Consider the following 1153433-nt stretch of genomic DNA (forward strand, 5'->3'; position numbering starts at 1 on the left):
GGGAGACAAGGTCAAGAGGGGGATGGTGAGTCAACTTATCAGACGGCACTCCCCAGATGTGGTATTGCTGCAAGAGACGCACTTAGTTGGTAATTGATACATGGCTCTACACAGAGGGGGGTACAAGTTGGTGGTACATGTGGGGTTCACCACCGGCTCCCGGGGAGTCGGGGTGCTGATCAAAAATTCCTTCCCTCTGTCGGTGTAGGCCACTTGGGTGGATCAAAGGGGCAGATATGCGGGAGTCTCGGGGCTGATTGGGGGTAAAGCGGTAACCTTTTTATCTATCTATGTGCCGCCGGGCCTCCAGGCCGAGACCTTTCGGGACTTGGGGGCGGTTTTTCTCACGTTGCCCCTGGAAGGGATTGTCCTAGGTGGTGACTTTAATGCAGTTTTGGACGGAGAGATGGACCGTTGCCCCCCGCGTGCGCTCAGACCAACACAGAGGTGGCTCCCAGAGTCTCTAGACATGTTGGGAATGATTGATAGTTGGCGACTACGCAACCCAACACTGGCACACTACACCCACGTATCTGCAGCTCATGGTAGTTTATCTAGGATAGACTATATCTTGTTACCTGCGGCGCTGGCGACTATGATCCAGGAGGTGAAGTTTCTTGGGAGGGGCATTTCTGATCACTCTCCGCTATGGGTGCGGCTGACCCTAGACCTCCCAAAAGTGGGGAGGATTGCTCCCATTAGCGCTTGGCAATTGAAAGACCCAGCTATTAAGAAAGAGGTGCTGCATATGTCGGACTGTTATTTCCGGGAAAATGTGGGGTCTGTCGACTCAGCAGAATCTCTTTGGGAGGCGTACAAAATGGTGGCGAGAGGAGAGGTTTTGTCCTTAGTGTCTGGCAAGAAGAAGAAAAGGCAATCAGACGTGGCCCAGAAGGAGCCAGAGGTCATTCTTTTGGAGGGGAGGGTGGCGAAGTCGCCCACCCCTGAGGGGCTTCATTTGCTAAAACTCCGACAGGAAGAGTATAAAGATCCAGTGAGGGATAGAGCAGTGGCCCATAACAATGCTGTCCAGAGTCGTATTTATGAACACGGTGACAAAGCCAGTAAGCTGATTGCATGGCTTGAACATGGAGAGAGGGCGTCCAGACTGGTACCCGAACTGGAAGGGCGGGAGTCAAGTAATATTACAGACTCCCAGACGGTGGCGGATGAGTTTTTGGAATACTATAATAAAGTCTACATGATCTGTAACAGATTTACGGAGGACGACAACAGCGAGCTGATCAGGGATATCGTAATGCCGAGTTTGTCAGAGGAAGACAGGAGCTATCTTGACTCAGCATTTTCTGACGACGAAGTAGCACAAGCGATCAGACAGTTAAAATCCGGTAAAGCGTCAGGCCCAAACGGGATACCGATAGAATTATACAAGCTGAATGCTGCTACACTAGCCCCGCACGTCAAGGCCATGTTTTTGGAAAGCAAGGAGAAGGGTGAGCTCCCATATGACCAACGTGTGGCCAATATTTTGGAAAATAAGACTGGTAAACCTAAGACACAATGCCCATCTTATAGACCTATATCGCTCCTTAACCCAGAGGCCAAAATCCTAGCGAAAATCCTGTCCACTAGACTGGTTAAGGTGATCAGTCCGGTTTCATGCCTCGTCACAACACTGCGTTGAACCTGCGTAGGCTGCATTGCGTCTTTAGCGGCGCCTCGAGTATCCATGAGCCGGCAGTGTTGGTATTTTTGGATGCCACAATGGCCTTCGATAGAGTGGAGTGGCAATACTTGTTTGCGGTGTTGGCAAAGCTGGGCTTTGGTAAAGAGTTTATTGATTGGGTTCGCTTACTGTATGCTAAGCCCCTAGCTAGGGTGGTGGTCAATAACTGCAAGTCTGACGACTTTACTTTAGGTAGAGGTACAAGACAGGGATGTCCGTTGTCTCCTCTGCTTTTTGCACTCGCGATGGAGCCCCTGGCAGCCTGGGTTAGATGGGACAGGTCGATTCGGGGCTTACGATGGTCGCCTGGCTGGAAAGACAAGATCTCACTTTATGCAGATAATGTCTTGCTGTATCTCACGAACCCTAGAGACTCCTTTAGCAATTTTCTGGATATGATTACTATTTTCTGCAGGTACTCCGGACTGGCAATAAATTGGGCGAAGTCGGTGCTATATGTTTTGGTGGGCGACCCCCCGATGGTTCCGCAGACGTGCCCTATTCACATTGAGACAGTTGGATTCATGTACTTAGGTATCTTTATCTCGCTCAATCCGCAGTTACAATATGCTAATAACCTAGCTTCCCCATTGAATAGGTGTAAGAAGGATGTGGAGCGCTGGAAGACCCTTCCGCTCTCCTTGCTTGGGAGAGCCACACTCTTCAAGATGATGGCTTTGCCTCGGTTTTTGTATGTTTTACAGAATTCGATGGACCCGGTCCTGGCGGCGTATTTCCGAGAGACAGAGACTCTCCAGACACAGCTCCTGTGGGATGGTAGGGCGCGCATAGCGTTTGGTAAATTGACTCTCGCGTGGTATGACGGCGGAATCGGGATTCCAGATCTGCGAAAGTACTACTGGGCCTCGCAACTGGACGCAGTGAACCATATTGTTTTTGGACTCCCTGGAGATCCAGGCTACGCCATGGACCGGGGTCAAGCCCCGGGGGGTGTGATAGAGAGAGCTTTGTATTCCAGGCCTGGGAGGTTCCTGTTGACTGGCCCAACTGCGCATACGATTCAGGTCTGGCACGCAGCTAATAAAGGTCTGGTGTGGGAAGGCAAATTGACGCTAGCCACTCCCCTCCTGAACTCTGAGAAGCTGGGTAGCCTGTGGAATCGAAGGGGTTCGATAGGTGGGACCTTATTGGGATAGCTCAAGTCAAAGATGTATGGGGAAAGACACAGTGCTCACCTTTGAGTCCCTTAAAGAACAAACTAGTTTACACGATAACGAATATTATCAATATTGACAAGTGAGACAGGCCCTGGCCACTCACGTTCCTAAAGGTGCGGTGCTCCGGGAGTCATCGCCCCTGGAGGACTGAGTACTGGATGGATTTCTTCCCCAAAAAACTATTTCCCTGATATACAGGAAACTGATTAATAACATGGAGAACCCACTGGTGCGGTTCAGAGCACAATGGAATGCGGATGGGTTAGAATTAGATGATGAAGATTGGGCGGAGGCGGTCTCCTCCCCAAAGGTGGTTGCCATCCAGATGTGGCTTCGACTGGTGCAACTGAAAATACTTCACAGATCTTATATAACTGGACCCCGTTTGGTACGAATGGGAAGAGCAGTAAGCGGAGAATGTAAGAGGAAATGCAGGGAGGTCGGCACTCTAATGCTTATTCTCTGGCACTGTGTCGAGATACAATTGTAATGGACAAAGGTCCATGATGAGCTGGGGGAGCCTTGGGGGTGGAGCTGCTGCCAGAGGCCCCAAGGTGTTTGTTGAATGTGTGGGAGCATACAGATTTTAATATATACCAGAAACAGTGGGTGACCTTGGCATATATGGTGGCTAAACGAAACATAGCTCAGCACTGGAGAGCCAGTCAGCCGCCCCGAGTCACCAAATGGGCAGAAGACCTCGACTAGTGCATGATTAGAGAAAGAGCTGTTTATGTGGCCAGGGGCTGCCCAAAGAAGTGGGGTAAGATTTGGAACGCTTGGAATAGTCATACAGGGGAAATTTGTGAACCACCTACGCCGATACGGGTGCCAGAGGCACGGGACTCTCCAAACTCCCTGCATTAAATGTTGGTGTATTTGATTCTGTACTTTGCCACAATGCCTCATGGGTTGGAATATAATGTGCACGCCTGAGCTTTATTTTTCCTTTTTGTAATGTCCTCTTTGTTCTTAATAAAAAGAGTTTAAAAAAAAATATGAGTCAGAAGCACTTGAGCCTTGTTGGGATCCCCTGAATTGTGTTCTGGTGTAGCCAACGGAATGGGGCTTTCAGAGATCTGAGGCACAGAAGGAGTGTCACTTGAAGAATTAGCTGACCAAGCAGAAGTTCCTGACGCAAATCTCCCTGAGGGTACATCAAAAGGGTTACACTGCTGTTTCCCAGCCCTCTCTCTCAAAGCCACCCTCTCAACTTGACAAGACATGACCAACTCGTGCTGTAATAATGGTAAGGCCTCCATCACATCATCTAGGTAAGCCATTGTGTGTACCTAATGTAATTTGTGGGTGTGGTATTCTGTTAGCGGTGATGCTCCTCAGAGTAAGTGCAATGCTCAAATGGTCCGCCTCATGATAGCTCCAATTCTGCTTGCCACTGTGGCTCAGAAACTTGTTGGGTAGGGATAATAGAGAACGGGACCTGGAAAAGAGAAGAGGTAGATCATACTCTTAGACCTCACTGACAGTACTATGCTTTTGGTATGTGAAATGTGTGCTTAGTTTACCTTTGAAAACAGGAGGGAGTTCAATTGTCATTGTCTCTCACTCTCCGTTTTTTGGACTTTGTCTATGGTTATGGAGTTGTCTTTTGTAATAGTTTAAAGCTACGTCGCACTGAAAGAAGTATTCCTGTGATCTATTAGACATTAAAACATACAGAAACAAAACTCCTCAGCATATTCATTTCTCTTAGCACAGACACACATATCACAACTTAAGTCTTATCTTGAATGCTAAGGAATTCTCCCCTAGATATATATTGCAATTTAACTGTCTATGCAATTTAAGTCTTATCTCATGGCTTTCTTCCGCCAGTTGAAGCGTGCAGCTTTCTACATTTCAAAGAAAGAACAACAGTCACAAAAATCTCTAAATAAACTCTTAGTGGATAGTTAGTTACACATCACTAAGATCGCCAAATCTGAATTTCCTAATACTCTATCAGAAATGAATGGGGCATATTAGCAAGAGCTTGTGATATTTACTGCAAAACGAGCTTAGCGTGTTTATTTTTATCGCTGCCTATCACTGGATGTTTTAGCGGAGAAAACATGCTATTAGCAACGTTTATCTCCACTGTGATAAAATATCCAGCAATAGTGGCAAAATGCCTGAATATCGCTGGAAATCCAGCGATATTCACTCATTAACGCCATGGTGGACTTAACCTGGAAATCCACCTCACATTGAGGAATACAGGTAAGTCAAGTTTTCTGCAGGTGTTAAATACTAGCTTCGCCTGCGTTGGTAATAGGGGGAAGTAGTGTTAGCGACTGTTTGCAGTCGCTTCTAGTTGGGAACGTCCACCTTGCATGTCATTAGCGATAATCATCGCTGGCATGCAAGGAGATAGGAAAACCGGCTGCTATCACCAGAAAGCTGTCGCTAATGCCTGTTAGCAACGGCAAAAAGACAGCTAAGGCGGCGATAAAGCCCTTGCTAATATGCCCCAGAGTTCTCTTCTGAGTTCACCGCCTTGCACAGCTATCAATAGCAAAGTTCAAACACTCCTTAACTGATCTCCAGAGGAGCGGACATTTGTCTTTCAGTATGACACACATAAGAGGTTTCACAATCAGAAACATTATTCTATTAGAGAATGCCAAGAGAGCACCTAGCCCTTGTTAACCTTGGAATCCGACTGAGTCATTGCAAAACTGAAAATCTTGAAAACAACAGTGGAGAGGAGAGGAAACCAACGAAGCTCCCTTTTCAACTCTGGATCCTGAATAACGTGCATTGGCTGTCAGGCAGGGCTCTCTTTATACAGGTGCTTGGCCAACGATGGCCGCCAAATGAAGAAATGCACAGGAATATGGGACATGTCGTCCCTGCAAGCGTTTCTCTTGATGTCTCACTTGCCCCCTTTTGGAAAAGAAGATACAGGTCACCAGAAACAAAAAATGGTCAACAGGTGTCAATAACCTATGGCACAATGCAGCAGCTCGTTTGGTTATGATGCGCCTAAGGAGGGCCTCTGCGAAGGCAGCGCGGGCTGCACTCCACTGGTTGCCGATAAGGGAGAGAGTCCTGTTTAAGGCACTGTGTGTATGTCACCGTATTATGCAGGGGACTGCCACCTCCTATCTGTCGGAGCTACTCACCCCCTATGTCCCTACACGTCAGCTAAGATCAGGTGGGGTGGGTTTGGTGTGCGTTCCCGCTATCAAGAGAGCTAGGATGGGCGGACCCTCCTTCCGCCTGTTGGCTGCCCAGCACTGGAACAGACTCCCCTTGTATCTCCGGATGGAGGTCAGGGAGAGCTTTTTCAGGAAAAATTTGAAAACGTATCTCTTCCCTGGGATATCTAGTGAGAGAGGTTGCCGGGTGTGGAAATCTGAGCAGTTGCACTGTAGCGCGGGGACACACTGGCTGAGTGTAACCATGCGCTTTATAAATGTGCCTATTATTATTAATATTATTATACATTGAAGGCAACAACATAGTCTGGCCAACAGTGACCGAGCTTTCTCCAAGTCTGTTGACCCTCCAGCAGAATCTCAGAAACCAGAAGGCACAAAGGCCCCTAGCCAGTTCTAAGGTGCTTGTGCTCTCTCCTTTAAAACATGGTAAAATATGCTTACACCTGATTGACACATTTAATGTACTTACATGTCAATAGTAAAGTGGTATACCATGTACTGAGGGCTGTTAAATGAAATACTACTAGTGGGCCTGCAGCACTTAGTTTGCAACCCTCTTCAGTAGCCCTTAAACATGCCACAAGTCTGCCATTGCAGCCTTTTGGCAGTTTTAACATGCCAATTCCACTTGGCCAAGTAACTTCTTTGCTTAGCCTTAAACTTCCTTTTTATTAATTATAAGTAGAGCTCCCGGTTTTATGGCATTTCGTTTTTACATTAAGTTTGTATTTATCCATCTTTATTTTTTGTCCACCATATTGGTACTTATCCATATATATTTTGTGTTTTGAAAGTAAATGCAGTCGTAAAATGGTATATTTCCAAATTTTTTTTAACTTGAACTCATAAAATTATGCCTGTCATATTATAGCAAAATATTCTGCCAAATGTAAATAAACACTACACCCACAGGTAAAAATTAGAATTATATACATATATATGCTAGGCTATGTCTGTATTTAATGAAATTTCATGATATTGTTCACCTCCCTATGATGACTATAAGCTCATCTGCTGACTTTTAATTCATGAAGAATAGCATGGAGAATTAATCATAAGAAGCACAATTACTGTATTTGTGTGCTTATCAAAATAAATACAGACAGGAAACACATTGTTTTTTGCCTATATATATATATAAATATATATATCTGTTAAAATCAGCAAAAATGGAAAACGGGAGCCTTACATATAAGTCACCTGTTTAGTAAGCCCTGGGCATCCCATAGGGAGAGTGCAATCTAAATAAAATGTTGAACATGTACTTTGCAGTGGAAAACTCACAAATGTGTTTTTCACTAATGTGAGGCCTACCTCTCTTATAGTATGACATTGGGTTACCTTATTATATTTAAAAAAAATTCAGTTTTGATTGGGAGCAGTTGCAAAAGCCATATTTGGTGTCAGTTGAACTGTAATTTAAAATCCTCTTTCGTGGCAAAGTCAGATGTTAAGTCACAATTCTGAAAACACCACTTTTAGAAAGTTGAAATGTTTATGCCCTAACCATGTGGTACCTGTAGCCTGGGCCTGGGTCACATGACTTGGTGTACCAGGCCTTTGTGTATTCCTCCCAGACATCTACGCAATAGTGGGACTAGGTGTGCCTGGATGGGCCATCTCTGGCAGGATGAGGGGGCAACCTGTGCACAGCCTCACTTGTACTTCAAAAGACTGTGCCCTGCTCTCACACAAAGGACTTCATACTAACCTATTGTGCTTGAAGACAGACTGGGATTAGGGCGAGTCGTCCGACAATTCCAGACACTTCTGTGAGGAGAAGGCTTCCAATATTTCTCCCACTTCAAAAGAGGCACTAGGTATAAAATCAGGACCTTCAGACACACTATTTGGTTTACTTTCTGGACTTGCAAAAGGACTCTCAGAAGACTGCCTGCTACTGTGGCCTGCTTTGTACATCAGGTGGACTGCTTTGCTGCATCAAGAAGGAATGTTCTTCTGCCTGAAGCCTACACGGGCCCCCCAGAGTTCTGCCCCGTTGCTTGAGCCCTGCTCTTCTACATGAATCCAGTTATTCTGTTTAGACCTTTGCAATTTTGGTGTTAAATAACTCATTCAAATGTAGTCAATTTTTCTAAATTGGTGTGGGATTTCTCTTGTGTTGTTTTTTTTACTTTAATACTGCTTAAGTGCTGCATACACACTTTAAACATTGCCTCTAAGTTAAGCCTGGCTACTTTTGTGTCAAGCTACCAGAACATTAACACAGGTTAATTTAGTGAGTTTTGTGGTTCACCCTGAGAAGGATTGGCTGTTGCATGGGAATGATTTGCACACCCCCTCAACCAACAACCCGATTTCTCACACTGCGGTTCGCCAATTAGAATGGAATTGGAGTTTATCTTATGAAACAAATGCTCTTTTGCTTTATAAGCAACAGTTCAAGCAATATAAACAAGAAATGTTCAATGCCAAATTGCAATATATAAGCAGTAGGCAGAGAGCCTCTTCTATCCCCGCGAAGATCTATTCAGCATCCTGTAAGCATTCACTTCACCTTTCTGTTATGAACTGCAAAAAATGTTCTCATTACTAAAATGTAAACATTCTATGAAAAGATCAAAAACTCAGGGCGTCAACTTTCAGATGAATAATTCACCACTTGCACATGAGGATCACACCTAGTCTACTGCATAGTCATTTTTTAGTTTGCCAGATCAGGAGGAGATATAAAATGTGTTAAACTAGGTAAAATCAGGTTCCCTGGATATTGTTTGCCCTGCTAGCTTTTCTAAATGATATAGTAAGTCATTGAAACCAACGGAGCATGAAATGTTCTTCTTGCCTCTTACATTTGTCATGGTCCCAGATAAATGGAAGAGAGGAGTAGTTCAGACAAATAATCTGGACAACAACAATGTGGCAAACTGGTGCCCTGTCACCCCTTTGCGATTACTAGGTAAGCTTACTGAGTAGGTTGTGCCAAACAACTTACTGACTACCATGAAAAAAATACATTTCTCAATGGCAACTAGATTTCAAAGCAGTAAGAGTCACAGAAACAACACTTCTTTTATTGGTTCAGGAGATTCAGTTGATCATTGATCAAGGATATTCAGCAGCCCTGCTACTTCTTGTAACAGTAAGGAGAGATTACATTTCTTGGATCTTTGGATTATAGAAGAGGATGGACAATTATTTGTCAACTTGTACACCAAACCCACTGACTGCAACACTCTCTTGCACTATACGAATAATCATCCTGGATCCCTGACAGATAATCTTCCATATGGGAAGTTGGATAGTCCTGTTTGTAGCTGCAGTTTTTCATTACCAGAGCAGCTTTTTTTGCTGGTCATTAACACTTGAGGCCAATTACCCTTTTTTTTAAAGATATGTTTATTGGCATTTAAGGTTATTGTCTTAATACATAACAGATGCAATGTTCCATTTAACTACAATACAATTGCAGCTGTACAATTTCCAATGCCCACTTATCTTGCTGTGCAGTATTTTCACATAACGGCTAAAGCACAATATAGCAACTTGTAATAATTAAATCCATTGTTGAGAGATAAGAACATTTTCCCCGTGAAAATCAGTTATGGTACACTGTACATCCTATTAGTGCGCACCCCACATCTTGCAGAAAAAAGGAGTAAGTGTATTAGTTGATGGGGCATTCAACGTTATTGAGAACTTTTTGTTGCAAGTCGCACAGTTAGAAGCCATTAACCGGAGGGCACAACTGGGAGGAAATGTTAGCAATTCAAATTAGAGAACAAAAGTAAAATAAAATAAACTCTCTTCTGTTACGCCGCTGGGGATAGTAGGGGGCATATGACTGTTATCTAGAAGTTGATGAGCTCATGCTTAGGTCCTGTATTAATGGTGTCTATCCAGTCTATGTCCAGGGGTGGGAGCCACAATCGCCTCGGGCCATACCTTGTGTGCGGACCATGAGGAATCCGTCCTAATGGGTGCAGGGCGACCACTGCCCAACACCCAAGCACCCCATGTCCACCCCTACATGTCACTTAAGGACATGGCTCTTGGGTTCTCTCTCCCTTCATCATCTGTGTCTTCTGATGCTGTCCCCGGGTCTGTCCCCGGGTGTAACCAATTACTTAGCAACTCTTGTAATAATGCCACCAGTGGGAGCCTCCGTATTCCCTGGGTATCCTCCCAACTAAGGACCTCCCCCTTCACATCTGCCCATATCATGGCATCCTTTCCTAGGTCTCAATTTTCGACCTTCTGTCTGGTTTCCAGGCCATGGCTATCCTACGTCGCACTAGGACCAGGGCCAAGTCGATAAATCATGAACCAATTTTCCTTGCTTCGAGCCTTGAGAAGATCCCAAGGACAAAAGTCTGTATTGTACAAGAAAGGGCCCACCCCAGAGTGGTCTGGAGTTGCCACACTACTGCCCCCCAAAAAGCCTGGAGCTCGTAGCATCCCCAAGTCATTTGACAGAAGTCCGCGTCAAGCACCCCACAGCATAGACAGTGCAGAGGCTCGCGTCCATATGTGATCTGTAATCTGTGAAGGTTAGGTACGTCATATGTAAATAGTTGAATTGTGTGTATTTCAGGCTATCATTGTGGTAGATCTTCTTGGGGTACTTCAGCACCCTCTCCCAGACTTTTTCAGAGCTGCCGTGCCCCAAAATTGCTTCCCACTTGTTTTTCAAATTTGCTAGAGTCCCATCTCGTTCAATGCCATGTGGAACCATGTTACCAAGAGGCAAGTCAAGCCCATCAAGAGGAGAAGCTGTAGGACTGTACACATTGGTGGCTCCTCCCGTCCACTGGTATACAGATCTCTTAACGATTGCATTAAGGCCCCATACACTAGAAATTGACCCCTGGGTAGAGCATGTGCTACAGCCAAGTCTTTAAAGGGTACAATTGCCCCAGGCTGAAAGCAGTCACCCACCTTCTCAATTCCTGCCTCTGTCCATTCTGCAAGCTGGTTGGTCGTGACTCGTGAAACATGCAATTGGGTCTCCGTGGAGTCCCGCCAGTGGTAATGCCAGCGTGTACAATGGAACCTCATGAGTTCGCACTTGGCAATGACGCCAGCACTGTAAAGCTACCTAGAGCAACACTCCCAGCCAAGGAAAGGCTAACCCTGAGTGCAATAGGTGTGCCAACAGCAGACCCTGGTAAGGGGTCTGCCCCATGAGGTCTGAAGGATGTGAACAATCAGCTTCCATCCAGTAGGCCACCCACTAAAGTTTCGCATCCAGATAGTATTGTTCAAAGTCTGGCGCTCCCAAGCACCCCACATCGAGCGGGCACCTCAGGATCTCCATCAACACTCTTTGTCATTCTCCATCTCAGATTAGGTCAAGAAGAAGGATGTCCAGCAATCTGAACCACATCACGTGTATCTTAACTGGTAGTTTCGTGAAGAAATACAAAAGACAGGGAAGCATCACCATCTTTGTAAGCGACACCCGTGACATGAAGGGAAGACACAACTATAGGAACAGTTCTTCCTGTCAATGGCTCTATGGCCAGGGCAAAGAGAGGAGACAGTGGTTAGCCCTGTCTAGTAACCCAGTACACTCCGTGCGGGGCGGAAAAGTACATCTGATCTTCACTTGTCCCAACGGGTCTATGTTAAGGATAAAAACCCATTTGGCCCACTTTGCTCCCAATCCCATTTTTTGCATAGTTGCCATGAGAAAGTGCCATCTAAGTGAGTCGAATGCCTTTCCCAGGTTTATTGACATGCGAAAGGCTTCCCGATTGGTTTGTACCTCCTGATGATAAAGCATGTCAGTCAAAGAGTCATCGGAGGTTGTGTGTTATACTGCGGCAGGAAAGGAAACCATTCTGGTCTCTGTGTACCAGCGTCTGCACATGGGGGAGCAATAAATTTGCTAGGATTTTTCTGAAGTTTTTTAAATCCATGTTCAGCATGGATAGGGGTGATAAGCTGTCGGGGGAGCCCCCACCCCCTCTGACTTTGGCAAGGGGATCACTGTGGCGGTCCGCATGGATTCCGGAAGCCGTCCCCCTTGAAAGGAGTCAGAATAGAGCGTTACCATATTGAGGGGCTATTAAATGTGTGAAGGCGGAGTAAACCTTCTCCGGTATTCCGTCAGATCCTGGTGTCTTACCTGTGGCCATGCCCTTTATTGCTGTGCACGCTTCTTGGATTGACACAGGAGTTACCACCTTCTCTCTAGTCACCAGGGGCAGCACTGGAAGGGTTGCCTGGTCTAAGAATCTTGTCTGAGCTTCATCAAGTAACATAATCGGACAACTGTATAAAGATTCATAGTCACCACGGAACTCGTCATTAATACCTCCTGGAGAGTGTATGTGTGTCCCTGCAAGGGAAATGAGGTGTGTTATCGGTGCCCCCTTGTTGTCTGAGCAGATCAGTCAGGCCAGCAGTCCCCCGATTTACCCTCCTCTGAGTGTGCCCTTGTCATGGAGTTCTTGTACTTGTAGCATCAGAGCCGCTCCAATGATGAGTTGTACCTATCTTTTGCGTCTTTCAGTGTTTGTTTGGCAGTCGGGTCAGTCCCAAGTGTGCTCTCCACCTCATGGAAAGTGGCCTCCAAGGAGCCTAGCTCTGTAAGGAGGACTCTGGTGACCCCTATTGAATGTCAGCGAACCACAACTTTAAATACCTCTCATTCTATCAAGGAAGATGACATTGAGCCCCGATTGTGTTCGAAGTAGTCTGTAATGTGTGTTTGTAGGGATACTCTGAAACAGATTTCATCTAATGTCGCCAGCAGGAGTCTCCATAGTGGAATGAGAGGTCTAACATTTAGAGGCTTAAGTCCCAATAGGAGGGGGCATTGGTCCGATAGGGTGCACCCGAGATATTCAGTAAAGGTGGCATAGCCACTAAACTTCTCTGATCAAAGGAACATGTCAAGCCTGGTGTGTAGTGTCTATAGAGGTGAAAAGTAGGAGCAGTCACGTGTGTGACCATGTTGGGTACACCAAAGATCTGATAACCCACAATGCTGCTTCCAGTTCCTAAAGCCAGCCGTCGCTGCATGGGCAGTGGATCCCAGCAAGGGAGGCGTTGAACGGTCCAGATTGGCATCCACCACACAATTCAAGTCACCTCCCAGCAACACATCACTCCTGTGTGAATTTCTAATCTGCGCCGAGAGGTGGTGGAAGAAAGCCACCTGGCTGTGGTTAGAATCATATATGCTCCCCAAGGTAATCTCTTTGCCCAGCAGTCTACCCTTTACTAATACATAGCGGCCTTCCTTGTCAATGAGGGATTGCAGACATTCAAAGGGGGTCCCTGCTCTAAGCCAGATAAGTGTGCCTCTCGCATATCCTGAAAATGACGTATCATACAATTGGCCCCGCCGTCTACGGTGTAGTCGCTCCACTTCCCTACCCAGAAGATGCACTTCTTGGAGCATGGCTATTTGTACTTCTCTTTGTCTGAGAAAGTAATATAAATGGTGCCGTTTGGCAGCGAACCCCATGTCCTGGACATTCCATGTCAGGCCTTTAAAGCCCTGGGCAGCAGTGGCCATGACTGAGGTATAGGCAACGATTGCCACCTCACACGCGCACTTGGTCCTGAAGCCCAGCCCATCCTGATCAGCCCTCCAGCAGAGACAAGCAAAAAGAATAGTAATATATATTCACCAACATGAACTCCCTCTCCCCAGGGCAGAGCACAACGGCTGTCCGTCCAAACTTCACACAGTCTTGAAACATTGACATGAACAAGGTTCCACCAGACTCCAAGTGAACGTCAGGTTAGGGGGGTAGGCAATCTCAATCCAGTTCCAGGCCGCTTACTCCTCTCCAGTAATGGCTGGCTAGCAGGAGCAGAGGAGCTTCCAGCACCCAACCCATCGTGTCCTGCTGCACCGTAACAGATCTGGAACAGTCAACGTCCATACTAGCACTCGGGACCGTTACATACTTCCATCTTGACCTTTCACCCATTCACAAGTGGCTAGTCCCTTACGTAAGGCCATCCCCGTTACCAGTGGCCAATTACCTTTCTTTGTAATCTTTGATGTCTTTGAGATTTTGAATATATATATTTATTTAAAACAATATGTTTTGTCTAAATCCATTTAATTTCTAGACCATGATGCAATGCATTGATATCTAATATGACCCCTTTTACTTGCCCAGGTGCAGACGACAAAATATGCAGTACAGGCATCTGAGGAAAAAGCGGCCTTTGGTGACTTCATTGTATATTGCAATCACATTTAAGCAAAGAAATGTAATACATTTAGAAGCATCATGTGAATTGTCAGCTTCATACTTATAGCTTTTAAATTGCCCCCAATGTATAATTAGGTTGCCCTACTCCACTCCAAGTTAACGGGAGATATTCAATGTATCCCCATATGACTACCCTTCCCGGCCGTGCGGCTGTATTGTTACATGCGCAGAAACACAGCGCATTGCCAGGCTTTTCCAAACATGAGCGCTGAATGAATGCAGCACTAGGAAGGGAAACCTTCCTGCACAAAAACAATCACAAGAGGCTTTTTTTCTCTTTCTATGTGTGCTGCAGAACGCTGCACATCTAGAAAGAGGAAAAACGAGGAGAAATAAAGATATTTTTTCTCATAGTGCCTCCCTTACGCCTCCCCTGGGGAGGTGTACGTTTTTGGTGCTGCTTCAGACTTACGAGTTCTCGTAAATCTGGGGCAATATCAAAAAGTCATGGATGTCAGCAACATCCATGGAACGCCCCTTTCACTCAGTTTTCTGCGTGAAAGGGGCACATATTTATAAGGCCATGAAAAGCCACATAGCGTGTCTTATAAATATGCCAGTGGCACATTGCGCCACTGGATCGTCAAAATAGTGACAATCCGGTGGCGCAAAAGTGCCGGTAGGTATGAGGCCCTTGTGTTTTTTGTATATTGGGGTTCACAAAACATTAAATTAACTAAATTATAAACCAAAAACCAAGGAGTAAGTAAATTCATTCTATGCTTATTTTGAAAATGGCGTAGGGGGCAACAGGATAAGGAAGCAGGAGCCGGTGACGGGCATTATGGGGCAATATTTGAGCTAATCTCTGAGCTAGGTTAGGGTGTGAAGCTGACTGACAGTCACGTACGAGGTGGGAGTGTTATTTTTATTTTACAGATGGAAGGTGGTTGTCTTCTTGATTGTTTACTGGGGAAAGATAGATAAGTCATAGGTCTGTGGTTGATTTTAGTGGAAGAATTTCTTTTGTTATTGGGTTCCATGTTCATTAAAGTTAAAATCAAAGACATTATTATTAGTAGTATTAGTATTATTTTTAGTATTTTTATTGAAAACATTGCTCTTTTTGAAAATTGCCCAGCTGAATTTTAACTTACATAGACCACCAGAAAAACAATATGAGGTTAGTTGATGACTTATGTTTTTTAGATCAGCGATAAGCTGGTAAATCACCATAGCCACTGTAAATACATATTACCCCGCCCAAAAGTAGAATTACCGGTCGACTCTATTTCCTGAAGTGTGCATTGTGCAACAACTCTTTCTTTTCCACGCATCCTGCTTACCAGCAAAGACAAAGTACGTTTTTTTTGTATGTTTTTAAGCTCTTTTCTGAGGTCAACAATATAAACCCTTTATAGAGGTTTTTACCAATCATGTCATCGATACAAAAACTCGGAGATATTTACCAGAATAACGTGACTAAAAGAATGATTGTTAATGGGTGGAACTGCCCACAATAATTTACCAGACCAGACTCAAGTAAATTACAAGCATTGGCAAAGCCAATCAGTCTCACTTTGGGATGCCAGGCAGGGCGTGGAATAAGTTCCACTCTGCAATTTTTAAGTTTGGCCAGAACAGGGCGCACACAATGTCAACTAAATCTGTTGTTAACAAAAAAAGCTTCAAAGCAGGCTTAGAGTCCACCCATTTCTTACCATTACTTACCGTTGGTTGGCTTTAATGTCACTCATTTCCTGCCTTCTTTTTGGTTACTTCTTCCTGCTCGCCTCCTACTTCTTGCTGGGTCTTCAAGTGTTTGTCTCTGTCGTGAAGCATTGACCATGTGCCGTTTCAGTCCTTCCACTGGCCCCAAGCTCCTGCAGGTCCTTTTAAACAAATATGTATATTAAATGAATTTTGAAAGAGTGCATGTGACTCAGTAATCTGCCACCGCCCGTGCTCTTCCCCCCACCCTCCACCCACTCTCCATTATGTTGCTGCTTCCTCCCTCCTTCCCTACACCTCCCTCATGTTGCTGACCACCCTGCAATCCCACCGCCCTCTATTATGTTACCACTGTTTCCCTTGTCCATCACACCTCCCTACTGCTGCGTCACCCCCTTTTCCCTGGAATTCTACCACCCTTCGTTGTGTTGCTGACTCCTACCCCATGCGGGCCGGACTGGGAATCAAAACCCTGGCAAAGTGCTCGGCCGGCCCCCCTCCCCAAGGGGTTGGGGGTGCTGCCGAGCTCTGTGTCAGGGCCGGTTTTCGGACGATTTTGTTACACGGCTGATTTTGCCCTGCAACAAAATCGGCCCCAAGGGGTCCAAAACCGGCCCCACCCGTGCGCCCCCCCCCCCCCCGGGGGATTGCCCGGTGCCCGCTACGGCCAGTCCGGCCCTGACCCCATGGTCCCACCCTCCACCAACCCTCCCGTCCCCCACAAAAAAACATTAAACAAAGCCAAATAAGTTGCATGGCTGCAAATGCTATTTGGCATTGTTTAATGGGTTTTTTCAAGACATATTGCACAGCAGTGTGGACTGCTCTGCAACTTGGCTTAAAGAAAAAAAAGCACTATGACATCGGCAACGCTGGCCACGCCATAGCACTTTTAAGAAATGTTACGCCATGTGGTACAGCAGCCAACACTGCTGTGCAACGTGACTAAAAAACATTAATAAAACCAGTTGCGGCTGCTTCCGCAAAGCAGTAGTAGGGTGGGGAGGGGGAGAAAGGGCACAAAGGGTGAAAGAGGGGTTGCCTCTCTTTCATCCTCTCCGCCCTCTTCCTGGCTTCTGTTTGAACAGGAAGCACCCAGGCTCACTTAAGCCAATCACAACGTTGCAATGTAGCGTTGTGATTGATCTGACAACCATGGTTCGGCGCTCAGATGGGGAATGGAAGCCTGGGCATGTTCTCCAACAAGGCTGTAGTGCAGCCTGGGTGGAGAACATGCAAAGTGCGCATGAATATTTGGTTGGCTCCTGAGGGCTGGACAAACATTGATGCTCACATTGGAGGTTGCCACCACTCCTCGTCGATGCGCTGCCCAGCCTACCCCCGCCCCACAAAACTGCCTTAGCACGGAAAAATGAAAATATAATAATATTGCGTTATGATCATTTTATTTTTCCTTTTTTGCGGTGCTGAAAGGCGGTGAGGTGATGCTCCTTCCCCTTAGCGGAGGAGCCACCACCGGACAAAAGCAAAGAGATCTCGCATAGTTGAAATCTTTTGATTTTGTCACTGCTTCTTTAAATATCTCTAACTTTTTTAACGTATTCTTTCCAAATACTCATCCAAATGCTTTGGGAAGGTGGAGAGACACGGATTGTATGTAAATAACACATTTACGGTGCACTACAGTGGCACTTTTATTCCACTGACTACTGGATGGAAATATTATGGATTTATATTTCAATGTTCATGTGGCTATATACTTAACACTCAAACAAAAATTACGATTTTAATGAGAATTCGCTTTTAAGCAAATTTCCACCCAAAAATATTTTCTCTTAACAATAAGGCGGACGTAGGGAATCTTCTTAACAACTTCCCTTTCCTTTTCAGGGCTCTAAGACTCTCTTCGTCTAGACCGGGAGCGCTGCCTGTTGCCATAGTTACTTGACATACATGTCCGTTTTCCTCTTAAATCGTAAAATGCTAAATTCAACAATAGCCTAACTTTCCACTGGGTAATCTCCAGTCACTGATTAATAGAGACCCCCTCTGAGTCCGTGCACGGGATGGCAAGGTGGGGGAGGGGGATCTGAATTATAGGTGTTTTTCCTTTCCCAAGCGAGGGCTTCGGGCCATTTTTTCATTCTTGCTTGGAACAGAGCCTTGGGCACCATTGCTACTCCACTGAGGCAAGGTGTGCAACAGGAGGGGAGGATGGAGGGAGTCCCCCTTCCCCATGGTGACAACATCCCCGGAGGCAGCCCTCTCAACACTGTTGGCTCAGAATATTGGTGCAGATGGCACAACCAGTTCATGCACACAAATGAACCGGAGTGGGCGCGTTTCCCTTGGGGCTGGAGACAGGGCTGACAAGCACGCTCGCCAAATGATAATTCATGTGTTAACTAATCGCTGAGTATTTTATTTACATTCATGCACGTTTAGCTTTAGACAAACAGTTATGGCCCTCTGGGACGATTTCAAAGTATATATCATGCATACAAATATGTTAACATGTGGGCCAGATATACAAACAGTAGAAATACTGATTAATCGCGAATAGGAAATCGGTATTCCTAATGTATGAAACTGAGTGTCATTGAGGGATTCATTGTGGGTCGCAAATCGACTGGCCTAATGCATATTAATGAGGTAGTTCGCAATTTGCGACCCATTAGGAATCACAGAGATCACAGGGATGCTGGACTGCTAAGGTCAGCAGACCACCATGTCTGTGATTGCTTTTTATTAAAGCATTATATTTTTTTTAATGCAGCCAATGGGATGTGTGCAGCATATTACGCTTGAATAGTCCATACTTTGAACTCAGTCCCTTGGGGTGTTTACAATGGCCACGATTGAGAGATCTGGAGCTGAGCCTAAAAGCCTGTTTCTCACAGTTACTCAGTGTTGAGAAAGGTGTTTATCCAATCATTGGTCTCGCTACAGAGTGTACAGAGCAATTATGATTCTCTGTAAATGGGTGTGAAGGAAGTACATGGTTACCAAAATATTAACAAGGAGAAAGTAAAAGAAAATGCAGTGCCTCAGATGAGTGGGTACATTTAGTGTAAAATATGCAAATGCAGGAGATGTGGAGAGAAAAGCGTGTACATTTGTAATATAGAGTGAACATAATGGGAGTTATAGATACTCTGAAGACCACTACTCCTTACATAGGCCTCAGTAATGTTTAATTCACAGTCTCATAAATTTGGAAAAAAAACATTTCCAATAGTAATTATTTACAGCAAATGAATGTTGTTATTCATTTATCCTAAAGAACTAGCAACCACTGACAAAGCCAATAGTCTTGGCTGGTTTAGGTGTATGTCAGCTGTTGTGTTACATATCTGGATGCAATACCATAAAGCTCAGAGAGGCACCAAAATACAGGTCAGGTGGCACATTGTGGAAATGAGAAAAAACTAGTTTAACTGTTTAAGCCACACTCTTAATTACATAGGCCACAAACATTTGGAGACCACCAATTTTAAAGAAGAAAGTTGATTGATCCGGGCTGAGGGCCATGCCCCCTACATCTCAGCCGCTAAATAGCAGGTATTATAGTGCGGAAGTCCTCCTTAGTATGAGGCCTTTGGGAATTAAAGGCTGTTCGCATTCTTTCCAGGCTATAATAATAATCCACATTTGTAAAGCGCACAATCACCCGTAAGGGTCTCTAGGCGCTGGGGGCCGTCGGGAAGATTAAGCAAGCTATTGCCCAGAGTCACATGGTGCTGGGCTAACCTGCCGCCGGAGCCGGGGATCGAACCCTGATCCCCAGATTCCCGCGTCAGTCGCCCTGGCCGCGGCGCCACACCTCTCCCCTGTAGAGCTACCAGTGATCTGTCCGGGGTGTAAACAGACTCTCAAACCCATGCAACTACGTGACGCGAAACGGGACTACAACATGCTTATGCTAAACTGTAGATCCCTACCAAAACATAGGATGGAACTTGCTCTTCTGCTAGAAGAACGTATGCCAGATGCAGTTTTCCTCACAGAAACTTGGCTTACGACAGACTCTGACCCCGACATTGTGACAGCCCTTCCTTCAGGCTTTCAAATCATCCGGCAAGATCGTCCTGAAGGGAGAGGAGGAGGTCTAGCCATTATATATAGAGAGCAGTATCATTGCCGAGTAATCCCTGAATCAATTCCAGAATGCGAGAGCCTAGCATTTAGCCTGGAATTTTCCCCTAACAACTGTTTTTCAGGCACTGTTGTATACCGCCCCCTGGGGTCCTCTAAACAGTTTCACAAGCACCTTCCATCCATTGTAGCCGAACAGGTTACAACTGCCTCGAACTATACACTATTAGGGGACCTTAATTTCCACTTTGATGCCACCCTGGATCATACTGCCATGGCGCTTGCAGATGATTTAGCGGCACTACAGTTAGCCCAACGAGTCGAGGCACCACCCACATTAAGGGTCACTTACTGGACCCAGTGTTTAGTAACTGCACAGAGCTTGTGGTTGGGTTACCAATTTCCCTCCCCTGGACTGACCACCTACTTGTGCCTCTCAACTGGACTACACATAAGTCATTCCTCCCTAGTCCCACCGTAAGGAATGCTAGAATGTGGGCCCGATTACCAGTTGAATCTTGGTCTAGTAGACTCGCGATTGACCAGCCCTCTTATAACGGGGACCCACGTGTGGCCAATCAGGAATATGAAGAATGGATTGTTCAATCCCTTGAGGCCACCCTTCCCCTGTGTAAAATCACATCGAAACGGTCTCAAAAAACCGCCCCTTGGTATTCGGAGGCCCTTAGGGAAAAGAAACGCCACTGCAGGAAACTAGAAAGACGGTGGCGCATGGGTTACTCACTGGATGAGAAAACCCAATATAGAGAGGCAATTAAATCCTATAAGGTTGAGGTTAAATCTGCCAGTCTACTTACTTCTCGGATAAAATCATGCGAGCCAAGTCTAAACCGAAGGAAATTTTTCAAATAGTGAAAAGTCTCACCAAACTTCCCTCCCCTGGCATGCACCCGGGTAAAACTGCAGCCCACTGCAATGACTTGGCAGAATTTTTCCATCACAAAGTCAACCAAATCTACTCATCTTTTCCCTCCATAGCACCAGAACCCACAGCTCAGGGACAGACAAACTTGGGGGATACCCCATCTCAATCCCCGATAACTCTGGATCATTTTCCATTGCTGGACCCCGAATCTCTGGATTCTATAGCCCGCAAGGTAAAATCTGGGTCTCCATGTGATCCAGCACCCCCAGAAGTTATGATGCTGGCACCTCAGGTCATTCTACCCACCATCATGAGCCTCCTGAATGCCTCCATCACCTGCGGTACCGTCCCTCCTGCTTGGAAGCGGGCCTTGGACCGTGCTCTGCTAAGAAAATCCAATCTGGACCCCGGTGACTTCAGTAGCTATCGTCCGATCTCCCTGCTCCCCTGGGTGAGCAAAATTCTCGAGAGGCACATCAATACCCATCTGGTGGACTTTCTCAAGAATAACCAGCTGTTAGATGCCACCCAGACGGGCTTTTGACCCAGACATGGGACGGAGACCGCTCTGCTGGCAGTCACCGAGGAAACCAGAAAGATCCTGGATCAAGGGGGATCAGTGGCAGTGATCCTCCTTGATCTAAGCGCGGCATTCGATACGGTCAGCCATGACACCTTGCTGAGCCGTCTCTCGAATGTCGGAATAGCAGGCGGAGCATGGCTATGGCTCAAATCATTTCTGAGCAACAGGTCCTTCCAAATTTTTGATGGAGATACGGTATCCACAAGTAGGCCACTGAGGTGTGGAGTCCCGCAGGGCTCCTCCCTAAGCCCTGCGCTTTTTAACATCTACATGAGACCGCTGGCTGAGGTTGTCCATCCGTTTGGTATTAAAATTATTTCTTACGCGGATGACACTCAGCTAGTGATTTCCTTGGCGCAGGAGGATGGTCTATCAGCATCAGTGGGGCTGACGAAGTGCCTGGAGGAGGTAAAGGGATGGATGACTTCGTCCTCCCTCAAACTTAATGGGGACAAAACGGAGCTGATGCTCCTGGGTCCCACAAACCCCACATTTTTCAACTCCCTGTGGCCCCCATGCCTAGGCACCCCTTCAACCCCCAAGGACAACATAAAGAGCCTTGGGGTCTGGCTGGACAAAGCTCTATCTTTTAATACCCAGGCTACAAAACTTTCGGCTACCTGATTTGGTCTCCTTAGGATGTTGAAGAAAGTTCTTCCTCTTCTGCCTATGGAGGCAAAGCAGGTGGCCATTCAGGGTCTGATTTAGTCCCGTTTGGACTTTAGCAATGTCCTTTATCTCGGTGTCCCTGAATACACACTGCGGAAGTTACAGATAGTGTAAAACTGCGTGGCCCGCACATTGCTCCAGCTGCCGCGCAGACTGTCAGCCAAACCTGGACTGAGCAGTCTGCATTGGCTACCGGTACGACAAAGAATTGCCTTTAAGGCTATGTGTATATCCCACCAAGCCTTATGGGACACAGGACCGGCTATCGTCCGTGATCTAATAACACAGTATCATCCTAGTAGAAATCTTCGTTCTAGCCAAGCGTTTATGGCTATAGTCCCTAGAATAAAAAAGGCAAGAGTTGGCGGCAGGATGTTCACTCATAATGCCGCCAAGCTATGGAACTCACTTCCCCTTCAACTTAGGTCCAACCCTAACCTTTCCTCCTTTCGGAAACAGCTGAAGACTTTCCTTTTTAATGCTCCTCATTAATTCCTCAGCGACTTCCTTATGTTAAGCAAATCATACTTGCCGCTAGCGCTTGGACGCCTCAGGGCAGCAATCGCGCTCTACAAATATACATTTCATTTAATTTCATTTCATTCAATTCAAAAACTTTATTCAGCATTTTAAAAAAAAAGCCATAAAAGAACATAGAAAAAAAACTGTGTTAAAAGCTAATTCCACAAATCCTCATAATACATTCATGATTAAAAATGATACATCCATTATAACACACAACCAGCAAAAGTCTAATGCATGACACTTTTCCTCAAGTTCATGGTTTGCAGAATAAAAAGAGGTGCATCAAAACATACTTGATGGTTGTTCAGTGCAAACAGGAATTAAAAGCATCTTTATGAGTTCTAATATTCTATGCAACAAACAATGGTTTCAGATAATGGCGCCTATACTGAGAGTGTAAATTGCAGAATAACATTTTTAGACTTGTCATCTTTTGGCGTGTTGCCCCTGAGTTTTTGCTTTCTGACCTCCCGGTGTTTACTCTGTTTTTGCAGGCATACTGTTTCTGCGCACTTTTGTCACTACTGATATGTGGTAAAGTGCAAGTGCTCCTGTGGTAAATTGTGTTATGGATTGGTGTTTCCATGATTGGATAGTTGATTTACTTGTTAGTCCCTACTAAAGTCCACTGAGTGTGCCAGGGCCTGTGAATCAAATGCTGCTAGTGGGCCTGCAGCACTGATTGTGCCACCCACGTGAGTAGCCCTGAAAAGGTAACTCAGACCCGCCATTGAGGAGTCTGCGAGCAGTTTGTGACTGCCATGTCGACTTTGCCAGTGCACACACTTGACAGTCCCTCACTTTACCTTTTCCTATATGTCAGTCACCCATAAGGTAGGCCCATGGTAGCCCTGGGGATGGGTGCAGTGTATGTGAAAGGTAGGATATGCTCTGGTGTGTGTGGCATGTCTGGATAGCGAATTACTGCCAATTTCGTTTTTCGCTATAGCAAGGCTACCTGTTCCACTTAGGACAGAATGGGGAGTTTGTTTATAACATCTTATAAATATAACTGGCCCGGGGAGTTAGGTGGGAAAATAGAGCTTCGTATGCCTGAACTCAGAATCTAAATATGCATCTTTTAGTGAAGGTGATTTTTTTATTCTGTGTTTGAAAATACCACTTTTAGAAAGTAGGTATTTTCTTGCTCAGTCATCCCGTGAGCCTCTGCAGGAATGTGGATTGCCAGTCTGGGTTTTAAATGACAGAAGGCTGGGGAGCAGGAGTGGCTCCAGATAGTCTAAGGGGGGGGGTCAGGAAAGGGCTGCATAGACATGGGCTGCAATTGGGGAAGGGGGGGGGGGATTTCCTTGCACCTCATAGGGCCTGGTCTGCCTCTGAACATGCAGTCTCCAACTCCTGCCAGGAAATCACACCAGAGAAGGCAGAACTGCTTCTGGTTGGGAACAGACACTCCCTGCCTAAGAGGTCAAAGGATTTTGGGATGTAAATATTGACACAACTTCAGCAATGCGCCACCTTTATGGAACAGATGAGTCATGCATCTGCGCCGTTTTTGCCCCCCCTGAACTTTAGAAATCTTTTGGACCAAGAAGACTGCCAAGAAGAAGAACTGGAGAAGCTGTGAGGATGAACTATCACATTGCTGTGAGCTTTGCTCAGTTGGCCTGCAGTGGCTGCTTCTGTCTTGGGCAGTGAAAGGACTGGACTGAACTTTCTGCAATCTACTTTTGTGAGTTTCTCCAAGGGCTTGAGGTAAAGCTTGCCCCCTGTTCAAGACGTCTCAGGAACAGCAAAGACTTCAAGCTCTTCTGCCCTCAGCACTGGGGACTGTGTGTTTTGTGCTGCAACAGAAGAAAAAGCAATCAACGCCGTCTACGACGTCGCTGCCGACTCCGTGTCCTGAAGGCACCACAGAGGGCACCGCTGCAACGCCGCACCGCGACCCTGGTCTCACCAACGACGCCTGTTGATGCCACAACCGAGCTGCTGCTCACACCGCAACCTGTGAACCCCACACTCTGCACCACCTCGCTTCACGATGACGCCTTGGTATCCCCGATGCCGACGCCCCTCCATGCGGAAATTGGCGCTGCTGTTTGCACCGTGGTTCGTGGGCACCGTTTGTAAAGTTACACGATGCAAGACTCTCATCTCACACCGCAGCCATAGCCTAACAACTCCGGCGTCATCAACTCCAGTGCATCTGCCGACGACAGCGCTTCAGCAACAATGGATGGGGTTATTTTAGGAGTGTAACTCCCTTATCCTGACTAGAGTAGTGGTTTCTGCCTGGCTTTGGCCCATACCCTAGCCTACCAAAAACCCCATTTCTAACATCATAAAGTGCAACGTGCTTTGTTCGCTACTAGCGTCACATGGGCATGGGATCGAGGTTGAGGGGCAAGATCCCATAGTAGGACTAGACACCAAATGGTGCACAATTCCATGTCTAAACCTAGATAAAACAAAACGATGTTGAGTATTAGTAACATAAATAAAATAGTCAGACATCTTCAACCTCAAAGGACAGATAAAATGCCACTGTTGATTTCGACATCTCAATGCCCACCCGACGATAGGTTCAATATTGTAAAAAGGCATCCTTAATACCTTTCTTAGGAAGAGTTAAAAAATGGAGGGGTCAGACTACACTGACTATCTAAATAAGGGCTATAAGAGGAATGGATGTAAGCTAGCCAGGGGATGCACGAGACATTGTCCAGTGCCCAACAACCTTATGTAATGTATTTGGTAAAGCTAGTTTCTTCTTTTGACTAGATGGAAAGCCAGAGTAATAGCAGTCTTACCAAGATCACATCCTCCAAATACAATAAGCCCACCTCATGATGAGCAATCAAAGTTGAGGCAGAGACAGGTAAGCAGAGTAAACGTTTTAAGAAATTGTTTTCCTCTACTTGCAATGGCTTTCAAGGGGTGTGGCTCCAGAGGCCCACCCCATGGGATAGTAGCCGCCACCCTCCGTGCCCTATATTTCTCCACCATCTCTTTAATGGGGCAGCAACACAATTTAGTGGAGAACCTAAAAATCCCATAAGGGTTTCTTCTCAGGTTTTCCTTAGCATTTAGAATCTGTTAAGCCCAGGACCCAGTGCTTGTGAATAAGACTCATAGGTAACAAAAGGAGTTAACTCTAGAGATTATGGTACCATCAAGAAAAAAGGATCTGCATTTAGTTAATTTGTGATCACAACTCATGGTGAACGTTTTCATTTAATTTACTACCATTTTTTGAAGCCATATAATTCCCAAAAGCATTCATCAATCTATGCAAGCCAAACAGGGTCCTAGATATCAAAACAGCGCCATCAGCATGTAATAACACTGGTAGGGGCACCCTGCGGCACACAGGGTATCGGCCTTTATTGCTTGTAAGACATTATCCACTCCATTAATAAAAAGGGAAATCAACAGAGGGGCCAAAACGCAACCCTGTTGAATTCCTTGGTCTAATTTAAAAGAAGGGGCACATTCTCCCTGTGGGCCATATTGGACTTTGCTTAATAAGTTTTCATGCCAGAAAATTAATGATGGTCCTAGGAGCACCGATAGAGAGCAATGTTGACAACAAGAGAGCATGGTCAACAAGATCAAAAGCACTGCTTAAATCAGCAAAGCAAAGGTTCAGAGATCCTGGTTCGGCTCTGGTGTATTTACCAATCAGGAGATCTAAATCAACACTCTGCTCTATTGTACCTATACCCTTTCTAAAACCATTCTGGGCTGTAGATAAAACTGAGGAATCCTGTACCAAGTCCTCTAGTCTCATGAGTAAACTCCTGCTCATCACTTTAACTGAAGAGTTCGGGGTCCAGATGTATGACCATTTTTAGCATGTGCAAAGAGGTTAGCGACCCTTTTGCACATGCTAAAATTGGTATGGTCATGTACCAACACAATTTTGCAAGTCGCAAGTGAATTGTGACTCGTAAAAAAGTGTTTAGAGACTAGCTCTAGGGGTGTTCCAAATAGCGACTCTCTAACCCATGTATGAATGTTTTGCAATCGCAATTACAGTCACAAAACACTCACAAGTTACCACCCTCTTCAAGAGGGTGGTAATGCAGTCCCTTCCACTTTACGTCTGTCTCTAAAAATATTTTTTAAGACCAGGCAGTGTTCCCAGGGGCCAGTATCTGCCCTTAAAAAATTAAAAGAAAACATTTAATTTGTTTTTTTAAATGCAGTCCGTTTTCCTTTAAGGAAAATGGTCTGCATTTTAAAAAAAACTGCTTTATTTAAAGTGCAGTCCCAGACCTGTTGGTCTGCTGAGCCCAGCAGTTCACAATAACTGAGAGGGCCTGTCATTCCTAATGTCCTCGCAAATTGCAAGAGGCTCATTAATGTTAATGAGCCTCAGTTAGATCTGGGGTTCTCTAGTTGGCAGAGGTAGGTACCAATGTCCAAATAGGGCCCCTTGCTTCTAGTCAGGGTAAGGGGGATACACTTTTTAGATAACCCCTGGTCACTCCCTTGGTAGCTTGACACGAGCAGACAGGCTTATCAAAGGCAATGTGTAAAGTATTTGTACCAACACTCACAGTAACACAGTGAAAACACCACAAATGGACTCCACACCAGTTTAGAAAAATAAAGTATCTTTATCTAAACTACACAAGACCAAATCGACAAAAATCCAACATACACTGTTCCAAAATAAGTCTTTAAAAAGAGTTCAAAGGGTTGCACCAAAATAATCCACAGTTGCGTCACTTTTAGTGCAAAGTACCTGTAGATGCGAAAAAAGTTCCTAGGGGCAACTGCAGCATCGAAAAACAAGCGATGTGTCACTGATGAGACCTTGGGAGGCGATGCAATAACCCCGCTGCACTCAGCGGGCATGTTGTGACAAATCCGGTCTGTATGGGGAGCGATGTGATACCTTGTATGGACTCCAGGGTGCAGGTTTCTCCGGTAGAAGCGTCTCGCAAAGACATGATGCGACGATCTTCGGGACGGTGATGATCTTTGGTGCAGCGGCGATACATGGCGCAACGTCGATCTTTCTTCTGTCGCGGCCCCTCGATGACGATGTTAGCAGCGGCAGGATGCGGTCCGCAAGCAAGCGGTGCAATGGTTTCTCACAGCGACGACAGGCTCTGCGACGATACTCGCAGCAACAGGAATCTTCCCGCACCGGGGTGATGCGCTCCACAAGCGAACGATGCATGGTTTCTTGCAACGGCAACAGGTGCTGCGATGATCTTCACGGCGACGGGAATTTTCTCGCACTGTCAACGACGCGCTCTGCAAGCGAGCCATGCGTGCAAATTGTAGATCTTCCTCTATTCTTCTTGTCCAGCTCCCCAAACAGCAGGCAACAACCTCCAGAGGCCCCACAAATGGATCATGCACTCTAAACCGGTCAGAGCTCACACAGCAGCTTTCAGGGGGGAAGCTGGGGGTGAAGTCCCGTTGTTCCTGGGACTTTTTAACAGGAGGCCAGCTCTTCTCAGGCCCTTGGAGATCTCTTCAAGCAAGGGGACACAGCAACAGGAAAGTCCTTCCCCTCTCCTTGGCAGAAAAGCAACTGCAGGTCAGCCTTACAGCAGGGCAGTCCTTCTTCTTCAGTATTCCAGCTTTCTCCTTGGCAGAGGTTCCTTCTTGATGCCAGGATGATCTAATGTTCTGAAGTCTGTGTAGCCCTTTTCATACCAATATTCTCTTTCTTCTCTGAGGGCAGAGAGGGCTTGGCCTAGCCAAACCAGTTCTGGTCAGTCCTGGAGCACTTTGTTTACCAGACTCCTTCTTTCCTTTGAGAGAGGGGCAGGGTTGTCAGCCACCCAGCAGGAGGTTGGAACCAGCATTGTGGAAGGCAGGCACAGCCCTATTCAGGCCCAGGTGCTATCCCCTCCTAAAATTCAAGATGCAGATGAAGCTATTCAGCCTTGGGATGACTCACTCAGCCTCTGGGAGCCACCCCAGCCCCTATCACTCACAAACCAGACAGTCAGTTCACAAACAGGCCAAGGCGCACAGAAATGTCAGACAAGAAAACAGCCACTTTCTAAAAGTGTGGTTTTCAACCACAGGATTTAAAAACCATCCTTCCTAAAAGATAGGTTATTATATTCTGAGTTCAGGGATACCAGACTTTAATTTTCCATCTTGCTCCTATGGGAAGATATGCAGGTAAACATTATACACAGCATTCCCCTTTATGGCCTATGGGCAAGATGGCCTTAGTACATGCTCTATCTTTCACATACACAGCACCCTGCCCAGGGGGGTACCTTGGGCCTTCCATAGGGGTGTCTAATGTGCACAGAAAGGGAAGGGTTAGGCCTGGCCAGTGGGGACACAGGCCAGGTCAGCATGGCAGTTAGCAACTGCACACAGGCACTGCGGTGGCAGGCCTGAGATACCTTTTTAGGGCTACCCATGTGGATGGCACAACCAGTGCTGCAGGCCCACTAGTAGCATTTGAATCACCAACCCCGGCACGCTCACTGCACTTTACTAGGGACTTACTGGTCAAACAAATATGCCAATCATGGATAACCAATCACAATAACAATTTACCCAGGGAGCACTTGCACTTTGACACTGATCAGCAGTGGCAAAGTGCCCAAAGCATCTAAACCAGCAAAAATGAAATCCAGCACAGCGTCAAAAATACATGAGGTAGAGGCAAAAAGTTAGGGCAAATCCCGCCAAAGATGCCAGGTCTAGCAGCCTCCTAATTTGCGATCCCATTGGGAATCGCAAACAGTGTTAAACACACTGTTGTACATGGCGAATAGCGCTTCGCAAATTGCGACTAGGAAAAGAGTCACAATTTGCGAGGCGTAATTTTGTTGGTCATACATCTGGCCCCCGAAGTGATATTGGATGATAATGTTTAGGGTTTGATTTATCTCCCTTTTTGTAAATAGGGATAACTATTGAACTAGCTCATGAGGTAGGGATCATACTGACAACTGCTGAATGGAGCACCCTCACCAAGATGGGGCCCCATAGTTCTACTGCTGCTTTTAAAGCATCCACTGGCACTCTATCAGGCCCTGGAGTCCAACCACTGTCATTATCATGCAAAGCTTGGATAACCTCATCCAGGGTGATATCTAATAGAAGGTTTCCCAACTGCCCCCTCAACACACACTTCTAGACCAAAATTCACACTGCTCTGTGCAAAAATTGCAGAGAAATGTGCCACCCATACTTCCCAAGAAATGAAAGAGTTAAACTCTGGGATATTTTCATTTTTTAACCATTTCCCAAAATAGCTTATGGTTTTAGGATTCTGCTGCTACCTATAGTTTATACCACGCCTCTTCCTGTCGCCACTTCCTTCTTACTGCAAGGGCCCATCTATATTTAAATGAAAAAGATGTAATTAGTGTATTATCTACTTTCAGTTGATGACAGGCCTGAGTGGTTAGCCCATCCCTTGTTCTTGACTCAGGCACTTCCTCTTGCGCTTAGCTACTGGAGACCGAATTACAAAAGCCACAGTGGGAACTGCGATTGCTGTTCCTGGGGGGGATAAGTGAAAAAAAATGTACCTTGGAACCACGCTATTATCAGGCCTCTCAACTTAGCTATGTTCCCGGTCCAAACTGGTCATAGTCGCAGCCAGTGACTCTCGGGTGACCTCAGCCGGCCCACTAGGCCCAGGCGGTACCACGGATAATCGGTGCTCGACTAAGTCTATTTCCTTCGAAATTGCTCTTGCAGCCCGCGCAAAGAATGAATCAATGATAGTGCGCTTTGTGTCCACATCTGGCTGTGCGTTTCCTGGTTTACGCGTATCCATGGCTACAACTAGCTTCAGAGTAGATGCCTTGAATAACAAGGGTAAAAAAATCCCTAGTTCAGTGTGCCCAGTCAAATATATAAGAAAATCAAAAACGGCTTACTGTAATAACCTTAGGCGTGGATGTTAGATGGGTGGCCGAGCCTGGCCTGTTCCAGCGGTTGACCGGCATGGTCTGCCCCCAGGTGCTCCCCGCGTGCATCCCGTGCAGCAGGTGTGCTGGCACGCATTTAGCGCGATTGGTGCTGGGCCCACCCCCTACAGGTGCGCGGTGGACTGGGGGACAGAGTCCCACCTCAGCTGTCATTGATACAGGCACTGCTGGGGGTCATAGAGCAGAAAGACCGCATCATTGGAGAATACGTGCTGCAGGTGTGCTGGCGTGCTTTTAGTGAGATTGGTGCTGGCCCCACTCCCTCCAGGCACACAGTGGGCTGGCGGACCGACTCCCACCCCAGCCGTTATTGATACTGGCACTATCGGTGGCCGTAGAGCAGGAAGACTGTAAAGTTGGAGAACCCATGCTGCGGGTGTTCTGTCACGCTTTTATCACAATTGGTGCTGTGCCAGAGACGTTTTAATGCATGGGCAAAGTGGGCTCTGGCCCAGGGCCCTAGCCTTTCAGGGGGCCCCCTGACAGTCAGCTCCGTTCTCCAGAGTTTTGCCCTAATGACCTTGAATATTTCTTAAACAGATTGTTTTAAATACTGTTTTCCTTTATCTTTAGGTCTCGCGACCTATCAATGCGAATGCGCATTGAGCGGAGCGAGATATAAAGGGGCTTAAACAGAGCTTACCGAGATCGGGCCATTCCATGCAGTGCCCGTGAAAAGCTTGCTCAATGCGCATGTGCATTGCCATAAAAAGCGTGTGCACAGACACCAGCCTCCCTCCCACAGTCATCCCCCAGCGTGCGCTGTGCCAACAAGCCTTTGAAGTGAAGCTTAGCTTCACTTCAAAGGTATCCGCTACCCCCGCCCCCTGCTTCACACGTTTCTCGCATTTCTCCTCCCTCCCTCACCTCCCTCGCCCTTTAGCGTGCCCTGTTCACCCTGCTCCCTTTCTTCGTTCTTTCCTTTCCTTCTTTTGGCCCGTCAGCCTCCATCCTTTCTTTCCCTCTTCCTTGTTTTTACTGCTCCCGCCACTGTGTAACTCCCCCAAAATCCAGAGCTACCCTCTTCTATGGTTACCTCCCAGCTTCCACAAAATAAATATAAACGCTTACATATGTAGCATGCGTTTCTTTTCTCGTTAATTTTTTTGGCGCCATGTACTATTTTTACCTATCCGGTTGTCTAACAGCCGCCCTCCAACCACTCCTCTCCCTTCTTCATTCCACCTACCCCATCTGATTGGCAAAGCCAATAGCTGCTCACGAGACCGATTTCCTTTGCCAATGCATTTCCGTAAGTATATCTGTCGTGTTACAGTAGCACACCAAACAGCTGAGGGCTATTGTTGCAGGTCTAATTTCTGAATATCTGCACAGTTTTAAGCGTGCAAATCCTAGTTAAGTATGTACAAGACCAAACCCCTCCTTCAATCCCCCTCCCCGAACCACACCCCCACCCATAGCTGCAGGGACATGACCATTGTGGGACAGTGTGATAATGGCCGTCAGTGGAACAGGGAAGATATACAGAAGGTTAAATTAGGCGCTAAAACGCCTGCTTACGAAACTTATTCAGAAACTGCCAATGTCTGAATGCATTAAAAAAACGCCATCTTCGCGCCTACTTGAAGGCGCCGCATTTATTTCGCATTACAAAAGGAGCATCACCTTAATCCCTGCAACCGCCCATGCTTAAAATGGTTGAGGGGGCCGTGATTTCTACACTCAGCATCATCATGCATAACTAACTAAGGGGCTTTGTTTTAGCCCCAGGATCGCTGCTCATCTTTACTTTCAAGCAAACACCCAACCTGCTCAGGGAGGTGGAGATGTATTTTTGACTGAGTGTTGCACACCAAACTTGCAGCTTCACAGATAGCAGGGAGACCACCTTTTGGTGCTTGGCATTTGGGGCACCCAACAGCGTCGCACCAGTGCTGTCACCCCATCATATATCCATGTTTTTAGTTTGCTTATGTGTGACATTTCAGCATTTTAAGTGCATTTAAAAGTGACGACTTTTTAGTGCTTTGACTGCAGCTCTTTGAGTGACTCTATCACACGAAATAACAAACATCTGCAATGCAATAGGTCTTGCATTAATGCAAGTTTGAGCTATCGGCATTGTAAATGACAAATGCCTTTTATTTATGTTTTGGTTTTAAAAACATAAATAAAAGGCATTGTGATTTACAATGGCAATAGCTTAAACTCTTGCTAATGCGAGACCTATTGCATTGCAAATGCTTGTTTATGTACCTGATGTGTGAGAGTCCAGTACAGCCATTTTGCAGAGAAATGTTGTGTTTAGGTTTCATGTAATATACATTAAAAAAAGTTTATTTTAGATCAAAACAAGACCTAACATATAAGAAATGGGACGGCGTCAAAGATACTATTTGCAGTAATATTGGTGAGCTGCAGCTTCGTTACAATATTGAAACCACACATAAATATCCCTGAATATTAGATGTAAACACATTTAGGGTATTATTTATGAGAAGTGATGCACAGCTGTGTGAAAACAGGGATGCGTCACTTCTTAGTGCACCCTCCTTGCGACATGATGGATGCCTCATATTTAGTGTATGACGCATCATGTCGCAAGGAGTTACAGATGCGTCAGTATTTCTGACCTGTCTGTAGGCACAAAAGTGATGCATTGCTGGGGTGTGTCTAAAAATAGAACCAAGTCCAGCAATGTGTCCTTTCACATGGGGCAAGCTCTATGTGAAAGGGCTTGTCATTAGTGTTACATCTGCTATGAGGCAGATGTAAGCTATCGACGCATTGGCGACCTACAAGTGGCGCACTGATTTCTCATAGATTTCAAGGCACTACTTCTACAAGGCTTTTTGGAGGGGGAACACCCACCCTGCATACATTATACCTGGCTCTGGTACAATGTGGTGCAGGGGTTTACAAAGTGACGCATCTGCCTAGATGAGTCACTTTGTAAATAGAGCGCAACATGGCACATTTTTTACGCTGCCGGTGCATCACAAAAGTGATCCACCAATGGCATAAAAGAGAAGCAAGGCCTCATAAATAAGGCCCTTTGAATTTGGACCAGTGTTCTTATGCACTGTCAGGTCCCTAATGAAACGAAATTAAATAGTGTATTTAATAAAGCTCGCAGCTACTCATGCTCGGACTTGTTTCTACAACGTGGCCTACCTCCAGGGACGAACACCAGGAACGCGATGTTCCTTTCACCTTGCCTGCCGCACCTCCCTAGAGTCCAGCCCTCCGAGCCGAACGTGTGGCAACTCTGGCTCCCACTGTTGTACCGATTCGAGGCTGTTTCACTGTTGGACACACAACGCTATTGCTGGACAAATTTCCTCTAGACTGGGTGTGCTTCTACTCCTCGCCTTTCCCTCGTCTGCGCTGATGCTAAGGATTGCCCAAATTGCTACTCTCGCCCGAGTGCCACACCACTGGGGCTGCTCCCTGTTGCTAGCTCACCGTTTGGGGAGCCTTTCGGTCCGAGTTGCTACCTGAGCTAGGCGGCTGGATCTATGCCACCCCCACCGCAGATGGGGCGGTGCATTGCTGTATAGCTTCGCTGCTCCTGCTGACGTGGCAGACAACAACAAACTACCAAAATATGATCCAGGATAAGAGCGGCTGTTTCTTGAACCGGAATACCATGGGCATCCAACGAACACGGTGTTGGGCTGATTGATGAGCTTGCTACACTGTTTTGTTCTTTTTTGTCTCCTATGCATTGAACTCAGAGTGCACTCTACCCTATGAGGGACAAAATGGCCGATGCCCCGAGGCACTCCTGGCACGAGGCGGTACATGATGAAGCTGGGACCCACAAGTAAGTCAATCTGCTTGCCTCCTCGAATCCAAGCGCACTGGCTTGCTCCCCCCCAAAAAATACTGTCTGGACATGTGTTCAAGTGGAAATAGTGTCTCATGTAAATCCTCCCTACGCTCTGCCTGACTTTAAAATGGCAGCCGCGCTCGAGACACAGGATAATGTTGCTTTAGCCTGAATCTGGACTCATATAACTACATATTCATATAACTACATTTTCCTATCAATCTGTCTGAATCTGTAAGGAGCCAAGGCCGTTTACGCAGGAGTGCCAGGAACCGAAGTCTAGCCCAACCCGTCCCCCCTACACCAATTGTGGCTATCAAACACTAGAACACAATGGTGATCGGGAGGGAAAGGAGGGAACAAAACAAGGTAAGAAGGGGAAGAGACACTGGACCTCTTGAACGGCTTTCTCTCTGGATGAAGCTGGTGCTAAAAGGAATGATGAATTAGTACAACAACAAACCACAAACAATACCTACAATACTCTGCACTTATATATTGCCTGTTACCTGGTGAGAACAAAAAGGGGTGACCTGGGTTATCTGTATTCCTAAACGTTCACCGTGACTAAGTACCACGAGATGCCTGTCATAAATAAAAGCATGTAACCATGGGATATGCCACACGCTAATGAGTAATGATATATAGTGCTGAGCTATCTTACCCCGTAAAAACAACGGGTTAGCAGCGTGATGAACAATGGAGCTATTTAGGATCACAGCAATTATGTGTCTGGAAGAACAATGAGCGTATGCATGAGAATTAAAAGAACCCTCACAGAAGAAATGTTTAAATAAAGATGCGCTACTAGCGCGTTACCAGGTCGTCTTCTCCCCAGCACTGTGACGAATGCCAACCTCCAAGTAGAGCAGAAGAATCAAATTTGGGTACAGGAATCAAACAAAAAAGGAGAGTACCACCAGGCGGACCACAACTCCCAGAATCCAATAGTAAGCACCAACCACCCACACCTCGCAAGGCCGGCCACCTGACGGAACTGTAGTCCGGCCAAAAGGCGGATCCGCAAGAGTGTAGGTAAGGGGGCCCCTCAAGAACTCTGAGATGAGATGACCGGCATCGGGGACAATGATTGGAACCAAAACAAAAAGGGGAAGATCAGTAATAGACCGCGATTTATGCAAAGCGGTATTCCGAAGCTTAACCTCTAACTTCGAGGTTCAGTGAAGCACAGCAGCACTTCAGTCAAAGAAATAGGCAAAGGTTCTTTACTGCAACGGACAACTCGGTCAACAGGGAACGAGCATCAGGGAACGAGATGGATCCGATTAGTGAGGACCCACAACAGGAAACAAAGTGAGCGAGACGGGCGAAGCGGAAGTGACGCGCCGCAACTAGCGACGTGAAAACTAGAGCGCGAAGCTCAGATCAGCGGGGAGATCAGGCTTTAGTATTCTGCCCGATCCTCTCGCACATGCGCAGTATCACGCGGCCATCTTGGAATGGTCTCGCGTTGTCTCCTTGGTCTACGTTTCCTCTGAAGGGCTGGCAGGCGTGACAGAATCATACTGATCCCAATGAACACTATTAATAGCCAGGATACCTGTCGACACTTAGTGAAAACATGAAGCATTATCCACTGGGTGCCTGCACAAATGCCCAAATACTCACTATTGTTTCACTCTCACTGGGGGCACGCTGGCAGATGAGGTGACCAATGCTGCTTCGATAGAACTATGACGATGCCCCCTGGGCGGAATTCAAAATTGTTCGGACTTATCGTGGAGCCAAAGTAACCTTTGGCTGAGGCCCGGTGGAGCTATCATATATAGCTAAAGAGGAGCTTGACTCTGGTTCACCCCTTTGGCCGGCATCTACCCAGCTGGACATCAGACAATGTTTTGTTCCTCATCTCCCCTTTATATTCCATTCCCTACCTCCATCGGTCTTGTTTTTCTAGGTTTATTGAATGCACTAGCAACGGATGTAACTGTAATGTAACTGTAACTGATGTAATGCGGTAAGGCGTCCTAATCCTCATGTGAAGCATTCTAATACCTCCGGGTCTAGCCAGCGCTATATAAAACTCAAAATAAATAAATAAACATGCTAGAGTGTCCTGGCACGTGACAGGGGGAGGAAAACGTGCATAAAAGACTCATCAGTTAATAAAAAGCCAGGTTTTGAAGTTCTTCCTGAAAGAGAGTAGGTCTGTGGTTAGTCTCAGAGACTCACGGAGTCATTGCCACAATTTTGCGCTTAGGAAGCAGAGGGATCTGCCTCCTGTGTGGGCACGGCATATTTTAGGCACAATGGCCAAATTGGCATTGGAAGATCTTAGGGGTCTAGATGATGTGTAGCTATTAACTCGCTTATTTAGGTAGCCATCTCCTAAGCCGTGGAAAGCTTTGAAGAAGATGGTCATTGCTTTGAAGTCAATCCGTTCTTTTATGCGGAGCCAGTGTAGAGACTTAAGAATAGGGGTCATACTAGATCTGGGTTTAGGTCTCGGATGGCTCTGGCCGCTGCGTTTTGTACTACTTGTAGGCGCTGGATAAGGGATTTGGGAAGACCGAGGTACAAACTGTTCACATAGTCAAGCTTTAATGTCACAAAAGCCTGCACCATGATCCTTCTGCTCTCAAGCGGTAACAGTGGCAGGAATTATTTTTAGCATCCGGTGTAAACTGAGATAAAATTATTTTTTCAAAGGTAAAGCGGCAGAACCTGTGACTGTATTTGATGAGAATACAGGCCTCAAGGTACAATCCCCATTTTATCTGCCTGCACACACAGTCCCTCCCCAAGCTCTGGTGTTTGAAAAGGCAGTCAAAGATGATATTTCTAAATTATGGGAAACACAACAGAGTACCTATAAGAATCTATCGAGAGAGGAACATCTGGCATTGAACACTTTATTGCAAGACCAATCTATCACGATAAAACCTGCCGACAAGGGCAGTTCGATCGTGATTTTAGATACCAGTGACTATAGGGCAGAATGCCTTCACCAACTCGGTGACAGACGTGCATACGAGCCCTTAAAAGAGGATCCCACTGAGGACCTCATGAAACAGATCAGCATACTGGTGGAAGAGGCCGTTGCCGAAGGATGGATTACGGCCCGTGAGGCACAATTCTTGCAGACGAACCATCCGGTGATGCCGTATTTCTACATCCTACCAAAAGTACACAAGCCCCAAAGACCTTCACCCGGGAGACCTATAATTTCAGGTCAGGGTTTGGTTCTCGAGCCTTTATCTACTTTTGCGGATAATTTTCTGAGGCCACTCGTACGTAAGATGCCTACGTACCTACAGGACACTAATGACGTGTTGAGAGTAATACCTGAGATTGAATTTGACTCAGAAAGAGACTTTTTAGTCTCTTTCGATGTAGAGTCCCTGTACACTTCTATCCCCCAGGATGAGACTCCCGAAGTCATAAAATCCATCCTGGGGGAGACAACACTGGACACAATAAAACCGGTGTCATTCATAATGTCCCTTGCTAAATTAGCAATGAAAGACAATTTTTTTCTGTTTTGAAGAGACCATCTTTCTTCAAGTATCCGGGACTAGTATGGGCAGCGTTTTCGTGCCGAGTTTGGCGAATCTTTACGTCCACCAATTTGAACAACAACATGTGCTCACACCTACCAACCCCTTTTTCACGTCAATTCACTGGTGGAAAAGTTACATCGATGACGTGTTGGTAGTGTGGCGAGGTAATCTTGAATCGAGCATGGAATTTCATCAATGGCTCAACACCAGGAACCAATGTTTGAAATTCACTGTAGAGATGAACAAAGAAAGACTGGCATTTCTTTCCCTTTCTATCTATGTCACTCCTGAAGGTTTGCAGAGCAAACTTTATCGCAAGCCTATGGCAAGAAACTCTCTATTATTGTATGACAGCTAACACCCAAAGGCTCTCCGCGTGAGGAGAAACTGCTCCACTAATGCGTCCTCCCAGAATCATGCCAAGTGCTTGTCCAAGCAATTGATAGAGAGACACTATCCGCATTCATTGATCAAGCACTCGCTGAAGCGAGCTAAAAACAATAACCGAGAGCCCCCAGTACCAAAACCTCCCATGGATCGGTTGACATTTGTGAGCACGTTCAATACGAGAACTAACAACATCCAGAAGATAGTGCGTCGGCATTGGCGTATCTTGAATCATAGCAGTGACAAGATTGCCTCACCACTTTTTGCATTTAAGAGTTCCAGAAGTATACGCGATCGGCTGGTACACACACACCCGAAGGATGCACCAAAAAGAGTGGTAGGCACCTTGTGGGATTTGCCAGCTATAGTGATACATCATCCGTGTGGAAGTTGTTCGGTTTGTCCTCAGACCAGACACTCCACTACGGTGGAAATAGGTATGGATCGCCCGTGGGAACATGTCCACTTCACAAATTGCAATAGTGAGAATTTGATTTATCTCTTAACTTGTCCGTGTTCCATTAGATATGTCGGAATGACTACACGTAAAGTGCGCATCCGCATGCTCGAACACAAGAGCTCGTTTCGATGTAAAAAGACATTGACGAGTCTCACTAAACACTTTGCAGATAACCATCATGGAGAAGAAGAATTCCAGTGGACGGTACTGGAAAAACTATTTGATACCATCACACATCAGTAACATCTCAAGATACCTGTTCGTCAAAGAGCAGAAATGGATATTTAAGCTCCGTACTGATACACTGGGGCTTAATGATGATGTACCCTGGTCTAACTTATAAATGTGAGGTCTGCCTGTATTGATTCATTTATGGGGCATAATCATACACAGAAATGATGTAGATACTCCAAGAGAGACATCAAATAGTTTGAAGGTTCATGGTATCTTATCTACACTGAGGCATTAAGGGAGATTGGGTTAATTTTGCAAGGTCCAGGGCACCTATGTGAAGGTAGATTTGTAAGACACTGTAGTCTATAAAAGCAACACGGAGATTATCCCGACACTCTAGGTAGTCATTGCCATTTATTATACTATGTGAGGCACCTGATGATACTTGGGTTATATCATCCCCTTTTAATTTTGAGAGTAGGAGAGAGTAGGTCAACACCACAAGGACCTTTGTGAATTAGGTCCTTATAAGAACTGTGTAGACTTAGTTGCATGACATGATCCACTGATTTATAACGTAAGGAGGTTACCCTTGCTGCCTTATGTGAGGTAGATTTTGTAAACCATGTTGGTTCTGCCCGAAGTGACTCCAATACGCTGCCTTTATGCAAGTACTGCTCATTGAAAGCAGAACTCTCTAAGTACTGGGGGAGTGCCCACAGAATAATTGGGGCTTGGACTGCTGACTATTGTTATTTGTAAGGCTCCCAATAACAATAGTCAATGGTTTCACATTTCTGCCAATTGGTGTTAGTTAGGATGATGAGCGTGGCCTTTTCATTTGTTCATTTTTTGAACGAAGAATGTGAGGTACACCATGTATTACTCACGTAATAAAGTTTATTGATAACCGGACTACAAACGTCAGCGGATTGACGTCATTCTGTAGTCCATTAATGCCGAGTGCTCATTTACCGGTATTGTAGTCTGACATGTTATTCCCTGTAGGGGTGGCACACATAAGATTCTGGCTTGAGGCAGATTTGGGGTTAGTTTGGATGAGTAGCGTGACCTTTTTAGTTTTGAACAAAGAACGTTAGGTACACCATGTATTGTTCACTTAATAAAGTTTTCTGACAACCAGACTACAAACGTCTGTGTATTGACGTCATTTTGTAGTCCAACGATGCCGAATTTCCATTTACTTGGTTTATAGTCTGACATGATATTCCCTGAGGGTTCGGCACATATAAGAATCTGGCCCGAGGCCTCCAGTATTGTTTCAGAGGGCATTAAGGGCCTTAGCGTATCTAACGGATTCATTGGAATACCTCCCTCGTTGGAACTACTAACGTTGCGGAGAAGACGTTATTTCGTAGTCCTAGACTTCCGCGTTTTCGCGGCGGATTGTATCAAACAAGGTAGGAGTTCAGTTGCCATTAGATTTAGGCGCGTAAAGAGTCGCTTTTATTCCTGTTTTGCCATGAATTAAAAACATCTAATGATCTGTAAGTACATGTGGCGGTTACTTGCAATATAATTAGGCTGGTCTTTCGATTGGGAGATGTAGACAAATAGTCCCTATTGCTCTCTTTTTAAACAAGCCCTGGGCGTTGTCCTGTGCCTCCCCCAAGACTCAGGATAGTCTTGAGGCAACGACGGACAGGTAGGCTGGCAAGGCGCTTAAGTAGCACTATATATATATAATTGTTGTTTGCCTGCAATGCCAGTTATTTAGGGGGATAGAAGATCAGGTTTGGATATCAATCCACCTTTTATTACAAAACAAACTAGTTTTAAACAAGGTGATTATTGAACTAGCTTGTAAACAACACAGATAGGAGGTTGTTTTGTTTCGCGAATGATACTTATACCAACTGTAGATATTTATATAGAGCACTCCTGTGATATTTGTCTATGGCTGTTGGTTCTTGTTTTTCATGCACACTAACATTTAAAAAGATGTGCAGTCATTTTCCATCTACAGTGATGCTGCGTTGTGGCACCCTGAGTGCTGTACAAAATACTGGTCGGTTATCCTTAATTTACCCCAAGGTGAAGAGGTTGATCATGCGACGAAGAGATATAGATTATTGATATAACAGAGGGATTGCTTACTAGTAGCTATATATGTCTTCCCCTTGTCTACCTTCTCTCTTCACAGAGCGGGGCCTCAATATCTTGCGCACGGTTCAGGTGAGGTGAGGTCCAGTCCCTGGTCAAGCTGTGTGAGAACATCTACACATTTTTTATTTCATTATATAAACCACATGAGGAAGAGGACACGTAAGGTGTATTCTGTTAATGTTGTTCTATTTAAATCTATTGCAGATGTCTTCTGCATTCACTGATACGGAGGATTTGTACACATCAGGTTGTATTAATTCCAACCTTCAATTGATTATTTTTTTGATTCCACACGTTTGTATGCAGTAGCAAAATGTTTTTGAGAGCAGAGGCCCTGACGAAAGCCGTAGGACTATATGCCCGCTTGGCTGAAACATGTTGGCCTTTCTTTGTCAGTCATTTGTTCAAACTGCCATTTGCACTGTTCTGTTTTTAAATTAGGGTATGTGTCTATATCTCAATAAAATGAGTATTATTTTTGGACACATCACTCTATTTTAACTCACCACATATCTTTTGTGTTGTTGCACTGCACTTTATTATTTCTTTGGTTATCAACTATTCAGTTGTTCATTTATCGTCTCCAAGTGACTGTGGGCATGATCCAGCCTACGATTGTCTGAATGGTAGTACGTCTTGATGATCAAGGGACATACCATTTCTTTAGCTGGGTGACCAAATGATAATACTGATCACGAAGTTAAGTTGATGGCACTCCAGTTTTAAGAGCTTGGATCCTACCACTTCTCACTTTAGTGTTCTCTTCCTTTTTAGAGTTCTTCTCTTTTGGGATTTCTTGGTAATTTGGATACTAACTTACCACTGTGAAGTTAAGGGCAGCTCGCCATAATATTGGCCTGTAGACCCCCGGTTTGTTGTGTTGATTACATGTAGTGTCTGGGGAAGTGAATCAGGACTGGTCTTTAAAATTTCCCTATGACCCTTTCTCTCCCTGTGTTGTTGTAGTAGCATCCGTTGTATGCCAAAGCAAGCGCCATTTAGATTTTGGATTTGAAAGCGCATGGAGAGTGTCTTGTCTATGACAATTCCTACGTTTTTTTACTTTATCCTTTTCCGCGGGCGGGGGCGGCAGATCTTTTGTCCACCAAGAGCTCCAGTTAGGCGTTTCTGGATTACCAAAAAAAACAACTTCAGTTTTGTCAGGATTCCACTTCAGCTGATTGATCTTAAGCCAGTTAAAAACATTTGTGAGGCACAACCTAATCATTGCCCTGTCAAAGTCGATTCCTTTTTCACATGTAAAAATCAGCTGAATGTCATCAGCATATTTATTTATTTTCGGTATTTATAAAGCGCGACACTCATCCCAAGGGATATCACGGCGCTATGAACCAAGAGAGACTACTGAGGCATTGCTGGGGGGTTGTGTTTTAGGGAAGGGTTAAGTTTTAGGGAAAAGGTGGGTTTTCAGTTTTTGTCGAAACTGAAGATAGTTTGTGGTGTGTCTAAGGTCGGAAGGTAGGTCATTCCATCTTCTGGCTGCCAGGTAGGAAAAGGCGCGGCCACCTGTTCTGACTTAAATACGCTTAGGTTTGGCCAGAGCTGATTGACTTGAACGTAGATTTCTGTTGGGAACGTAGAAGTCGATCCTCCCTTGGAGAATTGTGGGGCCAGTTTTGTGAAGAGCTCTGTGCATGTGGCTTAGTAGTTTAAAGGCAGCTCTCTGGCGCATCGGTAGCCAATGAAGTTTCTTTAGGCATTCCGATGCCGAGTCTCGCTTGCCTTTATTACAGACCAGTTTGGCCGCCTGGTTTTGCAAGACCTGAAGGCGGGAGAAGAGTTGTTCGTTCATCCCTTCAAATAATGCGTTGCCATAGTCCAGGCGGCTAACCAGTAGGGCTTGGGTGACAGACCGTCTGCAATCCAGGGGTGTCCAGGGGAATATCTTTGAGAGAAGTTTGAGTATGGCAAAATCCTTGCCCCAGAGTGATCGGACGTGGTCCTTCATGGACAGGGCATCGTCCATGATGATCCCCAAGTTTCTCGCGTGTTGTTTTGGAGCGGGGGCCAGTCCTAGTGTGGGTGGCCACCATGTGGCGTCCCATATACGTTTGGCTCCCCCGAACAAGAGAATCTCCGATTTGCCGGCGTTTAATTTTAGGCAGTGGTTGTGCATCCATTGGGCCATCTCGGAGAGACAGTCGTGATGCTTTTCCCTGTTGTCTCAGGCCCTTCATCCATTGCCACCATCAGCTGTGTATCATCAGTATAAGAGCATATGCCAATGCCCCAATTCCATCCAATGTCGGCCAGTGATGAGATATAGACATTGAAAAGAGTGGGGCTCAATGAGGCCCCCTGGGGGACCCCACAGCCGATGGTGTTGGGTTTTGAGTGGAACTGACCCATATGCACTGCCTGGGTACGATTGCTCAGGAAGGATCGAATCCAGTTCAGTGCTGTTGATTGCACTCCTTTACTCAGGAGTGTGTTTAGCAGACAGTCGTGGGAAACCGTATCAAACGCCGCTGACAGGTCAAGCAGTATCAGTGCCACCGATCCCCCTTGATCAGTGGAGCATCTGATACTGTCCGACACTGCCAGCAACGTTGCCTCGGTGCTATTGTTAGCTCTAAAGCCGGTTTGAGATGGATCCAGGAGAGAGTTATCTTCCAGATACCGGGTCAGTTGTATATTGACCGACTTCTCCAAGGCTTTGGAGAGATAGGGAAGCTGGGAGATAGGTCTGTAGTTCTCTGGATTAGAAATGTCGGATCCTGCTTTCTTCAAGAGGGGGGTCACGGAGGCGTGTTTCCAGGCCTCCGGGAAGGTAGCGGTGGTTAGCGACTTGTTGAAGAGTTGGGTGACAAGGGGGCAGAGCGTGGGTGCGATTTTGGAAAACACGAAGTGGGGGCAGGGGTCCGAGGGGGATCCGGATTTGACTGTGCTCAGTAACGCTAATACCTCCTCTTCAGAGAGTAGTTGAAAACCAGTTAGACGAGGTGTATTGCCTAAGTCTAATTGGTCGTTGCGTCTCTCTGATGTCATTATGTGCTCGCCAGGGTTAACCGGCTTGCTAGGGGTATTTAGGGGAGTGAAGGTGGAGTATACTCTATTGATTTTATCGGAAAAGAAAGTGCTGATGCACTCAGAGGCCTCGGTTGAGGGGGTGAGGGTTTGTGAGGTGCTGGATGGTTTGCTAAGCTCCTTCACTATTCTTTTGTTATTTTGTTATTTGTTATTGCGGGTTTATATAGCGCCAAATCACCTGCAGGTCGCAGGGCGCTTTTGACCACAAGACATAACAACCGAGGTACTGAGAGAGGGTAGAGGGAGGGGCAGGGTTTACGCTAGGCTGTGTGCTGTTCTGAAAAGATTGGTTTTCAGGGCTTTCCTGAAACGGAGCAGGTTACCCTCCTTACGGAGTGCCTCAGGCAGGGCATTCCATAGGTTCGGTAATACGACCGAGAAAGATCTCCCTCCCATTGTAGCCAGCTTAAAGCGACGTCTTTACAGACGGGAGAATCATCCGCTGGTGTGGTGGCTGTCTCAAGAAAATAGTTTTGAAAGTTTGATTCATTAATTAGCCTCCAGGCTCTGCTGGACATGTGCGGGGTAGTTCTGGGCTTCGGATGTTTCCCGGGGAGTTTAAATGAGAAGGATACCATGGAGTGGTCGGACCAGGATAGGGGTAGGATTTCTTTGATATCGGTCGACTCAATGTTGGTGAATAGTAGGTCTAAGGTATGGCCAGCTGAATGTGTAGGGCCCACTATCCACTGCTTCAGTTGTAAAATTCCCATGTCGTATTCCAATTGGGAGGATCCAGGGGCATCCGCTTTTTCATAATGGATGTTGAAATCGCCGACTACCATATAGTTTTTGTTTTTCAGACAAAGTGGTAGCAGTTGGTTCAGTAGTTTGGCGCTTAAGCTAGCTTGCCCTGGGGGGTTATATATGACCGCTCCGGCTATAATGGTAAGACCTTCAAAAAGTACTTTGAAAGGTAGGGTCTGATGTTCGGTATAGACAGTTGTAGGTTCGGCGAGGCACGTTAGGTGATCCCTAAAGATCACAGCGACTCCGCCACCTTTTTTTTTGCCCGGTCTGTCTTGTGTAATAATTTTGTAATTAGAAGGGAGGGCATTTGCTAGGCCTGGAGCACTGGTTTCAGATAGCCAGGTTTCGGTAATAAAAACCAGGTCTGGGGCCTTTGATGTCAGTAGATCCCAGATGTCCAGGGCTTGTCTAGGTAGGGATCTGGCATTAAAATATAGACATTTCAGTGCCAGATGGTTTTGGTTTTTCCCGATGATTGTGAGATGGTCAGTTGGGGTTTGACCCATGCTAGACCAACGGCAGGCGAGGGAGGAAATGGGTCCATAGGATGAGCCAGGTCCGGTCTGGGAGCACAGATGAGTTTTTGTATTCGTATTAACTTTGTTAATGGCTAGCAGCTCACTGCGCGAGTAACGGATGGGTAAGGGCAGAGTTGGGGTAGAAACGATAGGGGGTGTAGCCCCTAGTCCCGGTCGGTCGCGGATGGGCGCAGACGGGCTTGCCTTAGGCGCGCCTTCGGCGCGCAAACGTCGCGCCCGCTGCGCTCGCCCGCTGCGCTCGCCCGCTGCGCGACCGGAATATGCACATGGTTTATACCACTGCAGGGGGGTGGATCGACTTGGGGGCGTGGCCTAAAAGGGGGCGTGGCCTCTGCTCGTGGCGAGGGCGCGAAGGAGTAATGGAGTTTACCGTGCAGCGTCAGCGCTGGCTCTGCTGTGACTAACTGCTGGTTCCAGGTGAGTGATTAAAAAGTACACAAGTAATCTGTGACAGTTTGAAATTTTAAAATAACACAAGTAAATCTGTGACAATCAAATTTTAAAAGAAATGCCTCGCTCCCGGCTTCCGCCTCAGGAGCACAACTCTAAGTTTTGCCGGGCGCCCAGAATCGGCGTCTTTGTAGGAGTCGGCTTGGGGGGCGTGGCCTAAAGGGGGCGTGCCCTAAAAGGGGCGTGGCCTCTGCTCGTGGCGAGGGCGCGAAGGAGTAATGGAGTTTGCCGTGCAGCGTCAGCGCTGGCTCTGCTGTGACTAACTGCTGGTTCCAGGTGAGTGATTAAAAAGTACACAAGTAATCTGTGACAGTTTGAAATTTTAAAATAACACAAGTAAATCTGTGACAATCAAATTTTAAAAGAAATGCCTCGCTCCCGGCTTCCGCCTCAGGAGCACAACTCTAAGTTTTGCCTGGCGCCCAGAATTGGCGTCTTTTGTAGGAGTCGGCTTGGGGGCGTGGCCTAAAAGGGGGCGTGGCCTCTGCTCCTGGCGAGGGCGCAAAGGAGTAATGGAGTTTACCGTGCAGCGTCAGCGCTGGCTCTGCTGTGACTAACTGCTGGTTCCAGGTGAGTAATTAAAAAGTACACAAGTAATCTGTGACAGTTTGAAATTTTAAAATAACACAAGTAAATCTGTGACAATCAAATTTTAAAAGAAATGCCTTGCTCCCGGCTTCCGCCTCAGGAGCACAACTCTAAGTTTTGCCTGGCGCCCAGAATCGGCGTCTTTTGTAGGAGTCGGCTTGGGGGCGTGGCCTAAACGGGCGTGGCCTAAAAGGGGCGTGGTCTCTGCTCGTGGCGAGGGCGCGAAGGAGTAATGGAGTTTACCGTGCAGCGTCAGCGCTGGCTCTGCTGTGACTAACTGCTGGTTCTAGGTGAGTGATTAAAAAGTACACAAGTAATCTGTGACAGTTTGAAATTTTAAAATAACACAAGTAAATCTGTGACAATCAAATTCTAAAAGAAATGCCTCGCTCCCGGCTTCCGCCTCAGGAGCACAACTCTAAGTTTTACATAGGAAACAATGTTGGCCCCCTCTTCCTCTACCAGAAATGCAGGGGGGATAGATATATATTAATAAGGGTTAGACTGAGAATGGAGCCCTGAGGAACACCTACATTCACGGCCGGAACCGGGGATGAGAAAGGGGGTGCCAGATGTCCTGAGATCTATTTGCCAAGAAGGATGACATCCATGTTAAGGCGGTCTTCCCCCAGGCCGATGTTAGCAAGTGTCTCCAGGTGCCTCTCATGCAGGACTGTATCGAAGGCCGCCGACAGATCGAGCAGTATCAGAACAGCCTTCCCTCCCTGTAACAACTTAACTTTGAGAAATTCAGTCACTTCCAGCAGAGCGGACTCCGTACTGTAGTTAGCCCTAAAACCGGATTGGGACTCATGAAGGAGCTTCCCATCTTCAATGTGTTTTTGGAGGGCCTTGTTTAGATGCTTCTCTAATACTTTGGAGAGGGCCGGAAGAAGAGAGATTGGCCTGTAGTTCGGTTTGACGTTAGTCTTTTTTATCAGTGGAAGAATCTTAGCATTCTTCTATAATTTTGGGATGTTGCCTGAGGAGAGTGAAGCATTAAAGAGTTGGTTTACCTTGGGGTTCATGGTGGGAGCTAATAGGTTCAGGATATTCGCTGGGCATGGGTCGGTAGGAGAGCAAGACTTAATGCTTTGGAGAAGGGTCAGTGACTCTTCAAGCTGAAACTCAGGGAAAGTTAGTAAAGATGGAGGATGCAAGAGGTAAAATGTGCTATTAGAACTAAGGTAGAAGGTCAGTTCTTCCGCTGAGATGTTAGTGAAGGCTTGTTGGAACACAGAGATCTTTTTGTGGAAGAATTTAGCTATTTGCTTAGACCATTCTTCCATGCATTGCCCTTCCTTTGTGCCGACTTTCGGGGTGGTAAAGGATTTAAGTTTGCTAAAGATTTCCTTACGCTTATTTTGGGCATTTTCTATCTTGGTTTGAAAGAAGCTTTTCTTGGCTGCCTTTATAAGAATGTAATGAGCTCTTAATGGGTCTTTATACACCTTCCTGTCCTCAGGTAGATAGGATTTACACCATTTCTGTTCCATTTTTCCTCAATTTCTTTTGCTAGATCTGAATGAATTGTTAAACCATGGAGCTGGTGGGGCCGACCTCTTTGAGGAGTGGTAAACAACCGATACCGCTGCACCAATGTTGGTTAGGAGCCATGAATCTATTGAAAGGGCGTCCGAGCCGGGGCAGCCAGACAGCACCAGTGAGGAACGACCGAGGGCGTCTAACATCGGGATGAATATTTTATGAAACGTCCTGTAATTAGGGACCCTCTGCCCTGCGTTAGCCCGAGGGGCTGTGGCAGAGTTGGGAATGTTGAATTTTATTAGGAGGTGGTCAGACCAAGTAATGGGAAGACGTAGGCTTACTGATATGTCAAAGTTGTGAAAGATTTGGTCTTGGGTATGGCCCTTCTCATGGGTGGCAGAAGAAATAGATGGAAACATTTTGCAGGCCTGCAGCGTCTCCAACAAGGAAATTGTTTGAGGGTTTTTTCCATTGTCCATATGTATATTGAAATCTCCCAGAATAAGGCAGTTGTTGTATTTTAAGGCCAGGGATGTGGTGGCCGTATTAAGCATAGTAATAAAATTTCCATTTGCACCGGGAGGCCTGTAAATTAGAAAACCAGCTATGCTATGATGGGGGGATAAGGTACAGCGGAAGCCTAAGGACTCCACGCCTTGAATATTTTCCATCAGGATGGGTTAGCAGCATTGTTTTTTAGGTGTCGACTGAGCCAGCGCATGCGTTGCTCTGGCGAGACATTTAGTAAGTGGGCTTTTAAAAGTCCAACCACACGTTTTTGCTGGCCTCAAGCTTGCGGTTACGCGCGCGTGCAAGCGCACATCTGACACCTGTCTTTCCGTCATGGCTCATTAAGCCTTACAACCCTTACAGCGCGTGAAGCACTTTTACTCCAATGTTTTTCCACCCCCTGCTCTCTGCTCTCACTATCCCCTCCTTTCTCCCCCTCCCTCCACGTCAGGCACCGGGCTACAGCTTGTTCTTCTACCTTTTCTGCTTTTTTTATTTATTCACCCAGGTGTTTTAGCGCTTGTGTCAGTGGCTATGTGCTTGAGTGAGTTTATTTTTTGCTCTTTTCTTGACCACCTCTGTGCACCACTCACAGATTTCACGCTCGCCACCGGCAGCCTGTCACTTGTTTTCATGGAAGGCTTAAACTTCACCGAGCGTCACTTTGTTCAACTTCTCACCCTCTTCTTGCAGTCTTTTTTGGCTCTCCCTGCAGTTCCCTTTCTTTCAAGTGTTGCATTTTCTTTTTATCTCGCCAGATTTTACAGTCCCATTTCCCAGTGGCCTCCCTACGCACCTTAACTTCTCTCCTCTGCCTGTTCTACCCTTTCAATTTTTGGCGATTTCTCCTCTTCTCTGATCCCCCCTCTTCTATGCCCAGCTATCCTACTTGCAGGCTTTTTACTCCTTTCCACGTGGGGTCCATCCTCCTTCTCTTTTTCCTGTTTACTTCCTCAATGCCCCACATCTCTTCCTTCCTCCCTGAAATAACCTTTCTAATCCCTCTTTTAATCAGTATTAGCATTTACTAAGCATATAGTGCACACGCATATTGTCTCTAGGTGCTATAGAAACAAAGAGAGGCAAAAGTGGGAAGGACAGCGCCTACAATTTGGTCGAAGAGCCTAGTCTTGAAAATGTGCACCACTTCAAACGGTCATACTTGGGTCTGAAGCATATTCATTTTAGATAGTTCTAGCACTCTGCATGTTCTGCCCAGGGCAGGACTAACTAGACTGTTTTAAGCCAGAAGATGAGAGAGCAATAAAGACGGCAATGCCATTTTCATTATTTCAAATCACATGCATCTTATTAGCAATTACAGAAATAATGCAGCTTAAAATTAGTCCAAAGTAAATACCACTTAAAGCAAGCGGCAGGTTGATTTAGATTGCACATTTAAAACTGTGTTAAATGAAGCAATTAAATTAAATCAATAAAACAAAGGTCTTTGGTTTTGTGCATTAAGAATGAGGGACTGCACGTAAAAAACATAATACTAAGAAAACTTCAAAGTAGCACATTCACTCACTCTGTGGCATCAAGCTGTAGCAGACCTGCCATCTTATTTAAAATAATAATAAGAATTACACAAGGAATGAGGTGGGGCCTCAGAATGCTATAATCAAATGTAGAATGTGTGACAACATAACCACCAAAGGACCTATAGTGTCCCGTCACCTGTGGCCTTCCCACCTTCTTCGTAGTCTTGGACCTTCAGCTCCAGTAAATTCATTTTCTTTGGCCTCCCTCATTTCTTGGCAGTCTAGATGTGGCTTTCCTCATCTGTCTGGGTTCTTCATTTCCCCTGCTGTCTTCTCCATGCTGCCCTGTGGTCTGGGTCTTCATCCTGCAGTCTTCGTCTATGATGGGAGCTTACTCTGTGCAGGCGGTGCCTCGGCTGTGCAGCATTAGTGTGCCCTCCTTGCTTTAACGAGGTGACTCACTTCCTCACGTGCCCTTGCGGACTTGCCTTGGCTTGTGATTTTAAGAAAAAACAAACACTCAAATGTGTTTATATTGGTAAAACGCATTGGCATAGCCAATTGGTATCGCTTTTGGGTCCTTATAAGTATTTAGTTATGCAGCACAATATAATTGGTGCAACAACATTAACTGTTGCATGGCTAAACCTTGTACCTTATAAGTGTTTAGCCATGCAACAGTTGATGTTGTTGCACCAAGGATATTGTGCTGCATGACTAAATATTTATAAGGTCCCAAAAGCGAGACCTATTGGCTATGCCAATGCTTGTTATTGTAAATTATGGTGACACCGCCCCCTTTCCCACTCGGTCGGTCCCTCCTAAGGATTTTATAACCCATAGGGATGGCCGAGGTGATAGTAGGGTTGACAGCCAGGTCTCAGTGAGAAATAAAAGATCAGGCTGCTCGTCTAAAAGTAGGTCATAAATGTGTGGTTTATGTTGTTGCATAGAGCTACAATTTAAAAGGGTGGCCTTTAAGTCCTCTGTTTTCTTATTGTTTTTACACATATTGTTGCGTTGGAATATCTTGGGTGCGATTTCCTGGGCTGGAGGAGATACCAGTGGCACTTGTTGCATCCAAAGTCTACCTCCAAGCTCGGATCAACCGCTGTACACTGACATATTGGTAGCCGCTAAGCAGTTTTTCCCTATTGTAATATAGTGGAGGAAACTGGATCGCTAATGAAGCTGAGGAAGCGGAAACTGTGTGGGCGGAAGTAAGGAGCCCGATAATAGCGCAGCCCTCCGCACATTCGGTGTATCAGCCGCGGCAGACCAGGACTAGAGGAAAGGCAAAATATGAATCGGAGGAGCTAAGGAGGTGTAGGCAAGCAGAATCAAGTTAAGTGCCTTTGCGCGCAGGTAGGAGAAATTGTTAAAAAGCACAGAGTAATTTAGCCACACATATACAATTGAAAAGTATTAAAACCTAGTAGCTGGGCAGGAAACACTAAATCCTACCGCTGTCAGCTGCGCATGTCCATTTGCATCGGGAATATCTAGGCTAATGCCTATGATGCAAACTGGATCGCTAACGCAGCTGAGGAAGCGGAAACTGCATGGGCGGAAGTGAGGAGCCCAATAGTAGCCCCAGGCCTCCGCACAATCGGCATATCAGCTGCAGCGGACCAGGACTGGAGGAAAACAAGATGCGAATCAGAGCAGCTAAGGAGGTATAGGCAGGCAGAATCAAGTAAAGTGCAAGTGCGCATAGGTAGGAGACATTTATAAAAAGCACAGAGTAATTCAGCCACACATATACAATTTAAAAAGTATTAAAAACCTAGTAGCATGGCAAGAAACACTAAATCCTACCGCTGTCAGCTGCGCACGTCCGTTTAAATTGAGAATATATAGGCTAATGCCTATGATGCAAACTGGTACATAAAGGGGGTGGTGATGGACAGAGTATCTGAATTAAGCAGAACACTCCTACCCAGTCAAAAGATCAGGGCTTGATCCATCACCGTTTTTTAGCTCACTGCACCATCCCAGCTCAGAACCTGGCATTATGCAAATTAGTCTGACCCTGGCCCAGTGCATCATGGGAACAGGGCAGACCAAACTACCAAGCCAATTCTTCACTGGAAAGGAAACAAGCTTCCGGGGACCGGTTTCTGGAATATGATGCAAACTGGATCGCGAACGCAGCTGAGGAAGCGGAAACGGAGTGGGAAACAGGGGCTCAATTGGATAATAAATTCAAAGCTATTCTGAACAGGGGCCCCCATAATATGTTTGGCACAGGGCCCCCAACATCCTTAAGATGTCCCTGCGGGGCCCACCCCCTTATGGCCCACGGTGGACTGGGGGACCGAGTCCCACCTCAGTCCTATCCCATATCAACCCCAGCCATCTTTGATAAGGGCACTGCTGGCAGTTGTAGAGAAGGAAGACCGCAATGTAGAAGAAAGTCATATAGGCTATTAGGTTGAGATCAATAGGAGATTGGTCACCTAAAATCATCAACTCACTTTTATCCCCATTCAGTTTCAGAAAGGAGTCATTCATCCATTTGGCCGTTTCCTCCAGACATCAGCGAAGGTTGGATGAGGAGTTGTCGGCTTTATTTAGCCCCATCACCAGTTGTGTGTTGTCAGCATAGGTCACTATGTGTACACCAACGGGTGACACTGATTCTGCTAACATGCACATAAAAGCATTAAACAAGGTGGGGCTTAAGGATGATCCTTGAGGGACTCCACAACACAAGGGCAACTGTTTGGAGGTCTCCTCGTTGTCAAAAACCTAGAAAGATCTGTTACTCAGGGCGGATTGTAACCAGTCAAGAGCAACTTCAGTTATTCCCAGTTTCCTGAGTCTGTGTACCAGGGTGAGGCGGTTGACCGTGTTGAAGGCAGCGCTGAGGTCCTGTAAAATGACCACAGCAGTGCCTCCGAAGTCCATGATCCTTTTAGACTCTTCCACAACTGACTACAGGCCTGTTTCTTTTCCCTGACAAGGTTGAAAGCCTGTCTGAGATAGACTGAGACGGTTGTGGGTCTCCAAGAATGTAGAGAGCACTGAGTTAGTATGTTTTTCTGCGATTTTACTGATACCGGGAAGAAGAGATATGGGACAAAAGTTCCCCAGAACAATTGGATCAAGGCTAGGTTTTTTTGAAGTGTGCCTTCACCATTGCTTCCTTCCATACATAAAGGAGGGACCACTCCCGAGGAGAAAGAGGCGTTAATCAGCTCTAAAATAACGGGGGAGACGACTCCTACAGCCTGTTTCAGTGTCTTTAAAGGGGCAGGGTCTTTTGGTGAGCCACTTTTTACCTGGACCAAGATGCGTTCTAGAGCCGAATGATCCATCAGAGGGATGGTGTCCAGGAATGGTTGAATACCATGGGTATTTGGGCTCAAATTGCAGCCTTTGGTCGGGGAAAGGAAGTGAAGATTGAATTAACTTCGTCTAGAAAGACAGATAATCACAGCGTGATCCTGTGGTGTTAGGGGTCACTGGGAGTGGGGGACTCTAAGCAGTGCTTTTGAAATAAGAAAGATCTTGAGGGTGAATTAGACGCTGTTGAGATTTTTTCTTCATAGTAGGTGACCTGAGCTAGTTTGATTTCTGCTTTATATACTTTTATCGCCTCTCTGTATTTTAACTTCATATCTCCAGAGAAGTCCTTCCTCCATGATCTCTCAAGCTTCCTACAGGTCTGCTTTAGGCCTGAAGTTTTGGGGAGAACCATGCCTGTCTGTTGCTTCCTGTTTTGATTTGCGTCAGTTTTTCAGGGAGCAGCGGATCTAGGGAGTCTCAAATTCACTTATTGAAGTTATCATTAGCTGTGACAACATCAGAGGTCGAGGCTGGCTTAGTTTTTTCTAGCTCTGCAATCCATTGTTCCAAGGACAATTTGGACCAAGGACGAGAGCTTGTATGAATTATCTTCGTATATGAACCTATCACCGGGGGCGAACAAAGGAGAGGGATGAGAAAGTTGTCCGACCATGGCACAGGGATAGGTTTCCCCCCTGTTAGATCATCAAGGTTGGAAAAGATGGGGTCCAATAGGTGCCCTTTTGCATGGGTGGGTTCAATGATTTTGTTGGAGCTCATAGGCTGCAAGATCCTTCATAAGATCTGAAGCATCCAACTGTGAAGGGTCATCAAAATGGAGATTAAAATCTCCCAATAAAACTAGCCATATTAGCGGCCCGATCAGGTAAAGAGTTGCAAAATTGTGCTGGAGAGCCAGGGGGCCGGTATATCAAGATACCTGAAAGGGTAAGCAAAGGGGAAAAACCTATAGAGAAGAAGGCGTTTTCGCAGTCTGGCCACCAACATGTACGAAGGGACCCCCTCAAAAGGTTACATTTGGCCCAGGAACAGAGGGGAGCATGAACACTGCAATGTGAAGACGTTCCTGCAATGGCCTTATATTTTAATTATACAATTCCATCTATACATTTTCTAATTGGGTGATAAATACAAACAACATACTAAGTAAGTTCAAAACATTACAACATTTATTTTTTAAGTTTTTCAGTTCATTTAAATACTATTTTTCATCCAAAAAATCACAAAGGAAAAAATTACAATTCATATCAAAAAACCTTGACAAAAGACAGAAGAATCATAAATATATACAACACAATTAATATGTAAACATTATAACCCCTTGGTGACAAACATATCTCTCAACATACTCACATGCTAACAATCATACCACACTCAACCTCATACTCAAATGGAGAAGGAACTGAATAGACAGTAAGCAGAATAACAATGCTAAAATATTGGCCCCCAGATGTACTATTAGGCCATCGCAGCAGGTCTACGCGCGTTTCGGCAGCACTCGGCCGCCTTCATCAGGACCTTTTCCTCGTGATACAGTAAATACCAAGGGATCTGAAAAATATATATACAACAAATCACCATTTTGTTACCACCCAAGAAAATAGGATCTTCTTACAGTACTAATTAATTCACTGTGTTACATGAACCAGAAGCTCATCAACTAGACCACAAACGGAGACAACATATGATGCATATGATCAATAAGAGAGGACAAATTTAATCTAAGTTATCTAAGCAAGGGGCTACAAGGGTGCATTAATCAGACTTACATGATCATGTGGCAATAAAACAAATTCCCAATGGTTACGAGTTAAGTTAGGGCCATACCCGGGTACTCCTGTTTTTCAGATACACATGTCAGTGAGCTTACCAATTGACACCAACAGCAGTAGAGTCAGGGAGAACCGGCTCTCGTGATTGTCATAGGACGGGATATCCTGTTTGTCCTTAAGGTAGCTATAAGCAAAAAATTACTTATTTTAACCAGGCAGACCTCTTAATGTGAAGCTGATTAGAGAGAAGACCAAGAGGGAGGCCCGTGTTTATTGGACATCTATTACGTCCTTAAAGGAGTATACCTTTAATGATAGTTGGAGAGACCCGGTGTGGCAGTCGGTTCCTAGATGTTCGAAGTCGTGGAGTGGTTTAAGACATAGACGGTCAGCGGGAAATCAATTAAAATCCTACCATAATCTATGATGATAAAAGAATAAGGATCCGATTAGGTTAGCAAGCACATGCTACTAGAGTGTGCGTTTGAAGAGAGGCTGCCGGATGAGTTCTTACTTCAATTTATTATGGAGGGCACATTTGTTAGAAAGACACATTCATGAGTGAGCTTGCCGTGATCTATGATGATAGAAAAATAGGAAAACCAAATGAATGAACATACACATGTTGCTAAGGTCAATGTTTGAAGCAAGGCATGCACAATAAGTTCTTACTTCAGTTTAATTGGAGAAACACATTCATAAGGACAGCACACTCGTGGGTAAGGTTGCTCCGTAGTCTGCGTCCCTAGAATGTGGGGTAGAAATATGGTATTTTATATGCGGGTGGATAACATAAGGCAACTCATAATCCACTCAACATGCCAAGATCATTTGGTAATGCTCCCGAATTTAATGCGGTCGAGAAACACCCCAAAAAAGGGGTGCTTTGAGATGGATAATTCTCAGACCTTGCGTTTTTTTTAAAAAAAAGGAAAGGCAACAAGGTTCATTAACGAGGTCCCTGGCCTCACTCTATTCTATAGTACTCCTAGGGCGCACTACCTTCCTTGCGCTATTTTGCACGAGGTGTCTGTAGTCTCTTTTAAGCAAGGTTAATGGCAAGTGTGGAAGCCAAACTACAAACAAACAATTCGGTGCATAACAAGGTCGGCACTAAGTATTAACAAGCTCGCACTGCTCTAGTTCGCTTACCTTGCAACTATGCTTATAGCATCGTGTCTCCGCACCGTCTGTCTCCACTGCCAGCAAACGACTAAACTGGGAAGTCCTCCCTGTTTTAAAAGCGGTCGGCGAATCCCAGTGTCACGTGGGGAGTCGCTTTCAGATAGTGTAAGACTGGCGTCCTACATCATAAGCATAGACAGTGGACTGCGCTTCAGGACGCCATCATGATGTAAGACGCAAACATCCCCATAGTTAGACATCAATAAGGGACTCGACTCCGTTTGTAAACACAAACAAGGGACTATGACGTACCTCCGTCTGTCACCGCTCGTACCGGATATAATCTCTAGTAAGCCTAAACTTAGAGATAATAAAAACGGGCATTCTGAGATTGCCACGACTAACAGGAAATAAGTATCTGGAAATTTTTATCTAAATGAGAAATATTAACTAACCAGGAGGTCAAAACTTTTTTTTAAAATATTTTTTATTATCAACCAAATGCACAATAAAAGTTGAAAAAGCCCATATTATTTGAGCAAACATCTTTCAGATGTCGGATACACCTAGCGGAGCAGTATTGGTGGCGGGAAAGCATTAAAGACAAGCCACCTGATGTAAATTCAGAGACAAATATTATCTAATGGATAATATATCATAAGTTTTAGAATTTCTGTTTACTTGGTCACATACCAAGATAACTCTTCATTCAGACCGCGTTTCACGGTGTCCAAATGGAAAATCCAGAAGGTCTCGCGTTTCTTCCGCGTAATTTCATTTACTTGGCCCAGTTTAGGTGTCACTTTTTCCAAAATGCACCATTTGATCTCATTTTCTTTGTGAGATTTCTCCAAACAATGCTGGACCAGGGGGGCTGTCAGCTTCGTAGTCCTGATGGCAGACTTGTGTTCACTGAAGCGGACACGAAACTCACGGCCTGTCTCACCAACATAAGCCAGTCCACAGCCACAGAACATGATATACACAATATTACTACTGCGACAGTTAGTCAAAAATCGCAGTTTGATATGTCTTTCATTATAAGTGATTGTGTCAGAGGTGATGGCTGAGTCACAGGCGTGACAGGAACCACACCTGTGATTGCCTGCCACTGCTGGAAGGCCTGTAATGGAAGGCTGATTGGAAAACGGGCTCCTTGCCGGTGATCTCGAGTGGACTAGCATATCTCGTAAATTCTTGTTCCTCCTATATGCGAGCATGGGTAGTGGGAGCGCAGGATCATTGTCATCTATGTTAAGAATTCTCCAATTTTTATTGATGATGTTCCGGATCTTAAAGTTCAGAGTTGAATGATCGATCACGCATGTGATCCGCTCTTGTTTGACCCGTTTGTTACCCAGAAGGAGTGCCGACCTATCGTAATATTTGGCTCTTTTGTAAGCATGTCGCACAAGGCGACGTGGATAGCCTCTCTTGAGTAGTCTTTCCCTGAGTGCGTCTCCATGTAGATGAAAGGAGGAAATATCTGTACAAAATCTGCGAATTCGTAAGAATTCCCCGAAGGGTACAGAGTCCTTCTGACAGTTCGGGTGGTAGCTATTATATTCTAAGATGGTATTTTTCGCTGTACTTTTCCTGTATAGACTTACTGTCAGGCATCCATTGGTCCCTTCAATACTAATGTCAAGGAAGTCTACTTTACTAGTGCTAAAGTTCATGGTAAACTTCAGATTGGTATCACTTGCATTGAGCCAAAGAAAAAATGTTTGCAAAAGTTCTTCTGGTCCACTCCAAATAAAAAAAATGTCATCAATAAAACGCTTCCAAACAAAGATATTTTCAAAAAACGGGGCCAGTTCGTTGTGAATGTTCCTAAGTTCCCATTCTCCCATGAATGCGTTGGCCACAGATGGAGCACAGGAAGCCCCCATTGATGTACCCTTAATTTGTTTGAAGAGTTTACCGTTGTATTCAAAGAAATTATTCATCAGTACAATCTCCAGACATTGAAGAATGAAGACATCAGGGCGATCAGATGGATATCTCTTAAGGAGATCGGACACCGATTGTAACGCCCGACATTGAGGGATGTTGGTGTACAATGCCTCAATGTCGAGCGTTACAAGAATGTCCGTCTCTGGGTTGAAAGGGAGACCCTCTATTTTATTAATAATGTCCCCTGTGTCGCGAATGTAGGAGTTGTACTTTTGGATTAGAGGGCTCAAGAATTTATCTACATACTTCGACAGCGGCTCTGTATTAGAGCCAATGGTTGAAATGATAGGACGCATAGGAGGATCAGTTTCCGATTTATGTGTCTTCGGAAGACCATACAGCACAGAGGTGACAGGGGCTGTTTTATTGAGGAAATCATATTCATCCTCACAAATGAAACCATCTGTGAATGCCCCCTGAGTCAATTCCTGGATGTGTCTGTTCAATCTTTCCAGTTCCCTACGTTGTGCTGGTCTGTAATGTTCAGTCACAGCCAGCATCTCCAACATTTTGGCGTCATAGCTCCCTTTGTCAAAAACAGCAATACCCCCACCCTTGTCACAGGGTTTAATGACAATTGATGAATTAGTTTTTAATTCATTCAAGGAGGTAGTTTCTATGGCAGAGAGATTAGTTGTTGGTTTGTAGGGATTTCTTATAACTCGTGCAATGTCTTGGAGGACATTCTTTTCAAAAATCCCAACTTCAGTTCCCACCATGTCTAGTGTGGGTGTGAAGGTCGATGGAGGTTTGCATCCTGACAGATTGTTGTCATCTTCTGTCCGGGGACGGTCAGTGAAGAATTTATTAAGTCTAACTTTGCGAAAAAAGGCAAAGAGGTCCTGGTGTAATTTAAATTTATTCAGGTGGATACTCGGCACAAATGAAAGTCCCCTACTTAATACTTTCACATCTTCCGGTTTGAGATCCACACTGGACAAATTATAAATAGGTAGGTCATGGGTCAGTCTGGAGTTACACTCTCCCGGTCCTTCTACCACCAATACTGCTGATTGCGAGTTTGCATGTATTGCTGTGGAGGTTGAGGGTTCATCTGGGCATGGGTTGCCTGATCTTACATCAGGTGGCTTGTCTTTAATGCTTTCCCGCTTTCCCGCCACCAATACTGCTCCGCTAGGTGTATCCGACATCTGAAAGATGTTTGCTCAAATAATATGGGCTTTTTCAACTTTTATTGTGCATTTAGTTGATAATAAAAAATATTTTTAAAAAAAGTTTTGACCTCCTGGTTAGTTAATATTTCTCATTTAGATAAAAATTTCCAGATACTTATTTCCTGTTAGTCGTGGCAATCTCAGAATGCCCGTTTTTATTATCTCTAAGTTTAGGCTTACTAGAGATTATATCCGGTACGAGCGGTGACAGACGGAGGTACGTCATAGTCCCTTGTTTGTATTTACAAACGGAGTCGAGTCCCTTATTGATGTCTAACTATGGGGATGTTTGCGTCTTACATCATGATGGCGTCCTGAAGCGCAGTCCACTGTCTATGCTTATGATGTAGGACGCCAGTCTTACACTATCTGAAAGCGACTCCCCACGTGACACTGGGATTCGCCGACCGCTTTTAAAACAGGGAGGACTTCCCAGTTTAGTCGTTTGCTGGCAGTGGAGACAGACGGTGCGGAGACACGATGCTATAAGCATAGTTGCAAGGTAAGCGAACTAGAGCAGTGCGAGCTTGTTAATACTTAGTGCCGACCTTGTTATGCACCGAATTGTTTGTTTGTAGTTTGGCTTCCACACTTGCCATTAACCTTGCTTAAAAGAGACTACAGACACCTCGTGCAAAATAGCGCAAGGAAGGTAGTGCGCCCTAGGAGTACTATAGAATCGAGTGAGGCCAGGGACCTCGTTAATGAACCTTGTTGCCTTTTCTTTTTTTTTTTTAAAACGCAAGGTCTGAGAATTATCCATCTCAAAGCACCCCTTTTTTGGGGTGTTTCTCGACCGCATTAAATTCGGGAGCATTACCAAATGATCTTGGCATGTTGAGTGGATTATGAGTTGCCTTATGTTATCCACCCGCATATAAAATACCATATTTCTACCCCACATTCTAGGGACGCAGACTACGGAGCAACCTTACCCACGAGTGTGCTGTCCTTATGAATGTGTTTCTCCAATTAAACTGAGGTAAGAACTTATTGTGCATGCCTTGCTTCAAACATTGACCTTAGCAACATGTGTATGTTCATTCATTTGGTTTTCCTATTTTTCTATCATCATAGATCACGGCAAGCTCACTCATGAATGTGTCTTTCTAACAAATGTGCCCTCCATAATAAATTGAAGTAAGAACTCATCCGGCAGCCTCTCTTCAAACGCACACTCTAGTAGCATGTGCTTGCTAACCTAATCGGATCCTTATTCTTTTATCATCATAGATTATGGTAGGATTTTAATTGATTTCCCGCTGACCGTCTATGTCTTAAACCACTCCACGACTTCGAACATCTAGGAACCGACTGCCACACCGGGTCTCTCCAACTATCATTAAAGGTATACTCCTTTAAGGACGTAATAGATGTCCAATAAACACGGGCCTCCCTCTTGGTCTTCTCTCTAATCAGCTTCACATTAAGAGGTCTGCCTGGTTAAAATAAGTAATTTTTTGCTTATAGCTACCTTAAGGACAAACAGGATATCCCGTCCTATGACAATCACGAGAGCCGGTTCTCCCTGACTCTACTGCTGTTGGTGTCAATTGGTAAGCTCACTGACATGTGTATCTGAAAAACAGGAGTACCCGGGTATGGCCCTAACTTAACTCGTAACCATTGGGAATTTGTTTTATTGCCACATGATCATGTAAGTCTGATTAATGCACCCTTGTAGCCCCTTGCTTAGATAACTTAGATTAAATTTGTCCTCTCTTATTGATCATATGCATCATATGTTGTCTCCGTTTGTGGTCTAGTTGATGAGCTTCTGGTTCATGTAACACAGTGAATTAATTAGTACTGTAAGAAGATCCTATTTTCTTGGGTGGTAACAAAATGGTGATTTGTTGTATATATATTTTTCAGATCCCTTGGTATTTACTGTATCACGAGGAAAAGGTCCTGATGAAGGCGGCCGAGTGCTGCCGAAACGCGCGTAGACCTGCTGCGATGGCCTAATAGTACATCTGGGGGCCAATATTTTAGCATTGTTATTCTGCTTACTGTCTATTCAGTTCCTTCTCCATTTGAGTATGAGGTTGAGTGTGGTATGATTGTTAGCATGTGAGTATGTTGAGAGATATGTTTGTCACCAAGGGGTTATAATGTTTACATATTAATTGTGTTGTATATATTTATGATTCTTCTGTCTTTTGTCAAGGTTTTTTGATATGAATTGTAATTTTTTCCTTTGTAATTTTTTGGATGAAAAATAGTATTTAAATGAACTGAAAAACTTAAAAAATAAATTTTGTAATGTTTTGAACTTACTTAGTATGTTGTTTGTATTTATCACCCAATTAGAAAGCGTTTTCGCAGTCTGGGACATTCGACAGGTGAGGGAGGATGGATGATAGCAATCCCACCCCCTCTCCCTGTTGGCCGGTCGAACCTCTGGATTAAGTATGCAGGGCGGAGTGCTTGGACAATATCAGGGTCACAGCTGGGGTTTAGCCAGGTTTCCATCAGAAACAATACTCCAAGTCCTTCTTCTTCCAGGAGAATGCGGATTTCAACGGCATGCTTGGGTAACGACCGGCAGTTTAGTAAAACATTTTTAAACGTTTTAGGTTTAGCATGATTAGTATAAAGTGCAGTTGTAAATTTAAAACCGCAGTGAGCACACTAGTCAGATTACTATCCGGAAGAAGAGAATGTCTACATGGATTCAATATAGGACCATTTAGACGGGAGAACTCCACTGCCTCATATTTACATCGATGTAGGGAGTGAGAGGCAGGGGTTGTGGCTCTGGCCCTGGCCGGGGGCATGCGGGCTTGGACCGGCATTTTCCTTAATAGGATTCAGCCCCGGTAGTGAGGAAGCTGGGGGGGAGGAGCTGCGTCCCTCTGCTACAAGCAGCTGTAAAAGCTTTGGCGGACCGAGGACCGGCAAAGTGCAAATGCAGAACAGGTAATCAGCGATTTTAAAAAGACACAAAAATTAAATCCTGCTAACTTAAAAATTAAATAAAAAACTGGGCAGATTTCACAATGCTGGCAATTCTGCTTGTGTGCGCTGCTTCTTACCACTGTGTGTGCCGACCAGCAGTCTGCTTAATAGGATTCAGCCCCGGAAGTGAGGGAGCTGGGGGAGAGGGGCCGCATCCATCCGCTACAATCAGCTGTAAAAGCTACGGCGGGCCGGGGACCGGCAAAGTGCAAATGCAGAACAGGTAATCGGCGATTTTAAAAAGACAGAAAAACTAAATCCTGCTAAGTTAAAAATGTATTAAAAAACTGGGCAGATTTTACAATGCTGGCAATTCTGCTCGTGTGCACTGCTTCTTACCGCTGTGCGTGCGGACCGGCAGTCTGCTTAAGAGGATTCAGCCCCGGAAGTAAGGGAGCTGGGGGGGGCGCATCCCTCCCCTATAATCAGCTTTAAAAGCTGCGGCGGACCGGGGACCCGCAAAGTGCAAAAGCAGAACAGGTAATCGGGATTTTAAAAAGACACAAACACGCAATCCCTCTAAATTAAAAATTATTTTAAAAACTGGGCAGATTTTACACTGCTGGCAATTATCCATGAGAACAGTGACTCCTCACAGTCCATGGGTACTGGTACTGCAGAGAATGCTCAGGCAGAAATGAGCAGTAAGGTCATCCTTACCAAAACGGTAAATGTAAGAAACTGGATTATTATTAAGAGGGTGGGTGACTACCCACTTTAAGGAATAATCACAAACCCTCTCTGGGTGAACCTCATTGTGCGTAACTTAACCTGAGCGCAACCATCTGGAAGCTATGGCACACAGCAGACAAGCTTAATTTAGGGCAATGTGTAAAGTATTTATGGAGATTATAACAGTAATAAAGTCAAAATGCAAAACAATAAAAATCCCAAACCAAATTAGAAAAATAGAGTGACATGTAATAAAGAAAATTACCCTAAAATGACAAAAATCCAATAAGGAGAACCGGAGATATGAATTTTAAATGTTTAAATAGGAATAGCCCTGAGAAACATGGAGTAGACCACAACTAATTGAGCCTTGGGTCAGATACACCAACCAGGCTCATCCTGGTCAACGATTTTACCTTTTGACTTTAGTCCTATGTCAGGAGGTAGACCCCAGGGAAGAATTGGAGGACCTACTGGAACTCCTGTGCTGGTCTGCACCATTCATGGCCCCAGAAAAACAAAAAAAGGAAATTGTTACTGAAAGAGAAGACAGGGAAGAGCCAACTGGAAAACCAAAAACAGAAAAAGGACTATTACTTTTTCAGGTGGAGAAGGGGTGCATCAAAAGGGAGATTGGACAGGAGCAGAAAGAGGAGGAGAAAGGGGAGAAGTAGGAAGCTGGCAACGAAAGTGGCACACGGAGAGGAAGAGGAGACGCAGACCAAGCTGCTGCGAGGAGGAAGGTGGACAGTCCTAGAGAAACACTGCATACCCACCCAGCGAGAACCAAGGAGGACGAAGGTGTGTGGCAGGTAGCCATTCACCAGAGCAGCCCGCAGTCTGGCCATGTTCTAAGAGGAGCGGAGCTAACCCAGGTGCATAATAAAATCTCTGGGTGGAGGGTGGTAAAGGGATGACCACAGAAATGTAAGCCCTGAAAGGTTTTTTCATGACCAAAGCATATTTATTTTAGCTGATTTCTTTTTTTCTCTCTTTCTTGAGTTCCTAACCCTGTTTTATTTTGTAAAAAGAAAATGAGGCACACGATTTGCTATCAGGATACATAAATCAGACATAAGCCTATCCAAAAATGGAAGCGATTGGTCTCTGGGAATTACTAAGAATCTTGATTTTGGTTGAATTAAAACACAAAGCAGTTATAGTAGCAATTGCCAAAGATACCCTGTTAAAGTCTGCCCATAGAAAAGTACTGGAGACTGAGAAGTTTACATTTGGGTGAAAAGTAGAGAGTCTCAATCTCAAGGAATGACAGAAAAGAATGAAGGTTATACAGGCAAATAGAGAAAAAAGAAAGGAGGACTCCTAGCGATAGATGGAGAAAGGATGGGAAGGAAAATATTTAAGAATTAAGAAACTCAAAAATAACAATAATGATAAAAAATGGAATGCCTACCTGTGGTTTACTCTTTTTGCCGGAGGGGTCCAGATGGGTTGGTCCCTAAGAAATTAAAATGATAAAGAGACTGTTACTTCAATCAAAAGATGACTTATTAATCTGCTGAACTTACGACAAGAAAGTATTACTCTTTTTTTGGGACAAACTGTTTGATAACTAGTTTATTGAAATAAAACTGCCCCCTTTTCAAACTCCTGAAGAGTAGTCGTCTATTACCTTACCATAGAAAGCTAACATTCTATAAGGTCCCAACCCAACACAGCAGCAGTGTTGGCTGGTGCCATTTGAAAGTGGTAAGGCTTAAACATTGGGCATGACTTTTATATAGCGAGCGATGTGAACAAGTTAAATGGACAAACCTGAGGTCCAGTGTGAGTCCCTCTAACAAGAAAGAAATAAAAAAAAGATTGGCAAATGGTGCATTTTAAAGCAAATGAATGTAGCAATAAAGCAAGGCTTATAAAGCAGTGGGAACGTATATTCTAGAAGTAATAAACATATTAAAAACTGCCCCATATCTTCCTGCATATTATGTTCAACAGTTACAGTAATGTGTAAATTGTAAAGCATGACAACTTTGGCCCTTTAAAATGTATGCTTGCCCAGCGTCTTGCACTGCATGCAGCATTAACTTTGGAAAAAAATGCTCTAACCAGACTTCGAGAAGCACCCACAGATGCTGGATGCAGCCAGTCATATAGAAATATGTGCAGACAGGTCTTTAAGTGGGATGAAAAAAGTGGGGGCTCTCTATAAAGGAACACATCAAATTCATTTCTGTGATTCCCATAGAGTGCCACCTGACCAGTATTTTGGTTTCTCTCTGAGATGTAATTTTGTCCAGATAAATTACACAACAACTGACATACACATAAAGCCTGTCAGTATGATTGGCATTGTCAATGGGTGTTAGCTGTTTAAGGTAAATGAGTAACAACAATGATTTCTTATGAATAATTAACATTGGCAATGTTTAAATTCTGAAATTGTGAGTGTGAATTAAATAGCATTCAGGCCTGTGGAAGCAGTTGAAGCCTTCAGTTATGTGTGCTTTATGTTCGATATGTATCCTCTTTTTCGCTGCATATCTTGTCCATCTGCACATCTTCAACCACCTCTCTTTCCTCTTCAGCATCTTCTTTTCATTCTTCCTCGAATGCAATTCCTCGCATCTCTGTCACTTCACTGCCCCCAACAGGCGGTTTAAGCACTTTCATTTCTCTTACTTTTGACTTGCAAATATTTTGACATCTGTGTACCCCCTTCACACACATATCCACAAAATTTTAATTGCAAATGGAATACATAAACATTGTTCTGTGTGATCTACAGACAGGCCAACCCACTGAGAGGCACAGTGTTAGGCTTCACCCTTAGCGCCAGCGCAAATAGACACCAAGCATGGCTCAAGCCTCAAAGTATGCACAGAAAGAAATACAGATAAACAAAAACATTATAAAATAGCTAACTCTTGGGGAATGCAAGACTAAGTAAAGCATGTGAAATAAAAGAGGAACTAAATCGCTGAAATGCATTCCCTTAACACTGTAAGCACATATTCAACAGAACGCACATATCTCTTGCTTTGGGCTTAACTCAGATATTTGGATCAACTGTACAAGGGAAAAGAACCCTGCTCGTTATTTGGATCCATTTCGCAGGGGAACAAAGCAGCATCTCTACTTCTAAAGGAGGCAGGCAGCCTGAAACAGACAGCCCAGACTTAAATACATCAATTTATTTAGGGATACAAATGCATCTCTAAATAAAGCGATCTATTTAAAATGTTTTATGTAAATGTGTAGGAATTTCATAGGGGTGCCGACCCTGAGCACTAATGGAGAAACCACCCCTGCATAGGAGCACACATCTAAAGCCTCCAAGTACCTCAGGTTAGGCCTTAGAGACTCATAGGGTGTCAGGTAAAGGCCAACAGCATGGCCTAGTCCAGGTACACCTGCCACTGATCAGCTCGGCAGTTGCAAGAAAGTCCTTTTAACCTCCCACATCTAACGCTAAAAAACAGTTTGGGGCAAACGCTGTACCACACAATAAACCTAGAGCAGGAAGTCACATATAACAAAAGTGGGAATTTCTAGGGATCGGAAATTGGATACACAAGAATTGTTTTGGTATTCTGTTTCCCCTTCTTTCAAGCACACTCCCAGTGTTATATGTATAACCGAAAGACATACAGTCAAAGCAGGTTCTTCTTCAACCATGTCCAATTAACTGGAGCCTCAGGGGGAAAGAAAAGGGTGCAGGCCGCCCCCCACTCAAACCATAATAAACAGTAACAGGCCTGTCCCACTGGACACTCTTGTTTTTATTTTAATATTTCAAGGATTATGGTGATATAAAAATTTTATTACCACCAGCCGAGTATCTTCTGGCTATTCACACCCATGCAAGTGTCAGAAACTAACACGGTACACACACGGTACAAATACAATTTGTCGTGATACCATCACCCACCAGACAATTTTTGTGGAAAAAAGTGTTGAGAAGAGAGTGAGCCCCTCACGGAAGAACCGCCAATCGGGTTATCTGGCTAGCAATTGCCAGTATACCCAATTATCATCATCGGTGACTCACTCTCATAACGGTGGAAAATGAAGACGAACACCAGAAAAAGACCGAAAACATATAAAAGTGCTTCTTCTCAACATCAGCCCCACAATCTGCTGACTGTTCATATCATAGCAAGTCGACATAAAACCTTGCTATTCTTATGTGCACGTATAACAAAGAAACCCCCTAGTGAGAAACGAAAACGTGAATCTCACACAGTTAAAATAGAAGAGTTCACTGGCCACTCTGGATTTATTCTGGGCTGTGAATCCTTCCAACTTAAAAAATTACTCACACCATGCAAAGTCTCAGGTGGGTCATAGTCGCCAACATGTTTTGTTGCACTTATTTTCCGCAACTTCTTCAGGGCAAATGGGGGTTACCCACTTCAATTGCCACTTTCTTTCAAAACACACCTGAGATGGTGTGATTGTACGCGCTCTATGGTAAAAACGACAAATTTGAAGGATAAAATGAGCCAGGGGTTCAAGACCCTCACATATCTACTAACCAGATCAAAGTATGGTACATGGTTGTGGTACTCAAAACAAACCGTAACATAATCACCTGGGGTTATCGTCTCTCACGCATACCTGCTACCCCTCTTACTCGGTATGGTCATGTCCTCAAGGATCACGTGTTACTTCCGACGACCTGCTACCGTCGGGTACTCTGCACACAGAAACAAAAACATGGACCAAGTTCAATCAGTGTCACGCTACACATGTACTTCTTCAACCAGACAGTGGATACACAAGAATTATCTTGCCATCTTGTTCTCTGCATTTCAAGTGTGCAACAAAGCGTTATATGTAAACTCGGCAGACCTGTCAAGCAGGTTTTGACACTCAAGCAGGATTTCACACAGTTATGTCAAAAAGGATGCTCACAGCCACACCCTGCCTATTCTGGGAGGTTCAGAGGAGGCATTTCATGCCTTTTCACACCTATCCAAATTCTAGTCCCTGGCTGGAAGAAGTTTGAGAGCAAATGCAAATTAGTCTCCAGGACTTCAGGAAGGGAAATGTAATTTTCTAAAAGAGACTTTTCCTTAATATGTATTAAAAATGCAACTTCAACATTGAATTTGTTTTTTAATAACTAATAAAAGTAGTTTTTAAAAATATTTTTTCAAGCAAGGACCTCTCCCGCTATACAGTAATAGGATTTCAGTCCGTACTCTGGGTTTCTCTATGGGATTGCCAGCCTTCATACGGTGAACATAGCTTTTGCTAGTCAGTGTAAGGACATGCTAACATTACATTTCAACATGTCCTGCATTTAATACCATGCACCCAGGATGTGGCCCACAATTCCTACATACTGATGCCTTATTAATATTTCAAAAGGAGATTATGACCTGCCAAAAGGGTTTATATTGTCAGGCCCAATTGCAGTATTTAAACTGTCACTGTCAGGCTGCAATGGTAGGCCTGAAGCTATGTTTTATTCTGTCACTGCAGTGGATGGCACAATAAGTGCTTCAGTCCACTAGTATGATTTAACTTGTAGGTCCTGGGTGCGCTACCACTGGGTAGCTGGGGTAACGTGCGCAGAGTTTTAAGTCAGCAAAAGGTGAAAAATATGGGGTGTCCACTCAGAAATTGTTGATTTTTTACAGTAAATATGTGGGAAAGGAAACCTTGTCTCAGTGCTGGTTTACGTTAGAATGGAGAGTCGGGTACTCGGCAGTGTTGGTAAAATTCTAATTACACCAGATTGAGCACAGTAATTTTGGAATTTTTGCATTACTCTTGCAATATAAAATTACGTGTTTAAATCTGTTCACATAATTTGGAGTAATTTGGTGCAAAGATACCCACCCAAGAGCACAGGAACTGAAAGCGAGAGACCTCTGGCTGCTTCAGTTTCTGTTTTGTTGCATTTAGCACTAATTTCTTAGCACAAAATGCATCTTCTGTTTCGTTTTGGATACAAGGGTGCATTTCACGCTAAGAAAATAGAGCTAAATGCAGGGTTACACTCTTCATGTAATTCTTCATGATCTTCTGGAATTTTACTGTAATTTCGCATAAATAAGCTACAGCAAAATATGTGAGTTATGCCCACTCCTAGTACTTAGTCCACTTCCCTATGGCAACAGCTCCACCAAAAATCACAGACTGAACTAACCATCCACTAGTATATCAATGATATTCTCTTTAGCTAATAAAAAGACTTTGACAGGATTAAGCTCGCCCTCTCTTTGCTTGGACCCCGATGAGTTTCCTCAGATGTGCCACTTAATTGGATACATTTTTGCAGGTGTGACCACTGTTTAAAAGGCCCTGCACCACTCTTGGAACATGTACAGTACCACCTCAAGGATTTAGGGGGCACCGGGGAAGACATAATATAGGGACCCGTTTACAGGACAAAGTTATATTTCATTACACATTTCCTGCTAATTCAAGCCTGAATGATGCCAAAAAATACTAAATTATATGTTAAACTTTAACTGGGTCAGACACAATAATAGCTGAATAGGTGTATCAGCCGCGGCAGACCAGGACTAGAGGAAAGGCAAAATATGAATCGGAGGAGCTAAGGAGGTGTAGGCAAGCAGAATCAAGTTAAGTGCCTTTGCGCGCAGGTAGGAGAAATTGTTAAAAAGCACAGAGTAATTTAGCCACACATATACAATTGAAAAGTATTAAAACCTAGTAGCTGGGCAGGAAACACTAAATCCTACCGCTGTCAGCTGCGCATGTCCATTTGCATCGGGAATATCTAGGCTAATGCCTATGATGCAAACTGGATCGCTAACGCAGCTGAGGAAGCGGAAACTGCATGGGCGGAAGTGAGGAGCCCAATAGTAGCCCCAGGCCTCCGCACAATCGGCATATCAGCTGCAGCGGGCCAGGACTGGAGGAAAACAAGATGCGAATCAGAGCAGCTAAGGAGGTATAGGCAGGCAGAATCAAGTAAAGTGCAAGTGTGCATAGGTAGGAGACATTTATAAAAAGCACAGAGTAATTCCGCCACACATATACAATTTAAAAAGTATTAAAAACCTAGTAGCATGGCAAGAAACACTAAATCCTACCGCTGTCAGCTGCGCACGTCCGTTTAAATTGAGAATATATAGGCTAATGCCTATGATGCAAACTGGTACATAAAGGGGGTGGTGATGGACAGAGTATCTGAATTAAGCAGAACACTCCTACCCAGTCAAAAGATCAGGGCTTGATCCATCACCGTTTTTTAGCTCACTGCACCATCCCAGCTCAGAACCTGGCTAGATGCAAATTAGTCTGACCCTGGCCCAGTGCATCATGGGAACAGGGCAGACCAAACTACCAAGCCAATTCTTCACTGGAAAGGAAACAAGCTTCCGGGGACCGGTTTCTGGAATATGATGCAAACTGGATCGCGAACGCAGCTGAGGAAGCGGAAACGGAGTGGGAAACAGGGGCTCAATTGGATAATAAATTCAAAGCTATTCTGAACAGGGGCCCCCATAATATGTTTGGCACAGGGCCCCCAACATCCTTAAGATGTCCCACGGTGGACTGGGGGACCGAGTCCCACCTCAGTCCTATCCCATATCAACCCCAGCCATCTTTGATAAGGGCACTGCTGGCAGTTGTAGAGAAGGAAGACCGCAATGTAGAAGAAAGTCATATAGGCCATTAGGTTGAGATCAATAGGAGATTGGTTACCTAAAATCATCAACTCACTTTTATCCCCATTCAGTTTCAGAAAGGAGTCATTCATCCATTTGGCCGTTTCCTCCAGACATCAGCGAAGGTTGGATGAGGAGTTGTCGGCTTTATTTAGCCCCATCACCAGTTGTGTGTTGTCAGCATAGGTCACTATGTGTACACCAACGGGTGACACTGATTCTGCTAACATGCACATAAAAGCATTAAACAAGGTGGGGCTTAAGGATGATCCTTGAGGGACTCCACAACACAAGGGCAACTGTTTGGAGGTCTCCTCGTTGTCAAAAACCTAGAAAGATCTGTTACTCAGGGCGGATTGTAACCAGTCAAGAGCAACTTCAGTTATTCCCAGTTTCCTGAGTCTGTGTACCAGGGTGAGGCGGTTGACCGTGTTGAAGGCAGCGCTGAGGTCCTGTAAAATGACCACAGCAGTGCCTCCGGAGTCCATGATCCTTTTAGACTCTTCCACAACTGACTACAGGCCTGTTTCTTTTCCCTGACAAGGTTGAAAGCCTGTCTGAGATAGACTGAGACGGTTGTGGGTCTCCAAGAATGTAGAGAGCACTGAGTTAGTATGTTTTTCTGCGATTTTACTGATACCGGGAAGAAGAGATATGGGACAAAAGTTCCCCAGAACAATTGGATCAAGGCTAGGTTTTTTTGAAGTGTGCCTTCACCATTGCTTCCTTCCATACATAAAGGAGGGACCACTCCCGAGGAGAAAGAGGCGTTAATCAGCTCTAAAATAACGGGGGAGACGACTCCTACAGCCTGTTTCAGTGTCTTTAAAGGGGCAGGGTCTTTTGGTGAGCCACTTTTTACCTGGACCAAGATGCGTTCTAGAGCCGAATGATCCATCAGAGGGATGGTGTCCAGGAATGGTTGAATACCATGGGTATTTGGGCTCAAATTGCAGCCTTTGGTCGGGGAAAGGAAGTGAAGATTGAATTAACTTCGTCTAGAAAGACAGATAATCACAGCGTGATCCTGTGGTGTTAGGGGTCACTGGGAGTGGGGGACTCTAAGCAGTGCTTTTGAAATAAGAAAGATCTTGAGGGTGAATTAGACGCTGTTGAGATTTTTTCTTCATAGTAGGTGACCTGAGCTAGTTTGATTTCTGCTTTATATACTTTTATCGCCTCTCTGTATTTTAACTTCATATCTCCAGAGAAGTCCTTCCTCCATGATCTCTCAAGCTTCCTACAGGTCTGCTTTAGGCCTGAAGTTTTGGGGAGAACCATGCCTGTCTGTTGCTTCCTGTTTTGATTTGCGTCAGTTTTTCAGGGAGCAGCGGATCTAGGGAGTCTCAAATTCACTTATTGAAGTTATCATTAGCTGTGACAACATCAGAGGTCGAGGCTGGCTTAGTTTTTTCTAGCTCTGCAATCCATTGTTCCAAGGACAATTTGGACCAAGGACGAGAGCTTGTATGAATTATCTTCGTATATGAACCTATCACCGGGGGCGAACAAAGGAGAGGGATGAGAAAGTTGTCCGACCATGGCACAGGGATAGGTTTCCCCCCTGTTAGATCATCAAGGTTGGAAAAGATGGGGTCCAATAGGTGCCCTTTTGCATGGGTGGGTTCAATGATTTTGTTGGAGCTCATAGGCTGCAAGATCCTTCATAAGATCTGAAGCACCCAACTGTGAAGGGTCATCAAAATGGAGATTAAAATCTCCCAATAAAACTAGCCATATTAGCGGCCCGATCAGGTAAAGAGTTGCAAAATTGTGCTGGAGAGCCAGGGGGCCGGTATATCAAGATACCTGAAAGGGTAAGCAAAGGGGAAAAACCTATAGAGAAGAAGGCGTTTTCGCAGTCTGGGACATTCGACAGGTGAGGGAGGATGGATGATAGCAATCCCACCCCCTCTCCCTGTTGGCCGGTCGAACCTCTGGATTAAGTATGCAGGGCGGAGTGCTTGGACAATATCAGGGTCAGAGCTGGGGTTTAGCCAGGTTTCCATCAGAAACAATACTCCAAGTCCTTCTTCTTCCAGGAGAATGCGGATTTCAACGGCATGCTTGGGTAACGACCGGCAGTTTAGTAAAACATTTTTAAACGTTTTAGGTTTAGCATGATTAGTATATAGTGCAGTTGTAAATTTAAAACCGCAGTGAGCACACTAGTCAGATTACTATCCGGAAGAAGAGAATGTCTACATGGATTCAATATAGGACCATTTAGACGGGAGAACTCCACTGCCTCATATTTACATCGATGTAGGGAGTGAGAGGCAGGGGTTGTGGCTCTGGCCCTGGCCGGGGGCATGCGGGCTTGGACCGGCATTTTCCTTAATAGGATTCAGCCCCGGTAGTGAGGAAGCTGGGGGGGAGGAGCTGCGTCCCTCTGCTACAAGCAGCTGTAAAAGCTTTGGCGGACCGAGGACCGGCAAAGTGCAAATGCAGAACAGGTAATCAGCGATTTTAAAAAGACACAAAAACTAAATCCTGCTAACTTAAAAATTAAATAAAAAACTGGGCAGATTTCACAATGCTGGCAATTCTGCTTGTGTGCGCTGCTTCTTACCACTGTGTGTGCCGACCAGCAGTCTGCTTAATAGGATTCAGCCCCGGAAGTGAGGGAGCTGGGGGAGAGGGGCCGCATCCATCCGCTACAATCAGCTGTAAAAGCTACGGCGGGCCGGGGACCGGCAAAGTGCAAATGCAGAACAGGTAATCGGCGATTTTAAAAAGACAGAAAAACTAAATCCTGCTAAGTTAAAAATGTATTAAAAAACTGGGCAGATTTTACAATGCTGGCAATTCTGCTCGTGTGCACTGCTTCTTACCGCTGTGCGTGCGGACCGGCAGTCTGCTTAAGAGGATTCAGCCCCGGAAGTAAGGGAGCTGGGGGGGGCGCATCCCTCCCCTATAATCAGCTTTAAAAGCTGCGGCGGACCGGGGACCCGCAAAGTGCAAAAGCAGAACAGGTAATCGGGATTTTAAAAAGACACAAACACGCAATCCCTCTAAATTAAAAATTATTTTAAAAACTGGGCAGATTTTACACTGCTGGCAATTATCCATGAGAACAGTGACTCCTCACAGTCCATGGGTACTGGTACTGCAGAGAATGCTCAGGCAGAAATGAGCAGTAAGGTCATCCTTACCAAAACGGTAAATGTAAGAAACTGGATTATTATTAAGAGGGTGGGTGACTACCCACTTTAAGGAATAATCACAAACCCTCTCTGGGTGAACCTCATTGTGCGTAACTTAACCTGAGCGCAACCATCTGGAAGCTATGGCACACAGCAGACAAGCTTAATTTAGGGCAATGTGTAAAGTATTTATGGAGATTATAACAGTAATAAAGTCAAAATGCAAAACAATAAAAATCCCAAACCAAATTAGAAAAATAGAGTGACATGTAATAAAGAAAATTACCCTAAAATGACAAAAATCCAATAAGGAGAACCGGAGATATGAATTTTAAATGTTTAAATAGGAATAGCCCTGAGAAACATGGAGTAGACCACAACTAATTGAGCCTTGGGTCAGATACACCAACCAGGCTCATCCTGGTCAACGATTTTACCTTTTGACTTTAGTCCTATGTCAGGAGGTAGACCCCAGGGAAGAATTGGAGGACCTACTGGAACTCCTGTGTTGGTCTGCACCATTCATGGCCCCAGAAAAACAAAAAAAGGAAATTGTTACTGAAAGAGAAGACAGGGAAGAGCCAACTGGAAAACCAAAAACAGAAAAAGGACTATTACTTTTTCAGGTGGAGAAGGGGTGCATCAAAAGGGAGATTGGACAGGAGCAGAAAGAGGAGGAGAAAGGGGAGAAGTAGGAAGCTGGCAACGAAAGTGGCACACGGAGAGGAAGAGGAGACGCAGACCAAGCTGCTGCGAGGAGGAAGGTGGACAGTCCTAGAGAAACACTGCATACCCACCCAGCGAGAACCAAGGAGGACGAAGGTGTGTGGCAGGTAGCCATTCACCAGAGCAGCCCGCAGTCTGGCCATGTTCTAAGAGGAGCGGAGCTAACCCAGGTGCATAATAAAATCTCTGGGTGGAGGGTGGTAAAGGGATGACCACAGAAATGTAAGCCCTGAAAGGTTTTTTCATGACCAAAGCATATTTATTTTAGCTGATTTCTTTTTTTCTCTCTTTCTTGAGTTCCTAACCCTGTTTTATTTTGTAAAAAGAAAATGAGGCACAAGATTTGCTATCAGGATACATAAATCAGACATAAGCCTATCCAAAAATGGAAGCGATTGGTCTCTGGGAATTACTAAGAATCTTGATTTTGGTTGAATTAAAACACAAAGCAGTTATAGTAGCAATTGCCAAAGATACCCTGTTAAAGTCTGCCCATAGAAAAGTACTGGAGACTGAGAAGTTTACATTTGGGTGAAAAGTAGAGAGTCTCAATCTCAAGGAATGACAGAAAAGAATGAAGGTTATACAGGCAAATAGAGAAAAAAGAAAGGAGGACTCCTAGCGATAGATGGAGAAAGGATGGGAAGGAAAATATTTAAGAATTAAGAAACTCAAAAATAACAATAATGATAAAAAATGGAATGCCTACCTGTGGTTTACTCTTTTTGCCGGAGGGGTCCAGATGGGTTGGTCCCTAAGAAATTAAAATGATAAAGAGACTGTTACTTCAATCAAAAGATGACTTATTAATCTGCTGAACTTATGACAAGAAAGTATTACTCTTTTTTTGGGACAAACTGTTTGATAACTAGTTTATTGAAATAAAACTGCCCCCTTTTCAAACTCCTGAAGAGTAGTCGTCTATTACCTTACCATAGAAAGCTAACATTCTATAAGGTCCCAACCCAACACAGCAGCAGTGTTGGCTGGTGCCATTTGAAAGTGGTAAGGCTTAAACATTGGGCATGACTTTTATATAGCGAGCGATGTGAACAAGTTAAATGGACAAACCTGAGGTCCAGTGTGAGTCCCTCTAACAAGAAAGAAAGAAAAAAAAGATTGGCAAATGGTGCATTTTAAAGCAAATGAATGTAGCAATAAAGCAAGGCTTATAAAGCAGTGGGAGCGTATATTCTAGAATTAATAAACATATTAAAAACTGCCCCATATCTTCCTGCATATTATGTTCAACAGTTACAGTAATGTGTAAATTGTAAAGCATGACAACTTTGGCCCTTTAAAATGTATGCTTGCCCAGCGTCTTGCACTGCATGCAGCATTAACTTTGGAAAAAAATGCTCTAACCAGACTTCGAGAAGCACCCACAGATGCTGGATGCAGCCAGTCATATAGAAATATGTGCAGACAGGTCTTTAAGTGGGATGAAAAAAGTGGGGGCTCTCTATAAAGGAACACATCAAATACATTTCTGTGATTCCCATAGAGTGCCACCTGACCAGTATTTTGGTTTCTCTCTGAGATGTAATTTTGTCCAGATAAATTACACAACAACTGACATACACATAAAGCCTGTCAGTATGATTGGCATTGTCAATGGGTGTTAGCTGTTTAAGGTAAATGAGTAACAACAATGATTTCTTATGAATAATTAACATTGGCAATGTTTAAATTCTGAAATTGTGAGTGTGAATTAAATAGCATTCAGGCCTGTGGAAGCAGTTGAAGCCTTCAGTTATGTGTGCTTTATGTTCGATATGTATCCTCTTTTTCGCTGCATATCTTGTCCATCTGCACATCTTGAACCACCTCTCTTTCCTCTTCAGCATCTTCTTTTCATTCTTCCTCGAATGCAATTCCTCGCATCTCTGTCACTTCACTGCCCCCAACAGGCGGTTTAAGCACTTTCATTTCTCTTACTTTTGACTTGCAAATATTTTGACATCTGTGTACCCCCTTCACACACATATCCACAAAATTTTAATTGCAAATGGAATACATAAACATTGTTCTGTGTGATCTACAGACAGGCCAACCCACTGAGAGGCACAGTGTTAGGCTTCACCCTTAGCGCCAGCGCAAATAGACACCAAGCATGGCTCAAGCCTCAAAGTATGCACAGAAAGAAATACAGATAAACAAAAACATTATAAAATAGCTAACTCTTGGGGAATGCAAGACTAAGTAAAGCATGTGAAATAAAAGAGGAACTAAATCGCTGAAATGCATTCCCTTAACACTGTAAGCACATATTCAACAGAACGCACATATCTCTTGCTTTGGGCTTAACTCAGATATTTGGATCAACTGTACAAGGGAAAAGAACCCTGCTCGTTATTTGGATCCATTTCGCAGGGGAACAAAGCAGCATCTCTACTTCTAAAGGAGGCAGGCAGCCTGAAACAGACAGCCCAGACTTAAATACATCAATTTATTTAGGGATACAAATGCATCTCTAAATAAAGCGATCTATTTAAAATGTTTTATGTAAATGTGTAGGAATTTCATAGGGGTGCCGACCCTGAGCACTAATGGAGAAACCACCCCTGCATAGGAGCACACATCTAAAGCCTCCAAGTACCTCAGGTTAGGCCTTAGAGACTCATAGGGTGTCAGGTAAAGGCCAACAGCATGGCCTAGTCCAGGTACACCTGCCACTGATCAGCTCGGCAGTTGCAAGAAAGTCCTTTTAACCTCCCACATCTAACGCTAAAAAACAGTTTGGGGCAAACGCTGTACCACACAATAAACCTAGAGCAGGAAGTCACATATAACAAAAGTGGGAATTTCTAGGGATCGGAAATTGGATACACAAGAATTGTTTTGGTATTCTGTTTCCCCTTCTTTCAAGCACACTCCCAGTGTTATATGTATAACCGAAAGACATACAGTCAAAGCAGGTTCTTCTTCAACCATGTCCAATTAACTGGAGCCTCAGGGGGAAAGAAAAGGGTGCAGGCCGCCCCCCACTCAAACCATAATAAACAGTAACAGGCCTGTCCCACTGGACACTCTTGTTTTTATTTGAATATTTCAAGGATTATGGTGATATAAAAATGTTATTACCACCAGCCGAGTATCTTCTGGCTATTCACACCCATGCAAGTGTCAGAAACTAACACGGTACACACACGGTACAAATACAATTTGTCGTGATACCATCACCCACCAGACAATTTTTGTGGAAAAAAGTGTTGAGAAGAGAGTGAGCCCCTCACGGAACAACCGCCAATCGGGTTATCTGGCTAGCAATTGCCAGTATACCCAATTATCATCATCGGTGACTCACTCTCATAACGGTGGAAAATGAAGACGAACACCAGAAAAAGACCGAAAACATATAAAAGTGCTTCTTCTCAACATCAGCCCCACAATCTGCTGACTGTTCATATCATAGCAAGTCGACATAAAACCTTGCTATTCTTATGTGCACGTATAACAAAGAAACCCCCTAGTGAGAAACGGTGCACAGACATAATATCGACTCCAAAATATCGTCTGGACAGAATATCGAGTTTTAAATATCGTTTGGAGAAAATATCGACTAGACAGAATATCGACAGCCAAAATATCGTTTTTAAGGTAAGTGAAGTAATATCGACTGTAAATAATATAGACAGTGAAAATATCCAAGTATATAATCTAGATAGTAAAAAATATAGTTTTTTAAATAATATTTAATTATTTATAGTGTGTTTATGTTATATGTGTGAAAAGTGTCAATTTATTTTATTATTTTTTTTAATTAATTATTTTTTTAATTATTGTGTAATTTAATTCTGTAGCGGGTTGTGGGTTTATAGGGGAATAGGGTGGGAAGTAATTTAATTATAATTAATTAAATATGTAAATTTATTAATTGGTAGTAATAATTAATTAATTGGTAATTAAATAATATATGTTAATTATTTAAAATTTAATTGGTAATTAATTTTATTTAATTGATTAATTGCTAATTATGTCAATTAAAATAATTTATTTTCTCTAGCGGGTTGTGGGTTTATAGGGGAATAGGGTGGGAAGTAATTTAATTATAATTAATTAAATATGTAAATTTATTAATTGGTAGTAATAATTAATTAATTGGTAATTAAATAATATATGTTAATTATTTAAAATTTAATTGGTAATTAATTTTATTTAATTGATTAATTGCTAATTATGTCAATTAAAATAATTTATTTTCTCTAGCGGGTTGTGGGTTTATAGGGGAATAGGGTGGGAAGTAATTTAATTATAATTAATTAAATATGTAAATTTATTAATTGGTAGTAATAATTAATTAATTGGTAATTAAATAATATATGTTAATTATTTAACATTTAATTGGTAATTAATTTTATTTAATTGATTAATTGCTAATTATGTCAATTAAAATAATGTATTTTCTCTAGCGGGTTGTGGGTTTATAGGGGAATAGGGTGGGAAGTAATTTAATTATAATTAATTAAATATGTTAATTTAATAATTGGTAGTAATATTTAATTAATTGTTAATTAAAAAATGTTTGTTAATTAATTAAAATGTAATTGGTAATTAATTTTATTTAATTGATTAATTGCTAATTATGTTAAATGAAAGGGGTATTTTTAGGGTTCAGGGTCAGTTTTTAGTTTTTGGGTAAAGGGGTATTTTTAGGGTTCAGGGTCAGTTTTCAGTTTTTGGGTAAAGGGGTATTTTTAGGGTTCAGGGTCAGTTTTCAGTTTTTGGGTAAAGGGGTATTTTTAGGGTTCAGGGTCAGTTTTTAGTTTTTGGGTAAAGGAGTATTTTTAGGGTTCAGGGTCAGTTTTCAGTTTTTGGGTAAAGGGGTATTTTTAGGGTTCAGGGTCAGTTTTCAGTTTTTGGGTAAAGGGGTATTTTTAGGGTTCAGGGTCAGTTTTTAGTTTTTGGGTAAAGGGGTATTTTTAGGGTTCAGGGTCAGTTTTCAGTTTTTGGGTAAAGGGGTATTTTTAGGGTTCAGGGTCAGTTTTCAGTTTTTGGGTCAAGGGGTATTTTTAGGGTTCAGGGTCAGTTTTCAGTTTTTGGGTCAAGGGGTATTTTTAGGGTTCAGGGTCAGTTTTCAGTTTTTGGGTAAAGGGGTATTTTTAGGGTTCAGGGTCAGTTTTCAGTTTTTGGGTAAAGGGTTATTTTTAGGGTTCAGGGTCAGTTTTTAGTTTTTGGGTAAAGGGGTATTTTTAGGGTTCAGGGTCAGTTTTGGGTTTTTGGGGTACATATACAATATTGCCTATTATTTAATTAAATGTTGTTACTATATATATATGTTTTAAGAAATATGATTAAAAATATATTTTTTTTTTACTTTCATTAAATATTTAATTATTAAAAGTTATTTTAAGTATTGTTAATTATATTTTAGTAATTAATTTTTTATATTAATGTAATTAAACATTGTTTTTAGTAAAGTCGATATTTTTTACAACGATATTTTTGTAAACGATATTTTGTAGTTGATATTTTTGTACTTACCTGTTTGTACATACAAACTCGATATTTTTGTAGTAGATATTTTCACCTCGATATTTTGGGTACTCGATATTGTGGTAGTCGATATTCTTTCAGTGATCCGTGAGAAACGAAAACGTGAATCTCACACAGTTAAAATAGAAGAGTTCACTGGCCACTCTGGATTTATTCTGGGCTGTGAATCCTTCCAACTTAAAAAATTACTCACACCATGCAAAGTCTCAGGTGGGTCATAGTCGCCAACATGTTTTGTTGCACTTATTTTCCGCAACTTCTTCAGGGCAAATGGGGGTTACCCACTTCAATTGCCACTTTCTTTCAAAACACACCTGAGATGGTGTGATTGTACGCGCTCTATGGTAAAAACGACAAATTTGAAGGATAAAATGAGCCAGGGGTTCAAGACCCTCACATATCTACTAACCAGATCAAAGTATGGTACATGGTTGTGGTACTCAAAACAAACCGTAACATAATCACCTGGGGTTATCGTCTCTCACGCATACCTGCTACCCCTCTTACTCGGTATGGTCGTGTCCTCAAGGATCACGTGTTACTTCCGACGACCCGCTACCGTCGGGTACTCTGCACACAGAAACAAAAACATGGACCAAGTTCAATCAGTGTCACGCTACACATGTACTTCTTCAACCAGACAGTGGATACACAAGAATTATCTTGCCATCTTGTTCTCTGCATTTCAAGTGTGCAACAAAGCGTTATATGTAAACTCGGCAGACCTGTCAAGCAGGTTTTGACACTCAAGCAGGATTTCACACAGTTATGTCAAAAAGGATGCTCACAGCCACACCCTGCCTATTCTGGGAGGTTCAGAGGAGGCATTTCATGCCTTTTCACACCTATCCAAATTCTAGTCCCTGGCTGGAAGAAGTTTGAGAGCAAATGCAAATTAGTCTCCAGGACTTCAGGAAGGGAAATGTAATTTTCTAAAAGAGACTTTTCCTTAATATGTATTAAAAATGCAACTTCAACATTGAATTTGTTTTTTAATAACTATTAAAAGTAGTTTTTAAAAATATTTTTTCAAGCAAGGACCTCTCCCGCTATACAGTAATAGGATTTCAGTCCGTACTCTGGGTTTCTCTATGGGATTGCCAGCCTTCATACGGTGAACATAGCTTTCGCTAGTCAGTGTAAGGACATGCTAACATTACATTTCAACATGTCCTGCATTTAATACCATGCACCCAGGATGTGGCCCACAATTCCTACATACTGATGCCTTATTAATATTTCAAAAGGAGATTATGACCTGCCAAAAGGGTTTATATTGTCAGGCCCAATTGCAGTATTTAAACTGTCACTGTCAGGCTACAATGGTAGGCCTGAAGCTATGTTTTATTCTGTCACTGCAGTGGATGGCACAATAAGTGCTTCAGTCCACTAGTATGATTTAACTTGTAGGTCCTGGGTGCGCTACCACTGGTTAGCAGGGGTAACGTGCGCAGAGTTTTAAGTCAGCAAAAGGTGAAAAATATGGGGTGTCCACTCAGAAATTGTTGATTTTTTACAGTAAATATGTGGGAAAGGAAACCTTGTCTCAGTGCTGGTTTACGTTAGAATGGAGAGTCGGGTACTCGGCAGTCTTGGTAAAATTCTAATTACACCAGATTGAGCACAGTAATTTTGGAATTTTTGCATTACTCTTGCAATATAAAATTACGTGTTTAAATCTGTTCACATAATTTGGAGTAATTTGGTGCAAAGATACCCACCCAAGAGCACAGGAACTGAAAGCGAGAGACCTCTGGCTGCTTCAGTTTCTGTTTTGTTGCATTTAGCACTAATTTCTTAGCACAAAATGCATCTTCTGTTTCGTTTTGGATACAAGGGTGCATTTCACGCTAAGAAAATAGAGCTAAATGCAGGGTTACACTCTTCATGTAATTCTTCATGATCTTCTGGAATTTTACTGTAATTTCGCATAAATAAGCTACAGCAAAATATGTGAGTTATGCCCACTCCTAGTACTTAGTCCACTTCCCTATGGCAACAGCTCCACCAAAAATCACAGACTGAACTAACCATCCACTAGTATATCAATGATATTCTCTTTAGCTAATAAAAAGACTTTGACAGGATTAAGCTCGCCCTCTCTTTGCTTGGACCCCGATGAGTTTCCTCAGATGTGCCACTTAATTGGATACATTTTTGCAGGTGTGACCACTGTTTAAAAGGCCCTGCACCACTCTTGGAACATGTACAGTACCACCTCAAGGATTTAGGGGGCACCGGGGAAGACATAATATAGGGACCCGTTTACAGGACAAAGTTATATTTCATTACACATTTCCTGCTAATTCAAGCCTGAATGATGCCAAAAAATACTAAATTATATGTTAAACTTTAACTGGGTCAGACACAATAATAGCTGAAATGTGTCATTCCCAGCACCCTATAAATCCAGAAGATGACACAAAGTAGAAAGACAGATTCAGTGGTAGCTGTAGGCAGAGAGGGTGAGAAGCTCAGATAGAGAAACTGAGTAGACGGAGATGAAAGAAAGAGAAAGTACACTTTCCCAGGGAGCCCTTGGCAATTGCTCACTTTGCCTATGCCTTAAAAAGTCTCTGATAGCAGACACCCTTTAAATATATTAGAGCTCAATGTTTTTAACATGCTGCAAACATATAGGCCCTTCACAAGCCAATCCTAGAGAAAAAGGAGTGGACAACACAATGAGAGAGAGAACACGTGAACAGGAAGGTGAGTCAGAAAATGTGGAGAAAGAGAAAGAAGAGGAGAGAAAACGAGGTAGAAAGAAAAGGAGGGGAAGAATGGGAGGGATAAAGGGTAGAGAAAAGGCAACGAGAGACTGCTACAGAAGTGGATGAAAAAAGAGAGAGAATGAGAGGCAAAAGGGAATATAGAGAGAAAGAAAGAAAAGGAGAAACAGAACGAGAAAGAAGAGCAAGTTATAGCAGGAGAGAAATGATTTGCACATTAATGAGTGGGCTAACTTTTCAGAGCGTAGAATGTTTGTATGGCATCGCAATAGCAACATAAATGTCCAGTAATTTTTACAATAGCAATAGGTGATGTAAAGTTTAAGCTTGCATAGAGAATTCATTTCCCAGAATATCGGTGGCAAAATTGGGCACCCCACGTTTTGCAGACAGAATAGCTCTGGGCAGGGGGCATTCACCATGGCAGCCACCTCTCTCAGCTAATAACCCAGTTTGTAATTCTCCTTTATGAAGGTTCTAATAAAATGTTTTGTGGTGTAATGCTGAAAAAGAGACCTGCTAAACATTGTTCAAAAATGGAAATATCCATCTGTAGAGTGAGTAAAGTTATTTCAGCTTTACTAATAGAATATGGTTAACCACATCACAACAACACCATCAATATCATGCCAAATGATCAATGAGAGGTTGCTCCTACTATCAGCTAGGGATCACAGTTGTAAATATCTCAATAATATTCCGACTCTGGCAAAGCTGTGCATGTGGTCCGATGTGTCACTCATTTGCATCAGGCTCAGAAGAGGTTGCATCCACTAACACACATGTACTCGCAACACTCAGATACTAGAGCCACTAAGCGGCATTGCAACAAGTGGAGAGGGACATTCTTCCCAGCTGACAATGCATGGAACATAACATAACGTGTATTTGTAAAGTGCATGTTCAACCAGAAGGGAATTGGGCACTTAATAACAGATGTTGTTTCTTAACTAATTTAATAGTCCTTATTTATTGACCTTGGAAAGATGAAATGCTATATGGGCCTGCTGAAATTCTGAATTAGTCCACTAAACCACCAGACTCGCACCAGACATGGGCTTACTCCGAGGAGCTGCCATACTGGTATCACACCAAGCGATAAAGGTGAGAGGGCTTTGAGTGCCCGAGGAAAGATACACGGAGGCACTGACAGTGAGACGTGGAACAACAGAAGATCATCTTAGAAGCTAGCATATGGCTTGGTCCAACCTGAGGTGGCTTGGTGAGCAAATGAACAATGGGTTGGGATGATACCCCAAGGGATTGCCACTGCTTAGACAAATTGCAAGCATTCCTTCCATTATCTTTTGTGTGTTTCATGTACTGCCCTAAGTGGCATGGGTATGCCCAGACATGGAGCTCATGCTAAATATGTCACTGGAACCAAGCTGTACCCGGCTAATGAGCCCATAACTATGGTGAAAGTGGTTCTGGCTTGCTTGTGTTCCAGTTCAGGGAGGATCTGGCATGGCACTTCAGGCTGGACTGTTTCCATGAGGAGCTGGGTCAAGGTTGATTTGCATATAACTGCGTCAAACTGAGGTGGCATGGTGAGCAAAAGAAAGATGGGTTGGGATGCTACCCTGAGCAATTGCCAGTGGTTAGACAAATTACAAGCATTCCTCCCATTACCTTTTGTGTGGATATTGTGTGAAGTGAACATCTGTGATGGAGAATCGACATAAAATGCAAAGTCCTGAAAATGAATCAATAGCCCACCTTCTAATGGAGAGGATGTGGCCTAATGGCAAGAGTGGTCGACCTCGGAGCTGGGGAATGAGATTTGAGTCTCTGCAGGGACCCTCAACATACTGTGATTCTGGGCAATTCACTTAATCCCCCGTGTCTGACAAAAAAATGAATATGTATGTCTGTAACGCAACTAGTGCTCATGTAAAGCGCTTTGAGTCTAGTTTGTGCTATTTAAAACTCCGCCCCAAAAAATGTCTTTCTGTTGCAACAAGAACAGCTGAAAAGACTCTGATTTTCCATCTCATTTATTATCTCCTGGGTAAAAAACATCTATTCATGGAGAAATTAATGGAACTCATAATGGAACGATCCAACAACTCTGCATATACATCTTCTTGCATTACTTCAACCTGAACTGGGGGGAAAAGATGGACATGGCAGCATTGCAACTATCCCTCTTTCTCCAAGTTGGTGACCTTAACCTTTACTGTTCAACACCCACAAACAAATAGGCATTTGCAATGCAATAGGTATCCAATTTACGCGAGACCTATTGCATTGCAAATGGTTGGCAAATCCGGAGGGAGAGCGGGTGGAGAGAAGGCATGACATCGGTAGCAAGGAAGGGAGGGCGGGGGAGAGAAGGCACAGACAATGGGAGGGTGGGCGGGGGTGGGGGAGCAGAGGAGAAGGCAAGGAGAATGGGAGGGAGGGCTTGATAGGGAAAAGACACTCCACATTTACCTGGTCTGTCTCCTGCAGTGGGCTCCAGCTCCAGCTGCTCCCTGATTCTTGGGCCTTGGACTTCCAGAGGAACCGCACCACAGCAATAAAGGAAATAGTACACACCCATGTAACAACCAAGTAAAGGGGCCAGTAGCCATGGGAGGATACAAATGACGACATTGCTGTACTTAGGGGGGACTAATAGATCTCATAATGAATCAGAAGACAGCATTTACAAAGGACAAACACATAAGCCAATGAAAAATAAGGGCAGGGGAGTGGGCGGAGCTTCTCTCCGTAATGAACTACCACAGCTTTTCGCAGAGCAGCGAGGTGAGCTCCTTGACATCCATATCACAAAAAAACTCAAAATCAGCAGAGATACATGCTGTTTCTTTTCTCGTTTGTCTGTCCAAAATCAACTACCTGAGGTCAGCTAAAATTACAAATTATGGATGAGAAACTTCAAGGCCATTAGCAAATCAACCTTGGAAATGTAAACATCAGCTAAGTTAATGGCAGATCAAATCAAACATGACGCTAACTTTCTGGTGGTGAAGTACAACCACACCATGCCAGATGTGACCAATGAACGTTCAACAAAGAAACTGAGAAGGCTAAAAAGCAACTCGATCCAGGAAATCCCAAAAGTTCTTGGAGAAACTGAATGTATGATGTGCAGACACCCTTCACTGCAAAATATGAAAGCATTAGAAATGAAACATAAGAAATGCGAGAAACATATTCTTATGGCTGTGGGGAATTAAATTAAGAACAAGATCAAGCACAAAGCTCTTCAAAATAGAAACCACATGTCCAGGAAACTACATATCCTACTTCTTTTTTTCATCTTCTGAACCCAAATCAAAGCCGCAATAAAAATGCACAATTCTTTGATGAAAAAATAAAAAGACCGAGCTTTCTGGTAATAGTTGAGACACCCTTTAACGTATGCATGTGGAGGTACTTTTATAACTTAAACCAAGATGGGCAGCAACAGAGTGCTGCCCTTAGGGAGGAGAAGCGATGAAATACCTTTGAGATAGTTTAAAGATAGGCAGAGAAGAGAAGGGACCTTCATGGGTGAGGTGATAGTATTCTGTAAACAGATTTGTCTTCAGATTCATTCTGAATTGCTTGAGTGTGGGAGAGGTTTCAATGTCGATGGTAATGCGTCAGATCCTGGGAATGTAGACTGCGAAGGCTTACCTTCTTGAAGAGTTTCAATTCTAGGCTGGTGGTGTTGTGGCTCCTTCTGTGGCATTGTCCGTCTGAAACAGCAAGCTTCTTAGGCAGGTATGCTGTGTCATCATTCATTGTAAGCGATACACTTGTTCATGAAGCTTTAGACCTGGTAGGGTGATCGAAAACAGTTCTTGTTGTGGCCATGTAGTCTAATTCTTCCAGGTCTTTGATGAGACGAATAACAGCATATAGCATGGTTTCAGATGGGACCAATGCAGAGTTGGAAGGATATTGAGCAGATCTTTAATTTCATTCAAGTGAGAGAGAAGTAGATATTGTACTTTTGGTATAACTGTTACCTTGGTGTTTTAAATTTCTTAGCAATGTGCTCCTTGAAAGAGAGGGTGAATCAAGAGACTTTGCATAGCTCCTGCCAGCTGGGCTTTTATACAGTTGAGATGTCATGTTGGCTAGCCAAGTTTGACTCACAGGTTTTTTGGCACTAAAGCAGAAGAGGAGGAACTTCGTTGTTGTTAGGTAAAATGTGAGGTAAGTACTAGACATTCATCTCTGAATTCAGTCGACACATTAAACTGCAGTATGTCATCTGATGAACAGATTTTGAGGTGAAGTTCATTGTTGCTGATGTATTGGTGGATCTTTATGGCATTACCGGTTATTAACTGTACCTATTTCCGAGGGGGCGATGTAGAGATTGAAGATGATGGAGGAAAGGATAGATCTCTGGTGGACTCTGATTTAAACTGGATGAACTGAGGTTCTGTAATTCTCAAACCTGACTCCATTTTGTTTGTGACTCTATTTTAGTCTTGCCCTCACGTAGGCCTGTGAAATAGGCCCAACGAACAAGTGGCCTGGCCTTCTGAGTTCGTGCATATATTAACTTGGGTTTTTCTGACTCTGAATGAACTACAGAGAGACTGACCTTTTCACCTGAAACCGACCTTTTGCAAAACCAGTTTCACTAGCTGATCGTTGTCTGAAATTGGCAATCAATGTTCAGGAGATCGTTAACTTTTAGTTTCCTTGCACATGTCTTATCTCACTCAGCATCTAAATTGTTTCTTTTCTTACGACTTTTCATTTCATGGGGAATGCTTTTAATTATGGGTTTTGTCCGGCTTGCAAAGATCGAATTTGGGATAGTCCTAATAATTAACCTGTGGGTTGGAACGATGTAAAGTGAGCTTTTTGGAATGTGATGATGTATGTAAAATGTATTCTATTGGTCAGAATTTGTCGCAGTGGGTGTGCATTTATAATGAGTAAAATGTGTATAAATAATGATGTCTTGCTCTATGAAAATTGAGCAGTTTCTTGAGTTGTACACCTTGTTGTATTGCTGGGATTTCTGCTACTAGCTGCAGCTAATAAATTTGATCTCTGACGCCACCTAGAAGTATTCCGTGTCTCTGTATACCAAGGCAAGGGAACCCAGTGTCCCTGGCGCCGCTGGGTACTTGAAATCCCAGTTCTTTAGTTGGCGCGTCCAACGTGGGGCGACTTCAGTGGTACCGGTCCAAGCCCGAAGATTGCGAGGAGCCACGTGAGGAAACTCTGGAGGAGGGCCCCCACTTCATCGACCCCTGCATGTCGACATGGAGCGAAGGTCTTTCCTGCGAGGCTTCCCGCTTTCCAAAGGCTACGAAGGACTGCTGCCCTGACTGTCGCCTTGTCTTGGACCCTCCGATTGATGTTTGTAAAGCGAGACGATAGACGGTCTTCTGGTGGCATGACAGATATTTGGTTAAGTATAAGTGGGTCGCTCCCACGACTTTGTTTGGTTCCTTGGTTTTGATATGGTTGCTGCAGTACCCAAAGCCGAAGGGCTTGTATATTTACGAGTGTATCATTTTTTTATTCCCTTTGAAGTTTGAAACCACACTAGTGAGCAAGATGCCTGGTCTTGGTAAATTTGGTAATTGGTTTGTTTGTGGTTGTAACAGGGATTCCCGATTGGAGGATTCGTGTCCGGTACCTCCGGTTGGAACTCCGACTTAGAGCTCTATTCTAAACATGGAGTGGGCCCTATTACTTATAACGAAGTATGGGTCCGCTACACAAAAAAAGATGGTGTTTTGCAATGTAGTATACTTGTAAAGCGCACAGCTGCCCCAGCAACGGGGCGTCCCAGCGCTGTATAACTCTGGGGAAGCCGTCCTGGCTTTCCCTGTGGGATGGTCCCTTGCTGGGAGTCCCCAAAGTGGAGCCAGGCATCCCCGGAATTGGTGGGGCCGTTGTGGAGATTAGGCAAGCTAATGCCCAGAGTTGCCGAGTGTAACCCCTGATTAGAGTAAGCACCGAAGCGAGAATTATCGAGTCTGCTGACCAAGGTCCACGACCCTGCCGTGTCGGGAATTGAACCCTGGTCCCGGGCTGACTTCTGCTCTCAGGCCTGCCGCCTCTAACCAGTGAGCCACACTACTCCAATGGCCCCCACATGGTAGTTTTGAAACAGAGATTTTAGACAATCTAGAAGTTAGGCTATTTAGGAAGAAAGCAATGTTTGACTCTTACCGCCTTTGGCGAAAGGAAGCCAAACAGCGAGAAATTAAGCAAGCAAAGAGAGATAGGAAAGATAAGAATATGTCAGTACTACAAGCTGCTAGGCAGTTTAAGATAGATGAGGAAGATCGAGTGTGTGAAGTTTTAGATAGACAGCGTTGCATGGCCATAGATAAATGTTATCCGGCCTTGCCATCTTCTCCTCCGAAAGTGACGGAAGACCCTGGAAAAGATCCTTTGATGTCTCATTTACTGAGATTGCCACCCCCTTATGTGCAGGGTGCTACTGCGCCTCCATTACCCCCGGTTGTTCCACCCTTTGTTATTCAACCTCCTGCTGTCGTTCAGCCACCCGGTGCTCAACAGATGGTTTTGCCTCCTACTGCGCAACCCACTCTAGGGTCGCAAGCTTTGCTTCCAGCTTTGCCTCAAACTCCTTTGCCTTCTACTTCTGCATCTTCGACTCCTACTGCTCTCGTTCCTACACCTCTTTTGCCTCAAAATACTTATTCTCCTGTTCTTATGTCTCCTTTTTCTCCTACTGCTCGTAAACGAATGACTGAGACTGTTGCTAATCTGTTGTCTCAATTGTTTGGGCCATTGAGTATGACAATAATTAAAGAGAGGCACATAGTCAAAGAAAAAAGAAAAAATGCGTGCTGTTCTGAGATCAAGTTACGATCAAGATCGTGGAAAAAAGATAAGAAATTACACTAGGCTGAGAAAACTCCCATCAGCCCACCATAGTGGCGGAAATTCACTGTTCTAGTGTTAAGATTAAAAATGCGCCTAATAGTCTGAAAAATATAACTATAAAGTGGCGCAGTGCAGAGTGGTCAACATGTTTCAGCTGTCAGGAATATAGTATCCAGCTTTCGTCAGGACCGTGATGAAAATAGCAACTGCAGAATAAGAGATGTCAATTCAAACAACAAATATACTCCTACCAGAAACTTGGAGCCCCAATGTTAGCTGGTGGAAAACTAGATGAATCATCCTTTTCCTAAAAGAAAGGAAGATACTGCAAACAAAATGTGTACTGTCAAAACAAATATCCATTGTGATCCCTACATAACAATGAGGACAGAACAAACAACACATAAATAGTAAGGGGCAAATAGTCACCTCACTTCTTCAAGAGGGCATTGTACTCCTGAATCAAGACAATGATGTCAAAATATAATGAAAACATTTTTTTTTTACGTACTCACCCAGCATTGTGTGGGAAATAACCTCACCTCACCCGGCACCCGCTCGGGATAGAATGAGGCCCCGCTCTGTTAGGATGGAAAAATAGCTATAATTTGTGAACTACCGTGAGAAAAACTTCATTGTGGAGTATAGCTATTCCTGTTTGTTTCCAAATATTAAACTTGTCTCAGTTGTCTCCAAAAATAAGCACAGCCCCACCAGACCACTGGACTGAACAATGTTAGTCAAGATAAGATGAATCTATTCAGGAGTATTGCTATATTAGCTCAGATCTAATAGCTCCAAGATAGAAGTATATGTATACAGAGTTCAGATGACGTGCATACAATGGTTAGAGCGTAGATACTAAAACATAGATAATCCAGGTGAGCAAGGACCTACCTGTCCGTCGGTACCTCTGGCCGGCTTCCGAGTGGGAGTGGAGGTAACGGACAGGTAGGAAGCGCGCCCTTTTATACACACGCTGATTGGCTAAGTGAAGCCTATCGTGTGTTTTAACAAGCAATTAACTCATAATCTATCTCCGCGTTAGTGCGGAGAGTGCATGCCCGGAACAAGATACAACCCGATGCATGCATGGTAGGCGACGGTGACTGATTACTCACGCATGCGCAATTGTAAATGCGGATAGTATGCCGCCTTCGCGCATGCGCAGTATGTGTAGACTGAGGATCTTAGTAGCGTAATCTCAGTATTGGCGATGTATACGAAGAAATAGTGGCATCAATGGGAGACCCACACATATATGTATGACCCCTGTTTCGGAACATAAGCAGAGTCGTAGTCAGCTTCCTAGTTCCAAAGAGCGAGCAGTGTTGGATCTGTTGGCTCGTAGATGGATTTTAAATGCGTCCAGGTATAATTTGCCAGCAGTTATGGATGTTTTCTTTCAGTGGGAGCCGCCTAAGCAAAGGTATGTTTTTGATGTGATGTGTGCTTTTTTGAGGCAGGAATGGGAAGATAATGAGTTGGGTCCGATTCCGCAGGAAGTGCTTGATGTTCAGTCAGAGTTTGCTAAAGGGACGATAGTGGAATCTGATGTTACTGATGCTGTAGAGACGATACTTGCCTTCAGGTCTAGGTTACCGCCTCAGCCATTGTATGGACCTCATCCATCTGTTAGGAGGAAAGTGAAGCAGTATCCTATGAGAGAGGTTCCCCCTGTATGGAGAGACGCAGTTCAGGCTGATGCCGTTTTGGGTATTGTGGCCGCACCGGCCCATTTTCAGCGAGTGTGGGTACATGTTCCTTGTAAGCGAGCAGAGGTCTTGGCTCTTAAGCAGACCTTACCTGACCCCCGTAAGAATCCTGCCGGATATTACAAGGAGTTGTCTCAGACAGTTGAAGCATGTATTATGAATTTAGCTGACATAGATATGTTGATGGGTAATGTAGTTCCTCAACCTTTGTGGGCGAAGATTCGTCATGAGAATTATGCGGCAGAATTAGGAGATACATGGGCTAATAATGTTGCTGCAGATGGTCTACAGGTAGGAGGTGCTAAACCTGAACCTTTAGTTGCAGAATTACCAGGTAGGATTATTAATTTGATGAAAACTATAATGCCTCTTTTACGAGTGAATTGGGACAAGTTAGCAGCATGCAAACAAAAGAAAGATGAGAGTGTGTCTGATTTCTTCACTAGGTTTGAGGAGACGTTTATCGATCATAGTGGTTAGGACATGAGTACTGAAGGTGGTCAAAGGTTGTTTGTGGACAAATTTGTCTTTAATTTGCTTCCCAAACTTTCTAATAGGATTCTGAGAGTTCATGGGCTGTTTCTTCGTCGGCCCAGATATTGGCTACTGCCCAATATTATGAGAATAGAGATAAAGATGAGAAGGATAAAGCAGAGAAGAAAACTAAAGATCTAAAGACGAAAGTTCTTTTGCAGCAAGCTTATCCGCCTCGTACGAATCAGCCTTAGTTTCAGCAACCTCCACAGTTTCAGAGATTGTTACAGAAACCTGAGCCTTATGCTCCGCGATTCTTTCCTGGTCCTAATCAGTGTGCCTACTGCAGAGAGGAAGGTCATTTCAAGAATAGTTGCCCGGCTTTGTTGCAGCGTGCGAATGGCACATTTGGTCAGAGAGGTCGTGGTGGTTTCCAGCAAGCTCCTAGGGGTAGGGGACGTGGTGTGTTCCCCCAGAATGAGCGTTCCTCTTCCCTTCAGAATTCTGTGAATTATTTTGACAGACAGAATGTTCCGAGCGGTCAGTCTGCCCAGTACTATGTTGAGGATTACTGTGTTGAAGGTCAGAGTACTGGTTATAATGATAGTTAGGACAGCCATGGGCAAAGAAAGGGAGTAGTGTCAGTTCCAGTAGACCAGAGTGGACCTTATGTTGAAGTGATTACATCAGGTGTGACAGAACCTTTTCTTTTGGATACTGGTGCGACAAAGAGTTCTATTATGCACTCTAAACTTCCTGGCGCACCTTTGTCTGGCTTGACCAATGTTTCCGTAGGATTTTCAGGTGCCCCAGTTTGTAACCCGATTTCTAATCCTTTGCCCCTTTCTATTGACCCTTGTAAATTGGAAGCTCCTCTTATTTTGACGTCTGGTTGTAATGAGAATCTGTTGGGTTTGGACTTGCTGAAAAGATTGTATGCGACATTACATTGTCTCCTTCGGGAGTACATCTTACCCTAGGTAAGAAAGTGACTTCTCCGATGTATTTGTCTAAAGATTGCCTTCCACTGGAATTGCGTTCTCTTCCTGATACACTTTGGGCTACAGGTCCTAATGATGTTGGTCTTTTGCAGATTTCACCTTATGTTGTCATCCTCAAATCGAATGCTAGGCTACCTCGTATTCCCCAATATAAAATCTCTAGCGATGGCGAGAGAGCTCTTCTAGCGATCGTCTATGATTTGGTTGAGAAGGGTGTGGTTGAAGAAACTAAAGCTAGGATTGACCTAAAAGATACTCCTCTGGAGAATGTTGATGGTACCTTATGGGTAGATGGTTCATGTTTTAAGCTTCCGAATGGTGAAACGACTGCAGCATATGCCGTCACAACTTTACATACAGTTGTTGAGACAGCACGCATAGCACAGAATTCTGCGCAAGCAGCAGAGTTGATTGCATTGACACGAAAGTGTGTATTGTCAGAGGGAAAGCGATTGAAGGTTTATACTGATAGCCAGTATGCGTTTGGTGTTGCCCATAGTTTTGGACGTTTGTGGAGAGAAAGAGGATTCCTTACTTCCCATGGCACAAAAATTCAGCATGGGCAGTTAGTGAATGAACTTTTGGAATCTCTTGCTCTCCCAAAGCAGATTGCAATTGTGAAGTGTAGTGCGCATAAGAAAGTTGTGGACGATGTTGGTCGAGGGAATGCGTTTGCGGCTGAAGTTGCAAAGGAAACGGCGAAAGACACGATGAGCCGTATGTATGTTGCAGGCCCTGCTAATTGGGTTATGGCTGGTGGAATGTGTGAAGACACAATAGAAAGTATGAAGTTCATTCAGGCTGAAGCTACAGAGAAAGAAATGAGTACGTGGAGAGAAAGTATGGGTATGTTGGATTCTACAGGTTGTTGGATTGAGTTGTCGGAGCACCAGCGATGGTTGTTGCCAGATGCGTATGTGCTCCCAGTGGTTACTATGGCTCATGGAATGGCTCACAATAGTTCAAAAGGAATATGCAAGTTGTTGGCTCCAGTATGGCAGAATGCTGGAATTCCTAAATGTGCTGAGAATGTGGTGAAGCACTGTATGATTTGTCTGATGTATAATCCTGGAAAGGGAACTCCAACTCCAGCTGGTCATTTTGCTCCTCCGACGTATCCATTTGAAGTGATACAGCTAGACTACATTCACATGGAGAGATGCAATAACCTAAAGTATGTCCTTGTGGTTGTTTGCGCCTTTTCCAGATGGATAGAGGCCTACCCCCTAAAGGATAATACTGCCTTGTCTACAGCCAAGGTTTTGCTCAAAGAGTATTTCCCTAGATATGGTTTGCCGAGAATTGTATGGTCGGACAATGGGAGTGAATTTGTGGGCCGAGTCATGAAGAAAGTATGCGTTGGTTTGGGTATCAATCAGAAGTTCCACGCAGCGATTCACCCCCAGTCTGCTGGACTTGTTGAATGTTACAATGGTACGCTTAAGCTGAAATTAGCTAAGGTACAAGCGAGCACTGGTCTTACATGGCCGGATGCCTTGCCGTTGGCTTGTTTGTCAACAAGGACGACAGTGCATTCTTGTGTGGGACTTAGCCCATACGAAATAGTTTTTGGTCGTCCAGCGAAGTTTGGGGTGTGCCTCGTCCTAACAAATACAGTGACCTTGAGTACCCTATGTTGATGGATTACTTACATGACTTGACTGCTAAATTATGTGTTCTCCACCAACAGGTCTATGATAGTTTGCAGACAGCTACTACAGATCCCGGACACTCCATCGAACCTGGCCAATATATTTTGATCAAGAATTTTCAGCGCACCAAGAACTTGGAACCGAGATGGACTGGTCCCTATTTGGTATTGCTGGTCACTAGAACTGCTGTTAGAGTAGCTGGTAAAAAGAATTGGGTGCATGCCACCCATACGACAAAAGTTCCTTTGCCTTTACCGTATGATCAGTGGGTGAGGGATGGTATAGCTGACACAGATTGTGAGCGAGTCCCTAGATTCGTTCCATTTAGTGATGCTCATTTGACATGGAGTCAGTCAGAACGCGAGGATGATGATGTTCTGCAAGCTGATGTGCCTCCTCATCTGAAGATTGATACCACCAATCCGGAACTCCTCTTTAAGGATCAGACTGTGCCTGATAAAGAACGCTACGATTTTAGACCAAGAAAGCTTGCACATATGGACAAATAAATGTGAAGTTGGAATTTTTTAAAATAGCTAATTTACACCTTGTCAGATCAAGAAACTTTTTTGCTTTTTCCTTTTTCGAGTCACCATCCGGACTCCGCTGCAGGGTCACGGTAGGAAGTTCTTAACGGGTGAACCACGTATTGACACAAGGTCTGTGGTCCAGGGTCGTTAGTGCGATCTTGGCGCACACTTAAGTGAAGAAGGTAACGACCGTGAGCAGCACGTTAGAGGATGGAGTTTTTCTGAGTCTGACCAGAGTGTTAGGAAAGTGGATTCTAAAGTCTGAATATGTATATTGGTTCGTAGCAAATGTTTTTTAATATTGTGTTTTCTAATGCTTTTGAATATTGCGTTAGCTTGTGTAGGTTTGATTTTCTATGCCACACAACAGCTGCTTACATCTACCTCCCAACCTACTCTTTCTTTTCCTACTGTTTCCCCACATGAGTTTCATACGTTGCCTGAACATGAACAGACACGAAGATTAGAATTTGTGAACAATTCGTTTAAACAGATGTTACATCAGCATCAGCTAGTTGTAAACACCACGAATTGTTGGGTGTGTGGTCTTATGCCGCATACAACAGATAAGGGAATGCCATATTTGGTTTTGCCTTTTTCTCTTAATGGGTCTGTGTGGGCTTTACAGACTATGTTTATTTATGCGAATGAAGCATCTCCTATACGTTCCATCAAAGACAATGCGAGCAATAATGCCTTGATAAAGGGAATAGTAGATATGATCAGAGATATCGATGCGTATAATGCTATCCCTAAGGATGAAATGCAGGCTTATGTTGATTGGAATTTGACCGGATATAGTACCAGCTTGACTGAGAAGGAGAGACGAAAAAGGTCTCCCCCGATTTGGATCGTGCCCCACCAAGGTTATTTTTGTTTGCAAGGTACTGGTCGAAATCCGAAAGCTCAACTAAGGAAGAGTGTGTGTGATCACACCTATGTCTATACGTCCCAGAAATCTCCACCGTTTGTGCCAGCCAAAGGCACGTATTTTGTATATTACGACAGAGCATATACATGGTTGCCTCCTGATTTCTCAGGTACATGTTATGTGGCGTTTTTGCTTCCCCCTACATATACTACGGTTCCGAATTACCACAAGGCTAGATATGGTAGAGGTGTCTTCGATAAGGAAGATACTGCAGGTCAAGAAGCAGGAGATTTCTTCAAGGGTTTCCTGCCCTTTTGGGGTCCAATGATCAATAGTGGGCATATTCGACAACTTGTCCGTGTTGTTGAAGCTACAATTAATGAGACAGCAGGTGCTCTTAGTAATGTTACAGCTGAGCTTCAAGCAGACCGCCTTATGACGTTGCAGAACCGTGTAGTTCTAGATGTCATACTTGCAGATAGAGATGGAGTATGCAAATTGATCGGATCTAGTTGTTGTATTTACGTGCCAGATAATGCCCCTACAGTGTACCAAGGCATCTCTAGGTTACATAAGATCTCTGAGTCTATTCATGTGGACGAAGGAGATTGGTCATTGACAGGATGGTTTTGGGAAGTACTGTCTAAATGGGGATGAAAGATTTTGACATTCCTTGGCATGGTTTTGGCTATCCTCTTCTCTTGTTGTCTTTGTATTCAGTGTGGTCCCGCCATTTGTAGTCTTTGTGCTACAATGTGTGTGAGGAGACCCGTCCCAGGGAAGTAGAGGATAATAGGATGATGTTACAGCAACACCTTGATGGCCTGATGAGAATAGATATAGACCTGGATTCAGATTGACATGAGTTTAGGTCATTGCCTACGTAATGGCAAAAGGAGGTCTGAGGTTCTGTAATTCTCAAACCTGACTCCATTTTGTTCGTGACTCCATTTTAGTCTTGCCCTCACGTAGGCCTGTGAAATAGGCCCAACGAACAAGTGGCCTGGCCTTCTGAGTTCGTGCATATATTAACTTGGGTTTTTCTAACTCTGAATGAACTACAGAGAGACTGACCTTTTCACCTGAAACCGACCTTTTGCAAAACCAGTTTCACTAGCTGTTCGTTGTCTGAAATTGGCAATCAATGTTCAGGAGATCGTTAACTTTTAGTTTCCTTGCACATGTCTTATCTCACTCAGCATCTAAATTGTTTCTTTTCTTACGACTTTTCATTTCATGGGGAATGCTTTTAATTATGGGTTTTGTCCGGCTTGCAAAGATCGAATTTGGGATAGTCCTAATAATTAACCTGTGGGTTGGAACGATGTAAAGTGAGCTTTTGGGAATGTGATGATGTATGTAAAATGTATTCTATTGGTCAGAATTTGTCGCAGTGGGTGTGCATTTATAATGAGTAAAATGTGTATAAATAATGATGTCTTGCTCTATGAAAATTGAGCAGTTTCTTGAGTTGTACACCGTGTTGTATTGCTGGGATTTCTGCTACTAGCTGCAGCTAATAATTTTGATCTCTGACGCCACCTAGAAGTATTCCGTGTCTCTGTGTACCAAGGCAAGGGAACCCAGAGGACTTCGGGCGTGTCCCTGGCGCCGCTGGGTACTTGAAATCCCAGTTCTTCAGAACCACATGGTCAGAAAGGGAAACATAATTTACCATGCAGTCTTTACAGCGACCAGCCTTTACGAGGTTGGTACCCTGCATGTACCCACACTGTACTTTAACACATAAGTCGTTACAAAGACTTGCTGTAGGCCGTGCGTTGTTGGACTGGTGTTGGATGTTTAGGTCCAACACCTTCCCTACTATTGCGTAAACTGGAGTTGGAATAGTAATTTTACAAAGTCTAGTGCCTCCTAAAGCAAGTTGTTTTAATGACTTGCATGCTAAAGTAGCGTGTAGTAATGTCACATGCGGGGTACTGACTGCGCGGTAAAGGCATGCTGGGTAAATGCCTGTGGGGTTTCATCATACATCCCGTCAAAAAGGAAGTAAAACATTGCATACCCATGGCATTGAAGCCCATACCAGTTTCCAGAGTGTTGAACAGAGTTTGGTTGTAAACTGTGTCAAAGGCTGCTGCGGAGACGGTGCTCTATTTTGTTGCTAAAAAGGTGTAATTGACTACGCATGGCAAAATAATTCTTGCACTTCCTCACATTTCCAACTAAGATTACAGTGGTATTGGCCCTGATTCTGTCCAGATTGAACTACACCAATGCATTATATCCAGGCTTGCCAAAAGGATCTTTTGAATGAAGTACAGACTGTTCAGATTGCTGCATCTCAGCTGGTCGTTGGTCTCTCAAGACGAGAACATATCCCCAAGGATTTGCCCAATCTGCACTGGCCGTTAAGAAACATATTCTTTTTAAATCTGCTCTTTTAATGCACAGAGTTCTTAATCAGTCTGGACCTGATTATCTTTCTGCCAAGATTTCCTACTACAGCCTGTGAGAGTGTTACATTCATCCAATGATAATCTGCCCAAAGTTTCTAAGGTTCTTCCGGCTAAAGCAGGCGGTCACTCTTTATCTTTTTTGGGCCCAGTTGGTTTGAGCAAGCTCCCTCTAGACTTGCATCAAACAAAGGCAGAATCTGTACTTAAGAAAACGCTCAAGACCTGGCTCTTCTCACAGTAATTGTCAATTTCCTTTGTTTTTCACATAGACCCTATAGCACAGGGACCATCTTGAGTAGCTGAGAGCTCTATAAAATCCATCACTATCATTATTGCTACTTGCAGCGTATTGTCCCGGTGATGTAGTGTAGTCTGAAGCCCACACTGCATCACTGTGACCTGTAATTTGGCAGGTTGTTCATGTTGAGCTGATTGTGCTGGCAACTGCTTTCCAGATTATATTTTATGTGATGGAATGGTCGGTGATGGGACAGTGGTTGGTGAAGTTGTTTTGGGCCAATATAGCTTATGTTACTGTTTTGAGGCCCTCTGGGAATATGAGTTGGCTTGGAGAGGCAATATGTTGAGGAGTGAAAGGGCATCCTCATGAATAGATTTCATAATAGAGAAACAACGCTTCAAATACATCAGGGTTATGTACTATGGGGAACTCTGAATGCAGCAGAAAAGGTTACCCTGTCTTCTTAAACAATGATATGGCCTTTTTGTGCAATAATCCGTTAACAACTTTGCATGTGTGCTGCAATGTGCAGTGTACATGCAAAGTGAGAAAAAGTTTAAAATATGCCTGAGCATATAAGCCAGATGTATAAATAACTGGTTGCAAAATACTGGTAACAAACGGCGACCAGTATTTTTGAATTTGATAAACCGACCTTTGTATAAATCGGTCAGTTTGAAAAATTCAGATTCATAGCAGGTCACAAATTCTGATCTACCTCTAGAATATTGGTAAGGTTGGTTGCAAATTGCTACTCACTACGATTGGAAGCCATCATAGGGATGGTGGTCAGCTGGGGTCTGTGATCACTTTAAAATAAAGCAAACTTTTTATTTATTTTTATACAGCCTGTTTTTCTTAAGGGAAACAGGGTTGTGTGTAAAAAGTAAAGCTTTATATGTATGTGTTTGAGAGTTGGCAGTGGTTCAATGGACAACTGTCTTTTCCCCAACAAACTCTTTTTTTTAATTACAACGGGGAAGGAGTCTTTCCCTTTTGAGAAGGAGTTACCATCTTTTTTAAGGTCTCTGTAACTTTTCAATGTTCTTTCCAGAAACCTAATCAGCATCCATTTGAAATTCCTTTCTGTTTCCTAAAATAGGATTATTGTATCTAGAAAAGTATTTTACAGTAGTGGACACTGAATTGGAGCATGCAGCTCTAATTCATAAAATTGTTCAACACATTGGGCCCCGTACTTTATACTGGAGGAGTACCCTTCCAGTACAATATCTTTGCTAGATATCACACACACCTTTGCACTAAGGTGCACAGGTGTATGAGTGGCACTAGGCAGCAAGAAAGTGAGCCTGCACAGGGAATGACAGCAGCAGTAAACACTTATGAGAGAAAGAGAGGATAAAGGACTCAAGCACAACCTCACTGTCAACAACACATAAAGGACCAAAGGTGCAATGGTCAAATACAATGGTAACAGATTTTGGTAACCTAATTAGTCTGTGGGTACCCAGAACGATTTGGATGGATCACCTCACCCACTGCTTATCGTGGCACACTCAACCGCTACTCTGGAGTTCAGATAAAGTTGTCAAAATAGAGGTGTGTAATTCATCCTCCATCCATGGTTAACAATCATTTTAATCAGATCCAGGGTATCCAACCGACTAGTGGTTGAGCCTGCCAGGGTGGTGTTCTCCAACTGCGAGTGGATAAGTTACCGATGATGAAGCATGCCATGATAAGCAGTGGGTGAAGTGACCTATCCAAATCTTTATGGATACCTGCACACAAATTAGTTAAGCAAACCCAAATAATGTTCAATGCAACCCTTGCACCTTTGGTGCTTTAAATGACAGCAACAGTGCCATATCTCAGTAGATATGGTGCTGTCCGCCTCATTCCCTTACATGCAATGCAGCACAAGTTTGGTTGCAGAGGTGTAATGTGTCAAAAAATAGTAAAAGTGGCCCATTGAGGGCCGATTGAGGGCTCTACTCGGTCTCAGACACCTTCCCCGGGGGTGACGACTTCGGCCGCCATCTTAGGGTGAGAGGCGGGTTAGCGCACTAGTGGTCGGTCGGGCGAGTGGCGGCCCGAGCGCTACAAAAGAAAGCTGACCACAGAGCATTCTGTTTAGAACTTTCAGCTCCTGAGGCGAAAAGCCGGGAGTTAGGCCCTTCTCCTCTTGCCTGTACTATTTTCATAGGACTAGTAGCAGCGTGCAGTGAGAATTTTAAAAATACTGTGATTTCGTGTATTTTAAATTAAATTTTAGATTGTACCTTTTGCTGTCACTACAATACCTGGGCACCCTTTACTTCATTTGTTGGGCTAACCGAGGGCCGATTGAGGGCTCTACTCGGTCTCAGACACCTTCCCCGGGGGTGACGACTTCGGCCGCCATCTTAGGGTGAGAGGCGGGTTAGCGCACTAGTGGTCGGGCGAGTGGCGGCTCGAGCGCTATAAAATGAAGGTGTGCTCCCGTCCGCGCAGCGGGCGGGCGCAGCGGGTGCGCCAGAGGCAAGCCCGTCTGGGCCCGTCCGGGCCAAACCGGGCATAGGGCCAGACACTATGCCGGTGGATGCTCAACTTCCCACTGGTTATTCGAGGGAATACCTGTTGGATCTCCGAGATAAGGGGGACACACTCTGTTGCCAGTTTAAACATTTTGATCCTCTGTTTAACACTTGTAAGCGATGTATTACTTCTAGCCTGGATGGAGATTGCGGTGGGCAGGCCTATAGCAACCTCTCAATGGCGCTTCTGAACTGTAGGTCCCTTCCGAAGCATGCCATCGAGATCAACCTTATGCTCCAAGAGGGGGGTCTCGATGTGCTGTTTCTCACCGAAACATGGCTCTCCTCTACCTCTGAGTTTGATATTGCTGCTGCCCTCCCGGATGGCTTTTTCATACAGTGCTTACATAGACAACAGGGGAAAGGAGGGGGTCTTGCTATAATTTATAAAGACAAATATAACTGCAGAGTTGAAGATTGTGAAATATCAGACTAAGAGAGTGCCCGCTTCACTATTCAAATAACACCTAATAAATCTCTCTCAGGTCTTCTTATCTATCGCCCGCCGGGCTGCATGAAACAGTTCATAGGATCCCTACTAGAAACCACGTTAATGGCCGCGGCTCTTTCTTCTAATTTTTTGATTCTAGGAGACTTGAATCTTCATTTCGATGATCCTAATGACAAGGTTTCATCTGATCTCTGCTCAGATCTTAAAACGCTCAAGCTAAGGCTTGTAAATAAAGAGGCAACTCATAATAAGGGTCATCTTTTAGACCCTATTTTCTCAAACTGTAATCAGCTCTTCTCTACTCCCCCCCTCCCTGTACCATGGTCCGACCATTTCCTAATCCCATTTTCCTGGAAAACAGGTATAGAGGTACATCGGCCAGCGCCGTCTCGTACTCTTGACAGGGCATGGCCCAAACTATCCTTGGAAGAGCTGACTCGAGCACTTGAACAAACTGCCCCTAATATCGAACCAGACCCATTGGCCGCAGATATCAGTTTCTGTAACTGGTTGAACAACTCCCTTGATCAGGTACTACCGCTGAAGACAGTAATAAAGAAAAGTTGCACTTTTAAGTCTCCATGGTATAATCCAGAGCTCAGAGACCTTAGAAAAATCTGCAAAAAATTAGAACGTAGATGGAGGAAAGATTGGGCAATTAACAACAAAGAGGCTTATCGCTCGGCTCTAAGACTATATAAAACCTCCCTGAAAAAAGCACAGATGGCTTTTTTTTAGACTAAAATCAATTCGGCCTCCAACTCTGCGAGAGAAACCTTTAAGATAGTTAAACAACTACTTAAGGTGCCCTCCCCTATTAACACCCTAGACTGCTCAGAAGAAAGATGCGATCAACTTGCAGACTTTTTTGACTCCAAGATAGTTAACATCCTTGAGAGTCTTCCACAGAATCTCTCTACGCCGGATGTTGACTCAGATTTGGCAGCCGTTTCTGGCCCCCGGCTTGATTCTCTGAGTAGTATTACGAGGGAAGATTTTTGTAAAGCCCTATCCTCCATGAAAAGTGGCTCCCCGGCAGATCCTGCGCCCATGTATGTACTCAAGAAGATTGCAGACACGATTGCCCCAGTGGCAACAGAGCTCCTAAATGCCTCCTTTTCCTGTGGGGTCGTGCCACCCAACTGGAAACAGGCAAGGGTTAAAACCCTTTTAAAAAAACCGGGGCTCGACCCCATGGACCTGGCCAACTTCCGCCCGATCTCACTGCTACCCGGTCTTAGTAAGATCGCGGAAAGAATGGTAAATCAGCAGCTTTCCGGATTCCTGGAAAATAATCAACTGCTGAACAATTCTCAAACTGGCTTTCGACCGGGGGCAAGGGACAGACACAGCCCGTTTAGTGGTAGCAGAAGAGGCAAGGTGCATCTTAGATTCAGGAGGATCCGCTGTTATGATCCTCCTGGATCTAAGCGCTGCATTTGATACGGTGGACCATAAAATTCTAATGCACCGTCTCGCCAAATTGGGCGTTGCAGGAATGGCCCTCAAGTGGCTCACATCCTTTCTGAATAATCGATCCTTCAGAGTTTGGGAAGGTGGTCTGCTGTCCAAATCCACCCCCCTCCAGTGTGGTGTCCCTCAGGGCTCTTCATTGAGCCCTACTCTGTTCAACGTTTATATGGCCCCACTGGAGGAAGTAGTCGCCCCCTTTGGGATCAAAATAGTCACCTATGCGGACGACACCCAATTAGTCGTCTCGCTAACCCAACAAGAAGGATGTTTGGAAAACCTCTCCGCCTGCCTTGTTGAGATATTCTCATGGATGTCCAGTTCGCGGCTCAAACTCAATGGAGCGAAAACTGAGATTATGCTCCTCGGTCATCATCTTACATCTTTCCCTAAAGCCGCCTGGCCTTCCTGCCTAGGTGAGCTGCCCACTCCAAAAGAAAAAATCAAAAGCCTAGGGGTGTGGCTTGAGCCCGATCTGACTTTTAAGGCCCATGCTCAGAAAGTTGCAGGGACCTGTTTCGGACTACTCCGCTCAGTGCGGAAAGTTCTCCCTATTCTGCCTCCCCAGTCCAGGACACTTCTGATTCAGGGGTTAATACTATCGAGACTTGACTATAGTAACGCCCTGTTTCTGGCTGCCCCGGAAGCCACCCTTAACATTCTTCAACGGGTGCAGAATGCAGCAGCCAGGATGCTTGCAGGCACATCGAGAAGATCTTCGGCCAGACCAGCCCTGAGAGCTCTCCATTGGCTGCCAATACGCGAAAGAGTCATCTTTAAATCGCTATGCGTCACCCACAGGGCTCTGCAGGGCAAAGGACCTCCGATTCTCAGGAGCCTGATATGCCCGTATAAACCATCCAGGGCTCTCCGGTCGGAGCGTGACAATCTTGCAAGGGTCCCCAGAGTTAGGAAGGCACGTACAGGGGGTCGCCGGTTTTCTCTAAATGCAGCAAAAAATTGGAATTCTCTCCCCAACTGGATCCGTGCAGAACCTTGTCATCTGAAGTTTCGAAAGGCACTTAAAACTATTCTTTTTCCCAAGGACCCCTAATTATTGGTTTCTTCCTCAGTCTGCTTTTTGTTCTATCTTCTGTTAGCGCTGGGACGCTTTCGGGCAGCCATGCGCTTTATAAATCTAATTTCATTTCATTTCATTTCATTCATTTCATTTCATTTCCATGATTTACCACAATACTCTAAAATTGAATTAAAGTAATCATTATCCACGGGGTCCTTTTGTGTTGCAGGGATCTGTGCCAGACAACATATTGTTCTCTGCTCAACGTGTTAAAAGCAAGTTTCAATTGAGTAAGTCTGAGTGATATTTACTCGAGCGCCTCCCTGACAATTATTAGACGTGGGCGAATTTTACCAGCATACAGTTGCTATTTGTAGCTGATGAAGCTGAGCTGACATTTCTAGGATTTCCCGCTGTGTTGCAGAATGTCATGTTTACTCTAATTTGCCATTTGATAACGGTAGGCCATCCTCACCATGAGGCTGAGGTCCCTGCGGGATCATTAGTTCACAGGATTAACATAAACTAATTTACAACTGAGATGGCATTGCTACTTAATCCCCTTACCAATTTAAATAGATTTGTTCGCATTCCTTCACAAGAGCTTAAACCAGTCTAGCCACATCGAGAATAATTATAATAAACAATCCTAGGTCCTCATTTGCAAAGAATTGGGATAAGACAGCGCTGAAAGTCTTTTTGCTGCACTGCCATACGTCAATTTGAAAGGGCAGGAATGCACCATATTATAAGATACAGTGCATTTCTGTCTTTTCAGCCAGCGCCCTCACAAAAATTGGTGCCTAGCTCTAATGCAGGCACCCTTGCACCATGGTGCAAGTGTATCTGCATTGTTGGCAGGATTATTGTTGTACAGGAAGGGGGCCTGCTCCCTGCACAAAAAACAATACATGGAGGCATTTTCCTTATTTATTTGTGCTGCAGAATGAAAAATGAAAACATTTATCCCATTACGCCTGCTCTGCGGAGGTGTAAGGTTTTGGAACTGCCCCAGGTGTACGTGATTTTGTAAATCTGGGGCAGGATCTAAATCCATGGGTGTTGCCTGAGAACACCCACAGCAAAGCCCATGGAACACCTCCTCGATGCATAGTAAGGCAACGCAACATTTTATGCTGCCTTATCTTACTCCATATCTATGAGGCCAAGTAAAGTCAGGCACGGTGGCTTTGCGTCGCCACATTAATATGATTGAGAGGCCTGCACCAACGGAAAATCAAAATAAGTGACTATTCGGCAGCTAAGTCCTCCTGTAAATTGGCCACCTAGGAACTAAGCACATTCTGCTCCATTAAAAAAATATTTCTAGGCACAAGAACAGTAGGCACCAAAAGTAAAAGATCTCAATAATTTTAAAATAACTTTTGATTACAATATGCTTTTACCCAAGCTATTTAAATATATATCACGGTTCAATTGAATGCTTTCTTTTAAATAAGCAATAGTCACAACCTTTATTCTGTGATGTAAAGATAGGCGTACACGCTTAGATGTCATATGGGTACACACTTCTATTATCTGTACCAGTGAATGTCAAACATGAAACCCTATTCACCAAGCAAAACAATTTATTTTAACCCTAGCTCATAATATGGAACCTTTCTAATACACATCACTGGGGAAACACGTCTTAGATGTCTTATTATTTTCCTGTTTTTAAAAAAACAGTTTCAAAAGTGCTTCAAACAGACAGCACAGTTGTTTAAAATACATTTTCACTGTGGTATACATCCACTGAGGATCAACACATTTCCTTATAGCTCCACAACACCCTTTATAATTTGTGTGTGAATTGGCAGAACCCCGTTCAGTGGGCCATGGGGCAAGCAGGAGCTACTGTGCCAAATTGTGGGAGTTGAGGCCTTTTACTCCCGATGTCCAGGGGCCTGCTCTACTATGGATCCTGAGTAATGGGGCCATTCTGCACTTGATCATCAGTGGTAGCGTGGTTTGAGCAGTCAAAGGTTTTTTGGTGGTATGTAGTACACACGGGGTGAACACAGGCTCACAACTCAAAATACGTTCGGTAGCAGCAATAAATGATTGTCCTGTCAAATGTTTGTTTTTATGAATAAAGAATATTTAAATACCAACACAAAGTAAAGTACATCGTTCACAACCAATACACACAGTTCCCTGAGGTTGGGGCTGTAATGTTTTAACAGACGGATCCCTGAGTTTCACTCTTCTCTTGCCAGTGGTAGTGGTTATTACCCATTCAATAGGCGACATGCAGGTTAAGCCCCAATAGCAGTCCGAGTCTCAGGTGTTCCACTCTGCCTCCAATTAAAGTTAAAGATGTTTCAGTGCTAAAGTGCTATATGGCAGGCAAGTTCCCACTGGACCATCTGGCCCACAAATCAGTCTTACTTACATCAGTAGGTCCTGCAGAACCGGAGTCTCCAAGCACCCCAACTTCATGGGCATTCCAGCTGCAGCAGCTGTCTCCAGTGAGTTCTTCACACATGATCCTTCGGGGCAGTGACCGGGGCATTTCTAAAATCTTGATAAGTCTGCTTAGATATCCTCACAGAGGAGTGGTGTGTTGGAGCAGTTTGATGCTCCCGGGGCTGATCCTCAATCGGGGCTTGGGCCAACATGGGTTACCATGACAGCCTCTTTCTCTTGACCATGGTCTTAATCAGACCATGACTCTTGCCTTTTTCCCAATGGCCCCACCTAGCATACAGGTTCACCGTCCTCATTCCACATTTGGGCGATAGCCTGATCGGCACAGCAGTAATCTTCATGGCGGCCCTTCCTGGCATATGGGGTCGCCGACTTCACGCCACACATAAGCTACGTCCTGATCACCACAGCACCAATCTTCACATCGGCCCCACCTTTGATATGGGGTCGCCAACTCAAACCTGTATACAGGCAACAATCCGACCAGTGCAGCAGTCGTCTCCTCACATCTGGCTACAGGGATCCCCACTGCACATCACTTGCTCCAGCGCTTTCTTCTTCCTCACAGGACATATTGGTCTGCACAAAGAGGCAGACACAGGGGTTCCAGGTTTCAAGGGCAGGTGATCTTGCAATCCCTGGTTGATAACCACTCACCCATCTGGGAGATTGGCACGCCTTAGTTTCTGGCCCAGGTCACAGTCAGAAGCCATATAGTGCTTCTCCTCCTCAAACAGCAAAACTGGTTGATTGACGGTTGACAGTTTTTGCGGTCTCGAGCTCCCCTACTTAAAGTCCATTTTCAGACACAGAAAGTGATTTTGAGTCTGAGTCTTTGAGGTTGATGTTGAGGGTCTGATTCCTCTTGAAGTGCCCTCTCTTCTACCCTGCTCTTTCTCCAGAAAGCAGTCTGTCACAGGCCATGAGAGTGACTAGATGTTCACACCTGGATGTCAGCTACTGAGATATGTACATCAGAAGGTTGCCCCAGGGCTCAACCCTACTCTTTATGATTCTGTTATCAGCCCCATCTCCTTCCTGAAATGCGCATAGCTCCTTTCCAGTGACCTCACTCTGATTCAAAGAGCACCCTTCAGATTATACTCAAACGCATGGCTCTCCCTTCCACCAGTGTGTCACACTTAGCAGGCAGGAATGCAATAATCTACACATCTGTCTGAGGGATTCCTCTACATACTCATACTCCTCCAGTTAGCCCTGGGTCTCTCAAAATGAAAGTCAGAATCTTCCATGTATTGTACCATTCACAGGCACATATACACCCAGCACATGCATATAACACCCATGCACTGCACAGCATTCCATTCTTCATGTATTGTACTATTCTCAGGCACACATTCACTCAGCACGTACACTCACTCACTGCCCAGCACTACACACCAATCTGATGTTGGCCAAGGGTGAGTTAAGCACATAGCAGCAGAACTTTAAATGAGTGAGCCTGGTGGGCTCACAACCCTGACATAGGTAAAAAGGCCTGTTTACTACTGCCGATCACCATAGCGCATGCTGCCACCAACACGCATGTGCTGCTAAACTAGCGGTACATTTAGCTGCCTAGCACCAACACAGCCACCCTTGCCCTATAGTGTACTTATAAAAGTTGCAAAACGTCATCTTTTTAAGATTGTTTATGTGCAGAAAGGAACACCTTTCTACACATCAATGGCGTTTTGCTGTTTCCATGAGTGCTGCACAACGCAGGACACATGGAAAGAGCAATACTGAAGAGAAATTAAACATTTCTCTTTGTTGCGCCAGGGTAAGACCTGGTTTTCCCTGGTCTTAATTTTGGTGCTGCCCTCTATTTACTCCACCCTTGTAAATATGGGGCAGCGTCAAAATCAATGGGTGTTGCAGTGGAACGCCCACTGCAACACCCATTGCCCTCCCCTTTCATGCTAAGTATAGTGCGAAAGGGGGCTTTATTCACAAGGCAGCGTTAAGCCCACAAGGCGCCGTTAAGCCACCCTAGGTGGCTTAACACTTCCTTGTAATTAAGGCGAAGCCCCTATCGCCACCACAACGTCCTGAAAAGTGATGTTGTGATGGCAATAAGAGCTTGTAAATATGCCCCTTAGATCATTCCCAATGCTAAACATATGGACCTCCTTTACTCTTTAGGGTGAACATGAAAAATAACCAGCATTAGCAAGAAGACAATATTATTAAAAGTGACCATTCCTTGAGGTGGTTGCTAAATATTATATATGACCAACCTGGAAATAATTGCAAAACAGTTAAAACAAGGAACTTTGTAAGAACAATGGCGTACATTAACTGCGTGTTTGTAATTAGGTTCTTTTTCCCCACCACAAATTAAATAGTGAAATCTGTTCATTATGGACACCAGTGGCAGGCGAGGGCTCAATTCGGCCTGTCTGCCATTTTGCTGGAAACTGTCCTTTCATTTCACCCGAAATAGCTTCAGCCCTCATCACTGGGGAGAAATATGAGGCCAACTGCCACGCAGCACTAAGAAAATAAATGAATAAACCTGCTTAATTTTTTTTGGGTGCTCCTTGTCAGCTTGGTTCACACTCCTCCTTCTCAATGAATGGGAGGATCCGCTACCTTTAGAGAGGTACAGCAGTTGTCAGGGCGCAGCGCCCCATCACCAAAACCTGATGGAAATACATGCCATGAAACCATCCGCAAAATGCCATGGGTTTGAATGGCCGGAAGTATATTTTTTTCTGTTAGTCTGAAGATACGATATGATGTTTGAGTGTAATTGAGACTTGACGTGTGTTCTTAGGCGTGTTGGCTGTGCTGACACTCTAACATTTATATTGCTGGGTTGTTTCCTTAGTAAGTGTGTAACATAGCCTGTCATAAAGATACACTGCTATTACCAAGTCACCATTGCTTTTTCATGTGTTTTGCTTTACTGTCTTTATGACATACTTCGGTTATATCACTGTAGCTGTGTGGAAGTACTGGTGTAATCTTTTATTCAAATAATTGAAATGACGTACAGAGAGAGCGTACACCATTGCTTTTTCATTTAAAAAAAAAAAAAATGTTATTGCCTCAGATCGGTCAAAATAACAAAATACATTCTTTACATACAGCATTTCATTTCAATACATTATAAAAAGCTCAGAAGTTATTCCTCTATATATTCTTTAAGGGTCCCCCATGTCGAAAGGCCAATCTTTTTTTTTCTTACCCCTTTTAACGCATATAAATTCCATTCTAATTCATAAATATTAAATAATTTTCTTCTCCAAAACTCAAATGTAGGTGCTTCCGGTTGTAACCATTCAGTAGCAATACTAAGCCGAGTAATAATCATTAATACAAACAAAAAATTCTTGAATTTACATAAATCCACATTATCATTAATAGATTGGCTCACCCCAGTTAGCATAAGGGCTGGCGAGATTTTTATAGGATGATGAATAACTTCAGTAATAAATCTTTCTATATTAGAAATGAATGCCCGCAATTTGGAACAATTGTAGAAAATATGCATAATATCTGCCTTCTCCTCTTTACAACGAAAGCACTTCCCATCGTATTGTGGGCCCCATGTGGCCATTCGTTTAGGAGTATAGTATAGTCTGAACAGGGTTTTGTATACCTGAGCCTTCATATTAGCTGACAAACATAGCTCTTTGGCCATCAAGATAATATCCAAGATGTTCCAGCCGCTTTCTTCCAACTGAGCCTGCCAAAAGGTATTATATTTATCCAAATCGTCAGGTTTGTATTCGGCTAAAAGCCGATATATTAGGCCAATCTTTTTCTTTCATTGAATTGCCTCTATTAAACTAATTTCTTTGACCAATAGTCTCTGAGTTGAAGATATTTAAAAAAGCTGACGTGGGGTATTTGATATTTACTATTCAAATCAGAGAAGGCTCTGAACGTACCATCTGTCTCTAGCAGATCTCCAATTCGAACCACTCCTTTCCTGTTCCATTCCTTGGCCACATGATCCCAGAATATAGAGGGAAGTATCCTCTTTGCTGAAAACGGGGTATAATAAGTAATTTTTTCTATTTTTATTAAGGACCTGACTTTTCTCCAAACTTTATATACTGATTCAATCACCTTGAATCTGGTATGCTTGTAGTAATTGCCTTCCAGCTCTTTCAATAAGCAACCCTTTGAATGTTCTCCCAATAGTAGGTAAAAGATTGAGGGGGACTCTGCTGGATCCTCTATTTGTTCTCCAGTCAATAGAATTCGCATTCTTTGTAAGAAGCACACATAATAATAAAATAAAAAATCAGGTATCCCCCGACCTCCTCTCTCTATCGGGAGTGTAAGCCATTTCATCGCACGCCTTACTTTCCCAGGTGCCCATAGAAATTTTGTACATGAAGATTGCAATTTAAATATATGACTAGTAGGAATTTCTAGGGGAATACTATGAAATATATAGAGTATTTTGGGTAATACAATTATGGAAAATTGAAGTCGCCCCCATCTATCTAACGATTGCTGAATGTGATGTGATATATTGGCCCAGTTAGATTCCACAATCTCTTTTGTATGTGATTTTAAGATAATTCCTAAGTATGTCACCTCAGATGTTACCCTATTATCGTTGAATTGAGTGCTGTCTGAGCAGAGTATCTGCGTTTTCGACACGTTCAGTTTATAGCCAGAACTATTTCCAAACTCAATAGCTAGCCGTTCTATCTCTGTAATTGCCATATGGGGATCCGTAGTAACTATGGCTATATCATCCACATAAGCGAATATAGAGTGCGGTATATTGGCAACAATGAATGGTTTAATGAGTGGTGATTCTAGTAATTTATTTAAAAAAGGATTAATAAATAACGCAAAAAGAAGTGGCGAACAGGGGCAGCCCTGTCGGGTACCTCTTGTAATGGTTATTTTTTCTGACTTTTGACCCATAACAGTAACTCTAGCATTAGGTGAACGATACAGAACCTTAACAGCTCTTACAAAATTTGTGCCGAATCCCATTCTCTCCATAACTTTCCACATGTAAGCCCATTCTACGCGATCGAACGCTTTCTCAGCGTCAAGTAATATCAGAGCAAAGTTTCTTTTCTCGGTTTCTGCTATGTCTATTAGAGTAATCACCTTATTAATATGTGCTGTTGTTCCTCTATTAGGAATAAACCCATGTTGGGTCAATGAAACTAGCGGTGTTATTATCCTAGACAATCGATTTGCTTACATCTTTGAGTATATCTTGCTATCACAGTTCAATGGGATATGGGTCGATATGATGCAGGTAACTCCGGGGGTTTCCCTTTTTTTGAGAAAACCGCGATTAAGGCATCATCCCATGATTGTGGAGCTTTCCCCAGTTGTGCCATTCTAAAAGTCTCCAACATGATGATTTTTAAGGATTAAAAAAAACATTTGTACACTTCAGCTGGAATAAAGTCAGGGCCAGCGGCCTTACCATTAGAGATACTTTTAACTGCCTTCTACAATTCTTCCATTGTAAAGGGTTGCTCTAGAGCCATCTTCTCCATATCCGTTAATTTTCTAAAGGTACCCCCATACAGAAAAGTGTCAGGTACTAGATTAGATTGCTTAGTATACAGATCAGAATAGAATTGATAGAATATTTCTGGTATTTTCTGTGGGTCTTCATATGTTGTCCCATTTTCATCTTGTAATCTAACAATTTTACCATTAGATTCCTTCATTTTTAGTTTTAAGGCTAAAGCCCTACCTACAGCTTCTCCATATTCGTGCATGTACCTCCTGTATGTTAAGTATTTCCGCGCTATCTCCTCAGACCAAATTCCTGTAATGTGCGCACGGCATTTAGCAACTAAACCCTCATGCTCATGAATTTTAATTAAATTATAGTCCCCCTTCTTAATCTCTAATATTAAATTTTCTTCAGCCTTAGAAAGGTGATCATATAGATCCCGCATTTTTCTTCGCTGTAGATTCTGATAGTAAAGTCCATAACTCGATGTTTCCCCTCTGAAACACGCTTTCCATGTATCCCAAATTATCTCAATATTAGCGGAACCTAGGTTGTTCTGTATAAATTCATTAGTCCATTTATTTATGACCTCTCTATATTCTCCATTCAAGCATAATTTTCTATCAAACGAGAAATTCTTATTCTGTTTTAGTTCTCCTATATGAGGTATCTCTATTATCAGTGGGGAATGATCCGATGTTACCCTGGGATATAACTGAATTTTTATATTAGAATGAATTGCAGTGGAGGTAAAAAAATAATCCAAGCGTACGAATTTCTTATAAGGCGAAGAGTAATAGGTGTAGCCTGGCGTAGTAGGGTGGTTTTTAGCCCATATATCAACCAATGCGTGATCCTTCACTAGATCATGTAGTACTCTAAATACACGAGGTTTTCTACCCTTATAGTTCTCTATTCCAGTCTCGAGTTCACCTCCCATCAAATTAATATTTAAATCCCCACATAAAACTAAGGGGGATCTCCAATTAGTACACAAATGAGAAAACGGTGAGGGTACAAAATTGGGCACCGACAAAAACCAAATTCATACAATTAGTGCTCGTCAAAATAGTTTCCAGATGATGTCTGCTCAATACCTCAAATGGATCCACCGAAACGATCCAGTAAAGTCCAAACTTGAATTCAAAAGAGATTGAGGGAGCGACAGTGTTCAGGTGAAATTACAAGGTTCACAAAAGTGAATTCCAACAAATGTTCTTTATTCAGTCTTTGTTCAACAGAGATGATAATGTTCAATCAATGATACATCTTCATTCAATCACGAATCAATACATTGTCAGTACAGCCGACGCGTTTCGTCCAAAGGTGGACATCATCATGGCTCCTGTGAGAATGTACAAAAGATCTTGATTCTGAATTCCACAATTATGTTTCCCACTGTAGTAATATCCTCAAGAAAATTTATCTACTGGCCCAATCTTAGCCCGAAATTCCCCTTCTTTATCTTTCCCAGATAATAATGCTTAGTCTTTGTAGTCACTTATATCAAAGTATTCCACAAGTGCCGTCCCTGGTAACAATATCAGTAGTTTCGTGACATGGGGAGTCTCGGCAGGCAACGTCTGGCGTCTTCCATCCACAGCGTGCAAATTAGCAAGTTCCATATTTAGGTATTCAATTATTTCCCCTTCATCCAGATTGGATCCATAAATAGAACAAATCGTGATAAGTATACCCCCTATGTTTAATGTGGCTATCACCCATCTGCCCCATTTATCCGATAAGCTTTTTACAAGAGTACCTAACCGTGGTTTTATCATAATCATTACCCCTCTGATCATAGTTGTTTGTCGAGATGTTGCCAACAGTAAATACCCTAAATCAGATGCTAAGGCTCTCTTCTCCCAGGGAAGATGAGTTTCCTGTAGACATAGAATATCCGGGTTCATAAATCGAATTTCAGTTGCAATCCTCTTTCTTTTATTTATATTATTGAGACCCGACACATTAAAAGAGCATCTTTTTAGATTCTTGGCCATTACAGTAATAAGAGTAACAACAGATCTCCATTTGTGTAAATTAAATTACAACATTTCATCTTCCTCCTTACAGGCCCTTTAATAATGAATCTGCTCCCTATTATTCGTGCTATACGATCATTTGACCCCCCCGAGGCATTTTCCCCTTTTACCCACCGTGCCACCCTCCACCTACACCCCCCTACCCCACCTGGCCCCACCTTACCGAGGCTTTCGGACTCCTGGTCCTGATGATGGTTCTGACCTACATCTCTCCCCTGTTGTACCTCACAGGTCATCGTTTTCGAGATTTATAAGTATACTGTGCATCCTAACTTTTTTTTTTTTTTTTTTTTTTTTTACTCTAGCTTGAACAAGGCTCCCTAAGGCTCGCTAAGTACTTCATGAGAAGATCTAAAAAAAAAAAATTTTTTAAATTTCAACATTCAAAATCTAAGACACTTTTTGCATCATACAAGTGTATCTTAACAGCTATCAACCATATGATTAAACTTATACAGTTAACACTTGTGAAGCTTGTAGAACTGTTAGATCATATTTCCCTCCTTGATAATTAACAAAAATATACTGCACAGTTAAAGAAAGAAACGAAAGAAGAGCTGAAATCATTCATATTCTAAACATCTTTTAAATCATGCAGATATCCTTTGGCGGCTTCAACATTACTAAAGAAGCGAGTATTCTCTTTGTAAATAACTTTCAATTTAGCCGGGTTCATAACATATGCTTGTGCACCCTCCTTTTGAAATTGATTCACTAATTGTCTTAGTTGCCACCGTGTATCCATAGTATATTTACAATAATCCGATGTCGCGAAAAAAGTAAATCCTACACCCATGCCTTTACTATTTGGTCGTGTATTCAAATAAATATCTTCTCTAGCACGAAAGCTGTTGAAGGCCACCAGGATTGGTCTGGGTTTATTGGCATTTTCCCCCTGCCTAGGTTGAATATTAACCCCTTCCATGCTCATGACAAGGCCAGCTCGTCATGCACTGCAGCCAAGCTGACAATGTAATTTCAATGGAAATTAGAGTAAAAGCAGGAATTGCCTTAGCACCAAAGGGGTTAAATGGGAATCTGTGGGCACGTTCAATCTCTCGCTCCCAATCCCACCTCTTCATCTCCGGGAATGCCCTTTGAAATAGTTCAATGACGAACTTGCGTGGATCTTGGCCTTCTTTCCCCTCGGGAATTTGCATTAGTCTAAGATTGTTATGCCGAGAGCGATTTTCGAAGTCAGCCATCTTCCAAAGTATATCTTCTTTATTAGCACTAAGGTTTTCAGTAGCAGCCTTTTGTTTTACCAGTTCATCCTCAATATTAGACACTCTGGTCTCGACTTCATTAAATCTCTCTCCAAAGTCAGATTGGGATTTTGCGAGCCTCCGGATAGAACTTTGCAACTTCCGGCAAGAATTTTGAATTTTTTGACTATCCCGCTCTGTCTTTTCCATATGGCTCAGAATAGTCTGATAAATTGTCGCTAAAGTAATGTTTTCATTTAAGTCTTCTTGACAACCTCCTGTAGCCCCCTCAATTAGAGAAACATCACCCTCACCCCTGACTGTAATAGGACTATCTTCAATATCTTCCTCAGCCTCAATTTCGTCATGGTCATCTACCTCACTTTCGCCTTCCTCCAATTGCATCTTTTTGGAGTATTGGGCAGCCAAATCTTCGCATGAGGAGGCTGAGTTTTCCGAGACTGAAGAGAAATCCAGTGATTCTGCCTCGTTAAATGCATTTAAATCAGGGCTGCGTTCAGGTAGATTACGCATTCCCAAAGCGGCCATAACGTCACTCCCCAGTGCTCCAGAATTAGAATCGTTTCCTATAAGAGTAGGGGCAGAGGTGGGGGCGACAGCTAAATTACCATTTGGCAATGAGGCGGCTCCAGACATAGTAGCTGTTTGAGGCACCAAATTTGATAAAGGTTCCCCTTGCAGCTCTGGTGTTGTCATATTCATTACATTAGACTCTCCATTAAGCTCTCCTGTGTTTCCTTGCAGACCTTGTGAGACAGTCTGTGGGCTGCATGCCAATTCCTGATGTTTTTTTGCCTCAACTGCCTTAAAAAGCGTGGAAATAGTCTGTTTGTTTGACGCAACTGCGGCTGTGTTAGGGCTACCACTCGCATTTTCAGCCATGATCACTCCCCCCGCTTTTTTAAATACAGTCCCAGTCATATCTTTCTCAGTGTGCGTACTCACTGTTGTGGTCTCCGGGTCCCGTTTTTTGCGAGTCCCCTTAGGTGCCATGAGTATTTCTCTACTATTGTTTGCCTCTCAAAAGCGAATACAACAGCCTCACAGCACTCGTCAAAAACACTCGGCGTCCACAGCTGTAACAGATCTCCGATGCTTTCAGTGTTCGGCGTTCAGCGCTTTCCACGTTCTCCAGGGCGCTCGCCGAGCTCGGCGTCCTCAGCTGCAACCACTCTCCGGCTCAGGCGTTCGGCGCTCAGCACCCGGAGTTCGAAGTTCGGCGTTCAGCAATCGACGTCCATGCACAGCGCCCCTTGCTCAATGCTCCGCGCTCGGCCCCTTTACCGGTGAGTCAGTTTACCAATTCACTTTCTATCACACGGATTCTCCACGGACTCTTCAATACTCCTTACGCCGATTCAGGATACCTGCTCGCGTCGGCCTTCTCTCTCAACCATCGACAGCCTGTGAGTCAGAGGAGAGAGCAGCTCACACGTCCGACACGTCTCGGCGTTCGGGCGCCATCTTGCCTCCTTCACCATCTTACCACCATTGCTTTTTCATGTGTTTTGCTTTACTGTCTTTATGACATACTTCGATTATATCACTGTAGCTGTGTGGAAGTACTGGTGTAATCTTTTATTCAAATAATTGAAATGACGTACAGAGAGAGCGTACACCATTGCTTTTTCATGTGTTTTGCTTTACTGTCTTTATGACATACTTCGGTTGTATCACTGTAGCTGTGTGGAAGTACTCGTGTAATCTTTTATTCAAATAATTGAAATGACGTACAGAGAGAGCGTACATTGGGTCAGCCCACTTCAGCCTTTGAATTTTATATACTTTTCATGGCCTGACAATTCTTGGATGGGTGGTCTATCAAGAATTAGACATTTTGTGGATTTTTAAAATTATCCCGTTTATCTTCACATTAGGGGCCTCATTTATGAAAAGTGACGCATCGCTGTGTGAAAACAGCGATACGTCACTTTTCACTGCGCCCTCCTTGCGACACCAATGATGCGTCATATTTACAGTATGACGCATCATGGCGCAAGGAGTTACAGATACGTCAGAATTTCGGACGTATCTGTAAGGCGCAAAAGTGACGCATTGCTGGAGTGTGTCACAAAAGTGACGCAACTCCAGCAATGTGGCCTTTCACGTGGGGCAAGCCCCATGTGAAAGGGCCTGCGTCAGTCTTACGCCTGCTGTGAGGCAGGCGTAAGAAATTGACGCATGTGTGTCCTAGAAGTGACGCAATTAAATCTTATAGATTTCACTGCGTCACTTCTAAGACTCTTTCTTGCATCAGAACGCCCCCCCCTGAATACATTATACCAGGTATAATGTAGCGCAGGTGTTTACAAAGTGACGCATCTTACTAGATGCATCACTTTGTAAATATGGTGCAACAAGGCACATTTTTTTACGCTGCTGGTGCGTCATAAATGAGGCCCTAGGTTTTGATATAGCCGTTGTACTAGACAGAGCTAGCATGTTCTTTAACATATTTAATTGTGGTTTCAAGGCATTTTTGTTTAGAAGATTTCACTATTTGGATGTCCTTATCGAGACATGGTGATAGTCAATATTCTCCCTTGCATATTCATTTGTTCTAAAATTCACATACACTTTTCAACTAGCGATATACTATTAAAGTCGATTGTTTCCATGTATCAAAAATCTTAATTTTTAAAAACTGAGCTAATGGTATCACAGTGTGAGCATTTTTCATTAGGAACAGACATCCATAGTAGCATCGATAGTGCTAATAATGTTAGACTTGAAAAGTAGACACAAATATATGCAAGATAATATTTCCAGAGCACCACATAATTAGAATATCTTGGTCCATCAATCCGACAGGTCCAATGGTTATCATCAGAAAACCGCAAGTTGATAGTACATGAATTAAGAGTCCAACTATGAAGAGACTGTGTAGGTCTATGGTTACAAAAAGCTTTTTATTTCTTTAACACCCACATTGGTTGAAATCCAAAAATGAAACAACCGACACGTGTTTCATCGTTTGACGACTTTTTCAAGGCTGTAAGCTTGAAACATACATACTTTAAACACTGTACAAAATCAATAAATAAAAGTAATCACAGTTTGCTACATGTTACCTATTAATCATTTCATTGTTCACTAAGCAAGTAAAGAGCACTATTGTGCCCAGTTTAAAAGTATTTTCCAGGGAAAAAAATGGGAGCATAGGAATTTAAAAAGTACAGAAATAACCAAGGTTACAAACACAGAATGATCAGAAAAGATAAGAGGATATCTTAACTGTAACCAGAAAGACCAAATACTCAAATTATTGAGCAGGAAGATTGTGAAAATAGTAAGGAGAAAGGTAAACCAAAGACTTTTGCCTGACATAGTCATTAGGATCCGAAGCAAAATACACACCAAGACTACAGTGAACCTATTATACATAAAAACCATGTCCCAATTTACCAAATACAAAAAATGTATAAATATGCTGAATATCTTAAATGACTCACAGAGCCAATGTGCTCCAATCAGCTTGTTTTGAATAATTTCTCACAAATAAGACATGTAATCCACAAAAAGAAAACGTCAATCAATCAAGAAAGTGCTGGAGAACAGAAGAAAATTACTATACTAGTCGTAGTCAGTCGTTAGCAGTATGTGCTTAAAATCAACGAACAAAGAATACTAAAAAAAAAGAAAAAGAGAGAAAGAGGGCACCTGCGGGCTAACAGCATCTTACCTTGAGTTAGAAAAGCAACACGGAAGTATAGGAGTTGCTAAGACGACAGCTATGGTAGGCCGATAATTATTGTGTATTTAAGTTGCTGGAAAGGTAATAAAAAATAGGGAGAAACATGCCGTCAGCATCCGGTATAACGCCTAAGGTAAACTAAACATGCCTTCAACAAGTTAAAAATGTAGAGCCAGATCATACGGCGGAGGTCTTCAAACTTTTTTACTCTAAACCCCCCTCTAAGAAAAATGGTTTGAGGTCGAGCCCCCCTCCAAAACTTTATGACAAGGATTGGGGGAGCGGGTGGGGCATGGCTGCGTGCAGGGAGCTAGGCTTATGAGATGATTTCAGGTATACTTTTTCTATTGCTTATGAACCCCACTAAATATGTGACTTATAAAACAGAAAATGCATCAAACAAAAACAGATATTATTCCAAGGAAGCAGCTCCCCATAATTGGGGTGTTATGAGCCCTTCACACTCTTTGACAACAATGCAACTACAGCTGCTGCACTAATGATAACGGCAGTCCTGAGTAGCAGGCTATCTCCTCTTCATCTTTTACCTCTTCCCCACCATGACGGATCATCACCTGGGTCGTAATGCTTGAAAGGAAAATAAGCTCAGAGGCCCCTTTTTTTAAAGGTAGTCATAACTGTGATGCAGTGGGCCCCTCAAATCCCTGGGCCCTAGTCCTGCTGCATCTGCTTCCTTAAGCATAACCAGCAGTAGCCACTTACACACTTGGCAGCAGTACCAGCATCACTAATGAATGTCCCTTGATAAAGAAAACACTTACATTGTCCCCTTCTTTGGGGTATCTCTCTGAAGAAGCTGTCTCTGGGCATTTGTAAACATAACAAGCATTGGCATTGCCAATAGGTCTCGCCTTTGGGACCTTATGTATTTAGCCAGAACGTTTGGCTATGTTGTAGAACATTGTAGCAGCGGTGCATCATGTTGAAAAGTTATAACAAAAAGTGTTAAGCATTTTTGTTACCTTTATACGAACCAAGACAACATTATATAGTGGTATTATGTGGAGTGTATTTATATTGCATTGAGTACAGTGTAATTATGTGGCTTGTTATTATGTGGCACTGAGTGGTATTATGTGGAGTGTATTTTTGTTGCATTGAGTAGAGTGTAATTATGTGATGTGTAATTATGTGGCACTGAGTGGTATTATGTGGCGTGTATGTTGCATTCAGTAGAGTGTAATATATGGTGTGAAATTATGTGTCACGGAGTGGTATTTTCTAGAGTGTATGTTGCATTGGTTGCTGTATAATTATGTAGCATATACTTATGTGGCACTGAGTGGTATTATGTTGGGTGTATTTATGTTGCATTGAGTAGAGTGCAGTGCTGCAGGGTGAGAACTCCTCGTTACAGGCACGAAGATGCAAAGAAATGAAAAAGAGTGATGGGATGGGTGGGGAGAAAAGAGACAGTTTTGAAACACAGAGGAGGAAAGATAATTATTACCATCATCATCATGTTACTGCAGCCAGATGGAGCAGAAATACACAGTAACAGAGGAGCTCATGAGCCTGGAAATCATCAGGATGATCGCTCAGAAGAAGCAGCGACGGAACAAAGGGACAGCAGTTAATGAAGCTATGGACTGACCATCCAAAAAAACAAAACGACCTAAATCATTTGGTGCAGCATGGCTGTTGTGGTGTGCAGGAAGAAGAAAGTACAATGTATGTGGAGTTTCCAGGGTATCGGAAGTCAGACAAGGAGAGGTGTGGCGAAGGGAAGCACAGGAAGACACACCTTGTGACCACGACGCACCATATTGTGCAGGAAGGTTCTGGGTGGGGGTGAAGCTTGTTGGGGGACAGATTGAGTGGCGACAGGATTGGTGCCCAGAAAAATAAAATGCCATAACAAGAACCTGTGACTGCTGTCCTACCATTATGGATTGGTGTTCAGGTTAGATGGAGAAAGAGATGAATGGCAGCAGAAGACAATGAAAATGTTACAGCCATCAAACATGTGGCTTAAAGCTGGATAACTGGATAAGTGTATGCGCAGGATGCAAGGTGGTGGAATAAAGTGAGGAACTTATGGGGGTTCAGAAAAGAAATCCTGTGACCCTCAACGAAATATAGCATCCGCAACACAACAAAAAAAAGAAATTGTATTGTATCAGAAAAGTGTCGGAAAAAAGAAGCAGCCCACAGGAAGGAACAGAAGTCTAGCTCTGTGTCTTAACTGCAACACCTTCAGCAAGCCAGAAGTGTGGTGTGTGAGTGGTTGGCAACTTTTATGGGAACATTTGAAATTAGTAAAATCACAGGAAGATATCCAGTGTGTTATGTGAACTGAAACACAACTTTAGAAACTTAAAATAATATGCCAGCTAAAGTGAGAAAACATCCTGATGAAACAACCCAAGTTAAAGCGACCGTGAAGTGAAAGAAGCTGCGCACGCGTGTGCAATCTGTTAGATTGCACACTGTGTGCTGCTGCCCGTAACCGCAAGCGGTAGGCCTTTTCACACGCACGAGCATGTGAAAAGAGTCTCACTCCTTTTCTCTGTCTCCTAGACCATTACTGTGCGGCCCATTTATTGAGAGGATTAGGGCTCTGCATCTGAATGCAACACTACTGACCTTCTACCTCCCACCCTATGGATTCAGCATTCACAAATAACTGCCCCTGAATGTTTAATACTGACTTTGAGGTGTCTCTGCCTGTAAGCGAAGGGTGTGGTGGTAGTGCAGAAAGTTAAAAAAGAAATCTTCTTATCAGCCATTAATTGAATGAGTCACCTAAAGCCAGTGCCATTGGAATTATGAGTTTCTGCAGCAGCAGTGTTTCCCATATAATTATCAGTTTATCTCATTTGCTACATAATCTGCAGATTTCAACAATAAAACTTGATTCTAGCTCAAATGAAACAAAGTTATTTAAGGCGTGACAAAGTGTTCTGGAGCAGTGGAAGGCCCTTTACAAAGATTGACTGGTAATCTTGTAGTTGCTTACTGCTGTATTTGGGTGTTAAACGGGTACTAATGAGGTGAAATATTTCCCCTGCCAGCATTAACTTGAGTTAAAATGACAAAATAATCAAGTAATGCTAACCTCAACATGTGGCGCATTATGCCACATAATTTACCTTTTCTTGCTGCATAATTTAGTCAAACCTGTCGCATCATGTGGTCCTCTTCTGCTGAATAATTCCAGTGGCTCTGCTTAAAGCTTCATGGTGGCAAAGATGTATTCTTTTTGAGATGTAATGTAAGGGTGTTATCAGCTGGGATCTGGAATAGTGGAGACACTTACAAAAATGTCTGCATTAGACACAGCTTGATTACTTATTACTAAAAAGTATATTTTATAAGAACTTGTTTTATCTCAATCACTGCATCATTTTGCAGCAGCCTAGCTTAGAGTATGTAAATACTGTTTTAAAATAATGACTTACATGTTCTCAGTGCTTTCTGCCACAGGGTGGGACCTTATAGCACTATAAACAGGGCCACTGGAATTATGCAGCAGGAGAAGGCCATATTATGCAGCAGGGTTGACTAAATCCTGCAGCAAGCCAAGGCAAATTATGCAGCATAATGCTGCATGTTTGTGATAGCATTACTGAATTATTTTGCAATTTTTACACTTGTTAACACTGTCCTGGCTTTTATTACCCCTCATAAGTACCACATTAACACCCACATATAGCAATAAGCAACAGAAAGGTGACCAGTCACCCTGTAGAAAGGGCCTTCCACTCCGAGGTAACATGTGTTGCTGCATTTTGAGTAACTTTTGAACCGTTTGAGCTAGAAACAAGTTTTTTTCTTATCTGGAAATTATACAGCAAATGATGGATTGTGTGGCAAATGCAGGAAATCCATAACAATGCACTGTGAGTGCAGGGTGAGCATGAACGTGAAGGGTCAGAATGAGGAGTGAGTTGTCTGAATGCATGGTGCATTCCCAGACACTTGAAGTAAATCAGCATGTTATTGACGGTGATGCACATTTCAGATAAAAGTTAAACTATTGCTATTATGGCATTAATCAGAGATCGAGGGTGGAGGAAATAAATATTGTGCAGATCCTGCAACAAACGTCTTATGATTATGGGTGCCAGCTAATTTTTTTGATGTCGCAGATGGTAAAAAATTAAAGTCACCTAAAGCCGTATTTTTAGCATTTATTTGTGCGTAATTCAAACAGCAAATATAAATAGAAAGCACTTTCAATTGTGTTCTAGAGCTGCCTGAATGATCCTTGACTGATAAATAAAGGGAACAAAGAGAAAAAAGTGGCTTTACAAATGAATGTATACTTTTTTATTTATAACCCTATTTAGTGTCAAGACAAGGTATTTGCCAGCTCTTGGCTGGACTTTTTCTTTTGGCAACCCTACTTTATATTCCTTTTCATGACATGAATTCTCACACTATAGCAGTAAATGTAAAATGCAAATGTTAGGAACAGGGAGAGGCGGGGCCCAGGTGGTACTGGAACCAGAAAAAAACCTAAGACTCGGTAACCAGTTTACAAAGATATGTAAGTATGCAAATGGTCTTTAAAAACCTGTCAAAAACTCAGGCGTTCCGGAGATAAGACTCCAGACACTGCCCAGCCAAGCCCACAGCAGCACACTCACTGACCTCCAGCCCTTGCTTCAGAGTAAATGAAGTCAGCCTGGAAATGCAGCAAATAAACATCGCCGTACTTCCAGGCCATCTTCATTTACATGTACTTGCAGAGGCATTTGCGCCCTCTAGGAACCCATCCACGCCTCCCCCACGGGGGGCGCGCCCCACAGTTTGAAGACCTCTGTCTTACGCGCACCGTCCAGTCCCTTCAGCATGGACGCCAGCGTAGCGTGATCACACGACCAGTTCTTTCAAGTAGAAGAATGTTAGTGAATAGTAACAACAGTTCACTAATCCAACATGCAAAAAAGGTGAATGCCATGTTAATCGCATCATTATACCCAAATAGATATGTTATATGGCACAGAACAACTCAAATACCAATGTATATGCATCCAAAGGGAATCTTCAATATTAAGAGGTGTAAGAAATAAACCCTTGTGCATCGCTTATTGAAAGTAAAGATACGTATATACTGTGATTAGAGAAGAGAGAGAAGGAGATAAGAAGTATTAATCCTGAAGGAGTTCATAGGGCAAAGACCATTTGCTATCACTTAATCAGTTAGAAATCTAAAAGATGTAAAGGATATAAGAAGGAAGCACCTTAATAAGCATAATGATCCTATGTTGCACAATGAAAAAATGAAACAAAGAAAAAATGAAAAAAGGGGAAGAGGTGTAGAACCTTCAGTTTAGTATAAAAGTGTATTGATCAAGCTTAATCGCAACACACATTAGCTAGCAAATCGCTTTTCGGCAACAGTACCAACAAAATCTTGTAGTTATTACAATCTAAAAACTTTTTTACATCAGAAATACCCATTCAATTACAATGTTCTTACCAACAAGTAGTCAATAGGCCAGATGTACAACCGTTTTTTGCGGTCGCAAATGGGAAATTGTCCCGTTTGCGACTACAAAATAGGTCTGCCCCATTTACAAACCCTATTTTGCTAGTCGGTAACCTATAACCAACTCGCAAATTAGGGTTTGCGACTCGCTATTAGAAAGGGGCGTTGCAAGGTTGTCCCTGCCTAAAAGTGAGTCGCACTTCAATGTACGATTGTTTTGCGACTGCAATTAAGGTTGCAAAACACTCGCAGTTTACCACCTAATTCAAGTAGGTGGTAATGCACTCGCAAACCGAAAACCTTTGTGAATGTATGCAAAACTATTTTTTAAGAGCAGACACTAGTCAATGGACTACTGCCTACTCCTAAAAAAGGAAAGAGAAATGTTTCATTTTTCTTTTTTAAATGCATCCCATTTTTCTTTAAGAAAAATGGGATGCATTTAAAAAAGAACTACTGCTTTGTTTTAAAAAGCCGTTACAGACATGGTGGTCTGCTGACCCCAGAAGACCACCATCTCAGGGAGTGCTAGTCATTACCAATGGGATCGCAAATTGCACCTGCCTCATGAATATTAATGAGGCAGGCAATTTGCGACCCCATTAGGAATCGCAAACTGTGTCTGAGACACTGTTGTAAATGAGATTTTGCGAGTTGCACATTGCAAGTTGCAAAACAATGGAATTTGCGACTCGCTAATTATAAGGGTCATACATCTGGCTAAAAATTCACACAGTATACACCCAAGTATGAATAGGGCTACTCATATATTCCTAAATTGCTGGCCAACTAAAGTGAATGCCCCCATAGGTCAGCATAAAGGGAAATAGACATATTTTGAAAATACAATGAATTGCAGAGTATCCAGACAGGATTGGCAATAAGCATAAGGTCAACATTTCATCAATTAGGAATACATGCAGTAGCCTGTCCCCATTTAATCCAAAATCCAGAGCCCTAAGTTTGATTGTCCAACCTGTTTCGAATTTTTACAGCATTTGTGTTCTATCACCTCATCTGGGGTGATCCTGGGCAACTGCCACACCATGGAATCCTACTAGAGGCAGCTCTGCAGATCCATTGCAAGCATTGAAATGCACAGCAAGAGGGTAATTTTGTTGCCATTCCCAATAGCACAAATGTGCTCTTGAATCCTTTCTTTAAGGGCCGGATGGTACTGCCAATTGCTACAAATATATGCAACAACAGTTTACACATATGTGGCAAAGAAGTAAATTGGCCTCAGCGTCTTTTCCAATGTATATCTGTGATAGTCAAAAGACCTATGCAAAATCTGAGTAATATTTGTCTACGTATTGGGTGTGGGGCAAATAGCAAGCATTTTTAAATACCTAAGATAATTTGACTATCAATCCATGGTTAAATTACTTTGCTTCATGGAGTAGTCCAAGTCAGATGTTAGTGATTTATAGGATGCATATTCCTTTAGCTAAACTAAATTTCTATATTGAACCTGGCAGGTCTAATATATTTACAACCTTCTGGGAGTCCTCGTAACTAAGTTGGAGAATCCTGGTTCTGACCACACCATCAGCATTGGTGTGGTCTGAGCCAGGATGGTGTTCCTCCGTAAAGTCCATTCCCTGTAGGGAGATGAACTACCTCAACAGTTTGGGATTTTCAGCCCTCATTTGCATGAGAAATCTAAATGGCCTGTGGTCTGGCAGAACGTGAGTTCCAAACAGGTATGGCCTCATCTTCTTCATTGTCTAGACCACAGCAATGGCCTCCCTTTCAATGACACTCCACCACTGTTCCTGTGGCAGTAACCTCCTACTGATGAAGGCTACTGACTGGTCTAGGCCCTCTTCATTACACTGTGCTAGCACTGACCCTATGCTAAGCTCTGAAGCATCTGTTTGCATAATAAACTTCTTGGAGAAGTTAGGAGCCCTGAGTACAGGTGCTGTGCACATCCCCTCCTTGAGGGTATCAAAGGTTTTCTGACAGTCCTCTATCCAGATTACCTTTTGGGCTGCCTCTTGGAAGTCAGCTCAGTTAGCGAAGCCACAATAGGCCATACCCCTTAAAAAACCTCCTGTAGTATCCTGGGAGGCCCAGGAAAGTACCCACTTCAGTCTGTGTTTTGGGGGGTTGCCAGGTCAGGATGGTCTCTATCGTTCCTGGAGGGGCTGCACCTTGCCCACTCCATCTAGGTGGTCCAGATATACCAGGGTACCCTGCCCTATCTAGCACATACTTACCTTTATATTCAGGTCCACCTGCTGCAGGGCCTGAAGCACCTCCTGGAGGTGGTACAGGGGTTCCTCCCAGCTAGAACTAAAGACATCTATGTCAACCAGGTAGGTGGCACAGAATGCCTTATTACCAGCCAGGACCCTTTTCACCAACCTCTGGAAGATGGGAGGTGCATTAATCAAAGCAGAGGACATCACCAAAACTAGAAGAGGCTGTTCTGGGGCTAAGAATGAAGACCTTTCTTTGGCCCCCTCCGTCAGGGCAATCTGCCGGTACCCTGAAGTAAGATCAAACGTACTGAGGAACTTTGCAGCACACAGGCGGTCGATGAGGTCATCAGCTCTGGGGATGGGGTTAGTGTCAGTCTTAGTGATGAAACTGAGTCCTCAGTAGTCCACACGGAACTTAAGTTTTGGGGTGGCACCCGATGGAGCAGCTTTGGGCACCATCACGATTGGGCTGGACAAAGGACTAGTGGAGGGCTCAATCCCCCCAAAGCCATTATTTTAGCAACTTCCTCCTTGATACTAGCTGTCACCATGTCTGACAAGTTGTAAATTTAGTTTTTAACTGGCAGACTGTCTCCAGTATTTATGCTGTGGGTACACAAATGTGTGAGACAATGGGTGAGGGAGAACAGGGAGGTGATATTCCCTCCACTGTTCTGGAGTCATAGACGGGGAGAGAATGACACGCTCTACTGACCTGTTGTGTTCCATGCAAGATAGAAGATAACGGAGAGGTTTACTTGTCTCTTCCACCCCGTTATCTGTCACCAGGAGCATGGTGACCTCAGACCTCTCAAAGTGTGGTTTGAGGCAGTTTATGTGGAATACCCTTAAGGTGTTTCTAGGTGTCTTGAGATGCACCAGGTAGGTTCTATACCCCTTCTGCTCCTTCACCTCATATGGGCTTGTGGTGTGGGTCATTGTTCAGGTGGAGTCTAGAAGTCTCCAAGGTCATTGGAGACTTCTAGACTCCACCTGCACCATGACCCATACCTTCTCACAAAGCTGAAACTTCACCAGAGTCACCTTCTGGTTGTACCAGACTTTCATCACTTCTTGGCGGCCTTTTTCCAGAAGTGCTGCATCTTATTACGGAAATCCAGCATGTAGCTGACTACATCCTGAGTGGATTTCTGAGGAAAGTGCTCCCACTCCTCTCTCACAAGGCTGAGAGATCCCCTGACAGTGTTGTTCATAGAGATTCAAAAGGGCTAACCCCAATCCCAGTCTGTGGTACCTCCTAGTAAACAAATTGCAGGCATAGCAAGAGGACACCCCACTCCTCATGGGCTCTGGCAGGTCAACAGTCATGCCTTTCAAGGTCTTGTCAAAAATTTCAACAAGCCTGTTGACTTAAGGGTGATATGGTGTGGAGAACTTATAGGTTACTCCACACTCATCCCACATGGACTACATGTACGCCAACATGAAGTTTATCTAAAGACACACTGTGTAAAGTATTTGGCAGCACACACACACACACACACACACACACACAATGCAAACACCACAAAAAGGCCCCACACTGGTTTTGAAAAATAGACAATAATGTTATCAATAAATCTAGACCAAACCAACTAAAATCCTATAAGTAGAAGTTGAGTTATGATTTTTTAAAGAAAAAAAGCGCCTTTAGGGGTTATCTGGACGCACTAGACCGGGGCAAAGTCAACAGTTTCAGCCAACCACTATGGAGCGCAGGCTAGGGACAGACGCCATGCAGGCCTAGTGAAAAGAGTATATTGATCCTGGTAACAGCGAGATGCGGTGTGCAGATTAGCAATGTGTCGATGTCGAGCCCGCAGTGGCAGTGATGCGTACAGTCTGTTGAGTAAAGTACTGATTCCGAGTGCGGTGGTTCCAAAGGTGATGGGTTGAGTTCATTCACACTAGAGGGTTGATTCATCGATCTTCTCCACACAGTGACGGTGATGCGTTGCTTCCAGAGCGGCTGTTCCAGATGTGATGCTTTGATTCTACTCACGCAACAGGGTTGATGTGCCGGTTCTACTAGATGCAGACAAAAGATGCGACAATTTCTCTAGGGCAAGTATTTGAGTCCACTTCCAGTGAACTGGGCATAGGAGATGGGGTAGAGACTTTGATAGTCCTGAATCTCAAGCAGCAGGAGGCAAGCCAACAAGCCCTTGGAGATCACTTTAGTGCAAAGCAGAGTCCAGCTCTCCTCTGCAGAGTCAGAGATCAGCAGGCAGCAGGGCAGCACAAGAGAAAGCAGCCTTTCCAGGTCAGCGGTCCAACAGACTGTCAGCCCTTAATGCAGCCCAGCACTCCTTCTGACAGAATACAGTTGTAGGTCCAGAAGTGTCTGATTTGCTTGGGTCAGCCCCCCAGTTCTTATATCCATTTGTGCTTTTGAAATGGGATGACTTCAAAGAAGGGTCTTTGAAATGCACAGACAACCTTTCTTCTTGCCTGTTCAGGTATAAGGGTTAGCCCCTCCCTCCCTTCCTGTCCATGCAGATGAGTACTCAGACACCTCTAACCTTCCTGTGTTTGTGGCTGTCTAGAGGGAATGCACAAAGTGTAGCTGCCACCCACCACAGATGTGGAGACAGGCTACAGGCACAAAGAACTGTAAGAGCAGAGAAAGGTCCACTTTCTAAAAGAGGTATTTCTAAAATAGTAATGTTAAGCCCAACTTTACCAGTAAAGAGGATTTATAATTACCTTTCCAATACATAAAACATTATACAGCTACTCCTTTCTAATCAGAAATTACAGCTTTAAAGTGTATTGTGAAAGGTGTCACAATGTTAACCTTTGAGAGGCCTCACAGTAGTGAAAAACAAATGTAGGGGAATTTCACTACCAGGACATGCAAAACTTAAAAGTACATGTGCTACCTTTTACTTACACAGAACTGTGCCCTATGGGCTACCTAAGGTCTACCTTAGGGATGACTTAGTTGTAATAACAGGGAAGTTTAATGCCTGACAAAAGGTTTTAAGTGCCAAGACGAAGTGACAGTAAATCTGCACACACAGGCTCTGCAGTAGCAGGCCTGAGACATGTTTACAGGACTAATGGTGTGGGTGACACAATCAGTGCTGCGGGGTCACTAGTGGTATTTAATTTACAGGCCCTCGGTATATGGTATGCCACTTTACAAGGGACTTACAAGTAAATCAATAGGCTACTTGTGAACACACCAGTGCTTCCATGTTTGCGGGAGAAACACATGCACTTTAGCACTGGTCAGCAATGGTAAAGTGCTCAGAGTTGTAAGGCCAACAAAAAGAATCAGCAAAAAGAAGAGGTACGTAGGCAAAAGGTTTGTAGGAAGACACCCTAAGGTTGACTGGTCTAACAGGGCACTAACCACTGCAGGTGCAGTCACCGACCTCAGGTGGCATGGTCCAGCAAGGATGAACCTGTTGCCTTATGCTGTCTTGGGGTCCTAGGAACCAACAATGTCGATGCATACCCTCTCAAAGTGAGTGCCAGCAACAGTCAAGGGAGCAGGGAGAGATTTTACCTTTTTCCCTGCTTTCCCACTGGCCTGGCAGATAGGAAAGGACCTGTACAACCTGTCTGAGGCTGTCCTCATCCAGGGCCAATAGAAGTGGCGGACAAGCCTGGCGAAGGTCTTGCCCTGCCCCAGATGTCCTGCCAGGGTTATATCATAAGCCAACCTCAGGAGGGAAAACCCTGTGGCTCTGGGGGAGAAACGGCACATTGGCTGCTCCAGGTCCAGGAACTCTAATCTCACTATACAGGAGTTCATTCTCGCAATAGATAATGTGATTGCCAGAGCTATCACCTGCTGCCTGGGCCTCAGCTTGCCACCTCAAGCACTCTAGAATTGGACACTCTTTTTGCACCTTGCAGAATTCATTCCTGTTGGGCCCATACTTAACTTACTATACAGCAAGCTCAGGCAGGTCACCCAGGGTGGCAATAGCCTCCCCAGTAGGCTCAGGGGTGGCCTCCTCTGGTGCCCCATCAACCGGTACTGTGGGAGTGTCTGGGGCTGGTTTTCTTGCTTAGTTCAAGTTCAAGTTCAGAAATTTGTATAGCGCACTACTCACCCAGAGGGTCTCAAGGCGCTTGAGGGAGGGGGGTGCTTTATTTATCGAATATCCAAGTTTTAAGTTGCTTTCTGAAGGAGAGGTGGTTTTGTGTAAGGCGGAGGTGGGTGGGTAGAGAGTTCCAGGTTTTGGTCGCTAAGTAGGAGAAGGATCTACCCCCCATGGTGGATTTATGGATGCGCGGAATATCGGCGAGGGGTGGATTGGACGATCGTAGATGGCGGGTTGGGGTGTAGAAGGACAGTCGCGTGTTGAGGCATTCTGGTCCTAGGTCGTAGAAGGCTTTGTGTGCGTGGGTAAGGAGACAGAATGTTATTCTCTTGTTGACGGGGAGCCAGTGGAGGTCTTTCAGGTGACCGGAAATGTGAGCTTGACGGGGGATGTCCAGAGTCTGGCTGAGGCGTTTTGGATGCGTCGGAGTTTTTTCTGTAGTTTGGCTGTGGTTCTTCCGGCGTAAAGGGTATTTCTGTAGTCCAGGCGGCTTGTGACCAGTGCGTGGGTGACCGTCTTTCTTGTTTCGGTGGGGATCCAGCGGAAGATTTTTTTGAGCATGCGTAGGATGTTGAAACATGATGATGAGACGGCGTTGACTTGTCTGGTCATCGAGAGGGAGGAGTCCAGGACGAAGCCCAGGTTACGTGCGTGATCCGTAGGTATGGGTGCGGATCCCAGGGCCGGTGGCCACCATGAGTCATCCCAGGCAGAGGGGGATGATCCTAGGATGAGGACTTCCGTCTTGTCTGAGTTCAGTTTTAGGCGGCTGTTCTTCATCCACTCGGCTACTTCTTTCATTCCTTCGTGTAAGTTGGTTTTGGCGGTGTTTGGGTCTTTGGTGAGTGAGAGGATAAGCTGGGTGTCGTCTGCGTAGGAGATGATGTTGAGGTTGTGTTGGCGCGTGATGGATGCGAGGGGACTCATGTATACGTTGAAGAGGGTGGGACTGAGTGATGATCCTTGTGGTACGCCGCAGATGACTTCGGTGGCCTCTGATTTGAAAGGGGGGAGACGGACTTTTTGTGTTCTTCCGGCGAGGAACGAGATGATCCAGTCTAATGCTTTTCCTTGTATTCCGACGTTGTTGAGGCATTGAATGAGGGTGCTATGACTGTGTCAAAGTATATTAGGGGGGGTTTACCCAAAATAAGTCCCTGGGACCTGGGTTGTCTAAATATTACGAGGAAGGGGTCCCATAGGGATGTGGAACACAAATTATAACATAATACAAAACGCAGTCACATAGACATTGAATCAAACCACCATGTTTTAATCACAATGGGGATGAATAGCAAATAGCAACAATAATCATGCTTTAAAAATAGGACAGGTGGAGCAATGCCCCAGGGGAAGGGGGAGTGCGTGATGATGTGAGGATATTGTGATGAGGACGGGTTAGGGTGACAGAATAATCAAAACTTCAAACCACAATAGTTTTGATAGTTACACATAATGTACACAGAAAACCAAAAGAACATTGGATTTCAAATCAAGATACATCATACTCCACACAGTACAGTTTATGAACAATTGGGCCATGGAGTTGACATTGTAAATGGTTGTCGACGTTTCGACCCTCTCAAAATTGCAGGTCATAATTTGATCCGTGTGCTTTTCTCCATATAAATCAGTGTGATTCAATTCCTTGAGTTTAATTCGTTCAATAATACTAGATATCATATATCGACATAGGTGGTCTGCCCCAACTCCCTTGTCCTGAAGAAGACCCCACCGCAAGGATTTAATAGGACCTGCAATCTTGTGAATACATATGTATCAGTATATAATAATTTTTTATCAATTTTGATCAATGCACTGTTTTTTATTGAATCCTTTTTAATCAAATTAAAAATGTATATTTTCTAAAACTGTACTAGTTTGTTTTGTTTAATCTATTGGTTATTGCTCTAATATATGCCTGGGATTGTTACTCTACATATATTGTTTACCCTGTCCCAGGATAACTATCCGTATCAGGGGGTCCTTGTTGTTAACATAGTTCTCTGAGGGGAGGGCATGTGGGCTGATGAATTCAGCGATGTCTTCGCTGAATTGTGTGCGGGGTCCTGGTGGTCTGTAGATGAGGGTGCCTCTGAGTGTGGTCTTGGGGTCGGTGTGGATCTGGTAGTGGAGGTGTTCGGCGGTAGTTAGGTTGTCGTCGGAACTGGTCGAGACGCGGATGGTGTTCTTATGGACAATGGCGATTCCTCCTCCTGTTTGGTTGGTGCGGTCCTTTCGGATGATTTTGTAGCCGTCCGGAATGGCTATGGCGATGTCGGGAGCTGATGAGGCGTTCATCCAGGTTTCTGTAAGGAAGGTGATGTCCGGCGATGTAGTGTTGAGTAGGTTCCAGAGTTCGATGGAGTGTCTGTGGACCGAGCGGGTGTTGAGTAGGATGCACTTCAGGTGGTTAGTGTCGGAGCTCTGTTTGGAGATTGTGGATTTGGTGTGGGTCCTGGTGCTGTCGAACTTGCAGGAGTGGCAGCCGAAGGGTCCATGGGTGTGTCCTGGGGCTGCTTGGTAGCAGATAGGTGGGCGACCGGAGTTGCGGCGTCATACGTTATGCGGGCAGGGAGTATATTGCGGGGGACAGGGGGTCTGGCCCTGGGCGCGGTCCAGGCGTGGACGGGCGTAGACGGGCTTACCTTTGGCACACCTTCGGCGCGCATGGGGCGCGTCCGCTGCGCATGAACGCTGCGCGCGAATGCATCTGTCATAAGTGGCTAGTGGAGGGGGGCGGAGCGAGGGAGGAGCAGCTGGGAGGCGGGAGCGGGGTGGAGAGGACGGGCTCCGAGGCACAACAACAACAAAATGGCAGCAAAAGTGAAACCGGAACAGGATGGGGCACAAAGTAGGGATACGCTGTGGCCAGTGGCACCGGCACAATCAGGTATTGATGAATGTATTAAAATCAGTGATGTGAGCGCTACTATTACCACTGCACAAAACGAGCAATACAAATAACAATCAAAGGTCCAAGCTTCACAAGCGAGCAATACAGACTAGGACTGCACAAATAAACTAGCAAATAAACGAGCAATGCTTAAGTGAGGCACAGCGCTATATCATACAGCAGCCAGCAGTTTTCAAGGCGCAAAGCAAAGAGCGCAGCCCAACGATACCACCGGAGAGCAGGGAGCGTGGGGAGCGACCGCTACTGAGAGCGTCAGGACGGTCACCGTGCCCATTCCCCTTCTTAGCAGCTGCCTGGGCCAGTCTTTCAAGCTCCAGGCTACCTTGTCCCCCTTCTTGGGCAGCCTTGGACCTTGTGTTTATACCAACCCATGTAGGCAAAATCAACATCTCCTGGTGTGACCTGTGTTCCACTTCCTTCCAGACAGTGCGCTCTAGGTCGTTGCCTGACAGACAATCTAGAGGCATGGCAGAGCTCACAGCTACTATTCAGAAACGTGATAACCCCACACTCAAAGAGAACCAGAGCTACTGGATAGTGACTCTCATGGTTGTTTGCAACTATGATTTGGTGGCATGTATTAAGAATGACTTGATGCTGAGAACACCAGATGATACCACACAGTAGTCAAACTGGCTCTTGCGTCTCTCCAAGCCTCCATGCTTTATCCATTGATGGTGACTCATGACCAGTATGTAGCAGTGTTTGAAGGTGTATTGGCTTTTGGCACCATCTTTCTATCCCCTAGGGACACTCAGGTAAATTCTGCTGTTTTCCCACAGGCTAACTGGGACCACCCTATCTCCAAGCGCTCCACTGGCCAAACCAGGTGTCTGCCTGCCGGTGGGGAGGGATGTGCCCTTTTGGGATATTTGGTGTCTCCCTTGGAGTGCCCATATTTGTAACACTCAGTACACTAGGGGACGAACCTCAGTGTCTGTAATAAAACCCCTTTCTATTGGTCTCAGACTGGGGCTGGAAACTGTTACCCCCCTGTGAATAATTTAGGGGTCCCTTACACAACACTTTGTTTTTAAGTTTTCGTCCCCCTTCTTTCTTCTGATGGGACCCTTCTAGTGATAACCCACAGACTTCTGGATACTCTGGTGCTGACCCAGAGGTCTGATTTTTTGCAAGCCCCCTGGGGTCAGTGAGCTTACTTTCAATTAGGTGATGGGCAGCTCTGTAAAACAGATATTAAACATGCACTCTCTCTTAATATCAGAATAAACAACCAAGTTAAATCATCAACTTTGCTGCCACACCCCCAACCATTCAGTGCCTTGCTGGCGTAATCAAAAAAATCCACACAAGACTGGTTCTGCAACTTTTGGCTATCCCTGAATCTAACGCAGTACCTCTCTGGAGTGAGCCCAAACTTGGTAACAAGGATGGTTTTCATTGTAGTGTACTTCATCTTGTCCCCCACCACCAATATAAGTAAGGTATCCCTCCCCACTGTAGGCATGTGTTTCCAGAATGAGGCCCTCAAATACTCTTCAGGGACCCTGTGCATCTTGAGGGCCACCTCATAAGCAAAATATCGCTTCTTAATATCATCCCCTGCCATATAGCTGGGCACCAGACCTTGAGATCCACCTGGTATTCAAACCTTTTCCCTCTCAGACACCATGGTTATGCTGGCCCCATAACAATAGTTCCAATCCTAACCACTGAACACCAATGCAGTAAATTGGATACCAAGTTGGGCAGAGGGTGAACCCTACTCAAGCAGCAACCACAATTCCTGTCAGGGTGAAGTCACAGGCAAATCCCAAATTAACCTGTGCTTAACTCTCTGGTAGCTTGGCAAAAAAACAGTCAGGCTTAACTTGGAGGCAGTATGTAAAGTGGCCATGCTGCACTTCAACCAATTATAAAGTGAACAACCAACCCAAGAAAAAAATCCCACCCCAATTTTGAAACAAATTGAGAAAAGTTTTATAAATTATTTGTGACGAATATGATTATAATCCAATCAGTGAAACCAGACATATGCAAGTGTAATGAATTTAGTGAAAATAGTGCCTACAAGCACAAAGCACCAACTGTGGTTATCCAGTTGCACCAGACTGGGACAAAGCCACCAGTTCAGGCGGACCACGATGGAGTGCTATCTGGACACAGGGAGCAAGTCAGGCCAGCTGAGCAAAGTACCATATTTGTGAGAGATAATATGGAGAGTAAATGAATGTTATCCAATTCCTATAGAATCAATCGGTAAATAGAAGAAGAATTATGTCAATTTAAGTTGTCTTACAAATTTGAAAAGATTCAGGCGTGTATCAACCATGTTCCAATAAGAGGTAGGGCAAAATTTAGGCCCTCTATTAACAATACGAGTTTGGTCCATAGTCAGGTTTAGATTGGATAAGTTAAAAATCAGTTTTTCATCTACTTCATTCTCTTTTTTGTTCCTTCTTCTGAACTCTGGTGATTATTCCTGACATTGATGGTTGTTCTGGTGGGGTTGGGATAGGTTCTAGTCTTGTCTGGTAGCTAGTGTGTTGAAGTTCCTCATACCTAGTCAGTATCTTGTAGGTTCTCCTGAAAAATCTACACCGGGTCTCAATGTATTTGATTCCACCTCGCTCTCTGGTGACTCGATGTCTGAAGTTGACGGTGGTTGTGTGGAAATTGATGACAGAGATGTTGCTGACCCAGTGGAGGTTCCAGTTTGTAGATTATCATATTTTTGGGTGAATGTGTATACACGTGCCTGTTGATAATCCAATTGTACATATTGGAATATTCAGTTTTTCTCCTGATCATGCCCTCTCCATAGTCATCAATAACTTTATTGAGTATGGGTTAATACTTTTAAGTTATTTCTCCCCAATTGGCTCCCTCAATCTTTTTGGAGAATTCGTGTCCCTCACTTTTATGTTTTCCACACTCTTCTTCAGCTATTTCATTTTGTTGTTTAATCATATTATTGGAAGCTTCTTTCAAATTAGTCTCCCATTTTATTTTATTTTAATGGGATCCTTGGTTTCAATACCTGGGAAAATAAGCATCCTTACTTAGGGTGACCAACTGTCAAGGGTGTAAATTCAGGATGATGAGTGTAAACAGTCAGGACACAGGGTCAAAATTAAGGACAACAAATCCGGACAGAACATCAAAATTCAGGATAAAAATTCGGGAGAAAATATACGTTTTACACATACCTCAGAGGAGGTCTCACAATAGTATATAAGAGATATTAATTAATATCAGTGTTTGCATTTTTCTACTAGATGGTGGGATTTTCTTTGGGGTGTTGGAGTGTTGCTCCTTGTTCTATCACTTCTTCCTGGTATACCCTGGGTCTGAATTATGGTACTTGTTTGTCCTATGAAGTACTTATATTTTTGCCGCTATGAAGTACTTATATTTTTGCCACAGAGGACTAGCTGCTGCATCTGCCAGAGTATTAGCAGACCGTTGGTCTGTGACAACTGGCTGCTCATTAAACAAAGTATTGACTTCATCATATTCCCATGATCACAGAAACGATGTAGGCACATTCCAATGATTCGATGGTATGCCAAGCAAAATGGCCCTTCCTCAGGGCGTTGGGGGTTCAAAAAGGCCAAGGACAATTTGAAAAAATTGTGCCAAGCCAATTCCACTCAAAAAATGTCTTAAAATCTAAAAGTGATAAAGGCAGCTCAAAAAAAGCAATTTCGATAATCATTTTCCATAGAGTATTTCTTCATGTCTACAGAATGGGTAGGGTGAGGGCCTTCAATGAGACAGCCATTTTCTAGGGCATTCCTCCAATTGGAAGGCCTCCATCTGCGGGAAGTCTGCACCTTGTCTATAGGGATGAGATTACTGAATGAGACAGACAGGGTATGTAGAGATTTTTAATCTGAACATTTCGGCACTATGTTCAGGATAGGCACCATTATGCTGGTTGTAGACTCAGTTATGCCAACCACGCCCATAATATGCTGTTGGGAGTGTAAGTGTTCTGCTGTAAACTATAGTGGGTGGTGCTGTTATTTTACTATACACTTCATTTATCTGAGTGTGTTCACTATACGCCTTTTTTTGCCCTGCAGCATCACTCAAAACCTTTCAACCCATCACACAGATTACAGCCAAGTAGGGCAAATACTCTCTGTGATTATTGACATTGCTATGAGAGGTCACTCTCTGGCTCACAGTCAGAGAGTGACTCCTCTAAAAGATTCTGATTGTTGTGGGGAGAAAATAAAACACCAAATACTGGCTGCATGCTGGAGTTGTATAGGGCATCATGTGGGGTTAAACTTACTAGTGAAAAGAGGTCCTCCTGTCACTGCACAGAAAGACCCATTATCATTCTGTATGTGATAATTAGGCCGACATATAGAACTATAGCAATCTAAGCCAAGTCAGGGAGGGGCTGCTGCAAGCCATTGATCACAGCAGGAGCGCAAGCTGGCCCCTGCACTGAGAGTTACGGAACTCTCAGGCAACTTGCAGGGGGACAGCTCACTCTAATGTCTGAATTTACGGACAAAGGGCGTCCATTAAAGAATTCCTCATGGACAACGGACAAGAGGCCCAAATAACGGGCGGTCTGGGAAATCTACAGATGGTTGGTCACCCTATCCTTAGTCCCCATGGAATTTGGCCTGCCTGAATATATTTTTTATGAGCTGTTGCTTCCCACCACTTTGCTGTTTCTTTGTCAGAGTTTTTTCAAATGACTGAAAGGTACTCTTTACTGCAGATGGGTTTGGTTTGGTTATTGAGCTAGAGTCTGGTGAACTTGCACTGAATACGTCATCTGTGTGCTTGTGTTCTGTTCATTCTTCAGATTCTACAATCAGTCATGGATATGCTAATGTGGCCTAGGCAAAACAGTAATAGATCCTAAAATACGGACGATTAGGAAACAAAGGGTCCTTAGATCCAAAACCTTGGTTCTTGCAGTATTCAATAAGTCTTTAAAAAATGTTTGCATATCCCTTCAAGGGCATGACCCCCAGCCCTCACACTGAGATTCAACAAGGTTACATTAATGTACGGGAAAACTATTGCACAAAGTTAGATAATAAATAATTGCTAATAGCATATAAGGTTGCTGATATATAGGAAGAATATGTTCTGATAGAGGACATTTATCCAATGTACAGGTATGTAGACAATTATCCATCTGAATAAAGAATGGTGATGAAGATCCAACATGAAGTAAAATCTGTTTATTGTGTGTTCTTTAACATCTAGAGACATCAGCCAAATCCGCAAAATCAGTAAGAAATCAGACAGCATCCTTAGTAGCATAGGAAAGGTCTCTCGAAGTGCTCTGACTCACTCCCAAAATAGAGCGTTTATATAGGAAGTTTCCCCATAGAACAATCATTGCAGTGTGAACAAAGAAATACATTTACAACAGATCAGAATAAAGATTCAAAATCCTCAGACAGCATTACCACCTAGGTACTAACCTCCGAGGGGTCAGAACAAAGTATTTCTGTACTAACCTCCCATATGAAATAGGATTCAGAGAACCTAAAATATTGTGATCTGGAGGGGTCAGAACAAAGTATTCCTGTAAACAACAGTGAAACATTCTGAAGGAAAGTAGTACTGCTTGCAAGCCAAAGATCCTTGGAAACGTTTTACCTTTAGTAAACCCATGCTAAAGAATCTTTTTCAAAAACTGTTACATTCAGACATTAACAACATAACATGCTTGACTTCATGTAGCAGAAATAATAAACAGTGAATGAGGCATCCATTTTGAACAAGATGGCTAATTGAGGCCTATGTAGCATAAGCTAGGAAAAGTCACTTTCACAAGTCATATCAAAATTGTTTCAAAAGAAATAGTATCCTGCCAGTGTACATGTATAAATTCAAGTGTAGATTACTATTCTACATATTGTTAATAATGCAGATTTTTGATTCATACACAAAAGCTTCCTCGGTCATGCTACCTAAGGGCATCCAATAAATCTGGGTTATCTGTATTTGGTCCATATATAGAGTAAAAAGTTTACATCTGCTGTTTTAGCATAATTTGAATTGTGACCCACCACCCATGGTTTTCGGTCAAATGTCTTAGCATTTGTACACAACTCATTTTACAGCCAAGTATCGCAAAACCACCATTAGACATTTGTTGAGTATAGCAAGCCAATACACCATAGCCTATTTGTTTCAGTTAATGTATATCTCTTTATGCAATATGTGTTGTAACATACATATTATCTGAGGATTATACATAGTCAATGTTTTGCATACCAACCTACATTTTTGGGGGTTATTAAGACCTCGCACATTACTACAAAGCATAGACGATTTATTGGAACCTATTATGGTTCTAACTGGTCTTCAGCTTGGACTGCACTTGTTACAAGACACAAAACAGACAAGCATAATTATATATTTTGCTGGTAAATTCATTTTCCATTCATCATTCTTTTGCATTTTAATCACAACCCATCCAACTCCCACAATTGTGAAGTCTACTACTCTACCTAAATCTGTGCAGTGAACTCAAACCTCCCAGGCAAAGTCTTACACTCTTTGCTGTTAAGATAGGCCAGCAGTGAAAGGCCAAAGAGTCTCAGCAGTCCTCTCAAACAAAGCACATACCGACCCGGACACAGATATAAATCTATCATGTATACTATGCCAGCATCATTAGAATAGGCAGATCTTATATCAGTAATAATATTCAAAGCTACCCCCACACCCCTCACAAGTTACATAGTTGCTGTGTTGTTGCCCACATCACATAAAGAATGGCTTAGGGCTCCCACAGGAACATTTGAATTACAACTTAACTGAGCAGGTCCATTTGAGTTAATTTAGGATTATTTTTACCACAAAAGTCTCAGATCATTAGCCTTGTGTTCCTCTTTGCACTGCCTGTTTTGCCATGCCAGATTATTTTCACTCTTGCTGGTTCTTGTAAACAATACTGTGCCCCAAGCCCTCGTAGTGGTGTGATGCATTTGCAGAGCTTCCATTGGTGCTCAACAGTAGAGTGACAAAAGTTCAATCTACCAAAACATGTTATATTCCCTGTAGGACTTGGCCCTTTTTGGCTAAAGTCCCTAAACATTTTGCTTTCCCCTAGACCTTTTTTCTGACATGGTGTTGCCAACTTAGACGCTTTGGACACTTTGCCACTGATAAACAGTGTCAAAGTGCAAGTGCTCCCTGTATAAAGTGTAAAAGTAATTGGTTGTCTATGATTGGTATGTTTGCCTTACTACTAAAGTCCCTAGTGTACAATGTGTGCGAGGGCTGGTAATACAAATGCTACTAGTGGGCCTGCAGCACTATTTGTGCCACCCACAGAAGTAGCCTTAAAAAGGGAACACAGGCCTGCCATTGCAGTGCCTGCGTGCAATTTGTTAAACTGTCATGTTGTTCTGACAAGTGTGCTCACTTGCCAGACCTTACCCTTCCCCTTTTTATGCACATCAGACACCCTTAGGGTACCCCCTGTGCAGGGTGCCTTGCATGTGAAAGGTAGGACATGTACTAAGGTGTGTGTCATGTTCTGACAGTAAAATAATCTCCATTTCGCTTTTCACTATTGAAAGGCCATCTTGCCCATAGGACAGAATGGGGAGGCTGTGTAATATGTTTTCCCGCCTACCTTCCTAAAAGCTTAAGATGAGAAGGTGAAGTTTAGTATGCCTGAACTCACAATGTAATAACACGTCCCTTTATGAAGGTGGTTTTTGCATTGTGTGTTTAGAAGCCACTCTTTTAGAAGTGGCTGTGCATTTGTGCTCTAACATTTCTGTGTGTCTCTGCCTGACTGTGGATTGACTGTCTGGATTTGAAGGTGATAGGATCTGGGGAATGTCTTGACCCAGGGGAGGAGTAAAAGGCTGACCTGCATCTGGAGTGTAGGGGGAGGAGAATCTCCTAGAGGCTTGGGTTGCTGCTATAAAACAATTGTCTCATCTCTTGCTGAGCGATTGAGAATCCAGACCCCTACCAAGCAAAGGAAGAAGGTGTCACTGGCAGGGAGGCACCCAGAACTAGTTTGAACAGGGGTCAGTGCCCCCTTAAACACAAAGACTTCAAAGCCATTGAGGGGTATAACTATGAGAGCTGAAGCCCCTGAACTTTGGAGAATGGCTTGATCAAGTGTGAACCAGACTGGAGCTACTTCGTGGTCAAGAGGACCTTTGCCAAGCAAGAAACAACTTCAGAAACTGAAGGATAGGACTGACCCTTGCTGTGTGTTCTGGGACTGGCCTGCAGTTTGCTGTTTTAACCAAAGAAAGGCTAAAGAGACTTTGCTGTGTGGTGAGTCCCCCTGCTTGATAGGACTTTGCTGTGTGCTGTGTCCTGAAGTAACTTATCCCAAGGACCCGAGGTGAGCTGGTTCCCTGTTCGGAAACTTAGGAATACAAACGTTTCCATGAGAGTCTCAGCGGTGTTGTGTGTGCGTGCTTGTTGCAGCCTGAGACCCTCGTAAGGTGTGCCCTGTAATCGTGGGCACCTGGCGTCCAAGCAAGGATCAGCGACGCGGTGTGCATGTGCTTTGTGCAGCCTGAACCCCTTTGTGAGGACTGTCCAGTGATCATGTGCACCAGAATCCAAGTGAGTCTCATTGATGCTGTGTGTGTGTGCGTTGTGCACCGTGAGACCTTCGTGAGGATTTGCCTTGTTATCATGTGCACCGTAATCCAATTGAGTCTCATCGATGTTGTGTGCATGTGCATTGTGCACAGTAAGACCTTCATAAGGATTTGCCTTGTTATCGTGTGCACCGGAATCCAAGTGAGTCTCATCGACGCTGTGTGCGGCTGAGTTGTGCACTGTGAGGCCTTCGTGAGGATATGCCTTGTTATCGTGTGCACCGGAGTTAAAGTGAGTCTCAGCGACGCTGTGCGCGTGATTTTCATCCAGCCTGAGACCTGTGTGTGGAGTGCCCAGTGATCGTGCACCCGAAGCTTAAGGATGACTCAGCAACGCTGTGTGCGTGTGCTCTGTGGCAGCCTGTGATCTTCGTAACTGTTGCAGCCCGGACTGGCAGTCCTGGAGGAGTTGAACTGCCGGCCCGAGATGGCTGTTGCCAATTCACAAAGTTGCATTGGAGGCCCAGCCGCTGGACGAGGAGAGGAGAGTGAGTTTGCGCCTCCCAGGTAACGTGTGTTGACTCCTGGAGCAGGGCGCTGGCTTGGAGGGGGACGCTCTGAGCCTGTGCGAGCCTCTGCTTCAGCTCATATCACGGGCCGTATTGCCATGGGAGTGGCAGTTCAGGGGCGGGAGTGCGGAACTGCACTTTTTTTATTACATTGTACCCGTGTTGGGGGCAACTGTTGAGAGGCGGAGAGACCGCCTAAGGCACAGTGATCGGTGCCTGAATGTACTATGTATTATTCAATTTCTGCATAACGGAGTACCTGACTGTCGTATTACACATTGTATCATTTCTGCATAACGGGGTACCCGATTAGAGTATTACGTATTGCATTATTCCTGCATACCGAACTACCTGATTAGTGTATGACGCATGGCATTTTATCTGCATAACGAACTACCTAATTGTTGTATGACGCATTGTATTGTTTCTGCATGACAAACAACTTGATTAATGTATTACACATTGCATTATTCCTGCATAACGAATTACCTGATTAGTGTATTGTGCATTGCCTTATTTCTGCATAATGACATACCTGGTGGTTGTATTACGCATTGCATTATTTTACCTTGCAAAGTGCCTGATTGTTGCATTATGCATTGCACTCTTTTTTACATTGCAGAGTGTCTGATTGCTGCATTACGCTTTACAGTATTTCTACATTGCAAAAGTGCTTGATTCTAGCATTACAAACTGTATAACCTGATATTAGGATTACAGGAGAATGTTTAGAAGTGCTCATTAATACCGCCAGAACTTACAAGGGCTGGCTGGCCTAACCACCGGCTAGGAGAAATAGTACACAACCTCATATGTTGGATTGATATTATGTGGTCTTATTGTATATCTTTTTATATAAAGTTTATACTCGTTTTTATAGAACTATTTGTGTGGTCATCATAGGGTTGTTGTGAGCGTGGTTGCAAATACTTTACACATTTGCCTTGAAGATAACCCTGGCTGCTCATGCCAAGCTACCGAGGGGGTGAGCGGGGCTATCTAAGAAGGTGACCTTCCTTTTCCTGAAGTTTGAACGTGGGTCCCTACTTGGCCTAAGGTACCTACCTCAGCCAACCTGGAATCCCGGATCTAACATTCCTCAATGTAATTGGAGCTGTCTATTGGTTCTGACAAATATCTCTGACATAAAATAAACTTATCAACATATATCAGAATAGGCAGTGGCTGCCCCTCAAGCAACGGATTTGCCAAAGAGAAAATGATGCACCTGCTGAATTGGCGAATCCCAATCCCAGTCTGACCAGTCTATTAATGCCTTCCAAAACAGGTCCACTTTGAAGGCCAGAAGATCTTTATCCATGCGCCTTCCAGTGATGCAGAGGATACATAGATTGTTTCAGAAATCTCTAAAATCATCATTTTCCATTTCAAATCTGACACAATGTGACTGTGTTCATCAGTACAGCCTCATGGTTAGCAGCCGCGACCGGTGCAGGTGAGAGCGGTGGGGACGTGTGTGGGGGGAATTTCGACAGACCTCGACGAGGGAAAAATAATTAATTATTTCATTCTCCCTCATGATCGTCGGTTGAAATCCCCCGGCCCCCCAGCCTCACTGCTCTTACCTGTACGGGCCGTGGTTGATAGTTAGTAGCCGTTCTTTGATCAAGGTCTGTGATTTGTTCAGTTATAGACCAACATTATTGAGAGTCGCATTCACAATTTTCTGAGCTTTGGTATTGCCAAGTTTCAACTCAAAATGGTGAGATTGAGTTTCTTCTCTGTGTGTTTTTGTGAGCTGGTATATTTCCACAAGAGTTGGCTTTGATTCTTAAAGCTCATAGCTTCTGAGCTTTGAAATAGTAATGAATTGGGGAGCCAGAATCTGGATCCTCAGAGAACTTGCTGCTACATTACTTACTGCAGAGCTCGGGACTTAAATCTGCTTTGAGGAATATTTTGTTGCCTGACATCAAACAAACCTGGCTGCCCGTTCAAGGCTGACCGTCGCTGTCTGGAGATCAAACGCTAACACTGACTGGAAGACTGGCTACGCCAGGGTGTACCAGTTACAGGTCTACCTCGTCCACCTCTACTGTGAAAATTGCCAGTCCCATTCCCATATGCATGGCGTCCATGATCAGTGAAAGCAGGAGCCATCTTAGAACAAGCAGTGCAGTCAGAATGGTAAGTTTACCCAGAGGGCAGGGGTGGTATAATTATAACAAGCATTGATAATGCACCGTTTTCGCCAATGAGATGAATGTTAAGCTGTTTTTATTGATCACTGTTTGGGAAGAAGTAAAAGAGCTCCCTTACAAGTATTATGTGGAGGGGATGTGGTGCTGCGGCTAGAGCGCCTGACTCGAGAACTGGGAATCTTGGTTCGAGTCTCGGTGGCACAACATTATTTGATGTGATTCCGGGCAAATCACGTAATCTCTCCTGGTAATAAGTCGCTGCATAAATCTGCTGCAAGTTCAAAAAGCAGAAAGAGGCAAAACCAATGCGGATGTTGACAGTATTTCGGCTGCGAGAAATTGATAAGAGTGGCAGACGAGGGACAAGCATTGGTAAACGTAGGAAAATATGCTACAGCCAATAGAAATTGAGGAAAAGTAAGTAACCAGCAAAGGAACCAATGGAAAGACAGGGGGTGCCCTTTTAAGTTTATACGAAAAACAATAGATTTCACAAGCTCAGGGCAAGTGCTGTGCAGGAGAAACTGAAAAATGGCATTTGCACAGTCCTACTGGGGCAAAATTGTGCACATTATTTTTGCACTGATCTGCGTGTGCAAAATGTAATTGCACCACTGTAATGTTGTCTTATTTGACTTCCTCATGTGTGTTTCAAACTCTCAATGCTGTTTCTGCACTATGATCCCCATTACAGGCATTACCGTAAACCTGATGTGGTTGTGAACATGCACTGCAGATTTCTTTCCCCAAGCAACTTTAGTCAGAAACAAATGATGAAATCTGCACTGTGAAAAAGGCTTGAAACGAGAGAAAGTGCAGGAGTCATTAAGCATTCACTGGTCGCCTAAATTATTACCCATTTCCAAACTTTAAACACATAATGGATACATGTAATACTGCATCCCAGAAATATTTTAACTCCTTGCATCAGAATTTCAAGAAGCAGGGTTACAAACGTGGTGCCCCGCACACAATTTATAATGTGGGCCTATCTTTGAGGGCAGATAGCTTGTTTCCCATCTCCATGCATTAATTATATGAGAAGGGCACAGTCTACCTCTGCGAAGTTGTGCTTAAGTATATTCGATATTTAAGCACAGGTCCTTCCGCTTAGGCCCTTGTGCTAACTAAGAATGACCACTGGGTAAACCTGTTACCGGGGCGTGGAGTATTTCATCAGGATGACCCCATTCTGAGGTCTGCAAATTCCGACATGTTTTCTCTGCAAGGATTCCTGCAGCTTCATATCAGATGCGTTTCAGTTTATTGCTTGTATTTGCATTATTCCTGCATAACGAATTACCTGATTAGTGTAGAACTTTCTTGGAAGTGTAAAATTATGTTTAGGGGAAAACGTTTCTATGGTATCCTAATTTGAGGCGCAGAATGTTATGCATTGAATTACCGCCACTGGCAACAATGAAAGAAATCTATGATACCATGCGACACAATTTTCATTTCACGCACAGCACAAATGACTTCCAATAAATGTAAATATTTTCAATGGTTTTTACCATTGGCGAATTGAAACAACTCTGATACAATTTGTTTACTTCATAGGTTAATACCCTGGAAATGTAAATATCTCTAACACAATTCTGATCACATGATATGGCCAGGACTCCAAAAAATGTCAAGTGCTGATAAAACAAAACTATTTCTGTGATGCTGTCCTTAAGGGAGAAAAATGTAGCGTGGGAGTGATGCGAGTGCTAGAAAAAAAGCCTGCAACATTTAAAAAACCTATAGTATAGGCATGATGCACATACTGCATCAAATTGTAGACAGTGAAGGTCTGGGCCTTTAATCACTAACCACAAATGAGAAGAATAAAGGGAGCCAGAGTTTAGGGGAATGGTGATCAGTGGCGGCTGTTGAGATTTGAAAGTGGTGAGATGTAAAAGTTCGTCATGAGTGTCCTGTGGCGTGTGAGCGTAGCGAGTGAGCTCGGACGCCATAAGGGGAGTTCGGGGGAGGTTCTCTCCACGTGAAAATGTTGAAAAAGAGTGTATAACGGTGCATTTTCTAGTAAAATTGAAAAAGCGAGAAGGTTCATAAATCAATTGTGAAAAGTAGTTGTTACATCAATAAAGAGATTTCATATGATAATGATGCAGGAAGAGAGGTGCTGCAATTGGTACTGGGAGCTTAGGGGTGATTTTGTCTGTTTGTATCAGGGTATCTAGAGGAAAGAAGGGGGTAAAGAGAATGAACACCTAAATATACTGAGACATCCGTTTAAAAATGTTAGTTGTGTAAAATAGCTAAGTAGATGCCCTTCTGTAGAAATAGGTAATTCTCTGCCATTTTCAAGGTGTGGCTTACTTTTTGGATGTTTAGAGCTGGGGACCTACACCACAACTCTTCTATAACTCCACAATTCTTCTATTATGTCACATTAGTGCATCTCAGTAATGATGAAGGGCAAAGAACAGACAAAATGCACCTACAGTCAGAAACATACACAGAAGCGCGCTCACACAAGCACATAAATACAGAATCATACACATACAATTGCATACACATATCTATACAAATGCTCAGACACACATGCAACCACACAATTGAGGACATATCCCTAACAATGGTGCACAGTGCAGTTCCAACCAAAACAGAAAAGTGCCTAAACTTCCACAGTAATTGTAACTACACATCCATGAAGCATGCCACACCGCTAAGAGTCTCAGAATCGCACCAAAACTGCATCAGAAATTACATCAGGAGCGTACTAGAATTTGAAGTTGTGCCCTGCAGGTTGCACAAGGAGGTTGTCCGCAAATGCATTTTTCTTAATAGGAATTGTGACTTGTTGGTTAAAAGCAATGAGTTAGCACATTAACCCTCCAAGTTATTTTTTGATGATGCAAACCTATAAATAGCACACAGATCGCTGCAGTATTGTAGACTGGGGCCAACTAAATACACATAGATCTCTGCAACAGGCACTTTAATCCTCAAATACATTTTATATTGTTTTCTGTTTGGGAATAAAGTGGGCTGAGCAGCCGCTATGTTACTCAACTATGGGCTAGGTCAAAAAACATTCTGGGCATCGCCATTCCACATACCTGATGGCTAAGACAGCTGGGTCTAAGACCAAGCCTTAAAATGGTGTCCCTCATTCTCAATTTAGGTGATAAGGCCACATAACCTATGTATGGTAAGGAGTCTCTTTTAAAGCAGCACTTACACCTAGTTAATAATTACACCCAGACAGATAAACAAATACTAAACGTCTACCTGAAAATGCGCACATGGCCCCCCTTTGTTTTACACTTTGAGCAAGCAAGCACTGTATTACGCAACCCAGTATTTATAATGTTGACAACCACCAACACTGGTACAGAATAATCACGAATATTCGACATAGCGTGTGACCAATGCCACTTGTGATTCACATCTGGGTGTGGACTCTCAGTTTTTAAACTGTTCACTCGGACAACTGTCCTCAGCTGCCAAACGTCCAAGTGATGCAACCATTGGAAAGAGGAGTTTGAAGCGAACACTCAGGCCTGCCTCCCGACCAACTCAAGGATGGGGCAGAGGGGCCAATATGGCTTGGGCACTGTTCTCCTTCAGGAATATTTATGCATAGATTTTTAATTCAAAGCAACCAGAGGGTCATTAATAATGAAGCCGCTTACATAGACACACAACTAGATGGCAAGAGAAACCATGTTTTCTTTTTCAGCACATTTTAGTTAATAAATCTTGCCCCTGGCAAAGATGGCAGGAGCCCACGTCAGCTTGTTGAGTCAGGCCAGCAGAAGTTCTGACTGGCTTCTATCATCTCCCCGTTCAGCCTGCATGCCTCATTGATGACAGTGCTTGGAAGCTGAACCCGGTCTGTACACTCTGCCCTGGTATTTCCTCCCAGGGCAAATCGTATCCAAAAACGTTTATCATTGCACTATAACAAGGCACAGACACCTTGCCAAATCTTAATAAACAAATACTACACCTAATTTATTAAAATTAAATGGACCTTCGAATATTTGCCCCTATTCCTTTGTAGCTGTTAAAACATGACAGTGAAACATGAGGCATAGCAATTTACTTTCTGCTTCTCGCACCGCGAGAAAGCAGTGGGGCGGCGCTCCGACTGAGGACTACGCGAGTGCTACAGCCGCCCTCGCTGTTCCCTGCTTGGTGGGCACATCTACGCGGGGCCGGGGATTAGCTCTGTCCACAAGGCCCCGAGATTGCGGCCTGCGAAACGGAGCGGCGGTGAGATGTTAGGGACGCTGTCCCCAGCGAAGGAGCCTGGCGATGCAGCGTGGGGGGTGAACTGGCACCGGACCACCTGCCTTGCGGATGCCTCTTATGTGTGACCCCCTGAACTGCGGAGCTATCTTCCTGGTGTGGTGCCTGGGCGGCGCGGTGCGCTGCTGCCGCTACACGGAGTTGGTGCTGCCTGAGGCGATACACGATTGAAGTACTGCCTGCGCAGAGAGAGAGGGGCCCACACACCCCTGTCTGAGCCCCCGCGTGGCTGTACCTGTCTTGGGATGTTGGCCTCTGACTACTGGGGATGCCTGCGGAGACATAGTCGGAGACTCATGCTAAGTGCTGAGAGGCACTGACTGAGTCGAGGGGAGGCGCTGGATGACCCTTCTCCCACCGCAACATCTTCTCATTGCGAACCGCTGGGACGCGACTCACCTGACGACACCGCTGCTCTACCGATACTTACCTCCTGGCGCCTACCCTTCTCATTGCTCCTAGTAGTGACTGAAATCTAGTGGACTGCTGGACACTATCATACGAGGCGCCAGCTCGCTGCCTGCTGCACCGCTCATGTCTGGTGGTACCAAGACAAGGACTGGCACTGGTGGCACGCAGACGAAGGGGAGGATGGAAAAAGCATCAAAGTCAGCTGACCTAGACCAGACAGCATCTAAACTGGATACGATGCTGGCTGCTATGGAGCGTCTAGAGGAATTGGTCCAGCTAACCCGCACATCTCTGGAGACCAAAATAGACGGAGTTGCTATTCATCTCACGCATCTGCGAGCCGATCACAAGAAACTGGTAGACCGCACCACCACCTTAGAGCGCACTGTCACGGACCTCACGCCCAAGTCGCTCAGGCAGACAAACATGTACAAGATCTTCTCAACAGAGTGAAATTTTTGGAAGATCGTGCTGAGGATGCAGAAGGGAGGGCACGAAGAAATAACGTGCTCGTGGTGGGCGTACCGGAGCGATGGAAGGGGAGAGAGCCTGCGACGCATATGGAGGACTGGCTGAGGAACCTGTTGCCAACCGGCACCCTGTCGCCACACTTTGTCATAAAGCGGGCACACTGTGTACCAACTCGACCGTTCCCGACAGGGTCTAACCCCCGGCCAATGCTCCTCAGAATTCTGAATTATCGTGATCGCGACTCCATCTTGCGAGAAACTAGAAAGTTACAGGAAGTCCGCATTGATAACGCTAGAATCATGTTTTTCCCAGATTACATGATTCATGTTCAGCGTCAGGGACATTCCTTCCTGGCAGTCAAGCAACGGCTGCATCAACTGAATTTAAAGTACTCCTTTCTTTTTTCTGAGCATTTGCGTGTGGTGGCGCAGGACAAAACCCATTTCTTTGCTACTCCGGAGGAAATTGAGGCCTGGTTGGACACTGGACTGGCTGCAGAATCCCGGACGACATTGGTGCCATCACCTTTACCATGCTTCAGAGGACCCTGGCGTCGACGTAGGAACAGATCATCTCCGGCTCGCGGAACACGCGCGACGCCAGAGATAAGTCCACCGGCAGAGCTTATCCACAGTGAACAGCAAGATGCCCTCAAGAAGGTGGCGGAGGTCAGTGGCTCCCCGAGCACGGATGCGGCCCCGGATGCCAGTCCGCATGAGCTGCCTAGTGACGATGAAAACATATATGGATTGCCAGACTCTCAGATGTCCATGGAACAACCAAATGTTACTCCGCAAACGGCTGACTTGATCCACTGATTGGGCAATTATGCTGTCTGGAACTGTTTGTTTGCCACTGGGTGATTCTGCTGCACTGCCAGGCCTGGTAACAGCTGGGCCTACAAACAAGGTGGTAACTGATGTCTGGACATGCACTGAACCCTCCATCTGCAATGCGGTGCGCAGTGAGTACTAATATTGTGGGGGATGGCCTCTAGAGAGGTGAAGTCCTTGCGGAGCTATCCAGTGCATGGTCGAGCCTGACTGCGATGGTTCTTCACTTGGTGGGCAGGGAGATGTGGGAGTTGCGCGGCTTACCAGTAGCGCCCGACACTGAGATATGTACATTGCAGGCCGTGGACTTCCTGACCGGAACGTTTTGTGATCACTATGGCTGACACAAGCTGCCTAAGAAGGGGGGAGCCTGCTTGAGGAGCGGACGTAACTGCACGGCTGTGCCGGGTGCATAGCATCCCCCCTGGACTTAGATGTTTGTTGCCTCATTAGAGAGTTTGGACGACGGCATGTTTAGCTGTCGACCTTTTGGCATTGCTTATTTGTTTCTTTTGATCCATGTCATGATTGATTTGTATGCTTTTTCTTTTTATTTTGTGCAACTTTTGCAAGTGCTCATTAATTACTCATTGGTGAATATGTGTTGGTGGGTTGTGGGGGTGTTGGGCCGACTGCCTGCTGTGGGCGTGTGACGGGGTGGGAGTGCAGGGATCACCTGAGATCAATATGTCTGTGATTAAGATATGCACGTGGAATGTACGTGGCATGCATACACCATCACGCAGGTACCAAATTTATTCTTACCTTAAACGACACCACATCCACATAGCTCTACTACAAGAGACACACTTGGCTGGTGCGGGTAAACAGAAACTACATCGCAGGTGGCGAGGGCAGCAATATGCTACCGGGTTCTCGGCTTATGCCCGTGGGACGCTACTATGGGTAAGGCCTGGAACCCCATTTGCTATCTCGCACTCCCAGGTAGACTCAGAGGGCAGATTTGTGGTTGTTCCGGGTAAGCTGGATGGCCAGCTGATTGTCCTAGCTTCACTGTATGCTCCCAATACAGATCAGGGGGGTTTATTTGCAAAGCTGTCAACAGTCCTGGCGCCTTGGCATGGTGTTCCTTTGGTGCTGGGGGGCGACTATAATTGCATACTAGACATTGCCTTGGACCGTTCCTTTCCGCCCCTCTCTGGCGCACCAGTCCTTGGGCCTCACAATGGGACTTACACGACGCCTGGCGGAGACGCAACCCGCAAACCAAGTCATACTCTTAATATTCAGGTGCACCCACGTTACATGTCAGGCTTGATAGGTACATGCTATTGAGTGAGCGGCTCCCCCATGTCGCTGACACCTACTACATGGGTCGCACCCATTCTGACCATAATCCTCATGTCCTAGACCTAGCGTGGGAACGTCCACACCCGCCTAAACCCACCTGGAGGCTCCAACCCGATTTACTACTTGATGCACCCTTTCGCAATTCAATATCTGCACATTTGGTACAATATCTTGAGAGAAAACCGTCACACTGCATCCACCCCCCCCAAATTGAATGGGACGCGTTCAAAGTTGTAACTAGAGGCCATTGTCTAGGCACACAAGCAGGTATGCAGAAACACTTCGATAGGGAGCTGAAGCACCTCAAAACCGATTTGCTTCGAAGGGAGCAGGAAGCGGAGGGGGGAGATGATGAGTCGCTGTCGGAGGCTCACAAAGAACACGCGCGGCTACTTGAAAGGTTGCGTCACTTAAATTACGCAGCCCACTCGGCGCGTACCCACCATCTTGGAGACAAACCAGGCAAGTTACTGGCTTGGTTGATTAAGCAAGATGCAATGACGTCGCCAGTGACAGCAATACACACCAATCAGGGAGAAGTAGTGTATACGCAGAACGCCATTCATGCGGCTTTCATTGACCACTATGGAGAATGAAAGCTATGCTGGCTTCTACTGCCGTGAATACAAAAAGGTTGTGGGTCCAAAAACCTGGCCAGCCAGGACCTCAATAATTGCAAAAACAGAGAAAATGCGGCTGGTCAGATAGTTTACAATATCATTCAAAACCCACACAGCCAATAAGTGCTGAGTGGTCAGGCCTTTTGTTAGCAAAATATTTATTCAGCATTTAAAAAAAACCAAATCTACGAAATTGGTAAGAATATGACGTACAAGGAGACACACCATCAGGACAGATAAATCACAAAGCAAAAACAAGCAACTGTGTACACCGAAATTATAAAGTATACAAAACATTGGAAAAATGAACAAATCAGTCTTTTTACATTAAATAGACACCAAAATGTCACTTCGACTTCAATATAGACAATACAAATCAATTAGAAAATCAAAAACATATAGCATAAGGAATCAAAACAAAACCAGTCCTTTGACTGTACTACCAATGGACAGGCGGAATGCACGATGGAAAAAGGCTGCCTGCCTATCCACAAGACCTGTGACACTGTATTTTAAATGGTTGCAAACTAGGGCCCACTGCAGTGGGACAAATTCGTCCCAAGTCGCACACTTCCTTCTTGTCACAGGCTGGGGGTCTACGCGTTTCGAACCAAAAAAGTTCTAGGTTCTCCTCAGGACAGGGACTGGAATAATCACTGTACAACGTGCACAGGTGGTCACACGGGTGACAGCGAAGGGGTTTAGGGGTTGTTTTAACCGGAAAGCAAGTCCGTTGCCGAAGGCGTAGTGAAAGTCCTTAAGGACTTTCACTACGCCTTCGGCAACGGACTTGCTTTCCGGTTAACATTTCTGAACCGCGGCAGATTTACTCCCGCCACCGACGTTTAAAACAACCCCTAAAATTGATTCCTTATCAAGACGCCACTCAGTATACTAAGAATGTGAGTGTGATCCAACCCTACAGCAGTGTACCGCTGGGCGGACGCCATTTCACCTCTGACATCGAATAAATTGCTCCAGAGAGTTAATGTCCTGGTTTACAGCCTTCGCTGTCACCCGTGTGACCACCTGTGCACGTTGTACAGTGATTATTCCAGTCCCTGTCCTGAGGAGAACCTAGAACTTTTTTGGTTCGAAACGCGTAGACCCCCAGCCTGTGACAAGAAGGAAGTGTGCGACTTGGGACGAATTTGTCCCACTGCAGTGGGCCCTAGTTTGCAACCATTTAAAATACAGTGTCACAGGTCTTGTGGATAGGCAGGCAGCCTTTTTCCATCGTGCATTCCGCCTGTCCATTGGTAGTACAGTCAAAGGACTGGTTTTGTTTTGATTCCTTATGCTATATGTTTTTGATTTTCTAATTGATTTGTATTGTCTATATTGAAGTCGAAGTGACATTTTGGTGTCTATTTAATGTAAAAAGACTGATTTGTTCATTTTTCCAATGTTTTGTATACTTTATAATTTCGGTGTACACAGTTGCTTGTTTTTGCTTTGTGATTTATCTGTCCTGATGGTGTGTCTCCTTGTACGTCATATTCTTACCAATTTCGTAGATTTGGTTTTTTTTTAAATGCTGAATAAATATTTTGCTAACAAAAGGCCTGACCACTCAGCACTTATTGGCTGTGTGGCTTCTACTGCCAGCATAGCTGAATACCTCTCTGACATAACACTCCCCAGGTAAGAAGAGACACAACGAAATGAACTAGGGGCCCGCTCCCACCCGACGAACTGCGCACGGTCATTTTTTCCCTCTCCAACGGCAAGTCCCCAGGCCCTGATGGGCTGCCAGCCGAGTTCTATAAAGCCTACTCTGACATTTTGATCCCAGAACTTTTAAGAGTATATGCTGCGGCCATTTCTGATTCTTCCCTCCCGCCTACGTTAAATGAAGCTAATCTAACTCCCTCCCGAAGCCTGGCAGAGACTGTGCGCAGCTAGGCTCTTATCGCTTGCTGGCCCTCCTGAATACTGATTACAAAATTCTAGCTTCCGTACTAGCTCAACGTTTAGCCCCCCCTGGTACCTACCCTCGTACATAGCAACCAAAATGGTTTTGTGCCCACTCGTAGCACTTCACTCAACATCCGGCGCTTGTTCAGAGTGCAAAGTTTTGCCACGAAACAGTGGCCCCGATCGGGGTGTTTGGTACTAGATCTTGAAAAGGCTTTCGACTCTGTGGAGTGGCTCTACCTTATAGCGGTGTTGAGGAAATATGACCTCAGAGATGACTATATTCAAATGGTGGGCCTGCTGTATCAGAAACCCACGGTACGGGTTCGCATTGGTACGTTGTTGTCAGATACCATTCGTGTTCGAAGGGGCACCAGACAGGGATGTCCTCTTTCCCCACTACTATTTTCATTAGTGATGGAGCCCCTGGCGGAACAACTGAGAGTGCATGGCGTGGATTGGGGGATCCCCCTAGCAGATGGTCTTCATACGGTATCTTTGCACGCCGACGACCTACTTTTATATATGAGAGACTTGACCTGTCTGCCATTGGTCTTATCTGACATCTTCCGCACCTTTGAGGCTATGTTGGGGCTTAAGGTTAATTGGACCAAGTCTGGGGTGTATTCCTTTAGCTCAGACACGCAGGAATATGAGATTCACGTTCCGCTATCTCGGAATACATATTTATAGAACCCTAGATGTGTTGGACGGCAATTTAGTGCGGCTATCTCCTCACTACAAGCGCAGATGAACTTTTGGAAGACCCTCCCCCTCAATGTGCCTAGCCGTGTCACACTAAAGAAAATTTTAGTTTTACCCAGACTTTTGTACTACTATGCCAACCTACCGGTATATGTCCCAACACGTATATTCCGTGACTTAGAAACCTCAGTTAGAAATCTAATATGGAATACAGGGTGACCCCGAGTACGTTGAAGAAACTCTAAGCATCCCCGGACCTTGGGGGCCTGCCGGTTCCTAATCAGGAACTCTATTATCTAGCGGCACAGCTGCAGTGGGTAGTCGGCTGGTTGAGTGGGAAAAACTTGGGGGACACCGCTACAGACTCCACGATCTGGACCCAAACACAAGTCTACACACTATTTCACCCATTGACCAAGACTCCCTATCCGTCGCAGTTACATTTAGCAGTTGCGCGCAAATGCTATGTGAGAAGCTTGAAACTCACTAGCACTGTGATACCATATGCCCCAGTACTTCCATTGCTAGGAATGCCCAGGGACAGGGATGCCGTCACGGAGGCGGCGCTGGAGCACTGGGTACAAGCCGGGGTAGACACGGTGGGAGATCTATATGTCGAAGGGGTTTTGGTTCCCTTTCAGGCACTGACCGCAGATACGGGCCTCCCAGCAGGACAGTTTCTCCTATCTGCAACGATCATACACGTGCTCTCGCGGGATTGGCGCGACCTCTCCGGAGAGTTGCTGACGCACTGACTGATGCAATATTTGCACGTGATGGGAAATGGCTCCCATGTGATTCACTGGCTCGCACAGGCACTCCTTACCCATACGCAGTATTCTTCCCAGAGCCTACGAGACAAGTGAGCGGTAGATAGGGGACGGGCATGGACAGATAAGGAATGGGCGGTAGTGCTGGCTGGCGCGACACATATCTCACGTAACTCCCGCTTCAGCTCATACAACTTTATATTATACACCGCGCATATCTGTCACCTGATAGACTTAACCGATACTTCAAAGTCACGACTTCCGCATGTCCGAGATGTGCACTTGTAGGCGCAGATCTCCTACACATGCTATGGTCATGCCCCATTCTGCAGACATATTGGCACACTGTGACGACTACCCTGGCGGAGGGTGTTGACGGGGAACTACAGCATACATGGGAGACGTGCATATTGGGCCTCTACAAGAGGACAAAGAAGACTAAAGACCCCTCCAGATTCTGAGACCTTGGGCTTGTCACAGCAAAAAGCTTAATCACTATGCGCTGGAAATGTAGCGAACCTCCGCAAGCGGCGCACTCGCGCAGCTCTTTTGATAACTGGGCAAAAGCAGAAAGCGCAACCCCTCATAAAGAGGAAACGGCGGGATTACAGAAATACCCCATAGCACAATCCTGGGATGACACCCTGAAAGCTTTTCATCAAGCATGCATTCGCAGAGGAGTTAGCTAGACGTACCCCCCTTGGCGCTGCCTGACGAAGTGGCGACACCGGGGGCTGTGCACCTGTGCGACCACTTTGTGCCTGGCACCTACACACAGAACACTTTTGTCGCACCACATTGAAGCATTGCTGTCCCAAATGCTAGCAGCCTTGCTCCCGATACACCACGGGCCCGATGCTGGCGTTGTGCAGACTGCTGGCTCTTCCCTCCTCGACAGCTCCTGACCACAGTAGCGGCAGGGTTCCTGACTCCCATATAAGACACACCCCACAACCAATGTCTTGTACTAGCAGTAACACACCAATGATATTGTTATTTGTTCACCATTCTTTTATTTTTCCTTTTCTTTTATTATCTTGTGTCTCATTATTATTTCAGTCTCTTTTGACGGTTGTTATATTGTTCCGAATATCGTAATGTGCACATAATGCCCTATACCTACTTGCATTTGTCAGTAGTAATGTTTCGGGCGATCCGTCCTATGATAGTTTAGAGATGCAGGCTAACGGAGGCGCACAGACAAGATCATGCCCTTTGTATTGAATTATCAGACACCATGGTATATAGATATTAAGACCGAGATGCTATATACTCTCTGCAATTTATCCTGCTTCATGAACCCTTTTGATTATCCTACAGCTTGGGCCTTGTTGTGGATCACTATTTGCCGATACACCCTCCTTTCCCAGATGGACCTACCACTACTTAGACATGTGATTCTATAAATGGCACGCCCTGGTGTGCATATTTGACTTGTATACAGTGACACGTATGTAGTATACTGTGGCAAACTGTTGTTTACATTGCATATTTCTGTATAGCTAAAGGGTGTTATGTTAAATTTTCCTAACTACTACTATGGTATGTAATAAATGCAGAGAACGAAATGCAATAAAAGATATTCAAACAAAAAAAAATAGAAGAGTTGTTGTGTAGGTCCCCAGCTCTGAACAAACGAAAAGTAAGCTACACCTTGAAAATGGCAGAGAATTACCTATTTCTACAGAAGGGCATCTTCTTAGCTATTTTACACTAACATGTTTAAACGGATGTCTCAGTATGTTTAGGTGTTCATTCTCTTTACCCCCTTCTTTCCTCTAGATACCCTGATACAAACAGACAAAAATCACCCCGAAGCGCCCGATACCGATTGCAACACCTCTCTACCTGCATCATTATCATATGAAATCTCTTTATTGATGTCATAACTACATTTTACAATTGATTTATGAACCGTCTTGCTTTCTCAATTTTACTCGAAAATGCACCGTTATCCACTCTTTTCCAAAATTTCACGGGGAGAAAATCTCCTCTGAACTCCCCTTATGGCGTTCGAACTCGCTCGCTACGCTCGCTTGCCAAAGGACACTCATGACGTACTTTTATGTCTCACCACTTTCAAATCTCACCAGCCACCACTGCATTTCACTTAGAAGCAGGGAACTGCTGACTGACTGCCAATGGGTCCTGTGGCTGCTCCTAGAGGCCAGTTAGTGAAGGCTGCCCATCTGACATAGGTTTACCACCTTTAATGCATCAACAACCCCGTAATTGTAAGGGCGGCCTTTACGATGAAGATGTTCACTGTACATGTCCACCATGCAGGGCATGGTAAAATTAAGAATGTGTCCCACTCATGAACGAAAAATTATCTGCATGGCAGAGCTTTTCATTTAGCATCTCAGAACAAAACCTCCTCTGTTGATGTTACTGAACAAAAATGCCATGCATGCCACCACGCGATACAAAAGGGGATGATGGACGGAGCGTTTGAGCAAATCAAACACTCACCCCCAGTCAACTGATCTGGGTTTAATCCATCACCATTCTTTAGCCCACTCAGCCACCCCATTTCAGACATGGCTATATGCAAATCAGTCTGACCCTGTGCCTCATGGGAACAGTCCAGCCCGAACTGCCAAGCCATGTCTTTCATGGACCGGAAACAAGCATCCTGGGACCGGTTTCGGATTCATAATCCTCATCAGCCAGGTTATCTTGAATCCAGTGGCCAAGTGAGCAAGGGACTCACGTCTGAGCATACCCTGCCACACTTAGGGCGAACAAAGCGATACAAAAGGGGATGATGGACGGAGGCTTTGAGCAAATCAAACACTCACCCCCAGTCAACTGATCTGGGTTTAATCCATCACCATTCTTTAGCCCACTCAGCCACCCCATTTCAGACATGGCTATATGCAAATCAGTCTTACCCTGTGCCTCATGGGAACAGTCCAGCTCGAACTGCCAAGCCATGTCTTCCATGGACCGGAAACAAGCATCCTGGGACCGGTTTCGGATTCATAATCCTCATCAGCCAGGCTATCTTGAATCCAGTGGCCAAGTGAGAAAGGGACTCATGTCTGAGCATACCCTGCCACACTTAGGGCGAACAAAGCGATACAAAAGGGGATGATGGACGGAGCGTTTGAGCAAATCAAACACTCACCCCCAGTCAACTGATCTGGGTTTAATCCATCACCATTCTTTAGCCCACTCAGCCACCCCATTTCAGACATGGCTATATGCAAATCAGTCTGACCCTGTGCCTCATGGGAACAGTCCAGCCCGAACTGCCAAGCCATGTCTTCCATGGACCGGAAACAAGCATCCTGGGACCGTTTTCAGATTCATAATCCTCATCAGCCAGGCTATCTTGAATCCAGTGGCCAAGTGAGCAAGGGACTCACGTCTGAGCATACCCTGCCACACTTAGGGCGAACAAAGCGATACAAAAGGGGATGATGGACGGAGCGTTTGAGCAAATCAAACACTCACCCCCAGTCAACTGATCTGGGTTTAATCCATCACCATTCTTTAGCCCACTCAGCCACCCCATTTCAGACATGGCTATATGCAAATCAGTCTGACCCTGTGCCTCATGGGAACAGTCCAGCCCGAACTGCCAAGCCATGTCTTCCATGGACCGGAAACAAGCATCCTGGGACCGGTTTCGGATTCATAATCCTCATCAGCCAGCCTATCTTGAATCCAGTGGCGAAGTGAGCAAGGGACTCACGTCTGAGCATACCCTGCCACATTTAGGGCGAACAAAGCGATACAAAAGGAGATGATGGACGGAGCGTTTGAGCAAATCAAACACTCACCCCCAGTCAACTGATCTGGGTTTAATCCATCACCATTCTTTAGCCCACTCAGCCACCCCATTTCAGACATGGCTATATGCAAATCAGTCTGACCCTGTGCCTCATGGGAACAGTCCAGCCCGTACCAACTCGACCGTTCCCGACAGGGTCTAACCCCTGGCCAATGCTCCTCAGAATTCTGAATTATCGTGATCGCGACTCCATCTTGCGAGAAACTAGAAAGTTACAGGAAGTCCGCATTGATAACGCTAGAATCATGTTTTTCCCAGATTACATGATTCATGTTCAGCGTCAGGGACATTCCTTCCTGGCAGTCAAGCAACGGCTGCATCAACTGAATTTAAAGTACTCCTTTCTTTTTTCTGAGCATTTGCGTGTGGTGGCGCAGGACAAAACCCATTTCTTTGCTACTCCGGAGGAAATTGAGGCCTGGTTGGACACTGGACTGGCTGCGGAATCCCGGACGACATTGGTGCCATCACCTTTACCATGCTTCAGAGGACCCTGGCGTCGACGAAGGAACAGATCATCTCCAGCTCGCGGAACACGCGCGACGCCAGAGATAAGTCCACCGGCAGAGCTTATCCACAGTGAACAGCAAGATGCCCTCAAGAAGGTGGCAGAGCTCAGTGGCTCCCCGAGCACGGATGCGGCCCCGGATGCCAGTCCGCATGAGCTGCCTAGTGATGATGAAAACATATATGGATTGCCAGACTCTCAGATGTCCATGGAACAACCAAATGTTACTCCGCAAACGGCTGACTTGATCCACTGATTGGGCAATTATGCTGTCTGGAACTGTTTGTTTGCCACTGGGTGATTCTGCTGCACTGCCAGGCCTGGTAACAGCTGGGCCTACGAACAAGGTGGTAACTGATGTCTGGACATGCACTGAACCCTCCATCTGCAATGCGGTGCGCAGTGAGTACTAATATTGTGGGGGATGGCCTCTAGAGAGGTGAAGTCCTTGCGGAGCTATCCAGTGCATGGTCGAGCCTGACTGCGATGGTTCTTCACTTGGTGGGCAGGGAGATGTGGGAGTTGCGCGGCTTACCAGTAGCGCCCCGACACTGAGATATGTACATTGCAGGCCGTGGACTTCCTGACCGGAACGTTTTGTGATCACTATGGCTGACACAAGCTGCCTAAGAAGGGGGAGCCTGCTTGAGGAGCGGACGTAACTGCACGGCTGTGCCGGGTGCATAGCATCCCCCCTGGACTTAGATGTTTGTTGCCTCATTAGAGAGTTTGGACGACGGCATGTTTAGCTGTCGACCTTTTGGCATTGCTTATTTGTTTCTTTTGATCCATGTCATGATTGATTTGTATGCTTTTTCTTTTTATTTTGTGCAACTTTTGCAAGTGCTCATTAATTACTCATTGGTGAATATGTGTTGGTGGGTTGTGGGGGTGTTGGGCCGGCTGCCTGCTGTGGGCGTGTGACGGGGTGGGAGTGCAGGGATCCCCTGAGATCAATATGTCTGTGATTAAGATATGCACGTGGAATGTACGTGGCAGGCATACACCATCACGCAGGTACCAAATTTATTCTTACCTTAAACGACACCACATCCACATAGCTCTACTCAAGAGACACACTTGGCTGGTGCGGGTAAACAGAAACTACATCGCAGGTGGCGAGGGCAGCAATATGCTACCGGGTTCTCGGCTTATGCCCGTGGGACGCTACTATGGGTAAGGCCTGGAACCCCATTTGCTATCTCGCACTCCCAGGTAGACTCAGAGGGCAGATTTGTGGTTGTTCCGGGTAAGCTGGATGGCCAGCTGATTGTCCTAGCTTCACTGTATGCTCCCAATACAGATCAGGGGGGTTTCTTTGCAAAGCTGTCAACAGTCCTGGCGCCTTGGCATGGTGTTCCTTTGGTGCTGGGGGGCGACTATAATTGCATACTAGACATTGCCTTGGACCGTTCCTTTCCGCCCCTCTCTGGCGCACCAGTACTTGGGCCTCACAATGGGACTTACACGACGCCTGGCGGAGACGCAACCCGCAAACCAAGTCATACTCTTAATATTCAGGTGCACACACGTTACATGTCAGGCTTGATAGGTTCATGCTATTGAGTGAGCGGCTCCCCCATGTCGCTGACACCTACTACATGGGTCGCACCCATTCTGACCATAATCCTCATGTCCTAGACCTAGCGTGGGAACGTCCACACCCGCCTAAACCCACCTGGAGGCTCCAACCCGATTTACTACTTGATGCACCCTTTCGCAATTCAATATCTGCACATTTGGTACAATATTTTGAGGAAAACCGTCACACTGCATCCACCCCCCCCCAAATTGAATGGGACGCGTTCAAAGTTGTAACTAGAGGCCATTGTCTAGGCACACAAGCAGGTATGCAGAAACACTTCGATAGGGAGCTGAAGCACCTCAAAACCGATTTGCTTCGAAGGGAGCAGGAAGCGGAGGGGGGAGATGATGAGTCGCTGTCGGAGGCTCACAAAGAACACGCGCGGCTACTTGAAAGGTTGCGTCACTTAAATTACGCAGCCCACTCGGCGCGTACCCACCATCTTGGAGAAAAACCAGGCAAGTTACTGGCTTGGTTGATTAAGCAAGATGCAATGACGTCGCCAGTGACAGCAATACACACCAATCAGGGAGAAGTAGTGTATACGCAGAACGCCATTCATGCGGCTTTCATTGACCACTATGGAGAATGAAAGCTATGCTGGCTTCTACTGCCAGCATAGCTGAATACCTCTCTGACATAACACTCCCCAGGTAAGAAGAGACACAACGAAATGAACTAGGGGCCCGCTCCCACCCGACGAACTGCGCATGGTCATTTTTTCCCTCTCCAACGGCAAGTCCCCAGGCCCTGATGGGCTGCCAGCCGAGTTCTATAAAGCCTACTCTGACATTTTGATCCCAGAACTTTTAAGAGTATATGCTGCGGCCATTTCTGATTCTTCCCTCCCGCCTACGTTAAATGAAGCTAATCTAACTCCCTCCCGAAGCCTGGCAGAGACTGTGCGCAGCTAGGCTCTTATCGCTTGCTGGCCCTCCTGAATACTGATTACAAAATTCTAGCTTCCGTACTAGCTCAACATTTAGCCCCCCCTGGTACCTACCCTCGTACATAGCAACCAAAATGGTTTTGTGCCCACTCGTAGCACTTCACTCAACATCCGGCGCTTGTTCAGAGTGCAAAGTTTTGCCACGAAACAGTGGCCCCGATCGGGGTGTTTGGTACTAGATCTTGAAAAGGCTTTCGACTCTGTGGAGTGGCTCTACCTTATAGCGGTGTTGAGGAAATATGACCTCGGAGATGACTATATTCAAATGGTGGGCCTGCTGTATCAGAAACCCACGGTACGGGTTCGCATTGGTACGTTGTTGTCAGATACCATTCGTGTTAGAAGGGGCACCAGACAGGGATGTCCTCTTTCCCCACTACATTTTTCATTAGTGATGGAGCCCCTGGCGGAATGACTGAGAGTGCATGGCGTGGATTGGGGGATCCCCCTAGCAGATGGTCTTCATACGGTATCTTTGCACGCCGACGACCTACTTTTATATATGAGAGACTTGACCTGTCTGCCATTGGTCTTATCTGACATCTTCCGCACCTTTGAGGCTATGTTGGGGCTTAAGGTTAATTGGACCAAGTCTGGGGTGTATTCCTTTAGCTCAGACACGCAGGAATATGAGATTCACGTTCCGCTATCTCGGAATACATATTTATAGAACCCTAGATGTGTTGGACGGCAATTTAGTGCGGCTATCTCCTCACTACAAGCGCAGATGAACTTTTGGAAGACCCTCCCCCTCAATGTGCCTAGCCGTGTCACACTAAAGAAAATTTTAGTTTTACCCAGACATTTGTACTACTATGCCAACCTACCGGTATATGTCCCAACACGTATATTCCGTGACTTAGAAACCTCAGTTAGAAATCTAATATGGAATACAGGGTGACCCCGAGTACGTTGAAGAAACTCTAAGCATCCCCGGACCTTGGGGGCCTGCCGGTTCCTAATCAGGAACTCTATTATCTAGCGGCACAGCTGCAGTGGGTAGCCGGCTGGTTGAGTGGGAAAAACTTGGGGGACACCGCTACAGACTCCACGATCTGGACCCAAACACAAGTCCACACACTATTTCACCCATTGACCAAGACTCCCTATCCGTCGCAGTTACATTTAGCAGTTGCGCGCAAATGCTATGTGAGAAACTTGAAACCCACTAGCACTGTGATACCATATGCCCCAGTACTTCCATTGCTAGGAATGCCCAGGGACAGGGATGCCGTCACGGAGGCGGCGCTGGAGCACTGGGTACAAGCCGGGGTAGACACAGTGGGAGATCTATATGTCGAAGGGGTTTTGGTTCCCTTTCAGACACTGACCGCAGATACGGGCCTCCCAGCAGGACAGTTTCTCCTACATGCAACGATCATACACGTGCTCTCGCGGGCTTGGCGCGACCTCTCCGGAGAGTTGCTGACGCACTGACTGATGCAATATTTGCACGTGATGGGAAATGGCTCCCATGTGATTCACTGGCTCGCACAGGCACTCCTTACCCATACGCAGTATTCTTCCCAGAGCCTACGAGACAAGTGAGCGGTAGATAGGGGACGGGCATGGACAGATAAGGAATGGGCGGTAGTGCTGGCTGGCGCGACACATATCTCACGTTACTCCCGCTTCAGCTCATACAACTTTATATTATACACCGCGCATATCTGTCACCTGATAGACTTAACCGATACTTCAAAGTCACGACTTCCGCATGTCCGAGATGTGCACTTGTAGGCGCAGATCTCCTACACATGCTATGGTCATGCCCCATTCTGCAGACATATTGGCACACTGTGACGACTACCCTGGCGGAGGGTGTTGACGGGGAACTACAGCATACATGGGAGACGTGCATATTGGGCCTCTACAAGAGGACAAAGAAGACTAAAGACCCCTCCAGATTCTGAGACCTTGGGCTTATCACAGCAAAAAGCTTAATCACTATGCGCTGGAAATGTAGCGAACTTCCGCAAGCGGCGCACTCGCGCAGCTCTTTTGATAACTGGGCAAAAGCGGAAAGCGCAACCCCTCATAAAGAGGAAACGGCGGGATTACAGAAATACCCCATAGCACAATCCTGGGATGACACCCTGAAAGCTTTTCATTAAGCATGCATTCGCAGAGGAGTTAGCTAGACGTACCCCCCTTGGCGCTGCCTGACGAAGTGGCGACACCGGGGCTGTGCACCTGTGCGACCACTTTGTGCCTGGCACCTACACACAGAACACTTTTGTCGCACCACATTGAAGCATTGCTGTCCCAAATGCTAGCAGCCTTGCTCCCGATACACCGCGGGCCCGATGCTGGCGTTGTGCAGACTGCTGGCTCTTCCCTCCTCGACAGCTCCTGACTACAGTAGCGGCAGGGTTCCTGATTCCCATATAAGACACACCCCACAACCAATGTCTTGTACTAGCAGTAACACACCAATGATATTGTTATTTGTTCACCATTCTTTTATTTTTCCTTTTCTTTTATTATCTTGTGTCTCATTATTATTTCAGTCTCTTTTGACGGTTGTTATATTGTTCCGAATATCGTAATGTGCACATAATGCCCTATACCTATTTGCATTTGTCAGTAGTAATGTTTCGGGCGATCCGTCCTATGATAGTTTAAAGATGCAGACTAACGGAGGCGCACAGACAAGATCATGCCCTTTGTATTGAATTATCAGACACCATGGTATATAGATATTAAGACCGAGATGCTATATACTCTCTGCAATTCATCCTGCTTCATGAACCCTTTTGATTATCCTACAGCTTGGGCCTTGTTGTGGATCACTATTTGCCGATACACCCTCCTTTCCCAGATGGACCTACCACTACTTAGACATGTGATTCTATAAACGGCACGCCCTTGTGTGCATATTTGACTTGTATAGGGTGACACGTATGTAGTATACTGTGGCAAACTGTTGTTTACATTGCATATTTCTGTATAGCTACAGGGTGTTATGTTAAATTTTCCTAACTATTACTATGGTATGTAATAAATGCAGAGAACGAAATGCAATAAAAGATATTCAAACAAAAAAAAATAGAAGAGTTGTGGTGTAGGTCCCCAGCTCTGAACAAACGAAAAGTAAGCTACACCTTGAAAATGGCAGAGAATTACCTATTTCTACAGAAGGGCATCTTCTTAGCTATTTTACACAACTAACATGTTTAAACGGATGTCTCAGTATGTTTAGGTGTTCATTCTCTTTACCCCCTTCTTTCCTCTAGATACCCTGATACAAACAGACAAAAATCACCCCTAAGCACCCGATACCGATTGCAACACCTCTCTACCTGCATCATTATCATATGAAATCTCTTTATTGATGTCATAACTACATTTTACAATTGATTTATGAACCGTCTTGCTTTCTTAATTTTACTCGAAAATGCACCGTTATCCACTCTTTTCCAAAATTTCACGGGGAGAAAACCTCGTCTGAACTCCCCTTATGGCGTTCGAACTCGCTCGCTACGCTCGCTTGCCAAAGGACACTCATGACGTACTTTTATGTCTCACCACTTTCAAATCTCACCAGCCACCACTGCATTTCACTTAGAAGCAGGGAACTGCTGACTGACTGCCAATGGGTCCTGTGGCTGCTCCTAGAGGCCAGTTAGTGAAGGCTGCCCATCTGACATAGGTTTACCACCTTTAATGCACCAACAACCCCGTAATTGTAAGGGCGGCCTTTACGATGAAGATGTTCACTGTACATGTCCACCATGCAGGGCATGGTAAAATTAAGAATGCGTCCCACTCATGAACGAAAAATTATCTGCATGGCAGAGCTTTTCATTTAGCATCTCAGAACAAAACCTCCTCTGTTGATGTTACTGAACAAAAATGCCATGCATGCCACCACGCGATACAAAAGGGGATGATGGACGGAGCGTTTGAGCAAATCAAACACTCACCCCCAGTCAACTGATTTGGGTTTAATCCATCACCATTCTTTAGCCCACTCAGCCACCCCATTTCAGACATGGCTATATGCAAATCAGTCTGACCCTGTGCCTCATGGGAACAGTCCAGCCCGAACTGCCAAGCCATGTCTTCCATGGACCGGAAACAAGCATCCTGGGACCGGTTTCGGATTCATAATCCTCATCAGCCAGGCTATCTTGAATCCAGTGGCCAAGTGAGAAAGGGACTCACGTCTGAGCATACCCTGCCACACTTAGGGCGAACAAAGCGATACAAAAGGGGATGATGGACGGAGCGTTTGAGCAAATCAAACACTCACCCCCAGTCAACTGATCTGGGTTTAATCCATCACCATTCTTTAGCCCACTCAGCCACCCCATTTCAGACATGGCTATATGCAAATCAGTCTGACCCTGTGCCTCATGGGAACAGTCCAGCTCGAACTGCCAAGCCATGTCTTCCATGGACCGGAAACAAGCATCCTGGGACCGGTTTTGGATTCATAATCCTCATCAGCCAGGCTATCTTGAATCCAGTGGCCAAGTGAGCAAGGGACTCACGTCTGAGCATACCCTGCCACACTCAGGGCGAATAAAGCGATACAAAAGGGGATGATGGACAGAGCGTTTGAGCAAATCAAACACTCACCCTCAGTCAACTGATCTGGGTTTAATCCATCACCATTCTTTAGCCCACTCAGCCACGCCATTTCAGACATGGCTATATGCAAATCAGTCTGACCCTGTGCCTCATGGGAACAGTCCAGCCCGAACTGCCAAGCCATGTCTTCCATGGACCGGAAACAAGCATCCTGGGATCGGTTTCGGATTCATAATCCTCATCAGCGAGGCTATCTTGAATCCAGTGGCCCAGTGAGCAAGGGACTCACGTCTGAGCATACCCTGCCACACTTAGGGCGAACAAAGCGATACAAAAGGGGATGATGGACGGAGCGTTTGAGCAAATCAAACACTCACCCCCAGTCAACTGATCTGGGTTTAATCCATCACCATTCTTTAGCCCACTCAGCCACCCCATTTCACACATGGCTATATGCAAATCAGTCTAACCCTGTGCCTCATGGGAACAGTCCAGCCCGAACTGCCAAGCCATGTCTTCCATGGACCGGAAACAAGCATCCTGGGACCGGTTTCGGATTCATAATCCTCATCAGCCAGGCTATCTTGAATCCAGTGGGCAAGTGAGCAAGGGACTCACGTCTGAGCACACCCTGCCACACTTAGGGCGAACAAAGCGATACAAAAGGGGATGATGGACGGAGCGTTTGAGCAAATCAAACACTCACCCCCAGTCAACTGATCTGGGTTTAATCTATCACCATTCTTTAGCCCACTCAGCCACCCCATTTCAGACATGGCTATATGCAAATCAGTCTGACCCTGTGCCTCATGGGAACAGTCCAGCCCGAACTGCCAAGCCATGTCTTCCATGGACCGGAAACAAGCATCCTGGGACCGGTTTCGGATTCATAATCCTCATCAGCCAGACTATCTTGAATCCAGTGGCCAAGTGAGCAAGGGACTCACGTCTGAGCATACCCTGCCACACGTAGGGTGAACAAAGCAATACAAAAGGGGATGATGGATGGAGCGTTTGAGCAAATCAAACACTCACCCCCAGTCAACTGATCTGGGTTTAATCCATCACCATTCTTTAGCCCACTCAGCCACCCCATTTCAGACATGGCTATATGCAAATCAGTCTGACCCTGTGCCTCATGGGAACAGTCCAGCCCGAACTGCCAAGCCATGTCTTCCATGGACCGGAAACAAGCATCCTGGGACCGGTTTCGGATTCATAATCCTCATCAGCCAGGCTATCTTGAATCCAGTGGCCAAGTGAGCAAGGAACTCAGGTCTGAGCATACCCTGCCACACTTAGGGCGAACAAAGCGATACAAAAGGGGATGATGGACGGAGCGTTTGAGCAAATCAAACACTCACCCCCAGTCAACTGATCTGGGTTTAATCCATCACCATTCTTTAACCCACTCAGCCACCCCATTTCAGACATGGCTATATGCAAATCAGTCTGACCCTGTGCCTCATGGGAACAGTCCTGCCCGAACTGCCAAGCCATGTCTTCCATGGACCGGAAACAAGCATCCTGGGACCGGTTTCGGATTCATAATCCTCATCAGCCAGGCTATCTTGAATCCAGTGGCCAAGTGAGCAAGGTATGTAATAAATAATTTAGAAGAAAGAAGAAACCGACATCTATTTTGACGGCGACATTCTATATGTGAGCAGACTGCGGGCGGTCTAGCTCTTAACCGGGAGTTCATACTACCCGTCTACCGAAGCATCTCTGAACAGAACGGCCCTGATTGCAACGTAGTTCTACGTGCAACGATCTTCGACTCCATTTTTAGAACCTAGTGGTCTATGTTGCATTTCCGGTAGTCCCACCTTGTGACGAATTTTGCAGAAATTTTCAATAGGAGCCTACAGATAGAGTGTGCCAACGGAATACGAAACCCTGGATCAAGCATCAGAAGGCTCTTGAATACTCTGTACCATTTAAAATGAGATGTACCGTATAATGTGGGAATGTATAATTTTTAATCCTGAAGAAGGTGTTGGCTTGTAATCAAGTTGCCAAAACCGAAATGCGTCGATGCCACTCTGAATTGTGACACGCTAAGTCATTGGACTATATAACTTCTCCATCTTACAGATATTTATACAAAATTTGGAGTATGATTTAATTAAGTCTGACTATTGTGTCCCATTCTATTTTAATTAGAAACATTTTCTATGTTTTATTCCCACGTGTTGTGATTATGTGTAGAAATTGTGTTAGGATATGTGTATAATTATTTTTACTGTATTTTTGCTTTTTATTAATGTTACAATAAACTGTGCTTGTTTTTAATTTTCTATTTCTGACTATGTTTGCATCATCTTTGCTCTTGCTGAATTGGATGGATTGTATTACCTTTGGTTGTTGAGGTTGAAAGTGTAACTTCTAGTTTATTAATTGTCCAAAGGGGACATTGTACTTGACTCATTGTGGCATGCACCATGTGGTGCCCGCCACAGGGTGCAGGGTTTTCCGCAACCACCCCTTTATTCAATGGGGGCCTGTGTTGTCGGTCGGAACACGGGCTCCCATTTAAGTCAATGAGAGACTTTCAGAACGTTGTTCAGAAGCATCGTAATCGGCCACTCAGACTCACCGAACGCAAGTCATCAAACTGATTCCGACAAGGAGTCAGTCGTTTGCTTTCCGACCGTCATCGTAATCGGCCCCTAAGAGTGTGCTAGCGGCTGCTGGCTACTGTTATTCATGTCCTACAGCATAATTGTGTGAGATTTGTAATCCAGGATTTAGTGCTATTTCCGTAGCACACAATGCATTCTCAGGCCCGTTTTGGATGTGAAGGTGCATTTTGCTTAATTCCGAGTAATTTAGCGGTAATTATACTACAGAGAATTACGTCAGCTAAGCCAAGTCCGAATAATCTGGGCCCAGTGGTCACTTTCGACAGTTTATTATACACAGCAGATCGAGTTTTGCAGAAATGTCAAGCGCTCAATTGAAAATGTCACTGATATTAATTCATGATTATTTTCTTTGAAATAAATGTCTCTGGGTTGATAATTTGCAGTTCCGATTCCTGATATTTCTAAGTCAGACATTCTCTTATTTAGAATATGCTCTAATGAATCTATCTTATCTTTGCTGAAATAAAGTGAAGTGACACTTTACTTTTGAAAATGGATTCCACTATCATACCATGCATGATGTAATCTCATTTGTGCATGATTGCTCGGTCCAGTTAAAAAAACTTTCCAAATTGGTATGACCGACACGAAAAGGCTGTCGGAAAATGACTTTGGGAGCCCCCCCTTCAGCCTGAGGCCTCCAGTTGACGGCCGTCGGGGTACCCATGGGACCCCTCTTTAATACATTGCGCATTGTGGCATGCACCATGGGGTGCCCGCCACATGGTGCAGGGTTTTCCGCAACCACCCCTTTATTCAATGGGTGCCTGTGTTGTCGGTCGGAACACGGGCTCCCATTTAAGTCAATGAGAGACTTTCAGAACGTTGTTCGGAAGCATCGTAATCGGTCACTCAGACTCACCGAACGCAAGTCATCAAACTGATTCCGACAAGGAGTCGGTCGTTTGCTTTCCGACCGTAATCGTAATCGCTGGCTACTGTTATTCATGTCCTACAGCATAATTGTGTCAGATTTGTAATCCAGGATTTAGTGCTATTTCCGTAGCACACAATGCATCCTCAGGCCCGTTTTGGATGTGAAGGTGCATTTTGCTTAATTCCGAGTAATTTAGCGGTAATTATGCTACAGAGAATTACGTCAGCTAAGCCAACTCCGAATAATCTAGGCCTAGTGGTCACTTCGGCAGTTTATTATACACAGCAGATTGAGTTTTGCAGAAATGTCAAGCGCTCATTTGAAAATTTCACTGATATTAATTCATGATTATTTTCTTTGAAATAAATGTCTCTGGGTTGATAATTTGCAGTTCCGATTCCTGATATTTCTAAGTCAGACGTTCTCTTATTTAGAATATGCTCTAATGAATCTATCTTATCTTTGCTGAAATAAAGTGAAGTAACACTTTACTTTTGAAAATGGATTCCACTATCATACCATGCATGATGTAATCTCATTTGTGCATGATTGCTAGGTCCAGTTAAAAAAACTTTGACAAGATTTCGGTAGAAGGCAGATTGGGTCATTGAAAGTATTATATATGGAATACATTTGCTTATATGCGCATTTTATATATATTCTTAGAACAGTCCATATTCAATGTGATTCTATCCATCAAAATTCGTATATTTTCTAGAAACAATTACACAAATTGTGTACAGTGGGCCCGATTCACAGAACTAACTTAAGACAAAATCCTAAACTTACTACTTTTGGTATTCACAGAAGTTAGGATTTTGTCTTAAATTTGTCTTAAGACAGACTTAAGACAGACTTAAGACAGACTTAAGTTAGGATTTTGCCTTAAGTCTGTCTTAAGTCTGTCTTAAGACAAACTTAAGACAAAATCCTAACTTCTGTGAATACCAAAAGTAGTAAGTTTAGGATTTTGTCTTAAGTTCTTTCTGTGAATCGGGCCCTATATGTATATAGTCATAATACCAATAGTGAACATATTTTGCTATTTAAACACTTTTTGTTGCATGAGTACTTCATTGGAACTGTAGACCGGGCTACACAGTTCACTCTGTTTCCACGGACCTCATTCTTCCTCATTTTCTGTCTGCCTCATCAACTGAAAAATTTCAGTTGTTCACTGTTTTACTTCTCGACACCTTCTCCAAAAGGGGATAGGGGCTCATTGTGCTTATTCACTGTTATTTCTTCAAATAAAACTCAAACTTCCAAAATGCTCCATGTCCCTGAGTTCTTGAATTTTCCCATTTTCTTAACTAAAGCAACTCTTTTGTGGATAGGATCAACTACAGGCCTTTTCAATTACATTTGATTTTGGTGACTAGTCACTGTAGGGACTTGCCACGCTAAATGCTAGCATGTAACACCTTTAAATACTAGGCACCCTACTGTGTGGCCTACAAGGACTACTCATTGGTGACATATTTAATACTAAAAGTAGGGATTTTTCTCTGTTAAAATGGTTATTTTAACATCTTTAACTGCAGGTATAAAAGCTGCGGCAATCAGCCTACACAAGCAGGCTTAAAACTATGCTTTCTTTGTAACGTAGCCCACACGCTAGGTTATCTGACATAGGCCAGATGTAGGTAAATCTAATTTACCGATTCTAAAATACCGAGTCATACCGAATCGGTATTTCAGAATCGGAAAATGAGATGTAGATAAAAAATCGGTAAAAATTACCGAATCGGAATCACTCGGTATCTGAAATCGGTATTTACCGAATCGGTATTTACCTACTCGGTAAAATCCGATTCGGTAAAACCCATACATACCAACGGGCCCATGGCCCATAGGAATGAATGGGTAGTACCGAATCGGAATATACCGAATCGGTAAATACCGAATCGGTAAAATCCGATTCGCAAATTTGAAACTGACAAACATGTGAGCCTGTGAACCAATCAGGAACTCCAACCACACCCAATTCCAAAGGCACTGGGGAATCAACCAATCAGAATCAAGCACCCCTCCCCATGCCCATGCAGGTGCAGAAACCAACAGTCAGGAGAGCAGGAGGACAGAGTGTGGAGCAGGCTTCCCTGACCTAACCAACACAGCACCATGGAGAGTCAGGATGCACAGAGGGATGCTGCAGAGCGCAAAAGGAAGCAGAAGTTCAGCCAAGAAGAACTGCAGGTGCTTGTTGCAGAGGTTGCAAGAAATGACAGCAAGATATTTGGGAAGCAATCACTGCATGTAGCTGAATCCATCAAGCGCAGCACCTGGATTGAAATACAAGGCAAGGTAAATGCCATTAGTGTCACCCACCGTGAACTGGAAGATCTTAAAAAACGGTGGTATGACATCCGCATCATCACTAAGAAGAAACTAGCTGCCCACCGCAAGGAATGTGCTGTAACAGGGGGAGGAAGAAACCGAGCCCCACAACTCACCGACATAGAGTAGCTGGTGGCATCCACCCTTGAGGCTGAATGCATCCACGGCATCGGGGACGCTGACAGCTCAGCAAGAGGTGCGAAGAAACAAGGTAAGATGCAAGATGGAAGAACTAGGCAAGATGGCCGCGGAGTGGGAGCTCTGTGTAGAAGCTCTTGGGTTAGGGATCACCAAATTGGTTTAAATCCCAGGTAATAACCCCAGTACCGACCACCGGACACCGTAACCGACCACCGGACATCGGAACATACCTGGGACATCCGGTCATCGAGGAACAGCACCGAACACTGACACCAGAACAACGAACACTGATCACTGGACCCCCGATCAACTAACCCACATAACAAGAAGACTGCTTGGGCCACGGAGAACGGACTGCCGCATGCACGACCTGCGCTGCTGCGTGGACTACATCGCTGAATGCCGACACTCACGTAGCTGCCCTTCTGGAAATATGCCCGATCTCCTTTGACGTGGGATATCGCATCTGGAGGTCCGGAACACCGCCAGATCTGGGAGGGACACCGGAGCGGAGAGAGCGCCGGGATTAGCATATCAGAAGGAGCAGTGTGCGAACGGACCACAGTGAGGAACGCTGGACAAGTCAGGAGAGCGCGATCAATGAGCACCGGGAAACGGAAAATCTAGAGCGGAGGAACCGCGAGAGTTCAACAGCGCTGCCCCGAACGGATCTCACTCCCTCCGGTGAGTAGATTGAAGAGAGGGGGACACAAAGAGCACATTGATGAGCCGCGGAACAATGCCTGAATATTGTGAATAGTTTGGGTTGAAGAAACGATATAGGGAGAAACGACCCGCCGCGCCTGACCCTAAGATGGCGACCGCTACAGACATAGGATACTGAGTTTTGGTTATTCTACAGGGGAGAGCAGCAAACTGACCGTTCCCATCCCGAGCTGAGGAGTAAAGGAGTGCAACAGAACAGGACCTGCTGAAAAATGGGGACATACACCTTAAACGGTGAAAACAGCAGACAGGATAGATAGAACTGCCCTGCCTGACTCAAAAACGGCAGCCAACTTCGAACAAACAAAGGAGTCTGGAACAATGTAAACAATAACCAGGACAACATTTAGGAGGTCTACAGCTCCCCCTCCAGAGGCCCATGAGATAATGGAATAAGTACCCAGGAGAGAAACATATGCTACGGCAGGGAACTTAATTCAAGTGGTAAATTAGGGCCAGCCCTGCCTGATCCTAAGATGGCGGCCGTCGTAGACGTTAAGAGTGGCAAATATGGACAACAAACCAGAAAAACATGACCCACCTCTCCTGAATCGAGAATTGTGGCTAGAGCGTTTTAATCTGCGATCATAACTGTAATCCCTTACTCTAAACACCTGACCGGACTAGAGAAATATAAGGCAAGTGAGGACAACAAACCAGACAACAAACCAGAAAATCCAGGACCTACCTTTAACTGAAACAAGATTGGTGGCTAGAGCGTTTTAATCGGCGCTCATAACTGCAATCCCTTAACTCTAAACATCTGACCTGACTGATGATACAAGGAGAAAAGAATAACAACTTATAGATAACGCACATCACTTGAGAAGCTTTAACACAGGGTGAAGTAACTCAAATTGCAAAGATGACCGATTACAATCTAGAAGCGGTGGGCTGCAACGCACATATCATAAAATATCCAACCCACCTATCCAAGACCGCAATTAAGAAATACAAGCACAATCTAATGAGGAAAAATCCCGACATATTGATATCTGACCCCTCCTTCAACATGGACAAAGGCAGGATCATAAACGACCTAATATTCTTCACCAGAAGAACGGCAAAATGGCGCACCGTCATCACAGAGATGCTTAACATAAAAACCATTAGCAATATCCCACATGGCACAAAACTAGTGACCGCACCTTCTACAAGGCTAGGAGCAGACCTTTGCATAACCTTGTACAAGAACGGAATAGTGCTTATACAAGCAGCCAACAACGATTTAGTAAAATTTGATAGCATATTCACAAAATTAAAAGAAAGAGTAGAGAAGCTAAAGGTTCAACATCGGCAGAATACACAAGCGGACACCCTAATCACTACCTACTCTATCGCCACAGCTGGAATTATACCCAGAGAATCGCAAGATCAACAGCACGAAACAACAACAAGAGTCACAGAAATGTTACTACCTAGAGAACCCCAATGTCCCCTACAATCAACTCCTCCAAGTGATACAACGGATCCAGAAACCAGTCGGGACGGAGAGGACTCAGAGAGCATAACAACACCTATAACATTCAATAATACCCCAACAACAAATAGAATGATAAGTGAACCAGCGAGGCTCGACCAGGAGATGGATCCACAACGAACAACAGCACAAGAAGAAATAATGGAGAATGAGGAAAGTCTGGAGGAAGAGGAGACAAAGAGAACTAAATCACCGACGATGTTGGACAGCTCCACCACAGAGCAAGCACAAAGGAAAGAATCAACGCCGCGCTCACAGGAGAAGACCTCGCCTTCCAGTACATCACACAGTAAGATTCGTCTTGGAAGATGTGATACGGGAAAGGCCACCCCTTCGTTAACCTCCTCAGACAAGGAAGAGACCACCCTTTCATTAACCTCCCCTTACTCGTCACAAACCCAAGACAGGACCACACGAAACTCCATGCACCAAGAAGTGACGGAAAGAACCTATGACTCAGATACCACCTCACACAGCCCACAGAACATAGACGCTGGCAACAGTAATGATGACAATAAGAAATGGAACTCTGGGCAAAGATTCGACTCTAGACACAGGATCACAAACGGTAAACTCCAAAAGGAGAGGAGGAACACATATTACAAATCACCACAGACTCGGAGAGATATCAACGGTCTACAGGAACAAATTGATAATATGGCACTAGATATATTAAACAAGCTGAAAGCACTGGAAAAGTCAATGGAAATCACAGTAAGCACACACTCCAAAGTCGAATACATCCTAAAGCTAATACATAATTTGCAAAGAAAGTGGAGTGAGATAGCCATGCCATTACCCAATAGACACAAGCGACCAAACAGAACCACCAGTTATTTATCAGAAGACGATATCCTGGCACTGCTACAGACTTACGAGCCCCCTGAGCGCAGGCGAGGGGAAGAGATAAGGACAGTTCCGATCGATGCTAATAGATCATCCAGACACAGAGAAAGGAAACTCAATCTTAACAACTTACAAATAATCCAGTTATCCAACAACCCGAGAGAACGAAACCCTGAAATCACTAGAAAACCTCTGAAATGCTTTTTGATCAACTGTAGGTCGGCAGTAAAACATGCATCAGCAATAGCGGCCCATATAATTAGCCAAGAAATTGACCATTGCAATCCTAACAGAAACATGGCTAACTGAGTCATTGTCTCCAATCATGGATCTGTTAGTGCCCCCCGAATACAATATAGTAAGACTAGACAGACCAAAAAGGAAAGGAGGTGGCATAGCCTGCATACACCGGTCGGACATAGAAACACACCAAATACAGTCCGACTCGCAAGAAGCCTGCGAATACTTAGGTCTGAACATCCGATCAGCAGACAAACAAAGATGCAACTTACATGTGGTATACCATCCTCCGGGAAATAATGCTACTTTTATCGACCAGCTGATGGAGATCATCACGGTCAACTCGAACAGTCACTCAAACGACATATTCCTGGGGGATTTTAATTTACACTGGGACAACAAAAAGGACAAACAGATCTGCGCTCTCAACGACATTTTGGATGAACTAAATCTCACCCAAGCCTGTAATCAGGCAACACACGCCAAAGGAGCAACATTAGACTGGATAATATCAAGAAAAGAGAACATACAGATCCATTCAGTTGAGCCATGTGACTGGTCCGACCATCTTGCCATAACATTCCTAATACCCACAGTAAATAGGAAAAAGACTGTGCAACCGATTAAACTCAAAAAGTGGACCCAGGACTTCAAAGACTCAAATGTGGAAGAGCTAGTGGAAGGCTGTGAGAAAGATCTGAACCCTCCGAGCAACTTACGGAATGTGAATGATCTGACGGAACACTACACGGCGACTATAACAAAAATAGTCAGTACGACCATGCCACTAAAGCTGAAAAGAACAAGAGGAAAGGACAAAAACCCCTGGTTCAACGAAACGCTGAACGATGACAGGTGAAAACTAAGGCTTGCAGAAAGAAGATGGAGACAAAACCCTGCAACCCCAGATCTTAAATCGCTCAGAAAAATCACGAACGAGTACAACAAAAAGATCCTCAAATCCAAAAAAGAATTCATCAGATCAGAGCTAGAAAATGCCAAAAACAGGCCGCGGAAACTATACGAAATTTTGAAACAGCAATCCAACAAACGGGCCAAATCGGCCCAAGAAACAACAAAAACTCAGCTGAGCTGTGAAGAATTTGCTACCTTCTTCACCAACAAAGCAAACACTTTGGAAATAGAACTCAAGACGGCAGCAGACAACCTGCCAACAGAACAAAACACAAAGTGCAATAATACCCTAACAAAGAACCAAGAAGAAGCAAAAAACAAAGCACATTGGGACACCTTTGAATTATACGATCAGATTGCGATAGCCAAGATATTATCGGATACTAGACCAAACAACCACTACAATGACCCACTCCCGGCAAAATGTCTACAAAGGATAAATCACATCATCATCCCAATATGGACCAAAATAATAAATGCCTCGCTCGCACAAGGGGTCCTACCAGATTGCTTAAAAACAGGACAAGTTGTTCCTATCATCAAGAAACCAACAGCAGATTCTGCGGATCCGAATAATTTTCTCCCAGTTACCAATATTCCCCTACTGGCAAAAGTAATGGAGAAATGCGTACTAAACCAATTGAACGTCCACATCACGAATTTTAAGCTATTAGACGACTGCCAATCGGGTTTCGGATCCGGACACAGCACAGAAACGGCAAACCTTCATATCGTTGATGATGCATTACAGGCTCTAGACAGGAACAGAACATGTCTACTAGTACTACTAGATCTGTCCTCTGCGTTTGACACGGTAAACCATGTAAAATTACTAAGCAGATTGAATAACAGGATGGGAATGTCGGGAAAGGTGCTGAAATGGTTTGAATCCTTCCTTCAGAACAGAACTCAAAGATTTTTAGTTAATCAATCTCTATCTCCATCATACCCTAATGAGATCGGAGTCCCTCAAGGGTCCACACTATCCCCATCACTCTTCAACCTCTATGTCGAACCTCTCACAGAAATTCTTCGGGACGCAAACATTTCGTATCATATGTATGCAGACGATACACAGATTTACATCAAGATCGCATCCCTGGAAGATATCTTTCTACTGAATGAGGCCTTAAAAAAGACACTAAGCTGGCTGACCAGCAATCATCTGAAACTAAATGCACAAAAGACTGAGGGCCAGATGTAGCAAAATCAGAAATACCGACTCTTAATTACCGAATTTTACCGATTCGGTAATTAAGAGTAGGTATTTCTAATGTAGGTACAAATTCGGTAAATTTTACCGAATCACTAAAAATCGGTATTTACCGATTCGGTAAATACCGAATCGGTATTTGATATTGAATCCTATGGGCCTTGAAGCCCATAGGATTCAAAATCGAATACCGATTCGGTATTTACCGAATCGGTAAATACCGATTTTTGCAAGGGTGCAGGGGGTGTCACTTTGACACCCTCTGGCACCCCTGTTTTAGGCTTGTGTGCCCTAAGGGCATGTATGTGTGCCACATGGCACAGGTGTACATGCACAGATGTGCATGTACACCTGAATCGGTATTTTACCATGCAATTGTATTGCATGGTAAAATACCGATTTTCAAAGCCCTGTGTCAATGTGAAACTTGGCACCTACATACCAAATATGCATTTTCGGTAATTTTACCGACCAGTATATTTACCGATTCGGTAAAATATACAGATTCGGTAATTTTACCGATTCTGTAATTTTACCGAATCGGTAAAATTACCGATTCGGTAAAATTACCGAAAATGCCTGTTTTTTAGCCTCCTACATCTCCATGGCCATTTACCGGTCGGTAACGTCCGAATTCGGCCGTTACCGGCCGGTAAATGGCCAAAATCTCCCACCTACATCTGGCCCTGAGTTCCTATTAATCATACCACCAAAAAAACGCACGGAAGTGAAAGAATGGACCAACTTGATCACAGCTTTAAACTGCACCCCTACCATAGTGGACTCAGCGAAATCTTCAGGAATCACACTAGATAAGAATCTAGACATGAAAGCCCATATCAAATCAATGGCAAAAAGTGCCCGCTTTCACTTGAAGTATATCAGGAAACTGAAACCATTCATCTCTACTGCAGACCTCAAATTGGCAGTACAGTCCTTGTTTATTTCGAGGATCGAATATGGATGCACTACATTAGCAGGACTGCCAAAAATCTCCACAGCACCACTTAAAACTTGTCTCAATGCAGCTGCTAAACTCATTACCGGGTCGAGGAAATTTGACCATATCACGCCACACCTGAAATCGCTAAACTGGTTCCCATATGAAGCCAGAATCCAATTCAAATTAGCATGTATCACACAAAAAGCAATCCACCACAAAACACCAAGATACCTGGCCCAGAAATTAGAGCTATCGGGAGGAAGCAGACCGGCCAGGAAGGCTAAGGAGTTACTGTTGAGACCACCGATTTTCCAGAAGAGGAAAACATATGACAGAACGTTTTCAGGGACAGCGCCCAGAATCTGGAACTCTCTTCCTCCTAATATTAGGAACATTTCTAACACGGCCACCTTCAAAAGGGAAGCTAAGACCTTCCTAATGAGTAAGTTCCTTAATTAGACAAGAATGAGCAGTACCGACAACGATACAGAAGGAGGCCAAAACGGAAATCAAATGGGGAAAGGAGAAAGTCTATCAGCATAATGAAGATAATCTGAAGGCTCTCCACTTACCTGTAATTTTTGGAGGTCTAATGCACAGACAATGTGGATCCAAGACTACAGTAGTACGACTTAAATGTGGCGCCAAATAGAATAGCTCTAGGATAACATCTTTGACAGACAGAGACTGAAAATTTATAGACTTGTAATCCTAACGATGGCAAATACTATCGTAAAAATGTATCGCCCCTTAGCACATTTTTGATTTATTACCTCACAGACTGATTCCTAACCTACCTCATAACTATATGGAACGTTTTATTACACTGTATTTATACCTACCTACATCTTCATATTAATGGTTATGTCTACGTAAGATGTATCTCTAAAATAACGCGTGTTATTATACCTCATGTTATCCTATATTAATATATCTGTATCTCTAAACTACCTCTTGCTATTCTACCTCATGTTATTCTATATTAGTTTTTCTGTAAAGCGCTCTGATACCCAAGGGTCAAGTTCGCGCTATATAAAACTTTCTAATAAATAAATAAATAAATAATAATAAGTACATTGTCAAATACACATTTAACTATTCCCCTCACACACTCTGTGTGCCCACATCATACTCCTGAACATGTTTTAAAAATGTTCTGCAATGCATCATGGGAAATGTAGTAATGGGTAGACACCTCTAAGCAGTCTGCATGCAATGCAGCAAGGGAAGCAACAGACAACTAGCATAGGCAAATTGAGAGACAGGCAAAAGTGCAATAGTAGTGTGTTTAATCATGAGACACAGGTGAACCACTCCACTGACACAATGTCCATGTCTGTCCACAGGAGAGTCAATGCGCAGCACAGCAGAGGATAGAGAGAAGAGGAGGGAACAAGCTGGACCCAGCACATTACACGGAGGGAAGGACCAAGAGCAGGCAGCCCAGTCACCTGAGGAGCCAACAGCACCACAGCCACAGTCCCCTCTATAATTTGGGAGTCAGGAGACAGGAGCGGCTGCACAGTCCCCCACCCCCACAACACCATCCCCAGTGCTGGGAAGGGCAAGGCGCCTTGATGTGCCCCCTCACCGAATACTGGAAACATCTGAGGAGGAGGAGGAGGAGGAGGGTGACACACAGGAAACAGCCAACACTGAGCAGCTACCCACTCCCAGAGTTTTGCGGGCCAGTGTCCGAGGGCAAAGGCCACGGGAGGCAGATGATGTGCGTCAGGATCAGGGGGTCTTCTGCGGACTGGAGGCCACCATGGTCAAAGTACAGCGCCTGCAGGCGAAAGCAATGATGGGGGTTCAGAGGCAGGCACGCACAACAAACAACAAGCTCGATGCAGTAGGCAAGGGCATTGGGGAAATATCTGAGAGCATGCAGTCAATGGCGTCTGGCATTTCCGACATAACACAGTGCATGACTATCCTGTGTGACAAGTTGGACAGGGACCATTTGGAGAGACACAAGGCTCGTGTTGATGTGCGGCAGCAGACAAAAGCCCTGAACAGGTTTGCTACTGCTACCACCGTGCTGTGCAGACGGTCAGTGGCGATGCAGGATGCCATTGTGCAGTGCTGCACCAATTTATCAATAGGAATGGCCAGAATGACCTCTGCAATGGAGCTCATGCTCGCTCAACAGACTGGCACTGGAGGCGATACTTGTGTGTTGGAAAGTGAGGGGTCCACCAGCAGGAGTGGTGCAAGCACTCCTGTACAAGACTTACGTAGGAGCGGCAGGCGTCGGGCAAGTGAGACGGCCACACCGAGAACATTGACACACAGCCACAGCGGTCCCGCCCTGTGGGCCGTGGCCACAAACAGTGACTTTGCCCTCCACCCAAGGAAGAGGTCACGGTGGTTTTAACCGTGACAACACAGTCATGGACAGTTTGATATTGTGTGACCGATGTGTGCTATCAATGCAGTAGCGTAGTGAATAATAAACTACGTACGCCATTAACTTTGCCTGCCTGTGTCTTATTACTCACTCAGAAATATTGCTGTGTGACCTCTTCCCGTCTCAGTCTCCCATCTGTAGCTGCTGCTGCTACTGTACCATGGGGCTCTGCCACTTCTGTGTCATCATCAATGTCCTCATGATGTGTGATCTCCACCTCTGTGCCTTCCTTTGTGGCGAGATTATGTAACATTGCACAGGTCGCTATGATTTTGCAGCAGATGATTGGGGTGTACTGCCGTGACCCTCCACTCTTGTGGAGGCAGTGAAACCTGCTCTTAAGGAGTCCAAATGTGCGCTCCACAACGTTTCATGTAGATCTGTGAGCCACATTGTACCGCCTTTCACTCCTGGTGGTTGGGTTGAGGTAGGGGGTGAGCACAAAGGACCGCAGGGCATAAGCACTGTCGCCTAGGGGGGGAGAAAGAATGACATTAATTGCATGTACATGATACGTAGATCTGCTGTGAGTGTCATGGTGTGTCAATGTGATTTACCAAGCAGGTATCCATTTCCAAATTCTCCGGGAAGTAGGCGTCTGTATATTCCACTATTCTGGAATATGTAAGAATCATGGGTACTTCCGGGGAACTTCGCAACGATGTCTGTGATGAGGTTCCCTGCGTTACATATGACCTGTACGTTGATGGAGTGCGTTGACTTGCGGTTTCTGTATATGTGCTCTGTGGCTGCAGGTGGACAGAGTGGTACGTGGGTACCATCGATGCAGCCTATCACGTGAGGGAAGTGTGCCAGGTGATAGAAGTCTGTCTTGGTTTTTGCTAGTTCTGCTGGTGTAGCAGGGAATGAAATGTAATGCTCCATCCTCTGCATCATGGCGTCAAGAAACCTCCTGAAGAAGCGGGACAGGCAGCCCTGGGACACACCACCCACTGCAGCTATCACACTCTGGTAGCTCCCAGAGGCCAGCAGGTGTAAGCTACATAGCACCTGGACATGGGGTGGGATGGCGTGGGCCCTGGGTGTTGGGTGCTCCAGGAGTGGGTGTAGGTCCCTGATCAAGTCCTTGATGGTGTCGGGGTGTAGCCTGTACCTCTGGAGTATTTCTGGCTCTGTCAGTTGGAACAGTGTTATCCTCTGCCTGTACACTTGTTCCTCCCTTTGCCATTCTCTCTCTTCTGCTGCCTGTAGTCTTTGCCGCCTTGCTATGACGTAAAAAGCCGCCATTATGGTTCCAGAGGTGCATTTTGGGACTCTTTTTATGGCCCTCCCCTGGTTACCACCTGCATTCAATCCATGGTAAATACCGACTCATAAATACCGAATTTCCGCAAATTCGGTATTTTTGGGCTTTCCTACATCTCCATGGCCATTTTTTAACGTTTCTTATTTACCGATTCGGAAAATAAGAATTCGGTAAATATGAATTCGGTATATTCCGCCTCGGTAATTATACAGACTCATATTTACCGAGTCGGAATTATACCGACTCATATTTACCGAGTCGGAATTATACCGACTCATATTTACCGAGTCGGAATTATACCGACTCGTGTTTTCCGATTCGGTAAATATTAGGCTCCTACATCTCATTTCATGGATACCGGTCGGTAACGGCCAAAATTACCGATTTTCGGCCGTTACCGATCGGTAATTTGTGACCTACATCTGGCCCATAGTATTGATAAACACAATTTCGATCTACCACAATATCGGCAAATAAGTATAGTTGGCCAAAATGTCTTCATCCTATAAATAAATTATCTATTTGAGGGCCTTGGCTCTTGTTACTAATAAGGCTGTACTATAGTGGAGAATTTAATTGTGAATTAAATACATTAGGATTAGTTTAAAAGTGCAGAAACCCAGTATTAAACTAAGATCTGAAAATGGGTGAATTCAAGTGAAAAAAGACAGTTAGGTCTACTATACATAGTAGGTTGTATGAGGTAAAGGAGAATGCTGAACCCTTGAATTATCATGGGGACTTGTTGATCTGATTATTACATTAACATCTTCGCCTGGTATCAGCATTCACTTTGTGAGTGTGGCATTTAGCATTGGTGTATCATTGTTATTGACTCATTGGTGTGCTGCAAGTCAATCGCCGACTGTCGTTTCATCAATCTGTGCTACTGTGAATGAGTTAACCTGTGTCATAGTTCTCTGCATCCTAATATATGTTGACCTTTTTGCTATGTGATTGTAAATTGATTTTTTTGGGTGGTGTAGATGTTGCTTGTGTTGCTATTATGCATTCAATGGCAGCTGGGTTTGGTCATAAAGTCTTCTGTGCTCACTAGTATTGGCTTTTGTGTATTTTACCACATTCCTAAAATACAGTTTGTTTAATTATTTACCAATAAATTTACAAAAGTACTGTAAACCAACTGATTGATCTTTAAAAGGAGGATAAGGAGAAACGGTTTAAATTATTAAAGGACACTTAATCAGAATCAGAACATGCTTTATTCGATTTTATACAAGTAAAATCACAAAAGCAGACACAACAAATAAAAAACAGTTCATCTCATAAAAAGGGATTGGTTATGTACATACAGCACAGACCAGTGCTTAATTTGTCAAATATTAGGTCCAGGTGCTCAAATTAATTTTTGTGTTAGATCACACCCTCTTCCCCAACTCCACCCACTTCCTCCACTAGCCCCACACACTTACTCTATTGGCGCCAACAACATCCTCAACTGGAGTAAAACAGAAATTGAGGTACCAACCAATCCTGAAAGATATTTTCGGAAGCAATATTACAACAGAATAATGTATAAGAATATAGTACCACTTTAAATCCTCTCTGTCTACATCTCACACGCTTCACAATGTTTCCCACTGTAGAAATGTGCCTTTTCTGAATCTGTCCTGTTCTGCGCATAGATTTAATTGTGCATAGCGGCACAGAATAGAACAGTGCACCAAATCCATAATGCAGACCCTGGGCTGTATAGTCTGTATGGAGTGGGCATCACTTTTACTTTACATGGACACATTCTTAACCCAGTCATTCTTCCCCTGGGAAAATTCAGTCATGTAGAGAAAAAACAGAACAGAGGCCCACAAGCAGCACTATCCCACCCCTTTCCTTATCATATTGAGAATAACTAATTCCCCTCTCCAGGCCAGGGGCACAGTTATTGAGGTATCATTGTACAAAATCTCAATTAAAGATATCAAACCCATGTCAATTCCCAACTTTTACATATTTTGGCAACAGTTGTTTTGAGTCACAGAATCGAAAGCCTGGGCAAGCTCAAGTAATGCTACATAAGGATCTAGATTTTGCTTCTCTTCTCATTTGGTTTAGAATCCCTGTCAAAAGACAGCTTGATTCAATTGAAGAACTCCATTTTCAACAATCTGTTTCTGGACCGTGCCAAGATTCACAAGTAATACATTTGAACAAATTTCACAAGGATTTTTGGGCCTATATGCATCCAGATCACCTGTCTTCTTTTCTACATGATACAGACGAATCTAGTGTCAATATGTGACTCTGTAATCTATCATCTGATATTTAGAAAAAGTAACATACACCCTTTAAGAGTTCTAGTAGTGTTATGCAAGCCACCATGCTGGCTAAACAAAAACTGGTGTGATGGCCTATTGTGATTCAAGCACCTTGAACACTAAGGACAGATACTCTCCATGTTTCATCTTCAAGCTCTAAAAGACCTGAAGGAACCGCCTAGCACCACAAAACCCTGTGATACTCAAAGCAGCCCAGAGTACTGCAAATTTATGTCATTGTCGCAAAGTCAGACCATAATCTGAACTCAATACTCAATGCTATTTCCAAATGCAGTGCTCTTCCCAAGGCTGTCATGTACTCCCTAAAGGCTCTCATAGCCAAAGACCAACATCAGTACTTTATGGACAAAATAAGCACCAACAAGTATCAACGTCAGCATCACATAAAACTCACACTGACAAACAATAACACATTCTTACCTCACAGTATTAACTTAATAATTCAAAAATATGACTTCTAGAAAGAAAATCTAAATTATTTCTTAAAACATTAATTATTAATATTAATAGATCCTACAATATGATTTGTGAGTCAATCTGCTGTTTTTTGCAGATTTATATAGCGTAAACCAGACTCAAAGGTATTGGAACGCTTTACATGAGCACCAGTTACATTACACAAAGACACATTCATTTTGTTAGGCAAAGGATGGTGAGCCGACGCCCAGACACGTACCTGGTTCCCCACTTCCAAAATAGACAGTGCTGGCTGTTATGCCACATCCTCTCCCCTAATCTGGGGGAGAAGCCTGGAGAGTGGACGTTGAATGGCAAGAGTGCCTTTGAAATTATGTGAAGACCCACAAACTTGCAAGTTTGCAGGCATTCACAAAGGTACTTTTAAACATTGATTTATTCTTGTTGAGGGAAAAGTAGATTGTTTTTCCAAGGATGCACTGCAGTGGGAATAATCCCAAAATTTGTGAAGTGTAGAAGGGGATTGTCTATGGGACAATCAGCATCCCCCTGACAGAAAGAAAAAGTTATGTGTGAACACCATTTTCGTATGTGTTATCAAATGTGTAACTGTGCACCATGCACATTGACAAATGTGCGTGTGTTCCTGGAAAGCTAATGTAATGATAATCAATGCTTTATATGGGCTGATACTTTCAGTGACTGAGTACCTGCACTTCTTTCATTTTCAAGTGAGAGTACCTGCACTTCTCATCAGAGGTCTAATATGTTTAATGGGAGGTTACCAGCACTGCTCTGTAGTAAGAAGGTTCTCTGAAATAGTAAATACCCACACTTTTCCAGTTGCATTTTACGCATCTGTCATACTGTCCCCGGAGTGCTCTCAGATGTTTTGTCCAATTGCAAATGACTGTGTCATCTATCCTGAAGTGTAAGCCTAAAGGAGCAGATGTACGATTTACATCTGTACATTATGTAGCTCACAATTTGTATACTAGAAAGGAAATAATGCTGTTTGTCAACATTTCGTTTTTAAATGGTGCAATATTTAACAGTGACATTGTCTCTTTCAATGCGCCATTTAACACAGATTTGTTTTCTTTTCAGGACAAGTAAGATTTCCGTTTTAAAATTCTAGGGGGCAGATTTATGATAACTGGCGCATCCCCAGGGATGCGCCAGTTATTTTGCGCCGCTGCTCTGCCACCCATGGTGCGCCGCATTTACAATGCGGTGCACCATGGGGCAAAAACGGCACAGATGCATGACGCATCTGTGCCGTAAAGGTGGCGCATTGCTGGAGTTGCGTCGCAAGCGCGATGCAGCTCCAGCAAGGCTCGGGGGTGCCCCATCTATACAATGCTGCGTCAAGACCTACGCCTGCTTCAAGCAGGCGCAGGGTTTTGACGCAGCATTGGCCTGAAAGTGACTGAGTAAAATCTTATAGATTTCACTCAGTCACTTTTGCGAGGCGCACCTGCCCCGGAACGCCCACCCTGCGCCGGAACGCCCACAAGTGGCGCAGGGCTTTACAACGTGACGCATCTGCCTAGATGCGTCACGTTGTAAATGGGTCATAGGGATGCGCCACGTTTACGCTGCAGTTGCGTGACGCAAACGTGGCGCATTCCCATCATAAATCTGCCCCAATGTGAATTAATGTGTTAACAAATGTAGACAATTAGTCACTCGTGACTTGGTCGGTAGCCCAGCAATAAGGATTATACGGTAGCAGTTTGTCATCTGCAGTAGTAACTTGTAAACGAACCCTGGTCCCTGACCTATGATGGGACGCTTTTCCTAATATGTGACCTACCTCAACTATTAAAGGTTCAGACAGTAGCGCGTTATGAAACAAACATGAAATTGCCTACTGCCTATTGGTTTTTTTTAATTAGAGGCCTGGTGCTGTGCAACACACTGCTTGTGTGTCGAATGACTGCACCTGCGCAGTATGCTTGGACGGGCGAAAAGTCGGGACCTTAATCTGCATTGGTCAGTCTGACTCAGGAGGAAACACTTCCGATAGTTTATCATAAAGCAGCAATGCAGCAATTGATTGGAGCGGCCGTCGGGCACTAGTACTACTATGATTTACTTGCTGAGCTGAGGCATGGACGACTCCTTACCAGGTGTTTCTGGGGGTCTGTGTGCAGGGAGGAGACCGTTGTCTTGCTCTACAAGGCATATATTGTTATCACGTCCATTGAAATCTGTAGCCCCGGCCCTCAGAAATAGGTGATGGTGCTAAGCATCGGGAAGCACCGGCATAAATTAAGCACTGGCACAGACAAACAAAAGAAGTTGCAATTAAAACAATGTCTCACATGATTAAGTCCATGTCCTTGCAAGATTTAAATAGTAATAGTCTTTCTGAATATCAATATACTGTTTTTAAAAAACAGGCAATTGCATTAGTAAAACATTTATTGTCTAAAAATTGCAGAAATAAAAATGCCAGTCAGCATTGTGTCCACCCTCAACCTTAAAATTGGCAGAATCCACCTCTTTCTCTGTTTCTTGTCAAATTTGCAAAATAAAACCGCGTGCAATGATGATTGTAAAGACTGATTATCGCATGAACAACAGCATAGCTCTTTTTACCAGTTATTTATTTCGGGAAAACTTATCAGACAGTAAATGTTCTCAAATCTAAATCGGGTCAAACCATATCTATCATACCCACTTAAATTATACCGCATATACGGCTGTATAGTGTGGGTAGTTAAAATCAATTGATGCAGTTGTACAGTCAGTTTAATTGCTTCTAAAATAAATCTGTTTGCCACCAGCTGAGTCATACAAATTCTTTTAAACTCCTTCCTGGAGACAGAGTTTATGGATTCACAGGAATTATAATAGTCAACACAGACCGCAGGTTACACTTGGCTGTATTTAGGACTCGGGTCTCAAGCTGGGGCATGATATTGTCCCTGTATATCATCTATGGACGGGATGAATTTAACCCCGTGTTATGATGATTGCCCCAGGATGGTACAAAAACCAATATTCTAAAGTATTGTGAATACGACATACTATACTTTAAGCCCTGATGAAGTTCCTAGGAATCCAGGAATGAAACGTGTTGGCTGAATTAAAAAATGTGTGCAATACTAGGACTAATAAATTAAGATGATGGACTTAATCTTGCAAATTGAACTTCTTTCCTGGTGCACCTTCCTTTTGAAGAGTTTAGGGGCATATTATCAAGGCTTATAGCGCCGCTTTTTTGGCGATTTTTTATCGCCTAATTAACCGCATGCGTGCGGCGGCTTTTTTCGCGCTGCGCGGCTTTTTTTAAAAAGCCGCGTTACATGACGAGCTCAGCTAGTCATCAGCGTGCGAGCGGCACAACTCATGACGAGCTGAGCTCGTCATGAGCGGGGAAGGGGTGAACAAGGGCACGCTAACAAGCGTTAGCGCATGTTTCCTTGCTACTTTGCATGTCAGCGATCAATACCGCTAATGACATGCAAAGTAGGCAATCCTCACCTAATCCCCATTGAATTCCACGCAAACAAAACATCGCCCTATTAGCAATGCGGGGCCGGACCCGCGAAGCGATAATAAAAGCTGCGCTAACCGCGATTATCGCTGGAACTTAACACCTGCTAAAAATGTGACTTAACCATCTCTTCAATGGAAGATGGATTGTTATGTTAAGTCCACATTTGAGTATCACCAAGCATTACACATATCGCAGGTTTTGCATCGCAGGAATCAGCCTGCTATCGCTGGTTTTACCAGCTATCGCTGGATTTTACTTCGCCTGTGAGCAGCACGTTGTTAATGCGCCTCTAACAGGGCGAGAAAATCCAGCAATATGCGGCGATAAAAAAATGCGCTAGCCTCGGTGTGCGATAATTATTGCAGAATCTTGATAATATGCCCCCACGTTTTTTCTAGTTATTGATATGGCTTTACAGTTTTGCTAAGCTGCATAAGACCTTTGTGCTAGCTTTTCCTCTTACCTTACCCACTGGCGTAACAAACCTTGAGGGGGCCTCCCTGCAAGGCACCTGGGGGCCCCCCTCCGGGCTCAATCAGGTGCCCTGCAGCGAGAGTGCCTTGCTGAGTGGGCCCCCTGGAGCTTGGGGCCCCCTCGCACCGTGGGGGCTTCGGGTGCCTGTGTTACGCCGATCCTGAAGAAATTAAAATAGACTGGTCATCTAAAATTGTTATGTGCCGAGAGTGGGAAATCCTCACCTCTATAATATCTTAAAGTGTAAAAGAAATACTAAAGTTTGAAAAAGTAGGGCTCAATCATCCGTCACTATCCGACAGACATCGCAGTCATAACTGCACTACACGGTGATTTTCTATCCCCGGAGATCCTGAGGCTTCTGCTGATCCGCTCCTGGCCTCGCTGCGGGCCCTGCCGGCAGAGCTCCATGCCTCGTGTCTGGCGCTGTGGGCCTGCACCGGAAGCCGCTGGAGCCTGCTGATCCCCTGTGGTCTGGACGGCCTGCGGATGCTGCTGTGCCCGGGTGAGTGGCGCTGCCATTGTGGGGGATGCTGGCGGGGTCGGGGGCCGCCCGCTGTGCTGTCCGGCTTGTGGACGCTGTGGCCTGGTTGTGGCCCGCTCTTCCTCCTCCGGACTTTCGTGGCTGCCGCGGCGCCCGACCGGTGCTGTGGGAGCGGCGGTCCCCCTCGTGATCCTCTGCTAGCGACCCACCTTTGGGGGCGCGCTCGCTCCCACTACTGCTGTCTCCTGGTGCGGGGAGCGCCCTACTGTCCGCCTCTCCTGGGCCCCGGCGGCACCTGCTCCCGGCCTGGGCCTGCTGGGGATCCTGACTGAGCCCTGGCCTCGATTTCCGGACCTGTGACGGGGGAGGCCCTGACGCTGCTCTCAGGCCCCCCCGCATCTTATCGCCTGCGCTGAGTGACTCCCTCTGGGCCACATCTGCAACTCCACCATTGGCTGGGGCCCGTCTACCCACTGTGGGTCATCGTGTGGGCCCTCCCTCCTCCGACAGCCCGTAGTCACGCCATTCTAGCGGTGTGCACCTGCCGTCCATCATACGGACCGCGGCGCCGGTTTCCAGTCGGCCTCTGCCTGTACCTGTGGTGCCACGCCATTTCCCAGACCTCCTATTTGTGGCGATACCTGCCCCTGCTCTACTACTGGACACTGCGCCCCTCGCCTGCGACACGGGCTGCCCGTGGGGGGCCCTGGTCGTCTCTGCGCGGCCTGCTGGGCCGGGGGTGACATGCTCTTTTCACCCCCCCTCGGTTTCTCTGAGTGGGGCTTCTCAAGAGGCCAGTGAACCTTGCCGCACTGCCGGACTTCGCGTGCCGCCCTTCTCGAGTTGTCTGCTGGGTCCACAGGGAATACATCTCTTCTGACCATCGCGGTGTTCACCGCCATCGCCCCCTGGTCCACGCGGGGATTGAGCCTTGTTGGCTGTTGTGTGCCTGCTCTGCATTCTGGTGCTTTTTGGACCCCTCTAGATAGTGCACAGGACGTTTCCACTCTGAGGTGCGTGGTGCCTGACCCGGGGGGGCCTGCGCAGAGGTTGGAGACTGCTGGCGGCGGTGCTTAGCCCGCCTCTCCTGTCTCCCCGGGCCGAGGACCGGGTGCTGCTCCTCTTACCTGGTTGTGGGCGTCTGGAGCGGTCCAGCATCTGTCGCCCCTGTGGGCTTGTGGCCTGCTGCTGCGGACTCATCGTTGCTCTACACAATGGGGAAGAACGACCCCAAACAGCCCAAGATTGCCTTCGATCTGCGCAGATCTTCTCGACAGGACGTCATGGGCGCCGAGGGTGCGGACCCTGCTGCGGGGGCCACTGAGAACCCGCCTTCCCGAGATGATGACCTCAAATCCATAATGCTGGAAGTCAAGTCCACTGTAACTGGGATTGCTGCTCAGCTGGATCAACTCTCGGCCCGCCTTGATCATGTGAAGTCCCGCATGGATTCTCATGACAACCGCCTGCTTCACGTGGAGTCCCGGGTCTCCGATGCTGAGGATTCTGCCACCCAAGACCGACAGAAGCTGTTGCAAATGGACAAACTTCTTTCGGTGATCCGAGTAAAGAACGAGGATTTGGAGGCCCATTCTCGGAGGTGCAACTTGCGCATCACGGGCCTACCAGAGTCCACGAACATTACAAAGATGGAGGACTTTGTGGAGGAGCTGCTCAAGGAGCTGTTCGGTGGGGTACTGTCCACCGTCTTCATCGTGGAGAGGGCACATCGCTCGCTGGGGCCTCGACTTCGCCCAGGCCTTCCCCCACGTCCGATATTAGCAAAGATTTTAAACTATCGAGATCGGAACGTCATTCTCCGGGCGGCACGTGAGAGGGGGATCATCAACCACCAGGGCAATAACCTTTCCTTCTATCCAGATTACACCCTTGCCGCGCAGGCCGCCCGGAGGGAGTTCCTCTCTGCAAAACGTATTCTTAAACGTGAAGTTTCATATTCGTTGGCCTACCCGGCTAGGCTACGAGTTCGCCTGGGGACCAAAACACTGGTCTTTCAGGATCCTAGGGAGGCCATGGCGTTCGCCAAAAAACTGGACAAGGAGTCCCGCTCTGCCACCTCATCTTCCCAGCCTGATGGGTCCGGGCATCTCAGTGACATTGAATGAGTAGTGCTACCCTTACTGTCTGATTGAGTATAGATCTTCTTTATTGATGTCTGTTCCTCCTTGGCTTAGTCACTCTGCTTCCCTGCAGGGGTGTATGCTGGGTCCTGCCATGCCCCCACGGGATGATTCCCAGTTCCACTCTCTTGTATCCCCCTCCCGGTTGTGGGTCCCTGGGGTGGGGTGGGTGGTATGCTCAGCCTGATTGGGGGATTGGTGTGGTTGGGGGGTGGTCTGAAGATGTGTTTCTGGGTTCCAGTTCTGGTTCTGCTGGGGGGATACCCCCCACCTGATTGGGGGGCGGTGGTGGTTGGGGATGGGTGGGGTGCTGAAGGTCATTCCGTTTTTCATGCTCTGTATGTGACTCGCCAAAGGGTTTTTGGGGGATGGGTGGGGGGGGTGTTCCTCCAGTGAAATGGTGGTTCGTTTTTCTTGTTGTTTTCTTGCTTCATTTTACCAATGCAGGTTCCAGTACAGATACGGCACCACCTTTATGGTCGATCTTTTTGGCATTTAATGTGCGATACTGTGTAATTTGCTATGTCTTCGGCATAACACCACGGCTGTTTCCTCACTCCCATGTGCTATCTTTGATGTGCTGGCCCCTTCCTACTTTATTGATTCCCCACCCCCTTCTGAGCTGGGATTTCCCCTGCGGTGGTCCCCTCCTGTTCTGTGCTCCTGCAGCGTCTGGGTTCTCCCACTGGTCCTTCCTCCCTACTATGGCTACACTGGGTTGAATGCTGCTTAGCCTCTTGTTCCCCGTCCTGTGTTTGATTGTTCCGCATCTCTGGTCCTATGGCTGATTTAACTTGCTGGTCCTGGAATGTTCGTGGCCTAAACGACCATCGCAAGGCCCGGCTGACACATGCCCACCTGCAGCGCCACAGGGTTGACATTTGCCTCCTACAGGAGACTCACCTACTCCCCGATTCGATCTCCAGGCTTGCTGCAAGGTTCTGGGGGGAATCCCACTCTTCCACTTACTCCTCCTACGCCAGAGGAGTCTCAATCCTGTTGCGTCGCCGCCTCCCCTGGCAGACCTCTTGTGCCATAGTTGACCCTCAAGGTCGGTTTGTAATTCTCCACGGGTTGCTGCTTGCTCAGCCTGTCACCATTGCTTCGGTGTATGGCCCAAATTCGGACGACCCGGAGTTCTTCTATGATGTTTGGTGGCTGATCTCCTCCTGTGGCCCTGCGGCAGTAGTCTGGGGTGGCGACTTTGATGTCACTCTATCTGCGGATATGGACAAGTCGGGTTTCTACCGGTCTCACCCGCATGCGGCCGCCGCTCTGTCTTCCATATTGTCGGACAACTCGTTAGTTGATGTTTGGCGTCACCTTCGCCCTGATGCCCGGGAGGGTACGTGCGTTACGGGTGCTAGGGGCTGTTGGTCTCACATTGACCTCTGGCTGGTATCACCGGATGTCCTGTCTTGGACTACGGGCGCCGCTCACATAGCACGCACACTTTCCGACCACGCACCGGTCCGTCTACTTCTTCGCCCTCCTGACTCCCAGCGCCGCGCATTCACCTGGCGCCTTCCTTCCAATGCTCTTCTGGATACTGTATTTTGTGATGAGATTCAAACCGCCATCGTTAATTATTTCGAGCTTAATGTAGGCTCTGTGGATTCGGCCTCTACGCTATGGGAGGGGTTTAAAGTATTCTTCCGGGGGGGAGTGCATATCCAAGCAGGCCGGTGTCCTTCGGGCCATTCGCTCCACACTTACCCGGCAGGAGGGGGAGATCCGGGAACTCGATGCCTCCATTGCAAACGGCGCTGGCCCCGACGCACTGGCGCTTTTGCGTCAAAAGCACTCTGAATACTCCGAGGAGGCAGGCGGCGAGCTATCCTTTCTGGGGAGGGAGGGCCTCGCTCGCCGTTTCGGGGAGGGTGACCGCCCGGGATGCACCCTCGCCAACTTGCTGCGCCCACCACGTGCTTCTTCTTACATTACGGCCCTCATTGACAGGGGACCGGACCGCACCACCTCTTCCGAAGATATCAAGTCCTGCTTCCTTGCCTTCTGTTCCTGGCTTTATTCTGCCGGCACTCCCCCCTCTACCGTGGACTTCGATCAATATTTTGAGTCCATCGCTCTGGTTTGGCTGGTGGACCACCACCGTAAATTTCTTGATGAACCTTTTTCAAAAGAGGAAATATCGGCGGCGATCAACAGCCTGCCGTGTGACAAGGTGCCCGGCCTGGACGGCCTCCCTGCCGCCTTTTATAAACAGTTCGCCCCCACTCTGGTTTCACATCTGGCCGCCATGTATAACGAGTCCTTTGACACTGGATCGCTCCCACCGTCGCTTCGCGAGGCCTCGCTGTCGCTGCTTCTCAAACCGGACAAACCTGCTGACCGGTGTGACTCCTACCGCCCCCTCTCCCTCATTAATATAGACAATAAAATCTTTGCCAAGCTCATTGCCTCCCGTCTGCTTCTTTTAATGCCAACCATCGCCCTCCCCGACCAATCTGGCTTTATCCCGGGCAGGGCAACCTCCATAATCTTCATACTATTTTTTCTGTTCTGCATCAAATTAACCCTGATCTTTCGGCTGTGGCCGCGCTGCTAGATGCCACGAAGGCATTTGACACGCTGGAGTGGCCTTTCCTTTTTTATGTCCTCTCGCGCATGGGGTTTAGCGCTCACTGTTTGCAAAATATTAAATTGCTATATACTGACCCACTCGCCCGGTTGCGCATTAACGGCCAGATCTCAGACCCTATCCGTATCATGCGTGGTACGAGGCTGGGCTGCCCTCTGTCGCCCATGCTTTTTGCCGCCGCTATGGAGCCCCTGGCCTCCCGCCTTCTGCAGCACCACACCCAAAGGGGTATCGGTTTCTCGACCCACACCCTCTTAGTCACCATGTACGCGGACGACATCACCCTTTACATTCGCCATCCCCAGGAAAATCTCAGCCCCCTGGTACGTGAGGTTATTCGGTTCGAAGGGCTTTCGGGGGTCCAGATTAATTGGAATAAATCCGTTCTTTTCCCCCTGACAGATGCAACTCTTCCGTTTGTGTCTGACTACCCTTCGAGTGGGCAACTGGTCCCACTCGCTATCTCGGCATCTGGTTGAGTAGGGACCCGGACGACCTCTGGAGGTCCAATTTTGGCCACGCTGTGGACTGGCTAGAGTCTAAGATTCCCCAGTGGAATCGGTTGCCCCTCTCCCTCGCTGGCCGCGTCGCCATCGCCAAGATGGTAGTCCTCCCCAAATTCCTTTATCTTTTCTCTAACATACCCATCCCCTGACCGCTTATTTTTTCCGCAGGTTGTGCTCTCTTATGGTCTCCTTGATTTGGGCGGGGCGACAGCCCAGGGTCGCTTTCGAAATCCTGACCCTGCCAATGGCTGCCGGTGGTCTGGGTGCGCCTGATCTCCGTCTCTACGCCCTCTGCGCTAAGGCCAGTTTTCTGCACTTCTGGCTGCATCCCACCCCTTACCAGCCTCACGTCGGGGTTGAGTCTGATGTTGCTACCCCTTGGCCCCTCACCACTGCATTGTTCGCCCCTGCGGTGCGCCCTCGGTCGGAGGTGAACACGGTGGAGACGCTGCGCTGGGCGTGGTCCTATCTGCGCAGACTGGCTGGGCTATCTCTTCTATCTGCTGGCACTATGCCCATTACTAACCACCCACTTCAGTCATCCTGTATGTCTCGGCACGCAGCGCTGGGGGCCTCAAGACTGTGGCTGATCTATACCCCGACGACTCCTTTTACTCCCTCCCGGAGTCGCCATCCTTGATGGACACACTTCTGTATTACCTGCAGCGTGCTACCTGCCGTAAACTGCAACCGACCTTTCCTCAGCCTCCGCCCAATGTTCCCGCTCTGGATTTATTATATACCTCAACGTCCTCGCGCAAGCTCGTCACCAGACTGTATGCCCCTGCCTTGTTGTCGTCCCCAAACTCCACGACGCGGGCGCGCGAGGCGTGGAGCGCTGACCTGGGTCTGGACATTTCAGACGCAGATTTCCTATATTGTTGTAATCAAACCACTAAACTTTCCCCAAATTACCGGCTCCGATTGATCCATTTTAAGTTTCTGCACAGGTTCTATCGCACTCCACGGCATCTTCACCGCCTAGGACTTACACCTGAGGATTCCTGTGTTCGGTGCTCCGCTCCTTCCGCGGATTTCGCTCATTTGGCGTGGCTTTGCCCTCGGGTGCAGGTGTTCTGGTTGGAGGTCTGCTCCGTGATCTCTGAGATTTCTGGCACCGCCATCACTCCGGATCCCCTTCTTTGTCTTCTCGGATTTGTTAAGCCCTGTCCAGATGCGTCGCGCCAGCTGATTTCGATGCTCCTGGTGCTGGCCAGGCGTAGGGTGGCTATGTGCTGGGGCCGCCGACCCGCCCCCGTGGTGTCGGCCTGGCTGGAGGATGTTTCCCGTTGCCAAACATTGTTATCAGAATTTTGGGATCTGCTGCCGGCTAGGTCGCGCCCGGTTGATATCTGGGGCCCCCTGGTCGCCTACCTCTTATCCCGCACCCCGTCTAGCGATCCTGTTTCCCCTGACCCCCCTGCTGCCCTTGCGCCCGTCACTGCTGCCGCGCTGATCGATGGGTAGCTCATCTCTCCGTGTTCCCGTTACCCCTGCAGCATGTGGGGTTCTCATACTGGTGTCTTCCCACCTGATTGGGGGGTGAGGGGTTTCATTGGCCACGGCATTACACTTAGGCCCGCTCTCACCCTGTCCCATAGAGAGCAGAGGGGGCTCCTGTTGCTGCCCCATTCCCCCTACACTCCTGCCGCTGCCTCTCCCACACTCCCCGCCGGCACTTGGTCCGCGGCGGCCGCCGGTGCTGGCTGTTGGCGGTCCTCATCCCGGTATTTCCCCTGGCTCGCCAAGCCCTACAGGGCGCTCCCCCCTTTTTTTTAGCATGCTCACCTGGGAGAGACTGTATCAGCAACGCCACCTCTTTGGTAAAGGTTTGTCGTCTATGCCACTGACAATGCACTGTTGAGGACCGACTAATATGTACTTGTCCTGATTTGTATCTTGTAATTCTGTACTGAGCCTCTGCACGATGCCTCTTTATTTGATTATATTGTTACACTGTAACTGCTTTAATAAAAAAAAATTTAAAAAATGTTTTTTAAAAGTTTGAAAAATTATATTTATTTTATTTAGCTATGCATATTCGGCATGCTATTTTACAGAGGTTGAAACGTTGATTCTCCTTGATTTTCTCACGATTTTAATTAAGTACATATAGAACATATAGAGCTGTCGGTTTCCCATAACATAGTTGTCTGAAAATATTGTAAATAGCATCTTTGCACAAATGAACTTTTCATCAAGCAGTTAGCAATGTAATTCCACAATTTGACACCATTATGTTTCTTACTCTGACTATGATTATATCTGGAAACTGCTTCAACCATGACAAACCATAATTATGAATCAAATGTAATATACAGAGCTTTCAAAAATATTTTCTAATTAACCAAAACAACTGTAGGTGACAGGCATAGATCATCAATTATTTTCCCATAAATTGTGTAATTTGTGTTATTCGACCATAATGTGACCGCTTTCATACACATCACTATTCTCATGGAACAAGGCATGACCTGCTTGCTCCAGTTCCCGCTTCAAATTATTTTTCTTTTCATGTAAGTAATACCCATTTTGCCCACATATTTTTGGTTATGTTTTTCTATAAACTCTACATTTGATAAATTCCTTATAAGGACTTTGACATACGCACATAGTCTTTTACGGTCAATAAAGCAAGTATCACACCATGCTCACGACAATTACCCTTGGTTAGACAGGGGACCATGGAGCCATACAGTAACTGCATACTCTAAGCTTGCTTTGAATTCTTTGGTCTTGCCATACAAATCAGCTAATTTGAATGGTAACCCCTTAGTTTTATTCTAAAGACATCTTGGGCCCGATGTAGGTAGTACTTATTTACTGATTTTTAATTACCGAATTTTACCGATTCGGTAATTAAGAATCGGTAAATAAGAAGGGGGGGTATGTAGGAACATCCAGATGTTCCATTTACCGAATCGGTAAATATCTGTATTTACCGATTCGGTAAATACCGACCGGTAATGCTCCATTCATTCCTATGGGCTTCAAAGCCCGAATGGGGCAATACCGGTCGGTATTTACCGAATCGGTAAATACCGATTTTGACAAGGGTGCAGGGGGTGTCACTTTGACACCCTCTAGCACCCCCAAAAAAGGTTCGGGGGCCATGTGGCAGGCATACCTGCCCTAAGGGCAGGTCTGCCTGTCATATGGCACAGGTGTGCATGCACACATGTGCATGCACACCTGAATCGGTATTTTAACATCAAATTGAATTTGATGCTAAAATACCGAATCGGTAAGGCTTGTGGGACTCAGAAGAGTCCCACCTACATACCAAATTTACCTAATCGGTAGAAATACCGATTCGGTATTTTACAGAATCGGTAAATTTACCGATCGGTAAATTTACTGATTCTGTAAAATATGTGTCCCTACATACCAAAGCTCAAATACCGGTCGGTAACGGCCGAAAATACCGATTTTCAGCCGTTACTGACCGGCCTACATCGGGCCCCTTGTCACTTGTCTGTCATCTCACATGGTAACATTAAATTTCTTATCTTGCCCTACATTGTTTAAATAATCGCTTGATAACCTCACCTATATGAAAAGTAAGCCTTTACCTTCCAGGGACCATCACCCATTTATTGAAACAACTACTCCAATTACATAATTCGAAAGTCTGTCAAAACGTTTTTAATGTGACCACTAAGAATGTAATTGAACTCCATCATGATGAAGACACCTACAACGCTTCTAAAAAGAGTAGCTGAAAAATCCTCAAAACTACTTTTGGAATGTCTACCTTAACAATAATGGATTCACAATACAGCAATTTCATTGACTCTGAGATCCGTCTAACCTATGAAAAAGAGAGCCAATGCAAAAGTCACTGTTTTGTGTTAAATTAATCACTGTGCTTTGACTGTAACCTGTTTCTGATTCCACAAGGACAGATCTGTTCAGGGACTATAACTGCATCTATTATTGTACAGCCCTACCCTTCAGTTACTAACTTGTGTTGTATATTGGTCTCAGAAGACTTTGACGTGTTAGTACAAAGATCTACTGGTCCAAGAGTCTCACTCATATGTAAGTACCTCCTACAGAGAAGCATTGTTGCTTCACACCTGAATAGCCATGTATGTAGTAGAAGATAGGACCCTGCAGAGGGGCGAAAGACTGGAGACCATTGAACCACATTTGACAATGACTACTTCCTGGGAAGGAGAGGGGACAGGAAGTAGCCAGTGAAAGGAAGGCTCACGTAGATTCAGGACAACAAAAGTGTTGTAGACTAGAATACTTGACTCCGGTTTTCTGTTTTTCACCCTTGCTTCCTGTACATGCTGCTGAACAACACAAGACTAACTGCCTAGGAATAAAGGGTGTCCTCGTTGTATTGAATGTACTCCGAAAATCAATCACAAGTATCCAAACTTTAGATTCATGCAAGTATTCTGTACAAAAAGTTTACAACCACCATAATATTGAATGCTCATAAATCAATTTGAAATTGTGATTGACATGCTATAATTAAAGGATTATAATTTTGGAAGCACAGATACATTTTGTGCCGACTAAAGCTGCAGAAACTAGGCCACTGAAAACAAAATAGGCCACTAAAAGCTACTGTAGGGCGGAGTGGAAAGGTGCATACTTAATCTTTAATAGTGGCTGGCCTTTGTAATCTGGCCTTAGACTCATGCTGCACAAACATTAAGATTGTTCCAGAGTTGTAACAATGAGAGGTGAAAGTCAATATCACTCGCCTCATTTACAAAAGCATGAAATGCTTTTCCATACATTTGCTGGTTTCCTGAAAGGTGCAATAGTAGTGTGTTAGACCCCAAACTTTTTGCCTTTACCCCTCCTGCTTTGCTAAATTTGTTTTTGTTGGATTTAGGGCCACTGCTAACAAGTACTAAAGTGCGTGTGCTCTCTCCTTCAAAAATAGTAAAATTGGACTACTCTTAACTGCCCCATTTAATTTACTTGTAAGTCCCTAGTAGATGGTGCTACATGTACCCAGGGCCTGTAAGTTCAATGCTACTAGTGAGCCTTCATCACTCATTGTGCAACCCACTGAAGTAGCCTTATAAAAAATGTCTCAGGCCTGCCACTGCAGCCTGTAGTGCAGTTTTAAACTGCTATATCGACCTGGCAATACAAACCTTTTTCAAGCCTAAACCTTTTTACTACTCATATGTCACTCCTAAGGTAGGCCCCTTAAGGCTCATAGTTATAATTAACAAACAAGGGAACCCGAAGAGTAGCTGCAGACCACGGGTATCAATTATTATTTCAGAGAACAATGGTCCTTGGCAAACAAGGTATTTTAATAAAAATTCATATAGACTTTGATGGGTGCCATATATATTTCCAATGCCCAGCGGACATGGATTTTCATTTAAACAATGTTTAAATAGAAACAAGAATGTACGCATAGACATTTACAGGGGGCACAGTCCTGTACCCAACATTAGGAAGGAAGTGAGGGAAAAAGGAGAAAAAACTGTGTAAACAAACAAAATAACAGGCAATAACTTTAGAGCTATGGTGGCTTGCACTTAAATGTATAGTCAAGCAGGCTCTACCAAACAGTATCCACAATAATTACACACAATGGACAGTTTGTGGTACTGTTTTGATATGTCGACGACGTTTTGATCCTAAGCTCCTAGAATAAGGGGATCATCATCAGGACTAATATTTATACAATTGCCTGGTGTATTTCATTGACGCCTGTTTGGATAAGGAACAGGAAGAAAGGGGAAACAGCAACCCGTCAGAATCACTGTAATAGTTTGATTTCAGCATGTCAACAGCTAGTGCAAGGATCATGTGCTTAAATGATTTCAGACGAACATCATGCGAACATCACTTGAATAGACCAAAATATAGCTCGGTGACTAATGGTAAGTTGGTAGGGCACCGTAGAAGGGATGCGCTCCTAGATACAGCTGACTTGTGCATAGAGGAATCTAGAAGGAAGTGCTACTTGGAGTTATATTTATAGTGGTGCTTTGTGAAACTTGGTGCTTACTTGTGAATTATCAAGGGAATGAGGATGATGCAATTCTGAGCAGGTGGTTTAAACGGATGATACCGGTTGCAAAAATTATGCCGATTGAGAGAGGACGGAGTGAAGTTAATTCCTGGGCAACCAGGTGAGTACTTGAAGTCGGGTTACCGGTGGCGAAAAAATGTGGCCGGTTTAAAAGATGGAGGCGAAGTGAATTTAAGGTAAGTGCACAGAAGCGAGGTCGGGTGAAGGAAGTGCGTGCGGAAAGCTGGGGGGCTAGGCAGCCTTACCATGAGGGAGATGGTGGTGTTCATACTTCCGTGAGAGTATAGTTAGACAACCCAATGGTTTAATGTCCTTCTTGTTTTGTTCAAGCCTGTAAGAGGCCCCTTGCAAGTTACAGCCTAAAAGACCATTGGCTTGCATTATGTGGTTAATTGTGCCTCCTGTGGGAATACTAGTCTTTGGATGTATGACGGTACAACGCGTGGTATTACCACGCGTACCGTTACAACGCGTCTTTTACAACGCAAGTCATTGCCACGACTTGCGCTGTAGGGGTGCGGACTTAGGAATAGTTAAATTTACTATTCCAACACCAGCCTACGTACAGTAGGGAAGGTGTTGGAATAGTAAATCTACTGTTCCTTATCCTTGAGCGCCCTCCAGCGCAAGTCGTGGTTACGACTAGCGTTGTAAAAGACGCATTGTAACGGTACTGCTGGGTAACATCCACGTTGTAAAGGATGTTCCCCCTAGTCTTTAGCAGATCACCAACGGCAATTTCTGAACACCTTCTAAAAAGCCTTGAGTTTGTAGAGGCTGTACTCTCGAAGTATTCAACTTATGAAAATAACACGTTGTAATTCATTCATTTATTGTAAATTGTAATTTGTAATTGTTTATGAAATTACACGGCGAACGTAGGTTTACAAATCGGCTCACTCGGCCCTAATTCACGTTATGAGCACCCTCGAGGAATTTAAGCTTTTCTCACACCTCTTTTCTCTTTCCTCGGTTTTCCTCACCTATCCAACATGGCGCTGCCCAGATCGACTATAGCACAGTAGTCCTTTTTCTGTCTCTACCCACTTAATCCAAAATGGCCACCGCCCTCACATGGATAAAACAACTCCAGCCCTGCAATCCGGTGTTCCTGCTACTGTGCCTTGGACTGGATCTGCACATTGCTGCATTTTCCACACTAGACTCCTTAGAGGTGAGCAAATTGGCACTGAAGTGAGCTCGCCCCCGTGCTCTCCCTAACACGGTAACACGGCGTGATGTACCCACCACCTCCTTGCATCTCGCTCACCAATTTACTCGACTTCCCTTCCCCAGCTCCCTCAGCGAGGAACCGCTAATTTAGCGCTGCAACCCTGACCCTGCTCTCCAATTTTGCCCCTGCGGACACACATGTGTACGCAGCGACGGACCCTGAACACCATCCAAGGACTGGACTTAGAGACTGAAAGGTAATGGCTCTCCGCCACCAACTTCCCACCATAATGCCACCCCTTGTCCGCTAGCTCTGATACCCAATCTTTTTTTTCAGCAATATTGACCCTCCGCCCAAACCATCGGGTTGTCTAACTATACTCTCACGGACGTATGAACACCACCATCTCCCTCATGGTAAGGCTGCCTAGCACCCCAGCTTTCCGCACGCACTTCCTTCACCCGACCTCACTTCTGTGCACTCACCTTAAATTCACTTCGCCTCCATCTTTTAAACCGGCCACATTTTTTCGCCACCGGTAACCCGACTTCAAGTACTCACCTGGTTGCCCAGGAATTAACTTCACTCCGTCCTCTCTCAACCGGCATACGTTTTGCAACCGGTATCATCCGTTTGAACCACCCGCTCAGAAATGCATCATCCTCATTCCCTTGATACTTCACAAGTAAGCACCAAGTTTCACAAAGCACCACTATAAATATAACTCCAAGTAGCACTTCCTTCTAGATTTGTCAATGCTATATTTTCGTCTATTCAAGTGATGTTCGCATGATGTTCGTCTGAAATCATTTAAGCACTTGATCCTTGCACTAGCTGTTGACATGCTGAAATCAAACTATTACAGTGATTCTGACGGGTCGCTGTTTCCCTTTTCTCCCTGTTCTATATCCAAACAGGCGTCAATGATATACACCAGGCAATTGTATAAATATTAATCCTGATGATGATCCCCTTATTCTAGGAGCTTGGGATCGAAAAGTCGTTGACATTTCAAAACAGTACCACAAACTGTCCATTGTGTGTAATTATTGTGGATACTGTTTGGTAGAGCCTGCTTGACTATACATTTAAGTGCAAGCCACCATAGCTCTAAAGTTATTGCCTCTTATTTTGTTTGTTTACACTGTTTTTTCTCCTTTTTCCCTCACTTCCTTCCTAATGTTTGGTACAGGACTGTGCCCCCTGTAAATGTCTATGCGTACATGTTTGTTTCTATTTAAACATTGTTCAAATAAAAATCCATGTCCTGCTGGGCATTGGAAATATATATAGCACCCATCCTGAAGGCTCGTATGGCAGGGTGCAGTGCATTTAATAAGTAGGACGTGTACTTGAGTTGTAGATGACTTAGCAGTGAAAAACTCCTTAAGTTGTTTGTCAATGTTGTAGGGTCTATCTCTCCCCTTGACTAATACTGGGTTACCTTCTTATGTTTAATGAGTACTAACTTTGGATTGGGAGACGATAGAGAGATGTTGTTTACACTCAACTGAATTGTCTTTTAAAATCCCCTTGAAAGGTAAAGTTGGATTTTAAGTCAAAATTCTGAAAATGCTAAAATATGGCATGTTCTTGTTCCAACCATTTGTACCTTCTGCAAGTGCCCAGGGTCACATGCCTGTGAATGGCTCAGCTATTGAGGCTTGTGTGTTGCTTCCAGACTGTAACACAAAGTGTGCTTAGGTATGGATCGGATGGGCCACCTGTCAGGATGACTAGGGATGGGCTGTACCCATTGCCTCCTGCCACCTGGCGTGCACTGTTTTTTTTTCACCCCAGACAGATTGAAGCCGTGACAGGAAAGGCGAAGAACTTTCCAGAACTAGATGTGGGGATAGGACAGGGAGTCACATCCCACACATAGACGTTCACCAGGTATAAATATTGGACCTCCAGAGCCACTCATCGGAATACCCCTGGACCTGTGGAAGTTACAAGAGAAGGACTGCTCTGATGCCTGAGGATTGCCCCACTGCTTTAGGGTCTGCCTTACTGTCAGAGAAGGAAGACTGGACCTGCTTGCCTTCATCCCAGGCTAACCAGAATGCCTCCAAGGGTCAGTTGGCTGACCTCCTTTTTGAGCAGCAGGGACACAACACATTTTAGAGGCCTCCTTGCAATCGCCCAGCTGGCCTGGTGCAACTGGACCTGCCTGGGTGTGCAACTGGATCTTCATGAGCCCCCCTGGTCTCTGCTGGAGTGAGTTCCTAATCCCAAGAGGTACCTCTCCAGGTCTTGGACACTTGGCTGCCATCAGAGTGTTCTCTACCTACAGATAAGCTGGACAACAACGCACACAACTGCAAGGAACTCTTCAACATCGTGAAAGAGCTCTCCAACCCCAACGCCGGAAACAATGACATCACCCCGTCGCAAGACCTCTGCAACTCCCTCGCGTCCTACTTCCACAACAAGATCGCGGACATACACAACAGCTTCAGCAACCAACCAACGCACGCCACAACCGCAACAACGCCACCCACATCCACCCTCCGCACCTGGACTCCGATCAGCACCGAAGACACCATCCACACAATGAACTCCGTCCACTCCGGATCTCCGACTGACCCCTGCCCTCACCACATCTTCAACAAGGCCGACGCTGTCATCGCACCCCACCTGCGGGACATTATCAACACCTCCTTCGACACCGCCACCTTCCCGGAGAGCTGGAAGCACGCAGAACTCAGCGCTCTTCTCAAGAAACCTACAGCAGACCCCACCGAACTCAAGAATTACCGTCCCATCTCGCTCCTCCCGTTGCCGGCCAAAGTCATCGAGAAGACCGTCAACAAACAGCTGGCCGCCTTCCTCGAGACGAATGGATCCCTCGACCCCTCACAGTCTGGCTTCCGAGCGAACCACAGCACCGAGACCGCCCTCATCGCTGCCACCGATGACATCCGAACCCTGATGGACAACGGAGAAACAGCGGCCCTCATCCTCTTGGACCTCTCCGCGGCTTTCGACACTGTCTGCCACCGCACCCTAGTACAGCGCCTCGGCAACATCGGAATCCAGGAGAAGGCACTGGAATGGATCACCTCCTTCCTCGACGGAAGAACACAGAGAGTCCGCCTACCACCGTACAAGTCAGAGGCCACCGAAGTCATCTGCGGCGTCCCTCAAGGATCCTCGCTGAGCCCCACCCTCTTCAACGTCTACATGAGCCCCCTCGCGGCCATCGCACGCCAACACAACCTCAACATAATCTCCTACGCCGACGACACCCAGCTGATCCTCTCCCTGACCAACGACCCCGCCGCCGCCAGAGCCAACCTGCACGAAGGGATGAGAGATGTAGCCGAATGGATGACGACCAGCTGCCTGAAACTGAACTCAGACAAGACGGAGGTCCTCATCCTGGGCTCCTCGCCCTCCGCCTGGGATGACTCCTGGTGGCCCCCCGCCCTGGGCACCGCACCCAAACCGACGGACCACGCACGCAACCTGGGCTTCATCCTGGACTCCTCCCTCTCCATGACCAGAAAAGTCAACGCCGTCTCCTCGTCATGCTTCAACATCCTACGCATGCTACGGAAGATCTTCTGGTGGATCCCCACCGAGACCAGGAAGACTGTCACCCAGGCCCTCGTCACTAGCCGACTGGACTACGGCAACGCCCTCTACGCCGGAACCACCGCCAAGCTCCAGAAGAGACTCCAGCGGATCCAGAACGCCTCAGCCAGACTCATCCTCGACATCCCACGAAACAGCCACATCTCCGGACATCTGAGAGACCTGCACTGGCTCCCTGTCAACAAAAGAATCACCTTCCGTCTCCTCACCCACGCGCACAAAGCCCTACACGACCAAGGCCCGAGCTACCTCAACAACCGAATCAACTTCTACACTCCCAAGCGCCACCTCAGATCAACCAGCCACGCCCTCGCCGCCGTCCCCCGCATCCGAAGAACGACAACAGGAGGAAGGTCCTTCTCCTACCTGGCCGCCAAGACCTGGAACTCACTCCCGACCGACCTGCGCCTGACCCAAGACCACCTCTCCTTCAGGAAGAAGCTCAAGACCTGGCTGTTCGAGCAGTAACGGCACCCCCCCCCCACCTAGCGCCTTGAGACCCTACGGGTGAGTAGTGCGCTCTATAAATGACTTGATTGATTGATTGATTGATAAGGAGGAAATCTAGGATGTTTGGGCTCCTCTCAACCATTCAGATGACCACGAGTGGCATTTTGTGCTTTTAGCAACCATTTTCACTTAAAGTTTTAACAATTCCATATCTCCAGTTCTACTAATAGGATTTTTGTCTTTCTGGTATCATTTTATTTATTAAAATGTGCTCTATTTTTCGAATTTGGTTTGGTATTTTTAGTGTGTTGTGTTTTCACATTATACTATTTGCGGACTACATAACAACTTTGCACATTGCCTCTAAGTTAAGCCTGACTGCTTTGAGCTAAACTGTCAAAGAGTTCAGCACAGGTTAATATAATGGCTTGTGGTACACCATGAAAAGGATTATGGGGCACATTAACAACTTGCGATAAACATCGCAAAGCGTGCCTAGCGCTATTTCACATATTGCCGGCTATCGCTAGATTTCAACGCCGAGATAGCGCATAATTATCATGGCTTATCTCCGAGGCGATATGAAATCTAGCAAAAGCCGTGAACAGCACCAGTATCGCCTAAAAACAAGAGTTAAAATGTAGGACATAAGGAGATCCTTGCTGATACGCCCCAGTGACCTGAACCCTACAATCCACCTTCCATTAAGTAGATGGCTTAGTCAACTTTTAAGCAGGTGTTAAGATCTTACGATAAGGGTGCTTAGCGCGATTACCCTTGTCGCTAAGCCGATCTGCTGCAGGCTTCTTAATCAAGCGAAGCCTTGTTAGCGACTATTTCCATGTAGTTTTGCTCCGGAATGCCTACTTTGCATGTCATTAGCAATGACATGTAGGGCGATAAGAAAAAGGGAGCAAACTAATGGAAACTAGCGCTAAAAAGGGTTAGCGCGAGCTTGCTGATAGTGCGCTGTGAATATCGCCGATTTTCTAGCTTTTAACACCAGGAAAGCGGCGATATGGCCCTTGATGATATGCCCCTCTGGTTGCTGCCTGTGAGAGAGCGCAAATCGAGAAAAAAATTAGAAGTGCACCATATTTACAAGCACGTTGCATTAGTTAAGTAAAGATTACATAAGAGTGTTGAATTTATAGAGTGAAAATACATAAGAGTGTTTAATTAAAATAGAATGCATATATCTCTGTGAAAAGCTAATATAGAAGTGGGTCTAGATGTTAGAATGATGTTGAAATTCCATGTTATGTGGCTGTTGTAGAGGAGAATGTAATACTGATAAACGTAGAAATGTGTAGGCCACATGGCAGTTCACAGAGAATGAAAGGTGCTGTTATACTTTCACATGATATGGATTTTAATGTTGTTCTAATTCAAAGTATTATTGATCATAGAACTGAAATATATGTTTTATAGAAGTGTTTTATATAACCATTGTGTGTAATGAGTTAGAATACTGTTTAGACTAAGAAATTAAAGGTTTATAGAGTGCACAGGCCCGTTACATGTAGTTCTAATAGGCCTGGTATAGAGAAGTTCATTTCTTTTGATCTGCATGTGTTAGTTAGAGAAATGTCATGTTAAGCATAAATTGCGGAGCCTGCTCGATGGTTTACGACTTAGAAGATATGGTGGAGGCCGGAATTTGGGGCCCACTGTACAAGTGTCTGTTTGCAGGTGCGAGGAGGTTCCAATCAAGAGAGTGATGAATAGGGTTTTGTTCAGAGAGCCAGGCACAGGCCTGGAGGAGGCTTCAGGAATTTCCTGGGGGGTACCGTCCTGCCGGAGAAGAGCCTGAGAAGCAAGGTCAACACTAACGATGGGCCCAGAGGAGTATCAGAATGGAAAATGCCAGAACTGACACCACGTGAGGGGCGTCTCTAAAGGGCCTTTCTATTGTAAATGTGATTTTTGTATTAGGGACAGCACCCCTGGGTGGAGTTAGGGCAGATGGTCTGAGGAGCCTAAGAGAGCGGATGGGTAGGCAGATAGGATAACTGCGAGACACCGATTTACAACGAAGACTAAGGGAAGTGAGTGATCTTCTTTGGAAGTCACCCCGGCTGACACCTTTTTAGGTTAAGATTTTACTAAGTAGGGATGTCACTTAGTCTAGTGTACGGACAGTCTAATCAGGATTTTCTTCCTTTCTGTAAATGACTCATAAGCTACAGCTTGTGTCTATTCTTGCAACTCTGATGATTTTTGAATTGGTTTTGGTGATATTTTTCTGCCGACTAAGAGCATTTAGAAAATTTATGTTTGTATTGATACCAGTATATCTTTTGAACCTTATTTTGAGATGTTTGTATCTCCAGTTAACTTTGGCTTTATAATAAACTTTTGAAACTTATTCGTAGTAAGTGGTTCTTTAGAGTGGTGTAAGTCCTTAACTGATTGACCTAGTAATGGATTGCCTTTTACTCTATGACAGGTATCAACGGTTCAGTCGACCTGAGTTGGGATCTAGACCTATAGAAATAGATCAGAAATCCCGCCGTAACAGTTGGTAGCAGACAAGGATGGTTACCTTCTAGAGGAAGGTGATCTAGACTAGGTTAAGATTACCCCAAGGTCCCTAGAGATCGAGAGATGAACAGCGGAAGAGTCGCCTGCCGAAGAAGGTGCTGACGGTGCGAGAGAAAAGCAGCAGGGTCGGACGAGAGTGAGTATAACAAGGGTCATGCGTTGACAGATTGCGGTGGTTTGTGTTGTATCTGTATTGTAATGTCATGCGGAGTTGAATGCCTGTAGAGTGAGTGAGAAAGGGTTGTGAGCGCGCGCAACCTGGCTGGGGGAAAATCTTAAGTTCGGGGAAGAGCTTAAATGGTTCAGGTGTATCGAACATCCAGAGTAGTTGTCGACCAGAGTAAAGGGGGTCATGAGGTACCATTGATCGCCCGCAGGACCGAGATAGGGGGAACGCAAGAGTGAGTGTGTGGGTAACGGACGCAGGTCGAAAGTTACCGTGTGTAAGTAACCTATCAGTTAAGGCGATTGTCTGGACGTACACGGAAAGACATTTCGTCAGTTAAGGTGACAATTACAGTTAGACTGTGGGCGTACAGTCAAGGAAAGTGATCGCTTGGTCGGAAGTAATCATTTTTCAGAGTATGAATGGGACGCATGCATGACCGGGAGACGAGCGGAGAAAGGAGGGGAACTGCTGCGAAGGGGGACGAGTGACGTCAGCGAGAGCCGCGCTGAGATAGGCCGGTTGGTGTGGAGCCGCGCTGTGATAGGCCGGTAGGTGTGACGTCAGCGAAAAGCCGCGCTGTGATAGGCCAGTTAGCGAGAATCGCGCTGGGATTGGTGGATTGTCATCAGGAAGTAAACGAACGCGGAGAAAATAGAAATTTTGTAGATTTTGAACATGAAGTGTTTTAAATGTTTGAGAGCGATCTTTAAGAGGAAAAGAAGAGAATCTTATTACGGGGAAGAGGCACCGCCAGAGGGTACACCAGCTCACTATATGGCAACAAATGTTGGGTTGCATACTATACTGTGGCTTAGTACTTGGAGTAAGATTACAGAAGGGAATGAGGAACTGACTTTTCCGAAATACGGAACGTTTAGACTAGAAGTGTTGCATCAGCTGAAAGCAGTTATGTCCTCATTAAGACCTTTGCCTAGACCAACACAGTTTGAGGCGCTTAATGCGTGGATTAGGGCGGCGCACGATAGGAATCAGAACAGACGCCAGGAAAGGGTAAGGCAATCAGTAAGGGCAGTGCAAGATGCCAAATGGGATGCGGAAGCCAAGAAATGGAGGGTACAGACGATTGAAGTGGATAAGTTGTACCCAGTGAGAGAGGTTACAGGAGAAAAGAGACCCATAGAAGAGGATGACGAGAGCGAGTCGGAGGATGGCCTAATAAATAGGTTGTTGATAGATAGACCGCCTCCAGACAGTAGGGAGATAGAAGGTACTGAGCTCCCAAGGGAAGATAGGGTTGACATAGAAGAGAACAGGCCACTCCCTATAACGAATTGGGTACCTACCAAAGGTGAGGAGACACCTCAACATAGTCCTGTACAGAGAGTAGTCGGAAGAGTTGTGGTGCAGAAGATGCCAGCAACAGAGAGGGTTGAGTCTTATGGATTGCCAGATGCTCTTCAAGTACCCGTTACCATAGGTCCTATAGTGTCGGTTTATCACCCAGAGAAAGGGAGAGAGGAAGAACAGGTATGGCTAGACAGAGAAAGAGTTGAGATGGAAAGAAGGAATAACACGACAAATGCCTGTAGGAAATTGCCAGGACCGATAACGTGGAGCACCCCATTGGATTCAGCAGTGGATCCCGTAGCAGAGCAGGGGGGTCAGAGAGGACCGATTGACCTGAGGGGACCACGGCCGAAATCCTATAAAGAGTTGAGGGCTGACTTGAAGGAATGGGATAGGTCCACAGAAGCACAGAACAACAGGTCAAGAGCAGAAGCTGGATGGGGAATTCGAGGCAACGGGACATTATCTCACTGCGGGGTTAGCGAAAGCATTCAGAAAAGGGGGTGGTGATGAACAGAGTGCCTGAATTAAGCAGACCACTCTTACCCAGTCCAAAGATCAGGGCTTGATCCATCACCGTTTTTTAGCTCACTGCACCATCCCAGCTCAGAACTTGGCTATATGCAAATTAGTCTGTTCCTGTCCCAGTGCATGATGGGAACAGGGCAAACCAAACTACCAAGCCAATTCTTATACTGGGAAGGAAACAAGCTACCGGGGACCGGTTTCTGGCATTTCAGCCTCGTCGGCCCGGCTTGCTTGAATCCTGATGGTGCAATGAGCAAGGGACTCACATCTGAGTATACCCTTCCACGCTTATGGTGGACAAAATTATTCAGAAAAGGGGGTGGTGATGAACAGAGTGCCTGAATTAAGCAGACCACTCTTACCCAGTCCAAAGATCAGGGCTTGATCCATCACCGTTTTTTAGCTCACTGCACCATCCCAGCTCAGAACTTGGCTATATGCAAATTAGTCTGTTCCTGTCCCAGTGCATGATGGGAACAGGGCAAACCAAACTACCAAGCCAATTCTTATACTGGGAAGGAAACAAGCTACCGGGGACCGGTTTCTGGCATTTCAGCCTCGTCGGCCCGGCTTGCTTGAATCCTGATGGTGCAATGAGCAAGGGACTCACATCTGAGTATACCCTTCCACGCTTATGGTGGACAAAATTATTCAGAAAGGGGGGGGGTGGTGATGAACAGAGTGCCTGAATTAAGCAGACCACTCTTACCCAGTCCAAAGATCAGGGCTTGATCCATCACCGTTTTTTAGCTCACTGCACCATCCCAGCTCAGAACTTGGCTATATGCAAATTAGTCTGTTCCTGTCCCAGTGCATGATGGGAACAGGGCAAACCAAACTACCAAGTCAATTCTTATACTGGGAAGGAAACAAGCTACCGGGGACCGGTTTCTGGCATTTCAGCCTCGTCGGCCCGGCTTGCTTGAATCCTGATGGTGCAATGAGCAAGGGACTCACATCTGAGTATACCCTTCCACGCTTATGGTGGACAAAATTATTCAGAAAAGGGGGTGGTGATGAACAGAGTGCCTGAATTAAGCAGACCACTCTTACCCAGTCCAAAGATCAGGGCTTGATCCATCACCGTTTTTTAGCTCACTGCACCATCCCAGCTCAGAACATGGCTATATGCAAATTAGTCTGTTCCTGTCCCAGTGCATGATGGGAACAGGGCAAACCAAACTACCAAGCCAATTCTTATACTGGGAAGGAAACAAGCTACCGGGGACCGGTTTCTGGGATTTCAGCCTCGTCGGCCCGGCTTGCTTGAATCCTGATGGTGCAATGAGCAAGGGACTCACATCTGAGTATACCCTTCCACGCTTATGGTGGACAAAATTATTCAGAAAGGGGGGGGTGGTGATGAACAGAGTGCCTGAATTAAGCAGACCACTCTTACCCAGTCCAAAGATCAGGGCTTGATCCATCACCGTTTTTTAGCTCACTGCACCATCCCAGCTCAGAACTTGGCTATATGCAAATTAGTCTGTTCCTGTCCCAGTGCATGATGGGAACAGGGCAAACCAAACTACCAAGCCAATTCTTATACTGGGAAGGAAACAAGCTACCGGGGACCGGTTTCTGGCATTTCAGCCTCGTCGGCCCGGCTTGCTTGAATCCTGATGGTGCAATGAGCAAGGGACTCACATCTGAGTATACCCTTCCACGCTTATGGTGGACAAAATTATTCAGAAAAGGGGGTGGTGATGAACAGAGTGCCTGAATTAAGCAGACCACTCTTACCCAGTCCAAAGATCAGGGCTTGATCCATCACCGTTTTTTAGCTCACTGCACCATCCCAGCTCAGAACTTGGCTATATGCAAATTAGTCTGTTCCTGTCCCAGTGCATGATGGGAACAGGGCAAACCAAACTACCAAGCCAATTCTTATACTGGGAAGGAAACAAGCTACCGGGGACTGGTTTCTGGCATTTCAGCCTCGTCGGCCCGGCTTGCTTGAATCCTGATGGTGCAATGAGCAAGGGACTCACATCTGAGTATACCCTTCCACGCTTATGGTGGACAAAATTATTCAGAAAAGGGGGTGGTGATGAACAGAGTGCCTGAATTAAGCAGACCACTCTTACCCAGTCCAAAGATCAGGGCTTGATCCATCACCGTTTTTTAGCTCACTGCACCATCCCAGCTCAGAACTTGGCTATATGCAAATTAGTCTGTTCCTGTCCCAGTGCATAATGGGAACAGGGCAAACCAAACTACCAAGCCAATTCTTATACTGGGAAGGAAACAAGCTACCGGGGACCGGTTTCTGGCATTTCAGCCTCGTCGGCCCGGCTTGCTTGAATCCTGATGGTGCAATGAGCAAGGGACTCACATCTGAGTATACCCTTCCACGCTTATGGTGGACAAAATTATTCAGAAAGGGGGGGGGTGGTGATGAACAGAGTGCCTGAATTAAGCAGACCACTCTTACCCAGTCCAAAGATCAGGGCTTGATCCATCACCGTTTTTTAGCTCACTGCACCATCCCAGCTCAGAACTTGGCTATATGCAAATTAGTCTGTTCCTGTCCCAGTGCATGATGGGAACAGGGCAAACCAAACTACCAAGCCAATTCTTATACTGGGAAGGAAACAAGCTACCGGGGACCGGTTTCTGGCATTTCAGCCTCGTCGGCCCGGCTTGCTTGAATCCTGATGGTGCAATGAGCAAGGGACTCACATCTGAGTATACCCTTCCACGCTTATGGTGGACAAAATTATTCAGAAAGGGGGGGGGGGGTGGTGATGAACAGAGTGCCTGAATTAAGCAGACCACTCTTACCCAGTCCAAAGATCAGGGCTTGATCCATCACCGTTTTTTAGCTCACTGCACCATCCCAGCTCAGAACTTGGCTATATGCAAATTAGTCTGTTCCTGTCCCAGTGCATGATGGGAACAGGGCAAACCAAACTACCAAGCCAATTCTTATACTGGGAAGGAAACAAGCTACCGGGGACCGGTTTCTGGCATTTCAGCCTCGTCGGCCCGGCTTGCTTGAATCCTGATGGTGCAATGAGCAAGGGACTCACATCTGAGTATACCCTTCCACGCTTATGGTGGACAAAATTATTCAGAAAAGGGGGTGGTGATGAACAGAGTGCCTGAATTAAGCAGACCACTCTTACCCAGTCCAAAGATCAGGGCTTGATCCATTACTGTTTTTTAGCTCACTGCACCATCCCAGCTCAGAACTTGGCTATATGCAAATTAGTCTGTTCCTGTCCCAGTGCATGATGGGAACAGGGCAAACCAAACTACCAAGCCAATTCTTATACTGGGAAGGAAACAAGCTACCGGGGACCGGTTTCTGGCATTTCAGCCTCGTCGGCCCGGCTTGCTTGAATCCTGATGGTGCAATGAGCAAGGGACTCACATCTGAGTATACCCTTCCACGCTTATGGTGGACAAAATTATTCAGAAAAGGGGGTGGTGATGAACAGAGTGCCTGAATTAAGCAGACCACTCTTACCCAGTCCAAAGATCAGGGCTTGATCCATCACCGTTTTTTAGCTCACTGCACCATCCCAGCTCAGAACTTGGCTATATGCAAATTAGTCTGTTCCTGTCCCAGTGCATAATGGGAACAGGGCAAACCAAACTACCAAGCCAATTCTTATACTGGGAAGGAAACAAGCTACCGGGGACCGGTTTCTGGCATTTCAGCCTCGTCGGCCCGGCTTGCTTGAATCCTGATGGTTCAATGAGCAAGGGACTCACATCTGAGTATACCCTTCCACGCTTATGGTGGACAAAATTATTCAGAAAAGGGGGTGGTGATGAACAGAGTGCCTGAATTAAGCAGACCACTCTTACCCAGTCCAAAGATCAGGGCTTGATCCATCACCGTTTTTTAGCTCACTGCACCATCCCAGCTCAGAACTTGGCTATATGCAAATTAGTCTGTTCCTGTCCCAGTGCATGATGGGAACAGGGCAAACCAAACTACCAAGCCAATTCTTATACTGGGAAGGAAACAAGCTACCGGGGACCGGTTTCTGGCATTTCAGCCTCGTCGGCCCGGCTTGCTTGAATCCTGATGGTGCAATGAGCAAGGGACTCACATCTGAGTATACCCTTCCACGCTTATGGTGGACAAAATTATTCAGAAAAGGGGGTGGTGATGAACAGAGTGCCTGAATTAAGCAGACCACTCTTACCCAGTCCAAAGATCAGGGCTTGATCCATCACCGTTTTTTAGCTCACTGCACCATCCCAGCTCAGAACTTGGCTATATGCAAATTAAGGTTAGGTTGGTGGTATTGTACTAGGATATGGCGCCTCAGGGGACTGTACACCTTACTGTGTTTGTTGATTCTATCTCGGGAATGGTGCTATAAGGAGAAGAGAACCACACTTCCTCTTCTAAATTAGGCCAAGCCTAAACAGCATTCGAACACTCCTTAGCACACATTACAGTATTCAGCACAAGTTTGCATATTTGTATTCCACTCATACATAGGTTACGCAAATTAAACAAAAACTTTTGAGGTCCTTGTAATTCAGGTTGTTCTGCAGGTGTTGTTTATTATTTTGATCGATGTCAACACGTGTTTCGTCAGTAGGGAATGTAACCCTTGACTTTTTCAAGGCTATTTTCCTCGAGTGTTCTTTTTTCTTCCTTGAGGTGATAATTCCAACCCTCGAAGGGGTATCTGTTAGGGGACCTCGGTTTGTTTGTAGATTGATCTTCCGTTATATGCCACAGTATCGGTTTGTTTAGAGGCAGCTTTCGCTTTTCTTATTATCGAGTCCTCGAGTGTCCCCGCTGCTCCGTATTTCGGGTGCACGACTGCACCCGAAATACGGAGCAGCGGGGACACTCGAGGACTCGATAATAAGAAAAGCGAAAGCTGCCTCTAAACAAACCGATACTGTGGCATATAACGGAAGATCAATCTACAAACAAACCGAGGTCCCCTAACAGATACCCCTTCGAGGGTTGGAATTATCACCTCAAGGAAGAAAAAAGAACACTCGAGGAAAATAGCCTTGAAAAAGTCAAGGGTTACATTCCCTACTGACGAAACACGTGTTGACATCGATCAAAATAATAAACAACACCTGCAGAACAACCTGAATTACAAGGACCTCAAAAGTTTTTGTTTAATTTGCGTAACCTATGTATGAGTGGAATACAAATATGCAAACTTGTGCTGAATACTGTAATGTGTGCTAAGGAGTGTTCGAATGCTATATGCAAATTAGTCTGTTCCTGTCCCAGTGCATGATGGGAACAGGGCAAACCAAACTACCAAGCCAATTCTTATACTGGGAAGGAAACAAGCTACCGGGGACCGGTTTCTGGCATTTCAGCCTCGTCGGCCCGGCTTGCTTGAATCCTGATGGTGCAATGAGCAAGGGACTCACATCTGAGTGTACCCTTCCACGCTTATGGTGGACAAAATTATTCAGAAAAGGGGGTGGTGATGAACAGAGTACCTGAATTAAGCAGACCACTCTTACCCAGTCCAAAGATCAGGGCTTGATCCATCACCGTTTTTTAGCTCACTGCACCATCCCAGCTCAGAACTTGGCTATATGCAAATTAGTCTGTTCCTGTCCCAGTGCATGATGGGAACAGGGCAAACCAAACTACCAAGCCAATTCTTATACTGGGAAGGAAACAAGCTACCGGGGACCGGTTTCTGGCATTTCAGCCTCGTCGGCCCGGCTTGCTTGAATCCTGATGGTGCAATGAGCAAGGGACTCACATCTGAGTATACCCTTCCACGCTTATGGTGGACAAAATTATTCAGAAAAGGGGGTGGTGATGAACAGAGTGCCTGAATTAAGCAGACCACTCTTACCCAGTCCAAAGATCAGGGCTTGATCCATCACCGTTTTTTAGCTCACTGCACCATCCCAGCTCAGAACTTGGCTATATGCAAATTAGTCTGTTCCTGTCCCAGTGCATGATGGGAACAGGGCAAACCAAACTACCAAGCCAATTCTTATACTGGGAAGGAAACAAGCTACCGGGGACCGGTTTCTGGCATTTCAGCCTCGTCGGCCCGGCTTGCTTGAATCCTGATGGTGCAATGAGCAAGGGACTCACATCTGAGTATACCCTTCCACGCTTATGGTGGACAAAATTATTCAGAAAAGGGGGTGGTGATGAACAGAGTGCCTGAATTAAGCAGACCACTCTTACCCAGTCCAAAGATCAGGGCTTGATCCATCACCGTTTTTTAGCTCACTGCACCATCCCAGGGAACAGGGCAAACCAAACTACCAAGCCAATTCTTATACTGGGAAGGAAACAAGCTACCGGGGACCGGTTTCTGGCATTTCAGCCTCGTGTGAAGAATTGGCTTGGTAGTTTGGTCTGCCCTGTTCCCATGATGCACTGGGCCAGGGACAGGCTAATTTGCATATAGCCAGGTTCTGAGCTGGGATGGGGCAGTGAGATAAATAACGGTGATGGATCAAGCCCTGATCTTTGGACTGGGTAAGAGTGGTCTGCTTAATTCAGACACTCTGTTCATCACCAGCCCCTTTTCTGTATCGTTTTTGGCCACTATAGGTGTGGCAGGGTATACTCAGACATGAGTCCCTTTCTCACTGCTCCATCAGGATTCAAGCAAGCCGGGCCGAAGAGGCTGAAATGCCAGAAACCGGTCCCCGGTAGCTTGTCTCCTTTCTGGTGAAGAATTGGCTTGGTAGTTTGGTCTGCCCTGTTCCCATGATGCACTGGGCCAGGGACAGACTAATTTGCATATAGCCAGGTTCTGAGCTGGGATGGGGCAGTGAGATAAATAACGGTGATGGATCAAGCCCTGATCTTTGGACTGGGTAAGAGTGGTCTGCTTAATTCAGACACTCTGTTCATCACCACCCCCTTTCCTGTATCGTTTTTGGCCACTATAGGTGTGGCAGGGTATACTCAGACATGAGTCCCTTTCTCACTGCTCCATCAGGATTCAGGCAAGCCGGGCCGAAGAGGCTGAAATGCCAGAAACCGGTCCCCGGTAGCTTGTCTCCTTTCTGGTGAAGAATTGGCTTGGTAGTTTGGTCTGCCCTGTTCCCATGATGCACTGGGCCAGGGACAGACTAATTTGCATATAGCCAGGTTCTGAGCTGGGATGGGGCAGTGAGATAAATAACGGTGATGGATCAAGCCCTGATCTTTGGACTGGGTAAGAGTGGTCTGCTTAATTCAGACACTCTGTTCATCACCACCCCCTTTTCTGTATCGTTTTTGGCCACTATAGGTGTGGCAGGGTATACTCAGACATGAGTCCCTTTCTCACTGCTCCATCAGGATTCAAGCAAGCCGGGCCGAAGAGGCTGAAATGCCAGAAACCGGTCCCCGGTAGCTTGTCTCCTTTCTGGTGAAGAATTGGCTTGGTAGTTTGGTCTGCCCTGTTCCCATGATGCACTGGGCCAGGGACAGACTAATTTGCATATAGCCAGGTTCTGAGCTGGGATGGGGCAGTGAGATAAATAACGGTGATGGATCAAGCCCTGATCTTTGGACTGGGTAAGAGTGGTCTGCTTAATTCAGACACTCTGTTCATCACCACCCCCTTTTCTGTATCATTTTTGGCCACTATAGGTGTGGCAGGGTATACTCAGACATGAGTCCCTTTCTCACTGTTCCATCAGGATTCAAGCAAGCCGGGCCGAAGAGGCTGAAATGCCAGAAACCGGTCCCCGGTAGCTTGTCTCCTTTCTGGTGAAGAATTGGCTTGGTAGTTTGGTCTGCCCTGTTCCCATGATGCACTGGGCCAGGGACAGACTAATTTGCATATAGCCAGGTTCTGAGCTGGGATGGGGCAGTGAGATAAATAACGGTGATGGATCAAGCCCTGATCTTTGGACTGGGTAAGAGTGGTCTGCTTAATTCAGACACTCTGTTCATCACCACCCCCTTTTCTGTATCGTTTTTGGCCACTATAGGTGTGGCAGGGTATACTCAGACATGAGTCCCTTTCTCACTGCTCCATCAGGATTCAAGCAAGCCGGGCCGAAGAGGCTGAAATGCCAGAAACCGGTCCCCGGTAGCTTGTCTCCTTTCTGGTGAAGAATTGGCTTGGTAGTTTGGTCTGCCCTGTTCCCATGATGCACTGGGCCAGGGACAGACTAATTTGCATATAGCCAGGTTCTGAGCTGGGATGGGGCAGTGAGATAAATAACGGTGATGGATCAAGCCCTGATCTTTGGACTGGGTAAGAGTGGTCTGCTTAATTCAGACACTCTGTTCATCACCACCCCCTTTTCTGTGGGGTTAGCGAAAGCAGTCAGGAGTGGGACGGTAAAAGTCAGGAGAGTAGAGGAGTTACACGTCATATTGACGGTGGAAATGGGCAGGAGCAAAAAGGTAGAAGTGCGGAGTGTGGAGAGACGTCTCGTCTCATTCAAAGTGAGGGAGACCAAAGGACACAAGAGTACAGGGATAGGTTTAAGTGCACTCTCCACGCACCTGATGATAACATACAGTACTGGAATTGTGGGAACATGGGGAACCGCGAAGGATCTTGCCATGCGTCGAGTGATCAGAGATCACAGACAAATTGTGAAAGCATGGGGAAAAATGGAATGTCTTACCATGCACCTAGAGAAACCAGGCAGAATGGGAAATGTGGGACTATGGGAAATAGAGAAGTGTTTCACTATACACCCAGAGAGGATGGAACTGCATGGGACCTGGAGCGATGGGAACATGGGAGGACTCCCCATAACACGCCTGAGCCCAGACGTAGGACTCAGAGCTGTGATGGGAGAGATGTAAATGGACTCTCTAGAGATAGCATACTGAAAGCTGTGATAAAAGCCAAAAGACTCGATGTGACCAGTTTAAAATCTGACCTGGACGAGATAATTGATGGTGTGTTGCCTTTAGAAAGGATTGACATGTACGAACAAGATGAGCTGCTGTTTATAGCAAAGGATGTTACTCGGAAGGCAAGAGCAACTCATGAGAAACTGTCTGAACTGGCAGACAAGTATATGGTAGATTTGTCCAGAACAAAAGCATTGCAGGGTAACCATAGGTTGCATTATTCAGATCAGGACCTAGATGAGAGAAGGACAACTGGATTAAAAACACACATAAGGGAACTGATCACAGGAATAAGAGCATGGAGAGATCTGGACAAATGGGAAGAGAGGTGGTCCAAAAAGGGAACTGTCAGGCGGAGCGCGAATGTGATGTCTCCGGAGGGAAGGCTACTGCAGATGGAGGCATTCCCTTTGCGAGAAATAGCGAATGGGAGTTATGTACATGTGCCCTGGAGTAGGGGAGATTTGGCTGCATTTACCAACTCATTTCCGAAGTTAAGGGAAAATCCCGTAGAGTGGTACAAGCAGGTAGAGAGGTTTGTCAAGATTTCAAAAGTATTGTGGATTGATTTGAACACCTTATTTGACATTGTGGTCCCAGGAGACTTGTGGATAGCATGCAAGGTTAGTGTCGAATGGCCAACTGCAGAACCAGAAAGGGACGCCCGTACTAATGGACCGTCAGAAACAGTAATGTTAAAATATGATAGGGTGATGACATGGCTGAAGGAGAAGGTGCCACCACAAGATATAGATTGGGTAAAAATAGACCGAACAAGACAGGAACCCAAGGAGACATTTCATGAGTTTTATGAGCGATTGCTGAAAACGTTCAAACAATACAGTGGATTAGATGTAATGGATCCCAAAGATATAGGACAGTTTGTATCGAAGTTCGTTTTGGGGTTGAGACCTGATATTTGTTTGATGATTCAGCAACATTTAATTTGTTGGCAAAACAAACCTTTGGATGAAATTTTGAGATACGCAAGGTATTGCAGTGATGAAATAGATTCTAAAGCAAAGAAATTAAAAGAGAAACTGATGATGGTGCAGATGCAGTCAGCTGGAAAGGGTGGACAGCAGCAACAGGGAACAGGGACAATGGGACGGAAACCAAATAGTCAGAATAAGGACAGCGAGGAAAACTCAAGACCTAGAATAGACATTGCTACATTGAAAAAAACGACAAAGTGTCACCAGTGTCACCAGGTGGGACATTGGAAACGCGAGTGTCCCTATAACCCTGAGAACGGAGAACTAGAAGTAGAGGAGGAGGAAGTTCAAGAAGTTCCAGTTCAAAGGGTGACAGTGCCAAAGAGTAAGGTGGCCAAGGGGGGGACTTCGGCTCCACGAGCTCAGTTCCCGCAGCCACCAAAGATTACGACAGGGGGAAAGATCTATAGACAAATGCCTCTTTTTATAGACGAAGAAGAGTGTTACTACGTTGATCCATTGACGGGACGACGTGTAAGTAGAGAGGAGGACTGTACCCTCGGGGCAGTTCTAGAGGTGGATCAAAGAGGACCGTTTGTTGAGGCTGAAGTGGCAGGGTGTCCTACAACATTCTTAGTAGATACCGGAGCTACTCGATCAACTTTGAGATCGGCAGTGGTTCCAGATCTACCAATGTCGGGGGAAACAATTCAAGTGGTAGGAGTTGCAAATAGGAGAATGACTAACCCTTTGACGGAACCAGTGCTAGTGAGAATAGGAAACCACAACTATGAACATCAGTTTGTAGTATGTGATTCTAGTCCTGTGTGTCTGTTAGGAAGAGATTTATTGTGCAAACTAAACTGCACAATATACTGCACACCTCAGGGAGTAGAGGTACAGACTACAGACGAGGATGCTACCTTTAAAGTTGCAAATTCGAGAGTATGCGTAGAACTGTATCCTACCCTGACTGTGGGGGACCTTCCTCTGGACCTGCGAGATACAGTGTCATCAGAGGTATGGGATTTTACTGGAGAAGAGACAGGATTGATCAAAGGAGTAGAACCAGTGAAGATCGTGGTAAAACCAAATGTTGAATATCCAAGAACGCCTCAATACAAATTGACCCCGGAGACGATTGCAGGAATAAAACCCGTAATCGACTCTATGATTCAACAGGGAATACTGAAGGAAATCGTGGGTAGTCCATGCAACTCCCCGATTATGGGTTTGCAGAAACCTAGAGGGAAATTTAGAATAGTGCAAGATCTTCGAAAGATTAATAACATAGTTGTTTCATGTTGTCCAGTGGTACCGAATCCATCAGTGATACTGTTTCAGATACCATTCCAAGCTGAGTGGTTCACAGTGATAGATCTTTGTCAGGCTTTCTTTTCAATTCCATTAGATGAGGGAAGCCAGTATCTTTTCGCTTTTAAGCTGGAAAATCGTGTCCTAACATGGTGTCGTCTCCCACAAGGGTATACAGAAAGCCCATCAATTTTCAACCAGCTATTGAAGAAAAATCTTGAAAGTCTAGTACTGCCACAGAACTCGGTTCTGGTCCAGTACATAGACGACCTACTTGTTGCGTCAGGAACGGAAGAAGCTTGTAAGATAGATACCATCGCCTTGCTGAACCATTTAGCTGAAAATGGGCATAAGGTATCTCCGATCAAATTGCAGTACTGTCTGACAGAAGTACAGTACTTGGGTCACCGGATAGAAAAAGGAAAGCGCAAGGTGTCACCAGATAGGATAGAGGCGATAATGAAGATGAATGCGCCTACGACACAGAGAGAAGTCAGGATGTTCCTAGGAATGGTTGGCTATTGCCGACAGTGGATAGCTAACTTTTCCCTGAAAGCAAAACCCTTACAAAAACTGACGCACAAGGAGGTGAGTGATCCGGTACCATGGGACAAGGATTGTTTGATGTCGTTCCTACAGCTGAGAGAGGACTTGTGCCGTGCTCCAGCTTTGGGAATGCCTGATTACGAAAAACCATTTTCACTTTACTGCTGCGAAAGAGAGGGTTGTGCTTTGTCAGTTTTAGTACAAACTCATGGAAATGCCCGTAGACCAGTTGCATACTTTTCGGCTACTTTAGATCCGGTAGCCGCAGCGTTGCCCGGATGTCTCAAATCCGTTGCAGCAACAGGTGTCAGCATTGAAAGGTGTGAAAATATCGTCATGGGACACCAATTAGTGGTGTATGTACCTCATTCTGTAGAACTGTTAATGACCAGGACCAAGACACAGCACTTAACCAATAATAGGCTCACGCGCTACGAGCAAGTTGTTCTTGCTGCGGAGAACGTGACCATTAAGAGGTGCTCTGTTTTGAATCCTGCTACATTGATGCCACTTCCTAATGATATAGAAGGCGAAGAATGTGAAGATCACGATTGCCTTGATGTGACTGAACTATGCACCAAGCCAAGACCAGATATTGTGGATGAGCCGTTGACTGACCCTGATGAAATTTTCTTTGTTGATGGCTCATGTTTAAGAGACGATACTGGTCGGTTGAGAGCAGCTTATGCTGTTTGCACCATTACTGGAGTTGTGGAAGCCGCTTGCCTGGAAGGAGTACACTCCGCTCAGGTAGCCGAAATCATTGCATTGACACGTGCCTGTTTAGCAGGTAGCAAAATTAGAGTCACCATTTATACCGATAGCCAATATGGTTTCGGTGTGGTTCATGATTATGGGCAATTGTGGTCTCAGAGAGGTTACATGACCTCCTCTGGTTCGCCTATTCGAAATGGGGAAGTTGTGCAACTGTTGTTAGAAGCATTACAAGGTCCAGCAGCAATTGCGGTCGTTAAATGTGTAGCCCACACCAAAAATACAGATTTTGTGTCGCAAGGTAATCGATATGCAGACGAAGTTGCCCGCTACTGCGCGGAGCAAGGATATTCTTTCACGGAAGTGGAAGTAGGAGGGACTCAGGAAAAGACAGAGTTAAACATGATGCTAGAGACAGTTGATACTTGGGATGATTTAAAAGACATGCAAGAGAAAGCACCTGATTCTGAGAAAAAGGCATGGGAAACAGCAGGTTGTGTGAAAGGTGAAATGGATTTGTGGGTTTCAGCAGATGGAAGGGCAGTATTACCCGATGAACTAGTGAGTCCAATGGCACGACAGATACATGGTCCAGTACACTTAGGAAGAGATGCCATGCTGAGGTTATTTAGGCAGACTTGGTATAATCCTAGGTTTAGGATTGCAGCAGAAGCAGTGTGTCGGAGATGTGTCACCTGCCAGCAATTGAACGTAGGGAAGAGAACACCAGTTACAATGAGTCACATTGGGAGGTCTGGGGGGCCTTTCAACAGAATGCAATTAGATTTTATTGAGATGCCAAAAAGCAACCGGCTCAGGTATGTTCTGGTGGTTGTATGCATATTTTCCAGATGGGTTGAAGCCTACCCTATACGCAGGTGCGATACACTCACAGTAGCAAAGTTGTTGCTTAGAGAGTTGATCCCGCGCTTTGGGGTGCCGACCTCTTTGGAATTAGACAGAGGAACTCATTTCAACAGCGAAGTTGTGAAGATGCTTTGCTCTGCATTAAACATTGATCAGAAATTGCACTGTAGCTATCGACCAGAGGCTTCAGGTATTGTGGAGCAGATAAACGGAACCCTAAAGTCCCGAATAGCCAAAGTATGTTCATCGACGTCCTTAAGCTGGCCTGATGCTTTGCCCTTGGTACTCATGAGTATGCGTAGCACACCAGACAGGAGGACAGGTCTCTCTCCACATGAGGTTTTAATGGGGAGGGCCATGAGACTTCCGTCTGTTCCAACTACAGCTTTGTTGAATATTACAGATGACCTGATCTTGGATTATTGCAAGGGACTTTCTGATGTCATTCATTCTGTGTCTCTTCAGGTGCAGGCTGCTGAAGTTCCATATTCAAGAGACCTATGTCACGACTTGTGCCCGGGTGACTGGGTCCTTGTAAAGAAACACGTCCGGAAGAACTGCCTAGACGTGCGTTGGAAGGGGCCCTACCAAATAATCCTGACAACGAATACTGCTGTAAAGTGTGGAGGGCTGCCAAACTGGATTCATGCTTCCCATACTCGAAGAGTTCCAGCACCCTTAGAAGAAACAGCTCCTCTCACAGATGAAAATCCAGCTGTGGACGGCGAACCACTAGAGGGGATCAGTCAAGCTGTGGGGGTGTCGGAAGAAGTTGGGAGTGCTACAGATCCAGAAGAAGAAAGACAGGACGACAGTGAAACTGAAGTTGCCACTGAAGGAGAAAGTTGCTGTGAATACGGCTCAGACACAGATCAAGACAAAAGTGATCAAGAACCGAGTGTGAGGACAAGACATAGGAGAACAAGGCGTGGAGAAGCTAGTTGGAATGAAAGAAAGACGAGGCCGAGCTTGAAGCCAACTCCAGAGACAACTCTTGCTCCTATATCTGAAGACTCGGATCTGGACGAAGGTGCACAAAGACAGGAACAGGAAGGTCCGAGAAGATCGAGGAGGGTGCGAGTGCCCTGCAGAAGATACGCTACTCCTGAGTGGACCTACCTAGCTGCAGATGTCCAGTGCACGGAGATCCGGGAGGGTGAGGGAAGTGACATTGACCAGTACAACCCAAACATAACATTGGAAGTAGTGTTGTTGATACCCGGAGTGGAGGTCGAAGGGTTGCTGACACTCACTATTCCTAATCCTTCTTATCTAAGCAGAATAAGAGAACTGGTTTTAAACAGAATAGAATTTCCGACTTTTTGTTCAATGAGGCCAACACCCGAGGAGATCATTCTTTGTTTGGAAATATTAGAATACGTGATTAGAGCCGCTGGAACACGTATCATTCCAGATTGTTAAAGACTTTGTAAATAAATAGATTGAAAGATAACCTAGCGCCAAGTGGAAGAAGAAGAAATTTAGGGACTTTCCAATTAGTGGACGGAGAAGGGCTAGGGTTGTCTGTTGCTATAGAACTCAAAGACTGATCTTGCAGAAGGGATTATCAGCTTCCAGGTGTGGTTCGGAAAGACTGAATAAGCAAAGAAAAGAGACTTTGTATCGTGAAAGAAAAACAGAACTACACTGTCTTGAGATCATGGAGGCCGGCAACCCAAACCGCAGGACAAAATGCATAGTAGGCACACTTTTAGTGGGAGTAATTTTCCTTATAGTTTTAGTAGTTACTATATCATATGTAGTGGGACATGAAAATGAAGAAAAGGCTACAAAGGAAGCAAAAATTGTATCGATACAGAAACCTACTACTGCTGGTCAAAGGGGGGACAATACAGAGAAAGATAAAGCTTTACTAGCAGCAGAGACTCGTAGGTTGCATGTGGATGAATCACAGGGAAATTTCAAATCAAATGCATATGCTAAGTTGCTTTATGAATATATTGATGCTATGGAGGCGAAAGATTGTTATGTGTGCATGCAATTGCCAGCCTCTGTAGACGAAGGTATTAGATGTCATCATCTTCCATTGACTTACGGAATCACATGTAGTTTGTTGCTTAGTATATTTTATGAACGTGATGGTTTTGAATATTATTTTTTAAATGTTGATGCTGTTTTACCAGAAGTTCCAAATTACAAGCACATGAACAAGTGGGATTATTATAAGAGTGAAGATAGACTAAAGACATTTTTCATTCCTTGGAGAACGTTAGATACTTCACATGCCCGAAGAAATAATTTGACTTGTAAAGTGTCAGAAATTGAGAAAAGGTTTATAGGGCAGGTGGATGATCGGTACAGGAGACAGAAGATCTTAAAAGCTTCAGGCCAATGGAAAACAGATTGGACAGAGGAAGAAAGGTCACACCAAAGAAAGGGTAGTAATGGTCCAATAGCTTTGGATCGAGAGAAGAAAGGGAAACTGTGTATATATAGGGGTAAAACCTATGATGAGAATGTGTTTGTGGGAGAAGTAAATTGTGAACATGCTTTCCAATTAGAATATTATACCAAGGATTTCTTGAAGGGAATGCAGGTGACCCCGAATGTATATTTCGTTTGTGGAAGAAATGCATACGTGAAACTACCGGATAATTGGTATGGATCATGTTATTTAGCAATTGTCTTCCCCAAAATATACCATGCTAAGGATCTAGAAATTATAGAGGGAAGAACTCAAGCTAGAGGAAGAAGGGATGTAAGCGATGAGGAGGTAGTTGGAGACGTATTTGGTGCTATGTTTCCTCTTTTAGGGATAGTACTGAATGATGTCAAGATCAGAAGATTGGCAACAGTTGTAGATAGGTTGTCCGCCAGTACTACTAGATCATTAATGCTGGTGGAGGGAGAGATGCAATCGATAAGGGCAATGGTTCTTCAGAACCGACTTGCTCTAGATGTTCTGTTAGCCAAAGAGGGAGGAGTCTGTAAGGCTTTGAAGGTTCAGGAATGTTGTACTTACATTCCAGACAATTCAAAACCTCTAGAAAAGTATATACGGAACATCACTGAAATTCATCATGAGATTGAGGATTTGACACAGGTAAATGTGTGGGAAAAAGTAGGTCATGGAATGGGTAAAGTTGGAGGTTGGTTTGCCAACCTAGGAAAGGGTTTCATTTGGTACATACTGAAACCTATCATCATAATAGTGATTTGTATAATCACTTTGTGGGGATTGGTGCGGCTGTACCAATGGTATAGATCAAATAGGTTGCAGAGATCCATGAGAGAGCAGGAGAGGAGATTAGCTGCGATGCAGGATAATCAGTACAGGAGTCTGAGGGCTCTAGAGATGATGAAACGAGAGAGTACTACAACGAGTGCAGATTGAATTAGTTCATACCTCAGGGATGGTGTTGTGATGGTGATGACTACTAAAAGTCATCAAAGGGGGGAACTGAGAGAGCGCAAATCGAGAAAAAAATTAGAAGTGCACCATATTTACAAGCACGTTGCATTAGTTTAGTAAAGATTACATAAGAGTGTTGAATTTATAGAGTGAAAATACATAAGAGTGTTTAATTAAAATAGAATGCATATATCTGTGTGAAAAGCTAATATAGAAGTGGGTCTAGATGTTAGAATGATGTTGAAATTCCATGTTATGTGGCTGTTGTAGAGGAGAATGTAATACTGATAAACGTAGAAATGTGTAGGCCACATGGCAGTTCACAGAGAATAAAAGGTGCTGTTATACTTTCACATGATATGGATTTTAATGTTGTTCTAATTCAAAGTATTATTGATCATAGAACTGAAATATATGTTTTATAGAAGTGTTTTATATAACCATTGTGTGTAATGAGTTAGAATACTGTTTAGACTAAGAAATTAAAGGTTTATAGAGTGCACAGGCCCATTTCATGTAGTTCTAATAGGCCTGAATAGAGAAGTTCATTTCTTTTGATCTGCATGTGTTAGTTAGAGAAATGTCATGTTAAGCATAAATTGCGGAGCCTGCTCGATGGTTTACGACTTAGAAGATATGGTGGAGGCCGGAATTTGGGGCCCACTGTACAAGTGTCTGTTTGCAGGTGCGAGGAGGTTCCAATCAAGAGAGTGATGAATAGGGTTTTGTTCAGAGAGCCAGGCACAGGCCTGGAGGAGGCTTCAGGAATTTCCTGGGGGGTACCGTCCTGCCGGAGAAGAGCCTGAGAAGCAAGGTCAACGCTAACGATGGGCCCAGAGGAGTATCAGCATGGAAAATGCCAGAACTGACACCACGTGAGGGGCGTCTCTAAAGGGCGTTTCTATTGTAAATGTGATTTTTGTATTAGGGACAGCACCCCTGGGTGGAGTTAGGGCAGATGGTCTGAGGAGCCTAAGAGAGCGGATGGGTAGGCAGATAGGATAACTGCGAGACACCGATTTACAACGAAGACTAAGGGAAGTGAGTGATCTTCTTTGGAAGTCACCATGGCTGACACCTTTTTAGGTTAAGATTTTACTAAGTAGGGATGTCACTTAGTCTAGTGTAGGGACAGTCTAATCTGGATTTTCTTCCTTTCTGTAAATGACTCATAAGCTACAGCTTGTGTCTATTCTTGCAACTCTGATGATTTTTGAATTGATTTTGGTGATATTCTTCTGCCGACTAAGAGCATTTAGAAAATGTATGTTTGTATTGATACCAGTATATCTTTTGAACCTTATTTTGAGATGTTTGTATCTCCAGTTAACTTTGGCTTTATAATAAACTTTTGAAACTTATTCGTAGTAAGTGGTTCTTTAGAGTGGTGTAAGTCCTTAACTGATTGACCTAGTAGTGGATTGCCTTTTACTCTATGACAGGTATCAACGGTTCAGTCGACCTGAGTTGGGATCTAGACCTATAGAAATAGATCAGAAATCCCGCCGTAACACCTGAGTGGGTCTTTCAGCCCTCTAAACCAATAACACAATGACCCACATAGAGCACTTCAACTATAGGAGAATTAAGCTGCACTTGCTTTCATGTTAACATGAAAATAAAGAAAGTGTAAACTGAAGTGAAAATTAGAAAGATCAATGAGGTTTTACCAGCACAAACAGTTACCCCTCAGGGCAAATGACAGACTATAAGAAGATGACAAATCCAGGCATCACCCTAATAAGCTACACAGGAAATTCGGCAACCCAAAAAGAATATGTTGCAGGCTACTGTACCTCCTCACAAGAAACCTTTTCATAATATACGATCCGCATTATTTAAAAAGAAAAAATGCACAACAACCAAAAAAAAAAATGTAGAGACAAGCCGTTTCAAACTACTACCAACCCAAGCGCAACAACAATATGACAACACTTACCAGACTGGCTTAATTCCTCAAGGGCTGCCTCAAGGGCCATCACTGATGATCCCTCTCGTCCACCCCCTGGCCTCAGACAGTCTCCCTGTCACTCCACTAGCACATGCCCTTAGATGTTGAATACCTATGAGTACCACACCAACTATCCCCGTCCGCAGGCAGAGCTCTCTGTTGCTTCCCAGCTAAGACTGTGTTATTTAAATACCGAATGCACATGTACAAGCGTTATGTTTACAGCAGGAAATAGTGTGAAAAATAAAATAGCACCTACAAGAATGCCCCGGTTCAATCATGGCTTAAACCTTTCTTTTCTTAAGAATGTTTTCCCCCACAATCCGTATACACAGAACCTCTGGCAGATGAAAAGGTGCGAGAAAACAATAGCCACATCGTTCATGCGTGTCCCTCTTTGAGAGACACTTTAGATTTAGAAGATAGCCATCTGGCAGCCGCTGGACGTCATGTTCAACTGTCGCTTCATCCTGTGCCCCCTTTCTGGCTTCAGTAACAAGCACCAGACACAGACGGCTTTCTTGTCACAGATAATGACAGCAGTGTATGCTGCGTCTGCTCGAGTTGGCAACAACCTCCTTTGCCAACAGAACACAATGCAAATTTCTCCATACTGCGCCCAAGATCTGCCGGGAGCTAAAACAAATAAGAAAATAAAATAAAAAGAGATCAGTTTTCATCTTTCCTGAAAGATTGAACATGCTGCACTCACGTATAGGATTTGGGGCCAAACGGGGGAGGAGGGGGAGACAACAGCACCGACCAGAGACTCCAAAGTTGGTGTGATAAAGGACGCTTTATTGGAAGCAGGTGCACCTTACACAATGAAAACCCTTGCTCTCCGCCGTACAAAACTAGGCCTCACTAAATATGTAAATTTCTGACAAAACCCCCACCCACTCACCTAAACTGGTTCCCCCAATCCACAAACAGTAAACAATTAGCAAAAACGTCAATTTGCCTCTCCACCTGTCTAAATGCTTTATTGTGCTTGACCTACCCCCCGATAATCCAAAACAGATCTTGTACACTTCCCCCATATATTAGGAAGAACCGCCCCCAAAGGCAGAAAATCACACCCACACCTGCTCCAGCGACACAACAAAACCACACAACCTTCAAACAAGCTCCAATGCACCGGCCCCCAAGAAAACTCCTTCCAAAAGACATCCCCGCACACCACAAAAAACCCTACTCCACCATGAAAAAACAGCAAACAACCCACCCCAAGACCCCCCGGGACAAAATTTGAACCCCCCTTTTTCAACTGCAAGAAAAAACCCAGGGAGGGAGGGGGGGAAATAATTTTATCTGCCACCCCCCGCCCGGCTGCTGTGTCACTCTCCACCGAAATGGTGGCCTGTGACGCAAAATGGCTGGCTTTAAAGGCAACCAGCCCAAAAGCAGCCCAAAATTAGCCCACCCCAGCCCAAGGCTACCAAACCAGCCCAACCAGCCCTCGTACGGTGCTGGCACTACCCCCCACCCGCGCCCCCGCCCCAAAACCTCCCGGGGGTGGCAGGCTACCCGCTGGTCGCCCCCCCCCCCCAACCCCCCAAAGCCCTATTCGCTGACGTCTTTTGTCTTGAACTCCCAAAGGCTTTCCTTTGCCCGCTTTTTTAAACCGTGTTTAGAGTAAGAACCTATAAACAGACAGATGTATTTTATCAAAAGCATGGTCACCAGCCTACGCTTAATATCTGCGTCTCAGCTGGTGCTAGGTTAAATGAAAGCAGTGGATTTCATTAAGAATGTGGCATACAATAACGACATGCAATAATCACAACCTGTATTACATGGTTTGAGAGACAGGTGGCACTTTAGAGCTGAAGCGTGGATAAGAAATACCGACAGAAGCTGAAAAAATGAAAGCACCCGTGAATGCAACAGATAATTTGGCAAAAAGGCCACGCTGCACCAGTTGTTTGAAAAATATACCACATATACCTACGTTGACAACCCAATGATCACAAACAAAATTCAACAAAGGCACTCGACACAACATGGCACATGGACTTGCCGTTGTAAGGGGCATGTGACGTAAGAGAACCAAGCATTGACAAGGCTACCATCCCCTATTAGTCATACATATTATATAGCATGTCCAAAGACACCATATGCTAACTGTACATTCTCCAATCAATCACCCTCCAGTGAGATGATTTGCTAGTGTATGAAGGTTAACATGGTCACCACTATTTTAACATAGAATAAAATGGGCAGCTGATTTGTTTGCGGGATTCAGAGGCTGAAGTGGTCGGACCCTCTGCACCATCCTGTAGCGGGGTCAAGCAAAATGTGAACAACAAATAAATAGACAAATTGATGCAGTCCACTGAACAGAAGCCCCACTTTTTTGTATGTGTGTATATTCGTTTTTGACGATATTTTTCAAAAATACATTAGTCTTCAATCTAGGCCAGATCTAAAAATGATGAACCCTTGGCTGGCAAGTGAGGGATTTGGGAATAAAAATTACTTCACACGTTGCCCACACAATATAAAAGGGGGTCCATAAGTGGGGTGTGCCTGTTGTATATTTGTATACCGTTATGAATAAAGGGGTCCCAGTGAGGGAGAGCAATTAATTTAGAAAAACAATCGAGTAAAACTCATAAACAAAAAATACCTCTATAATGTTTTATTCACACTATAGGAAAACGAGTATTATTGAGCATTCATGAAATATATACAGTTACGATGGTACAGATGCCCCGGGGGAAAGGAGGGGAAGTGATAAGGTGAAGGTAAGGTGGGGAGCGTTCATTTGTGACTATAAAATACACGATGTTATTCCGTATTGTTAGGATACCATGTTACACAATATACAAAGCAATTAATTACTCAATGACAGAGTTTCAAAACAACATGCCCCATTGTCCATCATGGAATCGAATGGTGGGTTACACAGGGCTGTCGGGGGGACGTGCGTCGACGTTTTGACCCTAATACGCAGGATGAGTGAAATTCCTTGCATGTGGGTCTTCTTCAGGACGGGCAATATAGTGGGGGCAGCCAACCTATTATTAAAAAGGGGAGGGTAGTAGGTTAGTTGTATAATGGACATGTCTCAAACTAGTTTAAACGGGTAGGGTAATTGATAAAGGACGTACCTGAGTACATCGGTATAGGGATAAAATTATTCCCAGCAAGGTCGATGACACGAGTTCAGTTATCTTAAGAAGGAATCATGTTGAGAAGCATTAGAATTAATTAGATTGCGATCAAATCGACAAGTTATAGAAGGAAAGTCGGGGACTTACTAATGAAGTCAAGTCCGGATTCCGATATTAGATCCGAGTTGCTGGACGGGGGACCGCTCAAACAGTCTATCTGGAGGGAGGAACATCGTTTAGATGCATGCAACTAAACGTCCGGATCTGATTATAACAATCTATAAAGGCGAGACTTACCAAGTGGGTTGGAAGTTCGCTCGATTATTGCACAAACGCTGAATAAATCAGGTGAAGTATCTGTGGGGTGAATAGGACATAACAGGCGTCAATATCGGTATATGGCGTGTGACGTTGGATCTTAACTCACAAAGTTTAGACAATGTGGGTAGGCGCGCTTACCGGTCGGCAAACAGCTCGGCGTCTTAATCTGGGATCCTCGAGGCGGCCGAGTAACTTCCTGGTATTCTAGAAGTCATGGCAACCCGAGTCACATGTGATAGACATGGTGGACAGACTCGTGTAGTTGGTCCGTTACCTCGGTAACCAGATAACTATCGTCAGGAGACATGAATGTCTTCGTGTGGACGAATTAGGGGTATCTAATGAAGAGATTGGGTAAACTTATGAGCGGCTGCAGCATTATTGGGGATAATAATATTATATGATCCCATGGAGACTGGGTCAGAAAACCATTTAAGAGCATTGGCAGTTACTCCCCGGTATGGTCGATGATAACCAATTGGGAATCAATGTTCATATTACCATTGCAACAATTTAGTGTGAATAACATAGCAAATCTGGTGATATTTCAATGGTCAAGTATTATGATGTTTACATTGACAACATACCGCGTACCTATCACATGATGGTAAGGCGGTTTGTATCATTAATTGATAATTAATACGAACCAACTACACGAGTCTGTCCACCATGACGCATATTGACGCCTGTTATGTCCTATTCACCCCACAGATACTTCACCTGATTTATTCAGCGTTTGTGCAATAATCGAGCGAACTTCCAACCCACTTGGTAAGTCTCGCCTTTATAGATTGTTATAATCAGATCCGGACGTTTAGTTGCATGCATCTAAACGATGTTCCTCCCTCCAGATAGACTGTTTGAGCGGTCCCCCGTCCAGCAACTCGGATCTAATATCGGAATCCGGACTTGACTTCATTAGTAAGTCCCCGACTTTCCTTCTATAACTTGTCGATTTGATCGCAATCTAATTAATTCTAATGCTTCTCAACATGATTCCTTCTTAAGGTAACTGAACTCGTGTCATCGACCTTGCTGGGAATAATTTTATCCCTATACCGATGTACTCAGGTACGTCCTTTATCAATTACCCTACCCGTTTAAACTAGTTTGAGACATGTCCATTATACAACTAACCTACTACCCTCCCCTTTTTAATAATAGGTTGGCTGCCCCCACTATATTGCCCGTCCTGAAGAAGACCCACATGCAAGGAATTTCACTCATCCTGCGTATTAGGGTCGAAACGTCGACGCACGTCCCCCCGACAGCCCTGTGTAACCCACCATTCGATTCCATGATGGACAATGGGGCATGTTGTTTTGAAACTCTGTCATTGAGTAATTAATTGCTTTGTATATTGTGTAACATGGTATCCTAACAATACGGAATAACATCGTGTTTTTTATTGTCACAAATGAACGCTCCCCACCTTACCTTCACCTTATCACTTCCCCTCCTTTCCCCCGGGGCATCTGTACCATCGTAACTGTATATATTTCATGAATGCTCAATAATACTCGTTTTCCTATAGTGTGAATAAAACATTATAGAGGTATTTTTTGTTTATGAGTTTTACTCGATTGTTTTTCTAAATTAATTGCTCTCCCTCACTGGGACCCCTTTATTCATAACGATAGCTACCCAGGTCCCAGCGACTTATTTGGGTTAACCCTTGTCACATATAACGTATATTTGTATACAGCAGGGGAAGGCAAGACTGCATAAAGAGTACAACTGTTGGAAATGGGCCTTATGGATTCAGCTTCCAAAATACCATAGCCAGCATAAACATCTCTGCCTCTAATGACATAATGACAGCATTTCCCATTTGTATATGTTCTCAAAAAAGGTAAATGGATAGTTGAAAATGCATGATGGTAGAAATGAAGAAAGGTGACGGCTTTTGTGCATAACAATAGCTGTAAATAATTTATGAGCTGTTAAAAAGAACTTTGTATCAGAATTTGTTATTAAAGCAAAATGTTTAGAGGATGTGTTTTGTTCTACTGCTTATCTGTAATGTGACTTATCATCAGTGTGAAACTAAGCAACAATGGAACATGATTAGAGCGTTTCAGGGCCACTGCATGGATAATCTTACATTACAAAATGCTACTCTCGGAAATCGGATTTTTGATAGAGTGAAGTCATAATATTTATCAGCAATGCCTGCCTATCTCAGGAAAAGTGATTTTTGGAGGCCCTTGGCCTAGTGTGGCACTTTCAGGTGCCGTTTCCTTTTCTGTACATATCATGGGTTTTTATAAGCAATGACAGCTGTAAGTGCTTTTAAGGAGCGTCCTTCAGCATCATATTGTTTGTAAGCTAAATATGCCTCAGCCACAAAAAACGATAAATGTTTTGCAATTGCACCCAGACCGTACACCAGACGCTGCAGAGCATTGTTGGAGGGATGTCTAGGCATGCTACAACGCATGGCGGTGCTTGGTAAAAACAAAAACAAAAAAAAGAGCGTTAAATTGCACTGTGACAAGTGTTTCCGGTGTTGTGTGGGATGCTACATCGACATGCTCCACAACCAGCATGGATAACCAGCAGTTCTGGAGGGAAGCAATCTATCACACGATTATCGGGATTTATGGTGCAACAACACACTTTTGCTACATGACCTATAATAAAGCGCGTCACACTCTATTAAAGTAGTTCAGGTTATAGCCTCTAGCCTGCTGTTTATTTTTCATTCTACTTAGAGCACTGCGTGTCGCCCTTGGACAGTGTTTAGGCGTCAACATAGAGTAAGTACCAAGAGCATCCACCCAAGATTGCATTAATACAAAGAGAAATAAAGCAGCGATACACCAACAACTGTAAAAGGACTTTAAACATACAGCGCATACTGTACACAACTGAATGTTAATCTAAGGCCACAACCAACTGGTTGCCTTTGAGGTTATTTGGAAGATCTTTCCAAAACTCCAAACCCAGACTCAAGTATTCCTACCTAACCCTTATTGACTAGCTTTTTCATATTTTATCTTATTGGAATGTACTGAAATATAAATTTGTCTGTAAACTATGTTTTTCTACGGTCTAAATAGGGTAATCAAATTTGATTGTGAATCCCTTTCCATACCAAGTTCTATTCACACTTTTGTATTTGAATGTTGTTTGTATCACTCGAAAAGACCCCAGTCTTTTGTGCTTTTGTTAATGTATGGAAAACTTAGACTATTCGTCTACTTTCACTGTTTCATCATAATAGTTTTATGAACAAGGATATATGTGACATAAAAAAAGTTTCCACAACGATTGATACCTTGTAGCTTTATAAATCGCTGCAGCGGGCTATAGCGGCCATTTAAGGCTCCTTCCCGCTTTAACCACTTCCACGCTAATGACGAGCTCAGCTCGTCATGGGCGACGACGCTCGCACGCTGATGACAAGCTGAGCTTGTCATGTAACGCGGCTTTTTTAAAAATGCAGCGCGCAGCGGGAAAACTGCTAGCGCGCATGCGGTTAAAGGCCGGAACCAAAGGCATGGCCTTTTAACAAGGGAGTGGGCCTTTAATGCTTGGTATAGAACAGTTACGGTGGGTTATAAAGCTATTAGAACATTCTGCCACATCAGAGCAGAATGCTCTAATTAGTAAAAGAAGGCCCTCATGGAGCCCGAGGGGGTTGGAGGTCCCAAGTCCTTGAGATTAGCAGAAGTAGCTCACTCCTTGGGTGTTTGGGTGAAACCCAACTTGTTTTCTCTGACGGCTTCCTAATCAACAGAGACAGAAATTACAACAATGAATAGCCTAAGCAGAGTTCCATTTTCACACAGTGGTGTTCCAGTAGCTGTTACTATTTGTGGTGCTGGCATGGCTTGGTCTATTTGCACCCAAAGAGGACACTCAATGTCCTTATGTCTGCTCTAGTACACTCTATCCAGTAGCCTGTGTTGTGGACTTTCTGACCCTCCAGTGATTCTCAGGTCTTTTATCTGCATTACCTCCAATTTCCCTTCTTCCATTGATATTTTTTTTAATAAACAAATTTTTATTGATTTCACAAAAAGCACCAGCCACTCCACAAGACCCTAAGATAAGAGAGAAATATATGCAGTGATCTGAACAACCCAAAAGGCCAAAGGCGTATAAGATCAAAAGGACAAGTTCTGGAGCGTCCCCAAAAAGATTAAACCATTCCCCCCAACCACTTCTCCCAGATCCTACGAAACTTCTTGGGGCAGCCACGCGCTGCAAACATAGGGGCCCTTATGATGTCGGGCGGATTGCCACCGCCAGCCTGGCGGGGGCAATCCGCCCGACATCCACACTCGTCTTCCCCCCGCCATATTACTATGGCGGGGGGACCTCGGCGGACGGAAAGACCGTCTGCCGCTTTTCCACCCCGGTCGCCTTGCGGCAGGGGCTGAAAAGGAATAATATGGTGGCGGTGTCTATCAGACACCGCCAGCATATTATGATGGGCGTCTTTAGGTGCCTTTCCGCGGCGGCGATGCCGCCATGGAAAGGCATGTGGTCTTCACTCAGCGGGCCCACTGCGGGCCCCCAGAGTGAAGGAGAGGTGGGGGTGTACACAGGGGGTACCTGTGGTACCCCCCTTCATTTGCATTAACAAAGCGGCAGGCACCGCGCAGTGCCTGCCGCTTTGTTTATGCAAATGCATCAATGCATTTTTAGCATTGTGTGCGGGCGGTGCAGGGAGCACCGCCTGCCACAATGCTAAAAATGCAGGATGTGCACGCCACTGTGGTGGGCACATCCTAATACCCCCCACGGGACCCCCGCCCTTATGGCGGGCGGTCCCGACATCCTAATGAGCCCCATAGTCTTCTCCTGTGTGGCGCACCGGTCAACCCCGGCCCGCCATTTCCCAACTGTCTGAGGATCAGGGCATTTCCATACAGTGGCGATGTCCCTTTTAGCCACCACCATTGCCATAGTGTAAAATAGTTTTTTCTTTCCTGGACCCATCCAGCCCATCTGTGATGCCCAAGAGCGCGTGCCTCGGGTCCTGCGGGATCTCCCACCTCAAAACCTCAGTTAATTCGTCCTCAATGTCCCCCCAGAATCGCACGAGGCACGGACACGTCCATACCATATGGAGAAAGTCGGCTGACTCATCACCACATCTAGCGCAGGCGGGGGTCGGCTGGAGCCCAGCATGGTGTAAGCGCACCGGAGTCAGTTAGGCGGCGTGTAAAAAATAGAGCTGTATCATGCGCAATCTGGCAGAGGTAGTGATGGTCCTGGGGGCCATAAGGGCATCACGCCAGTCCTCCTCCTCCAAAGTGCTCACCCATTTCTCCGATTGAGTCCGTAGCTGATCGAGTGATGTTGGGGTGTTATTAATGTGTCCGATAGATACGTGAGAAGCCCCCACTCCCCAGATCACCCAGCCTGATTTGAGCCTCAGGAGGGTTGTGATCCGGGAGTCGCGTGCCGGTCGTGAGGTGCGCTTGAAGGGCATGGAGCAGCTGTAAATATCTATAGAACTGCGAGAGATGTAGGGAATATCTAGCTTGAAGGTCTTGAAAGGAGTGCATGTGATCTCCCACCCAAACATCGACCAGCTGAGAAATGCCTAAAAGGTCCCAAGACTGAAAGCCCCGAAGCCCATTGATCTCCCGGAGCCAGGTACCCTGCCACAGGGATGTGCACTGGGTCAATGTATGAGTCCATTTGGTGTGATGCAACGCGGCCTACCAGGCCAAGAACACAGAGCGTGTCACTTTTGGCAGACGGGATGGGACAGGTGCCCCATACAGCATCGATTGGATATTTGACATACACCGGATCAGACCATCCTCCGTTAAACCAATCGTGAAGGGATAGCAAACGAGTGGCCAGGTAGTAAAGATATAAGTAGGTCATCCCTAGTCCCCCATCAAAAGTAGGGATCCGGCAAACATTTAGGGCCAGTCGGGACCTTCCCTTACCCCATAGGAATTTGGAGGCCAGGCTGTCTAGCTCCCGGAACCACGCTCTCGGGAAGTTGAGGGGGGTATTTTGAAGCATATAGAGAAATTTGGGAAGAATCATCAATTTAAAAAGAGCGTTTCTTCCCATGGACGATTTCTTGAGGTTAAGCCGTAGTCCGGAGGCCTGTTCAAAAGACCGGAGGATATGGAGGCAATTAGGGCTCAATTGCACAGAGTCTTCCAAATAAATCAGGACGTCGTCCGCATAAAGAGCGATTTTGTCAGTTTCTGTATTGGGCCACTCCCAACCCCGCACCTGCCTGCTTGAGCGTATCAGGGTGGCTAGGGGTTCCATCACCAGAGCAAAGAGCAGGGGAGAAAGAGGGCACCCCTGCCTCGTTCCCCTACAGATCAGAAAGGGCTCTGACAGGACCCCGTTCACCAGGACTCGTGCTCTTGGATGAGCGTACAGGACGCGGACGAAACCCCGGAAGCGGGGTCCGAAACCCATCTCGACCAGGTTGTCCTCCAGGAACCCACAATCTACCGAATGGAAAGCTTTCTCGAATTCAAACAGGAGGAGGGCGAGGTAGAGGGTGATCAAGTGTCGATGGGCAAGGGCTGAATGGAGTCTCTGCAGACAATGTCGGGTACCGCGTGATTGCATGAACCCACATTTGTCTGGCAGGACCAGCGTGTGTAAATGGGGCTTAAGGCGCTGGGCAAGTATTGTGGCATACAATTTTAGCTCAGTGTTTGTGAGGGAAATGGGACGGTAGTCCGCACATTGGGGTGAAGGTGGTTGGGATTTAGGAAGGACAACGATAGTGGCCACATCGGTCTCGAAAGGAAAGGAGACCTTCTCAACTGTCTCACTGAATAGCTGAGAGAGGTATGGAGTGAGCGTCTCTCGGTACAGGGCATAGTATTCTTGAGGAAGACCATCAGGCCCGGCGTCTTGCGGGACAAGGTAAGGGTAATTGCTTCCCCAATTTCTTCTTGGGTGATGGGACGGTCCACGTCTTTCTGAACAGTTAAGTCCAAATGGGGGCGTTGACAGGGTCCAGCCCTCAACATATTTGTAAGAGACAGGGAGGGAGTCCCAGCTGTGTATAGCTGGCGATAGTACAGAGCGAAGGCCTGGGCCATCGCGGCTGAGGAGTTACATACCGACCCGTCCCGAGCGATGATCTCGGGTATTATGAGGTTCGTGCTAGGACAGGTGGCCAGTCTATGGAGGAGAGAACCATTCTTGTCCCCCCATCCATACACCCTGGAGATGGAAGAGCGCCAAAGGAGTTTAGCCGTGTCCATCGACAATTGTCGAATCTCTTTGCGGATGTGTGCAAGGAGCCTCACTTCTGTGGCGTCGGGATTCAAGGCGGTGGACCGTTCAAGGCACAAGGTCGCGCCTCACGTGAGGTGATCTGGTCTAGCTGCGCGTGCCTCTGAATTTTGAATTGTCCCTTTGCGACTCCGTAGTTTGTGGCCTTGCCAGCCTCCCACAGGATACCTGACGACGACATTGACCCTGCATTAATCTGGAAATAATGTTGGAGTTCCCGCCCAACCACCGTACGGAAGTCCTTGTCTTGGAGGAACCACGCATTCAGTCTCCATGTCTGATGCAATGAGGTAGGGGGGGCGCCCACAGTGAGCATCACTGGAGAATGATCCGATATACCCCGTGGGAGGATAACAATGTGTTGGAGCCGGTGGGCCGACAAAATATCGATTTTTTAATATCGACCTACCATAATATCGATGTTTTAATATCGAAGGGACAGAATATAGAAGGTAAGTAATATCGATTTTTTTAATATCGAAGGGACAGAATTTCGGAGGTAAGTAATATCGATTTTGTTAATATCGATGTAAGTAATATCGATATTAATAATATCGATTTTTATATGATTTTTATGTATATTATTATGTATTTAATATGTATAATTTTTTTAAAATGTAATTTAAGTAAATGTTGTATTTTAGTACCGTAGCGGGTTGTGGGTTTATAGGGGAATAGGGTGGGAAGTAATTGAATTATACTAAATTATTTTTTTCATTTTTTAGGAATTATAAATTCATTTTAATTAATTGGTAATTAATTTTTATTAATTGGTAATTTATTTTAATTAATTTATTAATTAATAATTATCTTCTGTAGCAGGTTGTGGGTTTATAGGGGAATAGGGTGGGAAGTAATTTAATTATACTAAATTATTTTTAAACTTTTTAGGAATTATAAATTAATTTTAATTAATTGGTAATTAATTTTTATTAATTGGTAATTTATTTTAATTAATTGATTAATTGATAATTATGTTCTGTAGTGGGTTGTGGGTTTATAGGGGAATAGGGTGGGAAGTAATATAAATGTAATTAAGTAATAATTTATTTTATTAATCGTTTTTGCTAATTATATTACTGTTAATTAATTATTAATTGGTAATTCATTTTTATTAATTGATTAATTGATAATTATGTTAAGTGTATTATTTTATTATTGGTGTTTGTTGTGCGTTTATAGTGTGTAAAGTAATTGATATGTAATGGTATTACATTTATAGTCGGGTATTGATAAATAATTTATTGTATAGTAATTATTAATTGGTAATTATATTTTTAATAATTATTTATTGGTATTTGTAAATAGTTTATATTAATTTACTAAATATTTTAAAATATTAGTTTATTTATAAGTATGTTATTTTTAACTTCTATGCTATCCAACACTTTCCCTACTGTTGCACTCTCTGGAGTGGGAATAGTAATTTTTACCCCTACGCTATCCAACACTTCCCCTACTGTTGCACTCTCTGGAGTGGGAATAGTAATTTTTACCCCTATGCTATTTAACACTTTCCCTACTGTTGCACTAACAGGAGTTGGAATAGTAATTTTTACCCCTACGCTAACCAACACTTTCCCTACTGTTGCACTAACTGGAGTTGGAATAGTAATTTTTACCCCTATGCTATCCAACACTTTCCCTACTGTTGCACTCTCTGGAGTGAGAATAGTAATTTGTACCCCTACGCTAACCAACACTTTCCCTACTGCTGCACTCTCTGGAGTGGGAGTAGTAATGTTTACCCTTACGCTATCCAACATTTTCCTTACTGTTGTTTTTTTGTGAGTTGGAATAGTATTTTATTCCCTCTGTTACTGAATATTTTTTGTATTGTTTTAGTTAATGTAGTATATAATTAATTTAAAAAATATTAAAAATAAATTTATTTATTTTAATTTGTTTTGCATAATTATACATTTTGTATTTATGTTATTATTTAATGTGTATAGATGAATTTGTAATATATAATATTTTTAATTATTTATAAGTTATTACAATAAATATTACAACTGATTATTAAGTATATATATTATATATTATATGTATATTTTTAATTATTTTTTATTACATTATGTATATTACTTATTAATTTTAAATAATATAATATATTTTTTACTATGTTTATTATATTTTTAAGTATTTTTAATTAATTGTTTTTTATTTTTTTATAAAAAAAGAATATTTTTTAAAAAAACGATATTTTTGACATCGATATTTTTTCTCTCAATATTTTTGTACTTATATTTTTGTAGATAGGATGTCGATATTGTTGACATCGATATTATTGCTCCGATATTTTTGTAGGTTGATATTTTGCCTTTCTATATTTTGTCATAGATCCATTGGAGCCTAAGGCAGTCCGTCGAGGGTATGTACATAGCGTCAATGCGCGCTTGTGTATGATGTGCTGCCGAAGTGTGGGTAAACTGCCTTGAACGAGGGTGCCACGTGTACCGCGCATCACAAAGACCTAAGGATTTAGCCCAATTCGTGAGATGTTTCGCCTGCGCCAGTCTGCTGTGAGAAGGGGGCTCAGTCGTGTCCAGAGCAGGGGAAGAGACCGTATTGAAGTCACCCCCCAGCAAGGTAGAACCCAGGGGCAAGGAAGCCATGAGCTCAACAGAGGAGGCTAGGGTCGTGATCAGCCACAATGGGGGAGAATACAATGACACCAAGTGAAGGGTAGCGCCATTCAGGGTGCCGGACAGGGCAGAAAGGCGCCCTAATCGTCATGAACAATTTGCATTACCACAAATGGAAGGGAGCACTGTACCAGGATCGCAACCCCACGGGTTCTGTACGTGGAGCCCAAGTGCCAGACCCTGTCGTAGCCACAGCGCGCTAGAAAGGAATAAGTGGTTACCTAATAAGTGAGTCTCCTGCAACAGTAAGGCCTTCAAGCCAAGGCGCTGCGCGTAGCATAGGACCGCTGTACACTTGAGAAGGCCAAAGAGACCATTGACGTTCCGGGACATAAGGCGCAAGAATACACTCGGCTGCGGTGTGTCAGCCATCTGGAAAAGTTGTCTCGGGGAAGGGGGGAGACCCCGGAGGGGAGCTCGGCCAGGGGCGGGGATACCGGGATGCGTGACTGGGAGCCCAGATATTAGTCACCATGTCCTGTGGTGCCTGAAGTGGGATGTCTTGTGAGCACGGGTGTGATGAAACAAGGAAGAGTGCCGATGCCACAGAACTAAAAGACAAAGGAAACAAAACTAAAGATAAAACTCGGGACAACGGCCCCCCATCACCACCCAAACCCCCCACCCTACACTTCAGAAATGAAAGCATCTGTCGCCCTAACAATAAACCAGTGAAAGAACAACCAAACTAAAACGCTTGTGATTGGGAACGCATGGAGGACCCCTACTCATGCCAGGATGTGTGTAAACAAGTCCATCAGGAAGAAAATGAATACTTTGAGACCGAGCATGGCCTCCGGCTGCGGAGCTTAGCCCGGCAGGCAGAGACAAATTCAAGCAGGGTTTTTCAGAAGCATCGGGCTGCATGAGAGGTCTGTATCCGGGAGATCAAGCAGTGAAGGTCGGGGGGAAGTACCCCCATGGTCCAAGTGATCGGAAGAGCCCGAGCGCCTCCCGGCAGGGTGTTCAACGGAGAGCAGCATTGGCGATCGGCAGTGGCCCGGCAGGGAGTACGACCGGGCCCGTCTCTGCCCGTGCGCCTGCAGGACCGGTTGTGTTGAGGCTGAGGAGCAAAAGGTGTGGGGCGAACGGGTCCACCCTCTGCCCCCTCCAGGAGTGGAGTTCGGGCTTCAACACGTAAGGGGCACTCCTCCGTTGCCCAGGTCCAGGCCTCTGATGGAGTGTCAAAAAACAACGTCTTGTTAGCGAACACCACCCACAGGCGTGCCGGGAAAAGGAGCCGATACTGGATGTTGATCGCTCTCAGTTTCTGTTTAACTTCACCAAAAGAACAGCATTGACTCTGGACTTCGCGGGTGTAGTCCGGAAAGACCATGATTGCACGGTTTTCATAGAGGAGTTGTTGCCGTTTGCGTGCTTCAGAAAGGATAGCGCCCGGTCCTTGAAGTTAAGGACCCACATTATGACTGGTCAGGGGGGCGCACCCGGCACGGCTTTGGGGCCAGGGACCGATGTGCCCGCTCAATCGTGAACCACGGAGACAGAGAGCCTTCGGGGACCCATGATCGTAGCCGTTTGTCCAGAAAGTCCACCGTGCGGCCCTGCTCCGCCCCCTATGGGAAGCCCACCAGGCAGAGATTGTTGCGCCGGGATCTGTTTACCACATCCTCCGCCCTGCGGTGCAGCTCCTGGGTATGCGACTGAAGTCGGGCTACCTGCCCCTTAATTTGTTGTACGTCATTCTCTACAGTGGAGATTCGGGTCTCAATCACCTTGACCTGGGCCGTGGCATTCCAGAGATCCTGCCGGATGAGAGTCATGTCCACACGCACCTCCGCGAACTTGCCCTCGACCGAGGTCTGTGAGGCATTGATGGCTTGCCGGATAGTGGACAAGTCTGCAGATGGCGGGGTTCCTGCTCCACGGCCCCCCGACCGTGCCCATGTCCGAGGTGGTGAAATGGTCCATCTTGGTCTGAGTGGCCAGAGCCTTTGTCGACCTGTCCGTTCTGCCCAAGGTGGCACCCGGAGGAGCTGCTGCTCCCAGAATCCCCACCGGCGGACCCCGCAGTGGGGGACCAGCAGACCCCTATGGGAGGATTAAGATCTGACAGGGAAGGCAACCAGTGTGAAAGTGTGACCGAGGCCTGCTCGCTGCCGCCCGGTGTGTGCGGCCGACTCCACCACCCTAGACAAGACGGTCCTTCAGGAGCTAGTGAGGGGGTGGGGAGAGGTAGAAGGAGGGGGAAATTCCAGAGCCTGGGCCATGGGTAGGCCCCCGTCCGCCAGAGTCACGAAGCTCCCAGCCCAGGCGGCAGTAGAAGAGGCAGCAGGAGGCTTCAACCCGGAGGTCCCAACTCCAGAGCGTGATAGTGCAGAAAAGGGGGACCGCCGCTCCCGACCCACAGTCCAGCGTGGGGAACTGGGGACAGAAGATACACTGGACGGGGCCCCCTGCAGAAGCCCTTACACTCAGGTGGACACCGCTCAATGCGCGCGGCCGAAAGTCCCCAGCAGCGGGTCCCTAGCTGTTGAGGTGACTTGAGGGAAACCAGGAAGTAATGCATGGGCTGGGGGGGCCCTCCTCCGCACCACTCCAGCGCAGACCCCAGGTCGAGTACAGCTGCCCCTGCCGCTCGATTTATGCTGGCGAGGTTCCGCTCAGAGTAATTCCCAGACCGGGACCCACAACGCTGCCGGTTGCTTCTTCCCAAGGCTTTCACAGGGCCCGAGGGGAAGTCAGCGCAGGCAATGTGTGACCCAGGAGGGGGACGGGAGATCTGGCCAGACTGGATGACGAGCAGGGCAATTCAAGGAAGAGCCCCCATTGCAGTCAATCTACCGTGCATCCGGGGGGCCCCCCAAACAACCGTCCCTGGACCCCCACCACCGCCAGGACTCACCGGCTCCGCCGCTCATCATGCTGCAGTCACAGGGTTGTAGCCCTCCATTCCCTGCACACCGGAACCTGCAGTCAGATTCCCCAGGTGGGACCACTGCCGCTGAGAAGCACTCGCACCACAGCTTACCAGTCTGCAGCCTTGGGCTCTACAGCGGTAATCTTCGATGTATACACACCTCCTGCTGCCCAATATGGCAGCTGGTGTCGCGGCCGTGCTCCGGAGGGGGCTGAGGTCCAGCCAGACACTCATCCCGGAGATGGATCTCCGGATCACGTTACTTTGGGGCCAGCGCCGAGGACAGGAACAGGAGATGGGGAGAAGGAGCCCTGGACCTCCTCGAGCCGGCAGCAGTTCTGAGTGAGCGCCGCCTCCAAGGAGGCTCCGCTCATGCCAAGAACCAGAAGCAGGATCCAGCAGGGCGCATCAAAGATTTTCGGCACTTCATTCAGTGGAAGGGAGCCGCCATTTTGTCAGGAAAATACAGCGGGCCAGGTAACAGCAGCGAGACAACGGGATATGAAGCTCTCCACTCCCGGGTGCTCCGCCTGGGATGCCGCACCGGGTGAGCTGCAAAAATCAGCACACAATGGCCCGTTTGAGGTAAGGATTATGGGCGGATGGCGGGGGGGGTCCTGGAGCACTCTCAAAGGGCGTCCACCATCTTGGCTTGACATGCCACGCCCCTCTTCCAATTATATTTAACAAGATTTAAAGGCCGAGGGTTCAGGTACTCCCAGTGTCATGTCCTGTCAAATGCGCCTGCCTAAACTACATGGACCGGAAGGCCGAGCGCGTGGGAGGAGCCCGCAAAGCCATTTAGGGAGGAAACGCCTGCACACTCGCTGTACGTTATTCCTAATTTTGAACCAGTGCCTGGATTACCTGTTTTCTCGATTCTGCTGTTCTTGGCATCTTTTCTCGAACAAGAGCTTCTGAAGAGGCGTTCGGCGGCTGCTGTTCGCAAGTAACTGCTGACTTTGTTCTTTGTGATCAGCGGTAACGATTAGTCATTTCCGCTCGCATTCTCGGCTGAGACGCGGAGCGTGTTGTTTTTTTCCTCGAACTTTTGCGTGAACGCTATTGCGGCTGCTGGCGTTCTGGAAGGCCATTGTTTTGCCGTTGCCCCAGAGCTCAGGTGGTGACGGACATTCTTTTCCTGCTCGCGTTCTCGGCTGAGACGCGAGGCAGGATTTCTGTGAACGAGCGCATTGGGAAGGCATTAGTGTTCGGTCTCCCATTACCGGACCACATCTGTCAGCGGCTGCTACGGATAATTGAATGCCAATGGGCATGAGTACTATATGTATCTTGAAGAATTTACTGCTGGCTATGCTTCGTGTATTTTGAACTGTCAAGGGACTTTGCTTACAGGACTTGTTACTTTTTGCTTGTGGGGGTTTTAACAAGCAGGAATCGGAGTGAGTTCGAACTATTTTTGGAATACTTTTGATTTGGATTTGTTACCTCTGGAACTACTTTGGATTTGGTTGAACTTCCGTGTTGGAATCCTGTTCCTATAAGACTTACCTTCTATCAGCATTTTTTGTCCTCTTTCTAAAGCCTTAATTGGAAGGAGATTCTTGGTTATTGAAATTCTATGGGGAGGCTGGAAGGTATGAGTGAGTGTTGTGGCTATTGGTATTTGATTCAGTAATAACACGTTCTTCTGTGTTGTAGGACAACCAGGTGTTTCTACAGAGAAAAGACTCTACTATTCTTTTGAGGGAAAGAGAACTGATTAAGTAAGCTATTCTTGGTGGTCGTTCCTTATAGTGCGACTCAATGAGAGTAGTTAGTATGTAATGTACTTACCTTTGTGTTTTTTCTTTCTTCTCGTTTCAGCGTCCCTTTCCCGTTCCAGACCCTTCCCTACCTTTTCCCTCGCCTGATCCCCTCTATGCTCTGTGTATGTTATATCATTCAGAGTGTAGGGAGATCTGGAGGTGGACCCCTTTTAGCAACGACGCTGATCCTGAGGAGGCGCAGCCCGTGACACCCAGAAGGTTGTTTTTGGCTGTGCCAGTTTTGGCTTCCCCTATTGAGGTAGCTTTCTAAGTGTCCTGCATTGAAACTTCTAGGGTTTCCATCTCCACTCCTGGGGCCAGACCTATCACAACATTCTCTGTATCATCTCTTATCGACAGCTTAGCAATTAAAATGTTAGCTCTTTAATGCGTAAGCTGTTCAGAGGGGGTTGCTGAATGTATTTGGCAGAGTTGTATCCTATTACCAGAACTTCTTACTGTTGTCATTGGTCACATTTTTCCCAGTGGTGTGCTTCAAGAGGGATTCTGATTGTATCCAGTAATGCCTTTCTGATCCTCGACATTTTGGGAGATGGATTTCTCAAGAGTTTTGCAGGCTTGTTTCTTAGAGTACATTGGTTTGCAATCCGTGCTCGCAGAGAACCTGAGAATTCCATGACCGCTACTGAATCCTACTTCAGCTGGCTTCTTAAAGTTCTGAGCTCAAACAGCTGCTGGTTTATTTCCACTTTTCTGCATGGGATTTGCCCTTGGTATTGAAGAGCCTGAAGGGGAATGCTTCTCAGCCCCTGGAATCTGTTTCTTTGTCTTTTATGACTAATAATGTGAGTTTTCTATCAGCAGTTACTTCAGCCATACATCTGGGGAAAATGACAATTTAGTTATGGACATTCCTTAACTTCAATTTCTCCTGGATCGAGTTATCCTATGTCCTGGTCCTAAGTTTTATTTTACATGATTTCTTTCAGAATACTTCCTCTCCTGAAGAAGAGTTACCTTAATAGCATGGCAGGAGAACGTTGATGATTTATATAGAATAAACAGCATTTTGTTATTCTACTCAATCTCTTCTAGTCACTTTGGGCCTGGGGAGAAGGGGCTCAACCTTTCTACAACCACTATCAATGGATGAGTCAAAACAACTCTCTTCTCTGAACATAACATATGTGGTCAAGGGAATGATTCAAGAATGCAGGGAAGCTCCACAAGGAGTAGGGCAACCTCACAACCTCATAGCCAGACGCTTCAGAGGTTTCCTTGTCAGAAATCTGTAGGGCAGTCATATTGGCTACACCTCACACATTTATCCAAAGCTATCAGTTGAACATTTCGGCTCACTCTCCCAGATAATTTTCCAAACAATTGTATCCTCTGTTGTTTATATAGACTCTTTCATTTTAATTGTATTTGTATCAGTAAAGAATTTTTGGCATTGTTGGAATGGTCGAAGAATTTAATGTGACTATCAGCAGGACTTAAGCATGATATATGTTCAATCAATTCTTACTGGGACAAGGAAGATAGGTGTAAAGGTAATGTCTCAATTAAAGATAATCTTCCTTACTCCAACTCAAAACTACCTTGCATTAGTGCCACATTTCCCCTTTCCCTCGCCGTTAATTTGCCAACACATTTTTGTACTTTTAGACCTTCCTCCTGTGAAAGGAGACATTTGTGTGGGCAGGGAACAAATCAATGGTTGTAGAAACATTAAAATTACTACAAAATTGCTATTACATTACTTTGGAACAACTAAGGTACCTGTTTCCTGGGTAAGAATCACCCTCAATCAGTTAGAACTTGGATGAGAAAGATTGTGACTAGGAGTAATGAACATTGCTTGTGAGTAATCGAGACATTAACCTGATGCTAAGCCTGTGTGCTGTTGAAACTTTTTGGCAATATTTTTAAGTTGCTGTTCCCAAATGCATCTGAAATTTTCAGAGGGAAGATATTAAGCAAAGGCAATCAACATAACTGTTACTTAGTTTCTTAGGTGGGTCTGTTGATGTATTCATTTTCTTCTTTCAGAGTTAATAAACAGCATTCAAAGACAATACGTACAGAAATTAAAAATATTCAAGGACCAGAAATTAGATGTTACAATTGGGTAAATTTGCTTCTTATTACATTTTGGGGAACGATAAAAGTAAGGGTTTAAATTAGAAGAGTTTCATTAAACTAAACACTGCAAAACATTGGATCTCAAGGATTCCTCTATCTATTGCTGAATGGAAAAACACTATGGACTGGTGCGCAAAATGGAAGAACCCATATATGCCCTCCTCAGTCTGTTCAAACAGGGTGACCTTTACCCTAAATATCATGGTCTTTTGCGCACCAGTCCATGGTCTCTTGTCTCCTTCCCTGCCTACTAGCAAAATCCTCATCCTCCTTGCTAAGCCATACAGAGCTGCCATTCTGAAAGAGCCAAATGCTCTGTGGGTTGGTTTAGCCACTCTTATTCCTCTGAAGAGAAATCATCCATGTCGGATTTTGGGAATGCAGTGCTTTGTAGAACAAGAAGATGCCACACTTTGGAGGAAAATGTCATGCTTTTGAGTGGCACCCAATGTCTCATTCCACAGAGGTACTCCCCTGCGTGTGGCTCCAGAAGACTAAATAAATATGTGAGAGCTGCATAGTCTCTCAGAACTGCTGCCTGAAACTACAAGGTAAAGGACCTCCCTGCTGGAATCAGCACACATTCTGGTAACACAGCCCTGCGGACTGTGCCTTGCTTCAAGAAGGATTAAGCAGTGGACTCCCTGCAAGCTACAGGTTAACAAAGCCCACCTGCATCCTCTCCACCAAGAGTCCCCATGCGGGAGTGCATTCAGTGGGCTTTCAACCCCGTCGCTGCTGGCCTCTTCCCCCCCCCGTACTAAGCTGTTTTTTGGCTATTTGGTGTAGTTTGTGCTTAGGTCTATGTAATTTTTTGTCCACATAAGGTATCCACGCCAAATTTGTGTCCTTTCTTCCAACATCCTGAGGATTCTAAAGGTACACAGGGTTTGTAGATTTTCCTAGAGGGGGCCGAGAAATTAGCAAAAATACATTTACATTTTAGGGAAAAATGGGAAAAAAGTGCTGCAGAAAAAAGCGTCTGTTTTCTTCCCTCCAAACAGCATCAACGAATAGGTAGCGGTGCTAACATCACCATCTCCTCAGACTTCAGGAACAGACAGACTTTTGTTAAAAAAGAAAAACATTTCTACACAGTTTTGGCATTTTACTGGGATATGGCCTATTTCTTCTATTTCTTCTGCCGCTTTCAACCTCCTTCCAGTTGATGGTAGAAATGGGTATAAAACCAATAACTGATCCTGGAAAGTTATACATTTCTGAAAAGAAGACAACATTCTCAATTCAGCAAAAGGTCATTTGTGTAGTTCCTTCAAGGTTTTCCTATAGAAATTAACAGTTTAAATAAAAAAAATATAGACATTGGTTTGGAAAAAACAGCCATTTGGGCCTGTGTTTTCACCAGTAACTTCTTATAAGCCCCACTGGGGCCTGCAGGAAAGTTCTTGGAATCTATTAGCCATGTTATCTCTCCCATAGCAGCCATATATAGTCACTGCCTGGCCCCGGGAGATTTTAATATCCATATGAATAATACTTCAGAACCAGAGTCAGTGAGGTTACGTGAATCCCCCATACCTAACTTGACCCCATATGTCTGCCGCCGCACTCATGAAAAAGGGCATACGTTGGATCAGATTTATTCATCTAATCTGATTGAAATGGATGTTCCCCTCCCTTTAATTTGGTCGGACCATTGCTCGATAGGTTTTAGAGTCTGTAGGGAGCTAGATTGGCCCCAATAACATGGCAAGGCCCGCACCAATAGTTTTAGGCTCTTCCACCTGATCTACCCAGAGGCTATGCAGAGTGCACTGAGTCACTACCCTATTCCCCTTAGCAGGAACCTTGAGAGGGTTGTGCATTCCTTAGAGCACTGGCTCCAACACTGCGCATTATAACTTGTCCCTCCGACCTAGAGGGCAGTTAAAGCTAACCGAGACTCTGTCCCCTAGTGTACGGAGGCCCTTAGGAAAAGCAAAAGCGCATGCAAACGCCTTGAAAGAGAGTGGCAGGCGAATTACAAATCTACTGATAAAGTTATTTATAAGCAGGCTTTGAAAGATCATTATAGGACTGTCCGCGAGGGAAATAAACTTTTCTTTTCCTCTAAAATTGTTCAGGCCAGTAATGAAAGTAGAGAACTTTTCAACATTGTAAAAGATTTCTCGTCTCCAAAGGCCACTGGATGACTGTTTGCGTGGGTGAATGCCTGTTTGCCTGAGTGAATTGACTAACCTTATGGCCCTATCTTCCATTATAACAATAAAAACATTCCAGACTCTTTTGAAGCTCAGTTGCCAGCACTAGAAGCAGTCACTGCTTTACCCCCCGATGCTAGCCATAACACCAATTGCTCCTGGACGCAGTTTCCTGCTATCACATTGGAGAAATCCTATGCATTCATGAAGGCTATGAAGTCTGGCTCACCATCTGATCCTTGTCCTGCAAAAGTATTGACATCTATTGCAGAAGCGATAAACCCTGCCTATAATTTTATCCTATGGGGAGTTGCGCACGTGCATCGATTTCAGACAGCTTAATAAGATCACGATAAGAAATAGGTATCCGCTTCCACTTATCCCAGTCCTGCTGGATCAGGTGCGAGAGGCCAAAATCTATACACGATTGGATTTGCGTGGGGCCTACCACTTGGTGCGCATTAGGGCTGGTGATGAGAGGAGGACCTCATTCAAGACCCGTTTTGGCCTGTATGAGTATTTGGTAATGCCGTTCGGGTTGTGTAACGCCCCGGCGGCATTCCAATACTTCCTGAACGACATTATGAAAGACTACTTAGATCAGTTTGTTGTCATTTACATAGACGACATATTGATCTACTCGGACACTCAGGCACAACACATCGGACATGTTCTCTTGATTCTACAGAGATTGCAGGAGAATAGGTTATTTTGCAAACTCAGTAAATGTGAGTTCAATGTGCGTGAGGTAGAGTTTTTGGGGGTGATCCTCAATCCAAGTGGTTTCAGAATGGCAGAGCGAAAGGTGGAAGCGGTGCGAATGTGGCAGGTCCCAAAGACTGTAAGAAAAGTGCAATGCTTCTTGGGCTTTTCAAACTATCACCGGAGCTTTATAGCCCATTTCTCTCAGTTAGCTTCTCCTATTACTCGCTTACTGAGAAAAGGTGTACCTTTCAAGTGGACTCCGGAAGCCACGAGTTCCTTTGTGGCACTTAAAGAGGCTTTTAGCACAGCCCCTATCTTAACGCACCCTCAGATGGATGTCCCTTACGTAGTGGAAGCTGAAGCCTTGGATGTGGCGATTGGGACTGTGTTGTCCCAGAGAAACAAACAAACAGGACAGCTGCACTCAGTGGCCTTTCCGTCTAAAAAGCTCAGTCCTACGGAAACAAATTACACAATAGCGGAAAAAGAACTTTTGGCTGTAAAAAAGGCATTCCAAGAATGGAGACACTACTTATGGGGTGGACAGCACCCCATAACAGTATATTCGGACCATCGGAACCTTCAATACATGAAACACGAAACGGCATTTGTCACAAAGACAGATGCGATGGATGCTGTTCTTCGCAGAATTCGAATTCACCATAACATACCGACCTGGAGCTGAAAATAGGAAGGCTGATTCCTTGTCCAGACAGACGGAGGCGGAAGGCCCCCTAAAGAACGAACCAAGGTCCATACTTTCACCGGAAGCGTTGCTGTGCACGGTCTCTGTTGAACGTTTTCTGGAAACAGTGTCAAAACATCATACACCCACACAATGGAAGGAGTGGGCTGAGAAACACGTGTGGCGATCTCTAAAGCATGGTTTGCCAATGTACCAAAATTGGTTATTTCTTCCTGTTCATGCACTGAGACTAACTGCGTTCAATTGGTGTCACAATGCAATGATGGCAGGACATCCGGGCCATCAGAAGACCATCCATGCCATGCAGAGGCATTTCTGGTGGGAAGGTATGTCGAAGGACATAAGGTTATGGATTGAACAATGTGAGACTTGTGCAAGAGCGAAGAGCGAACAGGCCAAAGCTAAAGGTCTGCTCATGCCTCTCCCTACATCATCTAGGCCATGGCAGGTGATCAGTGTAGATTTCGTGCTGGGACTTCCGCTAGATAAAGGATGCAACGCTATCCTGGTGGTTGTGGATAGTTTCACAAAGATGGGACATTTCATTCCCTGTAAGAACCTCCCAACAGCCTCCCAGACTGCACAACTGTTGCTCACACATGTGATTCGTCTCCATGGTTTGCCCAAGGCTATAATATCGGACCGAGGACCGCAGTTCGTCGCCAGGTTTTGGCACATGTGGTGCAAGGCGCTCAACATCTCAGACACTCTATCAACCAGTTTCCATCCTCAGACTGACGTGCAAACCGAAAGGTTGAATCAGACACTCAAAAAATATTTGCGCTGCTATGCTGATGAAGCGGCGGACTCATTGGTGTCTTTGTTGTGGTTGGCTGAACTGTCATATAATAATGCTTGGCACTGTTCCACTGGTGAGATGCCTTTTAGGGCCAACTCGGGGTTTCACGCGGTAACTTTGCCTTTGACAATCCCGAGTGATGTGGTGAACCACCCCACAGTGGCCGGTCAGGTGAAGGCTCTTCTGAAGATACACCTACAGGTCCAATGTCATTTGGATAAAGCCAAGTCGACCTACAAGAAATGGGAGGACAGGCACCGTCAGGAGGGCCCAGTATATCAAGTGGGTGACATGGTGTGGCTCTCTACTAGGAACATTCGTTTTCGTTTCCGCAGCGTGTTTCATCCTCGATTCATTGGGCCTTATGCGGTTGTCCGGCGCATTAACCCCGTGGCTTATAGGTTGAAACTCCCGGCTTCGTTGCGGATCCATCCCGTCTTTCATTGCAGCTTGCTGAAGCCTGCTCGAGCTACTAGGCGCCAGGTGGTACCGCCTGTGTTGAGGGACGGGCAGTTGGAGAACGAGGTGCGCAGTGTTTTGGATGCCAGATATCGTCAGGGCAAGCTCTGGTATTTGGTGTCCTGGAAGGGCTACTCGGCTGAGGACGATTCCTGGGAACCCTGTTCTGGGGTCCACACGCCCGGTGCGGTGCGGCGGTTTTTTGTTCGCCATCTGGAGAAGCCTGGAGCTAGGAGGCGCTTGGGGGGTGGGCATACTGTCATGTCCTGCCAAATGCGCCTGCCTAAACTACATGGACCAGAAGGCCGAGCGCATGGGAGGAGCCCGCAAAGCCATTGAGGGAGGAAACGCCTGCACACTCGCTGTACGTGATTCCTAATTTTGAACCAGTGCCTGGATTACCTGTTTTCTCGATTCTTCTGTTCTTGGAATCTTTTCTCGAACAAGAGCTTCTGAAGAGGTGTTCGGCGGCTGCTATTGCAAGTAACTGCTGACTTTGTTCTTTGTGATCAGCGGTAATGATTAGTCATTTCCGCTCGCGTTCTCGGCTGAGACGCAGAGCGTGTTGGTTTTTTTCCTCGAACTTTTGCGTGAACGCTATTGCGGCTGCTGGCGTTCTGGAAGGCCATTGTTTTGCCGTTGCCCCAGATCTCAGGTGGTGACGGACATTCTTTTCCTGCTCGCGTTCTCGGCTGAGACGCGAGGCAGGATTTCTGTGAATGAGCGCATTGGGAAGGCATTAGTGTTCGGTCTCCCATTACCGGACCACATCTGTCAGCGGCTGCTACGGATAATTGAATGCCAATGGGCGTGAGTACTATATGTATCTTGAAGAATTTACTGCTGGCTATGCTTCGTGTATTTTGAACTGTCAAGGGACTTTGCTTACAGGACTTGTTACTTTTTGCTTGTGGGGTTTTAACAAGCAGGAATCGGAGTGAGTTCGAACTATTTTTGGAATACTTTTGATTTGGATTTGTTACCTCTGGAACTACTTTGGATTTGGTTGAACTTCCGTGTTGGAATCCTGTTCCTATAAGACTTACCTTCTATCAGCATTTTTTGTCCTCTTTCTAAAGCCTTAATTGGAAGGAGATTCTTGGTTATTGAAATTCTATGGGGAGGCTGGAAGGTATGAGTGAGTGTTGTGGCTATTGGTATTTGATTCAGTAATAACACGTTCTTCTGTGTTGTAGGACAACCAGGTGTTTCTACAGAGAAAAGACTCTACTATTCTTTTGAGGGAAAGAGAACTGATTAAGTAAGCTATTCTTGGTGGTCGTTCCTTATAGTGAGACTCAATGAGAGTAGTTGGTATGTAATGTACTTACCTTTGTGTTTTTTCTTTCTTCTCGTTTCAGCTTCCCTTTCCCGTTCCAGACCCTTCCCTACCTTTTCCCTCACCTGATCCCCTCTATGCTCTGTGTATGTTATATCATTCAGAGTGTAGGGAGATCTGGAGGTGGACCCCTTTTAGCAACGACGCTGATCCTGAGGAGGCGCAGCCCGTGACACCCAGAAGGTTGTTTTTGGCTGTGCCAGTTTTGGCTTCCCCTATTGAGGTAGCTTTCTAAGTGTCCTGCATTGAAACTTCTAGGGTTTCCATCTCCACTCCTGGGGCCAGACCTATCACAACATTCTCTGTATCATCTCTTATCGACAGCTTAGCAATTAAAATGTTAGCTCTTTAATGCGTAAGCTGTTCAGAGGGGGTTGCTGAATGTAATTGGCAGAGTTGTAGTCCTATTACCAGAACTTCTTACTGTTGTCATTGGTCACATTTTTCCCAGTGGTGTGCTTCAAGAGGGATTCTGATTGTATCCAGTAATGCCTTTCTGATCCTCGACATTTTGGGAGATGGATTTCTCAGGAGCTTTGCAGGCTTGTTTCTTAGAGTACATTGGTTTGCAATCCGTGCTAGCAGAGAACCTGAGAATTCCATGACCGCTACTGAATCCTACTTCAGCTGGCTTCTTAAAGTTCTGAGCTCAAACAGCTGCTGGTTTATTTCCACTTTTCTGCATGGGATTTGCCCTTGGTATTGAAGAGCCTGAAGGGGAATGCTTCTCAGCCCCTGGAATCTGTTTCTTTGTCTTTTATGACTAATAATGTGAGTTTTCTATCAGCAGTTACTTCAGCCATACATCTGGGGAAAATGACAATTTAGTTATGGACATTCCTTAACTTCAATTTCTCCTGGATCGAGTTATCCTATGTCCTGGTCCTAGGTTTTGTTTTACATGATTTCTTTCAGAATACTTCCTCTCCTGAAGAAGAGTTACCTTAATAGCATGGCAGGAGAACGTTGATGATTTATATAGAATAAACAGCATTTTTTTATTCTACTCAATCTCTTCTAGTCACTTTGGGCCTGGGGAGAAGGGGCTCAACCTTTCTACGACCACTATCAATGGATTAGTCAAAACAACTCTCTTCTCTGAACATAACATATGTGGTCAAGGGAATGATTCAAGAATGCAGGGAAGCTCCGCAAGGAGTAGGGCAACCTCACAACCTCATAGCCAGAAGCTTCAGAGGTTTCCTTGTCAGAAATCTGTAGGGCAGTCATATTGGCTACACCTCACACATTTATCCAAAGCTATCAGTTGAACATTTCGGCTCACTCTCCCAGATAATTTTCCAACCAATTGTATCCTCTGTTGTTTATATAGACTCTTTCATTTTAATTGTATTTGTATCAGTAAAGAATTTTTGGCATTGTTGGAATGGTCGAAGAATTTAATGTGACTATCAGCAGGACTTAAGCATGATATATGTTCAATCAATTCTTACTGGGACAAGGAAGATAGGTGTAAAGGTAATGTCTCAATTAAAGATAATCTTCCTTACTCCAACTCAAAACTACCTTGCATTAGTGCCACATTTCCCCTTTCCCTCGCCGTTAATTTGCCAACACATTTTTGTACTTTTAGACCTTCCTCCTGTGAAAGGAGACATTTGTGTGGGCAGGGAACAAATCTATGGTTGCAGAAACATTAAAATTGCTATTACATTACTTTGGAACAACTAAGGTACCTGTTTCCTGGGTAAGAATCACCCTCAATCAGTTAGAACTTGGATGAGAAAGATTGTGACTAGGAGTAATGAACATTGCTTGTGAGTAATCGAGACGGATCACTGACATAACCTCGACAGACCGAATATCGACTGGACAAAATATCGATGACTAATTATCGACAACAAAATTATCGATTTACTATACTTACACAACAAACATCAAAAATATCGACTACACAATATCGACTACTAAAAACAACGACTACAACAATATCGACTCACAACATTATCGATTTCTAAAACACCGATTATTAAATATTTATATAACAACAGTCAAAATATCGATTACACAAACATAGATAGCAAATTTATCGATTGTAAAAAAATCGACATTAATAGATCCTAAAATAAATGACTTTATTATTTAATAATTAAGTCATACTGATCATAAAAAACCAGATTTAGTTAATATAAATAGATGACATATATTATTTATTTTCATAACATTTACAATACACAATAAATACTAACATACATTTTATAATACATAAACAATGTTTCGACCTTCTACACATTTTTTACAACTAATTATATATATTCCTCCACTTTACAAATATCAAAATAACATTACCTAGAACATTACCTATACAAAATAAATCCTTACACATTCAATAAACGTTAATTGGCGTCACCCATATAAGGAAAACAATTAGCATAACAGAAAAAAAATTCAAATCAACAAATAAAAACAGACTATCCATTTAAACAACCAATCCTATTTCTGAAACAATTAACCTAATACTATATAAATGAAATAATAAGTAACTAAAAACGCAGTATACATCTCCTAAGTAAAGGAAGACGAAACTCTGCTGGATTTCTGGAAGAAAACTGATGGACTTCAACAGAAAGAGACCTACACATATCTAAAGTAAGTACTACTACATTATTAGTCAGCGAAAATGTAACTCTCAAAGCTCACACCTATATTTTAAAGCAAAATACATCAAATATATCTTTTTTTTTTAGCACTCATCCTACAGATGAAAAAAAAAAACAGAAGACCTACACAACACCTGGACATCAAAAGTTACATATAAAAAAGTAAGTATATATTAGAAATGTAAAATCGAGAATTAATAGATAGGTAACTAAATCTAAACTAGCAAAAAACGTCGAACAAATTATCATAAATAGTAATAAAATATATCTACACATTTTCTCAACTTCCACAGGTACAAAAAGATATACACAGAAAATAACAGTTTGAAGAACATCAACAGCTGAAAATAACGACTTGAAAGCATCAAAACATTTACAGGTAAAATACAAATGTGTGAAACTGTATAATGTGATTAGAACATTTTTTTTCCTTAAAAAATATTTACATTCTCTTTTAATTACCTCCTAGCACTACAATACTATCATGACTGAAGGAGCTAAATTCATTTATTCACAAAAAGGGAAAATGCTTCTTTGTTACATGGGATATGTCTACACTCAAGAGAAACAAAAAGATTTGAAAGTGTTTTGGAAGTGTACGAAATATTATGCCAACAAATGTTATGGTAGAGCTATAACTCAGGAAACTACTGTTACTTATACTAAAGAACATAATCACCCACCCAATGTAACAGAAATAGAGATTAGACAAATGCTAGATTCCCTTAAAGAAGCTAGTACTAGCACTGATCAACCAACAACTGCTATTCTGAAACACCATTTAAGTGTACTTCCCCAACATGCTTCTAGCCAATTACCATCTATAGAATCCCTTAAAAGAACAGTAGCTAGACAAAAAAGAGCAACATGCACTACTCCTCCCACACCAAAAACTTTAGAAGAAGTCCAAATTCCACCTGAACTCTCTGTAACTCACAATAAAGAAAATGTTATACTCTATGACAACAAATCTAAAGATAAAAGAATTATACTGTTTGCCACAGCAAACAACATGACAAAACTTACCCAATGCCAAACTTGGATGATGGACGGTACTTTTTCTGTATGCCCCAAACCTTTTTATCAATTATACACCATCCATGGTCATTTCCAAAATGCAAATATTCCATTCCTTTATGCCCTTCTACCAAACAAACAGCAAACTACCTATCAAGAAATACTAACTGAAGTCAAGCAACATACTAACAACTATTTTCCACAAAAAATTATCATTGACTTTGAAAAAGCTATGATAAACAGCATCCTTAAAACATACCCACACACAGCAATACAAGGTTGCTATTACCACTTTAATCAATGTATCTGGCGACATCTACAAAAATCAACCTTGAGTATCCAATACGCCACTGATAGCACATTTGCTTATCAAATCAAAAAACTCATCGCCCTAGCCTATGTTCCACTAACAGATGTAACTGAGCACTATAACTTATTAATAGACAGCCCCTACTATAAAAGAAACGAAGATAAACTAAGCCCTATGCTTGACTACTTCGAAGACACATGGGTAGGAAGGCTACACAGATCAGGCCACAGAAGACAACCCAAATACCAAATAGCTTGGTGGAATGTCTACCTTAGCACACTAAATAAGGAAGCAAAAACAAACAATGCAGTTGAAGGATGGCACAATGCCTTCCAAGCAACTACAGGCCGAGGAACGCCTACCCTTCACAAATTAATACAATCCTTACAAAAAGAACAAAGTTACCAGGAGCTCCGAATGGAGCAATCAGTAACTTTGATTGGACCTAAACTCACCAAAGAAACTAAAAAAATGTATAACACACTCCAAAGTCAAGTTACCCTCTATCCAACTAGCAAAGGACTAGAATATCTATCAATGATTGCCAAAACTATTCTTTAAAACATTACATAACTATACACGTAAAACTAAACATATTTTTCCTAAAATTCTTCATTAGAATATGTAACAAATTGCAATTAAATTATCAAATACATAATATTAACATATATAAAATGTATTTAGATAATGTATTTACAAAATGTTACATACAACGTAAGTAAAGCAAAATTAAAAACAGTTTTCTCACCCATTAAAAATCCAGAAAATACTTATATTTCTGATGCAGCTTCAAACGTAATCCAATTCCAAGCAATCCATAGGACACCATTCCAAAAACCCATACAATCCATGAAAGCCCAAAAAAAAAGCAAAAATACAAGCAAATGCATAGCGACTCCTTTCCACTTCAGTAGACACCAGATACCATAGAAAACCCAAAAATCCGTAATGGCGAAAAATAAACGCTCCAAGAAAATGTAAAAACCCAAAAAATAGTGTGCAAAAATAAGAGTATATAATACTCGTTACACAGCTGTGATCAAAAAAGAAGGGAGTCCTCCAAAACAGCGAAACGCGACGATAACCTAGAAAAAATAAATAACATACCCACCCACATAAAAACACCCATACATATATAAAAACACATATTTATACATCAAACATATTATCTTAGTAACATTTAAACATATTACCTCACCTCACACACCTACAACAAAAACGCGGTAAAAATCCAATATCGTACACTCTACCTAACACCGAACACACAATCTTCTCTAATTAACTCTACCTACATAAACATAAACACAGCACACATACACTAGCAATAAGTTCAGAAACTTATAAAACACAATTAAAACAAACTTACCCTCTCTAACGCGAAGCAGCACCCAACCGCGATCTGTTGAAGCACCAAATACGCCTAAGTAACATTACGCGGTTAAAAAGTAGTCCCTGTATACAGCTAAATGCTATTTAATTTCTATATTCCAACACTTTAAAAAATACACAGAGTATTATATTAAGTGTAAATATTTTTTTTAAGTGTATAAAATTATTTCATAAATATTCATAAGTTTGAAATAATTATTCAAGTTATAGTTAAAAAATTAATTTTTGATTTATAAATACATTTAGTAAATAATGTTAATGTAAAAATAAATTGCATATATAAGTTTGTTACAAGAAATGTTTTTTTAAAATTTGCAAATATTATGTAAAACATTATGTATGTATATAATAAATGTTTTTGGTGTTTATGTATTTAAAAATGAATATTATAAATATGTTCAATATTCATAATAATTATTTCCAAAAATATAACATGACTTGGTAATAAACAAAAATGTTACAATTACAAAAAAAGTACATAATTTGCAATCACAATAAATTCAATGTGTATCTGAATAAATATTTTGTTATTAAATAAAAAGTACATATTACCAATTTGTTTCAGAAACTATTTAAATGTTAATATATGTAAAAGATAAAAAAATTATGTTAATATAATTTATGTGTTAAAAACATATACATGTACTTCATATTTTTGTTATGTTAATAAAAACATTGAATGAAAATTTTTGATTATAAAAAAAAATGATTCTCTACTTACAAATAAATTTTTATATGTGAATAAACAATTTTTCATTTATGGCATTTAACCCTGTCTATGTTTCCTTCTTTATTATTGTATATAAATATTATTTGCATATTAAATAATCTATTAAAAATACCTTATACATTTAAATATGTTTAAAAATTTATTAATATTTAAAGTCCTACAATACCAATAATTGTTTTAATGTATATTAATTCAAATATTTTATATAAAATATATGAAAAAGTAACTAATTTAATAGACATTTAAATTGACCATATTTTTACCCTATATCCCTCTAACCTAAAACCCTAAACTGACCCAAAGCCCTAAAAACACCCCTTTACCCACAAACTAAAAACTGACCCAGAACCCACAAAATACCCCTTTACCCACTAACTGAAAACTGACCCTGACCCCTAACAATAACCCTTTACCCACTAACTTAAAACTGACCCTGACCCCTAAAAATACCCCTTTACCCACTAACTGAAAACTGACCCTGACCCCTAAAAATACCCCTTTACCCAAAAACTGAAAACTGACCCTGACCTCTAAAAATACCCCTTTTCCCACAAACTGAAAACTAACCCTGCAACCAAAAAAATACCCTTTACCCAAATACTGAAAACTGACCCTTAACCCTAAAAATAGCCCTTTACCCACTAACTGAAAACTGACCCTGACCCCTAAAAATACCCCTTTACCCACTAACTGAAAACTGACCCTGACCCCTACAAATACCCCTTACCCACTAACTAAAAACTGACCCTGACCTCTAAAAATACCCCTTTACCCACAAACTGAAAACTAACCCTGCAACCAAAGAAAGACCCTTTACCCAAATACTGAAAACTGACCCTTAACCCTAAAAATAACCCTTTACCCACTAACTGAAAACTGACCCTAACCCCTAAAAATACCCCTTTACCCACTAACTGAAAACTGACACTGACCCCTACTAATACCCCTTTACCCACTAACTGAAAACTGACCCTAACCCCTAAAAATACCCCTTTACCCAAAAACTGAAAACTGACCCTGACCTCTAAAAATACCCCTTTACCCACAAACTGAAAACTGACCCTGCAACCAAAAAAATACCCTTTACCCAAATACTGAAAACTGACCCTTAACCCTAAAAATACCCCTTTACCCACTAAGTGAAAACTGACCCTGACCCCTAAAAATACCCCTTTACCCACTAACTGAAAACTGACCCTGACCCCTACAAATACCCCTTTACCCACTAACTGAAAACTGACCCTCACCCCTACAAATACCCCTTTACCCAAAAACTGAAAACTGACCCTGACCCCTAAAAACACCTTTATCCACAAACTGAAAACTGACTCTGAAAGAAAAAAATTACCCTTTACCCAAATACTGAAAACTGACCCTGAACCCTACAAATACCCCTTTACCCACTAACTGAAAACTGACCCTGACCCCTAAAAATACCCCTTTACAACTGACTCTGCACACAACATATACCCCTTAATAACCAAACAGAAAAGTAACCCAGAAGACTAAACCAACCTCTTTCCCCAAATACAAAATAATATATATATGAGAATATCTATAATTATATATATATATGTTATATATATCTTTATATATCTAATTATAAATATATTATATATATGTAATTAAATGTAATTAGACAATTATATTTCATATATATATATTTTATATTTAATTATTATAATATTAGTTATATCTATTTATATCTATATAATTAACATATTTTAAGTCTTTAACAATTATTTCATTATGAATACCAATTAATTAATTAACATATGTCATTACTTATAATTAATTAACTTCCCACCCTATACCCCTATTAACACACAACCCACTACATAACATAAAAATGTGATATGTAACATAATTTACTATAATAGCATTAATGTTAATAAATTTACAATTACATAAAATATAATTTACATATTTAATTTATTTTACAAAAATTTAATTATTCATAACAATTAACTAATTAACATAATTAATTACTTACAATTAAATTACTTCCCACCCTATTCCCCTATAATCCCACAACCCACTACATATCCTAAAAAAGTTTGATTTTACATATTCAACAATAATTCCATTTATTTAAATAAATTAACAATTAAATTATATATAATTAACATATTTTAGATAAATAACAAGTATTTACTTATTCTTACCAATTAATTAATTAACAGATTTAATTACTTACTATTAAATTACTTCCCACCCTAATCCCCTATAATCCCACAACCGGCTACATGAAATTTTTTTTTTAAATAAGCATAATTCTCAAATAAGCTATTAAAATAACATATTTACCAATTACATATTATATATTTAATTAAATAGTAATTTAACAATTAATTACATATTAATACTAATAATTATATTTACATATTTAATTAATTAATACCAATTAATATATTTACATATTTAATTAATTAATACCAATTAATATATTTACATATTTAATTAATTAATACCAATTAATATATTTACATAATTAATTAATTAATACCAATTAATATATTTACATAATTAATTAATTATATTTAAAATACTTCCCACCCTATTCCCCTAAAAACCCACTACCCGCTCCTAGAAATTATTATAGTAATATAATTTTTTTTTAATTTATTAATTATTTTTAACATTAATTCTATATAAATAAATAAATAAAATTAATACATTTTAACACAAAATGCTATTATAAAACATTAAAACAATGTACATTGAACTATTACATATTATATATATACATATTAAAATTCGATATCATGAGAGTCGATATTGTGACAGTCGATAACACAACTTTCGATATTTTTAAACTAATAAACATATCGATATTTTTTACTGACGATATTACTTACTCGATATTTTTTATGTCGATATTTTTTACATACATAACAATCGATAAAAAATAAATCGATATTACTTACCTCGATATTAATGCCATCTCGATATTCTCTAGTCGATATTATGTCCAGTCGAAATAAATGACTCGATATTAAGACTGTACACCAATCGAGACATTAACCTGATGCTAAGCCTGTGTGCTGTTGAAACTTTTTGGCAACATTTTTAAGTTGCTGTTCCCAAATGCATCTGAAATTTTCAGAGGGAGGATATTAAGCAATGGCAATCAACATAACTGTTACTTAGTTTCTTAGGTGGGTCTGTTGATGTATTCATTTTCTTCTTTCAGAGTTAATAAACAGCATTCAAAGACAATACGTACAGAAATTAAAAATATTCAAGGACCAGAAATTAGATGTTACAATTGGGTAAATATGCTTCTTATTACATTTTGGGGAACGATAAAAGTAAGGGTTTAAATTAGAAGAGTTTCATTAAACTAAACACTGCAAAACATTGGATCTCAAGGATTCCTCTATCTATTGCTGAATGGAAAAACACTATGGACTGGTGCGCAAAATGGAAGAACCCATATATGCCCTCCTCAGTCTGTTCAAACAGGGTGACCTTTACCCTAAATATCATGGTCTTTTGCGCACCAGTCCATGGTCTCTTGTCTCCTTCCCTGCCTACTAGCAAAATCCTCATCCTCCTTGCTAAGCCATACAGAGCTGCCATTCTGAAAGAGCCAAATGCTCTGTGGGTTGGTTTAGCCACTCTTATTCCTCTGGAGAGAAATCATCCATGTCGGATTTTGGGAATGCAGTGCTTTGTAGAACAAGAAGATGCCACACTTTGGAGGAAAATGTCATGCTTTTGAGTGGCACCCAATGTCTCATTCCACAGAGGTACTCCCCTGCGTGTGGCTCCAGAAGACTAAATAAATATGTGAGAGCTGCATATTCTCTCAGAACTGCTGCCTGAAACTACAAGGTAAAGGACCTCCCTGCTGGAATCAGCACATTCTGGTAACACAGCCCTGCGGACTGTGCCTTGCTTCAAGAAGGATTAAGCAGTGGACTCCCTGCAAGCTACAGGTTAACAAAGCCCACCTGCATCCTCCCCACCAAGAGTCCCCATGCGGGAGTGCATTCAGTGGGCTTTCAACCCCTTCGCTGATGGCCTCCCCCCTCCCCCCCCGTACTAAGCTGTTTTTTGGCTATTTGGTGTAGTTTGTGCTTAGGTCTATGTAATTTTTTGTCCACATAAGGTATCCACGCCAAATTTGTGTCCTTTCTTCCAACATCCTGAGGATTCTAAAGGTACACAGGGTTTGTAGATTTTCCTAGAGGGGGCCGAGAAATTAGCAAAAATACATTTACATTTTGGGGAAAAAATGGGAAAAAAGTGCTGCAGAAAAAAGCGTCTGTTTTCTTCCCTCCAAACAGCATCAACGAATAGGTAGCGGTGCTAACATCACCATCTCCTCAGACTTCAGGAACAGGCAGACTTTTGTTAAAAAAGAAAAACATTTCTACACAGTTTTGGCATTTTACTGGGATATGGCCTATTTCTTCTATTTCTTCTGCCGCTTTCAACCTCCTTCCAGTTGATGGTAGAAATGGGTATAAAACCAATAACTGATCCTGGAAAGTTATACATTTCTGAAAAGAAGACAACATTCTCAATTCAGCAAAAGGTCATTTGTGTAGTTCCTTCAAGGTTTTCCTATAGAAATTAACAGTTTAAATAAAAAGAATATAGACATTGGTTTGGAAAAAACAGCCATTTGGGCCTGTGTTTTCGCCAGTAACTTCTTATAAGCCCCACTGGGGCCTGCAGGAAAGTTCTTGGAATCTATTAGCCATGTTATCTCTCCCATAGCAGCCATATATAGTCACTGCCTGGCCCTGGGAGATTTTAATATCCATATGAATAATACTTCAGAACCAGAGTCAGTGAGGTTACGTGAATCCCCCATACCTAACTTGACCCCATATGTCTGCCGCCGCACTCATGAAAAAGGGCATACGTTGGATCAGATTTATTCATCTAATCTGATTGAAATGGATGTTCCCCTCCCTTTAGTTTGGTCGGACCATTGCTTGATAGGTTTTAGAGTCTGTAGGGAGCTAGATTGGCCCCAATAACATGGCAAGGCCCGCACCAATAGTTTTAGGCTCTTCCACCTGATCTACCCAGAGGCTATGCAGAGTGCACTGAGTCACTACCCTATTCCCCTTAGCAGGAACCTTGCGAGGGTTGTGCATTCCTTAGAGCACTGGCTCCAACACTGCGCATTATAACTTGTCCCTCCGACCTAGAGGGCAGTTAAAGCTAACCGAGACTCTGTCCCCTGGTGTACGGAGGCCCTTAGGAAAAGCAAAAGCGCATGCAAACGCCTTGAAAGAGAGTGGCAGGCGAATTACAAATCTACTGATAAAGTTATTTATAAGCAGGCTTTGAAAGATCATTATAGGACTGTCCGCGAGGGAAATAAACTTTTCTTTTCCTCTAAAATTGTTCAGGCCAGTAATAAAAGTAGAGAACTTTTCAACATTGTAAAAGATTTCTCGTCTCCAAAGGCCACTGGATGACTGTTTGCGTGGGTGAATGCCTGTTTGCCTGAGTGAATTGACTAACCTTATGGCCCTATCTTCCATTATAACAATAAAAACATTCCAGACACTTTTGAAGCTCAGTTGCCAGCACTAGAAGCAGTCACTGCTTTACCCCCCGATGCTAGCCATAACACCAATTGCTCCTGGACGCAGTTTCCTGCTATCACATTGGAGAAATCCCATGCATTCATCAAGACTATCAAGTCTGGCTCACCATCTGATCCTTGTCCTGCAAAAGTATTGACATCTATTGCAGAAGCGATAAACCCTGCCTATAATTTTTTCCTGAACACCGCTCTGCACGAGGGGCACATGCAGCAGACCTGGAAACATGCTAAAATTCTCCCACTCTTGAAAAAACCCTTGGCTGACCCTATGGTAGCCAGTAACTACAGGCCTATTTCCTTGCTGCCTTTTTTCTCTAGGGTTTTGGAGCAATATGTCAACACAGTCACCACGGAGTACGTGGAGGTCAACCATCCTCTGCATCCGAGTCAGTCGGGTTTCAGAGCCAATTTCAGCACGCAAACAGCCTTATTAGAAGTTGCTAAAACTATAAAAGCCACACTGGATAGATGAGGCAATGCCGTGTTTGTGTTGTTGGACTTTTCTGAGGCCTACGATACCGTGCCTCACAACAGACTACTGCATAGACTGGGGGAGGGTGGCATCTTAGGAACAGTAATGAAATGGTTTACCTCCTTCCTAAACAACCTTCTACAAACCATTTGGTCCCCTCCTTTTGCCGCCGCCATCCCTCCTATGAATGTTGGGGTTCCAAAGGGCTCAATTTTGAGCCCAACTTTGTTCAATTTGTATATGGCCCCTCTTGCACTCCCTGCCAAGAAGTACGGTGCCAAAATAGTGTTGTATGGTGACGACACTCATTTGCTGTTCACGTGCGTGAAGGGTGCTAAGTTCAAAGGCAATGCGATCAACACTTGTCTCTCAGAGGTATTCTTTTGGCTTAGACAAAACCAACTGAAGTGCAACTCTGAAAAGTCAGAGATTATCTTCTTTGGCTCAAGCCCTAGTGAAGCATGGCACAATTGGTGGCAGCAAGACATGTCTCCCCCTCCTCACCAGTTACTACTGTGAAAAATCTGCTCTCGATGAAGGCTCAGATTCAATCCGTGGCCGAGACCTGTTTTGGGGTATTGAGAATGCTGAGAAATGTTCTCCCTCTGCTTCCAGTCTCTCACAGAAAAATGGTAGACCAGGCCTTGGTGGTTTCCAGACTGGACTACGAAAACTCCCTGTACAAGGGCCTCCCGGATTACTTACTTAGCCGCGTGCAGATGGTCCAGAATGTGGCAGCCAGGGCCATATTTTTGGCATGACTTAGGACACACACGACCCATCTTCTGTCTTCCCTACACTGGCTTCCGGTTTGGAAACGAATCGTTTTCAAGGCATTAGTTCTGGTCTTTAAAGGCTTTCACAAGATAGGGGCCCCTTACCTCAGGGAAAGATTTCAACATTATACACCTCAACGTCCCTTGGGGTCATCTGCTTAGCTTCTGACCTCTACTCCTAAGGTCTTGCTGTCCCAGGTAAGGGGAAGATCCTTTCAAGTGGTGGCCTCTCGTTTGTAGAACAGCTTACCTCTGTTTCTTAGACAGGTACAGGACCTCTTCACCTTCAGGAGGAAATTAAAAACTTGGCTTTTCCAACTTTAGGTTCCGGACGGCTTTCTGCTTTGGGTGTTTCTCTTTTAGTTGTTACATGATTTTTGCTCTTAGCGCCGGGACACTCCTGGGAGTAGCCGTGAGCTTTATAAATAACACAACATAAGTATGGCAGTTGTTTAAAGCAATATACCGTTACATCTAATGGAACTTCTGGTTGTTGAGATATGTTTACAAAGAAGCTGAGGTACCCAAAGCCAATAACCGAGCTGCGCCTTGCAATAGTTTTTCAATGTGTACCAGGTATACAGAAATGTATTTGGGAAAAATATAAAGAGTGAAAAATAGGTATAATGGAAACCTATGTATTTACGAAATGGGAACAACATATGGATTTTAGAAGTATTGGTTGTTTGCACAGCTTTGAATTTGTGGGTACCCATACTAGCATGTGAATTAGAGGCCATTTTTCATAGTGACTTATGGAGAAAATGGAGGCTCGTAAGGAACATTTTGACTTGAAGAAGTGTGTAAAAAAACGGAAGTAAAGGTGGGAAACTGGGGATTGTTTCCCAAATTGTTTCCCAAATCATGTATGAGAGGGAGTTCTGCAGGTTTCCTCAAACTAATGAAGGTGATCAAAAGTTTTAACCATGCTGTCAAAACTGATGATAATTGCATATGGAGTTGTTGTACTCAGAGAAGCTATAGTCCAGGACGGCCTGGTGAATTAGGGGTCTCCGGGGAACAGTCATGGTCAATGCTCTTCAAGGAAGAGTGTAAGTGATGGTATTTGTATAGGTGCTGCGGGACTTGGTCCTGTGGTTAAGTCCCTCAGGAAGTCTGTGAGAAAAATCACACCACCAGTTTATTTGAAGGAATATGTGAATTCATTTTGGGGAACATCCTTTACAACGCGGGTATTACCACGCGCTACCATTACAACGCTGCTATTACAACGCAAGTCGTTACAACGACTTGCGCTGGAGGGCGCTGTTGGATAGGGAATAGTTTAATTTTCTATTCCAAAACCTTCCCGACTGTAATGTGGGCTGGAGTTGGAATAGAAAATTAAACTATTCCACAATCCAGCGCTTAGAGCGCAAGTCGTTGTAACGACTTGCGTTGTAAAAACAGCGTCGTAATGGCACCCGTGGTAAAAGCCTGCGTTGTAATGCCATACAACCATTCATTTTTGTTTCAGAGGGGTCGTCATGTGTTTCTTATACGTTCCTGCAAATGCTGCAATATGTGACCCCACACTGATTTTTTTTTAAACTTGCATCTTGTCATGAGCTAGTATTTTTGTGGGCTGTTTCCTTTTTGTTACCTTTCCTGTTCTCTTTGTGACTTTTGAATTTTGTTGGGGTTATCTTTGTGAGGAAGGGAGATGTGTGGCATCTTAGGTAATTGTTCTTGTTGTAATGGGTATGGAATGATTTGATGTCATGTGGAATGTAGATCGTAGTTGGGAGTTTTCTGGCTGACAGCTGAAGTAACTGATGGATTAGATCCTTCTCATGAATAAACCTGACCTTCAACTACACCTGACTCCGGCTTGTTCATGTAAGGTCACCTTATTACAGTAGGCCAGTGCCTGCGACAGAAAACGGCTCAAAACGCAATGTGGACACATCACATTTTTCCAGTGAAAACAGACCATTTTTTGCAATGTGCCTAGCTGCGGATTTTGGACCCTAGCTCAACCAGCACCAAGAGAAACCTAGCAAACCTGTACATTTTTTAAAAATAGACACCCAGAGACTCCAGGATGGGCTAACTTGTGTGGTTCTCACCATGTTCTGTTACCAGTATCCCTTGCAAACTTCAAATTTTGTCAAAAAATAACATCTTTCTCACAATTCTGTGATGGAAAGTTCCGAAATCTGCGGGGAGCCACAAACTTCCACCCACCCAGCTTCCCACAAGACTACGAATAAAATAGGTACTGCACTTGTGTGGATAGGTTTAGTGCCCACAACAGGAACCAGCCCAAAACATATTGTGGAGACATCAAAATTAGCTATCACAAAACTACCTGGCTTTGCAAGGGGGTATCCTGTGTTTTGGTCCCGGCTCAGCGGTCATGTAGGGAAACCTACCAAACACAGACCTTTCTGGAAACTAGACACACGGGGGAGTCCAGCGAGGTGTGGCTTGTATAGATACCCCCAACGTTATCTTACCCAGGACCCTCTTCAGATCTCATATTCACCTAAGAAATCAAATTTTCCTCACATTTCTGTTTGTAAAAGTTGTGGGATATCTGTGATATATGTGCCGGCACAAATGTTCTATCACGCAGCGTTTCCCCAGACCTCCCAATAAAAATTAAGGGTGGACGAAGTTGGCAGAGTGGCACTAGATAGAATTACGCAGAGCTGCCTAAAAACTCCATGGAATTCTGCTTTGCCCATGCATGCAGATCCTGAGGGTTCCTGACCCCCAGACTGCCCCCTGCTTTATTGCTTACCTCTGCCAAAGCGGTGATCCATGGTGTTTCGTCTCCAGTCATTCCTGACTTTTGGCTGGGCCGCAACTAATGAAACCATTTTGCTGCAGGACTCACAATGACCTTAACCTGGTCACCACTTTCTGTTTGTGTGCATGAGCAGTCCTTGCGAGCACTACAGTGAAGGAATTTCATTATTACAGCCCAGGAGGAGAAGAAGAATCCTGCACTGCTGAGGACGAGGAGACAACCCAGGCATGGAGAACAATACACTAAGATAAAAGTAATGAGTACTTGGGCAGGAGCAGGGCTTGGTTGCTTGGGTTAGGGGTGGGCGGCAGTGGCAAACTCTGCCATATGGTGGAAGCAGAGTTTTTTTGCTGAACTTTGTGCTTCCAGCAGAGCGGGGAGTTGGCAAAACTCTACAAACTCCACTGTCAGAGCGGAGTTTGCCACCCACCCTTAATAAATATTATACCTCACTTGTGTGGGTGGGCCAAGTGCCCATGACAGGGAAGTGCCCAAAACGTATTGTGGAGGCATCAAAATTATCGATCACAAAATGACCTGGTTTTGCAAGGTGGTCACCTGCGTTTTTGGTCCCCAGCTCGGCAGCCATCTAAGGAAGCTTACCAAACCCAAACATTTCTGAAAACTAGACATCCGGGGACATTTTCTTACCTAGAATCCCCTGCCAACCTCAAATTTTGCTAAGAAAAAGACATTTCCTTCACATTTCTGTGTGGGAAAGATGTGGGATCACCGAGACGACACAAATTTCTTACCAACCAGCGTTCCCCAGGTCTCCTAATAAAAAAGCTACCTCACTAATGTGGGTGCGGCAAGTGCCTGCTACAGGGAAGGGCCCAAAATATATTGCAGTGAAATTGAAATGATCTACGACAAAACAACCTGGTTTTGCAAGATGTGCACCTGTATTTTTGGTCCTGGGTTCGGCAGCCATCTAGGGAAACCTACCAAACCCAGGCATTCCTGAAAACTTGACAACCCGGGGGAGTCCCAGGATGTGTGGCTTGCGTGGATCCCTCAATGTTTTCATATCCAGAATCCCTTGCAAACCTCCAATTTAGCTACAAAAATCTAATTTTTATCACATTTTTGTGTGGGATCACTGTGCCGAAACAAATTTCCAACCCCCCAGCATTCCCCTCAATCTCCCAAGTAAGATGATACCTCACTGGCCCTGGATTGTCAGAGGGCTCAATTACCCCAACTCTAGCATCGTAGGCACCGCAGCCTTGATGCTGGCTCTGTCCTGGTCAGACAACCTATACAGTTTATTTTTGACAGGTGGGCTGTCACCAGTGTAAATGTGGTGCACACACCAATCAGTGATATATGGAGTCAAAGAGAACAGACCAGCAAACTGCCCAAGCCCCTGCTTGTAGTCTCTGTGCTGCTGGCCTGTCAATTTGACAGAGAGTATAACTACCTCCACTGACCCATCTTGCACATTGTTGGAAAGGAGGCCTGGCACAGATTCAGCCTTTTCCTCTTCTCCTTCATCTGTGACCAGTTACATGGTTGTGTCTGCCCTGTCATGGTAGGGTTTCAATCTATTGACATGCAGGACCCAATGAGAGTAACTGGGTGTGTTAAAGTCGACCAGGTAGGTAACCACACCCTTCTTCTCAATGATTGGATAGGGCCCAGTCTGTTTGTTATGGAACGTACAAAAAAAGGAAGAGGATTGTGCCCTCACAATTGTCAACAGAAATACATATGAAAAATCAGGCGTTCTTTGAAAGTTTAACGTGCTAAAGTTTTATTTACTGTTTCCTCTGTATTGAAGGACAGCCGACACGTGTTGTTATGGAACGCCCTAGGAGCTACAGGCTCCAACACCCACACCAACTGTCCTGGAGTATACTCAGCATTGCAGCCCTTTGATCATACCAGTGCTTCATGAGCTCCTGGCTGGCCTCCAGTTTCCTGCCTGCCTTGTACATGTACTCTGCCATGTGAGATCTTAGGCCTAGCACATAGTCAAGCTCATTGTCCTTTCTTCCTCTAGAGGCTTTTCCAAAGACTCTCTCAGTAAGCACAATTGTTCCCTCAATGGGTGCCCAAATAACAGCTCAAAGGCACTGAAACCAACCCCTTTTTTGGGACCTTCCTGTAGGCAAACAGTAGGCATGGGAGGAGAACATCCCATCTCCTCCTGTGCTTTTCAGACAAACCATTGATCATGCCCTTCGGGGTCTTATTGAACCTTTCCACCAGACCATTAGTCTGGCAATGTTATGGGGTGGTGAACTTATAGGTAACATTCATCCCACGTCACTTTCAGACAACCTGACATGAAGTTTGTGCACCTATCTGAAACTACCTCCTTTGGGAATCCTACTCTGGTGAACACACCAAGTATGGCCCTAGCCACCGTAGAAGCAGTGACTGTTCTGAGGGGTATTACCTCATGGTATCTTGTAGCATGGTCCACTACCACCAACACATACATATTCACTGGTGCAGTTGGTAGTTCCAGGAAACCATCAATGTCCACCCTCACCCTCTTAAAGGGAGTCCTAACCACTGGCAATGGTATTAAGGAAGCCTTTGACTTGCCCCCTCTCTTGAAACTGACCTGATAGGTGACACATGAGATACAGAACCCCTTTAACTTGTCAGACATACGGGCCAGAAGAAATGGTTCACCAACTGGCTCCAAGTCTTGTTCTACCCCAAATGGCCTGCCAAGGGGATATCATGACTCAAAGTCAGGATGAACTCTGTTCTTCTGGGGCACCACCAACCTCCTGGTGGCCCCCTCCTTGAGGTTTGTGGTCTCAGTATAGAGCAGTCCATCTTCCCAATTGATTCTATGGAGCCCACTGTTATCCCCTTCTTCTTGCTTTAAGGCAATCAACCTCAAGCTCTCAAGGGTGGGACAGTCTCTCTGCTCCTGACAAAACTCCTCTTTGGAGTGTCTACCGGCTCCTGTAATTTCAGCCAAGTCTAGCAGCTCTTGCAGGGATGGAGCCCCTTCCTCAGAGGCCTCCCCATCAGGGCCAGAGGGCTGCTGCACCTCTGGAGTTCCCTTGGCTGGCTCACCAGTCCCAGTGCTCTTGTCCATGGATGCTTGGCCCATTGTTGCAGGGTCGAAGTGTCACATACCCACTCAGGGAGCTCCCATGTTCTCATACTGGGACTCCTGTGGTGCTGGTAGAAGCATTTATGTCATACTCCCATGCTCCTTAGACCATTGTTTTAATGTAAGTTTGGAGTATTTCATTTGATTTCAAAATATAAGATTAGGAGGCAAGTCACTCAAGAATACCCAGTGTGCCCATTTTCTGCAGTTGAATGATGATGGTGTGGCTGAAAATGACTTGAATGGAAATGATTCAGAGATGTTTCTCCTTTTCATCACCAAAATGATGGTTACTTTAATTGGTCTGCAACAGCAGAGATTTGAACCTGACAATCAGCACAAGGAAATGAATAAGAAAGACAATACATATGTGGGTAGTATTACCGGACATCCATTGGGGCTGTATGCTCCACAAACATTGTCTTTGAAAGCACTTCAGACGGAAGAGGCAGTGCACTTCATTGTCCAGTAGGGGTCATGTCCACTAAAAGACATTGAAAGTTGTATCTGTGATTCCCCCAGGTGTAGGTGCAGAATGCTATTGTTGGCATGTGATGCAAGAGATAGCTAGCACATGAATTTCATATGGTTGAATATCCCCTGTGGAATTACTATTAGAATTGTGGGGCAGCTGCTTTGAATACTAATGTGGCTGAATTTGTCTCATGGGAGTGTTGCTAAATTTCTTGTCTGTGTGACACTTCCCTCTTCAAGCGCATTGTGGGAAAGCTAAGATTAATTGTTCACATGCCTCTAAGTGTTAACCTCAAATCACAGACACAAAGTGCCCCATTGTCTGTGGTTTAAAAACATAAGTTTATCGTTAAAATGCGTAATTGTCACCATGATAATTTGGACTCTACTGCTTGCAATATTAGTTGTTGGAAAGGCACCCATGTTGAACCACATCACTCCAATGATCTATTTAAGCTACCTTTTGTTAGAAAGCAAGTTATCTTCTGTACCCAAGGTGTGCAGACACTAAGGGCGATATTACAGTTTTGTGTCAAGTACTGTTGTATTATTATAGCATGATGGGATATGGTTCAAATGTATTTTATTTGTTGTAAATGATCCACAAGGAGATATTTCCCTGCAATATTAAAATTTGACCTAGGCAATATTTAAATTACGGTGGCATAATTTGTGTAATTTGGGGAATTTAGCATTATGCTTCATACACAAAATTCCCAAAATTATGCCACTTTGCCACTTTGCATAAATATGCACCATTGTCTGCAAAAATGTATTGTGAACAAGCCATCTTTGGTAAAAATGTTTTACCATGGGAACTTCAGACCGTGAGTGTCTGTTGTTTGCAGTGCTTTTGTTTTTTGCACTTTTTTGTGCGTAATGGATCCTCACGTCAAAAATATTTGCGAGGCCTTTTATGGTAAAATGTAGCGCAAAATTACAAATTTGATCTTCATGTAATTACACATAATTCCACATTGTTCTGCTGAAATGTTGCATGATTACGCAAAAGCGAATTGTGTGAATTTCGCACACCAGTCATTAAAATTATTGGCACCAACAGCACTAACCATGTTCCAGTTGGGCAGCTCTCTGGTTAATACCTACAATGACAAATGAAAACCAAACTCCAATGTCTCCTTATCCTTTACTGTCTAGCATGTACCATGCAAATGTGCACACGGCTACTCAAATTATTCGGCAGGGGAGGACTAAATTATGCAGCAGGTTGACTAAATTATGCCGCAAGAAAAGGCAAATATTGTGACCTAAGGTGGCACATTTTGTGATAGTATGATTTCATAATTTTGTCATTTCTTCACATCCTAATAAGGCAAAGGTTTCACCTAATTAGTACCAGTTTAACATCGAAATGCAGTACTAAACAAATGGAAGATAATCAGTCAACAGACTGTACACCACCACAAATCACTGTGATTTAGTAACATTAGATCCTTTTTAAATGTTTCTTTTGGTCGAATCTGTACATTTTGCAGATTATGAGGCAAATGGGTCATTTTAATCCGGACGATGACAGAAACCACATAAGCGGACAGCGCTAAGACGCAAAAACCCTAATTATAAAAGGGCTAAATGCTGAGGTAACTATCTATCCTTGAAACGTACCAACAATAATATCAGCCTCTACACACATCCGTCCTCTTCCTGAAACAAATATCTCTAAAATATTTCTCAATCCTCCTATCGGATCAAGGCCATTGATGCCTTCAATATTCAACATACTTCAGTGTGCCATTATCTCATACTACGTGGCGATCATCTTTAGAATTTTTAATTCAACTACCCGATCGAGGCCAGTGCTGCTGTGAACCTAATATATCTTCTTTGTCACTGACGCACGCCGTGTGGCTCTCATTTTGTCTTTAGAGATTCTACACTTTACTAAGTGGGACCCGAATAAGATATAAAGAGGTATACGCTCTTGATTCCCACTGGACGAATTTTTAACCCAGATTGGTTTTGTTTTCACCCGACTCCAGTAAGAGGTGGTTGAAATTGTTCCTTGTTTTAATCTTATGTTTGTGAGAGTTACAAATAATCTGGTCTTGATAAAGATGCCTATATAAAGGTACCATCGAAACGCGTCGACGCTCCATAAAAGCAACACAATCTGTGGTGCTGCTGGGTCTGTCGAATACTTATTTACCGTATTGTATCGAGTCTCAGCCTCTAAATGAAATTATCACGGATGTGGGCCACATGTTGTCTTTTCTATGTACTCTCCGTGTTTTTATATGATATATGTTCTTTATGAAATTTGTATGTAATTATTGCATTTTACGATGATGTTTTGAAATATTGATTAGTTACATATTGTTTAGCTTAGGCCTTTTTTTAGCCATAACCTGGATTTAATTGAAGAATAAATTAATCTATTTTTATAAAATTACTGTTGTTGATTTATAGGTACGGGGTTGGGGTGTGTAACTATACTGCTCCCTTTATGGATGTGGCTAGAGTGAATGTGTATGAGAGCGTTGTGTAACAGGAGACACAGAGAACAGGCTACTGCCTATCGTTTATCCAAAGGAAACTCCTTTTGTTGACATAAGTGTTTAGCACCCTATTCCTTTGGTAGAAGGGGTCCCTCTCAGTTTCTTATAAAGCAAATGTGTAAAATCCTTAATTATGTGGAAGAAGCAGCATCCGCAGAATCTCATAATTCTGGTGGCAGAGTCCTATATGAGGTGATAGTTCTGCCAGATGCTATCATACATTGAGCCATCTTGTAGCAAGCTCCAAAGGGATTTCTGAATGATAGTAACGTGTCTCACTTGTGATCCTCAATTACAGCACATTTGGAGGGGATGCACAAGAACATAATCATCGGCAAAATCGGTTAATACAATTTTTCATATCCCCGTCTATCGCGGGGAAAAAAACAGTTTTAAGGTCTTATTCAGAACACGGCGATAACATGCGATATGTCCCCGATAACTCGTCAAATGTCCATGATAAAGTCACCAGGAAGATGATAAAAATGTAAACCCCAACGTGAGAAAAATTGCAATGGGCCTCACTGCGATAAAAAATTCAGCGATAATCTTCACCAGGCCTGCAATTCACACACGTCAGGTGGGAAAAATCACTATAAAAGAAGAAAATATATAAACAAAAGCACAACAGTCCATCGTGGACAAGGTGAATTCAGTCTGAGTGCTGAAGAGGACAAAGTCAAGAGGCGCTGGAATGATGTGAAGTGCAAAACCAAGCAGAAACTCACCAACAACCGGAAGACAGCAATGCAGACTGGAGGTGGGAGTCCAGCGCCACAGGAGGAGCTGGATGATATGGAGGAAATGGTGTCTACAGTCATCAGTGGGGAGACAGTGGCTGGAGTTGGGTGACTACACACTGCTCAACATGACCTGACACAACAGGGTGAGTTACAACCAGGGTCTTGGGGAACAGGGGGAGATGGGCACAATGGCACACATGCACAATAAAGCAGAGCACAGTGCACACCCACAATGACTCTGGAGCATGTCTCTGAACCACTTGGCACACTGCAGCCCACCTAGAAACAGCAAGTAGGCCCCCATCGACTGTGTGCCCAGAAGGGGCCTTTCCCACACATCACCAATCTCACAACCAACCCATGCACATGTGTTAAACCCAGCTAAGCAGCGTATCTGTGAGCAACACTGACAATGCAAGTGACACTGCATGACGAATTGCATGGCACAGTCAACATATCATGAAATGTTGCACACCATGACACTGAGGTGGCTGAGTTTGGACCATATCCGTAAAGGAGTAGGTTGCACTCTGACACATCCAAGTGCACAAACAACCTCTCACGTCAACAACACATCTGCGAATAAACCATGCCCCGGACTCCCAACTCCCAACAAGAGCACAATGTACCCAAGTCTGCAACATCTCAGCACTGTATGAGCACAGAAGTCAAAGGCACACCGCATGAAAGGGATAAAGGGCAGCAAAATCAGAGCTGCTGGATTGACTCTCCCAAAATGCAGCACATACACAGAACATGAAGAGCACATCAACATTTACAACAATGGGGTACAAATCAAAAACACGTCCACAACAGAACAGAGGACACAACTGGTGCCGCTTGTGTTTAGAAACTGTCCAATCCATTTGGTATAGCAGTGATATGTAAGTTGACAATGTACAAGTACAAACACACATCCATGATGTTGTCGAAATGTCCACTGTCCCGCATCAAATAGGCAGCTCCTCCTAAACAGTCACAATGCACCATGTCGGGCATTCAGTATGTAAACATATACAATGCGTCAACATACATGTGAACACAATGTTAAACTGCATCTCCACTTCACATTGCAGAGGGTAAACCAACACCTCCTGCAGAGCAGACCGAACCTCTCTTCTCTTATGATGAAGAGGACCCCCAAACCTTCGACACTGACGCCCTCCAGGAGTTCATTGATAGCTACGTCAACCCACCTCCAGGAGCAGGGCAGTCCAGATCCATCGATGAGACCCCACCCCCTGCACAGACCACACAGCAGGCAGCACCCACCTCCACACCTACCTCCCAGGACCCCCACGAGCAACACACAGTGTTTTGGGGTGCCAGGAGCAGATGGCTAAACAGGTGCGGGTGGGGTTTGCCGGAATGGCAGCAAAACTAGATGCCATACGTGGGTGTCCATTCACAGTCCCTAACGGACACCCACAGTCTGCTACATTTTCTCCAATTATCCATGGCTGACATAGCTGGAGTCCGGACTCTGAGACAAGGACAACTGTCTAGTCAGAGTGGCACCAGCGATGTCACCCGGTAGTTGGGACACATGCAGAGGATCATGGAGAACATGGAGCGGACGCAGGTGGAAGGAGCAGCTGCCACGTCTGCACATCAGCGAGAGGTAGCTGAGTTCTTCCATGCCCTGCAGGCCCTTCTCATGGCATTGCTGCCACAGGGCCTGGCGGGGAGGAATGCTACTGCTACCACTCATCCACATCTCCGCTCCCTGAAGTGTCAGTGCCACACAGTGTGGCAGACATTCCACCTCCGGCCCCTGAGGTGTCACTACCACACAGTGCTGGAGACAGACCACCACCACCCACATGTGAGGCACATGAAACAGCAGAGGACAAAGATGAGGATGACACTGCCTTAGTTGTGAGAAGAAAGCTGTAGCCTTTCTTAGTTGTGAGAAGAAAGCTGTAGCCTTCATCGCTGTCATATGGCCTGTTTCTGCTTGGTTCTGCCCTCCGCATCATCACCTTCCACTGTCCCCCAATGCACTCTGCGACACTCACCTTCAACCTCAACATGGACTGCCATATTCTGTTTGGCTACCAATGACACAGCAATCAGACTGCGGACTGAACTCTTCCGATGAACTTGTCATTCCCTAAAGGACTCTGGCTAGCCCTCCACAAAACAACAATGTAAAGTGGGGTTTGCCTGGCCCTATACTGCGCCAGCTAAAACACTCCACTGAATGTGCATTACACATTCATATTCACACAGATGTATCATGTCTATGATCATTCAAGTGTGGAAGTATGGATGAACGTAGGGTCAGTGATTCCCCCATACGCCCATGTTGCTCATGTTATGGGACTTGAGTCACATGGTGCAACATTACCGATTGCGGTCCGGGTGGCGCCGATACTACAACAGAGACACAAGCATTAGTTACTTCCTAGTTCAGCCAGGACGGAACCACGCCCAGAGCCCCAGGGTCATTGTTCACACCCCTATGCTGGACTGGCACATGTCAGACCAGCCCACTCAGCTTACGCTCACCGGGGGGGATGACAACGCTACATATCCCAGGTCTTCCCAGTAGTGATCTGCTGATCACAGGTCTAGTCTTCAGCATGCCACAGCCACTCCCTCATGGCTGGTTTACCCCCACACCACTCCCATCTAGCACACGCATCACAGGACATGTGACCCTGCCAATAAAAAGGGCTGGGCGCATGTGCTGGATGCCATTTCCACTCTCTATCTGGGTGTATCCTTGTGGTTATAATTAAAGCATGACTGCCGACGGCCCTACCACATGACATTCTCCACTGCTGAAGGTGACATGATGGTGTCCGCACCACAAGACTCAATCATAAGGGTCCATGACTTGCATTACACAGACTTGGTGGCACCGGATACACTGCAGGTGGCATGGGTCTACCGCCATGGGAGGGTGACTTTCGGTGCACTGACGTAGGGGCACGGTAAGAGCTGAGCGGGTGTGCAGCCTGCGATGATGCCCCGTCCTGGTGGTCCAGACTGGTAAGGATTTGAGTGTGCCCTGCTGGACTGCAGTGTAGGCCTGAGCCAGCGGGCAGCGCAGGCCTACTGCTACGTGGCATTGCCTCATGGTTCACAGAGTTAGTGGCACCTAAAGAGCTGGGTGGGTGTGCAACCTATTATGATGCTGTGTGCCATTGCGTAATCAAGACACAGAATCATGTGTGTGACCTGGTGGCCAACGGTGCGGGGCTGCATGATGTGGAGGCTGCCAAGGTCGTGGGCCCCGGAATTGAAGCTTGAACCGGCATGTGCTGGGCCCTCTTGGAGGCACGCCGGTGGCAAAAGGTGAGCAGTGAGGTCTGGGCACTCAGGGGCGGGCAATAACCGCTAGGCGGCGGGAGGGGCTGGGGTGCAGCAGCCTGTGTGCGCAGGGGCGGGCAAGCGATGATGGCGTGTGCAATTGTATGGACTCTGCCAGTCATGAATCTGGAATCTGTTTCAGATAAGGGACCTGGTGGACTGCAGTGTATACCGGCACGTGGTTGGATACACACCGGTGGCAGCAGGTGAGCAGTGAGGCCTGGGTCCGCAGTGTCGGCACTTTCTCTCCCTTTCTTTCTCGCTCTCTTTCTCTCTCTTTCTCTCTCTCTTCCTCTCTTCTTTCACTGTCTCTCTCCTTCTCTCTCTCTCCCTTTCTTTCTCTCTCTTTCCTTTGATGTGCGCATGACACACCTTCTTTTATCTTGAATTTTGTCTTGCAGGGTGTAACTTACAGATTGTCCTGAGAAGACGGGCCATGACTCTTCCAAATATATGTATTGATTTTGATTTGAATAAAATCATTTTGGTTGGAAATTCAAAGATGAATGAATGATTCTCCTTTTTCTGACCACTGATGAATTTTAAGTGATGTAATTGTGCGACATCAGGCAAATTGTTTGGTTCATGATTTCATAAAGTTGATGTAACATATCTTTGTCCGGGGGATGGTGACCCGGGGGGTGGCGGGCCTGGGGGTGGTGGCGGTGGGTGGTGTGGCCCTCTTGGGTGTCCGAGCTGCATGATCAGTGGTCCATAGCTCCATGGAATCTGTTGTTCTTCAGGTGTGGCTCTGGGCTGAGCTCCCTTTTTTGGTGAAGGTTGTTGTGCGACTACCCCAGGTAAGAGCAGGTGTTAAATCCCTGCTGCTAACGTGCCTTATCTCATGTTTTGTGATCTTATCGCCTATCTGGCTGGTCGTTGAGAATGTTGTGAAGTGGCGTTGTTGCTGCTTTTTGCACGGGAACGCCTACTCTGCATCTCATTAGCATTAGTTGACGGGGTCATCTGTTGCGATGTTTTTTGCGGCTGCTATTGTAGTAAAACTGGTGATATGGGCTGTTAGCACCAGCTTCTGAATAGGGCGATATATTTATCGCCACTTTGGCTGCAATAAAGTGCCGCTAACTCTGCGACAAGTCCTTGAGAATATGCCCCTTGGAGTTGAGATTAGAGAGCCAACTTATGAGATACCTTTTACCGGCTGATACGATTGGTTTTTTTCTGCTCTGAAAGGAACTGTTCTTCCAGTGCATTTGTACCTACTGTATCTGTGTCTTTATATGTCATGAAAGCACTTCTGCCTGCCAGATCCCTGTGATCTGATGTTCATTTACAACCTAGCATTGAGAAGATAATCACACCAGAATCTCAAAATCCCCCACAAACGTTGAGACACTGTTATGTTTCGCAAGTACTACATCAACTTTGATTTCATAACATTACAAATAAATTACTGGTGAGGTATTCGTTTGCCTTTCTTGATCAAAAATGGAAAAGCTAACAACAGTACATTCTAGCACATGGAAGGACCTTTGACGGATGTTGACAGGACCCCTAGTCCCACTGCTAAATTGAGGGATAACCACAAAAATATGGTCCAGTATACCAGGGAAAGGGAGGTGTAGATCTACATCTCAACAGAAAAAGGAAATAAAAGAATAAAAACAAACTCAATAAACAAATAGAAAGACTCAAACATCTTGATATAATTTGGATGGCAGTAGGAAGGGTGCAGGAATTTTCTGTGTCACAGGCAAAATGCAATTTTTACAGTTTTGCACCTTACCACTACTAAAGAAAGGCTGAATTGCAGAGCTATACCCCAGTCTCCTGTTACCTACTCCATGGTGACTACTGCCTTAAATCACCATATGGCAGTGGCAGCCCTTGATATCAGGCATAAAACCACAAGAAATGCTTAAGGAATCTTGCCCTCCAGAGATTATATTTCACAGTAGGCCGCTGTACAATTTCTATCCAATTATAGATCCAAAAATACAAAAAGGTATAAAATAATATGTGGTCTTTCACATTGATACCTATCCAATGCCTCTTAATATGGTGTTCGCCAAACAGTGATGAGTTTGCTTATCAATACTGTATGTACATACTGCTACATGTCCTGGCTGATAATTGAATGGCATTTAACAATGTGTTGGATAGAACAGAAGTATATTGCAGTTTGGAAAGAATGGTAAATGGCTCTAGCCTTTCTTACATACGCCATTCCTGAAGACAGGCCCTTGAATGCAACATGAGATATGAATATTAATTCCTTGCGAGCTATGGCCTTATTCAAGAGTAAATTATTAGCAGTATACTGGTTCACAGTTGAATTGTGTTGCAGTTGCGATATGACACGCCCATGATTTTCGTTTTATTGTTTCACCTGACCACTGTAAACCTCAGAAAAACTGAAGGTGGTATAGATTGTTTTGAATCGACAGAAAAGTACGACGTCCTTACTTGACAAGGATTACACAGTACCTGAGCTTTGTATGTAAAGAATATTTACTTAGAAGGTTTTTATTCTACTAGACACTCGGCTCTTAAATGTGTGAGTGTGTATAAGGGATGGATATAGGTAAGACTCTTCTTTTGGTACAATAAATCATGCATTTTTCTATATTTCATTATTGTAAACAAAAATTGTGTTTAGCAAAACAAAAATTGACATGTTTATATTTTTTTGATCTAGAATGGGAAACAAGTTGTACAATTGCCTACTGTAGAATATAGTCTTTGGGTGGGCCAGGTTCATTGGTGTTTCATGGGATATTGACACCATTACTTCCTATCCTTTACTTGGGGTTCCCCTTTACATTTGAGTGTACTTTGTGACTGGTCCAAAACATTTTATTTTTTATTTATTTATTTAAAAGAGTTTTATATAGCGCTGGCTAGACCCAAAGGTATCAGAGCGCTTTACATGAGAATCAACAATGTAATAGAACAAGTCCAACAAATTACACAATACATCAAAAAATAAGCAATACAATTAGGAGGGGAGAGAAAGGAGAGAGAGAAGTAGTGGAGGGGACAGGGGAGGTGAGAAAGGGAGGATAAGGGAAGAGACAATAAGGAGAGACGAAAAGAAGTCTGTCTAAAGACCGACTTGGTAGGTGACGACCAAGGAGGGAATCCACTGCCCATCTCCTCTATAGCTAAACCAGGTAGCTCCATCAGGCGTCAGACAAAATAGTTCAGTCTCAATACATTGAGAGAGGAGAGAAGGAGAGACATAAAATAGGGGGAGGATGCGGGAGGAGAGGACAGGAGAGACGAAAGGAAGTGGAACAATGTGGTTCAACAATACAACAGAAAAAGATCAACAATTACACATTACATCAAACAATCAGAAATACATTGGGAGAGGAGAGAAAGGAGAGAGAAAAGTAGTGGAGGGCAGGGGAGGTGAGAAAGTGATGATAAGGGAAGAGACAATAAGGAGAGATGAAAAGAAGTCTGTCTAAAGACCGACTGGGTAGGTGACTACCAAGGAGGGAGCTAAACCAGGTAGCTCCATCGGGCATCAGACAAAATAGTTCAGTCTCAATACATTGAGAGAGGAGAGAAGGAGACACATAAAATAGAGGGAGGATGCGGGAGGAGAAGACAGGAGAAATAGATTAGGGAAAAATAATGGCCGAATACATGAGCTCCACAAAAGCGTTTGTAAGCATTCTACTGTAAAAGCAGCTAGCAGTGGTCAAAGTATGGGGTCCTATTGCTGAAACTGTGGGACACATTTACAAACAGCTTGCGCCGCCGCTGCTTCATTATTTTCGATGCAGCGGTGCGGCTTTCTTTGCTCCATATTTACAAGATGATACATCTATAGAGATGCATAACTTTTCGTCAGTTTGTGACGTTTTTTAGGTTTGCTGGAATCATCTGTGCAGCACTAGATTTATATGTGCACGGTGGCGTACCCACCTAAAATCCCCCATAAAACTGACGCAATGGTATTGATGACATTTGCGAAAGTGACAGATCTTCGGGAAGTGGGCTACTGAACTTGAGTTGTTTCAAAATTCCTACGCCTCTAAAACCCAGGCGAAGGAATGACGCATTAGCTGTGGCATAGGTATCTGACCAGCTTCAGGGATTTGAAACAGTGTAATCTGCAATTAAATCACATCCCCTCTTTAGGTAAGAGCACACATAAGGTAGGTAACACAGTAAATATCACATTACACACCATCATAGACTTGTATGCACTCACACTGTACTTTCACATATGTGACACATACGTAGGCCGAGTGGTACACAGAAGTCCACCATGCCCACTGTATGTGTGACATCCAGGACCAAAGTAATAGAGTACATGGGGAGTTTTTCACCTTTTCACACTCTATTACTTTGGTCCCCCCCACATAAGGCTTCTAGTGTCAGTCGAAACAGACACAACTCCTCTGATTGTTGCATTGCTGTAGAAATGTGGTTTGGACTGAGGCTTGCCAAGAAGTATTTGACTCCCTTAAGTAGGCCATGTGCACAGCTCCTGGGCTCAAGCCCCTGACTTCTCCCAGGAGTTTATTGTTCAGAAAGATGCTTCAGAACAAGACATAGGAGCAGTACTTTCACAGCTAACTGAAGAGGGCCTAGAATAGCTTATAGCCTTCATATCCGGGAGGGTATTCCCCAGGGAACAAAGGTAGAGTGCTATAGAAAGAGAAGCTTTTGCTGTGGTCTGGGCTCTGAAGAACTAGAGCCATACCTGTTTGGCACTCGCATCTTGATTCAGACTCACCATAGGCCCCTCAGGTCGCCCAAGGGATTACGATGTCGGATTCCGACAGCCTTTCTGTGCCGGCCTTTCTGACATGGAGAGGCTGTCAGAAGTTGACTTTGGGGGCCTCCAGCTGGGCCCCCATGAGTACAAGGCCTCTGGTTGGAGGCCGAGGGAGCACCTATGGTGACCCCTGTTGATCCCCGCACCCCGTGGCAGGGGTGCAGGGATGAACTGCACCTCTTCATTTTACAATGAGAGCATGCATTCTGGTTGGAATGCATGCTCCCATTGTAAGGAATAGGAGTGCACCCCAACAGTGTTCGGTCACATCCTAATTGGTAGGTCGGGACCCCTGACAGGACGTTGGTCGGTCCCAGTACCGAAACGATGTTGGGCGGACTTAAGTCCACCCGAAATTGTAATTAGGCCCATAATGTAAGCAATTATAAGAGAAACATACAAGTAGGACATTATACAACAAAAAGGAGAAAAGAAAAACTCAGCATTGGAGCAGCATGGCCTGAGACTCAATTCATTAGTTAGGCCAACGGAAATACACGGCAACACCATAGCACATAATAAGGAATATGATGTTGTGTCAATGTGTGAGAAGTTGACGATGTATCGATCACTTCACCATAATATTGGGATCATCTTCAGGACATATCAATTAATGCATGAGAACGATGACTGTGAAAGAGGATGAAAAATGGTGGGAATAAGAGAGGGGTAATGGGGGTTAGGAGAAGGCGAGAAGAAAGCATAAATAATTAAAATAGGGAAAAATTTACAAAAAAGGAGGCGTTATTACAAGTACTTGTGGTCAGCGTGGCATGCCTATCAAGCTCTTTCAATATCAGACTGACTTGAACAATTTCAGTGAGAGGTAAGATCAGTATTCTTGAATGAGCGGATGGAGGATCAGACAAACAAGAGCAAATGGCCCTGAAGCATTCTGTCTTAAAGCAATATAATGTAGACAGACGTGAGTCATGCACTAGAACTGGTATTCTCAGTTCTGTGAGGTGATAATTGCATGAGCTTAAACCATTAAAGTGAAACGGGTGTAGAGAATCTACAGTTGTTACTGTGCCTAAGTGAATTTCAAGAATAAGGACTAACCACAGGAAGCTAGTGGGCTTGTTTGACAATGGAAGAATAATGGCAAAAGGCCGTATCAGGGCCTTCTAGAGGTTTCTGAAACGGAAGCATAGGAACAGCTGGTGCCATATGGGAGGTGGAGGCATTGTGTTTAAGATTTGAAATTACATACCCTGAGCAGGTAGGACATGATTTTTAAATTGTTCTATGTTATCTGTATATGAATTAGAATTTTGCACTATTGGGGAGTTTTTAAAAATTGAATTTGCTGCTTCTGGAGTGTGTTATACTCCTTTTGGAAAAGTTGACCTGTTTACTCGAGGCTGCTCATTCGCGGGTGTCCATCTTGTTTTGCCACGTGTTTTTGGCTGGTTAGCGCGCCAGTCTATGCACACTCTCCTGCCATTACTCTATATAATGGACACGGATCATTCGTGCAGTGCCTGTGTGGTTCATTCCTAATGATTTTTAAATTGTACTATTTTATCTGTATATGAATTTGAATTTTGCACTATTGGGGTTTTTAAAAAAAATGTAATTTGCTGCTTTCTGGAGTGTGTTATACTCCTTTCAGATAAGTTTACCTGTTTACTCAAGGCTGCTCGTTCATGGTCGGCCATCTTGTTTTACCACGCATTTTTGGCTGGTTAGTGCGCCAGTCTATTATGCACGCTGTCCTGCCATTACTCTATTTAATGGACACGGATCGGACGCGAAGCAGATGTGTGCAGCGGGTGCGCCGATGGTGCACCGAAGGCACGCCTAAGCCAAGCCCGTCCGCATCCAACAGGGGCCATAACCCCTGGTCCGATCAAGAGGATTTCCATAGGTTATTCCCACAAACAGTTGGTGGACCTCAATAGTGTGCCGCTTTCTGACTGCGTGTCATTCAATCCAGAGATTACGTATTTTAGCTGCCCCCGTTGTAGCTTTGCATTTGACTCACAGTCATATAAAGGATATAGTTCTTTAATTACTTCCCCATGGATTAAGAATGTCCAGGGTAATGTTTTTTTAAAACCTTGCAATACTTTTGATAAAGAATTTACTTTTTTAAATATAAATTGTCATTTACTCCCTAAGCATAAGTCAGATATTTTTGACCTTTTGACAAATGAGCAGCCTGATGCTATTTTTCTCACAGAAACATGGCTGCATGGGAGCTCTGGGCCTGATATTGCGATCGCTTTACCATCCAATTACACGATAGTTAGGAGAGACAGGAGAATCAAAATGGGGGGAGGCTTTGAAATCATCTATAACAACTCCTACAAATACAAATTTGAAGATCTATCTTTTGTGGCCTGTGAGGCTGCATTATTCAAACTTGCCATAACACCCCAATTTACTTTTTCAGGCATTTTACTCTATCGCTCCCCTGGACCTGCTGGGTTATGGGCTGACTCATTTCCTGATCTAATTACTTGCTACCTCTTGGACGCCGCTAATTTCACTATCTTGGGTGACCTGAACCTGCATTTTGATGACCCGACATGTGCTATTAGTGCTGCACTTATTTTAGAACTAGCAGCTATGAACATTCTGCTTTGTAATTCGGGCTCAACCCACCCTGCTGGACATTTATTGGACCCTATTTTCACCAACCTGCCTAACATCTGCTGCCCCTCAGCTCTTCCAGAACTGGTCTGATAATTTCATGGTGGGCTTCCGGGTCAAAAAAAATCTATCTAGCCTATCCTGGATTGCTCTCGGCCTTAAGTCCAATTCAAGAATTTTGGGAAAATTGAATATCGAAGTTTTTAATAAGCTCTTATCTAAGACTGACCCCACTTCTATCCCAATTTCTACAGCAGACTTGGATGCCATACATAACTGGATCCTTAATTTAATTGATGCTTGTTTTCCGTCGTCTGTCAATAAGGTGAATAATCACCGGCCACCTGCCCCTTGGTTTTCGGAGAGTCTAAAAGTGGAGAAAAGCAAATGCAAAGCGTCAGAGAGATGCTGGAGATAGAACTACGCTCCAGTCGCCAAACTAGCCAAAAAAAAGGCAAAACAAGACTACCATTCACTCTGTAAAGATGCACGTGCGGGGCATGTGACCTCTACCATTTCTAAAGCACAGAATAACACTAAGACGTTGTTTCAGCTTGTCAGAGAACTGTCTGGCACAGTATGCCAACCCAAATCCCCAGATCTCACTGAATCGCAATGTGAAGATCTTGCTATATTCTTTCTCAATAAATTTGAAAAAATATACTCCGCACTTAATGAGTCCAATCCTATCAATGCCATACAGCAAACCAAGAATCTTTCTCAGTCAATTAGCGCTACTGAACCGCAGATCTGTGTGTCCTCTGCACCTATCAACAATCGAGAAACTTGGGTGCCCCTGGATAGAAAGTCTTTCAGGCGGATTTTGGACAGCCTTAGATCTGGTTCTCCCAGTGACCCTATCCCTATCATTGTGCTTCAGAAACTCGAAAAGTCCTGTCGGTTGTTAATTGTGGAGTTGCTCAATGCTTCCTTAAAGGAAGCAATGGTTCCATCTGCATTTAAGCATGCAATGGTTCTCCCACTTTTAGAAAAAGCTAATACTGACCCAGAGCAACTGTCTAATTTCCTTGCTTTCAGCCTTTTCCAAAATTTTGGAAAAGCATATCAATATTCAACTGACGTCATTTGTTGAATAACAAACATTTTTGCATGGCTCTCAGTCTGGTTTTAGAACAAGCTTCCCAACTGAAAGTACTCTGCTCGGAGTCACAGAAATGTTACATAACCATGTTGACACCGGGGACACTGTGGCTCTTATACTCCTGGATTTAAGTGCCGTGTTTGACACGGTTTCTCATACCGTGCTACTGCAAGCTCTGCAATCACTGGGAGTGACTGGTTCGGCACTCAAATGGCTTGCTGATTTTCTGACTGATCCATGTTCCAGGTCTTTTCTCCCACGGCCAGTTCCAATACTCATTCTTCACCTTATGGGGTTCCTCAAGGTTCGATCCTTAGCCCTCTTTTATTTAACATCTATGTCAGACCTCTGGCGATGATTGCTGAAGATGCTGGGTTGTCCCTTTTCTCCTATGCCGATAACACCCAGATTGTTTTCTCCCTTTCTGCTGAAAGGGCGTTTAAATCATCATCCCTTCAGTCTGGGCTGAGGAACATAGCAGGCTGGATGCAAGCCAACCTCCTTAAACTCAATGGTGAAACGACGGAGGTGCTGATTCTGGGTAAGATCAAAGACCTGTGGGGACCTCAACACTGGCCGCCCGAAATGGGTGCTCTGCCCCAGCCTCATCATCAGGTTCGGAATTTAGGCGTAATAATCGATGACCAGTTATCAATGAGGCAACAAGCGGTGAAAGTGTCATCGACCTGCTTCACTATCCTCAAATGGCTCAGGAAAATCCTTTGGATGTTGCCTTCGTCTACACAACAAACTGTGGTCCAAGCTCTTGTCACCTCAAGACTGGACTACGGCAATATTCTGTATCTAGGAGTCAACAAGGACGTGTTACATAAATTACAGATGGTGCAGAATGCAGCGGCTAGGCTACTTTGCAAGTTTCCTAAAACAGTTTCCATCTCAGGCCCTCTTCGAGATCTTCATTGGCTCAGGGTTGAGAATCCTATCAAATTCAAAGCCCTGAGTTATATGTTTAAAATCCAATTTGGTAATCACCCCAATATTTGAATGCCTTGGTTCACCCCTATCTTCCTTCACATCCTTTACGTTCTGCCACTCAGGCTAAATTCACCGTGCCTAGGACCAAATTGTCGCGAATGTGCGGTCAGTCCTTTTCTCGCCTAGGTCCCTCTTTGTGGAACTCCCTCCCTATATCACTTTAGACCAAAACTATATATGAGAATTTTCGTAAGTGTTTAAAAATCTGGTTCTTTAATATGTAGAACACTTCCTTTTTCTTCTTCTGTTCCTGACAGGTGACGCCGGGAAACCCTTGGGTAGCTGTGTGCCTTATAAGATTAAAATAACATAACATGTACTTTTAAGTTGTGCATGCTCTGGTAATGACAAACACTCAAATTCATTTTTTACTACTATGAGGCCTACTTCTCTCAAAGGTTAACATTGAAAACTCCTTAATCCCCTTTTAAGCTGTAATTCCTGATTAGTAATGAGTGGCGCCATCATGTCTCATATCTTTGGAACGGTAATCGTGAATTCTCTTTAATGGTAAAGTTGGATTTAACATTACTATATTAGAAATGCCACTTTTAGAAAGTAGGCATTTCCCTGTTCTTACTGCTCCATGTGCTTGTAGCCTGTCTCCAATATACATCTGGGGTGAGTGACAGCTACACTTTGTGTATTCCCTCTGGACAGACACAAACAAAGGAAGGGTAGGTGTGATAGAGAACTGATCTCTGCCCTGCTGAGAGCAAGGACTGGACCCATCTCACTTGAATCCAGAGTTACTCTAGGAACATGTTGGCTTGCACCCTGTTCTGAAGTCTTAGGAGCATGAAAGACTTCCTTCAACCCTGCAAGAGCACCTAGACTCTGCCATCTGTGAGTCCTGCCCTGCCAAATGGTGCCAATCCAGTCCTAGGCCCTCGAAAGGTTATTTCGGCTATGCTGATCCATCAAAACAGATGCATCGTTGAGTTTGTGCTGATCGGAACTGCTGCATCGCCCTTTGATGCCGTTGCGGCTACCGCCCGCTGACAACGGTTTGATGGACTGCACGGCTCTACAACGCCGCTTCACCTGCATCGTAAAGGGGTTCTTTAATGAAGCCTTCATCCACTGCGTGGATCAGAACCGACACATCGCCTGCATCCACAGGATAGATCAAAATGCCTCACCTCCTTTGCTCCTCTGCTCCTCGCATCGAGTATTCGACGTCAACACCTTCTCCATCTGAGGTTCTATTTCAGCAAGGCTTGTATGAGTCCTATAGCTGGTCTGCCCTCTATCACAGTTGGTCTGAATTTTGGATTTACCCTGGTCTAGCATGACCAGATTTCCCCTGTTGGTGCTTTATGACTCTAAGCACTATACATTGATTTGATATTTCAAAATTAATATTTCTGGTTCAACTTATTGGATTTTTGTTGCTCTAGTCTTGTTTTAATCATAAAAATATCATCTAATGGGGGCATGACTTGAGCACCAACCGTGATGGCCATCTTGTAGAACAGCTCCAAGCAGCGACCTTCTAAATGGAAAATATGACCATAGATCTGTCCCGCTTGAGATAAGGCCACTAGGCTGAAAAGGTATGCCGCAGGGCTGCAGAACAGTCTGCTGGGAACCATTTTAGGACAATATTGTAAATTTCCCGATTCATGCTCTTATATAGGTATAAAGACTATGTCCTTATATAGGCATAAGAATCATAACCATATTTAGTCATAGCTTATGCAGACCAAATACGGCAGGGCTACTTCCACTAGTTCCGAAAATCTACAACGATTTCTTGGAAAACTCGGCATCAGCAGCTAGGGACTTTCCCTTGCTCGAGAACTGACTTGTCCAAGAACTCATGGAGTTTTTAAAGAACTGAGAGCCTTTAATGACGTTATTATGTCCACCTTTACGTCAAACTCGGCAACTTCAAGGTATAAATATGCCCACACTTGCCTTAGCAAACACGCGGTGGTTTGGAGCAGTTCGACTATCTACTTGCCCGACGCATCCTGCTACATCAAGTGCCGAAGGAAGCCGACCCTCCAACAGACGCACTGAGAGAGACACTGTCTTTTCTCCTGCCGAGAAATCCAGCTACAGTGTTTCCAAGCTACACTTGCGGGTTGCTGGGAAATCAACTCCTGAGCCTGACCTTCTTCATTCCAAATTAAGGTACGGAGCTGATTAGACCCTAAGAGAAATCTTGGACAGATTCTTGGCAAAAGAATACTACATTTATGCTACACCTCACTTACTTCTTCCCTCGTACTAAGCTTAGGTTAGGTACATCGGGGTAGGCATATTTTAGAAGCACCAGTTGAGTACTTTTAGCCTCTGTTATTTATGTATGTATTTATCTATGGTTTAGGAACCATACAATGCTCTTACAGTACTATTTTATTCTACTCTTTATACTGTATGCATTATATTTTACAACCAGTTTTACGATTGTAGCAGTTAATTTCGTAAGCTTGAGAAAGAAGACTGTTCAATAAAATCTTTATATTGAAAACGCCCGTCTATCTATTTCTCTGCACCTCTGGTGAAACTAAGCATTCACGATTGACTGAGTGAAATATCTGTCTATTGTTTCCCTGACTCTGATGATTAGTTTTATCTTGGGGAAACAAAGTTGTCATCTTTATGCGGTTGTCAGAAACTAATCCCTTTTTGTGAATTCGAGAAAGTTTCTAGTGACCTCTGAGCTAGCTGGCACTCAAAATTAAGTCTAATATATTCGATAGAGACCTAGTAGATCTCAGTCCTACATCTAACCTATAGGATATATTATTCCAATGCGCAGAGCCTATTGGGAATATAGGAACTACACTACAAGTCACCTTCTCCCCCCCGACTGCACACTGGGCCACGAGGAGCAATCATCCGGACTGCAGGCCAGATCAGCCCAGGCCAAGTGCAACGAAGGCCCCGACTGAACCCGGAGGAGCGATGCCCAAACTCCAGGCAGCGGCTGCGAGACGCAAAGGCACTCTGTTCTGTGTGACACGGGTGGGGTAGACCCTGGGCTAGTGGGCCTCACCGGTGACAGCCACACCCGGAACAGAGAGGTTCAGCCTCGCCCGACACCAAGACTGCCATGGATGGTGCCTTCTGTGAAGCCAAGTAACGTGGACAACGAGTGACGCCGGGGCCAGGCAGACGACAACGACCGCAAGGTATGATGGGCTTCCCCACTAAAATAAACATCATCATGAGCGAGTGGGTCAGGGCCCGCCCAGCCGGAGATGCCAGGAGCCAGGAGAGAAGAGAGGGGTGGTCCTGAGGAGGACACAGGTGTAAAGGCGGAGAGAGTGAAGAGCAGGGGACTTCAGGTGGGCATTGATGGAGGTCACTTGGGGTATATGCAGCTAGAGGGAAAGCACTGCCCACCACCTCCGCACTATCCCAAGAGGGCAATGGGAGGCCCAGAAGTACAGAGCATACCCACCAAGGGGACTGAAGCAGCTAGAAAAGCAATGATAGACCATCCATGACCCGGATGTACACATTCCAGGCAAGACTCTACCAGGGACACCTGGGACAGGGCGTAGGTAGTAGCCGGGTCAAGCGGGTCCCCGCAGCTGGGGTGCCTGATCGCTGGGCTCACAAGTAGATGCCTGGGAGCTTTCCCATCAATGCAGTAGCCCCACATGATGATTCGTGAGGACAGTACCAAACAGTGGAAAAGTGGTGACGGTGAACACTCACTTAGCGGAGCCTGCCTCGGGAAGGCTGGTCCCCTATCATGAAGAGGACTATGGTAAAGCCTAAGGGCCAGGCACCGGCCCAAACAAATAAAATGGACAAGGATGCCACAGCTAAATGCCCATCGAGAGGTCCAGAGTGCCTGCAGGATCAGGTGGAATCTCTTCAACTGACCCTTAGTGCCATCCTGGTGGCCATTGAGGACCTAAAGGGGACAATCAAACCAAAGCTCAACGCAGTCACAACAGATGTGAACCTTCTCAAGGCAGATTTCCAAAAAATCTCATTCAGGTCCACTACGACTGGAACAAATATCTTGCAACTGCAGTGGGTGTCCAAACACCTACAGGACTAATTGGACCAACTTACTAAGCAACCAGCGACCATGGCAGAGAAACCAGAGGACCAGGAGGGGTGTACATGGAGAAACAACATAAGGGTGGTCAGAGTCCTGGAGGGAGCAGAGGAACCAGCGGCGATCTATTTTTGGAGGACTTAATTTTGAACCACCTGCACCCTAAACTCTTACCAAACTTCTTCATGATCAAGTGAGCACATAGGGCACCAATTCCTAAGCAGAAGCCTGGAGCACCCCTGCACAGATCATACCCAGAATACTGAACTACTGAGACCAGGACGCTATCCTGCAGGCCACACGCTTCCATGGTGACCTTCAATATGAGACCACAATGATTCACTTCTTTCCCAACTTTGCGATACAGGTTCAATGCCAGAGCTGGAGCTTCTCAGGGTGGTAGCCGATGGAAAGATGTGGTACTTCAATTCCCCTGAAGAGGCATGGGAATGGATAGGTGGCTGGAGAATGGTGGGCCACCATTCGCCATGGATAAATCACAGAGGCGGGTGATCAACCTAGCGAGTGGAGAGACCTTGAACAGAGACTACCGGCAGAAGGAGGCTGAAACCAATGATGAAGACGAAACAGCAACATCGGAAGAATTTGAAGAATGGACAGTGTACAAGAGAGTGGGACACTCATCAGGTTTGGTGAACGAACATAAGCTGTATCCTTTTAAGTTTGAAGAATGCTGTGGGGGGCAATGGAACTTGGGGCAGGGGTACAGAGGGTAAAACTACTAACTGCTCGATCGAGGGAACCACAGACACAGTGGTATATATTAGCGAATAATGATGTGTCAGAAGGCTAAAGGGTCACCCTGAAATGATTTCAGTTTAAACTGGGGCAACAGGCACTCTGCATGTTGGGGAGGTGGCAGGGTTTTAACCCACTAAGCAGGGTAGCAAGGAGGGGGGAGTTACGAAGTTGGGGTTCTTTTAGAATTAAAAGACTTGCACCAGATATAGTCGCTGTTGGACTTGGGCCTTAGGGCAGGTTCACCCCTAATCTTTTTGCTTTTATTTGTGACCCAGTGTTAGTGATTTTTGGGTCTTGGCGCACTTTTTCCCTGTGTCCCAGAGTAAAGTGCGTGCGTGTAGTATGCCTGGCCTGCTCTCCCATAGGAATGCATGGGGAATGTGTGTGTCCATGTTAGTTCCTGATGCGTGGGGAGTGCAGGCTCGAGTTTAGTATGTGTGAACTCGTGAGAATGAATGCTGCGTGATGGTATGTGCGGCTTGTATGTGTCTAGAAGGGAAGTGCTACTTCTGGACATTGATGTATGTGTGCAGTGAGGGTGCTGGAGCGTGATTGGCTGGAGCTGGCTGGCATGCCAGGCTCCAGGAAGTCTGGATGGGTCTGCCCGGTGGTGAGTGTGAGATCAGCATGAGTGATGTGTGGGAGGAGTGCACCTGGGTCCTGGATGGGCTGGGTTTTTCCCCACACAATGCTGGCTCTGCCCCCCTGTGGTTTGTCTAACGACCCAAGCCTCCCCAGTGAATGAAAGGGGTGGTTGGGCCATCAAGGGTACTCCCAAGCCAGCTGCAACTGGTTTCCCCCCACCCTGCACCCTGAAGACAAAGGAATTTACAGTATAAGAAGGGGCTGTGTCCCCTTACAAGTTGTTCTCTGTTCTTCCAGGATCCTTGCCAGAGGGGGCTGTTGCTGCTGCTGGGGCCAGGAGGACCGCCACTTGGACTGTCTCCCTGCCTGGAGACCCAGTGTGCTGGCTCTGGCCCTGCCTTGCCCCCCTGCCTGCCTCCAGACCCTTGCTGGAGTTGTACTTTTGCCAGAGCGCCTGGAAGCGCTTTCATTTGACTTATAGCACTAGGAGCGCTTTATTTTCCTCCCTGGCGCTGGGAGCGCTTTTATTTGACTTACAGCGCTTTAGTTTGGCCCCAGCGCTCAGTAGCGCTTGATTTTGCCTTTAGAGCGCTTTGGAGCGCTCTAGTTGTCCAGCCGGTGCCCACCCGGCGTTTGCCCGAATTTGCGGCCAAGCGAGTGCCCACCTCGCTTTATATTTTAATTTGGAGGCCGGTGCCCACCCGGCAATGCCCCGTTTTATTTACTTTGAGAGCCGGTGCCCACCCGGCATTGCCCGTGGTTTCACCGCCGCAGCCCAGGGTGACACAAAGAGCCGCCGGGCCGCCGCGCTGCCTGCGATGACCCGAAGTCCCGCCTCCACACCTCCAGGGCCGCGCTGCCATTGGCGGCCCCAGAGGAGAATCGCCGCGTAGCGATTGGCTGCCCCCGGAAAGCAGGAAGGAGGACGGGAGCTCACCCCGCCTCCCTCCGAGGTGCCGTGGGAAGAGTGAGGCTGGGCGCGAGGTTCCCCCGGGCAGGAGAGCCCCGGAGAGCGAGAGGAGCCCCGCCCGCGGCCCCAGAGCGACCGCTAGAGAAGCGCTGCAGCCTGCAGAGATCCCGGTGAGTGCGGGGGCGTTTCTCTTTGTGTTCTGAGCGGCCCCAGTTGGCAGAGGGCCGCTCCAACGTCGCCCCGAGTGGAGCAGAGCCCACAGGGAGGCTCTGGGGGCACCACATGTTATTGAGCCCAGCGAGGCTCCAACGAGTGGGCCATTCTTGTGTGGAGCCCTGAGAGGGCTCCGGGGGCATTTCCGTTTTCGAGTCTCCCGAGGAGTGACTCCAACGAAGCCCCCTTTTGATTTACGAGCCCCGAGAGGCTCCAGGGCCCCGCAGTGGTTCAGAGCCCAGCGAGGCTCCAGCCCACATATTGATCTTTGAGCCCCGAGAGGCTCTGGGGGCCATTTTCATTGTTTAGAGCGCTGAATCTCTTAATCCTAGCCCATATTTGTTTTGCGAGCCAGAGAGGCTCTAGGGGGACACAGCCAGTTAGTTGATCAGAGCCCCGTGGCTCCCACGCTGTGTTCCCTCACCTGTGTTCTTGAGCCCACGAGGCTCCAACGTGTGCCCATTTGTGATTCACAACTGTCCAGCACTTAGTGGACAGTTGCTACGTTTAGGCTTGTGTGCTGTGCTGCCTGCGCAGCTTCCCTGACATTGAGACTCAGGGCATTCAGCCCCTTGCGAGGCCAGTTGGCCTGGGGGACAGTTCTAGTGTGGTGCTACGTGCACACTGCGCAATTTATGATTTACTGCTTATGTGATTTCTGCGCAAAAGTTCTACCTGCACCTCTGAATGTGTTTTAATGTTTCATGTGCAATTGTCTATGTTATTACCTTTGCTAAAAGTGACCTGCTTAGGTGATTCTTTATGTGTTATTCCCCTTTGCTAAAAGTGACCTGCTTAGAGGAATGTTTGTTGTTACCTTTGTAAAAGTGACCTGCTTAGGTAATTGTTTGTTTTATCCCCTTTGCTAAAAGTGACCTGCTTAGAGGAATGTTGATGTTTTATTGCCTTTGCTAAATGTGACTTGCTTAGGTGATTATTTTAGGTTTCCTTCCCTTTGCTAAATGTGACTTGCTTAGGTGATAGGTTTTCCTTCCATAGGTCCTGATGATAAGGTCCTAGTTCCCTGCGTGATTTCCCTACAGTGTTTAGGGTGGCATAGGAGGTATTTACCCTTTACCAGTAGTTACTGGTTGTATGCTACATTTACTATTTCTGTGTTACAGTCATTATATGTTTATGTGCTAAGTGTTATACCTACAAGTGCTATTTCTAAAAAGTGCATACCCCTGACAGTGGTCCAGGTGGCCCTGTCCTGTACATAATCCCTTGTAAATCTTGCCCGTGCCTGTTGGCACATTGTAAAGTGTGTGTGTTATCTAATGTGTTTTTATTATTATAATACAAAGGCTATTTTTGATATAACCTTGTGTGGAGTTTCCTTTGTGGTGGGCCTAGGGTGTTGTCGCTGGGGTGCGCGCGCAAACGCTTTACACATCGCCTCCGAGATTGGCCTTGCTGCTCGCGTCACGTTACCTAGAGGGTGAGCAGGGGTTATCTTGGTGTGTAACTCCCTTGCCCTGACCTTAGAAATGGCGATCCCTGACTGACTTTGGCGTGAGCCTTGGCCGGCCGGGGGTCCCGTTTCTAACATTGGTGGCAAGCGGTGCGGATTGGACTTGCGTTTGCGCTGTACCACAGTGGCGACAGGCCACACTACAAAACTCTGCAATTTTAGATAACCACATTTTGGGGATTATTGTTTTTTAGGGAAGATCAGTATTGCTTCTCCTGAAAGGTGTCATTTTGTAATTTCTGTCCAGTACATTTGTTCCCCGCCCTGCTTCCAGAGTTTGGTACTTGTGTCACTTATGGTCAGGTTGAGAAGTCAGGGGTGGTAGAAACTGCCTTACCGGTCCGAGTGGAGGGTGTGTGTGAATAAGTGGTGTGTTACACTGGACAGAGGAGTGCAAGTTCTCTGAGATAGGAATCTTGCTGAATTTTGTAATTGTGTACTCCTGTGTAAGCTCAGACCCCCAGGTTCCCTGTGTCAAACTCTTCTTGAGAACGTCCTGCCAAGATGGAGCTTGTCTTTGATCTCAGTGATCTAGTTTGGTACAATACGCAGGAGTTGGAAGGGTTCTGTAGAGAGAGAGACATAGGGGTGGATGGGTCAGATACTAAGTACGAACTTAGGAACTACCTGGTCCAATGGTGTAAGGCACAAAGGGATCTTGAGCGCAGTGAGGAGAGGGCCCGGGCCGCACGCCATGAGGGTGGTGAGTCTGTGGGGAGCCCTGAAAAATGTGAAGTGAATGAGGATGACAGTGATTGGGCACCAGCAGATAGTGAGGACCCCATAGATAGGGAGTCCCTTGCTGGGTCCAGTGTCAGTGCCCCATCCCTTGTCCTGTCCTCAGAGGAGTGGTTAGATAGGAGGGAAGAGCGGGAGCATCAGCTAGCGATGGAACAGCTCAGGTTGGAGCATGCCAAGCTAGAGGCTGAGAGGGCCTTGTTCAGGGAGAGTAGGTTATCCCCTGAGTGCAATTTTGATTTTCTGGATTCCCCAGGGAGGGTTGAGTCCAGTGGTGGCAGCTATTTAAGTGTTAGTGTAGACAGTCCCACTCCCAGTTTCCCGAGTGTGGTACCTGTTTCCCCAGAAGAGGAGTTAAGGTTGAGATTCAGGAACCTTAGAAAACTGTCTCACCAGTCTTGGGAAGAGTTTGTGGATGAATGTCAAGGTGCACTGTCTGATTGGCTAGAGGTTCACATGGGAACTGAGTTTGCCAAGCTATTTGATCTGGTTCTAAGAGAGCAGGTGCTCAATAGTTGTTTGCCAGGGTTGCGCCAACACCTGTTGGAATATGGGTTGACTGATCCAGACACCCTCGCAGAGGAAGCAGAGCGCTGGGACAGTGCGAGAGGTTCTTTAGAGTCACTAGTGAGTGATTCCAACAATAGTGGGTCAGGTGTCCTCCAGCCCAGCGTGGTGGAGGAGGGTGAGAGTAACCCAGCTAGGTCCCAGGTTAGTGAGGAGGGTGTAGGGGCTGACTGCCTGTCTCAGTGGAGCAGGAGTGAGTGTGTGACCGAGAGTCCCCAGACGCCCGAAGCCCTGTCACAGAGCCTGGATGGTTTCTTTAGGGAACACCAGGATGGGAACCTAGACTTGCCTGTTAGTTCACTTGAGGGAGATCTCCTAGTGTGTAGAGGACCTGGAGCATCTGTAAGCGGAGCTTCTATGGTTCTAGAGTCTGGCAGTACCGCTCCAGTGTGGAGGGTACAGGAGGCCAGCGAGAAGAGTGATTGGGGGATAGTATGTGAGTCCCCAGAAGTCCTGGAGTGCCAGGCATTGGTTCCACCAAAGGTTCTAGACCAGAGGTTGGAAGGCCAGGTTCAGGATCCGCCTGACCTGAAGGGTGGGACTACTGTAATCAGTGTCCTGACCAGTTCTTTTTCCAGAGGTACCGCCCCGATTGGGAGGGAGCAGGACTCTGGAAGGGGGTGGAGAGGGTGGGAGAGCCCACCTCTGACCCCGGTGCAACCTGAGGGGTTAAACCCTAGGTTGGGAGAATGGTGTTTAGAGGGTACCCCTCGCAGGAGGAGGAGGAACCCTAGAAGAAGAGGTAGGGGGAGGAGAGCCTTCCCTGAGACTCCTGGTCCGCCTGAGGTTGTAGACCCTAGGCTGGAGAACCAGTGGCAGTCTAGCCCTGTCTTGCAGACAGGAAGGGTGGAAAATGGCTATTATGTGCCAGGGATTACTACCCCCCACTTTGTGAGTAGGCAGGATCCAGTGGCACCTGGGTGGCCTAGGGCCTGGTCCTGGCCGAGGGCAGCTGGAGAGTACCAGTGGGGTAGCCCAGTTAGTCCCTACAGTAGTTTTAGAAGGAACCCTAGGGGTTCGCCGTGGCGTAAAACCGGAGGGTGTCCCTGCAGTTGTGGGCCCGCGTCCGTGTTTTATCACCCCAAGCAGGGAAGCCCATCACAGTGGTGATTGGTCTGCCCTGCGTTTTGGCTGGAAGGGGGTTGTGTTGGACTTGGGCCTTAGGGCAGGTTCACCCCTAATCTTTTTGCTTTTATTTGTGACCCAGTGTTAGTGAATTTTGGGTCTTGGCGCACTTTTTCCCTGTGTCCCAGAGTAAAGTGCGTGCGTGTAGTATGCCTGGCCTGCTCTCCCATAGGAATGCATGGGGAATGTGTGTGTCCATGTTAGTTCCTGATGCGTGGGGAGTGCAGGCTCGAGTTTAGTATGTGTGAACTCGTGAGAATGAATGCTGCGCGATGGTATGTGCGGCTTGTATGTGTCTAGAAGGGAAGTGCTACTTCTGGACATTGATGTATGTGTGCAGTGAGGGTGCTGGAGCGTGATTGGCTGGAGCTGGCTGGCATGCCAGGCTCCAGGAAGTCTGGATGGGTCTGCCCGGTGGTGAGTGTGAGATCAGCATGAGTGATGTGTGGGAGGAGTGCACCTGGGTCCTGGATGGGCTGGGTTTTTCCCCACACAATGCTGGCTCCGCTCCCCTGTGGTTTGTCTAACGACCCAAGCCTCCCCAGTGAATGAAAGGGGTGGTTGGGCCATCAAGGGTACTCCCAAGCCAGCTGCAACTGGTTTCCCCCCACCCTGCACCCTGAAGACAAAGGAATTTACAGTATAAGAAGGGGCTGTGTCCCCCTACAAGTTGTTCTCTGTTCTTCCAGGATCCTTGCCAGAGGGGGCTGTTGCTGCTGCTGGGGCCAGGAGGACCGCTACTTGGACTGTCTCCCTGCCTGGAGACCCAGTGTGCTGGCTCTGGCCCTGCCTTGCCCCCCTGCCTGCCTCCAGACCCTTGCTGGAGCTGTACTTTTGCCAGAGCGCCTGGAAGCGCTTTCATTTGACTTATAGCGCTAGGAGCGCTTTATTTTCCTCCCTGGCGCTGGGAGCGCTTTTATTTGACTTACAGCGCTTTAGTTTGGCCCCAGCGCTCAGTAGCGCTTGATTTTGCCTTTAGAGCGCTTTGGAGCGCTCTAGTTGTCCAGCCGGTGCCCACCCGGCGTTTGCCCGAATTTGCGGCCAAGCGAGTGCCCACCTCGCTTTATATTTTAATTTGGAGGCCGGTGCCCACCCGGCATTGCCCCGTTTTATTTACTTTGAGAGCCGGTGCCCACCCGGCATTGCCCGTGGTTTCACCGCCGCAGCCCAGGGTGACACAAAGAGCCGCCGGGCCGCCGCGCTGCCTGCGATGACCCGGAAGTCCCGCCTCCACACCTCCAGGGCTGCGCTGCCATTGGCGGCCCCAGAGGAGAATCGCCGCGTAGCGATTGGTTGCCCCCGGAAAGCAGGAAGGAGGACGGGAGCTCACCCCGCCTCCCTCCGAGGTGCCGTGGGAAGAGTGAGGCTGGGCGCGAGGTTCCCCCGGGCAGGAGAGCCCCGGAGAGCGAGAGGAGCCCCGCCCGCGGCCCCAGAGCGACCGCTAGAGAAGCGCTGCAGCCTGCAGAGATCCCGGTGAGTGCGGGGGCGTTTCTCTTTGTGTTCCGAGCGGCCCCAGTTGGCAGAGGGCCGCTCCAACGTCGCCCCGAGTGGAGCAGAGCCCACAGGGAGGCTCTGGGGGCACCACATGGTATTGAGCCCAGCGAGGCTCCAACGAGTGGGCTATTCTTGTGTGGAGCCCTGAGAGGGCTCCGGGGGCATTTCCGTTTTCGAGTCTCCCGAGGAGTGACTCCAACGAAGCCCCCTTTTGATTTACGAGCCCCGAGAGGCTCCAGGGCCCCGCAGTGGTTCAGAGCCCAGCGAGGCTCCAGCCCACATATTGATCTTTGAGCCCCGAGAGGCTCTGGGGGCCATTTTCATTGTTTAGAGCGCTGAAGCTCTTAATCCTAGCCCATATTTGTTTTGCGAGCCAGAGAGGCTCTAGGGGGACACAGCCAGTTAGTTGATCAGAGCCCCGTGGCTCCCACGCTGTGTTCCCTCACCTGTGTTCTTGAGCCCACGAGGCTCCAACGTGTGCCCATTTGTGATTCACAACTGTCCAGCACTTAGTGGACAGTTGCTACGTTTAGGCTTGTGTGCTGTGCTGCCTGCGCAGCTTCCCTGACATTGAGACTCAGGGCATTCAGCCCCTTGCGAGGCCAGTTGGCCTGGGGGACAGTTCTAGTGTGGTGCTACGTGCACACTGCGCAATTTATGATTTACTGCTTATGTGATTTCTGCGCAAAAGTTCTACCTGCACCTCTGAATGTGTTTTAATGTTTCATGTGCAATTGTCTATGTTATTACCTTTGCTAAAAGTGACCTGCTTAGGTGATTCTTTATGTGTTATTCCCCTTTGCTAAAAGTGACCTGCTTAGAGGAATGTTTGTTGTTACCTTTGCTAAAAGTGACCTGCTTAGGTAATTGTTTGTTTTATCCCCTTTGCTAAAAGTGACCTGCTTAGAGGATTGTTTGATATTACCTTTGCTAAAAGTGACCTGCTTAGGTAATTGTTTATGGTTTACTCCCCTTTGCTAAAAGTGACCTGCTTAGAGGAATGTTGATGTTTTATTGCCTTTGCTAAATGTGACTTGCTTAGGTGATTATTTTAGGTTTCCTTCCCTTTGCTAAATGTGACTTGCTTAGGTGATAGGTTTTCCTTCCATTGGTCCTGATGATAAGGTCCTAGTTCCCTGCGTGATTTCCCTACAGTGTTTAGGGTGGCGTAGGAGGTATTTACCCTTTACCAGTAGTTACTGGTTGTATGCTACATTTACTATTTCTGTGTTACAGTCATTATATGTTTATGTGCTAAGTGTTATACCTACAAGTGCTATTTCTAAAAAGTGCATACCCCTGACAGTGGTCCAGGTGGCCCTGTCCTGTACATAATCCCTTGTAAATCTTGCCCGTGCCTGTTGGCACATTGTAAAGTGTGTGTGTTATCTAATGTGTTTTTATTATTATAATACAAAGGCTATTTTTGATATAACCTTGTGTGGAGTTTCCTTTGTGGTGGGCCTAGGGTGTTGTCGCTGGGGTGCGCGCGCAAACGCTTTACACATCGCCTCCGAGATTGGCCTCGCTGCTCGCGTCACGTTACCTAGAGGGTGAGCAGGGGTTATCTTGCCCTGACCTTAGAAATGGCGATCCCTGACTGACTTTGGCGTGAGCCTTGGCCGGCCGGGGGTCCCGTTTCTAACAGTCGCCCTGCAGGAAACCCATTTGAAAGGCAATCATCATAAAGTGTTGGACTGTTATGGATATGCGCTCATTGTGCATGCGGGTTATACGTCTGGTTCCAGGGGAGTAAGAATACTTGTCTGAACCGCACCCCCGTTTATACCGAGCCGAAAATGGCACGACCCACTGGGCTGATATGTTGCAGTTGCGGGTATATGGGAGGGAATGACTATGCTATGCTATGGCTTTGCTATTCGACCTGCCAAGGGGCATATTGATACTGGTAGGAGAAATTAATGCAGTCATAGATCCGGAAAGGGATAGAGCTACGGGTTTCCGTGATGGGGTGGGAGCGGTTCCCTTGAGAGAATTTGTGGAAGCAATGGGATTGCTTGAACTGTTGAGGGACCACAACTCTGAGACACAGCAACTCACGTACTACTCTGCTGCACATGGTAGCTAGTCCCACCTGGACCATATTCTCATGCACTATTCTAACGCAGGCCTATTTAGTTCTGTGACCCACAGGACATGGGGTATTTCAGACCATTCACCAGTGGAAGTCCTACAGGGAGGCCCTTCACGAGACAACAATCTCCCCCCTAGAATAGACTCTTGGGGCAGATGTACAACACTTTTTGTGCAGTTACAAACAGGAGATCTGCAAATTTGCAACCGCATAAAAAGGGTGCATGCATGTACAAACACTAATTTGTGAGTCACCGACTCACAAAATAGCGTTTGCGACTCTCGCTATTAGGAAGGGGCGTCCCTTCCTAATAACAAGTCTCAATGCCATGTACTATTGTTTTGTGACCGTATTTGCTGTCGCAAACACTTGCAGTTTACCACCTACTTCAGGTAGGTGGTAAACCAAACGCAAACTGGAAGGGTCCCCTTTTTGAGTCTGTGCAAAAACATTTTTTAAGAGCAGGCAGTAGACCCAGGGACCACTGCCTCCCCTTAAAAATGAAACTGAAAACTTTAATTTTTCTTTTTTAAATGCATCCTGTTTTCCTTTAAGGAAAACGGGCTGGATTTTTAAAAAACGGCTTTATTTAAAAAGAAGTCACAAATATGGTGGCCACCATCCCTGCGAGTGCTAGCCATTCCCAATGGGGTCACAAATTGAGCTTACCTCATGAATATTGATGAGGCATGCAATTTGTGACCCAATTGGGAATCACAATGTCTGAGACACTGCTGTACATTCACTTTAGCAAGTCGCAAATTGGGAGTCGCAATTTGCGACTTGCTAAAGTGAATGGTCGTACATCTAGCCCTTCATTCTTAAAGTAAAAAGGATTGATGAAACAGATTAGAGAACAAATTGACATATGCTTTAAAGAGAATGAAGGGACAGTGCCCTTGGCATGCACGATGTGGAAGCATATAACACAGTCATACTGGGGCACACTCAGACAGTGATCGGGGTAGATGGAAGGAATGGAGAGTGACCTGCGATAAGCTAGAATAGGAAATAGATCAACTGGAGGCTGGGGTGTTGACTGGGGAGACTCCTTCTCCCTCTGTCTCCCATCTAATCTGATTGAAGCAACAGGAAATGAGGGACCTGGCTGAGGACAGGGCCCGAGCACAGGCGTTAACACCGCCAAGAAGATTGTATGGTGTAGGGGACAAGGTTAGAAAAATGATTGTGTGGCTGAAGTGGCACGACAGGGGGCAGAACTGGGTTCTGAAAATACAGGAGCCAGACGGGACAACACACGACTGAAGGGGACATAGCGGGTGCATTCACTGATTATTCTAAGCAGTTGTATATGCCGGTCTCAGAGAGATTTGTTGAAGACTGTGCCAAGCTCCTTCGGGACATCTCTCTCCCCGTACTGTCAGCCAAAGACAGGGCTGCATTGGATCAAGCTTTAACAGTGGAAGAAATTGCAGGAGATATTGGAGACCTGCAGTCTGGGATGGCTGCGGGCCCTAATGGTCTTCAAGTAGAACTCTATAAGGTAGTAGCGGGCCAGGGATGCCCGCTTTCCCCAGTGATCTTCACTCTGGTGATAGAGCCTTTGGTAGCTTGGGTCTGGAGGGATCCTCTAATAGGCATAAAGGGGACCGGGGAATGTGAGGAGCGCATATCGCTCTACGCCAATGACATCCTCTTATTTGTCACCCATCCATGATGGGTCGGTGGGTAGGCTGCTCCACTTGGTTTGGCTGTTCAGCAGATTAACTGATACAAGTCTCTACTACTCCCTCTATCCGGGAGTGGCCCTCCCAGACTGGCTGGGGACACACCTTTAGTGGTGAAAAACATATGTAAGTATATTGGCAATCTTGTTTCTATGATGCCCGACAAATTCATTACAGACAATCTCACTCCACAGCTTGAGAGACTCAAAAGAGATTTCTCCCATTGGGCAGGGCAGTCCTGTTCAAGATGATGGCCGTTCCTCGTCTCCTATGTATATTACAAAATACACCATACAAAATTCCTATAGAATTTTTCTGTAAAGTGGATGGGGAGCTACGCAGACGGTTATGTGTCTGGGACAGTCCCGGATTGCGTTGTGTAAACTGCAGAGAGGGGTTTCCGAAGGGCTTTGGTGGTCCTTGATTTTAGGAAGTACTATGAGGCGGCACAGTTGATCACAGTAAATGCATGGGTTTACGCGGATAGGGAGGAACCGACTTATCAGATCAATCGATAGGCGATGGACCAGCGGACTATTTAGCAGTACTGTACCACAGGAAGAGGTGGAGACAGTTGCCACCACACACACAGATGGTGGTACGAATATGGCATGAGGCCAGTCAATTCCAAAAATGTGAAGATATGCTTACGGATAAAAGCCCCTTGTGGGACAGTGATCTGTCGAGCGAGGTAGGAAATATGGAGGGGTTCCATAAGTGGGAGACCCTTGGAATTGACACCCTGGGAGACATCTGGGGAAAACAGGGTATAATGTCCTTCTAGGACATGAAGGTTGAGTACAGCATTGCAGACACTGAAATATTTCATTACCTGCAGTTGGGCCATGCACTTCAGAGGCAAATAAAAGAGGGAGAGCAGTTGATGGAACATACACCCCTAGAAGAAAGGCTCTTGCTAGACCCGATGGACTCCAAGGCCACCTCTCTAATGTATAGAAAGAGCATGAATAACTCACCTAACCCCCTAAGGGCCCTGCAAGAGGCCTGGGAACTTGAAAATGGGTTGATAGAGGAGGATGACCGGGTTGAGGTGCTCCAAGGTCTGAGAGAGGTGGCCATTAGATCTTGTTTCCATTTTATACAATTGAGAATACTACACAGATCCTACTCCTCCAGGCCGCTAATGCATAGACTAGGGTGAAGCGACACGGACAGGTGTGCAAGGGCTGTGGGGCAGTGGGCAGCATTTTTCATATACTATGGGTGTATCCAGCTCCAGAAGTATTTGGGGGAGGTCACTGGGGTTCTGTCTGAGGAGGTGGGCCGGGAGGTTCCGCTGGAGGCCCGATGGCACATCCCGTACGTGAAAGGAGAGGAGGTTTGGCTCAAATACCTCAAGGTATGGCTTATGGTAGCGGCAGTGGTAGCCAAAAGGAATATAGCCAGAGTCTTGGGAGCAAATCTTCCGCTGAGAGTGTCCATTTGGAAAAAAAGACTTGGATTGGTGCAGTAGAGCTGAGAAAGTTGTGTATAAAAGCCAGGGCTGTCCCCAAAAGTGGGGAAAAGTTTGGGGCATGTGGGAGGAGAGAGTTTAAATAAGAAAGAGGTCACACTAGGCAGCAGAGTGAACGGGCCTCATTGTGGCTATCTGTAATATGTAGTACATAAATCCAGAATGTTGGGACCAGGGATGAACCCAAATGCCTGAACTCAGGGGGGGAGGCGAGTAAAGTACTAAAAGGTTCTCAACTATGATATAGTTGAATATGTATTCTCTGACGGAGAAAATGTTGAATAAACAGACTTTAAAAATATATATATTATCTATTGTTCTAACCCTGTGTGGAATATTTTTGTGGTGTTTTCATTATGTTTATGTGTTGCAGAAATACTTTATAAATTGCCTCTGTTGAGAAGCCTGACTACTCTGTGCCAAGCTACCAGAGGGTGGGCATAGGTTATCTTTTAATGTATATTTAGCTTATCCTGACGAGAGTGGTGGTTTATGCTTATACAGGGTGCATGCTCTGACAACCAGAAACCCCATTTCTAAAAATGTACCTATCCAGGTTATATATATATTGGTCGTAATACTTGTTTGAATTTCTCTAAATGTTTGTCGGTATGCCATTTCAAATGTATTACTTGCTATGTATAGTATACAATAATTTAAATATTTCTCTTCACTGTCTTCATTATTTCTTTCTATGTTCTTGTCTTCCTTTCTTTGTCCTTAACTCATCCGCCCCTTCATTTCTCTTCTTTTTTTGATTCTATACATCTCATCTTTAGACAAGATTGTACTACTTTATGTTTTAGAATTGGTTCTGTTGGTATAAGTTTTCATAATACTTAGATGTCATATGGTTCTTTAGTAATTACTGTTTATGCATTATTCTGTATCTTAATAAAGCTGTTCAAATAAAAGAAATTAACTGTGCCTATGGAACTCCAGTGTGTTTTTTGTCTTTGATGCATAGGTATCTTGAGTCCTTCCTCTACAAAGGTATCCGGAATGTCCTTCCTCCCTTCCTTGGTCCCACCTTGTCTGGGGTCTGAAAAGACCAGTTGAAACCATTTGTGAGTGTGCTGAGGCAGCGCCTTTGTGATGTGCAAGTGTCGTACTTGACAGCTCCTCTACTGCATCTAGTCAGAGACGGCCCAAACTGCCAACACCTAGATCTCCTTTGTCTCAACATCTGGAAGAAATACACAAACACTATCTGTTAGCTACACCTAGGCATGTGACCCAGGATACATGCTGCAGGTACCCAATGCTTGGGAAAAGAAAATGTCAACTTTCTAAAAGTAGCATTTTTAGAGTTGTGACTTAAAATATAACTTTACCATTAAATTAAAATTCTTTAGATACCATACTCAACATCCCTACCTACTCCCAATTGAAAGTTATCACTTATTTAGTGAGATAAGGTCACCTAATGCTATCCTATGGGAGAGGCGGGCTTTGCAGTAGTGAAAAACAAATGTAATAGTTTTTAACTACCAGAACTTCTAAAAGTTAAAAATACATATTCAACATTTTAAATATAAACTGCACCCTGCCCTGTGGGCTGTTTAGGGCCTACCATAGGACTGATTCATGTGTATTAAAAAGGAAGGTTTAAGACTGGAAAAAGGCTGATTTTGCCAGATCGAAATGGTAGTTTAAAACTGCACACATAGGCTACAGTGTCAGGCCTGAGATACAATTAAAAGAGTTGGGTGGGTGGCACAATAAGTGCTGCAGGCCCACTATTAGCATTTAATGTGCAGGTCCTAGGTACATGTAGCACCACTTGACTAAGGACTTGCAGGTAAACTAAATATGTCAATTGGTTGTACGCCAATTGTACCAGGTTTAAGGGAGAGAGAGTACCGCACTTTTTATCACTGGTTAGCAGTGGTAAAGTGTGCAGAGTCTTAAACAGGAAGGTGAAGGCAAATCATTTGGGGATGGCCCTGCAGAGAAGGCCAAGTCTAAGACCCGTCTTGCTTTCTCTTTATAGGTCTGGATATGAAAATGCGGGATCATGACATCAAGTACATTTTAGGGAGTGAAGTACAATTTTGGGTGTCAGGAATTGTAATGGGGATGCAGAGATGAGAGATTCCGTTTAAGTTCAGTCTAAAAATGGTGTACAGAAGCTGCTGCTCTGTGTCAGGGTCAATACTGAGTGGTATTCAGTCAATGGGCAGGGCTATTTTAGGAGGTGAGGCATGCCCCTTACTATATGAGATCTAACTGGAGTCTAACAAGATCTTGGCGTATCCAAGAACAAAGGTTCTTTCTATGTTTTGACCCACTACTGTTCTGCTGGATTCATACCACACCCTTCCACGGGCCCTACATCAAGTCCCACTACCATTTAAGGGTAACATACTTACATCCACATACCAAGGACGAGGAGATGTATCATTCTGGTGAGATCTAGGAGGTGTGGTGCTTCTGCTACAATGGTGCGGGCAGCCATGAACCTGACAGGTGGGGAAATGGTTACAGATCATCCTAATATTAAGTTTTCTCTTGTGGCATCATTTAACCACAGGAACCTGTCATTCATCCAGTGGAACACACATGAAGTAATGTTGGATGAATGTTTCAGACTGTTTTTAAGCTGAAACTGGCTTTGTTTTTTGTCCGCATATATCTGGAAGAACACTCGACACTGCTTGACAAACTGGGCCAGAGGATGAATGTAAATGTTGAACAGTAACCAGGAGAGGGATGAATCTAGGAGTATATCACAAAACATGGAGTGTTTTGACACTCAAATGATAACATCCTTAATTTTTTGCTGTGATTGGAGGGAAATGTTTGGATCCATATTAGAGACAGTTCATCTACACACAAACATTGTTCTAGCCTTTCTTGCAGTAATGTGTGATCAACAGTGTTAAAAGTAGAGTTCACCTCTGGAGAGAAGTACCTCTCCTCTAATGATGGCCAAGGATGCTTTCATGCAATATTCTGGCCTAGATCTACTGATTGTTGAGGAAAAGATGGTTAAGTTCTATTTGGTCTTGTCACCTTCTTTTTCCATACTCTTTCTGGAGAAGAGGGTGTTCGAGAAGGGCCAGTATTTTGCCTCGCGGTCAGTTTAGAAGCAGGTTGATGATGGAATGTTTCAGAACGGTAGAGATTATTCTAAACATGTTATATGCATAATATTATGCATGTGGTGTTTACTTCAAGGGTGGGGAACACTTGTTTAAAGGAGGCAGAAGAGCAGGGGTTTATTGGTAAGGTGGGCACATTGTTTAGAATTCAGCACTTAGCACCTCAGTCATCACTAAGGGCTAGGGGTTTGAATGCAGTGAAAACGTATTGTAATGATAGATGCAAGAATAAAGTGTAAAGCTGTTGTTCTTGGGTATTGGGAAGTTGTGGATTTTGGCAAAATTAGACTGGAGAAACACAGGTAGAGCTTCACAATTTTAATGCTATGAACATGTGTTATTATTCAAGATATCTGGTTTTCAACAATACTTGATAAATAGCAAATATTTCCTCCATTTAAATAGATGCTACAATAATGTGAAGTATTAAAGTAAGTTTTTTTGGCTTTCCTGATGGCTTTATTGTAGTCTCCCCTGTATGTCAGGAAGCGGGGTTTCGGTCTCATCACATTTTGACTTGAGCCATTTCTCATTCCAGTTGTGATGGACACGTTTCAGTACAGCTAGTTTTCCACATGTCCACTGAGTTGTTTCATGCCCTACTTGGTTTTCTGGTTTTGACTGGTGCTAGCATGTCTAGTGTAAAATATATATTGTGGTAGGTGTAGTTGAGCAAGGTTTCAGAGTCTGTTGAGTCAGATTTTTGTTTGTGACTGTAAGTTGAGCAAAACTCCTCAATATTTGTTTCTCCAAATGCATTATGTGGAATTGGGTCGTTTCTAGTGCTAGCAATGCGTTGATATATCAATTAGACAGGTTGTGGAGATGAATGAGTTGGCAGACCATACTTCTTGTTGCATTTTCATGTTCAAAGTTTCAAGACTGTAAGTGGAGTCTTATGTATGGCCTACTATATGCGTAGAGCAGCTTTCAGTCTGTTGTAGGCAGAAGCTTCCAAGCTGTCAATAATGTCTGTCACAGGCTTTGAATTTGGCCTGACCCAGAGAATGAAATTCCCCATAATCAGGATTATGTTGGCTTTTACTTGAATTTAAAGTGTTATTTAAAGGAATCCATCCAGAAACGTGTTGTCCTATCGAGGACAGTGGTAAGCCATTGCTGTGATAAAACAGATGTTGTGATTGATTTGCATAAGGTAGATATGCACTCAGATGATAGGTATATTACGTTATGGATTTCCATGCCAGAAAAGTTTGGATACGTTTCAAAAGCTATACCTTTCCTTTTAAAATCTCTCTATTCTTCAGAACTATTAAGTTTCCAGATGGGAGAGTATTGACAACGATGACTGCTTTGTCTCTGAACAATATCTCAGTTAGACAACTAGGTGGCAGTCACAATTAGACGTGAGTTTGTGGATATCTTGCCTTTGCTTTTGGGACGGACATCTGTTAATTAGACGGATTTTTATGATCACACTCAGTACTGCTAGTAAGACAAAATGTGAGACAAAAATTAGTGTGGAAAGTACAGCTGATGGAATTCTTTGGTAGTTTAATATAACGCTGAAACAGGGAGATGGTGTATTTTGTGGCACTTCTAATGTTTGACTTTTTTTAGGGATTGGTATCAACAAAGGCCATGGGATCACCTTTATCCTGAACTATGTTGTTATTGTAAACATTCAAAGGTGGTATAGAGAATTGTAACACCGTGACTGCCACTACCTTTGATTTACAAGGTTTTGTTTGTGTTCAATGTAGATTTGAATGTGTCCTGTCACACATCAACATTGAATGTAAAGAAAAGTAGGACAATTTTAATGATTTATGCCTAGTACATATATCTGCTCTGAGGGTTACGGGTCTGATCATAAGGTGTATTGTTAGTTTGCTTTTTGTGTTTTTGTAATACGACTGCAGACAGTTTTAGTTGTCAGGAAGACCACATCCTCTCAAATCTTCAAAAAATTATAATACTAAGTTTGGAGAGAGAGACTGGGCTTCGGGTCAGACCTCTTTAACCATTAGCGTACCTGTATTTTTCATGGTTTGACATTGCATGGAAGGGCTGTCCATCAAGACCATATAATTTATTTTGAATATAACTACATTGTCCCATTTGTGTCCCCATTAGGTTTTGCTGAACGGGTCATCAAGTAGCCCGTTTGTTTGATTGTATATATGTGGCATACAGCTTCAGACCTTGTGTGTATTCTTTGACGAATTTACGTTGCTTACACAACATTTTAGATGTTGATCTATAGTTTTGTGTTTAGGAATTGCTTTTTGTTTGGTCGCCTTAGCCTCTCATTAAGATTTCACAGGAATGTCTGCAAAGCAAGAACTAAAATCTAGTTGTAAAACTGCCATATTATAGGAGAAAGCCTAAGAATTGGCAGTAAAATGAACCACAAACCCCATTGGCTTATACAGCAGAGAGGCAGGGCCAAAGAGAGGCCATTATGCTTGGAGGCCTGGTGCCAGAATACATCACCAAACAGGCATGATTGACTTGAAAATCTGTACAAATTTCTGGGGCTTAGGGTGGCAACTCAGCAATTAAGAGTATAAGGAGATGTCCCCTCTTTATATTCCCTGTCCCCTTCAGAGACACCCCAACTAACTTACTAAGAATAGAGAGAACTCCTGTCCCCTACAGAGACACCAAGACAATGACAAAGTCAGTCATTGTCTTGGTGTAAACCGTTTGCAGGATGGACAGAGAGGGGAAACAGAAGCTATGCTCACCCTTATAGTCATGCAGTATGTGACATCAGTGACTCAATCTCTGTATGCCAGAGGGCCATGCTTTAAGCTTTAACTCCATTTAGCAGAGGTATATGAAGTGGATAAGCCAAAGTCTATATGGTAAAATGTACCCTGCATGTTGATATAAAAACCAGCATGCTGCCAAATAGTATCATGATTAAGGTGAGCTGACAAGGAAGCAGTAATACCAGATAAATGCAAGGAGAATGAGTGGCAACACTCTTAAAACCCAGTGGAGAAAACTAGGACAAAACATGACAGGTTTAGACTGAACTTGAGTTAATATGGGAAATGATATGAATATTTTGAAAGCTGAGCTTGAATGACCCAAGAAGAAAGAAACACTATTTCTCTAGAGATAAATGAGAAAGCATAAGAGCTGGGATACTCTACTCCTTCAGTTCATTTTTGTGAAAACAAACGCTAGCTGTGTGGTCTCAAATCTAGTGGCATTTGCATTTCTTGTATTTCCCTTGATATTCCCTCATGATCAGGTGGCATGTACAGAAAACAATTCAGAGAGATATATTGTATGGGTGGTGACAATTTTTCAAATGGCATTCCATTATGAAATTAGGAAAACATCCTGAGAGCGTTCCTAACAATATATTTCAAACTAGTGTGCTTCAACCATGATTGTCGATGTCCCCTTTCAAATGCTTTGTGTCAGAAGTGGATTGAACAGATGAGGTCCAACTATGCGTATATTACTTTGTAGGGTCAGAGAAAAACTGGATCATGTAGTCACCAAATTAACTCATTTTCTTCGATTAAATTGACATTATAATTAGCTCAATGTCTGTTGGATCAAAAGATATCCCAGAGGAAACATGTGTCCCATGGCAATCTGTAAGACAAGAGAAGGATGGTATGAGCTGCGCCTACCCTCACAGTCACAGATTATGTGACATCAGTGAGTAACTCAGGAGAGCCATGCAGGTAAGTGGTAACTTCACTTAAAGTAGATTGTATGTGTGCATAGGGTATTTCTATAGCGCAAACCTAGCCAAAGGCAGCAAAGCTCTGAACATGGTCAAGGACGAGATTCTATGAAATAGAAGCCCTTACGTTAATATGGAACTGCTCACTCTTTATGACCGTTTACGAACCAGGCTCTTTCAGACTACAGTAGGGGTGAAGGAGGGTGCAGGGATGACCCTACAGTCAAAGAACTATGGGAAGGACTGTGTGCCTAAATATATGCATAATAATCAAGAAAAGACAAATGTTTGTCCATCAAACAAGATACTTGAAGCTTTTTTTCCTAAAATGTCACATTTCAAAGGATTTGTAGCGGAGGCACATTAAAAGCGGCGATAATGGGCTTGATAATGTGGCCTTGTGAATTCCAATAGGAACCCATGTTCTGGTCTGAACATGGGCTTCTACTGGAATTCTCCAGGGCATATTTTCAAGCCCATTATCGCCGCTTTAGTGGCAGTTTTCTGCCGCTAAAACGGCGATAATTTTAATGCCCTGCTTGATAATATGCCTCAAAGTGACTACATTAATCTATCCTCTGGGCATATAGATAACATGATTAGATTGGCAAGTAAGTTAGGCACATGGGTTACTTGGAGTAATGCATCAAGTCCCTAAAGCCATGTCTCAAGCAGTGAATAGATAGATGGTGATTGGATGGCAGATGTTAAAAAAATTGTGAATTGAAGGTTAGTAGATGCTGAACAGAGTGTTGATGGACGATGAATAGTGATTTATAGGGGGTGAATGCATGCATGGTCAAGTAGCAGTGCATGGTGAACAGCTGATGAAAGGATAATAAAGGATCACCACATGCCAGAAGGAATTACACTGACTCCCCTTGCTGACCCACATTATTTTCAAATCCAGCTGGTTCATCTAGAAAGCCAGCACAACGAGCACTCATGCTTACTAGGTTTACAATTTCAAGTCCTCCAAGCAACAGGTCTTCTCTGTCAGTGTACCAAGGATCAACACCTATATCTATCAGTACTGCCACGATTTTGCTGCAAATTAGGATGCTGAAGATACACATTACATCTTGACTCAGTACCATTTGTGCCTTTCAGCTAGATTTGCGCTATACAAGTATTGAGCATATACATGACAATGCTTAATGGATGGTAAATGGGAGCCACTGTACAGTGGATGGTCAATGGATAGTAAATGGAATGAGGATCTAAGGTAATTGGTTAACAGACAACTGGAGAGTTATTTGTGAGTGAAGGATGAATGGATGGTAAAGTTATGCTGAAAGGATGGCACATGGTGAATGGTGAAATGATGGTGAATGATAGGTGCAATGGTGAATACATGGGAGTACTAGGGATGATAGATGACCGTGAATGAATCTGAATGGGGTATGTATGGTGAGTGGATACAGACTCGATGGAGAAAGGATATTTGAATGTTAGATGGTCAGTAGAAGATGAAGAGTGAATGAATGAAAGATGGATGGCAAATGGTAGATTTCAGTGAATTGTAAATAGTGAGTGACGTGTGTAAGACTTGGCCCTTTTTGCAGGGTCATCCCAGAACTTTTTGCCTTCCTCAGATATTTTTTCTGACCTGTTGTTGGTGGTATTAGGGCTCTGGGCACTTTATCACTGCTGTTCAGTGTTAAAGCGCATGTGCTCTCTATGGTAAACTTAGTGAGATTGGCCTACACCTGTTTGGCATAATTTACTATCAGTCCCTTGTAAAGTGGTATCTCATATACCCAGGGTGAGTAAATTAAATGCTACTGGTGGGCTTGTAGTGCTGCTTGCACCACCAACCAAAGTAGCCTTTCAAACCTGTCTCGGGCCTCTGCCATTGCAGGGCCTACGCACGCAGTTTATTGCCACTGTGTTGTGGCACATAAAGTGGTTGTCACGTCAGTGACTCCCGTTTTACTACTTGTCAGTCACCCATAAGGTAGGCCCTGGCTAGCCCAATGGGTAGGGTGCACTGTAGGTAAAAGGTAGGACATGTGCTTTAACTGTGTGATATGTCCTGGTAGTGACAAACAGCCTATTTGGTTTCTCACTGCTGTGAGGCTGACCACTCATAGGAATGCATTTGGGATTCCCTGATATGTGCTTCAGTGGTAATTCCCGATCTGAGAGGGGTAGCATAATCAAGTTTGGTATGTTTGGAATAGTGGTGATAAATGCTGCGTTGTGGTGTTCATAGATTTATTATCACTATTTTAGGAATGCCACTTTTAGAAGTGAACATTTCTGTGTGCTATGTGTCTTTGTGCCTGCCTGTTTTGTATTCACTATCTGGCCTGGAGTGACAGGGGCTGGGGAGGTGCAGTGGCTCCAGAGGGTCTGGGTGAGTCAGCGCTAGGCTGAATAGGCCTGATCTGCATTTGGAGTAGTGGGAGGAGTAGCACCTGAACCTGAATAGGGCTGTGCTAGGCTTCCACAATGCCAGCTCCCCCCCCCCCCGTGGTGTGTCTGGGACCCAGAGCCTACACTTTCAATGGGTAGTGTTATACACTTGATAAGTGCCCCAGAACTGGTTTGGACTGGGTCCAAGGCCCTGTACCAGGGCATAACAAAGACTTGATGAGATATGGGCTGTGACCCCTTGTCTGTGTGCTTACTTGAGGACAGGACAAAGAGGATTGTTGGGCGCTAGAAGCAACCACCACAAAGGACTTCCCCTCTGCTGGAGGGCCCTGTGAGCTGGTCTGCCTGGGCCCAGTAGTGCCCTGGTAACCTCGGATTCACCACATGGTATGCGCTGGATTTTCACCCTGCATTTAGAGAACTAAGTGCCCTTGTTAAGAGAAGAGCGCCCGCCGTGAGGAGAGCGCTGCCAGATCTCTATGTTGTAGACCGACTACGTGCTGCTGGGGCCACCCGTAGCGTGTGAAGCGCTGTGTTTTTAGCCCCTATTGTTGCGGGACACATGAAGGAGCGGGGTGCACAGTTGAGGCTGTCGTCTCCATGAGCTGACTTGTGCCCGGAGCAGCGTGTGGCCGTGCAGCAGTGCGAGTAGTGGGCGCCGTTGTGCCATTTTCAGAAAGCTGCAAAATCGATGTAGATTTCGCTCCGTGATTTCCAGCGTGCAGGAATTCAGGCGGAGCACGCCTGACCTTGTGTGGGGGCTTCCATGCGGAAGTGGAGTGGCCAGCGGGCTCTCGTAGCCTGGCTGAGGGCAGGCACAGCGAAAAGATCACGCCGGAGCCTCACAGGCTCTGTGGGCAGCCCAGAAAGGGTCTCCTCATCAGCAAGAGACCGAGGAGCCTTGTGCACATTTCCTACAATGTTACAGCTGTGCTGCATGGCTATGGGCAGCTGCATCTGTCTCTTCTGCCTCAGGGACGTTCTCCAGTGAAAGAGACAAGCTGAGGCCGCCCAGTTTCCCCTTTTCCACGCAGCCGTCTGTTAAGCCCCAGAGGGCTGCGGACAGATTAGCCTTTGGGCCTGTGTCTGCGGGTCGAGGTCCCATTGCGGACCTTTTTGGAGCATTGTTTTTGCTGCATCTGCAGCTAGGGGGCTAGTTGGAAACCTCATGTCAGCAGGAGCGTCAAAGGAATCACTGCCACCCCTAAGGGGAAGGGACACATACATGACCAGGGGAGTTCCTGGTAAATTCTGGCTACAGCATTTGTACATGCTGCTAATGAGGTTTAGGCCTAAGATGGGCTTGATGTAATTAGGATGTATGCATAATATGCTTAGTACTGTTATGATGTTCATGCCTCATGTTGGGTGCTGAGTGAGTAACTAGTAGTTACTGGTTGTCTTCACTAACTAAGTTGTGATATGATGACAGTGGCCCGATTGGCCTGATGATTCTGTGATTCCTGTAAAGTCATGCCAAATGCCAAGTGGCCCAGTGTATATATGTGATTGTGTTCTAATGTGTTTTATGGATAATACAAAGGCTATTTTTACATAACCTTGTGGGGAGTTTCTTTTGTGGTGTGCCTAGTGTGTCATTGCTGTGTGACTGCGTTTCGCAAACCGTTTACACATTGCCTCTGCTATAAGCCTGACTGCTCTGCCAGGTTACCAAGGGGGTGAGCAGGGGTTATCTTCAGCGTGTAACTCCCTTGCCCTGACTAGAGTGGTGGTTTCTGCCTGCCTCAGGCGCATGCCCTAGCCAACCAGAAATCCCATTTCTAACAACATGTATATGTGGCTGTTGAATGAATGGTGAATGGTGCATGGATGGCAAATGGATAGTAAAGGGTGACTGGGTGAAAAATAATGAACAGTGAGCTTATGGTGAATATTGAATTGATGGTGAACTGCTATTTGGTAGGGAATGTTGGATGGGTGGCATGTTTGTTTGGGTGGTGCTTAGTATCAGCATGAGAGTGATGCAAGAACACAGGCAGTAGCATGAGTGAATGCTTGGAAGATACAAGGTAACCGTGATCATTGCAGTCAATAAATTAGGGTGGTTAAAAACACACAAAGACAGGCAGAGGTAGCACAGAGCTGGTAGGCAATGAAGAAAGTGGTCAACATTGTATGAGAAGAAAACAATAGGAAAACAAGAAGTTCTGAGAGGGAGCTTTCTGCACATTCACATTTGAAAATGCTCTTTCCGAGGCCTTGCACCTGCTTATTGAAATGAGTGATACACAAATAACTGACTGTTTCAAAAATGAGAAAATTTAAATGGCTAATTGAAAAAATGAAATACAAAGAAAACTGCATTATGCCATTGCATCATATTTTAATTTTCTAATCAAATAACCAATGATATGTAACTTCCATGAACAGTAAAATTAAATTGAAAAGATTACCTACGAAAGACCACCCAAAAATATTTTTGACATTGGAACATTCCTAGACACTAACCTTTTTACATTTTTCATATGCAAAGAAACCTATTTTAGTTGTATGTCAGAACATGGTTGACAAAAATATCGTTTGGCATAAGTGTCCTGTCCAAAATATCGTTTACCAAATTGATTGTCCCTTCGAGTGTAAATTTAAGTTATTAATACCAAAAGGTAGGACACAATATTTTGGTCAGATGAAATTTAGTTCATGATATTCTGGTACCTTATCCTTATTTTACCTTTTGACATGCCAGGGTGCAGATTTACCATTACTCTGAGCAGAAACTAGCGCGACGCAAAGAAGCAGCAGGGATCTGCTGTCCAGCGCAAAAGGTGATAGCCACTAGAAAGGGGGCTTTTTCACAGCGCTAAATCAGCTATGCGATCTTTTACCTCAACGGGCAAGTTCTAGTGGCTAACCATGGCAAACACCCATACATTTTTATGCAAGGCCTAGGCCCTCATTTACAACATTTTGGCGCAGGGTAGCGCCACAAGGCTTTTTGCTTCGCTGCCCTGCCTCAAAAGAAAAGGGAAAGTATGCACTGTTTCTAAGATATGGTGCATTCCTGTCCTCCTTCACAGCGCTGGTGCACAAATGACTGCCATCCACCAACGCAGGCACACTTGCACAATAGTGCAAGTGTGCCTGTGTTGAATTTGGGTTATGTTTGTGCTGGAAGGGAGACCACAAAAACAGCCAGTGCACCAGCCCTGGGGAGGCGCAGGGTTTTGACGCATTACCAGATGTACACTGTAAATCTGAGAATGTGTCAAAACAATCGGCCTTGAGTGGGAACATCCACCGCAACCCTATGGCATGCCTTTCCCATGCAGTGTGAAACAGCACAGCGATGGGCATTGCGTTGCCTTACACCACAGCTACAAGGCCATGAAAAACCACGCAGGGCCCAGTGCAGCGCTGGAACATTCTGGCAGCGCATTGGGTTTGTAAATAAGCCCCCTAATCGACTACGGTAGCCTAACCAAACTTTGCATCAAAATCTAATGCCTACTCTAAGCAGGCACATTAAAAGGGGAATGCAGTGATTTACCTCCAAAGCTGAAGCACTGTCGCACAGTGCACACCCTATGCGTCTGCCCCTTTTCCAAATTTTTTATAGATAACATTTCGAACCAGAAGGTTATGCTCTCAGTAGAAATTACGGGGCAGATTTATGAAGGCCTTGCGCCGCGGGTGCGTCATTTTTAACATGGGAAAAAGTGACGCACCGGCGGCGCAAGGCCTTCATAAATCTGCCCCTACATGCTTTAGAGCACAAAATCACCTCTGCACCATGATGCAAGGCTTTGAACGAAATAAAAGACCCTGCTTGTGTGCTGGCTCAGGAAATGACACCAGCAACAGGTAATCTATGTAGACATGGCTCTGTACTGTGCTTTCCCCTTTGTGCAACACAGCATTTCTGTGTACTGTGCTGCGCTGCTCGAAACTGTGCAAATCTGGGTCTACCTGTCAAGCTACTATGGTTAATCTTGCATTTATTCCCAATTCCCGTTCAGTCTAGGGAACACATCATGGTTTTTGGTGAACTCTTATTCGCTGTTTACTCAGTAAGCATCACTGTCCTTGAATCAATGGGGAAATGTGTTGACTTTGATACAAGTAATTCCACAGTATTGCTCAGAATTACAAATATTTATGTAGAATTCTAGACATGCTTGTATGTTTGGTGACAACTTCAAGTTTTATGGTATTGGGATGAATCCCCAGAAAATAGTTTTCATAAAACAAGAAATCATAAGGTAAGACCCAGAGAGGAAATCCAAGAAAGAAGGAGGCATTCGTATTCCCAAAAATACATTTGGTGCTATATTGGCGCTAGATGTACGACCAGATGAAGTGAAGGTGGAATGTCATGGGGGGCTCACATTACTGGGTTGAAGTCAGCTTTGGTTAGAATTCTCACTCAAATGAGATATTGGCATTTTGGTAAACAAAATACAAAAAACAATCAAAATCAGTAACAGCTTTCAAGAACTAACAGTAAAGCTTATTGCGTCTCGAAAGATGTGGATCCGATGAGATCTCCTGTTCACTGACCATGACATCAAAAGGAATCCAATTCAAGCTGCCTACTGAGGCATTCGGAATGCGGCATGGTTTTTCAAGAAAAGAGAAGCATTCACATACACACAAACACATGTCAGAGTCAGTAGTTTCACATAATTTAGGGAATGATGTAAATACATTCTCTGAAGTCGGATGCCTGCGCTTTCTTTCCCGTGGAAAGCAGACACGTCATCTCCCATGCTGTGCTGTATTTTTCTAGAAATGCATGCTTCCAGTGTAAGGGAATGCAATCGGCAATGCAGGAGACATGCACATTGTTCCATTGCAAAGGCCCTCTGATGGCCGCCACTTGCCACAAAAAAGTAATTTTGAGTCTAAGACACATAACAAAATGCTGAGCATTGAACCCATAGTTAAGTACTGAATTGCGTGCAAGTCTATGATCCTTTCGGCATAACCTTGTGTGCTCTGTTTGGAGCAGAACTGCTGTTGAATAGGGATGGCATTGGGCACAATAAGTCACAGTCTGCCGTCAAGCTACATATTTTCGTGGATCTTATAGGTTAACAAAACATGAACGTACTGTGGACACTAAAATAAATATGGAATACACACATAATCCAGTGTTTAGCTTCTGTTCCAGCATTGGGGAGAAGAACCAGGAATCAAAACAGTGGCACGAGAGTTCACATTTCTAGGCACTGCTAGCAGTGATAATTTAGGCCATAGAGTTACATGGTAAGGTGCCAGCTCAAATATTTTAAATAACATTGCTGCAGCTAGAGTAGTATAAATATTATTAGACCACCATAACTTTTCACCCGAGGGCCAATAATATCGCAGAATAGGAGGACGGAGTTTGAAGAGATGGATGTGAAATCTAGCGGCTTAATGCATTCGTTTAATATTTTAACCGCTAGTTCTGGCCCCATAGCGGTGAGAAGGGAAGAGCACAACATGGAATAAATAAGGCAGTTCATAGGAAAATGTGGACCCAAGGAAGAACAGTATGAATTGGACGTTTCCAACATGTAAATTAAGATGAGACATTTTGGTCTTTGTGTGCTGAAACGGCTATCTAAAAAATAATATTGCATACGTGAGGTGGACTTCCAGCAAAATAATTTCTTTGAGTACATTCAGTTCTGTAGTGGCCGAGCTACAGGATAGCCCGTGTAAAGCAGCAATCCAAATAAGAAAACTGCACAGCTGCCAGGCCAGATCAAAATGCCCAGAAGTGTTGGCACTGTAAACAAAAGTCATTTCTCGGCCTTAACCCCTCACCCCACTTTGCATTTTCACCAAGCCCCGCCCATTAATGCCCTTTTAATCCTGTACTTTTAAAACTGAAAGCAATTCTGCAAAGCGCAAATTTGTTCTGTCAATAAAACGAGTCTTGTTCTTTCTTCTTTTCCACAAAATCATGCTGAGCTTTTTTTTCTTGGCTGAGAAAGCATTAGCTAGAGTCCAGCTGCCTTCTTTTCGGAAAGAACATTGTTTATTCCCAGTCCGTGCAAAATCCATTGTAAATTATTTAGCAGTTTCTATTTTTCCCTCCAGAAGAAAGCAAATACTTCCATCACAGCACCACCTGGTGGCGGGATGGAGTCTTACAAATGTGGGCCTTCACATTGCTCCAACTGCATTCGTAAAACCCCACTTTTATGCAGGAACCAGAGCTGCAGAAACTCCTCTGGCATGGCGTGGAAGCCGGTGTCGGGCAGCCTATTGTCATAATAATGATGACTGATAGACTTCCCAAGCAAGTCATTAGAGAAAGGCCAGAAGCCATAAATCGTTACTTCCTCACAGAGGCCCAGGGCGGTACTAACAAGGAAGAGCCCTGTGGAGAGGCGCTTCCCGTGGACCCCTTTGCTCTTCCATAACTTGCTAATGCTGCTCAAGAAGTCCGGGTTGGCAAACAACACTGACTGGTTGGCACTGACATCTGCCAGGCTGTAGTAGACCCGCAGGGAGGGCTCGGTGCCGCCCTTCATGGAGAATGCTGGCATGTAGACGTGGCTGTGGTTGTAGACTCTGACGCTGTTCACAAAGGCCTTCCTGGACCACACGAGGTTTTGGAACCTAAAAAAACAACAGAATCGTCAGCACATGTTCACCAAATACAAGTTTTGCACAGTTTAGCTATTGAGGATTTCTTAGTATTAAATCAGCGATTGCAGGGCACTGATTCACATATTCGAGCACACTGTCAAACAAGCATTTTCAATGCAATAGGTCTCGCATTTGCGAGAGTTTAAGCTATTGGTATTGCAAATGAGAGAGCACGAGTTTGAAAAAATGTATAAGTACACCATATTTACAAGCACGTAGTTAGTTTAAACATGTTTTGCACACGAGTATTTTATATCCAGGAGTGAAATATACAGAGTGGTTTATATTCAGTAGTGAAACGTATAGAATGTTAAGTAGAGTAACTATAATTATAACGGTGTGAGATTAATGTAGAAATGTTGGAGTATATGTGAAAACCTCATGTTCTCATGTTAAAAAGAGTCATGTCCAAATTAAATGTAACTTTGAAAATCCAGTATTATGTGTAGGCCTTAGGGCAATTCACAGCAAACCTGAACGTGCTGCTAAACTAATGTGAGATAAAGTTGACATGGTTCTTTCAAAATGTACTATTGAACTTAGGGTTAAAAGTATATGCTTTATAGATGTGTTATTTTAGAAACGTATGCTAGTTAAGAATGTTTGCTGTTTAAATCAAGTTAACGTTTTAAGAGTGCAGGAACCTGCTGCATGTAAATCAAGTAGGCCAGAACAGATAATGTCATGTAGTTTAAATTGCCATGTGCTCGTTAGAGGAGAGGTCGTGAGGTGTCCAGTATGGAGCTCTGAGAGTGTTTTATGACCTAAGATATGGTGAAGTCTGGAATTTGAGGCCCACTGCAGGACGAGCTGTATGCAGGTGCGAGGGTCCTAATCAGCTCGAATGAAAGGGACTTTGTTCAGTGGCGCCTTGCGCAGGCCTGTAGGAGTTTCCAGGAATTTCAGGGGGTATCAGCGCACGGAAGAAGGAGCCTGGGAACCAAGGTCAACTATAACGAGGGTCTTCAAGAGTACCATCATGGAGTTTACCGCGCAAAGATGTACCACGTGAGGGGCGTCCCAAGGGGCGTTTCTATTGGAAATGTGATTTGGTATTAGGGAAAGAGACCCGGGAGGAGAGCAGAGCAGATGATTTTGGGAGCCTAAGGAAGCGGATGGATAGGCAGATAGGCTGATCAGGAGAGACCCATTATCAGAGAAGAGACAAAGAGAAGTGTGTGATCTTCTTAGGAAGTCACCACGGCTGACACCTAGAGGGTAAAGATCTTGCTAAGTAGGGATGTCACTTAGTATAGTGTAGGGACAGACTAACCTTAATTTTCTTTTCTGTAATGACTTTGAAGTTGCAACTTGTATTCATTTTGGCAACGCTCATGTTATTGGAAGTTGTACTTATTATTTTGTTCTTCAGACTCAGACTATTCAAAAAGTTCATGTTCATAGTGATACCGATTTATCTTCTTAATCTCATTTTGAGAAGTTTGTATCTTCAGTTATCTTTGACTTTATATTAAATCTTTAAAACTTAATTTTGGTCAGTGGTCATTTAGAGTGGTGTAAGTTCTTAAATTGATTGCTTTATTGCGAGATTACCTTTTACTCAAGACAGGTACCAACGATTCAGTCGACAGGAAATGGGATTTGGTAAGATAATTAGTAACCAGTAATCCCGCGTTAGCAGTTGGTAGCAGAGTGAGGATGGTTATCTTCTTGAGGAAGGTAATCTAGAGAGGTTAGTTTACCCCAAGGCCCGAGACGCCGAGAGACGAGCAGCGGAAGAATCGTGTGCCGAAAGGTGCAGACGGTGCGAGAAAAGCAGCAGTATCGGAGAGTGAGTATAAAAAGGGTCATGCGTGAATAGATTGCGGTGTTTTGTGTTGTATTTGTATTGTAATGTCTTGCGGAGTTGAATGCCTGTAGTGTGAATGAGAGACGGTTGTGAGCGCGCGCAACCTGGTAAACTGGTAACCTGGTAAACGGGTGTACTGGTGAAATCTTAAGTTCAGGCCAGAGCTTAAGTGGTTTTGGGTGTATCGAACATCCAGGGTAGTTGTCGACCATAGTACGGAGGTCACGAGGTACCATTGACCGCCGTGGATCCAAGATAGGGGGAGTGTAAGAGTGAGTGTATGAGTAACGGACGCTGGTCGAAAGTTACTGCGTGTGAGTAACCTATCGGAGAAGGCGATTGTCTGGAATTAAACGGAAAGACATTTCGCCAAGTTAGGGTGACAACTACAGAAAGACTGTGGGCGTACAGTCAAAGAAAGGTGATCGCTTGGACGGAAGTAATCATTTTTCAGAGTATGAATGGGATGCGTGCATGACCGAGGAGACGAGCTGAGAAAGGAGGGGAACTGCTGCGAAGGGGGACGGGTGACGTCGGCTAGAGCCGCGCTGTGATTGAGCGGTTGGTGTGACGTTAGCTATAAGCATGAGCGCAAAATCCGCTCCGATCGCGGATTTTGCGGATTTTCGGCAAATCCGCGATCCGCGAACTCTCGCGGATTTGCCGAAAATCCGCAATCCGCGATCGGAGCGGATTTTGCGGTCAAAAGTTCAAGCGCGCCTAATTAACGATGGCGCCGGCAAGCTGCCAGCGCCCATCCTGCAATAGTTACTTAATTAGCTTCAACAGGAAGCTCTAACAGATAAGATACAGCAGGGGCTCGAGCGCCTGCTTTATTTTAGCAGTTGGAGCTTCCTGTTGAAGCTAATTAAGTAACTTTTGCAGGATGGCGCTGGCAGCTTGCCGGCGCCATCGTAAATTATTTCAACAGTGGTGTCTTCTTGAATAAATATGAAGGGCAGGGTTCATTCGGGCACAATGGTCCTGGCACAAAAAAATAAACCTCAACAGGAAACACTTGCAAATATCAATAAAGCATGTGCCCTAGTTGAAGCTTAAATTCAGTGACTCATTCATCAGCCCAAAAATTAATCTGCTGCTCTGATCGGTCTCTGACCTTTTATACACACAAGAGGCATGCTCGCATGGACGCCCCGTCCGTTTGGCCCCGCCCACACACTCGAGGTGTGCACCGTCTTCCCGCCATTTACCCACTATGATGGACATTTCACTCAAGGGACCCCTGCGCACTTCGGCGCGATTGCATAGTGACACACACTTGGTCGCTGGAACTAGTTGAAGCGCAAATGCAGTGACTCATTCAGCATACGAGCGCAACCCCCGTGCTGTTCCTGTGACCAGGGGCTTCTGTCTCTTAATCTGCTGCTCTGATCGGTCTCTGACCTTTTAGACACACAAGAGGCATGTGCGCTCGCGTGGAAGCCCCGTCCGTTTGGCCCCGCCCACACGCTCGAGGAAGCCCCGCCCCCAAATCCGCAAATCCGCTGAATCCGCGGATTTTGCGGATCCACGATCCGTGAATCCGCTGAATCCGCGAATCGTGGATCCGCAAAATCCGCCCATGCTTAGTTAGCTAGAGCCGCGCTCTGGTTGGGCGGCTAGAGTGACGTCGGAGGAAAGTCGCGTACGGATAGGCCAGTTAGTGAGAACGGCGCCGAGATTGGTGGAATATCATCAGGAAGTAAACAAACGCGGAGAAAAGAGAAATCATGAAGTGTTTTAAGTGTTTGAAAGGGATTTTTAAACGTAAACGAAGTGAACATTATTACGGGGAAGAGGCTCCCCCAGAGGGTACGCCAGCTCATTATATGGCAACGAATGTTGGGCTGCATACGATATTGTGGATTGGGGCTTGGAATAAGCTTACGGAAGGGAATGAGGAAATGCAGTTCCCGAAGTACGGGACGTTTAAATTAGAGGTGTTACATCGGCTAAAAGCAACCATGTCCTCATTGAAACCCTCACCTAGACCAACACAGTTTGAGGCACTTAATGCATGGATTAAGGCTGCACACGACCGAAATTTGAACAGGCGTCAACAAAGGCTGACGCGATCGGTAAGGGCAGTGCGAGATTCCAAATGGGATGAGGAGGAAAAGCGTTGGAGGGTCCAGACTATTGAGGTGGAGAAAATGTATCCGATGAGGGAGGTGTCAGGAGGAGGAAACCTCATGGAAGAAGACGAGGAAAGCGAGTCGGAGGACAATCTGATAAACAGATTGTTAATGGATAGACCACCTCCGAGAGTGGGGTTGATAGAAGATAGAGGGCTCGCAAGGGAAGATGGGAATGAGATAGAGGGATATACACCACTCCCTATATCGGAATGGACACCTAGCAAAGGCGGAGAAACACCTCCAAACAACACTGTACAGAGTGTAGTGGGAAGGTTTGTGGTGCAGAAAACGCCAACCACAGAAAGGGTTGAGTCTGTGGGATTGCCAGACGCTCTTCAAGTGCCTGTTACCATAGGACCCATAGTTTCGATCTATAATTCTGAGAGAGATAGAGGGGAACAACAAAGGCAATTGGATAGGGAAAGGATTGAGATGGAAAGGAGGAATAATGTGACGAATGCATGGAAACAATTACCAGGTTCGGTAACGTGGAACACCCCATTAGACACAACTGTCGGTCCCAATTCAGAACAGGGAGGTCCGAGAGGACCAATGGATCTAAGGGGACCCGCGGCCAAGATCTTTTTCAGAGTTAAGAGCTGATTTGAGGGAATGGGACGGGTCCATAGTATCTCCGAGTAACAGGACAAGAACGGAACCAGAGTGGGAAAGCAGGGGTAACGGGACAGTATCTCATTGTGGGGCCAGCGAGAGTAGTCAGGGCCGGGAAGGCCAAAGTCAAGAGAATAGAGGGGATGCATGTCCTACAAATCAGAGAGAACAGCCGGAACAAAATACTAGGATTGTAGAATGTGAGGAAATGTCCCGTCTCTGGGGGAACGGAGGAGATGAGGCGGTACGGGCTTTTCAGAATAGGTTTAGGTGCCTTCATCATACACTTGGGGAAGACGTTCAACATTGGAGAAAGGAGAACAGCGATAGGTCCCGCCACGCCTCGAATAATCAGGAATCACAGGGAAGTAGGGAAGAAAGAGGGAGTAATGGAACATCTTACCCTGCATCCCGTGAAACTAGCCCGGAGGGGGAGAGAGGGGCTATGAGGCATGAAGGAGTGTTTCACCACCCACCCCGAGAAGACGGAAAGGCATGGGATCTAGAGAGATGGGAACAGGGGAGGACTCCTTATAATTCACCCATACCTAAACGTAGATCTCGGAGCTGGGATGGGAGAGATGCGGATGGAGGAGCTAAATTGAGTGTCTTGAAAGCTGAAATTAAGGCAAAAAGGCTTGATGTTACCAGTTTAAAATCAGATGTTGATGAGATAATAGATGGAACATTGCCTTTGGAAAGGATAGAATTGTACGAACAGGATGAGTTATTGTTCATGGCAAAGGATATTACTAGGAAAGCTAGAGCGTTTCATGAAAAACTGACTGATTTGGCAGACAAGTATGCCGTGGATTTGTCTAGGACAAGGGCATTGCAGAGCAACCACAGATTACAGTACGCAGACCAAGATCTAGATGAGAAGAGAACTACTGGATTAAAAACACACATAAGAGAGCTGGTAACAGGGATAAGAGTGTGGAGAGAACTGGATAAATGGGAAGAAAGGTGGTCGAAAAAGGGCACAGTTAGGCGAAGTACAAATGTGATGACCCCTGAGGGAAGGGTAATGCAGATGGAGGCATTCCCTTTGCGAGAAATATCAAATGGAAATTATGTACATGTGCCCTGGAGTAGAGGAGACTTAGCCGCATTTACCAACTCATTTCCGAAGTTGCGGGACAATCCAGTCGAATGGTATAAGCAGGTAGAGAGGTTCGTTAAAATCTCGAAAGTACTGTGGATAGATTTGAACACGTTGTTTGACATCGTGGTCCCATCTGATCTGTGGACCCCTTGTAAGACTAGTGTCGAATGGCCAAATGCTGAACCATTGAGGGATGCTCGAACAAATGGACCATCTGAGATTGTCATGCGAAAGTATGAAAGGGTAATAGCATGGCTGAAAGATAAGGTACCACCACAGGATATAGATTGGGTAAAAATAGACCGAACAAGGCAGGAACCCAAGGAGACAGTTCACGAGTTTTATGAAAGATTGTTGAAAACATTCAAGCAATACAGTGGACTAGATGTAATGGATCCCAAAGACATAGGGCAGTTCGTGTCAAAGTTTGTCTTGGGGTTGAGACCTGATATTTGTTTGATGATACAGCAACATTTAATCTGTTGGCAGAACAAACCACTAGATGAGATTTTACGATATGCGAGGTACTGCAGTGACGAGATAGATTCTAAAGCCAAGAATCTAAAGGAGAAATTGATGGTGGTGCAAATGCAGTCCGCTGGGAAGGGTGGCCAGCAGAAGCAGGGGATGGGACGAAAACCAAATGGTCAGAACAAAGATAATGAAGAAGGGCAGAGACCTAGGATAGACTTTGCCACTTTAAAGAAAACGACAAAGTGTCATCTGTGTCATCAGGTGGGGCATTGGCGACGCGAGTGTCCCTTTAACCCTGAAAATGGGGAGCTAGAAGTAGAAGAACAGGTCCAAGAAGACCCAGTGCAAAAGGTGACAGTCCCAAGTAATAAGGTGGCCAAAGGGGGGACTTCGGCTCCACGGGCCCAATTCCCACAGCCACCGAAGATAACAGCTGGAGGAAAGGTCTTTAAACAAATGCCTCTGTTTATTGAGGAAGAAAAATGTTATTACATTGATCCATTGACAGGACAACGGGTGAGCAGTGAAGAGGACTGTACCCTCGGGGCAGTTCTAGAAGTGGATCAGAGAGGGCCATTTGTTGAGGCAGAAGTGGCAGGGTGTCCCACTACGTTCTTAGTGGATACTGGGGCTACTCGTTCGACTCTGAGATCAGCGGTGGTTCCAGACTTGCCGATGTCAGGGGAAACAATTCAGGTGGTAGGAGTCGCAAATAAGAGAATGACTAGTCCGTTGACAGAACCAGTATCTGTGAAAATAGGCAATCATATGAACGAACATCAGTTTGTGGTTTGTGACTCGAGTCCGGTATGTCTGTTAGGAAGGGATTTGTTGTGCAAATTGAACTGCACCATATACTGCACCCCGCAAGGAGTGGAGGTACAGACTACCGACGATGATGCTACCTTTAAGGTGGCCAATTCAAAATTCTGTGTAGAACTATATCCTACTCTGACTGTAGAAGATCTTCCACAAGACTTAAGAGATGCAGTGGCGTCAGAGGTGTGGGATTTCACAGGAGAAGATATAGGATTGATTAAAGGGGTAGAACCGGTAAAAATTCTGGTAAAACCAAATGTTGAGTTTCCAAGAACGCCACAATACAAATTGTCCCAGGAAACGATTGCGGGAATAAAGCCTGTGATCGAGTCAATGATTCAACAGGGAATACTGAAAGAAATCGTGGGCAGTCCTTGTAACTCCCCGATTATGGGTTTGCAGAAACCTAGTGGGAAGTTTAGGATAGTTCAGGATTTACGAAAGATTAACAACATAGTCGTTTCATGTTGTCCCGTGGTACCGAATCCATCAGTGATATTGTTTCAAATACCATTTCAAGCAGAATGGTTCACAGTGATAGATCTTTGTCAGGCTTTCTTTTCAATCCCATTGGATGAAGAGAGCCGGTACCTTTTCGCTTTTAAAATGGAAGATCGCGTTTTAACATGGTGTCGAATCCCACAAGGATTCACAGACAGTCCATCCATCTTTAATCAGTTGTTGAAGAAGAATCTTGAGAATCTAGTACTGCCACAGAATTCGGTTCTGGTACAGTACATAGATGACCTACTTGTTGCGTCAGAAACAGAGGAAGCTTGTAAAGCAGATTCAATTGCCTTACTGAATCATTTAGCTGAAAATGGACATAAGGTATCTCCGAGCAAGTTACAGTATTGTTTGACAGAAGTACAGTATCTAGGGCACAGGTTAGAAAAAGGGAAACGTAAGGTGTCCCCAGAGAGGATAGAGGCGATAATGAAAATGAATGCGCCTACAACACAGAGAGAAGTTAGAATGTTCTTAGGAATGGTGGGTTACTGCCGACAGTGGATAGTTAACTTTTCACTGAAAGCAAAGCCCTTACAGAAACTGACGCACAAGGAGGTGAGTGATCCGGTACCATGGGATGAAGAATGTCTGGTGGCGTTTTTACAGCTGAGAGACGATTTATGTCGTGCTCCGGCTCTGGGAATGCCAGATTATGAAAAGTCGTTTTCACTCTATTGCTGTGAGAGAGAGGGATGTGCTTTGTCAGTCTTGGCACAGACCCACGGTAATGCCCGTAGACCAGTTGCATACTTTTCGGCTACATTAGATCCAGTAGCCGCAGCGTTGCCCGGATGTCTCAAATCCGTTGCTGCAACGGGTGTCAGCATTGAAAGGAGCGAAAGTATTGTGATGGGACATCCAGTAGTGGTATATGTACCACATTCAGTTGAATTGTTAATGACCAGGACGAAGACGCAGCATCTGACCAATAGTAGGCTCACGCGCTACGAGCAAGTTATACTTGCCGCAGAAAACGTGACTCTCAGGAGATGCTCTGTCTTGAATCCTGCTACTTTGATGCCATTACCTACCGTAATAGAAGGCGAAGGATGTGAAGACCACGATTGCCTTGATGTGACTGAACTATGCACGAAACCCAGACCAGATATTGTGGATGAGCCATTGTCTGACCCCGATGAAATTTATTTTGTTGATGGCTCATGTTTAAGAGACGATACTGGTCGGTTGAGAGCAGCTTATGCTGTTTGTACCATTACTGGAGTTGTGGAAGCCGCTTGCCTGGAAGGAGTACATTCCGCACAGGTAGCAGAGATTATTGCCCTAACTCGTGCCTGCATAGCAGGAAACGGAAAGAGAGTCACCATCTACACGGACAGCCAATATGGTTTCGGTGTGGTTCATGATTTCGGGCAGTTGTGGTCTCAGAGGGGTTACATGACCTCCTCTGGTTCGCCCATTCGAAATGGAGAATTTGTGCGATTGCTGATAGAAGCATTACAAGGTCCTGTTGACATCGCAGTAGTAAAGTGTGTAGCACATACTAAGAATACCGATTTTGTGTCACAAGGTAATAGATATGCTGATGAAGTCGCACGCTATTGTGCGGAACAAAGTTATTCTTTCTCAAAGGTGGAAATAGAAGGTGCAGAAGAAAAGACTGAATTAAGTATGATGTTAGAAACTGTAGACACTTGGGAGGATTTAAGAATAATGCAGGAGAACGCACCTGAAACAGAGAAAAAGGCATGGGAAATAGCAGGTTGTGTGCGAAGTGAAATGGATTTTTGGGTTTCAGCAGATGGGAGAGCTGTGTTACCTGAAGAATTAGCTAATCCCATGGCGAGAGAAATACATGGTCCAGTACATCTAGGAAGGGATGCTATGATGAGAGTGTTTAGGCAAACTTGGTATTGCCCTAAATTTAGAATAGCAGCAGAATCAGTCTGTAAACGATGTGTTACTTGCCAACAGCTGAACGTAGGCAAACGAACCCCAGTCACACTGAGTCACATTGGGAGGTCGGGGGGGCCTTTCAATAGAATGCAACTAGATTTCATCGAGATGCCAAGAGTCAATCGCCTTCGGTATGTGTTGGTGATTGTATGCGTATTTTCCAGATGGGTTGAAGCGTACCCTACACGTAGGTGCGATACACTCACAGTGGCTAAATTGTTGCTCAGGGAGTTGATACCGCGCTTCGGGGTGCCTGCCTCTTTGGAATCGGACAGAGGAAAACATTTTAACAGCGAAATAGTGAAGATGTTGTGCTCCACACTGAATATCGATCAAAAGCTGCATTGTAGTTATCGACCAGAAGCTTCAGGAATTGTGGAACAAGTGAATGGCACTTTGAAGAATAGATTGGCTAAAGTAGTGGCATCCACATCTTTGAGTTGGCCAGATGCTCTTCCTTTAGTGCTCATGAGCATGCGCAGCACGCCTGATAGGAGGACAGGTCTCTCTCCCCACGAGATCCTGATGGGGAGGGCCATGAGACTTCCTACAGTTCCAACTACTGCTCTATTGAATATTACAGATGATCTGATCTTGGATTATTGTAAAGGACTGTCTGACGCCATCCATTCTGTGTCCCTTCAGGTGCATGCGGCTGAAGTTCCAGCAGCGAGGAACCTGTGTCATGACCTGAACCCAGGGGACTGGGTCCTGGTTAAAAAGCACGTCCGGAAGAACTGCCTAGATGTTCGCTGGCGTGGGCCCTTTCAGGTAATCCTGATAACGAACACCGCGGTGAAGTGCGGGGGGCTGCCAAATTGGATCCATGCATCCCATACTAGAAGAGTTCCAGCACCTCTAGAAGGAACAGCTCCCATCCCAGACGAAAGCCCGGAAGTGGAAGAAGAGTCGCAAGAAGGGATTGAGGCAGCTGAGGAGGTGTCGGAAGAAGTTGGGAACGCATCGGATTCAGAAGAAGAGCGAAGGCAGGACGGCAGTGAGACAGAAGACGCAACTGAAGGAGAGAGCAGAAGTGAATACGACTCAGACTCAGATCCGTATCGGAGCGATCAAGAACCAAGTGGGAGGACAAGGAATAGGAGAATAAGGCTTGGAGCTGCCACTTGGCCAACAAGGAGAAGAAGGCTAAGTTTGAGGTCGGCCCAGGAAGAAACGCTTACTCCTATATCCGAAGACTCAGATCCAGAAGAAGATATCCAGGATCAAGCCGAGGAGGGTCTTAGAAGATCAAGTAGGGTGCGAGTGCCTAGCAGAAGATACTCTACTCCCGATTGGACCTACCTCGTTGCAGATGTCTGGGAGACACAGAACAGGGAGGATCAGGGAAGTGGAACTGATCAGAACTGACCCGATCATCACAGTGCAAATAAAGTTTCTACTGCCAGGAGCGGAGACCGAAAGGTTGCTGACACTCAACATCGTTCATCCTGCTCTCCTGAGTGGAATAAGAAAGTTGATTTTAGAAACAGTTGAGTTTCCAGTTTGCTGTTCACGATATCCAATATTGGAGGGAACTCTTCTTCGTTTGGAAATGCTTGAGCGAGTAGTAGAAATGCTAGGAGCACTTATTGTTGTGGACTAATATCATATTGCGAATGTCTTCAAGGGGGTGCAGATCTGGAAAAGTGAAGAAAGTGATCTTGATTAGAACGGACCCCTTTGTAATTGTGGATATAGAACTGATAGTACCAGGATTGGAAATTGAAAAAACGCTAACTCTCAATTTTGTCCGTCCACTTGTCTTGAGCGAAATAAGGAGAATAATCCTAGAAAAAGTTGACTTTCCATGGTGTGGTACGAACTGTCCAGAACCTGAGGGAATGATACTTCGGATGGACATTTATGAAGAAGTAGTGTCACTCCTTGAGTCATACATAACTTCAGACGAAAATAAGACTTTTGAAAAGAAATTGTAAATTTGTTGCAAGATAACCTAGCGCCGAGTGGAAGAAGGAAAAAATGGTAGGGGTTTCATTTTAGTGGATGGAGAAGGGCTAGGGTTGTCTATTTCTACTGGACTTTGAACTGTTTTGCGGAAACAAATTGTCAAGCTTCCAAGTGTTCGAAGAAAGACATTGCAAGAGAGAAAGACTTTGTTTGAAAAGGAGAGGAAGTGAATGCTGGAAGAAAGTCGAAAACTACACTGTTTGAGAACATGGAGGCTGGCAACCCGAACCGCAGGGCAAAATGTATAGCTGTTATATTTTTAGGAGTAGTGGTTTCTCTTATAATTTTAGTGGTAACTGTTTCATTCCTAGCGGGACACGAAGGGGATGAAACCGCAGTTAAGGAGGATAAGGGAGTGTCAACACCGAGAACTACCGTTATTAAAGAGAAGGGAAACATCAATGAAAAAGACAAAGCATTGTTAGATGCAGAAGTAAAAAGGTTACACATGGATGAGTCACAGGGGAATTACAAGTCAAATGCTTATGCTAAATTGCTTTATGAATATGTTGATGCCATGGAAGTAAAGGATTGTTATGTCTGTATGCAATTACCAGCTTCAGTGGAGGAGGGTATCAGATACCATCATCTTCCGTTAACATATGGAATAACGTGCAGTTTATTGTTAAGTATGTTTTATGGACGAGACGGATTTGAGTATTACTTCTCGAATTTCGACTCGACATTGCCAGAGGTTCCGAATTTCAAGCATTTGAACAAATGGGACTACTACAAAAGCGAAGACAGATTACACAAATGGTTTATTCCATGGAGAACGTTAGATACTTCACATGCTCGAATCAACAATCTGACTTGTCAAATATCAGAAGTTGAGAAAAAGTTTATAGCTCAGGTAGATACTAGATACAGGAGGCAGAAGATATTGAAGGCATCAGGACAAGGGGAAACAGATTGGACCAAGGAGGAAAGGGCACAACAACGAAAAGGTAGTATTGGTCCAATTGCTTTGGATAAGGAGAAACGGGGGAAACTGTGCATTCACAGGAGTTACTCCTATTATGAAAACGTTTATGTAGGACAAGTCAATTGTGAACATGCCTTTCAATTGGAGTATTACTCTAAGAACGTCATGAAAGGGATGCAAGCAATACCAAATGTATATTTTGTATGTGGAAAATATGCCTATGTGAAGTTACCAGATAATTGGTACGGATCATGCTATCTGGCTGTTGTCTTCCCTAAAATATATCATGTTGAGAATTTAGATACGCCTAAGAAAGAAATATCAACTAGATGGAAGCGAGGGCTGGGTGCAGCAGAAGTAGTTGGAGATGTAATAGGTGCTGCATTCCCGTTCCTAGGATTGATAATGAATGACATTAAGATCAGGAGGTTAGCTACAGTCGTAGATAGGCTATCTGCCAGTACTGCAAGATCCTTGATGCTGATAGAAGGGGAGATGCAATCGATTAGGGCAATGGTTCTTCAGAACCGACTTGCTTTAGATGTTCTGTTAGCAAAAGAGGGAGGAGTCTGTAGGGCCTTGAAGGTCCAGGAATGCTGTACTTACATTCCAGACAATTCAAAGCCTCTAGAGAAGTATATACAAAACATCACTGCCATACACTACGAAATTGAGGACCTGGCAAAGGTAAATGTGTGGGAAAAAGTAGGCCATGGAATGGGTAAAGTTGGAAGTTGGTTTGCCAACTTAGGAAAGGGTATCGTTTGGTACATATTGAAACCCATCATCATAGTAGTGATTTGTGTAATCACTTTGTGGGGATTGGTGCGTTTGTATCAATGTTATAGAGCAAATAGGTTGCAGAGAACTATGAAGAAACAGGAAGAAGAGTTGACAGCGATGCAGGACACTCAATATAAAAGTCTGAAAGCATTAGAGAGTATGAAAAGAAGTGGTACTGTCCTGACTTCACTTTAAAAGGTTCTACATTTTTAGTGTCATGGTGATGATGACCCCTGAAGGTCATCAAAGGGGGGACTGAGAGAGCACGAGTTTGAAAAAATGTATAAGTACACCATATTTACAAGCACGTAGTTAGTTTAAACATGTTTTGCACACGAGTATTTTATATCCAGGAGTGAAATATACAGAGTGGTTTATATTCAGTAGTGAAACGTATAGAATGTTAAGTAGAGTAACTATAATTATAACGGTGTGAGATTAATGTAGAAATGTTGGAGTATATGTGAAAACCTCATGTTCTCATGTTAAAAAGAGTCATGTCCAAATTAAATGTAACTTTGAAAATCCAGTATTATGTGTAGGCCTTAGGGCAATTCACAGCAAACCTGAACGTGCTGCTAAACTAATGTGAGATAAAGTTGACATGGTTCTTTCAAAATGTACTATTGAACTTAGGGTTAAAAGTATATGCTTTATAGATGTGTTATTTTAGAAACGTATGCTAGTTAAGAATGTTTGCTGTTTAAATCAAGTTAACGTTTTAAGAGTGCAGGAACCTGCTGCATGTAAATCAAGTAGGCCAGAACAGATAATGTCATGTAGTTTAAATTGCCATGTGCTCGTTAGAGGAGAGGTCGTGAGGTGTCCAGTATGGAGCTCTGAGAGTGTTTTATGACCTAAGATATGGTGAAGTCTGGAATTTGAGGCCCACTGCAGGACGAGCTGTATGCAGGTGCGAGGGTCCTAATCAGCTCGAATGAAAGGGACTTTGTTCAGTGGCGCCTTGCGCAGGCCTGTAGGAGTTTCCAGGAATTTCAGGGGGTATCAGCGCACGGAAGAAGGAGCCTGGGAACCAAGGTCAACTATAACGAGGGTCTTCAAGAGTACCATCATGGAGTTTACCGCGCAAAGATGTACCACGTGAGGGGCGTCCCAAGGGGCGTTTCTATTGGAAATGTGATTTGGTATTAGGGAAAGAGACCCGGGAGGAGAGCAGAGCAGATGATTTTGGGAGCCTAAGGAAGCGGATGGATAGGCAGATAGGCTGATCAGGAGAGACCCATTATCAGAGAAGAGACAAAGAGAAGTGTGTGATCTTCTTAGGAAGTCACCACGGCTGACACCTAGAGGGTAAAGATCTTGCTAAGTAGGGATGTCACTTAGTATAGTGTAGGGACAGACTAACCTTAATTTTCTTTTCTGTAATGACTTTGAAGTTGCAACTTGTATTCATTTTGGCAACGCTCATGTTATTGGAAGTTGTACTTATTATTTTGTTCTTCAGACTCAGACTATTCAAAAAGTTCATGTTCATAGTGATACCGATTTATCTTCTTAATCTCATTTTGAGAAGTTTGTATCTTCAGTTATCTTTGACTTTATATTAAATCTTTAAAACTTAATTTTGGTCAGTGGTCATTTAGAGTGGTGTAAGTTCTTAAATTGATTGCTTTATTGCGAGATTACCTTTTACTCAAGACAGGTACCAACGATTCAGTCGACAGGAAATGGGATTTGGTAAGATAATTAGTAACCAGTAATCCCGCGTTAGCACAAATGACAAAGCCTCCTATTTATCTGTTTTGATAATTAACACATAAATGAAAGGCATTGTGAACAGGTTAACATATTGAACGGCTTTATGTGAACTGCAGTCACCGGAAAACAAATGGAACGCACAAAGCTCTCTATTTAGTGTTGTAACAGATAAAAGATTTGTCGAATTGTTATATGTATGGCTCTTTGGACGACTTAGGACAAATGATAGACCTCACCTCTCCACTATAGCAAATTCCCCAAGAAGCCACTTGAAACAAGATTGCACAATGTCTCCTACCATATGTTGCAAAACATGTGCTAAGTTTCATAAAGACATGCTTTGCACAGTGCATGAAACATAGTAATAGGAAGTGCATATTTTCTTACATTTGTCTACAGCTTGGTTATATGCTTTTTACTGTTATTCATTTCTGGACAAGCACAATAAGCATACATCAAATACAGTAAAATATACAGTTTAAACTTATATCGAAAGGTAAACCATGGGAGCCTACACTCCATCTTTAAGCCCATCTCCCATTTACTTATTACAGCCATGTAATAAAATATGTGATGTCTCTAGTCACTTGAAATAAAGAAATGACATAGCTTTTTTATCTGCGCTATTACAGTTGAGGTTTCACATCATAATGCGTACTGCTAGCAGCCAAGGTGAAAGGGAGGTCACAGTGCATAATTACTGCAGTTTAAACAAGGTAAGCAAGATCTGGCTTTTCCTTTTTCTGATATGTATTTCTAAAATGAATAATTGATCAGTAGAAAAGAGGTAGTTATCTCAACTTGTTTATTTTTTTCCATGCTGTAGGTCATTATCCGAAAGGTAGAATCTCTGCATACTTCTGCACAACAAAGTCACAGCATTTATTGATCGATTTAGCATTAAACAAATTCTAATATTGTTTGCAAAAATTACTAACTGCTTTTTGGTGTGTACAGTTTCTACTTCTATTTCTTATGTCTGCTGGGAACACGAAATAGTAAGTTAAAAACATTTGAGCGGTTTGTAGAAAAGGTGATGGTGTGACCATGTATTAGAAGAATAAAATACCCCTTGCTGTCCATTAAAAGGATATTGCAAGTCTCTTTAGAGTTCCTGGCCTTATAAAGTAATGTTGCCTATAGCCTCATTCCTCTGTATGGTCCTGGAAGTCATTGGTGACTTGCATTATACTAATAATGTACAACATAGATTACTTTATCTCATATATATTAGTAAACACGTCCCAACTATGAGAATATAATTTCAGTGAACTGCGGATGCCATGTCCACCTTATGCAAGCCATTTATATCTTTAGGTATTTTATCAATACCTATGAGCATAGGAGCACTAAACCGATACCATTTTTAGGATCTGCTTTATGAACGCTGCATGCAGTATTATTCCAAATCCTTTTCAAAACTCAAGAATCAATCAATCAATCAATCAAGGCATTTATATAGCGCACTACTCACCCGGAGGGTCTCAAGGCGCTGGGGGGGGGGTCCGCTACTGCTCGAACAGTCAGGTCTTGAGTTGCTTCCTGAAGGCGAGGTGGTCTTGGGTCAGGCGTAGGTGGGTCGGAAGGGAGTTCCAAGTCTTGGCGGCCAGGTAGGAGAAGGACCTTCCTCCTGTGGTGGCTCTTCGGATGCGAGGGACGGCGCCGAGGGCGTGGCTGGTCGATCGAAGCTGGCGTTTGGGAGCGTAGAAGTTGAGGCGGCTGTTGAGGTATCCTGGGCCTTGGTTGTGTAGGGCTTTGTGTGCGTGGGTGAGGAGCCGGAAGGTGATTCTCTTGTTGACCGGGAGCCAGTGCAGGTCTCTCAGGTGTCCGGAGATGTGGCTGCGGCGGGGGATGTCCAGGATGAGTCGTGCTGAGGTGTTCTGGATCCGCTGGAGTCTCTTCTGGAGTTTGGCGGTGGTTCCGGCGTAGAGGGAGTTGCCGTAGTCCAGACGGCTGGTGACGAGGGCCTGGGTGACCGTCTTCCTGGTCTCGGTGGGGATCCATCGGAAGATCTTACATAACATGCGCAGGATGTTGAAGCACGACGAGGAGACGGCGTTGACTTGTCTGGTCATGGAGAGGGAGGAGTCCAGGATGAAGCCCAGGTTGCGTGCGTGGTCTGTGGGTTTGGGTGCGCTGCCCAGGGCGGGGGGCCACCAGGAGTCGTCCCAGGCGGAGGGTGAAGATCCCAGGATGAGGACTTCCGTCTTGTCCGAGTTCAGTTTCAGGCGACTGTTCATCATCCACTTGGCAACGTCTGTCATCCCTTCGTGTAGGTTGGCTCTGGCGGTGGCGGGGTCGTTGGTGAGGGAGAGGATCAGCTGGGTGTCGTCGGCGTAGGAGATGATGTTGAGGTTGTGCTGGCGTGCGATGGCTGCGAGGGGGCTCATGTAGACGTTGAAGAGTGTTGGGCTGAGCGAGGAGCCTTGAGGAACGCCGCAGATTACTTCGGTGGCCTCCGATCTGAACGGGGGGAGGCGGACTCTCTGCGTCCTTCCGGCGAGGAAGGAGATGATCCACTCCAGTGCCTTCTCCTGGATTCCGACGTTGCTGAGGCGCTGTACTAGGGTACGGTGGCAGACAGTGTCGAAGGCCGCGGAGAGGTCCAGGAGGATGAGGGCCGCTGTTTCTCCGTTGTCGAGCAAGGCTCGGATGTCATCGGTAGCTGCGATCAGGGCGGTCTCGGTGCTGTGGTTGGCCCGGAAGCCAGACTGCGAGAGGTCGAGGGAGCCGTTCGTCTCGAGGAAGGCGGCCAGTTGCTTGTTGACGGTCTTCTCGATGACTTTTGCCGGAAACGGGAGCAGCGAGATGGGGCGGTAGTTCTTGAGGTCGGTGGGGTCGGCTGATGGCTTCTTAAGTAGGGCGCTGAGTTCGGCGTGCTTCCAGCTCTCCGGGAAGGTAGCAGTGACGAAGGAGGTGTTGATGATGTCCCGCAGGTGGGGTGCGATGACAGCGTCGGCCTTGTTGAAGACGTGGTGAGGGCAGGGGTCTGTCGGAGATCCGGAGTGGATGGAGTTCATCGTGTTGACGGTGTCTTTGGTGCTGATCGGGGTCCAGGCGCGGAGGGTGGTTGTGGGGGGCGGTGGTTTGGTCGTAGCGTGCGTCGGTTGAGTGCTGAAGCTGTTGTGTATGTCCGCGATCTTGTTGTGGAAGTAGGAGGCGAGGGAGTTGCAGAGGTCTTGCGAAGGGGTGATGTAGTTGTTTCCTGCGTTGGGGTTGGAGAGCTCTTTCACGATGTTGAAGAGTTCTTTGCTGTTGTGTGCGCTGTTGTCCAGTCGTTCCTTGAATGCGGTTTTCTTGGTGGCGTAGATAAGTTGGTGGTGTTTTCGGGTGGCGAGCTTGAGGGCAGTCATGTTGTCCGGTGTTGGGTCTCTGCGCCAGGTTTTCTCGAGTGCTCTGCAGTTCTTCTTGGAGCTCTTGAGTTCGTCGTTAAACCATGGTGCTTTCTTGCTGCCGGGTCTGCTCGGCGGGGTCTTCAGAGGGGCGAGGTCGTCTGCGAGGTCGCTGATCCATTTCGTGAGGTTGGTGGCCGCTTGGCTGGGGTTCGTTGTGCTGATGGGAGGGTTCTTGCTCAGGGAAGTAGCGAGCTGGTCTGCAGTGATCTTGTTCCAGCTTCTGCGGGGAACCTGTTGCTGGTGATGGTGGACCGTGGTCCTCCTGAAGCTGAAGTGGACGCAGCTGTGGTCCATCCAGTGGAGTCCCGTGGCGTGGCTGAAGGCGATGTCCTTGCTGGAAGAGAAGACCGGGTCGAGTGTGTGTCCGGCGTAGTGGGTGGGGGTGGTCACCAGTTGCTTGAGTCCGAGGTTGGCGAGGTTGTCCAGCAGGGTGGTGGTGTTGCGGTCGTTGTTGTTCTCCAGGTGGAAGTTGAGGTCCTCGAGGAGGATGTAGTCGGCGGAGGGGAGGGCGTGCGGGCTGATGAAGTCGGCGATGTCTTCGCTGAATTGTGTGCGTGGTCCCGGGGGTCTGTAGATGAGGGTGCCTCTGAGGGTGGTCTTGGGGTTGACGTGGATCTGGAAGTGCAGGTGTTCGGCGGGTGCGAGGGTGTCGTCGGTGTCGGTCGTGATGCGGATGGTGTTCCTGTGGATGATGGCGATGCCTCCTCCTGTCTGGTTGACGCAGTCCCTCCGGATGATCTTGTAGCCGTCCGGAATGGCGATGGCGATGTCGGGCGCTGAGGAGGCGTTCATCCAGGTTTCCGTGAGGAAGGCGACGCCTGGGGCTGAGGTGTCGAGCAGGTTCCAGAGCTCGACGGCGTGTCTGTGGACGGAGCGGGTGTTGAGCAGGATGCACTTCAGGTGGGTGCTGCTGGAGTTCGGCTTGGTGGGTGCTGGTGTAGCGTGGGTCCGGTTGCAGGTGAACTTGCAGGAGTGGCAGCTGAAGGGTCCGTGGGTGCGTCTCGGTGTGGCTCGGTAGCAGCCCGGGGTTCGGCCGGTGTTGAGTGCGTTGAGTTCGGTGGCGTTGTAGGTCCGTCGGGTCGGCTTCCGTCGTTGGGGGCCAGGGGTCCTGGCACTGGGCGCGGTCCAGGCACGGACGGGCGCAGACGGGCTTACCTTTGGCACACCTTCGGCGCTCATTCGGTGCTCCCGCTGCACGTCAACGCTGCGCGTTTGCCACTCTGCCATATGAGGAGAGTGGGGGGGGCGGAGCGAGGGAGGGGCAGCTGGGAGGCGGGAGTGGGGCGGCGAATGGGAAGGGTCCAGGTGTAAGGGGGCGGGGCCGCAGGGGATCAGCGGCGGGGAGGTGGCGGGAAGCGCGGCGGGGGAAAAGCGGGAAAAACGGCGGACTAGGCAAGAGACAAACAAAGAAAGATAGAAAGGCTGGGCACAACAGGGGAAACAGCACCAATACAGGGGGAAAACAGAGCGAACTACAGAGGCAGGAACAACGTGCAACAGGGCAGAAGTCGAGCAGGCAGCAGGAAGCGGCGCTGCGCTACAGAAGCGGAGACCACGCCTGGTGGTCAGGAGCACAGCTGCGGGCAGCGGCGGGAACGAGGCAGCCTGGGCACACCCACGGGGAGTGTGCGCAGTGCGTGGTGGAGTGACCGGCCCAGAGGGACAGAGGTCACTGATCACCACTGCGTGCACTCCTCCCTATAAGGTCCAGTGGGAGGGAGGGGCAGCTGGGAGGCGGGAGCGGGGCGGCGAATGGGAAGGGCAACTCGGTTGAATCATGTAAAATGAATAGCTTCCTTATGGGTGAAGCTGCCAGTCTCACGCTTCAGGAATTGGAGTTTAGCTTCTGTGCCATGTTCTTCAGCTGCCTCTTGCCTCATTACCCCCAGGTCCCTCCTGTCCTCATCCCTTTCCTTAACTAAGTGGAGATTACTATCTCCACGACAGAAAAAAAGAAAAGGAGCATGCTGGGATACCCAACCCACTTCCTCCCACTGGGAATACATAAGCGGTACCAGCCCAGGATGCAGCCTGTTGTCTTTTTCTGTCTTCGAACAGATTGGGACGTGTTTGGACTTACCTGCTGGATTCTTCACTAGACGTCTCGTCAGGGCTGCTGCGCTGTCCTTGCCGTCCTCTTCCGCGTTCTCCTGGCCTGCCGGGCTGGCCAGGAGCCGTGTTGCTTGCTGACCGGCCCTTTGCGGCTGGGGCGCTGTTCCTCCCGGTCTCTTCCGGGTTGCGATGCACATCTTCCTGTGGTTTGGCCGGTCTGGGGGAGGCGTTCCTGCGGCTGTTTGGCGAGTCCTGGGGCTCTGCTGGGCGATGCTCCTGGGCCCCCTGCCTGGCGTTTGATGTCCTGCCAGCCTCCTCTTCTTCCTGCCGCCCCTGCTGATCGGTTGGGTCAATGCAGGGGTGGGCCTTGCTGTGGCCTCGGAGACTGTTTTCGGCGGGCTTCCCCACCCGGCGCTGGTTTCCTGGTGCACGCTTGGGCTGGCTATTAGGGGGCAGTGGGCTTGTGGTGCACCCTTCCTGCCCCCTTGGTGAGTACCGCATAGCGGTCCCCTTTTTTTCTCCTTGCTGTTTTAGGCCTATGTTGGCTGGCTCTCCTTCTGGGTGCTGCCTGGATGGGGGCAGAGACTCCTGGAGCTGCCAGAGTTTGTGCCTGGGGTCCTGTGCATGCGGCGCAGGCACTCTTCCGCTGGGCTGCTTTCCCGCTTCTGCCCTCGCCTGCGTCTCCTCTGGTCATTCCTTCTTTTGTGCACTTGTTCTTGTCAGTAGGCGAGGTTGTGGCGTGTGGCTAGAGCTGCCGACTTTCGAGCCCGTGACTGCAGGTTTGGGCCAGGCATCCGCTCTACATCCTGTGATTTCAAACATGATCCCGTCCTTGTGTACTGTGACTCATGTTTGTGTCATGTGAAAATGTTATATAACGCTGAGATACGTGTCCCTTTGAAGTGGCTTCATTTGCAGTGACACATGCTACTATTTATGATTGGCAGGTTTGAGTCATGGGCTTTTTGGCGGGGACAGCACTGCGGCCTACGTTCCTGTGAATTTGATGCACATACTTGTGGTTTCGCTACCTGCTGCAGCGTCTCTGTTCATTTTCGCCTGGGTTTTCTGGATTCGATTGGCTTCTGCTTTCCATGGGATTCCCCTGCAGCCCTGGGTGGTGTCTCTTACCCATGCCCTCTTAGGGTGTTTGGGTTGCTGCCTGCTTGGCCTTCTGCTCACTGCCGCAATGTACGCATGGACCTTTGGGTGGTACCGGGGTTTGAGCCCGAGGCTTCCTGCTTGCGTTTCTTGCGCCCTATGGCACTAGGCTCCACTGGTCTCACTGGGCCTTTGCCATCTGGGTTCCTTGCTTCGCTCTGGTGCTGTTGGATCCAGTCGTCTTCGGGTCCCTCCTGGTGCTGGTGGATCCCTGTCTTTGCTGGCACCTGTTTCTGCGTGCTGGCCCTCTGTGCTTTGCTGGTTGCATGTGGCGGTGTGTGCTGTCTCGGTCCTGGGCCCTTGAAGTCTCCTGATTCTCTGCCTCCTCTGCCCCCTGCTCCCGGCGTCCTGGTGGTCCTTCGGCTTCTTCAGCTACTTGCGACGTTGGCTCCCCTGCCTTCGCTGTCCGGTCTTGGGTCATGGTTTCTCCTGGTTTTCAAGAAACAAGGGAACCCAAAGGCAATTCGCTAGGGACCTTGGGTGATTAATTGTTACTAAAAACAGAGGTCCCTAGAAAATGAGTATACATTAATTGGTTAACATAAGTGTAATGATCAAATGTCCACAAGTGATCATGTAGTTTAAAGATGGTTTATTCCAGGATAGTTACAGGATTTACAGGATGATAAGAAGATGGGAACAAGACCATAGGGAAACCCAAGCAGGTTCTTTTGAAGATCGTCGCCAACTTGTAATGATCAAATGTCCACAAGTGATCATGTAGTTTAAAGATGGTTTATTCCAGGATAGTTACAGGATTTACAGGATGATAAGAAGATAGGAACCAGACCATAGGGAGACCCCACCAGGAGCAGCCAGCATGCTGCTCAGCCCAGCCAACTGTCATATCTCTCTGCAGATTCTTAACATTCCAACAGCATCATCACATTAACATTCCACTGGTGGTAGAATGGCATTGCATTAGCATTAGCAGGATATTACAATAAGCTAAATAGACAATATGTTCCTTGACCAGCCGGACAGAATTTATTTTCAACAATATGCTTTTTAGTGACAAAATATTAAACAAATTTACAAGTGGAGCGCAACCTGCGACCCACATATAAAAAACAGGGAAACAGAGAATTAAAAGGGGGTTCAGGCAAGGAGAGGGAGAGTCTGTTTTCTATGTTTCTTTTGACAGACTTGATATTGTGTTAGTACCATTGTGCATTAAATCCACATTATTGAGTGCCATATGGTACAGTAGTGTCGACGTTTCGATCCCCTAACTCAGATACATGGGATCATCTTCAGGACAGTAGTTATAAACATGCCTGTCTATGCATAATAGTGTAGTTGATAACCCTTACATAAAGGTCTCACATTTATACAATTTAAAGAAAGAATTTGGGAGGGAAAATGGGGAACAAAAACAAATATAGAAATTTAAAACAAAAGGCATGTTAAGACTAATTTTAAATGACAATATCTACATGTGCACTTAGTGGGTGTGAAGTAAAATAATAGTATTTATAAAGGAGAATGGAGAGTAAGGAAATGGCATTGAGAAAAGTGAGCCACTAAAAATAATTAGGCAGTGGCATATAGGTTAACGAAGGAGAGATAATCTGTGCGCCTATCGTTTGTGGTGTCTCGCTATTTTATGGTAAGATGTGCCCAGGGTGCGAGACAGTTCCAGCGAGAAGTGGCTAGTGAACATCAAGAATTTCAATGGACAAACGGCATATATTTTATGGAGCAGTGAAAGATTCTAACTGGTGCCTAAGGACTTCAAAACTTTGTGACTATGTGAGACAACGAGTTGGAAAATGCAATAAATTAGTAAAAGCCCGAGCCTCCCAGAAAGAATTGCATGAGCAGTTCAGAGTTAAATTAAGCAGGCATGAACGGTGGAATTACCGGAGAATGGGCCAGGTGGTTGCACTTGAATAATGATAGTGCAGGTCCTCAGAGCTCTTAAAAACTCGTCCCGAAGGTATTGGAGCGCTTTACATGAGCACCGTATTTACATTACACATTCACGCACGGGGAGATTAAGTGATTTGCCCAGGAGCACAGGATGTGGACGCGACCTTGAGGCTTGAACCCTGGTTTCCAGCACCAGCGTCGGGCGTTTATCCCCTGGGGGGCCGCGGCTCTCCGAGGGGTAAAACCGACAGACCACGTGGGAATTACCCTGGTAGGTGGCGGTGAGTACCACAACGCAACGAGCCTGTGGCCCGAGCAAAATAATTCTTTGAAACAACAACGGTCCCATGCATTCATTAGTAGGAAAAACAATAAATATAGACAAAATCCGCGCTATATTCTGAATGACATGTCCAGCCGGACAGAGGTCTGTAAATTTTACTGAATATACAAAATTCAAACAGAATACCTTCAACTGATCACCCGTGTGGTACACAAGCCTGTGTCCAACACTGACAGGTCTTAATACAGAAGGTAGATTTACAGAAAGAAAGGCTTTATAAGGCAAACAAATGTTTTTCTGTGTACTAGATACCGTTATACAGAAAAAATCAAGAGAACACCATTACAACACATAGCAATCACGTTTTGTATACGGTGTTACAAGGTCGACGGCGTTTCGGTCCTCCTATGTTGATCCCCTTGGACCGCCCTTTCCCCTGACTACAAGTCCCACAAGCCTTCTCCTTCCCAGAAAAAGAGCTTGACACAAAGAATAAAAGCTCTGATGAGAGCCCAGGGACACTTGTCCTGGTCTCGAAACGCGTCGGCAGCTTTGGTGGAATAGAGCATTATCAATAAACAATAATAGGCTTGGCTAGTTCAGATATTATCAATTTTGAGTCATTCAGTTGTTCTCTATTCCCCATTCTTTTGATTTTTTCATTCATTGATTCTATATGTATGTGATATTTGTTTTCTGTTATGTATTAATTTTTTTGTAGGATGTTGGATGTTCAAATATCATTTTGACACTGTTTTGTTTCTATGTGTATCAAACCATTTGTATATAAATTGAATGTACAGTCCTGTTTTCTGTCTATTGATGTTAAAATATATTTCTAAAATTTAAAAATAATTGGCATTGAATAAGCATGCCCGGTTGGGATGTAATAAATATTTTTCTAACCTGAAAAGTTTTTTCGTTCAAGTAAGAGTGGTTGAGGCAATTTTCATGTTGTATGCTTAATAAAGGGTCTAGCCTTAACCACGTTTTCATAGACCTATCACCTTTGGGTTCCAAGAAGATAGACCAGTACAACACGGATGGTTTGTGAAGTGGCTGGGAGGATTTAAGCTAGTAACTGGAGGGGGGGAACTCCTTGAGAAAGGGGAGAATTAGATAACTTCTATAGGTGCTCATCAACCTAAACTGAAGAGTGATTTCGGAGGTCTCTAAAGGACCGGTTGTTTGGAACAAGTTAATAGAGCTGAATAAGAAGGAGAGAGGCACACACAATGGCCAGTGGTCGCCGACAAGAGGAATGTCTGAGTTTAAAATAACTGTACACATGCGTCTTCTGCAGCAAACTGTGTGATCAAAATAGAGGGATGTGGGAGGGGGAGGTTTGGCCTATGACTCCTCCAACATAGAGTTGGAGGGCGACAGGCACTCTGCAATTTTCAGGAGGGGGCATATAGACAACGTCATGCAGGGTGGGGGAGGGGGGAGTTGTCAGGGGTTGTAGAGTTGTTTGTTATATAGTTTATGCTCAGCAATGAAACACATCACAGTGGTCACCTCCAGAGTCGAGCACACAGCTACAAACCTTAGAGACGCCAGGGTTTGGGGAAGGAGGGGTGTCACATACAAGTCTCAGCTCAGTCAAAGCAGTTGGGAAGGGGAACAATTTAACATACTTGGGACCAAAAAAGATACACAGAGAAAGACTTCTGTTCCACATTCGCCCGGGGAAAACGGGCCCATGTATATTCTTCAACACTTCACCACCAAATAGCATATACCCGTCATCATGGCTAGAAATAAGGGTAGGGACCTGAGGTTCCTCACATGGAATGTGAACTGGTTAGGAGACAAACTCAAGCGAGGTATAGTCCTCCAGTACTTAAAACGCCAAGAGCCAGACATAGCCCTATTGCAAGAGACCCACCTTATTGGTAACACCTGCAAAGGCCAAAATCAATGGGGTTACCAGCTAATAGCACACGCAGGATTCACCCCTAGTTCCCGAGGGACGGGCATTCTTATCCGCATATGGTCAGTAAAACATTGGTTGATGGACAGGGTAGGTTTGCAACTGCCACTGGCACATGGGAAGGGATGCCCCTGAGCATAAGGTCGGTACAACAGTACAACACCACGGCACTGCAACATACCACATTAACAGGCCTAAGTAAATTCATTTTAGACCTCCCTGTGGGTACCGTAGTAATAGGAGATTTTAACCTAACACTGACCGACCGACTACCTCCACGTAGGGATCCTTGTACTGGGTCCAAATTGGCAATTTTCCTCTCGCCCTTGGCCTGGTCGACATCTGGAGACAGCTCAACCCCACTGTCACCCAGTTTACCTCTCACTCAGGAGCCCATGACAGCCAGTCCCGTATAGATTATTTATTCACTCACTCTGAGGATGCCCCTGACTTCGTTGAGGCCCGGTGCTTGGCGAGCGGTGTCTCGGACCACTCTCCAGTACTACCAGGATGGATTTTCAACCTAGGCGCACAACCCTCACAATTACTCTATGGACACAAAAAATTCCACATATAAAAACAGAATTGATAAAAGATACTGACCTATGTTTTAGCAAAAATGTTGGCTCAGTGACCTCGCCTCAAACTATATGGGGAGCAATTGGGGCCGTTATAATAGACAGAGCTCTGGCTCTAATGGTGGGGCGCAAAAAAGATCTAACAAGGCGCATAGAAAAGCTTGAGGAAGACATTTCAGAAGATGAGAAGAACCTAACCCATGCCACTGACTACTCAATCAAATAAATAGTAGATGCCAAAAAACAAGACTATGGACAGTTCCTCACAGAAGCAGCTAGATCCAGGCAAAAGACTGTATACCACAAGATATATGAACACGGGGAGCAGACCGCTAAGTTATTGGCCGGGCTTGAGAAAAGGGAGCAAGCGCATAGATGGGTCAATCGACTGAGTTGAACCGAGGGAGAGGAAATAGCCGACCCCCAAGATATAGTAGATACGGTTGCCACCTATTTTGAAGCAATCTATACGTCTGCTTCTGCGTTCACTACTCTTGACGCACGATACCTTCTAGCCAATATCCAGGTCCCTGACCACTCTCCCGAAGAGAGGGAATCCCTCGAGGGAGACCTAACAGAAGAAGAGATACAGACAGCAAACCGAGATACACGCTCGGATAATGCCATGAGACCCAACAGGCTCCCAATCGAGTTCTTTAAAATAGTGCCCACTAAGTTGACACACCACCTTCGGCATATGTACCTAGATAGCTATCAAAAAGGCCTCCTGCCGGCTGAGATTGAACTAGCTACAATTGTTGTAATACACAAACAGGGCAAGCCAATGGTAGACTGTAACACGTATCGACCCATCTCACTCCTTAATGCTGAAGCCAAAATTCTAGCAAAAGTATTAGCTAACAGACTTATCCCCATAATCGCAAACCTGGTACATCCTGATCAATCAGGCTTTATGCCGGGGTGAAATACTGCCTTCAATCTACGCCGTCTACATGGTGTCCTGGGCAGGGTGGACACGATACTGGAGGGCATTGCCCTGCTGTCACTTGATGCCAAGATTGCATTTGACACTATGGAATGGCCTTTCCTATCTGCAGTATTGGAACAAATGGGTTTTGGACCCCCCTTCATACAATGGATTAAGCTCCTATATACGGACCCAAAAGCACAAATAGTGATTAACTGCCACACCTCACGGCAGATCCAACTGAGTAGGGGAACTAGACAAAGATGGCCCCTGTCACCATTAATTTGTTCGCTGGTACTAGAACCCCTGGCGATATAGGTAAGGGGTGACCCCTTGATACGGGGACTCAAATGGACAGAAAATCACGCATCGTCAATTCATTGCATCCGCCACATATTCTGCATGTTTGGTAATCAATCAGGCTACACTATAAACTGAAATAAATCCCTGCTATTTCCGGTTCACTACCCTAGGCCAAAATTGCCAAAAGACTATGACATCCCCGCAGCAACGGAGGGTTTCCGATGTTTGGGAATCCATGTGACCATCGACCCAACATTATTCCATGATGCCAATCTAAAGGGACCATTGATCCACTTGCGCACCAATGTTCGACGCTAGCGAGCCCTTCCACTGACCCTCCTGGGACGAGGGGCTCTATCAACTATCAAATCGAAAGGTACTCGTCAATCGTTGTTGGTGAGTTTGTGTAGGTTTGTGGATGGTCGAGTGAGTCAATACATGAATGCGTGGTTGAGCGCATGGATGGTGACGAATATGGTGAAGACTGCACACCGATGAAGTGTGATAGAACAATGCAGAAGCCCAACATCAAATGTGCTTTGGAAGGAAATGAGGAATAACAGAACTGAAGGTAACTACAGAGGAATTGAAGCAAACTGCCATTGCTGCCCACTTTAACAAAAAGCATAATAGTGTAAAAAGACAAAAGCAAAAGACAACTAATAAAAATGGAAAGCCGCACAATATCTTTTGCCCATTCGGAGCCAGTGTGACCGACACCGCGATATATTCAGATATACAGGTATCATCATACCTTGTCCGGCATCCAGTGATCTAAGTGATTACTGCGTGCTGTATGCATAGTTTGGAATCAATTCCAACCTAAGTCAGAGATTTGAAATATAGCGATGAGCCACATGATGTGAGATGCTCATTTTACACGTTTTCATGTCCAGTTAAGGAAGAACAATAATAAAACGAATATTTGCGTTCCTTGCATCCATTTAATTGGATAAAAAAATACGCACTTGCTTCTGCGACGAGCCCTTGGACTGAAGTATTCATTTATGTTAGAAGATGTTAGAACATCAAGAATAAAAGATATTAAAACCAGATATAACTGAAGATCTCTTAGTATACCACTGGTCAGAACACCTTGAGGAAGGCTCAAACCCGACACGCGTTGGTGACAATAACGTTTAGTAACCAGTGTTTCTCTCTATGACATGTTTAGCTCTCAAGTGGGATGATTATCAACTAATAACTGTACATCTATATTACATCAATTCATAAATGAAATAGTAAAATGAGTTGTGATTATCTCTTGTTTGCATGTAACTGACCTAAACTTCAATTTGCATTTGTGGTTGCATTTGTATAGAAAAGGATATGAAATGAAATGTCTTTTTAAATATAAAAACATTTTTTGTAATGTATGTGTGCATGTTTTTTCGTAATATTTGATATCAATCACCAGAAACAAAAGAACAAAAGAAATAAAAAAGATATATTTTTCCATAAGACAAGTATGAAGTATGTTATTGTTCAAATATCTATGGTATGACTGCTGCACAATTAAATAACTAGCACTGTGCCCGGTGCAAGCTCTTTTTCCAAAGAAGCCGCACAATAAGCACAGACAGAAAATCCGCAAAGTAATCAGATATTTGCAATTAGACTTAAATATTAGAATGTTGAAATGCATGATGTGGTGTACGTTCTCTGCACTTTACCTGTGGTGCCCTCTTACCCAATCACGTAAACAAGATTACACTTGAATATTAAAATCATCAGAATGGAGTGCACTTTATGTGATGTTGGAGGACTGGCTGGTCTGGAGTTAAGTGGATAAATGCAGATGGATTTGGTGATAGTTTGCATATGGAAGTAACTTTTGGTGTGTATTACGTGTATTTAACTAGAAAATGTGAATATTTGCCTTAATTTTCTCTTCTTGACAATCAGCCAGCTGCTGAGGTTTATTGCTGGCCTCCGTATTTCATTTCGCTATGTATAAATAAACTGATACGAACAAAGTACACAAAACACCATAATATATGTAAATATTTTTGCACCATATGTGTTAATAACTTGCACACACATTAACGCATTTAGAGGAAGGCATTTTGTCTGCTTGGCCCTAAGTCATGAAGCAGCCACATGCAAGGTCAGTCAGTGCCCAAGGGCTGGTCTTACAGGTCAGTGTGTGAGTCGTGTTTTTTTGGGAAGGATGTGGACCTGTTTTATGGTCTCCTGGGCCAGTTTTTACTATAGAATCATAAACTCTATAAATGTTATATTAAACAAATATTGCCTGGCCTAAGCTCAAATACATGCAGGCTTCCATATCTTGTAAAACACTTATAAAGTGTGTCTTTACAATTTCCAAACTGCCTGAATTTGCAAACATTGGTCACTTTTTTAGCTACCTGATTTGTTTATGAGGGCCATTTTTAGGTTTCGCCTGGCCGTAGCACTGCGCAGCAGTGCTGCTCACGCAGGCGAAATCTTATGATCCTACAGTGTGGGGCTTTGTCCCGCCTTCTCTTCCATTGGCTAGCTCCATAAATGGAGGTTAGCCATTGGAAGCGATGGTTGTCAATTACTCTTTCCCCGTCACAAAGCGATTCGGGGGCGTTTCCGTGTCTTTTTTTAAGTCCCGCCCCCCAGACCCTCCCTCTCGACGTCCCGTTGTCCGTGCCTTCTCCCTGCCGCCCGCCCACTGTCCGTGCCTCCTCCCTCCCGCCCACTGTCCGTGCCTCCTCCCTCCCGCCCGCCCACTATCCGTGTTCAATGCTGTCCAATGTCGCTTACAGATCCTACCGCTCTGCCTCTCCCTATTTCCTCAGTGCCTCGATGCTTCAAGGAAACACTCCCTATACTCGGAAGGCTCTGAGATCACCGCCGCAGCACCGGGACGAGAGGAAGCAGCCGCCGACGTCACTAAAAGGCCGCGCTGGGATTGGCCCAGCCGGCAGAGACTCCTCCCGCGTCATTGGTAGGGAGCTCCATGATTGGCTCTCCCCGGAGGGCTTCCGCAGGCGACCACCCGGAAGCCCCGGCCGAGGAGAAGCTGCCCTAAGCCCCGCATCTAGAAGGAGTGAGGTTGTCAGTGTTCCATCCAGACGAAACCCTGTACAACCACATCTCAAATCCATCAGAAAGGGGACAGGCGCAGCTTGCTGCAGGCCCTATCAGTGTCACAATTACACCAGCGGTTGCAGAAGCAGGGGCGGCAGAGTGGGAAGAAATGGAAAAAGTATGAGCACATTAAACTGCTTTCCTCCAATAATTACATTTATTTCAAATTGCCTGGGCAGAGTGGCGGCTTTTTAAAAGTTGCTCTTTTTTCCCAGTGATTGCCAGAGTGGCCAGAAGATGAAATTCCAGCCCTCTCATTAATAGCCGAGGAATTATATTAACAGCGCGCCTGGAGAGCGCGGGGTATAAATATTCACTAATGCCATTATTGCATCCGTCGCAGGCCTTGTTTGTATGATAAGATTACGCATAACCTGGTTAGAGGGCACGGCTATGCATTCAGCCACCATGTGAGCCGCACCACCGCGGGGCTTTACACGCGTAATGGGACAGGGCGACTTGGCGGCGTTCAGGGCAGCCAGCGCCTCCTCTCAGCTCTCGCCTGAGCTGGGTGTACTCCTGGCCGGAACTGGCAGGATTACTTAACTCTATTTTGCAAAACCACTTCAGTTCATTTGAGGGGCAGTACCAGCTGCTCCCAGTAAACCTGCTGTGCAGTAGCGGGTCACTCCTAGCGACGCTCTGCCTCATTTTTGTGCATTAAGTGGACACTTCTAAGCGCTTTACTACACAATAGCAACACTTCCAGGCGCTGGATCGCTGAGTGGCCGTTACCAGTACCACCCCTTCTGAACAGAGTTACAATCCGTAATAGGACAGTGGCAGCACATTCCAACATGCACTAGGCAGTTTAAGCTCTTTCCAGCGGAGCCGCCGTGCAGTAGCGGGGCAGCACAGCTGCTCCATCCCAGGGCAGTGGCGGCGGCAGTGTGCAGCGGCGCTGGGGCAGTGCCTGCGTGCTGAGCGCGTGCCCGGCTGGCACTGCTGGCCTGGGACATGCAGCGTGAAGTCCTCAGCAGTGTGGTCGGGGTATGATGGGTGGGGGTGAGCTGAGAGTCTGGGGAGGGCAGCCTGGCCGTGGCATTGGAGGGAGGGCGCGGTTGGGTGAGGGTCTGAGGAGGCCAGCCTGACCGTGGCACGGGGGGAGGGGTTTGGTGACGGTCTGAGGTAGCTAGTCTGACCATGGCCCAGCAGGGACGGATGGGATGCGGTGAAGGTCGAGCCACAGGCCTACCATGGCATAGCGGGTTGTGGGTCGAAGGAACCCGGCCTAGCCGTGGTGGGGAGGTGACGGGATGCGGATGAGGGTGTGTCAACCTGGCCGTGCCGTGGGGGGTGACGGGTAAAGGGGATTGAAGGGCAGGCATGGCGCGAAGGGGGATGGGGTGTCAAGTGAGGGGCAGGGTGAGCCTGCCTGACCGCCACAGAGCAGGGAGGGGTGCTGAGGCACAGCACCACACTGGAGGGTGATGGGGCGCTCAGCTGCAGGGGGGGCATAGCGTGGGGGTCCGAGGAAACACGACTGACCGTAGTAAATCAGGGGAGATGTTTTGAGGGAGTATTTGAGGTAGTGAGGTACATCTTAACACGGGAGGAGAGAACGTGCAGGTGGTAAAGCCCCATCGCAGGGTGTCGGTGTTCGGGGGTCTCTGAGGAGGTTTGCCAGGTCATGACCATGTATGTTTGCTTAATTATTTCACGGAACGAATGCCAGCGATCGATTGATCTGTCTATTTGTCTATCCGGTCCAGTCTGTGGTAGGGTTCGGGTGTGGCGCGTGGGCTCGGTGCACTTTCTGCACCCCCACCTCCCTCCCCCTCTCGCCCCAGCAGACGGAGCGCACGCGGTGTTGTAAGGTGGAAGATTTGTTTACCTCAGGGAGGATTCCTTGACATTCCCAGAGCTCCCATCTCTTATCTGTTTCTAAACAGTTGGTTTAACCGACCTGGAGCCGAAAGCATTGATTTATAGCTAGATTTTGAGCTCTGCCTGTCATGGGGTTTTACAGGAAGTGGGGAGGGCGGAGCTGAGACTTGTAAGATGTGTGCAGCGTCCTCATCACTGCGCCAGTGACTCAGTCTTTGCAACAACAAGGGCTGGATGAAGCAGAAAACATACTTTCTGGAAACTCCACATCTTATGTGAAAGCCATTTCCTGGCGAGCGCCAGGACCCTGGGAAATCTGGTGCATTTCGACGTTTTGTACTGATCACATTAATAATTCATCCCCTGGTAGCCAAGCCAGTGTTTCAAGGGCCCCAGTGCAAAGAAGTAAATGGGTCATGGTAGCTGCGTTTTGAATTGTACAACAAGTCAAGTCACCAGTACAAAAGTACAACAACAATTAGGGTTGGACGGACCCCTCAGGCCTCTGGGCCCCGGTGCCACCGAACTTGCTGCCCCAATAAAAGCTATTCCCATGAATTTATCACAGGTCTCTCTGGGCACGTGTGACTCTTTCCGATTATGATTTTGATTTCAATCTCCCTGAAATAATGTACCTGAAAAATGAAAAATACCTAAAATTACTTTAAAATGTAAATAAACGTGGGCCACGATGAGCCTCCATATATTGAGTGTTGGAACCTAAGTATGTCAGGTCACCTAAGGTAGCCTGGCCTAGGGTAGGGCAAAATCAATAGAGGCACATGTGTAAAGGTTACAGACTACCCAGCAGTAATTCAATGCAATACCACTCAAAAACGACGCTACACCAATGTTTGTGTAAAAATATGAGCTGTTTTATAAAAAATATACTTTGCTCTTTCGTCTAGGATCAACCTTCAATTAATGCAGTGTAACACCATATGTCAAGCAAGGAAAGTATTACTCCTTCAACAGTTGCCCAATTATTACATTAATCAGTTTCCTTACATACGGCACATTAAATTTATCTCCAAAGAGCAATGTTAGACTTCTCCAAACTTTACTGGACTTGACTTCTCTGAAGTGCTTATACTTTTTCCCCCTCTGCACCTTTAGCCACCAAGAAGGTACACAACCAGTGAGAGATGTCAGTGATACAAGAGATTTACATATGCACTAGCAACCTCTAAGAGGATCTTATAATTTTTCTTAAACAGTAGGTACTTTCAGCACTACTTCGACATTTGATTCAATCCCCAAATCCTGGTTCAGTGGCTGCTTTTCCTTGGACCTGTAATCAATGAGGTTTGCATCACCAAGCTACTCCCCACCTTCTAGGACACAGTAAAGGGAGAATAACGAACAGTGTATCTAGACTATTTTTACATGCACTAGTACTAATTTTTCCCTACACGGCAAGACCTTTTAAGAACCCCACTCCTCTGTCTCTCGAGGTGGTTAATCCCTAGGGGTTCAGTCTTCCCCCTTTTCCCACACTCTCCTTACTGTACTGTGGAGACTGCACTGCCCACGTCTCCGAGTGTCTGGGTTGTCAGGCGGCTCTACAGAAGTCCCGGCCGGCAGCTGCTGAATCTGTTTCCTCCCGCCCAGCCAGCCACCTGATCTCAGTGCTGGCGCGGGGAGGACCGGGGAATGACTCTCCTTCAATCGGGAACTGCTGTTGGGTCCTCCGCTTTCGGTCACACGATTCCGGGGCTGGCGCTGACAAGGCTGATCAACACTGACGAGCGCCGCTTCCGCTTCTCTCCTCCGGCCGGCTCCGCCTCACAGAGCCAGACGGCTCAACTGGGCATGCGCGGAGGTGAAGTGTCTCCCCGCTGGAGCCCGCGCTCTTCTGCCGGCGCTTCCCCCTTTCACTCCGCCCACTCCGGAACCAACGGAGGCATCACCAGGGCCGCTCCACACAGTGAAACAATCCTCTCACTACGCCTCTCTCCTCACCTCAGGTCCGGCGGCCACACCTCCGAACCTGCGCTGTTCACCTCACGCTGGCTCGAGAGCAGACCAGTTTGTTTCCACACCTCTCTTGCTCCCTCAGCGACCGCTGCTCTCCTCAGCCAGCAATCTGCCACGGCAGGTAAGAAGTGGGATTCCGTGGGGTTATATCGCCAGGGGAAATCAAGGGCAACTACAAGCAGAATTCCTTTAAGGAGCTAATCGAGGGGGGCCATAAAGAATCACCCTCAGTCTTAATCTTCTCTTCTTATTGGCAACACTCTGCCCGAGCCTTTCTAAGGATTTTCCAGCTAGGCAGAGGACTGCGCTCCGCAGCGCTGCAGTCTCCTTCACCCACTCACACCCCTTTCTTCAAGGCTAGGGGTTGGTCAGGCGCCCAGGGTCTCCAGTAATCCTACGCAGCGGGGACAGGTCGAGTAACCCAAGGGAGGAAGGGTGGTGGATCAATAAGGCAGCGTCCTTAGACTGGGAGGTCAACCCTTTGACTATCCTACCCCCACTTTCTGCTACAGCCTGTCCTCCAGCTGACTCTCTCTGGTAAGACAAAATGGCTGACCAGCATTCCGCCTTATATAGGCTGACCCTCAGAGGTCTGGAAGGGACCAGAAGGTTCTGGAATGCCCTACTCTACCCTATGGGACAGGTCCCAGGTATGTCAGTAATGACAGTTGGTAGCCACCATTTTGTGACTCCAAGGGAATTCCTGTCAGGGAAGGCCTCTAGGCCTGAGGTGAAAAACTATGAGGGCGAAAGAGCACCTATCCCCTAGACCAACACCTTGAAAAATCTAGTGGACACAAAAATAAATAAAGGCATGAGGGGCAAAAAGGGGACAAAATAAATAATCAATTGGAGGGACTACGCAAAAGGTCAGACAGGTCTAACACGCGTCCCCCCAGCTGAAAGTGGGGAGAGCTACCCAACCCCTTGGGAGTCCTCATCACTAAGGCGGAAATACCTGGAGAGACCGTCTGCATTGGCGTGGTCCACTCCAGGCCGATGTTCCACCCGGAAGTCCATTCCCTGTAGGGAGATGGACCATCTCAGCAACTTGGGATTCTCCCCCTTCATCTGCATTAGCCAACGAAGGGGTCAGTGGTCAGTCTGAACCAGGAAGTGCGAGCCAAACAGGTATGGCCGCAGCTTCTTCAGAGCCCACACCACCGCAAAAGCTTCCCTCTCAATGGCACTCCACTTCTGTTCCCGGGAAAGCAGTCTCCTGGAGAGGAAGACTACAGGCTGATCCAGGCCCTCTTCATTCAGTTGCGATAACACTGCCCCAATGCCATGTTCTGATGCATCTGTCTGGACAATGAACTCCTTGGAGAAGTCTGGGGCCCTCAGGACCGGTGCTGCACACATTGCCTGCTTCAGTTTTTCAAACGCTTGCTGACAAGCTTTCGTCCAAACTACCCGTCAAGGTTGTTTCTTTGAGGTGAGCTCTGTGAGGGGCGCTACAATAGTGCCATACCCCTTCACAAAGCGACGGTAGTAGCCTGTGAGGCCCAGGTAAGCTCGGACCTCAGTCTGTGTCTTGGGGGGTTCCCAGGCCATGATTGCCTCAATCTTTGCCTGCAGGGGCTGCACTGTCCCCCTACCCACCAGGTGTCCAAGGTACACAACCGACCCCTGCCCAATCTGGCATTTGCTGGCCTTGATTGTCAATCCAGCTTGTTTCAGGGTCTGGAGAACTGCTTGCAAATGTTGCAAATGGTCCTCCCAGCTGCTACTGAAGACAGCAATGTCATCCAGGTAAGCAGCGGAGAAACCCTCCATTCCGGAGAGGACCTGATTCACCAGCCGCTGAAATGTGGCAGGGGCATTTTTTAGCCCAAAGGGCATCACACAAAATTGGAAGTGTCCCTCAGGCGTGGAGAAGGCTGACCTTTCCTTTGCTCCATCTGTCAAGGAGATCTGCCAGTACCCTGAAGTGAGGTCAAAGGTACTTAGGTATTGGGCAGCTCCTAGCCGGTCAATTAATTCATCCGCCCTAGGGATCGGATAAGCATCAGTCTTTGTAACTGAGTTCAGTCCCCGGTAATCCACACAGAACCTCAGTTCTGGCGTGGTGCCCGGTGGAGCGGCTTTTGGCACTAGCACCACCGGACTGGACCAAGGGCTGTTGGAAGGTTCTATAACTCCTAGCTCTAGCATCTTGGCAACCTCTCCATGGATGCTAGCCTTCACCTTGTCGGACAGCCGGTAGGTCTTTGACTTCACTGGTGGGCTGTCCCCTGTGTCCACATCATGGGTACACAGGTGAGTCCTTCCCGGGACAAGGGAGAACAACGTAGAGTACTGCTCCAGTATCTGGCGGCAGTCCTCCCGCTGTTCAGGAGTTAGAGTGGGAGAGAGAATCACTCCCTCCACTGATCCATCCTTTTCCTGAGACGAGAACAAGTCCGGGAGAGGTTCGCTTTCCGCTTCCTCTCCCCCATCAGTCACCATCATTAAGATGACCTCGGGCCTCTCATGGTGGGGTTTGAGCCGGTTGGCATGCAGCACCCGTAGGGGCTGTCGAGGGGTCTTAAGGTCCACCAGGTATGTGGCCTTACCCTTCTTTTCCAACACTTCAAATGGGCCTGTCCAGCGATCCTGGAGGGCACTAAGCTCTCCAGGCTCCATCACCCACACTTTCTGGCCAGGCTCCAATTCCACCTGGTGAGCATTGTGGTCATACCACTCTTTCATGACTGCCTGGCTGGCCTCCAAGTTGTCAGAAGCTTGCTTCCACAACTTCGCCATTTGGCTCTGGAAGGCCAGCATGTAGCTCACCACATCCTGGGGGGGTTTCCTGGGAGACTTTTCCCAACCATCCTTCACCAGGCTGAGAGGACCGCGTACAGGGTGCCCATACAGAAGTAAGTCACTCCACACTCCTTCCACATTGGCCGCATGTAAGCTGACATAAAGTTGGTCCCCCTGTCAGACACAACTTCTTTGGGGAAACCCACTCGGGTAAAGATCCCCATTAGGGCCCTAGCCACCACAGGTGCAGTGACAGTCCTCAGAGGGATTGCCTCTGGGTACCGTGTGGCATGATCCACCAGAACCAGGATAAACCTGTGACCAGCTGTTGTCGGTGGATCCAATGGCCCTACAATGTCGATGCCCACCCTTTCAAAGGGGGTGCTAACGACTGGAAGTGGTTCCAGGGGAGCTTTCAGCTTCACCCCTGTTTTCCCACTGGCCTGGCAGGATACACATGTCCGACAATAGGTGTTGGACGCCACTTTCATCTGAGGCCAGTAAAAGTGGAGGACAAGCCGAGCAAAGGTCTTGTCCTGCCCTAAGTGTCCTGCCAAGGGTATAGCATGAGCCAATTCCAGCAGAAAGGCTCGGTATTGTTGCGGGACTACCAAGGCCCTTGATGAACCAGGTAAGGGTACCGTGGGTTTACTGTAGAGGAGTCCACCCTCCCAGTAAATATGGTAGTGTCCCGTAACATCACCTGCTGCCTGGGCTTCAGCCTGTCGCCTCAGTCCCTCAAGGGTAGGGCACTCCCTCTGCCCCTTACAGAATTCCTCTCTGGTAGGCCCTCCCTCCACATGCCACTCAGCAGGGATGGGTAGGTCCTCTAGAGAGACTACTTCCCCCTCCACGGACTCCTGGTCCACCACCGCAGGTGGCCGATCTGTCACATGGGGTGTGGAAGCCGAAGCAGGCTCTTCCTGTCTTCGGGTCTGTCCCTTTTTGGCAGCGGGTTGGGCCATTGTTCCAGGCTCCAACCCAGGCGAACTCCCTCTCCGGGCAGTCGCAGACTTTGTGCTCACACAGGCCCAGTCAGGTGTACCCAGCATCGCAGAGTGCGTCCGGTATTCCACCTCTCTCCAAGCGTTGTGCTCCATATCATTCCCCAGCAGACAATCAACTGGCACGGCAGGGCTTACGGCAACTCGAAGTGAACCTGCAACCCCTTGCCACTCAAAGGGAACCTCAGCCACGGGATAGTGGCCCATTCTGCCGTCAACCATCGCGGCGGGGTGGAGTACATTGGGAACCACCTGCTCTGGAGACACCAGTTGACTTCTCACCATAGTCATAATGGCTCCTGTATCTCTCAGAGCCTCCCCTCTCTGGCCATTGATGGTGATCCATTGCCCATACTTAACAGTATTTGGGGGCACCTGGATCTTAGGAACCATCTCCCGTTCTCCCAGGGACACTAAGGTGACACCCGCCCACTCACCCCCCTTATCTAAGGGCAACTCCTCCCGAGCGCTACACTAGCTACTCCCGGTGGTTTTCCTCCTGTGGGAGGGGGTGGTCTCTTTGGGAATCTGACATCTCCCTTATAATGTCCAACACCACCACACTCGAAGCAGTGGAGAACCCTTGGCTGCTGGCTTTGGCCAGGATTAGGGTTCCTGGGCGGGTTTGCCTTAGGTGTGAAACCTGTTCCCTTTCCCTGGAAATTGTTTTGGGGACCTTTAGAGAACTCCCTATTTTTATCTCCCCCCTCCTTCTTCTGAGGGGCGCCCTGTCCGGCCTTTTGGGCATCCCCTCCAGTCCCCTTTGAGGACACCCGGGTACTTGCCCAGATGTCCGCCTCCTCTGCAAGCTTCCGGGGATTGGTCAGCTTGCTGTCCACCAGGTGTTGGCGCAGCTCGGGAAAGCATTTCTCGAGGAGGTGCTCTTTCAAAAATAGATCATACAACCCCTCATAATCCTTCACCTCACTGCCCTTTACCCAGCCCTCTAATGCCTTTCTTGCATAATCTAGGAAGTCTACCCAGTTCTGGGTGCTTAACTTGTGGCTCCCCATGAACTTCTGGCGATACCTTTCTGGGGTTAGCCCAAACTTCCTGATCAATGCTAGCTTCATGGTGGGGTAGTTGGTTTGCTCTTCTGGTTCCAAGGCCAGCAAGGTGTCTCGACCAGTAGGAGGCATGTACTTATACAAACCACCCCCCCCCCAGTGCTTCTCCTGCACCCCATGGGCTCTTAGGGAGACCTCATAGGCAGCCAACCATTTGGCTATGTCATCCCCCTGACTATAGCTAGCAATTAGGTCCTTAGGCAAATAAGGTCTGGACTCCCTGGCTGTTTCTTTGGATTCGCTGCCACCATTCGGAGTAGGAGAGGGTCCCCGTTGCAGGGCTTGGAGTTCTAACTCCTTCAGTTTGAATTCATGAGCCATCCTCCGCTCTTCCCTCTCCTGTTCTAACTTGGCCAACTCCCATTTCAAGTGCCTCTTTTCCCTCCTGTCTGTGAGTTCCGCTTCGGTTAAGCTCCCCCCGGAGACACTACTGCCCCTCCTAGAGTTGGTCATTGGCCCTGGGAGTAGGTTTTCCACCTCTGAGGGGAATAATCCCTCTACCCCTATGACCGTGTCCCGGTCCGTCCCTTCATCCTCCTCCTTCCCTTCTCTGTGTGCTTCCACCCAAGCCCTTACACTGGTCTGGAGTTCCCCCTTCTTGGCACCACGCTTAAAAAACACCCCCTTTTGTTGGCAGAAATCTTTTAGCTGGGCCACAGAGTAAGTGTCCAGTTCTTCCAGCGCAAATTCCATTTTTGCAAAAGGCAGTTCAAGGTTACACACACAAGAAGAATAGAATTACAAGGGCGACCTGAAGCTACCTCCACCCCACCACCAGGAATTAATTTGGAAAAAGCAAAAGTAAAAAAATTAGGAGGGCCGCTAGGAGAAAACTCCAGGTGTAGGTTAGTGGATTACACTCAGTTACTGCAGAGTAGTCGCAACCACAGTCAAGATCCCACCGCTGGACACCAATTTGTTGGAACCTAAGTATGTCAGGTCACCTAAGGTAGCCTGGCCTAGGGTAAGGCAAAATCAATAGAGGCACATGTGTAAAGGTTACAGACTACCCAGCAGTAATTCAATGCAATACCACTCAAAAACGACGCTACACCAATGTTTGTGTAAAAATATGAGCTGTTTTATAAAAAATATACTTTGCTCTTTCGTCTAGGATCAACCTTCAATTAATGCAGTGTTACACCATATGTCAAGCAAGGAAAGTATTACTCCTTCAACAGTTGCCCAATTATTACATTAATCAGTTTCCTTACATACGGCACATTAAATTTATCTCCAAAGAGCAATGTTAGACTTCTCCAAACTTTACTGGACTTGACTTCTCTGAAGTGCTTATACTTTTTCCCCCTCTGCACCTTTAGCCACCAAGAAGGTACACAACCAGTGAGAGATGTCAGTGATACAAGAGATTTACATATGCACTAGCAACCTCTAAGAGGATCTTATAATTTTTCTTAAACAGTAGGTACTTTCAGCACTACTTCGACATTTGATTCAATCCCCAAATCCTGGTTCAGTGGCTGCTTTTCCTTGGACCTGTAATCAATGAGGTTTGCATCACCAAGCTACTCCCCACCTTCTAGGACACAGTAAAGGGAGAATAACGAACAGTGTATCTAGACTATTTTTACATGCACTAGTACTAATTTTTCCCTACACGGAAAGACCTTTTAAGAACCCCACTCCTCTGTCTCTCGAGGTGGTTAATCCCTAGGGGTTCAGTCTTCCCCCTTTTCCCACACTCTCCTTACTGTACTGTGGAGACTGCACTGCCCACGTCTCCGAGTGTCTGGGTTGTCAGGCGGCTCTACAGAAGTCCCGGCCGGCAGCTGCTGAATCTGTTTCCTCCCGCCCAGCCAGCCACCTGATCTCAGTGCTGGCGCGGGGAGGACCGGGGAATGACTCTCCTTCAATCGGGAACTGCTGTTGGGTCCTCCTCTTTCGGCCACACGATTCCGGGGCTGGCGCTGACAAGGCTGATCAACACTGACGAGCGCCGCTTCCGCTTCTCTCCTCCGGCCGGCTCCGCCTCACAGAGCCAGACGGCTCAACTGGGCATGCGCGGAGGTGAAGTGTCTCCCCGCTGGAGCCCGCGCTCTTCTGCCGGCGCTTCCCCCTTTCACTCCGCCCACTCCGGAACCAACGGAGGCATCACCAGGGCCGCTCCACACAGTGAAACAATCCTCTCACTACGCCTCTCTCCTCACCTCAGGTCCGGCGGCCACACCTCCGAACCTGCGCTGTTCACCTCACGCTGGCTCGAGAGCAGACTAGTTCGTTTCCACACCTCTCTTGCTCCCTCAGCGACCGCTGCTCTCCTCAGCCAGCAATCTGCCCCGGCAGGTAAGAAGTGGGATTCCGTGGGGTTATATCGCCAGGGGAAATCAAGGGCAACTACAAGCAGAATTCCTTTAAGGAGCTAATCGAGGGGGGCCATAAAGAATCACCCTCAGTCTTAATCTTCTCTTCTTATTGGCAACACTCTGCCCGAGCCTTTCTAAGGATTTTCCAGCTAGGCAGAGGACTGCGCTCCGCAGCGCTGCAGTCTCCTTCACCCACTCACACCCCTTTCTTCAAGGCTAGGGGTTGGTCAGGCGCCCAGGGTCTCCAGTAATCCTACGCAGCGGGGACAGGTCGAGTAACCCAAGGGAGGAAGGGTGGTGGATCAATAAGGCAGCGTCCTTAGGCTGGGAGGTCAACCCTTTGACTATCCTACCCCCACCTTCTGCTACAGCCTGTCCTCCAGCTGACTCTCTCTGGTAAGACAAAATGGCTGACCAGCATTCCGCCTTATATAGGCTGACCCTCAGAGGTCTGGAAGGGACCAGAAGGTTCTGGAATGCCCTACTCTACCCTATGGGACAGGTCCCAGGTATGTCAGTAATGACAGTTGGTAGCCACCATTTTGTGACTCCAAGGGAATTCCTGTCAGGGAAGGCCTCTAGGCCTGAGGTGAAAAACTATGAGGGCGAAAGAGCACCTATCCCCTAGACCAACACCTTGAAAAATCTAGTGGACACAAAAATAAATAAAGGCATGAGGGGCAAAAAGGGGACAAAATAAATAATCAATTGGAGGGACTACGCAAAAGGTCAGACAGGTCTAACATTGAGTATGTATGCCGAATTATTAAAAACAAAATATCTATACAAATTTAGCAATAATGTGGCTCTAACTCGATTGTTTACGTTTTAGTTTTCCCCTCCCCCTTTTCTTTCGATTTTCACTTGTTGTTTATTGCGTTTTAAGTTTCTTGCTTGGGGCCTTTCACTGCAAGGTGCTGTGAAGCCGGGTATTATGGGTGCGAGCCTGCCAATAATGGGCCACTTTATTTAACCAGGCTCTTTCAACAACCACCAGCCACAGAAGATCTGCATTACTTCATGAAATCAGCTCTCCACTTCCTTCCTACCACTGCTCACAGCAAAGCCAGGCCGCTTTATCTAACCAGCTTCCCCATCTGATAATGCTGTAACTGCCATTTTTACAGTAGTATAACAGCAAAGGCATTCTCTGCAGAGGCACGCAATTTGGAACTGCCCCTTCCAACTCACTGAGTCAATGACAAGACAAAACTCCCCACGGTGTCCTGTCCAGGCTGGAATCACAAGGAGGAAAGGCCAAGGCCATGAAGGCCTCCCTTGATGCCCCCTTAGCTCACTTGGTGCCAGCCTAGCCTTGATAAATGGATCGTGCAATCATCTTCCTGCTTCCTCGGCCCAGGTGGGGCCAGGAAGACCCTCTCGCAAGAGACGGGATCAGTTAGTAGGCCACCGGGTGCCTTTGTGATCACTACCACACCACCATAAATGGTCAAATAATTGCAAGAATATGGGAGGGCTAGGGTACTATGAGTGTCTTGACCTATGGTCGCCACCCCCAGTTGAGGTGAGCTCCTCCAATGGCCTGTTTGGAGGCCTCAAAACCCCCCACAGTGATTTCAACCGACCCCTCATACCTCTAAACATCAGCATTGGACATCTCAAAAGAAATCTTGACTGCAGATCAGTCTGATCTGTAATGGGCGAAGTGGCCCACTGGTCAGTTTATCAAATTTACAGGTTGCGCATATATGCCTACAGCACCCCATTATTCTAAATCCATCACCCCATACCTTATGTAGACACCCTTACTATGCAAGAAAGCTTGCAATCTTCAAGTTATCTAGGATGCACAGAATCAAAATGCATAACATCTCAACCTTATACTGTAGAGTGTACAGCGACACACCCAATGCCTCGGTGCAGCACCAAGTCAGCAGAGACATGGCCGACCTTCACTTGTAACATCCACACAGATGACACGGAAAACATAATCGCTCTCAATCATGCATAACAAGGACGATTGCCACAAACTGACTGGTACTTTGGGGCCACACACACACAGTGGGAACAGAATACATGATCCAATAACATATAGCGCTTAGTTTTCTTCTCTATGGACTGATCCAGTCATGCTTTCCCTTGCATCTGGACTATGCAATTGCCAGCACGTCACAGGCCTACTGTCATATCAACCCTTTTGCCTACAACTTATGCAAAATGCTACACCTTGGTTGGTTCTGGGAATCAACAAATTGATTGGATCTCAAAGATGATCCATCACCTGCTCTGGCTGCCTGGGACAAAGAGGGTGACATTTAAATCAGTGTGCCTCGCTCATAGGGGTGTGCCTGGGCTGGCACCTTCCTATCTCAGGGATAACAGGCAGTCCAGTGCGCCCCAATATCTAGACATCTGCTTCTCACTCTCTTTCCACAATTCAAATTTAAAATCAAGGGTGGAGAGGGATGCTCTGCTCAAGCTCTGAAACTATGGAATGCCCACCAGGGAACTTACTGACTTACTCCTGTTTCAAAATGGCTAACACCATTTATTTTGGTTTGTGGTCGGATGCCTGCCTTCAACATCACACTTCTCTAACCAGAAGCAATCTTCTCTGTTTTTAATCTCGTTGGTCCGAGGACCCAAAAGATTGAGTTCTCAGATCAAGCCATCTCGCCTTGTATGATGGGTCACACATGGTGCTCTGTCTCTCTCCCCCTGTGCTCTGCAAACACTGCCTCTTTTATGGACTCGGTCCTAAGTGCTCGAGCAGACACTTCAAGTTCAAGTTCGGGCATTTATATAGCGCACTACTCACCCAGAGGGTCTCAAGGCGCTTGGGGAAGGGGTTCATTATTTGTCGAATAACCAGGTTTTAAGTTCTTTTCTGAAGGAGATGTGGTTTTGAGTAAGGCGGAGGTGAGTGGGGAGTGAGTTCCAGGTCTTGGCAGCCAGGAAGGAGAAGGATCTGCCACCCATGGTGGATTTTCGGATGCGCGGGACTGCAGCGAGGGCTTGATTGGACGATCTTAGTTGGCGGGTGGGTTTGTAGAAGGACAGTCGAGTGTTGAGGCATTCGGGTCCTAGATTGTAGAGGGCCTTGTGTGCGTGGGTGAGAAGACAGAACGTAATTCTTTTGTTGACGGGAAGCCAGTGGAGGTCTTTTAGGTGTCCGGTGACGTGATCTTGGCGAGGGATGTCCAATATGAGTCTCGCTGATGCGTTTTGGATGCGTTGGAGTTTTTTCTGTCATTTTGCTGTGATTCCGGCGTATAGTGTGTTACCATAATCCAGTCGGCTCGTGACCAGTGCGTGGGTGACAGTCTTTCTTGTCTCGAGGGGGATCCAGCGGAAGATCTTTTTGAGAATGCGAAGTACGTTGAAGCAGGAGGATGAGACTGCGTTGACTTGTCTGGACATCGAGAGAGAGGAGTCTAGGATGAAGCCAAGGTTGCGTGCGTGATCTGTGGGTGTGGGTGCTGTGCCCAGAGCGGAAGGCCACCAAGAGTCGTCCCAGGCAGAGGGGGAAGATCCTAGGATGGGCACCTCCGTTTTGTCTGAGTTGAGTTTTAGGCGGCTATGTTTCATCCATTCGGCTACTTCTTTCATGCCTTCATGAAGATTGGTTTTGGCGGTGTTAGGGTCTTTGGTAAGGGAAAGGATTAATTGGGTGTCATCGGCGTAGGAGATGATGTTGAGGTTGTGTTGGCGCGCGATGGATGCGACTGGGCTCATGTAAACGTTGAAGAGGGTGGGACTGAGTGATGATCATTGAGGTACTCCACAGATGACTTCAGTGGCCTCTGAGTTGAATGGGGGAAGTCGGACTCTTTAAGTTCTCCCGGCGAGGAACGAGATGATCCAGCCCAAGGCTTTTCCTTGTATGCCGATGTTGCTGAGGCGTTGTATAAGGGTGCTGTGGCAGACTGTGTCGAAAGCGGCGGAGAGGTCGAGTAGAATGAGGGCCGCTGTTTCTCCGTTATCCAGTAGTGTTCGGATGTCGTCTGTCGCTGCAATGAGGGCGGTTTCGGTGCTGTGTTTGGCTCGAAACCCGGATTGAGATGGATCGAGGGAGTTGTTGGATTCAAGGAAGGCTGCGAGCTGGCTGTTGACGGCTTTCTCAATGACTTTGGCGGGGAAAGGGAGGAGGGATATGGGTCGGTAGTTTTTAAGTTCAGAGGGGTCTGCTGTGGGTTTTTTCAAGAGGGCGCTGAGTTCGGCGTGTTTCCAGCTTTCTGGGAAGGTGGCAGAGTTGAACGAGTAGTTGATGACATCACGGAGATGGGGTGCGATGGTGGAGTCAGCTTTGTTGAAGATGTGGTGGGGGCAGGGGTCGGTTGGCGAGCCAGAGTGGATTGAGTTCATTAGGCGGATGGTGTCTTCAGTGGTGATTGGGTTCCAGGTGCTAAGGTTGTTAGTTGGCGGAGTAGGATTTGAGGGGGGTGGGGAGGGTTGATCGCTGGGAGTGTTCTCGAAGCTGTTGTGGATGTCGGCAATTTTGTTGTAGAAGAAGGAGGATAACGCATCGCAGAGGTCTTGGGAGGGAGTGATGTCGTTAGATGCTGCGGTGGGGTTGGTGAATTCTTTGACGATGTTGAAAAGTTCCTTGCTGTTGTGGGTGTTGTTGTCGAGACGATCCTTGAATGCTGATTTCTTGGCGGATCGAGGCGAGGGCATGAGGGCTAACGAAGTCAGTGATGTCATCGCTGAATTGAGTGCGGGTTCCTGGAGGCCTGTAGAGTGTGGTCCTAGGGTCGGTGTGGATCTGAAAGTGGAGATGTTCGGCGGTTGCAAGATTATCGTCGGAGCTGGTCGTGATTTTGATGGTGTTCCTATGGATGATGGCGATGCCTCCTCCTGTTTGATTGGTGCGGTCTTTTCGGATAATCTTGTAAGCGTCCGGTATGGCTATAGCGATGTCGGGTGCTGATGATGTGTTCATCCATGTTTCTGTCAGGAAGGCGATGTCCGGTGACGCAGTGTCGAGTAGGTCCCAGAGTTCAGTTGCGTGTCTGTGGACCGAGCGGGTGTTCAGCAGGATGCACTTCAGGCGGTTAGAGTCGGAGCTGTGTATGGAGGAAATGGATTTGGTGAGGGTCCTGAAGCAGTTGAACTTGCAGGAGAGGCAGGCAAAAGGGCCGTGGGTACGTCCTGGGGTGGCTTTGCAGCATTGTGGTGTGCGTCCGGGGTTGAGGGCGAGGAGAGTTGCGGCATCATATGTGAATCTAGTGGGCTTGGTACGGCGGGGGCCAGGGGGACTGGCGCTGGGCGCGGGCCAGGCGCGGACGGGCGTAGACGGGCTTACCTTTGGCACACCTTCGGCGCGGCCGCAGCGCGTGGACGCTGCGCGTAGGTCCATCTGGCATAAATGGAGAGTGGAGGGGCGGAGCGTGGGAGGGGCAGCTGGGAGGCGGTATCGGGGAGGAGAGGCGGGCCAGGGGAAGTACAACAACAAAATGGAGGTCAAAGGGAAAGCGAGACAGGGGCAACAAATGTACAATAACACCGAGTGTGCAGAAAATGTACCAGCATGTAAATTCAGAGCCTCAGAAATGTCGCGCTGTTATGCAGAGCAGAGAGTGCGGCACTACGTTTCAAGGCGCTAAATCCGGGTGAAACAATGCTCATAAAGTAAAGCTACGATATCAGGCAAAAAACGATAACAGTCACAGCTAGCAAAGTAAACGATACCAGATCCAGCAAAGAATGCGCTTCAGCTGTGTGCGTTGGGAGCAGCAGCACGATCAGAATATGGAGCCAGGGAGCGTGGGGGAGCGACCGTTCTGGAGCAGGTCCGGACGGTCACACTTCTGACCCAGAAAGAGGTATTTGTGTTCTCGGGCTGCGTGCGATGTGTCCAGGCCCTGGGAGCGCGGCGCCTGTGCCTGGCCGCTCCGGCCTCTGATGGCTCACAGATGCTGCTGGGAGCCTCTGTGCTCAGCTGCGGGGGAGGCTAGGCCCCTCTCCACATTTCTGAGCGAGGTTAAAGCAAGAGCATGTTTGGAGGCAGCGCCTCTCCAGCTTGTCTCCTCAGAATATCTCGTCCTGGAGTAACAGTAGCATGTCATTGAAACGGGGGTCAGCTCTGTACTAGGTTTTGCGTTTTTTTCTTTCTTTGCCTTTCTTTCTTGCTTTGCTTCTAGCTTCCTTTGTATTTTTTCTACTTTTTTTCTACTTTTCTTTCTTTTTTTAGGTTTCGTCTGGCCATAGCACTGCGCAGCAGTGCTCGCGCAGGCGAAATTTAATGTTATCTCAGTATTGGGGACTTGAATCCGCCACTTCTTCCATTGGCTAGCTCCATAAATGGAGGCTAGCCATTGGAAGAGATGGTTGTCAATTACTCTTTCCCCGTCACGACGCGATTCGGGGTCGTTTCCGTGTCTTTTTTTAAGTCCCGCCCCCCACACCCTCCCTCTCGCCGTCCCGTTGTCCGTGCCTTCTCCCTCCCACCCGCCCACTGTCTGTGCCTCCTCCTTCCCTCCAACTGTCCGTGCCTCCTCCCTCCCGCCCGCCCACTATCCGTGTTCGATGCTGTCTAATGTCGCTTACAGATCCTACCGCTCTGCCTCTCCCTATTTCCTCAGTGCCTCGATGCTTCAAGGAAACACTCCCTATACTCGGAAGGCCCCGAGATCACCGCCGCAGCACCGGGCCGAGAGGAAGCAGCCGCCGTCACTAAAAGGCCGCGCTGGGATTGGCCCAGCCGGCAGAGACTCCTCCCGCGTCATTGATAGGGAGCTCCGTGATTGGCTCTCCCCGGAGGGCTTCCCCAGGCGACCACCCGGAAGAGGAGAAGCTGCCCTAATCCCCGCATCTAGAAGGAGTGAGGTTGCCGGGCTCCTGTGTACAGATTAACCTATGTACGGATGGTCCTAACGTGAAACGACATCCCTTTCGTTTGGGACGTATGTTTTATAGTTTCTCGGTGACGGCTGCCCGGAGGTTGGGATCCTTGCTGCCAGCGCGTCTCTTAGCGGGAGGCAGGGAGGGGGAATTTTACTCAAGAAGTGCGCTATGAGACCATTGTGCTGTACACAATTTACAAATACCCCGTCAGAGAAGCATTCTTGAGTGCATTAGCAAAATACTCGTATGCAAGAGCTGACGCTGCCTCAGCAGAAGTTTGTAGTAGACATAAGGCTTATCAGGACGAGCCAGGGATTAATGTAGGCGCAACCGAGCTCGGCGCTGGATCCCGCAGAGACACCATACTGCCACCCGATAGCAGCTTTTATCCTGTGCAGCTGGAAGACGTGGAACTGGATTTAAATGGACCCATTACGCATCCCTTCCAGTGTACTCTCCAGCAGGAGCTGGTGCCGACTCTACAGGGTTTGTGTGATGTGGCCATCTATACCCGCCAGTAATACCTGTAGCACTTCTGTACTAGGGAGGGTCTGTGCGAATCCCAGGCCACACTCCGTTTCTTTAAATCTAAAATGGAAACCAGAACAGCCGGTAACAAAAAGTCACCTTAAGGAAAAAATGGCAAAAAAAAATTGCAGACATTTTGCGTGTCTTTGTGTGCAGAGCTAATCTCTGGCTGAACTCAAGGACAAATTAGGCCGATTTTGCCTGTAAGGCCATAACTAGAGTCTGGCCCTAAGATCGCCCTCCCCTCCTCCCACCCAGTTAGTTTGGTAACTTACACATTTTGCTGTGCGGAACCAGGAATGCTTTGTTGAGTTTAGTTTCAAGGAGTATAGGACCATTGACCTCTTTGTTTATCACGGCTTGATATCTTGAACACCTACTCGTCGATACAAGGAATGTTGTCTGTGTACTCTCTCTCCACCTGTCCCCTGATTATGATGTGCGTGTGGCTGGTGATGTGTCTTGGATACAATTTAACCTCGGTCAGATGGAGAAAGGGTTGCTGCTGTTTGCTACTCACTCCTAAGCTCTAGTTTTGTGTTTTTTTGTTGTTTTTTTTGTAAGATCCGAGTTATGCCAATATCTTGGACAACCAGAAGTGGTAAAGTGGTCATTTCAGATACTGGTACCATAGTTGGTCCCCGAATTTTGGGCCGTGATGTTGAAAGGTGGTCAGCTAACCTAAAAACCTTTGTGGCTGTTTTTTTGATTTATCAAGTATTTCCTTCACTCCAGTTGTAAGGATGATGGCAATGATTTTATGACATTTTCTGCAATAATGTGTCTTGGCAATGTTTGAAAGGTTCCACTTCTTTCCTCTCTGTGCTATTCTTATCCGTATCACTACTAACAAATGGGTTAAAAACACATGCATAGATGGGCTAGCAGAGGGAGACAAATGGTTAGAAAATTTCCAATTTGAAATGTTAAAAATATATAAATGTGGGTGTCTGTGCACATTAGTAAAGGAAGCTGGATGGATAGGATAGCCACAGGGAAAATCTTCTAAAGATGACACATACATTCTGGCCATTTTAACTACCTCCATCTGTATAAAATGGGACAGCAATAAAACCAGCATTTACAATGCAGAGTAAATTTAGGATAATCTCATTTAAAAACTGAATGGGACAATTGCCCAACTTGATTCCTTCCAGAAGGAAGTTTAACAGACTCCTCCAAGGTGGTTGTGAAGCAGAGCTGTTACACACAGCCACGGGTTTTGAGTTTTACCTTCTTCTATAATGAGTGGCAAAGGCCTTTTCAGTTCATAACTTGTCACTCGCACAACAATTGGAACTTAGCACGTCTAGGAGCAGGGAGGGGTGTACTGCAGTGCTTAATTTGAGCTGGTGGTTTCCCGTGCTTGGCACCAGCAATTAATTGTCAACACTGGCAATATGACAGTATATCAGATGGTGGCGCTATTTGTCTAGTTTAGGGATAAGCACAGCAACAGATATTTAGGACTAATGCCCGCCACCCAAGCTATTCTTATAGCTTTGGGGGCCTGGAATAGTCTGTATTGTCACACTTGTAGGAGTGTGATGGTCAGTAGTTGTGTTGATGCTGTCACTGGCAGGGGCAGTGTGTGGAGGGCTGTGTGTGTGGGGGGGCTGTGTGTGTGTTTGGGGGGGCTCTGTGTGTGTGGGGCTCTGTGTGTAAGGGGGCTCTGTGTGTGTGGGGGGCTCTGTGTGTGGGGGGGCTCTGTGTGTGTGGGGCTCTCTGTGTGTGTGGGTGGGCTCTGTGTGTGTGTGAAGGGGCTGTGTGTGTGTGGGGGGGCTCTGTGTGTGGGGGGGGGCTCTGTGTGTGTGGGGGGGCTCTGTGTGTGGGGGGGCTCTGTGTGTGTGGGGGGGCTCTGTGTGTGTCGGGGGCTCTGTGTGTGTGGGGGGGCTCTGTGTGGGGGGGCTCTGTGTGTGTGGGGGGCACTGTGTGTGTGTGGGGGGGGCTCTGTGTGTGTGGGGGGCTCTCTGTGTGTGGATCTCTGTGTGTGGATCTCTGTGTGTGTGTGGGTGCAAATGCAATAGGTCTCGCATTTGCGAGAGATTAAGCTATTGACATTGTAAATGACAATGACATTTATTTATCTGTTTTCAAAACCAACACATAAATAAAAATGTTGTCATTTACAATGCCAATAGCTCTAACTTTGGCAAAGCCGAGACCGTTGCATTGTAAATGCTTGTTACTTTATGTGCCCAGGCCATTTTTTTGTCCCAATCCGATCTCTGCTACATCGGGTGTACTTCCTTCAGTACCCTTTGTAGGAACAACGTTAAAATACTTTGTTACGCTCCCCTACAAAGGCCCTGATTACGAGTTATGCGAAGTGGAATTCACTCCACCTCCTGCCCTGCACAGAAGCCCTCATAGAAATTTGCCACCTGCTTAAAACCCAGCATGGTAGCCAGTGTGTCATGGGCCCTAGTAAAAGGTAGGAAACGGGCCGCTGTTTGAGCTGTGAAATACAACAATAATCAGGGTTCACCGGGCTCCTCAGGCCTTTCGGATCCCGGTACCATTGCACCGGTACCATTGCACCGACTTCAGCAATGGAAGCTACTCCACCTGGTTAAACCCCAATGATTGGTCAATTCCATGATAAAATCTGGCCAACAAAACAGGTCTGTACAGGTAGCCTTCATTCCCAGGGGTTTAACCCATAATTGCAGGAATTAAATGCAGCAATTCCAACTGCCACGGACATTCTGATTCACAGGATCTCAGCATGGATTTGATCATCACTCGCAACAGGGACATAGGTATCCGTGGGAGAATACACAATGGATCAGCCGAGAATTAAATGCCGAAGGCCAGGAGGAGCGGCCCCGTCAATTTCCGCAAGATACATGCACAGTAAACTCATGTGCTCCCTTGTGGATGGGCCGAAGGGTTCAGATACAAGTCTTATAAGTGCCCATCTGAGTAGTCTATGTGTTGTGCCACCAAAGGTGAACAAAGAAGGTATGTTACACTGCTATGGAACATGGCGCTGCCTCAGGCTCTCACTCACAGGCTCATGCTTGAGTAGCAATTTGATGCTATTCCCTTGATGCCCCCTTTTGTGTTCCAAGTACTATGGTGCCCATTTAGGCTTTGTATATACACACCCACCCCTTTCAGTTGAGAGAACAGTACTAGTAATATCACCAGAATTGAGCACCAAATTTGTATTTTAGGATGCCAAGGACCTGTGCATAATGATTTAACCTTCAGTGATTGCATTCTTGTTAACATAATCTTGCCAAACAATAAGTCATATTTAGTGGCTGAGGCAGAAGCACCATGCTCAGGTTAATTTACTTCCTCAAGTTGCGCTCGGCAAGACAGAAACCACAACAGAAGGGTTTTAAGTGGGGAAATCGACTAGGTAGCTCATATAAATTCGATCCACTCGACCACTCCTCATTTGTGTGCCTTAAAATTATATTCCCAGACCCTCTGCATTTTGTGTAAGGTGACACTGGTGCAGTCGTTCAGGCCGCTCAGCAGGGTGGCCTCAGCGCATTCACCTACTAAGGGGCTGAGTTTATTATTGGTAAATGGGGTCACTACAGTTGCTGTGGCAGAGAACTTTATTCCTGCCATGGTGAGGGTAGTCCGCCTGCCGTATTTGGAGATGCCTGCTGCCCCTGCAGACATCTCTAGCATTTCCAGGAACGGTCATCATGGTGGTGCCTAGAAATGCAGTGTAAGTTTGACGTAAGGCTCCTTCAACATGACAGAGCCCTACATCAAACTTGCAACTTTTTGTTTTATTTTCGGGGGAAAAAAACTCAAGTGGAACTTTCTTTAAAAAAAAAATGAACAATTACTCTTGACTCCCTTTCTATTGGAGCATTCAACCAGAGCTTTTAAAAGTTTTCACTGCCTTTTACCTCTACGTTTTTCATGGCAGTGACAGGCAGTGGGGCGGAGACATGGCCAACCCTCCAATAGCCCTTACATCCGTTAGTATCCATCGGAGGTGTTTTTGGTGGCAGATATGGAGTAGTCTTTACCGTCTATACAACAAAGGTCCGCCCGTCTCTAAATGAGGTGGATGGACCTTCAGGTTGGTAGAAAGGGCACTCCATTGCCGTTGCGATGGATTACCCTTCCCACCGACTTTTAAATACGACCCTAAACCTTCTCCTTTGCTGTTTGTAAACATCTAACGCAGAGGCTTTAAAATTGAGCTGAGTGCTGTGCTCAGAACTTTCACTTTGCAATGTGTTTTAAGATGAAATAAGGAAACTGACTACAGAGCCATCAGAGTGATCCTACAGCTGAGCCTCTGCCTGAAACAGGCCGCTAGACAAAACATGGTGGTCATTACCCCAGCAACAGCCTTTTTCAGTTGAAGAAAATTAAGAAAATTGCTCGTTTCTTCTCTCTGGAAGCGCTCACACAGATTGTCATCTCCCTGGTTCTGTCTAGACTGGATTTCTCTAATAGTCTTTACCTTGGGCTCCAGGTCGGCGAGTTAAAACGCCTCCAGCTGATTCAGAATCAGGCAGCCAGACTCATTCTGAATCTACCTAGGAGGCAGTCTGTCAGATTGGGCCTAAAACAATTACATTGGCTGCCTGTTGAGCAACGGGTGGCTTTTAAGACTGGTTGTATTTTATTTAAGTCCTTACACCAATCTGGCCCCATATTCATCAGAGATCTGTTCAAAAAATATGACCCCTCCAGGAATCTTCGCTCTATGCATAAACATCTTTTGATTGTTCCTACTTACAAAAGGAAGCGTCTTGGAGGTTGTTGCTTTGACCATCTTGCGGCTGCCTTCTGGAACTCCCTTCCTTTTCACCTTAAAACGTGTGGAAACATTCTCAGTTTCAGACACTCCCTCAAAACCTGGCTCTTCTCCCAAGCGTTCTGATGAGCTCCTTTACGCTTCCTCTGACTGATGCGTTGTGTCCCTGTCTATAGCGCCATGAAGCCCCCGGGCGAACGAGCGCTCTACAAATACATTTCAATATCAATATATCAATATCAACTCTGCTACCTCTTTCACCGCAAGAGACTCGCGCAAACACTGAAGAACGAGCACTGGCTGGAGAAGGCTGACCCTAAGCTCATCTACATGTATATTATGTATTATATAGGTATTAAGTAAAAGAGCTCTGGGAAGATGGCTAAAGCTGTCTCCTAGCTCAGACCTAAAAAGAGCCAATTTCTTGCCTAAATAAAGCAAAAAATCCTTTGTTTGGGATGCCCGTACCTAATCAGAAACGCTGTCCAGGGAGGAGTGGGCTGCACAAAGGCACTCTCATTAACGACCTGCAACAGAATGTCGCTGAAACAGAGACCCATTCACTCAGTCGGAATAGGCCCATGGGTTAGGGTCATTCACAGCACTATTGCGTGGGCTATAACACAATTACAACTTCCTATTTCATTCACTTTTAGCATGCATCAAGAGCAGAATGCAAAACAGGTGGATTTGCACTGACACACATTTAAGAACAAAAATAATATCCCAACGCTAATGACAAGTAAAAATAAATTGGCAGATTGCAATTTAAGGTGCTACTACCTTTTGACTTTTCTTAATTTTGAGATTGCTGTGAGTGAGGGGGCAGGGCGATCCTTGCCATAGAACAGCAAAAAAGTGTTAATGGCCAGCATTGATGAAAGAGGTCGCACATTAGCCTGTGGACCGAGCTTCACAAGCGCGCGGCGGTGGGTATGGGGGGGCCAATGTAAAAATCAGCAGAGAACCAAGTCAATGATTTCTGTTTGGCTTTTAATTGCAGTTCCTCTGCATGTTCTCAGGTCTCCTTCACCGTGCTGACTAGTGCAAAAACGATGGCCATTTAACGGAATGCACTCTGCACAGAAGCGCGCGTATTGATTTTCCACAACCCCATTATTCAGCCAACATTGCCTTTCAGTCTCTTTTTTGAAAATGCATGCAAAGTGGGTGGGCACAATGATTTCTTCTTCGCACATAAACATGTCATGGGCAATGATTCATAAAGCATGTACAATAAATCATGGGACCTGTGTCAGAGATGCATGCATATCTTCATCATTAAGTTTCACTTATAAAGGTGCCTGCCGAATGCTTAGCTACGGAGCTGTCTCATTAGTGTATGTACACATCTTCATGTTATACTTTCATAACCCATGCCGTAGACCATGTTTGCTTTCAATTATCTATCAGTATCTCACCCTAACTCCAAAGGTCACCGCAGATCTCTGACGAGGTCAAGGGGCTCGTTCTTCATGGCCTGACTGAAGACGGACATGTTTATGAGTAGAAGAAGAAACCACTCATAAACATGTGGGTCCCCAAAGCCTCATTTAAAATTGCTGCTAGCCCCTCCAATCTCCTCCCATTGTATTCACAGTCAGCATCACACAAATATAAAAGGCAAAAACACCCTTCAAACAACCAACAACCTTCAAAAACATGTGCCCTTTAATTTAGTTAGCACTGGAACACCAATGACTATGTGTACAGCACAACTGATTATGAAGGGTTTTTTCGAACTTTGAAACTATTGTGTACAATGCAAACTGCAAAAGCAAATCATTACATCATGTTTTTTATAAGGTACTGCAACGTGCTGCCGAACTGCTTGCTATCTTTCTCATGCTTCGCACGCACACATATGTATATATTTTTTAAACATCACTCCTTCCAGTTCTGCTCCCCAATGTGTCGAGGTGGAGAGAAAAAAGAACAAATGCCCAGCTCTCAAGCGAGTCTTTTGGTTGTAAATGCGCCCAACCTCTTTTAGCCTTTATTATCCTTGGATGACATTTCGTTTTGATATATTTCATGCCAAGGCCAAAGAATGAGAAATTGCTAGTCCAACAATGTATACAAGTTACTTGTTATCATGTCCTCTTCTGCTTTAGATACCGCTTGTCAAAACATGTTTACAAATACAAATTCTATATTTGAAATGTTTTTGAGAAAATACAAACCTACATTCAAACAGAAAGATAAAAATAAGTTTTTGTATATGTTTTACCAAAAATACATTTTTGCATGCTTTCAGGCTATTATCTATAGCCCCATGGCAATGTCTCGTATTTCAAAATGGCCTCTTTTTTGTGTTATTTCAAAATGGCCTCTTTTTTGTGTTTTTTACTTTCAAGCTTGCAAGATCAAGGTTCTCCCTTGTGCATCCCGTTTCTATGATTAGTCCCCTACACTTCTTCCCCTTCTCCATTGGATGAGCACAGTATCGTGTGAGTCCTTCGTTGGATAAAAGCTCTGCTTTTAAAATATGACCAATGACATAGAACAGGTGAGTGGTGTATTTTGCACAGTGTACATGAGAAACTGAGAGTGAGTGGCCGCTAGCCAGGAGTAACAGGAAACACTTTTTTTGTGTTTCTTGTAGTTAAAAGTGGTGATGAGCTTAATGGGCTGATGGGGCAAGGTTTCACACGTAAAGTGACTTGCTCGTACTCAACCCTCTCGAAAATACTATTAATGTACTAACTAACATGTTTTTTCTTATTAATATTGCATTACACGACATATTAGGCATCTAGGGGAAGCTTGCCAATGTGCTTTTACTAACTATAATCCGCTTGCACTAAAATGGCTGCTGCTACGCAGGATTTTCTACTGCGCATGCGTCTGTCATGCCCACGTGACATGCTTGGTGGGAAAACTTCTGCTTCTGCGCAATAGAACTAAGATGGCCATTATGTGTCCTAATGTGCAAGAAGCTTGCATCGCTGCTTTGATAAGCTGTTTGTATTTGCACAATATAATCGCTCAAAGAGGCACGAATTAAATGGCATATAATATGCACACGAATCACACAAATTATTATGAAAACTTGTCTTCTTAGAAAAATCTTCTTTTATTCTTTATCCACACAGCCAACGCGTTTCACCCCAGTGGGTTTCATCAGGGCTAATCGTGGAAGAATTTAAGTCCACGTCCTAAACGGTAGATCGATGATACTTAAGAGTACACTTCTACTACAGAAGTCCTTATCAAGATGGAGTAACTTGTAAGGTATCCATTGTCTACAATCTCGTTAAAGTGCGTGTGAAGCTCCAGACAGTTACAATGTAATGAACTCGAGAATCAATGAGTTCCAGATTAAGTTCTTCATTTCGCACCCAATGCCATCGGAGATGTAATAATCCTCCCGTCAACAAACACGAAAGTTCGGACACAATGTGTGTGCAGTGTGATGAGCATGTTTATTATGGTTCTCAATAAGACAGAATACTCACATGTACTGCATTAACCATAATTTGGCTTGTGGAGTGGCATTTTACCTCTGGGCGTCCCTTGTTTGTGAACTCTTGCTATAAAAACCCATGTAAACCCATTGTTCAGTATGCTCTCTCTTTAGGTATCTCTATGGTGCTTGTCGGACGGAGCCCCATTCATGAATGCTTAAGTGCCCTATGGTTTGTACTTCACTCCACTATTGATTCCTACTTACTTGTTAAGAACCCGTGGACAAAGTGGTGACCCTGCACCGGTGGATTATTAATAATCCACTTCCACAAACTGGTGCTCAAATGCAGAACCCCATCAAAGGCTTGCAGTCGGACCAGGGGAGGAGATTGTGTCAATAAGATGAACTTCGCTGAGGGGCGCACCACCTGAAGAGACTAGTGTTTCTCATGGTCCAAGGTGATTTTTCAGCTCTACGACTCTGATCTTCCTGCGGGTGCTGGCCTTGACTGGGGCCTTCGGACGGTCATTTTTTTTGGGATCAGGGAGGATCGACAGGTGAGAGTTGAAGACTACAGATAAGGTAAATCTGTATTGAACTGGTTCATTCGTTTAGAACTTGTCTTGGTATTGGTATTTGCCATCTATTCATGACTTAGTATTTGGAATCTGTTTTTGATTTAGTATTTGGAATCTGTTTTGAAGGTTGCTATTTGTTTTGACTAAACATTTTTTTCCTTACAGGTAAGGTGAGAATATGTTTTATTTCTCTCTGTTTATAAGTTTTTTATATCTTCTATAACATGCCTGTACTTAGTACACTTTGGAAGTTTTATTGTTGCTGCTGCGATAAGCAGAGCCTTTTGGAAGCAAGTTAGCTGGCGCCACCAGAAGGTATGCCAAATTTTAAGATGTACTTCAAATATGGTATTGGTCCCATCATGTATAATGCATTATGGAACAAATATAACAAAGGGGATCCCCAGTTGCAATGGCCATTAGAGGGAACCATGGACCCTCACAAACTAGTGTATCTAGAGAAATATTTGTTTTTTTTTAAAAAGTTAGGCCAGCTATGATTGGCAGTTTGTGTATGTGGAGGAAAGAAGTGAAGGAGTGGCAGCTCAAGGCATAGAAAGTACAAAGGAAGCAGGAAAGGAAGACAGAGCATCTGAGGTATAAGGATTTGAAGGATAAGGAAGTTCAGGAGAAAAAGGAATGTTTAGATAGAGAGCATATGTTATTAATATCTAAGGAATATATAGTTAGACCAACAGTAGCAGTTCAGGCCCACCAAAAAGATTCAGATATTGATGGTTTATTAATCAAACAACCCCCGCCCCCATATGTACCTTTGACACCCCTTCCCCTGGACCACCAAATGTAGTTCCCCTTGTACCTCCGGCTCTGCCTCGATTGCCCGCGGTTGCTCAGCTCCCTTTTTCCAACCAGTTTCGGTACATCACTTACCCCCCCATCTCAGGCCACTGCACCCCCATCCCAGGTCACTGCACCTGAAATGACTGATGATCCCGTACTTCCTGTATCTGTCTCCACCCCTCGAATTCTTCGTTCTACTGTACCTCCGTTTTGTCAGGACACAAAAAGGCTGATGGTATCAAATTGGTTGAGTGATTTAGAAATGGAAGTAGAAGAAATGATTGATCAAATACAAGATTTTTCAGAGGGCGAACTTCTTTGTCTGATAAATAAGCTTTCTCATCAACTTATAGTCCAATGGGAGATGACTACAGGACAGAATGGCCCCAATAAAGTTAGAGCTATTAATCGACAGTGTCAGATAGGGGCCTTTCCTGTAAGTAGGGTTAATAATACCATAGCAATGATAATTGAATATTGTAATGAACTCTCTTCCTTTCCTCGAATAAGACCTATGAGGGAAGCTGTGTGACAGTTCATTCCTGGAAGAGGGAATGCAAATAATAATGACCCTAATAGTCCTGTTGCTAGAGTCCATTTTTTGTATAATTGGATATATACGTCCTGGAAAAGGACGGATGTACTCACTTTAAAAGCCTCCTTACCTAACGTACGGAAAAACCCTAGAGGATTTTATGATGATGTATAGGCAGCCATTGATTCCTGCATCATGCCTTTAGCAGATATTGATATGTTTTTTGGTATGATCCTGTCACCAGATAAGTGGTGACTCACCCGGAAACAGGATCATGTTGTTGAGTTAGGAGGAGATTGGACTGCCATAGTAGCAGCTGAAAGGGATAGGAAACCTGGTCAGAAACCCAGTCAGCTCATACTGGATCTCCCTGGCAACATACTAACTTATACTAACTTATATAAAGACGATAATTCTAGCACAGAAAATATATTGGACTCTCCTTACTGCTTCTTAGCAAAGACAGGGCGAGTCCATCCCTGGTTTCTTTACTCGCTTTGAGGAAGTTTCCTCTAATGTATGTTATAGCCCTATTCTTCCTGTCCTTTAAAGAGGGACTGGAATACAGGAGTACAAGTTTATCAATGTGTGATTGAATTGAGAGAAAGTAACAAGATAGTAGTCTCTCAATATCCTGTTGTTTCTCAGGTAAAGTTAATACACCTGTGGGATTTTCCGGCATCTCCGTTCAAAGCCCTATTTCAAAACAACTGAATGTTAGTGCAAGGGTCTCCAACATTTTCTGTAACAAAAGCCACTAGTGATGAAAAAGTGACCACCCCATCCAAAGTGTCAGTAGTGATCACATTAGTGCATTAGCCAGGGTCTTCAACAGTAATGAAAAAAAAAGGCTTTGACAATTTGAACTGAAATATTACATGGGTACTAGATGCAAACTATAGCTGCAATACTCCCTTGCGCCAAGATATAATTATGAGTAATACATATCTCCAACTGAAATAATAGCTGTCAGTACATTTTCAAAATGTCGACCATTTTTCTGTAAACATCATTTTATGAGTTGTGAATATATAAAAGAAATGTTGTCTCGAATGCATGATTTTTATTTTTTAAATGCAGGTTGGACTGCACACAGGAGAGCAGGTACCTGGTGATCTACCGGTAGCTCACGAGCCACTCATTGGAGACATAGCAATCCAGCAGAAGGTTGCGAACAGACTACAGTGAAATGATTCCATCACTTAGCATCCTTAGGACAAAGTATCTATTTTCCAATTACAGTATTGTCAACAGAAGGTTACCTATTTGGGTCTCCTCCTGTCGAAGAGGGGTAAGACGCTACACCAATATGAGATATAATTGGTGCAGAACTTGCAGAAACCACTGACTCAATTTAATACATGTGCGTTTATTACCAAATTGTTCACTAATTGCAAAACCCCTGCTTGCTTTAACATTAAAGCACGTATGCATGCTGCTTCCTTGGGCTAATCAGTGTGAAGCTTTCTTTTTGTAATTGAAAAATGCTTTATGCAATGCTCCTACTTTAGGTAAAACCTTATTATTACAAATTTGTGCATGCACAAGATGGTTGCAGCTTGGCACGATCCCATGTAGGAAAGAATAGGCATATTTCTCCTCCACATTGGACCCCACTGCGATAAAGCAATCTGAAATGCATATTTAAGGTCACAATTTGACAGTTATGGAACCACATTTAGTGGATATCTAAAAAAAATGATTCAGAACCAGCACCTGACCAGTGCGATAGTAACAGGGTATGAGTTGACACTTTTTGCTCCAAACATCACTCTGAAATGCTGTAACATTTTGAATCCAGCCACTGTACTGCCCCTTTATGAGTCCCAACAAGATGAGAAGCATGAATGCATATTTATTACTGAGAAGGAGACTAAGGGACGGGTAGATCTGACAGATACCCCTATATCTGACCCACTAGGCGAACTGTCCGTGGATGGTGCATGTTACAAACTACCTGATGGCTCTAGTACAGCGGCCTATACAGTTACTCCCTTGAAATATGTGGTTGAATTATATAAAATACAACAAATATCAGAGCAATGTGTTGGGCTGACAGCTTTGACTAGAGCCTGTGAATTAAGTAAAGATTTGACTGCAAATATCAATATATATTCCTTTGGAGTGGCCCACTCATTCGGACAACTCTGAAAAAAAAGGGGCTTTTTGACTTTGCATGGTGATAAGATACAGTATGGGGAATGAATAGCAAAGATACTGGATACCTTGATGTTACCAAAAAGAGTTGCTATTGTTAAGTGTTTTGTCCACAAGAAAAGTATAGATGAGATAATATATGGAAATACTTTTGCCAATGAAACAGCTAAACGAACATCCTATTTAGAGTATAGTTTAATGTATATTGTAGGGACAGCTAGATGGACACCGGAAGTGACTACGGTTAATCAGACTCTACATTGCATTAGTGAACTACAGGAATAAGCTATCGAGGAAGAGAAGGAACAGTGTAAAAGATATGGGTATCAGGATGCGACAGGATGTTGGATAGATCTGCCAGGAAAGCAAAGATGAATGCTTCCAAATTGGTATGTGAATGCCATTGTTACCATGGTCCACAGTTCAGCCCACATCAGTGATAAAGGAATAGTGGCCACGTCAGATCATGTATGGTTCAATAATCTGATTCCCAAGGTGGCTGAGTTCTATGTCAATAGGTGCATTATGTGACGTACTTGTAGTACCCCGTTTCAACAGGATATTTTGCACCCCCAGATCTGCCCTTCAAGGTCTTGCAACCAATTGAGGTGGCTATGGGGAGACCAGCAAATGGATAGGGTGTACCAAGATCAAGGACAATCTGACATTTTATTTACCTTTCTTGTTGATTACTGTGTTGACTAAAGATTTGCATTTGATCCATTCACAGGTGAAGGCCAGTGTCTCTTCCAGTCTTAAAGGTCCAGGTCACAAGCTGAGGCCTAGAGACTGTGTCTTTATCCAACAGTTTCAGAGGCTGGTGCAAGTTCTCTTCACCACCCAGACTGCTATTAAGTGGACAGGGTACAGACACTAGATCCATGCCAGTGATATGTGGAGAAAGCAAGCGTCACTCCCTTTGCCATATGATCAAGAGGAATACCTTATTTTGAAAATGATCAGATCTCTCAGCAAGCGCCTTTTTGGGGATGGTGATCTTTTTGAAACATGGTGAAGTGGTGGCATTGTAACAATAATTTGCTGCCATCATGTCTGACCCAGGTGAACAGATTCTGTTTGAACATCCTGACATTGTTCAGCCCTGATACGTAATGCTTCAGAAAAGGGGGTGGTGATGAACAGAGTGTCTGAATTAAGCAGACCACTCTTACCCAGTCCAAAGATCAGGGCTTGATCCATCACCGTTATTTAGCTCACTGCCCCATCCCAGCTCAGAACCTGGCTATATGCAAATTAGTCTGTCCCTGGCCCAGTGCATCATGGGAACAGGGCAGACCAAACTACCAAGCCAATTCTTCACCAGAAAGGAGACAAGCTTCCGGGGACCGGTTTCTGCCATTTCAGGCGTCGTCGGCCCGGCTTGCTTGAATCCTGATGGAGCAGTGAGCAAGGGACTCATGTCTGAGTATACCCTTCCACGCTTATGGTGGACAAAATGATTCAGAAAGGGGGTGGTGATGAACAGAGTGTCTGAATTAAGCAGACCACTCTTACCCAGTCCAAAGATCAGGGCTTGATCCATCACCGTTATTTAGCTCACTGCCCCATCCCAGCTCAGAACCTGGCTATATGCAAATTAGTCTGTCCCTGGCCCAGTGCATCATGGGAACAGGGCAGACCAAACTACCAAGCCAATTCTTCACCAGAAAGGAGACAAACTTCCGGGGACCGGTTTCTGCCATTTCAGGCGTCGTCGGCCCGGCTTGCTTGAATCCTGATGGAGCAGTGAGCGAGGGACTCATGTCTGAGTATACCCTTCCACGCTTATGGTGGACAAAATGATTCAGAAAAGGGGGTGGTGATGAACAGAGTGTCTGAATTAAGCAGACCACTCTTACCCAGTCCAAAGATCAGGGCTTGATCCATCACCGTTATTTAGCTCACTGCCCCATCCCAGCTCAGAACCTGGCTATATGCAAATTAGTCTGTCCCTGGCCCAGTGCATCATGGGAACAGGGCAGACCAAACTACCAAGCCAATTCTTCACCAGAAAGGAGACAAGCTTCCGGGGACCGGTTTCTGCCATTTCAGGCGTCGTCGGCCCGGCTTGCTTGAATCCTGATGGAGCAGTGAGCAAGGGACTCATGTCTGAGTATACCCTTCCACGCTTATGGTGGACAAAATGATTCAGAAAAGGGGGTGGTGATGAACAGAGTGTCTGAATTAAGCAGACCACTCTTACCCAGTCCAAAGATCAGGGCTTGATCCATCACCGTTATTTAGCTCACTGCCCCATCCCAGCTCAGAACCTGGCTATATGCAAATTAGTCTGTCCCTGGCCCAGTGCATCATGGGAACAGGGCAGACCAAACTACCAAGCCAATTCTTCACCAGAAAGGAGTCAAGCTTCCGGGGACCGGTTTCTGCCATTTCAGGTGTCGTCGGCCCGGCTTGCTTGAATCCTGATGGAGCAGTGAGCAAGGGACTCATGTCTGAGTATACCCTTCCACGCTCATGGTGGACAAAATGATTGAGAAAAGGGGGTGGTGATGAACAGAGTGTCTGAATTAAGCAGACCACTCTTACCCAGTCCAAAGATCAGGGCTTGATCCATCACCGTTATTTAGCTCACTGCCCCCTCCCAGCTCAGAACCTGGCTATATGCAAATTAGTCTGTCCCTGGCCCAGTGCATCATGGGAACAGGGCAGACCAAACTACCAAGCCAATTCTTCACCAGAAAGGAGACAAGCTTCCGGGGACCGGTTTCTGCCATTTCAGGCGTCGTCGGCCCGGCTTGCTTGAATCCTGATGGAGCAGTGAGCAAGGGACTCATGTCTGAGTATACCCTTCCACGCTTATGGTGGACAAAATGATTCAGAAAAGGGGGTGGTGATGAACAGAGTGTCTGAATTAAGCAGACCACTCTTACCCAGTCCAAAGATCAGGGCTTGATCCATCACCGTTATTTAGCTCACTGCCCCATCCCAGCTCAGAACCTGGCTATATGCAAATCAGTCTGTCCCTGGCCCAGTGCATCATGGGAACAGGGCAGACCAAACTACCAAGCCAATTCTTCACCAGAAAGGAGACAAGCTTCCGGGGACCGGTTTCTGCCATTTCAGGCGTCGTCGGCCCGGCTTGCTTGAATCCTGATGGAGCAGTGAGCAAGGGACTCATGTCTGAGTATACCCTTCCATGCTTATGGTGGACAAAATGATTCAGAAAAGGGGGTGGTGATGAACAGAGTGTCTGAATTAAGCAGACCACTCTTACCCAGTCCAAAGATCAGGGCTTGATCCATCACCGTTATTTAGCTCACTGCCCCATCCCAGCTCAGAACCTGGCTATATGCAAATTAGTCTGTCCCTGGCCCAGTGCATCATGGGAACAGGGCAGACCAAACTACCAAGCCAATTCTTCACCAGAAAGGAGACAAGCTTCCGGGGACCGGTTTCTGCCATTTAAGGCGTCGTCGGCCCGGCTTGCTTGAATCCTGATGAAGCAGTGAGCAAGGGACTCATGTCTGAGTATACCCTTCCACGCTTATGGTGAACAAAATGATTCAGAAAAGGGGGTGGTGATGAACAGAGTGTCTGAATTAAGCAGACCACTCTTACCCAGTCCAAAGATCAGGGCTTGATCCATCACCGTTATTTAGCTCACTGCCCCATCCCAGCTCAGAACCTGGCTATATGCAAATTAGTCTGTCCCTGGCCCAGTGCATCATGGGAACAGGGCAGACCAAACTACCAAGCCAATTCTTCACCAGAAAGGAGACAAGCTTCCGGGGACCGGTTTCTGCCATTTTAGGCGTCGTCGGCCCGGCCCTGCTTGAATCCTGATGGAGCAGTGAGCAAGGGACTCATGTCTGAGTATACCCTTCCACGCTTATGGTGGACAAAATGATTCAGAAAAGGGGGTGGTGATGAACAGAGTGTCTGAATTAAGCAGACCACTCTTACCCAGTCCAAAGATCAGGGCTTGATCCATCACCGTTATTTAGCTCACTGCCCCATCCCAGCTCAGAACCTGGCTATATGCAAATTAGTCTGTCCCTGGCCCAGTGCATCATGGGAACAGGGCAGACCAAACTACCAAGCCAATTCTTCACCAGAAAGGAGACAAGCTTCCGGGGACCGGTTTCTGCCATTTCAGGCGTCGTCAGCCCGGCTTGCTTGAATCCTGATGGAGCAGTGAGCAAGGGACTCATGTCTGAGTATACCCTTCCACGCTTATGGTGGACAAAATGATTCAGAAAAGGGGGTGGTGATGAACAGAGTGTCTGAATTAAGCAGACCACTCTTACACAGTCCAAAGATCAGGGCTTCTGTTCATCACCACCCCCTTTTCTGAATCATTTTGTCCACCATAAGCGTGGAAGGGTATACTCAGATGTGAGTCCCTTGCTCATTGCACCATCAGGATTCAAGCAAGCCGGGCCGACGACGCCTGAAATGGCAGAAACCGGTCCCCGGAAGCTTGCTTCCTTCCCAGTATAAGAATTGGCTTGGTAGTTTGGTTTGCCCTGTTCCCATCATGCACTGGGACAGGAACAGACTAATTTGCATATAGCCAAGTTCTGAGCTGGGATGGTGCAGTGAGCTAAAAACGGTGATGGATCAAGCCCTGATCTTTGGACTGGGTAAGAGTGGTCTGCTTAATTCAGGCACTCTGTTCATCACCACCCCCTTTTCTGAATCATTTTGTCCACCATAAGCGTGGAAGGGTATACTCAGATGTGAGTCCCTTGCTCATTGCACTATCAGGATTCAAGCAAGCCGGGCCGACGACGCCTGAAATGGCAGAAACCGGTCCCCGGAAGCTTGTTTCCTTCCCAGTATAAGAATTGGCTTGGTAGTTTGGTTTGCCCTGTTCCCATCATGCACTGGGACAGGAACAGACTAATTTGCATATAGCCAAGTTCTGAGCTGGGATGGTGCAGTGAGCTAAAAAACGGTGATGGATCAAGCCCTGATCTTTGGACTGGGTAAGAGTGGTCTGCTTAATTCAGGCACTCTGTTCATCACCACCCCCTTTTCTGAATCATTTTGTCCACCATAAGCGTGGAAGGGTATACTCAGATGTGAGTCCCTTGCTCATTGCACCATCAGGATTCAAGCAAGCCGGGCCAACGACGCCTGAAATGGCAGAAACCGGCCCCCGGAAGCTTGTTTCCTTCCCAGTATAAGAATTGGCTTGGTAGTTTGGTTTGCCCTGTTCCCACCATGCACTGGGACAGGAACAGACTAATATGCCTATAGCCAAGTTCTGAGCTGGGATGGTGCAGTGAGCTAAAAAACGGTGATGGATCAAGCCCTGATCTTTGGACTGGGTAAGAGTGGTCTGCTTAATTCAGGCACTCTGTTCATCACCACCCCCTTTTCTGAATCATTTTGTCCACCATAAGCGTGGAAGGGTATACTCAGATGTGAGTCCCTTGCTCATTGCACCATCAGGATTCAAGCAAGCCGGGCCGACGACGCCTGAAATGGCAGAAACCGGTCCCCGGAAGCATGTTTCCTTCCCAGTATAAGAATTGGCTTGGTAGTTTGGTTTGCCCTGTTCCCATCATGCACTGGGACAGGAACAGACTAATTTGCATATAGCCAAGTTCTGAGCTGGGATGGTGCAGTGAGCTAAAAAACGGTGATGGATCAAGCCCTGATCTTTGGACTGGGTAAGAGTGGTCTGCTTAATTCAGGCACTCTCTTCATCACCACCCCCTTTTCTGAATCATTTTGTCCACCATAAGCGTGGAAGGGTATACTCAGATGTGAGTCCCTTGCTCATTGCACCATCAGGATTCAAGCAAGCCGGGCCGACGACGCCTGAAATGGCAGAAACCGGTCCCCGGAAGCTTGTTTCCTTCCCAGTATAAGAATTGGCTTGGTAGTTTGGTTTGCCCTGTTCCCATCATGCACTGGGACAGGAACAGACTAATTTGCATATAGCCAAGTTCTGAGCTGGGATGGTGCAGTGAGCTAAAAAACGGTGATGGATCAAGCCCTGATCTTTGGACTGGGTAAGAGTGGTCTGCTTAATTCAGGCACTCTGTTCATCACCACCCCCTTTTCTGATACGTAATGCGGCCTAGGGCCGAAATAGAACTATAGACTTTGATTGAAGAAACTATCTCTGGAGAGGTAACAACCCATGTCGGTGGTCAAGACCACCAACGTCCAGACCGGTACATAAGCTTGCCAGTGAGGCTTTGAAGCAAAAGACCGTGGGACTTAATGCTCTCTCATAGTGTAGTGAGGGAATTTTTAGAGAATTGAGATTACATTTCTCTGTTTCTGGCTGATCGTTATGCTACTCTTTGTTACCTTGGCAATCAAACAACAAATACTACAGTAAGAGGGAGGAAGGTTAAGAAACATACAGGTTGAATATAAAAGATTAGTCTAGGGAATAGTTTTAGGTGTTCTTCTGAAATAGGTATTTGTATATAGATTAGGTTGAAATGGATAGAGTTGTCGATCTGCCATTAAGGCCCTTTGGGAAGGTATGTTTGACCTATTAGGAAGAATAGAAGTACTTGTCCCGAATGCCCCCACTAAAAGCTGACAATTTTGGATTAATAGGAGAAAAATAGGGATACTTGTATGTTTTCCATTGTTAGTATTGGGATTTTTGAGTCTATTTTGGAGGCTTGAAAACATCTGAACATTATCACTTCACCTTGCCCTCTCTTAAGGATTCACACTGCTAAATATATAAGCACAATACATTTGTTCAATATTTACATAAAGCACCATTAATGTTATTGAGCCACACAAAGGCTTCATCAAATAGCAGCAGAAATACACCAGGAAAAAGGTACATGGACTTGACCAGAATGGTTTTGGGGTATTGTTTCTGCTTGGGGCTGGAAATTATTAAAGGGGATAGTAAATATTGGAGCCGTCTTTCTCACTTACTGTTGCTGCATTCAGCGTGTCCCTGTAACACGTACAGCTTGTATAGCCACTTGTAACAGTATCAAGCCTTCCCCAATTAATGTTCATGAATCAAATAGAGAAATGATGATGCAAACTGAAATTTATGAACTTATGAATATTAACATCAGAGATTATTACATGTACCTTTTAAAATGGATTCAGCATCGCTGAAAAGGAAGGACTGTTGAAATGTAAAATCTAAATTCTCTTGTTTTTTAATTAAGCTGTGCTTCATCCATTTTTCACATCTGCCCTGCTATCAGCCTCTCTCTCTCTCTTTCTCTCTCTCTCTCTCTCTCTATCCTTTACACCGCAGCTGTGTAAACATGCAAAGTCAGCACAAAAGAACAGCTGGCAATCTACTCGAGAGTTTTCAGGCAATGGTTAATCCTCGAGTAAAGTCTACTCAGATAGCATATCTTGTTATTCAGTCTTAGGACGTAGCAATTGCACAAGACACCGAGGCTGTTGATTCTTGCCTTACCTCATTTGTGAGTTTTTCCCAAAAGCTCTATTTACCTCTGGGCGTCCCTTGTTTGTGATCTCTTGCTATAAAAACCCATGTAAACCCATCGTTCAGTGTGCTCTCTCCTTGAGAATCTCTATGGTGCTTGTGGGACAGAGCCGTATTCATGCATGCTTAATAAATGACCTAGGGTTTGTACTTCGCTCCACTGTTGATTCCTCCTTACTTGTAAGAACCCGTGGATATAGTGGTGACCCTGCACCGGTGGATTTTTTATAATCCACTTCCACAGTATTACAGTATCTAAGATTGAATGGCGTTAAATTTTGGATTTAAATTTCGGCTACATGGAGATGATCCAGTGATGTTGTTATTTACCATACAAGGAAGACATGCTATGGATAAAAAAAAAAATCTTGAATTAATCATAAGGCAGAAATACAGGATTGGTGTACAATTTAATGTATCCCCACTTTTTATGCTGAGTGAATCTATCTGTCAGACTGAGATCCTGAAGAAGGTGGTCAAGCAAACTGTGTATCCATCAAATGTACGTTGACCAAGGTTGTGTGGAGACCCTGGATCAACACATAGCAATGGACAACTGAAAGAAGGTATTTAGGATTATTCGGGTGTCATGAGAATTGTATGTGAGTAGTGTGTGCTAGAGTGGTGTGTGGATATGATGAGAGATAGTAGATTATGAGTGGGGTACAGAGTAGTACTTTGTGAATTAATATATTTATTTGCTTTGTTCTGATGTAATTATTTTGTTTACTTCTATGCTATTTTATGTTATTATTTTTTGACTGGACAAAGAAGAGCAATATGGATGATTTTATACAGATCAATAATTAAATAATGTGGTGCAATTTATGTGTAAAACTAAGAAATATATATGATTAAAAGTAGTCTAATAAGAATGTCACAAATCTTTGAAAGAACATCTTGGGCTAGTTACTGTGTTGGAATAATTTATATAACTCAAGTAAAGAGGCCTAGCTGGAATGTTTGTTTATGACTATTGTGTTAACCATAATTTACTCCTGTAGGCTCCTCAAATGCCAATTCTAAGCTAATAAAACTACACATGAGTGCTCTGTCAGCCTCCCTTGCCGCTTATACTATGAACATTTATGGAAAAGCATTTCCAGAGTCACGCTAGCAGTGAGGGTATCAAGCCCTTGCCAAAAGGGCCTGACTGGGGAACCAAAAAAGTCCTGGCAAAAATGCTCAAACTAGCCATGATCGATTTGTCTCCTCGTGCAGTCTCTCTCTTTCTGTCCATTCATTCTCTAGCTCTCCTTTTTTCCTCGCTCTATTCTTCTTCTCTGCCTGCATTCTTTTCTACCTTTCTCCCCTCCTCTCTCTCCTGAAGTCTGCAGGTGCCTGCTGCTAAGCATGAGCGCAAAATCCGCTCCGATCGCGGATTTTGCGGATTTTCTGTGAATCCGCGATCCGCGAACTCTCGCGGATTTACCGAAAATCCGCAATCCGCGATCGGAGCGGATTTTGCGGTCAAAAGTTCAGGCGAGCCTAATTAACGATGGCGCCGGCAAGCTGCCAGCGCCATCCTGCAATAGTTACTTAATTAGCTTCAACAGGAAGCTCTAATAGATAAGATACAGCAGGGGCTCGAGCGCCTGCTTTATTTTAACAGTTGGAGCTTCCTGTTGAAGCTAATTAAGTAACTATTGCAGGATGGCGCTGGCAGCTTGCCGGCGCCATCGTAAATTATTTCAACGGTGGTGTCTTTACTCTTCTTGAATAAATATGAAGGGCAGGGTTCATTCGGGCACGACGGTCCTGGCACAAAAAAATAAACCTCAACAGGAAACACTTGCAGATATCAATAAAGCATGTGCCCTAGTTGAAGCTTAAATTCAGTGACTCATTCATCAGCCCAAAAATTAATCTGCTGCTCTGATCGGTCTCTGCCCTTTTATACACACAAGAGGCATGCTCGCATGGACGCCCCGTCCGTTTGGCCCCGCCCACACACTCGAGGTGTGCACCGTCTTCCCGCCATTTACCCACTATGATGGACATTTCACTCAAGGGACCCCTGCGCACTTCGGCGCGATTGCATAGTAACACACACTTGGTCGCTGGAACTAGTTGAAGCGCAAATGCAGTGACTCATTCATCAGCCCAAAAAAAATCGTGAGCGTTGGGAGGCTGGGCAGATGTGCCTTCTTCCCAAATATACCATCGATAATCCGCTGTGATGCTGCTCTGATCGGTCTCTGACCTTTTAGACACACAAGAGGCATGTGCGCTCGCGTGGAAGCCCCGTCCGTTTGGCCCCGCCCACACACTCGATGAAGCCCCGCCCCCAAATCCGCAAATCCGCTAAATCCGCGGATTTTGCGGATCCACGATCCGTGGATCCGCTTAATCCGCGAATCGTGGATCCGCAAAATCCGCCCATGCTTACCTGCTGCAATTCACTTGGGGAAGCTGGGAAAGGGACAAAGGCACCAGGTGTGGTCATAGGCTTTGACAACCAGTCTCCAAGGGCTTCGGCCCACCAGGGAAATGTCAGGTGGAATAAAAGGCCTCTCCTAACCTGCTTGTCAAATGTCCAGTCTTCAAGCTACCCCAGAAAACAGAGGAAAATATTTACTGCTGCTATTGAAAAGGATTTCACCCCGTAAGGTACCAATTCAGATGGTACTGTGAATATACATCTCCAGGATCTAGTAATTGATTGCTCTCAATTATTCTGCGAGTTAAAGTCCATTAATCAATTAAACTCCATTATTCAATGAACCTTTTGTTCACAGAATGCTTACTTTTGAGTGTAGCACACTTGTATTGCAGCACTTTTCACATTGGTTAATTCTCTATAATGTGCCACAAGAAAAAAACAATCTTTTGTTCTTTGCTTTGTTTACAACTGTCTTTCTTATTGTTAATCTTTAAAAAATATGTTTCTCTCAAAAAAGCAACTCAATCAAAAATAGCAATTTTTCCCATGTCGCAAGTGTTGCTGATGAAGCCCATCCTAGTTTTTGAACCAGCTACACTAAAGGGCTGATTAGGAGATTGGCGGTCTGACCTCCCGAATGCTGCATTCTTTAGAAGAGCACTGGGCCGGCGGTCTTCCAACCGACGTAATGCGAGTTGACCACAGTGCCCATGGTGTAACTGTGATGGGGTATGTAACCTTTACAACAAAACTTTTACAACGACCTACCATTACAACGCGACTTTTACAACGCAAACTATTACAACGCATTGCTCTGGGGGGCGCTCTAGGATAGGGAATAGGTTAATTTACTATCCAATAACCTTCCCTACTATCCACGGGGACTGGAGTTGGAATAGTAAATTAAACTATTCACTATCCAGCACCCCAAAGCGCTATGCGTTGTAATGGTATGCGTGGTAAAAACCACGTTGTAAAGGTAGGCATTGTAAAAGTATGCATTGTAACGTCATACATCCCTGTGATGGTCTTGAGGCAGTGGGGAATGGTTTTTCATATATATCGATGCATGTGTGAGCATTTAGATTGCATATGTGTCGAATGTACACATATACTTGATAAAAGTGGAGAAAAGTGGAAAAATACCACCTACCCATTGCCGAATTCCAGCCCATATGTGGGCAGTCCAGACAATGGGGGTCATTATGATGGCGGATTTTCCGCATACTCCGGGCCGGCGGAAGCCACCGCCGGCCCGGAGTATGCGGGAAATCCGCAGAGGAGGCCTGAAAGACCCACCGCCAAATCAGGATGGCTGGTGGGTCTCACAATGTGTCCGCCGCTTTTCCGCCGCGGTCGGAAGGCGACGACGGCGGAAAAGCACTAACATGGCTGGTGGTGTCTATCAGACACCGCCAGCCATATTAGGATGTAGGGAAAGTAATGCTTTTCCGCGGCGGCTTTTCCGCCGTGGAAAAGCATACGGACAATCACTTTGGGGGCCCGTTGCGGGCCCCCTGGGTGAAGGTTGCGTGGGGGGTGCACATGGGGGGTACCTATGGTACCCCCCTGCCTTTGCGTGCACGAAGCGGCAGGCACCGTGCGGTGCCTGCAGCTTTGTGCATGCAAATGCACAGCTTTCGTTTTTTACATTGCGGCGGGTGCTGCTTCAAGCAGCACTCGCCGCAATGTAAAACATACAGGATGTGACCGCCAGGGTGGCGGTCACATCCTAATTGCCATGGAGGGACCGCCGCTGCCCATGAGGACGGTCCCTCCTACTCAGGGGTGGCGGACGGACGCAAGTCCGTCCGCCATCCTAATCGGCCCCAATGTGTTTATGGTACAAAAAGGACTTACCTGTATATCATGGCAAACAGGGTTGTATTCCTCAGGGTGAAGATGATGCTTGAAAGGGGAATCTGGAGAAAAGGGTCCACCTCAAACTTTTCATGGAAGAACACAAAAGGGGGGAGCATACACCCCAAATCCTTTGTTTCCGTCAACCTAAAGATGGTGGTCCAACCGCCACAGTTGGCTCATCAGAAAGCCAACTCATAATACGGACGGCTGTGAGACTCCTCAGTACCGCACTATGGCAGGTGCTTTTTCCCGACCGCGACCCTGGCAGTGTTGGCGGTTTGACCGCCGTCTTTGAAAAGGCACTCTGACTATAATACGACCACCGAGCTCGCAGAGGTCGGACCACAACCGCGAGTATGGCAGTTCATGGACAGCCAAACTCATAATCAGGTTGAGTGTGCTGAGCCTTACAGTCTAATGTTTTCTCATTTTAGTATGGTCTAAAAGGGTCAGGTTTGTTCAGCAGCCAGAAAACTATGACTAGTTCAAGGTAACCTCCTGGAAAGGCAAAAGAGGCCTGGCAGTTCCACAAGGTTCTTTATTTTTTATTGCAGATATTTACCTAGCAAGGGATTATAATTTGCCATTTGGACTCTGTTGGACTTTGGCCCTTAGGGCAGGTTCACCCCTAGACTTTTTGCTGGAAAAGGGTGACCTGGAGATGGTGATTTTGGGATTCTGCGCACTTTCACTGTGTCCCAGGGGAAAGTGCGTGCGCACTCTGAGTGCATGTGCTGAGCTAGGCCTGCCCGCCCATAGGAATGCATGGGGAATGTATGTGTCCCTGGTAGTTCCTGATGCGTGGGGTGTACAGGCTTGAGTCTGGTATGTGTGAACTCGTGAGAGTGAATGCTGCGCAACGGTGTATGCAGCATGTATGTGTCTAGTAGCGAAGCGCCATTTCTAGACATGGCTGTACGTGTGCTGTGAGGGTGCTGGCGTGTGATTGGCTGGAGCTGGCTGGCATGCCAGGCTCCAGGAAGTCTGGATGGGTCTGCCCGGTGGTGAGTGGGAGTTTAGCATGAGTGATGTGTGGGAGGAGTGTACCTGTGTCCTGGATGGGCTGGGTTTTCCCCACACAATGCTGGCTCCGCCCCCCTGTGGTGTGTCTAATGACCCAAGCCCTGCCAGTGAATAGAGAGGGTGGTTGAGGTAAACAGAGTACTCAAGAACCAGCTGCGACTGGTTCCGCCCCCACTCTGCACCCTTGAACAAAGGAATGCACTGTATAAAAATGGGGCTGTGTCCCCACTGAAGTTGTTCTTTTCCAGGATCCTGAGGGGGCTGTTGCTGCTGTCGCTGGGCCAGAGGACCGCCACTTGGGGTGTCTCCCTGCCTGGAGACCCAGTGTGCTGGCTCTGAGCCCAGCCTTGCCCCCTGCCTGCCTACAAGGACTTTGGGGCCTGAACTTTGCCTCTAGCGCTTGGAAGCGCTTCCTTGTGGCCCTTAGCGCTTGAGAGCGCTTTCTCTTACCCCTGAAGCGTTGGAAGCGCTTTATTTGCGGCCCTGGCGCTTAGAAGCGCTTTGCTTGTCAGCTGAGCGCTGGGAGCGCTGTTGTTGTCCTTCCGCGGCTGCCCACGCCGCTTTTGCTGATTGAGGAGTCCCCTGGCAGGTGCCCACCCTGCCCGGGACATTGCCGCTGTTTTTGATTTGAAGTTGCCTCGAGGGAGGCCACCCCTCGGTGAGTTCATCCCCCGCCTGCCTGCCTAAATCGGGCCGCCGCGCTGCCCGCGGTGACCCGGAAGTGAAGGGCCGGCCGGCCAATCCGTGCGCGGCCCCGGGGGGAAGCAACCGGAAGTCCCGCCTCGCCGCCGGAGAGGAGAGCCCAGCAGCGAGGAGAGGCGGCGGGAAGGTGCCGGCGGGGCCCCGTTGCGGAGAGGAGAGCCCCGCCGCCCACAAGAGGGAGAAGTGTGGGAAGGGAGCCCCTGAGGAGCGGGAGCTCCCGTGAAGAGCCGCCGGGCAGAGGAAAGCTGCAGCGTCACGTCCCGGTGAGTGCTGGTGCTTGGAAAGGGGAGAGGGGGGCGTCGGGACACATTGCCGGTGTCCGCTCCGCCCCCTCTCCTTAGCGCGACCTCGCGCCTGTGATTCTGGAGAGCCTGCGAGGCTCTTGGCAGCCAGTGTGGTCTAAAGCCCTAAGAGGGCTCAGGGGGCATTTCCTTGTGCTTCGAGTCCCCAGGAGGGGGACTCCAACACGCCCGCATTTGTGCTTGAGCCTAAGAGAGGCTTGAGGCACTCCCAGTATCCCGGGTCCCCCGTGAGGGACCCCCACAGCCCAGTGAGGCTGCACCTGTGTATTCAGAGCCCAGAGAGGCTCAGGGGCCATTGGTTTACTAAGAGCCCAGAGAGGCTCCACAGCGCATGTGTCATTGAGAGCTCAGAGAGGCTCTAGGGGGCACATCTTTGTTCTGGGGCACCGAGCCCAGCGAGGCTCCCACGTTGGCCCCAGTATTGTCTCACACAGCTGCCCAGCACTTCGTGGGCAGCTGCTCCGTTTAGGCCCTGACATTGGGACACATGGACAGTCACAGGTGGTGACTTGTGAGATTGGCGCAATTATTATTGTTTTTACACCTCTGAATGTATTGTTTATGCGTCATGTGCCTTTACACCTCTGAATGAATGTTATGCATTGCATCATGTGTTTTCCTCTTACACCCCTACAGGTATTGTAATACATAGGTGGTTGTTTTCTCCCTAGTACAGGTGGTGCTAGTGAGATCCTGGTTACCAGTGATTACTGGTTGTGTGCTATTTTGTGCTATATTCTATGTACTAAGTGCTATTTCTGAAAGTGCTACTTCTGATTCCTGACAGTGGTCCAGGTGGCCCTGTCTTGTAAATATCCCCCTGTAAATTCTGCCCGTGCCTCTGGCACATTGTAAAGTGTGTGTTTTATCTAATGTGTTTTGGTGTAATACAAAGGCTATTTTTATATAACCTTGTGTGGAGTTTCCTTTGTGGTGGGCCTTTGGTTGTTGTTGCTGGGGTGCGTGCGCAAATACTTAGCCTACATCGCCTCCAAGTTTAGCCTTGCTTCTCGCGCCACGTTACCTAGAGGGTGAGTAGGGGTTATCTTGGCGTGTAACTCCCTTGCCCTGACTTGGGTGTGGTGGTCTCTGACTGACTTTGGCGAAAGCCCTGGCCAGCCGGGGATCCCATTTCCAACCTTGGCGGCAAGCGGCGGGATAAGGATTTGTGTTTGCCTTGTACCTTAGTAGCGGCTGGCTGCACCACAAAACTCTGCATTTTAGATGACCACATTTTAAGGGGATTGTTTTTTTGGAAGTTTCATATTTTCTTCTCCTGAAGGTATCATTGTGCAATTGTGTCCAGTACATTTGTTCCCCTGCCCCGCGCCCAGAGTCTGGTACCTGTGTCACTTGTGGTCAGGTTGAGAAGTCAGGGGTGGTAGAAACTGCCTTACTAGTCCGAGGGGGGGGTTGTGTGTGGATGAATGGTGTGTGGCACTAGGCAAGTGAGTGTGAGTTCTCTGGGGTAGAGAGCTTGCTGAATACCTGGTGAATTGTGTACTCCTGTGTTAGCTCAGACCCCTAGGTTCCCTGTGTGATCTCTTCACTAGAACGTCCGCCAGAATGGTGCCTGCTTTTGATGTCTGTGATCTGTTTAGATACAGTATGGGAGAGTTGGTAAGGTTCTGTGAAGAGAGAGACATAGGGGTGGATGAGTTAGACACTCAGTCCGAACTTAGGAGCAGCCTGATCCTATGGCAAAAGTGTCAGTGGGACCTTGAGCGCAGTGAGGAAAGGGCCCGGGCTTCACACCAGGAGGGTGGTGGGTCTGTGGGGAGCCCTGAAGATTCAGAAGAGGAGGAAGAAAATGATAGCACAGGGACGCCAGCAGATAGTGAGGACCCCATAGATAGGGAGTCCCTTGCTGGGTCCAGCATAGGAGGCAGCGCCTCATCCCTTTCCCTGTCCCCAGAGGAGCTGGAAGATAGGAGGAGAGAAAGGGAGCACCAGCTGGCTTTAGAGAGGCTCAGGTTGGAGCATGCCCAGGCTATGGCACAGCTGGGCATTAGAAAGCAACAGCTAGAGACCGAGAGGGTCTTAGCGCAGGAAAGGATAGAGGAGGCTGAGAGGGCCTCCACCAGAGGCGAAGTAGCTCTGGAGGGTAGACTATCCCCTGCGCGCAGTGTTGAGTTTCTGGATCCCCCAGGGAGGGTTGGGTCCAGTGGTGGCAGCTATTTAGATTCCAGTGTAGGAAATCCCAGTCCCAGTTCCCCCAGTCTGGTACCTGTTTCCCAAGAGGAGGAGTATAGGTTGAAATTCAGGGGCAGTAGGAAGCTGCCTCACCAGTCGTGGGAGAAGTTTGAGGATGAATGTTGTGGAGCACTGTGGGCTTGGGTAGAGGTTCACACTGACTCTGATTTTGAAGTCTTGTTTGATCTTATTGTCAAAGAGCAGGTGCTCAGTGGTTGTTCGCCAGAGTTGCGCCAACACCTGTTGCAAGTTGGATTTACTGATACAGAGTTACTGGCAAGGGAAGCCGACCGCTGGGAAAGGGCCAGAGGTTCTCTAGAGTCATTGGTGAGTGACTCCAAAAGTAGTGGTTCAGGGATCTTCCAGCCCAGCGTGGTGGAGGAGGCTCAGTGTAGCCCAGCTAGGTCCCAGGATAGCGAGGAGGGTGTAGGGGCTCACTGCCTGGCTCAGTGGAGCAGGAGTGAGGGGGAGACCAAGATTCCCCAGACGCCCGAAGCCCTGCCTCAGGACTTGGATGGTTTCTTGAGGGAACACCAGGTTGGGGACCTAGGCTGTCCTGTTAGTCCACTGGAGGAAGATCTCCTAGTGAGTAGAGGACCTGGAGTGTCTGTAACCAGAGCTCCTGTGGTTCTAGAGTCTGGCAGTACCGCTCCGGTAGGGAGGGTACAGGAGTCCAGAGTGAGGAGTGATTGGGGGAGTTCCCCAGTGGAAGGACCAGTGGGTCAGGGACTACCCAGTTGGGCTAGGTTCCCGTGTAGTGACCATGGTAACAACACTTCTGGTCTGGGGGATCTTCACGCACTGTCAGGTGGACAGAGGGCGGGAGATCTGCGCCAGACAGACAGTCATACAACAGATGTGACATTTGTTAGCCTCAGGGGGATGGAGTGTAAGTCCCCAGAAGTCCTGGAGTGCCAGGCAATTGTTCCACCGAAGGTTTTAGACCAGAGGTTGGAAGGCCAGGTTCAGGATCAGCCTGACCTGAAGGGTAGGACGACTGTAACCAGTGTCCTGACCGGTTCTTCTTCCAGAGGAACTTCTCCAGGTGGGAGAGGGCAGACCTCTGGAAGGGGGTGCAGAGGGTGGGAGAGCCCACCTCTGACCCCGGTGCAACCTGAGTGGATAAGTCCTGGGTTGGAATGGCGTTCTAGGGGTACCCCTCGCAGAGGGAGGAGGAACCCTAGAAGAAGAGGTAAGGGGAGGAGAGCCTTCCCTGAGACTCCTGGTCCGCCTGAGGTTGTAGGCCTTAGGCTGGAGAACCAGTGGCAGTCTAGTCCTGTCTTGCAGACAGGAAGAGTGGAGAATGGCTCCTATGTGCCAGGGGTTACTACCCCCCGCTCTGTGAATTGGCATGGACCAGTGGCACCTGGGTGGCCCAGGGCCTGGTCCTGGCCGCGGACAACTTGGGAGTACCAGTGGGGTAGCCCAGTTGGTCCAGACAGTGTGTTTAGAAGGAATCCCATGGGTTCACCGTGGCGTAGAACAGGAGGGTGTCCCTGCAGTTGTGGGCCCGCGTCCGTGTTCTATCGCCCCAAGCAGGGAAGTCCATCACGGTGGTGATTGGTCTCCCCTGCGTTTTGGCTGGAAGGGGGTTATGTTGGACTTTGGCCCTTAGGGCAGGTTCACCCCTAGACTTTTTGCTGGAAAAGGGTGACCTGGAGATGGTGATTTTGGGATTCTGCGCACTTTCACTGTGTCCCAGGGGAAAGTGCGTGCGCACTCTGAGTGCATGTGCTGAGCTAGGCCTGCCCGCCCATAGGAATGCATGGGGAATGTATGTGTCCCTGGTAGTTCCTGATGCGTGGGGTGTACAGGCTTGAGTCTGGTATGTGTGAACTCGTGAGAGTGAATGCTGCGCAACGGTGTATGCAGCATGTATGTGTCTAGTAGCGAAGCGCCATTTCTAGACATGGCTGTACGTGTGCTGTGAGGGTGCTGGCGTGTGATTGGCTGGAGCTGGCTGGCATGCCAGGCTCCAGGAAGTCTGGATGGGTCTGCCCGGTGGTGAGTGGGAGTTTAGCATGAGTGATGTGTGGGAGGAGTGTACCTGTGTCCTGGATGGGCTGGGTTTTCCCCACACAATGCTGGCTCCGCCCCCCTGTGGTGTGTCTAATGACCCAAGCCCTGCCAGTGAATAGAGAGGGTGGTTGAGGTAAACAGAGTACTCAAGAACCAGCTGCGACTGGTTCCGCCCCCACTCTGCACCCTTGAACAAAGGAATGCACTGTATAAAAATGGGGCTGTGTCCCCACTGAAGTTGTTCTTTTCCAGGATCCTGAGGGGGCTGTTGCTGCTGTCGCTGGGCCAGAGGACCGCCACTTGGGGTGTCTCCCTGCCTGGAGACCCAGTGTGCTGGCTCTGAGCCCAGCCTTGCCCCCTGCCTGCCTACAAGGACTTTGGGGCCTGAACTTTGCCTCTAGCGCTTGGAAGCGCTTCCTTGTGGCCCTTAGCGCTTGAGAGCGCTTTCTCTTACCCCTGAAGCGTTGGAAGCGCTTTATTTGCGGCCCTGGCGCTTAGAAGCGCTTTGCTTGTCAGCTGAGCGCTGGGAGCGCTGTTGTTGTCCTTCCGCGGCTGCCCACGCCGCTTTTGCTGATTGAGGAGTCCCCTGGCAGGTGCCCACCCTGCCCGGGACATTGCCGCTGTTTTTGATTTGAAGTTGCCTCGAGGGAGGCCACCCCTCGGTGAGTTCATCCCCCGCCTGCCTAAATCGGGCCGCCGCGCTGCCCGCGGTGACCCGGAAGTGAAGGGCCGGCCGGCCAATCCGTGCGCGGCCCCGGGGGGAAGCAACCGGAAGTCCCGCCTCGCCGCCGGAGAGGAGAGCCCAGCAGCGAGGAGAGGCGGCGGGAAGGTGCCGGCGGGGCCCCGTTGCGGAGAGGAGAGCCCCGCCGCCCACAAGAGGGAGAAGTGTGGGAAGGGAGCCCCTGAGGAGCGGGAGCTCCCGTGAAGAGCCGCCGGGCAGAGGAAAGCTGCAGCGTCACGTCCCGGTGAGTGCTGGTGCTTGGAAAGGGGAGAGGGGGGCGTCGGGACACATTGCCGGTGTCCGCTCCGCCCCCTCTCCTTAGCGCGACCTCGCGCCTGTGATTCTGGAGAGCCTGCGAGGCTCTTGGCAGCCAGTGTGGTCTAAAGCCCTAAGAGGGCTCAGGGGGCATTTCCTTGTGCTTCGAGTCCCCAGGAGGGGGACTCCAACACGCCCGCATTTGTGCTTGAGCCTAAGAGAGGCTTGAGGCACTCCCAGTATCCCGGGTCCCCCGTGAGGGACCCCCACAGCCCAGTGAGGCTGCACCTGTGTATTCAGAGCCCAGAGAGGCTCAGGGGCCATTGGTTTACTAAGAGCCCAGAGAGGCTCCACAGCGCATGTGTCATTGAGAGCTCAGAGAGGCTCTAGGGGGCACATCTTTGTTCTGGGGCACCGAGCCCAGCGAGGCTCCCACGTTGGCCCCAGTATTGTCTCACACAGCTGCCCAGCACTTCGTGGGCAGCTGCTCCGTTTAGGCCCTGACATTGGGACACATGGACAGTCACAGGTGGTGACTTGTGAGATTGGCGCAATTATTATTGTTTTTACACCTCTGAATGTATTGTTTATGCGTCATGTGCCTTTACACCTCTGAATGAATGTTATGCATTGCATCATGTGTTTTCCTCTTACACCCCTACAGGTATTGTAATACATAGGTGGTTGTTTTCTCCCTAGTACAGGTGGTGCTAGTGAGATCCTGGTTACCAGTGATTACTGGTTGTGTGCTATTTTGTGCTATATTCTATGTACTAAGTGCTATTTCTGAAAGTGCTACTTCTGATTCCTGACAGTGGTCCAGGTGGCCCTGTCTTGTAAATATCCCCCTGTAAATTCTGCCCGTGCCTCTGGCACATTGTAAAGTGTGTGTTTTATCTAATGTGTTTTGGTGTAATACAAAGGCTATTTTTATATAACCTTGTGTGGAGTTTCCTTTGTGGTGGGCCTTTGGTTGTTGTTGCTGGGGTGCGTGCGCAAATACTTAGCCTACATCGCCTCCAAGTTTAGCCTTGCTTCTCGCGCCACGTTACCTAGAGGGTGAGTAGGGGTTATCTTGGCGTGTAACTCCCTTGCCCTGACTTGGGTGTGGTGGTCTCTGACTGACTTTGGCGAAAGCCCTGGCCAGCCGGGGATCCCATTTCCAACCTTGACTCCATTTAAATATTGTTTTGCTAGTTCTCTACAGCTTTCAATATATGACATATACTTAGAGAGGGCATTGGGTCAGTCCTGGCTCAAGACTGGATGGCTTTGTTGTCTATTTCGCTATTTCACCAGTCTCCTCATTATTAAATGATGTTCACTCTACTCGTGTGTTAGTCCCACCCATGATCATTTTGTTCTCACTGTGTTCTGGTTAATTGACTTGTTATCATCCCACTGATGAGGTTTTTTGCATTCAGGGAACTTCATTTTTATTTAACGTGAGTGATTGCTCCTGTACACACACACGTGCAGAGTGCACCATGGAATGAGTCTTTATTATTCAAGCATACTCATTCAAATATGGCCACCATGGATGCATGCACATTACATAAGAGCCCTCTTTGTACAGGTTTGCTAAAATAATACTAATGTATTCAAAGCTGGCCACCATGTATGCCATGCGCTGCGAGGCCTCCGGGTGGTTATGCGCTATATAAATGGAATTTTCAATTCAATTCAATGTATGTGCCTCTCTTTATTAAATTCACCTACTTCTGTAAGGCACTTTAATCAGAAATGCAGACAACTGTGTCCCTAACCCTAAACTTGCGAATGCATCACATTTTACAACCTGTCTGAATTTACACATTCATAAATACAGTCTGCGAACATAAGATTTACAAATCCTGAATCTGGCAATCATGGTGTGAGAATTGCATTAGCAAAATGTTGTTTTTGTGTACAAATTTGAATTACAAAATCCTTTTTAGGTTTCGGCTGAAAAGCTGCGCAAGCAGCTTTTGCGCAGGAGAAATCTATTGAGTTACAGTATGTGGCTCTGGAATCCGCCCTCTGTTTCATTGGCTAGCTCCATAAATGGAGGCTAGCCATTGGAACAGAGAGGCGTCCGTCATGGCCGGACCAGATTCGGGGGCGTTCCCGAGAATTTTTCCCTTTTGGCTACGTCACGCAACGTCAGCCAAAAGCCGGGAACGCCCCCGAATCTGGTCCGGCCGGGCCGTGCTTTCTGCTGTCCTGCCTTCCTCCGTGTCCCTCCTCCCGCCGTCCCCCCTCCCCTCGCTGTCCTGTGCACGTTTCCCGCCTCCCTCCCGCCGTCCGTGTCCTCTCCCGCCCCCCTCCCGCCGTTCGTGTCCTCTCCCGCCCCCCTCGTCCTCTCCCGCCCCCCTCCCGCCGTTCGTGTCCTCTCCCGCCCCCCCCTGTCCTCGTTTTACCTTTATTTCCTTCAAACTTTCCTGCTGGTTTTTTCCCATGCTTTACTTGCTCTTCCCCTCTACGCCATTTCATTTGGGTTATTATTCCTCCCCACCATGGCTTTTGTTTTTTATCACAAGTTCATGTGGCTCAAATCCAGATTGCGACAGGCAGAGCGAGATCGCCAGTCAGCAGAGGACGCTAACAGGCTCTTCAAGCAGGAGTTTGGGGACAAGATCGACAGCCTGCAGCTACACGTGGAACAGCTCGTGAAACAGCGGTGAAGACATGTTTTGTTGAATACTTCTAGTGATAGATATGCTACTCTGTGAAACAACTCGATAAAGCTTCATGGATGAGAAGGCTGGCTGCGGTAAAAACTTAAGGGTGAAACAGATGGGACCGTATAAGAGTTTGTATCTTAAATGCGTGTTCCTCCCTTCAAAGCATGATTTTTAGTGCAGTTTGAATAGGACAGGGTTTTCTATCCTTTATAGTACAATGCATGATTGCGAGTAACCCTATGCTTCGTTATTCTTAAGCACTTTTAGATAGCTCAACAGTGATTAGTAGCACTCCAGAAACAATGCATACAAAAATAAAGTGGATGATTTACTTTTTTTTTTAAATGGCAAGCTTCGAAGAAAAGTAGCGGGCCTGCAAGTTTATTTGGACAATTGCACAACATTGACACATCAGATGATGAGGCTAATACAACTGGGGCATATTGCATAGCAATGGCATCTACCTAGTGAATGTGTACTGTTGGTTTGATGCAAAAATTGTGCCTTGTGTATTTCGGGACCAGCTCTTCACTGAATGTTACAACTTGCTGATTCTTGTCGTTCTCCTCCTTTAGTGCTCCATCTTTGAGGATGCATAGACCAGTTCCAGCAGCTCAGAGAGTAGCAGATCGGCACAGCGTCATGCGTGTCAATTGTAATTTGTAAATTATATTTATGTAGTGCTTACTAGTGCCCAGTCCTGAGCTCTAATGCTAGGGACGTGCCAGTGGTGGTGGTGGGGGGGAAGGGGGCTCCGGAGCTCCGAGCTGCCCGTCCTGCGTTTCAGCTTTTGTTATGCCACTGGCGCGTGAGCTCCCCCTCCTCTTGCAGGGCCCACAGCTGCCGCTTATGCACAGGGCAGTGGCTGGTGGTGGGGGGTCTGGCGGTGAGGAAGGGTCCAGACACGTGTGTTATGTGCTTTAACTCCCCATCCCTCAGCAGCAGGGGCACCCCTCACTTACATGAACCCCAGCCCTGGCCGGCGCAGCATGTCTGAAACAAAGCGGAGAATACAAGCGCTTACTTTAGTACTCTCTGCAACTGCAGAAAAATGTAAAGGTATTGTTTTCTGGTTCCCGTGAGTGAACAAAGGGAAACCCTGAGACTGTATGTCGTGCGCACGTAAAGAGAAACCAGGGTACGAGGGTCTGAGTGAGTGAAGCTGGGAGAGACACGGGGCGGTAAACGCGGAGTCGGCAGGGATAAAGTCGGAGGCCCTGTGGAGTTTGTACAACACAGTGGGCTAGTGCCTGTTTTACTGTGCCTGTACGGTACCTTTGTGGGAAGAGATTTCAACACTCAACAGATTTAAACGAGGTTTTGCTTTTAGGTGTCCTGTTAGTGTCACTCTGTAAAAACTTTACTTTCTTTCAATGTCCGCCCCCCCCCCCCTCCCTCCACCCTCCCCCCATCCCCCACCCCCCACTGAATTAGGGCCCGAGTGGGCTTGTGGTGCCTTATTTGCTTCTATAGGTACGTGTCTGTCCTACAGGAGCGGGATGCAACAGAGCCACCATTAAAGTCAAGTAAACTGTGGGGGTTACTTGTTCGATATTAAAACGTGTTCCTCCCGTGTTGTCCGAAATTCTGTGTTTGTCCTGTATTGTTCTATGTTATGTTTTGCAGAGCATTCTAAGCAGCGCATAACATTCAAGAACGCTTCTAAGTCAAGAGAACACCAAACCATTACTTACAGCATAATATGGGGTAATCTTTTTTAGCTGTCTTTTACGTCACCCCATGTTTGATAAAGTTAAAACAAAGCGGAGAATACAAGCGGCGCTTACTTTAGTACTCTCTGCAACTGCAGGAAAATGTAAATGTATTGTTTTCTGGTTCCCGTGAGTGAACAAAGGGAAACCCTGAGACTTCGGTAAAATGCCCTAATCCGTGCCCTATGAGGCTGTTTGGCGACGGAGGAGCAGGGAAGGGGAAGAACTCGCTGCTGCAGCTAGTTACGTCTGAAGGAGGCTTGGCTTCTGAAAGGAAAGTTTGCCTCGCTGAGTTGGGTCTGACTTATGCAACAGGTGAAACATTTTTGTGTTCGAGTGTAAAGTGTTTTTACTGATGTGCCCACTCTGATGTTGTTAGCTTTTTTTTTTAAAAGAAATATTTTTTCACAGATCTCAGAACGTAGACCGACAATAGCGTTCGTATCCCCCTGGGGAAGCCTCGGAGTGCTGAATGAGCCCAGAGCCTGCCGCTTCTCACAGATGCGCAGGGCAGTGGCGTAACGAAAATGTAGCCTCCCGTTCCTACAAAGTACATCCCCCCCCGGCTCCTGACCCAGTCCTGAGCTCTAATGCTAGGGACGTGGTGGGGGGCAGGGGGCTCCGGAGCTCCGAGCTGCCCGTCCTGCGTTTCAGCTTTTGTTATGCCCCTGGCGCGTGAGCCCCCCCCTCCCCCTCCTCTTGCAGGGCCCACAGCTGCCGCTTATGCGCAGGGCAGTGGCTGGTGGTGGGGGTCTGGTGGTGAGGAAGGGTCCAGACACGTGTGTTATGTGCTTTAACTCCCCATCCCTCAGCAGCAGGGGCACCCCTCACTTACATGAACCCCAGCCCTGGCCGGGCGCAACATGTCTGTGATTGTTGAACCTCGTTGAGAGACCTGTGACTGCTACAGCGCCACTGCTCCGATGAGGTCACTCACGGCGTCTTCTCCTAGAAGACCCCTCTGCGAGGGTGTGGGCGCTGAATTTTCTTTTTTCACGTGGGTTGTAAGATCATTTGAAAATACAGTCTGCAACAGGGGGGCTCTGCGGGCCCAGAGTACACACTACGAGGCCTTCCACCCGCCGAGCGGCTCTTCCTGCGTTTTTTGTGAACGTTGCTTGGTTTCTTTTCGGGGTCTGATGGCACATTTTAGGGGCTATCAGGTAAATATGTCATTTTAGGGACGGGTGAGGCCGGTCTTAGTTTATCTTCAGTCAGAACTGTGGGCAGGACAGTCAATGTGGTGAAGTTTCATTGATGTGGTTTGAAGGTCGCACGTGTAGGTCACTCATAGCTGCGTGGGCCGGTGCGCCTGCTGCAGAGACCTGGGACACCAACTTGCACGTGTGTTTGGAGCCGGCGAGCTGGTTGGAAAGGTGTGCGGACCAACATTTGATCCACAGATCAGTGATCTGCCTCGCCATGTGCTTCTCTGCCTCTCTTGTATTCTTTCCTTCACCTGTGTTGCTTCCTCCCTGTCTCCATGTTGCTTTGTCTCGTCGTTTTGTGTTCACTTGTGCTGCTTTGACTTGCCGTGTCCTTCTCTGCCCCTCCATTGCTCGTCTTTCCTTCACCCATGTTGCTACCCCCTGTCCGCATCCTTCATTTTCCTTCTCCGCCCGTAGCCCCCGTTCTCTGTTTTGCTTCTGCTCTCAACCCTTGCATTTTTTTTGTAGTTACTGAGCCAACTCGGTGTGTAACAAAAAAAAAGCCTATGTAATTTGTAAGGGTGCGCTTGCAATTGTTATGGCACACATGTCTACCAAATGACACAGCTGTAGGCGTCAAAAGTTTTTTATTTTCAACTCTTTAACATAAGACTTGGGCATTTACATTTGCCCAGTCATCCTGCAGGCCATATTGTAGGAATATGACAAGGCCCTAACATTTACATAGAACTCAAGAACTCATGATCATTTCTCTTATGTTAGTGATTTTATAAAGTGCAACATATACACCAGATGCCCGGACAATAGAAGAACTAACAAAATGTGCTGCTGCTTGAGAGAGAGAGCCCAAACCTCCTGATGACCAGGTGCCATGGGATTAAACGCATAGTTTTCATCATTGCTGGCCCCAAGGCAGACTTTGAGCATGAAGGGTATGCTTGTGTCTTGCTCTTGCTGAGACCTGTATACAGTAAGCAATTGCAAAGACACTTCTCCATAGGATGCAGACCCATTAATAGTTTGAGGAGGGCAATCACATGGAGCCTAAATTATAAAGCCCTGGTGGAGGCTAGTCATCCTTGGACTTGACTATCCAAACATCATATTGTTGTTAGCATCTCTTCTTAACGATACACACGAGGTAGACGTCATGTAAAGGGTGAGCTCCGTGTTCTTTTTAAGAAAGCATTTGATTCCTCTTTGTATTGCATTGGTCGTGGATAATACCTGCTGCATGTGCTTTCCTGTGGTTTCTCTTATTGCTGCTCTCCTGTTCAATATGTTCCAGCCTAACATCAAGTACCAAAGCCACTTTTTCCCAGGACAGTGGCACTCCCTGCAGCTTAAAAGTCCCAAATTCAACAGGCCAGATCAATGAAGAGGGAGCTTGGATGATTTATTAGGGCTGATGCTAATATATGCGAGATTAAGATATTTCTTTCTTATTTTCTACACAGTTTCTTCTTTCTTCTTTATTTCTATATCGCTTTAACTGCTGCTCTTCTCTTTGTCGTTATTTCAAAATACTTGACTGTGCCTCTTAAAAGTGTTCAAATCTTATGGATGCATCTCGTTACATATGGTACCCACAATCACTTCAAGTACGTATGTTGTGATCGGTAGTCTCTGTCACCTGCTATACATTCCACCATACAGTTTAAGATTCTTTTTTGTATTTGTATTCATCCATTTACACCCTTTTACGTTAAAATAGCTATAGCTTTACTGTATAGTTGCTATAAAAGCTTATAATATGGTATAGTGTGCACTTAAAAAAAATCACTCCACTGCAAACAAAAAAGCATGAATAAAAAACATTGCCATTTACAATGCCAGTAGCTCCAACTCCAACAAATGTGAGACCTATTGCAATGTAAATAACAATGCCATTTATTTATAAGTAAAAAAAAAAAAAGAAATGTCATGAGCAATGCCAATAGCTCTAACTTTTCCAAAGCCGAAACCATTGCATTGTAAATGCTTGTTTGAATTTGAACCCAGTAAGCAACCCAAGTTGATTAGTGTGGGGGAAAGTAAGAGAGAACTGCACACCCGAGAATACTGGCACCCATCTGTGTAGGGCATTTTTCTTACTGATATACTGTGAACCCTTTGGTATCCATTGTTTTTCTAGGGATCTCTTGTCTGTGAAACACTTTGTGGCTTCTGCATGCCTGCTCCCTTGTCATTCTCACCTGAAAAAATCTGCTCTAGAACACTTCTTAATTTGTGCCAGTGTTTTCCACTGTTTGACACCGGTATTTATTTAAAAAAACAGGCACATGTTTTCCAGAGTCCACTCACCATATGGTGTTGTGTGTCTATATGTTTAGAAGAGTACATCAGAGAAACGTTTAACTGTTTAAAACACTGTAAAAATGATAAAGCTAGGATGTCCAGGTCATTCCTACGGTTTGAAGTGACCTACAAGGGTCCAAAATGTCAGAATGGTTTGAATTTGGTCGGCAGTAGGGAATGCTGGCGCTGGCCTTCAACAGTAACAACATGAGCTGTGGGTGGTTCCGACTGCAGTGTACGTCTGTGAAGTATTTAGGGCCCTGGCACTTATGTGTTTAATAAATTAAGCGCTGCTTGAGAAGCAACACATAGATCGTTTCATTGGAAAATCCTCCAATTCCAAATAGAATATATGCCTCTGTTAGCTTAAGAGACTTAACTATAAGGCAAACGGGTCTACCTGAAAACGAGGAAATGGAAAACATGCCCCGGGGACATAAACCTTGCAACTGCTGGGCAGCAAAATGCCTCCAAGACATCAACCTGATTATTGTAGTAAGTGCTATTACATGGCAAAGAGTAGAAAGACTCAAGCAAAGCTTGAAAGAAGATGAAAAGACCTAGACAGGCACAATCATTCCATTAAAGCTCTAATTGTTTTGCTGTCTGCACCCAATGCACAATCCCTGGATGTTGCTGATCCTTACTTGGGAATATGTTGGTTCACGTGGGGTCATTTAGTCCAGAAATCCTCTCTCTAATTTTAAAAAGAGAGAGATTGTACTCACTTCCTTTCTCCGGCATAATTTCTGACCTTTGGTTGGTATAGTGGGGATGAGAATACATGCATTTGAAGGTATGTTCTCTTATAGTGGGGAGTCTCCAGAGCCCCACCTACTATAAACAGGAAGTGTGTTATATCCTGAGTTCAATGCCCAGCCTGCAGAATCTTACAGTGATGACATGCTATGAAATGTAGTGAGTCTAATAGAAACAGTTGCTGGGCTGAGCTTCATGCTGGGGGTTCCTGGTGGGGTCTCGCTGTGATCTTGTACCATCTTCAATAAAACCACTTTGAATCACCTGTGTGGACTTGATCCCTACAAGTTTTTGCCGACGATCCTAAAGCTAACCTGCGTCTGTCACATTTTCAAGAACCTCAAGCAACTTTAAAAATACAGAACCTACTACAACTCAAGTTAATAAGTTTAAGACAACTGGCATCTTGACCCCACCAGTGACATCCCATCGGTCGCCCACAGCAGACTGCCAGTTGTTTCTGTGCGTCTGGGGAAGTGCTACTTCAAGAGCAATCCTTACAGCTTTGGGTGTCTACTCCCCGTCATCTCTACGCGTCTCTGCTGTGCTTTCTTTGAGGGTAAGCCTGCCATTCAATGACGTCTGCGTCCTGTGCTGTGCTTTCAGCGAGGGTAAGCCTAATCTAGTGTGTTCACCTGCCACACATCTACGTATGCACACTGTCTGGGGAAGAAGTGTGCTATTATATGTGTGCGCAAGCCTAGGTGAACTGTCTGGATGTCTGCTCCACTCGAAGTCTTCAGGGACAAGTCTATTCCTTTATGGTGAGCAGAAAGGCTGCCTACATTTTGCAGAAGATTCTATGCCACAACAAATGTCTCATAAAGCAAGGTAATCTGTGGCTGCCTGTGTTTCTTACTCAAGTACAGGGCTAAATGATTCTGTTTGGTGAAAGGCACTTTGGTTCAAGTTTTTCATTTGTGACTGTGAGCTTTTTCAGCTATTCTTTTGTTTCTTCGCACACACCCTGGTCATTATTGTGTTGTTTTTCAAGATTCATGACACTCCGGTAGTTCTTTTCAACAAATGAGGGTAAGGTACTTTGTACATCTTCTTCCCTGAAGCATGTTTGTACTGTCTGAGTTTCTTTTATCGCTCTCGTTGCTGATGGAAAACAGCTGTTTGTCATTGTTGTGCAACTTCAGATACCCTCAACTCTGATTCAAAGATGCCTTTCTTGTACAACAACTGTCAATCCTGGATTTTTCAAGAGTGTACTAGCAAGCAGGTTCAACTATCGTTGCAATCACAGTTTTTGTTAAAGACAAAGTGACAGTTCTGCTTTCACATAGGTGATGTGATACTTGCTATCTACTGAGTCGTGTTGCTATTTCGTGTGACATATGCCTCACAGGAGGTCTTATTTCTTCATATTTACCTCAGCATTGTTTGTCTATGCTATGTAGTTCAGTTACATGATGTCATTTTTCAACCTTCTCTGGTGAGAAAATCGCTCACCGGTGTGAGATACATTTTTAAGATGTATTGCATTTAGAGTACTTGCATGTTTTGTGGAACGCTATTTTGTATAGTGATATGCCACAGTCTTCGCTTCCCTACATATGGGTGGGACATCTATTTTCAGGGCTTTATCCCCCGGGTCGCATTCTCTTTTCTGTGTTGCAGGGCAGCCACCCTAGCCGTGTTATTCGCCAAATCTTTCAGCTCACGCCTACGGAGATCAAGTTGATGTGCCAGCTCCTTATCCTCTCTCCCGCCCGATAAATGGGTTGCTTCCATCTCTAATATTTCGGTCTCTAATCTATCCAAACTCAGTTTGCATTTTGAATTCTTGATGCTGTTTCTAGGGATGAATTATTAACAGAGGTACCAGGCTCATGTTAGAAGCAACACTGCCTTGCCTCCTCTTTCTCATTTCTAAAGGGACAGTTTCCCCCCTCTATAATGATAAGCAGCCCTAGAAAAAAGTTTCACACCAGTCGTTCCCTTCCTGTCTTTAATTTTTTCTCTCTCTATCTCTTTTTATCGCTCTGTTTTTGTAAGCTCCCACTGCACGGCCATAAGTCATGCAGAGCTAGAGACAATGACAGAAGTGGCAGCCCTCGACCTTCAAAACAAGCATTGGCAAAGCGAATAGGTCTTCCCTATGTGAGATTTATTGGCTTTGCCAATGTTTTTTAGCTATGTTGCAAATGTCTGAAACTAATGTAAAAAAAAGTTGTATGACACAGCCAGCATTTGTTTTCAAGCTATGCTGCACTGAATCTAGCGCTGCTGTATAATAGGGCTAAAAAAATTGAAAAAGCCAATAGCTTTTGCATAGGTGAGCCCAACCAGCTTTGCCAATGCTTGGTATGGAATTCAATCCGGCAAGTTATAACTATTTATATCGTGTTTACAACGGCTGAAGTGCTAATATTATGGAATGGAGAATGCCCTTGCCAAGGTGTTAGTGTATCCAGATTCAAAAGTATTTAAGACCATAGAAAAATTGTGAAAATGTGTCATACAAATGCACTAAATGTAACATAAGTTGCAGGTCGACAGAAAAGTTCAATAGCTTAATGTGAATGTTAACTGGTATTTATATAGTGCATAATCACCGGCAGGCCTCTTAGCGCATTAGAGAGAGTGGCCAGAGCTACTAGCGGTGCCATAATCGCCTTCTCTAAACAGGGCCGTTTTGAGCTGCTTCCTGAACCGGAAGAGTGCGGGTTCTTTTCGAAGGTGTTCAGGCAGTTGGTCCATAGCTGGGGAACCAGGATGGAGAATGCTCTGCCCCCTTTGGATGCAGTGTTGCATCGTGGAAGGGTCAGGTGGCAGGCCTCGGAAGACCGCAGTGTATGGCCTGGAACATAGTTCTCAAGGCATGTTAATGTTTTAATGTAGGCTGGGGCTTGGCGGCGATGCAGAGGCCCTTAAATTTTGTTCTCTGTCTGATGAGGAGCCAGTGCAGCTTACACAGCAGCGGGGTAGTGTGACACCGTTGGACACCGTTGTGGAAGCCTGAAAATCATCCTGGCTGCGTCATTCAGGACCACCTGCAGGCTATTAATACGTTTCTGGGGGAGGCCGATGTATAATGCATTTCCATAGTCTAACCTCGAGACTATAGTGGCTGACACAATCGTCTGTATTGAGGTGGTTGAAAGGCGGGGGGCAAGTTTCCGTAGCTGCCTCATGAGACCTGTACATGTGCAGACCACTGAGGTGACCTGGTTGACCATGGAGAGCTCAGAATTAACTTTTATGTCCAGGCTTTTCACGACTGGTACTGGTGTGGGGGTGGCACCTAGCTCCTGGGGCCAAAAAAGCTTACTCCATGGGTTGCTTTTGGTGGGGATAACAAGGACTTCTGTTTTAACCGGGTTGATTTTCAGTGAATTGGCTGTCATCCAGTTCACTGTAAATCTGAGAATGTTTTGTGCCAGATCATGCGCATGGGAAAAGTTGTCAATACAGAGGATGAGCTGAGTGTCATCAGCGTAGTTGAAGATTCTGCAGTCCAAGCTGGCTGGGGCCACTAGCAGCAGCTGTAGGTAAATGTTGAAAAGGAGTGGGGACAGGGCAGAGCCTTGCGGAAAGCTGCAAGTAAGGCTGCCACTGTCTGATACCTGCTCTCCCTACTGAATCCTCTGGGACTGGCAAGACAAGAAGTATTGTAGCCAGCGATGAGCCAACCCACAGATGCCCAAATCAGTGAGTCTGGCCAGCAGTTGTGCATGGCTGACCGTATCGAACGCCGCTGATAGATCTAGTAAAATCAGGGTGCTCTGCTTTTTATTGTCAGCCATGATTCTGAGTTTGTAGACTACTGACAGCATCACCAGCTCAATGCTGTGGTGGGCTCTAAAACCAGCCTGTCACCCCTGGAATAGCTGGTGTTCCTCCGGGAAAGACAACAGTGTTTTAAGGACATGTTGTTCCACAACTTTCGCCGGGAAGGGAAGCTGGGAGACGGGCCTATAGTTTTTGGAGTTAGCAGCGTCTGCCCCTGATTTCTTTAACAGGGGGGTGACTCTGACCTCCTTCAGGTTGGATGGCAAGTAACCAGACTCCATGGAGTTGTTTAATTGAGCGAGGATCTGCCGTTCCAGCCTGGGAAGAGCCATTCAGAAGATCCTAGGGGGGCAGGGATCTGCAGGAGATCCCAATTTGGTCCGATTCATCAGCAATGTTAGAGAGGCTGAGTCTAGGTTGGGAATGGTGGTAAGTAGCTTACGGGGGAGGGGCTAGGAGCTGAACCAGGGAGTTCTGATTAATAGGGGTATTATCAATCTCGGAGAGGATATCTTCTGCAGAAAGAAAGATTTGAATGCATTGCAGTCAATGGGTGCAGCTGCCAATTTCCGCTCAGACTTTTGGCTGAATTCTTTCAATATTCTGAAAGTCTCCTTCTGTTTATTTGCCGCAACTGTAATTCTTGTCTCATAATACTCGGCTTTCCTGGTCATAATAGATTTTTTGTACAAGGTCAGTAGAGTTTTGTAATTTATCAGCTCGGCTGGGTCATATGATTTACGCCATTGTCTCTCGGCTTGGCAGAGTTTTTGCTTCCTTTCCCTAAAGAGCTCATTAAACCAGGGGGGCCCCTTGCCATTGTCTCTAACTCTGTCCCTCCGCTCTGGTGCCACTTGATCTACACACAGAGTACCAGCGAGGGCTTCACTTTCCTGGTACAAGTTTCCTATCTCAAATTTTGGGAAAGGGAGCCTGAGTGGGGTGTCCACTAGGTTCCCTGCCTCAATTTTATTCCAACTTCTCACCCTTTTCCACTCTGGGGGTTGTTGTGACAGTTGGCTGTCCATCGGGACCCAGCAGCTAATTAATGAGTGGTCAGACCAGGCACAGGGGCTGATGTCTATTAGACTAGCCCGTGGTTGTGAGGTCCAGATGAGGTCCACGATGTGACCTTTAATGTGGGTGGGGCCGTCGACCAATTGATAGAGCCCCATCGAGCCCATTGCTGTCTCAAAATTGCTGGCCAGTGGCTCTCTCAGCACTTTATCCCAGTGATAATTGAAGTCCCCAACCACAAGGAGTCGTTGGTACCGTGAACAGAGGTCAGTAATAATCTCCAAGAAGAGATCGTTGAAGCTGGGGTTTGACCGCGGTTGACGGTACGCTACCAAGAGTAGAAGGCGGGAGGATTGAAATGAGATTTTGACCCCAAGTATGTCTGCATTATCAATGCTCTCTGCCACTATTTTGGCAACCAGTATCCGCCTCTTAAAGCAGATGGCCACACCCCCTCCTCTCGTTTTATCTCCACGGTTATGCCAGAGACCATCAAAATCTCCCAGGAGGGCTGCAATGATGTCAGGGACTGAGGTGTCACCTAGCCAGGCTTCTGTAAGTGCCAAGAGATCTATGTCTTCATCTTGGAGGAGAGAAAAGACTTCAAGGTGGTGCTTCTGTAAGGAGCATGATAGTTTTTATTAAAGTGTTGCTTTAGGCTGTGTGTTACTTTGGGTGCAATGGTTACAAAAGAACCATAAAAGCACTCCTGGATGCTTCATTAGTAGTAAAAAATAGGAATAATCGGTGTTCAGTGGGTTTCCTAGACCTTTTGTCCCCTGTGCCACAGCACCTGCTGCACCAGTCAAATCATGACCCTAGTGCCTGCAAGGTAACTGCACTAGTGGTTTAATCATAACTGTACAGCGGCCCTATCAAAGTTGAAATCCGCACTCAAAAACAACCCACGCGATGCGGCTCAGATCCAGTTGCTCAGGCGACAATATACAGGGGAAAGAAAGCTGAGAACTGCCCAACTAAAGCAAAAGCTATGGGATGATCTCCACCATGGTGCAGTCTCACAAAACAGCGAGCTTTTCTGGCGTACGGTCAGAACCCCATATCTCACAGAAAGAGACACCCCAAAAATAGAAGTCGCTATCGACGAAAATACTTGGGTTTCGCACTTTGAGGAAATTTTCAAGAATACCCTCCCAACAGAATCCCCCCTTCCCAAGGTAAACTACCCTATTCTGGTCCCTTTTGATATTTCAGACCTTGTAGACGCCCTACAGAGTAGTAAAACTGGCAAGGCACCAGGACCCGACGGGGTCCCAGTGGACCTTTTTAAAAGTAACCAAGACCTCTGGGCCCCCATCCTAACCAGAGTATGTACAGCAGCAGCAAGCGAGGGAATCCTAACATCTTGGACAAAATCAATAATGGTTCCCATTTTTAAAAAGGGAGACCGACAAGATGTAAAATGCTACCGGCCCATATCACTGCTGGACTCGCTCGGGAAAGTTGTGGGGAGAGTGATTTTAGAGCGCCTCCAGCAGTGGACTGAGGACCGGGGCATAATTTCGGACATCCAATTCGGATTCCGAGAAGGATTTGGTACCCTAGAGCAGGTCCTCAATCTTACTCTAATAATGGGGAAATACACACAGGCCATTCCCACTAAGATATATATGGCCTTTGTTGACCTCTCCGCAGCTTTCGACTGCGTGTCGCACAGAAAGCTGTGGAGGGTCTTAGCTCAATTGGGAATAGATCCACCCCTTTTAGATTTCCTCAAGGAGCTCTACACTGGGGCCACAGCCAGAGTACGCTTTGGCGTCAATGGTGAGCTGACGTCTCCGTTTAGCGTAGGGCGTGGGGTCAGGCAGGGATGCGTCCTGGCCCCCTTCCTCTTCTCACTCTACACCAATGGTCTGGAGGGGGAGATGTTGGGGGGGGCCCAGGACCTCCCACGCATAAACCGTCGCCTGATCCCAGCCCTGCTCTACGCGGATGACGCCGTCATTTTAGCACGAACACCCAAAGAGCTCCAAAAAGCAGTGAATAGATACACGTCCTTCATGGGCAACTTAGATTTAAGGGTGAACGTAAAAAAAACGTTCGTAATGACAGTTGGCAGACACCGAAAAAGAACCTATCCTATAGTTCTTAATAATCAAAAGCTCGAATCTACCTCACAATATCCCTACTTGGGGGTTATGATAGATGACCAACTCTCTTGGAAGCAAGCAGTGAGCACCAGGGCACTTTTATTTAGGAGATCAATTGCAGCTCTAAAAACTTTCTCCCAGAAATTAGGCAAGAGACCGCCAATAGAGCTCCTTAAGATTTATAACGCCAAATGCCAGGCAATAGCTACATATGGTGCAGGAGTCTGGGGGTATACAGACGTCAGCCCTATTCAAAGGGTGGAAAACACCTTTTTAAGATTCTTACTAGCTACCCCCAAAGGCACCTCAATTTACGCAATGCACCTAGAACTAGCCATACCCTACTTAGAGGATTTAATTAAAATTGAACCTCTGATGTTGTGGCGCCGCATTTGGAAATCAAACAAAAACGCTCTGACTCAAGCCATTATTACAGATGCAATGAATATGGATTATTCTGCAAAAATAAAGTGGCTCCTATATGTCAGGAACTTTTTTACCGATTTAGGCTTCGAGAACTACTATTCAGACCCGACAACTATAACGGTCATTTCAAAAAAAGATCTTAAACGCCGAGCTTTATGTCATTTGGAATCGTTAAGGCTCGCCTCCAACTCCACAAAAACGGCAGTGATTCATTCAAACATGATACAAATAGCCTTTGCCATTCATCCGTACTTAGAACTCCAAATATCAACTTACGAGAGAATGCTTATTACAAGATTCAGGCTAAATATTTTCTTTAGAATGGTCACCTTTCCCTCACAAAATTGTTGGGAAGCTACACTCCCGCCGTGTCCCTGTGACGGTACATCAATGCAGTCAAATCTACACGTGATCCTACTCTGTAAATACCACCAAGCCCATAGAAAGATCTGGCTTTTACCAATATTAAAATCTTGGGGACTGAGACAGTGCAGACCCGCTCTCCTAAGACTGCAAATGTTGGAAACACCGAATGTCTGTTACTTTATTAGTAGTTTCTTAAAGTGTATTATGAAACATAGAAAGAATCTCTAACAATCCTGTCAGTTTGAGCATAAGCGGTTCTTTGCACATTTCTTGACTAACTTTTCTCTTTTTAATTGCGAAATGAATTTTATCAGAAATATATGTAACATGTTTACTTTTACTGTGTTTTGATATTTTGTGTACTTTTATGGTTTTTCCACTGTGAATAAGCCGAATAAAGATTTATATATATATAACTGCACTTGTGACTGCTTGTTTCGTAGTATAATGTAGCAATATTACATCATTCAGTGGGTGTCCTAGATCTCTTGACCCTGTGCCACAGCACCTGCTACACCATTCAAATCATGGCTTTAGAGCCTGCAAAGTATTTGCACTTGACTGCTTGTTTATTAGTAAAATATAGCAATAATCGCTGTTCAGTCGGTTTCCTAGACGTTTTGACCCCTCTGCCACTGCACTTGCTGCACCATTCAAATCATGACCCTAGTGCCTGCAAGGTAATTGCACATATGTCTGCTTGTTTATTAGTAACATATAGCAATAATTGGTGTTCAGTGAGTTTCCTAGAGCTTTTGACCCCTGTGCCACTGCACCTGCTGCACCATTCAAATTATGACCCTAGTGTCTGCAAGGTAACTGCACTTGTGACTGCTTGTTTCGTAGTATAATGTAGCAATATTACATCATTCAGTGGGTGTCCTAGATCTCTTGACCCTGTGCCACAGCACCTGCTACACCATTCAAATCATGGCTTTAGAGCCTGCAAAGTATTTGCACTTGACTGCTTGTTTATTAGTAAAATATAGCAATAATCGCTGTTCAGTCGGTTTCCTAGACGTTTTGACCCCTCTGCCACTGCACTTGCTGCACCATTCAAATCATGACCCTAGTGCCTGCAAGGTAATTGCACATATGTCTGCTTGTTTATTAGTAACATATAGCAATAATTGGTGTTCAGTGAGTTTCCTAGAGCTTTTGACCCCTGTGCCACTGCACCTGCTGCACCATTCAAATCATGACCCTAGTGTCTGCAAGGTAACTGCACTTGTGACTGCTTGTTTCGTAGTATAATGTAGCAATATTACATCATTCAGTGGGTGTCCTAGATCTCTTGGCCCTGTGCCACAGCACCTGCTACACCATTCAAATCATGGCTTTAGAGCCTGCAAAGTATTTGCACTTGACTGCTTGTTTATTAGTAAAATATAGCAATAATCGCTGTTCAGTCGGTTTCCTAGACGTTTTGACCCCTCTGCCACTGCACTTGCTGCACCATTCAAATCATGACCCTAGTGCCTGCACGGTAACTGCACTTCACTGCTTGTTTAGTAATAAAATATAGAAACAATTGTTATTCAGTGGGTTTTCTAGATCGTTTGGTCCCTGCACCACTGCACCTGCTGCACCATTCAAATCGTGACACTAGTGAATGCAAGGTAATTGCACTTGAGACTGTTTGTTTATTAGTAAAATATAGCAATAATCAGTGTTCCGTGGGTTTCCTAGTGCTTTTGGATGCTGTGCCACTGCTCCTGCTGCACCAATTAAATCATGACCCTAGTGCCTTCAAGGTAACTGCACTTGTGAATTACTTGTTTCTTAGTCAAATATAGCAATAATCAGTGTCCAGTGGGTTTCCTAGACCTTTTTACCCCATGCCACAGCACCTGCTGCACCATTCAAATCATAGCCCTAGTCTGCAAGATAACAACACTTATGACTGCGTGTTTAGTAGTAAACTATAGCAATAATTTGTGCTCATTGGGTTTCCAAGAGTGTTTTGCCCCTGTGCGGCTGCACCTGCTGCACCATTTAAATCACACCATATTGCGTGCAAGGAAACTGCACTTATGACTGCTTGTTTAGTAGTAAAATATAGCAATAATCAGTGTTTAGTGGGTTTCCTAGAGCTTTTGGCCCCTGTGCCACAGCACATGCTGCACCATTCAAATCATGAATCTAGTGCCTGCATGGTAACTGGACCTAAGACTGCTTATTTAGTGGTAAAATATAGCAGTAATCGGTGTTCAGGGGTTTCCTAGACCTTTTGACCCCTGTGACACTGTACTTGCTACACCATTCAATTCATGGCCCTGGAGCCTGCAAGATATTTGAACGCGACTGCTTGTTTAGGAGTAAAATATAGCAATAATCGATGTTCAGTCGGTTTCCGGTAGGCTTTGACCTAAAAAGCCTCCAACTGCCCTGGAAACACCCTCCCCTCATGCTAACCCTCCAATTGATCCTGTGCTGGGTTAAAAGGCAGAGCTGGCCCAAGGTGCTCATATGACACCGTACAGCTAGCTGTGTATCAGGATACTCCAGTCTGACAGTTAGAGGTGGCTGGTCCTTCGAGCATCCAGCACCTTCCTACAAGTGAACAGCTTTGGAAATACGTTTTGTCCCTCTACATAGACACAATCGTTGCTGCTTAACCCCTTCGACGCTCATGACGAGCTCAGCTCGTCATGAGTTACGCCTCTCGTACACTCATGACGAGCTGAGCTCGTCATGAACCGCGGGTTTTTTTTAAAACTCAGCGCACCGCGGGAATCTGCACCGCAAGCATGCGGTTAAAGGGGTAATCTGGGGACTCCAGCTGGTGTAGTCTTCAGCAGCTACCTAGCATGGTTATGTTATGTTAACTATTCTTATAAAGCAATCGAATTTCCAGGGGTGTCTTCATGCTTCCTTTATCTGATTCAATATGAGAGGGTTTTACATATGTGGTGGGGTACTATCAGGACAAACTTCAGGATACATATTGGTTAAAAGGCCAGGTTTCTCATGCTTTCCTAAAATGAAGATTTGTCATTTCTTTTAGTTTGAGAGTGTTCCATAGTTTGCTAGTACAGGTAACAAAGCTTTTACCTCCCCGTGGGGATTTTCTAAATTTAGGACCCATAACATTTTCTGCAGCTAATGGCCGGAGTGGTCTAGAAGAAATGTACCAGGAAAAACTGTTAAATGTGCATAAAGCCTTAAAGCAATTCTTTTTTTGAAGGGTAACAAATGCAACTCCTAGAGTGCTAGAGTTGCTGTCTGGTGCTTAGGTATTCTAAATAGAAGTCCTGCTGCAGCATTTTGCTGTGTCTGCAATTTGGTAACTGATTTGTGTTGCATGTTGGTGTAAATGGCATTGCAGTAGTCTTGTCTCATTTAGATAGTATTAATGCCGTTAGCACTGATATTTGTAGATTTTTTGTGCTAAATGGAAGGATTTTCCTAAGCATCTTAAAGGTGTAGAATACCGATGCTGTGATCTGGTTGATCCGGCTTTCGAATGTCATTTTGTTGTCTAAAGGTTTCCTAAATTTCATACCTTTCTACTGGTGCAGGCAATGCACTATTTTCCTGAGGCCATCAACTCGGGGACCAAAAGGAATTTTTATTAATCCAGTATCCTATATGTATCATACAATCATGAAATTTGATAGCAGCATGGTCCGTATTACCTGAGACCAAGACCACAATCTGGGTGTCATCAGCGTAAGATATCACTGTGAACCCAAAAGTTTTTATAAGTTTATTTAATGGTGTGTATAAGTCAAAAAGAGTGGGATTTAAGGAGACTCTCTGTTGCACTCCACATGGGAGAGTGAAAGAGTTTCATACAAATTCGTTCAGGGCTTCACTTTGTTCACATTCTAGTAGGAATGATTTTAGAAGGGCTAAAGCCATTCCTCTGATTCCTAATGAATAGAGTCGATCAATCAGAATATCATGATTAACAGTGTAAAATGACGCGGAGAAGTCTAACAGGATCAATGCAGCATTTTCTCCGTTATCAACAGAGGCTCTTATGTTCTCAAATGCCACAATCAGAGCAGATTCTGTGCTGCGTTGGCTTCTAAAACCAAACTGAGTTGGGTCTCATAAATCGTTTGCATCTATAAAGGAAGCCAGCTCTTGGTTCATGGCTTTATCGATTACTTTGGCCGAGAAAGGTAATCTGGATATTGGCCAATAGTTACTCGGAGCTGTAAGGGGAAGATTGTTCTTCTTCCCTAGGCGTAAGGTAGATGCTTTCTTATCAAGCTTTTGGAAAATAACCATAGCTGAACATATCGTTAAAGATGTCAGTCAGGTAATTCAAGATGGTTTCTGGAACCTGTTGAAGGTTTTTCAGGGGACATGGGTCATTTGAGGAGCCATGGAATTAGTCAGTCTGAGTACCTGATCCTCTGTAAGTGGTGAGAAGGAGGTCAGTGTTTCTACATTGATTGAAAGGGGTATCTCACCGGAGGAGCAGGTGGTCAGTGTAGATATGGCAGTGTAAGACGCATAGAAATCTTCAACTTTAGATTTAAAAAAGTAGCTAGTGGGTTGATTAGCATTAGTGTTTTATTTTCTGAGATATTGGTGAGCGGTTTAACCATCTAAAAAAACGATTTAGTAGAATCTTTGGCAGTTTCAATTTTATTTGTAAAGTAAGACTATTTTATTCTAAGATCATGATTTTATATTTTCTTATAGAGTTTTTATATAGGTGTCTTTCCCTGGCATTATACATTTGTCTCTATTTAAGTTCTAGCCTACAACATAATTGCTTTTGAGTTTTGAGTTTGTTTGAGAACCAGGGTTCAGTGGTGATTAATCTATGATTTGTACATTTCTTCTCACAGACTAAATGAATTATTGCTTCACCTATCCAAATATGGTAGTCAGAAACGGTGTGGTCCAGGTCTCTAGCATAGGTTGGTTTTGTACTAGTGAGGGCCAAGTCTAATTTATCAGAATCTACTTTGTGCCATGAACGCGTTGTCTTAATTGAATGGGGGTAAATAGCTGATGGTGTGTTATCTGTTAGTGTAGTGTCAAACATTACTGCTGAATGGTCGGACCAAGTTAGCAGCAGTATTTTCGAACATTTTATGGAGGGATTATCTGGAAAGATCCCATCCAGTATATGACCTGCCGTATGAGTATGGTCTTTTACAATTTGATCATGGCCTAGACTGGCTTTGGTCTCTATTGCAGATACCGGGGCTTATTTACAAGCGCCTTGCACCACCGGTACAACACTCTTAAAATGGGAAAAAGTGATGTACCAGCGGCCCAAGGGGCTTGTAAATAAGCCCCTCAGAGTCTTTGTCCAGTAGGTTCTCCAGATGAAAATTAAAATCCCCTGGAACAGTGTAGTTCGTGGTGCTAAATCTGGATTCTAGTAGGGGGCTGAGTTGCTGTGTAAAAATGGACACAGGACCCAGCGGGCGGTAAATAAGAAGCCTGCTAAAGATATTGTTTGGCTTACGTTTAATTTTAAACGAAAGGGCTTCATAATTTGCAGTGTGAGAATTTCCAGAAAAAGTGGCGGTAAACTTATTACGATAAATTATTGCAAGGCCCCTGCCTAATCTGTGAATAGAGTAACCTGTGGAGATGACGGCCACCAGCTCAGGATCAGAAGAAAGGTTAGTCCATATTTCAGTTATAAATGCCAGGTCCATCTTGTTAGACTACAAAGTCGCTAAATTCAGTTTTATTTTTTTATGAGGGATCTAGTGTTGATTAAGGTGCCTGTAAAGGATTGGTTTTTTGTTGCATTATTTGTGACAGAAAAATCAGCCAAGTGAGTATCTCTAGTGTTAATACTGCACAGAGCAAAGTTACAAACCGGACTTTTGGTGGCGTCCATAGTCACTGGTGGATCTAAGATAGTACAAAACAGATCAGTAGTGGTGCTTGTAACACTTCACTTCTAGGCATCTGGCTATTCACCATTTCTCTATTTGTTTTTCTCTTTTGAGTAAATTACATAAAACCAAGGGAAATTAGGTGTGCATCTTTGTATCGGTTTTGATGTTCACTGGGTGATGGCCAAGTTAAATTGAAACTGCTTTTTCCATTGAGGTTCATACTGAATGTCAATTTATGTTTTTAAATGTTGTATTAAATTCATGATACATGGTAGGATAAAAGCTTCCATACTACCCTAACCCTCTAACTTCCAATATTCAATAACGTTTTGGGTTTTATAAAAAGTTTCTCAAAATTTTGGATGACCCACATCCGAGCCTTAGACCGAAACTACATATGAATGTGATTGCTAAGTGAGTTAACTTTAGCCAAACGAAAGGCTCCTCCCAAAATAAATACCTAAATCGTGGCTATGATGTGTTAGTTTTGAGTGGTGTATTCCTATCTGTTACAAATTGAAATACTTTAACAGCCAAACATCAGGGGGCATATTATCAAGTAAGGGCGTTACATTATCGCTGCTTTTATCGGCAGGAAACTGCCGATAAAGCGGCGATAATGTAACGCCCTTACTTGATAATATGCCCCCAGGGTTCATCTGGTTCTAATACAGTTTCGTTCAAAGCATGGATTGCGTATCACCGTGCGTTACAATAACCCAAATATCATATTATGCCCAAACCCGAATTTCATCATAATGCAGTATTAGGTTCACGCAAGCAAGTGCCGGAAGCAAAGAGTAACCGTGTCTTTCCTGTCTGCTGCAGAGTCCAAGGCAGTCTCTGCAACTCTCACGAGCAGACATCCGGTCGCCCCTTCCTTGTCGCACTTTATCGCCGTGGCCGACAACAGCTAAGATCTGACGGGTAGTTACTGTGCAACATAGCACTTTCAAAGAATGACCAAAGGTAACAGGGCACGAAACAGCCATACGAGCCATACTCCTGAAAAAAGTATTAAATAATTTGGAAGCTTGCAAGAAAAAACCTAAATATGTGTGAACTTCATGCAAAGAACGTCTGTGTATTTTCTCAATTTAACTCCAGAACCATGAAAAACACGCCTGCGCTCATTATATTTGTTCTAAACATTGTTGATTTTAGCAAGCCAGCTCGCTGTAATATGAAGTGTCTCGGTCCCCTTCATATCCAGCGCCTCTCAGCCTGCTTCAGAGCATCCTGTGGAGGATTCTGTAATCCTGTGTGTCTCAAGCACACCTGTTTCCTGTGTCGTAATGACAGAATCTCAGCCCCACCACACCCTTCCCCCCACAAACACAACGTACCGTGGCCTGGCCACCAGGGGCGCAACTAGACACAAACTTCAGGGCGAGGGGGGGAGGGATAACAACACTGAATAGTGAGGTCGGAACCATCTCCAGAGCCCAGGTGAAATTTATGTATGTGTTGCTCCCTTCACCGTTCTTGTATCATGCGTAATACCGTATGCAATGATTCTGAGCAATAAATGGGATTTATTGAATCTTGAAGTGCATAGCAAGAACACAGTTTATAGTGGGTTTATGGTTCTTGCTCAAGAAATTAGCAGCTCGCATTACAAATGCATAGCTGCCAAGGTTTAAGATTGCTATGTGTGACATTTTCATAATGTCACTGTAATTATGAGTGACATTTCAATGACTATGAGTGACACTTTCTAGCGAGCAAAATCAAGTAATTTAGACAAGTAAAACATTTAACTATAAGAACCGAAGAGCTCAGCCACCAGGAGAAACGATGTCGAAGTGGTGAAGCGCTCTGACTGGTACATGCAGAAGCACTTGTTTTTCGGCAGCCGACGGGTGAGTCTACAGGCTCTGTGTGTCCCGTTCAGTTGATCTCTAAAGCATTTCGTTATCAATACAAGGCAGCAATGCAGGTTACTGCCCACCATTCATTTCAGAATGAGCATGCCCCGGGAGTTTTTGTTTACTCACAGGACGAATTGTATTCATGTTGTAAGTGTGATAAATGATGTCTGGCAATTTCCAGCTCAGTGCAACTGTAGCCACAGAGGAATATAAGTTTGTCCTTCCTGGTTCAGTAGTGCTAGTTACTTCTTATAGTGCTACGAGGAGCCAGGCTGTGAGTGAGCACATGAATATGGAAATTGTTTCAAAATTGTATTGTGTACAGTATAAGATAGACTGCCACAAAAACTGCAGACATTTAGAGTGCATAATAAAGCAAGGGTAACCTTTCATTTCATGAGGTTTGCTCCAGTTGCAAGATATTAGAACTTGTGTAAGAATTTTTATATTTCTCTTTCCGTGCAGCTCATTACTTGGTTTTACTTATGAGAAAGTGTTACTCTAAGTGTCACACATTCGGTAGTTAAATGTCATTCATACGTCCACTAATACCATGTACATGCCACACATAAGCAAGTGCCCTCCAATTTCTGGTAGTTCGCAGCAGTTTTTAAATCTTCTTAGTTTCTCTTTGCTTAGTTGGGTGTAATTTCTTATAGTTAAATGTTTTACTTGTCTAAATTACTTGATTTTGCTCGCTAGACAGTGTCACTCATAGTCATTGAAATGTCACTCATAATTACAGTGACATTATGAAAATGTCACACATAGCAATCTTAAACCTTGGCAGCTATGGTAAAGGGGGCACGGGTTGAAACAGCAGTTTTAGAATGTGCCTGAGCAGCGACGTCACCTGAACTAAGCAGCATGTCTTCACTGCGAGAAGTGCTGTATTGTAGCTGGTAATGGGAATTAATGACTTCTATTTGCGTGCTGTTAGCCCGGCTGCCATCCATGCCTGCCTGAGCCAGAGAGTCCACAGCACCTACCCCCTAACTAAGAAAATACAACAGTTCGCTGCAACACTTAAATTCGTTTCTGCAGGGAGAGGCCCAGCTGATTTAAAGGTCTCTCTCTAGCGCCGTTCTGTGCCCTCTTCAGTAGCGGCAATTAATAATTCCTCCGGCGTACCAACTGTCGGGCGGTCCGGTCCCGGGATAATTTCCATTTTGGATTTAGGTAGAGTTGCCTGTTCCACTGCGTTGCGAGCAGCCAAGGAGCTTGAATTTACGCCTGCTGGGCACACGCCGCGGGCGTCAGGACGTCCTGTCACGTGGCCTATCAAAGTCTGTGACTAACTGACAAAGGACTCCGAAAGTGAAAGTACGCCGCTCTACTGCGCAGCCTTCGATTCAATACAGTTGAATTGAGCTTCTCTCCCATTGAGAAGTCTCCCGTGCAGCGCAGGCTGCCGACCTCTGACATTGACAGTGACTGACACTAGTTTTTTGTGATCACAGCGCTTAGTGGGCACAGGCTATATGCGTGACGTCGCATTTCAGTGCGGTGATGCGGATCACCTCACTGAAATGCGTTAGCATCACGCCTAATGCGTGATACTTGGCAGGACTGCAAATGTTGCATTCTAAGATACAGTTGACCTGCAGATCTAGTATGATCTGGAATTTCGAGTTTTAGTTCCTGGGGCAATCTTTTGCATTTTAAAACGCACTAACTCTCACCCTAAAAGGGCTTAATAAAAACAACTTTTAGGAGATATTTGTGTACTCTGGCGCAGAAGATGTTTTGGAAAAGTGATGGTAAATGGTGCTGGTTAAGCAAATTGCTCTATATGTTTTGTTAATACTACATTTATCGATACCAAAGGGGATGATGGTATCGCTCCACACTACATTTACCAGCATACACTACCATTACCACATTTCAAGGCAGAACTTTACTGCAGGAGATAACTCGTTTGCAGTCTTGTGAAATTGGGCTTTTATTGTCAAGGATCTATAACACACGGTCCTACATGGTTACACATAATAACTATATTTGAGTTCCCATTTACTTTTTTTGCCTGTGGCTTACACTCCCAAAGACTCAAATATAGCCCACATTTTGAAAGATACTGTTGTAGAAACAAGCCTTCAACACAGACAAAGAGTACACAGTTTGATTATCAAACGTGCTCCCACAACAGGGGCTTGAAACCCAGACTTGAGGTATAGCCATGGACTTTGGTAGCAGCAGACTATTTAATAGGTTTACCACTTATGAAAACATTTGGGGGCAGATTTATGTTAACTGGCGCATCCCCAGGGATGCGCCAGTTAATGTGCGCCACAGTGCGCCACTGCTCCGCCACCCATGGTGCGCCGCATTTACAATGCGGCGCACCATGGTGCAAGGCAGTGAAGATGCGTGACGCATCTCTCGGCGTACGGGCGGCGCATTGCAGGAGTCATGTCGCAAGTGCGACATGACTCCTGCAATGCACAGGGGCCACCTCTTCAATGCATGGTGCGTCACCCTTACGCCTGCTTCAAGTAGGCGTAAGGAATTGACGTAGAAAGTGACTGAGTGAAATCTCATAGATTTCACTCAGCCACTTTTAGGAGGCGTTCGGAGATGCGTCACGTTGTAAATAGGGTGCATTGTTTGCGCCGCTGTTGCGTCACATTAAGTGACGCAATTGCGGCGCAAGGAGGCGCAAGGGCCTCATAAATCTGCCCCTTGGAATCTGTGCCTAAAGAAAAACTCAATGTAAGACTACGAAATTCTAGGATATTTCTGAGAATTTTTAAGAGACAAAATAGTAGCAAACCAAGGTTCTTGCATCTGTCAACTAGCATGAGTGGGGGAGCTAACTACAAATTACATTTGAAAAGATTTTGGCCAATCAGGAGCAATTTTAATAGGAAGATCAGAGTTATTTATTTTGACTATCGTTTTGTTGCAGGCATGAGGTAGGCACGCTGTCAATCCTAACCCCAAACTCATTTGAATTTTAGATTTTTGGAAAAAGGTAGCTACTACAAGAGAGCAAAATCCTACACGATATTTTCAAATTCATGCACTGCCCTTCCCACTAAATAAACACTTTTCTTCCCACCCTCTTATACCTTTGTTAAAGACCTGACATCTCCAAACCTGATTGTGGCTGTCATCCCAGAAATCCTCACCAGTTTCCATAAAATCTTTTTCTTGTATTGTATTTCTCTTCCTACTCTTAAAGTTAAATGTACACCTCCTAAGATATAGCAGCATTATAGAAATAAATACGACCACAATGCACAGTGATCAGTTAAGTATCACTAACATACAGTCGTAAATAGTGTCATATTGTAAATGTTCTAATTTCTGAATTTTTGACTGAAAGTCACTACATTTTGAGTAGCTTATGCGTTTACATATATTCAGTTAAGTGAGTTATGATTAGGTGTTTCACATTTCAAAGATCCTTTTTTTGAATGTGCAAGTTGTCATAATGAGCGCAGAAGATAGAAAAAGGCTGGAAGTGGATGTGACGGGGAAGAAATAGAAATGCAATAAATCAATTTAAGGGAGACCAAATAAGTTCCGTGTTAAAATGTGTAGGTTGTTCTAGTAAAACGGCAGCACATATCTCGTGTATGTTTGAAGAGGCTAGATGGGGTGTGTGCCAGCATACTTAAGTATGGCAGTGAATGGCCACAAACATACTAATGCATACATTCAGGAAAGCACCTGACAAATGCACCATGTATAGGCCATATCACCATAAAATCCTGAGATTAACATTTTTGCAAAGGTACCAGCCAACCGATTATATAGGATGTCAATGGCAAAATTGATTCATGCATCTTATTTAGTCTAAATGTATGCCTTGTTGGTCAACAAGACTGTGCTTGTGTACATTGTAGTGTTTTGTGAAATATGCTAAATCGGGACCAAATTGTTCTTTTATCACTTGATGCCCAAGAGGCCTTTGATTCAGTACATGGGACAATGCTCAAAGTTCCTCTCGTGGATGAGACTCCTGTATACTGCCTCAAATGCAAGGGTGAAGGTTAATCGTATGCTGCCACTATCCTCCTTTCAGCTTTGTTCACAGGCTATGACAAGGCTTCCGCTTATCCCAACTGCTCTTTGTAATAGTGCTCGAACCAATCTCATGCTTACTGAGCAAAGATGTGCTGGCTAATGGACTTAGGGAGATAGAGAATGCAATAAAAGGATCTCCCAATATGTGAATGCTTTATAATTATGTGTGATTGATAATAATTAATGGATTCTGAGGTTGTTAGATATGCAAAGTGTTTGGTCGATACTCAGTGCTTAAAATAAATAGCTAACTAAGTGGGTAACGAGGTAGGTCTATTTTACTAATGACTTCAACACATGTGCTGAAAATAAACTGGTGTTTGTTCTGAAGAGATTTCAGATGAAAGTGACCCACTAGAGCAGGTTAACATTATCCCTTATTAGGCCAGGTTTTTTGTATAAAACGATTTCCTGACCTATATTGAATTCCTATGTTTTTTTAACTGGTAGTCGAGCTTGCAGAGTGATGGAGAAACTGGGCGAGGCCTTTGACCAGCTCTCAGTAATCCCGCTGTAAGGGACTTACTGTAGTTAACAGGAGTGCTTCATGGTCCCAAAGGTCCCTCAGCATCCAAAAGAAATTCATCCCCTAACCAGTATTGCACGAGGATGCATGTTTGTAGAGTGGTGTAGAAAGGGTGTGTGGCCTCCAAAGACCTCACACCAATCACGATCTGTGGAACTTACTGGAGGTAACAGGAGGGGTAGTTAGCCCCCAAAAGAACTTAACCCCTGAGCCAGCAGTGTGTCAGGAGGCATGTTTGCACAGTGGTGGAGAAAGGGTGTGTGGCCTCCAACACCCTCCCAGCAATCCTGTTGTGTGGGACTTACTGGAGGCAACAGGAGGGCTTGATGGACCCTAAAGACCCTCAGCATCTAAAGGTACTTAATCCCCCAACCAGCAGTGCACCAGGAGGCATGTTTGCAGAGTGGTGGAGAAAGGGGCCATGGCCTCCGAAGTCCTCTCAGCAATCAGACTGTGTAGGACTTACTGGAGGTAACAGGATGGCTTGTTGGCCCCAAGGACCCTCAGCATCCAAGGGGATTTCATCCCCCAACCACCAGTATGCCAGGAGGTGCATTTGCAGAGTGGTGGAGAAAGGGAGCTTAGCTTCGGAAGACCTCTCAGCAAACCCACTGTATGGGACTTACTGGAGGTAACAGGAAGGCTTGTTGGCCCCCCCAAACCCTCTGGACCTAAGGTGGCTTCATCCCCCAACCAGAAGTGCACCAGGAAGAGAGTTTGCTGGGTGGTGGAGAAAGGGGGTGAGCCTCTGGTGAATTGCCAGCCTTTTAAAAAACATATATATTTACTCTGGCAGGGGGCTGCGTTGACCCTTTTCTCTGGGCCAATTTCACCTCGGGAACTCCGTCCCCCAGGGCCAGGCATTTCTTGAATGGGGAGGGGCCCACTCTCCACTGGGACCGATGGGGGAGCCTGGAGGTCCAGCGGGCCTTGCCGGCTCCACACCACCTGCGAGAGCTGGCATTGCTTTGACATAGAGGGAGCTGCTACCCTCTTCAATTTGAACCCAGGGAGTTGGCGGGCCCCGGGGCTGCAGGGGGCCAAAGGGCCCTCCCACATTACATGTTAGACAAGCCCCAGGGAGGTGGCAGTCACTGGGGTTGCGGGGCATCTGTGTCACCCCCATTTTACTTAAATTAAAGCCCCATGGAGGTGGGCGGTAGGGAGGGTCCACGCACCCCCGCATTCTTTAAACTTAAAGCCCTTGGGAGGTGGCAGACACTGGGGTGGGGGGGTCCAAGAGGCCCCACATGGTTAAATAAATAAGCCCCGGGGAGGAGGTGGTCCCCAGGACAGCAGCGGAGGCTATTCGGGCCTTACCCACATTTTTTGTTCATGAAGCCCCCGGTAGGTGGTGGTCTCTGGGGCATCAATGATCACCAGGAGGGTGGGACATGTGCCCCCCTCCTTTATTACAATGCCACCGGGACCTGGTCCTACAGGGGGCTGATTAAAAATAAAGCGCAAGAGCCTGAGCTTCATTAAAAAACATTTTTAGGCAGGATCCACGCATCCTGCTGAAATGTTTAAAAAAAATGCTTTTTTTGGCTGTGTGGGATGCCAAGTGAAGTGTTGGCATCCAACAAAATTTCAGGAGGATTTTGGGCTCTCAGATATCTATATTTTTTAAACTTAAATATCTCTGAGACTACTGAACGATGTACACCAAATCACAAAAAGCACACTTTCTGGATCAACATCTAGCTTTCTGCCAAATTGGTGTCATTCCGTTAAGTGGTTCAGGCTGTAGTCATGTTAAAAAAAATGAATAATCCCCATAGACATATCACGGGAAAAACATGCTTTGGAACTGCCCTTTTTTCTCAGCCCCTGCTTGATGGATCACCCCGAAACTTTCAAAGCAGCAGCTGAACCAACAAGCATTTGCAATGCAATAGGTCTCACAGTTACAAGAGTTTAAGCTATTGGCATTGTAAATTACAATGCCTTTTTTTTAATGTTTTTGAAAAGAAAAGAAAAATAAAAGGCATTGTTATTTGCAATGCCAATAGCTCAAACTTGCGTCAATGCGAGACCTATTGCATTGTAAATGCTTATTTTGTTTTGTTTACAGATGTAACTTGGATCACTAAACAAAGCGAAAAAAAGCACTTGCTTCATTTAGTCAGCGCGTACATGCAAAATGACCCTTTTATCCTCAGTGCAATATAAAAATGAAGTTATACTATCACAGTTTTCTTTTCTTGCCGATTAATTTAGTCAACCATGCCATTTTACGTTATAACTTCTCTCAGCTTGGCCTAGCACCGTGCGTGCACCCCCACGATGCGTGTCTCCGTCTACCCGGAAGTGGCTTGCCGTGCTGGTGCGCATGCGCAGTGAGAAGAGGGAGAGGAAGAAAGGAGGGGATCGTCTACCGGTGAGTGAGTCCTGAAAGAAGAGGTTCAGTCCGTCCTGGCGTAGTCCGCTCTGCTGCATGTGTCTCGCTTTGCCCCCTCCCCCAAGCTCCTTAAAAAAAAAGACAAAGCATCATCTTTATGGGGCCATGTGTTTCTAACTACCCTATAAAGATAAGAAAGTGCTTTACAACAGCAGCAAAGCAGGCGGCCCATTCCGGATCGGAGGCAAAAAGAGCGTCAATAGAAAACCCTAATTTCCAATAGCAGGCCACCGTTTAGCATAAACGGTGACGCCAGTCAATGGAAATGAGGGGCGGGGCTTTGAGTCCCTCTCTGAAAACCCCTCATACACAAAATCTCTTGCCGCGCGAGCATCGCTTTGCGCCAGATTTTTTAAAAACATTTCCTGAAGATTTGTCAAGCAGCGCCAAAGTTATTGTCAAAACAAATAACGATTTTCTAATGGAAACTTTGGTACTAACTATAACCAGTTGGTCGTTTGACCAATCTGCATGCAATTGTACCAAAAAGGTGTCACAGAGGGTACAATTGTTATGCAAAGTTTGGGGCGGATAGGTGCAGTGGAGACAGAGAATTTGGGGCACGAAATAAGGTTGTGTTGTAATGTTAATTCCCATAGGAATTGCCATAGGAACCTTTAGCCACACCTACAGCCCGAACCGCTGAATGGACTTGAACCAAATTTGGCAGGGAGGTAGATGTCAGTTCAAGAAAGTACCTTTTGCTTACTTGGTGTAAATCTATTCAGTAGTTTTTGCTCCTCCGCTAAGGCGGAGGAGCATCACCAGTTTTCTTTCAGCAGTACAAGAAAAAATAAAAGGATAGTAACTCAGTTATCATTTATTTTTTTCATTTTTAGTGCACAGCAGCTATGCTTTGCGAGGCGAGGAGGGGTGGGTGGGGCAGACAGAGTAGCCGAAGAGTGGCTTGACCCACTCCTAAGTGCACATGACTGTTTAGACGGCCCTCTTGGGTCGACCATAACAGTCATACGCACTTTCCTTCTTCTCCATCCAGGCTGCATTATAGCCTGGGTGGAGAACATGCCCAGGCCTCTATGTCTATCTGAGCCATGGCACTCCCAACAATCACAACGCTGCATTGCAGCTTTGTGATTGGCTCAGGGTAGCCTGGGTGCTCCCATGCTGCTTCCTGGTCCTGCCCGCAGGAGGAGGAGAGACGCGATAAGGAGGAGCGGTAGGAGGGCACGGCAAGCAGGTAGGTTGAATTATTTGTATTATTTAAACTCACCCCAACCAGCATTCCACAACCCGCCCCCTGGCTGCCACTCCCCAACCCCTGGTCAGTGACAGCTGCTATTTTTGAGAAACGTAAGTTTAAAATTATAGTGATACATCTGGCCATGGATATTTCACTGTGGTTTCGTAATGAATAGCAAATGCACGCGCCAATGAGAATGCTCTGATTGGCTGACGCATCCTGAGAAGAAAGTGGCGGCTTCCATTATATCTATAGAGAATTGTTCCCGGGGCTGAAAATCTGTGTGGAAGCCATAAGGGTTCATGGTGGAGATAATCATGGTTGAGAACAGGAGGTGTTAAAGACCCAAATTATGTGTCCAAAATAGATTTTTTTTATTGCGCGTGATATCCGTGCTGATGCTGCGACCACCAGAGCGGCCCCCGTGTCCCATTGCGGGGCCATCGCGACTATCAGCGGTGTCGTGAATATTGGTGAAAATAAAAAAATATATGAATGAATCATTAATACACATTCTTATAGAGAAATTGAGAAATGTTTTTATAGAGTTATTTATATAGTAAATCATCTACTGTGTTGGTTAGAATCAATTATATAGTTATATTTTTTTTAATGTAGTGGTGGCTTTTAAAATCCTGCTTTTTCTTTCTGCATTCACAACGTAACTGTGGGGATCACGATTACCGACATCATCGTGAACTCTGGCCTCACCGCGAAAACAGAAAATATGTTTTAGAGATGGTTGTTCTAGAAATACACTAGGAAAATATGAGTTTGAAGTGTTCAGTAATAAACCTCTAGTGTGTAAATCACTGTAAAGTTTGTGCATGCATATGTTTTCACTTTCGGGAAAAGGCCTGATCATTGCAGCTAACGACGTCATTGCGACGTCACGAATAACTGCGATAATGGAAAATAGGTCTGAAAGATTGTTTATAAAGACACTAAGTGCCTCATTATGATGTAGGTCGGAAAGGCTCCGCACGGCATGCAGATTTTCCTAAGCCGTGTCGGAACTCATGTTTCTGGCTGACTCTGAATCATTTCCAACCGACCAACTATGATGGAAGGTAACCGTTTGGTCTGACCAGCATTCGGAGGATCCGAGTCAGTCAGAGCCGAATTGTACACCTCTATGGACTGTGTTTCCGACCGACGTATTACAACGTCGGATACGGACAGCCTTTCCGAATCGGTCTGATCGATATGGAATGGCTGTCGGAAACTGACTTGGGGGGCACCTAGCAGGTCCCCCTGCACCTGGAAGCATCTGGTTGGGGCCCGTAGTGGTACCAATGGGTTCCCTCTTTAAAACCATGCACAGTGTGGCAGGCATCATGGGTGCCTGCAACAGGGTGCAAGGTTTTCTGCAACCATCCCTTTTTTCAATGGGAGCCTGTGTTGTCGGTCGGAACACAGGGAGCCTGTGTTATCGGTCGGAATACAGGCTCCCATTGAAGTCAATGGGAGAGTTTTCGAATGGTGTTAGGAACCATCGTAATTGGGCGGTCTGACTCTCTGAACCCGAGTCAGTCAGAACCGATTTCGACAAGGAGTTGGTCGGATTGCTTTCCGATCGCCATCGTAATGTGGCCCTTAGTACAAAAATATGAGTTTAAACATGCTTTGAAAGAAGTATGTATATAGTAAAATGTGTAGGGCAAAGTTCAAAATGGATTTTTTTATATATTATTTTTGGATGTGTTGGTGGTCATTCAATGTCTGCTTTTGTTCTCTGCTTCCGTGACATGTCCAGGGGAATCGCGATTACCAACGGCATTGCAATCTCCGGAGTCACCGTAAAAAAATAAAAAAGATTTTATAGGTGGTTTTTATAGAAACTCTCTACAAAAACGACTTTAGAGAATACTGTAAGAAACTCCTGGTGCATAAAATACTGTTGTATGTGTGGATATATGTGTGTTTCCTCTTTTGGAAAAGGCGCGATCATCGTGGTTAATGGTGTCATCCCAAAGTCCTAAAGAACCGCGAAAATAGAAAATAGGTCGGAAAGATGGTTTTTAAAGACATTTGTTACAAGAATATGAGTTTAAACATGCTTTGAAAGAAGTATATATAAGGTAATATGGGTAGTACAATATTCAGAATGCATTTTTTTACATAATATTTTTGGATGTGTTGGTGGTCATTGAATGTCTCCTTTTGTTTTCCGTTTTCGCAATGTGTCCAGGGGTATCGTGATTACAGATGTCATTGCGATCTCTGGATTCCACTGAGGGCGCAATGGCGGCTAGTTGGAACGCGGAATGACAATGCGGTGACAGGAGAATTCATAACTTTCAGCAATTCGTTACTTGGCCACAATAACGAGAAGATATTACCACACAGAGAGGGCTCGCAGTTGGTACATAAGCGAGTGGAGATTTATACTCCTGGAAGGCACGCATTTATTGGTATTGCATGTTGGAAAGTGGAAAGTGGAACATCCGACAGAGAATTCTTCGATATAGCCGTTTCTCAAGAAATAAGACTGGCGGAACCACGAACGCCCTAGTCCTGATGAGGCCTGAAAATTGAATAGGCTGAAACGCGTCGACACTTTTTTGTTTTAAAGGCACCAGCAAAATTCTTTTGAATATTTAAAAGAAACTCATAGGGAGTATATAAAAATAAAGAGAGGTTTACGGTTATATCTCTTATACTCTCCTTTATGATTGATGACCCTTATGTATAAGGAATGCTTTTGTTTATAATATGATTGTAAGCTTCCTTTTGTAAAATATATTAAGGGCGAAGAAACCTGTAGGTTCAAATAATTACCAAAAATATATGTATGCTATTTTTTGTTGGACTTGAATATACTGTGTGTATGTATATAATGTTTTTCATGTGTATATAGTATATATATGTATATTTGTAATAATGTTGTGTATATGCATATATGTGTTTTCAAAGTAGTGACTAAAACACTAAGAAAAGAAGGTAAAATAAATACCACAAATAATATCTCATTTGAAAAATTATTTTCTGGTTGCCATTGGTTAAGGAAATTATAGATACAGATTTATTTCATTAGTGTAATAACACATTGGAAAGAGATAATTAATGGTATCTTGTTTCCCTATTTGTTTAGATTATTGATCCCTAGGCATCATTGTTTTGTATTTATTGCGATCTCTGGAGTTACCGCAAAAACAGAAAATAGGTTTTAGAGATGGTTTTTATATAAACTCTCTAGAAAAACATGGCTTTAGAGAATACTGTAAGAAACCCCAAGTGTGTAAAATATTGTAATATGTGTGGATTTATGTGTTTTATGCTTTATGTAAAAGGCTTGATTGCCACGGTTAACAACGTCATCTCGACTTTTGCTGTTCATAAAAATGGAAAATAATGTTTGAAGACGATTTTTCTGATAACTCACTACAAAAATATGAGTTTGAAAAGTACACTAATAAAGCTCTACTGTTAAACATACAGTAGAAGATGTCTATATATATGTTTTACACTTTGTACAAACCACAAGCTCTTTTTGACTACCGGCGTAACCGCTGTGACATTGGTAGACGCGAATATAAATTTGTTTTGGTTTTCTCCTAAATTGATTACAAAACGCAAATTTAAAACAATATCTTACTAAATATTAAGACTTAAACTTTATTAAAAAAAATTCTTCAAGTATATTTTTCACTGTGTGAAATAAATTTACTGATCACAGACCATGTCATGAGTGATGTAATATGTGAGATCATAAGCAGTGCATTGCAGGGGAACGAGTTATAGTTAGCTCAGTTTCCTATAACTGCTGAATTTCTCTGGTTTTGTACAAGTGGAATGTTAACCTTAATATAACATTCCTGTAACCTTTGTTTTTTTCAGTGAATTTCTAAGGTTTTTTAATTCTATTTCCTAGCTATTACGCCCCTGTAACCTTAATAAACCGGCAGACTTGCAGATTTCCAGAAGAACACCATGTCTAATGAAAGTTACAGTGGATACCTTCCACTTTGTAGAGGGCATCATCATCATCACCTGTCAGGGTTCAAAGGAGAGAAACAGAGCTCACCACTCGTCAGAGTAATTATCCTTCTTCAGGTCTCAGGACAGCTATACATCTTCAAATCTATGCACCCGCTTAAGGCAGTTTTCAGACTATTGGATAGTAGTGCGTTCTAGATTCCACTGCGCCTATCTTAAAATGGTTAAATAACAAAACAGATGTCAATACCAGGTATTGTTCAATCACTTTAAATTTGACCTATCTGAAAGAAGCAAGAAGGTCCGTTTTTTAGTTTACGTCACTAGTTTATTTTTTGATTTCAACACTAGTGGAAACGAATTGTTTTTCTGTAACTTATTAAGTAACTGTTTTTTTGGTGTGTATACAAAAACACTAATATATTAACGTATATAGAAATAATTCAAAAGTACACAAAATACAGTTCCCATCAATTTTAAACACATTCAGACTTGCACACTGGCCAATAACATTCATCCATCTACATTCATCCAACAAAAACAGTACGAATCCTAAAGGTCAAATGTCAAACACACAAAAGTATATGTAACTGTGTCAATATACATATATACAATTTTCACATTCTAGAGCATTTTTCTTTTTTAATATACAATAATGATCAACCCTATTTTATTTGGACCTATTTAAAGGAAGAAATTCTAATTTCTGACAAGATGACCACACAACCGGTCGACGCGTTTCGAACTCCTCAGTACGGAGTTCTCCTCAGGACCAACAATCTACAATGACAAACAAATAGGATTTAACACTTATGTCCTTCAGATTTTATATACAATATCACAGATGAGCCTCCCAAGAATCGCTCTGTTCATACCTTAGTTTGGTGAATCAAACACTCCCAAAAATGTTGTTTGTTTAACACGATGGACAGCTGTAAATATAGAGACATAACATACATTTAACACAAGTTCCTGGCGTCATCACTACAAATATGGGTGCGAACCAGGTAGACAGCAGGGCTTACCTTAGATCAAAATGATTGGAGCATTGTCTGGGGAAGAAATGGAATGCATATAAGTCTTCGTGATTAGAAATCCCTTTGTTCTAGAGTGCGAGTCTAATCTACTTGTGCTCACCGTTTGTTTAAAGTTCAAAAATCCTCTTCAACTTTTCGGTGCACGTGTGACTGAATCACCACCGCCCTACAGGAACACAACGGCAAATTACCGGGGTTACTGGTGGTTTGGAACAACTGGTTTGCCCTTTGACTCGTGGCTGCCGGTGTCTTCTTACCGTTGGCTTGCCGGAATCCGCCTCCCAAGTCGAGTGTCTTGGTGTGCAACTACCGGTTTGACTAACTGGCAATGCTATTGGTTGTCCATGCGATCATGTGAGCGCGAGCTCCGTAAGTTTCTTTGAATGGATTTAAAGCGATACCCGCCAGTGTGAAATTGTTGAACAATAACTTTATGAGGGTGGCACTCTCACAGTTTTAATTGATGGATTTACCCCTTGCAAGGACGCTGGATGTAAAAGCTTAGGGGCATGCCAAATCAGTGTTCTTGGAATCGAGGGATTAATTTGTCATGATATTTGATGGTCACTCAGGGACAAGCACCTGAATAGAAATTTTTATCATCATGATTGTATCTATTTAGTTGAAAATTCTTCTCCAAGTGCGACTCAGTGGCTCTAAGCTCAGTGGGTTAATGCAATAGAATGCATCAAAACCCCAAAGTGTGCCCTTATTTAATGAACCATCAATATATGAATAAATTATCCGTCTCCCCTCACAATTTCAGAAATGTCATTGAGACCTGTGACAGAAGTGTTGAATTTCATTATGAGCATCGCCTCCCGTTGGTTTAATCTTTCCTCTAGGTTTCCACCATGGGTGTCGTTCTCAATTTTTGAAATTACGGTCCATTGTAAGTCCTCTTCCGTATGTTGATGAATGTTCCAATGATGCACCAATGGTGCATTTGGTGTTTCTCGTCTAAGTCTGGATTTGTGTTGCGTTATCCGCTGCCTGATCTCTTGCGTTGTCTTTCCTATGTACAGCTTCGGGCAGGGGCAAATAACTCCATAAACCACATTTTTGGTGAGACAGTTAGTGAACGTATTGTGCTTCCAATATATCCCATTGAAGGAGAATACTGATCCTTCCTTTGTTTGTGAACAGCAAAGGCAATTCCCACATTTATGATGTCCCTGAATAGGGGGCAGTCCTAACATTCCCCTCAATGAGGTTTTTTCTGCCTGGGGCAATAATGCCCTCACGATGTGCTGTGCAATGTTCTTTTCTTTCTTAAAAGCGAAAAGTGGGACTTCATTAAGTTCACTATTAAGGTTTTTGACTAGATGCCAATTTTGGGTTACCATTCTCCGCAACAAATTGGCATGTGGACTGAAGGTGGAAACACAGACGATTCTTTTTTGTTCACAGTGTGTCTTCTTTTGTAACAAGGTCTCACGTGGTATCCACCACACGCGTTTGAGCGTATGTTTCCACAATTTTTTTGGATAACCTCTGGTGGACAACTTCAATACTAGTTCATTTGCATGTTTGAAGTATTCCTCCTTATTGGAACAATTCCTCCTGATCCGGAGAAATTGCCCAAACGGGAGGTTGTCCTTCAAGTTTCTAGGATGATGACTAGTGTAATGCAAGGACTTGTTTCGGTCTGTAGGTTTTTTAAATAATGTAGTTCCCAATGTACCCTCTGACGCATACACTCTTATATCCAAGAATGTAATGGTTTTATTGGAAGAGCAGTGGCTGAATTTTATATCCTCTGTCCTATTGTTAATCCACACCATGAATTCCTCCAATTTTTCGTGTGTCCCTGACCGAATAATAAAAACGGCATCAATGTACCGGAGATATTTTGTGATGTGTTCAGAGTACGGATTATCATTATGGATGAACTTCCTCTCATATAGCCCCATGAACAATATCGCCAATTCCGGATCAGGAGGAATTGTTCCAATAGGGAGGAATACTTCAAACATGCAAATGAACTAGTATTTTAATTGTCCACCAGAGGTTATCCAAAAAAATTGTTGAAACATACGCTCAAACGCGTGTGGTGGATACCACGTGAGACCTTGTTACAAAAGAAGACACACTGTGAACAAAAAAGAATCGTCTGTGTTTCCACCTTCAGTCCACATGCCAATTTGTTGCGGAGAATGGTAACCCAAAATTGGCATCTAGTCAAAAACCTTAATAGTGAACTTAATGAAGTCCCACTTTTCGCTTTTAAGAAAGAAAAGAACATTGCACAGCACATCGTGAGGGCATTATTGCCCCAGGCAGAAAAAAACCTCATTGAGGGGAATGTTAGGACTGCCCCCTATTCAGGGACATCATAAATGTGGGAATTGCCTTTGCTGTTCACAAACAAAGGAAGGATCAGTATTCTCCTTCAATGGGATATATTGGAAGCACAATACGTTCACTAACTGTCTCAACAAAAATGCGGTTTATGGAGTTATTTGCCCCTGCCCGAAGCTGTACATAGGAAAGACAACGCAAGAGATCAGGCAGCGGATAACGCAACACAAATCCAGACTTAGACGAGAAACACCAAATGCACCATTGGTGCATCATTGGAACATTCATCAACATACGGAAGAGGACTTACAATGGACCGTAATTTCAAAAATTGAGAACGACACCCGTGGTGGAAACCTAGAGGAAAGATTAAACCAACGGGAGGCGATGCTCATAATGAAATTCAATACTTCTGTCACAGGTCTCAATGAAATTTCTGAAATTGTGAGGGGAGACGGATAATTTATTCATATATTGATGGTTCATTAAATAAGGGCACTCACACTTTGGGGTTTTGATGCATTCTATTGCATTAACCCACTGAGCTTAGAGCCACTGAGTCGCACTTGGAGAAGAATTTTCAGCTAAATAGATACAATCATGATGATAAAAATGTCTATTCAGGTGCTTGTCCCTGAGTGACCATCAAATATCATGACGAATTAATCCCTCGATTCCAAGAACACTGATTTGGCATGTCCTTGCAAGGGGTAGATCCATCAATTAAAACTGTGAGAGTGCCACCCTCATAAAGTTATTGTTCAACAATTTCACACTGACGGGTATCGCTTTAAATCCATTCAAAGAAACTTACGGAGCTCGCAATCACGTGATCACATGGACAACCAATAGTATTGCCAGTTAGTCAAACCGGTAGTTGCACACCAAGACACTCGACTTGGGAGGCGGATTCCGGCAAGCCAACGGTAAGAAGACACCGGCAGCCACGAGTCAAAGGGCAAACCAGTTGTTCCAAACCACCAGTAACCCCGGTAATTTGCCGTTGTGTTCCCGTAGGGCGGTGGTGATTCAGTCACACGTGCTCCGAAAAGTTGAAGAGGATTTTTGAACTTCAAACAACTGGTGAGCACAAGTAGATTAGACTCGCGCTCTAGAACAAAGGGATTTCTAATCACGAAGACTTATATGCATTCCATTTCTTCCCCAGACAATGCTCCAATCATTTTGATCTAAGGTAAGCCCTGCTGTCTATCTGGTTCGCACCCATATTTGTAGTGATGACGCCAGGAACTTGTGTTAAATGTATGTTATGTCTCTATATTTACAGCTGTCCATCGTGTTAAACAAACAACATTTTTGGGAGTGTTTGATTCACCAAACTAAGGTATGAACAGAGCGATTCTTGGGAGGCTCATCTGTGATATTGTATATAAAATCTAAAGGACATAAGTGTTAAATCCTATTTGTTTGTCATTGTAGATTGTTGGTCCTGAGGAGAACTCCGTACTGAGGAGTTCGAAACGCGTCGACCGGTTGTGTGGTCATCTTGTCAGAAATTAGAATTTCTTCCTTTAAATAGGTCCAAATAAAATAGGGTTGATCATTATTGTATATTAAAAAAGAAAAATACTCTAAAATGTGAAAATTGTATATATGTATATTGACACAGTTATATATACTTTTGTGTGTTTGACATTTGACCTTTAGGATTCGTACTGTTTTTGTTGGATGAATGTAGATGGATGAATGTTATTGGCCAGTGTGCAAGCCTGAATGTGTTTAAAATTGATGGGAACTATCTTTTGTGTACTTTTGAATTATGTGTATATACGTTAATGTATTAGTGTTTTTGTATACACACCAAAAAAAACAGTTACTTAATAAGTTACAGAAAAACAATTCGTTTCCACTAGTGTTGAAATCAAAAAATAAACTAGTGACGTAAACTAAAAAACGGACCTTCTTGCTTCTTTCAGATAGGTCAAATTTAAAGTGATTGAACAATACCTGGTATTGGCATCTGTTTTGTTATTTAATAGTTTGGACTCAGCCTTACCGGTTAGGAGTCATGACCCTGTGTCGTTGTTATTGGATTTTATCTTAAAATGGTAGCATGTATAAGCAACTCATAGGTCCAGCCTTGATCATGCTTCATTGGAGCACCGTTTGAACATGAACTATTTTCTTTGGTTGAATCCTGGGAAGCAGGAACAAGAGAAATGGTACATTGAATCTGCCTATATCTTTTTATACTATGCACTTAAGGTACTTTTGATAAAGTAACCTTCCCATCATTATTAACCTTCATACAGATTTGCATAGAAGCATAATGTAACATTCTATTTACCTGTTTTTGATTATACTTGGGTTCGCTGTGACCAGTTGTGTCTTGGCTCCAACGTCCTTACTGTAGTCCCTAGACAAAGGAGGGAGATTGCACCTGTGGAGACAAAGTCTGCATCTTTTAGTGTTTCGTGTGCACTCTCTCGAACTCTATGAATAGTAATAGAAAACAGGTGAACTATAATGCAACATAACACATCTAGATATCTTACATACAAACACTTTAGACTTCCTGCTGACCGCCCCATTCATGTGGCAATACTATATTATAGATTAAAAGAACTCTGCAAATTATCCATAGGAATATAGAGAAAATTATTTTTTGACAATGTAAGGTAGTTCACATGAAGGCACTTGACATTGCACTGTTGTATGTGGTATCCACTCCTGGTCCACGATGGCTGAATCCCAGCCGTGTTTTCAGGATGTCCATAAATGATTATTTTACAATCACTGGTCAACCTAAACATCTGGCATGTCTACGGCTCTTGTGGCCCAAATTCAGACACGCCTCTGCGTAACAATAAAGTTGTAACATTCATGCTCAAATGTCTTATTTCCACGGGACAGAAAAGGTTAAAGGATGAGCAAAGAACAAGCTGTTTACAGACAGGTTAATACCCATTGCCGTCAGCTCACCACATACTAAAGGAACCTTACTGTATAGTACTGTTACTGATCACATTGTCGTGTTTATTGAATAATAAACAAACAGGTCATAATCAACCAGAGAGTGTTAGTAAAATGAGACAAAGGATAAGAAAAAAAGGTATTTGAGTATCATGGCCTAAACTGCCCCATGGCCTAAATTCAGGGTCCCCAAGATACAGAGTAACAGCAGACGGTTGTGGTAAATTGTTGAAACAGCACAAATTATCAAAATGTGCGGTATCCTTTTACAGGTATAAATTACTAGACAATGAATACAAAATAGCTAGTTAAATGCTAAAATAATTATGGAGAATATATGTAAAGCATATTCCACATCTTTTTCAAAGGCGCTGTCTGATGTTTAAACAGAAATTGCAGTGAAGAGAATATAAATAAGCAATTACAGAAGAGCATTAAAGAATCAATCTGCTTAAACCGGGATACCTCCCCATTAAATAATGTTCATTGACTTAGCATCCTCCCCACTACCAGTAAAATGATACAAAGCCTTACTGAAAGCTTAAAAGAAAAGCTGTCTTGTAATGGTCATGTGTGCACCATCTTGGTGAAGTAACTACAGTAGCACCGAATTTACAACGCAAACCGCTAAAAACGGAGGGGCATATTTACAAGACAATGGTGCAGTGCGGTGCAGCAAACAATTTTGTCTAATTGCAGGAATGTGCTGTATTTGCAAGCATATATGTCACATTCCTGTTCTCACACCCACAACATCAAAGCCCAAACAACAGCCGTGCGCCAACGCAGACACTCTTGCACCATGGTGCAAGGGTGCCTGAGTTGCAGGGATGATTGTTGTTGTGCAGGAAGGAACACCTTCCTGCACAAAATCAATCATTAATGGCGTTTTTCTAATTCTATGTGCGCTGCAGAATTCAGCACACATAGAAAGAGCGAAAAACGAGGAGAAACAAACGTATTTCTCCTTGTTGGGCCACCCTTACACCTCCCCTGCGGAGGCTTAATGTTTTGGCGCTGCCTCAGATTTAGGATTCCTTGTAAATCTTGGGTTGTGTCTAGAAACGCCACAGCAACACCCATTGCTCTCCGCTTTCATGCACAAAACAGCATCAAAGGGAACGATATTTACAAGGCTGAGTTAAGCCACCCAAAGTGGCTTAGCACTGCCTTGTAAATATGGAGCAGGATAAAACGCCACCAGAGCATCACAAAAAGTGATGCTCGGGTGGAAAAGGGGCCTTGTAAATAAGGCCCTGAAGTTTTGCCATTTTCACAAAAATTAAGTGATAACTTCCTCTGCTAAAGTAACCTAATTTCTGCGAGATTCAGATTCTTTGTGCTCGGTGGACCTATTCTGTGGAATGGCCTCTGGATCCCACTCTCTTTTCATAATTTCTTTTGGGTCAAAAAGTCTCCTGCATGGCTTTGGAATGAGTGTTGCCATACTCATTATCATTTTTTGCCTGTGCAGATTTTGTGTTTTTCTTTAAGCCCATGAGAGCCCAGCTATTATGCAAGCTCACCGTGTGCCTACCTAGTAAAAAGGATCGAGACCCCTATAGTATTAAGGAGTCTCTTTAAGAGAGTGGATACCTTCCACTCTAACCGGGCTTCATGGGTCCGGTGGTGGGGAAAGCATGGATTCTAATTGCAGTACAGGCCTTTTTCCTTGGTTCCTGATGGGGAAGATGCTTCAGGCCTCCCTGGAAAAGGTGGGACCAGTCCCTCTTAACCAGGACCATATATTTTGATGCTTATAAGATGCATGTGGAAGTTGGGTTCACATTTAGTTTGCCTAGGTTGAGTGTGAGTACTGTATGTACATTGGCAGCACGTTTAAATGGAATTTAGATTCCATGTGGGTAGCAATCTAAAAAGGTACAGCTCAGTACCGATCTGAGAGCCTACCCATTCCTAGTTACTTTAGTGAGTGTGGGCGGCAAATGGAATTATGTGATTCTGCTCCTGCTGCATTTTTCTCATAATTACAGGGATCCGCACTTGCACATAATCCACGATCTCCTGCATGATTAGTTTCCATTTGCAGTAGTCAACAAAAAACAATCACCTGAAACGAATCAAAAGTTACTTAAAACATGCCACACACGATGCTGCACAGTGATTGAATATTTGAAAATGTTAACTGATTCATTTTAAAAGCTGATTGCTGTATGCAGGTATTAAAGTGATAGTAACAAGGTGTGCATTTGGCCAGATAGTATTTACGTGTGTTCTCACAGCACTGTCTGTCTTTTCTTGCAGAATAATTGAGTCACTACAGTCACATAATTGCATCCTCCATTGCTGCACATAGGTTTTTCAGGGTGTTAGAGCCCCTTCCCTTCTAAAGTTCTAAATCACACTCTTTATGTCAGATCACTCTTATATCCTCCAACTCTATGGGGCCGATTAGGATGGCGGACGGATCACCACCGCCATGCTGGCGGTGGCGGTCCGTCCGCCATCTGTGCCCGTCCGCCGCCAATTTCCCCCCGCCATATTACAATGGTGGGGGGGGACCGCGGCGGACAGAAACACCGTCCACCGCTTTTTCGCCCCGGTCGCCTTGCGGCCGGGGCGGAAAAGGGTTCATATGGCTGGCGGTGTCTTCCAGACACCGTCAGCCATATTACGATGGCCGGATGTAGATGCCTTTCCGTAGCGGCATCATATGGGCTTTGCTTTGGGGGCCCATTTGCGGGCCCCCAGGGTGAAGGGGGGCAGTTGGGGGGTGCACAAGGGGGGGTACCTATAGTACCCCCCTGCGTTTCACAGTACAACATGGCAGGCACCACGCGGTGCCTGTCATGTTGTGCTGTGAAACACACAACATGCATTTTTGACATTGCGGCGGACGGTGCTTTCAGCACCGCCGGCCGCAATGTTAAAAATGCGGGATGCACACGCCACTGTGGCGGGTACATCCTAATTCGGGGCATGGTACCTCCGCCCTTGTGGTGGACGGTCCCTGCCCCAGACAGAATCTGTCCGCCATCCTAATCGACCCCTTTGTGCCAGATCTGATGTTCCCAGAACAACAGTGGTCAATGACCCCAGTTGTCCAGAGACATTTTAAGTCATGGGCAAATTGCCCAGGGCTCAAAGCTTCGAAGGGCCCCCCTGGGAAAGTGTACTTTCTCCCTGTCCCACCTCTAGATATTTCTGACTTTCTTACTATTTGCCCAATGTCATGATAAGGATTTTTGGAGCCGCTAGAAAGACATATTTCCATAGTTTTTGTTTGATGGCATTTCTAAAAAGTTTGTTTTATTTACCAGCTTGAACTATCAAAAAATGGGTTGAAAAAATTAAAAGTTGGTCAAAACAGGGGCCCCCGAAATCTGTTGCCCTGCCCCCAAAAATCCCTAAAATAACACTGCAGTTGTCATAACTACAATTGCCGCAACTGGAACCAAGTAAACGCTGACTGGCCTGGGGCCCCCCAAAACTGATTTCACACTGTCCCTTCCAATCTTTAACCAAGAACAGTTGGTGCTACCAGAAACCCAGTCCCCAGACTTACATACACTCAGGGCTCCAATATCCACTTACACAATACATTCCAAGATTGATCTGATGTATGTTATGTTAATGATGGAAAGAGGCACTCCAAGTGCCTTGATACAAGGAATGGTGAATTCAGCACCCCTGGAATCAAAGATTACAGGGGTCCCATTATCTTGGAGAGTGCAGAATTAACAGGGATTATGGGTTGACCAGTGAGTGACTGCGTTACACGCTACATCAGGCATTATAGGCCTCTCATAAAGAGGGACTAGATGTGCCTTGTCTCTTGGATATCATGTAAATAGTGTTATAAGGTACTCTAAATGTGTTTTGTCTGTTGCCTCAGCTTCCAAAACGCGATATAACCATGCAACTTTCAATTACTGAGTGTATCTACAATACTTTTGGTTGAAGGCAAACAGAAATGTAAATATGCATGCAATGTACTTGAATATGTTTGGGAGAGAAGTCTTGCAGCCTCAGGAGATTAAGGAGAATGACTTGTAGCATTGACCTGACCTGCCCTCACACCAAGCTCCTTTGCAGGAGGTGACACCAGGGATGTTGCTGCAAACACCCTTCAGGCAGAGTGTCCTTGATGACATTTGTGTTGCTCCAGTCCGAAATCCAAGAAAAGAAAGGTGTAGGTAGAAGGCAGCACCTGGGAGTTCCTTGTTCGCACAATCCCTTTCCGTTCTCTTCACATACCCCATAAGCCCCCATGCAGCTATGCAGTACCCACAGAACCATACATCGCAAACAAGTTAATGGAAATGCTGATCTCATGAGTTTAGTCTGTCTTTCAATATTTCGTGTCTGCATGCTTCAGTTCTCCAGCTTCCCACTGTTTTCAATCTAATCTAAGATGTTGTTTCGATGCGGTGGATCTCCGGAGAGTATCTCGGGGCACAATCATCCCTGACAGAACAAGGCAACACTGACAAGCATCATTCTAGAAAATGGTTAATGTCCCCTTAAAGTTAATGGCAGTGATCATAGGGACTACATCTGAGGAATGCCTGCAGAATCAAGGGCCATATGTACTATTTACTGGTCGCAAAATACTGCTTGCAATTTGTGACTAGTATTTTTGCGACCAGTAAAGATATTTAAAAAGCAGCCTATGTACTAATAGGTCGGTTCTTAAAAATCTGAATTGTAGTGGGTGGAAACATGACCTACCTAATGGATATTAATGAGGGAGGTCGCCAATTGTGACCCACTATAACTTGTTGCCATCACAGGAATGGGGGTCCAAAGACCACCATGTCTGTGTTTCTTTTCAAATAAACCAAATGGAATGGGCGTGGCGCACCGCGTGTTTATCAAAGTTTTTTAGGAAAGATGAATAGAGTATCAAGGTGAAGGTGCTCCTACAGGCGGCGTAACTGTTCAGGGTACGTCCTAAATGGTTGAAGGGTTGAGTGCGCTACAAGGGTGTAGGCGCATCCCTGTGGTGGGCACACTTATGTGGAGCTGTGTGTGGTGAGACAACACAGTGGTTTCCAAACAATTTTGATTAATAAAGTTCCAAAGTTGAATGTTTCAGGTAGGTTTTTAATCCAAGTTTGTCATAAGCAGTGAATCATATTATATTCATATGAATTAGCAGACCATCAGTTCATATCGTCTGAAACTGTACATAGCTCCGATGCATTTCGGACAATGGTGTCCTTTCTCAAGGAGCTCTAAAACAAAGAGGATATATAGCCACATCAATATCGTTGAAAGTCAAAGAATGCAAAAAACATGCAGTACATTTCAATGTGTCAGGGCTAATATGACAATTCTTCAACATACATCTAAAGGTCAGTGACGCAAGGGAAGCAGACTGTGGAAATTAAATAAAGGATGGCTTAGGGAGCATAAACGAAGAGAACTAAGGGAGCGTAAAACCGAAAAGTGTGGACATGATAAACCAAGTGAGCCATGCGGGCTTAATAAAACGCAGTATCATGGATCAGGTGCGGGGACGCAGGATCAGGAGAGTGCTCGGGTTTCAACACGAGAGCGTGTGAACAATAGTAGCTCGGGCGAGCTTCAAGAGCAGCAAAGCGAACCACAATATATCTCAACTTAAATATCTGGTTCTTGAGATTGTTCAACAAAAAGAAGGCAGAGACAACAACAAGGCGCTGCTGCAGAGAGAAACAGCCTGGATGTACAGGCTACAATCACAGAAACCTTTTGGTCTTAATGACCGGACTGAACTAAGTTGCTATTTGTAATGCCGCCCTCGGGCACCTTTTGATGCACTGTAACATTGTCTTGCTGTTTGCGTTTAATATTGTCACTTTCTTAATTTCATGCCACTTTATTGAGGCAGGAAGCTCACTTCCCAACCCCTCTTCCAAGATGGCCACCCCCGTTTCCTTGTGATTCGACCTATCCATAGTTCACCCAGTCCGTTTTTTGTTTTTACACCCTCCTCCTAAATTACGCGTTCACTTCGCGGAGTTTCACCCTCACAGACCGCTTCTACCGGTCCTGCTGATGAGACTGACCCGGTAAGTTCTCATGGCACCACCTTTTCCCGCAACCTTTCACTGAGCGAACCCCCGCTACCCAGCAGAGATTCAGCGACCCGCACACCTTTGAACGGGATCGCTAGTTGATTGTGTTACGCTTTGCTGCTCTTGAAGCTCGCCCGAGCTACTAGTTCTCTTCGTTTATGCTCCCTAAGCCATCCTTTATTTAATTTCCACAGTCTGCTTCCCTTGCGTCACTGACCTTTAGATGTATGTTGAAGAATTGTCATATTAGCCCTGACACATTGAAATGTACTGCATGTTTTTTGCATTCTTTGACTTTCAACGATATTGATGTGGCTATATATCCTCTTTGTTTTAGAGCTCCTTGAGAAAGGACACCATTGTCCGAAATGCATCGGAGCTATGTACAGTTTCAGATGATATGAACTGATGGTCTGCTAATTCATATGAATATAATATGATTCACTGCTTATGACAAACTTGGATTAAAAACCTACCTGAAACATTCAACTTTGGAACTTTATTAATCAAAATTGTTTGGAAACCACTGTGTTGTCTCACCACACACAGCTCCACATAAGTGTGCCCACCACAGGGATGCGCCTACACCCTTGTAGCGCACTCAACCCTTCTTTTCAAATAAAGCAATTTTTTTTAATACAGTTGGTTTTTCTTAAAGGAAAACAGGCTTCGTTAGAAACAGGTTTTGAAAACCTTCTTTGGGACTAAGCAGTGGTACCATTGCATGTGCAATACACACTTACTGCACACCTGTTTGACCTATGCATGATACCATATTGCGAGCATTACACTTATCATGATTCTGTAATTCATTAAAACAAATATATATCTCTTGTGTAAATACCCTGCATGTTATGCAAAATCTTCTATTAAATTCAGAGTGTGGCTCTCTTAAGGTCTGCTTTGTGTTGTGTTTGTCAACACATAGGTTATGAGGTCTGTTTGCATCGGTTACAGGGATCTGTTTTGGGTATATTTAGGATGGGATGTTTGTGGCTTGTTTTGGAGGAGTGTAGGCAGTAGGTTGTCAGTTATAGGAGTTTGTGTATGGAGGCATGTATATGGTCAGTCTTGGGAGAGTGGATGGCACGACACCAGGCATAGGCTAGTCTTGGGAGAGATTGAATGAAGGATGCCATGTGTAGGCTTTTCGAAGGTGTGGAGAATGTTGAAGGCCAATCAAGCAGGCTATTTTCTGAGGGTTAAGATGCACAAAACGCTGTGTATGGACTCCTTTGACCAATTAGTAATACACAAGACTAGGTTTGGGTATTGCTCAGTTAAAGAGCAAGAAGCCCAATATTGTTTGATGCAGTAATTACATGGCCATTGTGTGTGTGTGTGTACGCGTGCGGATATGTGTTTTGGGTGAAAATGTGTTTTGGGGGCTGTGGTCATGGTAAGATGCTAGGAGGAACGCTGGAGGCAGGGGCGCTGAAAAAGAACACCCATGAATGTGGATTTGTGTGTTTATTTAGAAAGAACAGAATGATGCCAACTATACAATGATGCAACTTTTGGGGTGGAGGCAGGATAACAGATAAAGGGTTTCGACGATGGATTTGTGCTGGAATGCATGCATGAGTGTGAGTTGGGCCTATGTGCTGTAAACCTCGCAGGAGAGTTTGCTACGGGGTTGGAAGGTTGCACAACATGTTTAGGGTTATCAAATTACTGTGTGAACGGAGACACTATATTTCCAGTCCCTAGAGTATGATAATGAAACCAATGAATTGTTATAGTTGTGTTCCGGTTAACTGTAATTAGAATCAAATGTACTAACATATTCGACAACAATTAATTTCTAAAGAAAAATCAGGACTAGAGAATTTGTGCCGCAAGGATAAATAAAATTTGTCAAATGCAGGAGAAAAAATATCAACACTCGTCAGCATCATGTGATTGCTCAACCATTCCCTAATCTATTGAATGTGATTTCAGAGACAGATCCTTATGGTTTACTGATTAATTTAATTATTGATTGATTGATTGAATGTTAGCCTTTATGTAGTACACTATGAAAGAACATGGTCTCTAGGTACGGATATTTAATGGCTAATATTAGTAGTTGAAACAGTGGTCTTCAAACGTTTTAACAACACACTACCCGCCTGTAGAACCATATATTTAATAATTAATATCCACAGTGTAATTCTTATCAGAATTGGGAAGGGACTCTGAAGGTCTATTGCCCCTCTCCCACCCCCTAAACCTCCCCCCAACACACCAACTACCAGTCTCCCCGTCTCTCTCTCCATCTCTGTTTTTGTACCTCTTTCGCTTTACTCCTACTCTTTTTGTTCCACTTTTTGCCTCTTACTCTCCCTCTATTGTTCTGTTCTTGCTCTCTGCTGCCTCTCTCTGACCCTTTCCCTCTTACTGTCTCTTCTTCTGTGCCTCTGTGTCTCTTTTGCTCTTCTTTGCTCTCTTTTGTTTGGTTTCACTTTCGCTCTCCTTTTGGGACCCCCTCTGCTTTCCTGCCCTTTCTACCACCTCCTGCTCCTCACGAGTGCTGCTAGCCCTGACACCATTCTCTACTACCCCACCACCTCAATGTCTTTCTAATTGCAGCTGCAGTGTGGATGCACTGCTGGTGCACCAAGTGCAAGATCATCTGTGCTTTGACCGGACCGAGCTCCAAGACCCCAGTACTGCTGGCCACCCATCACTGCCTTAGGTGCTACTCTGCCAAAACCCTCCATGCCTTCAACCATGTACGCCCACACCTGCAGTGCACTTGACCCCACCCAGACAGAAAGCACCTTCTTTTGTCCCACCTGCCACTACTCTTGGCCACTTGCCCAACTAGCCCAGAACAGCCAATATACAGACAACTCAACACCACTAGAACTAAATCCTGGAGTACATTCGGGTCCCCAAGCTCTTATCTCAATGACACCCCTGTTGTGAAGTTAGCAGGCTAGTGGTTGTGGGTGGAGTCTAGGGGGTGGACAGGAAGAGGAGGGGACGGACAAGGGAAGAGGCAGTTAGAGTAGGGACAGGGTTGAGACAGGTAGCAGATAATAAAGCTCCTTAACATTAGAACCTGTGTCTGTGGTTCTTTGTAGCACGATGCTACAACTGGCGACGAGGGTGGGATAAGCAGGACTGCAGCCCACAGAATCGTGTGAGAGCACCCTGTCCCCTGCAGCGTCGAAAAGAAAGGTCCGCTGCTGTGTGATGCTGCCAGCCAAAGGAGAGATCAACAGTAGGTGACCCTGCCCCTCCTGTGATTGTGGGAGCCCAGAGGGAGCCGCTAACACGAGCGCTGAAACGCTCGAGAAAAGAAGAAGTTTTCGCGCCGAAAGCGCGAGCCCCGCCTGATGCGTGAGCTTTGGCACGCTATCGGCACCGAAGAGCGGGAACTCCGAAAGTGAGTTGGGAGCCTACCCCAACCCAACCTGATGACTGCAGTGGCCGGGGAAGAGTGAATCCTGGGGTGGATTGCCCCACGAAGGCCTGCTGCCGAGCGCCGTGAGCGCAAAATAATTGGAGCCTGAGTGAGCTCCGATGTCGGAGAATCTCACGCCGGATGCGTGAGACTTGGCACGCCGCCGCCGAGGACCCTGCAAAGTAAGGCGGGAGCCCACCCCAACCTCACCTGACTGTAGCAGTGACCAGAGGGAGCTGAATCTGGAGGGTGCTGATCCTGAGATCGACTGGCGGTGAGTCCTGGGTGAAGAAAAGGGTCGAATGAAGAGAGAGAAAGTAGTGCCTGCAGATAATCACGGCGGCCATCTTTGAGTCAGGCAACTTTCGGGACACCTTCCCTGTGCAAACTACAGGTGGCCATTTTGAAGTCAGGCATTGAGCAAAGGAACAAGCATTGGCAACAGAAAATAAACAAGCATTGGCAACAGAAAACAAACAAGCATTGACAAAGACAAGCATCGACGACTAAGTAAACAGCAGCAAACAAACATATCATTGAGGCAAGCGGGACACCCATCAGACAACATGGTGTCTGACGATGAAGCCAATCCACCGCAACAAGGCGATGTCAAGCCCAAGGTTGCAGGTGGATCGCACCTACAAGCGCCCGAGCCTCTCAAAGTGACCACTGGGGGAAGCATGGGTCCTAGTTGGCAAGAATGGCTGGAAGAATTTGAAGACTACATCGAAGGGTCGGAAGTGCCTGTGGACAAGAAGAAGTTGATTGCCCTGCGCAACATGGCGGGGCGGGAAATAGTCAAAATAATCAAAGACCTTCCTGCTGCTGAGGCGGACACCTATGACAAAGTGCGTGACGCACTAAACAAAAGATTTCTTCACAAGAAAAACGTGGACTACGAACGCCATACGTTCCACTCGGCTCGTCAAGGGAAGGAAGAACCCATGAGTGCCTTCATGATGCGCCTGCGGAGACTAGCCAAGCATTGTGAATTTGATAATTTCTCAACAGATGCTGTAATTAAGTCACAAATAATAGATGGATGTCACTCCGATCAACTGAGGAGGCGACTATTGAGGAAAGAACATAGCCTAGACGACATAGAGGAGATGACACGAGTCTATGACCAGGCGGAGGAGTATGCCGCTGATATCGAAACGGGACACAAAGGGAGTCACGAACAAGTGCGACGAGTCCACGCCAAAAGTGACAGTCGAAGGAGTTCGAGAGACAGACAATGGAGGTCACGTCCGCCCTCCCGTCAAGACCAGTCAAGATACCAGCGGCGAGAGCCATGGAAGAAAGAGAGAAAATCAGAGAGAGTGAGGAAATGTTACAGATGTGGGTATGATTACCCCCATGTGGATAGCTGCCCTGCCATGGGTCAGAGGTGTCGGAAGTGCGGTCGAACTAATCATTTCGAAGCGATGTGTGGGGAATACAACAAGGAAAGACGAAGTAGTGCAACCAGGACATCTCAGTCTGACACACGAAACAGCACTTCGAGGACATCCCGGTCCGACACTCGAAGACACCATGCGCGAGCTGTCCAGGAACTGACTGAGCAGTCCTCTGGGTCGTTACACTCCAGCAGAGAGTCACGGCGGTCCAGGTGGGAACGGAGGTTACCATCCAAGGACTCGAGACCTTCATCCCGAGACTCAGCATACACCATCGAATACCTGAACCTAGCTGCAGATCCGGACCAACTGAAAACATATCCTCGTTTGGACATCACAGTTGGCAATCATGACACAAAGTTCGTACTGGACTCCGGTGCATCCTTGAACTATATTCCGGTCACCGAATATGAAAGAATGAGTCCACGTCCTCCTCTGACATTTGCACCAGTGAGGGTCTTCACGTGGATGGCAAAGAAGCCACTTCCCTGCCTTGGGAAGTTCTCGACGACCCTCAAGCACAAGGACACAACCATTTCAGCGGTCATCCATGTCATCAAGGGCCCAGAAGCAGACTGCCTGCTGAGCCTTCCGACAGCTGAACGTCTTCACCTAGTGGAAATCCTTTTCAAAATTAGCGGCAACCAAGATGTGACCCGTCAATTTCCCAGACTATTTCAAGGACTAGGCAAATTGAAAGACTGCCAAGTGCGATTACATATCAATGAACAAGTCAGACCCATCGCTCAACATCCGCGAAGGGTACCGTTCCATCTTCAGACTGCTGTTGAGGAAGAACTCCAGGATCTGTTAGCTGCTGACATCATCGAGCGCACTGATGGTCCAACACCGTGGGTGTCCCCAGTAGTTATAGTACCCAAGAAGGGCACGGCCAACAAAGTCAGACTCTGTGTGGACATGCGCCTGCCCAATACTGCAATCGAAAGAGAACGACATCCAGGACCCCATCTGAGCGATATGATCTCCGCCCTCAATGGTGCAACAGTGTTTTCCAAGTTGGATCTAAATAAAGGTTACCATCAGCTAGAACTAGATGTAAAGTCAAGATACATCACCACATTCGCAACCCATCTGGGGTTGTTCAGATATAAGAGACTGAGTTTTGGAGTTTCCTCCGCAGCCGAAATATTTCAGGAAGCAATTCGGCAAGTTATCCAAAACATTCCCAACACGCTTAACTATGGCGATGACATACTTGTATATGGTTCTGATCTACGAGAACACGATATTGCACTCAATCGTGTTTGTCATGCGTTATTGGAGGCCAACCTGACTCTAAACAAAGAGAAATGTGAGTTTCACCAGAACACACTGATATTCTTTGGCCATATTTTCTCAGGCGCTGGCATGAAACCTGATCCTGACAAGATCATGACCCTGAACAACACCAAGAGTCCCCAGGACGTCAGTGAACTCAGATCGTTCTTAGGCATGGCTAGTTACTGTGCTCGCTACATCAGGGACTATGCGACGATCAGTGATCCCCTCCGCATCTTGACCAAACAAGGTCAACCGTTTGAGTGGACTCCTCAATGTGAGCAATCCTTCAAGGAAATCAAGAAGGCGGTGGAGTCTGCGGATCACTTGTCATACTTCAACCCGCAAAGAAAGACTGAGATAACTGTGGATGCCAGCCCTGTCGGGCTCGGAGCCATCCTGGCCCAGTATAACAATGACTCAGATCAACGTCGTATCATTGCTTATGCGAGCCGCAGCCTGACAGACCCGGAGAGGGCTTACTCGCAGCCCGAGAAGGAAAGTCTTGCCGTTGTGTGGGCATGTGAACATTTTCATGTTTTCATATACGGCAAACATTTCACTTTAATCACAGACCATCAAGCCCTTGTCACCATTTACGGAAACCCCCGATCAAAGATGCCCCCAAGGATTGAAAGATGGGGCTTAAGGCTACAGGAGTACACATTCACCATTATCCACAAGCCTGGCAAATCGGAAAACCCGGCTGATTATATGTCCCGGCACCCACTTGCATCGTCAGTCTCCAAGTCATCCATCGCGGAAGAATACATACATTTTGTGACTGACCAAGCCCTACCCCCAGCTATCCCCATGGATACCATCCGGGAAAGTACGGCTCAAGACATCGTCCTGCAGAAAGTCCTTCGCAGGGTTCGAAACAACAGGTGGAGACATGACCCTCAGGATGAAGAGACTGATCCTTCCGGCATGTCTGTGGTGAACTGTCAGCCACCACTGATGGCATACTACTGCGAGACCAGCGTATTGTGATCCCCACTCAACTAAGGCAAGGAGTGGTTGCCCTTGCACATGAAGGGCATCGGGGGATCGTGTCGACTAAACGTGCGCTACGGGAAAGAGTATGGTTTCCCTATCTGGATCAACTGGTAGAAGAAACCTTGAAGGACTGTCACCTCTGTCAGCTCACCAGCAAGAGTGATCCTCCAGCACCACTGCACATGACCACGTTGCCCCCTGGAGTATGGCAGGAGATCGCCATTGATTTCTATGGACCCCTGTCATCTGGCAAATATGTGCTAGCCATCATTGATGAGCATTCTCGCTATCCCATGGCATACTTTGTACCATCCACAAATGCCTCTAGTACCATCAAAGTCCTTGATGAAGTCTTTGCCACATGGGGTGTTCCCACGAAGGTGAAAACGGACAATGGACCCCCTTTCAACGGGCAAGACTTTGCAGCCTTTGCGAGACACCTGGATTTTCATCATCGCAGGATAACACCTCTCTGGCCACAAGCTAATGGAACAATCGAGAGATTCATGGCCACACTCAAGAAGACTTTTCAACATGCTACTTCGGAGGGTAAAGATCTGCAAGTGGCTCTCAACGAGGTCCTCCGAGCCTATAGAACAACCCCTCACGCAACGACTGGGCAGTCCCCGGCGACACTCATGCTAGGACGCCCCATGAGGAATCGCATTCCAACGTGGGAAGGGGCCTTGCGAACATCATCGCCCGCACGAGACCATCAAGAGATGATGATAACGGACAAACGCAATAAGGACAGAATGAAGTCATATGCAGACCGCCGGAGAAGAGCGAGGTCACTGTCCTTACATGAAGGGGACCATGTTCTCGTCAAGCAAGAACAGCAAAGGAAGACCGACTGCCTATTCAAGGATGAACCTTTGCTAATCACGAAAAAGAAAGGAACGATGCTGACTGCGGAATCGGAGCATCCGCGAGTCACGAGAAACATTTCGCATTTCAAGAAGTTATCACGAGACACCACCGGAACCGTGGTGAGTGAAATGGACACTCCCAGTTCAGAAGAACCACGTTCAGATGATCGCAATAACACTGGTCCAGTCCATGAGACAATGAACAATACTGGTCCGAGAGCCCGGTCACCACGACCTCATCGCGACACACATCCACCCAAAAGACTTATTGAAGAAATGGACTGAGAAGTCAGTATGTTTGTTTGTTTTGTTACAAAGGGGGGAGATGTTGTGAAGTTAGCAGGCTAGTGGTTGTGGGTGGAGTCTAGGGGGTGGACAGGAAGAGGAGGGGACGGACAAGGGAAGAGGCAGTTAGAGTAGGGACAGGGTTGAGACAGGTAGCAGATAATAAAGCTCCTTAACATTAGAACCTGTGTCTGTGGTTCTTTGTAGCACGATGCTACAACCCCCACCACTCGGGCTAATAGACGCCATCACAAACCTCAAAACGTGGATAAAATCCTGTGAGGACTCCCTGGCTCACCCGTGAGCCTCCCCACAACTCTCTCTAAGCCACAGGCCAACAGGTACATAGCTGGACCTCCGATTCACAAAGTGTCACTGCAATCAGCTGGAGTGACTGTAGTACCACTCCCGCAATAACACCTACAAAGACTCCTTCAAATAGACCCTCTAGACTTACCAGCAGCATCTCAAAACTACTTAGTGCCATTGTGTAGGAACTAATGTCACCCCTTGCCAGCACCATGACCATCACCCCCTCACAGGAACTCTGCAATCAACTATCCAACTAATTCTCAGCTAATTACTATCTTGGACCCATGTTCACACTGCATCTTTTCTAATGGGTCCGTCCCCATCTGCAAAGCTCTCACACTGGTCTCAACCTATCTCTGTCCACTGCCACCTACCTGGACACCTGGGACACACACCACCTTCTTACCACTGCTCAAAAAACCTTCATCAGACCCCCTGACTATGGCCAACTACAGGCCCATCTCCCTCTTCACTGACACAGTCATAGTCCTGAAGAAGCTCATGAACACCCACCTGGCCAACCACATCAACGCAAACCACCTCCTAGACCTTTCACAATCTGGCTTCAGACCCAGTCACAGCACTGAGAAAACCCTCATTCATCCTAGTATATTTATTGGCAGAATTCAACACTGTCTCCCAACCCATCCTCATTTAATGTCTTCAATGTCTACACGAGGCCAGAATTTGTAACCCTGGTGTCTTTCCTCTCTAGGTGCAGCTAGTTGCTCAGCTCATCCGTAAGGCCCAACATGTTCAATGTCTACATGTCCCTCGTTGCCAGCACCATCTGCTCCCACGGATTCAGCACAGTCTCCTTCGATGACACACAGCTCATCATCTCCCTATCAGAAAACACTCTCACCATCCAAACTAACTTCGTCAGTTGCTTGTCTTCCGTAGCAGAATGAATAAGCAGGAACTGCCTCAAACTCAACATTGACAAAACCAAAGTGGTTCTACTTGGCAAAGGCACATCTCTCTGGTCACCAATTTGGTGGCCTTCTTATTTAGGACTGATGCTCGCCCCTCCAATGCTGCCAGGAACGTGGGCATTGTGCTCAACAGCGGTCTAACCAGGCCAATGCCATCTCATCTACCTGCTTTGACACCCTCAAACTGCACAGAAAAGTCTTCAAATGGCCCCTTTGGACATCTGTCGATACAACATGCAAGGGCTTGTCACCAGCAGGCTTAACTACGGCAACTCCCTCTATATAGGCATCACTTTGCAACTCACCAAAGGTCCAAGTAGTACGGAACACAGCTGCCAGACTCACACTCATGATATTCCACCCCGTTCATATATTAAAACACCTCAAAAACGTCCATTGGCGCCCAATCCACAAGAGCTCCCTATTCAAACTCCTCACACAACCCTACAAAGCTCTATACAACCAAGGTCCAGCCTACCTAAGAAGCGCATCCTACTTCATCCCCATACTGACACCACAGCTCACCTCACCAACACCTCGCCCATGTCCCCCAGCATATGCTCGAGGTCACACTTTCTCTTTCATCACCCTCAAAGCCATGAACAAGCTCCCCTACCATATCAAAGCTGCCAGCTCTGTCCTTGAATTCCAAACAAAACTGAAAACCTAGCTCTTCCAAAAGGCTCACCTCACATTGGTCCAGGTCTTTCTCTTCTCAGGTGGCAGGATATCCTCCAGGGTGCTATTTATACCCTGCAAATCTGTGTAACATAACATAGCAAATACCAAGCTCCTTATTTTGAAGGTGACTCTACTATAGGGAGTCAGTGTAGAGATCATCTTGTTTAAGAGACACATGGTCTCGTTTAGAGTCTGGAGGGAACTGAAAATCCACCAGCTAAATTGCCTACATAATAATATCTCTAAAATGGAGGAAAATCAGCTGGTGAATTATACTAGTTTTTTCAGTTTCCTTCCCACTCTAAATAAGGCCCATGTGTGCTGATTAGGTGCTATTGATTGCACCTGATAACAATACCATGGGATACGTTGTTTATTGGGTGGGATAAATAGCACCCATTACTATTTTGTGTAGAATAACATGCAGATTTTGGTGTTTAACACGCCAAAATCCACATGGTACGGTAAATACCGTACACATTTCCCCTGTTACATTTTGGTAGGTTTGAGCTCACAAAATTTACCAAAGCGTGAGGTATTTAACACATCCAATAATTGTCAGATTCATTAAATACCTTCAAACTTGTAATTCCAACCCGTGCATAAGCAAAGGTTTACGCCTCGGTCTGAATGAACTATACCACTAGAATTTAGGCCCAATGTGTTTTATATGAAAAAGCCCCAGATTTATAGATATAATAAGAAATTATTGTAGTAATATGGGCAAGGAGATGGAAGGAGCATATTCTTACTGAAGGTGGTGCGTTGATAGAAAGAACTTTATAGTACAGAAGGAATGCGAGGCTCTACATTTGTGTTCATTTTACCTGCCACTGCAGTAATTCCCTATCAGTTATGAAAGATAATTTTTATATTTCCATGTTACATATGCAACCAAACACAATTATCTAATTTTTATACAGATTTAAGCAGAGATGACAGACATTCACACAGTTTAGGATAACTGTCAGGCAGTGTGCTAAGGGCAAACAAAATTATAACAGGAAACATCTTAATAAATGGTCAGCTGCCACCTGAATAAACTTTTACCTTAAGGCTAAATTCATTCAGCATGGCACAAAGTAGGGTAAGACAGATGGAAAAGTCTGTGGTGAGTGAGGCTCCTTGTGCAACCCAACACCAAGATTTGCTACATGAATTAGAAAAGGTCCCAGTTGCATACATTCCTATGGGTGTTTTAGAGAGAAAATCATGACATCATGTATGAGTTGCATTATTGTTTTTCCATCTGGGCAAGTTTGTACAGGAAGACAGTGCGAACTACCATTGCAAAAGCTGCTTGATGGTAAGAAGAATCAATATCGAAGTGTTTTCTTATTTAAGAAACTTCAGTAACTCATCCCAAATTACCCCATAACATTTAAAGCCCACATTAAAGCCTATTAAAGGTAATCTAGTGTTTAGCCTTTAAAACCATTGCAATCAATCAACCACAAAATTGTCTATTTTTTTATCCCTTCTCCCAGACAGATTTTAGCTGTCTGGTTAAAAAAGAACTCTTGTGGACCATACCAAAATCTTATTCTGAGCTTACAGTCCACTCATTGCTTGTTATTGGCAGGTTTCATAGGTAATCTTATTTGCTGTCAAGCAGGATGTGACATTGAAGCTGGACTTGACGCTTAATTTCAAAGAGGATCCTTACAGCCTCCCCAACATATTCTATCAAGTTCAGCATTTCACATCTCTCCAGAGGGGAGTCATCAGCTGCCTGGTGACAATTAAAAGGCACTGAAAGGCCTTAGAATCTTTATTCAGTACTTTTATAAAGTATCTTTTCTGTACTAGTTAAATAAAATTTGATTTTACGATTAAATTGAGCTAAAAAGAGTCTTGAAATATTTCTTTAGCTGTTTCCTAGGTGGAGATAACATTTATTGAACTTAATAATGCATTCCAATGCTTTACTATGGAACAGCTAACATTTACATGTCCTATTCTTAAGTATCGGACACCCTACTTTTATTTGCATTAAGGCCTTCTTAGGAGTGACTTATTAATATTCAAAAGGAGGGTTTAGGCCTGTCAAAGGGGTTATTTTAACAGGTAGAAATTACAATTAAAACCTGCAGAGCCGGGCTACTGGTGGCAGGCCTACAGTCATGTTTATATTGTCAATATGTGCTGCAGCACACTGGTGACATTTAAGTAACAGACCCTGGGTACACCATTGAAACATATACTAGGGACATAAAGGTAAGTTAACTATGCCAATCCGTATACCAATTCCACTATGTTGAAAGGTATAGCACAAGAAATCTAACCCTGGCTAACATAGTTCTATACCCAGCAAAAATAGGGTTTAGCAACAGGGCCAAAAAAGCAGAAAAGGCAAATTTCCATCAGATGACTTGCTTTTTTCTTCTTATGCTCATCCCTCCCCTAGAGAGAAACCTCATATGCATCCTTTTGAATGGCTGACATGTATCCATCAACTACTTATATATTTATTTATTTATTTATAGTTTTATATAGTGCGAACGTGACCTACAAGGGTATCAGAGCGCTTTACAATAGAAGAATAACAATGGATGAGGTAGTCAACACAAACAAAATTGCCAGTTTGTCATAATAGAAAAATAAATGAAAAGTATATACATAGAAAAAGTCGAGGACCAGCAATAGAATCTGCAGAACATTGTGCATTAGACAGTTAGTGAACGTTAGGACATTGTGCTATCAGACAAACATACTATTCCTAGATCGATTAAAAGTAGATATATAAAAGTATATATGATCAAGCAGATCTACATCCAGCTAAACATTAATCTGCAAACAATTGTAGAGCAACAGGGGTTGTGATGAAAAGTCTTACACTCAAATAAAACCCATACTTAAACTTAGGACATGAATTTGTTCATTAGTAGACTTTTAACTTCCTTTTTGAAAACAGTAAAGGAGGTGATTCTCTGCAGCCTGTTCTCTTCTTCCAGAAAGATTGAGGTTTCAAAAGTAAAGTGCTCGCACTTCGTAGTTGTCTACAGCCTCCAGATTTTTCCAACACTGGAGCCAAGTAACTGGGTGTATTGTTCAGTGATTTCAAGGTTGGTGAGATGTGACTGTTTCTTTTGGTTCCTGATACCAGTCTAGCCTCAGCATTCAGAGCTACTCTCAGCGGTGCAAGCCTGTATTTAGGGAGACCAGAGAGGGTGGTGCTTCCGTAGTCTAGTCTCGGTAGTACTAGAGCTTGCACAGCAATTTTTAGATCAGCCTTAGGGAGGAAGGGTTGGAGTTTCCTTAATATACTCATCTTGTGATTGGCTCCCTTGGTGGCAATAGAGATATACGACTGCATATTCAGATGTTTGTCAATGGTGACGCCCAGGGATTTTGCTGAGTCTATGATGAGGGGGACACAGTCAAAGGAGGTTAGGTGTTTTAACCAGAGGTCTATCTTTGGAGTGTGGTTTGGAGGTGAGATGAGAATGAATTCTGTTTTTTGGTGTTCAGCATCAGGTGGTCCTTAGTGAGCCAGCTTTGTGTGTTCAGAAGCGTAGTGTTAAGAGCAATGAAGTCATCTGGCAAGGTGATTTGAAGGTATCATCAGCATATAGGTGATATGGAATGTTCGCAGATTTCAATGCATTCGCCAGAGGCTCCATTAACAGATTGAAGAGAATGGGTGAGAGGGCAGATCCCTGAGGCACACCAAGAGTGACCATGGATGGTTGCGAGAGTGAATTCTTCATCTTGAATCTTTGAGATCTGTTATTCAGGAAGGAGGAGAACCATTGCAGCACAGTGCCCGAGAGGCCCATCCTTCTTTCCAATAGGGACAGGAGGTTGTCATGCTTGACCGTATCGAAGGTGGAAGACAGATCAAGAAGTATCAAAAGACAAGATTAATTTTGGTCAAGCGTGATTAGAATATCATCCATAATGTGTGTGAGTGCAGATTCTGTGCTGTGTCCACTTCGGAAACCCGAGTGGTGACTGTCTAAGAGGTTGAAGTTCTCAATGTGATTACATAATTGTATTTGAACACATTTCTCCAATAATTTAGCCAAGGTGGGGATATTGGTTATAGGACGGTAGTTGTTAGGATCAGATGGAGAGGCGTCAGCCTTATTTAGTATAGGAGTGACCTGTCCTATTTTAAGACAGTCCGGAATGACACCTTGACGTGGGGAGGCATTTACAATTTTTTTATTTTTCTGTCAACACTTCATGAGAGTGAATATGTTTACTAGCTCTCTCCCCCAACAGCTACTTCCGCATGCAAACACCCACATGTGTGCATGCTCCATGCTGCTCCTCATGTCCTTCCAGCTCATGTATTACTTTCTCCTCTTCCCTTGCTTTCCTTTTACCTTTTTTCCCTCCCTGAGAGTAAAGTGCCTTTGTTGGTCACTAGCCTCCTGACCACTTCCCATTGCTTTCCTCCACCCACTCCTCTAGTGCTACCCTACTCTTAAGTGTCCTTTACAAAAACAATAAAATGTTTAACCAGGAAGGCTCGGCAGCTGCTATTATGCTGTGCCACTTTGCCTCTCAAAATGTGCTTTCACATTAGTAAAATATAATGTTTTTATTTACCATTTAATATTTTTATTTGTTGATCTAATTTCATCCTCTAGCTTGGATCAGCAAATACAAAATAAAACCTGTGTCTTCTATAGGCATGAGCATCATGCATGTGCGTGCCCCAAACAAATTACGTGGCTGGGAAATGCAATTGTATCATGGTACCATTTTTTTGTCCTTTTCTCTGTTTTTACAGTAAGAAGATGAACATACACTATCTAAGGCTTCAGAATTATTTTGGATCAGTTCCCCTCCAAATTTCATTTCCAGCCTTTTCCTTTGTTACTATCTTTATTCAAAGTGATCTTTCTCACAGTAGATTCCAGTGGGGTTGGCTCAAAGCAGGGGTATCCAAAGCATAATCACAATGAAGTGTGAGATCTCTGTACCAAGTTCTCACCAAATGTCCTAAAGCAGTAATCAGCGGCTGAAAAAAGGCAGGCCATGCGAGAAATTTCCTCCCCATAAACAGTAGAAACTGCTGTCCCACACCTCACCCTTGCCATTTACCAAATGACAGTGCTCAGGAAGAACTAACCAGGAGCCATTTGCTAACTGAGCCCTTACTGAATTTCAGAAGGAAATCCTGTCTCCATCTTCCCTCACATCAATATCTGGGTCTCAACCGTTAAGTCACAGAAATGTCGGTAATGCACTCTGACTGTCTAAGGAAGCGCTACTCATCCTCTATCTGGTACTGTTCCAAACCAGGGTCATTCTAAATGGATCCCACAGGCTCCAATTCTCAGACTCACACAACCCATGGTGTTCTACTTTCATGCATGTGTTACACACTCACTGCACATACAAGTACTTGATATGCACACAGGATGACAGCTCAAAGGCTGTGGGTTCACATACCAGCTGTATTTCACATGATAGGGTCAGAGATAAAGGTCTGGTCTCACCACTGATTCACAAAACACAGTATGCTGCCACCACTGTTTTGCGTTATATGTCCAGGGCATGTAGATTAGTCCAATGCTTACTATGTGGGCATGCTTTTTGTGACCCTCCAGGTCACAGAACAGGTACAGACCTCACATTACCATGGGCAAGCCTACATCGCTGTGCACACGCTAGGTTAGCATGATACCAATCAATCATTATTTTTATAGCAGAGCACTGTTACCCCTAAGTGCATCTGGGCGCTGAGGGTTCCATGTCCCCATCAAAAAGCCAAGTCTTAAGTTTCAGTCTGAAGTCTGCCAGGGAGGGTGCTGGTTAAAGACAGAGGGGCAGGTCATTCCAGGTCTTGGCGGCGATGAAGGAGATGGAGCGGCCTCGGCTGTGACAGATGTGGGGAGTGTGTGTGAGGGCAAGCGAGGTGGAGCACAGATGTCTTGTGGGCAGGTAGAAGTTCAGTCAGTGGTTGATGTAGGATGGAACTTGATCGTGTAGAGCTTTGTATGTGTGTGTGTGAGGATCTTGAACTGAAATCTCTTCAGGATGGGGAGCCAGTGGAAGATTTGAGGTGAGGGGTGATGGGGGCCCATTTGGGAAGGTCCAGGATGAGCCTGCCTGTGGTTTTCTGTATGGTCTGAAAACGTTTCAGGAGCTGAGTGGAGATTCCTATGTAGAGAGCATTGCCATAGTCAAGGCAGCTGGTGACGAGGGCCCGCATGATGGTCTTTCTGTTGTTTAGAGGGATCCATCTGAAGAGTCTGAGGAGCATGGAGAGGACGTGGAAGGAGTAGGAGGTGACTGCATTGACTTGGTGTTTCATGGTCAGTTGGCTGTCAAGGATTATGCCGAGCTTGTGTGCATGGTCTGTCGATGTGGGTGTAGGTCCGAATTATGTTGGCCACCAGCTGTGGTGCCATACAGAGGTGTTCTTCCAGAAGACCTTTACTTCTGTTTTGTTGGAGTTGAGTTTGACGCAGCTGTCTCTCATCCATTTGGCTACGTTGGTCATGGCATTGCAGAAGTTGGTTTTGGCGTTGGAGGGGTCCTCAGTAAGTGAGAGGATTAGTTCATTGTTGTCAGCATAAGAGATTTTGTTGAGTCTGTGAGATCTGACGACTTCTGCGAGTGGGGTCATGTAGATGTTGAACAGGGTGGGGCTGAGGGATGATACTTGGGGTACACCGGGGCCAAAATAAGTTATACCAGTTTCACCTACAGCCGTGCACTCAAGGCAGAGTTATACACCCATATACCATGAAGGAGACATTAGTATTGCAACAATGTTATTTCCCTGAACAATAGCAATGGGGTCAAGTAAAATGTATCCAGTATGTAGATAAAACAGATAACCAATACTAGATACAATTCCATTTATGGCTGAGTTGGGCTAACAAAGGCTTTTCATTCTTTTAGATTTTTTACAGAAACAATATGACTTATTTTTAGCATTTTATTGGCATTGTCTCTTTCTTGTTCTATGGCGAGTTTGGGCTCACAAGTATTTTTTGAAAGAAAAATGATAGGATCAATTGTTACTTTATTATAAAAAGAATGACTTCCTTGGCTGTTCATTGGTTGCCCTGCTGCTCTCTTTTGCTAAAGTGCAACTTCAGTGATAATAGGTGAATTGAATTCTGGTCATTCACTTCTGTGAATTAAGAGCAGTTAAAAAGATGAACTAGTTTTTCCTTACTTATAAGTCTCCAAGCTGGCCGCAAGAGACTCGAGAGAATCAGTGAACGGATCAGTGCAAATGTGCTGTCTCCTCCAGATTTCCATTTGGTTGTATGTCAGAATATCAAATGCATAAAAATAGTGCTACAGCAATACTTCAACAAAAATATGGACAACAAAAATATCGCAGCTGTAAGTATATATTGTTAAAGATAAATGTACTAACCTTAACTCCTCATATATGTACCTTGATGGTAGATAACACCAAGGTGCATCGATATGGAGTGAAGAACAGTAAACCTATATTTATCTATATATACTTGCATGTCAAACTTTTGGTCATCAATATTTTTGCTAAAATCTCCTTGTAGCACAATAAAACTTGATATTCCATCACCATAACCTACAAGGGCCTAAGAGAAGTGGTGTAATGATTAATGGTGTTCCATCCCCTCTAATATCTCTCCCTCTCTCCAAGGTCTCCAAAGACCCATTTAAGTGGTGAAAGGAAAGTAATAATTCGATGTTACTATCTACTCTCTGGCAAACGTTGAGTCTGCACAGACTTATAAGAGACACCACATATTTGCCATGCTCGACCGTGGCTGTCTATGAGAGTCACTGATTGAGTAGGGTGTTTACACCATGCTTTCACAGAGAGTAGCAACATGTTGTTAGTTGGGGGAGGGGAGGAAAAGCCATAGAGGGATGGGGCAAGGATGCCAGATAGTTTTAAAATATAGGTAAAATGTAAGCGGAAGGAAATGCCTCAGTGAGCTTTTGAGGGTGGCACAACACAGTCACTTTATCCCAAATGATTGTAAAGGACACAAAGGTGGTAGGGAAGCCCTTTCAGAAGGAGAGGTAGTTGGCAGATAGATATTTAGTTGATTTGGGTTGTAGGGGAACAATGATGCACCTTATATGCAGTTGTGGCCAGTGCAGGTAAGAGCGGTGGGGCAGGGGAGAAGTTACCAGACAACGAATAAAATGATAAAAAAGAAAATCACTTACCTTGCGCTCACAGCATCGCTGAGTCGGTAATGCAGCAAACACAAGGTAAGTGGTTTACTTTATTTTATTTTCACTTTGTGTCGTCTGTCCATGTCCCTCCCGTCCCACCCCACCCCTCTTACTTACATCAGCCATGACTGCTCCAAAGCTACGACCTAAATTACCTTAAGGAGTAAGCTTGTGGGCGATTTCATGAATAACATAAAGATTTAAGGAAGTAGCAGCCAACAAGGGGGCTATTTCTCACCAATAGGTTCTTGGTGATATCATAAATAATTTTAGCTTTTCTCAAATGTCTATGGTATATCTTAGAACCTCTGTGTGAAAGCATCCCTTACGTTGCAAGCCAAACAATTACAATTCTACATTTACAAACATTTTCTTAATATTCAATCCAAACAGCAAGAGTTTGCCAACTAAAAGCAAAGCTCTTCATTGCAATTGGGCCTAGCCCTGCTCCTGCAATTACTCACATGGTGGGTATCAATAATTATATAATGCAAGGATACTGAGCTATTCTGAGTGAGACCCAGAGCAACCCCTGAGAAATTACAAAATTCAGCAGGGATCAGTGATTCCACTCCTTGTTCCATAGGTCATTTTCTATTTTCCTTATATTTCCCATGTGGAGATTTCACCAAGTATCACACAGCAAACCGTCCAGGGGCGTGGGTTTCTGAAGATCAGTTTCCATTTAGGAGATGTAGCTCCTGTGACCAATCAAATTGTGATTTCCTGCAAACTCACAATGCCAGCAAATGTATTTAAACACATTCTGCATGTATAGCTGACTATTAATTAGTTATGTGCAGTACATTAGCATTGTGATTAAAAGGAGGTATGGTACTAAATATCAACCTGAAGACCCTCATTACGAATAGACCATTATCAGATGAGATCATTATCACACCTGCTAAAAACAGACAAGGTCTTCGGAATCTATGGAGTGCAATAGTTATCACCTATCATGAGTTTCGGGGAATGACACATGGATGTTGGTGCCAATCGCACAGAAATCACATTCCAGTAATTACAGGGCATTTTTCAGTCTGTAAATTGCCATGTGTTTGACCTTCCGAAATTGACCGGGGGAAATTGGGAAGTGAGGTGTTAACTGCAAAATTCATAATCCTGATATGTGCAGTAACAACCGTTAATGCACAAACAGAAATTTAACAGGCTTCTAGCAATGAGAGTCTTAATAAGGGAAAAAAGTCCTCTCAGAAATATTAAACATGACCTGACGCCATTGTTCTTTTATGTTTCCTGCCTCAATGCCTGTAAGAGTAGAACTTAAGCTTTATAAAATGCATTAGGTTTCACCTATGTGAATAATAATAACCTTTTTTTGGTGTAAATTGTAGTTTGCTGAGTAGTTGTACAACATAAATTACTGAAAGTGTGTTAAAGTGTTATGACATGTTTATGTACAAAAAGGAAATATAGGGGCTGTTACTAGTAGTATTGTAAAGTGGGGAGATTAGGTAAATGGTGGAGAACAAAGATAAAAAAACATGTACCTGATAAGTAGGCTTGAAAGTGGTGCAGCTATGGGGAGAATAGGTAAAGAATGGATGAAAAAACATACAAGTACTGCGTAAGCACTGTTTTTGCAAATCCAAAAAACAAGATTACAAAAACTAGATGAAAAGGTGTTGTTTGGTTATTGTGCATTGTTGAGATAAACAAATGAAAATTAATTAAAAAGTTTTCAAATGAGCATTTGAGCAACTGTGTGATATAAGTAAAGGAAATACAGTGTAAGTGTGAATATTGTTTTAGTGAGATGGGCACGTTTTATTAGTTTTTTATTACAGATTTCTCTCCTTAAGTTTATTATATTTTTTATACTGCACTTTTTTTTATTATTGCTCAAAAACTTAAACATGAACATAAATTATTTGTGTATCTTTTTTAAAGCAAATTACTGAATATGTAGTACACATCATTTATAATCTGTATTATATGACTGTCTCTATTGCACTAAGATCTATTTGTTGAAACTAATAAACATTTAAACTTGAACATTAGCTCTGAAACAAAAATGTGTATATAGTCAATATTTGCACTTGCATTGGAATTGTGTTACCTATGGTTTACAATTTATCTTTATTTAATCAGTACACTGTGACTATTATTGTGCTATATACTTTGCAGTTTATATGTTGTAACAAATGTATACTTTTTCAAGGCATTTGTTACAAATAGTCCCAGTGCCTTTAAAATCATGATCCTCTTGCCTGCTAGATAACTGCACGTTGCTGTTTTAAGAATGTGCAGTTGGTAATTACTTTGGACGACTCAAATCCTTTTTAGCAATTATGAAGGTAAAATATCAGGTGTCAACGGGCTAAATTAGACAAAGCGTTTGACTGTTTTAAGAATGTGCAGTTGATGTACTTCATATTATATAACAACGCAAATACAGGAGGCTGTTTAAATTACTTTGAAGAACTCAAACCCTTTTAAGCAATTATTAAGCCAAAATACCACACACTAAAAGAATGCAAATAAATAAGAATGCATTTTACATATACAGAAATATGAACAGCAAAATTCTCACGATTAGGAAATAACTTTTGCTTCAGTTTACAGAGTATTGCTAAATGACCATGTTGCTTATTCAAATGGCCAACGGAAAATACAGAAATCGAAACAACATGTTTTTGGAGCTAGAACAACTTATTCTGCTCAGTAAAGGCAGTCCAAAAAAAGGCAGCCTTACCACCTACCTGCTTACTAAGCTTAACACAAAGGGGCCTATTATGATACCGATCCACCCGCCAAATGTCCCTGTGACACCCCCGCCATATTAGTATGACGAGGGGCACCACGGTGGACGGAAAGACCGTCCGCCGCTTTTCCACCGGTCGTATTGCCGGCCGGGTGGAAGCAGTAGATAATATGGTGGCGGTGCCTATCATGTGCCATTGTAAAGGCCTTTCTATGGCAGTGATGCCGCCATGGAAAGGCTGGCGGAAAATGCTTTGGGGGTCCGTTACAGGCCCCCGGGGGCTGGCGGGGTGGGTGGCTGCACTTGGGGGTTACCTATGGTACCCCCTTCATTGGCATACACAAGGTGGCAGGCACCGTGCGGCGGGTGCTGCTTACATCATTGCCCACCATAATCTAAAATATGCGGGATGTGACTGCCAGGGTGGCGGTCGCATCCTAATGGGCCTGGCGGGACCACTGCACCTGTGACGGTCGGTCCCGTTTACCGTTACAATACGCCCGACATCGTAATGGGGTCCTTAGTGTTAAAAAATGGAGAACTCACACGATCTCCATCTTTTTACTTGTGTACTGTATTTTAAATGACCTGATTACTTGTTTACTCGCACTGGGCAGCAGAGCTCGCGCTGCCACGGGACCTGTGTCCACCTAGATCTTCCCGCCGCCATCAGCGGCGAGGCCGCTGGCCACGCCCACTTTGAGGCCACGCCCCCCCATCCATCTTCCGGCACATATATAAATGTGTAACCTTAGGAAGCGCAGCGGACGAGCGCAGCGGGCGCGCCGTTTGCGCGCCTAAGGCCCGCCTAAGGCGAGCCCGTCTGCGCCCGTCCGCGACGGGTCGGGACTAGGGGCTATGACCCCTGGCCCTACACTCTCAGGGCCACTTCATACTTACTCCAGGGAAGCTCTCCTTAGACTCATGCCATCCCAGCGTGCCCACCTCACTACTCTGAATCCTCACTGTGTCCCTTGTACCTGCCCAGTTTGCTTGCTCCCTCTTACTTCCCTCCCCTCCATAACCAACATAGCCTCTTCTGACTTCCCTCCTTCACGTCCTAAACCTACAGCTACAGACCGGTCCCAGACTAGGATGCTGATTAGCTTAAATTGTAGATCACTAGCCAAACATAAGAGAGAAATCTTTGATCTACTTGTCTCGGAGGAACCTGCAGCCCTATTCCTCACCGAGACATGGCTAAAAGACCACTCTGGCCCGGATATTGCTGCTGCTCTCCCTGACAACTACACTTATGTTGGGAAAAACAGACTAATGAAAGATGGTGGAGGGATAGCCATAGTTGACAACAGACTGTACTCCTGTAAATGGGAAGATTTTGTACTACCTAACAGTGAGGCAGGTCTGTTTAAGCTTTCGCTGTCTCCCAACTTTACTCTTTCTGGGCTGCTTGTCTATCGCCCCCCCGGCCCAGCGAGTTCCTGGGCAGCCACTTTTCCTGAGTATATAGCACTGCTAATCCAGAATTCAACCAATTTTTCAATTATTGGTGATCTCAATCTGCACCTGAATGATCCTTCTTGTACCACTAGTAGCAATCTTTTACAGGACTTGGCTGCTTTAAACATTACTTTACATAATTCTGGTCCTACGCATAAAGCAGGGAACCTTCTGGACCCCATTTTCTCTAATCTTGAAGCCATTGACTGTGAGGCTCCCTCACCTATTGTTTGGTCTGACCACTATATGGTGACGTTCATTTTTAACATTGGTCGTTTACCGAACACCCCCTCAAACCCTACAGAATCTAGACTATCCAGAAACTGGAATAAATTAGACCTTAACAAACTCAACTCCCGTCTTGAGAAAACTAGACCTCCCACGGAAGTCACTAGTACTGAAACAGCTGATGCTGTAAATCTCTGGCTTGCACAGGCTGCCGATGCATGCCTACCTCAGCGCATACAGAAGCACAATCTTCACCACCCGCCTGCACCCTGGTTTACAGCTGCCTTAAAAAAAGAAAAAAACACTTGTAAAAACCTTGAGCGCAAATGGTGCTTAAAATATGATCTATGCTCCAAGCAAATCTACAAAGCTGCCTTAACAAAATATCACTCCTCATGTAAAATTGCCAAAGTTGAACATGTTAACCTAACTATCCTTGAGGCACAAAATCGTCCCAAAGCACTCTTCAAGGTAGTACAAAAACTCTCGGGCGCATTGTGTCAGCCCAAATCACCTTGTCTAGATACGGCACAGTGCAATTCACTGGCTGAATTTTTTATCGCCAAAATTGAAACCATTTATTCCAATTTTGAGAAACCTGTCCCCCCCCTTCTTTGCCCTACTTACCTGCCCCAATTGCATCTTTCGATCGAGTGACCTCAGAGGATAGGTGTCCTACCCATGCACTGGAGACCCCCCCACACCACCTACGATCTCCTGTGATTCAAGGCTCACATGTGATACCTGTCCTCCTGCCGTACAGTTGATCGATACATGGGATCCGCTTAACATCGAGACTCTTTCTGATATTATCAGCAAAATCAAATCCGGCTCCCCACTGGACCCCCTTCCCCCCCAAATATTAAAAAGGTTGGACAGTTCTTCCCTAGAACTCATCAAGGATCTTTTAAATTCCTCCCTTAGAGAAGCTACAGTACCCTCCGCATGGAAACATGTGATGATAGTGCCTTTGCTAAAAAAGGCTAATGCTGATCCTAGCATTCCATCTAACTTCCGTCCTATTTCACTTATTCCGGTCTTTTCTAAAATCTTGGAAAAGCACATAAACTCTCAACTTTCAACCCATGTTGAATCGAGGGGAATCTTACATCCATCACAATCCGGTTTTAGATCGGGTTTCTCGACGGAATCTACTTTGCTGGGGGTCTCGGAAAACATCCGCTACCGAGTAGATAGGGGGGAAACCGTGGCACTCATTCTGCTTAATTTGAGTGCCGCATTTGACACGGTTTCCCACCCCATTCTTATCAATGCCCTCAGATCATCTGGCATCACCGGCACAGCTCTCAACTGGTTTGTTAGCTTCCTATCGGACCGCACCTTCCAAGTTTTCTCTTCCTCATCTGCCTCCCAAACTTTTACATCGGCGTATGGTGTTCCGCAGGGTTCCATCTTGAGCCCCCTGCTCTTCAATCTGTATGTCAGACCTTTGGCTACTATTGCAGAGCAAGCTGGGCTCACTATTAACTCCTACGCCGATGATACCCAGATCATCTACTCTCTTTCCTCAGATTCTCACTTCCCTTCATCTTCCCTTTGTACAGGACTGAGCAACATCGCAACCTGGATGTTGGACAACAAACTGAAACTGAATGGGGGGAAAACAGAACTTCTTCTGTTTGGCCATAATACCTCCCTATGGGGACCCCAACACTGGCCCTCTCAAATGGGCACTCCACCCACCCCATCCAAAACAGCACGTAACCTCGGCGTCATCTTTGACGACCAGTTATCCATGAAGAGCCACGTGGTTAAAACTTCTTCCACCTGCATTACTATCATTAAGTGGTTGCGTAAGATCATCTGGATGCTTCCCGAGGATACTCAGAAAGCCGTGGTCCAGGCTCTAATCACCTCTAGACTGGACTACGGGAACATCCTTCTCTTGGGAGCTTGTAAAGAGGTGACCGGTAAACTGCAGACAGTCCAGAATATGGCAGCGCGACTGCTCTGCAAACTACCTAATACTTTTCCTACCTCTAACTCCTTACGCACCCTGCACTGGCTTCGCATTGAAAACCGTACAAAATTCAAGGCCCTCTGCATCATGCATAAAATAAATACTGGCCTGGCCCCACCATATCTTAAATCCTTGGTACAGCACTACTGCCCCCCCCCCCCGTACTCTGCGTTCATCTAACCAACACTTATTTTCAGTTTCCAGAATCAGAAAAGCCAGAATGGGTGGCCGATCTTTCGCCGGGCTGGCCCCTTCACTCTGGAATTCTCTCCCCCTTCAGTTACGAACTGAACCTAATTACCTTAGATTTCGCAGACAGGTAAAAACTTGGTTATTCAACATGTAATAGCTTTTCTTCAGACTCTCCCCTCTTTTGTTTTTGGTTTTAGCGCCGGGAAACCTACGGGTAGCTGAGCGCTCTACAAACTTAAATATAATAATAATAATAATAATAATAATAAAGAAAAAAACTTTTTTTTATTTAAAAGTATTCCAAAATAATAGATAACTTCCAAAAAAGAACAACAGCAGAAATCCCATACAGTCATAAACACGCTTGCTAACAAAGACAAGCTTTGACACAATCAACAACAATGCCCAGCAGCTGGAAATTTCTAATTCACTACTCTAGAAATTATACAGTCTCCCTTCCCTGCCAGTAGAAGGACCAGGCTGCATTCCCAAAACTCGAGGAATACTTTTATAACAGGCACATGACCGTGTTTACAATCCAAGACTATGAATCAGTTGTCTGCCACTGTAATGTTATACAGAAACTGTCCCAATGTATAACAAATTTTAAAAGATGCCTTCAGAGCACCATAGTGCGTGCTCATGTAAAGCACTGCAATCACTTTCTTCGGGTTTATGCTACATAATGCGCTAACAACAAACACGACACAGAAAAAAACAATTTTATTAGCAGCAAACACATGACAGAAAAAAAATCCAATTATGTTAGTGAAACAATATTATAAAGAATGTGAAAATTAGTAAAAAAGTTCCACCCACTAAAGAAGAGTTAAACAATCATGTTTCAAATGCATGCATCCAGAGGAAGATAAGTATTGATAAACAGTAAACCCTGTGCAGCCACTTCAACTGCTGCACCACTCAAATCATAACCCTAGTGCCTTAAAGATAACTGCACTTGTGACTGCCTGTTTAGCTGTAAAATAGAGCAATAATCAGTGTTTAATGGAGTGCCTAGAGATTTTGGTCCCAGTGCCACTGCACTCTATGCACTATTGAAATCATTGCCCTTGTAACTGTTAGATAACTTCAATTATGAGGGCCTGTTTAGTAGTAAAATGTAACAATATTAGGTGTTTATATGAGTTCTGACAACTTTTGGGCCTGGTGCCACTACACCTGCTGCACCCTTCAAAACATTCAAGGTAACTGCACTTGTGACTGTCTATTTAAGAGTAAAATATTGCAATACTTGATGTTTAGAGGGGTTCCTAGAACTTTGGGCCCCCGGTGTAACTGTATCTGCTGCACCATTGAAATCATGACCCTAGAACCTACAAGATAACTGCACTTGTGACTGCCTGTTTAGTTGTAAAATTTAGCAATAGTCAGTGTTTAGTGGGGTGCCTATAGCATTTTGGTCCTGGTGCCAGAGCACCTGCTGCACCATTGAAATTGTGACTCTAGCGCCTGCTAAAAAAACTCCACTTATGACTACCTGTTTAGTAGTAAAATTTAGCAATAATCTGTAATTAGTGGGGTCCTTAGAGCTTTTGACCATGTTGCCACTGCACCTGCTGCACCATTCAAATCATGACCCTAGTGCCTGCAAGATAACCGCATTTGAGGCTGTCTGTTTAGTAGTAAATATAGGAATATTTGGTGTTTAGAGCCGTCATGACAACTTTTGGTTTGGTGCCACTGCAACTGCTGTATCATTTCAACCATGAGCCTATTACCTGCAAGGTAATTGAACTTATGGCTGCCTGTTTAGTAGTAAAATATAGCAATATTAGGTGTTTAGTGGTGTGCCTGGGGCTTTTGGTACCGATACCACTGCACCTGCTGCACCATTGTAATCATGACCCTATTGCCTGCTAGATAACCTCACTTGTGACAGTCTGTTAATAGTTAAATTTAGCACTAGTCTGTGTTTAGTAGGGTCCCTAGAGCTTTTGAGCACGGTGCCACTGCACATGCTGAAACATTCAAGTCATGCCCCTTTTAACTGCAAGATAACTGCAATTGTGACTGTCTGTTTAGCAGTAAAATATAGCAATATTAGGTGTTTAGATTTAAAGATAACAAAATGTAAACAGTAAACGGAAAGCAGTGTTAAACAAAGGAAAAGTTCGAACCACCAGCCTGGATGGGAATGAGTAGTTAGGGCACAGGAAAATAATGAGAGACACAAAAGGGAGACCAGGCTACAACCAATTGAAATGGAGGAAAGTAAACTAGCAAGCATATACCCAATAAAAAGTGAAGGTAAGATATAAGTCTCTTTTAAGATATATTTAAAACAATAGACTTCACAAGCACAGCACAAGCTCTGTGCAGGTGAAATCTAAAAAGGTTGAAACCTCATTTTTCTTTAGTTTGTATGCTACTACAGAGCAGTTATGGTGTATCCCACTAAGCCACTTACAAACGTAAGCTTCACTGGAAGCCTTTTTTAGCTCAAATGATGACAGATTTGGTCCTAATAACCTAATTTTATCATTTTCCATGGTATTTTTCAGTAGTGAGGAAGGAAACAAAGAAGAAATCTGGCTGCAAGCTTTAAGTAGAGGGGTCTCTAAGGGGCATGGCCTAAGAAGCATAATTAAGGAAAATTTATTAAGGGCATGACCCATGTAACTAAACCCATGACGTGGATTAGAATTGTGTTCTTTGTAACTTTATATATATAAAACTATGCCTTAAAAGAGACAACAATGGAAATCAGCCAGAGTAAGACATTCATCATTATCTACAGCATGCTTAGATCGGATATTACCAAAAGATAAATTAGGTCGTTTTAATAGGTTTTGCAGTCTCAAGCTCCTAGTTCCACGCGAAGTTGCCTCGGCCAGTCAAGGAATTTTCTTAATTTTCATAATGGATAAAAAAGGACCCCAAATCTCAGTCTGCAATGAACAAATCCTAGATTGGATGGGCTACTCATGCATGGAGCTGAGTAACTTTAGAACTCTGGTAAAGCGTAGACAAGGAAAGACAAACAAATGTTGAGGTTTGCTGTTTGGTGGTCACAGGCCTTCAAAGACCATCATTTTAAAGAAGGGGCAAGTGTCTATGGGACAAAACACAGGCAAGTACTTCTATTTTCTGAGACAAGGAATAGCACAATAAAAAAAAATCTGAAGTATATCTGTTGTGACCGTGCCTGTGTCTCTCTTTGGCTACAAATATATGGGGTTCAATCGAATATTAAAACGACTGAATGAGACAGGGACACACATTTACAACGCTGTTTTATTCTAAAAAATGATTTAATCAATCAATTGGATAAATCATTATTAATGTATCGGAAAATACGTGTTGTGAAATGAGTTTATAACTTCAATGCACATTCATTCACGTTTATCCTGCTTTTAAGTCACAAGAGAAAAGTGATTGCAAGCTGCCTCTGATCAATATCAACTCATGCCTGTTTTTTAGAGTCAATATACACTCGTTTCAAACACAGATTTATAACAGTGACTTTGGGTAAACAACAAAAGCAACAAGTGTCCCAGCACAGAGACTGAGGTGGACATTTTTGAAGAGAAACTGTACCATTTCAGGCTGAAATGGAAAAGAAATAGAGCCGATAATTTGGTAATCAAAGGGAGCGTCGAGATATTTAATAGGATGATCAGCTTTTCTTTTTTTTAATAGTGACAAGCTTCCTCTTCTGTGAGGTCTAATAAATGTCTTCCTGAACAAGGTCTCTGCTTAGCAGTTTTAAAAACACAGCCACGCCCAGGTTCCGTACGTATAGAGCCCAGCACAATTCCATGCACGTAGCTGGCGAGAGGACAGGTGGGTTTTACAAGATCTGTTATCTGCCTGTATTTTACAATGGATAGCGAGGGAAATCGCACAGTCAGCATGGGGTGAGTAAACTGTAATTGTAACTTGTATTTATATAGCACCTACTACCCCTGACGAGGCGCTACTCCGGAACTCAAGATTAGAGTTAGTAGGTTAGTAATCAGTGGCGTAGCTAGGGGGGAAACGGGGGGCGGTCCGCCCCAGGTGGCACCATCTTTTAGGCGGCCACGCAGGCCGGCACTGGAGGCCCGTTGCGGCCGCAGCCGCCTCTGTGGCGTGAGGTGATCTGCTTCAGCTTCGGTAACTGCAGGCTGCCGCTGCATGCAGTGCACACAAATGCGGGACTTAGTTTTGGCAATTTAAAGTCCCGCGTTTGCACTGTGTGGCTGTGCCTGCAGTAGTTACCATAACCGCAGGTCAGGAGTGCTGCAGTGCAGCGCGGCCTAAGTCCCGCCGCGTGAGTCGCTCCGACCGTTGTTGGGCGCGCCCTCCACCCCCGTCCCAGCCTCGCTCAGACTAGTCCTCTCCAGGGCCGTCAATCCGTGGTAGCGTGCGCACGCGAGCGCAACCAATGACAGCCCTGTAAGGACATTTTTGGCCAGCCCTCGCCTCGCGACGGTAGCAGTGACGCGTTACGCGCTCACCACCCCTACGCTCGCCTCTCGTCATGTCGATGAGTCGGAGACCATTCTTGCCTGCTTTATTCTTGCAGGCACGCACCTTTTCAGACTCATACTAATTCATAAGAGGTGAGAGAGAATTTAGAACCGTCCTATCTATATTGTATTAGGTGGTTTAATTAGAATGATTGCACGACGGCACCATGAAATATTGATGCAGACAGCTTAGTTTTAGTTTTTTATTTATTTACAAAGAGGCTAGAGCTGCAGTGCCAGCCCAGGCCTGCTGTGCGTCAAGTTGTACTGAGAGGAGCGAGCGCACAGCATTGATTACACACACAGAATATGTATATGCATTGTGACCGTACAGCAGCCAGGAATGTATGTGTTCCAGCACAGCCTGGGTTATATTACCGCTCAGATCAGGTGCACACACTACCTCACGCCACGCAATGCATTACAGCAGCACACACTCTTTGCTGTCTGCCGCTTCAGAGTTTGTTTTTTATTTAGTATGTAGCCAGTGACAGAAGGTAAGACCCGACGGCCCCCCTGGGGCCCGCAGGGTCCCACCGTCTCGGAGTGTCTCCTCTTCCTTTAGAACCGGCCGGGCCCCGGAGCAGCGCCCAGCTGCCTTCCCATTGGTCGCCCTGACACATGCCATGATGATGCACACAAGGACATCATGACTCTGTAGATTAATACTACAAGACCACAGATAGACACAGTGACACTGCAGATGGTCATTGTGGGTCTTTAAGGGTTTCCTCCATCCTCTTTGCAAATTCATGCATCATTTGTCCTGGGCTGGCTATTGTCTTGCATTGCTATAAGTGTACCTTTCATAGTGCATATTGGTTGTCACTTGTCAGATCGAACTTTTTGGGGGGGTGCGTCATTTGCCATCTGGTATGTGGCTACTTCCTCCTTTGGGAATTCTTGAAAGCCCATTTGACCCCATCTCCTGCTAGGTATTACAGATATTTGATTATCCTTGTGTCATTTCTAACAGTGCGTCGATGAAGTGATCAAATGTTTGTTTCGATGATCGAGTCGGATTACTTGGTGCTAATGTTTTGCTTCTTTGTCATGCTTAAGGATGGGGAAGTTGACCTTCCTGTCTTGTAACATAATGTCTGCTGGTGCGGGCCTGTTGGTTTGCATATCTTGATCATCTTTACCTGTGTGCTTTTATTCCCCTGGCCTTTTTCAATTTTGCTGCGTGGGGTTTTGTGGTTACTCGCCCTGGCTGTTCTGCCTAGTGTGTAATGGCGAAGCTCTTCCCTCTCCACAGTGTTTGTTTCTAGTCACTGGAGTCCAGTGGTTGCACCTTGAGCAGATGGTGAGGATCTTCCCAATTCAAAATGGCTACCCCAGTGGCTGCAACGTGTCTGGGGCTCTTCCCATCTTAAAATGGCAGCCATCAAGGAATATGTGTCTGCCTGGGCTGGGCCTCTCTATTGGATTCTTTGTGCTCTGCAGAGGAGCTGTGTCCCGCTCTGTTTGGGCGGGAGACCTTTCGGGCCATGTTCATGGGCTGCTTGGATGCACTTTTCCTTTTGTGATGTGCCTGCTGAGGATGTGAGGCATTTGAACACTCATGGACTGTTGGCACAAGGTTCTGGGGCACTCCACTCATTCCTGACCTATGTGGCCCAATCTGCATAGGCTATGAACGCAAAGATACCGCAGTTGTAGGGGTCAATGCAATGGCCAGCTGGGACCTGGCCAGCTGGCACCTGGGCGAGGGGGAGTGCTGCTTACTGTTCCACCAATGTTCAGGAGTCCCTGGACATTCTCTGTCCCGCTGCCTTTATCACCAGATATGGTGTCTCCACGTGGGTCTGCTGCAAGGACAGAGATGCAGACACTGTAGAGACACCATGATACATTATGCGGAAGTACCCCATGACACCACAGATTGGCACAAAAACATCGCAGATTTGCCCCAGAACCCATGATCGCACCACAGATAATACCATGGGCTGTTTATAAAGTTCCTCAGGCCAGTAACCAATGACAGGACAGTGACATTATCACCGTGCCCGAAAAAGTATAGAGCATAAATACAGAAAAGGACAGGAGTCTTGCCTTTTCAGACTACAGCGTATAAGTATGGGTTTATACATTCCCGGCATGCACTTGCACTTCACTTTCCTTCTAACTCTGCCTGCAAGGCATCCATTTACACAAGCATGGTTGGGTAGCTGAGAGGCACCTCTGATGATGTGCCTGCCGGGTGCTGTCGAGGCGCTGCTGGCGTGGCGGCGTCGGGGCCCTGCCACTGAACCCCACACACGGAAGGTCTCATTCTCCTCCATGTGGTGAGCCTCTCTCTGGTCCAACGGGGTGCTCCTGCTCACTCTGCTTTTTTCCACCGCTCAAGTTTTTCTCCTTTTCGTTATCTAGCTCCGCGCTGTATTGCTCTCATCCCTCTCGTTTTCCCACCGCGGACTTATTTGTCTTAGTTACTGTACTTGGAGCACAGCACTCTCTTCTTCTTCCTTTCTGTGTGTGGCCTCTTATGTTCCCTTCTCTGCAGTCCCTCACTCCTGTCTTTACACTGAGTTTAGCAGCAATACTACGTGTCTCTCGGACATCTTTCAAGTGCTCACTGTCCTTTTTTTCCCAGCACCACCCCCACCCCTCCCCCCAAGGGGCGGCAATCTGAAGGATAGCCCCGGGCGCCACAAGCTCTAGCTACGCCCCTGTAAGTAATACGTGTGATTTTTTCCTTGTGCATTAATTGTGTTAGGTTTATGCTCTTGATTTCTTGTGTATTCAGTAGTGTTCAGAGTAAGGATAGAATGATTGAAATGGATTTAAAAGGGGAAGTAGTAAGTTGTGTTTGTATGTTGTGGTCGTGTGCACCTGTTATGGGTAAACAAGCATTGGCCAAGCAAAGGCAATAGGTCTCGTCTTCAAAAGGGTAGCGCTGATTTATTGACTATGCCACTGTGTTTTTGCATTGGCACTCCTTGCATGTATATATATATTTCATTTACTGTTCTAAAATGACCTTTGGCCATGCCAAAAAAAAACAACACAAAAAGGCTACCAGTTTGTTATAATGTAGATGCATGCATGCTTGCATGCCTCTGGTAGCCATTTTGGAACACTGAAAAAATGCTTTTCGCCATTCTAAGATGTCTGCCCGTATGCATGTGCGTCTCTTTCATAACACACTGGCAGTCATTTTGTCACCTTTAATTTACTGCCCCAGCATGGCAGATGCCCTTTTTTGAATGGTAACTTTAAAAAAAACAAGCATTTGCATAGCCAATAGATCTCGCCTTTGCGACCTTATGTGTTTAGACAGAACTTTTGGCAATGTTTTTGAGCACTGTGGGAGCTGTGCATTATGTTGAAAAGTTATAATAAAAAGTGTTAAGCATTTTTGTTACCTTTATACAAACCAAGATGCCATTATATACAACTGAACAACCCGATTAAAAAAAACATGTGAACATAAAAAATGTCTTCTAGTTTTTTGTACTTGCACTGCTGGTAACTTCTTCCTGCCTGTTCTCATGCTTCTTTGTTATAATTGTTTTTGTTATGGGGGAGCAGGACATAAATAACGGGGCAGTGGAGGTTGGAAAACAGTAATGTAATTAGAAACTGAGCAGCGGACGGACACCTGGGAAGAATCAGCAAATGCCAGATTCCAAGGGCAGACTGACGTGATGCTTAGGTGATGTTTGGGTGATGCTTAGGTGATGCTTAGGTGGTGCGCTGATGCAAAATGGTGGTGGTGAGTGATGTTTGGTGCTCAGGTGGTGCCCTTATATGGTGTGGATTGGAGGTTTGTTGTGGATTGTGGAGTTGAGATATGTTGTTTGGTGTGTAATTATGTGGTGTGTACTAGAAATGTGTGGAGTTGAATTGTGTGGCCTGGAACTGTGGTGTTGAGTGAAATTATGCTTAGGGAAATTGTGTCATGTTGTAGAGTGCATTTATGTGGAGTATATTTATGTTGCATTGAGTAGAGTGCAATTATGTGGCGTGTAATTATGTGGCACTGAGTGGTATTTATATTGCATAGAGTGTAATTATGTGGCTTGTAATTATGTGGTACTGAGTGGTATGTGGAGTGTATTTATGTTGCATTGAGTAGAGTGTAATTATGTGGTACTGAGTGGTATTATGTTGAGTGTATTTATGTTGCATTGAGTAGAGTGTAAATATGTGGCGTGTAATTATGTGGCACAGTGGTATTATGTGGAGTGTATTTATATTGCATTGAGTAGAGTGTAATTATGTGGTGTGTAGTTACGTGGCACTGAGTGGTATTATGTGGAGTGTATTTATGTTGCATTGAATAGAGTGTAATTGTGACGTGTGATTATGTGGTACTGAGTGGTATTATGTGGAGTGTATTTATATTGCATTGAGTAGAGTGCTATTACGTGGTGTGTAATTATGTGGTACTGAGTGATATTATGTGGTGTATTTATATTGCATTGAGTAGAGTGTAGTTATGAGGCATGTTATTACGTGGCATTGAGTGGTATTATGTGGAGTGTATTTATGTTGCATTGAGTAGAGTGTAATTATGTTGGCGTGTAATTGTGTGGCACTGGGAGGTATTATGTGGAGTGTATGTTGCATTCAGTAGAGTGTAATTATGTGGCGTGTAATTATGAGGTACTGAGTTGTGTTATTTGCAGTGTATGTTGCATTGAGTGCGGTGTCATTATATAGCATATCATTATGTGGCACTGAGTGGTATTATGTGGAGTGTATTTATATTGTATTGAGTAGAGTGTAATTATGTGGTGTGTATGAATAGGCCTAGGCCTCAGAATGCATAGCATGCTAACTGGACCAAAGAAAAGTTTGAATATCATTTCACATGCAATCATGTCACTAGGGACTGGGGAACATTCGAGTCACTAAGAGGGTGACAGGTCAGAAGTTTATTGATGGTGATACTGTTGGAATAGAGAAGGGTAGGTGAAAAACAGTTGATAATTTCCTGGGTTTATAGAAGAGTTCTGTCACTCCATGTGGTGGGTGATAAAAACAGGTAAAACTTTCATGGATGCCAGTAGACCAGTGAGTGCATTTGGAGAGCACTGAAGGGACGACAGCAGAGTTCAGGCACATTGAAACTCATGTATTCTGGAATTCAAGAAATACGTAATTCCTTTACCAATAGCAAAAGAATCCCATTTTAATAACCTGGGATTTAAAATGGTTAAATGCAGGCTATAATTGCAGGTATTTTATCGTATCGAGGAGGGAACATTTGAGTAAGCACCTCTTAATGTTTCTTGCGGCCATCGGGCAGTCTTCCTGTCTCCTGATGGGCACAGTTTTGCTAAAAGCCTGTTGAATATTAAAAGCTGTATCTGGGCTTCTCTTTCACAGCTGCTATTGTTTGTTCCTTGATGTCTGTGGCACTCTAGCCTCAAATCGGTAAACGTTCGCTGGACAACCAGGCACTAAAACAGTTCTGACGTGACACATCTGTCTCCTTTGCTTTTATCTGGTGCAGTTAACGCCGGGGAGAGGTTTTGGTGGCTGTAGTGGGAGCACAGCTGATGTGAGAAGCATGGCCGGTCTAGGGTAACAGGCGCCGCCAGCGCAGGGGGTAGTGCCTCGGCATGTAGCGCACTGCCCCGTTGCATAGTGAAGGGCGAGACAAAGTGTCACTTTTATCGGGTGCCATGGTATGTCATTTGTGTGTTTTGGTAGCGAAACACCACAATAAATGGGGTGGGATAACCGTAATACATGGACCTTAAATGTACAGTTTCTGTTGCGCATCGCACGTGCTCGAAGTGAGCCTGCACCCAGTGTACTGCAGTGAGCCTGCTCACCATCACCAACTCCCCTTCCCCATGTTCCACGCTGAGCCTGTGTTTTGACACCGAAGGCATCGTGGTGCCGGCTGTCTGTGAATAAATGAAGGCTGCTTGATGTAGAGTGTCGCTCGCTTCCTTTAAAAAGCACAGAATAAGCACGGCCTTGAAAGTTAAAGCAGCCGCGCTATAAATTAGTAACCTGATCCATGACCAACTGCCAGCCTGCGTGCCCCTGCTCGCTCCCGAGACCCAAAGGCCATGGGAGTGAACGTTTAGAGGAAAAGCACCCGTCTTTGGCCATTTCCGTGCTTTCATTATTGAAAGCCACACGCAAAGGCCAATGGAATGTGTGGGAAGAGTCCGACCCACACGGAGAAGTCTCTGGGAAGTATGGAGTGATTCCAAGAGGTCCTCTCCTAGGGCAGCGCATGTGCTCTGCACTAGGCACGACTTAAATAAAGGGCATGACCACTGACACAATTAAACAGGCAGCCTGGTAGCATTGTGCAAGCAACTGCAGGGACCTCAATGGAAAAAGAGGTAAGGGGAGGCAACAGATGAAGAAGTGAGAGACTCAGCAGCAGTGTGAAGATTACAGGCCTAGCAGAAAAAAGTAATACAAAAAGCAAGATAAACAAAGTATGTCCCATGTGTGTCCTTTGAAAGCAGAATTATCCAGTCTGTATGAGGCTTTGTTAGATTAATTTTAGCAAAATGATGTAGTGGCAGCAGTGCTTAATTTAATATCTGCCGGAGTTACAGATGGTGGGTACCGGCACCTATTTTTTTGTCATCAGACTTTAGTTTTGGAAAAGAAAGAGATAATTGCAGGAAGGATAAAGAAGCAATTAAAGATGTGCAAGGTTATTATTAATGTGAAAGTGTAAAGCCCAACCTCGCACCCAACACCCATAAATAGAGCAAAACTGCTGCGTTCTCACCCCAAAACACAGAAAAGGAAACAAAAGACCCTTGGCAAGGTAGTTTATTTTTACTGTACCCGTTTTTATATAAATGTTTAAACAATGGACAATCTCTGACTTTCTCTTTCTGATAGGGAACCATGACACCTATGCCTCAACACAGAAGAATGAATCAAAAACATGAGAAAATGCCCCAATTGAAGACACGTTCTTTTTTAAAAATTGAGGAGAACAAAAGGAGTATGTTGTTGGCCGAGACAAAGCATTTGAGAAATCTGATGGATGACACGTCACAGCCAGCCTGAGTCGTGGTTCGTGAATGAGCTACTGCGCTTTAGCACCATACACAATTTTTGAAAACACATGATTAACAAAATAAAATTATGTGGTGTGGAGTGGGCTTGTGTAGTGGAATTAAGTGGCATGGTGTGCAGTGGAATTATGTGGATAGTAATTATGTGGTATTGAGTTTACTGGAATTATGTGGAGTGGGATTGTGTGTCATGGAGTGTAATTATGTGGAATGGCATTTTATGTTGTGCAGTGGTATGTGGTGAATTTATGTGGCGTGCTGTTGAATTTTGTGGCGTAATGTGGAATTCTGTGGTGTGGATTGGATGTATGTGGTGTGCTGTTAATTGTGTTGTGGAGTTGAATCATGATACATTGAGTGGTATTATGAGGAATGGAATAATGTTAGGTGATTTTGAAATGTGGGTTGTGGAATTGTGTGGTGTTGTGTGTCAGACTAAACATCTAGGTATGCTACACAGAACTGGAAGTTCCAGATCAACCTACGGAAAAATAGATAATAACCAATCACTGTGAATTTAAAAAATAAAATAAAGATCTGGCTACTCCCTAAAACAAACAGTTTAATGGGCCTCAACTGAAAATAATTCGTGGTCTGTTTATACAGAAAGCGGCACCATTCTCCCACACTCTTTTGAGGCTCACCTCCTGCAATACAGCCAATATTCCTCCAATCATGCATGACAGAGTAGTTATTTACTTTGTCGATTCTGAAAACGCTTAGGTGCTTAGAAAAAAGTACGAAAGTGCAGTATTACTGCCAATACAATACTGCTTGCACTTCCATGCTGACCCATCAGTGTGTGCCTCTAAGCACAGCCCTTACTGTAACTACTTGGCCACCACCATCTGTGCGTGGGGCCTGTCGAACACTAAAATGTTTATGATAACATTTAGACAGATTAAAAGAACGTTACTAGAATTGTACCATAATGATACACATCCAATGCTTTCACCGCTTTTAAACACTAAAACATTTCATCGCGATTCACAGTTTTAGAGCTGTCGTTTATCAATGATGGTTTAAAATATTTGCATTTGTTTGAGAGTTTCCCTGCACAACCGTGGACGATGAGATTCAATAAGTCGGCAACCCATAGAGGCCAAATCAAAGTTAAATGGAATGTTCATAAACAGAGATGTGAAAGTCAAAACTGAAAGATCAGGAACTGCGTTTTAATAGGATATGATCGGAAATGGCAGTGTAGTTGGAAAGCTGTTGATATTTAAAATTTAGATTGTCTTTTAGCAGATAATGCAGTGGAAGGTGTAAACCTGGTAAATTGTTACATTCGTATGTTGGCAAGTGAAAGCATCCTCCGAATATTAACAGTGTGCAGAGGTGGTGTGGTGTTTATAATATTTTAAGCATTCACAAGATAATGTGGGTTTTACTAAACTGCTCCCGTGTTAATTAATAACCATTGGCGAGCTTTTAACAAACAGTAGATTATTGAAGCGGTATGTAAGTAAGAAATAATTATCCCTGTTCCATTTTGTAGTTTATTTTACATAGAAATTCATATTTTGAGATAAAACAAGATTAAAGGGGTACAGTACAGACTTGAAGGCTATGCAATGATTTGAGGATTGTGTGCGTCTCAGGCTTCTTTTTCCCTGAAATGTCGTCTTCTCCGGCTTTTATAAGGTTTATTTAAGCTGTCTGGCATTTACGGTGAGCTGGGTGGCCTACCCAATGGAATTACACACATGAGCCGCTAAATTTATGATGTTTATTTCTCTTTTTCAACCAGCTAAGCCGGAGTGGATTTCCATGCACCTTCGGCAGGGACGACACCTTACATTTAAGTGTAAGGCATAGCTTTTATTTTAAATAGGGTATTCTGACGTGCACAAGCTAACCAAAACATCTGTATAGAATGCCCATGTAAACTTGAATATCTCAAAAACACAACAAATTGGTTTCCTCATTAATGAATGAGAGCAGGAGGACAAGAAACAGGGGCAACAGAGGCAACAGGGGCAAGCGGCCTGATAACAGCCTTGCATACGAGATGGAGAACCGAGACTGCGGTGCATGCAATGATTATGTGCAGGAGACTCTTGACTGCCACGCATGCAACAAATAAGAGGTGGAAGACCAAGGCTACCTTCCATGAAATAAACAGGCGCAGGGGACCTATGACCACTTTGGATACAATGAACACATGTATAGGCCTTATGCCTGTCCATTGAGGGTATCCAGGCACTTGAGCATGTGTTTAGGTGATTGTTCCCTCATTTGAAGAGCCTGGTTTTCAGCTTCTTATGGAACTCAAGAAGTGACGAGGATGTCCTGATGAGTTGAGGGAGGCTGTTCTATGTTTTTGATGAGGTGTATAAGAACGAACGACTTCCTGTTCTGCTCTTTTCAATAAGGGGTATATGTGCGAGTGAGAGTGAAGCTGAGCATAGGTGTTCTGGTGACCTGGCATTCAAGTATCAGCAGGGTAAGAGTAAGGAGGATTAGGACCAAGATGATAACAACTAGAAAGAACAGGGCTAACCACGGAATGGGCAAGAGGATGAAAAACAGGATCTCCAATATCAGGAGGACCAGAACAAGGAGGACCATGAAAAAATTATGTAGGATTACAAGAATAAGAAACAGGAAGGCCAGGAGGATGATACCCAGACTATGGAGGACTAGGAAGATCAGGAGAATGAGCACAATTGGGCAGTAGAACCACTAGAAATTAATAAACACAGAATATGGGGGGGGGCTGCGCTACCAGAAGTATCAGAGCAAGGTGGATTCGACTGCCCCCGTCTGTCCTGAGTTATGGCCGAGCTCAACGGCTCTTCTTCCTACTCCTCTCCCGGGATCCTCGCCGCTGGTGTGCTCTGTTGTTCGGTGCTGCGGTGAGTGCCACTCTCACCTGCTCGGCACCCAACAGGGCTCTGCGATGGAGCCTTCTTGGTTGCTTGTGATTTAACCCCATCGGTTTCACTTTGGTATTTGTTGATAATATTGGCGACTGAAGGCGGTTAGTTTAGAGTGCGTTTTTTCTTAGCACCAGAAAGATGCCACTTTTTTTGTCTGTGTCTGTTGACACTTGGTCAAAGGAAATCCAAATAAAGCTGTATTTGAAGCGCACGCTGCTGTTAAAGCACACTTATAAGACTTTTATTTCTTGTATGTTCGCGCGCTCAGGCGTCTGAAAAAATCTGGTGTCGGCGCCCTGAAAAGCGATGTGCAAACGATGTTTACATTACAAGCATTGTGAGAACAATGTGCGAATGGGAAAAAAGCAGCGACTAGAAAATTATAATCATTAGACCATTGTTTTCACGTTTAATCGGGTGCAGAAAAGGTGCGCGATGACGGGCAGTGGAGCCGACGGCGGAGAGGGGAGGGAATGTGAAAGTAACTGCATGAGGCTTGCAAGGGAAACAGGAGATGAACAGCGACTGACTGTACTTGGTGAACGCGCGCGTTCACATTTCCAGTCCGGCCAGCCTGCAGCCTGCCCGTGCCCATCTCCTGTCTCCCTTGAAAGCCCTTGAAAGCATAGTCGACGACAATAGGACTCGCTGGCGATAGCGCTTCGCACTGCATCGCCAGGTGCGAGACCTAAAAAGGGGGGACCAGGAGCCAGTTATGGTCCAGTGCCTGTTCTCCTAACATAAAACGTGTAATCAAGAGGGGGACACTGTTCCGGCAGAGGGGTACAACATGTCACCCACTCACTCTGAGGAAAATGAGGGAATGAGGAAGAGGGGGAGAGAAAAAAAGTATAGAGTCTCCTAGGTGTTAACACCCACTTGTAAGAGGGGAGAACTAGTCTTGCCTCTTGTTGCCCTCACACACCACGAAGGATGTCATGCTTCATCATCGGGAGTTTGCTCCTCGTCGGACCGGCGCTGAAATGCCCTAAGGGTCCGCGAAGAGTCACTTTGGCGGAGATCTTTTTAGAGAACAGCCCTTTGATGCATGCATGTGTGCGGGGTGGGTCCTCTCGGGGGGGTCGTGTAATGCATGCAACATGAGTTACAACTGCCTAAAGGTTACCAAAAAATATTTAATGTGGCGGTACCCTTGACAGAATAAAAAAACCTGTAGGTTGTGTGTTACCACAATAGGCTTAATGTGCCCAGGTAACTGGAATGGTAAGAAGGTCGACATGTTTGGCGCCTGTATGGTCTCAAGGATCCATGGCGCTACTTTAGGACCGAAACAAAACAAGGTGAGGTCATGTGCATATAAAAGATGAAGGGGTAAATACCCTCTAATGGTGTCAGGGCGGGCCAAAGAACTGTATTCCCTACAGTGTGGCTACAAACTAAATAGCTCCTGAACAAACCCTAGGAGAGAAAACAACAAGAAACAAACAAGGACATACGTCAGAACAGCCTCTGTGGCATCATATTGTGTCCCAACAGTAGATGGCAGCTTAGTGCACATCCCATAGGAAAATATGAAGAAAACATGAAGAAAACACGAGACAAGGGGCTCTGAATAATGCCAATCATGCAAACACTCTGACACGGTGTCTCAGCCCTGACAGGAAGCATTGATGTTGTGCCCAGGGGGCCATCGCTGAATTAAGCACCGCTACTTATCTACATTCACTATTACACCCTAGTCAGGGGGTGATACCTCAGGAGCACACAACAACCTTTTAGAGTTGTTCAACTTCAGGAATGCGTGTTCAGACCTTTTTGATACCACATTTATTAGCAAATGTACACTTCTGATCCTCCTTTAAATGTGTCCCCCTTGCTCAACTTGCATGAAAGAGTGAGCTTAATATGTGATAAGCGTGGCTCAAATACACCCGAGTGACTTACCGCACTCACCTATAATTACCAAGTAAGAAGTCAGCCGGACAGTGGAGAGGTATAAGCAAAGTATTTTATTAGGCCACAAACTCCCATATGAGAGGGCCCTGTCCGACCTCACCCCTAGGAGTGCGCCGAGAGGACTGACTCATCTCATCACAGCAATACATTATAACATGGTACAGCAAAGTAAAACACGCCCATACTGGAAAAGTACTGGACCCCGGAGAGGGTGAACAATGGCCTCACACAAGAGGCATCTGCACCTGCAATAGCACCATTTGGTTATCTCTGCCCAAGGCCGCGGAGCCGGGCCTCAGCATCTCCAGCGCATGAGAACATTACTGATTAGGGTTTTTGTTACTAGTTTCGGTCACAGTTAGCTAAGAAACGAAAACTGCTGCGTTCAGGGTTTTTCCTATTCCTACGGGAGGGGCAGTGAGCGAGTGCGACTCGCACGCAGAGAAGCACTCCAAAATTGTGGCACACAAGCTAAGCTAATAAAACTGAATAACATCACACGCATAAATGAATAGATGAAATGGAGAATATAAACGCCAAAGCATAAATGAATACATCATTAGTTAGACACATTATGCTAACTCATAAATGCTAAGTAAGTGGGCGGGGCATCAGAAAATGAAACCTATCAGACCCTCCTTTTACCATTATGTGGCTAACATGAGCGTAGCCTTTATTAGCTAAAAGATAAGGTCTTTACATCTCATGCTAGTGACGGGGAAACATATCAATCAAAAACATCAGCATCAATAAGCATCAACCAGTGAACATCATTGAGCTCCACGTCATTAGAAACAGGATACTGGCGGGTCGGTCTTTTAATATTTTTCAAATTACTGGCACACATGGAGCAACAAGGGGGAAGGCAATAAACACATAGGCAACAAGTCAGCAATATACCCACTACTCCTACAACACCCATCAAAATCTTCCATCCCCAAGAGGAGAAAACGCCCCACAGCCATTTCTGTAGTGACCAAGTACCAGTGTCCTGATGAAGTTCAGTCGCTAATCTATGAAGTTTCTGTACAGCTAAGTTAACAGTGGGGGCCGAGTCTCATAGCCTGCATCTCAACAGACATATTAGCTGCAATGTCTGCTTCAGTATTCACTACTTTCTCCATTACCCTTGACAGTCTCCGAATAGCCCTACTGTTAAATATGGGACCCCAGAACGGCAGTAAACCCGTAGAAAAATCTGTCCATTGTTGCAAAGAAGTATCAGTCTGATCTACATCTTCTACCTGGAGTGCCCTCCTTTGACGCTGTCCAGGCATTATAGCAAACCGACGATGAGTCTTATGATAGTCTGAGGGTGCTACATTGACAGGAGGAAGCAAATAAGCCAGATAGAAAACCCCACCCCAACCCTCATGCAAACACAGGTATCCATTATCTCCACAAACAAAGTAAATATTCGGAGGGGTGACCAAAGAAGGGCTAAGGGGCAGGTGAATCGAAGCAGTCACATTGCAGGAACTGTTCCCAACCTTTATAGGGCCCCTCCCCAGGATACAGAAAAATGGTGAGGGCCCAAAAACTGCCAGGGGCACCAAAGAATGACTACTACAATTTGTCGCGGGGGGGTGTCTATAAGCCAGAGAAGAGTTCAGCTGTAGAAAACTCTCCCTAACTTTATCAGTGTCATTAGGAGTCACGAATAGTCCCACTTTCTTCGAGCATGTTTCTAGAAATGTCTGATCGAAACGTCCGTCAGTAAACAATTGTCCAAGAGAAGAGATGGGCATAGGACGTACTCGCATTGTCAAAGTAGATCCCCTACTAGGTAATTGAGGATCTAGGAAATCAGGTTGTTGAAAGAATTTCACCATGCCAATTAAAGTGTACCATCCCACACAACTATTCACAGGAGTTAAAGGGAGTGCCAGCAATCTATCCTTTTTTATAGGCAGCAGAAGGTAGCAACCCCACAAACCCAACAATCTGTCACATTATACACAGCATGAGCATGATGTAGAGTCTTGATAAAAACATTATCACAATAACCTTTTCACAAACATTGTTCACCATAATCAACAGTAACTATATTGTGCTCTGGAGGGGCAGAAGGGGTAGGGATAAACATATGAACAGGATAGGCTCCATCTAGGAAAAACAGTATTTCAAGAATTATTAGAAATGCAATGATGAATATCACAATGACCACAATTTTCCCTTTTCGTGACAGAGCGAGCCATGGAGAGCCGGGTTCTGGTCTACGAGGAGCTGCAAAAGGCTGCTCCTCCTCAGGAATGGGACGGCCAAAGGGGTACATGTTCCCTAACTAAAAGTCCAAAGCTAAACTAAAAAAGTAATCAAACAGTCACACCGAAGCCGGCCAGGGGGGTTCTTCACCCTCAAAAGGGATCTTCTCCCTGTGTCCGTTAAAGCCTCACAGGCAGGCTTCTATTGTTCGTTCCCTAATCCCACGACGGAGTCGCACAACTTTTGCAACTCAGGAGCACCTAATCCGGGCCCAGGCACAATCCTAGTGTTCCATCTGACAGTGTCTCGACAGTGCACCAGGGCTCTTACCAGCAGTCCGTCCCTAACACTTTAACTATTCTTCAGCACAGTTCTCTTCTAAGTCCCTATCTCAGCCCTTCTTACAGTGCTCAGTTCTCCTTCCTTCCCTTCCTGGGCCGCAGATTATAACAAGTGCTCCCTCGCACCTCTGGATCTGTGAACAGAATGGGGGGCTCAATGGCAGGGGACTTATCCGCTGATGTTTGCTCACTGTGATCAGGAGAAGTCTCACCACTTGCAATCAGAGTCGGCCTCTCTTCTCTTTGATCCGGCTCCTCACCCCTCAACAAAGCATCCGAGAAGGGTATGTACCGAGGAACTACTTCACATTCATCATCAGCTACGCCGTTTCTCACCCATTCGTCATATGGCAGTGGCAGTGGGACGCGCTTCACGTGGGACGCATGTATCCATGCCTTGCGGTCCTGGATCCGGAGTGCGGTGCGGGTGGTAAGGAGAACTTGCCTCGGCTCAGACCACCTTGGATCCAAGCAGGACATCTGCTGGTACTTCTTGACGACAACCCAGTCCCCGGGTTGTATGGTGTGTCCTTTCCCCTCCGGCAGCGGCTTCAGAGTGTCTGCTACCTGCTGGTGAACAGAACGGAGATCTTTAGTCAAAGCATACAGGTAATCTACCAACAAAGGGTATTCTATTTCCGAGAAACATTTAGGTCTAGGGACACCCCAAACGTTGGCCGGACGGCCGAAAATGACCTCGTGGGGTGAGACACCTGTCCTGGAATTGACTGTCACTCTAGTGGAAAGCAAAGCTAGGGGAAGTGCGTCTGGCCAACGTAACCCTGTGCTCTCTTGTATCTTGGCCATTTTTAACTTCAGAGTCCCGTTGAACCTCTCTACCAAACCCGCAGCCTGGGGGTGTCGGGCTGCATGAAATTTCTGTGTTATCTGTAGTCCCTTACATATCTGTTTCATCAATTCGGCATTAAAGGATGTGCCGTTGTCACTCCAGATCCCCCGGGGCAATCCGTAGCGTGAGAAATATTCCTTGATCAACATCTTAGCCGTTGAAATAGCCGTACAATCCTTAGTTGGGAAAGCCTCCACCCACCTACTAAAGGAACATACCACCACCAAGACGTACTTAAGGTTATTGACTCTCTAAATTTCAATATAATCCATTTGGATCACTTCAAAAGAAAAAGAAGGAGGAACAAAATTGCCAACCGGAACAGGTGTTCCCTTTCCAGGATTATGTCTTAAACAAACCATGCATTGCTGCACTAAATGGGTTGCCACCTTGGAAATGTTCTTATTACTCCACACTGGGTCTAATAATTTACATATTCCTTTCGCACTAATATGAGCTGGCCCATGAGCCATTGTCACCACTGGGAGGACATATGCGTCCGGGAGTAACCATCGTCTTTTGTCTGACACATCCGTCCAACACTCATCCGAGTCCAACCGTCCCCCACCATCCTTCCATGTCCTCAGCTCATCCTCAGTCGCTTTTTCTTGTATGTTTCGCACACTTTGTACAGTATTCGCGAACATATCAACGTCCGGTACCCACCTAGCTGGTCCTGCCACAAACATTCGTGGGAGTTTTGTCCTAGCCGCCTCCTTAGCTGTCTGATCTGCAAATGCATTGCCCCGTCCTACATCATCTACCACCGCTTTGTGTGCACTACATTTGATCACAGCCAGTCGTCTGGGAAGCGTCAATGCTGTCAATAGTCGTAATATCAACTGACCATTCTGAATCCTTTGTCCGTGTGATGTAAAAAACCCTCTTTCTGCCCACAGTCGCCCATAGCTATGAGCCACGCCAAAGGCGTATTGGCTGTCAGTGTAAATATTCACGTCCAGTCCTTCACTCAATTCACACGCTCGCATCAATGCTATTATTTCTGCAGCCTGGGCTGAGTGGTACGGAACCCTAGAAGTCTCTACCACTGTTTTCAATGTTGTGACTGCGTATGCTGCAGTTGAGGTGCCATCTGCAAGTTTAAAACAGGAACCATCAACATACAGCTCCCCGTCGGGATCATCTAGGGGGGTGTCCGTTAAATCTATCCTTCCCTTCGTCTCTTCCTCTGTCCGAAACAAACAATCATGGACTTCATCGTCCTTTTCATCTGAAGGGGTGGGTAGCAACGTGGCCGGGTTCAAAGTGGCACATCTTGTAATCGTAACATGGGGTGCGAATAATGTGACTCATAACCAGTAAGACGAGCACTAGTTAAATGCTGCGTCTGCGTTCTGTTCAATAAAATGTCCACAGCATGCTGTACCATCACTGTGAGATCAGAACCCAGCACAAGCCCCGCCGATTGTCTAATTGAGACTGCAGCAGCCGCTGTAGCCCTTAGACAGCTCGGCAACGCTCTCGCCACATTGTCAAGCATAGCAGAAAAGTAAGCACACGGTCTCTGTTTCCCTCCAAAACACTGAGTTAGGACAGACAACGCGCAACCTTCCGCCTCATGTACATAAAGCACAAAAGGCTTCTGGTAATCAGGGGTTCCCAAAACAGGTGCAGAACACAAAGCAGTTTTTAGTGACTCAAAAGCTTCTTGACATGCTGGAGTCCAGGGTAGGGGTTCGCGCACCTCCTTAGTAGTCAGATACAAAAGGGGTTTGGTTAGTAAGGCATAATTGGGTATCCACTGGCGACAATACGAGGTTATGCCCAAAAACGCGCGCACCTCTCGCTGTGTGTTAGGTACAGCCATGTTAGTTATCGCCTTGATGCGTTCCGGTGTCAACCTCTACCCATCCTTCGATAGGAGATGACCTAATTAGGTAACCTCCTGTCTACAGTATTGGAATTTGGAAAGGGACACTTTGTGTCCATTCTGAGCCAAATGGTGCAACAATTTAACCGTAGCATCTCGACACCCATCTTCGGTGTCAGATGCTATTAAAAGATCATCCACATATTGCAATAAAACATTGCCCTTGGGGAGTTCCAAATCATCCAATTGAGCCTTCAAAGCCTGACTATAAATGCTGGGGCTCTCAGTATAGCCTTGAGGAATTCTACAAAATCTGAAGCTGCGGCCAGCCAATGAGAATCCGAAAAGATGACGGCTGTCAGAGTGTACCGGTATACTAAAGAAAGCATTTTTCAAATCCAAAACAGAGAAATATTTGGCGGTGGGAGGAATCATTGTCAAAATCGTTGTAATGTCAGAGACCACTGGATATTGGGGTTCAACCACCTTATTAATGTGGCGTAAATCAATCATAAAACGATAAACATCAGGTGTACCTTTACCTGCATCAGCAGAGGGTCTTTTAAGAATCGGAAGAATGGGGCTATTACAAATGTTAGAGGCAGTTTCCTCCACTACACCCGATCGTATCAAGTCCTGTATTATTTGTAGCAAAGCCTTTTCACCATCCCCAGATATTTTATACTGCGGTATTCGGGGCAATCGGGCTCCCACCTTAACCTTGATAGACACGGGGGCAATATCCACCTTTCCCACATCAGTATCACCACTGGCCAACAAAGTCTCCGGAATCCCCACAAATTCAGCTGGAAGAGGCTCGTCTTTTGAGAAGCACTGTTGCGCACGCGCGACAGTAGGCCCTAAAGTCAAGTACACACCGTCCGGAGAACAGTAAATGGTGGAATGCAATCTCTTCAACAAATCCAAACCCAACAAATTCTCGCCACAATTCGAAGTCAAAAGGAAAGGAGAGTCAACGGTGAAAGGACCAATTGTAAGTGTAAGAGGCTTAGAAATGGGGCTAATTATCGGAGTACCTGAGAACCCAACGGAAATATTATTCCTGCCAGACAGAGCCGCCCCTGGGACCTGAGAACGTGCCACAGAACTTTTCATAGCACCCGTGTCCACCAAAAATTTCTGAGGAGACACAACAAATCCGCAGTCACATAGGGTCCTTGTTGATCAACATCCACAGAAACTGGTCCCATGCTCTGTCCTACGCTGTCCTAGTTATGGGGGAAGCCAGTCATGTCATCCAATGCGTATGCGTCATGGTAGTACTGTCGGTCTCTGTCATGGTCACCCTCACTTTGAAAATGTTGTCGATCCCTCTCTCCGTCAAGGTAATTTCTCCCTGGTCACCTTCCTTCATCAGACTGTCTGTCATCCCTACGAAATTCACCGCGACCTCTACCTCTGCCTGGTCCAGCATTGGACCGAAGCTCCGGACAATCTCTCCACCAGTGCCCCTCCTTTTTGCAGTTCGCGCCTGATTCAGCCCCAGTCTCTCTCTCTTCTCTCCCCTTCCATAACTACTTCCACCTTGACCCGCTACCATAGGCGGGGCTCCACGTCTCCGACCCTTCGACACCTGCTGCAACAGCACCCTTGTCTTCAAGTCTTTGGCTTTCTTTTACTGTCTATCTTTGTTCTCGTTCTCTCTATGTTCATAATACTGAGCCATACTCAGAATACCAGTGGGGGTGGATGTCGTCCACGAACTCTCCGATGCCTGCAATCGAGCCGCTATTTCTGGTAGCAAGTTACTTACGAACCTATTTACAAAAAGTCGCAAGCCCCCATCTTGACAGAGATCCTGACCACTAAAATCCAAAAAGGCTTCCTCGAAACGAGTGAAGAAATTCGAAACTGCTTCGTCCTTTTTTTGTCTACATGCAGTCAACTTATCCCAATCCACATTCTTTGGAGGAATAAGAGAGTGCATAAATGTTATTATTCGCCCTGGTAATGCTAAGATCTCAGGTTTCGGTTTCTCCCCTGGCTTCCGGTCCTTGTCCCAGTCCTTAAATTCCTCCTAAGTACCTCCCAATTCCTCCACATGATCTGTACCCTTCACCTGCCTCCACACATCCACCGGAACCAGTAATCCAAAGAACAATTCTATGTCAGCTAAAGTCATGACCGTCGAGGAAGCTACTTCCATCAATTCTTTGTAATAAGCAGTCGGGTTCTTTCTAGAGTCGGGCAACTGCGCCTTCAGCGCCAACACCTCGCTCCGTTTCCAAGGCGTGTATACCCACTGTTCCTGGAAATGAGCCTCTACACGAGCTCTGGTCACATTATGAGTTACTGGGTCTACCACTTCAGGCACTTCAGGATGGATAATAGGGTGAACTTCACGCATTGGATGCACTCCCGGAAAATGGGGCCCTCCTGCTTACGGCAACTCATTTCTATATTCCAGCAAAATCCGCAAACTATGTAACACATCCCCCATCCCAGTATTAGCCCTATAGGCTCTGTCCTTAATGTCATAAAGAACCTGGGGCGCATTCCACCATAACCCTGTTCCCACAATGCTATTAGCATCGTTGACATATGCCATAAGGCATGCTGCTGCATCAGAGGCTCATAATCCTTCATTGTGGGCCAAATGTCTTCCAGCACGTAAATAGGACTCCTAGCCCACTGACAAGCCTGATTAGCCACTATCGTTTTTTCATCCAACCCAACAGTAGAGCGTGTAAGCAATTTACGTACTTGGGTAAGTAACCCCCTTCCGGCACCTGGAGTCGGGGTCGGCAACTCACCTGGGGGGGTAGCGCTAGCAGAAACAGTGGGAAGCGCAGAAGAGATCACAGAGGTGGCAGGTGGGCTCGCCGCAAAGAAAGAAAGCAAGGGCGCAGTCACGGAAGAGGTGACAGAAGACAATGTTTGTTCAACATCTCTCAACAAAGTAGGGGCCGAAACAGAGGAAGTGGGGGTGCCAATCAAGGGAGGAGCAACCGTTTGTGGAACTGAAACCGCCGCAGGGGAAACGGAACCTGTCAACACGGGGTACAATGATTGCGGAGCATACGGGGGAGGGGGCCGAACATTCAAAATGTCTTCCATCTCATCTTGCTCTTCCTCTCTTACTACATAGCTTTTATCCGTCTGTAACCTATGAAGTCTGTCTGCGCGCTCAATCTGCTTCTCATTCTCTTTTTTAGTATGTTCTCTCGCCTTCTGGGCCATCGTCTGCGCTGCTCTCTTCTGGGCCGCCTTCTCCTCTCTTATCTGTCGTTCCCTTACTTCTTTTTGCCACATCCTCAAGGAATCGAACATACTCTGGCGGCTACGCTTAGCGAATAATCTGTCCTGCAAATAATCTAGTTTTGCCACATCGAAAGAACCAATCAACGGCCATTGCAAATCTACATTACCCTTAGTATACTTGTGCCACAAAGTATTAAACAAAATTGGAGTCAATCCATGTTTAACATACATATCGAAATTAGGAGAGCCCTCCACTGTGTCCGAGGCGCCGCAGCAGCACCCGAGGCACCGTAGCTTGCTGAAACACGGCATCTTCACCCACTCAATCACACACCAACACAAAATTCACACTCACTCTCTCACCAACGCCCAGACCGCACAATCACTACCAAGCACACATACACATTTTCATGTTTCTTATGCATCAAAACCCTGCCAAACACGTGTTACCAAAATGGGACAAGGCCCGTCGACCAAGTCCTGGGAACCTGGACCCTACCGCAGACCGAACAGTACGCTCACTGTTCCGAGATTGGGGAACACATCCGCCACCCGGGCGGCACTACAGATCGCTGCGCACTTTACCACGGGAGACCCGGGACTCGCTCTCAGCAAACCAAACACACTAGGGGTTCGAGTGAGTCCCAGAATCCGCCCGCAATGAGCCACTCCTCGACCGCAGTACCACCCGGTCGGATGACCACAAACAAACTTCCACCCAACCTCCGCCAAGTCTGTCAGAGTACCACTCGCACTCTGAGTTCCCCGGAGCACACTAGCCCCAGGAGCACATGGGCTCCTCCAACCACTAGTGACACGCCGGTCTCGGAGACACACCAGTCTCTTGGAGCATCCCAGCTCCCTCAATCAACAGTCGGACCACTCACCTGCTGTACGCGGTACCGACCTCTACCGTTCTCTACCTCCGGCTGCTGGGACCAACACGGTCAGCTCCAAAGATCCGCCTTTCCGGACCCCGGCGCAGGATCATGAACCGGGACCTCTCCCGATCAGCAGGGTGGGGCAGCGCTGCGAGAACAAGGCTCGGCATCAAATGGGTACCCGGACCCACCGTGCCGACCAGAGGGTCCCCGGTCTTCTGCTACCCACTTACGGGTGAGATAGATCCTTATCGCGGGTCCCTGTTCGGGCGCCATCTGATAAGCTTGGCTCAAATCCACCCGAGTGACTTACCGCACTCACCTATAATTACCAAGTAAGAAGTCAGCCGGACAGTGGAGAAGTATAAGCAAAGTATTTTATTAGGCCACAAACTCCCATATGAGAGGGCCCTGTCCGACCTCACCCCTAGGAGTGCGCCGGGAGGACTGACTCATCTCATCACAGCAATACATTATAACATGGTACAGCAAAGTAAAACACGCCCATACTGGAAAAGTACTGGACCCCGGAGAGGGTGAACGATGGCCTCACACAAGAGGCATCTGCACCTGCAATAGCAACATTTGGTTATCTCTGCCCAAGGCCGCGGAGCCGGGCCTCAGCATCTCCAGCGCCTGAGAACATTACTGATTAGGGTTTTTGTTACTAGTTTCGGTCACAGTTAGCTAAGAAACTAAAACTGCTGCATTCAGGGTTTTTCCTATTCCTACGGGAGGGGCAGTGAGCGAGTGCGACTCGCACGCAGAGAAGCACTCCAAAATGGTGGCACACAAGCTAAGCTAAGAAAACTGAATAACATCACACGCATAAATGAATAGATGAAATGGAGAATATAAACACAAATGCATAAATGAATACATCATTAGTTAGACACATTATGCTAACTCATAAATGCATAAGTAAGTGGGCGGGGCATCAGAAAATGAAACCTATCATATGTTAAGTCTCTACCAACGTTTGGGCAGGTCCACTAAATAATAATGATGTTATTAGCAAATAAAAAATGTTTTGACTCCACCCTATTTAACTTGCTCCCCGCGCCCCATATTGGATCTGCCCTGAAACAGAGATACCTGCACTGGATGTTACTTCATTAGCAAATGAAAATGTTTTCCCTAACCCTTTAACTATGACGTCCTTGATGGATTGTCCCAAAAGTTGGCACACTAATATAAAACATTCTTCAAAATGTCTGCCAAAGTTTATGCATATTCTTCATACAGTGCCATGGTTTCAATCAAATTAACACTGGCCCCCACCACTCTTTTTAAATGGGTTATCTGTTAATGGACTGCACAAATTTGAAAATTTCATGAATTCGCCTACCATGCTAAGAATCTGCAACATTTTATGTGTCAAACTAAAAGTGTATTTTCAACTGTCAAAACACACAAAAGTCTTAACCCTTTCTAGCCCACCCAGCAACTTTTAAAAAACAAGTATATCAAAAACGGATGTAGACAAAACCATGAAAAGCCTCTATTTCTAATAAGGTTCAACAATCTCAGCAAGTTTGCCATAAATATGTACAGCACTTTTTGCTGTAGTTGTGAGCAAATTGTCCTATAGGAACTAAAATTGGAAAATACATTTTGTTTGACTTCTCCCTTTCATGTTTTTGTCCCTGGACAGAACTGAATGATAACTGATAAGCTGAACATGAGCTGCACTTGCTAAGTAAGTGCCAAATTGTATGCAGATGACACTCATGAGTGACCAAAGGTCTAGGCAAAAAAGTATTTTCAGTGGAAAGTATGGCTAAACCATAAATAAAAAGTAGAAGCTGCCACTATGCATTACATGTATAAAGTAAAGATACATATAATATATAACTCTAGCTAGATTGCATACTTCCAGATGAGAATATATGTTTAATATTAGGACTAACAGATATAAAAAAATAAAAAAAATATTTGTTATTATTCAATTTACATTACTCCTACATGTCTACTCAATCATTTTTACATTTCAAATCAAGGTAAAAGAGCTTTTTTTATATATAAATTGTCGTACAAATTTGAACGATATTAAGAAACGTTTGCAATACAATATGATGGCAGATTCTACAAAGTTAATGATTGGGAGGATTTAATGAAACCAGTATATATGCTATAAAAGGAACACCAAATCAGATTTTATGTTAACAAGTTAAATTTAATAGAGGGAGACAGGATAAAAAGTCTAATTAATTATTATGGCTACAATACATTCATGATTTGTTTATTATTTGAATGAAATGTGCATGAGATGTCAATATAACCATGTATCAATATTTTAATTTTGAGTTTAACTTTGAATTACAGTGAAACACCACTTTTGACATGAAGCAGCAGCTTCACACATCCCTCCATAGGAAGTCCATAACAGGTAACAGCATTCTTCTAGCCAACTGACATCATTCTACTGTTTTGAAATAGAGTATCCCCAATGATGAATTAATAAGAACATACAGAAATTGCAGTACAGAGGTGCTATATATACATGTAAACAAGAATTGGCACAGCCAATGGGTCTTGCCTTTGGGAACTTTTGGCTTTGCTGTAGAGCATCTGTAGAACATATTATTTACTGATGATGAGCACGATGCCCAGAAAAAAATAAATAAATATATTAGCAATGAAATGACCAATAACAAACTCGTCACTCTGTAAGAATGTGATGTATGTGTTTGCATGTGTTGTGATGTATGTACACGCATGTGTTATGACCTACGTTCATGCATGAGTGATGACATGTGCATGTGTGGTGACTTATATACATGCATGCATCAGCATGCCTATGAAATGACGCGTGCCATTTTGTATATGTACTGATTCAAGATGAATTGGTAAGTAATAGAAAGATGTAATAGAACTACAGAAAAAACACTTTTTCTAAAGCAGAGGGGCTGGTAGCCAGGCAGGAAGAAGACGCACAACAAACAGCATCACAGGAGGAGTGCAAAAGATACGTTTTTTGTATTGTTTTCCAAAACACAACCTGGCAATAGGCTTTCTAGACCTCCTTTTACTGAGGACTTCGTCACTTGTGCCACCCCAAGGCAGAAATTCAACTGGACTGCTAGCACCACGAAACCCACTGAGAAATGCCTGAGTAAGATTCTTGTCCGGTATCTATCAACCCTATGAGAGGATAATTAGTGGAACTCAAACTCTTTTGGATTATTGAAAGAGACATTCAGGAACACCCTGAAACCAGGGATATATTTTAAAGATGTATTTTTAAAATCAAAAACGTATATCGGTGCTCACAATGTGAATAGTAACCATTATGAATATAAACAATGAAGTAGCAATAAAATTCACCAGAAATGTGAAGAGCAAATAAGATTGCAACAGATTCATGAACCTTTCTTTGTGGCAATGTTTACAATCACATCCTTGCCTCTTTGGCTAACTAAACTGGTTTTAGCACCATAGTAAGGGCCTAGTTTGAGTTTCAAAGATCGTTCACACACATACTTCGTTTGAACAATTGAGCCAATGTTCAGTAAAATAGGAGCATCTGCTATTCTTGTCCGCTTTGACAGGCAGGCAGACAGATAAATACAACAAAGTGAACGATAAATGCCCCTCCCAGTAGCCTTCAGCAAAGGAAGGTGATACGATTTTGTATGGCCTCTGTCTCAAGTCTTTAGTACATAATTATTTTCTTTCACTCACGCTTTGTTCTAAGCTTATATAACGTTTCTAAGCATTGTTAAACCTTTTCGAATAAAAAATTAGATGAAAAGGCCTTGGCACCCTTTTGCTTACTTATATTCTGCGGAACTATGCCCTTTGCTTAAAAGCAATAAACGAGAAGTGGTTATCAGCTTCCATGAAACTTTGTTCATTATTCAAACAGACAAAGAACGGAAAATTCAATTCATACAAAATAGCATGAATGTATTCAACAGACTTAATTGTCACGTTTCAATGAAGAATGGCATGAAGGAATGTTCACTGTATACTTCAACATTTATATCTGAATAATCAACATATATAATCCAAGCAAGGGGATAGCTAAAAGAAAAGAAAATAATATTTATAACACAAATGGCAATGGTAAAAAAATGAAATTTCATATTTCTGAGTTTGCAGCACACTGGGAAGAGATAAAGAGAAAGGAAAACAGAGAGAAAGAGAAAGAACGAACCAGAGAAACAGACAGACAGAGAGAGAGGGAGGGAAAGCACATGCATTCTCATGAAGGGCTGAATCAAAAGAAAAAAAACAGTTTCCTAAATGTGAGCTGTGGAATGATACAAGATGGATACAAGTCATCCAGTCAAAAGGTTGGTAAAGAAACTGTGCTCCAGGGCAGGGAAAATCGAAGAAGAGGAAGGCAAGCCACTGAATAAGAAGCAAAGAAATGAGACAGGAAGGCCAATCAATGATAAGCATATGAACAGGTATATTTGCTGCTGACATGTACAGTCTCACTTTCTCTCTATGGCTTCACTTTACATGGTAACATGACCAAGATGCTCTGTACTCTTAACAAGGCTCCAGTCACGAGCCGAAATGTGTTGAGTCCAAGATGTTAGAGGGGTTTCTATAAATAAATCAGTGTGTGATCCTTCTTCACATCCTAAAACTGCTAAAAAAGATTCTTGCAAATAAAAACTGAGAAAAATGGAGAACTCTGTTGGGGGTTGAGCCATCTTACCGCATAACAAAATCAGCCTGATCGATTTGCTTGCCGCAGCCACTCCCCTTCAAGATCCCACCGTTTCCAACGACAGAGCACTTTTTCAGCGGCAGCTTAAATGGAGTTTCCTTAAACAGAAATCAGGGTCATTTGTCAATATTCACAGGGCACACAGGGACAACAAATGCAAAGCAACAAAAGGAATCATAGCAGCTTTTTTTAGGATTTACCAGGTGTGGCCTGTGCAGGTAAAAGCGGTGGGGCAGGGCTTGTGAGTACCTGACTGTCGACGACGAGGGAAAATTAAATATTTATATCATTTTCCCTTGTTGTCGTCTGTCGAGTCCCCCACCCTACCGCTCTTACCTGCATGGGCCGCTCCTGGGATTTACACATTCAATTTTTCACAAATAATATTTTTAAAGTGCATCTCTCGCAGCAGAACACTTTACATGACACAGGTGTGAGGCAGTGATATTAACATTATCAGGAAAGACATTTTCTTCAAGACTTGTAAATGGGAAAACTTTGAGGGTGTGCAGGCTCAACGTGAGTGCTGTTGATCAACATATCATTGTAAGGAGAAATCCACTCCAAGCCACAAGGAAGGATGTAGTGCATATTTTCGTTGTCATATTCCAAATTAGTTTAATGCTATATTGATCATCGGTGAACCCACCCAAAATGAAAGATAACACTATTTAGAAATTGAAAGATCATGGAAATGTGAGTGGACCTCCATCTATGTGTCTTTAGCGCCCCAAATTATGTTGTAATGGACATCAGACCAGACCCCAGGTACCTCTACATGTGCTCATTTTGCTGTAAAGTTGCCATGACCGGCACTATGGTACCTGAACTGTTATTTTCTGAAAAGGTTTTGTGACTGGTCAAAAAAGAATTTCTGATGATCACTGCCTTCTTATTAAACTACTTGGCATATAGTCTTGCCTGCAATTTTCTTTCAATACCTCGCGCTTCTATCTAAGTCCTTTCACCTTCAATTAGTTTTTCACATTGACAAGTCACTTCCGACTCACCTTCACCTAAAGCTACTTTTGCGTGTACCATAGCCTCTCTTGTTATGGCCTTCAGCGTCTGAAGACTGGTATGTGGCATATGGCACTGGAGAAGTAATGCATTTCTCTGGCTCTTACATAACGTCATCCTTCCCAACAATCTAACATGACGGCCTGCAGGAAATTATCCCTTTCTAAGCTCCCATAAACTAAAACATTAAGGTCTCCCCAATGATCGATTAGATGAATGTATAATCGATGAGAGGTGCTAAATAAAAATAGAAAGGTTCCCCTGTGGCTGGACATAAACACAAATCTAATTAACTGTCCCTGTAGGGAGCTAGCTTGGATGATTGACCATCCGAATAAACACAATCGTTGCTTTGGATGTGGAAACTCAATTCTGCTACATATACACACAGAAATGGTCCAATTAACTCCCACTAACTACTCAGTTCACAGTCAGTCTTCTCTCTCAGCTACACAAAAGTAGGTGGTCTACCAAAAATACCTATTCACCTGCATTCACACAACTGCTACCAAAAACTTGTCCTTAGCAGTGAACAAGAGTGTTACGTCGTAGATACGGATTTAATTGAAAAAATGAAAGTGCATAAACCAATCATATTTCAGTGAAGAGGAAATGCTGCCATGCACTCCTGTGTGACCCTAGCTTCGCAGGTACACAAAAGGAAAAAGTGTTTGGACCCATCGTAAGGTATTTGTGGCCAGATTTAGCCATCTTTGGCTCAATGCAGTAAGACAATTGGCCTTGTTGTGTAACAACCAGAGGGCAGGAATGTGCCAAATTTACCAATATATGGCACGATCCTACCCTCTGCATGTGCAGGCACACAATCTACTGCCTAGCACCAATGCAGGTACTCTTGCGCCATGGTGAAAGGGTGCCTGTTTTGCATGAAGGATTCTTTTTGTGCAGGAAGGTAGTCCTTCCTGTACAAAAACATTCCTCTGAGGCATTTTCGTATTTCTAAGTGTGCTGCAGAACACAGCACACTTAGAAAAAGGAAACAACGAGGAGAAATAAAGATATTTCTCTTTGTTGCATCTCCCCTGGGAAGGTGTGGCATTTTGACAAATTCCCAGGTATACCAGTCTTGGTAGATCCGAGTATGCGCCAACATCCATGGGTGGATGTCTGGGAACACCCACGCTCACCGATGGAATGCCCCCCCAGTGCAGAGTAACGCAAGGCAGTGACTTCTGCTGCCTTGTGTTATTCCAGATTTATCATGCAGCACATGGCCTTGCAAGGTGGCCTTGTGTTGGTTGGTAAGTCTGACTTTAGTATTGTGTTGCTCTTGCGACACCATGCGTGATGCATGGGCAATGCAACTAAGATAAACTGACCCTGTGTCTCTAGGCAGCCAGAGAGCTGGTGGATTCCAACAGGCCACGTTGGCTGTGCCTCATGTAAAATTCCCTCAACAGGTTTCAAATATGGCTCAAATGACCCAAGGAAACAGGATACATCATTAACTGTCCTAAGTAGACTTAATGGAACAAATTGAATTTAAAATGGAAACATTTAAATACATATATAGCACTGACGATGACCCTTTCATTGCCAAAAGTCTATGTGGGTTATTTTAGAGTTTGGTGGATGCTGCACATCTACCAAAAACTGGTGGATGTCTGGTCTGCCATATTGCAAAATGGATAAATGGTCTAAATAGGGCAGACGGGACATTCACCAATTTTTGGCAGATGTCTTGCTTCTACCAAAACCCTAACTATTCCCTTTATGTAGTAGTTCAAATTTATTGATATTGCTCGGTTAATTAATATCATTGCAACATTAAAAACATTATAAAACGTTTAAAGGAAAATTTAGGTTGTAGTTTTCGTCTAGGAACATCATAGAAACAGCATACCTGATAGGTAAGGAAGTAAATACTTATGTCCACTGCTTCTACTAAATAAAATACTCCATTAGGATTTCTAAAAAAAATGGTACAGGGAAATCCTGAAATAATGTAATATACTCATCCAAGAAAAGCTGTACCACACAAGTTTTACATTTAACACATCCAAGGGCTTATTAGAGAAGTACCCCTCGCATTTTTTAAATAACGGCGAGCAACTTTTTTTTTTCTTTTAAGGTCCAAATACAGGCTATGTAGAACCCTGCACAAGGTTTTAATTTTCTTACTTTTACTGCACAATATTCAAATTTTGGCTCAGCTGGCCACTTAGCTGATGAAGTGGAGACATTTCTGATCCTCTTCCTGCCAGCCAGTTCTCAGAGGTGAAGCAAGTAAAAGACTGGCTTACTGACACCATGGCCAAGCAGAAGCCGTGTAATCCAGGCTTTGTACGAATAATGACCTGTATTGACTCTGCCTCAAAGAAAGGGCTTGTGTAAGATTCTCCCTTGAGGCTGATGAGAGTAAATGGAGGCACCCTCTAGATACCGCCAGATACCATCAGCTAGTAAGCGCAATCAAAATGTCCACAACATTGAGTTTCAGCCTGGGTACTAATTGTAATCCCCAGAGAGGAAACCAAGAGTGATGCTAAATATTTCATGTAATAATTAGAGCTCGGACTCCTCAAAATTGATGTAAAATGTGCATCATTTAGTGATGAAAGTGTCTAACAGTTCTGTGGCGCACATAGAACAGTCATAGTGCGCACAATCAAATTGTAACCATTCAACTTCTGTTTAGAGTACGGACCATCTGTCGTGCACAGGAACAGCCATTGTATTTGTCACACATGCTATTCATGATGTAATCATCACAGACCAGCAATCTGTATTCCTAAATTAAAGTCCCTCACAGGACAGGACCACGACTAACATGCACACGCCACGATGAGGTCATTGAACTGCCATGTTATGTCTGTTGATTAGGAGCAGAAGCTGCGGGGTCTCTAACAAGCTTGAAGCATGCAGTAAACAGAGCTACCAGAATCAGAAAACCCGGCTTAATATAATTCTGCAACCAATACATGACGTTAATGATGGAAATAATGTCATGTTGTCACGTGTCAAGACAGGCAAACGGTGCACCTGCTCAGCCAGCATGCACAATGTTGCAGCCATAATCCATCTTGGCAGTACAGGAAGCAATCATCTCTAGAATGAGAAGCATAATGTCAGAGGGCAACCCCCAGTGCTAGTGCCAAGGCCTACATTTATTTGATTCAGTTGAAAAGCACTGCAAGGACTAATTCAACCCTAACTTTGTTGCCTGACATGATACAAGCTCAGGGACCAATTCTTATCACCTGATTATTGTATGAGGGAGCATACCTACAAGGAAATGATGCGGTGAAGCAGCAAATTTTGCAGCACCGGGCTGCATCTTTCAAAAACGCAGGGACGCGCCATATTGACAATATGGTGAAACCCCTGTGGGTTCCCTTGTGATGCAGCTAAATATAGCTGCCTCTTGCCAACACAGATTGCAAGGGTGCCTGTGTTGCAGAGAATTATTGTTTATGTGCAGAAAGGTGTCCCGTCCCTTCCCTTCCCGCACATAAACAACCAATAATGACGCTTTGCTACCTCTATGTGTTCTTCTTTCTATAGCACACACAGAAGTAGCAAATCATCATCATTTAATGATAGTTAATGTGCAGTAAGGGACACCTTCCAGCACATAAACAATCATTAAAGATGTTTTTCTGTTTCTATGAGTGCTACAAAATGCAGCACACATATCAAAAGCAAATACGAGGCGAAATAAAAGTATTTCTCCTCGTTGCGCTAATCTAATGACTGCTTTTGCATGGCGTTAGTTTTTACTTCTGCCTCGAATTTACAGATCTTTGTAAATCTGGGGCAGCATCAAAAAGCAATTGGTGTTACAGGGGAACACCCACAACACCCATTCTACACCCTTTTCACGCAGAAAACTGCAAGAAAAGGTACCATATTTAGAAAGTGGCATTAAGCCATGCAAAGTGGCTGAATGCCTCTTTGTAAATAAGGTGAAGGGTATTGCACCTCTGTAACATCCTCAAAAGTGACGTTCCGGTGGCGCAATCCCCTTGTAAATATGCCCTGGGGAGTTCTGTTATAACAAGGAAGTGTGGTTCATGGAAATTATGGCCAGTAAAGACTTTTAGGCTGGGATGGTCATTTAAGAACTTCCTTCCAGGTCCATTGCTTCCAGTGGTCACGACTGACTCTGTGGAAGTCCATCAGCTTCTTGCATCCCTCGCCGAGCTGTACAGCAATCCTGTCCCTGGTTAGTTTCCGAAAATTGTGGTTCCGCATAGAAAAAACAACGATGAAGGGCACAACGTGTAGCCTTCGCTGCAGTGAAAGTGACCTCGTAATGGGACTGCAGCAAACAGACTCATGTGCTCATCCCTGTAACAAGGACAATGCTGCCCACAGCTTCCTGGTTTTACTACAGGTGACTGGAGACTATTGGCAGTAGAGGACTTACAAAAGTGGCGATGAGAAAAAAGCCACAGAAAGGGAGCATAGCAGCAAGAAGTACCAGTGAGCAGAATGATCCAGTGTTGCATATGCATTAAACTTATGTTGCAGTTGGAATTGTAAAGCAAATCAGTTCACGACTCTTATCTAAAAAAAGTGTGCAGCCTAATTATAAATTAGCAGGAAACTCACAGTGTGCTTATTTTGTCGAAGTAATTAACTAGGCCGCGAATAGTTATTAATAAGCGGAGGCCATCAAATCCCCTGGATTCGCCCATTACTGTATATCCTGCTCTTTTCCTACTAGTGGTTAGTGTAATGTGTTGATTAAGTAAAAACTGTGCATAAACTATAAGCGAATACAAAATAATTTCTATTTGTTCAGAGGCCATTGCGAGAAGGTCATTGCGTTGTAACTATGTGGTCCCATATGCAGTAATTAAGGCTTACAATCACAATGCGGTGGGATCTGGGTGTAAGTGTCAGTAACTATGACATTTCTCACCCACTCTGTTTCCAGGGAGCTAGAAGCGTTTGCTCCGGTAGGTTTCTTTTAATTACATTCTGCAAGGTTTTACACTAATTGATGTTCTCGCTGAATAATATATCTGCTGTAAAATATTCATGACTTCCATGTAACACATTCAGTAAACAATAAGAAATGTTTTTATTTGTCTGCTCATGCAAGAACTGATTACCATATCTCACTTTTTGTTAAAAGGAGGTACTTCGACCCTCTGGTAGTGACAATGACCAGAAATATGCTCTGGGTTGGGCTACAGCAGAGGTCATCAAACTTTTTTACTTTGAGCCCCTCCTAAGCAAAATGTTTTGAGGTTGGGCCCTCCTCCAAAACTTTATGGCACGGATTGGGGAGCGGGAGGGACATGGCTGCTTGCAGGGAGCGAGTGGGGCTTATGAGATGATTTCAGGAATACTTTTTCTATAGCTTATGTACCGCACCAAATATGAGACTTATAAAACAGCAAATGCATCAAACAAAAACAGATATCCCAAACAAACTGCTCTCCATATATATTGAGTGTTCTGAGCCCCTCACCCTCTTTGACCTCAATGCAACTATACCTGCTACACTAATGATAACTGCAGGTCTGAGTAGCAGGCTATCTCCTCTGTCTCTTTTACCTCTTCCCCTCCCTGATGGATCATCACCTCTGTCCTAATGCTTGAAAGGACAATAAGCTCTGATGCCCCTTTTTAGGTCTCGCCTACACAGAGTGCATGCGCTGCATAGGAGGAGACCTCTTGGAATCGATTCGCTTTTTAGGCCAAAAACGTGCACACATTGCATTGCTTTCAATGGCAATGCGTGCACATTTGGCGATTCCCTTGCAGGAGCGAGCTTTGGCGACATCTGTTTGTAATGAACAAACAAATGCAAATAGATGGTGCCCCTCCTCGCTCCCGCAATGGAAACGCTGTGTGTGCTCTCGGCCGCACTCCCCCCACTTGCTCCAATGGGCGGTAGGCTGAGTTATGTGGAGGCAGAGTTAGATCGGATTCTCCAGTCTCCAGTGAAGGTGGGGGCTGATCAGCCCACCTCTGTTAACATACAGCCTATGTGAAAGGAGGGTCTGGGCCGCCTCCGTCAGCATCCTGGGCACAGGAGGCAGGGCAACGGTCAGCCCTAAGCTCCGCCCAGGTGCGTGTGGAGGGACGGCCTACAGTTTCTGGTCAGCCCCTTGCATACCTGCAGCCTGTTCAGAATCAGCCCCTACCTTCCCATTTCAAGGCTGAGACCAAACCCCGGACCCGCTGGTTGTGTTTCGTACAAAAGGTAATCTTCAGTGCTAAACAGAGGGGCAGCAGGAGGAGGTGGTGGGCAACTGATAAAAGGACCAGGGAAACGAGAGCTGAGGTCAGCTAACCGATGCCCCTAGAGAGCCCTTTCACAGCCCCACCATGTAAGACTGCATAGAGGCCTTCATGCTGGCGCCACACCCGCTCTACGATGTCACCAACCCGGGCCCCTGAATGCTGCACAAGGCCTTGTTTAGCCCCTGCTTCGTCAGCCTCAACCCCTTCGGATGGCCACAGCCCGCGAGCCTGCTGTGAGAGTGGCACTGGGCTTTGGGTTGTGTTTCTGCTGAGGGTGGCGGGCGGGCGGATATTTGTTAAACGTGACTCTCTGAGAGAGTGTGGGCTGGCAGAAGATGAGGTCTGCTAATGCCACCTGTGAGATGTGGGCAGGCATTAACACCCTCTGCCTCGAGGCACTTCTGGGGACTTGAGATTTGGCTCCCTCCGGTGCAGGGATGGAACACGTTTCAGTGTGCATTGGCGACCAACACTATGCCTCCTGCCGGGTGATAGATATGGACTTGGATATATCTCTTTTGGACACTGAATCAAAGGGTGAGGCAAGCTACCACCCTAGGGTAACACAAAAGGACTGGGAATACTTCCTTTGGGAGCAGAAGTCATGTTCTGGAATGTTGCCCCTTCCACCCCATGCTGGCCGATATGGCCTACTACCTACCCCCCTGCTGCTTCCAGGTGACAAGATATGGGCTTGGGCTACTCCCTAGGTAAGGTGGGGTCATGCACTGCGCTCTTGTCACCTCTCCAATCCGCGGCTAAGAATTTCAACTGGGGTGACTCCATCTGGGAAGCTGGAGGTGTGAGCTGGGGTATTTTACTGTATTTGGGCGAGGGTGTGGGCTGGCTCTATCTACCACAGTGTGCTCTGGTCACTTGACCCATGCTCGTTTAAAAGTAGCGCCCTTTAACCACTATGTGTGCCCCACGCTCACTTTGAATGAAGGGGGATAAGAGGGCCTTAGAAATTGTGTTCAGAAATGTTTCTGCACATCTAACTTCGCCAAAGAGGTTTGCTTACGTTTTAGTTCAATCAATATTGCATCAAATGCAGCAAATAAACATCGCTGCACTTCCAGGCGTCTTCATTTACATGTACTTGCAGATGCCTTTGGGCACCCCTGGGAACCCATCCACGCCCGCCCCCCAGGGGTGCGCTCCCCACAATTTGCAGACCTGTGGGCTACAGATTGCAGGGATATACCTGATCTTAGCATTAACGCCCGCGAATCTTGTCACTAAAAATGTGTGAACTAGGTGAAAGATTCATGTGAGCAAGGACCAAGAAACAACACCATCTTGTAAAATGTAATGTAGTCTCATTATTGTTTCTATTCATACAACTCCTCCTACCCTTGTACGTGGGTATTGAATGTTAGACTAGTAGGTGTGGGTTTATTATAGGGAGGTCAAGGCCTTCATTCTGTTTACAAGAGTTATCTGCTACCTCGGAGTCTGCTAGAATCAATGAGTGTCACTGTGTCTGGTGGAACCAGGTATAACTCACTCCTTGGGGATTTAGTTCACTTTTTGTGCTGCACATTTTCAGTAGCACAACTGTGCCAAAGGAGGATTTTACAGTATGCTGCCTGTTGGGTCACATTTTTACAGCAAAAGTGAGACGCTATAAAAGGAGATAGAAATACACATTCATTGGCCTAGATATCTTAACGACCATACAAATACACATTAAGCTGGTTTCCCTGGGCAGTCATCCCATTTTCTACACACTGTGCCACACACACAAGACTAATTAATCCAGTTCATGTAACGCTGCATGTTAGTCTATTCGTGGCACCTGGAATTGCGATGAAGCAGCTATAGGGTATTACCAGTGGTGTAACGAATGTTGAGGGGGGCCCCCCTACAAAGTACATGGAGGGGCCCTCTTCAGACTCACTGGATGGCAAACAACCACCTGCTACTGAATGCCAGCAAAACAGAAATCCTCCTCTTCTGTTATGCGCAGAAAATTTGGACCAATGACTGGTGGACATCAGTCCTAGGCTCTTGTCCCCCCAAACAAAATTCAGCACGCAATCTAGGCTTCATCATTGATGACAACATTTCTAATATCAGTGGATTCCTCTTTCCTCTCGGATGCCCCTTGTCCAAGGCCTCATCATTAGTCGTTTAGACTACGGCAATGCACTACTTGCAGGCATCAACGAGGAACACTTGTCTAAACTCCAGATGTTGCAGAACGCAGTGGCCAGAGTGGTTCTTAATCTCCCACCTCGCTCTCACTCAGCCCCTTCTCTAAGGGCCCAACATTGGCTTCCTGTGAAAAAGAGGATTATTTTCAAATCATGCTGTGTGAATCACAAATCCCTAAACAACAATGGACCCAGGTACTTAGCCAACAAACTGAGCAGGTATGAACCAGCCCGACTCCTGCGCTCTTCTAGCAAACTTCTCTTAGCCGTACTCAAAGTGCGCACAATCAGAACTGGAGGCAGAGCATTCTCAAAACTCGGTCCAGAACCCTGGAACTCCCTTCCCTTTCATCTTCGCGCTGAACAGAACAACAAAAGCTTTCGCAAGCTTCTGAAAACATGGCTCTTCCAGCTCGAATGAGTTATCTGCTACAGTCCTCCTGTACCCCGCTGGCGCTCTGAGACCTACGGGTGATACACGCTCCTAACAAATACCAAATACATACATAAATACTCCGGAGCTCTCAGGCCAGGGTACTGTGCTGAGGGTGCTCCCTGGAGCTCAGGTCCACCCCGCACTGCGGGGGCCTTTGTTACACCACTGGGTATTATTACAGAGAGACCGTGGGGTATAGTCACAAGAATGTGTGATGACTACCACAAGAGTAGCATAATGCAACTATCAACATCGCAGCCTATCGCGGGAAAATAACTCTGTGTCAACGTGGAATTCACAAAAAGGCGGAAGCATGAGATAGACACCATATAACGCAGGAAATGTCCGCGTGAAAATCAATGCCGTGCCTCAAAAATGCGATATGCGAACGCAAAAAAACATGCAATGAGGCAAATCACGGGACAAAAAGTAGCGAAAACCAGCCACAGGCCTGCTAATCCCACACATCTGACGGGACAATGCACCATAAAAACCCTGTGAAAAACACACCAGAAACAAGCCAAAGCACGTAGCAACATGAATGCACCATGACCGAGCGCAGAGGCCTACTCGAACCCCACAACCCCCACAGACCACCAGCAAGGAACAACGGGGTCGGGGAAGGCCAAGGAGAAGAGGGAGAGGAAGACGGGGTGCAGACCGCAGGACAACAAGACCAGTGTCACGGAGGTGACAGAACACTACCAGCAACTCACCCACAAGCAGATCACCTGGAATGCAGTCGGAGTGCTGATGAGGCCAATCCAGGAGGCCAACAGGCGACGGCATTACGTGACAACCTAAACCAGGCACCAACCCGCTGCCAACAGGAAGGCAGCCACGGCGACAGGAGGTGGCAGTCCAGCGCCACCGGAGGAGCTGGAGGAAACCCAGGCCACAGTCATCAGTGTGGAGATGGTGCAAGGAGTAGGGAGTACGGACAAAGCTCAAGAGGACCAGACACAACACCAACGGGGAGTGCAACGAACAGGGCCTGGGAGGACGGGGGAGATGGGCACAATGGCACACATGCACAATGAGGCGTTGCACACTGCACACCCACAAACACCCAGGATCATGTCCCAGATCCCCTTGGCACGCTGGAGCACACACACATATCACGAACAGCACACCCACATTGATGACAACGTGGAACTCCGCACATAGCCAATACTGCAGAACAGAGGACACAACTGGCTCCACACATGCACAGAAACATACCCCCTACAGTTGACAGCGCCGGTAACAGTGAAAGGGTAATGTAGGCGTACAACCTCACATTCATCATGTAGTCCAAATTTACACATACCCGCAGACGAATCAGCACCCCCAAACAGTCACAATGTACACTGCCATACAGTCTGCATGCAAACTAGCACAATGCGCCAACATACATGCCAACACAAAGGCAGCACATACCTCCCCTTCACATCACAGAGGGGCACACAACACCTGCAGCAGAGCACATAATACAACGCATCATTGATGCTGGAGAGGACCACCACACTGTCGACACCAACGCCCTACAACAGCCCATGGATATCCCATGCAATTCCCCCACCAGAACCCGGACAGCCAAACTACTCAGAGGAGGACACCGAGCCTGCAACAGACCACACATCAGGAAGCACCCACAGGCACAGCTGGTTCACGACACTTCACCCACCCACACATGGCACCCCAATGACATGTGTCAGCACGCCAAAAGGAGGTGACCCAACAGGTGTGGGTGGGGGCTGAACCCATGGAATGCGAACCAGTACACATATGTGGGGGTCTATCACCCTACAGGGCCCACCCACACCACACTAAGGAGACCCACGCTGCCATAGAGACACGTGCAGATGCACATTCACAGCACAGAACCAAGCCCAGGGGCGCGCACTTAGCGGTCACACACCCATGTTGGCTGTGCGTACGATGGCCCTGACCACTGCCCACACGAATGAAATGGGTGACGACAAAGCTACACGTCCAGGCCTCAACCCGCTGCCTCTGGTGACATGTCAGCATCCGTGGTACACCGCACAATGTAAAGTCGTAGGACCCACATGCATACTACAAGACCACAGGGACACACACAGAGATCATATTGAACTGGCTACAGGCACATGCGCCCGGTCCCTTTATTGGCAGGGCCACACATACAGTGACGCCTGTGCTGGATGTGTGTGGGGTGACTATAAGCCAACCCGCACGGAATGTCTGGTGTTGGCAACCACTTGGACATTGGACACCAGTGCAACGCAAACAGAAAACACATGCAATACAGATGAGCAACATGGGGTGAGCAGGATAAAGTCCAGAGGACAGCCAACATGCAAACAGAAGTGTCTTTGAGTCGGAGTGCACTGGGTGGTGGATACTAGAAATGAGCGCTCTCATGTGCAGAAAAAGTCTCGGATTGTGTCTCTTCGATATATTCCTGATGCAGATGCAGTGGGGTGTGTCAGACCTGCATCAACTTCACCATCAACGTATCAGGGCCCCCACACTGTTTGAGGTGACCTACCTGTGCAACCGCTCCACAGCACAAAACACAATCAGCTACGGGCAATGGCTTGCGGTGCACTGAGTCACTGGCACCTGGAGTGCTGAGCAGGGTATCAGCCCGATGATGGCATCCACGACAGGCCTGAGCAACCACAAAGTCTGTCAAGCCCACCGCTTCAACTCTGGCAGAGGGCGTTTAGAGGTGGTCCTTGCAGTGGTGGTGTGTGCCTCCTGCAGTGATGCGCGTCCAGGCCTGTCTGGACTTGCTTTGGTGTGTGAACCCTGGTGGGTCGTATTTGGGCCCGGAGGCTGCATACAGCGCAAGGCCACAGAGTCATGGCGTTGATGTGCCCAAGGCCCACGTCTCAGGGGCCAGCCTGTCTTCAGAGAAGGCGGTCCCCGACTTGACCAGCACAGAGTTAGTGGCCCAGGATGCACTGCGCCTGGCAACGGACACCCAGCCACGGGACGGTGACTTGCGGTAAACATCATTGTCCAAGATGTATGTTTCGGAGTGTTTCGGGGGACAGTGGAAGGTGTCCTCCAGGGCAAGACGCCGAAAGGTTTGATTTTATCAGTAAGCAGCAAATGGAGGAGTGGAATGCGACAGCCCGTTGCCACCACCAATTAGGTATCAGCTACATGGGGGTGAAAACTGCCCCCTAGTCCGTAGGCTCAGACGCCACCACTGTTCGTCCAGAGAGTGTCCATGAATTTTGTGGAACAGACTTAGTGGCACCAGGGCTGAGTGGGGATGCAGACTGCGATAGTGCTGGTACATTGATATGAACTTCGTCATTGCTGAACCATGACTCTGTGACCTACTGGACCGCAGTGTAGGCCGTAGGCAGCGGTCAGCAGTGGCATGAGGGCAATTGTTGGTGGTGTACGAACACCTCCGTAACGATTATCCTTTTCTCTTCGCCAAGTTGCATGGCAACATCCTCTTAGGCCTCTCCTTGCGTGCAATGATGTGTAATCTGCCTTGCATACTCGATGTTCAGTTCCAAATCTGTGGCCTACTTGAGCACAGCCTAGGCCGAGAGCAGTGTAGGCCGGAGGCAGCGGTCAGCGCGGGCCATTCACCAAGTGTCGCCGGCATAGGTTGGTGGCCCCACCGGCCTGTGTAGTTCAGGTTCAGTGCACCATGTGTTCGGTCACCTCCGTGACTGTGACCCGGCTTTCGTCCGGACTGAGCCGCATCTTCCTCCTCTCTGTGCGTCCACTGGTGTGGAATCACCCATTCGTGATTTGCGACTAGGTGCTGGATGTGAGACCTACTGGTCCGCAGGGTTGTCCTGGTCCCTCATCCACGGCTCGACGGCTGGCGTTGAACAGAGTTTGTGGCAGCACGGCTCGCAGGATGGCATTGGACAGGGTTTGCGGCAGCACTCCTCGCCGGATAGTGTTTGACAGGGATTGTGCAGGATGTGTCGCAAGATGGGCATATGGCACTATGCTTCACTGATCGAAGGGAGATTGTTGCTGTGGCCGCTGTGCCGGATTGGGGGTTACTGCCATTCAGGAGCCAGGACACAGTCTCACATATGGGACCCACTGGGCCGCAGGTAGAATATGTAAATGAGAAAGGAGTAATGTGGGCCAGCGTCGGGGGGGATAGCGGTGGTCTGAAAGGCTGGCCGGGTTGCGGGCCTCATGCTTGGAGCTTACACTGGCATGTGGTGGGCCCTCCATGACACACGCCGGTGTCAGATGCTGATTAGTGTGGCCTGGCTGCGTGGGGTCGGCCCTGACGGGTTTGTGGTCCTGCGAGCCGGGATATGGCAGGCGCACAGGATCCCAGGCAGCTTCGCTATCGAGGACGGAGTCAGCCTCGTGGCGGGGAGGGAGGCGCTGCCCTGGCAGAGACATTGGGCTTTCCGGAAGAAGACAACGCCCAGGGCTACGTGCTTTTTATTCGCACCCCTACGCTGGCCTGGCGTAGGCCGGCCCATCCCACTCTGCTCACGCTTACGGGTGGGGCGTAACAGGAACCATTTCCGCAAGGACCCCCACTGGCTGGGGTGACATGGTTGCGTCCACTGTCCACTACACTCCATACACCAGAGGTGTATGTCACCGTGGATATGGGTGTGTTCTGCATACTGCGGTTTGTTCAGCACTTCGCCGCCACTCTTGGCATTGTGTACTTTCCCAATCATGGTTCTACTGCATCCTTCACATATGCCTGGTTGCCTCCTCTTCCACCATCCATCTATTGTGTGGCTGAGGTGCCATGCTGTAAATTAGTCATGTTTACGGCTTGCCCAGATTACCATTGTGAGTTGTTCTATCGTGTCTGGTGGGTGGGCATGTTGTTGTGCATCTTGGTTGTGGACTTGTGACGTGTGCATTGCCAGAGTTGTGGATTGCATGGTTGTGGAGTTAAGGTGAGTGGGGTGTTAATTGGGAAGTTGCCAAGTGGCTGTGCATTTCCCTTGGTGCCATCCTGGGACGAATGGTTGCTGCTAGACTGTCGGAGAGTGAAGGGATCATCCACACTTGCTGTGTATTTGGAGGAGACATTGGTGAAGGTCCCACGGTGTTCGGATGTTGCCAGCACATTGATGTGTGACGTGTGCTTCCTGTTGCGCTGATTGTATGCTGTGTCACCAGGGGGCACAGGTGGGACATGTGTGCAGTGGATTGCCCTCTACATGTGCGTGCATACGGCTATGGCGTATGGTCCATGCTTGGTCTCCAATGGTTCCTGCGCATTGTGTTTGGGGTGCCAGTATGATGGTGATGTCCAGGACAGGCTTGGGGGTCTTGGATGTGGCTGGCTGTAAGACTCCGCTGACTCTGGGGGTGTTGTTTGGGGTGTACAAGGGGCCAACAGGTGGTGCACAGCCAGCAGCTTGGTGTGGGGTGGGATGTTGGTTGTCCGCTGTGTTGATGCCGTAGGCCTGTTAGGCGATGATGGCCAGAATGCGTAGGATGGTTGTCCCTTTCAGCCTGTAGTGGACAATGACATTGTCAAATGTTGGGCCTGTGAGGCATGTGCGTTTCCTGGGGGGCCGATGTCTTTGTCTGCGCTGCCTCTGTGGTGGTCCGGGGGGAGGGGTGCCTGGTGGGTGTTGTGGCGCTCTGGGGGTCCGTGCTGCATGATGAGTGGCTCCATGGCATCTGTTGCCCTTCCGATGACGCCCTGGGCAGGGTTCCCTATTGTGGTGCAGGCTGCCGTCCAACTTTACACCAGGTCAGAGCAGGTGTAAAAATCTTGCTGCTAACGAGCCTTATTGCGTGTTTTGTGTTCTTATCGCCAATCTGTCTGGTCGTTGTGAATGTTGAGGTGTGGTGTTGTCACGGCTTTTGTCACAGGAACGCCTACTCTGTATCTCACTAGCGATAGTTGGGGGGATCCTCCGTGGCGATGTTTTTTGCGGCTGCTATCGCCGGAAAAGTGGTGCTGTGGGCTGTTAGCACCTGCTTGTGAATGGTGGGGTAAATTTATCATGACTTTGGCTGCGATAAAGTGCCGTTATTTCGGCGATAGGTCCTTGTGAATATGCCCCTTAGTGTAATAGAAAAGCCAAGGCCCTGCTATGGCAAGCACCCAGCTCTACCCATTTCTTGTACACTATGGCTCCACCCATCTCGAAGACCCAGGACATCACCAACATATAAAGCTAACAGGAGAGGAAAAGAGGCACTTGCATTGCTTACATGTTACAAAATATGTTTTTGTTTTTATTAAAATGTATTGCATTGTAAAGTTGAGATTCAGTCGACTGTGTAGCACGTTTCAAGCTGAAGTAGGCTGGGACTCTGGTGAGGAGAGCAGTTACTAAAGTAGATTTGAATTTGTTAGAAGATTATTTGAGTCTCAAACCCGCATTTAATGATGTGACAGCCGCTGGAAAGCGTTTATAAGAAAGGTGACAGGAACCTGGAACCCAGACACTGTTGACCCAAGGGTTCTGCTACAGTCTGAAGACTAATCTTGTTCTTTTGGTAGTGTGATGTCACATGCACGTAAAGATGACACAGACCGAGCCATTTATAGTGATCACGTTTCTTAACCAAGAGCCGCCGCCATTTCTTCTAAGCACATGTGACACACCTGCATTCGGTGCATGCCAAAGACTACCTAGCTAGGCTGCATAATCGAGTATTAAATTGACAAGGCTCCAACTACTACATTTTGCAGATTGTCTGGAAAAATATGATTTAACCCTCTCGAAAAACAAACGGAATATATGATACTGCTTATTACCTTTTAGATTTAGTTAGCACTGATCAGAGTGACATCATTCATAACACCCAATGTTTCTACTTGTTTTGAAGGAGTAGCAGAGATTTTTAGGAAGCACATTATTACCCTTTTAATCCAAGAGGAAAGCCTGGTACCTGACCTCAGTGTTTTTACCATTCCGTTCCAGAAAGTTGAGCTTCATCCAATCCTAATTTTCACCATGTGATACGAGTGTCATTGGCACAGTTTCAGCCCACCACGGATGGTGTTACAGAGTGACGTAATATGAACATTAAATAGAGGTTGGTGAGAGTGAAAGGTCTAAAAGAACTCCAGAGGAGCCATACGAAACCCAAAGAGCCCCAATTAACTGTGGTATAGTGATTGGCCGAGATAAACTGGAACCATTTTACTTTGAAGTCCATGGGGTCTATTCACAAAGTGAATTTTGTATTATGTTTAGTATTACTGCAGTAGCACTACTCACCTAAATGTAATTCACAAGCATACGCGCAGCAGCCTCTGCCTCTCCTATATTTCCTATACACCTAGGCTTGCCCCGAAGCGGTCGCTCCCCCACGCTCCCTTACTTGCTACCTGGATTCGTGATCGCGTAACTCATTGCTGCCTTCTACCTTGCTGCCTGGATTTGTGACCGCGCGCATTTACAAGCACCTGGTATCGTAGCCTGCACATAGCTAATAGTGCCCATTTGCGCTGCATTGCCGAGTCAGAATTAACGTAGCCTGCTTATTTAAAAATTGTAATTGTACCTGCTCATTTGTATTGTGCACATTAGCGCTGCATTGTTGTGATAGAATTGCCGTAGCCTGCTATTATTATTCATTGCCGGTCCTTCGGCTGTGCCCCGTTTCGCTTTCGGTTTAGCAGCCATTTTGTTGTTGTGTCCACTCCTGGCCTGTGTCTCCTCCCCGCTCCCGCCTCCCAGCTGACCCTCCCTCCCACAGACAGAGTAGGCTCGTCCCTTCCATCCTAACGCTGTGACCACCTGGGCTTGCCCCGAAGCGGTCGCTCCCCCACGCTCCCTTACTTGCTGCCTGGATTCGTGATCGCGTAACTCATTGCTGCCTTCTACCTTGCTGCCTGGATTCGTGACTGCGCACATTTACATAGCGCCTGGTATCGTAGCCTGCACATAGCTAATAGTGCCCATTTGCGCTGCATTGCCGAGTCAGAATTAACGTAGCCTGCTTATTTAAAAATTGTAATTGTACCTGCTCATTTGTATTGTGCACATTAGCGCTGCATTGTTGTGATAGAATTGCCGTAGCCTGCTATTATTATTCATTGCCGGTCCTTCGGCTGTGCCCCGTTTCGCTTTCGGTTTAGCAGCCATTTTGTTGTTGTGTCCACTCCTGGCCCGTGTCTCCTCCCCGCCTCCCAGCTGACCCTCCCTCCCACAGACAGAGTAGGCTCGTCCCTTCCATCCTAACGCTGTGACCACCTGGGCTTGCCCCGAAGCGGTCGCTCCCCCACGCTCCCTTACTTGCTGCCTGGATTCGTGATCGCGTAACTCATTGCTGCCTTCTACCTTGCTGCCTGGATTCGTGACCGCGCGCATTTACATAGCGCCTGGTATCGTAGCCTGCACATAGCTAATAGTGCCCATTTGCGCTGCATTGCCGAGTCAGAATTAACGTAGCCTGCTTATTTAAAAATTGTAATTGTACCTGCTCATTTTTATTGTGCACATTAGCGCTGCATTGTTGTGATAGAATTGCCGTAGCCTGCTATTATTATTCATTGCCGGTCCTTCGGCTGTGCCCCGTTTCGCTTTCGGTTTAGCAGCCATTTTGTTGTTGTGTCCACTCCTGGCCCGTGTCTCCTCCCCGCTCCCGCCTCCCAGCTGACCCTCCCTCGCCCCCGCCCCCTCCACCATCCATATATGACAGGTGCTCTTGCGCGCAGCGTTCACGCGCAGCGGCCGCGCCCCCTGGTCCTCCCAAAACCCACTCCACCCGCATAACGTATGACGCCGCTACTCTCCTTGCCCTTAACCCCGGACGCACCCCACAATGCTGCATAGCTACCCCAGGACACACCCACGGACCATTCGCCTGCCACTCCTGCAAGTTCGCCTGCATCAGGACCCATGCCACCTCCTCCCCCTCCAAACACAACTCCGTCTCTAACCACCTGAAGTGTATCCTGCTGAACACCCGATCGATCCACAAACATGCCACTGAACTCTGGGACCTACTCGACACTTCTTCACCGGACGTCGCCTTCCTTACAGAAACCTGGATGAACGCCTCATCAGCACCCGACATCGCCATTGCCATCCCGGACGGCTACAAGATCATCCGAAAGGACCGCACCAATCAAACAGGAGGAGGCATCGCCATCGCCCATAAGAACACCATCTGAATCACGACCAGCTCTGACGATAACCTCGCGACCGCCGAACACCTTCACTTCCAGATCCACACCGACCCCAGGACCACACTTAGAGGCACCCTCATCTACAGACCACCCGGAACCCGCACACAATTCAATGAAGACATCACTGACTTCATCAGCCCACATGCCCTCACCTCCGAGAACTACATTCTACTGGGAGACCTCAACTTCCACCTGGAAAAAAATAACGACAACAACACCACCACCCTTCTGGACAACCTGGCCAATCTCTGACTCAAACAACTTGTTGACACACCCACCCACTTAGCCGGACACACGCTCGACCCTATCTTCACCTCCAGCACATCTCCTTCAATCACACCACAGCTCTCCATTGGACGGACCACAGCTGCGTTCACTTCAGCTACAAAAACACCACGACCCACAACCCCCCACAACCTATTCCTCGAAGAAACTGGAACAAAATCACCACCGACCAACTCTTCACATCGCTTAACCAAAACCCTCCTGCCATATCATCGGACCCAAACCAAGCTGCCACCAAACTCACACAATGGATCACCCACAGCGCTGACGAATTAGCACCCTTGAAAAACCACCAGATCAAACAAGGTAACAAAAAGGCCCCCTGGTTCAACGATGACCTTAAGAAATCCAAGAAGTTATGTTGTACACTCGAGAAAACCTGGAGAAAAAACCCAACCACTAACAACCTGACCACCTTCAAGAACGCCACCCGCAAACACCACCAATTGTCAGTCAGTCAGTCATTATACTTTTATTCGACACATGTATCATAAAAAGTACAAACATATAATACACACATAAATATAAAACCATTTCATCATTTACAGAAATACATTTAAAAGTCATGTGGAAATGTTGACTGAAGAGACATTTTTCAACAGTTTTGACCTAATAATCCAGGCACATGATAAAAACTTTGCAACCCCACAAATAGTAACCATGGAAGAGGTGTTGGAGATGAGGATACGCAAAGCTGATTTGTAATCCCTAACTCCAAGGTTCTTTAATACAGGTTTTAACCATTTGTTCCTAGGTAGGATATATGCTTTACAGGCAAAAAAGAAGTGGCCTAATGATTCTTCAGGATTCGTACAACCTGGACACTTTATATCCTCATCCCTCCTTCTGTTCCATCTGGACGTGAAAGTTTTAAGGGGCAATGTTCCATATCTAAATTTCAGATAAAGTGTCCTGTCTCGAGGAATCTGAATAAAATCCAAAAACAATTCTAGCTTTATATTGCACTTATGGGTCAAAAAGATCTCAGTTAAATGTCCCCAATTTGGGTTCTGTAAAGCCTTGGCCTCAATCCAGTCCCAGTATAGTTTTTTCACCAGTTGTTTTGGTGGAGGAGATTGGGAGGCCCATGCGTCACTTAAACCCACACTGGCTACAAGTTGTTTTAAGACATTTAGCCACTTGATTTTACCTGAAGTGTTTAGTTTTAACATTTCATCTAAGACTAAAGCATAATTTGCTAATTCGGGGGTCCTCCTCAAACGAACCCAATAGAGGAGGGGACGAAGCTGGAGAATGTCCCGAATCGACCTCCTACCCAGATCTACAAATAAAGGTTTGAGTGGGGTGGAGGTTGGAAATGATACCAAGTCCCTCATAAACTTATTCTCAGTTAGGACATGCTCATTGGTGTTCTCAATGCCCCATAATTCTGAGCCATAAACAGCTGAGGCTATTGCTTTTCCCTCATAAACTGACAAAGCAGGAGCAACTGGCCTGCTCACAGAGAGTCGCTGGTTTTTTAAAATAGTGCCGGAAACTCTTTTGAGGTTTAAAATCATTTTGCTTATATGGGGTTCCCACTTCATATTATTATTAATCTTAACACCCAGGTAATCAAACTCTTCGACCACCTCGAGGGGAGATCCATTCAAGGTCAGGTGAATATTCCTCTTGGCGGTCATAACCATTAATTTAGTTTTAGTTGTGTTTATTGTAAGTCCCCGTTCCTGACAGAAAACACTAAACTGGTCGAGGAGTGTTTGAAGACCTGTGGGAGTTTTTGACAACAGAAGGGTGTCGTCAGCAAAGAGGAGCGAAGGTGTTTTCTCCCCGGCCATAATGGGGGCATCTGCCGGTATCTCTTGCAGATGTTTCACCACCCCATTTATAAAAAGGGAGAACAGAGTGGGGGCCATCACGCACCACTGTCGCACCCCTCTGTTAACAGGGATACTCTTAGTGAGTTGCCCCTGCGTCCCCCAACGTATCCTAGCATAGGTACCCTCATGGAGTTTGATGATAAGATTTAACAAATAGGATGGGAAGCCCATATTCAATAAGACATTCCATAATTTAACACGGGGTATTACATCAAATGCAGTTTTTAAGTCTATAAAAGCCAGGTAAAGACTCCGTCTGGCTATTGACACTGTTTTCCAAGAAACTGCACAGAATCTAAAAACTTGGTCGATTGCTCCTACATTACTTCTAAATCCTGCCTGAAAGTGGGACAGGATGTTTTCTTCCATAAGCCAGCCCTCAATCCTGTTTATAATGACCCTACCAACTACTTTTTGAATAACATCAATTAAACTAATTGGTCTGTAGTTGGCAGGGTCCTCTCTCTCGCCCTTTTTAAAAATGGTGACAACTTCGGCACCTTTCCATGAGTCAGGTACTTGGTGACCCAGCTGGATAAGATTCATAATGTTTACGATAAGATCAGCCCAAACCGTTGGATTATGCAGCAATAAATCACCCGGTATTCCATCCGGGCCAGGTGCCTTACCCGGTGTTATTTTGTGGATGGCTTCCTGGACCTCGCGGGGCGTGAACAGTGCATCTGTAAAGCCACCGTTTGGTTGAACCAGACAGCCAGTATCTATTGTTGGGAGTGCTGACGCAGCTTCCAAGGTGCCTACACCATATAATTTAGAAAAGTGGGAATGCCATTGGCACTCAGTTATGTGGTTTCGAATGGGCTCAGCACCACGTCTATCAAGAATATTTATCAATTTCCAGAATACAGTGGCGTTTTTCCCATGGGCCGCTTCCTTTAGTGCCTGCCAATGATCCTCTTCCCAATCTTTTTTGGCTTTCGCAATGCTAATGCGATAATCTTGTCTTGCTGATCTGGCTGCTGGTGCATCCTTGTTTTTTATAGCCAGGGAGATGGCTTTTCTTTTTTCCCTACTGGAGACAGTATACCAAGGGTTCCCCTTCCTTTGGGTGTGTTTAATCGATGGGCATCCCTTGTTTTTTTGGGAGAAAAACATACTAACCTCCCCTATTAGGTTTTTGTACTTAACTGCTAGCGTAGACCCCCGAGACTGGGGGGAAGTTTGGTGCACTGATGCCAAGGCACTCGAAGCAGCCAAAACTAGAGCTCTAATATTCTCGAGTGTCCCTTCATTACACCTGACCACATTCCATTTAATCCTGCGATTACAGTTAGAAGGAGCTAATTCTTTGGTAATCAGCTCATTTGAGACATCTTTACCAATATTATCACCCCAGAACATACCCATACAGAGAGGATTGTGGTCACTGTCAATCCTCTGACTGACCTCCATATCGACAAGGTTAGCCCATGACCAAACATCTAGAGGATGTAGTCAATCCGTGACGGGCAGCCTATTCGATTAAAAGTCATAGCGCCCATACGGTCTGATGTGGTGCGGCCGTTTAGGGCCCATAGGTCATGGGCAGACACCAGGGCGTTTAACTGGATGGCTCGAGCAGACCACTTCTTGATTGGGGCCAGTAATAGGGATGGAATAAACTGGTTCCCTAGTTTGTTATGAGAACCCAGGGAGTCCTCCTCATTAAGAGGCTCAAATGTACAATTAAAATCACCTCCCACCAGTACTGAGGATTTAGAGGGGAGGGATGAAAGCCTGTTGTCTAACAGCTCTAATATTGGCGAAGATTGGCCCCCTGGGAGCCCCCTGGCATAAATACAGAAGAGTTCCAAAACATTTCTGGCAGACTGCCTTTTAACAGTTATGTGGAGTATGTCCTTTGTGGGGATATGATTAACAATAACCTCACAGTTCAAATCTATCCTAATCCAAATAAGTAGGCCTCCCGATGGACGCCCCTTCCCTTGCTGAGTTGCAGGGACAAAGAATGTAGAATAACCATGCTTGTGTTCTGGCTCAACACACCAAGTTTCCTGGAACATGCAGATATGGTAATCCTCTAAGAAAGTATTCCATGCAGGATTAGACAGATTTTTCTTTAAGCCCGCTATGTTCCAAGACAGAATTTTAACAAGGGAAGGGGACAGTGAGTGATTTTCCAAGGGTGCCGAAATATCAATATCCCCTGTCAGTGGGTCTAGAGTAATACTATCCTGGTTGGGTAATTCCTCCCTAACATTAAGGATAGGACCACTATCTAGGGGAGTAAGTACCCCACTTCCATTGACAACTTCAGGGGACTGAGGTGATGGTCAGTCCACCTCTTCCAGCCCACTAAAACGATTGTAACAAGGGAATAAGGGATAGTTGAGCTGTGGGCCCCACCCTTCTCCATTAAACTGGGGATCACCCTTCCACTGGTGCCCCTTCCTCCTATGGACTAAGTTCCATCCTTCCTCCGCTGCCATTCCCCACTGTTGTGGGTTCTGATAGGTAGATATAGCACTCCCATTTCTACCTCTCCCCAGACCTTTTTTAGCCGGCCTCAACCAACTCCATCTAACATCCTCGTGACCCTCTTGCGCATAAAAAAAAGACAGGGGTTTAGCTGATACCACCGATTTGTTATCACATGGAGGAAAAGAACAAATAAATTCTACTAATCGTGGGTCCTCAAACGTGATAACGACACAATCACCCTTTATACTTTTCTTCTTCCCACCTACCCAAGGGGCCCGTTCTACCATAAGTATGTTCTTATTTAGACCAGGAGGTGGAGGGTAGTTTTTGTCAAGCCAGTGGCATATTTTATTTTTAATCGCCCAGAAGGGCTCAGAAGTGGACGTGGGCAACTCAGGAATGCCCGTCAGAACGACCACAAACGGACATGCATCAGGTGGTAAATTGATGTTACGCCGTGTGGTGGTTTTTCTGGGCTGTGTCTGGGGAATAATAGGAGCTGGGATACTAGGTACCTTTCTCTTCACAACACTTGAGCATGTAGAAGTGGAGGGTTTGTTGTTATTCTGTGTGTTATTTACTGGCTGTGAAGTGTTAGACGAGCTGGTTGTGGGTACCAGAATACTCCCTGTGGATGGGTTTTTATTGCCGGGCGCAATGTTGGCAACAGGCGGTAAAACCGCCGAAGTACAAGGACCAGGAATAATCGACTTAGGGTCTTGCAACGCGAGGATGGTGTCAAGTTGATGTTCTATGTTAGCAAGCCTAGTCTCCAGAGGCAAGAGCAATGATTTAATCAAGGTAGACATAGAGTTCATTAAGGAATCAAGCCCTTCCCCTGAATTAATAGATGAATCATTACTTCCGCTAATATCCAAAATACTGGCCAAGCAGCTATCATGTGTTATATCACCCGGAACCCCTAGAGATAATAAATGAGGAGTAGAGTCTAATAAGTCAGACTCAGGTTGATCAATGGGAGCCTGGGAGATCCCATCATCTACCATCACCACACCCAAATTATCCCCCCCAGAGTTAGAACCCATAGCCCCTTGTGGAGTTATGACAGGGTTATCAGTTAGAGGGTTTGCTAAGTTCGGGACATTTGAAGCTGACATATTAGTGTCAGACCCACCCGCCTGAGAAGAATCAATATCGCCGTGAATTACTGTCACAGATAGATGGGGGATGTTAGAAGGTAATATGCTCATAGCGGGGGCATTAATAGGTAATGATGTTGAGCAAATGACAGGGGTAATAACATCAATCGGCTTCCCAGCAGGAAGAGCAAGGTTATTTCGGCCTTGAGGCGGGGAATGTATTAATGCTATGTTGCCGAGTGATGACCTTTTCGCATGAGCAAGATCCAGCGAAACCCTCCTTTCCATTGAAGAAATACCCTGGTCTATCAGAGAGTTCGTACGAGAAATAAAATTATCTAAGGTGCCAATAACTTTTTTAGTTTTATCGTTGCCAGCTCTCTGGCTCCTGGTTTTACGGGTGGACATCTCTGGCAAGACAAAGAGCAGCTAGGGGTAACAAGATAATACTAGCAAAGGACCCCAAATTGACAGTTGGCACAAAAACAAGTAAATTTAGCTACACGGGAAGTGGAAAACCAAACAAGTAGTTGGCCGGTTGGCTTCAAGCATAGAGTCAATAGTCAGTAAAAAGTTTGCAACAAGGAGGGGCAGGAAAATAGAGGTGTGCCCAGGCCAGGCACTGCAGGCCACGGAGGGCCACAGAGGGCCCGCCCTTTGCCCGGGCTTAGCCCCGGGCGCTCCCGCGCGCTCCCGCGCAGCGTAGGGCTCCCAAATTTATAATCCTGGGACCAATGGGCCGGGTTGTTGGAGGTGGGGCGGGGCGGTCAGGGAGAGCGGGCCAGGTGACTCGGCCACTGACACCGGGACTCCTGGGAAGGCGAGTCCCGGGTCGCGCTCGCAGCCCTGCAGCCTCACACAACCCCACAGGAACAGCTGATTCCGGGAAAACAGGAACGTCAGGCAAGTGCGAGAACGAAGCGGGACCCGCGGAGCGGGTACCGCGAGGCGTGGGTAGGAGAGCCTTGTGGGTAGCAGCAACGCCGGTTCCAAGGTTAGCTATGGAGTATCCCACGTAGAGAAGGTCCTTGCCCCTTTTCAATTGCTGGAGGTGGGGCGGGGCGGTCAGGGAGAGCGGGGCCAGGTGACTCGGCCACTGACACCGGGACTCCTGGGAAGGCGAGTCCCGGGTCGCGCTCGCAGCCCTGCAGCCTCACACAACCCCACAGGAACAGCTGATTCCGGGAAAACAGGAACGTCAGGCAAGTGCGAGAACGAAGCGGGACCCGCGGAGCGGGTACCGCGAGGCGTGGGTAGGAGAGCCTTGTGGGTAGCAGCAACGCCGGTTCCAAGGTTAGCTATGGAGTATCCCACGTAGAGAAGGTCCTTGCCCCTTTTCAATTGCTGGAGGTGGGGCGGGCGGTCAGGGAGAGCGGGGCCAGGTGACTCGGCCACTGACACCGGGACTCCTGGGAAGGCGAGTCCCGGGTCGCGCTCGCAGCCCTGCAGCCTCACACAACCCCACAGGAACAGCTGATTCCGGGAAAACAGGAACGTCAGGCAAGTGCGAGAACGAAGCGGGACCCGCGGAGCGGGTACCGCGAGGCGTGGGTAGGAGAGCCTTGTGGGTAGCAGCAACGCCGGTTCCAAGGTTAGCTATGGAGTATCCCACCAATTGATCCGATCCACCAAGAAATCAGCATTTAAGGATCGACTCGACAACAATGCCCAAAACAGCAAGGTACTATTCAACATCGTCAAAGAATTTACCAACCCCACCACCGGCACCAACGACATCACTCCCTCCCAAGACCTCTGCGACTCTCTATCCTCTTTCTTCCACAACAAAATCGTCGACATTCATAACAGCTTTGAAAACCTGTCCAAAGAACAACCCACTCCACCCTCCTCCGATCCAAAACAGCACTCTCACAACCTCTGCGCCTGGAACCCAATCACTACTGAAGACACCATCCGTCTGATGAACTCCATCCACTCAGGTTCTCCAACTGACCCATGCCCACACCACATCTTCAACAAAGCTGACTCCATCATCGCACCCCATCTCCGCGATGTCATCAACTGCTCCCTCAAATCCGCTACCTTCCCAGAAAGCTGGAAACATGCCGAACTCAGCGCCCTTCTGAAGAAACCCACAGCGGACCCCTCTGAACTTAAGAACTACCGCCCCCTCTCACTCCTCCCCTTCCCGGCCAAAGTCATGGAGAAAGCCGTCAATAACCAGCTCGCCGCCTTCCTTGAATCCAACAACTCACTCGACCCCTCACAGTCCGGCTTTAGAGCCAAACACAGCACCGAAACCGCCCTCATCGCTGCCACGGATGACATCCGAACGCTACTGGACAACGGAGAATCAGTTGCCCTCATCCTACTGGACCTCTCCGCCGCCTTCGACACAGTTTGTCATAACACCCTCATACAACGCCTCAGCAACGTCGGAATACAAGGAAAAGCGTTGGACTGGATCATCTCGTTTCTCACTGGAAGAACACAGAGAGTCCGCCTCCCCCCATTCAAATCAGAGGCCACCGAAATCATCTGCGGCGTTCCACAAGGATCATCACTCAGTCCCACCCTCTTCCCCACCCTCTTCAACGTATACATGAGTCCCCACGCAACCATCGCGGGACAACACGACCTCAACATCATCTCATACGCTGACGACACCCAGCTAATCCTCTCCCTCACCAAAGACCCCAACACCGCCAAAACCAATCTACACGAAGGAATGAAAGAAGTAGCCGAATGGATGAAGAACAACCGTTTAAAACTAAACTCAGACAAAACGGAAGTCCTCATCTTAGGATCGTCCCTCTCTGCATGGGACGACTCATGGTGGCCACCGGCTCTGGGTACAGCACCCATACCTACAGATCACGCACGGAACCTGGGCTTCATCCTAGACTCCTCCCTCTCGATGACCAGACAAGTCAACGCCGTTACATCATCATGCTTCAACATCCTACGCATGCTCAAAAAAATCTTCCGCTGGATCCCCACCGAAATTAGAAAAACAGTCACCCACGCATTAGTCACTAGCCGACTAGATTATGGAAACACCCTTTACGCCGGCACCACAGCCAAACTACTGAAAAAACTACAACGAATCCAAAACGCCTCAGCCAGACTCATACTCGACATCCCCCGTCAAGCCCACATCTCCGGTCACCTGAAAGATCTCCACTGGCTTCCCGTCGACAAGAGAGTAACGTTCCGTCTCCTCACCCACGCACACAAGGCCCTCTACGACCTAGGACCCGAATGCCTCAACAAACGACTGTCTTTCTACACACCCACCCGCCAACTACGTTCATCCAATCAAGCACTTGCCACAATTCCGCGCATCAATAGATCCACCATGGGAGGAAGATCTTTCTCCCACTTAGCGGCTAAAACCTGGAATCCTCTCCCCACTCACCTCCGCCTTACACAGAACCACCTCTCCTTTAGAAAGCAGCTAAAAACCTGGCTATTCGATAAGTAATGCACCCACCCTCCCCCAAGCGCCGTGAGACCCTCTGGGTGAGTAGTGCGCTATACAAATTACTGAACTTGAACTTGAACTTGAACTATACAGATATCTCCTTTATGCTCAAGGTTAGAGAATTGCATTTAAGTATGGTTTTTCACATAAGCATAGTTTTAAATCTGCATGTGTGGAAACTTCAACTCATAGATAAAACTTCATTATTTTACACTTGTTTAGGTTGGCTCTCAAATTGTTGACTCCACAATAATAAGTGCCAGCTTTTCAAGCAAGTGTTGAAGACCCAGCAAAGTCTCTGTTCTCAGCATAAAAGAGAACAGGTACACCTTCAAAGACAAACATTCAAGGGGGTTATTGAAGTCACATAACACCTTGCATAAATCATACAAAAGACAGTGAATCACAATGGTACAAGCAAGCAGCCTTTTTAAGCACCATTTTTTGTAATTATTATGTTGGGGCCCCTGAAATCTGTCCTTCCGGAGAAACATTGGCCAAGTCTCCAATTGAAGTAGCTGCATACCACTCAGGAACCCATAAGAGAAGCCTTTAAGGAATGCCCTGCTTCTGAAGTATTTTCTAAAGAAGGTGTCAAAATGAAAACTGTCCTTATATCAATTAATCTGCAATTATTAGGAAACATTTATTTATTACAGCTAAATTAGCGACGTTGGCAAGAATTGAGTAATTTGCTATAGTGGAATGATTTTTACGCAACCCATTATTAGAGATTAAATAACAAGCACTTGATAAATATCTGCAACCTATCAGTTGCATGCTCACTCCCCTTCTGAATGCTTCCACCTCTTCTGCAAGCTTCCCACATGCTTGGAAACATGCATGAAGAAAACCTATGTGGACCCTTTAACGCTCTCCATCTAGACTGATCTCCCTGCTACCATTCTCGGCCAAGGTCTTAAAGAAAATCATTACCAGACACCTCACTGCATACCTCAACGACCATCAACTCCTTGACACCACTCAGTCTGGTTTCAGACCCAACCACTACCACCACAGATGAAATCCACATGACTCTGGACAGAGGAGACATGATGGTCCTCATTCTCCTGCACCTCTCTGCAGCATTTGGCACAGTCTCTCACACCATCCTCATCCAACGCCTACACAACATCGGAATCCAAGGGCAAGCACTCTGATGGATCTGGTCCTTCCTCACGGTGACCTCATCTGTGGAGTTCTGCAAGGATCCTCCCAGACCCAGACCCTCTCCAATGCATAATTGATCCCCCTGTCCAATATAATTTGCTCTCACAACATCAATTTTGTCTCCTATGGCAATGACATGCAGCTCATTCCCTCCGTTACTAACAAGATGCCCATAACCCAGATCAAATTCAGTGCTTAAAGGATTAATATCACCCACTGGGTGAAGACCAACAGTCTAAAGCTGAACACCAAAAATACTGAAATCATGTTCTTCGGGAAATGCACATCATTGTGGGACTCCACTAGGTGGCCAACACCCAACACCATCATTCACTCCAAGAACCTTGGCATCATCATCAACAGCAAACTTGACATGACCGTTCAAGTCAATGCTGTCACCGCCTCATGCTTCCATACCCTGAAGATGCTGATGAAAATTTTCAAATGGCTCCCAATAAGAATCAGAAAAACTATCATGCACTCCCTGGTCACAAGCAAGCAGGACTACGGGAATACTCTCTATGCCAGGATCAACCAAAAAATTACCAGAAGATTGCAAACCATTCAGAACTGTGTGGCCAGAATCACTCTCAACCTCTCACACTTCACTCATATCTTGCCACACCTGGAGGAGCTCCACTGGCTCCTCATTCACAAATGAGTACAATTCAAACTACTTACCCATACTTTCAAGGCACTACATAGCACTAGCCCAGCATACCTCAATAATCGCATTTGCTTTCACTGGACACCTCCGCTCAGCTAGACGCCTACTTCCACATATCCCATGCGTATGCAAAACCACATCTGGAGGTCGAGCCTTATCCTACATCTCTCCTAAATCGTAGAACGACCTGCTGCTAAACACAAGAGCCTCCTCCTCACTTCTTGAATTCTGGAAGAAGCTGAAGACCTGGTTCTTCGAGTAGCCGATTAGGCTCTAGGTGTGGCTAGACTCACACCTGCTCAGCACCAGGATACCCTCCAAGGTGATGGTGCTCTGTACAAACCTACGTAACATATCTATGAGGACTTAACATGGACATTAATGAATGATTTCTTGGACCACTATAACTACTGTTTATGTCTTTAGGTCTGGTTGGATATCACAGTCCCTTCATGATTGGGTTTTGGCTCCACCCAGAGTAGTATTGCTATCTCAGCTCACCTCATGCCATTGATTGTTTGGTGTATGGGCAATAGCAATGCATGGTGGACTATTTAAGGTCTTAAAAGTACATGGAATCATAGCACATTAAATTCATTATCTCCTATAAGTACCATGCATCTAAAACAATCATTTTTATCTTTAGTTTTTGTCACCGGAGAACCTTTTTCTTAAATCATTTAGTCAAGACTCAGAATGCAAGCCAGACCTTCTGGCTTTCCTGATCCTTGATTTAAATACAGGTCTAAACAATGTGTCCAGTACAATATGCACGGGACAAAGCTGGAGCTACTTAGTGTCTAACATACTGTTAGCAGGATTATTGCCCACCGAATAGAGAAGCGATTAAAAACAACCACTGTCAAGCCATGTGAGCTTAACCAACATCCTAAGAGTTCTTGGGAACATAAAGTCACAATCAGATGCAGTTACTACAGCTGCATTTACAATCACTCTGTAGAGCTTGGTGACCTTTCCATTCCCTTGTATACGGCAACATTATCAGTTATAAGATTCTATAAATGTCATGGTATTGACTCATCATTTTTAACCAAATTCACCATATGGTACTTCTTTCGAAGCCAAATCAAATTTTAACCTTGTCATACCTTTCGCAATGAAGATCCATTGATCCCAACGTAACAGAGATTAACAGTAAAAAGAGGGTTCTTATATGCCTCAGAAATTGTGTTTTCCTTGTCTCAAAATGACTAAAACAATTTTTTTTCCTGAAGTTATTTCTATGAAGCCGACCAAAATAACTAATGCCATTTAATTTCTTTATGAAGTTATTTCTATTACGCCTACTATATGTACTTGATACAGCTTTTAGTCCTCCCTGCAAATAACTGCACCATCATGAGACAGTATTCAATAAAACCCACTAAACAGATATCAGGGTTTATCATTTTTCACCACAATTCAAGTGCACATTCCACAGTGATTAAATATCCAGGTCTACTGAAATGACTCTCGGACTAGGAATAGATTAACTTTATTGTCAGGAGGTTTTTGTCTGAGAGGCTTAGAAATTAATTTTGAATTGAAAGAGGTGCTAGTCATTCCCCCTATAATGAAGTGATAATCAATTACCAAAGAACTATAACTCATTAACAAGTATCTTATCACAATAAAAACTCCTATGGTAACATTAACATTATACATTCAGACTTAATTTAGGGTTGTAGAACGTTATGGAAGGGGGATGGAGGCACACTGCCTTACAGCACAGCACAGTTTGCCCCTTAGCATTATGGCAAATGCAGTACAATATTTGTGCTTACTTGAATATTAGCAGTAATTTATCACCCGAGTAGGCGCCGATAGTGCTGTTCATCTCTAGACACGTGTTTCTGGATTTGTTACTTCATCAGTAGAGATCAGAAAAACGAATTAGATCAGGGGCTGCTGAGAATGCTGCCCCAGTCCTCTCAGGTCTCAGTACCTCTCACTGGCACACAGGTGCAGCTCCAAAACCTCATCAGCTCACTGGTTTCGGGCAAGCCTTGGATGGGAGCACACTGACTCACATCCCAGCACAGTTCTCCCCTTAGCATTACTGTAAATGCAGTACAATATTTGTGCTTACTTAAATATTAGCTGTTGTTTTTCACCATAGTTGGTACAAAACGCCATCTAATATTGAAGAAAGAGCTGAATGTGTACTGCATTTACCATAATGTGAAGGGGAGAACTGCTGTGATGTGCGGCAGTGTGCTCCCATCCCCCTTCTGTTTCAAAAGGTTCCCTTAAGCCAGTGAGCTTCTGAGCTTTGGAGACCCACCTGTGTGCCTGTGAGTGGGACTGCGACCTGTGTAGACTTTGGCAGCATTTCCAGCAACCTCAGATGAAATCATTTTTTGTTCTCTACTGATGAATGATACAATCCAGACTCACATGTGTCTAAAGATGTACAGCACTATCTGCACCAACTTTGGTGAAAAATGACAGTTAATATTGAAGTAAGAGCTAAATGTGTACTACATTTACCATAATGCAAAAGGGAGAAGAGTGCTTGGATGTGAGGCAGTGATGCTCTCAACACCTTTTATGAATAAATTATACACATGTTTTGGTCACACTGAAACAAAGATATTATTACATGATGGCACCTTGGCACACAAACAATCTGAGATAATATTCCAGAGAGATTCAGAAAACCCAGATCATAAAACCACTAACATTTTCCCACTGGCTGAATTGAAAAGATGTATTTTTCCTTCACTAAAAACAAAGATGCCTTTTTACGCAACTAAAAATAACTGATATTTTTAATGCCATGATATTGATTTTTGATTATGCTCTCATTGTATAAAAAGCCCTTTAGTTCTAGAACGTATTTGATTCGCCTACTGTTCAGAGAGCTACAACAGAATATTACAACAGACAGGAAGCCTGGCTCCAAGGTAAGGTAAGTTATGAACTGAATTTTGTGACTAGCATTGTTTTCATTTCCTGACTGGGAATTACTTCATCCAGATTCGCAGGAAGCTACAGACCTTCTTCTCATTTCAGCTCACTCCTGCCACCTCAACCGTCTTTCTCAACTTCTCTCTAGCTTACCATCGCTTCCTCCCACAACTCTCTACCTCTGTATAAACTACCTTACTCTTTATTTCATGTATGTCGCTCAATCTCCTCTTTTCACCATACACCATATTTCTCTTTCTACCCTTCACCCCCTCTCTCTACCTTTCTCTATTCCTACTACTCTCTTTAGCTGAACGATCTTTCTTTTTCCCTTCTGATTTCTCTCTGTCTCTTCGTAGCACCCATTTGTTTTTCCTCAAGTCTCTCTTTCTACCATTACCACATGTTGTCTTTGCGTCATTTTCTACATTTTTCTACCTCTCTCTCTCTCTACCTTACCCTTTAGAGTAATGTACTACTCTGCCACTCTCTACATTTCATTCTCCCTACCTCTATATTTGCCCCTCTACTGCACTCTAAAAGAATAGCTATTTCTCCAAAGGTCTCTGTCTTTATATATTCCTCTTTCTACCTCTTCATTTCTTTTCTTCTAGCTATCTTACCGTTCTCTATTTACTTGATTTCTCTTCCTAACTCACATTTATTTGTAGCAGGCCCAGACCAAACTCATTTTGTTTAAGGCATGGGGTGGATTTACCCAGAATTACAGGATGTTGAGCCGATGCAGGACTCAAACCTGATGCCTCAGTTTGAAGCTCAAGCTGATCTTCAAATTTAGGCCACATCTTCTCCCTCTGGCTTTGTATGTCCCTGCCAATTTCCTGTATTCTGCCCCATCCAATTTCTCTTTCTCAAAAGTATCACCATTTCAGTGCCTAGGGTCCCCAAATAACAAAGGGAATCTCCTTTGGTATACCCTGGGTATTTTTATCATTTCTTCTGGATCCCGGTGTTAGAATTCATTAACGATTTATAAAAGAACTCTCACCTTTGGTTAAGTACTCCTGGTCGTACCATCCTACCAGGGTGTGGATAGACGCTGATGATTAAGCATGCCACTATCTAGTGGCTGAGGCGTTTACTCCAAAATCTTTGGATTTTCCCAAGACCTTTCTCTTGGAATCCAGCCTAGTTGCCAATTTGTGGGAAAAACTAACTATAACTTCCCAGTGGCAATCACTGGTGGGTAATATATATAAAAACCTGCTTGTTACGTCGACCATTGTAGGTGGCCCCACCAATTATATCCTTCGAGCCGTGTGTGCCTGCCCCTAAAATTCACTTTTAGAAACAGCACTGCTTTAAAAATGAAAATATTCTGTACACCAGAGTGAAAAAATATGCTTTCTTATTGCTCCAAATTCATATATCATATTGTGCAAAATGATTTCCGAGGCAACTGACATTCTGTAGTTGATTGCACTTGTTCTGAAATACAATATACTACCCAGAAATGCATTAATTGGAATTTGATGTGCATTCCTAATCACACAATGGATTTTGTTGTCTCCAAAAACATAAATATGCAAAAACACTTTTGAAAGGAAAAGGCGTGAAGAGAAAAGCCTAGCATAAAATAATGCACATGCTCATTAAATGCCGACTGTGCTACACAAAAGCAAATTATCTTTCTCACTTTAAATGGCCTGGTGCGAAGCGTTCCCCTTCTGCAACTTCTTATCTAAGTGATACGTTTGATGCATGCTGCATAATTAGGTTTCCGAGGCAGCTGCAGGTGGATAGTGGGCACAGTAAAAGAAGCAGTTTACAGAATGATACATCGGTGTGGATGACAGAACTGTGCTAAATAATGGATTTGATCAGAAATACCTTCTGGTTTCAGAGTTTTATTGAAGCATGTGATCCTTTTGGCCTTTTACAGTAAAAACAGATACCTGGAAACATATATATATCAATAAAAAGAACAATGCATCATTAAGAACTTTGTACCATTTTCCATGTTATTAAGCATTTAGTCACTTGGAGCTATGCATCCAAAATGGTATTTTTTTTTTTGTAAAATATGTTTTTATTATTTTGTAGAACTGAACACTCACCAGTAACACCATATCAATGACATATAAAACATTTGTTGTAGAATACCATGATAGTCGTCATATAGCATTAATACATTCACATACATTCATTCAAACATGGCTATTTCTCTGTTTTTGCATCTCCATCCCCACAGTGGGTGATATGCATATCCCCCCCGACAATTGTTCCATTTGCCCCATTTTTTATCACATTTCTTAGGGCATCCTCTAGATTTAAACACGTCTTTTTCAGCAATATTGCAACTGTCTAGCTCCTTTGCCCATCCCCTTACCTTTGGCACATCAGCAATCCCCCAATGCATAGCTATTGCCCGTTTGACCAGTGTATAGCCTAAGATGACCCATTGTTTTTCCACTCCAGTAAGATCTGTGGCCTCCCAGATATTCAATAGCCCCAGTCTCGGTGTCAGCTGGATATCCTTCCTTATGGCCATATGTATATGACGTATGCCTTCCTCCCAAAGAACCCTGCTGTGAGAGCATTCCCATAAGGTGTGGTATAGGGTAGCCTCCTCTGAACACTGTCTAAGGCAGATTACATCCTCCCTGCGCCCTAATTTCAAAGGCGTGGACCCAGTGAACTACGATCTGTGCAGTACCTTCAGTTGGATGAGTCGGAACTTAAGTGGGGTAGCTGATTTTTGCGGAGACGTGAGTGCAGCTTGCCAATCCTCATCCTCTAATGTGCCTATGTCAGCTTGCCACTGTTCGCAGAGGCTCCTCAGTGGGTCCGGCAGATTATTGCATAACTTATGATAAATTAATGAGATCGCCTTTTTCATCAGTGGGTCCGAGAGTGACTTATCCTCCAGGGGGGAGGATTCTGGTATCGCCCCAATCGCGAGAGGGTGGCAGTGAGAGCATGTCGGATTTGCAAATAACCGAAGCACTCCCCTTCAAGCAAAGCATAGTCTTTTGCTAGTTGTGTAAATGGCACCATTTACTCTTTTTGTCTAAGTTGACCGATGGTGGAAATACCAATAGTATCCATTCTATCAAAGCCAGGTTGGTGGCACAGCATCCCAAGTTTTTGGTTCGTCTACAGTGAGGTTGTCTGGGTCAGAATATCCAGCCAGCCCAATTTCTTGTTGGCTTGCTTCCAAATAGCTATGGTTTGAGCCGTCGGGCGAAAGAAACAGCATCTCTTGGCCTTAGAATAGCGAGCACCTAGGTGGCCTTCTTTCCCCATCTGATCGTTATCTAGGAGGTAAGTGGGGTCCAGCGGGGAACATTATATACAGTAGTTCACCACTACTAGCTTTGAAGCCCAGTAATAGGGGCGTCGATCCGGGAGAGCAATGCGGGAGAGCAATGCCTCCATCGTACCAGCTCCTAGTCAACTTAAGCAGGGGGCCCTCCCATCCCATAACAGGGTCCTCATCTCACTCTCAACGCTACTAAAATATAGCTCTGGTATATTTATTGGGCAATTCTGTAAAATATATAAGAAGCGAGGAAGCGCCAACATTTTGAAAAGGGCTGCGCGGTCACTAAGGAGAGAGGCAGTGTTCTGCAATGTTTCATGTCATTACTCAATTGAACTAGGTGGGGTAGGAGATTGTCCATATAAAATACGGTAGGATTTGGAGTAATATAGATTCCCAGATATCGAAATCCATTCTTTCCCACTTACACTATATACCCTAGAGGGAGTCTGGGGACAGGTCCGTGTAATTGGAAGAGCACATACTCGGACCAAATAATTGAGTATCCAGAATATCTCCGAAAGTTTGGGAAGATATTTAATATTCTGTGTAGTGATTTCACGGGTGCAGCTAAGTAAAGCAGGATATCGTCCGCATAAAGGGATATCCTGTCTTCTTGTCCCTCGGCCCATTTCAAACGTCTCAATACTACATCCCCTCTAACCCAGGACGCCAGAGGCTCCAGGATCAGAGCAAAAATCAATGGAGATAGGGGGCATCCGTGCCTAGTGCCCCTTCTCAGCCGAAACACCCGTGATATGCGGTTATTGACGTTAATTTGTCCTGTGCAGTCTGTCTATAGAAACCTGATCCATCCCAAAAATGTTGGTCCAAATCCCAAGCGTTGTAGCACCTCAAAGAGGTATGGCCACTCTATTGAGTCAAACGCCATTTTAGCATCCAAAGATAAGATTATGGCATCGTCTTCAATGACCTGTTGGCGCTAGCCGGGTAGCCAGTAGTTTAGCTAGAATCTTGGCCTCAGCATTAATTAGGGAGATTGGAAGGTAGGAACCACATTCGTTCCCGGGTTTCCCTGGTTTGCAAATGACTACCATAGAAGCAAGTCTCTGATCCATCAGCAAGAACCCTTTATCACAGCGCTCGTTGTACATATTTTTTAAATAGGGTGCTACAAGGGAGCTAGTAGATTTGAGGAGTTCAATAGGGATCCCGTTAGGACCCATTGCTTTCCCGGAGTGTATGTTCCCTATCACCTTTTGGGCCTCTTCATCAGTAAAATCATCTTCCAGCAACTCTCTTTCGCTGGGGGATAGGACCCATAGTTCTATATTCCAACTGTTTGACCTGCAAATTATGCCGAGCATCCTCAGTAGGGGATTGCGTATATTCCATCTCGAGAGTTTGAAGATCAGCTTCCACTTGTTCTATCTGTGCCTGTTTTTTTTTAATGTACCCAACTTGAAGAGCTAGTGACTGTCCTTTCACCACCACTTTCTATGTCTCCCATATCGTCTGAGCTGACTCCACAGAACCCACGTTTTCTTTAAAGTAATTATCCGAATGTTCTTGTAATCGTTTTTTGATGTCCGGCACTTTTAGTAACCATGGATTTATGGTTATGGTGGTTCTCTGGCACTGTTTGTTACATGAGAGTTCAGCCCATACGGGGGAATGATTCGAGATACCATGCGGAAGACAGCATGGGTCCCGGTAGCTCCCCACATTTGCTGAATCGGTCAAAAGGTAGTCTATGCGGTAGAGGCGACAATGTGAGTTACAGTAGCAAGTGAATCGTGCCAAATCAGGGTGATAGTGGCGCCATATATCCGTGAGACCCATGGCGATCAGAAACTATATGCCCTCCGAGCCTCGGCGAGGGGTGTGCAGGCTGTCTGTCTAACTGGTCATTCAATGTCATAATGAAATCCCCCCGTATGATCAGTATGCCCAGTGGTAGATCTAGCATGATCTTGCCCAGGTCCACCAACGTTTCCTTACCTAGCACCGGGGGGGGAGGGGCATAAATTGAGATGATGTTAACTCGTCTCCCTTCCCAGCTAGCCTCCAAGATGGCAAACCTACCATGTGGGTCTGCCCGTGGGTGGTGTGGAATTAACGGAAGGGATTTCTTGATTAAAATGCCTGTACCTCTGGATCAATCAATCATTCAATCAGGGAATTGTAGGCACGCTAGTCACCCGTGAGGGTCTCAAGGCGCTGGGGGGGGAGGGGTCTCAAGATCTGTTTTGCAGAAGAGCCAGGTTTTGAGGGTCCTCCTGAAGGTGTTCAGGGAGGGGGCGCATCTGATGTCTGCCGGTAGCTTGTTCCAGGTCTTGGCTGCAATGTGAGAGAAGGATCTTCCGCCTGCCCTGGCTCTGTGGATGTGCGGGGTTTCGACCATTGCAAGGTTGGAAGATCGGAGGGTACGTGGAAGTTGATTCTGTCATTAAGGTATGTGGGTCCGTTGTTGTGTAGGCATTTGTAGGCATGAGTGAGGATTTTGAAAGTGACTCTTTTCTCCACAGGGAGACAGTGGAGACTTCGTAGGTGTTGACTGATGTGTTCGTGTTGGAGGATGCTGAGGACAAGTCTGGCAGCGGTGTTCTGTATTGTCTGGAGTTTACTGAGTAGGGACTTGTTTATTTATTTATTTATTTATTTATTTAGTGTATTTGTAGAGCGAAGACCTGTCACCCAGAGGGCATCCTGGCGCTATGAACTTCTGGACGGTACACTACTCACTGCTCAACCAATTTTCGGAAAGAGGTGCGTTTTCAGCGCTTTCCTAAACGGCAGGTAGTCCTTATGGCTTCTCAGAGAACTAGGCAGGGAGTTCCAAAGTTTGGCCGCTGCAACGCTAAATGAGCGGCCACCCATCCTAACTCTCTGAAACCTTGGGACAACCAGCAGTTGTGCCGAAGAGGAACGAAGAGGCCGCGAAGCAGAATACCAGGCAAACATATTCCGCAATGGTATCGGGCCCAGTTGGTGTACCGCCTTGAACACCAGGCACGCGGCTTTATACGACACTCGCAGATGTACCGGAAGCCAGTGTAAGTCTCTTAGAGCGAGAGTGGAGGAGCTGGACCTGGGGCGGGAAAGAGCCAACTTGGCGGCCATGTTCTGCACTCGTTGTAACTTCCCCAGCAGATTTTTAGGGGCCTCCAGAAGTAGCGCATTACAATAGTCTAAACGACTTAGAATGGTACTGCGAACTACTTCCGGCCTGGCCTGGGCGGGGAGGAGGGGCAGAACTTTACGCAACATGCGTAACAGCATCATGCACGTAGAGATAGTTTTATTGACGTGCAGATCAAGCTGTAAATTTGGGCCGAAAATCACCCCCAAGTTGCGTGCTGATCCAGCCGCCGCTACTGGCTCGGGGAAGGTGGTAGGCCAAAAGTTCTCTGGAAGAACACGCGGAATCCGGTCTATAGAGCAATAGAGCACCTCCGTCTTCGAGCTGTTAAATTGGAGGGAATTGGCCCGTAACCAGTCCGCTGTGGCTGTCATGCAGAGATGAAATGTCTCCAGCGGAACCGCATTGATTCCTTCCAGAGAAAAAAACAGTTGGGTGTCGTCGGCATAGTTAAAAGCCGAGACACCAAAAGATTTGATAAGCTGGACCAGGGGGTGAAGGTATAGGTTGAAAAGTATCGGGCTGATGGCCGAGCTCTGTGGAACCCCCTGTCCAACTTTTCTTGGCTCAGAACTGAATGGGGGAAGCGAGACCAGCTGTTGCCGATTACCCAAATAAGATATCAGCCAATCTCTTGCACCCTCTGTGACCCCACATTCCTCCAGTCTCCTGATAAGGGTCTGATGGCAGACCGTGTCGAACGCGGCCGACATGTCGAGCAGCACTAGAAAGGCTGCCCAACCACTGTCGACACGCGATCGAAGGTTGTCCAGTACGGTTACAAGGGCAGATTCCGTCCCGTGCCCGGGGCGGAAGCCAAACTGGGCCTCGTCAAACCATCCGATGTCCTCCAGGAACGCTGAAAGCGAACGGGACTTGTTGATGTCAGCATAGAGTGTATTTCCATAGTCCGGTCTGCTGGTGATGAGTGCGTGGGGGAGTCAGGGAGGATCCACTTGAAGGTCTTGCGGAGGGTGATGAAGTAGCTGGAGGTGACAGCATTGACCTTTCGGTTCATGGTGAGTGATGAGTCGAGTACGATGCTGAGGTTCTTGGCGTGGTCTAAGGGGGTAGGTGGGCTTCCGAGGGCAGTCAGCCATCAGGTGCTGTCCCATGCAGAAGGGGTGGTACCGAGGACGAGGACTTCTGTCTTCTCGGCGTTGAGATTCAGGCAGCTGTTGGCAGTGGAGTAATGAAAGTTAAGGGGGGCCCCCCTGCAATGTACATGGAGGGGCCCCCCTCTGGATTTACTCCGGAGCTCTCAGTCCTAAGTACTCTGTGGAGGGGGCCCCTGCAGCTCGGTGTTACGCCCCTGTCTGTTGGTCACCAGACTGCGACGTCTTGCATTCCTCTTTGGAAGTTGAGTTTGGCAGTGGTGGAGTCTTTGGTGAGGGAGAGGATGAGCTGGGTGTCGTTGGCGTAGGATACGATGTTGAGGCCATGTTGTCAGACGATGGCTGCGAGGGGGCCATGTAGATGTTGAAGAGGGTGGGGCTCAGGGATGAACCCTATGGGACTCCGCGCGTGATTTTCGTGGGGTCGGAGAGGAAGGGTGGGAGTCTGACCCTTTGGCTTCTTCCAGTGCGGAATGATCGGACTCAGTCCAGGGCTGTTCCTTGTATGCATGCGTCGTGTAGTCTGGTGACTAGTGTGTGGTGGGCGACAGTGTCAAAGGCTGCTGATAGGTCGAGTAGGATGAGGGCTGTGGAGTGGCCTTGGTCCAGGAGGGTGCGGATGTGGTCTGTGGCAGCAAGCAGGGTGGTCTCTGTGCTGTGGTTGCTTCAGAATCTGGATTGGGACGGGTCGAAGAGGGCGTTCTCTTGAATGAATTGTGTCAGTCTCCTGTTGACTGTTTTCTCTGCAACTTGGCTGGAAGGGGAGGAGCGAGATGGGCCGATAGTTTTTGAAGTCGGTGGGGTCTTGAGCTGAGGTCTAACTTCTGCGTGCTTCCAGTCATCTGGGAAGGTGCCTGTTTTGAAGGTGGTGTTGATGGTACGTTGTAGTTCAGGTGCGATGGCGTCCACAGCTATGTGGTAGATGTGAGGGGGCAGGGTTCGGTGCGTTCCCTGAGTGGATGCTTTTCATGGTCGAGGCAGTGTCTTCGGCCATGATCGGTGTCCAGTTGGAGATGGTGGGCTGGCTGGTGTTTCTGGGGGGCTGAGGGCCGTATGTGGCGCCTATTGGATGGTCGATGAAGTTGTCGTAGAGGTTTTATGATCTTGAGGTGGAAATAGGTTCCAAGCTTGTTGCAGAGGTCTTGGGATGGGGTGATATCTGTGGCTTCGCTGCGTGGGTTGGTGAATTTTTGAATGACACTGAAAAGTTCCTTGGAGTTGGTGGAGTTGGCCAGGATTTTGTTATGGATGAAGTTCCTCTTGGTGTCTCTGATCTGGTTGTGTTAGTCCGTCATGGCACCCTTGTAGGTGGTGTGATTTTCAGTTGTCGTTGTTTCTCCAGTTCTTCTCCAGGCGTCTGCAGGTGTGTCTGGCTTCTTGGAGAGGGGTGGCAAACCAGGCGGCTTTCCTGGGGCATTGTCTGTCAGGGTTGCGCAGCGGGGCGAGCTCGTCTTAGCAGTCGGAGATCCAGGAGTGGAGTTCTCTGGCTCTGTCATTTATGTCTGGTGCCCAGGTGCGGTTGTCTAGGGTGAGAGTGGAGTTAAGTTGCTCGTTGGTAACCTTGCTCCAGTTCCTTCGTGGGGGGCGTGGGACTGGTTTGGGTGCCTTGGGTTTGTTGATGGTGATACTGATGTGTATCCTGCATGGACCATGAGTTTGTACCCCTATCTGGTCAGAGCCTTACAGTGATTGCCCACCAAGTGCATTTCTTGTAAGAGGACTTTGTCGGGAGCCTAGCATTTGAGATATTGCAGGGCAATGCCCCTTTTTATTTTATCACCCAGTCCTTTGACGTTCCAAGTTAGGATCGTCAATGAGGTATCTGCTACCCGTGTAACCATCTTCCAACGGGAGCGTTGATCTTTGATTGCCGAGGTTCCCTCGAACAGCGTGAGCCCGCCCCCCCATCCAGTACGTCAAGAGGACACCTTTCATCTTGATGTGTGCTGGATCATAAGAGGCCTTGGGTGGAGAAGCACATGATGTCTAGTGTATGTGAATGGTATTGAGTGACTAATAGGAAAGACAACCAGAACAAACCCCCCTTTTTCCCCAACTGATCAACCCTCCCTGCCCCCCTGCCAGTGGATTTTGAACTACCACAACCCAACTTGGCAGAGGGCCCGTCGACCGCCTACCCCAACAAAGTAGGTGCATGGTAAGCAGCCTCCCCCACCCCTCCCTTGTTGATTCACATGTCTAAGGTTACAAACTTCGTAAACGCAGATCATTGCCCTACTCCCCCCCGGGCCTCTTTGACATTCAATTGGTGATGCACCCTTCTGCTCCAAGTAATAAGGCATTGTCTCAGCCCTGCACCCATAGGGCGACCCCTTAAGTGTCAATAGTTCCTCCAGTAAACCAGAAGCCCCTCCTCTCCCCACTTATCTGTAATTCAAGTCCATCACAGGCAATTAGTTCATGCTGTCAGTTCTGGTGCCATGGGCCATGTTCGCCCCTCTCACAGGTGACTTGTTGCTCGGCCCTCTGGTGTTGTCAGATCTCTGTCCAGTGTGTCTATACTTGCTAGGTTTCCCTACTTGTTGCAAGCCCTCCAGCATGTTTCATGCCTCCTCTAGGGAAGAAAGGAACCAGTTTTTCCCGCCAGCTTCAATGCGCAATTTGGCCTGATAAAGCATGCATACTTTCTGTTCTTTTTTCTAAGAGCCTTCTTCACCTCCAGAAAACTCTGCCATTGGTTCTGGACTTTCATTGTAAAATCTGGAAAGAAGGAAATCGGACTGTTCTCCAATGATAGTGGTGGCGTGGTCCGTGCTGTCTGAAGGATCGCATCCCGGTCCCGAAAATTGAAGACTCTAGCTATTAATGGGCGGGGCAGAGACTCTGGTCTGGGGCATCCCCCAGGGACCCCATGGACCCTCTCAATTGAAAAGAAATAAGAAAGACCTTTTGGATGTAAATGTTTCGCGATTAGTTCTTCAACAAAGAGTCCCGCATCCAGCCCTTCCAATCACTCCGGTACCCCCAGGATGTGCACATTGTTGCAACGTGCTCTGCCTTCATAGTCATCTAGTTGCGCCTCCATTTTGTCCTGTTTTTCGGTCAATTGCTATATCCGACGCTTGAGTTGGGAGGTGTCCGTAGTAATTTGTTTGGTGGCTTCCTCCACCTCCTTAACTCTCGTCCCCATCCTCTGGAGATCGGCCCGCATGAGGGAAATCTCAGTGTTCACGGAGTACAACCGCGACTCCAGTGAAGACCTTACACCGTTGATGGCAGCCATGATGTCCTGTAGTGTTGGATTGGGCTACGCAGGGGTTTGTAGTGTTTTTTCTGAGTCAGTGACCTCAGAGGCCTCGAACTCCTCACCATTTTTATTCCAGGCATATTTGTCCAGCTTAGTTTGTAATGAAGACTTGGGACCTCTTCCCCCAGCCATCCTGTAGTGTCTTCAATTCTAGCAAGGAAGGGGTAAGAAGTGCAGGACCAAACTCGGTGATCCCCGCCACCTGCCTAGGGCCCGCGGGCCACTAGCGGGCTGTCGGTTTTCTCTGGATAGATTTATTGCACCTTTCACGTTGGGTGCATCAAGGGAATTGCACAATAGTGTCACTTGACTTGACACTCACAGAGCCAGAATAACTTGCTATCTGCAGTGTCTGGTTGTCCCATGTCCCCTCCTTACCAGCCTCTGGGGGGGACTCTTTACTCCAAGTTAGAAGAGCTTTGTCTGGGGGGTCACCCCTGTCACCATCTCCTGCAGACCTCCTCCGTAGATTTCCCAGCTGAGTGGGAAGAGCTGTCTCCATTCACAGTGATTGGGGCCTGCAGTACCTCTCCAGAGGCTGTTGTACCTGCCCGTTGAGAGACCCATCCCCCTTTCCCATTCAGGGGGCAGATCTTGGCCTTCAATAGTGTGTATCAAGGAGCCTCACCGTTGGAGTCTTGCTGCCAATGCCCTGGCCCAGCCCAGGTGTAGCCTGCCTTATTAGTAGTGTCCCAAAGCTACAGACAGCCCACCGGTCTAGCTTTGGCAGAACTCGTCTTCACCAGTTCTCCCTCGCCCTGGCCGGGCAGCACCAATTCTGGGGCCTTGCAGATGGATATCTTGTGGATTCACACTCTCCCACTCACCGGGTGCAGTCTTCGGACCTCCCGCAGCTCCCCCGCAACTACGCCTCTCTGCACGGTCACAAGCATTCACATGGGGCCAACGCTCAGATCACGGCAGCAGAAGTCCGCCCCCGGTCCCACGCTGCAGATCTGCGCGCCGGATAGCATTGCGGTGTTCACTAGTGTCCAAGCGTCTCCAACGTCGTCTGTGGGCCGATGAGTGATTTCAGGTCGCCTGGGCAGTCCAAACCCAGCTGCGCCAGTCTGTGGGGTTACGCCAGGTTCATCGCTGCCATCTTTCATCCCCTCTCCACCATTGAATCGGGATCTCTCACACCTCTTCCTGGCCGCCGTGAACGGGGATCCCAGTTAGGCGGATGCCCGGAGGTTCAGTGAATGCGGTCCCACTATTTGGGGGATTAACTCTAGTCAGGATATGTGCCAGATAAGCGGGTGAGGGCTCCGGAGCCACGCTAGTGAGTGGCCGTTCCTCTCAGCTGCCAGCCACGCTACTCCAAAATGGTATTGTTAAAGTCAAAACTTTTCATAAAATTTGTCTTGGTTAACAATGAAGAAAACGTGCCTGACTTTAAAAAATGTGTTTGATTTCACCCCTGTAGAAGAGAAACCGAAAAATATAGCAAATAATTCATTAAAATGTTCTAAATAAATAACGCAGCTTTAACCATAGGATCCAATGCTTTTGGACGAGTAAAAATAGACATGCAGCTTAAATAAGTGGTAGGCTCCCATACCTATTGTGCCATGATGAATCAGCCTCACAATTTAGTTTGTCAACTTTTTCTTAACATTAAAATAAGATGCTTACAGCAACTGTCAGCCTAATCCTCTAATTGTAAAACCGTTCATCACTTTAAAATGTGTTGTGCAAAGAGAAATGTATTTCTTTGCTTCCTCACACCATATGATGTATTTCTTTAGCCTTTTCACACCATATGATTTCTTCATTTCACTAAACAATGTATTCTGCTACAGTTTATAATGAATAATTAGCAATGTTGAACTGTCTGAAGATATTGAAGATATTGATTTGCATGCTCTCATTAAGACATAATGAAATAAATGTTTCACTGATTTAGATTAGCCCTTTGTCTACACAATGGTATACTGGCAACAGCTAATAGAATAGGCCTGCAAGGGTTCTCACGAGAGCCTTCTCTCATGTATCCAATGCAAGACACATTAGAAACTTTTAGATAACTGTTCACCGGAGTGAATATTTACTGTAGGAAATGGGAGGAGAGATGATAGATCATCAGAAGACCCATTTCCATTGGACGACGCTATGTTAAATGTTGCAAATGTTTTATGTTTTCATATATACATGTTCCTAGTAAGAGAGTTCTCGTTCCAGATTTACCATTATACCTTTTTCCATGCTACCTTACCTGCTTAATGCATTATTTTCCATCACTTTTGCCCAGATTTGCTGTGTGCTACTGCTAACAGTGATTTCCTATTATCCTGATCTTTTGGTGGGGAGATTTTATCTACAGCTGATCATAGCTACTACTATGATTACATCTCTTTTATCTATTGTACCAGTTGCTACTGCAACTTGCTAGGGAACTCAGCTGAGTTTCCTGAAGTACTCTCTATGGGGAGTTAATTTCTTTACCTAACAAAATGCTCCAGAATATTCCTATTTTCCAAGAGAACTCTTTATGGGTTCCTATTTAGGTTAGGACAATTAGATTAAGATAGGAACTATTTCCTTTATGGAACACACTGTCTATATTATGCTGATTCTAACTAAACCTTTTCTTGATATTTCTGCAAATTTACTAATCTGAATAAAATGACAAAACAATAATAATTTCTTAATGAGAAATGAAACTTTCAAATCTATTCCAAACCTCTCATTGTTGACTGAACATTAATTTGTCTGAAAGTTGATGATTATAATTGAAAGGAAGATTTGTTACAGCTCCATTCTGAAATGACGGTCAAGATCTGTCGGCCTGAAGATGAAGAAACGCCGAAGATAGAAGGCTTTTGTTGAAAGTGCTTCAGTCTGCACTTGTCACACAATTTCCTAAAAACATTGGGCATTAACAGTATTTAAAACTACTAGTGCAAAGTTGAAATTTAGAACTTCAAAATCAGATGATGCCCAAAAACCTTGTGCCATTGGATGTAAGTGATACATTTCCGACTCTCCATCTAAGTATATATAGAACTTAGAGCCAGATGTACCAACATTAGTAATACCAATTTTCTAATTGTGAATCTCTCTGGATTGCAATTAGGAAATTGGTATTCCTAATGTATGAAACTCATTGAATTTCATTTAGGGATTTCTTGTGGGTCGCAAAGCAAATGAATATTAATGAGGCAGGTTGCAGTTTGCGACCCATTAGGAATCACAACCAACACAGGATTGGTGGCCAACTGAGGTCAGCAGACCACCATGTCTGTGATTGCTTTTTAATAAAGTTGTTCTCTTTTATTGCAGCCTGATTTCCTTAAAGAAATACGGGATGTGTTTAAAAAAGAAAATAATGAAACCTTGAAGTTTTATTTTTTAAGAGTAGGTAGGGGATCCATGGTGCGACAGCTTGCTCTTCAAACATATTATTATTTACATTCCCAAAGGGGAAAGGGTCCTTTGAGGACCCCTTCCCTTTTGTGAATGGGTTACCACCAGTTTTGAACTGGTGGTAAAGTATTACGGTTATGTGACTGGGATTCAGTCGCAAAACAGTAATCCTATGTCAGGACTGGAGGCGAGGATTATGCCTTCTTTCTCCACTTTATTCAACAGCAGCGAAGAAGCAAATAAACTACGCTTCCCATGGAACAGTGGGACAGCAGTAGAAAAGAACAACACGGTAATAACCAATCAGAACAAGAGTCTCAGTGTCCAATCAGGAGTCAGGTAGTTCAACAAAGTCCTCTGTCATGATCCCCTCTTCCTCTTTCTTAGCTGCTCAGCAGCTTCAGATAAGTGCTCCTCAGTTTTCTGTCTAGCGCTTAATTTGTGGTGTTTTTCCAGTATATTCTATTTATTTAATGTGGCTTCAATGCGTATTCATACATTTGATTGGCATTGTTCTATATATATTTGCCCTTCAATTCCGGTTGTTTACTGTTTTAATTTGGCATTCTAAGCGGACGTTGCCCGTGAGTTTCTTTATGTGCTTGCGCGAGTAGTTTTTTCTCGCTTTGACTGTGTTTTGTAGTGCCACGGGTACGGGGGCTGTTCCGCCGTCACTACGTGGCTGCGGCTGGCTGACTCCGTGGTCCTCCCTCCGTTAGGTGGCGCAGGAGGCTAGTTTAGACGTGACGTGGTGTTTGAAGTTTTTCCTCAGGAATTCAAACACCGCGCGCGCGTCAACGATTATCCGGAGCCCTGGTCTGAGAGACAACGCTCGGTCGGGGGTCCGTACACGGCATAATTTGCTATCAGATTTTGCCTTTTTTAGCACTTACGCTCCGTGTCCTGTTCTCCGTAGCTGGAGAGGGATTAGGAGTCCTTATTATTTTTCCTGACGCCTCGGTAATAAGAGATCAAGTACTGGCTCTTGAGTGTGGGGGTCGCTTGGGTTACCTGTATTTACTTTGGCCAGTATTAGTCCCCAGGGCTAGTACCCCATATTAACCTGCGGTCTCTGCCGCCCAAAAAGTGGAGGCTGACACCCAGCCTTTAGGGATTGCGCCATTGTGTGCCCTGTAAATTTCTACCCCCAGCCACACTCCCTCTACCATTATGAAGTTTCATAATGATTATTCAGAGGAGGCTGACCTCCTCGCAGACTTGCCCTGGGGTGATTCCTTTTACGAGGCGGTAGATTCGTCTATCTACCAAGCGGTAGACCAAGCTATATCCCCCTTGGAGAATAGACTGTCTCAACAAATTAACCAGGCGCTTTCGCGCCTTGAGCAGCGCTTAGCGGCAGGCCCCTCCAACTTGGCCCCTTTGGGCCCTGATCCTACTGGCCCTCCGCCGGCAAAGCGCTCCCGGCAACCCGGAGTAAATACCGATGCTTTTGAGCATCTGCGCCAGGCATTCGTTGCTAGTCAAAAGGGGCCCCCCACAGGGACCCCCCCTCCACCTGCTTCAGCCCCCCAGTCTACCAACCAAGACGCGGCTGGCGACCCTGACTCCCCAGCCCCATCAACCTCGCCTCAGCTTACTGCTGATATGTTAAATCCAAATGACATTGTCCATCCACGATCTTCAGAGTGGGCCCCGGCAGGAAACACGCCCCTTCCAAATATCGAATAACAAATACAAAATGCGATTCAGTAACAAGTTGCCAAATCGCATTTTGCATTTCGTACGATTGGAAACACATTTTTGGGTCGCAAACATCCCAATTCTCCGAATCGGCCCGTTTGAACTGGCAAAAATGTGCTGTTCATCTGGCCCTTAGTTTTCTACAGCCCTATGTGCTGGTAGCAATGAACCATTGAAAAATGGTTAATATGCAGCCCAGTTATAAAACATGCAAATAAGTAGTAGGCAATATAGGATGTACAAATGGAAAGTACAGAAGGGAGAAGGGGATGTCAAGGGCGGAGCCCAAATAAATTGTTCTCAAAGCACTGGCGGTTTAGCAGGGTGAATCTCTACATTGATGTTGGCATTTTTGAGGGATTGCAGACATCTGACTTACCTTCCGAAGTGGTCATCCAAGATGGAATAATTACCATCATTTCTACATAATCCCTCATCCCAGATATTTGCATTTTCATAAAAATTATTATCTGCGGTCTACGTGTAACCAAGACTTGAAACAGGATGTAATAAGCATTTAGCCATGTTTGCGCTTCTGAGGTCATTTTCTATATTTTCTTTTGTTCTAATGTGTCCAGCTTTCCACAACATTCCACAGCGAAGAGCATCTCCTGGCTAAGTTTGGCTCTTGGAGCCAGGCTGGAGACATACCCTTTTACCAAAGATTCTTCCAAGAACACATGCCAAACTTTGATATTTAGACAAAATATCGAAAACAATATTATGTGGACAAAATATTGTGTCAAGAATATCGGGGGAAAAATATACTGAATGTAAGTGTCTATAGGTAAGAAACATTTTTGCTACATGTAGCTCCACATATATGTACCTTGACAATATGTATATCTTCAAAGTATGTAGATGTGCAGTGAAGAATTTTAAATCAATACTTACCTATTTGCACTTACCTTCCCGATATTTTGATCCTCAATATTTTTGACAAGCTATTCTGTCAACACAATATTTTTGTTTCCAATATTCTGTCAGTGATCCCAAGCTTTCCAGCTAATCACTTCCAATTCTGCATAAAGAACCTTCTGTCGAATCTTTACTGACGGCATGGGGGAGAGATAGTGCATTACATTCAACCTGAGCAGCAGTTGGTCTCTCTGTACTTCCTCACTACACCCTTTCTGAGAAGGAAATTGATCATTGGTTAAGAGCAATTTCAGTGAGTGGGAAGCTGATTTCCACATCCCTGAGATCATTTATAAAGCAGGGAATAGGGAATGGGGACTGACTGTCTTATACAACAGATAAGCCACTACCTTGAAGAGATATACTAAAAATGCCCAAGGGGTCCTCCTATAGGGCAGAGGTCTTCAAACTGGGGGCTGCACCCCGCTGGGGGTGCCTAATTGATTCCAGGTGGGCACCTGCCAACAGATACATCATACTGATAACAGTGCTCTGTTTTTAGTGAATAAAGAGAGGCTGTAAGCCACTCTGTATTGGACCATCACTACCATATTTTGTCACTTATATTGTGGGTGGAAGTAGGTGTCAAAGGGCGATGGTCTGAAATTCAGTTGTAAAGATTCACACTGTGGATACCTTTAATGTTTAGTAAAACCAACCTGACTGACCAGAATGGTATGTTTGCATTCATGTATTTGATTGCATATTTAAAAAGCATAATTGAAGATAACTGCAATGTTTAAATATATTTAAACATAGTTTAACATTGCCAATTTCATCTAATAAAATGTCTTTTCATTCTAGGGGGGCTCAATGATTTTTGTTTACACTTGGGGGGCATAGCATTAAAACATTTGAAGACCACTGCTATAAGGGACTGTGAAGGCTATATGGGGACACTGTTAATGGCGGGGCTCAATGTGTTCTACTTAGTGTCTTTGCTAAACCCTCTAAAAGAGTGTCATATGCTGGTAAACAACGATAATGACAGAGTACAGCAATTGAATCTCAATTACAACAGATCTAATCTAAATCTGCTTGCTAAAGGCATTATCCTGCAGCTCATAGAGAAATGCAATGGGCAGGGTTAGAAGCCTCAAAGACCAACAGTAGTTGCAGCTCACCGACAGCCAATGAGCCAGTGCGTCGAGCACATGGAATCCCTAGATATCAATGCAGACATATTTGGACAGAATGCTTGAAGTAATAACTCCTACAAAAGATGCCCTTGAAATGAAAATATACATTGCTATGGTCGATATTCATCTTCTCAGGGAAGTCCATAAAAAATCTCTTAGTGGGTGAAACAAATGAAATTGGTTATGAGAGCCCACAGCTTAAGTATGAAAACTCAAATCCAGGAATTCACCAAGCGGGTGAGGTTCTTGGGGTCAGAGACCCCAAGAGCAATTCTCAAAGAAAAACCATATGGGTGGTGGGTTTCTCTGAGGGAATCCACAGGACAAATATTATTGGGTTCTCTTCGAGCTGTATAGCAAAGGTGGTAGTCCCAGAACATTGTCTAAGATCAATGCCTTTGAAAGGGTAAGCAGGGTGTCTGCCTAAAACCGTGCTTGGGGACCCTCGTCATCCGGAATTAGCTAGATTGTTCCACTACTGGGATGAGACGCAATATTGAAGGGGGTATGGACTGCAGGCCCAGACAAAGTTGAACATGGCACAGTGCGAATATTTACTGACTACAATGCGGTGGTCCAGCAACAAAAGGCCTCCTTCCTGGAAAAGAGGAGGTAAATAATGGACAAGAAGATACAATATATATTGCGCTTCCCGGCCACATTTAAAGTAATTGAAGATGGGAAAATATGGTTCTTCACAGACACAAATGAGGTTTAGGATTGGATGGAAGGAAACACTCCTCCTGAAACTATGATGAAGTCCTATGAACTGTAAGCTGTAAGTGGAAGAAAGAGAACGAGGAACATCGGGACCTGGGACGTCCAAAAAAGCAATGATGGCAAAAGTCCAAGCCAGGAGTTAAGTGCCACTTGAGACTGTAGCAAGATATGATGTACTACGATCACAACTTACAAAAGAAGACTGTCGCTAATTCATTTGGCCATTTGGCCAGGGCTCAGATCAAGGAGCCAAGGAAAATCTTACCATATAAAGAAAAGCCCTCAGATATCTCACCCAGACAAACCAATGATCACTGAGGCAGTTTCTGATTTCTGTTGTTCTTCCCAGGTGCAGTCCAAGATGCTGCTCTATTGAGCATGCAGTGCCCTGTGAGGCAGGGACAGGAGCTCAACAAAAGGTCTACCTAAGACTGTATGCACCTATTTGGATGCTGTTGAGACTCATGCTTTAGTATGATAGAATAAGTTGGACTGCGGAAGGAACTAGCCTTATAGCAATTGGAAGTCTCTCTATGGATCTAAGAGATTGGAAATTAGTTTGAATATATCACTTTTGAGATGCTTGGTTGGCTGTTGTTTAACCATTCTGCATGGGGAGGTGAGTTGGAGAAATATTTAGATAGTTTTGGCCTCAGGTTCCAATCTCTCTTCCAGCATTTGGTGGCCAGGGGAGATGTTGGAGATGGTTGGGGAGTGATAGTAGTCACATTAAGAAGAAACAGTTACAGGAAAATAGAATACAGTTTTTCACTTGAACAATATGACAAAAAGACACACAATACACCCATACCTTAAAAGAAAGAGGGCCCACATAACAATGTTACATGAGACCCTCTTAGACCAGATAGAATGGGAAAAACTAAGAGATGTTAATCTGGATATGACCAGAGACACCTTTTGAAGCAATCCTTGTAGAGGTGCATGATGTGGGTATGTGCTGTTATATGGCAGACTGGAAAATAGCAGTAATAGGTGTATAAGAACCCATTACTAACTAAATGACATCCTTATAGAAACTACCTGATAAGTTGGTGTCCTGGGTTCACAATTCCAGGATAATGTGAGGGGATTTTTACATGATTGCAGATATTAACCTAGACAGGTCCTACCCCCAAAGCCTACGTCTCCTGTGTGTAAGATGGGCAAAGTCCTGTCTGGATAATTATGTTTGGAGATAATGTAACCCCTGACTAAGATAATACTCTTACCATCCAATACTGTATGATCTGTATGAAAGGTTAGGCAGAATGACGATTCTCCAATTATTATGAAGAGAGAATCTTGATTTCATTAAAGACATACGGAGGCTAACATTATACAAATACTTTTATTTGCTGCCCAACATGCAGTCTTTTAAAGAATGTTATTACATCACAATAAACAGAACATCAGAACATTAGTAAGATGACAAATAGGCTGCGCAGGCTCCCATCTTCCTCGTGGGCTGTGATGACAAAGGAGTACAAAAATGAAGTTCCAATAAGTCGGGTTAATCCTTAACATTGTTATCTGAGAAGGAATAGAAAAACACTGTATAGTGAAAAGGTAAAAAGACAGACTAAAGCTGAAGATAAAAGCAGAAAGTGCAATATCAGAATATCAAACATAAACATTACCGGACCTAAACCTCTCAGGGAGAGGAGGGTGGGATAATGTTAGCCTCCGTATGTCTTTAATGAAATCAAGATTCTCTCTTCATAATAATTGGAGAATCATTACAAGACCGGAGGCTACCATTATGCATGTTTAAACCCATGTAAAGCTACACTGCTAACATGCTCTATTGGTCTCAAGTAAAACTTAGAAAAGGTGCTTGCATTAGACCAATCTGCAGCTTTAAGTATTTTGGGCAGAGAACCTCCAGGCCAAAAAACTTTGCTAGCCATTGCACCCCTAGAAGAGTGAGCTCCAAATCTAGAGAGATCTACTCCAGCCTCATGCATAATCAAACGTATCCATCCGGCTAAGGTCGCTGAGGACACAGGCCTAAAAGGTCTAACATATGATAAAAGAAGTTGATCACAACCAACGGGTCTAAAAGAGGAAATCTTACTTTCGTAGCACTTCATACAATTCACAACACACATTTTTTCACATTCATGGAAAAAGGGCTAAAAGATAGACTCTGACATTGTTTTAGTTCTCTTCCAGATATCGAAATGAACACCTTCAGAAGACTAAAATCTATAAGAAAGTTCTAGGACTTTAATGTCGGAGACCCTTCTAAAGGAGATTAGACACAAAAGAGTTGCCAATTTCATGGAAATCCTTTTAAGGGAGAGTAAATCATTGTCAGGCCAGGAACGGAAGAGATTAAAGATACGGTTAACATCCCAAAGGGGTTCATAGCGAGCCCTGGGAGGTCTCCTTAATCTAATACCCTTCATAACTCTTTTGATTAGAGGGTTGCTACCAATAGCAAGGTTATTAACCAAGGCATGTCCTGAAGAAATAGCTGACCTGTAGCAGTTGATAGTTCTGAAAGAAAGACCTGACTCAAAAAGATGAGCAAGATAATTAGCTACCTGTTGAAGAGGACATTGAACGGGATCCAAATCCCTTTCCAGGCACCAACCAGACCATTTTCTCCAAACACCTCTGTATCTTTTTCTGGTTCCTGGTGCCCATGAATCTTCCAAAAAGCTTTTAGCTTCTCCTGAAAGGTCAGAATATCTGCCTGAATCCCTGATATCCTCCAGACAAGAAGGTTCATTTCCCTTCCAAGACCAAAGGATGTTCTTCTCCGTCTGGACCCTGGAGTAGGCCTGAACATGATGGGATCAACCACGAGAAGTCAACTGCTAACTCCAATACCCCGTGAAACAAAACCTGGAATCTCCAAAAGGGAGTTACCAGAATGAGGGAGCATGACTTGAGTCTCACTTTCCACAACAATCTCTGAATCATTGAGAAGGGGGGGAAGGCATAAGCTTTCATCCCTTCCCAAGACTGGAGAAAGGCATCTACTCCTGACGCATTCGGGTCTGGCGTCCAACGGAAGTATTTTGGTACTTGGTGAGTTAAGCTGCTGGCAAACAAGTCTATCTGGATTGGGCCCCAAAGCTCTTGTATCAGGCAAACAACCTCTGGATTCAACATCCAATCACTGGAATCGTTGAGCAAACATGAATTCTAGTCTGCCCTTAAATTCTGGGAAGTTAAGGGTGATCTTCTGGTCCCAACAGAAATAACATATTCGCTTGGCAATATCTGAAAGATTTTTGGATCTCGCGCCCCCTAGATGATTTATGTAGGAGACAGCTGAGAAGTTGTCCAAGCGGATTAGGGTATTCGAATTCTTCAGAATCTCTTTGAAGCTCATAAGGGCATTCAAAGCTGTCAACATTTCTAGAGAATTTATGTGAAGGGATTGTTCTAATAAGGACCACCTCCCTTCGGTCTCTAAATTGTTAAGCCGAGCACCCCAGCCATGGTTGCTCGCATCTGATTCCAAGGTAAAGTCTGGAAGGTTTCCGAAAATAGCTTTCCCGTTCCAGGCTTGGAGGTTGTTCAACCACCAATGAAGATCCTCTCGAGCGTCTTCCGAAAGGGGAAGGGAGTCTTCGTACCAGAGGCCTTTCCTCAGGCCCAGAGTTTTTAGTCTTTGCAAACCCCTGTAATGAAGGAGACCTGAAGAGATGGCCTGGATAGAGGAGGAGAGGAGACCCAAAACCCTGGCTAGGTCTTTCAGACGGATAGATTCTTTTGAAAGAATGAGGGAAACATGTTTCTTTATTTTGGTAACCTTTTGGTGTGGAAGGATTATGTTGGACAGAATAGTGTTTAGTTGGAAACCAAGAAATTATATTTCTTGTGTCGGGGACAGAATGGATTTCTCCACAGTTATGATGAAACCCAAGTCTCGCAGAAGCTTCATGGTCATATCTAAGTGTTTAAAGATTTCTGACTTGTCTTGAGACATGATGAGAATATCGTCTAGGTAAATCATAAGACAAATTCCTCTCTGTCTGAGATAACTGACCACCGGTCGAAGAACCTTGGTGAAGCACCAAGGGGCTGGTGATAGGCCGAAAGGAAGGCACTGGAACTGGTAGAGGGTTCCTTTCCAAGTAAAGCGGAGGTACTTGTGACACTCCTCGTCAATGGTATGGTAAAGTAGGCATCTTTCAGATCCAACTTTACCAGCCTGTCCTTGGCTTGCAGAATGTCCCTCAAAAGCTGGATACCCTTCATCTTGAAATGTCTGTATGTTAGAAATTTGTTTAAGTGTTTTAAATAGGAGAGTGCTGTAGGAGAAAAGGTGTTAACAAGCATACAGTAAAACATACTGATCTAATAAAAAACTGACAGAAAGAATATAAATATCAAAAGGGATGTACATATCTAAATTTAGAATCAAACAAAGATACAGGCAGTCAAGACAAAGCCCAATTAAAAGGGAAATAAACCGCTAATATAAAGTGTACTTAGCTGTGTCAAAGCAGCGAACAAAAGAGGAAGATTGGAGCCTGCACAGCCTATTTGTCATCTTACTAATGTTCTGTTTATTGTGATGTAATAACATTCTTTAAAGGGCTGCATGTTGGGCAGCAAATAAAAGTATTTGCATAATGGTAGCCTCCGATCTTGTAATGAAATATATTGCTCACACTGATGGATGTTGGAGATGCTCATGGTGGAGTATTTTGACAAGACTCTTTAAGACCATGACCCACTGATAGTAGACTTTCAAAAGTACAGAGCGAGACCAGCAGTCCCAATGTAGAGACTTCAACCAACTGTCTTGGTGGACATGGTTTACAGAGAGACCAGAGTATCAGACATTGAACGTTACTTTGCAGACACCAAGCTTACAGCGCCAAAGGCTATTTTGGAATAAGAGGCGTTTGAGCTTGTTATTAGAGGACTTCGTTAGATCTTGAAACAATATAGTGTAGACTAAAAATACTAGAAAGGGAAGATCATTCCAAGGACTCTACTCAGAGACTTACTTTCCTTGTAAATGAGGAATATGATCAGGCTCTGGATAGACTCAGAGATAAGAACTATAGGAAAAACATGTTGCAATTAAATAGAGAGGGTAATGACTCAAGTATACCTCCATGCACAGCTCATCTGGAGGGAAGAAGAGTGCATCACTATCTTGCAAATCCTGAACAAAAGAGAAACCAAACACAACTCTTCAGTTGTATTCATACTATAAGACATTATATCATAGCAAGAACATAAATTAAGATTGCAAAATCCTGACCAAAATTATATCTAACTTTATCCTGAGTTACTTGCTCAGGGTGATACACTCCAATCTGAATTGGATTTGTTCCAGGGAGAAGCACTTCAGGCACCTTAAAAAGACTGTTTTATATGTTAGAATTGACACCCCAGAGATACCTTGCTCTGTCATGGTCTATGTCGATCTTGATAAAAGGGCACTCAATAAATAGGTGGAGTTTTTTTATTTACTCAAAACCCAAGTCCATACTCTGGACTGCTCAGAAAATCTTTGAGCCTTTTAAGATCAAAATAGGTGCAAGGTTGGGTTGTGTGCTTTTTTCGCTCATGTTTGCTCTACCGATGGAGGACCCATTTGCTTGTGTGATGCAAGGTGGAGGAACAGACACAGACGTAATCAGGATGGAAAAATGCTACAACTTTCCCTATATGAAGATGATCTCCTTTGAGGACATGAACAACAAATTGGAACCCCTGATGAGAGAACTAACCATGTATGAGGATGTAATGAGTGAACAGTAAATTGGCGAAAGGTCTGTATTAACATAGTCCATCCGAAAGGTACAGATGGCAACACTCCTGCATTCTTGGCAGGAGCCAATGGGAGTCAAATACTTGACTGGTGTGTTAGAGGTCACATAGGGAAGCAATAGCATCCATAAGATATTGAGTCAGATACTGGACCACTCTCCTATTGTCAATAATGTGGAGGATCATGTTGGCGAAAATGGTAGTACCCACCAGGCTATTGTACTACTTTTAAAAACTTCCAGTTCAGCTACGATAACAGTAGTTTAATTAATTGAACAATATTTTAACCGTATTGAGGAAGATGGAAGATGCAGGGTATCACTTCAAACAGTAAAAATGCTGCCAACAGAAGGAGGGCTTGCAGAATTGGATTTTGTGGGATATTATTGGGCAGCCAAATTGCGGTGGATCTCGAAGTGGTGGACTGTGCCTAAAGCGCATAATAGTAAATCGGAAATGGTAGATCTCCCAGTAAAATATCTAGTGAGGCCACTGCACAGGGTTCATTAGGGTAGCCTTACACTGCTGGAACAAATGCTTGCCCACAGCAAAGGTTAAGTATGCTTGTGCGACTGCACTTCCGATAATGTGATACCGGGCCTCTGAGGTCGACAATGGAAGCATAAATTGCTGACATGAGAGGTAGCGGAAATCTGTAAGATTGGGGACTTATTCTCCAATGGAGTGATGCAAGACTTTTTTGAGCATTTTCAAACTTAAAATGTGCCATGGAGCCCGAATTTGACCTATTCCAAAATCATGGACCCCAAAAGACAACACACCAGCACCCAGATAGAGAGAGGAACCTAAAACCTTCTCAGAGTAGGAGTAGGTCCTGATGATTTCAGGACACTGACGCTTGAATATTTCACTACATAAGGTGATTCAATCTGAATCAAAAGTAGACCTAACTCTTTCAAGGAAAAAAAGGATGCATGAATTGAGTAAGGAACTTAGGGACACAGATTGGACTCTGATACTTTCATAGACACCCTGGGCATCCGGGAATGCCCATTTGTAATTACTGCAATGCATACTTCACAGAACGTATCTCATTCCCAGTAAGCTTTGCAAAATGTATGGACTCCCCAAAACTGAACATCCTAGTTGTAGGACAGAGGGAACTGGAATATTGCATATTTTAAGGGAATAACTGACAATACAAAGTTAATGGTCTAAGTTGTCAAGGATGACACAGGAAGGACAAATCTATGCAAGCCTGAGAGCGGTTTACATGGCTTAATACCTACATTTAAAAAGAACACCAGTAGGCTTCTCGATCATATACCAATTACGCCTAATGATGTAATATAAATCTGATAGGGCACCCTCAATTTCCAAGTGGCGATGTTGGAAAATCTGGAAGCAGAGGTGCTCCACAAAGACAAATAGAGAAGTTGAATTGATTCTGAAAGAGCTCAAAAGTGGGATGAGTTACAGTAGAAATAAATGCAACATGGAGGTCAGGAACAACAGAGAGTAAGAGGAAATGGCAGTAAAGACCAATTACTATGTAAGGGTTAAGGAGAAGGTGACAATAATATTGAGCTGTGGCTAAAACTAGATGCATTAACTGAGCTGAATAATAAATATGTCAGAAAAAGTAGAGTCCACCCTATACAATAGTGAGGCTGTCTCCATCCCTAAGCCCCTTTTTCCTATGGATTCCTAGATCAGAAGGAAGCCCTCTGAGGGAAATAAGCAAAAAGAGAAAAAATCAAATAAACCAGTGGGCTGCTGACCTGAGGATTACTAGAAAGGGGATGGAAGGTAAAGCTTGGACCCGCGAGCTATAGTTAATGTTTAATAGTTTCATGGTTTGCTTGAAATCATTTATTCGTCAACCTACAAATGATCCTTGCTTTAGGACAGAGGTCTTCAAACTGTGGTTCACGCCCCCCTGGGGTTCCAGGAATGGTTTCCTAGGGTGGAAGAAATGCCTCTGCATGTACTTGTAAAGGAAGATGACCTGGAAGCACGGTCTTGTTTATATGCTAAGTTTCCAGGCTGTGTTAATTTACACACAGCCCTTGAAGTGCATTAAAAAGCATGGGAACTGTGATCCGGAGTGCCATGGGGTTGAGGTGTCAGAGAGTGTGGTGGCAGAGTCAAAAAGTTGGATAAAAAGAAAAGAACAAAACTGTCTAAGTATCTTGTTTTTTCACCATCAGGTAACTGCATGCTTGAAACATAAATGCAAGTTAAATTAACCAGTGGTAAATCTACTCTATTAGATAATGAAACCTCAGTTGGCAAATGCCATCACTGCATTTATCTGTGTGTGTAAACCCAGAGAGACAATGAATTTTACTCTAGTTGGAGCATTAGGGACTAGTGACCTTTGTATTTACAGTAGTACAAGGTCTCACACTGTGTTAGAAAGCACTGCAAACGTGTAAATTATTATTTTAAAATAGTATTACACACAGTCTAAGCCAGGCTGCTACAAAATTATACAACAAGTGCTTACAAAATATAGCTTTAAGCAATAGGTTATCAGACTGTACCTATTTCACACAGTTGTATGTGTCTCCATTATTCTAGAACTCAACTGATAACACCTGTACATTATCTCTCAAAAAGAATAAAACGTTATCACCATGAAGCTTTAAGCAGTGCCACTGGAATTATGCAGCTGGAGAGGATCACATTATGCTGCAGAGTTTATGCGGCATAATACAGTAGATTTTATTGTTAATGTTACTTCATTATTTTGATATTTTAACTCATAATAACACTGTCAGGGGACGTTTTTCACCTCATTAGTACTTGTTTAACACCAAAATACAGCAATAAGTAACTGAAAGATGGCTGAAAGATGGCCAGCCAACCTTTGGGATGGACCTTCCACTGCTCTGAAACACATGGCATCACGTTTTAGTAACATTTAATCTAGAATCACTTTTATTTTGTCAAATCTGAAGATTATGTAGCAGATGATGGATTATGTATCAAATGCAGAAAATCAATAATTATGTGGAACTCCCTGCTACATCAGAATCACATAATTTCAGTGGTATTGGCTTTAAGTGACTCAGTCAATTATTGACTAGTGAGAAGCATGTTTCATTTTAGCTTTCTGCACCACTTCTACACCCTTCACTTTCAGGCAGTAAGTATTAACCATTTAGAGGCATTTTCGTTTGGAAAAGATGGTAGGGAGAAGACCAGCAGGGTTTCAGTCAGATGAAGAGCTTTTCCGGGACATTGTCAAAGAGATGACAGAGAAGAAGGAGCACTCTGTGGGGGCTCATTTGTTTTGCTTATAAATGGCCAGAGACAGCTTCCTCAGAGAGATACCCCAAGGAAGGGAACCTTCCTTGGGGTCTTTTTTAAAAAGTGGACTGGATGCCCACTTTCCTTGCTAGCATTAGAGCCCAAGTCACCCCTTGCTACTTTTTAACACTGAGGGGATGGACGTATCGTTGTTGCTGCAGGTACAGTGGCACCAGGGGCCAGCACTGTAAGAAGCCAACTAAACCCCAATTATGGCTGTTTTACTATCCTTCTTTGCTTGCATTAGGGTCAACTGCACCCTTGCTGTGCCAGTGTTGCTTTGGACCTCACAGCAATGGCCCACGGGAAAGGGGGAAATTTACGCAGAGGAGACACCTTTGTTTGGCCTCACAGGAAAGCTTAATTTGTAATAAAGTAGGTGCCAGGCTTGTCAAGAGGCCACTTCAGCTGGCACTAACCATTACTTAGGCCAACACTGCCAGTATCAAACAGCTACTATCACACTCCTACAAGTGTGAAAATGTAGACTATTCGAGGCACCTACAGCTATATAAAATGGCTTGGGCAGTAGGTATTAGTTTTAATTCATAGATAATTAATAAACAACTGTTGTTGTGCTCCTCTCTAAATTAGACAAACAGCGCCACCATGTGGCAGACTACCAAAAGTGCCAGTGTTAACAATTAAGTGCCGATGCCGGGCACAGGAAACCACCAGCTCAAATTAAGCAGTGCCTCAGAGAGATGGCAGAGAAGGGGATGAGGCAAGATGGGAGTCCCTGTCTTTAACAAAGGGTGGGCAGAGGCGATGACCCTCTGTCCAAGAGCTGTAGCTATCTTTGTTGAAGCAGGTGCAGCAGCCCTGGAGCCCTGGTGTCTGACGGGCACACTGCATCACAACTATGACTGTCTAACTTTAAAAAAAGGTGCACGGGAGTCATGGGCGTCCGCAGAAATGTTTCCAGGGGGGGGCAACATTTTAAGTTCATCACCATCCTCCGACATGGTTGAACACAAGTATTAAATACATTAAAAAAATCTAATAAGACATTGGGGCATATGTATCAAGCCTTTTTGGATTCGCAAAGGCCGGAATTCGGCGAATTCCGGCCATTACGAATCGCAAAAGGCTGTGTAGCATTTTTTGCTATGTATGTAAAATTCGCATCATAAGGAATCGCAAAAATGTGCGATTCCTTATTTTGCTATAGCATTTAAGGAATCGCAATTTTGCGATTCCTTAAATGCTATGTATGATGCAATTTTCAATAGCGATTTTAGCTTAAGAAATCGCAATTTACCACCAACTTTCAATTGGTGGTAAATTGCGATTTCTCATAGAAAGGCACAAATTGGCATTTTTAAATGTGGCATGTGACGCACATACATGCCCATAAGGCATGTATGTGCGCCATATGCACACACATGCTGATTTCAGGGGTGCAGCAGGGTGTCCTTGAGACACCCCTGCACCCTTGAAATCAATCTCATTCTGCAAATTCACAAATTGCGATTCGCAAAATGAAATGCATTTCACATTCATTCCTATGGGCCTCCTGGCCCATGGGAATGAATGGGTAATTATTCCTTCTTTGCGAATTCGCAAATTGCAAATTCACAAATAAGGAATAATTGGAAATCGCAATAAAATTGCGATTTTCTACATACATACCATTTTGCGATTTCTAAATAGCGATTCCTTAAAAATCGCTATTTAGAAATCGCAAATGGTGATGTTGATACATATGGCCCAAAGAGCTTAAATAAACAAAGAAACCCATAAGGGGAAGAGAAAAATCTTGTGAGGCACCACAGCAGACGACCTGGCAACTACAATAAAACAGAGGGAAAAACTAAAAATGTCCGGAAAAAAACATTCTAAATCAGGTTGATGTGGTTCTAGAGCATGGCTACTCACAAACTTTCTCTCAGGGGCCAAATTTACAGGGTGGTTTGTGTCCGAAGGCCGCACCAGTGGGGGCGGGGTCAGTGGGGGAGGGGGGTGGGGCTAGCAACAAAAAAAACTATGACCATGAGGTTGAACACATACCCCGCAGCGGCCGTCTTCATCCACTGAGCCACCCGACCCGGCATACACACATCCATCTTTCTCTCTCTCTCTCTCTCTCTCTCTCTCTCTCTCTCTCTCTCTCTCTATTTCTCTCTCTCTTTCTCTCTCTCTCTCTCTCTCCTTCTCTATCTCCCTCCTTCTCTCTCTGTCTCCCTCCTTCTCTCTATGTCTCCCTCCTTCTCTCGCTGTCTCCCTCCCTCTCTCTATCTGTCTCCCTCCCTCTTTCTCTCTGTCCATCTCTCCCTCTCCATCTCTCTGTCTCCCTCTGTCTCACTCACTCTGTCTATCTCTCTCTCTGTCTCCCTCCATCTCTCTCCCTGTCTCCCTCCATCTCTCTCCCTGTCTCCCTCCCTCTCTCCTCCTCTGTCTACCTCTCCCTCTGTCTCTCTCCATCTGTCTCCCTCCCTCTTTCTCTCCCTCCCTCTTTCTCTCCCTCCCTCTTTCTCTCCCTCCATCTTTGTCTCCCTCTCTCCCTTTGTCTCCCTCCCTCTGTCTGTCTCCCTTTCTGTCGTCCTCCCTCTGTCTCCCTCCCTCTTGTCTCCCTCTCTCCCTCCCTTTCTCTCCCTCCCCCTGTCTGTCTCCCTCTGTTGCCCTCCCTCTGTCTTCCTCCTTCTGTCTGTCCCTCCCTCTGTCTGTCTCCCTCTGTTGCCCTCCCTCTGTCTTCCTCCCTCAGTCTGTCCCTCCCTCAGTCTGTCCCTCCCTCAGTCTGTCCCTCCCTCAGTCTGTCCCTCCCTCAGTCTGTCCCTCCCTCTGTCTGTCCCTCCCTCTGTCTGTCCCTCCCTCTGTCTGTCCCTCCCTCAGTCTGTCTCCCTCAGTCTGTCTCCCTCAGTCTGTCTCCCTCAGTCTGTCTCCCTCAGCCTGTCTCCCTCAGTCTGTCTCCCTCAGTTTGTCTCCCTCAGTTTGTCTCCCTCTCTCTCTGTCACCCTCAGTCTGTCTCCCTCTCTCTCTCACCCTCAGTCTGTCTCCCTCAGTCTGTCTCCCTCAGTCTGTCTCCCTCAGTCTGTCTCCCTCAGTCTGTCCCCCTCAGTCTGTCCCTCTCTCTCTGTCCCTTCTCTCTCTGTCTCCCTCTCACTCTGTCTCACTCTGTCTCCCTCTCGCTCTGTCTCCCTCTCGCTCGGTCTCCCTCTCGCTCGGTCTCCCTCTCGCTCGGTCACCCTCTCGCTCGGTCACCCTCTCGCTCGGTGAATTGAATTGAATTGAAAAATAATTTGTAATGCGCAGAACAATGACCCGAAGGTATCAAGGCGCCTAGCAAAAGGTCAGGAAGGACCAAGAGGGGAGACATAGATCTTAAACATAAGCTTGCTTGAAGAGAAAGGTCTTTAAGGCACTGCGAAAAATCTGTAGGGATGGAAGGGATCTCAGATCCAAAGGAAGTTCATTCCACCACTTAGGAGCCAGAGTGGAAAAGGCCCTACCACCCCACCTGGCTTTCCGTACCCGGGGAGCTGCAAGAAGCAGCTTCCCGGAGGAACGCAGGTTTCTAGGGGGAACATAGTGGGAGATAATGGATCCAATTCCGGTGTCGCTCTTTTTAGCAATGGCTCTGTAGGTCATACTCAGGACCTTAAACCGAATACGCAGTTCCACCGGCAACCAGTGCAGAGTTTTCCTGGCTGCCGTGGCTGAGGAGCGCCTAGGGATATCCAGAACAAATCTGGCTACGGCATTTTGGACCACCTGCAAACGCTGCAGCTGTCCTTTATTGAGTCCTGCATACAGCGCATTGCAATAGTCCAAACGCGAGCCGATGAGAGCGACAGCTATTTGTTTTCTTGCCTGGAGGGAAAGAAATTTCCTAACCCTACGGAGAGTATGAATCAAGCCCCAGCAAGTGGAGACAGTTCTGCTCACCTGGTTGCCTAGGTCAAGGGCAGGATCTATTATCACCCCAAGATTTTTAGCAGGTCACCCTCTCCTTCTCGCAGGGGAACAGCACAGCCTGCTGTAATTGTGAAAATTAAGGGGACCAAAGGCGTCCATAAACGGAACGTTGACGGCCTCCCTGCTCAGAACACATGGGCGTCCACTACAGCAACGTGCGCTGCCTGAGTGTTAATACCACACTGTCATTGGGCCAGCACCGGACGGACCGGCGATCCGGGCAGACCCGGTTCTAGGATTCTTGCTCAGGGAGGGCCACGAGCATCGATGGGTGGGCCACAAACATCGATGGGTGGGCCACAAACATGAACGGGGAATGGACAGGGAACAATATATTGCAAAGATCTGATATTTTAGGTATTTACATTGTCAACTTTTGACATTTTGAACACCATAAGTATCAAACAACGAGGGACCTACTTTATTTTCCCTGCTTTGCTTCTGGCTTTATGTTTCTGTTGCCACACATCTCTTTGCAGCTTTTCATGTTTAAAAAAAATAAATACATTCCACTTTGCAAAGCATTGAAGTTTAAAAGTGTGGTGCAGTAAGCCCTCTGACAACTTTGCACAACCCTGCCTAATAAAATAATTCAGACAATACAATTATTTATCCTACCTTTCTATGTACATAGGCAATCAAAACACAGTTAAAAGCTGAGCTATGGTTTGCCAAATGTGCAAAACCAATGCAACTCACCAGTTGTGCTAACCAATGCACACATAATTCATGTTCTCCATCATGCTCAAAACCCTATCTTAACTGGGCCTGGGTCTTTCTCCCATCTCTTTTCAGGCCATTAAAATTTTTACTGAGATATTGCTTTTTTTTCCCCTTCCAGCCACATCTCCCCCTTAATGGAAGAAGCAACAACGTGCTTGAAGTGCTAGTAGTGAGTTTTCTGCTTGTTTAGGTAGGAGCGACCCCTTCTGGTAGCCACAGTGCTGCTAACAAGTCAACGTCAGGGCAGACAGTGTCTTCTCAAAGGAGGCTCCGAGACTAAAAAAAAAACACTGATGGAAGAGGTGACTCCAGAATCCAGGCAACAGGACACGAAAAGGAGGATAGTCAGCAAGGGGATGACAGACCTGCGAAGAAGAGGAGAATTGCAGAAGAAGGAACCCACAGGACCAAAATACCAAACTGGAGAAAAGTGTCACCAACAGAAGTGAATAGATATCAACAGGAGAAAAGAGACACCAATAGGAGTGAAGAGTGTTGCGATACAAGAAAAATGAGAATTTCAGCCCCTTATATATACACAAGGACAGCAAGGAAGTGACACAACAGGAAAAGGAGAACCACCATCTTGGTTTAGGAAGAAAAATGAAGAAGGTTATAAAACCTCTATCTTGGAATGGTGAAGAAAAAACAGTACTCAAGGCACTCTGGGAACCAGACAGAGGAATTTAAGAAGGAAGGAACAAGGAAAAATAACCCCCAACCATGACTACAGGCAGCTCATATTAAGGTCACTCTAAGATTCAGATAAGTCTACAGCACATGGTTTTCCCAGGCAGTCTCCCATCCAGGTACTAACCATGCCTGACCCTGCTTAACTTCAGATGAGATCAGGTGCTTTTAGGGTTGTATGGCCACTGCCCACAGTGGCGGCGTACCCCAAGAGAAAAGAGAAGTGCTTCATGGCGCGTCTTTGCACCCAGAAAAGAAACGGCAGGGCGCCACACTGAGCTGCGGCATGCCCAGCGTACAGAAATAGGTGCCACAGACCGAGTTACAGCCCGCAGCTGTGAGGCGGGTGGTGCGCAGGTCATGACCCACTCCACGGCGTATCCCCACATCTATTAGATTTTCAAAGTTTCTGAATGTCTGACCATATATCATACCAACTTTTCATTCTGTCTCCCTCCCTCTGTCTTTCTCTAATTCTACCAACCCCTCCTTTATCATACTCTATCCCATTATCCATCTCTTTCATTATCCATCCCTCTTTTCCCCTCTCTCTTCCCGTTGTTACCCTGATTTTCCCATTTCAATTGCCCCTGCACTATTTCCCTCCCTCTCTCTTAGTCTATAATTTACCCCTCTTTCTCACGTGTCTCCCATATACACTCTATACTTCGTTCTATTTCTACCGCCTATGTCCTTAGTCCCCACTCTCCAAATTCCTATTGCTTCTTTGAGATTTACATCAGGTCTTTTTCCTGTATTGAAAATTCTCCTGTTCTTCAGTTATGTCTTCTTATGCCAACTACCTTCTTTATCAAACCTTGTCATTTGCAGAAGACCCTTCTCTGTAGACATTAAATAGATTCCTGTCCCTGTGAGTGCTTTCAGTTCTGCATGCTTCTAAAGGTTAGGAAAGTGGAAAGACCTTGTTCAACCTTTATTAGGCATTCGAACAAAAGAAAGTTTATTGTTGAGTGGTAAAGGAAAATCCACCTATTTCTGGAGGAGTTGTTAGATACCGTGGAGACTCCACATGTGGCATTTCTTTGACCAAACTATTCTTTTCCTGAAGTGATAGTGCCATATTTCTTTGATTCTACTCCTGATTTGGCACTTCCTCAAGGTATCATCAACCTCTAAATCATGCTGTAGGCTACTGAAAGTTAGAACTAAGAAGTGTGTGTGAGGCCTTGATTCATCCTTTCCTTATTAATACTGACCAGGAAACTTCTAATAATCCTCTTCTGCATCCACCCTTTCCGTTGTCATTCACTATTATTTTTACTCCCCTTGCCATCGCCCTTCTCCACTTTCGTTTCCTAGTCTATCTTTACCAATCTTTTGCTCTAACCTTCTCTCCACTTAGTCTGTTCTCACTTCATCTTTTACTTGGCTGTTTCCCTCTTTCATTTCCCCCTCTCTCCTTGTACTTATCTATAATTATGTCCCTCCCCTCTCGCCTCTTTTCCTATCTTCTCTCGTCAATCATTTCTCCCTCTTTCCTCTCCCCATCTCCGTTTGTCTCTACTCCCCACTCCGTCTCTTATTTTTCCTTTTGGCTCTGTCTCTCTCTTTATCTCTCCTCTGCTCTTAAGTCTCCCTTGGTCTCAATATGGAGGGTTAATAAGATTTTTCACTACAACATTGTCAAAATCGAATTTTCATTTTTTTCCCCATTTTTAGTCATATTGTTCTTTAAATGTAGTTATTTCAGTCTTCAGTGTTTTTTCCGGATTTTTTTCACTCTCGGCTGTGTACAGCACTCTCCCCATTGCTCAAACGGATTAAGTGCATCCTGTGTTGTCACGTTATTCCAATATTTTCATAACACTGAGACTTTCCAATACCTCCAAAAAGGAGCCAGAGATGAGTTACCAGAGATGAGCTGCACAAGTTGCCTCTCCTTCTAATGATCAAACGTAGCGGCTGCTTTGACTGGAGTAGAGTTTTCTTTTAAAGTGGTAGACATTTCCAACAAAGGTTTAATAGGGGCGGGGGGTAGTTATGGTTCAAGCAGTTATGTCTGTAATGTATATCATCTTATTATGTGAACAATAAAAATACTGGCACAGTTACTATACATTGTATGTTAACTATGTCATTATCAGCGTCCTGCTTTGCATGTACTATATTCACCTCAAAAACTATAAAACAGATGGTGTGGTAGTTTCCTTTACTCCCACATAAGTATTTGTTGACACGAGAGTCGGTCTTGCGATCCTGGTATTTGAATTGTGACTTTCAAATAAAATTGATCTCCTTTCCCTTGGAAGGATTGGTTCCCTTTAAATCCGACTATTAGTAGTAATGCGCATTCCGTGATCTAACTCAAAGTGATGGGGCTCACTGCAGAATACAAAGTGGGCAGTGCTTAATATGAAAATAAATAAGAAGTGCTAGGGATACACATTGCTCCTGCCAGCGCTGACAATGACAACCCCTATCTATCACACTGTCACCAATTTGACAATTCTGAATATTCCAGGCCCCGGCTCAAATCTGTAAGAAGGCTTGGGTTGCAGGTATAAGTCATTCTAATGTAGGTAGAATTAATAAACAACTATTGTGCTCATATCTGAATTAGGCAGACAGCGCTACCCTGCAGCAGCCTTCCATAAGTTGCGGTGTTGACAATTGAGTGCAGTGTCGAGCACAGGAAACTAAAAGAGGGTCCACTGAATTTAAACATATTTCACAGATATTCATTAGACTTGGGGTGGTGGGGGGAACTAACGGGCTGTGGCCTACGAAGGGTAAGGGGCTCTACTGCGCTGCATGGCCCGCAGACTCCTACCTCCCTGTCCACACTGATCCTCCAGCTATAGCAATCACGAGCCACGTCAACAAAAAGAGTGTTGGAATATCATAAGAATTACACTTTCGATTTCAATCCGGTCTGTCACTTCACAGTTTTTAAACTAAGAATGTTGGCACTAGCCTCGCTCCCCAAACGCTCCCACCCGTGCCCCATACCTTTTTATCCGATCGTTGTTGCCTGCTGTGAGGGACTAAAGATCACGTCCCCTGCCTAAGACTTGTCAATTGTGCTGCTCGTAAGCATCAGCAGCGCCCCAAGGACTCAATCTCTTCTCCTGAGGCCTGGGATGGGGGGGGATGCGCCATGCTGTGTCTCCTCTGCCGGCCCATTATCATTCTGACTATGAGGAACGGCTGACTCTGTGACCTGCTGAGAGTCACACTCGGGCTGGAGCAGCCTTTCAGGTGTTGCCCCAGCAGGAAAGTCGGCCCAGGTATGTGGGCCTGCTTTTCCACTTCTGAATCGCCTTGGGAATCGGGCCTAGATCCAGGGGGGGGCAAGCGCCCCCTCTTGCCCCCCCCTGCGGACGCCTATTTTCCAGTCTTGCACCAGTATCAATGGTACTCTTGCATAAAAAGGGAGACAACATGAGGGAGCTCATTTTTTTCATGAAAGGGCAGCCAGCTTATATGAAGATTGGACGGATGGTCAGACATGGGGGGTGAAGAGCTGAAATATGCAGAGGAGATAGCCGGCTTGTCAGGGCGGAAGTTATTATTAGTGCAGCAGGTACAGTCGCATTGGGGCCGAGGAGTGCGAGAGGCTCACAATACCCCAACTATTAGGAGCAGTATTTTTGGACCAATAGCTGCTTTTGTTGGATGCATTTGCTGTTGTATGCATCTTATATTTAGTGTGGTTTATAAGCCGTAGAAAAAGTACTCCTGCCCTCTGCACACAGCGTTGCCCCTTCTACTCTCCCAATCCTTGCCATAAAAGTTTGGAGGGGGTATCCGACTTAACAATATTTTGCTTCGCGGGGCTCAGAGCAAAAACGTTTGAAGACCTCTGCTTTAGGATTTCACATTCAGCTCCAGTCCAGATGTAATTCAAAGTAGCAGGATAAAACAAAGTAAGCAATAGCAAGACCCCAACTCATTAGGCCTGAAAAAGGAGTGACATTCTAATGCTTTATTAATATGTCAGAGCTTGTAACTAGGACTAAAAATACAAGCCTGAGGTGCAGGCAGAAAGTCAAAGAAAAATGAGTGTGAATAATCGAGACAATGTATGAACATTTGCAAACATGAAACCAATAAAAACTGCTCTAAACAATACATGTACTTCTTTTCCATGTTTAGCATTAGCTGTTAGTTGTTACCACGTACATATGAACCATTGCAGATTCAGTATTAAAACGGTTTAAGTTATATTAATAAGCTCCCTCTTTTCTTTTTTAACTTTAGTCCCAAGTGCCCAAAGGGACCAAAGTTCTGACTTGGCTCTAGCAGGTCGGAGATAACATTACCCTGATCAATAGACAGGAAGGCTGCAACGCAGCAGGATATGTGCTCCTGCACGCGCCAGAAGAGATAAAGCAGTGTGCATACACAACTCGCATCAGCATAAAAGAGTTCGTAGAAACCTGAGATGACCTGCAACCAGGCCCTGCTTCAATATTAACACAAGCACATTTGGCTAATGAGTTTCTATATGCGCATATTTAACCCGTGTGCTGAGCCAAGATCGGAAAGATCCCTACAGCATGTGGCATTAATTCGCAGTGTGAAAGATTGCTTATTTGGGCCAATAGTTGACATGCTTGGTTGAAAAGCAGGTTTTAGCAATATAAGAAAGCTGTGAGCAGAGACACATCATCTTAAGAAATGGCTTAGACAAGCATGTTCAGAAGGTGTTAAGTTCCTGTTAACACATCAACAAGGTGCTCTCGCCCAGTACTCCAGATAATTAGGCAACAATGGTAGGACACGTGTTTAGAAATCAGTGACACAAAATATTGTATATTCCTAGCCAATATCCATGTAATGCTTCTGTGTGCGTGTTTGTATGCACATGACTGTGTATCTGCATGTTAGCTTGTATGTATGCATGTTTATATAGATGCTTCCTTGTAGATGCTTCCTTGTAGATGTGTATTTATTCATGTGTGCGTGAGTGTGTGAACATTTATGTGTCTGACTGTCTGAGCATGCCATGCCTGAATACATTCCTGTGTTAGTGACTGTGTGTGATTGCACTTGTGTGTGCATCTGGATGCATGCATGATTCTATCTGCATGTGTGCACATGCGTCTATGTGCAGGCCTCCTTGTTTCTGTGCATGCATATTTGTGTATCTGAATACTTGTTTGGATATATGTGTGCAAGTGTATGCGCGTGGGAAGGTGCGTGTTTGTGTATGCTTGTTTATGTGAGTGTATCTAAGTGTATGAGCAAGCATATCCATCACATAGAAAGAGCAAACTATCAAAGGTAATAAACAGAGCTTGTATTTCATTATTACAGATTGCTAGCTCATACACGGTGGCAGCATTGACAACCTTCTTGAGTAAATCATGTGTTATATAGTACTGCCTTATGACTACACACCCTTTAACAGCGTTCTTCAGTTTTGCATTAACTAACCACACCTTTATCACACCGGTTCAGGAAACATGGAGGCATATTTACAGTGAAATGTCTGAGCGCGGAGCTTGGCAAAATTTGGCAGTGAAGCACTCTGACATTTCCAAAATGGAGGGATGTGCCCTATTTACAAGAATACGGTGCCTGTGTTTTCCCTAGAGCTAGCACTAATATTAGCTGCCTAGCGCCAACGCAGGCACCCTTGCACCATAGTGCAAGAGTGCCTACACTGCAGGGAATGATTGTTTATGTGGAGGAAGGTGTCATTTCCTACACATGAACAATAATGGTGATTTGTTACTTCTATGTGTGCTCCACAACTCACCACACATAGAAGTAGCAAGTCGTCATTATTTAATGATTCTTAATATGTAAGAAGGGACACCTTCCTTCGGATAAACAATCCTTAATAGTGTTTTGCTCTTTCTATGTGACCTGCAGAATGCAGCATACATAGCATGCAAAAATGAGGAGAGATAAAAGTATTTCTCCATGTTTTGCCATTCTAACGCCTGCTTTTGCATGACTGCCCACTCCTGTACTGCCAAACCCATGTTTGAACTGACCGCAAGATCAGGAGTTTTCTCCTGTCTGGTGGACTGTTCGTTGGCGTTCACATGGCGGTGCCTATCAAATAGGTACCGCAATGAGAACATCAAAGGCAGTACCTGCACGGCATGCACTGCTGAAGTCCATGCCGTGCAGGTACTGGTGTGCATGCACCCCTGTGTGCATCCACATGGTGCAGAGGCACCCCGGGGCCCAGGCATGGTCCCCTTTGTTTTCTCATGCCACACTTTCGACCACCATGAAAAGTGTGGCAGTGAGGATGCACCCCTGTGTGCATCCACATGGTGCAGAGGCACCCCGGGGCCCAGGTATGGTCCCCTTTGTTTTCTTATGCCACACTTTCGACCACCATGAAAAGTGTGGCAGTGAGGATGCACCCCTGTGTGCATCCACATGGCGCAGAGGTACCCAGGGGCCAAGGTATGCTCCCCTCTGTTTTCTCATGCCACACTTTTGACCACCTTGAAAAGTGTGGCAGTGAGGAAACTTGTAATACACTTGGCGGGGCTGCAGCGTCCGCCAAATCTATTGTGGCCTCAAAACCGCTGCAAAGCGGTTGCAGTGGTCCTAGGGTGGCCTGACTGCCCTGGTCATGATGAGGTGGTCAGAAGACCGCCACGCCTCCATGAGTCTGTCGGTCTGTTTGTCACCAGACTTGTAATAAAGCCCTTAGACATGAACACTCTGACGGATGGGTTCTGAATGAATCACTCCCAAGCAATGGGATTTCTTATGTAAACCTTGCTGACAGCTCCATGAAAGCACCCAAAGAGAACAGGTAAAACCATGGGGAGCAAACTGCGAGCAGCACTAATGTACGTTCAATGGGAATAGTGTTCTGCATCATACGAAATTATCCGCTCTTCTCCATTCCCATAAAAAAGTTATAAGTTATCACTTGAATGTAAATGTATAATTCAGAACAGTTTCACTTTACCACAGAGTAAAAGCCAATGAGTGGGAGACTTAAATGCTTTTGATCTTTGTTTTGAATCCAGGCACAGCTTTCCTCGGTACTCGTGTGGATTTTTGGGTTGGAGTCTACAGCTAAATTGAGTTTTCCATAAAAGCAAAAAAGGGCCCACGTTTCTTCCAGTTAACACGCACAGCACTATTTCAACAGAAAACACGAGCTGTTGCATCAGCAGAAGGACCTGATATCCCTCGAAGGCGACCACCATCAGGAGGCTTTGTGCTATTCGTGGAGTCAGCAGAATTGATTTTAAGTTGGAAGCCAACTACAAAGCCATGATCTTGTGAAATGTAATCCTGAAACCTGTTCTGAAACCTCGCACTTTAGCGTTCGATGTGTCCTTGTGGTGTCAGCAATTTATGCACTCTTGTAACTGGTCCAAGTTTCAAGCACTGGTCCGTTTCCCGAGCCCGGTGTAAACTAACAGCGACTGCGCTGGTGACGCGGCACTGCTGTCTGTATTAACAATTGTCCTGATCGACGCCAGGCCCTCGTTAAGGGTGTGCTATGGCAACGATTGGGACAATGAGCTAGATACCTACGTCGGCACCTGATGTCACTATCAATCCAGCGCGTGCACGCCCTTAGGCATAATAGTCTGAGCATCCTTTATTGCCTTGCTGAATTCTTTAGTGGCCTTAATACCTGCTTCTCCTCTACCCATTCCAAACTGTCTAGCTATCTTTCCAAGTCTGAAATACTTTGGATTTTCCTACCTCCGAAGACCCGACGTTTTATATCTGTTTCCACTGGCACTTCTGATTTCTAATCTGCCCATCACAACCTACATGAATCTCTGAAAATGTGATGTATTGCATTACAATAAGAAAGTTTGAAAGGCACTACTTTAACACCACTCACAATCAATTAATGACATTATTATAAGTAACAAAATCTCTTCTATTTATTCTATGTATGGAATCTTGAATACATCACAAAACATCGACTGTACCAGTTCTCAAGCTTTAAACACAAATGCCCACATGCATCAACGATAATTGCATTCGCAAACGGTGTGAATCGCAATTTTCGGCCGTTTGCGAATGCAATTATCAAAATTGCAATGCATCATGTATTTCGCAATTTTAGGAATCGCAATCATGTTGCGATTTCTAAAATTGCGATTGCATTTCAGAAATAGCAATTTCAGCTTTCTGAAATGCAATGCATGATCATTTTAAAATTGCGAATTATCAATTTGGAAGCGGTAAATTAGCATGAGGTTGAACCTCATGCTAATTTACCGAAAACCTTCAAACATGCACAAAAATGCATTTTTGAAAGTTGCAATTTTTTGTGTAAATTGCAGTTAAGTTTAATTTCAGGGGTGCAGGGAGGGGTTCTTTGGACCCCCCCCCCCTGCACCCTTGAAATTGCATTTTCAAAATGCGATTCGCAGTTTGGAATTCGCAAATTGTAAATGCCTTCCCATTGATTCCTATGGGCCTCTTGGCCCATAGGAATCAATGGGTTCCTATGGGCCTCTTGGCCCATAGGAATCAATGGGAAGGGTTTTCCTTAATTGCGATTCGCAAATTGTGAATCGCAATTAAGGAAAAATACCGATTCGCTAAAAAAATGCGAATTAATCATGCATTGCCGTTTGCGAATCCTTAATTGCGATTCCTTAATTTTGGCAATTAAGGATTCGCAAAAGGTAACATTGATGCTTGTGGCCGATAGGCCCAGATTTATGAACAAGTCACACAATGCTGCAATGACAGGGAGAGGACAGGAATATGCCATATCTAATTTGATAAGGCACGTTCCTGCCATCTTCCTGCGCTGCAGCACTGAGTGCAGCCTAGTGCCAAGACAGGCACCCTTGAACCATGGTGTAAGGGTGCCTGTGTTACAGGCAGGATTGTTGTTGTGCAGAAAAGGAGACCCAAAATCAATCCCCTGAGGTTTTTTCTCTTTCTACATGTGCTGCAGAATAAACATATTTCTCCTTGTTACACCTCACTTGGGAAGGTGTAGCATTTTGATACATTCCCAGGTTCACTTCTGTAAGTAAATCTGGGAATGCACCGAAAACCATGGGAGGGATGCTTGGGAACACCCATACTCCGCCCACGGAATGCCTTCCCAGGGCAGAATAATGCATCACCTGGCGTGACGCAAAAAGCGACACAAGCTCTTCATAAATCTGGGTCGTTATCTAAATTGTTTCATAAAAAACATAGCAGATCATCAGCCAATGTAAATGTAAATGTATGTGTCTTGTAAAGCGCACTGCTGCCCTGAGGCGTCGTGGCGCTGTAGACCGCTGGGGAACCTGTCCTGTCTATCCCTGTGAGATGGTCCCTACTGGGTATCTCCAAGGTGAAACAAGGCATCCCCGGTGAATGTGGGGGGCCGTTGTAGAGGCAAGCTAATGCCCAGAGTTGCTGAGTTTGATCCCTGGTTAGAGTAGGCACCGGGGTGAGAATTATCGAGTCCGCTGACCCTGGTCCACGACCTTGCCGCGTTGGGAATTGAACCCTGGTCCCGGGCCGTTCTTTGCTTCCGGGTCTGCCGCCTCTAACCAGTGAGCCGCACCACTCCACGCCAACACATGGGTTGAGAGCGAACTCCTTTTCCAAGACTAATAAGATACACATTTTGTATATGCGTAATTCCTATTAACTGGTGACTTCTTAAAGCTTTTTAATTGTGGATCCTACTGCTCAACCTCAGTGTGCCTTCATCTTCTCTAAGTTTATAAAGACATCCTAGTTAACAGCTAGTTCATGAGAAATGTTTCAACAACTAATGTGCAATTAGAAATGAGATGTGCAAATGGCTGCTTCAGACTGGTGTCTGTTGGCCTTGACAGGCAAAGTCCTAGTGTACTTGCTGTGTGCCTGTAGTGGCAATGATCCCACCTTACTGAAAATCTGTCACAAAGTAATGTTTCTCTTCTCCCATGTTGTATTAGTTTTAATGGCAGGTCTACAATGTCACAATTATGCCTTCCAGCATATGTCGTACTAAGCATCGTATGTCTCCCTAAAGAGGAGCCACAAAGTGCTGTGGCTAATGGCTACTCGTTGCATTTCCTCAGTTCATGCCTGAGGACTGAACAGTTTGCAGTGAGATTTAAGGGTGTGCATGATTAGCATCTGAGTCCAGCTGCAGTGGCAGTGTCATATGATTCCAGGCACATCCATCCACTGAAAAGCACTGCTTGAAGCACTGCTTGATTTCTAGATTTGGAGGACAAAGTTAGTGTCAGTAGGGAGTACACTGGCTTGGGTGGAAGGATAGATGCATGTCAGGCAAGAAAGCAAGAGAACTCCATTTTAGGAGAGTTGAGCATTAGCGACCAGAGGGCCTTCCAGTGGCACATGATAGTGAGACAATCAGCGATGCTTGGTTCGAGGTGGGTCGAGAAGGTGGTAAAGAAGATTTGTGTGTTACTCCTGTGAAGATTCTTGGGAAATGCAAAAGAGAGTATAATATCACCATGGCTGCAGAGAAAGAATGGTAGAAAGCCTAAGACTACATCTTGTAGGATGCCAACGGGAAAAGAGATGAGCGGGATTGATTTGGAGTCCCATACCACAAAGAAGAAGTAGTCCGAGAGGTGTGATATTGACCACTGTAGAGAAGGCCCTGTGATTGGATGTGGGAGAGCGAGGAAAGTAACGTGGGATGATCTACAGAATAAAGTGCTGCTGATAAGCCCAGAATTATACAGACAGGTGAGAGCTTTCTGTGGTGCACTGATGGCACAGAATCTGAACTGGATGGAGTAAGTCAATACATTACAAGGATAGTATTCACATGCCAGTGATGGAAATGACATATCAACCAATGCCATCACATGACAGTAAATGTCAAGACATGCCAGCAATGGGCACCACATGGCAGCATAGGCCATCACATGTGAGCAGTGGGATGTCTGAGATGGCCATCCAAGACGAGATATATTCATCATAAGGTAGGGATGGCTATTCTATTCCACGGTGAATCCCTGTCATAAGCTGGACGCTGTCTAACAGACACACATATTGGCAGACTTTTAAACACATGCAGAGTGCAATGGGGATGAGGATACCTGTCCAGACCATAGGCGCACCCATGCCGATATATCCAACTTTAAACCACAGACATTGGGAATACTGGGAAATGGCTAAATGGAGAGGGCACAATATATTTCTTGTAGTCTGCTGGGTCCCTTTAGTAACTGAGTAGGTACATGAATCCTTAGGCACTGGGTCTTTCTTCGGATTTGTCTGTCTCCTTGTGAGAGTGAACTGCCTCGTCCAATCCTTCCCTACCCCCAACCACTTCCTGTCTTTAACATCTTACCAGGTATTGGCATGGCCCATTGGAGTTGGATGGCCTGTAGCCCTTGTACTTACCGCAGGGCCCGAGCGAGCTCCCGCGCCACACCCAAAATCAGAATGCAAGGTAATTGGCAGGAGTGAGCTGAGGGGCAAAGGATGCATGCTTTTCTTATTCTGCTCACTAAGTTTAGTCTCGGTTCCCACCTGTTACCCCCAGTGGCTGAATCTGGGGTCTGTGAGGGGGGGCAGGGACCCCTGAGGCGCTCACTGCATGTGCTGAGAGCTGACGATGAAGCACCCCGAACACTGGCAAATCTGCCAATATTTGCATTCCTTCCCAATCTATGTGAATTTTGGGCCTTGAAACGCACAATTGTGATGAAATTGGTACTGAATCATACTGTATCTGTGTTATCTATGGCGGCTCAAGAAAATATGACTCTGAACAGTGCACACATACATGTTCCTGCTACAAAAACGAAACGAAGAGAAGCTAAAAGTAGTACATATGGCCTGTGAAAAAGAACAGAGAACAATGAGCAAATGTCTGAACATAAAACAAACTAAGTAAAACGTCCCTGTTATTAAATGTACTACATAAATGAATAAATGCATACATAGAAATACCATTAAACACAGCTATGTTTGCCAAAAAATAATAACCATGAATTACGCTGTGGTGAAATGATCGCACTGCACTTTATGGAGATCCAATTCAGCTTAGAGTAAATACTTTCTCCGAGTTCACTCGTTCACAGAGGGACAGCATGGGAACTGATGTTTATCGCAATGAACAATATTTGTTTTAATTTTAGGAATGCAAGGAGAATATGGATCCGTCCTTGGGAGCTGAAGTATACCTAAATTAGTGAAACGTAACTAAAAAAAAGTTCTGCTTAAACAGTCACATGCTTTACCCACAAGAGAGCGATATACAGGTCATCAAGGCTGTGAAAGTGCAAAGCCACGCTTAGGCACCAGGGCCGGACTGGAAACCAAAACCGGCCCTGGCAAAGTGCTCGCCCCGCCCATACTTCCTCCCCCCCACAGGGGGTTGGAGGTGCCGCCAAGCTCTTTGCCAGGGTCGGTTTTCTGCCCATTTTGTTACAGGGCCGATGTTGCCGCTATGCTGCAAAAACGGCCCTGTAACAAAATCGGCCCCCAGGGGCCCAAAACCGGCCCCCACCAGTGCGGCGCACCGGGGGATTGCCTGGTGCCCGCTACGGCCAGTCCGGGCCTGTTAGGCACTAAGGGCCAGATCTAAAGCTGTTCTGCCTGAAGGTATTATCGACGTGCAGAAAATTGGCTCCTGAGCAAGGATCTCCTTGGATCTGTTCGGCAAAATCAGAATATCAGTCATGACTGAAAAGGACTGAAGAAGAGCCAGAGTTCTGTATTTACACTGCCAGGTTCTTTATACTTGCAAAAACAACAGTTGATGGACAGAATGCAGAACAATGTCATACATTCACCCCAGTACAGAGATCTGGGCCTAAATCCTTCTGGGCAAATTTACAAGCCCCTAACGCCAGATTTGCGCCGCCGTTGCATCACTTTTGTGGGGTATGCCCAGACGTGGGTCCCGTGCTCACTACGCTACTGGAGTCAAGCTATCCTGGCTGATGATGGCTGATAGCCAGAAACCGGTCCTAGGTTGCTCGATTCCGCTCCAGGGAACACATGGCTTGGCAGTTCGGACTGGACTATTCCAATGAGGCACAGGGTCAAGACTGATTTGCATATGGCCATGTCTGAACTGGGGTGGCGTGGTGAGTAAAATAACGATGGATTAAACCCAGATCTGTGACTGGGGGTGAATATTTTGCCAATATGCAACATTCCATCAATCACCTTGTGTGTTTTGAGGTTCTTTATACTGTCATTCTTACACCTACAGTGCACAGAAAGACTCCACCACATCGGCATCCATGGGGACATGCTTAGATGCATCACCTCCTTCCTCAACGGAAGAACTCAGAGGATCCACCTCCCACCTTTCACCTCTGACCCAAGGAGATCACCTGTGGTGACCCCCAGGGCTCATTCCTCAACCCAACACTCTTCAATGTACATATGACCCCTCTGGCAAAGATCGTCAGATCCCACAGTCTCAACATAATATCCTACGCAGATGACACCCAACTCATCCTCTCACTCACCAACACCCCACCACCACCAAACCCAACTTCCACAAATGCATGACAAACAGTCGCTGACTGAATGAAGAGCAACAGCCTCTAGCTGAACACAGACAAGATGGAAGTACGGATCTTTGGCAAAAGCAATAACACATGGAATGACTCCTGGTAGCCATCAGACCCAAGACCCATACCCATTCCCTCCAGCCACTCCTGAAACCTCGGAATCATCATTGACAACAAACTCGCTATGAAATCCCAGATCAAAGCCATCTCCTCTGCCAGCTTCCTCGCTCTTCGCAAGCTACGTAAGCTCTTCAAGAGGCTACCCCTACACACGAGATGCACTGTGACACAAGCCCTCATCACCAGCCAACTAGTCTATGGCAATGCTCTCTATGTAGGAATCACCGCACACCTTCTACAGAGACTTAAGAACATACAGAATGCTGCAGCCAGACTCATCATCGGCCTTCCCAGATGAACCAACATCACACCCCACCTCAATAAACTCCACTGCTTCCTCGTACAGAAGAGATGCCAAATCAAGCCGCTGACTTACGCACACAAGGCTCTACACAACCAAGGACCCGCCTACATTAACCACCTCCTGAGCTTCCAACAATAATCGAGAAGACTACGCTTTGCCTCCCTTTCACTTGCCCATACTCCCTGCATCTACCCAAGAAGAAGTAAAGGACACTCCTTCTCCCACATCGCAGCAAAGACCTGGAACAGCCTCCCCACGCACCTCTAGACCATCACCACACATCTGGAACCCCGAATGACCCTCAAGACCTGGCTGTTCAAGCAACTGGGTACCCTATCGGATGATTAGCCGCACTTTATAAATCCTGATTGATTGAAAAAAGCCTGTAGGCAACTAGGAGAATAAAAAGTAACAACACAATGGTGCCACACTGCCTGTTTTTAGGTCTTGCCTGCCAACAGAACATGTGCTGTCTCTGTGAGGGGTATTGTTAACAACGAAGGGCTGAGAACCCACCCATTTCTTACTATTCCTTGACGTCATTGTTTCTCTTCTTTGCTTCCTCCTAAGTAGCTAGCACATGCCAGGCATCACTTCCTTTTTTAATGGAGCATGAATCAAGCACAGATTGCTTTCTCCTGAATGACTGTCCGTCCGCTACTCGTACTGTGATTGAAGTACTATTTCTACTTTACCTCCCACCCCCCTTGTCAGTGGTGCTTCTTCCCTCTCCCACCCACCCTTTCTCCATGTTGCTTCTTCAGCCTTACACCCATGCACCCCTTCTCCATGTAGCTTCTGCTATTTCCATCTACTCCATCTCTGTGTGCTGCCCCCTGCCCCTCACCACTCCCATCGTCATTGCTTGCCTGTACTCCCACTCCTTTCTCCCATCCTTGCTTTGGCTGTCCCGATAAAAAAAAGACATAAAACAAGGTCACAGCACTGGCTGCGTCATAGCACTTTTTCTTTCAAACTCTACTTTTAGCCATGCTGCATAGCCACAATGCTGTACAAACAACATTGATAAAAGACACTGGCAAAGTCACTAGCTCTCACCTAGGCAAGACCTATTGGCTTTGACAATGTTTGTTCTCTTTTAGATATCCCTTCTTCTCCCCCAGAGCAAACAGAGCTGTGTGGTTGTGGCTGCCAATTTGTCCAGAATTGGAAGAAATCCTTTTTAGAGAAATTTGCTGAGTGCAAAGCGGCCATTGCTCCATAAAATATAATAGGTCATTTAATTCAATTGAAAGTGTTTTATTAAGTGCATGGCTACCCAACTGTCTTCCCAGCGCCAAGGTACATTAGGTACGGCTCTGAGATCTTAGGCAAATAGATGGGTCTTAAGTTGTATCCTAAAGCTGGGTAAATTGCAATTTATTCTGAGAATAGGTGGCAAAGTGTTTCACAGCTTTGGGGCAAAAAAAAGCAAAGGAGTGTGCCACACACCTAGCGTTTTCACCCAATAGATGAATAGAAGTTGCAGGCTGATAGATATAAGTGCTCTATTTATCTGATAAGGACTGATCTTCCGATTGAGAATGCGAGGTCCTGCCTAATGTCTTGTGCAATTAATCATACACAACACTTTAAACTGAATCCTCTTGCTAACGAGCAGCCAAAGTAGAGTGGTAAGTGCCAGAGAGACAGTCTGATAATTGGGGAAACCCAAGAGGTTTCAAGCCGCGGCATTAAGAATTACCTGAAGCCTTTTGATGACTGAGAGTGGACCCCCCCAAAATAGAGGGGGTTTCCATAGTCAAGGAGAGATAGAATAAGACCATGAACTACAACTCTCCGGATGGTGAAAGAGAGCCAACTTAGGGGCCCATTACGATGGAAGGGGGACTTTGTCCACCCCCCACCGTAACGGTAAAAGGGACCAACCGCCAGAGGTGTGGCGGTCCTGCTATGCCAATTAGGATGCGCCCGCCACCCTGGCAGTTGCATCCTACATATTAGGCATTGCGGCGGGCGGTGCTGTCAGCAGCACCTGCCGCAATTCACAATATGCATGTTGTGCATTGGCATGCACAACGTGACAGGCACCGCGCGGTGCTGGCCACCTTGTGTATGCCAATGTAGAACCCCCAAGTGCAGTCCCTCAACCCCCCACTCCCCGGGAGCCCCCAACGGGCCCCCAAAGTGATCACTGCATGTCTTTCCATGGCAAAGCCATGGAAAGGCCTCTAAAAATGCACATCCTAATATGGATGGGGGCCTTTTCCGACTGGCCGGGAATACGACCAGCGGGAAAGCAGCAGACGGTCTTTCCCCCGCCGCGGTGCAACTCCCATTCTAATTTGGCGGGGGTGAAACGGGAGCATCTGTCGGGCGGATCAGCCCGATTTGCTAATAGGCCCCTAAGTGTTTTCCTGAGGACTTATAATAGGCCAAAACAGCTGGAAGATAACTTCCTGGAATGGTCACCCATGGTGAGCTTGCTGTTCATGGAGCAGGGTTTTCGTAAAATAAAACCTGCTCGAATTGAACCCTCAGTAACATTTATTAACAGTGTGTAGTGAAAACGAATGTAGAAAAGAGCCTAACATGAGGTAAAATGCTACTGCACACGTGCGTACCAAAAGCACTGAAATAGGCCGCAAATGCTTCTTTACAAATGAAAAACAAGCCTTTGCAATGCAATAGGTCTTGCATTTACGACAGTTTGAGCTATTGGCATTGTAAATAACAATGCCTATTATTTATTTGTTGTTTTTAAAACAGGAAAATAAAAGGCATTGTCATTTACAATGCCAATAGCTTAAACTCTCACAAGTGCGAGACCAATTGCATTGCAAATGTGTTTGTGCTATAAACATTTTTAAAAAGCGTTAGGAAAGAGCGTGTCCTGCCTCCAGCAGCAGGCAGGACAAAGCTATTGGACAAAATAGTGCTCAGAGGCTGTAATTAAAGCCTACCGAGTAACAACACGCGTAACAGGGGGTGTCGCCTTGGGAGGTTACAAAATGAGACAAGCCGGTACTAAGGAGGGACTAATAAGCCTATTTACCAATGAACAGCCATAGTTCACAGTGGACAATGACACAAGCCAATGAAAAATATGGGTGGAAAGCGGGCGGAGCTTCAAGTCCATACCTTAATACAGCATGCCTCTCAGTGCAGCGCATGCACTGCCCAAGCTCGACCTAAAAACAAGTGAAAGCACTTTAATGTGCATCACTGGAGCCAGGTGAGAAGGACTCTGGTGTTTCCATGACCTTCATGCAGACAGCTCCTTACTCCCCTTTGAAGACTTGGGCACAGCTCGAGCATGTCAAAACCCTACCTGTGTGGCAGTACAGGAAGCAGCATCCATGTGTATGAAGCAGCATCCATGTACATGACGCAGCCTTTACACATGTTCAAAAATAGAAATGCTACGAAGCAAGCCCTTTCTCTGCTGCCTTGTCTGGAAACTAGAATATTCCACAGGTATGTAAGGAATTCGAGGCTCTTTCCTTTTTATGGACCATATTTAGATGTCATTGCATGTTGTGAAAAGTGGGCTTGTTTGCTGGGTGTTTGGGTGTCTCGAGTGTGCAGTGAACATCTCTGGGACCCTCCAGTTCTCTGCTGGCCAAACCTCCTGCTCCAGCGCTTTACCTTCTCCCAGGCCTGTGCCCAGGGATTTCTGCACCCAGGTCCTGGTGTCACGGTTTACTCTTTACTACCCCAAATCTGCAAGAAACTAGGCAACAGCGATGGTAAGATGGATTCCAGAGAGACCCCCCCAATGTATTCTGTCTGCACTCAGATATGTCTAAGGAGGCCTCGGGTGGAAAGACTCTGTTAGACTTCTTTCGAATCAGCACAATTTGTGTAAAGTTCCATTGACACAAACCTGGAATTGGCACAAACCTGGAATTGGTGGACCCTGCACTTTGACTGCGTATCCCAACCCTCTATTAAGAGTTGTCTAGCAGATCTAGAAGCTTTGCAGCTCCTACAGAAAGTGTTGGCCCCCACCCACTTAGGCGGGCACATATTGGACCCGTTCTTCACTTCTTTAGAGGACATTACTATATGCCCACCTGTCCAGCTGACATGGACAGACCACATGTTGGTGAAGGCAGTGATTCCTGTAGTAGATCCCCTCTTTGTGGGGCAGAATAAAACCTCTCTTTCCCGCCAGTGGAGCAAATTAAAACTAGAAGACTTTTACCTTATACTAGGAAAGACACCCCTACCTCCTCCCCCCGATGCTGATTGTGGTTATGACTCATTCTGCAATTGGATTGGCTCGGCCTTGGACTCCCTTATTCCCCTTGTGCGCTCTAAGTGCCGGACCAATGCCCATAGTCCGTGGTACGATGAGACCCTGTCGTCTCTCAAGAGAAAGTGTAGGCAAGCAGAAAGACGTTGGAGGAAAGCTTATGACCCCGTGCTCAAAACCTGCTACCTTACTCTATCCAAGGCATATCATAGAGCGGTCTGCCGAACACGTGCCGCATATTATGCGCAGGAGTTTCGGAACAGCCCTAACCCCTCTAAATTAATCTTCAAGGTCCTAAAGGACCTAACAACTAAGAGGGCTTCTGCCGCAGAAATTTGCACAGACTCTCATTGTGAGAGCCTGGCCTTGTTTTTTGTTCAAAAGGTGCAAGTAATCTATCGCACCTTTCCAACTATCATGTACCGTCCGGACTTAAGTGATTGTCCAAAGATCAATAGTATGACCTTGGATATGCTGGCCCCCCTATCTGAAGAGGGTTTTGACCTATTGAGCCAAAAAATTAAATCTGGCTCTCCTGCTGACCCCCTCAAACTGGACCTGTTCAGAAACATGCAGGCCATATGTCGCTCCCCCTTGTTGGCCCTTATAAATATGTCATTGGCCTCAGGGACTGTGCCCACCAAATGGAAGCAAGCGGTAGTTACACCGATCCTAAAAAAGCCTACCCTTGATCCTATAAAACCGGAGAACTATCGCCCCATCTCACTGCTGCCGTGGGCTGCTAAAGTCACTGAAGCCCACGTGAATGGGATCCTGGCCGACCATCTTGCCAAAGCTAACATCTTGGATCCCACGCAAAATGGATTTCGTTCTGGCCACAGCACGGAGACCGCCTTGTTATACATGGTTGAACATCTGCGCTCCGTGCTGGACACCGGACGAACAGCGGCACTCCTGTTGTTAGATCTGAGTGCCGCCTTCGATACGGTGTCCCACGAAATCCTGTTGCAGTGGTTAGAGGAAGCTGGGGTCAGGGGTCTGGCTTTAGGGTGGTTCCGCTCCTTCCTTTCCAATAGATCTTTCCAGGTTGCGATACCACCCGGTAAATCCACATCTCACCCGCTCACGTTGGGGGTCCCACAGGGATCATCTCTGAGCCCCACTCTTTTCAACCTTTATGTGGGGCCGCTGGCTGCGGTAGTCAAACGCTGGGGCCTGACAATGGTGTCCTATGCGGATGACACGCAGCTGGCGGTCACACTAAGTGGGGACTCAGCTGTGGACGCCCTCAATTTCTGTGAGGGGTTGCGTGCGGTGGCCAATTGGATGACCCAGAACTGTCTCCAATTGAACACAATGAAGACAGAGGTGATGGTGGTTGGGAAGCAACCTGGATGGTGGAATAACAACTGGTGGCCCCCCGAGCTAGGAATGATCCCTTCTCCTGTTATGGAGCTAAAAATCCTCGGGGTCTGGCTGGACCCTACACTCAGCTTTACCTGCCAGACTAAGAAAGTGGCGGCCTCTTGTTTTGGCACCATTAGGGGTATCAGGCCGGTGCTTAAATTCTTCGATGCCCCTACTAGACAGCTTGTGGTCCAGGCCTCTGTTCTATCCAGGATAGACTATGCCAGTGCTCTGTTAGCTGGCACAAATAAGGCTGAACTTCTGCGGCTACAACGAGTGCAGAATGCCGCCGCTAGAGCAATTTTTGGGTTGCCCAAACGTTGCTCAGCGTCTAGAGTTCTGCAAACGCTCCATTGGTTACCTGTTGCTCGGCGGATTGAGTTTAAGGTGCTCTGCCTGGCCTTTAAAATTTTGAAGGGCACGGCTCCACCTATTCTCATGAATTTACTGACCCCATATGTCCCCTCTCGCTCTCTGAGATCGATGGGTCAGAATCTGGCTGTTGTGCCTCGTTTTCTGCTGAGCAGGATTGGAGGCCGCTCCTTCCGAGTAATAGCCGCCAAGCTATGGAACGCTCTCCCTAATGAAACCCGTGCTTTGGAAGACCTATTCCAGTTCAGACGTGCCATCAAAACCTTTCTTTTTAATAAGACTCCCTGATTCTGCTGCATTCTGTGATGTTGTGTATACCTTTCTCTGCGCCAGGACGCCCCTTTGCTGGGGCAGCTGTGCGCGGTATAAAAACCATTAACATAACATAACATAACCCCTTCAAACCACCAAAATTAAGGTCACCGACAGGCGCTGGCACAAGCTTGTACCAGATGAATGGGCCACCACTCTTTCAGACTCTATCCCTGCCCTCTCCACCGATCCTATCACTGCCGATGAACAGTTCAACTCTTGGGTAACATCGTCCCTAAACAAACTCCTCCCTAAAACCACCACTCTCAGACATCCCAAGAGAGTGACCCCCGCTCCCTGGTATACCCCAGAGTTGAAGTCTCTGCGACAAGACTGCAAGAGAACAGAACGTTCATGGAGGAGGGATACGACTAAGTCTAAGGTAAAGAAGGACGTCTACCTCACTTCTTTACAAACTTATAAGACTGCCCTACGCAAAACAAAAAGCTCTTTCTTTCAAGTTAGAATAGAAAATTCTGCCTGCTCCAGCAAAGAATCATATGTTATCCTAAAGGAACTCCTTAAGGTACCAGACCCTGGACCAAGAAACCCACCAGACCCCAAAGCAGATGGAAAAAAATGCCATCAGCTAGCTAACTTTTTCAAAGAGAAGATCCAGAAAATCCTCGACTCAATCCCAATCACAAACTCGAGTGAGGAAAAAGAGATCCTCAACACTCCCACCTCCCCCTGTTTATCCTCCTGGGGGCAAGTGACCATTGAAGAAGTCGAAAGCACGCTAAATACCATCAAAAGCGGATCGCCCAGGGACCCTGCCCCGCTACGTATCCTCAAGAAAGTAGCACCAACTATCGTTCCCCCCCTTACCCATCTCATCAACGCCTCATTTCAGCAGGGAGTCGTTCCATCCAGTTGGAAAGCAGCAGTCGTTAAGGCCCTATTGAAGAAACCATCTTTGGATCCCCTGGATTTAGCCAACTACAGGCCAAACTCTCTCCTTCCTGGGACGAGTAAGATCGCTGAAAAACTTGTGAATAGGAAACTATCAAAATTTCGGGAAACCAATGACCGACTAAAAAGTTCACAGACAGGTTTCCGCCCAGGGCAGGGCACGGACATCGCCCTCCTTGCGGCGGTGGAGGAGGCCAGAGCAATTTTTACGCAGGGGGATCAGTGGCAGTGATCCTCCTCGACCTTAGTGCGGCCTTCGACACCGTCAACCACCAGATCCGTATCCATCGGCTTAGGTGGGTCGGTGTGGAAGGCACCGCACTGTCTTGGCTTTCGTCTTTCCTGGGCCAACGCTCCTTCCAGATCTGGGAGAATAATGCCTGCTCCTCTGAAACACCCCTCCAATGTGGCATACCTCAGGGCTCCTCTCTGAGCCCTACTTTATTCAATATCTATATGTCCCCATTGGAGGAGGTCGTTAAACCTTTCGGAGTGAGTATCGTCAGCTATGCTGATGACACCCAATTAGTGGTGGCCTTATCTCACCCAAGCCAACAACCTGCGGACTTATACAACTGTCTGACGCAGATACAAGGTTGGATGAATAGCTCAGCTTTAAAACTAAATGGCTCTAAAACTGACATTCTTCTCCCTGGTCGGAAAGGGCTCTCCCTCCCACAGGACATCTGGCCAACCTGCCTGGGCCCCCCCCCAGACCCGAAACCCGAGGTAAAAAGCTTGGGTGTATGGCTCGAAACCGACTTAACTTTTACCACACAAGCAAAAAAAGTAGCCGGGACCTGCTTTGGCCTTCTCAAATCAATGAGGAAGATTCTGCCCCTACTTCCTCCCACCTCTCAAAAACTCTTAATCCAAGGCCTAATACTATCCAGGCTAGACTACAGCAACTCCATCTACCTAGGCGCCCCTGAAGCAACTTTGAATAAACTACAAAGAATCCAAAACTCAGCTGCCCGAATCCTCACCAATACCCCCGCCAGAAGTTCGGCCAAACCAGCCTTGAAGCTTCTCCACTGGCTCCCGGTGAGGGAGCGAGTGAAGTTCAAAGCCCTCTGTCTGGCCCACAGACTACTTCAAAACAAAGGCCCCCCTATCCTAAGAAAATTTATCAGACCGTACAAAGCCCCAAGATCCCTCCGATCTGATCACGAGTGCCTCATTATCATCCCCAGAGTCAAGAAGGCACGTTCGGGCGGAAGGCGCTTTTCGGTCCACACCGCACGCCTCTGGAACGCTCTTCCCCGCAACCTGAGAACAGAATCAAACTACCTAGGTTTCAGGAAGCGGCTTAAAACCCATCTTTTCCCCTAAACTCTGACTCCCCCCTTTCTGCCGTCCCCCTGCCCCCCCCCCCCCCGCCGCCCCCCGTTCTTACGCTCAGGTGCTTGGATCTTTAGCGCTGGGATACCCACGGGTGACTACGTGCTCTATAAAAAAAATTAATAATAATAATAACTGTCAGCCATCAGGGTATTTGTTCCCCATAACCAGGTCTCGAATGTGCAGACCCTTTGCTGGATGTCTGCAGAAAAACACAGCGTATGTGTAGCAAAGCAGAAAAACACAGACAAATAGGAAGCACGGTCTATGTTAACTAGGGTGATGTGGTAGTTCACAGGAAGTCCGTAAGTGAACAGAACAGGATTTCGGGACATGGGATGCCTCATACCCACAATAGTTACTAGTTTTGCTGTCACTTTAAAGAAAACCTTGTTACACACAGGACAACAGTTTCTACCCCCAGGTTTTGAGCCATCAACCCTTTTAATTATGGAGTTTGTAGTTTTACGTGTACAATTGCGAGTATTGGCCTACAGTTTCAGCATGCACACTGCATTTAGTCATTAAAAATATGAGACTGGCTGTGTGACCCACATGTTGACATCTATGGCTATGCGTAGATGTCCCATTAGTGCCAGTGTCATTGCTGAAAAGACCCGTGTTGCTTTGCTCGACATATTTCAAATTAAAGGATACACTGTGATCTCGTCAAGCATCAGAACTAAAGGTCTGTCCAGGCATTAATGGCTAGAGTTCAGGGGTATCCATTCAATTCAATTCGGTAATAAGAGCTACTTGTGTTCTATGAAAGCCACTGCCAGTTACTGATATTATTAGACCACACCATACAAGATTACACTAGTGGTCACCATACGTAAAATTACTAGCAGTGATCGCCTCAGTGCCTCAGACCGGGTTGCCATCAGTAATGTAGATAAGGCTTTGTCTACTGGAATTCCTTTAGATGGGTAATACAGAAGAGCCACAGCAGCAACGCCCCAGGCACAAGTAATGATAATAGTAATGTCTCTCTAAATGATCTATCACTCAAAAGTATGGTTTAAATATATTTTGGAAATCAATTTTTCTACAAACATCAGCTCATGAGTTATGAAAATACACACTTTAGTTGTCGTCTTGAATACACAGTTTTGCCATACACACATTAATTCAACCAAAAGAAGGGTTTTAATAGTCCGGAATGCACACAGGAGAGCTACCAGTAGCTCGTGAGCTACTCATTGGAGAAGCCTGGGCGAGATACATTCTTCTTTTTTTTTTTTTTTTTAAAACACCACTATATTTTAACTTTTTCCCTATTGCGTTAATGAATCAGACAGTATTAAACAGCATTTCAGAGCTCAGATAAAACCATACATAATGTCAGACATACTTTTCAGAGCGCAAACAGCATTTGACAGATGGTGCTTGCTTATTACAGCTGAATATAGTTAGAATTACACATTTTAAAACAGTACTCTGTAAAGACTGGGCATGTCAGGTGGCTGGGGAGGGAGGAAAGTCATGGAGACATCGCTGGGGTGAAGGTGAACTTGCTCCTTAATGCAACAAGTACTGCAAATGGTCAGGAAATCAATAGAAAGCTAAAGAATCGCGGGAGAAAGGCAGCTCCGACATATTAGTTATGGGGGCTAATAAATCAAATGAACCAAAAGGTCCATGGATTCTGACAGGCCTCTCTCAGATTCATGTGACATTCAATGGGCGATCAGGGGATTGTGTACACACATAGAGACTGATGCTACTGTGCAGCACATCGATAGTGCTATGTTTCCAAACAACGTACGCTTGTGAGCGAGCAGGCTGGAGATCTGCTGCACATGCGGTGCAGGGACCTTACACCGCATCCCCATGTCAGGTGCAACCTCTGTGAAAATAGTACTCCAGTACTCACCGGTGATTAGGGTTACAACGAAAAGGTGGCAACGACTTGTTGCACGCTCTCTGCTTTCATTAGAAGTGCGTTCATGCCAAGGTTCGCCTCCACGGCCCAAACCTACACACCCAGGGGTAGCAGTGGAAACAATATCATGTGAAGGCAACTGGACAGACGCCGCACTGCTGTTGGGCATCCCTCACACCCCGCCATTTACTTTAAAACATCTTGTGAAACAAACACAGCAATCTGATCCGTGCGAAGAGCTCAGGGGAGACCACCCGAGCCCTAGACTTTGAAAAGGAGGCACCGTGAGGATTTCCCGGCCCCTCTGTCAAGTGAAAGGATGTTTTAACTACTCTCACAATCTACACCCCGGTTTGGCTCCATAGAGACAGCGCAACATTCTACAGGAGAGCTATGCTGGGGAAGCATACCGGTACCAGCACCTTGGGCGAAAGCAACATCGGATCTTATTTCTCAATAGCTCTTTGCAAATGCCTGTGCGGTGGCATCTGTGGGGCACCAATAGCATGCCTCCTCCTGGAGATATTGCTGCCATACAGTGGGGCTTGGTAACACTCTGGCACAGCGGGAGCCAGGTGACACCAGGGAAATGAACAACCGGACTGTGCCCAAAGACTTGTCAAACATTGTGAATCAGAGGAACGGGGCACAGGTAGCCGTTAACACAAGAACGCGAGCTTCCACACTCGAGCGCCCAACTCTCAGCCTCGGATAATATTTTGCAACACATCCTCTCATCAGAAGGCTTTTGGCCACGACAATGGCACCAAAATAGTAATCCAAAAGAAAACACATAAAAAAAACAACAACATTAGGCGCTCTCATGAAATGTCGGCAGGTAAAGCCACGGCATGTGCAGCGAAGCCCGCAGATTGCGTTTGGGAACAGTTCGGTGTACACAAGCACTGGCACAGACTTGTTAATATTTGCATCGTGCTTTCACTTTCACAATAGCTGCCGCCCCCCACAGCACTCGCGGGGTGGGTGGCAGCTATTGTTAAAGTGAAAGCGCGATGCAAAAATAAGCACGCAGCCGGCCGCCATTGCCAAAAAAGTGCTTACCGACTAATGAAGAAGAGAGTGTAACGCTGCAAGTAAAAGATCCAGTCCTAATGGGAGGTCACAAAAGGAGGCAGGGCAGTAACAAGGAGGGACTGAGATGCCTGATTATCCATCGAAAGCCAGCATTTACCATGGACAATGACACCAAACAATGAAAAATATGGACGAGGCTGCCACACCACTTCCGAAACATACCCTACTACAGCATGCCTCACAGAGCGAGCAGCGCATGCGCATGCGCTGCAACACTAGGCTCGACCTAATAAAAAGGACTAATGCTGCTTTTATGCACTTTATGAACGTTTACTAGGAAAATTATATTAACTTGGGTTGCGCATGGATAAATGAAGCACTGGGTGAGTGCGTAATTGAAAGCATTACTAGTGATTAATAATGCCTGTGTTTATTTTCCATAGAAGCATGGTTTTCTGCTCTGGAGGAAACATTTGAGTTAATGAAATGAAAATAAATTCAGAAAATAATGTTGAACGAGATGGGGAAAGTAGAAGACGAGTGTCCTTCATGAGTCCTGTATACCTGCAAAGAGTTAGCAGGAATAAACAATTTCTTCATCGAGTGGAAGAAGATTTCCTCAGAAGGCGGCACAGGCAGATAAATGTGACACAGAATTTGCTACATGACTGAGATGGAGGAAATGAATACTATGACAGTGGCTTGAATTTGTAGTTCTTGGGGTCGAAGTACATGAATTGAATAAATAAACAATAAGACATTGAGAGAGGTGGACATGACGAGAGTGGTGTGACAGTACATCCCCTTCCTTAACCAATCAAGTGTAGAGAAATCTTCTGTTCTGGCACAAATGTGGGTTGGACATCTGGAGTTTAGGGTATAATTGAGGTTCCAAGTGGGAGAGGATAGGTTAGTCGGTGGCTTGCTTTCCTACCTGCATGAGGAGAGGCATTGTTTGCTGTCTCCTATTATTGAGCTGGCTGTTCCTGTCTGCTGATTCCTGACTTAGTCTTTCCCTCTTCAACTCTTCTTGAGGGGCCTTACTGCTCTCATGGCCAGGGGGTAGTTTTCCTATTCAAAATGGGTTAGCATAGACAGAAAACTGAATTTGCATAATCATTTGAAAATGTAAATTGCCTCTGAACCTTTTGTCTCTTCGACCTTTCCACTCCTTTATGCACTGTCAAATGAGATGCTTTTTTATCATTATTTGTACTATATGTTGGTATTAATGAGCATTTATTTCACATTATTTGGATAAACATTATAAATATACAAATGAGTCTGTCTTTATTAGAGGTGTTTTACTAGTTTTTTGATTTTCTTTAGAGCCAAGTATTAGTTTGCCAAACCCTGTCAACTATATAAAGATTGCATCGCCATAATTGGTATATTAGAAATGAAGATACAAATTGGGCTTTGGCAAGTTTGATATTGGTTTAGAAATACACTAACCCATCATGAAGGGACTTGTTGGGTAATGTAATTGTCTGTAGAAAATTATTAGTCCCAGATCGCTGGATCAGTTTTGGTAGGTGCCTGATGGTTTATATTGATTATTTTGGCAAATTAATAGCTGAATTATTGATTTTGGTTACTAATATGAAAAATAGTGTCTCTGTTTTATGTAGTTTGGAAGTACAGGTACGGGAGTTGCCTAAGATCCCGGTGGGTTGATTTAGCCTCAGGGGCAGAGGAAGAGTGTGGAAAAGTATTGCACTGGAGAAGTACTTTGTCTGTTGTTGTAATATTGATCAGTGAAAGGCTGTTCATATTATTCTAAGGGACCTATTCTAAAGTAAGTAAGTAAGCTGAATGTAATAGTGAAGTCCTCTTCCGAAGCTTTAGAAAGTACAGCTAAAGGAGTACCAAGACCTCTCTTCACTTGATTTGTAATTGTGAAAGTCCACTTCCGAAACTTTAGGAATACGTCTAGAGGAGTACTTTTCACTTGTTTGAGGAGTAGAGTGACGCTGGTTGTTATTTTGTTGGTTATGAAAGGATCTCTTGAATGATTGAACTATCTCTTCATTTAGTGGAGCAGACAAAGTAGCAGCATTTTGTGTTCTTTCTACTAAGAATTTATTCAGAAAGACTTTGTAGTACATTGCCGTATTATTTTGTAAAGGGAGGGTCAGATTTTGGAGTTATACTGACGTCACAAAAAGCTGTGCACGGATTGGACGGAATAGCGGGTGTGTATTGTGGTGTGATTGGTTGGTTAATGTGAGTTGCGCTGGTATTGGACGAGCGTGAGTGAATAAGGTGAACGGAATAACAAAAAGATTTCCTTGATTTCTGAAATATTTAGCGAAAAGAGAGAGTTGAAAAATGAAGTTGGTAAAAATGATACAAGATTTATTTAAAAAAGACAAGCCAAAAGTATCTAGAGAGGGAGTTCCTGTACCTCCTCCAAGATCGCCTGCTTGCTTTATGATGTTAGAGCGTGGATATCATATGTGTACATGGTTAGAGAATTGGGTGAGTTATACTCAGGATGATGGAGTTTTAACTTTTCCAGAGCATGGTACGTTTAATGCAAGAATTTTGGAATTTTTGAGGAAACTAATGAATTTGTTAAAACCAAATCCTAGACCTATGCAGTATGAGGCACTTGAGGAATGGGAACATGAGGCATACAGAAGGGAGAGAGCTAGGAATGGGATGAAATATAGGAATACAATGAGATGGTATTCAGAAGCTAAATGGGATGCTCAGATGAAAAGGTGCAGTAGAGTTGTAATCATAGATGGATTATATTCAGTAATGGTTGCTGAGGATTAATCTGGTGGAAAGTGCAAGGAGAAAAATTATAATGTAGAGACTTCAGAACTAGATATGAATCCGAATGAGATTGATAATGATTATTAGATGAAATGTTATTGTAGAAACCTCCACCATATCAGGAGAGTCCAGATGGGATTAGTCCAAGTGCACCATTAATTGAATTAGAAGTTCCACAAGTGCCATCGGTAGCTTATATTTTTCCTTTTTCCACAAATTTTTCTTCCCTCATTTTGTTCTGCTGATGTCACCTTATTGTTTTATGACCTTTCTTTCAATAAAGCTTTCAAACATAAAAAAAAAGAAGTTCCACAAGTTCCACAGATATCAGAAGCTTCACAAGTTCCGTTAGTCAATCAATCAATCAATCAATCATGCCATTTGTATAGCGCACTACTCACCCGGGAGGGTCTCAAGGCGCTTGGGGGGAGGGGTATGCTACTGCTCGAACAGCCAGGTCTTGAGTTGTTTCCTGAAGGCGAGATGGTCCTGGGTCAGCCGAAGGTGGATGGGGAGGGAGTTCCAAGTCTTGGCAGCCAGGTAAGAGAAGGATCTTCCTCCAGCGGTGGCTCTTCGGATGCGTGGTACGGCTGCGAGGGCGAGGCTGGTGGACCGTAGCTGGCGGGTGGGCGTGTAGAAGGTCAGGCGGTCGTTGAGGTACTTGGGGCCCAGGTCGTGGAGAGACTTGTGTGCGTGGGTGAGGAGCCGGAACGTGATCCTCTTGTCGACGGGGAGCCAGTGCAGGTTCCTCAGGTGGCTGGAGATGTGGCTGCGTCGGGGGACATCCAGGATGAGTCGGGCGGAGGCGTTCTGGATGCGCTGGAGTCTTTTCTGTAGCGTAGAGGGCGTTTCCGTAGTCCAGTCGGCTGGTGACGAGTGCCTGGGAGACAGTCTTACTGGTCTCGGTCGGGATCCAGCGGAAGATCTTGCGAAGCATACGCAGGGTGTTGAAGCACGATGAGGAGACGGCGTTGACTTGTCTGGTCATCGAGAGGGAGGGGTCCAGGATGAAGCCCAGGTTGCGTGCGTGGTCGGTTGGCTTGGGTGCGGTGCCCAGGGCTGGGGGCCACCAGGAGTCGTCCCAGGCGGAGGGCGAAGATCCCAGGATGAGGACTTCCGTCTTGTCCGAGTTCAATTTCAGGCGGCTGTCCTTCATCCACTCGGCGACGTCTTTCATCCCTTCGTGTAGGCAGGTTCTGGCGGTGTCGGGGTCTCTGGTGAGGGAGAGGATCAGCTGGGTGTCGTCGGCGTAAGAGATGATGTTGAGGTTGTGCTGGCGTGCGATGGCTGCGAGAGGTTTCATGTAGATGTTGAAGAGGATGGGGCTGAGTGAAGATCCTTGCGGGACGCCGCAGATGACTTCGGTGGCCTCGGAGCGAAACGGGGGGAGGCGGACTCTTTGTGTTCTTCCGGCGAGGAACGAGATGATCCACTCCAGTGCCTTCTCTTGGATACCGATGTTGCTGAGGCGCTGGACTAGGGTGCGGTGGCAGACCGTGTCGAACGCAGCGGAGCGGTCCAGGAGGATGAGGGCCACTGTTTCCCCCTTGTCAAGCAGGGTTCGGATGTCGTCGGTGGCTGCGATGAGGGCGGTCTCGGTGCTGTGGTTGGCTCTGAAGCCGGACTGCGAGGGGTCGAGGGATCCGTTCGTCTCGAGGAAGGCGGTCAGCTGTCTGTTGACGATCTTCTCGATGACTTTAGCAGGAAAAGGGAGGAGCGAGATGGGGCGGAAGTTTTTGAGATTGGTGGGGTCCGCTGTAGGTTTCTTCAGGAGGGCGCTGATCTCGGCGTGCTTCCAGCTCTCCGGGAAGGTGGCGGTGTTGAAGGAGGCATTGATGATGTTCCGGAGTTGGGGTGCGATGGTGGAGTCGGCCTTGTTGAAGACGTGGTGTGGGCAGGGGTCGGTCGGTGATCCGGAGTGGATGGTGTTCATCGTGCGGGCTGTGTCTTCGGTGGTCACCGTGGTCCAGGTGCGAAGGGTGGCGGTGGGGGTCATTGGTTCGACGGTTGGGTGCGTGGGTGGGGCGCCGAAGCTGTTGTGGATGTCGGCGATCTTGCGGTGGAAGAACGAGGCGAGGGAGTCGCAGAGGTCTTGTGACGGAGTGATGTCGTTGGTGCCGGTGCTGGGGTTGGAGAACTCCTTGACGATAGTGAAGAGCTCTTTGCTGTCGTGGGCGTTGTTGTCCAGTCGTTCCTTCAGGGATTTCTTCTTGGTGGTGCGGATGAGCTGGTGGTGCTTGCGGGTAGCGTGTTTGAGGGCGGTCATGTTGTTGGTGGTCCGGTCGAGGAGCCAGGCTTTCTCGAGGGTGCGGCAGGTCTTCTTGGAGTCCTTGAGGTCGTCGGTGAACCAGGATGCCTTCTTGCTTCTGGGTCTGCTGGGAGGGTTCTTTAGTGGCGCGAGGTCGTCGGCGCAGGCGGTCAGCCACTGTGTGAAGTTGCGGGCTGCTTCGTTGGGGTCCGTTGTGTTGGCGGGTGGGCTCTGGCTGAGGGAGGTGGTGAGCTGGTCTGCGGTGATCTTGCTCCAATTCCTGTGAGGTACCTGTTGCGGGTGGTGGTGGGTCGTGGATCTTTTGAAGCTGAAGTGGACGCAGCTGTGGTTGGTCCAGTGGAGTCCGGTGGCGTGGCTGAAGGTCATGTACTTGCTGGAAGAGAAGACGGGATCAAGCGTGTGGCCGGCGTAGTGGGTGGGGGGTGTTGACCAGTTGCTTGAGTCCGAGGTTGGCGAGGTTTTCCAGCAGGGCGGTGGTGTTGCGGTCCTTGTTGTTCTCCAGGTGGAAGTTGAGGTCCCCGAGGAGGATGTAGTCAGTGGAGGGGAGGGCGTGCGGGCTGATGAAGTCTGTGATGTCTTCGCTGAATTGTGTGCGTGGTCCCGGGGGTCTGTAGACGAGGGTGCCTCTGAGGGTCGTCTTAGGGTCAGTGTGGATCTGGAAGTGGAGATGTTCGGCTGCGGCGAAGGAGTCGTTGGCGTCGGTCGTGATGCGGATGGTGTTCCTGTGGACGATGGCGATGCCACCTCCGGTCTGGTTGATGCGGTCCCTCCTGATGATCTTGTACCCGTCCGGGATGGTGATGGCGATGTCGGGTGCAGAGGAGGCGTTCATCCAGGTTTCCGTGAGGAAGGCGACGTCTGGTGATGTAGCGTCGAGGAGGTTCCAGAGTTCCACGGCGTGTCTGTGGACGGAGCGGGTGTTGATCAGGATGCACTTGAGGTGGTTGCTGCTGGTGTTTGTCTTGGCGGGTGCGGGGCAGGTTCGAAGGCAGGTGAACTTGCAGGTGCAGCAGGTGAAGGGTCCGTGGGTGCGTCTCGGGGTGGCTCGGCAGCAGGCGTGGGTCCGGCCGGCATTGAGTGCTTTGAGAGTGGCGGCGTCGTAGGTCAGTCGGGTCGTCTTGCCTCGGCGGGGAGGGCCAGGGGTCCTGGCGCTGGGCGCGGGCCAGGCGCGGACGGGCGCAGACGGGCTTACCTTTGGCGCACCTTCGGCGCTCAATCGGTGCTCCCGCAGCGCGCGGTCGCTCTGGGGGCGTCATAAGTAAGGAGCCGGGAGGGAGGAGCAGCTGGGTGGCGGGAGCGGGGTGGCGAGTGGAATCACAGGGGGGCGGGGCCGCAGGGAGGCAGCGGCGAGAAATTCCAAGAAGCAGTGGGCAGCGGGAAATTCCCAGGAGCAGCGGGAAATTCCCAGGAGCAGCGGGCAGCGAGCGAAGGAATCTGCAGGCAGGAGGCGGCAAAGGCAGGCAGGAGCGGCAGCAGTGAGTGGGGCGACCAAGCCCTGTGGAGGGCTGAGCGGTCACATCTGTGGTCCCCTACGGTCCCCTTAAGTAAGGAGCCGGGAGGGAGGAGCAGCTGGGTGGCGGGAGCGGGGCGGCGAATGGATTCACAGGGGGGCGGGGCCGCAGGGAGGCAGCGGCGAGAAATTCCAAGAAGCAGCGGGCAGCGGGAAATTCCCAGGAGCAGCGGGAAATTCCCAGGAGCAGCGGGCAGCGAGCGAAGGAATCTGCAGGCAGGAGGCGGCAAAGGCAGGCAGGAGCGGCAGCAGTGAGTGGGGCGACCAAGCCCTGTGGAGTGCTGAGCGCTCACACTCTGTGGTCCCCTACGGTCCCCTTAAGTAAGGAGCCGGGAGGGAGGAGCAGCTGGGTGGCGGGAGCGGGGCAGCGAATGGAATCACAGGGGGGCGGGGCCGCAGGGAGGCAGCGGCGGGAAATTCCAAGAAGCAGCGGGCAGCGGGAAATTCCCAGGAGCAGCGGGAAATTCCCAGGAGCAGCGGGCAGCGAGCGAAGGAATCTGCAGGCAGGAGGCGGCAAAGGCAGGCAGGAGCGGCAGCAGTGAGTGGGGCGACCAAGCCCTGTGGAGGGCTGAGCGGTCTTCACACAATAAGCGAATTTCACAAGCGAGAGAGATTGAAATGGTCAACAGAACAAAGAAAGAGTTCACTCAGAAAATTAATCAGATGAGTTTAAATGCAGAAGTGTTGTCAGTTCCGGTGACAATAGGTCCTTAAGTTCCATTGTATAGTGAGGGTCAAAATATATATCGAGAGTGCATGCATTGACAGTTCCAGTGAATGGTGCTAGAAATGTTAGTGAATCAGAATCAAATGAGATTAGTGCATCACTGATTGACAATCCAGTAAATGGAAATGTGACTGAAACACCAAAAAAGGAGTGTACAGATTGATCCAAGAAAATTAATGCCAAATGTGAGAGAAACAACTTCAGTAATGGCACCAAGTATGTCCAAACCAAGTATACATATAAGTAGGTTAAGAGTAGATCTGATAGAAATGATTATTGGTACAATAAGTCCAGAGAGATTGAGTAAATATCAGGATGATGAGTTGCTATTCTTGTGTAAGAATATTACATTGAAAGTGAAAAATGTGCATGAGAGGTTGGCAGAAGCAACACAAGAGTATGGACTGGATATTGAAAAATCAAAAGCTTTACAGAAGACATATAGGTTGGATTTTAGTGATAAGGACTTAGAGAGTTTGAATGCATCTGGTAAACAATTGCAAATAAAGGAATTGATTAATACTCTGAAAAGATGGGGTAAATTAGAACGATGGAAAGGTCGATGTGCGAAAAAGAAAGAAGAAATGCTTCCAAGTAAGGGTGTGACTGCATCTCCTTTGCTTCCGTTAAGAGAGACAGAATCTGCTGAAATGATATATCCTATGAGAGAAGTTCCGGGTGGTGGATATGGTCAAGGCAGGACATATTGTCTTTTACAAATTAATTTCCCAGGTTGAGAGAAAAGCCTGGCGAGTGGTACAAACAGGCAGAGAGGTTTGTAAAGGTCTCAAAGGTCTTGTTGAATGATTTGGATATTTTATTTGATATTGTAGTTCCAGCTGATTTATGGACTGAGTGTAAGATTGCAGTTGATTGGCCGAAAGAAGAATATCCAAGAGATGTTAAAACTGGGGCGCCTTCAGAAGAGGTAATGAAGAAATATAATCAAGTGATTACTTATTTGAAGAGTAACATTTCCCCAAAAGAAACAGATTGAGTTAAGATTGACAGGACGACACAGGAATCAAAAGAAACAGTAAATGCTTACTACGAAATACTTTTACAGGTGTTCAAACAGTATAGTCGTTTTGAAAACATAACTGACAAAGATATGGGACATTTTGTGAATACGTTTGTGTTTGGATTGAAACCTGAGATTAGTAATATGATGCAGCAGCATTTGATTAGTTGGCAAAACAAGACAGTGGATGAAATACTGAAGTACGCAAAGTATTGTAGTGATGATATTGAATCTAGGCATACGAAATTGAAAGACAAAATGATGTGGGCACAGGTGAAAGCAGCACAGCGAAAGAATGGGAATTTTGTTGATTTTTCTCTAACAGGTTTCAGAGAAGGGCAGAATCAGAATTTTCAAAATGGTCAGGTACCTAATATGAATGTCGCACCAAACGGTGGTGTTCAAGTGCAATTACCAGGAAAAGGTACAGGTAAAGGTAATAAAGAAGAGATGAAAAAGAAATGTCCTTGTCATGAGTGCAGAAGGTTAGGACATTGGAAGAACGAGCGTAAGTTCTTGTTTTTTAATCCACAGATGCAGAATGAAGTGGTTGTGAATAAAAAAAAAGCTGCAACAGGTAGTTACACCGCAGGTACAGGAAACCAGGATTCGAGCCTCGAGGTAGCGTCCACATTCTGTGATTCTGGGCAAATCACTTAATCTCCCCGTGCCTGAATGTGTAATGTAAATAAGGTATTCATGTAAAGTGCTCCAATACCTTCGGGTTGAGTTGGCACTATATAAATATGCAAAAAAAAAAAAAGTGCCTCAAGCTCCTATGCCAAATAATGTGAATGCTCAGGTACAGAGATACAGAGTGAATGCTGGCTTTCACGCGGGTGAACAAGTTGGTAAGAATCAAAATGTGCAGATCGTTTAGCAACATTGGTTGCAATACCCTGAGAGTGATTCAGATTCATCTCAATGACGGTGCCTTAGGTGGGAGAAAGAGTGCGTGCTTGGTGCATCACTAGAGGTAGATCAATCAGGTCCTTTTGTGGATGGGAAAGTGGAAGGTAATGATATTCAATTCCTTGTGGACACTGTTGCTACCCGTTCTACTGTGAGACCAGTAGAAATTTCAAACCTACCCCTCTCGGGAGAAACTATCTAAGTTGTAGGAGTTTCAAATAAGTATATTGGAACTCCAGTGCCCAAACATTGGAGAGTTTAGAAATTTACATCGATTTGTGGTGTGTGATACAAGTCCGGTGAACCTATTAGGTAGGGACTTACTGTGTAAAATGAATTGCACCATCTACTGTACACCAGATGGTATTGCTTTTTAAACACCAGATGAGGATGCTGCTTTCAAAGTGATGTTAGCAAGGCAAGGGACAGAAGTGAATGATTTGTATCCTTTATTTACAGAGAAGGATTTGCCTGATGAATTGAGAGATACCGTGACGACTGGTGTGTGGGATTCTACAGGGAAAGACATTGGACTAATGAAGAATGTTGATCCTATTAAAATTTTGGTCAAACAGGGTATTATGGGAATGAAGAAATGGAGTGGCAAATATAGAATTGTGCAAGATTTGAGGAAAATAATAAGATAGTAGTACCTTGCTGTCCGATAGTGCCAACCCCAGCAGTAATTTTTTACCAAATTCCCTGTGATGCGGAATGGTTCACAGTGGTTGATCTGTGCCAAGCATTTTTTTCGATACCGTTGCATCAGGATAGCCAATAGCTTTTTGCTTTCCGGTTCGGAGACTATGTTTTGGCATGTGCCGAGTTCCTCAAGGGTATGCAGAGAGTCCTTCAATTTTCAATCAAATTCTGAAAAAGTGTCTAGAGTCATTGGGTATGCCAGAAGACTCAGTATTGGTGCAATACATCGGTGACCTATTGGTGGCATCAAAAACACGAGAGGCATGTGTGACAGATACATTTGCTCTACTGAACCATTTGGCAGTAGGTGGGCATAAAGTGTCACCAGCAAAATTGCAATTTTGTCAAAAGAGGTTCAATATTTGGGACACAAAATTGAGAAAGGAGTCAGGAAAGTATCACAAGATCTAATTGATGTGATCTTGCCTCCCAGGACACAGAAAGAAGTTTGAATGTTTCTGGGCATGGTTGGATACTGCAGACAGTGGATCAGCGGTTTTTCACTGATAGCCAAGCCATTACAGAGATTAGTCGATCCGATTGAATTGGATAGGAAAGCATAAAGGCTTTTGTTGAATTGCAAGATAGTCTTGGTCAAGCACCGTCATTGGGAATGCCAGAATATTGTAAAGATTTTGCATTATTCTGTTGTCAGAATGATGGATGTGCACTTTCAGTCTTGACGCAAACACATGGAATGATGTGTCATCCAGTGGCATATTTCTCTGCAACTTTGGACTAAGTGGCTGCAGCGTTGCCAGGTTGTTTGAAAGCAGTGGCTGCCACTTGTGTGAGCCTGGAGCAGAGTAAAACAATTGTGATGGACCATCCAGTGAAAGTGTATGTTCCACATTCTGTTGAGATTTTGTTGACAAGAACGAGAACACAGCATATGACAAGAAGTTGTTTGACTAGACATGAGAGAGTGATATTGGGTGCTGAGAATGTGACAGTAACAAGATGCACGACACTGAACCCAGCGACTTTCTTGCCAAGTTCAAGTTCAAGTTGTGAAGAAGCAAAAGATGAAGCAGATCATGATTGTTTAAATGTGACAGAGTTGTGTATGAAACCAAGGCCTGACATAAAAGATACACAATTGCCAGAATCAGATTGTGTGATGTTTGTAGATGGTTCCTGTCTGAGAGATTAAAAAGGTGCATTGCGCGCTTCATATTCAGTATGTACAGTGGCCATGATTCTTGAAGCATCTTGTCTAAGAGGGATACATTCAGCTCAAATTTCTGAATTGGTCGCTTTGACGAGAGCTTGTGTAAGTGGCAAAAATTTGAGAATAACCATATTTACAGACAGTCAATATGGTTTTGGAGTGGTGCATGATTTTGGTCAATTGTAGATGCAACGTGGATTTCTGACTTCCTCAGGATCCCCGATCAGAAATAGTAAAGATGTAAAAGATTTGCTGAATGCATTACAATTGCCCAAAGAGATTGCACTTGTCAAATGCCAGGCACATAAATCAGGAAATAATTATGTGACTAGTGGGAACAGATATGCAGACCAAGTGGCTCGTTTCTGTGCACAGAATTCGGTTCAACAAAGGGGCAGAGAAAAAGAATACAAATTGTCACTTGATGTTCTCTTGTGTATAAACATGGGAGGAAGTTAGACAAGTGCAAGAAGAAGCCAGTGAAGAAAAGAAAGAGATTTGGATTAAATCAGATTGTACAAGAAGACCTGAAGATGAAGTATGGGTGTATGTGGATGATAGACCAGTAATGCCAGACTGTTTACTTTCTCAAATGGCAAGGATGTACCATGAAGTAACACATGTGGGAAGAGCTGCTATGATTAGACTTTTCAAACAGTTGTGGTACAATCCTAAATTCAGGGTTATTGCAGAGAGTCTTTGCCAGATGTGTAGTGTGCTAGCAGCAGAATATAGGTAGAAAGACTATTGGTAGTTGGGGTGGATTGGAAAAGCAGCAGGACCTTTTACTAGGTTACAAGTTGACTTTATTGAGCTACCTCCTTGTAATGGACTGAAATATGTGTTGGTTGTTGTTTCTGTTTTCTCGTTAGGTAGAAGCGTATCCAACAAGAAGAAATGATAGTTTAACAGTTGCTAAATTGCTTTTGAGAGAGATCATTCCTAGATTTGTATTTCCAGTCTCTTTAGAAACGGATAGAGGTACACATTTTAATAATGAAATAATTTGGATGATTTGTGCAGCATTACAAACTGAGCAAAAGCTGCATTGTGCTTATCGACCTGAAGCCTCAGGTGTGGTCGAGCAAATTAATGGCACTATTAAATCCAGACTGTCAAAGTGTGCGCATCCACAGCACTGAAATGGCCAGATGCTTTACCATTGGTATTGATGAGTCTGAGAAGCATTCCTGATAAAACGACTGGATTATCACCTCATTAAGTTATAATGAGAAGAGCAATGAGACAGCCGATTGAACCAGCAAATCAACTGATGAATATAACTGATAATTTAGGGCTTGATTATTGCAGAGGATTGGCTGGTGTGGTGCGTTCTGTGTCTTATCAGGTTGGGGAAATTGAAACCACAAAACAGCAAGAGCAAGCACATGATTTAAGTCCAGGAGAGTGGATCCTGGTGATCCACTCTCTTAGATGGCATGGCCCATACCAGGTAATACTGGTGACAATGAGAGCAGTGAAGTGTGGAGGCTTGCCAAATTCGATACACGCAAGTCATACCAGGAAAGTCCCAAGTCCACTTCAAAGACAAGAAGAAGAGCAGCAACTGGCGGAGAGTCAAGAAGAGCCAGAAGCTGTAGAACGTGAAATCATAGAGTCTGAAGCTACAGATTCTGAAGGTGTGAACACGTGGATGAGGGGAGGGGAGGGGTTAGGTTAGTCAGTGGCTTGCTTTCCTACCTGCGTTAGGAGAAGCCTTGTTTGCTGTCCCTATTATTGAGCTGGCTGTTCCTGTCTGCTGATTCCTGACGTAGGGGCATATTATCAAGAACGGTGTTAAAATTATCGCCGGTTTAGCGGCAGAAAACTGCAGCTAAAGCGGCGATTATGGGCTTGATAATATGCCTTGGAGAATTCCAATAGAAGCCCATGTTCACACCAGAACATGCACTTCTATTGGAATTCTCAAGTGCATATTATCAAGCCCATTATCGCCGCTTTAGCTGCAGTTTTCTGCCGCTAAACTGGCGATAATTTTTAACGCAGTTCTTGATAATATGCCCCTTAGTCTTTACCACTTAAACTCTTCTTGAGGGGCCTTACTGCTCTCATGGCAAGGTAGTAGTTTTCCTATTCCAATTGGGTTAGTATAGACAGAAAACTGAATTTGCATAATCATTTGCAAATGTAATTTGTCGCTGAATCTTTTGTCTCTTCACCTTTCCACACCTTTATGCACTCTCAAATGAGATGTGTTTTTATCATTATTTCTCTGATATTGTTACTCTGTGATGATATACAAATGAGTCTGTCTTTATTAGAGATGTTTTACTAGTTTTATGAGTATCTTTAGAACCAAGTATTAGTTTGCCAAACCCTGTCAACTATATAAAGATTGCATCGCCACAATTGGTGTACTAGAAATGAAGATACAAATTGGACTTTGGTGAGTTTGGTATTGGTTTAGAAATTCACTAACCCAGCGTGAAGGGATGTGTGGGGTAATGAAATTTGGCCTTGTCCGTAGAAAATTATTAGTCCTAGATCGCTGGATCACTGTCAAGTGTGACATGCAGGATTTTTACTTTTGCCTTGGGGAAGGGACGATCCCCCAAAGAGGAAGGTCAGCTAAGCTGGTTTCAGAGCAACAGGTTATTGCCAACCACCAAGATCTCAGTTTTTTCTCCATTTAAATTCAAACAACTTTCAGCCATCCAGTCAGCAACATGCCGTAGGCAGACATTAGGTTGCTGTGAGACAACTATTGTGTTGGGAGTTAGGGAGACAATTCTCTGTGTCGTCCTCATAGGACATCATGTAGAAACATAAGGAGCAGATTATGTCTGACAAAGGACAGACATACAGATTAAAAAGCATCAAGCTCAAAGAGGAGCCTTGTGGAACAACACATTTCAAATAATGGGTGGTTGAAAGAATTGTCCTTTTGCTGATTTAAAAAAAAGGAGAGACATTTTAATGCTGAACCCGTAATCCGTGCCTCTTCAAACCTCCGTAAGGAACATAAGATGCCAATATGATTGCACAAGAATATTGATTTGACTTTTTGTGGCACAAAAGTAATGTGTAGAATTTATTTTGGTGCAGAACTGTATCACAGCAGTTGCTATGGACATCAGCACGCTTGTTTATGTTGCTGCTACTGCGCATATAAGCATGCCAAAGAGGGCACCATTGTGGTACATGATGTACTTTTTTTGAGCTTTGTTGTTTGCACTCACACAAAATGTGCATGCAAAACTAATACAAGGGCAATTGTGTCACATCTTGGAATAAACACAAGCCAAAAGTGTGCAGAATTATCATAATCATAACTACACCTGTCAGGAATTACCATCAAAGTATCAGTTCATAAATTTAAGCTGATATATTAAAGACCCACTGGCTCATAACTTTGGAGAATTCACAAACATTTGCTATACCTTCTCACACTTCCCTGCACATTCATAGTCCAGACGATAGTGTCAGTGCTGCTCAGAGATCCACCGCTCATCCGAGGAGATGGATCAGTTCCACTCGGGGATATGTCGCTCAGCAGAGAAGATGTGTCAGTTCTGCTGACAAGCACCTTAGGCCCACTTCCAAGGGTCCAGGACTGGGGTGGCATAACTTGGCAGGGTAGACTTGCAAAAGGCAGTGTCCAGGTGCAGTGGTTTCAAGCATGTTATGTCCTGGAGGCTTCAGACCAGGAGGCAAGTCAGCTAGCACTTGGAGTCACTCTGGGTTCTGTGGTCAAGTGATGCAGGTCTAGTCCTTCTCACTCACTCAAGAAGGCAGCAGGCAGCGAATCAGCAGAGCAAAGCAAGAGTCCAACAGTTTGCAGGCCAGAAGAGTGGCAGTCCTTCAGCAGCATAGCAGCTAGCAGTCTTTCTTTTAGGCAGAGTATCCACAGGTCTAAAAGTGTACTGACCTGGTGGTGTCTGAGGTCCGGTACTTATACCCAGTGGTGCCTTTAAAGGGGAAACAGCATTTAGAACGCTGTCATTACATCACAGTACTATTACAAGTAACGACCGTGTTGTTAGTACGCGATGCATTTACATCGCAAGTCATTACAACGACTTGCTGTAGGGGGCGCTGAGGTATAGGAAATGATTCCAACACCTTCCCTAATGTTGGGCAAACTGGAGTAGGAATAGTAAATAATACTATTCCTAAATCCATCGCGCCCCCTACTGCTAGTCGTTGTAATGACTTGCGATGTAAATGCATTGCGTACTAACAATGCGGTCATTAGAACGACTGCGTTGTAAAAGCATGCGATGTAATACATCGCGTTGTAATGTGCTATATTCCTTTAAAGTGAAAGAGATTTCAAAGACAGGCCTTTGAGGTGCAAAGAGACCCTGCCCTTCTTGCCCTGGCTGGAGACTCACTACAGCGGGTGTGCAGCCTATTGTGAGGGGATAGGACACAGCCTATTCAGGTGTAAGTGAGGCTGGGTCCAGCTCATCCCTCCTATCCTGCCAGGAAGCCCCATCAAGTCACACCTAAGTTCTCACTGGGTGTGGCTGTGGCTGTCTAGTGGGAATACACAAAGCCCAGTGGTCACCCAGACATGTGATCAGAGACAGGCAACAGTCACCAAATGGCTGAAATAAGAAAATGTAAACTTCTAAAAGTAAACTTAATTTCCTGCCTTTTAAATACAGAACACCCTGCGCTCAAGGTTGTCCATGGCCTGCCATAGGGGTGACTTGCATACATGAAAAGGGCCTGGCAAAAGGTTTATTTTGCCAGGCTGACATGAAAGCGTAAACTGCACACACAGGCTCTGCAATGGAAGGCCTGAGATATGGTTAAAGTGCTACTTAATTGGGTGGCACAATCATTGCTGCAGGCCCACAAGTTGCATTACATTTACAGGCCCTGGGTACGTGCATTTCCACTTTACTAGGGACTTATAAGTAAATTAAATATGCCAATTTGGTATGAACCAACACGGCCATGTTTATGGGGAGAGAGCACAAGCACTTTAGCACTGGTTGGCAGGCCCCCAACCAATTGACAGGCTACTCAAAAAAGATTTTGAAACGTTCCTATTGGGAATACGTATTAAATAGTGTTCATCGTAACCTTAGTGTTGGTAGGCTCACTACACAATTTTTGAGTGTCAAACCGCTCTCAGATTTTGAAACCTATTTGGATAATGTACAACCACAAATAGAAAAATCATTATATATGAAGTTTTGTTTTGATGTTCTTCAGATTAAATCAAATACGATCAGATGGTCACCTGGTCCTATTGCTGAGGGTGAGGCCCTTTGCACACTATGCACTTTAGACATGGAAGAAAACCTCAGACACATGCTATTCTTCTGTCCTGCGTACACTATCCTGAGAAGGAAGTGGAATAAACCAATGTGTTGTAATATGGGGACTAGGAAATTCCTTAAGAATTCTAAAAACAGATACATCCCAACCCATAGTCTTTGGCTTCAGTAGATACCTATTTGCTGTAATTCTGAAATGCGTAAAAAAGAGCTTCAAATTTTAGATTGAATATGATTGATTTTATTCTTTGATCTGTTTTATCATTTTAGCTTTAGGAATTTGCGAAGAAATATAAATGTTTTAAGACTGACATCAATTTCTATGATGTACTGTATTGTGCGAAATGTTGTCTGTATGCTTTTTATGTTTTTTAACCGAAATAAAAGATATTTTGATTGATTGGCAGTGGTATAGAGCGCAGAGTCCAAATACCAGCAAAACAAGGTCAGAAAAAGTAGAGGAGAATGGCAAAAAGTTAGAGGAGGACCATCTTAAGGCTGTCATGTATAATACTAGTCAGCTGTGACATGAGCCTTAAAGGCGTCAATATCGTTCACAAGTATTCTACCAATGTTAGCGTCATATTAAAAATAACGTTACTGGGGAGTTGTACATAGTACATAATATAGTGTCTCAATCTTTTATTCTTTCTGCTCTTTTATCTGTCTGACAACTTAAAATGCTATTAGAAACCTACCTAGTCTACAGTGGTGTAAAATTCCGTGATTTAAGTGACTATTTAAAGACAACACCAATATTAGTCACTGCCAAAGAAGTGTATTTTTGAAAATACCATTAAAAAGCCAACACCAGACAAATATGTCAGAACAGCAATAAGCACAGCAATAAAATGGGATTGCCCTTCTGCCAACAGAGGGAGAAACATTTAAATATGCAACACTCCTAGACTGAAGAAGGCTTTGACCATAGTCAGCAAGTGAAGCGAATTCAGTTCCCTTATTGCAAACGTATGCAGGTTTTTCAAGCTCGAGAAATGAAGAAATGGAACTGTGCTTATCAACAAGTAATTAAAGATTCACACATGAGCTGTACAGTGGCAGTATGCACAGTGTGTGACTGCGAGACAGAGTACAAAGAGGTGGTTTTTTTTGTCAGTTTGGGGAAGCTGACGTCACACGCCGACAGGAGAGTCCGTGGCAGTCGACTGCTGACCGCAGACCGCGGATCGCGGACCCGAAATCCCCCACCGCGCTCATTACCACCTGCTACCCGCAGTCCACCCCCCCGCATCTCCCTCACCGAGGTGCCGTCGGGGGGTTGTCAAGGAGCCGCGGTTGAGGTCTGGGCCGCGGTTGAGGTCTGGGCCGGGCCGATCCTGTTGATCCTGCGGCTCCAGCCCGTCCCCGGTCTGCCCCCCCTGGAAAACCGAGCACAACACTCCGACTGCAGCCAGGAGCACCCGGAGCACCCGGCGTCGGTGCGGGTGTAGGGCTGGTCCAAAGCCCGGTCCACAGCCTGCCTTTTTCCGACGCCAGGCAGAGAGCAGCGGTGGAGCAGGGGGAGGAAGCGGGTGAGCTCAGTGAATGCTGAGCGAAGCGGTGACGGCCGTTTTGATCCCGCTTTGATCCCTGCTTGGACTAGCATTTCCCTCAGCTAGGACTAGCATTTCCCTCAGCTTGTTCCAGCTCAGCAGAGGAAGGAGACTGATTGCCTGGCCGCAGAGGAGGTGAGAGGCGCGGCCCCGGGACTGCGAGGACCAGCATCCACCAGCACCAGCTGGGTCCTCTTCCCGAGCGAGCCGCGCCCCCTCCCAGTGCCACGCCCCTTTTCCTATCACTGGATACTTAAGCAAGGTTAGTGACGCGCATCGCGGGACGCGCGCGGGTCGCAGCCCGGGGCGAAGCCCGGCCAGACAAGGTTTGGTTTGGCCATCCATCCGTCGTTGTAAGTATAAAAAGTTAAGACATTGTACGTCAACAATCTGTAAGAGTGGGATTACAAGCCGAGCATGTCTACACCCACTGATGAGGTTTTACCTTCCAGGGTAGGTTCCTCTATCCTGGGCCCATTGGACAAATACTTTATAAAAGCCAACGTGGAAGTTGATAGAGAGCTGGCCCTGGCAGAGCGCCGTGCAGCTCGACGGCTATCAATTGAGCAATTGAAAAACACAGCCTGTAACATCGGTTTTAAAGCTATCCCAGATGCCCAGGCGGATCATCAAGCCCAGGAAACTTCTGATGACGATTTATTTAATACGGACAATGTTCCTTTAATTTTTCAGTCTAGTTCGTCCCCCAAAGATCAGATTTCTATCACCCACCAATTGGAGCAACCCCTTTCTAGTAGTAATACAATTATTGATCTCATTGATCTCGATACCCCCAAACCTACTAACACTCATGAAAGCACATGTATCAGGGAGAAATCCAACCCTTCAGAGGCGGGACAGCAAAGACAAAGTGAACTATTTACTTTTAAACATAAAGGCCCTAAAATGCCGAGAGGCATTAATTCAGTGAAAAGGAAAAAGGCCATAATCAAATCGCCTCCAAAAAAGCGAAGGAAGAAAAGCTTATGCCACGCCGACACAATTATTCACAAACTAATGCCCCAAAAGGATCTAATAATGAAAGAACTACATAATGTAGTAGAAGGGGCGCCAAATGTCCTTACCAATACCCTTAATAAGTCACTGATGGCTCAGGCTCCTCCAACTTTGAAAGACTTTGTAGATGCGATGGAGCACCTTATGAAAGCATTACTCATGCCAATAGTGGAGAGAGTTAGGAAATTAGGAACTCAATTGGATACTCTTATAGGATCCCCTACCCTAAACATCGTAAATAGTAATAATATGGCAAACTCCCCATCGATCACCAAAGACAAAGAGAAAGTTATTAAAGAGGTAAAAACATCCAATCGTGGCATAACTGTAATAGCACCAAAAACATGTACCATACCAACTTCCGCAGTTCCTTTGTGTAAAACAAACAAAGTTCCTAAGGCTCCATCCAAATTGCCGGCAGACCGTCAAGCACAGTCTGCTCAAATTCAATCTCTTGTGGATTCGGCAAAAATGGGAAATACCAAGCCCATGCGGGATACGAAGACCTTTGCCCAGAAACATAGGAGACCACTGGGTGAGAGACATGTGGATCTACCTCCAGCAGCATCCCACAATGTTATCATTCTAACAGGGGTTCCACCCCTATCATCTGAAGTAAGATATGAAGACCCTGTTAGCCTCAAAAATAAGGTCATTTATTGGCTAAAAAACAACAGGCCATTGCCACCACACCTAAACGGTGATATCATCATGGTGAGGAGAACTAGCTGGGTAGGGTTACGTCCCAAAGATATTGAGGGCGATGTAATAATAGTTACTTTCAAAGATCCCAGAGTTATAAATCATATAATGGATTCGTTTATTGCTACTAATAATGGCCCTATTTCACCCAAATCCTTATTATATTTTTACCCAGAAGCCCTAATGCCCCCAAAACCATATCGCGCCACAAACTATCAAGAGAACTTCACACCCCAACATCATCAAAGATCAAGGCGGAAGTTCCAAATTCAAGGACAGGGAAATAGGGGCGAAAATATTTTTGCCACCTTTAATCCACAATTGCAAAACGGCAGGTTGTGGAGAAACAAAACCTATCAAACCCCTAGATATGACCAAGCTGGCTATGGCAATTATTTTCCTCCAATAACTCCACTTTGGAATTTTCCCTGTAATAATTATTATGAGCCGCTCTATGGCTTGGAGGACATAGACTGACTCTCCTTTGAGAATAACCTAAGGGTGGAGGGGGAGGAAAAGGCTAGTATACCTTTAAATACACCATCCATGAAGAGTCTTCCAAAAAATATCGAGTCAACAAAAGACCTGGCAAATGGAATTAACATGCAACTGCCATTACATCGTTCTCCCCCAGTTGACCACCATATTATTACAAAAACTTTACCTACCTGCATGGTAACACAAGATCTATCCCCCAGTTTACACATCCTTAGTTGGAACTTGGCGGGTATATCATCAAAAACTACTCAACCTGCATGGCTGGAGGTGGTTAACTCATATTCTGTCCTGTGTTTCCAGGTTACCTGGGTCCTTACCCCGATACATTTACTGGGTTTCCAAACTTTTCACTCAGCAGCGATAGAGAGTGATCAGGGTAGACACCGGGGGGACTGTGTATATATGTAAGTGTAGACGTGGGACATAGGGTACGGAAAAGTGTATTGGGTTTTTTTTACCAAATCTTAGTTATGGATTTGGGCTCAGCTTTGAGTCTATTAATTTGTATAATAATATCCCCTTAGATCGGCTGGAGAAAACACTAGATGATTTGTCGCATTCCATTATCTCAATCAAAGAAATGCGGGGGGGGGGGGGAATGTATGACAGCACTTGTGGGTGATTTTAACTGTTATACCTGCCAAAACATATCTAGGGGGGTGTGCGAATTTTCTCCTTCGCACGATGAGGAAACAGAGGACGATATGCCCGACCACTTTATTCACACAAACACAGGGGAATTATTAAATAACTTTATGGCATCTTTTAACTTAGATTTTGCAAATGTTTTACTATCCCCTTTGAAACCATTTAAACCGACATACCATGGGAGAGGAGTAAATTCCACCATTGATTTCATCCTTTTTTCGAGGGTGCATGCCTCTTACCTATCATGTTGGGATACTTTGGACCACCTTTTTGGAGATCACTATCCTCTTGCTCTAGCCATTGTCTTACCTTTTTCTACCACTAGCCATGGAAATCCCGGACCTAAATACGAACAACCCATCCGACTAGGTACCCTAAATGGTTATTCTATCAAATGGGAAAAAATAAATCCAGCTAATCTTCTTAAAAATGTACTTAAGGTGAGATGGAAGGAGATACACATTTGCTTATCCCCCGAAGAACATCCCCAAGCAATTGTGGAAGCCTTCTTGAAAATTCAACATAGTCTGAAAACGCTACTTACAAGACAGTTTAAGCAAGGCCCTATTACCCCGAAAGGGTGGTTCGACAAAGAGTGTACAAGAGCCTTAAAATCTCTCAAGAAAATCCTCCACACAACACCTAAACAAGTTATGGAGATTCATCAAGCCAGACTTCGATACCAGTTTGCCATTAAAAACAGAAAAAATATTCTTAAGAAAGAAGCCTGGCAGACTCTTTTGTCAACAAGTGAAAATAGGGACTCCTCAGCCTTCTGGAAATTTTTAAACACCCCACTCCCATGGATAAAAACAACTAAGAGACACCTGGACCTTGCAATAGGGGGTGATATGTGGGCTGCCCATTTCCAAGAATTATATAGTAAACCTAGTCCCTTAAACGGCACACCTCTGGATTCTACCCTGTCTACACATTTAACATTTCCCTCTAGGAGCAAAAGTATTTCGAATATTGTGTTTTTACATGAAGAGGTGATTGAAGCTATAAGGGAGAGTCCGTCCGGGAAGGCGCCTGGTCCGGATGCCATCCCTGCAGACGTTTTTAAGGCCGAGATACATATGTGGGCACCAATATTAACTGCTGTTCTGAATTCAGCGAATGCCTCTGGCCAACTTCCAACTTGGGCCGAAGCAATAGTGATACCCATATATAAAAAAGGAGACAGGCATTTACCATCATGCTATCGGCCTATCTCCTTGCTCGATGCCACCATGAAGATCGCAGGGCGAATCATCCTGAAACGCTTGCAAAAGTGGACAGAAGAGGAGAACATACTCTCAAGGTTGCAATATGGTTTCCGAACGGGAAGGGGTACAATCGAGCAGAGCTTGAACTTACATCTTATTATGTCAAAATATGTGGTGATTAAGAGGGGAAGTCTCTACATAACATATATAGATCTAAGCTCTGCTTTTGACTGTGTGGTCCATGACCAATTGTGGGAAATTCTTGACCGCCTAGGGATGGACCCATCAATTCTTGCCTTCATCATGAAATTGTACAAGGATACTGGTGCCAGGGTCCGGTTTGGCTTGAAGGGGGAATGCTCGCCAAGGTTTACCATCAATAGAGGGGTGAGGCAGGGTTGCATCCTAGCCCCCCTGCTCTTCTCCCTCTATATAAATGCCATCGGTGAGCATCTAAAAAACATCGAATGTGACTACCCTAAGGTGGGAGGCCAACCCATCCCAATCTTGTTGTACGCCGATGATGCGGCTATCATCTCACAAACAAGATTGGGGTTACAAAGAGCTGTTGCTGCATTTACCAACTATATGCATGAAAGGGGCCTAAAAGTCAACATTGGGAAGACCTTTTCTATGGCCTGTAGTAAGGGCAGAAAGAAAATTCCATGCCCCATTTTTATCAAGGATCAAAACTGGAGACAGTTGATAATTTCACGTACCTTGGTATAAGTATAAACAGGAAGGTATTATGGCACTCCGCTGTTAAAGCCAGGAAACTTGCCTTTGTTAGAGCAATTGGAAGCATACGTGACTTTTCAAGCAAAATAGGAGGGAGGCCAGTTAAACAACTTATTAAGATCTATAAAGCCAAGTGTGTGTCCACAGCCATCTATGGGGCTGGCCTCTGGGGTATTGAAAATGACATCTCATCAATCCAAGTGGCAGAAAACAACTTCCTAAGATACCTGTTAGCGACATCGAAATCCACATCAGTCTACATGATGCATATAGAATTAGACCTACCGTTTATTATGGATCTAATTAAAGTTGAGCCACCGCTTCTATGGCACAAAATTTGGACCACTGCCGAGACTGCTCTAAATCGCGACATAATAATGGATATTCTTAAACTGGAGGGAGCAAAACATATGAAATGGCTTATATATGTCAAAAAGATGTTCCAAGATATAGATCGTCCTGAATATTACATCGACCCAACGACATTGGAGAATATCTCAAGAAAAGAACTTAGAAAGACCCTATTGGATCACCTAGAAGCCAAAAGGTGGGCGACCCAGAAACTAAACAAATCAGTTCAGGCCTATCAAAGGATCACAGTGAATAAAGGGTTACAACGATATCTGTCCAGTGACAATTCCTGCTATACAAGAATGCTGCTTACAAGATTCAGGCTGGGCTCCTTTTTTCGCTTAATAACTTTTCCAAAATGTAATGACTGGTCGCAAAATCTGAGCCTATGCCCTTGTGATCACATGTCGGCCCAATCAAATATTCACTCCATATTATTTTGCACTTATTATACCACCCCAAGGAAATCTTTATTGAGACCTCTGCTGAGAAAATGGGGCCTAAGGTCCTGCAGAGACGCCTTTGAACGCCTACAAGAGCTGGAGGACAAGGATGTTATATGTAAAATGGAATATTTTTTAAAATTACTACTTAAATTTAGAAATACGTTAGCAGGTATAACTTGATTCGCTAAAATAGTTAAAGCTTTTATTGTATATTAGTATGTTTTTAATTACGATGTCCGTCGAAAGATTACTTCTTATGGAAAATGTAATTAATTGTTATAAACGTTATAAATGTGAGAAGCTTTTCTTTTAAACCAAAAATTCTTTTTGAATGCTTTTATGATATTCTATGTAAATATCGAATAAAGCTTATTTTGATTTGATTTGATTTGACTGCGAGACAGTCAAGGCGTCGCAAATTCCCTATTTTTAGCACAACCAAACACAAATACGCTGGTCAATAGTATACATTTCACATGCTATTTCAATTTTAAAGTGGCACGTTTCACTAAATTCCTTATAGCCACAACTTTCATATAGCACCACGCACTAACTCAAGGATGAACTGTCAATTTCTATCAATAACAATGTCAATATCATGATCCACGCATCAGATAGCAACCAGAAGGATGTATGACGTTACAACGCATACTTTTACCACGCCTACCATTACCACGCATTTTTTACAACGCAGGATCCATGACAACGCATACCATTACCACGCATGTATTTACAACGCATATACCTTTACAACGCATACAATTACAACGTAAGTATTGGTAAGTATATAATATTTTTTAATATTTAATTTAATTAAAATTAATATAATGTAATTTAATTTAATTTAATTTAATTTAATTTGATTTAATTAATTTAATTTAATTTAATCAATTTAATTTAATGTAATTTAAATTTAATTATATTTAATTTTTACACTGTACCCTTTTACCCAAAAACCCAAAACTGACCCTGAACCCAAAAAATACCCCTTTTACCCAAAAACTCAAAACTGACCCTGAACCCTAAAAATACCCTTTTACCCAAAAACCCAAAACTGACCCTGAACCCTAAAAATACCCCTTTACCCAAAAACCCAAAATTGACCCTGAACCATAAAAATACCCATTTACCCAAAAACCCAAAACTGACCCTGAACCCTAAAAATACCCCTTTACCCAAAAACTAAAAACTGACCCTGAACCCTAAAAATACCCTTTTACCCAAAAACCCAAAACTGACCCTGAACCCTAAAAATACCCCTTTACCCAAAAACCCAAAACTGACCCTGAACCCTAAAAATACCCATTTACCCAAAAACCCAAAACTGACCCTGAACCCTAAAAATACCCCTTTACCCAAAAACCCAAAACTGACCCTGAACCCTAAAAATACCCATTTACCCAAAAACCCAAAACTGACCCTGAACCCTAAAAATACCCCTTTACCCAAAAACTGACCCTAAACCCTAAAAATACCCCTTTACCCAAAAACTGAAAACTGACCCTGAACCCTAAAAATACCCCTTTACCCAAAAACTGAAAACTGACCCTGAACCCTAAAAATACCCCTTTACCCAAAAACTGAAAACTGACCCTAAACCCTAAAAATACCCCTTTACCCAAAAACTGAAAACTGACCCTGAACCCTAAAAATACCCCTTTACCCAAAAACCCAAAACTGACCCTGAACCTAAAAAATACCCCTTTACAAAAAAAACCAAATAATATTTTTAATAAAATAATATACTTACCAATACTTACGTTGTAATGGTATGCGTTGTAAAAGTACCTGCGTTGTAAATACATGCGTGGTAATGGTATGCGTTGTAATGGATCCTGCGTTGTAAAAAATGCGTGGTAATGGTAGGTCGTGGTAAAAGTTGCGTTGTAAAGGTTGTATACCCAACCAGAAAGGGTTACATTTCCAATTTGCTAATCTTCTTTTCATCATTGGCCCTATGCAATCCAATAATTTTATAATTGACACCCTATGTGTATCTCTACCTAACTCTGGGGATTCCTCACTTATCAGCATGACTACTTTCCTTTATATGCCCATTGCCATATCCTTATTTAAATTCTTTACTCCTAGACCTTCCATCCCTCTGGCCCTCAAAAACTAAAAACCTCTTCAGACTCTAAGCATTACCCAAGACATCAGAGGGGGCTGACAACATCTCTTTTAGGGCCATAAGCTCCCCCTCAAGTGTACAGAATAACACTGTCATCCCAACTACTCTATATTCTCTTTCTATGAAAAATAACATTGTGAATGATCTCTCCCACTGGTTGGGCACTCTTACCCGCCAGAACAACTCAGAGTTTACACCCCCACTTGAGCATAGGGAAAACAACTCTCCATATTCAGAACCCTCACATCGTCTCACATGGATGTTACTGCTCTTAACATATCTTGAGTCAGTTAGCTATCAACATCCATTGGAACAGAATACAATTCTCAGTCAGAATCCTGGATTTGCTGCCAGTAGATATGAAATTCATGAGAACCTCTACTCTAAGGATCGAAAAGCTTCTCTTTTTTCCCATCTCATAGCGAACACAATCCGCCATGGTCAATACCCAGTAACTCCTAGGCAAGCTCATAATTATCACACTAATGATTGCATCAGTGCTCTATTAGAATCCGAAATTTGAACTTACCTGATCAATTCTTTCCAAAGCATGCATAATGAGGTGGTACAAGGTATTAGAAACGGTACTTTTTCCCAAGTAGAGGTGGCCAAATCCCAACAAAAATTTTGGATGGATTTACACCAAATTTGGCAGTCAGATAGAGTAGTCAGCCAAGGTATGGCATGCCAATGTTCCTACAGTTTCCTACATGGGGAAAAAGTTAAGGGGGTTGTCAAGACATTTTTCCTATTTTAGTTCCCATAAGACATTTTAGCTCAGGGTTCTAGCAAAAACTGTTGAACAGATTTATGCTAAAATTGATAGGAGAATAGAACATTACTCGGAAACTGTGCAGTTCATGGTTTGGTGTAAATCTAGTCAGTAGTTTTTGAGATAGTAGCATTTTGCAAATGTGCTAGCTGGACTTGAAATTGTCAACACTTTTGTATATAATGGCCGTTTTAGTAAGCAGGTGGATTGCAGCAGTCCCGAGGGGCATCTGGGGACTGAAAATAGGCCTTTCCATTCATATCACATTTCTTTTCGTTTTGGGAGGGTTGATACCGAAAAAACGCTTTTTAGGTCTTGCAGACCTGCGGTGCAGCGTGCATGCGCTGCTCGCTCTGCAAGGCTTCTTGTAATTCGGAGATTTCAGAAGTGGAGTTTAAGCCCTGCCCATCATTCTTATTGCCTGAGTCGTTTATCGTAAACGCTGGCCTGCGATTGCAAATGAGGCTTCTTTATTACCGCCCTGTCTCCTTCTGGGACGGCCCATCCGGACTGGATCTTTTAATTGTGGCATTACACGGTGTCTTTTAATTACTGGGTAAGCACTTTTTTTTACCATTCGTGTAATGGCCTTTTAACACTGAGGTAGCGTCAACACTCAGAAAGGCTGCCATATTATTTCGTAACTTATTATTGTTGAGTTTATTGTTCTGTGTTTTTTCGAGGGCCCGACCTGATAGCAGAGCAGGGGAGTTAGGGAAACGGAGAGGTAGTTTTTGTGCTCCGTTTATTTATTTATTTATTGCTTATAAAGCTTACACCAAGGCTCGAACCGGGCAGCTGTGTTTATTGGGCTACATCCGTAACTTGTAGCCCCCCACTGTCCGTGCCATCTCTTGAAGCATTGGTTCTTCATATGCTTTTGTTTCAGCTAATACGTTTCTTGAAGAGCAAACAATATAAAACCAGGTACACACAAAAAAATCATGACGGGTAAAGATTTACAACTGAAAAAAAATGTTTTGTTATTTTTAAGAACTGAAACTTCCCCATTCTGAATGTGCGATTTGCTTTAAGAGGTTAGTATTTTTAAAGAGTGTTAACAAATGAAAACTAGCAGATTGCTCTTTTTAATCGTCAGTCTGTAAAGTTCCAAAAGGGTTTCACGATACATTTGATGTTAAAGACTGTGGATTGAGCTAACTTCAGGGACTCTTTGGTTGATTTGTTTGCAATGCTATAGGTCTCGCGTTTAAAGGCGAGACCTATTACATTGCACGCTGCTGTTTTAAGACGCGCTTTATGGGGCATATTACCAAGGGCCTTATCGCCACTTTAGCGGGAATTTTTCCCGCTAAAGCGGCGATAAGTTAATCGCCCGCTAGTAGGAGATAGCGAGTTCCTTGGGGCCCACTTTGCATGTCAGCGATATATATCGCTAATGACATGCAAAGTGGGCGTGCCAAGATGTTATCGACTGGAAACAGTCACTAACATCGCTAACTCCTATTACCAACTTTTGGAAATAATCGCGCTAAGCGCGATTATCTTCAAAAGTTGACGCCTGCCCAGAGCAGTTCTTAGCCATGTTACCCAATGGTAGGTGGATAACATGGCTAAGAGCATTTGCTCGGTAATGCATGAATATCGCTGACTTTTCAGCGATATTCATGCATTTCGGCCGATTTTTATCGCTTAGGAGATAAACCTTGATAATATCAATGCTCCTAAGCGATAAAAATAGGCGAAGCACGGCGATATAAATATAGCCGCTAACCAAACTTAGCGATATTTTTCGCTAATGCTTGCTAATATGCCCCTATGTTCTTTTGTCATGTTCGAGAATAGCGCTGCACATTTGCTCGGTTTGCCGAAATTAATGAAAACACACTTAATGCCACCCGATCCCAGCCCCTCACCCCCCTCCTGTCTCCGGGTGCCGTGTTTTACATTTGTGCAGGCGCAGGTTCAAGAGGTAGGCGAGAGGAAATCTCACAGACTGCTCGGCATCAGCTTTTCCTCTTGTTGCTAAGAAAGCAAGCGTGCACAGTGCACACTCCCACTCAACGAGTGCACTCATCAGGGAATATACAGCAGTGCACAGGTGATGGCTCGTTAGGTAGGCAGGCAGGCGAAGATGTGTACTTGCCTTTGACCAGGATAACCAGTAGTGCTGGCACCACCTCTGGAAGGCTGCTGCATAGCACTGGTCTGATTCGTTCTTGGCGAGCCCTTGATTAAATGTTTGTGTATCTGTGTAATCTCGGTAGTCTGTGACAGCATGTTGCTACATTTCCTCGTCCAAGTAGAAGTGGCCAAGGGTGTCTCTTGCAGCATAATATTCTGTGAGCCAGTCAGTCCCGGCTGCCCTCTTCTAGATGAAACCTGCTATAGAAATGGTTGCAGACTGCGCACTTCGGACCAAGAGACTCCGTACTCTTTATGACGCAGACGCACGTGTGCTTGTGTGTAAAAATTCTTGTGGCCAGAGATGTTGTCCATACAATGACCATGTGGGGGGAGGGGAGGGGATCATGTTTATGGGTGAGCCAGGTAAAGGGCAAGCAAACGAAGAGATGTGATCAATAAACCCTGTCTTGCTGTTAGAGACCTGAATAATTGTTTCATTGGCATTTTTCATTGAAAGATGTACTGCGGAGAACTGACCCTGGCATGTATGTATACCCACTACACACATTGAGGGCACATATTAGAAAAACAAAGTGGGGCAAGAAGTGGGAGTGGTGGGTGGGCAATTCATTTGAAATTCTTCAAAACAGTCATACATTTAGAATATGCTTGAATAGTTAAAAAACTGCTGAAATATGTGCCCGAAACCAGCCTGGTGTTCTTAAGCTTAGTGACATTTGCCTCAAACACTTTCTAAATGCCATTTTTGGGAGATACCATGCTCCATAAGGGTGATCTGTAATGGTGAGGATTGCTTTGAGTCAGATAATATGCTAATGGTGAGAAACTGAATGTTGGGGCTTGAGCACAAGGGCATGTGGGCGGCATGGTTGGTTCGGTCTCTTCTTACTGTATTAGGCCTGAGCTATAGCGGCAAAAAGTTTTTCCAAGTTGAAGATTTTTTTTGTGTGCATTTTTTACAGCAAATAATCACCAGTCTTTCATTAATGCTTGTATTTATATATAATCATAGATTATTAGAGGAGCATTACAAATGCCTTCAAATTGTTAAATTTTGCAAATGTGTACACATTTTATACTGAAACCATCGTAGGTGGCAAGCTGAGCTCACTGCATTTCCTTAGAGTGCTTGCTCTGACCTAACAGCAAAGGCTTTGCATTAATAAATCAATACACGTTTAAACAACTTGTATTTATGGTTACAAATGTTGCTGTAGTGGTACTCAGTCCTCTCACCCATGTGCATTCTGTTCTACTGTAAACTGACTACCAAATGGGTTGTGCTGCAGGGATTGGGCATTTTTATGTGGATTAAATAAGCAGTAAAACATGATGACATTGAACCCAAACAATTAGTACTGGCCAGCATGTGATAGGATTTCTACACCCCTCAAACTTTCTGTATCCAACTCTTCCATCTTTGGTTGACCTTCTATGAACTTTGGGTTACAGTGGAATGGTAGTACTGAACTGGTAGTTGGCTACGTATCTTGGTACTGGTTCCCATCCATCAAGCAGCTCTTTAGCATTAAATACTGTCTACCGATGCAGACTATCTTCTCATCACGTGCCCATCTTGGGAGTTACAAGAGCAGAGAATCTGCTTCTTGGCCTCACATTCCCAAAGCACCAGTTCAAAACCTGCATGCTAAATTTGCTGCCAGAAACACTTCTGTCCCATGCTGGTGAATTTGCAAATTTGAAGATCTGGAAAGTGGCTCAGTCCCTAGCAGATGCTGTGTTAATTATAAAAGTCAGATAGCAGTCTATGTGGGACCATCACAGACCTGCAGCACTAAAAGCCGTCCAAGCTACAGCTGCATGTTGAGTAGTTTAACTGTGATGTAGAAGCAACTCCTTTAATACCATTAGGTGTTTGAGAGGAGTATTTGGATACGAAGATAAAAGAGCCATTCTTGAAGATGTGATTAGGAACCTGCATATAAATGACACTCCCTGCAAGTACCTTGGCAACCTTCCTGCATCACAAAGAGACAATCTAACAGGGGTGTTCAAACAGGGCTGTGTTCCAGCCAAGCGATTATCTTCTCCCACTCCATCTCCTTATTTTGTATCTTTTCATTCTTTCACTTTTGCCATATCACTGCAAGACCTCAAGGATCATTAGGAAGTCCCCTTGGCTTTGATAGAGTATTATTCTCATTTAATGTGGTGTGGATTTGTCCAAGCAGGAAGTAGGTGAGGTGTACCTTGTCTTAGAAAGGACTGGCTAAGTGACTAGGAACATATCAAACATCTTTTCTCTTGTAAGAGTAATCCATGTGTAGGCCCGAGCTTCTTTCTGGATGATGGATGAGTGAAAGAAAGAGCTGTGGCATTATGGGCCACCCTCTCGTGTACCGTGAGCTGTTGTAGACACCTTGGGAAGCTTGACACATGCTCTAGAAATGTAGAGGCTCCATCTGTTGTGTTCGAGGCTTAGCACTACTTAATGGAATGTCATGCAGTCTGGTAATGATGAGCTAGTTCAGACCCTGCACATGAATCCTTTTAGGGTTACAGTGTTTTTATGTAATCAAGAGTTAATGTTAGGGATTAAATACATACAATAGACCAATGTGCATCCTAGAACAAGCATTTGCAATGCAATAGGTCTCGCATTTGCAAGAGTTTGGGCTATGGCATTGTAAATGACAATGCCATTTATTTATGTGTTTTGAAAACCTGCAAGCGGACCGTAAACACACACTTGGCACTTATAGTCACAGTAACTGCACCTCTTTTATTGCCATCCTTGCTTCTTGTAAGCCAGGACTAAAAGTACAAAGTCCGTGTTTATGGTCCGCTTGCAGGTTTTCGAAACACATAAATTAAAGGCAGTGAGGTTTACTATGCCAACAACTCAAACTCTCTCTAACGAAAGACCTATTGCATTGCAAATGCTTGTTTTGGTAGTGCCAAGTCTGCAGTCTGAAAAAACGAAGAGAATGTACCTCCACCACCAATATTTTGAAGAATTATTTAAACAGAATAAACGGAAATCAATACGTTTATCCTAGCCGTCGATTTAGGCTAATTAGTTTTAATTATTCAACATATTTAAAACAAGAGGGACATGTAGTCTACTCAACAGAGAATCCATTTTAGTGAAGTTACACTAACAATACATACAGAAAAAACAATTACCACAAATTAATTACACAAATACATACACCTAATATTACAAAAAATCACAAATCATTTTCACAAAGTTAATCAAACATATAATCACAATAATATTGAAACTACAATAAACAGTGAGACAATTGGAATATGAAAAATAGAATCAGTTTTGCATAATAATAAACAATTCGTCATTTAGCAAACAAACAGCTATATAAAATAGCAATTGTGAATTTACGCAGAATATCCTATATATCAAGATTCAGGCTATACTCAATATAATGGCCCCGACGCGTTTCAAGTCCCGGTTTTTTGAATTGCCGGACTCTCATCAGGGCGGGATAAGTCTTTTCGTGGTAAGCCAACTGTCTATAATAAAAAGACAAAAACTGATTCGAACTGGACTTCCTCAAAACGTCTCTATACAATAAAACGCATACATTTAGGCAAAAAAAGCTTTTTCATACCTGGCCTTTGACCAGCGGAAAAATGAGGGCCTTCTGATGTGCGTTCATGCGGTACTCGCCTAAAATTGACAAGGCAACAAAAGGCTAAGTCAGGTTGTTTGTAACCCGGGAATTCAATCGGCCTTAGTGAAGGAAAATGAGGTTTTTTACCTACAAAGGACTCCAATCGGGCGTGTGCTCTCAACTCTTCTAATGCATGTAGATGCAGTCGTGGCGTATTTAAAATCTAGCAAAGGGTAAATAATTCCAAGAAGTAGCAATGAGACATTTGTTCGTCAAGTGTTACATGAACACAAGTCGCGCTCACCAGCAAAGAACTTACGTGAAACTATTGCAGGTTTCTGCAGAGGTGCCACAGTTTGATTATGCGCGGTACAGCGCCGGTAGAAAGTTCTGAAAAACGGAAGGTTCGGAAATATTACCAGTCAGGACCCTGAGTAATGCGGAATAAAAAACTTCAACGCGCCGGCCTCTCGACCGGAGTTCAGGGACCCGCTTACCTTCAAATTCAGTTTTCGGAAAGGAATGATTCACACACGGACAGCGTGAGGACGAGCCTCCAGATTGTCGTCTCCATTGCCAAGTAAAAACAAAATCACATGATCATGACAAAGGCGGAGCTGACACCGCTGTTCAGCAAATTTCATTCTGGGATTTGTATTTTGTCTCATTACATGGTAATTAACCACTGTTAGTCAAGGCTTGGAAAGCGGAGTTAAAAGAGCGAAAATTAACAGGTTAAGCCCTGGTGAGCTCACTCATGCAGTTTAATCCTTTGTTAATGCTATCAAATTTCATAATCAAATATGATTCCTTGCGCAATAAGGCACTATCAATGCAAAGAGAGCCATTTTTTGAATCAATTACTGCCAAGACAGTCCATTTGAATTGATTTTCACTGTGATCTAAGGCCAAAAAATGTTCGACCATAGGTGCCGATTGAACCCTTTTCTTAATTCGAGATCTGTGCTGGGTTATTCTTATGTTTATTTGTTGACTCGTTTTACCGATGTAAACCTTATCACATGGGCAGAGCACCGCATAAACAACATTTTTCGTTTTACAATTAGTAAACTTAGTGTGTTTCCATGAAATTCCGTTATGATCAAACACATCCCCCTCCAGTGTTGTAGGGCAGGCAACGCAATTCCCACATCTGTGATGTCCAACAATCTGCGGCAAGTTCCATTGCGTTAGTAGATTGCTTCTGGGTTTCGGAATGTAACTGTCAGCACGTATCAACTGCTGACCGATACTTAAGTTTTTCTTCATTGCGAAGATAGGTTTGGACATAGGACAGGTAAGATTCTCTAACAAATGCCAATTTTTTAGGACAATTTGTCGAAACTTATTGGTGTGGGGGCCAAAAGTAGTGACACAGACAAGTTTGTCTAAATCCGACTTGATCTTTTTCTCTAATAGAGTCTCTCTGGGTGTGAACCTTGCTCTTTTTTTAGAGTGCTTCAATAATTTTTTGGGGTATCCCCTCCCTTCCATTTCTCTACAAAAAGACTCAGCATGCATATCAAAGTCCCTGAGCTCAGTGCAGTTCCTTCTGATTCTTAATAATTGTCCATAAGGCAGATTTTGTTTTAAACACTGAGGGTGTGAACTTTTGTAGTGCAAAATCGTATTTCTGTCTGTATCTTTTTTGTACAGTGATGTGGTAACTGTCTTTTTGTAGAGAAATGGAAGGGAGGGGATACCCCAAAAAATTATTGAAGCACTCTAAAAAAAGAGCAAGGTTCACACCCAGAGAGACTCTATTAGAGAAAAAGATCAAGTCGGATTTAGACAAACTTGTCTGTGTCACTACTTTTGGCCCCCACACCAATAAGTTTCGACAAATTGTCCTAAAAAATTGGCATTTGTTAGAGAATCTTACCTGTCCTATGTCCAAACCTATCTTCGCAATGAAGAAAAACTTAAGTATCGGTCAGCAGTTGATACGTGCTGACAGTTACATTCCGAAACCCAGAAGCAATCTACTAACGCAATGGAACTTGCCACAGATTGTTGGACATCACAGATGTGGGAATTGCGTTGCCTGCCCTACAACACTGGAGGGGGATGTGTTTGATCATAACGGAATTTCATGGAAACACACTAAGTTTACTAATTGTAAAACGAAAAATGTTGTTTATGCGGTGCTCTGCCCATGTGATAAGGTTTACATCGGTAAAACGAGTCAACAAATAAACATAAGAATAACCCAGCACAGATCTCGAATTAAGAAAAGGGTTCAATCGGCACCTATGGTCGAACATTTTTTGGCCTTAGATCACAGTGAAAATCAATTCAAATGGACTGTCTTGGCAGTAATTGATTCAAAAAATGGCTCTCTTTGCGTTGATAGTGCCTTATTGCGCAAGGAATCATATTTGATTATGAAATTTGATAGCATTAACAAAGGATTAAACTGCATGAGTGAGCTCACCAGGGCTTAACCTGTTAATTTTCGCTCTTTTAACTCCGCTTTCCAAGCCTTGACTAACAGTGGTTAATTACCATGTAATGAGACAAAATACAAATCCCAGAATGCAATTTGCTGAACAGCGGTGTCAGCTCCGCCTTTGTCATGATCATGTGATTTTGTTTTTACTTGGCAATGGAGACGACAATCTGGAGGCTCGTCCTCACGCTGTCCGTGTGTGAATCATTCCTTTCCGAAAACTGAATTTGAAGGTAAGCGGGTCCCTGAACTCCGGTCGAGAGGCCGGCGCGTTGAAGTTTTTTATTCCGCATTACTCAGGGTCCTGACTGGTAATATTTCCAAACCTTCCGTTTTTCAGAACTTTCTACCGGCGCTGTACCGCGCATAATCAAACTGTGGCACCTCTGCAGAAACCTGCAATAGTTTCACGTAAGTTCTTTGCTGGTGAGCGCGACTTGTGTTCATGTAACACTTGACGAACAAATGTCTCATTGCTACTTCTTGGAATTATTTACCCTTTGCTAGATTTTAAATACGCCACGACTGCATCTACATGCATTAGAAGAGTTGAGAGCACACGCCCGATTGGAGTCCTTTGTAGGTAAAAAACCTCATTTTCCTTCACTAAGGCCGATTGAATTCCCGGGTTACAAACAACCTGACTTAGCCTTTTGTTGCCTTGTCAATTTTAGGCGAGTACCGCATGAACGCACATCAGAAGGCCCTCATTTTTCCGCTGGTCAAAGGCCAGGTATGAAAAAGCTTTTTTTGCCTAAATGTATGCGTTTTATTGTATAGAGACGTTTTGAGGAAGTCCAGTTCGAATCAGTTTTTGTCTTTTTATTATAAACAGTTGGCTTATCACGAAAAGACTTATCCCGCCCTGATGAGAGTCCGACAATTCAAAAAACCGGGACTTGAAACGCGTCGGGCCATTATATTGAGTATAGCCTGAATCTTGATATATAGGATATTCTGCGTAAATTCGCAATTGCTATTTTATATAGCTGTTTGTTTGCTAAATGACGAATTGTTTATTATTATGCAAAACTGATTCTATTTTTCATATTCCAATTGTCTCACTGTTTATTGTAGTTTCAATATTATTGTGATTATATGTTTGATTAACTTTGTGAAAATGATTTGTGATTTTTTGTAATATTAGGTGTATGTATTTGTGTAATTAATTTGTGGTAATTGTTTTTTCTGTATGTATTGTTAGTGTAACTTCACTAAAATGGATTCTCTGTTGAGTAGACTACATGTCCCTCTTGTTTTAAATATGTTGAATAATTAAAACTAATTAGCCTAAATCGACGGCTAGGATAAACGTATTGATTTCCGTTTATTCTGTTTAAATAATTCTTCAAAAAATTGGTGGTGGAGGTACATTCTCTTCGTTTTTTCTTGCTAATCGGCCCTACCTTCCCTCCTTAACTTTGCTGGGCCAAACCCCTTCCTTGTACAAGTCTGCAGTCTGGCACTCGAGACAGAGCATCCAGCATGCCTAGCAACAGTGCAAGACTTCCTGAATGGTCTGTGGACTATTTTCAATTTTAAAGACCATTGAGAGTTAATGATGGGCTGCTTCTCCTGTAACCTCATCCAAATGAAAAAGTAAGACTTTCTTGGTAAGAAATGGACGGGGCACTATTTTGAGAGAATCAGGTTGTTACTGAACCTATACTCCAAAAGTTTGAGAAATGGCAGAGTCAGGAGAGCCAAGTCTTGCTGACCTGTCAAGTGTAACAGCACTGGAGGAGGAGTAAGACGTGCAGTGCCTTTCCAAGTCAGCAAAGTGAGACAAAGGCAGCAAGGTGGAGAAGTGTGGCTCACTGGTTAGAGCAGGCAGACCCTGGAGCAGAGGTCAGACCTGGGACCAGGGTTCAATTCCCGACGCGGCAGGGTCTTGAGCTCAAATGTCCACGGACTCGATAATTCTCGCTCCGGTGCCTGCCCTAATCATGGGTTCTCACTCTGCAACTCTGGGCATTAAGCTTGCTTAATCTCCACAACGGCCCCCCTGCGGCGGGATGCCTGGCTTTCACCTTGGGGATGCCCTGTAGGGGCTATCTCACAGGGAAAAGCCAGGACGAGTTCCCAAGGCAAGCGCCGAGATGCCTCCGGGTGATTCGAGCGCTATATAAGAACATACAAAAAAAAAAAAAAAAAAAAAGGTCTCTGATGGCTTCAAGAGTTTCTACCATCTACCAGCGACTTTTTCCTATCATCTGCCAGGTAGGAAAAAAAATCAATGTACACAAAGTCACATAGAAAGTCTAAGGCTGAAAGTCAGTGCAGGACATCAGGCTACTTTTCCTTTGGAACGTCTACTAAAAGGAAAAAGCACATGAAGGAGTATTGAAGTTGACAGAGGAAGAGCGCTTGTGCTGACTCACAGGAGGCTGGCTCATTGTTGAGTCTTTGAGGACAGATCCTACAGACAGAAGAGGAGGAAAGGAATCCACACCTCAGAGAGTTCGCAATCTACTGCACGGAGAACAAGCATTTACAATGCAACGGTTTCGCCCTTGCAAAAGTTAGAGCTATTGGCATTGTAAATGACAACATTTTTATTTATGTGTTGGTTTTGAAAACAGATAAATAAATGGCATTGTCATTTACAATGCCAATAGCTTAATCTCTCGCACATGCCACACACATACCCACAGAGACAATACATTTGCATGTCCTGTACCCCCTGGGTCTCCCCTAGGTGTCCCAAGGGTGGAGGTGATGTAATCATGAGCTGGGTCCTTATAAAAGATGTTTTATATGCCATGGGGAACTATACTATTTTTGCATAGTCAGGACCCGCAAAGTCTCCCCTAGGTGTCTCTGGGGTGGGTGGAGGGTCATGTAACTATAGGCAGGGCCCTTAAAACATGTTTTTGATATGCCCTGATGATAGAGAAATTGCACATTTCAGTTTTCCCTTTGTAGATGCCTAGCCCCATGGGATAACATTTCAATTGTTTATGAATGCATACATATTGCTAGGAATTGAAGACATATCTTTCAAAAACTTAGGAGAATGATATTGATAACTCCAACAATATGCTATTGTTGAATGTATCCTAACTTGCACGAAAAGAAGTTATAAGGCATTCTTATCTGTAAGCCAAGCGTCAGCCTTCCTGCAGTCTTCCCTGATTGAGCATAGTTAATTGGATTAGCCAGGCTGCTTTGATGAAGTGATAAGTGGCTCACCCAGGGAGAGGCTATCTGCTGGATAAGCTCTGCTACAAAGGAATGCCAGAGCAAGAGGAGGAGGAATAGGGCAGGCATGAAATGGCAGGTTCTTGTAACCCAGTCCCCTCTGACCCACCCAGATGGGAGGCTTAAGGAAGGAATCTGCAGATGTTAAGCTTTGGAGAGCTATGGAATTGAGCTATGCTGAGAGTTGGTTTAGTTAGCGCTTCATGGTCTGCTGAGATATCAGCCCAGTCGAATTTTGGAGGAATTGTGCTTTCTGGGAGGAGATTATGCTACTTTGGAGGAAGTGATCATGCTTGGGGGGTTTGCCTTGCCCCTCCTGCTTGACCACAGAGAACACTGAATAATTCTGCTTAATTCAGAAACTCTGTCCATCACCACCCCCTTTTCTGAATCGTGCTGATGAGGGAGCGGTTCCGTCATGGCCCGCCCGACGCGCCTGCGCGGCGCGTATTCCGCGCCTGCGCGGCACGTATTCCGCGCCTGCGCTGGGCGTTCTATTGAGCGGGCGGGGCCATGACGGAACCGCTCCGTCATCAGCACAGCTCACCCGAGGCTCGTGACGGAGCGGTTCCGTCACCAGCGTGTGAGCGCCGCGCGGCCCCCCCGCCCTTTTAGCGCTGCGGCAGAATAGCCACCGCAGCGAAGGTGCTAATACATTGAGCATGTGCGACGCAAGTAACCATACTGCAACACATAGCGTAATCGTTCAACTTCTTGTAAAGAGCAAAGTGTCCACATGGCTACATTTAACCGATACTCTAGAACAACATGTACACAGAATTAAGTCGTCCTGGCATGAGGATTCATTAGTGGGTTTGTCCACTTTGTTCTAGACTATTAATTAGGGGAAACAGGCATATCCCATTGTCCTTCCTCGCTCTCTTTTTGCTACTTCTACCTTTAACCGATGTAACAACCATGGAAGCTACTCCATCTCTGAGGATGTTCCTGAGACATCATGATAGAGGTTATGGGGAAGTTATGCTAAAGCACTTGTCAGAACTTTATGGATTTGTGCAGGGTAATAGTAATATGATATTTTGCTTCAGCCAGTCACCTTTACTAGAGATTTAGGTTGCCCGGGATGGCCAGGAGAAGGATAAGCCGTATCATTTTGTGGAATTGCCACGAAATCTAAGCATTATGTTTTATTTGAATGCAATAAATTGTTATCATTTTAAAAAAAGGCCACTTAAGCCAATATTCACGGCGAAACGTGAAAAGGGTGATTATAATCTGTATTTAGTTCTTTATTCATTGATTTAGGCACAAGAAGTATGCCATTTCGACCAGCAATATTCTTATTTACAAATTAATGAATGAATCATGAAAGCATGTCATTGCTATCCCCTTCGAAGAGCACATTCCTGGGCATGCCATCTTAACGAGGTAAAGACAAGAGCCCCTGATATTTGTAGTTTATTTTGAATTGCTTTTGAAGGCGATGTTTTTTATGATGGGCAGATTAATTATTTTTGCTATGGGCACCTTAGGAAACACAACCTACGAACTAAGCGAACATTTCTTGTTATGAATGCGCAAGATAAACACAGATTGCTGATTGAGTGAAACGTCTTAAATTTAAGAGCATTAATCTCGATCAACATTCCCCAGCAGTTTGTGGCAGCTTGCAGGTAAACGCGGTGCTCTCCGCGCTCACCTCGCGCGCCACAGTGCGCTGCGTGCTAATGTGCATGTAACAAGACATACTCTTCTAGAATGCATTTGCCACATGAATGATTTATCCACTTTTCATGTTGTATTTTGTTTCTCTGAGGGGATCAATCAACGTTTTAATAATTGACACAAAAGTATGGGGTGGGGGGATGCCTGAAGAGGGAAGTATGCTTATTTAATACATGTTTATGCAATTGGGAAATGCTGTCTGCATCTTCTACTTTCACATCCAGACCCTACTGTTTTAGGAAGGCGGTAAATTCCATACGGAGCCCTTTTGAGGTAAAGCAAACACGAATTCTCGTGAGTCGGACCAATTATACTCAGACATTGGGGTTTACTGTTAATAGACACTACTGGACTGCGCTTGTTAACATGTCTGTGTGAAGGGACATTTATAACAATAAAACCTGTGACTATGGTTGGGAAATATATAAATTATATACTGAGCTACTGCTGCTCTTCATGAATCTTTTGCTTTGTGATAATCTAATCAGTCATATGTCTGAAACCATTGTAGTGTCAGTAAATTGCCAGCTTGTGGAAATATTGTCAGTTTCTCTCAAATTTAATTTGCCTTACAAACACACTATAATTACGACCCCAAATAAAAGGACAAGTCAGTGCACACATGTTGACCATGAGAGATGGCGTATCAGTGCAACCTTTCCGAAAGCTGTCTTATTATTATTATTTTTTACAAAAAAACACGAGCCACAAAAGTTGAAATACTCTAGTTCATGATGGAGACCGTGTTCTAAACTGAAACTATAAAATCAATGTCACGGTGTTTTCTTACTGTTAACGTGGCTTTGATGCTCGAATATGTTCATTCGGAAAACTCATTAAAGTGAATTTTAACAGTTCCAAATATAAAAAAACGTCTTTGGCAGTACAATGAAAAGATTGATGGAGAGTTCCTACCTTTGAAGAAGCTCGAAAACATAAGTGCCCACAAGAGCAGCCCAGAGTAAAGAAATCCGAGACAAGCTCGGGTGAGCATCTTCCAAACGGACTCACTCCCCTCACGAGACAAGCGCTTCATAGAAAGCAAGCAGTGCGTCATGCACTCCGGCTGGGTTATCCAGGACAGTTGGAAGGGCTGGGGTCTGCGAAGGCTCTCATGGACAGAGACGAGACTTCATTCACCAGCTTGTGGCAGAGCGAGCACGCGCCGTAAGAGACACCTCATGCCACCTAGCCATGCTGGTGCTGCTGACTGCAGCGCTGCAGAAGATGTGTTACCAACTGAATCCCAGCTGGAGAGAGAGGGGTGTCTCACTCGCCCTTCTCAATAGAGGCATTTTACACAAATAGAGGTGGGGAGAGAGGTGCACGAACGGAGTTGAGAGAGAGGGAGCACAGGGGATGTTAATTCAACCGTGTGTGGGTTTCAGAGAGGGAGGGGAGCGGGTAGTGCTGCTGCAAGACTCTCGGCTATCCATCTGCCCCTATTCCTGGGATAGGAACTCAGCGGCAGCAGCACTGGCCCGACAGGCGAGACCATAACCAAGGTTTTTTCTACGTTTGCTTCGCCGACGTTGCCCTGCTTGTATACACGTTCACTTACATTGCATTTATAACACACACAGTCGTGTGTAACCAGCATATGTATGTTACAAAAAATCTGGCTGTTTAGTCAGCGAGCAACAATTGTCGAAATGTTATTAAACGTCCTCTTTTCCGCAGAAATGCATAGGTAACAGGTCAACTTGAGATGTCTGAGCCATTATTCATTAACAAACACTCACCTGGGCTTCCTCCAGCGGCTGTGGTCGCCATAGAATGACAAACAAACACAGAAGAAAAAAACAAAACGAAACTCCGCCCACCGCCGCAATGACGACATCGCAGAGGCGGAGAGGGAAAAAATCGCGGGAACGCCCCCGAATCTGGTCCGGCCTTGACGGACAGATCCGGCTCCCAATGGCTAGCCTCCATTTATGGAGCTAGCCAATGGGAGGTGGGGGACGTTCCGATAGCCAATATGGTAAACAAAAGATTTCACCTGCGCGAACTGCTTGCGCAGATCGCCAGGTCGAAACCTAAACAAGCATTTACAATGCAATGGTTTCGCCTTTGCAAAAGTTAGAGCTATTGACATTGCTCATGACATTATTTTTATTTATGTTTTTTTTTAAAACATAAATAAATGGCATTGTCATTTACAATGCCAATAGCAGGGCAGGAGAGCAAGCACAAGTGGACAGCTGACTCTTAACACCAACACATATATACTGACAGCAACAGGGGGCCCTCGCTGACTACAGACACACAGATCCGGCTCCCAATGGCTAGCCTCCATTTATGGAGCTAGCCAATGGGAGCCGGGGGACGTTCCTGAAGCCAATATATGTAAACAATAAATTTTGCCTGCGCGAACTGCTTGCGCAGATTACCAGGTCGAAACCTAACCATGAAGTGCACAAGTTTCTCAACCTAATATAAACTTATGTTCACTTGTACTTAAGTGGTTGTCTATTTACTTACTTATATACTATTGCTCAACCTCCTCTGATGTGTCTTTAAAACGTACCTTTTGTCCTGAATTTCGACCTCCTGTCCTGAATTTCTGTCCTGAATTTTGACCCTTTGTCCTGAATTTTTAAAATCACAGTCCTGAATTTGTACCCATGCCAGTTGGTCACCCTAACCGGAGCTCCCCTGCACAGGCTTTAACATCCGTATGTAGTCGCCCAAGGGGGTTCCTGCTGGGCGAGACTTTGCCAGGGTCGCCCTCCCCCCGGACCTCCGCTGCTGATTTTCTGCTGGCCGAGCCCTGGTCTGTGGACATCGTCTAGATGGGCCACCCTGCCTACGGTCCCTGCGGCCGGCACGACCTAGGCGAGCCCGGGGCTTACCTCCGCCCACAGGGCTGCAAAACACGGCGCTGAAACACTAGCCCGGCGGAGACGGGCTATGGCCGCACCCTCTGTTGCTGCCTACCTGGACGCTGGCTGGTGACTGGCGAGGCGCGGATGGGACTCCGTGACGTCGCCTGCCAGCCTCCAGCACATGTGTCCCCGGATCGACTGCTGCGGTGGGAGGTGGTGGATCGCAGGCTGGGCCGCTGCCCAGACTGCCCATGGTGCAGTTGACTTAACGACGCGATTGCGGTAGACAGGCTCCTGCATGTGAAAGACACCTGTGCATGTAAGACCTGCCGCTGAGTGCTTGATAATCGGCGGGCGGCTGGGTGAGACCTCGCTGCATGGCACCCCCCCCCCCGGACTGGCTGGGATTCGGAGCGCTTGTGGGCGGATGGCAGATGCGGCCGCCGCATAGACTGACTACGCTGCTGTTGTTGCTGCGGCGGGATTGGGGTGAGGGAGTCCCCTGCAAATAGAGGGAAACCCTAGCTGCACGCCCTGTTGCCGCCGCGATGACAGTCCACCGCTGAGTGACGGGGCACGGCTGGGACAACACCCGCACACACACACTGCCTGAATATACCATTCGGTCCCACTGCTTGCCCTCACTACACTGAACTGCTCAGGGATGCTGTTTTTTTAAGATGATGAAACGATTCCTGAACTGCCACGAAAGTACCATCTGTAATGTGTGGGCATCAAATTCAAAATAACACATGAGTGGGGTTGCTCGTCGCGGCGCGTGGAGCACAGTGTTGAAGAAGCGACACCCTTGGAACGTGTTACCGGTTCCCCTTGAAATAACTCTTAGTATGTGTATAGAAGCAATGCAGCCAGGGCTTCTGTGAGGCTAGAAATATTGCACACAGCACTCCTGTGAGAGTGAAGGCAACGGGAGCAGCACTAGTTGAAATGATACAGGTAATGCTGCTGTGAATGTAGCGATTAAATCAACATCTTTGGCCCCCACTTAAGTTTAATCTTTGTGGCACTGGTTCACGTTGACAGCCACTGGGCAATGTCGCTACCCAAATTGCAGATGTCACCACTGCCCTTACAACAGGATTCACTGAGCTGGGCCCCAACCGTGTAGCAGCCTGCAGCAGGACATAGGTCCCATTCTGATGAGCCGCTGGCCCCTCTGATGCCACTTGTAATACTGCCAGTTGCGGACATGTTGAGGTGTGCCTATGGATGGATACTGTGAAGTGCGCTGATGTCATCCCTTGAGTGAGCTGAGTGGCGCCACACGGGAGAAGATTGAACCTGCCCCGCTCAACAGCTGACAGCACTGGCACTTGCGATCCCCTTGGGCCGGCATCCGCCATCTTGTCGCACGGCACCCCGCAGCTTCTAATGGAGAAGAGGTGCATATTGGCACCCTGGCAAGCACTAGACTATTAGCGCAGGCGAGGTTCTGTTTCGGCATGCCGCACTTGAATATCCCCGGGAGGATTGTTTGAATGGTCACTGAAGGCAGGTCCTGCTGACACCCGCCGGGGGGGTGTCGCGCCGCTGGGGCAGACCGTGCCTGGCCCTCCACTAAGGAATGGACATGAACCACTGCCTGATGAGTACCACATGGCTGTGAGGTGCGGATAGCGTGAAGCGTATGCAACTTCGGCCCACCAACTCTGACTCGGGAAGGCTTCCTCCGTTGGCGGGGGGGGCGGGAACGGACAGCCGGGGGGGGGCGGGAACGGACAGCGGGAGGGGGCCGGGAAGGCTTCCTCCATTGGCGGGGGGGCACAAAAAGCTGGCATACTTCGAAGTTCAGACTTACCTCTAGAACTCACGGGTGTCCCGTGTTTGCAGAACAAAATGCACCGGAAGCAGCAGCGCCCTCTATCGGCCTCGGGAAGGAGGGCCCCAAGGAACAGTGAGATGAGGAGAGGGCTCTGGGCGATGGTCTCTGCTGGGCCTATTAAAGGTGCCTCCTACCGCGGTGACACTTCTTTCTCACAGCATAGTTGTACCCCCTCCTCTCAGGTTTTCTACTTAATGGCCAATCAGCAGCACTCAATGCAGTATCAGGCACTGTCTCGAAGTTTTATTACAATCTCCCTGTCTCTCCAGCAGTTCTAGGGGGTCCTCTGTGTGGACAAATAAAGCCGACGGTGTCTCGCGTGCTCCCTGCCGCCGGGACCCCAGCACAGAGCCCGGCAGCGCCAGCTTCCTTCCCGCTCTCCCAGCTCCCCCCGTCTCCAGCCCCCTCTGGCTGCCCGCGCCAGCCCCAACATTAGGATGCGGGCCTCTAGGCCATGGAAGCTCTTCAGCGCCTCGTGGATTGTGCTGAGAAAGATCCCCATGATGCCTGCCAGACACCAGATCTCAAAGAGTCTTCTGTATCTGGTGGTCTCTGGAGAACTAGACCCAGTCTTTTTGTGCAACCCTCCTATTTACCTCTTTCTTCTTCTGGTGGTCAACGTGTCTCGAGGCACAAGAATCGAGGTCGTGCACTCTAAATCATAAATTAAATGCAGTCTTTTCCTCTTGTGATCTGGGCTGTAGCGAGAGCTCTCTGTAAACACCCGCTCCATTGTCTCGGTATTTATAACGAGCAGAGCGACACTAAAAGAAGTTAGGCTCAGGACAACACGGGGGGGCCTCGCAGGGCTCCGGACATCGAGGGAGCCTTGCAGGCTCAGAGGAGTGACACCCTGCCACACGGAGCCTTCCCTAGCCCATTTGACTTACTGGGCACTCTGGCGGGGGCTCCTTGCGGGGGTCGCATTGCTCCTTCTCTCCGGACTTGCTTTGAGGGACGGCCGGACTCCAGATACCTCCGGGCGAGCGCGGGGACGCCTCTCAGGTCGGGCCAATCCCTGCGCGGCCCAGGAATGACGCGGGGGAGTCCCGGCGGCCGAGGACCAATCGCCGGGCTGAGAAGGTTTCTCCGGGGCCGCCAATGGCAGCGCGGCCCCGGACAGGGAGGCGGGTGCAGCTCCTCTACCGCGATCAGCAGAGTCGTAATATATCCAGATGATGGTAACAGTTCAGAACTCTCGTTGGAAAGCAAAGAGCATGTAAATGAACATTTAAACGATAAATCTTAACAAGCACCTACGAGGACACGGGGAGCGGGAGGGGGGGAGGGACAGCGGGAGGGGGCGGAGGCGGAGAGGCACACGGAGGGGGGCGGGAATGGACAGCGCATCTGACCCGAGCTCCAGAAACAAATCACTTTCAGTGAAAGGGGAGGGAACGGGAAAAAACGAAACTCCGCCCAGGGAAAAAATCTCGGGAACGCCCCCGAATCTGGTCCGGCCTTGACGGACAGATCTCTGTTCCAATGGCTAGCCTCCATTTATGGAGCTAGCCAATGGAACAGAGGGCGTATTCCAAGAGTCCCTTACTGAAGACTAGAGATTTCTCTGGGGGCGGAGCTAATGCTCCGTGCCCCAGGCGAAACCTAAAAAGGAGCATATATGGTGTTTCAAACAAAATCGCTGAAGAGGCAATGAATATAGAAGAATATTGGTAAACAAATGTTTCAAAGTGCCACAAAAGTTGTTTCAAAATGTGACAACACGAAGAAAAAAAAGAAAAAAACAATCCCTAATTGTTTTTTTAGAACTACTAATTCAAATTAAAAGAAATCTAGTCACAGTGAAGCCGTACAACCTTGTGGCCAACCTACACTGCACAAAGTTGAAAGCAATGGTGGATTGGGCACAGGGCCTGGCCTAATTGGGGGTTACGAATATAGTGTATCATGCAAGAACCTAGAAGTTGCATGAAAAAAACACACAGCCATATGGTTCTGGCTCAAATGAAAAAAAACAGCCAAATTTACCAGTAATGGTATGCAACCCACAGAACTGACGCAAACATTCACATCCCCCACTATTTGCAAAGTACCCATTTGCCAATGGCACAGGAAACAAGCATTTGCAATGCGATCGGTATGGCCTTTGGGACCTTATATGTATTTAGCTATGCAGCATATTAGCCTGGGTGCTGAAAGATTTACTGTTCTTTAACATGGAGGGAAAGTAAGTACCAAACTGCGAGACATGCAGGTATGGGAACATAGGGAGAGAAATATTGCCTTTTAGCGGGAAACAGTATAGTCCAAAGCTTTGTTTTTAATATAAAATCAGGGCGTTTGGTGGTCATATCACTGAAAATATAAGATTTGGGAAAAAATATTATTGTCTACGGGTGCTCGTGGAAGACAATTTCTATGGACTGGAATCTAGAGAATGCTAAAGTGATTCTGGTATTTACTGACCTCTGCTGGTCATTTTCTATTAAGAAAGTTAAGTAGCGGCAGTTGCCAGACATTTTAAAAAAAAGAAAGTTCCTCAGGAGAAAGCAATTCTGGTATTTTACTGACCTCTGCTGGTCGTTTTCTATCAAGACAGTAAAATAGGAGCAGTTGAACCGAAAAAAAAGTCCCTAAGCCGAAGCAGACAAGTCCTAGGGCTGATGTCCAGAGCCCACAAAGTACATACACATATAAGTATATAATAAGTATCTACTAAAGTATATACAAGAAGCCACGAATGCTCGACCTAAAAAGCAGTCTAGCAAGAGTAACATGACTAATGGTGTTCATTATTTCCGTTGCAGACCATGAGTAGTAAATGTAATTGGTGTTTCGCATTTATCCCACAACCATAACTCAGTTTCTAAATGTATTTTTGATATGTCTGGATGAAAGCAGCTCTTTGATTTGACACCCCTACTAAGTGCTTGCCCTTTGATTAAAGAACTGTCGGACAAATGTACTAAGGCTTTTTGCAGTAGCAAAGGGTTAGATTTGCAAAATGAGAAAGTTTGCCACTGCAAAATGGCCTTCTGGTGTGTACCAAAAACACATTGCAATCCGGTAACACGTTACCAAATCATAACTTAGGTTTGCAACTCCATACTAAATTGGTATTTCAAAGTCGCATGTTTAGGGCACCCTATCCAAATTGTGATTTATTATGCAATGTATTAAAGTTTTCCAACTGAAATCCGGTCACAAAACAGTAATTTTTTACTAGCTACACAAATGTAGTGGTTAAACCATTCGGAAATAGTATTGGGCCTCAAGGGACACCTTTCTCTTTGTGAATGTTGCTAAAAAACATATTATTTTAGACTAGGCACTGGTCAAATGGACCACTGCCTAGTCTTAATAAAATGTTTTTTTTTTTTTTATTAATGGATCCATTGTTTCTTCAAGGACAATATGCTGTATTTAAAAAAAAACTTCATTTAAAAGCAGTCACAGCCCCCAGCTGGCCACCATGCCTGTGATGGCATCGAATCCTAGTGAATCACAATTTACAACCTACATCACTAATATTCATGAGGTAGGTCGAATTGAGACCCACCATGATTCGGCATTTCTCCAACCGAACTATTGGTACATAGGTCCGTTTGTAAAGTACCACACTGGTTGCAAAAATGCAGTTGGCAAATTGTGACCAGTATTTTTGCAACTACCGCTTAATACATGTGGTGGTCCCATATGTTTGTAGCGGTTTAGTTTTAATACGAATTCAATTAATAACAGCCTTGACTTTGAAATCGATATTTGCGGTTTCTGGTGTTTCCGTCAAAAACATGTAATGCTTATATTGATGAATTCTACAGTTTAGCAACCACATAATGACGGTTATTTATCTATGTAGCGCCATCAAAGTCACATTTTAAGATTATTATACTGCACCCTAACCGCCACTCGCCAAAGCACTGTTCTGGGAAGGATATTTCTCTCAAGCTGATGAGCCTATTTTTCTGTGCACGGTAATAGAAATGGCACTGTGTAAAAAACATGAATAATCACGCAGCTCTCCTAAAACCGCTTATCTCAAGAAAGGTTTCCTTTTAATTTACATTCCTTTTAATTTGCATTCTATGTCTCTGTTGCTTGCCGTACGTTTAAAGAAACGAACATTATTTAAAATGTTCCGTGTATATCATTAAGCAAAATAATGATGTTATGTTATTCTAAAGGATTTGGGAAGGTATCTTTTTATTTAAAAAAAATCATGCAATTAGTTCTCAGAAGTTAATTTGTATGTGATTCCCTGAGTCCAATTTACCAGTTTCAGGTAATTAACTTTGCATCTTTTTAGCTGGAGAGCTTTGAACACACATAAATATATTACTTTTTTAATAAAAAAAAAACAACGGTCCTGCCAACGCTGCAATGCTTAGTCGCCCTAAAATACAAATCAATTATTTGTATGGTTACTTATTTGTCTTTATTTGAAAAACGAATCCCATTTATACAAGAAACATTGTGCACGGTAAACCATGAGTGAATGATTCATGTGCTTAATTCCGGAAGCCTGGCTTGGAATAGTGGATAGAAACGACTCCCGCGACTCCTGCTTCGCGTTCCAGATGAACAGCATATGGTGTTTTCTGGCAGCGGGGAGCTTTGTTATCGCGTGGAGAAAGAAGGGAGTTGTCAAAGGTGCTTGGTGCACTGGGGTGAATTAATTATTCCTTCTTTTCAGGAGAAAGGAATGAACCATACGAGTGACAGAGGGCTGCATGACCCCGAGATAAACAGAGCTGGAGGGGAGAAGTAAAGGTAAAAACAAGAAAAAACATATGGTATGAAGCCCCCAAGGTGATAGATAATGGCTTGTCAGGCAGGTAGGATGAGAACCAGTCAAATGTGGAATGAGTGATATCGGGAATATCAACGGATGAGAGCAGATAAAGGACAGGATAAGCAATTCAGGGGTTTATTTACAAGCCCCTTGCGCCACCCTTACGTCACTTTTCCCATGTAAATAATGACGCAAAAGTGGCGCAAGAGGCTTGTAAATAAGTCCGTCAGTTTTCAAAACCTGACGTTTAGTCATTTATAGCTCATTAGATGATGTACAGGGGGTGGGGCATGGCTTTGCCAGCTATCCTGGCGGGCACTCCTACCTAGAGATCCACAAATCCAAGCATTTTGATCCTGATTCATCTCCCTACGGGGCCTGTTGAGGCTCGCAATCTAAAAGGCCAGCGTACAAGGGAGACAGGGGGCATCGGTTGCGGCCAAATTCGGCCCTATTTACAGACCTGGGCAGCATCAGCCGAAAAGCCACAACATCTACAGATTTTCGGATCCTGAGGTCTATGGCTGGCGAGCGCATCGGAGAGCTGCTGTGCTGCACAGCCTCTGGACATAATTGGCATATGTGCAGTCCAGGTGGCGGCACGTGCCAGGGGGGAGCCTCGCCACACTGCCTAGCCCCGGAGAGAAGGCACCGAACACAAGCAGAAGACGGCAGAGGACAGCGGAGGCCTCCACAAGCTGCAAGGCTTGAGATCGGCTGGCCACAACAGTTTTACCCGGTCCTGCTGTACCTATGAAGGGTGCTTCTTGGCCAGGGACAGCCGAACAGCAGCAGATGACGCCCCGGAGGCATGGGGAGCCGCTCATCGCACCTGCAACTCAAGAGGCCATCCCAACGGGGGCCCATCTGGAACTTTTGGGGCAGCAGTGGCTCGGCGCGGCACCCTGGAGCTCCCCGCTCCCACAACCTCCTGATATGTGCCTGCACTTCATCCTCATAGGTAGGGGGCATTACTGATTGCAGGAGAAGCACAGTACTAGCGGTATTGGGAGCACCAGCTGAGGAAGTGGCCCGCTGCGGCCCGTGAAGACTGTGGACACCCTTTTCTCCTCCCTGGCCCTGTATACTGTGGTACACAAACAATGTTGCGTAGTTCAGTTATAGTAGAAGATTCCTCTTTATTGATATGTAGTTAGGTGGCAGGTTACAGGATAGGAAGATACAAGAAGAAAAAACCACCAGGAGCGAGCTACCAGCTCCTCAGCCTGAGATGACCAACGGATTCTCTAGCCACAGTCAGGCACTTAAACATTCCATGATGTCATAGGACATTCTGATGCAGTGGTAGAGGGGAAAAGATATAGAAAGTATTTACTACACATCCTCTTCCGTTAGTGAACAATAGCAAGTAATAAGTTAAGATAGAGCAGAAGTATCTAGAGGAAACTGTAGATATAAGAGCAAGTCAAAGAGACAGTTTGAAAAGTAGGAAACACAAGCGTGAAAGCAGAAATATATATATATTTTTTTTAAAGAGGCATGTAGAAAGATATACATAAGATGCACAAATGGTCATGAGTGGTCAAAACACAAGAATGCAAAAATACATCACATGCCCATCCACCCTCCTTAATAAAACAAGGTAGCGATCCCAGTAAATTAAGTAGGGTGAAACAACTGAATGACAAAATGTGTGCAGATGGAAATAAGCACAAAAATTTTTGAATAAGTAACCTACACAGAAAAAGGTTATGCTTTGCAATAAAGACTAGCGCATGACGTGTACTAACAACCTCCCCTCCAAGGGTACACCTAGAAAGACAACCTTTCAACTGTGGAACAAAATAACTCCCCAGGAAAGGGTACACCAGAGGATACAAACACCCCTGGAACAAAGAACACAGTAGCCACATACTGACAACTGTGACACAACTACACCAAGAGGTAGCGCTGACAACGTACCTCGCCTACCTAAGAAGAGTGATGCAACTTAGACAATCACAGACAACCTCCCCTAACAAAAGGGTACACAACGGAACAATGTAAAAATTGTTCAACGCCATTTGGGTACACCAAAGGAAACAAATCCTTAAAATTTCCAACATAGTAGTTACATGCTGACAACCTCCCCTAATGAAAGGGTACACCACGTTAAAAGTGAGCAACGTAACTTCTCCAGAGGGTTACAACATGACCCTAGGAAACAAAATTTTGGCACTAACTGGGACCAAACTTTCTCTACAACTTCCCCTAAGTGAGGGTACACCATAGGGTAATGACCTCTAGAACATGAATGGGGCATTAATTAGACACAAACACCCTAGCTGTCCAAGCAGGGTGAAATACAGGATACATACACTGTGAGACCCATTCTACAACGTCCCTTATAAAATATATAGGGTACACCAAAGGTACAATATCACCCTAGTTTCAAAATATGACATTGACTAGCTTCAGACCCTCCCCTAAATAAGGGTACACCCTAGGGTTAAGATGTTACCTAAGGAAACTATTTTCTCCACTAAGGAGAACAACATGACATAATAGACCACCCAGACAGAGTTTTGTGTATCTCTAGATATAGGTCAATGTAACTATTACGGCTAGAGACACAAAAATGCAAAAAAATTTACACCATTGAAAAAAACTCAAGAAGAATTTCCCAAAGAAAGGAGGAACAATCCATTATGCACAACACACACGCCAGCGCACAATATATATTGTAAAACATTTAAATTGAAGTATAAGCATAAGAATAAACAAAAGAGTTTAGCTCGGTGAGCGATTTCTCACCCGAGGACCTCTTAGCCAGAATTGTCCATAAGTTCCGATGAGTGACTTCACTGCAGGAAACTAAGTGGGAATACGTGTAGGCAAGTTCTGAAAAGAAGGTCACGGGATCCTCTGCTTAAGGAAACAAAGCTTCTAACTACGACAATAAGACTGCTGCAGGACTTCATCACAGGAAAGGAAAGTCCATATTTCTGCAAGGCATTGAAGTCACCATTAAGAACCGGGCGGTTGCCCATCAAGTGCACCGAAAGTTGAAACAAAGTCCTTCATAGATGTGTGCTTGGAAAAATATCCGTGGAACATAAGAAAAAGGAACCATATGCGCTGGTGTTGATATCGAAGGAATGTTGCTTGCGTGCGATGCATTGTGACTCATCCAGGTTCCCAAAACTTTATCAGTGAGAACAACGACTGCACTTGACTAACGAAATAAGTATGTCGTAAGATGGCGGTGCGCTTACGTGACGTTCGCCGAGTGGTTCCAGGCACGCTTATGCACCAAAACGACATGAGGCAGTAAAGCAGCAAACAACGAAGTAAAACGTCATAGAAGGCTTGCCAGGTGACGGGTGTGAAGAGGTGAGGGGCGCGTGCACTAATTGCGGTTTTGAAAGACTGTAAAGCGGTTGAAATTTTCCAATATGACTTAAGAGTGTAATTGTCCATAAACTGTATATCCTTTAATTATTGAAGCGCAAAATCACTTACTTGTGATAGAAAGGTTACAGTTATTTCCAGAACTGTCTTCTTGTTGACACTGACGAGAGAATTATCGTTTCACAAAATGGTCTAAACATAACAAGTAACTTTCAAAAATCAGGGCAGGTATCACTTGAAAAACGTTTAAATGGCATTCACCGCCATTGATGGAAAGGGTAGAGACACAAAAGAACGACACAACAGATAGAGGCTGTTTTATGGGAGAGAGTACTGCTAGCGCCGGGGCACCTCCTGAAGAGCAAATACAGCAAGTGCTCGCGGGAGAAGTGTCCACACTTTGACACCAGTTCCACAGGGCGAGCTGTCATGAAACAAAGGTAGTCGGAAAACGGAGCAGGGTGATCAGGCCTGTTGAGTTAGTGGCTCCTGTAGCTGGAAACAAACAGTCTCTAGAAGACAGCGAGATGGCAGTTGACTCTCTCTCAACACGAACGCCCAGGTTGCAGGCTGTCCAAGTTGAAAAGGACACTGGTGGGGTTTACTGGGCGTTTCTCTGATCTCCAGGTGATAGGCTTACTTAAATGTAGAACTGTTCTTGGTTTTCTTGGTTTCCTTATAGTTGAGTTCCAGTATTCCTTCTGCAGCATAGGTTAGTCCAAAACGTCGCCAAATTGTGGTACACAAACAAAGATGCGTAGTCCAGTTGTAGTAGAAGGTTCTTCTTTATTTGATATGTAGTTAGGTGGCAGGTTACAGGATAGGAAGATACAAGAAGAAAACCCCACCAGGAGTGAGCTACCAGCTCCTCAGCCTGAGATGACCAACTGACTCTCTAGCCAGAGTCAGGCACTTAAACATTCCATGATGTCATAGGACATTCTGATGCAGTGGTAGAGGGGAAAAGATATAGAAAGTATTTACTACAAATACCACCAGAACTTTGCCCGTGGGGACGTCAAGGGGCCTCCTCTAGATTACAGGGGGCCGCCCCCTGCGACGGCTTGCCAACTCAATACCTGAGTAAGGGACCTGGCTGATCCTCACCGCCCTCATGACCCCCGAGTATAGACTCATAAGCACTGCTAACGGAGGCCTGACAGAGAGAAACACAATAGTGTGCCCCCCACTGATTCGAGCAGCGGTGCTGGGGGACATGACCTGTTGACTCGTTGACGGGCCCTGCTAGATTGATGGTTCACACCTAACGTTCCAGGCTGCCACACCTAGCAGGACAAGTATTAGGGAGAGTCGGTCCGGAGGGGTGCCGCTTCTGCCCTTTAGACTGCAGTAACCTGGCCCGAAGAGAGGGGCCACCGCACTTGCTGGGGGTAGTGGGTGAACAGCTAGGTGAGGACCCCAGCAGGGAGAGGGGCCAGGGAGTCATATGTTGGCTCCCCAGGCACTCCCTGGCAGGACCTCTGGTTCCCCCTCCACACTAAAGCCTTGAAGTCTGGCTCTCCTAATGACCCTTGTGCCGCCAGACTCCTGGCCACTGCTGCGGACATTATTAATCCTGAAGTCAACCAAATCATCAATATGTCCCTCAGAGAGGCCACGGTCCCAACTTCTTGGAAGCAGGCACCGATTCTCCCTCTTCTTCAAAAGCCGTCTCTCGATCCTTCAATACCCAGGAACTACAGGCCAATCTCTCTCCTGCCAAGTTTAGCTAAGGTTTGCGAAAAAGTAGTCACTAATCAGCTTACTAACTTTGTTGAGGCATTCGGCCTGCTGCATCCAGCTCAATCTGGCTTCCGTGTGGCATACAGTACAGAATCAGCCTTGGTAGAGGTGGCAGAGGCAATCCGAGAGTGTTTGGATACCGGCGGGAGGGCAGCTTTGGTTATGCTAGACCTCTCAGTGGCATTCAACACAGTGACTCATTCTCTGCTCCTTAACCGCCTCTCGGAAACTGGCGCAGCTGGTTCTGTCTGGGGCTTGATTAGGTCTTTTCTTGAAGCTTGAACACAGCAGGTCTGGCTTTCTCTGTGTGCCTCGGAGCCTCAGCAGTTGGCTACCGGTGCTCCGCAGGGGTCATCCCTTATTCCCCTCTTATTTAACATCTATGTTACTCCGCTGGTTTTTCTAGCGGAATCATTGGGGGCTAAGGTGATGGCCTACGCTGACGACACCCAGCTTTTGTTTTCTTGGTTAAGAGACGATGAATATGTCCAGTCTGTGCAACACTGTCTTGCCTCCATTTTCCACTGGCTGGCCCAGGCTCAGCTGAATTGTAACGAAGGGAAGTCAGGGGTTCTCTTGTATGGGACCTTTCAGGTCGATTTTAGAGCAAAGCTGTGGCCCCCTAGCTTCCCCCTGCCTAGTGCAGGGAACAATATTGCTAAAAATCTATGGATTTGGTTCTCTGAGAATCTGAATTTCTCCACACAAGTTAAGAAGCTTGTCGGGACGAACTTCGGCACCTTGAAAGCCCTGAGAAAGTTTCTTCCCTTTCTTCCAGGACCTGCTAAAGAAACAGTGGTCCACGCTTTAACTTTATCTCGCCTGGATTAAGCTAATGCCCTGTATGTGGGCATTCCTCGTTACCTCTTAAGTAAATTGCAGGTTGTTCAAAACTCTGCTGCCAGACTCCTGCTAGGTTTGTCCAAAAGGTGCAGTGTGTGCGTGCTCATTTGCGCTCTCTGCAGTGGCTTTCTGTTGAGGCTCGAATTCAATTCAAAATGCTTTCCATCGCCCACAGGGCCCTCTATGGCAGGGGCCCTGGCTATCTTCAGAAGAGATTTGTCTTTTACACTCCAGCTAGACAGTTGCGCTCCTCTTCTCAGCTTCTGCTGCAGACCCCCAGATTCAATCGTCAAAGGCTGGGTGGTTGTTCACTTGTCAGGAAAGCTAGCCTGGCCTGGAATGCTTTGCCCTTGGCGTTGCGGAGTATTCAGGATCATGTGATTTTTAAGAAAAAGCTTAAAAGTTTACTCTTTTAGTTGACCTTCTGGTACCCTTTGCCTTTACCTCTGCACTCGCCGGGACACTTTGTCGAGTAGCTGAGCGTGTTATAAATTCATTTAACATAACATAACATAATATAACATAATGCTGTTTCAGACTTGGAGCACTGCAGGCCCCTTAAATGACTGGATTTTTGCAGAGCAGACCAAACTGCTGAGTGACGCCTTTCCCGGTGAGTGTAGCAGGGCATCTAGACTGGCCCTTATTGTTCTGCACTTCCTCGCACCCCAGTCCTGCAGAACCTCACCGGAGACAAGTTTTCATTTGCCTTCTTTCCCCCTGGCGATCATGATGGGCATACAACAGGCGGCTGTGCCTGCGCCGCTGCACCCAGTGCTGGGGCAACAGACCACTTTGCGGGACACTCTTAACCTGGACAACTCCCAAGACAGCTTGCCACACCCGGATGCCCCTTCGCCAACAAAGTTCTTGCAGCCATCCAGAGCTCCTACCTATCCATGTAGTCAATGGTAGGAACCCTGATGACTGAACTCAGCTTCCTGATAAATGACCATCGGAAGTTGTCTGATCACATGGCGGACGGTGAAAAGGAAATGGCAGTACTGCAGCCTTGGATGACAGATGCACAGCAGTCACTGTCAGATTATAAGTCTCAAGTAAAGATCCGGGTAGAGTGGGTGGATGATACGAGAGTACGAATACGAGAGCTCCCAGAGAAGCAATGTTCGTATTGTGGGCCATCCAAGAGGCCTGGAAGGTTGAAACACTTTGGCATTCTTAGATAACTAGTTTCACTCCTTTGCCCCCATGCTGACAAGCTAATTCACTATAGTGATAGAGACGCCATCTTGCAGGCTGCACACACAGCAGGCCCCCTGACCATGGACAATTAGACAGTCATGCTCTTCCCTGACTACACCCCTGCGGGAAACATCCTTTACAACGCAACTTTTACAACGCACTACCATTACGACGCATCTTTTACAACGCAAGTCATTACAACCAATTGCGCTGGAGGGCGCTCTAGGATAGGGAATAGTTTAATTTCTATCCAACACCTTCCCTACTATCCATGGGGACTGGAGTTGGAATAGTAAATTAAACTATTCACTATCCAGCGCCCCCCAACGCAAGTCGTTGTAACGACTTGCGTTGTAAAACCTGCGTCGTAATGGCATGCGTTGTAAATGCATGCATTGTAACGTCATACATCCCACTCCTGCAGTACAAAGCCAGAGGTCCTCTTTACTGAGCACCAAAAAGAGACTCAGCGAGCTCGGAATAAAATACTCTCTATTCATACTGGCCCACCTTAAGATACTCTCGAATGACAAATCCCTTTTCTTCACTGACCCTACCAATGTGTGGGGCTGGTTAGATCAGCAGCAGGCTGTAACATCATCAACCCGCAGTGAGGCACCTTCCGGCCGGGAGGCAAAAGCGACACTGAGAGGAAGAGGACCTCCCTGCCTCTCAACCCTGTGCGCTCGCCCCCTGGAATAGCTCATCGAGGACTGACAGCAGGTGATTCAGGTGATGGTGTTTCTAAGGGACAGTGCTGGCTCCCCAGAGGAAGATCAGAGGAAGATCAGAAACCGCTCATTTTGACAAACCGATGATGGCTCGACAGATGATCCCCGACTCGGCCACCAGACCCCACCTCAGCTCACATCACAGACAGCAGAAAATATAGACTGAGCTGACCACACTATCCCAGAGTCTCCTCATATAATGTGTCCCCTTTCCACTGTTGGCTTTCCCCAGTAGCCAGGTCCAGGCCACCACCCTTCTGCAAAATTTAGGCGGTCGCTCACCACTCACCACTCTCACTTTGGCCTTTTTCCCCAGTCAAGTCACAAGCCCCACTTTAAATGTGGCACTAGGTTTTCACCTGATTAGATATGCTACCATTATATTATGTCCCAATTGTTGTTTTGTTGCACCTTAACCTCACCCACCCTCACCCACATCTTTGTCCACAGTTGTTAGACCAGGGCCGTAATACTGTCCATCTTGACTATGCACCAAGAGCTGATGGGGCAGACATCCTCAACATTGGGCCCCAAACAAGAACCCCACCGGGGCCCATACCCTCTCACTGCATGGCCTTCAGGTAGACCCCCAGCTTCTGACTTTGCACATTGAAGAAACATTACACTGCCTATCCTTATGCCAGGAGTCACAACGCCCAGATCATCTTCCACCAGGAGACTCACCATAGACTGCCTGAATTACAGTAGCTGCATAGGAAATGGAGAAGATATATCAGAGCCACCAATTATTCTGCATATGCACGCGGCACCCTCTTATTGATCAGCCCTGGCATCCCCTATCAAGTAATGCCATAGTGGACAGGGTGGGTAGCTGTATTATCAAAGAGGGCTGTCAGACAGCTCTAGGGACCTCCAGGGCAGTATACATGCTCCTAACACAGAGCAGGACGCTTTCTGGGCCACACTATCATAAACCCTGGCACACAGTAAATGTGGACCCCATGAATCTTAGTGGGTGACCATAACTGCCCACTCGATATCTCCTTGGACTGCTCTGGTCCTCCGCTGCCCCACAGCTGCGGGTATGGGCTAGCTAATGGACATTGGTCAGCACATATCGGTCAATCCATCCCAGTGAGCAGAAATCTTCTCTTTTTATTTGGTGGTACACAACCTATAAATATGGCTAAATTTTCCCTTTCTATCGACTACTCTCCCATAGACACTATCTACCGGATGGACTATAGGGGCTGCATACTTTCTGATCATGACGCTCACACTTGATCTGTCCTGGAACACCCCACTAGCCCTAGTACCCATGTGGCGCCTTTGCAGGGAAACACTGGAGGACACTTCCTTCCACAGCTCGCTCAACACAGCACCCAATATTTTTCCACCCAGGGCGACTCGCCTCCTCGCGTGCCATTGAGCGGGACGCTTTCATATTGTTTATGTGTGGACATTGTATTCAAGAGATATCCGGGGTCTGGAAAATGCTTGACCAGGAGTTAACCAAGGCTGAACATCTGATTTCCGGCCTTAATGAGGTGGCAGTCTTAGATGCCTCCAAATAGACGGTACACGCCAGGACTCAATAGGCCGTAGTCCTGGACCAGCTGCACTGCTTCAACTTTAGGGCTTATGAAGCTAAAACGCATAGCGAGGGACACAAGTCCGAAAGACTACTAGCTTTGCTAGCCCGCCAGGACTCCTGTTCTGGGTCCATCCTCAAGATCATATCACCTATCGGGGTTCCCCTCTACATCCACGAGAGTATCCTGGAAACCTTCTTTACATATTATGCCTCGGTTTATGCAGTGTCTCGTGCCCTCCTGCAACAGAGATCACCTCATTACTCTGGGTAGCCCCTCCTAAGGGTCATGGAGGTCTGCCTGGAGTAGCTGGATAAGCCCTTTTCCACCCAAGAGATCCAACACGCCATCTGCACTTTGGCCAGAAACCAAACACCTGGCCTTGATGGTCTCCCAATCGAGTATTACGGTACTTTCGCTCCTTGCCCCCACACTTATTGGAGGTTTAGGAGGAAGCCCCTGTGCACATAGGGGCATATTTACAATAAGTGGCGCATCCCCGCATATCAGCAGGGATGCGCCACTTATTGTGCGCCATGCCTACGCCAACATGGTTGCGCTGCATTTACAATGTAGCGCACCATGGGGCAAAAACGGCACAGATGCGTGACGCATCTGTGCGTAAAAGTGTTGCATTGCTGGAGTTGCGTCGCAAGCACGACGCAACTCCAGCAATGCTCTGGGAGCCCTATTATTCCAATGCTGCGTCAATCCTTACACCTGCTTCAGGCAGACGCAGAGTTTTGACGCAGCATGGGCACCAAAATGACTGAGTGAAATCTTGTAGATTTCACTCAGCCACTTTCAGGAGGCGTTCCTGCGCCGGAACACCCCCCCCCCGGCGCAGGAACGCCTCCTTCTGGCGCAGAGCTTTACAACGTGACGCATCTCCCAGATGCGTCATGTTGTAAATACCCCGCACCTTGGCGCATCTTTTGCCCCACTGCTGCGTCACAAAAGTGACGCAACGGCGGTGCAAAAGCGGCGCAAGGAGCTTGTAAATATGCCCCTAAGAGCCTACCCCACTTCCTCTCCAAATCCATCCTCACGCCGCTGCTGAAACCTGACCAGGACCGGACCGTCCTTGCATCTTATAGCCCCATTGCTATACTGGGTATAGACTACAACATTCTGGGAAAAATACTTGCGGACTGCTTTGCCCAAATACTGCTGGACTAGTCCACCCTGACCAAAATGTCTGTGTCCCTGGGTGGAGCACATCCCAAAACATACACCGCCTCTTTCACCTGATTGACCAGGCCCCCCACCAATTCTCCTATGCTGCTTGACTTATTCTTGACTAAGAAAAGGCTTTTGACACCCTGGAATGGGATTACCTCTTCCCGCTGCCGGTCACTGCCGGTCACTCTGGGTGTGGGTGAACACCTTTGGGCATATACGCCCCTATTATACACAGCTTCCCAATCTAGAACATTAGTGGGCTGATTGGTCTCCCCAGCGTTCCCTGTGGAGAGGGGCACCAGATGGACCTGTCCCATTTCCCCTTTGTTGCTTGCACTTGCAATGGAACCTCTGACTTCGATCGGATGGCGAAGCCTGGGGAGTCCCTCTCAGTAGCACGACGCACCCAGTTTTCTTTTATGCAGACAACCTGCTGCTCTAAATATGTAACATCCGGGCAGACCTCTCCCCCATATGCTCTGTTCCTTCACACGCGTAATTGGATTACAGGTCGATTGAGTAAAATCCAGCTTATTTCCCCTAGGTGGCTCCCAGCCCCTTATTGAGGTTCGGCTGGGTGGGCGATGGCTGGAAAGGAAGGGTGGCACAGTTCGGTACTTTGGGGTGATTTTATACCATTGCCCGGTGGCTCTCTTCAAAGACAACCTCCGGAGAACCCTCAAAGTCCTGAAATCCCATGTCCAATTTAGGAAAAAGCTCTCGCTAGCCCCGATGGGTAAAATAGCCATATCCAAATTGATCATGCTCCCTCGTCTTCTTTATCACATCTCTAACCTCGCGATTGTTCCCCCATGCAGTTTTTTTCATGCTCTAGATGCTCTACTTTTGGAACTTATCCAGAGCAACAAACACCATCGTATAGCTCTTCTGAAACTGCAGTCCCCGTAGAGGAGGGCAGGCTGGGCGCACCATCGTTTGAGGCTTACTACCTGGCAGCCCAACTTTAACGGGTCTCACACAGCATAACCTGACTGAATTGCGGGCAGACACAGGCTCCTTTACCCACTCAGATCTCCAAGGCTTACTACTGCCTAGGGCGGTCCCCCTTCGCTGGCACCTGCCATAACTGGTGACCATAGCACTCAAATGCATTCAGCTGACATTGGCCATTACCTGTCAGGTGGTCCCATACACCTCAGCCTTTCCCCTACCAGGTCTACCAAACCCTCTCCAATCTTCTTCATTCAAAGACCTAACACCTTAGCATGACTGCTCTCTCACCACGGTGGACGTCCTATTTCTAGATGGCCAACTTTTTGCCATTGACCGCCTGATTGCAGACTTTGCCCTCCCCAGGGGACAAGTCCTACAATTTCACCAGATACAGCACGCACTTCGTGCTCAATGGTCCATAGCTGATACTGAACCTCCCATGAACTCCGCTATTCAAGCACTACTAAATATGGGAAGGGTTGTTGTCTTATTACATGGCTCTACAGGGCCATGAGGGATCCTACAGGAGCTCCACTTGGGTCCATAAGGGATAAATGGGGCACAAATATTGGTTGGGCACTTCACAACTCTGAATGGGACAGAGCTCTTAAATATTCACATCTATTTTCCCTCAATGCCTGATTTTAGAGTATACAATTCAGCATACCTTACCCTGCACCAGCTTAACCATTTCTCCCCATGGCCTGTTTAGGCTGCTCGCACTACCAAGAGTTCTCAGCAGACTTCCAGCACATGTTCTGGTCCTGTCATGTGCTCTCCGCTAACTGGCAGGTGAACCAAGGGACACTCCTCGAGGTGACGGACCTCCTGGACACAGCCACCTGGGTAGCCTGCACCCTGGGCATATTTAAACATGGGAAGCCCGTAGCGGGTAGGGCACATTTTGCCAGTCTTGCACTACTCCGCACTAAGTGCACTATCACCCTCCTATTTTACCCCGTACTTTGACACAAGACCTCCACGCGCTATAAATGTAATTAATACTCAAGCTTCCAGCTGTGCCCAGGACACCACCCCATTCCTGATCTCCTCCTATTTCACCCCATACTTTGACACAATACCTGCACATGCTATAATTGAGCTGCACCAGTGACCGCATGACATCTCTGGCCTTCACTGTTACAATTGGAACCTGCACTCTGAATCCAGGATCTCTGTATCCACTGCATGGTCATTTACGGTGATACTACGTAATTCTTGATCAGTCAAAGTGTGTATTGTTATTTATTGATGAACTCAATAAAAATGCTTATTACAAAAAAAGTTAGATGATGTACAGATCCACAAAGTAGATAAACAGGCAACCCATGAAATCATCAGCTGAAGCACTGACAGTCAAGAACTTTTTTTAACTCCATGAACTGAAGCTGTAAAGATCCAGAACTCTTGTTAACTCCATGAACTAAAGCTGTGACAGTCAAGACCACTTGTTAAATCCATGACCTGAAGCTGTGACAGTTATGAACACTTGGTAACTCTATGAACTGAAGCTGCGACAGTCAAGACCACTTGTTAAATCCATATACTGAACCTTTGACAATCAAAAACACTTGTTAACCCTATGCATTGTACCTGTGACAGTCAAGAACACGTGTTAACTCCATGAACTGACGCTGTGACAGTCAAGAACACTTGGTTACTCCATGAATTGAAGCTGTGACAGTCAATAACACTTTTTAAATCCATGTACTGAAGCTGTGACAGTTATGAACACTTGGTAACTCTATGAACTGAAGCTGCGACAGTCAAGACCACTTGTTAAATCCATATACTGAAGCTTTGACAACCAAAAACACTTGTCAACCCTATGCATTGTACCTGTGACAGTCAAGAACACATGTTAACTCCATGAACTGAAGCTGTGACAGTCAAGAACACTTGGTTACTCCATGAATTGAAGCTGTGACAGTCAATAACACTTTTTAAATCCATGTACTGAATCTTTGACAATCAAAAACACTTGTTAACTCTATGCATTGTACCTGTGACAGTCAAGAACACGTGTTAACTCCATGAACTGAAGCTGTGACAGTCAAGAACACTTGGTTACTCCATGAATTGAAGCTGTGACAGTCAATAACACTTTTTAAATCCATTTACTGAAGCTGTGACAGTTATGAACACTTGGTAACTCTATGAACTGAAGCTGCAACAGTCAAGACCACTTGTTAAATCCATATACTGAAGCTTTGACAACCAAAAACACATGCCAACCCTATGCATTGTACCTGTGACAGTAAAGAACACGTGTTAACTCCATGAACTGAAGCTGTGACAGTCAAGAACACTTGGTTACTCCATGGATTGAAGCTGTGACAGTCAATAACACTTTTTAAATCCATGTACTGAAGCTTTGACAATCAAAAACACTTGTTAACTCTATGCATTGTACCTGAGACAGTCAACAACACGTGTTAACTCCATGAACTGAAGCTGTGACAGTCAAGAACACTTATTAACTCCATAAACTGAAGCTGTGACAGTCAAGAACACTTGGTAACTCCATGAATTGAAGCTGTGACAGTAAATAACACTCTGTAATTCCATGAACTGAAGCTGTGACAGTCAATAAAACTTGGTAACTCTATTAACTGAAGCTGTGACAGTCAAGAACACTTGTTAAATCCAGGAAATGAAGCTGTGACAATAGAGAACACTTTTTAAATTCATGAACTGAAACTGTGACAGTCAAGATCACTAATTAATCTATGAACTGAAGCAGCGGCTGTCAAGAACACCTGGTAGCTCTATGCACTGTAGCTGTGTCAGTCAAGAACACCTGGACACTCCAGGAACTGAAGCTGTGACAGTTAATAATATTTGATTATTCCAGGGGTTTCTGGGACTAGTTTTGTATGAAATCCTAGTTTAACCACTCATATGTATTGTTTACTTAACAAAGAAGAACCAAAATGAAATATTTTTCGGATACAGTTACTTTCTCCTTTACCCCGGATAATTAGATGCTATAATTCAAAGTATCGCAAGCTACTGACAAATCAAGTATTATAGGAATATCCGGGCCCTGTAGTATGAGAATATCAGCTCACCCATGCACATAATATCTAATAAGCAAGTTTGGATATCTGACACTGCTTAGTTACTCAGTTTGGAATGAGTCCAGAATAGAGTTCCTTGAAATCCTCTTAGATTCCAATTGTTCCCTAAATTGTATTCTCGTCAATGTTTAGCATATCAATAAAAAGAGATGTTGTTAATTAAAAGTGGTTCAGTAGTATTAGTCTCTGTGTTAACAGTCAGTGTAATTCAACCATATTTGAGCAACTCAGGCATCAAAGCCTCTAATAAAGCTGCCAATATAAAAAATTAGTGATTAGTGGAGTTTAAGAAACAGCAATTAATTTGTAAATGAATAAGTACCAGGTCCCAAAGTTTTGCACAGATGTCCACAGCCGGCGCTCTTGAATATCAGGAGCGCTAATTACCAAGATTGCACACTTTCAGAGTTTTATTCTCGCCTGCTTTTTTTCTCTTCACTGTTTTTCCATCTTTTCTTCTTCCTTTTTTCCTCTTTTTTGTTTTTACCCCTCTCTTGCTCTGGGTCAAAATCTGATGATATAAAAAACAAGCATCTGCAATGGAATAGGTCTCGCATTAGGAAAGTTTGAGCTATTAGTATTGTAAATGACACATTTTTTATTTATGTGTTGGTTTTGAAAATAGCTAAATTAATAGCTTTGTCATTTACAATGCCAATAGTTATAACTTTCGCAAATGGGACACCTATAGCATTTGTAATGCAATATGTGTTGTATTTACGTAACTTACATGTATTGCTATTACAAATAACAATGGCTTTTAATTTTTTTAAATAATGAATACGTAAATAAAAGTTATTGTAATTTATAATGTGAAGATTATGTTCAGTGTATTTTATTGTGACGAAAATCCAAGAACAGAAGTGAAATATTAACATCTTTTTGTGACATTTATAATAAAGCTTGAAACATTGAGAGACCATATTTGAACCAGTTGTTGTTGAATGGTTGCACAGATTGATGCTGTGGTGGCGCTGAGTGATGTTGTGGTGGCGACGAGTGATGGTGTGGCGTTCAGTGATGCAGTGGTAGCGCATAGTGATGTTGTGGTGCCCCTGAGTGATGCTGTGGTGGTGCTGACTGATGCTGTGGTGATGCAATAGATAGAGTGAGTGCGACAGATAGATAGAGTGAGTGCGATAGATAGAGTGAGGGCGATAGATAGATAGAGGGAGGGCGATATATAGATAGATAGAGTGAGGGCAATAGATAGATAGATAGATAGATAGATAGATAGATAGATAGATAGATAGATAGATAGACAGATAGACAGACAGACAGACAGACAGACAGACAGACAGACAGACAGACAGATAGATAGATAGATAGATAGATAGATAGATAGATAGATAGATAGATAGATAGATAGATAGATAGATAGATAGATAGATAGATAGATAGATAGATAGATAGATAGACAGATAGATATATAGAGTGAGGGCAATAGATAGGTAGAGTGAGGGCGATAGATAGAGTGAGGGCACTAGATTGAAAGAGTGAGGGCGATAGATAGAGTGAGGGCGATAGATAGATAGAGTGAGTGCGATAGGTAGATAGATAGATAGATAGATAGAGTGAGGCCGGTGTGATGTCATATAGGACATATGTGTGTAATTAAATTGAATGTATTTTAATTGTGTATCCTGGGAAATCTTTGTGGGATATTGCAAGATTTTGCGCCACTCCGCATTGGTAAGGTCTCTTCCCCCGACTCTGTCCCATTTTGCCCATAGCCCACTCAGCGGGCAAACGGACTCTGCTATTAACGTGGCATAGAACCATTTCACTAGGTGCCCAGTGTGCCACAAGTAAATAAGGCATGCAATACAGGGTGCATTTTAGGTTCTTCCCTCCCAATGCCCCATAATTGTGCAAATGTGCGTTTCAACGCCTCGTACTGCAGGAACTGACCTGGGGGGAGCCCACAGCTCAAACACTAGTACAACTAGAAGCAAAAAGAACCAATTACAAGTCCTGCTCAATAAAGGGTTTCGGGTTTAGCAATTCTCCAGTAAACAAGATTAGCAAGTAAGGTATTACTATTTAGTAAAGTGGACACAGTGCAAAATCAGATGACTTGATTACCAACAAAAACTCCAATTAATAAATAACCTAAAAATGAGTTGCACGTAAAACATCAATCTCAATCATATGAAACATTAAAAAGTTGTGTCATTTACATAAGCCCCTTATGTGTCAGTCTTGGTTCAAAAACATATTTTTCTCAATAATATAGGAACTCTGTCAAATAGATAATTAAAATGTACACTGTTCTCCGTTATAGAAAATGTCTCCTTTGCTTTCAAGCCCAAAGAAATGATGCTACAGAAAAACAGGCATAAGGGTCCTTGAGCTTTTTCAAAAAGAACATAGCAATACAAAATTAAAAATCATTCTCCCCTCTAAAAGGAAGGCTTCTCCCAAAGGAGTCAGTGCAGTTTTTACAACTGCCTCTGCAGTAGGTTTCTCAAAAAATGACAGAGAAAAATACGTGCACATATATACGTACATACAGGGGCTTTTGGTAAGCTCTTTTCAACCATTGGTCTGTTCCATTATTATTCACATTTTACTTATGCCCAGCTCAGTGTTACTCGTGAGTCAGTTGTTCCGCCAACTTCATTTATTCACTGTCACTGTGAGTAACAGCATTTTGCCCGCTCACAAGTACAGATCCTCATGTGAAGGAAAACACTGGTGTGTCCGGCTTCCCGGGCCACTCATTTGTTTTTATATTTGTGATAACTTCTTTTTGTAAACTCTGTTTGTTTGAAGGGGATACAAATTACATTTGTTGTAAGGCAAGGCTTATTGACTTTGCCAATGCTCATTGAAAAACCGTAGCTCGTGCTGAAGGAGAATGTATTTCTCAAGTGAGCAGGAACACAGATGTCTTGACGCTCGCAGTTACTCATTCTCAAACTAGTCACGTTAGGAAGTAAGCTGTACTTCCTCAATCTCTGTGATTAAGCAAATGTCACAAGTGAGAAAGACCAAGGAGTAAATAGTGCGGCCTACACGGCAAGACTTTCAGAGTTAGGTGTGTTAATCATCCAGATAACTTCTTTGCTGGAGAGGACTGGTACGCCGCCAACCTCATGTGCGTGTAGCTTTATTTATATATAAGGTGCTCCGTTTTCTGTTTCTACAGTTTTTTCTCCAAATACTGGCAGAAAACAAACAGTTTCAAATTCTGTATTCATTTCTACACGTGCAAAATGCAGAAATGTCTTGGTTTGTGAGTCTCACCGTGCTTCCTGTCATGACTGTGAGGCCAAAAGCTATGTATGTCGATATAGTTTAAGGTTTAAAACAAAGGTTGAAGAATCCTATTGAAGCTTAAATTGGTGATGATTGGTACTCGTCTTTGTACTACACCGCTGATCTATTCGGGTGATTGAATTGTTTCATTGTGCACACCCACTTAGTGTACTAAAATCCTGCACACATCCAATTGTGAGGGAAGGTCAGTTCAATAAGTGCGAAACTATAAACGCAAACCTACGAAAAAAAAGGTATTCGTAGACACCAATTGGATATGAAAAATAAATATGGATGAGAACAGAATACCATAACACAGGGAGCCCTACTTAGTCAGTGCGAACCAAACCAAGTAGCACCTTGCACACATCAGCGATGCCCGCGCATGCAGCAGGATGACCTGAAAGCAGTGGAAAACCCCAGACATGTGGTATATTGTTTTTTTCCATTTTAACCGTGTGTATTTGCAGGTTAAGGAATGGTCAGGGTACTTACAGGAGACATGTCGAAAAGCGTAAATTTGTGCACTTAACATCTCTGCGTAACTAAATGCCTGAAGCCCTGAATGGCATTGAATAGTTAGCAGTTAAGACATTATTTAAATTCAGTGACAACCTTGGTTCTACACGATATTCTTAAATATGGGGAAAACCACAATCACCATCTGAAGCCGTTTGTTTTGGAAATCTCCAGTGGGACATTTTGTGTACCCTTTACGTGAATATCTGGCAGACTCAGATCTTGCATCAACAGGCAGTATTAGAAAAAAACAAGGACTGGGCGAGAAGGGAGGGGGGAATGCCAGCAGGAAGGGAGGGGTGACAAATGGTGAGCATTTTGCGGCAGCTTTGATGTTCTCTGTGGCCGCGCAGCTCACTGAGAACATCAAAGTGGCCGCGAAATTGCTCCCAAAGCTGCAGGCGGACAGATGGTGTGCGCGCACCCGGCGCACATGCACTGTGTCCGATCTGCAGACTTTGGGAGCATTTTTGGAAGCCCTATTATACTATCGCAGAAGAAACGCATGCGCGTTGGCTTCAGTGAGACCCAAGAAGTTGAGGGCAATGGCCAAATATTCATCTTGCTTATTGTAGAGACATCTTGTAATTATTCTTAATTAAAGAGATAAATAACTCAGTTTGAATCATGCCTGACCGTGAGTTGGTGTACCCAACTCAGGCCATATAAAAAAGATAAACAGCATCTGTGATTTTGTAATTCGAAATTTTTTATTGTTTAGAAATAAATAGTTTTATAACTATTGACAGTGAAATAACATTGGCAGCATAAAATGATTATTAGAACTTTGAAACTTTTTTGGTTACATTTTGAGTTAACATATATTTATGTAGGAACTAGTTTTGTTCTATAGTCATCATTATTTTACAATTCTCGAGAATTTGTCAAGGACCAGTGTTTGCTTAGCTTGTTGACTCAATCCTTCGTTTTTGCTGGCTCCTACGTTCATGTCCCTTTCCTTTAAACAATCAATGAAATAATTTTTCTGATTCTTTTTCTTGAACTTCACAATTTCTACTTTAGTGGGCCCAGTGAATCAGTAATAGTTGTATGGTTATTGTTCAACAGGAAAATGTATTTGAAAGCATGAGTCTTCAACATCATAGGAGATAACTTATGATGCAAGACGGGTCCTTTTCCAACCTCTGTTTAGCAGGAAGCAGATCGTGAAGTAAATGGCGTATGGAGAGAAGACTGTCAGTTCAAGATAACTAGCATGAGTTCCCATCTGTGACTCAAGATGGACCCACGCCTCAGAATGCTATAATTTGTCTCAAAGGTTTCATGCATACTGTGAGTATCCAGAGACTGATCAGAGCTCGAAATCTGCGCTCACCCACTCACGGTGGAATACCTTTTTAGGTTTCGCCTGGCGATCCGCTGCGCAGCAGCGTTCGCGCAGGCGAAATCTTTTGAGAACAGTCTGGGGCTTTGTCCCGCCTCTGTGTTCCATTGGCTAGCTCCATAAATGGAGGCTAGCCATTGGAACAGAGATGCGTCACTCATTCCCCGAGCAGATTCGTGGGCGTTCCGGGGATTTTTACTCATCCCGCCCCTTTGTGAACGTCATGCGGCGGGGGCGGTGGTTTATTTGTTTATTTTTTAAATGTTTGTTTTGGCCATTTTGAAAGTGTTGTTTGCAGGGGTGGGTTGCGCGATGTCTCGCTGTCCGTTCCCACCCCCTCCTCCCGCCGTCCGTGTGCCCGTTCCTGCCCCCCTCCCGCTGTCCGTGTGCCCGTTCCCGTCCCCCCTTCCGCTGTCCGTGTGCCCGTAGGTGCCCGGTGGCAACGGCCGATCATTGGCAGCGCAAACTCTAAAATGACTTTTTCCCTACTTCCGCTCCCTCCTTCGTATTGGAGAAAACTGTTGGTAGTCTACACTTCTGAAGTTATTCAGTTATAATATCAACTTTAATCACAAACTGTAAATAAATATTATAATCTTATGAATCACTGCAGGAGACTGGAACAGTTTGGGATTAATTCAAGCTGTAAAATTGTGGCCACATTCACGCAATTTGTTAAGATATGCGGTATATGCAACTGTGGATAAGATTTGCAAGTAGCCTTATAACTTTACCGTTTGTCGAAAGCAGACGCTCGCCTAAGTTTTTGCTCAGCAGAGTGGCGGCTTTAGCAATGGCCGCTTTATTATTTGTTTCCAGAGAGTGAATGGCTTCGGCGTTGCTTTATGTCGTGGCAGTTGTAAGTGTAGTGATTGGCTGATTTCGGGAGTGCGTCATTGCTTTGCATCGGAGGAGGTGCTGCTTGACCGGCGTGTGTGCGCTGTGTGACAGGTCAGACATGGCGGCTCAGTGTATGCGGACGGCGTTGCGGCAGATTTTGATTTTGAGAAGCACATCATTGCGGTAAGAGTGCAGGTGTGAATGTTGTCGGAGGTCACTTCAGTGTCTCTAGCAGGGGTCACTCCTGTGGGAGAGTCGGGGGAATTAGAGGAATCAATGCCTTTTTTTCACTCTGCGGAGTCAATACGAAAGGTCTTTTGGGAAGGTGATCTGGAGCCTGTAATGACCTGATCCTGTTAATTTATGGAAAGTTTTTTTTTCAGAGAAGAGAAGGCACGGTGATCATTTTGAAACTTAAGGGAAACACCTGTCTTGGCAGTGTGTAAATTCCTGCTGATGAAACTCCCTGGTAATCGCCAAGATTGACTGCCGCATTATTCCCACAGTGCCCTATCTTGCATCTAGGCAGAGTTATTACCTTAGTTCAGTTCTTCCCAGCTTTATTGTATGTTAGATAAAAACCTACTCGCAAATGTAACATTGATTTTCACACAAAAATAAGCATATACAATATTAGCATTAAATCACAAATCTTAACGGGCCTGAACACATAATTTAATACCACATACATAGCATTAGACACTCTATGGGATAAACCCTACTAACAACAGTTTTAACAAGCAGAGCATGTATATTTTTTTCTAGCTAAAAATTCACGTTGCTGGTTGCTGTTAGTCGATTCGTAAAACCTCACAACTGAGTGAATTTTGTTTTTCTCGAGATGATTCCCAAGTCACTCCTAAACTATTAACGTGGTCATCTGCACACTTCCCCAGCCATGGGCCTGCTTTCCCATGCCTCCATCTAGAATGTTAATCTAGTAGTCACTCTGCTTAATTGCCTCATGTTTACCTTTTAAGATGATGCGTAGTACACCTCCTGCAGTGACCAGCTAAGACGAGCACCGTGCTTGCCAAACCACGACAACCTTTCTGTCTTCCGATTATCAAGTTACCAAATAAATCCATGTTAACAAGAGTGAACTGATCCAATCCCAGGTTATGAATCTACAGCCTATTATAGTTGTAGTCCAGATTTAGTTGCTTCGGTTGAACTAACATACCTGAAATTAATGTTTTGAAGAAGAAAAAAATAAGCCCAGGACTTGAGCATCGGGCCCTTGGGGACATGAAGCAGTTCGATAAACTTACTAAATCACCCTACATCTCATTCTGTACCCTGCTACTGCCACCGATACCATCAAATTAAGAGCAGAATGTTGCTTTATGTAGTTAACCCTAATTAGTTAATTTCATGCTATTTTCACTGTATGGGCGAGAAACTTGTAGCCACGCTTTCAAAACTGTGGTCAGCGACATTTCGTGTGAATGGCTTCTCAGCACCGCTGCCCACTCCTGTTGTCGGGCTGAATGCCAGCAGGTGCCTATAGGTCCATCCATACTCGACGCCCCCCTCCTTTTGACATCTCTTCACCTTTTCCCCAGTGATTGCATCTTCTGTCTGTCGCTTTCGTTAGTGACAGTTCTGCTTGGAGAAGCACTACAGTGTTCTGTATTGAAGAGTGAATATGATGTGTGTATTATCTTCTCCTGGGCTGGGATCTTTATTCTATTGTTATTTGAGGTGGTACGTTGATGGCTGTACATGCAACCGTGAAGGTACAAGTTGTTTAGGTTACTTTTTTAGAGCTTCATTTTATTAATTGACATCACGGTTTTAACGTAAGGGTTACGAGCATATGTAGATAATCACTTTATTTTGTAGAGCTATTGCTTGATGCCACTCGTGGTTCCATTCTCTACACTGATGCTTAGTTGGTAAGTTGGTAAGTTTTTGCCCATCCGTCTTTCCCCTTGTCTTTCAGTGTCTTTCCCCTACAGTAAATAAGGCTGGCACATAATCGGTGGTTGCCACACTTGATGTGTACCGGTATTGGGTCCATACTGCCGGGTTGTCACAACGTGAGATCAAGTTGAAGCGCTTGAATTATCTATCTGGGGTATTGTTTTCTGAAAATGTAATACATTTCAAATTTTTATCGCTATTGAAAGCTTACGTCTAGAATGCAATGTTTGTGTCTTGATGTATTAGCAGTGTTAGGTTGGCGCTATTTAGCTGCCTCACCTTTCTACATTTCCAATGTGTGGGTGTTGGTCGTCCTTAAGGTGCTTTTTGAATAGCCTGCCTCTCACTAAAACATCGTTTAACGTAGCAGGTTCACTACTACCCTGAATTACACTCTGTATGATCGCTGTTCTTTCTCGGGGCTTCCATTGGCTGGGCCTTCACTGTCCTCACTTCCTGCACTGAAGGATTGTGATTTTTAGGTTTCACCTGGCGCTCGCCACACACACCACACCACACACAGCTCACCACACACAGCTCACTACCATACATGCCAACATTTCAAAAGAGCAAAGTGTGTGTGGGTGCGGCTCTGGGTGGGTGTGTGTGGCTCTGTGTGTGTGTGGCTCTGGGTGTGTGTGTGTGTGTGTGTGTGTGTGTAGCTCTGGGTGTGTGTGGCTGGCTCTGGGTGTGTGTGTGTGTGTGGCTCTGGGTGTGTGTGTGTGGCTCTGGGTGTGTGTGTGTGGTAGTAATTGCTGTCTGCTGAGCTCGTCCGTAGGGTACAATAGGTCTTACATTTGCGAGAGATTAAGCTAATGGCAATGTAAATGACAATGCCATTTATTTATCTGTTTTTAAAACCAACACATAAATAAAAAAATTGTCATTTACAATGCCAATAGCTCTAACTTTTCCAAAGTCCAAACCATTGCATTGTAAATGCTTGTTTGTTTTAGGGTGGGAACAAATTGTGGGGGGGGCTCCTAGAGTGATGAATTTGTTTAAAACCAATCCGCCTACCACTCAAGGGACATAGGGCCATAGGGCCTTATTTAGAGTGTGATGGGCAGGATACTCTGTCCCAACAGGGGCGGATGTCTCATCCGCTGTGTTACAAATGCATTATAACCTATTGCACTTGTAATATGCCCAGACAGAAAACTCATCACGTTTTGAAAAAGTGTCCCATGGGCCAAAGTCTTTGTATTGCAGTTTTCAAGCCGGTCAGGCACATCCTACCTTCTGCTCAAAGAGTTTAGTGTATGTGCTACTCCATTCACAGAACAGATGGTCACGCAATCCGCACTGTGAGTGAAGAGGAGTGGGCATGACAGTTTATTACGCAGACTGCACAGCAGCCCAAACCATTCCTGGAGGGGTGGTGGAGGGTGTTACTGCCACTGGTCACACAACATAGACCTGCCGGTTAGTGCAGAGTTGTTCACGCCCGGCTGAGCCCCAGTGGGCCCACTGTACTACAGCCTCACCCGCCACTGTTTGTCAGATAAGAGAGTGAAGTATACACCTCTCATTCACATTGTATCTCTAGACAAAAGCTGAAAGAACTGGAAAGTCAAACTGAGTGTACCCATTAGTGATCACAATAAAGCAGAAGAATGAAAGGTAGCCTTTATCAGACGAAGGTTATAGAAGCAAGAAAGTGACAGAGAGATGAGGTAGGGACATGGGAGACGTAATGCTGAAAATGAGGCACTTCCACTATCCTGAAAGCTTCCAGTTGGGTGCATTTCAAACACCGAATACCATTCAAGTTCTCTATTTCTCTGCCATGATAAATCAGCAAAATAAATATCTTCTTAGGCACTATCTTTTAAAATTGCTTTCACAACACAAGAAAGACCAGTTTAATTAAACATCTCTCTCTAACATGGATGACTATTGGGCTACCCATCAATCTGACCTCAAATCAATAGAATTTGTGTGATTGTATATTTAGCTAACAAATGTTAATAAGTGTATTATTTTTAAATAAATATCATTATATACCATACACATGCTAAATTGACTTCATAAATTGACTTCATAAAATGTTTAAGATAAAAACAATTTTCAAGAAAATGGCCAACTTCCTACAAATGTCCTTTGGACCCCCCTCAGCACCCTTGAAATGCCTCAACAACTTGTCATTCGCAAAATAAAATTCGCAAAAAGCTAATGCCTTTCCATTGATTCCTATGTAGGCCCATAAGAATCAATGTAATGCCATTCCTTAATTGCGATTCGCAATTAAGGAATCGCAAATTCAGAAAATTAAGAAAATTAAGAAATCGTAAAAACACTTCAGATTTCTTGATGCATAGGATTTTGCAATTCCTAAATTGCGATTCCTTAATTTTCGCAATTTAGGAATTGCAAAATCCTACAATGATGCATGTGGCCTGATACATCTGGCCCTAAGTTTTAAATAACTGCCCTCACTTTGTCAAACACGATGTGTATGATAACATTAATATGGATATTACATGAAATCTTTGAACACTTCATGCAAAACTATGAGACGGACAATTTTTAGTTAATCCCTTTTGTTAAAGTGATTTAAAGAGATGAAACAACCGAGGAGACAATCATTTTGAATGCCAATTCCTTGCTGAAATTATTTCTGTGGTAGTGTTAATATAATATGATAGATTTATACTCTTATTTATGGACTGTGGACAAAAGGTCTGGGTTAGCTTTTTACATTCAACAGGGGCACTCTGGGAGCTTATGTGATCTGTATTGTCCACTGTGGCTGACTAAGAGAGGAGACCCAAGCTTCCAATTTTAACCCTTGCTAGTAATTTGTTTATGAAGTCAGCTTAACTGTTCCCCATATGTGTCCAGAACACTTCAATGTCCTCCTGTGTGGTAATCTTCTTCCTTAAAGTCTGCTAGTCTGCATGACCCTCCCTTTTCCTCATTATAACATTTTTTAAAGGACGAATTATAATTAGCTCTAAATAGACTGCAGTTTTAGGGGTGTCCATTTCGCCTCACGTTTCTTAGATATTTTTCCCTTTCATGCATCAAAGGTAGCATTTCCTTATCTCAATTTGAATCTGACTCAATGTTTTGCTTCACTGATTTTTAAGCCAGCTGACAGCCATAACAAATGCTCCCATAATGGATACACATGTCTCACCGTGTGGTCCTGTTCTGGATTTTGGACCACACGGATTTCACATAACCAATTTCACTCCTCCTAATTTCTACGTTATCTGTTTAGTTCTAGAAGATAATGTGATTTCCATCAGAGCTCTTAACCTTCTGTGTCCTCGTTTCCATCAGAGAAAACTTTAAATGAATCACTTGAATTGAATGGGGACCTCAGAATGCCTATGTCGTATTATCATTAATGTTCTTCCTTACAAAAGAAAGAAAGGTAAACAGGCTTGAGACTGGACTGATATTAGTTTATCCTTTCGTGCGTTGACCTCTAATGCTCGACTTTATTGATGGAAACAAACGATATGGCACAGAACATTTTGTTTCAGCAGATTGTCTGAAAGCAGCTGCATTATCAAATTACACGTCTTTATTTAGGTATGAATCATCAAATAAAGATAGAAAAAAAGGCAACTCCAGATCAAAGTTAAAAAATGAACTGCAACTATGTCATCATCAACTAAAGTAACACATGCTGTTGGTTCTTGCAAGCCACGAATGAGGATGCTTTCTACACTATCTTTAGCCCTTTGGTCCAATTCTTCGTTGTGTTGTCGTATACTATGTTACATTTTGTTATGTTTTGTTATGTGTATTTGTATAGCGCACAACTCACACGGGAGGGTATCCTGGCACTGAAACATGAACTGTATGGGCCGAGTTAGCACAGGACTAGGTGAAGAGCAAGGTCTTCAGTTACTAGCAGGATTCAAGAACTGAGGAGGAGGCACTGATGTGCAGAGGCAGGTCGTTCCAGGCATTAGGAGTGAGTTAGGAGAAGGAATGACCCCTGGATCTAGTTCTGCGTATGTGGGTGGTGTGTGTGAATAGGAGTCCAGCTGATGTGAGGTGTCTGGTAGGTGTGTGGAGGTTTATCCGGTTGTTGAGGAATAAGGAGACAATGTTGCCCAGAGCTTTGTCTTTGTACATGGGGAGTTTGAGGAGTGCTTGTTTGTGGATAGGTAGTTCATGGAGCTTTTTGAGGTGCAGGTGATGTGTGTGTGGGTTGGGAGGTTGAAGCTAAGCCTGGCTGCTGAGTTTTTAAAGGTCTGGAATCTTCTGATCAGTTGAGTGTTGATTGCAGCATAGAGAGCATTGCGGTAGTCCAGCTTTCTGGTAAAAAGGACTTAAGTGGTGGTCCTGCGTGTTGGCGAGGAACCATTGGAAGATCTTCTTAAGCATCTTGAGTGTGTGGAAGCAGAAAATGGAGACTGCCTTCACTTGGCCAGGCAAGGTGAGTTGGTAATCAATTACTATTCTGAGGTTCCTTGCCTGGGTTGCAGAGAGGAGTGTGGGTCTGAGTTCAGCAGGCCACCAAGTGGAGTACCAGAGTGAGGTGTCTTCGCAGAAGAATACTACTTCCATTTTCATCATCTGGCGACTTTGATCATGCAGGCAGATAAATTGGTCCAGATGTTTGATGAGAGAGAGTGGGAGCTGGGTGTCGTTAGCATAGGATATGATGTATATTCTGTAGCGCGGATGATGCAAGTGAGGAGGGTCGTGTGCACACTAAACAGAGTGGGGCTCAGTTAGATTCATTGAGGAACTTCATAGATGTTAGATGAGATTGACAGTGTCCCAGGTGAAAGGGACCAGGCAGATGGACTGGACGCTGCCTGTTAAGAAAGAGCAAATACAGAAAAGTGAAGGACCGTGGAGGACGGCTTTGTGCAGTAGGTTAATGAGGATTGGGTGGAGTGTCAAACACTGTGGAAAGAATAGGGGCAGCTTGATGCAGATGTCCTGAGAGGGAGTTAAGCTGCATTATGCAAGTGGTCAATGCCCCAAACAACTCTATGGTTCACATTGAGTACTCCCCTCTAAAAGGATTCTGTCTGTGAAGTGCTGTTGCTTAATGAATACATGCAGAAATGTGCACAGCTGTTTCTGTGCGGAAGATAATGTGCATGTGGAGCCATAGCTGTGATCAGTGGACACTAGTGAAAATAAATCTTTATTTCTGCACGGCGAACACATTAATGTGCACATCTACCTCACTTCGAGGAGTCCTAGTGCAGCTATATCTTCATACTGATGACATAACCTTACTGTGGAGACTTGTTCAGACAAACCTCTGCATGTATTTTGATGACACTGGCCTCTCTCTTTGCCCTGAGAAAACTGGGAACATGCAGCCCTCCCCATCTGTGTACACTCTAAGAGCATCAGTGCATGTACCATACTATGGTTATAAGAAAACGGCATGAGTGTTACTGAGTTTCTTTCCTGAAGACACTGCTGGTGTGCAGTCGTGACGCAGTTTACCCTGCTTGTGTATTGACTGAGGACACAAATTCTACTTGTTTATTGATAAGGACACTATTGCTCATTCTCTCAAAATCAGTAACGTGTATGTTCATGAAGCATGAGCTTTCATATAAGTAAATATGCATGGAAAAATGACTTCTAAAGTAGGACGCATTAACCATTTATTAGCCATGCTGGCATATTTTCAAAAATCTAAGTATGACAGGGACCAGTGGAGTCGATTTGTACATGTAACTGTGGTTATTTATCTGTAAGGATCATAACTTCAAACATTGCACTACGTCATGGCTTGGATGATGATTGAATCTTACTAAGCTATGGAAAACCAATGGCTGCCTAATGGAATAATAAACTCTGCATAACTTTGGATTATCACCATGGAAGAAACCTAAACTTCCTAATAAATTTTTTAAACCCCCAACCAGAACTATGAAACCAAAATAAATGGATAATTTTGCCATATTTTATCCTCAAAATAATATATTCCTATGGCAGCCATTTCACTTCATCATAGAAATCCAAATAATTTAGTTCTTTCTTAAAATTGGGATCTCAGTTTTTGGGTGGAGTATGTTTTCCATCTATGATAATGAAGGTATTTTCTTATATTTTATGGACCTTTGATTACAAGACCAAAAGCCTTTTGTAGTTTAAAGATTCCTCACCTACCTCAAGTCAGTGAATGGTTAATAAGTTAATAAAGTATTCTCTAATAATAAAAAAGCAATGTACAATCTTTCATATTGACAAGTGGATTCAATGTTGGTGGAAGGCTGAAATGTATAGGGATAAATTGGTAGTAGCTAATAAAGAATACTTTTGATTTGGATTGCATATCCTGCTGTAATTGTCTTTCATATGAACTTTATAATGTATGTGTGTATGATGTGTGTCTTGTATGAGAGTTCAGACGTCCAATATATGGTACATGACATCAATGATAGAACTTATTTTGATGCAAATAGAAGAGAAAGAACTCCATGGCATGCACAAAATGATCAGGAATTTAACACCTTCGCTGCGGCGGCTATTCCGCCACAGCGCTAAGGGGGCGGGGGGGGCGCGCGCGCTCACGCGCTGATGACGGAACCGCTCCGTCACCAGCCTCGGGTGAGCTGTGCTGATGACGGAGCGGTTCCGTCATGGCCCCGCCCGCTCAATAGAACGTGCGAAATCAGCGCCGCGCAGGCGCGTCGGGCGGGCCATGACGGAACCGCTCCGTCATCAGCACAGCGCCACCGCGGCTGATGACGGAGCGGTTCCGTCATCAGCGTCAAAAAGGTTAACAAACTACACTCTTAAATAGGGATCTCCATTTCTTGGTGAGTGTGGTGTGCATTTATTAAGATTAGTGAGACCTGACATCCTTGCTGTGATATTCCCCCAAACATTTACCTTCAATTCTCCTGTTTTTCTGAATTCGTTTTTGGCCACATTGGGACTCTGTGCCCTTAAACCAGAGGTCTTCAAACTTTTGGATGCAGAGACCCCCCTGTCGACATTTTCAGGTGTGAGGACCCCCTCATGAACAACATTTCCAAACCTGCAGGCAGAACCTGCACATGCATCAAACTCCAGCTCTGGTCCAGGCAGCACAACAAGTTTTGGTCCCAGAGCAGGAGTGGGCAAAAATCCTGGATTCATGGCTCTGCCAGTGCCGCAGGTTAACAAACGGTTTCCTAAGCCTACATACTCAGGGGCAGATTTACAAGCCCCCTGCGCCACCACTACGTCACTTTTTGTAACGTACTGGTGGCGCAGGGGACCCCTCCATATGTACAAGGAGAGGAAAAGCCACCCTGTGTGACTTTTCCTCTCCTCGTAAATACGGCCCCTTCACATGCAGCACTGTGCGTGGAAGAGGAGTTCCATGGGTGTTGCTGTGGGTGTTGCCACGCAACACCCATTGAACAAGACACATCTCCATATTTACGAAATATCAGGAGATGCGTGTGAATGCTACGCCCCCCTAGAGGTGGCATAGCGAGGCGCAACGAGGAGAAATGTTTTCATTTCTCCTCATTTTTCCTCTTTCAATGCGTGCTGCATTCTACAGCACGCATTGAAAGAGGAAAATGCCTGTAGTGATTGTATTTGTGCAGGAAGGTACCCCTTCCTGTACAAAAACAATCTCCCCAAGACGCAGGCATCTTTGCACCATGGTGCAAGGGTGCCTGCGCCGGCGCATGGCTGAAACTTGTGCGCCAGCCCAGGGGAAGGACAGAGATGCAACATATTCTTGTAAATATGTCGCATCTCTCTGCTTTCCAAACTAACAGAGCATGGTGCAGCAAAATGACTTGCTGCACCATGCTGTGTTACTTATTGTAAATCTGCCCTAAAGTGCTTTAAAATCTTTACAACTCCAGCACATCCACAGGAGCAAATTCTCACTAGTGCCGAGATGCAATAGGACTTGTATATAATGTTTTTATAAGATAAATTATTATTATAATAGAAATTGGCAAAAGTGAAAAACATTTTGGGGCAGATTTACAAGCCCCCTTGCTCCACTTTTGCATCAATTTTAACATGGGAAAAGTGACGCAAAAGTGGCGCAATGGGCTTGTAAATCCACCCCTTTGGTGTACAGAAAAAACCTTTTAAGACGTATCAATGTCTTTTCTGTTCTTGGTTAATTTTATTTGTTGTTGACCTATGACATTCTTAACTTCCTGAGTTTTATTCACGGCTGCTGCGTGATAAAACTGTTTAAATGTAAGGAATAGGAAGAGTGGGGGCCCAGGGGGTACTGGGCCCCCTGTGCGGCAGGTCGGGGTAGAGGTGCGTCGACGGCGCTGTGCGTGTAGCCCAGTACTGGAATAGCATGAGGTTTGAGGCGCATTAGAAGAGCCACGAGTGAGGCCCAATCCACGAACAGAAGGGCTTCTACGGGGCGGGGCTGGGGTGCACGGGAAGATGTTTCTCTAGGTACCGTGATAGTACCTGGTCCGATGTTGTGCCGCAGTAGGGGTGCATGTGACTTCTGCCCGCTTTCGGCACCACTCTGGAAATGGGGGCAGCGAGCCGACCCTACAGGGTCCCGGCCAGTGAACTCATCGGAGCTCGAAGCCATGGAGACCGGTGTGAAGCAGCAGCGGAGGCCGCAGACGCCGACCTTCCTTCAAGCGCCTTCCCGGCCCCGCTGCACTCTACTGCCAAGATCGGGCGAGGCAGCTACGGAGTGGTGTACGAGGCGCAGGCCCAGCACTCTGGGTCCCGGGTGGCAGTGAAACGCATCCGTTGCGACGCACCCGAGAACAGCGTGGTGAGAGAAGCGGAATGCCCAGGTAGGCGTTGAGGCAGCTATCTGGGGGCGGCAGCGGACACAGAAACGGGCGAGACATGCAGGACAATAATTTTTATATACCGACACTCCCGAACTCTGAAATCGACGCTGCCTGGCTCCAAAATGGCGCCTGCAGAGGACATAATGCCTCCTGTTAACTTCGGACCATCTCAACAGCCAGTCCTTCGCCAAGGAATCCTTTCCTATGCTGCGTCCCCCCTCTGACTCTATTCCATGGAATCCTGCTCTTTGGGTTCTTCTGGATTCTTGACTTTCCTGACTTTTGTGCTTCCCGCCTGAGATGGTCTCAGTCTATACCCACCACGAGGACCCACCATTTTGTCTGACCTTTGTTCCCTTCCTTCTTCCATCAGCACTCCTCCTGATGACCCTTGATCGTTTTTCTCTTTTTGCTGGGGGGCTTTAAATATATATGTAAATATGTATTATATAATTATCCAAGCCTAATTGCTGTTAAAATGTAATCCTGTGTGAATTTACTATTTGTTTATATAGAACTCTAACCACTAGTATATGTAGTAGACTTTTGTACTTACTACCATTCCTATGTGATTTTAGAGATTATCTGTTTGTATCTCTTCCTTGAGTGACTTTTAACTTGTACATGTGCAATTTTTTCCTGTTTTTATCTCTTCCTTGAGTGACTTTACACCTTGTACATTTGCACATTGTTTCTGTTTGTATCTCTTATGTAACTCATGTAATCCAAAGTCCTTATGTAACGCAACTGGTTCTTTTGTAAAGCGCTCTGACACCTTCGGGTAATGTTCGCGCTATATAAAATCGCATTAAATAAATAAATAAAAAACAGAAAAAAAACAAAGCCGCTGTAACCAGTTTACAAAGGCATGTAAATATGCAAATAGTCTTTAACAACCTGTCAAAAACTCGGGTGTGCCAGAGATAAGACTCCAGATACTGCCCAGCCCACAGCAGCCGGAGCTGCACTGCAGCAGCCCCAGCTGAGACACAGACGAGGAGGAGGGGGGCTGAAGCCCTTGTAGTTCTATGGGCCTGGGCAGAAGTTTGACTGGGAATGCGTGACCCCCTTTGTAACACTCCACGCACCCCCTGGGGGTCGCGCCCCACAGTTTGAAGACCCCTGCCTTAACCAATGCTAAAGCGCTTGTGCTCTCTCCTTCAAACATCGTAAAAGTGGTCTAAAACTAATTGGCACATTTAATTTATTTGTAAGTCCCTAGTAAATGTTACTATATGCATTCAGGATCTGTAAATTCAATGTTACTAGTGGGCTTGCAATATGCATTGTGCCATACACTAAAGTAGCCTTTTTGAAACATGCCTCAAGCAGGTGTGCCACTGCAGCTTTTAGTGCAGTTTTAAACTGGCATTTCAACCAAAAGAAACAAACCTTTTACCAGACCTACACCTTCCTTGTAAATACATATAAGTCATTCCTAAGGTAGGCCCAAAATGCTCATAAGGCAGGGTTTATTGTATTTAAAAACTAAGACATGTATCCTTACATTTTACATGTCCTGGCAGTAAACAACAACTCTTAAAGTTATGTTTCACTGCTGAAAGGCCTATCTGTTCCATTAACTAACACTGGAATACCGTATTACATTTAATTGGTAAATATGTTGGATTGGGAGCAGATAGAGATATGTTGTTTAAACTCATAGGAATTGTAGTTTAATGTTAAAGTTGGATTGTAAATCAAAATTCTTAAAGTGCCACTTTCAGATTGTTACATTTTCTTGTACTAACCACATGTGCCTTCTGCCATTGTCCTGAGTCAAAAGATCGGAATGGGTCTGCTGTTAGGGTTTGTGTATTGCTTCCAGACAGTAACACAAAGCGGGGCTTAGGTGTTTACAGGATGGGTCATCCTGGCAGGTTGACTGGGAGGATCTGTACCCAGCCCCATTTAGATTTATTTCAAAGAGTGTTGCCTCCTGCACAACAAAGGAATGTGACACGAGGCCTGTCATGGCTTCTGTCACCCCAAACAGTTTAGAGCCTTGACAGGGGAAGGGGAGGAACTTTCAAGAACCAGTTGTGGGGGTAGTATAATGAATCCTTCCTCCCCCCACACAAAGGCTAGTACCAGGTATATATATTGCACCTCCAGTGCCAGTCGTCAGAACACTCTTAGATCTGTGGAAGTTACAGAAAAAGGCCTGCCAGAAGAGAACTGCCCTGATGGTTGAGGCTTGCTTTTCTGTATGAGAAGGAGGACTGGACCTGTTTATCTTCATCGCAGGCTAACCATGAGTGACTCCACGGGTCAGTTGGCTCACCTCCTGTGAAAGCTACAGGGATACAAGTTCCAGAGCCTCTTTGAAACTGCCCCGCTGATCTGCTGCAACTGGACCAGCCTGAGTCTTGCTGTCTTCTGCTGGAATGGATCCCTAATCCCCAAGAGCTTCCTCACCACGCCCTGAACCATTGGATGGCATCAGAGTATACTCCTACCTGTCTAACTCTGGGTACCCTCAAATGTGATGCAGTGCAATGCTTCTCTATGCAGCACCTTGCATCGCAGTCCTTGCAGCTCCTCATTTTAACCGACACAGTACAACGCAACTCGACACAGGTCCTTGCATCTCAGCCATCTCAGGTCCTCATCAGAACCGATGCAAAGCAACGTAACTCATTGCAGGACTTCACATTACAGCACTGCACCGGCCCTGATTAGAACCAATGCCACGCAAAGACTTAAAGTACAACTCTCAGCAGGACTAGCTCTGTGCCGGTATCCTGCACATGCTCCATCACGGTCGGCCTGAACGTCTGGCGAAACCAAATAATAACAGCTGTCACTTAGTGCTATGGGTGCTATTTTTACTAAAAACTTTAAAAATGTCAATATTTCCAATTCTACTGATTGGATTTTTGTTGTTCTGGTATCATTTTATATATAAAAATGTACACTATTTTTTTTTTATTTGTTTGGGATCTTACAGTGTGTTTTCACTTTATTACTGTTTGTGTGCTGCATGTATATTTTACGTGTTGACTTTAAGTTAAGCGTATCTGCTTTGTGCCAAGCTACCAGAGGGTTAGGAATAGGTTAATTTCGTGTTTTTGTGGTTCACTCTGACAAGGATTATAGTTGTTGCCTGAGTTGAAGCTCCAGCCCCATCAACCAATAACCCAATTTCTTACAACAGTTGTTGACGATGCTTCAAATTTGAGAAAAACTGGTCTGTTTCGATTTATTTCAGGCCTTCTTTTGACTGTTATTATCCATTGTTGTCATAGTTAAAAGAAAAAAAAAAAGTTAAATGGCATTACTAAGAAGCACAGGTATGTCAAAGGCAAAATGTTTGCTGCTGGGCCAAGGGGAATATTATAAATATAATGTCAAAGTGAGTATTTAGGAAAACACTGCTTTTTCTTTCTGATGCCTTGTCTTCATAAGCTCCCGTAAAATAAGGATTTCAGTTTTTCTTCCAGGGTGAAATGTTCTTGCCGTGTCCTCGACACTTAGCAGTTATAATAACCCTGCTAATGTATTTTTCTTGTCATTGTTTTCCAGGAAACTGCCTGCTGTTTTCATAATACATTTTGTGAGAGCAGTAATATACTCTAAGTTTTATGTGAAATCATTTTGATGCGCTCCCATAGTGCTGGAAAATTGCCATCTTTCTAGGTACCTGGTGAATGTGTCAACATCCTTTAGCACCATCTACTTGAAAAATATTGCTTTTATGTAGCACATTCTTGCATCGGTATTACTGCCTGCATCCTTGTTTCTATTAATATCATATGAATGTGCTAGAAACAAGCTGACAGACACAGAAGTCCAAAACACGCCATTTAGCTCATAAACGCATCGGTACACAATGTGCAATTGCCTTTAACAGCTCATTTTTTACAGCAGAGTCTGTCACCCTCTACGATACATTTTTAGATTCCTAAATGAATTCCAAGAATTAGCATTGTACACTCCAACTCTCTTACAGAATAGAGTAATAACAAGGAATTTCAGCTTAAGGGAGGTTAGACTCAGGCCTTGGTTACAAGTGCAGGGCTAGAAACAGCTCCATGTGCACAAGGGATCAGAATTATGAGTTGTATGATCATTATTACACCATCACAACCTTCTCCTGATAAATTCAGCCAACTCAAAGCTACTGCAATGTATTGTGAGAAAAGCACGCAAAAAAAGGCAAAATGTGGAATTAAGGGTCAGATGTACGACCCTTTTTTGCCGCCGCAAACGGGAGATCGTCCCGTTTGCAACCACAAAAAAGGGTAATGGCATGTACAAATGCTATTTTATGAGTCACTGACTTGCCAAATAGCATTTGCGACTCCCGCTATGAGGAAGAGGCGTCACTTCCTAAAAGCGAGTCACCATGCCATGTACAATTGTTTTGCGACAGCATTTTCGGCCTCAAAACACTCGCACTTTACCACCTACTTCAAGTAGGTGGTAAACCACTTGCAAACGGGAAAGGGTCCCTAGGGAACCCCTTCCCCTTTGTGAGTATGTGAGAAATATTTTTAAGAGTCAGGCAGTGGACTCAGGGACCACTGCCTGCCCTTAAACGCATCCCATTTTACTTTAAGGAAAATAGGCTGCATTAAAAAAAAAAGACTAGTTTACTTAAAAACTGTCCCAGACATGGTGGTCTGCTTACCCCATCAGGCCACCATCCGTGGGAGTGCTAGCCATTTCTAATGGGGTCGCATGAGGCGTGCAATTTGCGACCCCATTAGGAATTGTAAACAGTGTCTGAGACACTGTTATACATCCCAATTTGCGAGTCTCAAATTGAGAGTCGCAAATGCAATGTAATTTGCAGGTCGCAAATTGGTGTGCCGTACATCTGGCCATTGGTGTGTTAAATACCGATTCCACATTTTATTCCTCATTTGCCGGTAAAAAAGTCGGAATTGGTGGTATTAATCACATGTGGTAAATATCTCACTCTGTAGTAATAGTACTTACCATGTGTGGTAAATATAGGCCAATTCCTACTGGCTTGTAATGAGGTCCACAGAAGGGACTCACAATGCATTATCAGCTTTAGTCAATTGTCAGTTGTGCAACACACACCATTGGTACATGCTGAACTCAGATTTGATGTAGGATACCGAAATATCACATTAGGCTATGTAAACCAACTATAGGCAGCCCCCCTGCTGATATAGACCATTGATTCAAGATTTATTTATTTTACCTTTTTTACACCGTATTGCTCCGCCCAAACAAGGGTGTTAAGGTGGTTTGCATAACAATAACAATAGACGAATTGGATTCTCTTTATAAACCAGTAAAAGCAGAATAAAATGTAATGCAAACAGAGAAGAGATAGAAAGAGGATTAAGGGAGGGAAAGCAAGTAAGAGGGTTACCAAATGCAGATAATTACATAAAGGTTGAAGTAAGGGCCAAAGGGGTTAAGAATAATTACACAAACAACATAGTCAAGGATACTTGTGATTAGTTGCCACGGTAGTGATTGAATAGTTTTCAGTTTTCTCCAAAACTGAAAAACATTTTTGACATTGGAAATCTTTAGAAGAGACTTTCATGTAGATGGGGACGCTCATGGAGAAGCTTAAATCGGTAAACAACGTTTACCCCGAAACTTTTACAACTCAGGGAATCACAACGCGGTCGTTACAATGACCGCGTTGTGATTCCGCATACCATTACTCCGCAAGTCGGAACAACGACTTGCGGAAGGGGGGTGGGGATGTTGGATTTAAAATCCAACACCTTCCCTAGTGCCTGCACAGACTGGAGTTGGAATAGTAAATTATACTATTCCAACATCCAGCGCTCCCCTCGGAACAACGACTTGCGGAGTAATGGTATGCGGAATCACAACGCAGTTGTTGTAACACCGCGTTGTGATTCCCTGCAGGGGAAAAGGCTGTGGAATAACGTCATAGATTCGCTTAAATCAGTTGTTTGGGACTGGTTATGAGGGAGAAACTAAACAAGAGCATTTTTCCAGAAAGCTATGGCTGTTTCTAGGATGTGTAAAAGCCCCTCAGGACCAATTGTGTCAAAGGTGAATGAGAGGTCCAGAAAAACTAGGAGATAAACCCCACCCTAACCCAATCAATATGCAGAAAATATCATCAAATGTTTTCTCATTCATACTCCTGTGGCAAGGGTCTGTGAATTTTACAAACAGTCATTTTTCTTCTGCAACAAATCAATACATCCAATAAAGTGCAAGTTAAGTCACTGTTTCCAAACCAGTTGCTCTACAAACACAGCGAGTCCCATGTGATGTGGGTAAATGTACATCAGGCCCTAATTCCCTACATTTCCTGTGTTCCACGACCCTCAAGCCCTCAATATTTCCATTGCCTGTCACTCTGAATGCTACACAATTTGGGCATATTAAACACATACAGACTACATTGATCACTATTGCACCTTATGTCGCAATTTAAGGTTGTTTGTCTTTAAAGGCCTATCTATATTGAACTCCCCAATGTTTGGCCTTACATTTGTTTTTTGGGTACTATCAGATATAAACTAGGAGCAACACTTCTCAGGCTTGAGATGTAAAAGTTAAAAAGTCAGTCAGGGTGAATGGGTCACTGACAGTGTTCTTTTTGAGTATGAATTCCTATTGAGTTGGAATTTCTGTATGCATTGATAGTCAGTGTAGTCTTGGAGGATGTGCCTGTGCCTGAAAAGGATTTTCGTGTTTGCTTCACCTCCTCCTGCGGTATCACGCACAGGTGGTTTGTGGGCAGAGCTATGTGGTATGAGGTAAAGGTGAGCTTAGTAATCAGTGACATGCCGCACTGAAGAGGTGGGTTGGTCAATTGGGTATTGTTGCCCGTGTCTCTGCTTTTCTGGTATTTGCAGAGTGGTCGCCCAGATTATTTCACGACGTGTTGTAATGATTGGGATGTTGTAGGTGTTTCCTTTCAGCAGGCTCATAGCCGTTTGAGTTGCCCTCTCCCTGCTCGCAACGTGACTTAATTTTATGTTTTGCATTCGGTGTTTGCTTTCTTATAAAAAGCCTTCTGGGGTTTTTCAGATTCCATTTCTTCCTCCTACCAGGCTTCCACCTTCCTCTCAGCCCTTCCCTCCATATATTCTTTGCTTCTCATGGTTTATGCTTTTCACATTATCTGCTAAGACTACATCATTGTGTTAATCCTTACTATACCACCTCGTTCAGCGTTAGATAGTTCTAGGCCAGCTATTTATTTACTTCTAAATGTGCTGACACCGCTTTGATTATGGTCCATAGGGTAACATCGTGAGAGTCCAGTACCGGAAGAGACATGTAGTAAAGCATGCTGTAACACTCTTGATAGCAAGCATTGAGTCTACTGCATGTCCCTTGCATTTTCCAGCCCTGGCTGGAGTGGAAAATTTAGATTTTTCACAGCCTGCTGGGCAGAAAATCTGGATTTTATTAAGGACACGGAGGCTAATATTATGCAAATCTCCTTTATTACCACAGCTCAGTAGCAACAATAGAATGTAGAACATCAATGAACATTCTTAGTAGGAATAAAGTCCCTTAGAAACCATCTCCCATCCTTCTTTGTTGCTGCTGCTCAGAAAGATAAGTACTCTCCCAGATATCTCTAGACTTATTCCTATTAATGCCTATATGTGGGTAATAATTTGACTTCTGGGTGGCAACTGTGCCTTACTGTGGGACTTCCTTCCCTCTCTGTACCCTTGTTAATCTTAACAACTATATAACCTCTTTTCTTATTTATTGCCTGTGTGCTTTCTCCCAAGAATGCCTGCGCGTTTCTCTCGCTGCTTGTATGTATCCTCGCTCTTTATCTTTTAAAGCGCTAATAGAAAAAAACTGCCTCCGGACCTATTTCGGCCCGGACCAGAAGCGTTGTTTTCTTTCAAGTAGTCGGCGCGAGGCCCGACTTTACATTCAAGTAGTCGGCGCGAGATCCGACTCCTGCTCGCTCTTTGCCCCTAGCGTGGCGCCCCCTACCATGTCACTCACCCGCTATGCCGAGTACACCTCACACTCGGGCAGCGCCACTACCGCCTTCACTCCCCGTCCCGCTTCCAACTGAAACTTTATTCCTACTAAGAATGTTCATTGATGTTCTACATTCTATTGTTGCTACTGAGCTGTGGTAATAAAGGAGATTTGCATAATATGGCCTCCGTGTCGTGCCATAAAATCATGGTGACACCTGTAAAATGGCAACACGTGTCTATCACCTATGGAACTGCACCGATATCCAGAGTTTGGAGCATGTTACATAGCTCTATATATGATCTGTTCGCTTTTATGGTTTGAGGTGGTTTCCACTTGAGTTTGTAACATGCAGAATCACTACATATAGATACATGCCAAGGTGATGTGAAAATGTGTTGGCTTCAATACCATACATTTCACACATGACCGAAACACTCATTTAGAACCCATCAGTATTTTCTGAGGTAAATGGTTCACCAGTTCTGGGCCTCCAAGATAATAAGTTAGATAGAGATGTATATGTGCTAGAAATAATGAAGCTACCAATGCTTCATTCCAATCTTCGCGGGTGGGTTTTCCAGCACCCGCTAACTGTGCGAAAACCTTGGCCATAAGTACCATGAGGCACTGTGGTATTACCAGTAAAGATATAATGCAGTAAATCGGTAAGCACGTCTCAGATGGTGATTTCTGAATGTTTTACCACAAAGTCAGGATCTAGTTACCCCAATGTAACTGCTGCTTTGTAGCACCCCGTTTTGTCATGTTTAGTTTGCTCGAGCACTTTAACCCTATAGGACTACATGAGACTAATACATTATTTTCATTGTAGTTTCAAAGGAACACGGTTTCCTATTTTGCCAGCCTAGCAGCAATTCATTTTAAATGGACATTATATTAACATTTTAATGTGTGGCTTTCCACTGCTTGAAGATTTCTGTGAGGCTGCTAATGTTTGCAAGATTGCTGTCCAAGCTTCCGAGGCTAATAAGAAACATTCATTTAACTGGAATAAAAGTGCCAAGTGCGCGCTTTTTTCTTTTTACGAATAGGAAGTTAGAGGGGCTCGTTTGGAAAATGCAATGTAAGAAAAATGTAATCTACGAACTCATAAATATATATTTTGGTGTATGCAATTGTCCGTTGAGTGGGTTAAAGGGGCATAAAGGCTCGCAAGTGCCATTGAGAACTTCTGCTGTCAATATAACCATGAGACTGAAACCTAAATCATTTGCAAAATTCACCATCGCCCAGAATAGCAGCACCATCACAGCATCCACATGATATACATTATGATTTAACACGAGGCCATTTTTGTGGAGAAGGGATTTGGGGTAAAATGTAGCCCTGTAAAGTACTACTAAAGCAAAAATAAAATCAAAAGCATCATGCATAAGTATCATGCATACGTATCAGCATCCAGGTATTTTTGTTGTCATTTAGAATCATACAAAATATTAGAAACAAATGAGCTATTTATTTACTTGTAAATTTACTTGTATTTAATCGCTGCTTTGTGGCTATTTGAAACCCAGCTGGTAGCTATCAGGGGTAGTGGTCCAACTCAATAACAGCTCATGATGTGTTGCAGCAGAGGGGCGGGCAGCTGCATGGGAGGGAGACTAAGCACCCATTCAGCTGTCATCCTCTCAGAGTATCCTTTCAATGGTCGCCTTATCAGAGATTCCTTCAGTTCTGGGCTTCTGACACTTAGGGCCTGCCGCAACCAGCTCTCACACCGCCAAACTCCACCGCTAACCACCCACCGGAATACAAGTTGTAATCCAGCCACGCGGCTGTTGGCCCACGGCGCTGCCTTTCAAAGGCTCATAGTAGAGCCTTAGAAAGGCAGTGCTCAGGGCGGAGCCGGGCCGGCGGCCAAGATGGCCGCCCGAGTCCCGGCTCCGCCGACCTTCTCTCCTCACCACCTGTTCCGCTTGCCTGCCCAGTGAGAGCGCGGAGCTTCCGTGCGTCGGAATGGTCGCCGAGGTGAGGCGTCCGATTCCGGCGAAAATCCTGGCTCCGGTGACGGAGATACGCTCTCCAGAGCAGGGCGGCCTGCCCGATGACGGTGACCGGGACCTCGCGTTTTGCTGCACCCGACCGCCAATGCAACAACAACGGACACATCGACCTGTGGGGCGCCGGTCTCCCGCCAGGGGACCTGAAAATACCCTCGACACCGCCGGAGCCCTTTCCAGGTGCAATGCACAATTCTCCTGTGTGGCTTGCTTCTCCTCCCCCCTTACTTCCCCCCCCAGCGATTTTTGTTTGCCGCCGGACTTTGAGAATTGCTCCCTGTCTGACTGGAACATTTTGCATGCTTGCAAATTGAACGGACGTTTTATCTCCGGCTCATGGGCGCTGGCGAGAGCACAATGTTAATGTGCTTTTTTGGGCTGGGGGGGCCCGTGAACAATACTCGGTGGTGGGGAGAAGGGCATCCTGTGTTTCCCATCGCTGATACACAGGCAATTCGCCATCTTGACTGGAAGGGGACCGAAGACTCCTAAGCCTGCCTGTACGGTGCCGTGGCGCTGTTTGTTGGAACAGTGGCGATCCGATGGATTATACCTTGTGGCGGCGGCTGGGTATACTGGAAGCCGGGGGACGGCGACCGTATTTCTCTAAGGGGCCGCGGACCTCTGTTCTGGTGATGGTGGGAAGTAGTCCTGATTATGATTGAACCGATGTTTCATTGTGGCCGTCACCAGCTTTGTTCGCCACTTTCATTGTGGTAAAGGTTACTGCTATCACGGCGGGACTGCGGCTCGACGTGGAGGTGGCTTATTGATGGCAACACTGTGGACTTGTTCCCTGGGGGGACTTCCTGATGTCTCACGGCGGATCGGCTACAGAACAGCGTATTCCGTGGACTACGATCGGTGATGGCGGATTGCTCTTTTCATGTGACTTTGGAGAGGCTTTGGCTATTCCTGGACTGCCATGTCTGTTTCACTTTGTGATTTCTACCCCGGTCCGGCATTTTGGGGCGGGTGGGACCTGCATCATTGATCCTGTTTTGCCCGTGAGAGTCGAGTGTGCTTAGGGCACCATTTCTGCGGCGGGGGATGCGTTATGCCCCCCCCGTGGGTCTTGGACTGCGTAGTGACTGATACATCCTGTTTAAGTAGGTGCTCCCTATATTGTCTATTTGCTCTCTGACTGATTTTACAGGTGGGCGAAGGGGGAGGGAGGTTGGGGTTCCCGCACTGGGAGTCCCCCCCATGTTTCCTTCCCTATCGTGGGCTGTTGGTTATTTCTTTTACTTTTCCCTTTTATTTCTTTAGTTCTTTCATCTCTTGTCTATATTTCGGGTTACAATGGGCGACAGGCACGCTGCTGGTGGGGTAGGCCGTAGCCACATGCAGGGGTGCAGGGTGGGGGGATGGGGGAGGGGTGTTGTTGTTTTCTTCTTTTTCTTTGTTTCTATGGCCTTCTTCTTTTTTTTGTTCTTGGCTATTTCTATTTTCTCCTTTTCTTTACTTGGGATCTTTGTGGGGGTAGTTTTCCGCACACTTGCGTTACCTCAATTATTAAAGGAGATTTAGACTGCTTTGTTATGGCGATTGGGAACTTGTTGGTGGGCGGACTGCTTTTTTTTTATTATCCTGGTACCGAGTGGAATCGTTACGTCCCACTGGCAGTTCTCCTGGACTACCATCATCCTGCTCCTCGAACTTTCCATGGTTTGTTTGATCTACATATACTGCCACGGATCCTGCCCCTTCTACTTTAATTTAAAATTAAACCTTCCTTGCTCCTTTTGTTTTTTGACAAAGTTGCTCTCCTGGGTTGCAACCGAGCATTTGTGGGACGGAGTTTTGCACTGCCATGGTCTAATTGCTATGCTCTGTTTGAACCTGTTCCGATGGCTGATTATGATGTTCTGCTTTGTATCGATTGTAACCGATCTTATTTCCAATAAAGGTTTTAAAAAAAAAAAAAAAAAGAAAGGCAGTGCTGTGGGAGAGGCACAGTGTGTTCTAGGGAGGCATGGACTGTAAAGTCCATGCCGTGCTAGAACTGGGGGTGCAGAAAGACAGGGAGCACACCACGTGCCCCCCTGCATGTACACCCATGTACTGAGGCACCAGGGGGGCCTTTAGGCCCCCTAAGTTTCCTCACTACCACCCTTTTCATAGCGGGCACACCACCATGAAAAGGAGGGCAGTGAGGAAACTCATAATATGCTTGGCGGTGCCGCAATAGCACCACCAAGCCTCAGACCACTGCACCACCACCAGGGATAACGGATCCCTGTCGTTGTGGCTTTCCTCTGGCGGTTCGACCGCCGTACTTGTAATATGGGAGTCGGACCACTGGTGCTGCAGTCCCCGGCCACCACTGCACCTCCACAACGAATTTGGCAGTCCCAAGGACCGCCAAACTCATCATCAGGCCCTTAGTGGTGCATCCTAATTGTGGCTGGTCTGCCTAAAAACTGGGCATACAGGGAACCAATAGTTGTGGCACTAAGGTGTGTGCCTGGCGTACGGTAGCTGAAATCAGCGTCGGCACTAGGGAGAGGGGAGGAGAGTTCCATATTTCTGTGAATTTAGCGCCGTTCTGCTCTCTCCCTGTCATGCAACGCAGCACTGCCTCTTCTGGTGCTGCGCTGCGTTGCATGGCAGCTACGAGAATCTGGACCGCAGTGTCTTAAATGGAAAGGACTTCAAGTGCTCTTAAAAGCGTCATGTGGTGACAATAACATGTAGTTCAGTGGAACTGCGGTGTGCACGTTGGTTGTGTTTGAAATCATGAGTAGACTCTAGGAGATATTCACTAAACCCATGGCAACTAAGCTTGAGCTAGAAGGAGTACAGTGGTAGTATGATGGTGTTAGTTACAGCCACAATTTAGACACTTGGCAGGAAAGACAATTAACTGTTTGCTGCTATGTCAATTATAGTACTAGATTTGACAAAAACGATAGGCAGCGTCTAAGGTGAAGTTGGCCCTAATGGACATTGATCCAATTTATTGCGTCTTTTTATTGTCCTCCATGGATACTCGTACAGATGAGTAAGACGGGTGGGTTGTTGGGACAAATCTGAGTGTTAAATGGCCTCAAGCAGGGCTGCATCTTGGTGCTCTGCTTCTTTAAACTGGTATATGAATACCACTTAATTTAATTTAAATGAGTAGGGTCAATTTGCCTCTAAACTAGGCAATTAGCCTTTTACCTATATGGTATATACCACCAACTTTACTCTACTGCTTAACACCCAACGCTTCTTAGAGTCCCTTAAAAAAATATACATTAGAAAATTATTTTACTAAGAACATCCCAGATAACTTTACTCCTAAGAAGATTAACTTTGTACGGCTCTCGCATGGTCACCGTATTGGCTCTGTCAAAGGTTGTTTGTAATTGGTGTCCCTTTTACTCCAACTCTGCATAGGGGCCGACATTATGGTCTTGGCAGGCAATGGTGCACACAGTGACTTTGGCATGCATGGCTTATTTTTAAAATATGGAATGATAAGCTATAGATCAGTTTTAAAGGTGTCTTCCGGTAAAATCAATTACATTTTGGGGTATTGTGCAATGACCCGTGAAGGTAGATGTAACAAGAATCTAAATCTGTTTGCGATAAACAACCTCTGAAAAGTTTTAAACTCTTTTTAACGTAAGGCGTTAGTACACCTCAAGCTGGCATTAGAATTTGGAAGAGCTGCAACAGTCATGAAAGGGGATGAAGCATATTAAAGTCTCTATATAGGACTCTGGGAGCTTGTACAAGTGGTCAACTTACCATAGTGGTATTGCACCCGAAGGGGTTGTTATCCTCTAACTTAAGTATGCCTTTGAGCAAATAACATATAAAGGATTTTATTTATATTATGGGTTTCAAAACATAAGTAAAAGGCATTGTCATTTACAATGTCAATAGCTTAACCCCTTCGACGCTCATGACGAGCTGGGCTCGTCATGGCGTAGCCTCCTCGCACGCTCATGACGAGCCCAGCTCGTCACGTAACATGCGATTTTTAAAAACCCAGCGTACGGGCGGAATTCCGCCCGCACGCATGCGGTTAAACTCTCGCAAATGCGAGACCGATTGCATTGCAATAAAGGGCCTTCTCAACCGCTTGTTAGATTGTAAATATCAGAGGAAAAGACCGGCCTGCCACGTCTTCAAAGTAGTGATAAATAGTGCAGTGAAGAAGATGTGTAAGTGAATTACACAGACACAAAGTGTGAAGTGAGAATTACAGATGATCCGAACTATAAACACTAACAAAGCGCTCTAACACCTTTCGCTCTGTGATTACATTGTCATTGGTCAGGAGGAAGAGCGGGAGGTTGAGCTACTTCCTGCCCTCTCCGTGATTTGAGTGCGCAGTGTGGCATTGCGTAATGTCATTGCTATTGTTGGCCTAATAAACAACACTCCAGCTGTTTTAGGTCCCTGGCTTCACCTCCTGGTGCAGGGTGGACCGTGCTTTATGGCAGGCTTGGAGGGAGGGAGGGATGGTCTCAGCTGCAGCTCCGGCCTTGTACAGTGCCCCTGCTATTACTAGTGAGAAAGAGGCGCTGAGGTGGTGGTATTGGTGGTGGTGGTATTGGTATTGGTGGTGGTAGTATTGGTGGTGGTGGTATTGGTGGCGGCATTGGTGGTGGTATTGGTGGTGGTATTGGTGTTGGTATTGGTACTGTGGTGGTGGTGGTATTGGTGGTAGTGGTGGTATTGGTGGTGGTACTTGTGGTGGTGGTATTGATGGTGGCGGTATTGGTGGTGGTGATATTGGTGGTGGTGGTGATATTGGTGATGGCGGTATTGGTGGTGGTGGTATTGGTGGTTGTGGTATTGGTGGCGGTGGTGGTATTGGTGGTGGTATTGGTGGTGGTGGTGGTATTGGTGGTGGTGGTATTGGTGGTGGTGGTGTTAGTGGTGGTGGTATTGGTATTGGCGGTGGTATTGGTGGTGGTAGTATTGGATTGGTGGTGTTGTATTGGTGGTGGGGGTATTGGTGGTGTTAGTATTGGTGGTGATGGTGTTGGTGGTGGTATAGGTGGTGGTGGTTTGGTATTGGTGGTGGTGGTGGTATTGGTCGTGGTTGTATTGGCGGCGATATTGGTATTTGAATGGTGGTGGTGGTATTGGTGGTGGTTTTGGTGGTGGTGGTGGTATTGGTGGTGGTGGTGGTGGTGGTATTGGTTGTGGTGGTATTGGCTGTGGTGGTGGTATTGGTGGTGGTATTGGGAGTGTTGGTATTGGTGGTGGTGGTAATGGTGTTGGTGATATTGGTGGTAGTGTTGGTGGTATTGGTGGTGGAATTGGTGGTAGTATTGATAATGGTAGTATTGATGGTGGTATTGGTGGTGGTATTGGTGGTGGTATTGGTGGTGGTAGTAGTGGTGTTGGTGGTGGTGATATTGGTGGTTGGTGGTATTGGTGGTGGCGGTATTGGCGGTGTTGGTAGTATTGGCGGTGTTGCTGGTATTGTCGGTGGTGGTGGTATTGGTGGTGATGGTATTGGTGGAGGTGGTGGTATTGGTGGTGATGGGATTGGTTATGGTGGTATTTGGAAGTGGTGGTATTGGTGGAGGTGTTATTGTTAATAAATCAGGCTTTTGAAAACAACCCGTCAGGTGGCTTTAGTACAGATGACATGTAACACAGATGTGAGGTTGTCAGCGTCCACCCATTAGAACAGGATTATGTGCTATCTGATATTCACATGACTTTCGCTAATCATTTCCAAATCCATTTTACTTGGGGGGTTTGGTTTAAAACAGACACAAGATAATGCCAGGTTATAGTGATTGAAAGCAGTGCCCATGTTACAGGGGCGGCCATGCTGCTTAAAAAAACACAAGCCGTTTCAACTGAAGCAGCGCATGTCCAGCCTGCAGTAAGAGAAAATCAATAAAGTAAATAGTGCTTACAGACTAAAAAACAGGTCCCGTGTAACAACTGAAGTAAAAAGGCCATTCGCCATGGGAGGGTACAAATGAAGATAAGGCTGTACTAAGGAGGGACTAACAAGCCTATTAACAAATCCAAAGACAGCATTTACGAAAAACAATGACACAAGCCAATGAAAAATATAGGAGGAGACTGGGCACGGCTTCTCTCCCATACTCTACTACAGCAGTCTCGCAGAGCAAGCAGCGCATGCGTGCTGTCACTAAACTCGAACTAAAAAGGGACAGACAGAGAGAGGAAACATATGCACTCCCATGGAGTAAAGAAAACAAAAAGAAAACAAGAGTCCTTTCAACTATGCAGTGGAATAATACAACTCATCCAGTCAGACTGAATGTGTCTGAAATGCTCCAAGGTGGAATAAGCACAAAATTAAGGAGCAGTGCCATTAAATAATAGAAATCAAGAGCAGAAAACGAAGACAGGCAGCCCCAAAGAATACTCGAAGCATCTGTTGTGTATCAGAAACAATAGGTTTGCCAACCGGCAGCTAAAGCTGTCTGCAGCTGAGACTTGATGATTTATCATGATCTACATTACATGTCTATTGAACTGATCCTGAAGAAATTATGAAATATCCCTTTGGTTCATACCCCATAACTGTCAAGACTGGGTTTTATTAGCAGCTGGCAGGTGGCTGTTGTGAAGTCCTATAGAAACAAAAATACTATTCCTGGAAATTACACACCATGCTTTCCGAAAAACTGCATGGCACTGTGGAACCAGGTGTAATGTGTTACCAGTAAGTAAAAAACAAGTGCGTACTTGGCTTGTACCATCACTCAAAACTCATTAAAACAGTCATAAAAATTGTCTCTCGGATTCTGTGTCTTTCTTCCACCTTTCTCCAGTACAGACCATACAGAAATTATTGAAGGAGATCATTTTGCTCAGTGAATGAATTCTGCTGTTTGCTGTAGACATAAAACCTCATGTCCATTCCCTTATCTAACCATTTCCTTTCTCCATACTTGCCTGTCCCTTTCTCTTGTCTTACTATACTTACATTCTGCTCTATTTTTGATCTCACTTGTTAATTTCTTTTGTATGTTCATACATTCTGCCTTACCCCAGATTTATCATTGCCTGATCTCTCCTTCTGCACTCCTTCTCTTCCAATCAAATATCTTACTAAAATTGGTTGCAGAAATTTTCCACAAAAATTGAAAGGATACATACATTCTTTATACCTTCTTATTAAACAGTTGCCAGTGGTTTTGAAGCTGCACTTCACAGAAAAGAGATCTATTTGTGAATTATGTCTTGAAATTGTCAATGCTAAATTTATTTGCAGGCTATTTAGCTTCCCTAAACAAAAAAGCATTGCCAAGTGATCACGTATCCCTCATTCCGGACATCTGGACACATATCTGAGGTCGAGAGCCATCTTTGGCCTTATCAAGATGCCCAACTTTGTTTATTTATGACTGTAGTGCCTTTTAAGAATACAGCAATCGGTTTATGGTACTGGCAAGAAATGTATAATACCAGTCAAAACTTTGTACACAGGGAGACTTTGCATTCTGTCAAGACTCTCCCGGCTGCAGAATTCAATTAAACCAACTTCTTGTCCTTTCATTTCTTTAAGGTAAATTCATATCCGAGTAATACTGTGATACAATAATGATGCATTAGATTATTCTGAGCAATTTCAAATTACTTTCGGGGTTCTAATGCCATACTAATTTAGTAATGACCTGATAGATCTAATTTTTCCTGAGCAAAAGCAGTGGTGTATGTGGTGGTGTTCACCCCAAACTTACATGCCCTGCCTGTTTTACACTTAAAAAAGCCTTTCCTGGGAGTAAGCCAACTGCTAGTTTTGTCAGTTTCCGGGCTAGTTCTTACCAAATAATTTCTCATAGAGAAACCCTTGCGGAACGCAAACGTAGGTTTAGCAGGATGTACATATTTAAGAGTACCATCGGTGAGGATAATGGGCCAGCGTTGGTTAATTATGGCCTTTATCTTGGTGGCCTGTCTGCTACACATAGTAACTAATCTAGTACATCTCTTTTCAGCAGTTGGTGTTGTGAGAACATTAGAAACAGTTTGTGTGATGTCACCTTCTATATTGAAGTTGAGCAACTTGACTCTCTCGTTGCTGTTAGCTTTTTTTAACCCTTTCGGGGGCCGTCCGACATCACAGGGGGCAAACAAGTCCACTCCATAAATCACCCACACTGTGGCGGAATTTGCGCCATGGTCAACAGGTTATGGAAAATCTCAAGTTGTTTACTTTTGTAACCTCTTTTGATAAATCTTTGTTTTGCTTCAGCTTGATGAACCCTGAGGTCTTTTTCTGTGCTGCAGGATCTACGTATCCATAAAAATTCTCCATACGGGATACTGGTGATTATGTGCTGAGAAAGAAAACTAGAGGCATGCAGCACAGAATTGCCGGCAGTGGGTTTTCTAAAGAGGCATGACTCTACCTTGCCTTGTTCCACATATATCGTGACATCAAGAAAGTTGGTAGGAGCAGCATTAATGTTGGCTGTAAAATGAAGGTTAAGATTATTGTTAATAATGTTGTCAACAAATTGTTTAGCCTTTGTGATACTTCCCATCCAGATGACAAACACATCGTCGATGTATCTCCACCACTTAATAACATGCTTGGACCATTCCTCTTTATAGGTTTCCATGAGGACATGTTCCTTCCAGCAGTCAACATGCAAGCATACATAGCTGGGGAGAAACATGCACCCATGGCAACGCCCCTTAATTGTTGAAACACTGCTTGTCAAATAAAAATACGTTGTTATGTAGACACCAGTATATCATATCCAAAATCTAAAATCATTCGATTGTGTTCATACATTTCAATAGATTTTTTATCTAGAAAGTACTTAACAGCTTTTAGTGCATCGGTGGGAGATATACTAGTGTAAAGGACAGTTATGTCCATGGTCAAAAATAAATAGTCATCTCCCCATATCTGATTATCAAGTTTCTGTAAAAAATCAGTGGTGTCACGGATATAGGTTGGAAGGCTAGGCACAAACTCATGTAGGTAATAGTCCACGTATTTCAACGTATTTTCAAAAAAACTCCTTTGTGCAGAGAGGTCTGCCAGGCACTGGTTGTTATTCTTTACGCACCTTGGGAATAAAGTACATATGGGCATGTTCGGAAATTCATTGTTCAAAAAAGAAAATTCTTCCTTGGTAAGGAGGCCTTTGCGTTTTCAATGTGTAAGCACATCTTTATAGTTCTTCGTCATTTTCTTTACTGAAGACATATTGGTCTTTTTATAACACTGTTCATCATTTAAATGTCTATATGCCTCTGTTTTATAATCCTCCAAGTTTAGCGGATGGGTTACTCTGTCGCAAACATGACAACTATCCAGTCTGCCTTATTGCAAGTGTATTATATCCTATGGTACTTATAAAAAGGTAGATGGGATATCCATCCCGTTTGCGATGGAGTAACCATCTGCCAAAGTTAAAATCAAGTCCTTTGTCATAGCAAAAAACATGAACATACGGGTTCAAAATCAGGAATCAGTGAAGAAACACATCCTAACCCAAGGATTTTTGTATGAATTGCTTTTTTCTCTAACACCATCAATTATTTATTTTCTTAGCTTCTAATTTGCATTCATGTATCTTTTCTACTAAAAAATAGAAACAACTTCAAGGAAAGTACCTATGTCAGTCCTTGCCAGTTACTGACTAAACAAGAATGTCAGTGTGGCTCATAAAACTCCCCAATGGAATTAATTTAATGTTCTGATTACATGTTGAATAAAATAAATAAAATAAAAGAAGGTTATGGTTTCCACCTAAGCCAGGCAGATCCCACAACTCTAGTCAGGGCAAGTAAGTAACACACCAAAGATAGCCTGTGCCCATCCTCCCCCTGCTAGCTTGGCATATAGCAGTCAGGCTAGTCCCTGTAAGCAGTGTGTAAAGCGTTTGCTCAACACATTCACACCGGTAACACAATGAACACACCACAAAAGAGACTCCACACAGGATTGTATAAAAATATATAGTATATTGTGCACAACATACAGATCAAAACAACATGAATCGTGAAAACTGTGCACATTATGCAAAACCTGAAAATGCAGTAATAAAACTGGCATACACAGCTAGGTTAGAGCGAAACATATGAATTACCCGAGTATCACCATATTAGTATAAGTATGGGGACTTTATTTGATGACAAAACACATCAATCATCATAAGTCACCAGAAACATATGAAGCATGATAACTGGGCCCATTATTGTATTGTATTGTATTGTATTGTAATTGCATTTATATAGCGCTTACTACCCCTGACGAGGCGTCGAAGCGCTTTTTCGGCGGGTAGCACGCTACTCCGGGACCCACAGAGGATTAGTGTTGAATTAGTATAGTATAGGATCACGCACGCATTTGAATCACTGTTACGGACTTGCCTGTTGTCACCACCGGTACCAGTACCTCGCCGCACCCGCTTCGCGGGTGGCGCAGCGCCTGAGGGTGATAGGCGTTGCACACCGGACTGCGTCAGAAGGAGGCATTTGCAGAACTTGCGGACAGGGCTGTGAATACCAGCGGGGCTGCGAGCGTAGCAGGGACTCCATTGCCCATGAGTCCCTGCGTGACCTTCTGACACCTTCCGGTCCGCTCTCCCTACTGGCCCACCCACCGCCCACCAGAGGAATTTAAACTCTCTTGCCCACAGCTCCAGTGGGATCACGCACGCATTTGAATCACTGTTACGGACTTGCCTGTTGTCACCACCGGTACCAGTACCTCGCCGCACCCGCTTCGCGGGTGCCGCAGCGCCTGAGGGTGATAGGCATTGCACACCGGACTGCGTCAGAAGGAGGCATTTGCAGAACTTGCGGACAGGGCTGTGAATACCAGCGGGGCTGCGAGCGTAGCAGGGACTCCATTGCCCAGGAGTCCCTGCGTGACCTTCTGACACCTTCCCGTCCGCTCTCCCTGCTGGCCCGCCCACCGCCCACCAGAGGAATTTAAACTGTCTTGCCCACAGCTCCAGTGGGATCACGCACGCATTTGAATCACTGTTAGGGACTTACCTGTTGTCACCACCGGTACCAGTACCTCGCCGCACCCGCTTCGCGGGTGCCGCAGCGCCTGAGGGTGATAGGCGTTGCACACCGGACTGCGTCAGAAGGAGGCATTTGCAGAACTTGCGGACAGGGCTGTGAATACCAGCGGGGCTGCGAGCGTAGCAGGGACTCCATTGCCCAGGAGTCCCTGCGTGACCTTCTGACACCTTCCGGTCCGCTCTCCCTGCTGGCCCGCCCACCGCCCACCAGAGGAATTTAAACTCTCTTGCCCACAGCTCCAGTGGGATCACGCACGCATTTGAATCACTGTTACGGACTTGCCTGTTGTCACCACCTGTACCAGTACCTCGCCCGCAGCGCCTGAGGGTGATAGGCGTTGCACACCGGACTGCGTCAGAAGGAGGAATTTGCAGAACTTGCGGACAGGGCTGTGAATACCAGCGGGGCTGCAAGCGTAGCAGGGACTCCATTGCCCAGGAGTACCTGCATGACCTTCTGACACCTTCCGGTCCGCTCTCCCTGCTGGCCCGCCCACCGCCCACCAGAGGAATTTAAACTCTCTTGCCCACAGCTCCAGTGGGATCACGCACGCATTTGAATCACTGTTACGGACTTGCCTGTTGTCACCACCGGTACCAGTACCTCGCCGCACCCGCTTCGCGGGTGCCGCAGTGCCTGAGGGTGATAGGCGTTGCACACCGGACTGCGTCAGAAGGAGGCATTTGCAGAACTTGCGGACAGGGCTGTGAATACCAGCGGGCTGCAAGCGTAGCAGGGAATCCATTGCCCAGGAGTCCCTGCATGACCTTCTGACACCTTCCGGTCCGCTCTCCCTGCTGGCCCGCCCACCGCCCACCAGAGGAATTTAAACTCTCTTGCCCACAGCTCCAGTGGGATCACGCACGCATTTGAATCACTGTTACGGACTTGCCTGTTGTCACCACCGGTACCAGTACCTCGCCCCACCCACTTCGCGGGTGCCGCAGCGCCTGAGGGTGATAGTCGTTGCACACCGGACTGCGTCAGAAGGAGGCATTCGCAGAACTTGCGGACATGGCTGTGAATACCAGCGGGGCTGCGAGCGTAGCAGGGACTCCATTGCCCAGGAGTCCCTGCGTGACCTTCTGACACCTTCCTGTCCGCTCTCCCTGCTGGCCCGCCCACCAGAGGAATTTAAACTCTCTTGCCCACAGCTCCAGTGGGATCACGCACGCATTTGAATCACTGTTACGGACTTGCCTGTTGTCACCACCGGTACCAGTACCTCGCCGCACCCGCTTCGCGGGTGCCGCAGAGCCTAAGGGTGATAGGCGTTGCACACCGGACTGCGTCAGAAGGAGGCATTTGCAGAACTTGCGGACAGGGCTGTGAATACCAGCGGGGCTGCGAGCGTAGCAGGGACTCCATTGCCCAGGAGTCCCTGCGTGACCTTCTGACACCTTCCGGTCCGCTCTCCCTGCTGGCCCACCCACTGCCCTAGACGCCCCCTATAACCAGGGGTCATACTCCCGCAGCGCGGGACGCAGCTCGGGGCAAAGACCGGGCTAAGAGCGGGCCGTTTGAGGCCGTTCGAGTACGGTAGAGTCCGGTCCGGCCGACATCCCTTAGCACCAGTAGATCGTACTGCGGAAATCGACCATTCGTCATCTCTCACAGGTACCTACTTATAATATAATGTCTGTACGAGAGTACAAAAGCAGAGCAGCAAAGGGGAAATTAAAAAATGGCACTCTTGATGATTTTCTCCATAGAACAAACACGGCTATAGACTTAGAAATCAGTAAGATGCAGAAAAGGGTTTCCATTGAACTCGATGCTGCCAGAGGCTTTCCCAGGAACTGGCTATTGCCAAGAAATCCTCGCTTGGGCATATTGCTCACGCTAAAACACCGGATCGAACTTCAGGACCAGCATCGCTTCTAACACAGGCATTGATCCATCATCCACCAGCCTCACCTCCTATAGCCCCAGCTGCAAATGTAGGATTATTATGCCAAGCAACCCCCACTCCTAACACACTTTTAGATAGGACGGGAGGGGAAGAGGGGTCTGTATTATTATTATTAACAACACCAACTGTTGACTGTGATGTTATGAGCACGAGTATCCCCCCAAACCAGACTAAGGGCTCTAATTATAAGCGGAAGCGCGAGACTACAAGTGCATACTTCAGAAAAAAGGCCAAGGTAGCGAATGCACATTTACTTCCCCAGGTTTTAGTCCACCCTCCCCCTCCTCCCCTGTTTTCAGAAAATAATTGCCCTCTAACAACTGAATCTAGTCCACTGAGGTCGTTGGGGGAGCATGAGAGTTTGGTAATTGAAAGTAAGAATGATGGGGTTCCACTTTGCATGATCCAAGGAAAGGATGTTGACTTTTTAACGATTGTGTGGGAAACACTGAAAAAAACTCCTTACCCCACTGGAAGCCAGACTGTCTAGTATAGAAACTCAGCTTATGGAGACGGAAAAAAGTATTTTAAATCTGGCCACCCTGACACTTTCTGATAAAAAATCTACTAGTACACCAGCTGCGAGTCATACTCATACCTCAATAGCGGCTGCTGTCACTATACCATCCTCTTCGGTGGTAAAACCTGTCCCAAAACCTCGCCAAAAGGCCCCTGTAAGCACCATGAGTAATAATGAAGCATCTGGAGGCACAAATCAGCTCCCGGTGCCTCCTGTCCCAGCTCCCGAAGTGCCGGCGCCTCCTGTGCCAGCTCCCGAAGTGCAGGCCCCCCTGAGGCATAAAAATCGTAACATCCATAAAGCTACTCCACAGAGAGACAGATTTATTAAAAATCATCATAGGGGTTATGTTGATCTCCCCCCTGACGTTAGACCCTACGTAACAATCCTAACGGGGGTACCAGAAATCTCACATCAACAGCAGGAGGATTTTGGGTCATTAAAAAACAAGGTCATCCATTGGCTCAATGTGAACAGGCCACTGCCCAGTCACTTCAGAAGTAATATCCTTATGGTGCGCCGGGTCCCCTGGATAGGGACCACGCACAAATCAATCCCAGGTGACTGTGTAATAGTCTCGTTTGAAGATTCTAACACTGCACATTTTATCCACTCATGGAGCGGCTATGGTGCCCATTCATCCATACTAACCCGACCACTTACCTATTTTTATCCACTGCGGTCCCGCTCCCACATGGGGGCAAACAAGAATTGGAATATGATCCCAGAACGCCAATTTGTGCAGGGTGGGCAACCCACTCACTGGCAAGATAATTATGGAGGGTGGAATGGGGCTCCCATCTCTAACCGATTTGGATGCCTCGAGGATGTCGATTGACTCCACCATGTGGCTTCTGATGTCTTCCCCCTGACTGATCTAAATTATTATTCTGTTTATCCCTCATCCTGCTCTCCTTTACCAATATTAATGTCAGACAGGGTCATTGAAACACCGGCTCCATCTCCGTATCTCCCAAGAGACTGTATTCAATCCTTGGGGGAAGCTAAACATCCAGAGAAACAGGTTGCTGACTATTCCATCGTTGATACACCCACTCACTACAAAGAAGAAATTGAGCTTATTACCCCCTGTGTAGTTGACAACCCCAACGTAATCTGTCCAATGGCTTCAGAGGGTATGCAGCTCTCTAAACACTCCCAGGACAGGGTAAACAGGTGACCACTGTCCTCCAATTCTACTGAGGAGACCGGGATGCTAAGTACACTCTCGATACTGTCTTGGAATGTGGCCGGGCTAGGCAACAAACTTGACTCACCTGACTGGTTGGAGTTTGTTGAGGAATATGACATATGTCTATTCCAAGAAACATGGGCTAGAGAACAATATTCCCATACTGGGTTTGCTATTTTTGAGGTTGCGGCAAAATGGGGTGGGAGGGGTCGTCCGTCCGAGGGCCTGTCAATCTGGGTAAGTTCTCACCTTGGTTGCAAGGCAATAAATATGGTTACAAACTCACCGGACCTCCAGTGTGTTGTCCTGGTGGAGTGGACGTCGGGTGCTAGAGTAGCATTAATTAATGTATACTCTAGACCGGTTGGAATCACAGGCACATCAGGGACAATTGAGGAGCTGGCCGTGTTCCTTGATTGTGCAACCCTCTGCCCCTCACTCATAATGGGGGGGGACTTTAACATCCAGTTTGAACCCCTGCCGGAGTATCTGGACGGGGCATTTAATGAAGAAGATGAACGCTGGGAGATACCTGACCTAGCGGGACCTCCGGTTAAATCATGGTCACCTTTAGCCACCCAAATAATGTCCCTAACTTTATCCCACTCTTTAAGGGCTTGTAACGGGCGGTTTAAAGGTGATGTTCCACCACAGCATACCTTCAATAGATCAGGGCACGAATCGAGGATTGATTACCTCCTGGTCCAAACTAAGGATTGGAATAAAGTCAGGGACTTCACTATACTGAGAAGGACTGACAGTGATCATAATGCACTGACAATGAGGTTCGCTGCACTGGGTATGCCAATTTTAATTACAGATAATAACTCGCTGCCCCCTGATGGCCTTGTTGCATCTAGCCACAGACGTAGGATTAGATGGGCCACACTTGTGCAGAACCCAATAAATACTCAGCGACTATATGAGTTAGTGGTCCCTGCCTTAGAAAAAGTAAGGGACTTTTTCCTCCAATCATCAATCCCTGATAATTATAGAGTGCTGGGGGATATCCATTCTGAGCTCTGCACCAATCTGGCAGAAGTAATGAACCCAGTGGTCAGGAGGAAAAAGGGAAAGGAAAAGAGAGCCACATGGTTCAATGCTTCTTGCAGAAGTGCAAAGGCTACCCTCCTAGAGTCCTTAAAAAATTGGGACACTTCTAGCGTTATCAGGTGCAAAAGGATGGCTTACAAGTTAACCACCCGTAATGCCAAAATAGATTGGGACCAGCATAATTGGTCGGAAATGACGGCTGCCCTGGCATCCCACGATGCCCGCAAATTTTGGCAGATCGTCAAGTATGGTTCAGCAGAACCTATAGCGGCAGTAGAGGCTAATATTGCTGCAACACTATGGGAAGAACATTTCAAATCTTTGTATAGTGTCATCGACTCTGGCCAATTAAGGACCCCACTTGACACACTAGTGTCCTATTCTCAAGAAAGTCTAGCCAAGATGGACGGGTTCACCCTGGGAGAACTCAATAGGGCAATCCTCGATCTCGCGCTCGAAAAGGCGCCTGTTCTGGACAAAATCCCGGGTGACCTCTACAAGCAGGAGGTCAAGATCTGGGCCCCCTATTTGAGGGAGCTGTTCAATGCAATCTTGAACAGCATGGCGATCCCCCCGACTTGGCTGGGGGCAGAGATAGTCCCTATATTTAAGAAGGGTTCGCCTCTGCTCCCAGCCAATTACAGGCCAATAAGCCTGATAGATGTTTCCCAGAAACTCTTTACCAGGCTGTTATTGGATCGTCTATTGGATTGGATGTCGGACCATGATATTCTGAGTCCATTCCAGGCGGGATTCAGAAAGAAGATCTCTACCATAGACCAGGTCTTCCGGCTTGCCCTCATATATTGGAAAACGGTACAGTTGGAGGGTGGCAGCCTCTATACTGTATTCGTGGACCTGAGGGCGGCCTTCGACCTGGTCCCCCGCAGAAAACTCTGGGAGGTGCTGACCAAATTGGGGGTACCCGGGGGTCTGTTGGAGATGATTATTCGTCTCCATACTACCAATTATGCCCAGGTGAGGTGTGGAAGGATGAGAGGTTTGTCAAATCGGTTCCCCGTTGACAGGGGGGTTAGGCAGGGTTGTGTGCTTGCACCAACCCTGTTCTGCCTCTATGTCAACGGGGTAATCGCCCACCTCGATGGGATTGCCAATTTAGATGCCCCAAAGCTGGCAGGTAGCAGGGTGCCGGCGATAATGTTCGCCGACGACACCCTGCTCCTCTCAAAATCCCCAATGGGGCTACAGCGTGTCCTAAATGGCTTTGTGGAATTCTGTGGGGAACATGGCTTAGAAGTTAATACTTCAAAGACCAAATTTATGGTCTTTAATGCCCCACAAGGACTACGAACTGCCCCTACCATCGGTCAGACCAGACTAGAAAGGGTGCGTACTTTCGAGTATCTTGGGCTTCTGTTAAACGAGAGTATGACCTGGTGCACACACCAACAGAAAGCACTATTGAAACTGACCCAGTACTCGGGAGGGGTTTTGAGGCTCATGGGAAGTAATAGGTCATCTATTAAACCTGCTGGCCCACCACTCCAGATTTACAAGGCACAGGCAAGGGGGGCCGCTATGTATGGTTCTGAGCTCTGGGGGCATGTATCTTCCTCAGAACTATTAAAAGAGGAGAATAAGTTCATAAGGCAGGTGGTACCACTCCCGATTAGTACGCCTCTTGTGCCACTAAGGTTAGATCTAGGGCTGCGACCCCTAAGCGATGAATTGGCACTGCGTCCCCTCCTTTACTGGCGCAGGTTGTGGGCAGTTCCAGAACTGAGCAGTTATAGGCAGGGTCTACAAGAAGTTCTAGCTATGCCAAATGTTGGGGAAATTAAGTGGCTTACACATATTAGAACTGAGTTGGATGGATTGGGCCGTCGGTCACTCTGGTCTGATCCCCTATCTGCATGTCCACTAATTTCAAAAAAGAGTCTCTCAAAGGCATACCATGATAATAAACTAGCAGTACTCTGTCAACAGGAATCTCTGGGCACACATACAGAGATATTCTTATTTATCAAAGACAGCTATAGATTTGAGCCAGTCCTGGACAAAATATATCCTCCACTTCTAAGGAAATTATATTTACAATGGAGGCATGGGACTCTTCCTACCAGAGCTTCAACTAGTAAGTGGAGTAAATCAACATCTAGTAAATGCCCGGCCTGTGGGGTGGACAACGAAACAGATCTCCACATAGTCTTTTTCTGCCCAGCTTATCATGCCTCCCGTAAGAAATGGATCGTTCCCGTATGCAGAAGCCTGGGTTTCGTGGAGTGTTTGACCGCGCTCCGAGTTCTTAAATCAGATTTGACTGATTACATTGTCTTTGCCGTTGCCAAATACCTGGGAGCAATGTGGTACTTGAGAAGCAAACATCTTAAAGCTGGACACTGATTACTAACTGACTGTAAATTTGTTCCTGGCAAATTATCATGCACCCGGATGGACTGTGATGTTTTATTATTGTATCTTTTAATAATTTTGAAATGATCTATGTATATCTTTTATGGTGACATAATTACCGAAATAAAGATTTTGATGATGATGATGAGTATAGTGAAACATGCAAGTACATTTTAAGTGGTGGATAGGTTAGTCAGTTATTTGGATTTGGAATTATAGCAGAAGGATAGATGAAATATGAGGTAATTTCAGTGGTGTATATTAGTCTGTTACTTGGAGTGAGAAGGATAGCGGATGGATAAAAGGAGAAGAAAGATTTGCATTCATATAGCACTTGTTACCCCTGATGGGTGTTGAAGCGCTTTTTGGCGAGTAGCACGCCACTCCGGAACCCATAAAGGATTAGTGTTGAAAATTAATATAGTATAAATATGAAGTAATTTGAGTAGTAGATATGTTATTCAGTTATTTGGGCAGTATATTAGTATAGTTGAATATGGAACATGGAATTTGAGAAGTGAACATGTTAGTCTGTTAATTTTTATAGAAAAAAAGGATAGTGGAGGGATAAAAGAGTGAAGGGTTTTTTTTTTATGAGAAAAAGGGCAGCATTTCTGTCCCTAGTCCCGATCAGTCTCGAACAGGCCCAAACAGGCAACTACCCTTGTCCTCTCCACCCTTAGCCTCGACGCCCGGGCTGAGACGCCCTAAGCCTGGCCTTTTTTGTAGCCCTAGTAATCAGGTGACCCCTTCAGCCAATGAGAACCCTAGCCCTAACATTATCCAATCACAACATTAGCCCTAACTTCTAGAACCAATAGGAGACCAGGACCTTGCAGCCAATCTTAACCCTAGTCCAAGCACCCAATCAGTTCAAAAACCCTGATCTCTACGTCCAGTAAAGGCCCTAGCCCTACCACTAGTCCCAATCCAAGTCCAAGCAGCCAATGGTACAGGTAGCCCTAGTCCCTACTTCCAATAGCAAGCCTAACCCTACTCTTAGTCCCACACCTGGTCCAACAACCAATCACACCAGAAGCACTAAATAGCTACTTCCAATTGAAGGTCTAACCCTAGCCCTAGTCCCACCCTACTCCCAACAACCAATAACATAGGAAGCCCTAGTCCCTACTTCCTATAGAAATCCGAACCCTAGCCCTAGTCCCAACCCTGCAATGATTGAATCACAGACCGAGAAACCAGTCAGAACCCTCAAATACCCAACCAATGAGGACATTAACCCTAACCCAATAGAAACACCAGATACAACCACCAATCAGTGTACACATGTGCCAACCACCAGCACACCATATAAGGTCCCCGCAACCTCAGACAAGGTTTGCTGGCCAGGGAGTTGGAAGCTGCTTGCTCCTGTTCAGAATCTCCTAGGAGACAGACAGGCTCAATCCACAACTTTGGACTTCAGCAGGTAAAGGCTTCACTAACTCGAAATCTAACAATACTGTTTGAATAAAGCTTTACTCCCCCTGCTGGCCAAAAAACGAAGTGCACAGGCCCCAGTAAACACAGCTCACAGAAGCACCCTCTGATGTAGAAAATCCCTGTAGCTAGGGGGGGGGCAGGGGGGCTGGCCTCACTGGCTTGTGAACACAAAATGGTGGTGGGGTGCACTGTTTGAGCACACAGGCCTAAGCACAGAGCAAAGGAGAAATTTGGAGGGAAAACAGATTTGTCACCAAGGAATTAGAGGGACAAACTACAGAGGTTGGACTGCAAATCCCACAATTCAACACACTAAATGAAGGCAATCATGGGCAGGGAAAACCACACATTTAAAACACAACACAGGTGATAAAATATGCAATTACAGGCAGGATAAAACTCCAATTTTTAACTGTAACAACCACAGGCATAGACAGTAAACACAGAAAGTGAAAATCGTTTTTTAAACAACTTTTTGTCTTGGGAAGAGACAGCACTAGTCTGTCTCCTTACCACTTCCTGGACTCTGCTCAAAGCAATCTGGGGCACATGTGGGCTGCAACTCACAAGATGGAGGAGAATGATTTGGGGTGCACCCAGCAAGGCCTTCAGGGGCCTGGGCAGGTGTGAGAGGAGGGCTCAGACTTGCCTGGTAGCTGAATAGCCAATGGTCTGCTGGCCTGGGGGTGGGGTTTGGGCAGCTGCTTGCTCCTGTTCAGAATCTCCTAGGAGACAGACAGGCTCAATCCAAAACTTTGGACTTCAGCAGGTAAAGGCTTCACTAACTCGAAATCTAACAATACTGTTTGAAAAAAGCTTTACTCCCCCTGCTGGCCAAACAACGAAGTGCACAGGCCCCAGTAAATACAGCTCACAGAAGCACCCTCTGATGTAGAAAATCCCTGTAGCTGGGGTGGGGGGGGGCAGGGGGGCTGGCCTCACTGGCTTGTGAACACAAAATGGTGGCGGGGGTGCACTGTTTGAGCACACAGGCCTAAGCACAGAGCAAAGGAGAAATTTGGAGGGAAAACAGATTTGTCACCAAGGAATTAGAGGGACAAACTACAGAGGTTGGACTGCAAATCCCACAATTCAACACACTAAATGAAGGCAATCATGGGCAGGGAAAACCACACATTTAAAACACAACACAGGTGATAAAATATGCAATTACAGGCAGGATAAAACTCCAATTTTTAACTGTAACAACCACAGGCATAGACAGTAAACACAGAAAGTGAAAATCGTTTTTTAAACAACTTTTTGTCTTGGGAAGAGACAGCACTAGTCTGTCTCCTTACCACTTCCTGGACTCTGCTCAAAGCAATCTGGGGCACATGTGGGCTGCAACTCACAAGATGGAGGAGAATGATTTGGGGTGCACCCAGCAAGGCCTTCAGGGGCCTGGGCAGGTGTGAGAGGAGGGCTCAGACTTGCCTGGTATACACATCTTGCGACCTTACTGTTATCATGGTACTACCAGAGTCAAACAGTATATATCACAAAACATTAGTGCCTGAATGTAACAGTAAAGCATATTATCCCCAGAAGAAAAACACAGATACAGGCCCACCTGTCCTCCTGTTAGTAGAGATAGGGAAAATAAGGAACAAGCGATGGGCTCAGAGGCACGTAATATGGTACTTGAAGAGATTTCCTCCAGTCACGAAACGAGGGCCTTCGTCTAGGTTTCACCCCATATGGCAATAATCAAATGAGTGCCCCCAAGATACGTGCAGACACACCCAAACCTTGCCCAATCCAGGAGCAAGACCGCGCAAGCAGAATCAGCAAGGCAACCATCTGCAACCACGCGGAGCGGCTGCCAACCGGCACTCCTTCTTGTGACCCTAACGTTGCTCCAGCATTGCAGCATGTCAGCCACTTCAGACTCTCAGATCGCTGTTCAGCAGAGCAGAATAATCATGGTGCAACTACTTAAAACATTGCAGCCCTCCAACTAAGGGGATCTGACGTTGCTGTATGTTCGTGGCCCTTCAGGGCCTCTCAGATCACTGTTTAACAATGCTCAACAATGATATTCAGACTTTCCCATGCCTTCTCCTTCCAGGGGGTTTGTGGCGGCACAGATGTCATGATTAGGCCACTCAGGCTGGGGCAGGATCCTCCGCCTTGCCTCAGTCAATATGCGTTAAGACGAGAAGGGCCGTACCGAGCGAGTCCCATGCCTGTCAAGTATCACGCAACATGTGTGACACGCACGCATTTCAGTGTGGTGTTCCGCATCACCGCACTGAAATGCTTTGTCACGCATTTATGCCACTCAGCAGTGTGCGCCACCGGCGGTGCCTGGGCACCTGTGCACTGGCTCTGCCGCTCCGAGTCAGGCTACCAGCAGCTGCTTGCTGGGCTCAGTAAGGTCTTAAATAGCTAACGTTTGTCTGCTCTCAGCGCAGGAGTGGCTGAGAGTTACAATGTAACAAATGTCTGCGCAGGCATGCTGCTTCATATTAATTCCTATGGCGCCATGCGCTTTAACACACTGCTGCCAATTAGCCACGCTGGGGGGGGGGCGTGCCTGCCCTCAGCAGTGGTTCCTACTGATGCACACCATGGGGACCCGCAACCTGGATGTGACCCGTACTTGAGCCGTTACATCCGGAGGAATAGGAAGTAAGGTGAGGCAGAAGCGGCGGGGGACTCTTCAATCTGAGTCGACGAGCCTCGGGTGCAGTGCTGTTACTGTCTGCGGTGCGCAGCGCCGCGTCCACGTTGCCAGATCGGCGGGGAGCCGAGACCCAGAGTAAATAATTTAATTTCACTCACCGACCCTGTACTGACGGACACAACAGTCTTTGCCGACTCGAGGACTCACTGACTGTCCGCAGGTGGGCCCCAAACGGTAACGGCGGCCGTGTCTCGTGGCCTGACCTGCAACAAGTAATTTGAAGTAAGACAGGAGTGCTGCAGCCACCCGATTGTGTGCTCGAAATGTGAACAGAGTCCTACCCGTGTTTGTCGACATTTGTTTTCAGTCAAGCCATCAGAATTTCTGATAACTGTCGCATTTTGCGTACTTAGTAAATATTTAAACTCACCAATTATTTTAAAATCTTATGTGCAACACATATTTGACTCTGGTGCCGTAAATTCAATTGCAGAGGCCACTATAAACCACCCAAAATGTTGCGCAGCACCGTCACCCCCATGGGGCAGGCCTCCAGGACCTGCACCAGAACCGGCTCCAGCTCGGCATCCTCCACACAGAGATGATCAGCGAGGAATGTTTCCTCATCCTCCTGGTAGGGCTGCTCCAGCAGCGAGAAGACATCACAAACAAACAGTAGGAGACTAGCATCAAGCAGGCTGGGGTTGGGCCATGGCACTGTTGGGAACGTACTCATCCGAGGGTACTGCGCCCTCGGCTAGTACCGCAAGTACAGCTCCGCCCACGATGCCTACTTTTCACAGCTGAGTAACAGGTATGATTATAGTATCGCAGCAAACATTAGAGGGTTTCAGGTATTTTATATATTAGTCAGAGCTTGACTATTTAAGAGACGTGTTTGTGTATCGGCTACATGAGTTACGTCTTGCTTGTAAACACTAGAGTAATTTAAACACCACTTCCTCCAATCCGAAAGAGGCAAATCAAAGTGTCCTTCCTCCTCAGGCCAGTATTTTGAGCGTTGTTACATTGTGTTACACAAAATCCATTATTTATAGAAAATCTGAAGTGCTATTTAAAAAAATATGGTGTTATGATTATATGACTGGATGCACCTAGGCCTTGCATTCTTTTTGGAACCCTGAGCGACAGAAATTACCTCAGTTCCCTTTCAATGAATTCTCCTTAAGTCAGCTGCTATGTGAGTGGGAATGCATGTGGATCCATAGTTCTCATTGCTTCATTTTGCTCGCAAGAAAGTGTCACTCATAATCGTTGTATGTCACTCATATTTACACTGAAATTGTGAAAATGTCACACATAAGCAATCTGAAACCTTGGCAGCTATGGAGTCCTTTGGTGCAGCGTCGCTCTCAACACGCCTGGGAGAGCCTTGCTGAGGGGGGTTTCCCTCGCTCTCAGTGACGATGAAAGGAGCTGACTGGAAATCCCCTCATGCAGTGTCTCTGCACATTTCAACCACAGCGCACTGGAGAAGTGAAACACCAAGCGCTCATCACACGCTTGAAATAACATGTAGGTGCAGGCACAGGGGGACCAGCCACCCAGCCCCTGCAGAGCACTGGGTCACAAGAGCTGGGCAGGAGGCCAGAACATCATGTAGTCAGCCCAAATGGCAGTACCTCCCATCAGTCCAACAATCCTCTAGGCATAACAGAGTCAGGGAGCATCTGGCAGTAGGGTAACAGCAGAATAGCAATCCAGGGAATCCTTTAGGGCACCCGGCTAGAAGCAGGCATCAGGACAACAGCTGAAGAGTAGTCAAGATGAGTCATTTAAACAGCACAGCAGTCCTTCTGACAGAGGTTCTATCCCAGTTCCAAAAGTGCTCTAAAATCATGGGGTCAGAGCCCCTGTACGTATACTCCAAATTTCTGTGATCTAGGGGGCACTTCTAAAGAAACCTTGCAGGTGCATAACACTCACCTTTTAATCCCAGCCCTGGCACCAGACATACAGTAGTGGGTATATCAGTCCTTTGTGTGAGGCAAGTACACCACCTATGCAAATGTAAGTGCAGCCCTCCTCTTTCTCTCCCGGCCCAGAAAGGCTATCAGTATGCTGATGGCTGCAGATACCTCTCTTATGACATCCAGCCCTTACTGTGTTGTGGCTGCCTGGAAAGTATGCACAAAGTGTAGCAGTCAACCAGGCCCAGACTTGGACTGGAGTCAGGCTGCATAGCACAAAGGGGCATATTTACAAGGGAATGGAAAGCATGGCATTAAGCACAAAATGCTAACGCCACGATCCTCCTTTCCAAAAATGCAGGAATGAGCCGTATTCGCAAAGACCCGGCACATGCCTGCATTTTCCCGAGCGCTGATGTTAAATTAAGCTGCCTAGTGCCAACGCTAGGGTGCTGGCGTTGAGGGAATGATTATTTATGTCCTGGCTGGTAGCAAATGGCGATTTGAAACTGCTATGTGTGCTGCAGAATTCAGAACACATAGAAACTGCAAAAACAAGGAGAAACCCACCTACAATGGTAAGCATGATTTATCACTACCATTCTATACATGCCAAACATGGCAACTCTACTGTTGTCAGATCAGGAATTAGCACTTAAACACATATAAGGGAATTCCCAATGCTAGCCTTGGAGAGGAGTAGGACTCACAGTAGTGTCCTACCTTTTACCTACACAGCACCCTGTCCAAGGGCTACCTAGGACCTACCTTAGGGGTGACCTATATGTAGACAAGCATTTACAATGCAATAGGTCTCGGGTTAATTAAGTTTGAGCTATTGGCATTGCTTAATATTGCAACACCAATTGCAACAAAAGTCTATAAATTGTAGGCTAAAAAAATGTGTATTTATTTTTGTAGCAGTGGTGGCATGCTGCGCTTTAGATGAATCACAGGATGTTGAGCCGTCGCCAAAACTCGAACCTGTTTCCCCAGCTCTGAAGTGGGCAGCCCTGGCCATTAGGCCACATCTTCTTCCCCACTTGTAGGATTTCTTGGTGCTGTGTAAAGCAGCCCTAACAGGACAAATGGGCCCCCTCCTCACTATGAAAGTCACAAATTGCAAAGAAAGTCCCTTGACCGTCCTTTTTCCCTAGAGGCTTGTAAGGGACTGCAATGTGTGCAGTGCAATTTGTAATGGCAATTGCAAATCTCAAGTCACTTGGGTGCATTGCAAATTGAGACTTTGCGTCAGCTGCACAGGCTCCACAAACTTCAAGAATCTTTAGCATCAGGCCAGTAATTCAGGGGCAAGATGTTACATTTAATAATCACACTTCAAAGGTTTACGTGGCATGTGTAAACTCCAAGTGATATAGGTCATCTCAGAAGAGTTTTCACTTCAAAGCATGCAATGACTTGCAAAGAAACACAAAGTCAAAGAAACACAGATTTAGAGCACAGGACAAAGTGAGAGGCGAACTTGAATGCAGCATGCATGCCACCCAAAAGCAGTGCTTCAAACAATGCCAACATATTCAGCAGCATATAATGCAACATATTCGCCGCGGTCTCCTCGCCACTGAATCCTGCGTTCCCCTCGTATGAATCTTGACTGCCTTTCCTGTTAAGTGGTGTGTTCACTCTCAACAGTTGCCTTTCTCGGCCTGTGTGTAATAATCTACTCCTTCATCTTGAAGAGCCGAGGCCCGTTTCTCCCCACCCCGGTCGCCCCGTACCGAGCATTCTCCGCCCCAATAGCTCCACTCCCAGACTCCCCCTGAGATATCGTCGCTCAAGGCGCGGGTGCTCCGCAACGCCAGAGCGGAAGTGCCCGCCCTCTAGCCCAACAGGATCAACGTGTGAGCGACAGTAAAATTAGCCAATTGGGGGCATAGCAACACTAAATGGGCGTATCTGTACACCACCCGCCAATTGCAATCGCGCTCCAGGGTTGGTTCTAAAAGTATTCGTACGTCGGCAGCTGCATGGACTGAGTGAGCAAACAGGAGGGATTTAGAGAAAGGTTGGTCCGTTAATGTAGTGAGAGCCGTGGAGTTGGGTGACGGGGGGGGGGGTGCGCACTCGTGTGTGCGTGCGCCTGTGTGTATGCGTGCGGTGGCGGGGTGCACTCGTGTGTGCACGCGCCTGTGTGTATGTGTGGGGGGGGTCCTATGTATGTATGTATGTTCGTGCGTGGGCGCTTGTGTCTGTGTGTGTGTGTCGGTGTGTGTATGCGCATGCGTGTATGGTGTTTTGCGCTTCCCAGGAGACAGCGCCTGGCCGCAGCGCTCGTTCGCGTGCGCGTGACACTTTCAAATCGCCTCCAATGCGATGCGCGCGGCCAGGACTGTCTCCTGGGAAGCGCACATGCCGACAAAAGGGGCTCGGCGGAGACGCGCTTCGCGCGGCTAGCCGAGACCTAAAAAGGGGACGTTTAAAGCTTGGCAAGTTGTTTTAAATGGCAATTCAATGTGGCAGTAAACTGTGCACGCAGGTCCTGCAGTGGCAGGTCTGACACAGGTTTGAAAGGCTACTTCTGTGGGTGGCGCAAGCAAACCCGGAGTCCCACTAGTAGCATTTAATTTAGAGCCTCAGGGTATATGGGATACCCCTGTACAAGGGACTTACAGGTAAATTAAGTATGCCAAACAGATGTAAACCATATATACCATGTTTAAAGAAGATAGCACATACACTTTAACACTGATTAGCAGTGGTAAAATGCCCAGAGTCCTAAAGCCAACAAAAAGGTCAGATAAATAGGAGGAAGAAGGCAAAATGTTTGGGGATAACACTGCAAAAGGGGCCAGGTCAGACAGGAATCATCATCATCATCATCAATACACTTTATTCGATTAATTGAAATCATAAAAGTACAAAAACCAGATACAAAATACACATCCCATGAGACATAAAAACAATCTAAATATTACAATGATTTTGTGAATGTTTAAAAAGGAGCGAAATATATCAGTTACAAATTCATAAAATAATAACAATAAAATGTATGCCTTGTTTAAACTTGGACATCTTTTTTTCTTGATTTGAATAGCAGCAACAAGAAAACAGGATACATTAAATATATCCCAGGGGTTACTCAGCATTCGGAGATAAAGAAACGCTGGTCTAACTTGTAAAAAGTACTTGCCAATCAATAAAGGCTTTGAAAACTTCCTCCCAATATCGTTGTAATAAGCACAAAACATCATAAAGTGTACGGTGTTCTGTACGGAGACGTTATCACAATGACAAGGGGCAGTGTCCTCTGGTTTACACCACCCAGGAAAATCACCCAGCGTGAGGTGGATCAGGTTAAGATGGAACCTAGTCAGAAGCCAGCGATGGAAAGGCTTAGTCACAGTTATCAGATAGGGTTCAATTGACATGGTGGTTTTAGTAAAAAAATTAGCCCCAACTGACGGTTTCTGTAACTCCAATTCTTCCCGTTCCATCATCAGTGCATTCAGAAAATTCAATTTGACCCACTTCACATCAGCCTTATAAATCCTTTCGAGTGTATCAAATAATTCTGGTTGCCCTATTTTTATGAAACATACGCTTAACATGTGATAACCACTTGATATTACTGGCTTCGTCCAGTTTGAAATATCTTACAAAATCAAATGATTTAAAGTCAATTCTGGATTTAGCCAGGTTTTAAGCCAGAAGTGGGGCTAGACTCATGATATCCGAGACAAAGCCCTGCCCTAATTCCTGATGAACGCAAAGGTAGATGTTGATTGAGGTACAGACAAAAGTCTACGGAGAAAGCTATTTTCAGCTAACTGCATCCCCGGCTGTTATTTGAAACCCCATATAGAAGAGCCGTAAGCAGCAATGGCCAGACATTTAGATCTATATATCTTGAGGATGGCCTCTACAGGCCTAGCCCCCAAGCGTTGGGCAAACCCTAATAGAGCAATCATGGATCTAGTGACAGCCAATCTTTTGGCTTTATCTTGGGGAACTCATGATCATTTATCATCGAATAATATCCCTAGAGGTGACCCTAGACACTTCCATACCGTTACAAAAGGACTGTTTCACTTTCCTAGTGTTTTTACCAATTATCATAGTATGTGACTTCCCATTGTTGATGACCAAATCTAGGGACTGCATATAGGTTCCAAAAGCATCCAGCGGTTTCTGGAGACCCAACGCAGTACGAGCTAGGAGGACAGCATATAAGAGGACCGGAATCATATACTCTCCTACACGCGGGATGTCCAAGCTCACCTCCCTTAAAGATTTGTCCAGGGCATTAATATAAAGAGTGAAAAGTAAGGGCACCAGGAACACCCTTGGCGAACGCCTCGTTTGGATTTAAAAGACCTGGTACAATTACCATCCTGGGAGATCCTGACTGACGCGAAAACATCCTGATGAAGGTTAGTCAGAAAATAAACTAAACATGGCTCAAGCCCATGTCCAACAGGATGCTCCACAGCTTAGACCTGTTAACCAGGTCGAACGCTGAGGACAGATCCATAAACGCCATGTGCAAAGAGCCCTCCTTAGCCACAGTATACTTACTAATTAAAAGGTGCAAGTTGAGACATTGGTCCAAAGTGCTTCTACCTTGCCTGAAGCCATACTGCCGGTCTGATAGAATCGTATTGTCAGTAGCCCAGTCTGTAATTTTAACTAAAACCACCGTACCCAATATTTGTATCTCCGAATCAATCAGCGATATGGGTCTATAGCACCGCGGGTCCCCTCTCTGGCCTGTTTTAAAAACTGGAATGATAATAGATTGGCTCCAGGATGCCGGAAACCCTTGCATACCGGAAGCATTAAAAGCATCAGCCAATATTGTTGCCCAGAATTTAGGTTCACATTTGTATAGATCAGCAGGGACTCCGTCAGGTCCAGGGGCTTTATTACTGGAAGACTCTTTTATAGCTCTCTCAATATCCTCCTCACTGAACACTAATGGGGCTATTGCTTGTCGGGCGGCGGTGGGCTAGCAATGAAAGACAATATTGTATTGGAGCCATAAATTGCCCCAAATGATCTAATCTCTGTGCTTCTGTAATATTACAATCCTGCACGTCATTCTCCTGAGAAGCATTTACAATAGCCCAGAATCTACAACTGTCTTTTAAGATCCCTAAAGATAAGAGGGCGTTCCAGGCCTCTGACTTTATCGCTGTTTTTCGAGAATGCACTACTAATTTATACTGCTTTCTAAGGCTTGCTACCAAAGCCCAATCTCGGGGTATACTTTTCAAAGCTGAAATTAATAAACAATGAGCACTTAAGCATTTATCATCGAACCATCTAATGTCACGATTCATTTTAGTCTTGGTACTTATCGTCAGATCTGCTGCAATCTGACTACATACGCACTCAAAGGCTTTAAGGACCAAAACCTTTGGATTAGAGGAGTCAGCGCACATAGCAAGGTTCCCTTCAGCCTTCAAACACAGATCAGAAAAAAAGAGTCAGGCGTTACGTTAGACCACTTGAGCCTCCACCCCTGGACACGTGTTTCCAGACAGTTAACTCCCTGGTTCCCTCCCCCCCCAAAACCCAAGATGCCCACACCAATATCCAGGACTAAGATAACGGGGTTATGGTCGCTGTAAGGTGACAACCTAGAATTACAGAAAACTACTTTATCTAGCAACCCAATATATAGTCAATAATAGTGTCTTTATTCTTAGATTTAAAGGTGGGACACCTCTCTAGAGGACTAAAAAAAATAGGTTCAAAAAGATCGCCTTGGGCCAAAAGGTCCTCTAGGGCCTCCCCCCGAGATGAATGTTCAAAGTGAGGAGTCACTGAGTGACTATGTCCTAAGTGATCATCAATCTGACAATTTAATTCACACAAATGAACATTAAAATCGCCCATTAATAATACATGATAAAAAGTGGATTGTTTTAGCCTATATTCTTCTAAGAACAATTTAAGAAAACACAAGTGTTCATTCCTGAAAGCAGATTCCCCTGAGTTATAAAAGTTTACCAGTAATAGTTTCAGGTAATTGGGAACCGTTACTTCTACTACCAAGCAGTTTGAGTAATCAACCTCTAACCTTTTTGATGAGCCATTTAGTTTAAGGGAGAGGAGGAGCACTAAACCCCCTATTGCTCTACCTGCTCAGGTGGGACGAGCAGGTTGAAAAAAAGACCTAAACCCATACAACCAGAAATTAGCCCCCGTATACCAAGTTTCCTGTAACGCTATTATATCATAGGGTTTAATAAAATCCGACCAAATCGATCATCTCTTTTTGACCTCAGGCACGCAATATTCCAGCTAAATATGGTACAGTTTATTGCAGTTTCGCCTCCTGCGTCAAATGTAACAGGGCCCTTGGAGTGAGGATCAGCATTACCACCCTCTTTCCCATTCAGCCAATCGTTCCCGTCCAATTGTGCAAGAGGCGAGAATCTATTTAAGAGGGGGAAGTCTCCCTCAGCCATCCCGGGCAAACAGGGTACGAGATGTGATGGTGTACGTAGCCCCCTAAAATTATTCTTAAAACCTGACGTAGCGCTTCTTCTGTGAGGGGGACAAGTCAGGGGCTGAAGATATCTGGTTGAGTCTGCCACCCTTGCTCCATCCCCTCCTCTAGAAATACTTGCCAGGGGATAGAAAAAACCCAATGGTAATGCCCTGATGTCACCCCCTTTCACGGTAGACGAGTCCCAAAACAGCTTGTCAACAACAATCCGATTATTGAAGTTGACTATAATACAATCACCAGCTACCTTTTTGGGACCGTTTCCCACCCAGGCCACCCTTCTAGCCATTATGAGGTGTGCACAAATCTCAGCATAGCCAGTACAATATTGGTCCCACCAATGTTTCGTTTTGCATATCAGGGCCAATGTGGATTCACTGTCAGGGACCCTAACAGGTGGAACCCCAACAAGAACCGCAACTAAGGGGGTGGCTTCTGGTGGAAGATTAATTCTACTACTCTTATGACTTGTTTTGTCAATCTGGGGGACACGCTTCTCAATATCTAACAGCGACAAGCCAGCGGGTTTCAGGTTATCTAGGCTAGGGATACTTTGGCAAGACTTCGCCGCTGGTGCGCCTAAGATTTGAACATCCACCACTATAACATCAGAATTAGATTTTACCTCTCTCCCTGGGAGTTGATGTAAGGGCTTGCCTAGATCATTCCCTGGCAAGATCGAACCACCCCCTACAGGAGGACTAGGTAATAGTGCAGCTTTTAGTATACTTTGCGTGGGATACTTTATATCCCCTATAAAGAAGTCCAACCTCTCATATTTCTTCTTAAGCTCCCCAACACACGTACTAAGAGTATCAATAACATATTTGGCAAAAATGCCAGTTAATATGGACTCAAACCGCTCACTAAAGATCTCCTCTATCAAGTTCCGTAAAGTCAGTTGAAAATTTTCATCCAGCTTGGGCGACAGTTTTGTAGGTCCTTTTGTTACACCTTTTTGCCATTTCCTGGGTTTTCTGCTAATGCCCTTTCTCTCCTCAGGAGCCCCATTCATATCCAATGTAGGTCGATCTTTATCAAGAACGGGGGTTTCAGCAGTAACAACCTCTGGCAAGACAAACTCATGGGTTTGGGTTTCCCTCCTTATGTTTGGGGTACTAATCAATACCACCGGTTCCAATGGTACTGGGATATGATGTAAATGTTCGACTGCCTCGGACCCTTCACCACAAGTTTGACTTGTACCCAAGCCCAACTCCTTTTCAGCATTAGCAATCTCCTTATTCAAGGCTCCCATGGCCGAGGTCAGATAAGAAATTATTGAGGGAGTCTTTCTGGGAATTTTAGCCTTTAAGCCCTCCTGCTCCCGGTTGCCCAAATGTTTGCGCTTACCCATTTGACAAGCATTAGGGAGGAGGCCCAGCCTCTTTCTAGCTCTGACGGGCGCGCTGCAGGAGCCCGGCCCTCCTTTTGAGCACCTCCTGGCGCTCAAACGATGATGCACGATGTGTGCACCTCACAGGGTGATGGGACTTGTAGTCCCCTCACGGTGGTGGCAAACGGTGTCCAGCTGTGTCGAGCAAGACACCTGGCAGCAGTCTCCTTTACCGCAGCTTTGGCGTTGGCGTCAGCTGGCAGGAGGGTGACTCAGCAGAGTTTCTTTTCCCCAGCGTCTGTGGAAGGCAGAAGGAGAATATTGCAGCAGGTATGAATAATGGGCTCAAAAAGGGAACATGGAGAGAGGATGTGTTTTAGAAAGAGGTGCTCAGAAAATTGTTGAGACCAGAGACAGCCTGGTCATTCCCACAGTCTCTCTTTCTTCCTTTCCTACCAGCAATGCTTTAAATGGAAATATATAAGTGCAGGTACTCACTCTTTAGAGTCCCTGTTTGCTCCTCAGAAGTGACATACTCTCACATTGAATGTATTGCAAGAATGGTGAGAATGGTGAGAAGTGCAGGTACTCTCTGTCCCTTTCAAAATAAAGAAGTGTAGGTTTTCAGTACTGGACAGTAACAGCCCATTTAAAGCCCTGCCTACAAGTTCAAATTTGTCAGGACTGTGGTGAGAGTAAGGTAGGTAGCGAATGCATGGTAAGTAAGGGTTTTAAAAGCACTTTGGAAGATTTTCATCATGTATGTGAGTTTATATGTCAAATGGAATTTGTTTGCTATCATAAATGCATGCAGTCTTCCAGGACAGATATTTTGGTGTGAAAATCAATAGGAAGTTTTGAGAGCGAGTGTGCATACCTTATCTCCTCAAATGAACTGTGTGGCTCAAACTCCAGCAGTTTATGCTGGTAAATTACATCGATGTGGCTAACTCTGAGATTAACACCAACTGACTACCAGTAAGTTTGTGGTTTCTATCATTCACATGCCATTCTTCTCTTAGCCAGGCCAGGCGTTTGAGGAGCAGAGTCTCTCAGGGCTTCCTCATTGAAATGTTGAGTCCTCTTATGATGCTCTTTTCATTTCTGTCTCAGCTCCTGACTTTCATGCCTAAAAGCAGCATCATTAGTACTCAATTGGACATGATGGCTTTAGAGCTGGTGGGTTAGCTTTTGAAAGGACATCCATACCTTCCCCTACTGAGGCTTTGTTTCCCTAATCCAGGCTGCTCTGCTGTCATGCTTGTTTGTCAATGGTTTTGACCACAGATCTGTAACTATTGTCCTATTGCCCATTGGTACCTCCAAAGGCTCCCTTGATGAGCAATTAGTAGTTTACCCTAGTGCCTCGAATGTCCAACATTTGAGCCCTTTTTAAGTGTAAAATATTATTAAAGAGGCACACTGGCGAGTTTGCATGTGACCGCACCAGAACTGGGTGCACTAGCTGGAGACCCTCCAACCCCTTAACAAAGTAAAGCTGCGGATCATGTGTATGCACTAAGGGTGGCAGTTTCCTTTTCTTACTGCTCCTCTATACAATGCCACCTTCTGTCATATACTGACTTCCAGTCACATTTGACCTCTTTCTCTCCATCTCCTTGAACGCCCTTCCTAATCATCAATTATCTATTACACTTTCCTGGGATCTGCTGCTCAAATCTCGTTTCTCTCTTTTCTCAATGCTTCTCTTCATCTTCCCTCTCCAGCCCTACCATAATTTCTTCCCCATGCTATACCGCCAGCGAATTTACCTATTTTTTTTTAGATTTCTTACACTTTTTCTCTGTTCTCTCGCTGTCATTCTCTGTCTGATCTGCCTTTCTTTGGCTCCACTACTAAAACTGCTCAAAGTCTGCAAGAATGGGTCTATCTAGGAATATCTAGTTACTATTGCATTTCAACACACAAGAATAGATAAAAGTGGAACTGTTTTTTTTTTTAATGTCACTGTTTCTTTGGAAATAATGTTTGAAATATATATATATATATATATATATATATATATATATATGTATGTTTGAATATATATATATATATATATGTATATATAGATATATATACATATATATATATATAATTGCATTAATTACTTTGCAGAATGTTATTCTCCAGCAATTAATGAACACTGTTTTAGAACACTTTTACCCCTCCCTCACAGAGCGATATATGCAGTGCTACAATTAGACGATCACAAACCTATGTTTTCACACATTAATCAAAACTGCACCGCCTTAGTTTTATGCTTGCAGACTGTGTTAACACCTACATCTTTGAATTTCATTTGGGAATTGTTCTGTGTTCACACCAAAGGTCTTGAAGATGCACCACTTTCTAAAAAGAAAGAGCTCTGCAAAACAATTATGAACACCACATAGTCAATAGGCAATTGTTGGCCAAGGATCCCCTTAAAGAGGTAAAACATTGGTCATACAAAAGAAGCAAACCTGATTCGAGAACATTGTGACGCTCACATAAATTACCATCAATAAAACGAAACATTTTAATGTAAAAAACAATTTAATTATTTCTTCCTTGCATGAAATTATTGTAAATATGTATGGTTGTACATAAAATACAAATTCGCTACAACCAACCACTCAGGAGTTAGAATATACAAAAAGTATTAACACTACAAGGGAGAAAGGGACACCTATTTAATTCCTGAATAAAGCAGCAAGCAGTGAAATGTGACCAGTTAATTTAAGAAAAGTGTCAGACGCTGTGCAGCATTCCAAGTACAATCTTCTTAGTAAGCTTTGCTCTGTTTGACTTAGAAACTATTTTTGTTGAACTATGTTGATTATGCAGCCACAGATCGATAGCTTATGTGACAAATGTGTCAAGCCCATTATTATGCACAGTCAGCATCCTACACAGAATCTTACCATTCAATTGTCTTTGGTCATGTTAAAATAAAAATACAATACTTTAAAGGGCTACTGGGGTGATGGCCTATGCGGATGACACGCAGTTATTGTTTACCTGGAGAAGGGGTGAGGACTCGGACAACACGGCGCAGCGCTGTCTTTCCGCGGTGTTTCGCTGGTTGGCCAATGCACAACTTAAGTGCAATGAGGAGAAGTCGGAGGAGCTCCTGTTTGGAGCTTTTCCTGTGGGGTTCCGTACCAGACTGTGGCCCATGGACTTTCCACCCCCCAATCAGATAAGGGCCTTGCAAAAAACGTGGGTGTCTATTTCGAGGAAAATTTGAATTTTGCGACGCATGTCAAAAAACTTACAGGGACCTGTTTTGGCATACTTAAAACCCTGCGCAAATTCCTCCCCCTTCTGCCGGTTGAGGCTAAAGAAATTGTAGTCCGGGCATTGATCCTTTCCCGGCTGGACTACTCCAACGCGCTCTTAGTGGGATGTGCAGGCTATCTGATAAAAAAATTACAGGTAATCCAAAATGCGGCTGCTCGTCTCCTTCAGGGTCTCTCTTCCAGGCAGAGCGTGCGGGTCCATCTCCGCCACCTTCATTGGCTCCCAGTTGAGGCCCGTTTGAAATTTAAAATGCTGGCCATTTTCCATCGGGCCTTGTATGGACTGGGCCCACTTTATCTACAGAAGCGCTTTTCTTTCTATATTCCTTCCAGGACTTTGCGGTCCTCCGACCAACTTCTTATTCAGAACCCACGCTTTTCATGCCAGAGGCTAGGGGGCTGTTCTTTCACCCGTAAGGCTGGTCTAGCCTGGAATGAGCTTCCTCTTGCTCTCAGGAGGATTTCGGATCCGGCTGTCTTCAAAAAGAACCTAAAAACACTACTGTTCTGAGCCCATTCTTTTAGAGGCTCTTCCAGTTCAACTGGTGGTGGGGGTTTAGGGTAGCAGCGCCGGGATACTCTGAGTAGATGAGCGCTTTAGAAATGCAGTAGAACATAACATAACATAACGGGGAGGATCCGACATCCATAAGCTACAAACGCTACAAAATTAATGAGTTCACTCAGGGAAGGATTCATACCACAAGCAAACATTATTACCACTTGCCCTTTATCAAGATGGCAGAAATCCTATAGTAAATTCCTTTGACTGCACTCATCTGCGAGATGATGTCTTTAAATTAATTTACATGTGTTGTTAAGTATGCAATACTCAGTGGCTTGCCATGGATAGACGGAGGCACAAGAAGAGTCAAACAAATTCTGTAATTTGTTTTACTTACTCAGTGGAATATGGATGCCTTACCAATGTAATTTTTAACTATTTTACATGGATTTGTGCCACAGAGAAGCACAACTAAATAAATAAATGAAAGTTCTAGCCCCATAACAAGAAGTGGGTGACACCCTTTTATCAAGCCCACTCGCCGCAATCTTCCCTTTTCATGCCACACCCTTTAGGGCCCTTCTCTTCTACTCTCGCATCAATCACTATCCTCTCTAATCTCACACTTCTGTTATTATTACTGATGAACTACAGGATGTGACCCATGATGTCACCTGTGCTCCAACGACTGAATGGCAAATGTGTCCGGTTTGCACTGCGCGACTTTGAACGTGCAACGCTGCAGTCAGCTCTGGTAACTAAAGCTTCGGGTTGAAATACTACCTGTGAAGACTGCTGAAAAAATTAGTCAATCGAGCAGAAAACTAGCATTAAAAAGTTAATACCTCGGGAGGAGAATGGAAGTTTAACATTAGTGCTCCCATGCTGGGTCATAATAGCTCTTTTCTTCTTTGAAACGTGCCTTCCAAGCACCCAGTCAGAGGCGTCAGGATCCCCCTCCTTTAGCAGTTTGGGCCGGATGTGGGTGCCCTTGGGAATTGGGTGCCCTTGGGAAGTGTGTGTACCACAAAACCTTTAAAACTTAAATTTTTGGTGCTTTGACTTTGATGAGGAACTGTATTACCCCTGTAGCCTCCCAAATCAAAGCTGCATAATGGGACGATGGAGTAGAACATAACATGCAGTAAGAGCGAACAAACTGAAAGGCGGAAAGAAGGGTGCGATTAGGAAGAGGATGGAGAGAAGGTTAAATGGACGGAGAGAGAGGTGGATGGATGGATGGATGGATGGATGGATGGATGGATAGCAGGAGGGAGAGATGGCTGGGAAGAAAGATGGAACGAAGGATGGTGAAGAGAATGAGCAATTAATAGGAGAAAAGAAAGGATGGATGAACGTTGCATAGATTACAAGAGGGAAGGGAGGGGAAGTAGTATATTTATCTGCCTACTCCCTTGCACTCGGCCCGTACATAGAGTCGAAATGTGTTTTTTAAAGAGATATACAGTAATGGGCATGTTTTTCTTTTTGAGCATCCAGAGGAAAGAGCGAGTCTTTTGTGCACTCACCTGCGGAAATAGAGAGTGCGTTGAGTTGTCGATCGTTACAGAGTGAAAAAATTCACCGTCAAACCACAGATTCTTTCCCACGGGGGTGTTCTGTTTTGTCAGAGCGAAGAAGTGGCCCGGGTCACAGCAGTTCTGCAGCAGACTCCTAACAAAGGAAGCAGAGGAGAAAAGGTCATTTTGCAGCTCAATTAAAGGCACCGCACTCTGCATGAGACCAGACTTCCAAACTCTGCGTGAGACGAGGCTCTACAGAGGGAAATGATGGGAAACGTATCACCAGCCACGATATGAAATGTAATCTCAACCACGTCGCCATAACTATTTTTAGTGTATATATGCTGTTTTTGTTTCAAAACAAAATTATAAAGTCATAATCCTGTCACATTTGACAACTCTCGTACAATATGCCGCGACCACAAGATTAATTTCAATATAACTTAATTCACTTGACTAACAATGTGATATGTGGAGAGGAATGTACCTCAATGATATGGAGGCGGCATTGAACACAGAAAACTGATTCAGTCACTCAACAGCCACCTCCTATCTCAGTAGTGCAAAGCAGAGGGGGCTTCAGTTACATCCACACCCCTTATTGCGAAGTGTGCTTAATTTTATTTTCCTCTGAGTTTTTGTAAAGCGCTACTGAACACCCTGCGCGGAGATCAGACGGCTTACTTTAAGCACACTGAAAATATGCAATGGTCAAAGTGCACGGAGCTCCAGACATTTCAGTAGAGCGCGCCACCGTGCTGAGCCCAGCAAAAATAACCCTGGTCATCTGAAAGAGCTGCTGCAAACTCCAGCTGATCAGATACCAAGGGTTTCTGCTAGAACCAGGTGAGCAGGACAGCTGAACTAAGCTTGGGTGCCATTGTGCAGGCGTCATACCTGTTCTCCGACGTCACTTGGAACCTATTACAAATAAGAACTCAACACATGCTCCAAAGCTGCCCACATATGCTAGTCAATAGAAATACATCTAATTGATACTAAATAAATGTAGCCCAAATAATACCGTAATAAATCTATTCTTATTTGTGTTGTATCATGTAAAGAGCCGGATTACCGTAATCTCACATGACATACCCCAGAGAAAGGATCCATTTCTAGACTTTCCTCGTGTACACCCTCTGACTCATTCCAACTTTATAAAAAGTACTATTTGTAAAATGATGTCCACATTGGCGCATTAAATCTTCTCTGACCTTAACAAGTTACAGTTGGAAATACATCCTAGATGAAGTACAGCTGTCTCTGAGCTTTCAAGCATGTCATGCCAGTAGTAAGAACAACCACATTTTATTAAACCAGCTGATAAGGCAGGGAGCATAGTCGTATACAAAATAAAAAGACAACTTGGTAATGAACTACATCCTAACAACGACTATACCAAATAACTAAAGGGTGAAATCACCAGCTTCACAAATGAGTCCATGAAGCAAGATTTCACTAGCAAAAAGAAATCCTGAGATCCCTACACTTGCGCAAGATCCACAAGTCACTTGTAAAACCTCCTGACAGCTCACTTGTTGCATGGTGTCAATATGTTCTAGAGCAGTGATACTCAACTTACAGCCGGGGGCCGCATGGCCCTCCTGACCTTTACATGCGGCCCCTGGTCAACAGCAGCACTGGGCTCAACAATAACATAAATAATGTTAAACAAACAGGCAAGAAATTATTTGAAGGTTAATTGAAGATAAAGAAAGGAAGTAACTAGGGTGTCCTGCACTGCTAAACTTTAGAAATACCTTCTTCATTTTAAAGACATCTTACAGAAAAAGTGTAAAGATATGATGAAGTATTTTCAAATTGCAAAAAGTGTATTCCATTAACATGCAGAATTATTTTACCTTAGTACATCAGATTATATCAGTGGGTTGAGAAGTACTTTTTTAAGTGATAATTTTCAAACATGAATTTATAACCATTCATTCTTTCCTCCACCCTGACAACAATGCCAATACTGAACTAAAAGGCAAGTCAGTTGTTAAGTGAGCTCTTTGGGTGGCCTGGGCTTCTAGTATACACAAGCATTATAGTTAATTAAATCAAACACAGAAGGTTTTGTAACACATCCTGAAGTCATGAATGTGATAATGAAGAAAAAGGAGGGAAAGTGAAATAAATCAATTGCCTAGGATAACACAATTTGGTTAATTGGAGAAGCTAGGATTAATCTCAAACTTTTGGTTTCACATTATGCAACTCAGACACTAGGGGGCTTATTAGGATAGCGGATTTTCCGCATCCTCTGGGCCGGCGGAAGCCACCGCCGGCCCGGAGGATGGGGAAAATCCGCTGCGGACCCACCAAAGACCCACCGCCACATTAGGATGGCTGGTGGGTCCTGGTTTCCGTCTGCTGCTTTTCCGCCGCGGTTGGCTTACAACCGCGGCGGTAAAGCCCTAATATGGTGACGGTGTCTCTCAGATACCGTCAGCCAGATTAGGATGGGATGTGAAACATGCTTTTCCGCGGCGGCTTTTCTGCCGTGGAAAAGCATGTGTAACTTCACTGCGGGGGCCCGTTGCGGGCCCCCTAGGTGAAGGGGGGGTGGAGGGTGCACATGGGGGGTACCTATGGTACCCCCCTGCATTTGTATGCGGAAAGCGGCAGGCACCACGCGGTGCCTGCCTCTTTCTGCATACAAATGCAACACCTGCATTTTTGACATTGCTGCGGGTGCAGCTTGAAGCCGCACCCGCCGCAATGTTAGTAATAGAGGATGTGACCGCCAGGGTGGCGGTCACATCCTAATCGCACAGGAGGGAACGCCGCAGCCCATGCGGACGTTCCCTCCTCCTCAGTGATCGCGGACGGACGAAAGTCCGTCTGCGATCATAATCGGCCCCCATATGTGTATGCTTCAATTCCCCTACAAACACCTTGCTAAACCCCCCACCTCCCCTGTGCCCCACATTTCCTTACTGCCACCCTGCTGGCATCAATGCGGCCCTCGGTCACATCACAGACCAAACATTCTGGCCCCTGGGGAAATGTTTGCGAGTACCCATATCCTAGAGCCCCTAGTCAAGGGTTTGAATCCTTAATATCGATGACAGAATACTGACATATCATTATCTTGCTCTTTGCACTTTTTTACTTGAGCAATAACCACCCAAAAAACCATAGGGGGTATGACACAACAAAAACTACAATTAAACAACAAAATAAATAGGATAAAGTGAGCTCCACAGTCGTGGGTACTAAAAATCAGGTAAGTGACGGTAGGGCGTACCGTGAGAGCTAGAGAGACCAGATAACCATTTTTTTTATTTGTTTGTTTTATGTGCAAAGCCAAATCACCAGAGGGATGAAAGGAACTTGAGCGAGCACTCTTTGAATGACTGATTGACGATGCTCGTGCCCAGCGAATAGTTGGTAAGGGCAAGCAAAGCCTGTGTGGCTATCACTAGCCAGAGACGTTAGTTGGACAGGGCAGCCAAGGTGAGCATTCCAGACCCTTTTGCTTGTGAAATAATCTCATAATAAAAAGCAGCATGCGCCCTATTTATTGTTCATGAACGTTTCTGAGAAATGGAAGAAAGACAATTAACCCATGATCACTTTTTTTTGTGCCTCTGGCCTCGTTTTCACTTCCGAATGACGTCACTACTAACCTTATCTTATCTTATTATTCATGTTACTGTGCTTTTACACTGCGTGTCTTCACTCACGCAAAAAGCACAAGGTCGTATGTCAGCGGAGGTCTCTTTAACAAAGCAGGCATTGAAGGCCAGCTGTAGTCACTAGGATTATTTATAAAATGATGAGTTCTCAAGCACTACATGCCAATTACTCAATTTTCGAGTTCTGTAAAAGCCGTAGCGTGTGTCTTACTACTCTCTTGTCACAGTGTGACCCGGCTCCTAAAGTGCAGCGATGCGTTAACGGTGGGGGGGGGGGGGGCGGGTGCGCCAACAGCTGACCCCCGCCTACATCTGAAGCAACAGAAAGGGGGTGCTTATCGCCTCAAGAATTAGCGCCCCAGTAAGGGACGGGAACCGTGCTAACGATGCATCCGCGCTCTCCGCGCGCGAGGCTGGAGCCGTCTGCTGCGGCGCGAGAGACTGGAGCTAGACCCTTTGTTCACGCCCTGCTTCCCTGGTGAGATGATTGTGAAGCATTAACAAAACGTGACGTGTGAAAGGTCTGCCATAATCGGATGTGAAAGGGAATTTACACTACTTGCGGGGTGGGGGGCTGTCACAATGAATGATCATTCAAGCCACTGGGACAGGTGTTAGCGACACACCATAGTTGTAAAGGGCTGCAAGAGAGCCATGGACCGGGAACTGCTGTCTCAGGGCACTATAGCGCTGTGTTTATTGAAAACAGGTCACAATATATAAAAATCTATCATAGTGCAGTTTTCGTGCCATAGCATCACAGAAGGAGGGTGTAAACGGTCTGCTTTGCAGCCTGGCATGAACCCTGCCCCAACGTGTAATGAATGGGTGTTGCAGTGTTTTTCACACAGGCATAGCTGCCAAGGTTTCACATTGCTTATGTGTGACATTTTCATAATTTCAGTGTAATTATGAGTGACATTCAATGACTATGTGTGACACTTTCTCGCGAGCAAAATCAAGCAATAAAGATGTAAAAATGGCCTCGACAATCGCCCCTCTTAACCATACACTGTGTCAGGTCTTTCAAGGCTCAATTATTTACCTGATTCAGACCTGTAATGTGCATACTCTAGTGCTTTCAGTTGCATATGGGGCATTGTAGAAGTAGAATACAGAAGTCACTGACCACCACTGCCCCAACTAGGACAAAATGTAGTGACTGTATTAATCGATCGGAGATTTCATGAGATTAATGTAAAAGAATGCTTTTCTTGAATAGAGAAAGAAACATTACACCCATAATAAGAGAATCTTCACAAGTCCTTGGAAAAGTAGAAGGAGGCATTTGGAGGAAGCAGTCCTGCCAAGTATCACGCATCAGGCGTGATGCTAACCCATTTCAGTGTGGTGTTCCCGCATCACCGCACTGAAATGCATTGTCATGCATTTTTGCCACTGACCTGACAGCGCTGAAACTGACAGCCTTAGCCTATGCCAGGTGCTGGTGCTATTAGGGCTGGGCAAATCAAATTAACCTGAATACAAAATCATGCCACAGTCCTGCTTTTCAAGTGAAAGAGAAACTTATATAGAACTTTTTGACTTCCACATAGTGTAAGACTTTTTGGAGAGGAATACAAAGAGAGGAATACACAAAGAGCAGGCGATAAAAACATTGTGAACCCCCCACCCCACCCCACACTTACTATTAGTTCACTTTCAGCCTCCAATTACACAATTGGCCTTGTTCAAAATCAGCCTTTGAATTAGCCTATAATGTTTTAATCATTTGTGAGAGTTAAACAATACAAGAGGATATACTGTCACTGAATAAGTATACAAAATGAACATGTAATAAGTTGAAAACAGTAATGGAGACAAGCACAATAGTATTTTGGATTAAAAAACATTGTTCTTTCTAAATTCAATATTTACACAGATCAGTTAGATTTATTTTAAATTGATATCTGCTTGAAAATATTTGCGGCAACAAAATATAACTTGGAAAAAGGAAGCTAAAAGTGGCATCATCATAGTACTAATGTAGTGTAGTTCCTATCATCCAAATAGGCTCTGCGCATTGGAATAATACCTACAGCAGTAAAGGCCTAGACCAGACGTTAACTAGGTCTACTACTGTCGATACTAGACTTAAAGTTTTGGGTTTGCCAGCTTAGCTCAGAGTTCACTAGAAACTTTCTCGAATGTTCAGGAAAGAATTAACTCCCCTGATTAGACAAGAAGGGATTTAGTTTCTGACAACCATAGAACATGACAACTTTGCTCTCCCCTAATCAAGAGTATATCTCGAGAGTCGTGTGAACAAAAGGCAATTTATTTTACTCAGTCAGTACGTGCATTCTTAGTCTCATCAGAATGTAGAGAAAAGGAAGAGACGGGCGTGTTCAATAAAAAGGTGTTATTTATTGATGAGTCTCTTTTCTCGTACAAGAGAAATGGATCGATATTATTGCAATACTTATAGTTAAGTAAAGTGCATACATTAAAAGCAATAGTATAAAATAATACTGTAAAAACATTGATATGGTTTCTAAGCCATAAGATGTTTTAAAATGAATAAAATATATTACATACACATATACATTTGACTAAACGTACTCAACTGGTGTTTCTAGATACGCCTACCCCGTGTACCTGACCTAAGTCTAATACAAGGGCGGGAATAGAAAGTTACAGTTTAAGTTAAGTTTGTTTTTGCCAAGTAAATAACTTAAGAATTCTCTGTGAGGGGTTATTCAGTTCTGTACCTGGAAGTTAGGATGAATGAGGAATGGTATCTCTCTCTCTGGTCTCGATATTCCAGGCTGCCTGCGAGGGCTACCCAGAAACGCCGGGGCTGGATTTCTCGGCAGGAGAAGTCAGCGCGTCTCTCAGCGCGTCAGGAAGGCGGGGCTGCTGCCAGCGGGGTCTGCTCTGCTCTTGGCTTCGGCAAGTATGGCTGCTCCGTCTCGTCACCACGCGTGTGTTTGCATAGGGCAAGATCGGTAATATTTATACCTTTAAGGTGCCGAGATTGACGTAAGGATGGACATAGATACGTCAATAAGGATGTCATACGACTTGCTCGTTAGCACATTCTTTTACTGAAGTTCTCTGTGAAATCAAAACAATGGCCGCAGGGTTTTGCCCAGGTTGTCATAGGTTTGATTTGTTATGAGAACTCCGTATGCCTTATCAGGGGCTGGAGGAATATCGCTTGTCTAATTAGATCGCAAGCGTTATGACCTAATCAGATAACACGTTCCTGTGCCGTAGTGTGACTGCGTCAGATAACGGTATCTGCATCATGGGGATTTTCTGCCTCATGGGCTGATTACTAGTTAACTTGTTAGTTTACTAACCAGAATAGGGTCAGGAATAGGGGGATCGATTCAGAACCTATAGGAATACATCACACCCACTCCACGCTAACTATGTACATATTTACTAATCTATGCATAGTATAACATAGTACAACATACTATAGAGTATAGTGTATACCTTACCACCCCAAAATACATAAATGCATTTTGAAATTTTTCAAATATACGGAAAAATTGCAGACATATGTATTGTATGCACTCAAGCTGTGGAATAATGCCAAAGTAATCGCATTTGTATACATTATTGCTTATTTGGTATATGAGAATTACACATGAAATGGCTTCTTAATACAGAAAAAAAGTTCGAGACCATTCCATCACAGAATAAAATATTTATGAACGTATCAGCGGGCAGCTAATGTCTATAAGCTATCTAAAATTTAGAAACCTTAGTTCTTTAAGAATAGTTCTTACTTTAAGCAGAAGATAGTGTCCCGAAAAATATGCAAAAATATTTGGGGCTGCTGAAAAATTGCTGTCCGTGAACTGGAGGGAAAATCTGTTCATGTGACTTTATTTTTAAAGTTGAAGGCCGAATTCAGGGAACGCCGTGTGCGAGCTTGCTCAAAAGTCTCTATTTCTGTTCAGGAGAGAACATCATATCATTCAGGCTTTCGAAAAAACTGTCAACAGCTTCCTGGGAAAGTTCCACTAACTCGGAAATAGGTGTAATCATGCATTCTTGCGCATGATTATCTCCATTGACATTCTGATTTGCATTGCTGACAGAAGGTCGTACCTGTTCGATGCTGCTTTCATCTTGAACTTCACTACCCATCAATCGTAGTGGTGAAGCTTCTACGAATGCCGTCATCAGGATTGGTAGCCTTTGAGGGCAGCACAAAGCATGAACCTTGATCGGGCTCAACAATGTTTCTGCATCCATTGGCGCATCCGATTGTAGCGTCAGACAGGTGTATAACACGCATTCTTCTCCGCATAGCAGACACCTCAATACAGGTAAAACACATCTTTGCCACATTGGTCGAAATGATAGAAACCAAGTCATGTTCAGGTCTCTAAGCTGGGAGAGTCCCAGGATTTTTGATATCCGGTCCCGGTATCCAATGGCTAGGATTGTTTCTTCCCTTGTCGCAAGAGTTTTGTCTGTGACATGGGTTGCCATAACGAAAAATAAGGACTAAGAATAGGATTCCTGCAATTAGTCCCAGGATCAGGGGAAGTCCGCCAAAAATCGAATGGACGAAATCTGGAAAAATACCCAGTATGGCTTTGAATGGTGTTAATGCCATCGAAAATACTGTCTTAAATACCTTTGAGACCCCATTGGTATCAGAAATATTTAAGATTTCATTCAGGATTTCCGCGAAATGTACGGGGGAATTAGTTGATAATAATGTATGTATCTCTGCAGTCGTCCTTGCGACTTGTAGATCATACGTTTCTTTTGATGACGAGAGCCTGGTAGGCGTCTGAAGAAGCACTGTTTTCATTCTGCTTAAAGTATCTATTCGAATAGAAGTAATTTTCAAATCGGGCCATGCCCTTGCCTCCCTGTCTGGGAAGGAGCTGGGGAACAATGAGCGTCCACAGCACTTGACCTTCGCAGTCGTAGTTACTAGATAAGGAGTCCCGGGCATAAGACTACAACATTTGCGGTCTACAATAAGAATGTAACTCCCATTATAGAGTCTTTGAAAGAATGGTTCTATTTCTGTTGCAGGTGCGCCTTGCTGGTGACATGAAAGGTTGTATGAATTCCCTTCACAGGCTCCATGCAAACTAATTCCGTTACACAGAAGCGTGCCGCTTAGTGACATCGCACAATTATTGCCACTAAGAAACACTTTCTGTCCTTTATTACTGACACATGCATGTGAATAGGGCAGGTTCCATGTTGTTTTAAGGTATCCTTTTCCCAATTTCTCGTACATGCCAGCCTGTATATATTTTTGGCAGTATTGAAACCTGAAGGTTGAGATTGGAATATTTATTATCCCATGTATTATCCATTCACTGACAGGTCGTTCTGACATTGTCACTGGTAATCTCTCAAGTTTCTCAATGCTCAGGATTGTATAATCAGCACCCTTTTGCGCCATACTGATTTGTCTATCAGTAAGGTTAAAGATTTGGAATAGTGACGTTGTGTTGATTAAACGCCAAGGCACATAGCCTGAACGCAGATTTTGTAACGTCCAGCCAAGCTGTACAATAGAACGCAATTGTGACTGACCGTGTTGTAATAACAGTAAGTCCTGCGATAATATGTCGATTGCTGAAGACACAATGCTGTCCAAAGAAAAAATTCTGGAGGACAGAGTCATTAACCCATTGTCCACTACAGAAAGTGATTTTTCCAAATTAATACGGTCAATTTCCCGTATTCTCTCTGCTGTTTCAATTTGAGTAACCTTCCAGGCCTCATTGTATGCTGCATATACAGAGGCTGCTATGAAACGCTTTTGACGCTGTTTGCGTGGTCCCAAAGTGAAATCACGCAAGTCAGCACCATCAGTAAGTAAAGTTAGGTGTTGCTTAATTTCTGCCAGTGTGGAAGTTTGTAGCCATTGAAGGCATAATTTGCCCACACTGTAGGTTGTTATTATCCCTGGGTGATGTCTTTGAGGATATCTAGGGTCTGGCCTGGTCATTTTGAACCCCTGTGTTTTGTTCAGGAATCTGTCTTGACAGTTATTAGTATCTGTGGGCCAGATCAACCACTGTTTCCAATCAGGATGTGTTCTGTTTTGGTTTAATATATGGTTTACGTCTATCTCTTCCTCTGTAGAAGTGTTGCTAAACATTGTTGGCTTTGGAATAGACGGTTTATTTAAATCTTTGATTTTGGCTAGGCCAAGATAGGTGGTTTGTTGAACAGTGTCATTTAAAAATATCATTTGTTCTGGGATCATGCAGGCTCTAAACAAAGCTTCTATACCCTGTACTTGCCATTCTTTTGTACCCCAAACACTTTTCAATTCAACATTTTTGTCCCAATAATCAAAACCAAAAGTATTCATTTTTTCAAAGAATGAGTCTGAATATAACAATTTTGTGTTGGTTATCATGGTCTTGGTCCCTGTTTTGTTTGACAATTTAAAATAAAATGTTTCAGCATTACTTGTGTTAAAACCTGAAAAATATGAATATTTGTCGTAAACGGTTCTTGAGCTCCCTTTTGGAGGTGTTGCACAATGTTCCCATTGATTATAATTTAAAACATTTCTAGGTTGTGCAGATCTATGTAAAAAATGGTTACCATAGTGGTTATAACAGTACATACTATCATAATTTGTAGAACCCTGCAAATAATCATGTTTGGTAAATTTAGCAGACATTACTAAGTCAGACATCATATTATTAATGCTTTCGAAGTCCCAATCATCAGCAAATGAGTTTGGTTTTACAAAGTCACTCAAGGAGATCTTAATTTGGTGTGGATATTTCAGGATCTCGACCGGACCATACATTTCATAGTCAGTGTTGTCCCAAGCTACCCCACCAGGTATCGGATTGGCTGTGAAGTTGGCTGAAGAAAGTTCTCTTTTCTCGACGTGTGAAGATGTGTGTGGTTTGAGGATCAAGTTGATTTTCTGACTTGCTGTGTCCATTTTAGCATATTTTCCCTCAATGAAGCGTCCCAATGTTAGTATCATGATGAGCCAAAGTATGAGGATAAATGCACCAAAACCCACCCAAAATTCAATCCATGGAGAAATCAGATATGTTTCTTTCAGTTGTTTCAAAAGTTCCTTAGCTTTATCTTTAAAGGTTTTTGATGATGGCTGTGTCTTTGATTCACTGAAGCCTTCAGAGGAATCATCGAAGTTTATGAAGTAGCCGGATGCAGTTCTGTCAATTGTTCCAATTGCTTCAGGATTTCTGTTTCTTGCATTTTCGTTTGGTACTTCATTATAGATTGGTGTGTCTCTGCTAAATGTTTTTATTTGGGATTTCAGAGGTCTTAGTTCTATTGCATTGTTGCATAGTCCATGTTGTTCTTCTGTAGGCGTTTCGAATGTGATGAGCCTCTTTGTTAGGACCTCTGTACTGGTAGCAAACCTTGGTGTTCTGCTACTTATTGGGAGTCCACTTGGCCTACTGTTTGTTATCGGCCACATGATTGTGGTTTTACCAGGTCGATGGATACAACTCGGTTCTCCTTTTTACCAGCAAGTGGCGGTAGTACAACTGATCTTGTCCCGTTGACAGACAAGACAGGAACTGCTTTTCTGTAAGAAGGCCCAAATTCCTTCTTTACCGCGATCTTCTCCCTGACTAGATCCCCGACTTTTGGAATCCAGACAGGTCTTGCTGGGACAGGTGGTGGTTCTTCAGTGGTTGTTGGCTGTTGTTTCAACTTTATGTTGCTCAGGTCTTTTCTTGTTTTGTTTAAGTCCTGCAAAATAGCCAAACGGTCTTTGATATCAAAGCTTTTTTCTTTCACCACTGAAGTCTGACTATCAATGTCAGAGATCATCATCCTAGTTCCAAATAATAATTCGTACGCACTGAATCCCTTCAGAGAATTTCTTGGCAAGTTATTGAGACTACGTTGGACACTTATTAGATGTTTGACCCACCCAGCTCCCGAACCTAATATCCTTTCCGCTATAGATTGCTTTATGCCTTGGTTTTTTCTTTACACCATCCCGTACCCTCAGGAAGGAAGTGAGAAGATTCCCGCTGGGCTATGCTCATTTGGTCATGTTTCCCCTCAGGCTTGAGGGCTAGAGTGGAGACAATGGTCAAACGTAGCATGCTCTTAGCGTATATGCCATTTAGACTCGCAAATCTTTGTATAACAGTCCGGACGTCAGCCGAGTGCTGGTGATCTACATTATAAGTGGAACTAGCCTGTATATGTTAATCGCAACCCTTCCTTTTTACTCCTGATTTTTTCTGGAGTAGAACGACGAGGTATTAAACTGTTTCTCTCCCCACTGCGATCTCTGTTGCAGTTTGGGCAGTTTTTTACAAACATGGTGTGACGCAGGCTCATGCCTGGCCACCAGTACCTTGATTGTAATTCTTCCAGAGAATTTTTTAGTTTGAGGTGTCTGAGACCCTCGCCCATATGTGTGTCTGCGATTAACAAGTTTCTCCTGTCCATGTTTGGAATCACTCTATCCCCCACTCCAGGGATTCGAGCAAAAGGGACGGAGTTTGCATCGATTATGTATGTATAATTGAGTGGATAGTTGATCGGTAACGCTGAGCAGTCGCCTTTTGATGACGTTTTCACCGCCAGCACTGTTTCACCGTCAATGTATTTTAATGTACGCTTTTTTCGAACTACGGGAGCCGATTTAGTGGCTGCCGCTGCAGCCGTTTCAGCCAATGAATTCCCTGCAACGTGAACGCCATCACGCTGATGACTCAGTGAGTGAGTCACGTGAGTCTTTGGTAGTTCTTTTTGTAAAAGAGCTATTTGTTCCCAGAGCAGTTTCTGCTTTATTGGTGCATCTGTGTTATCTTTGTAACCGTTTTGAATCCATGTCTGCAAATCCTTGTTATATGATTTGACGCAGTAATATGAATCTGACACTATAAGTGTCGGGAATTTGCGATCCGCATTATCTAGCGCCATTTTCAAAGCTAATATTTCAGTTTGTTGTTCTGAATTAGTTTCCACTGAGTGTGTCTTTGTTAATAGAGGTTTTAGTTTACCTCCGCGCCACACTTCTTTTGTAATCTCACATGTGGGGTTGTATGCTTGTTCTCCCCAAACGCAGGGTTGAGCATGTCCGTCTGTATAGATTACACAGGCGTAATGTCGTAAAGGCAGAATGTCGATTGGCAGAGGGTATGTTTTTTCATATTCTAGATTTTCCATTTCTTCTAGTTCTTAGAAAATTGTCAGCCAGGCTACACTTGATAATTCATATCCTACGAACAGGACTGTCAGATGGGCAATTCTGGATTTTTTAAAGTTGAATTTGTAACCCTCTGCTGCGAACCCAAGTATTATGGTGTTCACTCTCTTCAAGTGAGTCTCTAAGTCATCATCTGTTAAGTAAATGTCATCGACATAAGATAATGCTTCATCATCATATAGTTGTAGTAATTCGGTTACTCTCGCTGAGAATACCCCTGGGCTGTTCTTGTACCCCTGGGCTAACCGACAGAATTGTTTTTGAGTGCCATTTATTGAGAACGCAGTTAAATATCTGCTCTCTGGTGCTATGTTTTGACAAAAGAATCCATTAGAGATGTCTAATGTTGTTTTGTATTTTTTGCGCACTATGTTATTCATTAGTGCAGCACTGTGTGAGTTTTGCACTGCAAAAGTTTTGCAACATGTGTTAAGGTGTCGGTAATCCAAAACTAGACGATATGAATTGTCTGGTTTGGAGACCGGAAACAAAGGGTTGTTCATTTGTGAGGTGCAAGTTTCAATCACCCCCTGGTATTCTAGCTGATCTAGTATTTCATTTACCTGTTTTTTAGCTTCTTGCTTAATTGGGTACTGCCTTTGTGCAGTAGGTTGTGATTTTAACTGGATTTTGTGAGGAGGAGAATCCTCATCCCATCCCACGTGATTTTTATATAAAGCAGGAGCTAGAGCCACTGCCCACTTTCTAGCAAGTGTGTATTTTTTATGAATTGGAATTTGATTTGAGAAGGCAGGCATAATTATTTCTTCGCCATGAGGGCACTCCCTGACAAACTCTGGTGGCCAGTCTTTTTCAGCTAGAAGGATGTCATAGCCCTTGGAGAGATTATCCCAAAATAGTCCCCTTATTGTCCTAGTCTTATCCCCCTCTATCCGCAATGTTATTTCGTATATTTTGTGAGATTTGCTAACTCTGGTGTCCGCAGTTTCCACTTGAAGATATTCATTCGTGTCCACTGTCTCCAGATGATTCATAAGGACTTTGCGAGCTATGCTCACTTCTGCTGCACTGTCTAGCATTGTCTGAGCCCACTCTCCGTTTTTCAGTTGTGTCCTCAGTATTCTCGGCATTGTTAACTACCTTGATACTGGCTACCTTCTTTTTTGGAAATTGTAATTTCTTTTTTAGTTGAGCAGGTTCCTTGTCTTTGGACTTGGCGTGCTCTTCTCTTTGTTCTGATCGTCCTCCTCTTTCCGATTTCTGCGAGGAAGTCTGAAAAGATTGAGAGGGACGTGTATCAATGTCTTGATATCTATCAGGCTTCTTTATATTATCCCTATTTCTAAGGTTATATCTATTCCCAGAGGGATCACTCTGGGGTGACCTGTGTCTTTGGTTCGGAGATTTTTCTCTTCGCCTAGGAGACCTTCCTCGGGACTGGAATTTCTTTTCTTTAGGATTGGATTGTTTGTTTCCATCCCAGTTCTTTTTTGGTGATGTAGATTTATTATTAAAAAATATTTGTTCTGGACTTTCAATCAGTTGCGGTTTTACTGGTATTCCACCTAAACTATCTCTACCTAGTTCCTCATAGGATTTTTCTATGATTCTGGCAATTTCCGCTGGTTGGTCTGCTATATCTGTCTCTTTTAACCTCTGGCGGATCGCCACGTTTGCTGCTTCACCTTTTATGTTGGCTAATAATATAGCCGAGACCTGCTTGAAGTCTTTCAGTAATTTCATACCAAGAGTTAAAGCGGGTTCAGGACCATATTCATCTTGAATTTGTTTTAGCACATCTGGTATTACCGAAATGGATGGAACACCGTGCGTTTTTGTGTAGATGGAAGCTAAGACTGTACCCCAAGTGTCACCGTCCTCAATGTGTGGTGCGATTCCCATTGGAAGACAGATAGTCAGAATCCTGTGTTTTTCTAATGGGGTGGTGTCAGGAAACACCGCCTCTATTTGGGTGATTTTCTGTGCCAACCAGAATGGTATTTGTTCCCGTTTAGCCGGTACTTTACCTAGGCAGGACTGGATGTTCTGTGGTGTAATTTTATTTGTGTTCCCCTGGTGAGGGGTCAGCTGTGGGAGTTTAATCGCTGGCTGAATTGTTGAAGTCCGCATCACATACTGGACTAATTGTCTATGTATTTTTATTAATTGTTTTAGCTGTGTTAATAGCTCTGCTGCTGGCATCTCATTGATGTCTGGATGTGGTGTGTATCCGGCTAGGACCGGCCACGTTGCTCCTGGTCTACCTAAAGGACCGAGCCTGGTGATGTGATTATTATGTTTTAGGGCGCCATCAAATAAGAGCAAATGCTCTTGAAATTTGAGTGGTACTTCCACCTCCTCGAAAGGAGTGTACTCATTAGGAGGTTCCTCTATTTTGTAATAGTGGAAGTACTTTGTTACAGCATTTGCTGCTGGAAAATGTATCCATGAATAGTATACCTCTGTCTGCCGATATTCGTGTGCCTCAATTACGAATATGACTGTGCCACCTCTAGGTGTCAGTCCATTTTCTATAAGTTTTAGAGTTATAGATTTCCTTTTGATGACCGGGATGAGTATTATATCCGGGTCTGCGTCTTGCATGGTAGCATCAGCTGCCGCGAGTTCAGTTGCTAATCTAACTGCCTCTCTTTCTTCATCACTGTCTCCCATTTTACTGACAGGATGGTTATTTTTTTGTTTGTTTGCAGATCAGGTTTCTTATGGAAACAAAGGTTAGATGCACAATATTTTGGAACTGTTTATCCTTCAACGTTGACTATACCAAGAACCATACATAGGAGTTCCCTCCTGCGAGGTCTGGCGGATATAACCTTTCACCCACTCCAGACGTCTTTGGAGTATTGTGGGAAAAGGGGTCTGAGTGAGAAAGCACGACTGAGTTACTCTAAATGTCTTACGTTAGTTTTATCGCCCTTTCCAAACGCTTTGGGCGCCATGTAGTGTAGTTCCTATCATCCCAATAGGCTCTGCGCATTGGAATAATACCTACAGCAGTAAAGGCCTAGACCAGACGTTAACTAGGTCTACTACTGTCGATACTAGACTTAAAGTTTTGGGTTTGCCAGCTTAGCTCAGAGTTCACTAGAAACTTTCTCGAATGTTCAGGAAAGAATTAACTCCCCTGATTAGACAAGAAGGGATTTAGTTTCTGACAACCATAGAACATGACAACTTTGCTCTCCCCTAATCAAGAGTATATCTCGAGAGTCGTGTGAACAAAAGGCAATTTATTTTACTCAGTCAGTACGTGCATTCTTAGTCTCATCAGAATGTAGAGAAAAGGAAGAGACGGGCGTGTTCAATAAAAAGGTGTTATTTATTGATGAGTCTCTTTTCTCGTACAAGAGAAATGGATCGATATTATTGCAATACTTATAGTTAAGTAAAGTGCATACATTAAAAGCAATAGTATAAAATAATACTGTAAAAACATTGATATGGTTTCTAAGCCATAAGATGTTTTAAAATGAATAAAATATATTACATACACATATACATTTGACTAAACGTACTCAACTGGTGTTTCTAGATACGCCTACCCCGTGTACCTGACCTAAGTCTAATACGAGGGCGGGAATAGAAAGTTACAGTTTAAGTTAAGTTTGTTTTTGCCAAGTGAATAACTTAAGAATTCTCTGTGAGGGGTTATTCAGTTCTGTACCTGGAAGTTAGGATGAATGAGGAATGGTATCTCTCTCTCTGGTCTCGATATTCCAGGCTGCCTGCGAGGGCTACCCAGAAATGCCGGGGCTGGATTTCTCGGCAGGAGAAGTCAGCGCGTCTCTCAGCGCGTCAGGAAGGCGGGGCTGCTGCCAGCGGGGTCTGCTCTGCTCTTGGCTTCGGCAAGTATGGCTGCTCCGTCTCGTCACCACGCGTGTGTTTGCATAGGGCAAGATCGGTAATATTTATACCTTTAAGGTGCCGAGATTGACGTAAGGATGGACATAGATACGTCAATAAGGATGTCATACGACTTGCTCGTTAGCACATTCTTTTACTGAAGTTCTCTGTGAAATCAAAACAATGGCCGCAGGGTTTTGCCCTGGTTGTCATAGGTTTGATTTGTTATGAGAACTCCGTATGCCTTATCAGGGGCTGGAGGAATATTGCTTGTCTAATTAGATCGCAAGCGTTATGACCTAATCAGATAACACGTTCCTGTGCCGTAGTGTGACTGCGTCAGATAACGGTATCTGCATCATGGGGATTTTCTGCCTCATGGGCTGATTACTAGTTAACTTGTTAGTTTACTAACCAGAATAGGGTCAGGAATAGGGGGATCGATTCAGAACCTATAGGAATACATCACACTAACAGATACGCTTTTTCATGAAAATCATAACTACGAAGTAAGGGGATATAATTAGGTTAGCACACATGCAGCCAGTGACTCTGGGAGTGGAAACAGGGAGGGGGTGGACTCACCCAGCAGGGAGGGGGCGGACTCATCCAGGTGTCAGAAGCTCCAGCGCGCACACTAGCAATTGCAGAGGTTAAGGCAGCCAGTTTCAGTGCTGTCAGGTCAAAGCAAAAATGCGTGACAATGCATTTCAGTGCGGTGTTGCGGGAACACCACACTGAAATGCGTTAGCGTCACGCCTGATGCGTGATACTTGGCAGGACTGCACAGAGCGGGCACAGAAGTGGAAAAGTGCGTGACTGTAGCCTCATAGGTCACCACGTTCCGCCCTCAGAACATGAATGTTGGCACTGTCCTCACTGAAATGCCTGCTGTATCGTAACAACACACGCAGTTATATGCTTTACGTAAATGCACAGACGCTAGCGCTGCCAGGGCGTCAGCGACATAATATAACGTAATCATCAGATATAATTACAGAGTAGTACCCAATAAAACACAGGGCGGGCATGAGAGAGTAAGAAGAGTACAGTTTGAGAAAGATATAGGGCCTGTCTCGGGTATCCTGGTCGATGCTCAAGGGCACCGCCATGTCTAGTCCTGTATCTCTAACAATCACCACTGCAACAGGTCTTCTAGAATGATGCTTTGTTTGATGACGTCAGCTGTGGCATTGAGGGGTGGTGGATGGCCCCTTTACGCATACATGGATTTGCTCGTATGGTTTCAAGAGATTGGAGGCTTTGATGAGAAGTATGCAAAAAACAAGCTGTGTCTGCTCCGTTCAATGAAACTTTGATATACTCCACACTTGCTGCTTCCACACCAGTGAGGAAAAACTCCCTTCCATGCATGAGAGAAGATGGTTCTAAGGCTTTAGAGTACTTCAGCCTGCTGCACGGGCGTCCATTAGGAATAGCCAATGGTAGTAGGCAGGCGCGCAACACCCATTGGGCCCACAGGGCTTCAGCCCCCCCCCCCCCCCGTCGTGTGAGTCAGCCCGGTGGAGACAGCTTCACGGGCTGGCGACTGTCTAATTGCAGCCGCGCCCGAGTACTTAACAGGTCTTTAAAAGACCATATATGTGTAAATTAGGGTCTGTTGTGTGTTCACCCCTTCTTACAGCCACTCTGTCCGTGGTTGGAAGAATTAGCGCCCCCCCCCCCCCGAAATATTTTCCAGCCCCCCCCCCCAAATTTGGCTCTAGTTGCCCGCCTGGTAGTAGGTGCTATCCCTGATTTGCTAACACTAATCTCAGGGGTCACCAAGGCAGCTCCGGAAAAGAAAATAAACATCACAAGAAGGGATGCCTTTCCTTTCTGTAGTTTCGGCTCCACGCCTTCTCGTTACACATCATCAGCAAATTGGAGGCTTTTGAGGGACAAGCTTAACACAAGCAGTCAACCATGTGATCAGTAGCGGCTCCTCTGCTAAGGTGGAAGAGTGTCACATCACTGCTTTTCAGCAGTGTAAGGACAAATAAAATGATAACTGAAAGTTATTATCATTTTATCTTTCCTTGTTTGTGGAGTGGTAGTTTGTCCAGGCAGTGCCGGGCTGCTCTGCTGACAGAGCAGGGGAGGGGAGGAGTGGTTTTCACTCCCTAAGTGTGCATGAATGATTGACCGCCTTCTCGGGCGGCCAAACATTCATGCGCACTTTTCCTGTTCTCGCCTGCACGGAGAACATGCTCAGGACCCCCATTCCTTAGCTGAGCGCCGAACCTCGGTACTCAGACCAATCAAAACGCTGCATTGCAGCTTTGTGATTGGTCAGGGGAGCCTGGGTGCTTACCAATCACAACTCTGCAATGCAGTGTTGTGATTGGCTTAGGGAAGCCTCAGCCTGGTTGCTTCCTGTTGTTCTGGCAGGTGCACTAGGAGGACTTAGTGAGGAAGATGCGGCAAGGAGGTAAGTTACATTTTATTTTTTATTTACCCGTTTCCAAACCCCCCAGCCACCCCCGATCCGTGCCGGCCGCCACTGCTTGTGATGTCACTTCATGTCAAAGAGTGCATGATATCATGCTACCCATGGCATTTTGGGGAATCAGAATCCATGGTCTGCTGTTTTGCGACAGATGCTGTCACATTTCGACTCCCCAATACGACAACTCTATGGTGGGGAATGTGAAGCATGGTTTAAATACTAGGACAAAGCTGACAGACACGGACACTTGCAATACAGTGCTTTAAAGAGCAATAAAAATTGTGGGGCATATTATCAAGGGGGTTTATCTCCGCTTTTTTGGCTTTAAAAGCCAAGAAAGCGGAGATAAAATTATCTCCCTATTACCTAGCTGTCGCTAACACCAATTAGCGACAGCTAGTAGGCGATAGCGACTATCTTGGGCCCCACTTTGCATGTCAAAGAAATGTATCACTAATGACATGCAAAGTGGGCGTGCCAAGATGTTAGCAACTGAAAACAGTCGCTAACATCGCTATCTCCTATTACAAACTTTTGGAGATATTCGCGCTAAGCGCGAATATCTCCAAAAGCTAACACCTGCCCTGAGCAGTTCTTAGCCATGTTATCCAATGGGAGGTGGATAACATGGCTAAGAGCATTAGCTCGGTAATGCATGAATATCGCTGACTTTTCAGCGATATTCATGCATTGCGGCCGATTTTTATCGCATTTGCGATAAACCTTGGTAATACCAAGGTTTATCTGCGATAAAAATCGTCGCAGGTCGGCGATAAATTTTTGTCTCTCACCAAGCAATAGCGATAATTATCGCTGTTGCTTGGTAATATGCCCCTGTGTTATTGAAAAACAGCTTCTGACATAGTTCTTTTCATGTCACATAATCTGAAACTAGTCCTCATGAGATACTGATGTGTCTTACAAAGCTGCTTACATTTTCACAGGGTATTGGCTAAGCAGATTCCAGACTAATTGACAGATTACTTGTGCTCTCTTAATGCTTGGTTTTGGTAAACATTCCGGACAATATGAGCAGGGATACGACAAAATTGTATTCTGTTCCCCACCTCAATAGGCTATTAGTCACCCTGCCAGGCCACCTGCCTTGGCCACTCAGCAGTTAAGTTATTCAAACACCAAATCACCATAGACAGCAGCAAGTCTTAAACAAATGCACTTTCCGTGAGTACTTTTATGATCATAGTACTAGCCTAAGCTACAGTACCTCACTTCCTCCATTCCACCTACAGTCCTTCAGCATCCGAAAAGAATCCAGCTGTTCTAGTAGTTAGCTGTGACTTAATTGTTTGAAGTCCACCACATGTTGGATGTTCGCCTCCAACATAGCAGCTCGAGACCAGCTAAGCAGCAGCAGCAGACAGCCTGAGCAGTGGAGTATGTGTAGAGGTGGGCCTTCCAATAGTAACGACAGGACACTTGTTGCACTGGCACATAACTTGAATTAACTATATTTCACCAAGAGCGCCGAGCCGGCAACCTCCGTGCTCCGGCACTCACGCCCGTAAATGCTTGGCTACGCGCGCATCTCTAAGATGGCCGCCGGCACGTCGCGTCGTGCGTACACTAGAGCGCAACTCTACATATTTCCCTTTTTTCCCAACAATGGAAATTTCAACTTACAGTCCGCTGCTCATATCGAAGTCTTTAAACCTGGCCGGTCTCATAACTGTTCTTCCCTTTCGGAGTAGCCATAGGTTCTCTCCCTGGTGCTTCTGTGCTACCTCCTCCATTGTTCATCGCCAACTGGCTCTCCACCTGTCTCTCCGTGTCCATCTCCTGCTCCACTCTTGGGCTATCTCCATCGCCATGCTCCTCGCTGACTTGTCCACTTTCCAGGTTCATCTCATCGTTGGTTTGTTCATCTCCTGTTTCCGACTCAACCACAAATTCCAGGTCTTGACTTCCGTTGCTCCACTGCAGCACCTTGTTGCATCTCGCCATGCGGTCCTGAGACCACACATTCCCATATCTGAACAAGGCCGCTCTGTCATATGCCTTCTTGACTTGCAAGGGTTTGCTATACTTGCTCTCTCCCTTTCTTTGCATCGTTGCCAACTTTACTCGTACCCATTCACCTTCCTTTAGTCCGGTGTCCTTTACATTTCTTCGTCCATTGTAATGCTTGGCATATATCGCTTGCGCCCTCTCTAAGTTCGCTTGAACCACTGCCGGGGACTATTTACTCATTATGGTTTTCTCCTTCCATACACGATTGTCCTTTGTGAAGGGATCGCGCCCTCTAAGGATTTGGAATGGACTATATCCAGTCCCCGTGGGGGTGATTTTGTACGCCCATACCATCTGCCATATCTCCTTCTCCCAGTCCTTGTTCTGGGAAATTGCTGCTTGCACTGATCCCATCACCACTCGGTTAAACCGCTCCACAAGTCCATTTCCTGCCGGGTGGTAGATCGACGTGTGCTTGGAGTGGATACCATTTCTCTCCATGAAGTTGGTCCACTTGTCTGAGGTAAATTGGGGGCCGTTATCACTCAGGATAGATTTCGGAACACCCTCTCTCACGAAAGTGTCGCTCAGAAACTTTAAGATGGTCTCTGTGTCCATTATCTCCTCCACCTTCATTTCAGGCCATTTGGAATATCTGTCAATGAGGACACACACATACTTTTGGATTCCTTGCCCATCCAGGATCGGGCCCAAAATGTCTATGGACAACTCCTCCCACGGGTTCTGTGGGGGGTCAATTCTCCCTAGTGCCGGGCGCAAAGGCTTAAGAGTTTTGTCTGCTCCTTGGCACTGTGGGCACTCTCTGACATGACGTACTGCCCGTAAGTCCAAGCCTGGCCACCAGTATCCTTCTTTAGTTCTCAGCTTCATCTTGCCTATCCCTAGATGGCCTTCGTGGAGTAAGGCCAGTAGTCTGGAGATTATGCCAGCCGGGGGGATAACCTTGTCACCCCGGAATACAAACACTCCTTGATCGTCCATTGACAACTCTTCTCTAACCTCATAGTACGTTCTCATCGTGCCGCTGATGTGTTTCTTCTCTGGCCACCCCTGTACTATGAATTTCTTCACTTCTTGCATTGTTTGGTCTTCATCATAGGCTTCCTTCCACTCCTGGTTGCTGATGACTTCTTCCTGGTCTTCAGTCAGGGCCACCATCTCTTCCCCTCCTGACGATTCTTCTCCTCCATTTTCCATGGCCGCTGTCCTGCTTAGATAATCCGCGACCTTGTTCCGACTGCCCGGAATATACTCCACATCATATCTAAATTCTAGTAACTTCAATGTCATTTTTGAGATCCTGGGGGTGGCACTCGCGTGCCCACACGAGGTGAGTACCTTCACCAAGGGTTTGTGGTCTGTCTTTAGCTGGAATCTTGTGCCCCACAGGAATTGTCTGAACCTCGTCATTCCCCATACTACTGGGAGCATCTCCTTTTCGATGACACTGTATTTCTTTTCCATGTCACTCAGGGTGCGAGAAGCGAAGCTTAGTGTGTCCATCACTCCCTGCCCCCGGTCTTGCATTAACACTGCGCCCAAGCCTTTGTCGCTTGCGTCCGTCGTGAGCACTGTCCTTCCATGGGGGTCGTATCCCTGCAGGGGTATAGCCTTCACCACGTCTTCTTTTATCCTCTCAAACTCACTTTGCGCATCTTCCGTCCAGCAAAACACTGAGCTCTCTCTCGTTAACTTTCTCATGTGGTGGGTCTTCGTTGCGAAATGCTGCACGAATTTACTATAGTATTCGGCCATTCCTAAGAAGGATCTGACCTCCTCCTTGCTGGTGGGTGGTGGTGCATCGCTGATCGCCTTCACATTCTCCGCCTTGGGGGTGATCCCTTGCACCCCGATTTCGTGCCCTAGGTAGGTCACCGATTCCATGCCCAGGCGGCACTTTTCCCACTGCGCCGTGAGGCCCTTGCCTTCTAATACTCCCAACACCTGGCTCAGCTTGTCATCATGGTCTAGTCTGTCGCGGCCCATCACCAGGATGTCATCTTGGAAATACTGGATGCCATTCATGTCCTTAAACAGTTGGTGCATTAACTTCTGGAACACCGCTGCTGCCGATGCCAGACCAAACGGCATGCGGCGAAACTGGTAGCACCCGAAGGGGGTGATGAATGAAGTCAACTTCCTGCTCTCTGGGTGCAATGCGATTTGATGGTACGCAGAGGTTAGGTCGATGGTGGAGTACCATTTAATCCCTCTTGTCTTAGCTAGCATCTCCTCAATCCTTGGGAGGGGAAACTTTTCTACCACAATGTTCTTGTTTAATTCACGTAGGTCGACGCACAGCCTGACCTTTCCACTGGGTTTCATGACTACCAATAATGGTGCCAGCCACTCTGCGCACGTGATCGGTTTGATGATTCCCTTTTTTCTAGTTCTTGCAACTCTTCACGTACTGCCTCCCTTACTGCGAGAGGTACGTTTCTCACTTTGTGAGCCACCGGTATGGCACCGTCCTTGAGGACGATTTTGTGTGCAAATTTCTCCAGTCTCCCCACTGTGCCTCCAAACACTTTGGGGTACTGCTTCTTCCATTTGTCCAGGTTGGGCCATTCTTCCAGCTCCGTGAGGAGGATCTGTTCTCTGTGTCTGCCCCTTCGCTCTTCCTTTCAATCGCCAGTGCTCCTGCCCTCGGTCGTTCTGTGTAGTGGGGTGCCCTGGGTGGTCTTCTCGGTGTGCACCCGGTGTCCTCACCCTTGTGCCCAGTACTCGCTCTTTCCACGTCCTGCTAGCTCTGCCACGCTCTCTGGTGATTGCTGGTCTGTATAGTGTTACTTGCAGTGCGTCTGCAGTAGCTGGGGTAGCTGGGTGTCAGTCGTGGTCCTTTTTTTCCTTGTGTGTCCTCTAAGTGCAAAATCCCATCCTCGTCGCCATTGTAGAGGTGAGGCCTTCCAATAGTAACGACAGGACACTTGTTGCACTGGCACATAACTTTAATTAACTATATTTCACCAAGAGCGCCGAGCCGGCAACCTCCGTGCTCCGGCACTCGCGCCTGTTAATGCTTGGCTGCGCGCGCATCTCTAAGATGGCCGCCGGCACGTCGCGTCATGACGCGACGTGTGTACACTAGAGCGCAACTCTACAGTATGCCCCAGGTCATTGCTTTGCACAGACAGTAGGGAGCAGCACAGTACCAGAATTGCTAGGTGGGCAATGTGGTCTAGGGACTGAGCTGCTCACTTGGAACTTGGGTACAAGAGCTCTGATGTAACCTCTGGGACTTGACGGTGAAAAGTGTGATTCTGGGCATATCATTAAGAGTTGGTGATTGCAGAACATCTTATAAAAAAAGACGGATGTGCTCTGAGCTTTATTAACAGGGCTTTTGAGCCAACGGCACTCTAAGTACGGAGGACAGGACGTCCTCTATTATTTGGCAGATGCCCCACCCTGCAAACTCTGCACGAGGCCATTAATCTCTACGTGCCTACAGTTGTAGTTATGAAAGAGATGTAGTGCGATTGTAATCGTATGAATGAATGAATGAATCAATCAATCAATCATAACACTTGTAGAGCGCACTACACACCCATGAGGGTCTCAAGGCGCTGGGGGTGTGGGGGGTCTTGCTAGTGATCGAAGAGCCACTTCTTGAGGAGTTTCCTGAAGGCCAGTAGGTCCTGGGTCTGACGTAGGTTGGTGGGGAGGGTGTTCCAAGTCTTGGCGGCGAGGTGGGAGAAGGATCTGCCGCTGGTGGTCGCTCTTCGGATGCGGAGGGCTGTGGCGAGGGCAAGGCTGGTGGAGCGGAGCTGGCGGGTGGGGGGTGTAGAAGTTAAGTTGAGTGTTGAGGTATGCTGGGCCGGTCTTGTAGAGAGCTTTGTGTGCGTGAATGAGGAGCTTGAAGGTTATCCTCTTGTTGACGGGGAGCCAGTGCAGGTCTCTCAGGTGGGATGTGATGTGGCTGCGGCGGGGGATGTCGAGGATCAGACGTGCTGACGTGTTCTGGATGCGTTGCAATCGCCTCAGGAGCTTGGCCGACGTTCTTGCGTAGAGGGCGTTGCCGTAGTCCAGCCTGCTGGTGATGAGGGCCTGGGTGACTGTTCTTCCTGTCTCGGTGAGGATCCACTCGAAGATCCTGCGGAGCATTCGGAGGGTATTGAAGGGTTGTACGGCTTTACAACGTGTGCTTTTACACCGCGTGCCGTTACAACGCGGTTTTTTCAAAGCAAGTCGTTACCACAACTTGCATTGGAGGGGTGCGGACTTAGAAATTTTTTCATTTACTATTCTAACACCAGCCTGCGTACAGTAGGGAAGGTGTTGGATAGTAAATAAAAAAATTCCTTGTCCTGCAGCGCCCTCCAGCGCAAGTCGTGATAACGACTTGCATTGAAGAAACCGCGTTGTAACGGCACGCAGTGTAACAGCCGCGTCGTAAAGGCTGTTCCCCGTATTGAAGCAGGATGAGGAGACGGCGTTGACCTGTTTGGTCATGGAGAGGGTGGATTCGAGGATGACCCCTAGGTTGCGTGCGTGGTCGGTGAGTGTCTGGGCTGTTCCTAGGGTTGCAAGCCACTAGGAGTCATCCCAGGCTGAGGGGGTGGAGCCGAGGATGAGGACCTCCGGCTTGTCCGAGTTTAGCTTCAGTCTGCTGTTCCTCATCCATTCGGCGACGGCCTTCATTCCTTCGTGGAGATTGATCTTGGCGGTGTGAGGGTCTTTGGTGAGGGATATGATCGGCTGGGTGTCGTCGGCGTAGGAGATGATGTTGAGGTCGTGCTGTCGGGAGATGTGGGCGAGGGGTGCCATATAGATGTTGAGCAGCGTTGGGCTGAAGGAAGAGCCCTTGGGTATGCCGCAGATGATTTAGGTGGCCGTGGAGCGGAAGGGGGGGAGGCGAACGCTCTGAGTTCTGCCTGAGAGGAAGCATGTTGTCCAGTCCAGTGCCTTCTCTTCGATCCCGGCGTCGTGTAGGCGTGTGCATAGTGTGTGGTGGCAAACCGTGTCAAAGGCGGCTGACAGGTCCAGGAGGATGAGGGGTGCTGTTTCTCCGTTGTCAAGCAGGATCCTGATGTCGTCCGTGGCGGCGATGAGGGCGGTCTCAGTGCTGTGGTTGCTGCGGAACCCGGACTGGGACGGGTCCAAGATGTGGTTATCCTCGAGGAAGCGGGTCCTCGAAATGTAATGTCATTGTGAAATGCAAATGTGTAAGACCACAACTGTTGTAATGCACTCTTTTGCTTCCCAGCTAGGTGTGTTCTATACAAATACCAATACATACAGGTGCTGCAAACTGAGTACTTCAGCTTCATATGCTCAGTTACATATGTGCACAGAACATACTGGTCCGGCTTGTTCTTTTAATGCGTGGTGGGTGCAGGTGCACACATACCAGTCTGTCATACTGGCCACAGTCATAGCCATCAACACAGTTCTCCAGATCTGTTTGCTGTAGGCAGTGCTTTAAATGCGCCGGTACTGTCCGTACTGTGTTCCAGCACTTTTTGTATTTTGAGGGGGAGAGTACCGGCACTTCTCAGAGTGACGTAATACTTTTAATTGGGGAGTGCCAGCACTTCTCAGAAACAAGCAGGTACTCTGGTACAGGGTACCTCCACTTCTATTTTTCTAGGAAGACCAAGCAAACAAGCCATAAGCTGGCAGCACAATAAAACGGCAGCAGTTGGTGCAGTGACCCCCTCCACCTCTGGATAAATGTGGCACTGCAGAAGCTGCACCACTGAAATCTGTGGCGCTGCAGCCTTAATGGGATGAACACAGCAAGGTTTTCTTTGAATAGTTATGTGAATTCGTTTCCAAAACATATATTTCAACTCATGAGGAGAAACGTTTTGTTTTTGGAAGTCATACTACTATCATTTATATTTGTCGACTATTTTGGAATGTATAAAAAACTTAGTTTGGAACAAAAATGTACTTTACACAGTACCTTGCAGAAAGTGATTCAGGGGACATTGTAAGATCAGATCAGGCCATAGCTAGTGGTTCGGGTGGCACACGGCACCATGTAGGCCGATAAAGGGATTATTTTTAACTCTTACGTTTACTCCTCCTGTTTTCAGACCACTTCCACAGCTACCTCAGTGGTAACCTTGGAGGTAAATCAATTCTCAAACATGCAGTCCAGATTTTAAAATGCTATCATGCAGGTTGGCCCATATTCTGTGAAACCACTACAGATGTAGGAAGGAGATGTCAAACCATGGCTGAGTTATTGACCTTGGAACATGATGACTTAGTCTGATCTAAAATGTTGTCCTTCTGGATAAATCAAGTTATCGCACTGTATCCTTTAAGTATGGGCATAGTAATCAATTACTATGGGCATGGTAATGATGTATAACACGCATTGGCAAAGCGAACAGATCTGTCCTTCCTATATACTGCACAGCTACACAACAAGTCAGGAAGATAGGCGTGCTTAGAGGATATACACATAGGCAACATGTACAGTGACACAGGCACTCACAACACAGAGTCGCCTTTTCCTCCACCTCTGAGTAACTCTTTGGAAGTACTCAGCTTAAGCTCTATCTGTCAGCTGACCTGATTTGTGTAGAGTGTCACGCAAGAGTCCTAACTTGTGCACCCAGTGTAGCATAAACACACTAGCAATGTACACTCAATAGTTTGTGGACATGAGGTATAGTTTCAGCTTTCGAAACAAGCATTGTATGTTTTGTGTCTAAAGCATGTACCATTTGTGTGACCACATGGTACACAAGTTCAAAGGCGACATGTAATTCTTCAATTAGGCTTTACTCATTGAAGAAAAAGGTTGATAAAGAAAATATTCATAAGAAACTTATAATTGGGCAGACTTCATAAGCATTCTATTAAAATTAGCGAGCTGTTTTCATATAAAAATATTAACAAGTGCTTCATTTTTTTTTAAATTTCAGAATATCAATTTAGGTATCGCCACCCACTTCTCTGAACTCCTGTCCCTACTGAAGCACTACAACTTCTTCGCTGCCTGTGGTGGACAACGGTGTTAAAGCCTCAAATTATCCACAACCTACACAAATTAAGGGAAAATATTGAGGCTACTCACCACATTTTTATTTCTGTTTCAAATTACATGTTTATACTTTTAACTGGGAGTTTTCAATAGAACTAAAATATTGTTCAGGGAAATATCCATACGCTTTCATGAAGTATGACATCCGAGGATAAATTATGCAGTGTTTAAACAGAAAGAAAAAGGCTTTTGGTTAGACATATTTGGTCAGTAGTGTTTGCAGATGAGCGACATCTGCACCCTGTTTAGTGAACTGCATCAACGCAGAACTGTTGTATACAATACAGAACAGGCTGGGACACTTCAATCAAGGGAATTATAAGCGTACTACTCACCCGTCAGGGTCTCAAGGTGCTGGGGGGATCAGCGGTTCCGTTTCATTCGAAGAGCCTGGTCTTCAGAGCCTTCCTGAAGGAGTTCAGGGAGTGGGTACATCTAATGTTGGTGGGGAGCTTTTTCCAGGTCTTGGCTGCGATGTAGGAGAAGGATCTTCCCTCTGCTCTGGCTCTGCGCATGTGCAGGGTTTTGGCGAGGAGGAGCTTGGTGGAGCGGAGGTTTCGTTTGGGTACGTGGAGGGTGATTCTGTCATTGAGGTATTGGGGTCCTTTATTGTGTAAGCATTTGTAGGTGTAGGTGAGTATCTTGAAGTTGACTCTTATTTCGACGGTGAGCCAGTGGAGCTTGTGTTGGTGTTAGCTTATGTGTTTGTGTCAAGGGATCCAGAGGACGAGTCTCACGGCGGTGTTCTGAATTGTCTGGAACGTGGGCAGTAGGGACTTGTTGATGCAGGCGTAGAGGGTGTTTCCGTAGTCCAGCCTGCTGGTGATGAGTGTGTGGGTGACTGTCTTCCTTGCCTCAGGGGGGTTCCATTTGAAGGTCTCACGGAGGATGCAGAGGGTATTGAAACAGCTGGAGGTGACAGCGTTGACACTTTAGGGCCTTATCTCATAAAAGGAGAAAGTCATCTGCTAATTTAGGACACAGGGGGTCATTCATAACAAGCATTAGCGAAGCCAATAGGTCTTGTCTATGCGAGATCTATTACTTTGTTGATGTGTTTTTTTAAGCCATTTTGTACAGCAGGATGGCTGTAAGTCAAAACAAAAAAAAAGCTCTTTGACACAGACAATACTGGCATTTTTTGTTTTACTTTAAACCACACTGCAGAGCAGCCGCACTGCTGGACAACATGGCAAACAAGCATTTGCAATGCAATAGGTCTCGCATTAGGAAAGTTTGAGCTATTGGTATTGTAAATGGCAAAGTTTGTATTTATGTTTTTTTTTTAAATAGCTAAATTAATAGCTTCGTCATTTACAATGCCAATAGTTATAACTTTCGCAAATGTGATACCTATAGCATTTGTAATGCAATATGTTTTGTATTTACAAACCGCGAGAGGACAAAAAAAAGCTCCGGACCACCGCCTCCTCCCAGGCCTTCAAAAGGGACCTCAAAGTTCTCCTCCTTCAGAGACACCTCCAAAAGTAATTCACGTCCTCTTGCTATTTGTGAGGAAGACTTCCCACTACTGATAATTTCTACTTTCCATGACCATGGAAGTGCCTTCCCAGTGTATGCCTGTGATTGGAGGGTCTGCCTTTTTGCAGTATTTTCCATGTACTGGTGTTCAGTGCCCTTTTGTAACATGCACACACCACTCTGCCCTTGCAACACACGGCTGCTACCTCTCACATGTCTTTGCCTTTGATACTTGCACAAGTGCCACCTTGCCCATGTAACGCTTGTTCCTGAGCCTGAGTGTCTAGCACTTAATGCAGGACTATACCTCTAATTATACTCTGTTTTCTCTTATAACTGCACACTTGTCACTTTCATTTCCTCTTGTGCACTTTTGACTACCTCATGTATTTTGGTTGCTCACAATTTTTACTCAAGTATTTTGTTTGCTCACGATTGTCACTATTACCTTTACTACCCATGTATTCTGGTTGCTCACAATTTTTACTCAAGTATTTTGTTTGCTCACGATTGTCACTATTACCTTTACTACCTCATGTATTTTTGGTTGCTCATAGTTTTTACTACCTCATGTATTTTGTTTGCTCACAATTGTCACTATTACCTTATGTAAGTAACGTATGTTTTTGCAACCAGTTTTTTTGTAATGTTCTCATTATGTTTCATTTCTGTTCCTAATGTGAAGCGCTCTGACGCCTTCGGGTAAAGTCCGCGCTATATAAAAATGCATAAATACATAAATAAATAAATACCGCCTTCGGGTAAAGTCCGCGCTATATAAAAATGCATAAATAAATAAATTCCGCCTTCGGGTAAAGTCCGCGCTATATAAAAATGCATAAATAAATAAATAAATAAATACCGCAAATCAAACATCCTCGTCACTCTGCCGGCCTGCGACCAGGAAGTCAGGCAGGCCGGCGCGACAACCGGAAACAGGAAGTAGGAGGGCGGGAGCCTACCCCGCCTCCCACGGAAGAGCCGCGATTGTTTTTGGAGCACCGGAGCAGGCAGGAGCCTACCCTGCGCCCCGGTGCCGAAGGAGGGAAGAAGAGTCCTGCTGCCGGGCCCTGCAGCTGAGGAGAGCCGCCGCACGATGGAAGCCGGTGAGTGGGTTGCTGGGGGGGGGGAACATGTGTGTGCGCGCGCGCGCGCGTGCGGGGGGGGGCGGGCTGTGTATGTGTGTGTGCGTGCGTGCGTGTGTATGTGTCTTGGAGTGCGTGTGTGTGACTGTGGGGGAGGGGGTGTGTGTGTGAGCGAGTGTCTGTCTGCGCGCGCATGTGTACGGCGCAGGACGCGACGTGCGCGTTCGCGCACACGAATCCAGCAAAGAAAACTCGTACACCCTCTTGTCCTCCTTCCCCCCAGACTGATCGCTATACGTCTCCCGCTGGACCCAAAAAGGAAAAGCCAACTAGCTCTAATATTTGGCTTTGACAAAGTGTTTTTAGTTGTACAGCAGCTCAACTGTTGTGCAGTGTGGTTGAAAGTAAAAAAAAACAAAACTTTATGCCGCACCCAGTATTGACAGCGTCATAGTGCTTTTTTAATTTTCACTTTCAGCAAGGCTGTGCAGCAGCTGTGCGGATGTTCAACATGGCTAAACACTAAGCCAACAGGTCTCACACAGGCGAGACCAATTGTATTTTGGCAAAGCTTGTTGTCTCTTCCACATTTATATATGTGTCCTGGATGTTTATCATCTTCGTTTGACCATGTAGTTTGTACATTATTGTGTGCCCATCAAGTGTTTGCCCTGAGGCACTGCTGAGATTAGAGGAAAGGGGTGACAGTGTCCAGCTGCACCCATCCTTGACTTCTGACAGCTACTTCAACCCCAGATTCAACTCCGACAAATGTCTTTCACCGCTACTGACCTTTCCAGCCTGCCCCTCCCAAGTGGTTCAAATCAAGCAATTTTGTGCTTCGATGACCAAGGGAGGCAGTACAACCCGGAATGTGCTAAGTCAGAGACAGTCAAGAATTTGAAGATTTACTCCTTGCAAGGGTTTCTTGCTCGATCAAGGAGGCAGTGTTTACACCATGTGATCTGAAGAATTTTCTTTTCTTTTCTGAAGTTTTGTATAGCAGGTACCTGGCCCAATATGCATTAGAGTGCTTTACATGAGCACAAGATTACATTATACAAAATAAAGATTTGTGTATTTGTATTTTTCATAGGCACCAGGAGATTAAATGATTTGCCTAGAGTCACAGGATTTTGAGCAAGCAACTAGACAACCACATTCAAAATAGAAGAAGCCTTTTGGTTTTGTCAGTGCACGTTTTTTGTTATGGTTTTTCCCAAAATTTATTGTCAATCTTAAAAAACATGAGCTAAAAACAAAATTAATTCTTGGTTTCAAAAAGTACAAATTGCCAAAATAACCCCAGGCACTGAAAGGAACTACTTTGTGTGTGGATGTTCTCCTTGTGAAAGAACAGAATGTCGTCACTCTCGGGGAAGTTAGCCAATGTCTTAAATGGGTTAACTCACTGCCCTACGCTGCATGCTGTAGTGAGCAGAATCAAAATGTGGATGACACAATAACATACTAGTGGATAAAGAGGGTTGGCTGAAAGCACCTACATGTAAGTGTAATATTTATATCATTTTAGTAAATCCAAAGATCTTGTCTAATGCGAGACGTAATAAACAAAGGTAAGAACAATACTAGGTCTGGTAGAAAAAACAAACCAATTGAAAAATGGGGTGGAAAAAAAGAGTTGCAGTTGAATTTTATTTTTAAAAGGAAACCTTGCTGCAATTTTTAAAACCGCTTTGGGGTTTTTAATACTAAGGGGAATACCTTTTAATCACTGTTGTTTGTGTGCCTGCATATTTCCCTTGTCTGAGGCTTCCCCGGTCCGCCACGGCTTGGCCGATTGCTGCGGAGGGAAGACCTCAGGGCGCCTCACTTCCGGGAGCCTTCTTCCAGTGAGGTTAGCGTTCCAGTCGCCAGCGCGACTATTTAGAGGCGTGCTGGGCTGGGCGCTCTGCGGTCACACACTGCTGGCGAGTATAAGCTGAACTTGCACTTCGTTGATTACAAATGATTTTATCTCAAAGCCGCTTTTGCTCTTTTGCACAATGATGATATGCTGCAATTTTTAAAACCGATTTGGGGTTTTTAATACTAGGGGGAATACCTTTTAATCACTGTTGTTTGTGTGCCTGCATATTTCCCTTGTCTGAGGCTTCCCCGGTCCGCCACGGCTTGGCCGATTGCTGCGGAGGGAAGACCTCAGGGCGCCTCACTTCCGGGAGCCTTCTTCCGGTGAGGTTAGCGTTCCAGTCGCCAGCGCGACTATTTAGAGGCGTGCTGGGCTGGGCGCTCTGCGGTCACACACTGCTGACGAGTATAAGCTGAACTTGCACTTCGTTGAATACAAACGATTTTATCTCAAAGCCGCTTTTGCTCTTTTGCACAATGATGATATGCTGCAATTTTTAAAACCGATTTGGGGTTTTTAATACTAAGGGGAATACCTTTTAATCACTGTTGTTTGTGTGCCTGCATATTTACCTTGTCTGAGGCTTCCCCGGTCCGCCACGGCTTGGCCGATTGCTGCAGAGGGAAGACCTCAGGGCGCCTCACTTCCAGCAGCCTTCTTCCGGTGAGGTTAGCGTTCCAGTCGCCAGCGCGACTATTTAGAGCCACGCTGGCCAGGACGCGCAGCGGACGTGCGCAGCGGGTGCGCCGAGAGCACGCCAAAGGCGCGCTCAAGGCAAGCCCGTCTGCCCCCGTCCGCACCGGGACCGGGCCGAGGGCCAGTAACTCTGCCCGTCTTGAAAAAGGAGATGCCAGCCGGCGCCCTTATAGTCGAGCAGATCTATTGTCCTGGAATCCGGGCCCTCATACAGGTCAGAAATATTGTAACCCGACCATGGATAGGGTGTGGGGATGCCCTGATTGTAATTTCCATCTGCCCCCTCTCCAGACGAGGGCCCACAGGACGGTCCTGCAAGCACCAACTGTGCAGGCAGCCCTGATTAATGCCCGCTCTATGGTAAAACACGCAGTGAACATCTACGAGCTTATAACTGATAACAAACTAGATATTCTGTTTATCACAGAAACGTGGCTTAGGGAGTCCTGTGCACCGGTGGTCGAGCTGGCCGTCCCCCGAGGCTATCGCCTTGCTCGTGCCGATCGCAGTTTGGGGAGAGGAGGAGGAACAGCTGTGGTGTTTAGGGAACCATGGACATTTGTATGTGAAAAATCTTTGAAGGTAGTGGAAGCATTTGACTTCTCCTTCATCCTAACGCCCCATTTTACATTAGGGGGAACTCTGATCTACCGCCCTCCCGGGCAGATTGGGTCATTTATAAAATCTTTAGGCGAATCCCTGGCAGAACGAGTTTTTCACTTTTCAAGATTTCTACTTCTTGGTGACTTTAATATCCAGTTGGATTCCTCAGAGGCCCCTGACACTCGGGCCCTTCTGGATCTCCTGGGTCTGATCCAACTCATCCAGTGGGTCGCTAAACCTACTCCCACACAGGGCCACTTATTAGATCTGGTATGCTCCAACTTTCCACTAGAGGTTGATGATCCCCAGCCGGTGACTTGGACAGACCATGCTCTGATTACTTTTTCATGGGCCATGAGCAAGCCGTCCCACCAATCCCCCTCTCCTTTGGGGCCTTTTGCCCGCAAGATTAGTATTCCTGGGTTGGTGGAGGCCTTGTCTCACTCGCAGGCAGCCCTAGCAGATGATCGGGAAGGGCAAATCGACCAATTCAATGCTTGGGTTAGCCGTGGGGTCGAAGCCACATGCAAACCCATGTCTAGAAACCATCAGCGTGAGACGCCATTGCAACCCTGGTACTCACCGACGCTAAAAGATCTGAAGCTCAATTGTAAGAAGCTGGAACGAATTTGGAGGGTGGCATATTGCCCGCTAGCCAAATCCAAGCTTCGCTCTTCGCAGAGAATATATTACACTGCGTTTAGGAAGTCCAAAAGCGAGTACTACGCGTCCAGAATACTGAAGGCAGATAATAATAGCAAAGAGATCTTTGCCATCGTACACAGATCAAACTGATTGAAGAAAGCTTAGCTGTGTCTGCCATGCCCTCACACCCTCTACCTGATCTGCCACTTTGCTCGCCCCCCAACAAGTCTTTCTCCCAGTTTGACCTGGTAGAACTGCCAGATATCCTCTCCATCCTCAAATCGCTAAAATCAGGATCTCCTTCAGACCCCTGCCCGGCCAGAGTTCTGGCTGGAGTTGCTGATATTATTGGCATGGAAGTCACAGCGATTGTTAATAGGTCGCTGCAGTCTGCTATGGTGACGATACAATGGAAGCAGGCTAAGCTCCTTCCACTATTAAAATAAACATCGGCTGACCCCCTTGTCACGGCAAATTACAGGCCGATCTCCCTGCTACCAGCGCTGGCCAAAGTTTGTGAAAAGGTGGCCTTTCGACAACTGAATGTCTTTGTCGAAAACTCAGGGGCCCTCCATCCAGCACAGTCAGGCTTTATATCCTCCTATAGTACGGAGACTGCTCTGGTGGAGGTGATGGAGGCAATCAGAGAATGTCTGGATAAGGGCGGCAGAGCGGCGCTGATTTTATTAGACCTCTCTGCCGCCTTCGACACGATACCTCACCAGCTTCTCCTGACGCGCCTATCCGCCATCGGCCTCTCTGGGCCAGTGTGGTCATGGGTGAAATCCTTTCTGACCTCCCGCTCCCAGCAAATCTGGATGCCCCCCTATTCCTCGTCGACCAGAGAAGTTCAGACGGGTGTCCCGCAGGGCTCAACGCTGAGCCCGCTTCTTTTCAACATCTATATGACCCCACTGCTCTTTCTGGCGGAAAAACTGGGCGCCAAGATTATGGCATACGCCGACGACACCCAGCTGTTGTTCACCTGGGATGACCCGATCGTCAGCACAGAAGCGGCGCAAAGATGCATAGCCGCCGTGTTCACCTGGCTTGCCCAGGCGAAATTAAAATGCAACGAGGGGAAATCAGATCTATACTCTATGGTCAATTTCCCCCTCAGTTCATAGAAGCTCTGTGGCCCCCTGATTTTCCCCTGCCTCTATCGGAGGGTGGCCCAGCTAAGAATCTAGGCATCTGGTTTGGAGCAGATCTTAGATTTACAGAGCCTATAAAAAGACTTACAGGCGTCTGCTTCGGGACCCTCAAATCCTTAGGCAAATTCCTCCCTCTGCTCCCGCAGCCTGCCAAGGAGATGGTTGCCCGGGCACTTATTCTGTCCCGCTTGGACTATGTCAATGCTCTCTTCCTTGGCTTTCCGACATACTTGATCAACAAGCTACAACTTATTCAGAATGCGGTGGCGAGACTCCTTCTAGGCGTCTCTAAACGGACCAGTATAAGAGCACAAATGTGCACACTCCACTGGCTGCCGGTGACCCAGAGGGTACAATTTAAGGCTCTGGTTCTAACACACAGAGCTTTACACGACTCCGGCCCCTCTTACATCAAGAAGAGAGTGACTTTTTACATTCCCCGACGCCCGCTTAGGTCGGCTGCCCAACGACTGATGGTAATTCCTCATTTTCGCGGAGCTAGGATGGGCGGTCAGTCTCTATCGGTTAAAGCAGCCATCCTTTGGAATACCCTCCCGTTAGTGCTGCGCCACACTCAGGACCTAAGATGTTTTAAAAAATTACTCAAAACCCACCTTTTTAAACAGGCCTACTAACTCATCTTCTCTCGCCAGTTGTGCTAGACTGCTTCGCGCGAGGATACTCAGGAGTAGTTGTGCGCGTTATAAATCACAATATAACATAACATAACCTTTTTATTGAAATAAAAAGAAATGAAATTTTGATTTATAGCGCACGCTAATATCGAAGGTGTCTAGACGCATCAAATGGCAGGGTTCCAAAAAATCTGTTTCTTATTATATCAAGATAAGTATTGACGATAGTAAACAATATAACCATCCTTGTAACATTCTATTTTAGAAAAGAGCATGAATGGAGAGGAGGTTAAATGGGGGCTTAGATGGAGTATGAGAGGGGCGTTGGGACATATTGACAGAGTGGTCAGGTGATTGTGAGACATCGATGGGAAGATGGATTTTATTCTATTAGTAGACTGGTGACCAAATCTATATTGGAAGGGTGTTTCAGAGTTTTCCTCCAGCCACTTTCAGGGTTTTGCCTCCCATTTTGTGATGATTAGTCTGCGCTCACAAGAGGAGTATAGCACTTTTGATGTTTGATGGATATGAAGGGGTCTGATATGTATCCAAGCGTCTTTGTGTAGATGGATTTCCACTTAAGACAGAGGACTAGGTGCTGTATTTGGTTTTCACTGGTTAACCATGATAGCTGTGCCTTGAAGGAGTAAACATGGTAATTTTTCTTCAATCCGAAAATGATCCTTGTGGATCAATTTTGAACATGTTGAAGTTTTGCTATTTCTTTTTTGGAAGACTTAGGAATATTGCAATACAAATGCATTGGCGTAGTGTTGATAAGACAACTGTTTTGGCCAATAGTTTTCTGTGTTGGATGGATAGGAGAGGGCAGATTTCACATATGGTATATAAGTGGTACTTTGTTGATTTGAGGAGTGTGCTAATAAAATCTAATGTTTACTTATAATGATAAATAGTATTCCATGACATTAAACTTAACATAACATTTTGTTACACAACTGTAGGCTAAAGAGTGCCAAGCCTAGCATCTGCACAAGGACTATGTCCCTAATAAACGAAGGCTGGGTTTAGAATAATAGTTCATTTTGTGGGGATCTGTGGGAATCTCCGTTAGGCCGGATCAGGCCAAGGCCAAGATGCTGGAGACTGCTTGGACAATTCGAGGGCACCCGGCCTAACACTCGATGGGGACCGGGGTTATCAAGCCAGTGGTCGTCGGAGCAGCCCTGCTGGCACTGGAGGGCAAGACCGACTTCCATGGAGGCTGTTCCTGTGCTGTGGTGGCCCCGGCTGGGGCTCGGGCCTGTGGTGGACTGCCCAGACTGGGCCAAGTCCGCGGGCTGTGTCGGTCCCGGCGGTCATGAGGCCCCGCCTGTGGGCTGCTCCCAGTTGTGGTGGCAAAGAGGAGCGGACCTCCCAGCACATTCTGCCTCATCAAGGTATTAACGGTGGTAGTGAGGCGGCCCTTACTCGTGGGCGGCTCCTATTCAGGGGTAGGGGGACAAAGGGGTGTGGCCCAACAGATCCTGCCTCACGGAGGTCCTGGAGACACAGGAGTGCCAGTGGTTGCTTGTTTCAGAACTGAAAAACCTTGGCGTATGGTTGGACTCTAAGCTGACGTTTTCGTTCCATACCAAAAAGGTGGCATCCATGTGCTTTGGCATTCTGCGTGGTTTGAGGCATATCCTCAAATTTTTCGACGCCCCTACCCGCCAGATGGTAATACAAGCCAGCGTACTATCAAGACTCGACTACGCGAGCTCTCTGTTGGTGGGCGCCAATCAGGCAGAAATCCTGCGACTCCAACGGGTTCAGAATGCGGCAGCCAGGACCTTAGTGGGCTTGCCGCGCTTCTGCTCAGCCCGTAGCACAATCTATAAATTACATTGGCTGCCTGTAATTAGACGCATAGAGTTTAAAACCCTTTACTTTGCTTTTAAAATTCTTAAAACTGACACTCCCGCCATCCTTCAGCACCTTTTGACCTTGTACACCCCTTCGCGCAGCCTTCGTTCTGCCGGACAAAATTTGGCACTTGTTCCTCGTTTCCAGAGATGTAGACTGGGTGACTGATTATTTATGGTCCTGGCCTCCAAATTGTGGAACGAACTCCCTCTCTACATTCGGTCTTTAGAAGACCTTTTGTCCTTCAGGAAAGCTGTCAAAACTTATTTTTTCCCTTTGCCTTATTAATCACCCCCCATTCTTTTCTGTGCTGTTGGTTATGTTACCTTTTCAGATATAGCGCCGGGACGCCCCTTTGCTGGGGCAGCTGTGCGCTCAAAAAATTCAATTAACATAACATAACATAACATAACATTGTGTGGCTTGTTACAGACATTCTGAAGCTGACAATCTTAGTCTGCCCTGGAGGAGCCAAAGTGCATCTCATCTGAGGCCCGATGAGGAGGTAAGGCAGCGGGAGCCGACACAGGGGGCCTGCTGCGGTATTGATCTTGGTGACAGCTGGGGTGGCATTGGGGCCATATTGCTGGGCGTGGGGCAGAGCTATCCTGGCTGGAACCACTGGTGCATCTCCCCCTCTGAGTGGAGCCCATTCTGATGATCCCTAGCTAGATCTGAACTAACAAGGGAAACCAAGATTTCCTGGACTGCCCTTTGAGACATTTTGGTGGCCTAGGGCTGTATTTACGGGTGGTGGCGCCATTGAGTTTCACCTTGTGCTTTGGGGTCTGAGGCTGGCTTTTGGGGGGATCCCCGGTGCAGAGCGGAGGAGTGGGGAGACGCACATTTGAAACAACCCTTTTTATCATACCTTGCTTGTCTGTTTGCGCTCTCTCTGTGTTGGCTAGTCCTCGACATGGGAAGAGGCAGGTCGCCCGAGCCCCTCAGGGGGGCACTTTTGAACAGTACAACGCGCGCATGCCCACTCCCTAGCACATGAAGTGACATGAGAATTTGCAGATGATGAGGGGGGCCTCGTTACCGTAGGAGCCTTCCCAGGTGAACATCATGGCAGCTATACAGGGCTCCAGGAAAATACTTGAAGGGAACATTGAGTATCTCTCTATAGAGGTCAATCTCTTGCGCATCGACTTGTGGAAAGTGTCCAATACATTTAAAATGATTGAAGACTCCATTGCTGATCTCCAATCTGAAGTAACTTCTTTGAAAAAAAAGTGGCAGGCCTTGCATTCAAGGCGGGGGCACTGGAGGCACGGGCAGAGGACGTTGAGGGGCATTCCCGCAGGAACAACTTTAGTCTTCTGGCCTTTCCTGAATGAGCAGAGAGGGGTAAGACAGAGAGGTTTGTGGAATCATAGATGCTTGATACTTGGGAGCCTGCTGGCCCTTGAACGCAGTTTGTAATTGAGAGGGTACACCATGCTTTCGTGATCCCCGGGACCAGGGTCTCTGCCACGCACTATTATACCATGCATCCTGAACTATAGAGACAGGGATTGCATTTTACAGGCAACTCGCGAAGCTACTGACCTCTTTTATGAAAATCATAAAAGCTCCATTTACCCAGATTACATGCAAAAAGTGCAGGCCCAGCGTAGGTCCTTTTTGGATGCTAAGAGACATGGGTCTTCGGTATATTCTTCTGTTTCCGTCCCATTTAAGAGTAATTTCGGAGGGCAAGTCACACTTTTTTGACACAGCTATAGGTGTATGGCAGTGGTTTGAGATGTGGAACAAAGTGGCGAAGGAATGATGTGGATCCTGGAAATCTGGATCACGGGGAGGGCCGCATCTCATTGTTCCAACTAGAGCATCAGAGCAGACACTGAGAACAACCAGATGGACGAGGGGGGAATGCGAAGAGGGTCATTGTTCAAGAAGATAGCACCATTGCACTGAAGACTCCTGCGACTGACGCTCAGGACCCTGAGGTATCTACAACAGCCAAAGTGGTGGTCTCAGATGGCACAACTGGATTTGAGGAGACCTAGATGCTCTGAGATAAGAATACCAGGGGGAGTACACAAGGAAAAAACACACTTACTGCTTCAGGATGTAACTGATGTGGCGCATCATACATGTTTTGTTTGGGAGGGTGAGGGGTTCGCCCATGTTTAGTGGTAAGCTTTCATTGGGGAGGGAGGGTTTTGGCTGTATGTCCTGGCTGCAGAACATGTGTGGGCGAACATACAGTTTTGTTCAGGAGTGGTTTGTCGGGGGAGAGGAGTGTTAATCGATAGATTGTCATTTTAGCTCCCAAGTTCTAGTGGGAGATTGTTTGTTCATTGCAGTGAATTTGCAGGGACTCTCCAGGCTACTGCAGCCTTTCTCTATGGTTGCCCTACATTGCTTCAGGGGTTCGAATGGACAGGGTAGTAAAAGTGGGACAGTCATACCCAATGGTTGACTATGTTGATATTGTAACCTGGAATGTCAGAGGTCTCCGAAGTTATAGTAAGCACTACAGAGTTTACTCATATCTGAAACATCACAGAATCCGTATTGCCTGTTTACTGGGGACACATCTCATGGGGGACGAGGTACACAAATTGGTGAAAAAATGGAAGGGACATCTCTTCACGGCAGCGTATACATCCTATGCACGTAGGGTGGCCATATGCGAGGCTCCTGGGGTTTCATTTCAACACACCTACAGTGAAGCGGCGTTACCTATTGCTCCAGATGAAACTCAATGGGGAAGACATTACCATACTGAATACATATGGCCCGAACAATGATGATTCTCATTATTTTGTCAATATGCAGGCCTTGTTAGAAAGCAGTGTCTGATCATGCACCAGTACAGTTGCGCCTACACTGGGGCAGAGGTGCACATATGGTGGGGAGTTGATGCATGCCCTCTGATCTACTGACTGATTCTGCCAGTCGGGAGACATTGCAAGTAGTTATACATGAATAATTGGAGGGCAATTGGGGCACTGCTGGCTCCAGAACCATGGAATGGGATGCACTTAAGGCGGTAGTGTGAGGTGCCTGCATAGGTGTTACTTGTGGGGTGCATCGGCAATTGCTTGCAGACATCGCTGCTGGCGAAACTAGATTGGCTGAGCTCAAGGTGAGGGAAGCATTATCAGAAGAGGCACAGATGAACATACTGGCTATCCAGCGTACCGTGAGTGAAAATTGGGCATTCCTAGACAGTCACACACTAACTGACTATCGTAGGCATTTGCATAGGGAGGGAGATAAGGCTAGTCGATTGCTAGAATTAATATTAAAACGTGTTTGTGAAATCCTGCTTATTTTGTGCCTGCGGGCGCCTGGTGGCCGATACATGACAAGGTGTCATGTGGTACTCGGGGTCCTTGTAGAACACTTTAAGGCAGAATACCAGGCCAGGGGGATGATGATCCGGAGTTGATTGAGTAGTTCCTTTCTGACTTTACTCTTTCCTGTATATAATAATAATATTTATTTATTTTATTTTATTTTATTTTAAAAGTTTTATATAGCGCTGGCTAGACCCGGAGGTATCAGAGCGCTTTACATGAGCATCAGATCATAGTTACAGGTTACATCGTTACAAAGGTTACATAGTTCTTAGAGCATGGCAACATAGTTACTTGTAAGGTTGAGATAAACAATAAGCACAAATACGTAAGGGGAAAAGAAGGCAAGGTGAGAGATTCAGCGGGGGTTGGAGTAGGGGATATAGACAGATAATGAAGGTGGGAAAGAGGAAGGGAGGGGAGGGTGAGAGTCACAACATGGAGAGAAGAGGGGAAGGGTGACGGGGACACAAACCGGTAGACGAGTCAAAGCAACGTTTCACAGTCCTATTGCGAGAGGCTCCCTTTACGCAGTGGACTCTCTCAGAGAGGTCTCTGAGACTCCAAGGTCTACATACTGGATCCTTCCCCAAAAAGGGGAGAGGGAGTGCGTTGGCAAGGGGTGCCATACCATACCTCAAGTGTGAGTGGGTCCCTTGGCGCAATGGACTCACTCAGCGGGTTCGCTGAGATTCCAGAGTATAAATATTGGATCTTTCCCCAACAAGGGGAGAAGGAGTGCTTAGTCAAAGGGCACAAAGGACAGGGGGTAGGCAGAGTAGCAGGCAAGGGGGAGATTCAGGGGAGAGAGGATAGGAGCTAGGGATAATAATGAATAATAATCAGTTATTTGTAAAGCGCACAGCTACCTGTAGGTTTCCCGGCACTGGGGGCCGTCGGGAAGATTAAGCAAGCTATTGTCCAGAGTCACATGGTGCTGGGCAGACCCCTGCCGCTGGTGCCGTGTATCAAACTGTGATTCCCAGCGTCCGGCATCAGTCGCCCTTGCCGCTGCGCCACACCTCTTCCACTATATCAGGAGAGGAGGCACAAACCCTGGACACAGCTGTTACTCTAGAAAAACTAAGGCTTACACTCAAGGTGCTTACCACGTCAAAGGCACCTGAATGGGACGGCCTGCCCGCTGAGTTCCTACACAATTTCTCTGTGGCATTTACACAGGAATTGTTGGAGGTATTCTAGGAGACTATTATCAACTGTAAAATACTTGCGAACCAGTTGCGTGAGTTGGTGACTTGCTTGGTTCATGAGGACCAATGCAGCTTTATGCCTGTTCACAGTACGACCCATAATCTCCAGAGACTGACGCATGTTTTGCATGGAATTGATTGCAGTGACCAGGATAGGGCCTTAGTGTCGATAGACCTAGAGAAGGCTTTCAATAGTGTTAGCTGGCCTTACCTCAAGGCAGCCATCAGAGGAAGTGCCTTTAAAAGGTCAGCGGGCACCAGTCTAATCTTCCTTAACCACAAGTCATATGGTCACCAATAAATGAACTTCTCTTGGTGTGAATCTCATACATATTCACCCCTTTCCATGTATAGCTACACCCGGAGATGGAATGAGAGTGCCCTTTTCTTTTCAGCTTCTTTAGTGATTTAATTTGGCTCACCTAGGGGTTGGATCTGATTCTCACTTGAGACCTGTCCGTGGTCCTGAATGCTCTTCTGTTACCTCTCTCCGAGCCCCTTCATGTGTGACTTAATTTCTTTTGTGTGAAGTCTATTTCCTTTCCTTCCTAACCTCGATTAGACACATTGGTGATTTGGATGCTGTTTTGTGTCATTCCCCCTATTTGGATTTTCTGCAGTGATGTCTGGTTTTATGTCCTTCCCTTCATTCTGTTTCAAAGTTGTACCTTGATAATGTTCTCCAGTCTTTTTTTAAGAGGGAATGGCAACCATTTCATCCCCTGAAGGTAGGCATGGTTGTGAAAATGTACATTTAGCGCACCAAGGACTTTAAATTGCCACTTCAATGTCTGCCATGTTTATGTCAGAGAGAAAAGGGAAACCCTCTGCAGCCCACCGTAGTAGGCGGATTTTTGTAACCAATCATTGACTTTTGAGCATGCCAGGATAGCTCCCTTTTTTGATTCAGGAAAGATCCACCAGAGTAGTGGCAGCTGCCAAAAGTTGCTGCATTTGCATTCACGTTTATCAACGTTGTTGAAATTTGTGGGTTCTATTGTATGTATGTTTACAAGTTTACTTGGTTGTGCAGTGTTAAGCATGCATCCTCTGTAGGTTCTGTAGGATTATTTGCGACTTTCTTGTGATATACTCCAAATGAAGGACTCGAGGCCTCTTGATTATAGTTTTGCATTGTCCTATTTTCTGGTTTATGAAGGACTCACACAACTTCTTCCTGGAGATTGTCCATAGAATCCTTTCCTTGAGGTAGGTTGGGGGGTAGATTTGTTTTAGAAATTAGTTAGAAGGCAAATAATGTTGCTTTGTCTAAGGCAGGACAATCCCATGATTAAAGACTGAGGCGCAGAAGAAAAGGACTCAGTGTAAAGAAGATTACCAGTGAGTAATCCGGGATTCTGAGCATATTTTTGCAATGTGCAGCTGTGGACTTGCTCTGCTTAAATACAATGGCAACAAAAATAAAGATAGTAAAGATAATTTTTTATACCTGCCTCGGTGGGGCATCTTTCATTCTACACTAGAGTTCCCCAGTCAAACCTAAAATCCAACAGAGAACCTCAAGACCTGACCAAGTGCATAATAATAAATTGTCCCTAGAACCCTACGTTCAGATCAAGAGGGCACATTATCTGAAAAAACAGTTTAGCACTTTCTCATTACTCGGTAACGGTCCAAAACAACTCCTGCATGGGCGGTGAAGGGGTTGCAATGTCTGTATTGAACATCTTTCGATTGAACCTTTCCAGTCATGGTAATAAGTCACTTGGAAAGGATAGAAACAGCGAGATCAGGGTGGTTTTGTGCTAACAAGACGATAACACAATATAGTTGCTATGCAAAGCAGGTTCAGCATCAAGCAAGCGGTAAGATTCAATGCAGTATGTGCACTTCCCAAGCCCTACTCAGGTTCATGATTAGTGTTTATTTGTTGTAGAACGTGAGCATTTCTATCTGATATGCTGCACAAACAATATATATGATGGCTGTGACTGTAATAGTTTGGTTAGGGACATGTATCTTGGGTGGCTACATACAGAGGTGAAGGCGAGTCACTGCGAGTGCTAAGTGAGGTCACAATAGTGCAATTTTAAATTCAACCCCATTTTGCTGCATTTGTTTTATTTTTAATTTAGACTTTTCCCCTGTTTTTAAGCCACTTATTCCCCGCATACTTGCACTGTAATAGGCCACGCACACCGCGGCTTCAGCGGGTCCCCCGCGTTGTGTACCGGATACCTGGCGCCATCTTGGGGGTAGGAAGGGACGTCTGGTGGGCGCCATTTTGGGTAGCGGTCTAGTGGTCAGGCGGACACGCTAGATATGTATTTAAGGCGGTGAAGCAGGTGGGTTAGCCTTGGACAAGGCAACTATCATTACGCTAAGCGCTCAGGCATCGTGCGCTTCAATTCCTGCTGAACTCGCGTTATACTCTGCAATTTTAAATTCAACCCCGTTTTGCTGCATTTGTTTTATTTTTAATTTAGACTTTTCCCCTGTTTTTAAGCCACTTATTCCCCGCATACTTGCACTGTAATAGGTCACGCACACCGCGGCTTCAGCGGGTCCCCAGCGTTGTGTACCGGATACCTGGCGCCATCTTGGGGGTAGGAAGGGACATCTGGTGGGCGCCATTTTGGGTAGCGGTCTAGTTGTCAGGCGGACACGCTAGACCCCTTCTTCAACCAGTAATGCAAGCGCGCAGCGTATGCGCGCAGCGGGCGCGCCGTACTCGCGCCGGAGTCACGCCAGAGTTTAGCCCGTCTGCGCCCGTCCGCGCTAAGGACGGGCTAGGGGACGGGTCAGGCGGGAAGGAAAATTAACGTGGTGGCGCTAGTCAGGTAAGCTTTATTTACTCATACCATGACTTAACCGCCCTTAGACCCTCATGTTTACCCTGTCATTTCACTTGCCCTCCGGATGTTTTTTGGATTCCCCTCGCTGCTGTTGCTTTTCTAGGAATTGTACGTTTATAACAGTGCGTACCCCTAATCTGTGCCCTCCCACTAAACTACTCCCTACTCCCACTGTCACGAGTGAAAACGGTTTCCTCATCAATGCTAGGTCGCTGGTGAAGAACAATATTGCTTTCAGTGACTTTGTGTCTATTAGTAACGTAACGCAATAGCGCCATGAAACCGCTAGGTAGAAGTGCGCTGCACAAATACTTTTAAATTCAAATTCAAATTCAAATTCAAATTCAAATTCAAGAAAGCCTACTTGGGTCTTTATTACAGAGACTTGGGCCTCTGATTCCTCTGGGCCTGAACTGGTGAACGCCATACCCGATGGCTATGCGCTAGCCAGGATGGACCGAGTGGGACGCCGAGGAGGAGGGCTGGGGATCCTATATAAGGTATCCCATACCTGTCGTATTAATACCCTATCCGCTCCCTCGGATATTCTTCAGGCCTTATATTTTTCAATAACCTCTCCCCTCTCTGCCTCATTTAGGGGCATATTAATCTATAGACCTCCAGGGCCCAGATCTGAGTTCAGCCAGACTCTTCTGAACATCTTAGAACCTTACTTTGGCTGTTCTCATCTGACGGTTTTGGGAGATCTGAATTTTCACCTTGAAAACTCAGATTCTAGGGAAACCCTCTCCCTCTTGGAATACATGGCCACTTGTGGTCTGCGGCAGCTGGTCAATAGCCCCACTCATCGGGCGGGACACACTCTGGATGGGGTGTTCTCAAATGACCATAGGCTAACGACAGACTTGCCTATCCCGTTGGTTTGTTCTGATCACTTAGCTGTCCCCATGGAACTTCGGGTTCCTCCTGCCGCTATCAAGTTGAGTGGTCCCAGTAAACAAGAACCCAAGCGAAATTATAGGAATATCTCAAATGACACTCTTGCTCCTCTAATTTCCAATACTGAAATTACCACAGCGAAGGATGTTAGTACGGCGGCGTTTGAATTCACCAGCTCCATCGCCACGGCAGTGGATCTCCTGGCCCCTGTCTCATCTCGCTATTCTGCCAGGAAGAGACCTTCGGCCCCCTGGCTTTCAGAGTCTCTCAGACTTTTAAGGCAGGGCTGCAGGAAGCAGAAAAGGCTTTGGCGGGCAAGCTGGGATAATCGAGAGAGGGATAAGCACAAACTTCTTCTTAAAGGGTACAAAGCAGAGGTAATCAAAGAAAAGCAGGCCTATTTTTCTAACTTAACTGCCTCTCTTACTTCTCCCAGGGAACTCTTCAAAATTGTAGACTCCCTATGCACCCTACAAATTCCCGATCCCATTGTCTGCTCCCAAGAGCTGTGTGACAAGATCTCCCAATTCTTCTACTCCAAAATAGCCGACATTTACTCGGCCCTTGAACTGCAAAGGGCATCGTTGCCTTCTCTTCTCCCTTCGGTTATATCTCCTATAGGATCTGGAACAACGGACCCTGCGGTGAGTTTATCTAATTTTCCGCCTCTTACCCTTCAGAAACTGGACCTGCTTTTAAGTAAGACCAGGTCGGGATCCCCATTGGATCCATGCCCTCTCAAAGTTCTTAAAGACTGTAGGGAAGTTCTATTGCCCCCTCTCCTGGACATTATGAATCGGGCGATGCTGGAGGGTATTTTTCCATCTTCTTGGAAGAATGCTGGGGTTAAGCCTCTTTTAAAAAAGCCAACCCTGAAACGCTCAAGAATTTCTGCCCTATTTCTTTGCTTGCAGCACCAGCAAAGATGCTGGAGACTCATCTAAATCAGCATCTGGCGGCTTTCTTGGACAATTCGGGTCTTTTGGATCAGTCCCAACATGGCTTTCGGAGGTGTCACAGCACGGAGGTCGACCAGGGCCATACCACCCTTCTGGTTCTGCTCGACCTGACAGCCGCCTTTGATACCCTTTCTCCCTCTATTTTAACATCTCGTCTCAGGGAGATAGGGGTGGAGGGCTTGGCATTGAGTCTCCTGACCTCCTTCCTTGATCAGAGGGAACAGAAGGTCAAATTGGGAGAGTACCTATCTCCGTCCACTCCTGTGCAATGTGGGGTTCCACAGGGGTCGGCTTTAAGTCCGACCCTCTTTATTATCTATGTGGCCCCACTTGCCAGGTTAGTAAGATCTTATGGGATGGAGGTGGTATCATACGCTGATGACACCCAGATTATGGTGTCCCTCTCCCACTCGGTCAGTACCTCCGTTCGCAGCTTCAGGAACTGCATGGAGGCAGTTTCCCAGTGGATGATTCTCAATTCACTGAAGCTGAACGGAGAGAAAACCGAGGTCCTTGTTTTTGGCGGAAATAAGGACATCTGGTCAACTGAATGGTGGCCACCATCTCTCGGAGTCTGCCCTATACCTAAAGACTCTGCTCGCAACCTGGGAGTGATGATTGACCCCTCTCTTTCCATGACACAGCAGGTAAATAGGACGGTTGCTACCTGCTGGGGTATTATAAAGATTCTTAGGAAAATAAACACTACCTATCCCTGCAAGCTCGCAAACAGATTGTGGTTGCACTGGTTGCCTCGCGGCTCGACTATTGCAACGCTCTCTATGCCGGCATAAATAAGGGCCTTGTGCAACGCCTGCAGACTGTTCAGAATGTGGCGGCTAAATTTGTGCTCGATGTTCCCAGGCTTTCTTCCGCTACAACTGCTAGGAAGAGCCTGCACTGGCTCCCGATTCAGGCCAAGATCTCCTTTAAGACCCTTTGCCTGACTTATGGGGCCCTGTCCGACGACGGTGCAGGGGGGGGTGAAGGCTCTGCTGGTTCCTTACGCCCCTTGCAGAAACTTTCGCTCAGCTAGTAAGAACTTGCTGTCAGTTCCCCGTTTTCGAAGAGCTAAATGGTGAGGAAGGGCTTTTTCATCTCTGGCCCCTAAACTGTGGAAGACCCTTCCCCCTGAAATCAAAACACAACACTCCGTCCTGACGTTTAGGAAGGCATTAAAGACAAGGCTCTTTGCCAGGGCATACCCGTAATCTAGTTCCCGGTCCTTATGATTTTCTTTGTAGGCGCCTTGATGCCCATTGGGCTTAGTTGCGCAATATAAGACTGCTTTCATTTCATTTAATTTCACATTGTACAATGAGAGTACTCTACAACACATAGCATATTAAAACAAGCATTTTCAATGCAATAGGTCCTGCATTGACAAACTTTGAGCTATTGGCATTGCAAATGATTTTTTTTTGTTTATTAACACTAGCATTGATACTAAAACATATTCCACAAAGCACGGAAAGGCTGCAGTTATAAGGCTATTACTAGGTGTCCCTGTGGAGTTGTAAAGGGACCTCTATTAGGCACATAAGATACTGCACCATTAATGCAATTATAAAGAGAAAAAATGCAGCTAAGCATATGTTTCCATTTTTTTAAGTGAGGTTTTTGCTAGCTTGTGTTTTAAAAATACCATTTAAAATATACAACAATGGTGCATTTGTTAAACGCAAGGTAACAACATTTCATTTCCAATAAAAATAAATGGAAATGTATGCTGAACTGCAATATTTCTTTTTATAATTACATTAAGGGTGCAGTACCTTCTGTGGCTAATAAATGGCCCTTTACAATTCCACAGGGACACCTAGAAACAGCCTGTGATACTGCGTCCTTTCCTTGCTAAGTGGATATCTTTTTTTTTAGTTATGCTACTGCTCGGAATTATTATTTTTTATTGGTATTTACACATTACATATTACGAAAGACATTGTAACAGATAACACATAGCAGGTTTCGCAGACATTCGTATAGGGCAACTGTGGTTCTTTTAACAGTCTTTGCTTGTCCGCCCCAAATTCTAGCTCACATATAACATTAAACACATAGGTTATTACGATTGGGCGCGTATCTAGTTGGTACATAAAACATAAAAGTGATTGGCGGTTATTTGGTGACAGAGCGTCGGACCACGTGCAGTTACGTTAAGCTGGTTTGGCTCATTAGACATGCATTCGTTGTCTATGGGGGTTGTAGGTGTTTAGGAATATGTCTAGCTTCGACCACATCCCTCTGGTGGGGTTGTTCCATGGTGTGTGTCTGAGTGCAGTGTTATCGGCTCCTCTGAGGAAAGTCACCCAGTTCAGCCACCCTTTGAATGTGGCTTTGGAGGTGTCCTTCCATTTGGTTAGTACTGTTTTGACTGCTGTCGTAAGGAGGAAGTCCAGGAGGTTTCTGTCCTCTTGTGTGGCGATGTCTGATGTAATGTGTGCTGTGATAGTTGTGGCAAATGTTTGTATTAAATTGCAGCCTAGGGTTTTGTTTATGAGGTTGAGCACCGTCTTCCAAAAGTTGTTGACCTTAGTGCAGTGATAGATGAGGTGTGCCAGGTCCCCCCTTTCCGTGCCGCAGTTCCAGCAGTTATCGCTGTCTCTTAGGCCTATCGAAGCAAGGCGAGCTGGCCTCCAGTAGGCTTGGTGCAGTAGCCAGAATTTCGTCTGTCCCAGCATTGGGGATATCATATTTTTTTATGAGGTCGCCCAGAGGGTTTGTAGTTCCTGTTCCATGATTTTGGAGCCTAGCTGGGTTTCCCAGTAGCTGGTGTTTTTGGCGTTGAGTTTGGTGGAGACAGCTCGGAGAAGTTTGTATAGGATTGAGACTAGGTGCCCTGTCTTGTTTATGGTTTCCATAAACTGAAAGATTGAGGGTTTGTGCTTGGCTAATTTTGACTTTGTTAAGGCTGTTTTGATTGCCAGGAAATTGTATAGTTCTAAGTCTGGTAGGTCGTGTCGTGTTTTCAAGCTGTTAAAGGTGTAGGGCTCCCCTTCAGCTATCAGTTGAGCCGGGTACGAGATTCCTAGCTTCCTCCATTACTCTATGTCGAGAGGCTTCCCCCTGTATTTAATCTTGGGGTTTGCCTAGAGTGTTTCCCCTTGCGAGTTCTTGATGCTGTGTTCAAGCTTCTGGTCTACTTTGAGCAGTGCATACCTTGTGATCCTAAAGATCGGGTTGTTCTTATGTGCTTGTTTGTTGGAGGTGAGGAGAGTTAGAGGGTCTGTGTTATTTAGAATGGCTTTCTCCATGTTTTGCTGTTTCGGGAGCACCCAGTGCATCCCCTGTCTGGCTATGAAGGATTCCTGGAATGTTCTCAGGTCCGCCACGTTGAGCCCACCCAGCTTCTTCTCTAGTCTTAGTTTTTGGAGGCCTATTCTGGGTTTCTTATCCCGCCATATAAATTTGGTCTATCTTCCTGTGGAAATCATCTGTGAGAGCCAGGGGAAGCATACCTGCTAGATAGTTAACTATGGGAGTGATCATCATCTTTACAGTATCTATTCTGCCCTAACAGGTGATGAATCTAGGTGTCCAGGTGTCCAGGTTTCCAGCAGCACCTTGATCTTTTCCAGTGTTGTTTACTCATTCTGTTATAAGGTGCTTCTTAGGCTTTTCCCAAATTGAATACCCAGATATTTGACAAACCCAGGTTCCAGGCCAGCCCTGAGGTACCCATTACCTCTCTGGTTGTGTGTATGTTGAGGGGCATGCATTCTGATTTGTCTCTATTGAGTGTGTATCCTGAGTGTTTAGCGTATGTTTCAATGGTTTGCATGAGTGCTGGTATGGATTGGCTTGGGTTCTCCGTTATTATGAGTAAGTCATCCGCATAGGCAGCAAGTTTGGCTATGGTGTTGTTGATGGTTACGCCTGCTATATCGCTGTTAGCTAGTGTGTATCTAATCAGGGATTCGAGTGCTAATAGGAACAGTAGCGGGGATAACGGGCAGCCTTGTCTTGTCCCTCTCTCAAGGTTAAATTGGGCTGATGAACTTCTGTTAATAGCTATCTGTGCTTTAGGGTTTTTGTACAGTGCCATGACATTTGCAATGCCAACATGCTCAGCCTAAAAACCATGTTCTTGTTCTCTCTGCCTTTGCAGCAAAGTCAGCAAAATCATACTTCAGAAACGCATTTAGCGCTAAGCTTTTGTGAAAGCTCAAATTCGCGCAGCAGCTACGAACTTTCTAATGCGGATGTACCATGTGTAGGCCCGCACCTCACGCAGTCAATTAACAATTTATTTGGTGGGAATGCCCTTGGAGATGCGCTGCGCTATTCCTTTCTCTCGGTATGAGTTTATTTGGACTTTAATATTTGCACAGTAGTCCGCATGTAAAAAATGTGGTACTTTCATGTCAGTTTGGAATGCAAATTTGTTCTTGTATGTAAACATAAACAAAGGGGTTACACCTGAGCCAATATCTGTTTACAGCCTGGTAACCTACATTGACAGGCTGACAGCATTTATTGTTCGAGAACACACAGATGGTGGAGTGAGGGTAAAGGGAGCGGTACACGTCATAACAACAACAATAAAAGTTAAATGATGTTTCCGTATAGTGCTTTATCCCACACGTCTGTTCTTAGAGCTATAAAAATAGAAGTTACTAGTGTATGTACCCGCTATAGATAGTTTGCTTGCTGCTAACTGTCCTGGGCAGAGGTCAGCTCCTACACCCGCTGATAAGCATATCTTTCTTGCCACTCAAATAGGTAACATAAGCACGGCTTCCTCCAAGTATCCAACAGCCTTGGGAAAATAGGAACTTCCTGAATCCTGGTCTGATGTCACAGTGTGTAGCACAGCTTTTCCAAAAGAGCAGATGAAAACAACTCTAACCAGAAGGATGGCTCAGTGAGATGAAGGCTCACTAGCGGAACTGGTGGTGAACTCAAGGGGCACAGCTCATAAAAGGCTCTTTGTGTTTCCTTTTGTGACGTAAGTGCATACTTGACAAACATCTCCAAGTTACAGCAGGGTCTGCGCCTGCACACAGCAGACCTCGGACACCGGGCAGCAATTGCCATTTTGTGCTTCCAAACTCTGCTATCAGCAAAGTGACCTACAGACTTCAAGTTAATGTATACGTTGAAAGCGCATAAAAGAAACGCACAGACCCCTCCTGCGCAGCGCAGAAAACTGGCTCATGATACCGTCCAGGGCATTACTTTAAATCCATCAAAAAGACCATCTTCGCCTTCTCTCCTCCTCTCCTCCTGCAGGCGGTACATCGAGTACTGTTACGCAGGGTAACATCAGTCACTGTGCACCAGCTTGAGGGCGGCGAGAAGGGGAAGTGCTGTTAATAACAGAGTACTGTTACCAAAAGTGACAGCAGTAATGTTATTTACAGCACTTCCTCGGTCTTCTCTCGTCCTGCAGGCTGGTACACTGAGTACAATTACACAGGGTAACAGAAGCAACTGTTACTTACTCAGCCTTCTTTCTTTTAACAGATCAGTACAGAGTACTGTTACACCGGGTACCACCAGCAACTGTTACTTACGGCACGTATTCGGCTTTCTCTCCTCCTGCACGTCAGTTCACGAGTACTGTTACATAGTGTAACAGAAGCAACTGTTACTTACAGCACGTACTCTGCCTTCTTTCTTTTAGCAGGTCCCTACAGAGTACTGTTACACTGGGTATCACCAGCAACTGTTATTTACAGCACTTACTTGGCCTTCTCTCCTCCTGCAGGCCGGTACACCGAGTACTATTACACAGGGTAACAGCAGCAATTGTGCACCGGCCTGCGGATGGAGAGAAAGATGGCTGAGTAAGTGCTATTAATAAAAGAGTAGTGTTACAATAAGTGACAGCAGTAATGCTATTTACTCTTACATTGGTAACAGAGAACCTGTTATGTGGCGGAGGGAGAGGCGGCGAGAGACTGATTGGTTGGTTGAAGGGCTGGCAGAACCATATAACCACCCTTTTAATATTCTACGGCCGAAGTCATATCACCCACTGTAGTGGAACAACAAGTGCAGCAAGGCTTCACTTCACCCAGGTTTAGTCTGATCCATACACTGTCTCATGCAGAAAAGTGCTAACTCCTGAGCTGCTGTCAGATCTAGGATGTGACAGGCTGTGGGTCTCAAGCCCACCAGCCCTCCAAAGGAGGCAAGCTACCGGCAGAAGATGCAACAGGTAGCTTCATCTCGCATGCAGGTGCCTACGCGCTGTCATTCCATCGTGCAGAGAGATGTCTTCACGACTCTTTCGGCGGGCCGCGAGACTGACTGCTCCAAGCTGTCATTAAAACCCTCTCAGTCCAGACTTTCAAAACCTTAGCATCCTAAGAGATGGAACAGCAGGGGGGATCCACAGCCGACGGGAAAAAGGAGGGAAAGTGAAAGCACGCCATGTGCGCATTGTGCAGAAACACTGCGAGTTGTACACGTGCACATCGCCTGTCTGGGCGCGTGCACATCTCCTGACCCCGTTCAGAAGCTAAATCAACAACAATAGAGCTTGCCAAAGCGCGCGGTGCATGCGTTGTGTCGCTAGGCGAGACCTAAAAATACCTGCAGGCTCATTCCAAGAAGTTAAAGTATTTTTGCTGTCGCTTGGCTGCCTATATGGTCTTTACTCTCATACTGTAATTATTTCTGCAGCTTCGTGCTAAGGTTTAATTATCATATGATTTATAATGGTGTTTAAAGAAGAAAGACCTAGCAAAACTTCTCATTCTGACTCAGCAACTGCTGGCACCCCTGCACCACGAATGCCCCTCATGTCATTCCAATTTGGGAATTTTTCAGTTTAGTTTTTATTCAGGGTAGGCACTATAAATGCAGTCCTATCAACCATGACAAAATGACAAACACCAGCTTTAAAATTATACAAGAAAAAATCGAAGAAGTAACTTCATCATTCACAGAAAGCAGTCACCCTCCACTACAGTATCTATTCAATTAATTAATAAACCCCTTTTATCACATTCTAATGCGAATCCAGTACATAACAAGCGCTTCATTGAATTGTATTAAAGTCCCCGAATTGCCTTAGCCGACAACCTATACAGGTTTTTACAAAGACTTTCCATGAAACTGTCTATTGGTCTCTTACTATCACCATTTGAGCACTCATGTTTGGACGAAACAGTCATAATATAAATAAATATATGCACACGCTCTTAAATTCATCTCATGCTGAGCGCGTAATGCTACCTAGTTGTGGACTGAGTAGTACTTTAGGTGTACAAGCAGGGGCTCTCTCAAATAGCTCGCTGATGGATCTTATGCTAGCTGGAAAACCTGCCACTTTCGGTGCACTGTTAAAACTGTTACAACTTTGATCTGAACTGGAGGTTCACAAAGCTGTTTTTTTTTACTACATGTTGATTTCATAATATTCTATGCTTTGTGTCTTAATGAAATGTGATTTTTAAGTCTGTCCGCATTGCATGGTGTAATATTTATACGTTTGCCATGTGCATTGCTTGCCAGCGGGGCTGTGCACTTACAGAGGATATTTACATTGAGTTTTTGGGGGGCTCCCGGCAGAAGAGAGGACAGCCCAGGCTACATCGGACTTCATTGGGCTATAGTAGGGCTTTAGACTGTTGGGCTGTCAGCCCAATTTGTATGCGACCATTTTACGTAGAAAGGCACCATTTAGGTAGGTGACACCGTCGCCCCAACATAGCAAGTTGTTTCTGGGTAGTTGCGTAATTTAGTGTAGTAAGTGAGGCAGTGCGCATGGATCTCCTCACATTGAGCAGACGGCTAGTGGTGAGCCCGACTCAGCGTGCATCAAGAGGTGTGGCAGTAGCAATTTTGGCCTGCTTGCCACTGCGTCGCAGGCGTACTCACGAGATGCGGCCTGAGGTAAGCGCCAGTGGCCACTCGAGGGGAAGAGTGCGGCTCCAGGGTGTGCATGAGGCCATGCATGCGTGTTGTGAGAGGCACAGCACGGTGGCCCAGCAGGACGGGAGCTGGGTGAGGGTGTGGGCTGCAGGGCAGGTCGGAGCCCTGCAAGCTGTAAAGAGGGAGGGGTGCAGGAGGCAGCAGCTGGGCGTCCCCGAGGCCCCCGGGGGAAGTACATCATATGGAGGCAAGAAGTGGGAGGGTAAAGGCATGGAGGAGAGGCAGGTGAGGTTTAAGGCAGGACTTGAGCACCTGTCCAGAAGATTGGCATTCTGGGTCTTGGCCGCTTCATGCAGAGGAAGGAGGATGCAGGCAAGAGGCAGTCGGGGCAGTGGGGTCGGCCGGGGACCTTCAAACACAGGCAGGATGATACAGGAAGTGAATAGAGGGAACATGCAGGACAGGGGAGAGCAGGGAGGTAGGGGATTTTATAGTGAGGACGGGTTAGCAGGGCAGAGGCCCCCAGAGTTGCTGTCAAATGGGGAATGGTTAGAGAGGGCACACAAGACTCTGCAATTGCGATGGTCGGTAGTGTATGGGTGAGTCCCAGAGGCTGCCCCGGTCTCACACTTGCGGCCAGATGAAGAAGAGGGGCAGAAAAGGGAGACGCCAAGGGCCACATGGGACCCCTGCTACAGCATTGATAGGGGCAATGCTAGAATGAAGCCATGAAGAGGAGCAGGATGACAGGGATGGGGGACAACAAGCAGGATGACAGGGACGGGGGTATGAGGAGGGGGAGAGGCAGAGAGTTAAAGTAAGGCCTTCTCATAGGATATATTCTGAACAGGGTTCAGAGAGGGGCGCTGCTACATAGCGGCGAGGGGGGACTTGGCAGGAGTGAGCCGGGCCAGGGTAGAGGCGATTTCTGTGGCACGCCACCAGGCACAGAAGGACAATGTAGAGGTGGTAGGTCAGCCGGGGCAGGGCAGTAGGGTGTGTTGGCTTTGGGCACTGGAACAGGGTGACAAGCAGGTAGATAAGGACACTAACCTTGGCACGCTGCACCTTCCTTTTTTATTCCAGGCTCAGCACCACAGCGGCCATGTGGACTCAGGACAGCTTTGTGCGGATCACAAACTTGGAGGGGAAGAAATGGCAGGGTCTTGAGTGGCCAGCCGAGTGCTGACATGGGATGGTTACAACACCGCCATATGAAGGTCTAGTGTGGCCTCGGCAGTGCATCAACCTGGACGGCTCAGTGCAGCACCTGGGACCGCAGGCAGCGCACAGAGCAATAGCAGGTGGAGGCATGGCCAGGAGGGCTCCAGAAGCGATATAGGGTTCATGGAAGCTCATCTACAGTTAGATTACGAGGAACTGAGTCTGGAAGAAGGTAAATTGGTAGATGAGGATCAAGCGGAGGAGAAAAACAGATGGTGGCAAAGGGGTACAGGCAGGGGGGGTCAGATATTAGGGTTGTTCTTAGAATTTTGCAGGAGTGTCAAGTCGGACGGAGAGCATGTCGGACATTAGCGGTTAGTGGTGGTGCTCTGCAGCTGATTAGGTGGCTGGATCCAGAGTGGAGTCCAATCTTGATTGCAGGTAAGGGTGCTGGAGGTTACAGGGCTAAAGCAGTAGACACAAAGAAGGTGTCCGTGAGGTTGAATGCTGGGGGGAAAGGAGGCAGCAGGGCACTACTTTTAAGGAAAGGTTTGTATGTCATGGCTGCCAGGGTACATACACATGCACAGTTTCATGAGGGTAAGTCCACGGTCGGCCAAGTGCAGATGGAAGGGGTAGTTGGACAGGCACCACAGGCAGGGCCACCCGAAGCAGGGGCAAAAGGGGAACAGTGCACGCCAGCTGCAAAAGGAGAAGGGTGGGTGTCCTTGATAAGGCAGGGGCAAATGACATGGTAGTGAAGGAGCGTAAGGAGTTTAAGGAGTTGCCTTCTATGCTCATTTAATGTTGGCAACCAAGGAAAAGATATGGAAAGGGGAGTATGTAGAGATGCTGGAGCTCGCCAATAGAAAACTTAGAGCTAAAGAGGACTCCAAGGAGAAAGACTTTGAGTTGTCGAAACAACCTAAGATGCCTACGACAATCAAAAACTGGACGGTGGTGTTTTTAATTTTCTTGAGTTTATACTGCAAAAAATACCCTGAAAGGTGTGTTTTGCTTTTCAAATCCATTGACGTGACCAGAAGAGTGCAGATCTTGTACGGGGGGGTACGCCTGGACCCATTATGATGAGGAGTTTTGTGCACAGCTAGAATGGGATCATGAAGCAAAATTCGGAGAGATTGACACTGATCTACACCAGCAGACGATGGGCTCAGTCAAATTCAGCAAAATCACATTTACAGCAAGTGGCCTACCATTTGTATGCCGGCCATTTCAGCCCGGCCCCACAAGTGGAGGGGTGAGGATGGTGGCCAAGATGCAGGGAGGAGCACTTTGGACATGCTGGGATTTTAATAAAGTGTTAGCAAAGGGGATCCCCTTTGGTATCGGGATTTTAATAGAGGCCTCTGTATGAGGGAGCACTTTAAATTCTGACACAAATGCTCCAAGTGCCCAAGTAGGCACACCCTCGTGCAATGCTATTGGCAAAGGGTAGTGAACAGGGGGCTCAGGATGGCCAATGGAACCAACACCAGAGGTCGTGCAGTGGACAACAGGGTAATCAGGTGATAGGAAACGGCGTGTCACCTCCGGTTGTAGCTCTTCTAACGCCCGGGGTACCGACGGATAGAGCGGTGCCTCCCGTCCTGAGCTGTTGCCAGGTGAGGTGAGGCCTTTACTCGTAAATTACGAGTTCAACCAGTAAATCGCGTTCACTCCACGAGGAACTACTGGTATTGTATTCTGAATATTATTATTCTTATTCATTTATATGTTGCACATATTTTACGCAGTAGCACCTTTATCCTTAGGTCCTGAAGAAGGCTGTGACACCTATGTGGGTCAACGAGGCCGAAAAATGTAGACCTATTTTTTTCGTGATACGCAGTAAAATTTCTCTGCTGCGAGTGTACTGTTTTTAACCCTGACACACAGAGTGAGCCAATAAAGGTGTTTTCACTCTCTGTAGTTAGTTTTAGCATCACACACTTCACCATTATATTTTCATTTGCGCTGTGCCTGTCACCCCAGCAGCTTAAGGTTTCATCTCTGATGGATTTTAGTATATCCTTTACAGCATAGGAATCAAAACATCCCTGAGCTCCTCCCTCACAGTGAGGGGGTAGTAGCCCTTGGCGGAGCTAGGTGTCCTCACCAAGAGGAGAATCCCAAATGATGAAGCATACCACCTTGGTGGGTGATGGGATTACGTCCTAATTATTAGGATTTTTTTTCACTAGAGACTACTTATTTTGGCTTTTGTTGTGAATATTGTTCTCCTATAGCATATTAGATCCGAATACTTTATACGTTTTTGCAAAGCCTGAACAGTGACATGATTTCACTTCATCACGCAACACAACCAGCAAAATATTGCTGGAACATATAAGGTAAAAACATGATAAATTGTATGGTAATATGTTTATAGCAGGTTATTCCTAATTTTTATGTCTAGCCTACACACAGCTTCACACTTTTTTGAAAGACCTCTTGTGGACGATACCAAAGTTAAAATAGACTTTGAGCCACTCTATTGCTTACCATTGTTTGATGTTCGTGTCACTCTCATTTTCTTGCTTCTTCTTTGATGGCTTTCCTTCCTCTTGTTGTGTTTTTTCCCTCCCCTAGGCCATACTTTTGAATGGATTACATTCATCCTTTCACTGCTCACATTCAAAGAACTACTTTTTTCTTTTTTTATGGGCTTCATGAAGGTGCTTATGTTTCCTTGCTCTCTCCCTCGTGTGCTTCTTCTCACCCCAAATACTCAACTCACTCCCACGCACTCTGTGTTGCTCCCCCTTCCCCCTCATCCAAATCTCATCTATTGTTTCCCCACCCAGGATCTTTTGCTTTTTTTTTTATTTAACTCCTACCCAGCTCCTCATCTCAAGCTCCTCTGTTGCACCCTTGCACACTTCCTGTTGCTCCCACACCCGCACTAACTTCTGCCACATTCGCTCCCCACCCACACCCTCCTCTCCATTGTTCCCGCACCCCTCCCCTGTTTTTCAAAGTTTTCACAGTACCAGCAGCTGCCATATGCCCCGAGGCTGGTCCATTTTCAAAAAGAACTTTAGCAGTAGTAAAAATGTGTAATGTTTATCATTCCAAGTGGCATCCGCTATCTTGGTATGGTACATGAAAAAAATATATAAGATGGTATCCACGTAATTCGGTATTCATGCACTCGCGTGGTGAGCCATGCATGCCCATATGCCATCACATGTGTATTCCCATACGCCATATGCACCTATACACCATCACACATGCGTGCCCATACGCATTCAAGCATGTGCATGCAAACAAAATGAAGTAGCATCCAGCAGTTATATGAGACATATTCGCGTGTTCACACTATTAACTCCTGAAACGGCTCCATTGCATCCAGAACGCCTCTGCAAGCCAGATCCTCGATGTCCCCCGCCGCAGCCACATCACACCCCACCTGAGAAACAAGCACTGGCTCCCCATCAATAAGAGGATAACCTTCAAGCTCCTCACGCACGCACACAAGGCACTCCACGACACCGGACCAGCGTACCTCAAAAGCCAACTCTACACCCCCGCCCGCCAGCTCCGCTCCGCAGACCGCGCCCTCGCCACCGTCCCCCGCATCCGAAGAGTGATCGCCGGCAGCAGATCATTCTCCCACCTCGCCGCCACGACATGGAACACCCTCCCCATATGCCTACGGTAGACCGAAGACCTCCTAACCTTCAGGAGACTCCTCAAGACCTGGCTCCTCGAACAGTAGCAAAAACAACAGTTGATGGACAGAATGCAGAACAATGTCATACATTCACCCCAGTACAGAGATCTGGGCCTAAATCCATTGTTTTTTTGCACTCCACACCACCCCAGTTCAGACATGGCCATATTCAAATCAGCCTTGACCCTGTGCCTCATGGGAACAGTCCAGCCCGAACTGCCAAGTCATGTCTACCCTGGACCGGAATCAAGCATCCTAGGACCGGTTTCTGGCTATTAGCCGTCATCAGCCAGGATAGCTTGACTCCAGTAGTGTGGAGAGCACGGACTCACATCTGAGCATACCTGTCCCACTCAGGGTGACAAATGCAAAGCAAAAACTACAGTTGATGGACAGAATGCAGAACAATGTCATACATTCACCCCAGTACAGAGATCTGGGCCTAAATCCATGTTTTTTTGCACTCCACACCCCCCCAGTTCAGACATGGACATATGCAAATCAGCTTTGACCCTGTGCCTCATGTGAACAGTCCAGCCCGAACTGCCAAGCCATGTCTACCCTAGACCGGAATCAAGCATCCTAGGACTGGTTTCTGGCTATCAGCCGTCATCAGCCAGGATAGCTTGACTCCAGTAGTGTGGAGAGCATGGGACTCACGTCTGAGCATACCCGTCCCACTCGGGGTGACAAATGCAAAAACAACAGTTGATGGACAGAATGCAGAATAATGTCATACATTCACCCCAGTACAGAGATCTGGGCCTAAATCCATCGTTTTTTTGCACGCCACACCACCCCAGTTCCGAACAGTAGCAGCATTCCCTCACCCCCCGCCTCCCTTGAGACACTCACGGGTATGTAGTGGCTTTACAAATGCCTTAATGATTGATTGATGCTCCTTTCTTTATGATTTTTTGCCAATGCTTCACAGAACTGACAAAAAGCATTGGCAAGCGACGAAACTGAGGGACCTATTGCCTTTGACAATGCATGTTTACATTTGAAAAAACTTCCAATGGTATTAACATGCAGTACTTTTATCATCTCATCCTTGCGTCCAGTATTCACCTCTAATACCTTCATGATCATCAGGGGTAGTAAGCAATATATAAATGCAATTACAATTACAATGAACACGTATGTAAACGGTATATTTGCAGCACTGCCAGTACCACGCATCAGGCATTAGCGTAACGCATTTTAGTGTGGTGCTCCGCATCATCGCACTGAAATGCAAAATCATTTTGGCCTGCCTACTCTGTCAAGCCTTCACAGTGCTTCCATGACTAAACTAAAGCTGGAGTGGCAGCGTACTGTGGCATGCACACTACTCCCAGCATGCTTGGTGGCTGGCTGAGCAAGTAGCTACTAGTTCCCTGGCTGCTTACAATGTATCAATACTTAGAAGGAAACAAAATTAATGCCGCTGCGCAGCGAGGTGCCGCGGGGACGTCACATACTCCTGCTGCAGGCTGCAGTTAAAAGTTTGGGAGGCTGACTAGGATGCGTCTAATCATGTCATGGCAGCACTGCAGTAAATTAAAATCAAATTACCCCGAGACTGGGGGACCCAACCTAACCGACCACTGCAGCCGCTAGAACCCACAGTGCAGCTCAGCTCTCAGTTGCGCCTGAGTGAGTATGATGCCGGGGACGGTGCATGTTTGCCATGCCGAGGGAGTGTGTCATTTTGGCCAGACTCTGAGGAAGCGGGCGGTCGTCCCATAAATCAGAAAGCTGGGGCTCTCCTTGCAAGTAAGTGGCAAAGAGAGTGCCCTCCGAGTGTCAAATTTGCTATTTAGCGCTTGCCTGGGATCACTATCAACTCACCAGCTGTCCTCCATGCTGGGCTCTTCAAAAGGCACAGGCCAGCTGACCAGCTTGCAGTTGCGGTCTCAGATCACTGTGACTGCAGGAGCACGACTGCCTGCGCCACCCCTCTGAAGAGCTTGACACGAGAGTGGTGAAACTGCTAGCATTGCAAGTGATGCCAGCACAGCAATTGCAACTCCTGCACTGCAGCACTGCACAGGCAAAAGACCATAGGTGACAGCAACGAGTCCACCACTGTTGCAGCTTAGAGACCATTACCGCTGAGGTCCTTGTTGTTCCTGTTGGAGCTTCACACACTTTTGTTGTAGGCTGGGTCCTACGTGGGACAGAGAGGCCATGGAGTCCACACTAATGCTCTACATTCTGATCTGATTTATTGATTGCCGACAGTAAGGAGGATCAAGGGTGCGAGTGGCGGACGGCATGGCTCATGGGTGGGTGGGTGAATATGGGGTTGCGGTGGCTGGGGGAGTAGCGTGGGGTCGCAATGGCAGGAGGGAGAATTTTAAAAAATTACTTACCTTGCTGCCACCTGGTCCCACGTCTCTGCTCCTGCTCTCCTGCCTCTGACTTCAGCAACAGGAAGCAGGCAGCCAGGGTCCCCTAAGCCAATCACAACACTGCAATGCAGCGTTGTGATTGGTCTGAGCGCTGTGACACGGCTCTGAGCCAGGGGCTGAAGGGGTGGGTATGTTCTTCATGCAGCTGTAATGCAGCCTGCATGGAGAAGTTGGACAATGCACATGACTGCTTTGGGCAGCTAGAGAGGGCCGACCAAACAGTCATTGAGCACTTAGGAGTGGGCAAACCTCTCCTACACTGCCCTGCTCGCAGAGCAGCCCCACCCACCCACCCGCCCGCCAAGCAGCACAAACATAAAATGATAATAACTGAAAGGTATAATCCTTTTATGCTTTTGCTTCTCGCGCTGCTTGAAAGCAGTGAGGCGACGCTCCTCCACAATAGCGGAGGAGCCGCCACTGCAGGGGGCCAAGTGTGGGCAAAGGGTGGCTAAGGCATCTGTGTTTTAGTAGTTCAGCTAACTTGCTATGGCTGCTATTAATAAATACAATTAATGCTTCAATCATTCTAAGCTGCCTGGATCCCATAGCCTGTAGAGTGCTGAGTCTGGGAAATGTGCTGTCACGCAGCCTGACTCTGCTCTGCTCAATTTTCAGCTACCTGCTGTGACCACACTTAAGTTCAGTGATTTTGGGTGTAATTTCTGATATTAGTTATATGTTTCCCTCCTCTTTACTGCTTGACTTTCTTGCAAGAAAGCGTCATTCATAGTCATTGAAATGTCACTTATAATTACACTGCAATTATGAAAATATCACACAAAGCAATCCGAAAACCTGGCAGCTATGAATTATTTGAACAGTCACGACCAGCATTAATCGTGGGTGGGGGGGGGGAAGCGGGTCGGGCGGGGGGGGGTTGCGTGGGGACAGTCGCACGGGGGTCACGCTGGGAGGGAGGGTGGCAAATGTAATTATACATTTTTTTAATTGTACCTGTCTGCCGGCAGGCCAGGTCCCGTGTTTTCTTGGTTCCTGCTCCTGCTCTCCTGCGTCCGGTAGGAACAGGAAGCAGGCAGCCTCCCTCCCCTGAGCCAATCACTACACTGCAATGGCAGGGTTGTGATTTGCCAGGACGCCGCCCAGCCAGGCGCCTATGGGGAAGCCATTTTCTCCATGTAGGCTGCATTGCAGCCTGCATGGAGAAAGGGCAGAGTGTGCATGACTGGTTTGGGCGAGAAGCAGAAAGATAAAATGGTAGTTTTATCATTTTATGTTTCTGCTTATCGCACTGCGTGAAAGCAGTGTGGCGAAGCTCCCCCGCCCTAGTGGAGGAGCCGCCCCTCTATTCGCATCACTGAACGAAGGTTCCCTTACCCAACAGGCAAGATGTAAACTACAGGACAGCAACAGTTGATCTAAAGAAGTTCCTACCAGCCACATACGATGCTTCCATTATCACTTGCTGATGAGAAGACGCCACTCAAGCCTGACTGGATCTTTTTCATCTAATATCCGTCCAAGGCCTGCTTCAGGGTTTAACATCAGTCAGGCTGTTCCGTGCTCAACGCTCGGCCAATTTCCAATTATGGTGCACACTGGGCTCTTTATGCACAGGGCTCGGGGTAACGCTAGCTCTGTATGAACATCATTTCATGAAGCTGGTCTCGGCAACAATGGCTGGTTTGTGTTCGCTCGTTGCAGTGGCGTGTGTTATGGTTCATCTCCCGCTGCCGCTTGTGGCCCCTCTCTTCACTGGCAGGTAAAGGCAGACAACAGGCCTCTATGGCGGGTCTTGACGCAGGCCTCAGACGGAGAGATATTCACATCACGAGGGGCCGGCACAGGGTGACAAGGGAGGGGAAAGAGAAGCACGACACAGAACACAAGAGGCGTAATAACCATTACTGAGTAGTAGTTCAAAGTACTCTTTTTTGTTTAATAAAATATACGCGCATTAACGTACTCCAGGGAATGCGTGGCAGAATGAATTATGGATTATTCGGTGAAAAGAGGTCAGGAACAGCTCCCTTCTATTTCTCATACATATATCAGCGGAAGGGCATCTGTTGTGTACACATTGTTAATGGGAATTGTTTACATAATGGTGAGCACGGCCAATAGTGTGGCAGATAGGCGTGCACCCCTAATTCACAAGGAGCCCGCAGTGACTGCTGCCCCGTTCTGCTATGAAAGGCCGTATTGGGCACAGGGCACAGTCGAGGAATACAGACAGGAGACGAATGTTTCACTAAAGGGCACCGCTCGCTGGTTGTCTGCGACACTGGGGCTGCACTTACAGTGTTTAGTTTTTTAACAGTAGCTACTTATAGGCAGCAGGCAAGCACCCCTTCGAGCACGAAGCACGCGTGGGGAGATTTCAAGCACTAGCTGGCCAAGTACTTGCTAAAATAATCGAAAAGTAAATAAAATAGTCCAATCTGCCGTAATGCGTTTATGAAGATGAATACAACTTCCTCAGTGTGCTTTCCACGAGCGCGAGAGAAGAGCACCTCAATCCAGTGATCACGCCTTGCAGGAGAGATGATGTGTAGGGTTTGTATTTAATCCTAACTTGGGGGTAAAACTGGGAAATGTGAATGACCCTGCCGGGCGCCTTTATGCAGAGCATGGTGTCCCCTGACATGTGAGAGGGGGGTGGAGGAGACTCTAATGTTATGTTTTTTTTTTTGTTTTTTTTTTAATTATTTAATTATTTTTTATTATATAATAATATATATATAAAAATAATAATAAATAAATTTAAATAATTAATTAATTAATCTAATGCTAGTGTGCATTACCAAGCAGCAAGAGGTGCCGAGATATAGTTCGAAGCAGCTCTAGGATATCCTCTGGTTGGTTATAATAATATAAACCACATTTGTGTTGATTACCCCCAGTAGTTAGCCCAAACCATTGTTGATGTAAGCAGGCGGGATACCAATGAGCAGTAATGAGCAAAGGGGCATATTTACAAGCCCCTATTGCCACCATAACGTCACCTTTAGTGATTTTGTGGTGGGGATAGCGGCTTCACCTTATTTACAAGGTGGGGTTAAGCCACTTAACATGGCTTAACACTGCCTTGTAAATAAGGCCCCCTTTGTGGGTCAATGGTTAGAGCGGCATACCCTGATGCAGAGGTCTAGCCCAGAACCAGGGTTCAATTCCCCGCCTCGGCGGGTCTTGGGCTCAAAATTCCACGGACCTGATAATTCTCACCTCGGTGCCTATTGCAATCATGGAGTCCCACTCTGCAACTCCGGCAATAGCTTGCTTAATCTCCACAACAGCCCCCACAATGCAAAGGATGCCTGGCCTCAACCGTGGGGGTGCCCATGAGTGGACACCTCACAGGGAAAGCCAGGATGGGTTCCACAGCGGTATTCGTACAAGCGCCTTGAGACCCTTGCGGGTGAGTAGTGTGCTATACAAGTATCAATATACATTTACATTTCACGCTACACTTAGCGTGAAAGGGTAGGGCATTGGATGTTGCTGTGGGCGTTCTACCTCAACACCCATTGATTTTGACGCTGCCCCATATTTACAAGGGCAGCATAAATATGGGGCAGTGCCAAAATTAAGACCAGGAAAAACCAGGTCTTACCCTGGTGAAATGAGGACAAATTTGTATTTTCTCCTCATTTTTGCTGTTTCCATGTGTGCCGTGCTTTTGCAGCACACATGGAAACAGCAGAACGCCAATGATTGTTTATGTGTAGGAAGGAGTCCCTTCCTGCACATAAACAGTCATTTTAAAAAATGACGTTTTGCAAGTTCTATGTGTGCTACACTGAGCAAAACACATAGAAGTTACAAAACGGCATTTAAAGATTGTTTATGTGCAGGAAGGGATATCTTCCTGCTCATAAACAATCTTCCCCTGCACGCAGACACCCTTGCACTATGGTGCAAGGGTGCCTGCGTTGATGCTAGGGAGTTAAATTTAGCGCCAGCGCAGCAGCAAATGCAGGGCTGCACCATATTCTTGTAAATATGGTGCAGTACTGTATTTTTAAAGTGACGAAGCATATCTTTAGCCTTCTTGACTTACCACACTTTTCACCACTTAACTTGTAAATATGCCCCATAGATTAAGAACAGCTGGGGACAGATCCAAATGGATGTTTTTCCCCACTTTATCAGGTCCCATCTTTGGATCACAGGGAAGGCAGAGGCTACTGGACCCCAACCAAAGTGCTTGCTGTTGCTTGCTACTGGGGCCCTGTGGTCCATCCTACTACAGCTCTGCAAAAACTGGGCAACGTACACCCTTTATGCACTTGACTCTCATGATAAGAAGGATGTTCAGTCACTGACTTATCAGGAAGGAAGTGTAGGGGACTCGAGCTCAGACCTCAATAGTCAACAACAGATATGATAGTGTATTGTCCAGCCCAGTGCTTATCTTTTAGTTAATAGAAAGTACTCTGATCTCACAGCAAAACTAAATATTAAACGGTTCAAAAGGACTGCAGTTAGTTATAACCTGTTAGGCAAAGCACATCTTTCTGGTATTCTCTCTCTGCAATATGAGGTATCTAATGACTACAGCCCCAGAGCAAAGATATCAGTTAGGCTCAGATGAATATTACTGGTGAATAAATGTGCAACTCAGTTTAACATCTTTTAGCCCTTGTGATTACATGGCATAAAAGTCCTACGTCTAATATCCAGACAGCAGTCTGCACATTCCAGTTGCTTGTTCCAGTTGCAGGCTAAGCCCCACTTTTACCTATTAGTTAGCATTGCAGTTCTAACAGCCTGGCTGGCATCTGTGGTTCACATAGCCAACCGCACAGCAGCATCTTCACTTGTGCTGGGGCATATTAGTGACCTCACGTTGGAACAGGGACCGCGGAATGAAATTAGCATGGTAGGCCTGCACAGCGGCACTCATCTTCAGTGGTGGCAGGCTGCTTGGCTGTATGAAGACAGGTGCTAAGGTATGGGAGACACTGCTCAGTGAAATTCAATCAATCAATCAGGACTTATAGAACACGGCTAATCACTCAATTGGGTATCCAGGTGCTAGCAGGTTGCGGATGCTTATTCGAACAGTTAGGTCTTGAGAGCCATTCAGAATTCCTGAAGTGAGTTGATGATCCGGAGTTGAGTAGGGAGGCTGTCCAGGTCTTTGCTGCAATGTGGGATAAGGAGCATACTCCCCTTCTACTTCAGTAGATGCGGGGAGTACTGGCACGTGAGAAGGAGGCAGAGAGTCGTTTTTTCAATGGTTGGTTGAAGTTTAGGCGGTGGTTAATGTTGGCAGCCTTTGCCTAGCATTTCAGAAACATTGGCCATAATTAAAGTCGTGCTGCTATTCAGTGTGCTGGACTCGCCCTCTGCTTTCCAACAGGTTATGCTGCATTCAGATTCTAGACCGTTGACGTCGTTTGTGGCTCCAGTTCATTCTCATACCTTTGGTCTTTCTTCAGCTGCGGCATGTTTTCAGAGGGTCATGAAGAAAGAGTTTGATGGTATGGGTAAAGTGTTATTCTTTGAGGGTGACATACTAGTTTATGGAACAATCAGCTGCAGCATGATGAGGTTTTATGGAATGTGTTAGAGCGGTAGCAAGATGCAGGACTGGTCATAAAAAATGAGAAATGTAAATTAAACTGTAGCTTATTTAGGTCATACTGTTTCAGGTGAGGGCATATGTCCTAAAATTGACCTGGCAAACAGCATAATTTATGCTCCGAAACAGAGAACAAAGACCAGCTGCACTCATTTCTGGAGGTGGCAGAATTTCTTTCAATATTCATTAAAAATTTCACCAGTATTTCTCAGCCTTTGAGAGTGCTGTTAAAAAAGGGTTCTCAGTACAGTTGGACTGAAGAGCGTGATCAAGCTTTCAAAAGCACCAAGGACATAATTGGAAAATGTATTGTATTCGTTTTTTACAATTAAAAATCATTTACATTCTTAATCATGTGCCTAACCTTGAACCAAAAGAAATCTCACCTCAACCCAGTCCAAGGCCATAGTGAGAACCCCAGTGTTATGTACCGGGCATGTAGTATATTTATCATATTGTTATGAGCAATATTGGACAGTCGTCCAAATGTGTAATAGTATCTTTATACGCATCTGTAATGATAATTTATGGATATATGCTGAATTCATCTGAAAAATCATAGCTCATTGTTTGTTGCAATCTCTAACTTTAGGTCCCGTTCACATTCTGATTCCCCACAGCTGGCTTAGGGATTTAGGGCTACGCCTTGCTGTTGATGTAGATCACGTTTGAATCTGACATTTGTAATTACAGTACATTATAATCATCTTAGACTTAGATTGTTCTACAGATATGAATGTGCCTCCAGAGACTAGAATACCCAATTCGGCCAGGACAGTCAAAATAAAGGGCATTATAAAAGCAGATTAATTTGTAATTATGCAACTCAGAGTATTCAAGAAGCCAATTGTAAGACCTTATGAATAATAACAGTCAAATGCATTAACAAACTGCAGGGTCTAGTGAGTTTACTTTGTTTGTGTGTCCAAAGCACAATGTTGACTATTGTGTCAGAACAAAAAACGTTTGACCTGCTCGAATGGTGCTTCTTTAAACTAAGCTAATGCAGCTCCTTTGCATAGCATTCATAATCCAATTATATAAATATGAATTACAGTTTTTTTGTTACTGTGTTTCTTTTAATCAAGCAATACATTTTTAAATCAATGCTACTATATACTGTGGGATCTGATCCTGGCTTTCCTGGTTTTCTCCATGGCCCTACCGCTTTCAGCGGGGAAACCATGTTTATGTACTTCACTTGGTTAGATAATTTGAAACCCAAACCTATTGCTTGTCTTTCACTGCTCACTGGGTATGTGTTCATCCATGCATTCTCTCTTAGAACATCACATAATTATGGAACAAGTAATGGTAAAAGAGGCAAACCTAACAAACCAAAGGCTGAATTGGATCATCTAATTAATTGATGACATACAGTCTGGATGCACATAATGAAGTCAGTAGCATGTCCTAAAAAGGCATTCATTATTTCTCGCTACCTCTAATTACAACCTGCCGAGCGATCTAAAACATATATTTCCCAACCCAAACAATGACAGACCTCACTCACTCATCCACATCAATGCTTGGCTGCAAAGCGATTTTTAGAAAACTTTATTAGTCGTTTCTAAAACTTACAAGAAAATAAAAGGCAGACAGAATTTTTTTTAAAGCTATTACATTGCTTGATTACAAATCTAACTATCATTAAAGTACACACCTTTGTACGGAGTACTTAAAAAAATCGATCATAATAATGAATTTAAAATAAACACAGGCAATAAAGTAAACGCGTGTTCTCACAAGACTATCGCTGCTCTCAATACTTGTAGCACGTGTAGTTCACTAACAGGGGAAAAAAATGCAACGCCACATTCATGTGTGCACTTTGCACAATACCTTGAACCAGGACAATTTTGAGCACGTATTTCATTTAAAAACTGCAAATGGGTTTCGTGCAAAATTGCGTTGCAAGCACACTTTCTTGCTTCTTATGTCCTACACAATTTTAAATAACTCAGATTACACCATGTTTATTTTATAAATAATGTTTACTTTAGCCGAACAAACCCATGAAACACCATTGAAAATACCCCCAAAATTATTTAATGGCAGTATGTTAACAAACCTTGGTGTTGGCTATCAGCCTTCTGGCTTTTTCAATGCTAGTTTTGCTTTGTCATGTTTTTAACAAAACATTATTGTTCGGAAAGCTGCAAGGTGTTCGTCAATCTGAAAAACAAAACGCTCGCTAAAAATACAAATATATTTTTTGATCCCATAAAGCGCACATTGCAATAGTAGTCCCTTGTACTGAAGGGAATTACTTTGTGCGTGGATGTGCTCCTTGTGACGGTGCAGGATGGCGTGACTCACAGTGAAATAATACAATAGCTGCAATGGGCTGACCCATGACGCCATGCTGAATTAAAAATGTGAATGACACAATAACAGACCAATGGATGAAGAGGCTGACTCTAAATAGGTATATTACACATATAATTATAGTAAAACCATAAAGGCTTTGTCAATGCCAGAACTAACAAGCATTGGCATAGCCAATAGGTCTCGCCTTTGGGACCTTATAAGTATTTTGCCAGAGCGTTTGGCTTTGTTAATGTGAATAAGCTATGTTGTAGAGCACTTGTGACTGCCTGTTTAGTAGTAAAATATTGCAATAACTGGTGGTTAGAGGAGCTCCTCGAGCTTTGGGCCCCAGTGTCACTACACCTGCTGCACCATTTAAATAAAGCCTCTTTCAACTGCAAGGTAACTGCAATTTGACTGCCTGTTTAGTAGTAATAATAATAATAATCCTGAGCTTATAAAGCGCCTGGTTACACTTAGCCAGTGTGTCCCCGTGCTGTGCCGCTGAGGAACCCATCCTGGCCTGTTCCTGTGAGGTGCCCACTCCTGGGCACCCCAAGGTGAAGCCAGGCATCCTAGCGTTAGGGCCGGTGTGGAGATTAAGCAAGCTATTGCCCAGAGTTGCAGAGTGGGACCCATGATTAGAGTAGGCACCGAGGCGAGAGAATTATCGGGTCCGAGGACGTTGAGCCCAAGACCCTGCCGCGACGGGAATTGAAGCCTTGTCCCGGGTCAGACCTCTGCATCAGAGTCTGCCGCTCTAACCAGTGAGCCACACTTCTCCAGTAAAATATAGCAATATTAGGTGTTTAGAGGAGTTCTGACAACTTTTTGGCTCGGTGCCACTGCACCTGCTGCACCATTCAAACATATATAAAAACAAGTGTGATTATTACCCTGTTTAACAGTACACAATTTATTAACCTGAGAAAGATGAAAGGTGGAGATTGTTCACCAGATTTTGAACTTGCTTTCTGAATGAGGAAGAGGAAGAAAGAGGAAGGGACATGCCATTGAAAGAGAGGGAGAGAAAAACTGGAGTATACTTCAATAGAAAATTCTAGAATTTGCAAGAATTAGAAATAATCAGCAGAGGCAAAAGACACCATCGATCAGGATCCCTTTCAGGGCCTGTGAATACACGATTGCTGAAAACATATTTTAATCAAGGATGCCTCGCATTTCTACACTCATGTGGAGACTAGCATTACGCACAGAATGATTTAGCAGTCACTGTAGTCGCACCTGAGGAATCGAATACCTGGCGCTGAGTGATTGCAGTCCGCAACACACAGTGCTTAGCAGTCTATGCAGAACTCGTCTGATTTTAACAGCACATGGTCAATTGCAAAAGATTTGTTATTCTTCTGCAAAACGAGAAAGGGCTGCTGCAGAGCCGACACAAAGAATGCACGCACAGCAGGCAAAGATGTACGGATGATATTACATTGATGGGTGTAGACAGGACTTTGGACTGCGCTGGCTTGTATTTTATTTTGTCCTTTGTCGTCCAAATTCACTCTTTTAACCATAATAAAATTGGCAGCCGAATGATGTGCCACAGCAACAGTGTAACCTACCTCCTTTACAACTCGACTTTAAAGAAAAGCATTGCCGAGGCTTGGTAAAGGCACAACACGCAAAGACAAATAACATACCACAACGGAGCTCGAAGTGGAGTGACTAAAAGAAACAAGTACGGCACGAAAGTGAAAGTGACCGCGAGACAGGCAAATGTAAACAAGCGCGGCCTCGCTAATTAGAAACAGCTGGCCCCTGCGCGCCGCTGCTCGCTCCCGCGAGGTGGATGCCGTGGGAATCAACATTTTGAGAAAAAGGTGGGACATGTACCAGCTCTTGGCCAATTGTGTGCTTTCTTTTCTGAAAGGCAAATGCAAAAGCCAATACAATTACTGAAACAAAAAAAAAGCCACACGCACGCGTTTCAGAAAAGTGCAGACCGATTCCAAGAGGTCATCTCCTAGGGGAGCATATGCGCGCTGCGCTAGGCTCAACCTAAAAAGTACCAAAAATTGATTTTTAGGTATGTTTCGTTATTTATTTGCTTTGCTTTTATCAGCAATTCTAAAAACACTTCCTTAGATTATACATTTCTGATAGCAGTTTAAGTCACAGGCCTCCACTAATGAGGTCCATGAAACAATACATGCCACATAACAGATCGGCATATTCCTGCAAATTGTATGCATTTGTTTTCAAACAATGTGTTGGAGACCTCAGTTGGCACTATCTGGATTTCAAGGAAGGTACATCAGCAAACACTAAATCTAAAAAAGGATGGCTAAACATAAAACAAAAATGTATCAGAGAGATATGAAACTGTACATGGCACATTGATAATAGTACAGAGGTCCAAAGTAAGGATGTCATGAGTGATGTCATTGACCATGTCATGAGTGATGTAATATGTGAGGTCATAAGCAGTGCATTATGGGGCATAAGTTATAGTTAACTCGGGTAACTATAACTGCTGAATTTCACTGGTTTTGTACAAGTGAAAACTGAGCCTAACTGTAATATCCCTGTAGCCTTTGTTTTTTTCAGTGAATTTTTCAATTTAAAAAAAAAAAATTCTATTTCCTAACTATAACGACCCTGTAACCTTTGGTTTTTTTCAGTGAATTTCCACGTTTTAAAAACTTTTTTATTCTAACTTTAACCTTTGATAGTGGGTGTGTGAGTGACTGTGTGAGTGTCTGTGTGGGTCTGTGAGTGGGTATGTGAGTACCTGTGTGTGTGTGTATATGAGTGGGTGTGTGGGTGCCTGTGTGCGTCTGTGAGTGCCTGTGTGGGTCTGTGAGCGGGTATCTGTTGCAAAGTCATCCTGTGCAGTGGGCAGCCCCCAACTTTTTGCTGAATAGTACTGGTGGAAACTGACTCTGACTGACCCTGGGCTCTGCCTAACCAGATCCAGGGCCAGTGCTATGATGAAAGACACACATTTAGAATACAGTGAAAACACCTACATACATTAGGGTACACTATGGTATGGGGTACCCCTCTGATTGGCATGACCTACCTCCTAGGGCCCTAGTGCATATTAGGGCAGGGGCTTTGAACCTACCTATCAGCCGCTAGTATAGATAAGGCATGGCAGTTTAGAGGCCAGCAGCTCTTTTGCACTTGCATGTGTGCACTGCTGAAGCCTGAGGTCAGTTTTAAAAGTAGCACTGGATGACAGGACTGCTTTTAAAAAGTAAATTGTGCTCTAACTCGACTTTGGGGCACTTAAAAATGGATAACCTCTAATGTTTTGGCATATATGAGGAACCCCCTGGGTCTCCCCTAGGTGTCCCATGAGTGGGGGGTCAGGTATTTATAAGGTAGAGCCTTGTATAATGAGTTTAATATTACTTGGGTTAAGTGAAATTTTACATTTCACTCCCCACATTGTGATAAAAAGCTGCCCAAATTCGACTTTGATGCTAGGAGCCCTGTGGGTGTCCCTAGTTGTCCCATGGGGTGGGGGTCCTGTAGATATAAGCATAGTACTTATAAAATATGTTTTTGTAAGGCCTGGTGCCGGAACAATTACCAAAGTCATTTTTCCCATTGCAAATCCCCTGCCACATAGGTTAACATAGCAGGCAGTTATTAATTAATAACCTGTAGCGGGGTGCGAAGTAATGGGCAGAAGGCGAGTTTTTGTTCGTGAAGGCTTTAATTGCTGAAACAGGATATCAGTACATGTTTTTCTAGTATGAGTCCGTCTTGGCGATCTGCTTCGTTCGGGTCGCTGTTTTCTCCGAGTGGCCTCCTCCTTCCTCCGAATCGGACTCCTCCTCGTCTCCACCTGGTCCGTCTCCGTGATTACGGTGCTCGCCGCTTCGGGAGAAGACACAAGAGAGGACTCGTCAGTTCGTGGTATTCTCCAGACACACTTGTGAGGGGAAGGGAGTGAGAGGGCACCACCGGTGAATATTTACATCAAGTGAAGGGGCGGGGAGAGGGTGCAGGACGGGTTCTCCGGGAGAAGGTGGGAAAACGGGATTCAAGTTACTCTAAGGTCCCTCCTCTCCTCTTAACCCAGCCCGTGATACGATTACGTACCTCGGTGAGCCACACGCCTCCAGGTCGCGTGTGGCTGGGCGGCTCGTGGTGCCGTTGGCCTCCGGGCTCTCGCGCCGTCAACGGGTCTCTCAGCACCTCCTCTCCTTCGGTAGATGTAAAACCGGGTCCTCTTCTCTTTGCTCTGTCTTCGATCCTCTCTCTCCAACTCTCTTCTCTCCGCTCGCCGTCCTCCGCTCCGGTGTACAAGCACACCTGACTGCCTTCACCTGCCGGGTTTAAGGCGTGTCTGGGCTCCTCCTCTTTACTGCTACGCTTCCAGTTAAAGGGCCAGACCTCTGTCTCCTCATCGTCGCAGCTATAGCGTTCTTCAGCCGACGACCAGACCTGTGGTTGGGAAGGCTGGAATGACAGGAGGGGGGTCATAAGGTGAATACCCACACAGGGTGGTAGCGACCTTCGAGGCGCCCAGTGGCACGCCGCCCCCGTCACATAATCCTAGATAGGAAATGGCTAGAAGTCCACTCAAAGACTTCCCCGAATGGTATTAATAAACTCAAGAATATGATATTGTTGAATTGCTCCTAAAGTGTACTTGAAAGTTATAAGACTTTATTGTTTGTAAGTCCAGATTCAGCCTGTCAGTGGCCTGTCCTGACTGATCAGAGTTAAGTGGATTAGCCAGGCTGCCTTGAAGAGGTGATAAAGAGCCCCTGTGGTTAACCAGCTCTGCTGGGGGGGTTGGGGGGGCAGTGTGCTGCTAGACAGGAATGCCAGAGCAGGGGGAGGAGTCGTAAACCATAGTCTTCAAAGAGAAGAGGAGGCCTTAGTGTAAATTACAACTCTAAACTTTTCACCTCAGCCAGAGTAAGGCTTATGGAAGGAATGCACAGATGCAAGGGGGAGAGTTTATGAAAATTAGCCATCCTAGGGGTGTATTTAGCCAGCTCTTACCTCCCTGCAGGAATATCAGCCAATTGAATTTGGAGGATTTGGTGCACTTTAGGACAAAATAATGCCACACTCTACAGGATGTAGTCATATTCTTGGGGAGTTGGCCTGCTCCCATTGGTCAGCAGTGACCTCCTGCCTGACCCAGAGAACTAGAAATAAGTATCTGAGAGCCAAGCGTCTCAGATCTGCTGCTTGAAACTTAAGGAAGCAAGACGTTGCCATGCTGAGACGTTGGGGTGCAAAGTTCTAAGGCCTGTCCTCTGAAGACTGCACCAGCTGAAACTACAGCCCTGTGGATTACCTTGCTGCAAAAAAACTAAAGAGTGGACTACCTGCAAGCTACAGGTTAACAGAGCTCACCTGGACCATCACCACCAAGGATCCTCACCCTAGAGAACACCAGTGGGATCCCTTGAGGAACTTCAGGAAGAAGTTCAAGAAGTTTGGAGAACTTTGGAGCAACTTCGAAAAAAAGCTCCATAGAGGGACCGGCTCAACCTGGTCTGCCAAACCACCTGCCTTCAACCGCGAGCCGGCCAAGCCATCCAGGTTTGTCCCGCTAAAAGCTCCATAGGTCCTACTTCCAGAGTTTGACCGGGAGTAGAAGAAATCCAAGGCCGGCGAACCCTCACCGAATCCGGCCTGGTGAAGAGCATCGAGGGACTCCGCGAGAAAAAGCTCCGTAAAAGTTTCTAAGTCCGAATGAAGAAAAGGTAACTGGGAGCAACCGCGAAAGCCAAGCGCCTGCCTTCAACCGCGTGTCGGATTGGATCCTGCGTTTGCCCCGCTGAAATGCTTCGGAGATCGGACTTCCATGAGTTTGACCGGGAGCTCATCGCAAGGCAATCCGGTGAACCCTCACTGAATCCGGACTGACTGAGAGCTTGGAGGTTCCCCGGGAAGAAAAGCTCCAGAAAAGTTTCTAAGTCCGAAGGTAAAAACTGTGACCGGGACCTACCGTGAGTGGTAGCGGCTCAGGGCTCCATCGCGGTCGGCCTGAAATTTTGACTTTGAGCTGGTCTATCCCAACCAGATATCCCAATAAGGTGGTATTTGTTTCTAAGTCCTATATAATGCTAAATCTTTGAAAAGGTATATCTCTGGTTCCCTACATTGGATTTTTGTCGTTTTGGTGTCATTTTAAAGATAAAAATATTTCCTCATTTTATAAATTGGTGTTGAATTTTTATTATGTGTTGTGTCTTAATTATTTACTGAATCTGTGTTTTTAAATGCATTACATACCTGTCTTTGAAGTTAAGCCTGCCTGCTCCCAGCCAAGCTACCGAGGGTTGAGAATAGGAATAATTTTCTAAGAGCTATGCTGAGTCCTATCATGTGTTAGTGGCCTTATTGCCAGTAGTAGACTTAATTTGCAGGAGAATCACGAACTCTGCTCTCACCAAGAGATGACAAGAAAGAAACCACTCATCACAGTCACTACACATCATATTGTGCTCCAATAGATCAACATTGAATTCACCTCCATTATAAATTTCATATCATTATTAAACGTGAAAAGAGAGAGGAAACACACTTGCTTTGCCTTCGCCAAGCCCAAGAAGTTAAGATTGGTTGTGCTTTATTGAAGTAGAGCTTAAATTGTGGCACCTGTTAAATGTATATTTGTAAGTGGTTCCCGCTGAGGTTTATTTGTGGTGAAATCAGCAGCAGGGCCAGAATCAATTTTTTCCATGAAAAGTCCCCAGTTTTGCATAAAACGTCAACCCAACTGGAGTACTTTCATTTAGTTAATTAGTAGGTCTACCTCTTTGGGTAAATGATATGTGCATATTCCATACTATAGCTATGTAAAGGACCATTAGGTGTGCATGTAATTTCAGCAATGTGATTGTTCCTCAAGCGTCTTCATCCACAAATCTGTGATAATGTGAATCCTCGTCAAGAGAAGACGATGAGACTACAAAGAGGTGAATCTCCACCAGACAGATGTACTTCCTCTTAACGAAATGAATTTCTCCACTGTGAAAATATATCCATTCGAAAATATGTGTTCCATATAAAAGGCCATTCTCCTGTACCCTCATTAAAATGGTACTATTCCCTTCTGTTTGCCACGCTGGGATAGGCACGTGCTCCTTCTTTTGAAAGTAGCCAATGTGGGTGTATTTTCTTGGCGGGAAACAACGAGTAAGAGGCATGTCAGCTCCCACAAACATAAGAGTTTTAGGTTGTTTGCTTACTTAGCAGGGAGCCACACCAAGTAACATCTGCAGTCTAACCACTAACCCTAAATGTAAACTAACCTTAAATATACAAATGTGGCAATCAATTTTGTTATTCTGCTAGACAGTCCTAATTCGTAAGTGACCTTTACGAAAGTAATATTCCATCAAATCCGAATCTGTGACTGCAGATGAAGAGTGCACATTTTTTAGTGTTTTTTATCCTCTCAGAGCCACCGAGGTGCACAGAAACAGTTGCAGTTGGTAATTCATACATTCCCTAAAAGAGAATTTAAATTTCCCAAAGAGGTTTGATTGCAAAGATTATTATTCCTCAGGTGATGGAAAAACATTTATAACATCTGCTCATGTTAGCACTAGCAACTGCTTCAGTATAACGTCATTTTCCCCACACCCGGAGGCTAAACCTTCCTTTAGGCAGCTTTCTCCTCGAGATTCCAGAGATTTTCCAGAGCCACACCGTTGGATTAGCATCTGAAGATAGCTCTTCGCCCTTGCTTCCATCTTTCACATTGAAGTTACTCTTCGCGGGGAGTCACTCTGGGGTGCCCACTGTGTGCAGAGGAAGTCAATGAATGGCTGAAGGACTCGGCGAATCTCTCAGTCGAAAGTACGACAGCAATGGTGCATTGTGGAGTTAGGAAGTCGTGCCAATGCCGATTGTACGCTACATCTCAGGCTCCTCTAGAGCAATGCAGTGAAACTTTCAAAATTCCAGAATACAACCCCATAAAACAAGGGATGGGTGGCCTCGCTGTCCCCTCTACCTAAAATACTCACAGAGGACATGAGCAGGGGAACATTTCAACAAATGAATGTTACAGCAAATAGAATAATTCTACTAACACTAGAAAACAGCCATTGATGGAAAAAGCATGTGTGGATTCAGCATACATAATTATCTCTATATACTTCATCATCTACTACCTGATTGATTTTTATTTCAGAAAAACGGTTATAACAGTAGAAGCCTGGCAGAGAGTGCACAATTTAATATGCCATTATCATCCAGCTGGTCAGTGCAATAAGCTATCACCAATATAATAGAAGCCTTTCAACATTTTGCATCATAACAGCAAATTCAACTTGCAGAAAAAAACAAGCCCAAAGACAACTGAGCATCAATGATTGGTGAAAACATAGCTAACAAGCATTGGTAATGCATCGGGCTCGCCTATGTAATGAATAACGAGCAGTTTTCATCAATCATGGTATGGGAGAAGGAAAGAGCTTCCTGACAGATAACACAGGAGTGGAAAGGATGTGACACAGCGGCCAGAGCTGCTGACTTGGGAGCTGGTAATCCCAGTTCGAGCGTCGGTGGCGCCACAACATCTTGTGATTCAATGCAAATCACTTAGGGCCACATGCATCAAGTAAAATACCGGTCGCAAACGGGCCAAATCGCACCCTTTGCGACCGGTATTTTGCTATTTGGGATGCATCAACCCAAAAGCAAGCTGCAAAATAGGTAATCGCAAATTTTGCAATTAACTATTTGCAAATACCGTTAGGGCATCGCAAATTGCGATTCCCTAAATGTGATGCATTATGCATTTGCAAATTGTATTTTCGCAATTTGGAATCGCAAATTACAATCAACTTCAAGTTGATGGTAATTTGCAATTCCTTTGAAAAAAGCAAATAAATTCATTTTTCAAAGTGCATTGTGGTGCACACACATGCCCTTATGGGCATGTGTGTGCCCCACATGTGTATACTTACCTTTTTTGGGGGTGCATCAGGGTGGCCTTTTAGCCTCCTTGCACCCTTGAAAGTGCATGCACAATTTGCGAGTAGCTATTTGGTAATCGCAAAATGCAAATGCAATCCCATTCATTCCCATTCATTCTAATGGGTCCCTAGGCCCATAGGAATGAATAGGAAGCCATTCTTTAATAGCGAATCTCAATTTGCGATTCGCTATTGAGAAATTTGTAGGAATCGCAATTTTGTTTTTCGAAACCTACATGCATAGGTAATTGCGACTCCTTAATAGCGGTTCCTTAATAATCACTATTAAGGACTCGCAATTGCTACCTTTGAGGCATGCGCCCCATAATCTATCCGGGTGACAAAAGATCATATCACATTTGTAGCCTGGAGTTGTAATCCTTTTGGACCCTAGGTAAGCAATAGTTGTCTTGAAAAAGCTGTAACTTCGGATCTTCTGAACGCATTTTATTAAGGTAGGGATCCCTGTGCAGCATTACATCAAATGAGGCATCCATCAACCTACCCCAGCTTTACTAGTCCAGTCACCACAAGATTGTGTTGGAATTTTTGTGATCAATTCTACCTTTGTTGTTTTGCCCTGTTTTGTTTTTGATTGGAAGTCGGGAGGTCTAACTTCTGCTCTGTCTGAGGTCTACATATTTTTTGGGGGGGCTCATGTGCTCACGAATGTAAAGACAAACAATTGAAAGACTATCACCCTTTCCTAGGCTCATTGCCAGCAGTCCATACAAATGTCTTGGGAGCAATGGTGCAATATGTTCAGTGTGCAAACCATAGCTGTTAAAATGCCTCGGGAAGATTGGTTCAACACAACCTTGAGAAGTCCTGATAAAGACCCGTGCACCCTTTTCTATGGCAGTTCTGTGATTCTTCCTTTCTAGGGTAAAGGGATTATTAAACCAGAGAAACCACAGTAAATCAGGAATGTATTAAAGCATTTTAAAATTTCCTGAAAATCTTTTGAACATAATACAAATTAACTGCATAAGAGTGGAAACAAATCATGTTACACATCAAAATCTGAAAGCAATATTTCGTAAGCCACATTTCAGCATCAAATAATATTTGTCCATAGCTCGAACCTTTTCACACATGTCACATCCTGGAAGATTAAAGGAGTGTTTTATACTTTCTTCTTTGTGATGGGTGGACAGCTTTCGAACTATAGCACTTCCTTTATGTTCAAATCAGTGACAGCATTGACAGTGGCGTCAAAAATACCCCCGATAGTTCCCTCCCCAAGATAGTAGACCCGCTCTGGCTACAGAGGATTATGGTAACGATGAGATTGGCACAGCTGGGCATTTGATCTCTGTATTCTGCAACAACTGACAGCTACAAAGCCAATTAGTGTCAATCGCAATGGTTAGTGATGGGGACAACTGCCCACAGCGAATAAACAGGCAACGACAACTTGATCATGTGTTACTTTCTAAGTTTCCTGTTGAGCTCAGTTCAAAGGCAGGTTGTGGTCCCAATACATTTTCATCCAGAAGCTGCATCCGAAACCTTCAGGAAACGAGCTGGCCATCTCGGTATCGTTCGCAGTATGTGTCTACTCTACGAAGAACATCTCAAGAATTACCAATAAGTGGAATCTATGACTGCGTTCTTAGCAGAGAGGACAAGAGAGAGCTAGGTAGCCTCCGATCCTCCAGAGCCTCTGACATATACTTGAAGTGCATCGTGAGAGAATTATGGACAAACCTTGAGCAATCTGTGACTTGCGAATGTCATTCATTGGACTACAATGCGTACTGTATAGACACACTCGAAAACCCATTCAGATGGCTTGGCCATTGACTGACTCCTTACAAGCGCAGATTCATTCAACCTGGATTAGAAGCAGGGGTTGCTATCTGTATTGCACAACCTTTCCTTGCGGAGATATCTAACACGTCACTGTACAAGGATAAAGAGCTCTGTACAAAACACCGTACCTGCCTTATGAAGCTGGAAAACAGACATTATCAACATCGCACACAACTGTGTCTGGTAAATTTACAAGGTACTATAAACACTAACACAGTGTTGGGATTACAACATGAAATCAAATTTGACTGACACCTCTCCCACCTCAGTTTAGGTTATGATTACTTAGTGATAAACACAAGGACACCTTTATTTGTTTCAAACCTTATTGTGTTAAACACAACACCACCTCTATTTGTTTTAAACCTTATAGCGTTAAGCACCTCTATTTGTTTCAAACCGTATTGTGTTAAACACACCTCTATGTGTTTCAACACTTATTGGCAATACTTTTTTTTATTATTTGGGGATTTTGTTGCATATGGTTGTATGTTGATATGATTCCGGAGGATGGCTCTCGCCTATTCAGAGGGGTATTTACAGCAGAAAGCTTCACTCGTCTCTTTTTTGGAAACCGCTGGGGAGCTCTAACGGTGTCTGCAAGATGGATGGCTCTCGCTGGCACATACATTACTTTGATTACATTACCTTAATTTCCTATGCGGTTTTCCTCTGACACGACGTAGCGGTAACTACGTGGCCCCAATCTTTGGCATTTCACGCAAAACGCGCTAAAAAGAGAACCCACTGATCACGCCAGCTGTCTTAATAGACATGTAAATGTTACGACATAATTTTCTGCATGTTATTGATGGTTTCTTAAAATAATACCGTGCTGGCGTAGGGAAATGCCTTTGCGGAAGTCACTTCACAGGTGAGGCGTTCCATTATAATCTTGCTGCGTGTGCATTTTGCAGCCCCAGCGACTGAAGAGGAAGGTAGACGTCGACGACGCACTAACAACACAAGTGTACTGTGGCGTAGGTGGCAATTTCTCCGACATCGACTGCTACGGTCCAAAAGTGCTGATTATAAATGTGTCATTCCGTGACTGTGCCATTTAGTAATGGCACCTCAAGGACGACAGACTTGCGTCACCGTCGTGCGTGCCACCGTTGGCGTTTATGAGGCTGATGCTGAGAGGACGCACTTGCCAATTTATATCAGAGGTGGCTGGAGGAAAGGTGGGCGGTGGTGAAGCAGTACACTGCAGAAAAGAAGATTTCGTTGTATTTGAGCCAAGCTCCCTTTCATCTTAGCTTTAACCGCATCCATCTCACAATTTAAAGGGCTGCAAGTAGAAGGTAGAAAGATGGTAGTAGACCTCTCCTTGCTAAAGCTTGCCCAAAATGAGAAGTATGCTCTTCAAGTACCTGTGGGTGAGGGTTTTAAGCCATCACAGCATTTTTCAGCATTTAGTGTCATCGACTGAAGGAAACACTAATATGGTTGACCTGGGAAAAAGCTAAACTTGGGCACAATTAGTATTTGCACCTGATCAAAGTAAGGTGCAAAGTTTGCTCCAACATTATATGGTGCATTCCTGTCCTCTCCTTGTGCTGGAGCGCTTTTGCCTGCCTAGCGCAAACACAGGCACCCATGCATCACGGTGCAAGGGTATCTGCGTCGCAGGCAAGATTGTTTTTGTGAAGGGACACCTTCCTGCACAAACCAATCCTCTGAGGGTTTTCCCTCGTTCTATGCGCGCTGTAGAATGCAGTATACGAGGAAAGAGGAAAAAACAAAGAGAATAGAGATATTTCTCCTCATTACGTCTCCCAGGGAAAATGTGGTATTTTGACGTATTTCCGGGTGTACCACTCATGGTAAATCTGGGAAATCGACTAAAGGATAGGAGGGGTTTGAGGGAACACCGACATTCCACCCATGGAATTCCTCCCTGGGGCAGAGTAAAGCAAAGCAGCCACTTGCGCTGCCTTGCGTTACTCCAGATTTGCCAAAGGGCCACACAAGGTGGACTTGCGTAGTCTGGTAAATCTGACTTTAGTGTTGCCCTGGTGTTACCTTGTGTGATGCAAGGGCAACACAACACTTTGATAAATCTGGCACTTAGTTCTCAGGGTTCTCTTGGGTACAGACTACAAAGCACTGTAAACTGACTCACTGAACCTCAGAGGCCGGGGTGTGTGAGTAAAATGCAAAGGGCCTGGGAAGTACAGCTCTTCTGTCCTCTCACTCACTGCATCCACATCAAAACGCGTATGCAGAGTGAATACCAGAGAACAACATCTACATGAATAGTTCACTGTGGAACATAAGAGACAAGATTCTGAGCTGGGGTCAGGATACTATGTAGAGAATGGAAAGGCTTGACAGATAGCTTTTAGTGTTGAAACTGCATGTCTTGTGAAATTGTGGAGGCAGATAAGTTGAACTATTTTTTTATAGCCAGTTTAATTTCCATACAAGTATTTTTAGATAATATAGTTTAACTTTTTCCAGTGCACAAGGCAAGTACAATTTTGGATCACTTCCAAACTTTTAGGTAAGTTTATATTTCCAAGGGAAGTGCTAGGCATTCTTGGAAGGGTATCAAGATTTTGTTTGTGTCAACTGTCCTTCTTCCTGAAGCATCATGAACCTCTTACACAGTGGAATGAGCCTTGTTCTTATCATTGTGTGTTTGTCAGTGCCGAATTTCGACAGACGACTTCCTGCCTGCCTGAGGTCTTCATTCTCTCAGGTCTGTTTCATGAAAGTAAAACCAAAATCTGAATCTGAATCTGTATCCAGCATAATTCAAAGATTCATTGTACTCTTCTAATGTATATTAATGACCCTCTGATTTTCACACTGCCTGAGTGGGTATTAAAAATATAACTAATACTATCTCTCAGTATATGCTGTCCAATGCATCTGAACTGAAGACGCATACTGTAATATAAATTAATACATTTATCAGACAGAAAAGGGATATGGTGGAGCAAAGTTCAATACAAACGTCCTTCTTTGAAGAAAGGAGGTGCCACGTAAGAATGTATCGCTTTACATATAAACACTCAAGGCCTGGTTAAGACATTGGCGGTCCGTACACCGACTGCTGATGCAGTGGTCGGGAGAACCTGCAGTGTTCAGACCGCCATTTTCCAAGTGGACCGCTGGGCCGGCGGTCCGTAGTCGGAAGTCTCACCGCAGCTGCATGGCTCAGCTATTGAGAAGGCGCACAGCAGAAGGCGCACAGCAGAAGTCGCCATGATGCATCACCTTCTGCACGTCTATGCAGTGTGTGCCATGCACCATGTTGTGCATGGCTCTCACTGCACACATGACAGTGAATGGAGAGGGGGTCACATGTGCCCCCATGCATTAACCCCCCGGGTGAAAGCACCCGCGAACCCTGTTTGGGGCCCCTGCCTTCCCTTTGCGCCATTCATGGCAGGGTTCCTGCCATGAAAAGCTGCCGAAAAGGGAAGTTGTAATCCCGACGGCAGTGTCTGCCTCGGCACCACTGGCATCCAGCACCGCCTTCACCTCGGAGGCACTGTTGGGATCCTAGATCCTGGCGGTGTCTGTGGTGTTGTGTTGGGCTGGTGGCAGTCCGACCGCCAAACTTGTAATCAGGCGGTCGGACTGCCTAAATTGCGGCAGTCAGACCGCCACCACAGGTACAACAGTCTCAAGACCGCCATACTCGTAATCATACCCCTTATCAAGAACACTTAGGGGAAAGAATATGAACAACAGGAAAGATGCAGTTTTTAGTGCGTGGTTCTGATATGTCAGTCATGCCTTAAGAATGGAATCCAGCTTCGATGTTTAACCATTCACTTGTCGTTGCGTAAATTCAACAAACCCTAGCGACTGCTTATGGCTTGATCTCATCTGAATCTGTGTTTTACTTTGACACTCATAGTATTATCTGTAGACAAGCTGCCTACTTCTGACACACTCCGAGGCCACTTACCTGTGCATGTAGAGGCACATGGCACAGAGGGCTCCTGGCCTCACATGGCTATCATTTGATAAACCACAGTAGAAAAGCTGCTAGAATCGAGAACACAAAACTAAGATTGAATTGATAGTGCTAGAGTCTGTGGAAACTGAACTTGGCCCCTTCTGCCATGATCGATGATCCTACTCTCGGCTGGTACTAATCATTCGGAGATGCTCCTAGTTCCTGAAATAGGCCAGAAAATGATTTCAGCGAGTGTTTAGCTTAACGTTCTTCCAAAAGATCTTCCGTCCAGTGGCTGGATGGTGGCATAATAGTGATCAGTTCTCGCTCCAGTCATCTTCCCCTGCCTAGAGAGGAAATGGAAGGACAGCATATTTGACTAAATGTCCGTACTGTTGGGTTCCTTACATCAAGTACCACAATGTAATCCTACAAGTATATTATGCATATTGAATAGTATTTTCCATTAAAAAAAGAGCCATAAAACATTCTAGGCTGGAACATTCATTACATGGTGAATGACTCAGAGTCCTTGAGCGAGGCATACATCTCAGCAATGTGATAAATATATTTACAATATTTTGATTTTTTGTTTCAATGGAAAACGCGTCATTTTTGCTAAACATTTTCTAAAGAAAGGAAGCGCCAGCACAATGCAATAATTAAAACCCCCAGTTTTCTCTTGGCATGTATTATGTTTATGTAACAACAACAAAAGAGTGTTCCTGTTCTGGTTCAGGTGGAAAAAGGGCACAGAGCACAAGGAAACAACAAAGCCCAATAGGTTTGTTAGGAAAGCCCTCACTCACCGACCTGGTCGGTGACTTGCTTCATCATCGGGCCCCACCGGGTGTGACCGAATGTCACCCCGGTGTGCTTCGACGCCAGAGTTACTGCGGAGCTGGTTTTCGTGATGGGAGGGCTATGTGGAAAATTACGTGAATAGTGTCAAGTGGTGAGATTAAAATTGCCTTGTATGTGTCAAAAATTTAATTTTAATCAAAGACCATCAAGGGCAAGGTTAAAAAATGTGTAGGTGAGTAGAGCCAACTAATTGGATGGTCTTACTCCCTCTAGCATTAAGTGAATATGTGAATGGTCGACATGGACATGTTTCAGCCGGTGTGGTATCATTAACCTGGCATTCGTCAGGACCTATGGTGTTAAACCTCGGCGGTATGGGCACTCTAAGGCCCACCCTACCAGAGGGCTTGAAAGTTAAAAGATCTGTGAAGTGCACAAAAACACAGAGGCGGGCTTCACCACCCGAAGGTAGGACGCACACACCTCCAGCCTCTAAAATTTAGAGACTAAAAATAAAAAGGCACTTCACCAGGGATGAAAATCCACCCCATAGACCGCGGGAGGGAGGGGACGGCGCATTTGGCACATCGCCCACGGCGTCCGTCTCCTGCAGATAAGCCTACACGCCCTCAGGACCGGGTCTCGTCGTGTATTATGTTTAGACACACTTGCCAAGAATAGGTTTGCTTGTAAGTGGGGTTGGAAGTATTTTTTCAGCTGCAATTAATAAAATATAAGGAGTAAAAGCAACACTATTTTAACACGTGTAATACAGATGTAGGTGAACTGAGCACCTCGTACAAACGTATAAAGTAAAATAATGTACAAATATTTTGAGATGGTTCTGTTCCTCATTTCGTTCTGATGCCTGTATCATAGAATGGTGGGGAAAAGTCCACCTGAAAGATAACAAGCATTGGCATAGCCTATAGGTTTCGCCTTTGGTACCTCATAAGTGTTTAGCCATGCAACACTGCACAACATGCAAGAGCTGCACTGGATCAGGGTAAGAGGGCAGTCCTGATCCTCTTAGATCTATCTGCAGCGTTTGACACAGTGTCCCATGCTATTTTATTACATCGCCTGGTCAATGCAGGCATAGCGGGCACCGTGTTAAAATGGTTTAAAAACTTTCTGATGCACAGAAGACAGATCACCATGCTAAGTCATTTCTGTTCTGAAGAGAAGGTGGTTGGGTCAGGGGTGCCTCAGGGCTCAAGTTTGAGCCCTACCTTATTTAACCTGTACATGGCCCCCCTGATCGATCTTATCTCATCCTTTAACATCAGCACCATAGCGTATGCCGACGACACTCAATTAGTTCTAGTTTTGGATAAAGACTCAGAAAAAGCCGAACTGGATCTGAAAGAGTGTCTGACGGCGACCTTTGCCTGGATGAACAATAACCATCTCAAATGTAATTCTGCCAAAACAGAAATCCTACCGTTTGGTAAAAACAACCTTTTCTCCCCGCGTACCTGTTGGCCAAAATAAGCAGAAGCCCCGCCAAACACCATCGTGGCAGCACGTAATCTAGGAATAAAATTCGACGAGACTCTCTCGTTTAAACAACAGGCTAGAGAAGTTGCTGGCCTTTGCTTTAATATCATAAAGGGCCTCAGGAAATTTTTCGATCTTCTGCCCCTATCAGCCCGTCGCACTGTTGCGATTGCGCTGATTACATCCAGAATAGATTACTGCAAAAGTCGGGACGGCTAAGTCTGCCCTACAAAAACTGCAGATGGTACAAAACTTGGCAGCGAGGCTGGTCCTCAGATGGCTAAGAAAATCTTCGGCCTCGGCCGCGCTAGATACGCTTCACTGGCTCCCCATCCAGAAACGCATTCTGTTTAAGGTCCTTATGATTACTTTTAGGGCCTTTCACAAGCGGGGCACACGATATCTGTACAACAAATTAAATAGATACCATCCCACTCGAGAATTCAGGTCAGCAACTGCCAATCTGATGACTGTCCCAAAATTTAGACTGGCAACAAAAGGAGGAAAAACCTTGGCAGTCATAGGTGCCAAGGCATGGAACAAATTGCCTCACCAACTTTGAGCAATCACCTCCGAACAGAATTTCAGAAAATCCCTCAAAACCTGAATTTATAGCCTAGCTGATGCAGTCTGCAAAACACTTGTTTAATCCCCCCCTTTTTAATGTGCTGAGAACAGTAAATTCTACCATCCTTTCAGATATGGAGTCAAAGCGCCATGATGCTCCTTGGAGTGGCCGTGCGCTATATAAATTCCGTTTCATCTTCATCATCTTCAACAGTTGATGTTGTTGCACTAAGGAGATTGTGCTGGATAACTAAACACTTATAAGGTCTCAAAGGTGAGACCTATTGGCTATGCCAATGCTTGTTTTTTAAGTCCATGAAACCTTTGATTCAAACCCGAGCAAGCATTAAGATACTAGGGAGTGGTTCAGTGACTAATAAAATGTGATAAGTTTGTTCTCTGTCATAATTCTTTCAAACAATAACTCATGTTGTTTATAGCCCTTCACACAGATGTCTGCCGTTTCATAGCGCTATAAATAACATGTTTTATAGCCCAGTGTAATTGTACTCCATTTTATTGACGTCTAAATGATGGAGAGTTGGTCTGGCTTACACTGAGATTCGAAACACTTTGCCCTGCAAATCTTAGCAGTTGTCAGGGGTGAGCGTTTCACTGGCTGAGCCATTTTGCCAGCATGGTTTTCTGTTAAATCCAGCTAGTCCACTGGACTTCTGACAAACTCAAATCGAACCATTGAATGGTTTGAGATTTCATCGGAATTGTTGGTTCATATTTAAAAAAGATGTATCCTTGTTAGCAAAGTCTATAAAGTTTGTTAGTTTTTTTAAGCATAGCTCCTAGTTAACATATTATTCTGCCTCAAATGGGAAAATGCCGCCCTGATACACACATAAAACTTTGCTGGAAGCCTGAAAAGACCTGCACTCACCTTCAAAGTGTGTATGCTTAAAGATAACGCACTTTTCAACAAATAGGGTAGGAACAGGTGTTTTAACCTTTACATTCGCCCTTATCGGGTGCGAACAGAAACTAGACGTGCTTCTCTTGTGTTAAGGTAAGGCTGCTTTTTAGGTTTCGCCTCGCCGAGAGGCTGCGCAGCAGACTTTCTGCGCAAGGCGAAAGCTTATGTCTAGAGATGTGTACTCATGTCCCGCCCCTCTGGTCCATTGGCTAGCTCCATAAATGGAGGCTAGCCATTGGAACAGAGATCTGTCCGTCAATTGCGGAGCAGATTCGGGGGCGTTCCGGCCATTTTTACTCATCCTGCCCCTTTGACAACGTCATTGCGGTGGTGGGCGGTTCCTATTTTTTTGGGGGGGGGAAGGTTTGTTTTCGTCATTGCAGGCCGACCGCCGCCGGAAGAAGTCCAGGTGAGTGCTTTTTCTTGCCTTTCTTATCGTTTCCACCCCCCCTCCCGCTGTCCGTGCCTTTCCTGCCCCCCTCCCGCTGTCAGTGCCTTTCCCATCCCCCCTCCCGCTGTCCGTGGCTTTCCCGTCCCCCCTCCTTGCCTATGTGTAAAACGACCAGCTTCCAGCAGTAACGTTAATTATTTCAAGGTGAAAGACTGGTATTTTTGCTTTTCTCCAGCGAGTTGTGTACGGAATTACGACTATGCCGCCTGCATTTCATTCAATGAATGCATTCACCTCCCCACCCATTGATTCATTTATTCATCGCAGATATCAGCGGGATGTCGGTGTCTACGAGGGGTAATGAACACATTTGCCGTCCATGTGAAATCTTTTTCAGGGAAGTAGGGAATTGAACACTTGCCAGTTGATCGCGCTGTTTTCAGCCGTGGTCTCACAAGATTCTGGATTTTATTCTTTTCACAAGATTCTGGAGTTTATTATTTTTAAATACATTCTTTACAGCGCTTGAAACTCCCAGGCGGAAGCTTCGAAGCGATGCTGCGGTCACTGGAACGTGAACGGAGGGGACCGCAGAGAGGTACAAACGGTACCACAGGTCCGGGATCACCAGTGGAAGCTGCAGATAAAATACATTTTGGCTACTACGAGATGCCAAGTGGCAATCAGAGCGAATTGTTTGATTTGTTGCACCTGGCAGGAGCGGCACACACCATAGTGACGTCAAAGTCTGTTCGCGCAGATAGAGCCCTGGTAACAGAAATGTACGGACCCTTGTAGCTGTGGGGACAGATGCGGCTTAACACTGCAGGAATGCATTTTATGTCCACCCTGCAACAATTAAAACCGGTGGCCGGCTCCTGCGGTCTAAAATATACAGTAAGCCTGAGGAAAAGGGGGATTCAGATCGGCAGAAATCGGGTGTTTGGGATCGACATGACATCGGAATATTAAATGCATTAAACAAATAATAGAAACACAGAAAGGTGCTGTCCATTGAACACATGCCACACAAAAAATCAATAAACAAAGTTGTTGTGAGACTTTGGGGAGCGCTGATGAATTGTTAAAAAGGAAAATGATAGTTCGAAAAATATAATAAAAGGGAAGCCAACTGTGTAGATAAGGTGCTGTCTGGGGGAAGTGGGCGTGCCCTGAGCTGTTATTTCGCTAGCAATGTGTTAGTTGGCCTTCTGTTTTAGTGGATGGATGTCCTACAGTTACGCTAGGAAACATGAAAGACCCAGCTCTGAAGAGAAAAAATACTGTCACCCTGAACATAAGTGATTAAAACGTGATTTTCCCATGCGCCTATCTTCTCTGGGTGTGAGGGTGTTTGCTGGGGGAGGAGGGGGATAACCGTTCCCTTGTAGTGGGATCAGTAAATTAGCGAGGGGGAGGGGGGTGCAGAACGGATTTCTTTAGCCATAAAGGGAATCCCTGAGATGGGGAAGGGGGGAGCCTTGTATGAGCCCCACTCCCAGCAGTAAACGCCCCCCTCTGTGAGGAGTATGGGTGCCCTCGCATTAAGATGTATACATGCTCTCAATGTTAGATATACTTGTGCTCTCTAGTGACTAGGTTTAGGTGTGGTGCACAAGAGACGTGTGCTCTCATTATGACGAGCATAAGCATGCTCACTGTCTCATGCCTGGACTGGTACATGTTCTCTCGCCGTAAGGTATCTAGGGGGTGTCCTTATAAGATGCACGTGTGCTCTCAAAGTGTGGGTGCCTTCTCACTTTGAAATGTATATACTCCCTCACTGAGTTGTATAGATGATGTGGCTGTAAGGTGCCTGTGTTCTCTTTATAAAGTATGCATATCTTTGCGCTGTGAGGTGTGTATGTTTGATCATTATGAGTTGTGTAGGCAGTGTCGTTATAAGATCAGTGCATGCTTCCGCGAGGTATGTAAATATACCTTGCCACTGGGTGTGTAAGGTCGAGCTCATGTATGCTGTCTCACTCAAGCATATAGCATGGTCTGGACAGGAGATACATGTTTGCTCTCGCTATATGGCGTTTGGGTGTAATATTTACAAGTGCTCTCGATATAAGGTGCACTTGCACCCTCACTATAAGGTGAGTATGTGCCCTCACTGCGAGGTGCACTTGTACCCTCAGTGTAAGGTGCATGTGTGCCCATACTGTGAGAGGCCCCTGTGCCTCCAGTGTAAGGTGTAGATTTGCCCTCAATGTGAGATGTCCTCGAGCTCTCACTATAAGTTGTTTATGTGCCCTCACTGTGCTCTCATTTTAGGCTGCGTGTGTGCCCTCACTGTGAGATGTGCGCGCCCGTGAGCACCTCACAGTGCACCCTCTGTCACATCTAAGTGTTGTCACGCTAAGGTGCATAAATATGCCCTTGTTGAGTAAGGCGCACGTTCTCTCAATGTACGGTGTTGGCGTGCCCATACTGTGAGAGGACCCTCTGCTTCCAGTGTAAGGTCCCTTCACTGTGAGAGGCACGCATGCTCTCATTATAAGGGGCACACGTGTCCTCATTGTGAGAATCACATGTTCTCTCACTATAATAAGGTGTACATCTGTGTGATGTGCACGCCTACATGGACACTTCACAGTGTGCGCTACATCGGGTGTACTTGTGCTGTCATTATACGGTGCATAGCTGCTATCACGGTGAGAGGTGCACGGTACATTATACATTGGGTCAGATGTAGATGCTCTCACTAAAAGCTGCATGCGTGTCACTACTGTGAGATCTCCACATACATGTGCCCTTTGTCAGATAAATGTGTACTATCACGAAAAGGTGTCCATGAGCCATCAGTGTGAGAGGTTCATGTACCCGGACACTTTACTTTGGATACTTTGTCAGACGCACGTGCTCTCACTGTACACCCGCCTTCATTGGGGCATGTGCGTGTACTCACTATGAGGTGTGTGTGTGCGTTTACTGTGAGGTGTGTGTGTGTGTATATATAAATATATATCCTCAGTATAAGCATCTTTCTTTCACAGTCAGCACTCTGATAGATGTATGTTCGCACTGCAAGATGACCGTTCTCTCCCTGCACAGTGTAACTGTGTCTTCAGCATGAGATACTTATCCCACTCTATGCATGACACATGCCTCCGTTGTGAGATGTGCCAACACACACGGCCTCTTCACAGCGAGGACTGCATTGCAAATGCTATAGGTCTCACATTTGCGAGAGATTAAGCTATTGGCATTGTAAATGACAATGCCATTTATTTATTTTCAAAACCAACACATAAATAAAAATTGTCATTTACAATGCCAATAGCTCAAACTTTTCAAAAGGCGAAATCATTGCATTGTAAATGCTTGTTTCCCCTTTTTTGCAGTGGGCCAAATGTGTTTTCAGACACTTTGGCCGATAAAAGACTGGTCACGTTGGTGTCCTAATTAATGTAGAAGCTGTTTTATTCTAACCCTGTTGGAATTCTAATATGCAAAGGCATCCTAATATGGAAAAATCCCTAGGGGCTAACTTAAGTGATTCCTCGCTGCGAACTGATCTGAGAGTGTTGCTGAACAGCCAAGTGCATGTATATTCCGGAGCCTCTTGTTGAAGTGTGCTTTTGTTCAGGCAGGGAGAGAAACAGAAGGGCAAGGGGAGAAACAGAAGGGCGAGGTAGAGACAGAAGCACCGGAAAGACAGGAAGGCAGGGGGAGAAACAGAAGGACAAGGGGAAAAGCAGAAAGGCAAGTGGAGAGGAAGAAGGGCAGTGGAGAAACAGGAGCCGGGTAAAGACCGAAAGGCTGGGAATAAACAGACGTGCAAGCGTTTCCAATGGCCCCGATTACAAAATGATGGCACTTCCAATATTAAGAACGTAGTTGCAGTTCTGGGTGCCTGAGCAGCCAGCAGTTCTCAGAGTTTGATCTTACTGTAGTGCTCAGAGTTTGACCTGAAAACCGAAGCACGAGTTTCCACCTTGAGTGCCCTTACTCGTGTCACTCACACAGCTGCCGCTGTGAGTTGTGATAATCAGTGGGGGGTGCCATGGGTGGGTCAGGCAATCGACTCTTGACAGCTGCTGCTGCACATAGCTGAACAGTGAGTCAGGCGCTTGTGAGAAACATACTCATTGTAAAGCACCAACCTGGATGGAGACAACAGCCATGGCCTAAAAGTAAACAAGGCGTGTGTTCAAGGTATAGAAGAAAAACACCGTCCGCGAATGAAGGGATAGAGGAGGGCAAGAAGATGGAAGAGACAACAGAAAACCCAAGGGGCAAAGGAAGGAAGGAAGCAAGGGAAAGAAGAGCACTGAGAAAGATAGAGAGATAAAGGGGGGGGAGCAAAAATAGAGAAAGGCCTGGCGCTTAGGGGACGAGGCCAGCAACCAAACCAAAGAACAAAGCTGCTGCTCTGTGAGTGCGCTAGAAAAAGGAGACATAGAGGGCGGAGCGAGTGAGTGGCTGGGACGTGTGGGTGAGGAAAGAGGGAGGTGAGGTAGGGTGGGGGAGGGTAAGCTGTTTTGAAGCACTCGTGCTTGCGGGAGCGAGGAGCAAATTGAAAACATATGGTCGGCGGCCATGCTAATTGAAAACATATGGTTGGCGCGCCGCAGCTCGCTCCCGCAAGGTGGATGCCACCTCAAGCACGAGTGTGCTTGAAAAGGAGCTGACCAATTTCTAAAGGTGATCTCCTAGAGCAGCGCATGCATGCTGCCTAGAAGAGACCTAAACAGGACACTTCATGGCATACCACGCCAGATGACTAAACAGACCTGGTACAATTCTGCATGGAGCACAGGGCTGACAGGCTGGGTGAGACCAGGGTTTGCAGAGTGACCAAGTATGGCTTTCAGCTGGTGCCGACAGTGCAGAAATACTAAGGCAATATCTGCAGTATTGTTAAGAGTTTTAAGCGTTGCAGTTGATCAAGTTTCAGGAATTGTAATAGCTCTTATCAAAGGTGATGCTCGGGCATGGTTATTTAGGTGAATGGTTGGCCTACCAAGGTCCTGAAAGAGATGGGCACCATAGCTCGGTGAGGCGGGGCAGGGCGCAGCAGGAAGGAAGCCGACAGATGACGGAATAGGTATTATTTATTTATTTAATTATACCTATTCTGTCGTCTGTCGACTTCCCCCCTCCCATCCCACCCCGCCCCTGCCCCTCCTCACCGTGTTTACTTGTATATACAATTGTGCTAGAGGCCGTTAGGTTTGGCATTTTGCAATAGCATGAGTCACAGCCCCTTAGAATACGGACCCATGCTTTTGTGAGCCACAAATAAACAATATCTCACACCCTCTCTCATTGTTTTAACTCTCCCTCCACTCCAGTTGATTGTGTGGCTTGCCCCGCCACCCATTCTGTGTTGCTTGTTTAGTACCCTGCTGCTGTAGGGAGGCTCAGCTTTCACCAGCAATGCAAACCACCACTGTCTTGCTTTGCTGTTGGCCCCTTCTTGCCCAACCCTCATTTCCATCTGAGATACCCTTCACATCCAGTCTGTGTCAGACCCTCGACAAACAGGTCTGTAATCATGTTGTTTGTGCATCTAGTCCATCGGGAGACAAAACATTCAGACAAATAATGTTCAGCATGGGTAAAAACGATTGGCTAAGACAATAGGTCCCAAAGGCGAGGCCTATTGACTCTGCCAAGGCCTGTTTATTATATCAGAATGGTCATCGTCATCATATTGGTCAAAGCTGGAAACACTGTTCTAGACATAAAAAATAATGTAATGCAGATTTACATTCTTATTCACCTCTAAATTCTTTAATGTCTTTTGACACAATCTAGTGCTCCTTTTGATCTATATTACTGAATGATTTTGAGTTGTCCTTTTTTCTTCTCCAGTGCTATACTCAGATTCACCCATTTTAGAGAAATGAACACGCATATGGTGAAACTGTGGTGAAACTAAACCCAACAAGCTAGTCTTTAGAGTTCAAAGAGTTGTTTTCACACTGTAATCAGAGATGTCACTGACTCCCCAGTACAATTTATGTCCTGCGTCCTGTTGTGTCTAGTTGTATAACTATGTAACCTGAACTAATCTGGTCTTCACCTAACTGAAGAGAAGATACATAAATCCCTCTCAGAGTTACTTTTACCAGACTTACTAGAATTCAGTTCGTCGACCCTAGAAAAACAAAATGCTGAGACTGCCTTTCTAGTATTTCAACTTGTGACTTGCAGTTGTAAGAAGACAGATGCCTTTCCTGAGGCTTTAGTTGTTGACCACACTCTTGCCCTCACAAAATCGCACTCTCAAGCTCAGTGGGCACTCACAAAGGCAGAAACTGGCATAGCTGCTGCCTCTTCCTTAATTAATACGCCAAAAGACCCTTGACTCTCCATAGAGGCAATACTATAAGAGAAGCAGCTGAAACTATACCATCTACAGCCTCACACTGTAACAAGATGAGAGCTATGGAATTGGCACTATGTTCTACGCATCTCTTTGCCAACAGGGCGTGATGACAGAGGGAGGCGGTGCACTGATAAGAGTTTCATAACAAAGAGTTTATACGTTCTGTCAGTATGAATCTGAGAAAATATAGCAATAGATTTCCTTGAGCCATTTCAAGGTTTTCAAGGTTTGCAAAATGTGCCATGTTTTGCATAGGTGTAGGTTGACTACGGATCGAAATGGACGGAAGAGATATTTGTGAGGACACAAGGGAAGTATTCAGATTTTTGATGGAAGGTTTTGCACACTGGGGCTTGAAAAAAGTTGTCATCAGACAATGGTGACAATGGTGTTCAAATTATGTCGAATGAGACCATTTTTATGTTTTTTCAAACAGGAATTGAGCATTGTAAGATGACCTTATAACTCCGAAAGGAAATGGTTTACTTGAAAATGTGAACAGGTCATTATTGAAAGTATTTGATTGGCAGTGGCACAGTATGTACCTGTCTAGGAAGTTGTAAGAGACATGTGGGCTGATCTCTCAACACCCCATTTTACGACAAAGGTCACACCTTTTGAAGTATTCAAGGGTCGCACTTTAGTGAAGTCACACAGGCTAAATGCAGTATTGGAGGAAGGAAGTGTGGGATAAATTGCAAGCAGGCCAATAATGCTAGAATTAAGACATAGCAAGACAGAACCAAGACTAGGTATGGTGGGGCAGAGCTTGGCCTCAATCTGATAGCCGTGTCCCGGTAAAGAACTCCAACTTCGCAGCACCCCAAAATTTTACTCTGGACCTATGGTCAGCCCTGCAATGTCCCTTGAGCCAGGAAGGGTCCATGTCAGGCAAATGTCCCACCAAATGAAGTACCAAGGAGGCACACAAAGAGCAAGTAGCTCAGTAGCCTATGAACCGGAATACATAGATGACCAGAAAGAGTGGACATTTCCAGGAAACACAGTACTAAGCACATCCATCACAGTGACACAGCACCCCTCACAGATCCCACTCTCACCTTACACAGAAGGCATCAATATGGAATTGCATTGCCCTGTGGTAATGCAGTTGAGAGGTCCCAATCGACCCTGAAGGCAGGAGGATGACAGTAAATGGAGTGGGTGAATCATACAGATCTGCGTGCCTGCCTGAATTGTCACCCTGCTTATTGTATTGATGGGTTGTAGTGAGGGGTTGGGCATATATGGACTGGAGCCCTGGACCACTTCATATATGAACCAGAGAAAGTGACTGAGGCTGCTGCGGATGGGATGACAGTGGAGCCCCCCCACCACCCCTGTTCAACACAATGACCGGCAGGGAGGCGCCACCAGCACAAAGCACAAAATAGGGGCAAATAATTACAGACACCTTAACAGTAAAACAAGTGATCTTAAAGACAAGCAAAGATGTTGTTCTTCCTACTTCCATGATCAAATCCCTTAAAATACCGCCGATGGGCACACAGGTCAGAGACAAGCCTGGAGAGATAAGCCTCATTGCGACTAAGGTATAGATATTCCTTATCCTCCTTGCTTTCTACCTCTGGGGAACCATTGAGAACTGAGAACCAGTGACTTGTATGTACAGACCTGCTCTCAGCGTTGTCATGCCGCCTTTCCAATATTCACTGGGTGCATATAAGCAGCCCTTCCCTGTAAAGGAGCAAGTAAGAGACTGGGGGCTAGATGTAGGTAAATCTATTTTACCACTTCTTAAATACCGAATTTTACCGATTCGGTATTTAAGAAGTGGTAAAATAGAGGGGGGGAGATCTAGGTAATTCCAGATGTGGAATTACCGAATCGGTAATATTCGGTATTTACCGATTCGGTAAATAATGAATCGGTATTTCCTATTGATTCCTATGGGCTGTGAAGCCCATAGGAATCAATGGGAAATCGGTAAATACCGATTTTAGCAAGGGTGCAGGGGGTGTCACTTTGACACCCTCTGGCACCCCGAAAATTGACATGTGCGCCATGTGGCACACAGACATGCCCTAAGGGCATGTCTGTCTGTCACATGGCATAGGTCACATGGCATAGGTGTGCATGCACACATGTGCATGCACACCTGAATTCGGTATTTTAACACCCAATTGGATTGGGTGGTAAAATACCGAATTTGTAGGGCCTTTGGGACTCTGAAGAGTCCCACCTACATCTGAGATTTACCGAATCGGTAAAAATACCGATTCGGTATTTTACAGAATCGGTAAATTTACCGAATCAGTAAATTTACTGATTCTGTAAAAAAGTGCCCCTACATCCCAAAAACCCATTTACCGGTCGGTAACGGCCGAAATCGGCCGTTACCGGTCGGTAAATGGCTCCTACATCTGGCCCTGGATCTCTTATTCACATGATAACATCCAAGCCATTTACAGCTTCACTATGAAAGAAAACACCATCATAGCAAATCCTGTCTCATTTGCTCCTTTGGACAGAGGCATTCACAGGTAAACTGAAAGCGGCATAAAAAAAGGGTGGAAATTATACTTGAGACGCTGGTGAGAGAGTTGATGTCCCTTAGGTCCAACCTGGCCACATAACAAACACGATTAGGCTCGAGAGGAATGAGTGGGAACCCTGGAGGATCATACAGGCCTAATATAGGACAAGAAGTATTGCACATAATAAAAGAATATGGTGATATGAAGGTTGAAGGGCAAAAATAATGTCAGTTTTTCCGGTACACTAAAGGTGCTGGATTTTGATTAGATGGTCGACTTCCCATCATTTGTCCCAGAAATCGCCAACAATTTGACCCTCCGCTTGATTTCTAAAGAGCACACAGGATCGCTACAGGACCAACCGGAAACAGAATACATTCTGGTTGGTGATTGCATGCTTCCTGCAGCACCAACAGTCATGCTAGGTAAGCAACACAGGGTGAAAAGAAATTGGTCCTTTTCTGTACAGAGAACAGAAAATCTTCATATCAACAGATTTCACAGGAGACTTCGACCACAGCTTCGAAAATGGGAAATTAGATATTGACTACTGGAACTATCCATGATGTTACTAACTATATATGGAAAGAGTAGGGAATTTACGGAACATGGGGACTTGGAACATTTTCGATAATTACTGGACACATCTCTAATGGAAATTTCACCGCTCATTTGACTAATGTTGTTTCAAAGAATATGATGGACAAATGAGGCGTCAACTTCAGAATGTGCATGACTCAGACTGGTCATCAAGAAATGGGCGGAAAGAGATAGAGAGTCAAGCACCATAAATAAAGAGAGAGGCATATCCAGTGTTTAAGTATCTTTTAGGTATGTTACCTCTCCTATTCCCCAGAACTATATTCCATGTCAAGGTCATATTGCATGTCATAAACGAATGCATAAATGACTTTGTCTGAGGAGGCAGTAAACCAAGGTTCAAACTTGCCAAACTACATATTGATGCATCCTCTATGGGGATATGGCTCCCTGAAATGACCCTTTATCACCTAACCCACCATATTTCCTAACTAGTACAACTGACCAAAAGCCGAGAAGATCCACCATTGTGGGTGGTCATAGAGGGCACACACGGAGACAACTACCTAACATTCATGTTCTCTTCTACAAGTGACCATAGGAAGAACCACCCACTGTTATATCGTGGTCCTCCTTAAACAAGAAGCTGGTCAAAATGGCCTTATACATGCTATAGCACCCATCTGGCACACGCAGACATATCTGGGAAAGTTGTGGTATCCTTATGCTGGATCTTATGATTCAGAATGACTCCTTGAAACAATGTTAGACATTGTAGATGGAATACGAATTGCCTCCCTCACAGAGCATCAAATACCGGCAAATCCAACATTGCTTAAGGGGCAGATTATGCCCTGACCCAATACTCCTAAACCACTCACTGATTCACAGAGAGCAAAGGTATGATATCAGGCATATGGCAAGTCCTTATCACCGGAATCTACTCTACCACAATCAACCAGGAATCAAAACGACTATGGCAGGCAGAACTGAAAACATACACCACAGATAAACCCTGGAACAACTAACGTGACGGTCACAACAGAAACTTTGCAGAAGCTAGGCTTAAATACACATACTTACACTATTGGTATTGGTCCCAATATAAACTAAAAAGAGGCAAACATTTGGCAGATGATATTTGTTGGGAGATTTGGGGCAAATGAGGGTCCTCATGAACTTTCTATGGGCCTCTACGTGACTGACAAACTATAGGAATGATGTATGGCATACACTGTGTGACACCAATACCTGCCTTATCCGACCCTTTGTCAAATTAGTCAAACTTGGGTAATGCTACTTCACACTGATGGAGATGGATGTTGACTGCCCTTTCCTTTGTAAATATTTGAATCATCAGGCTCTGTAGTACCCACACAGTAAATGTGGTCTGCGGAGTTCCTGCTACTAGCTACACATGAGTAAAACATAGAAAGACAGACAAAACTTCAATATTTTTATATGAGGACAACTTCTACCCCTCTTTAAAACACCTTACGCATATCATATGCACTTTTGGCTGAGTCCTCTAGTAGCTGGATATGAGGACAGCACAGCGTGTACTGTATCACCATAGTTGGATGTATTATGATAATATGTACTAATAAAATGTAAAACAAAATGTTTAAAAATCTAATAAAGAATTGATCCAAAAAAGACTGGATATAATGCCAGGCATCATATCAAGAAAAGAGACGTCAAGGCTGGTGATATTGAATATCAGTCTGGGGGTAGGGGGCGTCTTGATGTCTCTAGGCAAGTGATTCGTGTTGCAAGAGGCAAGTGGTGCAATAAGAAGAAAGAGGTTGAGATTATTCCTTGGGATCCATAAAGTCAGAGAGTTCATTTCCAACTTAAGGGAAGGAAAGTGTAGTCGAAGCTCTGCTCATAAGTTTGTCCTGCCTCAAGAGAAAGCCACTACCTCTGAAGGATAATGTCTAAATGTATTCTCTTCATTATATCCTTGTCCCTTTAGATAGGTCATTAGATTGCTACTTAATTCTGATTTATATTGTTTCTGTTTAATGTTTTGCTCATGTTTTATACAAAGGTTATGAATTCATGCATTTTATGGATTCTTTCCCTATGATATTTAGTGTGGATGGAACTATTCCACACATTTTTTGTTTTGAAAAGATAGGGATGTGTTCTGTGGTGGTCTGTTGAAAGTGTCTGTCAAGTTGGCTATGTAGGCCTCGAGGTAGAGTAGGTTTAGTGATGTATTTGGAACTCTATTTTAAGTGAACTTGAACATTCTGTAGAAGTCAGTTGATCAAGACACCAATGAGTGCTGAGTTTTCTCCTGCTCCAAGGGCCACATTCCTGTGTATTCTGACACTAACCCACAGGTCGGAATTACGGGGTGGGAGGTATTTAACGTATCTGATAATTATAAAAATGTGTTAAATGCCTCAACCGTCGTTACATTTTGGCATGTCAAAACTGCTGAATTTTAACGGGGGAAAAAGCATACTCTATTTAAAATACCATTTAAATTTTAGTGCGTTACACACCAAAATCTGCATGTTATTCCTCACAAACTCATTATAGGTGCTATTTATGTCACCCAATAAATAACCTGCTCTTTGGTATTGTTATTTATTAGGTGCAATAAATCGCACCTATACGCATAATCATGGTTAAAATGTTGAAGACTCATGACAGTGTGTTGATGTGGTGAATGCTTCAAAAAATATTTCAGTATTAAATATTCATGTTTGACATTTCACAACCAGTCATTTTTAAACAGAAGTTGCCACTAAACAAAAAATAACTCAAGATTACCAACGTATCTAGCATAGGACATTCATGTTACTTTGATTAATAGATGACCATTGTCCTACATTTCATGTCATGTGCCCAAACTTAGTCTCCTTGGATTTTTTTTGTCGATTATTACCTTGAAATTCATGTTAAGACAGTAATAATTCTTCCAATGGATGGTGTACAGTAGACAGTACAGAGTTTTATTACCATTTTCTTCATTTGGAAAGCTCCTAATATGGCTTGTAAATCCCCTCCAAAGTCAGGCAATTTTTTTTTTAAGTATGGTGTTTATATTAATTCCTAACAGACACCAGTTGTTCCTAAACCCACTTGTTTCATAGGTTTAGGAAATACAGAATATGTAGGCTGAATGTTAAAGAATTTAATCCGGGAAAAGTCTTTCTTCTCTTTGCACTCCTGTGAAAATTGAAAGTATTGGTATGCTTTCAAAAACGTCCTTCACCATGGAAAGTGGGATTATTCGGGTGGAATTTGCGAATTGGAAATAAGCATGGTAAATGCATTAGCCACAATCACACTTGGAGACTCTTTTACGAACACTTCTCATACAGTTATCACTTGTGATTTGGCATTGTGAATCACAAGTCAATTTTGCACACAGTCGATAAATATTTTTTGATAAACAAGGAAAAAGCTTTCTCCTTTTGGTCCACAGATTCAATTTCAGTGCCAGTGTTCAAACTGGATTACACACTTGGCACAGTGAAACATGCCATGCTCAGGAGAAATGGATCCTTTACACTACATTGTTATCAGGATGAAGACAACATATCTTCTACCTTATAATTTAAATAGGATTATAATGTGAGTCTGTGGCCCACTTGGCTGAAGAGGAATCTCTCGTTTTAATGGTGCAGGTACCACTGATACTTTTAGTGCTCACTGCTTTCCATCTAGCAACAGAAATGGTTTGCCCTTTGTATTGTTGCATCACTTTGAGACAAGCTGCAAAAATTTAAACATGTGGGACTGAAACCCACAGTCAGCAAATGGGACTATAACCCAATGCAAACACTTAAATAATACAGATGGGACTAAAACCCACTGTAAGTAATTGGGACTAGGACCCATTACAAACATTTAAACCACACAGGTGGGACTTAAACCCACTGTGTTGAAATGGGACTAGGAACCCATCAATAGAACATAGTAAATAAAACAGATGGGACTAAAACCCACTGCAGAGACAAACAAAAAATTATAGTACCCAAAACGTTGTAATGCACAGCAGAGTAGGCAAAAATATGTGGCCTGTGAGGAGAACAACCACATCACTAAATAAGAAAAGAAAAGGAAGAAAAACACTTCCTGCCGACCTGCGCCTACAAAGAACTATAATAAGACACAAACACTGCATTAAGAAATAAATGCGCAAACACAGATAATTGCATGAACAAGTGCAGTACAAGAGTGTAAGCAATAATGTTCTTAATCACCGGAGCTCGATCCATGCCCCCGAGACATATCCATATTGAAAAAGAAAACAGTCTGTGGGTACACCTCCAATTCTCATATCAAGAAAAATAAAAACACAGTACCTTCGATTTCGCACAGCGCTCTTGGAAAAACAGAAGCTTGCTAAATGCCGCAAGAACATGAGAAACATTGATGAAACATTGCTGCTGGCATCGAAGAAATGGAGATTTAATTGTAGAACTGAAGCTGAATAGATGGAGGAAAACACCTCTTAGCTTAACTCATGCTGACTCAATAAAGGTTAACTGAAGCCGAATAGATGGAGGAAAATACCTCGTAGCTTAACTCATGCTGACTCAATAAATGTTAATTTCTTTCTCACAAACATCGTGGTTGGCAAAACGATGAACACACTCAATCTCAGCATGTGAGAACACAATAGCGCCGTGGTTGGTAGAACATCACAAAATGGAGGCACATTTTCTAACGTCCTCCCGAGTGGCTCACTGCCCGTCCATGCACCACAACATCGGAGGATCCGGAGAAGAAGAAGACACGTCACAGGAGCTCTCGAGAAGGAAGCAGGTAGGAGCGTGAACACACACGCGCTGCATTTTTAAATGTTGAAAAATGACAGTTGACCTGACAAACGGTGCAGAGACTCGATTTTCTGCGAATATTGCTCAATGTATGCAAAAATAATGTACTTAAATATAAAAATCAGCACACCAAAACTAAACTTTTGACAAGTAATGGTGATACAGCGGAAGAAATGTCAGGACGTTACTGAAAACAGAGCTAATTTAGTAGCGAAAAGTTTTCCCTGGGCTAAGAAAAACTTAATTCAATTTTAAAAAATAAAGTCAATTGAGGACTTGTATCCATAGTAGATCAGACCCACAATCCCAATTCTCATGTGTGGGTAAAGGAGAAGAACGAATCTGGTTTAACAATTATAACTCCAACACAGCAAAAGGTAGTCTCTCCATGTGAATAGAACAAAAAAACAGAGTTGCCCAATAAAATTCTTTACCTCAAGTGAAGGCACAGCACAGGATGAGCCAGGAACTGACAAGATAAGGTTTTTTTTTTTGATGGTACAGCTCCAAAACAACAAAAAGGACGCTTTCCTCGTAAATAGGACAGTGGCTCTCCTTGTAAATAGGACGGTGGCTCTGCTTGTAAATAGGACAAAATACTAAATTGCCCATTAAAATGCTTACCCTCATGTGAGGATAAAGCGTGAGTCCTAAAGTTAAAGGAAACAGTCTTAGTCAGCGTGAAAGCACAGTTCCAACTTAAAATTTGTAGACTCACTGTTACCCAGGAAGACTGCCAGACTGCTGTGGGCGACCGGTTGTAGGTCACTGGTGGGGTCATGCTGGCAGTTGGGGTTGCTTTTCTTGTTGCAGGAGGTCCTTTCATACTTTGTAGATTTCTTAGTTAATATCTTGTAATTTGAAGTACTTCTTGACTTGACAAACGTAGGTTCTTTCATAAGATCGTCGCCATGAATGTAATGATGAGAAGTCCACACGTGATGTATTATTAAGAGATGCTTTATTCCAAGATGTAAAGGGAGATCCCACCAGGAGCATCCAACATGGTGCTCAGCCCAGCCAACTGTAATCTGTCAGGCAGATCACCAACATTCTCTAAGGTGCATCACAGGAACATTCCAATAGAGGTAGAGAAGGATAGCATAGGGAATATCAAGATACTACACCCACTTTCTTCTCTACTGTGAATTTTGACACCAATTTCTTTGTCAAAAATTCCCACCAATGATAATCTCAGGGCTGTGTGGGGTAAACCCCCCCAAAAGAATTGAGGATTAGAAGGTGCAAACGTATTTGTGCTACTTTGATAACATTTGTCAAAGCAATTCCAATTCTTAATCGCGTTGTAAAGGCCAATTGGACGTAATTGTCCTCAGCATCTTCTTGCTAACTGACCTTTCTCTACGAATACTCTTTAGGCTTCTTACACATGTTATTTATTTATTTAATTAATTGATTTATGAAGCGCCTGAATCCCCCCCCAAAAGGGTATCTCCGCGCTGTGGGAAACATAGCAGTTAGTACAGACCAGATGACAAAGACTCAGAGAGGGCACCCCCTCGATTTAAATTTAGTTAATCGATTCACCCCATTGTCCGGCTTAGATGGTTATGTTATGTTGTATGGTTTTATATAGTGCTCAGCTGCCCCAGCTAAGGTTTGTCCCGGCACTGTCACTGACAAGAAGGGCAGACTGCCCCCAAACAGGAAGCACAACAACACTCAACATGACCACTGATTAGCGCTTACTTTGCAGGAAAAAGATGGGTCTTAATGGCCTTTCTGAAGGCCATCAGATCTTTTAAGCCACGGATCTGGCTCGGCAAAGCGTTCCATAGTTTAGCAGCAAGATAGCGTTATGACTGACTGACACCTGCAGACCCATCTTGGATAGAGAACACCCATATTGACCCCGTTACCTCCGATCAGATGGATCCAAACCCCCAGTTAGCTACTGTCAATGGGACCCAGAGTATCGAAAATATGGCTTTGTTAAAACAAAGTGAAGGTCCACCCTTCAGGACACTAAATATTTTATCTTGGAATATTGCTGGGGTGCTAACGAAGACTAGATCCTCGGACTGGTCTAACTTCATCGAATCATGCGACATTGTTGCGTTCCAGGAGACTTGGTCTCTGTGTACGATCTTTCGGCAAGGCTACTTGGCATTTGGCAAGCCAGCAATTCCTAGTACCAAAGGGCGTCCATCTGGTGGTCTAACTATTTGGGTTAGACAACAGGCAGGATTCCAGGTAGAAGACTTAGTGATTGGCAATTCAGATATTCAGGCCATTAAAATAACCTCCATGTATGAACCTGAGTGTATATTTATAAACGTTTATGCCAGAGGGCTGGTAGGTGGAAAGGCTTCACCGACCGTCTCCAGTCTGGACACATTTATTAAATCATTAAACGGGTCTTGCAACAGGATTATTTAACTGCACGTTCGAGCCACTTGGCCTAAAAGACGGGAATCTTACTAGTGACAAAGATGCTGTCTGGGGCTCCCGTCTTTATTGCTTGCCCCAATTAAGAACTGGACAGAAGCCGCTCTTCAACTTAAAAGTCTAACATTGGAGAGGGGGCTTTCTGCAGCTAATGGAAGATCCAAATCAGATAACCAAGGCAATTTCACTTTTAGTAGCAGGTTAAGAAAAAGTAGGATTGATTATTTTCTTATTAATTTAGAACTCTGGCAAAGGGTGAGGGATATGGAGGTCGTGAATAGAACAGAGAGCGACCACGATCCCCTTTTTCTGACACTAGATGTGAAATGTTGTTCGATTGGGAGTGGCAGTCAGGTTACTGCAACTCCAGATGTGATTATATTCAATGAATGCCGCAGGTTAAAATGGGCACAGGTGGCCGAGGATGAGGGCACCATGACTCAAATCAAGTTAACAATTAAAGATTCTCTTAATGTCCTCTCGCAATTTGAATTTAATGTGGACACTCTACCAGGCCTTACAGCACATCATGAGGCCCTGTTCGCCAAGTTAAGAACCTATATTGTAAACCCAAAATAAGAAGTAACAGGCGCCCAGTGTATTAGTCAGCAAAATAGTATGACGGGGCATTCAGGAATGCCTATAGGGCTTTGTCTAACGCAATAAGGGAAGGTTCCACGCAGGAGGTAAGGAAATTGAGATCCGAATATAAGGCCACCGAATTACGGGCAAAGAAGTCCCATGGCGAAAATAGATGGAGGGACTTGTTGGTTGCATGTAATGGGAAAGACTGGTGTCGATTCTTGAATTTAATTAAGTGGGGCGGCGATAATGTCGGTCCAGCACCTGCTAACAATGTCCCCCCAGAAGCCTGGGTTACTCAATATCAGACCCAATTTTCTTTGCACGTAAATGATCCAGGGCAATACCAATGTGTAGTTTCGGAATCAGCACTAACATTTACATTATTGGAAATAGATGGTGCTTTTGATGGGGTAGCTTCAGGTAGAGCCCCGGGTCCGGATTGTATCCTGGCGGACATATTTAAAACTGACCGGGAGAATTGGCTGAAATATATTTTTATTTTGGCAATGGACTGGCTAGAATAGCCCCCATTCCGGAATCCTAACATGGGTCGGAAATTATCCCCATATATAAAAAAGGAGACCGAGCCTGTCCATCCAATTACCGGCCTATTAGTCTTATAGACACTATGCAAAAGTTGGTGACTAGATTAGTGCTAAGCAGGGTAAATAGGTGGATTGATGATAATGAGATACTATCCACCTATCAAGCAGGATTTTGTTCCCATGTTAGTACTATCGACCAAGTTTTTAGATTTATGATGTTACATTGGAACACCGTGGTCTTAGCCAAGGGCACCCTTATGCAGCATTTGTAGATCTTAAGTCTGCATTTGATTTAGTGCCCCGCAACAAACTCTGGGACACTCTCAAAGAAGCTGGGATGCCTGCTGAGATCCTTTCATTCATCATAAAACTATGGGCTAGATGTAGGTGGGCTAATACCGGTCGATAACGGCCGAAAATCGGTAAATTTGCAGTTACCGACCGGTATTTAGCCCTTTGCGATGTAGGAGGCTGGATTTAGGGATTCGTTAATTTACTGATTCCTTAAATTAAGGAATCGGTAAAATACTGATTCCTTAATTTAAGGAATCAGTAAATTACAAAATCCTTAAATCCTATGTAGGGAGCACTCAAGTGAGTGCATTTCTGGTTTAAGGATTCGTTATTTACCACCAACTACAAGTTGGTGGTAAATACCGAATACCTTTTAAAAAGCAATTTTGTGCTTTTTTAAAAGTGCCATGTGGCAGACATACATGCCCTTAGGGCATGTATGTGCGCCACATGTGCACACATGCACGATTCAGGGGTGCAACGTGCCACCCTGCCACCCTTGAATATGCTTCCCCTATTACCGATTCTGTATTTACCAAATCGGTAATAGTGAATGGCTTCCCATTCATTCCTATGGGCCTTCAGGCCCATAGGAATGAATGGGAAGGTGATTCCTTATTACCGAATCGGCATTACCGAATCGGTAATAAGGACTCTTACTGAATCGGTAAAATTTACAGAATTATTTCCTACATCACAATTACCGATTCTTAAATACCGAATCGGTAAAATTCGGTATTTAAGAATCGGTAATTTGTGATTACCTACATCTAGCCCCATATGATTCCACCTATGCCCAAGTCAGGTGGGGCCAACAGGGAGAGACAACAGTTCGTTTTCCGGTGAACAAGGGAGTGTGTGCTAGCCCCTACCCTTTTCTCTTTGTTCATTAATAATGTTATCTCATACTACTCTGAATATCCTACGGACGTCCCTACTCTCGCTGGTTCGAGGGTTCCTTTATTACTGTTTGCAGACAACACTTTAATTTTGTCTAAAACACAAGCTGGTCTGCAAACAGCCCTTGACAGATTTAATCTTTTTTCTAATGACCATGATCTTGTAGTCAATGTTGACAAGACCAAGTTCATGGTCTTGCATAAAAACAAATCAGTGAAAGCCAGAGTACTAATGAATAATGCGTCCCTTGAACAAACTGACTCATTTACCTATCTAGGGGTTATAATGGGCAAAAGAATGAATTGGAAGCCACAGATGGATTTTCTGGTCTTAAAGCATAATCAATTAGCAGGGGCCCTCCTAAAAGAACATCGTTTATCCTAAACCAAGCCAGTAGCTCTGGTTTTGGCAATCTACCAAGGAAAGGTTAAAGCCTCAATAATCTATGGAGCCGAACTCTGGGTCTTCGAAAAGTTAGTTCCTCTAGTCCAAGCTCAGAACAAGTTTTTGAGGGCATTGACCGGCATTCCCCAGTCGACACCACTTAGACCCTTATTGTTAGACTTGGGGTGTATTTCCTTTGAGGAGGCAGCGGGCTATAGATTTCTCGCCTATTGACGACGGCTTTGGACCACCCCGGAGTTAGATCTCTACGCGCAAGCTTGTAAAGCATAATAAGAAGCTGCCAAATCCAACAAAATCTCATGGCTACAAAGGATTAAGGCTACCTTACTGGAAATGGGCCTCAACCACTTGTGGTTGGACCCAGAAGGGAATTCATTCCCCTCAAATTCAGAATTTAAATCCTTATATAGGGATATGGTTTGTCTGAAGTCTCTTTCTCAGGTGAATGGTTACTCCTTAACGGGTCTCTTTCTGGGTCAAAAAAAATTGAACATAGATTGGAGGCCTACTGGGATACTATTACCAGTCCTGGTGATAGGAAGCTCTATCACCAATTTAGAGTGGATACCCTCCCCATAAAATCATTCACAAAAAAGTGGGGGAATGCTCAAGACATAAATTGTCACTCTTGTTCATGTGAGGAAGAGACCTTGCCGCACATTCTTTTTGTGTGCCCTGCATATATGGCTCAAGCCAGTCTGTGCTAAAATAGGAACAAGATCTTGCCAAACGGCTTTGCACATTCTAAAATCTGATACCAGCGAAGTCATAGTTAGTGCTATGGCCAAATTTTGGAGCTGGACGTGGGCCATAAAAAGGAATTGGATGCAGGGCACTATGTAACTATGTAACTATGCAATTGATTTCAATGAGCTGTGGTGTTTTAGTCTCTTCTAATCTAACCAGCTTATAAATTTATAAGATTGTGAACTTTTCCTTTTTTTAACCTAAACCTGCGTAACTATGGTTATTCCTTTCCTTCTAGGAATTGTTATCTAGTCATAAGACCAAAGGTTTTATCATATGTATTATTTGCTTGATATGTTTTTTTTATGGAATTTTATTGAATTTTATCATGTGACATTTTAATTGTTTTAAAAAGTCATTTCTTGTTTTTTTTATCTTGCTGATTATATGCGTTTTTTTATGATTGTTTTTGATCGAATAAAGATGAATTGAATTGAATTGAATTGAATTGACTCAGAAAAGCTCTGTTTTAAGAAGTTTTCTAAAAAGAAGATATTCTGAGCATTTTTGAAGATGGATCGGGAGTTGATTTCAATAATTGGGGTTAAATATAAGACTGCTTTGCCGCCCGTGCGATCTTTTCTAAAATGGGGAGTCACAATCAGGGATTTTTCTCCTTATCGTAGGGATCTATTTGGCTGGCATGGAATACGTTTTTTCAGTTAAATAACTGAGTCCTCTGCCATTCAAAACTTTGTATACAATGCAGCATATCTTGAACTTAACGCTCTTGCGTATCAGTAGCCAGTAAAGTTGTCGCAAGAGGGGAAAGGAAGCTGTTCTGTGTGAATAATTTCTAATGAGTAGGCATTGTTGCTTAATTACGTTTTGTTTGGAAAATACATTTACATCATCAATAATACGATTATATCATCAATAATACCCAGTCCATATATCTCTGTCATTTTTTCTGGCAGTTTTATTCCAACCAGACAAATGCCTGAAGTGATGTGAGCTGTTTGCGCTATGCTTTTTCACCATGGTCACAACTATCCGTGACCTAAAATGTGTATGAGCAACATTGAGGATTCGGAGTAAAATGCCTTACATGTTTATTAGATATATGCACAAGGTATTGTGACTTTTATAACACAAATTGCCCGAACCACAAAATCTCCACAAGCTTATTAAGAGGGAAATGTCATCTCTACGATACTAGGACCGGCTGGTCCAGTATTGATTTGTTTAAGAGCCATTCATTTGCTTATAATTCCCCCTAGGACTGGTTTTTTCTATATTTTTCTCATTTTGTGATTGTAATGTTTGCTTTAATGTTGTTTGTGATGTATTCTTAGTTTTGTGTAATGTTTGATGCAAGAAATTTCTTTTTTGTACTGTGTAAAGAATTTGTTTTTTATGTATGTACAAAGTATATATAGGTGTGTAAATATTTAATGTATTGTTGTTTTCTGTCATATAGCTTGTCATAACTTGAAAAAGATAAAAAAATATTGACACTAAGTAAGATGTCGAGGGTGATCACAATAAATTGATCTTTTCCCTCTTAATAAGCTTGTGGAGATTTTGGGCAATTTGTGTTATAAAATTCTATAAAGGGTCTAGCCCCCACCACGTGTTTATGGACCTATCCCCTTTTGCTTATACAAGGTATTGTGACGGCATAATCTCACTTGATTCTGTGGTGAACAATCGAGGGTTCACTTGAGGGTAAATTGAGGAGCTGCAATTGATCAAAACAAAGCAATTTAGCTTAACATGTGTGCTTAGAAAGTTATAGTCAGCCTAAAATTGAGCACAATATTCATGTAAATCTTTTACAAAACTGTATTTAATGCAAATGTAGTATACTTCAGTATAGCAGCTTAATTTGTATTCGGGAAGATTATGGTTTGGACAGGAAGGACCCTCAACTGTGACATTAACACAACATTTAATTGTTATCTTCCATTCTTTAGAATCAATAGATCTTTATTTTTAATTATTCAAAATAATCCCATAGCTAAAGTACAAAATTAAAATTAAAATAGAAGTTGATTGTATCACACCCATACCAAATATATTCGGAATCGCAGTTGATTTCAAATGCTTGTTACACATTAATAAAATAAAACCCCGAAATATCACATAACAAGATTCTATACAACATTAATAACAGCTAATATTGCAGGAAGTATTGCTTTTGTGTATGTAATGTGCACTTTACATACAGAACAAATTGTTTAAGACAAAGTTGCATGGTAACCAGGGGTTTTAGCAATAATTCATATCATTTAGCGCATTTTCAATTACGTTTTTTGAACACTTGGCTCTAAATTCTATTTACCTGGATCATGTCGTAGACTCGTACATCATGTGGTAACTAATACTCAACAAGCCACTGTCTCCAGAATCTTATGCCTGTTCAGAAAAACAGCCCCTTACTTTGGATCTAATGGCTCTAATTGAAGCAGCCCGAGTCAAATTAAGATGGATACTAGCTCTTCCTAATTAGCTAAATGTTATTTGAAAACAGGAACATGTGCAGCATGTGAAAAAACATACAGCAGTAACTGTAGACATTATGTTACAAGCATGGATACTCACCCAGAGCTTACATTTCGTATAAGCAAAGCTGTTTATTGTGGAGCATATACACACAAAACAACGGCTTCATTCAAAACACATGCTAGTTACAGCCAACTATGCACAAACATATACGAATACATAATGAAATGATGGTGATGATTCGATTTTAACAGCTTTAAATTGCCCTAGCAGGAATCCTGGTGCTCGAAATATAGCTGAATGTACAGCATTGTGGTGTTACAGTATTCGAAAAGAGTCATGTCTTCAGGATTTTCCTAATAAGGAAATGATCATCCAGCAGAAGGATTCAAATTGTCAATGTTTTCCACAGTATTACAGCTAAATAGGAAAAGACACAAACCCCAACGTGGAACTTGTGGATGTGAGGAATGGCTCAAGTGGACCCAAAGGGTCTTTCATGGGTAACAATGCTTAACTTTTGCTTGAAGCCAAAAGATCCTTTGCAACAATAAGTTTGAAGGACTGAAAAAGATTTCTGAAAATGATTATTTGCTTGACTGAGGATTACTCAATGACGGAACATTATCATAACACCAGTTTCAGAGGTGGGGAAGGTAGTATCAGTTCATGCCCTTTTCATGACTACAACCCTTAGTTCATTCCTTGAACACTGCAACTGAAGAGCAGGAGGGTAACTAAAGCCCTCACAGACAGACAAACCAGGAGGATTCTCTAGCTCAGTGATTTGGCTTTATATAAAGAAAGACATTGTGAGCAGCCCCGGCCGGTAGTGGGAGTACCAGCCGGGCGGTGACGTGTGACTAATTATCTGACTCCCCTGAATTGTGATTAGAATTGCAATCTTAACTGAAAAGATTGAATACTGACTTTTGGAAACTGCTAGAAGAACTCAATTGACGAAAGGTCACAGTAGATTGTTTGTATACTTGTGTCTGAATGTACATTTGTCTAGAGGAAGGTGGCGTAGAAGACCATAAACAACCGGAACACAACAGAGCATCACCTAATTATAATGCATTACTGTTAACATAGTTAATATATATGTTTGTTAAAGTACACTTGTAATAATTAACTGATGTATACAAACAAAATCAAGATAAATTATGTTGATGTATGGATTCACGTTTGGAAGTAAGAGGGATAAAATTGTGATTTGTGTTCTTGTTCCCTTTTTTATTCATAACTGTTGATTTCTAATGCAAACATATTTTCAAATTTAAAGAATGTCTATAAGTGATAATAAATAATATTTTTGGTATATAAATCTTGAATGAGTCTGTAAATCTTTGTGCACATATAGTGACATTGTTTGTGGGAGTTAAGGAGAATCTATGCTGTCTTGTGCACTATTCATGAGTCCTCAGCAAGTAACATATACTCTTCATGACACAAGTGGCCATGGATCCCATAGTAATCTCAGGAGTGCGCTACGCTACAACTGGAAGGAGATATAGTTACTAAAGGAAGATGGAAATATCCAAGAACATGTGAAAAATCCATAATAAGAAATGTAATTTCAACATAAATATTTCAAGTAGACAAAACAAAGAATTGTATGATTGTGAAATATGTCTTTTAATTACTAACAGCTGCTTAAGAGAGAGAATGCTAAGGTTAATAAGAAAACTAAAAACAATTATGTTTTTTAGCACACAGCAGCCGGCATCCATTTGTTGTATAACTGTTGCTCTTTTTACCATCATTGACATCTGGTAGTAGACTGTTAGAATTGGGGGTCTCTGGTTGGCAAAGGTAGGTACTTGTGACAAGCAGGGACCCTCTCCTCTATTCAGGGCAAGGGACTTACTCTCTCAAAATAACCACTGCTCACCCTCTAGGCGGCGTGGCGTGAGCAGTCAAGGCTTATTTCAGAGGCGATGTAAGTTAAGCAGTTGTGACCACATACAGTAACCCAGTGACAACACTACAAATGGACACCACACAGGTTTTATATAAAAAATAAGTATACTTTATCTAGAGTAATCACAAGACCAATAAACAACAAAAAGAATCCACAGTACTATTAAGTTTCAAGAGATCAGGTTAAAAAGGCTTAATTCAAGGTTCTGTGCGAGTCGGTAGCCTTGTCCGGCTACAGCGTTGCTGAAAAGAACACAGAGTCTAGCAAATCCAGCAGACCGCGTCGGTACGGGCCCACTCAATGGTCGACAGACTCAGTCACAGTACCTTTTACTTGGGGCGCCCGGCACGGATGTGCGAGCTAGTTCCGGTGATCGTGCGGTGCAGAAAGGAATCGTTGCAGGACGCGTTGTCCCTCGATGCGGTGCAGGCAGCGGCCCGTTGACAGAGTCGGTGGATCCAAGGCTTGCGTTGCAGGGTGAGACGGTGCTTCGATGCGGTGCTTGCAGCTTGCAGTGCGGGGAACGAGTCGGAGTTCGGGAGCTGGCGTCGGTCAGTCCGGACAGCGGTGCGAGTCGGGTGGTGCGTCGCAAAGCGTGCGAGGCGGTGCCCAACTCCGGTGCGGTCACAGGACTCGAAGTCAGCAGCAGTGACCGCGTCGGTCAGACCAGTTCGATTCGGTGTAGCGAGGCGCTGCACGTCGCGGTGTCCTTCGAGTCGCGGTGCAGGCTACGGCTCGTTGACTGAGTCGGTGTGCGCAGAGCTTGCGTTGTTCGAGACGGACGTTGCTTGGTGTGGTGCCTACAGGACACCGGGCCGGTCGTGAGAGTAGGTACAGCTCGCTGCCTCTGTAGCCACTTGTTTCCAGCAGCAATTCACAAAGGCTGGTGAAGTCCACTGGTCCTGGGACTTCGGTCAGGGGGCAAGCTCTCTTCCAAGCCCTTGGAGATCTTTGCACAAGTTGAAACAAAATTCCAAAGTTCTTTCTCCTCTCTTTGGCAGTCAGGCAACCACTGCAGGCCAATCCCCAAGCAGCACTTTAGCTTGGCAATAGTCTCTCCTCAGTTTCTTCAGGTTTCTTTTCCTCAGCAGAGGTTTCGTCTTGTAAGTCCAGAAGTGATCTAATTTCATGGGATCAGAGTCCCAATACTTATGCCCCAAAATCTTTTGTTCTCTGAGGGGAGAGGGGCCTGTGCCCAGTTCAAGTCAGTTCTGAAGCACTCTGTTTACCAGACTTCTCCTTCCCTTTCACAGCACAGGGCAGGCACATCAGACGCCCCACAGGAGGTGGAGCCAGCATTGTGAAGGCAAGTACAGTCCTGGAGCACTTTGTTGACAGTCTTCCACCCCTTTTTTCAGTGTGCAGGGTAGAAACATCAGACACACCACAGGGGGTGGAGCCAGCATTGTAGAGGGAAGGCCCAGCCCTATTTTATTTATTTATTTATTTTTCGTTGTTTTATATAGCGCACGGCTACTCAAAAAGAGTGTCCCAGCGCTTTTATTGAGAACCCTAGGCAGAGTGAACATAACACAGTAATATAAAAACAGAGAAAAAAGCAGAGAAAACAGGGTAGATAGGCTAAAGGGCAAAAAGCCAGGTTTTAAGGTCCTTCCTGAAAGTAAACAAACTAGTGGCGCCTCGCAATGCCAAAGGCAGAGTATTCCACAGCTGTGGGGCCAACAGGCTGAAGGAGCGGCCTCCAATACGAGCCTTTTTTACCCGCGGAACCACCGCAAGAAGCAGAGATTCAGATCTTAAAGATCGAGCCGGGCGGTAGAAGACAAGTCTTCTCTGGAGATACTTTGCTCCCACAGCATGAAGAGCCTTGTAGGCCAAGGTCAAGGCCTTAAATGCTATCCGCTTCCGGATAGGCAGCCAATGGAGCGACTGCAGAAAACCAGCAGCCCTGGCTCGCCTATTTAGGCCATAGATGGCCCTCGCAGCCGAGTTCTGGACGACTTGCAGCCGCTGCAATAGATATTCCGGCAGGCCCAAATAAAGGACGTTGGAGTAGTCCAGTCTTGAGCCAATCATGCCTGCACTGTCAGCTTCCTGTGCTCCACCGAAAGCAGAGGCAAGAACTTCCGGAGCATCTTGAGAAGGCCAAAACATGTTCCCGTTAAACCAAGGATCTGAGATCTTAACGTAAGACCCTTGTCCATCCTGATCCCCAAGTTTTTAACCATCTGGGACGAACAAGACGGAGGGAACATATTAGCAGGCCACCATGCTTCCCAGTCCGGATCCGATAGACAACCGAAGAAGAGTACCTCAGATTTGTCTGAGTTGCACTTGAGGCTGTTCAGCTGGAACCATTTAAAAACAACCCCAAGGCACTTCCGGATACTCTCTCCATCGAAATCCCCTCCTTTCTTACATGAAAAGAGGAGTTGGGTGTCATCGGCATAGGATACGATCTGGGCCCCAAAAGACTCCGCCAATGCCGCCAAAGGGGTCATAAAGATGTTAAAAAGAGTCGGGCTCAACACAGAACCCTGCGGAACTCCGACTCCCAAAGACGGCATCACGGCCGAGCTGGATGAGGCCCAGACCGTTTGTCGACGGCCAGCCAAAAATGATCTAAACCAGCTGAGCACCGTCCCCCTCAGACCGATCTCATGAAGTCTGGCGAGAAGACCCTCATGGGGGACGGTGTCAAAGGCCGCCGACAGGTCTCAGGTGCAACTCCTCCCTCCCATCTAGATGCAGATCTCCCTATTAACCACCGGGCTGCCCCAGCCTGTCTCCTGGAATTCCCCGGCCCTGTCACACACAAACCCAGACAAGGAATACACAACCGCGCAGAGGCAGGCTCAAATGGTTAGGCAAGCAAATACCTACTTTCTAAAAGTGGTATTTGCAAACACAGAATATTAAAATAAACGTAACTAAAAGATGTATTTTATTATTCTGAGTCCAGGCATACTAAACTCGAATTTCTACCATGTTCTCTGAGTCTGCTAGGATTATAAAGTGTAGCAATTCTAGCAGCCCATTCTGGCCTATGGAGAACAGGTAGCCTTGCAATAGTGAAAAACGAAAATGGCTGTAATTCACTATTAAGACATGCCACACACATCAGGGCTTGTCCTACCTTATACTTACAAAGCACCCTGCCCTTGGGCCTACCATAGGGGTGACTAATATGAAGAAAAGGGAAGGTTCAGGGACTGGCAAGCGGGTGCACTTGCCCAGCCAGCATGACAGTACCAGACTGCACGCAGGCTCTGCAATGGCAGACCATAGACACATTTTACAAGGCTGCTTCGGTGGGTGGCACAACCAGTGCTGCAGGCCCACTAGCAGCATTTACATTTACACGCCCTGGGCACACTCAGTGCACTGTACTAGGGTCTAACAAGTAAACCAAATACCCAATCAGGGAACCACTAATCAATACATCAGTTTACAGTAGGGAGCACTCACACTGTGGCACTGGACAGCAGTGGCACAGTGCCCAAAGCATCTAACACCAGCAAAAACACATGAGGCAACAGCAAAAATGGAAGGGAGACCCACGCCAATGGTGCCAGGTCTAACACATGTCCCCTCCAGCTGAAATGTGGGGAGGACTACCCTACCTCCTGGGAGTTCTCACCACTAAGGCGGAAAAATCAGGACAGACCATCAGTGTTGGCGTGTTCTGTACCAGGGCGGTGTTCCACCGTAAAGTCCATACCCTGTAGGGAAATGGACCACCTCAACAGCTTTAGATTCTCACCCCTCATCTGCATCAACCATCTGAGGGGCCTGTGGTCTGTCTGAACCTGGAAGTGAGTCCCAAACAGGTATAGACTCAGCTTCTCCAGTGCCCAGACCACAGCAAATGCCTCACACTCAATTGCACTCCACCTCTGTTCCCGTGGAAGTAACCTCCTACTTTTGAAGGCTACAGGTTGATCTAGGCCCTCTTCATTCATCTGTGACAAAACAGCCCCCACACCATGCTCTGAAGCGTCTGTTTGAATGATTAACTCTTCGGAGAAGTTGGGTGCCAGGAGCACGGGCGCCGTGCACATGGCAGCTTTCAGGGCCTCAAAAGCTTTCTGACAGGTGTCAGTCCAAATCACTTTCTTGGGCTGCTTCTTGGAAGTCAGCTCTGTCAAGGGTGCAACCATGTTGCCTTACCCCTTGACAAACCTCCTGTAGTACCCTGAGAGTCCTAAAAAGGCCCTCACCTCTGTCTGGGTTTTGGGGGGTTCCCAAGCCAGGATGGTTTCAATCTTGGGCTGCAGGGGCGCCACCTGGCCGCTCCCAACTTGGTGTCCCAAGTACACCACAGAACCCTGCCCGATCTGGCACTTACTCGCCTTGATCGTGATGCCTGCCTTCCGCAGTGCCAACAACACTTCCCAGAGGTTGCGCAGATGTTCCTCCCATGTGACACTGAACACTGCGACGTCATCCAGGTAGGCGGCACTGAACTCCTCCAGTCCAACCAACACCTGGTTGACCAACCTCTGAAAGGTGGCATGGGCATTCTTCATCCCAAAGGGCATAACACGGAACTGGAAATGCCCATCTGGTGTGGAGAATGGTGACCTCTCCTTTGCCCCATCAGTCAAGGCGATCTGCCAATACCCAGACGTCAAGTAAAACGTGCTGAGGTACCGTGCAGCCCCTAACCGATCAATGAGCTCATCAGCTCTGGCGATGGGGTGCACATCGGTCTTCGTGACCGAATTGAGCCCTCGGTAGTCCACACAGACCCGGAATTCAGGTGTGGCACCCGGCGCCGCAGTCTTTGGGACCAAGACCACTGGGATGGCCCAAGGACTGCTGGAGGACTCAATCACCCCTAGTGCAAGCATCTTTGAGATCTCCTCTTTGATGCAAGCCCTTATCCGGTCAGTTACCCTGTAAGACTTGTGCTTCACAGGTGAGCTGTCTCCTGTATCCACATCATGGGTGCACCAATCTGTGATACTAGGAACCAGGGAGAACAGATCAGAAAACTGTCCCAGCAACTGGCGGCAGTCATTCTGTTGCTCAGGGGTCAGGGTGAAAGAGAGGTTAACACCATCCACTGACCCATCTAGCTCTGTGGCCGCCAGGATTTCAGGAAGAGGGTCAGTCTCCGCTTCCATTCCAGCATCTGTCGCCAAGAACATGCCCACTTCAGACCTCTCCAAGTGGGGCTTAAGGTCGGTTGATATGCAGGACCCTCAAGGGGTTCCTGGGAGACCGCAAGCCCACCAAGTAGGTAACTGGACTCTTGCGCTTCACAACCTCAAATGGTCAGGTCCACTTATCCTGGAGCGCACAGGGCTCCACTGGGGCCATGATCCACACTTTCTGACCAGGTTAAAGCTCTACCAGAGTGGCATTCTGGTCGTACCATCGCTTCATCTCCTCCTGGCTGGCTTCCAGATTCACCTCAGCGAGTTGCCTGAAACGCCTAGTCCGGTTCCTGAAGGCCAGCATGTAGCTATATACATTCTGGGGAGGTTTCCTGGGACATTTCTCCCAGCCTTCCTTGACCAGACTCAGAGGTCCTCTGACCGGGTGCCCATAGAGAAGCTGAAAGGGACTGAACCCTAGAGATTTCTGTGGCACCTCCCGGTATGCAAACAACAGGCATGGTAAGAGGACATCCCACTTACGCCTCATGGGTTCCTCAAGACCCATAATCATGCCCTTCAGGGTTTGGCTAAACCTTTCAACCAACCCATTTCCTTGGGGGTGGTAAGCAGTGGTGAACTTGTAAGTTACCCCACACTCCTGCCACAGGGACTTCATGTACTTAGAAATGAAGTTGGTGCCCCGGTCAGACACAACCTCGAGGGAATCCTACTCATGAAAACATTCCCATCAGTGCTCGTCCCACCAAGGGGGCCGTCACTGTACTCAGAGGTATGGCTTCTGGGTACCCGGTGGCATGGTCGACCAAGACCAGGATAAACCTGTTGCCCATGGCTGTCTTGGGATCCAGTGGCCCCACAATGTCAATGCCTACCCGCTCGAAGGGGTACTGACCACAGGGAATGGCTGGAGAGGAGCCTTCTGCTTCCTCCCACTCTTTCCACTTGCCTGGCAATGCAATGAGTGTCTGAACTCTTGCTCATTTGGGGCCAATGAAAGTGGGTGACAAGCCTCTCAAAGGTCTTGTCCTGCCTCAAATGTCCTGCCAATGGCACATCATGAGCCAGCCCCAGTAGGAAGGCTCTGAAGCTCTGGGGTACCACCAGCACACGGGCTGACCCAGGCTCAGCAACCTTAGGCTCGCTATACAGGAGACCATTCTCCCAGTAGATCCAATCAATCAATCAATCAATCATGCCATTTGTATAGCGCACTACTCACCCGGGAGGGTCTCAAGGTGCTTGGGGGGAGGGGTATGCTACTGCTCGAACAGCCAGGTCTTGAGTTGTTTCCTGAAGGCGAGATGGTCCTGGGTCAGCCGAAGGTGGATGGGGAGGGAGTTCCAAGTCTTGGCAGCCAGGTAATAGAAGGATCTTCCTCCGACGGTGGCTCTTCGGATGCGTGGTACCGCTGCGAGGGCGAGGCTGGTGGACCGTAGCTGGCGGGTGGGCGTGTAGAAGGTCAGGCGGTCGTTGAGGTACTTGGGGCCCAGGTCGTGGTGAGACTTGTGTGCGTGGGTGAGGAGCCGGAACGTGAGCCTCTTGTCGACGGGGAGCCAGTGCAGGTTCCTCAGGTGGCTGGAGATGTGGCTGCGTCGGGGGACATCCAGGATGAGTCGGGCGGAGGCGTTGTGGATGCGCTGGAGTCTTTTCTGTAGCTTGGCTGTGGTTCCGGCGTAGAGGGTGTTTCCGTAGTCCAGTAGGCTGGTGACGAGTGCCTGGGTGAAAGTCTTCCTGGTCTCGGTCGGGATCCAGCGGAAGATCTTGCGAAGCATACGCAGGGTGTTGAAGCACGATGAGGAGACGGCGTTGACTTGTCTGGTCATCGAGAGGGAGGGGTCCAGGATGAAGCCCAGGTTGCGTGCCTGGTCGGTTGGCTTGGGTGAGGTGCCCAGGGCTGGGGGCCACCAGGAGTCGTCCCAGGCGGAGGGCGAAGATCCCAGGATGAGGACTTCCGTCTTGTCCGAGTTCAGTTTCAGGCGGCTGTCCTTCATCCACTCGGCGACGTCTTTCATCCCTTCGTGTAGGCAGGTTCTGGCGGTGTCGGGGTCTCTGGTGAGGGAGAGGATCAGCTGGGTGTCGTCGGCGTAAGAGATGATGTTGAGGTTGTGCTGGCGTGCGATGGCTGCGAGAGGTTTCATGTAGATGTTGAAGAGGGTGGGGCTGAGTCATGATCCTTGCGGGACGCCGCAGATGACTTCGGTGGCCTCGAAGCGAAACGGGGGGAGGCGGACTCTTTGTGTTCTTCCGGCGAGGAACGAGATGATCCACTCCAGTGCCTTCTCTTGGATACCGATGTTGCTGAGGCGCTGGACTAGGGTGCGGTGGCAGACCGTGTCGAACGCAGCGGAGAGGTCCAGGAGGATGAGGGCCACTGTTTCCCCCTTGTCGAGCAGGGTCCGGATGTCGTCGGTGGCTGCGATGAGGGTGGTCTCGGTGCTGTGGTTGGCTCTGAAGCCGGACTGCGAGGGGTCGAGGGATCTGTTCGTCTCGAGGAAGGCGGTCAGCTGTCTGTTGACGATCTTCTCGATGACTTTAGCAGGAAAAGGGAGGAGCGAGATGGGGCGGAAGTTTTTGAGATCGGTGGGGTCCGCTGTAGGTTTCTTCAGGAGGACGCTGATCTCGGCGTGCTTCCAGCTCTCCGGGAAGGTGGCGGTGTTGAACGAGGCGTTGATGATGTTCCGGAGTTGGGGTGCGATGGTGGAGTCGGCCTTGTTGAAGACGTGGTGTGGGCAGGGGTCGGTCGGTGATCCGGAGTGGATGGTGTTCATCGTGCGGGCTGTGTCTTCGGTGGTCACCGTGGTCCAGGTGCAAAGGGTGGCAAGGGGGGGCGTTTGTTCGACGGTTGGGTGCATGGGTGGGGCGCCGAAGCTGTTGTGATGTCGGCGATCTTGCGGTGGAAGAACGAGGCGAGGGAGTCGCAGAGGTCTTGTGACGGAGTGATGTCGTTGGTGCCGGTGCTGGGGTTGGAGAACTCCTTGACGATAGTGAAGAGCTCTTTGCTGTTGTGGACGTTGTTGTCCAGTCGTTCCTTCAGGGATTTCTTCTTGGTGGTGCGGATGAGCTGGTGGTGCTTGCGGGTAGCGTGTTTGAGGGCGGTCATGTTGTCGGTGGTCCGGTCGAGGAGCCAGGCTTTCTCGAGGGTGCGGCAGGTCTTCTTGGAGTCCTTGAGGTCGTTGGTGAACCAGGATGCCTTCTTGCTTCTGGGTCTGCTGGGAGGGTTCTTTAGTGGCGCGAGGTCGTCGGCGCAGGCGGTCAGCCACTGTGTGAAGTTGCGGGCTGCTTTGTTGGGGTCCGTTGTGTTGGTGGGTGGGCTCTGGCTGAGGGAGGTGGTGAGCTGGTCTGAGGTGATCTTGCTCCAATTCCTGTGAGGTACCTGTTGCGGGTGGTGGTGGATCGTGGATCTTTTGAAGCTGAAGTGGACGCAGCTGTGGTCGGTCCAGTGGAGTCCGGTGGCGTGGCTGAAGGTGATGTACTTGCTGGAAGAGAAGACGGGATCAAGCGTGTGGCCGGCGTAGTGGGTGGGGGTGTTGACCAGTTGCTTGAGTCCGAGGTTGGTGAGGTTTTCCAGCAGGGCGGTGGTGTTGCGGTCCTTGTTGTTCTCCAGGTGGAAGTTGAGGTCCCCGAGGAGGATGTAGTCGGTGGAGGGGAGGGCGTGCGGGCTGATGAAGTCTGTGATGTCTTCGCTGAATTGTGTGCGTGGTCCCGGGGGTCTGTAGACGAGGGTGCCTCTGAGGGTCGTCTTAGTGTCGGTGTGAATCTGGAAGTGGAGATGTTCGGCTGCGGCGAAGGAGTCGTTGGCGTCGGTCGTGATGCGGATGGTGTTCCTGTGGACGATGGCGATGCCACCTCCGGTCTGGTTGATGCGGTCCCTCCTGATGATCTTGTACCCGTCCGGGATGGCGATGGCAATGTCGGGTGCAGAGGAGGCGTTCATCCAGGTTTCCGTGAGGAAGGCGACGTCCAGTGATGTAGCGTCGAGGAGGTTCCAGAGTTCCACGGCGTGTCTGTGGACGGAGCGGGTGTTGATCAGGATGAACTTGAGGTGGTTGCTGCTGGTGTTTGTCTTGGGGGGTGCGGGGCAGGTTCGGAGGCAGGTGAGCTTGCAGGTGCAGCAGGTGAAGGGTCCGTGGGTGCGTCTCGGGGTGGCTCGGCAGCAGGCGTGGGTCCGGCCGGCATTGAGTGCGTTGAGAGTGGCGGCGTCGTAGGTCAGTCGGGTCGTCTTGCCTCGGCGGGGAGGGCCAGGGGTCCTGGCGCTGGGCGCGGGCCAGGCGCGGACGGGCGCAAACGGGCTTACCTTTGGCGCACCTTCGCCGCTCAATCGGTGCTCCCGCTGCGCGCGTCCGCTGCGCGGTCGCTCTGGGGGCGTCATAAGTAAGGAGCCGGGAGGGAGGAGCAGCTGGGTGGCGGGAGCGGGGCGGCGAATGGAATCACAGGGGGGCGGGGCCGCAGGGAGGCAGCGGCGGGAAATTCCAAGAAGCAGCGGGCAGCGGGAAATTCCCAGGAGCAGCGGGAAATTCCCAGGAGCAGCGGGAAATTCCCAGGAGCAGCGGGCAGCGAGCGAAGGAATCTGCAGGCAGGAGGCGGCAAAGGCAGGCAGGAGCGGCAGCAGTGAGTGGGGCGACCAAGCCCTGTGGAGGGCTGAGCGGTCACAATGTGACCCAGACTGATCACCTGCTGCCTGGCTTGCAGCCTGCTTGCAGCCTGCCTGGCTTGCAGCCTGCTTCCGCAAGCCCTCAAGAGAAGGGCATTCTCTCTGCTCCCTGCAGAATTCTTCCCTGGAGGGGCCTCCTTCTTGCTGCCAATGGGTCAGCTCAGGCAGGTCCCCCAGTTCAGCTACTTGTTCCCCGGTAGGCTCCAGGGCATCCCCCTTAGGGTCTACCTCCTCCTGGGCCATGGGAACTTCAGGGGATGGTTTCCCACACGCCCTGCCACTTCTCTGTAAGGCAGGTTCCTGGGCCTCCCTCTCAGGCTCCAGGTCCTCTTGAGCACCCCTACTGGCTGCCATTGACCGGGTGGTCACACACGCTCAGTCAGGCAGACTCACCATCCTCAGGTGAGTACTCTTCTCCACCTTCTCCCAAGGTGAGCTCTCCAAATCGTTCCCCAACAAACAGTCAACAGGCATGGCGGGCCTCACAGCTACAAGAAGAGTACCAGAGACCCCCCCCACCCACTCAAAGGGAACCTGAGCCATTGGACAATGACTCTCTGTGTTGTCGGCGTTAACAACTCGGCAAAATGCATGGGGGACAACCTGCTCTTGAGACACCAGGTGACACCTGACAGCTGTTGTCTGTGTCTCTAAGAGCCATCAGCTTTTGGCCATTGATGGTCACCCACTGCCCATATTTCTTAGTGTTGTTGGGCAGTTGGTTCTCTGGACCACCTCACAGTCTCCTAAAGACACAAGGGACATCTCTGCGGTACCCCACCCACCTTGGACTTCTACCTCCTCCCCAAAGGCTACACTAGCCATCTGCCGGGGCGGAGCACCAATGGGTGCTGCTTTACCAAACAGGCGGCACTTGATATCAGTCGCCTTATGACCCAGGTCCCCAAATCTGTAAATATCCTCTGCTATGAGGTGTTAATAATATTTAAGAAATAAAAGTAGAAGCCAAAACCAATGGGTTTTGCATAAGATGAAATGGAATACTGAAGATAAGCAGGTGTGTCAGAATACCATAGTCAGAAATAGCCCCTTACTTAAACACCGCCGCCCTAAATATCGTTTGCTAAATATTTATCCCTTTGGGTGTAGATTTTCCAATATTAACTCCAAGCGGGCGATATTTTTGTAAAGGATATTTAGGGGATTTTACTTATGTCAACCAATAGTCCAGCTATGATATTCTGGCTTTTTTTTTTAGATATGACCATATATTCTAATTCTATTCAAAGCTGGCCCATTCTTTTGGCTTGTGACTCTATTCGTAAATCCAAGAAGATAATTACCAAATATTGTCACTGTACAGAGGTGAACCTGATGCCCGTGAATAGGGTCAAACTCTCATTTTTGTAAATTCAGTCTATACTTCAGTGATCCCGCTACATAACCATTTTAACAAAAACAGTTTGCATTACCTATCTTTGAAATAGGGATATTTGATAAGATTTCAATAGAGCAATCAGAGCATTCGTTCTGTGTTACATGAGTCACTGTGTGAGTATATTTGCTATTCTCTATTGGCATGATTGATGTTTTATTGCAAAGACATCTGTTTTTCATTTTAAGGTCTCGCCTAGCGTTGCAGCGTGCAAGCGCTGCTCGCGTAGCGAGATTATTGGGGTAAAGTATTTTGTGTAGCGGGACTTCTGTTACCGCCCATGCTTTCAATTGGGCAATGTTGATATTTATGTTAAACTTTTGTTTGTGATTGGTGTTGAGCGGGTTTTTGTTAACGTCCTATTTTTTTTTACACGCCCATGGGACAGCAAGTCTACAGCATGTCTTGCTCACGCTGTCTGCACGCACCAGTACACTCTGTGATTGGTTGGCATCTTGCAAATAAGCAGTGTGATTGGTGGACTTTGTCAACCAATCACAGAGCGTACTGGCGCGTGCAAGCAGCATGAGCAAGACACGCAGTAGATTCGCTGTCCCATGGGCAGCAACGGCGCCTATTCCTTTTAGGTCTTGCGGCTCCCTTTCCCCGTCCCTCAGAAGAAACAGATACTATGTGCGTCTTCTGTTTCCCTTGGTTTGTCTGGAGACATGGGTATACTCACTCCTCCAGATCAGCAGAAAGCTGTCTGGTCTCACATTAAAAACAGCTCAGGACTGGAGGCTTATTCGCTGGAGGAAGCGTTGCCATGGAAACCCACAGCAATCTGTAATGCCAGCCCGTAGTCAAGGCATTTACATCTGCAACTTCTCAATGGCAAAATCTTACAATTTCATGCCTTTCACAAAAATATCAAAACACGCCGTTTGTAGCAATCAAAACAAGCATAACGGCGTCTATGTATAAATGCATACACAGCGTATCCTCAGCGCTATTCATAAACCCGGCAGCAGATGATTTCAATTTTTAAGAAAAGTCATTTTTCTCTCGCAAGAACCTAAATCACAGTGCGTTTCAAGGCACCAGCAGCCTGGCCGTACTACCGGTCTGAATACATACACCTCAAGTGCTGCTCGTAACCAACAAAGTCCATCAAGGACAGCGCACGCGCAGAGTGGATTGTCATGGACAAATCAAAAGTGAACCCCCTTACAAGAGTAGCTTGAGGACCTCTCAATTAAGATGTCCAGGATAAGGTTTATCATCATTTATATAATATCTCAATTTAAAAACTATACATAATAAGCACAATAAAAAAAATCTACTATTAAATGGATCAAACCAGAGCAAAGATATGCAAGTGGACAGTTCTGTCAAATTAATGCTCACAAACAATATTTTCAGTTGTTGAGCTTATCGCTCGAATAAATGTGCATACCTGTGATTTAAAGAAACCGAGCACCACATTTGATTGTTTTGCCACGGTTTTCATTGTTTTAAAGTTAACCATATACAATAGCTGTGCCCCCATCAAAGGAAATGTACTTTATTTAATATGTAGCATAATGATATAAAGTTTTCCCTTTTTCACTACAGAATGCCATCTAACTTTCTTTAAAAAAAGAAAGACAAGCATTTGCAATGCAATAGGTCTCGCATTTACACAAGTTTGATCTATTGGCTTTGTAAATGACAATGCCTTTTATTTTATGTTTTGGTTTTTAAAACATAAATAAAAGGCATTGTCATTTCCAATGCCAATAGCTTAAACTAGCGTAAATGCGAAATCTATTACATTGCAAATGCTTGTTATAAAAAGACAAAGCAACGTTTAGGAAATAAATAATAATTTGGGCTACCAGAAAATAATGTACAAACAAATCACCTGAACCAGGACTTGCATTTTAAAGAGGCTTAGCTCAACTCCACTATTAAACACCATCAGTGGTGCTCTCAAATTGATGAGCACTTAACTCTAACAAATCTATAACTTCTACCCAATGAAAGGACACACATGAGCAGCTGATATCAATAGAAGAAATACGGGAAGCCACATGTACAATGGCTAAAAATGAAACATCAGGCTCAGACATTTTACTGATTGATTTTTATGACACATTCGCACCCAACCGAGTCAAAACGTTGCTGGAGTTGTTTAATGACTGTGACGATAAAGGAACACTTCCAAAAACCATGAGAGAGGCGGTAATCGTGGTCCTTCCTAAGCAGGACAAAGACCCAGTGGACAAAGCATCATATAGGCCATTGGCACTGCTCAATGCAGACTATTAGGTCCTAAGTACAGTGTAGACGCCACTGACCTGCTTCCAGTGGTCTTAGCCTTTATAGACCCGGACCAAATTTGCTTTGTGCTGGGTCACAGCACATCCCAAAACCTGAGTATGTTATTTCATGTGCTGATGGAAGCCTCAGTAGGGTACCCGACTGCTTGCATCAGGGACTGCACTTGATAATGTAAAGGCCTTTGACTTCCTGGGAGGCCCTTTGTAAATGCTGGTTTAGTGGAAAGGTGATCTGGCCTGCAGAGCTCAGCTGGATTAAACTGTTAACCAGAATCTGAACAGAATAGATATTTTCAAAAGTATGGCACTACGAAAAGGCATAACATAGGGGTGCCCTCTGTCGCCCATACTCTTTGCATTATCCATTGAATCTCTGGTAGAGAAGTTCAGGTGATACGGGACAGTGAATACATTGTAGGTGGCTGGATCAAAACGCACAATTTCCCTCCATGCAGTTGACATTCTAATGTATCTTAAAGACCCATAAACACGAATACCAGAAATAAAGCAAGTGGAAACGTGGGACGATGGTAGTTGAAAGTAAATTGCGGGTAGTCATATTTATTCCAAGCAACACTGGTGTAGCGGAACTACATTGGTGCAGCCCACCCCTTTGAAACTTGCAATTATGACAATTAGGTACTAAGCAAATTGAAGTCTAGCATATGGATAGAGCCCATATAGATTGTAAAATCTTGAGGATGACATAGGTATTCAGGAACTTAATACAGTTTCGGATAGAAAACCCCCTCTTGATGATGGGCGGGATAGCCCTTTCCAAAATGATCATGCTGTCTAGTTTTCTATACTTATGTGTAGAACTGCCCCCACGCATTATTTAAAGACCTGGACACACAGTTAATTGGGTCGCTTTGGAAAGGAGGAAAAAGAAGGGTAACACTAGCTAAATCAAAGCGACAAGAAAAGTACAGAGGACTTGATTCTCCTACCTATAAATGCTGTTACATCGCAGCACAATTGGAGGAAAATGGGTGCCCAAATCAGAGGGCCAGGTGCTAAAGCTATTGAGAGCAGCCACAGCACCATACTTGCTGAGGGGCACACACTGTCTTTGGACTGAGACCCATCAGTAAACAAACCCCTTAAATACTGACAGTGGCAATATACTGCTAGAGAAGATAGATCCACTAAATAAAAAGATGAGGCTTCCATTCATCCAACAAGAATCCCTATCAGAAGCCTGAAGCGCTCGACAGGCACACATTCTGAATCAGCGGGAGATTTGTGGGAGAATCTGTTGTCTATTACGGTGGGAGATATGTACCCACAGGATGTTAAGGGACTTTAAGGAAGTGGAAGAGGGACTCTGGAATGGATAGCACCAGAGTAATTCCTGGCAATAGATATTGAGTACCAGGCAATCATTACATGGAGAATGGGTCGTAGAGTAGTTTCATAGTTATATAGCCAGATGATGGAGGTTTTATGGCAGCCACTAACAGGTTTGAGAGCGCATGGGAGGAGGCCATGGTTAAGGACGTAAGCGATGAGGCCTGGAAAATCTCAGTAGCATATGCAGCCCATGTGTCTAGAATCAGCAGATTCAAATTGATGTATAATTTCCTGCACAGAGTTTACTTCACTCCGATTAAAATAAGAAGAACACTTTGTCCAAGGTTTCATTCACTCAATGCATACCTGCACCACATGATGTGCCAGTGGTTTTTCATCAGGAGTCCTGGAGCGAGGTGGTGACTAATATGAACAATGCCATAGAAATATCGGTGCCTGTGTCACCTGTGTGCTTATTGAATGCTTCTTCTAAGCAGGGTTGTGAACTTGATGCTAGAATTAGCCAAACGTTGAATAGCAATGCCCTGGAAAGCATCAGAACCACCACAGATTAAGGCATGGGAAGCAGATGAGGTTCACTGGTCATGGAAATAGCATGCATTGCTCTATAGACATCAGGACATGCAAGCGTGCTAGACTGGTGGAGTGGGATACGGGTATAGAGTAATTTATTAAGAAGTCAGATGAGAGACCCCAATTTACCTGCCAGCGACAGTTTCTTCTCGAGGGTGGGGAGCTGCGCCCCTCCCCACCCACTGCAAGCCACGCAGGAAAAAATAAAATAGCAATGAAGAGGTTTTGTTGCCCATTTATTTTTTCATTGTGGTCGCGCTACAGCAGCGCCAGTCCAGATCCCGGAGACATGCTAGGTGTGTCCTCTGCTGCGACAGGAACAGTGGCTGTCTGCAAGCTCCAAAGTGCACATTTCACTTGGGCCGGCTGTCATGTTCCTGCCAAAGTGACATGCACACTTTGAAGCTCTCCCGGTTTGAGACCAAGCACAAGCCTCCAGGGCCTGAAGGAGCTTCCAGCCAACTGCTCCATACCAGCATGAGAGCAGCTCAAGGATTGGTTAGAGGAATTGATTAGACAGAGCAGAACAGGGAGCGAGGAGCATGACGGAGTCGTGCAGCAAGCAAGGTTAGTAGTTAATTTTTCTTTTCCTTTACACTCACTTTGCTTGCAGGCACCCACCCAGCATCCATTTGCATCCCCCTCCCCCACTCTTCCTAACCGGCAGCAGCCGCTGGAACCTGCTGCTGTTGATTCACTTGAGGGAATTTACACAAATTGTAATAACGTGGGAGAACTATGAGGGAGGGGGGTCAGCTGGAATGGACGAGCAGCCCGCTCCCTTGCACCGGACTATGCGAGAAGGCATGTGACAAATGTAAATTCAAGACATTGTCTGGTAAACAGTGACATGCTTGATAATGAGATGGACGCAGAGTTTGATAATGTACAACGGAACCTGCGAGAGGTGAAATGGGGGCATCGGCTGTAGTGTATGGGTGACTTCTGGGAAAAGTTAATAAAATATGTTTTAAAAAAACAATACGGTCGTGAAACTAAATATGAGTAACTTCATGTTATTATAATGAACGCATTCCATTTGTTCAGTCGCAACGCCACATAGGAGGCATAATGTAGGTAATCGTTAAAAAAAAATTATCAGTAGTGCGAACTGTGCTGCTATTATAGGCACAAATGCGTCATTCACCTCTCAGCAATTAACTAGCAAAGTTGTACCAAAAATGGTTCCCCTATTCCCGCGTTCGTGGCTGGTGCGGATTTCCAGAGTGTGGGCCCTTTCTGGCCTAAAATCACCATCTGTGCCCAGTAACAAAGGCATTTCCCACAGAGGGAAACTCAGTCCAAAATAAAATCTTCTACTTCACCAAATGACTTCAAATACTCCCTCGTAACTTGTACCGCAAGCTAGCGCAATAAAATGTTGCTTCCCCACACTATCAACCGATATCAGGGGCAATATTCTATGGAAATCCGAGCCTGGGTCCAGCCATGTTGCAGCATGAAAATATAATGCTGCAATTTGTCAACAGCACTCTATGCAGTCAAATCAAAAATAACTGGATGTTTTCTGACCATGGGGCTTACTTAATACTCTAACCATGGCCTCATGTGGGTGACCGAGAAACGCATGTATCAGAGTGCTGATGAATTCCCCTCGTGAATTCAATGCACAAATTACAATGAGAAATTTGCTGGCGCATTTCTAAGCACAGGACAAACAACCAATCCGCTAGGGTGTTGCACTGGGTGGACACAGTTCTATTTCAGTTGGAGGGAGGATCAGCCAGGTTCATTGACCGTTGCTCCACACACCTATCCAGCTAACAAGAAAGGAGTAGAAGGCGTGCCTTAGGTGAGATATGCACTGGATTTGTACAGCTGCAGTATCACCAGCAGATCGAAATAGTAAGGGATTCTACACATCGGGTTTGAGTTGCATTGCTATGACTGTGTGTGGATTTGAGTACTTGACTAGCACGGGCTGATACAGGGCAGCGCTCAGAATGGGCAGAGCTGTGTGGGGGTCCACAGTGAAACCGCCTGTGGAACTGCAGGTCAGGATTAAGGTGCGCTGGTAGAGACATATGGTCGAGTTCTGAGGAAGCAAGGACTTTCTACGCGCAAATATTTTGGTGTTTTGACTGAGTGGTGGGCGGGCTTCTGTTCTGGACCAGCAAGTGCTCTTCAGGCTCGAACTAAGTAGAACTGGAGATGCTGCTTATACACCATAACAATGCCCAAGCAAGGGATGCTGAAGCTCTGACTGAGGAATGCTGTTTAAAAATTGGAATGTCATGATTTAAATGAACTTGCTCACGTGTGTATGCGTTAAAGCACAGAAGGAGCAGAGATCTACCACTATAGATAGGTGAGCCAACCGAGGCCCGGACTAGCTTAAGCCGAATGCCTCAGTCTGGTTCAATCATAGGATGAATTTTGAATATGACCCTCAACCAAGCAAAGGTACTGCTCCCCAATCCCCGGTTCCAGAAACAGGATCCTAATAATAGAAGATCTTGGCATTCAACATAGTATGAGCATAAATGAGAAAAGTGAAACTATAATGCCATCAACCACAGTGAATTTCACATATCTCTGTCACTTAGAAAATGTGACACCAGAGACTGGTCATGCTGTGTGCCTCCTTCTTGCCTTTAGTACAACTAGTGAATCGTGGGGGGTTTTCTGAAGTAGCTTTGTCACATCAGTCAAAGGATGCCGGCATGATGTGCTGTCTTAAATTTAAATTGGCATTATGGAGAAAACATGATGTATATATTTCTTTCAACCCATGTAACTTGATTTACACTAGTTTTTCATATAATCACTCTTACCTGTGCTCTTACCCCCTTTTTGGTTAAATCACACATGACTTTTTAATTTTTTTTATATTTCTTACATATGGCTAGCACTCTCAGCGGGGGTGGCAAAGCACATCATCGCCAAAAACTGGGGGGTGTCGGCACCCCTCTGATTGAGGAATGGAAACAGTGTATAAGAGTAGGGGGTGTGCTCGGAAATGGAAAAAGGTGTGGGCGCCATGGAGAAGATATAGAGGGCTGTGGGGGGCAAAATAGTTTTATGAAAATGGATACCATGGGAGCTTGCTCTGCCAAAGAAAGTATTGTTTATGACTCTCTGTGTATGGAATTTAATGTACTCACGGCATTGACGCTGTATAATGTGATTTCTCGAGCTTTTGTTACTAAAAAGAATTTAAAAAAAGGATATATATATATATTTCTTACATGATGTCAGGTTGATCAGTAATTTATTGCATAAGTGTTGCACTACAGCGTTTTTGAACATAGGGAACTAATTTAGTTCATGAAAGACAACAACACAAAAATCATTGGTTTACCTACAATACTAGACAAAGAGCTGAGAATGTATATGCCTGAATTCATGGTCTCTAACTGTCAAGGCCCACACTTGGCCAAAAATATGATCTTGGACAAACTATTTTACCTCAGCGTTGCTCATTCACCTTAAAATATAAAATAAAGGAACACCTACAAGTGATCAAGTTCAGTGTACTGTGTAAGTCATACACGTCGTAATGATCTTTATCCTTGTCAAGTCAAGTCAAGTCAAAAAATTTGTATAGCGCGCTACATACCCAGAGGGTTTCAAGGCGCTAAGGAAAGGGGAGGAGGATTATTTGTCAAATATCCACGTTTTAAGCTGCTTTCTGAACGCTAGGTGATTCTGGGTGAGGCGAAGGTAAGCGGGGAGTGAGTTCCATGTTTTGGCAGCCAGGTATGAAAAGGATCTGCCTCCCATGGTGGTCTTGTTGATGCGAGGTACAGTGGCGAAGGCTTGGCTGGAAGAGCGAAGTTGGCGGGAGGGGGTGTAGAAGGATAGTCGAGAGTTGAGGCAATCTGGTCCGATGTCGTAGAGTGATTTGTGTGCGTGGGTAAGCAGTCGGAAAGTGATCCTCTTATTGACGGGTAGCCAGTGGAGGTCTCTAAGGTGGCCAGAGATGTGTTCGTTGCGTGGGATGTCTAATATGAGCCTGGCTGAGGCGTTTTGGATTCGTTGGAGTTTCTTCTGGAGTTTAGCGGTGGTGCCTGCGTAGAGGGTGTTTCCATAGTCCAGTCGGCTCGTGACCAGAACATGGGTGACTGTTTTCCTTGTTTCGGAGGGGATCCAGTGGAATGTTTTTCTGAGCATGCGAAGGATGTTAAAGCAGGAAGAGGATACGGCGTTGACTTGTCTGTTCATTGAGAGTGAAGAGTCCAGGATGACGCCTAGGTTCCGTGCGTGGTCTGTCGGGATGGGTGCTTTTCCGAGGGCTTCCGGCCACCAGGAGTCGTCCCAAGCAGAGGGGGATGTACCTAAGATGAGGACTTCTGTTTTGTCTGAGTTCAGTTTCAGACGGCTTTGTTTCATCCATTCTGCGACTTCTTTCATTCCTTCGTGTAGGTTAGTTTTGGCGGTGCTGGGATCCCTGGTGAGAGAAAGGATCAGTTGAGTGTCATCCGCGTAGGAGATGATGTTGAGATTGTGTTGGCGAGCGATGGCCGCAAGGGGGCTCATGTATACGTTGAAGAGGGTGGGGCTGAGTGAGGATCCTTGTGGTACGCCGCAGATGATTTCAGAGGCCTCGGACTTGAATGGTGGGAGGCGGACTCTCTGGGTTCTTCCGGTGAGGAACGAGGTGATCCATTCTAGTGCTTTTCCTTGGATTCCGATGTTTCTGAGGCGTTGTAAAAGGGTGCTGTGGCAGACTGTGTCGAAGGCTGCAGAGAGGTCGAGGAGGATGAGGGCGACTGTGTCTCCGTTGTCCAGTAGAGTTCGAATGTCGTCTGTTGCTGCGATGAGGGCGGTCTCTGTGCTGTGTTTGGCTCGGAAGCCAGATTGTGAGGGGTCGAGTGATTTGTTGGCTTCGAGGAAGGCGGCGAGCTGGTTGTTGACAGCTTTCTCGATGACTTTGGCCGGGAATGGGAGAAGCGAGATGGGGCGGTAGTTTTTGAGTTCGGTGGGGTGTGCTGTTGGTTTTTTCAGAAGGGCGGTGAGTTCAGCGTGTTTCCAGTCTTCCGGGAAGGTGGCAGAGTTGAAGGAGCAGTTGATGACGTCTCGGAGGTGCGGAGCTATGACTGAGTCTGCTTTGTTGAAGATGTGGTGAGGGCATGGGTCTGTGGGGGATCCAGAGTGGATGGAGTTCATCAGGCGGATGGTGTCCTCAGTGGAGATTGGGTTCCAGGCGTTAAGGGAGTTAACGGGGGGAAGATGGTCAGCAGATGGTAGGGTGGGTTGGCTTCCGGGTTGGTTGTCGAAGCTGTTGTGGATGTCAGCAATCTTGTTGTGGAAGAAAGAGGCTAGGGAGTCGCAGAGGGTTTGAGAGGGGGTGATGTCGTTGGAGTTGGCCGAGGGGTTGGAAAATTCCTTGACGATGTTGAAAAGTTCCTTGCTGTTGTGGGCGTTGTTGTCAAGTCGGTCCTTGAATGCTGTTTTCTTGGCTTTTCGGATCAGTTGGTGGTGAGTACGAATGGCGCTTTTGAAGGCATCCTTGTTGTTGGTGGATGGGTCTTTTTTCCAGGCCTTTTCAAGGGAGCGGCACAGTTTCTTGGATTTCTTGAGGTCATCGTTGAACCATGAGGCCTTCTTGTTGCCAAGTTTGTGATGACGTTTTTTCAGTGGTGCTAAGGTGTCGGCGGTGTTGGATAACCAAAGGGTGAGGTTGGAGGCGGCTTCGTTGGCGTTAGAAGAGAGGGCTGGAGGGTTTAGAAGAAGCGATGAGGAGATCTGGTCGAAGGTGATTTTGTTCCAGTTTCTTTGCAGAGTTGGTTGGGGGTGGTTGATGGGTTTCGGCTTATTGTAGGTGAAGTGAACGCAGCTGTGGTCAGTCCAGAGGAGATCCGTAGTGTGGCTGAAGGAGACATGGTTGCTGGAGGTGAAGATAGGGTCGAGTGTGTGACCTGCGATGTGGGTGGGGGAGGTGACCAGTTGTTTAAGTCCGAGGTTGGTGAGGTTGTCTAAGAGGGTGGCGGTGTTGCGGTCGTTGATCTTTTCGAGGTGGAAGTTGAGGTCTCCCAGGAGGATGTAGTCTTTGGAGGGGAGCGCGTGTGGGGTGATGAAGTCCGTGATGTCTTCACTGAATTTTGCGCGGGGTCCTGGTGGTCTGTAGAGGAGGGTGCCTCTAAGAGTTGTCTTGGGGTCGATGTGGATCTGGAAGTGGAGGTGTTCGGAGTTAGCGAGGTTGGCGTCAGAGCTGGTTGAGATGCGGATTGATTTCTTATGGACGATAGCTATTCCGCCTCCTGTATGGTCGGTGCGGTCCTTGCGTGTGATCTTATAGTCATCAGGGATAGCGATGGCGATGTCAGGGGCGGAGGAAGCGTTCATCCATGTTTCCGTTAGGAAGGCGACGTCAGGAGAGATGGTGTCTAGTAGGTTCCAAAGGTCAATGGCGTGCCTGTGGACCGAGCGGGTGTTGAGAAGGATGCATTCTAGGTGGTTGGGGTCGGGAATCTGTGGTGTGGTCGTAGCAGAGATGTTGTCTGTGCCGCGGAATTTACAGGAGAAGCAGGAGAACGGTCCATGGGTGCGTCCGGGAGCGGCTTGGACGCAGTTGGGGGCGCGACCAGGGTTGAGGGCTAGGAGGGTGGCGGCATCGTAGGAAATGCGGGGGGGCTGGGAGGGACGAGGGACAGGGGGTCTGGCGCTGGGCGCGGTCCAGGCGCGGACGGGCGTAGACGGGCTTACCTTTGGCGCACCTTCGGCGTGGCCGAAGCGCGTGGACGCTGCGCGTTGGGACATCTGACATTAATGGACAGTGGAGGGGGCGGAGCGTGGGAGGGTCAGCAGGGAGGCGGGATCAGAGAGGCGGGTCAGGGGAGAGCCAAACACAAAATGGAGGAATGAAAGTAAACACAAACACCGAAGGCACAGTGCAATGTTCTCCAGCAATCTATCTAAGGCACCTAAAAGCTGCACGCAGTGTTACACAAACACAGAAGTCTAGGCGATGAATGAATACACAGCGCTAATAAATAAGCACAATTGGATTTCCTAGGTGCTACACGATAAAGATCTTCAAAGCGCAACAGTATCCAAGGCGCTGCAATGTAAATGTAAATGAGCGAGAGCTTCAAAGCGCGACTATGCACAGAGCGCGAGGCAGATAATGCTTAAGTTTTTATAGCGCTTCAAGAGTGAGGGCTTCCCAGCGCGATTATGCAGAGAGCGCGAGGCAGATGATACTTAAGTTATTAGAGCGCTTCAAGAGTGAGGGCTTCACCTGGCTGTTCACCCCTGCAGAGGGTCTGATTCCCAAGTGAGGAATTGAGAGCTGTAATGGATAAAGAATATGCTGTGCGGGAGAAGAAGATGAGGTCCTCAAGTGATACTCATTGTTCTAGAAATACTTAACTCAATCAGTAAAACGGGTCCATTTTCAATATCAACGCACCATGAGAGTGTCAGAGTCTCTTCCCTGTCTCCAGTGCATTTCAATATTGTATGTCTGCTCCTTCTCCAACATCTTCAAGTATTTGGATAGAAGGCTCTATCTGAGGGTGAAGACATGCTAATCACTGTCCACCCAGAAAATCAAGCCCTGGGTTCCTAGACCAACCTACGGAATTACCTTTGACCTCTCGCTCTGATCCAGTGGCCTGGTTCTGCATTGGCTCAGTTCTCTGCGTTAATTCTGTGGTAGGCCCACCTCTATCAATTATTGAAGACCCTGGGTGCGCAGGTGTGCTTAGCCAGTGTGCCACACCAAACTGGTCCTTGCAGAAGCCACTTATCCACATGGTAAAAATGAAACCTGTAATCTGAGGGAAAGGTCAGGTGAGCCTGTGTTATTTGAGCATCAAATAGGAATGTAGATAAGTAATTATATTTTGGTCGACCAATTACCTTCACAAGGGTTTTTAAGATGTGGCATATAGATTGTACGCACATTGTGTCAGCACAGCGGGAGAAGGACTCAGAGCAATGCTATTACCTGTAAGTAATTGCAGTATTACGATTCATGCACAAACTGCTTAAAAATAGCTCCAATATTACCAGTTGGTACAGACTGAATATTTCCTCATTTGTTACATGAAATTAATTCAGCAGCTCTGAAATAAAAGGATTCTCACAACTAGGAGCATTTGAGTCTTATGAATACAAAAAAACACAGGCTTGACTTGAAAAACGTATTCGATTAACCACTGCTTCGTAGTCATGCACATCGTAGTCATGCACATTTTCTTTTTTCCTAAGATTTTTTTTAAATCAACATCGTAACTGAATAATTTTATTTGAGTAAACTCCAAAGTTTCAATGCAAAGCAATTTCAAACTAAATTAGGGTAAATGTAGGTGAAAAAATTAAATCCAAGGGCTCACAGGGAGCACGTTATACATTTATTTGCTTTAAATTAGGGGTCATTTAGACTCATGGGCAATTAAGTAATTACCCACAGGAGTCATTCTGTAATTGGACTGGGGGACCAGAGGCAAGGGAAGGAGAGCATAAACAAGCATTTACAATGCAACGGTTTCGCCTTTTCAAAAGTTAAAGCTATTGGCATTGTAAATGACAAAATTTGTATTTATTTGTTGGTTTTGAAAACAGATAAATAAATGGCATTGTCATTTACATTGCCAATAGCTTAATCTCTCGCAAGTGTGAGACCTATTTTACCCTACTGGACGAGCTCAGCAGACAGCAATTACTACCACACACACACACACCCACAGCCACAGACACCCAGAGCCACAGACACCCAGAGCTACACACACACAGCCAGCCACACACACCCAGAGCCACACACACACACACACACACACACACACACACCCAGAGCCAAACACACACACACACCCAGAGCCACACACACACACACCCAAAGCCACACACTCTCAGTTCCTTAGGTTTCCAGCAGTGCCCCTGTGGGCCTGACCCTGGGAGGTAGTTTCCAGACGCCCCTAGTTACCTGGCTGATGCATGAGAGCGGGTTGCAGGACCCATGGTATCATTGAACGGTGAGGGGGCAGTAAGGACCCTCCTACACACACAGCAGTTCAGCCCTAGTTGTCCTTTAGACGCTCGCCACTGACGTCTGATTCCCCTCCCCTCCCAGGCAGCCTGGACCCACATGCACACACACACTATGGAGGCGGTGGGCCTGCTCCACACCTACGCAGTGATTAGTAGTGTAGACCCGACCCTACGCTGCCACTCACAGTGTGATGCGCCCCCCCCCGCCAGCACCTGACAAGCTGACACACTTAGGAGGAGCCAGCTCATTGAAGCCCAGGGCTCAGTCTTCTGTCAGAGACGCGCACACCCTTCATGCCCGGTGCCCCTGCCCCTCCGAGTCCCGGACTCTCCCTGGAGGAAGTTACGACACTTCAAAGGAACCGATGTGAAGTGCCGCTGCACCGTACCGGCGAGTGAGAAAGGGGGATTGCTCCTTTGCTTATTTGACTGCAAAGGCTTGGTACCAGCTTCCTGTGGATCTTCGCATTCTCAAGTCGGAATCTTTATTTCATAAGAAGCGTAGGATATGGTTGTTCTGTCCTAAAGGTCAGGTGTTCTGTTGGTTTTTGTTCTGCACACCCGCAGTGCCGGACACTCCTAGGAGTAATAACTGCGCTCTCTACAAAACATCATTCATTCACTACAGCTGACAGATCAGTGGGGCAGCCCACTTCACCCATAGGCTAACTTCATTGTGATTGACACATTCAGCTCTGTTACAAAAGTCGCACACCCACATGCAAAGTAGCTCGCTTTGTGCCAGGGACTTTAATGGCACTGCTTACTCTTTGAGACCAAGAAAATATTTTGACTTTCAGTAGATGTGTTTTTTTGTATAATAGTGAAGGCCTGGCACTCGCCCAAACATAAAGTTTGACAAAAATCATGATATAAGAAGTTACTGGCAAAGCCATAAGGCTGGTCGCCAACGCCAGACCTATTTCCTGTACCAGTACTGGTCCCCCCACCCCGCCTTTGACCCTATAGAAATAGTCTATTGTTATTTTACAGGCTATTGAGACTGCAAGTCAGGGCATCGAAGGTAAATAAGACCGGAAGTCCAGGCCACAAATAACTCTGTACTTCCTGTTTGTCTATGCCATTCTAGACTACTGACATCCCTGTGTCTATTCCACTTCATCGAGCTGTCTGTCTGGCTGATTCCTGCTGCGGCTGTGAGCCGGGCAGGCACAGTGCTGCGTTCTGACTCACCGCGCTTGGCAAACTCTGTCCACCTTTTAAAATGTGAGTGGAAAACTCCTTGGGGTTATAAACCTCTGAGTGAAACCGCCAGGGTGCCCTGGTGTTTCCGACTCTGATGCGTGAGCACATCTCATTGCATGTGTTGTGAACCTGTGATTCAGAGCTACACTTGCTGGTTTTCTGAGCCAAGTGCCTTGGAGTGGGGACAGGTGGGGAGGAGCTAGAGGATGCGTGAAACAACACGGACAGTGGGAGGCAGAGGCGCAGAGGAAGGCAGATAGACACACGGACAAAGACACAGACCGGTGAACACAGACATGGATGTGCATACAAGCTAACTCGCATGCACACAGACACGAAGAAAACTGACATGCACATGCATACGCACCACCACCAGCAAACAGCCATGAACTTCCAGACAGAGAGACGGAAATACTCACTCAATGACGGACAAACAAAGCCGAAGAGATTGACCGGTAGACACAGACAAAGTAACATGAACATGCAGACAGGCTGACGGACACCGAAGAAAGAGACAGACTGACACAGACAGATGGACATTCACACAGACGGGCACAGACCGACAAACTGACATGGACCCGGTATTCTTTCTCTCTTTGTCAGCTTCTATTTTTGGTTAGTGCCTCGTTTCAAAGTGCTTATTTCTCCACCAGCTACTATAACTTAATATAACTTGTGTGCCTGTTCATCCTACATAAGAAACTTTAACAAGTGTGCCGCTATTGATTCGGAGGCGATATCGGGGTGGAGCGTGATGGACCACCACAAGGCATTATAGGTATCGCGAGGGAGTGACATATCACACAAAGGTGTGTTGTAGGAGAAATTTAGGAACTGAGGGAAACAGAATGTCAGAGGGTGGGCAAGGGGATGTGTTTAAAGAGTACAATCGCTTCCAATGGCGCGGTGAATGTGGTGGCTTCGGGGAGCAGTTTGTACACACCTCCTGGATGTGCATCATTTACTCACCTTATTCAGACACCCCCCTGCCCTCCAGGGGCGGGGTCGCCGCTCCATGCATGGAGAGCTGAGCTCGGCCGCCGCTCTCTCCCTCAGCGCCGGGGATCCGGGAGCTGAGTGCGGAGGGGCTGCCAGGGCGCGGAAGTGACGACACGCGACACCGCCATGTCTGTGAGGGGCGAGCAGGCCCCGCTAGTCTGTCTTCGATGCTGACGGCAGCAGGTACCGTTATCTGCCAGTCTTTCTTCCCTACTATGAAGCTGGAGTTTTTCAAAGCGCAGGCAGGCACCCGCCTTTCAGACAGCTCCAAGGGACTTGATGCACGCGTGTTTACACTGCGCCTGGCTGCCTTTAAACCTCTGATGGAATTGAAGAAACAAGTCAGGTCCCGGGCCGGCCAGCCAATCACAGCGCGGCCCGGGGAATGACGTCACGGGGGTGTCCCGGGCCAGCAGCCAATCACAGCGCGGCCCGGGAATGACGTCACGGGGGTGTCCCGGGCCGGCAGCCAATCGCAGCGCGGCCCGGGACAAAGGGGCGGGGCTTAAAAAAAGCACCAGAAACGCCCCCGAATCGCGTTTTCAAGAGAAAGCGCGATTGACAGCCTCTGTCTCCCAATGGCTAGTCTCCATTTATGGAGCTAGCCAATTGGAAACAGAGGCGGTCCAAACATCCCTACTGAAAACAAAAGTTTTCGATCTGGGAGGGGCTTTGCCCCTCGCCAGGTCGAAACCTAAAAACGGCGTTTGAAGCCACTGCAATTTCCTTTTATTAGCCTTTTGGGGTCGGTGCTACTTGATGGTGAGAAATTCACAATAACATTAATCTGGTTTCGCACATTATAAATCAAGTAGTTAGAAACGATATGTAATGATCGACAATATATTATTTTACTCTGTGTTTAAGTTTGAAATTATAGCACTTTTTAATTCATGATTCGATTTTTTGATGATTCATCGTAAATGTAGAGAAGAATGGGTTTTATTTTCTTCTGTATCTAATGAAAATATTAAAAGTTTTGATTAAAGTGTATCAGTTTAGTAATTAATATAAGAGTTTGAATATATTATTATTTGGCTGCCGTCTGTTCTTTATCTTGCTGCACATTGGTACGTATAAAGTGTGCATGTTTGTGTTGCAAAAAGAAAGTCCATGAGCCAGGTATATAAAACAGGATTGCTTTATTCAAGCTTAGTTCCAGGGTAAGTTAGGTAGAAGAAGATAAGTAGATGAAAGAATAGCCCTACCAGGAGAAGCCTTACTGCTCCTCAGCACCAACTGACACTTCCACACATAACCAAGCTCCCAAGCACTCCATGACATCATCACACATTCCAACATTCATCCTGGCTGAGCAGTAGGGAAGTCATAGCTAGGGAAGAGGAATGGCAACAAGTAAGTTATAACACATCCCCCTTCCTTAGGGAAACTAAAAGCAAAATTAAGCACAAGAGTGGAAACATCATTATAAACATTGCATCAGAAAAGATGGTAGGAACATTCCAAACATAAACATGCATGAAAAGTAACACCCCAAGCTATATATGCTTGAAATTTACATATATGATTACATCAGGAAATATGGAAGGAACATTCCAAAATGTAGATGCAAAACAACTTCCAAAATATACATGCATAAACACACACCATCCCCCTCCCTTAGGGAAAATTAAGGAAATGAGCATTGAGAGAGCATGGCTTAAAACACAAGCAAGCCTATGCCTCAGAGTATTGGGTACTAACCACCCACAACCACACCATAAAAGGGTATACAACACCATTGAAAACAGAACTGGGACACTCAGCTCCATAACCTCACCCTAGTAGGTTACCCACCACTCTAGAAAACTGAACTGGGCACTCCGCTCCCACAACCTCACCATATTAGGGTACGCACCACCCCAGAAAACTGAACTGGGGCGCTCAGCTCCCACAACCACACCATAGTAGGGTAAACACCACTCTAGAAAACTGAATTGGGGCACTCACACTCTAGAAAACTGAATTGGGGCACTCACTACCCCACAACCTCACAGTAACAGGGTACAGACCACCCTGTAAAACAGAACTGGGGTACGGCACTCACCACCCCCAAACCTCACTGCAAAAGGGTACTCAGCACCCTAGGAACAGAACTGGGGCACTTACCACCCCTCAACCTCACCGTAATAGGTAACAACACACTTGAAAACAGAACTAGGGTACTCACCTCCCCACAACCTCAACGTAACAGGGTACATACCTCCCTATAAAAACAGAACATCTTAAGCCCCAGAAGGAAAAACAAGACTGTACCACCAGCACACAACAACGAGCATACCAGACAGGTGCAGAATAAAACTAAACAAGCTCAAGATAGACTAAAAGACTCTACAACCTTTAAAAACATATCCCACACACCATTACACGACATGTAACGTTAAAGAAGCACATGAGAGTAAAATACACTTGGGCAGGAAACCCACAATTGGGACAAGAAACAACCACTCCGCAAGCAGCACACAAGTATTACAATAAATAGCAGTTAGACTATCTCTTAATCCGGTGAGCGATCTCTCATCCGAAGTCCTCACCCAAAAAGAACACTTGTCCAAGAGCTCCATGTTGTAGTTACCACCCAATACACTGTGGTGCACAGAGTTCAATTTGAATGTAAACTTAATAAAAAAATAGTGACTTCCTCCGGGTTGGCGTCTCACAGAAAATGAAGAGTAATTTAAAGAAGTATCAGAATGACACCTCAAACCGCACACAAAACACGCTAGCGACTATAGAGTAAGCCAAGTGTTCTGCTGGTGTAGTCCTGGAATAGTCCTGCCATTCAGGAGTAAGCCATGAGTCTTTCAAGTACAAGTCACCTCTCCTAATAGAAACATATTAGTGAATCAGGCCCTTAGCTGGTGAATTGTTGCAGTGCTGTGGTACGCACGCACGTAAAGGCAAAGGGGCTTAGGAACAGTAAGACATTATTTGTCCTTTGAACTCCTAAGTAAATAGGTAAGTGGGCAATTCTGTTTTCAACTTTTGTGGAGAACTAAAGCAAGAATTCTAAGAGAAAAGGAAGGTCACAGTGTCTCTTCTGCATGCCTTGGTGTGGCATGGATCACCACCCACATGGTCTGAAAAATCCACTTCGAGCTTCTTGTGCTCCCAAACAGTTATAAAGAAGGGACACTCAAGAGGAGGTCGCCTTGCTATTGCGCTTAGAAGTGACACTGTAAAGCAAGTAAAACTATAGGGGCATTTGAAGAAAATAGGCATTTATTGTACGCAGCCCACAAAACGTCCGATCAGAGCCTGATCCTCAGCCCAAGTGAACCCAACCACAGAACCCACAACCCAAAGATTCTGTCAGAATGACCAAGTTCAATAGCGCCAGAAAAAAGTTGCTGTGGCATATGAAATCCCATGTTAAATGTGGCTTGTATGCATGTGTGTATGTAGGTACGCATGTGATATTTCTATAGCATGAACCTAGTCAAAAGGCAGCGGAACTCACGAATACTACAAAAATGTGAGAACATTATAGCTTTTAAAATTACATATTCGAGAGTTAGGCTTCATAAACCAATGCACGAGTGGCGTGCCCCTTCGAAAAACAAGACCACAAATTTTAATAGAAAAAGTGACAGATGTAACATATAACAGCACCCTAAAAGCACAAACTGCCATGCAGCTCTGTAAAAGCAATAGAGGAGGGGGTGGGCATTGGAGGCCCAGGGTTTCGTTCACTCCTAGTAAGTAAAATTAGATTAAAGGCAGTGACACAGTGCAATCTAGTGATGATCCAAAAAATGTAGGCGAACATCAGCAGTAATTAACAGAAGGAACATAATGAAGGCCTCAATAGGCCATTGGCTGCAAAAGAATAGAAGATGGATATAACGAGCCACTGAAAGTAAATGATGCCAGAACAATGCAGAAACACTTGGGAGGGATAAGGAATAGTAAAATGAGAACCAGAAGATACCCAGAGAAAACTAGTAACCTGAAATAGTAAGATGGGGATACAGGCTCACATGCCCAACATTCTATGTTCTCACATCACTACTTCAAAAGGATTCAGAAATGTAGATTTTTTATTGGTCACCACTTCACTATTGTAGAACCATAAACCACAAACTAAGAGGGGGATGTTCAGTTTTTTTTAAAAATCATAATGTTTAAGAAGTCTGCTGTTTACCCTTCAGTCTCAGACCTACTTTAAACATGAAACCCCTGTGTTTCTTTCTCATCTGCACTTTGTTCTTTATTCGCAGAGACAAATGCTTGATACAAGAGTACTGTCTTTGAATAACTTGATAGGAGACACTCCTGTTGTAAAATTTGACATAATCCTATAATACCACATTTTGGGCCAGATGTAGGTAATCTTCATTTAACGATTCTAAAATACCGAATTTTACCGATTTGGTATTTTAGAATCGGTAAATGCTATGTAGGTAAATATTTGGTAAGTATTACCGAATCGGTATGATTCGGTATTTACCGAATCGGTAATTTACCGATTCCTTAAAATACCGAATCGGTAAATTACCGAATTTGTAATTGAGGCCACCTACATCTCAGTAGCCTAATACCGGTATTAGGCGACCCACATCTGGGCCTTGGTCTCTAACATCCAACTGTGGAATATCACTCTTCAATTTACTCTACAAACTCTCCTTGGGAACTTTTTTGAACGTGAAACATGGGAATTACATTGCAGATCATGTACTGCACATTATGATGGGCTTGATACTGTATTCACTTAACTGCACTTTTATCTGAATAAAAGCAAGCTGCATATCATTACCTGTATTCATTATCTTGTTTAAAAAAAAAAGTCTTCTTAAAAATGTCTACATCCGCGTTCACTGTATGTCACCACAGATTTAAATAGTAATTAACAACCACAGAAATAATACATGGTTAGTTTGTGGAAACATTGAAATAAGATACAAATATCAAGATATCAACGATCACTGTTGCCACTCCTCCTGAGGCCAGTTCACAGGTATTAAAGGTGCCAAATCCACTTTTAACACATTGCTACTGGAAGCACCAAGATCACAATTACATGCCCACTTATCAGCCTCAAAGCCCATGCTCAAACACTAAAAAACACCTCTGAACAATCTACTCATTGCAGCTATACCAGCATTCACCTTCAACATCTGGGTGTTTATCCCTTCTGGCAGTATGCACTAGATCCTGATAAAGTCAACAAAATACAACTGACTCCTAATGTCTCTGAAATGTCTCAACACATGTGCACCAAAACCTGCAACGTCTTGACACTGGAATAACCTTCCTACTCGCATTGCTTCACCTGAGACATGATAACATATGTTTGTTGTAACTCATTTCTCACTCCTTCAGGAACATTAAACTCCAAAATAACAAAAGTGACTGCAGCTTGTTCCTGTCCATCAACATCTTTCCCAAAGAAGGAATAAGACAAGGAGGCTGAGATAATCATTCCCCTGTCAGATTTTTCTTGACTGGAATAAATTCGGCCTCCATGCAGTACAATTTTAAACTCAACTCAGCTGAATGGTAGTTGATGTCAATCGACTACCAGGAAACAATATCCCCACAAAGGTTTTGTGGTTCATTCTTAGCATAAACTGAACATGTGAAGAAAACATTGCTTTATTTTATGCGGTGAACAGTCATCATAGAAGACTGTAAGCCTCAATCCAAGCGATTCTAACTGCACTACCGGAACCCTCAACTCAGAACATTCCAAATACTTACCAGCACAACTGAAATATGGTTTCAAATGATGAACGCACTATAGAGATATTTTGTCTCTGCCATATTTCTTTAACAGGACCCATTTTTGAATATTATTGAAGATTATTTGTTTTATGCCAAAAAGTGTGCAAATAATTCAATTGTATGTTTCTAGTGTTTTTATCAATACATGCTCTCTTAATCTTAATTTATGATTAAAGTGTAACATTTCACATGACTCAGAGTGGTGCGCTGCCAACAGAGTACAAACAGATGACAGAAGCTGTTCGGCATCATTATGTTGGGATTTGTTACCTTCCCGTAATGCATTCCACTCAATTAAGTGATTTTCTCTGTATCGCTTTTGACATCTGTCATTTTGTGACTCTAGCACCATGGGTTTTCTAAGCCACATTTTTTGATTGCTGGGGCCGTGGAAGCTGCCTGGCCAGACCCTTAACAAATGCATGAAACTGACAGCATAGAAATGTTATTTATTTATCAATGAGAATGGCAGAAATAGCAGAGACGCTTAAAAGGTAGGTGATTATGCAAATGGTTTATGAAGATGTATCCTCTGCACCCTATCCATACAGCACTCAATATCTGTGTCACTGGTTCTATTTTTATTGTTCATTTTCCGGAAGGGCAAAGGTAAATCACAGTAATGACTGACTGCTCCTCCACCATCTGCCCCAAAGATGAACAATCCTATAGGGAAATCTTCCAAAATGCCAGCCCATTAATGGCTGTCAATGACCAACAAGAGTGTTTGCTTGACCTGTAAGCCACATGGGGAATGCCACAGGCCATCCTGTCTGTACTGTTGGCCTGGCTTGTATCTTCTTAGTCAGCCAATCTAGTCAGGATGTCCCTGGACATAGGCCCCTTTGATTTTTGCCTTTGGATGTTAGGTGGTAATCCTTTAGCTTCGTGACAATTACAAGTCTACCCTGCTTGGTTAAGCAAGTCATTAAAATCAGTGTCTAGAGGCCCATGAAGGAAGTGTGAGTTCTAGAAATGTCTTCAGTGGACCAGCCTTTCTAAATTCCAGAGGAAACACAGCTGGCAGTAAAGGAGCATGGTGCCAAAAGTACTATCCACTGTACTTTGGACTGTATTGTAATTACATGATAAACACTAGCAGCCTAGAATTGCCACTAGTGCTCAATACTATTGGGTTAATTAGTAATGGCAGTGGCGGAACTGGTAGGAGCAGTCTTGTGAACCCTAAGGCAAAAACTGCAGTTACGGTAGTACAGTTTCTTCTCGGATAGCGAATTTAAGGCCACATTTGAACACAGGCCATTTGCCATATCACAGAAACTAGAAGGGTGCAGGGAAAAAAGTCAAATCGATGTGAGCCAAAATTGACAGGGTAATGTGTAGAGCTAATAACTGAACGGGGACAAGTAGGAGCCCTCCCTCCCCATATCATTCCTGTTAGTCACTGGGACATACATCTTTTCGATTTGACATGTCCTTTCAACTCTTTTCACATTTCAACAGGACTAGACCCAGATTTACTGAAAACCAATGCAAAGCAGCACAGCAAGTAAACGTATCCACTAACAGGTGGTGCTGTTCTGTCCTTTCCATTTGCTGGTGCACGTTTGGCTGCCATGCACAAATGCAGACAGACACCTTTGCGCCAAAGTCTGTTGTATTGTTTTTGTAGAGGAAGGGTTCCCCTCCACTACAAATCTATGCTTTAAGGTGTTCCTACATTGTGTGTGTGCAGTAGAATGCAGAACACATGCAAAGAGGGAAAAACAAGTGAAATCATAGCATTTCACTTCATTACAACTGCCTCAAGGAGGCACAGGATTGTGGTGCAAACCCCTGTGTGCAATTTTTTGTAGATAGGGATTTGGATCAATTTTCCTGGGTGCTGAATGGGCACGCAAAGGTACAACATGCAACGCCTTCTTGAAGCAAAATAACGCAAAGCAGCACATTGTGCAGTTTAACTTTAACTTTGGGTTGGATTATAAATATCAACACTACACTTTGTGTCAGGCTTGCATTACAAAAGTAGCGAAACCCTTGAAAGTGATGCATAAGGCCTTGAATTTGATGCGGCTTCTTACCGAAAGCCAATGCAGATTTCAAATGTGCTTAGCCACCGATTGGAACTTTGGAATACCCAGCAGAAGCCTGGCAGCAGCATTCTGAACCGGCTGTAGCATTATCAGCTGTTTCTCACATGTGTTAAGGTAAAGGCCATTGCAGTAAACTACCTTGGATAAGACTAGCAAGGTGATTATGATCTTTCTACTGTGCTCAGGAATATGCAGTCGAATTTTTGTTTAACGTTTTGAGTAAATAAAAACTGGAAGAGGTGACCACATTGACTTGGAGCTCAAAGTTTACTTTGTCATCAATTATTACCCCTAAGTTTTTTGCATTTGAATTGGGGTAGGTAATGAACCCAGTTCATCCGGCCACCATGCTGGCGACCAGTTAGGGCAGAGATTTCCAAACAGTTATCTCTGTCTTTCCTGAGTTCAGTAGATCGCCTCGTGCATCCGGTTCCTGTTGTCTTATGTTTCCTAAGTAATCAAGTTTTCAATAAACCACATGAACCAACAGAAACGATGCGAGCTGGATGAGGAAATAGCCTCCTTCATCTCAAAGCCGACATTCTAATGAGCCCTCCTCCACGGCTCGAAGAGCGCCTCGCGCGCGTTCAGCCAGCCTGGATCATCGGCGCGCTCCAATCTCACTTGTAATAATGGAGCCGGCGCGTTTGATAGCACCCGGGCGCCAGGTTATTTACTAGCGCTCCATTCGTTCCAGCCTCATTTAGATCCATAGGTTAATTGGAAATCTGGTCGAAGGCGGGCGTAAGAAGGATGGTTGTGTGAAGCGTCTCCTATGTTGAACTCATTTTTAACCACATTGGGAGAAATTGAAATTGTGCATTAACTACATATCTGTCAACTACTGTACAATCTATCATTTTGCATTTAAGGCACCCACATTTTATGAAGATTTACAACCCCCAAATAAGAATTACGCTCTTTTTCCAGTTTAATGTGGATTTTTACTTATTTCTACTGTTTTGATCTATTTACAATCCTAAGCAGCACAAAATATGGCCTTATGCCCATGGGCACCACGAAATTGTGTAGTTTCTCCCTGCAAGAAAATGCTGGTGTGTGTACTTTTTGCACGTGAAATACGTTCTGTTGTTTCTGTCACTATGTCAAGTTTTTTTATATTACACTTTATGCCTGCAAACCTTCGGGCATTCGCATATTTAACTGATACTCGCAGATATCGAAGGCTTGACTACCCAAGGCGTCTCAGAGAGTTAGTTGGTGGAGACTTAGGGGCTAAAGTGTAAAGAATGTAGTCACAGCATAATGTCTTGCACTGTAGTGCAACCAGCCTCAACACACATACATAAACAGACACACACACACACACATTTCATCTATTTCTTTCTTTCCCTTTCTTCTAAACAATTGTATAACACCTGCGCGAAAAGGATGCCCACATGAGGAAAGAACTACTATACCACATGAATGTTGAAGTTACTAGAACAAAAGGTGGCTCTTTTGGTTGGTCCTGTATGCTGGGTTTCTTGCCATGAATGCTGCGGAGCAAACAGTGCCTTGATATTCACACAGTCAGTATGTATAGATGTGTTGATCTTAACCCTATGACCACTGTAGGGTTTATATATCTTATCTGTGAAGAGAGCATAACATCTTCCTCTTTTTAAGTCCCACAGGACAACCAAGGCTAACTACTCCCAGAAATAACCAACCTACAGCACACTAACGTACAAAAGGGACAGGTTTTGGAGAATAACTAATTTGAACTTGACTATTCTCACTGTTCAGACACAATATCAACATGCAACTCGCATTCAACACATTATTGATTGCCCTTAGCACATGCAACCAAGAAACATTAGATATTCTAAATGTATGCCTTTATCTGGCATCCAAATGTACTCTACAACTAACATTTATGCCACACAACCTTGTTGCAGTGGCACTTGCAAATGGTCACACTCAGACAGCATGCACTAACCAGAACATCCCTCACCATCAGGTGCATAACACAGTTCCAAAGCGACATAGTTGGAAAAGCACAGCCAATGCATAGACACTCACCAAACCAACATATGCTCTAGAAAAAGTACAGATCATATTAGAGTAAAAATAAATCACCCTCATGCACAACAAAAATGTATTATGGGCACCAACATGGTGTGTGATGCTTGCATAGCAAACATTAGCAAAGCCATTAGATCCACCTTTTTTGTCAAGTGATTAGTATTAGTTTAGTTCTAGAAAGAAAATCCTATATTGAAACAAAATAAGCAGTATAGAAGGTAGAAGAGTCAGGGAGAAGGTGAAAACAAACTCACTCTACACGAATTCCCATAAACCATTTCGAAGGTAAACATTGTACAAACGTTCTACTATCCACACACAACCAAACATCAACAATATAACAGACATAGTCAAACAATGGTTTCTCCAGTCCGATTGATGCTTTTTTAAGATCTGCACTTAAGTTTTCCCAGATATAAAATGCATTGCAATGCCAAAGCAATGGTGGTTGGAGAGTTACACATGTGAAAACCATAACAATACAGATGTGAAACCTTTAACATTACACATTCCCTCAGAATATGAAAACCATAACAATACAGATGTGAAACCTTTAAAATTACACAATCCCTCAGAATGCTTTAATTGTGACCATAAAACTGGTCGCAAAGCATTTGTAATCTCAAGTGGACCGTAGGCCCCTTTAACAAATTATTTCCATTTGATTACGAACTGCAATTCAAGTTTGTGAATTGAAAATTAGGGTTGGATATTTGCAAAGTCAACAAATCCCAAATCGTTTGTGCATCAGGACCTAAATCTAGCATCTGCCTCTCTGGAGAAATCATCTGATACTCGCCAGTGCTCCAGTAAAAAGAATGTTGAGGTGCAAAAGTTGTAATATGACAGTGGCAAATGCTGGAGGAAATTGAACTGGACCCCCAGAAGCTTAGAAACCCACCCAAAATGCTAACTGACCCCCATATCTTCTTTAAGAGCATCTCACTAATAATTCTATGGGAGATTCCATCAACCTAAATTGGGGAATGCAGCACTGCCCTCAGAACTAATTGCAATAAAGTTGAACTCAGTTGTGCAAAATGACTATGATGTGAACAAACAGCCCATTTCCTCATCCACCTATCAGTGGTGGCATTTTACATATGTAAGATGGGATTAATGTATGGGGAAATGTTCGCAGTATCACAGAATGTCAAGACCATGTTATGGGTTGAGATAAGTCACTGTATATTATAGAAATAAAAAAACACACTGCCATCCTCAAAGGTACATCACATTGCACATGTGTTTACTTATAAATGACCCTAGCCTTTAATTTTGATAGTTTAATGCGCCACACAATGCTTCTGTGACTTAGAGTAGTTTTATATCAAATGAAAAGGGATTCTATGTCCTATATATTATTGTTAAGAAGTTTATTTAAAATATACAAATGGCATATATGGTCAGATATCTATAAGGTCAGATTAACAATGACATCGACTTCTACAATCAGATATTAAAAAGCGTTGATTAAAATAGAAATAGATGAGTTGAAATCGTTATTTTTCATAAGTTTCATATTAGCAATCAGTCAAAAATCAAAAAAGATTGGAAAAGATGGTCCACCCAAGAACAGTGCAATGAAGCTACCATATAAATAGAAAGGAAATATATATGTGTTTGTGTAGGGAGTTCTCCAGCCTTACTGCAGAGTCTACGAGTCATAAAGTTACTATTAAATCATAGTTTGTGAATACAGAAAAAGAGCAAACGTACACAAGAATGTCATTTTACCAGGCCCTGAGTGTCATGCCCCTGAAATCATGCACAGGAATGGGCATCACATTAAAACAGTTTTTGGGGAACCGTTTTTTTCTCTCCTTGGAATCCGGCATTTCTAGGCGATGCCAAATCCTCCCACAATTTGAAGGTGGATAAAACCACCAGGGAATTCCGATGCTATCACACCCATTAGTCATGAAAGAAAAGCATGCTACGGAAACACACCCATGCACACATCTCACTAAGTACAGAGAAGTACATTTCAAACAAAGATGCAAAAAGCATTGCCGGCAACTCCCTAAAAACCAGAATAGGCACACATGCCCTAAAGCCCTTTCTGTGACGTCCCTGCTGGCCACGTGAGTAAGTTTGGATTTTGAACAGAGCCCAGGCTGTTAGAGAGTTATGCCTATCACAGTACATTTCCTTTTGCGACGACATAGCTAAGCAAAATCACGAGGCGGCCGCCTATGCCACAATCCAGGCAGTGTTCTTCAATTCAACTACTAAAATTACAGTGGCTACAGATAAAAAGAACATATAATTAAATAAATAACTTAATAATATTGATTTGATCAGGGTGTTGTTATTTGTACTTGTGCTTTCCATTAAATAGCCCACATAGCCTGGACCATGAGAACAAGACGGTATTTGTGGCAATTTGACTGAAGCCCCTCTCAGTACCGGCAGCGAAGGGAACTCACTCACATTTTGGTGATCTGTGTTTTTGCCCTGCAAAGAGGTGGATCAGCGGTGCACGCTCTGCTTTTCTGCCTTATATGTAAGATACAGAGAGTAATAGCTAGAACCATCCTGATGTGGAGAGCATGGAGGAAAGGTACAAATGGCCATTTTGGAGATGTACGCTAAACAGAATTCCACAAAAGAGAAATAGACCCCCCAGGGATATTTCACATTACATTCCTAGAATTGTACCTGGAAACCACAGCTTTCCAGACATACTCCTGGGAATGCTTGAGAATAGAAAAAAATGTAAAAATATGCTATGGGGGCACCTGTACCTTTACGTAATTTTCGTGAATAGGGCCCAATATATTGGATGGACACTTACACTGAGAAACCCTAAGTAAAATTAAAAAAAAAGCATGCATTGAGAAATATATTCAGGGAAACTATAATGGTTTATTTCAAGAGTCTCCTTCAGTCGGTGTTTTTATATCTGGTATATGAGACTCTCTTTAATGACTTGTTTCCCTTTCCTGTCTGGTATTTCCCCCTTGTCGGTTTGTTTATTCTATGCTTTTGTAACAGATGTATCTACATTTTACTGTTCTCTTTCTATGTTATGCAACGCTCCAGCAACGGATGTACCTTTGTAACTATGTTCTGAAACAATGTCCTTCCTCATGTAAAGTGCTCTGATACCTCCGGGTTTAGCCAGCGCTATATAAAACTTTTCAAATAAATAATAAATGTATGCACGTCACTGGAGCCAGCTGTGCTTGCCTTGCCTTCTGATTCACTATGGCTGTTCAGTTGATGTGTGAATCGAAGATGTTTCCTTGAACCAAAACTGCGAACTGTGTTCTTGGAAAAGTGACTCGTTTTTTAAATCGTGCTTTTAAAATCATACTGGTATAAAAGTTATATATATATGCTACTGATGAACTTTGTTTATCATAAATCGTCAACTATCATCTGACATAATAAATCAGCAGAAGTACATAGCAGTGTCGATGTTTGGAATGACTACTGAGAGATGTGTAATATATTACATTTGTCAGTAATTGTATTTAACAATTATTTCCAGACACAATCCCAACAAGCATGTAATGTTTACATGATATAATGTCCAAATGGTTTTTAATTGCTATTTTAGCGGCAATTGCGATGACCTTTTATCTTTCTGGTTTTACTAAATGATTTTTATTTATCATTTGTAAACAGGTAGGTGATTTTAAAACAGTATTCATTGCGTATTTTTGTATAATAGACAAGCTGCTAAATTTGTATTTCGTTTATGTCTATGATGAGGATTTCCATAGCAACGTGCACTGTCACTTTAAATTGTTGAGAATCACTCCATAGCGTGTCATGTGATCAAGGACCAAGGGGGCCCGAAACGCGTAATGGCTGAGGTGCGGGGTACTTGCACAAATAAATAATTGCACCTTAAAGACTTGGGTCCGCTGTCGTCCTTTCTACAGCACAAGGCTTCGACTTTTCTTTTCATATATATATATATATATATATATATCCCACAACTTGGCTCCGCTTGGTCGACCCCTGGCGCTCTCCCACCGGTGCGTTTTCCTCGGCAGAGCCCTGCCGAAATTACAATTCCCAACCACCTTTGCAGGTAATGAAAACGCAAGGAACTGTGGTGCAATAAATAACTGGAAAAAGAAAAAAGATCGCTCGAGTGCGTTTTCATTACCTGCAAAGGTGGTTGGGAATATATATATATATATATATATATATATATATATATATATATATATATATATATATACACACATGCAGCATTTTCTTTCAAAAGGCTACAACATAGGAATGCTGACTAGGTTGATACAAAGTGCCCATCTCAAACGGCGATGCTGGGAATGTGGAACATTTGCTCCTTTAGATTTACTCATACATTTTGAGCACATTTCATACTTTTCAGGGAACCCCAGGTAGATTCTTCAGAAATCTTATATGTCTAAAGAAGTATTCCAATGTGTAAAATTCATGCATGCAGAATTTCAGGTAAGGGAAAATACTGCATGTAAGATTCTGGTGCAAATTTGCTTCTGTACAGATGAAAGTTTTTCTTTCATGGGGTCATAGAGAAACCCCATATCCTACACCTCCATTACATATGTGGGTACCCACCAGTCCCCAAACCCGTGAATGTTGACATGTGGAGTGGTACTGTGACCTGTGAAGACTTGGGCAGTATTTCAGCAACCCCTGATGACTTTTTTTCTGCTCTCAACTACTGTTTGCTTTCTACTGATGAAGGGCTAAACCCAGAAACACTTGTCTGGAGATAACAGCACTACCTGCATCAACTTTGGTGAAAGAAAAAACATTTACCAGAATTCAATGGGGAGAACTGTGCTGGGATGAGAGGCAGTGTGCTCCCTCCCCCCAATGTTCAAGTGGTGACAGAAAATAATATATTCTTTCAGGAGGATATATTGGTTTATACTGACGGAGTATAAGAGAGTTATGTGTTGTTAAGTACGGTGTTGGAGAGATCGATAGACCGGGAACCAATGGTGAAATCGGTGAATTGTCAGTTCAGAGTAAGTATAGTGGAATATCTTGTGCACCATATAACTAGGTAAGAAATCAAAACTTAATCAATTCTGGTGGAGGCTGGTCTCAAAGTTCCTGTACCTAAAATAAAGATGAAATTGGTCGTTCTTAGAGCTTCTAAATTATTAGTCTAAGTTTATGCATAACTGTGCAAAGATTGAGTGTCCAAAGAAGGGGATTAATGACATAACAAGTGGTGTTGGATTTGTGGGGACAAAAAAATGTCAAAACTTTAGATGTCCTTGAATAAAAGATTGCTTATTCCACTTTGTTAACTCAATTCAGCATGAAGGGGATAATAGTGACCACTGAAGCTAGCTACCTTGAAGGGTTGTATGATTATTATTTATTATTATTATTAAATTAAATTTGTAATGCGCACAGCTACCCAACAGGGTTTCCCGGCGCAGGCAAGTCCACTACAGCAGACTGAGTAAACGGAGGGCTAATCACTGAGAGAAGAGCCAGGTCTTGAGATCTCTGCAAAACTTGAGGTAAGAAGATTCATGTTTCACAGAACTGGGGAGGCAATTCCAGAGCCTAGGACCAAGACATGAGAAGGAGCGACCACCCACTCTGGTTAGTTTAAAACTAGGTGTTACATAATCACCTTGAGTGGATAAACGTAAAGGATGGATGAGTTCCTGAAGGTAGATAGGAGCAGTCAGTCCCCTGTTTGATTTTAAAGACAAAACACAAGGTCCTAAATTTAATGCGGTTTTCAATGCGGAGCCAATGCAGGTCCCGAAGGAAAGGAGAAATAGATGTCTTTCTTGGGACAAGACATAGCAGACGGGCTGCGGAGTTCTGGACCACCTGGAGCTTCTTCAATACCTCCTGACTTCTTCCCAAATAAAGAACGTTACTGTAGTCTAGGCGAGAGGTGACAAGTGCCTGGACTACCGTTCTTTTGGTGGAGTCAGGGAGCATCCAGATGATCTTCCGCAGCCACCTTAAGATGGTAAAACAGGTGGCGGCAACGCTAACCGCCTGTTGCCGCATTGAGAGGTTGTTATCAATGATAAACCCAAGATTACAAACATGGGTAACAGGCTGGGGTAGAGGACCCATTTCCTGGGGCCAATGTTGGGGGCTCTAGAGATGCTTGTGTTTACCCAAGATAACAACCTCGGTCTTGTCTCCGTTTAGTTTCAACAGATTGGCACCCATCCACTCCGACACCCGACGTAGCCCAAGCTGAAGGGAAGATAAAGAAGCTCCCTTAGTGGAAGACAAAGAAAAAATAATTTGAGTGTCATCGGCATACGAAAATAGGGATAAACCCGCATCCTCCACAATGGTCGCCAGGGGTCTCACATAGATGTTAAAGAGCAAAGGGCTCAAAAGTGGACCCCTGAGGAACTCCGTACGCAGATGACCTGACAGTGGATGACGAATTGGAAAAAAGACCTGGAATGTACGTTCACTAAGGAAGGAGGTTAACCAAGTTAGCGCGGGGCATTCAACTCCTGCTGACTGGAGAGACTTTAGGAGAATGGTATGTGACACTGTGTCGAATGCGGCGCTCAAATCGAGAAGAATGAGCGCCGTAGTCTCCCCCCGGACAAGGCAGGAGCGCAATTTCTCAGTTACCCGCAGTAAGGTGTTCTCTGTGGAAAAATGTGTTCTAAATCCTGATTGGGATGGATGTAAAAAACCTGAACTTTCCACATGGGCTGTAAGCTGAAAGTTCACATGTTTTTCCAAGATTTTGGAAAGCACAGGTAATAGTGAAATTGGGCGAAAATTTGACAAAATTGAGCGATCGTCTCCAGACTTTTTTAACAAAGGGACCACCATAGCTCCCTTCCAATCTCGGGGGACACAAGACTCTCGTAAAGAGGAGTTTAGAAGTTGTTTAAGAACTCCAAGGACATCTGGTGAAAGCTGCTGCTAAATATTAGCGGGTAAGGGGTCTACAGGAGAACCGGATTTTACCCTAGCTAGACAGTCAAAAAAAGATCTGTCGTCAAGAGTAGACCATGTAGAGATCTTGGCTGATGAAGAACAGTGACTCTCGCAGGTTATACCAGACAAGAGACTTTCCGTATTAATGGGGATGGAGGTCATTAAGGAGCTATAAATGGTCTCAACCTTAGTGATGAAGTAATCTGCAATATTATTGCATTGAATCTCGTCGAAGGTTGGTGGTGCAGGTGAAGTGTTATAACCTGCAAGCTTCTTGACCATGGAAAATAGGGCCCGCGGACGGTTCAATGAGTTAGTGATTGTATTTGAAACGAAAGAGGCTTTCGCCGACTTACAGGCTAGAAGATACATATTAAGGGCGGCTTTATAATCGGACTTACAACTGGGGGCATAGGACTTTTGCCATCTCCTTTCCAAATGCTTGCATTTGCATTTCATGGTCTTCAAATCATTGTTGAACCATGGGGCAGGAGGATGGTGAGCGAAGCTGTATTTTGGTACCAAAGGCAGGCAGGAGTCAATGGACCTGGCTAACCAATTGGCCACCGCAAAATTTAAAGATCGAAGAAGTAGTTTGGTGTCCGGGGGATTAGCCGTTAGAAGACTATAGAACGCATTCTGGTGCAACGCATACCTATACAACGCATGCATTACAACACAAATGCCATTACCACATTTAACCTTTACCACGAATATGCATTTACCATGCATACCTTTACAACAAATTTCTTTGTAAAAGTATGCATGTTAATAGGGCATATGCGTGATTTCCGGATCCCTGCTCCAAGTCCTTTTTTTTAAGTACCCATTCCCTTTACCCCTGTGCGACCTTCCCCATACCAAACCCTTCTAGCAAATATCCCTCCTGCTCCGAACCCTAAAAACAGATCCCGGCGGGATTCCATTTCCCCCCAGACCTTCTTTAAACTACCCCGCCCCTGAGCCTTAGCAGTGGACCCCTAGGCCCCACCCACGCCATCCCCCAGTCTGTCTAAAAACAACCCCTTTCTTGCCCTGAGGCATAAAGGGGAGCTTTTAACAAATACCCATCCCGTGCCCTGAGCCATAAAAATGGACCCCTGCATGACTCCCTTCTCCCCCACCCCCAGGTCCTTCTTCCAACTACCAGGCCTCTGTGCCCAAGAAGCGGACCACCTTCCCTCAGCCCGTCTAAAATCTACCACTCCCCTAAATACATTAAAACATAAATGCATTAAATACATTTAAACACATCAATTCAAAATCCCCCTTACCGCTACACGACATCACCTCTCTAGTCCTTCTGAGATGCAACACATCATACAGAAGAAACAGAAGGATCGATTTCCTTTAAGGGTGACAATAGACCACCTTTGCTATACACATCTCTTTTTCACGCATAGCTTTACAACGTAAAGGCATTCATTGTAACACATGTGTGGTTAAGTGTATGCAGAGAAAAAGCAAGGATTTGGGTAAGGAAATGCTCAGAACTGCAAGGAAAACTGAAGGGTTGAGGGAATATGATTTCCAAATGGAGTATTAAGTCTGAAACAACTTATATTTACTTACCATGTCCTTGCTGTCTTTACCAACTGCTGACGTTAAGTCCTTAAGGTTTGACTACATATTATATAGGCCCGACTCCATCTTGGTTCATGGAGACTGCTATCTTTCTTAACTTAGACATTGAAAACCGCAATATTCCCTGATATATGCAGAATCATTGTCATGTCTGCCTTTCAACACAGATGTTGCTAGACCTTATCTTTCTAGGAACTATGATATCGTCAAGTTCTTCAATTAATGACATAGATACAGCTTCTAATTTATTTATTTATTTATTTTGAGAGTTTTATACAGCGCGAACAAGATCTTTGCAGATATCAGAGCGCTTTACAGAAAACAAAAGCAAAGGATAAGAAAAACAAGCAGGTATTGAACAAAGTCTCTGATCACAGAATAAACGAAAGTAAATAAAAGGGCATCTAAAAGGGGGGGGAAGTTACACCGAGGAGCATACTAACTCAAACAGATACAGATAATACAAAGGTGAAAAAAAAATATCCAGGGTCAATGTTCAAGTGAATTTAGCCATGAGGATAGCTTTTACTTCCTTCTTGAAAAATGCAGCGGAGGAGATAAGTCTGGTTTCTGGGGAGAGTGCATTCCAGATCCTGGGTGCCATTCCTGAAAAGGATCGTTTATACGTTTTTTCCTTCTGGAATCTTCGAGGTTTTGGAGGAAGATTTTTTGAGCTTCTAGTGTTTCTTGAGCCACCTGAGATGGTCAGCTTCTGAGTGAGGTAGCTGGGTGAGTTATGGTGTACAGCCCTGTGAGTCATACAGGCGATTTTCAAATGGATTCTGGCTTCGAAAGGCAGCCAGTTCAGGGATCTCAAGTCAGGGGAGATATGTGAGCGTTTTTTTGATCCAGTGATGAGTCTCGCAGCAGAGTTCAGTGAAGCTTTTAGGGGTGCGGTTGTTGATAGGGGGAGTCCGCAGAGGGCGACGCTTCCGTAGTCTATACGAGGAATGACTAGGGCTTGTACTGCAGTTTGAAAGTCTTTAGCTGGGAGGAAAGGTTTAAGTTTCCTCAGAGTATTTATTTGGAAGTTAGCTCCCTTTATAGCCTTGCTGATATGGTGTTGCATATTGAGGTTGGTGTCCAGGGTTATGCCAAGGGATTTCGCGGAGTCCACGATGGTAGGTTGGATGTTGAGTGCAATTAGGTGTTTAAGCCAGGTTTGAGTGGTGGAGATTTTTGCGGGAGGTGTGATCAGAAGGAACTCAGTTTTCAGAGCATTAAGTTTGAGGTGATTTTCGGCCAGCCATGTTTGGGTGTTTCTGAGCGTTGAGTTCAGCAAATTGATGTCTTCGGGGGATTGTAATTTGAGATAGAGCTGGGTGTCGTCAGCATACATATGCAACTGTACATTGGATGCTTGTAACAAGGTAGAGAGAGGCTCCATGAATAGGTTGAACAGTGTTGGGGATAGGGAAGAGCCTTGTGGGACGCCTAATGTAACAGGCATAGGTGAGGACATCAAGTTGTTGCTCTTGAATTTCTGTGTTCTGTTATGCAGAAAGGAGGTAACCCACTTGAGAACGTTCCCTGATAGACCCATTCTGGTATTTAACAGCTCGAGTAAGCTCTCGTGTTTGACAGTGTCAAATGCTGAGGATAGATCAAGTAAGATGGGGAGGCAGGTATCATTCTGATCTAGGATTTGGAGGGCGGCATCAATTATGTGTGTCATTGCTGTCTCTGTGCTGTGACCAGATCGGAAGCCTGATTGATGAGGGTTGAGGAGGTCAAACTGTTCAATGTGTTTTGTTAACTGGAGTTGTACACATTTTTCCAACAGTTTGGCCAGGGTGGGGATATTGGTAATAGGACGGTAGTTGTTCAGGTCCGTGGGGTCAGCTGTTGGTTTCTTGATAATAGGTGTGACTTGACCCACTTTGAGGGAGTCAGGGATGATTCCTTGTTGAAATGAGCTGTTAACAATTTTGGTCCACAGTGGGAGGAGCAGAGGGATAAAGTATTTTACTGCGTTAACTGGAAGAGGGTCTGTGAGGTGATTAGAAGGTTTCAGGGTACTGAGCAGTTTTCCAATTGTTTCTTCTGAGTAGGTGTCAAATGAGGACCACGCTGCATTGTTTTTTGTTTCAGTGGGTGTTATGCTGTGTGGACTAGAGTAAAGGCTAAGGTCTTTTAGGAGATCAATCCTGATGTTGTCGGTCTTTAGGGTAAAGTAGGCTGAGAAGGCTTCACAGGATGGTGTATCGAGCAATGAGCTATGTGATTGTTTAGGCTGTTCCTTGGATTGTGTTTTGATTAGCTCAAACAATTTCCTCGGTCGGTTCTTTGCTTGGTCTAGCTGGAGGCTAAAGAAGTTTGATTTAGAGCGTTTGATTTTCCTAAAGTAGGCATTTCTCTTTTTCTTAAGAGCTTTAAGGTGCAATGCTGAAGGGGCTGATCTCCAGGTGCCCTCTGCAAGTTGCATGGCACGTCTATCTTCGTTGAGTCTGCCATCGTACCAGGGGTTAGAGATCTTAGTGGGGACTCTCTTTAGTTGTAGGGGGGCTGTCTCATTGATTATAGTGGTCATAGTGTTGAGGTAGTGGTCGGTCAATGCATGAACGTCTGAGGCGTCGGTAGGGAGAAGGAGGAGATTGCAGCTGGAGGGAGGTAACGAGTTAAGGTTGAGTTTCTTCAGGTCTCTTTTCCAAGTCTTGGATTTGGTGGGTTGAGCTGAGTTAAGTTGGATTTTTTAATTGATGAAGAATGTGATAATGTGGTGGTCTGACCAGTCACAGGGTTGTATTGATTCCAGTTGGGTGGAATCCTCTTTGTAGATGATAAGGTCGAGGATAGAGCCCTTGTCATGGGTGGGGCTATTGCATATTTGTTAAGGTCAAGAGCGTTGAGGAAGTTTTTGAAACTATTAACCAGCGCGTCATTATGATCGTTCCAGTGGAGGTTAAAATCTCCAAGGAAAATTTGAGAGTTTTGATGACCGGAGTTGGTTGTGATTATGTCCATGAGTTGTTGGGTGAAGATGATGGTAAATGATGTGCAGAGAGCATACAGGTTTGCCTATGCTAATGACATCGAGGCAGATGTATTCACATGAGGTGAGAGTGGGGGAAGTGATTCTAGTATTGGTGAGGTTGTTCCTATGAATGCAAGCGATTCCACCACCTACCTTGGCAGTCCTGTCAAGTCTAATGATGTGATAGTTGGGTGGAACTAGAATGTCAAAGATTGGTGTAGAAGATTCTGTTAAACAAGTTTCAGTGAGGATGATTAGGTCACGGTCCAGTGTTTCTATGAGATCAGCAATGTCTGAGGATTGTCTATGAGCCGATCTGCAGTTAAGTAATGTGCACTTGAGCCGTGGGGTGATAAGGGAGGTGGAGGGTTCTATAATGAGGGGGACTTTTTTAAGGTTGATAGGGACGGACCCTCTGTTGCCTGAGAGGGTTTGATTGAATTGTGGAGATGGGCAGGTGTGTGTAGGTTGTGTGATTTTGGGTAGTGGGGTCATATGAGTGGAGGAGGGTGCGTATGTTGTGTTCCGAGAGTGGATTGCTGGTACGGTGTGGGTGGGTGGTGTGTTTGTGAGCGGTGGTAGGGGTGCAGTGAGGGGAGTTTCGTGTGAGGGGGTGAGTAGGATGGGTGTGAGACTTGTTGGGAGGGGAAGTAGTGGTGGGTAGGGTGTGTCTTGGGTGTGTACAGAGTAGCTCTTTGAAGGTGTGTAGGTCCTCTTTGATTTGGAGGAGGGTGGACAGGATCTTGTCCAGCATAGGATTGGGAAGGGTGTCGGGGGAGGTCGCTGAGGGTGAGAAAGTATCATGGATATTGGAGTGGGGGGGAGGGGTGTGGTGTAAGTGCAGCGGTTGGTTGTATTAGTGACGGGGTTATTGGACGGTTGGGAGGGGCGTAGAGGGATTAGTGGGGGGGTTGGAGTTGTAGGGGGGGTAAGAGGAATGGGTGATAGGGAGTTTGGGGGATGAGTGTAGGTTCAGGGTGGTGGGGGTGTAGGTGTGGAAGTGGGGTCTGAGTATAGGGGGGGGTGTTGGTCCTAGGGTGGGAGATGGTCCTGTTGTGGGGAGGAGGAGATGAGTTAAGAGAGGTTGGGGGTTCAGAGAGTCCAGCTGGTAACGGAAAGGGGGGGTTAGGGTGGGGTGCAAGGGGAGTGGGGGTGGGTTGAATGAGAGAGGAGGGACGATTGACATCTGGGGTAGAGGGGTGTGGGGTTATGATGAGGGGTGGGTGGATGATAGGGATACTGGGGGTGGGGGGGGCGAGGTGTCTCGATCTGATGTTGTGCTATGTTATTGGGGGGAGGGCGGAGGGGTGTGTTGTTCTGATGCTGAGTAGGGTTAGGAGGAGAGAAGGTGGGTGAGGATAGGTCGTTAGTGGTAGGAAGTGCTATCGGGTCGACGGTGTTGGGGTTGGGGTTGGAGGTGAGATGGGTGTGTGTCAGAGGGTTGGAGATATGTTCTTTGAAAGTGGGGAACAGGTTGCCGAATAGGTCAAGGTTCCTGTCTGTAGATTGCATTAGGATAATACCATTGTTGTTGATAGTGATGGTTGCTCTCGCTGGGAAGAGTTGGGATGGTGCGGTGATAAGTGTTAGGCCATGGGCGGATTTCCTAGTGGCGGAGATGGTGAGTAGGGTGAGGAACGTTTTTCTCCATTGTGCTCTTCGTGGAGTGTAGAAGATAATGTCAGTGCTCTTGGCTCCATTGTTAAGTGAGAGATAAGAGTCCACGAAGGGCGGTTTCAGTATGGGATTTCAAGAAGTTGTGTTTAAAACGTTTGGCGTTTTTTTGGGGAAGCTCGGGGGTAATTGATTTTATAAGTGTGCATGCCAGTGAGTTCCATGTTGTGGGTAGAGGTGTAGAGGTGTAGAGGGGTTGATGGAAGTAGTGTGGGTAGGTGTAGAAACAGAACGATAGTAAGTGTGAGTAAGGTGAGGGGGGAAAGACTAAAGAGTATGCATGAAGATGAGAGATATTGACTAGACTAAGATGGCCGAGTCCTTAGGCCAGGTTAGGTAGAGAAGAATCACTAGTCTAAGATGGCCGACTCCTTAGGCCAGGTTAGGTAGGGAGGAAAGACTAGTCTAAGATGGCCGAGAAATAGGGGGGATAAACAAGATAGTCCTCTGTTTGTTTCTATGTTTAGAGAAAGTAGGGGAGATGAATAAGGAAGATAATAGAAGATAATGCAACTTTTGTCTGGGTCAAAGGTCTCCTACTCACCATGTCTAAATAAGAACACATGCAGATATGTAATCAAAATAACGTAGTCTGAATTGACATCGTTTTGCCTTATATGTTTTCAAAGGAAATGGCTGGGATGCATACCCTGATGCACACAATGTCAAGCATTGCTAAAAATGTCCGAAATTTCAGTTTCTGATAAGATTTAGTATACAAGGACTGCAAATTGGCCACTTGTTAGGAAAGGTCCTTTACCCAGGTTATCGCCTGAGATTCTGCCAGAGACTGTCTCACCTGCTGCCAGTACACGGCACACTTTGCAGAAGATGCATCTCACCTGAAGACTGAAGCTTATAAAATCAAGTCCTGGAGGAAGACCGACGGACTGATACCCAAGTGGGTATTTACACTGTCTTCACACCTGCACTAACAAAGACAACCGTTGCAGTTAACAAGGTAAGGAGTGCATCTCTTCTACCTAAGAAACTCCAGACTACAAGTTGCTCTGCCTTTCATGCTCTCCTAGTATAGCACATAGAAGTAGGTGTTAGGCGTTTAGATAACATTTTAAATTATGTTTTTTCAATGCAGGAAATTTTCATTTTTAATGTTGTTATTTATAAAATTTCTTGTAGCTGTTTTTATAATATTCCGTGAAGTTGTTTTAGATGTACTGAAAAAGATTGTCCCTGTAATAATAAATACTTTTAACTTAAATGTGTCTATTCTTCTTAGTACAGTGTGTGTGATACTGTGAATAACAAAATAAGGTTTGTTGCTGTTTCCAGAGTGGCTATGATCCCTTTATGGGATTGTTAGTAACCCAAAGCAATACCTCTATATCAATTACACATTGAATAGTGTCTTGCGGGGCTACAATAACTTGTCTTTCACATTATTGCTGGTGCATTGAATCAAGTTCCCCCGTGACACCCGTGGGTGGAAAAGCACACCTTGTAGAGTTGTGCCAAAGTCAGAATTTACGCAACACTGCAGCTCATTTTATTCTTTATATATTTATTAGCTTTTATATCTGCTATAGGCTTGCACAATCTAGCATCATGTTTCTCTTTGCCTCTTGTTGCCTTTCATTCTATAATAGATTTTAAATATTTCAATATTTACTTTGTCCATGAAAGCGTAGTGCCTCAACTTTGAGGTGCTGGGTATCTACTAGCCTGACGGGAGGATAAATCAAAAACCATATTATATGATGCCTAGGGCTGGTACAATAAACAACTATCTACAGCAGCAATTTAGGTGTAACTGTCTTTAGATCATTTAACTTTAACAGGGAAACTGAAAATGTACAGACCGCAGCACTGTGCAGGGCTCAACTTCCACAAATACATTTCCTCTTGAGTTCTTAATATACATGACAAGCCTATATATAATCCAAACATGAGTCAGCTTGAGATAGAAATTACAGAACATCCTCATAAAACATATCATTGTCAACCACTAACATCTCAGGGAATGCAACTGATCAAGAGAAGACACTTTTGTTTATTTTCTCTTGAGGATTGTGTACAGCACAGTGTGTTACAGTTTGCTCTGACCTCTTTCTTGTTCTCACATTCCTCACGTCCTTATTTTCAGTCAAGCCTTGCTTTTTTACTCCGTTAATTCCTAATTTCATATGAACGACTCCAGTTCCACAGTGTTGTATATTAACGGGAATCTTGTTCGTTTAGTCAAATGCTGTTTTTCTTCGGGGCCCTTCCCTCGTCTGCAGCGATTGTGTCCACTGCGTCCATCTCATCACCAACACTGTTTCTAGTACTGGGCTTTTTACCTGCAAATATTTGGTATCCGCTTTACTAGTTTAATTAGATTAGCCAATGGTACAAACCAAGACAGCAATACCCAGAATGCATTATGTTGTCACACAAACCTCCAGGACTGACAAGAGTGTTGGTAATAACATGGAATGAGGGGCCACCCCATCCGCAGCTCTTGTTCATGATGACGTAAGCTTGGATCACTGAAGCACTTCCGGCTTTCCAGAGAACTTCGGGCCTCTCTCAGTCCCATTCTAAGAAAAGCACCGGGTGATTTATGAAATATAGGTTACCTCAGGAGCTGCGTTGTCTACTCCTGTGAATATATTGTGACATCTGCCGCCGACCCTTCTGAATCACACCTACCACCCCTATCTCTTCAGGTGCCCATCTTCCAGCTCTGCCACTCAGGAAACTCACTCGCCTTCACTCCAGCTACCTTCTACAGATGACAGGACAGGAGCTCATCCTTGGACTCCATAACCTTGTGCACAATATCAATCTCACAGACATCGGTGATACAGCAACAAGAGAGCAAGGATTAGAGAGAATCCCCGGATATAATCCTTATTTGAGAAACAATACAGTACACACAAAACAGTACAGAGCAGAATAAGACTCAGACACATGGTGAAACACCATCACTCCCTTCTGTGGTGAAACACCGTCACTACCTGCTATGGTCAAACACCGTCACTCCCTGCTATGGTGAAATACCATCACTCCCTTCTGTGTTAAAAAAAAACATTACTCCTTTCTGCGGTGAAACACCATTACTCCCTTCTGTGGTAAAAAAAAATCACTCCCTTCTGTGGTGAAACATCATTACCTCCTTGTTAGTCTTCCTCGCCACATGACAAACAAAGTGAGCTTCAGCTCCACACCAGAACCCTCCAAAGCAAACGTTAGCCTCCCATGCCTCCCATCCTCTCCCAATATGATGATGATTGATGATAATGATGAAATGATTACGCATTTGTATAGCGCACGACTACCCGTAGGCATCTCGGCGCTTGTACGAATACCGCCAAGGAACTCTTCCTGGCCTTTCCCTGTGAGGAGCCCACTCCTGGGCACCCCCAAGGTGAAGTCAGGCATCCTCAGCATTGTTAGGGCCATTGTAGAGATTAAGCAAGCTATTGCCCAGAGGTGCAGAGTGGGACTCATGATTAGGATAGGCACCGAGGCGAGAATTATCAGGTCTGAGGAAATTGAGCCCGAGACCCTCCGAGGCGGGAATTGAACCCTGGTCCCGGCCAGACTACTGCATCAGGATCTGCCGCTCTAACCATTGAGCCACACTTCTCTATATGGCCGACCCATACACCCCATGACCCCTATAAGAGGCGGGTCGGCCCAACCCCAAATCCTGTTTTTTATGTTCTGAACAAGTCTCTCCAGATGCGTCAGGTAAGTGGTGCCTGCTTTAGCAGGTACGTGGGTTCCGGGTGGCGGTCCTGCCCTAGCGGACCCTAGGACCTTGGAATCTGTCCCCTCCCCCCTTTTTCCCCCGATATGTTCTGTTGGAGCCGGTTAGGCTCTGCTCTAGTGGGCCGTGGTTTTCCTGGGGGAGGGGGGGGGGGTGACCAGGGTGCTTTTTGGGATTTACTCCCATGCTTTTTAGGAGTGGTGCGGTGTTACATCAACCACCAGGGGGGTGGCCGGATGCACTCCCTGTTGTTGCTGTCCCAGGAACTGTTTTCCTGGGCGGAGGGGGCTGTCTTGTCTCTCAGGGCTGTTTATCTCCCAGGGTCAGAGAATATGGTGGCGGACCATCTCAGTCGGGTGTTCCCTCCCTTGAGTACCCTCTCCCTGATGCCTTTGGTCTTTCGGAGTCTGGTGTCCCGGTTTGGCTTTCCTCGGGTGGACCTGTTCACGAAGTTGGGCAATGAACTCCTGCCTTGCTTCTGTGCTCTCCATCCGTGTCCGGGGGTTTGGAGGGTGGATGCTCTGTCTTTCCCTTGGCCCCGGTGTCTCCTGTATGCTTCCCTCCCCTTTCCCCTGATCCCTCGGGTCCTCTGCAAAGTCCGCTTGGACCGGGCCTTATTGCTCTTGGTGGTTCCCGGTTGGGTTTGCCGCTCCTGGTATCCTCTCCTGTGCAAGCTGGCGGTTCAGGAGTGTTGGCCGATTCCGGATCACCCGTTACCCTTGCGGGGTCCTCCTCAATCTGGGGGGGCGCCGGCTCCATCTGCAGGCTTGGCTGCTGAGCGGGTGACCATATTGGCTCTGGGGTGTTCCCCGGTGGGGATTGCTTTGTTGCAAGGTTCCCGGAGGTCTTCGACCTTGATGTCCTATTCCCATCACTGGTCCTCCTTTTCCCGTTGGTGCGGCCTGCTGGGTTCTGATCCAGTGTCGGTGGACCCCATGAAGGTTCTAGATTTCCTGGCGGAGGGTTTTTCTCTGGGATTGGCTACCTCCACTCTGAGGGCTCAGTGGGCTGCCCTGCGTGTCTTCCGCAGTCTGGATCTGGATTGGCTGGATCCGTTGGTGGCTCGCTTGCTGTGGAGCTGTTCTTTGCGGCAGCCTCGGGTTGTGTCCCTGGCGCCTCCTTGGAATCTTCCCTTGGTCCTGCGGGCTCTGCAGGGTCACCCCTTTGAGCCACTTCAGTTGGTGGATCCTAAATTCCTCACCTTCAAGGTGGTTTTCTTGGTCGCCATTGTCTCGGCTGGCCGCATGGGCGAACTGGGGTCCTTCCTTCGGTCTCCTCCCTTCTTGAGGGTTTTTCCGGACCAGCTGGTCCTGCGCCATGATCCCCTATTCCTGCCTAATATTCCCTCTTTGGCTAACCGCTCTCGTGAGGTGTCCTTGCCTTCCTTCTCCCTGGCGGTGGATGTCTCCCTGTCCTTGCTGGATGTCCGTCGTGCGGTCGAGATTTACTTGGCCCGCACGACCCCTCTCTGTCAGTGTGACAGTTCGTTTGTGACCTTTGGTCCGGTGCGTTCTGGTCAAAAGCCTTCTGTTTCTATTCTGAGTCACTCGGTGAAGCAGGCTATCCTGCTGGCATACGATTCACGTGGTTCTGATCCCCCGGGGGTGGTCCAGGGTCATTCCACCCGGAGCGTCTCTGTGTCTTGGGCCTCTTTTAAGGGTGTGTCCATTGAGGAAATCTGCCAGGCTGCGACGTGGTCGTCTCCCCACATGTTTATGGAACACTATCGGATGGTCCTGGGGGGCTCCCCTCCGTAGGATTTTGCTGGGGCTGTTCTGAGTGCTGGTTCTGCCCTCCCTTGATCTGTCCCTTGTTTGGACTATGTTGTGATTCTGTTGTTTCTTTTCACAATGGATTAAACGTTGTTTTGGTTGCCTGTTTCCGCTTTGGTTGTGGTTTCTTGTGTACTGCGAAGCCTTCCTGGCTTGGGTATGTGCTCACTTCGTTAGTCATGTGGCGAGGAAGACTAACGAGGAGGTAATGCCCCGGTTACTTACCAGTAATCTTCATTACTCCGAGTTAGTTTTCCTCGCCACATTAGTTCCCGTCCCTCCCTCCCTGTCTGGCTATCGGCTTCATGTTGAGGCTTGGTAATTTCAGGATTTGGGGTTGGGCTGACCCATCTCTTATAGGGGTCATGGGTGTATGGGTCGGCCATATTGGGAGAGGATGGGAGGCATGAAAGGCTAACTTTTGCTTTGGAGGGTTCTGGTGTGGAGCTGAAGCTCACTTCGTTAGTCATGTGGCGAGGAAGTCTAACTCGGAGTAATGAAGATTACCGGTAAGTAACCGGGGAATCACTCCCTGCTATGGTGAAACACCATTACTCCCTTCTGTGTTTAAACACCATTAATGGTTGCCCTACTGTAGGACTCCGTGAGATCAACAGTATCCAGATACTAATTTGACACGTACTTCCTTCCATTGAGGAACAGCTCAGCCTTCTTTGTAAACTTCACATTGTTAGGGCACACGCTGTGGCTGGACCTACCACTCTTGTTGAGTGGAAATTGCCCTACACCTCTCTCTCTCCCCCCTTCTTGAAAACAAAATACCATTACTCCCTTCTGTGGTAAAACACCATCACTCCCTTCTGTGGTGAAACACCATCACTCCCTTCTGTGGGGAAACACCATTACTCCCTTCTATGGTAAAACACCATCACTCCCTTCTATGGTGAAACACCACCACTCCCTTCTGTGGTGAAACACCATTACTCCCTTCTATGGTAAAACACCATCACTCCCTTCTGTGTTGAAACACCATCACTCCCTTCAGTGGTGAAACACCATTACCCCCTACTGTGGTAAAAAAAAACATCATTACTCCCTTCTGTGGTAAAAAACACCATTACTCCCTTCTGTGGTAAAACACCATCACTCCCTTCTGTGGTGAAACACCATCACTCCCTTCTGTGGTGAAACACCATTACTCCCTTCTGTGGTAAAAAAAAACACCATTACTCCCTGCTGTGGTAAAACACCATTACACCCTGCTATGGTGAAACACCGTCACTCCCTGCTATGGTGAAACGCCATCACTCTCTTCTGTGGTAAAAAAAAACATTACTCCCTTCTGCAGTGAAACACCATTACTCCCTTCTGAAACACCATTACTCCCTTCTGTGGTGAAACACCATTGACTCCCTTCTGTGGTAAAAAAAATCGCTCCCTTCTGCGGTGAAACTCCATCGCTCCCTGCTGTGGTGAAATACCATTACTCCCTGCTGTGGTGAAACACCATTATTCCCTTCTGTGGTAAAACACCATTACTCCCTTCTGTGGTAAAACACGATCACTCCCGTCTACGGTGAAACACCATCACTCCCTTCTGTGGTGAAACACCATTACTCCTTTCTGTGGTAAAAAATAACATTACTCCCTTCTGTGGTGAAACACTATTATTCCCTTCTGTGGTAAAACACCATTACTCCCTGCTGTGGTGAAACACAATCATTCCCTTCTGTGGTAAAACACCATTACTCCATGCTGTGGTAAAACACCATCCCTCCCTTCTGTGGTACAACACCATTACTCCCTTCTGTGGTAAAACACCATTACTCCCTGCTGTGGTGAAACACCATCACTCCCTTCAGCGGTAAAACACCATTACTCCCTTCTGTGGTAAAAAAACACCATTACTCCCTGCTGTGGTAAAACACCATTACACCCTGCTATGGTGAAACACCGTCACTCCCTGCTATGGTGAAACGCCATCACTCTCTTCTGTGGTAAAAAAAAACATTACTCCCTTCTGCAGTGAAACACCATTACTCCCTTCTGTGGTGAAACACCATTGACTCCCTTCTGTGGTAAAAAAAAATTGCTCCCTTCTGCGGTGAAACTCCATCGCTCCCTGCTGTGGTGAAATACCATTACTCCCTGCTGTGGTGAAACACCATTACTCCCTTCTGTGGTAAAACACCATTACTCCCTTCTGTGGTAAAACACCATTACTCCCTTCTGTGGTAAAACACGATCACTCCCGTCTACGGTGAAACACCATCACTCCCTTCTGTGGTGAAACACCATTACTCCTTTCTGTGGTAAAAAATACCATTACTCCCTTCTGTGGTGAAACACTATTACTCCCTTCTGTGGTAAAACACCATTACTCCCTGCTGTGGTGAAACACAATCATTCCCTTCTGTGGTAAAACACCATTACTCCATGCTGTGGTAAAACACCATCCCTCCCTTCTGTGGTACAACACCATTACTCCCTTCTGTGGTAAAACACCATTACTCCCTGCTGTGGTGAAACACCATCACTCCCTTCAGTGGTAAAACACCATTACTCCCTTCTGTGGTAAAAAAAACACCATTACTCCCTGCTGTGGTAAAACACCATTACACCCTGCTATGGTGAAACACCGTCACTCCCTGCTATGGTGAAACGCCATCACTCTCTTCTGTGGTAAAAAACAACATTACTCCCTTCTGCAGTGAAACACCATTACTCCCTTCTGTGGTGAAACACCATTGACTCCCTTCTGTGGTAAAAAAAAATCGCTCCCTTCTGCGGTGAAACTCCATCGCTCCCTGCTGTGGTGAAATACAATTACTCCCTGCTGTGGTGAAACACCATTGCTCCCTTCTGTGGTAAAACACCATTACTCCCTTCTGTGGTAAAACACGATCACTCCCGTCTACGGTGAAACACCATCACTCCCTTCTGTGGTGAAACACCATTACTCCTTTCTGTGGTAAAAAATACCATTACTCCCTTCTGTGGTGAAACACTATTACTCCCTTCTGTGGTAAAACACCATTACTCCCTGCTGTGGTGAAACACAATCATTCCCTTCTGTGGTAAAACACCATTACTCCATGCTGTAGTAAAACACTATCCCTCCCTTCTGTGGTACAACACCATTACTCCCTTCTGTGGTAAAACACCATTACTCCCTTCTGTGGTAAAACACGATCACTTCCGTCTACGGTGAAACACCATCACTCCCTTCTGTGGTGAAACACCATTACTCCTTTCTGTGGTAAAAAATACCATTACTCCCTTCTGTGGTGAAACACTATTACTCCCTTCTGTGGTAAAACACCATTACTCCCTGCTGTGGTGAAACACAATCATTCCCTTCTGTGGTAAAACACCATTACTCCATGCTGTGGTAAAACACCATCCCTCCCTTCTGTGGTACAACACCATTACTCCCTTCTGTGGTAAAACACCATTACTCCCTGCTGTGGTGAAACACCATCACTCCCTTCAGCGGTAAAACACCATTACTCCCTTCTGTGGTAAAAAAAACACCATTACTCCCTGCTGTGGTAAAACACCATTACACCCTGCTATGGTGAAACACCGTCACTCCCTGCTATGGTGAAACGCCATCACTCTCTTCTGTGGTAAAAAAAAACATTACTCCCTTCTGCAGTGAAACACCATTACTCCCTTCTGTGGTGAAACACCATTGACTCCCTTCTGTGGTAAAAAAAAATTGCTCCCTTCTGCGGTGAAACTCCATCGCTCCCTGCTGTGGTGAAATACCATTACTCCCTGCTGTGGTGAAACACCATTACTCCCTTCTGTGGTAAAACACCATTACTCCCTTCTGTGGTAAAACACGATCACTCCCGTCTACGGTGAAACACCATCACTCCCTTCTGTGGTGAAACACCATTACTCCTTTCTGTGGTAAAAAATACCATTACTCCCTTCTGTGGTGAAACACTATTACTCCCTTCTGTGGTAAAACACCATTACTCCCTGCTGTGGTGAAACACAATCATTCCCTTCTGTGGTAAAACACCATTACTCCATGCTGTGGTAAAACACCATCCCTCCCTTCTGTGGTACAACACCATTACTCCCTTCTGTGGTAAAACACCATTACTCCCTGCTGTGGTGAAACACCATCACTCCCTTCAGCGGTAAAACACCATTACTCCCTTCTGTGGTAAAAAAAACACCATTACTCCCTGCTGTGGTAAAACACCATTACACCCTGCTATGGTGAAACACCGTCACTCCCTGCTATGGTGAAACGCCATCACTCTCTTCTGTGGTAAAAAAAAAACGTTACTCCCTTCTGCAGTGAAACACCATTACTCCCTTCTGTGGTGAAACACCATTGACTCCCTTCTGTGGTAAAAAAAAATCGCTCCCTTCTGCGGTGAAACTCCATCGCTCCCTGCTGTGGTGAAATACCATTACTCCCTGCTGTGGTGAAACACCATTACTCCCTTCTGTGGTAAAACACCATTACTCCCTTCTGTGGTAAAACACGATCACTCCCGTCTACGGTGAAACACCATCACTCCCTTCTGTGGTGAAACACCATTACTCCTTTCTGTGGTAAAAAAAATACCATTACTCCCTTCTGTGGTGAAACACTATTACTCCCTTCTGTGCTAAAACACCATTACTCCCTGCTGTGGTGAAACACAATCATTCCCTTCTGTGGTAAAACACCATTACTCCATGCTGTGGTAAAACACTATCCCTCCCTTCTGTGGTACAACACCATTACTCCCTTCTGTGGTAAAACACCATTACTCCCTGCTGTGGTGAAACACCATCACTCCCTTCAGCGGTAAAACACCATCACTCCCTGCTGTGGTGAAACACCATTACTCCCTTCTGTGGTGAAACACCTTTACTCCCTTCTGTGGTAAAACACCATTACTCCCTTCTGTGGTAAAACACCATCACTCCCTGCTGTTGTGAAACACCATTACTCCCTTCTGTGGTGAAACGCCATTACTCCCTTCTGTGGTGAAACACCACCAATCCCTGCTGTGGTGAAACAGCATTACTCCATTCTGTGGTGAAACACCATTACTACCTTCTGTGGTGAAACACCAGCAATCTCTGCTGAGGTGAAACACCATTACTCCCTGCTGTGGTGAAACACCATTACTTTCTTCTGTGGTGAAACACCAGCAATCCCTGCTGGGGTGAAACACCATTACTCCCTGCTGTGGTGAAACACCATTACTTTCTTCTGTGGTGAAACACCATCAATCCCTGCTGTGGTGAAACATCATTACTCCCTTCTGTGGTGAAACACCATTGCCACCTTCTGTGGTGAAACACCATCAACCCCTGCTGTGGTGAAACATCATTACTCCCTTCTTTGGTGAAACACCATCAATCCCTGCTGTGGTGAAACACCTTTACTCCCTGCTGTGCCATGTGCTGTTCTGTGGCATCCAGAATCGTTACACCCCCATGAATTAGATCTGCATTGCCTGCAAGCAGCTATGATTAACATTTGGTGATGGCTCTTGCAGGACTTGTGACATTGAGCGTGACAGTAAAAATGTATTACAGTAGAGAAGGGAAGCTATATGATTGTTACAGGCAAGAGATGGCATAAAGTATTAACTGTAATACGTTAATTGTACACATCTTTGAACAGACACGGTAGGTAAATATTACAGCATATTATAATTGTATGCAAGTCATGGAGAAGTTATTTTATGCAATCATTGAACTTGGAGGTGACTAATAATATTTTAATTATGTATTGTGGGGGGCACTCGGCATTTCACCAAACAGGATTCCAGTCTGTGACTTGTGCATTGCATACAGGTTCCAGGAATACATTCAAACACATTGAGCTATCCTCTTTGTTATAGGACTCTGTGTCATGGAGATGCCGCCAATTTTAAAAACGATCTCGACATACTATGTTGAAAAGCAAATTGGAATCTTTTGAAATGCAATTTCCCCCTATTTTATTTACAGAATTGCAAATGTCTGCTTCATGACTAGATCAGGTCACCCGAAAACAAATGTAAGCATATATGAGCACGGAGGAAATTGTTCGCAACCAGACGGAAGAGGGGTTGAGACTTCATGTCATGCTCTAAGACGATGTGTGGTGAAGAACTTTGCTTGAAATTATGTGAAAAGGAAGAAACCATGACAACAAAATAGCATATTAATGAAGACAAAATAGAAAAGTGAAAATGAAAATTGTATTTTGGGAAATAATGAGAATATCGTAGAACAGTGAAATACTGGATGTTTGATATGTCTAAAGAATATCAATGTGATATTAATAAAAAAAATGTAAGGTTTGAATTGTGGGCAATGGTTATGAACATGGTTATTCTAGTTAAAGGTAGACGATTAGGATTGAGGTTTAGATATTTTTGCCATTATTGTGTCCTTTGCTAGGGTGTTATGGTTATAACTACCTAACATAAAATGTAATAATAACAAAATTAATTCTCTATTTTATAGTTTTAATATAAATTGACCCAGACAGATTGCGGCAGTGCCTTGTGTCAGGTTTAGACAGGTCGTTCCATCTATCAAGCTGCACTATAAACTATCCCTTTCTTATCAATCCATCAATCAAACTGACAACAAATAACTTACACCACATAATCCTATAGATGGAGGAGAACACCCGAGAGGTATACTGACAGGTCACACAGCCTCCGCTCTGCTCTGGTAAACGTGGCATGGCATGGGTGCCATTCTAAAGAACGAAGGGTGCTACGAGGCCATGCTTAGGGCAGAATAGGCCGTAAAATAACAATACATGACAATAAATGATAGTCAGTGGTCCAATCTGGCCTGATTTGTCCTGGGTCACCATATAGGAGAGTTTGTTTGGTGCCAACCTTAACTGAATTAGTTTGTTAATGTAGAGATGATGGGTAAGGAAGGTAAATCTTGTCCACTAGCAGCAAGGCGAGCCAGCAGTCATTAAGTAACCAGTTTAAAAGTGCTTGATGAACGAAAGAACGGACAGTCATTTATAATTATGATTTTAATGTACACTTAGGACCAATGGGAAACATGTAACTAAAGCTTAGTGGTGAAGCTTCTTAATGGAAAGACTTCAAAAATGATAGGTAGTGCGATGGGACTGGCATAGTCTGAAAGACATCAAGGAAGGGCTGCTAAAGATGGGGCTAAAGGAGATTCACTGCACTTGGGCTTTATATCATAGCTACACACACATATAGCCTCAACCAGTTCTTATGTGTATGCTTCAAATGTGATTGCTTAGTAAGGGCATCGCTCTTTCATGGTCAATGGCATAAGGAACGCCCTCACATATCGCTGATGACCAACTTCTGTGTATTGTCAAACTGACCATCAAACAACAACGGTTTTCTATTTCGGTGATGGAGGTCCCTGTGGTGTCTGACAAGACATGTGTAAATATTTTGGCCTTTGTTATGGCCATTACATTATTTACTCTTATAGACCACCGTCATTCATAAATCACTTATCATTGTTGACTAACATGCCATTGAGGTATAGTGAGGGTTTAGTGTTATACATAAAGGAGTGTGTTGCTCGCTGCCTAATTTCAATGCCAAGCTGTAGGAGACTTCGAAATTACTTTAAAGAATGAAGTACAGGGGTTACCGCTGCCAATATAATGTAGTGATGAAAATGACTAGGAAGCCAAATTGTTATGAGATCAAGTACTCAAATGTGGTCTCAAGAATTTACTTGGTCCCCTGGATAGAGATTCTCCCACAAAAAAAAACCTCTGGGGGAAATGAACAAGCATACCAGGTATCTGAATATACATGGTGCATGGTAATAAATACGGAAGTAGCTCTGTAGGCACAGAATGACCACGAAATGTGGGTACGACACACAATGGGATGAGGTTGAAAGGGTGTATGAAATTGGGTATTAGTTTTGAGCCCCGCTCAAGTAATAAAACTCAATCCTTGTCTGGGTGAACCACGAAAATCATTAAATAAACATGTGATAAACCCTAAGGTAGCTTGGCACAAAAGCAGTCAGTCTTAACTTAGAGGCAATGTGTAAAGTATTTATGCAACACACAAACAGTAATAAAGGGAAAACGCTACCTGTGGACGACCCCCATGACTTTGATTGGTTGGCCTTAGTTTGGCTTCCAACTCATATGTAGGTGAACTCTTTTCACTCAGTAGTTCATCTCCTCTACCAACCACTATGAACTTAGTTTTTATGTTGCCTCACTTTTGTCTCTGCGGGTTTTTTGTCATTTTATTTTTACTGATCGGACAATGACACTTTTAACTAATGCCCTGCTTTTCAAAACTGTGACATAAATATTAGGCTTGGTCTGCTTCTCAAAAAGAGTCTGTAGAATTGGCCATCAAAGGGTTACTTCTTTGATCGGCCCAGATGCCAGGGTAGGTCCTAAGAGGAAAATTATAGCAGTATCAGCCTTATATCGTGATCAAGGGAGGGGAACAAAAAATCTTGCTTCTTACCACAGATTACTTGTTAATACAAGATGCATACATTTTTAAACCACAACAGCGTTTACTGTCTAGGTCAAAACTTAACCTCAGAATAGCCTGTTTTAAATATATTTGCAACTGCCCAGAGGACCTTGACTCTAGATGTGGTAGTATGCAATCTAATGGGTTTGGTGGTGTGGTGTGACGGCGGGATGTTCCCACCGCTGCATTGCCAAACTCATCAGCATACAGCAAGGCATGCAAGGACTGGGTTCCCAATCTGGGGGAAGAATGACTCACTTGTATAAATTGCAGTGGTAAGTCATGCAAAAAACATGAATATGAGTGGTGCCAGTATGCCGCCCTGTTCCAATATTTTTCCTGTTTCTAGATTATGAGTTATTACTTTATGTCCTCCCATCAAAACTCTGAAACATGTTGATATATGAAGTGCAATAATTACTCTGAGGAGATTTGGTGGGCTACCCAAATCAGCAAGTTTTTTTAAATAAAATTGGTCTATCTACACTATTAAAAGTTGTTGAAAAGTCGATAAGAGCAGTACAAAATATTTGAGATTTAAAATGTACATATTTATTGACTAATGTTTGAACAACTGTAATAGTATCCAGTACAGAGCATTTAGATCTAAAACCAGATTGTCCCAGAGGAATTATTTCATTACCATAGGCCCAGTCTTGCAAGTGATCTCAATACTTAATGCAAAAATCTTGCCAGTAGAATCAAAGAGTGTGATTTGGCTATAGTTGCTTGTACTTGACTAATTTCCTTTTTTCAGCAGGGCAATCATGATACTTTCAATGCGTTAGGGATGCAACCAATGTTGTAATGACACCGGTTCCAAGATGCTTGCTTCCAGTCCAGGGAAGACATGGCTTGGCAGTTCGGGCTGGACTGTTTCCATGAGGCACAGGGTCAGACTGATTTGCATATGGCCATGTCTGAACTGGGGTGGTGGAGTTAGCTAAAGAATGATGATGGATTAAACCCAGATCAGTTGACTGGGGGTGAGTGTTTGATTTGCTCAAGCGCTCTGTCCATCATCCCCTTTGGTATTGCTTCAATAATGTATCTATGGCATCTTTTCTACCAAATTCTAGTCATTTTTGGCACAATGATTCAATCGCAATGGTTTGATTATATTAAAAAATATAGCCTATTGTCAATAGTGGTCATGGAAGTTTGCAATGACAAGCATGAATATTGCCTTTGGAATTGGCAATGAGTAGCTGTTAGACCTGACACCTTTTGGTTCTTCCCCCATCTTTTTGCCTCTGACTCATGTGTTTTGATGCTGTGCTGGATTTCGTTTTTGCTGATTTCGATGCTTTGGACACTCTGCCACTGCTGATCAGTGTCAGAGTGTAAGTGCTCCCTCTGTAAATTGTGATATTGATTGGCATATTTGTATCACCACGAAGTCCCTAGTAAAGTGCACTGTGTGTGCCAGGGCTGGTGATGACAAATGCTACTAGTGGGCCTGCAGCGCAGATTGCGCCACCCACATGAGTAGCTTTAAAATGGTGACTCAGGCCTGCCAGCGCAGCGCCTGTGTGCAGTCAGTGACTGCCATGTCAGCCTGGCCAGTGTCCCCACTGGCTAGGCCTAACCCTTCCCTGTCTGTGCACATCAGTCACCCCTATGGAAGGCTCAAGGTACCCCCCTGGGCAGGGTGCAGTGTATAGCTAAGGTAGAGCATGTACTAGTGCAGGTCACATGCTCTGGTAGTGGGCAGCAGCCATTTTATGTGCTCACTGCTGTAAGGCTCTCTTGCTCCATAGAGTAACATGGAGGAGACTAGCCCCATGTGATGCCAGCCTATCTTCCCATAGGAACAAGATGGGACATAAGTGAAAGATATCCCTGAACTCAGAATTTAATAACACATCTTTTAGTGAAGGGTGTTTTTAAATCCTGTGTTGGAGAATAGCACTTTTAGAAAGTGGCTGTTCTCTTGTCTAAACCTTTCTGTGTGCCTGGGTTTGTGGAATGCCTGCCTGGTCTGGATGTGACAGGGGGGGCTGCAGAGCCCCAGAGGAGAGGGTCGGAGCCAGCCCGGGGATGAAAGGGCACATCTGCCTGCCTGGGAGGTGGGAGGAAGGAATGCCTGATAAGTGCTGGGCTACGCTGGCCTGCCTCCCCCTGCTAGCTCCCTCCTGGTGGTCAACTGACACCTCTGGCCCTGAAGCTGACAGGAAGAAGAAAACCAGAGACACCTCAGTGCTCCGCAACCCCCAGAACTGGTTTAGACTGGACCCAGGGCCTCCATGCACAAAGACTTCAAAGGACTTCAAAGACATTGAGGGGTATAAGGAAAGGACCCCTGACTACAGAAGTCAGATTCTGAAATTCTACAATCAAGAAGGAACCTCTGCTGGAAGGAGGACAGCTAGGGAACTAAAGGAAGACTGCCTTGCTGTGTGCTCCAAGGGCTGACCTGTTCTGCTGTTTGACTGGAAGCTGAGGAGGAGAAAGGGGCTTTGCTGTGTGCTGTGACCCTGCCTGCTTGAAACTGCCAAGACTCTGCTGTGTGCTGTGTCTACAACTGAATCTCCAAGGGCCTGAGAAGAGCTGGCCTCCTGTTGGGAACCCAGGGCTAAAGGTTCCTCAAGCTGTCCCAGAAAACAGCTGCAAAATCGTGCTGTTGTGACCCGAGACGCGTGGTGCTTGACTGAGGAGCGTGAGGAAGGGGTCGGTGTGCTCATCGGCACACTACCAGTGAGGGTCGGAGGCTTGTGGAGCCTCCCCTCGTGAATTCCGCTCCCAGGTGGTGGGAAGGTCGAGAGGGGGGTCTAGTCTTGACCAGCGCCCTTGAAAACCCTGTGCCGCCAAATCACCACCGCGGCCCGGGGCCAGGAAACCCCCCCGTAACTTGCTCCGAGGTCCAGGGGCTGCCGCGGCAAAGAACGAAGCCGCCGCGCTCCCATTGGTGGAGGGAGCCGAGCCCCCTCACTAATGCCGCGACGGGATTGGCCCGTGCGGCGCAGCGTCATCAGCGGGATCGGGCCGTGATTGGCCGAAGGAGAGGAGCGTCATCGTTGGCCTGCCCCGGGAGCCGCACTGCCATTGGCTGACTCCCGGGTGCTGTGGGAGGCTCGACCCAACGCCGCGACGGGATTGGTTGGTCCCGGTGCGGAGAGAAGGAAGAGAGGAGACGACCCCTCAGCGAGAGCCGACCTCGCCGAGGGACTCTGAAGCGTTCCGCACCCCCGGCCAGCCGTCCCTCACCAGGTGAGCAGCACCACCTCCCCCGCCGCTCGTTGGATTGTCGAGAGCGGGCGGGAGAGGACAGGGGACCGGCCGGGGTGGGGGCGCGGGAGATCTGCTGTGCGCGAGGCGCCCGAAGCTTAAGAACGCGTGAGTCTGTCCCGGGGGAAAGAAAGAGTCCCCGGGCCTCGCGCAAGGAGCGCATTTGCAGCGCATGAAGCCCACGGTTAAGAGCACGCGTGGGAGAGGGTTCCTTGCTCGTTTTTGGAGAGCCCATTTTCTTAAATTAAGTCAGTCGTGATTATTTTGGAACCCTGATTCACAAGAGACCTAAGACTATTGTTTTAAATGACAAGAACTTCCTATTTACAAGTACCAACCTTAAGATTAAGCGCAACCTGTTATCGTGCAAATGCTTGATTTACCTGCTGAAACTAGATAAAGTTATATTTTATATATACTTACCTGTGTGGTCTCAGTTTGTGGTGGATTGGGGATTATTGTTGTGTTAAGTGCAAATGTTATCCACATTGCCTCTGTTTAGCCTAGACTGCTCGCGCCATGCTACCTAGAGGGTGAGCAGGGGTTATCTCAGAGGGTTATTTCTTCACCCTGACTAGAAGCAAGGGTCCCTACTTGGTCTAAGGTACTTACCTCTGCCAACTAGAGACCCCGGGTTCTAACATTGGTGGCTCGCGGTGCGGATTTTTGAACTAATAATTGCACTTGACCGGCAGTGATCTCTTGTACATCACTAGTCTAGTTTAGCGGCACAGGTTGCACAAGATTTTTTTTCTTTTTGGTGAAACCTTTTTAGTTGAAAAGGTTAGGAAGCATCATGTCTCGGAAAGCGCCAAGCGTGAATGGAGAAGTGGAAGTGGAATTTGAAATCCAGGAGTTGTTCACCTATAACAAGGAGCAACTCGGAAAATTCTGCAAACAGCTTGAATGCCCAGTAAGGGGCAGCGCAAACAAGGAAGAGCTAAGGAAAGCTCTGAGGGCCTGGTGGGAGGCCAAACATGGTGATCCAGAAGCTGCTACTGGAGAGGGAGGCGCACAGGAGAATGCTTTTGTGTCCAGTGAATTGCCAGTGGGGAAGCCAGCGTCTAGGACCGGCAGCGACCACTCCAGTAGGGTTATGTCTCCAGAGGAAATAGAGGAGAATCAGCGAGTTAGGGCCCATGAGATTGAGCTTTTGAAGCTCAGAGCGGTAGCCGATGAGAAGAGACTGCGCCTGGAAGTTGAGAAAGAGGCGCAGGAGAGAGCGGAGCAGGAGAGAAGACATACTCTCGCTTTGGAGGAAAAGAAGCTCCAATTGGCTCATGAGAGGAGCATGAAGGAGTTGGACTTCAAATATAAAGAGAGGGTGTCCAGTTCTAATGGTGGCAGCGCACAACCAGTACAGGTGGGTAAGGTATACATACCAAAGGATCTGGTACAGAATTATCAGAGGGGTGAGGATATTTATGCGTGGTTCAGAGCGTATGAACTTGCCTTATAGATGAATGAGGTGCCTGAGAAGAATTGGGGAGCATTTTGAGGCCTCTGGGAGGGATGTTTTGGCACCCTTAGAAGCAAAGGATGCTTTGTCCTACTCCGCCATGAAGGAGGCTTTGTGCCTCAGGTATGCGCTCACTGCTGAACAGTACCGCCAGAAGTTTAGGAACTTCAAGAAGCTTGATTCAAGTACTTGGGTGGAGTGTGTGAGTATGTACACGCGTGCATTGGAAGGTTGGATGAAGGGCAGCAAAGTTACTGATTATGTGGGGTTGTGTCACTTGATTAGTAGGGAGCACTTAAGTAGTTTATGTGTCCCAGAGCTGCGCCAGCATCTTTTGGATAGCAAGTTAACTGATCCCAGTGAGCTTGCTAAAGAGGCGGACCGGTGGACGAGCACCAGGGTCCACAAGGGGGTGGTAAGTACCCTAGCCAAAGGTGGACAGGGTCCCCAGCAGAAGAGTGGGGGGGACACGGGTAATCAAAAGGAGTCTTCTAAAGGGCCCCAAAGTAGTTCCCAGGAGAAGGTGTCTCAACCCCCCAAGCCTAAGAAGTCCTGGCCCCATAAGGGCCCACAGGACAAAAAGACCCTTACTTGCTATTCATGCAGGGAGGTGGGGCACATTGCTCCAAACTGTCCAAAGAAGAAATCAGCACCCACTGGTGCTCCAGCTCCAGCTCCGGCGTTGGCCAGTGTAGCTTTGGGAGGGGATTTGATTTCTAGTGGGGAGGAGGGGTTAGCATTGATGACCCTTGTCTCTCTAGGAGACCAAGAGATGGCCCAGGAAACCTTGCTGCCCCAAAATACTAAGAAATACGGGCAGAAGGTGACCATCAATGGACGGGAGGTGGAGGCTCTGAGAGACACAGGGGCCAGCGTGACATCTGTCCGGTGTCGGTGGGTGTCTGAAGAGCAAATTATTCCCCAGGTACTCCGGCCTGTGGTGGCAGCTGACAGTTCAGTGCGCTACTGCAAGTTGGCGAAAGTTCCATTTGAATGGGGAGGAGTCTCCGGTATTTTGGAAATTGTTGTAAGTGATGCCTTGCCTGTAGATTGTCTACTAGGTAATGACCTGGAGAGCTCCCCATGGAAAGAGGTGGAGCACAGGACTCACTTGGAGATGTTGGGTTTGCCTGAGTGGATCTGTGTGTCCACCCGTGCAATGACAGCCAGAGAGGGCGGTCTAGCAGAACTGGAGCCTGGAACAATGGCCCAGGGACCTGCCAAGAGAGGAAGGGGTAGAGGGCGTGGGAAACCGGCCCCCACTGTTCCCACGGTCCAGGAGGAAGCAGACCCGGAAGGGGATGCCCTGGAACCTACAGGGGAGCAGGTGGCCGAACTAGGGGAATTGCCTGAGCTGTCCCGGTGGCAGCAAGAGGATGGTCCCTCCAGGGAGGAATTCTGCCAGGCTCAGAAGGAGTGCCCTTCTCTCATTGGTGTGCGGCAGCAGGCTGCAGACCAGGCCGCAGGCCTGGGGTCCAAGGAGCATTTGATCTACTGGGAGGATGACTTACTTTATAGTGAGCCTAAGTTCGCTGAGCCCGGTGCAGCCCGTGTGCTGGTGGTACCAGAGCGCTTCAGGAACTTCCTACTGGGTCTGGCTCATGACGTGCCTCTCGCAGGACATCTGGGGCAAGATAAGACCTATAACAGGCTTGTCACCCATTTCTACTGGCCCCAGATGAAGACACACGTCTCTGCCTTTTGTAAATCTTGCCAGACTTGTCAGGCCAGTGGCAAGAGTGGAGGGAAGCGCGTGGCCCCCCTCCAACCCTTTCCCGTGGTGAGCACCCCTTTTGAGCGGGTGGGCATTGACATCGTGGGGCCCCTGGATCCCAAGACAGCCCTAGGCAACAGGTTTATCCTGGTCTTGGTGGACCATGCCACTCGGTACCCGGAAGCCCTCCCGCTCAGGACAGTCACCGCCCCAGTGGTGGGCCGTGCCCTTATGGGGATCTTTTCCCGGGTGGGATTTCCCAGGGAGGTCGTCTCAGACTGCGGGACAAACTTCATTTCTAAGTATATGAAGTCCCTGTGGAGTGAGTGTGGGGTGACATACAAATTCACAACTCCTTACCACCCTCAAGGAAATGGTTTGGTTGAGAGATTCAACCGCACATTGAAGGGCATGATTATGGGCCTGGAAGAGCCCATGAGGCGGAAATGGGATGTCTTGTTGCCATGCCTGTTGTTTGCCTACAGGGAGGTGCCTCAGAAATCCTTAGGGTTCAGTCCCTTTGAGTTGCTGTATGACCACCCTGTCAGAGGGCCTCTGACTCTGGTGAAAGAGGGGTGGGAGAAATCCCGTGGGAAAACCCCTCAGGATGTGTTCAGCTATGTGCTGGCCATTCGCAACCAGACCAAGCGCTTCAGGAAGCTCGCTCAAGAGAACCTGGAGGCTAGCCAGGAGGAAATGAAGAGGTGGTATGACCAGAACACTTCTCTAGTTGAGTTCCAACCTGGTCAGAAGGTGTGGGTGATGGTGCCAGTGGAGCCTTGTGCGCTCCGTGACAAGTGGTCTGGGCCATATGAGGTGGTGGAGCGCAAGAGCGAGGTTACCTATTTGGTTAACCTGAAGACTCCCAGGCAGCCCCTGAGAGTGCTGCATGTGAACCGCCTCAAACCCCACTTTGAGAGGACGGAAGTGACTATGCTCATGGCTACAGATGCTGGAGGGGAGGAGGATAGTGATCCTCTCCCTGACCTCCTGGCAGTCAAGGAGCAAGATGGGTCAGTGGATGGTGTGGTCCTCTCCCCCACCCTGACTCCAGAGCAGCAGGAGGACTGTCGCCAAGTCTTGGGTCAGTTCGCCCCCCTGTTCTCCCTGACCCCAGGTGTCACCAAGTGGTGCGTCCACGACGTAGACACTGGAGACAGTCTGCCTGTGAAACAGAAATTTTACAGAGTGGCTGACAAGGTCAGAGCCAGCATTAAGGAGGAAGTTTCCAAGATGTTGACGCTAGGGGTTATTGAACCCTCCAGCAGCCCCTGGGCTAGCCCAGTGGTCTTAGTGCCTAAGAAAGCTGCTACCCCCGGTGGCACCCCAGAACTTCGGTTCTTCGTGGACTACCGTGGGCTCAATGCGGTCACGAAGACTGACGCGCACCCCATCCCCAGAGCTGATGAGCTGGTGGATCGGTTAGGAGCTGCCCAGTACCTGAGTACTTTTGATTTGACTTCAGGGTACTGGCAGATTGCCTTAACTGACGGGGCAAAGGAGAGGTCAGCATTTTCAACACCAGAGGGGCACTTCCAGTTCCGTGTCATGCCCTTCGGGTTGAAAAATGCCCCCGCCACATTTCAGAGATTGGTCAACCAGGTACTGGCGGGGCTGGAGCAATTCAGCGCAGCCTACCTGGATGACATTGCTGTGTTCAGCTCCACTTGGGAGGAACACCTGCAACACCTCACTGAAGTGTTGAAGGCTCTGCAGAAGGCAGGCCTCACTATCAAGGCCAGTAAATGCCAGATAGGGCAGGGATCGGTGGTGTACTTGGGACACCAGGTGGGGAGCGGCAAGGTGGCGCCCCTACAGGCAAAAATTGATACCATTCTGGCTTGGGAACCCCCCAAGACCCAGACTGAGGTGAGAGCCTTTTTAGGTCTCACCGGGTATTACAGACGGTTTGTCAAAGGCTATGGCACCATCGTGGCCCCTTTGACAGAGCTGACATCTAGAAATCAGCCCAGGAAAGTGAATTGGACGGAGGCCTGTCAAACTGCTTTTGACACCCTCAAAACTGCCATGTGCACAGCACCGGTGCTTAAGGCACCTGACTTTTCCAGTGAGTTCATTGTGCAAACTGACGCTTCAGAGCAAGGCGTGGGAGCAGTGCTCTCACAGATTAATGATGAGGGCGGAGACCAACCAGTGGCTTTCATTAGCCGAAGGCTAATCCCCAGGGAACAGAAATGGAGTGCCATTGAAAGAGAAGCTTTCGCTGTGGTCTGGGCTCTGAAGAAGCTGAGGCCCTACCTGTTTGGGACTCACTTCCGTGTTCAGACCGACCACAGGCCCCTCAGATGGTTAATGCAGATGAGGGGTGAGAATCCAAAATTGTTGAGGTGGTCCATTTCCCTACAGGGGATGGACTTTACGGTGGAGCACCGCCCTGGTACAGAACACGCCAATGCTGACGGTCTGTCCAGATTCTTCCGCCTTAGTGATGAGGACTCCCAAGAGGTTGGGTAGTTCTCCCCACTTTCAGCTGGAGGGGACACGTGTTAGACCTGACACCTTTTGGCGTGGTTCTTCCCCATCTTTTTGCCTCTGACTCATGTGTTTTGATGCTGTGCTGGATTTCGTTTTTGCTGATTTAGATGCTTTGGACACTCTGCCACTGCTGATCAGTGTCAGAGTGTAAGTGCTCCCTCTGTAAATTGTGATATTGATTGGCATATTTGTATCACTACGAAGTCCCTAGTAAAGTGCACTGTGTGTGCCAGGGCTGGTGATGACAAATGCTACTAGTGGGCCTGCAGCGCAGATTGCGCCACCCACATGAGTAGCTTTAAAATGGTGACTCAGGCCTGCCAGCGCAGAGCCTGTGTGCAGTCAGTGACTGCCATGTCAGCCTGGCCAGTGTCCCCACTGGCTAGGCCTAACCCTTCCCTGTCTGTGCACATCAGTCACCCCTATGGAAGGCTCAAGGTACCCCCCTGGGCAGGGTGCAGTGTATAGCTAAGGTAGAGCATGTACTAGTGCAGGTCACATGCTCTGGTAGTGGGCAGCAGCCATTTTATGTGCTCACTGCTGTAAGGCTCTCTTGCTCCATAGAGTAACATGGAGGAGACTGGCCCCATGTGATGCCAGCCTATCTTCCCATAGGAACAAGATGGGACATAAGTGAAAGATATCCCTGAACTCAGAATTTAATGACACATCTTTTAGTGAAGGGTGTTTTTAAATCCTGTGTTGGAGAATAGCACTTTTAGAAAGTGGCTGTTCTCTTGTCTAAACCTTTCTGTGTGCCTGGGTTTGTGGAATGCCTGCCTGGTCTGGATTTGGCAGGGGGGGCTGCAGAGCCCCGGAGGAGAGGGTCGGAGCCAGCCCGGGGATGAAAGGGCACATCTGCCTGCCTGGGAGGTGGGAGGAAGGAATGCCTGATAAGTGCTGGGCTGCGCTGGCCTGCCTCCCCCTGCTAGCTCCCTCCTGGTGGTCAACTGACACCTCTGGCCCTGAAGCTGACAGGAAGAAGAAAACCAGAGACACCTCAGTGCTCCGCAACCCCCAGAACTGGTTTAGACTGGACCCAGGGCCTCCATGCACAAAGACTTCAAAGGACTTCAAAGACATTGAGGGGTATAAGGAAAGGACCCCTGACTACAGAAGTCAGATTCTGAAATTCTACAATCAAGAAGGAACCTCTGCTGGAAGGAGGACAGCTAGGGAACTAAAGGAAGACTGCCTTGCTGTGTGCTCTAAGGGCTGACCTGTTCTGCTGTTTGACTGGAAGCTGAGGAGGAGAAAGGGGCTTTGCTGTGTGCTGTGTACCCTGCCTGCTTGAAACTGCCAAGACTCTGCTGTGTGCTGTGTCTACAACTGAATCTCCAAGGGCCTGAGAAGAGCTGGCCTCCTGTTGGGAACCCAGGGCTAAAGGTTCCTCAAGCTGTCCCAGAAAACAGCTGCAAAATCGTGCTGTTGTGACCCGAGACGCGTGGTGCTTGACTGAGGAGCGTGAGGAAGGGATCGGTGTGCTCATCGGCACACTACCAGTGAGGGTCGGAGGCTTGTGGAGCCTCCCCTCGTGAAATCCGCTCCCAGGTGGTGGGAAGGTCGAGAGGGGGGTCTAGTCGTGACCAGCGCCCTTGAAAACCCTGTGCCGCCAAATCACCACCGCGGCCCGGGGCCAGGAAACCCCCCCGTAACTTGCTCCGAGGTCCAGGGGCTGCCGCGGCGAAGAACGAAGCCGCCGCGCTCCCATTGGTGGAGGGAGCCGAGCCCCCTCACTAACGCCGCGACGGGATTGGCCCGTGCGGCGCAGCGTCATCAGCGGGATCGGGCCGTGATTGGCCGAAGGAGAGGAGCGTCATCGTTGGCCTGCCCCGGGAGCCGCACTGCCATTGGCTGACTCCCGGGTGCTGTGGGAGGCTCGACCCAACGCCGCGACGGGATTGGTTGGTCCCGGTGCGGAGAGAAGGAAGAGAGGAGACGACCCCTCAGCGAGAGCCGACCTCGCCGAGGGACTCTGAAGCGTTCCGCACCCCCGGCCAGCCGTCCCCCACCAGGTGAGCAGCACCACCACCTCCGCCGCTCGTTGGATTGTCGAGAGCGGGCGGGAGAGGACAGGGGACCGGCCGGGGTGGGGGCGCGGGAGATCTGCTGTGCGCGAGGCGCCCGAAGCTTAAGAACGCGTGAGTCTGTCCCGGGGGAAAGAAAGAGTCCCCGGGCCTCGCGCAAGGAGCGCATTTGCAGCGCATGAAGCCCACGGTTAAGAGCACGCGTGGGCAGAGGGTTCCTTGCTCGTTTTTGGAGAGCACATTTTCTTAAAATAAGTCAGTCGTGATTATTTTGGAACCCTGATTCACAAGAGACCTGAGACTATTGTTTTAAATGACAAGAACTTCCTATTTACAAGTACCAACCTTAATATTAAGCGTAACCTGTTATCAAAAAAGTGATTATCGTGCAAATGCTTGATTTACCTGCTGAAACTAGATAAAGTTATATTTTATATACTTACCTGTGTGGTCTCAGTTTGTGGTGGATTGGGGATTATTGTTGTGTTAAGTGCAAATGTTATCCACATTGCCTCTGTTTAGCCTAGACTGCTCGCGCCATGCTACCTAGAGGGTGAGCAGGGGTTATCTCAGAGGGTTATTTCTTCACCCTGACTAGAAGCAAGGGTCCCTACTTGGTCTAAGGTACTTACCTCTGCCAACTAGAGACCCCGGGTTCTAACAGTAGCACATAGGTACATTGATTGACTAGAAGTTATAGTGGCATGTGAGTGATTGAACAAAGATGAGCAAAGTGATTGAGATCGGCACGGGTGAAGACAGGTGCCATGAATCGTTCAAGATGAAAGGCATTGTTTATTATAAAATAAAATTCTACTATTGCGATTGAATCATTGTACCAAAACATAATTATGATGAATTTAGAGAAACATGTTGATGTTAGTCCATGTATAATAATAGATGAGTGTGCATCTCTCTTTAATATCCGGAGTTGCAGAATTTAATAAACAAGAATTTTCTCCTTCCTCTGAGTTTAGGCTGTCTCTTACAGGGGAGGTTTCCTGTGATATATTTAAATATACAAGACAGCACCAGCAAACTCAAGCAGGAGACGGCACGCAGTGGAAACGAAAAATGTTTTAATGAAAACAAAGCAGAGGCAGGCAACGTCTACGCGTTTCGGCTTGAAAGCATTAATCACAACGCCGCTATGTACACAAGGCAGTATTAAATAAAGTTTTGAACATAACAGTCATGGAAAGAGGCATACTACAAACTGCACAGATTCCGTAGGTAAAAACAGTCGGCTATTTTGGAAACATGTTTATAATGCATGTCTATGTACAAAAATTAAGTGTTTGAATAGATGCAACTAAGTTAACAAAAAACAAATGATCCTGCAGCTGACTATATAGTAAGCACATCAATTTTAAAGTCCACTAAATAATCAAGTACTGCGCCAGAACGTCTCCGAGACCTGCTGCAGTTAGGTCCCACTGGAAATCCAGAGACAAAACTTTGACGAAAAGTGGAGGCAGCACCAGGGATGAAGTCACACTTTAGCCCAGAATGGTCATTTCACATTCCTTTATTCTTCATTTCATATAACAAAAAAACGGACAACAGCCAACACGTTACGTTCGTCAGGGCAAGAAGCATAATTGATGGACCACGTTCCAATTGTTGAATCAAGGCGATAGTAAGCCAGCTCAGAGGGACAACGTCGAATCCAGTTTCTAAGAAACGTCAACCCACCATTTGAGCTGGATTCAATCTGCTGCAATAGCCCGCTCAAGGGTATCCAACACTGTTCAGGTATAGCAAACCAGGACTTTATTCAACCAGTATTTGCCGGGTCCGAAATCAGAGCTCAGCAAGAGCTGAGTTGTATTACAAACAGCAGGGCCGGCTCTAGATTCACGGAGGCCCAGAGCAGGGAGTGTAGGTAGGGGGCTTGAGGACGCCAAATCCCTGCCAGGGGCCGCCACGCAAAGATGTATCTAAGGATATATATTGGCGTGGCGGCCCCTGGGGTTTGGCGGCCCTGTGCAGGTGCACAGCTTGCACATGCCTTAGACCGGCCTTGCAAACAGTGGGTTAGTCTGAGGTAGCCAACACAATTGGATTTGGTAATGCAAACCATATATGTCCATAATACAGGAAAAACCAGAGCAATATTAACTCAGGTGAAAAAATCCTTGCGTGTCTGCATTCACAGCAAAGATATAATAACCAGAAGGCGGGATCCAACTGAAATAGAATTGATCAGCAATATAGGACGCACATCCCTCAATGCGACAGAGGTTCTGATAGACCGCAATTGTTGAATTCAAGCCGTCCTGACAGTACGTGGTGGTGAGTACACCCCAAGTCCAAGGTACAAAAAGTAGCAACTTTCTATTTTAGTCGGATCCCGCCTTCTGGTTATTATATCTTTTTTATTTGATTTAGTTCTCGGCAGAGAACAACAAATATTTGCAACATAAAATGTCCTTTAAAAGTTTTGTAGTAAAATGATGAAGGCTGTCATTCTAGTACAAAGTAAAAATGTGAATGGATTATAACATAAAAATTAATTTGGCGGTACCTTACAAAGCGAAATCAAGGTTTGAGCTAAATTCATTTAACATTTTGTTCTGATGGGTTGTATAAACCTTTTTCTAGCATCTACAACTGTCACATTTGGGCAGAAAAACAGTATGTGTTCCAAATCTTGCTCCCCACCATTACATAGGTTACAGCAAATACGCGTTTTTTCTTTTTCCTTTAAGAGCCACTTGAGGGTAAGAGATTTTAATGGGAGTATCCCAAGCCGGAGTAATATAATCGAGCGCCTGACACCGTGCTTTAGGTTAAAATAGATATACTGCTGTATTTTCCTATATTCAATTGTTTCAGCATGTTTTTTTGTACAATGTCAATTTGGAGCAATGCTGAATGTCGAGATCAAAGTTTAACCTTGGTGTCAGATGTTTTAAAAAGAGCTTCAACTGGGCAGGAGTCCATGATTGCAACATATTTATATTAACATTTGATCATTTAAAAGCAATTGCGACATTCCTACAAAATAGATATTTTATCGATCCTTGTTCGAAAGTCTTTATTTTTAATAGGGATCGTAGCGTTCCTTGTTCTACATGGATGAGGTTGTATGCCCATCTGATAATATTGCTTATTCCTCTTGCAAAAGAGCTAACTAGTGAAAGTTCAAGGTGGAGAGCTTGTACCCGAACTACTTGGGACATCTTTGTAAGTTTCTGTAAGACTTTCCCTTCTTTGAGGTCTAGATATTTCAATTGACTTAGTGGGATGTATTCAATAGCGTATGATAGTACTGGCGGAATCTCAGCACTTTATACCTGAAGAAGAGAGGAAAAATGCCTTTGACAGGTCGAGGTATATAATTGTAAGAGTTACCCCACATGAACGTCGACTTTCCGACTCAGATTCTGTCCATGAGGCGAGTTTTGCAGTGATTTAAAAAAAATTCTCCCTAACTAGGTATATTCGTTTGCCACTTCCAACAGTTTACCCCCTAGAGTCCAATAATAGTTAATATACTGTTTCCTTCCCGAATATGGAACTATTTTTGTTTTCGATGTGTTCTGTATTAAGTAATTTTCTTCTGTGTATTCATAGAATGCTTGCAGATTTCTTTGCAGGCCAAATGGTGTTAAATCTAGGATGACTACATCGTCTGCATACATCATGGTGTGGATTTTATGAAATGCAAGTTTGGGTGGAAAGTTACAGACTTGTTTGAAGCTTTCGGGCAGATCACTAAGATATCAGGAAAACAGTAAGGGAGCAAGAAGGCATCCTTGTCTGAGGCCGTTTGGTGTAGGTATTGGGCTTGTGAGACCCTTCGTCTTCCCCATTTGGACTTGGCACCAAGTTCCGGAGTATAGTGATGTAATTACATGGAGTAGGTTATCCGGGATACCCATTTGACAAAGTTTTCTCCAGAGCGTTCTTCTATCCACTCTGTCGAATGCAGTCGTGAAATCGACGAATGCTGCATATACTACCTGAGATTTTAAGGTTACATATTTATCGATTATTGTTTGCAGCACTGCAATGTTGTCAGTGACCGAGTTTTTAGGTCTAAACCCCGCTTGATATAAAGGAATTAGACCTGATGAAAATGCCCAGTCTTTAAGATGATCTAGTACTGCTTCTGCAAAAATCTTTCCTGTTGCGTTCAGAAGAGCTATCTGCCTACAGTTGCCAGGAAGCAACCTAGAGCCTTTCTTATGTATTGGGATTACAATACTCTCCTTCCACGATTTTGGAACTTCCCCTGTGTCAATTTTCCACCAATATCCACCACATATGCAAATTTTGCAAATGCAGAGTTCTCCAAATGACTTAGCCCCAAGGTTTCCATAATGCTTCAGCTCGAAGTTAGTGATTCATTGATTACTTAGATGGTGGCTTTTCTGTGGAAGGGTCCAGCCTCAGACACAGGTGAACATTACATACTCTGCCTCACTGGTCTGGTGTGAGTGAGCCTGAAGGCCCAAATCCATTGAGTTAAAATCCTGCTTCCATGCTTGGTGTTGTCCTGTACCAGGAAGGACTTTCAACAGCAGTTTGCTAGGCACTACCTTGCCCGAAAAGGCCAAAATCAAACAATTGTGAATTGCAACTATGCACAGTCTGTGGCGAGTTGCTGCTTTCGTAAAGGAAGTGAGTGGAAATTAAAAGTAGGTAATTTTTAAGTATCAACTACAGACAGATTTAGCGGTTTCTTATTGAAGACCTATTGCAAACAATAAAATATATAGAGTGAGCTTTGCGTCAGCCACTTGGTCTCTGTTGGATAGATGTTGTGTATATTTCAATTATCGGTTACTTATTTGGTGGCTTTCCTCCCTATTCTTGTGTTTGCTCCACCACAGGAATGTTGCTGCTTTACATTGCTTCTGATTGGGTGAGGTGTATCCTTCCACAGCTCACTTGAGGAGACCTTTTTTTTATTCAACACTCTAAGGGAGTGCATGTCTTATTCCTCTCTATGACAACCATGCCCATTATCTTTCATTTTCCAATCCAGACAAGCATGGCAAAGTTAATAAACCTGCACTAGCCTTTAACATTTAGCTTTGCCGATGCCTGTTAAAATATGCCAATCTATCTGTCCTTAGCACTGCCTTTACAAACGCCAAAGTTAGGTGAAGCCAGGGGTACTAAGGGACAAGGCAGGGGCAGCAGCTGCAACACCCTGCTATCCATAACGACTCCCATGTTGGTTAGGGTGACCAAACGTCCTGGATTTGCTAGAACAGTACCGGTTTTTCACCAGCTGTCTGGGCAGATTTCGGCAATTTTGGCTTATGTCATGCTTTAAACAGTGAGAGGCACTTTTGGGGGTGTTCTAAAGCTGTGCTAGTTAGCAGCTGTTATAAGTAATCAATTTAATTAATAGGTATAAATTTGGTTGAAGAATTTACATTTTATTTATTTTCTTATTGTCTCTTCTGTGATCCTATGTTGCTGAGAGCTGTCATTCTGCGCCATTCCGATGATGAAAAATTGTAGGCCTTCTATTTTTCCAAAATGTCCTGGTTTTTGGTTCTCAAGAGCTGGTCACCCTAATGTTTGTACAACCTTCAGGTCTGCTCTACAAGGTTCTCCCTGCTCCTCAGTGACAACAGAGTAGCTGTTTTTGACAGCTATATTTTTTTATCTAAGCCACTCTCTTTTGAATAATTATGCTGCCCTTTAAAAACTTTGGAACACTGTTGTGCGCACGTCAGTGCCTTTGAACGTTAGCCGAGTAGTTAAGCGCACTTATGTCTAAATATTCGATTCAAGATTGGCTCGACCTAAAGGAAAGGCTTACTTTGCTTTCTTAGTGCCATAAGAGCTGTAGTTCAGAGTGGGAGGTATTTAAATTGTTTAGCTACTCCCTTGCCTATGTGTTACTATTCTGTATTCTATGTGTGCTCATGTGTGGGATCTATACATCATGCATATGACATTTTGCGTGACATCCAACTGCTACTTGATTGCAAAGCCCCCATAAGCAAAGTCAGGTTCCATATTTTAAGTTCCACTTAATGAAACACCCATAATGTGTTCCCTATAGTTCATCACAGCAATCCTCCCTTTAGTTCACTTATGCATGGTGCTTTACATCTTACAATATATTTATTTATTTATTAAGGAGTTTGTGAGATTGGGTTCTCAGCACTTGTGGTATTAAAGACTAAGTACCGTTCAAGACTGGATGTGGAGCACAACCTGAGGATGGCAGTAGCAAAAATCCACCCACAGATTGAGAGTCTAAATGAGGCTAAACACCGGCACACCCGTCACATCCATGTTGGTGGTGTTAATAATCTATGTCCTGTGTAAAACAAAGCATCCTAGTAAAAATAATTTGTGCACATTTTATCTTGGAAAATTATGTTTTGAGCTGTGTAATACGCCGCTGTCATTTCACCACACCCACTCACAAACCTGCAGTTTACTTAACACGCTTATTGTGTTGAACATTATTTGCTGGATATGGCCCGTAATATGCGCATGGCAGTCGATCATGTAGTGTACCAGATTCCCGAAATTTCTGTCAGGTGGTGGGGGGGGCAACATCTAAAAAAATTCAGCTGGGGGGGCTCAATCTAAAAAAAGTTTGAAGACCTGTGATCTAGCATGTACTCGTTGCAAACACAGCGGCGGCCGGAAGCAGCACCGAAGCTGCAGTTAGTTTGGCGGCGCACGTAGTCTCAGTTCATCAACCTTGCCCAGCTCGTGCCTGGAAGATTGGGTTAAAATATCTGGGATTCAAAGGAATTTAACCGAATTCAGAGAGAACACGGACAACGTATATCAGTTAGGGCAAAAAAGGCAAAAGCTAGACTCAATAAACAGAGTATGCAAGGACACCTCGCAGTAAGTCTCGAGCGCCTGTTTATTTGTTTTTATCTTTCTACTTCAGCATCATTCAAAACTCTTTAATCACGAGAGCTCCAGACATCCGTGTCTGATTTAAATATGAAGTATGTCGAAAAAACAGTATACCCAAGGGGAGTCACCAAAGCAAGACCGACAAACCATGTGTCGGACGCTATGTTGTGGCACATGGAATGTAATGTCTTTACACTTATATTGGTCTGAATGGACCGTTATTTTGCATCTCCTAAAATAATGTCCCACCCAGCCGTCCTATCTCTTGAACGTGTGTTACCGCCAGCTAGAGCTGGACAGCTCTGGGCCATGCCACCTCAGCAGGCAACTTTGGTTTAGTTCAGTGAGCGAGATTTGACAATTCTTGGGGCTTTGCACAGAACACGGTGACAGCCCCCTGTTTCCAAATTCTTGAAGTGACCCTGAGAATGGGAAGCGGCGACCGAGGGCTCCCATTGGAGCCGAGCCGCTCCTCCCGCCCCCCACCATCCCGGGTTTAGCGCTCCGTCCGTCAGGGGGCAGCTGCTCTGCTAAGGAGCGCGGAACTGGTCGCCATTCCCTCTTTGTCCGAGAAGAGCCTCCTCGCTCCAGGAATGTGATCCGCGGACTGCGGCAGCCATGGCCTCTTCCCGGCTAAGACCCGATGGCTGACCCCGCCAAGTCACTTGTAGTACCCCGGCAGGAAACAGCTGCTGACCCCGTCACACCGGCGCTCTGCTGTCAATGAGGCGCGTTCTTCACGGTCCCCGAGAGGAAGAAGAGAGAAAATAAATCGCCACTGATTGATAACTTTAGGAGAATCTTATGTTTTAACCCAAAATTAACAAAAGTAGGCACACTCGAAAATAGGTTAAGAAAGAAACATGAACCAAACTTCTAACACGTCTAGCAGCCAGATAGCCCAAGTTCTCTTATTCTGACAACCTGCACCCGGGACTTTACACTCCGTTTCGTTGGCCAGAGTTCATGTTTTAAACACACTTCTCAAATTTAGGAAAGAGTCGAATCTTGCCTCTTAAAAGAACTCTACATTACGGCGCATTAACCGTCCACAACCCAGCTGTCAGTATTACTCGGTAACTTTATGACTCGTTTACCCTCTACAGCAGTGGTACCCTCTCCACAGCGCTCCGCGGCCTTTGGCTAGGCTCGCGCTAATGATATATATACCGTATACGGCTACACGAGACCCGTTTGCATCGTGTATCCAAATGCGCCGTGGTCCAGCAATCAATCCATGCATCCAGACAGCCTTCATACACTTTCATTCTCACTCGTGACCTGTCTATGATCCGCGCACTCACTAACAATTCAGGGTCAAGGGATGAAAGATGAGCACTGTGGTTCAAAACGTGGACTGATGTTTTTCAGTACTTACACAAATTAAAAGTGTAAAGCAGAGCGGCGGATATAGCAAATGACGGGTGTGCCAGAAGGTGTGTGAATAGAATGAATGAATGGGCGAAAATTAAGTTGAACTGCAGGCAGGGGTGCAGACGGGCCGTTAGTTACTCTGGTACCCGAATGAGTAAGGATGCGTAGAGTGCACTATTTGGATAAGTAAGCCCCATGTCACTTTTACTTGACCGGAACCCTCGGGCACTGCATGCCTGGGGTGTGAGGAGAGCCTCGCTGTGGGCGGCTGGGATGCGGAGGGTGCTGCGCGGTGTGAGGCAGCGGAGGGGCCGGGGATGCAGGGGGGGCTGGTACCTGAATTGACTGGCTGCCGTCAGGTTCCTCCTCCAGGCTCCGACGTGCTGCAGGACCTCCCGCACCACCTCCTTCTGCTCGGGCAGCCGGTACACGGGGAAGATGTAGAGCCAGCACAGGACGACGACGCACAGGGCGCTGGCCCCCACGGGCAGCCGCGTGCGGGGCCACTTGCACCACAGCATCCTCCGCGAGAGGCCCCGGGCCGGCGCGCCGTGCCGCCCCAGCATCGGCTCTATGCAGCAGCCCCCTGGCCGGGAGTCAGCTGCGCCGGGCAGCCATGCCGCCTGCACCGCCGAGCCTCCTGTCGGCGCCAGAGTCCACTCCCCGGAGCTTCTCCGAGATCTGGCGGCCCTATGAGCGCCAGCAGCCCGACTCCATCTCCATTCTGTGTGTGAGGGGGGTGTGTGAGGGGGCGGGGGATGCTGTGCCTTTGTGTGTTTCCTCCTGGCCCTCTGCGCTGTCACTGCCTTTCCAGTGACCCCCTCATGCCTCAAGCAATAAATCTCCGCGCCTCTGACCTCTATCTCACCAGCACCCTCCTTCCCCAGGCCTGCCTGCGTCCATCCAGTCCTTGACGGTTAATATCACCCCCCCGAGGTGAGGTCGGTTTTCATCTTATCCTTTCCCGCCCGCCCCCTCTCCGCAGCATCCTCCGTGGGCTTCCCTCTGTTGGGCTCCCTCGCCCTGTCTGCTGCCTGGATCTCCCCACCGAAGCGCCTCCCCTGTCCCCTCGGTGCGCACTGCAGCTTCCCGGCAGGGTACAGGAGGGGGCGCCGAAGCCCTGCCAGCCAAACCGCTGATGAAACGCAGATTTTTTTGTCTTCCAGAAATATCCCCTGTTCCCTGTTAGATCCTGAATGCGACCGCATGGGCTAATGGTGGGCACCCCGCCCGCCCCCTCACAGCTCTCTAAGCCCGCCTGCAAACACTCACTGCTCTTGCTTCATTCATACTAAATGAATGATCAATAGACTCCGGTCTGCGGACCGTGGAGAGCGCCCTCATTCAGGTCCCTCCCATAGCAGTAGCGCACCTTCCGGGGGGCTCACAGGGACACTTTTCCGGCTAGAAGCCGCATCACTTCCTCCAACTCCTAAGCTCACCGAAGGTGAACAGGCAGTGCCCACTGCAGCAGCCCCCTTAGTTCCTTCCAGTGGAGCAGACCGAGGGGCTGCAGTGCTGAGGGCCGCGGACCGGGTGTTTCAAGAGATGGAGAATTCAATTGTTGCTCTTTTGCGCCAACCAGAGGTCTTCCTCTGAATTATCGGATTTCACTTGCTTTCCAAGTATTGCCTACAGGCCGAAGAAAAAGCAAAGCATCTTTCATTGTAAATACATTAGTGACTTTCTGAAAATAAATTGCATAACACAAGTTTAAAATTGAATATTTCCAGAAGTGGAAAGGGGCGGTCCCTGTTCAGTCGACGAACTATCGAGTCAACTCATTCATATTTCAAAATTACATTTTCCTTTTTTTTTGTCTACGATGGCTTTGACACAATTCGCATCGAAACTATTGATTGTGCCTGCCCATACCATTAAGGGATTTTCCATATCTGCCGAAGCAAAATATTGCCTGTTAAGTATCTGACGAGGATTGTCTATTTTGTCCAGTGTACCTCCTGCCCCACGAAACCCTGTCCACACGGGGCAACACTTTAATTGGATTTTCACCCTCTCTCCAAACATTCGGCATATTACATTTCAAGTGGTAAGAGTGAGAAAAAGAGAGAGGAAAAAATGAGAAAAACAGACTGAAAGTGCGTGATTGGAGGACAAAAAGCACGAAGTGGAAGACAACTCAGACATGTCTTAGTGCGGCCGTCAAGCTCTACGAAACACGTCGTGCCCCTGATTTATTTATTCGCTTTTATTTAGTTATGTATTCACTCATCTATACATTCAATCTTGTTACAGAATAAACTCGGCATCTGTTAACTCCTGTCGTAATACGTGAAACTTCCGTCGGCATTCTTTCGTAAATCGTGTCCCACGCTCACTTCCGCCGTCTATCATATACTTCCGTTGAAATGTGAAAATATACGATTGAGATTTGCTGAGCTTCGCTTTAAACGTTTCCGTTAACAATCGAAACTCTCTACTTAGTACCAAGTCTGAACTACCCGGCCTTTTTTGAAGTGGAACAAAAACTTGGCATGGAAATTGCGCAACGAAAGTCATGTAAAACATGATAAAGGCTTTTAAACATTGAAGACAAAACCATTAACACTCGTTTTCCAATTTACATTATTAAATGACATCACTGCACTGAGTTGTACTTACTAAAAATGCTGGTTTTTAAACTTGAACTTAGAAACATTAAAGAAAACTTGGATGCCCTGACAAAGATGCCCTTAGTGAACCAAGAGATGTCGGTTTGTTATGTGCAACTTTTACACGGCTACTATTGTTATTATAGAAGGGAAACACCGCGGTCTATTAAAACACGGAGCCAGGTTTTATGTGTAGCGAAGATCCTAAACCGAATGACTTCAGGGTGCTCTGAGTTCATTGGACTTGCACTTTGAAGACAGCCAAGGTGCCTTGTCAGCTGTCCCACCGCTCTTTCACACGGGTCCAAATGAGACAAAGAAGGGTGGACTGCTGGCAATTGTGAACAGGGCAGTGGTGCAGCGGTCACGTGTCCCTGGCCGCTTTCTGCGTGCAAAAATGAGGGGCCAGGACTACTGACAGAGGTCTCTCTTCGCTGATGACAATTTGCAGGCAGCTAGCAACTGTCTCAGGCCTCGTCCAGCCGCTGGACTGTTCCCATGAGTCACAGGGTCAGACTGATTTGCATATAGCCATGTCTGAAATGGGGTGGCTGAGTGGGCTAAAGAATGGTGATGGATTAAACCCAGATCAGTTGACTGGGGGTGAGTGTTTGATTTGCTCAAACGCTCCGTCCATCATCCCCTTTTGTATCGCTTTGTTCGCCCTAAGTGTGGCAGGGTATGCTCAGACGTGAGTCCCTTGCTCACTTGGCCACTGGATTCAAGATAGCCTGGCTGATGAGGATTATGAATCCGAAACCGGTCCCAGGATGCTTGTTTCCGGTCCATGGAAGACATGGCTTGGCAGTTCGGGCTGGACTGTTCCCATGAGGCACAGGGTCAGACTGATTTGCATATAGCCATGTCTGAAATGGGGTGGCTGAGTGGGCTAAAGAATGGTGATGGATTAAACCCAGATCAGTTGACTGGGGGTGAGTGTTTGATTTGCTCAATTGCTCCGTCCATCATCCCCTTTTGTATCACATAGGTTAACATGGCAAGAAGTTATTATCTGATAATTCCTGCTGGGGGAATCATAAAAATTGTATTTAAATACTTCCTAAACTGGTATTGATAAATCCAATATTGTATTGTTGAATTTCTCTTAAAATGTACAAACAAGAAGTTACAAGACTTTCTCGTCTTTAAGCCAAAATTCAGCCTTCCACTGGTCTCTCCTGATTGGTAAGAGTTAAGTGGATTAGCCAGGCTCCTTTGATGATGTGATAAAGAACCCCTAGGGATATCTAGCTCTTCTGGGAGGGCAGGGTTCTGGTACACAGGAATTCCAGATCAGGGAGATGGGTTTTAACAATATCCTTCAATGGAAGAAAGAGACAATCAGAAGACACCAGTTTCATTTACAACTCTCCTCTTTGAACCCAGCCCGATGCTAGGCTTAAGGAAGGAATGAGCAGATGCAAGGGGGTAAAGGAGGGGGGACTATGGAGATTAGCCACTTGAGGTGTGTTTAGCTAGCTCTTCTATCTCTGCCGAAAATTCTGACTTATTGAATTTTGGGGAAATAGTGCTTTCTGGGAGATCATTGTGCCACACTTTGGAGGAAGTGGTTATGCTCTGGGGTGTAGCCCTCAACATCATTGGACAGGAGTGTCCTCCTGCTTGATCCCAGAGAACATTGAATAAGTATCTGAGAGGGGCAGAGCCTCTCGTATCTGCTGCTTGAAGCAACAGAATAAGAAGGGTCCATCCTGGAAGCCTGGTTTGTAACAAACAGACCTTGCACTCTGACTGATTGCACCCACTGAGCAACATAGAGCTACAGCCCCGTGGACCTAACTTGCTTCAAGAGGAATAAATAGTGAACTCCCTGCAAGCTACAGGTTGACAGAATTCACCTGGACCATCACCACCAACGATCCCCAGCCTGGAGTGAGTCCACTGGATTTGTAAGGGTTTTGTCTAAGTGAATTGTGGGAACTGAAGTCCCAAACTTTCAAGGACCATCTTGGAAATTCCAGATCCCTGGATTGTGTTTTGGACATGTTGGGACCCCCAAAAGGAACTTCAGGAAGAAGTTCCAGAACTTTGGAGATGTTTGGAGCAACTTTGGCAAAAAGCTCCATAAGTGGACCGACTTGACCTTGCCAGCCTAGCCGGCGACCTTCAAGCATGAGTCGGCCTGCCCTCTAGGTTTGCATGCCAAAAAAGCTCTAGAGGTCCTACTTCCAGATTTTGACCGGCAGCCTGTAGAAAGCCAAGCCAGCAAACCCTCACCGAACTCGGCCTGGTGAAGAGCATTGAAGGACCCCGGTGGAAAAATCTCTGTAAACGTTTCTGTGTCTGAAGGTAAAAGACTTAACCGGCTCCAATCATGAGAGTAAAGCCGCCCACCTTCAACCGCGAACTGGTCTGGATCCGTGATTCGTCCCACTGAAAAGCTCCGGAGGTCCGACTTCAATAGTTTGACCGGGAGCTCGCCGAAAGGCAAGCCGGCGAACCCTCACCGAACCCGGACTGGTGGAGAACATCGAGGGACCCGGCAGAAAAAGCTCCAGGAACGTTTCTAAGTCTGAAGGTAAAAACTTTGACCAAGGTCTACGCCGAGGGTTAGCCGCACAGGGCTCCATAGCAGTCGGCCTGAAACTTTGACTTTGTCCCGGTCTAGCTCGACCAGATGTTCCAACAGGAGCTGTAGTTTTCTGTGTGCAATATAGTGCTAAATCTTTGAAAACTCATATCTCTGGTTCCCGATATTAGATTTTTTGTTTCGGTGCCATTTTAAAGATAAAAATATTTCCTATTTTTATGAATTGGTATTGGATTTTTATTGGGTGTTTGTGTATTAACTATTTACTGAATTAATGTTTTTAAATGCTTCACATACCTGTCTCTGAAGTTAAGCCTGCCTGCGCTCGGTCAAGCTACTATGTGCTGAGCATGGGAATAATTGAATTTAATCTGAGACCTATTCTGAGCACTAGACTGCGTTAGTGGCCTTATTGCCAATGGTAGATATATATTTACCACTACTAATAACCCAGTTTCCAACAGTCTCGGCGTCTGAAAATTACACCGGGACAAGTTTTGCATATGACAGTGAGGTCTGGCTTCTTGGCAGGGTAGACGGCGTATACCTAATGAAAATAGTGGGTAGATGCCTACACCTTTATGTACCCAGACTTGTACCCTGTGCATACCTCTGTCCGCACAGGTGAAACATATGCTATTTTTGGAAAACCACAAACAATGACAGCGGAACCTCCTAAATGACAGCACCTAACCCAATTATTGTTACTCTAAAAGTAAGTTGCCCACCAAATGGGGTGGAGACTGTGTGTACACTGTTTATAGTACCCACTTTCACAGTACTAGATCCCTACAGGATTTTAACATTTTAAAAAAAAGAAGCAAAGGTGCACCACCCGAAATATTTTCTATCAACACAAATCAATCAATTGTCCATATCCAGGATACAGAAAGAATCTTCAGTCTTTCTCTTTCTTTATTTTTATTCTGAGAGAAACATAGCACAGCGAACAGCCGACGCGTTTCGTCTATATACAGGACTTCTTCAGGGCTGTTAAGTACAAACAGATAAAAATACAAATATAAGAACAGACTCATACATAAAGGAAGGCAGCCTTAATTTCCTGCCTACATGCCACAGCTAAGACAGACTAATATCATAATAAAAAACATTACAACATTTACATGTTAGTAGTATTTGTTATGTTAGTAGTATTTGTATTGCGCACGGCTGCTCCAGCGAAGGAGCGTCCCGGCACACCGACAAGGTAGCGAACACAACACAACAGGACACAGAAAATATTATTAAAAATGGGGGGTATGGATTTTAACAGAGCTCAGAAAACAGAAAAGTTTTGGCGGCCTTGCGGAAAGAAAGCAAGTCGCCAAGGGTCCGGAGTTTCAAGGGAAGAGCATTCCAAAGTGCAGCTGCCCGCACCCTAAAAGAGCAGCCCCCCGCCCGACTGAGTTTGAACCGAGGGGCTGCCGCTAGTTCTTGGTCCAACGAACGCAGAGTGCGGCCCGGGATGTAAGGGCACAAAAGTTGGCACAGTAAGGGAGGTGGTAGACCCTTCAGAATCTTGAAAGATACGCACAGTACTTTGAAATGGATCCGCTGCCTGACGGGTAACCAATGCAAGGCTCGCAAAGTTGGACCGGCCGAGCAAAACCTAGGAAGACCTACGATTGCTCTGGCCGCTGCGTTCTGCACTCTTTGAAGTCGGGTTAGCTCGGCCTGGTTTAACCCTATAAAAAGGGACCTGGCATAATCCAGCCCAGCCAAAACCGTTGCTTGTACCACAAGTTGACGGGTTGCGGCATCAAAATATTTAAGGGCAGGTCGCAGATTGCGCAAGATGCCAAAGCAGCACGCCGCCGTCCTTTTGGTATGGCCAACAAAGTTGAGGGAGGGGTCCAGCTAGACACCGAGATTTTTGATCTCCGTAACCGGAGTGGGGGTGGGACCCAACTCAGGAGGCCACCAGGTATCTCCCCATAGGTCCGTCCGCTTCCCAAAGACCATCACCTCCGTTTTTTTGGCGTTAAGTTGGAGACAGTTGGACGTCATCCAACCAGCCACCGCCCTAAGTCCTTCTCTGAATCTTGGGGCATCCACCCCAGAGTCCCCGCTGATCGTGACCGCTAGCTGGGTGTCATCTGCGTATGACACCATGGTCATACCACAGAGCTTCACAACCTCAGCCAGCGGCCTCACGTAGATGTTAAACAACGTGGGACTCAGCGAGGAACCCTGCGGGACCCCAAGAGGCAGAGGATGACATTTGGACTGATAGGGCGGGGACGCCACACAGAAGGACCGATCCCTGAGAAACGAACGAAACCACTGGTGTGCAGTGCCGGTCACCCCTATCTCCTCAAGACGCTGCAGGAGAATTTCATGGGAGACCGTGTCAAAGGCGGCGCTTAGGTCTAACAAAACAAGCGCCGCCGTTTGACCAGCATCCAGAACTGCCCGCAGGTGCTCGACCATAAATAACAATGCTGTCTCCGTACTGTGGCCGGCCCGAAAACCATTCTGGGTATCATCCAGAATGTTGGCACGCGACAGATGGTCAGTGAGGGCGATGTTAACATGCACCTCCGCGAGTTTGGCTGGCCATGGGAGAAGCGAAATCGGGCGGTAGTTTTCCGATTTTGTAGGGTCGAGAGATGGTTTTTTCAAAATGGGCATAACTACCGCATGCTTCCATTTCAAAGGCACCTGGCCAGATGAAAGCGACATGTTGATCAAGTCGCAGACCGGGCGAGCAAAAGTCTGGTCTCTGAACATTGGTGGCTTGAGCGGGTCGACCGGCTACCCAGACTTGACTCGAAGGGCCAATGCCGTATAAGACTCCAAAGAGAGACAGGGGAGAGAGTCTAGCACCACCTGATCCAGCCGGATGGGTGGCCCCGTACTGGTTTGTGCAGTGGTGGGGAAGGCCCTATAGATGGTCTGGACCTTCTCCAGGAAGAAAGCCGCCAGCGCTTCACAATGGGTATTGGAGCTGATGGAATTGCCGGCAGGCTTCCTTGCCACAAGGTCTTTAAGAGCCTTAAAGATGGTTTTTACAGGATTCCCACTGCTGCGAAACTCCAGAGCGTAATATGCCGCCCGGGTTCTACAAACCGCGCGGTGATAGAACTTGACCGCAGCCATATACAAGGTTTTTTTGCTGCTGTCATACCTCTTCCTCCAGTCTCTCTCTGCACGTCTGCAGACACTCTTTAAAGCCCTCAGATTGCCATCATACCAGGGGCTGGGGGCACGGAGGCCACACTTACTGGAAACCACCGGGATAAGGGAGTCGAGGGCTCTGGTTACCCATCCGCAAAAATGGTCATAACCAGATTCCACATTCTCCACTGCACCCAGAGGGTCGTCAGTGAGAAGGCGATGGAGATCTTCCATCTTAAGTTTGCTCCAGCGCCGTCTGGGCATGGCTCGCAGTGGCGCCTTAAATGGGGCTTCTATAAGAGGACAGTAGATAGTCACGAGCGAGTGGTCTGACCAGGTCAGGGGGAGGGGGGGGCACTGTAGCCCCCTCTAAGTTGGAAAAAAAGGGGTCCAGAATGTGGCCGCCCCTATGAGTGGGATCCGAGACCAGCTGGAACAGTTGAAGGGCCTCGAGATCCGCCACCATCCCTCCCACTGCAGAAAGACACAAAGTGTCAAAATGGAGGTTCAGGTCTCCAATGATAGAAAAATTGGCAGACCCCACTGCTAGTGAACTGACTGCCTCAGGAAGAGCCTCCCTGAATGCCACGGAACTACCAGATGGGCGATAAATAAGCAATCCTGACAAGGTAAAATGCGATGTAACTGCAACCTTGAACAGGGCGCTTTCGCATCCCGTGATGTTCTGCACACTCCAGGCGCAAGGATAGCAAGATTTAACTGCAAGAGCGACTCCACCCCCTCTCGAAGAGCGGTTGAGCGTGTAGATGGAATACTCAGCGGGGAGCGCCAGATTCAATACAGTAGAATCGGTATCCTGCAGCCATGTCTCTGTCAGACAAAAGATGTCAGGGGGGTCATTGTCCATGAGATCAGCGATATCCTGATAATGCTTGACCGCCGATCTTACGTTCAAATTCCAGATGGTAAGATGTCGTGAAGAGACATTACTGCTTATGGCCGGCTGCACTATGCAGGACCCCAAGCAAGATGGTGCCTCGAGTAGCCAGCCACCACAAGCACAATGGTGGGGGCCACACAAAGGATCGACACGGGCTCCAGCGCAGGGAGGCAGACAGTTGTTAATCGCCAGGAGAGTTTCCCTGGTGTACGTAAGCATAATTTAAGCTGTACCTGATGTTAGGGCCACCGCGAAACCAGCGCAACCGAGCGCGGACGGGCAGGACTCTGGCACGACTCCGGCCACGCGAGGACGCGCCCGCTGCGCGATCCCACTGCGCTAGGGGAGGAGCATTAAATAGGTGTTCCCAGGCGGCTCATGCGCAATCAAGCGCTGGTAGCTGGAAACGCCTCACTCCACTCACCCCACTCCAAGATGTCCGCCAAAAACGAGCAAGGCACCCACCCCAGGACCAGACCCGCCCGAACGGCGGTGAGGGACACAAATTATGATGCAAGTAAGGGTGGATGTTAAAAAGGGTCAAAATGACCAAAGCCAGCAGAAATTATAAAATAACGTTTTTAAAACAGCAGTTTTACTGGAAAAACGCGCGAAGCGCTCTCGCAGCAGCAGCTACCTTGTCAGGGGCAGAGAACAGGAGGGACTCGCCTTAAATAGGTGTTCCCAGGCGGCTCATGCGCAATCAAGCGCTGGCAGCTGGAAACGCCTCACTCCACTCACCCCACTCCAAGATGTCCGCCAAAAACGAGCAAGGCACCCACCCCAGGACCAGACCCGCCCGAACGGCGGTGAGGGACACAAATTATGATGCAAGTAAGGGGGGATGTTAAAAAGGGTCAAAATGATCAAAGCCAGCAGAAATTATAAAATAACGTTTTTAAAACAGCAGTTTTACTGGAAAAACGCGCGAAGCGCTCTCGCAGCAGCAGCTACCTTGTCAGGGGCAGAGAACAGGAGGGACTCGCCTTAAATAGGTGTTCCCAGGCGGCTCATGCGCAATCAAGCGTTGGCAGCTGGAAACGCCTCACTCCACTCACCCCACTCCAAGATGTCCGCCAAAAACGAGCAAGGCACCCACCCCAGGACCAGACCCACCCGAACGGCGGTGAGGGACACAAATTATGATGCAAGTAAGGGGGGATGTTAAAAAGGGTCAAAATGACCAAAGCCAGCAGAAATTATAAAATAACGTTTTTAAAACAGCAGTTTTACTGGAAAAACGCGCGAAGCGCTCTCGCAGCAGCAGCTACCTTGTCATGTGACATGAAGACAATTTTTTGCACACAAGGTCCCAGTTAGACAAGCATGTATCAAAGGTGACCCTCATTTATACATGTCTCCGAAGGTTACTCACACTAAGGAAAAGTAATCTGGCTTCCACGCCTGGGTCTCTAAATAGAAAACCAGAAGGTAGCCAAGAGAAATAATTGCTATTTTAGTTTGAACCACGACAAGACAAACTCATTAGGTTGGTAGCAAAGATAAGCCTCTGTGCACCTATGAAGGCCAGCTAAGTTTCCTTGTTTCCTGGAAGTTACTGGTGATACAATCCCATTACCGTGTGCTCCACAAACAATTATTGTTGGCAAAGAAGGATCCCGCCCCCTCCAAATTAAACGGCATCAGAGCTAGGATGTTCTCGTGTTGCAGTCCCACAGTACAAGATTCTCTAAATGTAACTCTCCTTCTATTACCCCTGCATACCACTTACTATGTATTCATATGCAATGACACTAGAAGAGTCAAAAGCGGGGGACACATTCTCTCTAGTTTAGTTTGCCTTCGCTTGTTATGTATAATAATCAAAAACATTCTCCTGTCCAATAGTGCTGCCAAGCAATAGTTCCCTGGATCGCCCCAATCTCATATTTTGAAAAACAGCATTAGTATAGAGGCTTATTTGAAAGCTATCCTAGTGGTAGCTATGGGGAGCAGCCTTCAGGCTAAGTCTTGAAGGAATGTAAATCAGCTTGTTTTACCAGTCTATAATCTCATGAATGACCAAATGAAAGGAGACACACAACAGGTATATATATATAAAATATATGTATTTATTCTAAACACACCCTACTAGTCTCTTTATGAGGCTAGAGGCCAAAGCACATAAGTTACACTTAATAGCACTCAGTAAATTACCACAATATACCCAGAGCAAAACATCACAACTCAGCGGAACAAGAAGGTCTTCAACCGTTTCCTAAAGGTAAGATGGTTGGATTCAAGCCGAATGTTCTCGGGGAGCTGGTTCCAACATTTAGCTGCGTGAAAAGAGAACCATCGGCCACCCATGCGTGACCTCTTAACCCTCGGGACTGTCAGAAGATTGAGATGGTTAGACCTCAGAACTCTGGTAGATTGGTAATGGCAAAACAGAGGGCGCAGGATAACCGGGCCATTGTTAGTTATTGACTTATGAGCCATACACATTGCTTTAAACCGGACACTTTCCTGCACCGGTAGCCAGTGAAGCGAGCGCACAGCAGCCTTCGCAGAACAGTGTCTCGGTACATCGAATAGCAGACGAGCTGCGCAATTCTGGACCGACTGTAGTATTTTAATAGTGCCTAAGGGTGCACCGAAATATACCGCGTTAGCATAGTCCAGTCGGGAAACAATAAGGGACTGGACAAGGAGTCGTCTGGCCTCAAATGGAAGAAGGGTCAAAACCTTCCTTAGAAGCCTAAGCAGACCAAAACATGTCAAGGCAACCTTTCGAGCCTGAACTTGAAAACCCAGAGTGGGATCGAGCCAGACCCCCAAACTCTTGATTTGGGTCTTAGGAATGGGAGGGGGACCCAGACACCTCGGCCACCAAGGGTCAAGATTAATGGGGGCCTTGTATCCCAACAGCATAATCTCGGTTTTTGAACCATTAAGTTTTAAAAAGGAGGAGTGCATCCATTCAAGAACCTTGGTAAGACAAGGGGACAGATTGTTTGTCCCAGAATCCCCAGCATCCACCCTAGCAAGGGAGACAACCAACTGCGTGTCATCGGCGTAGGTGACCAACGGAATTCCCCAGGGAAGAACCACATCAGCCAGAGGCCTCATGTAGATGTTAAACATGGTTGGGCTCAGTGAGGATCCCTGGGGAACGCCGTAATGCAGTGGAAGTTGTTTAGATGCTGATTCCTCTTCAAAGACTGAGAAGGTTCTCTCTGAAAGAAAGGACTGAAGCCATTTAAGGGCTACCCCTGAGATACCAACCTCCCGCAAGCGGCGAGTCAAGAGTGTGTGATTTACCGTATCGAAGGCTGCGCTGAGGTCCAACAGGACCACCTCAGCGCAGCCTCCTGCATCCACAATTTTCCTTGTTTCCTCCACCAATTGCAAATTAGGGAATCAATATTTAAAATAGGAATTTTTAGGAACTCACTAATTCTTTACATTGACTCTGAATACATATTAATTAGCGATTCAAAGCAAATTGGGATTTTTTAATAGTTGTGATTTAAGAAAGATTAATTTTAATTTAAGTCCATGTGGCCCCTCGTCTCTAGCCCAGGAGACAGTGTCCTTCATTTTTCACTTTGCTTGTTGCAGGGATTCTGCCCAATAACAGAACTATGTGCAGGATTAGAGGACCTTGGTGCCCATAAGCCCAGAGCTGACTAGCTATAGTGTCTCACTTGCTCTCCTTCTCACCCACAGAGAAACAAATGATAAGACACCCCAGAACACAACACTCTCAGATCTCTCAGGAATCTCGGTAACAAGATAACCCTTTCGCTTGCATTTTTGTACTTGTCTACAATAAGATCTGACAGAGACACAAAACTATTTGAAATATTTATTTTAACTAATGCGCCCTAACATGCAGTGTACATGCCACATCAAGCTGGAAAATGCATGGTACAAATACAGACAGCATAGCAGCTAGTCCATAAATCAGGAAGGGAGATATCATCATGGTAAGACCATAGAGCCTAACCTCCCTACCCGTGCTAAGAAATAGTATTATTATACATTAGAAGATCTCTGGGCTTTGTCAATAGACCCCATACCTTAGCCTATAGATGGTAGATCTACATCATAGGTGCTGTATTGCTCTTCTCCCTGGAAAGGTCCCTCTCCAAGTGTGCACTACCTATTTGTGTATTGCAATAACACCCAAGTACGTTGCCCAAACAACAGCTGCATCTGTATGTTTTGTCTAAGGAATTAGGCCTGGTCATAACAAAATAACAAGGGGCATTGTTGTCCGACCTTGCACATGATGTTCAGTCAACCTCCCAGGAACATGCAGAGAGTGAATACAGCGACGAGTTCTCATGTGAAGACAGCCATAGAAGTTTTTGCAAAAAATAAAGACGTATAGTAACGTGCACAAAGTAGCAGGCAAGCTGCAGCATGCTCATGCTAACTTAGTGAAGACAACAATGTCCCTGTGGGCCACGTGACATTATATCCGGAATGTGGAAACTTACAGTGAAACTAACCACCTTCCTTGAAGAAAACATCATCCTCGACTCCTCCCAGTCTGGATTCTGCAGCAACCACAGAACTGACACCGCCGTCCTAGCCACAACCAATGACATCTGTGTTATAAACATAGGAGGTCCACACATAGAGTAGTCTTCATAGGATAGCTCCAACTGACTCAGAACAGCGTAGGAGCATTCCACATTCCAGAAGCTCACGTGCTGGGACACACGCAAGCAGCATACAACAATCTGCATGCTCCTTAACCAGGACCACACCATGGTCCTCATCCTGCTAGACCTCTCCGCAGCCTTCAACACCGTCTCCCATCGCACTCTCGCAGCCAGACTCCACCACGCCCGCTTACAGGGAACCGCCCTAGACTGGATCCGCTCCTTTCTCACCGGCAGAACCCAAAGGATAAGACTCTCTCCCTTCCTCTCCGAACCCACAGAAATCAACTGCGGAGTACCCCAAGGATCATCACTCATCCCCACGCTCGTCAACATCTACATGGCACCCCTCGCTGCCATTGTCAGGCAGCATGGACTTAGCATAGTATCCTATGCCGACGACACCTGGCTCATCCTCTCCCTCAAAGAGAATCCCGAAGACACCAGACTCAGCTTTTAAAAAAAAGACGAAAGATGTTGCAGCATGGGTGAGCAACAGCTGCCTAAAGCTGAACTCAGAGAAGACTGAGGTCCTTATCCTTGGGATCCTCCCCCGAATGCTTGGGAAAACACCTGGTGGCCCCCCACGCTCTGAAACCCACCCCCCTACTGACCACACCCGGAACCTCTGCATCATCCTCGTCTTCTCCCTCACCATGACTCACCAGATCAATGACGTCACCTCTACGGGCCTCAACTCCCTCCGCATCCTCCGCATCGGCCGCAAGACCTTCAAGTGGATCCCACCAGAAGCCAGAAAAACCGGCACCCTCGTACTCATAACCAGCAAACTCGACTACAGAAACGCCCTCTATGCTGGAATCAACAAATCCCTGCTACACAAACTCCAGACCATCCAGAATAGCAGAGCCAGACTCGTCCTCGGCACCCCACAACATGAAAACATGACCCAACACCTGCGAGACCTTCACTGGCTCCCCACTGGGAAGAGAGTATCCTTCAAGCTCCTCACCCACACTTACAAATCCCTCCACAACCTTGGACCCAAATACCTCAATGAAAGAGTTTTTTTCCACTTACCCAAAAGAAACCTCCGCTCAGCCGAGCATTGAATTTGAGGAGATTATTACAAGCTGAATCCCAGGATTGTTTGTTATATTGCATTTTTGCTTTGGTAAGTTTAGACAATGTTTCGGTACAGTTGGTGGTGAAGTATTTGTGTTCTAAAGCTTTAATTTGCTTTAGGATGGTTGTTGAGGCCATAAGTGCTTTCTTCTTTTTCCGGGACACACAGTCATTTATGAAGCCCCTGGCAGTAGCTTCAAAGACATCCCAAATAAAATGTTATTGAGAAACAGAGGAAAGATTATTGTTAAAGAATTCCTGAATGAAAATTGTGAATTGTCCAACAAATTGAGAATCCAGAAGGGAATTGTTGAAACGCCATTGACAGGATGTGGGGATAGGTATAGAAAAATCCGTGTTTAAAATGACGGTGGCATAATCTGAGATGAAAATGGAGCCAATGTCTGCATTAGTCATGAATTGAAGGGCTGGTTGTGTGAGAAAAATGTAATCTATGCAGGAGTGAGATCTGTGAACAGGGGAGAAAAAGAAAAATTCTAAGACATCAGGGTGAAAGGTTCTCCATGTATCTACCAGTCCTCTAGAGGTGATGGCCTTATAAAAAGTCATCTGCATCTTGTTAGGGATATATTTAGTTTAAGATTCCCGGTCAAGGAAGGGATCTATAAATTGATTACAATCACCACCCACAATCAAACTATCAGCGGCATGAGAGGAGAGAAGAAAAATCATTCCAAAAAGATAAACCAATGCCATTAGTGCCATAAAGATTACAAAAAGAGAGATGAGTGTTGCTAACTTTGGTATTTTAGTATTAAAAAAAAGTCATCTACCTTTAGCATCTAGAAATTCATTTTGCAATTGAACATTTAGAGACAAGTGAAACAAAATAACTACACCATTCTTATTGTTCACTGCCGGGAAGCAGAAAACTTCTCCTACCCATTGTTTGCACAGTGAAGACAAATCTTGTAATTTAAGGTGTGTTCCTTGTAATAATGCAACATGACATTTCAATTTAGCAAGATGAGACAAAATTCGCTGTTTTTTGACAGGATTGTGGATACCATTGACATTCCATGAAATTACACAAAGGCCATTCATCGATAAAACTTAAGCAGAATTAAACAAGAAGGTAGATGAAACTTAAAGCATGAGTGGGAGAAAAGATGTGAGAAACCAATCAGATGAGAGATATGCCAGTGTCGAAAAGAGAAAGGGATAAGTATAATAAGGATATGTAAAAACTGAGATGAAGCGGAAAAAAAGGATAAAAAAGAGGAACGAAAATAGAATTAATCATTTGATGCAGGCATAAAAACGAAGGAAGGAGAGAACAATGAAGTACCATAAGTGTGAATAGGAAAAAAAGAGGTGCGGAGGAAAATAGTGCGAAGAGGCAAGGAAAGGAAAAAGGGAAAAGGGAAAGAAAAGAAGGGGAGACGAAGAAGCGGGCATAGTCGCCTAGAAAGAGCTAGCAAAGTAAGGGTGACGAGAAGCCAGAAGGCTTTAGTCATATTGTTCAAAAACAGGAAGAACATTAATTAGGGAGGGGGGTGAAAAAAAAGGCGGCTACTCCAAAAAAGAGGGGGGGACACCGAGGAGGGATACATTTAGTAATATAAGAAAAAGGAAGAAATGAGAAATTATGGACAAAGTGGTAAACATACGAAACAGAATGGAAGGGAACTTACCAGATAATGTGGAGACAATGCAACAGAGTAAGTCATACATGACAAAAAACATAAGGAGAACGTGGGTAGGAACATCAGTGTCGGGAACAGCACAGGGGAGAACTAAAAAACAGGGAAGAGAACAAACATGAAAACAATTAAGGCTTGCTCAGTTCCATAGCTTCTCCCTTGTGAACATGAATGAATTTCCAAAGATCAGACGGGTCATCAAAAGTAAAGGTTCTGTCTTTATACATCACTTTGAAAAAGCACGGATGGATAAGACCTTAGCGGGCATTCATGGATCTCAAAGATGGTCTGAGGTGGAGAAATTCCTTACACCGGTTGACAGTTGGCTTGGAGACATCTTGACTGAAAAAGACTTTGTGACCAGACCAGAACATCTGCTTATGTTGCTTGGCAGCGTTAAGGATTGCCATGAGGTCGGAGTACAAGAGGAAGTAGGCGAGAATACCTCTAGGTTTGGTTGAAGAAGAGGCATTCTGAGGACCCGACTTGTGCGCCCTTTGGATATTAAGGTCCATAGGTTTCGAAAGACCAATGATCTGCAAGACTTGAGTCTTCAAAAAGGAGATCATATCCGAGCTTTTCAGAACCCTCCGGAATTCCGATTTTCTAAGTCCTCTGTAGTCTTCTTAAGTTGAGTAACTTCTTTAGTGAGGATATCGACTCTGGCAACAATGTCCTGTGCATCACTTATTTTTTGTTCCATATCCAAACGTCTTGACCCAAGTCCGGACCATTTCTCTTCAATTCTCTGAAGTGTAGCAGTAGTGTCCGTCATGAAAGGTCTAATGTGGCATTGTTCATCCATAATATCCTCTAATGTCAGAGGGAGAGGTAATTTCAATGGGGAAGATGGGTCTTTTTTGGCGCTCTTATTGGTACTAGCAACAGATTCCTTACAACCTCCAGGACCAGACCCAGCAGCTCCATGGGGCTTGTTTGTGTGTGGAGAATCCACAGCGAATTGTAGTGTGAAACTCAGCAATAGATAGGGTCACTTAGGATATAAAACTCCAAGGTCGCAGTAAATACAGGCAAGTAGAGAAGATGTCACCAAACCACGTGCTGAGCTTGACTGAAAATTGCAGAGTAGCTTCAATGCTTCAATAGATAGGAAGAGAGATTAAAGCACCTCACAGCAGACCGTCAAATAAGAGAGGGTTGCACCATCCAGCAGGTGTGTGGTAATAACTCAAGTTCTTTGATGAGCTGATATCAAACAAAGAAAACTTGCGGGCATTGCTCAAAAAGACCACAAATTAGTCGCATTTATATATTGTTGCAAAAAGCAAATTCTGGTAGCATACCCGCCCAAAATAGCAGGCGCTCAGAACAGGGTTCCAAGGAAAAGCTATGAAAAAGGTCAGCAACAAATCTATAAACTTGCAGCAGTAAGCCCTGTGAATATCAGCGTGGGGAGCAAGGTATCAAAAGTGAGGCCGCAAATAAAAAAAGAGCCCATTAGCACACACACCACCATGACGAGTTGCCATCAAATAATATGCAGCAGATGACAGTAGACCGATGAAAACAGGGAGAATTAGTCAGTCCAACAAGTGTACAACATTAGCTGATCTATTCTGGTGAAAATTGGCAAGTCAGGACATCTCAGTAGTAGGCATTGATCTATAGAGCCCAAAAATATGTGCGTTTAAACATTACTGTGGAAGAAAAAAATCAGCAACAGTAAAACGCACAAAATGGTGGCCAGAGAAAATGGGGTCATTGAGGTGAAGCAGGCTCAGGGAAAAAAGCGCCCAAAAAGTCCAGTTGCAGGTCTAGAAACTTGCCTCAATGTGCCCTGTAACTTCCAAAACAAGGGGCCATGCTTCAAAAGCGGGACCGCAAACTGTAGGGGAGCCCTTCAGCGCCGACCGGAGCTCGGTGTCAAGGAGTGTTTCAGGGAGCGGCCATCTTGAACCGCCGCACGCCTCGACCATTACTACTTTAATCGTTGGAACTATTGGAATCGTAGGCACCAGCTCTCTTGCCACTATCATTAGAAGGTGGCCTTAGTATTCTTTCTCAATTCCTCTTCGTGTAGTAACAAATGCCACTCTAGTGACTAATGATGGTATGACTATGCTAGGAGATCAAATTCAACACCATTTCCAGTTGTTCAAATTTGAGATATTTGTCATTTACTTTACTATAGATCAACCCTTCTCTAAACTTGGGCCTTTAATTTTAAGCTGTCTACTCTTGAGGTATTCCGTCTTATAAACCATACTCTGGCTCAGATTCTTTATTTCTTTTCATTTGACTTTGTTTAGATTACATTTTTTATACTTGTTTATGTAATGTGGACTTATCCTTTGTAACTGAAGCGTTCCTGGTCGTATCTTACTTAATAATACTGGTTAATAGGTTTTATCCATTCCATGTTGAGCAAAAATGAATGAATGGGAAGCTGTGTTTTTCTTTACTGGCTTCATTTATCTTTACATTTTGCAGTTAATGTTCAAAGAGTTCCCTATCTGTCACAATACCGATTTTTTGTTTATGTTCATTTTACACCAACAGTGCCCATCACTGGGAATGAAGATGATATAGTGTTCTCCATGACCTCATTAGGAACACCCCCTCATCTCCTTTTTCCCATTTGAGGTTGCAAGTTTTCCTGGAGGTCATTCCCCCTGAGTCCTAGAGCCACGTCCCCACCTGTGCACCTTGGGTTGTGGAGGAAGTTGTTTTCGACCAGCACCTGAAAAAACTGAGGAGGATGTCCAACTTCCTAAGTCTTCAAAATTTTTGATTAGTCGTGATTGGAAATCCATTTTCACTTCTCCTGGAAGGGTTTATATAAACATTTTCTGAAACTATTAACACTGTGAGAAATTGTGTTATTGGTGGAGGCGGGTGGAAACCTTACACTGGCAACAACCACAATCCTTGTCAGAGTGAACACAAAATGTCACTAAATTAACCTGTGCTGAACCTTCTGGTAGCTTGGCACTAAAGCAGTCAGGTGTAACTTCAGGGCAATGTGTAAAGTATTTATGCATTAATATAATTTGTTCCACTGGCACAACTTGTATGGTTTTTCAGTTTGAAAGCTGTGGCGTGCTCCGGAGTGTGTATTCCGTCATACACTATGAAAACTCCTTGGTCGCGTACCCCTACAATTGGGGTGCCATCCCCCGGTCACTTGCCTTTGTCCCTTTTTGTTAGGGTTTATTCCATTCATCCATATATTACAACATACTGTTCATTGTTTTTGATTAAGTACATTTTAATTTTTTATTTCTTTACTTTTTCATTATTTCTTTGCTTTTAATAATGCTTTACATAATGTATATCCCCTTATTTCCAATTATTCCAAGGAGTAAAGTATTTATGCAACACACACAGTAATAAACAGTAATAAAATGAAAACACAACACAAGAAAAACACCACACCAATTTAAAAAAAGAAAGTACATTAAAAAAAAAATGGCACTCATTTTTATAAATCCAATCCGTAGAACCAGAGTTATTACTTTTTTACGTTTTTACTGAAAAATCTGCTTGCGCAAGACCGAAACAAAGTCACAGGTTAAGGCTGACCATGATGGAGCATGTAATACCTGTTCAAATAAATAATATGATATGGAGAAACAGATATCGAAACTAATTACAATAGAGTACATTTAATTACTCCTGTGCATAGGATCTTAATCCCATCGGATTCGGAAAGTATTTTTTAATAAATCACGTTCATAATTCATTCCAGGTCAAAACCATATTTTATTTCTTATTTGATATCTGGTCGAGACCGATGATCTTTTTGCTTTTTTCTGCCACTATTAGATAGACATCAAGAAAAATGTATCTACACCAAACATATATAACACATACAAAATTACAAACAATCAAAAGTAATAGTCATTTCCTAGACCCCAAATTTTTGTACAAGTGTCCGTTCATAAAAGTTTGTTGCGGTCCACTGTGAGGTAACCCTAAAGCACGAGTGAGGTATTAGCTCCACCTCAACGCAATCTTTTTTATGTGCAAATCAACAAATATATATCACTTTAATATTCGATGGATTTCTCCTTTTCCTGTAGTCTACGCACTTTGATCCTTCTATTTAGGCCTCATCAGGATGGGGGTACGAGGAAGAACCTATAATGCCTATAATACAATTTCACAATATATATACATGTTACTATACATCTATATACCTACGGAATACTACAAAGTTGTGCTTGTGCAAGACCGGAACAAAGTCACAAGTTAAGGCTGACTATGATGGAGCATGTAATACAGGCATCAGATTTTCCTCTGGTCAATATTCACCTACAGACTTAGAAGAAATTCTGAAGATTTCCTCGAGAAGGTAGAGTCCTCAACCAGGCAGCAGGTTACTCCAAGAGGAGGCCGTCAAAGATAGGGAGCCGCTGGACAAAGTCTTGTGAAACCGTTAATGATGATGGGAAAAGCTCAGAGTGGGGAAAGTTGGATTTTCAGGCCAAGGAGGTAGTCGCCTTTGATGGGGTGCTGGTCGTTGTTGAGCCCGGTCAAGAGATCTAAGTTTGGACTCAGAGGTTTTTCTGGAGATTGAATTTCTCTAACAAGGCGAGGCTGCAGCCTATAGCCTGAAGAGGGGTGCACGATGCCAGGTGCCATTGTCGAGAGGTCCAGCTAAAGAGGATTTACTGCTGTGGAGAACAACATAGCAGAAGGTGCAGCAAAGTCAATCCCACCGGCGATGCCCCGTCATCAGATCAGCTTGCAGGTAGGCCATGGTCTTCTGTCCCAGGTTTTGTTTTTTGGTTGGAAAAGTCCACTTTAGCGCCACTTCAAGCGTCCAAGGTCCTGTGAGGGCTCCACTTAGGGGATAGGACTCACTACAGCAGGGACCAGCAGCAGCAGGTAGGTAGGTTGTAGGGTCTATGGAGCTTGTTATGACACTGGAGCATACAAGAGGCAAGATAATTAGCCCTTGGAGTCTCTTTGGTGGTCCTTGACTCAAGGGCAGGTCCAATCCATTCATCTGTGTTAGACTTGCCATCTTTTGCATGTTTCCCCTGATGTTTTGCTTCTGACTTCTTGTTTTTGAGTCTGTTTTTGCTGGCTTAGTGTCTCTGAGCAATTTCTCACTGCTGTTCAGTATTTTACAGAGGGAACAAGTGGCTGTAGTATCCCATTCAACAGGGACCGAAGACAATACAATAGTCAGAAGGTTAAAATGGAACGAGCATCAGGCTACGCTATTTAATCTATGGAATAATAAACAAGAGCACAAAGGAACCCCTCTTGGAAAACAACCTAGTGTGGCGAATTGGACGAGTTGGATTTGTGCCTTGAAATCTATATTTACTAAAAACGACAAAGATAGCCCACATGGAATGACAACATCCTTTTCACATTTCAGACACAATAATAAAATACTACGCACAACAATAAGCATGCTTAAGAGGGCTAAAAGAGCACACAGGAAGGTAGGAACAGAAGAAACAAGGGAATTGTGTAAAGATCTATCAAGAAAGCGCAGACACCAGTTATGGTCTCTGAAACAAAATAAATTAGAAAAAGACTGGATAACGTTACACGAGCTCTCTAAACCAAACAAACAACGTCAGCTCTGGCAATTTATAGCTAGCCTGGAGAAAGGTAAAGTAGACAGGTGCAATTCCGTTCACGCAGACGCCTGGCTCAGACATGTCGCTACAATCTACATTGACAAGGAGGGTATCATAGTCCCTGGAAGACCTGATATTTGTTCCTCAGAGAGCGCAATAACAGAGGAGGACGCCCTAGTGGAATTCTTGGGTAGAGAACAAGACCGTACGGCAGTTGAAAAGGTAATAAAAAAGATAAGAAAAGACGGTGCACCCGGACCGAACGGTCTTCCAGGAGCCATTTTTAGAGAAGATCTGGTATATTGGGGCAACATTTTATCCAATTTGTTCATTTAATGCCGATTGAAAGCAAAGGTGCCGGATTCATGGCGAGGCTCTTTTTTACATCCTATCTTCAAAAAAGGAGATAACACAGACCCAAAAAAATTATAGACTAATTGCCCTTTTAGATGTTGAAGGAAAAGCCTATGCCAGCACCTTATTGAATGAATTAAATAGTTGGATCAAAGAGAATGAAATCCTCACCTCCTACCAGACCAGCAAAGGCTGCTCCACAATTGACAACATCGTGGCCATGTCGTATCTGAACCAGCACGCTAATTGCAAAAATAATAAACCAATCTTTGCATGCTTCGTTGACTACTCAGCGGCCTTTGACGGAGTGCCTCGACACAAGCTTTGGAATAAGTTGCGCAACTGGCATATCCCAGTAGGTCTTCTTAGCGCCATTATTTCATTGTACAGTAACACCTGGATCAAAGTGAAGCTAGCAGATAATACCATAACGAAGAAGTGCTGGACAAACCGTGGCCTAAAACAGGGATGCGTTCTTGCCCCCACATTGTTTAACTTATATACGGTTGACCTGGGGAAGAAGCTTCAAAATGCTAGTCTTGTAATTCCGAAAATTGGAACCAACAAACTGCAAATATTACAGTATGCAGATGACTTGGTGGTAATGGACCATACAAAAATCGGGCTACAAAGGGGCCTAGATGCACTCAATAACTACAATGAAAGAAATGGACTTATAATAAATGCTCAAAAAACTAAAGTAGTTATTTTTGGACACTATCCAAAAAAGGCTCTTTTGAAATGGTATGTGGGCAAAGAAATCATCGTCACAGCAGAATCCTATAATTACCTAGGTTGCTGGCTAAGTGAAACCGGTAAAGCAACAATACATCTACATAAAATGAAGCCTAAAGCAAATTCAACAACGTACGCCTTATGCAAATTAAATGAGATAATGCAAAGCCCAACAACTGTTCCGATTAGGAAAGTAATACAAGCAAAAATTAGGGCAATTGCGGGTTACGCATGGCAGGCATTCCGGAGTAAAATGGAATTAATGTTAGACAAAGCACAATGCCAGGCCTACAAACGCATTTTCAAACTGCCCAAACACACACGCAGCAGTCTAATTCGTCTAGAATTCGGTCTGAAGCAACAAAGTAAAGAATGCTTGGGAACGCATGCGAAATACTACTACCAAGTCCTAACAGCTCCAGCTGGAACCCTAATGCTGAAGCCACTTTTTGGGGAGTTAATTAACCCATGGTATCGTTACAGAGAGGAAGCAGTGGAAACACTGGGGTTAGCAACAGAAAATTGGGATCAGGGAATGGTAAACTACCTGGCCATCAAAAATTCAATCAATAAACAATGTTATCAACTGTCGCACCAAAGTGATCTAGCAGAACACGCAACAGGAAGAGGCTCACCTTGGCTGATAAAATCATTCGCCGGGAGTAAAATCCAGCCATACCTGAAGCAAGCTCTGGGAAGGAAAGCACTAAAAAACATTGTATGGGCCAGACTGGTGCCCCTCCCTATTAAGGAATTAAATCCCGGGTGGAGATCTCTAGAAAACAGAATCAGATGCAGAATCTGTGATTATCAATTTGAATCTTTGCTACACTTGATTTGTTGTTGCCCCGGTATGTCGCAGTCCCGTAGGATTCTTTTAAAACAAATATGGCTCCGTAACGGGGTACGGCAGTGAAAGAAGCAACTTCGGTTCTCTTTTCCTGTACTACACCACAGGACTTGGCAAGATTTGGGAGATACATGGCCGAGCTGCGTCTTAGGCTTATGGAACTAGAGGGGCCAGGCATTATAAAAGGCAACTTGGTCTGTTAAACCAGTATTTTCCAACAAGGCCGAACCGACAATGAACTGACAATGAACTGACAATCATTCGCAGACTTTTTTTAAATGTATATAATATATCCTCTTACTTACTACTTACATGGTTGCAAGTAAACTCAATGTTCTTTATTTAATAAGTATGTATTTTTAAAATAATTATTTCAATTTGCTTTTAAAATCGCATGTAAGTTATATTGCAGATGGTTTTAAGTAACTGTGCAATAAAATAAATAAATAAATAATAAAAAAATACAGTGTTAAAGTGCAAGTGCTCCTGTTGTAAATTGTGTTATGGATTGGTGTTTCCATGATTGGCATATTTGATTTACTTGTCAGTCCCTAGTAAAGTGCACCGAGTGTGCCAGGGCCTGTAAACCAAATGCTTCTAGTGGGCTGCAGCACTGGATTGTGCCACCCACACAAGCAACATGTAAATTTAACTCTGGCCTGTCATTGCAGAGCCTGTGTGCAGTCTGGGACTGCCATGTTGACTTGGCAAATGTACCCACTTGCCAGGCCCTAGTCTTCCCTTTTCTTACATGGCAGTCACCCCTAAGGTAGGCCCATGGTTCCCCTGTGGGCAGGGTGCAGTGTATTTGAAAGGCAGGACGTGCCCTGGTGTGTGTGTGGCATGTCCTGATAGTGAATTACTACCAATTTCGTGTTTTCACTATTACAAGGCTACCTGTTCCCATAGGACAGAAAGGGGAGTTTGTTTATAACATCTTATAAACCTAACTACCCCTGGGAACAAGGTAGAAAAATAAAGTTTAGAATGCCTGAACTCAGAATCTAAAGATGTATCTTTTAGTGAAGGTGATTTTTACATTCTGTGTTTGAAAATAACCTTTTTAGAAAGTAGCTATTTTCTTGCTCAGCCATCCAGTAGGCCTCTACTGGGTTTGTGGATTTATTGTCTGGGTTTTGAATGACAGGGGCTGGAGAGGAGCAGTGGTTCCAGAGAGTCTAGATGGGTCAGGGAAGGGCTGAATAGACCTGGGCTACATTTAGAATAGGGGGAGGAGATTTCCTTTCACCTGAGTGGGCCTGGTCTGCCTCTGACAAAGCTGTCTCCACCTCCTGCCAGGAAGCTGCACCAGAGAGGACAGAACTGGTTCTGGCTGGGCACAGACACTCTCTGTCTGAGAGGACAAAGGATTTTGAGCTATAAAAAGTGGGCCCCAAACCCCTAAACATTAGAACTCGTTGGAATCAAGGAACCTGCCAAGAGCTCGAAGAGCTGACAGGAAGAGTACTGCCCCTTGCTGTGTTGTTGCTTTGTTGGGTTGGCCTGCAGTTGCTGCTTCTGCCTTAGGCAGTGAAAGGACTGGACTGAATTTTCTTAACTTTTTTTACCTTTTCTCCAAGGGCTGGAAATCGAGCTGGCCTCTGTTCTGAAGCCTCAGAGACTGCAAAGACTTCACCAACCTCTGGGTATCACTTCTGTAACCGCTGTTTCAGTTGCCACAGACAAGGGAACCTCAACTGACTCTGTCACCGACTCCGTCACTGGCTCTGTGTCCTGCAGGCACCGCAGACCCCACCGCCTGCATCTCGCACCGCAACCCTGGTTTCACCAACGATGATGCCCAATGCTGCTGCCACCGAGTCGCTGCTTGCACTGGGACCTGGGGGCACCACAGTCCCCATTGCCTCACTTCACATCGCCATCCTGGTCTCACCGACGCTGTTGCTGCTGCTGACTCAACACCTGTGACCACATCGTGGTTGGGGACACCGCTCGTAAAGTTTCAAGACGTCTGGACCCACCGATGCTAGCTCCCGCAAACTGGCTCTGTCGCCTGCACCGCAACCTGCCAGCACTGCATTGAGAGGACACCGCGCCTTGCACCGCTTCCATTTTGCAACACACCCTCTGTGTAAGCTGCAACGAGAAAGGTACTGTTACTGAGTCTGTTCACACTTTTGCTGGCGTGTACCTGCGCAGTTGGCTGGAACTGTTAGACTCTGCTGTTTTCCGCATTGCGGTAGCCCCGGACGGAGGTACCGACTTGTACAACTGTGTTTTTGAGGTATTTCTGCAGTTTAGAAGACATCTTGCAAAGTATCGATTTTTCAAGAACTGTACTGTGGATTCTTTATCATTTTTTGTCTTGTTTTGAGTATATAAAAATATTGGACATTTTTCTAAATGGGTATGGTGTCCTTTTGTAGTGCTTTTACTGTATTACTGTTGGTTATGTGCAAATGCTTTACATACTGCCTCTATTATAAGCCTGACTGCTCAAGACTGGCTACCAAGGGGGCGAGCTGGCATTATTGTAGGAGTGTAACTCCCTTATCCTGAATAGAATTAAGGATCCCTACTTGGACAAATGTGCACTCCTTGCCAACTAGAGACCCCCATTTCTAACAATGTGGCTGCAGGGCAGCAGGACAGTCCTTTCAGCAGCAGGGCAGTCCTTTTTCTGAGTCTTCCACAGGCCCAGAAATGATCTGTAGAGTGGTTCAATATTTATACCTGGTGAAGGGCTTTGTGTGGTGGGACTCCCTGTCCAAACTCCAGATCTGGTTCTGTCATTTTTTTTTCTTTTCTTCTACCCCTGTCACGGCTCCAAACTGCCTAGAGTGACAAAAGGCTGGTGTCAGGTCCCTTTTTGTGGGCTGGATGAAAAGCTGTTTGAAGTGTAAATGGGACAGTGAACAGTTCCACCCAAGCCTGGCAGGATGACCCATCCTGCCAGCATCTACTTCTTTGGTCTCACTGTCTGGCAGCAACACACAACCCACAACAGCAGTACCATCCACAGTCACACAACCCGGGTTACTGGCAGTAGGCACAAATGGCCAACTTTCTAAAAGTGGCATTTTCAGAATTATGACTTAAAATCTGACTTTACCATTGAAGAGGATTTTAGATTACAATTTATTTGAATCTTATAGCATATCTTCCCACTCCAGAGTTAGCACTTATTGAATTTAATAAGGTAACCCAGTGTTAGTCAATGGGAGAGATAGGCCTTACAATAGTGATAAACAACTTTAGGAGTTTTTCACTACCAGTACATGTAAAACTTAAGCCAACAGGTCCTTCTTTTTAAATATCATGCACCCTGCTCTAGCAGCTTTTAGGGCTTTTCATAGAGGTGACGTATAAGTATGAAAAAGGAAGGTTTCAGCCTGGCAAAAGGTTATTTTGCCAAATTGAAATGGCAGTTTACAACTGAACTACAGGCTGCAGTGGCAAGCCTGAGATATATATTATAATTGCTACTTTAGTGGGTGACACAATGAGAGTTGCAGGCCAACTAGTAACATTTAATTTACACTCCCTGGGTACCGATAGTGCCATTTACTAGGGACTTACAAGTAAGGTAATATTACCAATCGGGTGTAAGGAAATTTTACCATGTTTTAAGGAGAGAGGGCAAGCCCTTTAGCACTGGTTAGTAGTGGTAAGGTGCACAGAGTCCAAAATCCATCAGAAACAAATTCAGCAAAACAGGGGAATAAATGAATGTAAAAGGTGTGGGGAAATACCACATCAAGGATGTGAGATCTAACATGCACTGTGCAACACCCATATTAAGTCCTTATCTGATACATAGCATGCCACATGACACCCAGAAAAATAATAAACTTGAAATAATGAAGATAATACCAACTGTAAAACGTCCAATGTAACAGGTAAATATACCAATTACCAGACTTTTGCATGGGCTAAATAGGTTGAGCACAGAGAACAAAAGTGGACATCTGCAGAAAAAGAAATGAATGTCTGATATTTACCTCAGGAACAGAGGAGTATACAGTGCTCTGAAAATAGTAATTTCTTTCTTGTTTCTTTATGGAAAGGTGTCATCCGGGGAAGTACGTTTACCACTGGGTCTTGCTGTATGGAACTCATCTTCTTCTCTGCACTACTTCACCCAGTCAATTCTAATAAACAAGAATTTTCTTCCTCGTTTTCTCTCTGATTACCCTACATGAGTGGCTCAGCTCAATATCTGTCTTTATTTACCCTGTTGACTCCGGTGGCTTCTGTAGCATCTAGGGCCCTAGACCCACATGCAAACTAAATGACCAGGCTGACACAGTCGTAGTGTACTGGAACTGACTCAGGGCACATTCGCCCTGCCGCTTTTATTAGCAGGGTTACCTGACTGGTGATGCCTGTGATTGGTGGGTGTTAGTGTGGGTGTTAAACAGAGTGAAACATTAGAAAATGTCCAGTAGAACACTACAGCCCTCCCAAACTTTAATGTAAAGAAATAAACAAAAGTCCCACCTATAGGGAAAAACAAATAAGCAATACACAGCACCAAATGAGTCTCGTCAGGCCATCTGCCAGGCAGCGCTGGAGCTTTAAACCACATGGTCAGGATGCTTCAGTGCACCTTGGAGATATATTTCAGACCGGCCTGGTCTCGCGGTGTGGAAGTCGATTTACATAGTTCTAATGGCAGTGCATCTGGAGCGGTGGTGGAGTCCACTTTGGACATCTTGCAGGCAATCAGGTTCTGGTGGGTGACAAACCTACAGTTATTTAGGAAGATCTTGGTGGATGAGGCCCTTCCTTGGAGGCGACGTACTTGATAATCTTTCCAGTTTCTGATAGCCAAGCAACTTCAGACTTGCTTCTCCTGCCTGGACTCCCCTCACACAGGAGTTTCCTGAAGGGCCATCCTGACGGGCTGTCATGGGACCATGTGGACTGTGTGGGCTTTGTGTCGGCAGCGTGAAGGCGTCGCTGAGGAACTCCCCACAGGACCACAGCCAAGTCGCTCATGTAGCCGCAGAGGGTGGTGTCTCAGTCTGGGTGTTTTCGCCATCAGGGCTCAGGTTCTATGCCTTCCTCAGATGGTCTTTGGGTGACCTCCGTGCTTCCCAGTGCCTGTCATGGAGCTGCTGCTGATGCATCTCTCTGATCCAGATTCCCCTCTCACCGGAATTCCATTGAGGCCCTTGCCCCTGGATTGCCACGTGACTGTGTGGGCTGTGTAGGCCTTTCGTAGGCTGCGCCGAGGGGTTGCTGCAGAACGTTCAACAGGGCCATGGCAAAGCTTCGTGTAACCACAAGGGTGGATGGTCTCAAACGCTCTTCCTTGGCTGGCTTCCGGTTCACGGGGACACACAGAAGGTTTCTGGGTGGCAAACATCCCACAGCGCTAGGAATGCCTCGTTGAACTATGGCTGTCTTGAGTGCTTGGATCCACTCTGGTGGTACGATGCTCCTTTGATGTTTTTGGCGATGATGCACTTTGGATGATGAACATGGTAACTTTTCTTCAGTGGGGCAAACAGGTGGCGATCTCTTGCTTTCGGTGACCTCAGGGATGGAGGAGGACTTGAGAGACTTTGCAAACACTTGCAGTTGTATTCCAGCAGGTGCATTTTGCTAGGCGTGGTGCTATCGGTGCCAAGCAGCCAGTGACATGTGATAGGACGGTCGAACTGTGAAGCATGGGGGCCTGGACGCAGATTGCGCTTGCTAGCAGCTTACGGTTGGACCTCCTGCAAAGCTATCTCCAGTGACATCTCTGCAGCCCAATGGCTGACTTGTGCTGATGGACACCTTCTCCAGTGCACGCACGAGTCCTCTGTCATGTCACGCTTCATCTTTCTTCTTGCGCACATTTGGTGGTTGTGTGCCCTGTGGTGTCATGCCACTCTCCTCCCTTTCTTCTGAGAGTGGTGACATGCCACACTCTTCTCCATTCTTCTTGCGCGCCTGTGGTGGTTGTTTGCCCCGTGACCTCATGCCACTCTCCTTTCCTTCTTCACAGAGTGGCATCCTCATCTCCTTCTTCCAACCAGGTTTGTCACTCGGATGTGGTTTCCTTCCAAATGTCTGATTTTTGAGCTACATAGCCATCTCGCTGGTCGTGACCAGTTCTTGGGATGATCTTTACTTTGCTGCTGACCTGTTGCAGGTCTGTCCTGTTGGTAGGATGTGCTTCTTCTCCTAGTGGACCTCTTGCAGGGTCCTTTCCCTCCTCAGGGATTTTCGCAATGCTCCTGTGCTCTTCACTCGAGGGCGTCGCGCTTGCTCCTTGAGGCTGCGCTGTTGTGGCACTTGATCCTGCCTCCGTTAAGGCATCTTGGCAGGGGTGGTCACTTCGAGTGATACGCTCAGGTTTGCGGCTCCATGCTTGCGGTGCGAATGTGGCGTCCGGCAACATGTCACCTGTCGTCGGAGCACATGCTGCAGTGGCAGCATGCCACATGGAGTGTGCGACTCTCCTCTTGCCTATCTGGGGACACTGGTGACTCCGTCTTGGGGCACCGTGAGGGAGGACACTCTGCTGTCTTCGGCCCACTGCGGGGCTTCGCTGGGGCTGGGTAGATGTGAAGGTTCTCCCTGTGGCCTTAGGTACTGCCCTTAGTAGAGAGGTATCACTTTCCTGGGCGCCTGCCTGTGCTGTGGCAGGTCTGGTTGTAAGCATCGGTGCACCTCGAACTCAGCACTCTCAGTCCTTGTTCCGGGTGCTTTTTCTCAGGCACTTGGTGTGCCCATTCTGTTGCTGGCAGTGCTGTCTGTCCACCACTGGGGTCATACAACAACCTTTCTCCATTGCTTTGCTGCTTGGTTGGGGCAGCTTTGGGCTACTTGAGTGCTCCCTGCTGTGTTTGGGGTTTAGTGTCTCTGGCTGTTGTGCCTCACAGTCTTTTGCTGCAGTGACTTGAAGGGACTGAAGGGACTCCTCATGTCCTTTCTGTCTTCTCTTTAGCCTGAGGCCCGCCTAACTCTTGCATTAAAGATTAAAATAAATGGAGTGCCTTGACACACTGTTGTGATCCTTGTGATCAAACAAGAAGAAAATCATCCATTTAATGAGACACTTGAGAATTAGATTGTCTGAATGAGATAATCCCTTGCAGAAAAGAGCTAAACTTCTCCAAACATTTGACTAGAGACTGACCAACCCATAGGCAAAACTTTGTTGACAAAGAAATGTCCTTGAAAGTGTATGTCAAGTAATGCAACGTCTTGTGGATGAACTAGAAGTAACGTTAAAGCAGATCTAATGTCACATTTTGGCTAACTCCGCTCCTGAGCCGGCCTTCTTCCGCTTATACTGGCAGGGAGTGCTCAAGCTTCAGTAGGTAGGTGAGATTGTGTCCTGGGCCTTGCATGCTTTATAAATCAGAGCGGCAGGGCATGGCAGCTTACTGGAGAGTGCAAACCTTGTGGAGCACAGTAAGTTCTGGTGCGTGAGAAAGCACTTAGTGACTTTGTGGGTTACTGGGCTGCACCTACATCATGCCGCAGCCACTACTCATGCTGCAGGTGGTACAATGCTTCAGCAAGCCTGGCTTATGTGGGAGATTCCTTTTCTTCCTCAGGACGGCAGTCTCCCTGCCTTCACGGGCCACGTGCGGTTGTAGTTGCAGACGGGGCACACAAGTGTAGATGCGGCCTATGCTTTCCAGAGTTGGTGGACTTCATCGGAGCCGCCTTTCTTGCAATCCTTACACGTGGCAGCCTCTCTCATATTGCGGGTTGCGTTTTGCTTGCTGCATCTGCTTAACGTGGTGCAAGGGGCTACCTCAGGCAATGAATCACATCACAGACCAATGGGGGTTAAAAGGCCACTTTTATTTCAGCAACAACAATTCAAAACAATAATACAATCAATGAATTTGCACGTAACCCCACATGAAATATCCCCAATGAAATTTCCCATATTTATCCCCCATGATTTTCGCCCCGTATCAATCCCCCATGACTTTTTCCCCATCTTGATCCCCCATTGATTTTTCTCCCATATTGATCCCCCATGAATATTCCCCCACCTTGAACCTTGACCCCAACCCCTTATTTTGTCCCCCTTCCTACCTCCTGCCTCATTCCTCTGTTTTCCCTCTGTCCTAAGCTATTCTGCCTGCCCCAACCCTTCCTGCCTGCCTCAATCGCGTCCAAATCTGCCAATAGGTAAAGGAAAACCCTGTGATAACCCGGGAAGATAACCCAAAATGAGGGGCAACAAATAAATAAAGGGGGAGGGCGAGAGGGGCACAAAAACTGCTGCGCTGCCGCTTACCTTGGCCTAGGACCCCCAACTGATCCTAATTAGAACGCAGTGTTTCACACCGCCACATTCTAAAGCAGGCGCCTCTCCAATACCATCCCCGAAGCTACCCGGGGGTGGACATTCTTCAAATGCCACCCCTAAGCCCCCATCGGGCAAAGAATCACATCACAGACCAATGGGGGTTTAAAGGTCGCTTTTATTTCAGCAATGACAATTCAAAACAATAATACAATCAATGAATTTGCATGTAACCCAACATGAAATATACTTAATGAAATTCCCCCATATTTATCCCCCATGAATTTCCCCTGTATCGATCCCCCATGACTTTTTCCCCATCTTGATCCCCCATGACTTTTTCCCCATCTTGATCCCCCATGAATATTCCCCCATATTGATCCCCCATGAATTTTCCCCCACCTTGAACCTCGACCCCAACCCCTTATTTTGTTCCCCTTCCTACCTCCTGCCTCATTCCTCTGTCCTCTGTTTTCCCTCTGTCCTAAGCTATTCTGCCTGCCCTAACCCTTCCGGCCTACCTCAATCCCGTCCAAATCTGCCACCAGGAACAACCCTGCAAAGGTGTTTTTCCTGTCCCCTCCCCACCCCTAAGGATTTAAATTGTGAAATGTTCCCCCTTTCAGCAAAGATGAAATAACAATCCCAATTCAGTTCAGTAGCCACAACCAATTTAGATGAAAACGCCAGATCATAAAATCTCGTTGTTAAGACACAATTAAGGGACTGTCGCCAATACAGCCCTCAACCCCAAGTTGCCATACCAATATATCATGTAACTTTCTTCAATATTCGCCAAATACAATTTTTATTTTTTAGGGTATCATCAAAAGATCAACCCCATCAGGTTTGAAAAATCTGAAAATCAGTAAGACAAAGCCGGAAAATTCCACCAAGGTATTTACCATTATTCCTAATAACTCATAGCTAAAAACCTATGTTGGATCCACAACAAATCAGATCAGTCATCATGATTGCAAACTTAAGACAGGAATGTCCCACGATCCGTAAGCTTGTCATGTATGCCAGAGAAGAGATTTGCCAACCTAGAAAGAAAAAAGATGTTAGCAAGACCAAAAGACTATATCTAAAATGCATTCAAATCTCTAACATATCTTAGCAGTTTGCTGTCCAACGGCCCAACCTTGCAGTTGCTGCACAGAAAAAAAACCCTCTGACCGCATTCGGGTCTGTTCCTAATCTAATAGAATGGGTACCAAATTCTAAAAGATGTAAGACCTAACAAAAGCAAATAAAAGTGGAAACCCCTATCATCTGTGAACCTGTCAACACAGATCCATCCTGATTGTGAAACAGAAAATTAGTATTTGGTTACCTTTCAAATTGTTCAAATTGTAACCAAGCTGACCATGGGCATAGAGGACCGCCAAGCTTCCGCAATATTACTGTAGCCCCTTTTCTTATTTGGTCTGTTTTAGATGATTCTAAAAGAATATTAACAAACTTGGTGTGGTTGATACATTGGATTATCTTAGCCCAGGAAAAAAACAGATTTTCTGAACAACTCAGATATCCTAAAAGCTCCAAAGCATAACTATAACATGCAGACTTGAAATAATGAAGCTTTCAATGTGGAACAACAAAATCTAGGCAGTGTGTTGGTACAAGTGCCTCCCAGTAAGGAAAAAATAGAAAGGTTTGCACAGCGCAGTGCCACATCCCTTTATGTAAGGCCAACCTAGGAATTATTTTTTATTTTTTTTCATACCCTAATCACCTAAAGAGGCGTCATAACCCTAAAAGTACCTACCATAGAGAGAAATGCCTTAAAGCTTCCCCGCAATGGTGGTAAGGGATATATACTGCCCAATGTTGCTCAGAATAACGCGCAGTATGTCATTGTTACTTAATAAAGAGCCTACTTGATCATTGTTACAACAAGCCGTACATGACTGGAGAAATTCACCCAATCCCTTATGTAACCTAAGCATGTGATAACAAAAGAGAGTCCCACCAACATCTTTATCTGCATCCAGCTAGAAAACCATACCTCCTGAGGAATCCAATCTTTCCCTGGTCTGCTTTGGGTGCCAAACACAAGGAATAATATTACTGAGAATGAGATCACACATCTGCTATAATATTGTCCAGACCAGATATATGTTTAACTGTAAACTTTATATTAAAAGGCACGCAACACAGCATGACACAGCACACAGCATAAATCTCTGCAACAAGTTAAGCAAACGTTTTTCTTTTGCCCAGTTACCGGATCCACTTACAGTTTGTCGTGGATATGACATGCACTGATTTGTTGCCAAATACTTACTCCAAACTGTCACACTATGATCAGAGGAAAGAATTCAAAGAATGAAATACTGTGATTCTCATTAATCCACGCACCCTTTCTGGCCCCAAAAACTGAAAGCCGATATTTCCTGGCGCGTCAGAAATATTTTGTAATAACCATACAACACGTTCGTCCAGAGACCTGATAGGAAAAATGTTAAAAAACTTTAAGAAACATTATCCCAAACTCGGAATCGCATCTCATGAACAGAGACATTCTAAACCTGTGATGAGGAAAAGAATGGGCAGCCATAGCAATGCCCAACCTCTGACAGAAAGATCTCCCAGCATTTAGTACCCTGCAAGCAAAATTGAAGTGACCTAGTAACCGCTGCATTCCAAAAAGAGTAAGTTTGGTGACGTCCTAGCCGGTTTCAGCAAATGCGCAAATTCCCTGCACTTTAGTAACAGGTCACCTGGCCTCCATTTTCACTGCAACAATCTACATACCCAAGAATTTAAGGCATGTAGCAGATCCTTTCTGTCTTCTCTTTAGCCTGAGGCCCCCCTAACTCTTGCATTAAAGATTAAAAGAAATAGAGTGCCTTGACACACTGTTATGATCCTTGTGATCAAACAAGAAGAAAATTATCCATATAATGGGACTCTTGAGAATGAGATGGTCTGACTGAGAAAATCCCTTGCAGAAAAGAGCTAAACTTCTCCGAATAGTTGACTAGAGACTGCCCAACCCATAGGCAAAACTTTGTTGACAAAGAAATGTCCTTGAAAGTGTATGTCAAGTAATGCCACGTCTTGTGGATGAACTAGAAGTAATGTAAAAGCAGATCTAATGTCACATTTTGGCTAACTCCACTCCTGAGCCGGCCTTCTTCCAGACCAAAATCTACCTCGACTAAAACAAACTGCACCACAGTGTCTTCCTTGGTGATAAAATCGTTCACAGAGAAAACCTTGGGGCCAGGAAAATGTTGTATCATGTGAAACTCTCTCTAAGTCGTCCTAGGAACCATTCCCAAAGGAGAATTGATAAGATTGGGAAGAGGCCAAGAAAAGAAAGGGCCAGCCAACCTACCCTCCGCAATTTTAGAGTGTAATTATGAGTTATGACCTGTGGGAATTGTTCTGCAGATTTTAAACTTAGAACAAACTTGCTGTGTCTAGGACCTTAATTTCAGCTGAAATCATTCTTTAAACCCCCCCACTCCAAATTGAATGCTTCTCCCAGTGAAGATAAAGAATTGAAGCTAATAACAATGCTTGGAGATATCAATTGTTGATGGACTGAAACAGTACAAAAACCAATGTTAATGTTAACTAAATAAAAAAAAAAGCTTCACTTACTTTACTACAGTATAAAGACAATACCACTGCATTATATAGAAATATAAGCCTACTGCCTGACCTGCAATATAAAGCTAACCCCACTGACTTACCAAATCCACTGCTGCTGATTGACCTACAGTAAGTAAACATTACAAACATAACAGTTTTTTGACATAAGGCTGTAATGGGGCGCCCCTCCCTCTACCTGGACTAGTAGGAAAACCGGATCTTTGTTCACTAAAACATTGCAAAAAGGGAATGTTGCCCACATTTGGACAGTCATGGCCATATTTACATGGATCCTTCTGTCAGAATCTTCTGTTAGAATTCCAGCAGGCTCTTGTAGAGAAAGCTTGAGATTTTGCCCAAGTGCCCGCCCCTCCTAGGGTGGGAGCAATAGCAATCCCACTAGCAGTATGCATCGTAGGACGAGGGCTCTGGGATATACATCTATTGCACCTCTTATTTGTTATCCACGTCACCCCAAGGCTTCTCTGTAACTAGGGCTAGATGGGCTCAAAACTCTTGTCATAATTTAACCAGGCCAAAAAAAACAAATCTTGATTCAGCCTTCCTAATCGTATCAAATTATTTGAAATTGAGATCGAACTTTCTGGAAATCTTATACAGTAAACACTTGCAAAATCAGAAAGTTCATGGTCCAAGAATCAATATTAGTGGGAAACATGGGTCTTTTAGGTAGCTCACAAGCATCCGCCCTAGAGCCTTCTTTGGATTGAATCTCCCTATGCAGTAACTTGAAAACGCCACCACAAACTCTCCATCCCAAATCTTGTCTTTGGTATGCTTATCAAGACATGACCCCAAGGGCATCAACAGCCCCATATAGGGAACCTTTTAAGACCTATGACTTATTGGCACTACCATTCTTCTCCTTAGCAAAATTACAAAATTACATTCTGTAACAGTGAAGGTGACTCATACTGGCAACAAATCTTAGCCTCTGCGGCCTTACCAACAACTCCATTTGCTTTACGCTTCGTACTATATTTTTTAGTAATGAATATCAATCAGCGGCTCACCTGCTCTACAGGGTTTGATTGGTGTTGAAAGCTTTTCTTGCTGGCGCTCCAGATGCCTTGGAATAACGCTCCAACTCCTCCAAATCCTTTCAGATTCTTGTATCTACAAAATATTACTCAGGAAATATTGTTTTTTTTTGTTTTGTTTTTAAATTTCAAAACAGCTTTATTGATGTACACACAGACACCACAGCTATAGGCCAAAAACCCGGAGGCAGGCAGCAACTTAATTCCGCATATGCATTGTTCTATAATATACAGCCATAATACCGACAACACAACGTGTCCGGCGGCGATCCATTTCCAACTCAACCCATATAATATGTGACCGTGCGATACATATACCTTGAATACAAATATAAAGGCTTAAACCACTTAGCACCCACTCCCTCACGCTTACCTGCTTACCCGAATCAGCCGATCCAAGCGCTGTCAGGGGCAGGAAACGCTTGCTCGCCGCCATCCCTCACCTCGAGGAGCCACGGGACACGCCCACTCCTGTTGGCCACGCCCATCCCTCGCTAGTACTAAAGCGCGCCTGATTGTGAGAGCCGCATTGTACCTAATCCTCCTGAGGCGGAAGCCGGGAGTTCTGTTTTGCTGAAAAACTTGAATTTGTTGCTTTTAAAATTGTATTTTGTGTGTTCTTAAACCACTTAGCACCCACTCCCTCACGCTTACCTGCTTACCCGAATCAGCCGATCCAAGCGCTGTCAGGGGCAGGAAACGCTTGCTCGCCGCCATCCCTCACCTCGAGGAGCCACGGGACACGCCCACTCCTGTTGGCCACGCCCATCTCTCCAACGCCCATCAACGCTCCATAAAATATGTGCCAGCATAGGGAGCGCAGCGGAAGGGCGCAGCGGGCGCGCCGTCAGCGCGCCGAAGGCGCGCCAAAGGCAAGCCCGTCTGGGCCCGTCCGGGCCCAGCCGGCCCCAGGCCCAGTCACACTGTCCTTATCGGCCCGCAACGACCGGACTTACACTCGCGCAGACTTATTATCCCTAAACCCCAACAAACAGCCCGCCTGCTCACGCATCCTGAATGGAGACACCTATTTTACTGGCTGTGACACTTGCGACCCTGCCAATCAACACTCAGCACCCAAGGGTTTGCACCTAGGCCTACTTAACTGCAGGTCGCTTGTAAAACACTCACACGAAGTGAACCTTTTAATTACAAACAATGCCCTAGATATTCTGTTTCTAACAGAAACCTGGCTTACCCCCAGCAGTGGCCCAGACATCGTTCTAGCACTCCCCCCCGGATACGTCATGTGCTCACTGAATAGACCAGAAGGGAGGGGAGGTGGACTAGCGATAATTCTTAAAGACACCCTCACCTGTAGAACATCTGATGGCAACATCAAGGGATACGAAAGCTGCCATTACACAATACAAATATCCCCAGTTACCTCGCTGTCAGGGACACTGATATACCGTCCACCAGGCAATCTAGGAGACTTTTCGAACAAAATTATCGACCAGACGTCCATCAAATGTACCTCCACCACTAACTACCTATTACTAGGAGACTTGAATGTACATTTCTTGGACCCTGATGACAAGCAGGCCAGTGAACTACTCCAGGATTTCACCTCAATGGGCCTTGATCTCAAAAACCCACAGGCCACTCATGAAAGAGGGCAACTGCTTGATCCGATTCTTTCCAATATCTCCAATCTGAGAACGCTCGACCATATCCCTCTTCCCTGGACGGACCACTTTTTGGTCTCCCTAGTATGGGACATCACCACTCCGCCCCCTCCACCTCCCAAAACCAGAACGTATACCAGACGTTGGCAGAGACTGGAACCAGACGTGTGGGCAGCCAAACTCAGGGAAAACGCCCGCCTCCCCCCCACGACACCTTAGCAGGGGACAAAGAACTCAGTACCTGGATTACCCAATCGCTCGACGCCATTCTGCCTAAAACCCACTCTCTGAAATACATCAAGAGAGTTAATCCCTCACCCTGGTACACCCCGGAACTGAACCTTCTTCGCAAGATTTGCAAAAGGAATGAACGTATCTGGAGGAAGGAAAAAACCATGGAACAAAAAGAGTCATTCCGTTCCTCTGTAAAAACTTACAAAAAAGAGCTCCGTTACACCAAAACTAGCTTCTATGAGAACAGAATTAAAAACGCCGCTTGCTCGGCCCATGAAACCTATTCAGTTCTTAAAGAACTCCTCCACGCCCCTGACCCCCCACTCAAATACCTTGACCCCAAAGAAGCTGAAACTAAATGTAACAACTTAGCCACCTTCTTTGACGAAAAGATTCAAAAAATTCTTCTTACCATACCCCCCCCCGACCAAGCCCACACAGAGCAGGATCTCACTGCCACCTCTACCTATCCTCCTTTGCCACTAGCTCACCCCCAACCCTTCCTGGATGCCTTCGGCCCCGTAACAACGGAAGAAGTAGGAGCAACGCTGGCCTCAATTAAAAGTGGCTCCCCCCTCGACCCTGCACCCCTCCGTTTCCTAAAAAAAGTGTCGAGCACCATCATCCCCCCTCTTACGGCCCTGATCAACTCCTCCTTCACGGAGGGCATAGTCCCCTCCAGTTGGAAAACGGCAGCTGTCAAAGGTCTACTAAAAAAAACCTTCCTTAGACCCGCGGGACCTCACCAACTACAGGCCCATATCCCTCCTTCCTGGAAACAGCAAGATCGCAGAGAAGCTGGTAAACAAACAATTATCATCTTACCTAGAAAGCAACAACCTCTTAGCGATCTCCCAGACAGGGTTCCGTCCAGGTCAGGGCACGGACATCGCCCTCCTGGCAGCGGTAGAGAAGGCCAGAAGCATTCTGGACACAGGAGGATCAGTGGCAGTGATCCTCCTGGACCTCAGCGCGGCCTTCGACACTGTAGACCACCCAACCCTAATCCATCGACTGGGAGAGATCGGACTAAAGGGTACGGCCCTGAAATGGTTAGAATCCTTTTTATCAGGACGCTCCTTTCAGGTGCGGGAAAATGACAGCTGCTCATCCACCTTCCCCCTCCGGTGTGGAGTACCACAGGGCTCATCCTTGAGCCCCACGTTGTTTAACGTGTACATGGCCCCACTGGAGAAGAGGGTCAGTTCGTTCGGCGTATCAATTATCAACTACGCCGACGACACTCAACTGGTCGTAACCCTCTCACATCCCCACCACGCCCCATCGGATCTCCACAGCTGCCTCTCCGAGGTCCACCGATGGATGAACCTCTCTTCACTTAAACTGAATGGGTCCAAGACCGAGATCCTCTTGATGGGCCACAAGGGGCTCTCTCTACCATCCCACCTTTGGCCCAGTTGCCTAGGTGACCCTCCTACACCCAAGGAAGAGGTCAAGAGCCTTGGTGTGTGGATTGAGAAGGATATGAGCTTTAAAACCCAGGCAAAAAAAACAGCAGGGACATGTTTTGGGCTACTCAGAGCCTGCAGGAAGGTCTTCCCCCTACTCTCTGAGACCGCAAGGAGGCTCCTCATTCAGGGTCTAATCCTGGCAAGATTAGACTACTGTAACTCCATCTACCTGGGAGCCCCTGAAGCCACCCTGAACTCACTGCAAAAAGTCCAAAACGCCGCCGCCCGCCTACTCACGGGCACACCAGGAAGATCTTCCGCCAGGCCGGCTCTTAAATCCCTCCACTGGCTCCCAGTCAGAGAAAGGGTCGTCTTCAAGGCCCTCTGCCTGGCCCATAAAACCCTCAACAATAATGGTCCCCCCCTTCTCAAAGAACTCCTAATCCCATACAAAGCGGAGAGAGACCTCCGGTCCGGTGCAGAAAATCTTATCGCAGTCCCGAGAGTTTGGAAAGCCAAGACCGGTGGCCGTCGCTTTTCGGTTCACACGGCAAAACATTGGAACCATCTACCACGGAAACTCAGGACAGAACCAAACTACCTCCAGTTTAGAAAAACCCTAAAGACCCTCCTTTTCCCGCAGACATAAGTTCATCAGACAGCTGAAACCCTTGGAGAATCAGGTCAGCGCTGGGATGCTCATTGAGTTACTACGCGCTTTACAAAACCATTAAATAAATAAATAATAAATAAATAAAAATTCAATAAAACCCCACAACCGCACCCACCCAGCCAGCCTCAGCATATCTTACCCTGATACCAAAGGTCTTTATAGTCAATCAAAAATTAGAAATCTCCACCGCATGTTCAATAACTAATCCACTCATCCAGCCACATACACGCATTCTCACCACTATCGCAACAACCTGCAACTCACTCAGACATCCACAGCCCATATACCTCCCCCACTCCCGCCAGTCATTCAATATCCACATAGTACTGAACCTTCACGACCCAGCCACTCCACCAAGGGTTCCCAGATATCAACTGGCCTGGACCTCTGAGGTATAAGTTCCCAATAAGACGTTAATTGTTCCTTGCAATACACAGCCGATCGTATCCAGCCTGCCACTGTCGGTGGGGCAGTCCTCTTCCAGTATAGCGCAATCTGACGTTTAGCTAATAGCAGCAGCATGGCCACTAATTTGCGCAACTTGCAGGGTATGTCCATTACGAAACCCAACAACGCCATAAGTGGGTCCATACGGAGTTCTAATTCAACAATGTGACGTATATGTCGTGTCACCTCCTCCCAGTACAGTCCCATCTGGCTGCATTCCCAAGTCAAGTGAAAGAACGTTGCCTCCAAAGTCCCACATCTCCAGCATTTTGCGTCGGTTTGAAGCCCCATCCGCATAAGCTGCTTAGGCGTCCGATAAGTTCTATGCAAATAAATGAAATGTATTAGTCTCAACCTATAGTTAGGCGAGAGATTTTCAAGCTGTGAACAGCAAAACAGCCACTGTTTGTCAGTGATGGTTATATTGGCTTTTCTCTCCCAATCTGATCTTGACATGTTAAGTATTACAGGTGCGGTGTCTTGAGTAATTCTATAAATACGCGTTATCAGCCTACGAGGGGAGTCGTTAGAAAGAAGGTCCTCCAGTGCAGGCAGCACGGGTGGGCCATCGGGAACTCTGGGTAACGAGCCTTACATGACGCTCCAAGCTGATAATACAATAATAGGTCAGAGGCTGTAGGGACACTTGGTTCACACATTTTCTGCAATGTTAAGAATGTATTGTCCGGGTACAAATCTCCAGCAGTGGTTAGCCCTCAAGTCTGCGCTCTATTCGTAACTGCCCTATCCGTCAGTGGACCCAGAAGTGGGTTCCCCCCTAAAGGCACCGACGGTGCGAATAGTTCCGCAAGTCCAGCACATTTTGCCAGTTTAAACCATGCCCATCTCACAACTTCAACCGTATTTATATCTGTTGGGAATCTCCTATATGGGTGGTAAACAGTTACATTAAGTGGGGTAGGCGCAGCCACATCCAGTTCAATGGCCACCTGTGGCTGAAAAGGAATAGGATGCTGCCAATAATGCAAATATTGAGCCTGTGCACTGTAGGCATATAGCTCAAAATCAGGAGCCGCAAGTCCTCCCTGATTAAACGGAAGCGTCAAAAGATTCCAGGATACCCTCGGCTGTCTTCCCGCCCAGATTAGCTCTAAAATGACCATCTTCAGACGTATAAAAAAGTGACCAGTAAGTGGGAGAGGGATGTTAACAAATAAATATATAAATTTAGGCAACACTACCATTTTTGTCATCGCTATTCGGCCCGTCAAGGAGAGTGGCAGCGCTTTCCATCTCTGCACTTTGACTTCCAGCCATTCCATTGCTGTGCCATAATTGGCTAGCCATATTTCTTGTATTGACCTGCTAAACCAGATGCCCAGGTATTTGACTTCTTCCGTCGCCCATTCTATAGGGAATTCAGTATCACACTGTTTCATATCATCAGTCAACGGCAGCATCACAGACTTTGCCCAGTTGATCTGTATGCCCGTTAAGCCTCCATAGCGCACTAATTCTCTCATAAGTGGGTCAACGTTCTCGTTGGGATTAGTCATATAAATAGTCATGTCGTCCGTATATAATGAAATAAGCAAACCTCTCGAAGTGAATCCTATACTGCGGTGTGTATGATGCTGTCGCAGACAAGCCGCTAACGGCTCGGTAGCAATGGCAAAAAGGAGCGGCGACAAAGGGCAACCCTGTCTAGTGCCTCGCTTAATGTCAATCGGATCCGAAATTTGTCCGTTAACCTTCACTCTAGCTGTGGGGGTAGTATATAGCACCCTAATTTGTTGTATAAACAGGGGGCTAAAACCCATCCTCGTAAACAATGCAAATAAAAACCTCCACTCCAAAGAGTCAAAGGCCTTGGTGGCGTCCAACAATGCAGCGCAGCCTGTACCCCAGGGTCCAGACAATGCAATAAGCCAAACAACACTCTCAAATTGTGAGATGTGGACCGTCCCGGAACGAACCCCGATTGGTCCGACAACGCAATTTGGGGTAACATGGGCTTGAGTTTATCCGCCAGTAGTTTCGCATATATCTTTGCGTCTAAGTTGATTAACGAGAGAGGGCGGTAAGATTCAGGATTAGTCGGATCCTTATTTGGTTTCAAGAGAGTGATAATCATGGCCTCCCGCAACGTAGGCGGCAGAGTCCCCGATTCCATAGCTTTAGATATACCCTATGCAGTCTGGGTGCGACAATATCTATATATTCTTTATAAAAGGCTGCTATAAGGCCGTCTGATCCCGGGGCCTTATCAGCCGGCATGCCCGCTATAACTCCCCGTACATCTTCAACAGTGATCGGGAGATCCATATACTGTCTCGCTCCATCATTAAACCATGCCAAGCTAATTGTATCTAAATATTCTGTTATATCTGCCTCTCCGGGGGTTACCTGAGAGGTATAGAGTGATCCGTAAAAATCTGTCATAGTTTTTAGTATGTCTGGTGGGGTCCTAGCTATCCGTCCCTCAGTATCTCGTAGCTCAGTAATGTATCCCGTACCTCTGGGCGCCCGTAGTAGGGAAGTTAAAGTTTTTCCTGCGCGTTCTCCCTCCCCGTAGCGCCTGGCCTGCGCGTATTTGTTAAGGAAGGCTGTCTCTCTTTCTGCCTCCTCCTGATACAGCGTGAGCGTGGCCCTAAACTCCGCCTGGGCGGAGGACGAAGGGAGCTCAGCAATCACAGTCTCTAGCCTCGCAAGGTCTTACTCCAGTTGTTCCAGAGTATCCCTAATGGATCTGAGCACACCGGTTTTGATAGCCATGCAGCTTCCCCTCGTCACAACCTTGAAGGCCTCCCATAGGGTACCTGGCGAGTCAACCGATCCTTCGTTTAATTCAAAATATTCCACCAGTTTCTCACGGAGTTCTTCCCGAAAGACCTGATCAAGCAAGGCCCTTGAAGGGAATCGCCAGCTAAAGGGCTATATGTAAGGCAGTGGCATGGCTAATTCTACTCTTACCGGCGCATGATCGGAAAGCGACCTCGGAAGGTGATCTGCTTCCGCCACCTGGGAATGTAAGTCTCTGGACAGCAGCCAATAATCTATCCTCGACCACGCACTTCGATGTGCTGTTACACATGTACCCACCCGCGTCCCCGGGTGGAGCGCTCTCCATGAATCTACCAAGCCAGCCTCTGTCATAATATCACCCAGTACCTCTGCTGCTTTAGGATGATGTTCCAGGGGCACCCCCTGTCTGTCCATCGAAGGGGACAACACCACATTAAAATCCCCACCCCACAACACCGCTGCCCCATCACACATCCGAACCTTGTGCCATACATTCTGGAAAAAGGATGGGCGGTCTGTATTAGGGCCATAAACATTCACTATCATCACCTGAACTCCACACAAAACCCCATATAACAATATATATCTACCCTCTGGGTCAATGATCGAAGCATAGGTTTTCCACTGTAACCCTCTACGAATTAATATAGCAACACCCTTTGCATAGTTGGAGTAGGGTACCTCCACTACCTCCTCCCATCTACTGTGCCGAAGCATAGGTGTCTTAATAGCTGCCAAATGAGTTTCCTGCAACAAACAAATGTCTACATCTTTACGCATCAAATAGGAATGTACCAATCTTGCCTTTCGTCTGTCATTCAACCCTCTGATATTCCAAGAAATACAGGTGATGGTCTTCACAGGGAAACACAAACTAACACATATTCAACCTTTCTGAATCTTTCTTTCGTGAACAAAGATATTCCAAGTCTTATATACATACCACAGACATCCATGAAATATCCCGTCAAAATCCAATCAATCACTCCAGACTGCCCCAGCCGATCTGAACCATGAATCAGTGGTAGAGTAGCCCAATCCCAGAGCATAGACATGTTGAGTAGCATCTGCTGAGTTATAACCCTCCCCCCCAACACTTTCTCTAAAGACCACAACTGCATGGTCCCCCCCGCCCCACCCACACAACCCCCCCCAATCAGGTCGTGTATGCACCCACCCTTCTCCCTTTCTGCACCACCCAACTAAAAGCAAAAACAAAGGCAAAACAGCGGGAATAATCCCAGGGGGTACGCAGGGTGGCCGCCATATACCCTGTACTTGTGACAGGGTGGCCGAGCTGCTGGCGCCACTCCCTCATCTCAAGGACCCGCCTGTTATAGAGCGAGCTACTGCGCACATTTTAACGGTCAGGCCTCAAAATGTACCGGGACCTAGGTCATATGAACCTGAATATACATCCTGATAATAATACAATGCACACCAGAGGAAATATCCCACCACCCAGTATCAGTTATATCATCTTAAAGCATATAATAACACAACTCATTCAATGTCACTTAGCCTTTCAGTGGATCCCTGCTCCTCCGGTGTCTTCTGTTGCTTTTGATCTCTGGCCAGTTGTTTGGCATAGGACAGCACCGCCTTTACATCGACAAAGAAGGTGGGCCTGCCAGGTCCCTGAACTCGCAATTTCGCTGGATATATCAAAGCATATTTCGTCCCTGTTTGCTGAAAAAAAAATTGGCCGGCATAAACTCCCTACGTGCAGCCTGTACCTGTAGGGTGAAATCTGGATACAACGCTATGTCTTTACCGCGATACTGTATCTTAGCCTTTTCTCTAGCGAGGCGCAGTATTGCGTCCCGATCTCTGTAATTTTGTATTCTGGCCAAGATCAGTCTAGCCCGAGCACCCGGCTTGGGCCGAGGTCCCAGGGATCTGTGAGCCCTCTCAATCAAAAACATTGGAGACAAACCATCACCAAAGAGTTCCTTCATCATAGTCTCAATGTATCTCTCCATATTAGGAATGTCGGTGGATTCAGCAACTCCTGTGATTCGTACGTTATTACGCCTCGACCTCGCTTCCAAATCCTCGTTCTTCTGTTGAATCAGGGCCAACACTTTATCCATACCTCTCACTTTTTTATCCAGCTCTGTTTGCCCTTCCTCCGTCTCTGTAACACGTGTTTCCAGCACTCCCAATCTACCCTCTTGCTTGTCCATCCGCTTCGTGATGCCGTCCATGCGTGCTGCCAATGTGTCCATTTTGGTGTCGATGCCCTGCAGGCTCGTTTTCAGCTCCTGAAACATGGATCGTATATCCGCAGCTGGATGCTGACTTGCGCTGTCGTCTGCCGCTTCGTGATCAGTGTTTTCAGGGTCTGGCGGTTTAGGGTTCTTCCTGTCGAAATTTATTTTGGGCTGTCGTGTTTCTGGTTTACCCATCTCAGCACTTGGGCTCCTGCACTGCACAGCAGCCTACCTTTACTGCGACCTGAGTGGGTTCCTCAAGCTTGCACCTTCAAGGTATCGCAGTCTCAATATTCCAGATCAGACCCGCGCAGCCAATGACCTCAAAGTGAGTGCGGAGCACACCAGTCAGGGCACTACGCCACGTCCTGTCTGAGGAGGAATCAACGTTCCAAAGTATCCCCCTCTACAGTAGTGGAAGGTCTTCTATCGGCACCGCCTTGGAGCTATCACTACAATCACGCAGTTGTTCCAGAAACAGGCAATAGACGGTGTAGCTGGCAGCCAAACATAAATAATCAACACTACACGTCAAATGTCCCATAATGCAGCACCCTCGGTACAGTCGACTCTTCTCAGCCGTGGTAGTGTGAGCGTCCGAGTAGCGTAGCGTCCCCGGCCCTCCTCAAACCAAACTGGCGGCAGTGATTATCCTGAGTAGGCGCAGAGCATCCACAACATTCCTCACACATCTCACCGTGTAAAATGGCTATAAAGTGAAAGCCGACCCATCGCATAGCATCCGTCCTCCGCTAATGTCAGTGGCAGTGGTGCGCTAAAACCGAGGATCTCTGGCAGGGGAGATAACCAACTGTCGGGGTCGATGCGACCAATACAACGGCGGACTGCAAAACGTCAAGCACTGCTTCTCAACTATCAGTGTAGCTGCTGTTACCTTTAAGTGCCAGAGTCCTATAATCCATGTAAGTGCTCCTATACTCTCGGATCTCCCCCACTGGAGCAATCACCACATGTCCTCCGGTCCGATCTCAGCAGCCCGTGTCTCCGAGTCCACAAAATGGCCGCTTCCAACCCACTATGTAAACTATGTGAGGCCTACTCGAGATCTCTCCTCCAATGTCCCCCAGCGCAGCGGGATAAGCCTACAGCTTCGACTGTCTCACACCTCCGGTGCAGCTTCGGCGCGCGCCCCGTCCCCAGGTAGCCGGTCTCTGCCAGCCCGTGGCAATCCCCTACGCCTGGCAGTTCTTCCGCGGAGCTCACGTCCTTTCCAGGGAGGGCCGCCTCAACACCGGCCCGCCTCGTCGTATTCCCGGCAATGTCCGCTGCTCTCAGGAATCCTCAGCTGCGATCCGAGGATGTCCTCCTCCAATATCTCTTACCGCTGCCCAGCCGGGCGCAGCATCGATCGCCTCCGGGCCCCAGTTTGCTGTGTCCTCGGGGTGTCCAGCACTCAAGTCCCCTGCTGCTCGCCGCCACGTAGGCTCTTCTTCCGCCCGTGGGCGCTGAAACTCCAAGCTCGCTGTCGTCCAATGCAGAATATATCCGCAGGCTCTAGTCCCAGGCAGGTCCGAAATTCAGAGTGGTTTTGCAGGATATATAAGGGATTTTTGGCTCGGCCGGCGGAGCTGCGAATTTAGGCAGCCATTCCGCTCAGCGGCCAAGCCACGCCCCCCTACTCAGGAAATCTTGTTAGTAAATCCCCCTCCCCCCAAACCCTCCCCTGTTTTGAGAGAGAAAAGACTATGAAACAAATCATCATCCCTAGCAATCTCATCCTCTTCCAAAACATATAATTCATCATCACGATTAGCATGAAACCCCTTGACGAGCCCCACTGCAGGCTGGTGGAGCTCTATCACCCACACCACCATCAAATTGTCTAAAGATCTCCGCTTTTTTTAACTGCATTTTTGTGGTTGGAAGAAGGCATTAGGAAACCCCGCTCTGTGATTTTCTTTTTGCAGATGAGTAGATGAAAAGGACGCTTGATACTGAGGTACTGGGTTTTTAAGAACCGGCACAGAACCGGTAACCCAGCGGTGCCAGGGGATCAACACCCAGAGACCTCGGGTTCTCCTGAGTCAGACCTACAGAAACTCGGAGTCTTCTAGGTGAAGTCAAAGATTAGTTTATTGGCTGCAACCAAGGTGACAGGGTCCTCGAAGTACAATTCGAGTATATTCAGGAGACTGCACCCTTTCACGAAGTTAGGCTTCCCTTCTTATACATAATATTCAGCCTTGGGCAAAACATTCCTTGGATTCGTGGTATTTCATTTATGGTTACTGATTACAAAAGAAAAGCAGAGTCATGATGACATGTACATATTTCACGTCGTGCTGCCCATAACAAATCATCCGGCAAGGCCCAACATTTCATCAGATATCGCTGGACCCCTAATAAAAACGGTCACCTCCCCATCATAAAGCAAGTGAAGAAAAGGAGTGGAGAAAGATGTGAGCGAGATATGGCAGGTGTGCGCGCTGAAATGGTTTTATGGCTGGTTGGGCCTAGATGCTATCTTGCTCGGCCACTGGGAGGGAACTGACCTAACGAGTTCGGCCTGGGGCAATGGTTCTAACTTGTACTGGGGTCAGGAAGAAGTCGATTAAGGAGTACGTGTCCTTGTGGAATCAAATTCAACTGGATTAAGGCCTATGTAAGGGGCAACATGCAGCTAAGGGTTTAGAAGGTAAATGACGATTTCGAGGTGAAATCGTCACTCGAATATGCCGAAAATACATGTACTTGATGTAGTCGTCATTCTCGGTCTTTTGATACCAAATTCGTCCTATTTCGACGAAGTTTTTATTCTCGGGCCCAGAACTATTAAGAATCTAGATTTTTCAGAACCACAATACCTGGTCAAAAAATAATGTCTGCACCTTATGCCCTTTTGCAGACTTGTCTTATGCAAAGACACTAGAACTCGCAGACATGTGGACGGAAACAAACAGGATGCTTGATACCTGAAATGAACAGGACGCTTGATACCTGGTCAAGGAATATTACTGCACCTGACACCCTTTGTAGGCTTGTGCGGACTCGAATGAAATAGCAATTTTCTTTACCCTCACCGCTAACCCACATCCATTTTCCTTGCCCTTTATGCTCACCGTTAAACCTGACGGAAAAAATTCACTGACGCTGTCAACCTCAAAGCAGTAAAATAGGGGCGGGGGGATAGTAGAATATCATAATTTAGTAGTTGAATTTAAGAAAACAGTGGCCTGAACAACATCAAATTACCATAAGTTAAACCCCCACAGGCAGCACCATTACTGCATTTTCTGCCAAAAACACATCCTGTCAAAAACTGACCCAGCAATCTTTGGACCAAAAAGCCATTCAAACTTGCGTAACTAAGCAGCCAAAAAAACTCCCAACGACAGTGAGGACTCAGCCCTAATCCATACACCCTCTAAATAAATTGCAAAATATTTAAGTACATGTTATATAGCCAATTGTATAATAAATATGTGCGTTATACATTTGCAGGCTCTTAGAAAACCCCAAATTTGCACAAGACATATCAGATTTTACCTACATGCTAGAAAATTGAAAGGCTCATCATAAACAGAAACCCCAGAAGTAAGAAATGAGTCATCTACAGACATTTGTAAAGCATTTCATATCAATAATTAAATACTTTCACTATTTTAGCACCATTACGCTTTTTACCACTAGATGGCACAATTACTCTTCTCCACAGTTAGACACCTGATTGTAGCACTTAAAATAAATCAAGCTACGAAAAACCATTTCTAAATACACCATTCAATTCAAAGTAAATACAGTTTCTGAGGCACAAAAACTGCTGCGCTGCTGCCTACCTTGGCCTAGGATCCCCCAACTGATCCTAATTAGAACGAGGCGTTTCAAACCGAATGCCACTCCCAAGCCCCCATTGCCCTCTAGATGCCGATCTTCGCCTTCCTCGCCTGAGGCGTCACTGCTTCGGCAATGCGATCAGCCCTGCTTTCTCATGTACCATCACGAAAGCGTGGGGCATGTCGCAGGGATTCCGTTCTCATACAGAACTGTGCATAGAGACTTGGAACCTGAGTGAATTAGGGTGTGCCAAAACTCAACTTAGTACCCAAAATCCCCTACCAGACTAGCTACAGTGTCTCTTTGGTTATTACAAACTCCCAATGCTTAGACAAACCAGAACATGGACTTAGTACACCTCAGGTAACGTGGAACATATGAACACTTTTTCGTTATACAATCATTTCAATCCAGAACAAGGAGTAAATGAGGACGCGTGCACATTTGAAATGTTTATTTTCTAATGCAGTGTTCTCAAACGCAGTATCTTAGCTAATACAAGCAAACATATTATAAGGAACAAAGTAATCAGCATAGTTACTAGTCCATAGAATACAAAAGGTGAAAGCATGTTAAAATGCTAAAGCGAAGAAGGTTAAACAACACCTAATTCTCACCCTCCCTAGCTAGTATATTATATTATATCTAAGAAGGTCTCTTTGGGCTTTAGCAGGGCGGGCCCATACCTCAGATCCTAGTGGTAAGGGATCACATCATCTTCCACCAGCTCTCTGCATGCGAAGCACCATCAAGTGTGTGTGTATGCTCTGTGCAAAGCAATATAAAACGCGCCTAAAGCCAGAATTTGGCCGCAGCTGCATGTATGTTATGTCTAGGAACGTGCGAAGATCAGACCTCATAACAACTACTGTGTTGAGATATCCAAGGTGTCAGCACTCACTGTACAGACACAGCTCACCAAGCAAAGCTGCTATCAGAGCAATAACATATTATTCTTGTGTGAAGCAAAACATTATACTAGGCTCAAAGCTAAAGTAACAATTATGTGTTGTGTGCAGAAGCAGCAGAAAGGTAAAATGGCGTTTAAACTCCTAATAAGCTCATGCTAACTTAACACAGTGTGAAGGCAAAGCACATCTATATGACACGCTCCCTTGATCAGAGCACTGATATGATAAGATAAGATAAGGGGCACATATCTGAAATGCAGAGTTCAATAATGATGGTCAGTTCAAATTTGAGCAAACGAGAATTTTTTTTCGTCATATAAAAAAATCTCATAATCATGACAGGAATCAAAGTCAATAGGTCTGGGACTCCAAAAGTTGTCCATAGCTTCCCCCCCAAAAAATATGAAAAATATTTTAAATGTCAACCATGGCATCGACAGACCTTATCCTAGCATCGAATATGCAAAATAAGCAGCAACAGCTTCCAAAAGGAAGTCACTGTTCTCATCCGAAAATAATTCAGCCATCCAATTCAATAGTGGGAAAGAACATACATGCTCTTCAATTACCGGAGCCTCTAGCACCATCAGAGGGCAACTCGGTGGGTTCTCAATGAAGCTGTGTGCCAAGAAATCTTGCGCCGCTGCGAATATATTACAACGACCCAGCATTCCATGCATCGCTGCAAAGGCCATAATCCCTCCGTCAGAACAAAGCAATTCATGAGCAACTAAGGGACTCATGAGTAGGTTATAATCTACTTCAGGAGACACCACATTGCAGAGACACAAATTCAGGGTCCAGTCGAAATCGCAGCACAGGCAATGAAAGACAGGCTGGACACATGTAAAATAGGAAAATCGAAACGATAATCCATAAGATGCACTTAAGGTGGCGAGAGGCAGCGCACCATAGTATTCAAGAATCCTGTTGCGAAACAGTGCCAGCCGCGACAGCTCGTCTTGGAACACAGGATGTGCATCCATTTCGAATGAAACAAAACAGCAAAAGTACGCCTGCAGCCAGCACCAGTAAAACGGGAAATCCACCAAATAGGCTGGAAAAGATTGAATGAAAAAAAGCAGGAATGACCCCAAATATCTTTTGAAATGAAGTCACTAGACCACTGCTAACCAATTTTAAAAAGTGCGCCCGCCCCGTTCTGCAGGACGCGTTAAAGATTGTATGAATCAGTTCACCGAAATGCAATGGAAGGTCAGTATTTAATAAAGCATGTACCTCAGTGTGGGTGTTAGCTACGTGAAAGACAAATGTTTCACGAGCTGATGTCAGGGCAACTTCTTTTTGGGACAATAGAGCCCTTATTCGACTCATCTTATTGAACTCTGCTTTCAAGGTCAGAATCCTCGGCCAGATGGAAACATCCAAGTTCCCATGCCGTTTGCCAGTAATGTGAATGTGGGGATGATAGCTGGCACGGTGTACCTTTCAAAACACAGGCTAAATTAGGCTGTTCTTGATTGCAAGAGCCGTTTAATTGAATATGTCTACACATTAACGAGTGACCTGGTGTTTCGGTGCACTCTTCACCTTTCAGATAAACTTACTTTCCCTCCCTAAGACATCTGTATGTAAAAGGAAGCGACCAGGCTTCATGCAGATAGGAACTACCAAGAGGCTCGTATCTACCAATGGCAAAATATTTCATACAATTTTTAAATTCGAAAAGAGCAAATGGTAAAGGGCCAGATGTAGGAGACCAAATACCTTACCGACCGGTATTTGGGTTTTGTAATGTAGGGGGCCTTTGATTTACAGAATCGGTAAATTTACTGATTCGGTAAATTTACAAAATCGGTAAAATACTGAATCGGTAAATTTACTGATTCTGTAAATCAATATGTAGGTGGCACTGTAATCAGTGCCACAGGCCCTTACCGAATCGTTATTTACCATGGAATACTATTCCATGGTAAATAACGAATTCCTGTGTACATGCACATCTGTGCATGTACACCTGTGCCATGTGGCACACATACATGCCCTAAGGCACACAAGCTAGAAACAGGGGAGCAACAGGGTGTCAAAGTGACACCCTGTCCCCCTTGCAAAATCGGTATTTTTCCCGATTCGGTAATTACCGAATCGGTATTTGCTATTGATTCCTATGGGCTTCAAGGCCCATAGGAATCAAGGGCAAATACTGATTCGGTAATTACCGAATCTTACCGATTCGGTATTTTTACCGATTTTTTTACCTACATAGCAATTACCGATTAGTAAATGCCGAATCGGTAAAATTCGGTATTTACCATTCTGTAATTTGCTATTACCTACATCTAGCCCAAAGTTATTAACCCATGGATAAGCCACGTTGCAGTAGTGGCCTCTGCCACAGTGAATGGTAAAGACTCCAATCGTTCAATGTGTAACATGGAAAAAGATGCCTCTCTCATTGAAAGCAAACGCTGCTTGTCAGTCAAATTGAATGGGGCAAAAAGAGAAGAGGTATTCATATAATTCCAAGGCACTTTTCCGGACTTAAGAGTCTGCAGGGTCAACGCAAACTGCATAATAGAACGCAATTGATTTTGACCATGGTATAACACAGACACTTCATCTTGCACAATATCAACAACAGATGACACAATGTTATCCAATGTGTAAATGCGGGAAGAAAGCGTGCTAATGCTATTGTCCACAACCGCAAGAACTTTTTCCAAATTAGCCTGATCAATAGCCCTAAGGCGGGTAGCCGCCTTAATCTGTGATGTTTTCCAGATTTCATTATAAACTGCATATATCCATCTTTTAGATGTACCTCTAGCCGGGCCTTTTATGAAATCATTCAAATCAACATCGTCAGTCAGTTTAGATAAATGCAGTTCAATCAATTAAAACTTTATTCAGATACAGTTTTGTGTCCATAAAAGTATACAAGTAATTAAAATCATTATTTAAAAAACGTTAAAATATTTAGTACAGAATATGACACGGGTAAAATACATTTTGTAGTAAAAAGAGCCGCAGCCATCCATTAGCAGCAAGAATTCATATAGAAAAAACACATAAACAAAGACAACCGCAGACTTGTAAAGCCAATATTTTCTATTGCGACCTCAGAACACAGTCTATCATTATATATTTTACACGGAGTCAAAGTTAGCTCGATATCTAACACACACTTTTAAAAATTGGGCTATTGGGATGATGTTGTACTCAATGTCCAGACATTGTAGGGCAAGAAGGGCCGGACGGCAGTGCCGCAAACCCATGAGTTTCACCAAAGGGATGATCCACCGCTTACGTGGGAATTCATAATAACTGCAAAAAAAGACTATGTGAAGTAACGATTGCTCTGACTGCCCGTCGCATGGGCAACAGGGCAGGGTACTAGACCAGTCTTTTATCTTTGGAAAAGTTAGCTGCCGATGGAAAGTATTAAAACGAAAACGCGTCAAAAGATATTTAACATGGAAAAAGATGCCTCTCTCATTGAAAGCAAACGCTGCTTGTCAGTCAAATTAAATGGGGCAAAAAGAGAAGAAGTATTCATATAATTCCAAGGCACTTTTCCGGACTTAAGAGTCTGCAGGGTCAACGCAAACTGCATAATAGAACGCAATTGATTTTGACCATGGTATAACACAGACACTTCATCTTGGACAATATCAACAACAGATGACACAATGTTATCCAATGTGTAAATGCGGGAAGAAAGCGTGCTAATGCTATTATCCACAACCGCAAGAACTTTTTCCAAATTAGCCTGATCAATAGCCCTAAGGCGGGTAGCCGCCTTAATCTGTGATGTATTCCAGATTTCATTATAAACTGCATATATCCATCTTTTAGATGTACCTCTAGCCGGGCCTTTTATGAAATCATTCAAATCAACATCGTCAGTCAGTTTAGATAAATGCAGTTTAACTGACGCCAAGGTAGAATGTTTGAGCCAATTCTGACATAATTTGCCTACTGAGTAAGTAGTGACAGAATGGTCATTCTCAAAACGGGGATCGACCCTGACCTGTGTAAAGCCATCCACTAAACCCAGAAATGGATGTTGGCACGAGTCAGCACTTCTGTGCCACAGCAGCCAACCTTTTGGATCCAAACTGGATATGTTAAAGGACGAATTTAGCATTAGAGTTTGCAACTCCCTGATCGAAAATTTTGTAGCATCAGCCCAACCTGAATATTCTTCCAAATAAGGGAAGGAAGGAGTATTTAATTTTTTAGAAGTAGCCAATCCAAAGCATGTTGTCTGTGAAATGGTAGAATTCAAAAACAACATAAGATTTGGGATGAACATGCACGGTGCAAAGCCTCAGTGCCTTGTACCTGCCAACTTTTAGAACCCCAAACAGATTTAAGGTCAACTGTTTCCTTCCATAACTCGTAGCCTCCAACAGCAAGCTGGTCTAGAGAGGACTTCGAGTACAATAACTTAGTATCGGTAAGTCTAACCTTGGACATGGACTTTTCTGTTATTTTAAAATAAAATGATGTGGGATTGGACTGATTAAAATCAGTAAAAAAAGTTACTCGAACTGCCTTGTATAGGAGCCGGACAATGTTCCCATTGTGTATAATTCACAGTGCTCCTCCTGGAATTAGGTTTATGTGAGTAGTAGTTGCAAAAATGTTGGAAACAAAATAAATCACCATAATTAGCAGATTCTAAATATAAATTTTCAGCATAAAAGGCAGCATAATATTTCAAATCAGAAAACAATGCCTCTACGTCCTGAACATCCCAATCATTAGAACTAATGTTTTGTTTACCTACATCTCCCATGTTAACTCTAAGCACATTAGGGACATTTATAACCTCAGTGGGACCATGGATTTGAAATTTAACAGCATCCCATACAATCCCATCCAGGACAGGCCAAGCAGTGATGTTAACAAAAGCCAAGTCTCTCTTCAATCTGTGTGCAGTATGTGACGAGGAATGGGGTACCAATGTTCCATTTAGATGAGAATGCATGTCCTCTCTTCGACATAGTGTCAATTGACGATTCGGAAAAATAAAACACAAAACCAATTGACATAAAAAGGTAAATCGAAAAAAGCACCAGCCAAATATATGTCCAAGGGGGAATCAAAAAATGTTTTTTAAATAAACTTGTATAGACTGCAATCCGTGAGGGCTTTCCTGATGTGTGTGAAGCAGTGTCAAATGAAAATCTGGATTCTGTGGCCAAACAAGTTTGTAAATCAGGCATTGATAAGTCAGTTGGGTAAGAGTAGTCAGTTTCATTAAGTTGAGTACCAGGTAATGTACTCAATAAAGGAATAGAAATCGTAGGCATCTCGATGGCCACCTCCGGCTCAGGATTCGAAGCAGTGGCCAATAAAGAATTTCTCACAATCGAAGGACATGAGACTGCCGGTGTCATACTAAGAAGAATCGGCCACTCTGTGTATCTTGACATTGTCAATGGAGATATACCTGTTTTCTTTATGACCTGGCAGTGGAAGTAAAATTACTGTTCTTGTGCCCTTCACACCAAGTACAGGAACTGGAGCTCGGTAAGAGGGACCAAATTCTTTCTTGTTTTCGATCTTCTCCCGAACCAATTCTCCAACTTGGTGTAGCCAGCCAACTACCGGGATCTGCAACGCATCATCCGAAGTGGAGGGCAAATGTTCCTTTGCAAGACTGTCTCTTGTCTCTTGTAGACTCTGTAAAACATTGCAATGTTCATCTACGTCAAAGGAGGCAGCAACAGCCACCAAGTCTAGACCGTCAAGGTCCGGTACATACATCTTGATACCAAAGAGCATTTCGTATGGGGTCCGACCACCCAGAGACCTTCTAGGGAGATTATTAAAAGCACGCTGCACGCCATTGAGATGGGCCAGCCAGTTCCTGCCAGTGCCTATAACTCGAGCAGTCAATGATTGCTTAAGTCACGGTTCATTCGTTCCACTACACTATTACCCTCAGGTCTGTGTGGAGACGAAAACTTGACTGGGACGCCCAACGAAGCCATGGCATTCTTATACGCCTTAGAGGCAAAAGCAGGACCCTGATCCGAATGGAAGGTACCACAGGCAAAAATCCCTACAAAGACACGCAAATCCCTTATGACAGTCCGTAAATCAGCACTGCGGTGAGGCCAGACCCATACAAAGTATGTGCATGAATCAACTGCGACTAAGACGTACTTATATGCAGTATCAGAAGAAAAAGGACCGCAGTGATCTAAATAAACACAACCTAGTGGTTTATTAGATATGAACAACTGTGTTTGTGGCGGACGCGCAGCAGTTGAAGGCTTAATCTGCTAGCAAATGTCACATTGAAAAACATAATCGCGCGTCTGTTTGTACAGTCCCCACCACCAAAAATGCTGTTGCAATTGGGACACAGTGGCAGAAACGCCCGCATGCGCAGACGCAACACCTTCATGGGCCGCTGTGATCAATGTATTTCTGCGATCCGAGTTGGGAATCAATCTCTCCCCAACGTCAGGTATTTTCACATAAGGAACCTTATCGGGACTTAAGTGGTATGAGTACTTCAAATGGAACCCCTTATCAAATCAAATCCTTAGGGTATTTACTTCCCTTCTCAGTTGCAGCAACATCTGCCAAGATATCATCATCAATCTTACTTTTGGACCGTGTAACTGCTGCAACTAAATATGTCGATAGTGCTAATTTGGCTGCCTCATCAGCAAGCGAGTTGCCAACAGAGTGGACTCCAACGCGCTGATGACCAAGAGTATGAATTACAAACACGAGTGGCAACTGCTCTTTAAGCTCAGCCACTCGGACCCAAATCATTTTATGTTTTATTGTGCTACCTTTGGAATCACGAAAATCATTCTGAATCCAAAAGAACAAGTTTTCATTGTAAGACTGGACACAGTAGTAAGAATCATTTACAATAAGAGTCGTCACACTAGGATCAGCGTACTCCAACGCAAGCATTAGAGCACGAAGCTCTGCAAATTGTGCGTTGCAGTCCCCTAGAGTCTGCGTGTGCACGACTCTGGACTTGAACTCATCGTTCACCATGGCACCTACCACAATGGCATGCGTGTTTAGAACCATGCGCAACCTGCCCCGAACCATCAGTGTATATGATGCAATGGAAATCCTCCAAAGGCCGCATAGCCAAAGGTGCAGGATGAACAAATTCATATTGCAAAAACTCCTGCGACCGTAAGGAGGCATCAAAAATAAATGTGACATCCGGAGATGTCAATGAAGCAGCCCATTGTATCCACCGAGGGTGCAAAGCTTTAGAATTGGGTACACTGGCTTTCGTAACTGCTTCCAAAGCAGGACACGGGGTAACAACCAACATGCGTTTTCCCTGTGACAGAGCACGTTCCTTAAGAATCGCCATCTGTACAGCTGTCAAAACTTTCTCCACAGTGGAAAATCGCATTTCAGCCGAAGTGTTCAAGTGTGACTTGTAGGCAATAGGTACTGTATCTCCTTCGTTAAAAGTAAGGTAAGTGAAACCCACCGCCCCAGGGACGATTCTTATCACCAGCTTGGTGTGGTTATCACGAGTCAGTAAGTATTTAGAAGCGAGCAGATCAGCCTGCAAAGATTGCAGAATTGCTGAGTGCTCCGGCACCAAGCATGATTTGGTAAAAGTAGGTTTTATCAAAGCATACAAAGGCTTGATATGCTGGGCATATTCAGGAATGTATGTTCTCCCAAAGTTCAAAAATCCCAGCAAAGACTGTAATTTTTTCAGAGTTGTCGGAGCGTGCAGTTGTGCGCATTTCTCCAAGAAGTGAGGAGCTAGTCCTCGACCTTAATTGTTGAGCTCGTAGCCCAGGAACAACACTGTGTACTCCGCAATGTGCGATTTTGCAAAGTTGAATTTGTAACCGAAGTCTGCAAAGCTACAAATTAAGCGTTCAACTCGACACAGATGCTCCCAAAGTTCGCCGTCTGTGAGATAAATGTCATCCACATACGAGCATGCATCAGGGTCGATTCTCTCCAAGAGAGAGACTATGCGGGCAGCAAACACTCCAGGACTATTCTTATAGCCCATCGGTAAACGTTTGAACTGTTTTTGGACGCCGTCGCATGTAAAACTGGTCCATTGGGAACTTAGACCATCCAAATGGTGGGCATAAAAAACGTTGGATATGTCAAGGGTGGTTTTAAACCGCTTACGCACAAGACTATCCACCAAAGCCGAGCCGTGAGTATTCTGTACTGCACAGGTACGGCAATGCGAGTTTAAATGCCGGTAATCCAATACCAAACGAAACGATCCATCAGGCTTGGTCACAGTAAAAAGAGGGTTATTCATTGGTGACACACATGTTTCAATCACTCCTTGATATTCCAATTGTTCAAGGATTTCCGCAACGGAAGCCTTAGCATCACGTCTAATGGGATAACAAGGTTGAGGCTGTGGCTGAGACCGCAAAGGTATTTCGTGGTGTGGGGAAAATTTATCCCAACCACAGTGTGTACGGTACAGAGCCGGCGCAAGAGCCCCAGCCCAGTCTTCTGCAAAATTCAGCGCATGCTCCTTCGAGACCGCGAAACTTGGAGCTGCGAGAACAAAAGGTGGGGGCCCGTCAACCTCCGCTAACAAAATGTCATAGGTAGTTGTAAGATTTTCCCAAAATACCCCTTTTATGGTACGCTGTATGTCACCTTCAATGAACAGGACAATTTCATAAAGTCTGTCAGGGGGAGCAACTCTAGTGTTAGCTGTTTCCACAACAACATAACGGTCAGTCGCTGTCACCTTCAGTAGTGGACGCAGGGCCTCTCGCACTATGGTGATCTCCGCCGCGCTGTCCAGCAAGGTCAGAACCCATGTCTGATTCTGAAGCTGCGTTCTCACTATCTGTGGCATATCTCGCTGAAAAAGCGGCGACTTTGTTCTTTTGAAACTGGGGTCTCTTCGGTGTAGAATCGTCCTGCTTGCCTTTACTGACTTTCGGGTGGGGCTGGTCGCGTCCCTGCTGGCCACCCTGACCCTGCCGCCTCCTCCACCACCGGTCGATGAGGCCGAAGAGTCCTGAAAAGAACGAGGAGAGCGTTGGTCAGAAACCTGAAATCGATCAGGTGATTTTATTGTCGCGCGATCGCGCAAGTCATAAACATGTTCTGGGGGTGCAGGCAATGGAGGCGCAGGACGAGACTCCTGTCTCTGTTGTTGTTGTTTTCCCTGCTTTTGTTTTTTCAGCCAATTTTGTTTTTTGGTCTTGGGCTGATCGTCAGTTTCTGACTTCTGCCCTCGGGGTTGTTTTCACTCTTTAGTAGAAAAAGGCTTGAGACCCCTACTATTGCGGCACACGGTTTTATAAGCCGCCACAATAATACTTGCTAACTGTCAGGGTTTCTCGACCTCGGGAATCGCCTGCAAAGCATTGGCTACCTGAAATTTCACCGCATCCCCCTTGACATTAGCAAGTATAAGATCGTAAACCACATCAAAGGAGCCACACAAGAGCATACCCAATTCAACAGCAGCCTCAGGTCCGTGCTCCTCCCGAACACGCTTAAGGACCGTTGGCAAAACAGTCATAGACGGAGTGCCGTAACACCTCGCATAGACTGCCGCAAATGTTCTACCCCATGTCTCACAATCACCAATGTCTTTCGGCATGATAATTGTCAGAATCCTGTGTTTCTCACCAGGAGTCGTGTTAGGAAATACCGCTTCCAGCTGGTCAAACTTTTCGGCAAGCCAGAAAGGAAATTCATCCCTATCCTGGGGGCGCCTGCCCAACACAGCGTTGACCATTACAGGACTAAGCTTCATACTGCCTTGTCCGGCAGGAAGCGCTGCACCCCCTGGGGCCCTGCCGGGGAGATTACGGGTTATGTATTGCACTAACGACCTAATTACGCCAATTGCGACGACATGTAGCCGTCTTAAGTCAGCCACGTTACAAACTCTGTGCTGAGGATGAGGTGTAAATCCAGCCAAAACAGGCCAATTTGCGCCGGGAATGGACAAAGGACCTAACCTCGGAGTTGTCAAAGAGTGGGGGAGGGCGCCATCAAACCATACGCGGTGCTGCCAAGTGTCAATAGGAACTTCCTGTGCCCTATATGGAGTATATTCCTGTGGCACAGCTGTGGCAGTGTATGTTTCGAACACATTAGAATTTGCGTCCACAGCGGGGAAGGTCACCCACGAGTAAAAAATTTCGTAAGGGTAAGTCACCTCTGTACTCACCACCATTATCACGGCCATGCTATCAACGGGAACATTATAAGTCTGCAAATGATTGTGCACCGCAATGCGACTATGTTGCGGAATGTTCACCGCGGCCATAGCGACACAGAAAAAAAGAGGTACAAAGTCAACTTTGTAGCACAACTGGGTAGTAATTCAAGGAAACCGTTTAGAAAGATTCAAGCTTGAAAAAGACCTCTGTAAATATGGGTAGGTTTGTCCGACACCACCGGTAACCGGAAACAATAGTGAAGGGGTTAAGGACTGAATGTTGCACTACTCAAGTGTCGTGTAATAAGACCACCAACGATTGGAGGCCATGTCGCAGGAATTCCTTTCTCATACAGAACTGTGCATAGAGACTTGGAACCTCAGTGAATTAGGGTGTGCCAAAACTCACCTTAGTACCCAAAATCCCCTACTAGACTACCTACAGTGTCTCATTGGTTATTACAAACTCCCAATGCTTAGACAAACCAGAACATGGACTTAGTACACCTCAGTTAACGTGGAACACATGAACATTTCGTTCATTTCGTTATACAATCATTTCAATCCAGAACAAGGAGTAAATGAGGACGCGTGCACATTTGAAATGTTTATTTTCTAATGTAGTGTTCTCAAACGCAGTATCTTAGCTAATACAAGCAAACATATTATAAGGAACAAAGTAATCAGCATAGTTACTAGTCCATAGAATACAAAAGGTGAAAGCATGTTAAAATGCTAAAGCGAAGAAGGTTAAACAACACCTAATTCTCACCCTCCCTAGCTAGTATATTATATTATATCTAAGAAGGTCACTTTGGGCTTTAGCAGGGCGGGCCCATACCTCAGATCCTAGTGGTAAGGGATCACATCATCTTCCACCAGCTCTCTGTATGCGAAGCACCATCAAGTGTGTGTGTATGCTCTGTGCAAAGCAATATAAAACGTGCCTAAAGCCAGAATTTGGCCGCAGCTGCATGTATGTTATGTCTAGGAACGTGCGAAGATCAGACCTCATAACAACTACTGTGTTGAGATATCCTTGAAGGTTTCAGCACTCACTGTACAGACACAGCTCACCAAGCAAAGCTGCTTTCAGAGCAATAACATATTATTCTCGTGTGAAGCAAAACATTATACTAGGCTCAAAGCTAAAGTAACAATTATGTGTCGTGTGCAGAAGCAGCAGAAAGGTAAAATTGCGTTTAAACTCCTAATAAGCTCATGTTAACTTAACACAGTGTGAAGGCAAAGCACATCTATATGACAGGCACTGCAAGCATTATCAAAGTTGCAGGGAGAACTGCATAGTTTTTCCACTGCCCATGAGGCCAACAGCCGCCTGCTCCACTGTCGGTAGTCTCGCCTCTTCACAGCCGTTCAAAGCAGGCCGGGGAGGCGCCGCACCTGTACAGCGACTGTCTGGCTAGATCGCAGGGGTGCTCCTCTGTTGTGGTACTGACTGCCAAGCTTGGGTGTCGCAGGCGGTGAGGGTCAGCAGCGCCGAGTCACCTCGACCAAGGTGCTGGCTGTGACGGTCCCTCTTCTTTCTCAGCTCTTCCCAGTTGGCAGCAGAGGGTGCCCTAGACATGGGCTACTCCTCCCCCATTATGAACCACAGAGCGGTCAACAGCATGCATGAAGAATGACACTCACGCCGCCATTGTAGTGTCTGGGACCCTAGGCCCACATGCTAACTAAATGACCACACTGATACAGTAGTAGTGTACCGGAAGCGGCCCAGGGAATGTGCGCCCGGCCTCTTTTATTAGCAGGGTCACCTGACTGGAGACGCCTGTGATGGGTGGGTGTTAGTGTGGGTGTAATACAGAGCGAAACACTAGAACGTGTCCATCAGATTACTACAGCTTCTGGTCTTCATTTAGAAATATGTCTCTGTCTGGCTCGCTCACTTAGGTTTTCTTTGCTTTGGCTTCTTCTCAGCCTATGATTTTCCCAGTGCAGGATCATAATTTGACCTCTTGACAGTCTGAATTGTGTGCTTCCTTAGGATGCAGTACTTGTTCTACCCTTGTTTCTGTTGTGGGTGCGCAAGTGTATTTCCTTGTGATTGCGCGTTTATATGTGTTTGTGTGTCATTTTGTTTTGGTATAAAATAGACACGAGCTGGACACTGCTGTGGTACGCTTGTTCCTATTTCATACATCACATTTTCTAGGGATAACAAGCTTGCCTAATAGAGCGGGGGTGTATGTGTTTAAGTTGTAGTAGGACAATATGCGAGGGGGAATGTAACGGTTGCGGCATTCGTTACCTGACACATGCAAGATGAGCAGGGAAAGCAAGGGGAGGCTTGGGTCCTGTCACTGCCTAACCTGGACCACTACAATGTAATAAACAAAAAGAAATGGCCAGACAGGTTTGATTTAAACCACTACCCCGCCTAGTCTAACAAATGACTAGGTCGGACAACGATTTCGTTACGTGAGTTTATGCTTTATACAAAATTGTTTTGCAAAGAATTTTTCATATGTCATCAAAAAAGACACAATCATTGACGAATACATACATTCAAAAAAATAAATCAAAAAAATACACAAGTGAAACAAATATATATCACAAATATATGTCACAGAAAATCACATAGACAACCTGCGTTCACCAGTTTTGAAATCCAACATTTATTGAATAAAAGAGAGGTTTTGTACTGCCTGCTATCTATCAGAACATTTGGCATTATTTATGTGAAGATTTTTTGAAAAACAGAGTGTAATACTTATGTTATGTAAATATTCAGTTCGCAGGCCCCTGAGGAAGAGTCCACAGGACTCGAAATGCATCGGGCATCATCGAAATGCTACACCTTCATGAAATGGAAAAATTGTATTACCTATTAATATGTAAAACCTATTGAAATATATTATTGATTTACTGAGTTGATGATTGAACTCAAATTAATAAATATGTTTGGAGATTAAAATCCAAGTATATGTTATCTGTATAATTTGGCAAATGGAACATTGAGTTTAAAAATATTGTATATAAAATGTGATTTAGCAGTGAAACAGTGTTTAAGATTTTAGTGAATGCTTCACAAACAGCAACAGTGCGCAGAGGTTGAGTGGCCAGTCCATTCAAGTTAGGAAGTTCAATTGTGAGGCACGGTGTGTGGACAGACGTGCCACCTCCGCAGCACGCTTGTGTATAGACTTAAAAGAATACTTAAAATTAAAACTTAAAAAAAAGGAGTGCTTCTCCCTTCAATCCAGTACATTCCATATAGGTACCATATTTTGGCCCATGTAACTTCATTACCCTTCACCTATATTCTTCCCTACATCATTCTTGTAACGGTTTAGAGGGACTGACCTTTTACCTAGATACGAAACTGCATTCGGAACGCGGGTTTTCCCTAGTTTGAAATCTCATACATTATGCATGAGGATTCTCGAAAGCACAGCAGGACTACCATCTCCTGTACAATATCTATGTATAAAGTTCCTGCCCAAAGTCATCCTTAGGCCGACACAGTAATACAGCGACGTAGGACCCCTGGGGAGACCTATGGGTATATATACATCACATCTTGCTAAGATAGATAGAGGAGATCGAGACTTCCCAGCAGACACACTGATCAGAGATGCTGAGGGATTCTCGGCTTAACACCTATATATATGCTAGGTACGTGTAGCTACATCTAGTTAGGAAGGCATCGTAGGAGTAAGCATCTTTTTATCATGTGTTTTATATATTCATATGTATTCATAATTATTGTACGATGGTAGAGCTATACCATCCATTTACCTTTATAGTACTGCTAATCATTTATATCTTATACTGTCTCACAGTTGTTGAAACTCATCTATTCTACACCAGAATAACAACTGTTCAATAAATATTTATTGAAAACGCCCAGCCTGCTCATTCTGTGTATCTCTCTGAGAAGAAACTAAGTAGGCACGAATGACTGAGCGAAAAGTAGTCTATTGTTTTCACTGTCCTGAGGGATCAGGGTTGTCATGTTCGATGGTTGCCAAAAACTATTCACTCCTGGGTAAGAGGAGATTCTAGTGGCACTGTGAGCTAGTTGGTACATAAGGCCAACATACCCGGTGGGGGTGTTCAGAGTCAGTCTGTCACCAATCCTACAGTGAATGCTGTCCATACGTGCAGATCCTGTATAACTATTATAGGAGCTACACAACACTTGGAATTAAAAAGCTAGGTGTTCGGTATTGGGAAAAAGTACCACAACCCCACTACAATATCAACATGTTTCTACCTAGCGGCTCAACAAAATCCATGGCATTCATCAGGACAGGTATTGGATCCACTGTAAGTCTATACACTTTGTATACACTACTGAAATAGTGTCAGAATATTTGCCACCAGCTATAGTTCATAGGTTCCCTGAAAAACAATAATATAATATGTGTGCTATATATCAATACTCCTACAGAATGATACAACTGGACATAAAATCCCTCATTCTCATTTAGGAAAAGATGCATGCGATAAATATGTGATACAAAAGGGGATGATGGACGGAGCGTTTGAGCAAATCAAACACTCACCCCCAGTCAACTGATCTGGGTTTAATCCATCACCATTCTTTAGCCCACTCATCCACCCCATTTCAGACATGGCTATATGCAAATCAGTCTGACCCTGTGCCTCATGGGAACAGTACAGCCCGAACTGCTAAGCCATGTCTTCCATGGACCGGAAACAAGACTCCTGGGACCAGGACTACCATCTCCTGTACAATATCTTCGGATTCATAATCCTCATCAGCCAGGCTATCTTGAATCCAGTGGCCAAGTGAGCAAGGGACTAACGTCTGAGCATACCCTGCCACACTTAGGGCGAACAAAGCAATACAAAAGGGGATGATGGACGGAGCGTTTGAGAAAATCAAGCACTCACCCCCAGTCGATAAATATGTGGCACTGGACTTGTGTTGAGCACCCATTGAATATTGTGTAGTGTCATGCTGTGATAACCTCCTCACATCTCAGCCCCATAGAGGAAGGCCCCAGGAACCCCTATAGTTACACTCTTAATGGGGAAAAGAAAAAATTGCCACCAGGTGACATTAGAGAAAGGTTGCCAAGAACTCAGGGCCTCATTTAATGGGTTTTCTGCCAAAGGGCAGCACAACAGGCATTGCTGCTGTGCTGCCCTACAGCAAAATAAAAGGGCAGGAATGCGCGTATCTATGAGATATGGCGCATTCCTGTAATTTTTCCCTGTGCTGGCTCACAATGGGCTGCCGTGTGCCAACGCAGGCACCTATGCACCATGGTGCAAGGGTGCCTGTGTTGCGGGGATGATTATTTTTGTGCAGGAAGGGAAACCTTCCTGCACAAAAACATCACAAGAGGTTTTTTCCCTCTTTCTATGTATGCTGCAAAATGTAGCTCAAAAAGCTATGGATGTTGCTGGGAACGCCCCCAGCAACACACATGGAATGCCCCTTTCACACAGTTTTCTTTGTAAAAGGGGCATATATTTATAAAGTATGAGGCCTTATAAAGATGCCAGTGGCACATTCTGCCACCGGAACATCAAAAAAGTGACATTCAAGCTGCGCAAAAGTGCTGGTAGGGCCTTAAAAATGAGGCTCTCACTTCCTTCATTACACTCATGGGGCATTGAAATTCTCATGTATGCCTTTTTAGCTCATAACTGCAGACTAACGCCTTCAGCTTGCCATGTTATTATTGCTGTGGTCTCTTCTAGGGGTACGGTTTCATCAAGAGGATGTTTTAATGCATTGAAGAACATGGGAGGAGCCCAACTCTAGAGTTACAGAGGTTTTAAGATTTTTTGAATCACAGGTTTGACTTTGAAAGCAGAAAACCTTTGTTTTCGAAAGGAGTTTACTTGTCTAGGTCACACAATCGGTTCTTCTGGTGTTTTACGGAAAAAAGGTTGGTGCATACTATTGATCATCTAGACTCTTCTAAGAGCATGGAAGAGTTACACTCTTTTCTAGAGGGCTGAATTGAATTATAGATTTGTGGAAATATTGGCTAAAAAAGATCACACATTGCATAATTTGCTAAGGAACGGAGTAGAATATATTTAGAGCAATGAACGTGACTAGAGCTTCAAAAGAATCCAGGTTGGAGCTGCCAAAGACACCTAGGAGCAAGATCATTGTTTAGCCCAAAAGGGACATCTTGGAATGGTAAAATGAAAGAGAGATTGCACATGAGGTTTTGGTAGCATAGGATGAATTTGGAGGTTGAGCATGTGATCAGAGATTGTCATGAGTGCTGTGCAAATGATAAAGTGCGTAAAATATACATTCCTCTCATGGTTTTCCCAAAAACTTCAGCGAATCCTTGGGAAGAAGCTGCCCTTGACCTGGTTGGTCCTTTAGCAGAGGAGGTAGACTCGCCGTACGTGTTTGTAATAGTGGTTGTGTTTTCGTGATGTTCAGAGGTGAAGCAGACATCTAACATTAGATCAAAAGGTGAAAAATGTCCTTGTCAAAATTTTTCTGAGAAAAAGTTATTAAAAAACTGAAAAGTTGTTCAGTTTTGCTCTAGAGAGCTAGAGAAATATCTAGAGTAATGTGACATATAGCATAAGAAAGCTTCTCTACACCACCCGGAGTGTAATAGTATGGTGAGAATACTGATTCAGACTCTCAAAGAGGGTATTCAACTTGCCCATTCTTCTGTTCTATTAATATAGAACGTGTAGAAACTGATTTTATTTCCAACTAGAGTTCCATGCAGCCAATGTGTTAATCTGTCCGGTCACAACGTAGCCAAATGAACTGTTTGTTTAGTAGTTCAATTTGGCTTCAGTATGGCTACTACTGGACGCTTAGAATCGCAAAGCGTTCATGTCTGGTTAAAGCTGACTGTATCTTACCTTGGCCAAGGCTTTAAGTGGACCCGGTCTGAGCACCCACAGTTTTTTTAATGGAGGCCTCAAAATAAGTACCTATTGGGCTCTGTTTTGTGCCCTGGCACCGGTGGACCGTTTTTTCCGTACTGCAGTGACAGCAGGCACATCAATGTGCACTACTCACTTCTCACTAGTGGAGAAGTTACAGCATGACGTCATGCCAGGTGAGCGTTGTAGGGGAAGGGAAATCCTTTTGTCATTTTCGTCCTGGATTTCCCTTCTCTTTTTGAAACCCAAGAGGAGCAACATTGTCGTGAAGTCACCAGGGCTTTAAATGGAAGCTTTTTCAATATTATATACAAGCCAAAGCCAATATTCCCGACTTGTTGTCCAATATCTGGATGCAGTGACAGAAACAGCAAAATGCAAGTCGGGTGGCACACTATGCTAAGCACTGATTTTTAGCTTACGTATATTAAGCCACGCCCTTAATTACATTGGCCACGCCCCTTTGAGAGAACACCCCAGTGTTTTCATCCCACTTGAAGCCCTGTCCTTGGCAATAGTTAATCAATTTTCGAATGCTCCGAATTGACTCCTTTTATCGTGTATCTATCCTATTAACTGACACATGGCCAGCTTTAGGGCAGTGAGACCGGTGCAGCTGCACTGGGCGCTGATCCTTGGAGTAGAGTGCTGACCTCAGGGGGGCGCTATGGTTGGGAATAACATGATTGGAGAGTTGAGGCACTATTGCCCAGTGGTAGTGAAAATCTGAGGAGCAGGTTATGGTACCACCGGGCGCCCCCAGCGCTAGCTGGCCCTGAACTGCACTGATCCCATTTGAGCTGAATATAGTCCTTTTTTCGTTGGTTGGTTTTGCTACAGGTTGTCTCTGTCTCTATCCGGCATTTGAAAAGGAAAGTACTTTCAGCACTTTATTTTGGTTTATATTTTTTACTTTCTTTTGTGCGACAGAGAAACCTTATGGACTTGGAATATTCGGAAAGGACGAGACGCAAATAGTCTATTAGATATTTCTATGAAGAGCCCATATAAGAGGTAAGTAGAGACACCCTCTTGTGGTCTTTTATTATTGAAATTACTGATCAGAGTCCAATTTAACTTTTACATTTATAGATATCTGTGGGAACAGAGAACTTGGAAATTCAATCCATAAACTTTGGTGCTAGTAGTAATGAGCATCAGAGGAAATGTTGCACCTTACTAGTTCAAGAAGAGTTATATTTTTTTTAAAAGGTGAGCAGTGACCATTGTTTACCATAATGTTAGACGTTTTACATAATACTCCAATTCTTGAGTGCAGCTACTCATCCGTGAGGGGCTCGAGACGCCGGGGTCTTGCATATCAATTTACCTCAAAAAGGAAACACTAGACAGTTTGTGCATTATTTGTTAGAACGGGAATCTGGGACTAGTCATGGAGTATTCAATCTCCCCATTTGGTAAAAAGGGCAGGAGGGTGTTGACACTGCATGGACACAAGACGGAGCAACGTGGTACATCTCCAATAGGAAAAGCATGTGATCAGTGCGTGTAGTGTGCATGCTGTGTTCAAATTGTCTGAGTGCTCCTAACTTAGTGTGGCACATGAATTTATTGTGCGTTGGGAACGCTTGTTTTATTGGGGGTCAATCTCCTGAGACCATTGTGGTGTGATGTTGCCTATCTGTGGGATTGATCTGGGTTTTCCTGTTTGTGCATTAGTCTCTAGGGCAGGGGTCTTCAAACTGTGGGGCACGACCCCCAGGGGGGGCCGTGGAGCGATGCAAAGGGGGTCACGCCTTAACAGTGTCACTTCTGCCCTGGCCTCCAGGGCTTCAACCCCCCCTCCTCCCCATCCTGTGTCTCAGCCCGGGCTAATGCAGTGCAGCTCGCGCTCCTGGGGCCTCGGCTGGGCAGTGTCTGGAGTCTTATCTCCGGCTAGAGTTTTTCACAGGTCTTTAAAGACCATTAGCATATTTACATGCCTTTGTTAACTAATTACCAAAGCTTAGTTTTTTTTTATGGTTCCAGTACCCCCTGGGCCCCCACTCTGCCTATTCCTTACATTTTTACACTTACTGCTGTAGTGTGAGAATGCATTTATTGAAAGGAAATATAAAGCTGGGTTGCCAAAAGAAACATGCCTGCTATGTGTTTAAAGATCCTGCAGAGACCTGCTCTTGACACTAAATTGAGTTATAAATAAAAAAGTATGTATTAATTAGTTATGTGACTTTTCTGTCTTTATTCTCTTTAATTATTAGTCATGGATCATTGAGGCATCCCTAGAACACAATTAAAAGTGCTTTCTATTTATATTTGTAGTTCTAAGTATTCACAGATAAGTGCAAAAAATACAGCTGTAGGTGACTGCTTATTTCTGGGCCATCAAAATAATGAGCTGGTAACCCTAATCATTAGACTGGAAGTTTGTTGCAGGATCAGCACATTATTTATTTCCTCCACCCTCGAACCCTGATTAATGCCATTATAGCAATAGTTTAACTTATATCTGAAACCCTACGCTTCAAGTTTCTGGGAATGCACCCTGCTTTCAGACTACTCACTTCTCATTCTCGCCTTCACTTTCACGTTCACCCTGCACCCCCAGCGATCACAATGCACTCACACTGATCACCATGCACTCATAGCGATCACAATGCACTCACACTGATCACAATGCACTCACACTGATCACCATGCACTCACAGCAATCACAATGCACTCACACTGATCACCATGCACTAACACTATTCACCCACTCACACTGATCACCATGCACTCACACTGATCACCATGCACTCACAACATTCACCCACTCACCCTGCACTCACACTGATCACTATGCACTCACAACATTCACCCGCTCACCCTGCTCTTACAGTGATCACTCTGCACTAAAAATTTGCTTGCATTGTTCACTCTGTACCTCACCCTGCAGTCACACGAGCACACTTGTCACCCTGCACTCATGTGACACTTCACTCACCTGTCCCTCCCTTACTGCTCAATCTGTAGCTCACTCAAACAAGGCCATCACTAACCATGCACTAATTCATCCCACTCTGCACTTACAGCCAAACCCAAATTGATATGGTCACCTCACTCACCCTGCAGTCACTCCTTTTACCCTACTCTCACACTGTTGCATTGCTCACCGTGCAGTCACATGGGCACTCTTGTCACCCACACAGTGCAGAAGGTTAAAGTGCCTGGTACAAAGAAGATGTACCATGCACATCACAGAAATAAGTGTGAGTAAACTATGAGTAGCGCTATAAAAAATGAAATGTTTGTCAGACAGGTGTTATAGAGACATGAGGTGTATTGTTGGTGAGTGGTAGTGAGGGAATTCATGGAGAAGGTGGAAAGACTGTTGCACCGTGTGCGACCAGTGCTTTGACAAGCCCTGGCTGGGAGTGTTAACCCCCCCCCGAAGTTCGGGTCTAGTGGATCCCCTGCTTCTGCCTATTATTTACATTTGTAGTGCGCTACTGTTACCAAAAGGTGTCCTGGGGCTAATAACCATCTGGCTGCAATGTGAGAGAGGGATCCGGGGTTGGGAAAGGAGAGAAGAGAGGGATGGAAGGAAGGGGGTGAGAGGAAAGGGGCATGGGTAAACTGCTTAACTCTGCACAAGACCGCCACGGTTTGAATGCACCCTTGCTGCTCCCGGCCATGGCCAGGTGAGCTTCTAATGAGGCAGCACGTATTCCTGCGGATTGGGAGGCCCTTCACAGAGGTTGACTAGACATCTTTCTGATGTTAATTGCTGTATTTTGGGTATAAACTGGTACTGATGGGGTGAAATCTTTCCTCAGTATTACTGTGTTTAAAAAAATTCTAAATAATAAAGCAATACTACCCCAAAATACGCAGCATCACAGAACATTATTTACATTTTCTACTCACACAATTTAGTCAAGCCTGTCGCATAATTTGGTCCTCACCTTCCTCATAACCTAGAGGTTTCGAAATTTTTGTCAAGAGGGGGTCCTTACGCTTGAAAATTTTGACAGGGGGGTCTCGACATCCAAACGTTTGAAGACCTCTGCTCTAGGGTAACATGTCCTCTCCCAACTCCGATCTGTAAATCAGTTGTTTCAGGCCTAGGTCACAGGGTCTGCCTTACCATGTATTTCAGACTCTGGGTTGAGGGGAGGTCATATTTGGTAAATTAAATAGAGATGATATTTCGTTTTTATACGTACATATATAGTGGTGTATATCAACATCGTATTTATCAATATTAACATTGGGGCAAACAGGAACAGCCGAATAGAATCTGATTTGCAATGTTTAATGTATTATGTACTTGTCAAAACGTATGATGTATAGTGCTGTTAAATACAATATTTATTTGTGAATGTGCTTTAAAAAGTGTCACTTGGATACTAAATATAGCTGACACTAATGATATAATTCAGTTTCTATTTTTAGAATTATTTTTTTTTAATCTCCTTTCCGCCCTAAAGAGGCTTAGTTTCCTGCGAAACGTGTTGGCTGGAGTTAGCTAGAAATGTAGTCTATGGAATAATTGTGTTGTAACAGATAATTTTGTGTGCTTTCATACTTTAATTAATATGGAAAGATTCTAATAAGACTAACAAAAAAATAATTCAACTTCTTAAACTGTTGACTTTTTGTTACTGAGCGCCCGACAAACAATACTTTATCTGGATAGTCTTTACTCAATAGATCTAGCCTTGGTTCATGATTCAATGTATGGGTGCCTTTCCAATGCCATCTCTGGACTAAAGTCCCAGATGACTGGCAGATACCACTGACTCCTCATGCAGATGGTGCCATCAAGCACAAGATTCAATAATCCGCATTTATCTGGCACTCCTTTTAGAGCACGAGCTCTTGGTGTGCCCTTATTTCACGTTTCTGTGGGTGTGCAGTTGTAGATGAGCTGTAAGGAGTCAGGGAAGTCTTTGATCTCTGCAAGACTTCCGGCTCAACCAAAGTGTTAACATTTCTAGATTTTGAGGCAAAAAGATTGTAGTATCCCTCCTTGAGCATTTGTCAACAAAACTGTCTCTAATACTGAATTGGCTGCTTTTAGTTTCCTTTACAGCTCTAGCACATTGGTACTCAAGTATGTTTTTAACAGCTAGACTTTGTGGTCAAGACTCCAGCCTTCACCGAATAGTCTTAACGAACTCAACTGGTCTCTTACCTGAACAGACAGGTTTTTACTCGCTTTATTTTAGACCGCTTTGGCACTTTAAATACACTCAAATATGCTCCTGACAGTGTTAGCAATTTGGTACTTTAAGCACAATTCTATGTCTAAAGTTAATTTTGCTTTCTACCATAAACTTTGACCGCACTTGTAAATTTTAAGATTGTATTTTGTATGCTTGCAGTTTAGCAAATGTTTTGACCATGCAATTAAATACATTTGACTTTGAGTCGATGATCAGGTACGTTTGCTATGTGGCTACAAAGGCATAGCCAAATCTACAAATCCAATTAGACATTCTTTGTTTTATGCCTGGCTCAAAAACAACTGAAAGTCTGATTACTACACATTGATGCTTCCACAGGCCACTAAGTTGGCTTCTTCTCAAGAGCTCACTATTCTGTAAGTCTGTGGTCGTACCTGGGCATGGTCTACATCATGATTGCAGATGAGGAGCTAACATCTTTTGACACACTACAGGAGAATGATCTGCCCGTTTGGCACCATGGGAACCAGTCCACTGACTAACCTCGCCAATTCTGAGGATCTGGAGATGGTTCAGGAGGTGGTTTGTACTGTGCAGCTCTTCAATGTACGGTTCTACAAATACACTGAATGCATGAACTCTCCCAGCTTCGCTGCAGGAAAAAATGTTTGGCAGCTACATACTACAAGGACTGGTCCACTATGCTGCTTTCTTCATGACAAGAATGTGAAAGAGGCTTGTTTTGAAGCTAAACTACAAGAAACTGCTGGATTGGCACTGGTCTCCAGCATCAAACTATTGATCAGAACATACTCCCAACTTCCTATGCTGGAGAAGAGACCATGGCGATACCAAAGGGTGATGATGGACGGAGTGCTTGAGAAAATCAAACACTCACCCCTAGTCAACTGATCTGGGTTTAATCCATCATCATTCTTTAGCTCACTCCACCACCAATCAGTCTGACCCTGTGCCTCATGGGTACAGTCCTGCCCGAACTGCCAAACCATGTCTTACCTGGAACCGGAAACAAGCATACTGGGATCGGTTTCGGATTCATAATCCTCATCAGCCAGGCTATCTTGAATCCAGTGGTAGAGTGAGCAAGGAACCCACGTCTGGGCATACCCTGCCAACTTAGGGCGAACAAAGCAATACCAAAGGGGATGATGGACAGAGTGCTTGAGCAAATCAAACGCTCACCCCCAGTCAACTGATCTGGGTTTAATCCATCATATCCTGGCTGAAGACGGGTGAAACCCCGAAGCCGGTCCTAGTATGCTTTATTCTGGTCCAGGGAAGACATGGCCTGGCAGTTCGGTCTGGACTGTTCCCATGAGGCACAGGGTCAAGACGGATTTGCATATGGCTATGTCTGAACTGGGGTGGCATGGTGAGCAAGATAACAATGGATTAAACCCAGATCTGTGACTGGGGGTGAATGTTTGACAATGTTCAACATTCCGTTCATCTTCTTTTTGTGTTGCATTTTCACCCTAAGTGGGAAGGGTATGCCCAGATGTGGGTCCTGTGCTCACTACACCACTGGAGTCAAGCTATCCTGGCTGAAGAGAGGTGAAACTGGTCCTAGGATGCTTGATTCTGGTCCAGGGAAGACATGGCCTGGCAGTTCAGTCTGGACAGTTCCCATGAGGCGCAGGGTCAAGACTGATTTTCATATGGCTATGTCTGAACTGGGGTGGCGTGGTGAGCAAAATAACGATGGATTAAACCCAGATCTGTGACTGGGGGTGAATGTTTGACAATGTTCAACATTCTGTCCATCATCTTTTTGTGGTGGAGAAGATACCATGGCATTCTTTATATCTAAGGTCCTGCTCAAAACTAAACATTTACTTAGACCGTGTGCAATTCCCTTGCACCCCCCTTCCCATGATTGTGACTAAGACTTTGATCTCTGCAAGTATGCGCCCCTGAATAACATTTCAGATCTCCCAGACATGACTCCTTACGTGATCATTCGCCACTCGCTAGTATTGTTTATTAGATGACGGTAAACAGATTCTCTACATTCCTTCCATCGCTGGGTAAAAGATTTGTTTTTGAGGATAGACTGATTTACAGATTAAACGTTCCGTTACTGATTTAGAAAATACAGGGTTGGTCCTGCACAAATTAGTGGTTACTCGTTACCCTGTAACTCACTACTTGATCACTGAGGTGCTATGTCATCTCATTGACCATACGCTGTCACTGCTTTGGCATGTCTATTACCCTAGACTACTCCTTCTTGTGGTGTTTAGGTCATTCCATGCCCCCGTTAAATTGTTATATTTTTGTTTTTAGATGCTTCTACAAAGATACTGAACATCAGTAACTTGTTCTTCTGATAGACTTCTAACCACAGATTCCTCACCACTTTAATTTGATACCAGTGCAGTACTTATTAGGAAGTGGGTCTGTGCATTGGCTCAAACCAAGAAATCCTGTAGGACTGAGTGGTGAAAATGCCCCTCTTAGTGAACCTAGCTGTCAAGCAGTGCTTCGTGAACACATGAAGCGATGTCCAGCGGCGGTTTCTGTCATTGGGTGTTACCCAACTCAATATTTTGTCCCGATATAAAGTTGTACAAATGTGCAATCTTCTCAGTTCACGACTCCTGCTCTGAAGGGGGTGGGGCTTCAACAGTGTGATAAACATGCACATGCTGCTAGTGGGTGGCAACACTCTAGCACAAGGCAGCTAGGCCATAGTGAGCATGTCTGTTTGGATGACTGACAAGCGCACTAGAGGCTTCTGCGCTGCATATTAGTGAGTGGGGGCTGCTCAATACTGCAGAACGCCTCAATTAATAAGCAGTGAATTTACCTGCTCAAGCCACTCCTGGTGCTGCACTTATGCTGTGGTAACAGCAAGGGAACAGTGTCTGGATTGTTTGAGGCATGCATTTGCCAGGCCTAATATAGGCCTCTTGTGCAGCGTTTGTTGTTCACATGGCACAGCAGAGATGGGAGGCTAGTGGCCACGGAACATGACCAATCACTGCATTGCCTTATGGGCATGTCTCCTGTTGGGCTGATCAGCCAGCCTGTCTCTTCCCCAACCACCCCTCGGTGAGTAAGGTGGAGTTAAGACCACACATCAGCCTCACCTCATGCTGCTGTGGCCAGGCAGGGTCTAGTAGTCATGATTCAGATCTGAGACTTGAGTCTATTTTCTGAGTAAAAGTAAGTTGATAAATAGCGTACGAAAGTATTTAATGCTTAAGTCCACTCCAGATATGGAGCCATACCTGTCGTGGCCTGTGTCGGCTCACAAGCGGTTTTTACTAACTAGGGAGCCCATTAGGATCGCGGACAGACTTGAGTCCGTCCGCGACCCTTGAGGAGGAGGGAACGTCCGCATGGGCTGCGGCGTTCCCTCCTCTGCAATTAGGATGGTCACATCCTCTATTTTTAACATTGCGGCGGGTGCGGCTTCAAGCTGCACCCGCCGAAATGGTAAAAAAGGACGCATTGCATTTACATGCAGAAAGCTGCAGGCACCGCGCGGTGCCTGCCGCTGTCTGCATGTAAATGCAGGGGGATACCATAGGTACCCCCATGTGCACCCCCCACCTCCCCTTCACCCTGGGGGCCAAAACAGGCCCCTGAAGTGCACATCCGTATGCTTTTCAACGGCGGAGAACCCGCCGTGGAAAAGCATATCTGATACGCAATCCTAATATGGCTGGCGGTGTCTGAGAGACACCGCCACCATATAAGAGCTTTTCCGCCGCGGTTGTAAGCCGACCGCGGCGGACATAAACCAAGACCCACCAGCCATCCTAATTTGGCAGTGGGTCTTTGGAGGCTCTGCAGCGGTTTTCCTGCATCCTCTGGGCCGGCGGTGGCTTCCGCCGGCCCGGAGGATGTGGGAAAACTGCGATCGTAATGTGCCCCAAGGTTCCGTCTGGATTATTTCCATCTTTTACTGGCCGTCACAAAGGACAAGTGTTAGCACCCTGTGGCTGCGACAATTTGTCTCCTCAGGACTTGCTGCACTTTGTGTTTTTCGGTAGTTTCTATGATGCCCCTCGGAGGTTATTTTTAAAATTGTTTTTAAAAAAGTTAAATTTTAACCATGTTCGCCCCGCTCTCTATTTTATGCAACTTTTAAAGCCAGATTGTATACCATTTGTGGTTGCTTTTCTGAAATCTTGTTTTAGGTACAGAAACAATGTGGACCCCTAAAAATTGGTTAATGTATTCTATCAAGTGATCTTCCAAATCTCGAGGATGTTGTGTCTATTGAATTTCTCTCTTTTCTTTTTTATATAAAAAAAAGTATTTTCTGTATGTATTGGAATATTCGCAAAATATGTTTTGATATGTATATTTGTGGCTTTTATATTTTTAAGAATGAATTGTGAACTTTTATGGTTTTCAAACATGTAAACCGAATAAAGTATTTTGAAATTGGAAAATTGAAGTTGATAGTGGTACTGTGGGTGGCACAAAGTGGATATTGGACATGAAACTAGTCCAAAAAAGTTTCCCCTTCCTTTATGATAAAGCCAGGAAAGGGAAGCAAAAGCTTAGTGAGGGGTGGGGAGTTCAGACGGAGATAGAAGTGGGATTTGGTGGCAAGAAATTGAGTAACTGGGTGAGCCTGGTTTTTCCATGAGCACTGCTTTGTGCACATCAGACTGCTTCTACTGGGACTAATATTGAGTATATTGATTGACTGAGTATAATGTCTTCTTGGCGTCTGCCTGTAAAAATTTACTTAGGGCGCCTTTGGGTAGCAGTCCGTGATCCTAATTTTGTTGGTGCTTCATGGGGGGGCTGGGTTGGACTGCTTCCCCGTGGGGAGTAGTTGCAGACTGTGTGAGCAGTTCGGTGGGAGGCAGGGTGTAACACTAAGATTGCAGCACCTGTCAGGTTGTGTATTAACATTAGTCGTCTTTTCTTGAATACCCAGCATGATATGGAGTCTGCAGTGGGTCAGCCTCTTTTTTTCCCGCAGGCCTTAAGTAGGATCCCCTTCCACTGATTGTGTGAAGGGTGATGTGGCCTTGGCCGAGTCTAGTCACAAAAGCCCCTCCATTATGGGTAGTTCTGATGGAGGGCCTTGCAGTGGAGTGTGTTTCTTGGGTGTCTTCCAACCACCATTGACTCCAATCATGTGGGGTGGGGAGGGACTTCTCACTGATTGTAGGGCCTTTTTTTTCTGCGCCCACAAATCGCATTGTGATCGAACCTGGCAGGTCCTGTCTCTCCTCAATCAAGGCAGTATGTGTCTGCCTCCACTTCGCAGCTCATATTTCACGCTGTGTAGGGGCTAGGGTCACCAGCCCCGTGCTGGCTGGCGCTGTAATGCAGATAGTTTCTGCTGAATTTAAATTTCCTCTATACCTGTGCCGTGGGGTGACAACTGGCATGGGTGCAAATTCAGGATGGTGAGTGTAAAAATTCAAGACAAAGGGTCAAAATTCAGGACAACTTTTGGACAAAAGGTACGTTTTAGACACATCAGAGGAGGTTGTACAAAAGTATATAATTAAGCCCATCCATATCCAAAAATATTCAAATATTCAACTATTTGCAAACCTATCCATGGATCATTCCATCATTTCACTCATCCATCCACCCTTTCACCCTATCCATCTGAACACTCCATCCACTCTTCCACTGATCCATCCACTCATCCATCCAGCCTATTAGCCTTTCACCCATCCAGCCATCCATTCACTTAGAAATTCATCCAGGCACTCATTCTTCCACACATTCACCCTTTCAGTCATCCATCCTCCCTTTTTCTCAATTGAACCTTTCACTTAGCCTTCCTTCCACCCATCCATCTACTTATCCACTCATAAATCATCCATTGAGACTATCACTCATCATCCTTTCACTCATCCATCCTTTCACTCCTTCACTAATGAATCCATCCTTTTGTCATCTACCCTCCCTTTCACTCAATCATTCATCCTTACATTCACCCTTTCACTCTTCTGTCCATTCAGTCACCCATTCACTAATCAATTCATCAATCCACCCATCCATTCACTCATACATCCTTTCCCTCATCCAGCCACCCGTTTACCCATCCATCTACCCTTCCACCCAATATTCATCTATTTACCTTTTCTCTCAACCATCCTTCCACTCACTCGTTCACCCTTTCTCTCATTAGCCATCCATCCTTCCATCCATCCACCCTTTCAGTAATCTATCCAGCCATCCACCCCTCCCTTAACTTACTCACTCGTCCACCTTTTCAAATTAATTATGAGCTGAGCCATTGTCTGCAGAGTTGCAGACAGAAGAGGCCAATCAAGAATTTCACCCTTGCATTATTTCCTAAAGTAAGGGGTGGGGTGGGGTGGGGGGTAGGGTTCACTATGCCCCTGCACATAGGCAGTCTGAAAAAGTGGAAGTCATGAGTTATCAGGATGCAGAGCCAGACCATGAGGTGACTGTGACATGCTGTTTCCAGGGCTTTAAGTGGGATAAAAAAAATGAGGGGTCTTTTCCAAACGGGGTGTTTGATATAATTAAGGGTGTGGCTTAGAACACCTAAGCTAAAAATCTGTGCTTACTGTAGTGTACTGCCTGACTGGTATTTTGCCTCTTCTGTCATTGTATCCTGATATGATAGAACAAGTAACGTTACACCTACAACAAGCCAGAACTATTGGCTTTGTCAATGGTTGTTAGTTGCATAAAATAAAAAAGCAGCAATCATGACTTCTTTGAATATCATACTGAAAATGCATTGGTTCTAAAACGACGAGACTGGACTCTAGCCCCTTAACTTCTTGCACTAGCTTCTTTTCTTGAACTGAATTCTCACCTAGGAGCATTGTCCTTTTTTGCACATTTCTGCCACCTGACAGAATACCCTGCCCTAGACAGAGGCTGGGGAGGCCCACCACATGCTTTAACCTGTTTGCTGCTTCGAACATTCTGCGCCCGTGCTGGAGCGTTCTATTAAGCAGGTGGGGCTGCGTCGGCCAACGGACGTGTGCAGCACTACAGAGGTAGTGCTCGCAACAGCCGTTGGCCAACAGAAGCAGAGAACGGGTTAACAGCCCAGACTGGGCCATTGCCATTTTTGCATGTGGCAATCAGCCGCATACAGAATGACAAAGGGCAGGATGGGACTGCTCTTGTGCTCTGAGGAGTGCAAGGCAGCCCCTGTTAGGGAGTTGTGGATTCATGCAGGGGAACAGTGCGGTTCCCTGCAAGGCCCAAAATTACGGACAAACAGCATCTGTAAAAGGGATCCTCATGGACAATGGACGTGCGGTCCAAATTACAGACGGTCGGGGAAATTTACAGATGGTTGGTCACCCTACTGTGCCTCACCATGACACCATCTTAACTCTGCATTTCGTACTTCCCTAAGTTGATCCTGTGGGGCACTTTGAATAATTCTCCTCCACACCTGGCCTGTTTGGGTCTGGCTCACCCTGGATAAAGGTGGAACTAGCATTGATTCCTCAGACCTGCAGCTGTTTTAAGGGTATGTACGATGGACCTTGAAGCTGGGGAACCAGGTTCGAGTCTTGTCGGCAGACTCAAGCATCCTGTGAGTCTGGGCAAATCACTTAATCTCCCCGTGCCTGAAAAATGAATTTGTCCATCTGTAATGCAACTAATGCTCATGTAAAACCCTCGGATACCTTCGGTCGAGTTCATGCTATATAAAACTGCAAAAAACACTTGTTTGGATAACGTGTTAACACCTTTAAGAACAAAATTGGAAGGTTGTGATTTTAGCCCAAAAAAATTAGCCCATCGTAATCTAAGCGTTCCTTGGCAACCAGTGTGTTTAAAACGCATGAAATGGGGAGTGCCTATGTGGCAATAATCCTTCACATGATGCACTGATGTGGCCTATTTTATCTTGAATGCATCAGACTTGTCCGCAAATACTTGAATGCTTTAACCTTTGCAAGGAATTCCAGTCTTCCATGTATGTTGGGGCCCTGTATGTTGCCACCAGTTTTTCACCACGAGGACTCGAGGCAATATGTACAGCATATATGTATATGTATAGCATCGCCCCCCAAAAAATAAACACTTCTCCACAGATTCCCTCACTACCACTCTCCAACGGTGCCCCTCATCTCCCCTCTCTGCTATTTCTTGTTTTATAGTGCTGTGTAGAGTCTCCGATCCTTTTACTTCTCACACACATTATTTAAAGATAACCGATCAGGCGTGTGTAAATCCGTGCATAGTAAATGTTACTTAAGACAAAGGACTACATGATGAAGGCGTGACCAGTACGTTATACATACTGGTAGGCAGTATAATTTAAAACTGCCCGTGGTTTGGAGCAGCACAAACACATTATTTAAAACGTAACACCGTGGTTGTGTTGGAATTTAACTCCTTTCTACTCAAATGAATCCTTTTTAGCAACATTAGGATAATGACTGGAGAAAAATCATAACGCACTAACGTATGCCTTGCATGTGCAGTTTGTTTGTATGCAGCTCTTTGAGTTAATAGCTGTTATGGTAGGATTGTAACTTTTAAAGTGCAAGTAACAAAAGCATATGTGACAAAGCAGTAACCCATTGAACTATCTACATGATTTGCACTTGTGATCTGCATGTTACACGTACTTTGCATATTAACGCTCTGCACATTACCATTGCCTTGGGACCAGTTCCAGAATGCAGAAGTACATGGGTAGGCATTGGATGCAGTGCAAGGCCTATTTGATCACATTAATTGCTAAATCCTCTTGTCTTTTAAAAAAAAATGTATTTATTGGTTATAGCATTTTTAAAAACAGTCTCATTGAAACGATACGAGGCCCCGTTGTGGATGAAAGTCTTCAAGCAAATCAATGGCAGTACAGGTTCCGGAATACCTGTAGTAACCTAGCCCTTATAGGAACACTTTCACACGGAGCCAAAATCCTTCATCAAACCATGTATTCCATATTCTAGCATGCTTAGCCGGACATCCCTCCTGCTTCAAATACCAGCTTCTTTTGCTGGGCGCACCAGTCCACCACTCCTCCACAGTGATTGCATAGGTGGCCTGGGTGGGAGAAGGGGGTGAGGAAAAGAGTCTTCCATTAAGCTGCAATATTCTGTTTGGCCACCAGTAGGGCTGTTCCCACCAGTGCCTGGTCCCCACACCCTCCATCATTCCCAGCAGTATCATTGGCAGGGAGTGCTCCAGCTCTTAACTTTGGATCAATGAGCTAAATGACTCTTTCCAATATTGCTGTATATGAACACATGTCAAGTCAATGGAAAACATCAGCGGGTGCCTGAGAGCAGCAAAAGCATGAGGGTCTGGGAATTTTGCTTGGTTTAGCCTGTTTTTGGGGGTGGGGGGATATGCATAGCGTAGATAATAGGTCTGCACCAGGTGCAAACGCTATGAGATGGCCTGCACCTTTGGAGCCATCAGAGCATACTTCAAGTCTGCCTTCTCTAGCGGGCCAAGCCAACCCTTCCAATGCGCTCGAGTCATAAGTGTGTGGGGCGTTAATAATGAACATCTAATATATTTGTGATCCTCCCAATGTTCCCATCATAACTTTTTGCTTCCAGAGGACTATATTCAGGGATTGTTACTAGAGGAATGTGCACCCATAACACATGGCGTAGTTGTAGGTACTTGTGCAATTGGGTTCCCGACAGGGAGTAGGTTTGATGGAGTTCTTGAAAGTAAACCATGTGAGAACTCTTCGAGAAATCTCCCAGGATTGATACTGATGGCGTCCCAACGTGTTTACCCCTCCAGGGATGGTGTCCCTCAGCAACGTGCCACGCCATGAGGGAGTTTGTGTAAGTGTGGCCCACTGTCCCATGTTGGTGGGCTGCCATCTATCTATCCGCGTAGCTGCCGGGGAACGTGCTGTTTGGCCGAGGACAGAACAGCACACCATTTGTTAACTACCAGTAGATGTGATGACTCCTAGTTTAAGTAGAGGTTGGCTGTGCCCAACTCACCATCGAAGGGGGCCTGCTGACAAGTCCCAAATGCTAGTCATTGTTGTGAGTTATGCCAGAGAAATGCTATCCGAGTCAATCTCGCAAAACAAGTGGCGAGGAATCTGGTGGGGAAAGATTGGCAGGAGATAGAGGAAGTGCAGCAGTCTCATTTGGTTTAATGCTATTCTCCCCATTACGTTCAGAGGGATCGCTTGCCATCTTTCAAGATCTGCCTCACTCTTGAGAACCAGCAGAGTGACATCAAGGGACCATGCCAGTTCAGGATGCAAGGCCATCCACACACCCAGGTATTGAAATCTGCGATAACGGATAGGAATGTTCGTCTGCCAATTGGTACAGGCTCATGAGGGTGCCAGAGGGATCAACATCTATTTGGCTGCACTGACTTTTAGATCCAAGGCCTCCGCAGAGACCTGTAGAATCCAGACACCAGGTGCCACTGTAGGCTGGGTCTGCTAGGTATAAGGACATCTGCATATAGGGCAATGCAGTCCTAATGCCAGTGTAACCCTTCCCACCCCGAATCTGTGCATTGTATGAGCCTTGCTAAGGGTTCAATTGCAAGAGCAAAAGGGTTGTGGATAGGGGACATCCCTGACCAGTTCCTCGCTGTGTGGGGAATCCATCACACTGTGCTGTTGACATGGACTTTGGCAGTAGGGTTAGTGTACAGAACCCTAACCAGGTTCCAGAAATGGATTCCAAAATGTTTTCTCAAGTACCCTGGCCAAATATCCACAGTATTGATTGCTTTTTCAAAATCTATTAAAAGCAGGGCCAGAGGACGCAGCAAGAGGTGGCGATGTGCAAGTGCCGCATGGAGGCATCGGAGGCAGTGTCTTGTGCTTTGCACAGGCTCGACTGATCAGAATGGATGAAGACGAAATGAGCTGCCAGAGGCGCGAGGCAAGAATTGTGGCAAAGATTTTCACCTCCCCATTGATAAGGGAGATGAGTCACCAGTCTGCACAGGAAACCGAGGGGGTGGGGGAGGTCGTGACTCTGGTATTACAACAATCCGAGCCTGGTCCAATTCCCTAGGGAGTGATCCAGCCTTCAATGCCTCTGGATAATATATATTCATGTAGAATTCAGTAGGGGACCCGGCTGGGCGTTTTGCCTGCTGCCATCACAGAGAGCCTCACCAATCTCTTCCAAAGTAATAGGAGCATCTAGTACACTATGTTCAGCAGCTGAATCGGGGCAGTGGTATCCCATGCAGGATAGGTGCCTCCATTTTGCTCATGGGAGTGGAGAGGGCCTGTAGAGACAAATGGTAATCTGCAAAAGCTTGGGCAATGTCGGAGGTGTGATGCACGGCCCGCATCTGCTATAATTCCTGGGATGACCCTACTTGATAAGGGCTGGGAAGCCAGCCAGTGCAATAGTTTCCCATTTTTGTACCCACCCTAGACCGGGGCCGTCATGGACCGACAAATTTGCTTTGCTGCTTCTAGAGTGGAGGGGAATCTGCTCCTGGCTGGACTAGTGCCAGTTGCCTACCAGCACCTCCAGCAGAGCCACGGGCAAGTTGTCTTTCCAGCCGGAGCTCTTCAGCCTCCAATTATGTGACACAACAGTGCTACTTACATTCTGCTTCTCAAAGAATATTTTTGGCATGACCTTGCACAGTGGCCTTACACACTGCCCAGAGGATACCAGGTGATCTCATCGATCCAGAGTTAAGCTGGAAAGTCTTTCCTTTCCGACTGCCGGAGTATGTCTTATCTTGGAAATACCAAGCATTGAGCCGCCACATTGTTCAGCTGATTGTATCTGGGTCCCTGATTTGAAGTGGCATTGGAGAGTGGTTGGAAAGTCCACATTGGTGTATCTGAATGTGGGAAACTAGAGCATCTGAAGCTGGTGTTGAAATCATGTCCATGCTCGTGCACATGTGATGTGCAGCTGAAGTGTGTACTATCGCTGCCTTGGGTTCTAGACATTGCGCCGTCCTAGTCTGGTTTCCCAGTTCTGCAATGATCGAGAGTGACGAGATTAAAAAATGAAGCCCATGGAATCAATTAGGGTTGATCCAGGATTGCATTAAAACCTCTACCTATAATGGTAAGGCCAGGTGGAAGCCCTGCATCAATGAATTTTCAGGAAGGAGTCTAATGCCTGGAGGAGCGTAAATGCATGATTTAAGGACCAGCCTTCTATATATCCTGCAAGAGCGAGATACTGGCCTTGGATTGGAGTGGGTCCAGGTCACTACCATGGGAAGAGCATCTTACAAGGGATTGGCACCCCGCCTCCCCTCCCCGGATCCTCTGATGCTGGGCTGTCGTGCGAGAAACTGACCTTTGGTCCTCAGCAGGTAAGTCTCTTGAAGCACTCAAATAGAGGGAAGAAAGCAATGAGTGTAGCGCAGCACTGCAAAATGCTTTAATTTTGTCCAGGAGACCACTGACTTTCAGCAATATTACACTGTACAGAGTCCTGGTAGGGCACTGGGTGTCAATGTGGACTTAAGCAGGAAACCCACTGGTCTTGTGCACCAAGGAGGGAAGAACTTTACCGGATAGGAGTCTAAAGTGTAAAGTGCCTGTTGCCATTTACATCCGGTCAATGCAACAACCGAAGGAAGAAAAAAGACATAACTAGATATATAGTAACATACATGCAAGAAGCATCTGTTGCCCTATAACAGGAAACCAAACTAGATGGAACTAAGGAAGGAAAACAAGCAAGAAAATTTGATCGGGTGTGGTATGGTGGACCCTTGTTAGTAGGATCAATACAGCATTACACCCGCCACTGTGCATTTCGGTACACTTGACAATAGTGTTCAGGAACCTGCACTCTGCGTTACAGATCCATCCATGGACTGTGTCCATTGGTGAGGTAGTTTGGCTCAAGTGTTCTGCGGGCGGGGTTCCTCCCTGCCGGGCCCTCCTGTCTGACAGGATTTCTGACTAACAGATTGGATTGCTGAACTTTCCAACAGCGGAGAGTGACCTGGTCCCAGCATTACACCTGGGTGGGAGCAGCCGCAGGTCTGTTTCCGATGTCCAACCGTTTGCTGCCCAGTGGCCAAGGACTGCCGGGTAAATGAGGTCTATGAGAAATGTGTGTGGCTCAGTTGCCCTTTCTCTGTAAGCCAGTCCTAGGCAGTTTAGGGTTATAAAAAAAGGGTTCTGCCTTCCTGGATCTGTGCAGGGAACATCCAGAGGTCTGAGTTTTTGCTTAACTGCTTAATGCAACCTATGGTTAGTCTGGACTTCCAAGGTATAGTTGGGGAAGATTGATATTTTGATAGTGGAGGACTTATGGGCCATGGCCTCCCTAAGGATGCAGTCTCTGTACTTATTGTGGAGGACTCTCACTATCCTAAGATGTCTGCAAACTTTTGGAGGAGATTTAGGGGCAGATCTATGTGCCCCCTCAACAACAAACCAGGCTGAGTTTCTCCTTTGGCACCTAGGATTTAATCAATTCTTCCAGAAACCTGTCCTCTGAAGATTACAAAGCGCAGGTTATTGCGTGTTGACCGGTTTTGTGGTATCTTCAGCGCAATGAAGTTCTCCTGTGAGGTCGGGACCTCATCTTCTGCTGCGGAGAGATGGCCCTCTGCTGCCACAATGCAACTGGTGGCATTATGCAGGTCCTGGTGAAGTGCCACATCAAGGCAGACCTCACCAATCTTGGTTTCAAAAGCAGCGTGTGAAACGTAGGAGACCGCTACCCGGGCACAGTGAGATCTTTTCCCCTGCTAGATAGAGAAGACGAGAAGAATAGGAGACTGGTTTCAATTGTGTGAGATGGAATTCACTTAAGATAGATTGTGGATGGTTTTCACCACACGAAGAGGGAGGTAATTGTGCCTCGAGCTCAGATATGGTATCTTGGCGCCATAGGCTTTTGGTCCCCGTCTCGCTCTTATGATTAATGTATTACCCATGTCCCGAGGAGGCCAAAAAAAAAGGCTGAAACGTGGTCATGTCGACACTTCTGAGGAGGAGTCCTTGGAATTATCTTTGGAATTGTGTGGTGTTACACAAGAGCTAGGAAAATAATTCCCTGGGCCTTAGGTGTTTCACCTGGACTACCTCTGAGTGGTTCACCCAGAATCCTTGGGTGGACACTAGTGAGAATAATCTAGGGTTTGTGTAATGTATAACTGTCTACGTTGATATATATAATGTTGTGCTGTAAGTAATCTCTACTCAGCATTTTACATATCACCATTTGCATTACATTAGGACAGATTCATTTTTGTTAGGCACTGGGAGATTAAGTGATTTGCCCCGAATCACAGGATGTTCAGCGTCATTTCTGAGACTCTAACCCAGTTCCCCAGATTCGAGGTCGACCGCCCTAACCGTTAGGTCAGCTCCTCTCCCCTCTTAAGAGCACCTTTGATTTTGATGCCTTTGTCTTTCATCTCTCCTCCAGCTTAGGTTGTCGGTGTTGTGTATTGTTTGCTACACAGTTAAACGAGGGGGAGGGCTGGTGAATTTGTGAGTTTCTTTCCCCACTTCCCTCTGGGAACCAACATTTATAACGCGCACGGATACTCAAAGTGTCCTGACGCAAAAGCCAGTTTATAGGAGACAGGGCAGAGACTGGTTGATTAGTTGAAAAACAAGGTTTTTTACTGCTTTTTAAACAGCCTAAGATCGTGGATGTTCCGAAGCTCGTAGGGCAGGGCATTCCAGGCCTTGGCCGCCTTGACAGAGGGAGCTGCCTCCTGTTCTAGAAAGGCGGTACCGGGGGACAACAGCAAGGCATTGTCCAGTGAAGCGAAGATGTCTGTGAGGCATGTAGAAATCGAAGCATCTGAGATACATGGGCCCCATTTATATAGGGCACCGTGAGCAATCGTGAGCCTTGAACAGAATGCACTGACCCACCGGAAGCCAATGCAGATCCCTGAGAAGTTGCTTGGTGCTAGGCCTACCAGAGATGCCCATAGGGGCTCTGGCTGCTGCATTCTGGATGGTCTGTAGCTGACAGTCAGGAAGGCCAATGTATAAATCATTGGCATAATCTAAATGCGAAAGAATAAGAGCGCAGGTCACCATTTCCTTTGCAGCTTTAGGCAGCAATGGCAGAAATTTCTTGAGTTTCACTCTGGTCAAATTTTTTAATCTGCAGTAGTAATCCAAGGTCCTCACTGACCCAGACCCCCAAGTTTTTTACTGGGCTCCCCATTGACTTTGGCATTGGGTAGCCCTCGGGCCAAAGGTCATCCCTAAAATGCAGCGGGCAGGACCCATAAAGGAGTACCTCTGACTTATCCTCATTGCATTTGAGTTGGGCCTGCGCTAGTCATTTACACTTCAGCGAGACAGATTTTAGCTAAATCGGGGGATACATCATTTTTCTTCCATGTAAAAGGAAGCTGGGTATCGGCGTACGCTATGATCTTTGCACCCAGCTCCTCCGCTAAATAGATTAGCGGTGTCACAAACATTAAAAAGCAGGGGACTCCAGGTTGAGCCCTGTGGGACGCCCGTGGTCACGCTTCTCGGTGTTGAAGAGAAGGGAGGCAGCCACACTTGCTGCATTCTATTTTCCAAGAAGGATTCGATCCAATCAAACACCAAGCCAGAGATTCCGATATTGGACAACCAGGCCAGAAGTTGGCAATGCGGTACTGTGTCAAACGCGGCAGAGGTCCAATAGAATCAGGGCTACTCTGCCACCGGAATCTAGGTACTCTCTAATATCCTCCGCCATATCAAACAGGGCAGTCTCTGTACTATGAGGCCCTGAGGTCCGACTGAGCTGGGTGTAGGGTGCCAGAAGTCTCCAAACTCAGACAGCTGCTTATGGGTGGCCTTCTCACACACCTTGGCCACAGCCGGGAGAAGTGAGATCGATCGATAGCTAGCCAGTGGCGGGGTTTAATGAAGGTTTTTTTAGCAGGGGAGAAGTTTGGCTAGGCAGAGATCAGCTGGGGAACCTGATTTAAGAGATTTTTAAGAATTGCCAAAGTATTAGACAGAGGAATAGGAGCAAATGCTGTCCGGACGATGTGGGCTAGATCTGAAACTGAGGACAACCGACACGGGTGTTCCGCCTGCTCATGGGGAGCAGACCAGAAACAATCCTGGATTGTTTGGATTTTTTCAATAAAAAAGCCAGATAACTGCTCGCACCAGGAGTTAGAGGAAGGAGTGGCCATACGTTCTGCGCATGGCTTCAGGAAACCTTGGACCACTGCGAAGATTTCCTTAGTTATTTTTAGATTGAGCGATGCACTCCGCATAGAAAAGGCCCTTGGCTTTCTTGATGGCGGCATAATAGCTGTTCTGAGACTTCCTAAGTGCTATTTTGGCCAGCGGGCAATACACTGGTCTCCAGCTGCGTTCAAGCTTTTCGCATGATTTTTTTAGTTCTTTAAGTTTGTTGGAAAACCAGGTTTTAGATGGGTGATTTCTTGCTCTTATGGGCCAGAGGTGTGGAAAAATGTTCCACTGCTCGTGAAATCCAATTATTGAAACCCCCCTACAGCTTCCAACAAAACCCAGAAGCAACAGGGCGAATATATATCAGAACACTGCAAAGAGCAGCAGGTTCAATGTGTTGAGGTCTGACCTTGGGTAGGAGGGATTAACGGTCCAAGAAAATTCTTATATTCCTAAAGGTATTATAATCTAGGCAGCTCTCAATCACCCTAGTGGAGTCACACAGCAGTGTTGACAGCCCTGCAAACACTTCTCTGCACACATCAGGCCAAACCAGGAAGCAGCGGCGAAGGAACCAGTTTCGTAGGAGCCCAGTGGGTTGCAGCCCACTATACTCATTGGAGGGGGGCGCAGCAACAGAGGTGAGCTCCAGTTAGTCATGCCACAAAGCCTTGGACCCAGGAAACGGCATCAGTAGTAGCACTGCCAGTCCTGACTCATTTCCTTCTGAATGGAGGTACTAAAGAGGGTCCCACTTCCTAAAGAGAACATGTTTATGGGCCACAAACACCATGAACAGTCAGGTTGGACTGCTCAGACTGGAGCACTACCGGTCACAGGCATGGAAGTTGGAAAATCCACACCCCTCCACTGCTTCCCTCCCCGGACTGGTTTCATTGCAGTCTGCTCTGGCCCAGCAGGATGGAAAAACACGGCAGGTGAGACCCACTTAAGGCCTCAGTAAACTTGGCTGCAGAGTCCTATGGGTGGTGCCTGACAGGCTCTCGAGCAGAGAAAGGGCACAATCTTTGTTGGCACAGCACCAGAAGGTCAGCAAGAGTGCCTGGGTCAGTCTTCTGTTGCCGTGGCCAAGTATTTGCAGGTTCCATTCTCCAGAGGCAGCAGCATACATCAGAGAGCTCGGTGCAGGTCGTTTGCCCTCCGCCTGCGATGATTGCCTGTGAGGGGTGTCCCAGGCCACACCATGCAGCAGGCCTGTCTGCCCACCCAGTGGTCCGTAAACCCCTATATATGGCTGTACTTGGTGCTGTGCTGTCAATACGAATCCTCCAAGAGTCTGCTCATCTCCTGCTATAGCTGCTTCTCCTGTGGTGTGCCACATTTGGCCCAGCCTTGACCTCACTGCTCAGTGTCCAGTGGGGGCCACCATCTTGTAGACCATAAGCACCCACTGCTCGGAAAGCAGGAATTCCTGCATCTACCACATTGATGAAGGGCTCTGGTTTACTGGTGCATCTACAGGAAGGAGGCTGCTGCAGTCCTTTGCTGATTTAGATATGGTGCTGGGTTCTGCTGGCAGTAAAGGCAGATGACAGAGCGGTCCGGAGCACTCTTAGAGTGCGACTGCCAACTTGACGCCTCAAGCCACACTCCAAAATCCTAATTTCTAAAACTTGTGAGCAATAGTAACCAGCACGTCTGCCAATGCCTACCATTAAATTGCCAAAACTAAAACTTGGGATCCAAGGTAACTCCTTTTCACCTAAAATGATTTTCAGGCATCACTTGACTTTGGCGTATAATTTGTTTGGTTGACCAAGGTGTTATAATTTCAGCACCTGGTAAAACTTGACAAACTTTATCCCATTTGACAAAACAAGAGGACCCAACCTTCTTTCCTGCTCCTGCACCCCTACAACACAACCCCAGCACCCCTACAACACAACCCCAGCGTTTAAGTTAACTGATGCTATATATTTTTTAACATTGTAATTTAGGGCTATGTATGTGGTCTGCATGCTGGGTGCCATCCATATCAATTTAAGGCATTGAACTGTGTAATGAATATTAAGATTTGACTGAGGGTTCTACTGAAGATGAATTGCTTCACAGATAACAACTTGTGTAAGCCTTCTGCTCCAACATAATTCCTATTTTTGTCTTTTTGTTCCCCCTTTTAATTTCAAACATTCTACCTTCAGTGGATGGAATGTAATAGCCTTATATCCAAGCTGCCTCTGGCTGTACCGGTTGTGAAAAGGCCCTGTCCCCTGCCTTAATAGGCCCTTACCTGTGGCGTGATGTCTGATTCAGTGCCTCCAGCAATCGGCAACCAGAATAGCATACAGAGACAGCAGGCTATATGGCTATATTTTTAAGTAGTATTGTGCAAAGGGGAGCTCTTGGAGATTGTGTTAATGCACAAGATATGTATTTACAGACCTTTGATGATTTTGCACCAACCCTTATTCATTGTATTTTGATTGACAGGTAACTTTAATAATAGTGAGACACCTTGAATACAGCAGAGCAGCTACTTGCAAGGCCATTCATTGGACTGAGACGTAAAGAGAAACTAATTGTCAAATGATTAGGACCTGACCGGCCAGACTTAAAACTACAATGAAGATACCAAGACCGAATGAAGACTTATTCTCCAAACACTTGGTACACACGTTGATTGGGTTACGGGGTGTAATCAACACATTTTGTTCTGCTTGCTGTTTGGCATTTCTTGGACAAAAAAAGAGTAACTCATTTAAAGAATTTGTTGGATAAAATAAACATTTACACAAGAATTCATATGGAAAACTTGAGATTGGGGATGTTGGGAGACCCACAGTGTGAACCCCATATAAGAGGCGCATGCAGCAAATAAAAGGAACACACTGAAGCAGTTGATAGGCTCATACTGTCAAAGAATTGATTGCATTTGTTTCTGTGGTGCTTATGGACTGGCATTACAAGGGCATGCTGAATCTGAAAATGTTCCTCAAATCCTGGTATATTCAGAGGCCTTGTGGATTTAATAGCCAGCACAGACCGTGTAATGAAAGCATATTTAGCAAGTGCTACAGTCTTTAAGGGCACCTCTGAAACAACACAATAAAATTGAGTGTATGCCAGAGATTGTAAGAAGCTATATTCATTTAACAAACAGACTTTGTGGCTATTCAGGCTTACCCCACTGAGCCCACTAAATCACTGTGTATTAATCTTTAGGTACCTTGACTATGACAGTGAAGTTGTGGAGAGGGTTTATGGTTTTACACATTTAAGAGACTATACTGCAGAAATCATTACTTCAGCTATGCTACATGAACTGAACTTGAGTTTTACAGAGTAGCCTCAAACTTATTACACAATGCTATGACTACTTCTGTAATGAATGGAATCTTTAGGAGTACAAAAATAATTAGTTGTGTGCCCTAATGCCCAATATATGCATTGGTATGCCCACCGATTTAAACCTTTTGTGCAACCAGCTATCGCAAATCTGAGGCACTTTCTTTTTGGATATAAGCGGCCTGGAGGAGTACAAAAATAATTAGTTGTGTGCCTTAAACCCCAATATATGCATTGGTATGCCCACCAACTTAAACCTTTTGTGCAACCAGCTGTCGCAAATCTGAAGCACTTTCTTTTTGGATGTAAGCGGCCTGGCAGCAGCATTCTTCTCACTTCTCATGGGACACCTCCAGCTCAATGGAACCTTCACATATGTTCAAATCTAATATTCCAATATAGGGTTGATCTTGAGAAATGTTTTGACATCATAGAAACCAATTTTGACTTCGAATCAAAAAGTTAGAATGAGGTCCATGGCTTTGCTAGAACACAAGATCTTTTTAGTTCTATCTGTTTCATGAAATGATGCATCATGTCAACATATTGTACAACCTGTTACACAAATTAGAAATGAATACTCTTTGTGCCAAAAGCTACTGTCTGTCACCAGCATGAACAAAGTCAGAAGGGATTGGCCATTTAGTCAGCAGACTGCCACTAGATTCTAATTTCTCAAACTGCAGGAAACACATCAGCAGTCTGGTCCAAACTGCAAAGGAAATATGACACTATAATTGTGCATGCACAGGAACGTTTTTCTTCAACAAAGCATTTGGTGAATGCCACACTGCTGCAAAATGATACTTCCTTCCCTGAGCAAGCACTGAATGAGGCTGTGGTAGCTTATCCTATGCTCAATAAATAGGATCTGAAAACCAAGTAAACCGTACTTGATCCATGTGTATTGGGAGCCCACTGGTGCCATTTCTTTTCTCCTTCATTCAGAAACTTAATATGGAAAAGTTACTTACAGAGATAATGGCTTTACTAAAAATAGTCACTACCATACCTATGACAACAGCAGAGTCTGAACTATGTTTTTCCATTTTAAACAGAATTAACACATTCCTGAGGAACACCATGATTGAGGAAAGACTGAATGCTTTAGCAAAGCTCTCTATAGAGACCTTGTTAAAAGAATCCCTGGGGCATATGTACAGGAATTGGCAATAACTATTGCTAGTTAGCAGCAGTATTTTTAATTGCAGTGTACCGGAAAACTATTGCCATGTTAGGGGCATATTTACAACACTCCGCTAAAAGGCGATAGTTTCTCTTACCAGGTGAACTTTCCCGCGCAAAGAACAGCAGCACAGCGATAAAAATCTTGACGCTAACATGGAAAAAGTGGCGATAGGCCAATTAGTGGCCATAAACTGCACGCTAATTAGTGTGAGGCCACTTTTTTCATGTTGGGCCAGGAAAACCACTATAAAACACCTGCTTTGTAGCCCAAACACAAAAAAATACTATGGAGGAAGCTGGACCCATTACCGAAGCAGCAACCCCCCCAAACACCCAGGAGGACCAGGCAGAGACCCAGGGGAAGGGCAAGGAGATCAGGAGGAGGAAGACCCGGTTTAGACTGCAGGAAAACCAGGTCCTAATTGCAGAGGTGACAGGAAAACAGCTTTTTGTCAGCACCACAGTGTCATTGGGAACACAAAATGCAATATGGCAGTCCATCACAGCCAAGGTAAATGCTGTTGGAGAGGTGTGGACCATAGATGGCTGAAAGAAGCGCAGGCATGATGCAAAGCACAAGACCGAGGCGAAACTTGCAGCCAATCTCAGCAGCAATGCAGACTGGAGGTGGGAGTCCAGCACCACAGGAGTCAATGGATGCTGTGGAGGAAAAGATGACCGCTGTCATCAACGAGGAGCTGGTGGTTGGAGGTCTGGAACAGGATACTGCTGAACATGACCAGACACATCAGCAACAGGGTGAGTAACAACCAGGGACTGGGGTGGATAGGCCCAATGGCATCATGCCCAATTAAATATCTCAGTGCACACCCACAATGACTGTGGATCATGTCCCGGATACCCTTGTCCCTGGTGGCATAGACACATCACCCTACTCAACCAATACATTGCAAGACACATATTGGTGGGCTCACAGACTAGGAAATGTGCATAGAAAAGTAACCGAAATCTAGTCCAAGATTCACATCAGACCACAAAATAAGGGCAACATGAAATAGTAAAGGGCACATTGACTAGAGATGCGGCAGGGTGTCAAAATGGCCCCCTCGCCTCAACATCATGCATGTGCCAGTGTGGCTGAGTCGTGTGCAAGAATGTGGGGACCTTACTGAACATACACAAGTATCGTTCGATAGTGCATTCAGACTCGAAAATCAGTTTGGCGCAACTCTGGGGGATACATTGAATTCTTACAGGGGACACCAGGTCTCAGATGTAACAAGGTGGTTTGCCTATTTGCCCTTTACGCACAGTTCACCTTTGGATGTTAATAGGTGAACTTTGTATTATAAGGTCTGATGCTTTAGATGACTTTTTATATTCTCTTTTTCGCTATGAGTATGTTTAGCCTGTATATTTTATAACATTTGAAACTGCGCTAAGGAGCAAACAATTGGGCCTAATAGTACAAATATGAGTTTTCTACCCTAGGGCTCTGGATTAACTTTTATGATGCTGGTGTTTGCTCCTTTGTTTTTTAACGGGGGTGGTATCTAGTAGGCAAACTGTAGATTGGTGTCGTGAACCACCTTCCGGTACATATATAGTGGCAGTCTGACTCAAGTAAGTTGCTTCCAATACTACTTGGTGAATACACATGGCGCATTAGATTAGCACTTTGATAGGTATGTAACCCGATGTGTGGGCAAAAACCAGGGGTGACTTTTAACCGAGGTTAACAATAAGTGGAGGAAGATAGTCTTTTGAGTAATGAGCCGTAAGGGTTAACTTCAAAGCACTATTATGCAAAAAAAGTAGGAGGGACCATTGGTTAAGTTAAATCTTTCGAGGTGGGTTTTGGCCGATTAGATATATTTTCTCTCGGGTTTTTTTCAGACCCAATTTGTGAAGGGTACTGCTGCAACTAAACAAGCTTGGACTACACATTTGAGAGTTTAGGACTGCCCCCCTACATACAGGTATGTGAAGTACTTTGAGGTTGAGGGTGATGTGGGAACTAGTTCCGGGTTAAGGGTACAACTTTGTATATTGAAGGTTTGTGCTATTTTTTCAGATTACGAAAGAATTGGGGATATACCTGGAGTTTGGAGGGTGGCAGCCTCATGTAGCGCCTCAAACCACAGATAAAGGAATCTAAAAATGTCGAGCCATCTCTATCTTCCTCATAGGACAAGGTGAGAGATAGTATTGTATCAGAAGGTCGTAGTTTACAATAATTTAAGCTATAAGGAATACATTGTATTTGATTTATAGTACCTCAAGGCAAAATAAATGTATTTGCATTGACATACTTCCTGATTTTTAACCTAAGACTAAGGGATAGTGGAAGGGATTACTTTCGCCATCGGTTTTGATAATGCTGGCTGATTCCAACTACCTCTAAAAAGTGTAATTCCGAATACGAGGTGACAAAAGGAGGACTAGGGGTGAGTCTTTTTAGCTGACTTGGATACCACTTCCCTGCTTTTGAACGACGGAGACATATTGTCCAGGTTCAACTGTTTTGAAAGAGTGTGTTCCAGGTTACATGAAGTGAGGCTGATGGAGTGAGTGATTCAGGAGGGGAGTCTTAGTATGTATGCCCGACTAGTCGACCAGAACACTGAAATATCATTTCAGGCCAATAGTAATTTGGATTTTATTAATTTTGAATAAGCTATGAAGTTCATTTATAGGTATCTATAGGTGTGATACAATTAATGTGTGTGTTTACGATATTTTACTGCTGAACTTAGTGAATTGAGACAATTTGAATGAGTTGCATAGTGTTGCATTTGTATACTTACATTTGTTTCATCATACAGGTATTTTGATCCCTTTCTGGTAACATGTATGTTTTATGAGTCCCAATACTGGTCTTGAGAAAGATGGTTTAATTAAAATTGTCTAGAAGTATACTGTTTGTTGCCTTAGTTGGTATTGAACATTGTGTCAACTTATTTATGTAACATGATTTTCAAGCAAACATATTTTTAAAGCTTTTATCAGTTTTTAATGAATTATTCATTGTTTTTTCTGTACTTGTTTTGAACTAGAAGAATAAATGGATATATTTTCTGAACTTCTTGTTTTGACCTTGGTTTACTACAGGAAAAGATGACTGTGCTTTCTAAATAGCTTGGACTAGAATCCATCCAAAGGAAGTTTTTTTATCTTTGTTTGAACACTATTCCTTTGGTATAAAGGGGTCGTCTCTGTTTCTATAATTGTGAGTACAACCGTTCTGGTTGGAGAGGTGGTGATCGATCCTTCAGGATCTTTCATTCACTGTGGTGACTGAGCACCTGTGACCAATAATATGGACAATTTAAAACGTTTGGATTCTCAGAAGATCAGTTACATTAATTAACCAAAATCCACATAATAGTACCAAGACTACCAAATCAGTTGAACCAGGAACAAAGATTTTTAATTTAAAGAAAAAACTAATCCGCACTGAGCTACACTGTGAATTTTTTTGAGTATCTAAAAGCAGGAGTGGTACCGATTGGGCTTCAAATTAGAAATGAGCCTGGATTGTTCATAGAACATAATGTATTGAAACTTGGACTCTTATTGCAAATCGTTGTAGCAGCGATTGGATCCTTATTTTAGAAACAACACTAAGTGATCATTATAGAAAGAAAAGCAATAGAAGTAGTAGAAGGGAAAATCTCCGCATTAGTAGAGGCAAAAAGAACTTGAACAAGAAACCAATATCTACAGAGTATCTTAACAAGAACCAATAAATTAAAGAAAGACATAGAAAAGTTTAATGTGGAAGTGGTTTATACCTATTTAGGGAAAGAATATTACAATATCAGAGGGTAACAAAGATGGGATAAGCCCAACCATCAGAGACCAGTGTATTCGAGGAGGAAATAAAAATCTCCTTCTCTGAAACATCTGACTCTAGTAGCAAAGAGGAACAACATCTTCATGAACCACAGATCAGCACCCAGTCTAGACCAGGAATCTTTGGGGGGCACTCCAAAAGACAACCGGAACTGCAGGAATTATGGGTGGTGGGGGGGACTGCAAAACTACCCCCACAGGATTTCCTGAAGTCCAGGAACCGCAGGTATTGGAGTTAAGTTTCCTATGGTAAACTTTTCTGCTAGAAGCCTGTCCCGGGATGAAAAAGTGCTTGAGGTTTTAGCTTTGTAGCCACTGCCCTGTTAAATGAATTAGAATTTGAAAAGTATTAATTTTTTTTAAAGATTAGACAAACTTTTTTGAGGATGAGGAATATTGTCCGAGGATGAATGTATCAGAGTTTAAAAGCAAATCAGCTTTTACCCCTTCATCAAACCAAGCTGATAAAAACATGGAGATTTAGGAGATCAGTCAAAATTGAAATAAATATGTTGGATAAGCCGAGGAAACAAATAACTTTTCTAAAAACCATAGAGAAGCACAGTATGTTAAGAGGACCCAAGTATCGCCATCAAACCTGCCGATAAAGGTGGGGTGTGGTGATTTTTAATACCATAGACTATCATGTGAGAATGGAGTCTCTTAAATGTACAGGATCATTATCTGCCTGTTCCACACAGCTAACTGCCAATGTAGGAAAGAGGATTACAATCTCTTGGAATTGGTCAAAACAGAGGAATGAATTTGTGAAGATGAATAAAAGTTTCTATATAACACGTACCCAATTACACCCGCTAGATAGTCTTCCTAAAATCCACAATAATATTAATGATCCACCCTTGAGACCAATCGTAAGTAGTATTGGGTCCATTCTAGAATCATGAAGCAAATACGCTGACCTTTTTCTTAAACCTTTGGTCTGTAAACCAACATTTATGAGATTCTGTACATGCAATTTCCATTTTGGAGGGTGAAGGGCTTCAATGGGGGTGACTCAGCTCTTGGTCACCCTGGATATTGAAGCCCTTTACACCAACATCCCCCAAGATGATGCAATCAGAGGTAAGATCTATATTAGACACTGAAGATCTCGGTGGTGGAGATAAAGAATTCATTATAGAATGTGTTACCATGGTGCTTAAAAATAACCTGTTCCTTTTTAGAGAAGACCTATTTAAACAAGTTAAGCGGACCAGCATGGGGGCTACTATGTGCCCCAAGCCTAGAATGTTTGTATGTTAGTAAATTCAAGCAGAGCCATGTCTTCAATGAAATGGCACCATCCTTTGAGAATGTCTGCCATTGGTACAGTTTCATTTACATGATCTGTAATTGGACTGGTGCCCCTGAGGTTCTAGGCGAATTTATTGAATAGCTGAACCTGAGTGACAAATCTTAATTTCACATAACAATGGAGTAATAAAATGATTAATTTCCTTTATTAGCTTAAAGAACAGTGAAGACTTATTGGAAGAGTTATACACCAAACCAATGGACAAAAACACACTTCTACATTATGGGAGTAATTACCTGAAATCTCAGACAATGTCCCCTTTGGCAAATGTCTGCACCTTTGCAGAAATTGAACCATGGTAAAGGATATCTGCTTCCATTCAGAAGTGCTTAAGAAGAAACAAGGAGATGGAGGCTACCCCAAAAAAGTGATTACAAATTCTTTCAAGCTAGCTAGATTTTATGATTGTGATTATATGCTCGATATGTATAGAGCTAAAAAAAGGAAAAGGAGAGGGTGGTATTTGTCAGCCAATTCTCTAACATGAGCAATCAGGTGAAACATAGTTAACTGGAACTGGAAAATTCTAAATGAAGGTCATGAACATAGATTAGACCAACCTCTTTTTGGGTTCAGGCACAACAAATATACGGAATTCCCTAAAAGACATATAAAACCACTGATGAGAATACAGACCATTCTTAAGAAGGCAGTAGGAAACCACAAATGTGGTAATTGGTCAATTTTACAGTGACCAAGAGCTTTTGTTTCAATGGGATCACCCTTACTGCTGGTTCATTAAACTGTCGCAGCAAAAATTTGGTTGATCTCTTGGTCTGCCCATGTGGCTTAGGCTACATAGGCAAGACGCGTCGGGAATTGAGACTACTGGAACACAAATTCACATTAAGAACCAAGAAAGAAAATGCACCACTTGCTGATCATTACTTCAGGTTCAACCACACTTGTGATGACTTTGTGGTACTTTTAGCGAAAATAAAGATTAACAGACTGGGAGGTAACATGAACAAAAACAGAAAAAAGAGGAAACCATGGTATCTGCAAATTGGACACGATCAACTAAGACCTCAACTCCAGAGGACTTGATAGTAGTTATAATGTAACCAGATTTTGCATTTAGGGCTTACCTAAAAACACCATGACTATCTGTGGGCATAAGCCAAACACTGTAAGGGTATGTCCTCTTGGTCCATGTCTCCCCTTAGTATCGTTCGATAGTGCATTCAGACTCTTCAGAGTTCGGTGCAAATCTTGGGGATACATTGAATTCTTCCAGGGGACACAAGGTCTCAGATGTAACATGGTGCGTTGCCTGTTTGCCCTGTATGCACAGTTGTTCACCTTTGGATGTTAATAGGTGAACTTTGTATTATACGGTCTGATGCTTAAATTCTCTTTTTCGCTAATGAGTACGTTCTGCCCTTATATTTTATAAGTTCGAAATGGCGCTAAGGAGCCAACAATTGGGCCTTATAGTACAAATGAGTTTTCTTCCCCAGGGCTATGGACTAGCTTTGATGACATTAGTGTTTGTGTTTCTTTTTTTTAAACCAGGGTTGTATCTAGTAGGCAAACTGTAGATTTATCTGCTTCATTGCACATTTTAATATGACGGCCAATTTATTCAGACTTGCAGAAGTACTTCTGTCTGACTCCAACCTGGTAGAGTTGCACCATGCAGGACTTCCGCTGACATTAACACGTGTGCCGATTGAACATGGTTACAAGACAGGAAAGGGGAGCTTTGTATCTTGAACTGCCTTCCGGTACATATAGAGGCAGTCTGACTCTAGTTGCTTCCAATACTACGCGGTGAATAAGCACAGTGCATTAGCACTTTGAAAGGTATGTAACCCCATGCATGGGCAAAAACCGGGGGTGACTTTTAACCGAGGTTAGCAATAAGTGGAGGAGGATAGTCTTTTGAGTAATGAGCCACGATTTATATGTTCAACGCCACCACTCTGTAAAAACATAGACCTGGACCATGGGCTAAGTTAAATCTTTCGAGGTGGGATTTGGCGGAGTGGATATATATTTCTACTGTTTCTCTCTTGGTTTTTTCAGACCCAATTTGTGAAGGGTACTGCTGCAACTAAACCAGCTTGGGCCACACAATTATGAGGGTTTGGGAGAGGCCCCCTAACTACAGGTATGTGAAGTACCTTTGAGGTTGTGGGTGATGTGGGAGCTAGATCCAAGCTAGGGGTACAGCATTGTAGATTGAAGGTTTGTGCTACATCTTTTTGTTTTACGAAATAATTGATATACCTAGAGATTGGAGGGTGGCAGCCTCATTGTAGTGCCTCAAAAGAGAAGCCACAAATAAAGGAATCTAAATATATTCAGCCATCATCTCTTATACATAGGACAAGGTGAGATAGTATTGTATCAGAATGTCATAGTTTACGATTTAGACTATAAGGAATACAAATTGTAATTGATTTATAGTACCTCAAGACAAATTACATTTATTTGCATCAACAGATACGTCTTGACTTTTAACTTAGGACGATAAGATAGTGGAAGGGATTACTTTCTCCACATCGGTTTTGATAATGGCGGATTCCAACTACCTCTAAAGTGTAATTAAGACTACGAGGTGGCAAAAGGAGGACGGGGGTGAGTCTTTTGAACTGACTTGGATACCACTTCCTTGTTTTTGAATGACAGTTGAACCTGGACATTATGTCCCTGTTTTGAAAGACAGTGTGCCAGGTTACATGAAGAGTGAGGTTGATGGAGGAGTGAATGTGCAATTCAGTCTTAGTATGTATGACTAGTAGGCCAAAACAATGAAATGTAATTTTAGGCCAATAGTAATTTGGATTTTATTAATTTGGAATAAGCTATGAAGTTCATTTATAGCTATCTATAGGTGTGATACAATTAATTGGTGTGTTTGATATTTTACTGCCTAACTTAGTGAATTGAGACAATTTGGATGAGTTACAAAGTGTTATATCTGTATAGTACTTATGTATTTCATCATACATTTATTTTATTCCCTTTCTGGCAACATGTATGTTTTGAGTCACAAGACTGGTCTGGAGGAAGATGGTCTAATTTAAATTTTCCATCGAACGCGTCGACGCCCTTCTACAACCGTGTAATGACGAGCTACAGATAACCAATAGAGCACATATTATCGAGTTCCAGTTTCTATTGTGCTGAATACGGATGGGGTATTTTTTATGACAAGTTGTAGTCTTGTGTGTACTCTCCTGTGCTTTTTTGATTGTCCCTGTATAAATTGTCTAGAGGTAAACTGTTTGTGTTGCCGTAGTTGGTATTGAGAACATTGTGTACTCTTATTTATGTAACGTGATTTTCAAGCAAAGATATTTTTAAAGCTCATGTATCATTTAATGAATTATTCATTTTGTTTTTTCTGTATCTGTTTTTAACTAGAAGAATAAATAGATATACTTTTTTTTCTTGTTTTGACCTTGTTTAGTACAGGATTCCCCTTGTGTGTATGAGGAACAAAAGATGACTATGCTCTCTAAACAGCATGGACTACTAGATTCGATCCTAAAGAAGGTTTTCTCTTTGAGTTGTGTGCAAGATTGTGTATGAAAAAAAATCAGCCACAGTGTTGCATGTGCATATCTACTGACATTGGTGGTGGCATGCACCTGATCAGTCACATTAACAATGCATCCTCATTTTGGCGTAAGGTGCAGCCTTGTGCAGACAAATTGTATGTGTGGTGAGGCAAGGGGGCCGTTTTAACATCCTACCGCATCTCCAGTCAGTGGCCCCCCTTGCTTGTTCATGAGATGCAGTCCTGTGTACACCAAGTGAATGCACACATTCAGCAGACTGGAGTCCAAATGTGATGTCATACTATGAGCAGGGGGGATATGCCTACAACACTAGAGTGCATGGGCTATGCATATCAGGAGTGTGTCACTGTTGGAAATTAGGTTATTGGTAGGGACAAATATAGGCCTGCCACTGGCAATAAGGCCACTAACACATGAGACTCAGCATATGTTTTAGAAAATTATTCCTATGCTCAACTCTTGGTAATGTGGCTGCGAGCAGACAGGCTTGACTTCAAAGACAGGTTGTAAAGCATTTAAACACCGTTTCAGTAAATTAAGACACAACACATAATACAAATCCAACACTATTTTATAAAAATAGCAAGTATTGTTAGCTTTAAAATTACGCAAACGACAAAAATCCAATGTAGGGAACTAGAGATATGAATTTTCAAAGATTTAATAAAATATAGCACTTAGAAGATTATAGCACCATATTGTGATACCTGATTGCGATAGACCGGGCCAAAGTTTCAGGCCGGGCGCAATGGAGCCCTGAGCGGCTACAGCTCCCGGTCTCCGTTTCTACCTTCACACAAACTGTTCTGGAGCTTTTCTTCCTGAGGGCCCTCAAAGCTCCCAGCCAGTCTGCATCCGGGGAAGGTTCGCCCGCTTGACTTGTAAAGAGGTCCTGGTCAACCTCCCTGGAGCGGACTTAGAACATTTCTCAAGATTGCTTCTGCGGGGCAACCCAGGAATCCTGCCTGGCACGTGATGGAAGGCAGGCGGCTTGGCTCTCGCAGTTGCTCCCGGTCACCTTTTCTACGAGCGGACTTAGAAACTTTTCTGGAGCTTTTTCTCGCGGGGTCACGATGCCCCTCATGTAGCGGGATCCGGTGAGGATTTGCCAGATTTAGAACATTTCTCAAGATTGCTTCAGCGGGGCAAGCCAGGAATCCTGGCTGGCACGTGATGGTAGGCAGGCCGCTTGGCTCTCGCGGTTGCTCCCGGTCACCTTTTCTACGAGCGGACTTAGAAACTTTTCTGTAGCTTTTTCTCGTGAGGTCTCGATGCTCCTCATGTAGCCGGATCCAGTGAGGATTCTCTGGCTTCAGATTTTCTCTCGTGCTGGTCAATCTCTGGAAGTTGGAGCGATGGAACTTTTAGCGTGACAAACCTGGTTGGCTTGGCCGGCACACGATTGAAGGCAGGTAGCCTGGCTGGCCAGGTGTAGTTGGTCCCTCTATGGAGCTTTTTTCAAAGTTGGTCCAAACTTCTCTAAACTTCTTCCTGAAGTTCCTCAAGGGGTTCCAAGTAAATCAAACTTTCTCCAAGATGTTCCTTGAAAGTTGAGGCAGCCAGTTCCCACAATCCACTGGTACAAAACATATACAAATCTACTGATGGTTCTCCAAGTTGTAGATTTAGATGGTGATGTTCCAGCAAGATAATCCACAGGGCTGTAGTTTCAGATGATGCAGTCTTCAGAGGTCAGGCCTTAGAAATCATTGCACAGCAAAACTTCTCAACCGGGCACTTCTTGCTTCAGTAAGTTTCAAGCAGCAGATCTGGAGGGCTCTGCCCCTCTCAGATACTTATTCCTAGTTCTCTGGGTCAAGCAGGGGGTCACTTCTGACCAATGGGAGCAGGGTAACTTCTCCAAGATATGACCACATCCTGTAAAGTGTGGCATTATTTTGTCCCAGAGTGCATCACATCTTGCAAATCCATAATGGGTGATTTTCCAGCAAGGAGGTAAGAGCTGGCTAAACACACCCCTAGGATGGCTAATTTACTTAGACTCCCCCCCTGCATCTGCTCATACCTCCCTTAGTCCTACCATCTGCCTTTGGTAGGAAGTTCAGAACTGTTAATGACCATGGTCTCTAGTCTCCTCTTTGAAGAACATAGTTTACGACTCCTCTAGGCCTGGCATTCCTATGGAACAGCACACTGCCCTGCCAGCAGAGCTGGTTAACCCCAGGGGGTCTTTATCACCTTCATAGCAGCCTGGCTAATCCACTTAACTCTGACCAATCAGGGCAGACCGCTGGAAGGCTGAATTTGGACTTACAAACAAGAAAGTCTTATAACTTCTTGTATGTACACTTTAGGAGAAATTCAACAATATATTGTTGGATTTCTTAATACCATTCTGGGAAGTCTTTGAATGGCATTTCTATCCCTCTCCTATCAAAAGGTATTAATCAATACCTTCCTACAATGTTAACCTTTGCAATGGGGGATTTGAAATGGGAAAAATGACTTGGGCCATTTTTCCAGCACCAGGACTTACAAAAGCATATTTTAGAAGTACGTGCCTCAGATCGACAGATACCCCACCCCATGTGCAACTAGGGGAGACTTTAGGGGTTCTGAATCTGTACAAATATTGCAGATTCTCCCTCCACAGTGTAATTGTAATTGTAATTGTAGGCATACTTATAGAGCGCAGCTGTCACCCAAAGGGTATCCTGGCGCTTTGTAGTGCGCCTACCATCAAAGTTGAATTTGAGCAGCACTTTCCCACAATGTGGGGAGTGAAATGTGAAATTTCACTTTACCCAGGCATATAAAAACTCATGTTATAAGGGTGTTCCTTAATAATACCTGACCCCCCACTCCCCCCCATGGTTTACCTAGGGGAGACCCTGGGGGTCCCCAATATGACAGAACATAGTAGGTTAATCATTTTTAAGGGCCCCAAAGTAGAGTTTGTGCACAATGTATATTTTGTAAAGCAGTCCTGGCACCCAGGGTTGTTTTTAAACTGACCTCAGGCTTCAACAGTGCACACATGCAAGTGTAGAAAAAGGCTGCTGGCCTCTAAACTGGCAATGCCCCAGGGTACTGAGGACTTCTAGGTAGTTTCAACCCCCCTGCCCTATTATATACTAGGGGCCTAAAGGGGAAGTCATGCCAATCACATGGGTACCCCACCATAGCATTGTGTACCCTAGTGTATGTAGGTGTTTTAACTGTATTCTAATGTCTCTTTCAGCATAGCAGTGAGCCTGGTTAAGCAGAGCCCAGAGTCAGTCAGTGTTGCCACAAGTATCAGTCAGCAAAAAGTTGGGGGTTGCCCAGGGCACAGGATGACTTTGCAACAGCCACCCAAAAATGTACTACATGACTTGTCTGTGTGCCGTACTCACAGAACTACAATGTCCTTGTAAAGAAGTATGATAACCTAAGTAGGACCACAAGCAAGAAAAGCAAAGTAGCACCAAATAATTGCAAGTAGCTAAATGGCACCATCACCCCTTAGGTCAAAATGCACTCCTCCACTCTTGTGTACACATGTGCCATACAGAAAACAGCATTCCACATCAGTCCTGGCGTGAGTTGTCCATTACACCACGATATGCATGTAAACCTGTCTGTTTGGTAAATCTAATGAGTCAGTGAACAAATATGCAGTCATGTCTGAACATCCACATGCAAACCTTGACGTTCAATAATCTGAACCAGGACAGCAGGTATCATCCATGTGACCATCTGTGTGGCAAATACACAAACACACATCAGCATGCCATTTTCATCTGATGGGGGGAAAAGGGGGTGATAGGGCCTGAGCACCACTAATACACCTTTGAAATTTAGGCCCACTTACACACCACACGTGGGGCCAACGTTGAGGGTAATGGGTGTTATCACTGTCCAGCCTGTAACAATAGAAAATCACGCTGCACCATGCTCACAATGGGTAAGCCAACAGGAGGCAGTAAGCAATGCATGCAAGGAAAAACATAACTGATGACATGCACACAAGAGCCAAAGCTACCTGGATGTACACTTGTACTGCACTGTGCAGCACACATAGAAACAGCAATTAGCACATCATTGCCAATCTGCCAAAAGGGGTCCCTCCTTACACATAACCATTCTCGCACAAAACCATGCACATATACACTACCCAGCAAAGTTTACTGTGAGCCACACTGACAAGGCAAGTGACAGTACACCATGAATTGCATGCCTGCACCCTAAACATTTTTAAAATGGTGCAGCCCATGGTCACTGAAGTGGCTGAGTGTGGAGTTCATCTTTAAAGGAACAAGTCACACTCTGACACTTCCTTGTGTACATACAACACCTGATGTAAAGCAGACATCTGCTGTCAAACAATGCACAAGTGTCCCATCTCTGATTAAGGCCCATATTTACTCCAGCTTGAAACATCTCATCATTGTAAATGCACATAAGTGAAAGGCTCACTGGCTGAAAGGGATAAGTTGCAGTAAAACCAACGCTGCAGGGGTGGCTCTCCCACAATGCAGTGCACAGACACAAAAATCTGAGCTTTAACATTGACTACAATGTGGTACAAACTGCATAACTTTAACTAATGAAAAGAGGACACAACTGGTGTCGCTTGTGTATAGAAATTGACCATTCACATTTGGCATAGCTGTAAACTGTGAGATGATTATGTACAATGTCACATCCATGATGTTGTACAAATCACTATCTGGCATCAAATAGGCATCTCCTCCTAAGCAGTCAGAATGGACATCGTCATGCAGTCTCCTTGTAAACTCATCCAATGCATGATCATACTCTAAACACACATTTTTTTTTAACTTTATTTTTCAGTTTACTCAACATATACAAGAACACCCAATTGGCATCACTACAGCGTATGTATACAGATCAACAACCTCATTATCGGCACTTAGGACTGTAGGCAACATCCAGGGAGGAACGGACTCATGGGGAAGAAACACAATAGCAGACAAATAATACATCGTGAGGAAGCAGCCAAGCCCGGCACATCTATAGGTGGTGAATATCTCTAGAGGTCACCCCCTCCCTCACCATCAGACCCCGACCCAAGTGGTGTACTCAACCCGCCACCCGCATTGTCAGACTCGCCATGCGAGGAAAGCTCCCCCTCTGCTAGCCCTGAGGCACACATGACTCTCGCCAGGCGAGGAAGTTGTCCTGCAGTTTCTCGTCTCTCCGAGTGGGTTGCATGTGAGTTTCCTCAGCCAGGGACCACTCTCGGACATCTCTTAGCCAAATAGGCACCTCCGGAGCCCTCTGCCCCATCCAAGTGATCGCCACCCTGTGCCTGGCGAGCACCAACATTAATTGTAAGAGTTTATATGAGAGCTTCCTTTTTTGGGTCTGGGGACTAACGCAAGCAGACAATGCAAGGGGTCCATCGCTATCCGATGGCCTGTAGCCGTGACTATGCGATCCACCACCCCCACCCAGAAACTCCTGACCAAAGGACAGTCCCAGGCTAAGTGTAGGAAGCCCGCTCTCTCTGCGCTACATCTAGGGCATCTGCCGTCCCTATCCTCAGAGATACGCCTCAGGGAAACTGGGGTCAGGTAGGTGCGGTGTAAGAAATTAAAGTGTATCAGTTTAAGCCATGCATTGCACGAGACCTTGCGTGTGAGGGAACCTATACGCTTCCACTGCCCTTGTTCTAGTGTAGTGCCAAGATCAGCCTCCCAGGCCATCCGGGACGGTGGTACCGGGGGGGGTGGAATCCTGTTTTATGGACTTATACAGAAGAGAGATCAGTTTACACCCCTTGCCGCAGGATAGAAGGATGTCCAAGGTGTGAGTCAGTGGTGGTGCATCCGGGTACTGGGGCCAGGTAACCTTCACTACATCCTGGAGTCTCCGACAGTGCAAGTATTGTCCTCTCCCAAGGCCGAAGGCCTCCTATGCCTGCTCATGAGTTAGGAAGGACTCGTTGGGGTAAAGGGCAGCCAGGACCCCGCAGCCACCCTCCCGCCAGGAGTGAAAAGACATGTATTTCTCCATGTCGATGAAGGGGGCCAGTATCCAGACCGATAGCTCCCTATGGAATGGTGCCCTCCGTAAGACCCTCTCAACAAACCGCTGCCAAATGCCGGCCGCGTGACGCACAACATAAGGAAGAGTCTCTTCCGCCCCCCTGCCCTGCATTATGGCGACCTGTAGCATCTGGATGTCCGCCCTACCCACAAGGAGGCGTGTCTCCCAGTTGTCTGCGTCTGTGAACCACCGGGCAGCAGGCTGCAATGTGCTGCATAGTAATATAATTCAAAGCGTGGCACTTCCAGACCCTCCTGCTCATAACTGCGGACAACAGTGTGGAGTGCTACCCTGCTGTGCCAGCCCGCCAAGAGCAGAGACGTGAGCAGCATATTGAGAGTGCGGAAAACTCGTGGGGGGAGTGGACACAGTGAGTTCTGGAGGACATATTACGTCAGAGGAAGCATTACCATCTTGGCGACAGCCAGCCGTCCCATCAGAGAGAGTGGCAAATAATTCCAAAAGGATACTGACTGCTGTAGGGACCTGAGTATACGATCCACATTCCGGACCAGCAGCTATGAATCCATCGGGCCACCTGTATTCCAAGATAGCGGAACCCCTCTCGTTCCCATCGCAGCCCTGGTAAGTCTCCCAGGGGCACTGAGTCAAGTCCCGAGAGCGGAAAAATCAAAGACTTAGTGCGGTTAAGTCGCAACCCCGACGCCTCACCAAACCGATCGAGGTGGCGCTGCAATATCGGCAGTGCCTCCCTTGGAGCAGTCAAATAGAACAAGGCATCGTCCGCATATAAAGAAATGACGTTGCACGTGTCCCCCACCGTGCCATATCCGTCCAGACTTGAACAGCAAAGTGCTCTATGGCCAGGGCAAACAGGAGCGGCGAGAGGGGACACCCCTGGCGTGTACCCTGTCCCAGTCGCCACTCCTCGGACAGTGCGGCCCCAAGTCTCACCCTGGCATGAGGACCCATATACAGGATGCAAATCTAACAACAAAAGTTGGGGCCCAGCCCCACAGCACGGATGACCTCTAGTAGATACCCCCAGTCGACTGTGTCAAACGCTTTAGCGAGGTCGATGGACACCAACACCATCTGCTCCTCCCGACCACGTACCTCATAAATAATGTGATTCAACTGCCGCAGGTTCATGGCTGTATCGCGCCCCGGAATGAAACCGCACTGGTGTTCGTGGACCAGGTGAGACATATACGGCACCAAGCGCGAGGCCAGTAACTTGGATAAGATCTTTACATCCATGTTGATCATTGTAATCGGACGATACGACGCAAGGTTCATGGGCGTCCCTCCCGGTTTCAGGATCATACATATTTCCCCCAGTGTCATGCTCGTTGGGAGAGTCCCGCTCTCAAACGCCTCGAGGAATACCTGCAATAGGAGTCGGAAAAGTGCACCCTCGAATGTCTGATAAAATTCAGGAGGGAATCCATTGCTTCCCGGGGACTTAGCCGGCGGTAGGTGCTGCAGTGCGGAGCGCACCTCCCCCAGCGTCAGGGGTCCTGTGCTGCTTTGGGAAGAGACTGCAGGGTCAACCCTTGAAGGTAAGGGAGATAAGAGGCCTCGGAAATGGTGGGGTCTGCGGCATACACCAGTTGGAGGTGAGACTGGAGAACTCGTAGGAGACCCACTTCTGAGTGGACCACTCCCCCCGTAGGCCCCCGCAGGGCCACTATTCTCTCCGGGGCCTGCTCCTGACAGAGAATTCAGGCCAAAAGGCGACCAGATCTATCGCCCTCCCTGCGCTGTCTATATTGGGTGAGGGTATATCCGTCGAGCCTTTCCAGGATATGGTGAATACGAGACCGAGCGTCCTGTTCCCCCTCTCATGGTAGAGCATCAGGAGTCTCAGAGGACTGCAGGTCTAAGAGGCTACTCTCCGCATCTTGTAGTTCCCGTTGGAGCGGTCTCCGAACCCCGTAGGTGAGGCCCATGCACGCCCCTCTCACCACCGCCATTTCGTGGCCAATGTGAGCCACCCCCCCCAATTAAGATCCACGTAGTTGTTTATAGCGGTTTCTATATGATGTTTCCCCACCTGGTCCTGAAGGATCTCAGTTGGTAACCTCCAGGTCTGGGGGCGATATAACTGAGCCCCCCAATTCACCATACACGCTACAGGAGAGTGATCAGATAGGAAACGTGCCTGATGGGTAACCTCAATTGACATCTTTGACTCTGTGTTTGCAACTAGGACCCCGTCCAAGTGACTACGTGTATTGTGAGTGGAGGAAAAACATGTATACACCTTCTGAGTCGGGTTTCTCAGGCGCCAAACATCAAGAGCTCCTATATTCCCTATGACCTCCCTGAGTTTTGCTGTCATTTGTGGTTTTGTGCCAGCTCGGGGTGGGAACCTGTCAAGAGTGGGGTCCAGGACACAGTTAAAGTCCCCAAACCAAAGCACCGGTGCCTCCAGGTCTGGGATAAAAACCTCTTGGAGGGACTGAAAAAAGACTGGGTCATCCGTATTTGGTGCATACAAATTCAGTATAGTGATATCCCTGCCATCCAGCTTCGCTCTGAGGAGCAGGTATCTCCTGTGGATGTCCGCTTCCACGTATTGGACAGCAAACAGGACTCCAGGTGCCACCCATATTAGGACCCCCCTGGCATATGTAGAAAACGAAGAGTGGTACACCTGACCCCGCCACTTTTTCCCCAATTATAGGGCCCCATCATCAGTGAGGTGAGTTTCCTGGAGGCACGCAATTGATACCATGTGCCTGCGAAGGGAGGACAGGACCCTATACCTCTTGGTGCATGTACCCAGCTACCTCACGTTCCAGCTCAGAAACTTATACCCCATGTCAGGTAACGTGTCCGAAAATGCCATATACCTCTACCCACATAGCCACCCCGATCCCGTGCCCGAAGTGTAATACATACGATGCCTGTAACAAACCCCCCCAATAACCCCTCCCAAAACATCAACCGCCCCCTCCCACGAGCAATTTACTGGCAAAAACAAAACATGCAGAAATGCCCTTCCCATGCTGGTCCCAGGTCGTGCACAGCCACCCCATACGCCCAACCGGGCTGAACCACCCAACAAGTGGAGAAGAGAACTTCCCTCCCCCAAACCTGCTCCCGACACAATCCAGCTGTCTCAACACAGTATGTAGGGGCTTGAACCATGTACATGTGCAACTCTTAGAACCCCCGTACCCCTAGTATCAGCGCACCCCCTAGTCCAATCACCCTCAAAATACTCTAACTATCTTGAATGTCCCCAGACAGGCCAACCAAAGCCCTCGGGGCATTGCAATGTAGGTCACAGCAGGATACGCCCTTCATGGCAGAACTGAGGAGGTAGCAACTGAGCTCCTGACAGTTTCAGGGACCGTATCAGTGGTGGTCTGAAGAGTGGCAGCGGTGGGCTGAAGAGTTTCCGGGACCAGTTCTTCATCCAGAAGAGGTGCCACAGATAGCGCGGGAAGGCTGTCGGCCCCCGACGACTCCAGGCGGAGGGCCCCATCGTCTCCCACCATGATTCGCTGTCTCTCCTCCTGGATAGCATCCGCTGATGAATTTCTGCGCCTGTTACCCCGCCTCCTAGATGGCCGTGTCCCCCATGCACTCCCGGCTCCCCCCGTTCACCCGGCGGAAGGGTATCCCCCCTAATCTCCAGCCACTCCCACACCTCCTTCGGGGCGTCAAAGAAGTGAGCTTTACCTGGGATATGACTTTAAGCTTGGCAGGGTAGAGTAACATGTACTGCAAATGTAACTGCCGAAGTTTCTGCTTAACTGCTAGGAAGGATTTCCGCTGTTCCTGTACCTGGTGGGTATAGTCCGGGTAGATAGAAACTCTGGCATTTTCAAAGGTGAGGTTCGCTGTTTCCCTAGCCGCTCTCAGGATGCAGTCTCTATCCCGATAATTCAGGATCTTAGCAATTAGGGCTCTCGGTGGAGCGCCTGGTCTCGGCGGCAGGGCCAGCGCCCTGTGGGCCCCCTCTATCACAAAGACCTCAGACAGGCCTGCGGGGCAGAGTGTCGTGCGGATCCAGTGCTCAGAGAAGCGTTCCGCATTGCCCATCTCCGAGCGTTCCGGAATGCCAAGGACCCTGATGTTACTGCGGCGTGCCCTCCTTTCCGCATCTTCAGTGCCCCCATCGTGGCGGTAAGTTGTGAAGTTGTCTTCTTCATTGAGGCCACCTCCCCTTGCAGCTGGACGATATCCCCCTCTGCAGTAGAGACCTTATCCGCTACTTTCCGCAGGTCCGCCCGTAACAAGTTCAAGTCAATGGAGGCTGTCTCTATTTGCTTCTCCAGGTCAGAACGGGACCCCTATATCGCCTGCAGGAGCTCTGCCCGGGAGGGCTCGTCAGCTGCATCAGTCTCCCGATCCAGTTCCGTCTGACACGTGATCCGCTGCGAAGGGAGGCGCTGAGTGGTGTATTGCGTTATAGTGTTAGGCTGAGAGGCGCGGGGCAGCCTGTCCTTACCCATCGCAGCAGCGTGAGGGGTCCGCGAACGTCAGAGGTGTTTCAAGGCAGCTTCACCCAATGCGCGTGCCTCGTAGGAAGGCCCGGGGAAATGTCACAGGAGTCCAATCTGAGAAGAGCCCGGGGCCGTCCCTCTGGTCTTGTGCAGCGGTAGCCCCATGTCTCCACGGGCCCGAGCGCTAACATGGGCATGGAAAAGAGGATCCTCCGCTCCGGGCCGCAGGGTCTTTGTTGTCAGGCCCCAGATGCTCTGTTGGGGGCCAGAGGCGATGCAGGGGCTCAACGCCCCTCAGAGAGCCCCCAAGGATAGTGGGTACCCCAACAGGAGAGTAGATAGTCCGGATTCAGCGTCCAGGTGTGAGGCGCCTCCAAGCACACTCTGAATCTCGTTGGCAGACACCCAGGAGCAAGCGGGGGCCGAGATGTCCGCCCCCGTCGGGAAGGAGCCGGTACCGGGCCTCTGGCCTCCCGCAGCTTCCCATCCCCACTGCTGCTCACTTGCAGGTGCCAGGTGTAATATGAAGGCGCAGCCCCTCGTGGAAGGTCCCCGATGACAGTGGGTGCCTCCCCCATCGGCCCTACGCGTCCAACGCAGCTCGCAGTAGGCACCAGCTCCAGGCTTCACTCACGGCAAGGCAGGCCGCATCCCCGGACTCGCATAGGGCTGGCCCACCAGCCGCGGGGGCCCAGCGTTGCTGCAGTCGCCCTCAGGCCTCTTGTCCGGCTCACCACTGCTTAGGGCATTCCCCCCGCCCCTGAGGACCCGGGCTCCCCCGGGGTCCGGTCCGGGCACCACTGTAGGCTGGCCAAGTATCGATGGTGACCCCCGGGGTCCTCGCCGCTTTCCGTATTGACTGCACTGCAGGAGGGCGCTTCACCCCAAGGGGTCCCCCAATGGCAACGGGCGCCCCCCTCGCTGCGACACTCCACCCAGGGCAGGCCGCAGCAGGCACCAGGACCGCGCTCCACTTACGCCGGCACAGGCCGCAGCCCTGACCTCGCATACACCGGCCCACCAGCCGCAGGAGTCCAGCGCTTCAGCAGTCGGCTGCGAGCCTCCGTTCCGGCCCACCGCCGTCTAGGGCATTCCCCCTGCCCCCAGGGCACACCTCCGGGGTCAGGTCCGGACACCACCCCAGCTCAGCTCCGATGGTGACCCCCGGGGACCTCGCTGCTCTCCGTGTTTTCAGCCGCATACCTGCAAGAGGCTGGACACGCCGTAGGAGCGTGGTTCTTCATGGTAGGCCCCCGATGGCAGTGGGGGCCTCCCTCGCCGCAACACTTCACCCAGGGCAGGCGGCGGCAGGCACCAGGACTGCGATCCGCCCCCGCTTACGCCGACACAGGCCTCAGCCTCGTGTCCTGTTCTCCTACTGCCAGACCTTCAACACTGCCCAACACCTGCACTTTTTAGATCCAGACCAGCCACAAAGCAACACTACGCGGCACCCTCACCTGCAGAGCCCCAGGAGACCGGGCCTGTTTTGCCCACACTATCAACATCACACACTACGCCATCTACTGCATGGACTACATACTCATTTCCACCCTGAGCTTCCACCTCATAAACCACAACAACTTCAACTCCAGTCCCCCTTGGCCAAAGCTTGCAAACATTGGACTGACTCAACTCTTCGGCACACTGACCCACAAGGCAGGAAACACCCCAACCCAATCTTCGCATGTGGAAACAGCGTCCTCTTTATCCACATCACTCAACCCCTATGGAGTGACCTCCACTGCATAACTTCCTCATTGAGAAACCCAAACCACCCAAACCCTCCACCCGCCTCACACAAAGAAACTGGAGCTGAGTCACAGAGGAGCTACTCCACTCCACCATCAACGGAAACACCCACACCGCTGCAGCCAACACTGACAGCGCTGCCAGGTATTTCCACACATGGATCTCCAACTAAGCATACAAACTTGCCCGCTATGCAACCCTAACATACAGCGTGCAAGAAAAGCTGCCTCGGTCACCACCGACCTCCAAGATGCCAGATGCATCTGCAGACATCTGGAGAAGAACTGGAGCAACATCAAGATACCTAAAAGACTTTACCACCTACAAGGACACCCAGCTCATACGCTCCCTCACCAAGGCGCCCACACCCACCAGACTGGGTTTCAAGGAAGGATGCAGGGAGTTGCGACATGGATGATCAACAGCTGCTTGGTACTCAATGCGGAGGAGACATAAGTCCTCATCCTTCTAACCACCCCATCAGCATGTGACAACACCTGGTGGGCCACTGCCATCGGCAGCCACCCCATCCACCAACGACCCGAGGTACCTAGACATCATACTCAACTCCTTTCTCTCCATGAACCAACAGGTCTACACCGTGGCCTCCAGCTGCTTCGACACCCTCTGCATCCTCCATGAGACCTTCAAATGGATCCCCCGAGTTAAAAAAGACAGTCACCCACGCAGTCATTACCATCAGACTGGACTATGGAAACACCCTATATGCCCGCATAGACAAGTCTGTGCTCTGCAAGCTCCAGACTATACAGGACACAGCCGCCAGACTCTGCCTTGTGTTCATACTTTCCTCACAGGTCCAGACCCTCCATCGCACCTACTTGGTTCCCACCTCTCCCATCATTTGAAATTGGGTGGCGGAGGAACTGTTCTGTTGTCTACAAGGCTATCCCCAGTGACCACAGTCACTTGGGTTGGTGTGTATGGTAGGTCGACATGTTACTAGGCATGTTGTATGTAGTTTGCTACATGTGCATTCTCATATTTGTGAGTTCCATGATTGTGGACTTGAGGTGTGTGGTGTGTTCAGTTAGTACTTTCCAACAAGCAGTGCATTTCCGTATGTGCCATCCTGAAACCGCTGGTTGATGATGGACTGGTGGAAGATGTTGGAATCCTGCACACTCCCTAGGAACTTGGCTACGACATTGGTGAACAAGCCCATGGTGGTCCACAATTGCCTGCATATTGATGGAATGTGTGTGCTCCCTGCTGCAGTTTATGTGTACAGTGTCCGCAGGGGGCAAAGGTAGGTCATGTGTGCAGTCGATTGCCCCCAACAACTGCGGAAAGCCAGCAATGGCATAAAAGCCTTGCTTGGTCTCAAGCTGTTCCTGTGCAGTGTTGGCGAAGCATAGGTGATGGGCTGTCAGGATGATGATGCCATCCAAGACACTTGGGAGGAACATTGATAGGGCTGACGGTGAGACTCCTCCGAACTCTGGCAGTTGTTGGTTGGAAGGTACCAGAGGCCAACATGTGCAGCACTGCCAGCACCTTTGTCTGCAGCGGGATGTTGGTTCTCCACTCTGTTGGTGCCTGCAGCCTGGGGGCTATCTGTGTCAGGATGCGGTGGATGGATGAGCTTTTGAGCCACCATGGCATCAGTGGGTCTTCAGTTGAGGCTCTGGGCTAGTCTCCCTAATGTACTGTTCTTTATCACCATTTTTAAGACCACCTTTTTTCTGGTCTTATGTCCCAGCCACGAACGGGCTTTAGCAGCTGTTTTCTGAACGTATCGCCAGCACGGGCGATCATTGTAAATATCGCAAAGGGGGGTTAGCGTGCATTTTTGCATGGGATCGCCTACCTTGAATCTCATTAGCGATAGTTATCGGTAACATAAGTGGCAATGGTGAAAACGGACGGTTTCGCCTGTTAGTGACAGTTTGCGAATACAGCGATTAAAATATCGCTGCATTAGCAGCAGAAAAGTGCCGCTAACTTGGCGTTAACTCCTTGTACATATGCCCCCAGACTTTAATGTTCAAGTCATTGAGCAGTTCGCAGCTATTAAAGGCAGATGTGCAGATTTTGTCTACAAAAGGTGTACAATATGTTAATCCTAGCATTTCTTGAATGCTGCTAGTTTGTGACCTGCTCAGTTGTTCCTCATCTACTGTACAAATACTGTATAAGTGAAATCACTGGTGTATGCCTGACTTCAATTTGACCGTTTGCTTTATGGCTGTCTTCTCTCAAAGAGGCGTAGTGCCTTGTAGGGTGCCCTACTTCCTTTAATGTTTATTCCTTGCTGTCTCACTGCTTCCAGTCTGACAAATCACAACAGATTGTATTTCCTTAGTACATTTAATTTCTAAATATCAAATAAAGAGATCTGTGATTTATTCAGCATTATCTCAAAGTCTAAGAAGTTCTATGGTTATGCTGAATAAGCAGCTACCTACGTTATCATATGGCATTTCTTTATTGCTGTCATAACTACACTTTCAGAATTGCTTTATTAACCTTCTTGCTTTCTCAAATTTACCTGAATGCGCAATTTGACCACCCTTTTTTTCAAAATGTTCTCAGGGAGAGAAATCCCCTGTACCCTTCATGTCGAGCAGGCTCACTTGCATGTGACAGTGCACTCAGGTGCAAATTTTACGCTTCATCATCTTCAAATGTCACCGGCTGCCACTGGTGATGCCCATGTAGCTGCCTGGCAGGTATTAGCACAGGAACTCAACATCCCAAGCAGTTTTAGTAGCTTTGGACCGGGTACAATGGGCTCTAAGACCTTCTGGGGGCTGCTTGTTGGCCAATGTGTAGCAGATCTTGATGCAGAGTGTGATTAAGGCTTCTGGTTTTGTTTCTACTGATTTTTTTACAGATAAATACAGACAGCAAACTGTGCATTTTCTGTTTGCATTTATTTTGAAAAGTGGAAAAATAAAGAGAATTGTGCTTGTTGTGGGTGACTCTTCATGCTGTCTTCCATGAATTCCAGGCAAGAGCTGAGCAGATACACAGCATGGAGATTTAAAAAAAATAGGATGAGATTTCCTTAAATACAGGCATTTGTTAAAATATATTTGCAGTATAACGTTAATATGTACCTGTGAGTGTAGTGTTTTGTTATACTTGGCTGCTTAATTTGCTAAAACGTGACCAGCATCCATGTATGAGTGCACGTCCAAGAGTTAAATAAATGTGGAAATATACCATTTTACAAGTCCATGTATTCTAAAAACACTAAATAAATATGGAACAAATACCAATAAAATGGCACAAAAAATAAATATGGAAATGTTAAAAAAAGAAATACCATAAAACCGGGAGCCCTAAGTATGATTTAGCAGGAGATGGTCCTTTACTGCAAGGTCTTTTCTTCTTTTGCCCCGGTGAATCCCACAAAGATCTGATAGTTTAACCAGCACTTAGTACAATTGATGTAAATGCTCAGCACTCCTTTGGGGTCCAAACAATGGTGGCCCACCTCCTTTGAGGGGTGAGGTGGACCACAGACCAACGGAAGGGTGGTGGTTTGACAGATGTGGAACTGTCAAGACTTTTGGTAAGAAAGATAATGGCAGTTTCTTCTGGGAAGAAGGTGGTGTATTGCAGATTAGCACAAAGAGCCTGAAGGTCACCTGCCACGGTGATGGCAATGAGGAACACTGTCTTGGGGGGGGGGGGGAGTTGCAAAGGACAGCTGGGTAAAGGTTCATAGGAAGTGCACATCAAATATGTGTGTGCCAAGTTAAGGTCACAATGAGGCATGACAAAAGGAGATGAAGGAACCAGTGTTAGAGATGTTTCTAAAAGTGCATCACGACCAGTGAATGAAATACTGAGGGAAGGCCCAGAAACTGCAAAAAAAAAAGCCCAAAGAGCTGAAAGGTAGCATGTAATTATGCACAAAGAAAAAACTTGCCAGGCAAAAGACAAAACAAACAGAACTCAAGATAATGTGGCATGAAGTGGGTCAATCTGGGGTGTGCTGCACCAAACGACAAATCAGTCCTTACGACTGGTTTTGAAGCGGGACATCTGACTGTTAAAATGACAATCACTACCTCCAGAAGAAGGTCAAAGTTGTTCAGCTGTCGCCACTGAATCTCCATGCAGGAAGCTAGAGATTGCGAAGGCCTTAGATGCAGAACCCTACCCTTCTGCTGTGACAGGTACTCTGGCAAGGGAAGTCTGATCGGGGGTGAAGGGGCAGATGCTGATGCCCATGAGCTCTGGATACCATACTGATCTGCCAGGCATCAACAGTTGAGCTTGTCTACCCTGACTTTCGAGGATCCTGCTAGGTGGTTCCCACTAGGAAGCTCTTTTGATGGGCCAGCCATTTCCAGATGCATTACCCCAACTGGCACAGGGCCCTGACCAATGTTTCCTCAAATTTGTTTCCTCTATGTGCAGCAGTGTATGGTCTCTGTGCACTGCAACCAAGGCTAAGTGTGCTGGAAACCAGACCATGCGTGTGCACTTCAATCAACATGAATATCCAAGCCCTACCAAGTAGCACGCATTAGTGTGGTCCACAACACCGCACTAAAATGCATAAATCACTCATTTGTAGCACCTTGACAATGCCTGTGTAATAGGGTTCAGTGACCGCAAGTGTTCGAGCTGAATTAACAGCAGTGCGGCAAGTGTTGGCCATATGGTGCTATAGGCGGGACACTAGAGAATTGAACGAGGCGCTTCCTGCTTCCGTCAATGTTTCAAGTAAGCATTTTACATATTGTCCGATTACGCAGTTCTAATGTTGTGAGGCCGAGCGTGGGAAGCGCTGTACTGCGCATGTCTACCTTGGAGAGGGTTCCTGGTAAACACTTTACGCACCCACAGGTTAAAGCGTGTGATTTGCACACGAGCCCCCGGTTGCCCTGTCTGGCATCAGTCACTGACAGGTGTGGTTTGGTGCATGAGCCCCAAAGATCCCAGGTCCAACGTGAGAAGAGGGGAGGGTTCAGCTCGCGCCCACAGGTCGTGCACTGGCAGCGGCTCAGGTGTGAACAGGTAACCTCGGAAAGCAGGCTTCCATCTGTGAGGGGCCAATGTACAGGCTCCTGCACGCACAGGAATGATGAGGGAAATGCAGGGTTGTAAAGAAAGATTCTACTGTAAATACAAAAATATGTGCATGCACAGAAATGCTGAGGGGGATCTGTAGATTTGTAAAGCATTGTACTTTAAGAACAACAATATGTGCATGCACAAGAGACACCAGAGAGCTAAACGTCAGGATTCATATATGCACAGTGACATAATGCCATAGCAGACCATGGAAAGGGATACATGACAGAACTGAAGAAGTGCATGTGCGCAGCTGTTTTTTTTGCTGTGTGTCTTCTTTATGCTGAAGGCCCAGCGCTGCCCTGCTCAGCGATGCTGCATGTGACTTCTCACTATGGCCGAGGCCATTAGCAGTACCACAGCCTCCAGCACCATCAGTCATTGACACCCCCTGCAGCAGGCAAGGATGGTGCCTGAGGGTGGCAAAGCCACCACATTGACAGGAGCTCTTTTTTCTCATTAAAATTGAGGGTTCGTCTTGTAGCTCCGATGCTGCCACCCCACGGATGCCAATGATACAGCATGCCCATAGAGTTCCCCTCCCCTGCCAGAAATCTGTGTTCAGTCCGAGGAGAGTGTTCACAGTAGATCATCAGCTGATCTTGGTATTAGCCCCAGACCATGACAAGTGTTTGTTTTAGAGGTCCTGGAATCGCCCATGTCCGATGCATGTCCCTGTCGTAGAGGGGCAAAGGGATTTGTGTTGGAAAGCCACTGCTACCCACGTGCCTGTTCTGCCGCTGCCTGGTCCTGAGCGGGTCATGTACGAACGTTCCTCCATTTAGGTCGGGGGACCACCCATTACCGTCTGCCTGGTTCTCCACGGAGTTGTGAGCCAAACCTATCACGTGGAGCCAGGTACAGATATCCTCTGGTGTTAAGAAGATGTGGGAAGTCTCACCATCCAGTACTTTGAGCTTTGATGAGAACAAGAGTGCATACTTTAGCTGCAGCAAGCACTATATGATAAAAGGTACCCCCTAAGAAACATTTAATGTCTGAGAACAGGGGACTGATTTCCACTAGACTAGTGGGAATTAGTCTTGCATTCAATTACTTTAGCTGCAGCTCCCGGAGAAGTTACTTAATTTTCAAGTAGGAGTCAAAAGCCACTGTTTCTGAGCTGTGAAGTCTAGATATTCTGCAATCTCCACGTTTTCATAACGCAAGGGGTCTTTTGTTCGAAATCGTTGCAGGAGTATGTCTTAGTCCCAGTAATTGAGGAGACGAGCAATGTTTGGGATGGTAGCGCTCCAAGTGGTGGTGGCCTGCCAGGACCATGGTTATCAGCTAAATTTCGATGAGGGGCTCAGCACTGGGGCCTTGCGAGTGCTCCAGGAAGCCGAGAAAGCAGATATTGTACCACAGTACCCTTCAGCATCTTCTGCTCTGCAGTGCAGTGAGGCTACCTCTTCTTTCATGGCACTCATTTGTGTCTGTATTTCCCATACTGTGGGGTTCATGGAGGTCAAAGCGGATTGTACATCGTCCACGCGGTCTGCCAGCTGGTGGTTGATCCACTCTCAGGAGATTCACTTCCAAGGAGACAGAGTTGATTTTTTGCCTCCAGTGACGTTTTAGTGTCAAAGATAGTATGGAGTACCTTCTCAAATTGAGCGGAGTGTGTGTTGAGGGTGGCTTCTAGAAGTTGCATGGCACCCATGGCCTGGTCTGTGGAGGCAGTAGGCATAGTGGGCTCGCTAGGACATGGGCTCAGGTGCCTGACAGATCAAGGTTTCCCCATCATGATAGCATTGAGCTGAGTAGCGAAATCAAGTTCATGTGGGGTATGAGCGAGTCTTTGGCCCCAGTTCCCCTTCAATGTGGCACAGGTCCACAACAGTTAAGACCCTCCATTTGGAGTATGGGGCGATGATAGAATGCTTACCAGTTAGTCGCCCACAGTCAAATGCACAGTCTGGTGTGGTCCCTTAGGTCGTCTTGCCCTGCTTCACTTAGGCTCGGCAACCCTTTGAGAGGCGGAAGAGTGGGGAAAGGGTGAGGGCTGCCCTAGGATGACCCCATTCTGCGGGTGTGAAGCACAAACGCTGTTGGGGTCTGCCCTGGCTCACCTCATGAGTTCCAGTGTCCCCTCATCAGTGTGGGCTCCACTGGCTTGGTTTCACTGGTGCAGGGCAGGGAGCAAGGCCAAGGAAAGAGCTGTCTGAGTGACCCCATGATGGCAGTGCCAAGTGGGGCTTCTCCCCTGCAAATGCCAGGGCAGGTCGATCCCACTACTGCCATGGCCCTTGGTGAGCCCGCAGGTCCCAGAACACAGCAGCAGGGGTCCGCCCATAGACAGGATAAAGCCAAGACCCCTTGTGCTGTGGAAATCTGAAATAGTTTCCGTTAGCATAAGCTGAAGCCATATTGGTTGTGGCATCCATTTTGTTGGCTTTGTAATTCTCCCATCCTCTGCTGCTCGTCTTTTTCCCTGCCTGTGCTGTCTATTTTAGTTGAATTCCTGACTCAGCTAAAAGCAATGTGCGTGCTAAGAGTTTGTAGCTGACAGAACACCTGGTCTCAGACTCAACTGTCAATCATTTACTGCTGTCATAAGCACTCCTGCTCCCCCTCCCACTTTGCTGACTAAGTGATCTCCCATCTGCCCATGTTTGTCGGTAACTATTCCTTTGTAGGCCTGTACCTTCTATTTATTTCCACATGCTTACAAGTGCAGAAAAAGCTGTATATAAGGCCTGTGTTCTGTGACTTCAATGTACCTCAGGCAGCACTTGAGAGTGCTGTGTGGACGTGGTCCCACTCGTGAGTGATTAATAAACTTGTTATTTGAATTCCAGCTTCAGTGCCAATCTCTATTTTGTTGGTCTAAGGACCCGTGGACATGATAAGGGTGACCCCTGCACCGGTGTGCTCATTAAAAAGCACATTTGCACAATGCGCCCAGTGCTGCAAAATATTGGGTGTCAGGCCCATAGGGAACATCCAGTACCTCCTGGGGTCCTCAGGTCCCTGCAGGTTTCCCGGTCACCAACAGGCTTTATACTTTTTCTACATCATTCAAATGATCGCAGAAGAGTTTGAAGTCTTTTAGGGTGGCATCTGTGTACTGTGGAGGAAGGCGCCATCCAAACAAATCATGGGTATCCTGGCAGGATTCAACTTCTTAGGTGCTATGGCGGAAGCCTGAGCGGATGCAGATTGGGGAGACATCTGTGTCAACGCCTTCAAAGTAAATATTTAGAAGATCCTGGCTCACCCTTAAAGAGAGGACCGAGAATAAGCAATCTGAAACCTTGGCAGCTGTTATACTATTTCAAAGGCCCACACTCAGCCCCGCAGCCGTGCACTATGAAAAAAAGAAATGCAGAGTCTCAAATATGACGTGAGTTTTCAGAATCTTAAAGCGCACGTCGTGTTTGAGACTCTGCATTACTTCTTTTAATAGCGCACGGCTGCAGGGCTGATTGCGGGCCTTTGAGATTGTGTTCATGTTAATTGCAGCGCCCGTGTGCGCTGCAACTAACATGAGTTCTATTCCAAAGGCACACAATCAGCCCCGCAGCAGCGGACTATTAGGAAAAGGAATGCAGAGTATCAAACACGACGTGTGCTTTCAGATTCTGAAAGCACACGTCATGGTTTACATTTGCTGAATTTTTTTTCCTAATAGTGCGGGGCTGATTGTGGGCCTTTGTAAAAGTATTCATGTTAAATTGTAGCGCATGACGGCGCTGCGATTAACACGAATACCTAGACAAAGGTCCACAATCTGCCCCACAGACTCACACTATTAAGAAAATAAATGGAGAATGGAGAAAGTGGCAGAGCAAATTGCTGTTGAATGAGAGCCCTAGCGGGATGTGGTACGTGCTTGCTAATTATGACACGCTTTGTGGTTTCTGGGGAGAAGCACTCTAAACAGAATGAGTCAGATGAAAGGGAGTGTCTGAGAAGGAGTCAGGTATGACGTTAGTACAAACCCAAAGATGACAGGAGGTTTGCTGTAGTCTGAGGTCGTTGATGACTGCCTCAGGCAAATCCCATTCAACAGCGAACTGTTGAGGTAGGGTAAGACTGGGAACTCTCTTCTCAGAAGGTGTGCTGTTACCCCTGCCATCACTTTTGTGAATACCCGAGGGGCAATGGTGACATGAAAGGGGAGCACAACAAACTTTAAATGCTCCTTTCACACCACAAACACCAGGTAGTGCTGTAGGCCGTGTATATGTAAATAGGTGTCCTGCAAGTCTAATGCCACCTATTTAGACTCCAGGGGAGAGGGCTGCCAATACCTGGTTGAGTGTGCGCATCTTGAATGGTTCCTTCTGAAGGAAGGCGTTGAGGGTGCAGGCCTAAAATAGAATGAAGACCAGAAAGTAGTGGGAATAACAACCATGGTGTACTTTTGGCGCCGACACTCTCACAATAGGCCCTATCGGAAAATGGGCTTGCACTTTCTGCCATAAGATGGACAGATGGTCCTCCTTCAGTCGCTCTGGGGCAAAGATTGAAGTGGGTAGGGGAACGATGTTCCCAAGCTTTAAGTTGATCAAAAAAGTGGCATATTTCCTATCTAAAAACAACCATTCCTGGTTGAAAGGGGAGTGAAGGGACTCCTACCATAAAGTGAAAGAAGGGACTGGCAGCTAAAGAAGAAACAAGCCTTTTCTACAAGATGCCGGCTACCTGAAAAATGTAAATATGTGCAGTTGTTTAATCAGAAAATCTAGAGACTACTTGGGAGCCAGTATAGCCTTTAATTGACAGAATCTGTTTTTTTATGGGAACCATTAAAAAGGGTGTGCCCTAGGTATAATTTGGCATATTACTAAAAACATTACATTTGAAATCAATGTAAACATTTATATATTTTTGCACATTTTGCAACATCCTACCTATCTTATGCTGTATATAATACACTTTTTAAACTGACTTATTCATAGTGCTTTCTGTCACATACTTAGAACTATTAGCACTATGTATACTTCACCATTTCCCTAGTACACTGAGCAGTAGTCAACCTACCATCTGAACTGATCAAATTAACCAACCGAGCTCTTCTATTAGAAAAATGCATTTACGTAGTCTTTATATCGCATTTAAGTTGTGTATTATAATTTATAACATAAACATAACGGTACGTAGGACCCAGGGGAATGTTTAAAGACCAGACTCTGGGAACAATCCCCAGAAATATATGACAACAAAAAGAGTTCCAGAGGGTCTAGGACAAGGTGTGAGTCTATAGTGAGCAAAGAACAGTCAAAACATGGTGCCCCAGACTGACTACCAGTGTGGTACACAGTGACAACCTAGTGAATGATCAAATATACCCATCAGTCACCACTCGAAACCGCCCTTCATCATTTGGGATTTTTTGAAACCATCCATGTAAGTTGGTAGTATACAAACGTGAGGAGACTAGATGGTAAATAGTTCTCCCCCGTTGAATAGTAATGGTATGGTTTGCCACTTCCTGAGACTGATAAGTGGTAAGGCGTGGTGCGACTGAGGGTGTGCAGTGCAAAAAACAAGGAATATAACGTGAAAAAATTAGAAAAATGTGTCTAAAATTGGATAAGGGCGCATAGAACAAACTTTATTGAGATGATGCTCGCTTTACCAAGTTTAAAAGTTATTATGTGAAGACAGTTTGAAAAATGCGCTGTCTAGAGGTGGAACCAGGCCAGTTCCACCTCTAGACAGCGCATTTTTCAAACTGGGGGTGACACACTTGACTGAGTCTGATTGAAATACCCTGTGCCTTTGTTGCCAATGCAACTATACATACTGCCAACAGAACATGTGATAAAACACATGTGCAGTATTATCATGCAAGTTGCCAAATGAAGTGATCTGTTAACTCTGGGACTACATTGTTAATTTTGAATTATCTCACACTCTGGTTCAAATACTTACGCACTAATGTTTTCTTAAACTATAATATAATAAATATTCATCAGTAATATTCAGTTCACATTAATACCAAATATTCACTTCCCTAGTCTCCTATCACTACATAAACATAATACATGTGTTATGAGAAAAGTACAAGAAGTCTTTTAAAGAGTTGCTGTTAAGGGAAAAAATGTGCAAAAGAAAATATGAGTTTAGAGTTCTTTTTTTTTTTTGTCCTCATAACCACCATATAGACAAAGTGCCAAAAGGAATCAACGGAGAATAACTGATTCAGTTTAGCTGAAAACTGGGGGGACACATATCTTATGGAGGCCATCCATCCCACAGTCTTCCACCGTAATCCAAAAAAGCACCAAGTCTTTAATTTGCCAACCCGCAGCAAATCTTGGGGTAGTTTTAACAGCCAAGTGGGAGCCGGGCATGAACCGGGTAGCGGCTGTACCAATGGTGCAGGATAACAAAGCACCTAAGGAAATCAATCATTGGACTCGGGGGGGGGGGGAGGGGGGGGAAAACCCGATTACATCACTGAGGCCAGGTTAATAGGTGCCAAAATGCCCTTTTTCTGCGATTGCCAGCTCAGGCCATATCTGTGACAGAGGTCTGCAGTACTGAATTTTGCCAATCTCTAAAGGTGGGTGGGGCAGAGTCTTTCCACTTCCTGCAGATCTCTCTTCTTGCGAGCAAGATGGAATAAAAGACTAAACATCTGGGTAGGTGTTGTACTCCTTCCAAGACTCCAAAGATAATCAGGGGCAAGTCCATTGTGACAGGTCTACCTAGAGACTCAGAAAGGCACTTGCTGATATCCTGCCAAAACACTGTTAGTTGCGGGCAATCCAAGAACATATGAGTATCCGAAGCAGCAACCAAACCACATTTTGCGCAGGACACTGGCTGTCCTCCTACAAATTTAGAAAGTCTTAAGGGGGAGTAATACGCCCTGTAAAAGGTGAAGATGTGATTTCTTCGAAGCCATGATGGCTTGACAATGCTCCACAAAAGCTCGAAAGAAGACTTCCAAAGAATTTGTAAATTCAGATCCACCAGAACAGAACCCCATAATGACTCTGGCAAGACAAAGTCTCCATCTGTCTCCTCCATAATAAAGTTATACCATCTAGATATTTCTTTCTTTTCTGGGCCTCTGTTTAGTAAGTCAGAGATAAATGGGCTATGTCCACCAAGTTTAAACTTATTTTTGTTGGCAGGAGATGCTTTGTAGGCTGCAGCCCAACTATACATCTGGATATATTTGAAGCGTGAAAAATGATGGCCAACCTTGGCTTGTAAATGTTCCCATGATAATAGATAACCCTCATAGAAAAGGTCACCCCAAACCTCCATGCCTGCCTCTCTCAGAGGAATTGCCAAGATATCATAAAGCCAAGCAGGACTTTCAGGCAAGTCCCACAACGGAGTTTTTTCACAAAAGTAATTTACTTTTATTGATTTCATGATTTCAGCCCATGTTCGAGCGAGACCCTGTAGAGTCTTCAGTTTAATTTTTTTTTTAGACTTAGGATTTCCAAACTTAAAAAGAAAACTAGAATGATTAATATTTTCCCCCTCCAACATAGCTGCATACATCATGCCCACCCCCGAGGCGTCAAGATTCTTCAACAACATCCTTGAGTGGGACAATTGGAAGGCCCAAGCATAGATTCTTAAATCTGGAGCCACCAGCCCACCCTTTTCACGTCGCCTTCTTAGTTTTTTCCAAGCGATACGTGGAAGATGGTTATGCCAAATAAAAGATGAAACAATTGATTGAAAACTGGCTAAAATATTTTGATCAAAGTATAAGGGAATGGTATTGAATAAAAAAGATATTTTTGGCAAAATAGACATTTTGATCAGGTTGACCCTACCTATTAATGAAAGAGGGAGATGCGACCAAGATTGGAGAAGCTTCCGGCAGTCTTTAAGTACTGTGGACAAATTAACTTGGACTATTCTATTTATATCTTTTACAATAGTTAAACCTAAGTAACGCATTGAGGTGCCAGGATGGAGTTCCATGGGAGGATTTTCATCATTCCAGATAAGCATTTCCGTTTTAGCTGCGTTTATCTCGTACCCCGACACCTGTCCGAAAGCGTGAGCCAATTTCACTATAGCCAGGAGAGCCGTAGCTGCCTCTGATGTTAATATAAGTACGTCGTCGGCATATAGTGCCACCTTCCGCGACCAGCCTTGATAGTTAAATGGTTTGATGGAGATCTCCTCCCTTAGGTACTGTGCAAAGGGCTCGATGTAAAAATCAAAAAGTAAGGGGGAGAGCGGGCACCCCTGTCGGGTCCCCCTAGTGATAGAAAAGGGGCTTGATAAATCACCATTGACGAGAAGAGATGCAGAAGGATTGCTATACATTAGGCTGATTGCCCTACGAAAACTTTCTCCCACACCAAACTTGGCCAAGGCCTCCGACAGGTACACCCAATTTACCCTGTCGAAAGCCTTGGTTGCGTCCAGTGTTATCGCCGCCAATGGGAGCCTATTAGATGTTGCTATATCTATGGCGCCAATTAGGTCAAAGGTCAGTTCATACAATTGTCTATCCTTTAAGAACCCCTTTTGATCTAAATGAAGGATAGATGGTGCGGTGTTGGCCAATCTTGATGATAAAACTGTGGTAAAGATTTTATAATCCACATTTAAAATGGATATTGGCCTATACGACCCACATTCTTCCTTAGGTTTACCTAGTTTTAAGATGAGGGTAATGGAGGCATTATCCCAAGATGCTGGGGGAGACATTCCTTCTAAAAGTATTCGATTGAACAGCTTTGTAAGGAAAGGAGCTATCTCTGAGTCTAAGATTTTATATAACTCAGCCGGAAGGCCATCGGGTCCCGATGCTTTCCCCTTCTTAGATTTCTTGATAGCAGATATCACCTCAGTCTCTGTTATGGGGCTATCCAAGTATTGGGATTGTTCAAGAGAGAGGGAAGGCAAAGTGATATTGTTCAACCAACTCTTGGCGGACTCAACCGATATCACCTTGTCTTCTTTATAAATTGTCTGAAAAAATTCCCTAAATGCCTTCCTGATATCCACGTCTGAGGAGAGCTTGGTGTTGCCTATTTTAATAGATGCAATGTTATTCCGGACCTGATCTACTTTGGTCTTCCAAGCCAGCAGTTTACCAGCACCTTCGCTATATTCGAAGTGGGCCAACTTGCTGGCTTCCCATCTCTGTTGGACCCTCAAACTCAAGGATGTTGCCAGACTGCCCTTCAGAGTTGCCAATTTATCATGTAGGGGATCTAATATCGACCTCGAAGATGTACTATTTAGATCGATTTCATGTTGAACACAAACCATATCTGATTCTATAGAAGACATCATTTCGTTATATCTCTTTCTCCTAAAGGCGACTTTGGTAACAACCAACCCTCTCAATGTTGCCTTAAATGAGTCCCAGATAATTTTATCAGAGGCTGTTCCATTGTTAGATAAAAAGAAGTTGTATGTCTCTGTCTTTAGGAACAAAATGTCCTCCTCATTAGTGAGTAGGAACGATCAAAAGACCAAACAGCCGAGGTTTCTCTACTACCGAGTCCCATCACCAATTTAACAGCAGAATGGTCTGAGAGATGTGACGGGAGATATTCTATAGTTTTAACTGAATCGACCAATCTTTGAGTTGTTAAAATATAGTCAATCCTTGACTTATGATGATATTTATAATTCCTGTATGAAATCCCCTGTTGGTTTCCTGACCTTTGTCGCCAAACGTCAACGAACCCCTGCTGTCTCATGGCATCTAATAGAAAGGATCTGGTTTTAGACAAAACCCTGGAATAATTATTAGGGGACTTGTCCAAGATGGGGTCCAAGACAATGTTAAAGTCGCCAGCTAAGATTATAGGTCCAGAGATTGATAGTAACTGCAAAAAAATTGTTTCCAATATCGAGGGGTCGTCCTGATTCGGGCCATAATAGCCAACTATTGTAATAGAAGTCCCAGCAATTAGAACTGACGCTATTGCCCATCTGCCGGAAGAGTCTACAACCTGTGAGATTAGCTTAGCTTTGGCTCCTTTTTTAAAAATAATGGCAACCCCTCTTGTGTGGGACGTTTGTGTGGTAGAGACCATAAAATCAATCCATCTATTCTTTTGAATTATTACCGACAATTCTGTATGCATAAGATGGGTTTCCTGCAAGACCATGACCTGCGCATCCGAGTCTTTCAGATATTGTAGAATTCTGTTTGCTCGGGGCTTAGTGCGCAGGCCATTGACGTTCCAGGAAAGGAAACCTATACTACTCATCTCTTGACCGATAGGACAACATGGTTAATGTTATATCAGAAAGAGATAGTTGTAATACTGTTAAATGCTTGTATCCAGCAATTATATGTAAGATATGTGAAATTTGTAAAACCTGAGTTACCATTCCAAAAACTTCTATACTAGTTATTGAGGACATTTTATATTTTTGCCACCCCTGTGCACTCACCCGCTCAAGGTGAGAGCCCCCCCCCCCGTGAAGAACCCTTGCATTATCTAACCGGAACAAAGTCCCAGTAGACAGTGCCCCACTAGTTGATCCCCTGCAGAAAGGTCAAACCGCTAACTATTCAGGTAGGTAGACCCTTTTAAGCAAAAACAAAAAACTTTAATAAAACTATAAGGTTTTTTGACTAAGTGATTATTTAGTGCATATTTAGTGCATATTTAGTGCATTTAGGTATATGTGCCTCTACACATTTATATTCAGAATTAAGAGAAAGAATAAGCATTAGAGCTTACTAAGGCAGTTTAGTAAAGAGAAAGAGGAAGTTTTCTAGGATTAGAGCCTAAGGTTCCTTTCGACCGAACCCATTGATGGCTCATTACTGGTTATTCGGGTCAACATTAAACATTAATCCTAACAGGCTGTTTTACCCAGATCCATTAATAACTCATCTGCTGCTTGCACCGACCTGATGTTATACATCTTATTATTGTGCATTACTTTAAGAGCTGCCGGAAACATCAGCTGAGCTGTTGCGCCCAATCTTCTGAAAGCATCCAGGCGTTTACCAAATTCCCATTGCTTTTCGAGTGTTATTCGGGACAAGTCTGATCTTATCAAGAAAGTAATGCCTTTCCCAGACAAAGACTTCTGTTTCAAGGCCATATTCAAGATACGTTCCTTTAAGACGTAAGTGTGGAAATTTACCAAAATCTTTCGCGGTTTAGAACGCTGTGGATTGAGTTTGAAAGGGTCTCTATGTACCCTCTGAATATCAACTGACAGCTCTGCGGCAGTGTGTTCTAATGACAATGCTTCCTTCAGTAGTGAGACGATGTATTGCTTTATGTCTGACCCTTCGGAGCCTTCTGGGACATTCAAAATGCGGATATTTCCTCTTCTCGCATTATTTTCAAGGGTCTCCATCCTCTCACTAAGAGCCAGATCTTCCTTTGTAAGTTTGTTGATATCCTGCCTTGCCTGATCCAGATAAACTGAGTGAATACCGACTGTTTCTTCTAATACTCCTGTTCTTATAGTGAGACCTTCGATTTTATTGTCAAGGGATTCACAATAGTTTTTGAACTCTTGTTGATTGGCAGAAGATTCAGCGAATCCTTTCCTTATCTCCACAGTAAGAGCTGAGAACATCTCTAATACGGAGGTTGCCATCATCGGGGCTTGAGAGGTTAAAGGAGAGACCAGTGGGGCGTTGATATCGGGTTGAACCAAATTTTGAACCAAATTTTCAGAATCATCCTCAAGTGGACCCCCAGACGCGCCACCCAAGTCCGTAGAATTTGACTCTTCAAACTCTTCAGGATAAACTGTAATGGGGATTTGAAGTTCACTCAAATGCTGCACCAATGACGACTGTGACTGAGGTTGACCTGGCTCTCTTCCTGGATCTAGCAATCTACGCGAACTGGCTTCTACGTCAGAAGTTACATCAGTAGTTACAACTGTTTCCATTGTTTGACCATGGAGCTTCCCAGCTTGATCAAGCTCCTCGGATAGCAATGTTCCCAATGATATGGCTGGTTTACCAGTGGATATAGTATTGTCCACCGATGTCGACGCCATAACTTGACTATTTAAGCCTTCAGAAAGATGTAAAATCTGTGGGATGGCTTTAAAATAGGCGCGGAGTGAGGGTGTTAATTTAGAGCTCGCAGGGAGTGGTGCTTTAACGTCCTTGGTCTTAGTCTTTGCTTTAGTTTTGATCTTCACGCTTGGGGTTTTGAGCTTGAATTCAGTATTTAGATATGAAGAAGGTTTTGTCTTAGATGATATATTGGCCACTTCTCCAGTTTCTATCCCCCCTTCTAAGATTCCAGCCTTACTTCCAACCTTACTTAAATCTGCCTTCTTTTTCTGTCGGCGACCTCGGCCTCGTTTAGACCCACTTTTGGGAGTATTTAGTAAACTGTCGGAGGCGTTAAATGCACCAACAGTAGCTGAAGTGTTCTTTTCGGGGGGCCTGTAGATGTAGATGTCCCTCAACACTGACCACATTAATGTCGAAATTGGACAAAGTGGGAGTATTTTCTAGCTGTGCCTGGTCTATAGAGCTGGCATTAGCCAATTCCTGCCCAAGAGACCCCTCCACCGCAGAAAAAAAATCAGGAACTTGTGGGTATTGCGGTAGTTCGTGAATGTCTCCCTGAAAGGCAGAATCCAACCTTTTTTCAGTATCTGTATCAGAGGGTCTGTCAGACTGTAACTCTGTGCCCTTGTGGGGAGAAAAAAAAAGATTCCTCAGTCTTTTGCCCTTTCTAAGCTCCAGGGCGGCTACACAAATCCTCGGACTAGATGCAGTGCCCGGTGTACTCAACCACGTCACAACAAAAGGAGAAGGAGAAGGAGGGATTATGCTACAAAGACCCGGCTGTTGAGCAGCACAAATATTTTCAGAGTTTCTACTCACAAAGTTCAAGCCAATCTGCCTGCAACAGACCCCGAAAATCAAATTCAAAGCATCAAAAGACAACTTACTTGTATCTGATGCTACCTCACCGTCCCCCCCACGACACCCGCTACCTCTGCAGCCGCGCTCACAGCCGTCCTCGTAACAGCACTCACTCCGACCGGGATCGATAGGAGGAGAGCATGGAGACAGAGAGAGGACTCCCACGCTCGACCAGCCGCTTCGCCAGGCAACCACCATCAGTGCGAGAAATTTGAAGAACTGGATCGTTACGGTAAAAAAGCATAAATTTCGCTCCTAAACCACTGCCGCTCATGTACAGAAAAGCACGTCTCACTTAGGTCCCATAAACATGACGTTCAGCTTAACGGAGACAGTCCCGCTGGGGATCAGCCCGGAGCACCGCGGCGAGCTAGTTTGCCGCCGCCATGTTCTTCCTCCAAGAGTTTAGAGTTCTTAAAGTTTATCTCTGAAACAGTAAGTTGTTTCCACAATATGATTTGATTCCTAAGAATACCTCTCTTTAGTCAGCTTGGATTTCAAGCATGCTTTCAAAACGTTAATAATCTCCAAAGTTTCCCATTAATTCTGGTTACAAGGTCTTCGCTGCTACAACAATGCATTTCGATTGCCTAGCAAAGACGCTCTGGATCATAAGGCACTTCTTCTCAATAATTTAAAAATGGCCACTACCATTTGCAAACATCATGAGAGTTCTGCGGCTTCTTGGAAACTGTAGTTTCATATTTTACACTTCAGCACCTTGCATAGCGTGTAGGAAGACACAAAGCCTCTATCTAAGGTTCACCAATGCACTTTGTGCTGCATCAGTCTTTCCTTCCTCTCAAATTATGAAAAAGCCCCAAAGCAATACTCTCCAGGAGGTGGGATCGTATAGTGCCAATTGCCAGGACTGCGTAGTATGACTTTCCTATTTAAAGTATTCATCACTGCATGCCTCCTGAGCTGTAAGATAGTAATATTTCACAACATTTGTCAAGTTGATGTCGTGGCTGTCAGGTATTCATCAGCCCTAGGGATGGAGCTGGTGATAAAAGCTAAAGCAGCCATGCTTTATGCTTGTGGAGTGGGCATGAACACCAGAGGGGAAGAACAGAGAAATATAAAGGGCCTGATTTATAATGGTGGCAGAAATGGAGCTCCGTAGCAACGGTGAACGAGGTACCTCCCTTCTAATGTTATGGTCCGGACAACCAATTTAGAAACAGGCAGACTATAGATTTGACGACGGCAGAGACTACTCCTTCTCCGCCGTGGTCAAACCTCTGCGATGGCGTAACAGAGCAAGGGCTGTTAGAGGTTTGGCTGTATGTTCTCCCACCTAATTTAGATGGGCTGTCATACAGCCAATTTTCAATGCATGTCACTGTCAGAAAAAACATCATGGTAAGGGGCACTGAAAAGTGTCTAATGCCCTCCTTGACTTGGGAGTAAACTCCTGCCTTTTCTTTTTGAATATAAGAAAAACATTGGAAGTTTGCCATAGCCATGTTGATGGAGCCGTCCATCAAACGTACACTGTATTGAAGGTAACTACTGTGTTTGCAGTTCTTGCCAATGCTAGAAATGTCCACTGAGCCAGCACACATTTCTAAATTTGGCAGGCTGCTCCTCCGTCAGGATTTAAACTGGACCCAGAGTCTTTAATGTACGCAAACAGACCGGGCAACTGTGCATTATCAGTTGTGTGAGAGGACATGGATTCAATAAACCTATAAAAAGAAAAAGCATCTTTAAGGGGACTTAAACAGAGGGTTGATCATGCAGGCACATGGTCAACTATCCTAACACAGGGACAGTGCAATGCCCTGCTGAGCAAGATAAAGCTCAAACACAGAGCATTGGATAGATGGGACTGGAAAGGGTTCACACCTTTCAACTCACACCAAGCAACAAAATTCACCCAGTAGCCCGCTTAAACGTACTTAGTAGTTGGGTTTCTGGCAGCCAAGATGAGGTCTGCTCCTTTCGATGGTAGGAGTCTGTTTGGCATTGTTCAATCTACTCATGTGCAACCACGGGATCAAAGGATTGAGATGGAGGACCTGAGAATTCTGTAGTGAAAGCAAATCCATTCTGTGTTGTAGAAGCAAAGGAGAAGCAAATACTGAGATCCAAGTGTCTAGCATACCAAATCCCCCTTGGCAATCTGGGATAATTAAGATAATGTGTGCTCGAAACTATTGAGGAGGAAGTGTAGGTGCAAAATGTAGGACACGTGCTGTTCTGGGCTGTGGTGAAGAGTTTAATGCATGGACATCCCAATCTGGAGAAGATCTTGTGCATTATTTCTTGATGACCTTCCCACTGCTGGTGCTCTGGTGAGAGACAAGTCACTGTATCGTCCCACACATTGAGGGATACTGTGTACCTCTCCTCTATGGCACCACTTCAATTGTTCAACAGGTCAAGGACTTCTATCTCCAGTATCGAGGAGTGTGCTTGAGAGCATGGACTGACAGGAGTATGGCCTGGGAGAAAGGTTAAACATAGCTCTTGCAGTAAGAGGGAGCAACAGCATTTCTGCTGTAACTAACCCCTAATTGGTGATAAAGTGGGAGACCCCACTGAAAACTGGTGGTGGTGTGAATAGTCAAAGAAGCTATGAGTCGGAAGCTGCTTAAGATTATGGCATTCTCTTGGGTCGACCCCTGCCCTAAAAGAAGTGGCTTAACAGCGTGGGATCCTGGACTGGCTGTGAAGACTGTTGTTATCATGAGGCCACCCACTAGAGAATCCCTGGAAGTGGCTGTACTGTTTTTAAAAACATTCCAACGTGGACTTGGCCTTCTAATGGAAGAGGAAATCTCCATCGAAGAGCGTGTTCATTAGGGTCTCCTGGTCATGTCCTAAATAACCTATGGAGTGCATCCAGGCATGCTGGTGCAGAGTAACCATTGGTTCCAGGGATTGAGCCACCGCGACTTATTGGCGCAATGGAATCTCAAGCCTATCGAGGGTCACCACAAGTGTGGTAACTGTATCGCCTGCTCTAGCACAATAGAAGGTGACGAGTTTGTACACCATGGGACCAAGTGGAAGCACAAAGAATTTTCTAATTGTAGAACAAAGAACGTTGTGTACTTGATTCTATGTCCGTGCCAACTAATTTATATAGGAAAAACCAGCCAGCAAGTCAACCACAGAATAAGTCAGCACCGATCGCGGATTAAGAAAAAGGTCATGTCTGCTCCAATGGTGGAGCATTTCTGCGAGAAGTCTCACAATGAGCAAGAATTCAAATGGTCTGTCCTATACACTGTAAACTCCAGGTCAAAATGCCATGACGTCGAACGCGTTCTGTTACAAAAAGAAGCGTATCTAATTTTAAAATTCAATAGTGCACAGACTGGTTTAAATAACCTGTCTGAGAAAGCGCATATTTGACCACACCTGTCCTGATTCGCATCGGTTAGACATCCCTGGCTTGCCCGCTGGTCTTGGTCCTCTATTGCATGAGAATAGGTCACTGACCCAGAGAAGCCACCCAAAATTCTAGTACAATCTAGCGTACTCATTTTTTGTTTTAAAATACATGATACAATAAACAATTGGAAGGACGTACCCATTACCTTTAGACCAAGATAAGGTGCTGTGTACAGTACATCTAGCCTTTATTTTCAAGCAAATGTGACTCATGGGACTACATGCCCCACAATGCATCAGTATAACTTTTGCATATAACAAACAGGAAGTAGCGGCGGCCATCTTTCCTGAGAGAAATTCGAATCCCACAGTACAGAGCAGCAGCTCCAGCCACAGGTATTTGTCCCACTTGCACTAATACGCGCTTGCTGAGCGCTGATTCAGTTAAAATATTCTACTAAGGGTGCACTTTGTTTTTCTTTGTAGAATGCTGAAATCAACAATTCCATTTATGCGCAAATGAGAGATTAAATCAAGGTAGGCAATCCCTTCTCAAATTCTCCAAGCGAGTGTTTAACATAACGTGTAGGCCGCTATGCGTCTGAATATTAATCTTTCCCATATCTCAGAACCTAAACTGATGGTCACGCCGCTTTTAATGGACCCTGCCAGCACTCGGCACTACTGAAAGTAAAAGGTGTGCTTCCACTTCCCCAACTTGTTTTAGCTAGTGAATATATTGTACCAATCTCGGAATGATAAAAATTAAAAACATCCCTTAAATTCTTTTAGGCTTCTCTGCTTGGCCACGTTATTTCATTTAAACGGACCCCCAAAAGACCCGATCTGAAATTCAACACTGAGCAGCCTTGGTATGTAGCGCACACCGACATTACAGCTACTGTATGATAAAAAGGAGCCCACACACTAGATTAAGCAAAACATTGCTTTTGTATCCCACAGATACAAGATACATACAGCCCTGATGACAGACCAGTGACTCCAGTCTGGTCTAGAAACGCGTCGGCAGTATTGGTTGGGAGATATAAAGTAAAGTAAAGTCCACATTTGTAAAGCGCACAATCACCCGTAAGGGTCTCTAGGCGCTGGGGGCCGTCGGGAAGATTAAGCGAGCTATGCCCAGAGTCACATGGTGCTGGGCTAACCTGCCGCCGGAGCCGGGGATCGAACCGTGGTCCCCAGATTCCAGCGTCAGTCGCCCTGGCCGCGGCGCCACACCTCTCCTCACCTCTCTAAAGTATTACTGTTGCACTAAAGCTAGGACCGGCTGGTCCAGCACTAAAATATACAAGATATTTAAGCATTTATCTCCCCAACCCCTAGTTTCTCTCATTCAGTGTTTGTTAGCTTTTTGTTGTTCGTAATTGATATGTTTGTATTATTATTTTTTCAATAATGTCTGATGTGAGAATATTTTCTATTGTGTGTTCTAATGATTTCTAAATGTGTAAATAGTCTTTGCCTTTAATGTTTGCTAACATTAGTCCAGCCTTGTAAATATTTGTAAATATTTGCAATCAATGTCTTTTTTCTGTCAGTAATTTTTTCAAATTATAGAAAATACAAAATGATTGACACAAAATAATGGTGTCCAGGGAAGCGATAATAAAGTGTTTCTTACCCTATATCAAAAAATTGTATTGAGTAACTGTGGTTTGGGCATTTTGTGTTGTTTACTAATGTTATTAGGTCTAGCCCTCACCACATTAAGGACCTAACCCCTTTTGTTCCCAACTGCATTGGCGATGGCACCTTTTACCAGGGCCCACTACCACATATGTGAGGCCTCCAAAAAATAGATTCCACACTTTCCTATCTGTTGATATAGTGGTTGGTGGTTGTGTTGTTTGATAGGATCTTCCTTCTGGGCGAGGCAGACTGCCTGCAAGTTCAGCACATTTCTGTGTAGCTGTTGCTTCTATGTGGACCAGAGGTCCAGATGAGTACCCACACCCAATGAGGAGGTGTGCTTAATGGTAGCCTGTGACTGTGGAGTACTGAAGGGATGCCCCACTGTATAGCTGGAGAAGCACATTCACCAAAAGTGATCTTGGAGAGCCGAATGAAATATCTGCACACATGGCTACGTGTCCCCCTGGTTTTCGGTCCTCTGTCATCTTAGGCAATACTGAAAGGCTCTCATATGTCATCTGCCATGCAGTATCAAAAGAATACATGAGGCCATCAGCCCAGCAGGCCTATGACTTTCCGGATCCAGACCAGAGTATGCATCAGAATCGTATCCTGAATATCAGTAATTGTATCCCAAATATCTGTAATACCGCACCAATGAAAGGCCGCTTGTTTGAGGGGACGAGATGAGCTGTCTGGGCATTAATGGTAAATTGAAGTCATGCAGGAAGTTAATGGTGAGCTGAACATGCTGATTGAGTCGCACAGGGGACTCGGCCTTCGTCAGCCAATCATCCGAGTTTGGGAATAAAGGGATTTCCGATCTCCATGGGGAACCTGCCAATTCTTTGGTGGTCACTTGCAAAGCGGTGGTCAGACCAAATGGCAGAATTACATATTGAAAGTGATGGATTCCCACTGTGCATAAGAGGTAACTCCTGTGAGTGGGGAGGGTCAGTTGGTGAAAGGAAGCATATTGGAGGTCCAGGGAGACTAATTCCAGCCTAGATCTGAGCCCCTTTTCCTTCTTGAAGACCTCAACTATAGGGTATAGAATCCTGTGATGTCTCTGCGTAGCAGTTGAAACCAGGGGTTGGTTGGTTGGTTGGGCAGGTGTTGTGGGGGCCATACATAATAAATGTATAGATAAATAGTGAATGAAGGGGTTCTGCGTGACATCATGGACAACTCCTTGCCTATTTGATGTCACTCAGAACCCCGCTGTGGAAAACATCTCCTTAGTTGACTATTACCCATCTATAATTCTATTTGATAAAACAAACGAGAGTATAGCTTATGCTTCACACCAATATAGACATTAAGCCTTTTAAAAACGTGATTTTGTTTTCATAATCCTATCATGATGGCAGCTTTAAAGACTTTTTTGTTGGCAAGATATAGGTCATGTTATGTATGCACAGCATCTATTATTTCCATTGTTTGGGATAATGAGAACCTATGACAAAAGCCCTCTTGAAAAGTCTTTCTGTTAGAAAACGGGTGAATGTGCAAAGAATGTTAATAAAACTGTTATATAAGTGTGTGGGTTTAAACAACGAAAATATGTAATAACAATGCGGGGAGCACAGTTCCCTGCCCCCAAAGCTCTCATTATATCTAACAAGAAGATCACATTTTTCTGCACTGAATAGTTATCTTTCAAATTGACAGGTTTTTACTGAAATTAGACTGGAGATATGGCTTCCTACCAAATAACGTTGTAGGTTGCATAGCACAGCATCATGGTTAAGAGCAAGTTGAGGAGCGCATATTTTCAACACTATACTTTCATCCATATGCCTACTCGAACTTTGGCAGCTGAGGACAGGGGAACCCTACTCACAAGGAACCAGGGTACTAGTTTTATACAGGAAAATAATGGTTCTAGTGGATAATAGGAAAACAATTTGGCAATAGGTATGCCCGATGGCAGTAAGTTTTGTAAAGACCCTAATAATATCAGAGGGCAAAATGGACACTCTACACAGTTTGATCTTTAACGTTTTTATAAATACACAATGAGATAGTATAAAACACTTTCTTAAATTCAAAAAGCGCTACACTTTGTGCGTTGTGTCCCCAAGTGAAACATGGAACCAAAAAGTGTGACTATATACAGTGAACAATTTACAAGGGGTTTCCATAAAAGCAAGAATCGACCATTCGATTTGTACAATTGTCAACAGCCTAGGTATATGGTGACACTGGCTGTGTGATGGTCTGTTCTGTAAGGTTGTCGACTACGTTTCGACCCACTGCGTATAGGGGGTCTCCTCAGGACTGTTTATGTGGGGACATCTGGTTTGTAAGGCGCAGCTTAGTGAAGGTGACGTGACCCATGTGTGGTGAAAGGAATAAGAAAAACTCACATGAGGACCCAGCCGGGTTCTCACCCCTGGTAGCTACCACTAGTATGAATTTGTTTCCTGAGGCTGTGGGAGATTCAAGTGGTCCCACTATATCCACACCTACCCTCTCTAAGGGTACACCAACCACTGGTAGTGCAATTAAGGGGGCCCGGGGGCCTTTGGGTGTCCTCCTGTCTTGTCACTGGATTGGCAGGTGACACAGGAACTCACAAACTCCTTCTCCTTCTGAGACATCTGGAGCTAGAAGTGGGTGACCATTTTTTCCCAAGTTTTGGTCTAGCCCAGATGTCCTGCTATGGGAATGTCATTGGATAGAGTGAGTGAAAAAAAATAACCCTATACAGTTAAGGCACTACCATTCTCCTAGTGGAACGAGGTTTGGGGGTTCAAGCCTGTTAGACCTGGTACCATTGGCGTGAGTCTCCCTTCCACTTTTTGCAGTTGTCTCCTCTGTTTTTGATATGTTTTTGCTAGTTGAATGAAATGAAATGAAATTTAAAAAAAGAATTTGTTTAGCGCACGTTCACCAACGGCTTCTTGGCGCTTTGGACAGCGGAGAAGGAACTGCTAGTTAATAACCTGAGCAGGAAGAAGACTAGTCAAAGGCTTGAGAGAATAACCAAGTTTTCAGCGCCTTTCTAAAGATGAGGTAGGAAGGGATAAGACGGAGGCCTGGGGGCAGAGAGTTCCAAAAGAGGGGAGCTTGGGAGGCAAATCTCAGTCCGCCCAATCTTTTCCGTTTGAACGGACATGAGAGTAGCAGATTGGAGCTCGAGGAACGAAGGGCTCGAGAAGGGATGTATCGATGAAGACGGGAGGAGATGAATGCTGGGCCCTGTTGGGCAAGTGCTTGATGAGTCAGGCAGCCCACCTTGAAGAGGCAGCGCTGGATCACAGGGAGCCAGTGCAAGCTCTTCAGGAGGGGTTTCGCGGAATTTGTCCTGGGCTGGGGAAAGACCAGCCTAGCCGCCTGGTTCTGGACCAGCTGAAGCTGGCGGGATTGATAGAGGGGAATCCCAGCATACAACGCATTTCCGTAATCAATACGGGAAATAACCAGCCCAAGCATGGTCTGAACCAAAGCCTCGTGAGTGAGGAACCTGCTGATCTTCCTAATGCGGCGGAGATGGTAAAAGCAAGCCGAAAGCACTGATTTAATTTGTGGTTTCATAGTCAGGTCCTCGCTGATGGTGACTTCAAGACTCTTGACTGAGCTCACCGGGCCTGGGGCATTGCCCAGTGAGGGCGGCCAGAAACTGGAGCTCCAGAGGTTAGCCGGGGGCCCAGTCAATACAAGCTTGGTCTTTCCAGGGTTCAGCTTAAGTTGGTTTGCGTTCATCCAATTGCTGATGAAATACATTGTAGATTGGAATTTTTCGGTGGACGTGGGGGAGGAATCGATATCAAAGATGAGCTGGAGGTCGTCTGCGTAGTTGAGGACAACCCCTGGTAGCTCCCGAAGCTTAGAAATGAGAGGGGAAATGTAACGGGGAGAGAGAGGAGCCCTGCGGGACCCCACAAGTCAGATTTTTGACTTCAGATGTAAAAGGACCAAGGCGCCCGCCTTGCTCACGATCCTGTAGAAAGGAGGTGAGCCAGCTCAGCTGGGTGCCCCTGATGCCGGCGCTCTCGCCCCGTTGAAGAAGGATGGTGTGGTCAACGGTGTCAAAAGCTGCCGACAAATCCAGGAGCACCAGAGCTTGGGAGATGTTGTTGTCCGCCCCCTTTCTCAGTTCGTCGTGAACTGCCACCATTACGGCTTCTGTGGAGTGTCGTGGTCTAAAACCGGCCTGGTGTTGATCTAGAAACTGGGAGTTTTCTACAAAGGAGCCAAGGCAGCCAGTTACATAGGCTTCAAGAAGTTTACCCAGGAAAGGGAGCAAAGATATTGGACGGAAATTGCTCAAGACCAGAGGGTCTGCCCCGGGTTTCTTGAGAATAGGTGAGACCACAGCAGATTTAAATGCAATGGGAACCGTCCCTAATGCAAGGGAGTTGTTGAGTAGTGAAAGGGGTGCCTCTGGGAGACTAAAAAAAATCTCACGGGCGATGTGGACAGGGCAACAGTCAGCGGGGGAACCAGAACGGACCTTCCTAAGAAGGGATATGAACATTTCCCGTGTGATTGGGGAAAAAGTCGAATAAGAGGCATTGTTTTCGGGAATGCTGCCTGTATGGAAACCTGCATCGGGTATAGTATAGGAATACTTGCCTTGATTAGGGCAATTTTCTCAACAAAGTAGTTGTTAAGGGAGTCGCAGAGAGACTGTGAAAAGGAGGGGGTCATAGTGATCCGATCAGGTTTGGCCAGCTCATCAACAATGGTGAATATCTCCCTGGATTTGTTAGTGGAAGTCAAAATCTTTTCAGAAAAAGATTTGGTTTTGGCCTCAAGAATGGCCAACTTGTATTCTTTGAGTGCTGCAAGGAATGTGAGCTTTTTGAGTGGACAGTAGTCTGCTCTCCACTTACGCTCAGTTTGTCGAAGTGATAACTTCAGACCAAGTAATGATTTGCAAAACCAACGTTGTGCGTCGTACTTGCGCTTGGTCCTGAGTTTCTTCAGAGGGGCAACAGTGTCTCGGGCGTCTGCAACCCAAGTATGGATTCTATCGGCCTGAATATGGACAGACAGGGGGGAACCTGTCTCGTCCAATAAGGAGGGGGTAGTGGAAGCCAGTGAAAGACAGAATGAGGGGATATCTACCTTGCCCCAATCCCGAATGAGCGGGCGATTAGTGGGGCACCGTGTAGTGGAGGGGGCTTTGGGTACCAGAAAGGAGATAAAAAAGTGGTCTGACCATGCGCATGGGGAGATCTGTAAGTTTAGAACTTCCTGGTTTAGAGCCCATAGCTGGTCGAGGATGTGACCTTATCATGGGTTGCACTGTGGACGTGTTGGAGAAAATTCAAACTGGTTAAAAGGTCCGTAAACTCCCTATAGGGAGCACTTTCATGTTGGGACTGGGGCCAATAATTAAAATTGCCTATGATGAGAGTCCTGGCATGGTTAATGGCCAATTCAGCAGCTATATCGCCAAAGGGAAGCAGGAAGCTAGGCAACTGTCCTGGGGGGCGGTAAAAGACAGCAACAGTAAGGGGGAAACTTTCCGAATCAAATGTAAAAATTACGTAATCCACCAATTGTATGGGGCACATGATGAGAGATTTAACTTTGTGAGCATGAGAGATTATAGCAGCGACACCTCCCCCGGTCTTTCCCTGCTGCCGATTCACAGGAAGAATGTAATAACCATCAGGAATGGCAGCCAGGATATCGGGAGTGGTGTCAGCTGTAAGCCATGTTTCAGATAACAACAATATATCTGGCTTGTTTGTTTCAAGGTGATAAAATATCTCAGCTTGATGTTTCACCAATGAGCGGGTATTTAAGTACCAGAAAGATAAGCAATTCAAGTCACAGCTAGGACGATCAAGGGAGACACTTCATTGTAAAACAACAGGGTCTTAGCTAGCAGCAGACATGGTGGACAAGGTGGGCTGAGACAGTCGTGGGGGTTGCAGCAAGTTTGGACAGTCATCAGGAGTTAAAAGATGCATGGCGAGTGGATCCTGGCCACGTAAAGTTAAAAGTTCCTGGGGGGAGTACAGACGACCAGCAGGGGGGATAGCCCCTAGACCCGGACTGGCGCGGACTGGCACGGACGGGCGCAGAAGGGCTTGCCTTTGGCGCGCCCGCAGGGCTTTGTCAACTGTGTCTGGTTTTAAGGGGAGTGGGGTATGAGCGCTAGACCGCTCACCTCCTCCAACCAGAAGTACAGAGATGTTAGGAAGTGTCTCACCGATGGGCTCACTCCACAACAATCGAGCGCAGGCTGCTCGCCGCGGAACGGAGAGTCCAGCGGGGACAACACGGCAAGAAAGGGTGAGTGGAGGTGCTACAGTTAAAAGCACAACAGAGCTAGTAGTCAGCTCAAACACAAAAGAGGCTAAATAAATAAAATATTGGTTAGATGCTTTGGGCATTGTGCCACTGCAATTCAGTGCCACAGCGCAAATGCTCCCAATGTTAAATTGATGTAATGGACTAGTGACTCCATGATTATCTCATTTGATTTACTTGTCAGACCCTAGTACAATGCACCATGTGTGCCCAGGCCCTGTAGATCAATTGCTGCTAATGGGTTTGCAGCACTGATTCTGCCACCCACCGAAGCAGCTTGTAAAGTGTGTCTCAAGCCTGCCATTGAAGAGCCTGTGTGCAGTCTAGTACTGCCATGTCGACTTCCTAAGTGCACCCACTTACCAGTCCCGTAACCTTCCCTTTTCTACATGTTAGCCACCCCTAAGGTAGGCCCTAGGGCATGGTGCATTGTATGTGAAAGGTAGGACATACCCTGATGTGTGTAGCATGTCCTAATAGTAAATTCAGGATATTTACCTGGCCTTTCCTCCCCTCCCTGTTCTCGGAGATGGAATTAATCCCCCTTTGATCAGTGATCTTTCCCTTCTCCCTTACCCTCCTATTGATTGCATTCCATGCATGGACTTGGAATCTGGCTCGCCTAGTGATGCGGCACCCCCGCATTATTTATCAGGCCATTGATTCGGTCGCCCCTGTTTTTCTAGATCTAGTTAGCAGTTCTTTCTCCTCTGGGATTGTACCCTCCCATTGGAAACAGGCTAAGATCAAAGCCCTTCTGAAGAAGCCCTCTTTGGACCCTAGAGTCCTTTTGAACTACCGTCCAATATCATTACTTCCGGGGATTGCCAAAAAGGTGAAAGGCATGTCAATTCTGTGCTTTCGGCATTCTTGGAGAAAAATCACTGCCTTCATTCATCCCAAACAGGCTTTTGGCCCCGGCAGGGTACTGAAACCGCTCTGCTATCAGTTGTTGAGGAGACCAGGAAAAGTCTTGATGTCGGAGGCTCTGCTGCGATCATCTTACTTGATCTGGCATGGTGCATTGTATGTGAAAGGTAGGACATACCCTGATGTGTGTAGCATGTCCTGATAGTATGCATAGTATAGGGTCTACCTACCAGAAGGGTCATCTTTTGGACCCTCTTTTTTCTAACATTATCGACCTCAAAGTGGATAAACCTATTTCTCTACCCTGGTCTGATCATTATCTGGTCCCTTTTGCATGGTCCACACAGGAAGGTGGACAGACAAGGGAAAAAACCTGGAACCGGAACTGGGCTAAACTTTCCATTGACGCTTGGACATCCTTGCTCGACAGAGGGAGGCCTCTGCTGACTAATGACCCTGAATCAGACAACATTAAAATTAATCAATGGCTAGAGACATCGTTAGATAGACACATTCCCAAAAAATGGTCCTTTGGTAGAAAATCAGATCATGGTGCTGCCTGGTACTCCCCGAAACTTAGAGAAATGAAACAGCTTTGTAAGCGCCTTGAAAGAATCTGGAGAAACTAGTTTTTAACTCCTGAGAAGGTCGAATACAAAGATGCCATCAAGGCCTATAAAGCAGAGATCAGATCCGCCCAATCTAATTTTTTTACTAATAAAATTTTGCTAGCGGCTAATTCTTCTCATGAAATTTTTAAAATGACTAAATCTCTTACACGATCTCCTGAGCCCTCCATTCCCCGGAAAACACGGCTGCACATTGTAAAGATCTGGCGCTCTTTTTCCATAAGAAAATTCAGGATATTTACCTGGCCTTTCCTCCCCTCCCTGTTCTCGGAGATGGAATTAATCCCCCTTTGATCAGTGATCTTTCCCTTCTCCCTTACCCTCCTATTGATTGCATTCCATGCATGGACATGAGATCTGGCTCTCCTAGTGATGCGGCACCCCGCATTCTTTAGCAGGCGTTTGATTCGGTCTCCCCTGTTTTTCTAGATCTAGTTAACAGTTCTTTCTCCTCTGGGATTGTCCTTCCGAAGAAGCCCTCCTTGGACCCTAGAGTCCTTTCGAACTACCGTCCAATATCATTACTTCCGGGGATAGCCATAAAGGTGAAAGGCATGTCAATTCTGTGCTTTCGGCATTCTTGGAGGAGAATCACTGCCTTCATTCCTCCCAAACAGGCTTTAGGCCCCAGCAGGGTACTGAAACCGCTCTGCTATCAGTTGTTGAGGAGGCCAGGAAAAGTCTTGATGTCGGAGGCTCTGCTGCGATCATCTTACTTGATCTCTGCGCGGCCTTCGAAAAGGTCAATCATCAACTCATGCTGGTAAGACTTAGAGAGATTGGAGTGACGGGCATTCTATATAAATGGCTTGAGTCTTTCCTTGTGGATCGCTCATTTCTTGTCTTCGAGAACAACGCCTCCTCCGACTGGATGCCATTACAGTGTGGGGTTCCTCACTGAGCCCCACACTTTTTAATGTTTACATGCGCCCCATAGCTGAGATTGTTGAGCCGTTCAAGGTTAAAATTGTCACTTACGCCGTTGATACTCAGCTTATTGTGTCTCTTAAACTGATGAACAATAATAAGTTGACCCTGTCTAGTTTCGGCTTGGATGGACTCTTCTTTTCTTAAACAAAATTCGGCGAAAACTGAGCTGATGTTTTTGGGAAAGACTACCAGCCTTAATAATGACTCCCTCTGGCCGAAATGGATATGCCTGAACCCAAAGACCAAGTAAAAAGCTTGGAAGTTTGGCTTGACCATAATTGGAGCTTCAAGACTCAGGCATCTAAGGTTGCTGGTTCATGCTATGGCATGTTGAAGATGATTAGGAGGATTTTGTCCCTGCTGCCTTTTAACCTCTTGCATGCTGATGACGAGCTCAGCTCGTCATGCAGCACGGTGGCGCTGTGCTGATGATGAGCTGAGCTCGTCATGACCTCCGCGGAACGCCCACGCGGGATAATTACCCCGCTGTGCTGGGCATTCCATTGAGCAGGCGTGGCCATGACGAGCTTAGCTCATCATCAGCCCTGCGCCACTGTGCTGCATGACGAGCCGAGCTCGTCATCAGCGCCACGCGCAGCTCCCTGGGGAATTAGCCCCGCGGCGATGGGGTTAATGCCAGGAAACCTCTGGTTGAAGCCTTGATTTTATCAAGGCTTGATTACGCCAATGTGCTTCATCATTCCTTTCATGAAGCTTTATTTGGTGCATAAAAACATGACCATAAAAGCACAAGCAATACAATACAAAGCAGCCGCAAATACAGGTTTAAAAATACGAGTTAAAACAAGATTAAAATAGACGAATTATTAAAATATCATACTTTTCCTATATTCAATTGATTTATATATAAAAGTGGCAATATAAAAACATTTGTCCGGGGAGTTCATATTATAGATCAACTTCATTGCATCTTCCACATTGTAAATACCATACTTTACAAACAAAGGTTTCAAGTAGGTAACCCGAACATTCAGGAAAAGTGGGCGGATTAACATGAAATGCAGGGTGCTTTGTTTCGAATGCCCGTCACACGGGCAAGGGCCAACAGGGTACTTTTTTGGTTGTGGGAAAGCCACCAAAATGTGGGCCATTCCAAATCTGAGTCTTGTTAGGACAAATCTATGACTTGTTCTAGTTACCATACTCAGGTACAGCTGATAGCCTTCGCTTTCAATATATTTATTGTAAAGCTGGACTGTTGAAAGGCAACTATTCGCTACAGAACGTTTTTGGGATCTATATAGCAAAAAAGTATCTTTCATTTCTTGTTTAGAAATATTTCCAATGGAACATGAATCTAACACTATGTTGATCCCATAGATAGTTAGAAAACTGTCGACAACATATTTGAGCCAGGGTATCTTAATACAGTTTTCCAGGTTGAGACAATCCCTGATAACAAGTTGGTTGAACATTGTCTCATCCTTACGCCAAATCGATTGAAAAAGCATCAAAGGCCTTAACGTGATGAGGTCACTTAAATAGGCTGCTTATGGATTAAATCAGTTGCAGCTGAGGCAGGTAAGCACAAGAGTTTTTTAAGGAAGATATTTTCTTCCTTTTGCAACAAGCCTATATTAGTGTAACCCCACAACCCAGCCCCATATAATGTAATAGAGACACTCCTTGACTTGTAGATCTGCATCATATCTCTAATTCGCCTATCCCCTAGCTTAGAGGCGAATTTAAAAATGCCATAAGAGCTTTTTACCATCTTCGTTCTTACGTTTAATAAATCCTGGGACCAGCTTCCATTACTAGAAAAAATAACACCCAAATAGCAACATTTTTCTACCTGCTGTACTTTCACCCCTTCAATAAAGAAGGCCTGGTTTTTATTAGTTCTGGCCCCACAGATCATTGTATGGGTTTTACTTTTATTGATCAACAACTTCCTCTCCCTGATGAAATCTGAAAACTGATCCATCAGGCGCTGTAGGCCAATAGCGGTCCATGATAGAAGTACGGCATCGTCTGCATAGAGCAGAACTGGCACGCTAGACCCAGCTACCTGAGGGGCATCGGCCTTGACTGTTTTCAAGGCGGAATCTATGCCATTAATAAACAAAGTAAACAACAAGGGGGCGAGGACACACCCCTGTCTTATCCCCCGCTTAACACCACAATTTGGAGTGCACTCACCGCTAGCCCCATATCGCACACAGGCTTGCATCTTGTTATATAGTCTAGCTAAAAAGTAGACGATTTCCTCTGGTGCGCCAAGTTCTAACAGGACTTGCCATAGTAGGGAGTGATCAACCAGATCAAATGCGCTGCTTAAATCGGCAAAGCAGAGATATAAATTACCCGGCTTAGCCTTGGTATACTTGCCGATCAATAGTTCTAAATTCAGGCATTGATCTAGGGTCCCACGACCCTTTCTAAAGCCATATTGGGAGGTAGCAAGAATCCCCTTCTCCTCTGCCCAGTCTTCCAGCCTAGACAGCAGCACCCTACTCATGATTTTCACAGATGAGTCAAGTAAACTAATAGGTCGATAATTACATGCTGCTGTCTTATTGCCCTTCTTATATATTGGGACGATAATCAAATCTCCCCAAGTAGGTGGAATCATGGCTGTAACTGCTGCATTGAGAACCAAAGTAAGTATCGGTCCCCACAGCAAAGGAAGAGCCCTATACACATCTATTGGGACTCCATCGGGGCCCTGAGCCTTTCCCCCCTTACTAGCTTTAATGCTGCATTCGACCTCTCCCAGGGTTATGTCCAAAGGGGCTATAGGCCAATGCCTTTGCACTACTTCATTTGCGCCGTTAGCTTGAAATATGGCTGAAAAGTGGGAGACCCATGCTTCACTGCTGACGTTAGATGAAAGTAGGGGAGTTTTATCATCTTTAAGAAAGGGGGAATAAACAGTGGACCAAAACAGGCAGCAGTCAGAAGTTGCTGCTGCCTGCGTTAGTCTATCCCACGCTTCCTGTTGTAGCTCCCGCTTCCTTTTGGTGAGTGCCATTTTATAATCATGTCTCAAGAGTAAGACTTGATTCCTATCCCTTGGTTTAAGGAATAGGGCCAGCTTCAATTGGGATAAAAGAGGTGTGCACGTGTGATCGAACCAACCCTTACCTTGGCCGGTCGAACCTGGCCTTTTTCCCGTAAAAACGCTGTTAATAATTCTGTTAATATTAACAAAATTATTAACAATGGAAACAGCCCCACTACCTAGTGTCAAGATGTCATTAATATCCGCCAAAGCTCTGGTCATAATAATAGGCAGAACTATTTCGGATTTTTCCCCTTTCCACCTCATCCTGGTCCCGTTTGACCTGTGGGGCTCAACATTATCTTGATACCCGCTGATCCCTGCAGTTCCAGTTTTCTATATTCATGGCTAAACAGTTATGATCACTTAGGTTAGGTACCTCAATAACTGCAGCCAAACAATAAGGTGCTATGCTAGCTGGAACCATAATATGATCAATGTTAGAATTAGTGTTTCTCCCGATAAAGGTAGGGATAGTTTGTCCTCTAGCATCTTTATCCGGTTGTACCAACTCCAAATCATAAGCTGACATAATACCGTTAATTGCCTCCCCATAGACATTGTGTGGGAAGTGGGCTGTATTAGCACCATTATTGTTTAACACCCCACAGACCCTAGAAAGTGACAAAGGACAAATTGAAAGATTAAAATCGCCTAACCAAATATAGGTACAAATACATGTTGCTTCTGCTGCAAGCTTCATGAGGGCACTTTCCATTTCATCTATAACATTGTGCCGTGAATTATTAAAAATATTGTTATAGAAATTAATTAAAAGGACCTCTGTACCTTCTTTCAATTGTACCCATAAAATTTGGGAGTGAGTTCCAACTGTTACATGTTTTACTACTTTCAATGTCAGGTCCACTGATAGGAGGAAGATTAAACCTCCTTTAGCTCTCCCATGCCTCGACTCAGCAGCTTCTAAACTGTAACATGCATACCCTTCAAAACTAGGTTTTGTAACACACCACGTTTCTTGAAGGCATAAAATGTCATAAGACCTGATCATATTCTCCCATCCCAAGTTATTCTTTTTCGAAGCCCAACCAGCTATGTTCCAGCTCACAATAGAGGTTTCCCCTATAGTACACTTATTATGTTCATTTTGATCAGCAATGAGATTAACATCAACCTCGATGGAACCAACATTAGAGACCTCAGCGTATGCTGTTAGTTGACTACTCGTTTCCCTCCCTATGGCCGTGTCAGGTACCATAACACTGTCAAACACTATAAAGGTAGAATCCTTGGATTTCCCTAGATCTAAACCAGGCCCACCTCAGTGTGTTCCTTGGACGTCAAGGGGTGAATTAAGCTGAGATTTAATGAACTTTAGTTGTCAATCGTTCTGGTCCAAAGAGCTCAGAGCTTGGAATCTATTCTGTAATGGTACCTCATATATTGGACCTTGGTTGAGGGTGAAGGCTATACCTCTATTGGTAGCATGGGGCATCTTACTGAGATGATTATAAAAGTAACCCAAAGGGCGTACAAGTACATCATTAGCATTTGGGGTTAGGGAGGCAGCTCTAAGCAGGACAGTTGCAGCATGTTGAGGATATTTGAAATTAACAATAATACATTCCCCTCTACAGGACTTACTTGAGTTCCCAATCCAATTAACTCTTCTTGTTGTTAGTATTTGGTCTGAGTAGTTGGTTGGGAATCCACATTGCCTGTGTAGCCACGAAACCGTTTTATTCTTAAGAGAATCATGTGACTCCTGAATTTGGGGGGTATGTGACTGACTAATATCGAGAGGCGGAACATTAGTTAAAACAACTACATAAGGAGCACAGTCTGGTGGGAGATCGATATAACTACTCTTCTTTGGCGCAGATCCTCCTAGCGTATTTGTTGGTACTGTTGTTGCCTGTGCAATCCTACTACCCCCTGGTAAAACCGGTGAAGCTACTTTATTTAAGCTCGGCCTTTTAGCGGGTGGCTTCGAGGCATTATCACAGACAATCCTACAATCCGCTGGTGGGCCGGCTATAACTACTTTATTTAGGCTAGACCTCACAGGTGGCTTCGGATCAGTGTCATTAGAAATTACTCCCCTCTCTGTAGGCCTAGAGTTGTCATTCTTTCCAATATGCGCATCCAGTAGTCTGCTCAATCTACCCACCTCAACTGTCAGAAGGTCTAATTTGTCCTCGAGTGCTTTGACAATTGTTTCAATCTTCCCCTCTATAATACTAACCAGTAAATCAAATTGCTCTAAATTAGAGTTAACCATGCAGTTCTTATTCATAGTCTCCTTCTCGCTGGGGTTATTAAGTATGGGTTCCGCTTTCTTTTTATTATGGATTCCCCCGCGCCTGGTTTGTACTTTCCTACAGGCCCTCACTGTTCTCAGGGCCGGGGAGCGCGGTAGTGTAATGGCATCAGGTGTTTCGGTTGATTCGGGGGGGTCCTGAGTTTTTGACTGGGTCAGCTGGTATTTCAATTAGAGCAACATCAGGATCACCATTATTGTCCCCAGGCAGATCATTACTAATTACAGGCAATGCAGATGGTAGGTCTGGAGGGTTCTACGGTCATTGTTAATTTTGTTCACAACCTTTACTAAGCAATTGTCCATGGTTGATTTATGTTTGGACATCTTGGAAAACCGATATAGAAGTATGGAGGTATGAGCGGGGGGTAGGCAGTTGGACTCAAGAAGCACAAGAGGTATAAAGGTGCAGTGTGGCACCAGAGGCTTAAGAAATCTATTTTAAAATGATTAAGAGTCAAATATTCACATAGCTTTTAACTTACTGAGTAAAATGGTATTTGTCCCGACAGCCAAGGGGGATAGCCCAGCCCTGCCTCGTTCTGCCCCGGACTGTCACAGACTGTCCGCCTTTGTGCGGGCTTCGTCCGGCGCGTCCCACGTGCGTCCCGCACAGGGAAGAGTGATATTGGTTTATAGGGCGAAAACTCAAGGGTGAGTGGGCGGGCCGCAGCACAGCTGGTGTGGTGCACGGACTCCTGGGCGCTGGAGTCCCGTGCGGCGTCGATGATTTCTCCCCTCTGAAGGCAACACGGCACTTGTAGATACTACCCCCTCCTAGGGCAGCAACAACTCCGGCGTCAAAATGCCCAAGGACGCGATGCGGGACCGGCGCCAGCGGGTTCCGCAAGCCGTAATGAAGAGCTCGAGGGTGAGTGGGCGGGCCGCTGCACAGCTGGTGTGGTGCACGGACTCCTGGGCGCTGGAGTCCCGTGCGGCGTCAGTGATTTCCCCCTTCTAAAGGCAGCAAGGCACTTGTAGATACTACCCCTCCTAGGGCAGCAACAACTCCGGCGTCAAAATGCCCAAGGACGCGATACGGGACCCGCGCCAGCGGGTACCGCAAGCTGTAATGAAGAGCTCGAGGGTGAGTGGGTGGGCGTTGCACAGCTGGTGAGGTGCACAGACTCCTGGGCGCTGGAGTCCCGTGCGGCGTCGGTGATTTCCCCCCTCTGAAGGCAGCACGGCACTTGTAGATACTACCCCTCCTAGGGCAGCAACAACTCCGGCGTCAAAATGCCCAAGGAAGCGATGCGGGACCCGCGCCAGCGGGTTCCGCAAGCCGTAATGAAAAGCTCGAGGGTGAGTGGGCGGGCTGCTGCACAGCTGGTGTGGTGCACGGACTCCTGGGCGCTGGAGTCCCGTGCGGCGTCTATGATTTCCCCCCTGTGAAGGCAACACGGCACTTGTAGATACTACCCCTCCTAGGGCAGCAACAATTCCGGCGTCAAAATGTCCAAGGACGCGATGCGGGACCCATATATCAAAAACAGTGTTCTAACGAAGAAAAGCTGCAGAAATGCCTAACAGCGCATGTGGCCATACAAAATAGCCAAGAGCCAAACAAACCCGTTAACGCTTCACCCAGAAGATCCTACGTAAGTTTGACTGCGCTTTATCTTGGCTCCTCCTGTCTGACCATAACAAAACTCCAAACGGTCCAAAACTGGTCAGCACGACTGCTGATGCATGCCCATAACAGAGAATCTGCCAAGCCACATATTAGGGCACTGCACTGGCTGCCAGTGGATAAAAGAGTCCAATATAAGGCCCTATGCATCGTCCATAAATCATTAGCGGCTAATCTACCTCAGATTCTCCAATCTATTGTTTCTTTGTATGTCCCCAGAAGGACCCTTCGCTCCGAGTCGAAGCATCTTGCCATTTTCTGAGATTTCATCAACCCCGGAGTAGGGGTCGTCTCTTTTCTGTCATTTCTATTCTATTCTATACGATTCTATTCGTCTCGAGCCCAAACATTTTTGCTTCCGAAAACATCTTAAAACCTTTCTGTTCTGTTGATTGTGTCACTACTTCTAGTTTGGGTGTATCTTGCAGCGCTGGGAGGCCTTTGGTAGCCATGCACTTTACAAATGCCCCTCATTCATTCATTCATTCATAGTAAATTACAGCCAATTTTGTTTTTCACTATTGCAAGGTTATCTGTTCCCCATAGGCAAGAATGGGCAGTTTGATTATAACATCTTATAATCCTAACTGACCCAGGGAACATGGTAGGAAAACACATTTAGTATGCCTGATAAAATAAATCTTTTAGTGAAGTTGGTTTTAACTTTCTGTGTTTGAAAATACCTCTTTTAGAAAGTAGGTATTTTCTTGCCTAACCATCCAAGCCGGCCTCTGCTAGGTTGTGTATTCCATGTCTGGGTTGTAAGTGACAGGGACTGAGAGGCTCCAGGAGACAGGGTGAGTCAGCACATGGCTGAATAGATCTATTTGCATTGGGAGTGGTGGCAGGAGTAGCACCTGGGCCTGAATAGGGCTGTGCCTGCCTTCCACAATGCTGGCTCCACCTCCTGTGGTGTGTCTGATGACCCTGGCCCACACTGTCAAAGGAAGAAGTTGTGCACTGGCAGACTGCACCCAGAGCTGGTTTGGACTAGGTACAGACACTCTCTGCCTTCAGAGACAAAGAATTTGTGTGTTTAAAAAGGGGGACCCAGACCCCAGAACTTTAGATCACTTCTGGGAATCAAGACAGACCTTTTGCCAAGGAGAAGAACCAGAGAATCTGCAGGAGTTTTTGACAGCCCCTATGCCAGTGTGTTGTTTGCTGGGGTTGGCATGCAGTGGTTTCTTTATTGCTAAGGAAAGGAGAAAAGACTTTTATTGAAACTTTCATCATCTTACAGAAAATCTCCAAGGGCTTTTATTTGAGCTTGCCTCCTGTCTGAAGCCTCAGGGATACAACGACTTCACCCCTTCTGCTTGCCTGCATCTGTAACTTGCTATTCTGGCTGCTACAGAAGGAAATTGCAACACCGAAGCCGGCGAGCAACGCCATAATCTGCATTGAAGCCGTGAGCGCTGTTCCGACTTACAACGTAGACCCGACGCCGGCTGCAGTACCACATCAACGCTAGCCAACGACATCCTAACCTGCCTTAAGCTGTGAGGGCTGCTCCGACTTTACAATGTCAGCACGATGCCTGCTGCTGTGCCGCATCGACTCTGAAGCCAATATCATCGTGGAACCGAAGCTCGACATGGGTGGTCAAGAATCCATCGACATCGTGACATCATAGGGAACCGTGGTTTCGGGCCCATCCTGACGTCACCTCCTCTCCGGTAAAGAACAAACGCCTCCCCTGCCTTGGGCAAGCATCGAAGTCCCGAACGACGCCACCTCCAAGGCAAGGAACCGACGCCGCACAGGGCCAACGACGTTGCTTCTCCACGCCGCCGTGAGCTGTTTTCGCTTTTCCAAGGTACTGTTCTTTATGGGTCTGCTTTGACTCTGGGCCCGACGCAGCGCACCTCGCGGTCGGTGCCATACTTTGGGATTTATTTGACCTCAACGTCAGGATAGCTCCAGTTGAGGTTAGCTGTTGCTAAAACTACGTTTAAGTGAATAACCTGTTTTTATGCTACTTCTACCATCTTGAAGTATTATTTCTGATTACAGTATTGTAGATTTTTGTCATTTTTGTCATTTGAGGCCTTTATGTTAAGTCTATATAAAGAATACTTATTTTTCATAAAACCCGTGTGGTGTCCATCTGTAGTGTTTTCACTGTATTACTGTATGTGTTCACAAATGCTTTACACACTGCCTCTGAGATAAGCCTGCCTGCTCATGCCAAGCAACCAAGGGGGTGAGCAGGGGTTATTCAGGAGTGTAGCCCCCTTACCCGAACTAGAAGCAAGGGTCCCTACTTGGTCAACGGTACCTACCTCTGCCAACTAGAAACCCCCAGTTCTAACATGGCCCCAGTGTACAGGAGTCCCTTCTCCCAAAACAGTGATCTTTCCCTTCTCCCTTACCCTCCTATTGATTGCATTCCATGCATGGACATGGAATCTGGCTCTCCTAGTGATGCGGCACCCCCGCTTTCTTTAGCAGGCATTTGATTCGGTCACCCCTGTTTTTCTAGATCTAGTTAACAGTTCTTTCTCCTCTGGGATTGTCCCCTCCCATTGGAAACTCCCCCCGCAGCCTTATATCACCATGGTTAGTGGTGACACTGTCACCATTAGTAACTGAACATGTTTTTACAGTTTGGTATTGCTCTGGGTAAACAAGTGCATCTCTCACCATAGTGATACTGGCCCCTGTATCTCTCTCGGCTTATATCTTAGTCCCATTCACTAAGGGGTACTGCAGGAATTTCTTTAAATCAGGGGGGCAGACAGTCAAAGTGGCTAACCCTAGCTCCCCTTCAGAGACCAAATAGCTTCAGGGTGGACACTTATTTGCTCTGGGCACACTATTGATCTCATATGGAGTTTTGCCACACCAGTGGAAACTGAAGAGAGACTAGGGGCTGGTTTGTTGGGACAGGCAGGATCTCACAGTTCGGTGTCCCTTCTTGTTACAGTGGAAACACCAGGCCTTTGCAGTATCAAAACCTTTCTCCTTGTACCTACTGGTGGGTTGGGAAGTGTTCCTGGGCCTACCCCCTGACCAGTATTTTGGGGGCCTTTAAAAGACTCTTGTATTTTATCTTTGGGTTTCTCACCCTTTTTCCCCTGGGGATGCTTTGTGACCCCTTTCGTTTGGTCACCCCCAGTTGTTGTCTTGGTTACCCTCGTCTTGACCCAGTGGTCTCCCTTCTTTCACAATTCTTGGGGAGAAATTGTACCTTGGTCTACCAGGCACTGATGCAACATTTCATTGATGCAGTTACTTAAAATATGTTCCTTCATAAACAAATGATAAAGTTCCTCAAAACTCTGCACTTTACTTCCAGCCAACCAGTCTTTATTGAGTAGTCTACAAACTTCACCCAGGACTGACTCCGATTTCTGAGCCCCTCTGAGTTTAATTCTGTACTCCTCAGTAGTGAGTCCAAATCCCTCGATCAGGGTGCCCTTCATGAGTTCATAGGACTCAGACTTCTGGCCCTTACTGGGGCAGAAGCAGTCCCTGCACTTACCAGAGAATAATACCCAAAGACGTGCCCCAAAGGGAGTCTTCCTCACTTTTCCGTATTCACAAGCCCTTTCCAAGGCTGTGAGACACATGGTGATATCATCAACATCCTCAAATTTAGGGTCAATCCCTCTGGGGATTTTAGGAACATAAGATCCTTCCTTCTCTTGACTTTTTATATTGTTGCTACCATTGATGGGTCCTAGGGCCATCTCTGCTCTCTCTTTCTCTAGAGCTAGGAGCCTACTCGCCAGGCCTAGTCTTTTGGTCATCCTTCCTAAAAGGAGATCCTCCTCAGTAAAGTTGTCCTCACAGTCTGGTATGGAGTTAGCCCTACCTCTGTAGGAGCCAGACCCTGTATCACTTGGGTGTGGAGGGTAGGGCACAAATTTCCCTTCCTCCCTAAGTAGTTGAGGTGGTTAGTCTACAACCTCATCATCCTCAATACAGCCCCATTCTCCTGAAGGCCTTTACCTTCTCCTGTGGGGTGGTCCCTCACGTACCCTGCCAGGAACTCCTGGAGTTGTATTCTGGTAGGGTTCAATTAATCAATCAGGGGTTTATGACGCGGGCTATTCACCCGTGAGGGGCTCAAGGTGCTCGGGGGGGGGGGGGGGGTGAAGCTCCCGATCAGTCGAAAAGCCTGGTCTTGAGGCTTTTCCTGAAAGTGTGCAGAGTAGGGGAGTGTCTGATGTCGACTGGGAGCTCGTTCCAGGTCTTTGCTGCAACGTTGAAGGCTATTCCGCCTGCTCTGGTTCTGCGGACACCTCATGTTTGGAATGGAGTCCCTTGTATAAATTTAAGGAAGATTGGATTGATTTTTTTCAAGGCACACCAATACAAATCTATGCTGGGGTGATAAGTTTTTTTCCCCCCCTGGTGCTTCTTCTTTGTTTGGGACTACCATTTTGTTGTATACTCCAGCCCAAAGTGAGAGGAGATACATATGTAAATTGGTGTATATAATTCTTGTTTTTTCTAGGGTACTTAGAAGGATGTCTGGTATTGTATAATGTCCTGTGTATTTGTACATATTGTAGATGTGATGTGTTGTATATAGATTGTATCATTTTGTGATATTGTGCCTCTCTGGCTGTTTGCACATATATGTGTTTATGAATTTACATATAACTATACTGCGTATAAATCGCATATCACAAGATAATTCATTATTTCTTGTTTGAGAATTAAAGTAGATTTATCCCTTTAGTACCTTTTGTTGCTACTTTTTCATCCTTGGATGTCTCCTGCTCAGGTACGGGAGGGTTATGTGGGCAGAACCCCTAATCATTTTTTCTAATTGGTTCTGCGGATGCACAGGGACTCTGCCAGGATGTGGTCGGCGGAGCGGAGGTTCCTTCTGGGTACGTGGAAGGAGACTCTTTCGTTGAGGTATTTGGGTCCGATGTTGTGGAGGGATTTGTAGGCGTGGGTGAGTAGCTTGAAGGTTACGCTCTTCTCGATGGGGAGCCAGTGGAGGTCTCATAGGTGCTGGGTCATGTGCACGTGTCGAGGGGTTCCGAGGACAAGTCTGGCTGCGGTGTGCCGGATGGTTTGGAGCTTGTGTAGTATGGTTTTGTTGTTACCAGCTTAGAGGGTGTTACTGTAAGCCAGTCTGCTAGTTATGAGTGCGTGGGTAACGGTCGTTCTGCATTCGGGGGGATCCACTTGAAGGTCTTGTGGAGGGAGTTGATGCAGATGGAGGTGATGGCCTTGATCTGGCAAGTCAGGTGAGGGCAGAGTCTAGAATGATGCTGAGGTTTCGGTTGTGGTCTGATGGAGTGGGTGGGTTTCCGAGGGTAGAAGGCCACCAGGTGTTCTCCCAGGCAGTGGAGGAGGATCCAAGGATGAGGACCTCCATCTTCTCCGAGTTTAGCTTAAGGCAGCTGTTGTTCATACAGGCTGCAACTTCTTTCATTCCTTCCTGGAAGCTGAGTCTGGTGTCTTCGGGGTTCTTCCTGAGGGAGAGGATAAGCTGGGTGTCATCGGCGTAGGAAACTATACTGAGCCCATGCTGTCTAACGATGGCAGCGAGGGGGGCCATGTAGATGTTGAAGAGCGTGGGGCTGAGCGAGGATCCAAATGATCTCTGTGTGTTCGGAGTGGAAGGGTGGGAGCCTGATCCTTTGGGTTCTGCTGGTGAAGAAGGAGCGGATCCAGTCGAGGGCGGTGTCCCATATGCCGGCATCATGGATTCTGGGGGTGAGAGTGTGGTGGGAGAAGGCCTGGAGAGGTCTGCACTGGATGAGGGTCGCAGTATGGCCCTGGTCAAGTAGCATGTGGATGTCGTCGGTGGCGGCGAGGAGGGCGGTCTCGCACTGTGGTTGCTGCGGAATCCAGGGAGGAGTTTTGATGGCGTTCTCTTCGATGAAGGTGGTCAGCTGGGCGTTGATGAATCTCACTGGGCATTTGGCTGCAAAGGGAAGGAGAGAGATGGGCCGGTAGTTTTTCAGGTGCGTCGGGTCAGCCGAGGGTTTCTTGAAGAGGGGCTTGACCTCTGCCTGCTTCCAGTCGTTGGGTAAGATGCTGGATTCGAAGGAGGCGTTAATGGTCCTGCATAGTTTGGGTGCTATGTCAGCGGCGGCTCTGTGGTAGATGTGCAGCGGGGCAGTGGTCCGAGGGGGCTCCTGAGTGGGTGCTCTTCATAGTAGTGGCGGTGTCTTCAGTGGTAGCCTGTTTCCAGGTGGTGATGGTGGTCTGCTTGTCGATGGTGGAGAGGAGATTGGTGTCTGGAGTCTGTTCGCTGAAGTGCTCGTAGTGGGCCTTGATTTTCAGGTGGAAGTAGGAGCTGAGCTTGTTGAAGAGGTCATGGCATGGTGTGACGCCTGTGGCTTTGCCGGGGGTTTTGGTGAACTTCTGTGTTCTTTTGCGTTATTGGCGTTGGTGTGGATTTTGTTCTTGATAAAGGTCCTCTTGGTGTCTCTTATGGGCTGGTGGTATTCAGTCATGGCGTTCCTGTAGGAGTTATGGTCTATGGTGGTTTTCCTGTTCCTCCAGAGTTTCTCGAGCAGTCTGCAGGAGCACCTGGCGTCATGGAGGTCGGTGGTGAACCAGGCAGCCTTCAGGGGGCACTGTTTGATGGGGTGGTGGAGGGGTGCGAGCTTGTCTGTGCAGCTTGTGATCCAGCAGTGTAGTTCTTTGGCTGCAGAGTTGGCGTTGGTTGTGGCGGAAGGGGGGTCGTGGAGGAGGATGGTGTTGAGTTGCTCCTCTGTGACCTTGCTCCTGTTCGTTTGTAGTGGGCGTGTGGCAGACTTGGGTGCAGTGGCGGTGTTGAAGGTGAAGTGTACACAGTGGTGGTCAGTCCAGAGGGGCTGAGTGATGTGGCTGAAGTGGATGTTTGTCCCTCCTGCGAAGATGGGGTTGAGGATGTGTCCAGCTCTGTGGGTGGGGGTGGTGACGAGCTGCTTTAGTCCGAGATTGGCAAGGTTGTCCAGGAGGGTGGTGAAGTCGGGGTCGCTGAGGTTGTCTAGGTGGAAGTTCAGGTCTCTGATGAGAATGTAGTTTGTGGAGGCAATGGAGTGGGGTGCAATGAGGTCAGCAACGGTGGTGGCGAGAGAGGCGCGAGGCCCAAGGGATGTGTTGGTGAGGGTCCCGCACAGAGTGGTTCTAGGGCTGGTCTGGATCTGGAAGTGGCGGTGCTCAGTGTTGGAGAGGGTGGAGGTGGAGAGTCGGAGGCAGCTCTTGTGCACGATAGCGAGTCCTCCTCCTGGTTGTTGAAGGCGGTCCTATCTCTGGATCTTGTATCCGTCGGGGATGGCGGTGGCGATGTCGGGGCGGTTTCCATGAAGAAGGCGATGTCAGGCGAGAGGGTGTCATGCAGGTCCCGGATCTCTATGGCATGTCTGTGTAAGGAGCGCACGTTGAGGAGGATGCACGTCTGGGCTTTGGCGGTACAGGCCTCTGGCGTGGGTTTTGCAGTTGTGGGGGGGCTGTCGATGCTGAAGGATCGTCGGCAGTGTAAGCAGGAGTACTGGCCGTGGGTAGTGTTCGGCATCGATCTCTGGCAGTTGTTGTTCCTTCCAGGGTTGAGTTCGAGGAAGGCGACAGAGTTGTAGCAGTGTGAGGTCATAGATCCAGGGTTGCTGGTGCTGGCCGCGGGCAGGCTTGCCTTAGGCATGCAACCAAGCAGCAGCCACAATTAAATAGGGAAGGGGGGCGGGAGCGGGAACCGGCAAGGGGGAAAGGGCCACAGGGGCAACAGTAGCGGGGAGAAAACAGGGAAAACAAATAGAGAGAAAAACAGGCACAGTAAGCGAAGCAGGCAACAGTCAGTATTACAGCACAATGAATTACAGAGACAGGCACAATAGTTAAATGACGCAGGCAACAGTTAAAAAGAGAACAACACCGTAGAAGGCAGAGCAGAACCACAAAACAGCAGGAAGTGAGCAATCACAGACCTGGACAGCCTCAAACTCCTACTGGGAGGAGGTGGAGCGGGGTCAGCGGTGAAGGCACAGATGGCGGAGTTGCTGGGGAGAGAGCAGTTCTCAGACTGGGAGGTTGTACCTAGTTCTTATTTGCTTAGTCTTACAGAGAAGTTTTAACTCTCTAACCTCTAGGTTGGAATAAGGGTTGAAGTTGAGCTCCTCAGCCATATTACCTATGTTGCTCATTATTTTCCTAAAGTGGGGTTCTTTTTAGAAGACCTACACAAAACATTAAAAGTACTTTCCCTCTATCTTCAGTGACTTTTACTTTCTATAAAAAATGCCACAGTGACTTAATACAAGTTCCTAACAAACAAGTTACTTACCTTTGGTTACGCATTATCTGATATAGACTCTATCTAGTTGCAGATTTCTTACGTTTGAATTTCACAGGCATCGGACTGATCTGGAAACTTTTGCTCGAGCAATACCCCTTGGGCATGCCGTCTGCTAGCTCCATACGGTTCCGCGTGACGTAGTCAGCAGCATCCATTAAGGCGCCGCAGTCACCTATGTAGGGGCCATGCAGATGTGCAGACGTCAGTACTTTTTTCCACACCAGAAGTGCAGAGCTGCAAAGTAACTGGCATCGTTGTGTGCAAATCTAGGGCCCTGAATAGGGGAGTAATCCTAGCCCTAACAAAATCAGTCTGCATAGTAGGGAATCATGGGTGAGCTATAAGCAATCTGCAGTTAGATACAGTGTCTACCAGATAATGTGTTACCGAAGATAAGTAACTTGTTCATCTGATAGACTTCTAGCTGCAGATTCTTTACCTTTGAATTAGATAACCAAGCCGTACCATCCCAGCAGTGGGTTGCGGACCAATACCCTACACTAGGAAGTCCTGCAGGACCGAACAGGCAAAATTCCAATCCAAGTGGACACGACTGTCCATGCAGTAGTGCTCGGCAAAAGTGTGCAAAGATGCCCACGTTGCAGCCTGCCAGATGCCCATGACTGGGACACCCGAGCCAGACCTTTCCCCTGGTGGAATGGGCCCTTAATCACTCAGGGCGCTGCTTCTTAGCAAGGGCATAGCAGATCTTAATGCAGAGAAATATCCAGTGAGAAATGGTCCTTTTCTGTACTGCTCGACCCTTCTTAGCTCCCACGTACCCCACAAAGAGTTGGTTGTGCACCCGGAACGCTTTAGTGCAGTAAAGGTGGAACAACAACACTCTTTTTGGGTCCAGTTGGTGGAGACGCTCCTCTTCCTTAGAGGGACACATGGGAGCAAAGAAGGTGGGCAGCATGATGGAATGACCCAGATGGAATGGGGTCACAACCTTTGGAAAAATGAAGCACAGATGCAAAGCACTACTTTGTCTGGGAAAGTCATCATGTAGGGAGGAGTGCAAGATAACGCCTGCAACTCAGTACCCCCCAGGCAGATGTTATCGCCACAAGAAAGGCTGTCTTTATTTTAGGCAACCGTAAAGGACAACTGTGCAGAGGCTCGAAAGAAGCACACATAAGAAAAGTGAGGATCAAATTAAGGTCCTACTGTGGCATGACAAAGGGCTTGGGTGGAAACAAGTGAGACAGCCGTTTTGTAAACCTATTTTCAATTGAAGACCTAAAGATAGAGGGTTGATCAGGCATCCGCAAAAAAGCGGACAGAGCAGAAAGATGACCCTTGAGAGTACCCAACACTGAGCCCTGCTGCGCAAGGGATAGAATGATAAAAGAACAGTGGAAAGAGAAGCAGAAAGAGGGTCAATATTCATTTCTGTATATTATTATTATTATATTACAAATTTCAACCACCGGCAAGCGTACACCATCTTAGCGGAGGGCTGCCTGGCCAGGAAGATAAAGCTGCATACCTCGGGAGAAAAATCAAAAGCCATCAACTACTGCTGCTCAATCTCCACGCATGGAGACGCAGAGTTAACAGGTTCGGCGGAGAACCCTCCCCTGCTGCTATGACAGAAGATCCTCCTGATCAGGGGTAGCCTGATCGGAGGATTGATGCTCATTCTAAGAAGCTCTGGATACCAAACTCTCCTTGCCCAGTCTTGAGCCACAAGAATGACTTGGGCCCAGCTGTTCCTGATCTTCTTTTGAACCCTGGGCAGGAGTGGTATGGGCGGAAAGGTGTACAGCAGGCCTGAGCTCCACTTGCCACGAAAGGCGTCGCCGAGCGATAGCCGCCTTGAAACTCCAACGCGCAGTATTGCTCACACTGCGAATTCTCTTCAGAGGCGGATAGATCTAACGCAGGATCTCCCCAATGTTGAAAGAGACTGTAGGAGGCTGGCCTAGTATATGGTTCTCGCTTATGTAATTGTAGCACACTGCACTAATCCAGAGACCTCTTATGGTCATTTTAGTGGTCTTAGACAACCTTAGAAAGCTCAGAGTCATAACCTGAATATCCTGGACTTGCTGCTTGGGAGGATAAGCCCGAAACTGCACTATGTCCAGAACAGCTCAGATAAAAAGGAGCCTCTGAGATTTAGTCAGGTGCGACTTCTGCACTTTTATAGGGAACCCTAGAGAATACAGCAGGTCTGCCGTAGTCTGAAGGTGGCAGGGCACCTTCAACTGCCAGTCGTCGAGGTAGTGGAAGACTGAAACTCCTAACCTGCGCAGATGAGCTGCGACCAGCGCCATCACATTGGTGAACACCCAAGGGGCAATGGTAAGGCCGAAGGGGAGCACGATAAACAGCACGGTAAACTAAAAGTGCTTGCGGCCTATCTTGAACCACAGGTAACACCTGTGGCCCGGTAGGACGGGGATGGGGATGGGGATGTGAAAATACACATCCCGCAGTTCCAACGCTACCATCTAGTCTTCTTTATTTAGGGCAGACAAGACCTGAGCTAGAGTGAGCATCTTTAACTTCTTCTTTTTGAGGACGAGATTGACGGTCAAGTGATCTAAAATGGGCCGCAACCTTTTGCTCTTCTTCAGAATCAGAAAGTAGTGGGAATAACAGCCACTGCCTACTTCTGAATCTGGGATCCTCTCTATAGCTCCCTTGGCCAAGAGAGCTGTAACTTCCTCCTGGAGCAATTTCAAATGATCCTCCATCAGCTGTTCTTTTTTTTTTTTTTTTTTTTTTTTTTTAAAACCTTTATTGAGAAACAGGTATAAGTACAAGCGCAGGCCTACAACCACAAGGGCCGGCCGCAAAATCAGGAGAGTCAAAAGAGAACAACATCAATGTGTACGGTAGGATGAATACAGGATAGACGAGTAATGAAATCGTTACACAGTAAGCGCCAGGATAAGAAAGGTTTCATTTTATGATGTATAGAGGAGGCAGAAGCCATATCTACCCGTGTGTCATGCAACATACTCAGAAAAAGAGGGGGGGGACGAGAGGGATGCAGCCCCCTACGCAATCAAATAACCACAGTAGAGCTAAGCCCAGATACATCCAATGCCCATCAAAGGTTCAAAAATAAAGGACAAATCGTAGCAAACAAGTAAATGGGTCACCGCATAGACCGCCCTCCCGCCCCGAAAAAGGAGAAAGTGCAGACACTTACGAAACGAAGGAGAAAGAACAAAGGGACATAGCCCACCCCCTGGAAAGACAGCAAAAAAGGGACCATAGAAGAAAACAAACTAAAATAACAAACACCCCCCCCACCCTACATCACTGTAATGGCTATGGCCTATCCCACTAAACAGCGTGCCTGTCGCCCAGAGTCACCCGAAATATAGAAAAAAGAGAAAGGGAATAATAACGAAGGGAAAAAAAGAGAAAGGGATAAAAGGAGAGGAAAAAGAGGAAAGAGGAGGAGAGGAGAGAAGAGAGGAGGAGAGGAGAGAAGAGAGGAGGGGAGCCAGCGATCGAAATACAGAACACCACCCCACCCGCAAGAACGGATCACTAGTCGAGGTCAAAAAAGGGGATACTGAGAAAAGCCTACATAAAGGATGAAGACAGGAACTGTCCAAATGATGAGGCACGGAGATGGCAATTAACAAAACAAAAGTCCCGCAGGCACCCAGGCACGATCACCCCTGGCCACTTCTATGAAAAGCAGAGCTGCCAGACCCCGCCACGGCCAGGAAACAGCATGATACAGTGGGTCCATACCAGTCAGGGAAAGCAAGTGGGATCTTCACAGAACACCGTCTCGGCTAACAAAAAGCAGCCAGGAAAACTCGGCAGCAGTCAGAATGCAAAAGTAACCCAAAGATCCACGTGGCCAAGCACAAAGTCCGGGCTGTCCAGCACAAAGCAAAGAAATCAGGATGTAGGAAATACTGCTGCATCGGCACCGGGTCCACTTGATCCCATGGAATCGAACACCCAGCCGGATAACCCAGCACAGCAGCTGGAGAAGTCTCAACAAGACCAACTCGGGGAGACGACACCGCGTCACAAAATGGCTGAACAACCATGGCGGCGATCCGCAACTCCAAGTCCCGGCAGTGCAAGGACAGGTCGATCCGCAGAGCACCCAGGGCGAACAAGACAGCATTCCGTGTAGGGGCCGCCCGAATCAAACGAGGTCTGGGGAGAGCAAATGCAGCAACGTCCCTGTCTCCAGGAGGAAGACACTCCGAGGGGCCATCCGCCATCTTGTGCATATCGCCCGCCGCCATGGTCGCATCCGCCGCCAAGCCCACCAGGAGTGCCGGAGGCCCCAGGACACACAGCCGATCCGCGGCGGATGGCGCTCGGCGGAGAAAGGAGAGTCACCAGAAGAACGGGCGTGCTCCCCACAACACTCGGGGGAGCCCTGCACCGGATCCCAGGCGGGACAATCAACAGGAGTGGGCTTCTCACCCGAGGGGTGCCGGACAACGCGGCTTCTCTTCTTCGGGCCGGCAGACAATCAGGCATGCGGGGTGGCCCACCATCGGGGGTGGGTCCGCTCCGGCGCTTCCGACTCGCGGCTCTCAGGCTCCCACCATCAGGTCTCTTCAGCGGTTCCGGGCCGCCGGCACTCCGAACACCTCCGGGCAGACACAGCACTCGAGGCCCCGGCGTCAGGGCCGGGAAGGCCAGCAAGGTTACAAGGGCAGAACGAGGAAACCACTGCACGCCAGAGCCCCGGAAAAGGACGGTAAGTGAAGGCTCTTCCCAGGTAACCAAATTCGGAACACCCCGATCAGGATTAAAGACAGGATAGGCGGCGGGGAGGAAGGGATCTCGGAGCGAGGCGTTTATGCGACTGTTCCGATCGCCATCTTGGCTCCTCCCCCCATCAGCTGTTCTTGATTTGGCAGAATGGGAATTTTGCTGGTGTCACTATGTTTTACTGACTAGTCTGCCTGGGATCCTGCTAATCAGGACCCCCGTCTCTGTGCTTCTTCCCTAAATTGGACATGGTGAGTACTTAGGTACACTACTGATTGGCTACTAGTGTACCCTTAGAAGTCACTAGTATATGGTACTAAGGTACCCAGGGCATAGGTAAACCAGGGGTCTACCATGGGCTGCAGCATGTATTATGCCACCCATGAGAGACCACTCAAATGGTGACTACAGGTCTGCCATTGCAGCCTGTGTAAGCTGGTGCTAGCACCACTTACAACAGATAAAAGCTTCCTTATATCAGAGGTCACGGTACTAAACTATTGATATTGTAGTCTTTCAACAGACCAAAAAAGACGAGTCTGCGAGAACAAATAATGGTTATTGAAAGTACATCACCCACAAAATCCATAATTGCTTTCCAATAGTCTTGAATAAGTGGGCATTCCAAAAAGATATGGATATCATCAGCTGCGTTATAATTACAACGGGGACAGTAATAGTTGTTTCGTGTGATCTTATGCAGCTTGGCCGGTGTCCAATAAACTCTATAGGCCGTAAACAAGTGGTTGCGTCTTAAATTGGCTGGTTTAATTAACCTCTGAGAAAGAAAAAAGGAATCTAGCCATCCTTTGCTGACCACTTCAGGGGGCTCAGATATACAGTTTCCCCATAACTTTATTATCTCCGAATGCATTTTACTCTCCTCTTCCTTAATCATCAAATTGTACCAGAATGAAAGCTCTTTTACCCATTTCCCCTCTCTGCCAATTGCATCAAGAATATCTATATCTTTCTCCCTTTGCATATTTTGACTGGACCACCAGGCAGATAATTGGTAGTATTTAAACCTTGTCACCTGTCCATCTGTGAGTTGTGCTAAGGTATTCCAACTTACAAGGCCCGAATAGTTTGGATACTCAGTTTATTTTTTACATAATAGCTATTGCAAGGAGACAAATTTGTATGGAGTGGAAGTCAGCGTCTCCTCCGAGATTTGCAGCATGCCTGAAATATATAATGGAAGTATGCAAAATGGATCTGGCTGGCCGTAGTGCCAACACTGAGAATGTCTGGTCTAAATTGATGGTCTGGATAAATAGGTGAGCGGTCCCGTGATTATGCCAGAGGTTGTGTCGGTCCTGTCCTCTTCCAGGCCTAGGGTGCCTAAAATGGGCCTGGAGGAGTAGGATAAGGAAAGCAGCCTACCTCTGGGGATCCCTGTCTGCTATGATACTGTTTCCAGGGCGGACTCGAAAAACAACAGTATAAGAGGCAACAGTGGGGCCCACCTAGAGCACATATATTCTGGTGGCATATATGAGGACAAAAAAAAAAAAAAAAAGAGGTCACGGTACTTAAAACCTATAAGTCACCCCTAAGGCAGGCCTTTCAATCCTGAAATTAGGGTGCTCAGTTCTAAGTGTGTGGGTGCCCCTGAACGAACAGGACACCGCTACAACCCACGAAGTCCATTCTCCCGATTGTAAGGGCATCATCCATTAAGAGATATAGAGTGGCCATGCGTCATTATGCGATGACCATCTCTAAACAGGCTATAATAAACCTAATTGTGTTTACTATCAAACATGTTGGAATCATACACCCCCACTGTAGACTGTGTGGGGGTATGATTCCATGCACTGTAAAGCTCCTCTGGGAGGCCTTCCTTGCTCCTGATACCAGTCTTCTAGACCTGGGCAGCAAACTAAGATTATGGCTGCGGCCTACCGGAGACACGATTCTGCCCTCGTGCTGCTGAGCCAAGCTTGAGCAGGGGTAGGTAGGACAATAGGTTTCCTGTCACAGGGAGGTGTGACCATCTCTCAGACAGAACTTTGTGTACTGGGACAGGGTGGGGGTGCTGGCCAGCACCACTTAGATTGCTTGAAGGGCACATTTGGTGCCCTGCTTGCATAGTCCAGTACAGGGAGCCATTGGTTCCCGCTCTTGAGCGAATCTAGATAAAGGACATGGGAGTATACTCCCCACTGTCCAGCCCCTCCTCTAGGAGGGACCGCTGAATCGTTCCAACCCTTTCCTTAGGGTACTTAAGGGCTTACCTGTCAGTGGGTCCCTAGATTTGTCGTGGGATAAGATTCAGATTAGAAACCACTTCATCTTCGACCATCTGGGCACTCAGGACTTTGCTCTTGAATTTGAGACTGCAGCTGGCAAGACTCCTGCTTCTCCTGGTCTTGTTGTCCTGCGAGTCATTCTGCAATGTCTGTGACTGTGCTCCATACAGACTCCTCATAAGGCCTGTGGACATCCAAGACACCTAAAGAAATCTCCCTTAAAGTGAAGGAGTCACTTCCCTGCATCTGCAGGCACCGCAACCCCGCTGACCGGTCTGCTGTTTCCCAGCTTCTATGCACTCCGAAAGGTTCAGCAACACAGGTGGTGACTCTACAACTCCCTCAAGGCCTGCACTGTCTTACTAGCAAGTTGGAGGCCTGTATCGCTTGTCGGAACTACTGGAGAAGCACCCCTGTGCACCGTGCTGACTTGCCGTTGCTAAGGCGTGTTGACTTTCTTCACCAGAGATCTTCGGGCTCCAAGAAGCTCAAGCCTCAAACATCTCCTGCAACCAAGATCTTTGCCTGCACCACATCCTTTGCACCATGGGCATTCATCCTTTGGTGTGCTGCTCGAGGTCCTCTTGTGACTACCATGCCTCAGGCCTGTGGGTTCTCTTGAGGGTCTTCTTCGACTCCAGTGGGCTCCCCTGATTGCTCAGGGCCTGCTCTGACTTACCTGCTTGTGGTGAGTCACTTGGACCTTGCTGGTCCCAAAACTGCACCTTTTTCTCCAACTACATCACTTGCCGCTGCCAAGGCTAGTGGGTGCCCCTGCCGGACACTGACCCCTTGGATCTTGACATCTGACGAGGGACAGCTCATGCAAGGCTCCTAGTCTTCGTCAGCGTTGCCTGGTCCGTACAGCTGCAACTTAAAGGGCACCATCAACTCTCCTGCATTCCTGACATCAGTGGGCATTCGTCTTCCATGCCTCCTGGTCACTCCTGAGTGACATAGACTCTGTTCCCTCTGCTTGTAGGTACTTCTCCTCTCAAATCCACCTTTGGCTTCCACCGGACACTTTCACCTTCTTCGCCAGTGGCATCTTCCTGAAGTCCTCCAGTGTGGTCTACGGCAGTGTCCGATGCCACTTCGCACATATGCATCCGGCTTCCCTGGTGTAGGTATACTGGTTCTTGGGGTATCCACGGGAGGGGTGGCTCTCCAACCATCCGTCTTCCACGTAGTTTCTTCAGGATCCGCTGGGAAGGGTCGTACCATAGACTTCCATTGAGTATGCGGTCATGTTCCCACTCTGCATACGGCTGTGTGGGGTTCCTACTTGCTCATGTTGGGTGATTCCTTGGGTCCCCGACTCTTCTACATCTTCTGGGTCCACTCTTGACTTGTCGTGGTTCGCATTACAGTATTTTAGTATATGGTTTGGTCTCCTCCTGGAGACCACTGTGTATTCTGTGCTATTTACGTAGTCTATTGACAAAGTATTGTGTGTATTGTGCATATATCTCCGGGTAGGAAATATTGTATTTTGTTAGTGAGTGTTAATAATAGATACATACCTGAGGCTGGGGCCGAGAGCCGTGAACACGAGGAGGAGGGGGAGAGATTGGACCAGTAGAGCTGGGGGCCTGGGTTTGGGTACACGTGTGGAGTGCATTGAATTTTACGATGTGCCGGCTGCGGTAACTTCCTGATCGTAGTTGATTTAAATATTGTCATAAATGTAGGGCGGAAGATGATACCACGGGGGCGGGAGCGGGGCATCGCTACCTCCTCTTTAATACCTTTAGTTACTAGTTGGGGGATATCGGCGACAGGCCCACTGCGAGTTGGGGATGGGCATTGGCCATATGCAGGGGTGCAGGGAGGGGGGACGAAAGTTTGGGCGGGTGGAGTGGTTAGGTTTTGCGTTGTTTTTAGTGATGATATTCGTTGTAGTAATTTTCGCACTGTTTGGTTTATTTTTGGTTGTCTATTTTTGTATGTTTGATAAGTCAGTGGAGGGGGGAAGTATTTTTCACATCCACTTCAGGGGACAGGAGGGGTTGTTTTGTATTTGTTCTTTTTTTGCATCAGGTGACAGTACTGCGACTAGATGCTAGTGGTGTGGGATAGATGTCACGCACTAGTCAGGGATCGGGGATAAGGTGGCTGAGCTGGAATGTCAATGGTCTGGGGGACAAGATAAAGAGAGGGATAGTGAATCAGCTATTCAGAAGACATGCCCTGGATGTTGCATTGTTGCAGGAGACACATCTGGTCGGGAATCGGTGCATGGCCCTCCATAAAGGGAGATATAAACTGGTGTCACACGCTGGGTTTACATCGGGGTCGTGATCCTAAAAAAGAATTCCTTACCGTTGACAATTCAGGCTACTTGGTCGGACCAGAGAGGCAGATATTTAGGTGTCTCAGGGCAACTGGGAGGAAAGACAGTCACCTTCCTGTCAATATATGTACCACCAGGCCTTCAGTCAGATACTTTCAAAGATATGAGTGCCGTTTTTCTGACCCCGCCCCTGGGTCTCCTGGTGTTGGGGGGAGATTTCAGTGCAGTACTCGATGGGGGAAAAGATAGATACCCGGCAAGAGTGCATACACCATCGCAGAGGTGGCTCCCTGATTTCCTTGAAGCACTGGGGTGGGTTGATAGTTGGAGGGTACGTAATCTGACTCAGAGGCACTTTACTCATGTGTCCGCCGCGCACAACAGCATGTCCAGATTGGACTCGATATTGTTACCGACGGCTATGGCAGACACAATTAGAGACGCAAGATACCTCGGCAGGGGCATCTCAGATCACTCCCCGATGTGGTTACAGGTTGAGTTCGGGCAACCAGCAATCGGCAGAGTAGCACCGATTAATGCATGGCATCTGAAAGATCCGGCCACTAAAAAAGAGATACTCCGGGTCTCGGAACACTATTTTCAGGAGAATGTGGGCACTGTCAACTCAGCGCAGTCCCTATGGGAGGCATATAAAGTGGTGCTGAGGGGTGAGGTCCTCTCTTTAGTTGCGGGCAAGTAGAAGAAACATCAGGCGGAGATCACTAGGGTTGAGGCCGAAATGGTAGGGTTGGAGGAGCGGGTTGCTGAGTCTGCCGCTCAGGGAGAACTTCACCTACTGAGGTTAAAACAAGATGAATACAAGGGCCTCTCCAGGGAAAGGGCAATTTTTCATAACCAAGAAATACAAAGTCGAATATACGAACATGGGGACAAGGCAGGTAAGCTGATTGCTTGGTTGGAGCATGGGGAGTGGGCCTCTAGATTGGTGTCGGAGCTAGAGGGGTCTGGATCCGACAGAATCACAGATCCGCAGGCAGTGGAGTATTTCAAAGAAGTATATGCCACGGTTGGTGGCTTTACAGAGGACGAGCATGGCAAAATGATTAGAGATATCTGCATGCCGTGCTTGTCTGAGGAAAATAGGAAGTATCTTGACTCCTCTTTTACAGATGATGAAGTTGCGCAGGCGATTAGAGGTATAAAATCTGAGAAGGCAACGGGTCCAATGGGATACTAAGAGAATTATATAAATGAAATGCCCATAAAATCGCTCCGCATATTCGGGCCATGCTCCTAGAAAGTAAGGAGTCGCGTCAACTTCCATATGACCAGCGAGTAGCAAATATTGTGGTCATTCACAAGACAGGCAAGACTAGGACGTCTCCTTCCTTGTATAGGCCCATCTCACTTCTTAATGCTGAGCCCAAGATTTTGGCGAAATTGCTCGCCACCAGATTGGTCAAGGTCATTACAACCCTGGTACACCCCAATCAATACGGCTTCATGCCGCGTCGCAACACGGCCCTGAATCTGCAGACACTACACGGGATACTGTGTGGTTCCCAAAAGATAATGGAGCCGGCTGTATTGGTGTCCTTGGATGCCACTATGGCATTTGATAGGGTCGAATGGACTTATTTATTTGCGGTTTTGGCTAAGTTGGGTTTCGGCCCAGAGTTTATTGGGTGGGTTCGACTGCTGTATGCCACTCCCTTGGCCAGAGTGGTTGTAAATAATTGTAAATCAGCTGATTTTTCCCTCGGGAGAGTTACGAGACAGGGATGCTCGCTGTCCCCACTTCTCTTCGCTCTGGAGCTGGAGCCTCTGGCGGCATGGGTCAGGTGGGACCGGTCGATACGCGGCTTGCGGTGGATGTCAGAGTGGGAGGATAAGATTTCGCTCTATGCGGGTGATATCGTGCTATAGCTCACTAACCCCAGGGCGTCCTTAAGTAATTTTTTAGATGTCCTGGCCATATTTAGCAGATACTCCGGATTCGCTATAAACTGATCAAAGTCGGTATTGTTTGTTTCATCAGGAGCTCCACCTGTGGTTCCACAGTCATGCCCTATAAAGATTGAACTGGTGGGATTTAAATATCTAGGCATGTATATACCTTGGACCTGAAGAAGAGATATACTAATAACCTAGGCCCCCCCTTGAATCGGCTTAGAAAGGACGTGGAACGCTGGAAAGCTCTCCCGCTATCATTGTTGGGGAGAGCGGTGTTATTCAAGATGATGGCCTTGCCTAGGTTCCTGTACGTACTCCAGAACACAATGGATCCGGTTCCGATATCCTATTTTAAGGAGATTGAGACACTTCCGAGGCAGCTCCTCTGGGATGGCAGACCTCATATAGCCTTTGTCAAATTAACCCTCCCGTGGTACGATGGGGGCATTGGTCTCCCAGATTTGAGGAAGAATTACTGGGCCTCACACCTTGTGGTGGTGAACCACATGGTTTATGGGCACCCCGGGGACCCAGGTTATGCTATGGATCGTGGGCAGGCACCGGGTGGAGATATCATCAGAGCCTTGTATGCCAGACCCGGGAGGTTCACGCTGGTGGGCCAGACAGCACACGCTGTACATGTTTGGCACGCTGCTACCAGAAGTTTGGGATGGGAGGGAAGATTGACGTTGGCCACCCCCCTGTTCAGCTCGGAGAAGCTTGGGAGCTTGTGGAAGTCTAAAGGGTTTAAGAAATGTGACCTCATCGGAATTAGCCAGATCAGGGATGTGTGGGGGGGCAGTGTGCAGACATTTGAATCTCTACAACAGCAATACAGTTTGAATGATAATGAACACTTTCGGTACCGTCAGATTAGACACGCCCTTCGTGCCCACATTCCTGGAGAGATGGTGCTTCCAGAGGCTTCTCCTCTCGAGGATCGAGTGCTAGATGGTCACATCCCGGAAAAGACTATCTCCTTAATATATAAGAAGCTGATAAATAATATGGATGACCCGTTAGAACGTGTTAGAGCATCATGGGGGGCAGATGGATTGGAATTAGACGATGAGGACTGGTAGAGGCAGTCTCCTCCCCTAAAGTGGTTGCAGTTCAGATGAGGCTCAGATTGGTGCAACTTAAGATCTTACATAGGTCATATATCACAGGGCCTAGACTAGTACACATGGGGCGTGCGGTGAGCGGAGAATGTAGAAGAGGTTGTGGAGAACTTGGCACTTTTATGCATATAATTTCGCACCGTGAGGGGGTACAGAACTTCTGGGCAAAAATACACGATGAGATGAAAGAAGTACTGGGGGAAGAGATACAACCGGAGGCCCGAAGATGAATACTAAATATATGGGAACCCACAGATTTTGAACGGATATCTGAAACAGTGGGTAACGTTGGCATGTATGGTAGCGAAGCGGAATATAGCTCAGTTGGGGGGAGCCAGCCAGCCACCCGGATTACTAAATGGGTTGAGGATTTAGATTGGTGTATGTTCAGAGAGAGAGCAGTGTACATGGCCCGGGGTTGCCCGGAGAAGTGGGGAAAGATATGGGGGGCTTGGAATAGTCATCGTGGTGAACTGTGCACACCCCGATGCGGCAAATAGAAGCAGAAGCACAGGAATCCCCGCAATCCCAAATGTTATGCATATTGTAATATATGATTCTGTACAAATGACAAATCGAACCTCATAATGATGACAATTCTTGTTCACCTGATGCTATTGTTTGTGTTGCTTCTTTTGTTTTTTTCAATAAAAATAATAATAAAAATAAATAATAGATACATATTTTTTTAACTACACTCGGAGGTTCTTTTTCACTTAACCCATACCATAAGATTAAGTGCTGGTAAAATAAGCTGCTTTAAACGAAACCTGAAGGCTGATCGCCACAACTACCACTTAAAACAACTAAAATCACCATAAGGGTTGTCTGGATTAGGCAGGGTGCTACACTTACATAAGTGAGCACCATATACTAAGCCAGCCTCCTACACCAAGTGAATACAACCATTGAATTCCATATCCAGAGGGGTGGAAGGGAATGCGCCCTGGGATGTAGAAGCCTGCACATCCAAGCTTTCAGAGGTGGGGTGTTGGCTGAAGAATTTTGGGTTGCCCAGAGCTGGGCGGTGAGGAATTGTCTTATTCACAGGAGCCCTTATGCTAGGCTTGGACCACATGCCTAGAAGGACATCAACTAGTGCCTCGGCAAAAATGGGTTCTTAGGTGGAAGCACCAGGCTGAAGCACTTCGGTCAGGAGATTAGTCCTGACCTGCACTGAGGGCAGCTCTAGTCCGAGGACCTCGGCTGCAATTTTAATCACCATGGCATAAGATGCCTCCTACTCCGTACTGTAGAACAAAAAAGGTTTTGGATCCTACATCTACCCAGCCCGGATCTCCACAACAAAGTAAACAGAACAGAATGGCTGGATAGGAAAAGTTAGTATCGTGAGTATCAGTCACGCAGTCAATATGTACTACGTAACCCAGGTCTTCTGTACCAAAACAAATTTATTTAATTTTTTATCTGTTTTTTCAGATTTTTCAAAACGCATGGGCAAACCAAAGACTGTCACGACAGTGAATACATGAATACAGTATTTACATTTATACACACATACCAATGTACATTATTTACAAGGTGAAAGAAACACAATTAAATAAAGACAGTTGTAAATGACACACCAAAAAAGCAATAACGTTATTCAATATTCAAACATTAATTGCATTTATATACAATGAGAAAATTCATGCAAAGAGCAAGGGTACAACCAGTCCATGGGGATGTGAAACCAAGGGACAGGCGGGGACAGATGGAGTAGTACGCCTGCCTGCCTGACAACACTGTGGTTCAATATTTGTATTGGGTTGCACCACTAGGGTCCCAGATGGTATATACTTTCTCTTCCTAGGTGCACCCTTTTGAATGACCACAGGGTGAGAATGCAACCCAATACAAATATTGAACCACAGTGTTGTCATTATTAGGGGAACTAAAGGAGGTTAGACATCTTCCTGCACATTTATCGGATCACTCCGAAGTATTATTGGAGATTGAAACTCATAACCATCATATTCAGTCAAGGTGGACTCTCGATAAGACATTACTGCTAGACGATAGAATAATAGAGGACCTTAGAGAGGAAACAACATCTTACTTCCACTTAAATTTATTTCAGACCTCCAGTCAGATCAGATGGGAGGCCTTTAAGGTGGTGCTTAGGGAAAAGCTGATCAGCTTTGCGGCCTATAGATACGAACTAAATAAGGAGGAAATAGAGAGTTTAGAGGGGGAAATCCACAGATTGGAAAAGCGGACGCACTTAGGAGTGATCTATATCGGGCAAAAAATACCCTAGTAAATGTATTAGATTCCCGAGTTAAGAAGAAATGGGAGGCCAGTAAACTTGCCCACTATCAATATGGTGAGGGGTGTGGCAAGCTCTTAGCTTGGAAAACAAAATCTGACTTAAATAGGAATAAGATCTCATGCATCCAAGAGGTGAATAATAGTCAACCTCTAACAGAAGAAATAGATATTAAAAAGGCCTTTTACAATTTATTCTTAGTTCTATATAAAGAGGATTCGAATAACAGCGAGGCCCTGGCCCAAGATTATCTTAATCAATGGGTTAAGCAAACTCTGTTAGAAGAGCAAAGGAAAGAATTAAATGCAGAATTTATCAAACTTGAAGTTAATGAGGTAGTTAAAGCTTTAAAAAGTGCCAAGGCTGCCGGGCCTGATGCCTTGCCTAACGAGATCTATAAGGTCCTGAGAGGAGAACTTGTACCAGAACTCACCAATATGTTTAACGATATATTTATAAGAGGACAAGCGCCCCCTAAACCATGGAGTGAGGCTACTATCTGTATTATATTAAAACTAGGGAAATTGTGGAAAAGTCAGCCCATAACGCGCCTGATGCCCAGGCTGCTGGCGCAGGACGCCTCTTAGTTCCCATCTTGAACAATTACCAAATAAAGAGACGGGCGCTGGAAGCAGGAAAACAAGAACAGGGTTTTATTTCTCATGAGGAGAGCCTGTCATTTCGGACACTCGCATAGTGTCTTCAGGAGGTGCTCTCTCTTGGTGCCCTTCACCACCCCACACACCTCATCATCATCACCATCCCAGTTTCTCTGAGGCTTCGTCTTTTATACACATGTTTATGATGCACAAACATTCCTTATTACAATAAAGACGCTTTGAAGTAGGAAAAGGCATGCTTGGAATCCCAGCTTCAGGCCTATTCCCATACCAGTCGTTCAGATGTCATCCTCCCCTCCTGAATGTAACAAGAGATTGTGATCTCTCAGCCGGACATTCCTACAGGACACGAGGGCAGGAGGGGATGATCAGATCAAAGGTTGGGCAGGCGATAAGATCGGGGACTTCGGCTGGTGTATCATGGTTTTGTTATGCTGGGCAGGAAAAAGGGGGGGGGTGTACATCCACGAGGCTAGGTCTTAGGACTTGGGACCGGGTCGAAAGGCCAAGTGCAGTTGGGGGGGGGGGGCTTGTCAGCTGAGGGGAAGGGTGTTCTTGGGAGGAAATGGGGGTGTGGGTCAAGCAGGAGGGTTACTTCTAGGGCAGGGTCCCACAGAGGGAGAGGGTTTTATGGCCGATGCATGAGCAGTGCGCGCGGGGAGGGGTGCCGGGAACAAACGGGCAGAGAGGCCATGGTGCCTAAAATGGCTGTCGTGTACGTGTGTGCATGGGTCTATGCTGGCGGGATAACACAGTCAGTGTTTAGCGATATCCGTTCTGCTTACAACAAGGGGTACAGTGAACACAAATGAACGCCGCTTATGTGCATATACATTGTCATTTTCAACAACACCCTAAATACTGTGAATCCTACAGGCCTATCTCTATGTTAAACTGTGATTACAAGATCTTCACGCAGTTATTGGCAAAGAGATTGGGAAAGTGGGCAGGACAACTAATTCACATAGACCAGAAAGGTTTCATAAAGGGTAGACCGATTCAGGACCACTCTTAAAAAGATTGCTACTAGCATTAAATCGTGCTCACCTGGGGATCCGGCTACCCCTAGGGTGCTTAGAGGAAGTATTGACACACTCGAGCCTTTTATGAGATATCTTTTAGAGCTGTCTTTTACCTCAGGAGTGGTCCCGGAAACATGGAAGGAGGCAGTGGTGCTTCCTTTACAAAAGAAACCTCACATCAGCGCTGACCAGCTTGACAACTTGCGCCCTGTTTCCCTGCTTCCATATTTTGCTAAGGTTGCGGAGAAGATGGTGAATATTCAACTTACAACACATATCTGTAACAACAACCTTCTCCATTCCTCCCAGTCCGGCTTCCGGGCTTCTCAGTCCACTGAATCTGCCCTGTTGTACTCTACCAAGACGATCCGGAAGTATGTGGACGAAGGACAGACAGCGGCCTTAATTCTTTTAGACTTAAGTGCCGCTTTCGACACTGTTGCCCACCATACCCTGCTCCAGGACTTAGAGAGAGGGGGTGTAGCAGGTGGAGCACTAAAGTGGATGGAATCCTTTTTATTGAGCGTAGCTTTCAAGTCATGCAGGGTACCTATTACTCTAGGAACATAAAGCTGACTCAGGGGGTGCCTCAGGGCTCTATCTTGAGCCCGACATTGTTCAATCTTTATGTCGCCCCCCTGGCTAACATCTCGGATACATTTGGGATCAATGCCTTGTCCTATTCTGATGACACCCAGCTGGTGGTCTCTCTGACCCAAGCACGGGCTGGAGCTGCCCCCAACTTTGTGTCCTGCCTTCAAGAACTGGCTGTGTGGATGGCAAATAACTGCCTAAAGTTGAATGGCAGCAAGACCGAGGTGTTGGCGATAGGGAAGGCTCCATCGGTATGGTTATCGGCATGGTGGCTGCAGTCCTTGGGCCCTACTCCTACACCTCGCGAGCAAGCAAAGAACCTTGGGGTTTGGGTGGACAACAAGTTGTCTTTTGATTACCATACCAGGCGGCTGGCAGGTGCCTGTTTTGGCATCTTGAGGGGATTACGGAAAACCCTTGATGCCCTACCCACCGCATCTAGAAAAATCTTGGAACACACTTTGGTGACCTCTCGCCTGGATTATGGCAATCTCCTGTATCTGGGTGCAACTGCCAAATGCTTGCAGCATTTGCAGTGCATCCAGAATGCAGCAGCAAGACTGGTTCTCATGCTCCCGAAGAGAGCCTCAGCCACAAGTGCGTTGGCCTCTCTACATTGGCTTCCCATTAGGGAGAGAGTAAAATATAAGGCCATGTGTGTGAGTCACTGGATTTTACAAAGAAAGTGGCCCTTGTATCTGCATGATTTTCTAACTCCCTACGTAACGACTAGGCATATAGCCAGGTTCTGAGCTGGGATGGTGCAGTGAGCTAAAAAACGGTGATGGATTAAAACCATGATCTATTGACTTGGTAAGAGTATTCTGCATCATTCAGAAACTCTGTCCATCACCACCCCCCTTTTCCAAAATCAGATTCCCTATTATTGTCATCATGCCCCCATTTGGGATTGGCCTGGTACGCCTGAATGTTTAAAGGAAGCGCCATCAGCCCAGCTGAGAGCTAGTGGAGTAGTGGAATGGGGACAAATTTTAACTGGACCTAATATTGTTGACTGGGATCGACTGGTAGAACTAACAAATGGGGGTTTGTCTAAGTTCAAGCATTATCAGCTAATAAGCTGGGCCAAATCCCTAGGAAAAGATGGGGCGGGAAAAGTAGAATTAGAGGCGAAGTTCCTAGGAAAATTTGAGAAAAAAGAGGTAGCCTATTGGTACTGGGTGCTTATCGATGAAGGACGAGAGGAATTTACATTGCCTGTTGAGATCTGGGGGAAGACGCTGCCGTCGCTGCATGTATCAATATTATGGCAAGTGTCTGCGGCTGCATGTGGGGATGTTATCAAATCCGCAACTTTGTAAAAGAACTTTCTATTTACTCTACATAGAGCTTATTGGACACCCAAAAGGCTGTAAAAAATAAATTAAAGGCAGAGTAAGAAGTTGCCCTAAATGCGGAGAAGAACAAGCTGATAACATCCACATGTTTTGGCAGTGCCCGCCCCTCCAGACCTACTGGGACAATGTAGGTAAGATCCTTTCAGATGTCCTTCATCAAGAAATACAGGTAAGCGCCCAATTGGTATTGTTTGGGGTAAAATTAGATGATGGGGGTAGACCTAGTCTTATAAAAATACAAAGGAATTTATTATTTTTGTTGGTACTAGCTGCTAGACGTGAGATTTGCATGAAATGGGTTGTCTCTTCCCCCTACGGTAGAAGAATGGCTGAACTCTGTCCTTAGAATAAATGTATTGGAAAGAGCAGGACCACATAGAAAAAGATTAGAATTTTGGAATGACTGGGAAAAGTACTAGGCAGAGAAATTGTAACAACCCATAATTCGGCGACCTGTTGATGTCCAATTATTAAGCGCAGTAAGAGTTTTGGGTGTTGGTTAAAGAGATTTCACTTATGAAAAGAGTGAGCAAGCTGCGTAAGAGATGCTTAAGAGGTCAATAGGATACCCCCATGTAGGATATGGAATGATCCAAGTGCCGGGAACAGGCCTTGGAAGGTACAGTTAAACAAGAAAAGCTCTCTTCAAGCGGCTATTTTGCTACAAACACTCTATTTCTCGAAACTCTGCGTGATGAGGACAATAAAATAAATAAAAAAAGAGGTGCACAAACAGGCAAAAGAGATGGAGAAAGGTGTAAGAGGGGTGCAGAAAGAAGCAAGAGAGGTGCATAAAGAGACAAGAGAAGTGCAGAAAGAAGCAACAGAGGTGCAGAAAGAGTCAAGATAAGTAAAGAAAGAGGCAAGAGAGTTGAAGAAACAGGCAAATGAGTTGCAGAAAGAAGGAATAGGAGTGTAGAAAGAAGCAAGAAAGGTGCAGAAATAGGCAAGAGAGGTGCACAAACAGGCGAAGGAGGTGCAGAAAGAGGCAAGAGAGGTGCAGATAGAGGAAAGAGATGCACAAAGAGGGAAGAAGGTTGCAGAAAGACGCAAGAGGGGGGCAGAAAGAAGCAACAGAGGTGCAGAAAGAGGCAAGAGAAGTGCATGAAGAGGCAAGACAGTTGCAGAAACAGGCAAAAGAGGTGTAGAAAGAAGCAAGAGCAGTGCTGAAAGAACCAACAGAGGTGCACAAAGAGGGAAGAGGGGTGCAGGAAGAAGCAAGAGGTGAAGAAAGAAACAAGCAAAGTGCATAAACAAGTAGCAGAGGTGCAGTAAGAGGCAAGAGTGGTGCAGAAAGAGGCTAAAATAATGCAGAAAGAAGCAGCAGATGAGCAGAAAGAGGCGAGAGAAGTACATAAATAGGGAAGAGAGTTGCACAAACAGGCGAAGGAGGTGCAGAAAGAGGCAAGAGAGGTGCAGATAGAGGAAAGAGAGATGCACAAAGAGGGAAGAAGGTTGCAGAAAGACGCAAGAGGGGGGCAGAAAGAAGCAACAGAGGTGCAGAAAGAGGCAAGAGAAGTGCATGAAGAGGCAAGACAGTTGCAGAAACAGGCAAAAGAGGTGTAGAAAGAAGCAAGAGCAGTGCTGAAAGAACCAACAGAGGTGCACAAAGAGGGAAGAGGGGTGCAGGAAGAAGCAAGAGAGGTGAAGAAAGAAACAAGCAAAGTGCAGAAACAAGTAGCAGAGGTGCAGTAAGAGGCAAGAGTGGTGCAGAAAGAGGCTAAAATAATACAGAAAGAAGCAGCAGATGAGCAGAAAGAGGCGAGAGAAGTACATAAATAGGGAAGGGAGTTGCAGAAACAGGCACAAGAGGTGCAGAAAGAGGGCACAGGAGTGCAGACAGAGGCAAGAGGCGTGCAGAAAGAGGCAAGAGACGTGCAGAAATAAGCAAGAGAGGTGCACAAACAGTAAAAGAGGTACAGGAAGATGCAAGAGGGGTGCAGAAAGAAGCAAGAGTGGTGCAGAAAGAAACCAGAGAAGTGCAGAAACAAGCAACAGAGGTGCAAAAATAGGCATGAGGGGTGCATAAAGAGGCAAGAGAAATGCAGAACGAGGCAACAGAGGTATAGAAAGTGGCAAGAGAAGTGTAGAAAGAGGCAATAGAGTTGCAGAAACAGGCAAAAGAGGTGCAGAAAGAGAGAACAGGGGTGCAGAAAAAAGCAAGAGAGGTGCATAAAAAAGCAAGAGAGGTGCAGAAAAGAAAGAGAAGTGCAGAAAGAAGCAAGCCAGGTGCAGAAAATGGCAAGAGAAGTGCAGAAAGAGGCAAGAGAGGTGCAGAAAGAGGCAAAAGGTGCAGAAAGAGGGAAGGGGTACAAAAAGAGGCAAGAGAAGTACAGAAAGACGCAAGAGAAGTACAGAAAGAAGCAAGAGGGGTGCAGAAAGAAGCAAGAGAGGTGCAGAAAGTGGCAAGAGGAGTGAAGAAAGAATGGAGGTGCAGAAAGCAGAAGAGATGTGCAGAAAGAGGCAAGAGAAGTGCAGAAAAAGGAAAAAAGGTGCACAAAGAAGAGAAATGCAAAAAGAGGAAAGAGAAGCACAGAAAAAAGAAAGAATGGTTTGTGCACCATTAGTACAAATTTAACACCCACATTTAGCAATAAGTAACAGGCGGCCGTTCCAGGTTTGCAAAGGTCCTTCCACCACGCTGCAACACTGGTCGCTGTATTTTTGGTAACATTTGAGCCGTTTGAGCTAGAAACAAGGGTTTTTTATGTTCAATCTGCAGATTATGCAGCAGATGATGGATTATGTGGAAAATGACTAATTATGCGAAAATCAGTGCAGCCAAACAGTCGCCTAATTCCAGTGGCCCTGCTTATACCTCCGACTAGGTCCAGAAGTGATCCTCAGTGGTTCCTTCTTTTTTTGTCTCATTGAGTTTATAGTTTAGCTTCTATGGAAATGAGGAAGACTAAACCTGAGGTCACCACTCCACAACACAGACTACCATACCACATAATTACTCTCCATAACACATAATCCCACTCTACATAATTCTTAAACATCAAATACCACATATTATCTATCCACATAATTTCACTACACACAACATACATCTACTCCACAAAAAAAAATGAGTAAACAACTTTTACATTTACAACGCCAATAACCCTACCTTTCACAAATGCAAGACCTATTACATTGCAAATGTTCTTTAACTAGTAGTCGCGTTTACAGAGTGGTTCAGGAATTCCGCTGTATTGGATTTACAGAAGGTACCAGGAGGGCTTCTTCGCCCCAAAGTCCCTCAGCAGTAAAGTGGGATTCATCTCCCAAAAGTAGTATGCCAGGAAGCACATTTGCAGAGTGCTGTTGAAAGGGGGGTGTGGCCTCTGAAGAACTCTTAGCAACACCACTGTTTGGGACTTACTGGAGGTAACAGGAGGGGTAGTTAGCCCCCAAGGTCAACTACCCCTCCTGTTACCTCCAATAAGTCCCACACAGCAGGATTGCTAAGTTCTCATAGCAGGCTATGCGCCCTTTGCCCACCACTCTGCAAACACGCTCCCTGGCACGCTCATGAAAGGGGATTGAAGTCCCCTTCATTGCTGGGGGTCCTTAGGTGCCAACTAGCCTACCTCTTACCTCCAGTAAGCCTCACAAATTTAGTGTAATTCCATTCATCAATTCGAGCTGTAGCTTTGTCTAAAGTTTGTCTAAAGTTTCCTATGGAAATTAACATGGAGAAAACACGATTGGGACCCCCCTTTTTTCTCAGCCCCCGCTTGAAGAATCACCCCAAAACTTTCAAGATAGGAGCTGACTTGAGCAGGGTATTAGTTTTGAAAATTTTGCGAAGATTCATCAAACGGCGCCAAAGACATCAGCAAACCAAATAACACTTTTGCTATGGAAACTAGGTCCTAACTATAAGGTAATATATATATATCTATAAATACACTAAAAAAACATAGGTTTCATGAGTGTTATAGTTAGCTGGCCATTTCACTCGTACAAAACCATAGAAATTCCTCCGTTATAGTTAGTTGTGCTAACTATAACTCGCGCGCCTGCAATGATCTGCTGATGATGTCACATATTACATCACAGCTTTCCAAACTTTTCATGTTGGTGACACACCTTTTTGGCAATCTTTTTTTAGGGACACGGTAACGCAAGCGAGCGAGCCCGAAACAGCTAAGGAGGGTTCGGGGGGACATTTTCGAAAAAGTAGTGGGCAAATGGTGCATTTCGAAGCAAATTTGAGAAAGCAGGAAGGTTAATAAGGCAGTCGCAGATCTGGGTTGAATACATCATCATTCTTTAGTTCACTTCGCCACCACAGTGAAGACCCAGCTATATGGCAATGAATTTACACTGGAAGAGTAAGCAGTAAGCACAGAGCTGGAGTCTCAACCAATTTTGAAAGTAAGAAATATAAACAAAGCATTTACTTAACAGCAAAAAACAAACAAAAAAAAGGTTGTGTGAAACGTGACTTTCAGAATGTACAAACAACCAGAGTGCAACACTATCTTGACGAAAAACTCTAGTTTTACATTTATATTCACAGACATCTCAATCCAGCATATAGTAAGGCTCACTTTAGTGCACAAGTAACTGAGCAGTCATAGGACGGTAAGCATGACACACAGGTTATTTGAACATGGTGTTTCAAGTGCGCAGCTTTAAAAATGAATGTCTAGATTAGAATTAGAGAAGCCGTACTGAGGAAGCTTGCTTCTGTGACTACACTCCCAGACCACAAACAATTCCTGCATTCCGCGAAAGTAAATTTGACCCCGGCTGTTAGTCGAGCCCTCAGTAATTACAAGGCGTGTATCTCATGTATGGAGAATGTTTATGAGCTCGTATGGGGGTCGGACACGCTTGAATTGTGAGGAATATGGATAGGCGTACCCATAAAAATTAGCTCCATCTATGACAAATAGCAAAGATTGTCTGGCTGCACAAGCAGCTTGAAATGAAGAACCATACATCAGTTCTGTAACTTCAAATTACTCTCATGTCTTCTCTGGCCAAAGAAAAAAGGTGGCTGTGTGTTTAAGGCACATGGTCTAGAAAACAGAGCTAAAGTCGTGTATATTTAACAGAAAAGAAGCGTGCTCTTCTTAAAAGGTGTAAGGTTCGGCGAGCAGCATAGACCCAGTGGAAGAGTGCAGGGTTGGTAACCCAACCCCTCTGTGCTGGAAGTATTTTGACTAACAACATGACAATATAACTGAGAAGAAACGGGTCCTCAGAAAGGAAATAAATCATGATGAATGGCAGCAGATTGAACGCAAGTATAAGAGTAAGACCCTGCACCACACCCTTGCCAGGCGCAGCAGAATAACATTATCCAGTGATGACTAGAATCGAAATGAAGCATGTCATTAGTGAGAGTAGCACAAGTGCTGACATTGCACATGCCATCCTCGAAGATACGCCCCTTCCAGACTCACCCCAAGCAATGTAGTGAGTAGTGGCATGTCTCTTTATCCATTTAAAGCACTGTGTAAGGTTCATGGCTCACAGCTGCAATGGTAACTAATGTGACCATACAAAGGAGGATAATGGCATAGAAAGGAGGCTGGCGAGAGAGTGGAGGTGAAGAACAGGGCATTCTTCAACACAACCGAAGAGAAAAGAGGAGAAAATGCTTTGATGAGGCGCGCCATCATTGGAAGGGAGCCAGAGAATGTCACCAGTCCTGTTCGACAACCAGTGGCGGCTCCACAATGGGGGCATCGCTCCACTGCTTTCTCGCAGTGCGAGAAGGCAGAAACATAAAATGTTATAACTACCATTTTATGTTTCTGCTTCTCGCATTGCGAGAAAGCAGAAGTGCCTGGTTGTGGTAGGGAGGGTGGGTGGTCCTGTGCGAGAGCAAAGGGGAGTGGCTTACCCACTGTTGGGGCGCTAGCCGCTGCGCCTCACCAATCACACCGCTGCCATTGCAGCATTGTGATAGCCTTAGGGGAGCAGGAGGAGGGAGGCTGCCTACAATTCTCCCATTGAGGCTGCAGTGACGCTGGAACAATTAAAATGCACCTGTTGCCCAAACCTGTTTTTTTTCTTTTATTCTCTGGGGATGAACTCCCTTCCACAAACCCCTTTTATGTCAATTAGGCTTGCTCTCGACAAAACTTCCACCTTTAAAACTTTTACGCCCTACCACTTTTCAATATCAGCAGCCACCACTGTTGACAACATATAAACTGTCATTAAATGGAGGGAGTGAGCAACAAGGTGACACAAGTCCACACCCAGTACATCTGATCACACCAGTCAAGCCACAATGAATCTGTTCAGTGGCCGACATGCCACACCCACCGCACAGACCTTTTAAAATCATAATCTCATCTGTGTAAAAAAGAAAATATGCTTTAAGCCTGTCTGTGACCTAAAGGAGTGCCTCCCACTCGCAGCTTTCCAATACAGCCATGCTTACTGCTCATGTAGCCAGCGGCAATCGAGGGAGTCTGCAAGGCACTCAGCTGATTATAATTATACACGTCTTCCAGACCGCTTTATCTATTTGCTGCTATTTTGGCTAGTCAGATAAATGAGAGCTGTCTAACAATTATTCTTACGCTTTGCAGCAGTTAACTTAGAGTTTGTCCTTGTTTAAAGGGGTGTAATTTCCGATGTTTGTGTTACCCTCGTATTCATTGCTTGATTTTTGCTCACTAGAAAGTGTCACGCATAGTCATTGAAATGGCACTCAAATTTACACTGAAATTATGAGAATGTCACACATGGCAATCTAAAACCTTGGCAGCTATGCACTTTTCTCTCTTCACAAGCTCTAGGGCCCCTCCGGCACTGTGCACTGGCGGCGGGCCCCTGGCCTTGGAACTCCAGACTGGCTTGGTGGGTGGAGGAGTCAAGGAGGCCTCTCCATTTAATTTGCAGATTCCGGGATAACGGTGATGCACTATTTCTTCCCCAGCTAAAGTAATCCAGTCGTCCAGTTCACTGGCTCCCTGGTGAGGCAGAGTTGCTTTGAAAGCAGCACAGCAGTTTTGCCCCCTTGGACTCGCTGTTCCTTTCCACACCTGGTGACCTCGAGAAACACAATAAACTGTGCATGGTCCAGGCTGGGGCACGCAGCGTACTGACCAGACTAACTCCAGTGCAGCTCCGCTCCACGGCCTTCGTGTCTTAATCTGTGTTTGTCCGACGGGGCTGGGACAGTCAGGTGCACAGTTGGGTGATGAGCCATACAAATAGGAGCATACCGTTGTGCCAGTCGAGCTATCAGGCCAGGCCTAAGTGTTGGGAGTGGGGCTGTCCCGGTGCCAGCCGCGTGGCTAAAATAAAGCTGGACTCAGTCTCCAGCTTCAGACTGGACTATCGGCATGTATAACAGTGACTGTGACCACCGCACAGTTTGAGGTGGCACAGATCTTTAAAAATAGTAATCTTACTTTTACGGCAATCTAAAACCTTGGCAGCTATAAAGGAGTGCGGGAAAATAAACAACACGGTGCGATCGAGAATTTGGAACCTTTTCTCTCACACCGCATACACAAGAGATTTGTTTCCAGGGCAGAAAACAACAAACTGTTTGTGGCAATTACAATGCGCCCAACGGAAAACCAAGTTACAAGCTGACAACCTTACCGTATGCCTGGGATGGGGCTCTGTGGTCACTGCTTCTCAAAGGGAACACGGCCGCGTTCTCAGGTGTCGCTAGCCTAATGCTTTTCCTTCCACCGCGTACTTCACGCTGAACGCAAACGCAACGTCCAAGAGAGCATTCCCCTAATCTGCCACGCAGACGGAATAGTCGCGCAACACACCAACACATGGGACGCGACACAGTACTGTGTCGCGACGCACAGTTTGGAAAGCTTTGTATTACATCATTCATGACATGGTCAGTGACATCACTGATGACATCACTGATGACATCTCAAATGACATCACTGATGACATCATCCACGTGACAATCTGATACACCTCATCACACACTAGTATAACCTCTGCTCACTCACTGTAAAATACAGATTACCATATTTGAAAGCATTGACACACACATACCACTTACCACATACGCACTCACTGATTCCTAAGTCTACACACACAACTGTCCATTCACCCACAGAATTACGCATACATGCAGTCACTGATCAATGGTAATACTATCAAATGTACTCATACACCTATATAGACATTGACACATCAGCAGTCATCTTTGTCGGTTATGCAGTGATGCTACTCACTCATGAAAAGAATCAATCACACTTACATTTACTCACCTACACAGTTATACACACAACACCTGATTTATACATACACATAGTAAATCATAGTTACTATGTTAAAAAATCACTATTACAATTGTACACTCATTCATACAGTTACTCTCACAATCACTGACTCTTAGGTATACATATTTATATACACCAACTCTCATATACAATGCCTTTTATTTTTCTACTTTATTGGAGATGTATCACTGACACATATATTCACTTACCAACACACAAATAAACACACTCAGACACCCAAACAACTGTTTCCATAAACACTCCTAAACCCATACGCCTAGACAATCAACCACTCACACATCTATGCATAGAGTTACAACTCCCCCACCCAACCACAGATACACTCAGTCTCCCTTACAAATACTCAGCCAACTAATGTGTGTGTGGTTCGGTGGGGGATCTGTGACTGCCGAAAGATTTGTGAATAGTTAATTCAGTAGGTATATGACGTTAAGACTACATGTTATAATAGTTGTTTGGGTGAGTGAATATCTTTATGGGTGTGGTGATGAGCAAATATATTTCTAAATGGTACATGTCCAACAAAGTAGAAAAATAAAAGTCAGTGTAGGTGACAGTTGTTGTATATAAATAAGTATACATAAGACTCATGACCATGTCATGAATGATGTAATATGTGATATCATCACCAGTGTATTGCGGGTGCGAGAGTTACAGTTAGTACAACTAACTATAACATAGGAATTTCAATGGTTTTGTATGAGTGAAATGTCCAGCTAACTTTAACACCCCTGAAACCTATGGTTTTTTCAGTGAATTTCGAAGGTTTTTCAAATGATAATTCCTAACTATTACCTGCCTGAAACCTATGTTTTTTTCACTGAATTTCAAAGGTTTTTTAAATGATAATTCCTAATTGTAATGTTCATTAAGAATATCTGTTTTTTTCTATCTTTTTTAATTATCATTCCGTTCTCAACCTAGTAAAAACTGCAAATATTACCACTCATCAATTGATTCCTTCTTCCAAGAAAATCGCTACAAACCAGTACTACAACTAACGTTAATAATATACAAACTAGGCGTTCCCATGGAAAAAAAACACCACTTCCCCATATTTTCAACAACAAACCAAATCTACAATGCTACTTAAAAAAGAGGCGAGAGTTCAATTTACCTCTAACAAATTAATATCAACATTTAACTACTGTAAGGACGTCAACTATGTACTGCATGGATTACATCCAGCTCACACCCATATTTAAAGATGAATATGTGATAGAAGTACTAATTATGCACTTCCAACACACAACAAAATCACAACACCTAGTGCCACCACCACTACAACCACCCCTCCTGAACCCTCCCCATCTCAGAGGAAGCGCAAAACAGGAAAACGGACCTTCCCAAAATAATATATCCCCTCAACAGCACACTAGCTCAATGTTCAGAGATGTGACAACTAACTATGTATAAGGGAGGAAACACGCACATCAACAATAATTTACACAATGCCGAGACTACTGGTGAAATGCTATACACAACTCACTATACACACCAAAAACCTTTCTGTGTGTAGATATACTATTGATACGTGTAGTGTACTGCAGAGTGGACACAACCATATTATCTCAGACTCTGGGGAATATCTCGGCCATGTAGCTGTGTTGTCTCCTCACCCCCCCCCCTTTGAAGCACAAGGGGAGTGGACTGGTCCAACGTACGCAACTCCAGCGTGAGAGTATAAATAATTAGGCTACGCCTTGGGTGTGATTCACTTCTGCAAAGAGAAAAGGCTCTGCCCAGCGAAGGTCCTCACTCGCCACGTGGCTGCCGCCATGACCACGTGTCTCCTCGATACAGGCCCATTGCGAACTCAGCGCCACAGCACCGCAGACTTATGTATGTATCGACTACTGCCTTCGATCTACACTGCGGACAGCAGGGTTAACAACTTGAATTCAGCTTTGGATCTACACTACGGACAGCATTGAGTTAGCCTTGGTTTATGTAAGGCAGAGACAATTGTACTCTATGGCCTCCGATTTTGTTAAAATAAGCGACAAGAATTCTTCAACGATATCTGTGCTGACTACTACCTTCGATCTACAGTGCGGACAGCAGGGTTCATAACTCGAATTCAGCTTTGGATCTACACTACGGACAGCATGAAATTCAGCCTTGATTCACTTAAGGCAGAGACAATTGTACTCTATGTCCTCAGATTTTGTTAAAGGATGCGACAAAAAACATTCCTCAATGTCTGTACTGACTACTGCCTTCGATCTACACTGCGGACAGCAGAGTTTACAACATGATACCAGTTTTGCATCTACATTACAGACAGCATTGAATTCAGTCTTGATTTATTTAAGGCAGAGACAATTGTACTCTACGTCCTCAGATATTGTTAAAGGATGTGACAAAAAGCATTCCTTGATGTTTGTGTCGACTACTGCCTAAGATCTACACTGTGGGCAGCAGGGTTCACAACTTGAATTCAGCTTTGGATCTACACTACCGACAGCATGAAATTCAGCCTTGATTTATTTAAGGCAGAGACAATTGTACTCTAAGTCCTCAGATTTTGTTAAACGATGCGACCAAAAACATTCCTCGATGCTTGTGTCGACTATTGCCTAGGAAGATCTTCTTCTATACTGTGCTGACTACTGCCTTCGATGTACAATGCGAACAGCAGGGTTTACAACTTGAAATCAGTTTTGCATCTCCACTACAGACAGCATTGAATTCAGTCTCGATTTATTTGAGGCAGAGACACAAAATACTCCTGTGGCACTGCTAGTATGTGCAGGCACCTTCAATCCCTGCATCCTGTGAACTATGCTCACAAAGAATGTAGAAGACTGCGCCACAATGTACCTCCACCACCGGCAATACCAAGTACCTCTGGTGCGTCACCTTCAACATCGCTACCAGACATACATCCACAATTTGGGAAAGTTAGAATGCACTGCGTGAAGTGCAATTGTTTAATTTGTTATGAGGAGCAATCAGGAGATCTAGTTTGCAGAGCAATCGATAACCATCAATGCTAGTTTTTTTCCCCCTCAAAGTTCATGCCGTCCAGTATGCAACAGTCAATGCTTTGAGTGCAGCCCGTTCAGACCACGCATCATCGCAGGGTGAGCACACGCTAAACACCAGACGTACCACTAACTCAGTACACCATTAACAATCACCACTTGGCACATACATCCACAATTTGGGAAAGTTAGAATGCACTGCGTGAAGTGCAATTGTTTAATTTGTTATGAGGAGCAATCAGGAGATCTAGTTTGCAGAGCAATCGATAACCATCAATGCTAGTTTTTTTCCCCCTCAAAGTTCATGCCGTCCAGTATGCAACAGTCAATGCTTTGAGTGCAGCCCGTTCAGACCACGCATCATCGCAGGGTGAGCACACGCTAAACACCAGACGTACCACTAACTCAGTACACCATTAACAATCACCACTTGGCCTTATTAAGGCAAAATTCAGTAGTCAAAATACATTCTTACCAGTGCAGTCTGCCTGAATCACGCATCATCGCAGGCTCTACACAAACCGCCCCTACCTCAGTGCACCACAACTCATGAACCCTTTACGATAGAATCTTCTGTGTATTATTTCACATATAGTGCTCCTATCTTTGTACAGCAGAAGTCATAAACCGTTTACGATTGAATATCTGTGTATGATATCATGGTTACTATTCTACTTGTTACCAACAGCAACGTAATAAAATGGAGTCGAGCACACGTGCCCATACCAACTTCAACTATCTGTGTCTGTGTATTTATTATGTTTGTAAAATGCTGCTCCTGCGCCCTACCTCATTATATTGTGCTGTATGCAGCGTATGCAACCATCTTACCTCTGCCAGTAACAAAAACTTTGATTATATGAATTTCTCTCGCTCATTCTTCAAATAAAAACGTACAAAGTGGATCATTACAATACTGCAAACAAAGTGTAAAGTAAATTTATAAGCGTGTACTATTGCTCGAATTTTTTTTTCCTTAGCATATTTACATAGCGCGAAGTCGACCGAAAACTATATCAGCAATCTACATGAGCACCATATTTACAGGCACGCGTAGAGTACGTCATTTCTTTACAATAACAGGATTTGGACTCGACTCCGAGCCTCGAACACTGATTTCCAGCACCAAGTTCGACAGTATACCGAATGACCACAAACGTATATATATTAGCTGCCCTTCATGTGCCAAAAACTGCAACCTAAAGCTTTTCATAGCCCTGTATTACTACAGCTACAACACTCCACTGAATGTACAACAAACATTCATATTTGCAGAAATGCGTCATGTCCACCATCTTTTATGTGTGCAACTATGGATGAATATAGGGTCAGTGATACCCCGTACCTTCCATGTTGGCCATGTTGTGGGACTTTACAGACATAATGACACATTTGCGTTTAAGACCCGGGTGACAGCAGCACTACAACACGGACACCCAAATCAGTTGATTTCTCATTTAGCTCTCGACGGCACCACGCCCATAGCTCCGGAGTCATTGGTCACATCCTCGCACAGCACTGGCAAACGTCAGTCCAGCCCACTCCTCTTACGCTTCCAATAAAACACAACAACGCTACATGGCCCATATTTCCATTGTGGTGATTTCTTCGTTCCAGGTCTAGTTGTCAGAATGGCACACACACGCTCTCTCATGTCTGGTATACACCCATGTAACAACAAAATATATGTCTATGGGTCTGTAGGGACATCCTTTTAAGACCTGATAAAAGTGTGACCGTTTAGCCAAGAGAGAGGGAAAAATCATACCTGTGTATACTGTAAGCACAACATGGTATCACCAGGGTGTGAAAAGTACCCATCAGTGCCCGTCCTGTACCGCCCTTTTCATCATTTAGGTTCTCCCAACACCGGGGAGAGTATGTTGGCAACCACTAGGAGTTATAAGTGATCAATGCCAATCTTTTTATATTGATCAGGTCTGGTAAGGAAGGTACAAAGAGCCAAATTGTGGTAAATAAATAATTAATTACCGATACTATTTTTCTATACATTAACTATAACAGATAGCTCAATAAATAAGAGGCAGGATCCGTGATATCTGAGTCAGAATGGCTTTAATCGGATGGCTCGAGCCTAAAGACCATGATGTGGCATGCAATGGAATGGAATGGCAGCTGCCCCGTCTCATTAACATTACGTAGTATATATAGTAAAACAGTACAATTGCATTGAATACAGTAGGCGTAATAAGTGACAAACGAAAGATAAGAACATATGGGCGTACAAAGAAGGCGTGCACAGAGTGTGCACGAAGACATGTGATGTAAACGTCACAGAAGTGTCATAAATGGGTGGATACATGGAGGGGGCTACCTGGGCAGCTGGAACCTTTAACCTACTGGTGCGCGCAAACGGGCTATGACGTGTAACTGGGGAGAGCTGGGGCCTCTGACTTCTGGCACTAGAAGAGAAGACTAAAGTCTGGGATGTCAGGACGACATGTACCTATAGCATATCTGATATCTTGTGTTTGGAGTACATGTTGATAGAATCTAAAAGTCATCAGGGTAAAGGCTACTTGACACTAAAGCTGGTGCATGCATATATTCTACATGTATTGCGTGTGCTATGAATCTTCTATGGATATTAATTCAGTAATTCTCTTGCATGGAGACAGGAAGACTAGATTATAGCTGAAGATGTTTATGCGGTTCGTTAGCTTAGGAATGTGAAGCCGGGGAGCTGAACTGATAACTAGAGGCAAAACATATTCTTGGCAGACAGGCAGGCAGGCCAGGCCGGGCACCGCGCTGCTTGGCAGAAAGTAAGTGAAGGGTCAGGGATGCGGGAGGGGCTGCATCGCTCCTCGGAGTGGTTTCAGGAGACTTGAGACTCGAATCTGGTGTCCGGGCCCTTTGAGGCCTAGAAACGGGGACAACTCGATAAATTAACGTGCACAATGTAAAGACGTTGGCAACATAGGCCTAATACTCGTTGCTTTCACGAGGACTGGATAACTGGCATACTAACGTTGGACACAACTATAATTGCGTCTTTAATGAGGAGAGGGGGAACATATGCATGTCGATCATGCACAAATAACATATAATGGGGAACACGTAGGGACACATTACAGGGCAAAATTCAATTTTCCTCATTCCCTCCTTGTTCCCTACGTTTCCTTCAGGAAACATCAATATTCATGATACCATCTATCTGTTCATACAGCATCATTTGCTCGTCTCGAATCTTTTTGGAACGGGATTTAGGACTAGGAATACAAGAGGTAGCACACAAGCCGCAAATCGCAGGGCCACATTGTAAACATAGACAGCAACTGAATATGATCATTACTACTATTCCTAGGAATGATAGTACTTTCCATCCCCAGGCAGATATTATACTCCAGAGCCAACCGGACCATGTCCAGGTGCCTGGATTCTGGTGTAACTGATGGGCTATTTTATGAAGTCTTGTTATTGCTGAATAAACAGACGGTGCGTTATTAGGAATGAAAATGCAACAACTAGATCCGATGACTCTACAAGCTCCGCCCCTATCGGCCAGTATGACGTCAAGAACAAGGCGGTTCTGAAGAACAACAAATCTCATAGCAGATTGCTCTTCGGTTAAGTTACCTAGAGCGGAAGTAGTCTCATTCACTACTGCTTCAAGGGTTCTGGTTAACCTACGTATTAGCTTACTATTCTGGATAGGTCCTATGAAGAAAAAGAAACCTTTATTGAAGTCTGTATACTGTTCTAAGGCAGTTTCAGTTTGATCGACAATTGGGGACTCGATCTCCCTTCTATGTCTAACGTGTACTAGATGTGTATTTCTGTGATAATCGGATGGGGCTAGAAAAACTGGTGGCAGTAGGAAGGCAATGTAACATGTTCCATCCCAATCTAGGGGCAGACGTACATATGCAGTCTGACCACATACAAAATACGAATGACGTGAGGCTTTGAAATTAGATTTCCCACTGTCACTATACTCGACCACAGTAGTACAATCAGTGTCCTAGATGTACTGAACCATTCTGTCGGACACATAATTCGCCTTTCACTGGTAGGACTGTAATAGCTGGCAAATCTGGAGTAGTCTCGGATTGAACATTCAAAACCATGAAATTCGAGGAGAAATTACCTAGATCATATACTTCATTTTCTAGATCTAACCCTGTCCTATGGGAAAGACCTTCCTTGTCTGGGAAACATGTTCTATTCAAAAGGGACTTATCGTCTGAGGATGATGTTATCGTAAACCATGCTCCACACGAACCATTGTGTGAAAACGGATAGGGAAAAAGTGGCAGAACTCCCTTCGGTGTCTGAAAAGGGGGGAGTCGACCACACACCCAACAATTAGTGGCATTGCTAGTCTGGTGTGAATAGTGTAACATTCGTATAAAAGTATTGTTGCGCATGGCAAGTCTGTAGGATAACTCGTGAGGAGGTAGTTCACTAAAAGTGTGCTCTACTGTATCATTAGAAGAAAAATGTACATGTGAATCAGGAGGAGGAAAATATACATGTAAAACATAACTTATGCATGTAACCATAAGACTCAGAAATAACATAAACAATAAAGTGATTACGCATCTGCTGCGCAAATTCTTACAATAACGTATTTTCTTGGAGTTTCGTCTAACTCTCTCACTATGGGGGTCTATCTCATACATGTCAGGAACCTGTCTAACCGCTTCACCCGAGAGGGACTTAAACAATTAAACTGTCTGACTTGCTAGACCTCAATTTCATTTTATACTCCTGCTGCTGAGTTTTCTCTAACAGGGGGAGTTTAGAGTCAGTATCTGGGCAGTCCTTGAAAAAAGTCTTTGGACGGAATCCATGAAAACGTTTAACGTGACTGGAGTGGAGCCATCCCTTGCGGCCCTCCACTTTGACAGCGGTCCTTGTGGTCATCAGAACTAGCTTCGGCTCTTTCCAGCGGGGCTCCAGCGAACTTGAACGATCAAAGTTCCGGATCAAAACCAGATCACCTGGAACGACCTCGTGCGGTTTCACTTGAGTGTTGTCTGGAAAGGCAGCCGCAACCTGTGAACGACAAGAGAGTAGTGCAGACATCAAGGAAGCCAGGTAATCTGTCAGCATATTACTGTCAACATCTGTTATTTTACGTGGCATAGGTGTACCCCACATGTTCGGGGGACGACCGAATACTACTTCATACGGTGACAGACCTGAACGGGAGTGAGCGACCATTCTCATATAGAAAAGGGCGACTGGCAGGGCTACCATCCAATCTACGCCTTTCTCGGCACAGACCTTCGCAATGCGTATTTTCAAAGTTTGATTATGTCTCTCGACGAGGCCAGCTGCCTCGGGGTGTCGTACACAATGGAACTTCCACTGGTACCCTAACAGAAGAGATACTTGTTTCATGAGTTCGGATGAGAATGGCTGGCCGTTGTCTGAATACACGACCCTGGGCAAACCATAGCGTGGGAAAAACTCACGAACCAACTGCCTGGCAGTGGTCGCGGCAGTGTAATCTGGGACTGGATATGCTTCTGTCCATCTGGACAAAGCGCATACAACTACGAGGACATACTTGAAACCTCGACATCGATCCATCTGGATATAATCCATCTGGAGGACTTCAAAAGGGTGGTCAGGAGGATGGAATCCACCTTGTTCCACCGGAATACCTTTACCTGGATTGAACTGACAACAGATCATGCAGGTACGCACTTTCTGCTTGGCTGCTGCTCGTAAATGCTTGTTAAACCAAAGGTTCTGGATACTGTCTACCATGGCTTTTTCTCCTAAATGTGCTGGACTATGTGCTGTATTAATAATGACTTGAACCATAGAGTCGGGGAGAAACCATGTGGCTTTTCCCTTCGTCAACCATCCCTGATCTGTCTGGACCCCTCCTTGTTCAGACCATTTCTTGATTTCGTCTGGGGTAGCATGTGTCTGTATGTCTAGTACGTCTTGTGTAGGGTCCTTAACTGTCATACAAGTCGTCTGATCTGGAACGTCTGTCTTTGTCATGTTAACTGGAATGTCTGGAGTCTGAGCTGTAAGCTTGGCTGTTCGATCTGCTAGATCATTACCTTGGGAAATGGTGTCAGTGGCTTTCGTATGTGCTTTGCACTTCATAATGGCAATGGCTTTCGGTAAATGTATTGCTTCTAACAGAGCTTGAATGAGGGGACCATGCTGAATCTTGGCTCCATGAGAGGTCATGAAACCTCTTTCTTGCCAAAGGACTCCAAAGTCGTGAACGACTCCGAATGCATAACGTGAATCTGTATATATGTTTACTGTCAGGTTCTTGGCTCGTATGCAGGCTTGGGTCAGAGCGATAAGCTCTGCTGCTTGAGCAGACAGGGTGTCAATACGATGTGTTTCTATAACTTCAGTTTCAGTAGTCACTGCATATGCGGCTACTAGTTCTCCTGTACTTGTTCTCATACATGAACCATCCACATAAAGTGTCAGGTCTGGATCAGGCAATGCAATGTCTGTCAAGTCTTGTCTTGGCTTTGTCATGGTGTTGATAACTCCCACACAGTCATGTGTGGCAGGATTCGATGTACTCGAGGGTAACAGTGTAGCAGGATTTAAAACGTTGCAGCGTCTGATTTCTATGTGTGGCTGAAACAGTGTCAATTCATAACCTGTTAAACGTGCAATTGTCAAGTGCTGAGTCTGTGTTCGGTTTAAAAGAACTTCCACGGAGTGTGGAACTTGTACTGTCAGGGAGTGTCCTAACACTATGGAATCACTTTGTCTGATAGCTAGAGCTGTAGCTGCAACTGACTTGAGGCACGCAGGCAGAGCCTGGGCTACTGGATCTAATGTGCTAGAAAAATAAGCACAAGGCTTGTGTTGTCCTGCTTGATCTTGCGTGAGAACAGATAATGCTGTACCATCACGTTCAGTAACAAAAAGCGTAAAAGGCTTACTGTAGTTTGGTGTCGCTAACACAGGCGCATTACATAAAGCTTTCTTTAACTCATTGAAAACAAGTGTATGTTCCTGGGTCCAGGGGAGGACAGTCGATATGGCTGCCTCCTGTGTCGTTAACTGTATCAGTGGTTTGGCTAGATATGCGTACTGAGGAATCCATTGTCTGCAGTAAGAAGTGAGGCCGATAAAAGCTCGTACCTCCTTCTGTGTCTTGGGCTGTGGAAGATGTGCTATTAACTGGATACGGTCAGGTGTCAACTGTCTACCCCTCTTGGACAGTAAGTGTCCAAGGTATACCACTTGCTGGACACAGAATTGCAGTTTGGAAGGGGACACCTTGTGCCCCATGTCTGCCAGGAAATACAAGACTGTCAGTGACGCACGTTCGCAGTCACGTTCTGTTCGGGCTGTGATCAATAGGTCATCGACATACTGGAGCAGGGCAGTGTCAGTTGGCATGTGAATACTGTCTAGTTGTCTTTTAAGTGCTTGACTGTAAATACTAGGACTTTCTGTGAAACCTTGAGGTGCTCGTGTGAATTTATAGCTTCTTCCATTTAAACAGAATCCGAAAAGAAACTGGCTGTCTGGATGAATGGGGACACTAAAGAATGCGTTCTTGAGATCAATAACAGTAAAGAACGTAGCTTCAGAATCAATGGCAGTCAATAGGGAAGAGATATCTGGAACCACTGGGTACTGGGGTATGATACATTTATTAAGTTCTCGAAGGTCAATCACTAATCGATAAACTGGAGGGGCATTTGGATCAGTACGTTTAAGAATCGGAATGATAGGAGAATTACATACATTGGAGTCAGTTTCTACAACTACTCCTTGAGCGATGAGTTCGTTAATTATTTTCGATAAGGCTGTTACAGCCTCAGGGGGTAATTTGTATTGTCGGATTCGTGGCAATACAACACCTTGTTTCAGAGTGACACGATATGGTGTAATGTGCATACAACCTACATCAGTTGGACCTTGCGCCCATAAATGCTGTGGTACATTCAGTAATCTTGGATCAAAATCACGTAACACATAATGACCTGTAAAATCTCGTAAAAACAATCTCACACCTTCTGGGGAACAACATATTACCGCTCCTAATTCTTTCAATGTTTTAATACCAAGTAGATTTTCGGGACAGGATTTCGTGAGTAATAAGTCTGTAGTTCGGGACAATGGACCAACTTCTAGGGAAACTGGTTTCGATATTTCATTAACAATAGGCTTTCCTGAAAATCCCAGGGAAACATTTCTTGAGCCTGAGAGTGGCGCCCCTGGAACCTCGTCATGACTAATGGTAGTCCTACTTGCCCCTGTATCAATCAGAAACTTTCTGTCTTTCCCTAATACTTGACTGTGTACATAGGGACCCTCTTGATCTACAGGAACCTCGATGAGAGGCAAGCCAACTTCCCTCTATAGGCTATTTCATGAATACTGCTGATATTCTGGATAATCTGACTGTGCGTACTGGTACATCTGTTGTGTAACGCGTTGTGTGGCAGCTATAGGCTGCGGTACTGTAACTGTCTGTTGTGCGTTCTGCGGTGGTTGCGTATTTTGCGGAACATGTTCTTGTCTAGGAGGACGCGGTCTCTCTTTCGTCTTACCTGTAGCTATGTTATGTTTCAGAACTGCACATTCGTTTATGTAATGACCTGGCTGTTTACAGTAATTGCATGTCCCTTTAACGGGAGCTGCAGAATGAGTAGTTTGATTCGTACCCCTCTTCTGACTATCTGATGGAACGGACTGTGCAACTAGTACTTTCATTTTCGTGTCTTTCATACGTCTCCTTTCGTGTTCTTGCTCTTCCCTGATTCTATTCTGGTGATACTGTAGCATCTGGAGCATTTGGGACGGGGTATTAGCTTGCCATGTACTCTCGACTTTCAATACTCTATTTTTAACTTGTGGTAAAGAATTCTCGACTAGTTTGGTAACAAAAAGATGTGGATACGACTCACTACTTGTTTTCAGACCGCTATTAATAATGAAACATTTCTCAAATCTGGAATAAAAATCACTAGTGTCTTCGTCCTGTTTCTGTTTACAGGCTGAGATGGCGTCCCAGTCTTCCTTTTTCGTGGCTAGTAATCTTGGCAAGACTTGTATTAACAGTTCGGGCAATTCTTTGGCTTTATCCCCAAGACCAGTACCTGGGACTCGTGTGTTATCTTCGTTCTCTAATGCGGTCCAGTCTATCTTTTTCTCTCCCACCTCCCATTCTTTTTCTTTAAGTTTTTCATATATGCCCGCAGGCAGCAGGACCTTTAACATTTTGATGATATCAGGATACGTGTATTCTCCCATACGGAGCATGTCCTTTAACTCTCGATGGAACCCTGCTGGATCTTTATCGTGACAGGGCACTAACTTTTTCATTTCTAGTAGCTCTATTTTCGTTATAGGGGTGTAAACAAATACTCGTTCGAGCTCACCCCCCGTTCCCTTAACAGGATGCACTTCTCGCAAAGGATTCTGTCTATCTATGTAGAATGGGGGTGAAACAGAAACAAAATGCGGAGTCAGGAACGTTCTGTATTTGTGGCGCTGTTCTAGAATGACGTTAATTAAATCGGTACCTAGACCTTTCCATCTGTTTAGGAGTAACTCGTTCAGTACATTATATAAGGGACCTGGATCAGAATGCTGACTCTCGTACAGTATAATGAGGTGCTGGATCATATACATACCCACCAGTCGCTGCTCGGCTGGCGGTAGTTTCAGAAACATTTGAGCCACTACTTCGTCTGAAAACGTGGTAGAATCACTAGTCCATCGGACTGCTGTTCGGGCGAGTTCTTGTTCATGCATGGTACTAAGTTTACTGTAACCAATCCGTAATTTCAGAACTTTATCGGTAGCCTGGAATAATTGTTCAAGAGAACACTGTTCCGGCACGGGAGGAGGAAAAGCTTTCTGGTAGTCTAGGCGTGTGTGTCTATCAGAAGGTCTCGTCCTACCTACATACGCTATTCTAGTGGGATTCTCGTTGTCTACCTCTTCGTCTGAAGAGTCATTCTCTTTCTCGGCTACTCTCATTGCTTCCTCCTTTTGGTGTATACTTATAATTTCTTTACGGATCTTTCTGTACATAGTTTCTATACTATTTTGCGTCTTGTGCTTTCCTTCTGCTATATTGTCACTCCATCTGGTCAGGACTCTCATCTCTTCTGGATTTTTATCAGGATGATCCTGTTCTCTTATTAAACAATTTATTAAAAATTGCAAGATCATGCCTTGAATCTCGACTTTTCTGTGTACCATAGCTTCGTGAATACTTTCTAGTTTTTCCCCTGTTCGGATAAAGTGATATATTCTGTCTAGATGTTCTTTCATATTTGATATGGTAACCACGAAGCTTGCAACTCGTCGTAAGCGTATGGAATATATTATCATACTATCTTCACCTGGTACTGGATCATATCTACAATCAGATCCACACTCATTAAAATACTTTTTGAGGGCTTCGTACGTAGTCACTTTTGGCGTACGTTGTAACGCTGCATCTCTCAGCGTCAGTCGCTTTGTTTGAGGCGGGGTGATAGGAATACCTCCCCCTGCTCCTCCCGAACTGGAATCGTCAATTAATACTGAGTGTGCGGCTGCTGGTAACGTGACTGGCAAAGTAGGGGTACGTAATGCGGGTTGGTCCTGGGGTGCCGGCACATTAACAGGACCAACGACTGGAGGCACAGTAATTACATTAACAGGAGGCGGAGGTGGAAGTTGAACTGGTGTAGGATTCGTATTAGCATATTCTGGGACAGTGTCATCTAAATAGGAAGAAAGGAAAATTTCAGCCGCGGTCGGTTTATGACGTAGCTTAGTCGGGACCAAGGGTGGCGGTAAATTACAGGGTGTTTCCCGGGTCGCTTTAGACAAACCCTCGGTGAGAAGAGGATACATACCTTTAATAAGGGCATTTCTCTGTCTGTCTGATTGTTCTGTTCTAACTCGTTCACCTTCTTCTAGTAATTCCCTTTCTTGGGCTTTTTCGGAGGATTCCCTACTTAATTCTGCTTTTCTGAATTCTTTCTCTGTTCTTTTATGCGATTCTTTACGCCATAATTCTATGGCGTCTTTCTGGGATTGTCTGGCTTTCTTTTTCCATAATGCTTCTTCTACTCTCATGATGCACTCGGCATCCCATGTTCCTGATACAGGCCATCTATATTTCTCTTCAAGATGTTTGGTGTAGTCCACCCATAAATCTAGATACAGTATGGCATCTAAGCCATGCTTATGATACATGAAATGTCCAGGACTGTCCCTGGGAGGGACAGGAACCGATTCTTCGAGTAACCCTTTTCTGGTTTTTATCTGACGTAACTTCGAAAACAGCGGCATGTTTGAACCGTACTTGAACTTGAACACAATACACAATGAACACAGTAATGAAATAGCAAAACAATCACTCATACCACGACATCAAAAAAACACATTAATAACAGTTCCAACAGATACTACCTAATACATTGAAAACATAATACTTGGATTTTCTCAAGAAACGGACTTACTAGAATTTCTGGATGCACTGCTAAAACAGTACAGAACATACCGGTCTCCTAAAGAGACACGTCATACCGTATCCACCTAGGTGAACACGTCGGACCGGATCTGTGTACCCAAACCCGTCGGACCGGACACAAATTAATGAACCCGTCTAGATACCCCCAGCAACGGTACTCACCGGGAAGCAAAATGAAGGCCTCGGACTGGACTGGACTGCTACGACGTCTGGTTACTGCTACGCACGCGCCTCGGGCTTCGGAAACAGGTGGGCCTCCGGATACCTCGGACCTTGCTCTCTCGGCTTGGGCTCTGGTCGGGACGACCCGCCTTCCTCACCGCCTCGTCTGGATGCCGGACCGCAGTCTCCGTCTCCTCCGTGGGCCTGAGGGAGACTTGAAGCAGAAATATCTGCACGTGCACGGTAGAGGTTCCGTCACGGCTGTAGAAGGGTCAGGGGGCCTGCGTTACATCGCCGGCGCGTGGGGAAGGGGCTCGTCCCTATTCGGGCGCCATTATGTGGTAAATAAATAATTAATTACCGATACTATTTTTCTATACATTAACTATAACAGATAGCTCAATAAATAAGAGGCAGGATCCGTGATATCTGAGTCAGAATGGCTTTAATCGGATGGCTCGAGCCTAAAGACCATGATGTGGCATGCAATGGAATGGAATGGCAGCTGCCCCGTCTCATTAACATTACATAGTATATATAGTAAAACAGTACAATTGCATTGAATACAGTAGGCGTAATAAGTGACAAACGAAAGATAAGAACATATGGGCGTACAAAGAAGGCGTGCACAGAGTGTGCACGAAGACATGTGATGTAAACGTCACAGAAGTGTCATAAATGGGTGGATACATGGAGGGGGCTACCTGGGCAGCTGGAACCTTTAACCTACTGGTGCGCGCAAACGGGCAATGACGTGTAACTGGGGAGAGCTGGGGCCTCTGACTTCTGGCACTAGAAGAGAAGACTAAAGTCTGGGATGTCAGGGCGACATGTACCTATAGCATATCTGATATCTTGTGTTTGGAGTACATGTTGATAGAATCTAAAAGTCATCAGGGTAAAGGCTACTTGACACTAAAGCTGGTGCATGCATATATTCTACATGTATTGCGTGTGCTATGAATCTTCTATGGATATTAATTCAGTAATTCTCTTGCATGGAGACAGGAAGACTAGACTATAGCTGAAGATGTTTATGTGGTTCGTTAGCTTAGGAATGTGAAGCCGGGGAGCTGAACTGATAACTAGAGGCATAACATATTCTTGGCAGACAGGCAGGCAGGCCAGGCCGGGCACCGCGCTGCTTGGCAGAAAGTAAGTGAAGGGTCAGGGATGCGGGAGGGGCTGCATCGCTCCTCGGAGTGGTTTCAGGAGACTTGAGACTCGAATCTAGTGTCCGGGCCCTTTGAGGCCTAGAAACGGGGACAACTCGATAAATTAACGTGCACAATGTAAAGACGTTGGCAACATAGGCCTAATACTCGTTGCTTTCACGAGGACTGGATAACTGGCATACTAACGTTGGACACAACTATAATTGCGTCTTTAATCTGGAGAGGGGGAACATATGCATGTCGATCATGCACAAATAACATATAATGGGGAACACGTAGGGACACATGACAGGGCAAAATTCAATTTTCCTCAACAGGATAACTAGTGTGCAGTGCGTAAGTAGGGTGAAGTGTATGTGTAAAATTGGAGAGTGGAGAGAAAATATTTTATTGAGGGTCTCTCAGGCTTCCAAAGTTAAAAACAGTGCAAAAAGAGAGAAGCAGGTTTAACAAATAGCTGCTTATTTTAGATGTTGGTCGACATGTTTCAGCTTGTGTGGAATTTTCCACTGCTTTCGTCAGGACCGTCTGCTACTGCAAATAGTGTAAAGATAACAAACAAAAACTAATAACCATATCACCGGATTTAGGTCATGGAAACTCCTCCTCTTGAAAACTATTAGGTAGGAGGACAGGCATCACCTCACCTGGCTGCAGCTCAGGTAGTTGAACCACCGCTCTGTCCGTCGGTAATCCCGGCTTCCCTCAGAGCTGACTCCCTCTCTCTTGACTAGACGGTCACACTTTTATCAGGTCTTAAATGGATGTCCCTACAGACCCATAGATATTTATTTTGTTGTTACGTGTTAGATCAATCGGGGGTTATGTCTATGTAGTGGTCTCTAAATATGCCCTGAGACCCTCTCTTTAAACTGTTGGTTCATATGGTATACACCCACACCACACCCATCCAGCACATGTGTCACAACACACGTGACACTACCAATAAAAAAGACGGGGCGCACGTGCTCTACACCATTTTACAGTTGCTCGCATCGCAAGCGCTGTGATGGTCCGTCCTGGTGGTTCGGACGCCTCATGTAGGCCCGTACTACCGAACAGGGGGCCCACCACCACGTGCGTGGCCTCCTTGGTCACTGAGTTAGTGGTACCGCAAGGACTAAGCAGGTGAGAACCCTGCGATGATGATGGGTGCACGAGTAGGTCCTTTCCCATAGCGATATCAAGACTCAGCACCAAATGTGAGACTTCTTGGTGGGTGGAACTGCATGATGTAGAACGTACCCGGTTAGCGAAAAGGTGAGCAGTGAGGTCCGGGTGTGCAGTGGAGGGAGTAGATGGAGTGCAGCAGACTGGATACAAAAAGGCGATGCAGCGATTTAGGCGTACGCAGTCCTATATACTGTATCTTATTGCATTTTTTTTCCTATAGCAGGAAAGTTTTTATAGTCGGTTCAAAGTTAGTCGCTCATGATGATTGAAACCAAGTACATTACTGCGCACCACTTGTTTTCTAAAACCGGATGGAAAACATTACTACTCTACTAATTCTTCATAAATAGAAGTCCATTAAACAAGTTGGAACTGTACAAATAGTAGTAATTTTAATGGGACGGAAGGTGTGTGAAAGGGCGATGTTATTCTACTCCACATTAAGATAGTGGAAATTACCAATCATAACATCTTTCTTTTACTATCTTTTAGATGTAGAGCTTCAGGGTGCACTATGTCCCGGCACGTGGTGGAAGACACACGGTGACAGAAAGGTGAGCTGCGAATATTCTTTTCAGTCACTCTCTCACTTCCTCTCTCCTTTGATAAACAATGAAGCACAATCTTATCTTCTTTTTTATCTAACCGGTTGTGTTTCACAAATTGGTGCCTCCCACCCCCAACATCTCCTAAGCTGGGCATTTGAGGATTCTGTGATGATGCGTGGCCATCGTAACAACGCATAAGAAGGCTGCTTCGACACGTGGTGGACCTTCTTTGAATCATGCCAATGGCACAAGGTGAGCAAAGAAGCATGTTTCCGAAGCAACGAGAAGTCACCTGTGGGGAGAGAGAGTGGATAGTGTGCAGCAACTTGACTGCGTACAAATGTACAATTACCTCCGGGCAGTGGGAGTGGATAAGTTGCAACAGTCTGGGTTTGCAAGAAAGGGCACTCACCTCCGGACACTGGGAGTTAATGGGGAGCAACAGTCTGGGTACGCAGTAATGAGAACTCACCGCTATGCAGTGGGAGTGCATGGGTATAGTACTCTGGGAGAAAAAGAGCACACAGACACCTCCTTGCAGTGCAAGTTGATGTAATCCAGTATCTTGAGTGTCCAAAGGCATAACGTAGAAATATACATGTGCAGTTGTATGTACTCTGCTATTACTAACTCTATACCTTCTTTCAGATCATTAAACTTGAGGGTGCACTATTGACTGGCATGTGCTTGGACACACACCAGAGGCAAAAAGGTGAGCTACGAAGATTTTCTCTAGTATCAACACTACCTCCCCCTGCTCCATCTATTACTTTCTCTCTCTCACACTTTCATTGTCGTTTTTTCTCTCTTTCTCTCTCTCCCTCTCTCTCACATTGTTTCTCTTTCTCTTTTCAAGTTATGAACGCTGCTGTCTACTCTGCAGATACATAACTCAAGGCTGAATTTAATACAGTCCACAGTATAGAACCAAAGTAGAATTCAAGTTGTGAGCTCTGCTGAAAACAGTGTTTGCAAAAGGTATGCAGAGCGGCCTAGATACACAGTGCCTTAAATTAAACGCGCTGCAAATAAACAATATTGTCCTGCATAAGGATGTGATCTCTCACCTAATTCTGTCTCATCTCTGAATCATTTTAAAGACGTGCTGGACCATACTGTAGTTCTGAGCCAGCAGGCACTCACCTACAGACACCTCTTCAGTGCGGGCCTCTGAGAGGGGTAGGATGTATCAGGCACACTGCACACGTGCGAATAAGCAATATTAACAAGTGTTATGTTAATTTGTGATCTTTGACCTCATTCAGTCACATCGATCTAATTTTAAAGACTTATTTTAATATTTGTTTTGCAGGTTACCTACGCTCCTACCATTGGAGTCCATCTCACATTTTGTTCATTATACTGTTATGTTAAAGTTACGTTTCTATTTATTTATTTGGGTTTTAATAAAAGTTTTTTTTTTTTTTAAACTGAGTGTATACGTATTCTGACAACATTTCACTATTATTTAGTGTGATAATCATATGCTTAGAGAAGATTTAAAATTCAAAACTAGAAATTATGTTTATAACTAGAAGTATAATACAGAGGCTAACTATTTACCAGCTCTTTACCAGAGTCTGTAGCTGCGATTAACGGTTCCTATGGAAATTTTTAAAAAGTCCAGCACACTTGCTGTTTGGATTAGCAACATTGTGTGGTGAACTTGTGACCTGTGTGCTCAGTTAAGTGTCCCATGAACCTTTACTATGGTAACAGGCAGTAAGCAGTTTGGGGGTAGGGTTGAAAGGTACTGGCTGTAGAGAAACCGTTATATTTACCCGGGATCCTCTACACGACAGAGGAGAAAGCAAACTGAGACGACAGAACACTATGTACATTACGAGCAAAAGTAGTACACAACTCTTCGAATTAACCTCAAGAGAGGGCTCGTGGAATAGCCACTAACGTTACAAAACCCCATGTACAATTTGCCTACTCTGTACTAAACAATGGGCAATTCTTTATCGATCACAATCAGACACTGTGGCGCCACGATTCACAGTGTGCACTTCACTAAATACTTTGTGCCTATTTAAATGGGAGACGGGATTGTCGACATTCCAAAACGTAGGGGCATATTTACAAGGACGGCGTTAAAATTATCGCCGCTTCAGAGGCAGCAAACTACAGCTAAAACAGCGATAATGGACATCAAAATCCTTTGTTGTCTTACCGGAAGATTTTCTCAACACTGCTGTTTGCTATGGCAAGGTGAGAGCCAAAGCTCCTGCCCTGCCATAGCAAACTTGGTTTGCATTTTGAAAGAGAACACGAAAACCTAATCTCTTTTTTAAAATGCAAAGCAGAATGCTTTTCCCCACGGGGAGCTGCATATTAGCCCCCTCCCAAAATATAAAAAGAACCGGAAGGTGGTAATCCCCCGGGCTTAGACGGACCTTTGAGCTCCCGCACCCATTTATTTTGTAGCACCGAGGAATGCGGTCCCCAGGCTACAGGGCCCCTCTGAACCCCCATCAAATGTAATAGTTTAGACCCCGGGGTTTGGCCCTCCCAGGTAGCTTATTTTTAAACAAGCACAGGAGCCCGCGCTTCGGTTTTTATTTTATTTATGGCAGATCCATGCACCCAAAGCACCTTTCTCAGTTTAAAAAAAAATAAATATTTTTTGGGGCCCATAGGGGTCCTTGTGGGACCCCATAAGCAGGTCTAGAGGGTCAAAATATTTCTAACCTGCCCCCTTTATACGTTTTGAAAACTTGTTCCACTAATTTCTAGATCCTCGCTTCTACCGAGGCACAAAATGGCTGCCAACACTTCCTTGTTTCGAATGTTGACAACCACTTGACAGCCAATTAGCATTCAGCGCGCGATCGAAACAGTGCGTTTAGGGTGCGCTCAGGATGCCCGGATCTACCGCGGCCATAGATATATATGTACTTTTAAATGTGATTTTCTCAGGAACTGAACGGATTTACACCAATTAAGCAAAAGGCATGAGTCCGCACCAAGGACTACCTCTTTGCCAAATTTGGTGTAATTCCGTTCAGCAGTTTGGGCTGTAGCCGCGATGAACGGTTCCTATGGAAAATTGCATGGGGAAAACACGTTTTGGGCCCCCCTTTTTTCTCTGCACCCGCTTCACGAATCACCCTGAGACTTTCAGGATAGAAGTGGACCAGAGGGCCCCACCAGTTTTGAAAATTCCGCGAAGATTAGTCAATCTGCGCTAAAGTTATTCCAAATAGAATGTTGCGGATTTCCTATGGAAAATAGGTCCTAACTATAACTACCTACTGGTGACCGCCAGAAGGTAATATAGATTATATATATATATATATATATATGAAGAAGAAATCCCAACCCGTCAATGGACGACAGGCTACGGCAGGGTGCAAACCTCAGAACGCCACATCAAACGGCCAAAAAAAGCTCACAAACGATCCAACTCAAGTGAGTATGCAGGAAAAACGTTTATTACACAATGACGCGTTTCGCTCCACAGGGGAGCTTGTTCACATATATATATATATGAGTTTTAATGTGTCGATGTGAAGACGCCTCCCGGACAGCCAAGGTGGTGCTCTCTGGGACTTGTAGTTCACCGATGTGGGCTGCCATGACGTATCACCGAATTGGACACAGCTGGGCTTCCACCAATCGGGAGTATGAATGTAAGGTTTAAAGACGGACTAATGTAGTATAACGGTGACTAAAGGCATATGATTAAGGCACTTCGCCGAATCGCGTCATGCCGACTCTTTATTCAATAAACCTCAGATCCCTGGTATCCCTGCTGGGTCCCTTTGATTTCTAGAAGGTATGGGAATCGTTTGGTGAATAATTTGCCTGCTGGCCCCGTGCACGCTTAAGGGACCCGCCTGCCAAGTGGCCGAAGCGACAAGGGCAGGATCTTCCAGCTCATTTCTTTCGTGTTTCCAAGGGATTGGATTCGCTTTGGCCCCTGCAACGGATGTCAGCGAGTACTGCTGCAAGGATACGCGGTTCGTGACTTCACGGAGGGTTCTGCTTACTTATGCATATTCCCCAGTACCGCAGGACATGCATGGTGCGGTATGGCTTATGGCAGGCCAGGGATTCAGGTTTGTTGAGACTGGGTGTGCACCGTAGTGATGCATACTGCACGCATTTACGACTTTGACAGCACTCACTATGAGTTTTAATGTGTCGATGTGAAGACGCCTCCCGGACAGCCAAGATGGTGCTCTCTGGGACTTGTAGTTCACCGATGTGGGCTGCCATGACGTATCACCGAATTGGACACAGCTGGGCTTCCGCCAATCGGGAGTATGAATGTAAGGTTTAAAGACGGACTAATGCAGTATAATGGTGACTAAAGGCATATGATTAAGGCACTTCTCCGAAACGCATCATGCCGACTCTTTATTCAATAAACCTCAGATCCCTGGTATACCTGCTGGGTCCCTTTGATTTCTAGAAGGTATGGGAATCGTTTGGTGAATATATATGTACATATATATATATATATTGAAGCTCAAAAAGCACCAGAGCGTCGCACTCACAGGCGGGTGCTCCCGTTGCGAGGGTGCACTCGCAAAACCAGTACCGCTCAGCCTCCCAACGCGGCAATCACCCGCAGGACGAAGGAAGCACTCGCAGGGGTCTCAATTCAAAAGTTTATTAGCTCACAGCACACTGTATATATTACCAGAATTCGTCCTCCAACCACGTTCCAGGGATGGACAATCAGACGAGGCAAACCCGGATGGATGGTGCAATTATTTTTTTATTTCGTTAAGCGCAATAACACCATCGCCACAATGCGTTTCAGCCCTCTCAGGGCCTTGGTCACATGACATGTGCGAGGAGTCACCTCACTTTTAAAGTGCTAGTGCAAATAAGTACTTCCCCTTTCCTCGCCTGAGACATTGATATAGAAACAGTACTTAGTTTTTATAGCTGCATAAATGCATGAGCTTTCCGTTATTTACAAATCTGTGCAAAATACATGCTAAAAATTCCTGTCCGTGACTTTAAAGCTTGCTTATGAAAATGTTGGCTTTACATTATGTCTCTCAAACGTACATTCGATACATTTTGAGATTAATGCATAAAGATTCTACCACATCCGACTATAAATATATATACACACATATATAAATAAATAAATACATGTCTAGATATAAAAGATAAATACTTAAATTCATCTTCATCATAAATATATATATATATATATATATATATACCAACTGTACATTAATAAATATAATTGATCTATACACAACCATACAATTTTCATGTAAAAATATATATATAAATAATTGTGCTATCTCGATTTATATTAGCAGCCATTGATTTACTTTGCACAGATAAAAACCTAAAAGCTCTACATTTCTATGGTTTTCAACAGAACAAGTTTTTTTGTTTTGTATCTACGTTGGTTGTGTATTATTATATCATATATTTAGCCTACCTCCTGAAAAATATTCTCTTACTGTTCTTTTAGCAAATTTCATTGCTACAAACCATAGTGTATCAGACTACTGGGACTACTTAAAAGGATAAATGTGTGGATATGTGCTCACCCTGTGCAACTTATAATAGGAAAACTATAGATTAAACAGATTAAAATCATGAGATCTTTCTACTAAATAGATTGAGAGGCAACTAAATTAGATGTTCTTTACTTTCTTTAAACCACCCTTAGTGAAGATAGGTATAAAATCCTCACTGGTGTTCAATCCATTAGGCATTTTGGAGTCTGATAAAACTATATGCCTGGTTTCGAGTTTCCTCAGTTCAGCCTCCCGGTTACCGCCTCTTCTCTGCGGTGGAACCGTATCTATGACAAAGTATCTCAAGCCTGAGACATTGCCATTGTGTACATCTCCAAAGTGCCTGGCCACCGGGTACGCCGTGTCACCGTTGTTTATGGCCCTTATGTGCTGGAGCACTCACTTATGCACCTGCAGCTTAGTGCTTCCCACATAGCGCAGGCCACAAGGGCACTCCAGCACATACACGGCTTACTCAGTTTTGCAGGTTAGCTTGCTTTTTATAATTATTGGATTAGTACTCAGTGGAATTGTATATTGAGTTCTACTTTCTCCAAATTTACAGGCCTTGCAAACTGAACATTTTATAAAACCTTTACTGCCACTCAACCAGTTCTTATTCACTCTTACTTCAGGACTACTAGTCACCAAGTGATCAACAAGAGATTTTGCTTTCCTGTAGGCAATACTGGGCAAATATGTCATTGTCCGACCCAGTACTGGATCACTGGTGATAAGACTCCAATGCTTGGTGATTATCTTGCAAATGTTTTTATGTTGCCTGGTCTATTTCATAATCAGACGGGTCAGGTTAATGTCTGCTTTCACTTGAGTAGGCAGATTTTTTTCTGATTAGAAGTCTATTGGGATCATTAGCTTTCTTTATGGCCTCTTCAACCATTCTTGGTTGATAGCCCCTCCTCAATAGTCTCTCCCTACACTCATCTTGAGCTTGTGCACAGTCCATGTCATTACTGCAAATGCGTTTGATACGGAGCATTTCCCCGTAAGGAATGCTCCGGATCAAATGTGCAGGATGATGGCTTGTGGCATGCAGTATCGCATTGCCCACACTGGGCTACAGTCTGGTTCGCAGCTCATTGTCCTGTACGTAGACCTCTACGTCCAAAAAACATATCGAGTTACTACTGATCTCACTGGTAAGTTTTATGTTGAGGTCATTTTTGTACAGGTTTGCAACAAATCCTACTGTGTTATTCATTGAACCCTTCCAAATAATAAAAAGGTCATCTATGAACCTATACCATCTGATGATGTTATTCTGCATGACATCTGGGAATGTCGGTATGAGGACCTGTTCCTGCCAGTAGCCCATATGCAAACAGGCATAGCTGGGGGGGAAACAGGCCCCATAGCGACTCCCCTCACTTGCTGAAACACTTGACATGAAAATATGAAGAAATTATTCTCTAAGCATAATTTGATCATACTTAGTAGCATTCTGTTATGTTTGTAAAATTTCATTGGCCTCCTATTTAGGAAATACTCCACTGCACGCAGACCATCTGTGTGATTAATGCTAGTATACAATGTAGAGACATCCATGGAAATCAATAAATAGTCAGCTTGCCAATGTATACCTTTCAGTTTTTCCAACAGATCACCAGTGTCTAAAATCAATGATGACAGGCCTCGGACATGTTCTTGCAAAAAAAGTCTACATATTTGCTTGTGTTTTCCATTATCGAATTGCATGCCGAGATAATGGGTCTTCCTGGAGGTTTCACATTGTCTTTGTGAATCTTGGGGATGAAATATATATTTGGGGCATCACTCGGTGTTCATTTTTTAGAAAAGCAAATTCCTCCATAGTGATTAGGCCCTTACTCATTCCAACCCATCAAATTTGCATATATACTGTTCCAGGCACCCTTTGCTTCTCCACTGTTAGATTTTTTATAACAGTTTCTGTCATTCAACTGTCCCAAAGCTTCATTCATATACATTTCTCTGGGCCATAGAACGACATTTCCGCCTTAGTCAGATTGTCGAACTGATTTGCATATGGCCATGTCTGAACTGGGGTGGCTTGGTGAGCAAAATAACGATGGATTAAACCCAGATCTGTGACTGGGGGTGAATGTTTAGCCATTGTGCAACATTCCGTCCATCATCTTGTGTGTTTTGCTGTTCACCCTATGTGGGAAGGGTATGTCCAGACGTGGGTCCTTTGCTCACTAAGCCACTGGAGTCAAGCTATCCTGGCTGAAGACGGCTGATAGCCAGAAGCCGGTCCTAGGATGCTTGATTACGGTCCAGGAAAGACATGGCTTGGCAGTTCGAGGTGGTCTGTTCCCATGAGGCACAGGGTCAAGACTGATTTGCATATGGCCATGTTGAACTGGGGTGGCTTGGTGAGCAAAATAACGATGGATTAAACCCAGATCTGTGACTGGGGGTGAATGTTTAGCCATTGTGCAACATTCCGTCCATCATCTTGTGTGTTTTGCTGTTCACCCTATGTGGGAAGGGTATGCCCAGACGTGGGTCCCTGCCCAGACATGGGTCCCTTGCTCGCTAAGCCACTGGAGTCAAGCTATCCAAGCTATCCTGGCTGATAGCCAGAAACCGGTCCTAGGATGCTTGATTCCGGTCCAGGAAAGACATGGCTTGGCAGTTCGGGCTGGACTATTCCCATGAGGCACAGGTTCAAGACTGATTTGCATATGGCCATGTCTGAACTGGGGTGGCTTGGTGAGCAAAATAACTATGGATTAAACCCAGATCTGTGACTGGGGGTGAATGTTTAGCCATTGTGCAACATTCCGTCCATCATCTTGTGTGTTTAGATTGTCGAACTATCACATTGCTGTTGCTGCGAATTTTACCGATAAGCTGATGGTATGGTTTTTTATGAACATTAACTTCTTTCATATGTAATTGTTTCAGATCCGATGCCACCTTTTCATGAAATGCATCGAGGTTGTCTTTAATCATCAGAGGACAAAAAGTGGATTTGGGTTTAAAATTTGTAGGAGCTGTAGCCATCACATTCTCAAGTAGTAAATTTTCAGTTGTTTCTGTATTTTCAGCCTGCATTTGCCATAGGTCAGTATACAATTCCACATCTCCTGCTAGCAAAAGTGGAGAGCTGGGTGGTGCCTTAGTCCCTAAAGCTTCTGTTTTATTAGTTGCATGGAATTTGAGAAGTTTTACCTTGCGGACATATTGATACAAATCCACCCTGGTTCCTGCATAGTCAAAGTTACTTTTAGCACTGTATGAAAGACCCAAGGCTAATACATTCGTTTCATTAGTTGTAAGTTTCAAGTTAGTTAGATTAATGACAGTCTTTGAATCTACCGATGAAATGCCACTTAGTTCCGTTTCCATTGTTTGCGCGGATTCTTCTGCACCACTTTTTGTTGTTCCCCATTTCTGTTTGTGGCACTTGTGCCTTGCGCTGCGTTTGAAGTTTGCGTTTTTTTTAATTGGCATTCCTGCCACTTGAGCGCAGGGTCTGCTTGCGGTCCTGGCACACACAATCCAACTCTTGCGCCAGGGTGAACTTGCGAAACCCCACTCTGGGCCCTTTGTTGATCTCCATCAGATACACTGTCCAAATTTGAGCTTACATCAGAGACTGAGGAAACTGACAATACCTCAGCTGCTGCACCAGCCACTCGTTGTTCGGTATTAAGTACTGGCGCATTGATTTTTGTTTTAGCCTTCACGTTATCATATTTTCTTGAGAACGTGAAAACTTGTCCATGCTCATAATCTAATCTATCCCTTTGAAATTTAAAAGTTTTCCTTTTCTTTCTAATCTCTTCTTCTTTATGAAGCCTTGCTCTCATTTCATCCCGATATTTGCGCATTAGGGGATCTTCTGATAGTTTTTCTATTACCCATTCAATTCTTCGATTTGGCTGAGCAGTTTAACCCTATCCCTCTCGGCGTATTTAACAAAAATTTCAACCAAACGCCGCAAGGACTCTAGGTTACTCTCAGCCCACTCGGAGAGCATTTCAGGGTCCGGTTCTTCGTATGACGGTGCTAACGCACAAGTTACTTACCTTCGGTAACAATATATCTGTAAGAAACAGTAGTTAGTATTAGATTCCTTACCTTAGAATATCCCCAGGCGTCAGAGTGGATCCGGAAATTTTTGCATAGCAGTACCCTTGCGCGTCGTTAGGCGTCGTCTGCGGCTCCGCGTCCGTCGTCGGCGTCGTGGGCGCCGGAATGACGTCGCCGGAGTACTTAGGCGCCGCCCTCGCGCGCTGACGTCAGTTCTTATTCACAGCTTTTCCGTGCCAGAAACGCAGAGCCATGATAAAAACCAACACTGGTGCCATGAAACTAGGGCCCTGAAAGGGGATGACCTTAACCCTAGATATCGGTTCGCAGAACGGGGAGAATGGGTGGGTCGGTAAGGAATCTAATACTAACTACTGTTTCTTACAGATTTATCGTTACCGAAGGTAAGTAACTTGTGCATCTGAAAGAAACAGGTTAGTATTAGATTCTTTACCTTAGAATAGATACCCCAGCAATACCAACCCCGGTGGAGGGTCTGCGAACCAATAATCACACCAGAAAGTCCTGGAGGACAAAGAAGCCATCCCTCCGGACTTGGCTGTCCAGGCAGTAGTGTCTTGCAAACGTGTGCAGCGAGGCCCACGTAGCTGCCTGACATATATCCTGCAAGGGGACTCCCCGGCCCAGGGCAGTAGTAGCCGCTGTGGCCCGAGTGGAATGGGCCCTCAGCCCAACAGGAGGCTCCTTTTTAGCCAAGGAGTAGCATGCTTTGATGCACAAGACGACCCACCGAGAGATGGTCCGCTTGTGCACCGCCCGACCTTTCTTAGCGCCCACGTAACCAACAATGAGTTGGTCATCCACCAGGAACTGGCGAGTGCGATCCAGATAGAAAGAGAGCGCACGTTTTGGGTCCAGACGGTGTAGCCTCTCTTCCTCTTTCGAGGGATGCGGAGGCGGAAAGAAGGTGGGCAAAGTGATAGACTGCCCAATGTGGAAGGCTGTGACTACCTTGGGCAGGAAAGAGGGTCTAGTCCGCAACACAACTTTGTCCGGATGGACAGAAAAGAAAGGAGGTTTAGAGTAAAGAGCCTGGAGCTCATTCACCCTCCTGGCAGAGGTGATGGCAACCAGGAAAGCAGTCTTCAGAGTAAGAAGGCGGAGAGGACAGTTATGAAGCGGCTCAAAAGGAGCGCACAACCAAAAAGTAAGTACAAGGTTCAAGTCCCACTGAGGCATCACGAATGGAACAGGAGGGAACATGTGTGTGATGCCCTTCAAAAACCTATTTACAATGGGGGACTTGAACAATGGCTGATCAGGTAGCCTTAAGAAGGCTGAAAGGGCAGAAAGGTAGCCCTTGATAGTGCCCAGAGCAGAGCCCTGCTGGGCAAGAGAAAGAAGCAAGAGGAGAACCTCAGAAAGGGGTGCAGAGAGAGGATCCACAGCCTTTGCTGTGCACCATGCCACAAATTTGTTCCACCTGCAGGCGTATACCGACTTTGTGGAGGGATGCCTGGCTGCCAGAATCAAACTTAAGGAGGCAAGTCAAATGGCCTCAACTGTCGCCGCTCAATCTCCAAGCATGGAGGTAGAGACTGGACAGGTTTGGGTGGAGGACCGTCTCCTGCTGCTGCGACAGAAGGTCCTCCCGAAGAGGCAGACGAATCGGGGGATCGACAGACATGCTGAGTAGCTCCGGCTACCAGTATGTTCGTGCCCAGTCCGGAGCCACAAGGATAACTTGTGCACGGTCGCGCCTGATCTTCTTCAGCACTCTGGGCTAGTGCTATAGGCGGAAAGGCGTACAACAGACCGCAGCTCCACTCGTGAAGAAAAGCGTCTCCGAGTGAGTGCCGCCTTGGAAATTCCAACGCGCAGAACTGATGACATTGCGCGTTCTCTTCGGTGGCGAATAGATCTAACCAAGGCTCTCCCCACTGCTGAAAGAGGCCTTGCGTCACGTCCGAGTTCAGACGCCATTCGTGATCCATCATGCACCGACGGCTGAGTTAGTCCGCCCTGGAGTTCAGAGAACCTGCCAGGTGTTGAACCACCAGGGTCACTCCCTGATGTTCCAGCCACTGCCAGAGGCGCAGAGCATCCTGGCATAGGGTCCACGACCCCACCCCGCCCTGTTTGTTGCAGTACCACATGGCGGTGGTGTTGTCTGGGATCACCTGCACTACACTCCCCCGGACAGAGGGGAGGAATGCCTTCAGTGCAAGCCGGATTGCCCGCAGCTCCAGAAGGTTGATGTGGAGCTGGGACTCCGCCGGAGACCAGAGGCCTCTGATCTCCGCCTCTCCCATGTGGCCCCTCCAGCCCTGGAGGGACACGTCCATCACAACTACGTGCTCCGGCTGGTGTAGGGAGAGGGATCTTCCACTGACCCAATCGCGGTCCGTGAGCCACCACTGCAACTGTTTTGCAGTGCCCTCCGAGATCAAGACATGGTCGGACAAGTTGCCCTGATGCTGGGCCCACTGAAACTTCAGATCCCACTGCAGAGGCCGCATCCGCCACCTGGCGTGATGCACCAGAAGGATGCAGGAGGCCATCAGCCCCAGAAGCCGCAGCGTCAACCTGACCGAGACTCGGGATAACGGCTGAAAGATCGGAATCATAGCCTGAATATACCGAACCCGCTGTTCGGGAGGATAACCCCGAAACTGCGCTGAGTCTAGAACCACTCCGATGAAGAGGAGCTTCTGAGAGGGACACAGGTGTGACTTCGGCCCATTGATGGAAAACCCCAGAAGGTGCAGGAGGTCGGCCGTAGTCTGGAGGTGGCTGACGACTGTCTGGGGCGAGCCCGCCTTCAACAACCAGTCGTCGAGGTAAGGGAAGACTGAAACCCCTAACCTGCGCAGATGAGCTGCGACCACCGCCATCACTTTCGTGAACACCTGTGGGGCGCTGGTAAGGCCGAAGGGGAGCACGGTAAACTGGAAGTGCTCGTGGCCTACCGTGAATCGCAGGTAACGCCGGTGGGCCGGCAGGAAGGGGATATGAAAATAAGCGTCCTGCAAGTCCAACGCTACCATCCAGTCTCCCGGGTCCATGGCAGCTAGGACCTGAGCTAGTGTCAGCATTTTTAACTTCTCCTGCCGAAGGAAGCTGTTGACGTTCCGCAGGTCCAAGATAGGGCGTAGGCCCCCTTTGCCCTTCTTGGGTACCAGAAAGTAGTAGGAGTAACAACCACACCCTACTTCTGGCCCAGGAAAGCGCTTGATGGCTCCCTTGGCCAAGAGGGCCATAACTTCCTCTCTGAGAAGTGTCAAGTGATCCCCCGACACGCGGTGGTACTGCAGTGGCATGGCTGGAGGAGTCACCTCGAAGGGGAGGGAGTTGCCCCTTCGGACGATTTGCAGTACCCACCTGTCCGATGTAACGGTGCGCCAGTGGAGGTGGTGATGGCGCACCCTGCCTCCCACTGGCATCACATGGGCCAGAAAACTCTGACTAGGAAGGTTTCGAGGCGGATGCTGCAGGGGCAGGTGTGGACTGGCCGCACCGTTGTCCCCGACCGCCGCCACGGCGGATTACACGGCCGCCACCGCGTTGGATGTTAGACTGCGGTGCGTGGCTGGCAGCACGTGTGGGGGCGCCCCTTCCTTGGCCACGAAAGGAGCGAAAGGCACCCGTTTGCTGGCGCGGGGCCGAGAGGCCCAAGGACTTGGCCGTAGCCCTGGAGTCCTTAAAGCGCTCAAGCGCATGGTCTGCCTTGTCGCCAAAGAGGCGACGACCATCAGACGGCATGTCCATAAGAGTGTTCTGGACATCAGTCAAGAAGTTGGCGGACCTCAACCAGGCATGGCGACGAATCGCCACCATCGTTGCCATCGCTCTGCCCAGTGAGTCCGTGGTATCCAGCCCACACCGGATGGAGTACCGTGCCGCATCTCGACCCACCGCAAGGGCTTGGGTGAGTTTAGTTTGGACCTTCTCCGGACATTGTGGCAGCACATCCGCATCCGTGTCCCACAGAGAGTGGGTGTAGCGGCCCAAGAGGCATGCGGTGTTGACTGACCGCAATCCCAAACTTAAGGATGAGAATACCTTCTTTACGTATTGCTCATACCTCTTGGATTCCCGATCGGGGGGAGCCGTCGGGAACGCGGTCTGAGAGTTAGAGGCCTGGATGACCAGGCTATCGGCGGTGGGGTGGGTGGACAGGAGAGCAGGGTCGCCCGGAGCCGGGCGATGACATCTGGCCACGTTCCTATCTACAGGCTGACCTGTAGCGGGCCTGGACCAGGTGCCCAAAAGAACGTCAGACAAGGCCTCATTAAACGGCAGCAGAGGCTCGGCCGAGCTTGCCTGAGGTTTAAGGACCTCAGTGAGGAGGTTAGTCCTCACGGCGGCGACGGGGAGCTCAAGATGTAAGGCCTTGGCCGGCCGTGTCAACACCACACTATAAGCAGCCCCCTCCTCCGTAGCCACGGTGGGAGGGGAGACAAAACCAGTGTCTGGCGAGGTATCCAGACCACTGGCGTCCCCTAGCTCTCCTGGCCAGTCCTGATAAGGTCTTCAGACCCCTCCCAATCCTCCTCACCACCCATCTCCTGATACTCAGGACCAAAGGATGGGGCCGGGTCATAGAAGTAGAAATCTCCCATCAGCGTCGGATACGGCGTGGGACCCGAATCGAGGGTGGGATCGGGGACGGTGCTGCCCGAAGGCGTCGCCAGGGGTGACACCCTAGGGGCCGGCGCCGGCGAGGTCGTGAGGTCCACCGGCGGCGACCCGGATCCAGAACCGGATCCTGCGGGAGCCTGCGGCGCCGGGACCGAAGTCACTGGCGGCGTCTGGACCGAAGCACCCGACGGCGTCGGGGCCGAAGCACCCAACCCGCTGGAACTCCCAGTCGGGGCCGCAGAGCCCGAAGGCGCCGCGGAGCCCAACGGAGTAGTGAGCGACCTCATGGCCGAGAGGAAGGCCTCGATCTCCTCCGGCGTCGCGTGCTGCCCAGGGACCGTCGGGTACGGAGCAGGCCGCGACGCCTGCGGCTACGGCGGAGCCACGTGGGCGAAGTCGCCAGAACCCCCGGCCGCGTCGCGCGAGCGTAGTCGGAAGAGCGATGACGTCTCTTCGACTTCTTGTGCTTACCGTAGGAGCGTGAAGACCATGGACGCCTCCCGGAGCCATGGTGGCTCCGACCCCGCGACCGGTCCCTCGACCTCCTCTCGGACCGAGATCTCGAGCGGCGCGGGGCCAACTGCCGGAGCTCGAGCCGCTTGTGGGACCGCTCCCGCCTAGCCTTAGACGTCAGGGCTCAACAGTCGGAACAGGCCTTGTCGTCATGGTCGAGGCCTAGGCAATGAAGACACCGGAGATGGGGGTCGGTAACCGACATCAGTCGGCGCAGGGTTTGAACCCGGGCATCCTTACCGGCACCGTCGGAGTCGTACAGACTTCGAAGTAGATCAAAAACGATCGAAAAAGTTTAGACAAAAATTGACTACGGGTACCACTTTTTCCGGATCGGCGCTTGCTGGCGCGGAAAAAAGAAGAACTGACATCAGCATGCAAGGGTGGCGTCTAAGTACTCCGGCTATGTCATTCCGGCGCCCACGACGCCGATGACGGATGCAGAGCCGCTGACGAAGCCTAACGACGCTCAAGGGTACTGCTACGGAAAAATTTCCGGATCCAGTCTGACGCCTGGGGATATTCTAAGGTAAGGAATGTAATACTAACCTGTTTCTTTCAGATATAATGCGGAGCCCCCTGGGTATCCGACCCACCTCCAGGTATCTACTTAGGGAGCGGTGCTCCCACCATTTTGCCTGCTCCGCTTTGCTAGCTTTTTCCAACACTTTGACTAGCTCTTTCAATTTAGGCTGGCTAGTCTGAGGATTACTCAGGCTCGGTTGCTGGGTGGTTCGGTGATTACTGAATCTGAAAACATCCCTGCAGCTGCCTCCTCTCTAGTCGTCAACATGTCGGCAGATATGGTGAGCGTCGGGCTAATTAAAATAATGTATTCAAACCAACACTCGCAGCGAGTAAAGCCAAATGCTACTTGCCCGAGGCTTGCACACTTCTCAACGGGGGTCTCAGCGGCGTCCGTGCTGCAAATGGAGCGATTATGGCCAGTTCAGTTGCTCTTAGACAGCCGACTTCCGACAGCCGACTTCCGATCCTGCTCTGACCTCGTCACTCCTCCCAGCTCACACACTTCCGCTCCCCCGGGGTATCCATGGCAACTTCTTCTCGAAGGTTTTGGAAAACTCTGTAAACAGAGTTGCTGCCTCTCGTCACTCAACCCAGGTCTGAGAAGGGGTATTGCCAAATTTCGAGGAAGAAAACTCGAACAATATTTCACCAGAATTCGTCCTCCAACCACGCTCCAGGGATGGACAATCAGACGAGGCAAACCCAGATGGATGGTGCAATTATTTTTTTACTTCGTTAAGCCCAACAACACCATCGCCACGACGCGTTTCAGCCCTCGTAGGGCCTTGGTCACATGACATGTGCGAGGGGTCACCTCCCTTTTAAAGTGCTAGTGCAAATAAGTACTTCCCCTTTCCTCGCCTGAGACATTGATATAGAAACAGTAGTTAGTTTTTATAGCTCTATATATATATATATATATATATATATATATATATATATTCACTGAAAAAACCATAGGTTAGAGACCATATATAGTTAGGAATTAGCATTTAAAAAACCTTGAAAATTCACTGAAAAAACCATAGGTTATAGACCATATATAGTTAGGGCTTAGCATTTAAAAAACCTTATTTTACTCACACAAAACCATTGAAATTCCATATATAGTTAGTTGCACTAACTATATATCGCGCACCCGCAATCCACTGCTGATGATGTCACATATTACATCATTCATGACATGGTCAGTGACATCACTGATGACATCACTGATGACATCTCAAATGACATCACTGATGACATCACTGATGACAACATCCAGTGTCTGTATGTTTCTGTAAACTTTAAATATGTCTTACATATTGAAGAATGAGTGGATGAATAAGTGTCTGGATGAAGGATTCAGTAGGTGCATGACTGACTGTATGAGTGAGTGATTAAATGTGTCTCACTGAGTGCATGGGTTAGTGACTAAACTGTCTTAATTTGTGCATCATTATTTGTATTGTTCTGTAAACTGCTGCATGTGTTGATCAGTAGCTATATGAGTAACTATATGGGTTATTGATTGGTTGCCCAATTATTTGTATGGGAGACTGAGTGTGTGTGTGGCTGGCTGGGAGGTGTGTGACTCTGTGCAGATCAATGTGTACTTGTATCAATGATTGTATAAGAGAGTAAGTATGTGTTAGTATATGTTTGAAAATGTTATGCGCTCTATGTTTAACTGTATAGATTAGAAAATGGAAGTGTGATTGATTCTTTACAGGACTGACTAGGTGTGTAAGTAACTCCATGGGTGAGTGGCAGAGTGTGATTGTCTGTATAGGTGTATGAGTGCATATGATAGTGTTGTAAAGATGAGTCATTGTATGTATGAATGATTGTATGGGTGAATGAGTGAATGTGTGTGTAGAAGTAGGAATCAGTGAGTGCGTATGTATTAACTAGTATTGGTGTGTCAATGGTTTAAAAAATTATACTCATATTTAACACTGGGTGTAACAGAGGTTATATTAAAGTGTGAGGAGATGCATTTTATTGTCACATGAATGATATCATAAGTGATGTGATCATTGATGTCAAATGAGATGTCATCAGTGATGTCATCAGTGATGTCATTTGAGATGTCATCAGTGATGTCATCAGTGATGTCACTGACCATGTCATGAATGATGTAATATGTGACATCATCAGCAGTGGATTGCGGGTGCGCGATATATAGTTAGTGCAACTAACTATATATGGAATTTCAATGGTTTTGTGTGAGTAAAATAAGGTTTTTTAAATGCTAAGCCCTAACTATATATGGTCTATAACCTATGGTTTTTTCAGTGAATGTTCAAGGTTTTTTAAATGCTAATTCCTAACTATATATGGTCTCTAACCTATGGTTTTTTCAGTGAATTTCAATGGTTTTTTAATAGCAAATATCATAAGCTGTCGAATGTCAAGTACGTGGTAAGTAAAAACATTTTCGTGTTTATGCACACTGATCTGCTTTGAATGCTGCCCCCCCCTCCCCCTCATTTCTATTAGGAGTACTCTCTCTTTGCAGATAGTGAAGGGTAGTTAACGCAGGCCTTTGCCCCCGTTGTAATCCGTCGTGCCTGCTTCTCTCTCCATTTGATTGATTGTTATCCAAGCATTTACTGTTTTAGAATTGGTTCTCTTTGGTTCATTCTCTATTTACAAACAAGCACAGAGTCGCAATACTCTGTTTAGTCTTTGCAGATAGCGAAAAATCGTGTAAAAAAACAAAAGGAATCGAGCAAAATCAGTAGGCCACTAATGGGATCTCTTTTTGACCTCGCTAAAATAGAAACATTAGGAACAACCCCTCATGACAAACACGAAACTATTGAGATGAACTGAACTCCACACCATGATGGCTGCAATACAGCTCGGCTCCGCCACCCACCCCGCCCAAAATAACGATAAACTCTATGCAAATATTACAAATATATACAACACACCAGCAAAGTAACAGGGTAAAACATTTTATTAAACAACTATTTACATAACTATTTTATACTTTTTGATGCCCGATCCGGCTAGCTCAATCGATCGAGCATGAAACTCATGCACTCTGATGGTTCAAAGTTTTGAGGAGTGCTTGTAACACTGTCTGAAGCCTATTTGCACTTGCTTCAGCTTCACTATTGTCAAAGTAAAGTGGGGACTGTTTGAGGACGTGACTGCATTTGTGAACAATGTAATGCGGTGCCACCCTGAACCGCTTGACGGAGGCCCCCGAGGGACGGTGTGATGGCGCGGACTCGGAGGGGGCGCTTGGCTCCAGCTCCCTCCCCAAGTCGTGTTCTCCTGGTGTAGCCTGAGATCGCCCCCGACATAGGTGGCCGGCTCCCGGGATCAAGCGGAACTTTTTGCCTTTTGGTAACTCTTCCATTCTTGACCTTGTCCCACAATCCGTTTCACCTAAAGACACGCTGTAGTGGGGCGCCCCTTTACCATTTCAGTTACCATTCCGCCCGCTTTTGCTACACTGTGCCTCTTCCGCTATTCAGCTGTTTACCGCCCGCTCTTTCAACTACAGCGTCTCGCTCACCATGTAGTTGAGTTGCTCCCGCTCTTGCGGTGCAGCGATAGCCGGCTGCCACAGTACTCTCAAAATGGCGGCCGGCTCTTCAGATTTGGGCGTGGTCCACTAAAATTGCCCTGCGACACCTTGGACTCGGACGCTTGTCTGCTAGAGATTGGGCTCCATTCTCGAAAGCGTCCCCTCAGCCTTGAAGATTCTACAAAAGTCTTGGGGGCCCCCGACTCCCGCAGGCTTCTGGTGGAGAGCGGCTAGCATTATTGCTCGTCGAATGGCCACGACGGAGCTACGAAATGGTGGTGCTCTCATGCTAACGCCAGCTTCAGTCTGAAACATCCAGAAACACTGTAGACTACCAATTCGATCAGTTCCGGTAGCGCCCCAACGTGACCCGGTAGAGAAGAACTAGCCCTCCCCTCTTTCACTGATGGTTCTTGTTGCCTGTCCCTTCTGTTTTCATTTAACAGAACTATTTAGCCTGCTGAAAGGGGTTGTGTTCCGACCGCTGGTTGGTGGAGACATTTTGACTATATTCTAGACCTGCGTTGTCGCGTAATGCGTCATATGACGTGCCGCGTTAGCGCATCCGGAAGTGATCCGGGGCGCGACGCGCAGCGCGTAACGTAAGCATAACAGGTCATATGACTTGTTAATAAAACTTTTCATTGGTTCATTTTACTTTTCTTATTCTAATGATGCTTTCGAACATTATTTTTTCTTAAATATATGTTATAATGTTCCAGGCTAATGTACTTTCCCGGAAAATTTACAACTGTCCTGCAAGTAAAATATATTCCTTTTTCGAGAAAAAGGGCGTTTCTTCGTCCCATGACGGAGCCGTTGAGCAAAAGAGGGTCGGCCTGCTGTCTTAGTCGCCGATACGCCTGAATATCAGATTCTTATCGATCACTTTATGTTGCAGGAGTAGAAAACACAACAGCCCTTGACCATTTATCTTTACTGCGTTCCTGCGTATTATACCTTTTACCCTTCATGTAATTGGACTGCTTTATTTCACTTGCCTTTTACTGATTCGAAAACAGTGACTATTATTAAAAACTTTACCAATGTATATACTACTACCATGTTTTCTTTTAAAAACCTTTATTGTGAAAATGTCATTATACAAATACGGGCCTATAACCACGTGGGCCGGCCACGGAGCAAACTGTAATCGTATATGATGAGTAGACATTTACACTGTAGAGGAACGTAACGGGCGGGCCATTAGGTTGCAAGAACTAAAGTGTCTAACAGTTGCGGAATCGGTGGACGTACATTTTATAATTAAAATACGACAGGGCCACTTACAATAAAATTATCTAGATATACATTTGCGGGCAAGTACCATGGGTGACGTTAATTCGAACTTTCAATAGTACAGTAATCAATAACACATCAGAACTTAATATCAATAGGGATATCGAAATATTCAATCTATTCTCGTCCCCGCCCGCCATGTGCTTCAAAACTGCATACGTATCTCGTGATATCAAGGTTGTGCAACCAGTACACAACAAGGAGTTACGAGTCCCATTTATTCCGGCGCCATTTTGGGCGAGGACGGGCAGGTCCAGGATATAGTCAAAATGTCTCTACCAACCATCGACTATGATGATGTTCATATGCTGTATTTATTAGAGTAACACTCATCTGTCCACATGAAATTAATTTGCCACAATCTAAACATATCATTTTAATCTTTCCAAAGTTCTTCTAAATATTTGGGACCGTTTCCCTTGCCTCTGATGCTGTCAGTGCCACTTCTTTGATGAATGTACTGGCAGGTCGGGGGTTCTCCTCCAAATCTCTCTTTTATGCAGCACTATAATTAATCGGTGCCACCTCTCCATATGACGATGCATGGTATAGTTACCATAACTATATATTTTTTTCGGTTCCTCTGGAGAGTACATCGTGGCAGATGAAGCGTGTAACGTACCAGGCATTTACCTTTTTTTGCATGTAGAGGAAAGGAAAAAAAATTCGAGCGTCCGAGTTCTAAGGTGTCCCAGGGCCATTTTAGTGGACCAGGCCCAAATCCAAAGAACAGGCCGCCATTTTGAGAGTCCTCTTGCAGCCGCCTGTCGCTGTAGCATCAAGAGCGGCCGAAACTCAGCTGAATGGCAACTGAAACGGTAAAGGGGCGCCCCACTACAGCAGACGAGCCTCCACCTAGGAAGGCCCGTTCACGCCGCCTCCCCCCCCCCCTTCGGGCACCCCACGCCGTTATTCGGAGCAGGATTGTAGGATGGCCACACCAGTACGGCAACTTGCTAGACACCACCTCGGTGCCTACCGAATCTCAGCGCCTTGTGGTGTCTTCTATTCAGAAAACATTGTTGTGCTGCCTTCGACCTATGCGCCGCAAGTGCGCACGCAACTCAGCTGCATAGCTTGCTAGACACCACCGAGGTGCTAACCGAATCTCAGCGCCTTGTGGTGTCTTCTATTCCAAAAATATTGTTGCGCTGCCTTTGGCCCCATTCGCACATCGGTCCGCTATTGACGCCATCTCACAGGCCAACGGGGCGCCCCACGCCGACTTTCAGCATTGTAGGATGGCCACACCAGTGCAACAACTTACTAGACACCACCTCGGTGCCATCCGGATCTTGGCATCTCAGCGCCTTGTGGTGTCTTCTATTCAGAAAATATTGTTGCGCTGCCTTTGGCCCCATTCGCACATCGGTCCGCTACTGACGCCATCTTACAGGCCAACGGGGCGCCCCACGCCGACTTTCAGCATTGTAGGATGGCCACACCAGTGCAACTTACTAGACACCACCTCGGTGCCATCCGGATCTTGGCATCTCAGCGCCTTGTGGTGTCTTCTATTCAGAAAATATTGTTGCGCTGCCTTTGGCCCCATTCGCACATCGGTCCGCTACTGCCGCCATCTCACAGGCCAACGGGGCGCCCCACGCCGACTTTCAGCATTGTAGGATGGCCACACCAGTGCGACAACTTGCTGGACACCACCTCGGTGCCATCCGGATCTTGGCGCGTTGTGCTGCCTTCGGCCTATTCGCACATCGGTCCGCTACTGACGCCATCTCACAGGCCAACGGGGCGCCCCACGCCGACTTTCAGCATTGTAGGATGGCCACACCAGTGCAACTTACTAGACACCACCTCGGTGCCATCCGGATCTTGGCGCATTGTGCTGCCTTCGGCCTATTCGCACATCGGTCCGCTACTGACGCCATCTCACAGGCCAACGGGGCGCCCCACGCCGACTTTCAGCATTGTAGGATGGCCACACCAGTGCAACTTACTAGACACCACCTCGGTCCCATCCGGATCTTGGCGCGTTGTGCTGCCTTCGGCCTATTCGCACATCGGTCCGCTACTGCCGCCATCTCACAGGCCAACGGGGCGCCCCACGCCGACTTTCAGCATTGTAGGATGGCCACACCAGTGCGACAACTTGCTGGACACCACCTCGGTGCCATCCGGATCTTGGCGCGTTGTGCTGCCTTCGGCCTATTTGCACATCGGTCCGCTACTGACGCCATCTCACAGGCCAACGGGGCGCCCCACGCCGACTTTCAGCATTGTAGGATGGCCACAGCAGTGCAACTTACTAGACACCACCTCGGTGCCATCCGGATCTTGGCGCGTTGTGCTGCCTTCGGCCTATTCGCACATCGGTCCGCTACTGACGCCATCTCACAGGCCAACGGGGCGCCCCACGCCGACTTTCAGCATTGTAGGATGGCCACACCAGTGCGACAACTTGCTGGACACCACCTCGGTGCCATCCGGATCTTGGCGCGTTGTGCTGCCTTCGGCCTATTCGCACATCGGTCCGCTACTGACGCCGCCTCACGTGCCAACGGATTTTCTACGCTTTTTATACCCTATGCCGCATAACAGGTCATGTGACTTGTTTGTAAAACTTTTCATTGGTTCATTTTACTTTTGGTTTCCTAATGATGGAAGGCTTGATCATATGACCTAAAAATAACACTTTTCATTGGATGAAAACTATTTTTTTTTCCCAAACGATGAAAGCCCCACCTTGTTTCTGGATGTTTCAGACTGATGCTGGCGTCAGCATGAAAGCACCACCATCTCGTGGCTCCGTCGTGGTCATTCCGCGAGCAATCATGGCAGCCGCTCCCCACCGGAAGCCTACAGGAGTCGGGGGCCCCCAAGACTTTTGTAGAATCCTCAAGGCGGAGGGGACGCTTTCGAGAATGGGGTCCAAGACCTAGCAGACAAGCGTCCGATTTCCAAGGTGTCCCAGGGCCATTTCAGTGGACCAGGCCCAAAAAGGAAAGAGCCTGCCGCCATTTTGAGAGTCCTGTGACAGCCGCCTATCGCTGCACCGCAAGAGTGGGCGCAACTCAGCTGAATTGCGGATTTTGACACAGTGGACCAAAAGCGGACGGAATGGCAACTGAAACGGTAAAGGGGCGCCCCACTACAGCAGACGAGGCTCCACCTGGGGAGGCCCGTTCACGCCCCCCCCCCCCCCCCCCCCCCGGGGCGCCCCATGCCGTTATTCGGAGGGCGGCAACTTACTGGACATCACCTTGGTGCCATCGTTCTGCTGCCTTGGAACTATTCGCACAACAGACCGCTACTGATGACCCACCCCCCGCGACGCCCCACGCCGGATACCGAAATCAGTGCGGCACCCAGGCAACATCACCTGGGTGCCGTCCACAAATCTGGACGTTGTGCTGCCTTGGGACTATTCGCACAACCGACCGCTACTTCCTTCTTTTTCCCTAAAAATGTTTAAATGTTTTTACTGTTTTTGTTTTGTTGTATATATTTATAAGTTATTAAATTTTATAATCCTACTACTTTGTTGGAGTGCTATATATTTTTAATGTGACACATAATTGTAAAAACTTTGATGTACAAAGAGTCATCCCTGGAATCTTCCGCTTCAGGCTCGGTCCCCTCCCCAGTCACAATACAGGATGGTTTTCAGATAGTAGGAACGCGTGTGGTGTGACGGATCTCATCGGGTGTGGGCCTTGATCTACTATAACTCCTTTGAAGAGGGGTAATTCTTTACAGCTGGGGCCATAAACTACATCTGCAGGGCTAGCTGATAGCCTGGGACCGGCCTGGACAATCGGACACAGAGGAAGAGGAGTGTCAGAGGGTGCGGTAGTGAATAGGGCGAAAGGGAGGTGTCGGGCGGGCACAGGGTGTGATTCTCAGGGAAGAGCAGCGCAGATGGGGGGAGGTTTATTGCCCATGCATAAGACAGAGAGCGGGGGTGACCAGTGCCTGGGGGAGATGCTTGCGAGGGTGGGGAGCCATGCTAAGGATCGACAGCGTGCAGAGAGTGGGTCTGGTCAAGTCATCTAAAATGGCTGCCGTGCACGACAAAAGTGGGGCATTTGAAAAAAGGCAAGATGGCGCAGACAATGTTTTTCAACACTTCCTGATTTCCTTCGAATCGAACGTTAACAGACGTTGGGGCCTATTACCAAAGTTAAGCGATATTTATCCCTAACGATGCTTAGCAACGAATTTTTTACCGCTAAGCATCGTCAGAAATTATCGCAGATAAACCTTGCTATTATCAAGGTTTATCGCAAATGCGATAAAAAACGGCCGCAATGCATTAATATCGCTGAAAAGTCAGCGATATTCATGCATTACCGAGCTAATGCTCTTAGCCATGTTATCCACCTCCCATTGGATAACATGGCTAAGAACTGCTCAGGGCAGGTGTTACTTTTTGGAGATATTCGCGCTTAGCGCGAATATCTCCAAAAGTTGGTAATAGGAGATAGCGATGTTAGCGACTGTTTCCAGTCGCTAACATCTTGGCATGCCCACTTTGCATGTCATTAGTGATAAATATCACTGACATGCAAAGTGGGGCCCAAGATGGTCGCTATCTCCTACTAGCGGTCGCTAACTGGTGTTAGCGACAGCTAGGTAATACGGAGATAATTTTATCTCCGCTTTCTTGGCTTTTAAAGCCAAAAAAGCGGAGATAAACCCCCTTGATAATATGCCCCGTTATCTCTCCCACACTACCGGTCCCCCTGGGCTTAAACGACGAGATGGTAGGGACTGCATCCCGTGAAGATAGGCCGAGACGTCACTCAGCAGAAAAAAAAGTTAAAAAAAAGTCTATAAACATACAATAAGTTAAAAGTCAATCATTCCTTATTCCTTGTAGTACGCTCCCCAGTCCGCTTCCCGTTACGCTAACCGGGCGCGCCCCACCAAAAAAACGCCCCGCGAAGCCCTTTTAAAGCCTCCACATCAAACCTATGGGGTCAGGGAGGATCTACTATGCCCCCTTATGGTCATTTGCCCCTTCGCTTTGGCCTCCTCTTGTCTCTCGATCCTACCGAGAGACAAGATGGCGGCTGCTACGGACTGTTTGGAATGTTTACAGACGCCGGAGAACCAATCAGCTTCGCTTCACAAAGCTCCGTAACGCGAAAAGTACGCAAACTGGAGCGCTGCCCGTTCCGCTGTTACAGATATATATCTTTTTTTGAACGTTAATTTCTCAAAATCCACTGGAGCACATATATTGAGACCTAGCAAAGGCACATCGGGCTACCAGTCCCTACAATTTTGCCAAGTTTCGTGCAAATCCATTCAGCCGTTCGGGCTAAAAGTGAGGCCAACCGCCCTATGGAAAACTCAATGTTAAAAACACGTTTTGGGACCCCCCTTTTTTCTCGGCCCCCCCTTGACGAAACCCCCCCAAATTTTCAGGGGCTACTCAGAAACAAAATGTTCCATTTTCCTGAAAATTTCAGCCAATTCCGTCCACAAACGCCAAAGTTATTAGACATAGAATTTTCAAAAATCCCATAGAGAAAAAATCCTAACTATATATACCTACTGGCGACCGCCAGTAGGTAATATATATACACCCACACCCACATATATATATATATATAGTAATATTAATCATTTTTCATTTAACAGAAGGGGAGATGTAGAATATTGCGAGTTAGCAATGAAAGAACCCATTGGGTTCCTGATGGACTCCGTAGAGCTGTGATGTAAGTGTTAGCAAGGAATGCAATGAAGGTTGATTTAGAATGGAGTTTGCAGTTACACTCAGAAGAATAAAGGCATGTAATATTAAGCTCCGTGTGTGGCGTAGTCATTGGTGGATACTCAGGTTGCAGAAGATACCAAACGGATCACTTGGAGCGCTAACAGGTTTATGTGGAGTCTGGATTCCACAGGAGACCACAGTCTTCTGATCTTCCCCTCTCCCAGATGGTCACTCTTTCCCAGGAGTTACGCAACTGTCACTCTTGTGCGAGCTGGTTGCGGAAAGGACGGGGGTCTGCCACTGACCCAACTGTGATTTGTAAACCACCACTGCAGATCTTTTACAGTTCCTTTTGAGATCTGGACCATTTCAAAGATTCCCTTGAAGCTCTGCCCACTGGAACGTCAGGTCCCACTGCAGTGCCCGCATATGACAACAGGCATGTGTCACCAACAGGATGCTGGAGCCTCAGAGTCAGTCTCATCGAAATCCAGGATATAGGATAAAACATTGGTATCATATCCAGACTATTCTGTACTCTCCCTGTTATGGAGGATAGGCCTGAAACTGCATTAGGTCCAGAACAGCTCTGATGAAAGGAAGCATCTGAGAGGGAGTTATGTGTGACTTTGGTACGTTGATAGTGATCCCAACAAATACAGGAGGTCCACCATAGACTGGAGGTGGGAGCCTGCAGCGAGTCAGTCTTCAACA

At 45.5% G+C, this 1153433-nt stretch overlaps 1 protein-coding gene and 1 pseudogene across 1 annotated transcript; both read right to left on the reverse strand.

The window, feature by feature from the left end:
• Positions 1-320013: 320013 nt before the first annotated feature.
• Positions 320014-922533, reverse strand: ST8SIA1 (ST8 alpha-N-acetyl-neuraminide alpha-2,8-sialyltransferase 1). Its single transcript, XM_078674082.1, has 5 exons — positions 922148-922533; positions 725857-726001; positions 507554-507663; positions 445734-445826; positions 320014-324262 (listed from the first exon to the last, which is right to left on the reverse strand). Exons 1-5 carry the CDS (start codon positions 922375-922377, stop codon positions 323788-323790), a joined length of 1053 nt encoding a protein of 350 aa, XP_078530208.1. The 5' UTR covers positions 922378-922533; the 3' UTR covers positions 320014-323787.
• Positions 573391-573502, reverse strand: LOC144777808 (5S ribosomal RNA; annotated as a pseudogene).
• Positions 922534-1153433: the final 230900 nt, after the last annotated feature.

Source organism: Lissotriton helveticus, chromosome 1_1, assembly GCF_964261635.1.
Source record: "Lissotriton helveticus chromosome 1_1, aLisHel1.1, whole genome shotgun sequence".
Lineage (NCBI taxonomy): Eukaryota > Metazoa > Chordata > Amphibia > Caudata > Salamandridae > Lissotriton > Lissotriton helveticus.

Excerpts from the sequence above, each read along its gene's own strand:
- ST8SIA1 (XM_078674082.1), bottom strand. The coding sequence starts at position 922,377 with ATGCTGGGGCGGCACGGCGCGCCGGCCCGGGGCCTCTCGCGGAGGATG. Across the intron at positions 507,664-725,856 it reads CGCACTCTCTATTTCCGCAG|GAAACTCCATTTAAGCTGCC; the intron begins GTGAGTGCACAA and ends TTTCTGTTTAAG. Across the intron at positions 324,263-445,733 it reads CCAAGTATAATCAAAAACAG|GTTCCAAAACCTCGTGTGGT; the intron begins GTAAATAGAATG and ends TTGTTTTTTTAG.